Source organism: Lonchura striata, chromosome 1 (genome assembly GCF_046129695.1).
Source record: "Lonchura striata isolate bLonStr1 chromosome 1, bLonStr1.mat, whole genome shotgun sequence".
Taxonomy (NCBI): domain Eukaryota; kingdom Metazoa; phylum Chordata; class Aves; order Passeriformes; family Estrildidae; genus Lonchura; species Lonchura striata.
The window spans coordinates 128,107,128-129,260,560 of record NC_134603.1 but is presented as its reverse complement, the minus strand read 5'-3'; the positions used below and the strand labels follow the sequence as shown (position 1 = coordinate 129,260,560).

At 35.9% G+C, this 1,153,433-nt stretch overlaps 3 protein-coding genes and 2 long non-coding RNA genes across 18 annotated transcripts; 1 reads left to right on the top strand and 4 right to left on the bottom strand.

Moving 5' to 3' along the window:
- Positions 1–197,260: 197,260 nt before the first annotated feature.
- On the top strand, positions 197,261–494,962 carry LOC144247308 (uncharacterized). Its single transcript, XR_013341026.1, has 4 exons — positions 197,261–197,413; positions 259,563–259,696; positions 261,047–261,158; positions 494,878–494,962. It is a non-coding gene; the product is annotated as an uncharacterized LOC144247308 (long non-coding RNA).
- On the bottom strand, positions 366,246–433,527 carry ETV1 (ETS variant transcription factor 1). 8 transcript variants are annotated; one of them, XM_077787705.1, is made up of 13 exons: positions 433,461–433,527; positions 432,253–432,387; positions 431,378–431,465; positions 429,607–429,654; positions 419,753–419,806; positions 399,308–399,437; positions 397,010–397,198; positions 392,993–393,240; positions 380,910–380,976; positions 378,527–378,597; positions 375,318–375,487; positions 371,692–371,793; positions 366,246–369,157 (listed from the first exon to the last, which is right to left on the bottom strand). In XM_077787705.1, exons 2-13 carry the CDS (start codon positions 432,295–432,297, stop codon positions 368,936–368,938), a joined length of 1,434 nt encoding a protein of 477 aa, XP_077643831.1. In that variant the 5' UTR covers positions 432,298–432,387; positions 433,461–433,527; the 3' UTR covers positions 366,246–368,935. The 8 variants fall into 8 exon arrangements, with proteins under 8 accessions (XP_077643831.1, XP_077643845.1, XP_077643826.1 ...); XM_077787719.1 differs by having other exon boundaries at positions 433,367–433,461; XM_077787700.1 differs by lacking the exon at positions 433,461–433,527 and adding an exon at positions 432,908–433,109.
- Positions 483,933–823,772, bottom strand: DGKB (diacylglycerol kinase beta). Of its 7 annotated transcripts, none has more exons than XM_021538316.3 (27): positions 823,640–823,772; positions 792,527–792,787; positions 762,384–762,460; positions 758,109–758,129; positions 743,309–743,462; positions 742,020–742,055; positions 740,518–740,658; positions 736,194–736,243; positions 734,746–734,820; positions 734,145–734,264; positions 723,411–723,528; positions 720,631–720,719; positions 720,434–720,550; positions 716,241–716,339; positions 708,693–708,725; positions 704,912–705,028; positions 700,367–700,440; positions 693,330–693,404; positions 685,790–685,875; positions 683,468–683,557; positions 680,817–680,977; positions 625,718–625,782; positions 570,273–570,363; positions 564,553–564,748; positions 498,134–498,254; positions 496,390–496,450; positions 483,933–486,352 (listed from the first exon to the last, which is right to left on the bottom strand). In XM_021538316.3, exons 2-27 carry the CDS (start codon positions 792,594–792,596, stop codon positions 486,245–486,247), a joined length of 2,445 nt encoding a protein of 814 aa, XP_021393991.1. In that variant the 5' UTR covers positions 792,597–792,787; positions 823,640–823,772; the 3' UTR covers positions 483,933–486,244. The 7 variants fall into 7 exon arrangements, with proteins under 7 accessions (XP_021393991.1, XP_021393990.1, XP_021393993.1 ...); XM_021538315.3 differs by lacking the exon at positions 823,640–823,772 and adding an exon at positions 823,027–823,146; XM_021538318.3 differs by lacking the exons at positions 708,693–708,725; positions 823,640–823,772 and adding an exon at positions 823,027–823,146.
- An 86,843-nt stretch (positions 823,773–910,615) lies between these two features.
- On the bottom strand, positions 910,616–945,246 carry LOC110474679 (uncharacterized). Its single transcript, XR_002466139.2, has 3 exons — positions 945,204–945,246; positions 937,825–937,885; positions 910,616–910,635 (listed from the first exon to the last, which is right to left on the bottom strand). It is a non-coding gene; the product is annotated as an uncharacterized LOC110474679 (long non-coding RNA).
- A 5,377-nt stretch (positions 945,247–950,623) lies between these two features.
- AGMO (alkylglycerol monooxygenase) lies at positions 950,624–1,141,149 on the bottom strand. The gene is made up of 13 exons (XM_021538314.3): positions 1,141,006–1,141,149; positions 1,134,597–1,134,727; positions 1,121,608–1,121,759; positions 1,064,589–1,064,692; positions 1,059,341–1,059,436; positions 1,044,221–1,044,287; positions 1,041,303–1,041,368; positions 1,041,118–1,041,197; positions 1,040,020–1,040,154; positions 1,039,428–1,039,544; positions 1,032,368–1,032,450; positions 1,031,121–1,031,226; positions 950,624–953,752 (listed from the first exon to the last, which is right to left on the bottom strand). The coding sequence occupies exons 1-13, from the start codon at positions 1,141,132–1,141,134 to the stop codon at positions 953,672–953,674; spliced, it is 1,347 nt and encodes a 448-aa protein (XP_021393989.1). The 5' UTR covers positions 1,141,135–1,141,149; the 3' UTR covers positions 950,624–953,671.
- Between the last annotated feature and the right edge of the window lie 12,284 nt (positions 1,141,150–1,153,433).

Here is a 1,153,433-nt window from a genome sequence, read left to right as displayed (position 1 = left end):
CCAGACTTTGATCCTAATTTAACTGAAGCAAATACAAATCTTACAAAGTGTTGTAACATTTAAGCCCATCAGTTTGGGGTAATTAGAAACTGTTAAATTTGGTCTCTCATAAAAAGCTACATTTATTTCCCAAACTTATTGATCTCACAGCATATAAGAAAAGATTACCTTAACCAACGTAATATGAATTATGAGCATTACCCTGAAATTTTTTTTTTGCAGAGTTAGGTTGGGTATAATTTGCTGTTTCAGGAGCAAACTGAGCTGAATCAGAGTTGCATTTCTATTGTGAAGGGGATGTGTTGCTTTACCTCTTCTCTGGCCTTTTCCTTCAGACTGACCCCTATGCCCAACTCCCTCATGGCTCTGGACCTTACTTTGTGTAGCTCTTTAACTCAACAGCTCCATAGGAAACCACCCCGTTGTTTTTGCTGGGTTACATTTCTGCCAGGTTAGCAAATCGATTTAATTCACCCATGAAACATCAGAGCAGATGTGAAGGAAGAAGAGGAAGTGTGCAGGCAGGAGTGGTGAAAGCTTTGGAGGTGGGAAGCTTTCCTCTTAAGGTTGCAAACTGAAATTGCCTGAGCTGGCAAATGAAATCTCTCTGGCACTTGCCAGCTAACACTTTGCCCAGCCATTGCTCCCCGATCAGGGCAAATCCTTTAGAGCTGAAAATTTTGGAGTGGTTTTTACTGAACTATATCTTGGATGATTGACAGGAGGTGGTGACTGAAGGGCAGCTTGTAGCACGCAGACCTTGCTCAGTCCTCACAGGGCAGAGCTCCTTTCTGGGCAGGCTGGCGGCAGAGCGCTGCTGTCTGCAGTCCTGCGAGGCAAAACCTCCCAGCTGCGTTTGCTGCTGGGCAGCAGCTCCTGCCCAAAGAGCTTCCAGTTCTTGATATCAGCTTTCATACCCATGGAAGTTTTAGAGATTTTTTTGTTCGCTTTTCAATATTAACTGAAGGAAAGCCGTGCTCTTTTGAAGCTTTTTGTGTACAGAGAACAAATAAAAAAAAAAAGTGTCAGATTCACTCCAGTGCTGTCAGAAATAGAATCATCCTGTAGTTAAAGAACTCCTGTGGCATACTTGTATCCTAGAACCCAATAATTTTTGCTTTTTATAATTTTGTTTAAGTCCTTGTCTGCATTAAGCAGTAGAACATCTCATTTCCCATTCTTTAATGTAGGAAGTGTAAGTGAGCAGAATATTGTTAGATTCAATGTTAGAAGATGTATGATGATGTGCTTTTTGGCCAAATAATTCTCCAATGAGACTTTAAATCTACCTGGGGCTAGAGATCTAACATAAAGATATATGAACCTCCACAAAAAAAAGATATTTAAGATGTTATTTTTATTCCCAATTTCACCATTTTTGTTCAGAAAATTTCCAATCTTGTGCAGCACTAACTTCTTTATTTTCACATTATGGTGAAATATAGATCTAAGGAGGAACACTCTGAAGCCATGTTTACTTTTTCTTTGCAAAAGAGACAAGATATCTCTGAAAAATGGACACTGTTTTCACATACAACTGAGTAAACAAATTCTTAATATAATATTGAGTACAGAAAATCCCCACACCTTTACTGTGTTGAGTGAAATGCCTTTCTGTTTTCAGGGTAACAAATACCGCTGCATTTTTAGTCAGATAATTTACATATTTGTTTGTTGGGATGTCCAAATTGTTATAACGGGATGACCACATGATTAAGGTAAAGTCGGAAAGTGACTTTTCTGTAGATCTACTCTGTTTTCCTTTTTTATTAGTTAGTCTGTCCATGAAATTGACTTTTTAAAAATTATTATTCTCATGGGGAAATTTTCAACCAGAAAACCCTACCCACTGTCTGATTTTCATTACATTTTTAATGCAAACCTTGAAATTACTGAAAAACTTCTAAACTTAGAGTATTTCAGAAAAAAAACCACAAATATCAGACTTTTTTATAAAAGCCCCTTTCTACACTGTGAAGTTTTATTGAAAAGCAGTTGACGCATCTTTAGTTGCCCCCATTCTTTGTGACATCAATTTCCAACCTGCAAATCAGAGTAATACAATCTCAAAGATTTTCCTGTGTGAGATGCGGCTGCTGGAGTTGTGTGACCTGAGACCACAGACAGGAGATAAGAGTTCTTCTTTTCAGACTGGAGAAATTAGATTACATAAATTAAGTATGGAGCTATCTACAATTTCTTGTGCAGAACCAGTGGCACTAGAGTCTGCAACTGGACACATGGAAGTCCAAAAGATGGTTGAGAAAGACCAGAGGATGGAATGACCATGTATATGGCCTTTAAGATGCAAAATTCTGGCACCTTGAGGAGACATTGTTTTGGCAGTGCAGAACCTCTTGACTGCAGCCTTGAACAAAAATGTAGATGGGTTAATCCAAATCCAAATGTGTGTTCTGGAAGGAACTAAAACATTAGAATATGAGGTGTTTCACCCCAAGAATGTGAAATGCAACCTAACCTTTGGTGAAGAGACAGAGCCCATAGTAATTAGGCTTCATGACTTGAATCTCAGAAAAAAAATTTTGTCTTGAGATATTTCTTTGGTATTGGGGTTTTTGGGTGGTGGGATATTTTATTTTGTGGGTTGGTGTTTTTTTTTTTTTTTTTTTTTTTTTATTGGTGCCTTTTTTTTCATTTTTTAAGTCTGAAATTGCTTTACCTAGCAAAATGATTGTTTAGTTCAGGAGAAAGCTAAGCAATTTCAAAAATCCAGCTACCCATGAGCCATCCCAGTAAGTTGCTTGGAAATTGTCCTCACAGAGCATGTTTTGAGGTGTAACAGACTGTATCAAGTTTTGAAGTGTTTGAAGATCTTGCAGCAGATAAGGAGTAAGAACACTTAAGTATTGTCATTCCTTCATCTTACTGTTTATTTTTACAATCAGAATTAGTGTTGTTAAAAAGCCTTCTTTAGCTTCAAAGCACAGGTATGTCTCCTCCTCACTATAAACATCTTGACTGTGGGAATGAGCAGACTGCAAGAACTTTTCTGCCAGAAGCAAGAAAAGTTGCCTCAACAAGACTCCATAATTATGATTTTCCCCATTTGTGTAGATCTAAGTACATCTATCTATAAGATAAAATGTTTTATAAGTTAACCAGAATAGGTGTCTAAATAATCACTTATAAAAAATTAAAACAGTTTGGAGAAGACCTGGGATTCTCCCTGTTCCTCTTCCCAGGAATTCCTAGTTATCCGTGCAACAGGAACAGGAAGGTGACTGTGCAAAAGTGGCTTGGAGATATTAGAAATATATTTTTTTTTTCTGTCATGTGAGACATCCTTCATTTATTTAGTTTCCTTAATACATGCTCTTTGTGTGCTGACATGTGTGTACTTTTCATATCCATTTAAAGATTAATGGTATCTACTGGAGAGGGAAGTGAATACTCTTCAGGACAGATATTCTCATTAATTATCTGTAATATCATTAATTATCTGTATTTCTGTTTCTGACTCAATAGCCTTATAAAAAAGCTTTGCATTTAATGTTTAATTTGTATTGCTACATATTACCTTTGAAAATAGCAGCATAGAAAATAACACATTTTTTTATAGAAAAGATAATTTTACAGTCATTTCAGAAACACATCTAATGACTGGAAAGACAAACACTTGGCCTTTAAATGCTCTGTGGTATGTCCAGTTTAGAATCTTTTAACTGTAGGAGGGCAGAGAAATTGGAAAAATGCACAGGCAGAGTTGATACATTCAGCTTATGTTTTGACAACACTGTTCAAGGTATATGTGCTCAACCTATGCAACACTGGAAAATGAAATCTTCCCTGTAGCTGACAACCCCATTCACCGACATTTGTGGGGCATAAGGAAATCACATGAGTAATATGTATGAAGTGCAGATATGAAATTCAAATCTCAAACAAATATTTGAATTTAAGGACAAAAATGGACAGTGCTAGTAAGGTAACCTGGCCAGCAAGAGTGAGAGAAATTTCAGTGTTAATAGTATCTCATCAGGGGTTCTGGCCTGAAAATAGTAAATTCCCTAGACTCAGTCTGATGGCATATATTATATATGAGACACCATTACTGATCTGAGTATTAGCCAAGGAAGTGAAAGGTCAAAACATAATCAGATACTAAATAAAAACTCCTTAATATTGTGTTGACAAGAGAAAAAACCAACAAAACCAAACCAAATTAATTTTTTCCCCTCTCTCCTTTAACAGTGTTTTCATTCGCTGGCTAGGATGTATCCTGTAATGGCTGTTGGAGGACTGTGAGTGTGGCAGAACAACATGTATGAAAATGCAACTGTGAAAGAGAATGAAGTGGGAGAACTCTAATAAACTTCTTCACCTCTGAATGATTAATTAAGTAGCTGAAGGGCATAGCATCATTCTTATGAAACAAACTCACAGTCCTCATATCAGTATAACAGCACTGCTGTTTTGCACATATTGTATTTTTTAGGAGTCTGCTTATACAATATGGTGCTTTGCCCGTAACCCAGGAAAACAGGGAGGAGTCAAACACCAGTGGTTATTAGTCCTCATTTCATTTCTGAGCAGAGATCTACAACTATTCCTGCCTTCAGATGTTTCTGTATTTAACTCATTGTGGACAACAGAAGTGATACAGTCATGAGGAAGTAATGACTTCTTTTGCATGTAAAAATCCAGGTGGAAAAACCATTGAATTAAACACTGCTGTCACATGAGCCTGGCATGTTTATGCAGCAGAGCACATTTAGGTCTGGCAGGTGGCCATGTTGTCTTAATGGCTCAGGGATGGCAGAGTTGCCTGGCAGACAAAGGTATTATTCACATTGCCCCATCACTTTATTATAACAATGGCCATCATAGCTCTAGGCTCATGACCAGAATTGCTGTACCACTACTTCCTTCCCTACTTTTGGGTAAGCATTGTGCCTTCCAGGACAAATTTTAGGAAGTCATCTCTCCACTGCAGTCAGAAAGATCTTTGCCAGCCCTTTGCCTCTGGGCATCTCTTGCCCACAGACCTGTTGGAGCAGGAGACCTGTGCATTGACTGGTCAGGAGAGTATCTCACTACTGGGAACCGAAACAAATCTTTGCAGCAGCTCTGAAGATGAAACACAGATATGAGTTTGAGAATACAAATTACATTTTGGATAGTGGTCCCTGGCACTGGCTTGTATTGGCAAGTATGTGTGTGCACCAGGGGCAGAAAGGAAAAAAAAGAAGCAGTATAAAACACAAGGAGCAAAGGAGGACTGATGGTGTGATGTGGTATGGGATGCTCCAGCCTTGCAGGCAGATGTATTTGCAGGGGGATAATTCTGTACTGGGTGTGAATTCTCTGAGGAGTTCAGTAGATCTGTGCTTGCCTGTGAGTCTTTGTCATTCCTTCCACCTTGAATAAAGCAATGAGAAGGGAAGGTTTTAGACCAAAATGAGCCTAAAAGCAAATTTTGGACATCACGGTTCACAAGTCCCTCTTGCCTGATTCTTCCATTTGCCTGTGGAAACAGGATTTCATACATTGACTTTTGAACAGACCTACTTATTTGCAGAGTTTTCCACCAGGTTGGTCCGCAGGCAGGACCACGCTGAAAAGATTATTTGATTGTGTCAAAAGCTAAAATTATACTTCTTGATGAAGTTTGTCTTACAGTCTTTACCCACAGAAAAACACATATAATACAATTGGCTGTGCCAGCTGGGGATAGGCAGTTTTCTTTTTTTTCTTCAAGTGGTCTCTTAGAAAATATCAGCACATGTTTCCAAAATGCTGCATCTCTGAGGGTAATAGATCTTTTATGAGAAGAGCTCTCAGAGTGAATGTCAGTATTACAGGAAAACATTTCAACACTCTTTTTATATGAAAAGTGATTAGATGTTCTTTATTCCTTCAAGTGCATGTGTTTGCCTGCTGTGTTTTACTTCTACACTATATACATGACTCTTCTCTGGATGGTGGTACAGGCTTGTAAAATAGATCTTTCAAGTGCTATGAAAGGCCATTCAAAAAGAATGTTATAGCCTGTGCTGTCTTGCTAGTGGTAGAATCTGAATAGGGTCTATAAATAGCTAAATGCTGTGATGTTTTAGTAATGACTATTTTGTTCACATGGCATCTGGATGTTGGATATTATTCAGCCCTTATGTGATGTAGAATTTAATTCTCATATGGGTAAAGATGTAGCAATAGAAAGGCAGCATTTTGGTTTCTACTCCGAGACTGAAATACTGCATGCAGGATTAAATTGTTAAACTTTGTTGTGGATTTTGTGCATTAATTTCAGTTTAGTGATTTGGAACAATCTGGGTCTTACTGGAGAAAATTCCTTTGAAGCAACTGGCAGCAGTTTTTTAGTCCTCTTGAACTATTTTGGGGAATGGGGCCTATTTACTGAAAAATACAACCAGGTGGATGAGTAGTAATGTATTTTTTAATGGGATAACCTTTTGTTTTTGCTTTGTGTACACTTCTCAGACTTCTTGAGTTGATTGACTGCCTTGTAATTCTTTGTACTAGAGCAAACTTGTACAGACTTGCTGGCATGACTGTGTACTATTGTTGGTGCACGTGTGCTTGTGTTAAAGCATTGAATCCCAGAAACAAGCTATTTTAACTTTGCATAATAGCAATCAGAGTCTGTAGCAGAGAATCTTCTAAGCTTCTAAGCTAATACTGGCATCAGAACAATGCTCAAAATAAGGCAACTGGAATGTGTGCAGTACATTAAAATATTTGTTGTGAGATATTTAGTGCACACTTATGGTATTTTCCACATTTTGGTTAAATTTTGCATACAAGTTATTAGATGATAGCAAATGAAAAGGAAGCAAAGCATCACATTCTTTGTAGCTATGACCCAAAGTTTGAATTATTCCATAGTGTGAAGAAACACCCCTCTTTTCGTCTGTAGAACTGAACATTGCCCAAATTAATTATTTTGCATGAGAAATGCCCACATTGAAAAGACATTTTTTCAGATAGAGGAAGTGCAATATGTGCATATGAGATTCATTCTGAAAAGCGGAAAGCAGATTTTCTGCTCATCTTTTGATCCCTCAGAAATGAGTGACAGAGATGCATTCAGCTGTAGTAAATCTTCAGGGAAAACTAAAGAAATTTAACCACATTTAGTAAGCATCTTATTTCCAAATTGCCCCTGCAGATTTAATCTGCTACTGTGAATTAATAATTAATAGTTCCTATAACAAAATTATATTTATTGTGCTGTATCAGAGTCCTTACAGTATGCTGCAGAGTGTGTGCTGATAAGCAGGTGCTTTTTAAAGATTGTGGAAGTCTGAATAAAGTCTATAATTTCAGATAGTAAAAATCTGTGTGCTCCATGACAGAGTCTGCACTGCTAATTTATGTTGTGTTACTAAACTTTATCCATCAAACATAAGCACGTTTTCTTTCTCCAAAAAAATGTGCATTTTAATATGAAGTAGATTAAGAAATTTATTCCAAGGAAAGTGCTGCTGCATGCATTTATCTGCACTATGAACTCTGTGAAATGAAGGGGTCACAATCCACAGGCTGCTCATGATCACTGAGAGCAGCCTCAGGGTGGCTGGTGTCACCAGTGCTTCCAAATACCTTCGGGTTTTGGGCATTCATCAGAAGAAGGGATGAATGTGCTTGGTGGAACCCTGTGATGTGCTGTGCTTTACTGAATGCCATGGACCCAGCAGGGATATGCCTCATTAACATTCATAACCATGAGTCAAAAGGTGCAGTTGACAAGTTGCATTTGTCTACATGTAGTGTGATGAAGTAAAAAGCATTTAGTAGAAATTTCCTTGATCTGAAGGAAAATGAAACACTTCAGTAAAAGCAATGGCAGTATCTGCACTGCCTTGGAGGGGGTGGGGGGGGGTCACACCTGCATGTGTACTTCTCTGGTTTTGTATAGATAATTAAAAAAACCAAATTTACAATGCCTAATCTAGTTTGAAAATCAATGCTATGCTGAAACTATGGACTGTTAGAAGCTCCCAAATCACCCTGGTAATGATCAGTACCTTTTTACTAAGGCTGCATTTATAAAATGATCATTGTTTTTAATCTAGAACTTAGTGTTGCATTGGATTTAAACTTGCACTGTTGAATTATATTTTGAAAGAATAATGTTTTGATATATCAAGCTTCAAAACTAATTTATTTTCATCCTCTTAGCTCAATCTGAGTTTTGGATTATGTGGTGGTAAAGTGTGTAGCAAATTTATTGCCAGAGGCTGTTTGAGACTATCCATAACTTTGTCACTGGGAAAAGAGACAGCTGGGTTTTCCCTGTATGTTAGCAGGACTGTGCAAGTTTTGACAGTATTGAGCCTCTCTTACTCACTCTTGCTTGTACCTTCAGGCAAGTATATTCTCCTCATGGAGAATATGAATTATTAATATGAAATCAAAGTAATTACGAAATGTATTTATTGTAGAAAGTAATGGATAGGAGAAACGTGCACAGCACCTATAAAACTAATGATGGGATGGATGCTTGTAAGGCCTGTTGATTTATGTGAATCTATAGCTGCCATCCTATCTTCAGTCCACCTCCACTTTTGAAGGCTTGTTCTAGGGTTTAACCACACTTTTTCATAAAAGCACAGTCAGATTAAACAGATTACATTTTTTTTATAATCTCAACTAATTAAGCAGGAGGATAGTTGAGAAAAAACCCAAAACACAGTTCTTCACCATTTTCTTAAAACTCACTTGAACTTTAGGCAAGGGAATATTGCAGAATTAGGTCACATTCCCACAAGAAAGCCAACATTTTGACATAGTCTGATACTTGTCTCTCTTGGGAACAGATGATTAGTAGTGTACTGGAGACTGATACACCCAAATTTTCAGATTGATTGGCTCAGATGCATAGAATGAACTGTTGCAACAGATGGGTAGTGCTGGAGAGCCAAGATTTTTGCCATGTGCTTATGTAGGGCAGGAAGGTTTGGGCAATGATGTTCTGTAATGATTCTTTTATGCTTCTGAGTGCCTGCTTTGGATTTGTTCTTTAAAACTCAAGCAAGTAGCTCTGAGATGCTTAGGAAGAACTGCTCAAGGAACTTCCCTTTCCTGACTCTTTCAAGCCATTTGAATAGCAACAATGAGCAGGATTAGAGCACGCATTAGGTCCTGAAGCTGCTTGAGTCTACAGGAGTGGGATCAGACTGAGTAAATGTCCAAATGATGGGATGCCTCACTTGATCTAATCTACAGAGAACAGCTGAAATACTAGGAGACCATGTCCATCACCTCACTACCTCCATATGAAATGTGTAGCAGACATATTCTCTGGGAGGGTGGAAGTAAATGTACATATGAACGACTACCTGGAGTCTTGAGTGAATCCACTGCTTCATTGTCAACTTGCACAAGGCAGCACAGAGGCTTCCCAAAGTAGAGCAGACATTGAACACACAATGCTGTAAAGCTGAAAGAGGGGCAGACTTCTGAAAGTAGCTCCACTCATATTGTGCCTTTTGCATGTAGAAAAGCCTTCTGCTAATTCTGGCATCTCATTTAGAATACATTGCCCTACTTTTCTGTAACCTGGAGCTTAAAATTCTTTCAAACTGTCAGGCTTTCTGCATGGAATGGGAGGGCAAGCAGTAATAGTAGTCGGGGAGCCTCTGTATTTTGGAAAAAAACTGGACACCTTCAGTAGAATTCAGGGAAGTTTGTATGCCCACAGAAAAGATTGAGAAATGGAAGTGATGTCACTGATTCTGTAGAAAAAGAAAAAAGAGAAAGGGATAATTTATGTGTGATTCCAGAGGGTTTCCTTTGAAAGCATGTGATTCCAAGTCTTCTTCTAAGGACAGACTTTTGATGGATTTCACATTTTTGCACTTATCTCTTTTACTGTGTTTTTTCTCATTTTTCTTTCCAGACCCATACAATCCAGTAGATCCAAGAATTAATATCCAAGATAACCAATGCGTGTTGCCATATGCTACTGTTTGTTTTAAACTTTGAAGAAAATTACACTGTTATGTTTTACAATGTTTTGTCTACACAGGCCAGTGTTCCTGTTTCCAGTTATTTGTCTTCTCCATGCATAGAAGATGGAAGGATATATTGGAAATGCTTTAACAGATACATCACAACATAGTGATTTACTTGATCAACAAGATGCATTAGCAGTGTCCACTGCTAATCATTCCAAAGAAAGAAGCAGCTTTCAGCTTGTCAAGTGGAGACAAATAAAGAAGTTCAAAAACTTAGTTTTAGACAAAAAGCTGAAGTCAAGTAGATGGATATAATGGGAAATCCTGGAGGATCTTGAGGGATTCTAACATGGCCACTGAGAACTCTCAGGAATGAGGTGGTCAGGAAAAGAATGTTGGCATTTTTATCTGGGATGCTGATATTTATGGTGTTAGTTAAAGGATAGGGAAATTGTGAGCACTTTTATCAAACATGAACATTTCTGCTACCACTGTTATTGTTCCATGGGAATCAGTGATATGAGAAGCAGAAGGAATTTGGGCCTTAAGTAACAATGAGCAAAAGCTGTTTGAAAGATTGGGAAGTGATATCATGGAATTGCATTGCTCCTGAAATTGCTTACAGCAACTGCAAGGTACCTTCTTAAAAAATTAAGAAAGTGTGACGGTGACACTAAAATGAATACTGGATTCTATTCAGCTGAAGGACATGATCTAAGTCCAGAGCTCTTTGTGAGGAAACCCCAATGCATCAGCTTGCTGAGCAGCCTGCTGGCCAAAATATACCCGGGTGTTCTGCCTAGATGGTCTTATTTTGATGCAAGGTGAATGTTTTGGCAAACAAGTGAGTAGAGCAAATGAACAAAAAGGACTGGCAGATTATATTATCCAAGTCCATGTCCTAGTCCTGAAATTTCAGGGACATATACAGATCCTCATGATCTTTGTGGGTTTTGAGTAGGTTTCATTGAAAAAAATACCCAACATCCCCCCCAAGAAACACATCCTGGTTTTAGGTGGCCAGGTGTTTCATCTTGCCAGTGGACAGTAAGAGCATTGAAGAGAGTATTGGACTTTATTCTACAGTAGTCTTAAATAGGGATAAATTCACAGATATATTGGCTCCCAATAGAAGGAGATGATATGAGCACAGACTAGATAACAAACTTTTACGCCATAAACACTAGTCAAGAGGAACACAGCCCTTTGATTCATCAGTTCTCTTTTTTAATTTCTTTGATAGTGCTGCTGCCACTGTAGACCAGAAGTAAATTCTGTTAGTAAAAGAATTTACTGTGTTCAGGGAATGTGATATCCCAATCTTTCATAAACTTCATGTTCTTCACAAGATAGCAGTGGTGATACTTCTTAGAAGGATTCCATGGAAAGAATTTTGTTTGGGATAGTTATGTTAATAGACTTTGTTAGACTCTGTTTTTTTTTGTTTTTTTTTTTTTTTTTTTTTTTTTTGCTGTATATTGGTCATGGGAAAGACTAAAATGAAAGTAACAGATTTTGAGTAAAATAAAATCAGAAGGCTTTTGTAATTTTCAAAAGAGAGAAAGGCATTTTTGGCACTGAAAAATGGGAAAACCAAGACATTTGGATTTACTTCACTCAATAGTCAAGCTTCAAAGACTTACAAGGAAGAGAAAAATCTGCATGACTGGCTGTCTGACAGAGAAGTAAGATATTAAAGGTTCATATAATAAAAGTGCTTCACGTAGCACCTTAGTACGACTCCATGGCAGAAAGTCTACAAATAGTTGAGATGTTTACCTAGACTTTTGTATTCATCTGCATATATTGTGCAATATTTATTCTAGCAGGCACTATGTGTTAATTTTTCTCCCTTGAAATTCAGTGTACACATTTGGAAAGACTTAAAAGTACCTCAAATTAAAATAATTCTCCAAGACAACCAGTTTAGTTTGCTTAAAAGTTCATGGTTTTTCTTCTGGAGAAGAAAGGTGAAAAGTACCTCTCTTGACTTCACAATATCCTATAGGGTTTTATCAGCAAAGTTAGGGAAGTTTAGACTCACTTTAATATCCATCCTTGTCTTTCTTCAATTGTCCAAAAGAAGTCTATTATAAAGTCAGCTTCTCTCATGGCCCCTGTGTCAGGGAGCTGTGTTTTACATCATGTATCCCCAAACTCTGAAATGTATAAGGGAAATAAACATACAATTTTTATTCAGTAAAAATCTTGATTTGTTTGGTTTAACTGGGTTGTAAAGAATAACTGAACATTTCAGCATTGATTAAACCTGCTGGTTCTTAAATAATTTTAATACAGATTTCCCTTCTCTTTCTTGAGAATCAGAAAAGGGACATTTACTTGCAGTATCTGAAGTGACTTTTTAAAAGGTGACAAATAAAAAGTACATAAACACCTTGCAAGAGGCTGTAGGTGCTCCATTTATTTTTTTGTCTTTCACAGGCGCTACTAAAACAAATCACCAATGTCCAAGTGGTAATTATGGTTAGACTTCTTTGTTCTCAGTTAAAAGTGATTTGTCATTAAGCAGAATCAAAGGCTTCCATTTAGTTCAAGTACAGACAAAATATACTTGTATAATAAGCTGTACTCCCTCATATTTTAGGTTGTCTTTAATCATGTTGTGAATCTAGATTTATAAAGGCATGCACATAATACAGAACTGACGTTTTAGCAGCCTTTGTTCTTAAATTTCAATTATATTCTATTGTTTCCTTTCAATTCACTAGAAGTAATTAAGTCTACCATGCCCAGCATGGTCAATCCCCAGACACAGCAAGTGCTGACACTCGCTTCAGAAATACATTTTACAACAGACTCTGGAGTAGCTAGAAAGAAACAAAATTTGTCAGTCAATCATTATAGCAGAAAACCTTGGTATAGGAGCAAGCAGAGCTGGATTATGCTTACACGGGCGTGCACCTTGATAATGCTCTTTGCTTTGGTTGAATGAGCCTAGGGTTTCTTTGGTGGAGAATAAAGAAAAGGTTAACTTAATGGGGCAAATTCACCATGATTAAATGTTCTAGATGCATTCCAAAGAAACTGATGAACACTGTTGAGAAATGCAATTTGCCAGCTTGAAGTCAATTCCTATTTCATAATACTTTAGAAACATAATCCATAATTTTTTTGCATAAACATGTGTATGCCCAACTAATATAAGTTAAGTCACATGGCCTTTGTACTATGTTCTTTGAATCCAAAACGATTCACTGCTATTAGAAAATAATTAGATTAGAAAATAATACTTGAAACTTATGGTTTAGATTCTCATATTTCAGAAACTGTTGTGTTATAGCTTCAGAGGAACCAAGGATTTACATGTACATTTATTTAGCTTTTGTACATATTCATGCAACAATTTAATAGGATCATTGCTTTCTATAGTTGTAGACCCTTAAGAAAACTGTGGTCAGAACATATTTTTTCCCTATATATCTCATAAAAGTTGAAACTCCTGTGAATTCTCCCAAGAATCAATATTTGGGAAAAACACAAAATGTAAATTTGTAAGAGTCATCACATGAGTAGTAGTACCGAGATGTACAAAATGTACAGCTCACAGTTGGGAAGGTGTTATTTCTAGGAAACTTATCCAAAGAAGGAACATATCATGTTGTTTGAAATGTAAAGTTCATAAGGAAATAGCCTCAGTACTGTGTTACTGGCAGAAACCCTACCCTGCCTTTCCCCCTTGCCAGCCCCTGCACCTCAGGAGCATATTTTTGAAAAAATTCCTGACCATTCCTGAATTGCACAAAACTTTCAAAGGGGTGGTTAGGCAGAAAATAAATATAAAGCAAACAAACAAATATTCCTCAAAAGTGTCACAGCCAGTAAATGTTCCCAAGGCAACAAAGTCAGCATGCTCCGGCTTACTGGTGGTAATGTGGTAGGTGTTTGCAAAATGTATGAACTTCTCTGTTTTCTCCATCTGATCAGAAACAGTATTAAAATATCTCAAACCAAATCTAACTTGAACTCTTGAGAAAGTGCTATTATAGTGATGTGAAAATTGAGGAAAAAACCCTCTGTTTATGCAGTATAGTCTTTGTTATTTTGACATTTTTTGGAACCGAGCTGCAGTAAAATACTCTTTTGCTGGAGCTTTAAAGTGACACTGTTTTAATGTGCTTTCAATTTGTATGGGATCATATATGAGTCATTCAATTTCTCCTCATATTTAGAATTGAACCTCATAGTGTTTTGTAATATACCCTTCATTAATCTCATGGGGTAAACCTAATTTAAATATGGCATATAATTCTATAATGTCATAGTATTATATTTTGCCATTATTTTTCAACTAAAATTCTGAGGAAATAAGCAAATGGCTAACAAAATTCAGGCAATAGTTTCTTTGCTGAAAGAGATGGTTCTACTGTTTCCTCTTCCTGGTTGCTTATTTTGTCCTTCCTCATGCCAGTACAACAATCTCCAGAGAATCTCAGAGGCTCTGCAGTGGGGAGCTGTACCTGAAATGGTTCCTACTCCACCGTGTTTTCCTAGAAGCGATGGTTCGTGTCCCCAGGACAGCTCATTGTATGCAAGGTGGTGGGCATGGAGGGAGGACAGAACTCACCCCAGACTGAGCTGCTGCCTAGACTGGGGTACCAGAAAAACCCTTGGGATTTGTTTGAGTCTGTTCTAAAGGAGTTTGGAATGAGGTATTGAAGAATGCTTGAAAAGTTTAGTGTGCTGTAGAACCCTGCTGTACCGAAACATCTTAGCACAGCTTGGCTTGCTCCCTTTTTTTGGCAATAAACACCTCTAGTAAATGAGAACTGTGTTATGTGCTTGCAGGATTTTACTCCACATGAGAAAAGAATCTATGTATTTAGTTTTTTCTTCTGCTGTCCCCTTAAGACCTTTCCTCCCCGGGATGTAAAGCCTTGTGTTTCTGTATGGATTTCCCTTTTCTGCTACTGGAAGCAGGAAGCATCTCTTCTTCCTTCTATCTTTGAAAAATATTAATCTTAGACTGACCATCTGGCTGAGGTACAGCCATGATCACTAGGCAGCCATGTGCCCTGACAGCCACGTTTCCCACCTAAGATAATTGTGGCCAGGCCCCCATCTCCATGGGCTTGGGAGATGCACCAATATGTACAAGCTGAAGTGAAGTCTGTCAGGATTTGTGCAAAGGTGCTTGTGTATTGAAAAAAGATTCCTTTCACAATGGTTTAATGTTTAGGATTTTTCTATGAAATTAGTAATCTTTTTACTAGGTTTGCTTTGGAAAGAATATTTTGTGTCGAGAATTTAATTTTATACTGTCATGAAATTCATCGATGACATTAACAGTTACATTTTAGATCCAAATATATTAATTATATAAAGGTCAAAATTATCAAAGAAACCAATCCAGACCCCATCCATAATTTAAATATTCTCTAGAGTTGTATAATCACTTAACTTTAACTAGTCTTTAACTAGGTCCTTTTCTGAGGACATTTCAAGCAGACTTTTCTGGGAAGCTCAGCATACTCCTCTGGAGAAGTAAACTTTTACTACTTCTATCAGTATATCATTATTTATATTAATTGTATATTTACAAGTCTGGTTTTTGATGACTACAGGGTAATGACTGTATTTGCAAATCAAAGCTATGTATAAATTTTAAACATCCACACCTATGCATAGGGACTGAAAAATACTATTCAAGAAAAGACGTAATAAAATATTTGTAAGAATTTTCAGCATCATTAGATACTTTGTAATTTTTTTAGCCAGCAGTTTTTAAAACATACTACATTCCCAACACTGATCCCAATTCAACTTTTGTTTTTCTTGTTAATGAATAGTAATTAGTTCAGGATTTTCAGTGGTTTCCGAAAAGCCTAACAAACATTTTCCCCTGTCAGAGTTGTGAGAATGGGATTTTTTTGCTGCTAGGTTGTTTTCTTCCTGCAGTAAATGATGGTGGTAGTGTTTCTCCAGGGGTTGACCAGGATGCTGTTGTACTGTGCACAGGCTTGTGTTTTCTTACATAACAAATTATAATGTTATTTTAATTTAAGTCAAATAGTTGTAACTGTGAATAGAAACAACATCAAAATTATTCTACATTGATTATTTTATACATTTTGTGGAATAGACTGACTTAATTTAAGTGTGTCTTTAATGAAGGAATTTAATTATGGATAACAGTTTGTTCAACTTGCAATGCAATTCAGTTCTTTGGAATAGGGAAAATGGCAAAATCATCAGTTTCTTTAAATATCTCTACTGTTTCCAGTATGTCACAGGGTATAGGATTCTGCGCCTGCATTGAGCTTAGATTTCCAGTAATCTAAATAGTAAATGGGATGTTAGCATTACTGTTTCTTATTAATTCTATGTACTTTTATAAAAAGCATGAATATCTGTCCTCGATCTGGTAATGAATCCATTCTCTGAGGTAATTGTGGTGTTAAATGTACAAAATTCATGCTTCTGTTGAAGAAATTACAAAATTTCCTAATAACCTAAATGAAATAAAGTGTGTTCTGCTGATCTTACTCTTGCTTAGTCTTTCACACACTCTTACAGCTACAAGGTAGGAAAGTGGTCCAAAGAGAAAGGCTGTGCTCCAGCAGCAAGAGCTGTCCATTGGAAGGGCTGTCATTTGCAGCAGTGTAAGTAAAGCTGGGAGAGTAACACAGGGTTTGGAAGCACAGCTGTGAAATAAGTATGACTGGAATTCAGCAAACTTCTTGCTAAAGGCTACTGCAGCTGCTTGTTGGCTCCCAAAGCTGAACTACAAAAAGAAGCACATTCCTAGGATATAAATATATGAATAGCATAACTTGTTTTGTTATCTGCCTTGTGGAAAAAGCGAAGAGCCCATAAAGATCTTAGCCCATTTGTGCAGGGTGGTATAGTGACAGCTGTACAGCAGCACGTCTAGTCTTTACACAGATTTAATGTGTTCTGAGCACAGAGTACTTGAGTGATTTCTGATGTAAATTGCTTCTCATCTTGCCTGCTGCTGTGAGCACAGGACAGTGCAATGTGAGTAATGAACTGTTTGTAGGGCAGGTTTGCATTGAGTTCTGATCAGTGCACTTCTGTGTGGCCTCAGCAAGAGCGCTTGGGAACTTGCTGTGCTTGTATGGAGCTGAATGCTCCTTGCATGGTGAGTGCTGTGCTGTGAGGACTTGTGTGTTTAAAAGTACTTTGGCTGTGTTTATCTGCATTGGGCAGAGGCTGCAGTTAATAAGTAACAGTCCAAAAGAGGCCATGCTCTCAACAGACCATAGGTGCAAAGAATAATCACATATACAGTTATGTATACACAATTTTTCAAGATTACAGCACATACCAAACCTTGACCCTAACACAGAATTTGATGTTCTTGCTTATACAGTAGCAGTCCTAGGAACATTTTTTTTTTCCTTTTTAAAGGCAATCATATTTCCCTTCAAACTGAGACGCAGTGGACTTTGCAAATTGCATCTGCACTGCACTGTGCTTTGCTTACTAAATTGATTAACTGGACAGGGTAGGAGTTATGCTGTTTGCTACTGCAGAAAATCCAGAAGTAAACCCTACAGAAATAGTGAAGGATCATCTGGAAGTTAGGTTTTAATCTGCATAAAAACAAGGGCTGTAATTGCTTTATGCTGTTACAAAGTGTGCAATTGCTCAGAAGGGACTGGCAGAACCATCTGGATGCAATCTTGTGCCACGTGCTCTAGCAGGAAGGTTGATGACCCACTGTGATTCCTTCCAACCTGACCCATTCTGTGATTCTTGTGCTGATCAGAAGTATCTACTGGTTCAGTGCTGGGGTCCCAGGGGACATACTGCAATACTGTTCTTACAGTCTCTTCATAAGAGACCAAAAAACAGCCTTTCTGCATCTATATGTGTGCATTGTAAGTGTCCAGCTCTATTAATGTTTAAAGAGAGGAGAGAACAAATCACTATGCCTATGGTACAGCCACCTTTGAGTGTATTATTTAATAAGATCATCATAGAATTATGTAGGCTTTTTTAGGCATTAAGTCATCATCTGTCCTTATTAAAACCTTCTAGCTGGCTTCAAAATAAACTTGCTGTTGGTTAGGGCTGCCCTTGCAGAATGTGCTCTCTGGCATATGGGCCTCTGTCCTAACATAAGTCAGTAGCTGACTTTTGTGGGATAGGGCTAGAAACATTAGGGCATCACAGCAAATGCTGGTGTGTTACTATCCAAGAGTTCATAATAGACAGAGACCACTCTCTACACCTGATTCAAGGAACTGATCAGGGGGATTGGTGGTGTAGAATGGCAGGGAGCAGAAACCTGATCGCCTATTTCCAGGCTGCCCTTGTTGAAGGTGGCATCTCTCCTCAGACACCTCTCAGCTGATGTTAGGTTACTCATTTTTTGTCACAGGATCAATTACACATCTTCAAAATGTAGCTTCTGTATATTGAAAATCATGCATTTTGAAAGAAACTGGTTATGAATTACGGACTGCTTTGGAAAAACCTACGTTATAGTAATGCCATGGATGACCACTGTAAACTACAAGTGCAGAAGAGTGAAGGCTTCACTCTATCAGTCATAACAGCTATTAGTTATTGCAGGAATTCTGTCACCTGTGTTCTTCATTTGTTTATATGCCAAAGACCTGCCTTTTAGATAACAGGGTAAGTACTTTTATGGCTACCCTCTAGAACTTGCTTGATTTCACTGTTATGATTTTTTTTTTAATTTCTAGAGAATAGAGAAGCAAGAATGACTTACAAAAGTCAATGTCTTTGTCCAGGACACAGCAGGAACAAGCAAAGTCAGGAAACAGGTGAAATGTCAAGAGTAGAAATGTTCAATTGGTTAGAGAAGGGGAAGAGTTTTAGGTTTGTCTCACACATATTGCTGCTGTCAGAGAGACCCATAATTATTGTACTTTTTTTTTAAGCAATTCCTGTGGGTTTTTTTCCATATAAGGGCTGCAGTTTTTCTCAGCATTCACAAGCAGAATAAAGACACAAAAGGCATGCAAACATTATTTCTAAATAGCCTGTTCATTGGGGTTTTGCCCAGAAACCTTGCATCAATGACAATAATGCCTTCTTACAATAATGTCTTTAGTGCTTTGTATTTGAGGCCTCTAACCAATGCATTTTTCCTGACATTAAATCACCTGAGATCAGTATTATGCCAGACTCTGCACCAGCCATCGATATCATGGCAAACAAAACTATGCCCTGTAAGGCTGTTTGTGTCTCTAGAGATGAAGTAACTGCTACTTCCTGACCAAATGGAATTTATACACAAAATCATTATTTATATGAGTTAAAGTGTGCTAGAGAAAAGCACGTCTCAAAACAGTGAATGCTGCTTAAAAAAAAACCCCACAAAAAATGAATTATCTTCCCATTAAATAAGACTCTGACTTCCTATGGGTTCTATAAAAAGACTTCTTTTGGTTCAGTCTATATCTCTCTTAGATTGGGTAATGTGTAACTATTGTTCTTTAAAGGAGCTCAAATTTTCTACTATATCTTTAGTCAAAATTTTTAGGTAAGGCAATCAATTTAGGTCATCTATTATATTCTTATTCATTTGTTGGGCTTTGAGGGGGTGTGTCTGCTGTGGAAAGGCAGCAGACTTGACAGCTGAAATTCTTCCCCCCGAAACTTTTTAATTCAGGAAATATGGCATTTATACATTCAACAGCTTCAGGGAATGTATGCTCAGTATATTTATTTGCAGAAGGCAGGTAATTTTTCCAGTTTGTCTTTGATTTCCATATGAAGTTGACAAAGTTCTAAGTGGTTTTGTCTCCTTGTACTCCTTGCACTTAATCCTTCCAAATCTCAAACTTCAGGTTCAGTCTGGGCTCAAGTATAAGCAATTTATTATCTGTGTAGATCCTAGACGGTTGAGAATCATTTACTTGGTTTATTTCAAGCTTTGGAGCTTTTTAAGAAAAAAAAAAAAAAGAGCAGAAATTTACCAGTAACTCATTCTAAAAATTTCTTGTTGAAAATAATTTTTTTCTTGCAATTCTTCAGCTACTGAAGATAAAAAATATGTAGTAGAAAATCAGCAAAACAGGCTTGGGGGTTTTTGACCCAGGCTAATCAAGACTGTGGCAATGAACTTCTTGACAAATCCAAAAACATGGTGGGAAGAGATTTGGGGGAATTTTGCCTGTCAGGGCCTTGAGCAGCAGCTGCTGTGGGGCCCTCTCCTATGGTTTGGAGTCTGCTGGCCAGAGGAACATTCTTTCCAGAGCAAAAGGGGGATGTCACTTGACTCCCTGCACTTTGAGAAAGATGGGGTTTTTCCTAAATTAGCTAGCCATTGCCTATGTGTTTTTTATGTTTTGGTTTGCTTGTATGGCTGCAGAATAGTTTGGACGGCAAAGATGACAGGTCTTGCATATTTAGGATATTCCTTCATAGTTAACTGTACCAAAGCTGTCTGCTGCCACAGCGAGCTACAAGGTCAGAAAAAAATGAAGTGAAGGCTTGGATGCCACATGTGTTTTGCAGCCAATGACTGTGTACAGTTCAATAAGGGAATAACTGCTCCTGGTCAGATTTATTTGGGTTAATTGCTTCTTGTCTGTGTTCAGGGTGGACAAAATCAGAAAGTGCAAAAAACTATTATAATGATTTTGTATTGTGGTAACACTGGAAAATTCATTCACATATTTACATCTAGTGAGCTAAACATTGTACTGGCAAAGAGAGGAAAAGAAAGTACCTGCCTGAAATAGATACTCCACAGAGGGTGGAAAATTGAAGATGATAGGAAAGAAGGAAGAGAGCGATCTGATTGCAAAACTGTTCATGGCCAGTGTGAGAAAAATTTGTCTCCAGAAATTGTGTGAAAACATAAAAGGAAAGGTTCCTTTTTAATCCTCTTGCAAAATTTCACCTTATCCTACACATTTTTGAGTATTTTTCTGAAAAAAACTCCAGCCTTACTAAATTTATAAGGTCAAAGAAAGATATGTTAAAAATTCATTCTGTGTGTGGGTGATCTCAAGTGAGTTTTGAGTGTTGTTGATTTCATCTAGTTTGAAAATGAGGTTGTTGAGTTCTCAGATATAATGTAGGTCCTTCAAAGTTTTGGCAAAGCAGGTTTCTAGTAAAATAGACAAATTCTGTAAGTCAGCCACAAGAGACATGTAATTAAAGTTTTGCGCACATGCTTTAAGTGCATGTTCAATATGCCTATGCTTTAAGCTATGCTGTTTGTTTGGATTTATTTTATTTGATTTGATTTTCAGCAATCTTTTTTAATAAAAGGAGTTTAAAGCTATTTATTTTTGCTTCCACAAATGTTTGTTAGGCTTAACCTAAGTAATTTTAAACTTGTAAGTTTGTTTGGGTAATAAGTAGTACTTAACTTGTTGGAAGTACATGGAAAATTCCTATTGAAGTTGAAACTATTTCAGTAATTTTGAAAAATGGAAACATTTTTGTTTTGAATTGCTATCTTAATAGTTGTGTTTTAGTTATTAGTGTGTAACTATGAAAATTATAGTGTAAGTTCCATTATATTTAATTAACAGCTATCATCTTACTTGGCAGTACTGTATTCTGAAAAATATTCTTAGGCCCACACATTCTTTACAGCTCTAGTTTTCCTGATTCAGTCATGCTAAACATAACTTGCAGTGATATATATCCTTTTTTTCAAAGTAGCCCTTGTTGTGACATCAAGATTAAAACAGAGTAAGAGAATAATTAATGGAGATTATTGCCACACATTTATACAATATGTTTCCAATCAGCTCTATATAGCTTACTATGAAAATTTCCCAGCATTTAATGCAGCAGCAATAATACAGTTTTCAATTAAATATTAATGAAGAAGAAATCATCTGGTGTTTATTAATTTGAAGTTTCTTGGCTCTGTGTTGATTATAATATTCTGTAGAGCTTGTACATCCATAAATAGGGGAAGATATATACATTTTTATATTCATACCAAGAGGCTTCCAAATAAATAAATAAATAAATATATATATATATATATATATATATATATTTATATAAGATCAGCTAGTAAAGAACAGTTTATGGGTATTCCGCAGACTCTGTAAGAAATACATGCCCTATTACAGGAGAGTGGCTTATTTTAAACTGGTCAAGTTTTTCCATTTACAAAACAGGAAGCAGAAGATGTTCTGCAGTTTTGGTGGGCAATATGCCATCTTTTGGCCTGTAGTAATATATTTTATGCACAGGTTCTTCTGTTCATACATAGTATAGGATTTACATGATATTTTTGTCCTGAGTACAGAATGACAGAATTGTTTGGAAAATATATTGAAAAGTAACTAGGGACCCACTCAAAATCCTGATGAAATCTTCACTGACAGGAAAAATACAGTATTTTGCTCATTTTAAAGCACACACAGAAAGACTTGAAATGCCTCAATGTGTTTCACATGTTCCTAATATTTCACATGCAAGTATGCTGAGAAAAATAGACATTTCATGGACTTGGTGTCCATACCAGAAATCTTGTCTTTATCAGCACTTGATTAAACTCTTAGTGGTTTACATTATACTTAATATATCTATTGAATTCTACTTTTTAAGGAGATTATTGTATTTGAATTATATGAGATGTATCTATATATAGATGTTCCAATCAAACTGTAATTTATCTTTGTAGCATTTATTTAATTAATTAGAGTGGTTAGGGAATGGTTAGAATCACATTTATAAAATAGGTGTTTTCAATGTCAATACTACAAACAAATCTTCCAAAAAAACCTCAAACAAACACTCCCCTACAGAAAATTCAACAACCCAAGCATCTCTGGATCTGTAGTTCCTACTTCACCATGGAAAGAGAAGGGCTATTTCAATGGAACCTGGAAGTATGGAAGACCTGTATTGTCAGGAGCTGGACAGTTTCAGGTCAGGCTTGGATATAGACACAATAGGTGGGTTTGACTTTGGAAGGCAGTGGAGATTTTGCACCTGGCAAGGAGAACATTTAATATGTAGTCAAAATGCCAATCTGGAAAACAAGCCTCCGAAATTTCTGCACATGGCTTTAAATATTGACTACTCTTGATACTGCCTCTTAGTGTCAAAAGAGTACCCAGTGAGTTCCAGCCATGCCTTCATCTCCTTTGCTGTCTTGTTCTGCTGTGCACTTAAGTTCAGAAATGGAGTCAAAGGTTCAGTTACCAGACTGGACTGAAGTTGCCTGCTTGTCATAACTATGTGATCTGATCTTAAATTATATCTGTGCAGGCATAGTCCCAGGAGAATAACACAGATATGAAAGGTTAGAAGAGTGGATTTGAATGTCAGCAGGCAATTGTCCATGTGACCAAGAGCATTTGTAGCATATGACACCATCTGGCCTGGAGCCTAGACAGTGATACCTTCTAGGCATGGGGGAAAAGTTACTTTTGGTTTAACTCTATGAAAAAGCCCAATAGAGCAGTCAGACAGACTGTGAAATGGATTTTGGATGGCAGCACTGCAACATTTACACATTTGGAAATGTTACAATTGTAAAAATGGCCAAGGTGTTGGAAAATGTTAATCATTATCTTTGTCATAATAGTGTCCCTATAACTTTCTGAAGTGCTTGAAAGCAACTTTATATCAAATAAGCTGGTCTTTCTCTTGTGCTCTTTGACTACCTTCCCTGGAGCACATGGCTAAATCTCTTGACATTGATTACAGCTAACTCCTTGAATATTTGAGGTATTTTGTGAGTATCCACTGGCTGTGCAATTGCATTGTGAGGAATTGCTGCTAGAAATAGTATTTTTTTTTAGTACTGTACTGCCTATTTTTATGAAACTAAATCAATTGTCACAGAGCTGTGTGTTGATTTGATCTGATGTTAGACAGGCCTTGGGAACAATAAAGACCAAGTCCTACCTCTAGGCTGAGGAGGTATCCTGGAAATAGACCTCCCTGGAACTCTTAGCTGCAACTAGTGAGGCTTAACATTGGTGTGTGTGATGAAGGAAACATCAATGGGATGAAGGAAAGCAATCAAATGTTTACCTAGAAGACAAGCTCCAGGCTTAATATTTGAAACCAGAGTGGCTGGTTGGTGTGTACAGGTGTAGCACTTAGTTCTGGTGTGTGTCTGGGGCTGCAGAGTGTTGCTGCAATACACTTAAAAACATCTAAAATATGAGAGCAATGCAGACAGGCTTTACAAATGTTACATCACACCCAGAAACTACTTTCCTTTGTGCACTGCCTGACCCTGTGGGACATTCCAACAGAGAAGTAAATGGATGTGCCTGAGCTGACCTATCTCACATGCTGCCTGCAAGTTAGTTGTTCTGGGAAAAGAGCAATATGTATTGAATATCTGTATTTCAGCCTATATGATGGTGGAGAATATAAACTTTTTATAGTGGAAAAAAAATTAAGAAGTCCTTGAGTGTACAGATAATCAGATAAATTATTCACAGCAGAAATTATATTTAGTCTAATTTGTTTTTAGCATCAAAGCAAAAACATGGCCTATAACCCTTTCTAATAATATCTCCATGTATGTTTTAGAAATAATAGCAGTGTTTCCTACTAACCCTTGCACAATTCTGTGTTGTTGTAGTGTGTAAAATTCCCAGTGAACAAAATAAATATACAGCTTTCTCTAATTGGCAGATCTATAAATATTTTTCTTTTTTTAGTTTACAAGAGGAGGAAGTGATAGGAAACAGATTTGTGATTTGTCACAAAACAGGATAGGAAACAGCTTTGGTTTAGTCTAATCATTAATTATGGTGAAAAATAAAGAGAAAAAAATCTCTAAGATCTTTTCTTGAAATGGCTTCCTTTATAAACTGGCATTGAAACTATTTGTTCCCTGCAGCTTTACCAAAATTAAGGACTTAGTTTCATATGCAGACACTACTTTGACTTATCCCATTCTTTGAGGCATTCCCACAGTCCTACATTGAGCCTGGAGACACTCATGCTCTCTGGTGTGCACACAGCAGGCAGGCTCCCTCCAGCTGAGCATCTGATAGAGCCATTGACATCTATTTACACCATAAATCCTTCTGCAGGCAGAGCTGTGTGCCTGGTAGCTGCTTGCTCAGGAAGGAATAAGCTGCTTTTAGGGCAAGGGCTGTGCAGCACATTGCTTTGCAACTCTAGAGAGGAGACCTGTGTTCTGAATGTGCTTCCAGTGAGTGGGCAGAGGGATTGGTTCTTTAATTTGAAACCTACTTTAATACAAAGTGACATTACTCAAATTATTCTGATCTTCTACAAAGAATTTTCAGGACTTGGTCAGTCAATGACAAAATAAAAAACATCAAATTTTTGTTATTCAACTTGGCACAGTACACTGTGCCAGCAAGCTTCTGGGTATTATTCTGAACCAAAGTTTCATTTAAGGCCATTAAAATGCATATATTTCTTCAGAAATAGCTTTCCAAGAATTCTGTCAAAGCTGAGATAGATGGTAGTAATTCAGGACTGAAAATTATTATAAAAAGTTAAAAGTACCCATTAAGGTCACAGTTGCAGGAAAGGAAACATCAGAGAGCACAAGCATGAGCAGTTTAAATACCAAGCTATTTTTCAAGGGCCTACTGAACCTTACTGGCACAAAGCACAAAACATCAAAGCATCAGCACAATCATTAGTACTCATACTCTAACTCATGAGCCATCAAACCAGACTCAGTCAGGACTACCAAAGCATGAAGCTTCTGGTAAAGATAATCTGCAAGGTTGTCTTCACTGGAGTAGGTGTGGTCTTTGTAAGCCTTCAGCTTGCAGACCATGTACAGTGAAGAAAAGAGCTTCCAGTTTAAGCTCTTACCTCTCCTAGGCTGAGTGTTACTACTGCCTTAAATAATTCTTTCCATGGCCAGGCAGTGTTTCCTTCTAAGGGGTGGGATGGGTAGCACAGGGTTAACTGAATTCTCCTTAAACCTTCCCAGGAAGACAACTAAGGCTTTTGGCAGAAAGGAGTTAAATAATAATATGCTCAGTAAGCAAACTTAAAATTACCTAAACATGAAGAAAAAAAAAAAAAAAAAGACAATTTTTGGCATTGTGGTTTCAGTCTCTGCAATATTGTTTAGATGTATTTAATTTCTCTTTACAAGCTTTGTTTGTAAAGCTGATTTAGCATAACATACATTATGCACTTTGATGATAGGACAATCACCCATAAAAACCTGGATTTTTGTCAAAACAGATTGATATGGCACTGTACCAAATTCTTGTCACTATCATATGACCTCTGGGCTCTAATTCTCTAGAGTTCTTTAGAGTTGTCAGGCTATGTTCCTAGAACTGTGATCCAGGTGCTAGGTGGTTAACCTAACATGATGTAAACACAGATGTTTCCCTTTCTTTTGGGAAGAATAACACCTAATTGCAGCTGGAGAGTCAGAAATATTGTCCATTATCAGCAACCCTCAGAGAGGTAGAGAGATTAAAAGAGATAAAGCTTGTTGCTAAATAATTTTGGCTGAATAGAAAATAAATGAATTAGAAGGGTTGAATCCAGCAATACAGTTAATTTTTCACAGGTATGTTTAAACATATTTTATATTTGATTTTTTTTTCAAACACTGGCCTACTAAAAATTAGAGGTTTTATTTCTAGATTGAAACATTGGTCCAAAAATAAGATCTCACAAACAGTGCCAAATCTACTTTGATATATTGAGCCTGGAAACCTCACTGTACATTATTTTGTTTGTCTTCAGTCAGCCATGGAAGCATGACCTCTCAAACTTCATTTTTCTCCACACTGGGGCAGGTGTGTCCATCGACTGTACTACACTGAATAGTGTTATTCTCCTAAGAACCTCAGTGAATTCTCAATGGAGTTTGCAGTCAAACATAAGATATTCATAATAGACTTTTTTCCTATTGACTTTTTGACCTGGAACCTGAGAGCATAAACTGCATAGAATGAGTTTCTATTTGCATAGTGATTTCAGGGAAAACAGTGCAGATACAGCCAAAGTTGTCGAGGCAGGCCTCTGCTTGCTTTTCTCTGTGGTATAGGACTGTATTTTCTTTCTTTTTTTTTTTTTTTAAATTTAAAATATTTTTCTACAACATAGTTTTCTTTCTAAGACCTTTAATTAAATGCTAAAGAAGCCATATTTTTACTTTGGTTTGCCTAATGCTGTGAGTCATCCCTTGAGGAGGTGCTGTGAGAGATGCTTGCTGAGGTTTGTCCCAGGCAGAGCTGCATACTGCACTTTACCTCAGCATGTCTTTATTTGTTCTGTGTTTTAAAGCTAGGATGGGTGTGGACATTGCTCTCTCAATATAGCTCTTACAGGACTCTTCTCTTGTGACATCAAACTTGAATGAAGTCTAGGCTCTTCCTTATGCTGTGACGTAAAATAAGATGCACAGTGAACATTTATTGAAAGGATTAGAAAGCTACCCCTTTAAACAGTTGTTTAAAAATTTTCAGGTTGGCTAGCTATTCTTAATAGCTGAGCAACCTGGTCTAATCTGCAAGATGAGTCCAATTTTAAATTTGGTTTTTTCTATACTCTGAGCGTGGGCCTGCTGCAGAGCTTCCCTCCAGACGAAACTATTCCAGAAGTTTATGAATATTCAAGCTTATTCAATTTTTTGTAAGTGTAAAAATTTTTTTTAAAGTGTAAGCAAATATAAATATGTGGAAGGTAGTTTCTTCTTTGCTGACCTGTTCTGCATTTTTAATAGTCTGTTTGTCATAGGAATTTCCTTTCCCATAGTTCTTAGTTAATAAAAATGTCTGCTAGCTAACAGTGACACTGCAGATCTGCAGTGCTTTTCATGAGCAAAAGCTGCTGGTAGCCACATACTTTCATTCTACCGGAATTTCTTCCCTGTGAAGTTTTGTGCTCTGTGAACAGACACCTTTTTGTGGAACTGCCCTCCTTCTCAGGACTCCTGTTTTCTCTCTCTCAGATCTCTTTACAGAAGCTCCTCTACAAGCTCACCTTAAGCCACTTGACTTAACAACTTATGTGTAAGCTTAAACTTACACATAAGTTTAAATATGAGGTAGTGGGCAACCTTTGTTGTCTGAAGCCAGAGCCAGCTCCGGGGCCGCGCACAGGCAGCTCTGCAGCAGCTCTGCAGAGCAGTGGCAGCGCACAGCCGGGGTGGCAGCTCCTTTCCCAGGGGTCTCCCACTCCCACGCTGTGTCCTGCTGCAGAGCCTGCAGCCGCAGCTGTCGCAGCTCATTTCCGTGCCTGTCTGCCCTGGAGAAGCAGCAGCAGGATAATGCTCAGATCTCTGCTGCTGCTGTTCACACATGAGCTTAAACTACTCACAGAGGTCAATTTGTGTGAAAACTATGAAACAGAGTGGCTGAACTGTGGGCAGATAATTTTGCCTTTAGCAGTCTCAAGAGGAGAGATGAGACAACCGTGGGTGCAGTAATATCTTCAGCCACTGCAGCTGTATGCTTCAGTGGACACATCCCAGACTCTTGGGATGAAACCAGAGGAAAAAAAAACCTGCACTACTGTAAATTTTTAGGAATTTTGATTTCTGATCTAAATACAAAATATTAATTTGTAGCTTCTTATCTATGAGATAACACTCCTGAAAACAGTTTGTGTTATTTAATAACTATAGCCATTGTTTTCTGCACTATAGACTTGATTAACCCTATCTATAGTAAGAACTAAATCATAGTGTTTGCATCGGTGCATTTCCACAAATAGATGTAAATCTGCAAGGTTTTCTGCAAATAATATATTATGAAATGTGAATGAAACCATATCAAGCTTGAGTTGTCTTTTCCTCAAATGACTCTTTCTTCCAAAAGCATCTGGTACTAGATTCAGAAGAGATGTCATCGCTGGATTTCCTTGATAAGGAAGGAATTTACACCCAAATATTTTGAAATTGTAGCTCTTGAGTCTAGATGTGGACCAGCTTCATGCTGGAACAAGACTGGCATTGCTTTTTTTGTGCCCTGCTTTCCACAAAGACAATTCAGACATGGGCAAAAGACATTTTTGTCATGCCCTAGATGTTCCCTACTCTATAATATGAAATCAGAGACAATGAGTTGCAGAGTATGTCTTTGGATGAACAAGCCTTTTGTATCTTTTTTCTTCCTTTCTTCACACAATTTTGCGGTGCAAAAGTTGGTGTAAGTTTTAGATCAATTATTCTAGTAGTCAGTGCTTCCAGGTAGGAACATGCTAGCATCTGCATGTTGTTATCACTTGATAATAGAAAAGTACAAGCATTTCAGTCTCTGATTTTTCAGCACACCTTGTCTTAACAAGTGAGATTTGATTCTTCAGACTGAACACAGAAATCCTACACAACATGTCCTGCCAGGGGTTAACTTTAAGCTTGAAGTACTCAGCAGATGAGACAGATTCAGACTAGATATTCACTGAAGCACAAAAGCAAAGTCACCCATAGGCATAAACCAAAGGAAATGGTATTTTTCCATGAACAAGACAAATGGAAGGGTAGATCTCCCTAATGCTTCTGCAGAGGCTTTAAATACAAAAGGGCTACAAGACAAAGGCTTGTACTCTTTCTGGGAATTGTTCCATGGCAGGGCAGCAGAGTGAGGCTCAGGAGTCACAGAACAGAGCAAGATACGAGTTCGCAGCACTGCTGAGCAACTGCCCTTGCTGAGCTGAGAAAACAGGTCTTCTTCTATCCCATCTCTTCAAATGGATTTGGCCAGTTTCTTTTGAAATCCTAGCTTTGAGAGGAGCTCTGCAGGTGTTCTTACTTACAACAGATGGAACAAAATCCTCACACTTACACATATATATTTAATTGATCTAGAAGTTGATTTTAGCCCAGAACCAACTTTTCCATCTCAAATTCACCTCCAAATTGACTGCCAGATTCCTATTCAGAAAACCATAAGTCTAGAAGAATTAAGGTCAGACTTCAGCAGTCAGGAAATCATAGATCCTCTGCACACAGAGTGACAACCGTGTTGCTGGGAACCCTGCAGCATTTAAGTGCACTTGCACCCTCTCTAGAAGCTCATGGAGAAAGCAAGAGCTAAAGTGCTAAAATTATATTTTTATCATTAATTTCAGAGTCCAAGAAATTAATAATTAGGAGATAGTAAATTGTTTTAGAAATTGCAAAAGTGGGAACTCTAACAATCCCTGTGTGACAGAAACATTATAAAATAGATTAGTTTTTCTTTCCACCCCACAGCTCACCTTCCTCTCTGGCTTACTAGCTGTGGCTTCAGAAAATGCATGTTCAGAGGAAGTGGTGCTGCAGTAAAAAGGTGCCTCTATTATTATTGCCCTGTGCGTATACAAAAGAACTTTGTTAGATGAATTTTCTGTTGGATTGATTCTGTTGAATTGTTGTATTCTGCAATTTTGAAAGTGAAATTGTGTGTTAATGTCTATGTAGTTTGAACCAGGTTTAAGATGCTCAATGGACAATTCTTGTATGATCACATTTCCCTCTTCAAAACAGGAAACCCAGAGGCACTTTCAATATCTTTGTAGACTGCACACTGTACATTACTGAAAGACAAAAGAAGAGGCATATTGTACCACCACATTGGAACACCCTCTTCCTTTCTTATACTCTTCCTTTTTCAAAGTAACATTATTTAAACTATTTAATTTCAGAGGACAGATAAATCATGAAGCTGAATCAAATATAGATGATGTAAAACTTCTTCAAGGTTATGGACCAGGCCTTCACAGTGCTTCCTTTGTATTTCACTTGAATTGGTGATTGTCTTCCTGTTTCAATACGATTCTCTTTCCTTCTATTCAGGAGTTTTCTATTACCCTCCAGACTATTGTATGACTGCACAAGTAACACAAAGTCCTTTGTATCTTTGTATGGTAGAAATTGGGCACGAAATAAACACACCTTAATCCTACACTATCAAAACCTTCCTTCTTTCTGCACGTAAATACTGCTCCTATCAAAAAAAAAAAAAGTCAGATATCTATGAACCTGATGTTGCAGTGTTATCCAGCTGGCAAACTCTTAAAAATGCTGGGAGATTTCTTCCATGAGGCCCACTGCCTCTGAGACACAGACAGCTCTGCTGCTGCAAACAATTGCCCAGTAAAGTGACTACTCCAGCTTTCTATGCTGACAGTCACAGTACTGACTTCAGCCTCTGTAGGAAAGGAAATGATATACAGACATGTGAAGTGGGGAGTCTGGGCCTCTTAATGACACCAAGCTTTGGAATTTTATTCTTTCCATGTGTTTACTCAGCCCTTTCCTATTCTTGTATCCTGCATAATAAAATCATTTATTCAAGTGCTGTTTTATGTCTTTTGGTTCTGCACAGCTATGTGAGAGGAAAAAGGAGGAAAGTACTTTTTCCTTTATGCAGGCTGCAGTCCTTCCAGCTTCTCCTTCCTGGTGTCAGCAATTCACAAGGAAAGGCAGGGGTCCAAGTGGCCATCAGCAACTGTTGAGAACATGAAGAAGGAGCTGTAGTGTTCACCATTCTGATTTGTATCACTGGGGTTAGTGAGGAACAATATGATCCTACCACAGAGAACTGCTTAAAACAATAGCCTGGCCTCAGACATATAAAGATTGTTTGGTAGTTTCTCTTGTCCTTCTTTTAGAATATTCCTCCAACTCCTCACATGAATTTCCCTCAGATTTATGAACAACTTGTCCATGTCTCCACATACTAATGAGCCAGCAAGGAATTAGAATTTGTTTTTGTATAACTTGTCTCATGTTTTGTGATCACTAAAATTGTTGGAGTATGCAGTGTAATTGCCTTAAGGATTCCTGAGGCTGATTTTCTCACTGCTTACAGGATTTGAGTTCAGGGATTTTTCCACTACAGCTGCCAGAATTGTCTTGTGATCCTGAAATCATTTGGTCAATTGAGCATCTGTTAGGCAGCCTCTGCCTTGCCAAGGGTATTCTGCTCTTTGCTGTGCAGTATTTGGAGCAAAAGACAAAGATGGGAAGCAACCATCATCTATGTAGCACTAGCAGAAAGTTATCAGCAGGTTACTAAACCCTTGTCCTCCTACCAGGAGTCTCTGAAGGGTTTTTATTTCATCACAGTGATCAAATGTTGACTTTGCAAAAGTCTTTTGTCTATCTTGGGTTTATTGTAAACATTATATGATACTCAGATGCTTTGTTGAGAGTTCTAAAGTGCTACGACCCAAGCAACCAGAAACAAATGGTACTTAGTTTATTTGGTTTGCATGTGTTCTCAAAGATTTGCATATGTTCTAAAAATATCAGTGTTGTTTTGTAAAAGAAAAACTTTCTTTGGGTGAAATGCTAGGAATTTTATTTCGAGGAGTTTAGCAGAGGCGCTGCTGTAGATTACAGTGGTGGAAAATTATGAACTTGTGACATGGGTGGCAGGGAATTCAAGAAATATTTATTACTCTAAGAGCAAAGAATAAATAGAAATATCTTATTTTAAAAAGCAACTGAAAAGACTTACCAAAACAGATTTTTAAATGGGTTTGGATGGGTTATAACTTATATATATAAAATCTTGCGGTATAAAGTGTGTCCTATGGAAAGATGTTCTGATACCAGCTGAGTGCCTGGTAAGAGCTATGTTTTGCTTGTGCTTTGATCCTCAATGTGGGAGAAAATGTGTTATTTATTCCTGGTATCCACCCAGTCCAGTCCAGAACATTATAGAATTTATCAGGATTGTAAAATTGCCTCTTAATTAACTTTTGCACCAGCATACACATTCCTTTCTCTTCTTTGAGTGTGAATTAACATAGTTCAGGCTGGGATTTTCAAAGGAGCTTTGGTGAATTAGTTATCCAAATCCCATAAAAACTAATTCTGAACAATATTTAGTAATTGTGCAGTTTGAATGCACTCTTAAGTAAAATGCAGTTTTGCAATTCTGTTTTAAGTACAGCTCATGCTGATGATTTAAATGATTTGGACAATGAGTCTGGGCAGCAAGAGGCTTTAATTATTTTCTATAGTTCCCTTCATATGTTTTTCATTATGATCTCTGTCAGCTCTGGTTAAGTGTATTTTCTTGCTTTATTTCTAAAATTAAGAATAGTATCTTATTTAGAACACTCCACATGAACAACAAACTGAATCAGCAGAGGAAAAATGTCCATTATAATTTTTCATTGATATGATAATCTGACTAAGAAATAAGATTAAGAATGATAACTAATTCATAGGGGAAAGGCTAGCTCTTCTCTTAATGCCTTTTAACAAATGAACTTTCAGGAGGTCTGCTTGTCACTGGCACACAATGCAGAATTTAGGATACTTCAAGGATGTATATGTTAGTTTGGCATTCCTTTGGAATAGAATGATGAGGGAGAGATAGGAGTGATTTGGTGGAGACAACAGAAGGAATGTATAGTTGGAAGACAGGTTGGTGTCTGTCAGATGAGAGCAGGAAATTTTATGAAACAAGTGTATGTCAAGCATAAGAGAGCTGGTCATCAAAATAATTTTTCAGTGCCTAGAGGCTATGTCAAGTTAGGCCTTGTGGGCTTAGAAAAGCAGTAGAAGGTTGTAATGAAAACCATGATTTAAAAGTTTATGAAAAAAAATCTGGATTGAAAGTTCAGCATTATTCTTAAGTTTTGCTTTTTACGGTCTTTTTTTACCCCCCTCTTTATCTAGTCATATTTAGTTTCCAGAGAACACTCTTGTCTCTGAATCAGAGAATAAGGGAAAAAACCCCAAGGTGCTGTTGTTGAGGTTTAGTTTGGTTTGGGGTTTTTCTTGTTGTTTTTTTTATTATTTTATTTCTGTGTACTCTCACAATAGAAGCAACCAAGAAAAAAATATATATTCCCAAGATTCAATGCTTTTTTTTATTAAAAATATGGTAGAAAATATTATTGTAACACTGACATCAGCTCCAGTATTCTTTTAGTGAACTGAGACAGGGAAAACATGGAAATAACTCACATATATCCAGGTACTAAATCCTGAAGTCTGGATTTCACAGTTGGGTTTGAAACAGTCTGGGGAAATGGGTTTGTTTAAAAGGAAGGCTTGGGAGCTTTGTTTGACTCAACACATGTATTCAGACAAAAGTTCCAGACCTTTGAAATTTTGCCAGGTACACTTTAGAGCCAGGAAAATGATGGTTTATTGTGTGTACAATTTATTGTTATTGTTATTTATGATTTGCTTAAATCTGATAGTGTGTTCAGTGCTGTGCAAGATGTAGATATCATGCTATGTAGCCTGAAGAGTTTGTAATATAAACATCTCCAGGGATTTATGAGCTTTCAATTAAGGAATAGAATTAAACTAATGTTCTCCATGGCAAAAAGAATTCATTTGAATTCACACTTGCAAAAAGATAATGTCAACATTCTAACTCTATTTAGTTACAAATATCAGACTGGGGAAGTGAGTGGATGAAGATATGGCTTGTACTAAAATCCTCCATTCTGCACAACCTTATCCTTTCTTTCTTGGTTCCATATAACAGCTTCACCACCCACTTAAAAAAATAAAAAGAAAAACAAATGAGAAAGTTTACTACGTCACATCCCTTGTTAAAACAGCATATCTTCCTGCTCAAAGGAAAAAAATGATGCAGCAGAAACTATGAACTGTTTTCACAAATTATTACAGAAGTTTTAAACAGTGAACAGTGAAAGCTTAAGTCATATTTAATTCACATTCAACAAAACCTTACGTACTCTTAAGACTTCAGATTTCAAACAACATACATCCCTATAATCATATCAGTAACTATATTTAGATAAACTTCATGGCTTTTTCCATCTCTAGCACGGTGGCAGGGAATAGATCCAGGACTAGCAAAAATTACATATCCCAGTGCTTCTGTGAGGGATGTTTTTGTCGTAATGTATTACTGCTGGATTAAAAGGGAGTAGAATTTTTATCCAAAAGATGATACCATCAGATCAGATAAGAATCACAAAAAAAAAAAAATCTTTCATCATCAGGTCTCAAAAGTAGCATGAATTAAAAATACTTTTCCTTTTTTTCTTCCTGGGTTTGCTTGGTATCTTTAATGTGTTCCGCTTGAAAACAAGAGTGCAAAATCTGGGAAAAAAACACCATACACAATGTAAGAAAGTGATGAAAAAAGATGCTGTGAGCCCCAGTATTTATGGTTACAAATATAAAGGATTCTTCCATCATGTGAATAGCAAATAAACTCCAGGCTTTATTCCAAGAAAATATGTTTTACCACAGAAAAGACTAAAGTAGATCACACTACAATGCTTGGGCAGCAAGAGAGGACTTTGCTCCGACTTTTAACTCTTTCTTAAAGCACTGAAGATCAACATAGAATTGTCTTATCTTAAAAAGAAGAACCTACCCTTGAAATTCCCTTCTCATGAAATATTGTTAGATGCAGAACTTCAAGCAGAATATTTTGCCATCAACATGGAATACTGTCAGAGAGATTAGGAAGAGTTTTGCTTGTTTGTTTTCACTGGACTTTTCCATTTTCTTGAGTCATGGAGTTCAGTCTCTTGATGCTTTTTGAAAACAGAGAAATGTTACAGTCTATGATAAGCATTGGCTAGCCTGTGCTAAGGCAGCTGTTGCAATAGGTGATTTGGCCATGGTAAGTAACTGAAGAGCTCTTAAATGGATAGAGGCAAGTATCATGACCACTGTCATTTTCTTTTAGTGATGGGAAAAATAATGAACATAGGGCTGGGAATTACAACTCTTGGTTTGTTTCCAGATCTGTAGTGCATTTAGGTATTTGGAAGTACTCAATGCTAATTCTGATTTGTTGGAACTGGGGGGTAACCAGTTCTGTAAATGCTTGGCCTTGATATTTGGTGAACCTCAGTTTCCTCAGCTGTATAATTTAGGCCCTGATGTGTGTGTGACTCACAGAATGAGTAATTAATGGTTGCAAAACATGCAGAGAGCCCCTGGTTAAAATATACTTTGAATATGTAACCAAACTATTGTTCTTGGTGTGCATTCTTCCTAGATTCCAGCTTTCTAACTAAAAAAGATCTAGGCTTTTGAAATTTTGCCAGCCACACTTGAGAAGGAGAGAAGAGTTATGGCACTTTCCAAAGTACACAAACTCTGAGGAAGAACATAAAAAGCGACGCTGGTGTGCCACATTAGACCCATGTGGCAGCTGACTAGAAAGTTTCACTAATAGAGCATTTTGAGAGTCTCATGTTTTCAGCACTGCAAGCTATTCATTGGAAGCAGCAGCCTTATTGCACTTAAACAAATCTGTATCTTTCCATAGCTGAAGGATGCCAGAAGCTGAAGAGGAAAACAACAGCAAGACAAAGGTACAAACAGAAAAGGGAGAAAAAAAAAAATCACCAAAGCACCCCAAGCTTCATAGCTAATGGAAGGAGTGCTTGAGATGGCAAAGTGCTTAGCTGCAAGCCCAGGGGCACAGTAGCATTGCAGGATAGAGACTTTCCATGCTTGAGTTATAACATGTGGATCTTAGCTAATATATTGATAGCAAAGTGCTCAGGGCTTAATTCACTCTCGGCAGGACAATTTGAGCTGAACAGTGCCCTGAGGACAGAGAGGTGGAAGGGGCAATAGGCCAGCACATTTCTGAAATGTTATGAAAATAAGGGAGTGTTGCTCATGTTGGGAATTGCTCTCAAGAGAAAACTACACAAATACATATAAAAAAAAGACATGCAGAGCTCTCCTGCTCTCCTACAGCAAGTTATTGGAAACTGCAAATCATAGATGGCTCTTTTGGGGGTCTTTGTCCTACAGATTGAAATGCCTTTACAATGCAAGTGTTAAAAGAAATTCAGAAGCCTTTTTCTGCTTTGTGCTTGTATAAGGCCTGATCTTCAGTGAATATATAGATTAAGACTGGATTTAGCAGGTTTTGGATCAAAATCCTGAAGTCAGGAAGAATTGCACAGGAGAAATCTTGTAAGATAGTGTACTTCAGCAGAGAAGTAGGCTGTAGAAAATGTGTGAGCATTAAATGTGAGCATTTAATTTGTTTCTGGTAAATATCCAAGTGCTTTTTCTGTGTCATTCATTCTCACACTGAGTTTCTTTCTCTCTTGGACGTTGTGCAGATTTGTTGGTTAGGTGCTACTTGCTTTAACTCTGTTATATATTCTATTTTAAATCAGAAAAAAAAAAACATTAACCTGAAATATTCAGTAAAATTTAGGGAAACTTTACAATGACTGACATTTAGATTTTGCAGAAAATATAGATTCATTATTTGTTCCTGCTCTCTTATCAGCTTTTGAAACTTAGACAATTTTATTTTGCTATTTAATGATCTGCTAAAGTGCCTGAGAAATTATCTGCCTTTTTCCACTTACCTCCTACTCGTGATGTATGAATGAAGTAGCTTTCTTCCTCATCTGTTGCAAACCCCACAATCTTATAATTTACAAGAACCAAAAGAACAAGAAGAGTAAAAACTCTGAAAAGAGCATGTGAATATAAGTCCAATGTGTCACATTTGTGATCACTTCACAACACGCTGAATAATAACTCACACCACCTGTTTTTTCTGTTTTAGGCAGTGAAACAACACTGAACTAGCCCTTGCACAAGATGGAGTCTGGCCTCATACACAGAGTATTTCCAGTTCTGCCTTTCTTTCCTGTGTGAGATCAGACAGCCCTTTCTCCAAAGTCGAAGGTGTCCTGAAGGAATAGTAGGGGTGGTTCAGGGTCACTCCCCTGGTGAGCCTCACCTGCCTTGAGAGGTGAGAAAAATGAATGTTGTTAACTTTTTCCAAGGGATCTTTTAGTGATGACTTGAGGGGAGTTAGCACAGGATCAAGCTTCTGGAAATAGGTAATTGTCAGCTTTTAGTCTAGCAGTATAAAAATACAGCAGTATAACAAGGTCTGGTTTAGAACTAGTCAGTCAAATACTGAAAGGGGTTCATATTTTCAGAAGTATTGGTAAGAAATCCTTATATCATTGAGAACAATTTTTCACATTTGCACACTTAACATCAGTGCTGGTTGTTTTTCTAAAGGATTATCCTCAAGCTGAACTTGGTACTACAATAAGGCTTTTTGAGTTTGTCTTAGAGAAGAGTTCAGACATGAGAGTTTCTGGCCCTAAAATATTTGAAACAATCAAATAGAACCCTACAACACTGTATGTTTGTTTAAGTTATACTGAAACAACTATTGCTATACTAAAAGATATCATGGCCACCATTGGTTCAATCCAATTTAGAAAGTGGTCTTTTGTGGTACATTACTTTAAAAAATATTTATGTCTGATTTGCTGCTCTAACTCAGTAAAATGTATTTATGTCAAGCTCATTAAGAACTTCTTCAACTGTTATTAGGGAAATGAAATTAAAATCAGAAACAGCACATCCCAGAAATGGAATTTACCCCTTCACTTGCAGTATTCCTCTGGTGTTTTTATATATAGTTTCATTTGTTCTAAATAAAAAACAGACTCACTGGCAGAATTTTGTGACAAAATTCCAAGAAATTCACCTCTTAAAATTGGATAGAAAGGAAAACTTGTTATATACGTATCTGTATACAAGGTATTATTTTGTTTCTCATTTGCCTGTTAATCTGGAACAGAACAGCAGGAGATTATCACAATACATAGTAATATGGAGAGGACATTCGTGCAGATTTCTGGCCAATGATAAGAGCTAATTCTCAGAGGAGATCCCATTAGAACCATCGTGGGAAAGAAAAAATCTTGCAACAATTTTCTTTTTTATTTATATATTAATTTAAATTTTTGATTCTAAAAATGCTCATACAATCTTAGTTTCCCAGGAATCCTATCTATTGAGATATTTTATCACTTCTTGCTATTTTGTCATCATTCATGACAGTGCAAAGTGGGTTAAAATGCTATTAGCATTGTGGTAGCATGAATAAAATCTAAATATGAGTTTTAAACAGGGGCATAGCAATGATAAAATACACTTCCGGGGAAATGTTTTATGTTGATGCTTATACTCACTGGAAACACAATTCAAAGAAAATTAGGAAGAGAATTCTTTAAAGAGGAAAACTCAGAGTAAGTCAGGCGAAGCAGCAATAGGGATCATATAAGCATTATTTTTACCCACCTTTGTGGAAGGCTCTCATTTCCAGCCAGCTCTGTGGCTTTCTGAGTGGCAGCAAAGTACAGAGTGTAGCCTTTGGTTTCTGCTGTGTGCACCCAGCTTCACACAGTCCTTCCTGTGACTCTCCTATCTGGCTAGCCTGGTAGCCTCGAGCAAATAAGAACTGAGGAAGTGCCTGATTCCTAGTCCACAGAAATTCATCTCACCCCGTTGCTCCTTTAGGGAAGAGAGATATAATGAGTGGACAAAAGGTAAAACAAATAAAACCTCAAAATAAGTAAATCCTATTACAGTCATCACTAAAGTTCACAGCCCTGGCTAATTGAATATTTCTTGGGAAAGAAATTGAAAGAGAATTCAGTTGTGATGTCTTTCACTCCTAAAACATAACAATTATTATTGAGTTAATTCCCTCAAATTTGGGAGCACTGTATCCTTCATCTTCTACCAAACTAGAAAAAGTGGTATTCAACATGGTTCCTCATAATTCAGGTAACTTTTATCTTTTCATTGCAAAGTACTGGGCTATCTCATGCAGATTATCACAGTCTTTTATTTTTTACTGTCCTTGTTCTAAGGCAGAAACAGGGAAATTGACTGTGATAGCCTATTTGTGGCAGATGGTAAGAAATTCTGGGCATCAGGCTCTGAAGGTGTAGAAATACAGTTCTAGATGCAGGATAGCTTCAGTTGAAAAGCTGATGCCAGCTTCTACATTATAGGAGTTGGATGGTTTTGACTGCATCAAAAAGCAAAAAAGAAATTAGGTACATCACAAAAATTAAATATCCTCTCTTTGAAGTCTTAAACTTACAGTTTTAGGTTTAGACATGTAAACGTGTAATGCATCTTCTTAGTAGCCAGAGCAGAGGAAACGTTTAAAGTAAGGCTGAATGCAAACTACCAAAGTAAGGAAAAAAATACAGGTTAAGACTGGAGTCATACTTTGAGTGTAATAGAAAGAGGAACAAAAACTGTTGCCCATTTGATATAAACAGAGGAAAGCAAGGACATGTGCTATACTGTGCTGTGAATCCATGTTCTTTGCTTCTTACAGCACAAGGCAGTTTTTCCTGTTATCTGAACAAGAGACTCTCCACTGACACAGTCACAAGTGACATGGGAGTGCAGAATTTATCTGCATCATTATCAGGGCAGGATGCTTTCTGTTAGGAGATCTCTTAACTTCTGTGCAGTGTAGAAAATAAAGCTTTTCCCCTCTTCTGTGTTCTACTGCTCTTCATTCTAATTTTGCCAAATCAAACTTTGCCTTGTTTTTATAATTTCAAAATGCTGACTGAAAGATATTTTTAAGGAGAATTACTAATACCAACAAGTTTGGCTGAAGTCTTAATATAATGCTTTTTCTGAAGTCAGTCAGCAGGTGATTCCCTTTAACAGATATTAAATGTCAGCCTAGGAGATAAGTAGCCCCCACTGAAATCAATATCTGCTAGTATGGCAGTCTTTAGTGGTTATTCATTAAAACAGCAGGATGCTTCTCCCACTGAATTGAAGACAAAATCCTTGCAGGAGTTGATCTCTCTATAATATCTCTATATCTTTCTGTTAAGGTAGGTTTATCAAGAATCAAGCTTTTTTGACAAAAAAAGTTACTTTCACAGGCTAGTTGGTTATAAAAGTTCATAATAGGTGTATGAATGTGTAAAGTGCTGAAAGAGTCAAAATCTGACAAAAGGCTTAGCATTCCCACATATTAATAAGAAATGTTTGGATTGAAAACAAGTGGAAAATGACCATAAAGTTCAACTACATTGACAAAAGTAACGATAACTAACATCCCAGTAATTTTTAAAAAAATTAATCTTTGTATTCTCAAGTTTCTGATTATATATATCAGCCACAACCAGGACACTCATGTATTATTTTAATGGAATAAGTGTTATTCCAGTGTACATTCTGATTGGCAGTTATATATGCAATAATATTGTTATTAACAATATTAAGTGTAAGGTGAAAAGGTAATGGTTCCTGTTTTCCTTAGCTCATATCACCCCAGGATGCTGAAAGGGTGAGAGGTTAAATAGAAAGTATCTGATATTTGTGGTTGATATAACAGGGACACCCTCACCTCATGCTTGCCTATATTTGTCATCAAATGATTCCAGTTCTCCTGATTCAAATGAGAAATAAATTTATTTAAGGATGCTGATGAGTATTTGAGTGGAGGTGGCAGCTCACTCAAAGGAACATATAATTAAACCTTTATGCAGAAAGCAACCAGTAACAGGCAGCAGAAACACTATTAGAAAAAGAGTTTTGCAGTTATGGATCTCTTAATGAGGACCATAAAATCAGAAGGATCTTTTAATTTGTGAGCTGGATTGGACAGGAAGAGTTTAATTTTCCATTCTAGAGAGGACTTTCGTTTAAGTACTTCAAATCATGGAGGCCTCATATGAGACCTGTAGGACATGGTACCACTTTCTGTCTGAGTTTTAATTTCTTTGAAAAGGGAATTAGTGTTTTTCAATCACAAAAAGTGTAAGCCATTGTGAAGCTGTGTGAAGCTTGTCTTAAGGATATAGAAAAGCTGTTTTTTAGAAAGAGGCAGGTTGTAAAATGAAAATAACAGCAGTTATTAGATAGATGATAGATTAGATAGATTAGATAGATTAGATAGATTAGATAGATTAGATAGACAGATAGATATGGCCTAATTTTGGTAAACTCTGATTAACAGAGGGTTAAAGGCTAAAGTGGCCTCCCTTGCACCTGGCTTGAGGGTGAGGTTCTGCAGGAGCGATTACAACTTTGGTTGTCTTTGATACTCTGTCCTTGTAGTCCCTTCATTTGTATAACAATCCCTAACACCTGTAGTATTATTTTAATATTTAATGTTGAAATGTCAAAAGTCCTATATCACTATTTTGTACCAGCCTTGAATAAATCCCATGACATATGGTGTCTGAATAAAAGTTGCATAATCTTTCTGAAAATCTTTCTAATATATGTAGGAGTCATGGATGTTAAACAGTCTCAGAATTTAAGTTAATTTTATGTAAAAGCCTGAATATGGATTTGTAGAATAGTTTGGTTTGAAAAAGATATAAAGATTAGCTAGTTCCAAACCCCCTGCCATGTTCAGGGACACCTTCCACTAGACCAGGTTTCTCAAAGCCCCATTCAACATGGCCTTGAACACTTTTAAGGATGGGACATCCACAGCTTCTCTTTACAATCTGTTCCACTATTTTACCACCTCTCCAGTAAAGAATTTTTTCCTCATATCTTCTCTAAATCTGCTCTCTTTCAATTTAAAGCCACTTTCCTACCAATATATGATTTTACATTGGTCTGAAATTTTTTCCTTAACGGTTAATTTATACCTCTTGCCCTTCAGATATAAGAAATGTTCCTCACTACAAATTAAACAAGTAAAAGGCTTATGAGAAGCACCCATGTATATGAAGACTGAAGTGAAGCTAACAGCAGAATTCTATATCAGATTGCAAATTTGAGACAAAGTCATTTAAGTAATTGTGTTCATGAGAGGAAGCCTTTATTGAAGCCATAACTTGGGTTTCTTGAGTTCAATAAAGCTGTGAGGAGGAACCTTTGGGTTCAGGCTTCTTTGCTGGCTGAAATTAGAAACAAAACTCTTAAACAAAATTATGGAAAGTAGTTTGTCAGTAGTTTCCCTCCTACATATCTTAGGTTAATTTTACAGTGAGAGTGACTATGGTATAACTAATGAGAATTTTATGAAATTATTATGACTGAATGCTTTAAATGACACTTAGAAAAGCAATTAGAAGTCACTGAATAAATGCATGCTATTCAATAGCTGACCTGGCTATGCAATTTGTAGTCTGAGATTAGAAAAAAGTACTAAAGAGTAAGACCTATCTGCTTGTCACGCTGGTCTCATTAGAGAGAGATCAATATCTCTTTTCCCTGATTGTAAGTATGAGAGAGTAGAAGAACATCCACACAATAATTGTTGGAAACAGTTACAGAGATAGTTAAGATGAAATCTACCATTACTAAGTAAATTCAGCAAAAGAATTCACTGAGACCGAGTCTGAATATTCAAATATATGTAAGGATAGACTTATAACTGGTTACCAGAATTACCAAAACCAGGACTCCTTACCCCACCAGAATATCAGAAATCTGGACACAGATAGCCCCTCCCTCTCAAACACCTCATTTCATTAAGAACATTCTGTGTTCTGCTAACAGATAACATGTTTTGTGTCAAAGGCCATTACAGAGATATTAAGAGCTAACAATTTTTTTGACCAGTGGAAATTTTTCCAATACTGTTACAGTAATCTGAGACAATTACATATAGGAACTGTCATTGTACAGTAAGCAAGGCAAAGTAAGACTGATACTTTTATACAGATTGATTTCTAGAGGAGATATTCTCATATTTTTTGTTCCTACAGGAAGAAATCCTCATGATTTGCCCCTATTATTCATAGTCTAACTTCTGTTAAGTCTAGCCGCATTTTCAAGAGCATCATCTAATCATGGCCTACTTTCCTACAATGTCCAAAGTAATTCAATGACAGGATATTGTGTCATGGGAGAAATTTAAGAGGGTATCCAGTTTGGAGAGGATTGTGGTTACTGTTGCGAGCACCAAATCCACCTACTAGCCACATGAAATAGGAGATTCATAACAAGGCAGAAATCAAAAAGTACAAAAGGAATCTTTATTCTTTCAGTATTACCTAAACCCAACTTGATTTTTCTTTGCAGGATAGACGCCACTCAGGAAAAAAGAAGTAAAACCTTTTATTCATTAGTGGGGCCTAATTTATCTAATGCTTGGAAAATCTTCTTCAAACAAAGAATGTCCAATAGCCGTTGGAGTTACAGTGAAGAAGAATACAGTATTCTCATTGCTTAAATATTTTGGTTTTTAGTTGGGGTGTAGAAAAGAAAACTATAAATTAAATCAAAATAATAACAAAAAAACCCTATACTAAATGTTGCCCAGTACATGACAAGAATGAAATAAGAAAAGGAAGGGAAAGCAGTAATGACATATAAGCAGAACTGCACTGGCAAGAATCTGACCCCAGAACTGATGCTGACATGCACACTCGAAAAGCTGGTAGTGGTGCACATCTCTTGCACTCTGCAGTATTTCTCCATGTGTCTGCTGAAGTAAGACATAAAACTCTTCATCTTGTTGGTTAGGGAAAACGCAGGAAATTCTACTTGGTTCATCTTTTAGACAATTCTATGAGCAAAGCCTCAGTAGCCTAAATCTGGTTATATTACAACAGCTGACCCCACAGCTGGAAAATCATTTAACTGCAGGCCAGACAAAGTGTGGGGAGCATCTTAATTCTGCTATTTTTCTCAGTAAAACCTGTGTGCATTGCAAAAAACAATGGCACTGTTGCTCTGCTAACTGCTTAACGTCATTTGTTTCTTCCTTGTCTATATACTGATTGTATATATTATATATTTCAGAGATTAAGGTCTGTAAAACTATAATCTGGCTTTTGAAACAAATGCATTGTATTGTGTGTGTGTGTGTTCATATGTTGATATGAACCTATGTATATAGGTATCTATGTGCACATTTAGAATTTTTAAAAAATGCTTTAGAATTGGCATGTTGGAAACCCAACTCTATGAAACAAGTACTGGGAGATGAATATTCAATTAGATGGACTCCCCCATCCATCCCAATTGACTTTTTCACTGAGAGATTTAGACAGCAAGAATTAGAACCAATTTCAGTCTTGAATAATTCACATCACTTCAAGATTTTGTCCCAAGCGTATAAAAAATAGAAAATTATAATATGATTAGATTGCAGCACTTCCCTGTTTATTAGCCATTATTTCTCATTGTATTGTTTGCTTCATTTGTTTGTTTTGTTTTTGCTTCCTGACAAGGCTATTGAAGACTGCCTACAGAGAAACCACTTACTCAAATTGCTCCTTGTGGAAGGAAGGCAGAGTTTTAGAAATGAAGCTTGGAAAACTAAGCATCAGATTCTGCCTTCTTTTCTGTGTAGAAAACCTTAATTGACTTTGTTGCCAGTTCTTTCAACAGCTGGAGATGAATTCAGTACCCCTGTGCAAATCTGAGGTTGTGAATGAATAGAAAATGATGGCTTTAACTCAGGATTGTGCTATTATTAATATTATTTGGGCACAAAACTGGCTTAAGACTCAATACAAAATCATATGCCTTGTTCTGTTATAAACAGATTTGAGTGAGCAGTGGAAAATGCAGGGAGGCAGCAGAGAAAGCAGCTGTGGTGGTTGAGAGAGGACCAACATGAGCTTCAGGGAATGCCAGTAATCCATCCCCACCTTGCTGCCAAAGTACTTCAACAAATACACTCTTGCAAAATGATAAACAAGCAATCTTACCATGTTGAAAGACCATTATTTTCTCCTATTTATGCTCTTTAACAGCCTGAAACTAGATTCCCAAACTGTCTTCAATGTCTAAACAAGTTCAGAGACCTTTCCTGAGCTGCTCTCCTGAGTATGCAAATGGCATTTTAGGTTACCAAATGCTTGGTTAAGTGCCTGTCTCTGAGCTTTCATCAAATTAGACCAAGATGTTACAGAAAGCTTTGCTTTACAGTCAGCAAGAGGAGCTGGCAACTTAAAGGCAAAAATATTTACCCATTATTGAAAGAGGATTATGACAAACTGCTGTGTTTTTCTAGGGTTCTGTGTGTGGTCCATTAATTTTTCTTGCTATGAAGTTGAGTAGAAACTAGTGGAAACATGCTTTCTTTTTTTTTCAGAACTATCCAATCCATCTTCAGAAACTTGTCATCTCCTCCCTTTATTTCAGAAGTAGCATTGGATTATCTCTGGACCTGAATTTCTGGTATAGGAATAACACATGTGGAAAACCTATATCTGGAGAAACAGGTAGCTGACTTCTGAAAGGTGAGGCATGTTTGGCCCAGAGAAACGTTATGAAAAAGAAATTCTTTTCTCCATATGCTGAAGGACACCTGCTGCTTGTTTAATATCAAACATTTTATCAGAAAGAATTGTTATATGGCTAAGGACAGACATAGTAATGTACTTTTGACCACAATTTATATATAATACATCTGGTTTAATTATAGGATATGGATAATTTTTTCTCCCTGACACTGACAGGCTGAGCAGTATGTGTTAGCAGATTTATAAAAAAAAAAATCTTATTTGTGTCATCAATACCTTATATACAAACAGATTCTTCTAACTGATATCAGAAAGGCTGCTTACCTTTGTGTGTTCCTCTCCTTGTAATCAGGTGTAGTTTGAATGAACACTAAAAGAATTTAGGACATCTAGGTAACCATGTAGTAATAATTGCATAAAGGAAATTATTCTCTTAATAAAGTAATCTAAATTCATCAGTTACCTAAAACTACAGTAAATGTATTTATGGCTCAAGTAAAGATTATATAAATTTCTCTCTTTTCAGCACTTTCTTTAAATGCTTTTTTCTGTCAGTGGTTATGAACTAAATTATTATTTTTCCTGAGGCAACTTTTCAATAGGAAAAGGACAATGAGTTATGTGGTAACTCAAATCTGAGGAGTGACTGCTTTTGTAGTGCAAGAACACATGTACCCAGTGTCACTAATCTACAGTGATTTTAAAAATCAAAGCCACAGAATTTTTTCTATGTCTTCAGGATAGTGTTTGGATGTTTATTCATTGCTCTATGGAATCAGATGAGTTTTCTCTGTAGTTTAGAGTAGTGTCTTGAACACAGAGGAACAGGCAAGTGAACAAGTAATAGAAGAGAATAACAGAAATGGGGATTGTCTTTAAATGCCACTAGAAATTGTTTTGTGCCGTGCAACATGTGAGTTGCTATGCCTGTAACAGATCACCCCCTGATGGAAGTCAGTGGCTCTGTGCCACTTTGTTTCAGATGAGAATCTGCTATTTTGCAGGAGGAATATAATCTTTGTTTTCAGTCCATTTTATCCTTCCTAAGATGTGCTTATTGTTTTAAACCTCCAGCACTTTCTTAGAATCTTATTAAGTGATCCTACATCTATCATGACAACGAATAATAGAGATGAATTATGTACAACATACAGTTATTTTAGTAGCCAGACTCAAATGTAATATGCTTTGATATCTCTGAATCCTTCCAAGTCATTGCCTTCTATCAAAATGTAAACAGAACTTTCTGACCTGCCTTCTGTCTGTATCATGCTACATTTTATGTGCTCCTATCATAGCTCTTCCTAATTGTGAGTATTAATATTGTCTGTGTTTTAAATTAGCTGGCTGAGGTAATCTGTGTGTATTCAACTCTTGATGGAAATTAGAGTACTCCTACTCCAGAAGGTTTTTTTTCATTTTTAGTACATAGAGAACTGTTTTTTTTACTCATTACTACACTCACTACATTCAAATTCTTGTTTATATGCATAGTAGAAATATCTCCACTTATAGACAAGAAGTTATTGTTATCATGAGTGAAAATTTGGCCATCTAATTCAAGAAATTCTATGTGTAATTCTAATAGAAAAAGAAAGTAATACAAATAACACAAGTAAACTTGTTACATGTACAATTCCTAGTTCCTACCCCATTTTGTGTGTTAGCCTCATGTCTCTACTGATGGTGTGGCTGCTGAGCTTGACGGTTTTCTGATGCTAATGGTGGGGCATTACAGTGAGCTGTCAGCATCTTGACATGGTATGAGGAATATGTTTGTGTAGATAGTTTCTTCTTGCTTACTCTAGGATTGATCAGGAGTGACTTTTATACATTTTCTAACATACTTTTATGCCTCTCATTTTTCTTCATTGGTCTGTAGTTCTCCATTACACCTAAATTTACAATATATGCTGATTTTCCTTATATTAGACTCTTGGTTTTTATTACTCCCTAAAATGAGTTCTTCCCAGCTCCAGGCCTACATGTCTTTAACAGACTGTGGGTAAGATTTTTATAGTTAAGGGGGGGCCTCCAGTGCCAGCCTGTGCCTTGTCTTTCAGCATCCTCTGATTGTGGCCCTCTTCACTGCATCTTGTCTTTAACAGACAAGGAATTTTGCTGTAACAGGCCTGTTTTTCTCTGCACCATGTGACCATGTTAGGGTTGTCAATATTGCATTTTCCATAGGATAACTGATTTGTAGGACAATTGATTTGTAAATGAAAGGATATAAAGCTGCACTATGCAAAGATAAACAAAAGAAAATAAGTCAGCCATAGACTTATGGTCAATACAATAAATTGCTTGCACATCTAAACTAGGTAAAACAAAACCAGAGGCAGGTCAAGAAAAGTTCAGGCAGAGCAAGCCTGAAAACCCTGAGTCCTGGAGCCTTGTAATTCTGCATGAAGCATATGGTCTGTTAGCAATGGCCATGCAGTGTTACATGGTTACCTGGTTACATAATCTTTTATTTATTTCCCTTTTCGTACCATCTTGCCTGAAACAGCAAAGGGAGAGCTGAACATTCATATAATGATATTATAAGGAATTGGGTCATTATTCTGGGCAGAGAATACTCAGTAATTCAGTTGCTGAGTAACCACAAAGCTTTCTATTGGAGCTCATCACTGGCACAGTCTGTCTCTGATTGCTCTGCATGTTAGTATTACTTCTTTCAGGTGCACTAATATGGCAGGGCAGCACTTGTTTTTCTAATAACACATCATCTTCCCTCTCTCTGTGAGTCCCAAATGTCCTTACCATAATTAGTAAGAGTGATAAAATTAAACAATAATGGCAGAAATGGGTTCACCATAGTGAGAAATCTGTGTTTTCTCAAGGATTTCTCAGCGTAGCACAGATTGACACCAGACTCCTGCCTGCATTCAGGCAGTAAAGTGCATGGGAACACTGTGACATCCATATGATATGCTTCTTCCTCTGATGAACATGGTGTCCTTGGAGATAAATGGACAAATCTTTCTGTTTGCAGATAATTCAGAAATAAGCTTGGTTGTAAGAGGCATTAACATAATATGATGTCAAATGCATGAAAGTAGATGGAGGATGTAAAACTTCAGTGACTATAATTGAGCCACTTTTGACAGAATCTAAAGGCAGTTAGTTCTAACCTGAGAACATTATGAGAAATGTACTGCCCGGGTAGCTGCATTCATGTCTGAAGCAGGAACTGATTTTTTGCTGTCACTTTCCTCATTTAAGAGTGAGTGCATCTATTGCAAACTTCCTGAAAGGAATTATTTCCAACTCATTGTAGGCAAATCCTGTCTAACCTAATTGTGTTAGGTTCTGTTGAGAATATAGTTACATCTTCACAGAGGTGGCTGCAATGTGTGCCTGAGCTCTTCTTTTGCTAGAATAGTGCCATTGCTGGTGTCTGAGGCAATAAGGAAAGGTTAACCTGTGTGGGCTATGTCTGCAGGAATTGTGCAGTACTGTAGTGGACTGTGGGAAGACATTTCAATCCCATTTGTTGCATTACAAAGATTATTTGCTTCAATTCGGACTCTGTAAGAAAGAGGTGTTTCTAAATGAGTAAGGACAGAGGAAAGAGTGAATTTAGGATGTTATTCTGAACGAAGAAAAAACATATTTGGATTCACAGAAACACAGAAACATTGGAAGGGACTTCTAAAGATACACAGTCCAAACCCCCTGCTATGCACAGGGATATCTCTCAACCATATCATCTTTGTTGAGCTGAATTTTTCAAGCCTCCAAGAACAGATGTTTCACAAGATATATAGACACCATTCCCCAGGGTTTCATTCTTCCAGCGAAAATCTTTGTGTCCAATCTGAATTTCCCATGCTGTGGTTTGCAAACATTCTGTCTTGTTGCACTGTTTGGCACCCCCAAGAACAGTTTGCTTTCAGGCTGTTGGAAGTACCCATCTGCTTCCCACCTACATCACAGTCAGATTGCCCTCAACTGCCTTTCTCCCACCTCTACAAGATCTCAAACAGGTGATTTTGGCAGCTTTTTGATATCTTCAAGTTTTTCTACATCACTTCTGACTTGGAGATTCAAAAGTCTAGAAAGCCCACCACTCACAGAGCTGTGGGTCATGTCATACACTACTATGAAATCCAAATCCATCGCTAACATTGGCTGAAATGAGATGACACCTTGGTGCCTGTGGTACATCAAGCTTCAGCTGCCAACTTTTCCAGTTTCTGCAACCTAGGTAAACATTCTTCTACTCATCAAGACTTGAAATAAAACTGATGTTTGTTTTTTTCCTAATGTGGCTGCATCTCTGCATGAACTAAATTCTTTGAAAAGAAAAGTTAATATACATTTTTTGTCCTAGTGGATGGGTCAGAGCACTTCAGTCACAGTAAATCCATCTCTTATATTTTCTTTATGCTTTGAATTGTTTTCTGGATGACATGTTTGGTTTGATATTTATGGCCTGTAGGACATCTGAAAGCAATATTTATTTCCTGTAGTTCTAGAGCAGAGAAAGTATGTCTTTAAATGTATCCAGAACTGTTATATAGACTTTTTAGTTGCCATACAGGATTCCAAATTACCTGTAATAACTCAGGAAGTAGGCTTGCCTCTTTTGGAGTATAGCTGGATGAGGAGAATGGTTTAATGAGCAGCAGTTGCACAAAATCAAAACAAGATGTTCTGGTAATAAAGTATTGGATGGGGAATAGTAAGGAATACAATGTAGTGCTGCTATACCAATAAATCAACAATCTGATCTTAGCAATGAAATTGGGATTCTTGCTCAGTCTCAGAAAAGATATTGAAGGACTATGGAGAGGTCAGATAGAGGTGATGAGTGGTACAGGGAGAAACATTTTAACCCAAAGGCAGTTTAGAATCTGGCTATGTTTACTTAGCTGCAAATAAATAGTTGAAGAATTTTGTTATTCAGATTGTCTCTTTTATCTTTTCTTAGGACACAGAACAAAAGTAATTGTTGCACTGACAGTGTTGACTCCTTAAATCAATAGATTTAGCAGTTCAAGCAGGAACTGAGCAAGACTCTTGGAATAAGTAGTAGTAACAAAAATATATTACAATGAATGAAAATCTTTGTAAGTGAGGATTTGATCCTGCTCCAGTAACTGGAGACTAGAACAAGGAAAAATTATCCCTATCCCCATTCTTCAGTGTTTGAGATGACCTCAGGCTAGATCCAGGCTCCTTGATCCTTGGTATGGAAGTTGAAGAAATTCTTGTGCACACACTTGTTATATCTCAAAAATCTTCTATTTAGTTAGTACTCTCAATGTCTAGTGCAAAAAAATTATCTGCTTATCCCAACCTTGATATGAAATAGAACAAAACCCTTGAAGAAATTATGCTTGTTTTCTCAGTTTTTTGTAATACAGATTTTAAGAATTATTTCAAAATCTGAATTTTTAAACAAGAATTTTTAAGCTTCATTTTTGAAAACTCAGCTGCATTATCTTTTTCTTTTACGTGATTTTCCTGGAATATGGTAATATATTTTTCCTAAGTGATTGTTTCTAGGATCCAAAAATATGTATGAATAATTTAAATTATTATGCCTCTTGCCTCCTTAAATCTGGTAGTTCTGTACTACAGCTTGTTGCCTCTGCTACTAATTAGAAACTGCAAATCAAAGCCTAATTAGGCACTTCAGCTATGAAAACTGTGCAATACCAAAGAGTAGGTGGATTAATATATTTAATATTTGACACAGCCTGTAGAATGAAAAATAGAACAGTGAAAGTGTGTTCAAGGAGTTGTGAAAATAAGGTTCAGATGGTACAAGCTGGAAATCTTTCTTCTGCTATTTAGGCAATGCTAATCTGGTTTCTTTTTGCTACTTTCTCCACAGCCTCCTTTTTAGATGTTTGGAATTTCACAGTTGGCTATGTAATTTAAGAGACAGATAGTGTATTTTTCTTTGTTTGTTTGTTTGTTTTCTTGCTCCAGCTACCAGCTCTGTTAGTATGTAACACACTGAGGTTTTTGTTTTACATGTGTAGTTTCAGATGGTTAAAATTTGAGTTAATCCATCCATGAGGTTGCACTCAGTGCAATCTTGATGGATGTTGATTTAACCTGAGATGAAAATAACCTAATAAATGCCAGTGAAGTGTGAATTAAATTAGAGAAGGCAAAGATGTCATATTTCTGGTCTTGTGGAGTTGAAATCATACCTTTAATTAAACTGGGACAGGTTTGACTAGGGAAGAAGCCTTTAACTTCAGATGTAGCATGCACCATCATGCAATCTGTCACTGTCAAAGAGCTAATATGTTGAATGCAGTAGCTCCATGAAGAATTTGTAGAAATTTCACTATCAGCTTATGAAAAATCACATATAGGCATTAAGATTTTCTTTGAGGCTTAATTACTAAACTGTTTTTCAGTCAAATGTTTATACAAAGATAATTTCTCAAGTAATAGGGAATAACCTGGAAAAGATGGTGCCTGTACTGAATCATCTTTCTGAATTTGAAGAAATTGCTGAAGTTGTTTCCATCTTAACTAGCCTACTCTAAAACCTGCAATTTGCAGGATTTAGAACTGCTAACAGCAGCTGAATGCTACACAGCCTTTCCACAAATATGCAAAATGTTGAATGGTTTTACTTGGCTCTTGAATATTTTTGCTTGTGAATCCCATGGACTAGTAATTTTAGATACTCTAAAATGTGAAAACCAAATTTAAATTTTTTTATTATTTGTGCATGCCAGCAATATTATTCCAAGTTTCCCAGCTTTGGCACAATTTATCATGTTGTCAGCAAATCCAGCTCAGACTGTTTCAATTACAAATATGACATTCTTCAATTAGCTATTTATGAAATGCCTTCCTATTGATAAGTAACTCTATGAAAAGAAAGATATTATTACCACTTTGTGAATCAAATGGAAGTAAAAACTTAAAAAAAAAAATTATCCTTTATAGTGCATGGAAAATTTTTGACTAAATTTGACCTGTGTTGAGCTGTGCATTTCTCCTTCCCTGTGCATCCAAAATAATGTTGAGCTGAGCATTTGAATACTTTTCTAAATAGGACACATAGACTTAAGCTCTTCAAATTGACTCTTCCAATATCTAATGGACAGTTATAGACAAGATAAAATTAGACTCTTCTCAGAGGTCTGTGATGAATGGACAAGAAACACTGTTACAGGACTGGACATGAAGAAAGAAATGTCTGCTCACTGTGGATTATCAAACAGTATAATAGGCTGCAGTGGAATCTCCAGTCCTGGACATCTTCAAAACTTGCCTGGGCAAATCCCTAAGTGAATATGAAGTTAGATCAAGTTTCTCAGAAATTATATTGGGACTTTTTGAACAGGAGCTTGCACTACTCTACCTCCAGAGGTCTTTGAAATCTAAAATTTTTATGATTCTGGGTTTTTTCTGCATTTAGAATCCTGCATTCTTTTCTCTACAGTAACAAAACATAAGTTCATGAGATCCAAGGTGGCTTCAATTATCCTCTTGTGGGGCTTTGAATCTTTCCCCTGTGTGCTTTGTAGAAGGAGACTTATATATATCCTCTCCCAGCTGTATACAAAGAAAAGCATGAATTTATCTTTAAAAGGATCTTTTGAATAGGTCCTTTTATTTCAGAAAAGGATTTTAAGCTGTGGATCACAGGCAGATAAGGGTGCTCATGTTCCTCTTTCACATTTCCTACATAGTATTTTTTTGGCATCTTGAGTTCTGCTTAGACAAAAAATTTCTCTGGATTTCTACAGTGAGCTAATGGCTCTCCTTGATAGTGGATTCAGACTAAAGTTCAGACATGAGGCTCTGCTTTATGGAGGAAATCATTATTAGCTCTAGATTAAGTGTAACACTGGTAGAAAGAGGGTCAAAAGTGCACAGTAGTACATTCTTCTCTAGTTTATTTTTCATAGTAAGTGTCTTTGTTTTTAATATCTGTTTCTGACATGGTTTAGGGCCAGTTTCATATTTTAGAATTTGTGATCCAGAGTCCTATTCATATTTAAGTCTTCTGCAAATGACTTTTGATGCAATTAAATTCTGTTGTTTGCTGGTGTTGGTTGCTTTAGATCCAAACGAAGACTGATCATATTCATCCTGCAACAGTGACTGGATTAGCTGTTTGATCTACTAATTTAAAGGTAGTGGTTTCTGAAAATACTTTGTTAGGACTGAATTGATACATGTTTTTTTTTTTTACTAAAGTCTGTTCTAATAGACTAGAGTCTATTTAGTTTGTAACTTGATTTTTATTATTACAAGCAAAATATGTCTTTTACCTACCTCAGTCATGACTATAAGTGTGAAATGAACTTTTAATCTTTGGTTTACTGATGTGAGAGGGTAGGATAGGAAATTCTCACAGCTGGCAGACAAAGAATTACTGTAGTTGCAAAATGGTTGGAAACACGAATGTTGATTATTTCAATGAAAGAATTTAATTAGGCCTCCTAAGGAACAGGATATTACTGACATCATTGATTGCCAAAATGAGCAAAGTAATACAGCACTTACCATTGCAATATCACTCTCTTAATGATGCCATTATTAGAATTTGGCTGGCATCCTGAAATGTGTACAATAACTTGGCAATAGTATAATGATTTGGAAATTGCAGATGTAAGGCAACGATGTGAAAGCCAAAGGTTTACTGAAAAGAAGTCCAGATGAAGCATTTTTAATGCCTCTCAATGGCAAGGATCTGTAACAGACTGACTCTTTCTCATTCCTGCAATATATAGGATAATTTAAAAAAGAAAAAAAAACCACTGTGTTTTCTTAGTGTCACTTGCTCACTGGCAAGCTTTCATTTCTTTTTAGTTTTACCTCTTCCCTTATTAGGAAAGTTCTTCTACCCTATAGTATACCTATAGACAAGATTTAGCAGGTTCTCTGACAAATTTCTCTTTTAGTTGCTGCACTGATATTCCATTAAATCAAAACACCAAGGGACTGCGCAGGATCCTGTTGTAGGTCTCCTTGTGGATATGCTGTTTTCAAATGTGGTGCATTCACTGACCTAGATCAGTATCTGTGCTGCTATAAATTGCTGCACTCCTATGATATCCCTAGAAAAACCAGATTAGGGTTTCCTTTCTCACTCTAATACACACCATTCTCCTCCAACACACATGACAGATAGACTAGTACTGTCGAGGCATAGGTGCTATAACCACAAAATCTGGCACTATTTGTACCTCTGGCGGATAATTTTCAGTTTTTCTCTATAGTCCAATTGTATTCCTTCTGTAGCATTTTAAAACTGCAATAAAATCTGGCTCAAATAATGTGAACTAACTAGTGCTAACTTTTAAATTCTGTCTGAATTTGAATGGGCAAATGTAACTCTAAGCACTTTTATTCTCAGCTTGTATAAAAATACTTGTGGGGAGGATACTGAGGATTGAATTATAAAGCAGATATTTAAATGAATGGCATACAATGGAAGAATGAGGAGGGGTGAGCCAATCTATATTTGGAGCTTATAAATTCTCTCCTCATACTTCTTTTCTGTCTCCTCTGCAGCAGAGATGTGGTTTGGTATGCTGGTATTTGAAACAACTGCCTTTAAGAGAACCATTTATAGGGCAGATTGAATTTGGGATATTGTATTAAGAAAAAAATACTTCAAATGGAATTACATTTGATATTCATGTGCAGCTAATATTAGTTCTAGTAACTAGGAAATGAGAAATGTTTTTAAAACTTATTATGGTATAAATATCCCAAAATACTTTGGATTGAATTTTACATTGAAGAGAGCCCAACAATTCTTAAAAAGTAATTTCCATCTACTAATAAATTGCTGTGAATTTGGCCCCAGCCCCTTGTTGCTGAATGTATAATAGCAGCTAACAAAGCTCTGTCGGCTTTATATGCAGCTTTTTTCAACTCCAAATCCCTTCACACATTTTCAAATTCTGAGATTACCCAGAATGCAATTCCATTCTTTGCTCTGTTTGAGCCTGCAGACTCTATTTTAGAAATGGAGCAGAGCTGTTCCCTTCATTCATCTGGATTATGTAGCAATTCCATTTATGGGCAGTCAACAAGGCCTTTGCTCCCCCTCTGCCCCATTCTGAAGCTGAAATGAGTCACCTACCATACAATTTATATTACTCTCGTCACAATATTATTGTGTACCTATAGGAAGTTCCTTTCAAAGCAGTGAAATATTCAAAGCTTACTTTCTATTTATAAATCATTTGTAAACAATTATCCATCTGTTAGCACTGTACACTCAGAGTAAAATTTGCCTAATAATAAGTAATTTCCTAAACTCCATGTAAATAAACTATTTTTGCTGTCAAAACCAGGTACAATGTTCACGCTGAGATGGATGTACATGTATATGACAGAATTTGGGCCATGGTCTCCTTTACCTCTGAACGTGCCTGGAATAATGACTAGAAATCTTCATGACTCTATTTCTTTTTCCATTGGAAGAAGTGGATAGGAATTGTATGTACATTTTCTTAGATCTGAGAGCAGCTGATATGCTGTGTCCCAGGGGAAAAGCAGATGTCTGTAAGTCTGTCAGTAGCCAGATCGTTTGCTGCTCTGCATTGACACTGGCTGTTCTGATGCTTGTATCCCCTCAGATGGGGCTTGTGTCAACTTCTCTTTACCTGATGGAGAGGTCTCAGCAATAGGACTGCTCTCACCTATCTAATAAGTGTAATCCTGGAAACTATTTTGATAAGGAACAGACTGAAAACCTTGAAGTCTTGTTTAGCTATTGGGTGACGCCGTTTTGCTGCAAACAAGTCCGGTCATATTTGGGATAGGATAAACCCTGAGGTTTTTACTAAGATGTTATTGAGTTACTGTTTGAATTACAGTAGCAACATCTGAAAATACAAAAAGGAAGTGAAAATGTGTCTTGAGCCTAATAATGTAAATAAAGTCTCTAGTAATGCCTTGGATCTTTTTTCCCCTTCAGAATAAACATATGGCCTTGAATAATGATTTACCTTTTGTTTTAATTTAGAAACCAGCAAAATACCTTGAGTGATCTGTACAATCAATAGTTAACTGTTTCCTTGTAAAAAAAACCCTTGCCACAACAGGGTTGTTTTTTTGTGACTGCAATTATTGCTGCGAACACCCTGAACTGTAAACATATTTTTGGTGTTGTTATCTAGGAAAGCCATGGTAGTATCCAGCTACCCCTCAAGGATGTAAAAGTGGTGTAGCTGCACTACTAAGAATAATTTTCGGTCCTCTAATCTTTAATGATTATATGAAATACCTGTGTTGCCTCCTCAGGGCAAATTTTTTCTAATTATTTATGGCACTACAGTAGCCACCAGGCCAAAATCTTGGTGCTGCCATTATGAGCATCACTTTCTGCCATTTATAAGTCCTGATTAGATCTTACAGGTAATTCTTTTTGAACTCTTCTTGTCTGGGTTCTGAGGTCCGAATCTGCTTCTAGATGGTTCTCTAGTGAAGAGAAATGTACAGTAATTCTTATGTTATTGGTGTGAATGATTGTAAGGGAAAGTGAGGGTTTTTTCCAAATGAATAAAACTATTTATGTTCTAGCTGCAGCAAGATGGATTTTTGAAGGATGAATGACTTTTCTTCAGATGTGACAAAGCTTAAAAGAAATAAATCTTTATCACATTTTCTTTTCTCAGAGTAATATCTCAATGACTGAACGGGGAAAAGAAAATATGATGTGACTATCATTTGGTGTATCAAAGAGATGCTGGTTTAAAGCAGTTTCTCTGGAGAAATCTTGTTATATGGCAAGTTTATGACTAGATTTTTATTGAATGAAATTCTGAAACTGGCATGAATGAACATTATTACGTTAATTTCAAGGAAGGTACAAGTACATAACACTTGTGGCTCTTCCTTCTGAGGAGATATAACATGGTGATGCCACAGATTCCTGGCCTGGGGGCAGGAAATCTACTAACTGACATTTGATTAGAAGTTATCAAATATAAATAACAGATTAGATTTTTTTTTTTCTGTAAGGAAAATGATATATTTAACTTTTATTATTATGGAATAAATTCTTCTAAACACTGCTGCTGTTTGGGCATTATCTAATAGTGCAAACATGACAAAATAAGTAATCAGATGTACCTCTTATTAGTTTTTTGCTAGTGATAAATTATATTTAGTAATATTAACAATTGATTTTTCTTTTCCCTTAATTTACATGGCAGGTTTAGAATTACCTTTTAAGAATGTTTTTAAAACTTTATATTCTCTAGTAGAAGTGTCTGAAAAAGATTTCAGATATGTAAGTTTGAGCATATGTTAAAATTTGAGTTTTTTAAATATTTATACTTTGTTTGTCTCAATCGAATATACATTTTATAAGTTTGCTTTATAACTCTGTTATTAAGCAAACAGAGGATAATCTGTATACTCCTTGCCATGCAAATTAATTTGTAGAACTAGGAGAAGATTGAAGATATTCTGTCAATAACCTAATAAATATCTTTATTTACATCAGCAGTGTGTAACTTTTCCTTCCTGAGGGCCAATTATGTTATTTCAAAAAGGTCAAGGGGCTAGAAATCAATATTCAAACTGTTTTTCCAGGCTCAATTAGATTAAGTACGTTTTTGATTAATTTTCTCCCCCAGGCTGCCTTAATGTCTGTCTGCGACAAGCAGTGCCCTTGCAGGACCACGATCCCCAGGGAAGTTGTCGAGATCCTGCAGACAGAAAGCAAACTCCCCACTATTGAAGGAATTAGTCAATAGAGCACCCTGAGAAACTGCCCAGGGATAAGGGAGCACACCAGAGCTTGTAGGTCTTTAAGGATGCTTTCCACTGAGTGCAAGAGCTCTTGATCCCCAGGAATAACAAACCAGGAATGGAGGGCAAGACTGACATGTTGGACAAACTAAAGGGCAGGAAAAAACGGCAGTGGAATCAGGGACAGGTGTCCTGTGAGAATGCAGGGACACTGCCTGGCTATGTAGAAAGGTTCAGGAAGGCCAAGGCACAGATGGAGCTGAACTTGGCACGGAATACAAAAAATAATAACGAGTTTTTTCCCATGTATGTCAGCCCAGAAGACCAAATCTCTCCTGGGCTGTATGGAAAGCCATGTGGCCAGCAGGTTGAGGGAGTTGATTTTCCCCCTCTACTCTATTTTGATACAACTTCAGTAGGAGTAGTGTTCCAGCTCTGGGGTCTGCAGCACAGGAAAGATATGGATGTGTTGGAGTGGGTCCAGCAGAGAAGCACAGTAATTATCAGAGGGCTGGAATAGGTTTCCTATGAAGAAAGGCTGAGAGAGTTGGGGTTGATCAGCTTGGGGAACAGAAGGTTCTGGGGTGACCTTATTGAAGCCTTTTAGTACTTAAACAGATCCTATAAGAAAGATTTGAACAAACTTTAGCAAGATCTGCTGTGATAGGGATAATGAGAACAGATTTAGACTGCATAAAAGGAGGACTTCTTTATGTTGAGGGTGATGAGATGCTGGAACAGTTGTCCAAAAGGGTGGTAGATGCTGCATACCTGGAAGCATTTAAGGTCAGATTAGACAGGGCTCTGAGCAACCTGATAAGGTGACCCTTCTCATTGCTGGAGGTAGGGCTAGGTGACCTTAACACTTCCAGCTCCAAGTATTTATTGTAATCTATAATTCTTGAAGTTTTTTCCCAGTACCTGAATTATTAATCAGAAGTTGGTGTAACTGGCAATGAATAAATTAAACAAAAAATCGTCTAGTTAAGACTCTCTTGCCCATGACAGGTGTTCAGAGTAAATGACTATACCAACTGTCCTATAGTCTGAAAAATTTACCTAAATCTGATTCAATAATCAAATGGCATTTGCAGCTTCTTGCTGATGATAATTGTGTACCAGAAGCAAAAATCAGCAGATGGAATATTTTTCAGATGCACAAATAATTTTTTTTGGGGGGGGGAGGGATTTCAATCTGAGTCACAGTAATGCTGTGCTGATTTTATGCTTTTTGTAAGTAAATATGAAGCAAATAAGCAATATAAAGTAATTTAAAAATTAGAAACTGACAGAGCTGTAATTTGTAAGCTATTGTCTTTTCCCTGAAACCATCTGGCCCAAGTTAAGCCAGACAACTACCAAAAATATGATAGGTCAGTAGCAAGCAAAAAAGCAATGATCATGGAGAAATGTGAGTGGCGTGGAGTACAATCACTCTACACAATGGATAAGCCTGTGCTTATTGGAAAGCATGTATTATCTTTTCTCCTATGAGAAAATTTATACCAGATCAAATCAATGGTGATATGTGTGTGTTTACATAAATTCTCACCTGCCATCCTAATTAATATTTTCCAACAAACTAATTTTGGTTTTTCCCAAATTCTAGCTCATGAAATTGGAAGATATTGAATCTTCCTGTAAAATATTGTTTTGTTCTCATATGTAATGATCTGGGACAAAGTTCTTTTGAGAAGAGAAATGATAAAAACTATTTGATTTATTTAAGTCATTCTACCAAAGAGCAGTTAATGAGTTAATGTTACAAATATCTATCTTGACAAACATAATTGTAACTTTTTGTAATGATAATGCTTTCTGGCTCCCCGGAAAATGATGCCATAGAGATAATATTTTTAACTTTTCTTTTTCTTTTTCCTGTTCCTTAGGACTATGATAGCACTTTATGAATATAAAAGACCCAGAGTTTATGCTTTACTGAGCAGAAACCAGCAATCTCTTCCTGTCTATACCTCTGCTTCTACTTTTGATGTATTTTAACATGCTGTGAAAACTCATGCAGAATTCTTATGCCAGTTCAATAGAATTTGATAACCAAGAGTAAGTTTTTCATTTAATATCCATCATAATCCATTAAGAATTGAAACGTTAATGTTATTTGTCTTTATGTACCCATTGGATATGTAGGCATGAAATTCAGAGTACAAACAGTCATGTCTATATGCAAAGTATAAACAAGTGACTTTTCCATGTTTCACTTCAGGGAAACAAGAGTCAAGTTCCAATTTAATTGCACAAAAACTTAAAGATGAATAGTAACCGGTGCTAGATGGGTGTAAGAGACCACTGAGGTTACAGTGGTTATAACACAACCAAGATCCCTGAAAAGAATGAAACACAAAAGAACCTTACTTGTGTGCGATTGCAAATATAACTACATATTAGAAATTAATAGCAGCTGAGGATAGGAAGGAATATGATTCATTAAGTCCTTTATTTTCCATAAAAAATGGAAAAGACTACAAATTTGGCTCTCAGGCATCTCTATTGTCAGTAAGAGGAATTTTTCATCCTGAGGTCTCAGACAATGTACCAAATAAAAAATAGTCTGGAAATCTTTAGTTAGCCTGCATGGGGAAGCATTGTGTTTCTGTTTGTTTCCTAATTGCATGCTGGTGCTTAATTTGTGAGAATAGACGGTGGGGCTTCTTTTTTCCCCCACCATGTTAAGTTGGTACTTTTATCTTACCCAGTACTTCTGAAGGATGAATTTTATACTCCCTTGAAATCAAGTCCTGAAACCTGTGAAACCTGTCAGAAGGAAGATGAGAGCTTGTATAATGCTGGAGTTCTTTGGAGATTCAGAGCCAAGGTCTCTGGGGTGATTGTGTATGACATTTCAGATCTGAGATCTGTCTGCATCAGTAAGATCTCAGTGCATCTTAGATCTGCCAGAATTCTTATTTCAGTTGTTCTGTTGAAATTTAATCTCTAAAATCTCTAATTGATTATTAGGATTATGTGTGATTCCTGATTAAAGTTAGTAACAATAGGGGATCAGATTGTTAAAAACAATCATGAAGTGTTATCACAACTCTTTCTTAATAATAAGAAAGGTTTATTAATCTAAGATAATACAGAATACTTCAAGAGAAAAAGGTCAACATTTTAAAAGAAATTATGATAATTTAAAGAATTATTTTACTGATTCATTCTTGAAGAGTCAGTGACACTTTATGTAAGATTTTATATAGTTTTGTCTACTTGATTTCCTTGGGCATTCACAGTCAGTTTTTGACATATATCACTTAAAAACCTTATGGGAGTTGAAGGATATGCAAACTTAAATGTGAAATACAGTGCTAGTCGATTGAACCTTTTACTTGTTAGAAATGAGAGTTGAAATACACTTTATACAAATGTTTATTCAGAAGTTACCTGTAAAATTCCTCTTTGCTAGGATATGATCCAACAACTACCACAGAGGATGTACTCTGGGAAATAAACTCTACCCTGGAAGATTGTGGGTCTAGGGGAAACTGGAATTGCCTGCACTGGAAGTCCCTGTCCTGTCTCTTCCATTGCAAGTGAGAGCAGTGCTCAGGTACTCCTGTCACAGGATGATTTCATCCATGTTCAACATTGAGAAAAAAGATACTCATACTCTGAATCCAGGGTCCAAATTGCTGCTGTGCAGGTCCAAATTTCCAGACCTTGTAACATGTTGCAACAGAAAGGGTGGTGAGTTGTGGAGCAGGATAACTGCAACAATTTATCTCTGAAAGATTTTAGCACTAGAAATCTACATGATGTGAAGTTCCTATTGTGTGCTTTTCTCTTGGAACAAAATATGCAGAAGGGTTTTGAATGAAAGATGGGGACAGTATTTGTTTCAAGGCAGCTTTCTTTCAGCTACTGAAAGGGGTGACATTTAAAAAACTAGAATTGAGTACATAGGCTGATGTTTCCCAAACAGTGCTTGGTAGTTTCCTGAGGCTGACAGAGCACTGGTCTGCTCGGATGGTTCCTGGATGTCACAACCAGTGCTAACTTCTCTGTTTGCATTCGCTGTCCCTTTTGGGCTTCCATGGCAAAGTATGAAATGAAACTGGGATAAAAACTACAAGAACTCTGTCGTATTAGTTTTATAAGCTAGAAAGATGAAAGCAAAATTGTTCCTATTCAGAATGATGAACTGAACACCTTATTATGTACCCAAAACTTTTTGGGCTTTTAACCTTCTCACTGCTCATACTTCCATTTGTCCTGTTTCTTTAATGTCATCTTAATTTATTTAATACATTAACCTCATGATTTCAGGGACTGAATTTGTCCATGGTTTGGAAAGCTTGCAGAAAATAATGACTATGGAATCTAACTACCAAATGCTGCAATGCAAGAAATGATTGATCAGACTAAGAGTAGATTAGTCTTCCTCTGAATCAAGCAAGCTTTTCATGACCCTTTATTTTAAGCTTCAATGATGTGTAGAATATTTTAGTCAATATATAGGATTTTGTTATTCGAGCCCATTGGAAATTATACACAATGCTGCAAATATTGATCAAAGAGTGCTATTCTACTAATTCCTTTCCTTGTAGCAAAGTTATATATTTACAGATTATCCATTAGTATTGTGAAGAGGTTTTTAGTCCTGAAAAATGATACTCAGCCTTTCTTCTTTATACTGGTTTCACAAATATTTTTCTTTCTTTGAAAGTTCTTTCACAAGTGGTTTTCCTCTTTTTTTTCAAATATGTAGGACAAAGATTATGCTATGTTTGCAGTGACCATTTTTAATGTTTGATTGCATTAGCATGTTGTGAATGTATATATTGATTGGAAGGTAGTAGCTCAGAATTAAAGAGGAAAATTCCTCAAAAATAAAATCCATCCATGCCTCATCTCAAAGTGGCTGACTTATAGCAGAACAAAAAGAGGCTAACATTGTGCTCTTTTGTGAGAAGACAGATTATGAAGAGGACATACTAATTTCAAATTTATTTACTCAAGTATTAATGGCATTATATGAAAAATATCTGCATACTAAAAATTGAGTTATTTTCTCCTTATTTCTTGTTATGTGCTTCCTTATTCTCATCAAGAATTCTCTTACAACCTTTAAGCAGAAGACACAATTAATTCTTTAGGCTTTCCATCTCCTGACTTGTTCACTAACCTCATGTAAATGCAATTGTTTATATATAATTTTAATATTAATGAATTGAACGAAGGCTTGGTATTGTTAGATGTGAAATTAAATAAGCTCTAAGAAACTTTCTCTCCAGTGGTGACGTGACAAACAAAAAAGAAAGTAAAAATGAACTGTGCCATTGAAAACATAGTGTGCTCATGGAACAGTGCATCACTAGCTGCAATGTGCTAAGATTAATTGTAATCTATGCAGGGAGGAATTTTACACAAAAGCAGTATGGGACATGTATTCAATATTAAAAATAGCAACGATGCTTATGTAATCTATCAAGAGCTAGAAGAAAGGTTTAAATGTTTCTCTTTGCCCTCTTACATTTCAGTATGATGCTACATGATGCCTGATTCTACTACATACATTTTCTTTACATTTTCTTTAAACATGATTATGTGTTTAGAGTCAAAGTTTGGAAAAGAAAGTAAAACAATTCACACATTCTTCATTGATAAATCTTTAAAGATTTTCTTGGTGCTTTAGAAAGAAACTGTATTGTTGATAGGTACAAGAAGGTGATGTAAAATAGTAAGTGCCTTAAGTTGAATTTTTATGTAATTTTGCTGTATTTCCTTTGCCATTAGTAGTTTGTAATTCATGGAATGTGGATTTTAATGGTTAGAGTTCCTGTTATTGCTGCTTTGGGAAGATTTAGAGCCATGTTTTATTTAAAGTTCAGGTTTCATCTGAGCACAAACAAAAATATCTAACTATTCAGGGCTTTAAATTGTATAGTTCTAGATATCAGCATGGGCATTAGAAGATACAGAGCAATTAAAAAGTAAAGCCACGTGGAGAGGACAAGGAGAAATGAGTACAAATTGCATTGGAAGGGATTTCATCCTGACATAAGATACTTTCACAAGAAATTTTTCACAGTAAGAACAGTCACATTTTGGAACAACCTCCTCAAGGAGGTAGTAGAGTTCCCTCCCTAGGTATTTTCAAAGTGCATTTGGACAGAATGCTAGAAACTCCATTTCTCAAGAAAGGTTGGGCTAAATTATGTTTTGAGGTTCCTTCTATCATGGGACATAATCTAATCTTCTAGATGGAAGCTCTTTGAAAGTCCTGGGAGACTTCTGTGGCTGATGGTCTCCCAGGATGGTAAATAAAGACTGTATATGTCTCTCTCTTGTTTTATGACTGAGGAACTTGTAAATTTTTAATGACAAATGCAGCAATGCTCTCTTCATTTCTTCTGTTAGTCCTCCTCCATACATTCAGAAATCTTTTTTTTGTTATCAGTATTCAGGGGAATATCTTAGGAATAACAGTTATTTTAACTTCCTTCAGCTCTTGCATAAGGGGAAAATATGCCAGGTTATTCCCAAATATCAAGATATTTTCCTCAGAAATATGAAAAAACCAAAGCATGATGAAGTGAGATAAGGTACTTAGTAGCTTTAGCACTTAGCATCCCACTCACATGAAATATCTGGCCTTCAAAAGACATCTGTAAAATCAATGGGAAACTGAAACACTACATTTTTCCCACCAAATTGCAGAGACAGTTGCAATGTAGCCAGTGTGTGAAACATCCAAAATGTTTGTCTAAAGTCAGACAGAAACAGAACTTTCAGACCTTCAAGTTTCTAAACCTGGGCCTTAATTCTGAGACCAGAACAAATATTTGTCATCTCGTCTCTAATGACTGGCACTCAAAATACAGGTATAAATTCTGGTATGTGAGAACCGAGTTTAGCTTAAGTGATTGGATCCTGTGCTTTCCAGATAATTTCTGTTTAAAATGTATTGCACTGATTTTTCTTGGGGTGTTTTTATTTGTGGCAGATTGCTGTGTATGTTTATATGATTTATTGCCTTCTATGGAATTTTTGAGCTAATTTTTCATCATCTATATGTAAATAAATTGCACTGCCAAAGGTGGGAATTGGCCGCCCAGGGTTTACCTAGAAGTCATGACCAGATCTGGTGAGTTGATTGAATTGTTGAGATTAATGATGCCACACTCCCCAGACATGATAGGAAGTTCACATTTTAGAATGTACAGTGCCTTGTATCCTTCATAAAGTATTGTGGGTGTTCATCAGCCAAGTAGGGCATCAGTGAACAGCAAGAGCTGTCTCTTGTCTGTATATAATGATGCATTTTGCTATGAGAATGATCAACAGAGGATTTGAATGTTGAAATATTTCCTCCATTTTTCTTAATGTGTCATACTATGGTATGAGGAAGTGCCTTTTTTGTACCCTGTAGGCCAATGTGGTCTGACAGAGGTGGTTTTGTGTCAATGGTGAGTGATTGCAATGCTTAATGGGTCATTAATGGTAACATTTTTTTATTAGAGAGATGAGAATGAGCTGGAGACTGGGATGTTTCACTGAGATGTACTAACTTACATGAAGAAAAAAGCATCTACCTAAGTACACAGCTTTGAGGGAAAGTGAATCGCATAAATATATACTCTTTTAAGCAAATTTCTACTCTGTATTATGGCAGTGATTTCAGGTGATGGTCTATTTTAGGTGTTCTTCTGAATTTACTGTGTTTTCTAGCAGTTATGAGCAAAGGAGATGTGACTGAAATACTACAATGGGCTAGATGATAAAGGATGAACCCTATGAGTGGCTTGATTTCTCTGAAATTTCTGTCACAGATTAGGAAAATATATGTGATGCTAGAGAGCACACCACAGAAACTCATGGTGGAGAGAGGATAAGCCTGCATGGGTGGAAGGCAACACTTTGCATTGTAACTGGTTCTCCCCTTCACCATCACCAAGAGACAAAAGACAGGAGGAAGTACTATGGTGCTAAGCCCAAGTGTTTCAACTTGAGTCTCTGCTGCCAAGAGCATTTGAGCCTACATGTACAGCTATACATGAAGCTCTCATTCTGTTCATGGCTTTTACGCCCCTCTATATGCTGGCTCTATCTATACTGGACAAGAATAGCTGCTGCACTTTTCAGGACTGCCTACTGCATGGTCTGACTTTAAATACAGTTAATTCAGCTGTAAAAAACAGTGACAACAAGTAAAACTCCAGACCTGTCTTTGGATTTCAGTGAGCTTTATGCACCTTGGAAAAAATCTTCCATCTAGTTGTATGGGTGAAATTTACTTTCCTTGATTAGATTTTTAATACCCCAAGGTCTTACCCTGAAGATCTTTGTTGCTCACTCCCTGCACCCTAGAAGTACTAGATAACAGTGAGGGTACAGAGACCTGTAGTACAGACAAAGGATGCACAACAATGACTGGTTAGAATATATGCATCAAAATATTTCCCACTAGTGTAACTAGCTTATAGCATGAAGCATGGCACTGAGAAGAATTTATTTTTAATAAGTCTAATTCATTTATCATACCGTTGTCAAGCTTCATTCTTCTATGCTTGTGTGAATAGCAGAATGCTTCCTTCAGGTTTAGGTTTTCTGTTCAACATTTGTTGAGATGAGTAGCATATGGAATTTGATGTGGAGTAGGAAAGAAACATTCTGTATGTGCTTTAATGATTATGAAAAATATATATATTTTTGACGGGTCTATACTCTGAAGGCATCAGGCGCCAGATTGTCTTGCTGTTATGCATGTTCTTGCATTGTCCCAATACTGTTGCATGGATTTTTGTGATCAGCTCGCAACACTCTTATGAGCATGAAGAAATAAGAATAAAGCTGTTTAGTTTGTAAACTGGAGAAATATAAATTATACTCTCACACTATTTCAGCCAAATTGTTTCCCTTATATTCTGCCACAATTAGTATGTTTTGATGTGATTATTTTACACTGGGGAGTCAGCTTTAGGGAAGAAGCCATTTTCTTTCCACATGCCATTTTCTTTCCACTTTCCACACTTCTACATGCACACAAAATTTTATCACAAGACTTTATGACTACAAGATCAGAGGAGCTGTGAAGGAACTGGTTTTTCATTTGGTATTAGTCTCACATTGTTCTTTCATATAGACTTCAGCCCTCATTAGACCCTTTATTTTTTTTTTTCCCAACTGAAGTTGTTTTTATCTCATTTTCCCAACAAATCAATCAATCAGAACTCATCCCTATGAATACAGAAGATCCATGGAAGAAAATATTGATCTCTCTTTGGTTCTCCTTAGCTGTTTCTCATTATCCAGTTCTCTAACAGATATTAAACAGAAACTAATAGGCTTTAAAAGACATTTCTCATATTCTGTTTTTCAGTGCTGAAGAACAAAAACTTGTATAGGTATTGGGAGTCATTATTCATTCTGATCAAAGAGTGCAGCAGCCTTGAAATGATTATTTGCCTTGTAGAAAATGTATTTCCTGCTGTGTTAATTACTGTTACTAGTATGGTCCAGAAGACAAGTAGCAGCTACCACAAAGTCACCTGTTAGCTAGTCAGATTATTATAGGAGTGAAAGGCAGCCAAATAATTTTAATAGGATTTGTAGCTGTTCCAGAAAATAAAATATTTCAGAAACAAAAATAGACCACTTAGACTCCTGCTTGTTTTCCCTGCTAACACTGCTGCCTGTTGTGCACAAATATCTGTACTAGCATGAGATCATGGTCAGGGCTGCTAAAGGTAGCAGCATGATGATGAAGAAACACATGACAAAATAAAATAGACTTGATGTTTAGTTGTTAATATGGAAAGTGGACTACTCCTTTTATGTAAAAAGAAGTCCTAAATCAAACATCAAAAAGGTAAGTCCATTCCCTTGTATTACTCACCACATTTCCTGAGGACCACTCCTTTTCCTCCAGTGATCAGATGGGTGTGTTGAGCATAGTCTAACGTTGCAAGTTATAATGAAATATGTGATAACAGCATACTTGACTTGAGGTTGGAGTTTTTCAGCAATAAACATTATTTACTTTGTGCAACGAACACAAAATCCTTGGTCTGAGTTGTATGTGGTAACCGGGATTTATTCACCAGCTGTGATACTGTAGGTAGTGCCTATTGCCATTATAAACCAGTATTTATAAGCACTATTATTTCCAGTAAATACTGGGTTAGAACACTTACAGCAGGTACAAAACCAGTAAGAAATATCCAGAGGGTTATTACCTTGGCTACCCATGCAAGCATTTTCTGCTTGAAGTAGAAACACAATATTTTAATTGTATGGCTTAAAAGCAAAACACAAGAGGACAGGGAGTTATCAGCCTGGAGTTTCAGGAATCTTGATTTTCAAACTACTTACAGACACAGAAAAGCTTGAAATTTATGGACTCCAGTGAAATATGGATCTAGCCCAGGCTTTTTGTTCTCAGTTCCCAAATGTAAGCTAAAAGTACAAATAAACACCTACAATATATTTCAAACACCTACAATATATTTCTTGGCATTAATATCTTTGCAAATGCAGCAATCTTGCTGCATCATGGCAAGATGTGTCATTTTAGAGCAATTAATATTAAAAGAGCACAAAATATTTATAAGAAATATCTGTTATTTTCAATTAATTTATTTGCAAATGTGCTATTCAAAGGCTGTATGCTTGTCTCATTATACTCTCTCCCGACTTCAGCTTCTGTACTGTCTGTGACATAGATTTTATCTAGCTACTTTTTAAGGCAATATGTAGACATGTATCACCACTTCTAGTAATAATTCAGTAATCATGTACTAAGAATTTTTCTTATTTCTCTGATTCATACTGTAGAGTTGTGACACAATTAGTAGGTGGGTTTGAATAATTCTGAGCATTGGCTCTGTTAGGATATGGGATTTAAGTTCCTAAATGTCTGTGCATAGTTTGTTATTTATGGAGAATTGGGAATGGCAAACATTTCTTTGCTCAAGTGTAAAACTAGAGTAACTACCAAAGTTTCAATAAGTAGAAATACCATTTTTGAAGTGTTACATAGCTTAAGACTTTGTTTTAATGAGAGGAAACCCCATAAAATGTCAGTGTTTCCTTATTTAGGAAATAAAAAATGTAAATATGTAAAAATACTTTTAAGGACAAAAGATAAAAACATTTTAGGGATAACACAGAAAACAAATAAAATAACTGAAAGAAACAGTTTAAGTACAAATGGTGAAAAAAAGTGTTCACAATATGCATCAGTAATTGCGATACTGAACTTCAGCTTCTTAGTCTAATTTTCATTTGTCACACAAAGCAGACTTTGGTGTTAGGTATCTCTAGAAATCATCACACATATCACAGAATACAGAAACATTTGGAAACCTCAAAAAGAAAAGATGTTTAAGATGTTTTCTTCGCTTTAAGACTGGGAAGAAAAATTTAAAGTAGAAATTTTTTTTCAAAAATCCTGTCTTTTGTAAATGAGTAGTGGCAAAAATCCTAGTCTGCATTCTTGATTCCTTGCTCATTCTCAGTCCTCAATTTGCACCCTTCACCAAGGATTGAGAAAAACATTGAATCATAGAAACTTGCCATAGAATGTGTTGAGTTGGAAGGAACCCACCAGGATCATTAAGTCCAACACCTGGCCTGGCACAGGACACCCCAAGAGTAACACCATGACCCTGAGAGTGTTGTCCAAAAGCTTCTTGAAGTCAGACAGGCTTAGTGCTGTGACCACTTCTCTAGGGAGCCTGTGCTGGTGCCCAACAGGCCTCTGGGTGAAAATTTTTTCCTTATAGCCAGCCTAAACCTCTCCTGACTCAGCTTCATGACATTTCTTTGAATGTTGTCACTGGTCATGAGAGTGAAGAGATCAGTGTCTGCCTGTCTGCTTCCCCTCATGAAGAAGTTGCAAAGGCAGTGAAGTCTCCCCTCAGTCTCCTCTTCTCCAGGCTGAACAGACCAAGTGACCTCAGCCATTCCCCATATGGCTTCCCCTCAAGGCCCTTCACCATCCTTATCGTCTTCCTTTGGACACTCTGTAATAGTTTAATGGTTTTCTCATATTGTGGCACCCAAAACTGCCCCCAGCACTCGAGGTGAGGCTGCCCCAGCTCAGAGCAGAGGGACAATCCCCTCCCTTGCCCAGCTGGCCATGCTGTCCCTGATGCCCCTCAGGACAGGCTTGGCCCTCCTGGCTGCCAGGGTACTGCTGACTGGACTTTCTGTCAACCGGGACCCCAGGTCTTTTTCCATGATACTGCTTTCAGTATCTCATTCTCCAGTCTGTACATCCAGGGTTGCCCTGTCCCAGGTGCAGAATCCAAAACTTTCCCTTGCTAAACTTCATACAGTTGGCAATTGCCTGTCTTTCTAATTTGTCAAGATCTCCCTGCAGGACCTTCCTGCCTTCCAGGAAGTCAAGAGCTCCTCCCAATTTAGTGTTGTCAGCAAGCCATGTGGAATCAGGAGCAGTGAAATCTTGTACAAGTTACCTTGTGCACTTTTGAGGTTAAAAATTCAAATAAGAGGACTAACAGATACCAACATATAAATTAGTTCCTCTAATAGTGATTTCAATCAATCAAAGTAAATATACCCAGAACTGTGCTTGGTGAATTTGCATAACTGCATACATGAAAGACCTAAGTGGCAATAACCATTATTAAATTGCTTTGTAATATGATTTTTTAAAATTTCCAACTGGACCTTCTACAATTACTAATTGAAGGAAATTAACTAGGTGTGACTATTAGAAACAAAACCCATTTTTAAACTGATCATAAAAGAGAAATAATGATTTTTCTTGTTAAGCTTTTCTGGCTTGTCTCTTATTAACCTTTCCTTGTCATTCCTAGAGGCTCTTCTTGTATTTCACATTGATCTCCAGAAAAACTGCATACAGTTTGGTAATAAAATCTGATGAGACCTGGAGTTCAGAATATAAAATTGGATTGGAAATGAAAATTGCTTTGTGGTGATTTTCAGCATACTTCCTACTAGCAAATTGAATAAAACCATGGGATCTTCCTATATAAATGGAGCAGAAATTATTTGCAACATGTAATAGTCCTGTTCATTTGAAAATATATATATTTTTTAGTATGTTTCCTTGATTTTGAAATGGGAAAACTCAGAAAAACTAAAGACTGGCCTAGAGACTGGAGCCATGCAAGTGTCACCATGACCAAATTATCTTTCAGGTGCCCGACACAATAAATTGAAGTACCCTTCCTTAGAGTGGATCCTATGTAATTTTCGTGAGCTTGTGTATTGCAATTATGCAAGTGAGGGTGAATACTGAGACTGGTGAGGGGTTGTTCATATCCTGGTTGTGAGAGCCCATTCATATAAATTTGTAAGTGTTCAGATAGGTCAGGAACCATAGCAATTGCATTATATGCAGAGAGGCAATCTTGGTAGACACTTAGAAGGAAGCTATTGCTGAAAGCAAGGGAGGACTCAAAAGAAAAAGAAGAAACTATAAAGAAAAATGTCAGAAAGAAGCCTTAAGGGAAAGCTGGTAAACATGACAGTGTGAGAAGGGATCTAATTTTTATCTGAGATGTGCATGGCAGAGCTTTCACTACTTTCTTCATAATATTTAGGCAGAGAAAAGACTCATGACTCTGTATGGGATCATCTGGGGAACTAGAGATACTTGTACAAAGCACAAAATTAGTATTTTCCTTATTACTGTGTTTAGAGGAAGGCTCGGTGCTGTGTTTGAACGCATACACATGGTTTGGACAGGTGGATTTACGTGAGTTGTTTGTGTTTTAAAGTGAAATACTACATTTACATGTCTTTAAGAAGAGAAAAAAGATAATCAAACAATAAGGAATAGTTTATAAGCTATTTAAACACTTGGCTGAGTAGAGTGCAAGATAAGAGAAAAGGCTGAAAATTTGGCTTTTGCTTTATTAGAATGCAGGTATTTCTTTTTCAGGGAATTAAATTAAGAATGTACTAAATCATACTTTTAGCCTCAGAAAATGAAATTGAGAGAGTAGGTTTCTGCATATATAAACCCTAATCATAACTGTATCCAAGAGAAGGGCCTTCACCTTAGGGGTCTCAAAAAATGTAAAGTTGATGTTTCACAAAATGTATAAGCTTTTTTAAAAGTATCCTGAAAAAAATGAAAGGACAAAATAGTGCTTAAGAGGGTATTGTATGAAAAACTCTGTAGAATCGCTGACAATATATTTTAAAATATTTCAGAGATATGAGATGTTTATGCTATTTCAGAAATAAAAACATTGCTTCAGGAATGGTAATATTATGTTTCCTACCTGCTCAGGGATGAGTCAATGAAGTCAGAGCTGTTTCAGCAACAGCCAGAAGGTTGACTTCTATAAAGAGGAGGAAAATCAGATTTCTCACTGCAGTGTACTGCCAGGATTTTAGCAATAAACTCCTTTGAGCACATCAAAACCAGCAACATTCATACTATTTTCTGGGAATTTCTTTGACCTTATATGTACATAAAACATATGAAATGTAATCTTATTTTTAAATATGTTCGTAAGCAATAGCAATAGAACAAATATATGCTTTGCATTTTCAAGCTGAAAAATAAAGTCCAGTCTGATTGAAGTAAAAACTGGTTAATGAAGACTATCAAGTACTACTAAATCTAAAGGCTGATACAGTATTTTATTATTTAAAAATATATATTTTGCGAAGTACCTATCTGCTAGAAATGCACTTTCAAATAATATATTTCTTCCTCCATTCGTGCTATTTTTTTTCACAGAAATATTTTCCTTTTAGAGTTGCATATCATGCAATAGAGAAAGGAAAAAATAATCACTGCTGTCTCCTGAAACAAGATGAATTTTTACCTTTTTAGAGAGAAAGAAAAAAAAAATCATTCTTATCTTTCAAAAAACAGCTAAACTTATCCAGAACAAATATTTTGGTGGTTCTTGTATATGTGCAACTGCAAAGTCCTGCTGGTTTGAAAAACATAACGCATTAATATTTTATTTCAGTCTATGTTTAGGAGCTTCTCCCCATCCCTCACTCCCCAGCCATGTTTTGTAATTTACCTGTTTTCCAGGATATTCACTTCAGTTTAGAGTCATCAGTTGTAAATAATGGCTGTTTTTTCCTCATGCATACATTTTGCTCAACAGAATGATTCTGAACTCCTGGCAGTAAGATCAAAGAGATCTTTCACAATGCATCTCTCTTGCTTAGCATGAAACAAGCTCACAGCAACTTCTGAAGGTTAACTATTAGGTCTCCCTAATACAAGTACAAGCATGGAGAAAAAGGTCCCTGACAGTGAGATTTTTAAAAAATTATTTTTCTCTCTTAATTTCCATTGTGAAAAGAAGCTTCTTACAAAGTTGACAAAATTTGTTATTTGACCAGAAAGAGGGGATGGCTAAAAACAAAAGTTTACATTGAGATCTTTTTTTCTTCCCCTCTTTGCCTCCTTTTACTTTGCTGGAGCAAAACAAAATCGTTTCTCTTTTGTTAAATCTAGCCCAGAAGTAATTTGAATTCTCATACCTGTTTCTTACCTGATCATATAATGCCTGAAATATTGTTTACACTTTTAAACTATTGAGTTGTTTTTTTTTTTCTGGTTTTGCTCAAGATCTGAAGGTGCAATTTCTGTTGCAGTCTAGAGGTAACTGTGCTATCAGCTATATCAAATCTTATTACTGATCTCATTAAACCAATATCATTAGGAAAGCCTGTGTTATTTGTAGTCTGAGTGTTGATGCTATGGAAAAGGACTCCATTAAAAAAACCTTAGATCTTATAAAGTTGACAGAAGCTCATGTAGTATCCTAGCATGTCGTTTAGCTATTAAAGTCCATGAATTATGACTTTTTATTGTACTGTATATTGGAAAGCCTTTGCACCTGCAGGGAGTGAATGCCAAATGTTGTCATCATAAGGTTGTTTCTAATAGTGCATTTCTTTGTGTTATTTTGAACTGTAGCCTAGCACAGCATAAATCTATGTAACTTTTCAGAGTTTTGTTCTTCTAAGCTCCCAGCATTCACAAAGGATAAAACACAAAACCACCTGTGTTTAGCAACATTTGGTTGTGATAATGATAGTTATTTCCTGACAAGAAAATGTCCATTGTCACTTCCTACTTGAAAATTACAGGGCAAGTCTGAACTGCATATAAGAGCTCATACAGTAGTAAAAATGTTCAAGAAAACCCAGAATTCTCATGATGCACAATTTCTGCCTAGCTGCCAATATGCTGCCCATCAGATCTTTATTTTATCTAAATTTTAATGATTTTTATTGTTTCAATTCTGATCCAAGATATGCAAGAAATCAAAAAAACCAAAACATTTCAAATAGGTTGAAAGTTCCATTGTATGCAAAGCAGCAACTTACATGCTAAATAATGTTCAAGATCTAAAGACTTCAATCTGTATTGATACCTACTCAAAAGCTCTAGGATGAACATCCTTAGTGAATGGGGAAAAAAACCACAAAGGATGAGTTACTGAGCAGGTGGAATTCAAAGGTCTGTTGAAGCCTAACTGAGAGAGTCAGCCCTCTGATATCATCCTGGGAGGAGTCTTTGGGTCTCTGCTTCAGCATGAGTGCTGATTTTCTACTGGATTAACTGGGGACTGCAAGGCTGCCTCAAGAATCCTAACAATAATTTGGGAGCTTTTTGGAGATGCTTGAATTACTCTGCCACTCTGTTACCTATTTATTTATTATGGTTAAGAAATTCTTCTCTATAATTAGCTCTTTTTTTATAGTTAGTCTTGGGCAAAGGATCTAACCTAATTACTGTTTGCACTTGCTGACTCAGAGACTTTGATAAAATAAATTACTATGATGGAATTGGCCTAAAGCTCTTCTTCTTACTAGTATGCCAAATGATCTTACAGAAACAGAAGTTACAGCTACCTAAGCAATTTTTGTGATAGCCCACTTATCCCATTATAGATCTAACTCCTTGCACATGCGATTGCAATTTGAAGCAGGGCTTCAGTGAAAATCAAAGCATGATCACTGACTTCAATTAATCTACATTGACTTAGATCTACTAAATGCCAGGTACAGTATTGAAAACCTTTAGACAATTAGTGCAATAAATTCTATTGTTCTGTTATATATAATATATATATATATGTATATATATTTATACAATTGATGTAAATAATTTTGTAACTTGTTCATAAATGTCCATTATTTCCATCTGTTCTTTCTCCTTCTGAAATACCTAAGGAAATGAAAGGCAGCTGGTAGTGCAGAATCCTCATGGTACTGTCCAGTTATGACCTCTGGACCTCAAAGCTTTCACAGTAAAGCAAACAAAATAGATATGTTACCTTTAAATCCAAAAGAGGCAGGAATGGGGTTTTTTTAAGCATTTAATCTTGGCAAAAGGGATTAGAGAAGGGAAGCAGCTGCAACTGAAACATCTGTACTGATTCATTAGGCATACCCTAATAACAGGGAATGAAGTTTGTAACTCAGCATGCCAATGTTCAAAATCCTGTATTCTAACAGTGGCATCTTTGGGAGGCTTGGTTTTCAAACTCCCTGAGAGGGTGCACTAAACTTACCTCAAAAATATGGGTAATACTGTAATAGAATAGCAAGCAGCTATGTGTTTGAACTTTGTTTTGATAACTCCCCATCTTTTCTTCTGGCATATTTGATGTGATTGTTTTCAGCAACAACCTATAGAGTCATGTTACATCATTACTTTATTCTTCATTTTGCCTGTGGTGGGTGGAATCTGAAGTGTATTGGCATTCCTAGCAAGGAATCTCACTCACAAAAAAGAGGGCAGGGGTGAGGGGAAGAAGGATAACTCCTTTTCAAGCTCTGTCTCCCCTGGCAATGCGGATCCAGCTGTCTTTGTAGACTTAGACTTGAGCATAAGCACAACTGCTAAAGGCAGTACAAATAAGCTGCTGCAAGTCTTTCAGAGTGAGAGTAACAGACAAGTAACATTTGTCTGGAATAATAACGTTTTTTCTCCTTTTTTGATTCTTTTTTAAAACAATACAGATCTGCCTACAAATGATGAAAATTTTTACCTTTTTTTTTTTTTTTTTTTTGTATGACAGTAAATTGCAAGGCTGAAAATTCATAGAAATCATAGCAGAAGGCTTTTGATAGGGAAATTGTCACCAATATAAGAACTGAAGAAAAAGAATCAGCTATTTTATAATAAGCAGAACTGGAGTAAAAACACAGAGGCCCAGAGTCATAGAAGAAAGAACTAGTTAGATACTTCTTTTCTGAGACTGATCCAAATATTTTGTGGTATTAATTAGAGCCAATACATTGAAAGTAAAAAACTTGTGTATCTTGCCCACAAGTGTTAATTGTCATAGGCCAAGACACCATCACTGTTTTAGTACTGGATTTAATTTCAAGATATGAGGTCATAATAAAGGGTAACTATGGGGTTTTTCAGTGTTTCTGAGGGAAAAATAAGAAAGCTATTTAAATTTTAGATAGTTGCAATGCATAGGAATTTTGATCTTCCCTAAGAAACTTTGGTCTCTCCAAAAGCATCTACCAACTACTTAAAACTGTAATGTAATTTCTTTATTTCAATTTGAATTTACTTCAAATGTCTTCCCTTCTTTGATAGAGTAGGTTGACAGAGGGTGTGAATAGAGAGATGTTGGCTGAGTGTGAAATGAGTTCAGATACTGGCCAGCGGGTGTGCTGCTTGTCTCCTGTTTTATGGATAAACAGTCTCACTGGGTGAGTAATTTAGTTGCACTGTGGATCTTTGAGTGATAAGGCTGTTTACCTTCCTCATTCATTTTGATGTCTTTAATCCTGCATCACACAACTCCAAAGATCACAGATTAGTACCTTAAATCACTGCTGTGTAATACACTGCTGTTTCCTGACACCCAAACTAGCTTGATGAACACACTTTGGGACAAATAAGGAGTGTCTGGATATATGATGGAGGTAGGAATGTAGTACTTTTGAAGGGTGGCAAAATAAAGCTCCTTGAAGTACTTCTTTTTGAAATAAGATTAAGATTCCTGACTGCTCAAAATTATTTGTCAGATCCACTATTTTTTCTAAAGATACTTTCATGGGACTGTAAGTAATGACAATTTAATTTGTTGAAGTACCTTTTTTTAAAAAAAACAGTTGATGGTAGACTAAGAGCAGGCATAATTAGAAGTCTGTATGTATCATTATATTTACTTGACCATGAAAAACTAATTTAGGTTTACCAAAATCAATGGCAGGACTTGAACCCAACACTGGAAATTCTTTCAGCATTCCATGACAGTTATTCCAATGCCTTTGCTTTACAGAGGAATTATTAGTAATGACTTAAAGTGAATAATAAAACATAGAAGAGCCATTACTACTATACACATTGAACATTGCAATGAGAAGACATATAAAGCACTGCTCAGTTTCAGACTGATCTCTTGATCAGTTTCAGACTTTTCTTTTGATCCCTTTGTTAGTACGAGATAGGTATGTGTTAGAGAATTAGGTTTGTATTTTTCTATTTCCTTGAAGATGTTTTAGGATTTTTTAATATCTGTTTTGTAAATGTGCTTGAGAAAATTATACAGAGGATATTATAGCAATCCATTTTGTTCTCTTAAGTTGCACTGCCTTTGAAGTTTTCCAGTTTTTTAAATATTTGCATTTTGCTAACTGCAAAGCAAGTTAGACCAGCAGAGGGATTCTGCTGAGAAAATGAAGCATTTTGTTTGTTTTGGTATAATTTTGTTATATGGCTTTTTGAAAGAAAGACAAAGCAAAACTTTATCAGACAGTTCTTCCAGAAGTCCTGGGGTTTTAAATAGTGTCTCACCCACCTAGTCAGGACAATCCACAATAGTCTTTAACACAGGAGTTCAGCACAGAAAATGACTGATTATTTAAGATAATTGTGTGAAAGTTGTTCAAGTTGCAGTAAAGTACATAAAGACCTACAATCATAGGCTCTTGGTAAAAAGAATTCACCAATTGTAAACGGCTACTAAAACCAAAACCTTGGGTTTTTTTCCAAATTCAGGGTTGTTTATGTTTTGATTAATTTCTAATTGGTATTAATCTAAACTTCAAGTCTAGATTTATTCTTCCATGTGTCTCTAGCAGAAAATATCAACATTCAATAATCTGTAATATACAGAGGGACACTGTGTAGCCTGCATTAAGTGCCATCCTTAGAGAATGAGGATGGCATTAACTCTGATCTCCACGGGGTAAATCTGTAAATCTAGATACAGTGGTAAACAACTGGCATTGCCTGTGTTAGGTACAGCTGGTCTTGTTCTATTTTCATAGAAACCTTGTGTCCACAGTGGATACTCTGAGTTGCTTAGATGATATTATATATAAAGTTTAGAAAGAGGAGACAGAACACTGCTAGTTCAAATACATATAGCTGAGTTAGGGATTTATTTCTGTCGGTAGAGTTTTTTGGGGGATGTTTCTGAACCACAAGTATTAATTTAATCTACTCCTTACAGACCCTAATAAAATTAAAGCATATCAGTTTTTACATAACAAAATGTTAGAAATTTAATGAAAATTAGTCACATAGGCTTCCTCTTTTGTTGTAGAAGAAACCTGCATGGGGGGGGCTATCCACCTGAAGATGGTCTACATTGTCATTTTGAGTCAGTGGTAGAAGCATCTAAAGAGAGATCAGTGTTCTGAAGTAGGCTGAGCTCCTTAACTCTTGTTTGTCTAAATAGGTGATTCAGTCAGACTGTGCTGCCTCTTCCTGTTCTCCCCCCTCCTGGGTGTGCTTTCTGTGGAAACAGCACAGTGCAGGTACAGGCCTTATGCTGATAAAGGGCTGGGGCACAGACAGGAGGTGCACCCACTCATCTATGTTAGGTATTGCCAGTCTCCCTTGTCTGCAATACTGTGGTTTAGACTAGATGCCTAATCTTTAACTCTTTGAAGCTTTGCAAAAAGAATATCTTTCCAAATAGCAATCTTTTGACATCTTTTCCTTTGGGCTGTGGCTGGATCCTGGAGTTAGGTTGTTTAGAACATTTTTCTATCTTTGCCTTCCTGTTTGAAGATCTGAGGCTGGCACTTAGGTCTCAATATAAACAAAGCTGATACAGAACTTTATATAGTTGACTCCATCTTTGGGCTCCTGAAACTGGGAAGCTTCATCTCTGATTCAACTATCTGATACATTCCATAATCATTTTATCCACTTGCTTTTGGTCCTTATTTCTTTAGATTGTGCAATATAAATTTTATGATGCTTATCTCTTGTGTACTTAGCTTTTAAATAGTTAGGTGTCTGGTGGTTGATTAAGAATGTTCCAAAAAAACACTCCTCAATTGGGCCTTTAACACCCTCAGAAACAGTGGCTATGAAAGTCCTCCCAGGCCATGGCTTATAAATTGGAATTGTAGAAATAATAGATCACACCTTTTCCTGACCTGATTTTTCTGTTTATTCTATCTGCCAGTCCCTCTCTTTCATGTCCCAGATATAATTACTTCAATTTTAAAATTCCATTCATGAAAGGATATACCTTTTATTTTATCCCTTGTATTCTGAAGAGAAGCCATTCATCCATTTTCTTCTCCAACAAAGGAGATCTCTTTTTAACTTTCTCCTACCACAGTTCTCAACATTTTTGTGTTTTCTGTGTACTGCTTCCTACCTTTCTTTCTAGTTTACAGCATAATTGGCACCTTTTTCATGCTTCATTACATTAGATTTCCTTTCTATTTCCATGCTAATTTCCTGAAATGTTCTGGGTCTTGGTGTCTAGGCTCCCATATACCCTTATATATACCCTTATATATATAAGTAGGCTAAAAGTAAGTTCATGCAGAAAGTAGATACTTCATATGGTTTAACTTGTTAATTTAATGAATTTGTGCCTTGCAACATAAAAGTATGACTTGTACTATATTTTGTTTTTATCCTATGTGGTAAATGGTGAGAAATTTTTCCTCCCTTTGCCTCATAATTTAACTTCAATGGTCAAGTGCATCTGGGCATTAAGTTTCCCTTGCACAATCAGATGAAAGTAGATATAAACCTCAAAAATTAGAGTAACTCTACAAATTGGCTAATATATATATTAAAAAATTCTATGTGTGGAAAACCATATGAATAACTCTTTGCAGGTAGCAGAAAACTTCCCGTGCTTATTGCTGGGGCTGGTCTAAACTTGCCTATTAAGGGCAACTCAGAAAATGTGGCATGGCACCTTGTGGGTTTCAGAATAAATCCTCTAAACTAGCTTTCCCTTCTTACTATGTTGTGCATATTTATGTGAAAGCAAAGGAAGTCGACCCATTTTCAGCAGATGGGAATGGTTACTTTGAAGCAACCATCTTCTAAAATCAGTAGCTGTTTCATTGGTTTTATTTATAAGCCCATAAAAGGAAAGAAGGATAAAGAAGAAGCCTCACACAATTATGGTTGAAATTCATGCCTCTCTCCCAAAAGAAATTAAAAAATCTGTTTCAGAAAGCTCTTAAAGAAGAGTTCTCCTTGTTTCTCTTTTGCTAGACTGTAAGATTAGGCATTTTTTTACATTAAAAGTCCTGCTCAGTAGCATTTGCATTATTCAGCACAGTAGGAGATAGCTACACACAGCACCCAGAGATAGATTAAGACATTTTTATTTACCAGTTATGTAGGAAGTCTTGTGGGCATGAACAAGACCAGATTTATAGCAAGAGAAAAATAATTCTGAACAGGTGAATTATTATTCTGGGTATGCATAAAATCTTATTCAGAATCCCAAACCATCTTATATGCTGAATCCCTGTAGGAAGAATTCAAAGTATGTCTGAGAGTGGTGCAAATGTAAAGGTCTATGTTTAAATATAAGTACCATCTGTCTCTCTATCCCTCTCTTTCCCTCTCTCTCCTGAACCATCCAGCCATCCATTCATCCGCATGAACACTTGCATGTATGTATTTCCAAATATGTTGATGGTCAAGCATTGAACTTCAGTATGCATTTGTGTAAAATCATGTGCATTTATATAGTACAAGGAATTTCTGTGTATGGAAGAGCCAAGGCCTGTTTTCTAAAGGGACATTTCTGTAGTGTTGGACAGTTGTGCATGTATCCTGGGGTCACAAAACACCTACTCTTTTCACTCCAGGGATCTTCTGGAGCTTCTAGGCTGGCAGCTGATGTACATTGCAATGTATCTATTCCATGCTGCCTCCAACAGCTCTCCAGTGTATGCCCTGTGGAGCCTGGGATTAGGTGGAATGGGGAGTCATGCTGAGCTAGCGGTCTACCTGCCTTTTGAGCTGTCTGCTGCTGAATGTAGCTAACATCTTCAATAATAAGATCCTAGGAGCATTAATATTCTCATTCAAAGTGAAAATCAGCAGCAGGTATGAAATAGTTCAACAGGGAGACTTAAATTTTCAAGTGCAGTTGTTTTTAGAGTCCAGTAAATGAAAAAGACTAAACATAAAGGAATTCCAGAATGATGACAACCTTTGTTCTTACTGTTGTTACATTATATATTGGATTGTGTATTATGTAATCATATTGTGAAACATTAGACATTAAAATGTCTGTCAAGAAGATTTCTATCTCAATACAGGGTCCTCATTGTGAAAGTATTTGTAAAAATACAAATATACTAGAATGTTACACCACTGTTTTTTAAGATTCATATATAATAAATACCCAGCTATGTTAATTTTCATACATTTAAGTTTATAGGACCTAGAAATTGCATAATTTCCATAACTTTATGCCCCATACAAATCTCATTTTTTGAAAGTACATATTTTTTTACCATCATAACAGTATTAAATTAAGCTACTTCAAATCCCTCTTATTTTACATGTCTTAAAAGTGAAGTTTATGGCAATTACAGCATATTGTTTCACAGCAAAACAATACTAAGAAAATAACAGAAATGGTCCTTAATCTTGCAATGACATTTAATACCTACAAGTATAAATTGCATGATGTGTATGACTAGCTGGTCTAGCTCTGATTAGCATCTAATTGCAGATCAGATCCTTAATGACATGGACTCCTTTTCACCCTGTATCAGTAGGAACAGTAAGACACTCTTCTCCTGATGGTGTACGTACTTAGGGTTTAATTCTGTGAGGAAGAATACAGAGTGGAGTTCATTTTCTGCATTTTGATTATGATCTTGAGCTATGTTCCAGTGGTTTACTATGCTCAGATCTCTACAAAGGATCAAAGTTCTCCAGTCTGTTACTCTGTTGAGGAAGAAAAAGACAAACTTTTTTGTAAAATTCTCTTTTCTTTCTCCATATAATTCTGGATTCCTATCTATGTAAACATGGGTTTGAAGTTTTTCACGGAGTAGAAACATAACCTCTGAGTCCTAAACCACAGCTTAGTGCATGTCTGGGATTCACCTATAGTGTTGTTGCTTCCTTTGCATTACTCTGCTAAATGTTTGCACACTGGACACACACAGGAGTCATGGGGAATTAATTATAAGGGGCCAGGCACTTTCTGAGTAGATTCTGCTACACACACTTGCCATATGTTAGAGCGTTTTAAAGTTACAAAGGTTTGTGAAGCTCTGAAAGAATCAGAGCACAGTCTGAATCAAACAATACTGCCTTAGTTTTTTACTAGCTATTCCACACAAATCTAGTGAATAACTGTGCTGTTATATTGTTCCTTAGGAGAAGATCAGACCTTGAGTTAGCTGGTCAGCTAGCTGAGCTTTAGTTCTCAATCAATATCTACCTAGGCAATGGTGAACAGATTTTATTTAGATAGAAACTTCCAGAAATTATTAGACTTTTAAAGCTATTAAAGCCCACAGATAAAAGCACCCCTTTTGATTATGTTTAATGTCCCCCTGAAGTTAATTTTTTATAATTTCATCATTCCTGCATGCATGAAATGGATACAACTTATAGAGTGGGGTTAGAGTCAGTATGCTCTATAATTTCTCTCAAATTATAGGTCAGATGCTTGAAATTCAGCACAGAATGATTGTACTGTGTGAGCTTATAAACAGCTGTCACCAGCTAACTGTATTTGTTTTAAAGAATAAAAGTATCCTTCAAATCACCAATTTCATTTAAGGAGAATCAACCTGTAGAAAGGAAAGTATCTGTATTTCCTAAAATTCCTGTGATAGGAAACTATAAAATAAACATACCTTGCTAAAATATTTGAATGAGTGAGCAGGGGTCTCATACACCACCTGACATTCTTGGTGTTAAAATAAACTTTTGCCAGAAGGTAGAATACCAGAATTTTTTGAAAAACAATTATTCAATTTCTTCATTTTACTGCAAAAACATGGAATAACAGAAGTCCCATAGGCATGGAAAATTTGCAGAACTACAAGAGGAGAAAAAACCGAGTAACTCTGTTTTTTAAAAAAAGAAAGAGAAACAAACAAAAGTTTAGGCTGGAATTTAAAAATTGGGAGTTTCAACACGAATAATATCTTTAAGAAAACACACAAATTTGAAGTCTAAATTGTGATAGTAGTGAAATCTTTGTGGAGTTTTTACATCCTTAATAAGCTATTTTAATGTCAAATTAGCACCCTTGCTCAATAACTGCTTTCCATTCAAAGAATACCAAATTCACCTATTTTATCTTTATCCTTATAATTTGTTCTTCCTTATCCATCTAATTTGTTTTATGGGTATTAGGTCTTGAAAGCAGTTAAAAAACAAAAAGTGAAGTCATCTCTGTTGGAGAGAGCAAATACAACTCTGAGTGTATGAAAGAATGCCAGAGAGCCTGGCTCACGCTTGAAATGAAATAGTTTAAATGTTACTGTTAATATATTAACTCGTAGTATAAACATCTGTATGAAATAAAGTGCTCACTGATGAAGTATTCTGATAAAAATCTCAAGTATCATTTACTTCAGAAAGGGACTAGGGTCCTACCAGCATTTCCTTATATTTTCGTATAGCATAGCAAGTGCTAAGGTGTTTTCTGCTTCAAAAATGTTACTTTATATTCCTGTGACTGGAAAAAAGACAAAATTTCTTTCAGCTGACTTACTTCTTGTGACTATAGCTATTTCCGGGATATTTTTAACCTAAATATTATACAAACTGATGCTTTGTTCCTCAATGAAAAGATTGTGGTCTGCATTTATTTCTCATGCCAGGGGGAAACCCACATTTTCTCAGTGGATTATCATAAATGCACTATTAACTAGTCTAATGCTTAATCCAAAGAGTACCTGGATATTTTCCATCATTACAAGCAGCACAGATGCCCATATTTAGAGCAGTGCAGTTCCCACATTTAAAGCATTTTTGGCATTTTCTACTGTAAGAAGCTCTTTTATTCAATTAAAGCATAGACAGCGTTGAGGTTTAGAGTGTGCTTTGCAACTTTTCTATTTCAGAAAAAAAATTAAATGTGATTAACTTTGGTTTGCTAACAGGATTTTGGTCAATTTTGGCCAATAAATAAAACATTTTATTTTAATACAGATCCAATTTTCCTTATTACCCAATTTACTATTGTTTAAATGTCTGATATTTCAAAAGAAATTACTTGTATTAAAACTTAGGGTTATGTCTCATTTAATTTATATGTATATATAAAATAATTAATATTACAGAATTACATTTGCATAATACATAGAATTTTATATTTCGTTATTCCCATGGTAAATGGTGTTGCATGTGTGCTTATATGTCTCAGCACCATCTGAAAATAGCTAATGTTTTGTAGTAGCTAGTTGTTTGTAAGGAAGCTTACACATTTACTTTCAATTTTGTGAGTTTTTTTAAAAAAAGTAGTAGTAGTTATGCTAGAATTTTAGATAATTTAGTATGTCTGAGTGGGGTGTGTAATGTACTTTTAGAAAACATGCTTTCAAAGCTTGCATTTCTGAATTTGGGAATGAGAAGAAGCTCCTGTTATTCTATCTACAATTTCTGTAAGAAATGAGTAGTTGCTAAGCCAGAGCTTCAGCTCACCTAGCTCTGTTGACAGCTGCATTGCTATAGTAATTAGCCCAGCTGAGAATCCAGCCCTTCTGAATGGATGGAAGGAAAGAAACAAAGCTGGATCTATGCTTATTAGCAAAGAAAATACTGACAGTATGTTCAGGGTATAGTGGCATCAGAGAGTAAGTGGTTTTGTTTCACTGCAGAACATTCTATATGGTTTAATCTTATTTATTTATACCAAACCATTTTCTCTAAGCCTTTGCCATTACCATTTAAAAAGAAATTGTACTATTATTATTATTTATAGATTTTCACATAAATTTTACTCTACCTTCTTACTTTTATCCTTTTTTTTTTTCTTGTCTGCTTAGGGCAGCTTGTCTTTTGCTGTGCCTTGAACCTTTAAACAACATCCACATGAAGTGGATTGATCATTTTCTGCGTTGTATTGAAATAATTGAATTGAATGGAGAAGATACGGTTATTTTTATAGTGTATTGCCTCAGCCAGTCAGGAGACTAAGAATGAGCAACTCACAGAGTCATAGAATGGTTTGGGCTGGAAGGGACTTTAAAGGTCAGTTATTTCTAATTCCCCTGCCATTGCAAGAAAACCTTCAACTAGATCAGGTTGCTCAAAGCCCCATCCAGCCTGGCCTTGAGCACTTCCAGGGACAGAACATCATTCACAACTTTTCTGGGCAACCTGTTTCTGTGCCTGACTATGATCTCAGTAAGTAATTTCATACTAATATATCAATCTTTCCCACTGCACCAAAATCCCTCTTCTTTTAATTTTAAACCCCCCTTGTCCTATTGCAATATTCCTATGTAAAAAGTCACTCTTTTTCTCCCTTGTAAGTGCCCTTTAAATAATGAAAGGCCTCCTGGGAGCCTTCTATTTCTGAGGTGGAAGAACTCCAATTCTCCCAGCCTGTCCCAATTGCAGATGTGCTCCATCCCTCTCATCATCTCTGTGGCACTCCTCTAGACTCACTCCAGCAGATCCACACCTTTTTTATATTGGGGACCCCATAGGTGGATGCAGCACCTCAGGTGAGCTCTCACAAGGGCAGAACAGAAGGACAGAATCATCTTTATTAACCTGTTGGCTGTGCTGTTCTTGGTGCAGTCCAAGATGAGGTAGGCATTCTGGGCTGGCTCATGTCCACTGTTTTGTCCATCAGAATCCCTTCTCCCCAGGACTGTTCTCATTCAGCTTTTCTGCCAGTCTGTTCTCATGTCTGAGATTGCCCTGGCCCAGGTGCAGGACTTTGCACTTGGCTTTATTGAACCTCATGAGAGGTTACATTTCCCTTTTTCCTGGAAAGTCGCTGGGAACCTCACCTGATTGCTGTGACTTTTCAAATATGATGGACAGTGACCTGGTAGTAATCAGCCAGTTCCTTTAGGACCCTGGAATGACTGTCATCAGGCCCATAGACTTTATGTCCATTCAGTTTCATCAGGTGGTCTTGAACCTGTTCTTTTCTTAAAGCAAGATGTATTCACTGCACTCTGACCTAGAGTTTTGGGGATGAGAGATACCAGATGTGGAGCTGTGCTTGAATATTTCTGGGACTTTGGAAGACAGCAGAAGTCCAAGAGTAATTGGACCAGCTGGATGTTCAATCTCATAATCTGGGCCCACCAGCATTGTGCTTTCATAAAATTTTTTCACAAAGAAATAGCATTGCACTGGCAGACTTTCAAGAGACTAGCTGGGCTGTTCTTCAAGGTGTGTTAACAAATAGTAAGAGAATGATTGACAGCTGATGTGGGGACCCTGGGGGGCATCTCCTAAGTTAAGGAGACACAAGAAGCTTCCCTCAAAGTTGTTAAAACCGCATTGGCTCCTTCCCTTGTTACTATATGTGTTCCTATGTCCCTGAGCCACTCCCTCCCTATTCCCTCCTCTTGGTACTGTCCCAAGGCCAGGTGACCCCGGGGCCCCTGGGAGTGGTAAGCTGGGCTCTCCATCCGTGTATGCCTGGGAACACTGAACCTCTCACTGCGCAGCTGAATTAAGCATCTGGATTTTATGCAAAGGCCCTTTCTTCTTCTTTACCCTGGACTTGTAGCAATTCAGTTTGCTACAAGTTGAATTGATTGAATTCATTCATCATCTACAGATATACACGTCTGTGATAAAGCACTTCAAGGATACTAAGCCTCATGTAAAACCTGGAGAGAAATTTTTACATTATATGTACCCTTTTTTTCTTCTCTGATATGGATTTGAGGAAACTGTAAGAGAAGTATTTGGTTTAGAACTGGTGTGATTAGAACTGATCTTTGGGCCCTCTTTGTGAGAAATTGAGTGGTAGAAGACTTCTTGCTTGCTTCAGATTACAGCTTACTTGATAAAATTTCTGTGTGTCAAGGCTTTTGCTATTATATATTTTTGAATTAAACTAATCACAAATAAATGTACTTGATTTTGACACCTAAAGGTCTGAAGAGACCTTTTTTGCTCCCAGGATCCCTTAGTTCTGTTGCTGCCATGTTGTTCCTAGAAGTATCACAATAGTCATGTGCTTTTCTTCTTCCAGAAAAAAATCATGTTTGGAGCACTCATTAATCATTCTGATTGAAGGCATCCAGATGCTTTACACTCACTTGATTTGTATGCCTCTTATCCCACTCTAGTAGAGCCTGATGACTGTGGAGACAGGCAGGCCAACCTTTTCCTCGAGCCAAAGACAGATTTTGCAGGAGAGTTAATGTGTTCACTCTAGCCACAACTATATTTAAAGAGACATTTTGTTTTGCAGAACTCACATCCTTTGAATCAGGCACTCAAGTGCAGAGGAGTGAGGAGGCTGAAAATCTAGTCTGTAGAAAAGGCTAAGGTAGGAAAGGTAGTCCCCCATTTCATCCAGCAGCTTAGAAAGCACTTGTTTACTGGCTTGGAATATGATGAAAAACTCAATCTGTGCAATCTGACTTGAGCTCTCCCACTTTTTCCTCTCTGATAATGACAAAGAGCAGCATGGACTAGAGCCGAGTAGTAACAGTACTGACTAAAGAGTAGTGAGAGCTTGACTGTTTTGCTTTAGGTATTCCATTTTGGCTGTGGCTAGAATAAAGCTTTCCATGTACATTACAGGTGATCTTAGTACTAACCACCTAAGTTCTTTGGCCAATAGAAGGATACTTACAAACAGGCATGTTGGGTGAGATGTCTTTGGGTTGTATGCTGAACAGTGCCAGCACGTGCCATAGCATTTGGCAGATAGCGCTTAGCGCTGTCTAGGTCTTGTTGATCGTGTGTACTTGATACAGAAGAAATGGAAGAGTTTTTGGTGCTAAGGGAGGCAAAAAAAAAAAAAAAAAAAAAAAAAACGGTACATGTGGGGAAAAATAGAATGGAGAAATGCAAAACATACAAAATATTTTGGGTTTGTGGAAGTATATTTCGTTCTCTTGAATGAACATATAGTTTTACACAGGTATGTGTGTATATTTGGTTTGCCTCAATTGATTTAAAGACCGAGTTGTACTGTGGACCTGGAATCTGAGTTCAGTAATCTGCCTTGCATTCAGTAGGCTGCCCAGATCTTTCAGGTAGCAATGAAGTTTCACTCAAGGGTTCCATTTGTCTGAAAGTAAAGAACAGAAGAATTCTGATACAAAATCTCACCTGCCGCGTCCCTGCCCCACCGCAACTCCACACTCACCTACATTAATTAGAATTGTGGTCTCTGAATTCCACTCAGAATCTCAGGATCTGATGTTCCTTTGTCTCTTCATTGAACAATTATTTTCATTTTGACTCCTCTTTGATTACTTTTTTTTTAAATAGAAACACAGCCAAATAAGAACGCCTCTGTAACTGATATCACTTCTGATTTAATTTGACTTCTGCTAAATATTCTTCTTCACTGCATAACTTTATCCCTTCACCAGAAAACACTAAAACCAAAAAACTTCAAAATGTTTCCTATCATATGATTAAGGTTCAGTCTGCCTCTTGACATTTTTCTTACAAAACCAAAACTTAAAGTTATTTTTTCTTTAGACTGTTAAGTAACTGTTCTTGAACCTACTCCAGATCTGAAGGGCTATTCTTAGGAATGTGTTCAATATTTACTTGAATAAGATCTTAACCTTGGCTCTTTTTAAAAATACTTTTTTATATCTTCATTCCAAAGAAAATAAGTCACTGTCATATGCACAAAGGGTTGTTATATAAACTGCTTTGGCCAGGTGAACCAAATGATCTTTTGGAGAGAAAAGGGAATCTGAAATATTTTTTTGATGTTTGTTTTCATACTGAAAAGGAAAGTCACAGAGAGCAGGGGCAAGGTCAGTTTCTGTTTTTAGGTATAAATTTTCAAGCTCAGTTTTCAGCATAAGACAGAACTGGAAAAGGAATAAATGACCTGAATTCAGAGGAAAACATATGTGTTCACTGCCCAGGTTCTTCAGGTGACCTTGTGATTGTACTCCTAACTGATGACTTGAGATCATAAACTATTTAAAGATAAACATTTATTATTCAGTCTGAGAAACTGAAAGAAACAGTACTGCTAAGTCTAGTATAAATTAGTAATCTTTTCCTTTCAGTGTTTCTCAGCATTCTCTCTGAGTTTACTAATATATAGGAGTGGAGAAATGGGTCTTCTCTGCAGTATGCTACAAGACAAAAAATTTTTGCATACACGTAATGAAAGACTGTGTTCCAAAGAGAGTTAGACAAAACAAAGGACTTCTATGCAAGGAACTGTGAACTGTGAAGTATAGGAATTCTATGTCACTGTGAAAATAACAGCTAAATGTAAAACGTTTTACTAAGCACTTCACTTTTTCAATTGTAAGGCCATGACAGAAACGGACTTGTCATCCACTTGAATCCCAGTATGTGGAGTTGCGTTATGTATATGTTTTATTATCCCTGTATTATGTATTGGTTTATTCCTTTGTACCCCCGTGTGCAACTTGGTTTATCCCCAGTTTTCCCGCCTTGTCCGCCCTTCCCGCCTTCCCAGTATCTATCCATCACCCTGAAAGAGGCATTTTACCCCCCCCGGGAGCCTTGTCTATCACTCAGTGCCCCTTCCCATCCATCCAGAAGCTTCTACTCAGGGCACCGGGTGATTGGGCGAGGACCTGGGGCTCCCCCCATATCCTTCCCCCATTGGACCCCACCATATCCCCCCATCCCGGAGCCACCCCCTATCCCTATCCCCATTGGTCGTTGGATACCCCTCCCTTACAGTTTATAAGCCAGTGCAAGCACCTTGTGCTTGTTCCTGTTGGCTGGCACCGTTCTAGGATATTTGGCCCCGTTGGGCTACAATAAACTCGGACTTAGCCCCCAGCAGGATCCGCTCTTCATTCACCACCGCGAGGCTTGCTAGCGCTGCCCGGAACCCACAAAGGCACTCTCCAAACCCCAGCTGGGAGCGGCGGAGGGTGCCTCCATCGCCCGCCCTCGCCCCACAAGAGCTAGCCGGGGCTGAGACAAAGGGAACCGGGGCGGGAGCGCAGCAGCTGGCGCCCAATGTGGGGCCCCGTTTTCGCGGCGTTGGACCCTCGTTTGAGGATTTTAGGGTCGCGCAGACCTGAAGAATCGTCCTCCTGGCCGTCAGCTACCCCGGCGAGAGCAGACCCACGTTTTAGTGGGTGGCACTCTTGGGGACAGGATCGGCAGCTCTGGAAAGCACCTCCGGAGTCGATTCTCTCGCGGAGAAGCCCTACGATTGATTTTTCTTTTCCACTCTTCCCTCTCGGACCCCTGTGGTTTGTGAGTATAGGGGCCCCTGGGGCTTTCCCGGTCCTTTTTTTTTGGTTGGTTCCTTTCCCCTAGGTTTTAGGGAAAGGATCCCTTTTTGGTGGGTTTCTTTTTCCCCGGGGTTCGGGGAAAAAATTCCTGTTTTTGGTGCTTCCCTTTCCGGGCGGGAAGCTTAAGGACCGCGACAAAGCCGGAAGTGTGGTCTTTTGTTTTTCGTTCGTGTTTTCCCAATCGTAGGCGCTGCAGCACGATTTAACATCTAACAGCCATGGGTGCAAGGCTGTCCGTGCCGCAGAAGAGCATTTATTCCCAAGTTGTGGGTATCCTTTTAGTGGGGGGAATTAAGGTTAAAAAATCTGAAGTAAAACGGTTCGTTCAGTGGTTGTCGCAAACTTTCCCTGACATTTCGCCAGCTAAATTATACCAAGCCCCTTTTTGGGAACAGGTAGCGGGGAAGATCCTGCGACAGTCAGATCTCTCTCTCTCCATATTCACCCATTTGGCTCTCCAAATTCGCGATATAATTAAATATCGCTACGAAACTCTGCCACAGCCAGCCGCAAACAAACCGATCCCCAGTTCGGCGGGTAGTTCATATAACCCTACTCCGCTTCCCTGTCCCTCAGCCCGGTCGCTGCAGTACGATGCAGCGCTCGCCGCTGCAGCGGGGCGCAGGGCAGCTGCTGTCGCTGCTCCCGAGGCTGCGGCTGCGGCGGGCGCTGCGGGAAAACTGCGGCAAAACTCTCCCTCTCTCCCGAAGTCGGGTATTATCAGACAAGCATCCCGGCATTGCCCGCAAGCAGATTCTGGCCCCTCTGAGAATACCCTAGACACCCCGCAGAGCGGTGCAGGCACTGTCTCTGCTTCTACCCGTTCCCCTTCTTCCCCGCGCTGTACAGCCCCGTCCCATAGAGACTCTGTTCGTTTTCAGTTATCCCAGACCCCCGAAGATCCCTCATCCCCTATCCTCCATCCCCAAACCCCACGAAATGGCTTCCCTTCTCCCCCCTTCCCCAGGGCACAAGATGGAGGTGACCGCGTGGGTTTTCCCGCCACTCGTGCTCCTTCTTCCCATGATCCCTGTCCTCCCCCCTCCCATAATCCCTTCCGGCAGACCAACCCCTTCTGCTCCCCAGATTTCTCCGCCCACCTCCCTCCTCCACCCCCCGTCAACTCCCCCTCCCTTGAATTATTCAACACCCCACCCCTCAGCTCCACCCCCGGGGAGGGGAGTCCCCACCATACCACTCCTCCTGCTCCAGACCACGCCTCGTCCCCTGGTTCCCACGACCCCATTTCCAGTTCCCACGCTTTCGTTTCCGGGGGGGGGGAGCGTGGGAACCCCGATCCATCCCAATCCCTGCCTGCCTTCTCGGCCGCACCTGTCACTTATACCCCGCAGCGGGGGGGTAGGCCCCTTGCACAGTGGTCCCCCATCCCCCAGCAGACCATCAAAGAGCTCTGCAAGGCCAAGAAGGGGTTCGGGATGGAAAGCGAATACTTCCGAGGCTTATTAAAAGCAACCCTCTCCTCCAAAGAATATGTCCCAGCAGACATGCAAACTCTCTTCTCCTGTTTAATTACCCACGGAGAATTCCTCATCTGGGAGTCCGAGTGGAAGCGGGAGATCAGAGAGGTGTTACCTGACCTCTGGGCCAATGCAGATAGCTCTAGGGATGAGGATGGGGCAATAATATCGCTAGACCACTTGTGCGGGGAGGGGGATTGGAAAATGGGGACCAAGCAGGCAGAAAAAATCCCCAGAGAGGCGCTGCAGGTCAGCACTAGGGCAGCAGAAAAGGCGTTTTTTAAGTTAAGACCCAGCGGTACGGTTATTAACTTCTTGTCCCTAAAGCAGGAATCCCTAGAACCTTTTGTCGCGTTCGTGGATCGCTTGCATCACGCGATGGAGGCTCAGGTCCCGGACGAGAGGCTGCGAGAGGGGATGCTTGCCACAGTTGCGAGGCAGAACGCTAACGACGCGTGCCGGCAAGCAATCCTCAGTCTGCCCCTGGACCCTGAGCCTACCCTTCAAAGCATGCTGCAAGTCTGTGCGAGGAAGGTGACAGTTCCTGCTAAAGACATTCCAGAGACTCCTAAACCACCAACAAAGAGAGTAGCCTTCGTTAAAGCCGTGACACCGCCAGCCACCCCTTCTCCAGATCGCCGCCCTACAGGAGCACCGCCGAGGGGACAACAGCACCATCAGGCCTGCAATCTATGTAGGCAGAAGGGACATTGGGCTTCCCAATGCCCGCTGAGGGACGAGTTTTTTAGGTTTAAACAGCAGCGACAAGAAAAGAGTGCCCCCAACTCGGGGGGAAAACAAAAAACTGAGTCATCAGCGCAGTCCCTCCCTGCGCGAGGACATAAATATGGTGGGTTCTATAACATCAGAGGAGGGGAGGGACGACTACCTACAATGCCCACCTGAGGACATTTCACTGGACTTGACACACCAGATTATGGCTGACAAACCAGCCTATATGAGAGAAGATGTAGATTTCATTCCCACTGCTTGGCTGGGTCGAGGCCCGAACCAGCCCAAGCCGATACTTAACATCGTATCTGGTTTCTCCCCATATAGGTTGGCCCTGACTGAGACTCTGCACCTAAGGGACAGCGACTGGCACTCCATCGCTGTCGACACAGAGGACCCAGGAACCTGGAGGAACCTCCACAGTAAGTACATCGTTCTTGGGGACACAAAATTCACGCCTCTTGAAGTCACTATTGCACCATCCCTGACATCCAAGAACACCGAGCGATTAGTGGTGTGGCTGCACTGCCCCCATCCTCCAGTCTTCCTTCCCAAGGGCCAAATCATCGCCCAGGCTATTCCAGCATCTGGGCCTCCGGCACACCCTGAGGATCTATAGAAGAAGTCAGCGAAGAAGAGCTACCAGGTGTGCCAGGCCCAGGTCATAGGGAAGGAAAGACCAAAGCTCTCCTGCTATATGCGGAAGAATGGGGAGTACAAACACCTAAGCGGTCTCCTGGATACAGGAGCAGACGTGACAGTCATTCCCGCACGGGATTGGCCGTCACGCTGGGAATTGCAAAACGTGGCGGGGAAAATTCAAGGTGTAGGGGGTTCTCAATTGGCAAAGCAATCAAAAAACATCGTAAAATTTGAGGGGCCGAACGGACAATCGGCCTATTTACGCCCGTTCGTATTAGATTACACGGAACCCTTATGGGGGAGAGACCTGATGGCCCAGTGGGGGGTCACAATTGACATCCCGACCCCTCAAGTTTTTCGGGCAACAGTCACTGAGGAGCGTCCTACCCGAAAACTTAATTGGCTCACAGATACACCAGTGTGGGTAGAGCAGTGGCCGCTCAATAAACAGAAATTAAAAGCGCTTCGGGAGCTCGTGAAGGAGCAACTCGCCAAAGGGAATATCCAGGAAACAACATCCCCCTGGAATTCCCCTGTCTTTGTCCTGAAAAAACCTGGCAAAGACGAGTGGCGCCTCCTTCATGACCTTCGCGCCATCAACAATGTAATAGAAGACATGGGTCCTCTCCAGCCAGGGATGCCGTCCCCCACGATGTTACCAGAAAATTGGGAATTAGCTGTCATTGACATCAAAAATTGTTTTTTCCAAATTCCCCTACACCCTGATGACGCACCACGGTTCGCCTTCTCGGTTCCTTCCATCAACCGAGAAGCCCCAATGGAGAGATACCACTAGAAAGTTCTTCCCCAAGGCATGAAAGTCAGCCCAAGCATTTGCCAGTGGTACGTCTCTTCATTGCTGTCCCCTGTGCGTGCAGCCACCGAGGGCGTGATCATCCAGCACTATATGGATGATATTCTTATTTGTGCCCCCAACAGCGATCTACTTACACACGCGCTTGAACTGACAACCAGTGCGTTGGTTGCTGTAGGGTTCGAGCTGCGAGAGGATAAGATTCAAAGAATGCCACCTTGGAAGTACCTGGGTTTAGAAATAAACAAGCGGACCATTGTTCCGCAGAAATTGACCATAAAAAATTCAATTCGGACTCTAGCCGACGTGCAGCAGCTCTGTGGGTCTTTAAACTGGGTGAGACCCTGGTTAGGTATTAACAACGAAGACCTAGCCCCCCTTTTCGATTTATTGAAAGGGGGGGAAGAGCCTAGTTCTCCCAGGGAACTCACTCCAGAGGCCAAAGCTGCTTTGCAGAAGGTTCAGGAGGCAATGTCTGCCAGGCAGGCCCACAGGTACGATCCAGGCCTGCCCTTCAGATTCATCATATTGGGCAGACTGCCACACCTCCACGGTGTCATCTTCCAATGGGCAGACACCCTAGGAAAGGGCAAGGATCAGGACAAAAGGGACCCACTCTCCATCATAGAGTGGGTATTCCTGAGTCATTCACGATCCAAAAGGTTGACACGGCCACAAGAGCTGGTGGCAGAGCTAATCCGCAAAGCGAGAACGCGGATTCGGGAGCTAGCGGGGTGTGACTTTGATCACATCCACATTCCTTTGAAATTAGAATCAGGCCAATTCACAAAGGCAACGTTAGAACACCTGCTGCAAGAGAATGAATCATTGCAGTTTGCACTGGACAGCTACACCGGAAAAATTTCTGTTTTGAGACCGGCCCACAAAATTTTCAATTCCGAAATCCAATTCACTCTGTCAACAAAACAAATTCAGAGCAAAAAACCCTTAAAGGCTCTAACAGTTTTTACGGACGCGTCCGGAGGGTCCCACAAGTCAGTAGTGACTTGGAAAGATCCTCAAACTCAGCAGTGGGAGGCAGATGTTGTTGAGGTGGAAGGATCCCCTCAAGTAGCTAAGTTGGCCGCAGTCGTTAGAGCTTTTGAGCGGTTCTCTGAACCTTTTAATTTGGTAACTGATTCGGCCTATGTAGCAGGTGTAGTGTCTAGAGCACAGGATGCAATCCTGCAAGGTGTCTCCAACGATGCCCTTAACAGGTTGCTCTCTAAGCTGATAAGGCTAGTCTCCCACCGAGAGCAACCGTTTTATGTGATGCATATCAGGTCACACACCGACCTGCCGGAGTTCTTGGCCGAGGGCAATCGCCGTGCCGATTCCCTCGCTGCCGCCCCCGCACAGCTGGCGCCGCTCCCGGACAAGTTCCAGCAAGCCAAAATAAGCCACCAGCTTTACCACCAAAATGCGCCTGGTCTGGTCCGGCAGTTCCATCTAACCCAGGACCAGGCCAAGGCCATTGTGGCCACATGCCCGTCCTGTAAGTCGCTCCCACTACCATCGGTGAGCGCAGGGGCTAACCCTAGGGGTCTGAAGTCCTGTGAGGTGTGGCAGATGGACGTTACTCATATCCCCTCCTTCGGGAAGATGAAGTACGTCCATGTCTCCGTGGACACCTTCTCTAGAGCAGTTTTCGCCTCTGCCCACACAGGGGAGAAGGCCAAGGAAGTAGAGAAACACCTGATACAAGCCTTCTCCATGCTAGGCGTCCCAAAACAGATAAAAACAGACAATGCCCCCGGGTACACATCCAAGGAATTCGCAGGCTTCCTGCAGCAATGGGGAATAGAACATAAAACTGGCATCGCCTATTCCCCGACAGGTCAAGCCGTGGTAGAGAGGACTCATCAAAGCATCAAAAGGATGCTTAAACAACAACAGTCGTCAGCTAAAAATGAGTCCCCCCAGGTTCAGTTAGTGCGGGCCCTTTTTACCATCAATTTCTTAAACTGTTCCTTCGAGTGCCTCAACCCCCCCATCGCGAGGCACTTTAATTCCTACGAGCAGAGCAAGGTCAGGGAAAAGCCGCCAGTTCTCATTAAAAACCCTGAGACCTGGCGGCAGGAAGGACCCTATGACTTAGTCACCTGGGGACAGGGGTACGCTTGCGTATCCACGCCCTCAGGCCTGAGATGGGTCCCTTCCAAATTCGTCAGACCATATGTCCCTAAGACCCAGAAGAGAAAACCGGACAGTCCTCAAGTTGGGTACGCCGCCCTCCGACGGCGGAAAAGGTCCCCCTCACCTGGTCCCCCCTCTTCCCTCCCTGGCTCCTGGGATTCTCTGTTCCCCTTTGAGTTAGACCTCCCCTACCTCGACTATTAATTTCAGTTGCTTTCTAAAGAAACAGGACTTTTGCTGCTGCTAGGACTCATTGTGTTTATTACAAGCTTTAACATAGTGATGAACTGAAACCCTTGAACAAAGAAGGGTTTCAAGAAGAAGAATTTCCAGAAAAAGGAAACATCTAGTTTCAAAATGAGCCCAGTGACTGTGAAGCCCCCGTTTAAAGACTTACTTTATCCTCTTCACCTTTCTTTCTTTTTAAACAAAAAAAGGAGGAGATGTGGAGTTGCGTTATGTATATGTTTTATTATCCCTGTATTATGTATTGGTTTATTCCTTTGTACCCCCGTGTGCAACTTGGTTTATCCCCAGTTTTCCCGCCTTGTCCGCCCTTCCCGCCTTCCCAGTATCTATCCATCACCCTGAAAGAGGCATTTTACCCCACCCCGGTGCCTTGTCTATCACTCAGTGCCCCTTCCCATCCATCCAGAAGCTTCTACTCAGGGCACCGGGTGATTGGGTGAGGACCTGGGGCTCCCCCCATATCCTTCCCCCATTGGACCCCACCATATCCCCCCATCCCGGAGCCACCCCCTATCCCTATCCCCATTGGTCGTTGGATACCCCTCCCTTACAGTTTATAAGCCAGTGCAAGCACCTTGTGCTTGTTCCTGTTGGCTGGCACCGTTCTAGGACATTTGGCCCCGTTGGGCTACAATAAACTCGGACTTAGCCCCCAGCAGGATCCGCTCTTCATTTACCACCGCGAGGCTTGCTAGCGCTGCCCGGAACCCACAAAGGCACTCTCCAAACCCCAGCTGGGAGCGGCGGAGGGTGCCTCCATCGCCCACTCTCGCCCCAGAGAAGAGCTAGCCGGGGCTGAGACAAAGGGAACCGGGGCGGGAGCGCAGCAGCAGTACAGTAAAATGACATTTGAACAAAATTTCTTAGGTTATGTAAAAACCCATACAGTGCAAATTATTTTAGTGTCTAGAAACTCTCATTTAATATAATACAGTATGTGCCATATAATCTCTGTTATCCATGAGCTGCTTAAATGAGTTATAGATTGTAAGAGAAGAAAAATCCATGTTGGCTCCAGGCAGAGACAGGTTACATTTGGGCAGCCTTATCCATTTAGTCCTTCATAGAAAGGGCTACGTCTTTCCAGGACCAGAAATCCATTTTATATGGTATTTCACAGAATAAAGCTGAATTTTAGCAAGTCCTATGAGGTTTAAGTTAGCAGCTTAAACATTTCTGAATCATGCTACCAGGGCTAGAAATGCTGTAGAGGGTATGGGAACAGCCCTGTGTCAATCTGTTTGAAGAGTGTTTGGATTTAGCATGGATTTATCTGTGTGCTCTATTTGTCACTGCATTACCTTTTACTATCCTGAGTGTCAGGAAATTAGTTTGGATATGCAAAACTAGGCACAGATATTTGGGGTTTCACCTGAGCTAAGATCTACTTCAGACAAAGAAGTTGAAAGGATGTGCTGATGTTTTTTTATAATAATTTTCTAAAATGTAGACATGACACATGAATGACAAGATTATGAGAAATCTGGATGTGTTTGTTGCTGCTCAGTATACAATAAGAAAAATCCTTATCCCTTATATACAATAGGTATTTACTGACATTGGCTTTAATGGTTTGCATAATCCAGAGGAATATGAAGAATACTAGAACTGATAACAGAAAGAGCAGCCTTTTAATGAAAGCTTTCAGGTGCACAGATAGAACCTGTGCACCTGTGCAGCATTGAATTGTCACATTTTTTTTAAGTTTAACTAATTATTATATCGAGCAGCTACATCCAATAGGAGACTGGTTGCCCTTGGGCCTGCCCCTTGGAGTCTCTCCAAGGGTTCTTTCCCTATATCTTGTTTTGTCTCCCAGCTGCTGGTGCAAAACAGGATTTCCTTGTTAGAAATACTTTTCCTTGCAAATAAGACTAAGCAGAATATATGAGAAAGGGAACTACTGTTCTAAAGTGACAAGGTGCTAGAAAATATACGGTGATATATATCAAAAATCTACAAAGCTAAAAATATGTAAAAAAGCTACAAATCTTTAGGCATTAGTTACCTATAGGATAAAGAACTTAGCAGCAAAAAAGTTAGTAGAGTTAAGCTATTGAAAAAACTACCTGCACATCTGCTTTGAGGTACTTTCAGGCATAAGTGCATTGGTTTTGTCCAGGAGTAAATTGCATTGAATTGCTTTGGAGGGAAGAATAGGGCAATTTAAAATTTGTCAGAGTGTTTCCATCTGTACAAAAATTCTCTATTTTCTCAAGCTATTTTTCAGTTTCTCACAGGGTAAGAGCATCTGTCCTACAAGCATATGTTAAGACATTTTTGGTTCTTTCATCACTAATCCATAAAAATATCCTCACGTTGCATCTGGAAAATAATTCACATTCCTTTTTCTATTTAAAGATGAATTAGAAATCATTATAGGAAGAGAATTTGGGTGGCTGTTGCTGCAAAAAACCCAAAAAACAAATCAATGATAGTGTAATTATTCATAAGTATAGCTCATTATTCAGCCAGCTGCATACACAAGACATCACTGCCATTAAAAGCTGTGAAAAAAATACTTGATTTTCCTCAACACTTGTAGCTCAAACTATTTTTGATAAATCAGTGAGATTTCCATCTCTTGTGTCTTACATTTGTGATCTTAAAAGTAAGCTGCAATTTTATTGGTACTGTAAAGTCATACACATGTGTTGCATTAGAAATGCTTTTATTTGGCTTTATGATACAAAAACAAATGTATTAATTGTTATGGGAAAAAGTACTGTGCATTACAATTGCACCTGTTCTTGCATAATAGGAAATAAGTTTGAACCATGCTTTCCTGGAATTGTTGTCTGACTGGTACAGTTGTTCACTAAATCTGATACCCTTGTGTTCCCTTTCAAAAGATGTTATATTTCTTCTAGTTTATTTATGTATTTATTTATTCATTTATTTATTAAATGCCTGTCATGTTGCTCTTTACATTAGTATCCTGGCTATTTTTCCTGTGTGGCTTCTGAGGCCTTTCAGGCCTGGACACTATCATCCAGTGTCTCCAAATTAGCATTCCTTGATGAAGTTGACATAACAATCAAATGCATGTGATTGTGGGACAAGTTAGAGGTAAAGAATACAGCGTTCTGCAAATTATAGGAGCTGCTTGAGAACCTTTTTTTGCTTGTTTGCCCTCTTTAGCCTGTTTTGTTTACTTTAATCTTAAGGTTTTCAAATAACCCTTATTATTTCTACTATCTGCAAGAATTGTACCTCTGCTGGATTGCCTTTCTTTCCCTCAGCTGGAGGGCTTCAGCTATAAAAACTTTCAGGAAATAGTATAAAACTTCATGATTTATGTTTTACTTATCAAATAAAAGAAATTTGAATTCACTTGTAACCCCTTTCTAAGCTAAGATTCTTTAATGCATTTACCTCCAAATGGGGGAATTTCTCATTTCCAGGCAGACCCCAACAAATGCCATTAAAAAGAGCAACTATGAAAATACACAAAGTGGTTGCTTGTGCATAAGTGGTAGGAAAAAAACCACCACTTTCAAGTATTTAAATAAATCAAATAAACTTTTAATGGCTCTAAAAGATAGCTTAAGTGCATCCCACAAGAAAAAGGCCTGGAAAATGAAATTTCTGACCTATGGAAAATTCTTAATACTTGGATTCCTGTTTTGATTTTCACTCCAAATGAAAACAGAAGTTCATATTTGTAAGATTTCTTGTTGCAAGCATTTTGATCTGTAATTGTTGGTTATTTCAGGCTGAATCAATAGAAAAAATAATTTAGCTGGAAAATTGAGTATTTTTAATTGTGATAAAAATAAAAAGAAAATATTTTTTCTTTACAGATTTTTTCTTGTGGATTTTAAATTTTTCTCCACTCTCCATAGAATCGCCTAGATTCCGTAGAATGCTATGAGCTTATATTGTTAACAAGGAAATACAAACAAATGTAATAAAACAAAAAAAAATGTATGGAAAAGGAGAACTGAGTACAGTGAATGTTTAAAAGGCAAAATATATTTTTAAATGTTATTGTTTCAAAGGACAAAGATTGAAATTTAGTAGTCAGATGAAATAACATTGTAGAAGTCTGAGACTCAGATCTAAGCTTACTAAGCTAATTAAATTATTGTGCAACTGAATCGAATATTTTTGTCATATCTGGCAATATTAGGGGAAGGCTATGAGGAAACAGCTTTGGTTGCTGTTCCAAAAGAAATTATTTTCAAGCACAAAGTCTAAGAATTTTTAAGAACATGTGAAAGCCTTAGGAAGGGAGAGGGAAGCTCAGGAGAAATGTTATCTGTGCTGTAGATTTTATGAAATAGTCTACAAGAGAAAAGTGACTTATTAGCATGGCTTTGCAAAGAAGAGGTATTGATCAGATAAGACATGGGCAAACATTTTTGGAAGCTCAGAACAGAAGCAGACCATACAGTGCCATAGGCATACCCTTGAATACTACAGGGCCTTTGATGAGTAGTGTAAAATCCTGGCTCAAATGTTCATTGTAGTGTCTTGGAGGCCACAGGAATGGGTTTTTATATTTACACAGGGCTTCATTCTGTGGTACTTTATGGAAAGTTTTGGTATCCTTCATTTGCACAACTAATATCATACCTACCCTTCCTTTAAAATACACATTAAGTCAAATTTTAATAAAGAAGACACAGAAGTATTGGTGAACAGATAGATCCATGCCCTGTTGAAGATCCATTTTTAGGCTAAGAAATGTGAATGTGTTTGGCATACGAACTTCAGTTATTTAAGCAAATTTTCCACCTTGTAGAAATTATCTCCTTGTCATATCTTCTCTCTTCTTCGCAGTGGCTTTCACATGCTTTGAAGAGAACCGATTGCTTTCTCATATCTGCAATATATCCTAGAGTCTATTCCTTGCCCTTGAATAGCTGAGAAGATCAGAAACTGGTTAACTCACTATATAGAGTGTTAGTGCAGGATGACCTCACATGGTGATGAATTATTCTTATGAAAAAGCTTTCATTTTTAAAATCTGATATGATAAGACCATTTTTGGTATCTCTCAACATAAATCTGTGCATTTAAGTGCGCTGCATATCTTTCCCAGATCCTCAATGAAAATAAGTTCTGTTTGGGAATTTAAAATTAATGTTCACCATTTTTCAGAGCTTTCATTTTATTTAAGCATTTTCAGATTTAAAAAAAACAATATGCTTTGACATTTCTTATCACTAACATCTATGGATAGGCAAATCCACAGCGGACTGAGAAGTGTTCTGAGGAATAAAATTACTTCATGTGAGTGAAAATGCCTGTCTTCTTGACAGTCTGGTTTGATTAAAAGGGTTTTTTTTAATGGATTAACAAATAGAAATAATTGAAAAAGCTTTAGTATTAAAAAATGCATACAACTTTTACTTCCCAAGTAGTTTACTTGGGAAATTGTGTAATTAATAGCTTTTATGGGGGAAAAAATGGAAAGCCATTTTCAAAAGTTCAGATAAGGTTGAAGCTAGAACATATATTGGCATTAAGTCCTGCTTGAAATACGGTTAAAATATATCATTCTGGGAGAAACTTTTTTATGAGTAAGGTTGCAAAAAGTCATAATTTGCTAACAGAAAACCAAGGAAGCTTTACTAATTATGGAGTCATTGGACTGCATCCCAGTAGAGTTGAACTCTGCTCTTGGCTTTCATGGTGGCCTACTGGGTGAGTCAAGGGAATCTCCCTGACTTTAGTCAATGGGACCATTAGTGATCCCATCTCCTTTGAAACAGATTTTGGGTTCTACTGATGAAAGTGTTGTTGTTACTTATCCTTATTTAATATTATATTAATATTATTCAAGTCAGGTGTTTTCTTCTGTGTGAAAGCTGCTTGCTTTAGGAAGATTCAGTGGTATTCTTCTTCAAGAGGTTTTCTGAATTTCTGTATCTCTCACTGTAACATAATCTAATATTTAGCTTTTTGCACATTCATAGGTATTGGGCAGAAACAGTAAATATTAAATAATTAATTTGTTCTCTGTTAACTGTCTCTAAGAATGTGTATGGAGCAGGTAATGTTAAACACTGGAGCACCTAATTTATCATGTAAAGACACATCTGCTGTGAAACTGAAAGAGGTGCTTGCTTAATGGACTTGAACACAGTGCCACCTTTCTTTCTTGTGTTTCAATGGAAAGCAAGATCCTTTCTGTGTGGTCTTTGTGTCTACTGATGCTCCAATACAGGCAGCATCCAGCTCTGGGAAGAAATGACATTCCAGATGTGATTGTTAATTTTGCTACCATATGCTGGCAAAGACACACTTGTGCAGTTTGGTTGTGGCAAGATGTAATGTTTCCTGTTGGGACTAAGGATTGGTTTTCTTTATCGTATTTTGTGATTTTTGTTGTAGTTTCATCATAAATCTAACTGCTGAGGGGAAAACACTGAAATGATTGTAGTAGTAATAGCAGCAGGGGCAAGGGTATGTGTGCTTTGTACTATCTGTTAAGAGTTTTCTGAGCATAAAATTTAGTGTCACTTCAAGCAGAGTCTGTTATATTATCCTATTTATATATATTATTCAGATGAAGCCAGAGTTTCTTTCTCTGAGGGCCACACATAGACATTTTTCAAAAGCCAGGCTCAGAAAAGATGCATTACTTATCTCAGAAAACAACAGCTCTGATATTAGAGTACCAGGCAGTGATGGCCACAGCTACTCAAGGACAGTGCCATTGTCTGGATATCCCAGAGACATCACAGATGGGCAGTGTGTGCAGCACCTTCTGACCATGGCCCACAAGGTTTGTCTCAGCAAACTGTCTGGCTAATATGCCTCCTTTTATTGCTGGTGTTTGCACTGCTCAATGGAACCCAATCAACCTCTAACACGGCTGCTGGTGCATAAATGTATCAGGGAACAGCACAGGAATGCTCATGCCATAATTTGGAAAGCTAGTATCCAAGACTGATTAACACAACCTGACTAATCTGTATCTGACTCAGGTCAACAGTATCATGGGTATCATCCTGAGAGATTCACATGGGTTTTTTTTCTTGGGAAGAATTTAGAACACTAAGTTGCTGTTTTAGACAAAGACAATAATCCTCTTCCTACCAGGAATAATGTTTTTAACAGTACAACACATTAAATGAAAAAGTAGGTAAAACTACAGAATCATTGAATGGTTTGGGTTGGAAGGCATCTAAAGATCTTGGCAGTGAAGTGTAGATAAACTGTATACAGCCTATATCTTGAGTCTTTAAACTATGCCTAGTTTTGATTGTCCTTGTGCCACTGGGGCTGTATGATCAACAGGGCAGATGTCTGAAAAGATGTGAATGAGGAGTGTTATCTGAGCTTCATGCACAAGGCAAAATTCAAGAATTTTCTAATCTGCTGCTAGGGAAACCATAATCCCATCTAGAGAACATGTCTCCAAATAATATATTTTTAGATAAGGGGTATATCTTAAGAGTATTGCCTTTAAATACCGGGGAATTTTGCAGCATGAACCTTTGACATTCGTCTGTGATCTCTTGAGAACTATCTCCTGCTGGTCTGGTGAGCAGTTGGTCAGAAGTAGCATCCAGGAAAGGCAGGAATGACAGTGGATTCTCAATTCTGCCAGAACAGATTAAGCTGTAACTAATCTCTGCTCTTCAGGCTCAGTCAATGGCTGTCGCTTTGTTGGGGAGCTGACAATTTGTTAGGAAGACACCTGTCCTGGGATTTGGCCCTTTTGTAACCATGAGGATATGTTTAAATCTCTGTAAAATGTTCCAAATCCTCAAATTATACCTGGAAAATTTTTGGCTGTGGAAAGGTTAAACTATTAGAGAAACAGAAATGCAAACAGATTTTGATTCCATCCACCTTCCAGACTGAACCTAGCATCTCTCCTCACAACATAAGAACAAATTAAATCTTGTTAAAATGTAAGTCTACTTTGGATGCAAACCAGAGGGAAGATGATTATTAAAATGGTGGCTCAGCTGAGTAGAAATCTTAATGAATTTGTTTTTTTCTGATATAAGCAAAAGCAGTACCTCAGAAATATTTGTTTGAGTTTGTGAAAACAGCAAAGAATTTGCTACAACCTTAGGCAGGGAATTTCATCTTGTTTTACATAATATGTAGGAGTGCCCAAATGAATACTACCCCAAATAACTAAAATAACTATTGCAGAAATTTCTGTATCTTTGAAATAGCATGACTTAGCTCCATGTTGGATGCAGGCAATTAAACTGGTGAGAAATTGCTGATAGTAGAAATACATCTAACAACTGATTGATTTGATTTCTACAAATTGCATCATATTTTTCTGAACGAGACACAGAAGCCCCACAGGAACTTTTACACCAGTATTTCACATAAAAGTCTTTGAAAACTGAAATGAGTTTATTGCAGACAGAGGGTTTTATTTTGGGTTTTTTTTTTTTTTTTTTTTTTTTTTTGCTTTTGGCCACACTGCATTTCCTTTCCCTAACCAGTCTTTAATATGATACTGTAGCTAGCATGAAATTTCAAATTATCTTATTAGAAATGTACCTTCAAAGATAATATCAAATAATTCTAGGATTGAGAAGAAATTATATCCAAAGAGAAATTAAAATAAGAATACCTCCTTTTACATGTCCTGAATTTGTGTAATACATTTTATATTCCAAAATAGATGGGGCCAGATCTCTGGATAGTGCCCCTATTATACCAGTGCTGTTGGCTTCTCATTAAGAACCATAATTTTAGGCTCAGGGAGATCAGAAGGATTTGAACAACACATAGGAAAAAGCCCCGACAGTACTCATAATGCTGCCATTAAACATTGTGTTCACAATACACTTTCAATTCTTGCATGACCTGCATTTCTGCGTTTCTCTGCCAGTTTAATTTTTGACCTATGAATTTTAAAGTCCCATAAGTAATTTGGAAAAAAAGAGTAAAATTTTTGGATTATCAGTTTTGTCATACTGATTTTATTCTCATAATCAAAAAGAAGAACAAATGTGAAACAGCACTGTAGGTATAAAATGTAATGATGTTTTTTTTTTAACAGCAAAGACTTCAGCTGTGCCAAATAACAGGAATGATATCATCTGTTGCAGAATCTGAAGTTTCACCAACACATCACATGCAAAGAGTGCTTATATTAGCAGTCAAGGCAACATCTAAGTTCTTTGTTGTTTAGTTATTATCAAAGAGTTAATTTTTCTAACATCTAAAAATAATTTCTAATATCCCAGGAAAGGATAATTTAGAGGAGTTTAAGACTTTTCTAATTTGAATTGCAGTGTGTTTTTCTTTGATTTGGGTTTTTGCATGTACAGATTGCATGCAAGACTTGAGATAATTCTGGAAAGAGAAAATAGGCAGTTGAAACTGTCATCAGTGACAGATAAAAGGGAAAAAAGTGGAGTTTTAGATTAATGTTCCTGAAGTAGTTAAAGAGGACTAACTCTTGAAAGAGTGTGTGTGTTTGAAGATCAAGATAAATAAGGGAGGAGAGCCAATAAAGAACTAATTTGCATTAACCTTAATTAGAAGCCTCTGGAGATAAATTTTAAAGCATTCTATGAGAAAAACCTGAAAGATCTAAGATAGAAGAGAAGGATGCTATCATACCATAATATTATTATAATACCTGCATAAGAATTGTAGCACTTATACATTAAAAACAGAATTGCATTCATCTTTACACTTCAATAGATTTGATAAAGAAAACAAATTCCAAAGTAATATCAAGTATCCTAAAAAAAATGAATAACCTCCTTGTTAGTCTTTAGTTGACCTAGAATGGGATTATTGGAGAAAATTCATTATTTCTTAGCAGGCAGGCTCTGAAAAACAATCTTTCTTCTCTATACGCTTAACTAGCTTTTTCATTGCAATGTGGTTTCCTTCTGCAAAGAAAAGCAGAATAGAAAAAAGTGCTATTCTTCTGTAGGGGGTCTCTTGGTGGTAAATAACTCTCCCTAGATGATATATGAATGTCAAGGCTTTATTGCAAGCAAATTCGACTTTCCCATACAACATTACTTGAGTACAATCTCTTTATCAATCACTTGAATTCAAACTTGCTCTCTGGCTTTTCTATATGCAGAGTAAGTGGCACTGTAAAAATTACCAGGAATTTCCAAGATCCTTTTTACTTTGGCTGTGACAACAACTAATATGTACAGATGATTCAGAACTCTCAAGAACTATAGAGATTACTTGCATTGTTGACTAAAAATTATATGAGAGGATTAGTACTTAGGCTTTGGCCAGGTGTTTGCTCTTCTCGTGCAGCTTCATCACTCCTGTGACTCAAAAATAGCAGATAAAAGAAATGTGCTGAGGTAGAAGGTGGAGGGAAATCATATTGTTCAAAAGCTAGACAGAAGAGGAAGATTAGTTAGATCTTGCAAAAGCACCCACATTCCTGATTGGCATGAGCAAAGTCTAGGAGAAGCCTGGTGGTTCAGTGTAGTGTCATAGAGCTGCCTGTCAGAGCTGTGGATAGAGGAAGTGGAGGGGGATGTGAGGTAAGGGAAATCATCTGGGATAGGTATGAGTGTTGCAATGAGCTTTGCTAACAGATGTTGGCTGGGAAATCTGATGTCAAACATGCAAGTTATGCCTGAGAGGATTCAGGGGGAAGTGCACTTCTGATAAAGCCTGAACTGTGTCCTGGTCAATGCGCTAATCAGATGTCTGTAAGAGAAAGCAAGATGAGGACTTTTGATATTTTCATATTTTATAGATGATTACAGTTTATTTCAAAGGTAAAAAAGAACATAGTAATTGAACATGTTGGTGTAGTCTTTGCACAATTGACTGGAGCAGATGGCAGAAGTGCTGTGCCACAGAGATAGCAGGAAAAAAGAAAGAACTGGTAGCTCCTGTGAAACAGTAGACATGGTATGTTCCTTGCATCTGGTCCTATGCCCATCACATTGCGGTATGAATATTTTTTGCCAAAAATCAGTTTCACTTTGAATTTTCATTTAAATGTGGTGGTTTCAGTAATTGTCCAAAAATATGTCTCACATTAAAAATACAATTTCTGTTCTAGTCCAGAGAAAAATTTGCCTGAGAGCAACTCAGCAGCAATGGGGGAAGAGTTGATGTTAGGAACTGTTGAACTCATGGCCTTAATGAAGCGTGTGAAAAAAGACGCTTTGCTTAAGTTAATGCAGTCACTTACTCTAGGCTAGGATTTTCCTAGATTTTGTCAGAAAATTTCAGTAGTCTCAGTTTTGCCTAGTACAGGGTGGAAGGAGTTCTTTAATAATGTCCCACTTTTCAGTAATTTTTATAATCAAGCTACATTTGTGATTAAAATGGATGTGACAAAGGAACATGAGAAGCCTACCTCTATTCAATAGAAGGGAGTCAATCTCCTTCTCTAGCTCCTCTAGAAAGAAGTACCTTGCAGTGACATGCATCCAACTGTTTGTCTTATTTCATCAATTTCCAGATATCTGTGTAGATTTAGGTAATTGTCAGATAAACTTCCATTTATTTATGTTCTTACTCAAGCCTCTCATTGAAATTTATTCATTTTCTTTTGTAACTGTACATTGATATCTATATTAAAAAATAAAAAAAAGTTCTGAAAATTTACTTGCTCTTTTCCCATTGTTCAAAGTGACAGTACAGTTGTGATGTGGCTCAGAAGTTACCTGCTGAAAAATCATTTATGTTCTCATCTGTGCATTACACTGTTGGAAAAAAGTAGGTGATGATCCTAAGTGGATCTGATACCAAATGCTCATGTTGCAGATAAAAATTTTCAGCAGTTAGACTTCTGTTTCTCACTTCCTAATGTCAACAGCTATAACTTTTTTACAATACCCTGGGAGAAATGGCTCCGTTGTGAGAAGTTAAGAGTGTAGAAAAATGTGCCAGAAGAATTAATGTTTATAAAAAGCCTTGGAAGAGTTTGTGAAACTATCAGGAATTGCTGCTATTTGTTATCATGTACAAATGGTAATATTTACATCACTTAACCTATATGCAACCCTTTAATATAAGTAGTATTCATAAGGTATACGTGAGAAAAGAAAGAAATTCTGAATGCAAAAAAATCCAGCCCTTGGCTTTAGATATCTGTATCTCATTTAATGTTTTCTAAAATACACTTAATCTTGAATTTAGATAACTGATTTAGAAATAAGGGTTCTATAGCTTATAAAAAAAGACATCAAACTGCAGTATTAGGTTTCTCACTCTACCACTTCATGTACTATAATGCAATGTAAAACGCCTCCCTCCATTCCCTCCCTAGAATTTAATTATGCAACCTTGAGAGTGAAATGTATCTTGACAAGTTCATGAGGTTTTGTGTCTAATAAATGTTGAAATAAAGCTTTTCCATGTGGTTTCTGAAGGAACACATTTTAAATGTGTAGCAAGTTGATGATGCAGGACTCTTGCTTTGCACTGGTTGCAGTCTGAAGTGTATTGTTCTAATTATGATGATCTTTCCTGAATTTAGGTTGCTTTTGTCTCTGCACAAGTTAAAAAAAAAAAAAAAAAGAAAAGTGAATTACAAGATCTAAAAGTTTTACTTAGCCAGAAAAGGTAAACTCTCAGCACACATTCAGCAGGCACATTCAGTAATCCTGTCCAGCAGAATCATACTTGCAAAGCCAGCATGTCTTTTTCTAACTTATACTGCCAGAAAAAGCAAATAACTTTTTAAATTTGCAAGCAAGTGACAAGCTTTTTCCCTTAAACTCAGAACTACAGGGCTGAAACAAACTTCTGTACTGTAAATTGCCTTCCACACAGAGGAAGATTGATTCATACTTACCAGAGTTTTCCACTGATCTTTCTGGGATTATGAGCTATCATTTATATTCAAGCTTAATTTGATTTGTTGTTTAGTATACAATCTTCTAATAGAAGACTCCATGATACACAGATGTGTGAGAGTCATTTTTTCTTTGGATGACTGCAGATGTAGGTTGAGCTCTACCTGCTTGTTATTTACTTGCAAATTTCGTGTTAAAATATGCAGTTTTCTGCTACTTCTACTGTTACCAAAAAGTACACATTTGGATTAAATTTTCCCATATATGGCATTTGGTATGTGGAGAATTGATCTTTAAGTGCTTCATTTTTTATGGCTCTTCTTTGACATGAAGAATAGCAAAGGGGATGAGGGAACACTTTTGGGTTCTCCCTGTTAAAAATAAGAAAAAAGCACGAAGTTTGGTAATGATTTAATATCATACTCAAGGTTTGCCAGAATCAGGAGCTTTAATTTTTGCTGTCCTTGTCCTGAAAGCTGAAGTATGGCTACTAACAATTTATTTGCAGCCATATTGTCCTGTCCTCTGAATCTGAAGGCTACATCCAGTGTGCAGATCACAGTATATAAAGTATATAAGTATATAAAATAACATGTGTGGGTGAAACTGAGCAAGAATTTCTATTAAAATAGTATTTATGATTGCTGTGAATGGTCTGCTGCAAGGTTGTACATCAAACACCTTTTTCCTGTGCTAGGTATTTCCTACCTCATATCCAGGCACTGAGTAGAAAGCTTCAGTTAACCCTACTACTACTATTCTTTCCACATGCTTGAAAATTCTTAAAAAACTTTTCTTTTTCTCAGTGCTGATGTGAATTGCACATAATTCACTCTAAAAGCCATTGCCAATTTATAAGATTCCCTGAAGGCAAAGGAGTTCCTGGTCATGGTTTGACACTGGCACAATGCCAGCGCCCCATGAAAATGCAACCTATCAATTGAATGCTATCAAGTGAAATGCGATCAAGAACAGAGCAAAGCAGGACCAAGGTTAATAACAAAGGGGTAACTTTATTACACTACTACTACTACTATAAAAGAAAAAAGAAAGGAAAAAAAACCCACACAAAATTCAAAATGAAAACCTTCCAAAACATTCCTCCTCCCACCACCCAACTCCAACCAACCACAGCGAGACCCATTTGGACCCTTCATCAAGTCTTCACCCTTCAATATAATCAATACTGAGTCCATCGGGGGAGAGAGGAGTCCCCCTTGCACCATAGACCCCCAGGAAACACAGCTGCCAGCTCTTGTGTTTCCATGTCACACATGGCATCACCCAGACATGCTGGCCTGTGTGACACTCTGCTCTCCATGTCACAGTGCTCTCACCACCGTGCATGGACAGAGACTGCTTATAGGGCCCCTTTAAGGATGTTTTGCCAAGGACCAACAGGAACAACAGTCCAGTGTCTCATTTTGGGACTACAGTCCCCCACATTTTTCTCTGGGGCTGGGGGTCCAAGAACAGAGATTGTCTCCTCTTCTTCTCTGAAGACGGAGAGCATCCTCACACCCTCCTCCGCTGACCTCTGTTCATTCCTGAACTGGTAGTTGCTGAAGGAGTCTCTTAGCTCACCATTGCATCCCCCTAAAATGCAGTCTCTCTTGGAAGAAGGAGTGGTTCACTCTATGGTTAACAAGAGTCCAGCCAAAAGCCACTCCATCATCTCCCCCCAACCTTCTTTCCCTAACATCTGAGGTCCCAGGCTGTCCCTCTTTCCTTCAAACTGAGGAGGAGTAATATTTCACAAAGCCTTCATTTCCCAGGAAAGGGTTATAATTCCTGGACTCCCTGGATGGCTGAAATCTCGGCCCAGGACTCTGTCTCCCGCCTCCCACGCTGGGCATCTTCCCCACCTCCTCATTCTCCTCTGCTGGCAAACTCCCGGGAGTCTGCAGGCTCTCTATCTCTTTTCCCTCTGGGTTGGGGGGGGAGAAACAAAGACATCTCAGACGTTCTCCACCCTTCTGTCCTCAGGAGCTGGCCCAGCTTGGTTCCTGATCCTTCACCCCCTGGCCTACCTCCCCAGGCCACATGGCTTCCCTCCCCCACCCAGCTCATGGCTGGGCAGGGGTGGTCTGCACCCTCCAATGACTGGAACCAAAGAGAACGAGTTCTCCTGGGAATTCTGCTTTTAACCCCTCTGTGTTCTCAGAGGTGTGTCCACCTTCAATTGGTCACCCCAAGTGTCAGTATCCAAACCTGACCCCTGACTGGATTGACCTCTTCCTTCCAAAAAAAAAATTCTTTTTCCATGTCAAACCATGACACTCCTGATGCTGAGCAGCTATAGAAATCATGATATGTTTGATTGTAACTGTAAGAAAATTTACTAAAATTTTTTAAAATTGTAAGAAAGTTGACTACACAAAAATGTACAAAATTACATACATAAAATCACAGCATATGTGCATGCACAAACACCAAGTTACACTAGCAACTGTAAAATATTTTGAAGCACTGAAGAAATATAAAAAAAAATGCTGACAGAGTGAAAATCAAACCCAGGTAACTCAGCTACAAACATTTTTGAAATATTTTGCCTCTAGGTTTGGTAAGAAAAGCATCAATAACTTTTAAACAGCCATTAACTTTAAATTTCTTTCTCCTTCAGTCAAGGATTTTATCCTTTTTTATTTTTTTCATTATTATTATTTAAAACTGGCAGTGTTTCTGGACAAAAATATAGATTAAAAAATGATTACAAATATCATATCAAATATTATAGTTTTTGCCACTTCAATGTTAGATAATCCTGGCTAGGAAAAAAATGAACCAGTGGTATTTGTAGCAGGTGAGGAGGAAGAGAAACAATGCTGTTTAACTAAGGCCTCTAGTTTGCTTGTCTGACAGATGAATTTAAAATATGTGGAGAATCCAAGATACATTCCAGGGCACTAATGGAAAAGGTTCATAGTATAAGTATTCTCCATAATATTTTTCCCTGCTCTTTGAGTCCATGTAAAGCTTTTGTGCAGTGATTGGTGTTGGATTCTTCATAGCACTCTCTGGTCATTTACAACAAGCTCAGGGTTTGCCAGAATTTCTCAGCCCTATCTTTATCTATCAAATATAGACATTTGATGCATTAGAAGTGTGTTTCAGGAAATAGGTAGATCAATACTGATGTTAATGTGTTCTCAAAGAATTTTGTTGCTTTGTCTCTGACTCCAGGGAATGAGATTACTCTGCTCATTCACACAGAGTAGTGCAATAATACGTAAAGGTCATTTAGGAGCTCTACAGCTGCCTTTCAATGTGTGAGAGAATATATCAGAATATATCCCTGGATTTAGTGCAAATGTATATAGAACAGGACACTCTTAAATACCGTGCGAGAGATTATCTCTTCCTCATTTGTTTGTTTGTTTGGATTTTTTGTTTATTTTTTTTACATTTTATAAGGGATTGTAGATTTGGTGCAACACCAGAGTAGCAATTTTTGTGCTTGGTTTATTGGACTTGGTCGATTTTCCATAGTCATGTGTTTGTATTTCAAATACTATTGAGTGCCTACACTTACATTCTGACCCATTATTTTTAGTAGCACATTGACTCCACAATTTATTTCTTTGCTTCATGCACATATGGAAACAAATTCACAGTGTAATCAGACATTGAAAACTTATTCCAAATGTACCTCAATACTTTGAGTTAGTCATATTCTAAGTGATGCTTTTTGAACACTGTTGTGTATTTCATTTTGATATAGTTTTGCTATGACTTTTCCTTTTTTCTAACACATCAATTTTCTTTCTGTGGTGCATTAGATACCATCATACCAGAGATCTGTAAAAGTTTACTGAGGAATAGTATTATAATGGTATGTTTACATTTGCTATATAGGTGTCCAGGGGTCTACTGAGACATTTTCTTGGAAATCTAAACAGAAGAAGCCTAAAGCCTCACTAATAATTTCTACATCAAGAAAAGACTATTTAAACTACTTCATTACACTTAACTAATGTATTTGCATATTTTTTCTTCATTTTTATTTTTTAATTTTTTGTAAATTATCTCTGCTTTTAAGTCAGAGAGAGGGAAATTAATTTCAAAAAATAGAAGGAAAAATATCTGAGCTTTTTATTTAGTCAACAGAGAGAAATAGGCATTGTAGGGTACAATTTTTATCATAATGTCTAATAAAGGATAAATGAGAAAATGGGTCCAGGAAATTTATATTGGAAAATAAATTTAGACTGGAAAATAAATTTTTAATTGAGTTCATTGTAGTTTTGATTACTTTCTTAAAATTTCTATAAATATTAGTTGAAATGTGTTTCAGGGCAAAATTTTAAATATATTTATCTAGAAACCATTTAGTTAACAATTCAATTAATCCGAGATTTCATTGGTTTTTGGTTAGCCTCTGACTTGAATTTTTTATTTGAATAAGCAGTTTTTGCTCCACTAATATGCATTTGTTGGTTCTGTGAAATTCAATTCAGAAAGTGAAGGCCAGTGCAGAATGGTCATAAGGATCATTGCACTGGGATGCCATATGTTGTCATATGACATCGAGCTGCTGTGCATCTGTACAATCCTTTTCCCTTCAAACCTGACCTGAATCTATTCTGGGGAGTGCATAACAATATTATAGCCTAAAATCTGGCATATTTTTTAGAAACCACAGGCAAATATGCTACCATTCAACTTCTATCTAAGCCAAGAATCACAGCCAGATTTTCACGTCTCATTCAGCATTTGGCCTTAGTAGCATAATTCCTGTTACTGGAAATAGCTACACTGTGTACTTCAGCAAACCATGATAGTTCTGTCTTGTTTTGTGTGAGGGAAATTGTTGGACACAATTATAAGCATTAGATATGGCTGACAGAAACTTCATATTTTTGTAATATCAATTGAGTTTATCTTTCATTGCCACAAATTATCACTTTGTTGACCTTCTATCCTGTCATTGAATTATATAAGGTCATATACCATTTTATATTGAGTACTTTTCTAGGCTGCTTTTTCCTCTTTGCTATTTTTTGCACTAAGTACAGACCACTGTATAAATAGCACTACTAATTAGATAGCATTCCAGTAACAATTGTTGCCCTAGATTAAAACCCTAATGTTCTGAGCAGTAGCATAAATTTCTATTTATAGAAAATAGATAAGAATCTATATGAGTGAAGGGTAAACCATTTTACTCTGTAAAATAAGTGGAAATTTGTACTTGATATGTTAAGTCCTTAATTTTCTTGGCATGTGAGAAATGGCCTCATGATTTGTCAAATACTTATGGGCTGATTTGGAAAAAGGCCATCTACCCTGTGGTATAATACAAATAGAGATGGCTATTTCACTCAACAATACACAGGACTAAAATAATTTGATCCTCCTGAGATTTACTTGGAAATATGATTGTAAGAAAATTGGATTGCTTTGCTGATATTCATCACTGAAGAGAAAATATGGTGAAAGGATGATCAAAAGTGAAACCAAGAAAGATAACTATAGAATGAAAAAATGGAAAATAAAGATGTTTTTGTTTAGCTAGGTTCTCTTACTTTGTGTTACATCTTGTAAAGATGTTCACTGTACTTGTTTTTATGGAGTGATTCAGACCCACTAGGTGTAACCATGACAGGCTATACCTTGAGAGGGTGCTGCTGGCTCTCCCACTGCCACTCTGTTGCACTCAATTATTTATTGAAGCCTGTGATACAATGCCTACTTTCTTCTGTAACTTCTCAGATGTGCTTATGTTATTTGTCTCTCTTCCTTTCTTTCTGTGAAGTGTATCAGAGGGCTGTGGCCTATTCTCCATCCAAAGTGAGCAGAACTGTAACTTTGCTCACATTTGAAGATACTGGCTGCTCTAAAAAGGGCTAAAGAGATGAATGGACTAAAAAGATCTGTCAAGTGTGTGTATTGGGATGTGTCTGAAGTCCACTGTTCTTCCTATACGCCCCATCCCTTCAGAAACCAGTTGAGAGGCAGCTCATATAAAAATAATATTTCCATTTTTCTTGGGGTTCCTTCTGCAGAGGAAGGAAAAACACTTGGATCCTTTGTCCGTATCTTATGCTCAGAATAAGACAGCTTTAACTTTTAAATTTACCCCTGTGTGTGGTAGTGGCTGTGTGGCAGTCTCCAGCCATAAGCTCAATATAGGTAGTGGAGATGATTCAGTCAGGGTCGGACCCTTGTCTCATCTCCCCCCACACCTTTTTCCTGGGTAAGTCATCTTGGTCCTCACTGTCTGCGTGAAGTAATCTTTGTCATGAATGAATGGTTAGGCTGCTTGGAGAATTACCATCAAAAGTACTGGCCAGAAGCAGGTTTTAATATGAATTTGTAAAAGTGCAGCTTTAACAGAGTTTGATGGCTACATTCACTCTACATATTTATTACATTGATGAAGCATATATAGGAAAATCAGAATCAGTTTAGATTAGTTACACAGAAACCAGGGATGCAAAAAAGTAAATATAAAAAGGATATGGATACAAAAGATAGGGGTTCAGAAGGGTTTAGCAGAACTTAATAATTGACTAATTTATTATTCTTGTGATGATTCAATAGTATTTACTAGAATTATGACACTTATAATTTTATAATAACATTTATAGCACCATCATCCATATGCATACATCCATGAAAAAGAAATGTATTTATCTCTATCCATGTACATCAAAATTTCCCTCAGGTTTATGGAAATACATCAGATCTCTTAGGTTTTCTCAACAGGTGTGGGTTACACCTTGAGGACTATATTTTGTGGGTCCTATCAACCTTGGCTTCATCATCAGACACAGTGTGTCGAATATCAAAAACTTGACAGTCCATGGGTTCCAAGGGGCTTCCTACTTAGGTGCTTGTGCAGCCTGCTGTGGTCCAGGAGGTCTTCCTTAGGATCACCCTTTAGAAGGTTGCAAGATGATTGGCTTTAGAAATTTAAAAAATGCAAAATTTTCATCCTGGAAATATCCCATCTTGTTAACTCTTGGAGTTTCCAAAACATTTGGCAAACATTTCAAAAACTCTAGCAATAATTGTACTGTTCCACTTGGCTACAGTGCAGTTGGGAATGTTCCAATGCTGTCAGGGGGGACTGATTGTCCTTTTGCCACCTTGACCAGGAGGCTGATGTTCCTATCACAGTCATTGTTCCCACTGAGTCATACAAGAGTGCCTGGTATGGTCAGGGATGCTTCACTACCCAACTGGTAGACTAAAGGGACTTTTCAGCATTCAGCTGTTTCAGTCAGACCTTGTCAGGAGTTCCTGAGGTCATAGAGCAGGCCCAAGAAGGAGGAAGCAAAAACACATTCCTGAAAAAAAGAGAGATCTCAGAAGTGGGACATTTTAAAATATCACAATGCCACGCCTTCTGCATTAGTGGGGAGCTGGCATGAGAGTGTGCAGGTGTGACCCCTGGTGGCATAATACCCAGGGACTGTGCCAGAGAAATGTGTCTTAGAAATGCCATCTGGGCATTGTTTGGAAAACTGTAGTGGAAAATCATAAGCATGCCAAAAGCTGTTGCAAAAATTTAATCACATGGGCAATGACCTATTAGCATCTTGAGCACATGCCCAGGTTATGTTCAGTTTACTAGCAGAGATCTAGCTTCTGCTTGACAAACACTAGTCTTATCATTTTTTCTGAGGTTAGATTTCTGTAATGTTAGTCAAGGTTTACCTGGGAGAAAACTGCTACTGGTTTCCTGATTTCTTGACATAATGCTTTTAAAAATAGCACAGGAAAGTGTGTGCTATGCACAAGAAGTAACTAGATTGCTCAAGGGGTTTGCTGTAGGAAGTTACACTGGATTCTTTAGTTATGTCCTTAACATAGAGGATAGCAATGGGATGGACAGATACAGAATTATTCCTTTTTTAGTATTTCAGATGCTAAGAAAAAACAAGTATGGATGAGAATAGAAGATTGGAAAAATTTCAGATGCTAAGAAAAAACAAGTATGGATGAAAATAGAAGATTGGAAAAACAATGTGGTCCAATAAGGGCCACAATAAGGTGGTCCTTATCTTCTCTGCAATTTCCTTAGAGTTAAATCTGTCCATCTACAGAACTCTTAGACTGTCAGGCTATAGCAGCAAGACTTCTGCTTAAGAAGGATGCAATTAAGATGCCAATTAAGATGCCTTCATTGCAGACAGATTCATATCCACACAGTCTGTCAGACTGAGAACAAGAAAACTTCCAAGAAACTATCCTATTTAATGATGGTTTTCTGTTCTATTTTGCTTGTAAATATAAAATTATGATGCGATTTCTGCCTCTTCCATTTCTGTTTTTGATTGTCTGGACTGCTACCATCTGTGTTTCTTAATGAAGTTTGTAGAAATAAATAATAAATTAATAATAATCATTACTCCATTTCCAAGACGTTTCTGTTGGTCAGCATCAAGTCTTCAATGGTTGTATATGTTTTACATGTCCATCTGTTAGATCTTTGAGAAAAAACCGATTAAAGCAATTCTAAAACATTTTAAATTTTCATTTTAGAAATTGGGTTCATGATCCTTCAAGATTTGGGCAAATAAGACATGAATGAAAACATACCAAAAGGGAGATCAAAGCATACCAAAGGGTGAGTAAGTGGAGTGCCTAGAGGGCATTATCTCAGAAAAAAAGGTACATTGCTGTGACCACAAACAGCTGAGTCACCTAAAAGTATGCTAAGCTCTGTGAGCTATTTTGTTTTCTATTAAGTGAATTTATGACAGGTCAAAACAAGACAAATTGCTTCCAATTGACAGAAGCACAGCACTGTAGCTATTCTCGTGACAATGTTGCTGTGGCTACAAGCACATCTAACTATTTCAGATAACACGTTTCAATAAGTTTTATTTTAGAAAGTATGAGCTAGGTGTGCATGTTCACTCTGATCATCTTCTGGCTTTAATAGATTCTGATTTCACTCTGCTGAACATTGGGGAGGTCATTCAAAGATGTGAGCTGTGTGGATGTAGCAGTGAATTTTTAATATAACCTTGTTAATATCAAACATGAGAGAGTAGAGTGTTATCAAGTCCAAAATGCTTCCAGCCACAAAATGTGGAAGGGAGAGGCAGGACTTGGGAATATGTAGCTACCACCTGTCTCTATAAACAGGCTGCTGGCAAGGTCACCTTGGTCATGAAATGGACTGTTCAGCCATCCTGATAGAGTTAGGTAATATTATTATGTATGAATATGTTACATTTTTATCAACTAAAGAGTTATTCAGAATTTGCAATGGGTCTGAATTTTGGCTACAAAAATAATCAGACAAATATTGGCAATTGGCTTATTTTGTAGTTAACAAGTGTCAAATTTATGGAAAAGTTGTTAAGTCTTACTTTTTTTATTATGGTGCACTTAAATTTGACAGTCTGTTTCTCTGAAGGGGCTAATTTAATTTTAGTTTGTCTTTAGGCTCTCAGAAATTTGATACTGCCATTCAAAAGTTTATCAGTGGTTTGGTTGAATCTATAAATAATTACAATAAAAGATGGTTAGCACACATATTAGTTCTTTATCCATTCAATTATTGAATTTCTTTCTAGTATACACCAAATGAATTTACAGAATCACAGATCCACTAGGTTGGAAGAGACCTTTAAGATCAAGTCCAACCCATGTCCTAACACCTCAACTAAACCATGGCACACCCAGTCTTTTTCAAACACATCCAAGGATGGTGACTCCACCACCTCTCTGGGCAGACAATTCCAGCACTTTTTCACTATTTATGTTAAAAACTTGCATATTACTGGCTTGATACAAAAGTTCTTGATACATTAAGTTCTTTTGCAGTATTTAGTTCAGACTAGAGACTGTGAACTCAGGGCCTGAGCATCAGCAGGAGGACAAAGGTGTTCAGTGAAGCCTGCTGAAAGCAACAAGCTCAGCCTCAGGCTCCAGAAATAAGAAATAGATTGTGTAGGTGGCAGTGCTGCCTCTCCACAAATGTGTGCGAGCTCTCAGATATTCTTCCAAAATATTTCAAATATTTGGTCTGTGTTGTGCTTAGCATTAGATTTGTTTTACAAGAAAATTTTGAGGTAGTGACTGCATGTTGCTAGGATTTGACCTGCTGAAGGAAATGTCTTTTGACATTACTTATGGAAAAATACAGTGGATACAAAAAGGAGTCACAGAGAGAACACAATTTTGTAGGAATATAAAATATAATGCACTCTCCTAGTGTATGGGAAGCTGAGGTTTAAGCTTGTCATCTCTGTCCTCTATGAATGATCTGGAAATTAAACTGATATTTTACAGTCATGGTCTCACTTCTTTTCTGGCTTTATACAGGATTTTCTTGTTAACCAAAATGACATGAGCCGTCCTGTGATTTCCAAAACACTCACAAAGAGGATGTTCTGTCAGCTTTCTTGTACAGCTGGTGCCCTCATTCACTCACAATATGCCTTTTATCGTTAAAACCATTAGTAAGCTATCAGAATTTGTGTCAAGTATCATACCACCAGAAACCTTTGTCTAGTAGTAGGGTTGATGAACCATAATCCTGTAAATGACAAAATCTGATATCAGGCATTTTCATTACCTCTGACTTCAGCTTTACAGGGAGGGTGCCACGATGTGCAGTCCCTGCTGTGTCATGTGGCTGACTGAAACCCATATGGTGTGGTTTACTTGGGTTCTGGGATGCTTACAGATATAAGCAATATACTTCAGATTTACCCTGTTTTCCTCAACCCTATGAGAGGCCCTGATCTGTTGCATGCCACAGTACATATTCTGAAGCAAAAGTCTGCTGAACCATTTAAAATTCCTTAGCATAAAGAGCATACAGCTGTACGCTGTCCTACAGCTGTTCTAGCCCATCAAAGCAAAGGCATTCCTGTGTACCACATTCACTGTCATGTTTCATGACAGAATTATTTCAAAAATACTTAGAGATAATTTTTTTTTTCCTGCCAGTGATATATGTATGCCAGCAAAAGATCAGAGAGAGGATGAAGATCTATTCTTTATATAGTGGTAAAAGATTTTCCAATAATTCTTATAATTTTTTCAAAAGCCTCTTAGGAATTTCCTTATTCTGACCCTGTGAGTGACCTCACAAAGAACTGTAAAATATGGTCTGGCTGACCTACACATATTATACTGTTATACTTATAAATGGTATCACATTAAAGAGCAAATAATTACTGAACATTAGTATCTGGCACTATTTCTGTGCTTCTAATAAAGAATTTCCTTCACAATGGTGTGTCCTTTTTGATGGAGGGGCTCATTCCATCATGTCAGTAGCATGAAACAATATGCAGACTCTGAAACTCAGAATATGTGCTGAATGCTGTGGGATGTGGCATGCAGGCATATGGGGATTTTTAAGGTATCAAACCCTGTTGGGGTACTGCTGGAGGATTACTGAGAGAAAAGGGCTCACACTTGGTCTTTCCTCTTCTGTACTGACTACTGGGAATTGGCTTTAGCATATGCAGGCTCAGCTGTGCCTGGGCTTTGTCCAGAGGGAAAGCTTGTTGAGACAAGCCAGTGCAATACAGGAAAGCAGCTTGCTAAGAACTCTTGATGTGAGAGGGCCCTGATGATCCAACTTTCTCCCTAACCTTTTGTTTTATGTAGTGTTTCAGATGTATTACAAGCAACCAGTTTTCTTCTATAGTGAAAATGTAGTTATATGTCTACATAAAGCCTCATATTTTAGCTGCATACATTAAATTATATTGGCTCAGCTGGCATGATCCAGCTTCATAACATGCCATGCAGAATTGCTTGAGGTAACCCTTTCTCTGTGTGCCACAGAATGGAGTGGTGCACTGAACGTGTTGCTTATTTGGGTATCCTTGACCAGCACTGCACTGGGCCACAAAGCTCTTCAAAATGCCCAAGGAAAAAGAAAAAGCGTCTTTTTCCCACTTCTGTGCTTTCCTCACATAAGTTGCTCCAACATTTCTTTGCAAGGCCTGTTTTTTTCCACTGTGGATCCCTCCTCAGCTGCTGTGTCCATGCCATCCTGCCAGGGGCTGTTTATACTTAGCAAGTCCCACACTGTCTCTGACTGATAGATTAAACACTGACCTTTTGATGTGTGGTGAGGCCAAAGAGTCTTAACTGCAAAAAGAGCATTGTGACATTTTAAAAAGTAAATGTCAAACATGGAACATACACAGTATAGAAGATAGAAGATTTAAGGCCTTATATTAATTTATCAAGAATAGGGAGTAAGAGGCACTTCAGTGGTACCTATGAAGTATCTAGGCTATTTGAAGTCCTCCAATGTAGAAGAACTGCAAAATGAATCTAGCACTAGCAGACTAGTAATGAATTTAGTATTATCCAATGGTAATACTAAAGCTTTTATATTAGAAGCCAAGTTTAAAGTTCTTATAAATTTTGTATGTCTAAACAGTCTAAATAGTTTCCAACTGTATTAAAACACAATGATTTAGGAGAACAAGAATACAGCAATGCCCAATTGTGCCATAGTTTACAAATAGCCTTTCATAATTTATGCCCGGACACTGTGGTTATCCCTTCAGGAACATATGGCTTATTAAGCAAAACCAATTAAAAAATTCTCAGCTAGATTTACAGAATCTCTTTTTTTTGCTCTTGTCATATAGTCATTAGTATTTCTATTTTCTGGCAATCATTTTAAGGCACTATATATTCTTGATAAAAAATTCAGCAACATGCTGATATTTGTGCAATAGTTTGAGAGGCAAACACTTTGCCACTATAGTTTCATATTTATGCAATAGATGGTGAAAAGTTAGCAATTAGGTATCAGTACCATAAAGAAGCATGATGTGTGGCATTCTCTGGTTTAGTTTTTTTTTCTTAAAGAGCATAATCTTTTGTACTTTTCACATCAGCATGCACATAATTCTGTTCAAAACCATAGAATTTTTCTTTTTCTGTCTACTGCCTCTCAGCCAGTTGGACTCAGCAGTTTAACATATTCTGTGGTTTCTCAACCTTTTAAAATATTTAGATTGAAAATTCTCACAGTGTCCATTTATTCCATCTAAGTGAAATGTGGTGGTGTCTCAACATTCTGAATTATAATATTTAACATTAAACTCCTCTCCTTTTGTTTTCTACAAATTTCTAGTCCAAATCATACAACTAGTAATGAAATGTTCTTTCTTTGAGGCTTATGTCATACAGGAAAATTTCCTAACTATTTTTGTATTTACTCACAAGTTTGGTTGATGACTTTCTATCAAGCCTCAGAATTTTACTGCAGTTTAACAATCAAAACTGCTTTTAACCAAGTATTTAAAAAGCATATTAAATTAAGAAGGAAAATCAACCATATGTAGTAGGTTTCTACTGACCTACTTTTCTGTGGGCCAATCTAAGAATAAATAAAGAATTTAAATAGTAGTATTACTTACTTGCCATTACTAAAGAAAAAAAAATATTTGCTTACGTATTTTGAACATCAAGATGAACATATAACTTTAAGAGGTTAAAAGTGGCATGATTTCTCATAATTTGGAGATTGAGTTTGGAGCTATCAACAAGTCTTTAAAACTCTGTATTTGATTTTTTTCTACTAGTTCAACTTTGTATTGATTAAAATAATGAAAATGGTTTTATATGAGAAAATCACCTATAACAATGAACTTAAGAGAAACAAGTGAAAGCAAGATTTAATTTTCAACCAGTTGATGAGGATCTGGCCTATGTCCTATGGAAGTTGTGGCACAGGGCTCTCAGTTGATAGGTTTGGGATTTTGTCACACTTGGAGATGATAACTATATGTTGATTCAGATAAATAATATTCAGAGAATTAATTAAATAAATTTAAGTCTTGAAAGAGCTTGATCTACAATGATGTCCATTGAAGTGCACGGCAGGAAGTAGAAAAACCCCTCTAGAAAACCTGAAAATATCTCATGAGATCTGCTGCGTAAATGGAAACAAGTTCAGACAAAATTCCTGTAAGAGTTGTAGCAAAGCTTGGATCTGCAACTTTTCTAATCTCCATGCAATTGTTATTTAGACAGTGTTTGGATAAACAGAACCTGAGGTTAGAATTGCAATGTTGCTGTTTTTCCAAAGTGGAAATGTACGGTTTTAAAAGCCTTTTATTCTTTTATTTATTATATATGCTCTTTCAATTTCATACAGGGATAATGTGCTAGTTTAAAACTCTGGAACTAAAATGTACTTAGCTCCTTCTCACCTAAGAAATACCCTTGCTGACTAAATGGAAATTGCTTTGTGTGATTCATGAGAGTCTGTCTCAGTAAAAAAAGAAAATAATTTTTGATAAAGGTATTGTGTTCTTTACAAACAAGTCTTTCCTGTGGTTTGTACAAAGCCTTCTGTACAGCTAAGATGATCAGCAGTAAAGTGGGTGGCTAATAAACATTAACAGGGTAGCTAACAATTTCTTCATCACTTCCATTCTTTTCCCCCCATTCCTCTGCTTTTTTGAGCCCCAGCCAGCATGAAGTGTGCCACTCTGAATCTTGCATAGCTTCTGATGCAGCTATTGAACTCAAAAGCCTTTTAGGCTGTTGCTCTTAGATGGAAACCGGTGCAGGAAAGGCTAAGAGTTTAATTGTAGGTTTATGGGTAAAGAAATGACTTGGACACTCTGCAAACACACTGAGATGTATCAACATAAAATTAATGTTAAGCGAACTTGACTCATGTTCACACATAGATGCCACAGGCAACAAAAAGTTCTTCAATTTAAAAAAGCACAAGCAGTCCTTGTCTGTTCACTTCACATTCAGCATTGAAAGTGATCTTACTCTTTACCCATTATAAAATTCCATTTAAGACCCATTCTAAAAGATGTTTTTTCTTTACAAGTTAGTCTAGGTAGAACATTGACAAATTTTATTACAATAATTTTCTTTTAATAGGACTCTATGTTATGGTGTTTTACAAATTAACATTAAATCTGAAGGAAATCAGGTTCCCTGGGGAGTATCAGAAGTTAGAGGCTTGTTTCTCTGGGCTAATAGTTAAAAACCCTTTTAAAGTTCAGTAGCATTAAAGAAAAATTATTATCAGGCTATATACAACACACATAAAACACTGGAATATTGATTTCTCAGGCTTTAATTCTATGTGGGCCAGCAACACAATTTATTTTTATGTGTTTTTTTCAGAAGAAAATGTTTCATCAATGGAGTTTTGCTATGATTGTAAGAATAAATCTTTCTTGTGAGGAAACTAAAGTAATAGGATTAGAATCTAGCCCACATTATCCTATATGTTTTTTTTTCTTTAAAAGCCAGTTCGTTTTATCTAGTTCTAATTGAATGACTTTAGGGTGCTCAAAAGGCTCCATGAGGCCAATGTGTTAAGTGGGGTGCATTTCCTGAGTAACAAATTTAATGATCTGCTTTGAAAGACAGGCTAAGAGATAATCAATAGTCCCTTAAGGATGTATTCAAGATTAATGGATTTAACAAAGCAGATTATCCTAGTATTTATAGTTGCTTTTCACCAGATGGTTAAAAAAGTATGTTTTTAATGGAAGAAAACAAAGAACTCACCTAATCTTATTTATGAAGTTACTCATTATAGCAGTTTAGTCCTTCTCAAATGAATGTATCTTTTAACATTTTTGTTGTGAGTTTCATAATGTGGTTTTAAATAATTGAGGGAGTAACTTAATTTTTATTGGGAATGGAGCAGTGTGCCCTGGCATGTGGTGAGGCTGGTGTCATCAGGAAAAAAAGCCTTGTCATTTGTTCCTGTTGATAATAATGGTAGGCACTGCTTAATGATTCCATGTATTTTTTTTCCACTGTGCACTTTTTTCAAAAATTAAGTGATATTTTCTAGGGCATTTCATTCATTTTTGCTTTGAAAGGCACTTTGCTGGCAGACATTGAACTCCGAAGAGTGTTTGGGCACATTTGCTTCCACAAAAGTCCTCAGGCACATTCAGCAGTTCTGATATTATATATATCACTGGTTTATTTTTCTTTCCATATATATTTTTTGTCTTGACTTCTGTCCATCCACTGAAGTAAGCAATGTCTTTGAACGTGCTGTCTGAAAATTGGGTTCTATGATCATACCAGTAAAGAATACTATTTATCTGGTATGATACATATTATTGCTGAAAATTAAGTACAGAATATATTGGGTAATAGTCTAGAAAGAAGACAAGGAAGCATCATAATTCAGCCACAGTCATTTGTGACCCAGTGATTGCACTGCAACTCTACCCTGTGACAATCCACAGGTAAAATACCTGTCAAGATATTACTGCAAAGGCATCTTCCAACTCCCACAACCCTCATATAATGCCACATTGTCTTCAGGAACAATGTGCTTTTTCTATAACAAGCTCAGTACTCATTAATTTTCATTCACCAGGTTGCCCCATCAGTGTTAGAATGCCGTATGGGACTGCTGGCTTGTGAGCCATAGAGAAATCCTCTCGGATGGTTTCTCTAGGACAGAGAAATATGTCAACAGACATGACTGGACTTATTATTTTCATCTCCTGTGTTTTCCTCATACTCTCTGCTCCCTTTATATAGTCTTGGGTGTGAGAACCAACATTGCTGCATCTGATGTTGGGAAAGAAAAAGAGAAAAAACCTAACTCATGTTGCTAAAAAAAGCATTTACCATGCACTCACTAGTGCAATAGAACAGGTTTCATTTTCTAGTATTTTCAACTTTGCCATGTTAGAATAAGAGTGCAGAAAGTGTAAGAAGTAAACCTGTGATGTTGTGTAAGCTTGTAAACATCTGGTCTAATTCAACAATTTGGCCAAAACACTCTTAATGAATACTTAGTATTGATCCAAATACGGGTTTTAAGGTTTGCTAGAAATTACACAGATGAGGTTTGATGCCATATGGCTTACCTTCTGTATCAGTCACAAGGGGAAAGTTTATTTTACAGCTGAATGCTATTATCCTTTTCTCCGTTTAAAATGTGTAAAGCTCAGGACACACCCTGACAGCTGTTATGACCTGCCACTGAGGTGGTGTAACTGAGGTTTCTGTCAATAGATCCTCTGGGACAGGTTAGAGTAAAACACCACTGAATGACCAGTGTTTTTATATATATGTGTGTGTGTGTGTGTCTCTCACACCTGTGTAGTTGTGCCAGTTGTACTTTATCAGAAGGGATGAACACTGTCAAGATTGTGTGAGAATGTTTCAATATTTCCCCTGGTGGGGAAAGAGGGGTAGTTTAACACCTGGGCCTTATCGGGAAGAAGGACATGGGTATGTTAAAAAAGCATTCTCCTACCTGAAAGATCTGCTTCTTATCAGCCTTTTCACTTATCTGGCTGACAACCCAGATTGTTGCCAAACAAGGGTCCACTTGTTGTGGTCATCCTCTGAGGGATTCTTACCCCCTCTTACCCCTGGGCTGTTCTTCTGCAGGTCAGACATGTGGACACACCACATGCAATGGCATGAGGAGCTGTATACACTACTCTACATTTCCAGATAACATTCCTGAAATCTAGTCTCTATAGGCCATCTCTAAACTTACAGCATGAATCTTTATATTGAGTGTCCTTGAGCTTCCTTTAGAAGCACTATTTCAGTCACTGCTTGGCAATGGCTGTGGGCCTAGGTTTAAAGTGAAATCACTAAAACTACTGTACTTTTCACAGTAATAGGAAATATGACTAGTTTTGACAGTCCAAGAAGAATGGTATGGGAATCACATAGAGACCACTTTTCAATCTATCCTTGAATAATGTGTATACTCTTGCAAAACATTTCTCTGCAGACAGAGAACTCAGGTTGTCATTGACGGACCAGCACAATATCTTGCTCTCTTGATTCTCAGCTGCGAAAGTTTTGGCACTAAATAGTGGATGCTGTTTTACTGGGGGAAGAAGTAGATGCAGACTTCATATGTCTTCATATGTCTTTAAATCCTGAAAACAGAGATGTTGATTAGCCAATCTGAAGGCTTGATTAGCCAATCAAGATGGCCTGTCTTATTTGAGAATGGGGAGTTAAGGCCTAGTGGGTTGTGCACCAGGCAAATGAGTTAAATACTTTACTAGTTGTGGATTTCATGGCTCTAATTTGTCCTGTTTCTTCTTGCCATATTGTTTCATTCTAAGGATGGTCCTCAGTGAAATGTTTTTCCTTTTAGAAATGTTTTTCTGTTCTGTACAAACCCTGTTAACAATTTTTGGAAACTATTTCAGGAGACTATTTTGGAGCTGACCATTAATTCAAAAATAAAAGTCTCGGCTGGAGTAAACACTTTAGTCCAAACTCTTGCTCAAACCTGGACTATGATGAAACTATGGAAGGTGCCACAGTTGCATAGACATGACAACTTTCACCAGCTGAAATCAGTCTATCTGATACATCAGGACTGGGCTGTAGGTTGTTCTGATTTTTTCTTTAATTTTGGAGTTTAGACACATTGGAGACAAAGTGAACCCAGCACTTGGGAAATGTGATTTTAAAAATGCAACATGATCAAATAGATTTTAGGCTACTTATAATGTTTGAAATTTGTGTTACATTTAATAAATATGATCAATTTTTTTCTGACAATCTTGTATTTTTTTTAATAAATAGTCATTAATAAGTGCATCTTGTTAAAAATTGTGAGTGCATCTTGTTAAAAATGTTGAATCAAGTTATCTTGCAAATGTCATCCTGAATAATTTTATTTGATGGAGATCATAATCTATATTTCTTACCCTCAGAATTACTGTGTGTGTTTTGAAGTAGTCTTCTTATTTTATATTCTAGGAATACTTCATACAGTTTGCATTAGATAAGAATCATTATAGGAAGATTTATGTGAGTGTGACTCCCTCAAAAATTAGATAAGCTTCATACTATCTCTTTTACTTGACAAGCTCTGGATGCCTGGTTTTCAGCAAGACAAAGATCCACCATTTTCCCTGATTTCTGAGGTACAGTGCTGATGAAATCCTAGAATCACAAAGCTGCAAATGACACAGTGAATCAAGTATTCAGGTAATATTAAAGTCTCTGCATGACAGTGTCTCATTCATAGTGTTACCTTTTCAGACTTGTTTTTTGAGGAGGGAACGGATATTGCCAACAAGAAGTGCAATCTAATGGGTGTTTTTAAGTGTAGAGGTCCTGGTTCTGCAATGATTTCTGAACAGGTAGATGACCATGTAGTGTGCCAGTGATATATCTAAGGTTGTCTATGCTGGGAATCTGTCTGTGTGGGCATGTTGCAGGAATGTGGCCACATGATGATGTAAAATCATTTGTAGAACCCCCACCGATGTTCATGTCATATTTAGGGCAATGAGCTGTATGGTCCTCACATGCAAAACTTGGAAGTTAAGTCAAAATAGTTGCAGTTTATTTGTTGTCACTGACTCTTACATTTTCTTCATCAAAAGGAACTTAAGTGCCATCTTACCATGGTACTTGCAACCAATACTATAAAAAATGGCATTTATTCTCCTACTACTACTTTTTCATATAAGTTCCAAATTTTGATTTCTGTTCTCTGCCAAGAGCTTTATCTCTAGGGAAATACTAGTCAAATGTAAATGATCTACCAAAGTTATCATCTTTCTTAACAGAAGCGCAATGTGTACTTATGAATAGTGTATCAGAGAGCTGGGACAATGCCTTTATTTAATTATTAGAGTGATTAAAATCTGACATTCTTGATTGATTTTCTACTCCTCTGCACATATAAAAGCAGAGTGAAAAATAAGGTCTTGATATTCATAATTATCTATGATATTCAGCATTAATACTTGCAAGAATTACTTTGATATCAGCTTAATAGGCTTTCCAGACACACATATAGACCATCATATATTTTATCAAAAGGCAATTTCCAGCATAATGGTAAATGCTTCTTCTTCATTGTCAGAAGCTTTGAAGACTGTGTATCACCTTTAATAGCATATCGGCAATTTTAGAAAAGCCAAATAACTGAATCCATTTATTGGTTCTCATTCCAGAAAGCTTTCTCTGAGCATCTACTCTGAAGTATATATGCAATCTGAAGAGTTGATTATAGCATATGGATCTTCTATGGAGAGCAATTGAATATCACAATTTTGCTTCATGTTTAATTATTCTAAAAAGTGTTTAGTTCATTTTTTACTGTGCATAGTCTTTGTGTTTGAGAAAGAAAGAAATAAACCAGAAAAACACTAGCCTGCATAAACTTTATACAGTTCTGTGGTTGTACTGTCAGACTGCAAAATATATAAATTTGACTATGTTACATAGCAAGATATCAGTACTTTTCTGCTTTCCCATTCAAAAAGAACAATTCCACATACATAGAAAAAGGTGAAAATCTCAGTGGCACAGTTGTCTGGCCATGTGCAGAGACCTGTGTGATTGTTTATTGTAACCCTGGGCTGTGTCCTGCTGATTAGATGATTTACAGAAAAAGTTCATGTTCATGTCAACAAACAAGTCTTTGTTGGTGTCACCCTCCAATGGTCGAGGTCCAGAGCAGCTTAAATGCTGTGCTGAATTAAGTGTTAAAACAACTCAAAAATTTTTACCAGTTCTTCAGTATCATTTCTCTGTGAGTTTGCAAGGACTATCTAATGTTCACAGCTGCTGTCTGCAGCTTGTCAAGTTGCACTGGGAGTGACAGAACAGCAGTGGCAGAAGATATGGAATAGTCTCTGAAGGAGAATGTTGCTAACAGTGTTTGCAGATTTTGAAGTATCTGCCTAAAGTGACAGCATATCAGAGCGTGTGACTGAGGACATACAGGGGAGGGACCAAAGTGCCAGCCTGTAACAAGGAGCTGTGCCCTACCAGCTGAAATATCCCTCAGCTCTAGTGCTGCATCCCATCTTCTCCCTCACTCTCTGGGGCATGGCATGCCAGACAGCTGCCTGACCAGCTGGGGATGGTATGTTGCTGACAGGGAGACCAAAAGGACTGGTTTCTTGATGGGGAAATAGGAGTCAGGATTCTGTGGCACAAACCTCATAATCTGTGAGGTTTGAGAGGGGGTGTACTAACTACCTCAGAGTGCCAAAGTCCCCCAGTCCAGTTGCCCTCATGCCACGTTGGTTTATGATAGTGACTGGTGTATACTACAAGCATATAGGCAGCATCCCTGAATACAAGTACATGGATGACACCTTTTTCATATTTCCTGCACTCTCTGTGCCTATCTTTGAGAAATCTCCACAGCGAAGCCTCTCTCAAACTGGTGTAGATGATATATATAATTTTTTCATCTTTGTAGTGCCCTTCTACAGCCATAATCTTGCTCCTAATTGAGTTTTGTAGGAAAGATCAGTAATCAGTAATCTTTCTTCCATAGAGAAATGCTGAGATCAGTGGCCTTCTAGATTCGGGCTATTTTCAGAAAATAGTAGCTTGAGCCTTAATGACTTTGAACAAGGGCAACCCAGCTGAGAGTGTTTGTCTACCCAGAAGGAAGAGCCACATTGCCAAGATCAGGCCTTAGATAATTGGCCTGAAGGTTTGTGCCTCATTTTGATATTGTTATACCTTTCCTGCTGACTTCCTTGACCTCATTACTCTTTTGGGGTTTCTTTTGTAAAATCACCAAATGTACAGTTTGACTTACTCAGTTTTAAAGCATAAAGGGGAGTAATGATAGAATGGTCAAGTTTTTTGTTCTGTAAAAAAAAAGAACGAGCATCTGGAAAGCAGGTAAATGCTCCTCAGGGTGTATGCAATTATGCAGCTGGGGAGCACTGCTGGCCCTTGTGTCACTCCAAGTGCTGCAGATGTATGATCTACTAATGAAAAAAGCAAATGCTCCCTCCTCCCGTATTGCCTTCTGGAACAAGAAAAGGATATTTGAGATGGTCTTAAAATGACTACTGTACCTTTAAAGCTTTTCTCCTGCCGAAAGCTGATGAGTGTTTGCAATTTCAAAGCACTCTGAGTCCCTAACCAGTGAAATTCTTTTAATTCTACATTTAGAAGGCAAAGCCCGCCCAAGAAATTTAATTCTTTCTACAGCTTTCCTGACACAGTTGCAATCTATGTGACAGGGGGTGGGTATCAGGAAAAAGTGTTGGGAATTTTGATGTTACAGCTCAGCCTGTTTCATAGTCATTGCTTGAAGTTTATTGCAGAGACAATTCTCCAAAGTCTAAGAAGAAAAGATTTTTTTTTTTTTGAGTATTTTTTCACCTTTTGCACAGGAGGAATTCTAAACACATTTTGAGAATGCCGTGGCCTTGTGTATCTTTAAATCTCAAAGGCAGGCGCAGGGCACTGGTGCCACTTGGTGATACTGAGCACATGAGATAAATGTGATGAGCAAATTCTATCTAAATGGGCAATCTTCACATGACTCCTGGAGTAGCCACTATCACTGCTCTGATGGTTTTAGCTAGGATAGAATTAATTTTCTTCACAGTACTTAGTATGGGGCTAGATCTCACATTCCTGGGGATGGCTGAATACTCACATGTCCATGGAAAGTGGTGAATTAATTCATTATTTTGCTTTGTTTGTGCGCATAGTTTTTGTTTCGTGTGTTAAACTCGCTTTACCTCAACAAAATAGCTTTCTCACTTTTACCCTTCTGATTGTCTCCCCCATCCCACTGGGGAGCAGTCAGCAAGCCCACTGGGGCTTAGTAGCTGGCAAGGGTTAAACCACAATAACAGCTTTGTGGTGTGTTTTCAGGACATCAAAGAGAGCCAGCTGCTAAGAAGCATTGCAGCAAAGATTCCAAAACCACAGAATGTAGAAATGGTCAGTAGTGCATCCGTGGGTTGCCTTTGTTGCACTGTGACATAACACTCGGGAAATCTTGACAAGAAAATTATTGTCAAAGACATGGATTCTTCAAGCTAATCTGGGAATTTTCAGCACTAAATCTGGTTAATTTCCACTGTGTCAATCATCTGCAATGTGATTCAGCTGTGCTGTAAGACCTGTCTTTAAACTTGCTTGCTTAAGCTGCAGCTGCTCAGCAAAGTAGCTGCAAGCCACAGAAAGCAAGAGTCAGACACTGCTCGAGAAGCAGAGTCAGTACTTGGAGAGAGAAGGAGCACAAAATGGGGTTATTCCTGCACTGTAGGAATGAGCAAATCATATATAAAGGAAAAATACCTGGGTAGTTCAGTGCTCATCACAGGCAGTGACAAAAAGGTGTTTTCTAGAAATCAGTGTAGGAGAACATAGACAAAGAGGTAAGGGTTTTTTATTTTCCAAGCTGAATACTTCAAATAAGCTTGGTTATTCTTAATTCTAATGCCATTTCATATATTTGATAAGGGTCACTGCCCTCTGTGGATCTTTTTGAGATGGAGAGCAGACCTGCATTTTCTGAGATGCTCTTATAGCACAAATTTTGTACTGTGGCACAATGTCTTGTTTCATTATCTATTAATTTTCTAATAATGTATATTGTTTGGTTTGCTTTTGTGTCTATTTTTGATCACTTGGCTACCTAATCTGAGGTTGAAGAAGCTGTCATATGGTAGTGATTTCAATACACCACTGTTAGCCTTCTGTGGTGCTAATTTTTCTGATTTTGTGCTATTTTTAAAATTTTTATTAATAGAGGAAGCTGAGCAAGGAAACAGGTGGGCTAAGTGCATATCCTGATGGTTTTCTTGGTTTTTAGCCTGACCTATTTCTTTCATCCTTTTTACTATGGTTTAAGCTTAACTAATTGTATGGTAGTGTTGATTCCCAAAACATATAGGAGCTTTCAGGTTCTACATTGCTTGCACTTGGCCCTTCATAGAAGCTGGGGGGAAGGGTGGTGGCTTTTCTATCTTTAAAGATGCAGAGAAGGAATAAAATAATGCAAAGACATATTTCTATGAAAGAAAAATCTATGTGAGGATTTGAGTTGTGAAATTAAAGACAACTCTTAACAACCAACAAAATTCTTTCCTAGCACTACAAAGTGCAAATGAAGTTTAGTAGCATTCTCTGTTTGCTAAATGGAAAGTGTGATACCAGCTTGTTGAAGTAACCTCAATACTGCAAGTCTCCAGTTAGCCTTTAAATAGAACAAACTGAGTCAGACTCAAACAATTATGCTGGGAACAAGGAGATTTAATTACTCAACCAGAGGTCTCTAGCTTTTAACTCAATACAGTAATTTTGAATTTGCACTTGCAGTGATCTTTATTGCTTCATACTTAAAACTCTTGTCAGGAAACAATTATAAAAGGCCAGCTTCAGGCTTGGTGTAATTAAATGAAGTGAGTGAAACTACACCAAGATGCATTTGGCTCAAGATTACACTGCAGTCTAAATGAAAATATTAAGTGTGCAGCTTTTAATTATCTAACAAGAATAAAATTGTGTGTGGACATTTTTAGAAACTATTAAGGACTTATGACTCCATTAGAAACTCAGAAAGCATCCACTGATGTAGGGTAAACATTCCAGTTGGCACAACTTTCCCCTCCACTATTCTCTACACTGTACAAATTTCCAGTCTGGGTGTTATGATAGACAGGGAAGGTGCAAGTTTCTATTTTGCAATTGTACTAAAATTCTCCTCTTTTGCCACCAGTTTCCTTTATGTCCCTAGACATGTCCTTTCAGTACTGCAGCACTGCAGTCTTTGAAATCTGCAACAAGATCAGATTTCAGTGCTAGGTGAGTGCTTCCAAAGCAGAGAGAATGCCATCACTGTCATATCACACATTAGGTACAGAATAATGAGCTTAGAACTTGCCTAGGAAATTGGGAAGAAAAAGAAAACCCTTGAGCTCTATATTTCTGCAATTCATATATGAGATGTTTATCCATTTATTTTTGCCAGGAGAAAGAGAGAAGGCATAGTTTGGTGTGATGTTCATAGTTTACCTACTAGAGTAAACACACTGTGGTTATGATCATTTTTGTAATAATAATATATGAAACCTACTTGAAAATCCACAGGCATGGTTTTTTACTTGTCACAATGTAGAATCTCCTGGTTTTCACTAATCACTCCCTACTAGCATGGATGGGTGTGCCAGGGCTACTTCACAAAAAGATTTAAGAATGCATTCAGCCAGGAAGGTGTCAGCCCATCTGCAGAGCTTGCTGCTGACTCCCTCAGCAGGATGATGAGTTTTCATCCTCTTTTGAGGTGTGTTTTACCTCAGGCTATTCAGGATAGCTGAAAGACAAATGATGTGCTTCCAAGAGCAAAAAAAAAAATAATCATGGGCAGACTTAACCACAGCTCCCAAGTTCCTCTGTGAAGCTGTGCCAAAATGCAAATGCAGGTGTATGAACTAGAGACCAAGGACATGGAAAGTAGGCTATAATGAGCAAAGAAACCAGCAGACTGAGTACGTTACAGGAGCTATCCATGGATGACCAAGAACAAGAAACCATTGAGTTTTATTAGACTTTTTAGGGTTTTTGAACTCTAAGAGAATATTTGATGTGGGTTATGTTTTCATCCTGTGCATGCTTTTATTTTGAAAACTTCCTGTTTCTTGGGGATAATGTAATTGTATCCAGTGAGGAATAAAAATGGAAAGCACACACTGTGTGGGAAAGATTATTTGTATGAAAGCCTAAGAAAAAACATTATAAATGAGAAAGATAGCTTGATAGGTATTTCTTGAATTAAACAGTTAAATTTTCTCTCATAACACTTAATTGTAGAATAGTCACTGTTTTTGGAAATATGATGTCAAGATATTGTAACTTTTCTTCAGAGAATGCTTGGAAATATTTTGATTATACTTTACCAGCTGGCCTTATATACATATATTAAGAGGCCATCAGTTTAAAAATGGAACTAAGTCTTGGCATAAGCATATCTGATTAATTCAATTCCATGTTAAAACACAAAAATAAATGAAAATATTGCCTTGGCCATATGGGTAAATTTCAAGGAAATACAAGTGGCCATATAGTTATAAGTAGACTTGGAAGTTTTGCTAGCCATATCAGAAATCAGTATGAGCTAACATGGCAACAAGGAAATTTTGGAGGATGGCTTGTTAGATGAAGTAAGGAGGAAAGAAATATGGAGACTCACAGTAGTATATACATACAAACTTTGTAGAAAAGTTATGAGAAATACTGTTATTGTCCTGATCTTGATTGTTCATTTATATACTTAAATTGTTTTCTAAGAAATTTTTTTGGGACTGTATTTTTCGTAAAGTCTCTGGTTATTAAAACACAGAAAGCTTGTGCTAAACAATATAGCGAAAAGACAATGCAAGTGCCCACAAGTTGTATTCAGCTTATATGACTATATGCCTGGATATTAGAGTGAAGTCCAAATTCTTTTTATTGATCTTATTATTCTAAGCATCGCTAAATAATAAATATACAAATTTTCCAATAGATACTAGTATCAATGGCTTTGTCTACTTTTCTTCTGATTTGTTATATTCCCATTAAAACCCACTTGATGACAAAAGAAATTGGAAATAACTGATTTTTTTTCTGCAACATATCTGAGAACCATCTATGAAAGAAAATGAAATGCTGGTACTCACATTTATATGTACAGAATTATTAGGATGCTATTCATTCTTGTAATGCCACCTACCTTAAAAAGAAAACCAAAATAAAAAAAAAAGACCAAAAAAAAAAAATAAAAAAATCTGGTACCACCCTGAGATGCCACTTAGCTCCCAAGATGCTGCACATGCTTCCAGACACCTGTGGTTATGCTCATAAGCATATGCAGGTGTTCCTCTGACACAGCTGAGCCTCTCTCATCAGATGCCAAAATCTCATCCCCAAGAGGTTTGAAAGGCTGCATGAATTTGCAGAGAAGCATTTTTTTCAGATTTTGCCACTAATTTCTTTAAAGGACCAGATAAAAATATCAGTGTGAACAGCCTTTTAGCCTAAAAAAAGAACCCCTTGAAATTGTGTGAGCTATGACTGGATGCCTTTGAAGGACTTTTGATTGAGACCTCTACAAGACTTCAGCACTGTTTTCCTGTGCTCCTGGATTTAATAAGGCTTAAGCAAGACTGCTATCAACCTGTTCAGACATTGGCAGTTTGTGCAGCATGTGCAGGAACAGTTGCATCTACCTAGGGAATTTTAGTCTGAGCAAAGAAGTGCACAAGTGTTTTAATTGCTTGGACTCATAAGTTGGAACAATTTACACTGCAAAACTTGGCCAAGTTACCATTTTCTGCCCTGCCATCAGCTGCACAGCTTGCTGAGTTTCTTCTGAACACTCACAATTTGCAGTCAGGCATACTAAGGTAAACCATAACTCATGTTATATATGGCCTGGAAGCACATGCTTTATTTCAAGAACTTGGATCCTACAATTGTGCACCCAAGCAGTCAAATGCACGTTCATCTTGAAGTCAGTGGGACCTGAGAAGAGAATTATAATCAAATGTGTACCTTGCTAAGCAAGATTCAAGGGGCTTCTTTTTGCATAGTCCTTTTCTGTGAGGCCTACACTCTGCTGTATTGCATTTCAGTAACTCTGTTTTGTTGATAAATCTGTGTCATTATTCTCAGCTGTAAATTTTCATAGTTCTAAAATGTGTTGGTTTAGAAAGCAAAAAGCAATACTTAGCATTGGATTCATAGTGAGAAGAATGTAGAAGGGGAAAAATTAAATATATTATAATTGCTTGAATAAGGAGGAAACAACCCTTGCATTTATATTGTCACATCTACTTAATTTGTACATGAAAACCTTCTAGAAATTTTGTATAGCACTTTCATCCTCTTGAACGTAGGACATCTTAGCTTTTTTATTTAATAATGAAATAATTAACTGTATGTTATTTTAACATATACCTGTGGACTTTTTTGTTTTGTCTTTACTTTTACACCCATTGATAGAATAGCAGCCCATGAAAACAGCTTGGAGACAACACTAACACATCTATATAACTAATGTTTTTAAATATCAGATACTGAAATATAAAATACTAAAATATAAAATGATTGTAAAGACTAGAATGACAAAGCATAGGTCTCACAATAATGTTAAAGTAATAATTAAGATAGGTTCTACAGTAATGACTTAACTTGTGGTAGATACTGATTTACTGCAGTGGCCTGTTACAGATACATTGGGCTGTCCTCTTGAAGATGCTATGTTCTGTGCATGACTGATGACATCTAGAGTATCCATACACATACAAACAATTAATTGAATTAATAATGTAGATGATAATTTAGTTTCCTTAATTACATTCAATTCCAGTTCTTAAAAAGGTTTCTTAATTTACAACAATATTTTTCTGATTTGCTAAATAAAATAATTTATATGAAATTCCTTATATCCTTTGTTTGGTGAGATCTGTCAGAAAAAAATTGCGTTTTTTGATCGATTTTTAATATATATACAGATGTATATGCAGGCTTAAGACTTACATACAGTCATTAAAGACAACCTTGTATAAAATTTAAGCCAGGACAAAAAAGATATTTCTCTAAAAGGCACATTGAAAAGAGTGTTCATTTATGATACAGAGCTCCTCCAAGATCTATCAGATGAATTAATCTAAGTATGTTTCTTGGCTGCCCTCTCTGATGATCATTCCACTTCAAGCTGAACTTAATGGAGTTGGAATGAATCTTTGTTTATAGTTCTTACAATTAATGTGCAATTACACATTTTTGCTCTTAAATATTTGGTTGAAAATGGCTTCCTTGCCAATTATGACTTCAAAGTAGATAATTATGACTTCAAAGTAGATGCATCTTTGGCAGCTTAAACTTAAGACATTTAACATCTTGGAGCATTACTTCCACAGGTGTATTCCAAAATGATGACCTGAGGTCCAAAAATGAAATGGTTCCTTCTAAGTGGAAAGGGGAGTTTTGAAGACATGGCTACCATACTCAAGTTAACTTGTGATTCTCAAAGAGAATTATCTTCTGTAAGATAAATGAACACTGTTTTCATCTTGGCAATTAATGAACTGCTGAGAAAACAATACCTTAGAATTATTGGTGATAAAAGAATAGAATCCAGCTATTAGTGTCTGCATAGACTTACTTTGAACCAGCAGCAAGAGAAAATAATTTCACAGTAGTAAGGCTACTAGTACTGTAAAGTTTTAGCTTAATTCAAATATAAAGTATTTTAATGTATATTCTTATGAAATGTTGATCTTTATAGGCTCAGCTTTCATCTAGAGATTTGCACTCTTTGGTGATTTTCAGAGAGGAGCTAGTTGCACTTCTAATTATGGGATTTAACCCATACAAAAAGATGCAACTGTGCCAGAACTTTACACTCTGCTTGCTTAATCACTGCAGATGTTGGCATTTCAGAGATGTAATTGATGATGAGTGAGCTTCTGTATTCTCTTTATGCAATGCAAATTTCAAACCACAGTACCAACTCTGGGACTCCAGGCCACTGAAAGGAAGTCTGAGGGTCTGAAAGGAAGACATGGATCAGGAGTAACTATTACAATTTGAGCAGGTTTGCTGTTTCAGCAGTTAGAGTGTGCTATCCACCAGGTTAGTCTCAATCATCCCATCAACTTTCAAAGAGATGCTAAATATTTTATTTGCCAACTTTTCATCAGAGTATCAGTCTGTACTCTAAAAATCTCCACAACAGATGCTGTCATGCTGTGAGAACTAGAAAGTGAATTTTCCCTGTTTAATATGCCCTCTTACTTTTAAAGCTTGATGAGCTACTTCATTCCTTTAAATTGTGATGCCATCTCTGGTGCAAGATGCAGATTGCTTTTAGCAAATGGCCACCCAGCTCTGAATTCAGGAGAAACCATGTGTGTACCCATTGCTGAGAATTGCATATCTATCAACACTTGTTTAATCCCACATCTATCTCCACATGCTGACTTGACCTTGTTTTCACATCCTCGACTTTATTATCTTTGTGTAAATCTCCATTTATATCCTTGCACATTGAAAATTTGATCCCACTTTTTTACAAAAGGCAGAAGTCACAACCTTTTCTTCTTAAACAGTTGATAGATATTTAACTCTTTTCAGCAAGATAGAATTTTCAAGATATATATATATATAGCTAGAGGCTCTAGTCTACACATTACTTTTCTCCATCTGCCAGCATCTTCAGATAATGCTGCATAGTAAGAGGAATTAAAATCTTGTAAAACAAGTAGTATGGGGTAAATGGTTTCATGAATTCTATGATTTTCTTTTCATTAGCTAAAGGAAAACTGTTTACCAACCATTTCACACAATACAGAAAATAATCTGTGTTCCTGGTAGTTGCTATATTTTATCTGAACTTTTAGGTTTACTACATAAATATAAGATAAGCCTTTATTTTCCCTCTGCATTAGTTATGGTAGTGCTATAGAAAGTGTTATAACAGCACTGCTACTCTGTTTCCCAGGTGACAATTCTTCAGGATGGTTAGGAGAAGACAGTAATTTCTCTGTAGCAAAAATTAGCAAAACTGAAAGTAGTGTGGTAAATGCTATTTTTAAATGTTGCCATTAAAATTGAACATGATTAGTATCCTTGGAAAATGCCATCTTCAGCATTGTAAGTGAGTTATCTGAAATAATGTAAATGAAATATTCCATCCTGTAGTCAACAGGACAAAAGAGAAATATAAACTAAGCAGAACCATCATTAGGAAAAAACCAAATGCGTCAAGAATCTAAAAGCACTCTAGTACTGGAAAAGAGGCAAAATTTTAGTTGATGTTACTAAGGTTTATGCTTGTAAAATTATTTTAAAAACAACAGGGCAAAAACATAATAAATGTGGAAATTATAGTTGCCATGCTCATAAATTCTTGGCCATAAAAACTGGCCAGGATGGTTTTATGCAATTATAAAGTAAATATATTAATCAGTTAGAAAATTAAATAAGACATTAATGATTTACATTACTGCAAATGTTCCAAAGAGCTTACTAATTCAGAGTGCAACAAAGGTATTTATATGCATTGATTAGAAATCTATGAAGGCATCAAGTGCTTTGTAACTATAGTGCCTAAAAAATCTGCTTCACAGATAGATGCCACAGTATTTTTTAAGTTTAAATGCTGAAAGCAGAAAACTATAGAGTAAAATGTGTTGTGTGCTATTGTTATTGATATTTTACGAGAATTCCTTTTTCTGTATTTTTTTCAGAGGGGAAAGGGCATCTTTCAATCTTTTCCTTTTCTTCATAATATTTTTTATGATGTCTCAGTGTTGCAGTTGACTGTAAACAGTGTTTTTAATAAACCATAATCATACCTCATAGCACAAGCAGCCAGAACCAGAGCCTTGCTGATGTCTGAGAGCTTACACAATGCCACCTCACACAGAGATACTGTGTACCAAAAGCAGAACGATGACATTTGCACTGTAGCATGTGCTTCACTAATAAAAGTATTAGCTCTGCCTCTCATCATGCAAAATGAATTTAAGTGTAGGCAGTCCTAGTAAATCAGTACAGATCCTCATTCTGTAAGCAAATCAAATGCAGCTATTTAATTTTCTCCTGTAATATGAGGAGATGGGCAGAACTTAAAGATTGCAAATAATATGTTTAAATGTGCTGAAAGTAGCAGAAAAGATAGGAGGAGAGAGAATGCCTGGGACAAACAAGCAGCCTAAGACCATACATTAGCTTATGGAATTGCACCCATCCTTATGATCATGTGGCAGCTGCCAGCTTTATAATTCTTAGAATGCAATTCTTATGTCCGTTTTGGTTGCACTTGCCCAACTATAAGATTAAATTAATGACATCTACATTAAGCATTCGGTTTAATTTACTAATACTTCAAAAATATATTCATCTTGTCAGATGATGTGGTTTTGATATTGCTTTAAACTTTTCCTAGCTTCAAAGACATTTGAAGAAAAAAGGTAATGCCAACTGCTTTGCACATCTGGGGCTTTTTCCCTAACAGAAGATAGAAGGGACAGTGTTCTTAGAACATAAGTGTGATAGCACTAAAAGGAAAGTCAGGGTTTGGTCTCCAAAATAAAACAATGCATTCAGTAAGAAATGGTGCCCTAAAAGTATTCATGTTCCCTGTGCAAGCCTAGAATGAGTACAAAAACAGAACCAAAAATGTCAGGAATGCAGAAGAGAATTACAGAGAGATGATGCCTTAAGCAATAATGTCATGCTAACTGCTTGGACATCAAATGTTCAGTAGCAGTCATGAAATGTGAAATTTTGAGGTGACTTAAGAAGGATGCCAAGGTTATTCTTTTGAAGATGTTTTGGAACATTTCTTCCATGAAGGAAGGAGAAGTCCTTTGATCTGATAATTTAAAACAAAAACTTGCTGAATGCAACAAGAGATTGGAAAATCCCATATTTCTTTTACTCAGACAAGAGGGAATAAAGAATTTAGTTATTTTATTTGTTCAGATTACTCTCTGGCCATTTCCTTTTCCTCTAAAACTTACTGAAAACATTTCACTACATTTTCTTCTTTCTCATTATACTGTCTAGTGAATAAAAATGAGGGATTTTAAAATCAAAATTGATAAAATGGGCAGGCACATAGGTCAGTGAATAGAATAACACATCACATGCTTTTTCCGTTGAAGTATTTGGAGGAGTTGTTTTTTGGTTTTTGGTTTTTTTTTTTTTTTTTTTTTTTTAATGTCTTCATTGAATGCTAATGGTGGAAATTGGTTTGGTTTGTTGTCTGGCATTTCTGGATTGTGACAGTTTGCCTGACAAAAGAGATGGGTACAATGGACCTCTATCTAAATGGTATTGCCTGATTGACATATAAATGTAGATGCTTTTGTATTTTTGATATATCTGACAAAAGATTGAATAGAACTCATAAATCCCACAGAAAACTACTGGAATGCACGTTTTATATTCTTTGAGATCTTTTTATTTGCTCTTAATAAGGTACAGGGAAATAACCTCAGTATATTCCTCATACGTACTCCACCAAGTATGCACACAATATTGTTTAAACTGTTTGGATTCTGTACAATATGTGAACAAAAAAAGATGAACACCAAAATGAATATGGAATGAGTTCAAATGGCTGAACCAATAAACAAGGCTACTGCAGCATGCAATCAAGTTTATTATGTACATGAACAATAAACCTGGCAAATGGAGTGCTGAGTAAGTAAGTATTAGGAACCATTTGGCATTGCTTTGTATTTTGTGTTTATGTGTGTGAAACATATTTCATTATCTGAAATCCCTTCTAGAGTGACCTGCTGTGCTGTCCAACTGGATAAGTGATTTATGTTAGTATATCAAACAGAGTAATGACATTTAGAGAGGAAGAAGGAACTCTGTGGCAGCACTACTTTACTCCCTCCTGGAGCCTCACAAAATGTCATTTGTGTCACGCTGAGTGCTGTTTATTTTAGAATAAGAGACATTTACAGGTTTGACTCCCAAAGTGCTCTGAGACAACCTAATAAAAAGGCACAAACAAAAAATAAATAGAAGAATGGCATGGTTTTAATGCCGCATTATCTATTCCCAGCAGTGGCAGAACCAGACTGTTTGTATTTCATAAAAGTAAAGGAGGCTGTCTCAGACCACAAGATGCTTTTCTATAGTTTAACATGTGGTTCCACCATAAATTAAAGCAGAACTAATATTGCAACCCATAATTTGAGGGCTGTGTTGGGTGCATGGTATAGCTTCTCTCCATGCATTGGTTCAAGCAATTGTGTATATAGGACTGAACAGTAACTTTTCATCAGGAAAAAAGAGTTTAGTGTTCAGTGAGATCAATGAGTGTATTCAGCCTCTTAGGCAACTGCAGAATCATAGAATGTTTTGGGTTGGAAGGGACCTTAAAAACCATTGTATTCCAAGCCACCCACCAAGATCAGGACATCTTCCACTAGACCTGGTTGCTCAATGCCTCAATACAGCCTGTTCTAGAACACTTCTAGGGATGGGGCACCCACAACTTCTCTGGTCAGTGTCTGTTCCAGTGCCTCACCACCCTCACAGCAAAGAATTTCTTCCTAATGTCTAATCCAAATCTACCCTCTTTCAGTTTAAAGCCATTTCCTTTATCCTGTCACTGCATGCCCTTGTAAAATGTCCCTCTCCAAGTCTATTGCATGCTCCCTTCAAGTACTGGAAGGCTGCTATAAGGTTTCACTAGAGCTTTCTCATCTCCAGTATACTTTTTTCTGCCCAATTGTTTATACCCTTAGTTACAACTTCCTAAACACCATTGTATTTTTCAGAGGAAAGAGGGGTGTTTTCTTTGCTTGCTTTGGCCTGGATTTGTTATTTGTTTTGATATTCTTTTTGTTGATACATTTTCACATTTTCAGTATTTCATATTGCTGCTCCACTGTGATTTCAACTGGGAAAGGATTAAACTGGGAGAGGCAATAGACTTGGTATACATCCAAAAAATAATGCAGTCACAACTTTATTTATACAGTCAATAAGTCCCTGAATCTCATAAGGCTTTTTTTTTCCTCTCCTTTAAAAGTCATTTAGAATGTATCAGAAGATTTCCTCTGTTTTTAACTTCTATATAGAACTGCATAAATAATGAAAGCACTGTGGAAGAGTCCATGGCCTTTCAAAAATATTTCATATAAATAATTAAATAGAGAATGAAATTTATCATCTTGCGTCAGTTCACAACTTATTTTAAGTGTAGAATTTTCTGTTAATATCTTACTGAGATTTACTTTTTTTTACTAATATGAATTCCCCTGAAATCTACCTGATCATCTTATTTCAAAGTGAAATTGGTTTGCTGCACATTCTCTCTTTTCTCTTTGTCTCTGTTAATTACTGGTTCTTGCTTGTGAAGGGCTGCTTAGCATGATGTGGAGGTGAAAGCATTAATTCAAAGCATCATAATAAATATAACAATTTGCAGCAGTACTTGAAGTAAACATGATTTGCACAGTGTTGAACTGAAAAGACCTTGAAGGCAAACATGATGGTTGTAACAGTCTGAATGTGAAGAGGCAAAAAGGATGACTTAAAATGATTGGGTGAAAATCTTACATACCTTTGAAGATCCATGCATGACCCTGACTCGATGTCTCCTGCCTTTCACCCATTCTCATCTCTGTGGTCAGCTTGAAGTGTGGTTTCACTGACCCATGCTGTTAAACAAATATGCTTACATTAAAGAGCCTTAATTTTTCATTGTTTATGCTAAAAGAAGTAACACCTTCACCTCCAGATCTTTTTTCCCTCATTATTCACTGGCTTTTGCCCTTTGACAGCATTACCATTGTGAGCAATGTGGGTGGAGTGACTGAACTGCATTTCCAATTTACAAACCTGAGTTGTAATTCCCTGCAGACCTGTAATGAATTTCCGCATCCATAATGTCTTTTAACTGATGTGTCTTGTGATTTATTAATGAAAGTTTAATCACGTGTAGCCATGTTCTGTTGCGAAGTATGTATGTCAGAGTTTTAATAGGGCTAGAAAATACTTTGCTCTTGGTTTCCAACTGGAAGAATATTGCCAGTGCTAGAGAGATGACTATCACCCAGATTTTTTGCACTGTATTTGGCAGAGATCATAAGAAGATTTCAGGGAGAGGAGCATTCATTATTATTTTAATTTTTTTGAAAATTATGGATTTCTTTGAAAACTAGGTAAAAGATAAGTGGCTACTTCTTTAGACATTATCTATTCCTATTTATCAAGGACTCATGGTTAGTATATGTAAATGGTGTTGTGATAAAAATGGCTATAAGCACATATTTAATTTCTTTAAAAGCATACTTTGCTGTGATTACTTAAAATGGAAATGGTACTGAAGATGGGAAGTAAAAAGATGACTACATCACTTTCTACATGCTGTCACAAGAGTCTTTGAAATAGTTCCAATATTTGAATTACTAAACTTTAGTCATATTATATATGTCTAATTGTGGGCACAAACCAAGCATGCATTTTTTTTTCATGTGGGTTATTACAAGCCCCCTTGCTTTCAAAAAATAGGCTGCTCTGTGGTTTCTCAGGTATAAAATCAAACCACTCTGAAGACAGGTGGGTAATGTAAATGCCAGGACAACAAAATGCTGTGATTTGGAAGATGTGTCAGTGGTTACTGGCAGTTGTGGGAAGGGACTGCAGTGGCCATCATAACATCCAAAACATTGGAAAAAATGAGCATGAAATGCCTCTGATATCTGTATTATATTCAGTGAGCATGAAAATCTGTCCTTGTAAAATCCATCATATGATTTCTGACAAACCTGAACACTAGACTTTCTTCATAGCAAGTGACAGAAGAAAAGCCCCTGCATCAATAAGTATCATGCAAGTAAATTAGGATTTTGTTCTCAGTCATACTGTGGAGTAACCTGCCTCTTTTATTAACCTTGTAGTATCTTAATGCTTACACCCCTCTCTTGGAATTCACAGTGTCCAGAGATGCACATTTGAAATTCTTCCTGTTAGTGTTATTTCTGCTAATCAGGGGATGAATTTTCATCTCCCTCATAATTCTCAATTTCAGAAACATCAATTCAGATAAGTATGTCAATATTTTCTTCATTGCTTCCACAATAAGGGTCAGTGCACATAAATAAATCTGAATGGGGGTTGCATGTGTGAGGTAGCTATTATGCACAATATATGCTGTGCAAATACATGTGTTTATGATATCCCAGCACTGAATTATGCATTCTACCTAATTTAAAAGGCTTAAATCTTCTGCACAACCCACTGAGAAATTTTTCTCTATTTAAAGTACTTCTTGGGAGCAAAGACCATTGAGAAAACAAAAATATTAAGTTTGCCCACAGATTTTTCTCATTTAATTTTTTCACAATTTATATGAACTCTTACAAGACTTTTGTTTTTTTTCTTCAAAATGTAGTATATTAGCAATATATATATGAGACCACATTTATTGTTAATATTTCTAAGATCAGAGAACAAAATATTTCTGCAGCAGATTCTCATCTTTTATTTCTAATGACTGAGAGTGAATATGGATCCAAATGTATTGCTAACATTTTGAGAATCATAAGATGTCCATGATATAGCTGCAGTGCTTAAATGAAAGGATGAACATTGTGCCTCTGATGGTTTTCAATGACAAGCAGTTGCCTAAGATGATTTTTTCTGTGACAGTTCCTAAATAATTTCGGATTCAGCCTCTAACAGGCTGGCATTGATTTTTGCTGGGGTCAGTTTTTGAATGCAAAGCATGAGTCAGAAAGGAAGATGGATATGTACATTTTGTAGAAAGGCAGGAATTCAACAGTCAGCAGAGACAGGAAGGTTTGCAATGTGAAAGCTGGTTGCCTGCATATTAGGGTAATTTGGCCTTCATCCCATGCTTAAGCAGTGGTATTGATTGGTGACCAGTGATCAGTGGTCTGGCCTGGCTTTGCAATTACCCATGGAACAGTTGTGCTCAGAACAGTCATGTGTGTCCTAGCAAAAGGAAGAGCAAATGCACAGATTTAATGATGGAGCCCAAACCAATCTTCTCATGCCCCAAAAGGTTTTGTGTATGAAGCATTTGCTAACTGGTAGTCCATAACCTGATCCCCCCAGTGGCAAGGTTAGTAACACAACTGGAGTGAAATGGTGCAGCTGGTCCAACCAGTAAGGTCCTGCCTGTGCTGGAACAGGTGGTCTGATGTGGGAGCAGTCCATCTTTTACAAAGGACTTCTAGATCCCTCTTCCAAAGAGATACCTAGAGGCAGTGCACTGAAGGATTCTTCTAAATTGACAGATATTTTCTCTTTCCCCTTCTAATTCTGAATTTACAAAAGAGATTTTGTCTACATATAATCAGGATTATCTCTGGGAGAACAGTATCCTGGAGAATAGCTTGCATTTTTAGTGTAGCTCTGTAAACATGGCATAGACTTCTACTATTTAGCTATGTGAAAAACTATACAATCCAGTTGGAAATCATGACTGTGCTTTCACTATTATTCAGTCATACCCATAGGTTGGAATTCTTAAATGGTGGCCTAAAATTCTATTTAAGAATTGGCTTTTTTTGCTTCATTGCTAGTAAATCTTGCCAAAATGAAAAAAAAAAAAAATTCCATGACTGTTCAAACAACTGTTTCTCTCATCTATTTTTCAATTAATAAAATTTCATGTCACTTTTGTCCCTTAATATTCTAAACACTCTCAAATTCCTCAAACTCTGTAATGACTTTTATCAATGTTTGTGTCTCTCTTTTCTAAAATAATTCCTCTTAAACCCACTAATATAATGTACTTTCCTTATAAATAACATGAAGCAATTAGTATAATTGCATGGAGGATACAATCTCATCTTCTGGTGCACTGCAAAAACTGAATACAAATGAGATTGAATTTTACTTTTCCTCAATGAAGATAATAGGACCTTTTCTTGAGCCTTTAAAATATATGCCATGTAAAGATTTGTGATGCCAGTTCTCTTGGGAAATATGATGCCATTATTTGGATCCAACTATCTTACATTCGTGGACCCAACAGCAAAGATTTTGGCTGAAATTTGCTGTTCACTTAGATGAACAAATGCCAAGTCACTGCTTTAAAACTGTTAGAAGAGGACACCAATAGTATAACTGGTGTGGAGCGAAGCACATGAGAAAACATGGATAAGTGAAAAATTAGAAGCTGAGAGATTTATTTAATAAAGAAGTGTGTCTGTCACAGACTGGAATATATTGTGCTGGGGAAAAAAAGTTCTTCAGGAAACTAAGCAGGGTTGTGGGCCTTAATATGGATATAAGCCATATCAATGAGTTTTCAATGTTATATTGCATTAAATTAAAAGCAATTTGACATTTCTTGTGTCACATTTATTAAATCATTGCGCATTTCATCCATAGTATAGCATAGCTACATCAAAAGAAAAGGAAATTTCTTGAAGATATTAGACTAGTCTGGTTTAGTCTAGAAAAAAGTAATTTTCAGTGTGAAATGTATGATGAAACCTGAATAAATTAATGAAATATTTTAGTACGATGAAGATACACTTTTCTTTAAAGCAGTGTTAGTTCCTTTTTTTCTAGTCCATCCTTCTGACTTCACTTGATACACCCAGGACGTTCTGCTAATGCTGCTTCAAAACCACTTTTGTTTTTAGTGCCACAACATACCTTCAGGAAGAGAAAACATTATTAAGACAGTGTATGAAGAAAACATAGAAATGAATCTTGGAATATACAGCTTTGACTTCCCTTGCCTTGCAGCATCTTCCTGCAAAATGAGTGAGTTTAAATATTGCTTTTCCTCAGTGAAGAATATATCTATTTCTAAATACCTTTAAAATATAATACATCATCACAAAGTGCAGCTTCATAACAATTAATTTTTTCTTTCCCACCTATGGTCTTAAATTAGAGACCAATAACACAAGAAATGGTATGAAAATAATTTCAATACCTCTGTTTAGTTAAGTAAAAAAATTTTGTTTCAATTAATTACCCCTGATGACATTAATAACCAGCTTGAGAAGCTGGATCTTGGCCTTATTTGATTTACTATAGTCAACCTATAAATGAAATCACCAGTTAAACCTCTTAAAGGTGTTACCCATGGTTTCTAAAACAATGATATACTCAGATTACAAGGACAGAGTGATTTTATTCAAGTATGTATTTTCATTTTCCATCTGAAAGCCATGAGTTTGTTATGTTCATTCAAATGGTACTTCATTTCAGGATGCAATGGTATGATTTTTTCTGCATGTACTATTAGCTACACATTCACACTACTTTGCATTGTATTAACTATAATTTTTTTCTGAAGAATTGGTAACATACATCCTGTGATTGTAGAATTGAAACATGTAAATAAGTGTCAAAGCCGTAAAACTGCTAAGCTGGAGAAGTTCACCTGATATGGAACAGATGTGCCTCTAAATGATACAAATCACATACAGTAGTGGGTAAAATGGAACTGTCATTTAATTAACAGGTCCTTCAAATCCATGTAAATAAATAAATAAATAAATATTCCATTTTATCAGCTCTGTTACTCCCTTAGGAGATTTCACATCAGATTCTGACCTTCTTGGCAGAAGAGTACATGTGAATGGTGGTTATGTCATATAAGGCTTATTTTCTGTCATTACTAAAGGTGTTGCATTCTTTTGGGTTTAGAATACATGGATGAAGGATTAAAGACATCAGGAGATGATCCTTTATTGCCCTGATGTTTTGTAGGTTTTAAATTTCTTAGAATTAGAAAAAACCATAAGAAGATGTTGATGTATGTAAGAAACAATCTGTGAACATAAGGAAACTTGGAAGAGAGAGAATTAGAAGCAAAAGATAACAAATTTTAAAAATTAATAATTTTTTTCTGTCAGAAGGAAAGAATAATGACAAAGGAAACTTACATTCACCTGATCATATTTTTTTGGATAGACATTTAAGACATTTGTGGCAGAGATAAAAGCAGCATTACTAGGAAAGAGTTTAGGTGGGAGAATATATCTTCTACTGAAACTGAAGGTAAATGGGACTTATCAAGTTCTTTACCTGAGAGGGTAGCATATGCACAAAGAGAGCAAATTTTGTTAGTGAAATCATCCAGATATCAAATTCTGTAGGAAAAATTTCAAAATGCAGACAGGAAGGAAACAGGACTTGTAGATTACAGGTTGGCCATTGAGAGGGCAGATAACATCTTAGGAGGGAGTAAAAAGTGGAAGGAAGCATCAGAAGTGTCTCAGCAGTCACCATGGCAATGGAGAGATCAGGAATCTGATGGAAAATTATGTGCCCTGAAGCACTGAATGAAAGGATTGAGTACAAGGGAGGGGATGCTCAGCAAACCTGAGAGAGGAGCAGGGAGGAGGACAAGTAAGGTTTGCTGAAGATCATGTAAATTAGGGTCCTAGCTGCTTATATCAGCATGTCCAGACCCATGTTTCTTCAGGCTTGTGCTGAGACCACAAGCAGCCCCAGATTTTTCTTTCTGAGACCTCATGACGCAACAATGCCTTTGGTTTTCTAAGCCAGTGAATACAGCTGGCACTGACAAAATAACAACTTCGTGCTTCTGGGAGGCAAATGTCAGCTATGTCTGGTTTTGAGGTAAACTACTCAGAAGCCTTACATAATTCAAGCCTTAAACCAGAGAATAAATTAATTTGTAGGATATGGTAGGGATGTAGGCTAATTACCTGTGGTCTGTCTGCTATAGGCTTAACAAGGTGAAGAAATGATTGTTATGTATTTCTATCAGAATGCTTAGTTTTTGCTCTGCTATTGAGCCTTGTAGTTACCCCTTTTAAAGGGTAACCAAAAAACAGACCTCGTTAGTGAAATTTGGATCTTTTCCACGCCCAGGACATGTTTTTACTATTTATTTTGAGTATTGTAACAGATTGAGCCCTTTAGGAGGAATTTTACATCCTGCTTCTTTTACTGGAAGCAATACTACAAGGAGTTTTTTTATAAGAAATTAATCTTAAAGGTGTAGGTACTGAGTTTTGTAAGACAGGAGTTTTAATAGCAGCAGATAAAATTATGCCCACAGTTATACTACAAACCTCATTTTGGAAGGACTTGTAAATCTCCTACAATAATATGCTCATTTGAGGAAAAAAATAGAAAGGCTAGAGTACCAGAGAGTGCTTGTATTTACTAAATTTTTGTATTTAAGCTACCTGAAAGGCCCTTTTGCTGTAAAGGTGCCTGCTTAATTAGACAATTACACAGTAAACTTAAAACGGTTTCTCTAATTTCATCGAGGATTAATGTGCTGGGAGTTGAAACTATTCTTTGAATACTGGAGGCAATTTCTGCAATCTAGCATGGTGACAAATGGGCAGGCCATAAGGGAGATCTTTGCAGTCCTGCTGCGTGTCCTCTGTCTCTCAAGTGAGTATATTTGTTCCTTTTTTGCTGAAAAGATGTTTCTTATGATAGACTGTCAGCCCAATGCCATTTGTACCAGACTGGCCTTTTTGGGACGCTGCACAGCCAAACACAGAGACCTTTTGGGAGAGGAGCAAGGATACCTCATCCCATTCTCTGGATGCAATTGGCAATTCCTCCTGTATTGTCCTAAGGTGTGTGCTCCCCCTGTGCTGTGGAGCACAGAGCACGTGGAGTTGTGTGCAAGGCTGACCTCCTTTCCCTACTGCTCTCAGGCAACATTGTTTGACGAGACTGGTGAATTATATAGTAGTCACTGATGCACTGAGCATGAATAATTCAAGCTAGATTGAATTTTAAGCTACTGAGAGCACTCTTGGAAGAGAGATGAGCAGAGGTGGGGTGCAAGTCAAACCCTTGGCACCAAAGTACCGAACGCAAGACAAAGGGAATACCAAGCATTTAATTGCTTTTGCAATGCTGAGTGTGATGTATGTCCTTAGCATATGGGCAAGAGCAATCAGGGAAAGCAGATACAGACAGTATGGAAAAAGGCACATATGGTACACAGAGCAATCCATGCCTCAGCCCAGGGAGGCAAAATACCTCCTGTATCAGGGCAGATGTTTTGTGATGCTTCTCCCAACAGATTTCAGAAACTTTCTGGTGTTTCAAGGCTAGAGGGGCAGGCAAACAATCTCTTCGCAGCACTGTTCATTTACCCTTGCCAGATAAAACACTTTCCATGTTTTCCTCCAAATGGGGCCAAAAAAATCATTATTTTCTCTCAAAAAATCAAAAGTTTTGGTAATAGTTATTTCTGACTCTCAATAAAATGGACAATACAATACAATTTTTAAAATTAGAAATATTGTTGCCTTGTAGTATTCCTTTTTACTTAAATAGTATAATTTACTGCAGTTTAATCTTAAAAAGCATGATGAAGTATGTCAATATATCAAAACCAGAAAGCATCACTAATATTGCATTAGTGTTCAATAGTGTATTAGTGTTTGTGAACAGTATACTAGAGACTAGTAACATTTGTTCCCTTCACCATATTCATTAACAACTATCAAAATAAATAAATAAAATAATAAAATCCAGATGTCCCCTAAATAACACAGCAGATTCAAAAGCTGAATCTATGCATATAGTTCTGAAAAACTTGAAGGCTAGGAGACTCATAAGCACTGTGATACTTAATATCTCTCATTTTATTGGAAGTTTTGGAAGTTTACTTGCTTATCTTTTCTCCAGAGAGATACAATGCAAACAAACCCCTCGACATGAACACAGGAGGCTATAGATAATTTTTTTTTTCTTTTTGGTAGCCTGTTAGAATTATAAATTATTTTAATAATTTTAAGCAGCTAAGTTAGCCTGGACATTTTTCCATCTACTAATCTTGAACTTCAGAGTTATCTGCCTTAGAAGCAGTGATTCTATTTGCTGTAATATGTTTATGGCCAGATTTCTAAAGGACCTATTAGCCACACTTATAAGACTACATACATACATATATTAATGTCAAATCAATAACTGCAGTTTTCTGTGTAGCTTTTTCAAATAAAATACTTTTTCATGGTTGCAAAGAGGAGGTGCATATTTTTATGAAATATCTCATATGTTTTTATTTAAATAATAAAAATCTTAAATCAGTTCATATATTCCCACATGTATGTATTTTTAGCACACAATTATAAAATTCCCTATACTATTACATAGAATTTTGGTTATTTTTATATACCAATATAAAGTATTCCAAAGAATTCCAATATAAAGTATTCCAAAGTATTCCAATACTTTGCAATCCTGACCTTTCAAATCCTTAGATTTTAAAGAGGCAGTAGACATAAGGTCTGTTTAAATAATTTTAAACATGTAGCCTTTGAGGCATCCATAGCACAGTGGTGTTACATTCTTTGAGATCAAAAGACCAGCAGTTCTGGAGTAAGCACATCCCTCGTGGATTAATTATAATGAAATTACTCATTTGGAACACCATGCCAGAGTTCTGCACTATCCAAGATGCAGTAAAAATTTCATGTGAATGTTCTTTACACTAGAAGAAATGCTGCAGTGGCAAAAGATGTTTTATTTATAGCAACCCTGTCTATAGAGGAGAGGGAAGAGCTACTGCACATTTTGAGAGCCAATATTTTTACTGTAGCATGTACTTTTCCTTCAGCTACATTACAGCTTTGATGTTTAAAATAGATGAACATCATAGGAAGAATAAAAATGCATTTAGCTATTGTCTTCATAGCCGTCAACTTTGAAATCTGGAAATACCGCTTTTTAAAACTATTAGAGACCTTTTTACTTTGAACAAAATACCTGAAAATAAAAATGTATGGGCTTTCTGAACCATATTTCAGAGAACAATGGCATTCTTGAAGATTCATAAATCATCCCCAGTATATGGTGAAGTTGTTGGGAATTGCATCAGACCCAAGTGTACTTATAAACAGGAGTTGTAGCTCTGTAGGCTCACATGGAGGCTCCTCGTCTTTATGGTTGAGTCTGTGCTCCTAATATCCAATCCAGGAGTAGTCCAGCTTAGCCTGTTTTTTTAAGAAGATGTTTGTGCAACTCAGCAAAAGTTCAAGACAAAAAGCAGAGTTTTTCAAATTAATGAACTACTTTATTAATATAGTCAATGGATGGAACTGCTTCAAATAACTAAGGGGAGCATGGAACTTGAACTGAATAGACCAAAAGTAGAGTGCTGGAAATAAGATTTTAAAAAGTATCACAACAAACTACCCCATTCTCCCATTGGAGCAGCGCCGAGTGAGGGTCGAAGCAACCTTCACATTAGTGCATATTTGTTATTTGTGAGCACAGCTGTGCTGCTGTGTCACTCCAGCAGTGAGATCACTCTGAAGGCCAGAGGACACACACCACACCAGGTCACTGACACCAGAGAATACCTTCATAATGTTTGAATCTTCTTTTCTTCTATTTAGCAAGTTTTATAAATATTTTCTTATTTTCCTGAAAGGAAACAAATTACTTTACGACAAGCATGCTGGTTTATCCCAAACTTTGTGAAATGTTTAAAGTCTTACATGGGACTTCTTCCTTAGAAGAACCATACAAAGCTAAATATTAAGATTAGCTAAAACAAAAAAGAAAGATAAAGTAAGTTTAATAGGAAATTGATTTTAAAAGATCTCTGTAGACAGAACCTCTGTTAATATAAATGCATTTTCTCTCTGTATTCTTTGGGTCTATTTATTCTGTCCAGGCTAAAACACATGAGATAGATCAGATTTCAGGTCCAGGGATCCAGTAAGGATCCCTGATTGACAAGTGAACCATTTTGTTAACATAAACCATTACATTAAAGTGGCAAAATAGTTTTGATACCCAAACAGATGTTAGATTTTATCAATGGACTCCATGTAAGAAAATTGTCTTTTCTGAGGGCTAAGAGCCAGAGATTATTGTAGTGAGACTGTACTAAAGACTTTTATCTACTGAGACTGGTATTTCTACTGATGAACTTAAAGGGTATCATAAAGCATAATGATTTTCACAGTTGGAAGGATTGAGATGATAAACATGAGGTGGTAACACAACATTCTAAAGGTAACCCTGCTGCTTGAATGGTTGTGCCAGAATCTCTGACAATCTCTATTTCTTTTACAAGAATTTAGAAGCTGATGGAGAGAGGTTGTACAAGATAGGTTCCAATTTCTTAGTCTACTCATTTTAAAAATCAGCATGAACCTTGACTATAAAAATGTGGATGTTCCAGCTGAATGATGAGCAGATCATTAGATTGAATAATTTTTTTACGTTGGAAATTAAAAATAAATTTCACTTTGATCAGGTTTGAATCTTTCTTCATATTGCATGATAATGGGGTATCTTTATCTTGCAGAACTCAAAGCATAGGTAAACAGTGAATATGAGACAGAAAATATAATTCATGTTGCAAAAATTTCAGAAGAGCTGAGTTTCTATAATTTCAGTTTAAAAACAAGAGAGGCCTATATTCTTTCCAACCTCAATTATTTCTATCCCACCATTCTTATAGATACTTTTACTGATTTCTATCACTTTAAATCACTTCTCTCACACCTGCCACTTGCCTCTTAACCATAAGCAATACACTGTTTTCTTTCAGTTTCATTATATTTGAGAGCATGAACTTTACTGTATAAGGTATGTTTTATGTAACATCAACTTCAGCAGTTTTGACAGAAATCCCAGCAGATTAACTAAGTTATGTAGGAATAAAAATTCCATATAATTATGTAGGATTACTTGACATGAACAGATTGTTTTGAAGTCCAAATGAACACACTCAAGTGTGACTGTACCTTCATAAAACTTTCATCATCTTCCTCTTGGAAGTGCAAACTATTCTATAGTTTTATTCAAGATTTCTGTGTAGCTTCTAAGACAATATTAATGCTTCAGTGAACCATCTACTATCATTTTATTTCAAAGGAGGGCAAAAAAATTTCCGAATTCTGGATCTTCTGATAGTTTAACAGCCTCCTGCTGCATAAATGTATTGCCAAAACTATTATTAAAGTCTCTTTGGAAAATTGGTCTATCAGAAACAGAATTTTGTTGCAGAAGTTCATCTTAGTATATCATGATCCCTGTGATAAAGCCATAAGTGAGTTTTACCAGCAAAAGTCCTTGTTAAATGGCTTGTTAAATGTCAAAATGTCATCTGTTTTCTTGGTAATAAAACTAAGAAACCAAATCAGAACTGTTCTCCTTACTGTTCTCTATAACATGCTTAGGAATCAATTTTAATCATTTTACAGGTATGATGGTTAAAAACATTGAGGTACAACTAAATATGGAACAAGATTTATTTGTACACAGCACTCCTGAGAGCAAAAGCATTATCCATTTGCTTTATTTTAAGGGATCCTAAGCTTGTTTTAAAGCCAAAAGACATCTTATTATTTTCCCAGTACTATCCACTGTTCCTCTTTATGAAACAGGACACGTCAGCTGAGGTGTTGCTATTCAGGATTAAAACTTTATTTCTATGGAATTTTGATAAGTAGATCCTGAGAGTTATGCAAAGAGGATTTTAAACCATTGTTTCATGGAAAGCAGTGTAGAAACACCTCAGGAAGTACTAGTGTTGGCACTTTCATGATGCAGTATGAGAAAGAGGGACTTGTTAATATCCAGAAGTAGTATACTCATTATAAAAGTTTGACTAACCATTGCCTGCTATGCTCCTATCTTAAAATAAGCTTAAAGTTCTTTACAGTCTGATCCATTGTATGGAATGTCTGAGAATTTAACCCTACTCCAGCTGAAACCAGTACAGGACTTGTAAGAATAATTTCTATCTTAAAATTAATTTATGCCAATGAATCATAAGTACAAGATGTTCCTATTCCAATTGGTTGTCCCAAAACCTATTTAATGTGTCTCAGTATTGTTAGCAAATTTGGTATTGTAATATTTTGGGGGAAGAGGATAAAGGAGAAAACAGGCATTGAAAATCTCGTGGGTGCTCTGGATTGAGAGTGGCTTCAGGGTATCAAGGAAGAGAACTTTTATTCTTTCCCTCAATTATTAGAATAATTTCTTCTCAGGATTCATTAGTCTTCTGTACTTTCCTTAAATCTATCTCCTTTTTCACGTAGCAGTATTTTTTGTCACCCCCTGCAATTAATGTGAAAGAACAACCCACCAATTCTCTTTCATTTGCTTCCTAATTTACTGTAAACTGAGAAATCTTGTCTATTATTTTACTAGAGAGAGGGGACAAGATAAAAAAACAGAAGAGAGAACACTCTGACATATTCCCTTGCTAACAGGTTAAGTAGAAATCTGGTTATGTGGCAGATTATAGGAGAATTAAAGTCAGCTTTTGTACACATAAGTAAAAGCTGCCATACCCTCCTGTCTTTGTACTGCTGGATTGATGTTTGGGCATAAATTTAGTAAGTGACTGATGAGTGAGACTCATAATTTAATGGATGTTGCTTCTGTTTGAGTGAAAGAAAAATGGTACCTCAGGACAACTTGATTCAGCTGCTGCTGCTTTTGACTAACCAGCTCCGGGGTGAAAGGAGAATGAACAGTCATAGTTGGCTTGGGGTGGGTGCAAACATTTGTTTTACTACTATTCTCATTTTTGTACAGTAAGTGAAATAAATGCAGTGGCAAATAACATGTTTCTTCCCGAATAATTCCATGTCTACTATATTGTACAGACAATGTACAATATAGTGATATTGTGGAGACAATGTTATCAAGGTATCCTCTTCATAAGCAGAACTGTGGCAATAGTGCAGTATAGCTAGAATAAGAATTTTTCCAAAGGATCTGCGTGTAAAAGAATAATCTGCTTTATGTAGCTAAGTAGCTCCTCTAGCATACTGACATCCCAGCCTCTAACCAGCGTATTTAGCTGTCATATTCAAACATGGAGTTTTTTATCTCTGTTCAGGGCTTTGCAAAGAGTAGAATTGCAGTAGAGCCATACTGACACCAGGAGGTTATCAGCATTACTGGTCAAAGGTGTATGAACGGAGACGTGTTAAAACATCTCAGAAAAGCTTTTTTAAAATTCAGTCAGTAAAGAAAAATGGACATACACCTCACCCCCTTACCCCCCCACCCCCCACCAATGAAAGTGGAATGTCCACTTTCATTGCAAATATTTTTTTTCTGATGTTCTCTTTTCAGGATAGATACCCTCTTGTTATTGAGGATTTCAGGCTTTACAGCTAACCCTGCATACCACACAATCATGAGAATGAAGACTTTCCTTTGTAGTCACAATAAAGTGCAAAGGTATTAGCAGAAAAATCTTTGCAGGAATAAATTTGAGGAACCAGTCAAACAAAGGAAAGGTGCATGTCTGAAATTCCAAATAATAAAATATTACAGAGAGATGATTCTCCTCACTTCCAGTGTTTTGCTTTGTCCTATTTATTAAGATGGGCTGTAATTGACTAACTTTTAGCACATCTGTTGGGCCATTGTTTTGGTTGCTCCCTCTTGCAAAAGCAGGAGAGATCAGTTTGAAACTATTATGAAATTTGAGTTCTGTATCACTACAAACCAATTTTGGAAAAGAAGATTGCATAGCACATGCCTCTGTGGAGTACACTATCCAAAGTAAGCCCAGTAGAAAATACATGGCATTTGTAGAGGCAACTAGACAACTCTTCAGACACCTTGAAGACTGAAGCAGCAACATTCAGTCAAGAAAACGAGAATAGAAAATGAAGTGTACACATTTGTGAGATAGAGACCTTTGGAACTTAAGGGAAAGTTTATGCTTCCTCTTAAATTTAGGCTTAAACACAACCAAAATTTCAGAAAATCATCCTGGATTCCTTTGTTTAGAATCATAAATGTGAGGCTATGATATTTTCTTTAATATCAAGTCCATCTAACTGTGTCACGATCAATGATAATCTGAGCAGTGATTCTTAGTGCTTAAGCAGCAGGGATGATGAAAATACGAATTTCAGGTCATTAAGTTATATCTCAGCTAACCAGCTTAGCAAGATAAATCAAAAAATATGTATTAGTATTACAGCTGTTGGTGGGTAGAGTTACCAGACTTAGTGATAAGGCCAAATGTTGGTGTGATGCACCAAATCCGACTCTAAGTTGATTAGAGTATTTTCTCCATAATGACTTAGTTGTGTCTTTGAATACTGTTTTGTAAAAATATGATATCTTCTTTGGTGTTGCCCACTGTGAAGCATTGTTAGGCATTATGACCCCATTCTTTTGGACAGGTAAGTTGAAATGGCTCTGTCACCTGGAGTTATATTAGGGAATACAAGTGAATGTCAAGTAGCTTTTTTAGTTTCTGTAGGGAATGAATATGAACTATTAGTACTTGTCAAAGACATGACAGAGAAGGGCCAGACAATATCCAAAATCTGATTTCACTGAAATGTGGTGCATTTTTTGAGGGGTTACCTGTGCTGATGTGCAGACTGTGCAACTATGTGGCCCTACTAAAGCACAGCATTATTTCAGAGCATTTGTGCTTCATAACAATTTCACCCAGGGATTTAATTCGAAGCACTAGGCTGAACCCTTCCACTGCATTGCCACTAGGTGGGGAGGTCGGCTAACAGTTTGGAAAAATCTGTGCCTTTCCCTGCCTGGGGAGTTACAGCATCCCGCGAGCCTGGGACTGGTTCTCCCAAAAATTGAAGCACACTCTGCACAGGAACCCAGTGTGAACCTGCTGCTTGAGTGGGCTTAAGCTGCTGTAACTTAAGTTATTCCAGCTTCAAGTTAGTTCTGCCTTTTTTCCCGATGAGTTGTGAGATTTTAAACTCCATGTGTGAAATTAATCACAATTTAGATTCTACTAAAAAAAAATGAAAAGGCAATTTGAAGTAAGATTACTTTTCTCTTCCAGTGAAATCTCTCTTACATTTAAAATCTCTACTGTACGATTCCTCTCCATATTTTCTCTCATTTAAAAAATTGCCAATTACAAGTAGAAGAGTGGGATAATTCTACACACAAAACTAAATACTAGTTGCCTTGTCTAAAATGTCTGATCTTTGTAATTTTCAGAGATAACCAAACCTTTAATTATTCCCTTCATCTGCATTTCCTTCATCCATCCTTACACTATTATTTATCAAAAAGACATTTAGAAACCACATTTCCATTTCACATTCCCAATAATGATTCCCAATACTTAATGAAATAAATATTTATTTTCATTTTAAATTATAGCTATAATTAGTATCCAAACTACACTTAGAACAAAACTTGGGAAAACACAACACTGCTTAATAGGAAAAATTGTGAAAATTCAGGTTGATTTTTCAAGTGAGCTGGAATGTTGGCCAGTAGCAGAAATATCTATAGACTGGGTAAACAGCAGCATAAAATATAAAATTAAGATATTTTTTTCTGCCTAAAAGATTAAGCTTATAAAACATAAGAACCTTGCAATGAAAAAAACAATAAAGCAAAGAATCTGTATTTTGAGAATACATTGTTTTTAAATATTTCCTTCTAAGTTATAGTTTGCTGAACTTATTTGTCAAACTCACAGGACAAAATCCTAATTGCAAACTTTAATTTCCTCCCGTCTTACTTAATTCATGGCCAAAAAATCATCATCAATAAACAGGGATTTACATATTAAAATACAGTAATTTTCAAATTCATAATATACTCTCTGACTAGATATAAAACTGACTGGAAAGAACTAACAAATATCAGAGAAAGAGGCAAAACCAAATTCAAAACATGTAAACTATTGGGAGAGAAAGGGAAAGCATGAGCTGGGAAAAGCACTATGTGTTATGATCTGGTTGACAAGGTGGTTATTGGTCAAAAGTTGGACTTGACACTGTTGGAGGTCTTTTCCAACCTAAATGATTCTGTGATTCTGTGATCTCTAGTGAGAAGGAAATTAGCTATGTTCAAGCTCATATTACATAAATGCATGGTGTTGATTTTAATTTTTAATTTGTCTTTTTAATTTTTGAAGTTGTTGCCTATCAAAAACACAGAGACAGAAATACATTTCACTGCTGCTGCTGTTAGCTTAAAGAAGAAATGCAGCAGAGTGTTTCTGGCCTACTGCTGTGGGAGACAGCTGTAAGGGCTGCCAAACTTTGCTGTATGGAAAGCTGTCTAGCCCTGACTGAAATTCAACCACAGTGATTTTTATATTTGAGATAAGATTTGGATAAAAAACAGACAAAATACCACAGCCTTTCCATGTGTCAGGCATATTTTCTCAAAGTCAACATTCCAATCTAATGCTGCTTCCCAAATTTATCTGGGCATAACTAAGTGAAATGATCTTAAATCTGAGTGACAGTTGTGTGGTATGATGAAAAGACACTCATATATCTTACAGATGACCACTTGTTTGCATTGGAGTCTGTACATTTTATAAGTGTAAAGAATTTTTTCTAAAGTATTTCCTCAATTTTTCCATTGTACATAACTTTCAGGAAAACTTCATATTGTTTATGGCAGATTGGAAATTGAATCCTTGACTTGCATTTCTGTGCTGAAAGCAAATGAGCAAACAAAATACTCCTCATAGTTCTGAACCCATATTGATAAATTATTCTAAAATGTGGAGAATTTAGAGAATTTAACTAAATTAATTTAACTGTAAATTTTCAGGTTTTGGAAGGGAGGGGTAAAATGTTACATCCACTGTATTTCTTTAGGCTATTTTTTTCTTGTCTTACATGACTAAACACTGTGTTATATAGATTTCTTAGGTCCAAATGAAAATAAAACCCATCCTTTTGCCTGTCTTCCTTTGAATCAACTGAGCTATATATGCAGGATTTAGATCTCCAGCATTTCTGTAGTATCATACTAGAGATCATATCCTTGCTCCCAAGAACATTTGCAGCCACTGGGTGGAGAACTTGTCTAACAAAATATCTCATTATGACAGAGTGAAAATCAATCCAACCTTACTTTGCTGGCTGGGCAAATTTGTCTAATACAGGTCATATATTAGGCTCTTCTTTTTCAGTGGTCAACGAGGTTCAATTTCCAGCTAGGACATAATTTGCACAATAACCTGAAGTTGAAATTAATACTCAGAAACAAGCTGTACCAGGCTGAAGAAAAATCCATTAAGCTGTCTGCATTAGAGGAAGAAGCTGACCAATGGAGTTGAAGCACATTTGTTATACTGTAAGAAGAAAGTTTCAGACAAATATCACAGGAACCAGGATGACACTCCAATAAGGTAACTTTAGGTTTAATCTCAACTGCAAATAAGAATATTATTACAATGATTTATTTGTAGTACTATCTTGTCTAAAGGAATCAGATGAGATCAGAGCCCCACTGTGCTAAACACTCTTCTCTTGTCTCCAGCAGAAGACAGTACCTTCCCAGTGTAGTTTGTGTTTAAGTAGATAAAAGTAAGCATTATTTGGAAGGCCAAAGAACAAAGCAAGTGGATTTAAAGCAGTGTGGTCCAAAATCACAGAGCTGGTAAGGGACAAAGCTGAGGGCAGAATCCAGGATTCTGAGCTTTGGTCTTATCTTCTTTATAGAATCATAGAATGGTTTGGTTTGGAAGTGATCCTAAACACCATCTAGTTTCCCACGCCCCTGCCATGAGCAGGGTCAAGTTTCACAGGTTCTCAAAGCCCCATCCTGCCTGGCCTGGAACAGTTCCAGGGATGGGACATTCACAACTCTGAGCAACCTGTTTCAGTGCCTCACCACCCTCTTAGTGAAGAGTTTATCAAATCTAAGCCACTCTCTCTGAGTTTAAAGCCATTCCCCCTTGTCCCATCTGGCCTTGTATTCTTGTTGCTCCCAGCCTCCATGGCACTATGACTTTGCAGTGTAATTATGTTAAATAAATTTCAAAACACAACATGTAGGTTTTTTAATATCTGATACAATACAGAAGTTCTGTGATACAGGGAGATCTGTGGGCTTCTGGTGGACCCTTTTAAGAACTAGATAACTTGAAAATTATTGCTTTTAAAATAGGTGAAGTGGAGCTCTCTGGATTTTACTTAAAAGCATCTCCTGTATATTTCTATCACAAAAATCTTTGTCACAAAAAAACCCATATCATTGAATAGACTAAATTTTTAATAATATTTGGATATTGCTATTGATATACTTTGATTTAGAAAGATGGAAATTATTCTGGGATAGATTGTGCCAGTTTCACTCCCATTTAACAGTAAATTCTGTTGAAAATCATCTCAATGGTAAACACAAGCAAAATACTATGACAAAATTGTAGTCCTGGTAATAGTAGTGGCAAAAAACTTTTAATGGAGTTTGAAGAGCAGCAAATTTCATTATTCATTATGAATAATGTGAACTGGCTTCATATGGGTGCCTAAGCAATATCTCTTGACAACCTCGTATATGTGTGTGCTCCAAAAACAGCATTACCCAATTAACCCTTTACTTGCTACCCATCTTGCTGGACACAGTTCCTGTTCCTAATGATTATTCAAACAATGAGTTTGTGTAAGTAGAAAATAGACTGAATATTCAAACTATTTTGTGTCTGAATAAACCAACAAAAATCCCTAATTGGCTCAGATCAAATAAAGGCATCTCTGTTTTTGCTCATTCAAACCAGAAACGAAATTATTTCATGTTGTGCTAACCATGGTATTTATATTAGGATAACTGAAGAGAAAAACATAGTTACAGCTATGATGTATTACTGGTGGTAATAATGTTGCCCTTTTACCTAACAGTCCAGGGAGATTAAACTAATTTTCCCAGAAGCTTGAAACCCAAATTTTTCTTTTTTTCTGAGAGAAGTATCCTGTGTTGATGTCCTGTATTCATCCATTTAATATGGCATTCTCTCATATGAATGGTGGAAGTTCCCAAACAGATATTTAAATACTCTTTGTTCCTAGTATAAATTATATATATTTAATATCCAGTGGCCAGAATACTGATCTGAGCCTCAGGAGAGCTGTTGTCCTTTCACTGCCCTAGGAATTAGAATAGCTCAGGAAAACTCCTGATAGGGCACTTAGAGCTCTCTCTTCCACCAAGTGGATTTAAATTTGGAGTTTCCCCAAGAAACTGGGGTCTGCTGAAAACTGTTAGCAGATGAGGGGTGTCTTAGTGAATGAAGATAGAAGTAAGTCTCTTCCCACTGTCATCCCAATATATTCCCTAGGAGTTTAACTTATGCAATTATAGAGAGGTTCTGTCTCCTAAAAATGGAGAAAAAGTGGTCATAAACTTTCATTACAGAATTAAAGAGAATAGGTCTGAATTCAGCTGTAGCTGTGTGGCTGAGACTCATGAGTTTAAGTATTCTACCACATCCTTTTAACCTTACTAACAGAACAAAAGTTGATATACCCATGTTTTCCTTGATGAACTTAAGTTAGCATATCCTGCCTTTCATGCACCTTTATTTTAAGTTTCCTGACTTACACAAGTAAGGAGTAAGTGGAAGAAGGGAGGGAGGATGCAGGGAGAATTTTCCCTTTTGGTCCCCCAAAATAAATTTTGGAGAAATTTACCTTTTTCTGTGGAAAGAAAAGCTTAGTGTTCCAAGCTGGTCAGTAAGAAGGCTGCCCATATTTGCAAGCACTCTAACCTCCCTTAGGTGATGAACCAAAGCTAATGACAGGAGGCCTGTGGCCCCTTTGAAATCTGTATACTGTTACTAGTTCCACTGTGGAATGATTTTTTTTCAGCTTTTATATTGGACTGCACAGAAGAAAGAAATGTAATCACCTCCTGGCTTTCTGTGCATGTTCAAACACGTTCCCCCTTTCCCCCCCGATATATAGTCATCACAGTGTAAACATTCTGCTAAATATTTCCTCCACCTGCTTCAAACAATTAAGGAATCATCTCTTAACAGGAAAAATAAATGTACCAAATGTCACAATGCCTCAGGGGGATCGAAAATGATAAAACAAATGTTATAACATTCTATTTTTGATCCAAAGGTAAACAAAAGAAGTTATGTGTGCACGTGTGTATACACACAGATTCATTCTATTGGTCATGTAATCCATCACTGAGGCTGTTGGTTAAGATATAAATTACAGTTCCAACATATTTTCCAAACATTTAAACATTTCTCATAAAATTATTTTGGGCTGAAAAATATCTCCTGCTCATTCTCAAGCCAGGTCTCGGAAGTGAATTTTCTTGGAAGGGTTCATAAAAAAATATGTTCAGTGGTTTTATTTTCACATAATAACTTTGAAATACGTTAGTTGACATTTTCCAGATGCACTTTTGTGCTCAGGAGCTCAAAAGAAGCCCTTATTCAGGAGACAGAATAAATGACAAAAAAAAGAAATTTTTACCTTTAACCCTTCAAATTGTTATACGAGAAAAGCAATTTTGTTCTAAGAGAAATACTCTAATATTTTTTGAAGCATAAATCTGCTAGTTCTTATTGTCTCTTTTTGTTAGGGCTTAATTCTGCAAGTAAGTGTAGATCAGCTCTTTCTAGTAAAGAATATACTTTCTTCCCCAGGAAATTAGGTCTAGACTAACTAGGCCTTTCACTGGTGCAAAGCATAGGAGGTGGTTCAAAGAGGAAAGGAAAGAAATGCCTCACTGTTTTCCCTTCAGAGCTTTCAGGAAGTGGTCTTTTGAATTAGAGATAAAACAGGAGATTTGCAGAGAGCTCAAGTTCTGGATCGTGTGTGTGGATAGCTAAGAAATTCAGATTGCTATTTAGAGATTTAGAAATCTCCTGGAGGCTAAAAAAAAAAGAGGAATAGCTTTCAGAAATTTTCAGAACCTTATGCACAAAGGATATTTGTTACCATATTTTCTCATAATCAACCTGCTCACTTATTAAACACGTATATTGCTTTGTGGTATTACACCCTTAGCTATTTAGAAGGGAGCCTGTGTATGTTCTCACTGCCTTCCTTGGTGCCTACTTTTGTATCCAGGCTTCACACTATCAGCTAACCCTGGGATAGAAAGAAATAATCCGTAAAAATCCATAATCTCTGTGTGGATATCTCAAGCTAGTCTCAGCATGAAGTAACTGACAAATCATTTAACTTGGAGGCTTCAGTTAATTTCTAGATCCATTGTGATTTTGTCAGGCAGTTTAGGATACAATTGAATTAGCTTCGCAAGAGTTAATGCAAGCACTTGAAACATTTTTGGAGAGTTGACCTGCCCCAACCTCCATAATGCTGTGGCTACACTGCTGCTCATGGTCCTAATGTGATAGAAGGAGCTAGCTCAGGGAATTCTATGCTCCAGTGCAGTCTGCGCCCTAGACATGTACTGCCTGCTTCTAAAATAAGTATAAGAGGAATAGCAGGGATTTTGTGAGGATAAATATATGAATGATTATAAGATCCACAGTTATGCTGAGCCATAAGCCTGCCTAGACAGTATAGGAGTTGCAGTCCTGCAGAGGAAGAGTGTACAATATTGTTGATGCAGTGGCCTTCCTTTTTGGTGCTGCTCCTGGCTAATAGCATTTAGCTGCTGACATTTGAATCAATAACTAGTTATCCCTTTTCAGAAAGGAGATCATTCGATAATGGAAATGACAATGAAAGCAAAGGTGGACTCATCAAATGTAAAATGAAAGCATTGTTTTCAGTGGCCTCAGCAGAGTCTTCAGTTTCTACTTCCAAAGTTTCTGCTCCTATTCTCAAAAGACAGCTCTTTCCTGGGTGTTCTGCTTAAACACTGACAGGACTCTTTAGATGTTAGACTTGATTGTTTTATCTTCTCAGAGGACATTATCAATCTGTCTTCTTTTCATGAAGAAGATAAATTAATTAAAACTTGATAACATGTAGACTTCTCTACCAAAGAGCATGTTGCTGATGCCATATGCTGGACTCTGATATTTAATGATTTTGAATCTGTACATTTAAGAATGAGATCAAAAAAAGGGAAAAATTAGTACAGGATTTAAAAGTGTCCAGTCAAAAGTTCATGCACCCCCAGATTTGTTTAGTGATCTCCCATTGAAATCAACGAAAGTCTCCCTCTGGCTGCATGTAACTTGTTCAAAGTCCATATGAATCACATAGTCATTTCTGCATTTGCTGTTTGAGTTAAACCTAGGGCCATAGTAATTTCCAAAAAGGCAGAAAGGAACTGTTGACAATAGAAAAAAAATTACAAAGATTGGTGAAGGCCTATTTCTATTGAAGCCATTTAGAAAGGAGAGCAGAACAATATAGTGAAATAAATGCAGATTTCATTGTGAACTTTACAACAGTATCAGATTGCAGCAAGAGTTAAAAGTACTTTTTCTGGAGATTGTTGGCACAGCATCAGATTTTGAATACAAAGTGCTAAAGAGGATGGAAAAACTTAAGTGTCTTGATATTTTAGGATGTATTACTACATGCACTTCAGCCTCTTCCTCACAGGTTTGGCTCCTTTTTCTGAAGCTTTAAATAGCTAAAAAATGGCTTTCCTATGTTGCCCTGATATTCTATTGTATTCTGTTCTTTCTTTCTGGCATGTATGATATAGTGTAATGACATAACATCCATTAAATTTGTCTCTCCTGCTTTCCGATACTTGTTTAAGGTTAACTGAGGCACAAGGGTTCTATTTCATGTGTTTGATGCTATTGAAACTGCAGAGCTCTAATTCATAACACCTGTAAAACAATGAAAGAATAACCTGTAAATGGGTCACTGAAGTTGATACAGCGCTTCTGCACTAACAATGCTATATATTTTATATGATCAAAACACTTTTCCTTTCCTGAACGCTTCATATTGCCAGGGGATATAATCCATACTTTGTTTTCTTTTTTATAAGGGCTAATAATTTGATATAGGTATATTAAATTTAATATTAATACCCTCTTAACTACCTGAGAAGTGACACCTCCAGTACTTCTCATCATGAATCTTTTGTTAAGCAGTTGTTGTACTGGGATAAACACTACAGACATGTATATATATTTATACATGCATATATGTACATACATAGAATGATAATCCCAGAAATACTCCAGTATTATAAGACTGATTAAATCAAGTGCTTTTTTTCCTATATCTCTATATATGGAGTTTCAAATTTCAAAAATTTGAAAATTGCAACATTGTCTCTCTAACAAATCCACAGAGAATAAATCAGCTCTTGAATAATATATTTTTAAATATGCCATTATACAGATTAGACCTAATTTGAAAGTGGCAGATGAAGATCATATAATTTATGAGCTTCAGATAGGTAAATGTACTGTGTAAACAGTGAGATTGAGATGGTTCCTTTCCAAACTGTTTTCTTGGAATTTTTCATACTTGCCTCTTAGACATGATACTCCCCCAGACCAAAGCTTTTCTTTTGAATGCAAGGAAAACAGAGGTAATAAACTTTGACATCTGAAGATGCAATGCAGAGTTGTCTTTTTGTATTGTTCCAGTTTGGGGTAGGAGCAGGGCAAGAAAAGGAGGTATTTGTGAACTTTTGATAAATTTTTTCTCCTTTTTTTTTCCCCCCAGATGCTATCAAGAAAGTAGATTTCTTCCAACATTTTACACAATAACACTTTTTTTCAAATGAATTTTCATTATAATTGCATTATCATCTATTTAAATTTATTTTCTTACTGAAAAGTAGACCTAAAATATATTTATTTAATAAATAACCAGCCTTTTTTTCGTCATGCTTTAACCCTGATTTTAATTTTATTCTTTTTTCCCTCCATTTTACTGGTTAAATAAAAATAATAGCCTGCACAGTGGGAATGAAATTGAAATTAAAAATACTATCTATTTTAAAAGCATTTAAAATTCTTCAAAACTATAGAAAAAAACATAATTTAATGAAAAATATACAAGTTATTGTTGTGGGTTTTCATTCCCAGACAACATTTTTCTTCAGAAATGGGCATGAATCATGGTAAGTTTTTTAATAGTAGTAATCAGAAGGCTTTGCAACTGAAACCAGTCAAATTATGGCTTCTAAATGTAGACTTTTTTTTTGTTAAATGTTTAGTATAGCCATTCGGGGAAACATAATGTTGTTTGCTGCTAACTAGCACAGATTGAAAGTATTTTTCAGTCTCGATGTTGAGTTGTCTGAGAAAATCTGTTTATATTGCATTCTATTTATGCAAGAAAATGAACTTCATTCTGAAGCTAGTATCTTTGAAATAGAGGATAATTTGCACTGCATGGATTCTGTCTGCAATATCAGTAAGTTTGCAGAGAAAACTAGTGGCAAAACCAGCAACGTTCAAATAATTTCAACATAACCTTATCTTTATTCTATACCTGTTGAAGTCTATGGATTAGAGGTGTGACAATTTACTTACACATTACACCAGTGTAGGTCCTAATAGCTCTTAGTGTAATTTTATACGTTAAATTTCTACATCAAGTGACCAACATGTTTTTTTCAGAAACATTTGTGACTGCTTGCTGCTGTTTAATTTCTGCTAAGAATTATGACACAAGACTCAAGAAGTTGGTCCTAAAATGATATTGCAAAAATCTTTCTCTGGTAAACCTTCCAGGAGATTGAACTCCTCTCAGCCCTAGTGAATGAGATTTGCTTTGTGATTCTTGAAACAAACCCTAGGTTGAAGACAAGTTTATGAAGGCATTGGCTGATCTAGTGTGACCTTGTATTTGTCTGAACAGTGTTTTTGTTGAGGAGCACAAACTCCACCAGCCTCAGAATGACTATGTCCTATAGAAAAGCAGACTTCCACACTTTGGAGTACAGGTGTCAACATCAGGTTCGCATCTGCACATCTATACTGACAATGTCATATAAATTTGCTGAATTATTTAAAGGTAGAATTTCTGAATGGAAAAGTGGAATATAAAAGAAGTTCTTGTACTTCAGGGGTGCATAGTGACATCACTATTTTCATTTTTTTACATAAAGGATTTACTGTTTACACAGAACATTCTTTCTCATCACACTACAGTATTACACAATGGAGACTGCTCTTTCTTGCATTTTTCACAGATTTGCAATGGATTTAAGTACTGTGGTAGATTAAATAGACATGAGATACAGGCTTAGACAATACCCAGAAAGTTTAACTCTTATTAGCATTCTACTTGGCACAGCTTTCAACTAGTTCATCTAATACTTTCCCAGACCATTGTCAGAGTGGTTAGGGAGATAGTTGGACTGAAGACGGATCTAGTAAACAGTTTGTATAATAGTTGTGGAAGAGAAAATAGTTTAGCTATATTAAGTAATTTGTTGAGCTTACAAATGAAACAGGCTTTAAACCTGAGTCTTCTAAATCTTAGAAAAATATCCTATCTGTGGGCCATTCTTTCTTTTGCTTGTGATTGCTCCATACAGGAGGTCTTCTGTGTTTTTATCATTCTAAATATTCTGTCATTTACTTTTGAAATTAAACAAGTTTCTGAATAATCATATCTTAGTCAATGCATGTGTAGGGTTTTGTCTGAACAGCATTAAACAGGATTCAATGAATAGCCTGTGAAATCCTTGGGACATGTTTTTTTTTTCTTATTTTTATGCTTTCACTTTATTGGGTAGATTTTCTAACAATTTCAGCTCATCCCCAAGAATACAGGTGCTCTCTAAGCCTGAAAATACATTCCCCACTATTCACTCTTGCTCTTGAGTATTTCCGATGCAACCAGATTGAAATGTGCTTCTGATATTCTGAGTGTCCTGGCTTCCTAACATTTTTTAAAGGGTCATTCACTTTACTGAGAGTTTTCTACTGAATGAAAAATTCACTGTAACTGATTTTTGCATTTTCACATGCTAAAAGCAGAGTGAAGTACAAAATTATCTTCTTTGAACTTAAAAATTACCATGACAAGATTGAATTACAGACATGGTGAAGAGATGCATCTCATCCAAATGAAGCATGTTAATACTAATATGCCAACAAGAAGCCAAGAAGATTTCCAGAAATCATCAGCATCTTAATCTTGATGATTTTCAAGACATGGTTATCTCCTGTCTAGTGTTATAATGACATAATATTTTTTAAGAGTTGATATCTCCTCCCTTAATGAGGGCAGGTGGATGGACTCATTTGGAAATCTAGTTCACTACATACTGCAAAGAGAATAGGAGATCAGATGTTTTTAATCAGATGTTTTTAAATACAGGTGTATTTGTTAGAACCCTGGAATAGCACAAACCTCTTTAATTTGTGTGTATTTCAAACCTCTGTTTTGCAGAAAGATTGTGGTGCTCTCAAAAGGCCCAGTATTCCATCCAAAACTACAGGTGAAAAACATTATTCCAATTAGCTATCATCAGTGGTCTCATTTGTCACCAATTATTTAATGTCATAAATCTGTGAAGATTTTACAAGTAAAGCTCATGCAGCTTTGAAGCTGGTTGGTTTTTTTTTTGTTGTTTTTTTTTTTAAATCTGATTATTCACAGCTTGCTAATTTGTAATTGGACTTTTACAACTCAAAAACCTCCAGATTTCAGAAAAACTAATTTATCTTTTCTTGGTTTAATTGTGGTATTCACACTCAAAACTGTGGAGTGAGATTGCTTCTAGTGAGTTGTATGCAGTGTTCTGGAACTAATAAAATATATTATTGATTGCTTAATGAAAAGCACCATGTTCATACAAATTTACTGTGGCTGAGGGTAGATATAACAGCTACTTCTTATTCTGTTTGGAGGATCACCTGCCATTTTACTTGGGTGTATTTCTGCATATCAAGTGTGCTTTTAAATTAAGTTATGGTTGCCTACAGGGCACTATATTGGGTGGCTCCATTAAGGTGCCCTTATACTTTTCCTTCCATGCAGTGCTACCCGTTGCTTTTAATTTAGCTTAAGATCATCAAAATTAATTATGATAGAGTGTATTAAAAGTTGAAATAGCAAATCAAGGAGTTTTATTAAGTGCCCTTTAGATTTCCTTGTGTTTTAGTGGTTTTAGCTTTTTATTTGCTCATCACAGTCTGATTCATCATGATTACTATGAAAAAGATCAGTAAAGCAGAGCAGAAATGTCTGATGATGGTTGGAATAACTACAACTCTCATTTCCTAGCTGGTTTGATATCCCTACTAGCCAAAATAAATGTACAACTGTTCTAGTAGTGCTGGTGACTGCTTGTAGATGCCCTTCCCCTGTTGAGATGTTTGGTCTTTGGACTTGGCAGCAAAGCGGTGGCTGTATTTTAGGCATATGAAAATGCTGCTGGTCCCCCTACATCATCCTAATGGCAAAAATTCCAGTGTCAGTGGCAAATACCAGCAACTATCTCTGCACTGTGGTAAGTCTTGTGGTGGGGAATGGTCTCCCCCACTAGCTGCTGGACATGGTGCAGCATGCCTACTGCACTGAGTGCTCAGGGCAGGATTTATTGTAGTTTTGTGATGCACAGTTGCTGTGGACAGGTGAACACCTATCCAGTGGTCCCCTGGGGTGAGTTTGTTTCTGTACTGTGTTGGAAGCTGGGGCATAGACCTTGTGAGGTTCCTCTAGACACAAGCTCCTCCTAGGATCCTAATCTACTTGGTACCAAAGAGAATAATTTATTCTGTCATTCTAATTAACACCTAATAAACCTTTGTCTTCCTGTAAAAGAAGAGCCACTTTCTTCACACAAATGCTTGATGTTGTTCAGTCCTCTACATCTGCTGCATCTCTATTAGAGTCTTACCACCTGGCTGCTCAAGCTGGAAGGAGTCAGGGTGGGATGCACCTGCAATTGGAGAATAAGGCCTGGCATCCATTAGTGACATTGCATATACAAAGCTCCCCACATAATAGATTGTAATATCCATGGTGAATTCCAGACCTAATGACATAATTAACAATATGATCTCACACAGATAAGCCATCTACAAAACTCAACCTGGAAATAATCCTGCATGTGGTTCAGCAAACTAACATGTATTCATTTTTCTCATGTTGTAAAGTCATAGATTTTTAAGTTAAAAGAGAGTATAGCCATCTATGATCATCTTCAGCCTTAACATATCTATCCCCATTACATTACCACAGGTAATACATTCAAAACATGTATAATACCCATTGATATGTAGGTGGACATACTCTTTTTAACCACAGCCTACTTTCAGAGGTTTGATAGTTTAATGACCAACACAATAACCCAATACCTGTACTTCAACCAACCCACTGAAATAAAGTACATAACAATCTCTACCAAACATGGTGGTACTCAAACACAGGTCTTAAATAGACTTGGGTAAAATTAGCATCTCATTTATAGATGTATTTGTTACCACATTGCCAGTGTGGGTTATCTATACCAGGTTACCTATGAGTGGTACTCCTCAGGGGAAATCACCACTGTATATAGACTCCATCTGCACTAGCTTCAAAACCATTAATTCCCTCTCAATTCATAGCACAACTTGTTCCTTTGTATCTCTGGCTCATATATATGAAGGCCAACATACTACAAATCAAAGAATGTAATCTATTAACTTATTAAATCAACCACAATTCTTTTGAGGTAAAAGAGGGCAACAAAAATGATTTCATGTGAATGATGCAATTCTGGGTAATTGTAATGTCTTTTTTTGCAAAACTTAGTTTTCCTCAGTGTTTCAAATACTCCCCTTTTTCCAGTCAAATTATGTTTGGATTCAATTTTGATCATGTTATAACTTTTCCTGTCAGATGAAACTTCTACTGATTATCAGAAATATTATTTTACTTATCATGAGCATGTTGTCCCCAGGTCATTTGTCAAAGCAACATAATATGCTGTGTTTTTTCTGTCTTTCACACAGTGAGGTATATTTTGAAGATTGCATCATTACATCTTTCCAGAACCCTTTCCAATTCTTTGGAATACTTTTATAATCACAGATATTAATTCTGGACACAAAATTCCAGCAATGGTGACATTAATGATGCCTTACCACTTTTATCATGTTCCCTTACTTGCAAATCAATTAAAGATCATGTTAGCTCACTGAAGGAAATGAGATTCAACTGCTCATCTGCCATTATAGGCATTTGTTATCAATCTGGAGACAGAATCATTGCTCTTTACAATAGCTTTTCTCATCTTACAAATAGTTCTTATTTCTAGATAGAAGTCCTTGCACTTGGCTGCAATAAAACCTGTGTTTAGATCTGAACCGACCTTTGCAAACGGTCCAAGTCACTCTGTACAACTGACCTGTTCTCTCTATTATTTACCATTCCACCAATAGGTCATAGCCAGTTCCCTGATTAATTGAAAGTAAAAGGAAATAGATTTTTTTTTCTGTATAAATTAGTTTAATGCATGAGGCCATGACCCAAAGCCCATTAGACTCACTGAAAGAATTTCTATTGAATTTGGGTAACTTTAGGTTCTGAGTAGTTGTAGTTTTGCTGTTTTAGAAATTGTTCTGATTCCAGGATAGGGTAGAATATATTATAGGTTTTCCTGACAGCTACAGAATTGATTTTTCTTAGTTTGGTCTTTATTAAGTTGGGTTTTTTTATTATTATTATAATTTTAATTTATAATTTTAATGGGACCAAAATCTGGCTTCAGAGCCCACACAGGAGTTAAAAATAATTTGCAGTAACTTAAGGAACTAATAATATATGCATCCAGTTTCTAGAATTATCCATATGCATGGTCTTAATAAGTTCTGTATTTTCTTAAAGCATAAATATGTTTCTTCAATTATTTTTCCTCAATGACACTAGAGTTGTTTGATTTGATGATCCCGAGTCAAAATTCAGGCAAGTTGTCAATGTTCTGGGAAGCTACAAAATTTCATATTTTCATTCAAATATGGGATATGCTTTTTAAAGCACTGTATAACTTTCCTTCACATTTTATAATTTTAAAACACTGAATAATGCAAGTTGTCCTTGTTTCAAGTATCTCTAGAAATAGAATCAATAATCTGTAATAGATGGAAAATCTTTTGATAAAGGAAAAAAATATTTTCATTCTATTTGTTTTCTGAACCTCAGTTTCTGATAGCAAGTGGGAGGCATTTTATTTAAATCTATCTTGCCTATATGAGTTCCAAACTAATACTTTTAATGATTGTTCCTTAGTGTTTTTATAGGTAACATCTAGTGTAGCACGTTCTTGATCTCAGTTTAGATTAAAGCGCCAACATAATAACTAATAATAATTCTTAAATCAAAATTAAGCCATTACAGAAACATGAAGGGGTTACTTTCAGGTGAACATTCTTCAGCATTGGCTTGAAGCCATCTTCAGCAGTCAACTACAGAAAGATTTATTGGTCAGATGACTTTCATATGTACAACACAAATTAAAATCCCAGTCTTGGAAATTTGTTTAACGATAAAATCCCAGTCCATGTAAACATCTAGATTGTTGTGGAGGAAACCATGAATCTATGTGGGCTTAAGAACTATAGCAAGCTGCTTCTGGCCACAAGATAGTTCCCCATTTTTTTCCCTAAATTCATAGGTAAGTTCTTCAAAAAGCCATTATTATGTTCTTTTATTGATATTAAACACAGTACCTAAACTTTTCTCCCTCCCAGAGGCTAGAGACAGAAATTTTTTTGCTAGTTGTTGCCTATGTGCTTTGGCACATAAGGATGTATCTTTCAATATCAAAGTAGTTGAGTAAGATAATTATACTGATCCTAAAAGATTCAATGCCTGTAGGCTTTCTTCAGTGCATTGTGTATTTATATCAGAAGTGGAGCTTGTCTTGTCTGCTTGCTGTGCTGTGCATGGGTTCTTAACCTCCTGCTAAGATCCCAGCTATTGATTTGGGTTGGCTCTCTCTGTAGGTGCCTGGCATGGTGCCTTATTCTCACAAAGCAATAAATACCTACTGAAAATAGGGACTTTTGCCAGTACTTTTAGATGGCCACCAGAAGCACAGCTTTACTGGTTCCTTGGGACTATTGTCTTAATATAAAGATCTAAAATCTGTAAATTGCTGATGATATGCCATAACTTGAGCAAAGGCAGTAGATGTTCTGCCCTTTGCTGAAAACTGGGTGGATAACATCCTGACAAGCAGCTGATAGCTTGCTGCCAGTGGATTTTACTGAAACTTCCTATGCTCTTTTCCTCAAATGATTTTCAACATTTTTCAGGAAGATTTACATATTAAGGGGTAACTAAATTTTGCACAGAGTCTTATGTAATAAATTCAATACATAGGTATCACTATGTGAGCTGTTTTTCTATTGCACTGATAACTCAGTCAGCAGTTAAATTATTTTTACATTCCCCAAGTCTGTAATGAAGAGACAAGTAGAGAGAGGAGGGGAGAGAGAAACACTTTGCTTATTTTTCTGTGCTTTTGATAATGTTCATATGTAAGAAAGGGAAAGCCACAGCTCCATGGGGTGTTGTTCAAGAGCATCCCAGGGCAGTTTCAACAGGTGAAACATCATGGCAGAAATGACCAGTCAGGCAGTAAAACTGAGGAAAGAAAACCAGGCAGATTGTCAGAAATGTGTTCCTGGCTGAGTGACAGAGACCCTTTCCAACAAGCGTACAAACATGTGCATAACTACTTGTGTGAGCAGCATTGCTGAAATTAAGGGAAGGAAAGATTTAAAAAGGAAGGATATTACCACAAGCATTTTTTTTTTAGGCTTTCAGCCTTCAGTCTATGGAATAGTTTGGCTTTTACTGCTCAGCTTTACAAAACACTTCAAAAAGTATTGATGTAGCAGAGGGAGGAATATGAGTAATCGAGCAATATAGACTTACAGCTCACTTTTGTATGACTCATAGTATTCAGGCTATGAAAAGTAGGACAGGATTTAATGCAAGGAATATCACAAACATTTGTGTCAGTTTATTTTTTCCATCAATAACTTTAAATGACAAAAGATTTCCCTGTTCTCTACTACATTTTAAGAAGGAAAAGAAATTCACTGCTCTTCTCAGCAAAGACCAAGGACAAATGGCAGGAAAACCTGGAGTGTTTGGCTGCAGGTCGGGAGTAGCCACTAGGAGGGGCTGACTGCCTTGAAGAGAAGGTAGGGATTGATTTACTAACAGTTCTAATAAAAAACGCTAATAAAATGAGTTCAGTACTAAAAGTAGTGCTAAGCTAAGATAAAGTTGAAGTATTTATATATTATTTACAATGGTTACATAATAACTTGTGGGATAAATGCTTTGTTTGATACTAATGTACTTCCAGGCAGCAAAAATAGTCACAGGCCTGATTTGAAAAGAAAACTCAGAGCACTGTTCTCTCCTAAAAGATAAGATTTGATTCATGTTAATTTTTAGAAAGAAATGTCCTGTATTTTATGTACCATTGTAGGACACAGATAAAATAGCTGATTGAATAATGAAAAAAGAAAAGGTCTCTGTTCTCTATGTTGTTCAAAGTCAGTGTGCGTAAAGCCAGGTGGCCTTGTTCATGAGCATGGCTCTTGGACAAAACAGCATCTGTTTTTCCATAACACCCTTTTTCCTGCATTATAATCTTTTTATATATTTAATACCATAAATAAAACAATGACATAGAAGACAACTATAAATAAAACACTGGCATTGAGGGAATATGACAAAAGGGAGCTCTCAACTTGTTTCTTAATATCAGTGCCATAGTTAAAAGAAAAGACTGTTCAGTGCCATACTAGAAGGGATGAGGAAGCAACTGCTGCATTCCCTCCAGCCCCCAGACTGGCAAACACTAATAGTAGTGCTGGGAAAATTAAAAATGGGATTGTTCAGAGTTATTCCTTTCAATTGAGGCTTTTTTTTTCTCCTCCTTCACATAGAACTTACTGCTCATGAAAGACACCAGATATAATGCTGACTTCTTATTAAGAGTTGTTTTGGAAAAGGTTTCACATTTCAACCAGAGATCAAGCACCATGGCAAATATATGAGGCATTGCTTTTCTACCCTAATTCACAAGACAGTTCATGAAAACTTGTGTTTGGCCTACAATTATAATCACTGATATTTTGTCTGACAAAGGAAAATTTAGGGAAAATATGTTTGCAAAAAGAAAGGAAGGAGAAAATTTGATTTATAAAGTTAAATATTAAATATAAGCTTTTTAAAATTTACTGAGAATTCCTGAAATCAAAAATATCGCAGCTGCAGAACTATAGCCCAATACATTTGGTGAAATAAGGTTTAGTTTTGAGATCTGGAAAAATAACAAAGGAAATAACAGAATCCTTAGTTCTCTAAAGGCAAATTTCAGTGAGGATGGCTATGATGAGTATGCAAAATGGGCTCCATCCTCCTCTTTGAGTGAGGATGGAAAAGATCTGGGTGGAAATGGACAACATGAGCTGACCATCTGTATTCAACAAAAATATATTTTATTTTTGCCATATTCAAAAGTACTCTGCTGTGAGTAGGAATCTTTTTCACACTGATGTAATTAGTATCAGCACAAGAAACCTGTCTCCTCTTTCTCTATCAGCAAGAAAAAAAAAAAAAACCAACAATAATGACAATGTAAGAGAATGGTTTCAAAGCAGCCCTTTGCTCTGTGAGGAGGCAAGTTGAATACTGTTTTTAAACAGGAAAGATCTCTGAGATTCCACTGAGTTCATACAGAAGGTGGTCCTCTGCTTGTCACAGGTTGCCCTGTGACTTCAGTGCTGCCTTCATGGTAGGGTGAGGAAGGCTGGAAACTACTGCCTTTCACAGAGGTAAGTTCTTGATTTACAGGGAAGAAACAACTCTTACTATCAGACAATTCAATATGCCAGTGTAACAAGGGTCTAGGCTTTGTAAAAAGACCAGTATTTGCATTCAGAACTTTGTGGGATCTTATTTGAGGCAGTATGTTACCTTTGAGGAGAGAAATAACACCCCAAATCCATATGAGAACTGACAGCTTCTGCTTCATTGGCAGCTCAGCTCTGGGGCCACCTCCCACAAAAATGTCTTGCTGTGCCCAGACCTTGCCAAACTCAGATAGGGTCAACCTAGGGCAATATTTTTTTGCACTGAAAATTTAGATATACAGTCTCACAGTTTCTATTAAATTAGGATGCCAAAGGAGCTGATGTGTGGGAATATGTGGGACTAGTTGCCACCACTTTGCCGGATCTTCTAAGTGTGAAGGTTATTAATCTTGACCTTCTCATGCCTACTAAGGCTCAGAATCCACATAGTGTAGTTGCCTCTTGCAGATGCATTTCTTTTGCTGCAAGAGATTCCCAATCCTGAGGAGTTAGAAATGCAGCAGGAGGTGGCCGCTATGCAGAAATGCTTGTGGGTGGTAAAGGGTCTTAAAACAATTTAGAATACTGACTCCTAATTAATTTACTCAGATATTCCCAATTCCTTCACCACTGGTGATGTTGAGAAGCTCAAAGAAAAAGAATCATCATTCTGTGATATAGTATACAGTAGTATAGTATACAGTATACTATCCTATATCAGCTATTTTACCTACAAAATCCAGCTATCTGAAAGAGTTCCTTATACAGACCCTCCACTAGAAAATCAAAGGCAGAAGTCAAGTATCCAGAGTAAAGATTTTTGAGACGAGAAAAGAAGGATGTCCAGTCCTACATAGTGGGGTCATATAGTCATGTTAAGTTTATTAAACAAAGAGATGCATTATGTGCAAGAGTGATTGCTGTTTTACTATTAAAATAATTATTTCATTATGAGGTCTGAGAAGATGTGTCATTGGTATAACCTGGTGCCTGAGAATATATCTACCACCAAGCCCACTAGATTCCCGCCTACTATGTCATCTGGCCTGGTGTAGAAATATAAATTTAAGATACTTAAACATAGGTTTACAGTGCCATTTTATTTCTCTCTCATGTTAGAACTTGCCATTATAGTGGGCAAGTATCAAAAGTCCTAGATTGTCTAAAGTGTTATTTAGCCTCCTTTTATTTAGTGAAGGCTAACCCCTATTAGAAATGCAGTAAAGTGCTTTCTGGGATTAACTGATTCATTGTTGGCAAGCAAATATCAAAGATTTCAGCTGTGATGACTGAAATACTTGCCATCTCTGGCTGCCCCCATAGGCAATCTGGTGCATCAGAAAACAGTTGGGACACCTCAATTACTCATGGCCAAAGTCATTTGTGTTAAGAAGCAAGGCTTTCAAGAAGCTGTTGGGAGATGGGTGTGCATTGCTCTTCACTGGAGTGCAACCTTATTAGCTTCCTTCAGGACTTCTGTCTGTACCTGGGTGGTGTCCTGTTGAAAAGATTATTTCTCAACTCATAGTCAAAATTTTCCTTGCGCAGAAAGCATCTGCTTAATATTATTCTGAATGAACTGTAATTTGAACTTGACAGAATATCAGAGTACAAAAAGTCTCCAACAAATAGAGAAAGTTTTTCTTTTGGTCTAAGTTTGCTGGGACTCTTAATATGGATCCACTTGCTCATGACAGCAAAGATCCTTCACAATAGTACAAAAACCTGAATAAAATTAGAGATTAGTAGCTGTAACAGAAACATGACAACTCTTCATTCTTGAGTGAGATTTAGTATTAAAAATGCAGTTGACCTAATTTTGCTTAGAAAATCTCTTATTCTCTTTATCTAGGTTTTCATGCAGAAGTTTTTTTCAAAATAAGTCTTTTCCATCCTGGTGTAGGAACCTTTCTTTCATCTTCCCGTGCCTTTTTGGGAAGGTTCCATATAGCTTGACATGCTCATTCTGCTGAACTCTGTCACTTTTTTTTCATTATGGCTGGGATAAAATCAGGGAATAAACTCTGCTAAAGTCCACTGTCCAGTATGTCTTAAGTAACTTCAGTCAAACACATGGTTTTCACTGTGACAAAAGCTTGATTTTGCATCTGTTCATCTTTGTATAGACCAAAAAATGTTAGTTGTAGATATCCACAATTGAAAACATTTTTGACTTATGAACATCTATTTAAAATTAAACTTCTAAAGTAAATACAACCTTTCTTGTGTGAAATTTTCATATTACAGTTAATGAATCCAAAGTTCTTTGAGGACTTAGATAATTAAAGATCCTACTGATTTCAGTGGAGGCTGAAGTACTGCCTCAGAACTGCTAGCAGTAGGAATCCTAAACACTGTTTAGTTCCTTAACTTTAGGATTTTAAACTCCATTATTTAAAATAAATGCACCAGGCAAGTACATAAAGCCGATGGTTTGATAGACTGGGAAGTTCCAACCTTTTCAGAAAATGATCCCTGGTGTTGAAGCCACTATTAAACATGAGAAGTGATCTTTTAAGAAGCTGGGTAAACTTGATGCATCCAAAATCATTAAACACCTGTTCCATTAATGACATGGAATTTGTCCTGTGTACACTTGCAGCAGATTCCATCTGACAGTTCATCTGAGAAAATTGGGCCTAATAAGGAGGGCAGAGGTCCTCAGCTAATGAGCAAGTGGAGGTTCTGATCTATTAGGTTAGATAGAAACTACCCTGTCTTTGAGACTTAAAATATGACCGGGGCTTCAGCCTTGTTTTGAAACATTTATGAATCAGTGCCTTAATCCTGCAGGACTATCCACCTGAAATCATGGAACTATTCACAGGAGTAAAAGATGTACTATTGGGACACAGCAGTATGTTCCCCATGACATCATTAAGTCCTTCACCACCTCTCAGCTCCACTTCCTCAACATGCTGGCTCATCATCTGGGGAGGATGAGTTAGTCTTGCTTAGCCCTTGCTTAATTTGAGAGAAATGTGCTGAGTGAGGGTTGATTCTTTATAGTGCTAATTCTTGACTAACAGAAAAGTCACCCTTTTTTCCTTACAAAAAGTTCTGTTCTAAGTAAAGTCAGAACTCAACATGCTTCACATCTGAGGTGAATTTTTTTTTTTTTGCCAGAAAAGTCAATATTATTGAGTTTATAAATTCCATTTTCAGAAAATATTAATGAGAATGCCTGTGAAGATTTTTTTTTTTTTTTTTTTGGGAAAGCAGGTACATTCAGAAAAAAAAGACTCCAGAAAGTAAGTATATTTTGCAGACTTCAGTAACCATATAAAAAAATTAAATAGTGAATTAAAACTGCAGAAAATGTTGACTGTGTGAAATAGCTGCAAATATAATTTGGGCCCTGTGCTGCAGTGATGTCATCCTGGAGCTGCACTGTTCATCTATTTTGTTCCCTGTGTTGTGACTCATTTCATAGTATGTATTGACCCTGAGAAAACCTTGCAAAAATCTCACAGGCACTTATCTCCAGTCAATCTCTCAGGAACACAGCCACCAAACCAGTAAGTATTTATGTTTTGTATTTATGTGGGTACCAGAATTTTGTGCTAACAGTTTTTTGAATAAGACTTGGTGATTTATTCTCATCATCTGGTACTGTCTTAGAGAGGTGGTTGATGTTATTTAATTTTAAAGTTATCACTATTTCAGGGGGAGGAATGTAAAGACAATGCAAATGGAGCAGGGCTGTAAGTGGTATCACTGACAGAGGGATAGTATGTCTGTGGTAATGAAAGAGTCCAGAAGTACAAGCTGAACTGAAGACATAGACAATGTGGTTAGAAAGGCCTTTACAGACATCTCTTTCTTGAGTCAGGCCAGGAAGGCTGATGGGAAGGATAGTCTTTGTTAGGTCACATCTAACTGCTTCCCCATCACTAAACATGCTTGGACCTCCACTGGTTGTGCTGTGACACTGAACCCTTCAGTTAGGGAAGAACATGAGATATTACAGGTATTCCATGTAGCAGATGTTCCCATATGAAATGATGGTATTATGTTCTGTAATTATTTTAAAGACCAGATGTAAACAAATGTGGCATTTTTTCCCCCTTGTGGAACTCATGCATTTTTGTGTTGCATATATAGCCCTGCACAAAAGGTAACCATCCAGCTGCATTATCTTCCATTGCCAACATAGTTCTTCAAGGCACATGTTTGGGTGGACATTCTTGGCCTTTAATCTAAGACTTAGTTGGTGCAAGAAAGATCTGGCTGAAAGAACAATGTGGACATAGTTTCCTCATAGGAGTACAATTTCTATCTCCAGATAGTATTTTATCTGTACAGTTCATGTTGCTATAAAAGGTAAACCACAAATAGTATACAAGGTTTTGTCAGTGTAACCATCTAATTAGAGTGTTTGCTACATAAAAAAAAAATGTTACAGATCCAAACTGAAAGGTTTGGCTCCTAGATTAACACATTTACTGCTGGCCTGATTTGTTATCATTAATATATACCATGATTTTGTGTGTTACAGGTAAGCAGCATGGCAATAACTCTTGTGTTCCTTGGATGGCATATAATAAAGACTATCCCATCTTACAAATACATGCTCAGGGCAAATAAAAAATGTGCTGACAAAAGATTTTATTTTCTCTTGCACAGCTTGAATTCTTTCCTGTTCAATATGTGACAAAAGAAATCCTGTTTTGTGGTTTTTAAGTCCAAGAAGTGCAAATTCTGTTTTCAGTTAATTTATTACGCAACTCTGATCTTACAGTGTAAGAGAGTATTATTACAGATCATGCTATTATAGCTGACTATAAAAAGTACCACATATTTTTCATCATGTCATCTTTACCAAAGTGTAAGAATTTTTGTTCAATCCTAGATCATATGGATTCTCTTTTCTGAACCTGCTGACTGACATCAATGGCAGCCTTGCTAAGGCAAAGTAAATGTCATGAAATGTTTTGTTCTACCGCAGACACTGGCAAATAATTGGCATCTGTTTTCTGTTGTCTAGCTGCCATTCTGTTTTCTAAAACAGAAACTTCCCTTTCTCATCTAGTTCCCTGATGAATTCAGGCTCTTAGGGGACTGAAAATATTTCAAGAAAAAACGTGAAATATTTTGTTCAAGGCAACCTAAATAGTTTCATAGTAATTTCCATGTAGTAATTATCCAAACTTTTTGGAATTTCTTAAAATAAACCAAATAAAAACTCCAGAATTCTTATATTGACAAATGGAAAATTCTTCAGCTGTATAGTATTTCCGTGTTTGTCTGGACCTTTTTGATAGATTCTATTGGAATTCAGTCACTTTTTTCATCAGCATTACTGTTTAATCAAAATACAGTATAATTTCTGTGTACACAGTAGGAGATTTTTCAATTGTATCCAGCTATTGGCTAACAAGATATAAAATACTTATCAAAATACATATTCAACTCCTTATTACTAAAGCTTTAAAGCAGATAAAATAGTACTCTGACTTCAGGAATTCTTTTGGCTAAGCATATGACATTAATACTCATTAATATGCTTTCAAATATATTGCCAGAGTGGTAAGAATATTAACACCTTCTAATTTTTATATGGAAACTAAGCCAAAGTGCATTTGATCTTGTCACTACTTAGCAATGTGCATGATACTTAAGATATCAACTTAAATGCTGAATAAAAATATTTTTAGTGAAGACAAGTTTCAGATTATGTTGTGAACTGATATTGTTCAGCTACATAAGAAAAATGTGAGATAAAGGACTAAGAGTCAGCAAGATAAGAGGTCACCTTTTGTTTTTGCACAGCAGTATTTCCATAGTTTATCATAAGATGCCAAATAACACACAGAAAGTTAATTCCAGTTTTTATATTTACTGTTTGCCACTATGGTGAAGTCTCAATAGTCATTGAATTTTATAGGCAATATTTACTTAGAGTAATGCAAAAATCAGATATCTCTTCTGTATTATTTCAGAGCAGACCAGCATACTTATATTAACAGTGAAATCTCTTAACACACTTCTTGTCAGTAAAATTACAATTCCAGAATTTGTAAGCCCCTGTTTTACAAAATAAATTATAAATTTAATCATTGTTGTGAAAATAAGATATGGTTTTAGATGTGACTCTTTGAGTGTTTATAAGCATTATAAATTAAATATAGAAATATTTTGAAGATCAAAATGTGTATATTTGCTTCCAGCATCCTGAATCTGCAAGGTTGTTTATATGGCAAAAGCTCAAATTGTTTTGTGGAATCGCTGTCCTTTCATGTATAGTACATGTGAGACACTTCTCTCTCAATACTATCCCATAGCCTATGTGAATTACTGGGGTTTCTTACTGTCTAGTGCCTAGTAGATTTAGAACCCAAATTGCTGCTGATCTTTATCAGATACTTTACCACAAAACTGAGGTCTAGGGCAATGGCATATTGGAAAAAAGCACTGTTATCCTGTCAGAGAGCTATGCAGCTTGTAGGAAAATGTGGAGAAGGTTTTGGGTTTAGAGTCTTTATTAACTGCACCATTAATAAGATAAAAAGGCAATAATTTCATTTACAGCACTGTAAGTCTGTATCACTGAAATAATGAAGTCTCACTGAATTAATTCTCTGTCTCTCCCAAACCTCATTATTATGATTTTGGTCAAGAATAGTCATTCTTGCTGAAGTCTTCTGGCTGAAGCTTCATTTCAACTTTATAGTTGAAAGCATTCTCAGATTCCACATTCTTCATCAGCCTTAGTCACTACTTAGTTTTGCTGTATGCTTACCTCTCTCATCCTATTTTACTTCTTTGTTAAAAAATCCATTAGAAAATTATTATACACTGTAAATAAATTCTTGGTGAAATACTCTTCATTGTAATTCAGCTCTTCTAATATCAGAACATGGACTACAGATTTTCAAACTGATTTGATATTTTGAGAAATTTTTACGTGTTTCATTATTCTGGTTGAACATAAGTAGATTAGAGAAGGAACTAAAACAAATTTGTTATGAAGGAAGAAGTGCTTCTTGTCATTTTAATATAGACTTTTTATATATTATGACTTTCTGTTTCTGTATGACAACTGAAGAAGAGTTGGTCTATATTATTTTTCAACTTTACAAACTTCAAAAAAGTGTTATGACCCTTTAACATTCATGGCTGCAGCACCACTGCCACTGTGATAGCGATATCCTACTGTGATCTAGAGGAAAGAGTTTTTGAACTCTTATCAAAGCACAACCATATTGGTACCATTCTCTCTGTCATGGAAACAGGTACAACCAAGCATTGTCCAGGTGTGGGGAACAATGTCCCACATAAGAAGGATGTGGATCTGATGAAGTGAGTCCAGAGGAGGGCTGTGAAAATGGTGAGAGGACTGAAGCAACTCTTCCATGAAGACAGGCTGAGAGAGTTGGAGTGTTCGATTTGGTGAAGAGAATGGTCTGGCACCTTCCAGTGCCTAAAGGGGATCTGTGAGAATGCTGGAGAGGTATTTATTTCATGTATTTATAGGACAAGGGGTAATGGCCTTAAATTGAAGAAGGGCAGGTTTAGATTAGACATGAGGAACAAATTCTTCACTATGAGGATGGTGAAGCACTAGAACAGGTTGCCCAGAGAAGTGGTGGATGGCCACCCCTGGAAGTGTTCAAGGCTGGGCTACATGGAATTTTGAGCAGCCTGGTCTATGGAATATGTTGCTGCCCATTGCAGGAAGGTCAGAATTCATGATCTTTAAGGTCCATTCCAACCTGAGCCCTTCTGTGATTCTGTGAACATTAAAAAGTTTAGCCTGTAGTAGAATCTTGCACTGTGTGAATGTTCTGGCCAATTTAAGTTTGCACATTCATATTTTCCTATGAAGTGTAAATCATGAAAGGACACCATTGTTATGATGCCACACAGTAATTGTTAAGCTGCAGTATACATTTAAAGAGGTACAGTGCATAGCATAATTCAGTAAAAAGGCACACGGTTTTCTTGTTTCTTCTGGTTTAATGTAGTAGAACTAGTTCTAATGAATTTTGGTGTGTTGTCATCTAATTTTGTATTTTGTAAAAAATTTTAGGGAAGTTATTTTCATAATACAGAACCTAAAACTTCTTGAACTTATTTTGTTGTAATGCTATTAAGATGTACATTGCAATTCTAGTATTTTTTCCCCACTGAAAATAGTGTAGTCCTATGGCATCTAAGAAATTAATACTCCTAAAAATTCCTTTTTTGAATGAACTCAGAGAAACTGTTATATATCATGGTCTATGCACCATGTATATAGCATGATCTTAGAAGACATCTCTCCTCTGAGGATGGACACATCTAAATCTCTGTAAGGCTTATGGCTATATTTCTTCCTCAGCAGTAGGTTTACATGTGGTTCATATGAGATGCTAAAATCATCAGGATCAAGAACTAAAATTTTAAGTGTGTAGTTATGAGGAAATGTTTCTTTAACACTGAAATAGTTTAAGACAAAGCATTTTTGGTGATTTTGAGAAATCCAGAAACAAAAAAAAATCTGCAATTTCACTTCCAAAAATTGTAATAATCTGTTTTATTTTTGGTGTTTCTCTGGTTCATTTTAGTTGTTTTGACTTATTATTATTTTATTATTTGACACATTACTATTTCCTTATTTCCTTCTACCAACTGAAATGACTGATTTCTGCCCCCAGGTAAATTGCTTCCTTTTCTGATGTCTTTTTTTCTGTAGATCAGAGTTCCAATATGTCCATGCTCTTGAAAGGGAAGCACCTAATACACAGCTCATTTATCAAGGCAAAAGTGTTTAACTATGACCCTAAGCACATGCTGCTGCTTGTTAGTTTAACTGAAGCTACACAAACATGATAAAAGGTAACTGACCTTTATTCTGTGCTCTTGGTATCTGTTTGATGATGGCCTCACTTTGTCCAGAGGTTTAACAAGTGTTTACTTTTTAACTAACTCTCTGATTACATGATCCTCTTTTCCCTGACTCTCTTCCTTCATCATATGATACAGCTTTTTCTTAAGTCTCTGACATTTCAAGTGAGGGTCACTGTATTTATGCAGTGCCAAGAACTAGGAACAGTCTTATGTGCTGAGTGTGCTCTTCCGCATTGTTCTGCAAATTAGTCAACATGAAACCAAATAGTGATAATGTGTTGTTATGATTAAGGTTAATAAGCTACTGATTATCTCCATAGACTACAGTTCCAGACACATTATTTAAATTGAATGTGTTTTTTTTTTTTTAACTAGTCGATAAAAGATCCAAATTTCCCCCTGTTGTGATAAAAGATGTTCTAAGCCTTTAGAGAGATAGGGAAGCATTACACAACAGGAACAGTTCACTCTGTTCAATACATTACAGATTTATCTTACAGTGACAATAGCACACTACAGCTCCAGAAAATATTGTCTGGTAACAAAAGGTTGTTCCTCCATGTCTTTGAGACTAAACCTTTTGAAAAAAACCACTTGAGTAAGAAACCAGTTCTTACTTTTCTAGTAAGTGCAACAAATGTAACAAATTATTGTGTTCAGTAAACCTTGTTTTGTAACCTTAATCAACATACAAGGCCACTAGTTTTGTGTAATCTGGTCTTCATTAGCATGAACAATCCTTCAATAAAACCACTGAAGATGGGACGGTTTAAAAATTAAAAAGAAAAAACAAACTTCCCAAACCCAGCCAACAAACCTAAGCATAATTTTGGCTGAGTCTTTGTCAAACATGCCAGCCTGACAAAACTTTCTAACCTTCAAAATTAACAAAATTTTTTAGTACACAAACTTTAAAAAAAAAACAAACCTATAACTTATATGTTCATAAGATACATAAATCCTGACCAGACAGATTTTTATTTTTCAGTGTTTTTTTTTTTTTTTTTTTTTGCTCATTTGAAGTTTTACAATTAATTTCAGATCATTTGCATATTTGGAAATATTGAACAGAATAACTTTTTATTCTCTAGTTCTTGAGAAAGATACTTTCCTTCAAATAGCTCAGTCAAATCTAAACTTCTCTTAATGACAATGCTTTCTGCTTTTTCGATAGTCCCAGGGGAAAAAAACAATCCAAAAAACACCACAGAAAAACAGCATAAAATTTGAAAATCTTTGTCTGACTTTTTAGCCAAGCGTTCTGACAGCTACCAACTGGGTCATTACTGACAAGCTTGTAGTTTCATGCTTTATCACGCCAGTTGACACTCACATACCCCAAAGAAGAGTAGCTGAACATTGAGCTAAGAAAGGGCACTTGTTCTGCCAAAAAAAGCAAGGTGCATGGTGCAAAAGTGCTTTGACAATCAATTATTAAGAATCCAGAGATGACAAATCATATACATGTATGTAAGTCAATAACCTTTGAGCAGTTAATCCCCAGGGATCACAGCAGACAGTGGCAGAAGGGATCAAGGTCAGTGATAATGAAGTCAAAGTGACGGTGAAGGCCAAATACAATCTAATCTACCCCTAAGAAAGGAAAGCTTGCAGTGACTTTGTTAAACTCAGTGGTGATGCACATGGTAAAGGACAAGTCAAATTTCCAAGTTAATTTCTTGCCTTAGTTTAGAGAAGTCCATCCTGCTCCAGTTCACATTTTTGTTGCAAAGCAGACATGTCAATTACTAAGCTCTCAAGTTTCAACCATTAATTTTCAAAATCCCTTGCTTGTCTTCTTTATCCTTGATCAGCACCCTAATACATACATATGAAGTCATTCAAAAACCCAGGAAAAAACTGAAGTCTGATATTTACCTGTCCAACTGGGGTTTCTGAGCATAGAGGAAAATCCAAGTTGCATACTTGTATCACAGGGTGTTTGTGTGAGAGAGAATTTGTAAGATAATTAGTTTTCCTGTACATTTTTAAAGATGGGTTGAAAATTGTCTTTGCCTTGAGTTATATTGGAAACAAAATATTTTACTCTTAGTAGTGGAATTCAAAGCTAAAATTCAAGAGCTGGTGCTGCAAATATTCAGTTGTTCATGTGCAAAATAGATACTTCCATAAATAATATCACATAATATGTATCTCCTATTATTATCTCACATAATAATGTCTCTCCTATTTAGGCAATTTATTAAACCTATATATAGTTACTTATATAGAATAATTAGCCCAACAGTCCACTCTGATCACTGAAATGATCACTATTACAGTTAACATCAAAAAATATCCTTTCTAAAACATCACCCCAAAATTCATAGATGAAAATTACAGATGCAAAATTCATATACTGACAAGAATTCTGGAAATTCTATACAAGCTGCATTTTCATTTAGAATACTTTAAAAAAATGTAGTCCATTAAAATGTCATGAGGTAGATTAGGTGTAAAATCAGATTTTAAAATCTATCAGATACAAGTAAGCAATCGTTTTCATGAAGATAATTTTCTCTTTCATTTCCTCTAAAAAATAATTTCATATAACAAATCTGAAAACTTGTGTAAAACCTAAAATTAAAGTGTGTTTGTTTGTTTTTTAATTCAGAAAATCCAAAGAAAACTACATAGTTTAAAAGTAGCCAAGAAGTGTGATATTACTGCAAAGAGATTAAAGAAGACACTTGGTGTTGTGTGACCTATGTAGTTGAAGTGCTGAAATATTTAAGCATGTCAGTCAAGTTATGTGTGTTCTGTGCATGTGCAGTACATCACGAGTCATCAAATACAAATGTATGAACTCTGAATCAGAATTTGATATAAACTGCTGTGGGCTGGGAGAAAAATTTGGAGATGTATCATTACATGTTTATTATGTTTTTAGATTTTTTTTCCTGACAGGCTGGTGCTATTAGTCACTGACACAGTTGAGAGTGGACTACATGGCTCCCTTTGAGTTCCTGATTGACTACAGTCTTTTAGGCCTTCTCTTGTCACAGGCCTTAGACAGAACAAATGGGATTTGGAGACACGGAAGCACCACTTTTGTTTGCATTGGCAGATTTTGAGTGTAGCTGTTGTGGGAATAGAAGGGCCTCCTCCCTTGACAGCCCTCTTTCTCTAAGGAGTGGAAAGAGAACAGAAAAAGACAAGTCTACTGCTTGGGCACACCAGGGATATAAACTTCTCCTGAAGTATTTCAGAGTTGCTCCCTGGAACAAAAGGGGAGCAGGGAAAGGATGTCTCTCGAGAGTCATAATTCATGTTCCAGTCTGCTTATTGAATGGGGCAGCTCCTTGAAAGATTCATAGATTTTAAGGTCATTTATGATTGTCTTGCCTGGCTTGTGTGACACAAGCCATAGAATTTTATCCCTTCAGTGTTGCTTTCCAACCCATTAGGATTATATATTACTCCAAGTATATATATACTTAATGATTCTCCAGTAATAAAAGAAATAAAAATTTAATGGCCATAAACACAGCAACTTTTCTAGGGCTACTGAAGACCAGATAGTGTAGTGTCGCTTGTCAAGTTTTAAATCATTTGAAAGGAAAAATATATACCTAAATATACTCTGAATGCTCCTAGTAGGTTTTCTTTGTGTAAATTGAAGGTAGTGAAGGGAAACAAAGCAGCCTGTCCAATTATCTCTCTATTTGGGGAAGAGTATCCATTTCCCCATCTGTGCTGGCAGTGCCCTTTGCTGAGTTACTGCCACAGATGTAAGCAAAGGGGCACAGAGAAGGAGTAGAAGTAGCAGTATTATCATTGTAGAAGATGAATGTAGTGGCACTTCTAATTTATTTAGTATTCAGGATTTCAACTTTAATTAGGATTCTTTTGTCACATCATTCATCAAACACACTTGAAAGAGATGGAAATTAACACAAAAGTTTCTGTTGCCTCAGGCATGCTTTTAGTACTTCTACTCGTTTTGGTTTATTGTTGTTCAGTTCAGTAAAATAGTTTAGTTGTTATAGTTCATTTAGCTCTAACTGGGTTTCAAAAGATATAGAATGAATACATTGCTCTTAAAAAGTGCTGTTTTGTGAAGCCCCTGTAGCTCTTAACACCTCTTTTATTTAAGGAAAAAAAAATTCTCCCAATCTCTCTCACTCTCCCTCTCTTTTTTTTATTGCTGACTTCTGAGTTGTTAATGTAACACTGTACACTATGTTTTACCCTGTCATTTGTGATACGTTTGTTGCTGCTAGGATGCTAGTAAGTCACAGACTTACTCATAAATTGCACATATGTTTAGATGAAATAACTTGCTGAAATCATTTCAGTTGGGATGAAGCTCAGCATAGCTACAAAAATACGGTCTGCATGAGGAAAGGTTTGTATAACTTATTACTCCAGCTACATGCCTGCCATTGTAAAATTTACACTGTTTTGGCATAACAGGAGCTGTATTGATATATATGGATGCTCCTTACACCCAGAGCTTCCAGCTCGTGTAGCAGGGGTCCAGTCAGACACTTGAATGAAAATAATGTGAAACTATATTAAAGTCTGCGACTATGCAATATCAGCAAGGTTATTGCTGTCAGCACAAGAATCCTTAGCCTATGTCCAAAAATCACACTTAGTTGAAAATCAAAAGGTTTATTAAACAAGTATTTCTGGGAGCTTTGTGATTAATGAAGCTTTGTTTATGCTGCTTGTGAAGATGAACTGCATAGTCTAAGTGCAAATTCTGGCTGTAGGTTCTCCTACAGTTTTGGATTTTGAAAATTTCCTTCTGCATTCACCAGTGTCTAGTGATGTGTAATTCTGTGTAGCTTTTCCATAAGTAGCACCTCTCTTGCACTCTCTCCTGGTTGCTGAAGTTAAAAAAGTCAATAGCAAAGTTCAGTGAACTTTGCCCTTTTTTGTGCCATCTTCTCAATATGCACCTGAAAGTTAAATGGATAAAGGAGTGGAAACTTTTTCAGATATCCATTGCAACATAATATTTCATGGGAAATGTTGCTAATACAAAATTGGTAATATTTTGGGGGTACTTAAAACTGGCATTCTTATTAGCAAGCCTTTTAAAGAGGAATATCTTTCCAGGTTTTCATCTACATTACAAGAGCTAGAAATTCTATTTCAATAGGGCAGACATTCTATTAGAAAACATTTGATGTTGCATGTTGGATGTGTATTGAAAGGTTATAACAATCACAAGCCTAAAACACAGTCAGTGTTTTGAAATTAAAGATAGGTTTCTACTCCACAAAATGTTTAGCAAAGTTTTTAAAGGAACCGTAAAATGAAAACTAAGAAATATTGAGAAAACTAGAATTACCTGTAAGGTCATCCACCTCCTGGCTGAATCAGGCAAACATTTCATTTAACATAAGTGGGAGCAAGACCAAACTCCTTATAGGTTTTTGAACACTACCAAAGAAACCAGACACTTTGTACACCATTATTCAAATACAAGACACGAATGAATTTCAGTACCATTTCTTTGCCCTCACTGACTTCTGCAGTATATAAACCCTGAAGTATATAATAGAGTATTTCTAGGAACTCAAAAAACACATTTTAATTATAATGATGCTAAAAATAATAATCTACATGTTTAAGAAAACTCAGGTAGTTACAGATTGTTTCAAATAACTGGTATGCTGAAACAGAAGTATTTTGGTGAAAAAATAATGGTGATTAGTTTAGTCTTAAGGAAAAACCTTGGCAAAATGAATTGGTGACTAAAACATCTCCATTATAATAGGACATCACAAATGCACATTTTGTGGGAGCCTAAAGCCAGTTCTGAGTATAAATAAACTGCAGCTCTGAGAATATTATCTATGCCTTGTACTTCAGAGCTGTCAGTCAGTATTTTTGATCATTAGCCATCTGTGATTATCTTAATTTTTGCCAGCAGGAGAAGGAACTCTTTTCCACCAGGGAGCTCTGTTATTACAATATAATTTATATGTAAAGAGCTCATTTCATTAGAGGGGAAAAAACCACCAACTTTTTACATAGGTTTGATGGGCTTTTTTTAGTTTAAAAGAAACTTTTAGTTTCTTTTTAGTTAATTATTTTCTTTAGTTAATTATTTTGCTTTTTTTAAAATTTTCTTTTTTTAAATTTTATATCCTTGGCATGGTCCATGTAAAAGCAATTAGCAACATATTAGTAGACTAACAATAATTCTGTCTTTATTTTAGTTTTTGTTTAATATCCATTATGGAAGATTATGAAACTGAACCAATCATATAGACCTCAAGCATTTAACTAGAAAAATTACTACTTTTCAGTTTCACTCAAAATTATTGTACTTTCAAACCTAACTTTGTCTTTACCACATGCAAGTTAAAATCCTTAAAGGGTACTTTTAGATGGCCCTTTAGATGGCTAGTTAAAATCCTTAAGGGGTCATTTCCCTCCCATCTATCTGCTCAAAGAATGCTTTTATAGTGACCTTGTTTTGTGAATGACTTGCTGAAAAGAAAATGCCACACCTCCCTGATTTACTAAAATAAAACTCTATTTTTATTGGTGTTGTATATGCTGACATTGTAATCTGAGCAAATTGGTTCATAAGGACACTAATATAAAATAAGTCCTTTTATAAACTTCACTTGGCTAATTCTGACTTTTTTACCAACTATCTCATCTTGTCAATGGACAACCTGTTGTCACTGTTTTCATCATCAGGTCTTTGTTGTCTTAAAATTGGAAAGTATTCAGGTGAACTTCAAAATAAAATCAGAATCAGTATAACTATCTAGACATGATACCTGTGTTTAATATCCACAAAAGACAGTGGAGGTCTGTGTCCAGGAGGACACTATGGTTTCATAAGTGTACACACAAATCTTCTCCTCATGCATCCTAACTGTAGTACAGGTAATGTCTCTAGTTTTAGGTTTTTTTCTCATAAATCTGCAAGAAGCCAGTTCTAATAGCAATGAAAATTGATTAGTGAAATTGAATTGCCCTTTTTTTGGTATAACTAAGCTTTGAGGCTATGACTACCTTACATTCTCAAAATTTCACATTTTGTAATGTGTATGTATTTATGTATTTGAATCAATTCCATGATCTATCATATAAGGTCAGATTTATAGTCTCTATTAGTTATACATGAACTTCAATGTTAGCAGAGCATTTCTGGTCTACCCTATTTGATCATATAGATTTATGACATAGAGAGATGCTGCAGATAACAGCTCTTCCAACAGCTTTAATCAGTAGGATGAGGTGCATTTTAGTAAACAGTGTGAGAATTAGTTATAAAAGCTCTCTAATTAAAAGCCAAATACTCACATTTTGAGTACATAAATTTTTTCTCTACAGTTACATTGAGTCAAACAGCAAGGAGGAAAAAGATATATGTAAAAAGAAAGAAAATATTGATGCAAAATTTAATTACTGGTACTAACAATTACAGCTGGACTCAGTGTTCAAATCTTGTATTCCAAGCAGTCTTGGATTTGTACATTCATATCACCTCACTATTGCCTTTACTGATTCTTCACAAACAGATCTCACAGGAATGTAAAGAGGAACAGCTGGGACATTCACCTCAGAAGTGCAGGGAATATCTAACATAAAACACTCATACAGACCCACACCTTCACTGTAATTGACTACTGAGTATGTTGGTGTAAGGATAGGAATGGTTAATGTACAGTTATATTACAAATATATTATAGCATAAAAAGTGACAGGTAAAAGGTTTAATTAATATAACATTGCATAAGCACCTCTGAACATATGATAAGTTTTGGACAAAATACCTGTTGAAAATTGTAACAGCTTGGGAATTGTGTAGCTAACAGAGTAATAGAAGAATTGAACAGTACAAAGTTTTATACATTTTTTTAAACAAAACTGCCTTCATAAACTGTCCTGGTCCTGTTAAACAACTTGGGGCAAGCTGAAAGTAATTCACTTTTTACACCTTTATTGCCAAACTTCATTTGATTTGATTGAATCTATATTTATCCTCATGTGGCTCCTGGAGCACTCATGAACTTTCATAATTCTAGTCTATCAGGACAAATCTGCAAGTAAAAAACTCACTTTTATCAGCAGGTATTCAATGAATGGCAGGTGGCAAATAAAGCACTTAGAGAATTGTTTTAATTACATCTCTCTCCCATATCCCACAACTTGAGAAAGTTTTAGAAATCTGGAGAGGAGCAGGATGGGTTTGTTTGCTGCTTTGATTTTATTCCAACACTGCTTTCTTTCAGAAAAAAACCTCGCTGATAGAATTTCACTGCCTTTCATGTACGGATGATATTTAAACTGGCACAACAAAGGGCATATTGCAGTGCAGCAGAGATGTACCTCACAACAAATATGAAAGCAAACAGTTGAATTTCCTGCACCGACTCAAGTATATAAAGAAGCTTTTAACCTGAGTCAGTTGACAAGGAGTGAAAAACAAAATTCTTTTCTCCTGGAAGTTAAATAGAAATTCAGGTTAAGATGTTTAGCTGTAGCTATGTTTTCTGCAATTAGTTTATTTCATAGAGTTAAATTAATACAGTGCTACAAGAAAATTATTAACTGGAAAGTTCAGTGTTCAACTAAATATGTTTTTTTTCTTTATACTGTTTCTTATATGTTCCTTTGATTTGTTCTTACATGCTGCTCATTTTGTGTGAAAAAGCACAGAAGAGAACACACACCCTGTATTAACAAGTATTTGAGGTTGTGTTGGAGATTCCAGATCAGAGCAAACTCTCTTCAGTGGATGAAACTGCTGAAGTTTCCTACCATAGTCTTTGTCTATGACTAGCAATTTTGAAAGCCACCTAATTTCATGCTTAATACCTTTATTGTCAAGGATTTTGATTGAAATTTCTAGATTTGACAAATTTAACCTGTGAAATACCAACTGTTTTTATGGGAACATGTGAAGAAATGCTTGGGTGTACACTTATAGCAAGGAGCTTTATTCTGTAACAATTTTGTGCTGATGAAGTATCTCTGTAGAGCCATAAAGAGAAAGTGCAGTCAGGAGATATGAGCAGACTAAGAATCAAGGGTTAGTAGTGCACCTTATTTAATCTTCTTTGCTAAGTGAGGTGATACTTGGTTGCTCTTAAGAATACCATGCAAAACCTTAGGCAGTGAGATTAATTGTGATGCAGGAAAATTTAAGGAAAATATACGGATAAATGAGCAACTAAAAAAAAGTGAAACTAGAACTTGAGTTCTTTTAGTTGTTCATAATTCACATGGAAGCAGTGAGTCTGCAGCCTGTTTCATTTTGTGACTTTTAATTGTCTAGCTCTGAAGAGCATGAATTTTTGCAATGGGCATCTGGTATTAGAGGGCACTTGAAAGAGTATTCACCCTCTACAAGGTGTGCTATCCAATATCAAACAACAAAAAAATTTGATCTGAGAATATTTTTCTAAAATCAGGAGTGAATCATCATTTCAGGCCAACACTTCAAGGCAACTTGAAAATTTTCCATAAGGATAAGATAGGCATTGGTTCTATTCTCTGTTTTCTTCACTCTGCCCCCACCCAGCTTTACAACATGCTCCAAAGTCTCTTACTATATAGAGAATGTAGGCATACTGTGTCTCAAATGCATATTTTATGCATTTGTTGAAGATGTAGCCATTACATTTCCTCACCTTTAGACTTTAAAATTAGATTAAAATCCTTAGAAAAATTCTTTTGCTGCAACTTAACTTGCCCATCCAATGTTCATTTACTTCATATGCCTGAGTTAACTGTGAGGTACTTGGGAAAGACCTGGGATTCTAAATCCCACCAAAAAATCACAAGGGACTATTTCCTTGAGAAAGCTTGACAGTGTCTTTTTCCTCAGGTTCTGAGAGGTGAAAGATGAGTGAAGAGATGAGGATTAGTATGTTTTCCTTTTCATTTTAATTTACAGGTATAATCCCCTGAAGATGGAGGTGGGTTTCTCTTGTGGTTCAAGTGCTAACCCAGGACTCAGAAGAGAAGAGTTCAATGTCCTGCTGTGTTACAGGTTTCTGGAGCAGGCAGTGTGATATTTCATTTCACCATCTCTGACAGAGGCATAATTTCATCTGTATTCTAAGGATTTTGTTCAGGTAAACAAATGCAAATATTTACTGTTCTTAAGATTACATTTAAGCTATATTTATGGAAGAATTTATCAAGATACCTCTATATTTCAGAATTTTAGCTAAAGACTGCAGCCTTTATTCAAGTCTGAGTTTCAGTTTTCACTATATTAGGAGTTTTCCTTGACTATGTATGAAAAAAATATTACCCTGGAACTTAACTAGATATATTTATTCCTATGTTATGGTAAAGGAGGAAGTTCAGTTCCAAGGCCAGTAGCAAGCCAATGTATTATTTAAAAAGGAAAGAAAATACAGCCTGCTGGGCATTCATTTGCTTAGAGGAGTTCTTTGTATTTACAGTTCAAGAAAAAATATTTCCTTGTAAAACATCCAGTAAATACTTAAAAGCATACAACGTTCCTGCTTACTGAAGGGAGGCAACACAGACATTACTCAAAGGAGAACTGAAACCAGAAATAATAACATATAATGAGGAAAATTCCTACCACTGCAGTTCAAGAGAAAATAGTCACCTTCAAAAGATAATTAAGAACTTTGGGGGACTGAAATCACCTTCAAGGGACACTCTGGGACAGTCAGTTTTTAAATCTGGCCATCTGAATTAGGTATGTAAACTTAAGCCATTATGATGCTGCCCATTTCCCTCCCACTTCTGTATTATTCTACCATTGTTTGAAAATTTTATCCAGTGTGCTATAGCGGCATTAGCTGTGACTCTTTTATCTCCAAAATCCTCATGCTCTCCTCCTCCAAATTTGTTGCTAACAGTTCCACTAATGAGTCACTGTGAAATCATTTCACAGATGTACTCTGAAATGCTCAGTGTACTCAAGAGCAGGAGAATTATATGCATTTATGGCACTGTAGGACATTTTTAAAGGATTCAAATTATTTCTTACTTCTGTCTTTTTCTTACCTTAATGAGAAAAAGTAAGAAAAAAACCAAAGAAAACAACCACACTCTTTCCCACATTCTCCCTTTCAATTTCTCCTCAGCAAGACTACAATTCTCCAGAGCTGATTTTCCTAATAGAGAACTCCCTGACTATGTTGGACAAATGTCATGTCCCCTGGCTCTCTCCATCTTGTAATGAAAATAGACCTATTGCCAGCTACACCTTGCTGATTGCTTCCTACCTGCTGCTAAAGATAATTTGTGCAGTGTAAATGAAGACTTCAGTAGTTGCTGTAGGGTAAAAAAGCTACAAAAATGGACTGCTACTCAGCACTCACATAAAATAGCCAATAAAGAAACAGTTCTGATTAGCTGAAAGTGTGTAAAGTATATAAAGTATATGAAAGATGTTCAAGTTTTCACAGTCTTAATTATACCATATATCATAGAGAAGTATTTTGCCTTGGAAAATGAATCACATGTATTTGCATTTTTCATTTGCCTGATCCTATATCAAGAATTTTTGTGTATTTGTTTTCTTCATTTTTCTGTCAAATATTTCCTACTGGACTGCTTTCTACTGTTTGAAAGTAAGCAATAAAAGGAATTCACCAATATTTCCCTTCAGAATATTGTGGCCATCTGGAATGCAGATGTTCATGTTTGCTGTTTTCCCTGAAATATTCTTTCAGATAACCTCTTACCTCCGAAAGAATGAAAGAGACAGAAGCATCACATGTGCATTACAGAAAATGGTGAGTTGGAGTAGGAGACTGAAATAGTGGCAGTTCCAGACAGCAAAGCTGTGTGTCTGCTGTGTGTGACCTCAGACCCACCTGGTTTAGCCCATCTCTGCTGTGGTATAGGTTATGCTGCCTTCTGTTTGTCCCATGCTATGAGAACAATATGATGCCTATGTGGATGCAAGAGCCTTTATCATATATTTTTGCCCATTCAGTGTGTGCAGATAAAGGCAAGCATGCTATTTCTAGCCAGTGAATGGCTACTATTCCATTTTACGTCCATTTACTTAACACTGCCTGGGATTTAATTGAAAATTTCAGGGTGCAGAAGGGGAAACGGTCACTAAGAAACTAACTACCACTAAGGAAATACATTGTCCTCCTACTGAAAACCAGATGACAGTTCCTTGATTAGACATTCAGTGCTTTTCCTAGACCAGGAATTCAGGTGTGTTTGGATAATTACATAACCTTTTACCTGTAAATACTCATACAACTTTGATTTCTGTCTTCTGCAAAGAGAGAAGAAAGGAACTGCACCAATAATCAGTGTATTTTATATTCCCTATCACTCTATCCCTTTCATAGTCTCATAAGTTGGGCTTATCTACACACTTTTTCCTCTTGTCTGTGCAGAGTAATACTTGAAGCATCTGCTAGCAGTAGTTTAAAATACTTTCTGCTTCCTGACAGCTAGTATTTCATCTTGATCCTCCATAATTATCCTTCCAAATTTGTTTCTTTTCCCAGTATTTACCAGCCTCCTCAACAAATTGTTTCGATATTGTAAAATGCTGATCCTCCTTCCAAGTGATACTGCTCTTTAACGTGCCTAGATTCCCTCACCTTCAATTGTTTTACCTCTTTTCATCTACAAAACTGTAATAGTCTAATTCATAATATTTTTTCTGAGGTTCAAAAAAAGACCCCTTTACATATACCACTGACCAAACTGTAAATCTGCTTACAGCAGCAACTCACCAATATGAAAACAAATCCACAAGGTAGTCTGAAGTGCCCCAAAACTTCACATCCATAACTGCAATCTTTCAGGGAGAGAAGTTAAGCAAATATTTCAGGTTTTACTGAGCTCCCAGAGGATTTGTAAGGTCCTGGAGGATTTGAAAGGCCCTAGTCTCTTTCGAGAATTGATCAACTTTCTTGCTTTTCAGGTTTAAGCCTACTAATCCAACAAAGCTGGAAGACCTGTGGGACAGTAAGACTCTCAGGTACATTCTTCATTCATACTCTAGAAGGCCAAACAGTGTTTGTGGGGTTTTCTGGTTAACTCCTGACTTCTCAACACAGCAGAATTCAACAAGGGTTATGGAAAGATTTTGTTTTATCAAAATAAGGAAACTTTTTACATTTGTTGTTCAGTGTTTGATGAGGTCTGAAAAGGGAACAAAGAACAGCTGAATTTGTTTCATGTCTTTTCCAATGAGCAGTGCCTGGGCAGGACATCACTTCTGAAGCAGAGCTATAGGCATCATTGCTCCTGCCTTAAATAGAAGAGTGGTTTGTCTTTCTTTTTGAGGTTCTGAAGTTTCTATAGTCCAGAAGGCTTTGGGTGTAATTTCAGTACACTGGACATCATTTCTATGCAGCCGTAATCACAGTTCTGGAAAGCTCTGGGACCCATTGGGATTTTTCTTCCATTCCCAGACATTTTTCCAAATGAGAAGATTTTTGTTTACCTGCTGGTGGTGAATGAAAGATTCAAAACAGTAGTTGTTTTTGTTTTGGATTTACAATCCATTTCTAAAATATTAAGATAGGAAAAGGTAGTTATAGTAGTGGTAACAATAATAATAACAATAACAATAACAATAATAATAATAATAATAATAATAATAATAATAATAATAACAAATAATGAAACTAAGCCAGTGAGTTTTGCATTAATTGAGAGGAAAAGGACAGCAGCTGTCACTGCTGTTAAGAATAAATTATATATTGTCTATTGTCTGATTTCTCCTTTTGGGGTTATAAGTGTTGACAAGATAACATCAGGGCAAAGGTACATTGGGCTGTCAAGTTTCTATTTTCTGCTTCTTGCTCTTCCACAAAGTGCTACAGAGATTGATTGATAAGATTTTAAAGAGTTCAGTTACATCACAGTGACACAGTCTTCAATATGAATTAAATTAATAAAATTGTTTGTTTAACTTGTTTTTTGTGTTGACAGGATCTTTGCACTTCAGGCAATCACTTTGTTTTCCTTACAGTTTTGTTCTTTAGTCACCCAAATGTGGAATGTCACTCAACCTTGTCATATTTTTTTTCTTGATGTTCCTTATTAGTCTCTGCCATTCTTTTCAGGAATCTAACAAATGTGGATACCCTTTGTCAGTCAGTTGCCCTGGTTTTTGTAGTTTTAAAGTTCTTCTCCCAATACTGTTAACAGAGTTTCTTAGTGGGTGTGAGCTTTACTTCATAAGATACCAGTTAAGCCTTTGAGTGATCACTAGTGTGATCATCTAATTAAATTTCTGTAGATGTCCCAAATGAAAATTACATATTTGAACCCACAGTTTATAGTCACCCACAGTTTAATTTTAACAAAGCTCTAATTTTTTTGAGGGAATTAGGAAGTGATAATACAATTGAGGGTCTTGCTGAGCTTCAGCTCTTTCTGAAAATGAGATCTAAATGTATTCAGAATAAAATTTAGATAATCATCCAAAATTCTGAGCATCTTTGACACACTGAACTGTCCCACTGAACCTTTCCAGTCTCATCTCTTGCACATACATTTTTAATCTCTGTTTTACTACATCTTCTATACTCACTTTAGTATGGCATTCAAATTCATATTGCATCGGCTGTAATTTTAATATATAGAGAGAGCTGAGATGAAATATCAAAAGGAACACAAAAAAGGATATAATCTGGAACTGAAGACATCATAAACCAAATGTTTTCAGGCAAATTATGTATGATACAGGAAGACTCAGTCATGATGTGATGACCTAGATTAAATTTCTGAAAATAGTCAGGAAAAAGTTGTATCGAAGCAAAAATTACAGGGAAACTTAGAAATATTAAGCAAGTATTGCTGTTTTGGTTTGTTTAGTATTTTAGTATCATTTCTCTTGAACTGAAAGGCTGCTCATATGTAAAAGAAACTGGATTATGAAGTAATTAAAATAAAAATATGTAAAAATCTATTGTATGCATATATAGGTCCTTATTCATGTTATTATTTAACTGTAGTTAAATCTCAATGATGTAAGTTAGTTTTAGCAATTATTTAAGGATCAAAGTAGTGTAGACTGGTTAGTAGCAGAAATGCAGTTAATTGTTGCCTTTTCTCACAAACGGGACCTTGAAAGGCTAGGCTTTTTCAAAACTACATAGCTGGAAAGACATTTTCATCCTAGCAAAGCTCTACGGTTTGCAGCTGCATTTTTGCTGATTCTCTGAAGTCAGTGTTAATTGATAGACAATTTGGCCTGTAGACTTTAAATAACATACTGAAAAATCTCTGTTTTGGGGATAGGCGGGTTTAAAGTTAATTATTCCCCCAAATGACTTTTTCCAACTGAGTACTGGTGCTGGCAAAAATATTGCCAATGAGTAAGGCTATATTTCTGTGGATTTCTTTTCTTTCTATTTTTCTTTTTCTTCTTCTTTTTTTTTTTTTTTTTTTTTTTGGTCTGGTATCTAAGGCATTGGAAGTTAAAATCTGGGATGTGATGCATCTCTTGTCTATAATGAAATAAAACCCACTGATTAGCTCATCCTCTTTATTTTGGCTACCTGAGCCTCTTCAGTTAACTTTTCAAAGACAGATTAGAAATCTGTGTTAAGTAGGCACAATTCCTAAATAGGAATAGCTAATTATGGGATTCTGGTTTTGGTTCCAGACTTTTTAGGCTCTTCAGAATTTCTGATCTGTAGTTTTATATTTGAGTGTAAACAGCTTTTTCATTCTTCATGTCTGTGACTTTCTTTTCTCTGCTTTAAATGAGACTCCCTCTGAGCTGGAAGGCAGGTTTCATTGAACACCTGAGACTCTGCACTCTGGCCTTCTAGTTAACTAAGTGATCTTCTAATGTTTTTTTTTCCATAGTGTCAGCATTTATCTCCAATAGCTTGAAGTTTTGCTCATTTATTTTGTTTTTCTGACTTTTAAAATAATAATTCAATAACATTATGAACCTGATTAGAATCTATTTTCTATCTTTGCCTCTTATGGTAAATTATTTCCATATTTCTAAGTAACAGCTGCTTCTAGCTTCAAAGCAAGATTCAATTTCTATGGCAAATACCACAGCTTCAAGGAATGTTTTTTGCTTCCCCCCCCCTTTTTTTCCACTAAGCTTAAATCCACATCAGTTTTTAGATATGCCATGTATATAAACCACTGTAGAATTTTTTTTTCTAGTTCATCTGGGGTTCTGTCTTTTCCCCCTCAACTCTCTTATGAGAAGAATATAAATTCTGCAACATGCTTTCTATGGGTTGCTAAACCCTAGATTCTTTTGATTTTTGCCATTTATGTGCCCTCTGAAGTTGTATTTGTGTTTCATTTGCTTGAAAGAGGAAATTTACAAATAGATATTCATGTGGCTGTCTTAAATGAAAGGTGGTGGTTAGGACCATACATTTTAAGATGCTTTAATAGATGTTAAATATTAATTATCTAGTCTCTAATTTAGTCTGATGAAGGCATAGCCCTAAATTTAAAACATGCACCTATTGAAATATGTATGGGCCTACTTCAATATGCTTAGTGTTGTAGCATAAAATGGGAACAATTAATTAAATAATTCAGATGTCAGATGTTTAGTGATAACAGTCATCCATCATTCTTATCTGTTGTAATTTTGTTCAAATTATGAATGACAAGGCATAAATATTAACTCTTGCAGGAGAGGTATAATATTATTTTCTAATTATTTGTTTTTGTCTTTATATATTTTATAGGTATAAATATAAATATAAATATAAATATATATAAATAAAATAGACACAAACATATATATTGCATATAGTTTTGTGTTTGGTATTGATTGATTGCATTAAATTACAACTTTTGAAAGCAAGGTTTTGTTATAAAATAACTAGCTGATTGCATTTACAGCTACTCAAAGGGGGGAAAAAACCACTCAATAGCATTGTTTCCAAAGAAGTCAACACTATTGTTTTCAGATTCAATAACTTCTATTTTCTTTGTCTAACCACTTCTGAAAATATTCAGAATGTCTGATGCTTGTCTGCAGCAGTTTTGGTTTCAGTACATATTAAAATGTAAGCATTCTAAATTGAGAATATGTTCTGATTTCTATGCTTCATATCTGAACATCCTCAAATTTGCATAATTCTTGACCAATACAGGTAATATAAGGCCTGACTTGTGAATTTAATTTATCAGGAAGCCTCAGTTCTCCAAACTGGGGCAGTGTTTGGTAAAAAAATGAACATTTTGCTTTTCTTGTTTGCATTAATTTGCATTGCACCATATTTGCAATTTGTAATTAATTTTGTAGTCTATTTTTTCCTGGAGTACTTCTCAGTTTATTATTATTATCATTATTTAATATAGCCTGTGGAACACTGAACACTGATTAAGTGTTGTATGCTTTCTGTTATCTCTGAAGCATAACCGATGAAGTATTGTGAATTTGGCACTGTGTAATGTAGCATTTTTCTTGCTGTGCAGCACTAACAAACAACACATCAGTAGTCATGCCTGTCTCTCATTTAAATGCAATCTCAGAGTCACACTGCATGTTTCAAATATCTGGGAGCTGTGTGATTAGTTAACATCTTTTGCATAACCTTAAAACTATCTCAAGTTCTCAGGAGATAATTAGCTTCTAGATACCTTCAGTGAAATGAACTCTGCCTTAGCAATGGTGGGTACTATGTGTTCTGCTACTCCAAGGAAGGGTGGCATGAAAATGCTTTTAAAAATAGGTTAAGTGTCTTCTACATTAAAAAATAAAGTAAAATGAAAGAGAGAGATAAATAACTCCTAATTTATTTATTTCTATCAGGATTGCTTTTGCTCCCTATCTTTTACGTTTTCTTTTTTTGGCAGCTCTTCTGATGTAAATAAAGGCTGTTCAGCAGGCACTAGCCTCCCTTACTGAAATCTGCTCACCTCTGTCCCAGAGTTCATGTCTCATATGCTAGGTGTGAGTAAACAGACAAAATACATCACAATTGAATAATCAGGAGGATGTTATTTGATATTTTTCCTTAGCAAAAGCTTGAGACTTCAATTCTTTGTATAGATTTATGGAAAGCAATGTTTTCCAAACATTCTCCAAATGTTTTTTGTCTCTTGAAATAATTCCCCAGCCATATCCATGTGCAACATTTTAAAGCTTTTGATCCTGCATTGAAAAGGCTATTCTAAGCCTTCAGTGTTTACAATATTCTCTTTTAGCACTGGAAGTATCTGTATAATAACCTCAAAATTAAAATGTTTTGGAAGCTTCTAAATATAAGTCATAACTGCAGCTGTCAGGAAACAGGATTTTGACAAAATTGAACTTGTTAAAGGAAAGTATCAATTTTGATTAAATTTGCTTGAAAGGTGTTTTCTAATTTGAAACAAAACATTTCAATAGGCTAACAGTTTTTTCTACATTTATTGGAATATAACATTGCTATTTGTTTCAAAATTATTTTTCATTTTGAGGTTCACTTGAAACTATGATGTAATTTATACCCAAGAACTGAAGTATTTTTGAAACACTTTGACCTTATTTCCATTGAAATTTAAATGCATTCTCCCCAACCAAAAAGAGTTTTGTAAGAATCTTCACTTTTTTTTTTATTCTATGTTGTGAAATATTTTTCTGAAAGGAAATTTTTAAGTGAAATTCTAGATTTAATAAATTCTCTTAATACTTTTTCTGCAATAGAAACTGTTGGTCTAGCTACACTGATTGTGCAAAGCTGTAAACCTGCACATATCTTTAACCATATTGATCAAATCGAGAAGCTCCCACCAGTTAGGTGGATTTTTATGCAGTTATCTTTTCCAGGAATTGTATTGCCCATCTGATTCAATCTTTAGCTTTATTGGCCACCATTGCTCAAAAGGAGCCTTGTTAGGTTTCTAAAGGTCTGGTGAGGAAAAAATGAAGACATATAGACAGGTCCAAAAAGCATTGAAAATTCAAGATATACCATCATAGGAACTGAAAACATGAACTGTAAGTAAAGGAGGGAAGGGACATGTAATCAATTTCTTACTGGGAGAGACAGGTGAATAGCCTACTTTTCCAAAACAAGTAAACAGAAAGGACTTATTTGTTAATATGCAGATGCTTGACTGAGGATCCTACAGGCATTCCAAAGATCACTCTGTTGTAACAAGGAATACAGCTTTTCGAAATTTTCCCCTCTCTACAAATGACTATAAAGCAAGGGCAAAGCCAATTTTCCTCCCGATGGAAAAATCCCTGGTTGGGCATTCCGGTTCCTTCCACAGGGTACAGCAGGAGTGAGACACCCCAGAAATTGAAATTGGGATTAAGGTGTGTGAGGCTGTCTGCAGCTGAGGAATTAATGAATGGAGAGGAAAAATCACCCAAATCTACAGAGCTTCATGACTTCTGAGGCTCAAAATTCCCTCATATAGATAATATAAAGCCTATTTTAAGGTATCTGATATGTGCTTATTTATGCCTGTAAAAATGCAACAAGAGGGAAGAGCAGCATTGCCCCATGTATATGTACTTCTCAAGTGAATTGTTAATTAAATTGTGAACAGACGATCTGCATGAGACTTACAAGTTCACTGTACCAAGGTCCTAGGTTGGTATTCTTAACCAAGATCTTCTTCAGTGCACTTTCAAATATTACTCAAACATTACTCATTAAAGCTCAAATGTTCTGAAGAAGAAAACTGAAGATTTTCTGAGAATGAAAGAAAGAGAAGATGAGTTTTAACTCTGTAGCTGAACACCAGCTTGTAATGTAGGAGATCTGGTGTCAAGCCTTCTCCCTCAAAACTGTTTCGATGTTTTGTAGGCATGACATAATACCATTAATGAGAACTGCATTCCAAAAGTCTTTCTCTGTCACTGACATTCCCTTTCTGCTGTAGCCTACATAAATTATATATTCATTTGATAAAAAACCAACCAGAATAACCCTACACAAATCCTATTTTTGATATTTAAATATCTACTGGATCTGTACCTGAGGGTATTAGATATGGAAGGTTTCCTGATTCCTTTCAAAGTCACTGGGCTGATCACCTCTGCTTCTCAGAAACGCACATTTACATTTTCTACCTTATGTCCTTATGTGTAAAATAGGAATAAAATAACACCTTTTAATTTTTTTTTGGCTGAAGTTTGTTAACTGTGGTAATTGAAGGTACCTAAAATCATTTTACTCATATTCTTCACTGAGGTCAGTAAGCAAGTGCTAAGTGCAAAAATAATTCTCTACTTTCCAAGCTGGAACTGGCTTGCTAAACTGAAGGACACACGTTCTGGTCCATTACCCATTACCTCCATAGTCCTCCATATTTTACATTTTTGTCAATAAAAAATAATGTACAGTCAGAGTGTGAAATTTTCTTCTGTATGAAAGGCCAACAAAAGGCCCATGCCTCACCAGCTTTCCAGAAGAGAGTGACACCTCAACAGACTAGTCAGTGTTAATGGTTAAAAAATGAGACATTCAGAGCCTATGTGTCAAATATGTAGGGCAAAATTCTTGACCCTGACTGTCAGTCTTGCCTGGCTGAAGAGGGCACACAGGGCAGAAAGCTGCTTTTGGCTGAGGCAGACAGAGATGAATTCTGCTTGAAGAGATGGCAGAGTTGATAAAAAGGTTTTTTACCCAGCCTGGAGGAGTTTCCATTAAGATATTGAGAAGCTGTGATTTTCCTTTTTTTTTTTTTTTTTTTTTTACCTTCAAGGTATCCTCATCTGTGCAGCAAACTTTCACATTCTCTGTAATAGAATTTAAAACATTGATTGCCTTGACTATAAAATAGATTCCAATGTTTCATCAAGTACACACAATGGTTTGGGTTCCCACAGAGTGCTCCAAAATATAGGGTTAGTCAGAAATTATTTTTCTCTAAAAATTGCCTAACTTTTAAGTAAGAGGGTCACAAAATAGAACAGTTCTCCAGTTCTCCTTTTCGTTCCTTAAGGTCAGATTTGTGACCCTTTTTGGTGAGAGTGAAGCAGAAAAAGTCTTCCACTGAAGGTGCAGCACTTGTGTTGGACAGTTCTGTCTGAGACTAGACTAGTAAATCTCACTCATGTAATTTGTTCTGTACCAATTCTTAAGGATCAAATTAAAGAAAGGAAGCAGTAAAAGTAGCTTAGTACAGGTGTTTTACCTTAATACGCATAATGTCCTAAAGAATGCTTAGGCAGCTGTCACATTTTATATTTTAGTTTCCTTCTTGCTTGGACTGGATTTTTGAATGAAAATTGAGTTAACTGGTGGTTAAATTTCATGGCTTTGCCTCTGTGAGATGCAATTTCAGTAGGCTTTCTCTGAGACTTAAAAATATTTAGCCCTTCTTCATCTTAAGTTTATTAAATACTGTAGTACATATTAGGCAAGATCTGTATATGAGTCAGTTATGTTAAGAGGGGTAAAAAAAAGATGAGGATCAGATTCCCAGATTAGCAATACCACCATGATCTTGAGGGAGTTTCTTTGGAACAGTAATGACTGCAACAGGGTGTCCTGTCTTTCAGCAAAAATAGTAGTGTCCCATGTAGGCTAACCTGGTCACCAACTGCTCTTCCTGAATGCCACTTCTGCTGTTGCAATGGAGATGTTGTTTTGGCCACTTGGGGAGAAGATGATTCACTGCAAAATGCCATTTGTGGCTAATGATCACCCGCAGTGTTACAGGGTTTTCACAAAGGTAAAGCAAAGAGAAAAAAGCCATGGCCCAATTAAGATCTCCCCGGTTTTTGATCTTAAATCGGTGGCTATAGTTTTTTAGTTTTGTTAAATGATCTGACTGCACAAAAAAAGTCACAATTAGTTGAACTTCCTGAAGGAGTTTTTTAACAGAATGTCATGAGTTTATAAACTGATCTTTCCCTTGCAAATTTCAGCTATTTGAGAACTGGGCCTTAAGTTGTCTATTCACAATGATCTTTTTTTTTTTTGAAATAATGATCTAAATGATTTATTCTTCAGTTCTTAGACTGCTGTTTTATTTCTGTTGATCTTTGTTTTTCTGCTTAATTTCTATAAATTACTGTACAGTTTCCCATAAGGTATAATTAAGCAGAATTGCTAAAGTTTTAATTATTGTGTATTATAGATGTTGAAAGCAACATTAGCACTTAGCTTTTAAAAATGTGATAGTATATTTATAAGAGAGCATTTATAAACACATTTACATATAGTTAAGATGAAAAAGGTATTTGAATTGTAGTCATTAGCATTTCTTCAAACATATGGCATACCAGCAGAAGCCATGGGCCATGCCTTCATTAGCTGAACACTGTTTCATCAGTATCTCAGCTTCCTGCTGTGCCACCCCGTAGCGTACCCTTCTGTCCCTGAGGTTTCAGTGACAAGGGACAATATGTCCCCAAGGTGAAAATCTGGGAAATAACGCAGATTAGCCCTTAGAGGAGTTCTTATGATTATTTAATCATACTTAGGAAAGAAGTACACTGTACTACAAAAGAAAAGCATTAAAATTCCTACCAGCCTACTATTTTCCATGTTGCAGCATATGATGGTCTCTTCAGTGCACCTTCAGCATAGCTGCAGTGGAACATGACAGCTTTATACTGCTTTATTACGAGGCCAGCCTTTTTCAAATTTGTTCATATAATGGGTAAAGCTTACATTGGTACTAATAGGTGCTGTAGGTCATTTAGCATTTATTGTCCATAATGTTCAGGTGATGGATCAAGATTTAACTTCTCTTAACCATGGTACATACAGCCATTTAATTTTATTTCCTAATAAAAAATGGAAAAGGAATAAAAATTCTCATATAAATGTCATGGTCATATTTTATTTGTGCATTTCTTAAGTATATAAAGATAGGTTAATATGACAAGCAGAGACATTTCTCTTAAGTTATTAAACTCTCTCATATACTACCTCTGATATTATATTCTTTGCTTAAAAAGTATATATTTTGGAAAACTCTTAGCAGAAATTTTAAAAAACATATTTTGTTTGACACTTTTGAAAGTAAGGTTAGATTTTGGGGCTGAGGGTGAGTTGGTTGTTTTGGTTATTAAGATGATTTTTTCATTGCCTTGTAGTCTCTTTTTTTTTTCTCATTGTGACACAGAGTAGTAAAAAGCAGTGAAGTGGAAAATAATTAGCAAAAATATTTTATCAGTTTCTTATGTACATTGATCTGCTTTCTTGCATTTGTATCTCTGTTCTGCAAGAGTTGGAGCTATATGGAAATAGCCCTCTGTCTTTGAAATCCAGTCAGTAAAGTCTGTTTTTGGATTAGGAGGGAACAAACAGCAACTGGAATCAACATATTTAAATCCTAATTTTTAAGGCAGCTACTGAAAGAATCATTATAATATTAAAACATATATTATGCTACAATACTATTCTGCCTTTAGAAAGTGTACTCTTCAACATGCATTTAGGAGAGGAATTTAAAATCATTGTTTAACCTAGTGCAGATAGAGAAAGCACAGATTTAAAAAGCAAGCTTTGATTTATATAATTACAAGCATCTGAAATAATTTATATATTTTTATATAATTTCTTACAGTTTTTTTCAGTCCTAGATGTCATTATGAGAGGTTTAGAAACATTTTGGTAGTTAGTCAAAGAGTTTAAATTGGCATCATTTTTACCTTTATTGTTTTTATATGGGAGGAATCTGAAAATTTCTCACTAAGGTATCCACCACTAATCAATGGTGCAATGGAAAGCTCTCATTAACTTTAACCCTCCGACCCTGACATTATTCTACTCATCACAGCAATCATTAGCAAAATGAAAAACAATCAACCAGCGTATCTACATTCTACTAATATTAATGCTTTCACTCTATTAGACATGAATGTCAAATGTGACAAAAATCACTGAACTTCAAATGTATACATAACAGATTTTGATATATATAAATCACCAGTTTTTGTTATTCTCACTCAACAGCAAAATCAAAGTTACAGTGCCAAGGGGGCCCATACCATTTGCAATCTGTAGCATTTCCAATGTATTTTCAACAATATTGTAAATATTTATGGAGTTTTATAAAGACTCTATGATTCCTTCTGCTTGTGATGCATCAACACGACACAGTAGGATATCATAGGCAGATATTTACTTCTGGGAATTCCCTTTTGGACTCTTTTTGGTTGAAAACGACTTCATGACATACAGTACCGCAAATCCCCAGAAATGTACCATGCTATTATTGCCAGCTGAGCTCTTCCAAGTAAAGATGACATCAGCCATCTGTCATGCTATACTAATGCTAGGAAGAAAAGCCAACTGAAGAGAAAATAAATACCTTTTATATCTATTATCCAAATATTTGTATTAAAAAATGAAACTCTTAAATTCTTACTAGCAAAGTTAATTCTTGTAAGTAAATGATCTTTTCTGTGTAAACAACGTACTTAAAATGTCCTAGTCTTTTATCTACCTAAACTAAGTTATGTCGCAAGCATATGTTTGAAATGCTGGTCTTTTGCTACATATTGGTAGATAAGAAAATATGATTCCAAGTAGTGATTTTCCTCCAGACCTCCTAGATGAACTCTGCCAGGTACCAAGTAGCTGCGTCAATGTTCTATACTGCTCTGTTGAGTAAATGGAAGTTTCCCAGAATTTAACAGTGCAGGAATTACACTCTCCATCACAAGCAATTCTGCCAATCAATAAGGAAAGTATCTAAATTAATGGCAACATCATAATAAAATGTTAAAATAGTCCAAACTATGTCAGGTATCTACTTCCCCTCAGTGCAGGGAACCTATCAGTGAGGAAGTATTTTGGATAAGCTGAAAAACTACTTTACACTGAGGCTAGTCCTGTGCATTTATGTCTTATTTCTTTGTCACTCAACAGCATATACTTGAAGTTTAAACTAAGGTGGTGTTCAAAAGCTCACATCAGAATAAAATTAAGGCTAGAAAAATAAATCTCAGGAAATTTAAAAAAAAATTAATAGCCTACTAGGCCATTCACTGATAAGAATGTAGTATGTTGCTGCTGTAAAAAGTATCCAAAAGCACATGTATGATTATTTAGTGCTACTGTCATTAATGTTTTTCACACTGTAAAAACATTTTTTGATTTTTAAAAGAAGCAAGACAGAACTGAGCATTCACAAATAGCACTACAAACACAAATAAATATCTCCCATCTCTCCACACTCTCACATTGATTTTTTTCTTATCTACCATTTAACATTCCTATTAAGTTAACAATGCATTTTGGGATGTGAATTCATACAAAATGGAAAATGAGAACAATAGAAGTTTCAGAATTAAAGGCGTGATTCTTGGGCTGGAAACCTTTTGACTTCATAGTCTAGAATAATATGATTAAAGAATGAAATATTTGTTAGATAACATATGATACAGAACAAATAATTAATATACAAAGATTTTCTTAAAATCTCTGCTTCCTGAGCTTCTCAGCTGGTTGAGTCTTCTAATGGTTCCAGTTGGATTTTGTAAATACTCTGACTATTTCAAGCCAGTGGATTTCTTGTCTCTTTGCAGGTTAAGAAGTTACTTAACAGTAACAGCATGACTGTGTTTTGATTTTTTTTCTAAATTATTGGAACAGAAAAGCAAGAGAAAGAGGGGAGATGTTTTCTTATGATATTTCGTCAAGATCTTAAGGTCATAAAGGAACAAATGATTTTGGGAAACAAGAGGTGATTAGAAAAAAAGTCAGTAATTGAGTGCATAGATTATATATATCACTTGACACCCAAAAAGGCAGAACATTCTTTTATGTCTTCTGCAGAAAACAAGGGTGAGCTACAGTTCTGCATGGTAATTGTAGCAAATGAAATTACATAACTTTTGGACTGATTAGTTCAACTAATCAATTTTTTGGGGGATGAACTTCAATTTGGGTTACCACAATTCTATTTCCAATGACAACCCCATTGAAAAACAAGATGTGAATTTTAAAATAACATTTTTGTGACTTCAGCTTATTTACTGAGTCAAGAAACCAAAATGTTTTTAGTTATCATGTCTCTCAATAAGAATATATCTGTCTGCTTTACAACCTGGTAAGAGCTGAAATTAAAAAAAGAAAAAAACTTTATTATCTACACTATAAGCCTTAGCAATAAGCCATTTCTGAACCCAGAATAAATAAGATTAGTCATTATTTGATTTCCAAATAAAATTTATGCCATATTTAAAGTAAAACATTTCCAATTAAAAGAAATTTTATTTTCTTTACATTTTTGCTTTAGATATCTCTGTTTACTAAAGAGAAATAGGTAAGAAAAAGGAGATTTCATTATTCCCTTTCTCCTGGGAGTTTAAATAAAAAACAAGGACCAGAAGCTTGGAGTTTAAGGAGGGGTAAAAGAAATATTTGCTTTTTCTGAAATAAAATAATAACAAAATAAAGAAAATATCTATTGTCATTTTTATCAAATAAATTTACAGATCTTTGCATTATTGTTTTAAACCTTGCCAAAAAAGAGACAAGTCATTAGTTTTAGACTGATTGTTCTCTATTTTTGCTGTGATCACTAGATTCTGGTTTCCATTTGAACAGCTGAATATTCATCTATTTCAGTAAAATGAAAAGTCTGAGTTGTGAGGAAGGCAGCAACAGTCTAAGAAGCCTATTGGTATATGAAATTTATACCATCATGAAAATGAATGTTTTTGTTATTAAAGGAAAACGTTATTTTTGGTTTCTTTATTACAGTTGCCTGAAAAGTAAGTAAAATTAAGAATAAGGGGATAAAAAGAATGTATAAGTAAATTTATTTAGAAAGAGAGTGGAACAAATTTGTTGGGGAGATGCAGAATGAGGGAAAAGAATAGAAGGTTAAAATGAGCTGTTAAGTAGAAGGAAAGATATATCACCTTAGTGTGATTTTGGCTATTTATTTATTAGGAGGCACTCATATACTAAACAAACTCACTAGACTGATAAATAGCGATGTGCAAATATATGCTGCAACATAAATTTAGGAGGAAAAAAAGCCTTACTGAAACCTGAATTTCTTTATTGAATAATTTACTTTGTCATCATAAATGTAATTCTATATTGCTTTGCAGCACAACTTCTGGAGAGATGTGTTGGTAAAGCCAAGTCCTAAGAGGGATAGCTGAAGAATGATCAAAAGCTTGGATTAATTTTTTTTTTTTACTTATTGTTGATTTTATAATTTTGTTTTGGTTCCTGGAATTTCTTGTTAATTTTACAAGTCCTCTTATAGACTGCTTTTTAAAACTTCCTCCCTGCTTATTTAATTTAATGGGTGAATAAAACTTTTCCACAGAAATTACAATAGCAGGAAAGACCATATGCAGCAGACAAATACAGTAATGGCAAATACACCATGATGCAAAGGTAACCTTAAAGGATACCCTCAAAGGGTAAGCTTAAAAAAGGTGTAGTGCAAAGTTTTCCCACAACTAGCCTGGTATAAATTGGTTATAATTGAGGCCAGACTAAAGCGCATATTATGAATCAGTTTTGAAATATTTGTTCTCAGATTAGCAGAAATTAAGATGGCTGGCTCACAGAACTGAGATTTAGGATAAAAAGTATATCCTCACCATGATCTGCATGCCAGTTCCTTTGCCATCATGGATGCTTGACTAACTTCACATAACCTTTTTATGACAATGTGAATAAGTTATTTTATAGTCAAATATTGGTGTATGCATACAAAACAACAACAAAAAACTATCTCTGCATTTCAGAAAGGATGACAATTTTTACTTCAGACAGAAATGACAGTCCACTACAATTCACCACTATCCAAGTGCAAAGCATCCTACAAGAAATTGATTGTACAAGTAATGTCTGAGAAACTGTAAAAGCATATAACATTTTTTGGGTGAGTGGAGAGTTGCATCGTGATTACTTTTCCCATAATGCCAGTTAGTGGGGTTTTTATGTTTTGCAGTGATTTCCAGACATCTGATATTTCATCATGTATGAAATTGATCCAATATCTCAAATGTATGGGCTGTTTATATAAAAACCGAGAGCAGGGTTTTCCTAATTGAAGGGACAGAGAAGATTTTATTTCATTCTCAGTTAAAAGGAGTACTTTCCTTGATTGTTAAACAAAGTGTTGTACTAAATATGAGAGGAGCCATTTTTTCAAAATATTTCACCTAAACTTGTATTCATTGGTTTCCCTCAGCTAAAATCATATTAGATGCAATAATATTGCACAGTTAGCTGCAAAGTATGTTTTAATTTTCCCAAAAGAAAGAAAACTTGATGAGGATTGCTTCTGATAAATACAGTATATTTGCATATTGTAGAATAAAATATGCTTCTTTGCATGGACTCATATAAAAGCATATATAAAAAATTGTATTTCTTGGAAACAAAGGAAAAGAATCCCTGAATTTATCTTCATATTCTAATGAATAGACAGGGGTGTTCTATTTTCTTTCAACATCTGAGGAAGCTACATTTATGAAGGTCATACTCCTGTAAGAATTTAAAAGAAAAACAAAAATTTTTTACCTCTTGCATATATGAACAGAAGTATTTAAATGTATATATATGGCAACTTGAAGATAGGGAATTTTATAAGAGAGCTTGCAATTGAGAGTGGTAGAACAGTGCAATAACCATTGCAGATAACATTTCAAAAGTGCTTCTTTTCTTACCTTCTGTTTTCACTCTTAACATTCTGAAGTCTTTAACTTAGAGAAGTTTTTAGATGTCATCTCCCTACATCCTTGCTGTTTGCTTTCTGTTTCATAATTTGTTTTAACTTTGCTACTAAATACATTTAGTGTTGCTAGATTTTATTTGGGACAGTTTGAGGGAAAAAAATCACTGTCTTTAGAGATATAAAGTAATCATGTAACATTGTTTGTCTAAGCATGGAAAACTGATAGTGACAGAAATTGAAATGCCTTGTTATTGCAAAGAGAAGTACCTTGGAGTGGTTTGATGAGAACTGATGTTGATTTGACAGAGTTCTCAGCTATTCAAAGCTACTTTCCCCATCTGAACGGTGTGGTTTTTTACAAGAGTGTTCAGCTTTGTTCATATTTTCTTTGCAATGGAAATTTAATTGCTGCTATTTTAGTTGTAATAATACTGGGTTAGCAGTGAGCATTTTGGAAAGAACTTCACTGATAGAGTAGGTTATAGAGATGCATGCTATGGGTTATCTGGAGTTATCAGTCGGCAGTCCTTTTTGCTGTTAATGATGTGCCTTTCCTGTATGTCTGTGCCAGGATTTGGTGATACAGTGGAACATATATTTGGAGAAGTGGATTTCTGCTCCAAGAACCAGGTGAACCCTTTCAGGGCTGACTTATCATAAGGAAGATTGCTTCAGAGAGAGAGCAAATATTGTGTTTATATTTAATATCTATTCCCAAAGAGCTCTATAGAGTAAGAATTAGCAGGCTAGGGACATTGCTATAGAGGTTGCAATTAAGACCAGCCCTCCAGTATGAGTGTGGACCTTGGTAGGAATATCTACCATACAGAGAAAGTAGAACTTTAATATAGGAATAAGCATTTTAGGAAAAAGATGAGTCAGGTGCTGTTTTATATTGCTCTGGTCTAAGAGTGACAAGCACTAAGTAGCTGGTGAGCCTCCTAATGCCTCTCCCTTTCATGGTGCTGGAACTATCAAACTCTGTTAACAATCTTCAGTGCATCTTCAGTTAAACCTTATAAAACTGGTAAGCACTATTTGAGGATTTGTAGTCCTCTTACAGCTAGTTTGATTTCTAGAGAGTAAGAAGCATTTTTAAATAAAAGATGACAGAACTGAGAACTGCTGTATGAAAACTTAAAAGGCATTTTGCTTGGAACATTAGCTATATCCTGTTTCTGAAGAAAATCAGTTCTATGTATATATTGTGAAAGTTAACAGATCATCAACAGAAAAACATCAGCTCAAAGCAACAAATGGCATCAAGTTATTTTCATAAACAAAAATTCAGGGATTTATTCTGTATAACTTTAAAGCAGTGTCATGAACTATTTGAAATTGTGTTGCAGTTTTAAGACCAAACTGCAATAGTATCACAAATATATCCTTTATTTCTCTATTCCATTTTTATTGTATCTGACCAGATGCTTCAAGTAATTATATGTCTGACACAGACAAGTAATAGTGACAAATGGGTGATCCTATCTTGCTCTGACTCTAAAGGATTGTCAAGACGTTAGTTGATAGATTGAAGCTGAATTTAAAGAAAAAAAAATTAAATACTCAGTCCTGTGTAATTTATAAATCAGGACATTTGGTATTAATCTACCTTCTGCAAAATGAACCAACTTAGGGGAAGATGTCCACATTAACCAGAGAGATACTCTATAGAAGCCACATTTACAGTTACAGCCAACTTGGGTTCAAGTCTAAATGTTAAAACATTCTTTATCCAACTAAAAAGGGGGCTTTTTAATACATGCAGGAACACTTTCCTGCAATAATCTCCACATGTGCTTTTTATAAATGTAAACACTAGCTGTTGCTATGCCCTGATTTTATTTTAACCTGAACTGTATTTACTATACCTAAGGATAATTCACATGTAGCAAAGGCCCTAATATTTGTATTTTAGAATAAATATTATGAATATCTCTCTCAGGGGAAGAAAATGTTTAGATAACCTGCCTTTCACATGGAAAAGCTGCCAGCTGAACCTTCAAGCCAGCAGTTCTTCCCTGTCTTTCTAAGTGAGAGACAGTACTACATATGAAAATTCAGTGCCTCCTGGCTATACTTAAGAAACCCTGTTTCTTTGTGAAAGAGGGAGAACGTATGGGAGCTGTAAATAAATAATGATTGCCAAAGATCAGAGGAATTTTTACACAAGACCAAAGCAATTTAAGCTCATTCTTTGATACAAACCATTAATAATTCAACACAGTGGTAATTTTGGTATTGCTAGAATTCCTAACAATTGAACTGATCTCCAGGTTGTTAGCAGATCAGTAAGAATTACGTTATTAGTAGCTGACTTCTGCTGAAGTAATATGATTCAATGCTTAATTTAAGCATTAGGTATGGCTTTCTAAGAGGCTCTGGAAATCTCAGTGAAAACAACACAATACTCATTTGATAACAACACACAGTTCTTTAACAAGTATTTCATGCTCACTTGTCAAAAGCAATCACTGAACTACTCTTCAAGTAATTCGGGAGTTTGATTTAAAAGATGGTACCTTAATGAAACAGCATGCTAGACATCATAGAGAAAAATCAGCAAATCTTCAACCTCTTATCCCTTCCAATAGGAATATCTAGAATAATTATATGCTCACTGAGGAAGCTTTAATCCTATTATAATAATATAAAATTCAGTTCTATGTTAGTGGGGACTCTTCCCCAGAATCCTACTCCAAAAAAATAAAGGTTATGAAACATGGACACTAACTTCTTTAAAGGAAGATTATTTCACTTGTACATCCTGCCAAGTCTCAGGCATTATGAGCTGGACCTCTAAGAGAATCTTTCTGCTTCTGTCATTCCTACACCTCACATATGTGCCAGGCAGTCCCAGGTCCCATGCCCTAGTAGTGACCACACCAGCAGAGAGAGCAGGACTGACCCCTTCCCATCAAGGGAGCAGATGGAGTTTTACAAAACCAGGTATGCTTCCTAATGAAGTGCAGAGACCAGGCAAGATCCTTCATCTTACCCTCTGCTTCTTGCAATGTTTTAAATCTTTTCCTCTCTGATGTGGCTTGCCTTACCCAACAGATAAAGTAAATCTCAACACCCTTCTTAGGCAGATATCTTGCCACAGGTATGAACTTTTCTGCAGATCAGAGAATGGGTGCCTCACACATCATAAGTCAGGAACACTGACAGGACAAAATATATGAGATGGGTGAAAAATTGGAAGTGGCCAAGCTTTCCCCTAGGAGCAAAACAGTAATACACAGTTCAAAGTGCTATTAGGTAAAATAGTGATCCAGGAAATCTTTCCATTATATAATCATTTCCTGTTAACAGTCCAATCTTGCTTACTGTAGATAATGTTCTTTTACTGGGTTTTTTTCCTCAGCTAATGTAAAATATATAACTGCATTGAAGACAGTGGAGATTTCTCTTAACTGAATAGCTGTCCACACAGAAGAGAGCATTTAAGTTCCAAAACACTTTCCTTTCTTTTTCTTTTATTTACTGTTAAGAATAATCTCCAATTTTTTAACAAATAGTGTGTCGAGGAAAGGAAAGGAAAGGAAAGGAAAGGAAAGGAAAGGAAAGGAAAGGAAAGGAAAGGAAAGGAAAGGAAAGGAAAGGAAAGGAAAGGAAAGGAAAGGAAAGGAAAGGAAAGGAAAGGAAAGGAAAGGAAAGGAAAGGAAAGGAAAGGAAAGGAAAGGAAAGGAAATAGAAAAAATAGAAGAAAAGAAAAATAAATAAATAAATCCAGCATAAAGTAAGTCAGCAAAACAGTGATTTAGTTTATCTTCAGACAGGGTGAGTTAAAATATTTCTGTTCTGGCATGTGCATTCATCTTCTGAACAGGCTGGATATTCAACAGAATGAGCACCTGATCATCCATTACTAATAAGCCAGATATGCCCTGTTATTTAATTTGCTCTTTCATTATTTCATACAGTACATATTGCTTTACACTGTTCCAGTCAATGTAATGGCGAAAGCTCGTCTTCATCCTTTTCACTTTCCTTACTTGTAAATGGATTTAGAAAAAGGAATTTAGTCTATTATTCAGAGATGGTTTTTAAGATGGTTCACAACAGGTTAATGAATGATGTCTAATACTCATATTAGACCAATCATATTAATAACCGAGAAGAGCACATGAGGGTCATAGTGCTAATTGCATAGGAGGTCCAGCCAGAAGGCATTTTTATCTTAGAATTCAAGACACACTAAGTTTGACTAATCACCCACAATGTGTTTGCAATTAAAATAACACTGTATTAACCCTGCCAATGTGAGGTATCAATATTTTATGTGTGGCTTGACAGTTCTAAGCTGAACATTTGTAGTGCTTGATATTGTACTCACACAGAAAGCACACAGCTCTTGTTCTGCTCTAGACCGCAGCCAAGGATGCTACACAGGGGAAAATTCAGAGGTATTTTGTTCCTGAAATTTACTTTTCTTCTATTATTTTTAAGAATGGCTCTAGTATCACCAAAAAGGTGTAGTTTTACCTTGAGTTGCTTTATACACCACAACAAAAAATCTGGGGTGTTTTAGATGTTAAGCACAATATTACAGATATCAGTGGAAAAAAATTCCTGATTAATTTAGCTCCATGAAAGAAATTAATTGAATAATTGAATTTAATAAAATGAAGAAGAATGTTTCATTTTAGCATGACCCAGGCTGATGCACAAAGTTCAAAGTAGGCACAGGGGTTGTAGCACTAACAATAGGTTCATGTATGAAGCAGATCACTTGGTCTATTTTGGCATGGGGTTCAGGGCATGTATATTCTGATAATGATGTGAACTTCTTGTTTATACATGTAAAAAAAAAAAATTAATCAACTTCACTTGCAGGCTGAACTTAATTTTCCAAATCTGATTGTCAAAGAAGAAAACATTGGTTCGTTTTCCTTAGCCCACGACTCCAAGATCTCTTTGACACTCTGTCCAATTTTCCTGTAGATCTGGTTTTCACTGGACATGAATGTCTGAAGCCCACTCAAGCTGAATCACTTACAACTTAAAAAGAATAAAGAAACCCTGTTCCTCTCCCCCAAATTCTGGTGAGTGCTGTGGGTACTCAAATTCCCAGATCACATGCCCAGAATCATTGCATAACTCTTAAATTTTCTTTAAAAGTTTTTTTTCTGAAAGCCAGGTGTTTTTTGAGGTTTTTAAAATTCTACTGAACTTGTTATAAAACAAAGTAAAAACTGTAAACCACTTGAAAATGTCTGTTCACAATGAACAAGCACTATCTTCTTTGTTGTATCTCAGGTGTTTCATGATATACTTTTGTGCCAATGGATTTCTTTTATATATTATTCGTGTTAGTACTCTGAACACTTTCAAATGTTTGTCAATTGATGGTCTCTACATAATAGGTACAATCCATATCTGGGTCAGACCTTCCAGTTCAGCTACAATAGTGTAGCTCCCTGGAGCTAAGATTTTTTTGTGCAATAGATTTGTAAAGAACTGAAATGATGCCAAGTAGACTTAAATGCTTTTTCTCAACTTTTGCAAACAGTTGTGCTTCTGCTTCGATGTTCTGCAGACAAATTTATATGAAGTTATTTCAGATTTTAAAGATCATATTGAGAGGCCTCTGAGATATAAACCTAGTAAAAGATTTTCTTTTTAGGCCCTTATATTCTTGTACTTGTACTTCTTCAGAAAGGTCTTCCTGAAGATTCCTGTATTTATAGTTATGATTAAGGTTTTTAAACTACAGACAACAAAGCATAATGTAAACATTGCAGTGAAACTAAGATAACAAACAAAATTCTTATACATCAGTAGTTACTAGGTCCTGCCGAACAATAAAAAGGATTCCAGTTAAAATCTGTCAGAAACCAGTTATTTAATTTTGCACACATAGTGGTTTGAGAACCACTTGGGTTTTTAGTGCCCTAAATCCAAACCCCTTCAAAATGAAAACTAGACTTTGAATCTTCAGTTTTTAAAGGACTATGGGTATGTATTTTTTGGTTTTTATTTCAGATATCTAGAGCTAACCAGAGCGTTGTGTTCCATTGACTTCAGGGAAATGTTGTGAAGCTATCAATTAAATCTTCATGCCTCTCCAGTAGATTTCAGACACAGTGAAAAGTCAGGCATTGCTCAATAAGTGGAAAAAATAGGTTGGTCTGATTGGATACCAAGACCCCAATGTAGCCCGAGTGAAGTTCTGTAAGGACAGTGAACATCACTGTTCATGTCATCCGTCTTTAGAAACCCAAGTTGGATCATGGCTCAGTAGTGGGATCTGATTCTCTGCAAGGTTGCTCTTTGGTTGCTTTAGCAAACTAAAATCTTGAAATTATTGCAGAGCCAAAAAGATGATAAAATATTTTCACACAGGAAATCATAAATCATTTTTACATGTACATGGTTATGTGTAATTACCTTACATACCCAAACAGGACTGGGAGGTTCAAAAAATCCTGTCCATCTCAGGATAAGCACTTTACAAATCCATTTTCTTGCTGAGGAGGGACAGCAAGCTAGGAGTATTTTTGACCTTGAGCCCTTGTCCATCAGTCCTAAACAGCTAAAGTATGAACATCAGAGGTTGTTCTGCACCCTGAGAGAAGCGTGCATCCTTAAGTTTCTCCCCAGAAAGGCTGTGGTCACACTGTGCTAGAAAATCACAAGAGCAACAAAGGATGTAGTCATCTTCTAAGGAATATGACCATTTCAAGAAAAAGTAAAGAATCAAACACCTAATGCAATTCATACAGGTGAAGTTCATGTTGCATTGTGAGGGCTGGGGATGGTTCTTTTTCTTGCAGGACAGGGATATTATTTTACAGACTTTGGCCTGGTTGTATTAACTTTTTTTTTAATAAGACTTTTTGGTTGTATTAACTTTTTTTTTAATAAGACTTTTTTGAACTACAAAAGCCAAATGTAAATCCAGTTTCCTGCTGCAAAGAGTAGTAGTTCAAAGAGTCATTGGAGAATCTGCAAGACATACAACTAGTATAATTTTAATTTCCATTTCTAGGCAGAGTTTTTTTCTCTGATTCCCAGTCAGATTAGATTGCCCATTTGTTCTTTAACATCTTTTATTTTTCCTATTAACAGTCACTAAAGTTTTCTATTCCTAAGAGGAAAGACACTGCATCAACAAATGAAGAGTTTAAACCTACAAAATTGAATGTGAAGATTCAAGGCCTACTATACTATAATGCTGTGCAAGGTCTAAAGCCAGTAAGTGAAGGAAAACTGCAGGAAAATTTGTTCTCTTTCTGTGTCTGTGTGCACATGTGTACCTGTGTTTGGCAGCACCCTCAGCCTGCTGCTGATGGTGAGAATCTCTTTACAAGCAATCCAGAGGAAGGCATAGCAGACAGCAAACTGGCAGGTACTGGGTAGAAAGAAAAATAGGCTAGTAAGAAGGCATTGGATGTCTGCATATGCAGTCACAATGATACTGGACCTAAAAAGCTTTCAGAAAAGTATGAAAGGGTTCAGGATATCTCTCATTGTCTTAAATGAATTTAAATATATATATATATATATATATATATATATATAAAATATTTTTTCTAAAATAGTCTATTCAGGACATGGAATTACTTCAAATCTCCTTTGTTGTTCTTGTTTGATTTTTTTTTTTTGTTTTGCTTAACTTTGTTAATATTGGAAAAGGAGTCCAGTAAGTAAGTAAGGAGCAGTGTTGGTAACATTTAATTTATCAACATATACTTATCTACTCAGTTTCCTCAACCACAGTGGTGCACCAAAAGAGAGCATACACCAGCCTTGAGCTAAAGCATCCACCATGTGGCTGCTGAGCTGATGGCTCTCAAAAATGCCTGAAATTAGGCATAAGAGCCACATGATAAGGAGGGTTTATTAGCATGAGCTTGCTCTCTCACCATCCAGATCATGCATCCCCAGACTGCAGGGTGACTAAGGGCAGAGGGAGGGAGGCCAGCCAAAACCTTGCTAAGTTGTTAGTGGAGGCACAGAGCAGAGCTGGGTTCCCACTGTGACCTTTGCAGGGTGGTAGACGGTGGAACACTGCAGACTGTTCAAGCCCTTTGTTGTTAGCTCTGCATGGAACCGAGGAGTATAAATATAGAGAGTATCACAGAAGTTGTTTATAATTAGAAGTTCACTTCTTTTCCGTCGGAGTATTTTTTAGAAGTTATTTAAACTTCTGTAGTCTGGAAACAAATCCATATGTAAGTGTGGGTATTTTGTGGTTTCTTCTGATCAAGAAAAACCACAGTACAAGAGTAGACTCTGGGCTGGATTCCCCCTGCAAATATTGGTGTATGCACAGTGGATGCTGCTGAACCTCACCTCATGTAATCTCCAGCAGTGTCCCTTCTGGAAGTGAATCATCAAAACTGTATTCCCAGACATCTTTATTATACTTTTTTTTTTCAAGGAGCATCAGATTGGGTTGATTCTGCTCCACTGCTGTAATCCAATGTCTGCCTTTCTGGAAAGAGAACAGATATCATTTGGGATATGTTACACCACAATAAATTAGAAACAAGCCTTTTTTTACTTTCTTCCCACTTCTTTCTGAAAATATAAGTTGCTTATAAGAGCTACATTGCAATTTTGTTAGCAGTGAATACACTATATTTATACACTGAAATGGTATTAACATTAAAATTTAATTCCTAGTCATTATTAATAAAAATTTCCTAGGCTGTCTAGTAAATTATAAGAAAGTTATCTTTAACTGAGCCTGATGTAAAGTATGTAAAATAGAATTTTAGGATTAAAATTAGGCAGAACAGATGTACTTGAAACAGCAGTCACTTTAAACATGCACACTTTCTTAAGAGAAGGAAGACTTGAGACCATTTATTTTGTTAAGAAAACTCCATAAAATTTGCTTGCCTTTTTAGAATCCTAGAATTGTAGATTCATAGAATGATAAGGCACCTTAAAAATCATCTAGTCTCAGTGGCCCCCACCATGGTGGGCAGGGACACCTCCCACTAGATCAGGCTGTTCATGGCCTTATCCTGCCTGGCTTTGAACACTGCCAGGGTTGGAGCATTCACAACCTCTCTGGGCAAACTTTTCCAGTGCCTCAGGACCCTCTCAGTAAAGAATTTCTTCCTAATAGCTAAATTATTCATGCAAATTTCTGTGAAATATTCTTAAATACCTAAATTTTTCCTCTTTCAGTTTGTACCCATTATTCCTTGTCCTATCACTACAGTTCCTGAGAAGAGTCCTTTTTTGACTTCCATTTCAGATACTTGGAGCTGCTATGAGTTCTCTATGCAACCTTCTGTTCTCCAGGCTGAACAGTCTTAATTTTCTTAGATTGTCACTGAACTGTCTGAACTGTGGTTCACTGTTTGAAATACTGTATTCTATGCAAATATCCTTAGGCTGAAGTTTTGTGGAAAAAGAGGTTGTTCTTTTGGTCTGGTGAACATGCAGTTCTGAATGAGATGTCTAGAGGAGCAAAAATGTTGTTTGGAGTTAAAAAAACTTCTTTTTATAATACTTCTTTGTTTTTTTTTTTCCCTTTGAAATATGCATTTAAAATTATTATGGAAAGAAAAAAAATAGGACACTTTGAACTGGAAATTAATATGCTTGTTTTGAAAATAATGAGGACATACTTTTCAACTTAATTTATATTATTATGAGAGAGATGTCTTATAAGGTAGTACATCTGAGTATTGTCATACCTTGTAAAATAGGGTAAAAAAATCAAAAGAAAAATTTTTGACAGCTTTGGGGTGGGTTTTTTGTTTTTCTCCATTGAATTGGGTCTAAGTGATTTGGAAAACACATTTGCTTTGAATTTTAGCACATGCCATATGTCAGTGTTGAGAACATGGATTTCTAAGGATTAAATTCCAAGTATTTACATAGCTGTGTCTGTATTGTCTTAAAATACCTAGAAAGATTCAAGTATATCTAATAGCTATTATGTTTGCTTAGTATCTAATTTGTATATCTAACATATATTTAATAGTACCTCTGAATAGAAAACTAGGCTGAAGAGGCATACAAATTTTGATCTCTAAATATAAGCTTCTTATTTGCTTCTAAATGCACCTTCTGTTTGGTCTCTTCAGTTTTATGAGTAATCTAATGTTACAATGACCCTACCTTCCTCCACATACTCATTCTTTTCTATCTCAGACAAAGGAAAAAATAATCATACAAAAAAAAGTAAAAACTTTGTGCATTTCTTCATTCCAGTTCAAGAAAGATACAATATATGGTCATGAGGTGGTGGGAATTCAGGAATAGCCTTTTTGTCAGAAGAACAATCTTGAGTTGTCTTACATGGGTTGCAAAACTGCACTTAGCTATCAGTGGTTGAATTCTGCCTATCTCTTTTTAGAGGCTTTGGAAATCTTCCCAAGATTTTAGTGTAATATACTGTCTCAGGTGTTGACTTTGCCTGGAGTTATACATCTGTCTGTCATGCCCTTGAAAATAGTTCCTTTTTATTTTAGCATAAACTTAAAACAAACTCAGTAGAAAACTCCAGGATGCAGGGGTGCTCTTTGTCAAGATGACACAGTTTATATGTACTTTATGAGACTCCTGTTTCCAAGAGCAATTAGGATGTTCTGAGTTATATCAAACTGTGTTTGCATTTGGATATTTTCATTCACTGATTTATTTTAGGATTGTACACTGCATTGCAAAACATAATTTGCCTTACTCCACCTCATTAAAATTCATTTGAATATACAATCTTAGCAACCAACATTTTTTAAAGTTGTCTTTTGGATTTTGACCCCATGGGAAATATTCATGTATTCTAATGTAGTTGTTCTGAATAACATCACTGTTAGAAACCTAAGGTAGGCTAAAATTAGGTGTTTAGCCTAAACAGAGGGACAGAGGCATTTCTAGATTATTCACAGAAGTTAGATGAATTAAAACATTTTGCTTAAAGATTTCCTCACCATTTAGCATAACTATTCACTTTGAATGCTCTTATTTCAAGGTAAATTTGGAAAAAAAAGCAAAAATCTTATTTCAAGGCAAATTTGGAAGAAAACAGCGAAAATCTTATTATGTTCAGGGTAGTAGTGTAAATCCACCTCATGTTTCTCTGCCTGTGGTTTTATCTAAGGAAGAGATTGTATTTAGCATGGTTTCACTCATGTATTGCTGTGCCTCTGGAGTTCAGTCCCCTGGGTGAAATTATGATGGAACTGAAATGCCTTGCCCATGTAATGCTTTGGCACTGCCTATGGCCTAATGCAGGAGTAGTTTTAGGATTCAAATTCTGGCTAAGCCACTGCTCAGGAAGATCATGTGGCTGTTGGTAACACTGGTACTGAAAGAAAAATCCTTCCCAGAAGATTAATATATCTCCCATCCTATGGCAGCAACAGTGGATTTTATGAACACATGGGACAGTTCTATGAGTTTTAAATTATATCTTGGTCTCTCCCCGAGCCATATGCAAAGTATGGGAGTTCTATGGCGGGAGGAGAATAGACTCTATATTGAATTCTGAACTGAAGGCAAAGCAGCATTACTTTTCAGATCCATTTTAATTCAAAGAGTCTATAAGTCATTTTGCTAACCTGTGATTTTTATAAAAGTTTTAGGTACTTCCAAGAAAGGACATTAGGAGCTACTTGAATGATTATTGATGTTTCAATGAAATGCTAAAATCTGTATTCATAATTTTACTCATAAAATGCATAGTGATTTAATTGCCCAGATGAGATTTCTGCACTCCTCTCCAACAGACATACTTGTATTGTGGTAAAGGTGAGTCTATATGGCAGAACAACACCTTAAGCTCACTTTTAAGATAACAATGTCATATTGTTCCTAGTAAGAGGAAGTACAATTTTTTTTTTTTATGGTAAAAATTTTTAGGGTCCAATAGTCCAAATATTTGTCACAGAGTTGAGACAAAGGAAGGAGGATTTTTTCCTTCTCTTTATTTGCATGGAGATAGGACTGTGAACCAAATATTTGGGAAAGTATATTTTTAGACAGTTCTCCCTTAAACTCTTCTGTTGGAATAGTCCTACAAAGTATTAATATTCCTGGATTCAGGCCTTTAATTCAGGTTTACACTTCCAAAGGACTTCTCAGACTGCCAACACAGAGTTACTTTATGTTTTCTTTCTTTTGTTTTGAGCTGAAAAAAATTACCTAGTTCAGTAAAAATGATACTGTTTTTAGTCCAGTCATCAAAATGAAAGTTCAGCTATTCATGTAGTCCCAGCCATCCTGAAAAAAATCTGTCACACCATAATGAAATTAAAACTATAGAATTCATATGCTGTCTCATTAAAAATACATAGAATATAGGAGTCCTAAACTCTTCCAGAAATAAGTGGAAGTGTCACTGCAAATTCTTTTTTATGTGTGAAGATTTTACATTAATTTGTAGCTAAAAAATCAGAAAGAGAATCTGAAACTGATCACAAAAGAGAACTCAAATAGCATATTAAATCTAGGAAAGAATGTTTCTTTTTTATTGTGTCTAATACTAGTCTGAAAGAAAAAGCAGGATACCTTTATTAAACTAAAATAAAGCAGCATTCATCCATAATTCAGAGTTTAATGCCATGATTTCAAAATGCCACAAAGACTATCTTGAGTATTATTTTAAGGTGTCTTTTAAAGCATGGTGTTAGTAGCAACATTTCTGTCTAACTCCACAGTCTTACAAGAGCTGCTGCCCGCTGCAATATCTGATAACTTCCTGCACTCTCAAAACACCCTCAGCAGGCACTTCCCAACACAACTCACAAGGTACTCTCATCACAGCATTCTACCCTAGTATTTTGTTTTTCTGCCCTTATTAAAACATAAAGTAGGGTAATATTCTACCTCAATTGTTCAGTAAAAAAACCCTTTTGTATCTCTCACTACCGAGATGAAACACTAGCCTGGTGAACAGCTGTTGTTGAAGAGATACTGTTGGGAAATTTCTTGGGAATGTTTTTCTCAGAATACACTTGTTCCTTGAAATGGAAACATTTTTTCCAAGATGTACCTGTTTTAATAAGGCAAGGATTTCTGATCAGTAATAGTAGCACTGACTCACTATTCATCTGGCCCATTTAGGGTATTGAAATCCATAAAGTGAGCTGGGGACAGATCAACATTTGATGTGCCTTTATTTCATGAGGTATTGTACAACCATTTCAACTTGTATTCATAATTCAGAGTTAAATGGATGGCTCAGGGAGGCCTTTTGCATATCTACATATAGAGTGCAGCATAGCACTGCCAGCCAAGAAAGCAGCATGGACTAAGCAGAATCTCAAAGCAGTATGGCTGTGTCAGCCTGCTGCTGGACCAACATGGTTCACCTGTGCTGGGGACTGCCCTGTGGTACCAGCAGTGCTGCTCCTTCCTGCCCACACTACTTTGGGCTTGTGTCACTGTGCTGGGCACATCAGCCAGATCAGCTGTAGCTGAGATCTCCCAGCTTTTTCCAACAAATTCCTCCTGCAGACTATACCTTCCTGTTTATTTTCCTCCTTTCCCCTTTCCTTTCCTTTCCTTTCCTTTCCTTTCCTTTCCTTTCCTTTCCTTTCCTTTCCTTTCCTTTCCTTTCCTTTCCTTTCCTTTCCTTTCCTTTCCTTTCCTTTCCTTTCCTTTCCTTTCCTTTCCTTTCCTTTCCTTTCCTTTCCTTTCCTTTCCTTTCCTTTCCTTTCCTTTCCTTTCCTTTCTTTCCTTTCTTCTTTCCCTTTACTTTTCCCTTTCCTTTACTTTTCCCTTTCCTTTCCTTTTCCCTTTCCTTTCCTTTTCCCTTTCCTTTCCTTTCCCTTTCCTTTCCTTTCCCTTTACTTTTTCCTCTCCTCTCCTCTCCTCTCCTCTCCTCTCCTCTCCTCTCCTCTCCTCTCCTCTCCTCCTCTCCTCTCCTCTCCTCTCCTCTCCTCTCCTCTCCTCTCCTCTCCTCTCCTCTCCTCTCCTCTCCTCTCCTCTCCTCTCCTCTCCTCTCCTCTCCTCTCCTCTCCTCTCCTCTCCTCTCCTCTCCTCTCCTCTCCTCTCCTCTCCTCTCCTCTCCTCTCCTCTCCTCTCCTCTCCTCTCCTCTCCTCTCCTCTCCTCTCCTCTCCTCTCCTCTCCTCTCCTCTCCTCTCCTCTCCTCTCCCTTCCCTTCCCTTTTGAATTCTTACTGGGGTTCTTTTGTTTGTTTTGTTGCATTTTGTGTCTTGTTATTTTTCTCCTGGTTTAGAGCAAGAAAACTTAAAGAATCTTGTAAAACTTCCCTTGGAAGAGAAAACAGTCTCCCAAGCACTTCTGAATGTTGCAGTACCTGGAAGAGTAGGGAGCAGGTAGGAAATTGCTAAGGAGTCTGTAGTGTGTATTTATAGCATGGGTCTGTTAATTATAGTTAGAAGTTTGACTCAAAGCATGGTTTAGTTGCTGAGTGAAATCCTTAAAGCAGCATATCCTTCTCTAGGTTGCAAACAGATTGTCTCTGTAAACATTACTGATAGTTCCTCTTCAGTGCATAGTGGTTAGTAAGGACAGAAAATAACAAGTGGTCACAGGTAATAACTGGTGTATTCATCTGTAGTCCACAGAACTGAAAAACCAACAAGGGGTTAAGACAAAAACTTCTAAGCATGAGGGTGGTGCTTTGCTTTTGAGCTTATTCCTCCTTTTACTAGAGTACTGTTCAGCAATATCTTGCTTTGAAGATATACATGATGCTTAAATCCAGTCATAAGGTGAAAATGTATCAAATACAATAAAAGAATTGATACAGAAAATGTGTTTCCAGCACCCCAAGAATTAAATAAACTTTATAAAGTCCAATTCTTTGCAACTTTTCTGGCAGAGGGACAGTCTCTGTTTCTAGCCTTTTAAGTTTTAAGGAGGAGTTAAAACAGATATTTGTTAATTTTGATTAACTTTGATTTGTTGGTTTAAAAAAAAATATTGGGTAAGATTCTCTGTCAGACAAAGCACATACAAGTTAAGTGACTCTCTTAAAGATGTGCAATATATTTGCGATGCAGCCAGGAAAATTGGAGCAACCCGATTTTCAGAACTAATCTGTAAGCAATAAATAAGCTCTTAATATCTAAGTTTTAAGCCAAGGCTTCGTCTTCTTGTCAGAAGTGACACTATATATTGTTAAATTTTCCCTAACTTGACTGCTGGTTGTCCTCTTTCAGCTCCCAGCTTGTTTAAAGCCTAAGAAGAATTGCCAGGATTATTTTTTCCCCACTTGTCATGTCCTTCTACCTAGTAGTAGAATAATATTCTGCTTACAGGGAAGAGCATTTATCTCAGTGTTATGCTGTCAGCAGTACCTGTCTACTCCTTAGCTTGCTAGGAAGCCATGTCCTCATAACACCCCTGACTTGCTGGTGAACTGTTTTTTAATTTTGTAAAGCCAACCCTTCTTAGGCCTAGTGAAACTCCTTCACATAGACATTCATCAGCTTCAGTTTTTCCCTCCTTATGAAAACCATGCTTTTTTTCTGAACATTTAAGTGTGTCTTCCAAAGATTCAATCTCCTCAAAATGAAACAGAGCAGGGGAAGGGGGATGGGTACCCAGCACTGACAAAACATCTAACTTGTTTTCTCTCTGGCTTTTAGCTACAAGGTGAGACCTTATTTTCATTTTTATCTCATGGGATGCTTTGGCATGAAGCATCCAAAATCTAGATTGCTGGACTTATTCATGGCATTTCAGAGAGCATCATTTGGGCCATACATTAGCAAGTAGGCAAGTAATTAATAATAACACACGTGGAAGCAAATGAATGTTTTGCTTGTTGAAAGAGAATGAGAAAGTCAGACAAAGGCCTGGGCTCTATGTCCTTGCCCTCTGCAGCAGCAGAAGAAATAATGTTATGAATAGCATTTAACTTGAATTTGTAGCAAACTGCTGCTTTTATCATAAACAATTGCCAGATGGTATACATTATCTTCCTTTTTTCTCCTTTCACAAAAGCAGCATTAATTGCAGAGCAGCCCAGGGCTCCACTCAGCTCATCAGTGTGATAACACTTCATGACCCTGATTAGCCGTCAGTCTACTCAATTAAAAAGATCATTTAGACATTCACCCAATCATTTGCCTATCGAGCCACCTGGGCCTCAACCAGGGGCTCCATTTTTAACATTCTCCTGCCCTCTCTCATCTCGCCTAGCTTTTTTACATATCTCCAAAAGACGTAATTGAATTAAATAAAGCGTCTCAGGGGCAGCTGCAACATCTGCTGTTTGTGGTATGTCAAGCCTTCAGCATTAAAAACAGTTACATATGCTCCAAATTAGCAGGTCGCAGAGATGAAACAGTCGATGATAGTGTTTTTGTGCCAGCGTGAGAAGCAGCTCACAGCTGTGTGCAATTTACAATTAAAGGCTTTATCAGAGCTCAATTGTACTAGTGAATCAAGTGGTGAGAGGTCAGTTAGTGAATTAGACCAATTAGAGCTTGTACAGTTAAATTATCTGTCTTATTACCTACTGATAAACAGCCTTGTCATATCTTTACTCAGATTATGAAGCCTGGAAGTGTTTTATGAGGTGATACTGTACTTTTGTGTGTGTGTAATGGAACTCAGTAGCTCAGCAAAGTTGGTCTGATGCAACAAGCATGCAGTCTTAAACTGCTGAGGGGAGAAAAATCCCCAAACACCTGCAGTTAGAACCTTAAAGCAAAATTAAGTTAGAACAAGAGTTAAGATTATAGATGTTGGCTGTGTTTCAATATATATTTTTCTGCTTGGCAAAATCTAAATTCATGAAGTTAGCAGTGGGAAATGTTATGCTTTTGATTTCTAGGGTTTGTTTTTTTAAATTACTGTCTTTTTCTTTCTCACTCCCACTCTGAAAGAGGGATGAGAGGCAAAGTAGAGAATCTAATAAAGGCAGGCTCTGATTTTTATACTGTAAAATAATGCAGTAATAATGGATAAAGAGGGAAACTGCTGCTTCTTAATCTCAGGATTTACATGGTTCTGGAAGGATCACCTGTAAGCCTGGACAGAGCTGACTCAAGATGGGTGAACTGAACAAAGGTGAGCCAGTGAAACCTTTTTGGAAGTCTTATGCATACATGTGACACTGATTGTTATTGCCATGTCACCCTACTCAGTGAATGAGACTTCAGCTGCACCAGCAACAGCAATGCCACCTGGCCCTAAGAATAAGGAATTTGCTGTCTGGGGCTCCATGTATTTTTGGGGGAAGAGGGATGCAGTAGAGGTATAGGTGGGGGGGGGGGGGAGGGGGGGTTATTAAGATTAAAGTCATATGGCAATTTGACAGTGTTGTGCGTCAAATTTTGCCTTTCTAAGGCAATGGTAACTAAGGACCAAAAGCATCAGAAACCTTTCCTTGCAAGTGATTGTCTGTGCTTTGCTCTTGAAAATAAAGTAATGAAGTAAAGCTCATACCTTTCTTTTAATCATACGTTGATAACACATTGATGCCATTCTTTTTTTAGAGAAAATACTAGAGGTTAGATTATATGCTCAAATCCTTTCTCTGTAGAAGGTAATCAATGATGTATTAGGCCACAGGAATGGACTAAAAATATATCTGCTTCTATAACCCAGTAAATTAAGGGAATTTGGCTTAAAGAAGCATTGAGCCCATTGCCAAACTTATATTTTAGTCTTTCACATCATCTTGTCATTGGATAAAAGGTACAAAAGTTACCCTCATAAATCAGTGTTTGGTACTACTGTTCCTTTCATTCACAGTAGCACAGCTTTGGAAGGAAGGATGGTGAACACAAGCTGAACAAGCTGGCTCGTAGGCCATCAGAGTGGAATAGCTGGCACACACAGGGTTAAATTTTTGTAAGCAAAGGAGGTTGTTTTACTTCAAGGTCTGTAACCAGACTGTGTTCTAAGTAACTCTTTGAAATTGTGTGGAACTGCACTGTTTAGGAATGTTCTGATCCAAATGTAAACTGAGATTAAAAGCTAGACCTTTATTAAAGAGAGATTTGAAGGGGATGGGGGATGTATTTTCATTCCACCCTAATATTTTCTTGGTGAAAGCATACATCTTTGGAAAGGACTTTTGATTGTGTTTAATGCATGGCTTCTATGTGTTCAGGCATACAGATTTTGCAAAATGAGGAGGGCAAGTTTGAAACAGATGTCTTGAGATGTCTTATTAAATATCATGATTGAAATAAATTAAGAATTGTGATGCTTGCAATGAATGGTCTCCAACTGCTTTCTGCCAGTACGTAATGTTAACTAATTTTTCAGAGGAAAGGTTTTGGACTTGCATTCAAAGAAATTCTAATCAGAATCAAAATAGTCCTCTATGAAACACCAGATTTAACATTTTAGTGTTTTTCTTAAGTGTATTGATCTCTTTCCCAGGCTCCAAAGGTTTAAAAAAGCAGTTGAAAGGAAGAGTAGTTTTTGAATTATTAGAAAAAGAAAGAAAAAGTACACTTTTTGAGTCTAAATTAATACATTTTTCCGCACTCTTACCCTCTAAGGAGTAGAGGGTATTTAGTTCATTCCTCAAGTGGGGGAGAGAAACGTGGTCTAAGTATTCTCAAAACTGCTGAGAATTGAATAAACAGTGAACACTTGGTCAGGACCCTGATCTCTCTTGTAGTGCACATGCTGCTGGCAGTTATTGGAAATTTTCATCCTCTCCTCTGTTGCTTTCTTCCAACTTCTGAGTGACATTTGCCCTTGATAAGGCCAAAATGAAATTCAATCCCCAGATATCAGGATTTTCTATTTTTAAACACTAAATTGAACCTATTCAGTAAATACTAAAATAATGGCTTACAGGTGATTTTTTCAGGGTTTTTTTTCCTTGCTTTCATTGTATTACAGTTGATAAATTTCTTCAGTCCCACTTTTAGAAGACATAGGATTTTCTGTAGCTTTCTAAAAGTGATTTTGAACTTTAAGTGTCTGTAGCTTTCCAACAGAGGTTAAGTCCCTGGATAAATAACTTACTGTTAATCATAAATGTGACATTACTTACATAATTCAGTCAATCAAAAATAGGCAAAATGTAGAGAAGTTGTTTACAAGCTAAAGTATTGCAATAACAAGACCATATTATGTTGACAGACTGATTTCTTGAAAATTCTATTCTAAGTACAAAATCAGTTTATGGAGAATACAAGACCTAAAAAGAGAGACACTCAGTTATCAGTGAATTACAATTACTCTATATCATCTGTTTGCTGAGAAAACAGGAGCAGTTAGGGCATTGCATTTCTTAGTGCACTTATTAACCTTGCAACTTGCAAGCCAAGCTCTTCACAACACAAGGTACTGAAGCTAATCAGGAGCTTAAAAACCCTACTAGATGAGGCACTGTCAGGATAATAATCCTTTGACATTTAGTTTTCTGCTTTATTACTAGTTTCAGCTCAAACACTTAAAAATAAATTAATTTTGGCAATTGTTTTATATTTCTCCCTCCATTTAGTTTTTTTACTTTTGTTACTTACATAATAGATTAACATGGCTCACTTCAGCTGTCTTCCTAACTGTAGAAAGCTCTCCTTTTCCCAGGCCTTTTAGCCAGACATGTGTCTGTTTACCTGAAAGAACCAGTGAGAGTGCCCTTTTCTTCCTGGCTGATCAGTTTAGGCAGCATCTGCTATTGCACCATGACCCCTTTGCCTATTCTCTAACGTAGCCACAGGACTTAGATTAGTTATAAGGAATTTTTTTTTTTTTTTTACAATGGGGGAGGCAAAATACTGGAACTTTTCCCAGATGTTAGATGCCCCATGCCTGGAAACATCCAAGGTCAGGTTGGACAGGACTCTGAGGAACTTGACGTAGGTGAAGATGTGCCTGCTAGTCCCAAACCATTCTAGGATTAAAACTGATCTGAATTGCTCATGAGTTGCAGCTGACGTGTCTTGCTGTCTGGGCATCTCCCACCTGTGCACTGAGCCCTGCTCTTTCTCAAGAGTGCATTAAAGAAACCAGTTTGGGTCAATGGAACATATGAGAACTACCTACAGAGGGATGAATATAAATGTTTAGATCATGACTATAAGTGTTTGAAGAACTGGAGCACATACTGCCTAGTGGCATTTGTCTCATAAGAGCAAATCATCCACCCAAGGAGTTCTGTCTAGATGCTTGCAGTAATCATCCTAGTTTTTACATATACATATATATATCCTTTTAAAATCTCTGTTCACCCCTTTCCCAAACAGCACTTCCACAGAGATAATTTGAAAATCATGTAATGAAAATGTCAGTAAAATAAGACATTGAAGTAATATGGTTCTGATGCATGTATTTCTCTGAAATTATAAACTTTGACTCAACAATTTGTGTTTCAAGTCCATTTTTACCCATTATACTTTGGTAAAAGTATATCTTCATTAAGCCACAATAGTACTTTTTTTCCCCCCCTTCCACTTTCTCCAGATATTCTTTTCTCTGACATAAAACTTTTGGTTTGTATAGTAAATCTGAGTTGCCTGAGGCGGTGTGAGGGCAAAGTCTTTGTCTCCATTCCCTAAAAGCACCATGACTATGAATAGCTTTCTTTTTCAGTAAGTCAGAGTGATTCCTTTCCTTGATTGTCCACTCTACACTGTTTTCCTGCCTTTTCTTAGTTGTTAATATAGAAGCAGATAAATCACCACAATTTACAATTCAGTTCAACTGACATTTTCATTGTTTGATGAATATCAAACAGGCCTCAGTATCTGCTGTTTTGCTGTCAAAAGAGCACTTCAGCTGTCCTTGCACAGGGTGATCAGACAGAAGCAAGAAGCACAGTTGTGCCGAAGTCATTATCCCCAGCAGTGGTTTTCTTGGTAAGCACTTGGAAATAGTTGGCTGGTGGTTGGTGCCAGAGGTCTGACAAAAGTAGTGAGCTTTTTAATTTACCAAAAGCAGTATATTTAACTGCATCATTGACACAGTAAAACAAGTAGATACCTAATACTTCTCTTGAATTTGGAGAAGCATTACTTATTGGTTATCTCTGTTCCTCTACTTATTCCTTTAAAAATTGCAAAGCAAATCAGCCTCCTGCACTACATCAGTCCCACCAAAGCAATCTGCATTAGCTGAAATAGTTTTGCAAAGGTGTGAAAGTAGGGAGTTGCTTAAAAATCTCACAGCTTTATTGTGTGTCTGATTTGCAAACATCTAACTTTCAACTTTTAAATTTCTCTCTTTTTCTCTGCTCATTAAATAAGAGGTACATCAGAAGGTTTATTAGAGTTTATTAGTTTGAGTGAGTTGCAGGCCCCACAGTAAGTATATCAATACATTAAATCCTCTGATTACTGGCTAGATAACTCAGGGATTAATTTACCTATACATTTGTAAAGTTTATCTGGATATACTAAATATAGCATGTTTTGTCCTGCCAGGCTTTTACTCCAGCTTGGCACCCTGTTCAACTATTAAAAATCAAAGAAAAAATGCAAAAGGTAGAATGAATCAAAATAGATCTTAGAGCTTATATCATACTTTTTAGATCTAATACTTCTCTTAGAATGCTTCAATTAATATAATTTTGTAAAAATCAATTCAGCACTCTTTACTGCATTTACTCTCACAGTCACAGTGAAAGGCTTCAAATTGTATAGACTTTTTTTCACCCTAGTTATTTGGTTGAGAAGGAAATCTCTAACTTTCTGTGTTAATTTAGATAAATATCGGGTTTGAGTTTGTTTTTTCTTTTATAGCCACAACACCAGACCTTCATATTGCTCATGAAAGTTTAATTCTTGATCCATTATTATTTTTACTCTGTGTTAATAATGTATTAGATGTGCTTATTGCCTATCTGTGGATGTATAGATGGGTACACTTTGGTTAGACCAGTCAGAAGTGTTGCTGAGATCACCCTCACTCCAAAGGATTCTAATGCTTATTGGTTTCATGTTTTAAGAAAAATGAGTCAGAGCATGAAGGAATTTTATTCAAGATGTACTTATTAGATAAGTTGCCTCAGTGAAGGTTATAGTTTCAGTATTGATCAAACCACTCTCCCCTAGTGTACAGATGATTAATTCTCTATTAACTCCTAAGAGAAGACTAACCTAAAGTGTACATTTTAATGAGTGGTACTGCTTCCTCCAAAGTGCACACAACCCCCCTTATTACAAGTAACTCCTCAAATGCCTTCTGTGTGCATACTACCTGCTTACTTTGATGTATTATTTCCATTCACATAATATTTTTTCCTGATTTTGTCAAATAATTCTGAGTTATTCTTGCTGTAAATTACACCAGACATGGGCTTCTTGCATTTTACATATTTCTTCTTATAGCAGGGTGTTTAGAGCTGGTTTCAAAAGCCAGACAAATTTTTTTAAAAATTGTAATCTGGAAAATTTTGCTGATATTAGAAGTTTCTGTCTTTCTGACAATTATTGATTAACAGCCAATGAGAACATGTACATAAATATAACAAGTTCTTGCAATGACCAAGTCTAACTTGTGAACCTGTGTTTGTGGATTCCTAAAGCAAAGTATCTTGACAGATGGCTATTCTGAGACTCTCAGTTGCACCTGTTATTATGTGTGTGAGGCCTAGAGGATAACCTGTTTTCTGCCCAAGTGATTTCATGTTTTGTGTAACATTTGAAAGACCAGTAGTGGCCTGAGTACCATCACCAGAAAACTTTGCCATGCAGATCTCTATCAGAAGATGGAGAGGCTCTTGATTCTAAGTGGTCTCAGTGATTTTGTCTTGCTGTGAGAGTGGAAAAGCTAGGATTTCAGGCTGTATGCAAATGCTTTATGTCTGTGTGGGAAGGTTCAGAATGGTTGTGGCTTCATCCTTCTGCAGCATAGGAAAAATAAACTCCAAAGTACCATCAACCATGAAGGCTAATACTTTCAGTTTCAGACACCTTTCCCAATTGCTCCCCAGTTTGTCACACATCAGCTGATGCCTGTCAAACTGTTTCTGCAAGATGTGGTTTTAGAAGAAAACTTGATCATGAGTGAAACTCTAACACAACATTCAATTTCATTAGTGCTATGATTAAAATTCTGCCAGTCTCTCTAATATTTCATTTTTAATTACTTGTCTGAAAGGTATCTAGACTTGATGTAATTTCTGTGGTAGTGAGCATGATCCAGTCTTCACAAAATATTGTTTGTGAACCTTACAAGCACACAGTTTTGCATTTTCTTGCAGAACATGAATGAAGCTGTGGGTTAGTGTGAACCTATTACTCATCGCTGTGACATCTCATGAGATACCAACACATCAAACATTAGGCTAATTACTAAGTCAAGACTCTGTGGACATTTCTGTAAGGGTTCTAGCTAGTCTCATAAACTAGGATTATTTGAGGGCATCAAAGGATTTGTGCATCCTGCAGCAAGAATTAAATAAGCTCAAATTGAGATAGATTTACAGTGACATTACAGAAAAGTAGGCAAGAGAAGCCTTTTTCTTTAAATTGTATGTTTTAAATTTTTCAGTATCCCCCTTTTTCTGACAAGCTGCTTACCATATGTTACTCTTTTACAATATTCAGCTGGAGCTGAATAGTATAGGAAGTTTTGTGTAAAATGGAAGTTTAGTTCTTCAGTTGGTAAAGATCCTAACTTGTACAAGGACTATTTTTAGTTGTGCAGTAAAATTAAGAAGGTCCTATCTCTAATGACAAACATTTTGAACAGTGACAGTTTCTTTTATTCAGAATTCTTTTAATATAAGTAAGAAGTTTAAAACTAGTTTCATAATCCATGACAAATAAATTGGAGGACACAGTGATGTTTACTGGTTTTGAACAGCATCTGTGTCCTGGCTATCATGTTCTGCTTTTATCCAAATATTTTCTACAAATAAAAATAATTTGGATTGTTTAAAAACATTTCAGATTAATTTAAGACATTCAGATTTTCTTGATTTGTCAATACTATTTTTGGTGCTCTGAACATAACCTTTAAAAGCAGGCTTCTAGAGAAAATATAAAAACTATGAATTTCAGATAAACTTCCTGAAATAGTCTATGATGGCTTTTTTAAGCATTTTAGATTGGCAGTCATATTTAACATAAACATAAAATATGGAAAATCAATATTAAAGGACAATATAAGTTGACAAAGATGATACAGTAGATTTTTTGCAATATATTTTTATATATATTTCACTATTCATTAATTTATTTGTCATTTTAATGGTAGGGAAAACCCCAAAACATCTTCAAAGTCTGCATGGTTTAAAACACACACACACACACACACACACACACACACATATATATATATATATATATATATATATATATATATATATATATAAAATTTCCATCATTAGAAAAACTATTCATGGCAGTAACCTGTTCACTGCCTTACTTCTAAAACAGCTTAAAGAATCATGTTTTTGAACAGATCTCATCTCTAAGTCCTTCTTGCTCCCTGTCCAGCACTTGCAGTAGAAGGCCTTAAGCCTGGTCACACATCCACAGTTAACAGATGAAGGACACAGAGGCTGCATCCCCAGTTGCCGCGCTCCTGCCCCGGTTCCCTTTTCCTCCGCCCCGGCTAGCTCTCAGTCTGGGGCGAGAGTGGGCGATGGAGGCACCCTCCGCCGCTCCCAGCTGGGGTTTGGAGAGTGCCTTTGTGGGTTCCGGGCAGCGCTAGCAAGCCTCGCGGTGGTAAATGAAGAGCGGATCCTGCTGGGGGCTAAGTCCGAGTTTATTGTAGCCCAACGGGGCCAAATATCCTAGAACGATGCCAGCCAACAGGAACAAGCACAAGGTGCTCGCACTGGCTTATAAACTGTAAGGGAGGGGTATCCAACGACCAATGGGGATAGGGATAGGGGGTGGCTCCGGGATGGGGGGATATGGTGGGGTCCAATGGGGGAAGGATATGGGGGGAGCCCCAGGTCCTCGCCCAATCACCCGGTGCCCTGAGTAGAAGCTTCTGGATGGATGGGAAGGGGCACCGAGTGACAGACAAGGCACCGGGGGGGGGGGGGGGGGGTAAAGGGAAGGACTGCGCCCCTTCCAGGGCGATGGACAGCCACTGGAGAGGCGGGAAGGGAGGACAAGGCGGGAAAACTGGGGACAAACCAAGTTGCACACGGGGGTACAAAGGAATAAACCGATACATAATATAGGGATAATAAAACATACAAATAACGCAACTCCACACCCAGTCATCTCCCTCAGTATCTGCTTTTGGATATGGTTGTCTATTGCTTTGTTTAATCTCTTCTTGATCATGTTGTTTCCTTCAACTCTGGCAGGAAGTTACACAATCAATGCCCTTTGCATAAAAGAACTTTCTTGCTATAATCTAAGTTGAAATAAATTTCAGCAGGTAACCCTGTGCCTAGGTAATTATTCTATCTCTCTTTCAAGACAGCTGCACCATGCCCTTAGTAATTTTATTTGTTCTTCTCTTGCTTTTTCTGACTCTGCTGTGTCCTACAGATATGGAGAGTGCTGCATGCAGTTGATAGTGACAACATTATAGTTTATGTTCATCCTCAGCTATATTCTTGATAATGCCCAGCATTTTATTGTTGCTTCTTTCTTTTTGGCATCTGTTGGACTTTGAGACTATGCTTATAGAGAACTGTCCATAATGGTTCTGAAAGCCCTCTCTTCTGAATGGAACATCTCCAAGAAAATGTTTTCATGTATCCAAAACAGAGCAGAGGGATTAAAGAAGTTAAAATATAGAACTCTTTTATAAGGAAAATCTACTGATTGCAAGGCAGATTTCAACAGTGTATTTGAAAGGGTGTTTAGAAAGAAAGTAAAGCTGCACCCTCTATAAGTAGCAGTTCCATCTATGAAAGGGTACTATTTAGATAGATAATATATCAGAGTATCTATACATATATGGCTTTTTTTCTGACAAATTTGTAAAAATTTGTTTGACATTTTATCCTATCAAATTTTCAGTATACTAATACAGAAGTTTTCTATTTGCCTTTTGTGCAGGATGAATGGCGCTTGCTGTAGCCACATTACATCATAATACAGCATTTGGTCAATGATCAGTGTTTTTAAAATGCAGGATCAGTTCAATGCAAATATCACAGAATAATTGCCTAACCTATCTTCCCCTTGTTCAGAGCTCTTCAGTGTTAAGTATAAAATGAGCCAGGGTTATGATTTCTGCCAAATCAATAAAACCAAAGGATTTGTGACCAAAGCTTTAATTGTCTTAACAAGAGCATGTATGCCTCTCAAACTAATGAATCATCAAGCATTATTGGCTTCTTTACCCTTAAACCTTTTGAATAATGCAGATTTTTAAATAGAAGGGTAAATGTTATGTGTGTTAACAGTTTTACAAATTAGCTGTGATTTTGTACTTTGGACTATGACACTCATTACTGGACTTGTGTCCTGCCATTTCCATTTGTCTGTGACTAATGTGTCAAGATAAACTGATTCTGCACTTTTGTTGAGTTGTTTGGTTGGGTTTTTTTTGTATCTTCAGTGTGTACAGTCCAAGAGGTTAGGTCAGAATTACTAATCACATCCATCAAATAGATCAGATCTTTCTTAGTACTGATTCCAGGCACTTGACCAATGATTAATTTATTCAGATGTAGTGTAAAACCTATGAGCTGGGGTAAACATTTGTGTGTCTGAGATTCTTGTAAGAGAGCCTATGTTTTGAGGAAGTTTATTCTCAAAAAAATCATAGCCTTAATGCTCAGAAAACTGTATTAACATACACAGAAGTTGTGTATCAGGATTGGAAATTATTCTTTTGCTTACTGGTGAGCTGTAAAAGAGGAAAAAGGAGGAAAAAGAGGTAAGATAATTTATAATAAAAAAAGAGTGCAAGTATTCTTTCCAAAAAAGACAATGGGGTTGATGGTGTTTTTCTTCTACATGGCATTTTCATTTGCAACTTTCATTTTTCTGGTTTAATTAAAAAATGCGACCATACCTTTTTTTTCTTTAACAAAGTGCTTAATGTCATTTAGTAGTACTTTCTATAGTAGAGTAAAATAATGGATTTATGTGCTTTGATAAGTTAAAGGCTAGACAAGGAGCCCAATGTGTACCCTTGCCTTCAAGAAACTTGCTCTTCTGAAAATTGCTCAGAAGTGTTGGCTTTATGATTATGAAAGCTCGTTCTTACACAATAGCAAAATGTTCATTAAAGTCTTCAGCAAAGTGTTTAAAAGTATGAGCAGCATCTGTACAGCACATGCTCAGCCCTGATTAGGCTGCACCTTGAGTACTGTGTCCATTTCTGGACCCCTAAATTTAGGAAGGATGTCGAGATGCTCAGAAATGTCCAGAGAAGGGCAGCAAGGCTGTTGAAGGGTCTGAAGGAAATCCAGAGTATTCACAAGAAGCATGGTGTAAAGGATATTGGGACAACAAACCCTGCATGTAAAAAATGCTAGGTGAAGGTCTTGGCACTAGTGTTAGCTGCCTAAGGGCAGTGAAATGTAAGAAATTTTAGGTGATTTTAAGAAAGAGATGATCCACCAGATTTATAAACAATATTAACATTATGTGTGAGGAAATCAGTTTCTAGTACAGCAACACAGAATTTTAAATAAATTTTCTTCCTAACCCACGTCTGTTGTGAAAATGTACGTGTGAGAAGATACTCATTTATTTGTGCAAATAAGTAATTTTCAGCTAGATGGTAGCTTTGGTACATCTGCCTAAACTTTATTGATTCAAGACTTACATCCTTTTTTCTCTGGTATTGGTAGAACTGTTCTGATTAATGAGCTAGAAAGTATGGTCATCTTCTGGTGTTTACTGACATACACAATGTCGTTAATTTCACGGAGGGACTTTGCACAAGGAAGTATCATTCCTCAGTTTATAATGTAAGTTTAAACAGTAGCAATAATCCCAACTGAAATTCCAAATGCAATTAACACTATACATAGTCTGAAACACTAATGAAGTTTTGTTCATATTTTATCAACTGTTGATTTTCGAAGTTCATAAAGGTCTCATCCTGACATAAACTCTTCATGTTAAATCCTTCTCAGTGTCTACCAGACACACTCACTCCCAGGTAGATGACACATAATCAAGCAGATTCCTTACCAGATCATTAGTTCAAAGTAAAATATCATCGAACATCTCACAGTGGCACAATCCAGAGATGGCAAAGGCCATTCATTATTCGTCCAGCACTGCAGGACAGCTGACAATATGAGAGACAATCTAAGCTGGCACTGGAAATATATATAGGAAAGTTTCTCTAAAAGTGCAGGCTAGCTTCCTATTATTTATTGAAGAATATTGCAGAGAGCAAGCCTGCAAAATTGCAAGGTATTTGCAGAACTAAGAAATTTATGGAGAACTTCACTAAAATACCATTGCTAGAGTAAGGAAAGACATAACCTCCTAATCATAAATAAACCATGAAGGTCGTGGTCAACACACAGATGACAGAATGCAACTGAAGGACCACTTCATTCAACTCAGCCTCAGGCACTGGAGAAAAATTGTACTTAAGTGTACTGATATGTCAGAAGGCAATAAAGAACCAGAAATACCATCAACTTCAGGATGACAGTCAGAGAAACCTGAACTCAAAGAGCATTGATCTTATGTGTAAAGGCAAGCAGAAAATTATTGCAGTTGACAGAAACTGTGGATTTGAAAGACAAATCTTAATCCTAAATCGCAAATAATGAAGCTAATAGTGTTTGTGAGAAATGTATGTACATACATATCGCATCATCAAGTACATAACACCAGCATGAAAGTTCAAAAATAAACCAAAAATAACCTGACAGCAGAGTTTGATAAAAAATATGAGTTATATGCTTTCAAAGAGAAACATGAAAAATTTAAAAGATAATAGCTTGAACTGTTGAATGGCAATCATCAGATTGTTCTACCTCTGAAAATGCCATTGCCAGTCCCACTAAAATAATCTTCTAAAAGGGGTTAAAGCACATCTTTTTTTTGGAAACATTTCACTGTTTGTGTATTAATCTCAGAACAACCACTAAAGGAGGGAAAAAACCTATGTTCTACTGTGGCAGTGAGCCTAAATTTTCACCCCCTGATAAGCATTATATTTACAGCAGGACAGTATGCCCTGATATGCCTAAAGCAAACATCTTTGCAATTCCTGCATGCAGTAACCAGAGTACTTATCTCCCAGTCAATTTTTCTTACATTTCCTGCAGTGAGACATATGCAATCTTTGATTTGACAATGCAAATAAAGCGAATATTTAGGAAAAATTTAAAAACCAGTAAACATGGTTCTGATTTTTTTTTAATTAATTCATCTAACTATAACATCATAATTTTTAGACACTGATGATTAATTGGACTTTAGGGTCTACATCTTTCCATTCTACATTTTATTGAATCTAGACAGATAAAAATAATGTTTTAATTCCATGCAGTTCTTCAGTCACAATTTTAACATCAGAATTTTATGATTCAAAAATGTACAGATTCTGTACATCTGCAGAAAAGTGAAAAGTATGAGCTTTAACCGCTGCATATTTTGTCTTAGTTATAGTCACCAAAATATGTTTTGTGGGTTTTGTGCTTCTGATCTCTGCAATATTTAAAGATTTTTCTTTGGTAGCTGAATTCTAATTTTCTATCTATTGATATTTTAAGTACATATAGTAGTAAAAATGTATAAACCAAGCTGGGAATGAGCTGACTTTCACTTCTAGAAATTTGACAGAAGTTCTAAATATACTCTTTCACAATTTAACAAAACAGAGGTCATTGTGGTGGGGATTTTTATCTTATTGCAGTAAATAATTGAGTTAAAGGAAAAACTCTAAATATTGAATGAAAAGGGATAGTGGAAGAAAAAGACAAAGAAACTATTGAATAGATATGCTTGGTATCAAAAATGGTGTCTTCTACAAGACCAGTAGCATAAAAGCTGTGACTTCAACAATACGCTTCAGCAGGTATTTCTTGTAACAAATTAAAATACTGCTTGGTATGAGCAGAGCAGAATGATTGCAGAGCCACTGTCAAGCCTTGTACTGAAATCTAATCAACACAGTTCAGTCAGCAATCACTGGATTGCTGGAAGTCTTGCAATTATGCAATTGTCTTATTTATTGGAAGAACTACTGTCCTACATAGAAATTCAAAACTGATAGTGCATTTGCAGTGGACAGACAGCTAGCTCCTCATTTTACAGATGATGCCTTTGCTTATTTTCATTTTCCCTGGTGTAGGTTTTTACTGCATTCCCAGTGTCTTGGTGTGCAAGTCTAATTTCATGGAGAAAAAAATCTTGAACATATTAATGAATTGTTGCTGAAAAGAGAAGAAAAAGATAATATAAAATCATTTTTGGTCAAGTCAGTGATGCTAAACAAGAAGTCACTGACCTGAGAAGCTTCAGTCAACTTGCCTTAGCTATCAGGACTGAAAAAACGTGAACATTAGAAAATGTATTCCTGTCTTTGTGTTAGCCTTAACAAAATCTTGTCCTTGTCTGGCATTAAAGGAAACACTCGAATTCTGAGCATCTAGAAATTCTGCAAGCTGAGATATACATTATAGATGATATGACAGCTAGAAAGACAACTGAAAATAAAACCTGTTATTTCCCACTGTCATTTTTTTCCAGAATAGACTCACTAAACTGAGTTTTGTTTAACTCTGCTGTTTAAACATGGTCTGTTTGCTGAAAGTCACTAGAGGACTAATAATCACCTTGTATGCTTTAGTGGAGCAGTTGACTACAGAACTAGAATACTCCCTATTGCCCGTACCAAAGTAAATGTTTTGAAACTGTATCAGGATCTAGCAGAGCCAGGAGAAATCTATGTGTTGATAGGTCTCTCTTGAATTTCAGTTCTCATTAATTTTTGCAGGATTTTAATGAAATGAATTTGTTTTCTGAAGTTCTGCCCTAGCCACAGTCTTTTGCACATCAAGACTTCAGTGGCTGCTGTGACAGGAGTACACAAGAGTCCATTGAAAATTGGTGCCAGCAGCCCACTGACCCTTTCTCTTAGCTTAGGCTCATCATGAAGGATCTTTATAAGTGATCATGCTAAACCCTAACCAGAAATGAATGAACAAAACTAAATAGCTCACCTGATTCAATATTTAATGCAAAAATAACCAAGCAAACCCTTCTCCTCCCACATCTCCCCAAAATCTCACCATCTCACCCTCTCCAACCTGATTGCTCTCTTTTGTCATCTTAATTACTTGAGAACTCATTCCAGAATTAAAATATTTTTGGTCTGTTGATTCAGAAGGAATTAGGTTTGGTCTGCTTTGATTTCAGTTAAAACAGCATCTCTCTGTTTTTTTTTTTCTTCTTCACAGCTAGAACATGAAGATCTAAGGTATTCCAAAGCCATATGAGTATATTTTGACTTCTTTCAATTTATTCATGTCAGAACATCTTAACAAACAAACCTCAATATAATTTGACTATATCTTTCAAAACAATAAATTGTTTGAAGGATTTTACAAGGAAATTACATGAATGTGAGACTGAACTGCAAAGAGAGTAAGTGTTCAAGTAATTTAACTGTATGAGAAAAGAAATAATTTATCAGAAAGTGTGCAAAATGTATATAACACTGATTTATTGCAAACATTAAAAAATCCCTCAAAGTGTTCTCCATAAAATGCACCTAGAAAATACTTTCCAGCTTCAACATTATCTCAGTGTTCCCATTACTAAAACTGAAATTGATCTCCTTTCACAGGATGTGTTATTCCTTGCTTTAGTTCTTTCTTGATAGGACAGGACTTGGGTCTGCCAACAGAGGGCAATAGTCAAGTTAGGAAAGACTGCATCCATCATTTTTGCAACTTCTAATGAGTCAGAAGGACACATAGAATCCTCATCTGCTTTTATGGATATTGCTGTGTAATTGCAGTGTAATTATGGCATACGACAGCTTCAGAAAATTATCTTTGAAGAAAACAGCTGGTTCTCTTTAACAAACAGAGATGAAATCCTGTCAATTAAAAAAAATCCAAAGGAAAAATACTAAAAATATATGCCAATAATAAACAGGCAACAACAAAGGCAAAAAAAAGAAATAACATAAAAAACTGAAATGGATAAATCTGAGAAACTGCTATGAAAAATATGACTGAAGTATAAAACATGAGAAAATTACAATCATGTGAATGTTCTTTCATTACATGGTTTTATATTACAAAGCAAACAGGCTCATTGAAAAGATTTCCATTTTCCTTCTTCCACTCATGAGCAGTACGTAAGATCCCAATCCTGACAGCCCTTGTGCACGCTTTCCTCCTGACAGAAGCAATCCCCTTGGTTTCCGTGGAATTTCACAGGCTGGTAAGGCCGGGCACAGCCCGGTGCTGCAGCTCGGAGCCCGGAGCTCGCCGAGCCTTGCTCTGCCCAGGAAACACCGACAGCTTCCTTGCAAAAATCTACTTGTATGAACAAATATCACGGTATTGTACTTATGTGGAATGGGTGCCATACGCAAATCAATCCATTACTAAGCCTTGCGGGGTGGTGATGGGGGCCAGCGCCCTGCACCGGGGCCAGGCTTGGTGCTGGCTTGGCTTGGCTGGGAGATCTGCCCGGAGCTGGGAATTGCCACTGCAGCCCTCAGGAAGGGCACAGCAGCCCGGAGAAGCAGTGAGCTTCTCCTGAGGGGAGCTGCAAGGAGCGAGTTTTAGCAGCCGGTTGGGAATGAGACCAGACCGCCCCCACCGCAGGCCTGGATGTGCACCAGCTGACACTAGCAAAGGAAATGATGTGGATGTCGTGCAATTCTATAGTGTGGAATCGGTAAAATAGAGAAAGGGAATGTTGCAAACCATTTTTAAGTAGGTACACCAAGTGTTTTCCAGGAGTTTTGAAATCTATCCTGATATGTAAACTGTTATTATATAATTAAACTTAACAAAAACAAATTAGTCCAAAATAACAGTTGAACAATACATACAGAAAAATCTGTTTTGTGGCAAAGCTCTGTAAGCCCTAGAGCTACAGAGCTTTCAGTACTCAACTTCCTTATTTCCTGATGTAAAAATGGGTGAATTGAAGGACTGGGATTATCTCCCACAGATTAATTTGCATGTGTGCTGTATAGCTCTTCTGTAGGCAGCAGGCAGACAGAGAAGAAGAAAAATATATATCAGTACTAGTAGTAGTAATTGTGTGCCAGAAAGAAATTCACCATTAGTGAAATAGGTTGCACTACTAGACTCAAAATAGTTACTGAGTCGGGAAAATTAACTCTATTAAACTTGAAGCATGTGGCCAAGGTTACGCAGAAGAACCTTATTTGGCATATAGTATGATCTGGGAAACATTGAAAAATAATTACATTTTATTTATAAAAGTCTTATTTTATCAATTCTTAATTTGCAGATATTTATAAACATTACAAACCCTTGAAATACACAAGAAGTCTATAACCTATGTCAGTATTGCATTATGTAACCATCTTTTGTAAGTTTCCAGTTAAGAATGTACTTTGCATTTACAATAGAGTTGTTAAAGTGTAATTATATATTTCCAGTTAATTTAACAGCCTAACTAATAATGAATTAAAACAGCATATGTTATATGAAAAAAAAATAGCAGTTCAGGAAGAACTGTTTAATTTTCTCAATGGTGTGGGTCTTTCTAGCTTCTTACATTCCATTTCCTTATTTATTTAAATTTGGTAGAAATGGTGATCAGGCTGGGAAAAACCTTCAATCAGAGACAAGAGTTCACTCTTGCATATGTGTAATGTTCCCTGTATCTGATGCAGTGCAAGACTTGCCCAAATATTTGTAGAGGCTGGTCTCTAACAGTTGATCCACTTTGTGGGAAGCCTTATTGCTCCATGGAATGGAAACTTTCATTTAGTTCATGAGTTTTGAGCAACAAAGTGTTCAAAATAGAATGGAGTGTTGGAAGTATAGACAGCTAGAAACATAGAGGAGTGCACTGAGCAGAGGCTGATTCAGAAAAATGCAAACTTCCCAGCAGTCTAATCAATCAACTGAAAAGTACATTCTGCATTATCATCTGTGGCACAAGCTGAGGAACAAATAACTTTAAGCCATACCTCAGAGAAGCAGGTGTTTGATGTTGCTTTTTATCCTGTCTGATAATACAAGGTTAGGAAAAGAGTCATCGTTATGGATATTGCTTGCCAAGCGGACAAAAAAGATAAATGAGAAAGATGGCTTTATGAAAAGGCAGTTGGAATGTGTTATTGTAATTGGAGGAAATATTGGCAAATAGTGTAACTGGACAAAATATTGAACATACATGAACCTGTGTTTTAAAATGCTCAAACCACAGTTCCATTTTATGGAACTAAATAAACTACAGTCCATACCAGTAATCAATTGTGTGTAGACAATCAAGTAAGTTTTTTCTATGAATTCTGCTGATTACTGAAAGGAATAATTAAATATTAAAATTAAATATGGATATTCATTTCCAGAGAAGACAGTGCTGTTTTTGAATCAAAGTCTTTAATTAATAATAGCAGAATTTTACCATGTAGATATTTACATTTTTCTTTAATGTGATTGTGAAAAATTAATTTTTACATGGCAACAACTATTGGCAGATAGTTTTATTATTTTTAAAGAAGAAGACATTGTTCTGGGAGTTAATAATTTAAGGATGAACATGAAGTTAGACACTGGGAGGAGGAAAAGGAATTTATGGCTGCCCCAAGGACTAAGAGTTTGTTTATCCACAGGGATTGCATAGGCTGTGGTTAAGTGAATTATACCATTGTAATATTGTAGTGCTGACATAGAGAATAATTGGTTCACATAAACTTCAGTGCTGTTTGTTCCTTGCTTGGCTTTCTAGAAAAAGCTCAGAATTGAAAACATTCAGAGTGAAAGCAGCTGGGCATGCCAGATTATATTCCATAGAGAGTATCTCTAAATGCAAGGGGACTTTAAAGAAAGAAAGAAAGAATTTTCAGACTAAAAGTTTTTGCTTTGAAGATTTGGTTGTGATACTTCTTTAAAGATGAATATGACTAGAAAGATGTACCTGCCTGGGTAATAGTGATTAGACATATTGGTGACATAGCAGTATCTACATTTACATCCAACCACAGGAACAGGAAATATCCTTAAAAGTGACATGTAAATTCATAGATGCTTAAAATTTCGGAATAGAACTTTAATAAAATAAGGACTAGGTGAGCCCTGTGAATCCCAAATCTCTTAATGAATCCAGAATAGGAACCTCTAATTTTTAGGTATTTTGATGCAGACACCCAGCTAACTGCATGTGTTATAAATGAAGTTCTGTGCTTTAGGGGCATATCTTTTGTCTCTTGGGTGAGTACTTGGGAAAAGGACCATGTGATTCTTGGATGTGAGGGCTTTCACAATGGCCAAAGTCTTTTAATTCCTAGATTTTATCCTCTTTTTTTGCTACAAACAAGTTCTGACTTGGTTTCTTTTTTTATGGGGGCATGCAATTTTACAGCCATTTTTTGTGAAATGCTGTTCATCTCTGTGTTTCCAATTATGACAGTAAGTGTAATAAAAATATACCTTGTGGAAGAACCTAACTTGCATGAGCAGAGTTTTGGAGGGCTTGATACCTCAAGGCCATATCTTAGATTTATCTTTCACCATGTGAGAACATGGAGTTGAATAGATACAATTCAGTTTTCAGTTTCTCAAGTGATGATGACAATGTCAAGATTTTCAGTCTTTTTTTTGGTAGTTTGTTGGTTTTAAAAAGCTTCTTATTTTATTTCTGCTTAGTTGTAGTGAGATGTCAGTTTTTTAAAATGTTTTCTTCATTCTTGTTTATTTTAAGATCAGATAGAAAAGGGGCTGTGCACAACAACTGAGGAAAGGAAGCAAAATGTACACTTCTCAGAAGTTCAGACATATACAAGTAGTTTACATAAAGTTCATAAGGGTCAGACTATCGAGAGTTTCACACCCCCAGAAGTACCTTAATCTATAGCTTCAGAATAGATATATTTAAGGTAAGACATATCTGTAATCACAAAAGTCTTGTATTTCAATAGTTTTGTTTCGGGGGAGGGTATTCAATATATATTAATGACTATATTAATTACTGTTATCCTCTGAAAAAGTACACAGAATTTAATTCCCTGTTTGCTAATCAAGCTTTGTAAGTCAACTTAAGCGTCATTGCAAACTTATATTTAGATGACATAAGAAGAAGATAGCTATCCCATGTTCCTTCCATTTACTTGTTCTGATCAGATTTTTTATTATGAGATATCTTCCAATAATATTTTTCTCGGCACTTCTGAGTCGGAATAGACTAATAGCAGAAACTTTCAGGTTAAAAAAAAATAAATGAATGTTAGAATATGTTATCTCTTTGAACAACTTCTGCTGCTGGAGATTCCTTAGCTGCTGAGAGGGACAGAGTTGTTTTCATTTTCTACTGAACTCTCATCCAGATTTACCTAATTCTCAAATGCTGGTAAAAAGCAGCTCCATAAATATAGCTTATAATCTCACAGAAAGTCACAGACTCAACCAATTGTTCATTTTGATTGTCCTTGCTAATTTTGAAGTAAGACAGGAATGACTTCACTTCCCACCAAAATGTTTTGTGTTCCAAAGGTCCTCAAACCAGAGCTATGGAGTGTCCTGCAAAGAAGCCTACACCTACACACAAGCCACCTAAAAATATCATTGTCCCAACTAAAAAGCTGCAAGATATTTAAAAACATACCAGGTAGTGAATCTGCTATTTAAAAATATATTTTTTAATTGTCCTTTGTTGTGAAATATGTCACTGTTTCCAGTGTGTTTCCTGCCACCAAGACTTCCATCTTCCATCTAGTCATTTGTAAGTCCCTATAGTTGGCCACGAGCCTGTTTCTGAGAGAGTTTCTTCACCAACATATGGCTGTGCTCAGAATGATTGCCCTGGCCTTCAGTCTGCTCATTTAAACCTAATGAGGTCCACAGAGGTGACTGTATGACTCACACAATGAAGTCATTTTTCCAATTAACGTTCTGACAAATGCCTTATAAGTAGAGCTGCTTCAATAGGTTTCCACAGGTGGGGAAGAGATCGGGTATCACAAAATACTCAGTTACTTTCTTCTGATCTGAGAAATTCCATTCACTCTAGAGTATGACTGTTCACACAACAGATGGATATTTCATGTCTGTGGAGTGTGACCCATTCCTAAATCAAACTCTCTATCTGCAAGCCAAAGTGCTCATGCAAGGCACAAAATTAACCTTAGTCTTGAGTAGGCACTCATAATGTTCATACTAAAAAGCCTTCCTTTTATTAGGAAGTCTTTTATTCATTATTGTGGGATATAATGTTTGGAAATGTAAGCAGCTGACACCTAATGGAAGACTTTTAAGTAACCAATTGAAAAGCCATTCTTCCTGTCAGCCTATGCCCCTTCCATTTTAGTATTTCTGAATGCTTACTCAAACAGCTTTTGTTGCATGAATATGAGAGGAAGAAGAGACTCACAAATCATCTAAAGATTTTTTTTTTTTTCTTTTTCTTGCTAAACATTGTTTGTTCTTTCCACATTTAAAAAAATATGAATGTTCTGAGAGCAAAAGCATACTCACATGATTTAGCAAGGAGTTATGTTCTACAAATTGTGAATTGTCAAAGTAAATTGTCAGCAGATCTCCCCATGTACTGAAATTTGATAAATATACTGTTTACATATACAATAAAAACAACAAATAAATTAATAGGGACTCAAAATCTTTACCAGAAAAATTGGAACAGAAAAAAGTAATATAGTGCTATAGATAATGCATGCCGCAGCTATCACTAATTGGAAATTTTACACTTAAAAGAATAATATTTTTACTTTCTTTGATAAAAGATTGATATTTTAAACAGTTTATTTTTCCAAATTCAACTTCTTGGAGATATACAATCAGCACTACTACCAAGTAAAACTACAATAAATTGTGCAGAAGCTACTAAAGAGTGAAAAATACACTACTAGAATTATTCCAAGAAACAAAAAAGAATTAAACCTGTGTCTTCCATCCTTTTCAGATTGTTTGGTGCAACCTTTCAGTAATTTTATGGTGCATTTTTAAGTGGTGGTATTATTATAATAATAATTATTATTAAATCCAGTAGTATATTCATTATCTTTTTATAATCTATAACTTTCATTTGAGACTTTATTACTGTTATCATGGAAGCAGGTAGTGAACCTGTTTAACCCTATGAAAAGAGACAATGTAACCACAGTTCTTCAAAGAAAATCCCTTTTTTGAGATATCTCTTTCATATTTCTATGAATATATAATCTCAAACTATGTGCGAGTATGAGTATTAGAAGTAACATGAAGTGCAAATTTACTTTTACATTGTGTGTACACCTGAGCAGGGAAACTGTCTCAGTAGTAATATTCCTACCACAGTGTACTGATATAGTTGAGTCAAGATTTGCAAAGTGTGGTAGTATCTACTACTGGACCAGCTTCTACAGCTGGGAAAAAAATTGTAGGCTTTTGAATACACATGAACTTCAGCATGTTTAAAATAGGTGAAGGAAACTCCAAAGCTAAAAGCTCTTACTTCATTTGTTGCTTTCAAAATATAAATATGACTCATTAAAAAGCTCTATAGCAATATTCAAATTAATTCAGAGCTAGCCAGAACGAGGCAGTATTGCCTAGACAGAGAACTGTACTAAGGGGCTACAGTGACCAAAGAAAGGATTTCTGTATGCTTTTGCAAACTTACCAAGTCATTTATAGATAGTGTGGATAAGTGATCCTGTAAGCCAGTGTACAGTGAGCCATGGACTCACTCAGATGGATTTTTTGGTTATACTAACTGCCTTAGGAAACACAAATCTTACCCATTGTAGAACACCTTCCTTTGAGTGTTCTACAGAATAAATATCTACAGGTAGGGCTGTTTCAGGTTCCCATCATGGGACTGAGATAGAAGAAGCAGGAGCATGTGAACCACCTTTGACAACAAATTACTCTGACAGCAGATGGCTTGCCTACTAAAACAAGAGACAAGGAAAGTCCTCTCTGTTTAATATAGTGATCTCTAGATTTATAGGTAATGTGTTGCCCTCAATATGTTTTTCTTGTTTGATTTTGCTTTTGTGGAACAGGAAACATTTTTCCTTTTACTTACCATTTGCAGTCAAATTATTTCCTATTGGTCTCAGTTAACATAGCCTGTTGTGAGCACTGCTCCATAAAATATGATACTGTAATCTTCAGAATTCCATTAGTGAATTCTTCAGAGTGACTTAATCTGTTAGCATAATATCTCAGTATTCCTTCTGGTAAGAAGCAAAAAAAAACTTCTCCCCCAAAAAATCCCATGCATTTAAGTGGTCAAGTAGTCAGATGGAAAAATCAGGTTGGAAAGGGGGGGATGGAAGAAGGAGAGCAAGATACCAGCCTTCTATGATTCCTGAGGAGACAATATATTTGATGATCTCATCATGAAGGTTACTAAATAAATGAAAGTAAATGGCTGGTTGATTCTCTTTAATTCAACATGTGGTGTAGACACTTCCTTCCTATTCCCTCACTACAGTACATTGGATCACATTAGGCTTGACAATAAGGATTGACTTAGTGGTTTTCAGTTCTGTATAGTGATTTTGATTATTTTTCAAAATGATTTACTGATTGCTCTAATGTGCTTTCTAATTCCTCATTTTGTTAGTAGTGCTTTTGTTAACTTTTTTTAAGCCATTACTAGAGCTTTATTGACATACATTAGATGTTAATTTCCAAATTTACCAATTTGTTGTTCCTATGTTGGTTTTGTTATCAGTTCACTGGCCTTTTGGATCTTAATTTTCCTTTTCATTTTTTCCCCATTTTTTGCTATTTTAGTGTCTCTCTTGGGTGGAGTAGGGTATGAGCATAGTTATCAAAGACAATAACTGGATACCAAAGTTACTGCTGCATTAAGGCAGGTAAGAACTTTCAGGTGTATTTGATGTGAAACAGGAATGTAGTACAAATATTCCCCAGTGTAAAATAAAGCAAATGAAAGGAAATGAACATAAAGTACTGACTCAATGGCTCATGATCAATGCTAGTAAGGATGTTGGAATGGATGGTTTAGTATTTCTGAAGATGGTTACACAATATTAATCCACTATCTTGAGTTATTTAATATGTCCTTGATAGATGCTAAGGCATTGGTAAGGCTTTGCATACATCCTGGAATTAGTGTCATTTAAAGAATTACCAGTTTTTATTGCCTCTCTTACCAGTCAGTACAAGTTAACTTATTAGACTGTAAGAGACAGAGAGTGATGGAGATTGCAAATTCTTTTTTTTTCCAAATTTCTCATAGTCATCCTTTCATGTGACTTTCATCCTCATTGCTTAACAGCTCTGATCTTTCTGCAGTTTATTAATGGCAGAACTTTTGCTTTTAAAAATTGGTTGACCTAAGTAAGTCTTACAAATGTCTTCAGATATTTTCATGTATCCAGTTTAATTAATATGTTACTTACAGACTTTAACAGAAATAATTAGATATGGGCTCTTTCACCATTACATATTTTAATGGCAAAATCAATCAATTTCTGGTTTATATTATTAATATTGATTTACTTTCATTTTCCAAAAATACCCATCTGATAGCATAGTGCAGTGCTGCTGGTACTTTATCAGGTTTAAAGTCATATTTTCAAAGCAATTTTGATCTTAGTCAGGACTGTTTTCAACCAAAGTGGACTGATAATCAATAGAGAGAGAAAATATTGCTGTGCTTTTGGGACAAAAGAATTGGAATTTCAATTTATTTTTTAAGTTGCTAAAGGAAGAAACTTCTTCCTAACTTGTTTTTTTGCATGTGTTGTAAAATGGGAGAGTAGCCAGATCCCTTAGGTTACTTGATTTAATTTAAGTAGACTGTCTCTTTTTACACTGCATGCTCACTTCTAGAGCACCCACTTTTTTAAGACATCTCTGCTGCTCCTGCTTATATATAGTATTGCCTTCCTGCTTCTGGAGCCGAAGAAACTCTTTTCGAAGACAGATGTTGTTTTGTGTGAAGGCTTCAAGAAATGAGACTTCAAAATCATAGAGGGCGTCAAACCTGTCCCTGAACATTCAGTGATGTGTAACAAACTCATTCTGTTGACGCTGGCAATTGCTGACTTTAATAACATGATAGCTAGAGATGTGTGAAGTGTTCACAATGAAGCCAAACACCTCTGAAGTTTCATACTTTTAGAAAAGTCCTATGTATTAAAACTGAGATAAGCCTACTCTTGAATTCAAAAGGATATTGACATTGAATAAGACTCAGAACTTCATTCTAATTCAAAACTAATTCAGGCATTTGTTATTCTATTTATAGTCTTTTGTAAAAAATGAGTGAGTACTTTCCTCAAGGAAAACTAGTACCAATCAAAAGCAATGTGAATATTCCTGAAAGTTTTCAATGATCCATCACAAAAATTTTCATGGATCTCATAACGTAAGATTATCTATTAACTGTATTATTATGCTAAAATAATAAGCACGTTTATTTAGATTCTTCCATTTATTTTAACTTCAAAACATTCTGGTGCAGTCATCCAGCCAATGGCCCACACAACATTTCTGGCCTCGAGGCTGACTCAATCCAGGCAGATTTATCTTTTGAAAAGCTGGTACCACTATTCTGAGACAGGGAAAAAAAGCTTCTGACTGAGAGTAAGGGTTGCCAGACATGACTCAGTCCCCAGAATCCTGTGCTATGCAAAGTTTAAAATGTCATTTCACATGAATAAATTATTTGAAAAATAAAATAAAAAAAGAAAAAGGAAAAAAAAAAAAGAGGTAGAGAAGGAAAATGGCACCATGCCTACATGCCTCCTGAGCCAATTTTGCACTTGCCCAATTGCAAGTATAACTGGAACCTGCATTTGGATGCATTTTTGTGAGTGACTGTGTTACAAAGCCAGTGAAGCTCAAGAAACAATAAAGTAATGGCTGTTTTACAGTCATATATGGTTATGGTGCATCTGCTGAGGTATGGCCAGCAAACCAAGTGTGATATGGAATGTGTGAATGTGATTTGCTTTGACCTTGGTATGTGAGGATATCAACCAAGCCTATATTTCCACTCAGACATGTAACTTACCATTGGACCAGAGCGAGCATGCACTAGGATGTGTGATTTGTGTATTTGTAACAGAGGGAGGGGCCCTGAACTAGGCATGGGAACTTTGATGTAGTAAATATCCTCAATTATGGAGTCTGGAGGGAAAGAAGAAGGTGAGAAGGTCAGATTGTGACTAAGGAGGCAAAAGGAACAAAGACTGTCTCTTCCTTTGTACTCACCTAACAGTAACCTGTGAACCATTTCCATCTTAGCACCATTTTGACCTGTTTAAAGGTCATGCATAAGAGAGCAAAAAGGAGAAAGCTTTCTTTGTCAGCTCTTGTAAAGATGCACAAGGGATAGGGACTATCTTGCCTGATCTAATCAAAATTCTGAATTTCCAAGCACATTTCAGAAGGGTAGTTAGAGCTGATAATGTTAAATAAAAGTTTGTGCCTCTTCTTGTGTCAATAAGTCTTCTGGATTTGACTGACTGAATATTTGAAAAAAAAAAAAGATTTAACTGTAACTTAACCTTTAAATAAAAAGAATTAATTTTTGTTTTCTTTCCTTTTCATCTATTGATAGTCATATCTCTTGCAACTTATCAAAAATTTTCAAAATACGACTAGTTATGAAAAACCAAATCATTAAGATTTTTACTTCAGCAAACTGTAAAGATCTTATAAAAAAATTGGCAAAATGTATCACCTGCTCAGACATGAAAGTGTGTGATTTCAAGTATATGAACTGCAAAGCCCAATGTAGAAAAGCCCATGACTCAGCTGTAAGACATTTCATTGCACGAGAGCCTCCATGTGCCTTTTAAAATGAAGAAGTGTCATCATAAACCTCCCACTCTCCTAAGAATAGAGCTATCACTGGACCCTGTTATCTCAGAACCCCAAGCTACAGTATGATAATGATATTGCTTAACATCAGCGCACAGAGAGAGAAAACACTGGAGATGCCGCAAGCATTTCAACTATAAAGAAAATCAAATTAAAATATTAATTTACTGATTAATATAACATTAGATGACCCATTTCTCCAGCTTGTTAAACAACAAAGACTTGCAAAACTAAATAAGGGCCTAAGAGATAAGTGTTTTAAGAATTCCCATAGAGATGTTTAGCTCCTTTTTAAACATCATTAAAGATGTACTTTGCATATAACAGGCAGTATTATTTTTTTGCTGCACTGACAACTCCTGCTACACACTTTCAAAAACAGGTTACAAAGTGAGAGGTTTGGTCACAAAGTTTGAACAATCAGCTCATACTGTAGAATAAAAAAGCATGAGAACAAGGGAGACTTGAGAGGAAAGAGAATAAAATCATGCAGGTAAACCATGGGACAGGGGGTTTAAAGTCTGATATGTAAACATGCAAAAAAAAAAAAAAAAAAATAGCCATTTTTACCCTCTGTGCCCAGAAAAGGCAAAGAAGAAAAGTTTCTTTGCTGACCTTTTCCATATAAAATGCCTGCTGTTTGGGAAAATGTAAATTGAAGCACATGATTTTAAGACAGGAAATTACAACCTAATTTAAAGTAATTTACTTCAAAACTAAAAATACTGTAGTCAAATTCTATAGCAATTTTATCCCTGTTGGAGCATGGTAATGTCCTGTGACATGAGAATATTACTTGAATTTTTGTGCTATATTTTACTGAAAAATATCAGTAAAAACATTTAGCGAGGTTTTTAAAAATTATCTTTCTGTGTAAGCCAAATCCTCACAGTATTGTCGTGGTACTCTTGTGAGAAAATGTATTACTTGGTTGGGGAAGAAACTGTGAATCTTCTGTTTCCATGGATAAATGTCTTTGTCTTTTCCTTAGTGGTGCAGAAGATATAAGATTGTGAGCATCAATATTCACCTTGTATGTCAATACCACAAGTATTTTAAAATGAGCTCAAAGGGAAGAGAGAACTACCAGACTGGTCAGAAAAAACCAGACTACTTCTCTAACAGGTACTTGATATTCTCCTTGCAAAATTTTGCCTTTTTGGCCTTGGCCTCATAACGCATGTGATTATGTGGGTTGGAAATAAGGCAGCTTGGGCTTCCTGAAATACAGAGGGATGTGTGTGTGAGTCTGTTCCCTGTATGTGCAGTGTTCCAAGTTCTTATCCCTCTCCTTTTTGCTCTTGTCCCCAGTCACTGCCTCCAGGGTACCAGTTTTCCTTATCCTCGCTCCCATGGCAACAAGTCTCTGTTCCAGCAGTAGTGGCTCTGTCTCTTCATCTCCTTCCTCTGTATCTATGTTCTGCAACTTAGAAGTAGCTTTATTTTCTGTCACTACTTTTCTTTCCTGTATTTTTCAGGCCATGTGTGCTTGTTCCAAAAGTTCTACTCTGAATATACTGATTCTGTATGTGACACTGCTTTAACCAAAGTGAATCCAGGCCTGTTTTCTTTGTTATACCAACCTACTCTGAACTATTCTCTTCTATGCTTGGCTGTCTGAAAGAGGAAAGAATTACTATTATTTTAAACATTCTTCTCCCACTTATCCATGGCAGGAGCAGAATAAATTGAATTGAAACAGAAAACATTTTAAAATTTAGATTAGATTAAGAAAGGTTGGAGTTGTATGTGTTTTAAAAACAATCCAACTGCCACCACCCTTTTTGTAGGCAGTTTGTGCCCAGAAAAGAAGACATGTATTTTTGAAACAACCTGCTTGCATCAAATGAGAAAAAGATTTTAGAATAACCATTCCTGTTGATTTTTATTTGGCTCCTTAATATGCTTTATAACGCAAAATATTAATATTGGACCATGATTCTGTCATGCAAACAACTCAGTAGCAGCTAACAGTTCCAAAATAAATATGCAGCCTTTTGATATGCTGAAAGTAAATGGGCCTAAAATATTTCTTTTTTTTTTTTTTTTTAATTAAAATCAAAGAACAAAAAGAGGGAGAGAGGATAATAGTTTAACATTAGGAAAGGGGTAAAGATCCAGTGTAGGAGTAAGAAATCTCAGGGACATTGTAACAGAATCAATTGATAGATAAGAGTAAATTTGTCATTTGCTGACCTGTGATTATTTGGAATGAAACAATGATGCTGCTAAACCATATATCAGTGTGCATTACAATGAGTAGCAAGTTCTCCACTTTTATTTTACAAAGTGCTTTTTGTTTACTATAAATCACTTGATTTCTTTTTAACAGCTAAAGGTTTGGGACCTGAAATCCTCCTTAAATCTTAGTGGGAAACAGGATATTTAGCAATTGTTGTCACACTGCATTCCTATGTTGTGGTGGTATTGAGAGCTTCTTTCTCCTAAAATACAAATTATTGTATGTTTTTTTAGGGGGAAATGCATCTGTGTGAGTTGGAGTCCAGCTGTCTGGAAACAGCTCTGCAGAGGACACCAGGATTCTGGTGCACAGCAAGCTGAAGGAGCCACATTTGCAAAGCCAAAGGTAAAGTCCATACTGGGCTGCAAGAGCGTGGTCAGCAGGTCACGGGAAGTGTTTATTCCCACTTTTATCTGTAGTGCCACAATGTCAGGCTCCCCTCTGTAAGAGATGTACTGACAAATTGGAGCAAAGCCAGAGAAAGCTGCTGGAATAGACAGGAGCTGGAGCACACAACACCCTGAAGGAATGTACTTATTTAAACCTCCAAAAAGAAGGCTAAAAGGTGATAATTTTCTGTCTTTAAGCACATAATGGGTGGTTATTGAACAAACATAGGTAATCTCTTCTCCAAGATTCAAGATGAAAAGTTGTATCATGAGACCTTGTAAGGGTACTTAAGGGAAAGTCTTCACAATGAGAATGGTGAACAGGCTGTCAAGAAAGGCTGTGGACTTTCACCAAAGCTTTAAAAATTTGACTGGACTATGCCGTATTTAATCTGGTCTAGCTTCTGATTAAGTCTTGATTTGGACAGATGATTGAAAAAGATGACCCGCAGATCTTCCATCCAACAAAGGTTATCTTATGATTCATGAGTCTGTGAATACCAGTTCCCTAGGAAGATCTGCACTGTACTTTCTGCTCTGCACTGTACTTTCAAGATTCCCAGAATAGGAAATACTAAATAAAAATAGAGTAAAGTTTGCACATTAAGACAGACTAGGACAAAAATGTTTGATTCCAGCTCTTTGAGTAAGCCACTTAAATGATTGTAGGCTTGGGATACAGTAGAGCATCTGTGAGCTTCACTTCTCCTCCAGTGAAATAGAATGCATAATATTTCTTCATATTTTTTTCACCCTTATGCATCAAAGTTTTTTAGCAGACTGAGCCAAATCAGTTACTTATCAGAGATTCTATGGTACCACAGCCATTAAGCGTCTGGTCAATGTTCATATTAGTTCACAAGCATAATCATCAAATATATGGGGGAAGAAAATAGCAAATTAATTATTCCAGAATCCTTCTTCCTGGATATAGAAACCTGCTTCAGATATGTCTGTCATCCAAACAAGTATTTTAATTATTATCTCACACACACTCTGATAAGGGTTATTAGCATAGGGGAACATCCTTTTCTCTCTCAATCTTTTGAGAATTCCTGAATTGATGCCCCAGCATCTGTTCTACTCTAACATAAAATGCTGTCTCCAGGTTCTTGCTTCCTTGTCCTGCCTGCTCTACTTCTTGGCTTTGTACTGAGATATTGTAGGTGGTATGTCAGTACTATGTAAATGTTTTGTGGTTAAAAACCAAAGAAGTGATTTGTGTTTATAAGCTTTAAATTGCCTTCCTAACAAAATATGCACAAGCTGAAAGCTTCTGCTCATGTAAAATTGTGATGGATTGCATTTTATTGGAACTTATGAATAGCTCTTTGATTTGAAACAATGAACCCTTTAAATGCCTTTAGAAATTATAGTGAGATAAAGGTATTGTTCTCCCTCCATCACCACCATCCAAGAGTGACAAAAAAGGCCTGTTTTTCAAGACATACCCACACACAATGCACACTCACTCCCATATAGCCATAATCACACATTCAATTTTATAGAAGATGACAAATATAGTGTTGAATTTTCTAAGTTGGTATTGGATAGAAGCCTGATTTTCAAATATAAACTCTTATGTAAGTACACAGAATACATGTCTATATCAGAATATAGACTATATATATATGTATGTATATACAAAATATGGGTATTAAACTTAAAACATTATATGTCCAAAGATACACATCTATGAAAAATATTTAGTTTTTTTTTCACCTATAGCTGATTTATCCTAGATAGTTAGCATCCTAGAATAAAAAAACCCCAGAGATTTATACATTTCCTCAGAACTTTGGTGTGTGAGAATATATAGATTTATTTATACAGATGCACCTTCAGTTTTCTCTTTGTGTTTATTTATACCCAAGAAATGTCGTTTTCATATTTCAAACATTTCTTTCAGGTGGAGGTTACTTGTTTTAGCGCTCCAAAGTTAAAGGGAATATAAAGTCAAGGGAATATATAGTTAAGAGTATGTCACTTCTTTTCTTCAGATTCTGTCAAAATAGAAAACTTTGTGTTTCATATGTATACATATTTAACAGGAAAACAGGGGAAAATAAGAGAGTTAAAACTATTTGTGAAAGCTTGGGTTTTTTCTGACTAGGAAGCTTTTAGTGGCAGTAGTTAAATGTCGAATATGATTACTCAAAACTGCTGCTTAAAACTGAAAATAAAGTTGGGTGTACTTGTGAAGACTGTTTCAGAAATTTAAAAAGTAGTAGTGCATAATTTATCAGTGTTAATAGCCTTAGGTGCATTTCAGTGCATTTCTGAGGTAATTCACCTAAACAGTCAACAATTTATCACATCACAATACATAAAATGTACTTTTAATTAATAAATAGCATTCTATTGCCTTTACAGCTACAAAAAATCAATCCTTCCTTACCTTCTACCTATAGTTTGGGTTCCTTTAATGGGTTTTAATGGGTTTTATTCTATGCTCCCTTAGCAAATCTTATTCATTTGCTTCCTGGAAGACTTTCTGTATTTTGTGGCATAATCTCAGTGTCTATAGGGTATCTGCCTGATATCTTAAAGCATCATTCATTACTCGTGAAATGGCACTCTAGCCTACCTTGGAAGTAATGAAGTTTCTGTAATGTATTGTAGTTCTTGTTGACAGGCTGTCTGTGAAGTCCTTAAGTTTAAACTGTTTATTGGGAAAATAAGATGTTTCCAGTATTTCTGAATGGTTGATGAAGTATTTCACTTGCATAGTCTCAAGACAGTTGGCAAAAGAGATCTTTACAAAGAAGTAAGTCAGAATTTCAAACAGAATTTAAAAAATTGTTTGTCATCCCACCTTATTCTTATCATTTTACAATTATTAAACTTCAGGAAAAGAGAAGTAAAAAGCACAAAAGGATTCCAACAATGTCACAACATGGGAAAAAAAGAGGAATCAGGCCCAAACCCAGTAACTAAATATTTATAAAATGTTTATGACTAAGTGTTTACTAAATGTTTATGACTAAGTGTTTACTAAATGTTTATAACTGTTTATAAAACCACTGAAATTTGTAATTTGTTCACCTGTAATGTTTTGTCGAGTTTATGTAAGCTAAAAAGCAAAATAATAATTAAATTATATGTATTTATTGAAATATTTCCCAAACAACTCTCTCATGAACCATGATATCTGATTTGCTCCTTGGGATAGTTATTCATAGGCAGCACTGCTTAGAAGCATTTCAAGACAGTCTTACAGTGTTTTCCAGGAAAGGAAAATGACTCTTTTATATTTATATAAAGGAAAATGACTCCTGATCCCTTATACTGCTCTAATAATGTTAAGTACATAATAGTTGTAGCTAAGTATCTGTCATGAAGGTTTTCCCCTTGTTATAGGATGGACTTCTGCCTCTACAGGAATGAATTAGATTTCACTTTATCAGAGAATACAAAATACCTGAATAATCTGTCCTCAAGGTTGTATGCATGCATACAGTTATTTAGACATAGGTGAATCCTCATTGGAAAAGAACCAAAGATTCGGAAACTAAGTTTAAAACCAATTATTATAGAGTTTTAAATCAATATAATTGTTTCAAAATGTGGGAGTCAACATAACTCCTCATGGAAACATGAAGCAGATATGTTTTTTTTTTCCAAAAAACTATCATATGATCATTAGACAACATAACATAAGACAAATTACAGACGCCTGGTACAATACTGCTATTAACAGACAAGGGATGAATGCACAGAAATAAGTAGAGGCAGAATGTCATCAAACAAAATGTAACCTGAAATAATAACACACAGAAAAATCTAGCTTCAAAATTATTTTTTCTTTTCTGCCTCATTTCTTATTAATTTCCATACCTAAAAGTGCAGAAACATATCTCAGGTATTAAGATTCTAATTCTCTTTCTTACTTCTCACAGCTGTTCTTTTACTCTGTATTAAAGCAAGTTGTCTGGTTCTTTACTATTTCTGTACACTCAAATCTCTTCTTTTATGAAGCTCACCCATAGAACCAAAACCACAAAACAAATTGACATTGAAATCAGCTGTGATCCATATTCAAAAATTTATTCCAGGAACATACAAATTTTAGAATTTAACCCACCCTTCCAAACCTAAACTGTTGCTATGGCAAGTCGTTTGTGTTATCTTACAAAGGCAGCCACGCCTCAGATAAAGAGCCTCGTTTGTCACAGGTAGCATGTCTGAATAGAAGCCTGACTCAGAAATGGAAATCTTCATTTCCACTTTTCTCTCTTTATCAATTATTCTTAGTTTTTTGATGCACAATTTTCAAAAGTAACGGGATTTTTGACAAAGTTATTACAAAGTAGTAGATTAAATACCCTGATTTTATCTCCAAATAGCAGTATCTCAAGAATAAGAAAGACGGAAGCAAGTCTTTTGCTAAATATAATCATCAAAGAAGTGTTTTATGGTTGGGCTATTCTCTTTTGCTTCCTGCAACTTCCAAGTAATACTAATGAATAAACTATGTAAAAAGTTGTGAGCCCTGTAGAGTAAAAGGGTACACAAGAAAATGGTCAAATATCACTCTTTTTATAATTTGAAAAATGGAGTAGTTCGATTGTCAACTGCTATGAACTTTCATCTTAAAAGTTTATTTAATTTTTGAGCATGACTAATTTTGAGGTAAAATTAGCTGTTGCTAATGTTCTGTTTGCAAAGAATGCTGAATCTAAATTTTCCTTATGGTAAAATCTACATATCCCAGGCAGGACTTTTTGCGATAATCAAATTATTTCATTACTTTATTATCCATCTACGTAAATATATACCTAAACCCTAAGGATCTGTGATGAAATAAAAAAGTGTTTGGTGAGATAACTTCCCCCTCCTTTAACTTGATTTTTGTTATAGACAAAACAAGTAGCTGCATAGGTCGCTACCACTGGTAGCTATAGCTAATATTGTGCATTTTGAAAAATGTCTTTTGCATTTGTATCATCAGAGATAGCTCACAGGATACCATGAAGGTGTTGATGCAAAACCTATTGTGTGACTTTTTCTTATATGTTTTTCTTAATGAGCCGTATCCACTTTGAAGACTAAATTAGGTTATCATCGGGCTAACATGATCTACAAAACATTGTAAAAAGGTTAAACTCTCTTAGATGGGGTTCCTTGATATTTATATGGAATTACAAATGCTCCTGTTAGAAGATTATCCTTGTACCCATAGATTAAGGCCACTGCATGAACACTCTTTTACAAATCAATATTAATTAAAAATTATTATGATCAGAGAACTAAACAAAGGGCCTATGCTACCAAAGAAAGGGTATGCCCCAGTGACAGATCACTGTTAAAACCTCTCATGCCATTGGGTGATATTTGCCATATGTCCAATGATTGATAGTAAGATTTAATGAGTTCTTACAAGCAATTAAATAATCAAGGGTTCCTGCTGTTACATGGCATAGCTTGATAGAACAGTGACAAATGAGAGAATATCTGCAACCTAATCAAAGGGACATATTTCCTTGGGAACAAAATAATATTATCCACCAGTGCAATCAAAGGACAAAAGAACACAGAGAGGACGCAACAGAATGAGATAAATTTTGTGCTCTTTTCATTATTCTGGCCATACAGTTTCCATTTATTGGATCCTATTAAATCAGAAAGACAATTAGGATACTTAAATATGTTTCATTTGTCATAAACTGTTAGCTAGTGGGTACATATCCATATCCAGTCACCTTAGGTCTCCTTTCCCCATGACACACTGTCTTAGGTTACGGTTTCTGTATTTTTATTTGTTATTTATTTCTATTGTGATTACCAAAGTCCTGCTTTAGTTTGGATTTTATTTTTCACTTTAAATAAAAGGGATACAGTAAAAAACTACACTACACCAAATCTGTGGAACATTTTTGATTAATGAATTGTTCTAAACATTATGTATTATCTATATGAACATTAGCTCCACTTTGGATGTGGAATGACATGATTTTAGTATTTATTTTAATTTCTTTTATATTGTTTATATATTTTTAAATTTCTTTTCACTAGAAACTCCAAGCTTTCTTTTTATTTCTATCAAAAATAAATAAAAATATTCCAAGACTAGACACTATTTTATAGCCAAAATTTTCATTAGAAAATGTAAGCATCAGACTATAGTTATTCTGTATTATATTTCAGCTAGCTAGCTGGTGAGTGGGATAAAAGTTATTGAAATATACCAGACAACCAAGAGAACAATGTGCCCCTACTAATAATTATGTTCCAATATTTAACATGTGATCCATCTTTAGACTGTATAATACATGACCTTTCTAAATATATACTGAGCTCTTTCCTGTTTTTTTCTGTGTTGGTGGCACATGGAAGGGAGATGAGCTCCTCTGGAGCAGACTGACCATGAGCCAGGTTGTTCCAATTCTGTCACGGCTTCCCAGAGCCCATTTCTCAGCTAGAACGTAAGAAGCAGCAAACCGTTGGGGAAGATGCATGCACACTGCACAGCAAAACCTCCAATGGCTTTGGTAGCTATTATACAGAATATTCATGGAATCTCAGTCATGGAATCATTCACAGACAAAGAATCGTTTGGGTTGAAAGGGACTTTTAAAGGTCATCTAGTCCAAGCCCCCCTAATGATCAGGGACATCATCCTTGTCTCCCACTTCTAATGGAATGTGCAAAACTGTCCTACCCACAAGGTGTTTTTTCTCTCTTTTTCCCAGCTTTTTCCTTATGTGGGATAAGCACAAGTTGTAGAACCTTGACATTTCCGAAAAGCCGAAATACCTGTTTTTTTCCTGTCAGCTGTATTTTACACTGAAGTATCACTGATTCTACTTTTTCCACAATCCAGTAGATTTGTTTTGTTTTTCCATACAGAGTGAAACTTTTCCAGAGTATGTATCATGTTTCAGACATTTGTTATATTGCTTAATGTACTAATGGAACATACTCAGATACTACACCAAAAAGTTGGCACAAAGAATATACCAAATAACTATAGAACTAAGTTAAATAAATCAGCAAGCAAAAAAGCTTCTTAATTTTTCAATTATTTGAGAATATTTAGCTATAGATTCTCGTTTGTATGTCTTCTTAGCTAATAACAATTTTTTTAAAAATCTATGATAAAGCCACAGTTGATAAAAATATAATTATTTGTTGGATTTCTGCTGTGGATGATTCTGCTGAAATCAGAATGCGGTGATACATCATGAAAGTGACATAAAGATGCTTAAACTAAGGCATGTTTTTAGATTAAGAAGATCCATTTGGTTTCTGTAAGTCTTAAAAATTACATTGTCCACCTCAAATTTTTGCCTTGAATTTTTGGTCAACTCCAAATACGTCAGGTCAAGAATTGCTTAGATTAGTGGCTGAGGTGGTTTGGGAACTTAAGGAATCCTGCTGCTGCAGAACCACACATGCACAATGACTTTAATGAACCTGTCAAGTGATGCATCAGTGTGGTTTAACATGGAGATCTGTCAGATCAGTAATCCCCATGTTAATCAGTAATTGGATCACATCAAGTCTGAAGTTAAGTCTGAGCTTAATGTGATCTAGTGAAGATAAACTAAATGAATTCTACATGTAGTGAGTGGCAAGAGTCAACAACTACTAAAATAACAACTTGGTTGTTCCAGAAAGCAAACCACTCAAGAATCATAGAGCAATACCAACTTTTTGGCAGCATTAGATTCCTACGGACCACTCTCAATCAATATATTCACAAAATGTACACACCTCATTATATTCTGTACAGATTGCAAAGCTAGCTATAATGTAAAAACAGGCAGACAGTCTGTCTCAATATTATTACAGGAAGGCTTGGTTAAATTAATAGCTTCTCATTGATTAAAAAATCTTGCATTTTACATGTTCTTAAGTTGGTTCCCACCATTACCTTTCAATAACAGAATACAAGTCTTTGGAGAAATGTGGTTATATTGAACTACTGTATTGAAATATGAAGGTAGGCAAAATAAGCTGTTTACCTTAACCTATTGTTGTTTCCTGTCATAAAGTTCTCTCCACCTGAAAGATAGAGACAACCCCATCAATGTGCCCTTAATTTTTGTTCTTTGTTAATTTTTATAATATTCCTAGACTATTACAAATGTATTTAGTTTGGAACAGTCATTGACCATAACTTCACCAAATCATTCCAGTAACTACTGAAAGTGAGAAATATTTATCTCCATGTAGCATTTGCTATTGTGTACAACTCTCAGCTTTTGATTCTTTGTGATTACTATACTAAATCCAGCTAAAAATAATAAAACTAGTTCTGATCCACTAAAATGCTTTTGAAATCATCCTAAGAACTCATGTTATGATTCTTGATAGCATGGAACTCATGATTCTTGATTCTTTGCTAGGCTGAGTCTTTCATGCCAATCGTATTATGTACACACCGTAGAAAACTCTTTTTAGAGCTTCTGCATATACCCATTCAAATGTATTTTACCAACATGCAATATTGGAAGACTTTTCTCAGTGCCACAAGATCATCTAAGCTGAATTGAAGTACCACAAACCCACATTTTTTTCTTAATATAAATAACTATTGTGATCTGTTGCCCTTGTTGTTTTGTACTTCTGCAAATTTGATCTGTGCACCTACCAATCTTATGGGTCAGATGTTCTTCTGCCAGTCAAACAAGAAAGGACAAATCAGATGTCTGACTATGCTCTGACATATTTAGACCTGAGTTTCAACACACTAAGATCTGAATTTCAAGAATAATGTTGCTTATTTTAGTGCAATGCATATGTGTTCCTCTTTGTCAACAGAAACACTAAACAGGCAGGATGTTCTTGGATGCACAGCAAACAAATGGGAGCTCCCACATGTGCAGTGTGACTAAGAAATTGGGGTGTGAAAGTGAACAGAGAAGGAGATTGACTTTATGGGGGCAGGACAGCTGTGTGATTTTCCTGTCTCTCAGGCTTTGGGGTGTCACTTACTGTAGTGCTTTCAAGCAAACACTCATTTTGTACACTTTGTGGTTTACACCACTTTAGGGACTGATGATTGAACTAATTGAAGTGGCTGCCTAGAGGTTTGGGATTATGTCTGGAACAGAAAACAAGGTAGTAAACTAATGCAGAAGCATTGCTAGCTGCTCTTTGGATCCCTTCTCTTTACAGTTCATGTGACTAGTCTTTGAAAGTATTAACTTCGGCATCATCTAGAGATGGTCTGTGCTTTTGCCAGCTGGGTTTTCACTATAAAATATCTAGCAGATTACTTTCTCTCTAGAAAGATATGAGTCCATATGCTGAGGTAACTGTGTTACCTTCCAACTCAGTTTTTCATAGAATCATGTCATTTTGTAAAATCTCTATGGAAGCATTTTTTTCTCATATTGGGCCACTGTCCTGATTTTCTGTGTTGACCACAGTGGTGTGTGCAATGTGGCAGGGTGGCTTTTCCTTCCCGTGTGGCTGAGTCCCTTCCCAGTTACAGGCATCAAGCTGTAAGTTTACTTCCAGATATTCATCTCCTTAGCTCTGTGTATGTGCTGACTCTTTTTTTTTTCTCTGTTTTCAAATCATCAGTCCTGCAATGCAATGAAAAAATGTTGCTTAGTTCTCAATGAATTCTGTGGAAGTACCAAAGGGAAAGGGTAAGCATCTATATTTGGAATAAACACAAACTATTATTAGACAGAGATTTTGGAAGTAGTTGTAATTTATCTGCTATCAGGAGTAATAGAAAACCATATGGATGATAAGAAACATAACCAGGGCAAGGTCCTTCCTGTGTCTGTTGACAGCTAATATGCACCAGGAGGGCAATGCCATATGTTTGCATGTACATTACCACGGGGGGCACTGACATATGTTCACACGTATGTCACCCCTCTGGCCTGCTGTCATAAGGCTGTTTCCAAAGGGGAGTTCTCCCTTGAAAAACAGAAATAAAACCCATAACTGGGAGTCTCCTGCATTCTCTTTGTCAGCAGCTTTTCTAGGACTATCACTGCTGTTTGATGAGAAATCAGAACAGGTGCATCAAAGAAACAAAAGCTTTTCTGACCCTCTCCTAAATCTCTTCAAGGTATTTGAATGGCAAAGGAAAAAAATACAGACACCCCACTAGAACAGTCACACTGCTGGGAAAGTCATACCTGCTGAAATACTAGACCTGCTATAAGCCCTGAGGATGGTGAGAATGTGCTTCTTCCAAAATATTTCATGGACTGTTCTTTTCATTTCCTTTCAGGGTGGACATATCCTCATATCATGTCAAAAGCAGTTTTTGGGAGGATAAAATAAAGAGTTTGAGAGTAGAGGAGTGACAAAGTAAGAGAATGAAAAGGTGTTGTTCATGATACTAACTCCTGCAGTTTTGGGAGGTTGGAGATAAACATTACAATTAGATTATCCTGACCATTCCCCTGGCAGTGCAATATTATTCCTTGCAATGTAATTTTTAGTGTTTTGTTCATTCCATTTAGTAGTAATCCAAGCAGATAGCCTTTCTGTTCTATCTCTTGGGAGACCATTTATCCCTCAATCCACTTATTCCACTATTAGGTAGATTTTCAGAAATTTGCAGCGTATTTTTCTCTTTTTTAATTTCCTTCCTCTCTTTAATTATCTCTTTTGGTGCAAATATGCCTCATCTTTATATATTTGCATTCCCTCAGAGGTCATCAAGTCTGGCACACAGAACAGGAATGCAAACCTCAGTATGAAATCTGCTTTTAGGAAAGGGTAACCTGCAGGATATATTGTTTGGTCTCAAATGACATATGACTAAGAGTATTTTGGACCTTGTGGATATGCATCTGTTAGCTAACTGTGTCTTACTTGGTCTAGGTGTATTGCAATATGCTAGTAACTTGACTTGAATACTAGTAACTATACCAAGGGCTCTCTGTGAAAGTTTTAATTGGAGCATACAAAGCTTCTTCCTTGTTTTGTGAGAGCAATACCTTACAGGAGAAAAATGGTAAGTATCTTGCTCTGGACTGTGTCCTGTTTAAAACCAAGTCTAACATTTCAGTACCTGATTGACTTTATTTTCCTGCCTATAATTCAAAATCAATGAAACTGTGCTTGCCTTGCACTTTTGCAAAGGTCTGGTGTTCACTAGTCTTTCCTGTGAAAGGTCTATGATTTTGGCTTACCTTTTTCCTTTTCTAGACATTTATCCCCTTTTTCCCTATCTTAGTGTTCGAAAGAATAATTACAGCAATTTCACCTCCTTCAGTGCCTGGAAGCTTCTCTGTACTTTAGGTAGCTAAGTTAGCTCCAGAAAACGTCTCAGAAAAATTTAGCAGGAAGCTAGGAAAGAAGCAGATAGCTGAGGCAAATCCAGGCAAGCTGAGTTAAAGTCATGGGGAGGAAAAAAAAAGAGAATTTGCTAGGTGAAGACAGTCTTCCTGTTCTGGGGAGGAACTGGCTCTGCTCAGGATAGAAATTTCTGGATTAGAGGATGTGACAGGTAGGACAGAGTTACAGCACAGAAACAGTTCAAGAAGAGGGTGGGAAACCACTGAGAGGATCAATGATAAAACAGCTCTGGCTTCAGAAATGGCACAAACAATAAGTTCCTGAGAATCAGAGTGCAGTTTGTGGCAAATTCAAAAGGCCACCAAGTTGATGGAAACAAAGCTACAAAGGACTTTTCATTCAGGGACAAACTAATCAAGAAGAGACTTTGACAGAGATTTCTTAATAAAGCTTTTGCTATTTCCACCTTTCCTAGAAATCCCAAGAATTCAACTACTTAAAAAAGAAAAAAGAAGAGAAAGAAAGGAAAAAAAAAAACAAAACAAAACAAAACCACCAAAGAGTACTCAGGTATTTGAAGTTGATATTTAATGTTTTCTGTTCTTCTCTAGCTATCTCACCATAAAAGAAAAGTCCTGCGCTCCAACTCAGAGTTCTATCTCCAGAACCAATATAATTTCTTAATGAGGCCACACAAGATAATTTGAATTCAGTAAAGATTTTGATTTTTTTTTAATTTGTAGGTATTTTTTCTCTTTTTGTTCAGTGTTATAGAAGATTTGAAATAGGTGCTCAACTTTATTTAATTACCATATTGTCATGATCACATTACATGTCCTAAGAACCTAATATGGATTCTTCATTCTTTCTGGAGAGAACAAACAATACAAACTTGGTCTCCAAAATTTGGTCTTCTCATTAGCTTAAATGAAACAGCATTTTACTTTACTTTTGGTTCACTCTCCTACATTTGGCTTTAGGCCATCAACACCAGACTTAATTCAAAACATCAGCAAGGTTCCTGACGGGGCCATAGGATGAAAATTTCTCACACAAAATTAGTAAATACTTCCAAATCCAAATAAATTAGACAAAGCTCTAATTGTGTTCATAAGAATAATCTACAAGAGGAAGGCTGAACTTGAATACATTATTTATTCAAAGTAATCTACTTTATCAAATAAAATAGGTTGGAAGTAGAGATCAGTAATCGGTAAAAGTAGATGCTGGCTAAGAATACGAATGCAGAGGAAAGAAGAGAAACATACCCTTGTTCATGGGAATAATTGTGAAGGAGTGCAGATTGGACAGGGGTAAATGGAGCAATTAATGCTTTCAGTACTGTAGCCAAAGACAGCAATTTAAAGAAACACAAAAAAAATGTTTACATTTATTGACTTTATTTCAAGGTATCTTTAAAAATCATAAGAAAAAAAAAAAAAAGAGAAGAAGCGTAAGAAATCACTGAAGAAGATTGTAGTCATATTAGGAGTCAGCCAAGATAATCATAATAGCAGTGTATATCTGCCCACTAGTACTTTGAGATATAAACTATGATATATATAACTTGAGATTTATCCTTAAGATAACTTTGTTAGTTTACCTAAGACCTTTTTACTAATGGAATATTGTTATTTCTTTTATGCTGAATAGAGAACTTCTTATGACTGTGATAATCAAGCTATTCTAAAAGTACTTTCTTATCTATATTACAGACTTAGATTTTTCTTTGAGTGCATATGCATGCATTTCTAACAAATGGTAAAAGCATTCATTTTGTGAATATATGCTATCAGCAGAGTATTGTAAAATTTTATTTTAATAATCCAGTCAGATATTATTTCTACTTCTGCAGTACTTGTGCTTCCTACTTTTGTTTTAGTGGATTTGAACCCCCATGGACAGAAGACTATGTCACCTCACTCATGTTTTTGTTATTTGCATTGAATTCTGATCTATTCTTTCATTTTTACAATTTGTTTCATCTCTTTCCTGTTTTTGAAAATTGGGTGAAAAGTAGGCATTTTCCCTCCTGTATATGCCTATATAGACTGAAAGTGCTCATTTTTATTACCATGTCTCAAAAATTTTGGTTCATCTTGGCTTGGCCAGAACTCTACAAACATCTGTCTTTTGAAAACAGGTTCTAGAGCACTTGGACAGGCTCAAATTTCCACAGCATTTTACTACCTGTGCTCTGTCTAAATGTTTTATTCTTGCTTCTAGTATCAAAGCAATAATCCTGTGAGCCTTGTGCTTGTTCCTGACAAATGAGCTGTCTGTTATTCACTTGACAAAAGAAATGAGCTGTGTTTTGCTGTACTTCATTTCAGACACACAAATGTCTCATGTGAGTCTATCTCCATGGAGATTGTGATTCAACATAGCATCTGGAAATGCATTTTGAAACCTTATTCCTCCTTTTCTCCAGCACAATGGGCTATCCAGAATCTTGTGTTTTCTTAGCACCATTCAGCTGATCTCAAACTCCTTGCAACAAAGCTGGTGTCTTGGAAAAAAATCTCTATATGACAAATTTGGGCTATCTTATTCGTCCCATAATTTTCATCATAATTTAAATAAGCAGGCATACTCCCAGCCTTGGGATATACCAATGTTATCTGCTCTTTTTCATAATTTTGTATTTGCTCAGTTTTTGCAAGAGTTCTCTTGTAAGAAGTGGTAACTGTCTGCCTGTCTTATGGAGGGTAAGATTTCTTTGTTATGTTATTCTTTGGTTTGGTTGCATCAAGGGAGAATGAATCAGTTCTAATGATAGAAGTGGCAATTAGTGCTGCTGAGCTATAGTTTCAGGTTTTTGACAGAGTTCTTAACTTAATAAATTATGGATCAGTAGATGGGGAAAGAAGGTCTCAAAACCTACCTGAGCAGCACATGAACTGGTAGCACAATACATTGCATCTCCATTCAATAAATGTCCATTTCAGTCTGGTTTTGCGGTCAAGTGTGAAGAAGAAACATCATCTGTAATTAATAACAGTTTAAAAAAATCCATATGAATATATGCCAGCACAAGGAATGAAACAAGGAGAAAAAAAGGGTTGGAAAGGAGAATAACAAGTGCTTCAGTATAATGGTGAAAACTCAGACAACCACTCTGTGGGGTGAACAGAAGCCTCCAACACTAAGCTTTGTTGAACACTTCTGAGATAAAGTCCTTTTTAGAACCATGCTGGATTCCATAGACATAAAAATATATCATCACACAGGTTATTCCAGTGTGTCAGGTAAGGTGCAAGTTGCTTCCTCCATGTATTTGTGCATTTTCCATGTCAAGACTCTGAGTATTTGGGCATTTGTAGTTGAAAAAAAAACTAGAACCCTATTCTCCAGTGTGTTCATAGAGGCAATATTTATATTTCACCTCTACCCAAAGTATAACAAGCAGTGTCTAATTACTTATTTATTAATAATGAATACTACTTTCTTAATAATAAAGCCAGATAAATTTACATGGCCACTTTTTTTAGACATGGATTTCTCTGTAAGAAGATCAGTAAAATATGGTTTCATAGAGGCTCAACAGAAACTTGAGAAAAATAATATATGAGTCAAAATTATAGATCTCTAACTAGGTTTATGGATCTGTGTCCTTTTCCCTGTGTCTTTTTTGCCTGCTTCTCTTTTCTAAGTTTACTGTACTAACAAATTACACAAAGGCAGGGTATAAGCTCAACTTGGGCTCTGCATTTATTGTTTGAATTAATAATTAGCATGCTCACTGGTACAATATTGGCATGGTATGGCTTGCAGAGTGAGTTCCCATCTGAAGAGTCTGCCCTCAGCAGACAGGTTGAGCACAGCCTTCCTGCTCCAGGGAGCAAGGAGCAAAGCTGGCCTCACTTATGGCTTTCTCCCAGTGTTCATACTTCTACAGAGGTAACCTTTATAGCCTCCATTCCTGAGATACCTCATGGATTAAAACTCTTAACCTTCTCTGAAGTCCTCTGGGGGAGGGGGAAAATGTGTTATCCCCACTCCAGCAGCGAGGAGGGAAGAACAGAACTCCTGAGTGGTAGCAAAATAAATCTTTTCACAGTGATGAAGCTTCAAAACCTGGTAACTTTACAATGATTTTCTGACTCTGTCATTGATGTTGGCTAGTAAATCAGAATTTGACATCACAAAGAAAAGTTTGATTTGGAAGCCTAGTAAGAAATTAAAATCAAGCTGAGCGCTTTCATATACTCAAGATTTACATTCATACTTCTGAATCTAGTGTAGACAATGATCTTTATACTGACATAGAATATTGAAAACCCAGATTCAAATAATTTAGAATAATTTTGAAAAACAAAAATTTAATTGCTGCTCTCCCAAGTGCCAAGTAGACCTTTGATTGCCACAATATTGGTGGAAAGGGAGAAGTTGCTAATCAGTCAGTCCCCATTATCCAAGCTTTAATTCAGTCATACAATTTGTATTAAAAATTGTCAGTTTCTGATAAAAAAAATTAATTACTTTAAGTATCTTGGTCATTGTCTTTGCTGCATTACAACAGCAACACTGATTTCAGTTTTATGATTTTCTATTTAATTCAATGGTGCTCTAGATAAACTCACCCTTTATGAGAATCCAAGTGAGCCAGCAAAGTAGTACCTGATGGGGCTTGAAAAGTGGGTTTTTTTTCAGACTCAGTGTTTCTAAAAGAAGTGAGCTGCTTTGCATGTAAATTTTGATAAACTGCTGTCCAAAAGTCATCCCAAGAAGTTGCAGTTATTTTGCTTTTATTTGCTTGTTCAGTATTTTATGATACACACATATTAGACTGCCACAGTATGAATATTGCTCTCTTCACAATGAGGACATGGTCTCAGTATACTGGGTCAAAGAATTTTTTGCATGACTTCTCTAGTAACACATTATTTCAGGTCACATTTTATCAGCTAGCTCAACAAGAATGCCAGTGAATTTCACCTTGTTCCAGCTCCCTGTAAACATAGTAATTGCCAAAATTATATTGTCTTTTATTTACTTAACAAGCAGTACTTTTCAAAATAAATAGTCTGCCATGAGCAAACACAAATGCTAGCAGTAGTCATAAGTCTTCCAGGCTTTCAAACACAGCTTCTAGGTTTTTAAAAGCAGACTGAAAAAAAATGGTGTGAGGAAGAGATGTCTCATCCCATTGTCTTGCTTGAACTTTCCCCACAAATTTCCTGTTGCCATTATTCTGGGCATAGCTCCCCCCACGGGTGGAGCAATACTTATTTGCAAAGCACTAATACTGTTATCAACCTGCCTAATCTTGTCAAAGTGTATCAGACAGTTTGGTTTGCAGTGGCACATTTTTCTTGCCATTACTCTGATCCTTTTCTACCAGGGATGACTAGCCACAAGAGTTTTCTAGGAGTAGGTGGAAAATATCTAAGAAGCCAATACATGGGTTTACTGTCAAGTGGACATTTGTATTTTTGACATTGTCTCTCTGGAAACATGTGCCATCACCTTTCTCTTGTATTCTGCTTAGGTCTTGGTCTTGTACACACATTAGCATTTCATGCTGCCCAACATCTGACTAAATGCTTTCAGCTCATGCCTTCTCTGTAAGTTAGTGGGTACTTTCTGGATGATTTTAAAAGGTGTATGCTTGGTGACTATCTAACCTAAATAGTGTTCTATTAGTATCTAACCTAATAGTATCTAATCTAAGAGCTTTGTGGTAGGATTTTCATCACTACTTTGCAGAAGTTCCCTATACAATTATGACACAATGGAATTTCTCTTATTTTAAAGCAATCTTTTTTTTTGTTTTAATTAGGAAGTATGTCATCTTGCTTTAATACAAAATTAAGTATAGTTATTATTTTTAAATACCATCCTAATTTTAGGAGTTGATAATTTAGTATGTTAGACTGTCATAATCTGGGGAAAAGGCAGACTCCTCTCTGACAGAATTCTAAACAATTATACCTTCAAACCCGTAAAAGTTATGGTATGCAGTTTTCCCATTTCCCTCTATCCCATTGAGCATATATTAGCCATCCTTAGTATAAACTATTGAAATTATTCAGCCGGTTCACAGTGTTGTTTTTAAAATGAAAAATGCTATGATCTTTTAATGTCTTCAGTGTTATAATATGTACTAAATTAGCAGAACCCTGATGCTCTGATAATTTACACCACAATGTGCTATTTAAAACTGGAAACCCAGCAGGAGATTTTATTTTTATTAATTTAGTATAATTTTAAACATTACAAAAATAGCTGTCTCACAGCTTCCCTGCTGAGCCCTAGATTGTTGCCACAGCCTGTGCAATACTTTATCAGGAGAGTAACATCACTATAAATACTGCATAGTTGATTCTGGTTTCAACACAGAATACAAAAGGATGAGGAAGACTAAAGACGAGACAAAGAAAATCAGGGTTTGTTCTGTTTTACACTTTGTCTGCCTTTGTTTTGCCTGCTTGCTTTTATAATTTCTTTTCTTACAGGTTTTTCTCTAAGGGTAGTTGTGAATTTGTAGTCCAAGCCAAAAGGCTGAAGATCCTATTGTAGTTAACTTTAGATGTCACACAATGCTGCTGTAGGAAAATGAGTTTTGCTCTACCTCCCTTGTCTATTGCCCTGCCATTTTTGTGGACTAAACATTAGTGGAATATAACTGTTCAAGTCTAACGTGTTATTAAGAGCAACCTCCTATGAATTGCAATTTTTCTGGTTTTGTACACAACTGGCTCATATCTGCTCGCCTTTGTGTGTATTTAGTGGCATTACATCTGCCTGATAAAAAAAAGGCAACAGTCAGTTACCATATCCAACCTCTTAGCAGCACTAGGGATGTCAAATCCAGTCAGGATAACATCTTTTGGCCCTTTTATGATGCTTGTCACTTCTTTGAATGAGCTGAGTTGACCAGAAACTCTTGTCAGGAGTGCCATATTCCAAGGAATCTCTGCCCCTTTAACAATGGAGGAGTCTTGGCAATTTGCTGTGCAAAAGATGTGGTTTCAGGCACCAACATGCACTGTTCATAATGGAAAGCTGGGATGGACTGCTGGAGGGGAGAACAGACTGTGATTGAAAGTTATTTTAAAAATATGTGAACTTCTAAATCCAAATTCTTTGTGAAACTCTTCAGTGCCTATATTATTACATTTATTTACTGATCAATATTACATTTTATATTACAGAAATGTATATATTAATTTAATTTATTATTTTTTTAATGACTGGCTTCCAGGTAACATTCTTAAAGTAAAATGTGAAAGCTGAACAAAACTCAATTCCAAATATTTAGGCTTTATCATGCAACTTTAGTACGGAAAAGCATTTTTCACTGGCAAGCAACTGATTTCCTTGTAAAACTCCCAAATTTTTTTTTTTGTTTTCACAAAATTTTTGTAACTTGACAGATCCACAGTAGAAATGTGATTAGTGCATATGTCCCCCATTTGAACAAGAGGATCTTATATTAAAAACATTTGGTTCTTAGATGTTAAATGCCGTATTTGGTTGAGTGACATGTAGGCAATTCAGCTCTGTCTTAGCCAGGATCTGCATGTTCACCTTTCTGGGGCATAGAAGGCAGTCAACCTTCTTCCTTGATGAGCCACCAATTAACCCAAATTAAATCAATAGTATTTTTCTTTGAATAATATTATTACTGACTAAAACACCCCCTCAGCTAATTAGCAGGCATTTGGCCACCCCACCTGTATGGACTGAGGGCTGCTAAGGTAAACATTTTCATCACTGAAATATTTGTTGTTAAAAATTCTTTTTCTGTCCCTTGTGCTGTGATGCTTTCACCTGTGTATGCACATACAGGAAATAACAATTCATTTGCAACTCTTTTCTTTTTCCACAACTGCCAGGAGAATGTGAGTGAGGTAAGTCATTCCAAGGATATTGGAAGAAATGAGGCATGAAATAAAAGCCTTCCTGCACTATCTGCTGATCCTCAGGAATGTAAGGCAACCTGCTGTATTAAAGAGAAGCATCCAGGTTATTAAGTAAGGCACTAGGACAGTGAGGAGTGAGTCCTGTGTGAGACACTCTCCTGAGCTGATGACATCAACGTCCTCAGAACTATTACTCCAAGTTCATGATTATGAGACCTGCAAGATGTCTCATGTGTTATTCTTGTTCTTGGCAATGTCAGGGGACTTAAAACCAAGATTTTACATTATTAACTTTTTTTTTTTAGACATTTTATGAACTGGGTGTACCCACTGACAGTGTTACAAATAATGTAGGATTGAGCAGCTTTCTGCTATTAATATTATTAGTCATACTAATTAAGTTAATCAAGTGAATAAATCCAAGCAGTGTTGCAGCTGTTTCATGAACACAATCTGAAGGACTCTGAATGGCTTGTACTGAGCAGTGTCCTGTAGAAAAAAGTGGGATTTTGCTACTTAAGAGTGGAATTTTCTTTTCACCTGGTGAAAAATTCTTGTCTGAATTAGTTATGCTGTTCACTCCATAGGCTTGCATGACAAGGTGACTGAGAAAAATAATGCCAAGAATTGGTAGTGGAGGAGATTTGGGATTAGAAGGATTTGGAGGTCTTGCTCTGAGGACATTGCAACAGCTCTACAGAATGATAACTATCCTGAAAGGAATATTGATATATAGGTATCATTGTCTTTCATTAAACTGCAATAGGAAAGATGACTGCAATAGTGATTGAACCAGCATGATTAAATTCAGGTTTAATATTGTCCTCATGTCGAGCCAGAAATCTTCTTCCTATTAGTCCAAGTAGCACAAGTTCTATATATTTCAGCAATAAGATCTAACACTGCACAGTTGTTCCAAAGTACATGGAAAATAGTATTTTTGCAATCTCTTTCTTTTCATACCTTGTTCATAATACTGTCACAGAGGCCAAAATATGAGAAAATTTCTGATTTGGCTCTCCAAGAACAAACCTACTGAAAAATAGATGGTTTTGGTGTGGAGAGCCATGTACATCAATATGAAAAAAAAAGCACATATATGTAAACTTAACGTTTTTCTTGTGTTGTAAAATGAGGATTTTCACAGCAGAATATGGACAGCAGGTTATGACTTCTGCTAAGAATACTACACATGTATATACAGTTTCTGAAGCCTACATTTTTTTAAAACTTGAAATTAAATGTGTTGTCTGTGACAAACATTAGGTTGCAACTCTACAAGACCAGTTAAAAATTCACTATATTTTCAGGAAGAGTGTACATATAAAATAGCTTTAGAGAATCATGCTGTTGTTTGCCATAAATTATATTTTTAGTAATCTATACATAAATTACATAGTAGATTAAAGGCACATATGTTTTGATCTATTCATATTTGCTTGAGCCACAATTTGCCTAAGACCATAGGCATTGCAAAAAAATATTCTAGATATACTAAAAACTGCTTGAACCTTTTTCATTGTTTCTTAGTAAGGCACATAGCTTTTTATTAAATTATTTCCTAAATGTTATTTTGTAAAGAAATTTAATAAAATTTACTACTCTGCAATCCATTGAGCACTTCCTAATTTAATTTTCATATTCTGCATTTCCTGGGATTTACAATTAAAATTGTGATGAGCCAGACATTCAAACTCTTACATGTGTGAGATTTTATTATTTTTTTAAGTTGAAAAATATCAACAGGATTTTGGTTTTGTGAAATATTTTCAAATAAAAAGGTGTAAGTAAGTGAGGCCTTTTATACATAGATTGTGAAGTTTTTATTAAGTTTGACAAACTTTTTTTCTCTTCTTCTTACTTCTTTACCCACTCAACCCATTGGCAAAGTAGACTGCTTATGCCAATGCCAGATACAGTTAATAGAAAATAATAGCTCTGATGTTTTATATTCTCCGACATTGATCAAATAAAATTAAAAAATCCTATTCTCCAGAACAGACACTGTCATTAAAATTCTTGCAGATTTATTTACATAAAACTCAGCATGTTTGTAACCAAGAATGAGCCATTGTGTTCAAGAGTTATCTCATTTTACTACCATTTTATTATGCAAAGTTCTTGGAGACCCCTACAGATCAATACCTTTATTTATTTTACAGTAATAATGCCTTATTTTTATCTTGCATTTAGGACACATTTTGAAACCTTACAGAATATTGCGAAGTTTGTATTCATTTCTTCACCCATTTTCTAAAAGACTATGTGGTGCACCACCAGCCCAGAAAAAGAAGCACTCCAAACAAACCTTAGGGGTTCTGGGTCACCTGGACCTTATGATCCTGATAGGTGGAATAATTTATCCTATCCTGAGCTCAGTGAGGATATTTTAACCAGTCTCTGAACAGAGTCCTTATGTACCAAAAGCAGCAAATGCAGCAATGTTTGCATTTACTCAGTCCATTCATTCATTTACTCAGTCATTTTTCAATCAGGGCTTCAAGCGGCAACTTGCAATTTATGTTCAAGCTTTCACCATTTTCATATACATAGAACTCTTCTCAAAGTTTCGTAGTACTTTAAATTGAGGTTATTTTGTTTGGTTTTAAAGTAGCTTCTCTTTAGGCTTATATTGGAACAATAATATACCTAGTTTATAAGAGAACACATTTAAGGATTTAGAGCCTTCTATAACTTCCACCTTACAGAAAAAAAAAACCTGCAAACCCAAATTTTGTAGGTGTCACTAGGGAGAGCATGACAAACAATTGGCTCCCAAAACCAAACAAGCACACAGGGCAGTGCAGTGCCAGAAGAGTTGTAAACAGAGAGCTTTTTAGTTTGGCTGTAGTTCTGAAATAATATTTGTTACAAAAAAAGAAAACAAAACAGGTCTATTAATTTTCAGTGCTGTAGGTCTGCCTAGGCTCCTCTCAGTATTGGAAATCAGTACCCTGTCACTGGATTTCTGTCAGCAGCGAGTTGTTTCTCAGGTATTTAACTGGGAAGGAGCAAAATATGAGTCCCACCCATCTGATGACTGGGACAAAGGATGTCTTGGTATAGCAGGATACAGCTGGTCCTCTTGGATGCAGAGCCCTGCTCATGGTAGACTGCATAGGAATGCATAATGAGAAATGGTGTCACAATGAATAACACATATGTGCATGTAATGTTGTCTCCACTGTGGTGTTTCTAGACTTTCCAACACCATTTCAAGGTCTGTTACAAGACATAAATTTGCTGAATTAAAAAAATGTAATTCAGTTCTCAAGCAATGATGGTGTATATGAGTTAGGGCCTAAGAAAAGTTATAATTTCAGGTGCACTGATTATTAGTATTACTGAGAGCAGACTCTTCTGCTTTTATTGTTTTTTATTTCTGTTTTTAATAATTATCTCTGAATGGCTCCTAAACTTTGCCTAGAACTTAAAGTGCTGATTTCAACAGAAAGGGTTTGCAAGGAAGAAAAGAAATTATACCATATTTTTGCTAGATTTCATTACTGAGTAGCCTTTTGATCTTTTCCCACAGACATATTTATAGCACCTACTGACAAAATGCCAATCAATTATGGAGAACAAATAAGCCAGGGAAGCAAGTGTTTTGTATTACAAGCAAAAGAACACTTTTGACCATCTCTGATCTCTGTCTCAGCCACAGTAGTTTAAAAGGAGTATAGAGGACAGATGCTTCTAACACTCTCCAAGTTTTTGAGGACTTTGCATAGAACTGAAAAAAACCCCATGAATAACAGCACTATCTCTTAGAGAAGTTATGATTTTTATTGTCTCTCTCAGTTTTCCATAAACCTGCTTATACACATTCTCAAGTAGTTATACTCATGTGCAATTACAATGAAATACTAATTAGTATTTAAAAAAAAACCACTGTGCTTGCAGAATATAACTCAGTTCTAATGAATTTCACAATACATTTACTCAGTGGAAAAAGGTTTTTTTTAGGCAGAAAAATCAATTTTCTGATCTCCAAATGGACATTTTATCCTCTTCTCTTCTGATTTTCTGGTGTCATCATGAATTTCACGGACAGCTTTGTTAATCATCAGAGTGCTTTAGAAGAGAGTTTCTTCAGCTAAATGTAGTTACTATTTATCTTCAAACATCCATGGTTTAAGTTTCTGAATTATAACTTTGAACCTAACATTCCTAGAGTATCATTGTACTTACAGTATACAAGAGGCTAAGGTAGGGTTAATTATTTCAGAGAATACCATGAGTGGTTCAGACTACAATTTATGTGCATCATACTGGGATATTTTTATAAAAGCTATATATATGTTATTCATTTTGTACCTCAGTATTTATGTGCCTTTGCTGTTACTTTTGCCAAGTTTTTTTTCTGAAATTTCAAATTGTGTTATGGCAGATTGAGACCTCTAAATTATATTCCAGGTGTCAATGGTCTTCAAAATAGGAAGTATTCTGAAATATGGGTTTCCACTTGTTGCCAACTTTAACATTTTTGGGTTTGTTTTAATTTTGTTTGTTTGCTTGTCTTACTGTTGATTTACTGTTTTTACTTATTTTACTCTGATTTACTGTTGAATATGCTGGTATTTATTATGGTCTGCTTGATATAAGCATTTACACTAAACTATTCTAAGAGAAATTGCTCAATTGAAAAGAAAGAAGAAATATTCCTGTTTGAGAGCATCATGATAAAATTATTACACATGCTCACATAAAATGAAGGTTTATGTTATTCTGTCTCTGATAAGTTTAGTACTTCTGTAACTGTCACAGAGGGTAAGACAAAAATCTTGCTAATTGTCTAGAGAACAAAAGTAATCTCATATATTCTGGAAACCTTCAGTGATATCTGTGTCACAAAGCAGAATAATCTTATGTGACATGGATTAAGGTGTACAGTGACTCTTTAGCTAATCTAGAAACATGTTCTGAGTTAAAGTCTTAACAACTGATGATGAAAGCATGCCAACATTTCAGAAGATTGTTCCATCTTCAACTACTTTGTATTTCCTTAGTTTTCCCTAATACTTTGTGAAATACTTTGTATTTCCTTAGTTTTCCCTATTGTGAATGAAAATTAAGGAATTTTTATCTGAAGAAAATTATAATTATTTTCAAACACTTTATATCCAGCTTTATCTGTTTATATATTAAACAATGTTCTTGTTATGTTGTCAATATTAGTGAGCTTATTTCTACGAACGCATCTCAACTATGTACTAAAAAGCATAAACTGTATATTGAAATTATGCATTATGTAGATACCAGCAGTGTTTATTTTATAGTGGTTTTGGTGTTCTTTTTTTCTTCTGTGGGACTGGAATAAAGAATAAACACTTTGGTTTACAATCTAATTTGGGGGAAATGAGAAGTGATGAAATGTCATGAAAAGAAAACAAACCTCTGAAATAAAGCAGAGCTGTTACACAACACAAATAAAATACTCCTTCTCTGAAACTTGTAAACAACACTAATGTCCATTCCTATTATTCACTTATTTGTAAATAACTGACATTGTGGCTGTGCTTAAAGTCAAGCATGTCACTATTGCAGCAGTGTGGACACTTGTTGCTCCTTACCCTGTAATTCCTCCACTATGCTGCCTTGAAAGAGTGATCCTGACTCTTTTGTCCACCTCAAATCAGCAAAATTGCCACAAGATGGGAGAGGAGTTTCCTGAGCAGAAACCTCGAGAACAACCCAATTCACACTGAAAGTAAGAGTGTAAGTGTCAAAAGAGAAAGAGCTAGAGCTGGCTTCTGTCCCCTGCCCTGTGATCTTTTCCTGAGGCACAAATAGCATTTTCCAGGCAGTGGGAAGGAAAGGGCAGCCAGGCTATAAGTGTGCTCCAAGGAAAATGCAAATATTGCCAGTGTGAGGAAGACCTGGTTGAAGCTGACACTTCTCCAGGCAGATTGCTCAGCCCAGTCAAGAGTCAGCTGAAGAATAAGAAACAAAACTCCCTGACAAAATCTCTCTTTATCCTATCAAGACACAAATCCCTAATACTTACAAATTGCAGTGACACCCTTATAAAACAATGGCATCAAACAGCAACATCCAAGGCTTCATGAACACAGTTTACAATGTCTATAGCACACTATGCAATTGCAGATGACCCATATAGCAAAAAGTGAAAATAAGTTTCTTTTTATACATTTAGGTTGTAGGTAACTATTGGTTAAATCTGTTCTATTTACAGGGATTTCCAAGGTATCAGCCTCAGAAATCATAAATCTCAATATTACATATGTGATGGAAACACTTACTGTGCCTTTGAAGTGTTTTTTGCATTTGAAACTCCCATAAATACATTTCCAATATCTCTGTCAATTTTCTTTGATATCTGAAAGTGTACACATGATTTAATTAATAGAAAAATATTTCAAAGTTCTGTCCTTTTCAAATCAGTATTAATGCTTTTATTTACTTCAATAAAGTAATTATTTTACCCTCAAAAATGTCATCATTCTACATTTCCCCAAATCAGCTTGTAGAAATAATTTCTAAAATTGCTTCTTTTCCCCCTTTAATTATTTTAGGAATGGTTTCATAATAACTATATTTTCATAGCTGCAAGAAAACACATAAATTTCACAATCATTAAAGACCATGCATTAGTCTTTAATAAATAACTCATTTTCTGCCCACTGGAAATTGTGGCTCTGTATATCTCTATAAGATGTACAAAACTTAGACTTGTGTTTTGGGGTGAGATTTTTTGCATGTGTGCTTTGCTTTTTAAAAACCATGAAAAATAGAAATCTATGTATCTGACGAGTTATAAGTGCTTGTGTCTCTTGGAAGTTTGTAATTATTTTTTATTTATTGAGTAAATGAATTAAAATTTTTCTGTTAAAAATTTTATTGGTGGAAACCAGAAAATATGGACATTTTCTGTGTGTCATGACTAGACTTCGCAATTGCCTTTTGTGAAGTATATGTAATACAATACTTACCTTCACTTTGTGATATTTATTTGTGAAGTATTATTTTATAGAATATTTTCTTATAAAACAAATTCCTGTCAACAAGGCTTTTGCTTAAAAATAGTAATAATAAACCCTTGTGTCTCAGTCAAATTGATTTTTCTGATGAGAACCTTGGAAAAAGTTATTATTTTTTAGTCCATCACACAGATACTATATGAGAATAAATCAATGCTGCAATTTTAGTTTATTGTATATATCTTTTTCATGGCCCTTCATTTTGTTCATTCCTCACCAAAGAACAACCAGTTGATCAAAATTTATTAGCTAGTGTTGATCTATTTGGATCTAGTCAGAAATTGTGGTCTCCTACCTTGGCCATTTAGTGAAATTTTCTATGTAGCTGACCAGAAATACTATTATGTTTGAGAATTTGCATCTACTTTAGTGTTCCCCTAAATTTAAGGTTTAAGAATAAGTTTTAGACTTCCTGTATTGCTATTAAAGGAGAATGAAGGTCCTGTTTAATTTATTAAACATTATGGACTTGCATTATTATTAGAGTAGTAATATTTTATATAAAAGCCAAAGGGGGATGTTCATTTATAAGGCAACTTTTCCCAGAATTTAAATTGGTGGTAATAGATAATGGACAGTTAAAATGTGGTATTAGTCACCACTTAATATCATGAGCTATGGCTGAAGTAGGTGAACACCTCTGAGTGCTAAATGATCCTGATCCTGGAGTAGGTGATTGAAGAAACACATACTCAGATTGGACTCTCCAGATACAAAGACATGGCAATGTTCTACATTCAGTTTAAAATAATAAGACAGTCCTACAAGTGGATATTATATTATTTGATTCTTACAAACCAAAAGCAGGAAACACTGAAAAATATCTTGCCTATCCATTAAACAATTGAATAATCCCTGTATATTTCTTTACTGATACTGAGTGACTAAGGATGATAATCTCTCCACTCCTCTGATGGGAAGAGATGTCATATCTTATTTTCTCAATACAAATGTTTCTGAAATAGGATAGTATTTACTGAAATTGCCCTTATTTTATAAATAAATTTCCTAATCTGATGTATTATTTATTAAATACCTTCTTAGATGACTCTGTGTATATCTTAGTGCATGCTCTTATAAAACCTGCTTTTTATGTGCTCACAGTGCTGCTTTTCCTTTCTTGAAAAAAAAAAAAAGGCAGAAAAGAAGTTATTATGTAAGTGAAGTCCTGAAAAATATTTCTGGAAATAATCACAACTTTGGATGTTATTAACACACAAACAGGAGAATTCATAATTCATAATGAACTTTAATTCATATGATAGATACCCAAGTCAAGACTGAGTTTTATCCCCAAAAAATATATTAAACATTATGAACTGAATTCAAGAAAGAATAGGAAAAAATACAAGTAAAATAATTTTTATTCTAAACTATCCCTGCAAAAAACAAGGAACATATTGATTACTTCTTTAAAAAATTGCTTTGGGCAAAATAACTTGCAGTTTTGCCTGCCTTACGTCTCTACAAAATTCCAGTTGAATGTCTCTGTTCTCAGTATTGCTTCTTTCCTTTAATATTATGGATTTCAATTAGTGTTCATCAATATTTGTAATAAAGGAACCTGGGAGAATCTCCTGTTGAAGCCTCACACCTCAAACTTCTACTCTTTCCCTTTTTTCCCAGTAACCACATGTAGAGCTCCTGCTTGAAATGTAACAGCTGCTAAATCTGACACCATTGTTGTCAGTACGTACAAAAAAATTTCTGAAAAAATTTTGTTGCACAACAGATCTAAATAAAGTTCATCTATGTGCAAGTGAATCAAATCATGACATGAACCCTGATTTTGTTAATGCTATTCCAAAGAAAAACACCTTTCCCTTCAGGTAGATAAATGCATAGTGTAAATGTATAATGCTGCATAGTGCAATAGGAAGCATAAAAGAAAGGCACACACGTGCAATATTGGAGGAGGATTGGCCTCTCAGGAAGGAGCAAGGGGGCTCAAACAATGCCTCCCCTGCTCCTGTCTGAGGCTCCCACAGGGAGTTCAGCTCACAGCAGGGCTCAGGTCCGTGCTTTGCACCAGCACAGCAATGCCCACTCCATCACTCTGCAATCTGGCAGCTCCTGTGGGCTGTGCAATGCGTAGGGAGAGCGTCTGTATCATCTTAATATCCAGAAAACATCACAATGCATAAGCTTGGACCGTCGATCAGAATGTGAACCGAATCCCAAAATGTTTTGCTTTTTGTTAGGTTTATGTTATTAAGTTGTTGTCCTTAGTTATTTTTCTTATACTCTCTTTAGTATGAGGCTTCACAGGAAGTTTGACAACATATTTGTTTACTTGAGGCTTCAGCCCTTTGTCTTTGCCCACAGACACAAAGCAAAGTCAGAAATTTAACAATTTTACCCTTACCCTTGGTTGCTATCTTAACCAAATGAACCTTTTGAACTTGTCTGAGACAAGAAAACTTAAAGAGAGGAGGAAATATAATCAAAAGTAAGGAGGATGCCTAAAAATTGTGTTTCTTATTTCTTAAAGCCAGCAGGATTGATCTTTTACACACAATAAAGCCTCAGTTCCCAATACAGAGATACTTTATAAAGACAAGTTTCAGTGTTGATGGTTGAAACACACCATATTCAGCTCACTCTTGACCCTCCTGCAGTGGTGAATAAAGTTACAAGAGAGGAACTGGAGCCTATTTTTCAGGTGAATATCCTAAAACACTTGTAAAGCTGTTGATTCTTTGGTGTTTTTTCAGACTATTATAAGTCTTTTTGCTAACAGTGTGACTCTCACTCTTTCTGTAGGCCTCAAAACTTCTGGCCTCAGACACGTCATGTGGCAGCAGGGTCCAAGGTAGCTGCACTAAGAATATAACAACCTTTCCTAATTATTTCTAAAAGTGTTGCAACTGAATCCTATCCACTCTTTGCAGTATGAAAGACAGTTAAAAGTAGGCTCAGAATTGCAATCCAAATACAATGTATTATTTTATATAATTCTCCTGTGACTGTCCAGGGGAGTGTGTGTATATATATGTATGTATAAATATCTCTTTAAGTAAATTGCGTCAGTAATTCCCTAAATGATTACTTTTTACAAAAATCCTGGAGTTTGTATGTATGTACAAATGTACATGACTTTTTGAAGAAAAGAACGTAGATAGTATGGTGGCCTAACTCCAAAATCCATCAGCACTAAATTTATGATTTTATACCTGTGAAAAGACATGAAATAGAGTGAAAGAATTGCTCTGCTATCTCCTAGTTGCTAGCTAATTTTAATAGTTATTTCAGGTTCATTAACAAAATGAAAACAACTTTGGAAAAGAAAGAAAAATGTCTTTGTGTGATTTGTTTTATGTGTATGGTGGAATTGCTGAAACTTTTTAAAAATATCTTTAAATAATCAGAGGAGAATGTATCAGAGTTCTGGCAGTGGCTCAGAGATGTGAAACTATTGTCATCTTGACATTCACGACTGATAAACATGCTATGCACACTGAATCAAAATGGGTATAAAAGTGTGCCATGTGACAGGATAGCCTTTGCCAAATGGGCTGACCTGTAATGAAAAAGTCAATCCTCTTCCTCTTTTTTTTTAACTGAAAAAAAATATAGCAGCAATAATATGGGTAAAAGCCTCAATAAAATCTGTCAGAATTGATTTTTAGTGACACATAATGTCTGGCAATTTAAAGCTTTATTTTGCCAACTGTTTAATCTGTACTACAAGTTAAAGTATTCCATATGCATAACTTCCCATTTCAGTGATGATCCTGTTTAAAGATTTGTTCCAGCAGCATTTATTTAATGACCTTTATAAAGACTTGTCTCACTCTTCTGTGAGTTATATTTAAACTAGGGAATAATAAAATTAAAGAGCACAATGGGGAAAAAAAATCTCCATTACCCACTACTTTTTTGTTAAAAAATGTAATTACTTCTTAGACAACATTAATGAGGAAGCCTGGGAATATAGGCATTCCAGTCTTAGAAAAAATAATAAACCAATGGTCATTATTTGCATGCTTTTTATGCCCTATCATATATTTTTTGTCACGTAATACCTGTGAAGAAAACTCACATGCACTGCAATATCCATTGCTATGGCTCCCTTATTCTATTGATTTAAATATCTTTTTACTTCTCCCTACTCAACAGGAAGTATGAGGTCATTGCTATATAGCTGAAGCACATCTTGATAGAACACTATTCAAACCAGATATACACCATACTTTATATAATATTTTGAATTATTTATCTGTCATGGGAAATAACAGGAGAGGAAGGAGTTAGCTGGGTGTTTGAAAGGAATGTGGCAAAAGAATTAATGTGCAGGTCCAGATGCACAAAATCAGATGTCGAGTCCTGGTACAAAGGGTCAGAGTCAGTGATGGTGGTAAAGCTCTTGGTAACACCAGGAGAGCAAAGAGGGTCATAAATCCAGAGAAAGGCTCTCACATCCTGTAAACCAGCTACAGGTGAAACAGAGTACTAATTTCCAATGGACCGTGGAATACGGCTGCCTGAAACATATGTTAAAAACTGGCACACACACAACCCTGCCATTCAGAAACTTTCATATATTTGTATAAAGTACTGAGGAAGAGGTTAATCAAGAGTATGTATGGCTTAAGGAAATGCATAGAGTAGCTGGCTGATTTGATTCATGTGTCCATGACAAAATTCTTTCCTGGAGATCCATAATGTCTGGGTTCTTAATTATCTGGTCTTCTGTGCATGTATGTGTGTATTTAAAAAACGGCCAATAAAATTTCAGCCAAGAAACACACTGTTCATTCCTTTCAGGTTTATTTTAAACCTATTGCACTTAGGTTTCAGCTAAATCAATTCTTCATGAATATCTACCCTAGCAGATTACACCTCAAACCAGTTCAGATCTCCAGAGAATTGAAAAATAAAAAAAATTAAAAAAATAAAAAAAAAGAAAATAGAAAGGAAAAAAGATTTCTCAACAAGTAATACCCCAGGAAAAAGAAACAGGGTTTTTAATTGCTTTGTGTGCTCCATAATTGAAGGCAGGCACCTTCTTGAGGCACTCACTGCCAGGAGGAGTGTGACTCCACTTGGCCCTGCCTAATTAATCCTGTGATACAAACCTTCTGGCTTCAATTTTCACATTTCTGTCTCTTTTTAGAGGTGATAATAAAACTAAAAATTTATGTTGGTTACTGTATGACTATAACGGTGCCAGCAGAACACAAATAAACCCATATGGATGAAAGAGACCTTGTCTTCCCATCCCTGGCTTCTCTGCTTTGTGCTGTGCACAGGGACACACTTTGTGCTAACAAGAAAAGGTAGAGAACGATTCAGTAGCAGGAAGGAAGTACAGGTCAACTGATTCTTGTGATAGTCTGCTCTGCTCAGATGACTCACTGAAGCATATGTCTTATTTGTTTATTGACAAGATCTCAAAATAGAAGTACACACTCTGGAAGCTCAGTTGAGCTGGCTACAAATCACAAAACTGCACAACAGCTCTTAATGAAAGACAAATTGTGCAGCTTAGCCTTTAAAAAGCAGGCAAGGCTGTTTGTGCAGATGCCTTCAATCTTAATAGCTTGAATGCTGTGACCTGTGCACACTCCCTTACCAGTGCCTAATGAAAGTAATAGACCATCTTTATTTTCCATAGAATGTAAGGACGTGACTATTACTATTATTATTATTATTATTATTACTAGCATTATGAGGCAAGGATTTAATTCCTGGACACTGAAAAATTGTATTTACAAACACACAGACACATATGTAGCAGTTATGAAATACAGTAAGACAAATTCTCCTTTTACTAAATTGTGTCGATTTTCATTGCATTATGTAGAAGGTGGACTCAGACCTTACTGTATTAAAGTGGAAGGGTTTACCTTGCCAAGTGAACTAGAGAAATATTCTTCCAATAGAGCTGCTGCTTTCATCTAGAAGTTTCGAACACTGCAGGTTTCATTCTCTTCATCCTACTCCCAGAACCTAAAAATGTATTCTGTATATTCAAATGCCTTTATGCATTTGAACACAGTAGAATTGTACCATGGATTTGATTGTTTTCATTAAGAGCAATGCTGAAAGAAGAAGGGTGAAAAAAAGAATTATCTTAATTTTGCTGCTGTTGTTGTTCTCATTTCCTCGTCTTGTAATATGTCACATGTCTCTAGAGATATTGTTTTAAAATAACTAATATATTTTAGGGTAACAAAATGCCTCAGATTTGTGGTGGTGTGCAAGCTGTCTGCCACACAGAAGTTGGGAGGATTGGTGTGACTGGAAAATTAGGATAATTTTGCTGCCAAACTCTAGCAAATTGCTACTGAGCATCTATGAGCTTTTTTTTTGCTGACTTCACACTTCAATGTGTTGGGACAAAAATTCTCTATGGATAGCAAAAAACTGAGCCCTTTGCAACTCCACAGAAATTTTAAGTGCCTTTTCCAAGATGAGTCAACTTAAATTTTTATCTGAAGGTTAAAGTTTTATATGAATGTTCTGAACAATTCACCCTTGTTTCTGTAAACCTTGGTCTTGGAATAGGCATTACTATTACAGCTGAACTTTTTACCCACAAAGAGAATAACAAGAACAGAAAGCTCACTTGAAACACTTGCAACAAATGCTAAAAGAAACACTACAGCACAAAGCACATGCAGCATGGCTCAGGGTTGAATATAAGGCTATACAAGACAGCCTAAGTGGGAGAGGTTTCAGAAATTAAAAAAGAGACACCCCACAATCAGTGCTCTCACTGGGAAGGTCTTCCTAGGGAACAACTGCTGCTTCACCAATATGTTTTGGACAAGGAATACAGTTTGTTTCAACAAATGCTTAAGGAGCAGAAATGCATAGATAGATAGATAGATTATAGCTAGAAAACTAGCTAGAGTTTTTGTGGGGCAGGATGGTAGAGAGAATCCTATATCAGTAAAAATATATACAAAAAGAGATTTAAAAATTCTTATCACATAAATACAGGATGTTCCAGAGAAAAGAACCTGTATTTATTTATTATTTAATGTATCTTCTACTTTAAGAGACTCTGGATTATTTAATCTTTTTTTAAATAATGCATCTGAAGCAAATATCAAGCGTTCTGTCAAATTCTCAAGAAATGTTTTTACATAATCAGTTATCAAGCTGCATTGTAGCAGACAGAGACAGACCAGGTCACCTGTCTTGAGCTTCCTTTTGTAGTAGAAGTGTTTCCTTTTAATTGCCAGTAATGCTATGCATGAGCTATCTGGTTGTCTTGAACTCAAACTATTTAAGGCAAAATTCATTTCTAGAGTGTAGCAGCAAGTGCAGGATTGTAGAGGAGAAGTTTGCCCTTTGTTCAGTTCTGGAGATGGCAGGATTAGGCCACTTTTTACAAATGTGTGCTTAGTCTCCAAGAATGCTTTTCACAGCCTTCTCAAGAATAATGTACATATTTTGTAGCATTTTGTAGTTTACCACAAATAATTGCACAGGTAATTGGGTTAAACCTGGTTCACTGTAGTCTTTAGTCTCCAACAATTTGTCTAAACTGTTATTTTTCTGGAAAACTTGGGGATTTCTTTTTAAACCAAAATTAAATCTCCATCTCCCATGAGGAGTTGTACCATTTCTAAACAAATTATATTTGTTTCATTTTAAAATATTTTTCAACCAATTCCATTTCCATACTGTCTAGTTATGCAGGCATGTGGGATTTATCTGACCCTGATCAATCGCAAATTTGTTACCATGAGTCTGTGGGATAAATTTTCAGTCTTCACAAAGTATATCAGGTGAGTCCTCTCCTAGCTCTCAGTAAGTTCTGCTTGGGTAGACCCCAAATCATCACACCAGGGGTTAAAGATAAGCAACCAGTGGCTTTGCAGACATTACAGGGAAGCCCAGCAGCTCAGAAGCAGCAGTAAAATGGGTCAATTAATCTAGTAAGGGAATCAAATCCTCCTGAAAAAAAAAGCCCTATTGGTTCAAGCGCTGTCCGCTAAAGACTAACAATGTCTTCAGTTATGTTGGTATGAATGCGTGAGAGGAAGAGGCAAAAGAATGATAAAGTGCATTTAGCATAGTCTTTTTGTCCAGGATTTTGAAACCATCCTCTCTGACTTGGATTATGTGATATATTTGAAATATTTCTACTACCACTCTTTAAATGACTCGACTCTGTGTAAAATTGTATTTCAGGGCTTATGTCCCATTCCAATTACACTTCTGTTTAGAAGTCTCACAAAATCTTTCCTTTTATGTTATTTAGTAATATGCCTAACCAGAGCCAGAGGGGGAAGAAATAAATCATTGTAAAAAAAAAAATAAGAAATGTAAAATAGTGCCTAGCCTACCATAAACATCTTCCATGTAGGTGTTTAATTTTTTAACATACTTTTTATTAACCTAATTTAAATAACTGTTTTAGATACTATTATATACATACAATTAAATGTCTTACAAAACTGCCATTGTAAACAGTCAAGAAACTATATTATTTCATATTAATAAAATCAAATCAGGGAAACTTTTGAAGGAAAACTACACTCAAACTTAAAACTCATAGCAAAATGTATTACAAAATAATGTAAATAACATAGGGTGAAATATAATTAATCCGGGAAATCAGAGCAGAGGTTAAACTTTAATGCAATCTCATTACACTAAAATATGAAATCATACTGATTATCTCAGCCCTGTTGATGTTGCTATGCAGTGACACAAATGTAGTAAATATGATTATAATGAAACCATTTATGGTTTTTGTTCTCTTACAGGATTGAAAAAATCAAAAGGACTGTCTACTCACTTTGCTCCCTCCCTACTCCCAAAAATGCTGGCAAAGTTGATACAGTTCTGGGCAGGTTGAAAATATGTAGATTATAAAATGTTACGGGGATCCACAGATGTGTTACAAATTTTGGTCCAAATTTTGACCCAGTTTGCATGGTTATGCAGGATAGGAGGGAGAATAAAGAAATAAAACTCTCCTTTATTGCTAATATCCAGGGGAGCTGTAAAAGGCGAATAAAAAGAATAACCACAATAGGGAATCTTGCACTGTATGACCTAGTTGCACCAGCATGTAAGAATTCAGGCACTGAAAGGGAAACCCAGGAGACTCATTGTCTCTTTGAGCCACAATTTGCCTCTTTGTTTACTTAAAGGCAATGCAAAAATATGCTTGGCTTTGTTCAGGGCTAAAGAGTAAAGACCCAGCAGTAATTATTTCTGTGAAAAATGGTTGATTTCAATGTGTAGTATTGGTGTTTCTTTGAACAACTAAGTTAATAGGATTGTGCTATCCTTCATAATTAATTATGATTCTTTTGGTTGTGGCATGCCTTCAACAATTAAGCCAAATACATATAGCTCATTCCCTTTCATGCAGCAGTCAGAGATTGGATCCATTTCCTGCCATGTCTTTTATTGCAAACGGTTCGAGCTTCGGCAGTCTTAGCTTTGCAGATGAACAAATTACTTCCATCACCGTGAAATGTGATGAAGATACCTCAAGCTAAAATGCAGACTTGTGAGCACACTATCTATCAGATTATGTATAGAACAAATTATAGAAGCAATTAACAACAACAAAAAAATACTAGTTTTAATCGACTTCATAAAGGAGGAAGATCATTTTTGAGATATATAATACAGTCCTTTCTTTAAAGCAGAGCACTTAGCTAAAATTTGGTGCCTATGAGTTTATAAAACTATTTAACTCAGTCTTTAATTATAACAGTAATCTGACCCAGGTCATTTAGATCATTAAATGCTTAATCTTATTACTCTACTTTTTCTCATGTCCAGGTTCCCTGTGTTCTTCTGACAATAGTTTTATTCTCTCAGGGAGGGAGATAGCAGTCTCTGTATGTATGCAGAGCTTTAATCGTGTGATACCAAATGAAAAATAACTGTCTCTACTATTGCAGTTCTGAAGTGATATTAGGAGTACTTTCTTTTTTGGACTCTGGAAGGTTTCTTTGCTGGAATCTACCTTTGTTTCAGCTATGTTTAAGGAGCATAGCTGTCTCTTACAAGTGTATGGAAGTTACTAGTGGTGGACCCACCAATTTTCATTTATGTTTAATGCACCACCCAGCAATATACAGAATGTTTTAAAAATCATTAATTAAGTTAATTAAATTCCAAATCCATTGGTTGTTAGTACTTTTGCATCGTCCTCTAGCCACTGTTTTATTTTTTCATATAATCAATAATGTCATCATGTGTTAGCACTAATGCCTTCCATCTGAACTCCCACTAATGACAGCTTTTAAATCTCCTCTGGATTCAGTGGGATTTGACATGCTTCAGTGTTGGTGGAAACAGTACCCCACAATGTATGCAGACTGATGCTCTAGAAGCTTTCTGTTATGATATTCTTGTGTTATGATTATTGCAAAGGTTGCACAAATCCTGTTGGGACTTCTAAATGAACTGTAAGGCACACTATAAAAAAAATGTAGTAACTTTCATAAAATCATAATATTCCTTAGGCAAAGTCACTCAAAGCATAAAAATATCTGATCTGCATCTAAACTTTAGCTGTGTTTCTGAGTTTCTGGTTAGAAAGCATATTAATGCCCAGAAACTTGCACTGTGCTCACTTTAAAATTTATATTAAGTAGATTGTTACATTATGGTAATGTACTAAATTACCTAAAGCAAAGTAATACAATGATTAACTGACCATAAACATTGGTTTATGGTCAGTTTATAAAGTATTACAAAGATTAACATTATGCATTTTCATATCAGAAGAAAATTGCAGGATGAAATATCTCTAGATGGACTTGATGCTATTAAGAATAATAAAACAGTGGTATAACTCACAACAGTCTCAAGTTACAGCTTGCAACTAAACTTTGGTTTAAATCATCTTTGAAAACAGCAGAGATAGCCATCATTTAAAAAAATGCCCAAAGCTTTCCAAGCATAGAATAATGGTTTCCAGTATATGTTTTCTAATATATAATGTATTACCTTTTTTCTGCCTCTTTGTTATTCAGCATATCATGTCAGATTCTGACCTGCCACAGCTGCTCTGATATCAGAAGTGTTTCATCACCTTAGCCAAGACAAATAGGGATCTCTTTTTATCAGATCATAATATTTGTCCTAAAAAGCTAGAAACAAAGTTCACTGCTTTTTGAGTGAAATCAATTCAGTCATGCCTAAGTAAAAGCGCTGTTCACCTGTTGTTCCAGGGTCTCATCTGCTCTGTGAGTTTAACCCCAGCAGCCCTGGGCTGTGGCAGACAGCGCCCTGGGAGCCAGCCCAGCTCCTGCAGTGAGGAAGGCTCCGTGCAGGCAGCTGCAGGAACCAGAGCAGCTCCAGGGGATGATTATCCCCCCTGATCAGTCCTAGTGCAGGTTTGTCCATAGCCCAGCTTTGGGCTGACTGGTGCAAAAGAGATACTTAGAAGCTGCAGAGTCCAGAGGAGGGAAAGGATGATTTGGAGGGGGCTGGAGTGCTTGACATGCACATAAAAGCTCAGGAAACTGGTCTGAAGGGTGACAGGGTATCAGTTTGCCTCGAGGGGAGTCACAGAAGATGCAAACAGATGCTTCACATGGGTGCACAGTGAAAGGAAAGAAGTCACAGTCACAATTTGTAGAAAGAAAATTACAATAGGAATTAAGGACAAAATGCACAAAGGGAACTGAAAAGCCCTGGAACAGGTTGTTCAAGAACTGTGGGAAACTGTCCTTGGAGATTTTTCAAAACTTGGTTGGACAGGCCCCTGGGTGACATGATCCAGTTTGAGATTAACCCTGATCCAAGCAGAAGGCTGGACCAGATGGCCTCCAAAATCTCCCTATAACCTAAATTTTCAGATGATCCTATGATTCTCCTTCTGTGTTCCTTCAGCCTTAAAAAATGCCCTTGACTACTACTGCATTAAGATTTCGATATTCTAAAAGTTAAAACCAAAAGTAATATTCATTTTATTTCATTATAATAAAATTTAACTTGTAAAGAACCTTTTGAAATTCAGAAAACTTAAAGTCTGCTTTCTTCCGTTTCAGAAACTTCAGGAATCTGATAAGCTCAGATTAACTGAGAACACTTTTTCAGGTTTTTATGTGCAATTTGGGTCTAGAAGTATGCTTAATTTTTAAATAAAATATAAGAACTACTAGATCAGGAACGCTCAGAAAATAATCCATTACCACAATACATGATTTGCTAGAATTAGTGAAGGAAATGTCTTTTATTCTTATATCTATGTGGATCAGATCCCTGATGTAATCCACAGTTACATGCAGCAACATGATTGAGGGGATGTTAAAAAACTGAAAACAAGGCAGGACTGTTTGTCATAACGATACATTTAGGTGGTTTCAATTTTTTCTGAAATAAATTTTTAGCCTAAAATAATTTTGGGAAATTTGCTTCTGAAAATCTTACTTATTTTCCTCCATTACTATATATACAAATACAGTTAAGGTTATACTGACGCCTAAGGGCTGCAGTGTTAAAATTGGTTATAAAAAGCAAAGAACACTTAAAATACTGGAAAATTTCTCATAGACTGAAATCTTGAGAGAAAACCAATGTTTTTGTTTACTCCACACAAATTATTAACATGGTAGCTGAAAGACATATTGAAAATGCTGCACTTATTATTACAGTTGATTCCTAAACATAAAAATATTATACCATATTTATATACACATTTGAAAATTCCATATGTGTTATTTATTAATTATGGAATAACATATGAACAGCATTACCTGGTAACAGCTGTAAAAAAAATTTAAAAATACAATATCCAGCCTTCACTAGTTTTGTCTGGCAGTATTCCTCTCTCTTTCCACTCATACTGGCACTTTCAAAAGGAATGCACAATATGGTCAGCCACTGGAGCACTTCATTATTCTTACCCAAATTTTTCTGTCCAAAAATGGTTTGCCCCAGAGGCACTTCAAAATGCTCATTCACCAATGCAAGCAATAGCATTCTCCAGCTCTTCTCAAGAAGCCACTACTTTCCAGATCATTTCCATCAAACTCTCTTTCTTGATATGCAGTCATTAAAATAACTATAACAGGAATGTTTATGATCTAATTTGGCTCATTTCATATTTCATACTGGATGACTAAATCATCTGGTAAAGTTGTGCCTAAAATACTTAAGACAAGGCTGCAGACAGTGCAGGTACTGAAACAGGACAGCAGTAAATAAAGACCAGCATTCACAGAGAATATAAGAACAATGGTTTTAAGGTGTAAGAACAATCAAATTGATGACAGAAAGCTGTCATCAGCACAGCAGACATCTGTGGGCACAAGCACCAAATGTGGCAAAGAAGTGCCATAAAAAATGGGGATTTATAAATTTGTATCCTAATTTAAATTTGGCACAAGAGAAACTAGGAAGGACTGTGACAAAAAAGGCTCTGTTTGAGAGAGAAGAAAAAAGGCATCAAGAAGAGATTTCCATCCATCAATGCTTCTGTCCTAATACATGAGAGTAGATCATGCCAATGGTGAGTGCAAAATATGAGTAGATGCAGGAGGAGTTATTGGCTTTCAGGTGAGGTTATAAAATCTTGTTACTATGCTGACTATTTCCCATCAGTTCAGACTATATTTCTTTGTTCTCATCTAAGAAAAATTTACCCCACTTCCAACTGCCTCATCTATAGGCATGAGTGGGTGTCTGAAGGGCTGAACTCATCACATTTCCTTTCAGCTGAGTGGGACAGATTCTCACAGCACTCAAAAAAAGTTAGGCACAGATATCACTCTAGCACCACAGAAATAAATCCAGGAATCACAAAATTTTCTACTCTGGAAGGGATTCAAACTGAAATTATTCTAACAGTTGATATGATGTATATTTGAGGCCCCTGAGTACAGCAGAGTTACTGTGAAGTTTTAAATTTGAGCCTCCTGGATATGTCCTATGCATTACCTAAAAGACTTAAATATATCCAGAAAATTATTTTATTGCAAAAATTAATGTCATCACAAGCTTTTGAGAACTTTTGACTTTTAAATTGCTCTTTAAAGGGATAAAGATAAACCAAAATTTTTACCCAAAGAAAATAACGGTTTATGAATGTCTTACCTACAAAGCATTGTAATGTATCTCATCTTGTTATGCTGCCATGAACATGGACTTGTGATTTCTCTCTGCAGTTTTAACACAGCTCATCGTTTATTAGTTTAATTTAGTTTAGAAAATAGATTCTTGTGGTTACAGTCTGCACCATTAAGTATCAGAGAGCCCTGATAAAACTGAAAAAATAAGTGTTCTAAACTTTCTTTCTGGCTCAGACTTCAGCGGTGTCATGTCACTGGCTCTGAAAATTGTCTGGCAACAGAAGGGTGATGCATGCACAGAGGTTCATTCTCTAGGGTACACTAGAGAAGTTTATGAGCTAGCCCCCACAAGACTTAATATTTTTAATACTAAAAGTATATGCTTTGGTGACAGGTCATTACTTCTGCCAGCGCTGCTGTACTGAAATCTAATTTGTTGCTGTAAGGAATATTGTCACAACAAAAGTGGCATCATAAGAGGTAAATACTTTATGCTTTGTTCAGTGGCATTTCATGCTGACTTGTACGGTCTGAGTTTCATGTGTTTTCTCACTGATTAAGGAAAAAACTCCTCTCTAGCTAATGCTTACTTTTCAGAAGCAATTTAAAAACAGATATTTTGCAGCCACTTTTTTGGTGGTATAGAGGATGGATACAAAGATGACAGAGCCAAACTCTTCTGTCAGAGTGAGCAAGGAGAAATGACCACTGGTGCCATCTCAGAGATTTGACTGTTGCTGTGGCATTTAAACTATTGGCACAAGAGTACTGGCTTTCATAACCTGTTGTTCAAAGGAGCAGATTATGACCTATATGTAGAAAAATATTGCCTTATTCACTTTGAATGAGCTAAACTCTTCTTAAATTGAAAAGGGATATGAGTAATGATATTTTAATAACCAAAATTAAGAAAGGACAATATTGAGTGCCTAAACTTACAATTTTTACAGGTATTGTCTGTGTTTTAGATAAATACATGCTGTTTTATATTTTATGTGCTTTATTAGGCAAATTTTCAATAGTAGAATATGGAAAAATAATTCATTATATAAGCAGATACAACTAGACTTATGACACTTGAGAGCCTGCATGAGTTTTGCCTGGAAAGTTTTCATAACATAACATTTACATTTGCAGAGAAATTTTCTGTGGAAATGCAGTTTCCTGGAGGCTTCATAGTACCTCCAGGTACTATGAAATAATATAAAGAAATTTTAAATTTCTTTATATTATTTTTTTTCCAGGATTAGTTCAGCTGTTGTTTTGCCTAGCCACATCTTACAGTATAAGATTTGTATACTCCTCTCCTTTCCTGGAAAAAGGACTTTGACCAGGGTTGAGATCTATACTACTGTACTAAAATTCAATTAATTTGAAGACACAGGGAGACCACAGGCACATACATAGAGTCAAGGCGACTGAATATCTCATCTTTCCTTAGCACCATATCCTTGGAAATTGATTTGACCCCATATCACCATGGTTAAAAAAGAAACTTATTTCTTGATCTCCAAAAGCAATTTCTTTACTGAATGTTCCAGATATCTAAATACGTAGACTCTCTTTTATTTATCTCAGATAAGGAGAGGTGGGGAATATAATAATAATAAGTGTTTCTGAAAGTCAGCTGAGTCTAATGAAGCTGGTTTATATGGCTGTCATTAAAAAAAAAAAGGTGTTAACATTGTTCTTTCTCCACACAATCAATGCAAAAGAGAAATAGTGACACACAGGGGTACCCATGACTCCTATTACCTTCCCTCATAACCTCTTCTCTACACATATATATCTTCTTGGTAATTTTGCTCTTTCTCTGCACCCTAAATCCCTCACTGAATGCTTTACTGTGTTATTGAGATCTGGAATTGTCTCATGTTGGTCAGGGTAGTTTGGGATTCCATGATTTTCATACCTTTCTAATAAATGTCCATGACTTGCAACATTCTGGAGTCCTACATGAGAGCCAGTGGACAGGGTGCATGGAGTGAGCCTAATTGCACAAAATGGAACAAACATAATTAAGATCTGTAAAGTTGAGCTAGGCATTGTTTGGGAGGTTAGTAGAAAGGAGGAGCTCAGCTTGACAAAAGAGTCTACTGGCCTGGCTGACTCGAGCTGAAGGACTGCACATGATTGCACACAGTGGAACAAATTTCATTACAAGTATGCACTAAAAGCATAGTAGAATGGGTCAAGTTCACAAGAATAATTTGGTTACTACAAAAACATATCCATGACAATTGATGCTTTTTATGCAATCATAGTAATCCTGTCCTTTAAAGTCCAAGCCCTGCTATGAGTAATTGTCCAGGTTCACTCAAGTGCTTACTGTGTTTGACCAAAGCATCTAATTAGATAGACTAATGACTGACACTATTCCTACAGTTTCAACATTCAAAAACGATTTTCCGTGGGCCACAAGAAATAGTAGAGGAAAAAAAGTCTTTATTTTTAATGAACTGAAGGAATTTGTGGTGGATCTAAAAGGCAAGCTTGCAATCAAGTATTCCCCATTGGCTTTGAGATTAAAATAGTGGAAGATGAAACTCAAATGTGATATAAATGTGTATGTGTGCATGTATGTATGTATACATATGTATGTGGATATCTCTCTCCATAAATCCATGCTTTTTGCTAATTATTGTCTTTTGCTAATTATTTCTATTGCAATATGAAAAGTTAGGCCAAGTGATATTAAACTCTTTTGATTCAGATTCCAACATTTCCTTTTCTTCTCTTAATAAATATTCTTTTGACATGTAAGTGCAATTGCCCTGTGAGTTTCCTCTTTCAGTGATTGCCTAATCATGAACATACCCTGGTTTATGGAACATGAAGGATCTCAGAATAGCTTATCTTGCAAATCACAGTGTGTTTCACACTGCTGGTAGTTCTTTTAAAAAATAATAATAGATAAAAGAGATACAAGGTAAACTCTCAAATACTATAGTAATGCAGGCTATTTCTTTTGCATTTAAAAGCCTTTTTCCAAGCAGTTCCAAAGAGTGAGATTTTTAAATGTACCTAAAGTACCTAGTGTGTAGTACACTAATACTTCTGGGAGGCATGGAAATTTAATTACCCCCCTCTACAGAATAAGAGCTGAGGTACTAACCTTAGGTTGGCAAGTGGTTACTACCATGACTAATCGCATTAAAATCAATGACAGTAGTTGTGCATGTGCTGCTCACCAAGCTGAATAAAAGATTTCACATTCTGACTCTAAGAGACAAAGTGGTTTGCCCAATGTCTATAGTCTGGGACTCAAAAACCACTTAAACTTGTCCTTAATTTGTAGCATATGTTTGTGTTTTTTCTGCAGCAGAAACAAATAGGAAATTATCGATAGAATTTAAATCTAGGTCTATCAAGTACTAGGTCATTTCCTTAATCATAAGACCACCTTTACTATATGTGATACATGTTAATGGGAATTGAGTATGTCCTAAGTCTCCATATTTGATGATTTTTGTTTTGTTTTAGAAATCTGACTGCAAGGGTATAAATACTAAATGCATCTTATTTTTTATGGGAAGATATCTTGGCTGAAGTATGAAAAGATAGCAGACACTAGGTAGGACACACAAATCCCTAAAAATGAGAAGATGAAAAGATTGCTCTTACCCCAGCAGCATAATTCATACAGCATAATTCATAATCAGGCCTATCTTTGCTAATACTGTGTCATGGTGGGTTCCTACAGGAAGCTGGCAATACAGCAGGTATCATCAACTTCTTGAAATGCTTTTGCTGTGCACATCTGAAATTCAGTATATTTTTTGTAGTTCCAGCAGAAACATTTTTTAGAGTTGCTCTCCTACAGGCAAAACAGTCTTTGAGAATGGAAGATGTAGAGAAAAAAGTCAGGAAGTTTTGTACAGCTTATTTGTACATGTGAACCAAGAATGGGATATCTCTTCTTCCACAAACACCTGGCTCAATATTGATTAACCTACATTTTCACTCGGTATATAGCAATCTGTAAACATAGCCTAAAACTCATTTCCACCAAAGTATAATTGGTATGGGATAAGGCACTTGGAGAAAGGTGAAGAAGGAGATTTACTGTACCACTAAAAATATCTGTAAGATAGCTCACTGATGTGAACACCAAATCTCCTCATCTTGCGGTCAGCTTCTATTTTAAGGATTCTTAGGGGTGCATATAGTTTTGATCTATTCGCATTTTAATATTTGTTTTCTTATAATGTTGTGTTTTCTGAAAGTCATGCTAAAAGACTTACAGATTTATAAAGACAAATTTACTTGCTATTCAAGGTAAACTGCACTTTGATCAAGATATCCAGGAGAACATGAAACACAGTAGAAGTTGTTCCCAGGGAATTGCTTGCTACTCTTTGAAGATGTGTTGAAAAAAAAAAAAAAACAAGACTAAAAAGCAGATACTGTAATATAAATATTATGTTGCAAGCATCTGGCTTGGGAAATCTACTATACTTTACAGGCCAGAGTTCTTCCTTCTGAAATGAGATGCCAGCAAAGCAACGCTTGAACCCCTGGCATAACTGGCACGTTTCACACAGCAAAGAAAAATTGATCTGTGATATACAATAAAACTAGAAATAATAAAAATACTTCATGTACTTTATTTTCCAAGTAATTTAACTCCCTCTCATTGCTTTATATGTGTACCAGAGACTGTGAACTTAAGCCTGAAATTTTCTGGTAGGAATTATGGGTGGGACACTGGGGGGCTTTGGTGGTTAAGAACTCCCAGGAGCTGCATATAGATTATAATGGGTCTTTTGCACACACCTTAAGCAAGAGGTACCCAACAAATGCTACTGCTGCCACTTTGTATTCACAAAACTGTGGAAGGAATGTTTGCATGAAGAGGAAAGAAAGAAGGGAAAAACTCATATTGGAGTGGCTCAGCTGTACATTGTCTGCCACTGGTATATAGGAATTCATCTTTGTAGAACAGAGAGTAGCTGATCAGTGGCCAACCATTCAGGATTGTTCTGTAAACAGAAGTGTTTCAGAAAACTATAGTTCACTCCTGCACCACTGTTTATTGCTGCATCTGCTACAACAGATGCAGGGAGGAACCAGACTCATGGTAACTTCTTTCTTGAAAAAAGACAGGGATGGCTCCCACAGAGAGTGAAATTGTTTGCTGTTACCTGTCCTTTTCTATTTTACTCATGTAAGGCACTGCTTCAATAATAGACTCCAGCCATCTATGTCTTTCTAGCAGAATTTGTGAATTACATCATCACTCAGTCTGTACACTGGATGTAAAATCTTCCTTATGGTGTAGTCTACTATAAACAAAAAATTATTATAACACTTCTAAAAAACCTAGAGATTCATGCCCAGAAAACATTCTTTCATCCATCCTTTGGGGACAGAGACACTTGGATAATATATATGCCTTGCATATATTTCTCTCCCTAAATGCAGCAGCTGGAATGAAACTGTCTTTGTAGATAAAGTTGATGTTTTAATTCTTTTACCCTGAAGGACAGCATATAATGTAGCTTTTCAATTTTCATTAACTATGGCTCAGGTTGCTATAGGCTAAGCTTTCAGCTATGAATTAAAGTAAAGCAAAAAAACTCTACAGAAGAGCATTTCAGCTAAATGCCAACCTCGGTGTTTTGTGGCAATGCTAAGCTTGGATGGGATGGTTGTAATTATGTTTCTGTCCTGCTCTTCTAACAGCAAATTCACTGGGAAGATTTACTGCCTTCCCCCCGTTCTCAAACCCATGCCCCTAGGCTGGGGTATCTTAACTGAAAATGTAAAAGATCACAATTAGTAGATTTAAGAGAAATAAGATGACACTCAGAAAGAAAAGCTAATGCAGAATATACAGAATGGGAGAAGAATAATTCCAGAAACAACAGAATTAGAATAGCCTCTAGAACAATTGTTGTTACTTTGGTGACTTAACAAGGTCCAATACTAGAAAACATACTGACTGTATTAAGGCAAGAGACAGCCTCCATAACCAACAGAGTCTTTCCTACTCTGAATCTGAATACTGATATCTCTGTTGAATTGACTTCTGTGCATTCTTCTCAGTGGTATACTAGTCATAGGCTTGGTTGCACCACTTCTCAAAATTAAGTAATTAACACTGTCTTCTGAGAAAGTTTTATTAGATGCTAACATAAACTTTCAAATTACTGGAAAGATGATATTAAACACTGCCAAATCATAAAGTTTTAATACATATGTTTAGGATGTCATCTGATAACTGTTGTGTTTGCTCTTTAGGTCAATTGATTTTACAATAAAGAGCTTTATTAATAAGCATACAACACTTAGAAAAATGAAGACTATGGTTTCCATCTAGTCTCCTAAAAACTAATTTTAGGTATGTTGGACACATTTCATAGGCTGAAATGTGTCAGTCTTTAGGCAAGTCTTCAATAGTCCTCACACAGCTTGCTGAAGTAGAACTGAATAGTTTTATTTGCAGCCTGGTTGCAAAATTGTCAAAAATGTAACTAGATATTATGGCAGTCCTTGTATAAAGTGGAAACACATAGAGACAAGTTCATTTTCCCTATTCCTGGTTCTTCCTCAAAGCTGGGAGAAGAGGAAATCTCCCATCTTGAAACACAGAAGAATTTGCAGAACAGACTGGCAATATGAAGTAATTAGCTCTTAAAAACAGAGAACTGATCTTTAGGTAATATCATGTTATATAATCTCTCTTTATTGATTATGTTAAAAAATCAGATGTATGTTACAGCAAGTATAATTCTGTTTTTTCTTTGTCAAGCTATTACATTATGTTGTACATGGCAAGTGAAAAAGGAAGATGCAGCTCATACTCCCCCAGTCTGGCCCAAATAAAGATAGCATATTCAATATCAGATTTATGCAGAGAACGCATCTTTCCTATGATGTAAAAAAAATTATTATTTTTCTTTAGTCCTTTGGATTTGAAGCATTTATTTCCCTAATGCTTCAATACATCTCTGTGCTGACAGGGAAACTGAACTTTAAGATACCATCAGTGATCAAAATAGTGTCATAAACTGAACATATATTTAAAACACAAACAATTGACATATTTAATGTAAAAATAATTCTAAAAGCAAACTTACTGTCATGTACGTAAAGCCATCTCTAAGCTTCAAAGATTTCAAATACAGTGTTTAATGGGATCTGCCTTGATCAAGATACAAGGTACCATTTGTTACTCCTTCATCCCAGTGACAATCTAAACTGTATATCCTTGAAGACTGGCTATGGCAAGGATTCTTTTGGAGTGCGTGGAACTCCCAGCTATCATTCATACTGTCACAATTTGGTCAAAGGGCTCAGTGTCACATATCAGCTTGTCCATGAGGATGCCCAGCGCTAGTCCTGTCAGTCCATAGCAAAGGGAAGGTGAGATAACTAAAATTAAATCTATTCTTCTGCTCCTGCCCTACAGAGGTGTTCTGTTGAAACCCTTCAATTCAGTGCAAAGTCCTTTGCTTCCTCTATAAGTATTTGCTGCAAGGGCTGGAATTGCCACACATGGCTGCTGAAGGGTACCCAGCTAGCTTTGATTTATTACAACGCTTTCAAAAAGCATGTTAAAATTCGCTTGCTGGATGTTCAGCTTCTTTTCTTGTTGAAAAGCAGAAGCTGTAATCATAAATAATAGTACCTTAATCTATTAGTGGTCTTACTAACAGTTTCATAGAACACTTAATAATAAAATAACATTTTAAGCTATAAATACTAAATCAAGATGGAAGCAGATTGTCTTTTACTTCAATATAAATTGCAGGTACAATACGACCTAAAATCCAAGCTGAGATTTAAGATGATTCCCAGATACTTAAATTCCAAGGCATAATTTAATATGGGTTTAGTTAAAATACTAATGTTTAATTGCTCCTTACATGAGCTCTTTCAACAGAAGACTTGATTATGCCTAAACCAGGCCAGAATGATATTAAAATCATGCTGCAGAGCAATATAAATTTAACCTATCACTGAGGCAGTTCAATAAAGAATGGCACCATCTTCATGGAGAACCATTTGTTCATATTTTATTTTGATTTTGTACAAACTTGATAGCTTCAAGGAAATAAGCTCTCAGAGCAGCTGATATACTGTAAGCCTGAGAATTTTTTTAATCAATGCTTTTCTTTGTAATAAGATAACATGAAAATGAGCAAACTTGAATATCTGTTATACAGATAGTATTTTTAACAAAATTTTGCAACATTCAGTTATATTTTGGTATGTTTAAGCTGAGTCAAGACAGCAATCACAACTCAGCAATAAGCAGGGTCTGAGTGGATCTCAGGAGATCATAGCCTGCATCCCACTCCCTTGGACAGAAAGCACTCATATCTCCAACATTCACAAAGAGTGGCAATCAACCCACTACCACCACATCCCCAGGAAACATGTGTGGATTTATTGTCCTTACTGGACACTTGGAAAACCTGTTTAAACTAAGTATTTCTTGCTGAAGTTTAAGCCTACCTGTTGTCCAATCCTCCCTAAGGATAAATTATTTCTTCCCTAAGGATGAACTTTCTTCCCTGAATCATTGTGAACATTTTTGACATGGTCTCCTTCTCCCCAGACTTTCCTAGACCAAAGAACCCAGTTTTTTTATCCATTTATTTTTAACCTTCTCACCAGCTTGTCTGTACTTGTTTGAACCCCCTATCAACTTGAATCCTACTGCACGTGGGTAAAGCTGAAATTCCGCCAGTTCCAGTTCCAGTTGGTGGAAGATTCATTTCACATAGTCTGCATACCAGGGACAACTCAACATACAGCCCGGTGTATTCTTTTCCTTCCTCAAAAGGATATTGTTGACCAGAGTTGAGTGTGCTGTTCCCAGATATTTTTCAGAAGTGTTGCTGAACAAGTTCCTCATTCTCTGTTTTCACAGTTGATTATTTTTGCCCAAGGGCAATATTTTGCAGTTGGTTTTAATTAATTTCTTATATTTTGGTTTTCCAAGCTGCTTCTCCATTTGTCAATGTTGCTTTGGTTTGTAACACTGTACCCCAGTATATTCACTACTACACATCCTGATGCCATGAGCAAAGGTCAGCTATAGGATCTGGCCCTTTTTTCCAGACTAATAAGGAAAACACTGAACACATTCCTAACTAACAGACATTTGAGGAGCCAAATCTTTACATACCTTCACAAAATATGACAAATATTTTCTCAGTGTATTTATCACTCTGTTTTACAACTGTTTTCTAGTAATGAAATAAATTATGATGTCTTGTCTAAATAATACACAAGACAGTGTCAAAAAACCTTACAAAAGTTATCTATTGCTCTGCTCTATTTGTGTAGCTAGTTACCAAAAAGAGGAATTATGGAATTATAAAACCAGCAATTAAAAATTAAATATCTTATGAAATATTAAAATTCACTTATTTATTGTAACTCTTTTTTCTCCTCCTTCCCATTCCTGGCTACTTTACAAGGCAATTTCACCTTTTTAATTTTTTTTCAATATATTTCTACTCTGTTAAAGCAATACAATTTTTTTCTACAGGACAACAGGACAGGAAGAGGCCTAAGGTGGAGTACTTTTATTAGGTGTATGGAGCAACTTTCACAGAATGTCTGAACTCAGTGACTAGGGAAATACATGAGTGGCCCAAGCATGAGATTCCACGTGTACCTAAGCCTGTTCTGTAATGTTATGCTATGTACAGCCATTTTGGATGCTATAGGATTAGAGGACCTTGCTGATATACAGGAGAACACCAAGGATCCAAAAGAAAACTAATTTATTTAGATATCAACATGATATCCAGAACTGGCTCCTGATGGCCTTCTGGTCATAAACCACAGGAGTCTTGGGCTTTCTGGTCACCCTGAACCCCACTTTGTCTTGAAAGTGGGTAACTGGGACAGGTTATGTAACAAGAGGCTATCCCACATTTATGCACACAGTCTGCTCCACGTGTTCCAGAGGATGGATGGAGGCAAACACCACCCAGACAAGTGACAGGATGGAGACTGAATGTTCAGCTTGCAGAGACTTACAGATATAAAACATCTTCATTCCCTTCCTCCTGCCCATGGAAAAGAGACTATTCTGGGTATGGAATAAACCAAAGAAGACAGGATAAGAGAAGCCCTATGAGAATCCACATGCCCCAGAAAGGGACAAAACTAAAGCAAGGTAATAGCATGCCCATAGGAAGTTCCACCTTTAGACAGTGGCTAGACTCACCTCAGCTGGAGCTAAAGTCATCCTTTTAAACTGTCTTACCAATTCTTAACCCAAACATCAGGGTGCGTCCCCAGATGTAGGAGCAACAGGGGGTAGGAGGGTCAGGACTGATGCAACAAAAATCTACTTGTATTAAGAAATATCATGGTATTGTGCTTATGTGGAATGGGTGCCATACGCAAATCAATCCATTACTAAACCTTTGAAACCAAGGTAAGAACCTGAAATCTCACTAAGCAAAGGATACAAAAGAAAAAAGTCATCAGTTCAGAGTAGAATTCTGCCTAAGAAGGAGTTTTGGGCTCCAGAAAAAAGAGGCCTCTCAAGTAAGGAAGACTGAAAAAACTAGAGACCTCTCAGGTATGGAAGACTGAAAAAACCAAACCACCAAACCACAAACAAACAAAGAAATAAAAGCCCCAAACAAGCCATTAAAAAAACCAAACCACCACCACCAGCAACATAACCCACCAAAACAAACAAAAAGGAGATTTTGAAATTACTATTTAGCTCCATGAGGTGCAATGCTACTGCATAACAGAAAAAGCTTGGGATGGACTGTATTTCTCAACCTGGGGGGTTGTTTCATAATTTTCCAATTTCTTAAAAATATTAAGAGAATATAAAATCAAAAGGATTTTTTCCTCCTAGACATGTATCATTTGGAGGAATATTCTGCAGCAGACTGCAACTTCTAACCTGAACCCAGCAGAAAATCAGCAAGTCCATAAAGATGAACTTGGACATATCCAGTCTGAAAACAAGATCAAAGTCAGGGCTGGAGGTTTAGTTTCTTAATTAAGGCAATTTGAGTAAAAATAACGAAGGTGGAAGTCACATTTCTGCAAAAGCAATTTGGCAGAAGGGCTAGCCCTCTTCTTTATAGTACTTCAGATGAAAAAGGAAGACGCTATTAGTTGCTTTCTTTGTTAAGTGTTTGAATTGAAACCTTGGTGCCACTCGTTTACTATTTGCCAGTTGCGCTGAGTGAGTAATTCTCTGCCTGTAATTTCTTCTACTAAATTAGCCTCTTTTTCTTCCCATGCAATATCCATCAGCAGATCATGATTTTCTCATTTAAACATACTCAATAAATATGTCTGAATTTTACCCTGCAAACAGATTGCAAATATTTGAAATTCAAGCTGCATCATTTATTTAGGATTGGTAAATCAGGTCACACTGTTTGTTCTCTCTGGCTGAAATGGTGTGAGGAACACTACTTCCTGTGCACACAGTTGTGTGCTCCTCCTCAAAATCAGACATCCACAAATGCTCATGGGAAACAAAATTTGCATTATTGCTTTTTATATGCCTTTCTGCTTAAAGTAAGTCTCAATTGATTGTTCTTTCATCAAGAAGCAAATTTGAATAGATCTAAGTGACTATGTGTGAAGAGAATTTATTCAAGAACTTTAATGATTTCTTGTGGACATTTTTTGGTATTACTCATGCTATTTTTGTTTATTTACAAAAAATGAATCAGATAAAAAAGGCCTTCAGTCCTTAAAACATCCTTACAAAAGACAGAAAAATACCAAAAATAACAAAAAAGACAAAAATAAATATTTCTAGTATTCAAAAAGGGGACTGCTGAATCATTCAGCAAATTTGGCAAAAGCAGAAAAACAGGAAAAATCCCATCACTCCATTTTACACCATTAATCAAAAAACACAATTTAACAAGCCAGGAATAAGCTCCAACCTACAGTTTTTGTTTTCTTTTCACAGAGCAACAGGATTCTGGTTAAGGAGGTTCCTTGTGGACCATAATTGCTATGCTGTTTGCAAATGTTGGTATAATTTGGATGTGTAAATTTATTGTCATGGGATGGTTCCATGGATTCAGCTAGTCCACTGTTGAATGGAGAACAAGCAAAAAGAATAAAAAAAATTCCAATATGTGGTCATTTATTTTTGCAGGGGTTTAATTCTCATAAATATAAGCATGCATTTTCTAAGTATTTTGATCATTTAGAGAAACAGATTTTCTGTGAGAGAACTGGGGAGGAAAGGAGTGATTATACAGATAGTGAATGGCATCATGAAAAAGCTCATAAATAAGTAAAATAAGCACAAACACACACAGGGCAGTTGTCCTATTTCCCAGATTCTCAGATATCTCTTTCCTACAGGCCTTCTGTCCCCCTTTACTTTTCCTGACCACAGTCAGCTACTTGCTTTACCGCTAAAGCAGCCTAACCAAGATTTTAAATAAACAAAGGAAATTTGACCACTCTCCCTTATAGCCATCAGGGCAGACTCTCCAGTAACTGTGCCAGGCACATAAAACTCATACATACTTTCCAAAATTGCAGTCATCAAGAACATTCAATTTGCTCTACCAAAATTCTGACCTGATGTAGACTCCCACAATATAATAAGGGAATGCATTTCAGCATCCTTCACACTGAATTCTATGGTCCAAAAAATACTCAAGTAGAAAATTGTAGTTCTTAATTAGTTCTTAGGCACAAAATCTGTCCCATCCCTCAGACAGGAGCAATCTTTGACTTGTCATTTAGGCTCTGTGCAGCTTAAGCCACTCATCCAGGCACAGACCAATTCATGGCCTTTGCCTTACAGTATTTTTATTTAAAAGTTGCTATTTAACTGTTGACACATATTATATTTCAATATTGTCCCATTCTGAAGAACCAAAACTGTCCCAACTCCAAAAGCAACAACACAAATATTAACAAACCTCACCCCTATTCAACACCAAAGCAATGGTCTAAATGTAAGTAGTTTAATGAGCAGTATCCCAAGCAGGGGCTCAGAAGAACATATAGGTTAATAACAGTAATAATAATAATAATAATAATAATAATAATAATAATAATAATAATAGTAACATAATATTTTTGCAAGTTATCTGATTAGCACAGCTTTGTTTCTAAAATAAATTGATAAATAGATAAATCCATGAAATGAAATATCAGGTTTCTATCTGCTTATAATATTAAAAAATTATCCACAGAACTGAAATACACATAAAGTCAGAAAGGAAATATATATAAATATATCCATATCTTTAGCTATCTATCTATCTATTGATATATATATATATATATATATCTTAGCATTTCTGGCTTTCACATGTTTTTGCATAATGATAGGACTAATATAACGTAACAAATCCTAAACTGTTTTCACAAGGAGTGGGAAAAAGATGTGTAAAAGTATGCTCTGTCTTGCTTCCTTCTGTTCACAATGTATCTAAATACAACAAATGGTGTTCTTGCTCTTTCTGTCTGTTTCTCAATCTGTTTGGAAAGTAGCCATCATTCTGCAGCCAACCATAATATTTGACACTTCCTGACATCATGAAAGCCACCATCTGTCTATCATTGAAGCCCTGTACTTTTTAAAGACTGCTTGGCTTGATCTTTAATGAAGATTCACTGTGAATTCACAGATCAGTTTAGATAGAAAACTGGGGAAGTCTGACAAAAAGACTGTGCAAAATCATGTTTTAGTTAGAGTCAGACACAAAACAAAAGTAATAACAAGACCTTACAAATACCAAAGAAAAAGTTCAGTTCACTTTCAGTAAGTCCAAGGTCCAAATTCATCATGGAAAATTTGTAACATAAAACTGAATTCAGATAAAAATTAAAAATTATCGAAAATTAGTTTTCCTACTTATGCCTAACTGGTTTTCAAAGATAAATATAGACACACTTCCAGTGTTTGTAAGAGGCATAAAATATAGAATATGCTATTCATTCTATGCTATTCATTCATGCTAATCCTCATGCAATTTCATATTTAGATATTATTAGTATTTTCAAACATCCAAAAAGCAGGTTTTCTATGGTTTTGGCTTAATACATAAGTTTTAAAGACTCTTAAATACCAAAAATATAGACATCTCTGGTTTGTAAATATGTGCAAGAAGGAAAGCATAGGCTTTTTTTTTTTTTTTTTTCCCAGAACATATCTTAACAGGGAAATTTATTCCCTGTGATATTTTAAGGCATGTTTTTCTACCATAATTTTTGCACAAAACAGTGACTCAAGGTGTAACTCCTCTATTTGCTATACTTAGAACAGATTTGGTTGCAAACCTTTAGAAATTTGACCTGGAAAACCATGATACCCCATGCTCTGTTTCCTTCATCTAAAAATTAATTCAAGTGTCTCCACATGGCTATAGAGGCAGAATGCTCCATACAGACTTCAAATCTTCTATATCCTTACTGATCTACAGCCCCAACACAAACCAATTCATGGATGGAGGGCCAAGACCCTTGTTCCTTTTGGCTACTGACTCTCCTCTCCTCCTCCTCCACCAGTCTGCCCTGCCCTTTATTGATGCTGAGAATGGAGATGAGGAATTTCCTGTGCTTTTCTCAGCACAGGACCAGTAAATGTGCCTGGTCCTTCAGCAAACAATTCAGGTCAGGAGAGAGCACTGTGTACAAGCAGTGCACAGTGCAACCACCACCAGCCTCACAGGGTGATTGTGAAAAAGCAGCATTCAACAGGCCAGAAAGCTACTTGAGATCCCAGAAAGAGCTTCTAGAAAAGAGCTGCAGTGCACTTCTCACCACTACTAACTCTGCAAAACATCGCTGCTAAGGTTGAAATTAATGAGCATGAGGGCATGAAAGGAAAATGCCTTTTTTCTTCACAATAGATGGCAATTATAATAATTATTATTTTCACTTTGTTAATTATCTCAGAGCTAGCTATAAAAATTCCCAAAGCAAAAATTGAAATGAGGTCCTGAATTTTTCAGTAAGAACAAATAAGGAGCAACATGGTCTCAGTATGTGTCCAAATCCCATTTTCAGCCCCATGCCAATTCATCTGTGCACCCTCCCATTCAATGCCACAGTGCCTGGAGATTGTCCCTGCATATCCTGTCAATATTAAATATTATTCTTCCTGTATTTCCTGCCCTCCTTTCATACCATCCCAAGCCACAGCTGGAGGAGTGGGTCTGCACATGCAATAGATTAGCATGGCAATGTTTTGGCAGCGGGGAGGATACAGGGAGAGGCCTCTGTGACAAGCTGGTAGAAGCTTCCCTCATGTCCAACTAAACCAGCTAGTTCTAAGACAGACCAGCTACTGGCAAAGGCTGGGCCCATCACCAATTGTGGTCATGCCTCTGGGATAATGTATTCAAGAACAAGTGGAAAAGAGCTTTTCTGTTGCTTGTTTGGAATATATGGCTACCAGGATTCTCTCTTTCACCCCTTCTCCCTCCTTCTCATCTTTCTCTATCACCATGACACCTGAACATCTCAGAGTCTTTCATTTACCCAAACTTCATTAACTCAATTTACCCAAGCAATGCTCCTGTGAGGCTGGAAAGTGCTGTTGCCCTGTCCCATGCTACTATACTGATGGCACAAAGGCAATGAATGTACCCAGCACTGTGTCCACTCTCAGCAGCAGCGCAGGAATCTGAGCACAACTTTCCCAAATCCTAGGCCAATTTCCTCATCACTGGTTCCCATTGTGTCTCTCTGTTCACATTTCTCTTTATTGTTTTATCAACAGCTTCAGGTTTACTGCTTTAAAAACTATGATTTTAATAATCAGGTTTTTTTCCCATAGATATTTTTGTCCTTTCACAGCTTTTTCTGCATATTTTTTGGTTTATAAAAAATGGCATCTTCTAAAAATATTCTCTTGCTTTCCACACAAATATAGAGCATTGGAAGATGATTTGGTTGATTGGAAGATTTCACTAAAAGCAACGTGGAGTTGGTTTAGAGCACAATAGTCAAACAGTGATCATTTGTTGGAAACTGAGTATCTTACAAGATACAGGTACAACCTCACAGTGTGGAGAAAGGATGGCTTTATATTACCCAGAATGATAGTGATGTAATCATAGTACCACAATATTCAGTGTTATGGAATTTGTTTCTTCCAGGCCAAAAAAGGCATTCAAGGAATGCCTCATGCATTTTTTTAAAATGAGAACAGGGCCTTATATACTAACTTCATGCAAACCCCATTCACAGAGAACTTTCTCCTTATGTGTTGTAGGCTGTAGAGCAGACACAAAACTCAATCTGGATTTTTACCTCTCCTTTGTGAAACACATGGAGCTGCTCAATAGATGAGGTGTAACAGTGTTTATCTATCACTGAAATGCAAGAAAGAAAAGTAGCAGACATTTGAATGGTGTCTTCACAGTAGAAAAAGGGGAGTGAAGAATAACCATCTCTACCTGACATGGCAAAGTGGTAACAAAACAGACTGTCCTTGGCACTTTTTTCTGTGTCTTTGAAATATTACTGGATTCCAAATCAGCAGCACTGATCTAGGGCTCTGTTTTGGATACTCTTGCCAATGTCACCAACATCAAAATGATCCATATCTTGTCTCTTCACTGGGAAAGAGAGAAGGCTGACAACTATTCCAAATACCAGTGTCAGATACTTTCAAAGTTATCTTCATGCTCCAGGCTAGCTGTATTCAAGTGCAGGGAATACAGGGAAGGACTGCAATACAACAAAAAGAGAAAGGTGAAAAGGACCTAGAAACAACAAAGGTAAATGTGACTAAGTACGAAAGCAAATAGGTGATCCAGCCATATTCATAGTAAGTACTTTCAGCCTTTGTACATGCCTCTTTTCTATTACTCATCATAACAACATGTAGTGGTTTCTAAGTTTTCATGTACAAACCAAAAGTGAGATGTGCTTGTATATATTACTTCCATGTACTATGGATTTAAGATAAATGCATTTAAATATGGGTATTAAAGGTTTTTAAAGAGCAAGCTGCCTGGAAAATATTGCATATTGGTTAAATAAAGAATAAATTATTTGGAGCAGCTGTTCTCGTTAGAACAATATTTTTTCATATTTATTACAAACCTCTTAGTTTGTTTTGTGTGCCCAAAACAAAGGCAGTCTAATCAGTATAAATTCAGGACTATTTTGTGCCAAAATTTGTGAGGACTAACAAAGTTGTTCAAGGCCAAGAACATCTAGGAAGACAACAATACATATTTTTGTTATGGCCTTGATCACCAATTTTTTTCAAGTTATTCTCCTGTGGACTCTTACCACAGGGGGGAAAAATCCCCAAACCAACAAAATAAAAGGCAAGCCAAACAACCCTTGCTGCAAATAAGGATTTAAATTTCAATGTATTCAGCCTTTTAATCTTGAAGCAATGAAAAAATTATTGTAAATTAGTAATGGGTGTCATTCTTTCACCTTAAAGCAATTTTAAAGAAAATTCAGAATACATCTCTGCTGAAATCATCTTGCATGCCAGTAATGATAGTGAATCTTCTTGTATAAAGTTCTATATCCTGTCTACTACCAGATGCAGCACAGGACTTTTCTGCTGGCATATTTTTTCAGATTAAATTAATAATTAGAGAGGGATTGGATGGAAATTCAGGAGATCTAGTTTAAATCCTACAGCTGCCATATATTTCTGCATGACCATGCACTGAATGCTGAAAATCTCCTTCTATTCTCTCAGACAGGGATGCTGATATTTCTTTTTCTCTTTCTTTGAATATCACGTTTCCTTAGAGTATATAACCCTCACAGCAAACACTTCTCCTGTATCAAATAAATTATTGTATCCTTGGTAGAATATGTTATATACAGTTGTAAGATAAATAATCATGTTCTAATTCCTAACTCAATAATCATAAACTGGGAAATTGTAGTTAACTCCTGAGAAGATTAATTTGAATGGATTATGAGAAAGCTTAAAATGACAACACATTGACGTAGGCTAGTCCTTTTAGGTGGAAATGTGTTGTCTTTAATGTCTTCACTACATCTCTTGTTAGATGCTGAAAAGGTCTATACAATGAAAATATACATCTGACACCATCTTCATTTATACTTAAAGTTTCAGCTTTCGAACTCTCATGAACTACGTGGGTAAGGAGAGTAAAGCAAGAAAGGAAAGGAGGAAGACTTATTGAAAGTTAAATTATTTCATGGTAATGTCTGAGTACTTTCTGGAGGTCATCCAGTCCTGAACAACTGTTCTTCAGTGCAGTCCTGCCATTTTACTTCACTGTGGTCAGACAATGAATCAATTCTTATGCTCTTTCTGTCCATTGTCTGTTTTTCTTCCTTTCTCTGTGTAATTAAACATGTGAAAGACTCTTTTATTAGGTCCCTAGAAAGGACTTAAAAGATAATTGACCTGCTCCACAAAATGGTAAGGAAATTTTATGTATAACAGCTATCTTCACTTTGCCTGAACATTCAGCAGAGTCTGGAGATGCTGCCAGCTTGGTGCTTCAAAGGATCAGGCACATAAAATGCTCAGTAGTTTGTATTTATACAACAGAAACTATATACTGAGCAAGCTGATCTACTGTATTCCCCACAGAGGCATCCAGGCATCAGCTACCTTTGCTATCTCCATTCCTGTTTAAAGGTGTCAGCCTAAATTCAAGCAGCTGTCAGCTACCTAGTGGGCTTGGCTCTTTTCTAGCAGTTAATTGTGCAGACACCATTGATTGAGAGGGTAGGCCAGTTGCACGGGTTCTGATTTGCAGGAAAACAAAGAGGAAGAAAGAGAGGAAAATAAACCCTTTTATTATATGTAAGCCAGACATAACAAATATAACCTCAAAGGTATTTGTAAAATTAGCTAAGCATGCATGCTTAATGTGCAGATATTCCATATCTTGATCATGCTATGGCCAAGATATGCTGCAGAAATTGGTCTGAGATGCACGCAGTTTCTTTTCAATCTTGTTTATTATTTCAGTTATTTTATTTTATAAAATTCTGAGGAGACAAAAATCTTTGCAAGCAAACCAAATTAATGAAGTTTGCTGGCCAGAAAGGAATATTAGTATTACCTTTGTAAAACACAAGCCACTTCATTCTGTTAACTCCATATCAATAGTGTGTTAATGTCTGATCATGGCAACTATTCCATAAACATCTAATAATTTTCAAAGTCAGAAAATAGAAAGAAGACAGAGTGATAATAAATCTAGACTTGTTTTGGAAACTTTCTAAAGAGATTTAAGTTCCCATAAAGATACAAAATATTTTCATATTTTTCCCTGCTAGTGTAGATATGTGAGACATGTTCTCCTTTTCTATGCCATGAGTAAAGACTTTTATATGGGAATGAGGGATCCCTCAGCATCTTTACTGATGTTGGAACCAGTATAGCTTAACACACGAGCCATGTGGGGCTCTGCTTTTATGTCCTGGCATAGGTTTGATGAAGGCTTAAGGTACTGAAGTTTTAAGAATTTTGTTCTGTTAATATGCAAATTTTCAGCATTTATTCTAAAAGCTGTACCATAGAGACAAGGTCTTTTTTTTTTTTTTCTTGCATTACCTCCTGGAAAATAAATAAATACAGACATGTGAGTGTCTATGTGCAAACTAAATCCTAACTTGAAATGCTCAGCCATGAAGAATTACAACATTTCTTGCTTTCATAATGAAAAGTATAACATACACATTTGACAAAACTTCATTGCAAATCAGTGCATACCCCTTCAAAATCACTGGTTCTCTGTGGGATGTAACTCTTCTCTCAGCAGTGACTGACTGAGTAGTCAAATACACCTGACATGCTTTGGGGACTTAAATCCAATAACACTGAAATGGATAAGGCAATGATCTGGATGGTGCAGTGAAGAATGGTGGATTTGTTAAATAGATCAAGCTTAGCAACAAGATTCATCTAACTCTTCCTCCCCTCACTTTTACAAGTGCTGACTTCCCTAACTTTTCTTTTCCAGTGACTCTTAACATGTTCATTTGTGAGGCCTCCAGCAGGGCCTTAACCTGTATAATTTTCCACTACCATCACCCACATATTTTCCACCAAAGGGTATTTCTGATGCAGATTTATCAATACCCAGACAACAGTATCAGAGCATGGTGTTTTTTTCTAGAAAGATTCAGAAGAATTTCAGTTTCCAAAAATTTTACTAAACTGAAATTTTCTATCCTTAAAAGCTTACTAAGCCAAAAGAAAAAGGTGAAACAAGCTTAAAGGATCTGAATATCCTATTCCTCCCCCATCCCTGTTCTTTTTCATTTCCCCTGGAAATATGATATTTGTTTTGGTACACACAGAATCTTTTTGAAAATCTGACTGATTGCATATTGAGCTTTGTGTGCAACCACTTTGATTTGAAAGAAGCTGCATTTTCCAAAATAAAGCAAGGAGCACTGAGAAGGGAGAGACACAGCTGTATGAAGCTCCATGTCCCAGCAGTGGGTGTGTCAGGTCCCCCCCACTCCTCCAGATGCTTGTTGCTTAGCTTCTGTGTTTTCAGCACAACTTTGTGGGAGTTTCTATCTTATGGTTTCTGACTCTGCCTAGCAACATTTTAAAGATTTTTTTCTGTCTGGAATTTTGTCTGTGAATCACTTCAAATACCATATTTCTGGTGATACATGCTATCAGGCAGAATTAACAAAATTTTGCCTGACGCAGGCAAACAATATTTGAGCTAGTTTGCGGCATCAGGAAGAACACCCACAGAGAAAGTGCCACTTTTTGTATTGTCTAAACTCTCCTTTTCAACCTATAGGCAATTGGCACCTAGGCCTCTTGAGAATGGCATCCCACCTTTGTGGTGGGCACAGTGCCACCCTAGCAGATGGTCATGAGTTTTGGCATGCTGAGAATCGGTATGCGCATTACGTTTGAGTACAATAGGTCAGCCCCCCATCCAAGTATGTGGGAATGACAGTGTCTGTGCTGAGCTCCTGTGCCAATGGTTAAAGGAATATACCATCATTAACCTAGCTGAAGGAGAAGATTAATTTTCGTTTAATTAAGTCACGTTCTCTATAGCCATTTGAGATCAGCATTTCTGCTGCAGTTCTCTGATTGCTGGATAACTGAGAGAAGGCAGAATGCATGTGTGCATGCATGCACACAGATATCCCAGCCAGGGAGACACCTTCTTGTTTCAACAAAGATGCATTTTTGCCCTAAATGGCACCCCAGCTGAATGGCTCATCTAGGTACAAAAGCCAGATCCATAGAAGCTAGCATATAATTTGAGCTCAATAGATCCCTAAGAGCACTAGAGTATTTGGCATGAAATTTGCAATGGAGCCCTTGAAGGGCCTTTCCCATCCTGGATCCAATGGAGTCTAATTTTGATTCAGTAACGAAAAAAAGCACCTTGCTGACATAACAGAATGGAGTTGTTCAAACTCCTTTTTTCAATCACATTTAGAAAGTTATTGATAACAGTAGGCATGCTTTCTTGACTCTCTTCTACCAAAATTGTAAAAATTCTTCACAAGTAGTATGGAGGCTCAAGGCATTTAGACTGAATTGTCTTATAACAACCTCTTTTTAGTGTAAAATGTGGTAGGAAATAAGACTGTCATTGTCTGTCAATGGCTTCTCTAGTGCAGGGCATAAACTAAGAGCAGGCCAGGAGCATCTGCTTCTCTAGAGAAATGATGACCGCTCAGATTATTGATGTTCTTTTGGCCTTATCCTTATTTGGAACTACATCACAAGATGCACTGCAATTCATCAAATTTCTTCCTTATGTCACTGAATATTCTGTTTGTGCTTCCAAATTTCACTCTTATTGGAAATGCAGACTGTTTAGTTCACATTGAATAGATATGTCTATTGTCATCAATTTTAAGTAGGCATATTGAAGAGATTTATTTTTTTTGGAGAGTGAACCTACCTATATATTTTTATCAAATGTATAATCATCATATGTAATTTTAAAATTAGCTTTATTATGCCATCATGAAGAATAATTATGAAACTTTTTCACTACCCTACTAGTTCTTGAGAAAAATAGAGACTGATTATAATGAATAAGTGAGCAATTGATGTGGAAGATACAGAGTTAAATTTCAGACTTTACCTCACTTGAAATTATTGGAGTTATTAAAAATAATCATTAACATAATCAGCTGAAATCAAATAAGGGACTCAAGTCCACTTCCAATATCTGAACTCCTTGGATCTGTTCCCTGGAGGAAGCTCTGTTAATGAAAATTATCAAAATATTTCAGATTCAGAAGAAGTATATTCTTGATTAAAGCCAACAATAATCAGGTTTTATAACAGTACACAAATTACATCTTACATAGGTAAATCAGTCCTTGTCCTTGTATCATCAGAAAACTACCAAAATTTCATGGCACCATTCTCAAAGCTACTCATGAGGATTCAGAAGATTATCTAATGTTGTTCTAACATGTTAATGTTGTTCTCATCTTAATTTTGAAAGCTTCTCCTATATCCACAAGTTACTAATAACAGCTAAATAGGGCTCAGAATCACAGAATCATCAAGGTTTGGAAAAGATCTTAAAGGTCATCTAGTCTAACCTTCAACCCAGTACTGTTATAATCACCCAAAACAATATCTTCTAAGTGCCCCATCCAGACACTTTGTGATGTCTTCGAGACATAGTGACTCCAGCGTGGAGACCTGTGAATCTGCTGGGGAGAAGGCAACACCAATTCCCTGGAGAGACACACCTTAAACTCTGGGCATTCCTCACAGCTCAGGGTGAGGAAAGAAGATTGCCCCATGGCGCTCTGCAGCACTATGCTAATTTGTCCCAGTTCTGTCCTCCTCATTGGCTCCTTCCCTACGCCTTTTACCCTTACATGTTCAAGTTCTAGAAAATTCTCAGCTCCATGTAATCCCATTGGTTTGTGTAACCCCGCCCATCCACTCTGGCATTCCCTATTATTCCCTTCCCTGTGTACTGCCCCTGAGCCCTCAGACCATTGGATCCCTGATGCTCTCCCCTGCCCCCTCTTTCCCTGTATTTATACCCTAGAATCTTCTTTGTTTTCGCTTTTGGCCTCTGAACCCTTTAACCATTGCCTGAAATAAAGCACGTTGGAACTCCATGCCCGAACCCTCCTGTGTCTTCACTGCCGAGCTGCTGCATGTGTGTGTGTGTGTGTGTGTGTGTGTGTGTGTGTGTGTGTGTGTGTGTGTGTCTGTCTGCCTGTGTCTGTATCTGTGTGTCTGTGTGTGTGTCTGTGTGTGTCTGTGTGTGTCTGTGTGTCTGTCTGTGTCTGTCGGTGTCTGTGTGTGTGTGACACAAGATGCTCTTGGGGAAGGTTGTGTCTGCCACCACCACGGACCACAGCACTCCAGCACCACCCTGGACAAGTTATTCCAATATCTAACCACGCTTTCAGAGAATATTTTATTTTTTCTAAAATCTAATCTTTACTTCCCCTGGTGCAACATTTCCTCTCATCCTTTCACTTGAGACATGGTAGAAGAGACCAACCCCCACTTGGCTACAAACCTCCTTTCACAGAGTTTTAGAGAACAATAAGGTCACCCCATGCGGTGGTGTGTTTTTCTTTCATTTGATATTTGTTTAATATCTGTTTCCCCCCCCCCAACCTCCCTTTCCCTGCCCCTTTCCCTAGAACCTTCCCTGTCATTCATTCTAGCCCCCTCCTCAGCTTCCAGATGTTAGTTCTGCCCTAAACTCCTCCCCTGCTATTCCCTCATTGGTTGCTGTTCCTACACCCGTCCTCCTGAGTTCTGTATAAAACCTTTGCCCCCCCGCCCGCCGGGGTCTTGGGGCTCATGGAATAAAACCATCTCGTTCCCCCCCAAGTCCCGTGTCGCCTTCGTCTGTCCCTGCGCGCCACGAACTGAAACTGCAGAGCTTGCGGGGGAAAGCGGCCGCCCGTTCTCTTCCCTCACCGCCCAGCACGGCTCGGAGTGCCGCGGCGAGGAGTGCATGCCGCGCCACAACAACCCCATAGCCTTATTTTCTCCTGACTAAATAACCCTGGCTCCCTCAGCCCTTCCTCACACAAGAGGTTTTCTAGATCCTCTACCAGCTCCATTGCCTTTCTCTGGACACACTGCAGCACCTCACAGTCCTTTCTGAAGTGAGATACCCAAAACTGATCACAGAACTTGAGATGCAGCCTCACCAGTGCTGAGTACAAAGGCACAATCACTTCCCTAGTCCTGCTGGCCACACTATTCTTGATATAGGCCAAAATGCCATTGGCCTTCTTGGCCACCTGGACACACTGCCGACTTGTATCCAGCTGGCTACCTACATCTGCTGCTCATCCTACTGTGTCTGCTTAGAGCACTAGGAACACAGTACCTTTGTGGCCTCCCATATTTCTCAGGAAAAGAAGAAAGCATAGAAACTAATCGCCATTAGCACCTACATTCTTCTCTATGGTTTAACAACTTGATTATTAAAAGCTGCATAGGGATCCACAGGGAAGGAGAAGAAGTTTCTGAGTACATTCTGCCTGCATTCAATGACAGGGAGCTAATTATATTTTAAAAACCAAGAAACAATTACATAAAGAAATAATTAACATTCTGACTACAACTATTGTTTATAAGAATATCACATATATAAATGTACATATAATTTATAACCATATATAGTGATATAATTTGATACAGTAAGATAGTAATATGTTGTTTACCACCACATAATAATTAGAATGCTAACCCATGCTAGATGGTCTTCTAAAACTAACAAAATCACTAATTAAAAAGCTAACTAATGATTCAAACCATACAACAACACTGAAATATCAAGTTATTCTTTGAGAAGCTGAAAAGAGAATTCTTTTTGTGTATTAATTATGAAATTAACACAAAACATGCAATGGGCAGCTTAACAAAATGAAAATTAAAAAGCTTTTACTATATCATTTACTTAAGTCTTTGTATTTCAGACTATACACAAGTGAAGAGCTCAGTCTGGAACTTTGATTAATAGTGCTAACCATGCAATAATTTTTTCACCATATAAAAATAGAAAGTAAAAGTAGAGTTAGAGGTACCAATACATTGTATCATATCAATGATTTGTTTGCAGTCTTTCAAAAAATGACTGAATATTAATTCATTTTTAAATAAATAATAATTTCAATTATGCTTTTTAAAGTAGCTGCACTGGTTCAATACACAGCTTGAGTTGTTTTCTTCTCTTTCCTTTAATATCTTCCCATGCCCTTGCAAATAATTGTTTTGTTACTTATAATAAGCCAGCAGAAGAAGATGACTAGTTCTAAAGTGTCTTCTTGGGACAGTAAGTGACACACATCTCTGTGCCCTCCTATGTCTTGGGAAAGAGAAGGAGAGGAAGATAAATTCATGTGGCTGGACCTTCCTGTTACAAGTTAGTGCAGAGCCTAGAAAAATGGGAGAAGTTATGACAGTTTTTCTTTAGTGCCCTCAGCAAGATTGTGGAGGAAAACATCCTGCTGAAGTGAAAAGAGTAATGGTAATATATTAAATACCCTTTTGTAAAACACTTTGAAAATTACTAGAAAGGCAGACCTCACACATAGAAGGACATTCGAAATGGAATTTATTTTACAGAATAACAAGGAACCTGAAGCTTCTGAGTTAGGAAGGACAATTTTCAAATATGACCATGGCATGTTCTCCATAAATAGACAGATTCATCCTTGCTTCAGTTTTCTGTTCATGGTTTTATTTTACTGTTTTGTGAAGCACGTCTGGATTGAATGAATCAGGCCTTTTCTGCTGTCATTGGTGACTAAAAGAAGGCTAATAACACCATTTTTAAGCTGAGAGTGTAAAACTTGAAATGTTAGCAATGATAAAGGAGTTTTCTTTATTTCACAGACAAAACTGTTATTACTACTTCATGTATTAAACTAAGTTATACCATACCTCTTTTACATGTGCTTAAGAAACATGTAAATCAACTTCCTATGTTAAGCAGCATAACAGTCAACATGCTCCGTTTCCTGTGAGAAATATCTACCCTCCATCCTCCCCCAGAACTGGACATTTTTCTGCTAGACAGTCCTCCAAAGATTTAAAACAGCTAGGAGAGTGACAGAATAGTAGAATGCATTGTCAGAAAACATAGCCAATTTCATTAATAAATGATTAAGTTAATTAGTATATTTGTGTCCCAGGCTAATTTCCTTTTTTTTTCTCATTAAAGGTAATATCATACAACCTTCAGTTAAGCACATGACATTGTCATACTAGGTTCTGTAGTATGTGACCCCCAGGGCTATCACATTATGCATGAACAGGCACCCATGAATGGTAGTGTCTCAGAGAAAGAAAAAAAGAGATTTAGATGCATTCCTACCAACCGCTGCCAGCGGCATGATAACTGACATGATGCTTGTGCTGTTTTTTGGCTACAGTAGAGTTAATTTTCTACATTACAAGATTTATAATCATGTATATCAAAGAATCATTATTTTTTTGTCTGTCATGCTTTTGTTACATTTTTCTGCTTCTCAAAGTTCTAATTGTCTTTCAAGTTGTTTTTTGTAAAAGTGGCATCACAAAAGAGTGTGAAATTTGAATTTTTTAATCAGAAATATTTTTACAAAAAATATTCATGATACATCTTATCTGCCTTGTATGACAATTAAATCTGTGGAGGACTCCACAATTAAGCACATTGTGCCACAAACACATCTGACTGATACAGAGATATCTTTATGTAGCTTAAGGCAATCTGGCTCAAACTGCAAGTAAAATGGAGACGGTAAATTCACCTAAACCTGTTTTAGGCTACACCTCCCCCAGCAGTATGACAAAATGTTATTCCAGAGCTTATCTTTCTAGACTGCACCTGGAATGTGGAGGTACTCTCAGGCTGAACAAGAAATACTCAAAACCACAATGATAAATAAAACATAGGCATCTCACTGGCTAAGAGGATGTACCACTCACCTAAGGTGAGTAAGCCAGAGCACACGGGCATGCTCTACTCTGAAAGCAGGTAGATTTAGATTGGATATGTGGAAGAAATTCTTTCCTGTGAGGGTATTGAGGCACTAGAATGAGTTGTCTGGAGAAGTTGTTGACACCCCTTCCTTGGAAATGTTCAAGGCCAAGCTAGATGGGCTCTAAACCATCTGGTCCAGTGGAAAGTGCCCCTACCCATGGCAGTGGAGTTGGAACTAGATGATCTTTAAGGCTCTATCCAACCCAAACCGTTCTAAAATTCTATGATGCCCAGCTCCCTGTGTCATTTCTGAAGAAATGCAGACTTGTTTACAAGGTGTCTGGTTTACAAGGCAGGGCGTTATTCAAACTCAGTAGGAAACCATGACCTAGGTGCAAGGCTATGGCTCAAAATTTAATTTCTGAAGCTTTCAAAAACAAGAGACCATGGCCAGCTGAGTTACAGCAGCCCTCAGAATTGCCCATCTGGCTAATACAAAATTACTGAAATGTCTGTTTGTCATAGCACAACATATCTTTTTGTAAACAGTCATGCCTATAAATCAGTGAAATTGTGTTTCAAATCCCTTGGCAGCCTTTGAGAGGTTCAGGTGTAAAACTTCATCTCTAGAAGGAAGACTCCATGCAGCACAGAAGACACCTCAGCAGGTGCTACCTTGCTGGGGGCAGGCAGCCTTTCAGAAGCTGCAGTTTGGCTCTGCAAGGGAGTAGTGGTCCTTGGTGGTCTCTAATGGTGCCTATCTGAGCAGAAGTCAAGAGCCTTTTCTCACAGTCTGGTCTCATTTTTTTCTTTGTTTGTTTTTCACCTAGACCATTGAATGTAATGAGGCATAAATAGTCCAGGGAACACAGATCAAAACCCAGATCTCACATACACCGTGCCAGCATTCTTAATCAATGTGATAAAGATTCGCTGTCCCACTTATCTGTTTTCATTCTGTCCATCAGAGATAGGCAGTGATGGAAAGTAGACTCTCTGACTCCCTCTCTTGAATTTAAGTATCTATGTTTTATCAGACAAAGTAGCCTTGTCTGTACAAAAGTCATTAACTGTCCCCAGGATTTCTGTATGTGCCAGTGATGCATACTAGCATCCCTGAAAACTGTCTGGCTTCTGGGGGCTTCTAGAAAACCTGCCTGGTTCCCAGTGCAGGCAAAGCAAATCTAACTTCCAAAGGCACAACCATTTATATGGAAAGAGTGAGGAATAAAATCAACTTGGAATCTGTAGTCAATCCTCCTACTTATGTGAAAGTATTGTGGAATTTATTCAAGTGACCAAATCTGTTTTACTTTAAATATATATACTTTATCTAAAGGAAAACATTCATTATTCACCACTTTTACAGTATTTTTTTAGTCTTCCTCATAAATACATTAACATTATTGTAAAGACTGGAATACAAAGAGGTGAGGGTAGTACACTGAACAATCTGCAGTATTGTGGGCCTGGTTTAGATCTCATCTGATAAGTAGGTATTAGGAGTAACACTTCAGAAGTCCAAGAAGTCAAACTGGTGAAGTAAAACTGGTGCAAGGCCTTTGGTTGGAAATTTCTTACATATGAAATTACAAGTGTGGTCCTCTGCCTCGTTTAAAAAAGTGCTGTGCATTAAGGAGAGATCCAAAATTTATGAAGTCAGTCGCTTCCATGTCAAGGGTTCAGTCATCAGGGTGAGAGCAGCCTGACATAATCTGATAACAAAGTTAAAATTTCCCTGTATCTTAATGTCCTCTCCCTGAGCCCTTTGAAAAGAGTCATAATTTATCAGATCTAAGGTAATTAATAAATCAAAGTGAAGATGGAGAGTATGACCCAGGGCATGAGCATTCCCACTATTGTCCATGCCAGGCACCTCTGACCCCTCAGCTGGAGTCCCAAGAGCTGAACTGATACCCAACCTCTCAGAGTCATTTACATCAAAAATTAGGCACCACCAAAACATATCCTTAACAAAATCATACAGCAAAGGGAAGCTTCCTAAAGCACTGGGAATCTCCTATGTCTAGCTAATAGGAAATGTCAATCATGCCTGCAATCCTTTCTCTCTTCTCTGGAATTCTGATTTTCTGATCTGAACTGTGAGCAGACAGATATTCCTTTTCCACTTGGGACCTTCAGTCCCAAATGCTCTCCTGAAGGAAGCTTTACCAATTGCTCTCTGTGCAGAACTCATTGTTTTATTTCAAAAATAAATCCAAAGGAGGAGCCATATGTAATAGCTTGGTGGTTAGAAGCACTCCCTGAGGAGAGTGAAGGGGGACCCTGCTCTCTTCAGCCTGAGGGGGCATCAAATTAGCAGCTCCAGGAGCTGCTCCAGCCACCGAGCCCGAGGGGTGTCTCCTTCCTCTGGCTCCCCTGAGCAGCATGTGGCTGGTGGAAAAGCCATCACAGCTTCTGGGGCCAGCACTGAACAGACAGGTCTGACTGGTGACTGGCCATGATTTGTACTGCCAATTTGTTTTGCCTTCCTCACAAGAATTTATACTACTACACCATTGTCCTGCTGTCCTACTTTCCAGCAAGAACCCCTGCAAATATATTTCCTATAGAAAAAGTCAAACCTGAATCATCCAGTAGTATTGTGGAGAAAAATGCAAAAAAGGTAGCAATCTCTCAAGATTCCTCATATATTTTTTTTTATGTAGTATATATTACCTTCTGCAAAGGCTGGTCTAACTACATTTCATCATATTCTCTAAATTCATTCGTTATGCATTATGTCACATCAAAGGTCACAGTAACTTTTTTCCTACTCAAGAACAGTAGATTCTAATATGAAATATTTTTTTCAAAGAAAAAGCAGATAATTAGTGGATAGGATAAGCATAAGTTTTATCTCTAGAGAATTCACTCCTCACAGATCTCTAATTAAAGCAGAAGAAATTGCATGATGTGCATATGCTGTTAAGCATTAGCACAAGCAAACCTTGAAGGGGGCTGGTACAAAGTGATATAGGATATTTTACTTGCTTGTTTCTTAACACTTCATGCAGACAAGACCTCTACTTTTGCTTCAGCTGCTAATCAGCTTGTCTGGTTACAGGATTTTTTTGTTGTTGGCATTACTGGTAATTATTTGCATTGCCCTGGTACTTAGGAGACTTATTTACAAGCTGAAATTATGCTACTCCTGCCAAAAAAGCAGGCTCTGCTTCAGCAAGACTGCAATTTAAGAGTACATCTCTACTGTACAGGAGACTGCTCATGATATAGTCATTTCATTTAAAGATATTTCAGATATTTTCTTTCTATTATGCAGCTAGCTCCATAAATATTATGGAGATGGTATGATATGAGGCAACAGATACAGACATATGGGGAAATACAAGGGAAAAATGAGGCAATTGGTCACTAAGATTGATAGGGGTCAAAGCACATTCACATCATAATTGTTGTCAGCTGTTCTCTAAAATTTATGGTCCCAAAGAAGAAGGCTTTAAGGAGGGAATGAAAAGAGCATGATAAACTAGCTGTGTATATAGTAAAAGGAAGCTTTTTCCCAGGATGAAGAGCACAGGGAGAGGAAGTTCAGAGGTGACTGAAGATAAACCAGTGAATAGTGCAGACTCAGGTGTGAATAGGAGGGATATGGATGGTGGAGACAGGGCCTGGAGAAACCTAATAGTGAATGCAAGCAGTTTAGACCTTTCATAAAAAATGTGGAAAAGATACAGAAAAGGAAAAAATTTGATCCTTTAAAGGATTGAAGAAAGAAAGTAAAGAAATTATTGTATCAGCATTTTACATGAGACCAGGTTTAGTCCAAGTTGTAAAACTTGGACTAAGACATCCTACAGTACTACATTGTTTGTAGTTATTCAATATCCACAAGATTTAAATTCACAGTGACCTTAAAGTTATATTAAGCCAGTAGTTGAAGTTACATCTACAGACAAGAGTGAGATTGGCAGCTCAAGAAGATAATTCATCTTTTGCTCTAAGACAGCTACTCTAAGAGAGCTCATGTGAATCTCCTTCTGGCTAATAGACACAATCAAAATCTTTCTAAACACATTTTTCAAATTACTTTGTTGAGTTACTTTTTTTTTATTCCATTTTTTTATGCATTGTCTCAGTTACATCCAGGCTTCCTGTCTCTTCCTGTTCTCTAAAGGTTATGAAGTTAATTTATCAAAGTGGTTTTAAACATGAAGTGGTAATGAATATTTACACACTCTATGTCTGTCTTTGATGAGATAAAATGCGAGGATTTATTAAACAATTTTCCAATTAAAGATAGTCTACAAAGAACAAAAGATACATCATTGGGCAGAATAAAGCAGCACAAGTGGAGCTGTTAAAAGCTTATGAATTTAGGGAATATTGACCTGTAATAATACACTACTTAAAACTCCAGCACTGTTTTCTCAGATGCTATTAACTTTTGGTATGTATTGCCCTTTCTAGGATTCTTGGTGAGTTTGTACCCCATGATGCAAATTCCTTAGGAGGCTTCTATCCTAACATCTGTTGTAACCTGTGGATAGTTTTTCACATAAAAATGTACTTTCTTGCAGATCTGTAAGGTATAGCATGCCACAGGAGGACAAGTAGAAAAATGGTATTATTTTACCTGTGTTTGGGAAGAAGGGTGTTTTCTTTTAGTGGTGGTCATCATCATGTACAAAGATGTCAAAACCTGAAAACCAGTGGGCAAATTCACAGATCCACTGTCAAGTTGAAGAGCTTTTTCAATATTTTTCCTTTTGTTCTTCCATGGGTCCTAAATGTAAAGGGCCTGTCATTTCTCTAGATAACTATATTAGATTCCGTTCAGCTGCTGGTAGGAATAGAAAAAAAGAGAGTCTCTCTTTGAAGTCCAAATTACACTCATGTTCAAGAAAATGTTTATGTTATACAATTATCAGATTTACCTTAATCTAAAACATTTTGGTAGCATTTATCAAATTATGAAAAAATAAATGTGCCCTTGTCTTCTTTCAAATCCAGAAGTATTCTTATTACTAAGAGGGCTGCAAATGCTAGTCAAATTCCTAAACTTTTGAAATAAATCCAACAAGTACAGTGAAAATTATTTATTTCTCAAACATCACTATACAAGGGTCGCCAGACATCTGTATATTTTAATGTAAGGAGGGGGGAAAAACCCCACATTTATCCAAATAAAATAAGCACTAAACATAATCAGTCTAGATTCAGCTTCAGGTTCAGCTTACCTATAGGCACTTAAAATATCAAGACATGTTACCTCACAGAAGAGACTTCTTGCTGGTGGATAATTTATCACCCACATGTGAAGGCATAAGAATAGACCTGGCTGAAGGGTTTCTAGGCATTGACAGCATATTGCACATTGCTGCTCTAACTCAACCCCAGTAAAGCAGTATTATGATTTTTATACTACAGTAACAATCTCAAGACATGCTCTGTCTTCTCAGAAGATTACATGGTATGTCAAAAAGGAAGATCAACTGCATTAAAATGGAGCAAGAATTTTTTCAGCAAAATGAACACCATCCAGTTAGAATTTTTCCAAAATCAGCTGCTGGGATTTTTTCCTCTTTCCTTTCACCTGCCTCATTTCAGTCAAAAAAGGCAAAATCTCAGTGTCAGCTTTGCACATACTGTCTGCAGCTGATGCAAATGAAACTAGTTATTAGCTTTGGATAAAGGAAATATATCTTGACAAAAAAGGTTTTTTGTCAACTGTGTATAAAACCTTTGATATATATTCCAAACTGAACTTGAATCTATAGATTCAAGAATAGATACAGTATGCTACTTAAGCATATGTCGTAGGGCCCAAAATGAGGTTAAACTTTTTTAAGAGGTAATTTATAGTAGAATGAACAATTGATGCAATTTTACCTTCCAAAATATGATGGTGATATCGAACTTTGACTTCATGTGGCCAAAAGGAGCAAAATTGTTTCTACTCTTCTTGTCAGTGAGAAGCCAGTTGTTAGCCTATATTTGAATTAAAGTAGTTATTAATTCATTGGTCATAAAATGAATTGCTGCATTCAGAAATCTCTTATTGAGCAGGATTGATCCTAGTCCTAGTTTGAATGATGATTCAGTAACATTTTGACATTTCAGACACAACATGTCTAGTCTGGTGAAATCTCAGCTGGAGCTTAGAGCCTGGTCCATGATGGTAGAGATTGCAGGCAGACCTCTGAAGTCTGCTGCAGGATAGCTTGTCATCTGTGGGATAATTTCAGTTGCATCTATCATTGCAAAGTTTTTAAAATAAATCTGAGAGGCAGTTGGGCCTCAAAATATTTCACTTCCACTTTCTTTAATAAATTGTCTTTAATTCATTAATATACTTAAGAATTAATAAATGCAAACATTATTTAGATTATTAATGATAATTCATTAATTAAGTCATAAACAGTTAAAATAGTAAAAATGTGATTAATGCAGAACATAGTTACTAGAAAGTACTTTGTAGTTCTTCATAAATATTAAACAAATGGGAATCATAACACATTTTAGAAAAAAAATTGGCAGGTAAATTCAAGAGGGGATTGTCTGCAACTTTATTCACTTCTGGCATTTTGGAAATTGTCTCTACTAATTATGTCACAATCTTTCAGGTTCTCCATGGAGATCTTATTTGGCACGGAAAGATAAATATGTACCAGATAATATTATTCTAAATTAAAACTGCTGTCATTGTAATTGACGGAAATGTGAACACAGGCAAATTCAGCTCCCTGAAATTCAGAGCCATCACCTATTCAAGTCAATGGGTCAGCATAAATTTTAATTTAAGCTTCTATTGCAGAACATAATGAAATTTTGAAAATCAACATAGAAAAAGATTATGTGGTTAAAGTTTTAAATCCAAAGAGATATATGTATCAGTTCAATCTCACACCATCTCTGCTACCTCTCCCTACTCTGTCCATTCTCTTCCCAGAGAATGTATTCACTTCTGCCTTCAGTGCCATTACCCTACAAGTGGATGCTGTTTACACACAGTCCCACCCCAGACACTTCTGCACCAGAGTTCAGATCAGTCCATAGCAATTGCTGACATGATCAACCCCAGAAGTTCCTGAATAGAAGCTGACATCCCACAGCATCTTGAGGGAACTTAAGAATAAACTCTTTTCTACCTTTTGCACTTACAGATTCACACACACCTTCTACCCTCACTTTGGGAGACAAATGTAATAATCAGGTCAGTTAACCTGAAATTGATTGTTTGTGAGACTAGCTGTTGGAAAACATTACCTCTTCCAGTCATCACTGCATTGTTCAAGAAATCCAGCTCATATCTAAAAAGTGCACAGATGCTCAGTCCAGACATTGGTCCCAGCTGAATGGGATGAAATTTGGTTGGTGAACAAATGCATGACTGGGGAGCTTGAGGGGTGGTATTGATGTTCATTTCTTAACACACAACAAGGATTCTTTGCCATAAGAAGAACAGGAATAAGGCTCAGATCGTCTTGATACAGCATTATTTGTCTCTGATTTCTAGTTCTGACACAGACCTCCAGTGGGAGCATGGACAAATTCATGGACCAGACTCTGCCTCAGTAGTCTGTTTTTATCCCAGAGGCTGTTTTTCCTTGCTTCTGAAATATTTCCAAGTTATGCTATAGCTGTAGGAGAGCCAAAGAAGATAGACATCCTACATTTGCTTTTCAGAGCAAAATAAATTAGCCAAGATGAAACTTGCAGATAGAATAACAGGATCATTTAGATTGGAAAAGCCCTCTGAGGTCATGGAATCTACTAACCCAGCACTGCCACATTCACCAAGCCACGTCCTCAAGTGCCACATCTATACATATAAATACCTCCAAGGCTGGTGACTCAGCCACTTCCCTGGGCAGCCTGTTCCAATGCTGGAAAAACATTTCAGTGTTGCAGCTGGAGTGACCCTAATTCCTTCTTTAGGGGTAACTCAGTATTGTCTGCACAGTGCTTTATATTCACAAACTTTGCCACACAGGCTGCAGAACCAGCAAACCCATCCTGCTAACAGCTTGTCTCTGGCTGGCTGTTTGCTTGTTTCCAGCATATACAACACCCATGTTTTCATCACTTCAGAGATGTTCAACCCCCAGGCAGCAACAATGCACCCAAATCCATTGAGTTCAATGGAAATATTGCTATTTAGGTCAGCAAACACAGGGTCAGACTCTCTTACATTCAAATGATCAGTTAACAAGCAAAGAATAAACTGACACATGCTACTGAAGGCTTCAAGAAGAATGAGGAAGCATCCTTACAGCTCAATTATTAAAGGTTAAAAGCTTAGGACATCTGATTATAGGACTTCTAAGCCTCATTGATCTAGGACATACTTGCACATTAAGCAATGAGAAATATTTTAATTGATCATCCTGATTAGCCATGAAGTGTAAGGCTGAGCCAGCTGGGCACTGAGCACTGTCCAGGCTGAAAATCAGAAGTTATCACTAATTTAACAGGACTTGGGATCTTTTTTAGTACTGCATTTTACTTGCACATGCTGTGTTTATTCCTATCTGCCAAAAGTCTTAGTTCCTCTGCAGACTAGCAGCTTGATCTCAACATTAACCATTCCAAACTCAGACAATGCAAAATCAATTTTGCAACCAACATTTGCCAAGACACAAAATATGTTTGTGTCAGCTTTTTGAGTTACTGTTTTTTCCCCCCATTGCCCTGTTTGCCACAGTGAGTGGCTCAGCATTTTTTTAAAGTAGGAGGGTTTTTCACTTTGGGTTGGTACAATATCTTTGATGTAGGTATCTTCAAATGTTTTACAGCCATGCAGTAAGCTTACTGAATATCATGGGGGGTTGTATATTTGTCTATCTGTATAGCTACATTTATACACATTATATATCTAATCCATATAGCACATACACGCCTCTTTACCCTTAAGCATATATGTAAAATAATACAAGTATTAGAACACATTTTGCATTATATGATTATACAACACTATATGTGGTTGCCAGCTAGACATATGTAATTCCTCAATGAAATTATGGAGTAAGATAAGTAAGGTGGTTGTAAAATATGTGAACATTTCTGAGTCAAAAATCCTGCATATACAAAATCATTGTATATACAATCATCATTGTCTCTACTCATGCCTGGATGAACTATAGCACATAGCAAATGCTCAAGATCATTCAACAAATCATAAGCACAATTGGGAATAGGCAACCCTACCCATGAGATACAATTTATTTTCAGTGCTGTGTATTGAGATAGAGGACACTAGAGAGAGTAGTGATGTACCAGTGCTAAGCAAAACAGTGTTTCTTTCTTCCCTGACTTCCTCATTTTTTGGCAGAAGCAATTTTATTTTTGAACACTTATATTCTTCTTGTAATATAGTGCTTCAAAACAAAAGTGTCAGAAAGTTAAAGTGCAGGAAGATCAATGAAGCTTTTTAAATGGTTTCTAAAAATGTGATAAATCTTTCTTCTAGTTTCTTCTATTAAAAGCACAATGTTTAGCAAAGTAGTTAAAGCAATTTTGGACTTCTGTAAATCTGACTTAAGCTGTTCTAGCATTAATATGGAGAGGATCCTTGAAGAATTAGAGGCATATTTGTTAGCAACTTTGGCTGAACTGATTTAGTCTCAACCAATAAGCATATTCTAAGGAACTCAAGGTATTTCTCTTTTGTTAAGAAAACATATAATTAAAATAGTTCTAGCCTATGATTCATAATCAATATTTAGTAGGGTAGCACAGAGATTTCTAAGGCTAAGTCAGGGATACAAAATGCTTTCTCATCAGAATGTTAGTGCACACTAAAAGAAAGAAGTATTATCATATGTTGGTGGCTAGGGAATTACCAATCCTCTTCATTACTTGCTCCTCACAATGTTAGTACCATAGTTTTCCACCAGTCTTTTGGTCGCTGCATGCACAGATGTTCTTAACTACAGTTAAATTCACACTACTTGCAGTCCATGTCACATGGCCTCCATAACATCAAATCACTTAAGCAGTATGAATTGGTTAACATATTTTATGACTGAGCCATATTAATGAGTATTAAGCATATTTTAACAAAATGAAAGAAAACCACCCCAACATGTTAGATTTAATAGGTAACTTAGAAAACTAAATGCTTTTTTCTGCTTGAAAATAAGAGTCATCTGTTTTTTTGTTACTGTGTGAATATGAATATTCTGATGAAACTGGTGTAGCTGTTGCTTTCTGTTGCTCTCTGTTACTCAGTGTTTTCAGAGCTTGGGAACAGATGGTGCACCACCTGACTCTGCACACTCTAATGTAAGATTCATTGTGCTTCACGGGAAACCGAAGATCAAGCAACATTACAGAAGGTGAAGCAGCACCTCAGCAAACAGCAACACAGTATGATATAGTCAAGTGGTGGAGCAAGAAAGCAGAAAGAGAGAAGGAGAGAGGTAAAGAGAGATAGAATAAAGAATCCTTTTATTTACTGCCTTATTTTTTTCTTTATTTTCTTCTTTTTCTCAATCTCTGACCTATTCTTTGGAAAAGGATCATGTGATTTCAAATGAGCAACTTTAATCTTAGGTTGTCAAAAGTTCAGACCTACCAAGCAAGATATGAATGCTTAGAAGCAAGAGAGCTGTTTGATGATTGTTTTTGCTTCCATTTCACTGCAACAAATGCCTGATTGCAACATTAACACCTGTAGAAATATTTAAATGTTCATTCCAAATTTCAGAGGGTCTTATGGCTGTAAAGAATTATAGCTATTAGTTAGCAGCCTCTCTTCACTTGTTATCCATTCTTCCCTCCCTTTGCCTTGACTTTCTGTGCCTGGACTTAAGCCTGGGACACTCCTTTAAGGAAATCCAGAGTTCACAGACAAATTGTTACATGCCTATGCTATGTGATACCAACAATTATATTCAGAAACTAAAAACACTGCCTAGACCAGATGGCATTTTCAGGTACCCAGGACAGCACCATGTAGAACATACAGTGCCTTACACTTCACTCATAAGAGGCAGGAAACTATCGGAAAGGATCATCCCCTACTTTCTTATTTCTCAAATACAGGAATTTGCATAACTCTGTATCCTTAAATATATATCCCATCCCAGCATCTAGACCTGACGTAAATCTAAGTGAAGTCAATAGGAAAACTGCTTTATGATCAATTTGAAGCTCACCAGAGGAAGCCTTGTACTGAAGTACTATAGGGCTGTCTGTATGAAATATGCAAATAGTGAAGAAAAATACACAGCTGAAACCTTTACCACAGTGATAAAAGTAAGGAAAGTCAAGGATCACCTAAAAAAGAAGGCCAGGGGAGAGTACACAGAAAAGAAAACATTCACTCAGTCCTCAAACTTATTTGTGTGTCCAGCTTGCATCTGGGTTCAATGCATCTAATTTCAGTGAATTAAAAGTGAGGTGGCCCTTGAGGATCTGATCAAGAAGGTCAGCAAAATTATCAAAGCCATTGATAAATACAAAAATTATGTTATTATTACAGAGCTCTGATGCTATAAAGATCAGATCTAGGCATAAATATCCAGCAGCAGACTGGAGCATGACTGCACTGCCTCTTTGGCTTACGATGAGTCTCAAGAAAGACAGGCTGGTACCTGTCACTTAGAAAGTTTAGAGCCCATCTTGTTAGTTTTCACTTTTAACCCTTCCAAGAAGAGTACTGAATCTTGTAAAGTCTCTGCTCCTCATCCTTGGTACAACCAAGGAAGGAGGTAAATATTAATTTTGCTTATGGAGGCTTAAGATAGATCTACCTAAGACTTACAGTGTCTGGATACTGGTAAGAAGTGCAAAACAGGAATAAAAAAGGCTGATTGTCCCACAGGGAGAAAATGAAAGTCAGTAATTGCAGTACCAGATGAACAGAAGTTACACCAGTCTTAAAGACAGTGAAACCTCACAGAGCACAAGGAGATGCAAACAGTACACCATTCACTGCATCAGTGCTTCACTGTGCTGCATAGACAGATGATAAGACCAAATCTTACACTCCTCCTATGCATTCACTTTTGAAACCACCTGATTGCCTCTACAGTGCATATGCTTTCCAGTGACATGTGCCAGCTTTACTGCAAACTCTTCTTTTACATTTCTAACAGACCCTATATTTATAGGAATGATGCATAAAGTGATGTTTTTGCTCCAGCTAGAGCAGTGCAACAGGGAACCGAGCACAGCTGATGTGCTACCAGTCTCAGTTCACTGCAGTGAGGCTGTATCTGAGAGGATTACAGTGGTGTAGCTAGAGAGATTAGTTTAGTTATCCTACCTATTTTCTTTATATGAACATGGTGGTACCTAGTCCCCTTGGTCAGGCACACAGTGAACAACAGCTTTGATGTTTAAGCCTCAGGATTTATAAATTATCTAGTACAGGGAGGGTGCAAACATACTTGTGCTATCAGTATGCTAATCATAATAATAAATTTCATTGGTTTCATAGGTTTAAAATGGCCTCTTTACCCTTAAGTATAATAACAATAGAAGTTACAGATTTTAGTTATCGAGTTTTTTTGCTGAAATTTTGATATACAAAACAGCTTAAAGTAAATCCTTATTTGCAGATGGATTATTCTTCTTTGACATATAGAAACTGAAACAATATTTTTGTGCAAACACAGCAGGCTTGAAACTCTGCATGTAGAATCAATTTGATGAGTGTATATGTTACCTTACTGTAAGCTTTATTTTCTCTTTTTTTTTTTCTTCAGACAATTATAGTGTAAGCTTTGCAAGTAATCCTTCACAAATCACTGCCCATGTAGGTCTCTACACTGAAAACTGATATGTTGGAATAATGATATTTCTATAAAGAAATAACAGGAAGGAAAAAATTTGGTATATACATGGCATTAGGGAAGAATTATCTAAATTTCTCTTGGGAAAATCCAAAGCAGCTGAAATACAAAATTTAACAATTTCTTCAATCTAACCAATTTTATATTCTTACAATATTTGCTCACATTAGTAACATAATTTGTTAGTTCAGAAGTCACTGCGGTCACTTGGTTTGACTCTTGTAGCTGAGCATGACAGGGAATGAGAAAAGATACCTTAGCTTCAATTTGTCCATGACATTTGTAGAAAAATGCTTAAACTCTTACAACAAAAACCTAAGGATATCAACCAAAGAAGATAGTAAGTTTGAATAGAAAAGAACTAGATATCAATATGATTATTACTGTTATTTACACTGTTCTACCCTACTCTGCAATTACAATTGACTATTTTAAAAATTCAGTAAAGATATCTTAATATTTTGCTTACTTAGAGGCACTTTGTGGACTGAGAGACCAATCAGCTCTTCACCAATGAGGGGAATAAACTGTACTTCATATTTTTCAATAGTCTTTTTCAATTCTCCAACTTATGTAATTTGTGGCTGCTAAGTCATACTTGAACGCAATCTACAACAATCCTGTCTACTCCTCATCTCTCCCCTGGCCATACAGTTTCAATCCCTCCTTGTCACCCATGCTGGCGTTTCTGTGATTTGGCACTCAGCTAGTTCATGGAGCTGAGTCAGTAGAAGATCATTTTGTTTTTAAAGGCTGGGGCAGAGCTGTGACTTTGGCTAGCTGTGCACCACTGTAAAATAATGCTCTGAGGGATGGGGCAAATACATGCTCACACCAAAGCACTTGAGCCCACGTGTGAGTTTTTCATGACACATTGTGCAGGTTGGTGTACAGCCTGCTCCTTCAGTAGTAACAGATACAAAGGGGAATGGGTGGAGCACTTCTAGAAACTCAAAAGTGTTCATTCTTGGAGATATTCAAAAAGTGTCTGGACACAGTCCTGGGCAGCTGGCTCCAGGGGCTCCCACTTGAATGGGGGGTTTGAACCAAATCACCTCCATAGGTCCGGTCCAACCTCAGACATGCTGATTATGTGAAAATTATCCAGACTGACACCGATCTGGTTTTTTTCAAATGTGGTGCTCATAGCATCTTGCTTCATTCCAGCTATATAGCTGAGCTCTATAGGCATTCTAATGGGATGCCTTATGAATCAGTACACATTCTTTAACTAGCATAATTGAAAAACTAGGTAGACAGTACCTTAAAGAGTGAGTCTTGAGGTATTGAATGAACTTTCTTAAAAACTAGAATTTAGATAATTACTGTGTAAACCTGAACTGTTCATAACCAAGCTCATCTTTCAGAGGAAATTAATTTACTTTTTCCCCTTTTACCAGGAGTGTATTTATTACCGCTGCAAAGATATTTGCACATATCAGCTTTGAGATGAATACAGAAGGGACGAGGCCTTTCAGGAAGAAGCTGGGAAATTGTCACAAGCGAGGCTAAGCCCAGACTGATCCTTCTGCATCACCTTTCCTAGTACACATGGTAACTCTGAAAGGTAAAAAACACCAATATCACTAAAGTGGCTCTTGCTACAGATATGTAGCAAATATTTAATCTAACCTTGGTGCTAGAGAACTGACTTTCCTTGGTGACACAGTTCTTTCTTAAGGTACTTCTGTACAGATACAAATGATTGTACCCTGTACAATTAAAATAATGAAGAATTTACAATAAGAGGGTTCCAGAAGTTGTATTAAGATATAGCATCATAAAAAAACTACTTCCTCATTTGAACAACACAGCTAACAGTAAGCATGAGTGGATCAAAATACAGATCTGTATTTCCCAGAGTTTTCACAAAATTATATTTTTTAGAATAGAAAAATAAATATTCTTTTCAAAATGGCTTCTCTGGGAACAAAAAAACTCACCCAAAGACCAAACAAGCTAACAAACTAAAAGTAAAAAGCATTATTGGAGTCATGTCTCTCTGCTTATTGGATAATTTGCAGGACAATACTTTGATCAACCACAACAGTGTCTTCTTTCTCAGTCAATTATTACCTTTTTATTCCCAGTGTCATCAAAAATACTGGAAACTCCTGAATTTTCATATTCCTTTACCTATAAGAACTTCTACTTGCACTCCTCCCTTCTACTATTTTATCCTCTCCATCCTGTCAGCTATTGACTGCTTTTTTGTTCACTTTCCTTGGCCTACCCACCTGTCCTGCATGACTTCCAGAGATTTCCTATCTCCTTTCATACGTAACTCATCATCCACACCCTATTTGTCTTTCTCAGTCAAATATTATCTCACTTCAAATATTTGTCTTTCACTCTATCAAGACCAAATAGACTTTCTGTTGTCCTGGCCAAACCCAAACAACAGTAACCACACACCACTACTCTCATTCAAAGGCTGTAGGTCCCCACCCCTGCTAATTGTCACCATCCAGGTTGCCTCTCTTGTCCATACTATATCTGCCCCTGTCAGGTTCCATCACCTCATTGTAGCCATCACTGCTTCCTTCCCAAAACATCAACCAAACAGTGGACACACAGCTTCAGGACTGGTTTTATCAGCCCCCCAAAGAACTGGGTGAGCAGCACTCTCTACCTCCTTGGAGAAAGTTGGGATCCTGAGCACTCCTGGTAATGCTGGAATGTTGATCTTCATACTAGAATGCAAATGAGTGGAACCACATTGCTAGATACTGGCATATCCATCATTAAAGTATCACTCTTGATCACACAATAATCTCTATTGCATGAACTACAGCTAAGACCAGCAGAAATTTAGAAGACTCTTCTTTGCATCCTATTTATTTATAACATTGCAAACGTTACTATTTCTTCTCTACATGTTCCCTCCCAGGAATATTTCTTCCTGGTAATTGAATACAAAGGCTGACAGCCAGCAACAAGCAGACCAATGTTTCAGGAGGCTCTGGAATATACCTATGTATATAATATACAAATGTACACAGGTGGGCCTCAAAACCAGAAGATGGGAAGCACAAAGGAGTTGCTAGTTTGCCTGACTCACTATTTCTCTGCAGACAGCTTGAAAGTACTGTCTTTGTGAAGATGAGGAGTGTGAGGCTCTGAATTATATCCAAATAGAATTAACAGCAACCCCAATACAAAAAAAAGGTAAAAAAATTTATACCGCACCTCTTTGAGAAATGGGAATTTCTTCAGGGTACATCCAGATGTTAGATTCTGGTTCCAGCTTCTTATCTTTCTGCCACATTAACAGCTTTTGCAATTTTATATTACTCAAGAACAAAATTGTTCCACAAGGAACTTCTGCTTCATGATCTCCAAGACATGGCAGTACCACAAGCCTGACTTGCATTCAGATTTAGACAGACTGTTGAACTATAGAGGATGGATATTATAACACAAGCTTATAGGTCATGGCAACTTCTTGCTGATGTTGCTGTTATTTTAAAAGTTATTTTCATGCTGTCCTTGAAAGTTAAAAGCAGATCATACTAACAAAGAAGTTATTTTCCTGGAATCTTTAGGGCTGTGAAAATTGTGATTTGGGCCTTGACTTTTCTTATCTTGTCACTTTGTTCTCAGAGCAGAGACCTTGCCAACTTTGCTTCTTGGAGAATACTGAAGTAAAACAGCTGAAAATCAGAAACAGCCCATGATGAGCTTGTCATTTGAGTTCAACAGCAGGGGCCCCACACTTGGTAACCATTACCACTGCCTAATCTACTGCATGTTTTCTTAGTCAGTAGAGATTAGAGCAATGGTACTTCAGACATCTATTGGGAATAGAGCTAAAATGGAATCATGAAAATTATGTGTAAAAACAAGAATATATCATATAAACAATGTTACTTTGCTGAATGTTGGCCTAGTAAAAATGCTGCTTGTTGCTATGCTGGAGTCCTACCTTTGGGAATTGACTGCAGACTCTAACAACAAAACAAAGGGACTATGGGCTTTTGAGGCTTCTATAAATTTAGAAACTCATTGAGAACACTTGTCCACACAGGGGGAAGTTTTCTAAGTTACGTGCTTGGGATTAGGCTGTGTGATTGCCAACAATGTTAATGGGAGTTATTCTTGCCTCTGAAAATATCAGCCTAACTCTGTAATAAAGTAATTTCCTCCACTATTGGTTTAAGAGTTTTGTGCCAAATCTCTGACCTCAGTTACTTATTTGAAATCCAAGGTTGTATTTTGGATTGCGTTGTAATGAATCAGTGCCTGCAGGCAAGAGAAGCAATTACTCAATAAAATTCAGAGACTAAAAGTACATCTAGGACTAATATTGTCTGCTTCTAATACATATTTTTGTACCACTATACTCCACAAATAAACCACCAGTAGGGGACATTAAATGCATTATAAATAGAAAGCCTGTGAAATAACTTCATAGATTAAGAAAAGGAGTATCAGCTGAGAGAGCTGCCTGAAGAATGAATCCAATGACTTACCAAGGTTAGTTTCTGGCCCTTCTCCTTGGGGCAGGCAGAGCTGTTCGGTGCAATGTAAAAATGCCGAAATGTTCAGCGCAATGTACAGGAGACTAAAATTACAAACGTTAGCTTTGCATTCCAGAGTCCAGTATCTCTTGAGACATTGTGGCTTACCACTGCATTGCAGTGAACTAAGCACTGGCCCACCACAGCAATCCAAATGGGCTGTGGGAGGCTGATTCGCTGGTTTAGAAAATGTTCATTGAGATGCAATAGCTCTGACAGACCAGGAATAAAAGTTTTTGAGACCTAGGTAGGAGTGGGGATGTGCTTTATAGACAATAGCCTATAAAGCTAAATAGCATATAATGATAAATATTTATCATTATTTCAAATTGGGGTGACAACTTAAAACTGAACTACTCACACAGTATAGTGTAAAAAAAAAACATAGTACTAAAGATGAAGCAATATCCTTATACCAATTAGAAGTGAAGCTGGAAGACATTTTTCCTTCTTTGAAATAGTGAATCTGGTTTGAATATGTCTTACAAATTCATGTGAGCCGTGTGACAATGTTCTACTCTTTCTGGATTCCCAAAGATGCTGTGATAAGTGGAATTCTCCTTTCCAATGTAGAAAAGACAATACTCTAAACAACCCAGGCCATGTAAAATTGTGTTGCTTGAACAATTTTTCACAAAAAGCTAAGTCAGAAACTACTGTTTAATATTAAATTTATCTAAAAAGAAATTAATTTTACATAAGTTAACAAAATAAATCATTATCATGAGATTATAAGTTATTATAACATATTGATAGAAGTAGGTTTGTTTCTTTTTCTGCCTTTTTTATGTGTGACATTGGCATTTTTCAACAGAATAAACATGTCAATTGAAAATAATATGACTAGATTTAGTTTAGATGCTATAAGCCCTTTGGGTTTACAGAGTGCTGGGCATTTTGGCTTTGGTGTAGTAAAGCAAAGTATATGTAACTTTAAACACAAGAACAATCCAGCATTTACACTACACCGACATAATTTGCAATTAACTGGGGTTTCTAGTTGACTCCCATCAGTGGAAACTCACTCAGTGGGCCACCACACACATTAGTTTGGTTTTTTATACCTAAAGAGTCTGCTGAATCAGAGCTGCTTTGTTATTCCCTATATATTAGTATTTTTTTACAAAGAAGAAAGGGACTATGCCTGCGTCCCATCCCAACATGTAGTCAGAAGTACGATGACTAATGCAAATACTTGAGGAGTAGAGTGGTTTACACCTTGTCAAGCATTCACACCACACCATAACACATCTAGAATGTAAAGAAATTTCACAACCTTCTTCAGGTTGGCTTTGGGGTGAACTATACTAGCATAGGTGTCCTTTTTTATCAGAAGCAATAAAGCAGTTTGTTACTGCTGAAGTTTGGCAGATGCTGACAAAGGTCACTCAGGTGTTCATGCAAAGGTCAGGAAAAAAAAAAAAAAAAGCTTGAAAAGCACACTGTCTTAGTCACCACAACCAAAAAGTCCCAGTAAGAGCAACACAGCTATGGAAGGGAAGAGATGGACTTTTAGTCAATGCAGCACTTACACTACTGACACTACGTCCGTTGCCGTAGTGGATTATCACTATTTTTAAAGTGCTGCTTCACTTACATTAATTTTATGCAGCAGAGACATATTAAAAAAAAAAGTTCATTTTTCCCAGAAAAGTGATTTTCAGTCTTTCAGTTTGTGCTTTACATCTCTCTACTCTAACCTGGAAGATCAGATGAAGAAAAGCACTGTAACTCACACAAGGAGGCATTGATCCTACGCCAAATACAAGAAGTGGTTAAAGGTGTTGTGTGGGTTATAGGCCGAATAGGAGAAATCACTCTGGTGTTTACACTCACTGGGAATGGCAACAAGATCCTGTATTTATTATCCTGTTCAGCAAAATGTCAATTTGAGAAAATTAGGGAATTGACAAGAATTAGAATTTAGTAGCAAGTTAACAATACTAAATTTGTCTGCTGGGAAATTTGTCTTCTGTCAGTTTCCCAGCTAAAAACTGTGAAAATGCAAGATGACTAGATTGAGTGAAGAACCATCATCATTTCCAAAAGAGAATTTTGCCTTATATCTGCTGATGAAAGCCTAGATCTTTGGTCTTCAGTCTTTTTACAGTATGTTATTTATGGTGTTCTCTCATGTCAGTCCTTTTATCTCATCAGGTTTCACATGAATAATTCACTGAAACTCTGGCTATATGATTTGATTGCTCTTCTAGAATGTATGTTAAATTTAGTTATGCTGCACTTTTCTTAGTGAAGCCTTATTACTGAAACTCACAGTTTAGCAGGATACAATCCCCTCCTCCCACCTTCCAACTGTGGGTTTTGTTGTGGGTTATTTTTTTTTTAACAGAATGTCAACAGCACAGTGCTAGACAGATCCTACATTTATACTCTGAGGCTGTATTTTCATCTAGGTTTTCACTTCTCAGAAAGGTCTTGAGTGTCTTGAACTATGTTCTATTCAAGTGTATTTCTTGTAGGATGCCAGCTGCTTTCCTGGCACTAGCCATGAACGTCACTGCTAAATTATGCTCTCTAACACTGTCTCTGACATCTTGAATGCAATGTTTCTAACCCTGACCTCCCTTCTGAGTTGAAAGACATGTTGAGGTTTATTTCTGTTCTGGCCCATTCTTTCTCACTTGTATTGTGTTAGATAACTGAACTAATTGCTGTGACTTAAAAATGTCACAACTTTGCATGTAAGGGCTTGCTATCTTCCTCCCAGACAACTGACAACATGAATAATATTGTATCAGCAAGGTTTCAAAATAAGGATGATTTTGAAATATTCTTTCCAACTGTGCAACAAGAAGATTATTTGGAAGAGATGTTTTCTATTGTCTTCCTAATTAAAATTTTGTATTGACACATAAACCCTATATATCTCTTACCACAGAAATTACCAAGACTAAAAAATCTGAAAGTCATGGTCTGAAATGAGAGTGATCAACAAATCCTTTTTTACGTAGATACTGATTTAGTCAGGTGTCCTCACCTCTGCTTGACTGTTCTGCATACCCAAGTTCTCTATAGGCATAGCCCTGAACTTCCCTTTCTGATCTGAGTAATACTGGGACCAAGGCTTTTTACAACACTTTCAATGGGAGTGATGGGGAACAGCACAAAATCTGACACAGTAAGGAAGTGGACAGTTCATATTAATTGCATACATGTTTCAATATTTTATGAAGCTTCAGCATGAAGGTCTAGACTACAAAGAAACACATATCAAGAATACCACCTGCATCTAACATTCTTTGAAATTATTTAGTACCACTTTTGTTTATAATTCCAGTTTGAAATCAAGAACATCTACAACCCCAAGCATCAATGCCCTTCAATATCTAATTTCACAGTTTTCTTAACACATATCTCATGTTATTTATTATAGTCAGTGTCATCCCAACACCTTTGTCTGTTCTTGCAACATTTTAAATGGTTTAGCTGGCAAGCCATCAATCATAAATCATGAAACATATTTTAACTTCAACTAAGATCACTTTAGAAAGAAAACAAGTCTTCAATGGCCTAAATGTGTACATTACTCACATCTATAGGTGATAAATGCCTATTCTGGAGAAGAAAACTTGTTTTTTTTAGAGTTTTGGTATATATCTATAGAAAGAAACAAATTTTTTTATTTCTTTATGGCCTGGAGCAACAATATTATTAATATAACCAAGGCTTTTAATGTGAGGAAGCCTCAGCAGACATAAGTTTCAATGTTCAGAAATACATCCATTTAACACAAACTTTCTTTCTCCAGTTATATTTCAGTCACTAGGTAAATGGAGGAATGATATAATCTTAGGAATAACTGCACTTCCTCCTCTGGAGACATAAAGAATCTGGAATCATGGTTTTCATTTACACAGTCTATTTTAATGTTTCCCTTCCTGTAAGATATCTTATACAGACTAGTTCTTCAGTTGTTCTCTGACTAACTTCTGACACAATGCAAAAACAAAGATATTTTTAAAACATGAACGCGTATGTGAATTGGCCATGTGTTTTTGTGTTTTTCTCTACTTGGTGTTAAGAACAATACGACAACAATAACAAACTCACAATAGAAAATATTAAAAAACCCAAAAACATTCAGTTTTATAGTAAAACAAACAAGTATTTGGAAACTATAGCAGTCATTTCTACAATGCTATTTTAATTCAAAAGAAAATAGATAATTTTGTATATTCCATCAGGTCTATTGTACTAGCCACATTAAGCAGGTGATGCTCATTTCATTTTACAGGTAATTTATTACAACTGCAACACTAACTCCAAGGCAGTTCACAAAAAATAATTTACCTTAAGTAAACACCATTTGCCACTAATGATGGGGCAAAACAAACTTACAGAGCATTTATGAACAGTAACATCTCTCTCTTTCAGTACACATTTGGAAACCAATCTCTGTTGTTTGCAGATGAATTAAGCATGGCTTGAAAAATCATTAAAGCCATCTGCTTTGATGAGAAAAAAAACCTGCTGTGATCATTTTATTGCACTGACAGAGGCTAGGGGCCATTTTACAATATTTTTTTAGCATCATTTACCCTAAACTTGACATCCTGTCTAAAAAATGATCAGTATTATCATGCCATGCTTATTTAGAACTACATGTACAGAGAAAGCAGCTTATACAGGTAACTCAAGGTATTTGTTTTGCTGGTCTCCAACAGATGGATAAGCCTGTTTTTGAACCATTAAAATCTGTAGTTACAACAAATTAAATGTTTATGGGTTCTGTAGAAAGCTTAATCTCCCTCTTAAATGATACAAGCTAATAAGCATAAAAAAATCATCAGTGTTTCAGTTACAAATTAGTTCCCATGGTCCATTTAAACCTTATCCTTTTTTGGGTTTTTTGTGGGGTTTTTTTGAGTTGTTTTGGTTTGGTTTGGGGTTGGTTTTTTTGTTTGTTTGTTTGTTTTGGTTTTTTTTTCTTTTTCCCAAAAGTGCTCTGCAGTTATTCAAAGTACAATAAACCAGTAGATTAATATTGCTGACTTTTTTGCTCTCCAAATACATAACTTTTGAGACCAAATGCATCTCATTTAGCTAGAAATAACTTGTAATAACTTTCAGAATCTCAACAGTTCCCTTTTTAAAATACTATTTGAACTCCTATAATTTTATCAGATCTTCCTCTCAAGTAGCTTTCAGCAGTATTTTAGTAAATGGATTCCACTATGACTGACTCCCCTGAAATACTGTACAAGATGTACAGTTGCAGCAATCCTCTACCAATAACAACATTTTCCTACTCCCTATTTAGCTTTTGTACAAATAAATGTATGCACATATGGAAGTTGTTAGCAAAATTTGTGGCAGTAAAGCCTCCTAACATTAAATGAGTCATATTATGGCACTTTTTTCAATTCTACAGAAGGGTGGTGAATGGACCACCTAGAAATGTCACTTATTGCATCAACATCCTAAACAGGATGGGCCACATGTGACCTGAGCTAGGAACCAAGGAGACATGTGAGGAAGTAGTTGCTGCCTAGAACCACAGAACGTATTCATAGGTACTAACAGTATTCCCTTTTCCTGTAACTACTGTGCTCATACAAATCTTTTGGCACATAACAGACTCTCTAGTCCTGGGACCAGTCTAGAAGGAACAGGCCCTGGGTAATCCTGTCTGTGCACTCATCACAACTACAAGTCCTTAGGGAAGTAGATAATCAACACAGCACAAAGCAGCAATGGGACTGATGGGTTTCAGTGTCTGATGGTCATAACTTCCTCGATCCAGTCTAGAACCTTATCTGCTTTTTCATGACCAGATCACATCCTCCTGCAGTAGGTGAGTACTTCTGTGTACAATCTGACTCAAGGCCAGATTGTTCAGGAGGAACTTAATATGGAGTCCTCATTCAAATACATCTGCCTCTTTTCATTTATGACTCTCCAGTTCTCTTCTCTCCATTCTAAGTCTTTTCTAGATATTCCCCCTAAACTCTATCCTTCTCCAACAACGCTAATTCTTCATGTGGCTCAAGTCACACAATGATCCTTTCCTTGTTTTCTTTACTTTCCCTCCACTTCATGTCCTTTTCACTTTGCTTCTGACTTTGTAATGCCTAGAGAAGTACACACATTTTTCTATTCACCCCTTCATTGCCAATCCTCCACCTTTCCCTTGTGGTTATATATGTACCTGTGGATGTCAGCAACCACACTCCAAAAATCAGTCAACAGTTTAATAAAACCTATTGAGTTTTCAGTACTTCCTGAATGAACTTAGGTGTTCTTCTCTCAACCTCCCTGTTGCCATTTCTGAAAAAGATTAATCTTTGCAGCAGGTTGCATGAACAATTCTTTATTCTTAACAATAATATTTGGGGATGTTAAATCAATGTAATTACTCCCATTTTGAGGACAGAGATCTTGAACACAAAAAAAAAAAAAATGAAGATGGTGGCCATCCTTGTAAAGTAGATCAGGTAAAGATCTGAATCAACAGACAGATCTCTAGACACATAGCGCTGAGGTTTGGTCATTGTCTCTAGTGCAGGTGACAAATATTTGACAACAAATTTTAAGCATACTTTCCTATGATAAACATTAAAGAAAAGTCACCCACCTGAAATCTCCCATACCAAGGTGAAAACATATAATCTAGAAATTAATTCCACTATTAGGTATGAAAACATACTTCATCTTTGAGAACATTGTGCAACAGAGTTAAATTGACAAGGAACACTGAAAACTCATCATACATGCCCATGTTTCTAGGTTAAGATTGGAGCCCGTGGGCTCATTCATTTCTCATCTTTTCACAGGTGGTTAACCTGTAATTATCATCACTCTACCTCCCTTGTCTGAGAAATATATCTGCTGATACAGACAGGGATCTTTGCAAGGTCCTAAAAGCAGAATGCAGATGTATCTCTCATGGTACAGAGGGACTAGAAAGAAATATCCAGGAATTTCTTTGACTATGTAGAGGATCACATGAAATCTTTGATGACTGCATAAGAAAATATTTGACATCTATCTCATACACGCAACAGCAGCTGTTAAAGTCTATGCAGTATCAACTATACAATCACAAGTCATTACCTTTCATTATCTATTCCATGCTAATTCTAAGAATAAAGCATCATATTAGCATAAGAATATTATGTCAGTTAGTCAACATTGTTTAAAAGGCAGACTTAGAAGTTAAACAGTGATATTTTTAAAACAGTACAATGAATATTGTATGAAATAGTCACACAGCAGAGAGCTGAGTGAGATAATGCATTTACAGTATTTTTCTGTCTCTAATAAATGATATTTACAAGCATCTGTGACCAGGTTTCTATGCTTTTTGAATGACAGAATTGTGCAGATGAACATCTTAATATGCCTTTTAAGATCCATTATTTTAATTAGGTAAAGTGCCTTGGATCTCATTGTTTTTATCCCGAAATGTTCTCACATAGTACTTTTCTTTTTAAAACTTCTTAGGTTGTGTCACAGACACAAACATACACAAAAAATAAACAAACAAAAAACCAAACAAAAAACCAAAAACAGTCTCTCAAAATTAATTCTAAGGAAGAATGTTCTTCTGCAGGGTTTGCATGGGAAAAACCCTATCATGTCAAGACTCTTCTACTGTTCATCTAGTCTCTTTCTAATTAATTGATCCTTCCATTCCCCCAAAAAAGCTGCTGAAGAAAAGATGAAAGCTACACTATAATTGAAGACCTACTACCATATTATATTAAAAATTAAGATTCATGGTTTTGAAGGAGATAGCAGCTGTTCCCTGTGTACAAGATGTAAAATATATAATATACAACATACAGCATAGAAATAATTTTACATGTAAATTAGTAAATCTTATCATTTCCTTCATCTTCAAACAATTAGTTAATGTATTGTCTTTTTTTATTCTGTTATACTGAAGAATATAAATACTCTCTTACAGTCAGAGCCAACTTTTCCCAGCTGGTTAAGAGTTCAAGGAGCACTGCCAATACTTGCTGATTCACAAAGTCATGTTACTCATTCTCTCTTTGTCTGTCTTCCACATTTTCTCTACTCTTTTCCCTATTTTTTCTGATCAGTATTGTACAAAGTATGCAATGTTTTCTTTGCATATTTGTTCCACAAAAAAAAGTGTTGATGGTTCTGATAATAACCAGAGTATGATTTATCTTGAAATATTTCATATTTGTGTTTCATTAAAATGAAACACATTTTTTTCTGTCCACTCTCACATCTATGTTCTAGACAAATGAGCTGCTAAAAGAAGGTTTTCTTCACTTATTTTGAATACAAGCTATCTTTATTTCCTAAGAACCATCCAACATTTTCCATCATCTCATTTATTTGCTCTTTACTTTTCCTAACACTTGAGTGTTTGTGCTTTCTTTGTCCAAATATGCAGGTAGTGTTGTGACAAATTGCAGCTACAAACTAAAAAAGGTCAGAAGCTACAACTCTAGGTTCCACAGTGAAGCTCAGTATTTGTAAAGTACATTACATCACTGCTATTTTTAGTGCAGCAGCAGTAAAAAACAGATTTCAGACCCCACTTTACAAAATACTGCATGAATATACAGTAAAGTATTTATTCAGAAATCTATTAATTCTGATCAACCTACTATAGGTGTTGGTGGAAATAGTACTATTAATTTTACTTACCTCCATGTTGATTTGGTCTTTATCTGTAATTTGCATTCTAATTGTTGCAACTCACATACAATCTCCTGAAAATTCAGAAGACTTTGGTAAACACTAAAACAAAACAAAACCAAAGCAGCACAGAATATTTTCACTGATTTTAGGAACTATTTTAAGCATGTGCATTGTCAGTGCTGCTTCTAAAAGCCAAACCAGAAAGCGAAGAAAGCACTACCTGTTGGCTTTCTGGCAAAACCTCAGTTTCTCTTCAATATCCATAGTAACAGACATGAAGAAAGAAGATGAGAATTACGCACGTGGGAGGAATGAAAGAAGCGAATGTGACGTCTGGAGTAGAATCTCAGATACAGAGCTCAGTACTTCATGGCATGCCCCATGAGGACATTCAGAGAATTCACATAAGTGTTTTGGTTGAAGAAGACCTCTAACATTGTGAAGTTTAACTGCTAACCCCACACTGCCAAGTCCCCCACTAACATGTCCCCAAGTGCCATATTCACTTGTGTTTCTAAGCACCTGCAGCAGTCAAGCAATTCCAGAAGTCACTATTGGCTCAGCAAGGGTCATCACCTACTGTGGTCAGGAGAAACCACAAATTAACCACTTGCTGTTTGGAGCATCTTCAACCACCAGTGCCTCAGCTCTGCTAGAACAGATGTTACACTGCATCGCAGCAGAGATGGCATCACACTGGACATGGATTTATAGAGGATTTCCTCATCTTATGGAAAAGCTCAATAGATGAGAATAAACTTTTCTGACACACCTGTTGAAAGTTACTACAATTATCACATTATTGAAAAGATGATTTTTTAAATCTACACATGTGTAGATGTACACATATACCCATGTGCGGTCCATTTCTGGTTTCAGTTCTGTTAGATTCTCCATGAGTTTTCCAAATGGAGAAGTACAATTGTACTGATAGCAGCATCAAGGATCTATGATAAAGCTTTAGTAATATTATAGTCATTTGACCTAGCCTGTGACACAAAAAAAACTAGGCACAATAATCATACACTCTTTTCTGTGCTTTTTCTGTCCAAATTTTAAAAAGTTATCTAGCTGGTAATTTCTTTGCTGTGAATTTTTACCTCAGGAAATTATAGAGGCATTACATTTCTTAGTGAAGTAACAAAAGAAAAAACTCTAGGAACAATTTTCTATTCAATGACTCAAATGATTGCAATTAACAGCTTTCACATTTTCATGAGTTTAAGAAAGAATTTGACCTTCTTAACAAAGAATCAGAAACTGAGTACTCTTTCTCTTAATCGCTCTCTGAAGCTGAGCTAATTTAATTCCTGGATGATGCTGATTTCTTTGCTATAGCAGAAATTTGACCTTATAGCTTATAAAAATTGGTTTTCGGTATAAGTGCATTGGAGATGTTTTTATACTGTATTAATTGATGCTTATTGCAAGCTGGATGGCTGATCATTTAAAGCTGTGGTGTCAGGCATGCCTTGCTTGTGGGTCTTTGCGATGACAGCAAGTACAAAGACTATTAAAATCTCTTTGTGAAAACACACAAAAATCAATCCTCTTCCAGAAGGAGGTGCCCTCCAGCACAATCAATACAAACTGGTACAACAATATCTTATGGTGCTTGTCAGCTGCTTTAAACCTTTTTGCTCAGCAGAGCTCACAAAGTGCTGCTGCGTTTCATCTCTGCTGGATTGTGCCAAATGAAGATGTATTTCTAAATGAGTTGCAGGGCCAAATGCTGCTATCAGTTACCCCTGTGCAGATGGCTTTAAATTCAGCAAGGTTGTACAAGACTGATCTCAACTTAGATTTCATCTACTAGAGTTAAAGAAGATTAATTTGTTTACTGCCTTGAGACTTTTCTTTCCTCTACTTTAGTTATATCACTGGTTCTTGATAGAAATTTTTGCTCTACATTTTGATTCTTGCATGCTTGAGAGGCCAGAACACAAAAGGAATCTCAGTCATGACAATCTACAGGTTCTTTCACCTTTCTTCTATTATTAATCAGTTGTATTAGCTCTAATTACAAGGCAACTGGTGGAAATTAACATCTTCAAGATCTGTATGCCTTGATCAGGTCCACATCAACAAATTGCTTTAACTTTGCTTTGTCTCATTGGGGTTGTTGTGCATTTGTCACACCCCTAACACATGGCTGTGAAAATCCTAGGATTTCTGCAATGACTTTCTGGCAGTCAAATACTTTCCCCAGATCACTACAAACCCAGGGCCTGGTAAGTGGAACTATCTGGTTCCTACTGCCTATCACCTAGTTCAATCAGTTTTATCTTCTGATACATATCCCTTGAAAATAAGCACCACAAAAACCAGAGTGATAAAGAGCTCTAGCTTAACATAATGTTGCTAAATGTTAGACACAGTAAAATACTCCACCAGCCCAGGACAACATATTTGCACACACATTCAATACAAAAAAGCTTGTGCAGTGAAAAATTCAACAGTATTTTCTGTTCTTGTGCTGTATTTCTTTATGTAATGAGACATCAAACACCACGACTAAAACCAAATCTCATAAAATCTTGTCCAAACAAGCCCAGGGAAATCAAAATCCCTTTTATGGAAATTAACATTATGTGAGAAGAACAGAAAACTCAACCAAATAGGCAGCTGCAAGACACTGTGAATTAGTACATTAGTCTTTCAGCCTTGGGAGAACAGAGTTTAAGTTCTGGCATTAGGCACAAAAGCAAACAATTTTTGAGACCTCATATGAGTCATGCTCATGAAGTACTTTTGATAGCTCATGTTCAAAGAAAGGTCACTGTGATTTGGATGGATGGCAGAATAGATCTTTAGCCCTGTTATTATTAGCTACTTAGTTAATTTATTAAACGTAACAGTGAAAAACAAAGAACCATCCTCCCTGATGAATAAAGAATATGGAGATGAGACAGATCCTGGTTTGTGAGTCAGGGAATGGTGGTAAAAATGTTAGTTTTTCACTATTGCTCCATCATTCCTTTGAAAATACAAAACAACTTGGGCATAGATGGAATTGGAAGAGGATAGAAAAACCTCCTAGTAAGTCCAGAGTGTAGTTGATATACAAGCATTTTGATTGGTCTTTTCTCATATTGAGATTACAAGACCTCCAAAATCTCCAACTTTTTTCCATACTTTTCAGTTGAGTGGAACTGCCATCATGGGTCCTGGTTAGCAGGAGATGTGTGTGCAGACAGCACCCCTGCAGAAATCAGGGATTGGCCCTTGTTTTTTGAAGCTGCTGGGGTCCATCCGTGCTGGCCACATTATAAAAATCACCTCCTAAGGGCACCAGAGCAGGCAATTCCCAAATGTCAGAAGCCAAGCAGACAAGTCAAAAGGCTGGCTTGGCTGAACAGGGATCTTCGTTTGGAAACAGGGCAAAAAAGGAATGTGTATGTGCAGTGGAGACAAGGTCAAGTGACATAGTAATAATAGAGAGATGCTGCTTTCTACTCTAGGGAGAAAATTCATGTGGCCAAAGCTCAGCTGGAGTTCAAGCTAGCCAGAGGACAAGAAAAATTATTTTCAAATATATTGATGGCAATAGGCAATGCAAAAATAACATCATCCCATTACAGGATGATGGTCACCTCAAAAATAGGAACAGGACAAGGCAGACATGTGTAATGCTTTCTCTGTGTTTGAAATTTTTCTTTCCATGTTTCAGCAAATAAGTTTCATTTAATCTGCATAATATCCTTCTACAGATGTACAGTGGTCTTATTTTAGTGAGCAATGCTAGAATAGTTAATACTCTAAGACAAAATATTGCAGATACTTCCCCTTTGTAATGTTTTTCTGCCACAGTAGTCCTGGTAAGATATGTCAATGTGTCTGAATATGTTGTTATGTCTGCCTTAGTTTCCTGAAAATGGGAATTCCACAATGAAGGAGTATGAAACACAGAAGAACCTAAGCAAATGGAAATACATACAACAAAAAGAAAAAAGTATTTTTCTCATCTGAAGAGGTGAAAAAGCAGATTGCAGTGTTCTGGTGCTGACAGAGATACAGAACAAAAATAAGTAGTAGTCTGTTATTGCTAAAAAACAGAATAAGAAAAACTCTTCAATTTGCATGAAGAAGATAGAAAACAACTGGATGCTACAGCCCAGTTCTTTACGTTTTCATCTTCATTTGCATTTGTGCTGATTGGTTTGACCTTGCTCAACTCACACTCTCCATACAAGAATAAATGTATAAAGAAGGGGCAGAGGCAGAATGAATCAGTCTTCTCATAGCAGGCATATACAAAAAAATCCAGTAAGGCATATAAGATTACCTTCATCCATATGAAAATAAGGTGGAGTAGGGTTCAGCCCTATTGAATTCAATAGACTTCTGAGTTCTTGTTTTAACTAAACTGTACAAAAAAATTCATAGAATACTGGAAATGCTGGGAGAACTTACCAAACCATTGACTGGAGCTCTACTGCCAGAAAATGTTGACAAAAACTGGTGCTTCTGATCGTGTTTGGCCTTTCAACTCTGTTCCTTCACAGTTCAGAGTTTTACCTGTGCAGAGAATGTTCATGCATTCAGGAAAGCATACATCACTTACAGGTGGGGGCAGAGGGACCTAAATTCTGTAGACCTCAAGGCAGACTCAGAGAAAACATATGAACTGTGTACTTAAAACATTGTGACTAAATATTCTTTTTAACTTATTTTGACAGAGCTGATTAAATTTCAATCCTAAACTCTCTGATACCAGCTGTAATTATTATACTTAACCTTCAACTCACTGATTATTATTCATTTTCTTGAAGCCTTGTAAAGACATTCTGTTTTACAGGTCTCAGTGGAAGGTGAACATTTTTTCTATTGTTATGTAGAAACTTGCAAAAAATAAATGGATTGTCTTATGCCAGTAATGGGAATCAGTCAAATGTTATTCCTTTCAGAACTGCTCAGTCTCTTTCTAATTTCCACAGTTATTTTGAAACTGGACACAGAAAAACCAAAAAGTTTTCTATTTTTAAACTTTGAATATATATCAGTAAAGTCCTTCCTATAGCATTTTCTTACAGATCTGACTATATTTCAAGGCCTGAGTATATTTTAAATCCTCCTTGATCCACTTCCTTATCTTTTCTTCCCATTTCACCAAAAATAGGCCTGTGTGCTTCATTTCCAGGGCAATTAGACTGGCTACTGTCATAGACTTTTATTAGAAGATTTTATGTACTGGTAAGAATTTAGTGCAGCTTTTTTGTCTTAATTCTAACAGACCAGAATACCTTATGGGGATCACACTAAGTTTTATCTTACAGCTTCAGGATGGCAGAATCATTAATGACATTCCTTAATAGAAGCACTTATATATTAATAATGTATACATTAATTACATGGCTATTATATAAAGTGCCTATAGAGTCTATGTACATGAATAGTATCCATGTAGTAAATCACAAAGCTATATGTCAACTGTAATTATCCATTCATTTTTAACTTCCTTTTTCGTGCTCCATTGGGCAAACTCATATTCCAGCAATCTAGAAAAGCTAGCCCTCCTTTCTTTTATTTTCTGATAAAGTTTTCCTTCTTTTCTCACAAAATCTGAAGTTTAGGCAAAATAGGAAACACCAATTACTAGCTTATAGACATCTGAAATAATCAACAACTTTTGTTGAAAGAAGCAGTTTGAATATGTGTGCGAGCACATAAATATTAACTAACGCATCTCTGCTACTTCTCTAAGATGCTCTATTTTGACCTCACTTTCAAAATTCTTTGTCAGGACTTAAGACTTTCCATTGCAGTTATTAACTTTATAAGCAGAAAAATTAAGAAACCTGCACCATTATTTAAGATTTTCTAAACAGTTGAAGAATAGCTTTCTCTTTCTCCTTCCTTTTTGTTCTCTTCTTTTTTTTAGCATATGAGGTTCAGAGTAAAAAATTGCTTGGGATTGTTGCTATAAAAGCTTTCTTTATTTGGGCAGGGGGAAAGCTGTAAAATGTACTTCTGTCTCCAGAAACAAACAGCATGGAAGTAACAAGCAGCTTGGGCACAGTAATACAACTCCTTCATATCCATGTCAATAAAACTCCTATACCCCATTGTTCTATGATTATTCTATAATTATGACATAGCAACAGCTGTATTCAGTAGAGTAGGTTAGAGGCTTTGACGTTAAATCTGAATTTTACCTTTCAACAACAATAAAGGAAAAGAGTAGAAATCTTGATAGCTACTGAATTTTAAAGTGGAAGCTTATTTTTCCTTCAAAAGCAGGGTCATGAGAAAAGGAAGTACCCTATATCTATCTAAATATTTAAAACCTGAGGTACTGGAGAGGCTTGGTTTTCTTGGTGTCCTTTTTTGTTATGCATATAGGCTCTTCCAAGGGCATTTTCTTTAACAGTAATGTTACCGTCCATTAATTGATTAATTTTTTTTTTTATCTTACAAATATAGAGGCTCATTTTCTTACAGGGTGATGTTTTCTTTAGCACATCCTGTTGAAATCTCCAGATTTTTTATAAGCAAATTTGAGACATTTCATGTAGTGCAAAAATTCATTGGCTTGAGTTACTTACATGTCCTAGGTGTGCAGACCAACAGAAGCTGAACTCATCTGCTATCCCAGAATCAAAGGTCTCTTAACAAGCCATTCTAAGCTAATTTTTGTTTCTCATGAATTACAATTAACAGCTTGTAGTTGTCAATTTGCACCAAGACTGAAAGTTTTAATCTTTTTTCCTTATGATTAAAAAGGAGTTTTATGATTCTTTCCTTGCTCTTCTCTACTGCATACAGCTACAACAGCCTGCCCTCCTAATGTATGGAGCTACTGTCTGTCCCATTTAGGCCTTGTATGAGAATTCAGCTCACACTAGCAATGATATTTTAGACTGATACCATTTTGGGACAATGAGTCAGCAGGTCACACTTCTCTGGCTAAATACTCTTATATAAATTTTCAGAAATACTGACTTCCCTTTATAGTTTATGCACATGGTCACCCCCAAGTAACACAAATCAGCCAAATAAAACTGCCTTTAGTCTTCCAAAAATATTACTAACTGAAGACATCACATACACAGTATTTCCAGAGTGTTTTGCATTATTTTACATGAGAGATTTTGGTCTCTTGTTTTCTGTGTTTGTCATAAGGATCCCATCAAAATCGAAACCTTCTTGTCTGCTTTCAGAGAGTCAGATGCACTGCTCTGTTGATAAAATTTATATGAATGCATGAAGTCACCTAAGGTTTTAAGGAAGAGACCAAGTCTGATGAAATTACAATACGTACTGCTTAATGTTGTCTGTTGAGGCTGGAACTTAGAGCATTATGGAATATGGAATTGATAAATTTAGAGGCAATATGAGACTTCAAAGACATTTATAAGTGTGTTTCTCCTTACTTTTGGGGGTTATAAATTCTTAGCCCTGCTTCAACCCTTCATGAAAAGTGAAGTGAAAAGTTAGGTGTTAGTGGTAGGGATATAAAATGAGTATTACTCACTAATTGGTCAAATTTTATTCTTGATTTTTTTTTTCATTTCTTCTTTGTTGGAAGACATACAGTTCCCAGCTAAACATAAATGCAGCAATATTTCTCTCTTCCCTTTAAAAATAACTCCAACCCCAATGTCAGCAGCATTGTAATCATGCATAGGCCTTTGCAATTTAGTGTAAAAAATCCAAACTATTTTAAGTTAGTTGTGTTACCTCCTTTTCAGTTCAGTTAGAGGACAAAAACAAAATGCCATACACAGAACTGCCTTGTAGCAATAGAAATTTGTGCCTTCATTTCAAATACTCATGTCCAGGTATGTCCAAGTCATCTGTAGCCAAAGGTATATTCCTTTGCTGGTCTAGCCTTTCTGGCTAAATCTGCAATAAACCTGATTTTTGCTAATATAGAGAATGGCTGGAAGCTTGGTGCAGACCTTAAGATTTGTAAATGGTCACACTGGTCTTTGTGACATGCTGGGCAGGCAGCCTGACCCTACAGAGCCCAGGTACCTTTGTAGAGACTAATGCTGAGCCACTGGGAGCAGAGACTCCAGCACACAGAGTCTGCCAGCATTGGTCAGAAAAGTTACAAGGATTAGAGGTGTGTATAGAGCTCATTCAGAGAGCTTTATACAAAAATGGAATAACTTGTCTACATCAGTAGAATTCAGAAGGCATGTACTTTTGTTTAATTTCATGTTTTATTGTTGGCCTCATGGTATGCCCCAGGTCTTGATCATTTGTGTATCTTTCTGAATAATGCAACAAGTAATAAAGTCCTGTGTGTATACTATGCTAGACAGGCATACACATTACCAAACACAGGCTATAGTCTCTGTTAACATACAGCTACATAGCTGACTTCAAGGAAACCAAGCTCAGTTATACCAACCCTCAATCTGCCCCATTATTCTGAAAGGTATTCTTTCTTCTTTTGTGTTTGTGGATTTTTTTGGTTTTGTTTTTTTTTTTTAGTATAGTGGGATGAAAAATACATTACATTTGCAGCCCCAAACACTCTGCATATTCCAGTATCTTTAACAACTACCAACTGTACAGATTATTTTACTAAATAATCAACGATCACTCCAAAGTCAGAACTGATATTCCTGTCCTTGAGGATATGCTACCAGGGCCAGACACATCCCCAGTGCAGCTCTGAGCCTAACACATTTGGCCCACTGACCACAAAGTGCACTGCCTCCAATTACCTTTTCTCTCTTGCTCTTATCTCAGTGTACTGACTCTGCACTTATCTTAGTCCCTTCCTTTTATCTAAAACACTGCAATCTTCCAAGTCCCTTAATGCAGCTTATGGTTTGACTCCTGTTGTTCTCATCTAATATTATCATCCCTTTCTGTGTTTTACTTTCTCTCTTCCTTTTCCTGAAGCACTCCCACAAGCACCAGGGTCTTAAAAAATCACTGCTGTTTACAGAGTTTATTACTTTCCATAATTTCTTATGATTCTCCTGCAGCATGTCATTCAAATAATTATCTTTGTGATTTACTGTATCGGTCATATAACCTCCTTCTTCCTGTACTAATCAACTCTGGAATAGCCACTTGGTAGAGCCAGATTGCCCCTGACAGACTTTTTCCCATCTCTGTGCTTCCTCACTCAAGCGTGCTGGGATCATGCTCCCTCTGGTCTTCTACATACACATGGAGTTCCTCGCCAGGTCTTCCAGGGCAGACTCACCTTGGCTGGCCAGGAATCAGCCTAAACTGAATATTTCAGCAATGTCTCAAGCTCTGAGGAGCTGGTGCCTCTGCAAAAAATCTCTCTGTCTCTATTGAGGTGCTATAGCCATATGCCACTGCCCATGCAAGATTTTGCCTGAAAGCCACCATAGAAAGAAAGCCCTTTGCAGTACATCTAAAATACTCAACATTCTGTACCTGAGGTTCTACCAAGTGCCACTGTACTGATGAGATTGTTCACTAAAATACCATGGGTGAGTGAAGAATTGGCTTAAACTATCCTCAGATAGATCAGCTGGGTCCTCACTGAAGGAAGGGAAAAAGAAAATGGTGAAATCTCCTCAAGCCTTTCCTTTTTTGGGCAGCAGCAAGGAAATACCATAGCCTCTATTGTAAATTACACAGCAAAAAAAGCTATTTTGGACACCAATTCTCTACCTGGTTACTTGGAAAGTAACTGTGGAAAGTAATACACATAGACATTCCTTCTGACACAAAGCCAGTCGCAGATACTCAAAAACTACCAAACCACCTCACCCCCCAAATCCAGCCAGTGGCTGTAATTTTCCTCTCTACCACACAACTAAAAAGCATTTATATGGGCATATGTGCCCACAGAGCTTTGTAAGAGCAAAGACAAAGACAGAGTTATAGCTTACCAGATCCAAAAGCTTGATTGTAACCCTGCCTCAGGGTTACCTTCCTGTAACTCATTTAAAAGCTCATTTAAAACGAACAAAATTTCAAGGTACACTGGGTATTTTTTGAGGTCAGCCCAATGAAACTAAGTAATAAGGACAATACAGCAGTATTGAAGACATGAAATATTGCTAGAGTAAATACTACTATAGCTTTGGAGAGCCTGATGTATGGTTTATTTCTTGTTATTTACCCTTTCTTTTGATGATGTGCATTGTGGCATTTTCACAAAAAAAAAAAAGTTATTTGGGAAAATGTCAAGATACTTCATAGACATTTTCAGACTATTACATAAGAAGATGGCACAGATATTTCCTTCCCACAGAAATTAAACTGGTTCGGGGAGGAAACCAGTATTTCAACCTCCTGAAGACTTAAGTTAACTTTACCTACCTACACAATCATGAAAGCTGGGGTAACAGATCTGGGTAACCCCAGAGTTTTAAAATGCTACTGCCCCTAGCTATCCATCCTGCTGCTCTCCAAGATATTACTGCTCTTGTAGCATTAAAAACAAAAGACAGTGCCCTCTTGTCCCCTCTCCTGTAAGAGCACAGGGAGGGGAGGGCTCAGTGCTATATTGCAGATACTCTAGTTCTCAGCCTGGTATCTTAGCAAAATGCAGTGGACTTTGAACTGGGGTTTCCATGCAGAGGCACCTGCTCTCACCTGCTACCTCCTTTCCAAGCAGAGTAGCCTTCGATATGAAACCAAACCAAAGTATCAGAAAAAAAAAACCAAAAACCAAACCAAACCAAACCAAACAAAAAAAACCACAAAACACCCCAAAAACTCAAACACACAACTGAAAAGCCCTCAGATAAGCAGAGAGCTGAGAAATTAATTTCTGAGGCTCATATTACTAGATCCCAGGCTCTTATGTTAGTGGAATATTCTAAAATGATGATTCTGAGAGCATAACATACCATATTAAGACTCCCAAAAATTTTTTTGAAAAATACTATTTTGTCCTTAAGTCCTTAGTACTATTAATGTGACCACTGAATAGGGCTGTTTATGGGTGCTATTACCTGTAATACATGAACTGAAGCTAATGCTCTTCAGAGGAGAAAGTCAGTAGAGCCATTAACAACTCAAAGATTTTCTCATAATACCTATTGTACACATTGATCTGTTTCCTGCTATTAAAAACCAACCAAACAAAAAAACCACAAAGAAGGCAAAAATATTTCATAGATGATATTGTCCTGTGAAAATGGACTTGAAGCCCAACCCAGTCAGATGTCAAGGGCAATAAAAGTCTAAGCTTTAATCCCTGGGGAATAGTCCCATGTAGCAGACAATTCCAAAGATGCAAAGATTCTGAGCAAAGGGTTCTTTGCAGGGAATTTCTAGAGAAAAGCTTTTATGTATCCCAGTTTCCCCTGGTAACCTCATCAGGCCATGGTCAGGACAACAAGCAGATTTGGTCTGAGAAGAAGATGAAATTTCCTTTTTCAGTGAATGTAATGTTAAGGTTGTTAATGTAAGAAAAACTGGAGTAACCTTGGAGAGAAAAGGGCAGACTCTTTGCCATGCAAGTTGTATCCCTAAAGAAAAAGAAATTATCCTAAACTTGTTAACTCTCTCAAATGGATTCTGAGGGAATCTGCCAAGTCCTACACTAACTTCACCTGTGTTCAGCTATTGGTGCAGGTGGATCTGTGATGGCACATGAAAGCTGAGCCTCTTCAGGTGTTCCATGGTGCTGGGTCTTTCCAGCGATGCCTCCCAACTTTGCTTCACAGCAGCTCTACCCTGTCTGCCCCAATGCTCTGCCCTGCTCAGAGACAGACAAGCACATTCTATCACAGCTCCTTCTAGAAACAGGTGAAAGCTGCATATTCCCTCCACTTGTGGTACAGCTTGAAAACAAAACCAAAATACCCCCAAAGCAACCAAATGAAAACCCAGCCCCCCTACCCCAGCCCAAATATCCCACATTCAAATCCAGGAGGGTACTAAAATGCCCTCTGAAGATGTGTAAGTGTTCTTAGTAGGAATCAATCACAAAATATACATAGACCATCCTCCTCCCTTTTGTCAGCCAAATACATTGCTTTGGTAATCTAACTCTTGGTTAGAACTCATATATATATACACATTAATTGTACATACTCCACCTTTTTTTTCACTGTTTTTTTTTTTCATTTTTCTTTTTCTTTTTTTTTCTTTTCTGTTTTTTTTACACTTTGAAGCAAGCCATTCTAGACACTGGGGACAGATCATCCTCTCCTCTTCCAAAAGAATAACCTTTCTGCAGAGGCCTCTCCAATTCAAGTGGTTAGGAATCCAATACACAACAATCTTGCAGAAATCAGCTGCCAGATTTATTATTCTACCTGAAAACCCCCAAACAAAACGAAACAAAAAAACCCTCCAACCCCAAACAAAAAAGTGGAATAAAAATAGACTTTAAATAACTCTTAGGTACATTTTAGAAAGGGTTAATAAGTTCAGTGAAAGACCTTTTTGTCTTCTGCTGAGAGATCATGTAATGTTGGTCTGACTGCTTGTTTTGTTCAGTGAGTCACTACCGTATACAGATATATATATATTTTTCTTCTTAAATATTACACATTCAATGCAGTTTTTAAATCTTTTTTTTTCCTTTTTTTTGTCCAACCCCTTTCCCAAATACCCACATCCTGCCACAGTCAAGAGGCGCTCTGTGCTGAATTAAAGAACCAAAACCAATCCAAGACTTTTCATCAAAGCATGTTTCATTTGAACCTTATTTCAGTGGAAACCACATTTGTTTTTAAACAATATTACTCAACATTTTCCCTTTCCTTTTTGCTAGTCTTGCAATTTTAGACTTCTTTTTCTCAGTTGATCACCAAGTTTTTAAGTGCCATTGAGACCTATGGATGACAGAATTAGGTGGCATACTAAGGCATGTATCATAAAACATGTTGTCTCATGGATATCTGTGTATAAATACTTGCCCAAATGCTTTTTATGCACCTGTGGTTTCTAGTGACCACTACTTCTTTACTTTTGATTAAATGTGTATTAAAATATTCATAACTTAAGTAGTGTCTTAACTGACAAAGGATGGAAGATTAACCCATCACCTAGGACTATCTCTGAAATCCATCCATTACGATGGAAGTTATTCTTGTCTTTTTATGGTTATGTATTTATTTTTCTCCCACTTCTTGACAATCTAGGAAAATGAAAAACTTCATATAACAACTATTTAAATTTCACAGGAAAATGTAGACCTTCATATAACAACTATTTAAATTTCACTGGGCAAAAAATGAAATCCAATTTTTAGCTCCTTCTCCACCCCTTCAACTTATGAATTATTGTATTTCGAAAAAGGTGCTCATAAATATTTTAAAACTTTTGGGGGTTTGCTGCCTTTTGTTTTTGTTTTACATACAGAATAGTACGTGTGGTTTGTGTTCAAGGTAACCCCTCTCAAAAATAAAACCATTTGAAAAAATAACAAAACGACCAAAAAAACCCCTCAAAATTTAAATTGTCTTCCGAGCATATCCGATCACATTTACATTTAGTGTCCAAAACAAGTTGATTGGTAACACCAGTGCCAGCACTACAATGTCATACAGCAACTTCATGGTATTCTTTGACAGTTCATCTCTGTTCCACCAAAAATTACAAAAGGTTCTGCAGAGCTTTCCTTAGCAAGCTGAAGCTTACTAGTCATTTGTGGATGCGCATAAAAGCTGCTTATAGCACAGCTATGGCGTAAGCTATTTTCTAAGCAATAAATGGTTCAAGTCATCTATTTTGTCCTGAAATGCTACCTGTAGTTACAGCATTGCTTATAAATGGTCATAGTAAATTCAGCATCAAAGAGAATATTACAGAAAAAGACAGCAGCAGAAGCATTAGCATTATCTAGTATTTATATATGTTATCAACATAACACAGCAGTAAAAGGTTTAAATGCATATTAATGGGTACCGTGTCTAAAAATTACTAAAGTACCTATTTAGTGTATTGGATATTTTTCTCAAGGAGTGCTTGCTGTGTCTAAACAGCATAATTAGATATGTGACTTAGTACAGTTAATTCCTATTGATTAAATAACTTATTTATGTACCAAAGGAAATGGAAGGATACAAAATGTTTTCTCCCTCCTGATCATGCTCCTGTATTTAATGCTGACATGATCATCAGAAAGCCTACTCCATGTAATTACTACCATCAAATGGATCTTGAAAAATCAACACCATAGCATGGGCCATATATGTATAGCAATGTGGCACCAGATACAGCATGCAGCTTGCAGTCTGAAGTCAGGGATTTCTCTGCTTGGTCACTGTACTTATGGCCAGTCTGTCATTAAATAGGATTTTTTTTTTTTTTTTTAAGTCATACACAAAAAAAAAAAAAAGAAAAAAGAAAAAAAAAGAAAAAAAGAAAAAAAGAAACATAAAAAGAAATTAAAAAAAAAAAAGGAAAAAAAAATTAGGAAAACTACCTAGTTGTTCACAGAGGCAAGGTACAAGGTCTGCCACTGGAAACTTCTAAATTAAATGCTGTGGTGTATGCTTTGCTTCTCTTTTATTACTGCAGAAAGACAATTAGGAATGGCAAGAAATAAATGCCCTAGGCATGCTGTGCTGATATCATCATCAAAAGTGGTTATTTTGCACAATGAGAATTAACTGTACTATGGATACCCAGAGAAAATGTACAATATCTTATGCTGATATGAAACAAAACAGACATGATATAGCTTTTTTTTGTACTTAAAACCTGTATGTTCCCTTCCCAAACTTAAGTAAAAAGCAAACCCACCCTTTTCCTCCTTTTACACAGAATAACGTTTAGGTTCCAACCCTCCCCTTTCAAATAAAGTGCGCTGTCCATGGCAGACCATAGGAGTAATGCAACAGGAAAAGCCCCTTTTAGTGTACTATTTAAAAAACAAACTGAAGTCGATTCAGCTTTCCTCTGGGTCTTGGGGAAGAGGAGAAGCTTAAGGGAGGGGGAAACACCCCTTCAGTGTCACTGTTGTTAATAGACATAGCCTTCGTTATAGGGGTGGGTGTTGCAGCAGCCTCCGTCCTGCATGTAGACCATGCTCTCATCAAAGTGGGACAGAGGCACAGTGTCCTCCTCATTGATGTGGCGCTCCATGTCAGTCTTCAGTAAGGGGCGCTGGTTGTCGGGAAAAGCCATGGAGAAAAGCGCTTCAGGGTCACAAACAAACTTGTAGACGTATCTTTCTCCAGCCACCTTAGGATAACAGAGGGGGGAAAAAAGTACAACGTAAGGCCTCATGTTTTGCATCTCCAAGTTCAACAGTCTTGTAAGAACTCGCCTTTCTAACACAATTAATAACATGACAGCAGAACTGGTAAGATAACAACCTAGCAAAGACAAGTGGGACCTGCCAAAGCAGACCATGCAGAATGCTCTTGGTTTTGCCACTCATGACATCCTGTTGGAAGATTAGCTAAGTATTCTGCATCTAAACATTTGTTTGCGATCGTTTCCTATACTTAACCACAAATGGAACTGCTCTTATTGGAAAATGTAAACAAATTGTCACTACAGTGGCAAAATAAAATTACACACTCCATGTGCAAAGTGGAAAAAAGAATCACATTGCAGAGCAGAGATCTGGATTTCACTTTACACAGATTGATTCATGCTTACGTATAAAAGCACTTTAGTTATAGTGCCTGCTGACTGTACAGGGACAGCGTAAGCAAATACGTAGGCTAATATGTACTTAGCAATTGCTCATGCAAAGCTGGGACATTTGGATTTGCTTATGGAGGGGCAATTTGTCCAAAGATACTAAGGTTTCCCCTTAATCAGAAACAGCCTTAAATGTCTATGCTTCAATTTCCTAAAAGCTAGAGAATGATAAAAACAACACAAAATTGCTGTATTATTATAAGCAACAAACAGAAGTCAGTATAGTGTCTTCTCAAGTACCTTATTTAAAAAATTGTGCTTAAAAATATGCATTAGATTGTATGCTCACAATGTATTAAATGATTTTAAAATAAAATCATATTGTCTGCTTCTTGCAACTCTAGCTACCATAGCAATGAAGCAAGTTAGTGAAGAAGGAAAAAGTGCTGCAAACTTAACAACTCTCTTCTAATGGGTGCAAAATAGTTTCAAGCACTTCCTTAAACTTTCAGCTTATTTATTCTACAAATAGAATTTGGTAGAGACTGTATCTGCAGCAGAATTTTAAAAATCAAATTAATGTCACCAGCCTTGATATACTAGAGGTTGCTAGCAGATTATGCAAAAGCCTGCAAAATCAGGCTTTTGCACAACCTGCTATCATTGTTGATTTAAAAAAAGGAGGGAAAATATGCACGCATCTACAACCTGCATTAGTTTTTAGCATAGATGGACTGGCCAGATAGAGTGATCCCAGGACAAACCTGAAACATTGCTGTCAGAAAAATAAGCATACAAGCTAGCTTTCAAAACATGTGTTAAACACATTCTTGTAGATAATAAAGTAGTAGTTTAGGATGTAGTAAGCTAGTTGTCCGAAGTACTTGTAAGGTTTCCACATTAAATGGATGTGTGGGTTGGGGCAGCATTATCAGCCTTCTGGTATTTCTATCCCGACCTTTTCAACTTGCTTCACTCTGCTACATTTTTTTTGCCTCTGCTGCCTTTGGAGTGTGCTGGCAGCACAGATGCCTGTGCTGCTGAGCTGTAACCTGCAACAAAGAACTCCTCTGCCTGAAGCAACAGTCAGCAAAACCAAGCAATTCTGCTTCTCCCTGATCAGACCCAGTCTCCAATCCACTTTACAAAGACTCTACGCACACAAAAATGGATGAGGTGCTGAGCTACTGAAGAACTGTAAGCCAATACTAGCCCAGATTGTTGTCCCAGTTGACTACTAGTAGTGAAAAAGGAGTGCACTACAACAATCCCATAACCTAAGAAAGAGAACTTTTCAGACTTCACAAAACCTACCAGAAATGTTGCCCAGTAACTTGAGCTGAAAGCGCTGTTTCCATTCATGGAATTGTCATATAACAAGTTTAAACATGTTCATCATCACTGGTCACAAGACCAATGTGAAAAGACAAGGAATAGGTTTTGCAGTCCAAGGTGTTTATTATGATCTTTGATCACACCTGGCAGTTTTGTAGATACAGCAGACTGGCCCCTCCTATTGATTCCTCAGTCAATCTACATGGTACTACACAGCAAGATTTAAAAATCAGCAAGCCACAGTAGGAGAATGGATTGAATACTGTCAGCAAGACTAGCCCATAATATATAAATTATTGTTAAATAGTACTCCTAATTCAGTCTATTATAAATATTAAATTCCATTCAAAACCAGTATTAGTACAACACTATTGGCAAAAATATTAATGTACTTGGTATGTTAATAGGCATAATTATTCTCCCCTATCTTGCACTTACTAAAGTACCCAAGCACTGGGCAGCTAATTTAGATCTGCAAAACATTAATCATACTGTACTCTACCGTTTGCCTTTTCCAGCTGCCAGGAAGCTCTTTTGGATATTTTTGAATGCTACTTCTTTCCTTATAATTATGAAATGCTTTGTGTGAACTAAAACCACAGACATTTTTTACATCGGAAAAAAAAATATCTTAATGCATATGCCAGACCTAGTAGGTCCAAAAGCTTTGTGTTTGCCTAAACAGATGAAAAAACCACCTAAGCCATGCAATTACAAGAACTCCTTGTAAACTGACCTATGGATTAATATGCAAGATTCTGGTAAAATGTAATACAAAATTAGCTACTCACCTTTTGCATGATTCCCTTTTCATAATAATAGCGAAGTGATCGGCTAAGTTTATCATAGTTCATAGCTGGCCTGTTTTTCTGAATCCCCCAGCGACGTGCCACCTGCCACAAAAATGGATTAGCAATGATTTGTTAAATGCATTTAACAAGCAGATCTTATCAAGAAATACTTTATTTGGAGATGCAGGAGGGAAAACCCTGCAGGTGCAACAAACAGGAAAAGGTTGCCATGACCTGAATTTCCCATGTATTACTATGAATTTTAATTTGATGTACATCATTCATTAAACTTGTAACAGACATGTTGGACAAGGTGGTGGAGGGTTAGGGTTTTTCTTTGTTTTTCAATAAAGAAAATCAATGAAAAAATAAAGCCAAGCAAAGAGATGATGAACAAAAAACATTAGCAAGTTCCACTGGTAAACTTTTACAAAACCTTGCTTCTATTTGATACTACTCATAATTGCACTGTGTCTGTCTTTTCCTTGCTGTCAGAAAAACACACATGCATACACACTTAGTTCATGAACTAATACACACTGTATTTGGAATGACGGCAGTGTTGCAATTATTAGGAGATAAAAGTCAAAAGACAACTCCCAGTCTTGAACATTACTTCAGCAAAAAAAAAAAAAAAAAAATTATCTAAGGAGGGAGAATAATCACTTGGAAGAACTATATGGTGGTATGAAGAATGGAACAGAAATTTCATCATTTCAGCTATATAATTTCTCTTAAAAATAACACTAAAAAGTGAATTGCAAGTAACTCATGAAACTATTCCATAGAGAATGATATGCCTTCTGCTCTGACTTATGTTTTCTGCTTGACTTTATGCTTCCTGTTTTATTGCTAAAGATAGTTTTGGACAAAGCGACCCTTTGTTTAAAGAGCTTAACTTCTTATTCCTTGCCTGAAATTTAATTGGCTATTGGTGACATTTCAATTACTGTCTGTAAAAATGACTATAATATCACCTCAGGGAAAAAAAGGCAGAACAGATGAACTCTTTAAAGCACATTTTATAAAAATGATTGAGAGGTGCATATGCATACAGCTCTGGAAAAAGGACAGAGTAGCCAAGCAGTTTCTCTGCAGACTGCTCTGTGAAACTTCCCATAGGTGTCTGGATTTTTTTGATGCAAGCCATGACAACATGCAGCACTGAGCAAAATCTATTATTTTGGTGTCCACCTGGACAATAATTTCTAAAATTTCTTTTGAAAGCATTATTTCCCTTCAGTGGTGCAGCTTTTCAGGCTTATGTAAATTATCACAGCTCTGCCAACTTCAGATACATTTTAGCTGTATTGAAACACACCTCCAATCACGTAAATTTATTCCATCTGCAGATTTGGCCTAGATGTCTAACTTTGATTCACCTACTCATTTTTGTAACACATTACCACATCACTCCTTTTTTATTCATTCCAAGTTTTTTTTTTTTCTGCATTAATCAGAGTCCTAAAAGTCCCCAATATAACAGGCTTGCAAAATAAATAAATACACAGCAAATATAAACAACAAGTAATGGTGAAGAACATTACATTGTGTGGTATTTTGAGATTCCTAAACAAGCAATCAGGTCCAGTTCCCATCTCCAAACTGCACTGCATTTACCTAGTCCTGCTCTATGGAAGGGATTCCACCCTTCTACCCTACCTTCCTGATGAAGGCTGCTGTCTCTGTGACAAGCCTGAATACATGGACCTATGTCCAATTCTCAGGCTCCACAGTTCACAGTTACTTCCTGAATGAACTGTGGCACTCCAGGAAGCCAATACACATTCCTTTTTGTTGTCACTCTTTCTATGAGGGCATAAACCTCCAGTAAGGAATGGATGGAGAGGTCATGTCACTGACATCCTAGTTTGCCACAGCAGAACCAACAAGGTCTTTGATTTCCCTTCAATTTATACTTGGCAACCAACAGAATTGTGTGACTTCCCATAGGCTATTCTTATTTTAATTGACTGTTTCTGTCAGATTCATGACATTCATATGAAAACAACTTAGTCTCCTTTGTACTCCTAGGAACACACAGAGTGAGGCAAGCTTCAAGCCTCCTCCAGATCTTGGATGCAATGCTGCTCAAAAACACAAAGCAACTTTAACATAGCCAGACATGCAGATGATCTGTTTAACTTAAATTAGAATATCCAGATCTTCAGGGAATTACACAATAAGGAAACCTTAGTAGTTTGTTACTTTCCTTTCCTTAGTTAATAAAATCTATAAAGTTTCTGCACCATCTGCTGGAAACCGTTTCTCAATAAAACCCTTCAATCTTGAAGGAAATTTGACTTACCTCAAAGACAAGACAAAACTAAAAGAGTAAAAAATATGAGACTAAGGTAGGGGGAAAAAATCATATGCATCATTCACCAAAAGAAAACAAAAGACTTTCCGAAGATTTTTGCTCTGTTCCAGGACAGGACACAACTAAGGAATCTATCTAGCCTGCTAAGGCTACAGGCTTGCAGCAAAGTTTCAGTATCATATCAACTAAGAATGTTCTGAGTTCAAATCCTCAGATACACAATGTCAGGATCTGCAGTAGTAACTATCACTAGAGCAAGGGATGCTCAGACAAACGAGAGCCAGCACCAGGTCCTCGCAGCAACCTGCTCCTCAGCCAGACCACATTGGGAAGGAAAGGGACATCAGTCCTGACACCAGCCCCAACTGCTCCAGCATCTCCACAGAGCAGATAGCAGACAATGTAAGCAAGTAACATGCAAGAAAGCTTTCAGACTGCTAATTCCAGAAGATAGATGGCAAAAAGCATAAATAGCTGGTGGAATGCAGAAGCAGCCATACACCCCCGAGCCTTCCCACTCAGCTCTAACTTGGAAGGGATGCTGTCAGAAAATTTGCTGTGGTCTTCTCTGTTAGAAAACTCTATTCAAGGGGTAAAAAAAGTAAAGCAGAATGAAGTAAAGCAGAATGATACTGCCTTTTGACAACCCTAATTAAATCCTCCACTTAAACTTTACTACGAAATTTACATACACCTGATCTTCCAACAGTTTCTATGATAGTTCAGAATGCAGGTTAGGTTACAGAACATTACCTAGTCCAGTTTATTCCTGTTTATAAATTCAATTTATTCCTGTTTATCACACAAGTGAACTAAGACACGCTTCAGCAAATGTTCATGAATATAAGTAGTTTTATCTACTCCACGGTTTAGAAGAGCCATGCACGTACATGAGCATCTGCAGGCCTAGGATCTAAGCCTGTACTAAGCAATCTAATGATTCAATCTAATGAATCTAATATTTGGTGTTGAAAGACTAGTTAGGGACAATTTTTCAAAGGATTTTGGGATACAATTATGTCCACAAAGTGATTCTGAAAAATGTAGACCCCACAATTAATGCAAACTATTTACTAACTCTAGTACTTGCAACATTTTTATTATTTTGTAGGACTAGGAGTCAAATCTATTCTTAACCACACCCCTGTTCTAACTGAAGCACTTCCCTGGCCACTCCTTTCTGTCACCATTCTAAAGCACTACTGAGGCAAAATACTGAAGGAAAACAAGGCCTAAGTCCAAAGGAGCACAGTTCAGTTCGCAGGACAGGGCAGTGGATGTGGGCCATGCTGTCTGTCTAACTCACCTCCTCTGGCTCAATCAGCTTGAACTCCATGCCTCGGCCAGTCCATGCAATGAAGTGAGAGTTTGATGGGTCGTCCAGGAGAGCTACCAAGAACTGCCAGAGCTGAAGCGAGCCTCGCCGTTGATACGTGGGTCCTTCGCGATACATGCCTGGCTCCTGTTTGACATCACCTGCACACAACAGCAACAATGCTGGAGAAGCAATGCCTGGGAACACCATCACTCAGTTTGTCAGATACGTTGGCAAAGCAATCATTAGGGGTAAAAAGACAGAGGGAAGAATCAGCCACCCTCAAATGCAACATTCCCGTTTGCTGGGGACTTATAATAACATATTAATATACTAAAGAGCACTTAAATTAATTCATGATTTATGGAAGTCTCACTAAGTCTCTCCTCATATAGGTTTGATAAAGGCAAATGTTTTGCAAACCATTTTGTAATATGCTCTCTTTGAAAGCACATAAACTATCTTTGAAGCAACTGTGATATGTGAAGAACGTGTTTGTGTACTATACTTTGCACAGGCCCCAGTTTTGGTAAAGTAACATAGGCTTCATAAGGTACAAAACCCTATTGAGTGAAACTTTTCTTGCATGCAAATGCTTCTGAAGAAATTTTGACAAAGTATTTGACTTGGACTTAAACAGCATGTGCTTTATGTATAGGCATGTAAATCCTGCACATACGTGAGCTCCTCTGTGGAATATTGGACTTGCATATCAGCAAAAATTACTTTTACTCATACCTACATACTAAATGAGTATTCCCTCTGAAAAGCAGTAAGTTAATTTTTCTAAAATTTTAAGTCTAGAAAAACATTTTAAAAAATATCAGTAACATTCTACTAGCTGTTCCACAAATTGCCAATGAGAAAACAACCCTGTTACATCCATACTGTCTTTGTTGTTTTTAAATCATATTTATAATGAACAACTCATGCAAACAACAACAGCTGAAAGGTCTGATGCTGAAGCAGACAGTATTTTTTTTCTCCACACAAGGACTGCAATCCTAGATATACTGGTAAATTCCTCATTTCAACTATCAGAACAGCAAAAGCCTCCAATAAACAGTGTGACCTGTTTAATAAGGAAAGTCAGAAATTTAAATTCAACCACAAAGGATGCTCTGACAGCCATTACAGAATGGCTCTGTGCAGTGAAAGGCAGAATAATAATATTAAAAACTGAGCACTTCCTTTTGTAATCAGGAAAGAAAATTGACTCAATAGCTGTGGAAAACAAATAAATCAACACAAGGCTTTTTGGTTTATGTGAGGTTCAAGTTCCAGTTCTGAAAGTCCTTCTTTTTCAAGGACAGGTTTTTTCTTTGTAACGATAGCTGTGCAATGTGCAAATAGCAAGCGCATATTACACAGGATCAAATTCTTTCCTTATGCTGATCTTTGATTTCAAATGAAGCAGCTGAGAATCTACTTCTGAAACATCAAGACTAGTCCTGGGCTTATCCACCTTTTGCTTTATTGCCCAGAATATGATGACACATCTGCTATTTTTCCCTCAAAACATCATGCTGCAAGCATAAACACACCTATCTGCATCACAAGATCTATCTTCTAGAGTACAAGGTGTTTCCTCAAGGGGCAGTCATAGAAACTAGCAGCAGACTGCTTGCTTTGCAGGCATAAAAATACTTCTTAACATTTAATTATTTTACTGTATCTATATTTCTTTTTCATTTTCATTCCCTTTCCTGTATAATACCCAAATTACCCAAAGGTTTTTCAAAGATGACATAGACAAATACTACTGTTAACAAATTTTAACTTCTTGTTGTACAGGGTCTGATCCCATTCCCATAAATGTACACATAAATCTGACACATGGATCTGGTGCTCAGATCAGATCCACAATCATTTCTGGGGAACAAAAAAAATATCTGACATGATGTGCTTTGAAAAAAATGTTAAAAAATCCAAACAAGCTCACATTACAAAGCCAGGGTATAAAGTAGACTTTCAATAAAACACTTTCTTTGACTGTGTCAATGCAGTAACAATTTAATACTGGATTGAGCAGTCTTCAGTTAGGTCTAATATTGTCTAAAACTCTTTTATCTATTTCTTACCAACATAAAAATACATGTGATACTCTGAAGAATGTACAATTCTCTGGGTTACTTTCATTTCAGAGTCTCCAGATTCTCAGCAAATACAAAAAATGCTGCTAAACATGCAATAGTTTTGTAATCCCCAAGCGAGTTTCAGGACAAAACAGACAAAACAAAGTAGGAGAAAACCACCAATTCTACAGCCCTACTTTTAGCTGTGGTCAAAGATTTGTTCACAAAGATTTGTTATCTGGAAATACCTAATCTTTCCTGCTGAAATAAATAAAGCCAGATATACAGACACTAACACAAAAGCTACACCAACAACACTATGCTCATATGCATCCACTAACATAATGCCATTCTAGCAAATTTGATTAATTGGTCTCTAAATTACTTCCCAAAGTTGGAGACTGACAGAGTCACTGGCAAGAAATACCGTGTCCATCTACTTTGCTTCTAATGAAATAAATCTGAAATCAACTGAGTTACACCAGGAAACTGATTTTACGTCAGAGTAACTGAGGATAATTTGGACCATTCATTTTAATTGACCTCAGAATTCCTCTTAAAAAAATCTGCTGTAATTGGTAGTGTTGTGAACAGAGCATTGATTTGTTATCAATCCCACTGAAAAATAAACCACTAGAGCATTCAACCTAGTGCAAACACATTGGCATAAACACAAAAAATGCCCTTTATTCTCACTTCCCACTATTCATCACTTCGAAGACAGCAAGACAAGAGGCCTAGTCCTCAGTAAAACCAAAGCTGCTGTTTTCTCCACTGTTTTGTTAATTATAAGTACAGCTTTCATTACATCTGAAACAACAAGTAGTATGTGAACATCAGTGCAATGGAAATCCTCTTATTACTTCTCAACAGTACAGAACTGAGCTCCTCTGCCACAAGTCTGGATACAGCATCTTTTGCTGGCAAAAGTCAAACGACATCCTGTTGAAGAGACTTTGGTTTCAAGAGACAAAGGTCAGCTTTGGTTGGGTGCACCACAAATGGTGTGTTAAGGAATCTTAAATTGGAGCATTACCAGGATTTTTTGATCAGCAAGAGAGAAAAGTCCCTCATCTCTTTCTTTTTCTTCTCCCTACACAGGAAAAAGAGATGTGTCATACGTACCATCAAACTTCTCTGGAACAACGCAAGTGTCATCATAAAACTGCCTAGGTCCTTTTTCATACATACAGCCTGTAAGTTAAAAAGAGAGAGGTATTTATATAAAAGATGCATGGAGAAAAAAGAGATCACAGGCTTAATGCCAGAGGGAACACTGAGTTACACAGGAATCAGATTAATATCCCACATCCTTTAGACACCGCCCAATCCCAATATTTTGGCCTAAGTACAAGGGTGTTTAATTAACATATGCATTCCCAAAAGACTGTTTATCACCACCTGCTAAAATGAAAAAGCACCCATTTCTCTCTATGATTTATTACAAAATGTTTGCTCATTTCCTGTTTGAACTAGCATGGCTTTGACATTTAACCATTAGTTCCTGCAGGTCTTCTCTCTGCAAGACTCAGTATTTCCTCCTCACACCCACACAGGTCACCCTCACACACTGCTCTTGATGTTCCTTCCAATTAAGATCATTTTGTAATATTTTATTTTGTCATTAAAAGACATTGTCTACAGCCCAGCAGCCTTTCTAGCACAACTTTCTGTACACGTTCCTACTATTTCCTATTATGCTCATGTTTTGCTTAACCAGAACTGTATTGCATATTGATTATCAGTTTCACCAGTGCTACTGAGTGAGACAAAACATTTCCTCCTCTCCTGTTGCCCTCTGACCCTCCTTTTGACTACCTAAGTATTACAGAAGGCTTTTTGCTTTAAGGTTACCGTGCTCAGTTGGGCTGGTTTCCCACTGTGAAGCTGAGGAGGAGGCCCACCTCAAAATCCTTTTTCCCAATATATTGTTTCCCTGTTCCACAGGCCTAGTCTATATTCATGTATTAAAAAAAAACATTTTGTTAAATGTGCCCAGATAATCAAACAATTCAAACTGCTTTGTGTGACTGGCCTGACATGCCCATTATTTACTGCTCTATCTTTGTGCCATAAAGTTATCTATTAACTTTGTTCCATATCTTTACTGAAAGTATTGAATAGCGACACTCCTGATATCAATTCCTACAGAACTATAATCCATTCAAAGATGATTGCCTAGTGACAGCCTCTTTTAGATCTGTCAGTTGGCCAGGTCTTAATGTATTTAATGTGCACTTTATTGATATTGCTTTGTGCTAACTTCTTAATCAGAATGTAATGCAGAGGCAAACTGAATGCCATAAAAAGTCAAACTATACAATACAAGCATCTTTATCAATCAAACCTTTATTTTCAGTAAAGAACAGAATCAGATTTGACATGACCTTTATTCTGTAAAATTACGTTGATTGATTTCCAAATACAGAAAACAAATATTTAGCTAACATCACTGCTTTTTTACGTCATTCATGAAGATTCAGCCACCTCCAACTCCTAACAAGACCGTAACACGGATAACATGGGTTTTTCCCTATCTGTGCTATGAATAAAACTCAAAATCTTTTGCCCTTATCCCTGCAGTTCATAATTCATATAATTTTATATAACAAGACTTAGAAATTTCCATCTCCTGTTTTACCTTCCTTGTTAACACTATCTTTTTTCTTTTTCTGTCTTTATTTCAACCCAGAAGCAGATGGGATTTTAGCCAGATGTGTTATCTTTTTGATTTTATCTTTACACTAGCAAATGAAGTCTTCCTGGAAGACTTTGATTCTCATGTCTGTCTGGATTCTCATCAATCTCAAAACTAGATTCCTTGTTTCTGAAATTTGCCCACTGGAAGAAAAATAAACCCTAAACATACAAGAAGAAAATAATATATTGCTAAGACTAAGATAAACTAAAACAGGAGAGTGGAGGCTATAGCCTCTCTTTCACAGTCATCTTAGTTCTGTTGGACTTCACTAGTACATATAAAGTGCTGTCACTCAGAATTATTCATTTTGGCAGTTATGTAAGCTCTGTCCTACTGAAATCATTGGCAATTTTGGTATGTCTTAATTTGGGCATAAAGTGCATCAAACAGTTGCAAAAACAATAACAAAAGGAAAAACCCAAAACCTTCACTAAATTTAACATATAAAATGGATTACTTAACACAGTTAAGTGAGCCTGTCATGCTAACAGCCTGGAAAGTATCACTTAAGCAGAATGGGTAAAACAAATTTTTAAGCATGTCTTCCTTTCAACTGCTAGAGGCCTTGAAAAGCAGAATGAGTTAAGTTCATAATATAATTGCTTCTAACCTGATCAACTCATGACACTAAAAGAAACTACAAAAAATTCAGTGCCATCAGAAACTGAACACTGAAAACAGAAAGAAGGATGATGCAAGTCTTACCAGCCCCAGAATTAAACCAGTGATCCCCAGATACGCCCAGGCTTTTAATTTTTTTTTTACATTTCTCTCATACAAAAGTGATACATAATAGAAAACTTAACTTCTGTTCTGTTTGGGTGAGCCAGGAAGCCTTCTTGCCTCATGTAAATGGAATGGCAGCTAGGCACTTCTGGAAGGAGAAGATGAAAATTCAAGTCAAGACTGGAATTAAAAATGTGCAGGTTATCAATGGAACAAGCTACAAGCAGAACAGCAACATGAAAGGATGCAAGCTATAGTGAGAGGGGCCTGTCAACACACAGCATTTCATAGCAGCACACATATTCACCACACACGGCCAGGGAGAAAGTTGTGATGTGAGGCTCAGAGATCCTATCTACAATAGGCACTTGAACTCCAAACCTCTTGTAATCAACTTTCCTAAAAGCTGACTCCCATGTCAATTACACTTTGGACCATTCACCAAAAAATCCTTCACCAGTGACCATGAATATTTTAACCCTATGTTTGTATATCTAACTTTGTAGATAATTCAAACCAAATTTTTTAATCAATTGCACTGAAAAGACCGCCAGTCACACTGGTGACTTACAAACACTACATTTACACAAGGAATGTCAAAGTGAATTTAGGGTAGATAATGCTTTTTAGACTCTGGTTAAGGACTTGAAGAGTTAATGAAATTTTCTGCAGTTGCTAATAATTTTATCCAGAAATTTAGGTCTATCTGTATCACTCTCCACTTTAAAACAAAACCCATTTTAAAACATGTGGATTTAAAACAAAACTCTCCATTTTAAAACAAAAATGACATCTTCCCCCCAAAAAAATACTGTGCATATTCTAAGCAATATTGATATTTATTTGCTATTCTCCACCTCTACTCAAATCTGCAGGAAGAATGAGAAAAGCCAAATAGAACTAACGAAAAATGTATTTTTAAATGTCTTTTTTTTACTTCCCTGTGTCTTGCACTGTCCCCAAGTAGTCAAATCCTGTGCACAGGGACTTGCAAACAGAAACACACCGTAAATGTTTGCCCTTCTAGACCATGTTTAACCTACTTCTTGGGTATCACACGTCTTGCTTAACACAGTCTATTTGATCTTGCGATGAACTCCTACCCTAAGCTATGCAATCTGTTACCAGTAACTTGTAACTCTTAAAGAGATGCAAACAGAGGTCAAAAGAGCAGACATTATTTTTCCAACACCGCCTACAGACTCTTTCAGACTGTGATTCCAAATTTCACTGTTCACTGACTAGTGATGAGTATCAAAGATTTGGCAGGATAAGAAAATGAGGTTTTACACTGACTTCACAAACAAGCGAAACACAGGGCAGTAATAATAATAGGTTTCCTCCAACAGGCCAAGATCTCTCTTGCACATCTGTGCCAAATTCTTCACTACCTCCTCTCTTGATAAAATGCTCGCTGCCTGCCTCCTCAGGCCTAGAGAATCTCTAATGTTTCAGGCAGCTATTCTGAGCAACCACAGGAATCAGTGACTCAATGATCACCCCAGTCAAGTATAGCTCTGCAGACTAGAAGTCAAGGCTACAAGCAGTGCTTCACCTGAAAGGAATCATTCATGTTAGCAAGTAGATTGGATTCTAAGAAGAATGGAAAAATCTACGTAAAAAAGAGGAAGCTGTAGAACTGAAACAGATGCTATTTTCTATTTTAGGTAAAACTTCTCTAGTATTGGCAGCAAAGCCCTTTTTGACTCATGAACTCCACTTCTGCAAAGTGATAGACCAGAGTATACTGAATAAAGAATTATGCATGCTTCCACAAAGTTGTATTCTTAGCCAAGTTGGGGTTTCATCTCCCATGCTCCTAAGTCAATTTTAATTAACATCTGGAGTCTCTTTAAGGCAAGTATTGTTTATACCAACATTACTTAATCTTATGGTTAGCTTGCGCTTAAACCAAAAAAATACAACAACGAAGAGTTTATTTCTCGTAAAGTAACTAGAGTCTTGTTATCCTAAAGTGCTATCAGTTAATTTATGACTATCAGAGTGGGTCAGACTCTAATCAAATTGTAGAAACATTTCCAAAGTGATTATTCAATCAAATGACTAACATGGTTAATTAGGAGCCATAAACATTGCTCTGAAGTTCATCAAAGTAATGACTTGCCCAGAAAAATTACTGCTAATTAAATTGCCTGCTGATTTCATTTCTACCTTATCTAATAAAAAGTCCAACCAATGAAATTTAGTATTGCAGTTTTAAATTGTACTAAATGCTTGACTAAGACCCAGAAGTATTTTTACATGCTAAGTGGAGCTACTTCAAAAGAAAACATTTTAGTGTAGAAATTACAGAGCAATTATATGTTTTCTTCCCTTTAAACCATTGTTTCAAGACAACAAATAAGACAGAAGCAGGCATGAAATACTTCCAGAGCAAGATCCAAATATTTGAGATGACTGATTTATCATCTTTTTGCAAGTTTTGGTCTTTGAAGAAAAATGTGCCTGGATTTAGACATGCAACAAGCTTATTTCAGACTGTTAATGAAGTAATTCAAATTGTAAGGTTACATCAGCTCAAGAATAGCAGAACACTTTTTTACCAAAACAAAAAACTAGCTAAAAATATGGAAATGTAAGAAAAAATATAATTTTTAATTATTCTTTTGGAAAACTTAGCGGTCATTCTTAATTGCTCTTCTTATTAGCAGAAATATATTAGCTATGTTAAAAAATGAATATGGTCTTATATCATAGACCATGAAAGCATTCCTTCCCCAACAGGTGCTGTTTTAAAAAATACATGTAATCTAGACACTGCTAAAATGCCTTCTCATCCAGGACCATCACAGAAAAAAACAAGGAAACAAGCTGTGCTATGCCTCCATCAAAATATATCTAAGCAGAAACACTGCAAACAGACTTTCTCAGGACAAGAAAAATCTGCTATTGAACTTAGCAGGCACAGATTCTAAGTTTCATTATCAAGTAAGACACTTGAGTGGTCCCTTGGTAAGGTAATTCATATTAATTATCATGTCAGAATTTAAGGAGTTAGGTTGTCTCAGCCCTATATAACTCAGAGCAGGTAAAGAATCCTTAAATCCTCTTTTCTGATTGTTTTTCAGAGATAAGGATGAGATTTCATTCCTACAATCTCACCCTGCAGAGAAAAAAACAGAATTTCAGCTGGTGTCCCTAGCCAGAATAGACACAGGAAAAATGGAGTTTCTCTAGGCAAAGGGATGAAATGACAAGACTGTATTCTATGGGATGAAGTGACTGACTGTCTTATTCTGAATGAAGAAAGCAGGAACTGGAAACCTGAACCAGGATTTATTCTTCAGCCGTTGTTGTTTCTGACTTTACACAACCTCCCTAACTGAAGGGCAGGTTGTTACGTTACATTCTAACTCTGAATTACTTTTCAGTTCACTTTATCAACATCAGCTGGAGATCTGGAGGCCCAAGGCACACCCCATGGGCTGGTGACAAGGCACAGTGTGATACAGAGGCACTGCACTGTACATGTGCACATGCAGAGGGAGGAAAGTGGAGATGGAGCCTTAAAAGGCACAGGCCATCTGAAATAGAGTGGGAGGAAGAGGGAACTACCTGCCTGGCCTCACCTTCCATGTGGCAGCTCAGGTGGAAACTGTGCTGCACTGGCAGGCAGGTGGCTTAGTCAGGGAGCCTGTTAACAAGTCAATCAAATTCACCAAACACTCAACTCACAGTGAAACATGCCTTCTTCCCTAAAGGTTAAAACAAAGTGATGATAATAAGATTGGAACCTTCTTACTGTTTTCTTGCCCACTTTTCCACTTACACTTTATTACCAAGTAAGCCATATTAGAAGCAGATTCCATAAGGAACTGTTTCAAAAGGAGCTGTTCCCCAAAACTTTGAAAGGACCTCACTGGAAATCCTGCAATTTTGCTTATACCATGACCTTCTAAATTGTCGTTTTGGACTGAAAAGTAATTATGTGAATTTTGGCCCCTATTTCATTAATTCAGAGTTTGTGTGTCTATACAGATGGACTTAAATGTGCCATTTTGTCTCCCCACAGACAAGAAATGCAGCACATGCAGATTCTCTCCTATTGCGCTACTGGGTACAGCAGGGCACATGCAAGTCCCTCAGGTAGCTGGGACAAACCTGGTGTCACTCCCATGTGCCAGGCTGAGCCTGTGAACACACCAGCCATCTCTCTGGTGCCTTTCAGAGCTTCCCTTGCACAGTACAAGCACTTCTCTGCTACATGAGCAAGTGGTTGCTGTACTGGAAGAGATTTCTACCAAGTGCAGGCACAAAAGTAGCCTTTTAAAAACAAAATGTTCAAACTAGAACCCATCATACTTTTGGCATTACACTTAAAACATCACACTATCACTGCAAATGACTTTTCTGTTCACAGATTTCCAAGAGCACTGACAAACAGTTTACAAAGGAACACTTCATCCACCACTGAAACACATTCAGCCTCTTGGTGGAAAGCAGCTGTTTGCAACATCATTGAGAAGTTCTGACCAGCTCAAGGGTGAAGATAGTAGTGAAATCACCAGAAAACAGGACCTTTTTAGGGAAGAACAGCAGTTCTTCAAACAAGGTCGCAACAAATTGCTCAGGTAGCACCAGGAGCCATTAAGAAAAATGCATGATTTGTGTTTTCCAGGGAGAAGTAAAACATTATTCTCTTGGATTTTTAAACCCGCAGAACACATTTAGATTCAAACTTGTATCTTTCCAAAAAGCAGATATTCAGGTGAAAATACTGGAACTAATTACAAACACCTTATACAGGAATTGCTTGAACAATTGATCCACTACTCAAATGCTGGTGGATCAAGTTTTAGTTCAACCACCTTTAAAAGCTTTATCCTCTCACAAGCTATGTAATGAACAGAGTTCTACAAACTGGTGAAGTCCTGGCAATACAAAAGTCAGTATTTTTTTCAGTAGCAGATGCAGCATGAAAAAATGTAAGTGCACTGAAAGCACACAGGTGAAAACAGATAAAAATTCTCTAAAAATAAATTAAAAATTAAGAAATATTTCCAGAAATCATTATGCAATTTAGATACATTCAGAATGGAAGGTTTTATTCATTTTCCCTGTCACCAGCCATTGTGCCAAAAATCTAGGGGAAAAAAAACAAACTTAAAAGAAGGTGCACTCATAGATATACATACACTTCCTTCTAAAAATAGCTAATTAAAATTTTTAAAGTTTAATTTCTTACACCTCATTTCACATTAGGTTTGGCCCCACCAGCTCATGTCTAAGTGGAAATATTACACACATACAGAAAAAACCTTAAGCAAACATCTTCCTTTCCACAACTTTGGTTTTTAGATCTATGACAACATCTAATGCATTTTGTGAGACCAGATGTCAACAGCCTGACTAGGCGATGTGTAACTTTTTGTACAGCAGAACAGGAAAACAAAGGCTCATACATTCAGCTCTGAATTGAAATTCCACATGGAGCTGATCTTTTGAGCATACTTTAAAATCATGTATTTGCTTTTATTAACCTCAGTAACTGTAAAATGTATCTTAAACTTTGCTCTCCTTTGAATTCAACAAAAGACAGCAGTATTTTCTCTCTCCCTCACTCCTTTTGTTGGTAATCTTACTGCAAAAATGTCTGTGTTGCTTTTTCTTCCCCCCCCCTATTCCCTGCCTGTAAAATCGAAGTTGGACAAACACTGCACGGCTGAAGTGACATATTTGAATGGAATTCAGACCAACCAGTTCCTGTTTATGTTTCTGATTTGAGAATGTAGCCTTCTCATTCACTATACATTAGAAACACACCAAGGCCATAAATGGTGTCAGGTTGCAGGCAGGCAGGGCCAAGCAGCATTAATCATTACTTTAAGGCAACTGGCAAAAGCAGCAGCTGAGGGAACACTACACCCTTCAGCTCCGCATAAATGGACATTCCAGGGTTTGGCGTGTGTGGGTTGGCTTTTTTTTTTTTTTTTTCCCTTCAGCATCCATTTTATGAATGAAACTTCAGGCTGCAGAGTCCATTCATATAAAAGCTATGCTCACAGGGCTCAGTCTCTCGGGATCAATTGGTCTTGGGCAAGGCTGATGTGATTGGTTTAAGGCAGGCTTCAGCCTTCCATTACTGATTTAAAATGCAGCCTGTGTCCATTTGACCTGCCTTAATGCACAAAGAGTAAATCCAGACTGTGCTCTCAATCCTCAAATCAAATCATTAGCCAGTGCCACTTACTGTAACTGTAGATTTAGAGGATATTTATCCATTTCTTTGAAAAACAGGGACTGCAGGACAATTTTTCAGATCGTATTGTCTGCCTTGAAAACAAAAACACATATATGATCTCCTGCCTATATACTCACATTAACTTGGTATTCAGGCTTTCCTTTGTTCACACAGATAACATTGCAAAGTGAAATAATTTCTAACTACAGATTTATTTCAGGCAGAAATAGTGAACAGAGGAAATCAGCTAGATTGACAGCAAGTGAAAAGTTAAATTTCTGCCTTTCACAGTAATCTTCTGAATTCCAGGTTTCCCAAGTTTCCCTGTCAGTTGTTGTATTTTCTGCCGCCATACAGTCCGACAGCAGATTTGTGTTTTAAAAGCAAATACAAGGTCCAGTGCAGCTTAACTATTGAACAAAATTTGTATCATTCCACTGAAGCAACACAGCAGAGACAAGTTCCCAAACACAAGGATGAAATATTTTAAATCACAGGAAAACTGCAAAACCAAAATTGAGGTGGGGAGAGTTCTTAAAGTTCCTAACTCAAGAGCAAAATCCTATCCCTTCTCCCCTTCTCTCTTTATGCCATCTGGATTTTCATTGAGAACAATTGTACTTCTGTGTATAAGAATTTCTTTAAGGACATAAGGAGATGCAGTTTGGAGATGTGTGTACTGAAGCACCATGTACAGGAAAAGGATGGAGTCAGTTCTGTTTCACAAAGCATTTTATAAAAATGTGTTCAAAAATACTGCAAGTATTTGTAGCCTGATTAAAAAAAAGAAAAAAAAAAGAAAAAAGGAAACTTGGAGAGAATTTGAGGAAAAGAGTAAGCAGCTGAAAACTTCTGAAGCAAGATACAAAATCTCACACTGACAGATCCACACACATAATCCATCCACAATGATTTAGAGGTGGTACATTAATACCAGTAAATTGTTTTCAATGAGATGTAGCTATGAGCAAAGGAATGCAACCGAACAAAGAAAATTTAGGCTTATAATCAAGAAATAGTTCTTAACTGTGAAGTCTATTTGTCTGTGAAACAATCTCCCAGGGGAAAAACAGAAGTAAGCATACTTAGCAATCACACAGAACTTTCTATTTTTAGAGCACAGTACAAGAATTAGCCAATATAACCACAAACAGTAGTGGAAGCACCTTGACTTGTGCCACTTTAAATGCTGCACTGATCAATGCATTTAATACAGCATTGGAGAACATCCTGGAAAAAGCAAACCAGTACTGCCTCCAACTGACTTTTTCTCTTCACACCAGCATCTCCAAATATCTAAATTTTGCCTTCAGAAGTACAGTAGAATAACAAACTGTTTAAAAAATAAACGGGTGGCGAGGAGGAGGAATCAACCTGAAAACGTAATTTTTTCCCCTTTGAAATTTCAATTTCTCTTACGCTATTCTGCAAACTCCCAAATTTAAGAATACACTGGTTAATGCCTAGGGAAGAATGTGCTACTAGGGGTCTTTTTCCACATTAATACCCACTGACTTGCTTTTCAAAAAACACACAATCAGTTATTTGAGAGGACTCTTGCATTTGATGCTGTTTCCCATCATTAGGTAAATAAATTTATAACATGGATGTCAGATTGCTACCAATTCTACACCTGTAAGAGCAAACTTAGGAGTCATAAATGTCATAATTAACAACTCCCTGCACAAACTTTATACAAATCCTTTGCTGCAAATATTATACAGTCTTTTGCTCTGTCACTCTTGTCTTGAGAGCACAGGTCAAAACTCTTTGTGGGAAGGAGAGCCATGCTGCAAACAGCTTAGCAGGTGGAGCCCCTGCTTCATTTGTTTCAGGGGCTGAAATTTGTCTATGTTCACTGAGAAAGAAGTTTTCAAGAAAAGAAAAGAAAAGACAATACAGCTGAACGGCCAACTTTAGGTCTCAGTAAAGCCCATTCCAGCTCTAGCAAGGTTTTTAGAAGTAGCCACATTGCTTCTGCCAGATTTTTGGTATTATGTATTTTTATACTGCTTATAGTGAGACCCTTATGTTATGTTCCCATAATTCTTCATCTAGAAACACAAAGAAAGTCCCTAGGAGCTCGGATTTGAATATATGTAGTACATAATGTTCATTTAAAAATCACCCAGTTCTGAGTATCCAAAACAAGCAGGTTTATGTATCTGATTGGGCTCTCAGTCTCTGCTCATTTCTCCCAACAGAGGGGCAATTCCCTGCCCATTCTCATTTGCCAACACAAGATCTTTGCTTGTGAGGCTTCAGGAATTAAAGGGATGAGCAACTCAGAAAGAAAGACATGGGAGCTAATAATTCTGTCAGGAGAGTTCATTCTTTAAGTGATGTGACTAGAGTCTTAGAAGCAACAGGGAGAGAATCCAAATTTTCTAAGGTCCATTCAATCACATTAATTGTAAGGCTACCCTGAAATGAAACGGTGAGAACAGCCCTGCTAATGCCTGTAACACATTCAGGAAGTACTGAATCTATCTAAATTTCAACAGAAAAATTCCTGGCAATCAGTAAGCAGTATATGCAAACAACAGCTCTATTAATCTCCATTACCACTGTGTGACAAATTTCAGTTTCCAAAGACATGGTTATAAAAAATTCTCAACCAAAATAACTATTTCAATTTTGCAAAACAACTATTTTCAATTGGACAAAACCAAATATTGGATAATTGGGCAAAAGCTAATATAATTAATAATTAAAGATATTGCTTTAAAACTTGATTTTTCATATTAATTGATACACAGCTAGAGTCATACCTTACTATATTTACAAATACACTACACCATGTAGGAAGGGCTAAGCCCGTGAAGATCCTGCTCAAAAATAAAGCTCAGAAGAGGCAAGCTAGATTAAGTCTGGCCTTTCTGTTTAAGTACCTGAATACATTACTGAATTCTGAAGTGCTAGCTGCACAGGAATACCCACTATTAGGCCCTGTAAACAAAGGTCTTAGGAAGTGTTTTGGAGGGTATTCATTAATTATGCAAAATCTCAAAGCTCTGTATGCCCCTGGCAGTACTTTTGTGACTAAAATTGCTAGATGTACCATTAAGTACTAAATACATCTGACTGTCAGACGTGGGGAAAAAAAATCCACAGCAGAAAATGTCTGATTGAACCTATATGATGCACTGTGACTTATAGAAGTGCAGATGGATAAAGAAGAGCCTCTACTCTGTTGACATTTTTCTTTTTCCATTATCTCAAACATCTCCATTATCTCTATTCTGCAGTAGAAATTGCATACCTGCAATTACAATTACAACTAATTGATCTGCCATTTCCCATGTCATAATTAATGTCATGTTTTAATAGAGTTGTAATCATTCTATAATAATGCTTTTCATTCATCAGCTTCCCACAAAGTATAAAAGAACAGTGCACAAAAGCGATGAACTTTTACGAGCCCCTTTCAAAAACATCCCAAAAGGAACATCTCAGTCCATTACAATGAACTTTTTAAATATATTTCTATATTCTTAACTGAGCTGCAATAAAATACAATAAAAAAAAAAAAAGACTTTTTACTCTGGCATTCCTCCTTCCCTGAACATCCATAGGTGAAAAATGAAATCAATGATTCAGTGACAAATACATTATGTTTCCTAAGGGGTTATTTAATGTACTCTTAGCAAAGATGGAAAATGATGGTTTCTAGAGAACAGATGGTAACAAGACAAAATATCAACAGACCACAGTTGTTGACTGCAATTTATGGAGTGTACAGATGTGTCAACTTAAATGCAGTGATTCTGAGGCCAATAAAAGTACTTCCTGATACCAACAGATTAATTTTTCATGATCACTGGTTACACAGCTATTACATTTTTAAAAACTAATCATTCATCTACAAAAGAAGCAACAGTTTTACTTGAAGATAATTATTATAAAGTGGAATGCTGTTCTTCCTGGCACAAAATAAATAGACATGACAGGACTGGATACAAGTTTGTACATCTTCATTTCAGAATAAAATTTCCTGTTTTCTTTCATACAGAATATTTCAAAGAAAAATGAATGTTAGCAGCCAATCCAGATTTAAAGTAACAGTATAATAAGGATATCCCACTTCTGAGCCAAATAAGAAGCATATTTACAAAAGGGCCTTTTTTTGACCTTTAATTTAGCAAAATGAATAACAGTGCTTGTGAAGCTTGCAAGGGACTGGCAGTGCCTGAAGCTGCAGTCCCCCATTAATTACCCACTGCCACAAGAACTACACAGTCTGTCCCATATGCTCTAGGACCAGAGATACATAAATCCATGAAGTCACAGATGTCAGAACCTTCATCAATGAATGGGTTGAGTTCTGGATCTGATCCTTGTCATTCCATTTCACTTTCATCTTGTCTTATATTTCAGCTTGGAGAAGCATTTCACCCCTGGTTCCCTCCCTGTTAAGGGCTAACTCAAATTTTCCTAGGGATTGTTTTTTTTCTTGTTAAGAATAAGAAATGAAAAAGCAGCACTACTTTCCAAATTCCTCCATTCTAACACTGAGATCAACTCTTCAACAAGCACTTTACATTAGTAAAACCACAAAATACCCCACCAAATAGACAGCATTAAGTTAGCTACAGAAAGAAAATTTTAAAAACTGTTCTACACTATATCAAATTGCAAGATAGCCTTTCATGAGCTAAAATTTCAAAGGACAGTTCAACTCAGCTGTCATATAGCCTTTAGAAAATAAACTGTAAAAGCACCTAGCCAGAGACTGAACCAGAAGGAAAGCCCTGGGAGTACAGCAGCATCAGGAAGAAGGGGGAGTAAGACTGAAGTCAGACAGAGCCATCCTTTCCCCCTGCCCAAGTCAGCATGGATGTGTATGAAAGCAATGTACCCTGCTCCAGAAACACAGCTGGAACATGCTGAAATCCCTCCCTTGAAAATGTGGCATGCACAAAGCAGGACCAAGGCAGACACTGAAGAGGAGCTGCAGAAATCATTTACGATAAAACTGAAAAACATTTTGATTGCATTATCTTGGCTCCATACCAACCAATTGTTTAACCCCACCTAGAGCATTCCTCATGTTTTAATCTCAGCTTCTTTTCATACCACTTTTCCAGCTTCCTTCTTTGTAGCTTCCTTCACCTTGTTATTTGGTACTCATTACTAAACTTCATTTTTGACTTCTTAATTTTCTCATTCTTTTCCCAAGTATAATATAAACATTATGCTGAAATTTTGTCAAACATTTATAGTGTTATGCCCTTAATTTATTTTTCTATCTTTCCTATTGCTTATCTTTTCTATTTTGATCAGAAGCTATTGAGAACAGATTCTGCCACCACCTCCTCAGTTTTGTACTGTCTGTAGAGCAGTAAGGTTCCATTCCAGTTGCCCCATAAGCACAATAATAATAAACATTATTAATAGCAACAGTGTATTCTCTACATCAGCAATCTGGCATCTCAGATTATGTACCTCCACAAAACACAGCAGTATGCACAAACTGAGGAGCTGACACCAATTTGCCCGATTCTTCTCCCTCATCGGTTTTATAGCTGTATAAACCCCACTCCAGTGGAGTTACTCCTGATTTAAAGTAATGCAAGCAAAAGGAGAAAGAGTTCTCTATTTCTGGCACACAAATGGAAGAACTCATAAAATGGAGCACACAAATTCAGAGGTCAAAGATTAGATAGTACCCAACAAATTCCCTCTTAACAAAGCAAATTTGCACCCATTACTTTCTTCCTCGACTTCTTAATGTTTCTGGACAGAGATTTGTAGAAAATGAAGCCCTTTAAAGAGCAAGAAATGGTGGCACAAGTCACACTGTATTATGTAGCAATCTTAATACTTTGTAAGCTGTCTCAGACATAATTTGTGAGATGTGTCAAAAGAGCAACTTTCAATTCATACGAACAAAACATCAATAGCACTGGCTTGGAGCCACATATTGTTTTGTTATGCAGAACTAAAGGAGAATGTCACTTACCTGAATCATATGCAAAATCCCTAGGTTCCTGTTTAATCATCAGAGGAGGGGGGAAATTTTGACTGGCTGCACTGCCAACCATAGCATTGTGTTCATAAACTGGATCGTGGTACTCCTGCTTAAAACCTTGAGGCAGGAAAGGGATGTTTGGTTCAGACATCTGGCGCTGATATATTGGACGCCCTTCCCTTGGCATTGCCGGCAAAGGTGGGAAAGAATTGCAAGGTTCAGAGAGCTGGCGGCGAAATCTAGAACACAAATTAGAGAGGTCATGTAAAGGACTCCAGCTACATTCCATTTCCCAACGATCTTCAGAAGTCATTATTACTGGCTGTATCACTTTCTCAATAACGAACATTTTGCTTATAATCATGTCAAGTGCTCCCATCAGGATCACTGTCATTGAACAGCGGCAAGCAAAGAAACAAAAATCCCACCTACTAATACCAGCTCTAAGACCTGACTCCACCACATCTTCTTTGCTTTCAGTATTTTCCCTCAACAGAAGAGGCAAACAAGAAATGCACCAACTTCAAAATAGTAGAAAGACTGACATTCTACCACAGTGACATGAAGGAGGTGTAGTTAAGAGTTCTCTGTTCTTTCACAAATGCTAGCTCGCACTCTAATATACTCTTACCCATCTTACTGTTACACAGAAACCATTCCGACCACAATAAACATGTTTTTAATAGAGTATTGTCTGCTTTAACATTTGGAAACATTCCATGGTAAAAGTCCACTGTTCTGTCCTCTCAGGGGTAGTGTCATGAGAGATCAACTCACAAGGATGGCACTGCATTCCAGCTGTAACAGGAAGGGAATGTCAGCACCCCAGTAAAAAGAGAGGGTACAAATTTTTGCTATGACAATTCATTACTCTCCTGCCTAAACTTTTCCCCTTAGTCATTTCTACATGAAAGTTGTAATCTGTACAAGCCACACTCCATTTTCTATAGTCAAATGATCTGCAGCAGGCAAAAAATAAGAGAATTTTGTTTCAAATTATCTGGATTTACATGCAATGTTACTCTCAAGAATCTGTTTTTTCTTCCATAAAACCTATCTACCTAAACTAAAAGGCCTGAATGTAATTACTTGGACAACTGCAGGTTCAGAATCATATAGAAGAATACCAGGATGCTTTTTTCCCACTACACCTTGATGAACTGTATGATGTCTTCCTGTTATCTCCTGAAGATTACCACAGCAGTAATATTGTGTCCACACTAGCAAATGCAATGTTCTTGCAACAAGCTGCTTACTAGTCCTGCTATCACTTATTATAAACAAGACACTTAAAAAAAAAAAATCACTTGTGCTTTTCTTTGGAAGCTTCTTATTGTCACACACACAAAAAAAATGGAGACCTAATCATTCTGAGATTCCTGTACTTCGGGTCTGAACCAGCTTTGGTTCACACATGCAAAAGACTTTCTTTTAGAGAAAACTGTGCAAGTGAAGCACAACACAGGAGTTTGATTGCACAAGGAATAAAATTCTTGACTATCAACTAACAGGTAGTACATGTTTCTACAACAATTTAAACTCTACTACCATCTGTCATAATACTGCTGTAACTTGTTCTGACAAATATTTACTATCATAGCTTAATTATAAATACTGTGGAAACTACAGAGATAGAAATTATTACAATGCAGTAGTGGAGACAAAATGAATTTTTCCAATGCTGCTGTAAATACTGTAATTTTTGCAGTACAAAGAGTACTGCGCTGTAACACTGGGGTTTGCAATTCCACCTACACCTGCAGAAAATAAACTTAGAAACTCAAATGTATTATGAAACAGTTAGGCTGACTGGCGCTGCATTCATTTCCTTTTTTTCCTTTTTTTCATTAGCCAAAAAAAGAAGCAGAAATTATCATTAAGAACTGTCAAGGAGTGAATCAGAAAATTGCAACTTGAAGATAAAATAAGAAACAGGCTCACTCACAAAGCCTCAAAGGAAGTTAATAATACTTGTTGTACTGGAAGCTTTGTATGGAATCAAGCCATTTGTTTATACAAGTGGATTTGTTTCCTGTTGGTACTTGTTAGGACCACTTATCGTTCATATATTCATGGCCTGTATGAAGATGCATGGACTGTATGTACTAGATACTAATGCTATCCTATGCCACCAATGCATGTTCCAAAAAACCTGTGCCTTGAGTTATAGATGCATATATGAACTCATTTGGTCATTTGTTTAAATGACATTTTCTGAATACACTCATTGCAGTAGCATCTCACCTTGTAAATCACAAAAATTTCGATTTCACAAAAATATGAAGTACACATGTGCTTCATACAGAAGATTCAAAATAAGTAAGAAAATGGGGAAAAATGTCTTCCACTACAATTCCACCTTTCTTTAAAAATGGAGGAAAATGACATGATTTTGTTTTTTCTTTGTTCCTTGAGTCAGCTATTTTGGACTTAACTAGAACTCATGATATTCTATAATAGAAGGGAAGCACTAGTGCAAAACGCCCTAAAGAGCATGGATATCAAAGACAGGATAGGGAGGGAGCAGAATCATCTAAAGAGCCTACAAAGCTTGCACAGAGCATGGGTTGCAGGTACAGAAACTATACTAGGATGTATGCAAATAACAGTAAGTAGTCAAGTTAAGGCTGGCATACAGGTTCAGTGCTCTCTTTACAAGCTGCTTTATAACAAGATTTCTTTCATCTGAAAATCTTACTACTGTTCTCTGCACATCAGCCATTTAGCTTCTGCCGACTTCAGTCTTTTGGCAGCTTGACTGGTCTATGTACAGGAACATATTTATCCACTATCCTGTAATTGAAACCACTTCTTGGCTTCACTGGGGGCCTTTGTGGTTAGACCACAGTCCACGGCTGGGGAGGAGATGGGGACTACGACAGGTGAAGGGGCCAATTCAGTGTTTCTTGATGGCCAGAAGGGCTTGCAGAGAACCTTGGTGGTATTTAAAGCTATCTCAGCAGAGTACAAAACAGCAATAGTAAATTAGCAACCTCCCTCAAACGTGATCTGCACAAATCCCTGGAGATAACAGCCCTTATTAGAGCAGAAGCATGCAAATCACACTCCCAACAAATGTTTTTCTTTTCAGGTCTTTCTTAATTTGGTAGTGGTTAAGAGGTAAAACAAGTTTCTGAACATGTATCTCTTTACACACCACTGGAATTTTAAATGTTCAAGAGCAATCAAAACTCAGCATACAAAGCCAGGTTCATGCAATAAAGGCTAGGGTAAATAGAATTCCACAAACAAGTGTTTGGACTGAAAAAACAGGGGAATCCACTGAGCGTATCTGTTGCAAAACTGAGCTAAAAAAGACAGTTGTCTGGGGATTCCTAACATCAAAACAAAACAGGGTAACTTAAGGACAGTTTAAGCTTTAATTCTAGTCTCTAACTCTTGTGGCTTTTACTCAGAATAATGTTATTTAAGTACAGTTTATGTTGGCATACTTTTTTGAAACACTACATTAGAAAAGGGCTTGGAAAAATGATCCAGCCTTCTAAAGAAAGAATATTCTGAAGCAGGAACACTGTAACATGGCCACTTATCCCTTAGATAGGTGAACTGCTTAGCAAGAGGCCAGATATTTATAGTTAGGAACATGCTTGCTAGTGACTTCATCACCTTGAAGGGCATTCTAGCCTCAAGTGAATCACAGAACTATAGAAGAGCCCAGGTTGGAAGGGACCTTGAAAGACCATTGGGTCCAATCTTTTGTGGGAAAGAGAGCCTACATGAGATTATCCAGCATACTGTAATCATCCTCAAAAGACAGAACCAACATGTAATTTAAATTCTGTCACTGCCAATATGAACTCATACACTAGTGCATCAAGTTGGGTGACAGCCTTTCATAAACGCACAGATCTCTGACACTATGAACCTTGGTGGTTTCCACCTCAATCCCCAACCTAAAAGGGAAGAGTTGTGGGCAGGAAGCCAGTACTACCCTATATAAGAGCCACAACTGAAACACCTTCTGCATGGGTCCTTCACGTGTTTTACCTGTGATCCATAGGGAAGCTGCTGTCTTGAATGGACTGGGATGGAGGGAGGTGGGTAGGGAAAACTCGGTCAGGTTTAGGAGTCTGAGCGGAGTTTGGGGAAGCATGGTGCAGCGGTGACACGGGAGTGCTGGATGGCGTTGGTGGGTTGGAGGGCCTCATTCCCACTTGTGGTTTCTGATCATAGGCACTATTAGTAAGGCAGGAGAAAAGCAAGGTAAGTTATTTTTTCCAAAGAAAGAAGAAAACACAAAACCATAGCATCTACGTCCAGAAAAAAAACCACAAGTGCCCCATTCAGAAGCTTTTGATTATAGTTCACTTATGAATCAGTTTGGTGCAGAATTCTTCTCAACTTTATGATAAGAACAGCAATGCACAAGTCATTTTAGAGGCAAGTGATTCAGCACCGCATTTCCTTATCTGAGGCACAGAAATGTATTTTTAAAGGACTCAGTCTTACAGTCACATTATAACAGGAGGTGTACAAAATACATAAAAGTTGAAGCACCTGGACTAGAGCACAAAGAGCTGACAGTGCCTGTCAAGACTTTTTTCTTTTGCACAAGCCACAAAGTGAGACAGTAAAACAACACAGTCAGAGGGAAGGGATCTGACCCAGAAAAACAATGGTATGCTGGCTTAGCTAACTGAAGACACCCTGGACCTTTGTCCCACGAGGACAACTCCTGTTGACCACTCAGACTGGTCAACAGGAGCCCCAGATAGTGTAATTAGGCGATCCACCAAAAGGACAGGAGGACAACTAGGCAGCTGCAGTTCACGTGGGTTTATTTGAGGGAAGGCAGAAGCAGGAAAGTTGGGAAAAAAACTCACTCAAGGAGAGCCAGCTCTAGGAGCTCCTTCCAAGGACAGGGTCAAAGTATATAACAGGGGAAGGATAGGAGGAGTCAGGGTACATGGAGACCAGTAGGAAAAAGGCACAGGGGAGGAGCAGGGATTGGGTGACATGAACAGACCCAATGAGAATAAGGGGAAGGAGTGGTTAGCTGAGGGGAACCAATGGGGAAAACAGAAAACAGGGAACTTTCCAGAACTAAGGGATGGCATGAACAATGATAGACATGAATTGGAGAAGGCACAACAGGTGATGGACACCTTCATTATCATCAGGAAGGTGGACTCTTATACATTGGTGGTTTCTCAGGGCATTCCCAGATAGTTTTCCCCAGGACCACCTCCCACATCTACCCATACTAGCATGTCAGCAGCCTTTCCAGACAGGTTTTTTTACTCTTCTCTTTCAAAAATAAACTGCTGGTCCTACAAATACATAGATGTTATTTTCAAGAGTGTCTCACATCAGGAAAGGACTTGAGAACACTTTGATCATCTCTGTTTCTAACCAAGAGAAATGCAGACATTAGGAATATAGTAAGCACAAGCTTGCATACTTTTCTAAGTCAGGTCCCTTAGCACACATCAAATCCATCAATGGATTAATTTGATTTTTGAAACCAAAACCACTCCTTAGAACCAACAAAAGTGCCAATCTTTTCTTTTTTTTTTACCTCCATTCATATCCAAAAAGTTAAACGTTATAATGCTTTAAGTGCTAACAGTTTTTATACTACATTAATGAGAATCAAAGCTAGATAAAAGATTCTAAAATAGACTGAAATGTCAATAAGAAGTCCTTCACTGCTGACACTAAAGGAAGGAGTGGCACATAAATGCAACCAAAAGAAAGTCAATAAGGAATGAAGAGGTATCAAGCCCCTCCACCACCCACAAATAAATAAGCTTTTATTATCTATGCCTATAAAAGAAGACAACTTGCTTTTGAATGCAACTAATGAAACACTGTTTTAAAAGGTAATCACCCAGGAATATACACATACAACATCTGCACAATTTGTCAAATACCTAATGTGTTGCTCAGACCTGCCAATCCTTTGCCTGTTACACAGATCTCTCCTTTGTAATGTGCATAATGCATTTTGAAAGTACTTTCAACAGAGCTCACAGAAAACAAGATACTCCTTTCTTCTATTTCACGCTTGTAGCCTGGGTTTTTAAACTCTGGCTAGCTCCCATGCAGGAGGAATGAAGGATGTGCATTTTGATGAAAAACACTGCTTTAAAATTATTATGTAAGTGTTTGACACAACTGTAAACAAATCCATCAGTGTTCATCAACTAAATGCATTATCTCATCAGTCTGTTATCTGCTGAAGAGGTAACTTTTCTAAGATCTCTGTTATAGTTTTATTACTCTTTCGTCAGTCCTCACTGAAGCCAGCAGTTCTCACTGCAAACATGCTCCTAATTACTTTACCTGACATTGTACAGGCACTTTTCCCCATAACTGAACTTGAATGGTTGCTCTTGACTGCAAGCGGAGCCAAGTTCTGAACATGGGCTATGGGGTTCCTTCTTGATTTTCACAGGGAGACCATGAAAAGCCACTGGAAAGAGAAGGAGAATGCAATTAAAACCCAAGTACAATATCAACAATTAGCCTTCCCAAGTAAGCTCAACACTGCTAATTAAACACATGATTAATTAAACAATTGTAATAATAAAAACAATATAGGAAATAAATATTTCAAGTATTTCTTTGCGTGTCAACTGAAAAATAGACACTAGAGATCCTTCACATTGGCTATTATCACTTCTATTGTTTAATAGAATGATGGCCAGCATCCCATCTCATTAGCAGGAAAATAACAGCCCACTTATATTTGGCTTAACTACTGTAAATGTTGTCAGAGGCAAAATACTTCCCAGGCACCAAATGTTTCTAAGTAACATCAGGTTGCTTTTAGCTAGAAATGCAATAGTAGTCCTCTTCAAAGACTGTCACACAAAGGACTCCAAAATAAATTTGAGTTATCTCAACCTCCAGTATATGACCAGTAATGTTTTTGTCCCACAGAATGCTTGAAAATTTGCAGCAAAACCCTTGAAATTGGATAATTATATGCACTTTTAATTATAAATAACATCTTAAAAAAATTCAGAAAAAATGGCTTAAGTAATTTTTCTTAAAAATAAACAAGATAAAATCCTGGCCTGACCAAATTCAGTAGCAGATGTGATATGGACACAAACCAAAAAAAAAGTCATGCTTTTTAAAAGCTAAAAAAACCCCCAGAGGGGGTGTGACAGAAATGCAGCATTAATTAGAAGCACAAGTTGGTCTGTACTAAAGAGAAAGGCCAAAGGTAAAGGCAAGGTTAACCAGCAAATTCGTTTAAGCCAGACAACTTTCCTTATTTCGTATCTGATCTAAACCAAAATTAAAGCCGACGAAAATTCAAAGTTCACCTGATGCTGACAAACCTAAGTAAGTGTCTAGGAGGACAAAGGACTAAAAGACAGATATGCAACGGCTTGAAAACACACCTGTCAAGTTTTAAATAAAATGTGTTTTTGAACTCCAAGATGCAAGATGCCTAGAATTCAGAAATAATTTTATCATTTTGATGTTGTCACCAGAACACCAAAGTATGAACATCACATTCTGGCCTGACATAGACACTGGTATCTCCATAAAAATCCACGTACATGCAGCAGTTTCTGTTAAAGAATCTCAGCAGAAAGTCAGGCTATCATTATATACCATCAAGTAGCATCTTACCCCTTCTCTTGCACCTGAACTTGGGAAATAAGATTTGTTACAGACTACATATTTTCTGATACCAATGAAACTGCATACACACGCCAGGGTTCAGTGGGGAGATAAATGAAATGCTGTCTAAGAAGTGAGCATCAGAACCACTAAATTCTGGCATCTGTGAATTAGATCTGGATTCCAGACTTTTGCCATGGGTTTTCTCATGGTTAGGCAATGTTCACACAACTCTTTCACAAATAGATCCTCTCGCACCCTATTACATGACAGCTTCTACTATTGCCTTCCGGTTGAGTCATCTCGAACATAACACTATTCTATTTTGACACGTATTTTCACAAAACTCACAAGAGCTAGCAGAAGACTCCTATTCAGCTATTATGTTTTGTGGGTAATTAGCAGTTATGTGGAAAGATTACAAAGGAGAAGCAGACAATAAAACATATAGAAATGCATATGCACAGCACAACAACTTAAGAAACAGAGATGGAAAATGCGAATATCAGAAGAAGAAAATAATTCTTCCTGAATAAAAGTGTCTGAACTTGCAGTAAAAAGAAGCCCACATGGACTTCTTGAAAAGTGATTCTCAGATTTAATAATATGGCAAAATGAAGCTCAGTCAGCTTTCCAAAGCAACTGCAAAGCAGGCTGATGTCCAGTAGTTTGTTTCAGGATGTTTCTAGTGAACTTTTACTGCTGACTCTCCTTTGCACGTCTTGGTCAAATAAAGCATGTCACACATTTAATGTATATTATGGGTCCCACAACTCTGGGACGCTGGCTCTGATGCTAAGGCAGGCAATGTCTTTAACTTGAATAAAAAAAAAAATTAAAACACAACTGCGACAAGACTTTTTTAAAGCCAGTATCACATACTTGCACAAAGGCCACATGCTGCTCTATTTTTTTTTTTATTTTTACTTTGCTACTTCCTTGGAGTTAATCTGTTATGAAAAATTACTTCCCTTATTTATTTTTAAATAACGGGAGTACAGAGACTCCCACACTACAGCCCTGTGCGAAGAACTGGCTGGGTATTTCATCACAGCGCTGAGAGCCTGAACGTCTGCTAACAGGCAGTTTTCCAGCTCACTGGCACAGGCACAAGTGAAAGCAGCACATTCATTTTGTGCAATTTGCTTTACCTTCCCACATGGAGTTGGTGCATGTAAAAGGCTGTTAAGTACTAAATTATTCCTTATCAAATCACCATCATCTGGAGTCATGATCAACACTAATTAAATTACTTTCACTGAACACGGCTCCAGCCTGCTGCCTCAACTGCGAGGTACATTTTATTTTGCTTACTGTACAGTCCTAGCAAGGTACAGGGCACAGTGCTAGAAGGCATTTGTGCTGTAGTTTTAATTAAAGTTTACCTCACCTTCCTCCCAGCTTTATAAGCTAGGGTAAAGTGTATCAAATCAAGTAGGTTAACACCTTCACTTCATTTAGAGAAAGCATTACAGACCAAAGTGATTTTATATTAGATCTTTATCTTAACTACAGCCAGAAAGATAATGTAGCTGTAAAATTTAAAGCCTTCCTCGGGCAGTCCCCTGACAGAGTCACCATGCTAAGCTTTATCTGTAACTCCCTAAGTGCACACTTTAGAATCAGAAAGGAAAAAAGATAAACTGAAAAAAAACTTTCTGCTTTTTTGGGGGGCTTTCTTGAAGGCTACTTGCCCTTTCAGGACATGTCTTAAGTGTGGCTGAAGATGACAGACTTATTTTAACAATAAAATTTCAAACATTAAAAGTTTTCATATCATCACTGAAACCCTCCGCCCGTCACTTCTGATTTTACTGACATTCATTCTATAGTGCACCTACTAAAAAGGAATTTAAACATACACTCTTGCCAAACTGGATTTTATATTATGTTCTCAATCCTCTTTCTTTTGAGGAGAGCAGGGTTGCTTATTTATACAATCTAATTTTAGTGCAGCATACCAGCTACCAACACATTCATATTAACAAAATGATATTTTAAACAACCAGCTCCTTACCACTTCTTTCTTCCTGATGGTAAATTCATTTTACTTGACCCAGAACAAGAGTCTCAACCCTATTAAAGTAAGGGGCTCTCTGCCTTAATAATGATCTTATTAAACAGTGACCAAGGGCCAAGATTTCATCCCAAGTGATTACTTACAGATAACTACCTCTGAACTTGAAATGCAAACAATCTTACAACATATATTTAGCTAGATGGCTTCAACACCTCTTCTCAACTACCACACCAAGTCAGGCTTATCAGTATCAGAAACAGACCCTTGCCCCACAGACCCTGTCTGGATCATCTCCGAAGCCAACACACAGACATAAGGCAAGCAGGACTGACACCATTTGTAGCAAAATGATTAAGGTATAATACATTACTGTATGCATATTCTCTGTGCATAAATATATATATTTATATCTGCAGAGTAAAAGGGCTTGCATATTATACATAATGTGCTGTTGTACAGACCTAGATTTTATACAAAGCAATAATAATTTCACCACAAAATAAACTTACATATAACATGCAAAACATGGGGTGGAACCTGCCATCCATCCTTCAGAAGCGCTGTTCTACTTTGCAATCTGTCAACAGCCTAATCCCTGAACATTTTGTTCATATTAATACCCAAAGAATGAAGAACCACACCACTCAAATGAAGAACAACTTTATTAAGAACTCTGAAGTCAAAGGAGGAATTGGTTTTTCTCAGAGGAGTCTGATATGTACGCTTTCTAGCCTGAGAAACAGGAAGTGTACCACCTCTATACAGACAGAACTGAATCGACTTCTTTTGAGAAAGCCCTGAAATGCACTGCATTAAGCAATGGCTTAAAATATTTTTCAAATCAAGAGATGATTATTCAAGATGAAGAAGAAATTAGGAATATGTTATATGAAATGGCAAGTCATTTCTCCCTTGAACAAGAAGAAATGTTTTAACTTTCAAACTTCAGATTCTTTCCCAGAAAACATGATAAAATCTTTTTTCTGAGGAAGAATGGTTTTAAACATACTTTTAAACCCAAGAAATATAACTGGTAATTCAGTGATGTTGGCTGATGGCAAGCAATGTTTACTCCACCGACTAAAGAGACGAAGATGTCCTGTCCACACTTGTGGGTCAAGAACATTTACTGTATGGTATAAAAACAATTGACAGCAGTTGATTTTGTACCATACTTGCTCCTGATAGTGAACTCTGATGTCTCCTAAGTAATACTATATTCACATGTATTACTTTTGAGGACTTCGAGCATCTGAAGAGAAAAGAAAGTAACAGTAAGTCATGGCATAAACATGTTGTTTCTGAGCTGTTTTTAAAATTTATGCTCTCAAATCATTCTCTAAACAAAATTCTGTAAATAAATCCACTAATTTTTATCATCAATTAAGGCAAAATTGTTAATATGCAACGTAAGTTGAGAGATTTCTTGAACACACTTGAATATAGGGGACTTGACTCAATAGCAAGATGAAAATACTGAAAATGTAAAAATACTTAAGCTGATACCACTGCAACTCTAGGTACTAGACTGACTGAGGTGAACCAAGATAATACTTGGTAAAATTTCAGTTGCAAGAAGAAAAGTTCCATGTACTGATAAAGGCAACACTGTCACACTTTAAATCTATCTCTCGATACATACAGCAATGCAGTAGGCACTTCAGATACATCAGAGTCTCTCCAAGATTCTTTTCCAGTACATTTACTTCTGCCAAGCCCTCCCCTTCCCCCAACACACAAAAATCCATTACTAAAGGGTCTAATCTCAGCTATCAGCACAGAGTGCCTTTTATGGAGCCATTAAACCATTTCTCTTGTTTACAGTGCCTGAAGAAAGATGTGAATTATGTCTGTGACAAAACAGGCGATAACATTTCTAAACTGCTATCAAAATGCAAACTGAAATACACTTAAGGACAGGGACCCTAATTCATGTTTTTGCCATTTTCCTCGCTCACTGTAACTTAACAGCACTCACCTGATGATTCAAACAAATTATTTATGCTATAAGTACAACAGGTAGGCATTAGTGAAAAAAAAAAATCTGCTTTTAAACAGTTTATCGAACAGTTCATCAAAGAGTGTAAAATGCTAGTTATGTCTTAGGTTACAGTAGTGACCTAGCTGCTCTTATCAGAAAACATTTTTAAAAAACCCAAGCAGAACATTGTGGGTTCATGAGTGCTGAAATGCCTTGTTTTTGCAACCGTCACCTTAACATTTGAATCATACATTCCATATAGGTATTTGCATATCTTAAGCAATGACCTATGAAACTGAAGACTTTCTCTATAGCTTTCTAGATGGGAATGCCAGGCTTTACATATATTTTCCAAAGAGGTTTCAAAAATGTGCATTTAAGTCATGAAACAATAGTCTTCTGCATTCTGGAAGGCATTTATTGATTATTTATTTCTAGATCATTTTTATTGGAGCTTTAGACCTTTGTAGACAGCTGCACTCTGAATTTCAACAATCATTTAATAAGCATCAGATTAAAGACATCAGGATGCCAAAGCAGTGTGCTTTTTCTATTTCATTGTACTATATGTTTTGATGAGAAGTTTTACTGGTAACTGAGATGCTCAGGAGTCATTCGAAGCAGGCACTCAACACAGCTGACCATTCATTCATACTCCAGAGGTTATTGTGCTGCACCTGGATGCGGTACACCACCTTCTATACTCTAACAGAACCTGAATTAAAAATATAATGTAGGAGAGATGACAGATGAAGAGAGCTGGGACAGTAAAGGCTGGCAATCAAGTATTTCCATCTAAACTGTTCCCAATAATTTTGAATAAAAAGCCTATAAATACCTAAGACTGCTACAGCTGAAGACAGAAGTGCCTGCAAGCATGGACAACTGAGGCAAGATCTGCAGTTGTTTTCACCCTACGTGAACTCTTGCAAAAAACTATTTTGTTTCTGACCACTGCAACAGCTGCAGAAATGAGCAAGTCTTGAAGGCTGTGGACTGATTTAAAAGTGGCTGAATAGATTACATCTACAGAGACTCCACCAGGTTCTTCAACCATTTATCTATCAAAGTCACCTCTATCAGATCTTAGCTGAGCTCCAGTCAACTGGATTTCATTTAGGTCCTGCTCTCTGCCAGATATTGGAAGAAGCTGGTGATAAATTGGATATCTGACACACAGATATGCATCATCACTGTGGTTTCAGAGACTATCCCGGCAGTTTATAGAAAAGCTGAACATAGACAAGAGTCCTGAATTTTCACTACCTTACAAATGAAAGCTGCTGGAAAGGGAAGGGAGGGTGGGGATGGGAGGAATCTATGCATTCCTGTCAAGTATCTTTTCTGAAGAAATACATGATCTTGATATTATTCTCCATTTTACAGTTGCATCTAGAAAACTAAAACTCCTTCAAGATCCAGAATTTAGACCTAAAGACAGCTGGGCTCCACCTAGACATACTAAATAGTGACTGTTCACCTGAAACAGTCTGCATGTGTATTTGGGTATTTGTGTGTGCACACGAAGTCAAATGAAAGTAAGCATACTGAATATGCAAGCATGCCTCTGCAATGATACATTACATATGGCCAAATTATGTGTAATACTGTAATAACGAGCAGAAAGCTTTTTCCTCTTCAAATGGATATGTATAACTGGGGAGAAAATGGGTAAGCAGTATGCAGAAGAAAATAACAACTTGTAAATGTGTGAAAAAGTGTTCAATAAAAAGCTAGCTCTTTCTTATGCGGCAGCCTGACTCTGAGTCCAGAAAAGAAAATCTCCAGACAGCCCTTAACCCTTAACACAGAGAATGCTCTGCCACCCCTTGCCTCAGTGCTCTTTCCCAGAAAGTGGGACTTCATGACTGGGCAGCACTCGGCAAAGCCGTTATATATGATTCCATCAATTCAGCCTTCGCCTTGGCTTCAGATCAGATCCTTCCAGCCCCTACTAGCTCAAAAGATAGAAACAGCATGGGACCTAATTTTTTGGAAGCTTGTTCTGAACGATGAGCCCAAGCACCAGCTTTCAAAGCCAACTGGCAAGAATAGAATACGTGGGCAAGATGGATCTATTTGAGAATCTTGTTTAACAAAAAGAAAATACCAGCTTTGAAGTAATCTGTCACCTTTACTGGAAAATATGCAACTACAAATGCACTTTAATAACAGTTAGAACTCACACTGCAAAATGAAGCAAATTGCTCTTCCAAACTAAAGCTGACAATATTGTGCATGTCAATTAATGGCCTACTTGAATCGCATGAACGCTACGCAATAGTATAGCCTTTACAATCCTTAGGGGGTGGGAAAGGATGGGGGGAAGGTAAAGAATAAAAGACAGCCCAAAATTGTGGGATTTTTTTCCTCAAAGCCTACGCAGACTGTTCACAGATAACACAGTATGAGAATAGAAAAAAAAATAGTGATTTTGAATTTGACTTAGGAAAAAGTAGCAAGCAGGTGAAAACAAACTGCAGCAAAAGCTGGGATTTATTTTTGTTTACTACCAAAGAGCTGCAAAATGGAAAATAACAGCTAATTCTCCTACACTTTATATTAGAAAATTCTAGACATTAAGATCTAAAGTAATGCATCCATCTTAGACAGCATTGTTTGCTAAAATAACTTGCTCTTGCTTTGGAGTGAGGATTTTTTAATTCCTAATTTTTTAAGCAAAAAGCATTACAGACTAATGACTAGGACACAAAAAAAAATGCATTGATGAAACTCAATTTTAAATTAATTGAATTACCTGTTCATCTCCAGATTATGTTAATTCTTTATATTCACCGTAATTTTCCCTATCCTGGATGATAATGATCGGGCATTAACATGAAGTCTTTGAGAAGTGTTGGAATAGAAAACAGAAAAAAGTTCACTACACCTATAGAACACCAAGTCTGCATCAGGTTTATAAGAGGGCATTTACACACAGGGAAGAGGCGACTAACAAAAACATCACTAAAATGCAGGCACATGCCATTTCCCTGCAGGACAGCTTATTTGACAGTTAAACATGATGGTCCTGCAAACAGTTAAACATGATGGTTCAGCAAAGAAATACTTCTAAAAGCTTCTTTACAAAAGAAAGTAAGTGTCATTCTTTAACTTGAATTTTCTAAAGATAATGTGCTAAGACATGAAGAAATTGCGCCAGTATTGCTATTTCTGGGCAGCTAACCCAAGATCCCTTTGCCAAGACAGATGTAGCCTCCCCTGAGAGGTGGAGGGGTTCCCAGTTAGTGTGGGAGAGGAAGCACAATATTAGAGGTTGTACCCATTCAGCTTGATACTTGGTTCACCGGTATAAATCCTCACTTTTAGTGCAAGATACCCCAGATTTGCTTGTCTCTGCAGTTGCAATTTCTGAAACGCTTATTAGTTACTGAGGGTACACCTGCAGCCTTCTGACAGCAGAAGTCCTGAAGGCACCACTGAGATAATTCAGATATTTGTAGCCACTTGGCTTCTCATTTAAAAGGACCAAGTCAATAGAAAATTTCAGAGTATATTCACTGAGTATATCCAGTATAACATAAAGTAAAAAGCCTACCCAAAAAGGTAAGCCACCTGACTGCGGGGTTAGGGGGGAGTAACTTCCACTAAGTATCAATAAAAGATATCCTACTCACTAAAACGCTAGGGCAGAGCAATTCCAAGGTAAACTATTCTAGAGGCTTCTAGTAAATAACCATGTAAGGCACTATAGGTCCTTTGTCATAAACTAACAGTGTATTTGGGCAGCTGCTACCCGGCTGAACTGCCACACGGTATTAGAAAACTGTCTTTACTCTTCTACCCCCAAACATGGAACATTTTGGCACAATTTTGGTTTGTTGATCCCTCTTTGCCTCTATCCCCAAAAGATTTCCACTTTTTCGTTAAGAACTGTCTAGAAGGTATTTCCAGGCAGCAGGAGCTGCAGTTACCAACACAGTTTCTTAGCCTCCAAAAGAAGCAATCCCACAGAAATGCTGTCACAGGCACTGTTTTATTCCGATTTATGTCCCCTTCCTGCAGTGCTCTCCTTTCCAGACAATTTACCTGTCCAGCTGTAGGAGACTCACAGCTGCAGGCAGTCGAGTGGAAAGTGCTGTCAGAGGGTCTCTGCCTCCTAGCAAGCACCTCCAGGGTAAAAGTGAACCTGCTGACAAATAACCACGGGCCCTGGACAACTGAGAAGAATACAAGGAAATTTGCAGAACATCGGTGTGAGCGAGAAGGGAAGGATTAAGCTAGGAGGAGTGAACTGGCTCACTTTGATGTCTGAGGAGAGCAGGTGAGGCTGGACGAGGAGCTCTCCCTGCCCCCAAGATAAACAGAGGCTTAGGGCTCTCTGGAGGAGGAAGCAGTAACCTAATAAAATTAAAACAGCTGGGTTCTGCAACAACTGAACTAAAACACGTGGATAGCTGAAGATGATTATAGGGAGGGAAAAAAAATTCCAAAGAATTTTTAATCCCTCTATAGTCGATCTGCAACCTCCATGTCTGCACAGAGAAACAGGGATGCTCTTCACCTGCATTTGCTTTGTTAAAATCCTGGGAGGAGATCGGGGCATTTGTTCCTACACTTACTGATAATATAACTGGCTCCAAAGGCTCCCAGGCACAGTGCAAAAAGAGGCAATCCACCTTTAGAGCTTCTGCTAAAGAGGAAGTTCTTAATGTAAAATCAAGCCTGGGAGAAAACTTAAATTGTATTCCTACCTGGGAATTATCAATAAAGTTAAATGCAAAGAGAAGAGCTGGCCACTATATCAGGGTCTGTGTGCTTTTCTGAGGACAGGATTTCCATTTGCAGCAATTTTCAAAATTTAATTTAAATTCTGAGAGGTAATGGCTAAGCATTGCGTAGTTTCCATTACTAAAGTATCCAATAATATCCCAGCATTTTACACATACACACTTTCCTCTTCAGGTAACTCTGCAGTTTGACATTTCAGGTCTGAATTTAAATAGGTTTTGTAGAAACAAAATTAGGAACAAAACTTTGGAAACTATAACAAGCACTTTTCCCAAACATAACAAAAAACTCTAAAATAAACAATTTTGTATTTTCTATTTATTGTTTTAAAGGTATCATCACATTGATATTTAGAAAAAATGCCCACAGCAGAAAATAAACAGGAACTAATTCTGCCTCATTTCCCCTCTTATGGAAAAGTTTCAAGTTACATCAGTATAATTATTATCTCTGTTGTTCTTTTCTGATGTATTCATGCAAAGAGCTAACAGCCATCTATACATGAGAGGGCTACCGATCTTGTTCTTGCAGCTGGACAAAATGTGAAAGAAACTGGATTTAATTGCTGGTTCTGCCATAATCCAAATAACCAGTGTCAGAAGGTTGATTCTAGTCTGAAGTAGCTCAGCCTCAGGAGCCTACCCTTAGAGACCCATAACCAATGTGTCAGTTTGTGTCCCTATAAAAACAGGAATATCCTCATAACAAAGAGCATCCTAATAAAAGTTTATCCTTAAGGATAATCATGCCTGTCAGATAGCTACTCAAGTACATGCAAAAGCGAGAAAAAACAATAAATAATGAAATAGACTCCACAATGAGTGCTCTCTAGCATGAATTAAAGAACTAATTTAAAATATTATTTACAATATGTTTTTATTTTAGCAGCTCTCAATGCTAGACAGTAAAATAGAACAAAACTGCATTTTGAGATTATTTTCAATTCAATTTTGACTTTAACAATAAGTATACATTAATAAAACAAGTATACACTAACTCAGGGTAGCTAATGGGATGTTTGTTTACTTCATGTGGAGAAAGGGACTGTCACCACTCTAAATACATGTGTCCTCCATGCTTCAATGTCCAATTTTCGTAAACATTCATCAGTAATAACTCTAACAGCTTGCTTTTACAGATCATTCAAGCAAGGCTGAAATCTTATTCTTTAGTTCACTACCAAAACTACTGCAAAACCTGCTGTCTCCAGTGGAAAAGGTGCGGGCCATTGAAATAAGTCAACAGTAAAATTCAGCCCACAATTTTTATCACTGATTCAACAGGGAAACAAAGAAGGTATTGTCAGAAGTGGTTATGTCTGGGAACATGAAGTCAAGACTATATTTAAGTAGGCTGATTTTCAAAGACTCTTAGCAAAGTGCTCTTTCTGGAGCCAGTGGAAGCTTGACCACCTGCAACCAGGTGCTTGTTCTCAGAACAGACATTAAAGGCTTCTGCTGCTACTTAAAGCATTCCTAATGTATATGAGACTCGCTGAACATACATTACCAATACACTTGCTGATGTTTTCTGAAGCCAAACATTGCTAAAGTTTTATGATTATTTTATATGTGCATGCAATCAATAGGACTGACAATTACATATTGTATTCCATGTATCTGTATATGCATATATATATAAACACATACAATGACTATAAAAACTTGAATTTATCCAGCTCCCAAATTCTAATGCCAAATGCTTGAAAATTTTTGTCTTTACAGAATACTGCCACTTTAAAACGTTCTTCTTGTCTCCATTTCTCTTATTGCTTTGGTCATGTGCAATTTTTTAACAGACTGTTGTAAGGAAACATTGCATTCAGTTACAGCATGAAGACAGAGTATTAAAAAAAGAATTAAACTGTTTATCTTTTCTAGGTATACATTCTAAGCAGAAAGGAAACAACCTTTGAGCAAAGAGGATCAAATTAGCAAGACTGGGAATTGTTTTTGCACATGTAATTTTTCAAATGTCCTTGATGATGACTCATAATATATAAATTCAAAGACAAAAACCTGGCCAGTCAGTAACCTTCCTATTCAGTGACTGCAGGACTCGGCAGTAAATGTCACTGGTAGAAAATATTTCACTACATTAACTTACTGGCAACCACATTTGCTGAATAAGTTCATAAACAGCCACAGGAAAAAAGACAACCAGAAATAAAGCTGATAATGATTCACTCTTTTCTAACATGCATAATCCTCAGTTTACAGAAGAAATAGATATGTAAGAATAAAGATATCCTTTACCAAGACAGTTCACTTCTCCATTCACCTCAGCAAGGTCATACTAGAATCCAGGAACTGGTAAGAGTAATGTCTTGAAGACAGAGAGAATGAAGAATAAGTAAAAGGAAAATAAAAGACTCCTTCTCGGGGAAAAAACAAGCACATGCCTTGATAAAATAATCAGTTTTTCATTTGCAAGTTTAAACTAGATTTAGACCATTCCTAAAAAAACACTGATGTCTTCTAAATTTCAAAAGAATTAATAAATATAATAATTTATGCATATTTATCAGCTTATAAATGGCTTCACTGTAAGTACTTCCTAGTACTGAAATGCACAGGATCAAAACAAAAGGACTTAGAACCTGAAACAAGGGCTATTTTTCCTGTAAGCTTAGAGAGGGCTACCTCTGTCCTACATGACACAAATGTGTCTTAATCCTGTCAGTGCTTAACTGTCATTTTGAGGAGTTTTACTCTCTCCTCCTTTTTTTAACTGCTATATCCCTTGAAAACTTCACAGCACTCTGTAGGAGAGCCTCATTTCTATCTCCAGTTGCTGAGGCAGCAAGCAGAAATACAAAGATAAAAAAAATATACAGACCGCAAATATATTTTACATAAAGCAACATATGTGATATACAGAAGTGGATGAACTCAGCTTGTAGACTGCCTCCTTATTTTAGACCATTCCAGAGCTTATAGATTTTCAAATCAGTATTTACTCTGCTCTTGAAATACAAAACTCATTTTGTCAAAACTCTGCATGGAAAGGAGCTTCAGGAAAATAAGGGTTTTGTATCAAAATAGAATCACAAAGACCCTTCAGTCTGCCTTGCTTGGTTTCAGTGTGAAAATACAGCTAAAAGAAGTTTTATACACATTCTAATACAACTGAAACAGAAAAAAAATGTTCTAATACATATACATCCTCCTGATGAAATTAACTACTATCTGGTTTAAAACAGAAATAATGGTAGTGTTAAGAAAATACTGCCGTGACCACAAGTTACAATGTGAGGATCACTTATATCTCCACAAAGGATATCTCCACAGAAGGAAGGAGGGGAGGCTTCCTCAGAGAGGAAATAGAAGGTTTTTTCAAAACTGAGAATTTAATATTTTAATAAAATATGTTTAATGTTTCTGTTTTCATGTAAACAGACGTTAGGAAGTGACCTGACAGCCTTAAGAAATTACCATTTGAAAGAAAAAAAGGTCTACATGCTTCATCTTTGATCTACGAGACAGATTTATTACAGGACAGGATGACTGAAGTTTATTCATTAGCTGATAACCTTGACATGCAACCCAAGCCTTTAATCTGCAATAAAGCAGCTAACAATGATGGGGCTCTAAGGAAAGGAAACTAACTCAGCTTGGCTGAGCAGGCACATGGTGGTGGAAGTGGGCAGACAGGGGCACAAAGCCCCCAAGAAGAGCCATGTCCAGCTGCCTGGGCTCCCCCATGCCCCACACTGCTGGAGACCATCAGGTTCAGATTGGTCCTGTGCAGTTAAACCAGACTGCATGAGATGTTTGTTGTCTCTGTGGATGCCCAGAGGTATCTCCATTAGCAATAAAATTCACATCACAGCCTGCTGGGTACTCTGAAAGAAAGCTTCTGCTTTAGAAGTTTTAAAAATCAAAAGCAATGTTCTTGATGGGGGTCTTCTAATTTGTTTCACAGGGCTACTGCCACCACCAGTATTTACATAATCTGTGAGATGCTACCACTACTGCAGTCCAGGAGAATCTTAAATCTTTGCTCCTTCAAAGCTGGAAATTTAGTATAAAAATACAAGCAGATAAGCAAATGAACAGAAACTACTTATTATAAATCAAAGCAAGCCCACAAGTTCTCTACTATTAAGATCACAAGTTAAAGGCATTACAGTCGACACTCTCCCTGATGGTAAAACTTTTTCAAGAATCAAATTTTGCAATTATGGTCACAACTATATGGCAGATTTAAATATTTCCAAAAATCTAAGAGGAAAAAGAAGAAAAACAAAACCCTTATTAGCACAGGCTAATGCCCATCAATGAGTCACAAAATGAGTTTTCTTAAAGACACCAAATCCTAATTTCTTTTGAATGTGAATTAAGAAAAAAAAAAAGGAAAAGAAAAAAAGAAAGTTAACAGGTGGTAAGAGTTTCAGTCCGGCTTTAAACAAAGGAAACAAGTACTCAGGGATACAATGAAAGAAGCAAGGCTATCTAAGGCAACTATGAAGGGAGATAAGATGGTCAGCATCGACTCCTCAGTCTGACCTCTTCAGCTCTTACAACAGCAATTGCACTGGACCGTCTTTGTAAAATGCTTTTGAGATCTCCAGATAAGTGATCATTAAGAAAGCTGTGTATCTCACAGCAGAGTGATACATGCATTTCTGTACCTACTTCAAACCAGAAACAAAGATGTTAAGCAACATGCCCAAGGTCATGCAAAGCTAAAGGCAGGAACAAACCACAGAGCCCAGACTTGCACAGCGCTTAAGAAAGAATCCATCACAGTCGGGCATGCACTAAAAGAAGTAAGCATGTGTCTCTGTATTTGACAACATCTGACCTATGGAAGGAAGTAGTTTCAAGACAAGTGGCAAGAAACAAAACACAGCTGCAGCAGAAAGCCCTACCAGGGAATAGCTCAGCACCAGGAATAAGTAGCACCACCTCGCAGGATATTTGTCAGACTGCCTGCTGTAGCACCACACTTGCAGAGCTGCATTCAAAGAAATGGTTATGCCAGACACACAGGCTCTAAATAAAGGCAGAATAAAAAATATAAATCTCAAAAAAAAACAACCTGAAAAGATGCTGGTGTGTGCAACTTGCCACACGCAGACAACCAAAATGCTACCAACTGTAATTTCTAGAACATTGTGCACTACCAAGACATGACTACCAGCTGCCTATGAAGTGAATCATCACATTAAAAAAATGACTTTTTTTAGTCCACTAAAATCTTTTCTAGAAGCTGCAAAATTAAACTATTCTGCATCAAAACCAAAACCAATTCCAGTAAATACACCTCATTTTGACTTCAGTAGACCTGTCAGAACTCCTAGTATTCTGATGTTTTCTACTTTTATTGTGTGGGGTTTCTTCTCAAAAATATGTCAAAATAAGGCACAATTAACCTCTATCAATTTCTCACCAGCTCTTGTCATACTAAAGCAAGCAGAAAATGCTCTTCTAATTCTGAAATTCACTTTTGAAATTTAAATCACAGAAAGAGAAAGAAAATAAACCAAAAAAGTCATTCTTTTGTATGCTGCAAATATATAAATAAATATTAAAGCTTTTCCTCATTTAAACTGCATTTGGAATATCCTACACCATTAGTTAAAATGACAGAAGAATACAGCTACCTGAAGCCTATATAAAGAATCTCTCTTTAACAGGCTTTTAAAGATTGAAGCTAGAGCATCTAAAAAGCACATCCCTGAATAATTTAAGATTCCTGGCATCTACATTGAAAGCACCCCTTTACTAAACCTGGAGGAACAAAAAAAAGAGGTAAGAGAAAGAATAAAGGTCATGAAAGATCAGTGACAAAATCACTACTAAAAAAATGATTTTTTCTATCTTAAGGTTTAATCAGACATGGAAAAGCATGGATTTTTACAGTCAGCCCTTCAATTTGCTGTCAACAGATGTGGTCTAACACTAACATTTACCCCTTGGCAGTGGTAGGTAAGGTGAGGCTGCTATGATCTCGGAAACAACACAGGAACAAAATAAACAAGAAGGAAGGAAACTGATCAAGAAGGTGAAGCACAAGACAATTCCTCTTTAACAGAAACTCTGCAGCAAATAAAAGCCAAAATCTAGAATTTACCATTAATTTAAAATATGTAACTAACACTTCAAGGCAAAAGAAAAAAAAAAGAAAAAGAAAACTCTGAAAAAGTAAACCCATGCAAATATATATTATTAAAACAAAATAACCCATGATTATACTATTAAGACACCAGGCAATCTAGTTTGGTGCAGAGTAACCCCCATTTATAACCAACTGTACCAAGGTCGCATTACAATTCAGTGTTTTGTTGACAATACCAAGTTTTCTTTGCCAACTACATCTTTTAAACATCAGCAAATCCTACCTACTTCCTCTTGTGTCTGTCACAGAAACCATCCAAACAATGGGAGCAAGTAATCTTCACCTCAACAGCTATTGACTTCGAGCAAACTGAACACTTTATTCATTTTTGCTCCTGGAGTGAAAAGTCCTTGCTGTTCTACAGTATCTGAAAGCCTTGCCACTGATTACAACCAGTTCAGGATCTGGCTCCTCCTCGGTATATGAAAATGGGCTTGAAACAATAGGAAACCTTATCTGAGGAAGTTAACACAGGTCACGCTTCTCCAAATGTGAATACTAACTTCACACTGAGGGAAAAACAGCTTAATTATGTTTTATGAATTGGGTAAGAATTAGGAAAAAGTGTCGCATACAGAATGTTGATTAAAAAGAACCACCCCAAAACATTCACCTTTTTAGAGGTAACAGATTTTTTACATCTTTGCTTTACACAACTTTTCATGTTACTGTCAAAGAATAGTCATTAGGAAGTTACTTGAATGTTCAGCAAACAAGTGAACTGCATTATAGAAGCAGATTCAAAAAGAGACAAAACCAACCTGCCTGAAACGAAGTTTTGCGTAAAAGCCTGCAGAAGTGATTCCTCACTTCTTCTGTGGAATTTTTATTTCTTGCAAGAAGGCAAATGAAAAACTAAGAAAATTACACTATTTAATATGCAATTCAATATTTTGCCAGTATAATTTCAAACAAAAAAAATTTTTTTTTATACACATTGTTGTCTCTTAGAACTCCAGAATTTCAGTGCTCAAAGAAAGTAGAAAGGTACAAGAAACCAAACTGTCTTTTGTTTTTCAAATTTCAGCCAAACAAGCTATCTGTAATCTAGTCTAAATTCCACTTACTCTAAACAAAATTGCACAAAGGTTTCTTGGGATAGGTATGCCAAATTAAAAAATATTTAATAAAAAGGTAAGAGAAGATGGAGCTTTGATGACAAAAAAGTAAGGTTTGAAAGTGCAGACATTACCAAGATTCTTATAGTAAGAAAGGCCTCTTTCCAGAAGATAAAAGAAGAAAAATTTGTTTTGTTACTCCTTTACTTTCGTAAAGGAGTAACAAAACAAATTTTACTTTTAAACAGCTTAAAACTTGAAGTGCTGGATCCTGAGCTAATAGAAATATGCGCAATTCCAGTAACGTCAATAATACCACAAAGTTATGCTAGCTGTTGATCTCATTCATAATATCTAAAGCCCACACCTAACTATAAATACACATATTATGTTTGCTTTTCAAAAACTGATTGAAGTTTAATAGCAAGTCATAATTGAAATATTCATGGTCCCAAGCTAGCTTTGAAGTTAAATCCGTGAGTGGACAAAGTGGACTGTATATCTAATCTAAACTAAATGTTTCCCCTAGTTACTAATACCAGTGTAGTTTCACTAGTTAAAATCATTATTACAGAAAATAAATGCAAAAGCCACAGCACTTTAAGGGGCATTTAATCCTGCTCAGAGATAGGACACAGCACATAATATTGGCAGTATCAGCTCCTCCACTACCTTCCACATCTTGCTTCAAAAGCTGATTTCTTCAAATCACCAAGCTGGTGGTTTCTAGGCAAGAAAATTTTAACCCCACTGCTCCAGAACTGCTAATGTTACTGAAGCTTCTTAAGTCTCCTTTCAAGGTTTAAATTTAACATCACAACTTTCAATTTAACAGTACAGAGCTGTCTCGGCTTTAAAGCCCCTTTCTCAAGAAATTAAGCTATAAATAAAATGTCATTATTTTTTTTCTACCTGGACAGCAGATTTTAACTGTTTCACTGGAACACTTCAGTTTTCTTTACACACTTTGCACATCACATACACACCCTTATCTATATCCAACTCCATAAATGAAATTTCTGTAGCGAAGCACAGTTTAGTTTAGATGCCTTTAAACTGAAGTGGCTGTGACCCCCTTCATCGGTTTACACTTCTGTCCTTTTTCATTTTTGTCTCAGTTAAATGTATTAAACACTAAATCTGTGACACCTTGTCTATTCTCTCCCATGTAGAAATAACAATAAAAATTAAAATAAATAAAATAAAGTAGATATTAAAAAACAGAAATCAAGTGCTTTTGCCACACTGCTGCCAGTAATGGGCTCAATACTGCACAGTTATAGACTATATAGAACAAGTCATTATAATGGAGTTTGAAGGCAAGCTTGGATCTAGAGAAAACAGTCACAATTGTGCTACTTCTGCAGCAGTAATTTCCCCATGGCTTTGGTTATGTTGATCTCCGTTCCTGTTCTGCAGAGCCCACAGCTACATACATTATATCCAAGTATATGTCTGAAACTCCATAACCTTTGCCAGAGTAACTCTCCAGGAAGCTCTCCTGACCTTTACTTAAGATAAAGAAACCAACTGAAATGAAGAAATAAATGTTCCTTTGATAATACTGTGTAAGCTGTGGCTAAGGAACTTTGAAACACAACAGCATTAATAAAATAGCCATATTAGGAGAATTTCTTTATCACCAAAAGCAGTGGCCAGCTTCAATGGGGCTTTTCATAGTCCACAAATTATTTTCCAAGAATCATTGACTTGTTGTGTAACGATAATTGTGGGTTAATAGAAGCCCCAGTTGAACTTTGTACTCTTACACAAAGGCATATGCATGAATGACTGTATTTGGACGCCGATCTATATGTCAAGCAACATATCTGATTTTCCATTTATAGATTGTTTTGTCTTTTGTATTGTAATTTTAAAAAAGTCTTTGAAGACAGAGGTAAAAACAAACAAACAAACCTCTGTTATAAAAGGCAATTTTCAAATTTAAAAGTGACCATGATTGTTGGTTAGCATATGTACAGGAACTTTGAGAGAAAAACTAATTTAAATTGTTGCTGTGCAGGAATACTATCCTGCACAACAACAATTCCGCGGGATTAAAAAAAAGCATGGGCTTTTTTTTGCCTCACAAAATGCTGTTATGAATAGTCTTAATGAATTCTTCTTAAAACAGCTTCTTAGTAACTGGAAAAAATAATCTAAAGGATTTATAGGAAAATTCAGTAAGTGTGACTTTTTTTTTGGTTTAAAGACAATTTAAATGCAATTCTTCCTAATCTCTCTAAAATAATCTTAATATTTCAGTATATGAATGCCTTGTTTAACAGCTATCTGGTTTAGTGAACTGCCGTAATTCACTCCAGTAGGATAAGCTATTTATGTTATTTAGCAAAATGAAAAAGCTACCATGTACTCTGCTACAACCAGCAGACACTGTTTAGAAGAGACCTCTGATGACAGGGAGAAGCTTTGCCATGAAGAATAAAACTACAAAAAGAAGCTCCAAGAAGCCTGTGACTGTCAGATGTTTCTCATGCTATGCCCTTGCAATCATCCAATACCGCAGAACATCAGGTACAGCAAAATGGAGCCAGCATTTAACAGAATAGAAGCATTTTAATGGGTAAAGGCAAGACTTGAGGAGTATAGGCTGATAAAAATAAGTTTAGACTCTAGTTAAGTAAGTAGAAAGCAATGCAAAGCACCCAGCTTAACATAACTCCTGTTTACACCGATTAATGCAAAGGAAAATATTATTTGAGCAAGAAAATGCCACATGCTAAGACAACTTTAAAATGCTTCAGCTGTGGCTGTATTTGATTGATTACATGTAGAATCTTATTTATTTATTCATACATAAAATGTGTTGAGCACCCTCTGCTCAGCAGAGATGCATCCTACGTCCCATAATATCTGATCTGTACTGGCTAAAAAGCTCCTCTGCACACTCTACAGACAAAGAAACTCCTTCCACCTCCACAACGTAAGTTTTTCCAGTCTTCCCTGGAGCTGTGGGTGGAAATGACAGGGAAGGGCCCCCATGCTAAAGGTTATACCTTCAACACAAAGAATTTCTTTTGGCTGCATGTCAAAATGCCACTTGCTTTATCTACTCATCACGCTGATGTCACCGATCAGCAAAAGGAGCTATCACATGACCACAATATGACAAAATAAATAACAAATACAAAGATGTAGATATAAATATACAAATATGTATATTTCAAGAAAGTGATGATTTGTAGTATACTTACAACTTTCAGCCTGATAGTCTGGCACAAACTGCTCATCATTGTCAGGTACCTGAGCTGAAGAAAGGAAAATAAAAACAAAACAAACAAAAACAAAGAATTAAAATAAGCCATTAAAGCATAAATAAAGACTCTTGTGCTTAATTTAAAGCACAGTCAAATTTAAAATTATGATTTTTGTTTCTTCATTGTTTAGTATGAAAATCAGGCAAGCGCATCATTTTAATATCAAGATAAACCCTGGGGTGAAGCTGTGTGATGCACAGTGAGTCCAGAGAAGTTCTGGCACAGAACAATGGGAATGGGAGGATGCAGGGACTCACTGGCCCTGCCTCACTCCCTTGTACCAGGACCTGGACCTACCAAGCCACTGGTAAAAATCATTAGTGCTTATTTTCAAAGTATCTGCACATAAAGTCCACATAAAACCAAATCCCACTGATTACCATTAATGCTTCTTTAACCTGAAACTACCACACCTTCGGGATACTTAAAAGTGATTCCAATTGTTCGTGGCAGTCAGCCAACACAGAAGGGATTTTCTGTTGTTGTTCTAAATATCCAAAAAAACCTATTTTACCAGACCATAGAATTCCTGGTTCAATGACAGCATTTCAGACATCAAAAAAGGTTTACTTAAAACAAAAATCACGATTAACATCCATTTGTCTTTTGTAAGATCATCTTCGCTTTTAGGAAACTACCATCACAAACCTGAGCTATTAAATACAATCATTTCACGGTCTGCTGATAGATAATTTTGCTCCTCTGGTACCACATTTCCTTTTCATTGTATATCTAAGACATTATCCATCTCTCAAGCTGTGTGGTAAACTCATTTAAACCATTTAAGCTGAAATAGCACTAAACGTTTATTATAGATGAACACATTCAAATAACTGCAGAACATTCCACAGAAGCAGTGTCCTCGGAGCATGACTGCTTCTGGTACATCAAGACAGATCCAGCCTATCTTCTCTTTACTTTGTCATCTTTTCCTCAACATCCACACTAACTGGAATCGCCACAGCAAAGCTGCGTGAAATTCTCATTTAAAAATACTTTTCCACAGTTCTTGTCCAAAGACAAGCAAATAATTCATATGATCTTAATTAAAAGTTAACATCTGCCATGATCTGGTTACCCAACAAGATTTGAAAGGTAAATGCTGTTTATATAATCATTTATCAAAACTGTGACTATCAAATGTTCTCAAATACATTAACGGATAAAATGTAACTTCTGTGCCCTTCAGAACACTTTCTAGTATAGAAAATGCAAATTCCCCATTATATATGTGCAATTTCTACTAGTTTGTACATAATTTCTTTGAATTAAAAATATATATTTAATTTAAATTAGTCATAATTATTTTGAATGTGCATTACAGTGCTCTTCATGGACCCGATTTCCACTCCTTTACTCAGGAAATAATTCTAATGACTTAACTAGAAGTTTTTTTCCTGGGTAAAGAGTTCAGAATCAGGCTCATAATACTGAAAAATTATTTGCTCTGGGTTTTAAAATAAAATTAAGATCCTACTATCTTAATTGCAGCAAATACCCCTTAAAAACAAATGACCTTGGAAATGTGCAAATACAGATTTTAAAAGAAGTGTGAGATAAATACACTAAGTGTAATTAGCCTTACTTTGAAAAAAAAAATAAAAAAGCATAGCTACTGTTGCTTTGTTGTTCAGGTTTCTAATTTAAAATAAAAGAACAAACTCAAGCCTGACAGTAACCCATCATTTTAGAATAAATCAGTACCTCTGAGGACATATTGGCTCCTTAAAGTTTGAAGTTGTATAAAAAACTGTCAATCCAAATATTCCCAGTATTTTGAGGCATTCAAATTCTCTTTCTTCCAGAGAAACCACAGAAGTTTTACTAAGAATGAACTCAGGGACAGGATGAGCCCCAATACTAATACTCTGCAATTTCTGACATTTCATGCAATTGACTACATGTGACTGTTTGGCATTTTCCTTACTAAAATGCCAATTATTTGACTGTCACAGAAAAATCTGATTATGAAATAAAAGTATTCTGCTTAAAAATCAGTCCCTAAGATTTCTAATATTTCCACTTGTTTTTGAAGCATCTTTGAGTACATTCAGAGTTAAAGCAATTTAATCACCCATCATTTTCAAATGCAGCAAGGAGGCTAGCAGAATTAATTTTTTTAAGATGCACCTGCATTTTATATATACATGTCTATGTAGAGATATATATAAATTTGTGAATCTGGGATATCTTTAAAAGCTTCAAAGAAAACAAAACCCCATTCTGTTTAAATAAAGAGGCTACATTTAGTGGTTGCAGAACAGGGATAGAAATCTCAAATAACTTTCCAGAGTCCTCTGTGCACTGGACAGCTTCACCAGTGCTTCCTTCTGGTTTTATCAGTTTAATTTGAATTAGTCCAGAGAAAAATCTGTTGTAGAGATTTATCTATTTATCAGTAAGTGAGGTTCTTTTTTTTCCCCAAGCCAGAGTACTCTATGAAAAAAATAAAATACATCTGGTTGAACTGTCATAAAAACCACTACATTACTTCCATTACCCCTGATTTGCTCTTGTTTATGGAGCAAACAAGAATAATGTATTTTATTCATGGATCCTCAAAATTTATGAAGGCGCATTTAATAGAGACAAAGCGCATCATTTTATCGGTACGCTAGAAACAGGTTGAGACTATGCTGTCAAAATTTACCTTCAATGCAATATTAACATAGTCTTAAAAGCCTCTGAAGAGAAAGGAACAACTCAAGTAAATGAGTGTTTAAAACCCTACCAAATATAAACAAAACAAATAACAGCATGCAAAACATTCAAACTAGGAAAATGCATTTCCACCTGGCATGCAAATTTAGTAGCATCAGTACCTTAGAAATGAGCCCACCAGCTTATATGGAGAAATTAAAAGGACCTTCTAACTGGTGGAAATGAGTACTTATTTCTTTCACTTAATCTGATACTATCCCTAAACAAGCAAAACTGAGACTTGCACATGATCATACTGCTGAAATGCAAGCACTCATTGTCATACAGAGACTCCTTCCAGCAGCATCTTGCTGTGAGATGCTGTATCATGAGATCCATCATCCCACCGCTCAAGCAGAGGAGGGCTTTTGGATAATTACAAGTAGATTTTGCAGCAAATTAAATAGGCAGGTAAAAACACTTCAACATGAATGTCTGAAAGGAAAATGTAACTTGCAGTGTCACAACTATGTACATATCTATATACATAGGCCATTCATTTCCTCTTTTATTCATCAATACTGCAACTTAGCAAGGCCACCATAAAAGCTTCTATTAACGTACAAAAGACACAACGCAGAAATCAGCAAAACTTTTTTTTTTACTTTGCCATTCAGAGGGAAATTGAAAAAAGATATCTGAAATGATCACCCATCTGAATGAGAACATTTCCTTGAGCTACTTAATTATGGGGGTCTGAGAAGGCAAGTATATTCCAAAAGATAAAAGGTTTTGACGGATATTAACCACGTGGCTTTTACTGCTTATAGCAGAAGCAGCTACATGAGTTCATTCCACATGCAGAGCCATCAAGTCTCAGACTCCTGAAGCAGACAACATCTGCAGCATAAGCTATCCAACTCAGCCTAGAATATTACCAAAAGTTTTTTTTTTCCTTCTGACTATAGCTATAATGTCTCAAGAGGATTTGGAAAGAATGCAGAAATTTAAATGACAATCTTGAAAATGTTATCAGTTTAGGTTTTATAGTTTCACTACCTACTGAGATATGCAAACATTCACAGCACAAAAATACTTAATACTTGTTTGTAGTTTTTAAAGCTTTAAACACTCTTTGAAAGGCTGAACTGACAGCTCATTTTGCAAAGGCAAATCCATTTGGAGGGAAAAAAAGTTTAGAATTCGGGCCTGTTAGCTTGCTTTCATTTCAAGTAAACAAAAAGTCCCCATTAACAAGCATCCAGGACAAAAGGAGTTAATATTTAATTAAAACCAGCGCTATCCACTGTAACAATGACCTGGAGCCAAACAAGGCAGAAGATGTATGAGTCATTCTTTCTGCCAGTGAATGAGACAGCTGATCTCCGAAGCAATTCCTCAAGACAAGCAGTCAGAACTGGAGTTCTGCCTCCATTCACAAAAACACAGTCCAGCATGAACCATGTGGCCCCAACCACAAGCTTTTCATGTCACACCCTTCCAGAAAGCTACAGCAAAGTAAACTTGAACTTTAGGCATAAACACAGTGATTTCACTGCTTTGTCTCAAGATGCAGCACAGACATGCTGAGGAACATTATTTAATAAATGAAAAGTTAAGCAAACTATAAAGGGCTTAAACTTAACCCTTCCTTCTCCTACTCACAAACTGCTTCCAAAAGCTCAGCTGCACTCCAGAGAAAGGTGTTCCGGCTTAAAAAAAAAAAAAACAACACTGGAAACTGTCCAGAAAAACAAGAAGCTGAAAATGCTTCTCTTAAAACTTTATTTTGGGTAGCAGAACACTTCCTGCAGTACTGTGTGCTCTGACCTCATGCTTCACTTTTAGAGCTAAGAGCAATTAGTTTTAAAATATCCATCATTTATTCAAAGTGGCAAAAGAAGTTGAAATTGACAGGAAATTCTATATGAGCAGTAGTATTTTGGCCTCAGCTAAAATAAGACTTTGGGTCTCAACAGTAATGGATCTATTGAGTTTTCTTTGATTCATTGTCAGTTCTGAGTATCTGAAAAATTGTAAGTATTCCTACAAGAGCTGGGGTGGGGGGGGTGTTGGTTGGTGGCTGTACTTTTTCCACAGGAACAAATGTTTCTAACAAAGAAGCGTTGGGAAGGTAAAACAGTGATAAATTTCAAGATGGGAAAAAATACTGTTTCCCATAAGCACTGGATTTGCTGTCAAAACAACCCCAAACCCTTTTTACATAACATGAGATGCTCTGACTAATAAACTTAAATGCACTTCGAAACTAGCTCCAGATCTCAAAATTCTTCCTTATGTGAATAATCCCTAGAAGTATGAAGATGGGTTTGTAGAATCTGCTCTTCATTTGCTGCTATACTAAAAATGAGAAAAAATATTAGCTTCAAAAATGTACTCACATTTAATATTTTGCTACATGCCTCATGGTTAGCAAACCCCTCTCCGCTTTTGAAAATTATGATTTTGAGTAATATAATTTACTTTACTAGCAAACAAGAAAAACATTTATTACTACTTTCAGACTTGTAGATTTTCGGTGGGTTTATTTCTTTTGGATTTTTATTTTAATAACATCCCATTCCCTCCTTTTTGCCTAATCTCACTGTTCTTTTTTTTTTGTGCAGATATTTATGATCATGAGCTATGAGTATTAGAAAATCAAATCTATCCGATCACTAGAGTCCACAAAAAAAAAAATTTAAAAAAAGAGAAATAAGATATTCTCTGTACTAAAAACTGAAAGTATTTTCACTTCTTTTAAGAGTGTTTGTTCCTGTCAGGCAGATTTCAGTCATGAAGGTATTAAATTACAATTTCTTGACTCTTACTGCTCCTATAAAAACGTGGATAGTTCTTGAATGTGGCTACATACCATCTGCCTTACACTGGCTGAATTTTACAACTTTTTGGCAGAAAAAAGCTAGTTAGCCAGATTAAATAAAGCCACTCTAACTAGACTAATATTTGAAGATCCCGTACTCTCTTTTATTAAAAGCAATCCTTCAAGACCTAGAAACTATTTCCTTTCACACCTCATTCAAGAAAAAAACTACAAGTCAACACTTGCTTAGACATCACTGCAACACTGGTGGGACCGTCAAATTAGGAGAACAGAAGGAAAAAACTTATTTCCTCAAGTTCATTCCAAAGTTGGCCAATAATTATTTGAGAGAAATTACTTATTTTCAGATACTAAGAAGTGGCTTATGAATACCAGTAGCCTGAAAAAGCCATCCACTCAATTTAGCAGAGTTACGAACCCGTTACCTGTAGCTGTTATTTCAAACCCTTCCTGTTCACTTAATCTTTTTGCATGCTTTTCAAATCACACAAAGAATGTTATATTTTAGTTTTTAGTATATTGCCATCTGAGAATCTTATAAACTATTGCTGCAAGAAGCAGATCTAGTGTATAAACGTATTATTTGTCTTCGCTTGGGATGACTTTTATGTATCTTAAACAAGCTGTAGGAGAAATTAGTATCTAAATGATATTTTTTAAAAATCTGAGATCTTCGTTCAGCTAGTATTTCCCAAAACCAAATGCTTTCACCATAGAAAGGAGACACTCACTTGCTACCAATTTGTTCTCTCTTCATTTTGTTCCACAACAAGTAGGTAGAGCTACCATGACAAGATAACATTAGATTAATATTTTAACCACTTTTTTCAAGTCACCGAACAACTGTTACCTGACAGAACAGATCTGATTCCAAATATAAGGAATCAATAAAGCCATTTTATAGTATTATCATGTCAAAATGTTGCCACTGAGTTATTTAAATATAAAAGATAAAATCCAAATAATATTTGTCTTGATTAGCAATAGGCAACTTTACTATTTCAAGGTTGAACATTGAAAAAATTATTAAAGGCTTCCCATTTTGAATTTCTAGCATGAGAAAGGTGTTACACTCTATTTTCTGTCTTGCATAACAATTGACATAGGGCAATCTTAGAGTTGTTTTACATCGAAATAATTTAGAGTCTTCCTTACATATATAACACTACAAAGAGTAAGTAAAACTCATTTCCATAAAAATCTACTATGCAGCTACTGGAATACATTTGTGAGCTCTCTGTAAGTAGTATTCAGCTTGTTAATTATGTAGTAATAAAATATTAAACAGGTTACACAAACTGTTTACATTTGGATTAATTTTTTAATACAAGTGAGCTTCCCACCATTTTCAAGAGGAAGAGAATACATTTCTTTTCTGTTTACTTGTTTACCACCAACTTGTCACAGGTGACACTAACTGTAAAAATCTTTAAGCTAAAATATATGATGCAGTAAGGACAGCTTCAGGAAAAGCAAAACAAAGAACAATTCATAAGCATTATTTTTGTGTGTCATAAAATGCAACTCACTTTCTTCTCCTAATAATAAGTAGATTTTTGACCTGGTTACTCCCCAGTAAGGATCTGAACTTGTGGGAGAAACCTGGTCAGCTGCCACTGCTTTTCTTAAAAAGGGTCAAGATGTTTTAAAATTTCATGGTCATTTCCCTGGCTCCAGAGCCTTATGAAAAGAAATATGTAAACAGTACTGATGCTGCCAAATTGGCAGACTTCTAGCCTAGGAAGGTCCAGAAGAACATAAATGGACACATCTAGCAATGGGTAAACAAGTCTGATTTCAAAATCTGTTTCCTGGCTAAGCTCATCCATATAGACATTTGAGCAGAGCTACAATGTCCTCAAACACTAGCAATATTATAAAGACTAACAGAAGTTGTTATGGGTGTTTTGGTTTTTTTTTTCCATAAAACTTTGGGATCAAGCTAATAGCTCAATATTTGATGTTGTCATCTTAACTTTTTATTTCAATTTTAGTTTAGCCTTATGAAAAGCTGTGCAAAGTTTGTTTCATGAAACAGCTCAAATGATGACATGACCCAAAACAGAGATTTCTTGAAGTATTTCTAGAACACTGTAAAACCTGTAATATTTAGTTGCAATATACTCTGGACAAGTAGTGTTATTTAAGTTATTTCTTTCTGCTAGATTAAAAAAAAAAAAAAAATCATTTTTAAAAATTTTTAAATATTTCCCAGACTATTTTATCTGCCTTTATATAAAGGTTATTCAGCCTAGCTGACATGGGACTAGACAACTTCTCTCTCAAAACCTATCTAAATTTATTCAGTGAAATACTCTCTGATAAAGAGGTTAAAAGGCTCTCAGACAAATGATTCTAGTCTAAAATAAGCAGTGCCTTCAGATTAAAAATTGCCATTACATTAATTTATGTACCTATGGAAATTATCAAATTTTCATTTTAAATTCTGCATTATTTTTCAAACTTCCATTATTATCTGCATATGCATTATGAATCTGCCTGTATTTTTTCTAACTTAAGATCAAAGAAATTTAACCATTTTTCAGAAACAAAAACATCCCTGCCAGTGAATCAAGCTGAAAGTTAGCCTCTAAATTAAAATATAATATCTTTCGAGTAGCATTTTAACATGTTTCTGATTTGCTAACATGAATGAGATGATACAATATAAAGAGCTCCCAAGGAAAATCACCACAGAGAGACAGCTACAGCTGACCACTATACTACAGAAATGATCTTAGATCAGGACAGCCTGTTTTCAATTATTAGGGAAGAATTGTATTAGTTCAGAAAAATATATCCTATGTTCCATTAATTTCAGGAAGGGTTTTTGATTATACACAGAATAACCCCATACTAAAACTAATACTAGCAGGAAAAATGTCTTCAAAATAAACAATACCTCACAACTTACTAATAGGTAAAGAGACCACACAAAAAGCTGTTAAAACAGAATCAGGACATAAACAAGTAGTCAGCAATATTTCCCCTTCTATAAACACAAACAGCAAGCATTTCACCCCAACACCCCTCCTTTAAAACAAAATCAAAACAAACAAATAAAAAAACCTCAAAAAAAAAAAAATCCCAACAACAACAAAAAAACCAAACAAAAAAAACCCCCCAAAAAACCAAACACAGAACATCTCTTCTATAAACAGCTGTGCGTAGTCCTGTACAGGAAAAAACTTAAACATACATGAATTTAAATCAGAATCACATTCATTTAAAACAGGATGAATCTGGAGAGATTATTTTAACTTGCATCAAATTTATGTCTATTTCAGATGAAGTTTACATAAAAAACTGACCAGAAATATTAAGAAGAAATAATGCACAAAAAATCATTATGCTTCAAATAAATAAACTGTACTGCAAATATCAAAGAAAAAAAAATCAGAAAATGTTGCTGAAAATAAATGAAGTTGAACAAGCAAAAAGGTACCTTGAAACTTGTTAAAGTTCTAATGCAGCAGCTCATTTTTGTTACTGTTAAATGAATATCTCAACAACTACTCGAAATTCAGATTTGTACATTATTATTCTTAAACCTTGTCTCTTCATTAGAATGTGCTCTGCACTGTTTGAAATACTGAAAAGAGCATGCATGTGTAAAACAGACTGATGGTAGTTTTCTAATCACCCGGTACAGAATCTCATGACTACAAATACAAAGACAAAAATAACATGCAAAATATTTAAAGGTTTCTGAAAAAAAAAAAAAAAAAAAAGAAAATAATAAAAGAAAAGAAAGAAAAAAAGTACTGGTTAAGTATTTCATACACACCTAATGTTCTGTGTTGTGAACAAGGTGGAAAGAAGACACTTGCACTTAAATCTTGAAGCATCCCGTCCCGATGAACCCAGAGAAACTAATTTCTGCCATCAGAAAAGTACTCCACCAGAACACCAAATAATTATATGTGCTGCTGAAAAGGAAACAGCAAGCCCAGTTCTGGCTGTATGTAGTCTCTCGAGGTACAATAATATAAACCTGATCAATTGCAATTAAAATCTGAACAGAGGCTTAGAACTTGAAGTCTTGGTGCATTAGTTCTTGCCAAAAGCAGATGTGATTGTGAGCTGGAAGCAATTTCTCCTGGTAATTTGTGATGACACTGGGTAGAGCAGCCCCAGAGTCCCCAAAGACAAACTCATCAGAGGCTCTAATGTATGCATGACACATGAGGTGGCTCTTTTAGAGCTCAATTAATTGGGCTGAACATTAAGACAGCAAGTTCAGGACTTTTTTTCTTTCCCCTCCAGAGCTGTTTTTCCTCTTTTTACAAGCAGTTTTTTCCCTTACCTTCTGCAAGCCATGTCTCCTGTAATTGGCTCAGATCTTGAAAGAGTTCTGCAAAAAGATAAAGACATGGATAAAACTTAATCTCTTCAAAAGATTAAAACAGGTTCAAAAACATATTTTTCCTTAAGAGCAATATACATTAATTCTGTTTTGGCAGTCAAGTGTACAGAAAAAGCAGGCATTATGAGGCATCAGTTACTGATTTTTCTACACCTATTAATAAAAACCCAAGCACTTACTGTATTTTCAGCTCTTGAAATAATAACCAGAATCTTAACAGAGCTCTGTAGTAATAAAAGGCTCATTCAGCAACACATAGAAGAGTTAAAAATCATAATGTTTCTTACAGGTGAACAATTTCTTCTTATACAATTCAGGCCTCCTCCTGTAATATCTGCCCCAGATAAAGCTTGCTTGACTTCCACAGTTCTGCCTAAGCAACAACTGAGTATTTTTAATAGTAGGGTCACAACTATCATACAAAAATTCTGAAGCCATGACCTGAGATGCTGCATAGCAAAGGGAAATGTGAAATCTTTTGTACTTCCCCTAATGTTTTACTTTGTTTTGACATGAGAATCACCACTATTTCCTCTATGCTGTACTCACTGTAGCTTCTTTAAAACTAAAACCACCTTCTTCATGGACTGAATTTTGCAGCAGCTTATCTTTTGCAATGCACTGAAATCAGTTACCTATAATGGTGCAAACCAGAGCAGCATTCGGCTTACTTGCAAGCCCCAGAAACTCAGTTACGAAAATTCTGTTTGTTAAGACTAAGTAGGATATTTGAACTAACAAATGGTTTATTTTTAATTTACTGTATTTTGAGAGAGACTTCCTCTTTTATGAATACTGACAGATAACTATTTACATATACTTAAATGACAGAGGCTATTCATTTATCCGGTGGACTGATACCCCACATGCACATTGGGAAATTATTTAACTGAAAATCAGAAGTTGCTTTTTTTTTAATCCAATTTTACAGGCAAATATGGATTTTAAAAAGTGTGTCAGTGTGTTCTTACTCTGGTAAGATTTACACAGGGGTAAGTTATAGGCCTCTACATATCTTCTTGTATGTCTTACGTACATTCAGGGCTCTAGGCGTAGCATAATACAGACCTTGTAACCCAAAGAAGTGTTAACAGCTATTACCAGCCTACAGTTCTCAAGCTACAGTCCTGAGCAGCTACTGATGGAACTAAATTACAAACCTTTGGGCCTCCAAAACTTTCTCCACTCTAGGCACCCTTAATTGAAATTCCCTGGATTTTTAACCCTGTTAATGTTATACAACAAGAAAAACAGGCCAGCAAGCACCAGAACCCTGACTATACAGTAAAGCTGTTGAAAATCAGATCTCCACACCCACATTCTCCTGCTACCACTAGTGAAGACATACCAGGGAATAGGACGTTAAAAGATGGGAGGGATGAAGAATGCCCTTAATATGAAGAGGCCTGATGGTGAAAAACCAGGTGTCATGACTTGTGTCAGATGCCGTAAAAGCTTGGCCTCAGTGCATGACATCCGTGTGCCAAATGTGCACAAAATGCAACAGGGTAAGTCAAGGAAAGACTTTCAAATTTATAAATTTATTGCCTTTGCCAGTTGGTTTTGCATTAGTAAATGTAGTTTTCTTGTCTTATTTATTCAGATTGATCTAGATGTATTTATCTCCAAAATAAATAAATAAATAGCTCTCAAAAAGCTTCTCTGCATTAGTAAGAAAAGGAGAAGGGGGGGTGGAACAACAAGCCCTCACCTTCTGAATCATGAGCCAGGTCTCTGTTAATGAATTTTCTTTTCCTGACATTTGTCGGTCTCTCATTACAGTTTCTCCCACGCGGATTCTATAAACAGGAAAGATCAGTTACTTTAGAAATCTGAGGTTTGAGATTCAGTTGGGTTTGTTTTGGGCTTGTTTTTATTTATTCAGTAATATGCAAAGTTGGCATAAATTCTTTACATTTTCAAACAGGGACTTCTTGCAAGCCTTCAATTTTTAACAAAAGATATTGCTGAGCACCTAATATCCCCCAAAAGATTCCTATGTCTAAATGCAACACATTTCTATCTATGTAGACATCTATTTGTACAATACATATATAATGTGCTCATGCAGCAACACAATACCAATCGTATTTTTAGCATCTAAAGTATACAAACCTACACAATAGCCCATAAATCCCCATAGCACAAGCTATGCAGGAGAACCCAGACATGAAATTATAAAACTGCTTTGTTTCCCTGTGTTACTTATAAAATTGTTTGCAAAGTCCTGAAAGAAAAAAAAAAAAAGAGGGGGGGAAAAAAAAAAGGTTAATGTTTGCCTCAACTTCATTCTTTTGAACGTTGCAGGCAAACGCAGCCAGAAACTTTGAATGCAGCTGCTGCTGCTCTCGGCTCCCTCATCCGCTAATCATGTGCATGATTTTTTAATCATCCCAAAACTGTCTTTAAAAGAACACGATGCTGTATTGCAATAACTAAGAAGACAGGCTCATCTTGCAAGCAAAGCTCCCAGATGAAGAGTCGCCCCTGCAGCCGTAACAAAGCAGAGACTGTGTCTGTAAAACTCCCCCACAGAAATAAGTCGGAGTCAAGTTTATAAACACCAACTTTGAACTGATCACTCACATTGGTGACCATGTAAGGCACTTGCTGGTCATAAAATCCATCCATTCTGCAGCTCTTCCACGAGTCTTAGCTCAGTGGTTTTATTTACTGGGCATTTGATCTGGAGATTTCCTCGGGATCTGGATTCCAATCAGCCTAGAAGGGAATACAAGATGGCTTTTAGATTTAAAAAAAAAAAAAAAAAAAAAAAAAAAAGGCAGCATGAATGAACCGCTTGCATTTGCATACCTAATTAACCTCAAAGAGTCCCATTCATAAAAAACAACCCTCCCTTCTCTGCCTTCACCTGGGTTACACGCTCCTGCCAGCAAACCGCGGAGCAAAAGCACTCCGCGGCGGCGGCAGCCGGCGGGGCGAGAGGCAGGGCTTTATTTACACTGCGCGCCGCACCCGCGGGCGCTCCGCGCCGGCGGCAGCCCCGGCTCTCGCAAGCGTGCGCTCAACTCGTAATGGCGAACGCGGGGCTGGCCGCGCACCTCGCGGCGGCGGCGGCGCCCGGCGGCCGCGCGCTCGCCGCCCTCACACACACGCACACACGGACACGGCCCCCCCGCCCCGCGCACCAGCCACCTTCTCCCACGGGATCGCGCCCGCAGCCCCACCGCCGCCGCGCAATCCTGCGGGGCGGCGGGCAAAGTTGCGGGGCAAGACCCACCTGAAGGCCACGCGCGGCGATCGGCTGCAAAAAATTCCCTCCAAATTTAATAAAAACATTAATTATTCCCCGGCACTTCCCCCTTGGAAGCCGCGAGCGCCACTGACAGAGCTCAATCCCGTGGTTTTTCCTCTCCTCCTCCTCCAGGGGCCCCCGAGCCGCGCCGGCGGATCCCCGCCGCCCATTGGCTCCCCGCGCCCCCCGCCGGATCGCCGGATCGCCGCGCGCCCGCCCGGCCCCGGCCCCGGCCCCGCCCGGCCCCGCGGGGGGCGACCCCGCCGCTGCCCCGACCCGCGCCGCAGCTCGGGGGCCCGGCGGCGTCCCGGGCGGTATCCTGCCGCGGGCACGCCGTGTCCCCTGCGCCCCCCGGGTGGCGAGGCAACCCCTTCCATTCACAAAAAAAAAAAAATTATTTGAAGAAAAAGTTTGGCCTCTCTGACTCCGTAATGCAAAACGCACCTCCCACGCACACGCGCGCCCTTTCGGGTGGCAGAGCTGCCCCGCAAAGCGCCGCGGGCGCCCGGAGCTGAGCGCGGCGAGACACACTTCGTACCGTTTTGTCCGGAGCTGGTGGCATCCCAGGGCTCATGGTTGCTCTCGGTTTGTTTGTTTTTTTTTTTTTGTTGTTGTTGGGCGTTTTTGGTTAGTGGTTTTGGGGTGGGTTTTTGGTTTGGGGTTTTTTGGGGGGGTTTTTTTGTTGTCTTTTTTTTTAATTGAATCATAGAAAGCAATTTTTATTTCTATGAGGATGACATAATTTCTAGTTTTTTTGGACAGAATTTGCAGCATCTATACACAGGATCTAGGGAAATTTTTGGCGTAGTGTTGCCAGGACCTACCAAGGTCAGGACTTCTGAGGATTTCTCAAAGACAGCAAGCTTTCTGTTCTTTGGACAGAGTGGCTGTTGAAAGGCTGTATCCAAAAACTCTTGCATTTCTGAACTGCCAAGATGCACCAAGGCAGATTGTGTGATTTCATAACAGCTATATTTGTCCTCTCTTTGAGCAGTAAATTCCAGGTACCACAGCAATCAGGTGGTAAATTTAGGTATTCATGACGCTGTCTTGCTGTGGGATACAAAGCTTAAGGTTTCTGTGATCTGATGTAGTTCAGCATCTAACAAGTAGTCCCAAAGCCAGCAAGTCCAGCTTCTCAGCCGTTTCTGAGGGCTCACTTTATAGCTGACAGTGTAAAGCCAGCTAAAGAAACCTGCTTTTGCATAATTTCCCTCTGGTGTTTTTAGCAATATTCAGGTCACTTCTTCTGTACTACTTTGTTTCAAAAACTGTAATTGTTTCATTACACTCTATTCTGGAGCACATTGCTCTCTGCCACAGCACTTTGTCCTCCTTTCCAATCACACTATCCATACTCACTTGTCCAGTCCAGCTGGGGAAGAGAGAAGCACTGTGTTCCCACCATTCCTGTCCTTCCCCTATGGCCTTCTCAGGGAAAACATCCACCAGCAGCAGCTTGTTTTTTGTGTTCTTATTCCTTCTGTTTTCACACACCCATCCCAGCATACCTGCAATTACAAGAGAGTAACGTTATTCTAAATGTAAAAACCTATAATAATTTTATTCTGTTCTTGACCAAGTCTCTCAGCTGCTGTTCCTATAAGCCACTTTTGTGATAAAATAATTGGTAATTCTACCCCCTGCCATGGGCAGCTCTCACTATACCAGATTGCTCAAAGCCGCATCCAGCTCAGCCTTGAAGACTGCCAGGGATGGGGCATTCACAGCTTCTCTAACGAGACCATCATTTTCTTATTTATACCCATACTCAGACTGGAGCAGCTGCTGAGCTTACGGGAAGGCTGTAGCTACACATATGACCCTGGGAAGCAAGAGGCCAATTTAACCCCTGGACCAGCAGAGCCGATGAAGCTACTGTCTCCAGCTGACCACCCCACCCCACTGGATGGATATGCTGAGCCACTCATCAACCAGCTCCCAAAGCACTAGACTTTACCACAAATTCTTCTAAAGCAAAATCAGTAATGGATTTTCTTGTCTTTAAACACTGCACTAAAAATTGTTGGTGTGTCAGTCAGCCAAGGCAATTAAACCAACATCAAGTGAAGTTTCCAAAGTTACCTCAGAGCCATCACATATTAGGAATCGCCTATGAAGTTGACACCTTGCACGTTCCTACATCACAATTTGCACCTTACAAAGTCTGGCACAGCCCCATGGCCACTTTCCAGCACATACCACCAGCCTCCTCCATGTGCACAGGTTTGGCATCCTGCTTTACTGAGCTGTAGGAGGTCGACTCTGCAAACAGCCGAGCTCTCTGTGGTCCCGGCTGGGCTGTAACTCCAAGAGAAGCTGTGCAATAAATGCATCCTGGCAGGAGAAGCACTGTACTGCTTGCTGTTCTTCATGCCACACATCTCTTTCTTCCCTCCTCCCTCTCTCTGGCCCTGTTACGCATGCTAGGGAGGAAAGAAAGAGTAAGGCTGTTTTGAAGCCCTCTTGTTCTTCATCTTTGTTCATCCACTGTGCTGAGTGGTACTCAGAAAAACTTCATTAACTATTAAGAGGAGGATGCTGTAGATGTAGTTCTGTGTGCTGAATTGCAATTTTGTACGATCATCAGTCATAACTGTCTCATGTGTTAACTGGTAAAGGCATAGTAATTACTTTGTAATATTACATGTTTGTTGAAAATTCTTGCAGCTTTTGGGGTTTTTATAAAGTTTTTATGTTTTAACTACTAATTTTGGAAAAAGTAGTTAAAACATAATGACTATTAGTAGTACTGTATTATTAAATATCTTTTCAAATAATCCTTTTAGAAACTGAAAAATTAACTTCAAAATCACTTCCATTTTTAGTTGAAAAGGCGAAACAGTTTTTTACCAAATTGAAAATACCCCAAAAAATGTGCTTAATTTATATTACTATAAGAAATTATTTTTAAATCAACTTTTCTAATAATACTGCCTTATAAATAAGATACTAGTTCTCCTTTACAAAGAGACATGTTCAAGTACTCTATGAAGCTTCACTATATATTGAAAATTATATACTACTTCCATTTCTTAATGGCCATATACTTCACACACTTATTTGAAAGTGGACAAAGTAATACATATTTTCTGTTCAATTTGACAAACTATGGAGTTACAATAAAAAATAAAAGTAAATCCAGACAGAGCAAAGAGGAGATTCAATAAATATTGGTTTCTTCTGGAAAATGTAGGAAGAATTTAAGCACATTTTCAAATCAGGAAATAAATCATCATAATCCAATGTGATAAAACCTAAGTTCAACAATAATAAAAAAGAATTAAAAAATAAAGATCATTAATTTATTTGAAAAGAAGGCATAGAGATACACTTAAAAGTACTTTGTGATGACAAAAATAAACCTTTTGGACACCTTCATAAAATTAGGCTTATACTGAAGAAAATCCTTCAGAAAAGGGATAGTCACAATTGGAGCACAACATGCAGCTACATTTCAAAGCTAAGTTAAAAATCCATACTAGTGTTTAGAAATTGTTTTGCTTTATCCATTCCTTCCAGGCATTTCCCCAGTAAACTTTGATGTCACTGATGGGCCTGACAGACAACAAAACTATGCCCTCCGTCCAAACAGCTGTTGAGCAGCAATTTTTAAAACATAGTCTATAGAAGACTCATTAAAATAACAACTACATATGTGACTGACTACAGCAAATCCATGAAAACCTAATGAGATTTCTGTCTGGTAAATTAACCCTTGACCACATTTTAACCTCTTGAAGCTGACTCTTTAAGAAGATTAACAGTGCTTATTTTATCATGATGTGAAATAGTGTCATATAACAAAATAGTATATAACATCAAAATTAAAAAGAAAAAAAACAGATAAATTAATAGGGCAGATACTTGCCCAACATTATGGCTTTCTGCAAAGCCTTTGTTTCAAATGCAGCATCAAGGACTAAACCTTAAATCAGGAAAAAGGAATATACCAGTAGGAAGAAAAAAAATTGTGATTATATTCATATGCAAAACTATGAGATGTGGAATTAAAAGTACATGCAAACAAGTATCTTCAATGAAAAAAGGAAAGAAAATAACAGTATTGTTTGGTTTTGACTGTATGAATTAGCAGCACATTGCATAAATCATTGTCATTTAGACCTAGTATTACAAACCTAGAGGCCTCCACAATCAACTGCATTTCAATGTCTGTTTTCCTGATAATGCAATGCAGGGCAGTTTTCAGAAAACATTTATGTACTAGAAAATTATGTTACACAGGAAAACAAAAATTAAAATATTTCACAATGAGTGCAAAAAATTAAAATTCCAGATGAATCTTTTATTGCAATTTGTGCCAACCATATCCTGGGCTCCAGGAAGAAGAAGTGTGACCAGGAGATCAAAGGAGATTCTTCCCTTCTACACTCTTCTTGGCCAACCTCACCTGGAATGCTGCATCCAGCTCCAAGACTCCCAAAATAAAAAAGATGTAGACTTGTTGGAAAGGGCCACTAAGTTGATCATAAGATTTGAGAACCTGTCATATGAAGATAGACTGAGACTTAGTGGTGTTCCACTGGAGAAGAGAAGGCTCTAGGGAGAGAGACCTTATAGCACCTTCCAGAATATAAAGAGGCCTACGAGAGAGATGGAGAGGGAGTTTTTACAGGGACATACAGTGACAGCACAAGGTGGGAACAGTTTTAAATTGAAAGAGGGCTGCTTTTGATTAGATTTGAGGAAGAAATTGTTTACTATGAGAGTGATGAGGCACTAGAGCAAGTTTTGCAAAGAGTGATGGATATCCTATCCCTAGAAGTGTCCAAGACCAGGCTGGATGGAATGATGAGCAATCTGGCCTAGTGGAAGGTATCCCTGTCTGTGGCAGAGAGATTGGAACTAGATGCCTTTTAAGGCCTGGTCCAAGCCAAACCATTCTATGATTCTCTGAAAGATGAAAAGTAAGTTAAGCTTAATAATATTTTCAGCCTTCATCATATCCAAGACTTCAAAGTATAAAAGCTTTAGAAAGGAGAAGGCTTGGCAACTCAGAGCGCTCGTCCAGTTGTGGGAGCAGAGTAACCTCAGTGTTGTTCTGGATCTCCTAGTGGTCTTCTGGGTAATTCCAACACAAGCAACCTCTGTCATCTCACTGGGGTTTTTGTGCCTATAAAGTGAGATATTGAGCATTGAGTTCATAACTTGAGAACTACTGTTGACAATAATTGTCTATTAGTATTGATTGTGGAGATTGTGGCTGCATCTAACTCCTTGGATTGTCCTAATCTAGTTCCTTCTGAAGCTTTGAGGAGCAAAAATGCTACTCATATATATTAATTTCAATTACAATTACTACACAACAGGAGTGAATAATCTAGAACTGAATCCATGATCAGGATGAATTCTCAGCTCTCTGTGCCAACACAGCCAATGCATCAGGCAGTCTTCTAGTGCAAAATACTAGAGAAAACTCAAAAGACTGCTTGACTGAGTTATATAAATCATCTTAATCCCATCACAGTAATACTAATTTCCTTACCAACCGAGAAAATCAAAATAAAATAAAAACTATACTACTCCAGGACCTAATATAGCAATGTATGAGTCACTGGAAGAACAAACCAAGTTAAAACATTAAATGTAAATTGCAATAGGTTTTTGTAGGATCAGTGGAGTTTCCAGGTTTCTCTCCATGCAATTAAATTAATGAAACGGCCAGACATGATAAAGTGATAATGAAGTAGTTTAGAAGTCACTTGAATATCAGGCCAGTAAAACAATTTTTGCATAATCTCACAGATGGCTTTAATTTGCATGTCCTCCTGTATGGATACCAAGAGAGAATCATACAAACACTTCAGAATCCTTCACATACTTTATGGGATTTCTGCCCTACTGTGGTTCATAGAGTTTGTAGAAAACCTAAAATCTCTTGATGCAGATACAATCTAAGGCAAACATAAAGCAAGGAACAGGAAGAGAAATGCTTAAAGATTGTGTTTGCTAAGTTTGCTGGAAAATGTCTCATTTAGAAGTTGTTCAGTGCACATTAAATAGTTTTGGTCATCCTTTAAGCCCTCCTAAAACCCAGAAGACACAAAGATGCCCTTTCAGAATTACAGACTCTCACCCAAGATCACTATTGGACATGCTTAGAGCTTGAGCACAGATATTAACATAGCAGCAAGGGGTCGGAAAGCATTGCATCTAGGAAAAAGCAATGCCATTTATTAAATGACTGGCTATAATGACAAAAAAATGCAAACAAGCTTGCAGAGTCAAAGAAGGGCCTTAAGCCCATTTCCTTTTTTTTAGCAACTGCATCAACTGGGTTAGTAAAAAAAATGACTTCTCTCTACAATTGTTCATTTATGAATTGTGATAATTACAGCAATAATCAAAACTATTACTATTAGCAGGCAATGGCTATATTGATATTGTATATATGTACATTTGAAATAGTAAACATGCATAACCATTGGGACCTAGCCATCCACTTGCAACTGTGCACCACCCCTAAGTCTAGATGTCTGCATACAACACCAATTGCAAGACAAGCAACAGAAGACTCAAAGAAAAGGGACAAAAATCTAAACACAGCTCTATGCACAGAAAATGACAAGATACCAAAAAACAGATGTTGATTACTAAGAGAAAAGAAAATTAAAAGACAGATAACAGTATTTTTTAGGGTTTTTTTAAAATAGCAAAGACTTTGTAAAATGATAAAAAGACCTAAATAAACCAAGATATTATTTGAAAAGCACACTGTAAATGTTGTTTCAGAGGCAAACGCTGCCCCAGTCTCCAGTTAATTAGGAAGTGGCTTGGCTATTAAGAGGCTGAGGCATGCATGTTCTGCCATTGGTGTTCAGGCAAGGAATTAAATTTTTTTACCCATTTGCAGTAGGGTGTTTATTTTGTTATAGAGTAGATAATGTAGAACAATAGACTATGTTAACTTCTGTGACAATAATGAGATCATATGCATTATTATATGTTCTTTACTTTTGGCTGCTGAGAATGCCAGCCTTCATAGCTGGGCTTTGTTTTTCCTGTGAAGGTGCTGAACAAAGATGGTGTTTGTTCATCAAAACAGAAATGAAAATGTGTTCTACCTCACATCCAAACCCAATATCCTTGAGAGGCAGAGGTAACAAAATAGAGAGTAGCTATGTATCATTTCTATTTTTTGACTAGCAGATGCATTTTAAATTAGAAGTTTTAAAGCAGCATTTGAAAGAACACAATATATGAGGTTCTTGAGCTTTCCATGAGAACTTTTCCCATCCAAAGCAAAAAGTAAGAAGAAAATGTGGGGCACTGCAGGCTGTTGTTACTGTTTTTATGGCTAATACAGCCATTAGAGAGCTACCTAGATCAACCAATCTCACACTCAGGATAAGCTGTATTGCAAAGAGCCAAAGATGGGGTGCATCTATGAAAGGTGGTTGAGGAAAGCATGGAAATTGGGAAAGGACAGCAATAAAGACAAAGAGCTAGTCCTTGGTAGCACTACATGGCACATACAGGCAGAGATGACAAAAGAGAAAATGAAGTTCACATACAAGAAAGCTGCAGGTAGACAGTGACTAAGAAAAGCCAATTTTTGCAAGGTTTAAATTGAAGTCTAAACAGCTATTTTGAATCATGTGGTAAGGAAATTCTTCCCTGGGTGGAAATGTGAGGTAGGAAGAAAAAAGGGGGACTAAAACTATATGTACAGATGTAATAGGATGTACAGGAACTATAGATCAGAGTCCCACCAGACAAACTGTACAAGTCTTCACCGAAATAATAAGTGCCACAAAGGAGATATCATTTGAACCCTTAGAATTATAAAACACAGAACATTTAGAAGCAGGAAGTCATCTTTCCATTTGGTGAATTTAATGTGCTTAAAAACTTGTATTTGCACGTCCCAAAATCTGCTCACAAGATAAGAGACAATAATTATACCTGTTTTTCAAAAAAGGAAAATTAGGCTCTTGTGAGTATACCAAGGATCAATAATAGGGACAAATGTTGCATGCTGGGAGGATTTCAGTAATATTCCAGGACTTTATTTCTTCTTTGACCTACCTATATTGGGTCACCAAACTCAGCTCTGATGTTAGAGACTTCTTCCACATAGAGTGCGCAAGGTTACCATTATTCACAATTTTGCAATTCATTAGTTTTCAGTATTTGAAAAAAAGGGGAGAAGGGAAGAAAATACAATCTTTGAATGTTAGGATTTTCACTTTTGAAAGTACTATGTTTTAATAAGGCATGAAATTACTGGTTCTTATTAGATTTTATTTTGTCATAAAGATTTTTTTTCCTATTTTGAAGAGTAATATTTTAAAATGTCCCACATTCAATCAATTAATCAATCAAATAAAAAAGCTACTGAAAGCAGGAGGTGGAATTCAAGCCCTGATATCTGTGACAAGGGCCAAATATGCTCTAATTTCATCTGCAACTGCTGCTGCTACTGCTACAGGTTCACCATAGTGAAGCAAGCAAGGTAAAATGACTGCAGGTTAAAGGAAGCTGCCAAGCTCTTGCTCTCTGAAATATATTGCTATGAATTCACACAATTTTAGTCTTTTCAGGATTGTAGAACCATATAAGTATTCTCAAGTCACTTTCCATTAATGTATATTAAAACAAATTGTTTCTATAACTAAAATAAGACATCTTCTGAGAACTGTCTGCTGCCTTAATAAGCAAACAGCAGGTGTACTGTCCCAAAGAGCAAAAAGGATTCCTGCAGCCTAGTAAGTTTCTATGGTCTAGTTTTCCTTTCTAACACATTGCAGGCTGAAAAAAATTACTGCAAATCTGAAAAACAATTTTTACATAAGAAAACCTCATAAGCCATTCTGCTCCATCTATTTCCACGTCCACATTAATCTGCCTATTAATTCTGATCATGAAAAGTGTAATGTAGAGCAGAGATTTTGAAGACAAAGTCTGTACAATATACTATATTGTTTTAAAGGAGAAGAAGGTGGTAGAGACATTGAAAAATCTTCCACTGATCTTATTTACTCTTCGCTGTACCTTTTTATTTGGTCTCTGTATTCCTTAGGTTGGCACGGTATTAAATTGGGTGGTACCTACTCCACATACAAGTTTGGAAACATTACAGACCAAGGCTTAAAAGGAACTTAAGGGCTTTTTGTGAGGGTCAGAGTGTCTTCAGGAAAAAAAAGTACTATTGTGAAAAAGATCCACAGAAGCAGCTGCTTTTAAAATGTCATGCATAGGCACAGCAGGAGGTGCACAAAGTCCATGACTTTTGCAAAAGAGTGTTAAAATAACATAAAATAATAATACCAACAACAACCGCAAGTTCAACAAATGCCACTCAGTCTGAATGGAAGTTTTCAATTGGGCAGAATTTCAGCAATGGAACGGCAGAACAGAGGCCATTCATTTGCTTATGTTTCAAAATCATATCTAGCTTGAGACAAAGAGGGAAGGACAAGAAATAAACATCTCTAAGAAAAACAGCAATATAAAACCTACAGTTTATGTTTGCTAGGACAAAGAGTATTTAAGTACATTATACCATTAACCCAAGATATAAAATACAGAAATCATATTTGGCTTTTGAACATAACAGGCTTGACTGACATCCCTTTTTTCAATTTTGGTTTGGATTTATCTTTATTTTTTGTAATTTTTATTTATTTTATTTACTGAAATTCTATGTTTAGGTCTATGTCAGTGTTGAGTGCTATGCTTATTTTTGTTTTTAAATTAGAGGCCTGTACTACAGTTTGAACTGCAGATTAAGTCAATTCCTGATAAATCAAGCTCTAACAGGAAATGTTGGAATCCCATTGTGAACAGAGCCAAACTACATTAAAAAAAAAAAAAAAATTATTCTCATTCACTTAGAATCCAGTGCAGATAAGAACAGAAGCTCAGAATGTCATAAAATTCCTCAGATCATAGATTGCCTCAGAAAACCCCAAAAATATGAGGCTTCTTATTATCTAAGATTGCAATCCCTGCAATCTGGTACTTTACTCAGGATGTTCCTGTTGCAAATACTGTTGAATCTTTATATTATCATCTCTATGCTTTTGACGATAGCCTAAGGAAGAAAGATGTTTTCCTTCACATTTTACAAAGGAAAGCGAAAATTTACTAAGCACAGTCCCCTGAGTCACGTGACTTTCTTTCCCTTCGAGCAAGGAAGATACAAGTGAAAACATACTTGAGTTGTGGAACTTTCTTGCTTGCTTTCTTCTTACATTGATTTGTTTTACCAACTCTGATTACTAAATTTAATTGTGTAAATTCAATTCATTGCACAAAAAAATTACCAAGTTTTTTGGGGGCGGCACTTTACTACAAGTCAAAGAAAAACCTTCCAAGGAGGACTTCTAAATTGATATAGTAGGTTTTTTTGCATTATTGCCTGGCCTGGATGCCATTTTTTACCCTCAAGGTCTCTTAACAAAGTGTCAAAACCTTTTAAATTAATCTATTAATTTTAAAAACTAAAAGGTACAGAATGAAAATTACCTTTGCCTTCCTGACAAGTTCATGTCATGACCATAACATGCCATGTTTGGTACACGTTCCTTGAATGACATAGATGAAAAGGAGAAGTAATACACACAAAGAAGCACCTATGCACTCAGCCAGACCTAAGGTCACTCAGAAGCTAAATATTCCACTCCTAGCTTTGCCTTAGGATAGTAAAAGGGGTGTTCATTACATATATTGGTTAGTTTGCCAGAATATTCTTGGGCAATGTTCAAAAACAAGCAATAAGGAAAATTGTTCCAGCCATGCATAATTCAATTCATACACAAGGATTCTACATTTATATACAGATGAATTACTTAAAAATACCATAAACAAATTACAATGGTAAAAAAGAGAAAATATTCAAGTATTTTGGCTGAATCACACAGTAAATATGTGGATGTCTGTAGAATACATATTTATATTTTAGAGTTTAATACTTTATCCACAGCATCAAATGAAAAAAAGGGAGCAAACTAAACCTCAATGCTGAGAGGTTGAAAAATTTTAAAAAATGTAATTAGCCATGATTTTTCTAAAAAAGAAGGTGTTACCTCTTAGGGATTACCAATGTCAGGGATGCTGGCCTAAGTTCTAGTAGTAAATAGTAAAGTAACAAAGGATGATTGAACTAGTGCTTCTCTGATTGCTTTAGCTGCCATCCTTACTAGAAAAGAGCTACTGTAGGCTGCACAGATTTCTTTTTTAGAGCTCAGGTCACAAAAAAAAAAAAAAAAAATGAGCTGGTGTCTGTAAAATTCCTTCAATAGCTTTAGCAAAGGGATGTGATTTCACCATATACCAACTAATGGCTGCTTCCTAGTGGCTTGTGATTCTCCAGAGGGCTCCTGATGATACAGAAATAGTTTCTGCATAAACTAGCTTAGATTCTTCAATAATCTTTCTATGCCACTTCGCTGCAACAGTGTAGTAAGTAAAGACTATTAGAGATAATTTACTAAAACTTCTAAGGGTTTCTAATTTATCCTGTGGCTCTTTCTAGCAATAGTTATTTTATTGCATGTGATGCTGTCAGCTAAATGTGATTTAGTGGATTGGGCAGCCTATCAAATTTTGCAAGCTCATTTAGAAAGCCCTTATGGAGCTTAAATTCAGAGTTTTCTCTTGAAAGCACAAGCATGTCCCTAAAGAGAGCTAAGAGAGACCAAATACTGCTGGCATTTTCTTTAAAAAACCCCAAACAAATGAAAACACAATCTTGTAGGGAACTGAGTGCTTCAGGAAAATGCTGGAATGGCAACTCAAAGAAGTACCTACACTGTGCCTTTAAAAAGTAGCAGTTTATATTAGGTTTAATATAGCAGAGAAATCTGTGCTGCCAGTACTGGCTGACAAGCATCCCTCAGCTTTTCCAAGAGGAACATGTCTATGGGAAGAGTGCAGTTGACTCTTGATGAGCATTTAGGCTTAGACTTCTGAGCAAAGACTGTCAACATGAAAAGTATTTTTGCCAACCATAGTGGTGCTTTTGCAATACCACTAAACACAGTTTCTTTTTTCTGTCTGAATATAGCATTTCTTATATTTTTTCTTGCTTTCCATATGGGTATCATCTGCTGTTCTGAATGCTTAATAGTGTAATATAACAGGAGCATGTTCACAAGACATCTCTTATCTATACCAACATCTCCAGAAGCAGCTCTTGTGAAAATACTACAGATCACATTAGAGTGAAACACCAAACATCATGATTAGAAAATCACATTCATCGTATTTATCACTGTTAGGATAAATTACTAAATAACAAGAAGGACAAAAAGCTTTCTTGCTTACTTAGACTAATGATGATAGTGTCACACTCTACTCCTTAATAGCAGGATTTTTTAATAGTGAAATAGTAACCATTATTGTAAAAGAGAAAGCTACTGTAAGTGTTAAATATCAAATAAGCCACATCTAGCACCCCTGAAGACGAGATCTGGAAAACTGCAAGAGCTGATCAATTCACTCAATAGTCATCAGCTGAGTGATTTTCAACATGACAACGAAGGATGGTCTCAGTTCTCTTTTTTATATTCTATTTTTACATAAGAAATAAAGTTTAAGAAACTTAAGAAATGAAAAATTTAAGAGAATAAAAAGGCTAGGTCAAATTTTGTGGTTCGCTATTAGAGCAGACCACATTTCACTAATTCTAAATCAAAATGTACCTTGTCAATAAGAATTTGACACAAAACTTCCCATTTTTATTTTATTTATTGATAGTAGTCTAATTATTCTAACTCATACAATTTTTCTTATTCTGACTAAAATTTCCATAGGGATGGCAATTATGTAGAACGAGCTCAGGAAGATTGTCTGGTATGATAACTAAAGTGTTGCTCTGGGTAATGTTTGGTGTAAGTAATACTAGAGGGGTCTAGAAGTCTTTTTATGGGACTAGGAAAGTACATACTGTTATTTAGTTTTGTACCAAAGAACAGAAGGCAAATCTTTACATTATGTGTAACCTTTATATTCACTGAAAGTGGGAAGAAAAAGAACAGGGGGAAGGGGAGATGTTGAATATCACCTGGCAGGTCTTACCTACAGGAGTTACAGAGAGGTGGGCAAAACAAAAAAACATGTGCAGTAAAAAATAAAATCATCACTAGATAAACAGAAGAAATAGGCATAGGCAAAATAACAGATAATTTATATTTTTACCGTCTGAAATTTTGTATAAGACTTCAGAATATCAGTGAAAATTTTACTGGTTGAGATGTTAGGAAATGTAAAATGTTGATGGAGATGTCAAGAAAAACTTTATCTTATCTTTCAAGTCAAAGTGAATTTTGTTAGGTCTCAATTCACACAGCACACACTACTGATGGGATGGTAGCAATGACTGTTTAGAGCTGGGCTCGATTTGGCTTGGTAAGCTGTGTTAATTGTGAGTTCCAGTTCACCTATTTGACATAGTATTTTGAGAAAACAAAGCCCTTAAATTGAAAAGTGAATGCTATTCAAATATCTGTGAGAGTTTTATGCAATATGGTGTAATTTGCTTTACTGCAGCTGAACAGAACATGTGTGAAAAAATAGAGACAGAAAGCAGCAGAGTGCATTGTATTCTTCTTGACCATATCAAACCATGATGCCTAGAGAGGCTACCTGGAACAGAGGCTAGACATTGTTAAAGGAATAAAGTAGTTATTTGTTAAAAGGCCTTCAAAGGATACACCTTGGGCAGTACAAGAGCCTGGCCTTGGCTACACCCAAGATGGACCCAAATGGAGGACCAGTCACGAGTTTTCACACTTTTATAAGCTTTGATCCATTTGCATATTGGGGGTTAATTGTCCAATTACATCTTCAGGTCAAGTCCCATCCTCCCAGATTGCTCTCCTTAATTCGCTGTTGTTTACAGTTTTTGGGCCTGAAGATGCAATGATGTCCTTGGTTCTCAGGCTGGAAAAGGATTGTTTTGTCTTACTAAACTGCGAAAACTTGTGAACACTTTATAGGAAGTTTAGAGTTATACTAAAGCAGTACAGAATCTGGAAAATATGAAAGCTAAAACTTAGGGCATCAACCAGACTCCCAGAACTTTTCCATGCTTCCCAGAAACGTCACCCACACAAGGAACATAACCCAGCACACTAAGGGAGAGAAGCTGCAACCTCATCCCTGCAAGTAAGAGTCTTCATGGATTCACAGTTTAATGTTTCTGAGAACATAGTTTAGCTCTTTGGTGTACCACAAGTATGCAGCCGTTTTGTTAAAAAGTCCCAGCTGTATAGTAATCAGTGCACATTTTTAATCCATCCATTCTCTGTTATGAAATGCCAATAGAGCATAATAGAGAATTTTAACAAGCATCCACTCCCTGCAGTTATAATCTTCACTTCAGCCAGCTCCTCATTTCTGTAGGTGGTGAACCAGTACACCACACAGATTCAGCAAGACCGTAAGTTAGAGAGTGATTTACTGGGACAAATGACGTAGAAGTAGGAGGATTAGAAGAATGTCACCCTTGCCTAGTAATACTATTCAGATTGTCCTTGCTGCATAGCACAATAACAATTAGGGTGCTATGTAGCATACCTCCCTCTGGGATGCCCTTCAACATCCCGGCCAGGTTCAGCTGTGAGAACAGAGATCAGCCCTTGGTAGCACCACACAGACATTCGGTGTGGAGGGGTTGTTGAGTTGAGTGGTGTTAACTTTGTTTTGTTTTGTTGGTTTATTTCAATAGAAAAGCCTGGGAAAAGGCTTCAGTATGTTCCATTTTTTAAAAAAGCACTTTAAAGCACTTTTAAAAAAGTAATATTCTTAAGCAGTAGAATAATTTTTTAACAGCACAGGCAGCTGTAAAATGGAATCTGACAAAATGGTCTGTTATTTATCTGCACAATGTCATTCCAATTTTGCCAATATCTTAAGGCTAACTTCCTGCAACTTTTCATTGAAGTGAGTGCTTTTCATTTCTCCTCTTTGAAAATGAAAATCTTTACATTTTTAAACATGGGGATGTCTGTAATCAGCAATATTATTTAAATGAGAACCTCAGCAACTCTCTGCTGAACCCCAGAAGTCCTTGCCAGCCTCATTACTATAATTATGCCTGATGACTTGCTTATGGGAAAGGACAAATCTCTCCTCTCATCTGGAAGGTTTCCCTGCTCAGTATCCAGCAGTGTCCCTTTTCCAAACTACATGGCTGTTAATAGGCTGTAACATAGAGGCTACAGAGAAACAAGACAGATAAGAGCCTGTGAGGGAAATTTCTCAGTCATGAAATCACACATATGGCTGGTTGTTCCTCTGAAATCTCTGAAGAAACATCCAGTTTTTTAGACATATGGACATGAAATGGATCATTCTGCCTGTACATGTAACATCACATTGTCTGTAGTGGTTTTGGGTTCACCAATTTAAAATTTCCCCAATTTTGAGCTATCTTCATTATTCACCTAGATATAACGTGCAACCTATTCTCTGCCAAAAAGATGCAATGTGAAAATAATTATGTATGAAGATATTTACAAAACATTAGAATAATTCATTGATGAAAACTGACCATTGTAACTTCAAAAATTTTGTAAGAGAAGTAACATATTTAATAATTATAACAGTAATTACAATAGCAATTAGTCCATTAATGGTGTTCTTAGTCATCTGCAGAACAATTGCCATAATTTTATAATTCTCATTATTCATAAAAGAAAAATTCCTGAGTAAATGATTCCACTTCAGTCCTGTCTGTGCAATTCTAACCAAACCAGATTTAGTTTCTGTGATTGAAAATTACAGCTCACTCTATTTAAAAATATTTTAGGGACCAGATTATCAACAAAGAAATAGAAAATTATTAAAATATTTCTGAAAGCTAGCACAAAGAGAAATTGAAAATTGTAAGTACAATCAGTACTTACACCTCGGTAAGTACACCTCATATATTGGTATATAAATTATGGGTGTCTGAAATTTCAACACAAAATACATAAATTAATATAAGTGTGTCTGCCTACAGTCTCTGAATTTTAGTCTAAAAATGAAGCTCAGAAGTATCTGTAAATTGGAGAAATTTATTTAGATATGTACTTGTGAAAAATGTTTTGCTTATAGCATGCATTCTTACAAATTAAAAAATTTGATTTAACCCTTATGCTTTTGAAAGGAAAAACCCTATTCTGAGTTAAAACTATGATTTTGACAAATATAAAAATGCCAAAAGATGGACATCTAACTCCCAACCCATATTGAAATCAATAGTGGCTACGCATTACCAATATTCAGAAATCGAAAGACAAATATAAATCTCATAACAAATGTCTACATTTTGAAAGAAAACTATTATCCATTTAGTGAATGAGATTGTGTTCCCTGTTTGGCAAATTTAATCCACATCTGTTCAAGCATGTAAAAATGCCACTACTTCATAGACACTTCCTCATAAAAACCTCATTATACAGTAGCAGTACTGTATGCTAAATTCCCTAATGCAAAAAAAAAAAAATCCCCCAAAAACCCCCTGCCCCTATTAAATAATAACAACAACAAAAGTAATTCACAGTATGCCACAGACTAAACATCATTTTCTGTTTTAACATTTGTCTGCATGGATAAATTAAAGGAATTTTCCACAAAAATTTCTATGGATTTTGAGAAATATTTTGAGAAATAAATTACATGGAAGGAAAAGTACCATTTTTACTTCATGTTGTTATGTCTATCGAGTTTTAAATACTGATGTTTTTAGGTACTGTTAATTATTGCTAAAGCTTTTCACTTTTTTTCTATTCTTTTGATTTGACTGCACTTCAACTAGAAGAGTACTTCCTTGGGAGTTCATGTGTGACATACAACCATAAATATCTGGAATCTTTTTCAAAGCATAAGTTGTGATGCATCTTCTAAACTATACAAGCATATAAGCTTCATCTCAAGAATCTTAAAAGTGCTTAAAAATCAATAATTGAGTGTTTTGTAAGAGCATCATCAACTCTCTAGTGATGACTTAAGAGGACTTTGAAAAAAGGTCATTGTGTAATACTTGAGAAAGTGTAACTCTTATCACCTTCAGCATTAAAACACCTCTTCATCTTGAAAATAATTGCAAAATAATGCACATGAAACAAAATAGTTTACTTCCACATATAGATATTGCATACCAAAATAGTGTCCATTGTTGGATAATTGAAATCTCATTGTAGCCACTAAATACACAGACAAAAGGAAATTTTTGATATATTGTTTGTGGAAAAAATGTAATCCCCATCTATATCAAGTCTAATTTTCTAAAAGACTACAGTGCTCAAAAATTCAGTGCATGTAGACAACTGGGGCCTTCAAATACATGAAAGATTTTGCACTTAAGACTACTTCCATTTGTTTTAGCCTTAAGAAGGTTTACTGAACTGGTTGCATGTCACTGCTTTGGCAGAAAAACATAGCTGATGGACACAAATTAATCTTTGCTGCAGTCACTGTGCAGATTCTCTATTCATTCAATTCAAAATATTCACCTATATCTGTATTAACTTGGTGGAAACCTTTCTGTTACTTTCAGAAGAATTTAATCATATTAAATCCTACTTTTTTACACCCTTCCACTACATCTTCTCTAAGGAATATTTATCCTAATGTCACATATAAAATGGTGTGAAATTAGAGTAAAACTTGCCTCCATAACTGAATATTAAATTTGTAGTATTGTGTAGGTAAAGGTGCTACTTGTTTTAAACTTAATTGGAATGGAAGCTATATTTCCCTAGAAATATTTAACATTTTTAGTATATTAGCAATTTGGCATAAAGGGTTACCTACTTAAGTCTCACATGAAGCTTAATTGTGTTTTGTTCCCTTAACCATAAAATCTAGAAAAGAAATGTGTCAAAGAAGAGAGCATAAGCATTGGTTTTGAATATTCAACTGTCTTGGCTTGTGTCATATCATGAACATATTTCCAGCAATTCTTAACAATTCATATAAACCAGTCACAATAAGAAGCTTCTTACTGTTTCACTGGAAGGATGCACACTGCGACAGAGGCATTTTTAAGAATCCAATTTACTACTGTTTCCCTGAAAAACAGGGCTAAAATGAAGGGATGTCAGGCAACTTTGAGATATTTTTCAGATAATCTCAGGGTCTGAGGCACCAGAAGGGTTTGATCATCTCAAGATGCACTCCCTCAAACTGGCTTCAAAGCCTTATGACCCTCTGTTTCACTGGACAAGTTAATAGTAAATTGTTGAGGATATGCAGAGGAAAGTGAATTGAACTCCATTGCAACAATACTGTGGTATCATGAAAAAAGTATAGCTGTTGTAGACCTATATATTCTTATCCCAGGGGTGCCTCCATGATGCAAACTAATATCACTACACCTTATACCATGTCAATACTCTTCATTGCAAATTTCAATGTCGCTGTTCTCAGTGTTCCATTTTCCTGCTTTACACCAGTTATCCTGGAGTGAATTCAGAAAACATGCAATATTGTGGCACACAAGTAAATGGAATGTAGTTGATTTCTGTATAGATAACAGTAATTAATGATAAGAAATGTGCCACAGTAATTTTTAAAGCAAATCTTTATTATTTAACATTTGAAAGTTCTGTAATTCAATTCAGAAGAACAAGTTTTCCTGGAAGGTTATGTTGTATTAGAACAATCAAACACCTGTAAAATGCCTGTTTAAGGAAATAGGACTTCTCAATTGTAAATGATAAATCCACAAGAATTTCTTTAGTTCTTTTAAGGATCTGCAACAGGATGTACTCAGTTTTCAGTTACATTACTGTCTGATGGCAATAAGGGCTTCTAAAGTTCCCCCACCTTGCAAAAAAAAAAAAAAAAAAATCTTAACTACTGAAATTTTATTGCTAATGCAAATATTAACTGTTACTATACACATATGATGTAAGAAATACCTAGTTCAGGCAAAAAACTTAATATATATCTGATTTTCTAATTGGAGAAATGCTTAACTATATATTTCAGGATTGAAAATGTCAGTCTTAATGAATGGCTACTCAAACCGTAAAAGACGAGAATAAAAAATGCCAAAATAAAACAATATCATAAAATACTCATAAGTTTTTGTTTATTGTCTTTTAAATGAATATTTCCTTTTTCAGAACAGAAATTGATTTGAGCATTTTTCATATAAAATGCTTATCACATAAGCATTTTGTACACATAAGCATTTATGTACAAAAAATTGATAGTATCAAAGATTCTTAAGAAATGTTTTTCATATGAATAGTTTATAAAATCTAAAGCCAATTTCAGTTGAGATTTTTCTTCTATTTTCAAGGTTCTTATAGCTAGCTGAGAAAAAACTTTTCTTGTCTTTTTACCCCTTTCAAGTTTTCATAGGATCACTCTACAATACAATACTACTGGGTTCAAGGCATTCATATTAATGCTAGAGAGAACAACAAATGTCGGTGTGACATATGTCCATGTGAGACGGACTAAAACTTGTGACATTGTAAGGGCCTCAAGTGCAGCCTAAAGAAAACATTTCCTCTCAGGGGTGGTGGAGGTTATGTAAATCCTGTCAAGGGCATCTAATGCCAGCTGCATGGCACAAGGCTGCTGTAGGGTGAGACTTGAGGGATTACTCAGGACAGCAAAGCAGCACTGACTAGACTACTGAAAATGCTGGACAGATTTATCAACATATAAACATGATAAGAATTGCAGGGCCCATGCTACAGGTGTTGGTTAACTTTTCTTGTTTTCTCTGAACAGAAGATAACTGCTTCCTTTTCTTACCCGGTCAGATTTAAGTAACAAAGGAATCAATATATAAACACTTAGGAGAAACCAGATGGTGAATGATAAATGGCAAGGATCAATTTAATAAAACCTAACAGGCCACAATAAACCAAGACATCTCTGAAAAAAATTAAGAGATGGTTTGTTGGGTAAAGTGATTGTAATTGTTTTAATAGATTTTTAGTAATGATTTTCATGTAGTCTGTCCTGAAACCTTTATAGAGGAAACAAAAAAATAGGGCTGGAACACACCTCAGGAGTCTGTCTAGTGCATCCTATGTTCCAAGTAACAAGTGGCACAAACCCCACACCTAACATATTTGCCTAACCAGTTTCTAAAAACCTCTAGCAACAGAGAATCCAGCCCTAGCAAACTACTCCACTGCTTAACTGCCCCTTAGAACAAGATTATTGTTCTTGATGGTCAAACTAATCACAGTACTTCTTGCCCTATCCAGAGACCTCTCTCTTTGGACATTAAGTTTTTGTGTATAGAAGCCCTAACATTTCTTCACAACTTTCTGTTTTCCATAATAAACTACTTCAAATCTTCCATCTTTGCACACAACTCATCCTCTGGCCCACAGATTAAAGGCAACTGGATAGAACATGAGGGGAGATACTGCAGATAGAAATATAAAATAGTAACAATTCCAATGGTAAGATGTATGTTCTACAGTCAAGTTTTGAGAATAATAATGAAAGCACGCCATAATTATATAAGCATACGTTCTTCCATGAAGGGAAATGCCAACTTCCCTAACAATTTTACAACTTCCACCACATTTTCTTATTGTTTGTGCAGGTATCATCTTCTTACTGCAGAAATGGAAGTTCAAAATCAAGTGTAATGACAGTAACTTTTTTTCCACATATAAGTATTTATACCTCCCTACATTCAAATGAAGATCAGCATTAGCTGTATATGGGATTTAAAGCATTACATAGATATAAGGTATGTTCTAAACTCTTTTCTTAGAAGACAATATTTGAGATGTTATAATGGAAAGGAATCAGAGGTTATTGCATTTTTGATCTATTTAAAAAAATACAGATTGAATTCATATTGTGAATATTCCTGTCTAATACACCTCCTTTGACTTCTCAACCATTATTATGTCAATAGAAAAAGCTTATGTGTCATTTGGCTACTATAAAAGAAAGGAAAAAGACAACATTTTAGACCCATTCCATGTTTAAAATATAAATGTATGGCATATTTATATAGGCTGGTAACAGTCTATAGAAACAACAGGAATGGAGAAATTCATATGGAAATGGTATTCTGTCAGTTATGAACATATAGCTGGTGCTGACTTTGTTCCAAAAAGAGGCGATGTTTTGCTTCTGTAGTAGAAACTGCGTGATAGATTGTATATGTACTACACACACAAAAAAAATTACATTGAAGGCAGAAGCTAAGAAAAACATCCCTCTGCACTCCAAAGCAGTTTCCTACATCTTTGTTAGGATTTTTCAAGAATAAAGGAAGAGCAAGAACTTTATAACTTATCTCACCCATCCAATTAGAGAGTGAAACACTGAGTCTGTTTGCTCCCAGGGTATTGCACATAATTAATCTCAGCCAACATGGAGTTGTTGTACAAAATTTCTGCAAATTACGTAAATTTACTTTGTCCAAAAGAGAAGAAATTCTGCTTAAGACACAGCATTCAAGAATTTTACTATGTCAATGACCAATTTGGCCATTTATATAGGAATTTCACATTGCCTTTGAAATAATGAAATACCATATGGCAAATTAAGCCTGAAATTCTTCACCTTCCTTACCTTAAGTGAGACCTTTAATTCAATTTTACTTCAGGGTGTTTTGCTAGTTAATTAAATGCAATGTTGTGATGCAGAGCTCAATGGAAATCTTTTCTTCAGATAGAGAATCTGTCTCTCAGATGCTAATGGCTTCTTCAATACACAGAATTTGGGAGTGGTGTGACAGCATACATGGAGACAGAGGTATGACTGTAACCTGAACTTTGGTATAGATCTGTCTGCTTCCTACCTTATCGTTAGTTTTCATGTCTCTTCACTGCTGCTTCTATCTCACTTGACTCTTACTTTCTTTAGATTGATGGAGACTTGAAAGCCAAAAACCACTATGAGGGCAGGAAATGCAGAGTATGGTCACTTTCTGCATCCTATTATGAAATAAAATTGCTCAGTATCCTTTGTGCAACATGAGGATTCATTTATTGATTCAGAGTACCATCATTATACCAGAAAATTGTGTAATATATTGCTGCCTTTCAACAACACAAAGCAGGGGGAAGGGAGAAAAAGGAGAGAAAGATAAATGATAAACCAAAGAACTTATTTTGTCAAGCAAACATCATCATCCTGAAATGATACATCTAGCAAGTTAATTATTTTTATAATGCAATCACTGAGTGGTCTGATTTGGAAGGGATCTTAAAGATAATCTTGTTCCAAGGGACACCTTCCTCTGGACCAGGTTGCTCGAATCTCTATCCAACCTGGCCTCGAATGCTTCCACAGCTTTTCTGATCAACCTGTTCTGGTGCCTCCTCACTCTCCTAGTAAGAATTTCCTCTAAGTATCTAATCTAAACCTCCCCTAAATACTTTAAACCCATTACTCCTTGCCCCATGCTCTTTCAAAAAAAAAAGAAACCCTTAGCAGCTACCTTCTAGGTCTTCTTCAGGCACTGAAAGTCTGTAATGTCTCTCTTGGAACGTTCTCTTGTCCAGTCTGAACAGTCCAAGTCTCTCCACTTTGGGGATATTCGCCATCCCTCTAATCAGCTTTGTGGCAGTCTTCTGGGCCTGCTCCAACGGATCCATGTCCTTCCTGTGCTGAGGACCCCAGAGCTGGACACAGCTCTCCAGCTGGGTTGTCATGAAAGTGAAGTAGAGGGGCAGAATGCCTTCCCTCACTCACCCTGTGGGCCATGCTTCTTTTTGTGCTGTCCAGGACATGTTTGGCTCTCTGGGCAGTGTGAGCACACACTGCCAGCTCATGGCCAGCCTCTCATCCACCAGCACCTTCAAGACCTTCTTGGCAGGAGTGCTCTTCATCCATTCAACCCCTCAGACTGTGCTGATACTGAGGATTGCCCCTTGCTCTTGGCTTTGTTGAATTTCATGTGGTTACCTTGGACTCCCCTACCAAATTTGTCAAGGTACCTCTTCATTTTTCCCCAGTCCCCGTCTTGCAGTCCATCCATTGGAGAGGTATGAAAAGAGTCTGCCATAAAAGACTGAGACAAAACCACTGCTGAGCATCTCAGCCTTCTCCGCATTTGTTACCAATCTGCCAGCGTTGCTCATCAGAGAGGTGCTGCTTTCTTTAACCTTTATTTTCTGGCTGACATACCTGTAGAAGCACTTCCTGTTATTCATTGCATCCCTTTCTAATTTCAGCTCCAACTCCACCTTGGCTCTGACTTTTATGAGCTAGAATATAGCCATTTCCGTGTTTCCTAAACTATTATTTTGGCTAGATAACTCTACTTCTATCTATGAAAAATCATCCCTCATATTCAAGAAAATGAACATGAATATCTTTCATTGAACAGCCTCTAGGCCCAAGTAAAAAAGATATACAGAAAAACCTTATTGATAATCATTAATAATGATCTGCAAAACAAATAAAAGCCAATGCATCATATCCTTCAATGGCCCTATCCAAATTCTGGAAATATTTTCCTTTTAACACAACAGTTTTCTTCTGTCAAAATTACCTTTCTCTCTAGGCTTCCCTGCTGCCAAGTCCCTTAAGTGCCCTCAGTATTATGTAAGCAGAAAATGGTAATGAATAGGACTTCATTTCTACATATCTATGAAGACATCAATAGTGAATGACTAAATGATACTTGGGTATTCTGATTATGTAGGCTCAAGGAATGCTTAGATTTAACACATTCCTATGAAAAAAAAGGTGAGTTTAGGTGCTTTTTTTATCTTGGGGATCCCATGCCTATGAGTCAAATCTCATTATAATTTTTAATAAACTAAATAATTATAAAGACACCTACAACATCAGTTTGAGTTATACATTTTACAGGACCTAAATTAAAGTTTTATCTTAGTGCTGGTGTACAAGCAGCCTCCGGGACTTTTCTACACTTGAAAACACTCTTACAAAAGTCATTTACACCTTCCTGATGGACCTGTAAAGAGCATCAGTCAAGGAGGCTGCTCAGGCACAAAACAACACTAATTCACGTTCTGCACTCCTGAACTGGCTGTGAAGGAAGCCAAAACAGGTGAGCAATGAGAAGCTTCTGAAAACATTTCAGAGATGCACTGAAAGACTGTTCTGCAGTATATTTGTTATGCTTCTAACTTTCCAGGAAAAACATAAATGAGCTCTAGCAATGCTACATTTGTACCTATTGCAGATAGAGGATAAATAAAGAATCTCCAATAGTTTTGGCAGACAAATTAAATGGCTGTGAACCCACAAGGAGAGGGAAAAAAATCCAGTATGATAATAAAGCTCTCAAGCGTGACCTTATAATGCAGGGGGACAAATGAGGAATTTCCTTTTTTGCCTCGATTTTCAAAAAGGTGAAGTTCAGATTTTTTTTTCTTTAGCTGTCTAACTCGCACTCGGGTCTACAAAGAAATCAAAGAAATGGATAATATGCCTGTTAAGCCTCACCAAAAAAAATAGAAAAAAGCATGTCAAACACTGCAAATGAAGAAAAAAAATTAAATTCAATTAACAGAAATAGAAAAAAGGAGATTTATGTGATCTCAAACCACCTCAGAGGATGACTTCTGCTGTTACCCTGCTTTTGTATTTACCAAGTTCATAATCTGTTAAAGCAGGGCTTGGCACATCTATCTAGCTCTATGGTATAATGTGTAACACTTGGAAATTTTAAAGAAACTTCCTCTGGTGCAAGGTATAATTAATTATAAATGTCTAGCAAACAAACATCTATTTTGCTTTTTTATGGGACTGAATAAAATTATATATGGAACTAAGCAAGAATCTTTAGGACAAGATAATGCTGCTGACAAAACTGTTCTTTAGCATTTCTAATAATAAAATCCCACATAACTCTTAGGTTTCCCAAAGGGTAAGAAGATACCTGCTATCCAGTGAACAACTTGGCTCTAATCCCTACAGAATGCTTAAATATTCTTTTTAGCGCTCAGAGTTTTCTGTTGTCTTTTCCTTCAACCTATAAATTTATCCAGGCATCCATTGTAGCCTTACCTAATACTCAACCATTATTGACCGTCTGCCTGAGGTTTTATCGATGAGCAATATTTATTCACTGAAAAGTATAGTGATGAAGCAATAGTTACAAACCTCTACAAGTTCTGTTCCCGCACGTAGAAGAGGGAAAATGTACTGTAAAAAACCTCAATCTTTTGTGCTTCTGGAAGAAAATCTCAATCTTTATTCATTCCCATAGCAGTAATAAGGAAAAAAATACCTTTGAAAGCAATTGTTCTTGTTTTTAAAGTTAAGGATGTTGTCATCATTTACATTGCTTAAAGAGCAACTTCAAGATTATGAGTCCTGATCTTGTAAATTGGAATTGCACACCTGATATGCACAGCTTCCTTTCCCCAATGAACAGAGAATGAGAGAAGTACTGCTTTATGCAGATCTGTCCATCCTTAAGTTTAAATTGTTTATAGATAAAATAAAAATTCCAACTGTATTAATCTATTGAATCAACTGTGTTCATATAATACATCTATTGAATGGAGAAGTGCTGTGAAAAATGTAAAGCCCCAGCAGAAACAAGACAACATGTTTAGCAATGTAAGAAAGACAATAAAATAACTGAGCAGCAAACAGAAGAAGTTATTTCCACTTGGTAAGGCCTGTTAGGTCAGTTGTCTTTTTCTAAGCAGAGGGCATTTGACCCTTCCAGTGAACAGAATTCACTAAATTGCTTCCTGTTTCAGAATATGTGAAACCACAGGGTGAACATCCTCAGGAAACCCAGGTAGGCTGACTATGGCCAAAGTGGCTGCTTCAGGAGCTGCTTGTGCTAGCAGAAACTTGATTTGCAACAGGGTAAAGGTTGAAAGCTCAAAGATCATGACATACACATGAAATAACAGTACAGGCAATGACTCTTCTGCTTTTGCAAAACTCATATGAACAAAAAGCTACCTGCATTCCTCTTCTGTACCACAGTGAAGAAAGAAAGTTCAAGGAGAAAATATTTATCTTTGAACAGAAAAAAACATTAAATAAAAAAAGCAATCATGTCTGCTTGTTGCTAAATTTCTAACTCAAAAAATAAATCTTATACAAGTAGTGATGAGGTTTACAAGATAAAGCAGAAAAACCCACAGGCCTTTATGAAACAGAAGTTTCATAGAGCAGATATTTCTGAGGTTTGAGCAATTTCTATCTGTATTTTGAGGTATCAAATGCTGACTATTAGGTAATAATAATCAAAACATATGTGGAATTAAAAAATAATGGTGTTCAAGTATGTCTCAGTCTGATGGCAAGTAAGTTAAAAGTTTGGGTTTAAATGATGTCTTCTGATTGCTACTAGGTAAGCACTCTGTTGGCCACATCCTCCAGTCCTGTACAGGCATCGCGCTGCTGAATAGTGCCCAAGCTCACAAAAATATTGCCAACATAAAAAAGTGTTGTAGACACACACATGTAGTCCCTGTATTCTTTAAGGTAAGTGTTCTTTTTAAAGTGTAGAGTTCACATAGAACTTATTTAAATGTTTAGATGCACAGACATCTGAAATACTAGGTGATACTAATACTAAAATGGAATATACACATAGAGGTATTTAGTTTTGTTTTAGGTCAGCAATTTCATCAACAGTTATACATATCATATGAAATAAGTACCCAATTTTTCTTTTCTCATTTACTTTCAAATTAATTTTTTTAGCTTATTATTCAGAGGCTATATCTGAGACAGTTCCAGTACTGAGGACAAGTACTTAAGAAATATCAAGGAGCAAATAAAAGATACTTTAAAATTCTATTCTTCATCTAGTAAGATAGCACAATTTTATTTTATCCATGGATTTGGTGGATTTTTTTTTTGCCTACTTTAAAAGTTTAATTTTTATTACATTTTTATGTCTTCATGTAACATGGCACTTGACAATAGTAGGCAACTATTAGTGGTAAATTTGTAGCTAAGACTAACAACTTGAACCATAGTACCAATAACTATTGTGCCTGCTCTGGGAATAAATTTGCCAAATGTTGTCAAAAACTTTAAAGCAGAATCTGTTATACACATGAAGTTTCTGGGTCCGTTTTCTTGTGCTGTGGAATAGGAGTGACATCTATGTGGCACTTTTATAATCAGAACAACTTATTTTTAATAAATAACTTTGTTATGTAAATAACTTTGTTGACAATATCATAAGAAATCTTGTGCCTGGAATTTTCATTGACATCCATCTGTAGTTAAATGTACTGCAAGACAAACCTCAGGAAAACATATTTTCTTTTTCAAAAAGAAATTTCTCTTTCCTTGCATTGCTAGCAACACGAGCTGTTCTCCACAGACAAAGCAAGAGATATTCTGCTTTAAGGAACAGTTTCCTTGGCTGCTCTATGTATTATATTTAACCAACACTTGCAGCAGATGCACTGATGTAGGAAGTGGAACTGAACTGTGTGAAGAGTGCTTACTATGCTGAGACACACACAAACTTGTCTATGTCCAGGGAATTTGCACCCTCAACCACACCACTGCTGTCATATTTTCCTTAACATGAGGTGGCTCACAACAGCAGGTATTAAAGTCCCGTGCTGTCCAAGAGCAGGTTCTCACCCTATCTAAGGAGATCTGTAAAAGATACAACCACATCATCAACTTCTGCTCTCAGAAACATTAGTTGGGCTGGTAGAATTCCTGAACTAAAGCATACCTCTTGTGTGACATATGCACGAGGAGTATGCGAGTTGCATCTGTGCAGTCCACCAATTTAACTGAAGAGGCAATCTGGGTGCACAGAAGAAAATATTAAGTCTGCACACTGTGAAATGCCCTAACTTTTGCACACAAATGTAGTTGACTCAAACTAAAATAGATGCCACACAGTCAGACAGGAACCCAAAGTCTTCCTTGGTTATCATTTTCACTAAGAAAGGGAAGTAAAAATTAAACTTGACTCATTATTCCATTGATGTAGAAAGGAGGAAGGAAGCCAGTTGATGCCACTGCAAAGTGACAAGAACAGTAAAGTAGTCTGTCTCAACCAATTAAATGAATAGGTACATTTGGGGTAAATAAACATGTGTGATACACCTGCTGAGTTGTAATAGAGCATTCATACATTGTACAAAGCTGCTTTAGAAGTTTAAGTACCCAGTATGTTCTTATAAGAGCTCTAAAAATCAGATATATTTTCATATAGCAGAATCTAATAAAAAACTCTGAATGAGGTATCAGAAATTATCATTAAAATGTGTAACTTTTCTGAATGGTTTAATTCAAAGTTGACATATCACTCCATAAGTTTCATAAGCTTATTTTAACCAGCAATATATGCCCTCAGACTGAAAGCTAAATCGTGATCATATGGCTCTTTTATCCTATTTGTAGGCAAATCATTTAGCTGAATACCACAATGTAGCGCAGCATTAAGAAATGTGAAAGGTTTAGTTGGATTGCAAAGCAAATTAACAATGATAAGGGTTCTAAAACAAGCTTAATTGGTATTTCATTCTAATTTCACTTAAAGGTAAAATACTTAAATTCTCTTATAGTGTTGTCATCAACTTACTATCCATCATTAACTCCAGGTTAAAGCTGCTGGATGCCTTCTGTTACAATTTCTGAATGTTTTCTTGTCTGAGACAGTAGGCTGCACTATTAGATACCTTGGTGCATATATTAGAGTGCAATAAACTCAAATAGATATTTCTCTCTCTTTCTCTAGTAAAACCAAAAAAAATTTTAAAAAGTTAAAGTAACCTAAAAAACCCAACCCCCTGAAGCACCTAGTGTGTCAGCAATACAGTATTTGGATTAGAAACCAGTTTCTTGAATGCAAAAAAAGGTCAAGGTGGAAACTGTCTATGAGAATTAGCACTCTAGGGAATTTTTAAAGAATCAATAATCAATGATCTTTTCCTGAACTGCTGAATGAATTTAAAATAGATGAATTTAGATCAGTTGGCTGTTAGGAAAAAAGCCCTGAAAATCTAAATTCCTTTTCACAGGTAAGACTTTGTTATAAATACTAGTTAATTACAGTAGTTTGCCTCAGTAACAGCAGCCATTATTTCTATGTAATGTCCTCAAGCAGGATATCAAGGAAAAACCTTAAAAATATCCCAAAGATTAAGTCTTAAGGGATATGCAAAAGACTTAGAATTTCTGTTACTGTTTATGAGCTCCTCCTTTATGGATTATCAGATACCTTTGTTTTCACTGGTTGGTTTAGTTTGTCTCTTTTCACAAGCCCTAAATGCATATACTATTTGACAAGCATCTAAACACTGTTATAAATTATAAAGTCAAGAAAACAAAAAATGCCAGTTACAGGCAGATTAAAAAAAACAACGCCCCCAAACAACAAAGCAAAAACTCCCAAACCAACCAGTCAAAACAAAAATACAAAAAACAACAAAAGCCCCCAAAACAATAACAATAAAAAACAACAAAAATTAAATAAACAAACAACCAAAGAAAAAAACAAAAACAACCAGAAAAAAAAGAGCACAAAATGTTATCTTCTTTTTTTTTTTTTAACGTTCTCATTTTTCTATGTCTAGGAAAGAAACAAATAAAGATCAAAAGTTCACTGTGTTCTAAATTAAGACAGACATGAGTGAAAATGTGTTTTTATTGTGTGTTAAATGTGTTGAAGGAAAAGCTTGAGAAAGAATGAAGGTCAGATTAGGAAAGTGAAAATTCAATAATAGATGTTAGATGAGATAGAGTAACAAAATAAGTGAAGCACGGATGTATTAAAAACCCAACCAAGCAACAGAGAAATCTAATGCAAATTTATTTGCTGCTCATAACATAATGTAACTCGAACAGATAAGCCCATTCTGCTGGAATGCCAGAAAATAGGTTAGTAAACACTACCTAGCTGAGCATATCTGTGTCTTATCACAGCCACACTGCTGCTCCCACCAGCATTGGAGCCTATCCTCTCCCTGAGCCCAGGGTGTGACCAGTCAAACTACGAATAATTCACGGAGGGAAAAGCTGCCTTTATGACTGTTCCCTCTGCAAAAACCCTCTCACACATGCCACACACATCTCCCTCCCAAATTAAAGAGCAGGATTATACATGTACCTCAAGGAACAAACAGTAAACAGAATAATGCTTCTCGTGCTTGCTGCTGAAGCACTCCTATTTTTGCTCCTGAGCTGACAGAAGCTCAGGGCAAACCCCAAGTTGTTTCCACAGATGCTTTTCCTGTCCTTCCCGGATTCTCATTGGCTGATAACAAATGAAAGGAAGGACAAGACCACCGACTATTTATTCCAGAGAGGGAAATCATTGATGTCTTTTTTAGGTTTTCCAGGGAACTAGTGCTCCCCTCCCTTAGGGGCATACGATTTGTAACTCCTGTGACAAAAAGCTGGGAAAGGAACACCTGAAGTAAAGAAAAGAAGTAACTCTCACTTCACATCTTGAGTAGTGGGCCAAGTACATCAGAGAGAAATCTGCTTGTACAAAGGGGTGATGTAATGTTTTCCATCTACATTGACTGAGGAAGTAGGGAGTAAAATTATGGGTTGCAGCTTGTCTCATTTGTTATGACTTTAGATGCTTGTCAAAATGCAACTTCTATCAAGAAAAGAAATCTGAGGAAAAAACCACCAACTAAAACCCACTTATACTGAAGATAACCAAATTCGATGATTTATTCTTTGCCAGAGTTCAGTTCTTTGCCTTCAGTTCTCTTGGAGCCCTGTTCCTTTTTAGCATGTGTGTTTGTGTAGCATGCAGTGTACAGTAGACAGCAGCTTGAGTGAAAAACAAGGCTCAGCTCTCACCCAGTGACCAAAGAAAACTGTCAAAATTCAAGGCAAAAACAATACTGAGTAATATAATGAACAAACAAATCAATATATTTCTTGAATATTTGCTTGAGAAGGGAAGTAATTTGCAGCTGATCCTGGAATGGATGGAATAAGTAGCAGATAATTCTAAGGATTAATGTTTTTATTCAGTAGCGTAATGTTCCATTTAAAAAATAGAGAACATAGATACCCCTAACTGCTTCCAAAATTATAATACTTTTATTGTATAGGATTGTTATATTTTAAGAGATACATCTATTGTATCCTACCCAGAAATCTCCAGGAAGATTTTGGAAGATGTAAGGCTCCACACGTTAATCAGCAAAATTACATAATATTTCAAAGAAACACAAAACAGAACCTATTTCTTTGGTCCTGTAATCAACTAATAGAGCTTTGTATGAAGGAGAGAGGCATCTTTGATGAAAAAAAAAAAAATAATCAAATGCTACCACCAATCAGTTGGGGGTGAGAAATTAAATGAACATTTTTATATACAAACAAAATAACTGAGGTGCACTTATTCCAGAAAGATATTCTTAGCCTAAGGAGTGAAGATTCCAGCACCTGGAACTCATTTGCAGTGATTAAATATCTGTATTGTTATACAAAAGTGAAATCAAATTCCATGAACTTATGAAAAATATTCAAAAAGCCTTATATTTATTTTTCGAAAGACAAGGAAGCAGAGTGCTCAAAGACTTAGAGACTGAAAGTGATGAAAACACGAAAGGTAATCTCTAAGTTTTATTGCCAGATGTTTCTGAATTAAAGGGTTCCAGACAGTATACCAGACAAGCAACTATAGAAACGAGACCAAGAATAGTTGAGTAGCTTGTTGCTATCCTTACAAAATCTAAGCCTCAGTTTTCCCTCTGATTTTTGCCTTATTGCTCTGGTAAATCACTTGTTTAATTTTTTTATGATTTGAACTTTCAAACAAGTCAGAAATTTCCCCTGATATCTCTTGTGCATCTTCTGTGGAGCTTCCCTTCTAGTTTTCACACCATGTTTTTTCTTCAAGTTCCAGAAAACTAAGCCAACCCCTTTGTTATATACTCCAAAATTTTCCTGAATTTCTGATTGAATCAACATGCATTCCAATTCAAAATCAGAAACAGGCTGGAATAACTCACCACTGTCATAAAAGAGGTAGTAAATAAAAGACCTAGGTCAAAGACAGCATTGAGGTAAAAATATTAGTGTAATTATAAACTTATATACTGACTTCTGCAGTTGTTCATCAACACAGAAACATCCAGGGTCCCAGCTTCATTTGACTGATGTTAGATGAACAGAATCCACCTTTCTATCTGTGTCTATGAACCCCATTTGATCTTCTTTAATGAAAAATAGTTCCTTTGCTCAGCTGGATAATGTATGCTCCTATTCATCCTGAGTAACTATCCCATGCAGATGAAGGTGAGAAGGATAAAAAAAATAGTTTTTTAAAATATTGGTTGAAATGCAAGGAAATTTCTTTCCAAACTGTAGGGATCCTTTCCAACACCAAACAAAGCCCTCAGGTGTCTTTTATATCTGTAAAACTAGAAATAAAATAGAGCAACAACTCGCCAATCCTAGACATTGAAAACTGTTTCAAGGCATTTTTAAAAAGACACCATTTGATGATGATGGAATTCATGAGACTTGCTGTCTTAAGTGGACCTTACTTCTGCATGGATGGTAACTACTCTCTCATACATAGGAGCAAGAAAATAAAAATAGCTAATTGAGCTATTTCCTACACAGAAGGGGAAGAAAGAATTACTGCAATTTTGTCTGTAGGACCTTCTGTACTTCTTTTGTACTCACAAAAATTTGGGTCATGAAACTTTTCTAAAAAAAAATAACCCTGTTGCAGAAAAAACCTTAAAGACATATTCTACTCTCACAATGGGGATAAATTCATTGTCTTTAAGAAATCATTCACATACATGTCATCTGTTTAAATATCTACCAAGCTACTGTCTCCTTTGCTAGAAGCCAGATTTCACTAATTTTAGCAAGCTGAGGATATATTTAGCATTTTATTTGAAGTATTTAAGAGAGAAGACAATTCCTAAAGAGCTGAGTTGGCTCAAAAAGAACCAGAATTTTCCACTTCAGTGCAGGCAAATGACAAGGATACTGTCATATAAGGACTTTTATGAGTCCAAGAATATTGAGTTCCAATATATGGAAAAACCATATACACCACATATATGAGTTCTGTATATTTAGAGGCTCACAAGTGAATCTTGTAGTCATTAAGATTTGCAGTCAGCTTTTGCTCTTAGACACTGCTGGTCTATGCCATGTAATTGAGTAACTTTTTGCTTTTTTGCTACACCAGATCACTCAGGTATTCTTTAAGATATTTAGCAACTTCTAGGGGAAATTTTTGAGCAACAGAATAGGTAAGAGGGAAACAAACACAAAATTATTAAACCACCATTTGCTGGTTTCTTCAAAGTTCAGTTATTCTGATGTACAGAGGCTAAGACTATCAAAGTCTTTTTATTCCTTCAAAACAGAACAAACATTTTCTCTCATTTTGTGAAACATAACCTAAAGCAATTCTTTTTCTTTCATTGTGGAGATAAAAAATAAATTTCAGTAAATCAAAACAATGTCTTAACAGTTTATGTTTTCAGGATGTAAGAGTGCGTATTAGTTTTCAAGACACAGTACAGCCATACTTATATGGCTACACATACATACATAAAATGCAAAAGATTTACCTGCATAGTACAGTCTGTTAATGAGAACCGCAGACAGTACAGGCTTGATGCCTTGAGAAGTCTGACCAAGAACAGAGGCTAGACAGAGCCAAGAGAATAAAGTATGATATTTCTTTGTTCTATGGTAAAGAGAATAAGTAGGTATTTCTTCAAAGGCCTCAATGAATACACCTTGGGCAGTACAAGAGCCTGGCCAGGGCTATACCCAAGGTGAACCCAAAATGGTCACAAAAAGAGACAACCAGCCACAAGGTCTCACACTTTTATGTTTTGTTTCATTTGCATATTGGAGTCAATTGTCCAATTATAGCTCTAGGTTATGAAGTTCCATCCTCCTTGTTTTTCTCTCTTCAATTCATCATTGTTTATACTTTATGGACCTGGAGCTTGTAACAGTTGTCCTTGGACAAGCTGGAAAAGGACTGTTTTGTCTACCTACCCTGAGAGCTTGCTAACACTTAATATGAAGCTCAGAGTTACACACTGAAGCAGCACAGAATCTGAAAAATATAAAAGCTAAAACTTAAGACATCAGGCTAAGTTGGAACAAGAACCCAACTGCAATGCTATATCTTGGTTTCTATATTGTCATTGTCCCTGAGCTTGCTGGGGCACCTAGTGCATCCTCCAAGATAAGACACTATTGTATTATTTCCTGGTCTCACATTACTTATGTGTAGGTCCTTTTGGCAAAGAACTAAAGATTCACTGGAGGGTTATCAACACCCAGAATATTTAGACAGCATTATACTACAAACTCAGGGCATGCAGACCGCAGAAAAACTGTGCTTTAACCTGTATTTCAGACAGCAAAGTGTTAAACATGGGAATGCACAGATGGTTTAAACAAGCCTCCAATCTGAGTAAGCTGTTTTTCTGAGAAGGTGACAAATGTAAACAAACAGCACAAGAATTTGTGCTCTACATTGCAATGACCAAAAAAAGTTATGGACGTGGTCATAATTTCTGACTACATTCACAAGCCCACTTTGACATGATAGAAGGTGATACCATGACTGGAGGGCTGCAATGGATGGATGACACACTATTTGATATGAAATGGACAAAGTCTTCCTGAAAAACCTGGAAGAAGGCTTGTAGCTGCAGACCCTGTTTGTCAAGGAAAACTTGAATCATACTGAAATCTGCTGGAGTAGGGAAGTCTCAGAACACAAACACAAAAAATTTATGGAGTACATCAGGGAAAACTATTTGTGCAAGCAATGAAGACGCAGGGAGAATAACGCCTTCTTGGTATAGCTGCTCAGAAATAAGAACTGGTTGGAAATGCAATAGTTAAGGATATCCTTGGCAGAACTGAGAAGGAGACAGAGTTTAAAATCCTGAGAGACATGAAGAAGTCAAATAGTCAAGTAAAACTTCTAGGCAGAATCACATGAGCAACTGATTTGAAGGAGGCCAGGTGAGCTGGTTGACCTTCAACAACAGAAGAAGAAAAAGAATTGTCCATTCCAATGTGCCGAAAGGTCAAGCACAGGAAGCCAGCTTGCCTGAACAGGAAACTTCAGTGTGAGCTCAAATGCTAAAAGGAATTGTACAGAAATTGGAAGCAATGTTGAGCTACCCAAAAATATTTCATGGGCATTCAGTTATAAAATTAGTAAAACCAAAGCTCAGCTGTCAGGAGGTACAAAAGGAGCAGTTAAGAACTTATTGTTATCTCAGAACACTAAGTGTAGAACTATTGCTGAATGGGCCAGGGAACTTAATGACAGAAGACAAGAAAAGGATGAGGAACATGATGTCTACTTTGCTTTGCTGTAACTTGTGAAGGTTTCTTTCAAGTCAGCCCCTAGTACTGGGGAACAACACTGGGACATGTATCGTGTTAATATGAAATGTGGAAGACCCAAAGCATATTTAACATGCAGATCCATGGAACCAGACTGATCTTCAGAGGCAGCTGAAGGAGCCAGCAAATCTTGCTGAGATACACTTCTTCAGTCACTGAATAGGCTAGCATGTGCAGGAGCTCTCTGAGGAATGGAGACGGGCAGATGCCACACCTGTTTTCAGGAAGAGCAGATCTGGGTCACTGCAGATTGATCAATTTAAACAGGGGAGAAGAGAACAGGCAACAGACTGCAGGAAGAGACCTTCCAGTTAGACACTAGGAAGAGATCTTCCCCAGGAAGGTGGTTAGACACTGCAGTAGAGATAAACTAGAATCTCTACCCTTGGACATAAACAAAACTCAACCAAACAAGGCCTTTGTCTAACTTCAGAGGCATTAGGCCTGCAAGACCGGTTTAAGCAAGAGGCTAAGACCTGATGATCTTGAGAGGTATAAATCTAAATTATATTGTGATTCTGATTTGTGGTTTTGTACAACAATATTTCAAAAGATTTCACAAGGACTAATTATTAACTAGTAATAAAATTAAATGAAATACAATAAAAATTAGAATGGAAGTTTCCATGAAAGTTTAGCAAAAAGAAATTTCTTTTTGAGAAGATCAGAAATCCTAAAAATGTTAAGCGGAAAACCTCTTTTATGAAATTGATAGGATTTAAGACAGGACAAGATCAAAATACAGTGCTATTACCTTTTAAAAAAATTGTCTTCCCTATGCTGCAGTAGAATTCCCATGGCATTCTACATGTTGGTGAACTAGAAAACTTAATAAGAATAACCGTAGCCTTTCAGAAAGTAAGGACTTCTCTCCTTAACAAGACAGTAACTGGTGGCTTTCAACAATTTGTGTATCTACGAAAAATAAATGTGGAGCTCTCATGCAATCGTACAAGGGAATATGAGATCTGGATGCTAATTAATTTGGATGCCTTTGAAAATGTCGCCAATTTTTCAAGCTTTTTTTTTGTTGTGGTGTTTGGTTTGTTGGAGTTTTTTTTTGCCACTACCAAAGGGCATTTCACAATGGCAAAAAAAGTATCCCTAATCCTGTAGCCAAACTGTTGCAAGTGACTGCTTCATCTGTCATTTGCTCTATCAGTTGGCATTCCTGCAGATAAAAGAAGTCTTGGTGCCATGAGATGAGTAAGAAATTGGGTCCAATATAGTATGTTACCAGACTGATTTTTCTCTTTTACACGCCTTCATATTGAGTGGGATGTGACTGCCAAATGAAATCCAGAAGAAATAGTGGATTTGAATGTTAGCAGAGATGGGGAGGCTGAAGGGATGGGGGAAGGGAGATAATTGACATTATCATTAAAGCTGCCTGCAGTTGTAACTACATTTCAGTTTCAATATACAGTTCAAGGACTTCTGGCATTTTACACTATCCCTCTCTCTTTTGCTTTGCACCCTTAGTTATTAAGGCAATATCAATGCAATAATGATTAATTTAAATGGAGGAAAATTTGGATTTAAAAATCAAACCCATAGTTCTATTCATTGAAACTGCACCTCTTAATTAGCTGTTACATTTAATTTATAACTAGTACATTGATAGCAGTCTCTGGTTCATAAATATGCTTATCTATAGCTATATCTTTATATTTCATAAAAGATTATTCTTTTGCTAAATGGTGTCAGCTGGAACAAGATTCAATAATCACCAAGTCTCATGAAATGCTGCCAAACAACTCATTAGAAAAGCTGAAGTAACTGTTTCACATGCAATACTTGCCCACTTTACAACACAGCAGTTTCTAAGGTAAACGAAGGTATCATGAAGGACAATGGCACCAAATACATGTTAGTAAACTATGTATCAATAGCTGCATGAAATTTACTGCTTAAGAATCTCATCCTTTGCACCAGAGTACTTTAACTGAGGCTGAGTGCTTGCAACCTAAGTGTCCAATGCATCACAGCTAGCTTGCTCCTCTCCTGCATATTGCTGCACTCTTCCTTGACAGTTCTGACGGAAATGGAGGGTCCTGAGAGTTAAAGTTGGAGGCTTGGTACAAAGAACCTTCTTAGCCTGCCACAAAATCCCTCATTTCTTCCACTGTCAAATTCAAATTCAGTGAAACCCACCAATTCAGAGAGAAATCCAAGTCATTGTCCTGAGGCAGTTATTCCCCATGAAACAGTCTATCAACTCATTCCTTCCCCAAAAATACACTCTGGGCTTGCTCCAAAGTATGTTCAAAGTATACCAGGTACCACAATAGAGAGAGCTCTTAAAAACTGGAGAGTGAGGGCACAAGTCCCTTAATGCAGACATACTTTTAGGCTGGTACTTGCAGTGGAAGTGCCCTTAGCTCCATCTCACTTGTTAGAAGGGTAGCACAGACACTCTGTCCCTATGGTTTCATTTACCAAAAATCTTGGCCTCTTTTTCTTTTTTCTTTCCCCCTCCCTTCATCTGGTTGAATTCTTCCTCCAAATTTGCAAATCGTTTCAGGCTTCAGAAAATGAACCTCTTGCCAAATCACATAGATGTACAAAACCTCTACTTAGGACCATTCAAAAGGCCCACCCCATTGGTATTCACTGAGAATAGCACATGTCCTTTCACAGGGCTGGGACATTGTTGGGCTAGCACTGGTCTTTCAGCTGGTAATAAATCAACTCCACTGACTCCGAGACAACTACTCCTATTTACCTCAACTATGAACCTGTCCCCAGTGCCGAAATGTCAATCTGATGAGTTAGTATCTATTTCCCTAAAATTCCTTCTGGGCATTGGTTGTTTTTCTCTTTACTCGTTACACTACTGTGTAAAGTCTTTAGGTAATGTTAAACATTAAAGACTAATTTTTACTGTGAGTGTAACAACTCTTTATAGCAGCTTTGGTAGGCAAAGGAAACATTGATTATTCAGAAGGAAAAGCTGGTGCATAAATAATGACAGACAATAAATATTTCTGATTTTTAATAAGTGCTAGTAGTACTAAGACTATTTTGTTGTAATAAACTGAATAGAGTCAGATGCTTAACATCTTCCCCTTCTTTACAAGAATTCTGCAAATACTTGAATTTTTTGGTGAATATTTGATACTATAATAACAAAATTATATAAGATTTCAAACAGTTTTCAGATACAGCTCATTTCTAATTTCAACTTAAGAGCGATGTCCCATAGAGCAAATTGTTTGTCCTGCAAATGTGAGACAGAACCTATATTTATCTTTTTCTAGAAAAGGAGGGATAGGATCTGATCTACTTCAGCAAATCTTTTAATGAGGTCAGTTATCTTGCAATGTGATAATCATTATACAGATATAAAGCTCAATTTTTAAAAGAGTAAGCTTTTCTTGTTCTGTTTAAGTTTTCGCTTTTTTGCCCTATCATAAATAGCTGCTTTTTTCTTTTCCTTTTTTTTTTTCCCTTGTCTTATCAGTAGCATTTGGGATGTTTAGCTTCAAAAAGAACTAGGCATTATGAAATAAAGACATATGTTTTGGATAAAGTACTGGAAGTGTTCAACTAGTCAATGCTTCTACACATTCCTTTAACTTGGCTTAGCAACAATAATAGAAAAAAAAATGTTTAAAACTGATGTGCACAACTGCATATCATTGAAAAACATTTTGATTTCTGTGGAATTTTTTTCTTCTAGTATTTGTGATTATGATTTAATTGTGTAAGTCATGTGCACTACTTCTACCTATTACAGACAAGTTGCAATATGCCCAAATAAAATTAAATAATTCTCTAGGATTAGCTTTCAGAATCATTCCCACTATTAAATTCATTAAAGCAATAAAAAAACAGCACTTGTGAGATAAATTTTCCATGTTAAAAGCTTGACCCTGGTGTCTTTTGTCAGGTAAAATTCTCTGCATTTGGAGTTAGAATTTTACCATAGTAGGTACTACAAGACTGAAGAATTGATACCTTTCCTTAACCTACTGTTATGAGAGTCCTTTGGAGCTTCTGTGCTAATCTAACAGCTCTTAAACTATAGAGCAGTGAGAGGGGCTTTATGCTTTGTGTTATATTGTGAAAACATTAGCAAATGAAATAAATGTGAATTTGCCTTTTTAGCACTTAGAATTATTCACTTTGAACTGTAAATTATTTATGGTACTCAAAGAGATACTTTGTAAATAACAGGAAAGCCTCAGAAATCAAATGCAGATTGTGGTATTTAGTCTTGTCTTGCCATCATTAACCATTTAAGTTACACAACGTTTCAGTAAATCAAGCACATCTTTTAGACACCTCTCCTAAAGGAATTAGAAAGCAGCAGAAATAAATGAAGCTGTCTACAAGTGACAGCTACAAAGGGAAACCCAGAGAAAGAGTGGAAAAAAAGGTACTCCTGTGAGCAGATGACAAAGCAGATGCTGTAAAACAACAGGGGGATTGCACCATTTCTTCTCCAGAACTGATGATCATTTGATAAACAGCTAGTCATGCTCCTGGAAAACCCTGTCCATCAGTGCATATCGGTACAAATTAATGATGACATGTCCTGATTAAACTTGCTGTGCTGTGAAATGCAATGCATTATCTGCATGGCAGTAAGTGAACAAATGCTCTCAGGGAGTAAAAGAACAAGCAAAGTCACACATCTCAGGTTAGGTCCCAAGTCATAGCTGCCTGTCATGAAGTAGGTGTTTAATTGACAAAACCAGTCTTGACTTGAGAGTTTTGCAGGTATAGTTTTTGTTCTGTTCATAGAAAAGGGTTGTCTTGATAATGCCGTTTCTGCAAACTATAAGTCAGTTTTCAAAACCTTCAGTCAAGGTCCTCAAACAAACCTTAAATAAGCTTGCACCGTGTGTACATTAACAAGAAGTCCCCCTTTGGAATAAATTAAAAACTTCAGATATAGTAGTGGTGAGACCACAACATCACCCAACATGAACTGAGTAAGAGCTAAGCTAGTTCTCAATGAGAATTTGGGAGCTCTCTCAAAAGTTCATTTTTTAGAGTAAAAAGCAAATAATTGTATATTTCTAATGCAAATAAAAAAAATTTAAAAGTTTCATTTGGATTTTTCTTGTCTAACATACAGAATGAAAACCTTTTTGTAAGAGCTAGTTGTTTATTTTAAAAATGGAAGTCACATATTTAACAGCACTTCACTCTTTACTTTACTAAAGCACTTCTGACATAAATGATAAATCATTCTCTCTGGTGTTGAGAGTTTTGCCTCTTAAAGACAGGTTTGCTGAATTAAAGGCCTCTTCCAAAACAGGTAGGTTCTCTTGGGGATAGGAGCCAGACTTTGCAATTCATGCTGCTGCTGAAAGGAAGGACGACTCAAGGCAGTAGGAACACCCTTGTACTGACAGCTAGCAGAATCTGGAATTTCTTCTCACATCTGTAAAACACATTGATGGCTGTAGAGTCAAATCAGATGAGGCAGCCTTAAATACTTTCAGAACAATTCCTTATCCTGATCTTACTTTTACCAACTTTCCAGGCTGGGCTCTAATCTCACATAAAATCTAGAACAATTTAGATGATTATTGTGAAATTGGATTACAATGAATGAGTTTCCAGTCCAAATGTTGGTATTTCTGCAAAGGAAATGCACAAGGCAACAATAGAGATATTTCCTCTATACTTTCATTCAGGGAACAGACTGCAACAAATAAAAGAAATCTATCTTGGGAATCTTGGGAGAAGTAAAATATTTAATCCTTTTAGTACTTAGCCTTCTCTGTGCATACTACCTGGTCAGCAAGTGGGTGGAATGAGAAACATATCCATTCCCATGACAAAAAAATATATTGTAAAGAAATACTTTACAGTAAGTTCTTTCAAATTTTAGTTCCTATGTTAAGAAGGTCTGAACATTTAGGAGAAGAATTAGCTGTACAGCAAAACAGAAGCAAGGCATGCAGCTACAGACAGTGATGAAAACACACTGAAAAGATTAGTCCAAGAAGGCACAAAATATCAGGAGTAACCTCTTAACTACTCTTAAATACTTTTCCTAAGTTTTAATAAAAGGTGTCAGGCCAGTGGGCCGTATTAGAGAGGGGATGGGGGCACCAGTGTTATGTAGATTTAAGAGTGCTTGCTTCATAAAGGAGACTGGGGGGGCTGCAGAAACCCAGGCTGTTGAAAAAGCAGCTGATCCAGGGGGCTGTAGCCAGTGTGCTCCCCTCACCTGCCTGCAGAGCCTGTGACAAAGCCTGGCACAGGGAGTGCCCTCAGCTTATAGGCAGCCTCTAAAACAGATAAATGAAAGACAATGCAACTTTTATTCCCCCCTCCTTTCTTTCACCTGGACTTCAACCTACTTATTTCTGAAACAGAGGTTTTAATTAAAGCTACCTTCTATACAATGCACTGAACTTCACCTCTGTTGCAAATAACACATTAATTTCCCCTGACTCTGAGTAATCTTACTTTCTCTTTTTTATCTCTGAAAACATCTTGCCTGGGTGAACACCGAAGGGAAATAACAGGTAGGGGTAACAAAACTGAAGTAGCTCACTGGAAGTTATGACAAACTCTGCATTTTGTAATTTCTCTTCATTTTTAATACATATACTTCTTTATTCTTGCAACTTCCCCCACTGAAGTTATGGAATGAGCTTTAGCAATGCAATTTCTCACTGGAGGAATGGAAATTAAACAAGTCACAGAAGGTAACATATGAAATAAATAAAGCATATTGAGAGAGGAATACGTGGTCCATTCTCTCACTACAGTGTCACCTGCCTAGGCAGGCACTTTAGGTCAGGAGTCTCTCTTTGTCACCTCAGGTAGTCAGATCTAGCCTTCAAGCTCTAACCTTCCATGCCCATATCACAGTTAGGGTATTTTACCTGAAAATTCAAGTCAAAATCCAGACTAAGGTTTTTTGCATCTTTCTTTCTGATCCTGGATCAGGTCACTGGCAAATCAATTAAATGTTAAGAAATTTCACAAGGCCACCTTCCCTGGGATATGCAGGAGAGAAAAGAAGCATGCAAACTTGGTCTATTCAGCATCTTTCTAAAAAGTCTCCAGTGTTACTGGATCTGAGATTTCATGTGTCTATCATGCCTTTTTTTTCTTTTTTTAGGCAGGGGGACATTTGGGATTCTAAAGAAGCACACCAACAGGGCATTACGAGACAAAGATTTTATAATTTCTTCTATTTGTGAGGAGAATGCAGTGGAAAGAAGTGAAATCTCCATGTAACCCAGTTATATGGTGATTGTTGGGTTTGACCAACAGAAGAGAGAAGGAATGACAAGTTTCAGAACAGTAAGCTAAAACTGTGACAGAGTAAATCTTCTAGCTGGGTTCATGTTTCCTGCAGATCATGTACAGATGGGAAATGCAATGTAATCATCAGTGGGCTATAAATCCATCTGCCAACATAAAATTACATAGATATATCTCTGTTGGCCTAGCATTTAGATGATGTAGTAGTGGAGCAGAACTCCTATTGTGCGAGATGCTCCAACACCACAGAACATGGAGTTCCCTTCCCCCATCCCGAAAAGCAAGCTTGTAATTTAAGAGCTGTTAAGTACAGATACGGAAGAATATGAAAGACAACAGGTTCTGATTTCTGTGGCAATGATTGCAACGGGGTCTTTCTGCACATAGTTGAAGGAAGGATTTGAATGAAGGTAATGGAGTAGGTTTGTAGACATTTCCATAGGAATTTCGATTGTGTATTAAATATGCTAAAATTTTCAAAATATTTACTTTAAAACCTAAGACTACTGGCTAAAGAATATTGCCGTGGCTTGACAGGATGTAGATTATATGGATAAGTATTTACCTTTCTATCAAAGAGATTTTATGAAATGAGACATCTCAGCATTAAATGTATTTAGGCACAGATATAAAAATACTTTTTCTCAAGGTAGACTTAAGTCACCAAAGGCCTCATAAATAAAGACAAATAAATAACCTGCACCTAATGTAACCAGAAAGGAAGGGAAGTGGGGGCAGGGTGTCAGGGAAGAAAACATTCTGAGAATGGTTCCTAAGAGAAGATAAGATTGTGAACTGACAGACCAGGAATCCTTTAGAGGTGAACTCTGAATGGATCTGAATAGCAAAGAAAATTTACAAGGGCTGTGACTCAGATCAAAATAACAAGTACTTCTAATTAGAAGTGTATGAACAAAGCAAAGGAAGCAAACTAGCTGATGGAAAGCAAAGTGATGGGAAAACAAACAAAAACTTCAAAGATTGAGGAGAATAAAGACAATCAGTTATTATTTTATGACTGAAGATTAAGATAGAACAGTGATGAGCCAGAAGGCAAAGAACTGATAAGTGGCAGTCCAGCTTAATGGCTTGCATGGCAATATCTGAATGAAAGTGAGGAAAAAATGGAAATCTAATAAATAAGGACAAGAACCTTGTATCTTCCCTATGTTCAATATTGTCACATGATAATTAAATTATTGCTTCAAATAAGTATTCTCAGTCTTTCTTTACCACTAGATTGGAGCAACGAGTTAACTAAAAATATTTTTATAGTTCTACATGCAACAGTTTTTAGAGGAATAGTACTAGCAGCTTTTAGAAAATTCATTTTTTTTTCGTTATGAATTAAAAGTGCCACAAAATGTTTCTATTTGATGTCTTAATACACTACTTTATACTGACTGTTGATTAACATTTAAATAATACTGAAAAAATGAGCTATGAGATTGGCTTTATACATAAGACAGAGAAAGCCTGGAAGTGTGCAGTGGGTGCCAAAAAATTGCAAAACAGAAGTCAGAGTACACAGACAGCTGATACTGCAAACAAAAAGCAGTATGTAAATGTAGGAGGTTGAAGATGTACTCTTTATACATTTGCATACCTTAGACCTATAACATCCTAATCAAGGTTTACACACATACCAGCTTTTAGAAAAAAAAAAATTAAATATTTTTATATAGCACCTAGCCCTGGCTATTTAAGCACTGGCAAAGGCCTGACTCACTACTGCGTCACTGCTGTTTTAAGCATGAAAGACAAGAAATCCAACAGCAGCAGCTACTTTAGGCAGAAATAATTAGGAGTGGGTTGTGTTATGCTGCACATAGACCTGTTTTTTGCAGCACTGTGCAGGGCCTCTTAAGGCAACAGCACAGAATTTGTTACCAAGTCAATATTGTGTTGAAGTCCCAAAAGCCGAGTTCAAAGCAACTGTTTATTCATTCATACTCAAGTTTGGTATTTCATTACCCCAGCAGGGTGATTCAGACATTAAGGGTAGATTTTTAAGGTTCTGAATAGTGAGAATAGGCACAGTTACACATAGAATCCATAAAATTTACATGTGAATTGGCAGATGCAAAATAAAACAGTGATGTGTGAACTCCACCTAGTTGGAGCTTGAAAATTCTCGTGCCTTTGAGATTCAGAGGGTAGAGTTTAAGACAGGTCCTTAACTGAGCAGGACTCTCTTATAACACTGCTTATAGCACTTACTTACAGTGTTTGCTAGAAAATCAGAGTCTGATTTGTCCTTAACGTGGGAAATTAAAAATTTCCATTTCTCAGCCTAGTGCCTAAACACCAACCTACAGAGCTGTGTAGATGAAACATATTCTAATACAGCATGTTGAAACTAATGCTTTTGGAGACAGAAATCAGGATTGCAAATGACACAGAAGTGAGAAAGGAAACCATGAGCAACCTGCTGAAAGGAAGAGACCTGGTGACCTCATTTCAAGGCTAATGGTGTGGGGAAACTTCGCAGGTGAAACCATTCAGTAGGTTTTTACAGATGTGTGAATGCACATAACTTCTCAATCTCTTACTTGAACTTTGCAAACATTTAAACTGGGGCAGGAAAGACGTTCCTAGCCCTACCACAGGACAGCAGGAATAAAACCCAGGCTTCTCTGTTTGTAATGGCAAACGAAGGATTTCAGTGGAGTTGGGACTTCATATCTGAATCCTTAACTTCAGTTTAAATTGTCTCAGGCAAAGCTATATTTCAATCATAATCTCCAAAACTATGACTTAATATCTCATTCTACATTAGGACTTTAAATGCTCTCAAGGCATCCCCATTGGTGTAGCAGAAATAGCATGGCACAAGTGGGGGGAACCAGATGTGCCAAAATATTCTCAATCCCTTTTACACAATTATGGCTGCATATTCTGTTAAGGATCATACCATAGGAACTCTCCAAATTCAATTGTGAACAAGTTAGAATAAACAATAAATGACATTGTCATTTGGCTAGAAGACCTCTGTGTTGCAAACTTCTGAGAATAAGTGGAATTAGCCTTATGTGATTTTTTGCTTCCTTCAAATCCCTTTACTGTCCTGTGATGTTGGACCAGAAGGTATGTTTGGCTCCTTAAAACAGTTTTTTATTGCACTTATTAAAATCTGCTTTTATGCTGTGCTATTACACAGTGCTTTGTGGAGGAAGCACATAGTGGAAGTAGTTAAAAATTACCATTTGTGCTGTATCTGAGGTAAGAAAACAGCAGAAATATTGCGCAGACATGAGTGTTGCAGTGGCAAGTTACAAACGTATTTAATACCTACTTGTACTCTTGCATTTTTAGACAGAAGTCACCCTAGAAACAAATAAAGGGAGGTTAACCCTTTTCTGAACGTTTCAAATTCTGCCTGTGTGAGTCTGACTCCAGGAACTGAGCTGTGCTCTCTGTTGTCAGTACAGCTTTTCTGGTTATATCTGAATGCTTTCACTAGCTCTCATGGTAACACATATTTCTACACGCATACCAAAAGGAAATGATTGGCATCTGCCATAAGATTATTTTTTTTACCTAAGATTCAGCAGGAAAGCCAAGGAAAAACTATAAATCATTTCACAGAGACTAATATCTTAACTCTTTGACAGAGAAAGTTGTTATATCTTAAAAAGTGACAGGACTCCCATCAGAAGGGAATCTTATCTTGTGCCAAAGAAATGTAACATTTTCTTAAAGCCCCATTTACCTCATGCAAGGCCGCTAACACTATTTTTATGATCTTGGAACACACTAAACTGGTGTTCCAAGAACATAAAAACAAGACTGATGATTGTCACAGCAAGAATTTTAACACAGTATCAATTGGGCTAGACATCAGGTAGACAGTATTTAGTGATCAAGGTACAGTGACCAAAAAGAAGATAGCAAAATGTCAGACAGTTTACATGTTTTGCGTAACTGATATAAAAAGAGTTCAGGTTATCCAGCACACAGTTGTAGCTGATAATTCACCTGAAATATTAAGATGTTAAAGACCGCAGGATTTTGAGAATATCAATGTGATTGTTACAGTGTCTTCTGTACCTTAGAATAAAAATAAGCATTCTGCCTTGCCAATACCTTGTTTTACAATGCCTACTCTAAAATATTCTTCTGTGACTTGCTTATTTTATAATAATTAGGATAACTTAATAATGTAATATCCCTTCTTTGTTCAGTGTCCAGGTAGATTTGTTCTGACAAATTAATCTGAAAAAAAAGAGAAACTATGAAAAAACAACTCCTTGAATGTAACACTTAAGAAATGTGTACCTATTGGAATACCAAAAATGCAGGTATTTTAAATAAACACTAGAATTTGATGTGCAGCCTTTTACTCTGCTGTCAACTGTAGAGGCACAAAGGTTGAAAGTTTCATTGCAGGATCTCAAACAAATACAAGAACTAAAAATTTTTCTAAAGGAAATAAGAATTAACTTTGTAGTGAATTAAAAATAGCATAATTTTATTCACATAAAGTGAAAAGTCAGTTATACAACAATGCTAATCACTACATTAATGAACCAGAAATAATAAATCAAACAAAACTTAACATTTCCTTTTAACATTCAAGGACAAAATATTTTGACATTTAAAAAGTAAGTCTTATTCTGCTCTGAAATGGGAATCCAGTGAAAAAGTGGATTGATTAGGGAAGGTAGGTTCCTCCACACAATTTAATGAATTTTGATGAAACAGATGTTAAGGAAATTTTAACCAGCACTATTGACAAAGTATGAAGGCCTGAATTTGCATCTCAGTCCAAGCTTAGACTTTGCAAATCAGGCAGCTAGACCAAATCTTTCAAAGCTCCTTGTAATCTATTTGTATTGAAACATTAAAAGAAAGATTTAGCTAGTTTTCCAGAAAAAAACCCCAAAAACACAACAAAAGAAACAACAAGAAAACCCCATCAATATTCATATTACAGTCAAACAGTGATTGATATCCATGAGATATCTTCTGCTTTTCATACCATAGCTAAATTAACAAGTTCTTTTTTCCCTGAATAATAGGGCTGAATTGAAACATATGGAGGTAAAGTTCATTTTAGATGGAATAGATTTTCCTGCATTTGCTTGCTTACATATGTGTGTATGATAAATATATTTTATATCTGTCTGAATCAAAGTTTGAGTTCTTATCATTCTGGGATAAAAGGAGAGATTTAGAATGCGTTCATATTTACTCAAAAACCCAACAAAAGAAGAAACCATCACCTTAACAAATGCTACACCACATCCTTTGCAAAAGTTAATCTCATGGCTGGGCAGAAGTTACATTGACAAGGTTTATGTTGCAATGTCCACCTCGCCAAGGGATGGAGCTATCATCAGTCTCTCTCTGCAGGTACAAACAATTTATAGAGTAGTTGTTATCATGTTGTTTGGTTGCCTGAGCTTTTTTTTTGTATACTTAATGTAAATAGAATGACAGCCCTGAAGACTGACCATTTCTTATTAGCCAGCACAACCTGGCTCATAAAAATGGTTTTCACCAAAAGATTGACAAGTGCTCACTTCCCTATCCAAAAAAGCAGTTTATTAGTGCAAATTTCTGTGTTCCTTCATAGCATGTAAATTTTACCCTAGGTAAAAAAACAATGAACCAAAGGTTTACTTCAAAGAGGTCCATCAGCAGCTAAGTATTTTCATATCAACACTAGTATAAAAATTTACCTGAAAACTTCAAAATCTTTCCTTCTCACTCAGACACAGTAGAATATTTTCCATGTTTATTAGAGTGGGTACCTCACATGAATCTGCTTCTTTACCATCAACCCCTTTACTATAAATAACAAAGCCTGATGATTATCACTTACTCCTTTTATTGGTCACATTTAAAGAGAGCCCTGAGGTGCTTCTCAATGAGTCTCTTTGAATCATGAATCAGAAAGGAAAGAAAGCAGCCTCCGAATATCACCATACCCAGGCTCTAGATGCCTAGAAGTATGGTTTCCTATTAATAGTTCCAAGCTGTTAGGCAGTTTCACACGATGGAAGTCAATGGTCATAGAGAAATTTCTCTTCTTCAGACGTATTTGTGAAATTAAGCAAACCTTATAATGGAAAAGCTCCATTCACATACAAGCAAATCAGAAAAGGTGAAACGCCCTTATTTCAAAACCAATGGAAAAATATATAGCCTGAACAAAAACAAGGAATAAGAGCCATCAGGCTCCCCACAGCACAAGCCCAGGTTGGGCAGACATCAGCAAACCCTGGTAGTCATGAGGATAGTTTCCACCTCAGTTGTTGCTGCACAGCAACCCTCAGAGCCTCACACACCACGGATTTCAAGCTATTACTTTATTTCTCATTAACAGCTTCCAGGTCTCGCCCATGTTTTATTCATTTTCCAGCCAGGGCTACAGTAAGGCTTTTACTCACCTCAGCAGGACCACAAGAAGTTTCCTTCCTCATGGACAGAGAAAAAACAGAATGCTTTCAGACCTGATGGAGCTGGAGACAAGCAGCAATTAGCTGACAACAGGCTGACACGTTCTCCACCGCTCTTGCATAAAACATTGAGCTGTGCTCCTCTGGCCCACCTCAGCTTTCTAAATTTATTTATTTATTTTCAGGCTAACCACTTAGTAGCCTGGCAAACTGCTGTTTTGCAAAAGCAAATTTTCTTCATTTTTTTTTTTCAGGGTATGAAAGAAAGAGATAAAGTTCTGGAAAGTCCTTTACCTTCTTTTGACAATCCTTCAGCTTCCCTTTGCTTGCAAGTCCTTCTCAATTCCCCTGGAGAGCTCAATAGTATCATCTACCTCAGCCCAAATTTCTCTGGGTCTTTCTGCCTTCAAAGCAAGGAAATACTATTTACCTCCTTCAGCCTTAAATGGAAGGGCTCTCTAGATAAACATAATTAACCCATTTATCTAGCTCATTGCTGCTCATTAGCTCTGAGTGCCTTCATCTGGTCTCCCAGGTCCCACACAACCAGCTCTGTGGATGCCACTGCATCATGCTTCACTTTGAGCATCTGTTTTCATGTTCCATAGCAGAGTTATCTGATCTTCTCCTACTTCCTTCTCCAGAGAGAATTCTTCCTGTTGTTTTGTTTTTTTTTCTTTCCATTTTGTAGCCATTGTCCCTAGTCACTCCCACAGAGAGGTGAGGGACAACACCACTGAGAAGTGTCTGCTTCCAAGAAAATCTTGGTCTTCCTATGGTCTGCCTCAAAGTTACAAGCCCTAGAAGCCAGCTGGGGTTAAAGGTAGTAACTTGTAGAATAAAACTAGTACCCTAAATCACTAATAATCACTAAAATGCTGTTATCTTGGCAAAAAAATAGTAACCTAAATATTTATAAAAATAAAAAATGTATTTTTCTGCCTTTCATGCCATAACTGACTATGTTCTTTCTTACATTGATATTACAAAACATGCTGAAATCTGTAACTTTATTTGCCTTAAGTAATGTTGGATATTAGCTCATCATTGTTGTGATGTACATGCAATCATAGAGAAGATTAAGATAAGAGTGAGCAAATGTAATAGAAAGTTTACTCCTGTTTCAGAAACTAAGTATTTCCTGTCTTATCAGGGTCTTGAGCATACCAGCAGGTTAGCTGGTCTGGCATGAACACACACATATGCACACCAACAAGCCTAAATCATGAGGTGTCACCCCTAGCTTTAAACAATTGTGATGATTCACATACAAATACCATACCAGTACTGGAAACAGCAATTCTCTATTTGTCTCTATAGGAAATTCTTCTTTTACTTCTTTTTAATAGGAACGCATGTGAAATAAGAGAGACTGACCAATATCAGAAGTTAAAGTTATTTCCTGAGATGACATGTTCTTTTGTCAGCACATTGCCCTGTTGACACACGCTGATCAAATATTCGCAAATCTAATATCACATTTAATACCTATATATTCTAATTGTAATTTACATTGCAAAAGTCATTAATGAAGCCATAAGGAATGCTTAATTGGAAGGAGTAGGTTTACAGATACTCTCTTCAGTCAACCTAAGAACAATGCTTCTATTTCAGCTGTAAGTAGATATATGCACATATTCTGTTTCACTTCTTACACCAATGAATAATTTCATATTAGTTCTGTGTATACTGAAGTGAAGAAAAGAATCGTAACTTTTTAAGTTATCTTTCATTAAATCAACCATTTTCTTTTCATACTACATTTCATGTACTCCAAGTTTTTCTCTTCACCACCAATACTTTCAACCTGAGAATGGTTTTAAATTATTAGAGACCATGCTAAAAAAGCCCCAAACAACCAAAATTAATAGAAAGACAGTCTCTGCTATGAAAAGTGTTAGTTCAGTATAATGGCTGCTCTGTTCTATTTTGTTACAGTGAGAATTTAATACACACCAACCAGCAGATCTGATTTACTTTTTATATGTCTATTCAGAGTTGTATGTAATTCTGATGGCATGGACTCCTCTACCCCTCTTCATATAAAAAAGTGTGTTGTGACCAACTTGCTATCACAGACTGACACATTTAAAATTGCATACATTATTTAGTAATAGCTTTATATAATTTTATTTGTTTTCAGAGTTACAATGTTCATGAGCTAATCATAGAGAACACATTATATATTGTTGTTAAACACATTTTTGCCACAAAAAGTTGAGAGCATTGGTAGAAAATCCTATGTCAAGTTATGTGAAAATATTTATCACCTGTAACCATAATTTCATAAAACCAATATACACTTTACGTATCATTGTATCACTAAATTCCTTCTTTTTGCAAATAGCCTTTGCTCTATATGTATGCATGTTTGTAGTTCAGTGCATCAAATGCTTCTGTGTGTGTGTGTGTGTGTTTGCAACGCACAGGAAAAATATTAGTTTACTCCTATGGTAACTGTAAATGTCAACAACACTGGACCCAAGAATGGTAAATTACAAGACCTTAATTTTAGCAAATAATCACCTTCATATTTTTCTACCTAATGCTGAACAAAACATTAATTGGCATTTACCTCCTAATGTTTACAGAACATAGACTGTATATTTCAAAGACATAATCCTTACCAACTATATACTGATTTTTATTTTAATGTCTATTATATAAATTAGGACTCAGTTGAATTCTTATACTGAGGAACAAATGATAGTAACTTTATTTAAATACATGCACAGTACCGTGCACTACAGCATGATGAAATATTATTTTTAAAATGGATGAATGAATCAATAGAAAAATAGATTTAATAAATAATGAACATTTGTCTGGATAAAAATGGGAAATCATGCATTTCAAGCAAAATTTTATTTTTTCCTGTTTTTTTTATGAAATCTCTGAGAACTTAAGACATGCAGAGATGAGAAGCAGCTCACTCTGAGCAAAGAACAATGTTAAGACTGCACAAAAAGTTTTGTTTGAGATTGTTTATATGCAAGACTGAAAAAATTTGCCATTCTTCGACTTCCCTTCAACATTAGACAGTGCTGTGCAAACCTCAGACAAATCCCTGTATTATGATTTCTAAGCTGTTAGGAAGTCTCTCAGAGAGCTAAGAAAGTTAAAACCTGAGCAACTGCCTCACCAAAATTTTTGACAAGAAATGTCTGTATTTCAGATAGCAGACTAGAAAAGGGTAATAGACAACAGGTCATAATTTTCTTGAAAGATTAACTTGGGGGATGAGTAATTATGGACAGCATAAATTTATAAATTATTATGATACAAAAAATATGTTTAATTTTCTAATATTTAGAGTTCGTATATATGTCTCAATATTTAGCATATGTTACTATGTCAGTCTGCTTACGAAACAAATAAAAAGTGAGTATTTACTTGAAATTAATTTAATGTTTTTCCCTACCCAAACATTTGTCTGGACATTGACAATGCAATCAAAAGAACTGTAAATTTTCAGAAGTGAGTCTACTCCAGTGAGTTTGATTAATTATGCATTAACCCATTTCTCTGAAGCATCCTTCACTAAATCTTTGGTGGGAAATGCACTTTAATTAGGCATGAGCTTTGGTTATTTGTGTGCATATGCACTATGCTATTGGTCAATGTGGAGAATGATTTAAAGTTTGCCATGTTACAGAGATGTATTGCTCGTGAAAATAATTCTAGGGTTTCAACAAACACTGATGGCTTGTTTTGCATGTCTTATTATCTTCACTCAGCATAATCTTCTTAGTCCCAAAGTTTTTGCTTGAACTTTCATCAACTTGTAATCTTAACAAAAACTTACACAAGAACAATCAGGATCCTTTGAATACTGTGCATATTGTTAGATGTTTTCAGCAGGTACAGTTACTCATGTACACAGGAGTTATCAGAATAACTTCCAGATTTTAATGCTTAGTTGAATAAAAGTATTCTCAGGGTAGAAAGAAATGATAAACTAAAAATACAGGTTAATGAGACCTGCAATGATTCTACTCTGAAACAGGTCAGATTGACTATTCATGTAAAGATGTTTGATTGAAGAGATACTATTGAACTTATGGCATATGGTTAAGGTAGTAGAAAAAGCTTAAAAAGAAAAGAGAGAAAATCAAATTATCCATGACATTCTCTTCCTGTATTCCATGGCAGAATTAGCCCACAGATTAGTAAATGGTAACGCATGCAACAAAAAATATGCTGTATCACTGTATGTAAACATCTGCTTTCATCATGCAAAATGCCTACAAAACTGTGACAATATTTTTTTCTAGTAGCATAGTTTTACATCAGCTCAGCTACAGAACAGTTAAACCAAAATCCAAGATTTTGCAAATAGAAGATATTCTAAATTCTTGAAATATTTCCAGCATAAATACTCCAAAGCCCAAGAAAGCTAATTTTTTTTTAACTAAACTACATAGGCTTATTCCTTGCTGTGGTTCCTTGTTCTTTTGATGATAGAAGAGAAAAGACCATGTTTTGGAGGTGGTCCCATCAACATGGGTGCTTGGTTCTTGTGAGTAATTTTTATCTGGGGAAGAAAGAAGAAAAACAGAGTTACCCCTTGAGCTAGTTCAGTTCCAACTATCTGAGATGCCCGATTTATCTTTATATATAACTTCCAGACCCACAACATTTAATCTAAGCTGAAAGGAAAATACCTGGGGTTTTTTTATGAATGATTTTCCATATGCAGTAGACCAATCTATGTGTAATAGTTTTCCCACAAATAATTTAAATTATATGAAAAAAAAAAAATAAACACATGCAATAAAATGCATGCCAATGTACAATCTTACTTTCGGAGTGTGGGATTTATTGGTTGTTGTTGAGGAAGAATTTAAAAGTTGGAAAGAACATACATGCTGACAGACCAAGCTGTTGCCTATTATTAGGATATAAGCTATGTCGTTACATGCTTTATTTATACATCTTTTCAAACTCTACTGTTTTACCACAGGACAGTGCTTAATTTCAAAACAGCCATGGGGAACAAAAGTGCAAAGTTAATACACAAGAAAAAGTCCAAAAATATGAACTAGCATTCCAATTTGTTAATTAATTGTTAATAGAATAGACTCAAATATTGAAAAGACTATTTAAAACACTTTGTAATACTACTCTAAAGCCACCCGTTTTGATTTCTTTGATACAGAACTACGAATCACCTTAAATGAGACAACCTTAAAGTAGATTATGTCTGCAATTTTCTCTAATTCAAGTCTAAATTAGAGAAGACATTTTATGAATGTATGCTATGCTCAAAGCTAATTGAAAGCAATTATCAAAGTGGCATTTTGTCTGTGACTTTAAGATACATTGTAAGATAATAAATGGTTCTCATTATGTAATAAAAAGGTCACATCTTGCCTTTGGGCTAGTGACGTTAGGAGTTTTTCAAAAGCAATCCGAGACATTTTCTTTAGTGAACTACGACTAATACAAGAACCATCACTTATTAAATATCAGTTGTCACCTGCATAGTACCCACATCAGAGATGGGTATCTCTTTCAAGAAGAAACACCACCTCATTAAAAACTGGAAAAATATATCTCTTAAAGTGCATACCTGACATTTTCAAGTTAAAATGAATATCCTTCACTTGTCATTCACTAATAGTAAATGAAACAAAAAATGTATGTCACGTGGAGAGGCTCATTAAAATATAGATCAGGACATTTCTTGGGGTGGAAATTTACTTTACAATGTAAGAAGACAGAAACATAAAAATCTCAACAGAGTGTGTGTCTTGGTTTAACTCTATTAGAGCCTTTACTCTCCAAATGCTCATTTTTACGCCACCTTAGTTCATTAACTTCAAATTTCATGTGGGACCTCTTTTTGTCAACACTATTCATTAGTATTGAATATAGCATATCGGGGGTTCTTGGCATTGTAGATTACTTTCACATGGATTATAAATCTGACTTTCAAAGACTGGCACCAATATATTTTCTCACAATAAATTCTGCTTCAGGCATCACTTTGGAAGCCAAATCTAGTAGTTGGGGTAAGATGGCATTATTCCACAGATGTCAGTACCAGCTGATGATCTGCTCCTGGAAAACTTACTATTTTTGTAACTTCCACATGCTTCATAAGATATATTTTGGGGATCAGGAGCAGTGATGATATCAACTTGATCCTGAGGATCATGACACGAAGTAACCTACAGCTGGTGTGAGTGAATTTTTCAAGTCATAAAGGGTTTAGCTTATTCCTAGATTTGGCCATCATGTAGCAGAAGAAATGCCTTTAAGTTTCCTTTCTTAGGTAAAACATACTAATTCCATCCTAAAGTGAATAAAAGAGCAAAGCTCAAAAGACGGCTTTAGTATGAAGGGGTGAGGTAATCCTGAGACCCTGTACAGATTGCGTGTTGGGTTGGGCTGTTCAGTGCTCCTCAGGATAAATGCAATTACATACTGAGTAAATGTTTATCATTTGTAATGTTCTTTCTTGGCTTGAGCCATCTGTTTCAGAGACCACAACCTCTTCAGTATGTTGCTTCCTATCAGCTGAGATCAGCTAACATGCCTGAACACCATTAACCGCTACCATGCGTGGGGATGAGTCCTGTATGCCCCTAAGACATATTTTTCAACCATTATAAATAGGCACAATTTCAATGGTGTAAAATATTTGACATTCTGAAAATGCTACAATAAAGTGTAAATTTAAAGTATATTTTTTACTTAGTCATGGTAGTGTCTATTAACATTGCATGGGTTAACAATGATAACCATCAATTCCTCAATTTCTTACTCTAAAAAAATTAAATAAATTGAAACATCTTATTTTTGGCTGATGAAAAGAGATCAGTATGTTTCTGAACCATTGCAGTATTTTGCCTGAAGAAGGCTAATTTTGTCTTCCTCAATACTCTCAAGCACTGCATTTTTGCCTTGGTCTCTCACTTCTGCTTCTGTTCTCATACTGGCAGCACTGCCAGAGTTGGAGCTGTGAGTTTGGGTGACAAGGGACAGTCACTTCAAGATGGGAATAAGCACTGAGGATCTCAGACAGAGAAATAGTGTTGCAGGTCAAAGTAGGGCCTAACATTGAAAGTGCTCTATAGGAGGACAAAAAGAGAGTGAGAGAGAGAAAGAGAGAGGTGTCTTTACTTAGAAGCAACAGAGACTTTGTTAAGTTAAAAATTCCTACTTACAGCCCTGTAGAGATTCTGTGTGTGTGCACAAGGAATGTCTAAAGACTAATAATTACCATTCAGTTTCTCTTCCATTCAGCAAGCATCGTCATGTATTTTTTAGTAGAAATACAATTATAAAAGTTTTAAAAAAGACCCTTCTTTAAAATTTGTAATGTTTCCTAGATTTACCTGTTAATAACATACACACATGCACATGAGAAAAAAAGATTGCACAGACAAAAATCCAGACAGCTAAAATCCTAACCTAATGTATTTTTAGGAATTGATAATATATACTCATAGAAATTACTATGGAATTCTGGAAAACAATTTCTGAGATCACTTACTCAATTTATTGAAAATATATAATAACTTGAGGGTAATATAGAGAACACTTTAAACATAAATTGAGTGCCTGAATTGCTGCTGGAAGAAAAACAAAACAAACAAACACACAATCACCCCAAAAAATCCTAGCCAACAAAAAAAAAAAAAAAAAAAAAAGAACAACCCCCCTCCCCTAAACAAACATCAACAGAAAAACCAACCAAAAAACCCAAACCAAATCCAAACAAACAAATCCCACAAACAAACAAGAACCCCCCAAACAAACAAGAAATTATTTTACATTCTTGGCATAAATTTATATTTTGAAATAGACAAAATGAGAAAATAACAGAATTCCATTTTGGGGGTAAGTATGTAGCCACCTAAATTGCTAAGATACCATGGATTTTTGTTGTAAGCCTGCTCCACAGCATTCTAGGCTAAACTTGAAGTGTTGAAGCCAATAACAAACCTCTTATTCACTAATTGAAGCCAAGATTTTATCCCACAAGGGTTGGTATATATAGTAAATATTTATTTAGCATAAAAATATTGCATTTGCAGAAATCATCTTTTCAGTATTAGAAAGTATCTCCAGTGACTGTATTTGTGGCAAGGAATACTAGGTCAAATTGAAAGTGTATAATTCTCAAAAGAAGGGATGATAATATCTCTATATGTCAATATAAAATTTTGTGATAAATAAGAAGCCTGAGTTTTTCATACGAAAAATACAAATGCATTAACTTTATTTATTTTAGGAGCAGGTCAGAATTTCAAAATGCCTTGAAGCCACATTAATATCCACTAAACGAAATGCAGTGAGCATAAACAATTTTAGCATGCTAACAGAATCTTTTAGGTCAGTCAGTTTTACTTTCATGTTCTTTTTTCTGCAGTATATACTGGTTACCTTTATGCTTCAAAGAATGCCTAAACATTTACTCTTTAAGAAGACATGGTACTATAAATGCAGGTTCTGAAGTATTGCATTAGCTGACAATAGAAACCTGGAAACAGAGTTATCAGCTCTGCTTAGAATATTTCAATTAAGGTTAAAGAACATATTACGGTATTTTAAAGACAGAGGGAAAAAACTGCCAGAAAAAAAACCCCAGCCTTATCCACCTGGATCTATTATTTTATGCTTATTTTTTTACATGTTCTTAGCAGGGTTTAGATGCTGGTTGTTTTGAAGGTAGGAGGGTTTTCTCACAGTCTAGACACCCCAAACACTGCTCCTCTTACAGGAAATGGAGGGATGCATCTCCTCCATATCACAGGAGTGCCAAATACTTTTATCTTCCTTAGGTGATCAAAAGTGTATGGGGAATCATGTTATGAATCAGAGAGATAGAATGCAGGCACTGCTGAGCAAAATTAACCTGTGACTTGAATCATGTGGCATTTTGGGCAAAATCTCTCTGATCTAAAGTAGTTGTTTTAAAAGCGTTATGCAACACATCTTAAATAAATTTCTAAACAATATTATTGTGCAAAGTGCAATCAAATCCAATCAGTTTGACATTAATTAAGCTCTAATAATATACTCTAGTCTCTCTCCTAAGTAGTATGATCCGTTTCCCCTTCACACAGGTAGATTGGAAAACGTTACAGTGTCATCATAATTTTTAAACATACTGAGAAAATGACAGAGCTGCAAAATTAAAATAAATGATTAATGGCATTTTTTTCATGTTTTGTACTAATAGGTATCACTGAGGTTTTAAATTAATAGAGCTGTCAGCTCAGGGTTGTTACAGATCCAGTGCAGAACTAAAATGGAAATTATGTATTCCACAGATACCTAAAGATGACACTTTGGAATATTTTAAATTTTAATTAGTAGGTGCAATTGTTTTTCCCCCTCCTCCCTTAAACCACTGCAAATTAATTGGCAATTAGTCACAACTAATTCTTTTCTTAACAATCTGAACTGGAAAGAAAGGTGCACTACATGCTAGAGTATTTGTCTGGGGTGCAGAAAGCACACATGCAGTAAATTGCTTTGTCAATTACAAAAACTACTGTTTTGAAATTAAGAAAAAAATATGCATACATAAACAAAAATAATTAAAGTGCAGTGTACCTGTGACCACAAAAAATAATGCCCAGCTGCAAAATAAAATTTTTAAAACTCAATAAATCAATGTGGCCTTGGAACAGAATGTGCACTGCTGCTCAAAACGGAAAAAAAGTGCAGCATTTTCATATAATATCAAAAATCTTCCCTAGTGAGTAATTTCCATTTCTGGGTAAAGTATGTAGCAATTGGCTAACATTCTATTGAAATCAGTCATCATATCTCGGACCCAGATCCTGTTTGCTCTAAAGTGGCAGATGTAGTAGGTTAAATTCTCTTATTATAAAGAACTGATAAGAAAATATTGGTGCAACCAGAGGCATAGAAAGAAGATACCTTATAGACAGAGTCTAGAATACAGCTGCACCTGCCTCATGTGATGTGCTGGAGATACGGAGACATGTCTCCATGATATTGGAGACAAGGGATCTATATAAAAGTAAATCTGTAACTCTTTTAGTTTTCTCATCTAGCTCTGGCACACAGTGATAATAAAAGCTTGGTTTGGTTTGGTTTAAGTTCTTGTGTCTGTGTTTAACTCCAGGACAGAAGGATCTCTGTGCCCTGGTTCATAGATCCAGGGATTCATAGACCCTGGCTCACATCTCTAGGGACTAAGGGAAACCTGGAGAGAAACCACTCATTCAAAACTTATTTTTACGGTGCATTTAAATTACAGTATTTTGAAATACTAATTTTGTGTAACATTATTCCATGACTTACTCCAAGTAACAGTTAACAATCAGGAAACAATTCTAAAAATACTGTGTCTCAGATACCTGTGAAACTGAGTTTCTGGCAATCCATTAGGTGAGCTCTGACTATGGGTTTTTATTTTTGTTTCTTTATTTAAGCAATATACTTGCATCTTCTATAGACATTTCTGTCTTCTACTTTTAATCTAGTGTTTCTAGAAGCTTGACACTCTTTCAGATATCATGCCAAGCAAGTCAGGAATAGATGAAAGAACAGAAATTGCAGTTATTTCTAATTAGGATGGAACATTGTTATAGATTTTTTCAAAACATTGCTAATAATTTATGTAGCTAAATTGAAAGATTACTTTTCCTAAAAAAAAACCAAACTGATGGCTAAAGCTAGACGTTTATTGAATTAACTTGAGAGTCTTTGAAGTTTCATTACTATTAATGACCTGTTTGGAGATCAGGTGAAACCATAGATATCTTTCATGTTGCTATATTTGTCTGGGAGAGCTCTGATAGAATTTCCTCTTCAGCTAATCAGACGAGATGTTTAACATAATATTAACATTATCATCTTTCCTTCTCCCAAAGAGTCTTCTATAAAAACACAGTGAAAACAATACAATTTGATGCTCAGATGCTTTATCTTATTATACCAGAGCAGAGTGACTTCGTTAGATGTTGCATTCTGCATGTGTTCAACACACTGAGTAATTCTGGATGATAGATTTTTACACCAAGCCACTCACACTTTTAGGAATGCACAGAACCTACAGGAATGCATACCTGCTGTCCTGTATTGATGATAGGTGCGTAAGCAATGTATTATCAAAGATTTAAAAAAAACCACACAACTATTTGTTTACTCCTAAAATTGATCACAGGAAGGAAAAATCAGAGATCACAGCTTCTATATTATCTGCATTTTCTCAGAGCTCACAGTATCATTTTGGAGGACCATGGCCTCCATATGCATGAGAAAGGACAGTGTCAGCAACTCATGCTATTTGTGGGAAACTTCTTTTCCAGTCAGAAAGGAGAAGCCACAAAGATAAACATGTTGATTCCTTCAATGGGAAGTAAACTTCCAAGCCTGTATGTGCAGGCAGTATCCTATACATAATAGGGATTTGAGGCCAAACTTGTTTTCCTGAATAGGCAGAAAAACAGGAGAATTTTGATCAGGCTGAACTTATTTGAAAAATCATTTGGAAAATACTCTCATTTATATCAAAACCTGAAGCATAGCAGAAAGGATTTTTGAGCTTAAGTACTTGCAATCTGAACATCTTTCTGACTTAGTCTCTCTAATATTTATAGGTCAGTCCTTAAATACTGAACTTAGATGACACTGAAGAGCCTAAGATACCAAAAATAAAGTGTGTTATTTCAACTTCATAAGATACAGTTGAAGGGGGAAAGATAGCAGGTTTTGTTTTTTGCTGCTTTTTTTGGGTTTTTTTTTGTTTGTTTGGGTTTTTTTTTTTTTTTTTTTTTTTTAAGAATGGCTTTCTGGCTGGAACCTGGAACACAAAAGAATCAAAACCTGAGGCTCAGCTGCTGCGCCTCACTGATGTGTGCAACCTAACAAGGTGCAGACCTCTCTCTCCTAAAACTAGTGAGATGGTATATCCAAACACACTGCAGCTTTTTTCCTTCAAACAACATAGCTAGTAAACTAATAAGTGCCTTGCCTCAGCATCCTAATGAGAAAAGAGGTAGCTCAGGAATGTCTCTGCACAATGCAGGAACAGCAGCATCTTTATACATACAGGCCTCAATTTCTTATAAGGACTAGAGAAGGAAACTTCCTAAGAGGCAAAAGGAAAGAAAAGCCAAATTATCACATGTGTCCCAGGGAACCAAGCTTAGAGAGTTCTTCATCTGGTCATGATGATTTTTTGTGTTGTTATTAATGTGTTGTTATTATTTGTTGTTATTAATTTGCTTTCATTTTGGGAGAAAATGGCAGTTTTTTTCTCTAAAAAGGACAAGACTCATGATTTTTATATTGGCCTCCTTATTAGCTTTCTGTTATTTGAGCGCTTGCTGGCTCAAATGACTGATTACATAGCTGACTAAGCCTAAAGAATTATTTTGATTTTCTGGGGGTTTTGTATAGACTCTGATTTGGATACACATCACAAATATCACCCTGGTATTTACATGATCTAGTACACTTTGGCTTCCAAAGAAAGATCACCATGAAGCACAAACTCAGATTTCAAATCTGGATCTTTGGTTGAGAGAAACCTAATATCCACCTATGTCTAAGGACATTCTTCCTATTATCAAAGAAGAATTCCTAGCTACTTTGCAGAGAACTTAAAGAAAAATACTCTACTGTAGTTAGAATTAGTGGGGAGGAAAGAGGTTGGACCATACATGTTTTTTACTTTGTAAGATTTAGGAAACAGAACGTGGTACATATACAACAATGCAAGGAGCTATTGCAATAAATACTTAAGCTCTTCAACAGAAAAAATAATCCTCAAAAATGACTAAAATAACGAAAAATATTTCTATATCTAAATTCATAGAAGTGCATTGGTATAGCAAATAGTTAATGTATTTTTTCTTCAGAGGAAACAAGTACATTCAACAGCATAATTTTCTTATGCAGCACCAAGTATATTCTCATAAAAATGGTATAGCAAAAAGAATAGGTTCCTCAGAAGAGTATTTTCCATTTCCATCCCCCTTAAAACTGGACAGCAATAATTATCAATAGTAATTTACTGTTTTCCTCAGAACAGTAATTGAAATGTATGAACTGTCTTTTTTTTTCCAGGTTTGCTCTCAAGTGCACAGGCAGCTTCTGCTAGCATTTTCAATCAGATAGCAGAGATTCTGCACAGAGCAAGCATCACGACAAAAAAAAAAAAAAAAAAAGCACATGTTATTGCCAGCAACCTTCCAAATAAGTTCTCTTCTGTAATCTGGCAATGGAAAAATTCCATGTCTTTTTCCTGAACAAGTAACTGCTGGGCTCAGAACTGTTGCTCTGCACTAAGCCATCACTGCAGAAAAGGTAAATATGATATCGCTTAACTCCAACATGTTTTCTCCAACAAATCTTATAAAATCCCCACTGTTCTGCCTTTACATAGTATGTGTTCATATGGTTCTCCTCACATTGCAGAATCTGAGCACTTTCCTAGAGAATGGGAATTCAGCATCCTTCACACCATTCAGCTGTACACTATGGTCTAGCTGGTAAAAATTAAGTACCACTACCCTCTTCTGCAATCCTAACCCATATATAATCAGTTGCACACCTGATATTGTTATCCTGAACATTGCCCCTTTTATTTTTGTGAAACTCTTAATTCGACCAAAGACATAAAGCTCATAAAAGGAATCCAGTACCCTTTTTTTGAAAATTGCTCCCATTGGTAGTGGGATTTCTTCATGTCACAATACTATTTTGTCATATTTACAAGTTGCATGGCTACAGCAATTAATCTACTTAAAAGCACAGGTATTCTTTAGGGAGCCAAAATTAATAGAATTGTATATTAAAACATGTTACTAAGGACACAAGACAATAAAGAACTTGGATTTCTTCAGCCTCCTCTCTGAATGTCTGGTTAGCCTCTATAATTTATTGAAGAGAGATGAAAATGGAGAGTTCTTACAGATACAGCTTTTCTTTCATTGTCTCTAAAGAGTCATTCAAATTTCTCTGAGAAAGCTCCTATCATATCCTAGGTTATCCTAACCTATATAGATTGATGTTTGTATGCCCTCATGTTGTATGTGTGGGTACTGAAACAAGAAACTAATAATTTATTTTATTTACCCCTTAAGCTGTAAGGACTTAAAAAAAAAATACTAGTCCTATTGCATAATTCAAGCAGAACAGTTAAGTCTTCAGCTTTAATTAAAATTTTTTATAGGAACTCTCAAAACACAATATAAAAGCTTTCTAAATTTTTAAGACTAATATTAGCTACTTTCTACATTTTAGCATCAAAACAAATATTGCATTTTACTCAGCAATAGAGACCCTAAATCTGATACACCATCATAAATAAAGGGTCATATTAGGTAAAGGGATACTGAGACTGCGCTCTTCAAGTATTTTCCAAACTTCTGAAATAGATGTCTTTTTATTCCACTCTAACCTGTGTTTGAATTCAGAATGATAAATTGAAAATGCAGGGGTACTGAAGTTCAGTTTGTGAAGATGTTTTTTAAGTAAATTGAGTTAATACTGATGAAAATGATTGTCTTCTAAACAAAAGAGAAATATTTCTACCATTGAAAAAGAAGAGAAAGAAAAACAATCAGTTGCAGTTACCGTGCAAGGAGTTTGCATCCAAGGTTCTCCATCTATCTGCATAGGCAGAGACTTGCTGGTTCTAAAGGTAAAAATTTCATAATATGAGAAAAAGAAACTAGAAAAAATTGTTAAATGAATTATTAAAGAGGTACATATGTGATGGCATACAGATATAACCCTGATTCACCCCTAAACTCCTATGAAATTTCCAATATGACTCAATATGCTTACAAATGTAACACAGTCAACTTAAAAAGCTTAGTCTGATTTTCAACACACAAAGCAAAAACATAGAAAATATTAATGAATCTTGTTAGTAATACACTGCCCTTTCACAGAAGAAGAGTCTGTAATTTGTGAAATAATGAGTGAATGACACAATAACTTCAGGAACAAACCTTACTAACAGAAAAGACAAATTTGAGCTGTTTTTTATAATTTAGTTTGTACTAGTATATAGTATATATGATACTATTGCAAAGGAAATAAGAAATAAATTTTAGGTCTATCATCATCACTAGAATCACTATGTCTGAGTTAGACAGAACACTCAAAGAGCATGAAGTTTGCACTATATTCAGAGTGTTTAACATGCCATGATATAAATTTAAATTGTTAGCAAAGGGATGCTGATTTCAACAGAAAGATACAGACAGTATTCCCTCTCTAGTTCTGGTGTCACATTAAGAAAAGTGTAGCAAAATGAGAACAGAAAAAGAAAGTATTACACGTTTTGGTCTTTTTTTGCATTATAATAGGTTGCACACAAGACTATTATAAATAGTGTGGAGTGGATAAATCTAATAATAGAAAAATTAGTTACTCATGTTGGTCAATGGAAATTCTGGTTTGGATGTTTTTTGAAAACAAACTAACATTTCATGGAATTATCCACAATCACCTACGGCCATAAATGGAAGAAGGGAAGACTGTTATGAGCTCTCACTTTATAGTTCAGAAGAGTTCCTACTTATTTTTATTGTTGCTCTTCTGTTTTAGGCTTATAATTGTAGATCTTATGGGTTTAATCAATTTTGGAAAATTCTTCCTGAGGAATTCTTAACTGAAAAAGAGATGGACAATTCTTTTTCAGTCCTTATTTAATCTAAAAGATAGAATAATTACTTTTTCCTTGTGTTCTAATTCAAGTTTCCTCTATTGTGAATGTTCTTATCTTAGAAATGATAAAACACAATGAAATTAGAGTACTCCACCATCATCGGCTCAGACATACCAACAGATTTAATAATAGTGGCTTGTCAGAATTCAGTAAATAACAAATAAATTAAAAACAGAGCACTTTGACTTCCACAGATCAAAAAGTGCTTTACAATTACTAATTACATGCTACTATTCCCTGGTGTGGTATGCATTATAAATGGGTTAAAATATGACAAAGTAATGCTAAATTACTTTGGGCTTGAAATTGCATGGAGCGTATGTCAACAATAAACACCAAGATGTTCATGCCTTAATCCTTCTGCTCCAAATGCTTGACAATACTTCATTGGACAAAATGGCACTTGAATACAACATGTGAGGATAGAATGTAAACACCCTCTTTTTAGTTTTTTTACACATTTAAAGAAAGGAAGATGTATGGGCAGAGAATGTGGATGGAATAGATTAATTTCATATACAAAAATGATACTTTCACAAGAAATAATAACTGTAATTATGACTTAAACTACAAAAGAAAGTCAATACATAAAACTCTTTAGTTCCACTACAACACTGCAGTGTAAATTAAAGGTGCTGATACCTGATGACAACAGATGAGCACTGGGCAAGCCGTCTTCCAGCACTTTTCAGACCTGTGTATATCTGTCCCATCTCCATGGCTCCTTCCAGACCCACCACTTCCATAAGCTGGTCACTTAGATCTGCAAAAGTTGAAAAAAAATCCACATTTTTTCTTGACAGCATTTTGAAAGCAGTCATATTGACCAATGAGAACTGTCAGAAGACAAGCTGATAACAAAAGATGCGGAGAATAGAACCGGCTAAAATGATTATTCCTAAGGAGAATTACAGATTTAAGTTGGACACAACTGGGCCCTGCTGTCACATTATTCTACAATATCCTAACGAAATTTATTCTGAAATAGAATAATTATATCCATGGTTTATTTTAATACATAAAGACTAAAAAGATAATTTCATTATATGAGAAAATAGAAGACATTGCTTCATTTTCATTATCTGACACACAAAGAATGAGATGTTTACGGCGCAGAAATTTATGTGTTTTAATTTTCCAACAGATATTTAAAATCTCCAAAGGAAAAGTCAGTGCTCCACACTCTATTGGGTCCTCTTCTATACAGTACTTTCCAGACAATGTGTACAACTCTAATTCAGCCTTTATGTGCATGCATTGTCATTATGAGATGTTATTATTTTTTGCATTGGATCAGTGTCTTAATTAGTACACAGATGCAATGCAAAAAGGCAGAAAAACACCTTAGCTATCCACATAGCCTTCCAACTTTCTCATGCTTGTTTTCACTCAGTTATATGATTTTTGTTTCACAATGAAATAGTTCTTCAGCATCAAACTTCAAAAGGCATTGAAATAAATATTAGTTTACTTGACTACAAGGAGAAAGGAAAAATTCTGTGTAGGACTTCAAGTACAAACAGATACCAAAACAGTAATAAGTAGTCTGCTTTGAGAAGCAACCAAGCAAGGTAACAAAATATTATCCAGAATCAGCTCGGGTGTTTTGCATGAAATGTATTATATTCTCCTGCATAAATACATGGTGCCAAGACCAAAAGGACAAGAAAAAGAAACATTTCTTTTCTAGCTGTATAATATGTGTATTTTACAAATTGGCTGTTAACAGCAATGTTTCCAAAAGGTACATTGTTCAGTGAAGCAGACCATTAAGATAAAGTGTTAGAGTCTACCATCACACTGAAAAAACCGGAGACCACATTACTGTGTCTATTTTAAACCCCTCAACCCTTAATGGAGGTAAAATTTAATGCTAAAAACTGTATCTATGAGGCTATTCCAAAGTTTCAATGGGAGTCTTTTCTGACCGCCTCTTTGTGCTTTCAATGAAGATAATTAACTGAAAGAAGTACTGTGATGAGGGAAAAAAATATTAAAGCAAACAGGATTTATGACCTGGATTATTCTGATTCCAGCAGAAAATCTGATACTATCCAAATGCTTAATTTTTCTTCTTATACTTTCTTAATATTATTCATTTTCTCATCACAGTGAAATCAGTTCCATAAAATAGTAATGAAGAAAAAAAGCCCAACAATATTCTTGCCCATTAAGGGAAAAAATAAGATGGTCAAAAGTTTAAAATGTACAGTATGATTAATTCTAACTATATATTTTTATAGCTTGCATCCATGTAACATATGTAAGCCAAATTTTGTATGTCTGGCTTTTCATTGCATTTTTTTTTCTTAAAATGTTTCCCATAAGTAACTAGCATTTAAACTTAAGTGAGATTTAAATAAATGCTGCTTTTCTTGGTAGCCACAGAGACTTAACTGGAAAAGAACTACTCATTTTAAAAAGTTTATATATTATAAAAGCACATAGAACATTTTACATGTACTAGATCATTAAAATGTTTAGCCAAAGAAAACATCAAATTCCTATTCACTGGGACATTAGAAAATTATTATTTTTTAAATGGAAGAATAATTAAGAACAGATTTTTATTTCTGACAGCTCAGGCAATATGTTCAGTATTCTGAATAGTGACATTTTCAGGGATATATATTTGATGCATCATTTTTCAGGAGCCATGAGATTAGTGTCAGTAGCAGCAAGGTAACTAAGGGTCAAATCCTGCCCTTTGATCTATACTGCACTTCTCATTAAATGTGGTATATTAAACATTGGAAAATGGAACTGAACAATACTCTCGTGTACCAAAAAAGCAAAAACTTCACATTTGCAGTGGCATATTTCCAAAGTGGAGTTATTTTAGGCCAAATATGAATATTTTTAGAATCAAGCTTAAATTAGACATAACTTTCCTTCAGAAGCAGTAAAAACTAAAACAAATGTAACATGCAATTATTGACTGCATTAGTTCGCACTCCTGCCCTTGTGATATATTTGACCTGATGCTTTTGCATAGTCATATCCATTTCAACAAATCCTTGAGATATATTGACTTTGATAAGAACTCAAGTGAAAAGTGAAAAAGAGAGTGTGTCTATTTTAGTCCCACTTTTCAACCATGTCACATGGCTATAGGTACAGTGGTTGAATATAAAGTGTCAAGACATAAACAACGGGATGATATTTCTTCTTAAAAGGTCTCCACCAAAGACTTTGAAACAGACTAAGCAAGCTCTGTTAAAGGAGATCTGATCTTCTATTAAATTAACAGATAGGAAAGGGGAAGTAATTCGTCATTCTGGTGGAAGTTTATCACTGATTTTTCAGAAAGCTCAGGGCCTCTGTGCAGCTCAACATACATCCCAAAATAATTTGGAAATAGAAGAAGACGGTGAGTAATGAAGATTCAACAAAGGAAAAACAAAACCCAATCATAAAAAAAAGTTTAGGAATTTTACAGTATTGAGAAACGGGGCTTTGCAAAGGCAGAAAGTTCAATATATGTAACTTAATGTCCATGAGGAGAAAGAGCACTGACTACAGATATGTAGATTGTTATATACATACATATATAACATTTGGAAATATGGTGTCTGTGTCTCCTTGTGTATATGCTTATTTTGCTGGACTATAATTGATACTGTCATGCTGGAATGAACATTGATTGTGGAGTTACTGTGGCAAGTTCTTATAATATCAGTTCAATGCTCAATTTATGATCATCAAATACTGCAATTGGTACATCCATAAGTTATGGAATTTGTAGTTACTGTTCACTCAGCAATGCAGAGGAAGAAAAATAACTGGAAATGACAGATGAACATATCTGGTAACAAATATGGAGTAATTTCTGTATGAAAATAAATTATACTAGTAGCCTTCAGGAAGTAAGGAGATGAATGGAGGAAAGATGACAAAATACTAAGTGCAATGGACTAGGTGAAGACAGTAATGTAATTCAGTATTTCTCAAATGCAAGAACCGAGTTTTATAGTACTTCTAGACAAGCAGGAAATTCTTTTTACATAATATCTTGTTATGCCATGAGGCCACACTAAACTGAAATTACTTAAATCAAAAATATTTGGTAGGATATCTTAACAGAAAAGAATCACTATAAGTTTGCTCTTTTATGACTTATTTCTAATACAAGTTGGTGTTAGAGGTCAGATACTGAGCTACACAAACTTGGTTGATCTAGTATCATTATTCTTGCTGACTTCTTATGCATCTTACAAACTTTAGTGGAGAATAATGAATGCTGCTGTTCACTAAACATCATTTGTCACTTAAAACAGTTTATAATGTGGACTTTTCTGTGACATGTATCCCTATTATGTTTGAGAAAATGAAAGTCATTATTTTTGATACTCAAATTATATTCTTGAATCTTAATTATAAATTATATTCTTATAGCCTTAAGTATCTGTGTCTCTACCAACTATAAAGCAAAACTTTTTCTTTTTAGGGACACATTTCTTTCTTGTGCTTCTTCTGCATCCTACAAATTTTATTCTAAAGAGAAATAATTGGTGATTGTAATGATAAAATTCTCTAATGCATGTTTCACTAGTTTTAGAAAGTTTAGGTTTAGGAAACTAAAGGTTAGATTTCCAAGAAGAATGTCACAGCTAACAGTGAACAAAAGCAATTATCAGCTACTGAGCAGTTTTTCTTTCTAAGCAGTTCATTTAGTTGCCTAAAGGAGGGCTGAGGTCTCCTAGGTAAGCTATCACAGAGATCATCTCGGTATTAGTCCATTAGGAAAGTGTTTTCTGACTGGTGCCTTGGGGTTCCCCAGTCCGTTTGTTCTACTTTGAGCTCTTTGAAAGAGCTGAAGGCTTTCGCTTGTTTTCTATGTGAATGAGCCATTAGAGCGTGTGGGAATGTTTTCACAGCACCAAGTCTCCCCTGCCTCTTCCACAAACCAAAGTACTTCACGTGTCTCCTCACATTAGCCCCGCCAGTGAGCAAAGGCAGCTCTCGCAGGGGAGCTCTGCTGTCAGCTTGCAGAGGGGCAGCTGACCCTCGCACTCATTCCCGATGGGGACAGACAGACAGTCTGACTGCCACTTCTTCCATAAGGCAGCAGCAGAAGAGAACTTCAAGCAGAAACTTGCACTAGTGGCAGACGAAACACTGTATGTGACTGTAAGCCCTTTACAGCCCTTCCCAAGGCATGAAGAAACACACTTGGAGACTTTAACGTAATGAGTTTACGTTATCCATTATCTTGGTATTAGCTGAATGCTTCAATATTCAGAGTGAACACACGAGAAAAACACATTTGGAATTAATCTATGAAGATAAAGCAAGGAAAGCAAAATGGAGTAGGGGGTGGGTGGGAAGAAACATGGTGTGATTAGAAAAACTGATTTACATAGAGAAGTTTCCCTCTGTAATGGAACTGGTTTTGATATCCAATCTATCTTTGCATATATAAATATTGCTGTCCTGGCAAGAGATTGAATGACTCTATTATAACTTGGGGTTACTGCACTCACTCAGGCACATTTGCATAAAAACACTGTTGGTCAGTGGTAAATCTGTCTGTGGCAGCAGTTTGTCTTTGAAGAGAAGGGGCTCCATAGCTTACTAAATGTAATCAAACCCTAGTAATCATCACTCTGGAAATTTTTTGGTTCCAGTTAAAATACTGGATAAGAATTCAGAAAGCTGGTATGATGCCAGAGGATCCTTGAAAAACTCCCAAGCTCTGCTCTGCACCACATGAATGCTTCAGTATCTTCCTAGAACACAGCATGTATTAAATCTCCAGTTACCCGTTATGCAGGAATGTGAGGTCGCTTCCATATGCAGTGATAGGGACTGTTGTAAAAAAATGCTAGAAATGTGTTTACTGTCATAATATTTTTCTCATTTCAAATGAACACCTTTTTCTAAATTCCTGGTTACAAAAAATTACTAAATCCTGTACAATCTGTACATCCTGGGTTCTGCTGTGCCTTCCTTTAGTGAAGCTACCTGAAGTAACACTTGCCTCAACATTTGTAATTGTTTATATCAGAGTTGTATCTCAAGGCCCACGTGTCAATGCTCTATTGTGTTACTGATTCCCAGACATATACAAAAGACAGCTCTCCTATCTAAGAATTTATAGACAAATAAAACAGACAAAGCATTGGGGGAAAATAATATTATTATGTCCATTTTACAAAGTGAAAATTGTACACAGACATGTTCAAGTCCTGGAAAATATTTGTTCACATATTCAGCTGAATATATTGTGTGTAGACCCAGAAGAGTAATAATATTATTTCTACCACATAAAGTTAAGCACAAGAGTTTTGAGAACTGACCTGGCCAAGATCACATGTGAAGTTTGAGGCAGACACAGGAAATATATCAGCAAATCCTGAATTTTAACATTCTGTTATCAAAAGTCTGTTCTCCCACTTCATATAGACTTCAAGGATATATATGAAGTCCTATATCTATGGTATGTGACTCTGTGTTGAGTATTTTGTGTTGCTAAGTTTGCTTGCAAACATTAAAATCTCAGGTGGATCCATACATCTATTTCATGCCAGTATTAGTTCTCTAGCTTTTATTTTTGTCTTCATATTTTGTTTTCCTAATATTAAAACAAAACAAAACAAGAGAAACCTTCTTCTTAGTGTGAAGGAAGATTTATCACTGATGTAATTCTCACCCTGGAGAGATACTCAGATATGGTGATAATAAATTAGACAGATATTTTATGTACATAAAAACACACAAAAATGCAAACACATTTTATACCTCTATGGACATACACAAATGATATATATTACCTATATTTAAGTGTTTGTGAGAAATTCAGTGGAATTTTGCTCCACCATCAGAATTGATGGTGCACTTAATAGCCCTAATGGGATAATGGGGTAAGATGCAAAAGTGCTAGTTTTGTCACTTAAAATGAATGCAATCAATAAAATCCTCTCTGTGTTGAATTTAGTGGCATAATTCTTACTGATTTCAGTGGAACTCAAATTTCACCCAGTATCTTATCTCGCACCAGTCTAGCACACAGGCTTTATCCTCAGATGGAATCATTTAACAGACACAGCTCAGCCTCCTACTGTGTAATGGATTTTTTTTTGTGTACACAATCATCTCCCAGTTCTCATTAATCACAGAATGACGAGTTTCTCCCCCAAAAAATAGGACAAACAAGGAAGAATCAGTCTTTACAATTAAATATTTTATGAAACTTTTTAACATGCACAGAAGACCTTTGTAAAATTTTCCTAAAGTGAACTTTTTTTTCCCTCAGCTTAGTAGGGGGAAGGAGATAAGAGTTCTTCATAGAAACTTTTCTGATTAATGGTAAAAGAAGGCAACAACCAAAACCCAAAAACAACCCACCCCAGAGCACTCAAATAAAATTACTTCCACTCAGAAATTATTCCCAAATATCAATGTTCAGATGTTCAAAATTTGAAACAAGGGATCTCATCTTCCAGTTTGGGAGATCATTATGTATAAGTATTTTATGGTAAAGGTTGGCAGATAAAATGTATTCTTTTTAATGGATTTATGTTTTTAATAGTTTCAAGTACAATTGCACTGAACATGCTGCTGCACCAAAAAGCTCCCCATTATTTTAATCTGTATTCTTTTAAGAGTTATTTGTTCAAAAGGATTTCACTGTGTTACTCTTATACCCCCTTCAGCCAAGAGAACAAAAGCCATTCTATGAAAGAAGTCTAAACTTGGACAAACCGTAAAAAAAAAAAAAAAAAAAAGCAAAGTTCCTCTCTGTTTTTATCAAAATTGATTGCTGCAGCTGTTCCCAGTTTCTGTATTTTAAAAATAGCCTTATTCAGTGCCTTGTTGGCTAAAGGCCAGAGTACCATTAGAACATGCTGTACGGAAAACCTCTATTCAGTTACAGATACAGAAATATATTTAAGATCAGTGGGGGTCATCTGCAGCAAACACTTGTATGGGGGAAAATGGAATTTTAATGTGCTTGGACTGCTCACCACTTTTAACAGATATTTAAGAACTTCAAACCGGATATCTTCCTATTTGTATTGGTACTATCGTATTACTGAGCATCAGGTACGATACAATATGAGCAAGATCATTTCAACTAACAAAAATAGATCTAATTCTCAAATTACTCCTTAGTAGTTCTGGCATTCACTTTAAATGGCTCCTAGTAATACTGGATATTTGATTAGCCTATAAAAATGTCAAAAACTAAAAAAGAAAAATACAGTAATATTTATGGAAATGTAGAAATCTGATCAATGAAAACTAGCTTTGATTTGTACATTTCTAGGAGAACTAGTACTAACAGGATAAATGTTTCCCTTTTGCAGGGTTACAAACTGTATTAACAGCCTTATCCCTACCAAAGTGTTTAGTCATCTGCCAGAAAGAAATGTTCACTCAATTTACATGAGCATTAAAACTACTTTTGATTAGGGTGGTAGAGTCTTTGATCCAGGAGTTCAGAAAGCCCTAAAGATGATCTTCATTTTTCTTGTTCTTCATGAGGACCAATTCTATTTTCTTCCCCCACCATGTTTGTATTTCATGGTGTTTGGAGATCACACTACACAGAGTGGATATCACTTTTAGCCACAGCATTATTTACTTATTAACCAAGAACCTAACTCAGGATAAGTATTCTGAACATCAATAAGATGGCTCATAGATTACTTCTCATAATTTATGATGGGGTAAAATGTCTGCCTTAAAACATTTAAAGTTATATATTTATATTGTACCTGGGGAAGAGCCTTCAACTTGGTAAAGATATCCAAGGTACTTGTTTGGATAGATACTAAGAGGAAAGAAATCATAGCAGTGAAGGCATCAATATAGTCTATCAAGCTTGCTGAGACTCCAACTTCTGTTGGTGGGTTTGCCTCCTAAGTTTCTTTGCCTTCACTCTCAGTACCTGGGTTATTTTAATTAAATAAATACTATAATCATACTTTGGATTGCAATTTCTATCACATTGTTCAGACCCTCTCTTTGTACAGAAGGAGCATCGGACAATTGAAGTCAAATCCTGTGAATACTGGGGCAGGCATTTGTAACACTTTTGTCCATTGGACAATCTTCCTAAACTTCCTGCAGCCCGCAAAGTTAAAGGAGCTTTGATTTAGTTTCCCACCAAACTAAAAGTATTTGGTGCTGTCTGAGGTGGCCTAGGATCTCCAGGACATTCTCAAGGGCTGACAAGTCTGACAAAGGAGCAACAGAAGAAGATGTGAGGATGGTATCTTGAGAGGAACTCTAAGGATGTGAAGAAGTTATATATGGAGAATTGAAGAAAGGTTCAAAATTACCATGTGTTGGCTTCTTTGTAGAGGTCAAAGCCCAAAGAAGTGATGCACTCTCTACTTACTCATTGTTTGATCGGCAACAAGTTTGCTTGATAGCTCCAGGACTAAAGTCCAAGTATGTGAGCAGATTTTCCCAGGGCTTTTCCTTGCATTTGTTCTGTTCTCATTAGTTGTCATTGTAGGATCTGGTCTCTGCTATCTTACCTAGCTACATACAGAGGATTGCTATTATTTTTCTTTCTATCTGAACTACACATATTGTTAAACATTCAGTATTTTTTTTTCTGTTACTGGTTTACAAGAAGACATATCTGGGATACACTGAAACCTTTGCTATTGCAGAACGCAAATGGGAAATTTAATAGTGATGCAAGAAAATGTCTTTGATATGCTTTACTTGGAATGACAACTCAAAGGACCACAAAGAAAGCAAAAATAAATTTCTTATTATACCTTTCAATATTTTAAATTTAATGACTGCATATAGCTATTTTACAATATCTTTTCTCAACAGTTTACAACACACACAGGAAGAAAAGGTGTTTCCATAACCATGATCAAGTACAGAACAATTCCAAATTTCTTCTCAAGGACAAAAAAAACAAAGTCAGCCACAAGTACCACAGTAACAAGACCCAAGTTATTTTTAATGATCCCGTCCTGAACAGTATCTCTCAAAAAAAAAAAAAAAACCAAAAAAAAAACCACCAAAAAACAAAAAAAACCAACCAAAAAACACCAAAAAACAAACAAACAAACAACCCCCCCCCCCCCCCCCCCCCCAAACAAACCAAACTTTATTTCATTCTGAAAAAGAGAAGACTACTTACAAGCAAAATTTCTGGTTATACTGTAAAAAAAAATTACTCTGCCACAAACAGGAAGCCACAATGTTTCACTAACAAATGATCTGAGCACACACTATTCAGTTGTAGTACCACTCAGGTGCTACAGGTGTTTCAGGTATCTGAGAAATACAGAAGCAAATCCTTGCCCAGACCTAACTCCTCCCTCAATCCTGTGCTGAAAAGCTCTACTGAAATGTAGAGCCTTACTGAATTGGTCTTTAGAGGGATTAGAAATAGTAAGAAAAATCTATTTTCAAGGACTGTAATGAAAAATAGAAGACCTATAAAACTAACAAAATTATCCTCATCTTATTTTGGTTGTCTTTTTTCACTCTTACTTTTTATCCTTCATCAAGGATAAGAAAAGTACACGAGAAACTGATAAGAAGAAGATCAGAGTTGTCTCTGAGATACATTTTTAAAGGACCTTAATGTTGATGTCTGCCCAACAAATAAATTGAGCATGAATACCCAGTAATATCCAAAGGAGCACACGCATGTTTCAAGCATGACTGTTAGGTGCTGTTTATACAGACCTATTGCTATGGTAACTACTTTATGGTACATGCTTTCAGAATACTAATTATAAAGCAGTATAAATAAGGTTGTGTACAACAAGCAAGTTCACATTTACATATTTCCAGCATCTGAAAATTCAGCCTTACATGTATAATATGATGAAAAATATTTTTCAAAAGCAATCACACATTATTATAATTCATGCATTGTGATGTTAGCTTCAGTTTCTTTCCCATAACACTACTTTGCACTAGGATCAGCAGCACAAGGGGAATGCAATGTACTGAGGGAATTAAAGAAAGAAGAAGGTGCAGGTGCACTAATAAATGGGTGGCCTTTGGAGCACAGTATTTATGTGTGCTATGCTGAGCTAAACAGAAACCTAAATGTTACACAGAAGAAGTGGTACAACAAGAACATCTGTGTTTGGGAACTGAACTGGCATGGCTAACACCTCCAGTGCCAGGTGCAAAGGACATTTCAGTACAGCTTGAGTGATTTTGACTGTTTGCATCTGTATATATGAGATGATCTCTTCCCCCCCCCCCCCCCCCTCCATATTCCACTGGAGTATTTGTATTATACATCTGGCTTTAGATTCCAGCATAGCAAAAGACAGGTTTCAGCCCTTCAATTTCTGGATCTTAGCCACAGATCTTTTTTTTTTTTTAGGTTTTGCTTTTCATAGAAGTATAACACCAGACTCACTAGCAATTTCAAAATGTATGGTTGAGGAAGGAAAGAAAGAAAGAAAAAACCATTAAAGTAAGAACTGTATCTTTGATCTATTCAAAGTTGATAAAAAAAATGCCAGTAGAAAAAGTTTTTTCTTTCTAAAATACTAAAGCTGGACTCAAATTTCACTTTTTAATGTCCATTCTTCTGAGAAATTCTAGATTTTAATGAAAAGTGACATTTTAAAACCAATCCTCACAACAGTATGAAAATTTTTATTTCAAGTCATATACCCGATTCATAGAAATATTGATAATACTTGGTAGAAGACTTAAAATGAATATATGAAACAGCTGATTGAAATGATTGGTAGGAAATGCAAAACTAGTTACTTGTGATGTATTCACTGAAGTCCAAAACTAATAATCATTGAAATATTTGAGATTCCAACAGAGTCCATTGAGACCATGACCTACTGTATTAAGTGGCTCAGGCTCAATTTTATTTCTCCATTAGGCAAAGATTTCAAGAATCATTTGTTGTTTAAACCTGAAAAACTACAAAAACTACCAGTGGTAATGTTAGTTCAGGTAGAAGTCAATGGCCCATTCACCATTACTATGACACCAACAAAATTTAAAACTTGCCAAGAATGGATTATTAAGGGGGTGGGTGGTGGGGAGGAAAGGGGCAAAAAAAAAAAAAAAAAAAAAATTAGAACAGTGCTTGTATTCTGAAGAATCTACTCATGTTGGAGCACTGTTAATGAGTCTGAACCACAGCTCTCCATGTTTTATTTGTCCAGCATAACAATCCCTACATACCTATTCAAGACAGGAACAAAACATCATCATCAATAGTAAAAGAGGACATAATGAATGTTGAAGGAATTTCTTCAAAAAACTGTTTCTTTCTCTTGGCAATTTCAAATCACCTCCTTCCGTCACCAGCCACTGTTAAAACCCCTTAAACATGTCTACTAAATAATCTAAAAAGGGAAAGGACAAATTATTTAAGTCTACACTTCCCTGGGAATTGGGAGTTTGTTTCACCACATTGTAAATTATCTTTCTAACTTCTAATAAGGTGTGACAAAAATGCAATAAATACAAATAAATCCACAGGGAAGAGAAGCAAAACAAAAAAAAATTACAAAAGCTTGATGGGAAAAAACTCCCAAAACCAAAAAGCTGTAACAACTTTGCAATCCCTAGTCACTCATCTTTTCTTGTTACTTCAGTTCTAATGCCAAATTCCTTCATTATTTTTTGACCTGATATGAAACACCATCTGGCAAAAGCATGTTGCAATTCTAAATAAATGAAATAATTGGATGGTTGCTTTAAAATATCTTTCATAAATAAGTACCGTTATACATTAGCAAAACTCACTTTATTGCCTTTCTGAGGTCTGATGCTGTGCTGTGACTTTCTGTCTGCCTAGAGGACCTGCAGTTCCCGAGCAGTCTCGCATTTAGTGTTAGACTGTCATGAGCCTGATGAGCTCCCACAGTCACAAAGTATCAGATGCATATGTCCATATGTTTGATTTGTATTTCTTGTATACGTTATTATCATTATTAGTGCTACAAGGGTAACACCACAGACTCATCAGAATCATTGCCCTGAGGATGAGATCACAGCCTGAGGGTCCTGATGGATCTGCAGCAGCAGATTACAAACCATATGGCTGACGTGGTTATCTTATAATAAACCAAATGGCTGTGGGTATTCAGGAGCCATTTCAAACGTGGATCAGATGTCACTGTCATAAGATATCTCAATCACACTTCAAAATGTCTTCAGAATAATTTTGGCCAGCGAATTACTTTCAATCTACTACCACAAATGTTTTAAGGTCTGAAGAGATCATCCTATTGAGTCCTACAGAAGTATTTCTGCATCCACACAGACCCTTTGGCCAGTCTGGGGGATGTTTTGCAGAGTGCACCCCTTCCTGGGCATCCATCATGGGAGGAATCAGGTCAGAAGAGACAGAGAAGTCATTGAATAATTGGATATATGTTACTACATTGCTCCTCAACAAGTTATGACAAGTGTGGAGTGACAGCGAAAAATAAAATATTTGTTAGTGATGAAAAGCAGTGTACAAAACAGCAGTTGGTCAGGAGCAAACATTTTGCAGCTATAAAGACCCAGATGCTTTGGCTGACTAAAATAAAAAGGAACAATGCTTTAGGGGTTGTGAAAGAAGATCTCACAACTGATGGATTATATAGGAAAAAAGACTTCTGTTTAAAGCACTAGTACTCGTAGTCCTTTTTTCTTAACAAATCTAATTTCTTTGAGTCAAGAATCCTAGGTAAGTATGGCATGAACTAAATGAAAACATGTTCACAGCTGTTGAAACCAGTTTATTCTGTATGCCTGCTTTGTCTTTCATTAAATATTCATTTATTGATATTAGACTTATGAAAAATTTAGCATAATTTTAATCCTCCTCTATATGAATAGGAGAAATTAAAGGAAAAGTGAGTTAATCCAGGTTTATAGGTACGTGTGACACAAACTGTGACATTTCCAGAAAATGACAACAAAATCAGGAATCCAGGAGGAAAAAAAAAATGTCATATGCATCACCTAAATATTTAACTACAATATCAGCTTATGTTAATCATATTTCAAGAGTTGGGTTAAACATGCTGTAATTGTGCCATCAATCCACATTAATCAAACCTTTATTTAATAACTGTAAAAGCTGCCATTTGCTACTTTTAAGGTATCTAATTTCTGACGGCCTTTACTCGATAATGGTCACTAGAGTTACAAAATGCTAAAAATAACTATGTGTTTGAGCTCTTACTGCAGAAGCTGGAACATCTGTAACAGTATGGCAGTTATCAGCTTCTTGTAAATTCTGGCAATGATCATTTAAAAAGGCTTTAAAAGTACAAGTAAAAACATTAGTGTTTTGACTACTTGCAGGAAACTGGTACATATACAATTAATATAAAGAGAACTGCCAAGTCAATCTGAGCTTAAAAATCAGAGACTTGTGTTATTTTTATTTGATTTATTTTTGAATTTGTAAAAATCCCCAAGCTGTTGCAAAACCTAATACCAATTGAACATTCCAGGTACTCTATTTTAATTAATAGAAACATATTGTTAAATTCAATAGATATACAAAATAATAAACAAGCAAAAGCAGAAACATCCTTATATATGAAAAAGCCCCAAGATTCTGATTTATGCAAGGAAAAAATCAAACAAAACCAAACTCTAAAAACAAGTGTTCTCTCAATAGCAATCATAGAGAAAGTTCAACAAAAGTTTGACTCAACCCATATTCAGATATAATGAGAACTGGACCAGGTCCCAAATCTGTTGAATAAAGGGAGAAGTATCCTCTCAGAATGAAATGAAATTAATCAATGCTCTTTTGGCTATAGCATGAAAAACAAACAAAAACAAAGAGGAAGATAAAAGGAAAGGAGTGAGGGACAACAGAGTTAATGGCTAAGTTTTGAGATATTTTTTCTCCATCATATGTTTTCTTCCAAAATATCCTACAACATGACATTGCCAATGCTAATTCCCAGTACTTAAACAGTTCTTTGCATCACCAAAGCTCAGCCTACACACTGAAGTACATGATACTTATCATGGAAAATAAAATGTACAACACTACATGAAGTCCAGAAAAGTATGGCCTGAAGACAAGAGGACTGAATTAAGGTTAGGCTGTCTGAATATTGGCCTTTTCTATATTTTGAATTCTAACTCTGTAGCTTTTATTGTTCTTTTAACTTTTTATGTTCAGTGTACATAAAACTAGAGTAAATTTAGAGATTTTTCCACATGCATGTACAATGAAATTTTATTAGAAGTTTTATGTTATCTAATCCTGCTACCTTAATTTATTTTCAATTAAATTTTTAATCTTTCAATTGGAAAGAGCTGTTGTTTAAAATCTTAAGTAAAGCTTTATCAAACTGAGAATACATTTTGCTGAACCCCCATTACACTGATCTTCCTGTTGCACTACTTCAGCTGTAAAGACTAAGACAAACTGCCTATTGCTTTTTGTATGTCACAAACTAGGACGAACCCATTTTGACATTGTATCACAGGAGTCATGACTACTGCTAATAATATGAAGTATAGATCTTCATTTAGGATCTGCTCCAAAGCCTGCCAGTTCTGCAGGAATAAAATAACACCATGTGTTTGGTATCTTAACTTCCTAAATGGATGCAATATCAGATGAGTTGGGTAAAAAATAACTGCTTTCATTTTATTTTTATCTATATATTAACCATAGAGTGACAAAGACACAGAGAGAAAAGTCAGGAATTTTGAATTCCATTCAGCTCACCTATGTAACTGCTGCATATGAAAGCCACCACATCTCATTTACAGCCCTGGTCCAATTGTGCCTATTGAATTAAAAGAACTATTTAGAGTTACTATATCTCTGGATTCTTCTGGATGGTGGGAATGAGAAAACATTAATTTATATACTCTCACTTTATATTCTCACAAAATCTTTCATAAACTGGTTTCACATGTGAAATCAACGATCAGTCATGATCACCAACAAAACACTGAGCATACTGCGAGCTCTCCAGGGCACGGGGTGGTTTTTTTTTTGTGTTTGTTCCCTGTAACTCCACTATCTGATTAGGCTCCTTAGGAGGTACTGGAATATACATAAATAATAAGCAGGAGGAGACAATTAAAAAAAAAAAAGAAATAATTGCTACTATTAATCTATGAGATTAAGATGTAAACTACCCACTTTGCATTGCACTGCTGAGTCCCAGGGGAGGTCTGGCAAAGAGAGGCCCCACCTCTGAGCAATGCTGCTCCCCAGTGCAGCAGAAATTCCACCCCAGCGCAGACTGATGATTCACTTGGTGCTTTCCTTGGCTAACTTGAGAAGTGTTCCTCTCTTCAGGTCACTCAGCCCTCTTGCAAATGTCAGCTTACTGCTCACTATTTTTCCATTCACGGGGGTTTTAATAGGCATGAATGAGGACAGTTATGAAGGAAACTCCCGTTATGAAACGGGAAGCCCTGAAACACAGTTATTAATTGGGCATCCAGGCTTGACATCTTTTTCAAGCCGACCAGCTCTTGCTCATTTGAACAATGCCAATGATCTCTTTCTAGGCTGACCATCATAAAGCCACTTGTACACAGTAGCATGGCTTTTCTCTGAGCTTGTGAGTGTGCCTGCAGCTCAATAGAACTATTCACATGAACAGATGTTACTCGATGTGAACACTGGTTGCAGAATTAAGCCTGTCCTTGCTCTTCCTCTTGCTACAAACATCAGCTGCTCAGACATGCAGGCTGGCTTTTTTTTTTTTCCTTTAATGGCTTTTTGCCATACAAAAAACATGCAAAATGGCAACTTTTGTAATAAAAAATCAGAAATAAAGAAACCCCCTATATTCCAACAGCACTCATATAAACTAATGTTTACATACTTCTCCATATACTTTCTTGTATGGATGATGATAAGAAAAAGTCCATTTAGTTGTTCATCATAATATTTTTTGGCTTTCACAGATAAACAAAAACCTCTGTCTTTCACTTAAAAGATATACATGAATAGAGATGAAAGGATGTCAGACCAATATTGAATTTTTATTTTCATACCATGCAACAAAAGCTGATGGGTCTACAGATTTTGTTTGGCTTGATACAATTTTTTTTCATCCCAAAATAATTTTCTCTGTACCAAATTATATATTTCAGAAGTATATAGAACAATCTCAGCCACGGGGAATAAACCTCTAAGATTTATTAGAGAGACATTTAACCGTAATTGTTTACAAAATTTTAACATTAGATACCTGATAATATTTCTTCATCTAACTATGCTTCTCAGTTTAAACCAAATTGTGACTATTACAACCTAAATCTACTTTTGGTGTAAGAAAGATACTCCAACCTAAAACCTGAAATTATGGGCGTTAACATTTGCTTGTGGAAATAAATTACAAATTTGAAAATTGAAAATAGTAATAATAATGTTTTCCATACTTTTCATTTAAAATTGAAGGTGTTTAAATTTTTTACTTTTGGGCGATGGCCAAAAGTGATCCTTTATATTAGTATCCTTTCAAACATTTATATTTTTAAATCTCTCCAAATTGATTCTGTGCTGAAAGCACAGCTGAGGCTCACAAATAAGTTCAAAAAGGTATAAAAAGATCCTTTGAAAAAGAGAAAGAAAAATACCTGAAAAGCGCAAGATTCACAAATAGCAACTATACAACCAGGTTGAAAGACCAAATGAGGCTTGTGGGGCTTGTTTTTGTTTGTGTGGTCTTTCCTTTTCTGTGTTAAATAAAAACCTTCAGTTATTTTTCTTTGTTGCACACTGTGAACCCAGTAGCCTAGGAATAAAGATCTGGGAGGAAAACTTTATGGGAAGTACATTTCACATACAGCTGGACCAGGTGGTCCAATCTGCCAGTTTACAACTAATTGCTAATAACCATTTGCTCTTCTTCAGACCCCTGGTACATCACCTCTTCTAATGCCTTGTCAGAATCATGGCAAGTGGATCCACAATCTATTCTGACAGTTATTTAAGAACCCTTCACTGAACATCATCTGTCCCTGCTGATTTATATATATATATATTTAGGGGTCTTTAGGTATTCTCTTATTTCGATATTGCTCATGTTAAATTATTTTCATTAAGTGTTAACTCACTTTCTTCTATGTTTACATATTGAAAAAGAAAACAAACCTGAAGACAGAGTGAGGAAGGAGAAGAAAAAAATCCCTGCAAACCCCTCAAAACAAATAATGATGAATACTTCCAAAAAACTGCAGGTTCCTTGCTTCTTCTTATTGAGTACCAAAGCATGCTAAACAGATGCAGATACCTGGTTATCCCACCTAACAGAGAAAAGTGATATTCCTGTTAAGCAGGTACAGCCACATTTATCAACAAATGAAGGAACTTGGAGCACTTGCTCTAACATTTCCTTCTCCTTTCCTGCTCACAAATTACTCTCAAGGGAAATAAACCAAAGAATACCAATACCTTAAGTACCAGCCATGCCACTGTAGCCATATTTTACACTGCAAAAAACAGGCTAAAACGATTCAGAATGAAAAACCAACTTCTCCCAATCCAGAACTTAATACCAATGACCTTCTCCTATGATAAAAATGCATCACCTTTGTTTTTTGTCTGCTAGGTAGTTCATATTTCTTATATCATTACCTTTCACTTCTGGAAAGTGTATTTTCTGGCCAAGTATCTTCCATTAGCAAAATCCATAACATATATTTACTAGTCTTTTCCTTTTTTCTTATTAATTCCTTCTTTCTCTCAGTTTGTGGAGAACCATGCTGGTACTCCTAGTACCAGAACTACCATCTGTTATGTCTTTATTATTGTATCACTCATTCTATGCTATCTTCTGTGTCCTGCCACCTCTTACTAACACTGCTTACTAGATACTGGCATGACAATTCTCTTAATGTCACAGTATCTCCTTTCAAAATGCAGTATATTTCAATTTTTACTGGTTTATTCACTATGGTCAAAGGTTGCAATCCACTGAATCTAAGTGCCAGCACCTCTATTCAGAGGACACTGAAAAGGAAGGAGCAGAGCGTATCCAACCCTTCTACAGACACACAAGTTCCCTGTCTCATCAAGAGAGAGACTTACTCCCTTAAGTCTCTTTTCATCGGCTGCACAGGGAAGAAGCAAGTGTCAAACACCTACTTCCACTTGGAACCCAATCCTTTAACCATATTACAAGGTGGTGGATCAAGGTTGTCTTTTATTAGGAAAGAGAATTAATGCCACAGAGCAGTATTGAGTGCTTAGCTCCTGGTAGCAGGATACCCTTAGGGTTTAAGCCATACAGAAGAGTGCCCAGCAGTTTTCACAGCATGTTGGAAGCCCATCAATGCGCAAGAAGAATAAAAGTTTTCACAGGACAATGAGAAAAGCAAGAAAAAGTACTCCTGAAAACAGGAAACATGGACTCAGCATGTGAGAGTAGAGTACCCAGACATCTTTCCTGGATGAGGCCCCTAGCTAGCAGTCCATAGTGAAAAGGTAAAGGACCAGGAAGTTATCTGTGCTCCTGACTAGTATGACACTTGGGTATGTCCCTGTCTGAACTGAGTCACAACAAAGCCTGAGCTAGGAAATACACTTCCATCTCCCCAGACCAATGCTAGAAGTCCCAGCTGTTATCAGCACCCAACCAAGCAGTTAGCTAGTGTCGGGCAACTGAGCAGTGCCCAATGCATTTCATTCCCTGCAAGGTACACACAGCACTAGAAATTAAAAGTACTGGACCTTTCTCTGTGGTTTAGATGGGTTTCAGGCACTTCAATCACAGGTTAAGATGTATTTAGATTCATGGGATCCCATCTATTCATTAATACTAATATTTTGATATTAAAATTGATTCCACAGAACTGGTTGGACTACTTTCTCCTGCTGATCTTACCAACTGCCATGATGCATAGTGAAGTGTTATGCTTAACTTCTTGAAAATCAGAATTTATCTTGACAATTAAATCATTATTAAATTAAATGCAATTAAATTATCAAAGTTTACATTTTTTACTCATTGAACAGTAAGATGTACTTAAAATACGTTGTTTGTCCTTGAAACTCTGGAATTTCATATTTTGGCCTAGGGAACTTCTGTAGCTAGATCATGAACTTGTGGTAGAGTGATGAAAACACTGAATTGTTCTGCAACAGTATAATAGTCTACTGATCTGAAGGAACACTGCATCTCAAGCTGGAAACAAGCCCACACCTTCAGCAAATACTGAATGAAAACAATAAATTATATTGATCCAAGTGACACAAAACATCCTTCTGGAAAACAGCATCTAATGGTAGCAGGAAGCAAACCATTTTTTATGCAGCTGCTCCTGTGTATAATATGTATTGTTTTCTAATACTGTTCTTTGGGCCTAATAAGAACTAAAGTTCCATCTCAGTACATGCTATGACAGCATCAAATTCTTCTCTCCCCAAATTGATCTGCATCGTGCGTTAAGACAAAAAAAAAAACATGCATAAATCCATACCTAAAATCCCTATAATAAATAAATAAAATCAATAAGACTCACAGCAATATATCCCAAGTTACAGTGTAAAGACCTCTTCTTTTGGGGAACAGACATTATAGGGATGGCAACCTGGCTGAAGGAAGCTTTTGCAGTATATAGTTTCACAGGGGAAAGAACTGAAGAAATTTTCCCCCCAAAGAAAAGTGATGTAAAAGAGGGGCAGAGATAAGTAAAAACATAAATACTTATACTTTGCTTGCCTAAAGAAAACCATTTGAGAAAAAGAAATAAACAAGCTCTGATCTCTTGACTGATCTGGGGAAACAATTCAATTAAAATAATCAACATGCCAGATCTCCCTTCCTGATTTGCTTAAGTAAGCTTGCATTTGCAATTGTAGAATTAGATTGTGCATATATATGTGAGTGCTTCCCTCCTCCCCTTCTCCCCCAGGGAAAAATCAAACTTACAAGGGGTTGTTTAACAAATGTTATGGTGGATTAAAAGACCTTAAGTTCCCAGAATTTCAGCTACCCTAGGTGTAGGATTTGTAGATATTAAAATAGGGATCTGGCTCAGATTTAACTCAGCTATTGCTTTATAAGCTCAACTAACCAAACTTCATTGGGGTCATGCATCGTTTTGGTCTGGGACTGTGCTTTTGCTCCACAACAGTAATAACATTTATTAGTTTCTATTCTACACAAAATAAAAAGATGAAACACCCATTTTTATGGTATCACTCTTTGAAATGTCTGCAAAAATCAGATATATTTAACTTAACAAACAAACAAAAAATGCCCTCCAAAGAACAAGAATGACATATGGCATTGTTGTTATCTTTATCACTTTAAAATCTTCAGCATTAGTCAAACTCCAAAAGAGCAATAAGTATTACAAATAAAGATCTATAAGATAGAAGATTATACTCGAGGTAAAAGACACATTCCCAGTTTGGAAACAGGAAAAGAACCTGTTTCTTAGTGCTGCAACAGAACAAGTAGCAAGAAAATCATTGATGGATACAGAAAAGCACTTCAACAATGATGAGAGCACCTCTGTTGCTCTCCACACAACACAGCACTTTGCTGAAAAGACCTACAGCCCATGGACTCAGCAGGAATAAGGTACCTGTAATATTTTTATACTATGCTATGTTAAATTCCACCTACAATAAACTCATAACTTCGTGTAATGATGTTTCTCAAGGAATAATATACAGAAGGCTAAAAGAGCTTAGATACTGATAATCACACAAGTGACAGTAACCCTCAAATTTCTGGATTATGTAGTTTTTTTATTTCACAGGATTCACACTGCTTGTATTTACACATTTGCTACGCAAACATATTTTTGGTAGTTCCTATTTCCTGAAAATGTTATGTAAACTTTTCCTCTTGACATTTATTGAAACTTAATACTTGAAATAATTTCCCTTAATTCTCTATCTCTCATACCATATTATTATCATTTCTATAAAGTTATCAAGGGATTATTTTGTAATCATTAATTTATAATGATTTTTTTCATTCCTCCTATGCCCTCAAAGAAAGAGATCTTTTCTTGAAAAATTTTTTACATTAAGGGAACACAAATAAATATAAAAAAAAAAATAACAGTAGCTACTTAGATATATTTTTCCTAAGTAATTTTTCACACAACACTAACCTTCAGAATTATTTGGGCTTTATATTGAGGATTTCCAAGTTCAGTATTTGAATAAAGATTAACTGAATCATTGGTGAATAAAATCACAAACCTTCACATAGTATCAGATTTTAGATTGCTTCTAACATATGAAACCATGCTGCAGTAAGAATAAGCAAAGATTTCAGCAAAGAATAAATCACTAAACCTCAGGATGAACAATATCAGTCAAAAATAATCTCACAATTTAAAAATTGCAAGTGCCCTTGGCAATAACAGTTGTGAATACTGTTAGATCTACATGGGAAAAATATTCACTGTATTTTTACTTCCAGGTGTCTGAAAATAAATTTTAGGAAGAGCTGAATATTGCTATTTCATATCCTATCTTTGTATTTAGGAATAAAAAACTATCTTCTCAATAAAAATCCAGAAAACACCAGAGTTCGTGTGGTTTAACTTTGGACAGGCACTGGTGGGATTCATGGCTTCCCACCTGATTCAGATCTGAGTATTGTTACAGAGCACTGCCAGGAGATAAGAGTGCATTCAGAGGGGCTACTTTAACAGAGATTTCACTCCTCTCTCTGTCAGAGAAGCATGTAATAAGTGACCATAAAAGCTGTTCTGTGAGATCTGGTAGAGACACAATAAGGCATGCTATTTGCATTTCTTGGATTTGGGAATGCTGTTGATGTATTCTTTAAAATACTACCTTAATTATGGATCAATCTTTTAACTTTAGAAGGTAAAATTAAGACTGAATTGATTCTAGAAACAAATGTAATGAAAGAAAATTTATATTGAGCACACAGGGGATGAACACATTCCCTCTCATGAAACTATTTTAATGAAGACATATAAACATCAATTTACTTCTCCTTCAGTTTGCCAAACTTAACCACATCTTAACAGCTAGGGAATCCTGGCTTACTCTTTGCCTCTATCATAGGTTCTGGGAACCTCTATTAAAAACTGATCCTGTATTACCTTTTAGTATTATAACTAGGAAGCAGTCTAATGAAAATGCTTATAAGTCTAGTGCTTCAACTTCCAGGTGAGCAGAACAAGACTAGAAGGGAAAAAAAAAACCCAAAAAATCAGTTGAATGTATAAAAGAAAGCAAGTGTTCCCAGGTTAGCATATTTACTAGCAAGGGTATGGAACTTAGCACCTAGAACTATTTGTGTCTGACCAGAACAGGTGGATATCTGTATGCATTTATGGTTAAACTTACAGTGACTTCATTCTAGAACAGTCCAGCATAAAAATCCTGTCATGCAACTCTGCTTTAGAGGTTTTCATTTGTAAGCCCAATATCCAAATGTTTTCCCTTTAAATATCAGCTAATACTGCAGATATCTTTTTGAAGTTTTAAAAAATTGAACAAACAATAAACTATAAAAGAGAACAAAAATCCATCTAAATAAGCTTTCAAATATTATGTATATTAGTCTGATAGAGTAAAAGCATGTAGATATGGGTATGTGTATTTCTATACGTGTATGTGCACGAAAGGAGAAAGAAGGCAGAGAGGTAAAAGGACTTACCTAGCTGTCATTGCCGAATTTCTGGTTTTAAAAGCTTAGAGGCTGTATTATGTCATAAGTCTCTGGGCTTTACTAATTCCATGACTGCAGGCTTCTTTGTGATTTTGATTTTGCAATTGAAACTGGCTGGCAGACAAAGGGACAGAAACAGCTGCAGCTGGTATTATTGATTATTTCCTCAATTTAAAGGAAGCAAATGAGGAGACTAACAATATTGAAGGACAAAGGCAAAGTTGTTGCTCTAGAGCTCTGGCAAAGCCAGTCACTGTCCCCTGGCCACATGAGCTGAATTAATTCACAAAATGCAACTATTATTATTTTGGTACCGCAGATTGTTGTAGAAGTGATAAGAACTGGCCTGTTATGATAGTGAATTTTTAATCTCATTATTTTTTTAGTAACAACTGAAATCTCTAATATGAAAAGACACTAAATCTAATATAAACATTCTGGAAACTACTTTTGGGCTATGATCAGTAACACAAATGACTTTCTAGAAATACACTGAGATTATAACAGTTAATGCCTATTCTGAGATGTCCTGTCCTCTGAATGAGAATTGTGACTTCCTAAAGAAAACAGAAAATAACTCTTGAAAAACAGAAGATATATCAGTGACCCACAGCAGAAAAAAAAAAAAAAAAATCAAATTAGAGCAGGAAATGTGTAAATGTAGAAAACAAATGACACCAATTTTGTTTTGCTCCTCTTCTCTACCCTTGTCAATGCATTGTCTTGATATTAGCCACTTTTCTTATGCAGGGCTTAAACTTGAGGGAGGTAAAGCAGAACTGAAGAAAAACTATTAAAGAAATCACAGAATAATTGAGTTAACAAGGACCCACAAAGGTCTTCGAGTCCAACTGCCAGCCCTGAGGAGTACAGGATATCCCCACAAGTCACACAATGTGTCCAAGAGTATTGTCCAAACACTTCCTGGATTCTGTCAGGTTTGGTGCAGTGATCACTTCCCTGGAAAGCCTGTTCCAGTGCCCAAACATCATTTGGATGAAGAACCTTTTTCCAATACCCAACCCAAACATCCCTTGACACAACTCCAGGCCATTCCTTCGGGTTCTGTCACTGGTCACCACAGAGAGGAGATCAGTGCTTGCCCTTCCTCTTCCCCTCACGAGGAAGCTGTAACTGCGTTCTGTTATCTGTGTACACACAAAACAGATGATCTCCTGCTTTAAGGAGCTGGAAACCATCCTCTTGTTCTAAAGCTTTCCAAACTAAGCCAGGATCTTTTAAAGAAATGCCCTCTAGGATGTGAGACCATGCTTAAGTGATCATAAGGACTAGATCTGTGCATTACTGGATCACCTGAGAATAAACACAATCTGCACATGTAGATCTCAACCCTTCTGTTGAGAACACACAGTATGATGCCTCCTGCTACACCCACGGATCAACTGCGTTCTCTGCACTTTGTCTTACCCTCCTCTTGCCCTCCAGTCATAGTATTCTGTCTGTAATGCTCAACTAAACAAGGTCAGGTTTTGTGGCCCTGGGGCTAACTGGCACAGAATGGCTTCCTCCCATACAGTTAAATCTCTTTTGTCAGATAACAGTATAGCTTTGTCAGTACTGCCTATTGGGAACAGTCCCTGGCCTGCACCCAGACATTACCATGGAAAGTTAGTTTCCATCAGGCAGTAGTCTTGGTAATAAGCATGTGCCAGGACTTGGTGTTTTTAATTTACAGCCATGGGATGTTGACTCTATCACATTAGAGGAGAAGTTTATGGCCACTAACACTTTGGGATATGGTGTTCACTTCCTGAGATGAACTAGCGTCTTAGAAAAAGCCTCCAGAAAAAGTCCTTATGCCACTTCCAGGCTGATAGTTTTACTTTGTAAATACTGTAACACCATGCTATTTATATCTCCCCACTTCCTAGGTATCATTTTTAGGCTAGCCTAAAATCTCTATATGGGTCTATAGCTATGCAAAATCCCCTTGTTAGACACACCATGAGAGAATGTGAACCCTTTGTTCAAATACTGAGAAGTCTTCACAAACCATAGTGGAGGAGCTGTGAAATTACATCATGAAACCTGTGCTTGGGAAGGAACAACCCCAGGCACCAGGACATGTGGGGCCCACCCAGCTGGAAGCAGCTTGTCAGAACAGCACCTGGGAGTCCTGATGGACTCCAAATTAAGCATGAGCCAGGAACGTGGCCGTGCTGCAAAGATGGCCAGTGGTATCCTGGACTCCATGAAGCATAACAACACCAGCAGATGCAGACAGATGATCCCTCCTCCATACACAGCACTGGTGAGGCTGTGCCTGGAGTGCTGAGTCCAGTTCTGGGCTCCTCGGTGCAAGAGAGACATGAACACACTGGAGAGGATCCAGTGCAGGTGATCAAGCTACTGGAACATCACTCCTATGAGGAAAGGCTGAGAGACCCTCTGGACTGGGGAAGAGATGGCACCAGGAGCTCTGGTTAATGCATACAAATACTTGAAAGGAAGGTGCAGAGAAGACTGAACACATATCCAGACACTGGATATGTGCCTTTGTGCAAATTTCTTTTTCCAATGTACAAGACCAATCATACCAAATGGTGTGTCCAGGAAAGACTAATTACTTAGCTACTATGAACAGACCCATTTGCCATTCATTTTTTTCTCACACTGGGGGAATAGTTTAAGAAATGTATTAAAAACTTCAGAATGCAAACCTTTTTTTCTTTCAAGTAGAAAAATTCTCTAAGTCAGATTACAAAGCCAAATTCTGAATACAGTATCCCTTGCCCGTCTCTGCGCAGTTCATATTGTGACAGTACTTTGCTTTTCTGTTTCATTCCACAATGTTTCAGAATATTTATGCCACTGTAAAAGAGCTGTATAATTTCCATAATAAGAAAAGTTGTTATAATTACCAGAACATATTAAGAAAGCATAAGACACCTGGGGAATTTCTGATTCAGATTTTGTACTTTCTTTATAATCATAAGAAATACTTTTTGTGCTTAAGAAAAATGATCAAAGGAAATCCACTGACTGAAAGAGAACACATACCTGCTGATCAGTAATCAGGAAAGGAAATAAAGCACAAAATTCACCCCTAAAAACCAGTAAAAAAACAGTGGGTGTTGGGTAGCTGAAGTTCCACTGCTCCCTTTAATGCCTCTGAATTGGCAGCATGCTCTAACTGGAATGGAAACAGGATGTGTGCTCAAGAACTTCTACACTGTCCTACTGAGAGAGCTGAAGAAAATCACTGAAATTGGCAACCCAATTGTATTAATGGACAGACCACAGATAATAAAAATCAGCATACCTGAAAACAGATTTAGTATTAGCCTGCTTAATTTATCTAAGTTCTGTGAATCTCCAGGGTATAAATGTCAAACCTGCAGACAGCACAAGGCTGAGATTACCTATGCTCTGTTAATCTGTACACAGGAATCATGCACCTAAGTCACCTACCAAGCCAAGTTCTACTATTTTTTGTTGTGGAGAAAACAGTGATCCCAAAGACAATGTGATCCAAAATCCTTGAGAAAATTTGTGAAGATTCATGAGGGTTGTACCATTCAAGTAGCAAGGGATATGCTATGATAGCATAGAATGACCAGGCAAATGGAAGGAAAAGGCAGAGAGATTGTTGCAAAGATGCAGATGGAGAACTTCTAAGAGGCGCCAAAAGATGCCCACCAACAATTGACAGCCTGCTTATTGCAGAACCCACTCCTCAAGTGGGCAAGTTTCACATTCAAAAAGTAGAAAGACATTTATACATTCTAATGTTGAATTAAGCAGCCACAGTAACAATTTTGTCCTTGCATTTCTGTTTACATAAGTACATACTGTGTTCATGTAAATTTGCAAAGACCGTACCAGCCCTCTGAAACACAGGAAACAAACCAGGTTTATGAAAATGACTTTTGGTCATCTGCCAAGTAGAAATGGTCTTAGATAATGGTTTTTGAAAATGACACAAAGCTCTGTATATCTCACTCTATCCTGTGTAGGAATCTGTTACTATGAACAGTAAATTGAAAGGCACACAAGTAATACTTATGCCGTAAGTTCTCAAAAGTGTGTATAACCTCTCAGAAAGCACATGTAATGGTGAAATAGGACAGAGCACAGAGGATTTTTTTCCCAGCTCATACAGAGACTAAAAAGGCCAGAAGACCTAGAGGTTAACTGTGACCAGCTGACTACATGTGTTCTGCTGCTCTCTCTGTGCCATGTGGAAGCACTGGGAGAGTCCAGTCCAGCACTGACCCATATCCTCAGCCTTCACAGACACCTTGCCTTTTTGTATTCTTCTTAAAAGTAAGAAGGTCCATAACAAGATAAAACTGAATGACTGAAGTATTTATTTGGATTGTAGTTCTGGTTTACCTACTTCATGCACCAGCAAAATCTCCAGTAGTTAAATTGGAACAGAATGGGATAGGTGCATGTGTGAGTGTAGATTCCTTTGTGTAATGCTGCTTTCACCTCTCCTGAAAAGACCTAATCTATTCTTGCATACTTAAAGAGGTATTTATTAATTTTTAGCTTCCTGTAGATAATTGACTTCCCTACGCAGCCATAAAATTTTATGACAGTAAACATGAGAGATGTGCCTAAATTGCACAGAAATGTTTCTAAACTGCCTGTTTTATTTTTCTTTTATAGTGTCAGTCCCATTAAATTTACACTGGTGCTAATTTTATAAAAACTTGGTGTCAAAATTATTAAGGTGTCAAATATGCTGAGTCAATTAATTTTAGTGATTGTCCCAAATGACTGTGCACTGCACTTTTCAGTCTGAAATATACATCTGTGGAAAAACTACAGCAAATGCTGCTATGCTTTTCCAATTCTAATGATGACAGTAAAGGATCATTAAAATGTGATTTTAATTGTTCAAGTCTCAATGTGCCCATCAAAACACAATTCCTTAAAAAAAAGGGTTTATTTCTTAATATGGTGAAAAATCTACTCTGAGTAAAAAAAAAAATACACATTTATTAAATATTATGCTTTTTTAAAAGTATAGCTGAGTATTATATTGCTGAAGGTATATTTATCAATCAGCTTCTAGACCCTCCCAGTGCAAAAGCAGAATACTCTACTCATGAGATTTACAGAAAGAGCTACAAACTATTCCATAACTAGCATGGCACAAGTTTCTGTAGACTGGAGAGAAGGAAGATTATGAAAAACAGATACACAACACAATAGTGTATCTTTTATTGAGGGAATATTTCTGCAGTAATGCTTTGTGCCTAGTTAGATGAACTTTCCCTGGCTGGGAGCCTTTAGCTGAAAGAAACAACATAAGGCTTACAAGTTTGAGCAATTCAATCCACATTTTCCTTACACTGAAATGACTTAAAGCACGATATTTCTTCTTGCTCTTTGTGTTAAGGGTTAGTATGACTTCCAATCCCCTCTGCCTGAGACAGTCACGGAATGGTATGCAGGTCAGCAGCTTAAACTCTCCTGAACCCCGTGGAACTCAAAACACTGCAAGTGAGCCCTATCAGTTTGTTTAAATTCAGCATTATGAAACTAGCATGGTAGAAATAACACACACCTCAGTTTTTCAATACCAGAGTGTTATTTTTCTGCATCTTTTCTGTGTAAGTATTTTTTCTTTGCCTGCCTTGTCTTCCTTTTGTTTTCCTTCATGTTTTGGTGATGGTACTAAATTTGAATTAAGCAATGTTTTAATTATTAAAAAATAAGATAATGGTTTTTACTTTGACTACAGACATGATTCTTGTAAGATATTTTTCTTTGTCTGAAGAGAATATTTTTATTTGTCAGAGTTCACAAAGCAGAACCTTGTTTGGTCTAGTAATAACCTAGGACTACGTATCTGATGAATGGCTAATTTTGAACCCTCACCAAAAAAGTTCAGTAATTGAATACGTAGATTCATATGTAGATTTTATCTATCTTTTTCTTTTTTCAAATATATGACCAAAGGATGAAGTTCCTTCTGAAATTCCGATTGTACCACAGTGAAGAGAAATGTACCATGTCACTGGCACAGTATTTTCTCAGAAAAATGATTAAATATGCCCAAATCTTATTTTCCTATCTTTTATTCTGTTTGCTTGTCCTTATTAATTTTGCATTCATCACTGGCTTGCATCTGTTTACACAGTAGTCTATTATTCATCTACAGTGTAAGTGGTGCAGCAGCCACTGCATACATTTCATATAGCATTTGTAGCTTCTGTTTCCAACTTGCTGAGTTTTTTTAAACTTATGTAAGTAATCAAGCCCAGAAAGAATATGAGAAGACAAAATAAAGTGAGGCTCTGGAGTTTGAAGCCCAAGCTTTTTCAATTTAGGCAAGGTTCTTGCTAATGGCAGAGAAAAGTAATGTTCAAAGTTGTTAGCCAGGAAGTTTTAGGCTCAAAAGCATGATAAATGAGAAATGCCTGGGATCCAAGACATAGAAATCATAACAGATTTCTGATGTCAAAGAATATAAAATACCTTACAGGCTATCTGACTTTTCTCTCTGAAGACAACAAATCAGAGATTCTCCAAACAGGTCAACAAATTTTTTGAGCATCATCTTACAGATGTCCTTTTTTACCTTTTTACCTGCAGTGTTTTGTGTAAAAAGATGATTTTAGGGAAGTTTATGCAAATATCACTAAGTTCAAAAGAGATGCTTCAGCCTCTCCATTGTAAATCTTTTTCATATGAACATCAGCATAATTTTGTCCTACTTTGACTATCATTATCAGCTCTCATCTTAGCTTTTCCCCCAAATACAGGTGTTCCTAACTAGGCTGATACACTGTTTTATAATGCAAGAAAATGGAAACATTCAATGATAACTAAAAGAAGATAAAATAATTTTAAAAAGCATCGGCTTCCTTATGAAATAAATTTATGAAATAAGCTTTTGAACCTACAGCAGAAAATACCACCAGAGGAGTAAGTAAAGGAGGATTCTGAAACAAACTCAAATAAGTAAGATAAACAAAAATATTAAAATTGAGCTATGATTACAGTTTCAGAGCTATTAGAAACTTTGTAGCTCAAGGCATATAAGGCAACCATAATTTGCCTGATGTAAGGAAGTAAACCCCTTTCAGGTACTGACACTTGTGGGAATTCTTGCTATCTCTGTTAGGCAGCCAGCATAGGTGTTCAGAGAAGGAAGAACTGGATCAAGGAGTAAGTAACATAGTTTGATTACATTGCAGTTATTCTTCTGCTTTTCATTAAAAAAAACCCACTATTGTGCTAAAATGCTCTTAGGAAAAAAAAAAGAAGAGCTGTGTGCATATATTTAAATATTAAATTGGACACTATTGCATAGGCTGCTTCTCTAAGTCTCAGAAAATGTTAAAGGAAAAATAAACTTGCTAATTGTCTGAGAAAACGACCACATGGCAGCACATACACAAAACTCACAATGGATGAGAAATCATAAGCATATATTTGAGAAAGAGTATCAAATGCTCTTCAAGAGCAATATAAAAATAAAGAAAGGAAATAAAAACAAAATACTGTGTGCCACAATATTGTACTAACAACAGCTGTAAAATAACTAGACAGAAAAATATAACAAACTGCAGGGGATTATTGAACATTTGGAATTTGTACATTTCCACACACATTTCCATAGAAATCCAAGTGTGAGGTAAATCTACATTCTTCAATTCAGAATAGGCAAGAAACTAAATAGATTTTGTTTAATTCAGTCAATGACCTGCCTGCAGGCTGACATAATTTTTCTTCACTATTACTAGTCTCTGGTGGATACAAATTTTTACTTCATCTTCTACAAAATGATATTTCTGCAAATTAGCAAGCAATCTAGATTTGGATATTAGGCTAAAGAAATCCTCTAAGCCAAAACAATTGTAAGAAATTGTTCTTATGCTGCAGGGGTCTCTAGACTGTGTTAGAGAAGAGAGAATTCAGGCTATGTACTTATCCTTCTACAACACAGATTATTGGCTGCAATGTCTGACTGCATTTGAGGAGTTGGATTCTGTCCTCATAGGACCAAGGTTCAAATCTGCAGCATCCAAGATTTCTGACTAGGCATGGGTTATTTTTTCAAAATACGCAGAAACCTATCAAGCTTTCATTGCATGCAATATAAGCCAGGCTTTCACCTTAACTCCAAACTCACTGATGTCTTAAAATGTTGAAATTAGAAGTTTATACTTCTAAGAAATAAAGTATAACTATTCATAACTTACATCACTAACAGAATGGAGGAAAACTACTCTCCATAAAATGTAATTGGTGACCTCAGAAGAGTGCTAATATCTAAAATATGACTACTCCTATTATGACTTCCCAAATCAATAATAATAATATTTGAATATGAAGTTAGACCATCTAAATTCAATAGAAATGTCAGTGACAGTAAATTTTAAGGAGACCTCCTACCCAAAGACATGAAAGCTCTTCAATAAACAGAAGAAAAAGAAAAAAACTCTTCTGGCTCCATCCCAAGAACACCTAATCTATCTCCAGTGCAGAACACACATCCTCAGTTGTTCAAGAAATCATCTGTCTGCCCCCTCAGAATGAGACTTTCTTAAAAACACAAACATACAGCTTGGAAGAAGAGTCCTTTTATTCAGGTTTAGGTTCTGACGAGAGAAGTATTTCCAAGCATTTCTTTCTGCTCAGAAAGGTTACAAATATTCTTTCACATATCAGGGCTTTTTTTTTTGTTTCCCCCCCCCACCTTTTTTTTTTTTAAATAAAATGAAAGATATTCTTACTCTGTCACATGATTCCATGATTTGGGGACTGAAGAAAAACACCAAATGTCTTGAGAGCTGGCAGCTCTGAGAGTGTTACAAAACAAGCCGCTGAGCCAAGCAGACTGAGAGATGTTGGCCTCGCGCAGTTGCTATAGTGTAACGATAAATGTTTAAGTTAAATGCCTATAGCACTGGGAAGCTGCCTCTGCCTTTATGTTTATGTGGAAACTCGATTAGGGTAATAGCAGATGCCACTGTGTGCAGAGCTCTCACGGGGAAACACTCCTGGCTCCCCAGGAGTGTCCCCTGGCCCCGGCGCTCTGCAGCACCAGCAGCATCTCTGGGCGCGCAGAGAGGCGAAGGCAGCAGGGATGTGTTATCCTGGCCAACATGCACCAACGCCAGCAGAGCACAGAGCCTGGGCTGCCCCACGAGAGCAGGCTCATATTCCATGGGGTGGAGCCGCTCTCTTCCCTCTAAATGATGAATTGTACCCAGACCGTGCAACCGTGCGGCGCGTTTCACTCCGTTTCATTCCGTGGTTGCTATATATATATGTGATATGGAATGATTCCTTAATAGTTAATTTGCAAATCCCTTTCTCCACCAACTTGGTTTCTCCTCCAGAGGAAGGGGCAGGAGAATGAAATAACAAATAAAATGGATTAAATAAAAGCTATTTACTTCCTGAGCTTGCTGGCTTGGCTTTGTTACTTACTGAACAATTGTGCTGAAATAAGTAAAATTACTCACACCAATTAACAGAAGAGAATTTGGGTAATTCATTTATTTGATCTAAAAGATTGCTCTGCTGTGCAAATATGGTCTCAAAGCATGTTAGCAAATACAAAAACCACATAAATGTCAGCTAAAAGAAATGCAAATTTTACCTGTGTTGGGTCCAAATCCAAAACCTAGTAGTCAACTCACAATCCCAATATGTAAGCAGGAAAGTTTCCAGTGTTTTTGGAATAAAAATAAAAACATTGAAATGTTCTTAAAATTCTTACAAAATATGTTCTAAACAAATGGATACATTTTGCTTTAGTAACATTGAAACATTTTATTTTTATTTTGGCAAATCTATTTTATCATATAAATAATAAATACAATAAATTATATGTTTTGGGGTTTTTTAATTGCATTTCAAATACCATAAATAGATTTCAACAATATTAAAACACTGCAAGAGAATAAAAAAAAATTAAATTGATTTTTAAAATTGAAAATCTTATTAATTTTCATAATACATATTTAAATGAATTTTCATATTTCATGGCAATAATGGATCTCTAACTACAAAGCTTATTCAACATTTAAATTACATTAACTAATAGGCGAGGTCTTACACCTGAGAAACTGATGCAAGTAGTTATGAGAATGTTCAATACCTGTGCAAATCCAGTGAACATAAATTGAAAATATTACAACAGGGGAATGTTCTTAAAGCTATGGATACACACAACTAACTCAATCAAGATCTACACAGGATTGAATCTGGTTTGAAATGGAAACAATACCACACTGTATTTTTTTTTTTTAATGTATGTAGTTGGAAAAAATTATTTTGAAAGTACTTTAAGAACTTAGAAAATAGCAGCTCATAGTAATTATTTAGAAAAAAATATATACCAAATTTCAGGGAACAAAACCTGTTGAAGTTGTGGGGGGGGAGGTGGGTGGAGAGGAGGCAGGTGGGCAAGAGCGAGATCTTAATTTCAGTTTCTTTTAGGCAGCTAACACCTGAATGACAGGTAACAGTTACTCCAGGTCCTCTCTCCAACAAATGGAGAGAAATGGGTAGTCCCAGATAGTGATTCTGTATGAATCTTGAAGTGCTTAAATACTTAAGAGTTCTCACTTCCCAAGTTTCCCCTAAGTGAACCTGAAATCACAACACATACATAGGAAACTCATCACACCCAATGAGAAAATATGCAATCAGTAAAAAGTATTGCTCATCACACCTTAAATCAACTTTTACATGAAATACAAAACAGATGAGAAATGAAAAGACAACTCCTGGCATTAAAGAGGATTTATGAAGAAACCACAGCTGAAGGGCACATAGATTTCGAAACTTGGCTATGAAGTAGCACACATTTCCACTCCAAAATTAATTTTTACTTATCTGTGTTTTAAGCAAAATCTCTCATCCCTTTGTAAGCTGCAATTGACAGCAGTGACAGAAACATCTATGGGATAGTAAATGTTTAACATTAATCTAGTAAAATAATAGAAAAATATGAGCACTAGAGAGACTGACTTTAGTAAAAACAGGAAATGGTTGGAGACTGAGTGTGACAGGCCACTGAATGCAGGTACAAAGCTCTAATGGAAATAACATGTGCCATAAGGATGGTTTTTAAAGCAGTTAAAGGACTGCCCGTTAGCACTCATCGTGCTGTGACTAAAGTGGCTAATGTTCCATGATGTGGTCATCCGTACTGCCAAACAAGTCTCTACAGGTTGCACTGCAATAAACGTCAATTCCTAGCAAACAGGGTTTTTTTGGAGAAGAAAAGAAAGACAAGGCTAATCTACTATTTGTTCACAGCATCAAGGAACAGTGGGATATCAAATAGAGAAAATGTTTGTTGATTCATGATTCAAAGGCAAAATTGAAACTATGCAGATGGAGGTCACTGGGAATTGTTCTAATTAGCAAAGTGCAACATGATAGATCATCTGTTTCTGCTTCCTCTCCCGAGTGTCCAAATATATCTCATCAAGAACAGCTGCCAGAAAATAAATAAATAAACCATGTGAGATGGAAGTGTCATAAAACTAGCAAGTGCAAGCCAAAGCTTCTTTAGGATCTGGAGCTGCACTTTATGCTGAAATTCTACCAAAGAAAGAGTCATCAACATACCTCTGTTTCAATACAATTTTACTCCAGCTCTTGTTAAATTAATCATCAATTCTACACAGATACATGCTCTTGTTTAGCTTGTAGAGGTTTATGAAAGCAACATACCTCTCCAAGGAATTGTGATACACCTACAATAGCTCCACCACTGCCTTACTCTTTACCTGACACTGATGCTACTTGAAACCAAAAATACCTGTTAAAAGCACTTTAATGTGCTACAAACTATTCTCTACTACCTTTATGATGCAATCCTAATTCAAAACATTTCACATTGTATATGTCACCATTATGAATGCGTTGATTTTGAAACTTGTCAGAACACAGAAACATGGTTTATTATGGAAGAGAGAGAAAAAAAAAGAAAACTTAGAGTTTACTTAGGGAAAAAATCCTAAATAAATAATTCATGCTTGGATGAACTGAATTCTAGTCTTTTAAAAGGTGCCAACAGATGGTTTACATTTATAGAAAGTGCATTTGCTGACTTTTAAAACAGAAATTAAAATTCATAAACTATATCATTAGTTCTCTTTTGAAGCACCATTATGTTTATGGTAAAGATTTGAATTTTCCCAGGTGAAGAGTCTTTAATCATAATTTTGCTACAGAAAAAGTGCAACATGTTACTTTTTAGCTACTGTTTTATGTTTGTAGGTTCAAAGTTAAACTAATCTGATGATCAGTCAAAGGGCAAACAAAAACATGGAATCTGAACTAGACTGATGTTGTTAGCTACAATAAATTTCAAAGCAGGTTTAGAATTTTCCTATTCCTTAAATGAAGGGCACTGTATTGTCAGCCCTCATGTTGGTAGGGGCTCATGAAATCTGACCTCAGTTTATAATACCCTGCTTACACTTAACACCATATCCACCACAAAAAGCACTGAGTTTGCAGCTCATGTAAATGGGGGCATTGAGTTCTCGGTTAATTTTAGTAATTCCATAGTGTAAACACAACCAATATAATAGTCTGGTATTATTGAAACACTTAATTTTTGTTAGACAAAAAGCTAGCACCTAGCAGTGTTATGATTAAGGCTTACTTTATACCTATAAAGCATACAGCGATTAGCTTTCATTAAGTATTTTCATGCATCTTTTTCCTTCTTCCAGAGCTGATTTACTGTTTAATATGTATTTTTTCTTTTTTTTTTTTTTTTTTTAATGAAGGAAAATAACACTAACAGGTATGGAAGAATCCCACTGGATGGGAGAGGGTTTCTTCCTTACTGTCACAGGGTCAGGCCTAGGACAAAGAAACATTCTTTTTCAGTAGGAAGCTGTTGAATTTTAAAATAATTGAATAAATAAGTTGTTTCAAAAAAAAAATATTACAAAGGAAGAGGTATTAAGAAAATATTGTCTGCATATCTAGTCCGTAACTCAAAGGCCTTTATACTTCTGGTAGCATCATATATCAAACCATGGTGATGCACCAGAACAGCCAACAAGGAGCTGTGGGCAGATAAGAAAAGGCATCCAAAGTTACACAGCTAAACACAGTATCTAAACAAGGAGATGAATGTCCCTACAACCACCTTTTCCAAAAAGTAATTACCAGGAGAAGGCAATAAGCAGCACACAACAGACTAACTCCAGTACTTAGGCAGAGGAAATGCCCCTTGTTCCTAGAAACCATCTCCAAAGATATCTGCAATCTAATGTTTTACATAACACTTAAGTCACCTCTTAATTCTACCCTCAGGTGAACAGAGTTCAATATTCTTTATACCAAAGTTTTGAAGGAAGTTTAACTGTGGTTATTTCTCACCAGAATCACCATGGCCACAAAACACTATTCAAAGCCTGGGCTGGTGGTGTGCTGGGCACTATAAAAACAGGAAAAAATGCTTGGTCTGGTCACTTCCTCATGTGGTCCGATTGTGTTTTTCTGTTTCATGCATGTGTGCCTTGTTGATAGAGAAAACTCCAATGGGCAGTTGGTGTTTTTCATAGCCCTTCTCCCTGGTGATCCTGGACTAGCCAGCCTAATAAGAGCATTTCTCAGACAATGTATAAATTGAAAATTCTTGAAATTATTAACTAAAACAGACTCATGTTTTAAGTAATTTTCACATAACAAAGCACACCATCTCACTTATAAAACTGGGTAGATTACCATTCAAATGCTCACAGGTATAGATCAATCCCCAAAAATTTCTCATTTTCTGCACAAGCCAAAGGTGCAGATAGGGACAACAAGAATAAACAACAGCAAAACCCAAGCAAAATCCCCCCAGAACAAAATAAAAAAACCCCAAACCAAACACTAAGAACCTAAATTTGTTATTTTGAAGAGTTTCACTTTCTCTACGGGGTACCAGATCCATCAAAAACTCACATCCCTATAGATATTTATAGGTTTTTTTCTACACTGTATCATTGTCAAGCTGGGGTAGCCAATATATTGACCAAAATTGAAACATAGCAAAAATTGAAACATTTTATCTATTCACTTCACTGCACATTTGACACTGAAATAAGGACAGTAGAAAAGCCAAACTGATTGCTAATATGGCAAATTTCTTCCTGATACCTAACACAAACACATTACATTCCTAAAAAATTCTTTACCAAAATGGAAGACTACTGGAATGCAAGAATTAGGAAATAATATCTCTAAATGGTTGGTGAATAGATGGTTCTCTGAGGCAGAAGGGGGCTTGTCTTCCAAATTTCAAGAAATATATCTTCTACACATGTTGCCCTGTTCTTTTAAAAGTTTTAAGGTTCTTTTAAATTTTTCTATGCCTTCTGATGTTTACATATTTCTACTGGAGTTTGTCAAGCACTGTCATGTAAATAATGATTGTTTTACATTCTTCTTTGTGAGAGGAGAAAATTGATGGACTGTTGGTTTGACCAGTGTGGTTGGAGAGGTGGCAATTCCATCCTCCAATCCACTGTCACTTTTGGAATTCTGTATACTGCGAGGTCAGAAATAAATTCTCCTCCTCTTGCTTCCTTTTGCTCTTTCTTTCGACCTTAGTGTGCGTGTATGAGTTATTTTGTGCTGTAGTGCAACATACACATTCTTCAGTGTTCCCTCCCCACCTCTTCCCAAGTCCCCATTGTCTACAAGATATCCCATCATACTAAATCAGATTGAAAATGTAGTCTGGAGATGAAAAGCAAGGGAGATTCCTGAGCAGTACTCCAGCATAAACAAGGAAATGTCACCAGTTCTAGACCATTGAATGTCAGGTACGTAAGAGAAATCAAACAAGATTCAGGGCTACAATTTGGTGACTTATTTAGATTTTTTGGATATACAGGGAATCATTCTGGTTACTGCAGAACTCGAGGCAGTTAAATCAGACTGATATGGAGGTACAGTATGCAATACAGACTAAAAAGGTAAAGAGATCAGCAGTATCTTATGAATTAATTTGAATGGGAAAGTTGACCAGTGTTTTGTGACAGATTTTTGTGTCAGAGTATGGAACATGACTAATTCTGTCAAAATGTGACCTGAATTTTGCTAGTTCTTATAATCATGCTATATTTACCTTTAGTAAAAAGCCCTAGGAGTGCATGGGGCTATGTAAAACCCATGTACAGCACTTGGGTTTAGATAGAGTCCTTCACTCTCCATCTTTCCACACATTATTCAAACACATTTTCCCCAGCTTTCATTTTATTCTGGAGAGGGAATACAGTTTTTATATCCTGAGAATTAGGGGTCTATAATTAAATCAACAATAACAGACAAAAATTATCATTGCTTTTACTTTAAATCGCTAAGATGTAAAGAAAGCTACTTTGTATGATCAGCTTAGAGACTAGTGAATGTATAGCCTGTAGAAAAGACTTAAGACTTGTTTTGGTACTTAAAGCCAAAGGCAATGTATTCAATTACTGGAAATAGTTATTTCCAGTGTATTTCATAGCTACTACTATTGTGTATGTTTTATACACTGGAGTCTTTGTAAACTAATAAAAATGAGATGCTATCATTAAAATGAGAATAAACTGTGGTCCTTGATAGAAAATAATGGAGAGGCTCACAGTTCAAATACTTGGATACAAAAGTTCATTCACAAGGCCTTCAGAAAACCAGAATTTTTAGTTTTAGCCTATAAATATATCCCAGAATTAATAACATACGTGAAACTAACAGTATATAATGTACTATTATACAATTATATAATGTACTATTTCAGTATTCTGTTCATTTTAGGTGGTTCTCAAGTATATGTTTTGCAAAGAAGGAGTACTTTGAGCTTGTCCTTCCTCTCAAGACACACTGGTCTGAAAACACCTGGAAAGTTCAGTCAGATGTGGAAAGAATTTACATTGGGGTACACCTGAAATGTTAGGCTACCATATGCAGGCTGTGCTGTACACAGGTGACTTAGCTGGATTGCTTTCATGGTGACATAAGCTGTTTTTCTTCTATTCAGGTCAGAATGTGAATGCTTCCAAGGCTCGGGAGTATTTCACTGGGTTAGATTCAGGTCCATTATTAATATCTAATTTCCTGACTGATATTAGGAGCCTTATTAATAGTCTGAAATTTGACCATTAATATCACATGTTAGTTGTTAAAGAACTGGAAATTTCTAAACCTTAAAATATTATTATTCCTTAAAATACAAGATGTATAGTTATATATCTGGCATCTAAGTTTCCAAGGACTCAGAAAAAAAAAATAGGTAAACCAAAGAGAACAGCCTATTCATTGTTTGCTCCAACAGAGGCTTATTCAAAAGAAGAGATAATACTTTGATTACGTTTATTGAAAAACACCTGTAAATCACTGTGTTGGAAATCTGCCTGTTGCTAAAAACATTATGAATAGCATAAATAATTTCACGTAGGATCTGCCTTATGTAGCTGCTTATTATGTTTTATACTTTTTCACTTAATAAGAGGACAAAACAATGAATGCTGTAGAATGATTCAATTTGTTAGCACTCAAATGCAACCTCTTAGTTTCCTCTACTCCAAACAATTGAGGGCTTATGGCCTCTTGAATATAAGTGAGTCTAGATTTCCAGATGCAGATAAATAACCTATTTTTTTTCCTATTTTATTAACCTATTTTATTTTCCTGCTATTAATCATATTGAAAAACATATCTCTACTGAAAAAATAAATAGTCACTTATTTAATGTTATTTCTACTTGAACTCATTTGGAATATAGAATGCTTCACAAGTATATTGCATCTTATGTTTTTAAATATTTCACATGCTGCTTTGCACAAATTATATATTGACACAGATGTAGACAAGAGAGGAAGAAACTCATGTTCACTTCCACCTTACCATAATGCTTTTCTCGTTATCACAATTGGGCCTAAAACACGTTTCTTTTCCCAAATCATATTAGCATTACTACATCTATATATCCACACCTGTAGGAACAAAAATCCCAGTGACTTTGACTAGATGTAGCTTGGAGATACTTGCCTTTTTCTGTTACAAAAAGAATTTTTTTTTTTTTTTTCTGAACAAAGGATCACAGAGATTCTCTGCTTTTGGAAACAGAAGAGAATCTCTTGATCTTTCTGCAGGAGAAACATATCTTTAAAAACAGAGCCATCAAAACCTCTTGGCCATTACCAAGGGGCTCTGCAGCATATTGATCCCCAGAAGAGGAAAGGCGTGAGCTCGTGTTCTACCTCGGTCTGCCTACGCCAGCTGCTGCTGCTTCGGTCCCCACCTGCTCCTTGTGGCCTGCCTTCAGTGTAGGGCTGGCTACAAACAGCTGTGAGGGCAGAAATTTCTGGGACAGCTGCTGGAAAACTCTGCATCTGTCATGGCCTGATTCAACCAAGTCTCTCACCTGGCTTGCATCATATTGACTCCTACACACAGAAATAACTCAGAACGATTTTAGCATCTGAAGGCTTTATTGGCATTCCTGTCAGAGCATGGTCACACAAATGTAAATGAAATATCGACACATGAAGGAAACCATTAGACAGTAGGAAGAAGGATTACCACAGAAAAGCCCTTCATGTTTACCTTATGCCCCTTTTAGACTGTCCTGTCGCAGCTGCATTGGTGAGCAGGCTATTGGGACATCTTTTTTTCATCAACTACACCTTAGCAAATATTTCTGAAGGCAATATTCCTGTGAATAATTAGCTTCAGTTATTCATGACCATGACTGAGTCTGAATAACAGACATGACTTCAATCTGATTCATCTGATCTACTTCAAATACCTACCTCAGAGCACAAAAGGAAGCATGCCCTGGTTAGGCATTCAGCTGTGGTGCAGCTACTGCTGAAAGGTAAATGTGATGAACATCAGAACTAATTTCTAGGTCAAGATTTGCAAGACCTAGAAAACTGTGCAATTAAAAAAGTCTGTTTGCCTTCTTTAGTTTCTACTGTTACTTTTTTTTTTTTTTTGGGTTGGGGGGTCTTTATCTACCTAGATCTTACTGAGAATATGAAGAGTAATTAGGAAGATACCTCTGCTTGAAGGCAGGTGGTAGGAAAGAACTGTAAATCACAATAACAGAGAAGTCTAGGTATTTTCTACTTGCTTTCTAAAAGAACTGCATGGCATTCCCTATAAAAATGAATGAAAATAAATGGGATTTGGAATTATTTCTAATAATAAGGCATGCAGTAATAAGGCATATCATCAGTAAAATTAGGAGCTATTCCTTTTATGGAGGATCTTTAGAAGCAGAGATAAATCTATTTACTTTTTATTTCCTCAGTCATTTATTTAATATTTTGATTCATACACATTTAAGTATACGCATGCAGCAAATGCTCCATCCTACAACATTAGGATCTATTTCTGTGTAAAGAGGAGATAACTTCTGAGAAACTCACAGTTAAGAAATTGAAAAATTTTTGTAAGAGTTAAGCATTAGCTTGAAATTGTATCCTAATTTTGGGTCAAATTCTCAAATGTACCTTGACCTTGATTCAAAGTTCATCAACAAACTACTTTTAAGTTCAGTAATCAGTAATCCAAGAAATTAAGAAGACTACAAAAGGCTGAACAATTCTTTAGACTTATTATGGCTAAATTAAATTTAGAAAATAAGATAATTTGAAAAAGTATTAAAAAATCTCAAAGAAGTTTATCCTTGTTCTCTGAAGAAGATATAATACATATACCAGAATTTTGCCCATATAAACAGCTGTACTGTTGTTCTACATACTGTTGGAAAGAAAAGTCTGTTTTAAGACTGCTTCTAAAACATCTTAAAAACTTTGGGTAGATCTTTCTAACAAAAAAAAAAAAAAAAGGGGGTTTGGGGTTTTTTTAAGTATTTTCTGTAACTAGTTTGCAGATATTTTATGCTGAGTTTTCTGAGGAAGCTGTGTGTGTGTTTTCAGACAGTTGCTCAGAGACCTCTTTGCAGTTACCAGCAGGATTGGCTCTTACCACTGTCATTCCCTTAACAATGTCTACTGACATTCTACTTTTGTCTTCAAACCAGATGTCATCCATTATGGAGAACATTCTCTCCACAGGTGCATTAGTGTCTCTGCATGCCAAAACAAATTCAGCAAGGAGCAGGAGATTCTAGAATGTATAGTATTTTTTCTAAATTATTTACAATTTTCACCCATCTTTCAGTGAGCTTTCAGTGAGCACCCAAAACCCCGTGACTGAGGGAAGAAGAGAAACCTCCATTTGAAGCCAGACTTTCATTTCAGAATCCATAAAGGCTCCATTATTTAAAAATAAAATAAAAATGAATTTATCCTCCCTGTGGTTTTGGGAGCATGTTCTGCATGCAATTAAGAAGATGGAGGAATTTGGTTTAAGAAGAAACTCAGATTTGAATACCAGTGACCTAGTAAACAAATGTTGCAGAGATGTGTTTAGCACTGAAGGGGAAAAATACTCGTTTGAAGAATAGGCTTGCCTAAATCTGTGTAACTAAGTCCAAGTAACATGTGATAATCAATTTGAAATATTCCAAAACCTAGAGGATTTAAGCCTCCATTACATTAACTGAGGCTGCACTGCTAGTCAGAAGTGAGTCCACTGAAATACTCTTTTATCAGTGCCTTAACACTGGACTGTCTTCTTAACAAGCATAGCTACAGTCATAACTGCATGAAAGGCCATGGGACTGGCACCAAAAGTTTCATGTCAAATGAGATTTGCTCCTGCATTATACTATTATTAATGCTTATCACCTAACATTTTCCACTTACTCCAGGCTTGTCTTCTTGGGAAGGTTAGTGCAGAGTAAGCTGGGACCTATACTTAAACAGCAAATCTTTTTTAGACATTTGTAGTTTATACTAAAAATGCTATTGTGTGGGATAATGTAGGAGCACTTCCAGTGCTGTTAAATCATACATTCAGCAATTCTTCCTGAGTAGAGGCCTATATATTCGGTGCTAATTACTGCTGACACTGCATGGATGCAGTTGCTGATGGCTGTGATATTAGTGTAAACAGAGTCTGTAATTAAAAGACCATGACTCTTCCTATACAAACATTTCTTCCTGAGTATCTCAAGCAGTGACGCATATTTCAAAACCTACTCAGTATGTCAGGGAAAAATTGAAGGAACACCTCAGGTGAAAGCACACGGTTTTTAGATGTTCCTAACTTTCAAATGACAATGGCATTTCTAACTTGAGTTTATGAAATTTTAGAAGTAAATAATGTATTGTCTCTTTTACATATCCCTAAACTCTGCTTTAGCTATTTTTCCTTGTAATGGGTGGCAAAAATTGATAGGGCCAATAGTCTCAGGCAGTTAAAACATATGTGTTCCCATAAGATTTTTTTTTATCAGAAATATAATTTTTTTCTTTATTTTTTGTCTTCAAATTTACATAATGTAATTTTCTGTGACTGAAAGAGCCAAAAAGTAGACCCTCCTTATCGAAACCCAAGCTTTTCAAAAGACCTTTAAAACTTGATTTAGACTATATGTGGGGCAAAATAAATTAGCCTTTCTGTGAAGTGGGACAAGTACTTTATCTACTAAATTCCAGATACTACTGAACCATCGCATCACTCTTCCTTATGGTGTGAAAGAATTCTCATTTTTTTAATTCTTTCTTGCAAGAGACTGAGGTGGCTTGCAAGGTTTTGTTATTGCAGGGAAAAGTTATACTATTTTTATAATAAAGAAACAAATTAATCTCCTCTCATAAGGGGATTTATTATATGCCATTCAGATACATAATTTCTATCTCCAGACTAGGAAAAATCATGTAAGAAGTTGCAGGAATGTACAAGGTTCTCAGTGAGGGGAAAAGGTGACAGTGCTCTGGGAGCCTTTCCTGCTCACAGCCTGTTAGGTTGGAGGGTTATTATTATTATTCTTAGAGCCAGGGGATGTGGACATCTGTCAGCTTTTTTCCTTCACATGTGCTGCAACTGTGTGTGGTCCTCTAAATGAAACTATTAGCTATGCAGTTCTCTATTCATGTACCAATTCTGAGTGTGTTGAATTTGTGCCAATTAGAAAGTATTGTCTTATGGGTGGGTGAAATGGGGATACGCAAATATCATAATAAAGTAAACAATTGCTTAAAAATAACTTATTTTTCTTAAATTTCTTTCCAAATTTTACATCTATTCATTTAAAATGAGAGTATATACTAAATTAACAGGTTTGTTTTTAAAAAGCAAGATTGTTTTACAGCAGCATGCTGAACTGGATGATAATCACTGTAAGAACAGCTGCAGTGGGAGGTCAGGGAAGTCAAACAAGAGAAAAAGTAGCCACTGCCATAAGAAGTTGGGTGATCTCTAGATGCAGTTGGTTTAGTTCACAAAGTCTACATTGCCAAGAAGACTGCATTAATAAAGACTGCTGGGAGCCAAGGTTTACATTCAAAAGTTGTTAGACACATAAGGATAGGCTACTGTACTCATTAGTAAGTATCCTGTGATTGCACAGGTGTTTACCAAATACTAGGGAAATGTTCAGCTGATGCACAACAAACACCCATATGCTTCATAACACTGAATTAAGAGATTTACTTTGTTTACTGCGTTAATTAACTTTTCAGATTAGGGTAGCCTTACATTGAAAACAGATCCACTGTAAACACACATTACAGCATAAATCCTACAGCAGCAGTATCATCATGGAAAGCCATCACAAAAACAATGTCTAGGCTGTATGTAATGCCTTTTTGGGGTCTCAACATACAGTATGAACCATTTTCTATTAAGGGGAAGAAAGAGACACCGATCTGACTTCCCTGCCAAAATAACCCAGGTATGCCACTTCACATCCTCTGCCATTTTTTGTTGCTAGATATGTAATAGTGTCATCTAGCATGCTGCACAAGTAAAATATGTTAGTTAAATGGATTTTTCTTTTTCAATTATCTAGCAACATTTTGTCAATTATCTAGCTGCTCACATTGGCAAGACTTGTCATAAACTTCATAGATCTGTCAGATTCCTATAATGATGGAACATATGTTAAGAAGAGCCCCAAATCCCTTAAAAAAAAAAAAAAAAAATCAAACATGTGGCCTAGACCAAAAGATATTTAATGCATGTACAATGAAAGGAATCTAGTGATTTTTGAATTCACTGGTCACAATGTCACTCTCTCTTTCAAGTTCTTGCAAGTAGTTCCTCTACTTTTAAAGCTAAAAGGCCATCTTCTCTCCTATTAGCTTTTGTTTTAACACAGTCCTTTCATTTCCCCAGCAGAACAAATCTTTTTCCATGATCCAACTGCCAAGAGAAATTTTCTTTAACTACCTGTCTCTCAAAGCCACCCAAAGCCTTGATATTACCCTCAAGAAATGTCTGACAATATGGGGACTTTTTTCAGATTTTGATAAGACATACCATTTTACACATTTTTCAAGATATTCAAAATAGATTCTATAAAATATTCTAGTTAGCCTAGTAAAGAAATAACTTCTAGTAAAGAAATAACTTCTGAATGCTAAAGCACTAAACAGACATTACCAATTTGGTAGGGGTAGTCTTCGTTTTGGAGAAAGTTTTAAAGAGATATATGCCATTAAGCATACTAGTTTCCTCATTAGTTTTATAAAATAGCTCTTCTTCTACTTGTTCAATAATAAAAAAGAGTCATATTCAGAAATGTGATCTACAAAAAGACCATAAATATAGTAATAATTTTATATTGGTGATATCCTTTGACTCTGGCTGAATCAAAGTAATGTGAAAGTGAACTTTTATATTACCTTTAATCATTCAAACAACCAATTGCCATCTCACCCACAAAACCTCTACCATATAAAATGAAATGAAACCTTACCTAGATAAATATGGTCAAAGCCTTTGTCATCTGTGTCTTTTCTGGTACTGACAACAATTACCATGAATTTTCTGGCATATGACTACTTCATAATTCAACATAGAATACAAGACATTGTTAAAATAATTTAGCAAAGCAGACAATACTTTATGATCTCATGAGTAAGAAGTGATTAAAAAAACCAAATGGTACCAATGCAGTGTCCTGGGTTGTAAGATAAGCTTGTATTCCATTTGCCATCTGTCGAAGGCGAACCGGTTGGACAGGTTTTTTGTTATCTCTCTCAGAGACAATGGTTTGTGTATACACCTTTGACTGATTCAATGAAAGGCTGAAAAAATGTAACGCCGTGAGGGGTCCCACCCAGAGGGGGGAAGCAGCTCTCGCTCTTCTTCGCGGGACTCCGAGAGAAGCAGCGCTCTCGCTCTTCTTCGCGGGACTCCGAGAGAAGCAGCTCTCTCGCTCTCTCTTCGCGGGATTCCGAGAGAAGCAACTCTCCCTCTTCTTTGCGGGACTCCGAGAGAAGCAGCTCTCTCTCTCTCTTCGCGGGATTCCCGGGGAAAGCAGCTCTCTCTCTCGCTCTCTCTTCGGCGGCACCCGCAGCGAAGCAGCCGGCGCGCGCAGAGGCGACGGCAGCGGAGCTCAGAGGCAACCCCGGCGCAGAGGAAGACCGGCCCCCGCTGCCACCAAATCTTCAGAGGAAAATTATACCCTTCTAAAGATCACCACTTCAGCTGCAACTCATCAACTATTGCAAGGGAAAGCAATTGTCCCAGCAAAACCTGATACTGGCATTCCTCAGGTTCTAGACTTTTTTCTTTCACTAGTTTTGTTTGTACCGATTGCATTTTCCTTTTTAAATTGTTGTCTAGTTTTCTCCTAATAAAGAATTGTTACTCCCACTCCCATATCTTTGCCTGAGAGCCTTTTAATTTAAAGATCCTCGTAATTCAGAGGGAGGGGGGTTTGCCGTTCTCCATTGCACAGGAGGCTTTGCCCTCTTTCACAGACTCCTGTCTTGTCTAACTAAGACAGAATTTGGCGCCCAACGTGGGGCCCGAGGGCATTGAGAGGGAAAAAGGATTAACAGTTCTTAAGTAATTTGGTTTTGTTGTGTGTAAAAACATCTTCAGCATCACCATGTGGTCTAGTTTACCTTGGTTTGGGTGGCATGTGATCGTAGCTATACTTTTCCCATTTGCAGACCCTTATCTAAAAATGGGTCCTATGACTAAGGCTACGGTGTCTGTTATCAAGTTTGGCTTCTGGGTTAATTGGGTGAGGAATTCATGGATCTTTAATTTCCTCTGGAAGGCAGGTACATGGATTCATAGCTATCACACGTTAACTGTATGTTTTTGGGGTTACTTTAATAACGGTACCTACTGCGAAGAAATAGCACCTGGGCAAACTTTCTCTCAACCTTTTAACCATCTTTTTGGGTCTGTTCCACCAGTTCTCAAAAGGTTAAGATCCTTTATAAGTGCTAATAATACCATACAATGGGTGGTGTTGCTGATAGTCCTGTTATATTTAGCATTCAGAGATAAGGGAAGATTAACCTGGATAACTACCCTCACACCTACACCACAGACTCGAGATGCTGCTGCTCCAGAGCCTGACCCTGCCCCACAGCCCACCTCAGAAATGAACCGCCCAGATTGGGTGAGGGTTCTGGTTAAGGAGATACGAGAGATGCTGAAGAAGTGCATTTCCCCAGCTGGTGAGAAACCGGCCCTTTGCCTTGAAGAGGGACAGTCTAATAGTACAGCTGTGGAACCCACTAATGTTACAACTGTCCAGGTTCCAGCTGAACCACAAGGGCAGTCACGGTCAGCAGCAGTGGCCCCGGTAGAAACAAGAAAGTCTAAGGTGAAAGCAGAGCACCCTGCAGATAGGGACAGGAATGGAGGAACCTCACAACCCACAGGGGAGCCAGAGATTGCTATCATCACCGAGTCCCTGACGTACGAAAGTCTTCGCAATCTGCATAAAGACATTGTGCGACGAGGGCGTGAGACTTATGCTACCTGGCTACTCCGGGTTTGGGATCTTATGGGTACAGGCGTGCAGCTGGACGGTGGTGAGGCAAGGAACTTGGGACCCTTGACCCAGGACTCGGGTATAAATCAGATTTTTGTAAGGGAACCAGGGTCCCTTTCTCTCTGGGAGCGGCTCTTAATGAGTGTCAGGGAGAGGTTTATCCACAGAGAGAGAATGCAAGAGCACCATCATAGAATGCGCTGGAAGACCCTCGAGGAAGGGATCCAACAGCTGAGAGAAGTGGCAGTATTAGAGGTACTCTTTGGGAGGGATGGACGACACAATAATGACCCTGACAAGGTCAGGTGTACGGGACAAATGCTGTGGAGTCTGGCAAATCTTGGGCCATCTCAATACGCCACCTTCATTGCAACGATCAATGCTGACACCCACCGGGAGACAATAGGTTCTGTTACCAACAAACTTAGGAATTATGAGAGTATGATTAATGGCCCAATGCAGGCTCATATCTCAGCTGTGATTAAGGAGTTTAAAGAGGAGATGAGGGAGGAGATAAAGAAGGTTAATACAGCACCCGTGAGAGTCACAGGCCCCAGAATCAGCACCCAACAATCCCCAGCTAGAGAGAGAGGGTACACCCCAAGGGCTAATCTGTGGTTCTTCCTGCGTGACCATGGGGAAGACATGGGGAGGTGGGATGGGAAACCCACCTCTGTCCTGGCAGCACGGGTCCGTCAACTCAAGGAGGGAAACTCTAACCGGGGGAGTTCCACCAAAGTGAAGGTAGCCTCAACCTCCCGTGACCAAGCTTGTGGGTACGATCTGTCAGACCCCCTTGAAGGGACCTCTAGTATGTATGCCCAGGGAAGGAATGATAACCAGTGTTAGAGGGGCCCTGTCTCTAGCCAGGGAGAGGCACGGGAAAACCGGATCTTCTGGACAGTGTGGATCCGATGGCCTGGCACATCAGAGCCACAAAAATATGATGCTTTAGTTGATACTGGTGCACAGTGTACTCTGATACCATCGGGACATGTGGGGGCAGAGCCTGTTTCCATTGCTGGTGTGACAGGGGGATCACAACAATTGACTCTGGTGGAAGCTGAGGTGAGCCTGACTGGGAAGGAGTGGAAGAAACACCCTATAGTGACTGGCCCAGATGCTCCGTGTATCCTAGGTATAGACTTCCTCCGGAACGGATATTACAAAGACCCAAAGAGACTCAGGTGGGCTTTTGGAATAGCCGCTGTAGAGGCAGAAGACATTAAGCAATTGAACACCTTGCCTGGACTGTCAGAAAACCCCTCTGCAGTAGGACTCCTAAGGGTGGAAGAACAACGCGTGCCAATTGCGACCTCGACAGTGCACCGCCGGCAGTATCGGATGGATCGAGATGCCGTGATCCCCATCCACAAAATGATTCGGGAGCTGGAGAGCCAAGGGGTGGTCAGCAAAACCCACTCACCCTTCAACAGCCCCATTTGGCCTGTGCGCAAATCTGACAAAGAATGGAGATTGACTGTAGACTATCGTGGCTTAAATGAAGTGACTCCACCGCTGAGCGCTGCTGTGCCGGACATGCTGGAACTCCAGTACGAGCTGGAGTCCAAGGCAGCAAAGTGGTATGCCACCATTGATATTGCTAATGCGTTTTTCTCCATTCCTCTGGCAGCAGAATGCAAGCCTCAGTTTGCTTTCACCTGGAGGGGCGTGCAGTACACCTGGAACCAACTGCCCCAGGGGTGGAAACACAGCCCCACCATCTGCCATGGACTGATCCAGGCTGCACTAGAAAAGGGTGAGGCTCCAGAACACCTGCAATACATTGATGACATCATTGTGTGGGGGAGCACAGCGGCAGAAGTGTTTGAGAAAGGTGAGAGGATCATCCAGATACTACTAGAAGCTGGCTTTGCCGTCAAGAAGAGCAAAGTCAAGGGACCTGCCCGAAAGATCCAGTTCCTGGGAGTGAAATGGCAAGATGGACGGCGCCAGATTCCCACTGAGGTCATCAACAAGATCACAGCTATGTCCCCACCAACCAGCAAAAAGGAAACACAAGCTTTCCTGGGTGCCATAGGTTTCTGGAGAATGCACATTCCTGAGTATAGCCAGATTGTGAGCCCTCTTTATCTGGTTACCCGAAAGAAGAATGATTTCCACTGGGGCCCTGAGCAGCAACAAGCCTTCACCCAGATCAAACAGGAGATCGCTCATGCTGTAGCCCTTGGCCCAGTCAGAACGGGACCAGAGGTCAAGAATGTGCTCTACTCTGCAGCCGGGAACCATGGGTTGTCTTGGAGCCTTTGGCAGAAAGTGCCTGGGGAGACTCGAGGCCGACCACTGGGATTCTGGAGCCGAAGTTACAGAGGGTCTGAAGCCAACTACACTCCCACAGAAAAGGAAATCTTGGCTGCCTTTGAAGGAGTTCAAGCAGCCTCGGAAGTAATTGGCACAGAAACACAACTCCTCCTGGCACCCCGACTACCGGTGCTGGGGTGGATGTTTAAAGGAAAGGTTCCTACTACCCACCATGCCACTGACGCCACATGGAGCAAATGGATTGCCCTCATCACTCAACGCGCCCGTATTGGAAACCTGAATCGCCCTGAGATTTTGGAGATAATTACGAACTGGCCAGAAGGTGAAAACTTTGGTCTCACTGATGATGAGGAGCAGGTACAAGTGGCAAGAGCTGAAGAAGCTCCACCATACAACCAACTACCAGCAGAGGAGACCTGCTACGCTCTTTTCACTGACGGTTCCTGTCGCATCGTAGGGATGAACCGGAAGTGGAAAACAGCCGTATGGAGCCCCACACGCCAAGTTGCACAAGCTACCGAAGGAGAAGGTGGATCGAGCCAACTCGCTGAACTCAAGGCCGTTCAGCTGGCTCTGAACATTGCTGAAAGGGAAAAGTGGCCAAAGCTCTACCTTTATACTGATTCATGGATGGTAGCCAATGCTCTGTGGGGCTGGCTGGGAAGGTGGAGAAAGGCCAACTGGCAACGTAGAGGAAAGCCAATCTGGGCTGCTGATATATGGAAAGACATTGCCTCTCAGGTGGAAAAGCTGACGGTGAAAGTCCGTCATGTAGATGCCCATGTCCCCAAAAGTCGGGCTAATGAGGAGCACCGGAACAACGAGCAGGTAGATCAGGCAGCAAAAATAGAGGTGTCAAAGATAGACTTAGATTGGCACCATAAGGGGGAGTTGTTCCTGGCTCGATGGGCTCATGATGCCTCAGGTCATCAGGGCAGAGATGCCACCTACAAGTGAGCACGAGACCGAGGGGTGGATCTAACCATGGACAGTGTTTCCCAGGTTATCCATGACTGTGAGACGTGTGCTGCCATCAAACAGGCCAAGAGGGTGAAGCCCCTATGGTATGGTGGGCGGTAGTCCAAGTACAAGTATGGGGAGGCCTGGCAGATTGACTACATCACACTGCCCCAGACACGCCAAGGCAAGCGCTACGTGCTGACCATGGTAAAAGCCACCACTGGATGGCTGGAGACTTTCCCTGTACCTCATGCCACTGCCCGGAACACCATCTTAGGCTTGGAAAAACAAGTCCTGTGAAAACACGGCACCCCTGAGAGAATTGAGTCTGACAACGGCACCCATTTCAAGAACAGCCTTATCAACACCTGGGCCAGAGAACATGGTATCGAATAGATATATCATATTCCCTATCATGCTCCAGCTGCCGGCAAAGTTGAACGGTGCAACGGACTCCTTAAGACTACCCTGAAGGCACTCGGTGGGGGAACATTTAGAAACTGGGAAATTAACCTGGCAAAAGCAACCTGGATGGTCAACACCCGGGGGTCTGTCAATCGAGCTGGCCCTGCTCAGTCAGAACCCTTACACGCAGTAGATGGAGATAAAGTCCCTGTAGTACATATGAAAAGTATTTTAGGGAAAACTGTTTGGATTAATCCCACCTCAGGCAAAGACCAACCCATTCGTGGGATTGTCTTTGCTCAAGGACCTGGTTACACTTGGTGGGTAATGCAGGAAGATGGGGAGACCCGCTGTGTACCACAGGGAAACTTAGTCTTAAGAGAGAACTGGGTGTAAGATTTCATGGTGTGCAGATGGAAATAGAATAAGGGGTGGATAATGTCCTGGGTTGTAAGATAAGCTTGTATTCCATTTGCCATCTGTCGAAGGCGAACCGGTTGGACAGGTTTTTTGTTATCTCTCTCAGAGACAATGGTTTGTGTATACACCTTTGACTGATTCAATGAAAGGCTGAAAAAATGTAACGCCGTGAGGGGTCCCACCCAGAGGGGGGAAGCAGCTCTCGCTCTTCTTCACGGGACTCCGAGAGAAGCAGCGCTCTCGCTCTTCTTCGCGGGACTCCGAGAGAAGCAGCTCTCTCGCTCTCTCTTCGCGGGATTCCGAGAGAAGCAACTCTCCCTCTTCTTTGCGGGACTCCGAGAGAAGCAGCTCTCTCTCTCTCTTCGCGGGATTCCCGGGGAAAGCAGCTCTCTCTCTCGCTCTCTCTTCGGCGGCACCCGCAGCGAAGCAGCCGGCGCGCGCAGAGGCGACGGCAGCGGAGCTCAGAGGCAACCCCGGCGCAGAGGAAGACCGGCCCCCGCTGCCACCAAATCTTCAGAGGAAAATTATACCCTTCTAAAGATCACCACTTCAGCTGCAACTCATCAACTATTGCAAGGGAAAGCAATTGTCCCAGCAAAACCTGATACTGGCATTCCTCAGGTTCTAGACTTTTTTCTTTCACTAGTTTTGTTTGTACCGATTGCATTTTCCTTTTTAAATTGTTGTCTAGTTTTCTCCTAATAAAGAATTGTTACTCCCACTCCCATATCTTTGCCTGAGAGCCTTTTAATTTAAAGATCCTCGTAATTCAGAGGGAGGGGGGTTTGCCGTTCTCCATTGCACAGGAGGCTTTGCCCTCTTTCACAGACTCCTGTCTTGTCTAACTAAGACATGCAGTTAGGTAGATGATGTCAAATGTTCATACTCAGACAGAATGTCTGAGGTAGCAAGAACATGTCTGAAAAGAGACATTCTGTTCATCACAGAGATCTTGGCAAACAGCCTCAGCAGCTCAGAACAGGGTCAGTGGAAGCTGCTTTAGACTCCTTTCCCAGGGAGATACAGCGTGGCCAAAGAGAGATGCCTAGGTGAGAAAGCCTTGACAGTCATCCATCTGCATTCTCTCTTTTACATAGGGATAATTTTAAGTATGAGGCAAATAAAATGAAAAAAACACAATTTATCTAGCTGGGATAAAAAAATTGGCATTTTCATATGCTGTGCTGCAATCTTTTTTGCTTGTTCATTTTTATTAAATTAACTTTTTTATATATATAGAAATCATAACTGAGAATCCTATAGCAACAGAATGAAATGCTTTAGTAGGGGTCACCACTCAACACAAAAATTAGCAGATGATCTTAATTTTGAATACTCTAAATACAAATAATTTAAAAATTTTTATCACAACAAGCAATGTTAGGATTTATGTTCAGTGTTCTTTCTTTCAAGGAAAAATTATTTCATAGAGGTCCAATCCAGGTGACCTCTTCATTCTTTATATTCAAACAGCTCTTTTGGTACAATATAAGCAGGAAATTAATACATTGGAAAATTGAAAAACATATCTATTGCAGCCACATATCATGATTTCTTCCCTCCAATAGATGTCTGTGATGCAGAAATTTTTCTTTGCTTTTTATGTTAATACTGGCCTTTATTGCAAAGTAATTGAAGAGTATCATCTCTTACTTTGTTAGCATTTACATGCAGTTAGAGCCTGGTGCTCATCAGACAAAGTTTTACAAACCTGGACACATCTATAAATAAACAGAGTGACATCATCACAGTGATATTTGAAGTCTTTGTGTCTCACTATAAAAAAGGCTCCATAGGCTGAAAATATTAAAAAGTAAACAGGTATCTCCTCATGAATGGATATCTAAATAACTATTCCTATATATTTTGGCAATTTTATAGCTGAAAAGCATTGTCAGTATACATGAGACTAACCATAAAGATTTTTACCTGTAGAAAATGATATTTTAATAAATTGTTTCAGACAGAGCTAGATTAATCAACTCCATCACCCCAATTAATTATACAGCAATTATTTTCTGATGTTTTAAATGTCTTCTGATTACGTCTTGCTCAGTAATTCTCAAGGTGTCTACATCTTAATATTATTTCCGATGTTATAACAAAAATTGCTGATTGTTTCTTACTAGCATAACTTTTTCAAGCTCTAAAGACTTAATCATCCATTTTATCTGTTCTTAGGTAATGGTTCTAATATCCCCAAGCTGGCAAAGAATATTTTTAACAGAATAAATAAAAAAACTCGAGTCATAAATAATTTTTTCCCACACAGCCTAGAGAAAATGGCCACCTATGAGAAATGTTTTACTACCTATAGAAGGTCATATAAATATGAGGCCACTTGCACTCTATAAAGATTTTGCCATTATTTCTATAGGTCTGTGAGCCATTTGGGATCCAGGGGTCCTAAATTTTCAACTACTTTTTCATAAGGAAATAGAATTGAAATCAAATGAAACATGAAGTAGGAGGTCAGTAAGGAGAAACTAAATACTTTAGAAGGAAAATTACATCCCCAACTATACCTAAAGTCCAGGTAAATGGTGGGGTGGGGGGAATTTCTAGAAGATACTAGTAACTCTCCTAAGTACTACTGGCTCCATTTGATTTTCAACATGAACTTACAATTCAACATGTACCTCCTTGTTGACCATCAAGGGGTTAAGCAGGTCTGGGAGGAAGAGATGAACATACTGGGACTCCACCTGAAGCAGCCAAAAAGGATCATTTGCAAACTTTAGATGAAAAGGCAGGGAATGTTGATCAGAAAAAGTAATGAGAGGATCAATTCCAGTGCACTCTTTTCCAGCAGGGATGGGAGTTCCTTTGTGTTTTCACTTTACAGTGCTGATTTTTCCCATGGGTGGCTATTCTGAAGCCTTTTCCCAAAAAGGAAGTCCCCAGAAGAGAACTCTTATTTCCAAGACTGAACTAGGAGCCTGCAGTATAGGACTACAGGCTCAGCTAAGCCTATGACTGAGTGAATGAGACAGATGAAAATAAAACTAATTACATACTGACTGCCACATACATGCAGTATAAAACTGTACTTCTTAACCTTGCATTCAGCAACCAAGCCCTTAGATTTTAGCAAATGAACTTCAGATCATAAATTCTTAGATTTTTTTAGAGTGCAAGGTCTAGACAAGCCCTTGAGCAGCCTGATCCAATTAGACCTGCTTTGAGCAGAGAGGGTTGTTCTAGATGACCTTTGGAGGTCTCTTCCAACCTAAATTATCTTTGGGCCTCTGATTCTTCAAGCAGGAAATATCCATTTGATCTGTGTTTATAAAGCATCTAGTGTCCAAGACCTTTGGGTGTTTCCACAGAAAAAATAAATAATAATCACTAACTGCCAATTTGTTCATACAGTTGATATAAAGTAATACAAGGAATGGTTTTGTCAGCATCAGATTATTTACTGGATTCTGAAATTACCAGGGCTTTTGTAGGAATATCACTTTTTTTCCTGACTAAAACAGACACACAAGAAAGAAAACCAAAAAAGATACACAAATATCATCTGTAATCTATTGCAAATCCAGAGCTGCTCTAGTCCATATTTTGAAAAAAAGGTTTCTTATTGGTTGGCAGCTGAATCCCCTGACAATCATAAGGCAGGCTTTCTGGTAAGATGAAGTTATTTAACTAGTATCCAGAGTTTTCACAATATAGACATAGAAAGTATTTACAAGTTCCACTGAAGATGTGCAAACCAGAATAAGAAAATTCAGCTCAGACACATAATTTTACCATTTCTACAGAGCTAACAACTATTGAAAGTTATTGTAATAAAAGTGCTAAGAGATGTCTGAATGCTGACACGTAAGGAGGATGATGGGACAATGTCTGAGCCCCGCACAGTGGACCTTTAAAATTGTTCAATCAGTCTCATGCAGATTTCTACAGCATGGAATGCAATGCAAAGGGGAAAAACAAAGCCAACATGGGGACTTTAAGCTGTGCCTTCTCAATATCAGGGAAAGAAGCACAGCCAGAAAATGTATTACCTGCAGGCACCACCCACTGGGGCTATAGATAGATAGCACAATTTAGTGCTATCAGGAATCCCAATATATACAATAAGTGGTGAAATTTGTACCTACTTGGATTTTGCAATTAAGTATATACCTCTGCTTCACTGCTATTTTTCTGATGTCAGATTTCAAGGACTTTTGATGGTAATAAAAACCCTCCCACTGACACATATGAAAGATAAGCAGTGTGTTTGTAACCCTGTCGCCTGGAAATAGTAGGTCCAGAAATAGTTGGCGCTAAACTTTAAATAAAATTATAGAACTCTTTCAACCTTTCTACTCTCACTGTGTAAATGTGAAAGTAGTGTAAATCTTGTTGACAGTTATTGCCATATCTATTGGCACACACTCAGCAGCAGTTTGAGAAGGGTTGTGCAGCATGGCTAGTGCCCATTACCTGTCTCCCCATATTTTCTTACAATTTATTTTCACCCCAGCAGGCAGAACCTCACAATACCATTAATTTGTTGGGCAGCTCATTCTTTCCAACACAAACTATTTTACAATGTGCTCTTATAAACAACCTGGTGGTTCACTGGCAATGCTCAACAGTGTCAGGAGGGAGGTTATGATTTAAAGGCAGCAGGTAAAAAATTGAGCTGGTCACAGAGATGACATAGTTTGACCAAACCTCCTCTCCTCTAATTTTACTATCGTCAGCACAAATGCACAGAATCACCAGATTCACACTTGGCCAATGTGACTGAAACATTGTCACTGTCAAACAGCTCTTTTTATTGGTGCTTTCCCTATACAGCATTCTGCTAATAGCATATCTGCTACCTGACTATGGTTGCAAGAAAACAAATGGAAAAATAAGGAGAAAGAAGAAATCTTGAAGTTGATTTTAACAGCAAGTATGGAAAACCCCACCCAAAGCCCTATCTCCTTTCAGAGTAATTAGGCACTAGTAAAATACTTGCATGACTCCAGTATATATTTATAGCTACTTGTATTTAACTGCTTTGGTTAATACAAGCTTTTGCAGAGTGAAGGAGAAAACCCCACCACTAAGGGAAAAAAATTCAGCCTTTTTAATATAACAAACCGAATCTCACATTTCTGTCTTATTACACTCTAAACACTAACTTCCTCTTGTAAATTCTACTTCTACCTCTAGTAAGTAATGTGAATGTATATACACACAACCTGAGGTCTTACCAGGTTCTTAATATCATAAATATTTTTAGAATATTTTATGTATTTTTTTATCAGTAATACTAATGTGTGCATTAACTGAAGCTGCCTCTCCTTTTGTTACTCAAAATTAAATTGCTGTCAATCTGACACCTTTTGCAGACACTCAAGGAACTTGAAATTTTCTATTAACAAGTAATAGAAAACTAGAATGGATCAGAGGATATGATTACATGTTACAGCAGCCAAAAATGATCTGCTAGGTTCTATTTTTATTTCTGTATCTTTAATATAAAGATTCCGGCACCTGGGGCAGGGTTAAATGAGCAAACAATCTGAGTAATATGCTATCAGTATTCCTAGGGAATGCTTGTCTGCCATTACACAAATTGAATACTGCAAAATGGTTATTGAAGCTTTTCATACAAAGGTCACAATATAAAAACATATCTTCGGCATAAAAAATTTCTTACAGTAAATCTAACGCATAAATGCAACTATGCAAGTATCAATCACATTTAAAGAGAGCCTGAAGAGGTTAAGCCTGTGTCAGTCTTAAATTCATGGAACCTTTCTATTTAATTTTAAACATTTTCCATGTGCTTGCAATGTTTTCTAGTAACAGGCCAATTCCTTAACTCATACAGGAATCTAAATTACAATAATCATATGCATTCCTTTCCCCAAGAAAGGAAACACCTGTTGTAGTTGGTTAATTGCTGACTTTTTGTAAGCTTTCAGAAGAAAACTAACATTTACAAATAATTTATAACTGAAAAACTTCAGAAGCAGAGAAACACATGAATTTTAAAACTGATATGAAACTCATATGTTGAGATAGTAACAGATGTTTTCACTTTGTTAAAGAAAAACTGTGTCATACTATCATAATAGGATAAAGTTAGTTTATAACTAATATGGGGCTACTCTCTGTTCCATTTTACTTCTGCAATAATTGTTATAAATATAAATCCAGTCATCTCAGTGGAATTACACTCAAAAGGAGCAAAAGGAGTTATGTCTTGTGCTAATGCTTTTATACAAATATCTGTATTTGAGGCATGACATGGCACTTTTAAATAACAACTACTCATCTGCTATATCTGCTGTTAAGCCACTAAGCTGGACAGGTTAGTTGGAACATGGTAGCAAAAGTATAGTCAGATCAAGATCAACATAGAGGAAAGACTCTAAGAAACGGTTCAGGAAAAGCAAACTTGTACTTCTCCTGTCATGTACAAATGAGGTAGTTACAGAGCTTCACATTCTACAAGGTGTATTTTCAAATGACAGCCAGGTGTTTCCAGTGATAAATAGCAGGATAACCATTGCCTTCAGTATTACAAATGGAAAAAAACAACTATAAAAAGGAAAAAAAGCCTGGATAAGCCGATCAGGTTTTGCTACAAGAAAAAATGGTACAGCAGATAAGTGAAAAAGAAACTCCAATAAAATATCTCGATATTGCATTTCTATCCTTTATTATTTATATTTTAACTAATGGCTTTCATACAGGTAAGTGTTCATTTACTTGGGTTAATGAGGTGCAAGGCTTAGGAAGGGCTCCCAGCAAAGCCAAGTTAAGCACTGGGAATACTGTGGAACAGGTGCACGTTAGGGCACACCCCTTGGTCCAGATCAGCCAGACCCAGGCTAAATTCACCTTGAATGCTGCAGAGGAGCCTGAACTGCTCTAAGTAGGTGGCCCAATATGAGAATGCACATCAGCAAGGTAATGTTTCCACTCTAGCAGCTGAAGTGAGTCCCAGAAGAGTAAAGAAATGCTGATAGCAGAGAACTTGGTGTGATTATTTGGATGCCACATTATAGGCATATCCTGAAACAATAAGTAACTTCCTACTTCTTGTTACTACTTAACATGCCATCTCTCCCAACCTCACCTTTTTCTCTGTAGGAACCAATTTACTGTGATTTTTTTTTTATACAATAGCTAATTTCACCTACTGCATTTAATGTCATAGGAGTTATACATGTAAAGCCCTGTACTTAGAGATAAGATAGTCCTTTATGCCATTTTAATCAATCTTTGTCATGGGTATGTTACTTAATAGCTCTGTCTTCCTATAGAAAATGAGCAACTTAAGGGAAATGAAACTTTTCAAAGATACATTTTCCTTCTGGCAGACTGTGAAATACACCATAATTATCCTCTTTCGATGAATAACGTTTGAAAGAAAATGAACATTCTGTGCACCAAAAAGTATAATACAATGACATTCTCAACTGCCTTGTAAATAAAAGGAAATTGTTTTTCTTCTATGATCTATATTGCACAGAAGCATATACACATGCTTGATAAATATAAAACCAAATCAGACTATCAAGCCATTTTTTAATATCCTATTAATTTCTAATAACAATAAACTCAGTTTCACAGTCAAAAGGAATGTATACTTCTGAAAGATTAAAACTGTGTTATGAATTATGGGCTCCATCCTGCACACTGATGGAACTACTTGTATGAGTAAAGCTTGGACTGAACACAGCCTGTTTTAAAGAAAAGACAGAGAAAGATAAGCACCCCCCAAACTTTACTGCTGGGGATGGGGGCATAGGGAGTAGTGAGGGTGAAAGAGAAGACAGGAAAAAGCCTTTTCAATAGCATAATAAAATCATGACATTCCAGCCCACATTTTTGTATTAGGAAACCTGTACTATCTTTAACAGCTTGGTAAATGTTTGAACACAGATCTTACAAACTAATGGTGCTATGCACAGTTTAACGAAACAGGTAGGACAAGATGCCATTTAGCCCTTTTTGATATCAGAATAGGTCATTCCAGTAAATACAAGAATGAAGTAAAAATAAGAAGTCAAGGTCACACAGTCTTCATTAGCTAATATGAGACAAAAACATTTGAATACCAACATTTCTCTGTCAGCCAAAATCCAAGCTTTGAGTTAGGAAAATTACAGCTCTACCACAAAGATATTTGTTACTATGGGAAAACTGTGATGTTTGTGTCTTACATTATTTGTTGTTTTTTTGTTTTGTTTTTTTTTTTTTTTTCCTTCTCCCTTTCCCTCCCTTCCAAAGCACCTCCAGAGGTAAGGTACTACTGCTTAGTGGTAACACATCACAGTATGGAGCACCCTGTTCCACAGTTTCTAGAAGAACCAACAAGTACTAATATGAAACTAGTATATATTGGTAGAAGGAATTTCTCAGTTAAATCCTGCTTTACACAAGTCCCACATTTGCAAGAACAGATGCTTCCACTGGAAGAAATCAGTCGGGCTTCCTTGCCCAGGGTGAACTTGCAGCAAAGCCAGAGATCAACACCTGAGCCAGGGATGAAGTACACCTTGCAGCTGGCCCAGGGCAGCTCCCACTGCCCCCCGAGCTGCTGCTCAGACAGGGGCTGCTCACTGCTGCTCAGCAGGTGCACCATTGGTGCTGCAACACAAATGCACCCAGAGGAAAAGTGACACTCAGCATGCCATTCGGATGTTTAAAAGGTGACAAAATAATGCAGTGCACACTGAAGTTGAGGCAGTATGTAACACCACTGAACACTACCCTATTTCCCAACACTGCTTGTACAATAATATCCAAAACAGATGTTCCCCTGCCCTTGTCCCCAGCACTTGGAAACTGCACTCCAAGCAGGGGTTGCACAAACTGGAAAGACAGATCCTCTACCATAGTGATTTCTGCTCAGCAGATTGGTGACCACAGAGCTTCACCAGCACCAGATCTATTGAAGTTCAACATGTCTTCAACATGGCTCAGTTCAACAAGTCTTATCTGGCAGTGGTGTCCAACTCCCATTCCTGCTACAAGGACTGTTCAAGTATTTGATGAACTGTCACCACAAGCAGAACATTCAGAAATTCATCTCACCATCTAGCTGGCAGGAAGGAAGATATCTAACCCAACCTATTCCTTAGGTTTCTACTTAACTGGAAAGACAGTCACCTCCAGTGAGTATTTTACTCTTCCTACCTTAGATACTTACTTGAAAGCAGGATAAACACTCTTTTCCTTAGGTGTCTCTATCTATTGGCTATGGGGTTGATTTTTTAGACACTGAAGTTAATGCCACACTAACTTTAACAGCCCTCACATTTATTTAATTACTGTAAACAACACACACTCCCAAAATAGTAACAAAAATTTGACACAGAAATATGTTCCCTTTAGTTTACAGTTTCAGAACAGATGTGGAACATGCATGGACAAGAAAGAAAAATCACTGTTTGAATAAATTTATAATTTTTTTCTAATGCTTAGACTGATGTTAAAAGTTGAATATCTTAACCTAGACTAGCTATAAAATAGCTCTAATTAGTTTATTTTTCTCTGTGGTAGGGGGTTAATGTCTATGTTGTAAAAAGCTGTCTAAACAAGATATAAAGTAAGGGCTATTCCCCTGTGTAGCCATGACATTGTCAATAACATTTAATAAAAATATTATTATAGAGAGTTCATTATATATGCCTTACCATATTAAAAATAACCCAAAGTCTATCAATAATGAATATACACTGCGTATATTTAGTGTGTATTACACAGAATATGTATAGAGTACACAGTTTCAACTTTTTCAACAAGGAAAGGTCATGTAGCCAGAGTACAGGTTATGAAAGACCTCCATAAATTAAATTAGACTGCTAGCTCACAAAGCTGCTTAGGGAACATGTCAGGAATCCCCTGTCTATATGAAAGCTTCTCTCTCCCTGTAGAGTGGAATTTGACACCTAATAAGAAAGGTATTTTATATTCTTTTAATATTTATGGATATTTTGAAGTGTTTTAAGGCCTTCACAGACTCTGCATGTCTTGAACTGCTTTTAACTGCACTGTAGTGCCTGCATACACATTATTCTAATTCCAAAGCTTTTGCATTTCCATTCAGAAAGTTATAATGTAGTTATTAAAAGAGATTTTTACACAGAGTTATTGAATCATATTGGTAAGCTTGGTTCATGCCTAGGTGCTGTGATATGAATGCACATTGTCTTGAATTCATCTATTAGTCTGTGGAGTGACAGCTCCTGTAGCTCTTAACAAGCTGCACAGATCAATGTGGTAAGGACTTGGTTAAGTATCAGTGTCCCTGGTGATGTACAAAATAAATATGGAAGAAGTATTTCACTGAAATATTTATAGTCTAAAATTTTCATCAGAGATATTGTCTTTGTGATGTGATTGTGAGGGGAACCACTAATGCAAAAACAAGTTACACATATTTCTGAAGAGACTTTAAAAGAGATTCCGTTTCAGAATAGGGCTCTAACTGAACTTCAACAATAAAGTCAAAGCATAACAACTTCCACCCCAAGGGAAACTTCATTTAGCAAAAAAGTTACTGGAGATATTAAAAAAAAATAAACTCCTTTTTGCCACAAAAGTTTTGAAAATTTTATTTAGAATTTCTGTGAGGAAGAAAACTGCTTAAGACTTGACATAAGGGGTATATATTTTTCATGTAAGACATGTTGTCATGAGTTAACTTGTTTTAGATGCAATTTGCAACCAAATAGTGCACTTACTTGCATTTATGTTTCTCAACTCATAGTTTTGTTTCTATCCAGTATGTTAATATTTTCAAACCTTTGAAAATATTTCAAAAGTTCTGACTGACTTTTGAAAACTTTTGACTTTTGGCACTTATCAGTATCTGTGAATATCCAAAAAGAAGTCCTATCTAAATAATGGGCAGTTCACAGTAACATCTAAAATCTGTAAATGGCCTGTAGATAGATGTATCATAGATATGTACATACTAGATGATTTTAAATAAAACAACAAATGGAAACATTGCAAGTGTGAGATTCATAATGTCAAAACACTAAGTCATCTACTTTCATAAATTGTCACATACATCTGTAGTTATATTTTTTCCAAATGCACTGACATTTTACAATAGAAATTGTGCTGATAAATTAGAAATTAAAATGAAATTAAATCATAAAAAACACATAATTTTTACCCTAATAAAATGTGATGAAAGACCCTCTCTACTTCTGCACAGGAGCTGAAATGAAACCTACAGTATTTTTTCCAGTAACAAGGATTATGATAATACTTAGTACACTACAGCTAAATATGTTTGGGTTTTTTTTCCAGTTATAAACTAACCAGACAAATATATTTTCATACATGTTTTATATTAAAATATTACTAATTAGACATAAGTGCAATACACAGGCACACATACCTATATGCTATGACTGCCAAATGTTTCTCTTTAGCATACATGCACAAATCCCTAATAAGATAAGTAGGGAATGTATTTAAATAGTGCACACTTTAAACCACTCAATTTCAATACATTGTTTTTCAGACAACCTGCACATAATCAGATTGTTTTGTAAGCAGACATCCATTTGATTACTTAAAGTACAAATTGTGGTCTGGCTATTGTGCAGAGATGATAATGGGAAGGGCAAAGAAAAGACAAACCTTTTTACATTAACAGGTGGCAACGCTAAATAGGAAAGAAAAAAAAAGAAGGGAGTGAGATCAGAGAAATATCCCTTCCCTTCATTGTGCAGATACCTAAGGAAAGAAAAAAGATTTGGCAGAAATTTGACCCTTTTTTATGCAGTGATGATCATGTTGCACATACATGGTTTATACAAAAAAACACAGGAAGACAGCAGCAGGACCTCACAGAGGTTTGCTGGGCAATTTGAGAAGTCCTCCTTGGGACTGCTCAACATGCTCCAGGGCAACAAACTACCCAGAGCAAGGAGACAGCTTCCAATAGTCCATGCACCCCACCTAAGGGCTCAGAGACCTAACCTTCAATTCATGTATGGCCAAGTTATAAAACCAGAGACAAGAATACAGATTCATACACAGCTGAAAAAACCCACAATTGTACTGCAATTAAAAAAGTCTAAAAGTAAATGTGCATGCTATTAAGAAGTCCCATTAAAAAATTATATTTATAAAAACCGAATAAAATTCAACACCAAAATGTGATATATAAATATATATATATGTGTATCCATAGGAAAACATGAGGATTGCTCTCTCCTAGGAAGTACAGTGCTTAGTTGTCAAGTGATTAGATGCTTTATTTGAACATAAAAATAACTACATAGATCTTTTTTCAGAAGAAGTTAATAAACAGAAGTTAACAAGCAGGTATGTATTTATCATGGTTCTCAACACAGCAATACCTATCTCTGTACCAAGTATTAATAGCTTGCAAAATGTTTTCTTCAAGCTAAAAAGTATAATGTGCCAAAAATACATAGTGCCTAAGAAAATAATCGGCTAGGGAAAAAATGGTAACGTTTTCAAGTGAGAGTCGGTTATTTCCCCAGTGAGTAGATTCAGATTTACCAAAACTATTTGAGAAACGTAGACATAAAATTGATTGAATTCCATTATTCAGCAATAATCTTGAATTCTGAGTTGAAGAAGCACACTCAGCCTAAGAATCTATCTTAGCTAGTAGAATTAGTGACTGTTCTTTGCAGTACAAGATAGTAGTGGGCCCATTAAGCTAAGCAGTTGGTTCTGAAATGTTCACCTTCATTTTTGACTTTTCACTACCTTCATTTTTGAGTTTTACTTTGAGTTGTTTTAACCTGGTTTCATGGACTAAACACACACTTGCAGTAGAGCATGTAGCTCCCATCCCCACATACCCCACACCTTCAAAAGGAACACACTTTGCATGCTCAAGACTGCTCAGTGTTTCAAACTGGAACAACATAAATATGGACCACTCTGAAATCCAAAAAGGCTACTCCTACTCAGCACTGGAATGCTAGTGAAGATGCAAACAATAATATTATTTATGTAATCAGTGACATGAGAGGTGATCTAGTTTTGGAAATTAAGAAGTCAACTCTGCTTTAAAATTGCCTTTTGGATGAAGATACTTCCATCCACAGTGCATACAACGCGATTAGAAACTAAGTAATGAGAACATTTTTTCTAAAGTAAGGTGCTTAATGTCTGCGTTATGAACACTTCGACAGATAACATGGGAAATTCTGTTCAGTCAGTTAATATTCTTATTGTAATTTTATTTTATCCTGTCCAGGAAAATGGAAATTGAGTGTAGCAATGCCCTTTTAATACATCAATTGTAGTCAGTAGATTGAAATCACTGTTAAATATGTATCAGAGATGCACATAATTTCAATAACTAAAGAAGTGATAATGTCTATTTCCCTGTTATCAGGTGGATAAATATCCTGTCTCCCTGTGTTCAGAAGCAAAACAAAAGGAAAAAATTTGGTGAGCCCTCTACCTAGCAGCCTCCAGCTCTTGAACATTAGGGCATAATACAGAATTGTAGCACATGCAGCAACTTAGTGCTTGGTGAGACTGGCTGACAGAGAGGATTGGTAAGTCACACTGAGATACTGAAAACATAAGTAAAATTGCTAGAGCCCACAGAAATTGAATGCTTGTACCTACTGCAGTCTCTAAGCCATAAAAACTACTTTATTCCTAAACTTTTGTGATCCAGATAATTTAGCTGAATTAAAACTGAAATGCATAATAATTAACTATAACTAGTGACTTAAAAATTACTGCTGATGAAATGCAAAAATAGGATATTCAAAACTAGTAAAAGGATCCCAACAGCGTAAAACAGTTGAAGCACTGATCTTTATAAAGTCTGAATAATGAAGAGAAGCAAGAAGATACTCTGAAGCAAAAGATAACCCTTTTTGTCAGATAAATAGAGAAAAACAAACAAAGAAAACCCAAACGGTTCATTCCTTTGGTGTGAAGAGAATGATGGCTTATAATCACTCGGACTTGTGACATGCAGTCAAGTGTTACAATGCAGAGTATTCGGATTCTCAGAGAGGAAAAGCAATTGCTATTTATTCCTGGTTTTGTCGAGAGTTATGTTTAATAATAAAATTTATTGAGTAAGTGTATCTAATCACCAGGAAAGTACATGAGCCTGAAAGAAATGTTAATGGCTGTGCAAGCCAACTACAGCATTTATATTCAGGGATTCATACAGCATTACAACATAGTAACATAAAATGTATAGATAGCTTGCTCTTTTTACTCTGAAGTGATTTCCCTTGCCTCTGGCCAAAACTTGTTAGAATCAGGGTACAACTATCCCCAAGTTTTATGCACACTGACATTAAGAAACATTATAAATGCTCGGGAAGCACTTTCCAACTCCAAAATCTCTAACTGCTTCTAGACTGAATGGCCCAGTTGCCAACAGTGCCACATGGTGTGATTAGTCTGCTTAACAGGTAATACCTGAGGCAGGTTTACAAGTAGAGAGACTGCAACTGGCAGTACATCTTTGTTTGTGCCCTTGTGGCAGGGTTTCCCACCAGAAAAGCTAAATGCACAAGAAAGGAAATATCTAGGAACTGTCTGTCCTTTTCCTTGACAAGGTCAATTATAGAACTGAGTTGACATTATGGAGCCAGCTAGCCTGTATCAATCTGTAAGCTTACCTTGGCACACAAACTTCAATTCCTTGGCATCTATAACAGTGGTTCTTTTATCTGACCTCTTCTTTTCTGTCCGACGGTGGCTACGTCTTTTTTTTGTCTCTCCCCAAAGATTCGATCCACCATGCATGCTTGGGATGTTTAGTATGGCAATTCCTTCCAGAGAGATATTGATTAAGTCCAGCTGAATTCCATCACACTGATTAGAAAGGAAGAAAAAAAAAAAAAAAGGACAAAAGAGAGAAGGCAGTAAGAGACAAAGAAAAATCTGAATGTTCTTTTTCTCACATATTTTTCTTCAGTAATTTATCATTCTTAACACTGCTAATAGTTTATTCAATGTTTACACCTAAGAGATACACTTGTATCTGAAAAAGGAGGTATGAGATAAGAACAGATCATCAATCAAAAGGTAAAATATGATTGCTATTCAGCTTTGGTGTGGGACCATTTGCTACTGTCTTGTCATCTGATACCTATTCACTGATCCAAGTGAAATATATTTCTAGCTTCACTACAGGTATTAGCAGAAAAAAATTTATACTACCAAAATTTCTTTATCAATAACCAGAGTTTTTGTTGCCTGTTCCACCTAAATTTTCTGCCTTATACTTTCAACTCTTGCAACTGAGTTCCTTCCCCAACAGATGGAATACAAAGTCCCTGCAGGCAGAGAATACACAGATTTATGGAAAAGAGTCTAAGCAAGCCACAGGAGCACAGAACATCACACAGGTATCTGTTTCAATCCAAAGGCTCAACAAGCATATCAGTACAGGGCTATGGCTGACTAGTGGCTTCTAGTAATAAGTAAAATCAGTAGAAATGGGTACAACAATTCCTTATGCAACTGCAGCAATTCTTACCACAGAACCTTCACCAACCAGTTCTCTGAAATATGCATCACTGCTAAGGGAAAACACAGGATGTGGAGCTAAAGAACAGGGATCAGTGATCTAAAACCTTTCCAAGACTTATTAGAAACACAAAAGTAATCTTAGTCTATGGGCCAGTCCCTTCAGTGATGGAATTATACCCATCTTGTGTCAATAGTGTGTATTTCTCATGCTTCCTATAGCAAGCCTGGACATGAAGACATTTTATACAAGTACATTTCTATGCTAAATCTGGCTTCCAATAATATCTTATAAAGGGACCATATTTTTGACTTCTGGAGAATAGCTCAGGGATCTTAACATACCAGCCTGCCCAGCAATAAACTGCAGCATTTTCTCAGGTGGTTGAACCCCAACAATTGCAAATACAGTTCACCTGAGATACATTGGATGGGATGAACCTAGCTTCATAGTATACACCTAGCCTTCACTGGCTATAATTTACTGAAGCTAAGTCCTCCTCTCTACCAACATTAGGAAGTTCTTAACTCATATAAAATGTAGCAAAATACTGAAGAACCTCCACAGGAGGAAATAAACCACAACTTCATATTACTACAGTGGAACCTGCAGGTGGAAAGCAAAGCACCCAGTTCTACTCATTAGTTCACTGAACCAGCCAGAATTGCCCAGGATTCCTGTGCTGGCACCTTGGCTACAGGTGGATTAGCTTCATTCTGCACAACAGACAGAGCATATCCATATCCTGACAAGTCATACGGACCACAGCGTAGAGCAGCGTACTTTTGAAACATTTGATCCTACTCCTGCAATGTTCTGCAAACTTGTAGAGGATCCAGTCATCCACTTCAATTTGATTAAGGGTATTATTTTGCAATTCCAACACACAATAATCAGGGAGAAAACTGGAAAAATAATTAAGCATGCCTCACTAGTAGTCCAGTGACATCTTGCAGCTTGCTGCTCTGCGGGTCACTGGCACTTCTTCCTCTCTGTCTAAAACTTTATTGCAGCTTTGAAGAAGCAAAGCCAAGTACAACGCAAGAATAACTGTGAATAATTGTTTATTCTGAAACTTTTTGGGATCCTAAAAAAGAACTGTATTATAATGCACACACATCTTAATTCTTGTAAGGAGAGCACAGATGTGGAGGGAGAACAACTTCAACACTAAGATTTCCATTTCATTTTTGCTCTTCAAGAATCAAATTTTTAACCTGTGGATTATTTCCATAGAGGGAAAACTTTAAAGTCAAAAGGCATATCTGAAAGTGAATTGGCCATTGTGGCAACTACTATAATTGAAAGTGTAACTTTTTAATAACACTGTTTTTTACAAGAATAAAGGCCTAGGTTTTCACTGTCATTTTTGGAAGCAAATTTGTGGTTTTCCCCAGTATTTTATATGCATTAAATACTAAGATGATTTATTTTGCTAAAAATTCTGCTCATGTGTATGCTCACTTACTGCTATACATTCTAGATAAACAGATATTAATTTCATAATTAAAAGTAATCTTGTGTAAATACCCTGCAGGCCTCAATGAATCAAACACATACTGTGTGTCAGGCCTCCCACTGTCTTCAAGTGGAATGTACTGGCTGGATAATTAGATAGTACATATTTTTTAACCTTATTTGCATGCATATTATATCTTTTGCACACTGACAAGCAGCAGTAACAACAAAAGTCAGATTACCACAGGGAATTCCCACAAAGAAGTCTTCATTTCTTATAATTTGCAGCCTAAATTAAAATAATTTGATCTTTGACAAGGATGAAATGTCAAGCAGAAGGGGGTCCTCTACAAGCCACGGCCTGTGGCTTCTGAAATCTGCCTAATTTATGTCAGTCACTTCTTAATACATATTTAAGTATTACACGAGAAAGATGATAAATATGCAATCTGACACCTTTGGTATTTCCCTGCTGTTAATTTATAAAGGTCTGGCGTCCCCCAAACTGACTGGAATTATTTAAATAAAAGAAGAATTGTGAAATAGGATGGTGAGGGGTCTAGCTTCCATTTTCACTCAATATTGAGCACAGCAGGTAGTACACTAAGACAATTATGTGAGGAGGCCTCAGAGTCCCCCAGTGATGAGCAACTTTCTGAATTAGGAAAGGAGCATTTCTTTTGTTCATACAGACAAAAAGTTTGCCCTACAGGTAGCTCTGCATAGTTCTAACACATTCATACACTACAAAAACAAAACACACGTTCTGCTCCTTTTCTTTTTATTTCAAATAATGCAATCATGCTGTTAAAAACAAAAGCATACGTTTAAAATGTGGAGTATGTCTGCCTAGAAAAAAAAGAAACACTAGCTTTTCCAACTCTTTTTTGCCTTGTCTCCTGGCCTCATTCACTTCTTGGGTATTATTGTTTGTACCCTTTTTATCACATCAATTATTTTCAGATCATCTCTCTTTTGAGAAAATACATATCTATTCCTGAAAAGAGCTGATATTAAGGCTTTGCTGTGAAACCAGAGAAGCAATATCAGGCAAGTGTACAGGAATGTTTTAAATTCCTTTCCCTTACCTGTTAACACCAGGTGGTATAGAAGGCTTATACTGCTCCCACTATGGTTTTACAGCATTGCAGGTATGGTCCATGCCACCCCTACTTACACCACATCTATACCTACTCTCATTAAATATCTTTCACATACCTTTCTTTTTTTCTTTTTAAGTGGAAATAAATTGCAAGTTCCCTAAATTGTAAAATCTTCAGCCTTGTTTACTGACACATTAATATTATTGAAAAGAAACACTTAATTTTGTCCTAGTTTTTGTTTGATTGATTTTGGTTCTTTCTCTTTAGAACCTCTCCTCAACTTCTTACATCCAATTCTGAAAACAAAAATACATCTTTATCCTGGATAACATAAGAATGGTGTCCAACTTTGTTCTGCATCTCACACTCACACAGAAGAAAATATACAGAACATGAGTCAAGAATGTATGTCAGACAAACCAAGCTTAATTAGGTTGGAAATCAAATACAAGGCTAAACAAATATTTGCCCAGAGAACATTTGATCATCTAACAGCTCAGAGATACAGATCCTTAATCTTCTCAGGCTTTGTTCATTCAAAATTTGGCTGTAGAGGAAGCACATTCTTTGTGCATTTTATCTGGAGTAAAATGTGGTCTCATGCATCAACCTCCCATTTACAGTGACATCCCCAAGGGGCATCAGGTAAAAAAATCAGACTAAAATGCTGATAAAACAAGAAACATTAGATACAAGCATACTGGCAAGCATGGTAATTTACTCATTGTAAATAAACACACAAATAAGCACCTCCTAATAGTTCTTGTAAACTCTGGAAACTATGCTTTTTGTTCCTAATTGTATGTCTAATGTTAATAACCAGGATGGCTAAAGTGAGTATTAACAAACATGCCTCATGTACTGGCAATGTAACACATTTTTGTTAATAATAGTTATTGACATGAATACATAATAATTACACAACTGATAGTAACAGCACCACAAACTTGTAAACCTACTTGTTTGCTTTGTGATGTTAACATTTAATCATTCTTTGAACAGTTAAAATTATAAAGTTCACATCTTCGTATGTATTAGTATTATATGTATGACTTTGTCTAGATATTGGTATTTTATTGGGAAAGCCTGCTCTTCAATTTGTATTTAATCAAAAAGTAGATTTAATTGCAGTTTATTCAAATCAAATCAAACCAGGTAAGTTTTTTTTCTAATAACTAATAAAATATCTCTTATGCTACATTTCCTTAAACTCATGTGTGTGAAGCACTCTCTTGGGAAGCAAGGGTGATTTTTTTGCTTTTTTTTCCTAAGGCTTTTGGTGGAGTTCTGTTTTATTTTTATTATATTTTAATCTAACACAAGGAGCAGATTTTCACTTCAAAAACAAACATAACAGCATAACAGGCAAGTGTGACACTGCTGGTCTTACAATTTCAGTATTCTCTGCTACTGTCCTGCTACCAGGTACATGGTCATTTCAGACTTCACCCTTTAGGAGGCTTTGACTGGACTCTCATAGCTCCCACCAGACCTCTCTGACTCCTCATGGTACTATACAAATCCTCCATTGACACGTGCAGTTTCTCATTACTACTGAAAAGGAAAAGCACCATAATCCTCTTGAGAAAAGATTTCATTATTTAACCTAAATTCTCAGGTTTGTATCTTCACTCATTTCTCATTTTTCCTGTACTTATTCATAAACATCAGGTGCCCAAACAGTTTATGTAATTCAGCCACTTATTCTAGCAGCCATCAAAGTGGCAGCGGCACATTATTTTAAATTCCCATTTTGTCTGTAAGTATCCTGTGTCTTTTTAGTTAATGTTCAATGTATAATGGAAAGATGACCCCTTGTGCAGAGAGAAAAGCTATTTAATGAAGGGGAATAATTCAAATATATATATATATATATTCTTTAACCTTTATTCAGGAAAGTACATACAATTTTAGGGAATTGAGTTTTAAAGGTTATAAAACCTTGGGACCTAGAAATAATAAGATTATTTTTTTTATTTTAATCCTGCAGCAGCTCTCACTCCCTCCAACAGTCTTTCATTTTTCCACCTGACCTAGCCACACTCCCTATTGATTTCTAATGTTATATTTCACCTCTTGACCTTGTCTACTGTATTAAGACTTCACTAATCATCAAACTGAACTTTGTTCCAGTGTGCAGAGCTACACTACAAATAGACATGATAAAAATAATATTTTGGAATATAGGGTCGAAAGGATGTGCACTGCTTTGCCTTGTTGGATTCAGGCACTCTGCGCCCTTGCTCCCTGCATTTCAGCCAAACTAGTGACATTTCAAGGATAAAGGCAACAATTAGTTTCTTACTTCTATTTCTACAGATTCATGCAGCTTCTTACAGGTGGCTGAGAAAGTTTCCGAAGTGCCAAATTCAAAATACCAAAATTTGTTCTTCATTCTGAAACAAGAAAAAAAAAGAAAAGAAAAAAAAGAAATATCTTATTCACTATCAATATGTGACAAAAGTGATCATCCTGTCTTCCACTATAAGTAATGGCAAAGGCTTGGGAACATGTGACATCCCATTTGAAATAGATGAGCTCATAATTTTCAAAGCTTAAATGTTGGTGTCAAGTTGTATGATATCCCCTAAAGGGATAACAGGAATATGTTGAACTGACAGGTTCAAATGTACCTTTGACTTTTCTTTTTCAGTGACTATCAGAATATTTTTTGTCACTTAACCAGTGACATGCCTCAGAAAAATGTATCGATTTTATTTCATGTCTTACACCTACTATATGATTTTTGATTCACAGTTAACATCTTTATCCTGCAGAGTACTGGAATGTGCAAGCAGGGCAATCCCATCATGAAGAAGAGCCACGAAAAAATGTAGCTTGCCTTAAGCTACATTTAGTTAAATGTAAACGCAAATGCCTATTGTACACGATGACAGATGAGATAGTAGAAGAAAATAAAAATTCCAGATCTAACAATCTTTAGATATTTTGCAGGAGAACTGTATTACCAGGTAATTACTCATAGACACATTTTAAATGGGCAATGAGACCTGCATCTTGAAGTTCATTAACAGGTTCCACAGGAAAATAAAACTGGATTAAATGCCAGTAAATTGCTTAGTTTATCATGACAGCAGGCAGAATTTACACTTTTTCCTTTTTAAATACATAAAGACAACTTCTGTTTTACCAGATTTATTGCATACTGTTAAATACAATCAGGACGCCAACAGCACCATTTCAAATAAGTATGTGTACTTTTTTGACTCCCATGAGTAATTATTATTCTATAATTAAAAAAAAAAAAAAAAAGAAGCTAAAGAACCACAACAAAAGACACTGAATTAGAATTCATTATTCCCACTTAGGAATCAGGTATGAATACAGTTTCTCCATTTGTATAAACTGTTCTCTGACAACAGAGTCTGTGTGAGCTAGAAGTGGGGAAGAATGAAACAAAAATGTAGATGACTGTAAAACATGTCAAAAGTACAAATCCTACTTTTAATTACTTCAAATTACATATAATGTAATTTGAACCATTCAATTGTTGTTAAAATCTACTTAATTACTCTTAAAATCACAATGTAAGAAGAGGTATTGCAGTGCTGGCCATTTCCAGAAATCTGTTTGTATAAGGGCCAGCAATTCCTGGTGCAGCATCAGAGGGCTGTAAAGATGTCCAACCTGGCAGCCTACACAGAGTTGGGAAGAGAAGAGTAATAAGGAAATTACATAGTTTGATTGAAAAATTTATAGGAATTTCCAAAGGCTTTTACACAGAAAATCTGGAAATATTTGGAAACTATTGTTGAGAACCTTCTCTTAGATAAATGACATCTTCTCAAAGGAGTTCTAACAACCAGAAGGGCTCTGGCTTGATTTAAGTCCAGATTTCTCGAGTCTATGAATGGAAGTGATCCAACATATGTTCCTTCTAAACCTGCAGTTTAGCTAGCACACTGCCATCCTGACCTGGGATCGAGGGCTCTAGCTATACCAACATATATAAAGACATTTAGAAACCTTTTGTTTACAAAGAAATGTGAACTAAGTCTTGAATTTCCATTGGGTGCTTTTGGAAAATATGGTTGATCTATTTTCCCACAACTTTCCACATATGGATGATCAACAATAAAAACAAACAAAAACCCCACAATCAACCGAAAAAAAACAATGCCCCCCAAACTAAAACCGCAAACCAAACAAATCCCCAAAAAAACCCCAAACAAAAAACCTCGACAAAACATGATGACCAACAAAACCTTGATGTAAATATTCATTAAAATACTTTGCAATGTCTTTTGATCTTATTATTCAGATAAAAAAAGCCTATTTTGATAGTCTTTCCTTTTGCTATTCAGTTACTTTTACTCCAAATGATGAATCTCTTCTTCTTCTTCATTTAAAAGACTGTTTTAAAATGACTCACTTATTAGCACTCTATATAAATATCTATATCTATACTTTGATTTCTTGTAATTTACATATAACCTATAAGAGTCTATCAGGCCAAAAAATGTATTGTGAGCCTTTTCTCTATTCTTTAGTAGACTGTCTGTTTTTAAACATAGAAAGACAACTTACTTGACAGCTTTTCAAATGTAAAGATAGATGTAGAATACAAATAATTTTATGCTTCATTTTTGAATGATTTACCAATTTCCATGAAAAAAAAAAGCCATGAAATAGATTAAATTTTGTGGTTTTATTCAAATGCACTATATCTTTTACTGAACAGAGGATTATATTACTTATCATAGAGATACAAAATGGAGTTAAACAAAGCACCCCAGAAAAATTATACTGAGATTTTCATAAGCAAGACAAGTTTTATTATTCTAGTAAATATTACAATTTTTCTAATAATTAAAAAAACTCAACCTCTAGTTCCTATCTTCCACTTGCATTCCTGTTTCAAAGAGGTAAAGCTCATGTGCTTATCAATACAGCAGCAAACAGAAGATCAATGAATTATTCTCATGGCCACTCTAATTCCTTCCACAATTCAGGTAAATTTTAGATTGCTAAACAAATACATATTTAATGACAATTCTGCCACATTAAAACCATATGAAACTAAATCACAGGCTGCTGTCATGTATATTTTCTCTCTTCCAGAGGAAATGATTTAGACTTTTCTCAGCTTTTAATAAGAGATGACCAAAAATAAGTTTGAAGTCTGCTCCTTCTTTCCAACACTGGTTTTACTGGAATAGGAAAGGGAATACGTTATTCTACAGGAGTGGTTGTTTTATTTTTTTTCACGTTTTGAACTAAACTCTGAAAAACTTTACAATATAAATAAAACATCAATCATGATTAAAGGCTGACCTATCTTGCTATTGTATCACAGTAAGTCAAAATATACAGATTATGGGTATAGGAATGACAAAGCAAAACTGTACTTCAAGAACCTAAACACCTTTTATGCAGGCAATGTTCCACATTTTCATGTATTGGTCAATCTTCTGATAAGTGGAATGATCTTTAACAGTGATGAAATAAATTCACACAACAGTTGTGGGAGACTGAAATGTTAATGGTTAATGACTCATGCAATTGGCCATTTGCAAAAGCTTTGCTGAGACCAGGTTTGCATCCTCCAACCAAAGGGGAGGAGGAGAGGTTTTGGGTGTGTGGTGGTGAAACCTAACAGCCCAGGTGCAAAGGGGGTAAGCACTAGAGGAGGACCACAACAAACCAGTCTGTTCAGCAACAAGCTGGGGTTTGAGCCAAGTAAGGGAAGAGGCTGGTAAGAAGATGATCTTGCTATATGGGAAAATGATTTTTATTATGCGAGTATCCTCAGTTACATAACTTGCTCAGGCATAAAATTCTGGTTGTAGGGAAGTATCAGGACAGGCCTGAAGGTATTCATCCCTTCTGATGGGGAATAACTGGCCAAACCAAGCAGATGTGAGGAGTTTTAATGTCTTAGAAGATGTCATAAACCATCAAAGATCTCCAAAGTGCCCCCAGACTCATTTCTGTGGCCTTCCACCAGAGGACTGAACATGATCCACACTGTTTCCATAGACAGCATTGAACTCCCAGCCCAGGGCATGTACCTTGGGTTCCTACCTGAAACTGAACGTACATCAACCCACTGAACTATATTTTTCCGGGGCTTCCTCACCCCTGACAGATCAAGACTATGACCATCACTTCAATAAAACAACAATCAAATCTCATTACTGGATCCACAGGTGGTGGTATCTATGTACACATAAACACTGGTCATTCCGTGTCATTTCACTCTAATCTACCCAAGGGATCTGTTTACAGGAACCTCAGTTACTCTCACCTTCAGGGGCAGGTTGTAACAACATAAAAGGGGTAAAACTGCCATTTCTTATACCATTTCTACACTGTGGTTAAATATCAGACTAAGAAACTTAGATATGTTTCTTGGAAAAGTTCAGACTAATATTTGGTAATCAAGGCAAAATAATCAAAATAGTCTGTGATATGGGTTTGCTCCATTATCAGTTAATCAGAAACCCCCCTACTGCTAAAACTATTTTATATAACCTTTCTGATTAAGCAATTACAAGTCATGTCATTGAAAAATTGTCCTGTATCTAAATATGGAAATAGTAAATACTTTATTCAACACCTGAAGAGCATCTATACTTCACTGCAGTATGAACACTGTCAGAACATGTGGAACAATAGACCAGTTACAGGCTGCTGATAAAAAGGTCACAATAAAAGGAGTACCTTTAACTTAAGTAACAAATTCTTATTCTGGCATTTATGGACTTCACTTGGGGTAAGAGCTTATTGCTACCTTTGCAAGTCTGTCACACTTTCTACCACATCCTATTTACACTTCTTATATTTGCTATTTATATTTATTATATTTATTTACACTTTATGCAGTGTCAAGCTTCAATGACTTCAGCTAAAATTTCTGCATCAGAAAATTTGTTATTTTTGAAAAATTTCAGCTGAAATACTTAAGACAATTTCTGAAAACAATTGGATTAAAAACATGTATATTTGCTTATATTAAGAGTGTTTGATAACATACACTTTGAACTGTTTTAATGCAGCTACACTTTCTGAGCAGAGATTTAAAATTTAGCATGAGAATGGCCTTGCATCAAAAATATTTCTCTAGCCATCTGCATGAAAATAAATACAGAATTTTACCATATTATGACCACTTGGAAATAGACTCTGGGATGGCTTTATTTGCCACATTCTTTGGCCGAGAAACAACTAATTTTTGTCTCCAGTTCTGTCAACTTTTATCCTTTAATCTATACTAGAGGTTTTTTACCAGGGAAAGTACTAGAATTCTCCAGTCTTCCAAGGTAAATTTCTTGAAAAGTCCACTGCCAGGAAGCAACCTCTAATACAAATTGGTGTAAGAATGTCTGCTTGTGGACAAGCAGAAGTTTAATTCCTCCAGAAAGTATATTGTTCCCCAAAATATAATCTCTTAGCACTGCTTTTTGAAAATACTTTTTTAAAGACTATTCTGGCTTTGTTGCAAAAGTACTGTTTCTTTGTCAGTGAGTGTCAAGAGTTGATCTCAATCTGTATCATAAACTCATAGAATGTTCAGCATAAAGTTCCCATTCAAAGAGCAGCATTCACAAACAACAATGTGCAAAATGTAATGAATTTGAAAAAGAAAGTTCTATGGCAGGAAAAAAAAAAGTAGCAAAGAAACCATAAAGAGTAGATGCTTATCATCTCATCCACCAGAAGTCTCGAAGGTGCTCAGAGACACAGATTCATGCTATGTATTTAAAAGGAACAGGTCGCTTTACCTTCCTTTTCTCCCCTGTTCACTCTTTTGTTCCAAGCAAATGTGGAATAATGTGTAGAACCACCTCTGCAGGGAACCAAAATACCAGAAAAGTGCACTGAAATGGAGGTATATTTCCACAGAGCAGAAACTATAAGCAGTACAAAGGAAAAAAAGGAGAATGAGGAAAAGATAGGAACTTAATTTTGAAATGCATTGAAGTTCTGCAGCACTGAAAAAGGTATGATGATAAAGTGCAGAAGAGAAGAAAAAAAATAAAATAATCCTAAAGGAGGCCTATATAAAAACACATTTCTTAAGGTTGACAATACAGATAATAAGATCTAAAAATGAAACTAGGAGTATAAGAAACGTCATGATGGGCAGAAAAGCTGAACATCTCTTCCAATATTCTGTCACTGGTTACTATTACCAGATATGACAGAGGATAGTATAAAATTCCATGTAGTATACAGCTGGGAATAATCTAGCTCTCTGGAAGATTTATTATTATTTATAATTCTATCAAATTGAAAAATACTACATTCAGATTAGACATAAAGAAGAATTCTTTTACAATGAGGGTGGTGAGACACTAGAACAAGTTTCACAGAGAAGCTGTGGATCCCCCACTCCTGGAAGTATTCAAGGCCAGGTTGGATGGAGCTTTCAGCAACTTGTGTAGTGGAAGTTATCCCTGCCCAAGGCAGAGGGGTCAGAACTAGATGATCTTTAAAAGCCCTTTCTAACCCCAAACATTGTATGATTTTAATTCAATTTGCGGACACTTATATAATAAAGCAAAATGAAAGTGATTCCTAATGCACAGGGGGGAAAAAAGTCTTTTTGGGAAAAACAAGCTTATTGAGGTGAGTATGAAGTTGCTGCTTTTGGTTTAATGAGTCGCAGCCTGTCACACATACATTAATGAGCAAGTGACAGATGCACTCCTCTCTGCGCTGGCTGAATGGCAGGGCCCAGAGACCGATGGCAAATGATGCCACATCCAGCCCACATCCCATCATTAGCGACGTTCCCCAGGGATCAGTGTTGGGCTCAGTCCCCCCTACTATCTTTATTGATTTGGATAAGGGGCTTGCGAGTGCCATTAGCAAATCTGCAGACGACACCAAATTACCAAATTGGGCTGGTGTTCTGATCTGCTGGAGTGCAGGAAGGCTCTGCAGAGGGACCTGGACAGACGGGATTGATGGGCCAAGACCAACAGTGTGAGGTTCAACAAGAACAAGAGCCAAGTCCTGCCCTTTGGCCACAACAACCCCATGCAGTGCTACAGCCCGGGGGCAGAACAGCCGGAAAAGGGCCAAGCACAAAAGGACCTGGGGTGCTGGATGACAGCTGCTGAACAAGTGTGGCTGAATGCAGTGTGCCCAGATGGCCAAGAAGGCCAAAGGCATCTTGCCTTTATCAGGAACAGGGTGGCCAACAGGACCAGAGATTAAATTCTTCCCCTGTACTCAAGTCCTGTGAGGCCACACCTCAAATGCTGTGTCCAGCTCTGGGCCTCTCAATTCAGGAAGGACATTGAGGAGCAAGTCCAGGGAAAGGCAACAAAGTCGTAAAGTGTTTGGAACACAAGTTCTGAGAGGAGAAGCTGAGGGAGCTGGGGGTGGTTAGCCTGGAGGAAAGGAGTCTCAGGGGAAACCTTATCCCTCTCTACACTGCCTGAAAGGAGGCTGTAGCCAGGGGTTGTGGAGGTGAAGGCTTGTCAGTGTCTTTTCCCAGACAACAAGTACCAGGACAAGAGGACCTGTGTCAAGCTGTTGGACATTAGGGAGAATTTCTTCACAGAATGGGTGATTAGATATTGGAATGGGCTGCCCAAGGAAGTGGTGCTCACCATCATTGGAGGTGTTTAAGGAATGACTGGACATGGCATTTAGTACCATGTCCTAGTTTGGTCATAGGTTGGACTTGATAATCTGATGATCTCAGAGGTATTTTACAAACGAAATCATTCTGTGAAGTACAAATTTACAGAATATGTCATAGAGATTGTACTTTGTATTTCTGGTGATAGAAATATCTGCATACATTGGATAGTATCTAATTAAATACTCAATAAAATTTCAATTGCTAAAAAATATTCAGTGTTTTCTACAATTCAATATAAAGAATATTTTTACCAGGTCTCTCACAGTAGTTTTCAACAGACAACATATTTTCCATCATTTCTTACAGTTCATAAATCTATTATCTAGGTAATTTTATACTTAGGTAAAAATGATTTCATTGCAGCACATAATATATATTAATAAGAATGTATGACTTTTTCTAATGTTCTTTTCCTTCTACTTCAGTCTTAACAATCATATAATTCCTGTTCTTCTTTATAATGAATCATACGCAAAGGTAAGGAAATAGCCAGTGGAGATGCACATCCATAAGAGATTTATGTGTGACTGGCATGATTTTAATAGAGACATCTTTGTCAATTTTTTCCTTTTTCCATTACCAACTGTACTTCTGGCAAATCTAAGTGTTAATCTACTATGGCACAGAGCATAAGCAGAGGCCATATAGATAACTGCAGAAAAGCTAAAATCCTCATAGACCAGTTCCAGTGTTACACACTAAATAACATTTTCACATATCATAAAATGATACCACTCATGGTTGAAAAGCTACGCCATAAGTACTTTTACCACTAAGTAATACTGTGAGATCATTTTCCCTGACATTTATCAAGTTCTACTGCTGCAAAGCTGAATTTGACTCCATTTTCTGTCATGCTTTATAATAGTTTTGCAGTTGCCCATGCAGTTGGGCTGCAACCTCCACTGCTCACCTGTCTGTCCCACTTTTTCCAGTTCTTTGCCTAATTTTCTCAAAACTGTCTCCAGCTCGTTACAGATGTAATTTTCATCCTTCACCCTTGTCTATTCAGTTCAAGTCCTGCCTGTAGCTCTGGTCTCACATCTGGCCAAGAAATCACTCTGGACACCTTGCCCCGAACATTTTCAGTAGTAAACATAAGCCATGAATAGTTGCAAAAGGGCCTTACAGTACTTAGTGATTGGGGTATAATAATGTAGATAACATTTAATGTGGATAAATTTAAAGTAATTTAAAGAGAAAAATAACAAAATAATTCTGATTTTACAAACAGGAATTAATTCTCAGTGACCAAGTCTAGGTTTACAAATAGCTAAATTACATTTCATCTCAACAGGGGGATTAATGGAAGGGGAGAAAGGAAATCACTTCTTATCTCAGGCTCCAACTATCCATTTGGATTGAAATATTTGTACAGGCAGTTCATTTCTGAATACCAGTCAATTCACACACTTCAGACAGGTACTGATGTTCCCAAATAGCATCTGTTTTCTGTATATTTGCAGACAAGTGCAATGAATTCATTGGAAGCCTGTGCACTGTTTCCTGATTTTGTTGAGCTACAGATCAGAATGTAATTTTTTCAGGTATCTGAGAGAAACAATGGACAGACCAGAAGTGATCACTCTGCTAGGGCTACCACAAAAAAAACAACACAAGAGCAACACCAGGTTGATAATCGTACCCACAAGCCACAATCTTATGTGCTATGAAACCTGTTCTTTTTTTATGATGATGCCTTTCCTGCATACTCTCCTTACACTTTAGACTCCAGCAGAGAACCTACTACTAACATCTATATGGAGGAAAAATTTATCATAAAATACAAGTAAAAATTCCCATATGGAAGTATAAACAAGATCTTTGGAGCATGTGTTAGGTGCTATAATACAGGAGAAACTTCTGAGTTGTGCCTCAAGATGCTTTGTGGCAATATGCAACAAGATGTTCATGAGGAATATAAAAAGTATTTTCTCCAGATTTATAGAAAAGTGGCTTACTCAACTGAGACTAATTATGGGAGGTTAACCTACAGCAACTGTTATGAAACTAAGCTATTATAAATTGTGATACCTGACTAACAACATCTACAAGATATTTCTTCATGAAAAAGAGTACTATTTCTGGGCTGTGACAGTAATATCTGTTTTAAATAGGGATTTCTGATGCTTGCTTTTGAATATACTGTTTTAACAAATTTATTGGTAAGGCCAAAATATAGTTAAGTTTCTCAAAATATTCACTTCAAAAGTGTCTTCATTATAGCTGTGATGTAATCTGTCATTTTGCTCCCCTAAATAAACATTTCTATTACACTTCTTAAATCCTTCAAGTCCATTCACCATCATGAAGATTTCTGCTCTTAACATTTTACTTATTTTTATGCTTATTTTCTCTTCATTTTCTTTCCCAAATTCCCCAGTCTTGGGAGCAGATGCTGAGGCACCAATGACTCATTAATCTTAAGAGGTTTTTTATCATGAACAAAAATAAAAGTCTATGAACAGTTCCACATTTACCAGACTTGCTTGTACTAGAGAACCAACAAATCTCGTTAACAAAAAAAAAAAAAAAAAAAAAAAGTCAAAAAAGCTCTCTCTGTATATATTAGAACAGACCTACTATCTCAGAGCAGGGACACAGACCTCCACATTTTATCTTATTACATCAGAGGGGGAAAAAAAATTCCGTTTTCTTACCCACTATTATGGATATGTAAAAACAGACATGGCACTAGGTACACTAAGTAGTACATGTAAGATATTTCAGATGTTCAGGGACAGGTTTGAAGGAAGAAATCTTCATTGGCTGTTTCACATGCAAAACTGTAACTTTGTTTTAGAAAACTAACAATCATACAAACCAGTTTTGTTCCCCTGTAAAACAGGGGATAGTATGTAATTAAATAATCTTTTTCTCTAGCCTATACTTTAAGTCACTGAAAAGCTGAAGTATCTCAATACGTTCTATTTGAGTCCTGTCAAAAAAAATCCTTCCATTACCATGAAGTATTCGAAACACCATGCTTTAACCATTCCCAAGTAGGACACAAAGAGAAGACCAGGTGAAAAGAAAAAGAAGTAAACCATCAAATGCTGTAAGGCAAACAATGAGCATCTCTTCTGTGACCGCTCACAGGGGAAAATCAGACTGCGTAGAAGATCTTTGACTAAATCTTTCTCCTTATTATTCCTCCAGAAATATTTAAACCTTACAGGTTTAAAGCTTTTTAGGTCAGACTCTGCCTCTTTGACTGGGATTCAGAGGAGTTCAAAATTTATTTTTCTGTTGAAGAGCTGGTTTACTGAAGAGTTCAGGAAGCCTCACCTGTTTCAAGTGTCATCTCCCGATTCCACCTCTATAAGAACTCCACCCCTAAGAAGGAGGTGGCTTGCCCAGAATTTCATTTAACACTACACTTCAGCATGTCAATGCATTTGCCTGCCTGTGAAGTAGGAAGACACTGTATTTCCCTACAAGACAAAAGACATCTAATCAATGAAACTGAAGATGTGATTTACCAGGCCTAAGTAAACAGAATTTCTCTCCAGGCTTCATTGATAGAAACAACTGGTTCATCACTGACTGTAGTGAGAGCACTGACACCTAGTTCATATGTGGGTAGACATTTTTGAGTCCTAGATTAAGCTCTCTAATCTGAAACTAAAAACCTACCTGCTAGGAGCCATCCCTGTACGGGCCACCAATTGTTGGCAACAGCGTTTGGCACCAGTCAGTGGTGGACGCGAACTGTCCCCATCAGTTTATCATCCTACTGCAAGACTTTCATACCTCCTTCTGTGAGCTCTCACAGACAGCCCCTTGCAGCAGTAACTCCTCTTCTCTTCCTTCTGCACAACCCCCTGACCCTTCCTGTCCCTGGCAGCCCACACACCAACCACCTAATCAACTCTTTTATAACACCCATCCTTACTGGACACAGCTGTGACCTATTAAAGGCAAGGCTGTTCCTTGTCTTTGGTAATTAGTACAGCTGCAACTCCTCAGGGGCAAGATTGCCTTCAGCACTATCTCTATTCTCCTACAATCCACCCTCCCACACCTATCTTGTTTCAAAACACTTAATTTAAATAGAGGACTGTCCTCCCAAACCATTCAACATAAAAGAAGTCCCATTAGTTCTCACTTTACTTGCTAAAGGGGAATTTTCAAAACATATCCTTGCAAGTATTTTGATAGAACAATGTATCTGAGCACTCTTATAGCCATGGATTTTTATAACTTACCACAGAAGAATCCAAGATCTGAACCCAACCCACCTGTGTTCCCTGTAGCACATTTAATTCAAAAGGTAACATAAACTGTCCCTTCTTTCTAGTCTCACCTTCAAGGGATTTTAAAATAGGCATAGAATCTGTCTTTCTCTTGGGAAAATGCACTGACACCCTGCTACCTGCTTTCCTACCGAAGGGTTAAAGCACAGCTGCTGGATCTCAGGTGCAGATCATTCAGGAGACAACAGGGGGGACACCTGGGACAAGCTTCATTCTCTTTGTGGGAAAAAAAGTTCATAGTTGTTAAACAACTGTACATTACTTTCTATTTTGTAGAGTGGGGTAAGATGAGTTTTGCTTTTAAAAGGCCACTGATTTTTTAAAAACCTGAAAATATTATGATTAATGCTATATTTGTGAGTCTATATTTTTAGGCAACTTTTTTCCCCTGAAGATTGAACGCAGTCATCAGCTGTGGTTAAAAATGCTGTTCTGTAAATGTGCAGAGACTTCAGAATGCATTTTTAGAGTGACAGAAGGTCTTTACTTAGTAGAAATCAGGACTTAGCATTGAAAATGCACATGGTAGCTGTATAAATAATAAATTCTACTACTATAATTACTCACCATCTTATCCTTCACAATAAAAATTTAGAAACTTTCTACATTGAACAGCACCTTAAAGGACAAGGCAGGTTGCCAGGCAGAGAGTAAAGCTGAAGGAGTATAGTGGTTTTGGTCCTCTCTACAAAGCTGTGTGACCAAGGATCGTTCATCCAAAAACTCTGCTGGATTATCAGCAAATAACATTTATATATCTAGCATGTAATCGTTTCACTTGTTAGATGGCTATAGTGAGACCACTTATTCTTTAATCCTGTGCTCCCTTAAAATTCAAAATACATGCAAACAAGCAGAAATCAATCAATTTTTCTAAAGCATATGTAAAATAAATCTGTAAAATGTTTCCTTATGTGCCTTTCATGGAATGTCCTTCTGATTTCACTTTGAAGAAGTCTATACAGACCCTTTTGACAGGAATATACAAAAAGATCACTTTAAAAAATCTGTCTTTCTACTTTTTAATTGTCATATGCTACAGGAATGATAAATTTAGCACCAATGTCTACTAGGATTATTTTCTACACTCAGAGAATTGGTGAGGAATCAACCTTTATGGGTGGTAATTCTAAGCTCTCAAGCCCAGTAATTAGACCTGTGCTTCTGCCTAAATTATATTTGTCTAGTTCAGTGCCTTTGATTTTACTTTTTACACTACAGCTCCATATTGCATTTCCAATCATTACTTCACCCCAGCTTTTTTAAATCTCTCACAGCTCCATGCTACCAGCTGTTGTTTTCTTTCCTAATGCACTTCACTTGCAAAGAAGAAAAAAAGAAAAACATCTAAACCCAACAAAAACCTCCCAGATTTAGATTTCTTTGAACCTCATCCTTACTCACTGCTTTTCAGCTCATGAAATAAATGACAGTAATCATTCTATACTTTAAATTCAGTAATCCTTTAGGACTTAAACTTGTTAAGGAAAATGAACATGGTGAAAGACAATACTGTCATTTGGGGGCATTGATCTGATTTCTTCAAATTTGCATAATTTCAACTCTATTTCAGTATAAAATTTCATTATTTTAGGTGAGATAATACCTTTCTAGATAACTAGCTAAGCTAGATCAATCGACTCTTAAATGAAAGTTAAAATTTATCTAATCTACAATTTATTCCAGTTCAATCATTCTATAGATTTAATTTTAAAAGTAACAATAAAAACCAACTCCCAATGACAAAATAAACAGAAAAGCTTATATTAAATGGGCATTTTTTTAATCACTTCATGTTATTTGACACACAGAAAACATCAGCTGCACAGCTTCTGCGATATACATGCACAGCTTTTTTGAACTGCAAATACTCAATAACAAATTTCAAATTATCAGCACATAAAATGCTGTATCACAGTTTGCTGTAGTTACAGGAGAACTGTAACTAGCACTTCCATTGACACTTGTATAAAGTCACAGAAGTTAGCTTGCAAGCTTGTCTTGCTTTCAAAAAACTGAATTTTAAGAGTGCATTAAAGCCTAAAAGCCTAGCATCTAAAATAGGTCTGAAAAATGTATTCTGCCATAAACTTTTTAAGGCTGAAGAAAAGTAACGGGCAAGTGAACTTTTTCAAATCTTTACAAACAATAAAGCTTAAAGAAACCATATAGGAGCAGTCTGTAAAACCATATATGGAGCAGTCTGTAAAATTTTCTGCTTGGGACTTCGCAAAACATGTGCTAATTTTTTATGTTAAAGCTTAGTGCACTGACTACAAAACACATACTTAAAATAAAAAATAAGTTCTATCAAACTTTTTTTTCAGTTTTTCAACTGGGAACACACATTAATCCATCATTTTTTATTTCTATGTATATTGCAGAACTAGGATGAAGTATACACTGAAATTCTTAGCTTTTCCATAGTTCCTGGGCATCAGTTCACAAGCACAGAGAGGCAGTAAAAATTATCTTTGTGCAAAGTCCTAATGACCTCTACCTCACAGTAATGCTATTTTTCTGTTGTTGAGGGGTTTTCCCAGAGAATGGGAAGATACTTGAATATTTTTTCTTCCCATCAGTTTTCATCTGTGTAGCATGGTGTGAAGGCTGAATCAGATGTCTCAGCATAGATTTAAGGATTTAGCTGGTAGGAGAGGTGGCATAAAACACATGTAGGATCTGAAATGTAACTTACAGATTTAAAAGATACATATTTCCACATTTTTGTGAGATCCCCAGAGCTGACTGTAAGTCTAGTTTTCAAGTAACAGGTACATGTTTCTTTGTTATGATGTAAGCATCTTATTAACCAAGTCTAACTCTCTGCAGAGAAGGGAGTGGGGAGGAGTAAAAAAGCCCAGCCTGTTTAGTTATAACAGTACTGTTTCCAATAAACACACACTATTCTGTTAAAGCAGAACTGAGCAATGCTTTCTAAGGAAAGGTGCTATCTTTGCAAGTGAACTTCAAAAAATGTTTCTGCACAATTTTCTTAAGTAGTAGCTATAGACCAAGTGTTGGGAATTAGTATAAAATCATGGCTTTATCTCTAAATCGGAGTATTATCAACATACCAGCTCTGCCCTTCTAAGTTTCATGACAACATTTCAAAGAATGTTTTTGGCAATTACAGCCTTGAAACACCTGACAGACATTTGTATAAACATATGACTTTATCCAGACAGGTAAATAGGAAATAAAAATCATATTATTATTTTCTTTACATTTGTCTCTGTATGTGGCAGTATGCTCAGGAGCATTTCTTTAAACTTGCCTAATTTTGAAAATACCTAATTCCAGCACCCTAGCTTGCTTTTTCTCTGAATTGTTTCTTAGAGCTAGAGCTCATTTGCTGTAAGTATGAAGTATCATGGGCAATTGTCACATGATAAATTACTGTTTTCATCCATCAAATATTAAAGCTGTTCACTACTGACCTTGAGCACCACTTACATTGCCAGAGCTATGGCCCTTTTCTAAGTCAGCAGGGTACAGCTGGCACAAATTCAGCCAAGCAATCAGATTCATGCCCCTTCACAAAAGTTAAGTCTTTTAAAAATGCTGTGTCTCACATAGCACAACCAGAGGCTTGACCATGCTTGAGAAAGGTGTCCAACACCTGACTGCTCCTATCAAGCAGTATTACCTGCTCACATTGATTTGCAGCAAAGTATTTCTCAGTAAGCATTTCCACTTAACATTTACTCTCATGGAACCTGTGTAGTGGGAGATATTTACGAGTTGCTTTCAGCTTAAAAATAAATCACCTCTAATTCCTCTAAGCGAAATCAATCAAAAGTCTTTAAAAAATGGACTGGTTGTTTGGTCGATTCTGGCAGAAAAGTAAACAGCACTTCAGCTTTTCTCCACCATTAAGGTCTAAATGGCCTCGAAAGTAAATCAATATCTCCAGTCAGCCCTCTGGCTATTGTTTAGCCAGTAGATATGGATTTTCTCTAGCTTACTGCACTCCTTTGGGACTAACCTGTAATCCTCAGAGAGTAATAATAAGTTCATTATCTAGTTCAGCTCTCTGTTGTACATTTAAATGGACCACATCCATCAGCAGCACTTGTTAAAGGACAATGACATCCCATTCACCCTATTTCACAATGAAGTACTTGCAATATCTGATGAAGAAAATTATTATAAAAACCTTATTTGTCGTCAGGTAATTAAAAATGAAATATCACAAATGAGTTAAACAGTAAATAAGGATTTTTCCTTATGTAACATTGTTTCTTTGTTAATGAGTTAAATTGTGGTAAAGTTTATTTGTGTCATACATCATTCAATCTTTCATTATTCATATCAATCTGTTTCAAGTATTTCTGGTTAAATACCACTACAAAGCAGGCAGCTGTCAGAACCAATCAGTACTTTTTTATCAGTCTTGAGCTACCAGATGTTTGCTGGACTAAAAGGATTTTCCCTCCCTCTACCTAGAAATGCACAAAAAATCTATCTCATTTTTAAACACTGAAGTTTTAAAAGGCTCCAATCTCAGATCACACAACCCATGCTCTGCTCTCAGCTAGAAAAACTTACAGCCTCTGATGTGAGCACTCTGTTTTACTGTGTATGAACATTTTATCAGATAAACATATACATTCCATCACAACATGACAAATAAAACATTAATTTTACAGCTTTTACATGGAACATTAAAAAAACCAACAAGCAACTATTATGTAGATGATCTGATTATTAAAAAACCACTTACTACTTACTAGTTTCTATGACTAGTTCTATACTATAAATTATGCACATGAAGAGTGTTGTCTGCTAAGGGACAAATAAAATAAAATGGATAAAAATGTGCTGCATTTTATCTGCATATTCAGGAATATTCATAAAAATCACAGCCACAACAGTCACAAGTTCTTTTCTCTAATTCAAGAATTATTAGGTGGAATGACACACAGAAAGGATGGAGACTACAGCTCTATTCAGGCAAGGGGTTTGAGGAGCAATAGCTTCTATAGTACTTAATCATGCTGTTTTTCTTTCAGAATTGCCTATCTAGATTTCAACCACATTTAGGTGAGTGACAGTCCTCAAATCAAAAGGAGAGCTGACAAAGTCCTAAATAAAGATTAAGGAATTGATCTTTAAAATGGATCTTCTAAATTCAGAGGTTAAATCCAAACAGCAATGCTATACAGAAAGACAAATGTAACTTTATGACATTGGAAATTCCCAAGATGCAGCTTTATTTTTCAGTGAACTGCTGTTAGTACTGGGATCACCACTAGGTGACAGCTGGGGAGGACCCAGTTCCCCAGCTCTGGGGACAACTCTGCTCTGTTTTAAAGCAATTCACTTGGTTTGGTAAAGTTTTTAGACCACTCCACACAGCACTATAGTAAAAATCAATAGAACTTAAGTTCGTAAATACACATTACTTTGAAAATATCTGTTAATATTGTGTGAAATAATGCTTATACACTCTAAAAATGGAGCTTTGGTTTTCTGAATGTCACGAATCTTTGGCAGAGAAAAAGGTCTGGTGGAAAGACAAGTCAAAGAGATCAAAGTCATAGAATGGAGTGCCTGAAAAAGTATCCCATAAGATGTCCTTCCAAAATTCTTCACAAATGTTTGTTCTATTACTCTTTAGTAAGTATTTTACTTTAGTATGCAAGTCATAAATCAAAAATAAATATCTCCTCTACTTTTGCATAGGACTTGGGGGTCCCCATTATCCCCAAGTGATGCTACTGATATTCTAGGAGAGTTTATTTGTTTGATTTTGGCCCTGTTAGTGTGGGATTCTGTTCCACTTGCTATGGCTGTTCTGATGGAACTGTAATGGCATTGACTTGTGAGACAATGATTTCACCAGCTCATTATGTTGATTGATAAGCATTTGTATTCATCATTCCTAGATCAAATCTACCTACTTGCAACTTCTGTGCCTTTGAATACCTTCCTCTACTAAAACAAACAAATCTTTACAGTTTTTACAAATGACTAAGATCTCTTGCTATGGTCATCTCATAATTTAATCTTCTCCTTTTTATGATGAATGACTAATATTCAAGTGTTTTGTGTCTTTTCCTTTAATAATTTATTTCTCTAAAAATTTTTGCAGCTTTTTCAGAAACCTTTGCAATTTTCAATCTTCTTTTTAAAGACTGGGCATTAGGATTGCATAAAACCGCACATGAATTTTAAAGAATCACCTAACTACGTCTCACTCCCCTGTTCATAAAGCCAAAGCCCTTATCTCATCTTCAAATTACAAAATCACTCTCAAAAGCTCCTGTTCAGCTCATTATCAGGCATGACTGTCTCGTACTTTGCTAAGTCGTTGTTCTCTAAAAAAAAAAGTTCATCATTCTCCATATGACCTCTGTGTTTTCTAGATATTTGACTGTCCATTTAGCTATTTTTGAAACAATTTACCCACACAACTGTTGACATTTTTCCAGTATTACTTAATATTCTTCTAAGTTTTATAAGACAAAAGCTTTGTTTTCAATGTTTGCTTACAGCTCTCTGACAGAGACATAATGTTCCACTGTAAGAAATAAATAATCTTTATAAACTGGGCATACAAATATATAATAGCAACTATTTCTACAAATTAGCTTGTGTAGACTTGTATTGAATAACACACCTATAAGAAAGAACTAGAAACAAAAAAAAAAAAATTTTGTCTTTCATGTAGCATATTACAGACTCCTTGCAGTCAATATACTTTTAATCTCCTATTATGTTAAAAAGTGCTGAAACCTAAATCCTGTTAAAGAAATCAAAACCTTTGAGATATCTCTTTGATAGTGTTATCTTCTGTGTTCAGTTCTATATCCTTATCTCACACCTATTTAATGCTAGCTTTGTGCAGCAACTATATCCTCTACAAAATCTGCGTAATTTAATAATTATTTTAGGCATTTTTAATACTTTTATATCCTAATAGCTAGTATGGAAACTTACACACTAACATCTTTTATCTAGAATGAAATCTGACCTTGCTAATTCAAAAATCAAATTCCTGCCAGTTTCAATGAGATCAGGCCCTCAGTCTTGATCTTTCATGGCATTAGCATAATGCACTCTTGATTCTGATTTTAGCATTGTTCTTTCCTTTACATAATGCACATTTGTAAAAACCTTTTTTTCCTTTGGTTTTATCCAGGGAGCAAATTAAAAAATAAATCAATTTGGTTATTTTTAAATGTTAAGAAAATGAACTCTGTATAAACATTCTTCCTTCTTCACTTATTTGTTCCTGCATTCATTCAGGTCTACAGCAGAATATTTTACCCAAATTTAAGACTCTGGAACACAACATCTTTTCAAAACTTGGCTGATGAGGTGTCACAATATACCCAAAGTTACCCATAGCTAAAAGTTCAAACAAAGGATTGACTGTTCAGAGCTGATCAGCATTTTCAGTTGATCAATATATGAGTGGAAATCTTGTGTTACAGATAAAAGACTCACCAATGAACAGAAAGCACCATGGCATCAATAGAACAGGAGCATTACGAGAGCTGAATGTTATCAGAAGCAGCAACAACAAATCATCCTGATGGAAATTGTTTAAAAGTAGACACTTTGCCTAGTGCAAAGACTCACAGGTAACCCAACTTCAAGATGCACCTGTTTTTCTTTGCTGCATGTAGAGAATTTGAGAGAGTGGTATTGACTCTGTGAGACCAGCAATGGCAGTGCGCTCCTAGGGGGCTGCCTAAAGCTGCACAGCCAATCCTGACAGCACCTAAACTGCAACTCTCTTGTGATTCAGCACTTGGAAGTATGCTGTTGAACTTGACAGACCTCCTAATTTGCTAACACTGCTCTTCTGAAAGAATTTCTCAATTACATGACATGGCCTTGGAATAAGGTGCTTGTGCAGGTCATGTGGCAGGCTTTTGCTTTCCAAGTGACTAAAGCAGTTTTCATTGCTGGGAATATGATTTTCCTTTGGCATTAAGGGCTCTGCTGAATGTAATGCAGTGTCCTGGACTCATACTCCCCCTGGGACACTATGCGTCAAAGTTTGATGGCCATGGGCTCCTGGCACAGAGTTCTCTTTCATGTTACCTGAATGAAGGCTAATCAAATAAACATAAAGAACTGGTAAGGAGCAATGAGAGGAGAGGATCCAAGTAACCTCATCAGTGAAGAACAAAGTACAGGCAGTCCTACCATCAAAGGAGAAGTTCAGGGTGTCCAGCAGAGGCCACCAAGGTGGCTGGGGCTGGTGCATTTGTTCTTTGTGAACAGATGTAGAGGGTGCTGGGCTTGGCTCAGCCTGAAAAAGAGGCAGGGAAAGAAGTAACAGCCTGCTGGTGCCCATAGGACTGATCCAGACTCTTCACAACGGCGTATGACACAAAGAGGGCATAAGTTGAAATAAGATCTAATAGGACACACACTTTTTTTTTTCAATGGACAGCCAAAGGCATAAGAACATTGAATGTTTGCCTACAAAGGTTGTACAGTCTCCATCCTCTCAGATTTTCAAGGCCAGACTGCAAAAATCCTGAGAAAACTCGTTGCCTTGTAGCTGACCCTAGGATCTGGGCACGGACATGGGAGAGACCTGAAGTCCAGGATATTTAACAGCTCTGTCACTACAGCTCTGAGCAGAATTGGGAATCAAGACAGCAAGGCCCTGTGAAAATCTAAAAATCTACACACATGCCTAAGAGAATCGATCAGTATTAGACAAGAGAAGAATCAGCTACTCGGGGAAAACAGAATTACTAGGTGGTATCAGTGACCTTCAACCTCTACAGGTCATAAAACAGGAAAAATTAACAACACGATAACCATCCAGTATTACAGAAAACAATCTGCTAATCAACGTGTTATTGATCCTTTGTTTTTGTCAAGGTCATTTAACGTTCTAAAAAATGATCTCACACTAAATCTTTATAGAAAAAGTGGACTAATTTGATTTACAAAGTAAAGTGCTATTAATTATGGAAGACAGTCAATAAAAAAGCTGATTCCTCTAAACACAAGGCAGATCTTATGGCCTATGATTTATGATGATGATTATAATGGCAAAATATTTGCAGTTCTCACTATCATCTAACTTGGATTAGCTGCAACAAAAGATTCAGATAAGATATAAACAAGCATCAATACAAAGAGCAGAAGGAGGCAAAAAACCTTTAGAGCAGGAAAAGTAAACATCTGGATTAAGAGCAATATAAATAAAACTATAACGTGACCTATTGTTCCCTTTCCAACATAGGCACACAAATCTCTGCATTTTTAATATCAGAGCCAGACTTCTGTCTTGCTGCTGCTGTTTCCTTTGAATTACAGTCCCTAAATGTCTATGTTATGTAACCAGACATCACAGGGATGCACAGCATTAATCTAAAAGGACATACTGCAAATTTTCCCATTCTGGATTATTAGTATGTCAATAAAACCTGGCAGCTTCTCTGACAACTAAGGCAGGCCTTGGATTTTACTAAAAATGCCTAATATTATGTAAAAATATTCCAAGGCATGATTCCTTTTTAACAAAGGCATATCATTTAAACCTTAACTTAAAGATTAGAAACAGAGCTTTTCATTCATAACATTTAACTTTAAATATGTCATAAAGCAGAAATAAAAATATAAAAGAGAAGCCTGGAAAGAAGAATGAGAACAAAAATGATTTACAGAAGAAAATCAATTTTAGATTAAAGAGTAGAAAACTGGGGAACTCAGAAAATGCATATGCATCACAATGTATGCAGTTTTCCTTTCTCGTGGTTTTTAGCTTGCAAAGTGAAAATGGGATAATTCACACTTCAAATAATTGTTTCAAGCTGCTAACAGACAAACAGAGAAAGAGTATTGCTTATGCCAGGCCATGTTTTCCAAATTTTTCTCATAGCCACAAGATTTAAAGTATATTTCAGTTACTGACATAATCAAAGGGCTTCAAAAGCCAACATCCATATTTTGCTCTTTTAATATATTTGTCTTAATTCAGCCTGGATTTTACAGCCATTTCTTTAACATAGCTATTTATCCTGAAGGGTTCAGTGAAAAGAAAAGCAAATTTTGAAAGAACTTGTTGAACTTCAGCCTACAAAAATAATCTTCTACCTTTATGCACAAACAGCGGTTTGAAGAAAGCATCATTAAAGTATAGTTGCAAGATGCTGGAAAAATAGTCTGAACTAAACCAATGCCTATCGCTAAAAGCTTTCTTCATGTTTGCTTTGTTTTCATGTGAAGAACATGGCACTTAATTTTGACAATCTGTCATTTTTTTAGCACGTTCAGAAAGTGATTGGACAGAGCAGTACTTTTATGTTTTCCATCAAAAACCTTACGATGCAGAACTGCTTGTCTTCTCTTAGAATCCTTGTCAAGCTCAGAGAGCTGTCTAGGCTGAGGGAGGACTATGTCATATTGTTTCAAGCTCACATGTCAGCAAAGAGAGATATAGATCTAGTGGTTTCTATCAGCATTAATGCTTGCTTGTGCATTCATATACAGCAGATATCTTTGTTTGCAAGTTGCAGTTGGATAGTGCTGGAGTGCCAGTACAAACTATCTATAAAAGTCTCCATTTTCAAGGTAAGGAGGGGCTATCTGGCATGTTCTTTGCCAGCCTGCTCTCCTGGAGCAGCTGCTTGTGCCTGTAAAAGCACAGGGACAAACACGGGGTAAAATACTGAAAAGTCCAAACACCCTAAGTTGATAAAGAGTCGTGAAATCACTTGTGGACTGTTATTCATCAGCTCTTATTTTTAAGTAAAAAAAAAAAAGTTGTATTTTTCCATAGATTCAATTTTATTTTGGTTCTTCAGTAATTATGAACGTCAGATAATTTCTGAGAACTTTCCCAATAAATGTATCTGCAGTTTGTTTGCAACTTTATAAAGTTGTAAATTTGCAAAGTGTCTCCTTAGGGAAATTACTTTCTAAATCTCTCTCAAGGTCTTAAAATTACTTAAAAAACCCCAAATAAACAGACAAACAAAATACACTTTACTGTTTCATTAAAAATAAAAAAGCTTAAAAAATCACTCACTGTAGACTGAGCACAGGAGGGACCTAGGACACCCAAAAATATTCCTCTATTATTAGCAAGAAACATGAAAGTGTGTAATGATTTTGCATTATATATCTAAATAACTACAAAAAGTTATTTTCTGGCAAGTATGTAACCTCTTTTGGCTTTCTACCAGAAATAACATTGATTTGAAATGCATGCGTCATTTTTTCTGGTGTTAAACCTCTGCATAATGATAGTTTAAGCAAACTTAAAAACAGAAAGATGACATCACTTCTCAATTTAAATATTTGTGACCTAGAACTCTGAAGTTACCTACCATTCTTTGATGCCTTCTTGAAGTGGAAAACAATCAGTTTAAATTAATTATACAGAATTACGGAAAATATAATATTAAAGATTAATTGATGTAACTTACATCAATCAAGCTGCCATATGTTCCTAAGATCCAAGTGACTTCTAACTGCGCAATAGTCTGTGCTTACAGCAATAGCATCTCTTGCATGTGAGCTCAATCCCAAACTCAAGCCCAGACCTGCCTTGTTTCCAAACTGGTGCAAAAAGTCTTCTGTGGTGGGCTCAAGGGAAAGCTGTGGCCATTTCCTGTTTCTGGACTCACAAATAGCTCACCCAGATGCCTTCTCAGAAGGGTTGAGATTTGACTAAACTTACAGGAGCACAGGGTAATAGAAGCATGTGTACAGGACAGAGCACAGCCTAGCCCATGGCAAGATTTGTGCTCTAGTGAGTGTAACATGTACACAGCATAGTCTAAGGTGGCAAACTAGCACTGCTAGTGCTCATCAGTTCCCCAGGGCTGCATGGCAAAGCTGTGCACACATCAGGGTTGCCTGATAAATGATTTAGTCTGTCTGGTATCCTCAAAGCATACCAGAAGTTTGAAGTCCCTTGCAAACTGGAGCACTAGTTAGCCATGCTCTGCATCCCACAGGCTGGAAAAAATTTCATAATTACCTAGATATACATCTTTCAAACAAATGCAGTGATTTTGAAGAGAGCTGTCTTACAGAGATCAGGTACTCCAGGTATTACAAGCCTTCAACTAAGCTTATTTAAAGTCATTTATGAGCATAATTTTAAGAATGCATTTTCCAAAGTCCAAGTGCAACTGACTAAATAGGCACATCAGCAAAAAAATTCTAATTCTTACAGAAACATTTTTGTTGTCATTATTATTATTTCTACAGCAATGTAAAACCTCTGTCGTGGAACAAAAAACCATTATGCCAGAAACACAAAACAAAAAGATGGTCTATGAATAAGAAATGCCTTATATTTAATGGAAATGTAGGGTTTGGGTTTTTTCCACATTATTGATCAGATAAGAGGTTTCTATTCTCTGGAAGGATAAAATATTTTTGAGAGAATACCAATATTATTATTTCTTATTTAATAGTGCATACCAATTTGAAACAGCAGTACTGCCAACTTTAGTATTTTAAAAATCATGCACTGAGGCTCAAAAAGCATGAGATTGGAAAAAAAATGCATTTGGGAGTTTTGTATTTGTCCTTCGCTACTTTGCCTAAGGGAGCATGCAAACCATAACATTAAAAATTCTCTACCACCAAAAGACAAAACCTTCACATTTGAAACTGAAAGTAAGCTTTTCTGATAAGGAATTTAGGATTGAGACCAGAAATATTCAAACAAACGAACATTTTAAATGAAACAATTAATTCTATTTGCCAATACCATAATCAAAAAGCCTGTGTTCAATGAGTCATTTTTAACTCAAGCAAAGTCTTGCAAAGTTCTTGAGTAAGACTTCCTTTTTGCAAAGAATAGGTCAAGATTCACACTAAAAAAAAAAAAGGAAGAACACCAAGGACTAAAGATGAAAACAATATTTTTTGTGGTACTTGAGAGGATAGCACTCTCCTCCAATCTGCATTTACTTCAAATTTATTTCTCCATTTATTTTTAAATGGTTGTACATGATTGTCTAATGGAACATGCTGTTTAGAACAGAGATTCAACAGGAAGCTAAGGTGAAGGAGGCAGAGGAAGATTAGAAAAGAAGACATGGCATCTGGACAGATTCAAACCACACCTGCAAGGATAAAATGCCAGTCAGGTACTACTTTGATAAAAACAAAGAAAAGAGGAGGTATTTCTTTTTATGATCAAAGATTAGGTAGAGACACAGTCAGCCAAGACAAAAGCCAGTATTAGTTTCCTGTGTCTCATGTCTAGGAACACAGTGAATGTGTTTCATTATTTGCCTAAATTATCCATGAAAAACAACCTACAGTTTTTTAACATCAATGCCAAACATCCCAGAGAGGGAACATACCTTGGATATCAGCCAAAGAACCTAGAATTTTAGCCAAAAATTATCTGTAGCCATGACCATCCATGTCTGAAGCTCCATTCACTGCAGCAGAGGGAGGGAGGAAGGGAAAGAGGGAGAGAAGAAAGGCAGGAAAGAAGGGAGGCAGTGAAGAAGGAAAGATGTTCTGAGGCCTTTTGCTATACCTAACCTCAAGATTATTTTTCTTTAATTTAACATGAATTTTACCAGTAAAATTATTATTTTGTAGATAAGGTTAATATTCACTAGCAATGATAGATTGTTAAAAATGCACAATAAAGGAGAAAATTTTGACTAGTTGAAACAACTTCAAAAACAAGTCAGCTTTTGAAATTTCCTGAAATTCTGCCCCATTAGATATTTTTAAAAGTTTATGCTTTGATATACAGTTCCTGTATGTCAAAAAAAGGGGAAAAAACATCATCAGATTACAGCAAGGACTTACACCAAGGATCTATAGATGAAAATAAGGAGAGACCCAACAGCTTCACAGCAAATAAAAACAGAAGCATGCTATGATGTTATGCTGCATGCACTGCCTGGCATTCATTCAGCTCACTGTAGCTGAAAAATAGCTGTGAGCATCTATGTTCCATTAACACTATGTTAATTATTATCATTGTCTCATCAATAGTTTGTTTACGACAGCTCTGGGTGACAAGGATACTGAGATGCTCTGTTAAAGCCATCACCTGATGAGATTTTTATTGGCGTAAGATCTTTCTTTCCCTTAGTCAGCTACATTACAAAAATCACTGTTTCATTAAATGCAAATACTATTGCCTGCCTTCGGCTTTTTATAATAACCCTGATCTGGCACTGCATTAACTGGTTTCTTCACTAAGTGCAGATAAGCTAATCTGTATCTTTTCTGAAGAAATTCATGTTATAATAGTAAACCATCAAATGGACATGTTGAAGCTTGCTTAATAGATCTTTTATTTCTGATTCTCCCATATATGAAAGATATAAAATGAAACACTATGGTCCAAGTAAAAGCAAATTGCATAGGAAGGTTAGCACTTAAAGAGAAAGAGAGCAAATGCTTAATTATTCTTTAGTTGCATTACTGAATGCTTAGGCATTCAGTTTATAAGTTTTAAGTCTTTGCTTATGAAAATAATCAGGAGCTTTTCCTACTCTACTTTCTTAATTGTCCACTCTAACATCCCATCCAAAACAGAGTATTTTATAGCAAGGTAAATCATTCAGAACCAAATGTATAAAGGGAACTAATTCTTTTGTTTTGCTGGATGTTTCAGTAAGCGCCATGGATTTTACTGAGACCTTGTATACTTAACTAAAATCTATCTAAACAGACCTTAGATATCTTAAGCTTAGAAGGGTGAAGACCACCTCACATGAGTTACTGGGCACTATATACTTCAACACTGAGACAAATATTGTAGAGTAGATAGCACGAATCTATTATATCTTTAGCTTCAATTTTCCTCTTTGGCAGACACAATACATGATGGATTTAAAATAATTGGTTCTTCTTCTACCACTATTTTTTGAAGTTGAAAACTTGATACCTTTAGAAAAAAATTAATTCAATTAGTATTTGAGGTTTTGAATAACAACATTAACAAATGCTGCTTTATTAGATTGTATTGTACTAACTACTGGGCTATTTCCATACTTCATCTTATTATCTTTCCTATTTATCTAACAGTTTTTCTTCTGGCAATTTTAATTATCTTTGTTATTAAAGAGTTACATTATGTTATGCCAAACTGGCAACTGGCATTACTACGGGAAAAACATCATGTAACTCGGCTTAAGAAACAATTCTTTTATGAAATATTCCTCCAATCTGATTTTTTTTTTCCTCATTTTGCAATGTCTGTCTTCATAGAACCATTTAGGTTGAGAAAGAACTTTAAATTTGTTGAGTCCAGTTGTTATTACAGCCCTGCCAAGCCCACCACGTTCCATGTTCCCCCAGTTCCATGAGTAGCCTGTTCCAGTATTTGACATCCCTTTCCATGAAGAATTTTTTCCTAATCCAATCAAAACCTTCCCTGGCACATCTTGAAGCACATCTTTGCCTTGCAAATTGAGAGAAGAAACTGACCCCAACTATGTTACAATCTCCTTACATGTAGTTTTAGAGAGCAATGAAGCTCCTTCTGAGCCTCCTTTTCTCCAGACTGAAGAATTCCATATCCCAGCCATTCCTCATAAGTGCTGTGTTCCAGACCTTTCACCAACTTTGATGCCCTTCTCCAGCACCTCAGTGTCTTTCATGGAGTGGCCCAAAACAGTAGAGACAGCACTCAAGGTGTGGCCTCACCAGTGCTGAGTACAGGGGGACAATCACTGCCCCAGTCCTGCTGGCCACACTATCACTGATACAGGTCAGATGTCATCGGCCTTTCTTGGCCACCTGGGCATACCGACAGCTCATGTTCAGTGGCAGCCATCCAAAACTCCCAGGCCTTTTTCCACTGGGCAGCTTTTCAGCCACTTCTCCCTATTCCCGTAGCATTCATTCCATGGGGTTGTTGCGACCAAGGTGCAGGTCCTGCCACTTGGCCTTGGTGAACCTCATACAGTCAACCCCAGCCTATGACTCCAGCCTGTCCAGACCCCTCTGCAGAGGCTTCCTACCCTCCAGCAGATCAACGCTCCCACCTTACTCAGTGTTGTCTGCAAAGGGTCTGAGGGTGCACTTGATCCCCTACTCCAGATCATTATCATTCTGCTACATTGCTAACTTGAGATGTAGTTATAGAAAGGAAAAACCACATTGTGACTCTGGTATGAACCGCATCTTATTAGTATTTAGCTTTTAAGTGAAATCATCCCATGTCACCATTCAGCCAAACATGTATTTCCCTTCATATCTCTTGGGCCAGCATTTCAAATGTCCATAATGTCAATCCAGTCTATCTGTAGCTGATACATATAATCATTCAGAAATACTTAATACTTAAAAATACAAAAATACTTATCATCATTCAAAAGTTGACGTCAACAGGCCTTTCCATAGTGGAACTGCTTGACAAGCTATGTATGAGATTAAACAACAATATTTTTGAACCACACAGTTGTTTACCTTTCCAGTGTTTATGTTTCTAATGATCACACCTGATTCACATTAGAAGAAATTCTCATATTAATTACTAAAGGAACCTTATTTTTTGAAAATATACTGTGAATATCAGATCAGTCCTTACCACATAGTCATAAGGAGATCAGCCAGCATAAAAAAAAGATCATAAAAAGAAGTCTGAAAGTTCCAGTCTGTTTCATGCAAAAGATTTTAATATGCCTTAATTGCAGAATATCCTTTAAATTGTTGTGGACCATTAGCAATACACATGGAAGTTAGTAAGAAACAATGAGTAAATAAACTTATAAAAATTCAGAGTAATAATGTTCAAAATGTTATCCCTTAAATTGGTGAATAAAGATAAAAAGTAATTACATCCAAAGGAAAAAAAAAAAAAAAGAAAAAAAGAGACATCACAATGGTGTTGAATATAGAATAGAATGACTTGCCTTCTCCACATGCATGTTTCCTGACACTGGACTTTGAGAGTAACAGTACTCAGGTCAGCTATTTTCAAAGCAGGAGACAGATAAGCACCTAATTCCACATATTACTGGTTTTGCTCACCTTAGTGATGCATCAAAATTTGTCTTTTTTTTAGTTCTAAGTGATTTGTCTCCATTTATGATCTGTTTGTCAGCTAATCTAAAAAAAATATTTTACACCATGGCCTTGAGGAATTTTGTCACAATTTGCTTGGCTTATTGATGGCTAAAATTAATTTAATTATTTAGGAGTTACTTCATGGAATGCAAGATCATACCCAAGGAAAACAGTTCATGTAAAACAGCCAGTGATTTCCTAAAAGAAATCAAAAGTGCTTGAAATGACTTTTCACCTCTGCATCCAGAACAAAAACAAGCAAAGAGAAATAATTTTTTTATACTGATAGTCTAGGGGATGTGCCTATGCCACCATTTGGTATATAACAAAGCTCATCAACATAAATTTTTTCAACTAGGATACAAGGCTTTGCTATAAAGAATATATATTTTTATTTAGTTTACCTTTGCAAATAAAAATGTAGATACTAACACTCTGTATTTTAATGGAATGCATGACTTCTAATGAGCCAGAACTAGGAAGGAGGCAAGGAAATGAAAGAAGCAAGAAAGGTCTGAAGATGCATCGGATCAACAATTAGGCCTCGAATTAATTAAGTTCTGGGACAGGTTTTAGGACCTCCAGGCTCCCTCTGCTGATGGAGCCAGAACTTCATGGTTCACTCCCCAGGAATTTTCTCTCTTTGGATGGAACTGGAAAGTATCTACTGAATGCAAATGTACACTTCTAAAAGGGGAAGTTCTGCTTAGCTTTGAACTATGATTAAAGGGTACAAGTCAAATGGACAATAGAGTGAGATTTTGCGTGTGTTTTGGTATGCTTGTACTGAAAACACACCTTTCTATCATCCTTTAATCTATTTATTACTTACCCAGAGGACTTTCCTAGCCTTTTATGATGTCAACTTTCAGTAAGGAATGACTTTTTATGACCCTATTATAAACCCATAAAAATGAAGTTTTACAGTGGAAAAACTAACAGATATTTATTTCTAGCTTTAAAAGAAGAAGTTTTGGACTCCAGAGTGAACATTGTTTTTATTTAAAAATAGTCAGTCTTCCCAGCTATTTGGCATTTTGTCCTGGAACTCTATATTCTGTTTCCTACAGTTTCTGCAGCTAGATCTATCACTCTTACACTAATATTATTTGTCCAGGTACACTGCAGTCTGCCTTTCCTTTATCAATAAATTCTTTCGCTTAATTCTTCAAAATATGTTTTACATTTAAACTTGTCATTAAAACTTGGGTTAGGAATGAAATTGGTTACAAATTTAATAATGAAAAATAATTTAAGAATACATGTATATATATTTAAGTTTTAAATCCAAATGCGGGAATTAATGACTTAAAGCTTAAAAATTGATTTTTAAATGGTTTTTGAGAGGCAAAGAATTTTTAAACGGTATTAATTGATTTGCTATTTTGTGAAAAAAAAATTAAACAGGACAAATCCATTGTTAAAAGTAGGTCAGTGTTTTCAATGACAATTGCATAAAATCATCTGTAGGAATACTAAGCCCTCATTGCATTACTGTGTTAGTGCCTATAGAAAAAAAGAGTGAGAGATCATCAAATTTTGAAATTTAGCAATATCATTAATATCTAACAATCAAAAATCAAGAAATGATTTCTACATATTATATAATTATTAATTCTTAACTAAATCCTTAATTTGGTTGAATTTGCAGGACTTTGCAGGACTTATTTTCACCACAGGAAACTACAAGCTTGGGCTCTAAACACTTATGAAGCCAGCCTACACAGCCCTATAAAGCTGGTACTTTGCCTGTTAAATCAAGTTCAAAACACATGCCTTGAATTCTGGCTATACAATGCTGAGAGGTTTGGTAATAGAGGAGCACCTGTAAGACTTAAAAAGACTTAAAACACACACAAATGCAACAGTGTAGCGTATCTGGTGCATACAGTACAAAGAAAATTGATGGTGTACTACAACACAAGCCCAACATTACTCATTTGCAGATGTATTTTAAACAGTCATTTCCTATAATCTCTCTGTATTTCCTCCCTTGCTTTGCTGACTTTCTCTGTAATGACTAGATTAAAAGGAATACACTTTGTCAACAGCAAAGAAAATGGGCCTAATTCATTCTCTACAAATGCAAAAACTTCTTACAATTTTGGAAGAGCCTTTTTCTATAGATTTTTTTTTTTGGTTCTATAGATTTTTTTTTGTTTTTGTTTTGGTTTTTTTTGTGGATACACTGTAAAACGCCACTAAACCAGGAGTCTGAAATTATTATGACTGCTTAAAACAGATTGATTAGGTCTAATCACAGCTGTGAAACTTCACACAGAAAACAATTATAGTTTTACTATTGTACAACCTTGATGTACAGTGTCTGATGTGTTTAGTCTGTTAAATTACTACTATTAATAAGGTTTTTCAGAATGGAATCTACCCAATTTTGGTGATGCTCTCAAAAATTTGAAAGGTGATTTGAAACATACCGTGTTGCAGGAAAGGTGGGGAACAGGTGCAAAATTACACAGAATTCTTAGTTTGATAAACAGATCCTATCCATACTGACGTACTCAATTATATTAAAAGAAATCATTATATATAGGAATACATAGAAGTACATGAGAACAAAATATTACAGAATAGATTACATGAAGTATAACCCAAACAAACTTTCTTGATAATCACTATCATTTTCATCAGAACTTTCTTGAAAGACATAAATATTTGAATCTTCAGAGCATGAAACAGAATTTTTAGTTCTCTCACTGCATTGGTGCATGTATTTTAATCTTACATATCTGTGTGTGTGTGTGTATATATGTATAACTGATATTTCTATAGATCCCTTAAATATCATAAAAATAGTATCACTGAAACAGAAATTTTTCAGAGCAGCCACACAATTTATTCAGTTTGGTTCTATCAAAGTAGTTGATGATCTGGGGCATGAAAAGATATCCTTTGATCAAAGGATAAAAGAATACAAATTCTTTATGATGACAAATGTCAAAGGAAACAAGGAATAACTTAGGAAATCACTGAAATCTTTCAGTTAGGACATTAAACATATTTAGGAGGAAAAGAGTTATGTTGTAAGATAGTGTCTTATAAAATGGTTAGTAAATTAAATTAGAACTAAACCAAATCAAATTGAGAAAATTGTATTTTATATCATAGGATGTTAGAATTATTTTTCCTTCTCTTTCAGGCAATGTTACTTCCTTTATAATGTACCCATGGATCTACTTATTTTATAAAAGTTTTAAGTACCCCCATATTCAGAAAAGTACTTCAGGTTAAATGCACACTATAGACAGGCTCGTGTGACTGTGTGAGAGGTTCCATAGGTATGCTTGGAACCAAAGAAACACCTCAAGGAACATTCAGTTCACACATTGATGTACACCTATCTAGACATGAAGGATTATAGGCACAGGCAAAAATGAGGATTTAACAAGATAATGAACAATATTTTAAAAAAGAGGAAATGTTGCTTGACCATGTTTTTTTATTAATCAATTATGACCCACACTAGGTGAATGATTCATTGATAATCTTTGTTCCTTCAAATGACTTATTAAAATCTAACAAAATTTATAGATTAATATAAATGGCATAACACCAAAAATTTCTTGTAGGGGCTTTGGAGATAACCTGCATGTGCTCTTTCCATACCAAGGTTATCCTGAGGGCATTTTTAGATGACAGTTTCTGGAAAGGAACACAAACAGCTGCATCCTTGGTTGTGCTGAGAGGAAAGGAGAACCAGTAGAACTTTAGTAAGTGAGATAATGGGGAGCATGGGCAATAAAATTAAGAAATAGTGAAAATGGTCACTCCTGTGTGGGCATGCACTATGATGTAGTTTAGTAAGAGGGATAAGTCAGAGACAAGACAACATTAGAATAGACGTCATGCACATTAAGAGAAAGAGATCTGAAGCATTAACATCCTGATTTTTTTTCTATACAATTATCAGTTGCAATTACACATCAAAAGAAACAAATCTACCCCCAGTTGCGATGGATGAACATCTGCACTTTCCAGACGCTCTTTTCCACAGCATTTCTTTGCAATAGCATAGAACAACCAATCAGTCATTTAATGACAGCATTATAACCCATTATGTTCAAGAGTCAATTACTGTAAGACCTTACAGTTTTATCACATACAATATGTCTAAATTGGATGCAATACTGTGGATCAATTAAACTCAAAATTTTACTTGAATCTGACTGTAAAAGGCTACAAATGATTTATACTGGGGAGTGGGGACAAGGAAGAACAGTCAAAATTACACAAACACCAAATAGTTGATGAGCCCTTAAAGAATTAACTACTTTCATTGATACATGACCTGTACACAAACAAGATAATTGCAGTTTAAAGAAAGTGTCTGGCATTTTTTCCATTTGTAACAAAGCCCAGAAATCAGCAAATACTGATTGGCTAATCACAAACACAGAGCACAGAGCAGCATGTGGAACTAAGACCATATGTGAAAATGGGATTGTCACAGCAAGGGCACTAAGGGTCACAAGACATACATCTGTAGGAAATCAGTCTTCATTAGTCTGGCTGCTCATGGAACAGTTTGTTAGTATTTTGTTAATGTATGGATGTGCAATTATTAATAATATAGAAAACTATAAGTTACTTTTCAGAAATGGAATACGTCTAATGTGCCCAAGGGATGAAGAAATGCACATCAGATGTATTATTTACAAATGTTATATTTTGCAGCATCTTGACATTTGCCTGTTTGTAAAGAGTATAGCTGATATATCTTGGCGGAAAAAAAAAAAAAAATTCCCAGGCTACTGGGAAAGAGGCTATGCTCCATCTGACGGTCAAAAGAGTTACAAATTCATTACTGGAAAATAAGATCTTCACTTAAGAGAGCATTACTCCATCAAAATCAATAGTGTTGATTGACTGTAACAGGGGAAGTGTCAGAAACATATATCAATATATCTTCATAATTTTCTTTTTTTTTTTTAATTTTTGTTTAATAAGAATCCATATATCAAATCAGTTTCACAAATAGCTCTGTGTGTCTTTAATGGAAAAACTTGGATTTCAGTCAAATTACATGTAAGGAGGCATTACATAAAACACGGGCCAAAAGATGGGCCAAAGCACAAACACTTAGGTTTTCAGCTGCAGTAGGCAGGTGCTGTAAGCAGCACCAGAGGATGGGAAATGATACTTGGATAGTGAAACAGCATGAAAAAGCTGGGTTTATGAACACGTCATCAAATATGAAAAGCCATCTCTTTCAGGTAAGTTAATAGTACAATATAAAATACATGGCAAAATATTCTACAAATTCAGAAACCACAGGTGATGTTCTATCATTAGGCTAGTTTGGATTCTAGAAAATTGAAACTGACAATATTTTAAGAAATTCAATTAAATTCAGTTATGGTTCTGTTTAATAGCATTTAATAAAATCAGGCTGCCTTTCTCTTATCATGAAAAGTCTTCCACTGCCTTCAGTTTTAAGTGTACCATCACTTAAAAAATAAACAGGTTCAATAAAATACTCTAATGTCTTCAAGAAAACTCAACTTCTATGATATGAGAGAAACATTTGCATAATTAAAAGTAACAGCATAGATGGAACCATGAATTGACTACTTTAAAAATTAAAAAGTTTTTTTAAAATACAGTAAACATATAAGCACATTATTTTTATGGTATGCTTATAAAAAACAAAGATGTTTCTTCTTTTATGAAAATTGTTTTGTCTCCTTGATACACTTGTAATCCTCAGATGAAGAGTTGCTTCTTCTCTCTCTTTTGAAATATGCATTGGCCATAAATAAATAAATAAATAAATAAATAAATAAATAAATAAATATTTAGCTTAGATATTTCCCAGCACTCCAGATATCACTAAATTACCTGAAGCACCACTTTTGTTCACGTAATCAAGCCATGGGAATTTTCCACATATCTCAAATGTGGGAAATTTTACTCTACACCAGCTGGGATTTTCTTACTAACTTGGTAAGAAAAGGGGTCTGCCTTCTGGGTTCACTTGGAATTGTTTAGAATTTTTTATCCTCAGTTTTCTGTTGTGTTTTTTTAAATTCCTCATATTGCAGGTATGTACGGCTGCTGGTGCCTGTGATCATATTGCTTTCTTTCCCATACATGATATGATTTTGAGTTTATCATTATTTATCATTAATTTCTGGTAGCAGGTAGCCAATTGTACAAGGGTTTGGGGATCTGAGGATCCATGGACATTTTGGAGTAATTTTATTGCGCCATCATCTCTGACAGCAAAAAATTCAATTTGGTGTCCCATATGCTTACTTCAGTTCTTATCTCCACAAAGAAGAAAAATACAGGACAGCACTTCCCTTCTAGATTTTTACCTCTACTTTCTGTACTAGAAGGTGCAACCAGACTATAATGCTTAATGGCTCTTCATCAGCATCTTCCATCCCTTTGCTGAAATGCTACGTCATTCCGTGGATTGGCAAGTCTAAGTCTCCCTCAGGTTATTCTTTCTGTCTATTTTATTAAAAATATGTTTTTGTTACTAGAGTAAAAAGAAATTGAAAGCTAATAGATTTGACTCTTCTATCCACAATAAACCTCTGGATGGATACTTAATAAGAATGCATGTATCTGGGATAATCAAACAAAGCAGATCCCTAACCAACATAGGTGAGACAGGAAATCCTACATTTCTTACTCAGATACAATTTCCATAAAAACAGAAGTTTATGTTATACTATAATGCATCCAACTCACATACTGTGTCAAAGGTTACAAGATGCACATTCCTTCTGACTCTGTATGATAAACTCCTGTCACTTTCAGTATCAAAGCTCACATTGCAGCTTCAGTGCTTTCATTAGGATTCCTATTCTGTGTTTGCAAGGAACTAACTTTCTCTAGACAAATAAGTATTAAATTCTGTTAATAATGTTATTAGGGAAGATGGGCAATCCAGATGACAGATTTGTCTGACACCAAAATACTGCATATTCTAAGTTGCCATTTAAAGTAAATGGGATAAGATGGTCAATAGGAGTATTTTAAAAAGCCACACTCAAAACTCAAGTCATAAAGTACCATACCTAAAAAAAAAAAGAAAAAATAAAAGAAGAACTTAATGAAAAAATTAATTCATTGTATTTTCATTGTATTTTCAATTCCTTTATGACTCTCTGCAAGGCATAAAGGATCAGACTGACATCCATATATAAAGCAGTGTCATAGCATCACTACTGCACAGTGTGCAAATCTAAAGGGATGTTCTTGTCCCTGTGACTGCCTGGGAGCCACTAAGAAGAGCCTTTGCTTGCTTTAGTATCATCTGAAGATGAACTGCTGTGGGATTAATTACAATAAACATGTACTTTCTCCCACTCTAAGAAACATTTACTCTGCATTTCAGACTGGGGATTGTGAATGATGAAGTTGAGCCCGTGCATCTGCTGTTTGCTGTGTGCTCATTCAAACCCCCCCATCCCCATCCTGCTGTCCCTCACAATTATTCTGTGGTGTGTGAGTGAGGACAAAGACCTGGTATTATGCATCGCGGTCTTTCTTCTCCAGTATGTAGTTTACACCATTTCTGGAATTCTCTGTTTATCTCCTACTTTGCTGTGAAAACCAAAGAAACACTCACTTTTACAATGGCATAAAACTGAACTGATGTACAACTTGAGTTAAAAATTGCACTAAACAAAACTTGTCAAATTTCTTATTAGGAAATATTTTTTTATTTACCAAATATGATTGCACATAGAAGCTTTATTTAACTAGTTTATTATTTTGATTGCAGATCTCCAAAATATGTTTTCAACTAACGTAATTGTGTTAATTTGCATCTTGAAAGGGCACCTTTGCAAAACTGAGCATTTTATCAAGCTTATTCCTGCTGAATCAAATGAAATCCACACACAGAGTTGTAATATTTATCTTCAATATTTAGCATTGACTAGGGAAAGAGAAAACCCAAAGTGTTCAAATCTTCTTACAATAATACAATTTTTAAAATTGGATATAAAATGGATTTTCATTGAAATAAACATAAAAATAAAAATTTCTGGTTGTCAGAAAATTCTTTAAAACAAGACCTGAAAACCAGGAGTGTGATAGAGACAGAACCCTTTCCCTTATTGTAGAGATGGCAACAGATAAAGTGTCTGGTTAACAGCTGATCAAGCAGTGTTTGCTCAATAGAAAGTTTAACAATGCATTGTAGAGCCCTTGCCTTGTTTTTACTCACAGGTGATTTTGTACCCTTTTAGTTAAGTAAGTGGCCAAGCCTATATTTGTTGCATTTTTTTCTAGGAGGGCTTTTTTTGCAAGTGAGGCTTACATAAAGGCTTACTTTGTTTCAATAGAAATGCACTTAATGACTATTTTTTCTTTTTCAAATTAGGACATACAAGGCAAATTGGTCTTTCATCAGTAAAATTCAGATTTTAGACCATATAACTTTCAATTAATAGAAAACAGAATGAACAGTTAAATTCAAGTGGTTTTTGAACCTACACAACTGTCCTAGGTTGACAGCAACTCTGAAAGACTTCTGATTAGTGACTGCAGCCAGCTAACCCACTATCCACAGTCTTGCTCCCCTGAGCTTCAGGCCCTCATGAAAAGAGCAAACATCACATCATGTGTATGCTCTTCTTATGTCTTGTTCATACATATGCCTCTGTGTAAGAGAACCACATCACTTACTCTCCTCTTTGGGTCTCTAGACTCTACAGAACTCTACTCTCCTGAGGCAGGAGAAGAATGTGGTATAGGGGGTAATACTGGTATATTACCTCATTTGTTGGCCTCTACAAGAGAGAGGAGGCATGCTTAAACTAGAAATAATATTGTAGGCACTTATCCAACAATATGCAGGTTAAATAATCTCTTATATACAAAAATGGAATGAAATACCGAGATTAACAGCACTGAAAGATCCCTTTGGATATATTCACAGGTGACTCATTTAATTATGCGGAATCTCATAAATTAATAACATTATTCCAAACCTGATGAGTTGTGTCACAGTAATGCTGATATAGCCAAGATTAAAAAAAATGAGGATGTAACAGTCTGCCTTGTTATCACCGTGTGTGTTGTCACAGTTTTGCAGTGAACTGTGACTGAGATGTATTAGCAGGTCAAAAGGGCAAAGCTTTTCAATTTTTAAAAATTCTAGAAAATGGATGACATTCAAAGAAAAGCTTACTCTTAGTGGGGAACCAAACAAAGTGGTGTTTTTTAATATATATTTTAAAGAGGGGTAAAAGGAAACAAAAAAAAAATGCAGACGCTGTTATTAAAAGGCTCTACTTCATGCCAGGCTTCTTCTGTATGTTTATTGTGTACAATTTACTGGTTAAATCCCCTATAAAGCTCACACAATGACTTGGATAAAACCAGAAAGAAAACTGCTATGTCTCTTTCTTCCTGGAGTGGCAGAGGTTGGGCCACAGGTGAGATTTCAATGAATTACATTCATAAGTGCCTATCAATTATTGATAACAGTATAGTTAGATGCATTATTTTATCTCAAATTAGAGCCTTGCAATTGGGTATTCACAGGAGCCCTCTCCAGCAGCTTTATGCAAGTGGTGGCAGGTGAATGAGGTTGGACCTGACTACACCTTCTTTAAAGAAACAGATAATTAAGTATCTCCCAATCATCTGTCCTCTCCTTTTTCCTCCCCTCTCCTTTTCAAAAGGTTAACACTTGAATGCCTTAAAAATATGAGTAATAAGAAAAAGAGTGTGATGATCTGCTAAACTCTCTAACCTTTATTACTCTCAAAGACATTTTTAGCATTTAATGTCCCACAATAATTTTGCTAATGTTCAATATTTTTCCATTTAGGAAAGCCTGGTCTGCTTGCCCCCCGTGGCAATATGATGACTTGGGTTAGTAATGTAATCAATAAACTCTGCAATAATTAGTGAGATTAGCAAGTTTCTTGCAAAGGGGGAAAGTTCATGTTCACTACATATTTCTGCTTCAAATCTTTCCTCAAATTATATCATAGTTTTGCTAATGCATATGTTTCTAGCACACATAAAAAGGATGACTTATCCTTTGACAGGCAATGCCTTGGGCTGAATTCCAGGGATATCAGTTTGTTCCAAGGCTCCCTGGAAAACCTTTTTATATCTTTACACACCTGTTTCACTATCCTTGAAGGCTTCATCTGAGCTTTTATATGCTCATAGACTCTGAGAGAGCAATTATAAACACAAATAGAGCTAATGATGTAGATACAATGGAAATATGAAATATAAATTCTCTTCCTTAATTTTACAATTATTTCTAGGATGTTAATGCACAAATTATTATTTTAAAAGCCAGGCCTGTTAAGACAACATTAAAACTAGACATCAGGCAGGACATCATGGATCTGTAAGCACATGGATCTGTAAGCACTTACTCTTTCAATGTGGAGTTGAAGCTGGGTACTCTATAATACACTATTTATACAATATTTCCACTTACTTTCCACTTACCTGTAGGTCCTTCTTTGAAACTGTGAAAAATTTGACATCTATAGAGAGGCTTTCAGCCTGCAAACTGATGAGAGACCATCATGCTTCTTCATTAACATTTCAGTTATGGCATTATGGAGAGAATTTGACATGAGAATCCTGCCTTCTTTAGGCTGTTTGCTTACCTATAAAAGGCAAAAGTGCTAAGAGAAAAGTTTGCCATTCACCTCACCAAGCTATGGATTCTGGAAACCAAGGACATCCTCACAACACCTCACCTACATCACCTTTTCCTTTACCACAACATAAAATAAAGGAATTATACCTAGTAACTGCTACCTTGAAAACTTACACAGTTCTATGATATTTTTAAAAATCCCATTTTATTTCTGGATGCCTTATGAGCATGCCTTGTTCAACCAAAAATATCTAGAATTGTTATGTAAAATGTCATTCAAAGTAGCTATTTACCATGATGATTGTTGGGCATCATCTATTTAGAAAGGGAGAAATAGGATCAATTGTAAATTGTTGGTCTGTAGGCTTATTGAGCTGATGTTGATCCATTTCTGAGTAAGAGTTCTAGTTAATCTTTTATGATTTACTTTACATGGTAAGACAATTTTGTTAATATCCAACAATGATTAAAAAACTTAATAATATTAAGAAAATATTTTATAAAACCCTTCATGACTGAGTCTACAATATTAATCTACTTCTATTAAATCAGTCAGTATTGCATCCCTTTTTGTAAATGACTGAATATTTTTCCTTTTTGTATGTATATTTAGCACACTACAAAAAATATTCTTTAACTTCTTTCATAATGCAATAAAAAGAATCTGATTACTTTGTACTTGTCCATAAAACATGTTCCCACAACAACCTGAAGTTGATTAGGCCAGTAGATCAAATATGCATATGGAACTGTGCACACAAAGTCAGGCTTACTGGAATATATGTACAAATTAGATGATTGCAATATTTAATAATGTAACAGTTTTTTCTATATTCAGTTGTTTGAAATGGAAGTGATTTCAAGCCAGAACATGCTGGGTTCTAAGTGTGTAAATCAGCCCTCCTTTATCAACACACTGATCGTAACTGCTGTAATGAAACATCTTGAACCTTGAAAGTTTGAACACACTGAAATATTGAGAAATGAAATGAAGTACTGAGAAAACAGTTTTTACTCTTTAGCACAGGATTAATTTCAAGGTTGTTGTGAACAAAAACAAAATACCAAAACATACACTTTCCATTCTTCCCTAGAATAAGACTTCTTTAACTATAGGAAAAAAAATCTTAATCTTATTAAAAGTGAAGGAATTGGAACACTTAAAAACACTTTAAATGATCTTAGACCATGCACTTTCCACCTTGGGCTTAGGCCAGGAAGTTAGTTTTAAGAAGTACTGAATACTACACAAATCCTGAGCAAAGGAAATTGGTTTCAATGTTTTAAAACATAAGGTCAGTGAATATTACACTGATTCAATGTGATAGACACAAGACCTGATTGTTTAGATGTGAACCACTCATTTCACATTCATTGCTATTTCTCCACTGCCTTTATAGGAGTCTAGAATCACCAAAAAAATCACTCTGTGTGCAATCTACCTCAATAGCAACTGCATTTAGTTTTGCTTAAAATAGAGAATTAATCACTGCCAGTGTATTTTTTTTCTCTGACAGTGCTTAAAGTTTGCAGTGAAATTAGAAAATGATTGTTAATTTGCACATACAAGATAATTTTATGTGACTTAAGAAAGATTAAATGGAACAATCAGGAGTGACAGTGGAAGAAATTAAATCAGGATATGAATGAGCGCTGTTTTATACTGTAGGTGTTCCTGCAAAACCTAATGCTAATACTTAAACTCACCAGTTAATCACTTCCCATACTCTTTTTCAAATACTAACCTTTTAAAAAGTTGAATTAGCTTAAGAATAACTTGATATATTATTAGGACTCATTTAAAAAGTCCATACCGAAAAAGAATGGTTCTCTTTTTAAACAGTTTTTAATTATTATGAAGCTTATATGAAGAGGAAAATATATTTTAACAAGCATCCACACAAGTGGTCTGATTATGTTATTCTAATCTGCAAACCTAATTATCACCTTCTTATGGAGTACAAGGAACAGCTTTAGAAGAAAATTAATGTATCCTATCAGTGGGACAGTTTGTCACTTTATTAAATAATCATCTTCTTCACAAATAAAATTGTTAGAAGCTTCATTGTATTAAAGAAAAAATAAAACCCCTCACACCATTACATATTAAAATTAACTTCCCACCGTTTCTTTAATGGTCTATTAAGACTTCACTGTGGTGGATTATAAAGTACAAATGAAGGTAGCAACTGTTTCTAAAATGGTAAGAAACAAATATATTCTATGTGCATTTTTATTAAGGTGAACTATTATATCTTAGCAAACATCTAAACTATTTTCAACAGTTTCCAATGCAGAAAGTGTACATTAAATCCAAAGTAGATAATGCAATTTATTTTTCCTCTTTTTATCTTCATCACAAGCCATGGGACAAAACTAACATCTCTCTATGCCTAGCCCTTTTTTTTGTAAAACTGAAAATTAATATTCTATATTGCAACCTAGAAGACAAAACCAAGCCAAACATAATCTGAACTGCTACCAAAGATGCTCCTGGAATAAATCTTTAGACTGACCTATGACAAAAAATATAGAAATCTTCACAGAAATACTTAATACTTTATTATTTTAAATATCATTCTACCTAAGACTGAAATTTAACCTCCACATCTTCTGTAAAGTAGTTTTTCTGTAAAGTAGTTGCAGAATGTCACAGCTTGTAAATACAAGCTCTATACAGGAATCCATCTTGTAAACCAACACAGGGTCATATTATCTGCCCAGTATGAAGAAGTCCTACTGAGTTCAACTGTAAAAAAAGGCTTTATTTCATTGGCCATTGCAGTAAAAAAATATAGTGCAGGTTGTTACTTTTAGGTTTTTTTCCCTCTCAGGATACATATTATGACTTCCATGCAGAGCTAAACTGGATTATTTTTAGCTATCTTTGATTAGGCTGTATTATGCAGTGAAGCCAAAAAAAAAAAAAACCAACCCTACACATAATGAAGCCAATTTTAATGGAATTTTCATCTATAAAGAGTTGTTAGCTAACAGATGGAATATCAGCTTAAAGCTACATAGAAAAGCATACTTAGCTACTCTTTATTAATTGTTTCTGGTGAGTCAATGTACATCACCTGGGACTTAGGAGACACAGTTTGTGTATACTGTATTTGCATTAACGGCATAAATTAGTAACCAACATCACAGGCAGCTGCTCTTACCTTTGCAATTCTAGCCACATTTTTCATTGTTACCTACTGGAGTTGTCACCCTGGCAGCAGGACACTACAATCATCCTCCAAGTCCCTCTGATGAGCCTATACTGTTCAGGTACTCAGCTTCCTTTGAATAAACACTCACCATTTAACAAACAGAGAAGAGAAATCTCAAGCTGCCTGGCACAAGGCAACTTGTACTTACGCAGCACAGGGGAGAAGGAGAGTCTTAACTAGGGGGCTACAGCTGGGATTGTTTTATTTCAAGAAAGCACTGCAGCTCTCAGCATAGCAGCAACTGCAAGAGAGGCAAAGTTCCCTTTCTGTCACAAAGGAAGGTTCTGATTTTTTTTCACATCAGGGAAAGTACTTCCAGCTCAGCACTATCTCCCAGGAATTTTTACTAGCTATATTTTCCTCCTTCCAGAAAGCAGGACACTTTGTTCTCATGGGCAATCAGAATTTCCTAAGTTTAAGAACTATAAAGATACCGATTTTCCTTAAGTATTATATGATACAGTTAAAAGTTCACCTGTGGCTGGTGGGTAAGATATATCCAGCAATAAACATTGTTCAATATTCTGTGATATTATGCATGGGACATTTACAGTAGTCTGTAAAACAAGACAATAAGTCTAAAATGTTGAAGGTTACTTAATTTTAATGTACAAGACAGTATCTCAGTTAATGAAACAAGATCTGAGGTTATTGTTTTTATAGTAAACACTGTCTCTCTGCATTTTTTAGCTTACAGCTGTGAAGATCAAAGGCATGTCTTGTGACAAAAGGTCAAAAATATAAAAACTCAGATCGATCAAGGTTTCAGTGATACAGTCTGACATTGCCAGGCAACAGGTCTTATTTCCAAACCTAAATTCTTGGACAACAGAACAAGATAATATTCAGAGTTAGGTATGTCAGCAGAGTGCTTTCAAAAAAAAACCAAAAAAACCCACCACAAACCAAAAAAACAAACAAAACCAACAAACTCATAAAAGTAATTAATTCTAGAAAAATTGGATAGCAATTATTCTGCAGTAGCATTGATGCTTTGATTCATGCTTCTGAACAAGCTTCCATAATGAAAATCACTTCTGAATATGCTTTCAAAAGGGACTGCACCTTCAGGAGCTCTGACAGACTTCTCACTGTGCATCAAAATCTTGGCACAGAAACTGAATATATCCTTTTCCCAGCTACAGGTTTTAGTGTGCTACTAGTTCAGAGCATTAAATAGCCCTACTTATGGTTTTATTACTTAAATTTACATTGTCAAAGAGTTTTCTGGTAGAAATGTACACACATGCAACTTTACACCTTATTTCACAGAGAACAAAATTGTTATGAAATAGATAGACAATATACTATACAGGTCTCAGAAAAAAAACCACTAAATACAAAAACAAAGCAGCATTTAAGACTTCAAGTAAGAGACATGGCTGAAAAGCACTTTTCTCTTGCTCTATCAGCTTCTCCCTTTCCCTTTTTATTAAAATACTAAACCATGAGTATTAAGTAGCTCTTAATTTAGCTTTATAATAAAAATGGAAATCCTTCTTAACCAAGACTAAAGTTTTGTAGAAATCTGTACCCTTGATTATTTTATAAGGTGAACGAACAAAGTTAAGTCAAGAAAGGCAAGGAAAAAAGGAGTCAAAGCAGAAAGAGAAACAAGAAAAGTCCTAAGACTCCAGAGGAAGGAAAAGATGAGTATGCCTTACAGCAAGAACAAATTTCTAAGTTAAAATTTAATCTCAAAGACTTCCTTCACTAGAGACAGCTAAAACATATTTTGTAAGGACTAAGAAGCTGGTATAATAGGGAACTAGGGAACACTAGCTTATGATCCAGTGTTCTCAACCAGTGCATACATTTTATCCAATACTTCTGCCACATCTCCATTTTGTAATGAAGCATGCTTCCAGAATGGCAGAGCTAGTGCTAACTCAGATGGCTCTGGAAGTACAAGCAAAACAGCCATGGTGATATTGCCTTGTCCTTCAGTAGTTTAAATCTACCCTAAACATCAGGAGAACATGTGGTCTTGTGCTTCATGCAGACCTTGTAGAGCCCTCCAGCTTAGAAGTAGTTCATTACACAGGTCAGCTGTGACTGCCCATGAATCATTTTGAGAAACTCTCAGAAATAGTGAAGGTTCAGAGTAGCCCTGCACAGCATCTTCTTTCTGTACCTCTAAGCAGCTCTGTCTTTGCCACTGTTTGCAGTATCTAATATGTCTCTCTGACAGGGACTGTTCTGCTCCATGCCTGTATTCCCTCATTCTACAATTTTAATGCCATTGGGCATTGTACGCAAACTACCCAGTCTGACCATTCACAAGACTCTCTGGAAGTCACATTCCCAACACCAGATACTGTCACTGCTGGGACCAAAGCTCCTTCAGAGAGGGCAGATCCAGTAAGCTGACACCCCATACACATGTAGTCAGACCGAGTTTCTTCACCATTTCAGCTCTAGGTTTCCCACAGCAGGGACTTGTGTGTCTCATTCTATAATGCAATTTATTCACAGTGAAGTAACAGAGAGACAACTCAGGCTGGCTCCGCTGAGGAGGGACCCCCAACAAAGGACCCCTGGGCTTTTATACCCTCACAGTCCAAGCATGTGCAAATCTCTTCCTCCTGAATCTTTGTCTACTACTGTCTACTGCTTTGTTTGGCTCCCTGTGTCCAGTCACCTAGCTAGCACCACAGTTCTTCATGGCAGTTCATGGCTTATTGCCTCCTGCTGCTGCTCTCCTATTACAGATTTAACAAAAGCAGTTGGGAATCTCTAATTCTGCCATGCAGATACTAGTGTACAACACATAAACCATCACCTTTGCAGCAGAGGTGTCCAGGTGCCACAATACTTATTTTGCTTATATGACTAAAGTAGTGGATAAATATTTTTAATAATTTGAGCAATATGGTAAAAACTCAGAAATTCACCAGACTTTAAATAATACAAAAATGCATCTTTACCTGGCAACCTCGTGACAGAGTCAAATTCCCACCTGCTTACTTGCTATCTATGTTTCTGCTGTAGTTGCGAACTATGGACTTTGAATTTGCCTTGTAGTCCTGCTCCTATTTTGTTTTTTAGTCACTAAAACACTTTCTGAGTGAGAGTGTATCTTATTATTCTTGGTCAGAAGGGGGACTTGAACCCTAACTCCCTCTGCCTGGCTGACTGCCAGTGGAAAAACAGCCCCATGGCTGCAGTGTCCTGGTTGCTGCACAGCTCTTCTGCTGCAAGGTTTTTTTGGATAAGCCATACTTAGGTCAATCCACTCAGGTTTCATTTCAAAAGCCCAGAACAACTTATCAATTAAATTTAAGCTCCCACATCACTTTCAGTGAAGATTTACACTACAATTCTCTAAGAAATCAAAGCAGCCAAACATATTGAAGATTTCATTCAGTGTGAATAGTCAGCTGCCTTGTATCATCAAGAAGAACATATTTCTTTGATTAACACTTTTTTCTTTCTTTGAACATCAACAAAATCTTGATAAAAACCCTAGATTGACAACTTAACACAGCCTTCGAGGCTCTACTATCAAAATCCAAAACACTTCTGCTTCTTCTGCTTCTGCTTCTTCTGCTGTTACTATAGTTATTAATGTATCAGCATAACTAAAAGAAAAAAATCCAAGAAGAATTTTAGCTCATAAAAAAAAATCAATTCTGCCCTTGTTTTTTATATATTGTGAGCACAGATATGCTAACCACAGAGAAAGTTCTCCAGCTGGCCATTATACTCCCAAATCACAAAGTTACTGTTCCAAAGAGCATTCGATGCCTTTAGACATCTTCATAATTGGCTCAGAAATAGCATGCTGCAAGAAAGGTTAACAGACCTTGCTGTCCCTCATATGGACAAATCTTTATTAAAAACACTGTAACTCAAAAGTTCTCAAGAATCAGGAAACCATATTACTTGCAGCTGTTCCCTAAGTCTAATTTGAACACAAAAAAAAAAAAAAAAAAAAAAAAAAAAAAAAGATAAAAAAAAAAGGTGAAACTAACAAGTTCTTCCTCTTACTATTAAATTAAAATCCTAGGTAGGTTTTACCACATCTGCCTATGTCGTGTGGATTCAAATGATACTCTGGTCCCGAATTTTAGCTCATCAGAAAAAAAATAACATACGTTCAATATTATTTAAAAATTATTATTATTATTAATTTATTAACCTAAGGAACAGTATTAATTTTTTTCCATAACTGAGTTGACTTACAATGATTGAAAATGGATTTAACTGAAAACTTTCAGATCTTAATAAATTCCATGTAGCTACCAGATAACAGTTTTTATGTCCAATGATTTTCTCCTTTTCCTATTGTGGTCCATTTTATGCCATGGCATGTGAACATAGGAGAAACATCAAGCGTATTCTCACAATCCCTGATCAGTAATGAATTCAGAATTCTGTAACTCCTGATCTTTAAAAATGTGAGAAACAATACCAAAATGCCACTGCTCCCCACGTTTCTTTGCCCATCTTGTATCCTGTCTTGGCAGTTTCCACACAAAGTCATCCTTTAAAAGCACTCCATAAAGAACTGGAAGGAGGCAGGGGTATAGTGATCCCTTAGCCAACAATCTGCCACATGCCTTGTTGATCTGAACCCTTTTACCCAAACCAGAGCTGAACATCAGAGAGCACTCAAGACAGATAATATATATACAATGTGTATTTCCTGAAGGGCAAATAGAGGGCTAATTGAACATAAACTATATCTGTTTTAGCAATCTGGCAATTTTTTTTTTTTTTAATTCCTACAATTTCTCTGTGTGACAAAGGGAAGAGTTGAGAGCAGGATCCTAGTGTCAATGGTGAGAGAGGAAAATGACCATTAATTAATATTCTGCTTCAGAAGCAGATGTACATCAATAGTTGCCAATCATTCAGCAATAGAATTATAAGAGAAGCCAGAGAGGAATTCCTTCAGTGCCCTGACAGCACACAGAAATATCCTAAAATGAGAAAGCCAGTCTTAGGAATGGCAAGAACAGAAGAAATTATATGATCTAGTTTCAAAGGCATAAATGACCAAAATAGTATTGCCAAAACACATCAGAACTTCTGTTAGGCACTCTATGAAGTATCATGAGAGAAAGACTGACAATAGAACTTTAAACCACTTCTATCTCTTTGATATACTTGAGTTCTATAGCAAAAATCAGAAAAAGCAACAGCCATTCCCTTTAAATCACCAAATCAGTCAATACATTTCTCTGGTGATGTTTTTTGTTTTGTGCTTTTTTTCTAAAAATTTATTTAAAAAATTTGTTTCACAAAAACACACATACATAGACAAAGATAGTGAAAAAATATTTTGGCTATCATTACATAACAAAAAATATATAAAAAGAAAATAAAAATATGAAAGAACAGAAAATATAACTTTGGTTATATCAATGCTAAAGACATCTTCAATAGTAAGACAAATACCTCTCAACTTTGATTATATACTTGTGTCATTATCGTGTGAAATAAAAAAAAGCAGCAGTCAGTATGACAGCAAAAATACAGCTACAACAAAGGCACTATTATACAGCTGCATCTATCATTAAATTTTCATAGAAATGCATTACATGAATTGCTTTATGATATTTAAAACAGATATTTTCAAAATATTTTCTTTGGAAAAATATTTTATATATTAATAAAATGAAGATATGAATCAGAAGAGAATAGGAACTTTCTTTGAGAGAGATCTGCTTGGCTTGATCTTATTTTCCAAGATACACAAATTATATTTTACTTCATATTATAAATTCGGAAATACCTCTAGCTGTGAACATTTCTTCGAAATAGCTATGCATCCCATTGCAATACAAATAAGGCACTTGGAATCAGATCAAAAACAGTCAGATCACTTAAATAAAACATATAGGCTTGAGCCAGACAAACTACATTCAAATGGGATAAAGAGGGAATGAAAAATGCTATCTGAAATGATGGAGATGTTGACAGAGGTTCTTTATTTGATACATTAAGTACTTAAAATAGCTTCAGTTATACAATTAGCAAAGATAAGAACTTTGGTCACTTAATCAGGAACAGATATTGGTTGAAAGCATTACTTTTAAGGTAATTATTAAAAAATGGATTTTGAACAGTAGTACTGAGATAGGGTTAGAAGGACTGGCTAAATTATTCAAAATTTTCTTTCCAATTACCTAAGTTTGTCTAATATGATCTAAACCAACTTACAATTGCAGAGTGTAGAGTTGAAACCTGAAGAATATTAATCACAAGAGTCAGGAGCTGAAGCAAATCTTGGACCTGATTTCTTGTGAGTTAAATAACAAGAGAAGTAAAAGCACATGCTTTATATTGTGTCAATCTGTGGTGTGCTAAAAGAGTATTTGGGTTCTCCTCATTATCTATGGGAACTGTAGTAGGGGCTTAATTATAAGAATTAAAGGATTTTTAAAAAGCACCATAAAGCACTCACAGTTGAAATAAAGGTTTTCATTTTTCTGATTAAATTTTAATTTATTTGTACTAAAGTGTAATGTGTTTATGTTTAATAAATAGGAAGTGTAAAAATGATCCCTTAACAATTCATTTCATTGCTTTTAATGGATTGGATATTGTCAATCATACTACGTGTAAGTGCGTTGTGGCCACTTAGCAATCTTGACTGGATTTTGAAAGAAGGTTTTGTTGGGTTTGTGACATATATTAGAAAGAGCTGCTGCTTAACTGTTTATAAAACCCAGCATCTGTTGTAAACATGAATTATAGCCACATCAAACTTATGTAAAGATTAGCCATTTACTTCAGAGATTTGAAAATTAATTCATTCAAAATGAAGCTTGAAGCTGCAAATCCATGTTAGTGATCATTAGCTCTGATTGTAAGCCATCTCAAAAAAAAAAGCAGTATTTGATAAAACCCAATTTTATTACAAAGTACTTTATTTAGCGTGTTCATGAAAAAAACAAGGAAAATAACCTTATTGATTGGTATAGAATTACTTGACCATACTTCATCAACATGGAACAAACAGCAAGCAGTAGTTTAGCAGTTTGTTACAGTTTTTTCATATCTACCATAGCCTCCTCTCACATCTGAATTTACAACAATTTAAAGAAGTTAGAAATATTTTTCTATCATTGTGTTTTCCACTGTTATTTCAAATGCTGTGACTATACTGTGGAAGCGACCAAGAATTAATTCCTGGAGAGTTACATTTGCCTTTAAGACATTGTAATAAAAGGCAATAGCTTTAATTAATTAAGGAATGTGTAAAACATCTACTAGGCACTTCAATACATAGAAAAGGTTCAGTGACCTGCTCTGAGTAAGGAAACATCATCTGCAATAAATTTCTTAACCAGTCTGACGCAAGTTGAAGAAAATTAGATTTTATTGACCTTGGGCTGTAGTGTATGGATAGATGTTTTGTGAATCAACAGTTTGTTACTTCCAAGATGCATGCTGGGCCAATCCCTCTGTATGAACAGTCCTGTCTCCTAAAAGTGCAATGATTTTAACTCTTTAACATTAACCCAAATACACTTAACGATTTCTAAAGAAACTGTTTTTTAAAAAGCTGGGTATCACTATATATCTCATAAACATATAACTTTCTTTAAAAGAATAAAGACAACATTCCAATATCTTGTTAATAGTAAGAGTATATATGTTAGACAGTTGTTTTTTTAAAAGTGCAGAATGGCAATCCCCTCAAATAGAAGTGCCCGACAAAGCCTGAACCCATTTTGGTCCTGCAGTAGTGAATTTGACAGCTGCCAACCCCGAGAATACACATATAAATTCACTGCTCTGCTTATGGTCTGACACAGCATACTGCTTTCAGGGATGTACTTTGAAATTCCAAGGCATGCCTAGGACATAGGTATTCCTGCTTAACATATATTTTATATATCACACTGCCTCTAGTCTTCATGAGTCTGAACCTAAGGTTGCCTAACCACACCAGCCTCCCAGACAGCTGCTATAGAAAAGTGTCTGAGTAAGAAGTCTCTTAAGCAGAAAGCCTTAGCCCATTAGCACTTTCTAGAGAAATCAAAAAACCACTAAATCTTGTAACAGAGAGAGGTGCAAACACTGCAAACCCAAACTGCTGTGATTTTGTTCTGTATATAGCAGACGGATAGGCCAAACTAGCTTTATGCTCAACTATCTTCCTTTGTCCCAACACAAGCAGACATTACATGTTTCAGGTATTATTTCTAAAGGTGGGCTACTACATGTTTGAAGTCTGACAAAAGAACGTGCCAGTTGTTTTTTTAAATTTCTTCCTCTCTTATAAGCATTATAACCAATAGCTAGGCAGAGTATGTTGTCTAACTACGAGCCATCTCTTGCCTGTGGGAAAATGTTTTGTGCTCTATTGCAAATATTTCCACCTCACTTTGCTTGTCCTGATGACTATAGTTGCAGCAATACTGCCTGAGTTCAGAGGTACTGTTGCCTGGAGCCTTATCCTTTTTTGAATAGGAACCCATGGGTTCAATGGGACAGGTAACAGATGTCTGCAATCTGGTCTCTCTGTGGGGCCAGTGACTTCTTTTGAAACACTTTCATATCAGTCACAACCAGGAAGGGAGGAGAGGTTTAAGGAGAGGCTGAAATGTCTGCAATTCAAAGTTAGGAATTTTGTGTTGATGTGTAGTAAATTCACTTAAAAGATACTGTAGTTATTCAATCCAAGAGACTCCATCACACAAACTGAAAAACTGGAAGAATAATGAAAATACCAAAACAGTTTTTTTCTATCCAAAATGAAACACTTGACTGCTCGATTCTAAGCTAAAATAAGTCAACCTAAAACAAAGCTGAGAGTAGACTATTTAATTTACCCCATCATAACTGATTTTGCTCTTAAACTGACTTTTTTCACTTTCAGTCACAAAACTTGAACTTGCCTCCAATTTTACTACTCAGGGAAAATAATTCTGTTCTGTTTTTTTTTTTGCTTCCAGGCAGGACTAGACATCCCTTACAATAAAGCCTTTGAATACAGTAACAGTGGAGGCATGATGGGATTTTTTTTTTTTTTAAGATATGATCCTATAACTACATTGTATAGTGCAGTATCCAAGTCAGGACACCCAGAATAATGTTAAAGATTCTCTGATCTGCCATTTCTCCTACCTCTTCTTACTGCCTTTCCTTATTCTCCTGCACAACACCTGTACAAGGTAAATCAGTACTTTCTATTACTTAAAAACTTTCTTAGAGATTAAATTTATAGGTATCAGCACAAAAGAAAAGTATGATTAAATGAGTTGAAAGGGAATCCCAAAAGTATATTGTCAGGAATATGATATAAATGAAGTTATTAGGAACTTTTTCTGCTTTAGGTTTTCTTCATAAAAGATGGAAATAGATTGATATTTGGAAACTTCAAAGACAATGTACTTAAGACCATAAATATAATTTATAAATCCTACTTTATTTTACTGAGACTAAGAAATATCTTTTATGCTACAGGATGCCAAAGTGTCAAATTACTATGCCTAACTGAATTAAGTATAATTTTAGAAAAGCTAATATTAATTTCAATTATTTTTTTTCTTGAAAGTACTCTTTGTTTGCTTGTGTATATTCCAGTCACATAACTCATACATCTGTTATTCCCAGCATCGAGCCTATGATGTTTACACAGGTCTCCCTGTAGGGCATTTTGGCCTAACTGAATCATCATTTCAACAGAATGTCCTAGTTTAATGATACTTTTACTTGAAATACTGCCTTTTGCAAGTTTTATCCCCACTGGCACTAACTCAGCCCTTCCACACTTACATCAGAAAATCTGACCCTACTCTTAAGCAGAAGATGCTGGGAAGGAAACTTGATTTCTCCAGCACAAGGTTGTGAACACTTCAGACCTGCGGAGTGGGTAATGTGACAGCTGATATTCTGAACACACATAAATCTTAATTTAATGCCAGTCCTGGTTTCTGATAAGGTGTGCTAATGATCAAAAGATATAATTAAAATGGCATATTAAGATTAATTATTTTGACAGAGCACAGGATGCTACTACTGTGTTCTCATTTCCATTCTTTACTATTTGACCATCACCAGAATTCTTCTCTTCCAGACCTGGGTTTGGGAACAAGTAAGGTGTATTTTAAAATCACCGGTAGACATTTGTGCTGAGCCTTATTTGGAAAACAGTATGGAGCCATTCCATATCACAGCTTACAAGTATAATTTTTCCATGACATTAAGGCATGTATAAAGTATTTTTTCATTGAAAATTAAGCTTCTGAAAAAAGAAGACCCTTTTCACAAAGGAACATAATTTCAATTTCTTAAGAAATTCAAATAAGCAGGTGCTTAATTACAAAGGAAACAATTGATAATGCGGATTTTTAGTGCAGGAATATTTATACACACTTAGATTTTCCAAAGACTTATGTCTAACTATCTCTAAAAATTTAGAAATTTAAACCTAAATTTATTTATTTTTATTTTTAGTAAATCAGTAATAATAAATAAGTGCTGGTGTCCAAAATCTGTGAATACTGCAAAATTTCAAAAATATGACATTGTTCCCAACAATTACTGACCTAGTTCCAAAGAATACCACAACATTGGCTAGTAGTAATTAAAAAAGTATGGAAATATTCTAAGTATGGAAATATTCTCTTATCTTCATTTTGAGAAAATAGACAGGTACTTTAAGATTTTGCTTCTACACAAATAGAATGTGTCAGGAGTTTTCCTATTAGTTCACTCTATTTACAGAGGAACCTTGGGATCAGAGTGCAAGGAATATCCTCAGGAATTTGAGGATCACTGCCAAGATTTAATATGAAAGATTCTCGCACTTCAAATTTTACCAAACTTACTTCCATAAAGCAAATACAACACCTGGGTATTTCAAAAATCCTCTGCATACAATATAAACTTAAAGTTGCTCTTCAGTAAGGAAAATTTTTGCATGTTCATTTTTCAGAGTAGAACCTCAGTGGAAGGGCCTACTCTGAATGACAGCAGTGAAAAGTTAAAATGTTGGAAAGTCAGGCAAGAGGAAACTAACATAAAAGCAAAAAAGAATTATTTTTTTGAAATCACAAGAGATATGCCCATATGACAGTATAGGATTTTCAAATGAGTAACGTAGGGTTTTCAAAGGAGCAGGTGCTGTTAACTATGAGCCCACTATGAATCAGACTTGAGTTGGACTTGCTGAGCCTAAATAATTGAGATTGCATAGAAAATTCTATATTCTGGTGAATTAAGATTTGAGGTTTAGAAGACAACTAAAAAAAGGGGGTTCTTTTCATACCCTCCAGCAAAATGCTGCTGCAACATGTTATAGACTTATTTTGACACACAAATAAGTAGTAATGAAAAAAGTATTTGCGAATGAACATCATCTCAAAAATTGTATTGAACAAAAATAGAAAACCCCATTTTTTTCCTCATTACACAGAAGAAAACACATTTTAAAATATCAGGTTCTATTCTATTTTGCTCAAGCATTTATACTGTTTTTAAGAAAGGCATAATCTTTCCAAATAATTTTTATATATCTATAGAATCTTAGTTTTTTCAAGTTCTCTCAATATCGCAGTACCAAAGTATGAAGGACTGGGACTATATATTTTTGTAACTAATTTCCTTAAGATAATGTTAGAAATATCAGGTTCCTTAAAATATAGATGAATTTCAAGGTGAGTCTGCTAGCAGATGTTATTAATGGCATATGATTTATTGGGACATGAAATCTGATCTGAAACTCATGTTATTAGCTGAGCTTTTTATAAATTATAATTGCCAACTGCTGAAAATACGCAGAAAGACCACTGATAAACTAGCTTCATCTTCAGGGCCTAGAAAATGGTGGTTTCCTAACAGTCCAATATCCCTAGTCCTGCTGGAAGTGTACAGTACATTGGGATGCACAGATTAGGCTTGAGTTCAGATCTTATCATAGTGCAATTCTTTCGGAATGAGAAGCACCAGAGCTAGGAAAAGGAGGTCACAGAAAACAAATATGTACTATGCGACTTAAAGAGAAACTGACACTTGGGTTCACAGTATGTCATTGTATAGATGCTAAGCAAATTGTGTATTTGAGAAAAAGAGGCACCCATTCTGACTATTAGCTATAAAATATATACAAAAAACCAATAAGCAAGATAATTTTCACACTATTTAAACATCGTTCTGTACAGCTCTTAGGTGAGAACACAAACAGCATATTTTATCATTCTAAGGTCTATAAAGATTTGCATCTACAGAAGGCTTTCTAGGTAACCCTCATGGAAAGCTAAACACTCTATGGCTAGGTTCACAGTGAAAAAATATTTTTGTTAATAATTACTTCTAGACATTCTCTGTTTATTCCAAATAATGTTGTATCTTACTTTTGTCTCCCCATGTGTCTTTAAATGTTAATTACAGTTTCTGAAATGTTGCTTTTACCTACCACAACTTACTTGCTAAATTACCTAAATAAGAAGAAACAAACATAAACATTGTGTTATGAATGTTATCTACTCATCAAACCAGATATTGAATTTACAGTAAACGTAATGCATTTTTAATCTCCAGAAAAGCTCTGCAATAGCACTAAAGATTCAGAGAACAACAGAAGAAACAGATGCAAAGTCTCATTCCTGACTTTTTTTATAGAAGCAAAGTTGTTTAATGATAAAAGCAGTTCTGTGTAAAATGGCATTCACTTGCCCTTACTAAGAGCATATATGGAAGAGTCCCCTGTCAATGTAGCAGTGTGAGTGTGGGAACGAAACATAAGGATCACCATCTGCAGCTGTCTAAGAAGTGTTCTTCAGTGCCTACTGACAAAGTGTCAGTTCAGGGATCCTCACAAACACAATCCTTCATCTCGTCCATGCTAGCCTTACAAGGCAAACATTTCACCTGTGAGAAGAGTTTATTTATAATGCTATTCATTTCAGTTGAAATACCAGATATCAAAAAGTTACACTACAAGCAGTCTGGAAGCATATGCTTAATATAAAATGAACCAATTTCCTCTCTTTTATAAGAATCAATACTTTAAAAGATGTGCAAAACTTAACCCCTCACAGAACATATCTTAATAACATGGAAAAATATTTTTATATGTATGTATTTTTAGATTCTTACCTACTGTTGAACTTCTCTGGGTGTTTTTCTCTCATGATATGGAATCTGTGGGCAATTGAAGCATCCTAACAAAACAAAAAAAAAAGCACCATAAATTTTTTGTGACAGAAAAATTGCAAAACAGAAGACTCTACCTGTGCACAATGCACATAATTTGTAAGGTGTTTTATGAAATGTCATTTTCAACAATAGCAATACTCTTATCCCTTAGAAAGCTTACAGGTACATTATTCCCAGAATGGGATATATCTGAACTTGATAATTTATTATTCTTGTTGCAGTCTCCATTACTTCTTTTTACAAATCAGACATGATAGTTTTGTGTAGTGAAAGTGTCTTCAAATTTTATACAGTGAATAAAATCCAGAGATGGTGAAGGTTAACTGAAAGATACATTTCTATACCACTGATATTTTTCTGTCTTCTAAAAATACCAAATAAACTATTTGAAATAAATTTATTTAGTAAAAGTGAGTGACAGATTCAGCAAAGTGACTTTATATGCATACAAGTTGATATTTTCATATGGTATTCAACAGCTTTCTCTAAAACTGGATAGGAAACAGGAATAATTGCTGGAAGACTCCCCATTTGCTGTATGTCAGGATGTGAAATCATGTGGGGAAATACTGCTTAATATAAAAAAGATATTTTTAATTAAATAAATTTTATTAATATTTTAAATTAAGTACATTATGTTAATACTATAATCAAATAACATGTATGTGAAATGAAATAGCCATATGAAAAATTTGTAAGTATATAACATTTAGAAGAGAATAAACCCATTGTGCTGATGGGAATTAGTGAAAAGAGAAGATTTGGAACTGATGTGCTAGAATCAGTTTTCAAAGCATTTTTGTATCTTCTTTGGAGGTATTATGAGAATTTTTTTCTCAATTCATATAATGCAATTTTTATTTCTCATACTAATTGTTAAAACTTTACAAACTGGGAATTAATCTTTAATTTTTCAATGTATGTATTAAATGAATGGTGAGAGTATGAAATCTACCAACTCTTGAGCAGCAGATAGTAAACACAGAGAAATCAATTTGGATCATGTCTTTGTAGTTATGTCTTAAAATTCTAGATACATATGAATATAAATATAAGAACAGTTACTCCAGTTAGTAAGAAATTTCAATGAATTCCAGTTTCCATGCAAAAACATTTGAGAAAAAGTACAAATAAAACTGTCATTATAAGCAACTATCATATATATATGAACTTCCCCACCTATTATTTACCAATTTAAAAGATTATGGAACTATAAAGCCTAAAAATGTGAGAGAAATATTAAATTCAGTATAAGCCTATATCTAGCAATATTTTATATTATTTTCAAACAATTGGAATTACAATTTGGAGGGAAAGCCCCTAAATTCAATACTTAAATAATTTATTAATGATTCCAGACATTACTAAAACTTTCATTCAAAATAACTTTCATTTGCACAAATCTATGCTAATCTAAATCTCAAATAAGCAAGCATTTAATGCAGGTATGAAGGATAGCCACTAATATAAACCATGGCTTCTACATTCTGTGATTAAAAAAGTTTTGTATTTACTAGAATCTTAAGCAGGGCATGCACCAGAGAACTGGCTGGTCCAACCTTCAAAGTTTGGTTTACTAACTTATGGATGCTTTGGAAAGATAAATGTTGAACCTTAATACCATTGAATTCAAAGGTAAAATTGTTCAGATAGATTGACAACATATATAAATAAAATTTTACAATTAAGAATAAAAAGCAATGTGTAATTCATAAAATTTTACACATACTACCTACTTAAGGATGTAACACAGTATAGAATTTTTAGGTAAAACTTGTGATCACTGAACAAATTAAATCAGTTAGTAGTATCATTAAATGTATTGACTCCATTGAGGTACTCAATTTTATTTTTATGAACTTATGTAGTTTCTAAAGATGTACATAGTTTGCTGCTTTATGCACATTGCATAATTATTCATGTATTTTTTAATTATATTTAAGAATGGAATTGTCATACAACATTTCACTGTTCTGCAAAGAAATGACAGCAAAATTCCCAAGTGAATAGTGTTAGTCAACAAATGCCTTATTGTTCTGTCCTGTCACCCAAACTTTCATCTGAAACGTTCAATGCTGCATTCTCAAACTGCACTCATTTTTGATTTAAATGTATTTTTATGTGCAATTTTATAAGGCAAACATCCACAAGTATCCAGGTGATCCCACAGTTCTTGGAGACGGATGAAATAAAGCTGACAGTAAACCCTGAGACAGCACACTTCTAAACAATGGCTGCTAGCGGAACTAAAATAATAACTCTGTTAACTTTAGAAAGACCCATCATTCATACTTTATCCCACATTAGATGCGCCGGCATTAGAAAAGTATATTTGTTAGCCAGTTTCATATGAAAAAGAAATGGAAGGACTATTGTAGTTAACTGTTCATTTTCTACATGCTGAAGCATAAGACAGGCCCAAGACAAAATGAATAAAGGAGTAGAAGCATTTTTGACAGAAACTAGGAAACGCTAATCAAGGACTGTCTAATGAATGAAATGAAAGGGCTAATGTGCTTACTCACGCAGAACAAACGCAAGGCACAAACAAGCTAGGGATCAATGCCCACTGCAGATGGCAAACAGGCAGTTGTTTCCATGCAAGGTTGATTTGATCAAAATTTTCCCCCCTCCCTGAACACTGTCTGACTCCAAAATGAATCAACTGACTAAATGAACAGAGAGGTTAAATAAGTAATACAGCCAGCTAATTTAGACATAGCACAAGACAGGCACACGTTAGGTCAATTTCACTAAAAAAAATTGCTGAAGAGTTACTTTTATTGATGGAAACTGTAAACCAGGAAAGTAACTACACACAGATAAGCTCAAAAGTAGTGGAGTTTCTATGGCTTCCTTCAGCTTATGCTGTCCAATTATTCTTTTGAATCCAAAGTAAAGTTTTTAGATTCCCCAGCACCAGAGATCTCTTCTCAACCATAACTCCCCACTATAAGAAAATCTGAAATCAGCCCAGGCTGGCTGTGCATTAGGACAACAATCCTCTGCTTTAGGGGAAAAAAAGATAAGAGAGAAAAAAAAAAACCAAACCAAACCAAACAAAAGCCACCAGAAACAAAAACCACAAGAAACTACACCAAGTTTTCGGTTTTTCAAGTGTCTGTATTCTTGTACCTGTTAACACAGTAGCATATTGACTGGTATAAGTAAATTAAAAGCAATGGGAAGAATTAAAAGTAATAGGAATTGACAGTGAGTAGGAATGTAAGCACTGTCTCCTAAGAGCTGCTGGAATTACCAGATGCCATCCCTGAATCCTGAGGAACAACCATTAGAAGTTACCTGGCTGAGGAGAGCAAAGAGTCCTTCATTGTGAGATTTTTGGCTACATTTGTAACGAGATTGATTTTAGTAGACTTCATTCAGCGACTTCAAGTAGGGGCATCTATCCCAACTTGTTTAGACAAGCAACTGTTGTTGGACCAATAGAGAAATTACTAATTTTTTGTGTCAAAAACTAAACTAAAATAATCTAATTAACTATACAGAAACAGAGTAATGGTATGGCAAGCCCAATATAGTTTGCAAAATATGCTGAGCTTTCCTGGTACCTGATATTGTGAATAGCCAGGAAAATATGAGAAATTGTTTTTGTATTTTACTATAAAAATTATGCGAAAGAGAAAACCCAGGATTCAGTAAAGCAAATTCACATGCTTCATTATATTACCTAGCTAAGAGAACAGCATTTTTAAAGAATAATCTGACAGTCAGATACTGGTCTATAATTAATATAATCTCTGAGATTTACATATTAATTTTTATTAGTAAACGGATTTGCATTCTGGCCTGAAATACAAATTTTCAGCATTACTATATCTGAATCGAAATATTTTGCAGTTTTACAAGTAGCACACCATAAGTACATGCAAACACACCTAAAAATGGCAACATTTATTATTAATAATCATAATCTAAGGAGAAACAATGTTGTCAAGCCTTTTGCAAGATGAAGGTCTGTCTTATGGCATCATTTCAATATGAAACTATCACCTTTTCTTTCATCCACATTTCAGTCACACAGCTCATTTTATACCTCTAATTGTAATATTTTTCACCAAATCATCCAACAATTAAGATTTTTTTTCCAGGAGCAGTTTTGCATCAGAATCAATATTGGTCACAAAGTAATGCTGAATACAGAGCATCTACAGCAGAACAAAGCAGGCAATTAGGCAATTTTGTGTTTCTGAGACTACTATAGGAATACTTGAGTTGCATGGTACTATTCTAAAATTCTGCATTTTTTTTAATATATACAATATTTTTAGTCTTTCAGATGTCATATGAGAATAGCCTACATGATAATTTTTCTTAACTAAATTCATAGCACCAATCAAATCTGAAAGAAACTGCCACACTGTGTGCACTTTCGTATGCCTTTCATGTTTCGATAGTTTCCACTCACTACTGTAGCATTTAGAAACAAGAGATAAAAGAATGGGTATTTGAAGAACAGAAAATGCAGTTTATCTCAGTTTAAATTCTACAAAAGTGTACAAACTCTTAAAAAATGTACCTTTACATCACACAAGTATTCAACCAGGACATTTATGTGATGAACATGCAGACATATACACATATATGCATTCTTATATTTGAACCTGTTCAGGCTCTTAAGCAGCTAGGCTATCCTTTTACCTCACTCAGGTTTGTTTTAAATCCTGACAGTGAAGATAAGATAGAGAACAGACAGAGCATATCTGAATCTGCTCCTAGGAAATGGAAAAAATATTTTAATTGAACTAGGACATTTCTCAAAGTGACCTGCCAAGAAGAAAAGAAGCTTAAGTTGCTACACCTCTTTAATACCTTATGATTGACTTACACACATATATATTCATCTTTTTAATGGGTATTAGCATTACCGGAAAGCAATCTGAAGCAGTCTTTTCAGAGGAGTAACCTTATACATTGTGAATAACCTTATAGAAAGATTAATGCATTTAATATATGTCTGTCTATAAGTTTGCTGTGATTAAAATTTCCATTAAATAATAATTTTTATGCTGCTGAACAAACAAATGACCAGTGTGCATCTTCTTTGGATACAAATGGTCTGATTAGTTTTTTTTCCTAAGATGCTTCTTTAATTAAGGCTTAATGGATCCACAAGTCTAGGAAGCTTAAAGCATAATTCAGCAACCTGTAATCTTTGGATCAGAATGCAAATCTAACCTGAACAACCAGTTAGCTCACATCAGTTATTAATATGGTATAGTACAGATGTACAAAAAATATCATTGAAGATGGATGAAGAAACTGCTGTGGTGGTTTAAAATTAATTTCTAGATAAACAAACATCCTTACAATTCTGCATTCTACTTTTTGTACATATATATAAAATACAAAAAAACAAATGTATACCCTTCATTTTAGTATTTCCTAGCCCGTGACAACAATCTCAGATAAACAAATCATATTGACCCATTGAATGACCAAGTCTAAAAAAAAGGCAGTCAGGATGTTTAAGGTTCTGCCTTATTTGAATCAAGCGGTCAGTTCACATTTGACTCTCAGGTTTTATATTAAATTGCACTAATCAACCTGAGAAGAAAAGGGATTTAAAAAAATATTCATTAATATATTAGTTTTTGGTGAAACATTAGTTACTATAATTGTATTTCTACTGATATTTTGGGCCTGTATAAATGAGAAAGATGGTAGTTTGAAAACATCGGAGCAAGAAGAGATTACAAGCACTTAAACAGCTTTACTAAAAGATACTAATAATTCACTTTTTTAAGAAAAAAAAAAACTGAGAAGAAAATTCTAAGAAATTTGTGTACCTGGCTTTTCAAAAAGAACACAGAAACTGTGAAGATAATGCTATTTATTTGTTTGCGATACTCTGATAGTCAAGTTTAAATACCTTTCAGCGGTACATGTATTGCTAAGTCAAGACACAGTTCATACTTTAAATACTCATTTAAACAGCCAGTATCTCAAAACCCAGGACAGAACATCAGAACTAGAATATTTATAAATGATGGACAAAAGACCAAAGGACTGTATATCTGGAAATGGTAACAAAAAAATTGAAACAGATAAGATCTACAAAGATAAGCATATTTCATAGTTTTATTTGAAGTCAGAATTCTGTTGAGTTTCTGACAATTCTACATAGAAACAAAATGGAATCCATTTTGCCAAAAAAACCCATGTTTGTGCAAAAAACCTCAGCCACCCCTATGTTCTGCTTGTACATAACTCTACAAATTGTGGGCTCGTACAGCCATTGACTCCTTGGTATTTACTATCGATCAGTTTATATGGGGTGACCACATGTTCCAGTTGTGCAGGAACCAGCTCTATAAGATAAGCCTTTGTACCAGTATCTCAAGGACTTTCTTTGAGGAGCTATTTTGGGTTTTAGAAACTGACAATACGTTCCTATTACCTATATTTTTAAGTCATTAATCAAGTACAAGACTGGGAGGTAAGTATTATCTGACCAGATGTGTCATGTGCCCCACACCTCAATGCAATGCAGAGGACAGGTACCCTGTAAGATGATATCTGCTGAGGATACACTGTGCTACATCTTCCCTTCTTTATATTTGGTCACCCTAAATTTACTGTAACTAGAGAAGGGTTCTTCTAGGTCCATCCTAAGTGTTTATGTGGTCACTAAAAAGAGAAGGAGAAAAGTGATCACATGGCAATTAGCCAACATAGCCATATAGACAATGTATTAAATATCTTGCATATTACAAAGATCTCTGTGGTAAACCTTTAGTAGCATTTCTGATAACTGCTGATTGAGAACTATGTTGAAATAGCCCCAAATTATCCTGCAAAATGAGTTTGACCAGAACACAATCAAGGACACAGCTAAGGCTGAAAGTTAATACAGGTAACACTATGCAATGCAATTGGCTGTTGCTTCAGATGTTCTTCAGAGAAACACCAAAATGGCTCACAGGTGTCTCCAATAAAAAGCACAGAAACAAATTTTACATTAAAAGCCCATCTAGCTTGAAACTAACAGACATTCATGCCCAGCACTTCTGCAGTTCTTAGGAGAGAAAAGTGAGTAATGTGCTCAATTACTAAGCATTTTCTGTGATGAAATACTAATTAGCGTCATCATATTAAAACTTAGAGAAAAAAAGCAAATTTGGAATAAAGAGTAACTGCTTGTGTACACTCTCAGAACAAAAACACTCTCATAATAAAAAAAAATCCAAAACACCCTCCAAAATCTCCCCAAAACCCCCAAACAAACATAAATCCCTTTGAGTATTTTCATTCTGAACACTGATTAAGTTTGCTTTAGAGTAGTATTCACAGGGGCTGACTGTAGGCCCCTAATTTATTTGCCTAAACTGTCAGGTTGATTTCCCTATTCTCCCAGTATGCTTAAGAGTTAGAAGAAACCCCTTTGGAAAGCCTCTCCCAGAAGGCATGTGGACATGTTTCTGCTCTGAATTGTTATTCCAAGATCTTTTGTTATAATTCATACAAGAAACTGAGCACACCTAGCTTCTCACGTTTATGAAGGTATGCCTGAAATACAACAGTTTGAGCAGTCCTCTGAAATCCTCGATGGGGTTCAAGCCAAATTTTGTATCACCACCCATTTTATGCACTCATTTTCTTGATAGGGATCAAGTAATAAATGTTCACCTGACTTCTCCCTAGCAACTTCCCATAACTTCTTAGTCAAAGCCTTGGCAACAGAGTCTTATAATCTTAATACATATTTATTCCATTCATTTGTTTCCATAGCAGGTATTTATTTTTATAAGAAGTATGCAAACCATTAAAACATCTCTCATTGATTTACACTCTGAAAGAATATTTTTCTCTTAATTGAAAAAGGTCACTGTTTTCCTCATTCATTATATTTTCTATTTGAAATTTAAATTTTTGCATTACAATATTATTTATTATCTTTCCTATTGGACAAACAAATATTAATTTATAAAAAACCCCTCTAACATACTCATAAATTAGGACTAGATGTTGGATTATTTATCTACTGACATTCGCTCTCTCTCTCTGCTGATTTACGACGAGCTTTTTAAGATTCTCTCCCTTACATCTTTCATATAGCCTGTTTGTTCTGTCTAAAAGGTCCAGAAACAACTTTCTTAACTTTTGTTAAATATTTGCATTTGTTCTTCTGTTCCATTAATCAAATTCTGAATCCTTCTCCTTTCTTAATTTTCTTATAAGGTGTATAAGATTTCTAATTCCTGCCTTTGTGGAGATTCCTTCAAGCTTACTCCATCTTTTCTCCTCTACCAACACAGACCCCTTCCTTGTACCAGTGAGCACCTGAAATCCAGTTCAGACCCTAAGGATCTGTAAGCATGATGTAGCTGTGGGAAGGCAACAAGTCCAAAATGGCAGAAGAGTTATATATCAAACTGAGACAAACCTATTTATTAATAAGTCTGAAAATAACTGGCCAACTAAGAAGCCTCCAAGAAAAAGCTAGATTCACATGAGCTACGCATGCCAAGTTTACTCCCACCGCAGTGGTTTCTTTGAAAAGGTACTGTAGAAGTAAAATTAAATAGTTTGTAACAACATTAGATGGAAGAGATTGCACTCTAAGAGATCATCTTGATCACATACTGGTTTTACTGCTACTGCTAATCAAATTTTTAACTTAAAAGGTGAATGTGTACTTGTTTCTATACATAGTGTCAGTGGTCAGATTCTTTTTTGAAGTGCAAAACCTAATGACATGCTACATGTCAAAGACCAATATTTTAAGGAAAAAACAAGGGGTTAATGATGTCTGAAATATGTCAACTCAATGATTTAATGTAAGTAGTTCATATGAACAGTGTCTGGTATCAGTTGCTCCCAAGTTAAACAAAGCCCAGGCTTTGCAGAAATAGCTATCTAAAACATGAAATAGACTAAAAAATTGAACTATCTGCCATTTTACTGAGTATTTAAGGACCCAAAAAATATTCTCTATGAATAAAAGGATCCTGCATTTAAAAACAACCTAAATATGCTACAGCCTTTCCTGAACTTAATATTTGGATATATGGAAAAGTGTTAAAATATGTCAAAATACAAACATGTGTTTGTGTAAGATGAATTCAAATTCTACAAAATTAATTCACATGTATTTTCCTTCCAAAACAAATCAAGCTTTTTTTCTACAGCTGCTTTGAATAAGTAATTTAGATATGCAAAATATTTTATCTACCCAGAGACAACATACAAAGGTTATGCAGCAACTATTTTTGTAGACTCTAGACATTAAAGGGCTTTGAGGTTAAATATTATTTATTTACTCCATAGAGAGGTTCTATTATGTGCACTAAAGGGAATACATTATAGATTATTATCAGACTGTTGATACTTAGGGACAACATAAAACTCATTCTTTATTGTACTAAAGACACTAATAATTGAGAACTGTAAACTTTTTTGTAACAAAATCAACATGGAGTTATTGAAAATCGTAGACCAAAAATGATTTCCACTGAAAAGGGAAAAACACCCAGCAACTTTAGAAACTCGAGATTACATATTTCACTCTTGGTTTATGTAAAACTGTTTACTATTAAGCAATCCTACAGCAAAATAAAAAATTGCGGTCAGAAACCCAGGAAACTGCACTAAAGCCCTTTGTTATGATTTACCATGCAGAGAATCTTGAACCCAAGAAATGAAAATGTCCAAATTGCTTTCAAAGTGCTGAATTAATCCTTCAAAGAGGGTCAAAGAAATGCTTTTGCTACCTTTTTGCATCCCAAGGATCCAAATGTGCAAAAGACTAGTGAAAAAGTCTAGAGAAGTGTAGTGAAACTGAGAAATTCCTTAAATTTTCTAGCAAAAAAATTCCTCCAAGAGTGCACTTGCATAATGCCTTTTGCCTAACCATCTGGACAGACTCAGTGCGTCATGGTTGTTTAGCAACTTAGGGCTTTCATGGTAGCTTTGAATATATTATACCAGTATCCTATTCTCAGCCTCAAATTGTTTGGGAGGATTCTATATCTGCATAAAATCTCTTTGCATAAGACCCATTTACTCAGGATTTCCAACACATATGAGGTTTTCTAGAAGGCTAAGTTGTTTACACTAAACACTAGGGTATAATTCCCCAAATTAATGATCTACTGTACAATGTTACTCCCCAAGTGATCAGACTAAGGGTGCAGACACCTGTAGTGCAGAGGCAGGATGAACAAGAGTAAGTTCAGGAGACAACTAAAGCATAGGGTCAAAGTAAGATCCACAAATATTCACTGCAAACAACATGAATGGGCAGTTTCTCTGAACTTCAGGCCAGACAGTTATGCTATAAATATATTTTACATATGAAGAACATAATAGTTTTTTGACAATAAATCAATTTGCTTCATGAGAAAGAAGGTGTAAAAAAAAAAAAATCTTTGGTCTCAATGAAAGCATAGTCAAATCACCTTTCAATTTTTTACCTTAAAAAAACAATGCAGTAGGCTGAAAGCTGCTCCTAGATTTTTACAAATTTGCAAATCAAAGAGCACCTGTTTGTAAAGTGCTGCTTTGCTCAACTACTTAAATAATGTAATCAATACTAAATGACAAGCTAGAATTCCCAAATTTGCAGCACAGTAAGCAGACACTTGTCTTGCTGATGTCTGTAATAAGTAATCCTTATAATGTTAGCCAAGACAAATGTTGTTAATATTAACTTTTACTCAAGCATAAATATCACATCCATATGACATCAGATATTATCTCAGAGTAAGATAATGTTTGCAACTATTTTGTATAATAATAGCATTAATAAGGGCAATGTAAATCAGTTAAATCCTACTTTTACTACTGGGCATTTTTTTGCTAATGAACAATCAAAACCTATAAAAAACATATGCAATTTAAACATCAGTGCAAACAAAATGTTTTCAAACATTTGCAAAAACCCTGGAACGAGAATTAATCTTTCTTTTAGTTTCAGTTATGTACATTGTATTCAAAGGCACTTCCTAGCCAGAAGAAATATACTATTGAGACACTGTTTTAAGGACAATGGATGTAACACACATTTCAGAATCACAATCACAGACCATTCTGAATTGGAAGGGACCCACAAGGATCATCAAGTCCAGCTCTTAAGTGAATGACATACAGGAATAGAACCAACAACCTTGGCATTATTAGTACCATACTCTAAGCAACTGAGCTAATCCCAATTTCCCTCTGATAAAACAAAAATAGCCATTCAAACTGCCATAACTCTCCAAATAGATTAATCTATGTCAATGCTCCTAAAAGATGCATTTCATAATGGTCTTTATGTATACATTATCTGTGACAACAATTCTGTTTCTGGAATAAAAAGCATTTTTGTCCCTAAATTTCTTTTAGTAAAAATACTTCCACTGTTCAAAATTATTAAAGTATCATCTACATAAATTTCAGTGTTTTTGCACAAATTGTAAACTATGCTTTCAGAATTACTGATGGAATTTTAAAATGCTTCAAATTTTATAGTCTTTTGAAAGGACAAAGAAATTTATAAAAAACCTAAGATTACAGTTTCATCATTTAAAATCTACACAAAATAATTCAAACAAATGTTATGACATTTAAGATAATGAAACCCTTCATTTATGCCAATGTGTCCTACTTCACATGTAAGGAGTCAGAACAGATGTCCAAATATTGTAATGCCAGAAAAAAGTTAGGGCATATCTTGATTAATACTCTCAGAGCAGTCCATAGTGTCTCTTTAAAACTGGCATGAGTTACTTGAAAATATCTATTCAAAATCCTTTCTAGGAAACACAGCTAGACAAAGTGTTCCCAAGACAAAAGGAAAACAATAAAGCTCTGTATAAGCCTTTTAGCAATGTAAGCTGCATATTATCGACAGACCATTCATTGCAATCAACAAATGATTAATTGCAAATTTGTTGCTAAATTGACCACGAAAAAGACAAGCTTCAGGGTACTATTAAAGAGGAAAAACTTATGTTAAAAATGATTGGAAACTTTTTGTAGTGAATTAATTCTAATCAATACTCTTGTTGACTGCACAGTGGAATAATGACTTCCTTAAATAGCATATGTACCCATTATTGTAGACATTCAAATTAATATTTAACCTAATGCCTTCCTTTTTTTTCCTCCTTTTGAAACAGCATTTTCTAATTTCACCTTTAAGAACAAGAGTCTATGATAGACAAATTTTTGTAAAGTCTAATATCAACTTGGGAGGCATAATATGCATGCAAAAAAATTCAGACTACAAAAGTAATTATGTTTATTTAGAGTACTTATATGAAAGCCTTTTTAATTAAAACTGCCATGGATGAAACAATAGATGCCTTTAAGCATAGCTAGTTTACAAACTTCTGAACAGCTATGCAATAATTTTGGTGCAAAAGTATGATTTCAAAGTTTCCTGGATGTCCCTTTTTCCTCCTTTTGTGGATGCAGTCATATACCTAAACCTTAAACCTTTAACAATAAAGATAACTGCATTCCTGTGATGGTCAATGTACTATCACAAAATAGGTATGAGTTACTGGAAGGGGTACTTTCCTTATACCAATAGTATTTTGAAAATTGCTTTTCTTCTTGCATTTGACCGAAAGTCCGGTTCTGAAATTTTTCTTCAAGACAGCAAATTTCCATGAATTTATAAACACTGTAATTGAGAAAGTAATACTTTAATTATTTAAATATATTCACAGCTAATTCCCAAATTGCAGTTTTGACAATGAATGGATTGAATCATATGTTTAAATGTATCTCATTAATAAAAACCTTTTGGAAATCAAGTTTCTTATAAATGTGGTTTAAGTTGAACTGCACAGCTGAACTTATCTATTCTTTTATATTTCTGGGGTTTGGGTGGAGGATTTTTTTTGTTTGTTTGCAGTTTTGTTTGGTTGGTCATGTTGTTTTTGTATGACAGGAGAAGACATTTATTTCAGGCACTAGAAATCCTTCTTCTACTCCTCACCTACTCCTGTAGTGTATATAAAAAAATCGAAACAAACAACAAAACATGTATATCTACATATTTATATCTATCTATATCAAGGAAGGAAATTTGAAAACATTGAAATTTCTAAGACTCCAAAGGAAAGATTATCTAAGATAATCTAAGATTATCTAAGATTATCTAAAAAGCACAAATGGACTATCCAAGGATACAGTTCAGAGCTGAAAGTGAAGCTGTTGACAAACTGACATCACTTTTTAAATGTCTGTGCAGGCCTCATTAAGTTTTCTGCTTTAAAGATCTCTGAACTATTGTTGAGGCACTTAAATGACATAAAGAATCCACAATACCTAGCTTTCAGAGTCTCAGAGTAGAACCCAAACCCCAAATCTATACGCAAACCCATCTATACCCATGTTTTATGATTCAACTCTATCTGGCCATACCACTATGTCCTGTTCACTGGAGCATTCAGGAAAGTTTCTCCACTGGTTTGGCAACCAGAGACCTGCAAGGAGGTACTTGCATCTATTCTTTAAGAAACATTAGCAGAGCTTATACACTAATTCCACCTAGTCCAGTTGGGATGAAAAGTGGATTCTTAATGCAAAATTCAGAAAGGTAAGCATGAAGTGGTGCTTACCTAGTATACTCTCTCAGGCCCCCTAAATTTCTGTCTACTAAAAAACTGGGCTGATAGAAAACTCCTGAATTTCAACAAAAGCAAATGCAAAGACTTGCATCTGAGTGGAATAAGGCTACCATAGAAGCTGGTGCTGAGTGTCAAGCAGGTCTGCAGAAAAGGACACAGCAGTCCTTATGGACTATAATGGGAAGGTGAGTCACCAGCGTGCCCTTAGTGCAAAGAAAGCAAACAGCATCCTGTGCTCCATCAGAAAGACTGTATCCACCATCCATGCCACAGCAGTGACCCCTCCTCTCTGTTCACCACTTGGGGAACCACATTTGGAGCGCTCTTTGGCCTTGGGCTTCCCAATGCTGGAAAGACATGGACAGACCATATCTGTGAGTATCTGAAGGGAAGGTGTCAAGGCTTTTTGTCATGGTGCCAAGCAATAGGACAAGAGGCAACGGGTAGAACTGATGCACAGAAAGTTCCACCTGAATATCAGGAAGAACTTCTTTACTGTGAAAGTAAACTTCTTCACTGTGACCTCACACTGGAACAGATAAACCAGGGAAGATGTGGAGTCTCCCTCACTGGAGATACTCAAAACCATCTGGACACAATCTTGTGCCACGTGCTCTGGGTTGGACCAGGTGACCAACTGTTGTTCCTTCCAATCTGACCAATCCTAGGATTCTGTGATACCACAATATATCAAACAAAGGGACAGTAGGCTGCTCAGGGGCTGAAGCACACACCACTTGAGCAGAATCTGAAGCAACTTGTACAGCCTCCTAGGATGCTGGTGACAGGAGACTTTACTGCTGCCTACAGCTACCTGCTGCAGAAAAGATAGATGGATTCTTGTAAAAGGTGTAGAGGATAGGATGAACAAGAAACAAGAAACAAGTCAAACACTGCCCGCCAGGTTGTGGAACCTCCATTCTTGGAGGTCCTCAAGCCTCAAGTAGAGAAGTCTCTAAGGTAAGTGATCTGATCAGACTTGCTAGAAGTAAGATGTTTGTCTAATGATCTCCAGAGGATCCTTCTAAACTGAAATATTCTCTGAGAGCCAGAGGTCTCTGCTGAATAGGTCTTACTAAATGTCCCTTTCATTAATTTCATGGTGTCTTGATCCAACGAACTCCAAGTATCTTTAGAATTTTGCAGTTCAATTACATGCTGTATAGAGAAATATTTTCCTTTGTTTGCCTTGAAACTGAAATTGAATAGCTTCATTTGGTGTCTGTCAGTTTTTATATTGGAAAAAACAGTGAACATAAATTGACCACTAGCCCTCTCCTTCTAACTCATGGTTACATAAGTAACCTGTTTTCCATACCCATGGTATTTAGCCTACATAACTGCTCTGATGGCAGCATGCAAGGAACAGAGCAGACTGATATGGTGATTAACAATGAAGGAATCAATTCAGAAAGTCCTTCTGGTCCATTTTGCATGGATTACTTCCACAGTACATTGAAAAGAACTTAAATATAAAGTAGGAATAACATTTTTTGACTAACAAGATGAGTCTTTACCCACTCTGGTTCCACAGGGATATTTCCCTAAGTTTCAAGCATATAATTATTTCCTCTTCATTTGCTTAAATCTAATAGATACATTAATAAAAGTCTGCTTTAGACACTTAGCTTAGGAAAATAGTTCCTGGGACTATTTAGAATAGAATAGAACTAAACAGCTGCAAGGCACCTAAAAAGGTCTCCTAGACCAACTGCCTGAACCCCTCAGGTCTGACCAAAAGTTAAAGCATGGGCATTGTCCAAATGCCTCTTAAACACTGACAAGAATAAGGATTCAACCATCTCTCTCTCCAGGAGGCCTGTTCCTGGGTTTGACTGCCCTTCCCTTAAAGGAAAGTATTTCCTCATGTTCAGTTTAACACTCCTGTGACTCAGCCTTTCATCTCTTCCATGCACCCTACCATGGGATACCAGGGAGAAGAGATGAGCAGCTCCCTCTCCACTTCCCCTCCATTAAGAAGCAATAGAAAGGAATAAGGTCACTCCTCGGTCTCCTTTTCGCAAACTTAGACAAGGGCAGTGTCCTTAGGTGATCTTCACAGGACCTGCCTTCCAGCCTTTGCACCAGCTTTGCTTGCCCTTCTCTGGATGCATTTAAGAAACACTAACAATCTTCTTAAATCATGGGGCCCAAAATTGCACACAGTACTCCAGTGAGTCTGAACCTATCTAAAAGCAGTTCTGTAGTTTCATAGGTCTTCCTTCACTCCCTTCTTGTAAATTACCATTTGCTTCCCTTGTATTTTTGGCACTTTCTTCTTTTTTTTAGCAGAAGATAATTGTGTGTTGTATGTACAAGCCAGTGTTAAGGCTTTTGTACCATTCTATGCTTTAAAAAAAATATCCACAGTCAGCAGTAAAATGGTTTCACAGCGATATTATCTCTATTAGCTAAATATTATTAATTATAACAGGTTTTGGTTGTTTTTCTCAAACCTGTATTGTCCCAGAGCAGCAGACTTTATTCCTGCTAACAATAAAGTGAAACTAATAATGTGTTCTCAAAACATTAATACAAAAGACAACAAAATGTTTTTTTCTTAACTAAGAAATGAGGGATTATAGGATAGATTTGTGTTGATAGCCAAAAGTGCAAATGTTCTGTCTAGTTTTCATTAAAGAGATATAAACAGCTACAATATGGCATGGAAAAAACCCAACATCTGTATGACAAAATAGCCCCCACTTGGTATAATAATGCTTTTAAACTTTGACTTACACTGTATCTTCATAAAGAATCTTTTTTGTAGTGTTTTTTGTTTGTTTGTTTATTTGTTTTGTTTGTTTTTGTTTTTTGTTAAGTTGGTTTTTTTGGTCATTTGTAATTCTGATACGTTAACCAAAAAAACTGACATGCTATCTGAATTGAGTAGCCTCTTTGGATTCCAGCTGGCTTGGCTGTATGCCTTTCTAATGGTAATGAAGTCACACAGCTGCTAGGACAATCAGCTGGAGTTCAGATCAGTAGTTAAATAGATATCCAGACTGGCTTCTTATCAGGACTCATTAAAGTTCAGTGTTAACAAACTGCAGGGTTACGTAGGTTTACATGGTTACAGCAAAGTGCCTTTTAAAAATGAACTTGCTGGAGCTGAAAAAAAATCTCTCCTTTTTCCACTTATAAATGTTACTTTGTGCTGCTCAACTCAAGAAATGTTCAACCAGTGAGGTGAAAGGAAAAATCCCATTCATTTGCATGGAAGTAAAACAAAACAGTTCTCAATGTTTCAGGGATTTTTGAAGAATACTGTTATTCAAATTACTTCAGAATGTCTCAGCTAAAGGGGTCACTCAGTATTCAGCTATGTCCAATTTTCAACTTAGAATGCAATGCACACTAGACCTGTGAGAAATTATCAGCTTTTACTTTGCCCATCAAATGTACCACAAAGCTTCACTGTGAACACAATAGATTTCAGTATTAACCATCTTTCCTACAGATAAATGGGAAGGTATCAAACGTGTCAACTCTTACAAAATCATTACTGGCATCTTTTTCACCTCCAGTTTTTGTCATCTGTTTTTACTGAACAAAATTTGAATTATAAACCCTTTTTAGAACATGGAACACACAATGCTTGCTTGATATACTAAAAATGGGATAAAAGGTTGTATCCATGTAGTGTGAATGTGCAGTAACAGACCTTCTAAAGCATTCTCTACATTCTTCAAAACTGATACATGAATGAAAATTTCAGTGAGAAATAACAGCAGTCAAACAACAGCTTTTAAATTAATGAGAAAAGAAAACTTTTACAGATATTCAGGTGGTAAGGATTCTGGTCATCAGCTTTATGCATCACCTCACAACACATGAGCTCCATAATATTAAATTTGTAATGAACTTGAAAGTACCTTGTAAGTTCTTCTAAATAAGGACTTTATCTTATCTTTATAGTGGTTTGTGCAAACAAGAAAATACCCATCCAAATTAGAAGCAAACTACATCCTGCACTCCAAACAATTCTGACTTTTGATCTCTTTGCTTTCCTTTTTGAGGTTTACCCAGCTCTTTCCCATTGGGTTTTCTCCAGGAATCAAAACCTAGTCAGAATTACTTATATGAAACTAAGATGAAGGGCTTTGGCAACATTTCCAGATTATAATCAGCAAAATATCATATCTCCCACTAACCAATATATGGAAACTCACCCACATAAATGATATCATCCTGATTCAACTAAGCATGCTCAAACTGAACAGTGACATTCATGCAGAGGGAGAAGTCCACAGAAGGAAAAAAAAACAATACTCCTACAGTTAATTATACTCCAAGACAAAAAGACAAATAATTGCTTTATACTTGCACATACTCTGAATCTACATTGTATGTCTTGTTAGAAACAAAAATATTATTCTAGTTTTGATTTTTAAATTATTTTACTGGCTATGAAAACTGGCAGGTTGACAGCACTTTTTACATAAAGTCCTATATTTATCCACGGAGCTTAGGTTTTCTTGCCAATATCCTTTGGCTTTTACCTACAGGAGCTGCTTCTGCTGGCAAGCAGTAAGTTCACTTCCATGGTTCACAGTTGAGGCTGTCAACAAATGTGCCAATTGTATAACATGGATATCTATTCAATATGAGAGGACTCAGCAGAATTATTCTATAGGTTGTATAAATGTCACTTGGTGATAACTTTTAGTTACTGTGTATCTCAGCTGAATTTAATCCTGTAATTTGTTAGTCGTCTCAGAAACTTATTCCACAAGTAGCCACTGTCAGATGACTTGCCTTGGCCCACTAGCAAGCAAACTTAAATATAATTGACAACTCTATACTTATATCAGTGCAAATATTCCTGTTAACTTCTGTGAGCTTTTGATTAACTCTTGCCAACTTTTAATGAATGAATATTTTTCAGATGGAAAAACAAGAAGAAACATTAAACTAAATGGACATGTACTTTGTTTTCCCTACTAAGGGTTTAGAAAAGCTAGCTTCAGCAGTAAAAATAGTTAGGAGGAGCACATAATCTTTTTCTGTTTCTAGTCACTGCAGTATACAGGTATGTCCACAGGATATAACAAAGTGCTAAAGTGGTGCCCAAAAGAGAGAGACTTAATACAAAACAGGAACTACTTGCAGTGTTTTGCAGTGTAACCATCTAGAGCAATTGCTCTTGGCACAGGTCTAACCAATTTGTGAGCAGGCAAAATGCCATCTGAACAGATGGCATGAGGTACACAGCCAAATAGCCATGTATGTGCATCGGCTGTGGGTAGTAATGGCATGATTCCCAGCCATGAAGGGCTAAACAGTTGTCCATCCTGATCTTAAAAGCTCATGTTTATAGAGAATTGTCATCAATAATCCAGCTTTGTACTAAATTATCCTTGAAATAAAAAATGTTCCTGGAGATGAAAATGACAGATAGTTGAGTTTCATGAGAACTCCTCTGTTCATTTCTTTATTGCTTCATTTACCAACTTTTAAAAAGGAAAAAAAAAAAAAAAAAAAGCACAATGATGAAAACAGGCTACAGTTTCCCAGACCCTTTTTACTTGTTGCTTTCTGCTGTGGTAATAGTTTGCAATAAAGATCTTGATCTGAGGAGTAGAGAATTAGCTTTGGGTAAGAGAATCTAGGTATGTGAATACCTGTGCTGAAAAACTGCACATAGATTGTATCAGCATTGTCCTGCTTTTTCTTATATAATTATATAACAGATTATATAACTGCCCCAAAAAATAAAAGAACAAAATGTTTTTCTGTTGTGGAGGTTTTAAAGGACTTACCCAAAGCATCATGAACACCCCCATGTCTAAGAACAATCAACTGTACCTAGATCTTAAAAAAACCTCATCTTTCCATAATTATGGAACTACAAAACAGCTCTAATTCAACTTTGCCTGGAATTTTTACAGTGTTCCTTAGCTATGTCTGAAGATCCAAAGCAATGATTTTGTCTAAGCAAATTTCACTTCAATTCTTCAGTCCTTTAGCACAGCTAATAATTATTAACCAGCTATTTTTATCCAACAGAATTATTTAATTTTCTGCTTACAAACTGCCCAAGAAAGATTAAGTTATCTTTGTAATCATTAGTTAATTGAAATTATTTTATATGTCATTTCAGTGCTTAGTTCTCATCCTTAAATCTTTGCAGATTTTCATTACACATGTTTATATAGAGCTCACTTTGTTAATTTTACACAAAGGTTACAATGTTTCTGTCCTATGTCAGGATGAACTGAAATTCTACAATCAAGATTTTATACATACACCTGAAATTTCAAGTTCAAAATGAAAACTCTGGCAAATAAATTCTGCTTTTCTTAAAAATGTTCCTTGATAGTAATTGTACCTCCATGCAATAGGAACATCACCTTGGTATTTTATTAATAATTTTTAACTTTCTAAATGCTGGGGGAAAAGAAACCCACAAGAGACAGACTCGGTTCTGTAAGCAGAACTGACCATCTGAAAAAGAAATACAATATGCTCACTTTTTTTTTTAAATATGACACATACTAAACTTTAATTCTATGATATATACTGAATGTTATATTAAAACAACAATATTTGATTCTATATTAGCATCAATTCAATTGTCCAAGACTTTTTTGCTCACTTACCATGCAGTAGTACCAATTTTTAGAGAAAATGTTGCTAGATGCAATTTAATTAGTTTTACTAAATGATCCATCCTTACAAATTCACTAGTACATAAAAGTGGATTCTCTGTGGATGACTTGGGCTGATTCAATAGTGTACCTACCAGTGCTCAATAGAATGCACAAGAGACTATCAACTATAGTCTTTTAAGACATGTCTTGATGGATGCCTTTTGCACATGCCAAATAATCTGGCAGGTAAGACGACAAACTTGGTGCCTTTGAAACACAACAAAGAACAACAACAAAAGGCCTACTACAGATTTCAAAAGGTTCAGGAAATGGACTATAAACATATTACAGATTCCAGATTATCAAGATTTATATATAAGGAATCACAGAGAATTTTGAGAATATTTGAGGTAGAAAAGCTGTGCTACCTTTAGCAGTTTCTTATCGTTAGTCTTGCACAAGGAACTGACCAAAAGAGAGCAGTTTGCTTGAAATGGAAAACAAAATTCATGGGGAAAAAAGGAGCATGTAGTCTGAAACAAAGCTGTGATTGTCAAGGACCTGCTAAAATAGCTCTTTGCTTTTGCAGTATGTCTTGAACATATTGAATGTTTCAACCTTACAGAGAGAACGTGTCAAATCTTAGAAGGATTCTAGCAGTACAACTCTTATGTAAAATAGGCTAGCAGAGATGAAGTTTACATGAGTAAAACATATTTTTGCCTCAAGAGCTTAAAGTTTCAAGTACTTTTCAGTAAATGATAAATATATGGTTTGTTAAACCTCTTCTCCACACTAGATCTTGAAAAAAAAAGTTTGGCTCAGCAGGTGGCATCAAAACCACAAATATTGCTTGCATTGTTAAACTGATCAGGTGCACAAAGGAGAATAAATTCCATATACATGCCAATGAAAGGGATGTTGCATGCTAAGCAGAGTGATAAATATTTGGTGATGGCATCCATCTGCTCTCTACAATACTTACCATAACTGGGCAAGTAAAGGCCTTTCACGTTTCCTGTTTGCCTAGGGCAGCTGTAACAACAGCAGATAGCATAAATGGTTCAGGAATCCATAAGAAGGCCCATTTCTCCTAAACTTGTCCTATTTAGACATGGAAGCCATGACAGATTTGACATTATTAGATGGCAATGGAATGCTTGTTCTATGTAGGAGGATACTGAAAATCAGATTCATTAATGTCATCCATCTTTTCAGGCTAACCAAGCTGCAAACAACAGAACTGATTAAAATGGGAAAGAAAAAAAATTCAGAATGAGGACCCACAAGAAATCTCCAAATGACAGCTACTTAAAAATGTTGGTTAAAATGCTAGGATTATTCAAAAAGACAGAGACATTTTGGAGATCAACTGGTGAAGAATAGAAACTATGAAGATGTCAAGAAAGAACTTAAACAGCCATTCCTCAAGATGGCAAGAGCTGGAATGTTGAACACACTAAAATAAAAATCAAAAGCACTCGTTATCAGAGATTATTATGCCAGTGAGGTACTCAACAAAACAGATTAAAAATGGCGTGGATAACCAAATATTAAGAAAGTGTTTTTCAAGCAGCAGAACTCACGAAGACTTTTTTTACTGATATGTCTGTCTGTTACGTTTACATACCAGCCTCTTATATTTACATATCTCTAACTCACAAGACAACTCTGATGGACAAGAAACTGTGTCATCCTGTAGCTTTCAAAACTAAATGCATGATAGTTAATGCACTATTGCTATGACTTAGACTGACAGTTCAATTCTGTCTACTTTTCCTTCAAAAGCAGCCCCTCTCCTACACCAGCTACTGATTTTCATAAATTATGAGGAACTTCACATGTCTTTCACTTCTCTTAGAAATCAGTCTGATGCTGACATAGATCCACAATATGTTCGTGGTACATTTTATTTCAGTGGGATCATGTCTACAATTAATGAAGCTTCAAAGATGTCTGAGGACAAAAAAGAAAGAAGTTCAGGAATTGTTTCTCAGAGTATTCCTTGAGTTTACCCACAGGTAGAGAATGATATATGGCACTATTCTTTTCCAGTGGTGAATCTAAATGTGGATAAAAATATAAGGAACTGGAAATGAAAACCCAAGAAAAAAAATCCAGTCTTCCTGTAATAATAAGGAACCTTTCTAACTTCCACATTTCAGTATGGCACTGGGCAAAACCACATTCATACCAAGATTTAAAACTAAACCGCTAGCTTCTACAAAAGACTTAAAACTAAACCAGTAGCTTCTACAAGAAGTGGATAATAAATTTCAGTGCTGAAATCCAGACCCAGTGAAGGGGAGGGTTTTTTATGGTCATTTAGCACATTCTGTGAGTGAGAAAGTACGAGTGTGTGACCTTGCTCAAGTCACTTACAGGGAAAGCGGCAACTAAAAAAAGTAATTCATACACTTCTGCCTCAAAATGACTTAGCTCCTGTTATTACAATTTGTCTGGTATTAGTATGCATAAATCTACTACCATTAGGACATAAAGCAAAATAATGTTCTCAATTTTCCATTTTGTTAATATAGTGAACTTCAGAAGACTTTTCCTGCATCTTAGTATTTACATGTGTAATTTCTGTTCTTAAGCATGAGTGTGCTAAGACAGCAGTGGAGGATAGTAAAATGAATAAATACATAAAAAAATGAAAACCATTTATCTTCCACAATCCTTAAAAATTACAGTAGGGCAGGAGATTTAAGCAGAGGCATAATGATTGAGACCACATTAACATCAGTATTTCAAATTGCCCAGATTTGGATTTAACTGCACACTCTTTCTGTTCTGAATCTAACTGAATCTAACAAGGGAATAATTACATACCTCAAAGAGATATAATAGGACAATGTTAAATGATTTAATATCACAGAGGGAAAGGTAAGAAAAAATACTATTCTGTTTGAATCCCTATATACAGACAATAAGGTTTATGTAGTCTGAAGGGCACGACATCCCCTCATCTTTATTACAAAGTGACTTACTTTATTTATGCTAACTGGAAAATTTTACAACGTTTACTGTTGGGTTCACACCAAGAAAGCAGTGTATCAACTCCAGTTCACTGATGGAAAATGTGACAGTATATTGCAACCTCAATTTCAAGTGACTAAAAAAATAATAACAATTGTAAAAAATGATATCTTGCAGGACTGTAAATCACTTTTTAGGGACTTTCTAGGGACTTCGGCAAATACTAGGAAAAAAGTGTGCTTGTGAGATGGATCCAAATTGGAATCTAGTATTTAAGTCAGCCGAAAATATAAAAGGAGATGTTGTCCACACCACAGCCAAGCAAAATATGTTTTTTATAATATTCTTCACTGCTGCTGCTCAGACTCACTTTGCAAACACATGTGCAAAGCATGGCAATAAAAGGGTTATTCAAGTACCTTAAGCATCTGCTTTTGTGATTAGTATTTGAAAGGAGATGAGTGCTTCACTTGCAAGGCACAAAATGACATGGATTATAACAGGTACTGTTAATGACAGTATATGAATGTTTAATAATGCAGAGTGATTAAGACTGGGTCTGTACTTTATTATTCTATCTTCTACATATGTCAGAATGGCTTGAATACCTTTTGGCATGATATTTAATTAAAAGTAAAAGTTAATTTTTCTCATTCACTTCAGGTATAAGAGTTATTACTTATTATGCTCGGTTTCCTACTATGACTTTCTTTCTTTAATTGATTGGTTACAGTGGGAAGTAATACAACCTTGAGTTCATTGTTTTGTCTATAAAAATTGTAAAATACCATATTAATTGACTGAACATTGTTTAATATATCTATTTTAAAGGAGGAGCTCCCCCCCACCCCAGACCTGCTATACAAAGAACTAGATTTTCAAAAGTTGATACATATATTTTTTAATGGATGTGGCCCTCATAAAATGGGGCCCTCAAAGACCTTTCATCTTGTAAATCTTGCTTTCAGCTTCTTTGAAAAATCACAGAAGATGTCTTTCATCTCTTTATTAAAAAAAACCAAAACAAAAAACAAACAAAAAAAATCCAAAACCAAAACACAAGCCACTAAAAAAAAATATTCTGGATATAATATTTTGTCCATGTCATGCCTAATGAAACAGACAGTACAAAGCTGCAAAAGGGACTATCTTAATACACTGTTGATCAATTCTCCTTCTAATCTCATCTTGTTATGTTCATAAAACAATAGTCTTGCTAAAAACCCAAATCTAAGCAGAGAGGAAAAAACCAATTTGATTTGAAGTCACTATTTGAACTGAAGAAGACTGACACAGACTGGTACAGATTGGCCTTCTGTATTTCTAGAAGTCCCTAGTAGTAGAGCACTTTCTAGAGACAGTACAATTAGATACATAACCTTAAATAGAAAGTACTTCTGCAGGAAGCCAACATAACAACTCATAAAAAGAAAGTGTTTGCAGACCGTCACCTAATGTAACCTGTGTTTCTTCAAACAAATTCACTATAGAATATGATTTCCTGGAGATTTAGGTACTTTCAAATACTTGTTCTCAGCCCCTGGGTTCTGTAAAATGGGAATATAATTTTCTGATATTAAAACTCACTGTGAAATTGTATTAATTTACAAACATTTCTACTGCAAAGAGAGTGATATAAAAATTTATAAATAAACAACAGCATAAATCCCATTTATTCAGTGAATACTTGCCCACACTAGATTGCAACTCTGCTTCAAAAAATATGTTTGGAGGCTTCAGGAATAAAAACCCATATGTTTATCTCCTGTATAAGAATGTGAAGAGAGGGATAAATTAGTTTACGAAATTCAAAGTGGTCCAAAGACTGATTTAAATTATGTATAGTCCCCTGATCTATGTAGCTGAAGGTGATGCAGCATGGCTAGATTCAGATAAGGAAGAAACAAATCCTTGCCAGGTATGTGCATCATTTTAATCTGAAATGTATCTGTAACTTATCACCTGCTATTTTTGAGGCTTAAGCAAGATGTCTTTCCTGGGTATTGTGACATCCCATATCTGCACTTTTGTTTTTACATATTTTTTTTAAAGAAACCTTCTTTGGCTTCTCTGATACTCTCTGCTCCCAACTAGTCACTTGCTCTTGCTGTCTCAAGCTCTCCCCCTGCATCCAGGTTTCTCAGACAGATAAGATAGGCAAGATAGGCAAGGCAGTCAATTCAGCCTCTAGGAACACTGTGCAGAAATACTGGAGTGAAAAATTACAAAGAAATACCAACAAAGCAAGAAAACTGAGTGAAGGTTCATTTGCTTTCCACTATTCATGACATTTTTGATTTTGTAGGTCTGTTTCTAGTACTGAGTCAAATTTCACATGGCTGAACAGAGATTATAACCTTTGCTGAAAGTCACCTTGCCTAGCTGAGTAGTGCTACTGAATTTAAAAGAAATTGCTACTGACTTATATTAATCTGCTCTTCAAATAAACACAGCGTCTTCAGGAAGATGCTCATTCTTAGCACTTTTATTTTTCTGTAAAAATAAATTTACCATGATACCAATAATTTTGCACATAGTTTCAGCAAGGCTATATTTTATACTTTGCAAGCAAAAGGAAAAGAAGATGAGTTGAAGTTCTTACAATCCTTGGAACATTTAGATGTGCGAGTTATTATTTTACAGATCATTCAATCTTCAGTTGAAATTTTAATGCAGCACAACATATGACTATAAAGAAATTGAACCCTCCTACATTCCTTTTTTCATAAAGAAATCAGTTGCTAAAGTTATACAGTTTAATGTTGTTTTTTCATTTGCCAACAAGAGACCAACTAGATTCTGATACCTGACCTCATGCACACCAATACAAGTAAAACATATCCTGTCAACACTTCTACATTTTAAGTAATTATTTGCATGTCTATCTGTAATGATATTTCTATAAAATTCAAACTAATGAAGACAGAAATATGAACTTCAAAGAGGAGAAGAAAGACATGTAGCTAAATTTCTTAAAGCTTCATAATACAAGAAAAGCATTGTTTTTACCATAATGTTTCCTTTCTACTTTAAAATCTGAAGCAGATGGAAACATCCAGATCAAAAAGGCAAGAATAATAATACTTAATAGAAAGCAGTACCCAGACATCCCTCAAGGACATATATCACTTTTCTTTCAATACTGTGTCTCTAGACATGGCTAAACTCTTCTAGTAGACCTATAAAAAATCAAATATTGATAGAGACCTTCTATCTGGGCTGGATCAACACTCTTTCTTCCCATAATCTACCCAGACCCACAAAGAAAAAAAAAAAAAAAACCAAAAAAAAACCCCATCAAATACTGCTCACCACCAATTTGAGGAGTCTATAGAAGCAAATTTAAGTTGAATTTTAATAATATATCTCTTAATTTAGATATTATTTTGTTTGCTCATTGCAGGATATGAAGGCATGACTGAAATAAAGAAGTGGACACAGCTGCATATTTGTTGTCTTGTATTTTTAATCTGCTAACTTTTTAAGCAGCTGATTTACAAAAGTAAAGGTTTAATTCCTACATCATCTGCTGAAAAGAAGCATGAATTATAAAGAAGTTCTTAAAAAAAACCAAAAAATCCAATACACTCCCCACACTTTTCATAAGTGCTAAACACTTCAAAAATATTTAGAACAGATGAATAAACTGACATTAACCATAAATTTCAACTGGAAAATCAGGTCTAATGATAATTAGTATAATTGCCCCAAAAAACCAAAGAACTGCAGGCATATGGGCACTACAGCACTATGAAGTTGATGCTTCTGTAGGCATCCTTCAGACTATAACTACAGCAAATGAAAGTACTTACTTTGTTTGCTTTGCTCCTACTGTCTATAGCTCACATCCACCCTGGTTCTCAAGGCATCCTTGTCTTGTGGAACCTGATTTATGCAGCTCTAAGCAGATAGTTATGCATTCAACTATTTTAACCAACCGGAACAGTCTAATTTCCAAAAGCATTTTATAACCAGATTAAACCATGTTGACATTTATTTACAAATTATAGTGTTTCCATGTATCATAACCCTTATAATCATGAACAGCTTTAGAAGAATTCTCTGTGGAAGACAGCTTTGATAGAAAATCGTTTCTGTACTCCCAGTTAATTACTGATTTTTTTCCACCAATTACAAATTTGAACTCAATCCCACAGATTTATAATTTACAATCAGTAGCCAATGCATACAAATTATTCTTGCTTCTCTTTTAAACATGACTAAAAGTTCAATTTATTAAATGTTAAATCATATGAATTATCCACAGTAAAATGCTATGTAGTTAAACCTTCTCTGGCTACTGGACACCACAGAATAGTTATTTATTTTAACTAATCAATCTTAAAAGCTACTAAAGGCTTTTCTACACTCAGCATATGTGATTGCACTCTAACCTACTAGATTAGTATTGCCAATTTATCCTCTTAATCAATTTAAATATATATATGTTTAAAAGCACAAGAATAAATAATACAAGTAAAACAAAATTTGTAGGTTGAAAAAGGATGATTAAGCTGCTAAAAAATCCCCTCAGCCAGCAAGGCAGAAAGAAACATCAATTTAGACTTCCTGCTCTAGTAATTCAGTCACTGACTCAGTAGACTGAGGTTTCAAAATTTACCTCAGTTACAAGGAAACTGCACTTCTCTACAATTTATTTCACTCTTTTACTCCCTTTCCCACCTGACTCATCAGCTGTATGGGAGAGGGCTCAATACTGAATTATTTGAAAATAAGTAAATAGGGACAAAGCATCATTTCTTGCAACTATGCTCAAAGAGACAGAGCACACACAGAAGAATGTTCCCCTAGTTCAACAGTGCTAATGAGTCCAGAATTCATGTATTTTCCTGAAAGCCTCTTCAGCAGAGGTTATGAAAGCTTACATCAGCAGATGTTAGAAATATTATCAATGGAGTCTCTTTTCTGATGAATACATCAGTGAATAAAGCTATAACAAAAATAAATAATGACCAGACAAAACTGAATTCATAACATCCAGCTTAGGACAAGCTTACATATACAGCATTTGGGTAGTTTTCTTTTTTGCCAACTAATGCACTAGAGGATACAATGAATGAAAAAATCTTGAAGCCTTTTGATTAGGTTTAGTAGAGTGCTTTCAGGCAATTGCAAAGACAAGAAACATGAGACAACATATAGTGAAAGCATCTTTACATCACCGAAAAAGTACTGCAAGAGATGACAAGAATAAAATTCACTTCAGCTCTGCATATTAAAGATTTGCCCTCTAAGCTATCAACAAATAGATGGATACCTTATCTAGAAGATAAAAACAAGCATCCAGTTCTGTAACTTCAACCTGTGTGACAGATTAAAATAGGCTACTGATTAAAGGAGAAGTTGTTATAAACATAAATTCCTGTTTATCTGCTTTCTTTTTATAATGTAAAAATATCTGAGAAACAAATTCAGAGTGACAATCCTTTCAATAATTATCTTACTGCAATACTTTCCTCAGCCTTTCTGGAGAAAAGCTGTTCACTCTTCTACTTCAGGCTATCATCAGTAGTATGGTAGAAGGTGCTGATGAGAAGCTGCTGTTACTCAAAATCATATCCAAATGATAACCTGATGAATTTTTCTGATCCTTACAAAGAAATTTCCCCTACTTAGTTTTCTATTTTCTATTATACTAGATTGTGATTGCAACAAAAGATACAGTTTGCAGTTGAGTTTATCATAAAAATAAGGAGACAATTCTTTGACTTCTGAAGTAAAACTATAGATTGTAAAAGCTTTCACAGAGATAAAACTACTCTGAACAAAAGAATCCATACATTTTAGTAAATATAAAGCAATTGAGAAGCTACCGTAGTGAAAAAAAAAAAAAAATCTTTATGCATATTAGGTATGTGTCTGATATGTATTTCCAGAAGAACTCTTTTACTCCAAAATATATGCATGCAATCCTTATCAAAAAAAAAACTCAAACCAAACAAAAAAAAAAAAACCCAAAAAAACCCAAAAAACCAAAAACAAACAACTCTAACCAAACTAAAACATTAATGTTGTAACATTTAAAAAACCTCTCAAAAGCATTTTCTAATGATTTTGTATCTTTTTGACTGCACAAATGTTTCAAGTGTACAAAGTTTAAAGCTACCCTGCTCTCTATATTTGGCATACAAAATTTAATATTGCTGGAATTAATGACAAAAATCCCCCTATGCATTAAATGAATAGTACTTTTATCCCTACAATCATAACAAAAATAAATCTTCATTTTAATAAAATTTGTGTTTTGACATGAATTAGGTATACAATACATCTCTTATACATTCACACATTTTTTTCTTAAACATGCTTGAAATAAATTTCTCAACTCATCATTACAAAACAGATGTTTAATCCTGAGATTTCATAGAATAAACAAACACATTTTGGTCTAGATAGCAATAAATTAAGATGCTTAATGGTAAGAATTCAGGAAAGTGATTTTGTACATGCAAACAAATAATCAATACTGTAAAATATGCATTATTGCTAAAAAGACATACAGAATCTTCTGAAAGACTGATAAAATTTGTTACTGCTGTGTCCTTTAAATCTTTATACTATTTGGCTTCCCCTCCTGCCTCCTCTATCAGGATTTCACTGTCACAGGAAACCACCAGAAATATAAATGAGTCTGTAAGTAGTCAAAATGCTACCTCAGATGTTTGTACTAAATGGTGTTTGTTGTTTCCCTTTGATTTTTTTATTTTTATTTTTAATAAAACCATAATAATGGTAATGGGAGCACTAATGGATTCCTTGACCAATCCTTTTACCTAAAATCTCAAAGGCTCAGTTTGGACTCTTATTAAAAATCTACAGGAACACTCTCTTTGACTTTAATAGGGCTAAAGTGCATTATAGCATTTAGTAAGTATTAGACTTCTTGTCTCACAGTGGGACTTGGTACACTGAACAGTGTCTTAAATTCTCCTAGTTTTTTTTTATTCATCACTCTGCTACATTTTGCTCAGCCTCATCTCTACTCACCCAATCTGACTTTTAATATTTTAGCCACCTACTATCATTAAATCTCCAAAATACTGGAATAAAACTCTTTCACACTCATGTTTGTGAATTTCAGGAGGCAAATTAGGGGCTGTCTTGAATTTGAAGCCTCCTCCATAACCATGATACAAAACTGGCTTCACCTGGTTCAGTCCCAGTCTGCTAAAAATATCCCCAGTAACTGGACAGATGCCCCTGAAGTTTTATTTTCTTACACCTATGATTATTCTCAAGCTATCTGATGCCATCTCACTGAAAAAAATGGAATTTGCAAGGTACATATGTGTCAAACAGAGGAAGTTACATCCTTAGCGCACTTGATGATCTGTACAGATGAAGCTGAAGGGATCCACACCTGAAGCAGACAGTGAGGAACACCAGGCAGGGCAGCAGGCTCCTGCTCACACTGGCATCACTGCCAACAGGAATGTACCTCCTGAGAGCCAAAGCATGGCTAACAAGAGTACCTCAGACTCAACTCACAGCCAAGTGCAGACCTGGTGCAGTGTGTTTCTTGTTAATGGTATGTTCTGTTATGTCCAAGTTAATGGTTTGGTCCAAATTATACCCTCCCACTCCTACTGTCAATCTACTCTGAGTTTCCTGTCAATCCTACCTTGTGGCAATCCCTTGCTTGGAAATCCCCTTTGGAAATCCCCTAAGGTTCCAGGTCCCATTAGTCCAGGTGACTCAATCCTCTCCCCCCCTCCACTTCCCTCATTGGAAGATGTTTCTATGCACCCTGCCTTTTACTCCTCCACAGGATATCTCCAATTAGTTGATCTTTTTTATCCTCCCTTTGAATCTCCCCCATATTTAAGTTGCACCCTTACCTTTCTGTCTTTTTACTCCAGATAGCCCAGAGTAATAAATCCTCTTTAGCCTATACAAAAGACCTCCTCCTTATCCTTGCCTCCTCAGAGCTCAGACTGACAGCCAAAAAGGCTATAGAGCAATTGCTCTAGCCACACCTTGAGTCATCCTGCTCCTGGGGTGTGACCCACTCACGGCACCAGCTGGAGTGGTAGAGCCAGTACAGCTCCGGCAGATGTGTCACAGACCCTACAGGACAGCATTTCCTTTTTGTTCTCTGGTGGATGAAGAACAGAGTTTCATAAATCAAACCAACAAGACATAATACCTTAACTGGATAAACTTAAAAAAAAAACAAAAACAAAAACAAAAAACAAGACCAAATAAAGTCCCAAACTAACTTTCGCATGCTGGCAGGTAACACATCTTTCTTCAGTGAAACAGAACTTCTACTACTTCTACTTTTTCAGCTGTGGAAAAATGGAACTGGACAGAGAGCACAGTAAAACCAAGAACAGGCAGAAGAGGTGTTTCTCATTAATTGACAGTGTATAAGAAACTTGGAGGGAAAGATAAATTTAAAATCTGTTTTGTGTTGTTACTCAGTTACTTTCTCCTTTGCTTTGTAGAAGAAGTCAGCACTAAAAAATTAGTTGCTGATACTTGTAGGTCAGGTTTAGACTAAAACAACAAATTCTTTCTCCTATCACCACACTGATTTTTAAATTTGATCTTCTGAAACACTGCTGTAAACTTCTTATCATTTCATCTTGAAACTAGCCAGAGCTCAGTTACCAACACACAATTGCACAAGTCAAATTCAGTAGTTCAGCATCCCTGATTACAGGTCTCAACTATTTCTAATATCAAGATTTCAACATTAAACAGTTATCTTTAAAACAACTATCTTCAGTTTACTAACCATTATTAGTGTCAGCCTTATACACAGACATTTTCTCATTGACATCATCATATCTTGCTGCCATGGTTTCCAAACAGCAGTGATTTAGCTGCTAAATGACAGAACCATAAATTTTGCAGGTATATGTTGTTCCAAATGCAAAACCCTGAGGAAAGCAGATTGACATGGACACTCTAGAGTCCCTAGACTCCTGAACCTAACTGCATAGAGATTAATTCTAAAAGATTAGTTCTATTTGGTTAGAAATATTGGTGTGAACAGAAAAAGCAGTATTACTTGCCCTACAAAAATTCTGCCTTCAGCAGCCAAAAATACAGTGATTGCCTCCCAAAAGTTCTTCGTCATGCCCTGTGCCAGGCCACAGTTATTTATTATTTGTATTAACACAGCATTTAAGAATTGTTGTCATGAACCCAAGGACAAAGAAGAGCTATACAAATACAGAATAAAAGGTCAGTTCTTGTCATGAGTGTCCTGAAATGGAGGCATGAAAAGCTTTATCTAAAACATGACTTCCTTTGGATTTATCAGCTCTGATTAAATCTGGCATTTGATATTTATTTACATCATAGTTCACACTAAATCCATGTAAGCTTAAATATGAAAGAGTATTCTAGCAAAAAAAGAACAAGTTCTTGATTTAAAAATTCAGAAGTCATTCAAGTGTGAAATAAAATAATTAACAATAAAGCATATTTCAATATATTTTTAGTAATAAAGATCTTTCCAACTGCTATACCATCTTGTCTGACTAAAGAAAGTATTCCACCCCTAATCCCCATGAATGAGTAAGCCTTGAGGGGTTTACTGGTTACATTTACCTTCCTTATTCCTTTGTTAGAGTCACATACCATTTTCTTCTCAGTCTGGCTTATATTACTATTCAATGTAGATTTGTCAAGAAAGGTATATTTCACTTACATCCTTTGACTATTTCTTCTGGCTTAAATAACACTCCAGCTCACCACAATATTTTCAAAAGCATTACAAGTCACAGAGCACAGGTCTACCACAGATGTATAAATCATGGACTCCAAAAAGTTATCATTCCTAATATATCTTCTCAAATTCACAATATTTAGTTTATCTTCATAAAGACCAGAGACAGCTTATTAATTAGAGTTCCAAACTTGGCATTTAGAGTGCTCTCACCCTTCTCGCATAGCACTTGTCAGTTTTGGGCTCTTGCCATCACCACTATAGTATAGAAAATCAGTAAATCAGAATTCATTACATGATTCAATCAGATTTCCAAGTACCTAATTTACCCAAGAAGAATTTCATGGCCTCTAAAATTATTTTCCTAATCCTTTTGAGCCTATGTTTCCCTTTCTACTTCTTGTGTAATAAAACACAACTTTTTGAGATGTAAAAAAAAATGTAAACCTAAGGATGTAGCTCAGGTACATAAAGTGTTACTCAATGATGCCAGAGACATACCAAACTTCTAATTTTACACATTAAACCTTTAGGAAAACATATGGGCAGTGTATTACATGAGATCAGCTGAGATTATCTGTCCTCTCTTTCAGCATGAATTTCTCAAAAAATTCCTGAAAATACACTTTCAATTTCATAAGATGGATGAGTATGTCTTTATATTTCATAACCTTAATTTTTATATTCTTCCTTTTATATCAACCAATACACTCCATGATCACAGTTAATCATATACAGATTCACTAAGCTGATATTCAGTGCCCTTAATAAATAAACAAATGCTTATTTAACAAAACAAGGGTTGTGTTTCATTTGGTGGCTGTCTTTTTTACTTTTCTTCCTAAGACTAGAAAATATCCACCAGTTCTACACTGATGTGAACCAGTGAGGCACCAGCACTGCACTTTGATAATTATCCTTTTCAACTTCTCAACTGCTATGCATGTCCTTACTACTGAAGTTCAAGTTGGTGTCAAATCCCCGTACATGACACAGCCAAATCAGTAAAATTGGGAGATTTTTTGATCATATGGCATCTGAGTTATTGTATTCCAGCATCACTAGCTACAGAAATCCATTAAGGCTAGCCTTAAATGTTAAATATACACACACACAAATATATATATATATATATATAAAGTCTAGTCATATGAGCTTTCATGCATGTGGCTGAACCTGTTTTCCCCCATTATTTGAATCTCCTGAGGTTATGGGAACTAACCTAACAATGTCTAAAAGCAGCTCATGTCAGTCAATCAGTTTATCTCGAGAGACAGCTGTGAAACTTGATTTGGGTTCAACAAATATTGCATGCCATGTGGATAGATGCCTAAAAATCAGCTAGAATAGGCTACTTAATTAAAGCCATATGTTCCCATCAGTTACGCACCACACACGGAAGCAGCTGGTCACAAGTTATACAACTTACATGCAAAGTGCTAGTAAAGCCTTTATGTAGGAAATTAATGTCTAGATGGCATTCTGACAGTGCTGGCTAGTACCCTTCCATACTTGGATGTACTTCATTCAGGTTCAGTGTTGTACTGTACTTAGGTGCTTGCCAAAATATTATTTAAAAGTTTATCCAGTTCAAGAATAAAACAGTCTCAGAATTTTGGTGGGTTTATTTTGTAATGCAATATGGAAAACCCAGAAATTAATGTTAAAATAGCACCAACAGCTAGAATTACCTGCAGGGATTTATTCAGTAGAGACTGATGACCAGAACAACTGGAATTTAAGCATGTAATTCTTTAAGAATTCTATGGGACAATGTGTTTTTATCAGATTTATGAAATCAGTAAGACCTTGATCATGGTTCTCAAAATTTCACAACCAAATCCCTATATTGAGAGAAAAAGCACTGATTGAGGACTATGATAGTGATTTATGACTTGGTGGTGACTGCTAATTAGTTAATGCCATAATTCTTATTGGCAGGCACTTGCCAATGGTAATGGTAATGAAAAAAATGTATAGTTTTACTTGCAGTGAGACTCTTTAATCCAGTCAGTATATAGGATGTCTTATGTCACTGGAAATATAAAAGCACCGTTAAAAAGAAGTTTGGCCAGGTAAAGGGACAAGCCTCTAGTTCATTAGAAAGCCTGCATGGAAAAAGAGTTCCATTGGCTTTTCTAGGAAATATTGACTTCATTTGGCTGGGTTTGCAAGAGCTAAATATAGGTACACCATAGAAAGCATAACTGTGCTAATATGGGTTTTGAGTTTGTTTTCCTTTTTAATAAAATATGTACAATCTGGCTCAAAGAAAGTATTGTGAAAAACCCCTACAAACCAAAGGAAGCTCTGTATGATTCCTCAAAGGAATGTGTTTGCAAGCAGTAGATTATAAAGAGTTAAATAGTGCAAATCCACAGGCAAATTTCATCACGTAATTATTTTATCCCTTGTGGCATCAAAATGTCACTTTTCAGAGGGGCTGGAGTTTGACCCATACTTAAGAGAACAAACGTTGGTTATTGTTTCTATCATAGTTTTGGGCCACTCACTTTCAGGAATTGTAATGACCGCACAAAGCAAAACATAAGGTTTCAACCAAGGGGCTAGAAAAGCAGTCCAGAGAGGAACGTACTGACTCTCTTTAATGGGACCATAAGCTGAAGACATTTCCAGTCCCTTAGCCTATGTATGGTATAAATAATACTGCAAAATGATGCTATTCCTGGCACATGTGATAATGATGCTAGGTATTTATCTAAGAGAAGATAAACTTTCACTCCTGTTCTAAACCACAACAAACTAAGGTACAACTACATCACCAGTTTTTACACATATGAGGACTGTGCCTTCATAGCCAAATGTTTGCGATATTAAATTTCCTGAATCCCAGAAAGGTTAAGATATGTATTGCTTTGGGCATAGCACTGGGAATAAAAGGGCTATTAACCATTAACCCCATTAACCATTTCACTAAATATGCACTGACATGAGACATCTTTATATAGTGACTGAATTACAAAGAGCCTCATTGCAAGTAAACTTTAGTCTGCTTTTATTTTTTTTCATTGCAATTACCATGCATTCTGCATCCATTTGAGACACTAGCTGCCAGTTTGACCTTGGAGTCTTGTAGCTGTTAAGTATTTCAACTAATAATACCAATTTTTGCTTCTGCTACTGAATGCTAAATCAAGAATGGAAAGATAAGACTTCTATATCAACTTGGTGTTTGTAACTGGTTAGTTGTTCAACATATATGTTTTATATATCCAAGTTAGCAGAAAAAATAGATTTTTGTAGCCATTAGAGGGGTTTTATATTCCACCCACCAGAAATCTATATATTTTCAAGAAGAACATAAGGCCCAGTATACAATCTTCTAGCTTGACCTGACCACCACAGCTATGTAATACATTCTGGAGCTAGAGATTCCTCAGCAGCGCTTTTACAGCTGTTTGCAGTCTACATATGAAATTTTATGCAAATTAATGGCAGGCAGGGGCTTCTAGAAAGTCACATCTTGGGGAATTAAGTATTAATTTCCCAGTTTTCTTCTATCACCCAAATACAAGAATTTAGTGTTATTTTACATGTTTTAGATTTAGAAACCTTATTTTGTTAGCCTAACTTGAAAAAACATATTTAACTGCAAGGCTTAGTTGCTCTTGGCAGCTGACCATAAATTACCAGAACAAGGAACCAATAAATATACATGTTAAAACTGAATGACTGTAGCCATAAAAACACTCATTGGAATATTTATACTCTGTGAAACAAGGGAATTAGAGAAGCTGTCACTCTTTTTGACAGAAAAAAGACACCATACATGCTGTTTAACTTCAAATATAGTTAAAAAGGAACGGTACACAAAACGATACAGAGCCACACAGTTTAAGCAATGAGCCAAGGGTGAGGAAGACCTTATAATTATTCTGTGCTGCTTTTCAACTGTATTTCACATATGTACACACTCTTTTTCATTTTCAATTTTTTTTTTCTGTGAACTACAAAATTATTCTTGCTATTAACCCCACGTCTAAATTGTCATATGAATCAATTTTAAATTCAGTAGCCTTTAAATAGCTTCAGTGAAGCCTCACATGGCACATATCAACTGCAATCACTTTTTGAGATTTTAAACAGAAAAGGGAGTAAAGGCTGAGGAGATTGACTGAGATGATGTGATGAAGGAAGACATTTAAAGAACAGAATGTTTTTTAGGTGAAGTATTTGCATTGACAATACTTTGGGAACATTATGAACCATTCTATGAAGAAATATGTAATATAATTCAAATCAAGAAGGCCAGCTTGTTAAACATCAAACTGCTATATATTTTAGTTTTGCAAGAAATGGGAAATTTGCCCACTACTTTTCCACACATTAAACTTTACATAAAATATTCTTCCTCATGATAACAGGCAGATAAGAAGTCCACAGTACTACATATCAAATAAAAGCTTACTCAATAAGCACTGTGGTCATTGAGACACTATACTGTGATAGCCTTAAATCTTATTATGCTCTTTGCATTACTTTGCTATTCTGTTGATTTCAAAAAATCATGCCTATTTTCATTCATATATTTACTCAGTCATTTGAATTTTTTTTGCTATACATGTGCAGCATTATAGCATTATGTACATTAGAGCAGCAAATTACTGTAGACAGGGAAAGGAAATGAGAAGTCATGAGGAGCTTTGGCAAGCTGGAATAGGAAGGACTAACTCCAGCAACCCCAGCAACAGCCTCCCTGTGTGCTGCTACTTCCCCTCCTTCTTTCCTTTGGAATTTGAGTTCCTGGTATAATTACACTTATGTGGGAAAGGTCCCACTGACCAAGGATTCCCTGCACTTATGTTTATTATGATTCCTGTCTAAATAGGAAATAACATTGAACATTGCCATTCCTAAATAAATACTATGTCTTCCTGAGCTATAATTTTTTTCCCTGAAATGGTACCATCCTGAACTGAAAATTCAAGTGATGAAAGCAAGCAGATAATTATGTCCTTGACTAATTTTCTTAGGTTCTAAGTTTCAGTGCCTCATGTCCAACCATAGTTTTCCTATTTCCATCTTATATCTTGAGGAACTTCACTATCTTAACACATTGCTGACTACCATGTATTTTCTTCCCATTAAGGTACATTTAGATCAAGTTGTCTCTTCACTGTCTTTTGCAATAAAGTTTTTAAACCTTCTGAACCACTCTTGTCACACTTTTCAGAACTTGCTTGAATCTTTCAACAGCCTTTTTGAAATATGGATGTCACAGCTGCACATTATTTACCAAGACTGCATCCAAGGCATGTTGTGTTTACTCAGTCTTCCCTTCAGAAGAAATTCAAGGATCATATTAGTCTTTCTAGCAAGAACTTATACTTAAGTGATTACTAAACATGGAAAATTAGTGCTTCCGTGTTGCTGCTCTGTGGTATGCAATCTTCTACCTGTAACTCCTGCACTTCATTCCTAGCTATCTGAAAGGGTAAAAAAAAAGAATCACCCTAGGATTGGTTAATAGGTTAATAAGTTTAACTATTGGTTAATAGTTAATAAGATTAGTTATTATCACCTAGAAATGAGAAGAGAGGAAAGACTGAGGTTGATTCAGACAACATGCTTGTTACATAACTTATTCCTGAAATTTGTCTTTGCTATTTCCAATATTTGGTATCTGAGAAGCCCTGATAACTTTCTGACAGGCTGAAATGTACACTAATCAATGATAGTGAATTTGATCTCCAAGAATATATTCTCTACCCTGGTAGTAAGTTAATCATAGTGTTGTGCAATGAAATAGAGTTTATCTGAAACCATTATTTCTGTTCTAAAATCTTGTATTTAGCAATCTGATAACCAGAAACAATTTTCAGAGGTATTCCAGAATCAGCCTGGTCTGGGAATTAGAGTATTGGATCAAAAAAGAAAATGTGTGGGACTCTGTGATCTGGTGAGAAAGAATTTGAAAAGAGATACTAAGGGATTACAGATGTGAAATCTGCTGATTTGTCTAAATTAATTTAGATAAAATTGATGCATTCATTTGCGTGGTTGCTCCTAAAGTGGTTAAAGAGTGGTCAAAATTGATTTAGTTTAATTGGGTTAAGCTAAAACTGTTTTAGGCACTTTTAAACTGCTTCAATGTCCACACAAAGCAGTTGAACCTACTTAGCTAAATGGAATTAGAAACTGATTTTGTTAAGCAGGAACAATTCCTATCACACAGATAAGTAACAGAGTTAAAAAGAGAGTGGTGAAGATGAGCTTGTAATAAATGGGCATTACAGGATAAATGAATCAACCTTAAAGATGGAAAAAGAGTGAAGGGGTGAATACAAATGCGGATATGAGTAAAGAGATAGATGGAGGAAGTAGAAAAGAAGCCCAAACACATGCTGGGGAAAGAAGAGCAGTTTGACTTTAAACTTACTAGAGAAGAAACAAGAACAGAAATAATTTAGAAAAAATAAAGATCTTATAAACCATAGTTCTAAGAACACCCACCTATGTCCTGGTTTGGCAAAGCTGCTATTGAGTTTTGCCTGAGTAGAGACTCAGTTTCTTATTTGGCCCTAAGAGTGGAAATTTGTTAATTCTTGCCATGTACCCTCTCAATGAACTATTGTAAGAAAACATGGTTATTATGATCTTTTGCTAAGATGCCAGGTGGTAGCACTTAAAACCTCTTGCTATGGGAGTAGAAAGGGGATTTATTTTCATTATTCATGAGAGCCATTTTTAAGGGATAACTAGTAACACAAATGTAGTTGCAAATCAAGTGATAACAAGTGTACTTACTTCTGGGGTTGCAAAATGAAATGAGGTGAGTTAGTTACTTAATTTTTTGACAATTTGTTATGAAATGCAGGCATAATGTGGGAAAAAAGGTGCAAGAACCCAATTTCATTAGCCCCACGACTTTCTAACATTTTGTTTGCATAAACACATGTTGGTGCCATATAGGCAAATCTGATACCTAATATTGTGCACACAAAGATTAAGTGCTGCTTTAAATTGTAAGCTTCATTTTATATCAGATCTGAAAATTCAGAAATATTGATCCTCATGATTATTTGCTGTCCATGTAATTTTCTGGCATAAATTTTCCCCTGAAATTCTGGGGAAAAAAAATCCAAACCAAATAAACAAAAAAAAGACTAAAGAAAAAAAAGAAAAAAAAAATACAAACCACAAAAAACCCTAATCAAAAAAGCCCACAAACAAAAACATGAACACAAATCCTAAGAAAACAAAAAACAATAATGCAAAACAACATGAAAATAATTTGGCAGCAGAATAATGAAATTAGAAATTTTCAGAGTTAAATATTAAAATTAGATAGATAAATCTGACTAGACAGAAGTGACTCAGAGCTTTTCAGAATTCCTGAAAATAAAAATTTCCTCTTGAGATGCTGGTAGCCTCTCTTAATCAAATAGATAAATCTAGACTAAGTAACAAAATGGCTGAAAACAGAATTTTAAAAATACAACCACAACTCATTTACTATCTCTTCATTTCACCTCCAAAATCTTTATAACCTAGAAATTAGAATTAGAAATCCCAAATATAATATTCCTTCTTTATTCATCAAGAAATAATTTAAATAATTTATTTTCTTCAGGTTGTGATGACATTGTGAGAGTAGAAGGATTATATGGGTGTACATTATATAACAAAATAACTTAAGTTTTAGGTCAAAATTTGTAATTATAAGGCACTTTCAAATATCTGGACTTGGCATAACTTAAGAACCATATTAAGCATCATGTCAGTTAAGCTATGAACACACACAAAAAAAAGTATAAATGGTTCAACAAAGGAAAAAAGTCTGCTGCTGTGAGTGAGCATCCCAAGCTATCTCTGACTCAATCTGGTATGGGCATGCAGAGCAGTATTACATGAGGAAGGCTGCTCTGATTCTGGGCTCACACTCAGGCAGCATGATGTATATCTTTATTCATGTAATGGATAATCCACAGAACAAATTACTTGCAGATTAACAAGAGTACACGAATAGCATTAGCATTTTATCTGTGCTTAACAGTGTAAATTTCAAACACACAAAGAAAGTTATGGGATGCCCCATTAACACCCTATCCCTGGAAGTGTTCAAGGTCAAGCTGGATGGACCTTGGGAAACTTGATTTTTTTCATAGACTTTTGCCCTCTTAAGCTACAACAAAATGTAATAGACTAGGATTTTGGCTAGAAAAACAATCTAAAAAACAAAAGTATGAAATAGGAATTTTAAGGATCTGTCTACTTGTCTGCATATTTCTTTGGTAGCTAACATACAGTTTACCTAAATGTTACCTTTTTTGCATGAGAATAGAAATCACCATAAACTCAAACCTTAAGGAGATCATATGTTGAGCAGGGGAGAAAAATTCAGTCCTCTCCCATGCATTTTCTCTGGGTGATGAATTAAGTTATATTGCAAGATTAAGCTTCAAACATTAACTCACACAATTAGCCAGAAATAATTAGACAATCAGGTGAGAGTATTAGTCGTCATTCACTGAGCTTTTTCATCTTATGACCTGTACAGATTTTCATAAGGTGAAGGCCAAAATGGGCTACAGCATTTTTATTTGAGTAGCATTTATGAATTCATGTATCATTATATAAATATTACCTTTGATTGAGATCTCATTAAAGGTCTCTCTGTCTCATATCAAAATGTCAATAACACTCCTAAGAAGGGAAATGTCATTTAACTAAGGCTGTGCTTATTAATAAGTTAAAAATGATCATAGAAAATTACTTTTTTCTTATTAGACTCCCATTTTAATTTCTTAAATTCATTTTTTTCTTAAGGGTTATTTTGCTAAGAAAGCAGAAAACAGCCAGTATTTGAACTGATATTTATCTTCCTGAAGAACTATCACAGAACCTTCCTGCCACAGTGACTCTTTTTGACTTAACACAGCACTTTTTCTAGACACTGGCATAGCCTTTATTCCTCTCAGTTTCATAACATACTCGGTGCAGAACAAAATAAATATCACCACCATACTGAAACTATCACTGAAATCAAGAGAGGCACGTAGAAATGAGTGCATTTTCATTATTACCCAACTTCTACCCCAGCATCAATGCTTATGACAGGATATATTAATCTCCTTGAAGATTCTTCAGGCATTGCTATTGCAACAGTAAGCACGCTTCCTTCCTTGTAATCCTAGCAAAAGGGACTGTGGTTGGATATTTCAGGTAAGTGATAAATAATTTTCATATGTCAGGTAACAGACAATATTTTCAAACATATCAGTGAACAGCTGATATCACCCTTGGAGTTTCCCAATGGGGAAGAATGGCAACAGAAATTCTATTACTCACCAACTATGGGATTTTACAAACGCAAGGTAGCAGATTTTTCCCTGTCACTCTCTATGGGAATCAAAATGCTGCAAAATTTGGACAAGCCCTATATGCATCATAATTGGATTCCCAGGCTATGTGCTTTACATAAATTGGGATTTTTTTTATCCATTTGGTCAAGATCGGCAGGGCTGGATCCATATAATCTGTGCATCTTGTTATTCCTAAGTACTATGTACTACTGCATAAAAGTCCAGAAAATCTCAATTTACATCTGCTTCTCCAGATAATACCAAGACTTGGCTAATTTATTTTCTTTAATATTCTGGACTACCTGATCTGTTTGAATGCAAGGATACTTTTAAGAAAGAAGTAATGCAATATCACATTATACAGATTTTTATTTTTTTTTTTAATATGGGATAAACATGGCAAAGAATTTTTAAGGAAACAGCTCTAGACAAACTGTGAATGGCTAATACCATGAGCACTCTGAAGTAACTGGTGCTAATTTTGATGCTTCTTTCATACCATAGAATCATCTAAGGTGGAAAAGACCTCTAAGATCATCAAGTCCAGTCCACTGCCATATTCACTCCTAAATCATGCCCCTAGAAGTGTCACAACAACACATTTTTTGCCACTTCCAGGCATGGTGATTCCACCACTTCCCTGAGCAGCCTGTTCCAATGCCTGACTACAGTTCCCTTTACACAGTGAAGAAATTTTTTTCTAATATCCAATCTAAACCCACCTGGTACAACATGAATAATAAAATATAACATCACGAGTTACAGAGCACAGTGAAAAGGGAAACATGAAAAGCCAGGGCAGAAAAGTGATGAGAGCATATGTGAACACCCAAGACAATTCAGCAGCTGAGGAGCCCTTCCTTTGTCAGGGTAGGGACTGCAATGGCTGCCTGAACAGTCTGTCCATTGCAGCAGTACTAAATGTAATGCCAAGGGCAGCCCTCCAGACAGAAACCTCATTACCAGGATGGTAACCACAAGCTGCCCTGGAAAGGTGCTCTGCCTACTCAACCCCGTTATAGGAGAGTGTGCATGTGGTGTGGTGGTGCTAAAGTAAGGTGCAGCTGCAAGTGGGTGCATGCTGTACCACAGCACACTGTGGTGTCCATGTGCCCCCAGGGACCTGGGTGGGAATCACTGCCCATGGTGAGACTGCTTGGCAGGATGCTCTGGAAAGCTTACTCCTGAGTGCCACATCAGTCCCTTCAGCCTTGGTGACATCACTAGTAATGTAAAATGACAGCATAAGAGCAACAGTTTTGACCCATTCTTTGACATTTTAGAAGCTTAAGTAGTCTTGGGGTTGTTACAGAAATAAAGAATATGCTATTTTATACCCTCAGAGTTCCAGTTTAAGTGAAGAAACTGTAAAATCACAAATAGTGAATAGTGAGTTCCTTGTGTGCTGTGTCTGTAGAGTCTCTTTAGTACAAATTGTTCCAGTAAGGACATGGAATAACTTATGTTCAGCAATTTGCTTCTAGTTCCACCTGGTTCAGATGGTAACACAAGACTAAGTGTTTCTTAGCTAAATCCTCCCACTTTCAGTTTAGTTAAATCATGTTTCTTTTGGGACTTTGCCATCAAGATGTAGAAAACATGCAGATCTGGAGATATAAAGAGTATTTTTGTACCACAAGAATATCAATTAAGTTACCAACTCTCTAGATATGTAAATAATGCTAAATTACAGACAACTCTAGGTCTCTGAGGTTTTTATATATTTCCCCCCTGGATAATCTATACCATAAATTCAATAGTGCATATAATTGAAATTTATTATACACTAGTGCTATTTTAACATGTTTTAGAGCATGAGAACTTCTCCTATATATATGCATATATGCAAGTCTCCCCAAACCATAAACTGCTTCCTAAACAGCATTTGTCAAATATCTTAAAAAAGAATCTCTATCTGGTCTTAAGACTGACTGCAGTTATATATATCATACACATGATTGTATGGTGGATGACAAAGTAACAATTCCCTGTGCCTATTTAACATCCAATTCACACATCAAATTCCTCCTTTAAATCTATAGAGGTGCCCACAGTAAATCAAAGATTTCTACAGCTGATTATTTGTTCTCTTCATCCCTCTGTCTGTGTCCAAAGTGTCTTTCTTACTCTTTTTTGACTGATCTTTCTACCTCATAGCACTAAGACCACAGCAGTTATGACTACATAAAACACATCAAATAGCATCATATCCTATTCATTATGCACCCAAAGGATTAGTATCTCTGATGGATTTCCTAGTGCTAACAGCAATTTTGCATGTAATCAACAGGTGGACTGTTCTTTTAAACAAAGACAACCAGAATTATAAGACAGAGGGAAAAATTTTCCAATGGCCAATCACACTCCTAATTTCCTAATCAATAAGTAATTTGAAGCAATTAATTAAGAATTTATTACTTAAATGTATATAATTAAATACCTATAAATTCAACTTGATCTAAAATGCCCATAAATTGTATCTCCCTCTAGGTTACCTGTAATAGATTGGGTTTTATACTGTGTTCTCAGAAATAACAGTACTTCATGTGCTCAATGGGCACTTGAGTCAGCATGATTATGATTTCTTTGGTCCCTCTCAGCTACAAACACGCAGTCCGAAAAGACTCAGTAGGGATCTGGCAGACCTGTTAAAGTAGAGTTCTGAGACAGGATCTTTAATGGCATGGCAAAAAGGTAAATGATGTCAGGGAGAAGTTGGTAAAGCAACTAATTTACATAAACTTGTTTACATATATCAGGATTAACTCTCACATGAAAACAGAATGATTACAATTTAAATCTAAGCTATTTTTCACATAGTTCTACATGTGTACACAGAGACATATGTCTTGCATCTTAGGCAGGTGAAGGTATCAGTGTACACACAGCCCACCTAATGTTCTGTACAACTTGAATATCTCATAAACCTTTCCCAGATTCAACTTAGTTCCATCAGCAGCCATCACATGTCGTAAAAATCTTTGCCTTTTTAATTCAAGCAATTTCCTCAGTTCTTCCTATTTTAAGCTCTGAATTAGCCTTATGACCAACTTTAAAGCTTATTCACCTTATTCCTGACTTCTTGGCTTGTAGGCTTCTACCTTTCCTTGATACACTCCTGTCATCCCTAACAAGCAGAATTACAAAATCTAGACAAGGACTAAAATTTCAATGTCATTAGAATATAGATGCTTCTTAGTGTGTGTGAAAAAAATCCCACATCATATTTTCCTGACATTTTCCTTGACATTTCTTTTAAGAACAAGTAGGAATAACAGCATTAATAAGATGAACATACATCACAATTATATTATGATAATATGAACAAAATACTATAATGAACTCTTAATCATTACTTAGTATATTACAAATTGCATATGGAGAAAATAATAGCTTACATATATAATGAATAATATTGTAGTAGCACTAATACAGTTGTAAGTTAATTACACACAGTGTAGCTGATTTAGATGCATTTAGCTAAGGAGATGTTCCAAGCTCACTGCAGATTAATTATGTCTTTAGGTATATACTCTCATTTATAACTGTCACTTGTAACCATGGATGTTGACAGGCTGCTCTGTAGACCCTTCCTTCATGAAAGCAAATGTACCACACACCCAAAATAGTACAAGCAACAAGAAAACCCCAGCAAAATCCCTGAATTAGACTCAAAATCTCTGCTAGCTAGGGTATGCAATGACAAAACACCAGAGAACTGCAACTTCAATTTTACTGCATTTCTTCCTAAAAATACCTCTTGTAGTATCTCCTTAGTAAGGGTATGCCTCATTGCATTTTATTTTATAACTACCTTTCTCAAATTTTACACAAATGAAATTTAACATCTTCTCAATTCTAGAAATTGTTCTATTTTACAAATCCCTTATAAATTAAAGAGAAGGTTATAGGCAACTGCCAAAGACTCTCCCTATGATTTTTCTCAAAGTTTTTACTGACTAAGGGAAACAAGTCACTTTCTAGCCTTTGATTCCATGCCAGAAGAATATTTTTATGACAGGAATTGGTAGTAAGTACTAGCAAGTACACGAGATACTCATAAATCTAAAACAAAGGAGCTTTTCTTTGTTCAAAGTTTTCAGCCTAGTTCTCACCACATCATGAAAAATTAAATGAGTCTCAAATACCCAAAATGACAGAAATAAAAAATCTACACAGGAAACTAGAAGGAGAGGATAGAAAGTCAAAGTTAGACACACTGTACACCTATTTGACTTTTCCAACTACACTGGGAAACTGTAGAAAAGCAATTACATTTATTAGCAAATCATTCCTACTTCCTGTGATTCTCTCTGAAGCAAAGTCTAGTACATGTCAGTCAGGTATCTCTGGAAGAGAACATATTTAGTGTGGCCAGCGTGCTCCTTCCATATTATGAGGACACACAGGTTAAACCAGTGACCAATCATTCAGGTCACTTTAGGACAAACATGTTTAGGACAGTTCACAGCGGGGGAACAGACTATCGCCAGTTTGAATTAAGACTCCCAAACTACATGTTTTTCAGACAGAAGGGACTCAGCATCAATTGCTGCACTCCTACTGAGAAAAATTACTTGTTACTTTAAATACAGCCCACAGAACTGTATTTTCACTGAGCCTGACAAAACCCACATTGAATTCAGCACAAACCTAGGTATTCTTACTAAGGGAAATAACACACAAGTCTTAATAAACTTACTTGATATATGTAAATATTTTCAGAAAGTTACAGCATATGCTGGCATAAGTTTACACTTTAGTATTAAAATAAAAATAAATAAATGACCAACCAAATAGGAAAAACAATCTAAATTTTTTAAAATTTCTTTACACTTGTAAGAAATAAAAGAAATGGTACCTCAGGAAATCATCCTTCTTTTGTAGTAGTAAGACTCATTACACAGTAGAGTAAGCTACAAAACTTTAAGTTCTCTGCGCAGAAGTACCTCCTATATCCCATGCAGTACAGTACAACTCTCATGCTACAGTGTCCCAATGTACATTATGAATAGTAGAATAACACAATGGCAGGGATTTAAAAGGTAAACTAAATCCACACTGGCAGAAAGAAACTACCTAACAGGGAACACCACCAGCAGTGTTGCAGTAAGTCTTAAGACTAAGATATACTTAAGACTAAGTATGTCTTAGTTTTATGGAATTGGTATTCTCCATGTCCATGGAAATACTGCAGCACATTAGTGAGAGGAACCTGCAAAGAGCCTCCTATAGCTTCTTATTTATGAATTATTCTACAGATCCAGACTTCCATTACATGAAGTATAGGCTTTCTGACATATGAAAAAAAAAAAAAACAACCTGCAACAAAAAACCTTGCATCATCACATTTGCCAGATATTATATCCAAAAATTTCTGCAGAAGAATTTCAATATTTCAGCAATAAAGCTGAAAAGAGTAAAGAAGATTCAAACATGAAAGTAGCAAAATTTGTAAGATTAAATAATTAGCAAAAATTTGCAATGTGAGGAAATTAAACAAGATGATATACTGAACTATCAATGATTTTTCAATATAACAGTATTTCAAATCTGGGATCAAAGTGTTCTGAACATGCTCCTTCTGAAAGACAGCAGAATTCTCCCCACAGGTATAGCAACCATTTCTCCAGATTTGGCTATGTGACTGAGACTATGAGAAGACAGTATCAATATGGATCTTTTAATATTGCATTTGAATTCACACATGGATTAAGGGTTCATTTTCTTAACCCTTTTTGCAGGAAAAAAAAAAGTAGTTTGGATTACAAAGCAGTAATACTGTTTACTATGAAGTGTTCTTTCCCTCCTTGGCACAGAAATAATGCAATATATCACAGCCTTCCATTAGCACATTCAAAGTGATGATTAGGATTCACAAAATCACTTAGGCAAGTGTTTATGTTCATATTAGTTCAGCAAACCACTAAACATAATTTTTAGTTCTGTATACCTAAAATCCCACTTAAATAATTAAGCATTTTATACTAAATGTTCAGAATTCAACATGTGCATTTGTCCAGTCATATTAGTGAAAATGCAAAAAATACTTAAAAAATTACCCAAGTATTTAACTGCTTCATTAGATTGTAAAAGTTTAAACACATACTTAAATGTCACATTGCATCAGTGTTAAGATGAGCATGTACTTAAATTCTGCACTGAATCAGCAAATGCCTTAGGATATTTTCCTATGCAGAAAAAAACCTCCTATTTACCACCATAAACAGCAAAATGCTATGAGACTTTGAAATTTCAAAATATGGGGCCAGCATAAAACTTAAATTCATTCACAGAAGTAAATACTAAATACAATACAGTAAATAAAATTCATTCACAGAAGTAAATACTAAATACAATACAGTAAATATTACATACACTGTTTTTTAGTAATAAATATGCTCTAAATTAACACAGATAATAAAACAACATAAAAAATAAAAGATTATGTGATCCTATAGTCAGTTAGAGGCACCTAAGACTCTAGTATTTGAGACTGAAAATTCTGGTAGTCAAAGTTTCTGTTGATGCTAATGAATGTTCTTCCTCAAGAAAATAAAAAATACTGCTTCTATATAAGATATTTCTTAATTTTTTTTTCCAGTCTTGCAAAAAAAAAAAAAAAATCTAATGGAAGTGTAGGTTGATGACTTGAGACTATAGTGATGGGGAAGCAGACTCATAACAAGCTCAAATTTATGATTATGAGAATTAAGAAGTCATATTTTTCCCTACTGGCAGAATTAGAGGCTCTTAGTGACTGGTTAAGGTTGAAAAATATTAAATCATGAGCCCCCAAATATCTATTTGATAGTGCATTTGGATAGTAACATATTAGGTGTCATAGAAGTACACTTGTCTTTGTCATAGACCTTTACTACTTTATGATAATAATTCTTCAGAGAACACATTCTCATTGTAGTATTACTTACTAGTATTAATGAAATTTCCCCTCTATGTGGCAACTGCTATTCTTTCATTAATCCAGCATATCATACTGACTTGCTTCTTAAAAAGTTTATAGAACATTTCCAGGCACATTCAACTATCTTTACTAACTTAACTTAAAACACTTGCAAAAAATATTTTTGTTGTAGATCATCCAAGTGAGAATATCACCATATTGCAATGAAATCAATTACCACATGTTGTAAAGGCTGAATGAAAGACTGAGGTGTTCTACTTTTGTAAGTTCTGTTTTAGCATTAAAATGTTTTACCTATTGATTTTAGAAAAGAAGTCACTCAAGAGTAATGTAAGTTCCTGAATTTCCATGTACAAGCTAACCAAATGGACAAAAACAACAGATGGAACAGGAATCTGGATCTCCCAGTTCTCTTCCAGGTTACTGTCTTAATTGCTGTCCTAGAGCATTTTTTCCCTCCAATATGTTGTTGTGTATGCGTTTGCACATATATTCAGAATTTCAGCTGAAGGGAAGCTGGAAGATTCTTATTTAAACTCTGTATCACTAAGTAGACAGATAAGATGCTTTCCATATCCTAAATATCTCACACAAATGAAATAATTTGAATAAGATCCTCTGTAGCTTTAAGCTTCCTAAGGAATTTGAGTCTGCTAACAATGACCCTTTAGGGTATGTAGATAAAAGAGCACCAATAACAAAGATCCCAAGTAGGCTTACCCTAAAGCAAGTATTCAGGTGATCAGTGTAGACAAGGGAGAAGAAATTCTGGAACTACAAAGAAGGTAAGTCTCTAAGAGACTGCTGGCTTCCCAAAGGACAGCAACCCTTGCAGTCCACCTAGCCACAACACTAGGCAACCATCTAAGTGTGAACAGAGAGAATATGTATGTTCTTTACATATGCAACATACATGTAACTTGGTAAAAAAAAAAAAAAAAGTTCAACATTTTAATGGAATCTGGCCCAAGAGGAAGAAAATAGAGATGAAAATCAAGAGTGCTACCTAATCGTTCATACAGAACATTTCAAGCTGAACAGAAAGATATATGATTGCTAATATAATCTTTAGAATGGCCTTCTGTATATACTAATAAGTACTAGATAATTTGGTTTATTCTTACACCTTGAATACTACTTAAACACCAGTGAGAACTGCTTTCATTTTAGCATGGTAAACACTGTTTTAACATAGGGAAGGTTGCACTGTGCCACACTTTATCTAATATAATTTTCCTAAAAAACCAGCTCAGTAATACTTCTTTTTATACCAACTTGTACTGAAAGACAATGTAGATGTTTGCAAGTTCAGTTTATGATGCTCCAACAGTCTACCTATAGAACTGCAAAGGGCTTAGCAGCATATGCTCTGCAATAACCTATGCAGTTAACAAAAATTCAAGTGATAGTTAAAAAGCATTGGTAACATTTCATCTCCTATTAACATCAGACAAATTTATGATTTATTTAAAAGGTAAAAAAAAGAAAGAAAACAGGAAGAAAATGTTTACGGTTAAAGATCTTCAGTACTGATTCATGTTGACCTAATTTTGGCTCCATAAAGTCTAAACTATAAGCTAATTCAGTGGCAGAACAGTAAATTCACAATTATGCTTGCTTCTGGAAAACCTACTTTAGGAGTCACATGCTAACATCTATTCATAATTTCTTTCAGCATTATTACCCACAAAATGGAAAACAATAAAAAGACCTAAAGAGAGTCAATGGCAAATAGATGAGTTGTTTGGTTTAAAAATTGTTACCTTTTTTTGAGATAAGCCATTATCTGAATCTAATAATTGGGGTTTTTTTAATATTTTCAAGTAGTTTACATAAAAATGTAAAAAATCAGGGTCCAGCAATGATGGTTCTCCAGTGATTATGACTATGCCTTTGGTTTAGCCTACAGCTATTTGCTCCAATCAAGGAGGAGCCTCTGAAAAACTCATCTATCTTTAAGAATGAGAATTATTAATTATGAGATATCAAATAGTAATGAGATGTTTTTTAAAATAATTCCATTACAGATTTTTGTATGGTTTCATTTCTCTTGAATACCCACTTGGAAGAGAATGCACAGAAAGGAGAGATATTGTGCTCTCTCACACATTCCTACCCCTAAGTATATAAGATGTCTTCTTCCCTCTTCCACATGCTCTTTTCAACAAAGCATTTACTGGAAGCCAAGGTTTCTAATGTTTAATCAACATGGAACATTTAATGAGGCATTTCTTCCATTATCAAAACACCCATTTTGTCTCACTTTGATACATTCATTTGAGAAGCACTAAAAACAAACCATATAGCTTCCCTACATATTTGATATTCTTTATAAACTTCCCAATAAAAGATAAACATCCTTGACAGTCACTCCCTTTTCAGTGACTAGTATCAACAATATAATATTGCTTGCTACTTAGCAACTAAGCTACTTATCCCTAAGTTTAAAAGAACTCTTTCTTCACACCTTAGCACTATGTAAAGTTTCTGGTCATGCTATTATGGAGTTTTCTAACAGTGCACATGGAAGTCCTCCTCAAGGTAATAATGTCCTCAAGTTGTTCTCCAGTTTTGGTTTTATGTTGAGAGTTTGCCTCATTGTCTGTTTGTCAGTCATCTTCCCTGGCTGCTGCTCAGGTTTCAGTCAGCACATGATTATTTCAGCATTGTCCATGTTTATCTAGTTTTGTGTGTACCTGAATTGAGTATATTTATTGTGAATAGAATATAGGCCCATCCATTTCATAATTAATAATGTGTATTTATGCTTTACTTTGAGTGCATCACTGAAGAAAATGGCTCAATCCAGGCACAATCTGAGAGTAGACTTCAGAACAACTGTTTGCCAAGATAGGGTTTATTTTTTAGGGTGTCATTATACACTTTCTTCCTCTTTTTCTTTGAGTAATGCATAGAGTCATGAGTATATGGTGATTCAGTCTGAAGATTATTTTGTTTACTTGGGTGTTGTTTTGAGGCTTTTTTGGTGGGGGTAATTTCAAGCATTGAACTGAAGAATTATTACTGATTTTGTGAAAATACTTCCCTATGGACTTGAAATGGCTGTTCTTGCAGCCTTATTCTGAGTGGCTTCTGAAAGAGATGTTTCAAAGAAGACTGCAGCATTTCTATCATCCTGCATCACATTAGGGAAGTGCTGATTTTTTGTTTTGTTTTGGGTTTTGTTTTTTGTTTGTTTGTTTGTTTTTTTAAGGGCTTGAGATACAGATACAAAAAAATAGCTAGGATAAAATAAACCAGCAGTGTTACAAACACAGGCTTATCTGAAGCACCTGTCCACATACACATGTTGAGCCACCATTAATGGTATGCCAGCTGCATGCTTAAAGAAAGCAGCAAAAGTTAAACTGTTTTATCCATAGGGAAAGGTTAACCATGACAAATAGTATGTCCAATAAAATACTCTGTCTACACACGCATTCCCCGATTATAACAACAGCAAGTTGGCTAAATGAAGTGACAAGACTGAAATTCCAGTACTGGAGCTACTGAAGAAATGCATTGCAAGCCCAAGAATAGTGCCAAGTCTGTGACAACAAAACAATACTGACATTACTGAACTCTGTCTTTGATGATCACTGTGATAATATCAACCTAAGTGCATGAATGTATGACTGTTAAAGCTGGTTGGGTAGATTATGGGGAAAATAACTTTTATTTTCTCTAAAGATCATCAGTAATTGAACTTGTCACTGTCAGACCATTGGCCTGATGTTTCCTATCTCTGTCATGACTCTTCATTTGTCCTCTAATACTACCAGCTATGTTTGTCCAGCTCCCCAAATCTGTGACTTTACCATTTTCAGATGACACTATTATATTCTTGAAGAGGTTTTTTTGGTTTGGTTTTCCTTGGGGTGGTGGTATCTTTGTTTTTTAAAGCAAATATAATTTGACTACTTTAATGCACGTTTTTCTTGGATATTTAGCTTGTATCAGTGACTCCAGTATTATTAGGAAGCAGATGGAACTTCTCTTCTGGTATCTTGCCATCCTGACAGAATGATGGATGTGAGCAATTGAAAAATCTTTATCTTATTCTACATTGCTCTTAGATGTTTTCTAGTCCTGCTTTGAAATTGACACATGGCTTGGCATCTGCTTTTTATGGTCCTTCCGTGCTTTGTGTTGCCATCAGGTTGAACATTACCTACATTCATTCACAGTTGGTTACACATACATCTCTGTTTCTCACCTTTTTCTCTGTACTTAGACATAGTACATACGTATCAGAGCTTTGAGATTGCCATAGAAAAAAAAAGCTTGTTTGGCTTGAACATACTAATCAAACCTTTCACACAGACGTGCTACTGTCTCCAGCACTCCATTCAACTTAGTGTATAATTTTCTTTCCAAGAGGTAAATTACTTTCTGATTGGTACCTATGATAAAACAACTAGATTTGTAGATGAGGAGAGAGCAAGGGCATGCTCAACGTCAGCAAATTTTTGAACACTGACTACCCCAGCATTCTTGTATCTAGCTTGGGATATTATGATCTTGATTGCTGGAGAGATTTAAAAAAAAAAAGACTGACTAGATAAGATGCTTAATAGGTAAGAGATAGCTCTAGAGAGGTCTAATAGCAGACTGCCACTACCTATGAGGAGGTATCAAGAGGATAAAGCAAGACTCTTCACAGCAGCACATATGAGAGGAGGATGGGAGACAGATAATTTATGTTGAAATGAGAGATTCAGACAGGACATAGGAAAAAAAACTCAAAAAATCATTTTCATCATAAGGACAGTCAAGCATCACATGCATTGGGTTTCCCAAAGAGGCTGTGCCATCCTTATAGGCTTTTAAAATCTAAATGCATTTAGATCACAGCAATGTGACCTAGTCTCACAGCTGACCCTGTTTAGAATGAATGCCTTCCTGCAATCCCTTCCAATCTGAATTATGGTCCTAAAACATCAAGAGCCCCATGTCAAGCACAATTTTATTCAGTTTTACTTTCCCATCCTTTCTAAACATACATTTAGATTGTTTGTTATTAAACACAATTTCTGCCATACCATTACAAAGTTCACACAGCAAGTTGCATTCATGTTGGATTAGAGACTGTGTTTATTATTTGGCAAGAATCTATGAGGCAATGTGCAATATGTTGTAGGTCACTATTAGTTTTCATAGTGCCTTGGAAAAAAGTAAAAATTGAAACAGAGTATAATTCAATCAAGTGTAGATTTCTGCATGTAGGCAGGAAAAATCACCCAGAAAAAACCCAAATTAGGTACGAAGCAATGACTCTTCAAAATAGTATCAGAAATTAACAACAAATCACAAATCAAATATTAATAAAGAAATACTGCTAATATTAAGAAGCACAAACCAGAGATGCAGTTCCTCAGACACAAAGAGATGCTTAAAACCCTTTTCCTTCTAATTCATTCAAACTGTGAATTTGAAGTGAACTTCACTTCCCTACAAGGCAGAACCAAGAAGATACATGCAGGGCTTTCTTTTTTGTATTATTGTTTTATTATTTAAAACTGCCCTGAAGAAATAAAGAATGCAACAGTTCCTTTAAACAGTTCTGACTATGTGAATACTAATGGAAAACATTAAGAGTTCTTATTAAGTAATTTTTTTTCCCTTTATATTTTTATAGGACCTTCAAAATGACAATATAAATTTAGTATTATAGCTGGCTCATAAACCATTAAGAACAACAGAAATATCTTCTTTATAAATGGAAAGGTAGAAGGTCCTGAAAAATAATTCAGGTCTGAATGTGAGGAAATAAATCTATGCAAATTGCTGTCAGTCATCTATGTATTCATTTCACTAGCCAAACAACATTATAAATGATCTCTAGCCAGCAGTTCTTCATCTGAAGGCATGTGATGCAAATATTTATTCAAAACAGAAAATCACTTAAGGATAAGCATAAGTCTTACCACGCCAATAGAAAAGTAGTTATTGATGATGTTGTAAGGCACTGGGTCTCCTTTCTCATCTTTATCATTGGGTATTACTTCGAATTTCCACCTGTCCAGCAAAATCTCTGAGCTATTCTCAATGTCTTTTAAGATCTTCATCAAATTCTCACCTTCATACCCTAGCAAAACATAAAACCAGTTATTTAATCAAGCATAATAAAGTTTGTTTACATTTTTTTCTCTTTCTAGATGGTTGAACAGGACTATGAGCAACCTGATCAAATTGAAGATGTCCCTGCCCATTGCAGGGAGGGTTGGACTAATTAATTAACCTCTAAAGATCCCTTCCAACCCAAAATATTCTATGATTCTATGACTGCAAAAACAAAAGCAATGCATGTAAGACCTTAAAAGCAGGATTGTGCTTGAAATATTGACAATTTTCCAGCACCTGTCATTAAAAGAAGCAAAGCTAATTAATACAAAGCTAATTAAGCATGTAAATTTAGAATAATTCTATAGATTTCAGTGGACATCAAATATATGATGAAGAAAATAATTAGATCTTCAAAATTTGCAAATTTCCAAATGATCCATAAGACTAAGGCTGTACTTTGCAGAATGTTCTTGATGAGAAATTAATCTTAATACTCAAATTCCTTTGATTTCAAAATTTATGGAAAAGAGACATATTGCTGTTATGCCTGACAAGACACTTAAAAGTTAAAAGCTATCTACTAATTTTCATTGATTGTTTCAATCTGGTTTAGCATAACAAATCCAAAATTTCAAATCCATATTTGATAGCTTTATCAGCAAAAGTAACATTTTTTATTATCTCAACAACTTGTTCATGAGCCTCATCCTGCTTTGTAGAGAGAATTTACTCTTAGTTGCAAATAAGCACTCACATGTAATTCCCTAAACTGAGTAGAAAACTTGTTTATACATTCATGAGTATATACAACACATATATGGGTGCATGAAGAAAAACTGTGGGGATTTTACTAAATGATATTGTCAAGTCTGAATATTATTCAGAACTAACAGCTTTGTAATAGATGGATAAGATCTGGGGATTCAGTCCTTCTTCAAAGCAGAAAAAACAAGATTTCCTATTCAAGCAGAATCTACTGCTGATGTTATTGACAGCTTTAGCAGGGCAAGCCACTCAAAGCCTCTTTGCTCAAAACTCATTGCTGATGTATTTGTTTATGGTTGCCTAGCACACTTTTGCTAGTTACTACTAACCACCAAGTGACAGCAGCATGCACAGTTCCATTTCTCTGCATCCTTGAGATCACTCACCAGCAATTTGGATTCTGTAATCCCTGTCTCCTCTCCCATCTATGGAAGTTCCAGAAAATCTGTATTATGGTATTGTTTATCACAAAGCAACTTGGCAAAGAATGATGAAACCCAGATTATTTCCCTATTGTGTTTTCTACTTTAGTCCAAATGGAATCACTTAAGTTACAGAACCAAAATAAAAGTGAAGGTAGGGACAGGTCCCAGCTAATCTAATTAAGTGTTTTCACGGTTGATCCTGCTTAGCAGATTGGACAAGTGACTTCCCATGACCTTTCAGCTATTCTATGGCTCTATGAACAATGCAGAAAGTTAAGCAAGGCTGATTTGAATAGGTTTTGTCTCATTTGTTTTCCTTCCCCCCCCCCTTAAGAGTACAAGAATGTAAACAATCAACAGTTGTGACAGAGAAAATTAAGGAGGTTTTCAAATGATTTGACAGAACATTATGGTTAACAAAGTGAAAAACTACTGAGAATTTGCTAAAGACTATCTGGCAACAAGGCAGACATTTGGAAAGGAAACTGATGAGACAGAAGAAGTAAGATATCTGCAAAGGCTGAGAAGTTCCAAATAAAACAACCAAGTTCCAAACACAAAACATCTCAACTGAAACAACCAAGACCTGAAATAATCCTGGCTATGAGCCCATAAAGTGAGGTGCTTTCAACACAGGCTGAATCTTGCCTAAGATTTTCTTCCTTGTGTCTCCTTCAAGTTATCCTGTAATACAGATTTTTTGGAAGAGCTGAAGAATAAGTCCCCATGCATCCAGGAAAGAATGCAAAGGGTATTAAAGATTAGATTTTCTAAATACTATGCTTTCAGCATTCTTTGCCTTCTCATTTTATGATAAATAGTACCACAGCACATTGTCTGGAATCCTCTGCAGGAAACAGAAAGGGAGTGGATCAAAGGAACTAGTCCGAGGCTAAGACATGCCTTGCATTTAATATTTTTAAAGATTAAAAAATATTAAACTACTCCTAACCCATTATTAGGTGTTTTCAGTAACCCTTTCAGAACAGTTCCAATTAAAACCTATTTAAGACTGCTCCTTTTACAAGGTATTGTTCAAAGCAATTAACTGCAATACAGATAGTAAAAAGCCAAACAGCGATACACTATTCTTGTTACACCTTGGAATGTCTTTGGTGTCAGCAGAAGCTACAAACAAGATATGAAGTGTGATTGCAACCTTTAATATCTTACATATGTATACAACAATTACAAAACAGATCACTCCAAAAATACAGAAGGTGATAACGACTCTTTACGAAAACAAATCCAAATGTAGATGCTGATGTAATTTTTTTTTTAATTTTAATTCAATAATAAATTGCATTTTGATTTGTGTTTACCTCCTCCCCATCTCAGACACCTTGCTAAATCATTGCCAGTCCCAAGAGGCAGAATAGCAACAGGAGGATGCTTAATCAAGTTCGCTTTCTCTGTGAATAAAGGAGAAAAACACAACTAAGGAACAAAAAAGATCTAATTGCATGGTATTAGATAACTGTGTTACGTTTTGTTCCAGTGAAAGACTTGCTTTGTATATGAAATTATGCTGCCTGCTCCTGAAGTCAGTCGATTTTGTAGTCCCTTCTCCACTGGATAGTCAATCCTTAATCCTAATTTACTCATTTATTACCATGAGGATTTTGTAATCCTAATTGACTCTGTTGTTATCATTAGGACTTTGTAAATCATAGATATGACAAACATTCATAAACAATGATACTCATGATCTTTCCAAGAATGAATATGGCTTTCTTGCTCTAGTTCTCAGCTCTGCCATTCCCAGCTGTGAATACAGAAAAGTAATAGTCAAGGGCAAGAATAAGGAGGTGAACCTTCTACTTTTTCACTTGGATGACCAAATTTGTTTTAAACTGTGTATTCACCTAGATTTGTGTCTACAACTGAGCACCACTACCAACAAGTCATTGGAACTAACACAAGACCTTTGCTCATTCAGGAATTAAACCTCCAAAGGGAGTACTGACCTGTCAGATCAAGTCTTTAAGTAGCAATTTTGTATTTGTCAAACAATATTTTGAAATTAATGAATTTATAGAATCTTTTCCATTTTTACTGGTATTGTTCTAGCATTGTAAGCCCAAGATCTTTCAAAAATCTAATGAGAAAACCCTTGTCAAGAAACACAGCCTTTCTGAAAGCTGGAACATATATTTCAAACATGTAATTTGTCAAATTTCCCATTTAACATGAATAGCATGTCTAGTTTAAAAGTTACACTTAATAAGTTATTTTGTTTATAGAATTATGCATATTATCAGCAATAATCAGCAGGAGTTTATCTATACAATGGATGTAGCAGTGAAATCAATATTTATCAATATTTTAGGAAGATTTAACCTTCACATAATCAGTTAAATGAAAATCTTTCAGAGAATGTAATATTGAATAGAGTAGTTTAAAAAAGTTTTAAACTTTCAAACTGTTGATAATTATTTTGTCCTTTTTTTAAATTTTTTCTTTATATTCTTTTTTATTAATTTTCTTTTTTTTTGCTGTGCTCACAGCTAAGGCTCTTTTTATATCAGAAGATCAGGGAAGACCAAATAAGAAAGTTTAGAAAAAGGTGTACCCTTACACTTTATGTGTGCAAGTGCTTTTGCCCCCTAAAAGAAAGCATTAAAAATATTTTTTCTGCACCTATGAAAAAAGTTGGTTCCTGGATTGCCGTAATTTCTTAGTTCTATACCACAAAAAATGCACAACTCAGTATGTTACTGAAAGAGAAAATAACTGCATGACATTTTAAGAGCTCATGAAAAAGGTGATGACACAATTAACAGCTGAAAAACTTTGTTTCTTCCAAGTTAGGCAATGCACTTGATGTTTATATACATTAATTTATGACTCTGAAAGCTATTTGAGAGTTACTTGCAGTACCTGGCATTTGCAAGACTTTTTTCCAACCAAGATTAGAACTATTCATTTGCTATCATTCCTCCATGACATCAAGTTTACTTTTCAGTGAACTTTTAAAGGTTTTCTGGTTCCCTTCCAAATTTTAAGCACTTTAGTTAAAACTTAAGTCTTTTGACCTCTCTTGATCCACTTCCTAATTTCCACTGTAACTCATGCCCACTATTTTTCTCTGTAGCCTAACACCAAATAAATGATCATGTGACATGGGAGACACTCTCCTTAATAATCTTTGAGAAGATTAAGTATTTCAAGTCTGTCATAACTTGACTTGTGGGCCTTCCTTATGATTTTTACAGAGGACTTTGCAGTCAGCTGACTGAAAGAACTCCAAAACTGAATTACCTCTTAACACATGATCTTCATTTTAGGATAATATAGTATAAACAAAAATTTGGTAACTAAAGAAAGCAAGTGAGCTAAATTAATTTTTTTTTAAACTAGCAGGTTAGATTTGACTCAGTTGGGGAATAGACTTTAAAGTGAAATTAGAATAGATTAATTCAGATTTCTTGCTTTCAGGAAATCCAGAACTTGTCTAGAGATTTTAAATAACTTTTGCATTTTGAGTACCCTTAAAAATAATTCTGTCCCAAAAGAACACAATTCAAAAATTTAAATAAACAAGGTGTTGCTTGAAATAGATGTATCCATGCATTGGTATACAAGGAAGACCATCTAAATGAAAACCATGCGGCAAGCAAAACTGTGTAAAGGCTATAGATTACCTATGCAATCCAAAATCCAGCCTACTGTTCCATCTCCACCACATGCTAGAACTCTGAACTCAGCAACATCTCGGAAAAAATTTAACCTAAAAAGAGTAAATGAAGATATCTAATTATGATCAATATAATTGTGCACTATGTAAACATGTTATGGCTTAAGACATTTTATTTAACAGAAAATGCCAAATGATCACTTAAAATAAAAATCACTTCTGCTCATGTATTCATTCTTTGACAGATAAAATCCAAAACTATTATTAATTATTATCGGTATTATCTGAAAAATTTCAAACAAAATTAATAATTCAAGGATTAATATGGTACAGAAACACTAGAAAAAGTTTGGACCTGATGGTTGGTCCAATCTTTGTCTGACTTCAAATCTTGTTTGAAACTATTGTCAGAAAACATTGTATGTTCACTTAGTTGCAAATAGGTAGTCTCACAAGGTAGAAAAGTCTAAGTTGTCTAAATGTCTTAGCCATAACATTTATTTGTGAAGTTCTTTCTATAAAGCTATATGAAAACTCCATACTTCTGGTAGAACACTGGTACATATTAAGCTAAACATTGAGTGATTGGTAAAAACAACTTTGCCTCATGGTTTAACACAAAATGAGAAAGCATCAGATTGAAGGCCCTCATTACATCATCCTAAAAACCATATTTTAAAAGTAAAATAGATTTGGCAATATTTGCCTGGCTACTTCTGTTTCCATATCCATCAAGCGAGTACCATCACCTCCTCATCCACTTCCTTCTATAACATTGTTGCATAATGCTGGAAAGTGAGGATATATTAAAACAATGCTAGAGTTCAATATTTTCATTTGAAAGCATCAATTCAGGATAGCTTTTGACACATGCTGAAATCAGTCCTAATACATAAACTGTCACTAGACAAAAAAGTTCCAGTAAATTTGTAGTATTACTATGTACCTATATGTATGTTCATTCACATATATTGTATTCATTAGTGTTACAGATATCTTAATGGATATTCTATATTCTAGTCACCAGAACTGATAGACAGTTTGCAATCTCCTAATAAATTCACAACTAATATATTTTAAACAAATTCCTTAATTCAAATAAATATAGACAATAGCTTACAGGTGTTTAATTCCAACTGTTTCCCATATGAAAACATAATGCTGCAGGGAGAATGCAGTTTCTGTCCTTATGAAGTTTTACAATTCTTTTTTACTCTTGAGAAAATCATGAACACATGAAAAATTTGAAAAACACAATGACCAAAAAAGTTATGTAATATGTAGAATAATAGACAGGACAACTTCTTATTAGTTTTTGACCAGAATTTCAATTTTAGCCGAGTTGCATAGAATTAAGCCCATCACATGTCCACCCCCTGTAATTTTCTTTGCTCAGAAGAGCTCTTAAGCAATTTCAAGTGCAAATATAATGCCTAAAGGATGTTTACTTGCCCTGCATTAAAGGCTGCCCTGCCCTTCTCACCCCTTTTATGGTCTACTTCACACATGTGTAGAAGTGCTGTAGGATCTCCTGCAACCCAAAATGTTGTGTGCCAAATCTGACTGGGTCCATGTGGGAAACACATTTAAAAAGATCCTCTGCTGGAAGTCCCCTCCCAGCACTGCAAGGGCAGGCACCGAGATGTGCCCTGGCCAGAGGTGTGCATCCCTTCTCATGGCCTGGCAGAGGGACAAACACCTCCTGCCAGCAGTACCCCCACAGCAAGCCAATGTGTTGGGTTGGCAGAGAATCACTAGGTGTAATTACATTGCTTCCTATATTGAGAGTATTTCAGCTTAATTTGAAGTCAAATTATAGCGCAGAGGTGACAGCAGGGTACTGACTTCTAAGTATTTAAGCATTTCTACCTCATAGAAAAGAAATTCTGAAAGAATCAACCAACCAAAGCAACACCAAAAGCACAGGGTTGATTTCATCATTACTCTAGACCGGGACAATATAGACTTAAACCTCTGTCTCTCTTTATAAACAAGCTTCTTCGCCCTATGGATATCAAAGATCCTTTTTGTTTTGACTGTATAGCTAATCTTCATCAAAAAACTATAACTTCAAAAAAAGTGGGGGATTGAAAAATCTGGTGAAAGTGTATTGTCAAAAACATTTTCAATAAGTTGCATTTGTATTTCCCTGGGGGCTTTTTATATTCACAGGCAGTGAATTTTCCAAGCAAAGTATAGCACTAAATTCACATAACCTCTTCTTTTTATAAATTTAAATATAAAAATTATAGGTACATTTTATAAAAATCTAACACACAAAATACATAAAAATAATGCATGTTAGAGTGTATATTTGCATATATAAATGCAGTGTATATAAATATACTATAGCAGACATAAATATTTATAAAATCAAATTAATTTATAAAATTAAATATAGTTATATAATTATATATGTAAATAAATCTTATTCATTGAATTAGAATGTGCAGCCTACATTACGAGTTGGGAAGGGAACACAGTTTTCTGTTTTATAAGGTTTCATTCATACTCAGTAAGTGTTACAACTGTAAAGAAAGAATTTGACACATTTCTTTAGAGACCTTTAGGGAGAAAGACAGTATTGCTTACCAGTAACTCAATTAGTGGTTCAATATCACCTGTTACTTTTTATCTATCATTTTTCACATGGCTTGAAAAGAATTTTAAAAAAGCTGCTGGAGAAGAACTTAGTAATAAGTGGTTTAAAGTGAAACTAAAACAAAAATTAAAGTAATTGTAAAGATTTTGTGCAATGTCAGCCTAAGTTAAAAAAACAGAATAGAAAATTTTATCCTATTTTCTTTGAAAATTTTGAAACACTCAAAAGTGATCAACACCAGGCTAATTTTATTGTCAGAAACAAGGATTCAAAGGTACTTACTGAGTTTCTCCTGATAAATCAGTAATTTCCACCTGAAAGAGGGCTACTGTTTCAGCCACCTATGTTATTCTAATTCAGTTTTTCATAATCACCTCATCAAATCCATAGGAATGCAGGGGATCTATTTATGAATGAAATAATTCTAGAGGACACAACTATTTGATTTTGCATTATGCAGTTAATTGGTTTATGGAAAGGTGGCAAACACAAACACATTCTTATAGAACTGTTTAGAGAACTATCTAAAGTATTTATCTTAATCTGACCTAATTTATTAGAGCAAAACTGAAGTTTTACTCATAGTAATGAAAACATAAATTGCAATATTTTCCATTTAGTTACATACACATGACTTTTGCTCTTAAACCCAAAAGCAGTGCACTATGCAGAACTTCAGGTACTCAGCCACACAAGGTGGCATAACAGCAATGTTTGAAATCATTCAGCACTCTTCACTCACAGGGGAAGCAAAATTTAACACTGCCTATGGCCCAAAAGAATAATCCACTAGTGGATCTCAGCATAGGTTTCAGGTGCCAACACCACAGATGTCATAGAAGCAAAAATAATTTTAAACAGCTGCTTAAAATATATCTCTAAATTCAGGATTTAAGTCTCATATGTGAAGACTTGGTGAATTCTAAGTATTACTGGTTTGTGGTGTACAAAAATAATTTTTATCACTAGAGTACAACCAACCCACCATTGCTGGCTTTGCCATTCTTTGGCAAAAATGTAATTGTTCCAAGAAAACATGGACCAGATCCAATATTTTATTCAGAAGAAAATAACTACACAGTTATTATCTTCTAAAAATATTCTTGGTATATACACCTTCCTAGAATACTCTGGGTATTTCAAATGTCCAACAGAAAGAAATGCTCTAGCAATCAAAATAATTAAGGAAAATAGTGTAATTTTCAAAACAGACCTATTGCTTTGTGAAGGTAAAAAAACCCAGATGCTATAGATTCCAAATTGAGTTACAATGTAAGTTGCAGGGGTTCAGTTTTGCTGTCTTGGGCATCTATCTTTTAAGTGAGTAGAATTTAAGATTTAGAAAGGCCTGTTGAAGCAACCTTGCAGCTAGAATTCAAAAAATAGATGCTCTCCAAATTAAATGCTCATGGAAGATACAAAGAAATACAACTTTTGTAGATATAATTTCTATAATAGAGTATAAAAATACCACAAATTAGACATTTTAAATAATAGAACTTTAGGGAACAGAGGCCTTTTCAGAGGGACAAAGACTTTGTGAAACGCTGACCTCTCTACAGAGTCCTGCGGCTCTGTGTCTCGACTGCTATTCATCCTGCTATTATTTACCTCTCTGTGAGGTGAACAATAACTGAATTTCAGATTCTTCAAGATCATTAAATCCACAATAACAGTTGTTGTCAGAAGAAGACGACTCCTATAGAGATATAACAACCAAACAGGGAAACTCCTTTCATTGCAAAAAACACAGGTGCCAGGCACAAATTACACAATGCATCAGCCCAGCAATTTTCTCGTCACTGTGTTAACTGTGGCAGCCTGTAACTGTGGAGTACCTTTTATGCCTGTGTTCAGCTGCAGAGCTTACAAGGTTTTTCCAGCTCACTTGTATCCCTCTACTGCCAATTAAAGAATGTCTAAACCATTAATTATTATACCCATGTTTAAAGAGTACTGTTGCCCTTTGGCTTAGAGATTCTTGATTTTCAGGCCTCGCAGCAGGTCTCCATTGCTGGAAAGGAATCAGCGCAGGAGTCACTGCCATGAGGTTTATTTGCATCATGTACCTCTTTTTATAGACTATGACCATCACATGTCTCAACATAAACTGCTCCAAAAACCCTAGCTCAGGCAGGCAAAGAAGCTGCAAGAAATGTCATTGCTGCTGTTCCTGCACTTCCCCATGTACCATCCCATCTATTATAAAAAGTAGGCAATACATACACTTCAGTAACTGAGTACATTGAGGTTGTGATGCTAAAATTCATTGTCATCTTGCTCAAAATAATTTTCTCTTGTTCTGCTAGATGATGTAGCATCACATAGTTACAGAAAAACACAGAATAAATGGTACTAAAAAGGTGAGCCTTTTTTGTGGTTTTAGGGGGGTGTGTTTTGGTTTGGGTTTTTTTTTTTGTTGTTATTTTCAAGTCCTTTTTTCCAACATATTTACATTTCTCTGCAAGAACACAGTTATCCCACTAAAGAGGCAGAACAATACACATAGCAAATGAACTGCTGACCATTAAAAAAAAACCCAAACCAGCAGTTTCAGCCCCACTAAGATTTACAATTTTCTTAATCTCGTAGTTCTCTTTTCCCTCTCTCTGCCCACTGAAGACGGGATACATAGTTTTTTTTACAAAAATTAACTAGAGATATCAATTCATGTCAGCCACAGATGTTTGGAACACAAGTTACAAAATTTGTGAATGTTATCTTCTTGCTTGATGACAGCAGCCCAAGAGGAAAATACCATGAAAAATTAAAAACATTAATTGGGTTAAAGCAGACAGGTTGGCTCTAACAAAAAAATACAAATTCTTAGCTAATACTACAGATATTCTCTAGGTCGAGTAAACATGGCTAAGAATAGTAATTGAAAGAAAAAAAACACACATCTCAAAAGAGGCTCAGCTAAAATATACCACAGTAATGATAAATGCTTAAAAATAAATATACATTATGTTTATCCCTTTCTACTAAATAACTTACTGGGATGAAGAAGTGCACTTCTGCTTTTCTCTGCACTGTACTGTACCCAAATCTGTTCCATTTTGCCCTAAATTTCACATGTGATATGAGAACATTAAATAAATATAAAATTTGTATTAACAATCGAGTATAACTGGCATTATAGGATGGATGAATGAGTGGACAGATGGATGAATGAGCAGGTTTTATTAGGCAACTCAGCCCTCACAGAAAACAAGTACTGGTAACTGAAGCACCAGAGTTTATTCAACTTCTCACTTAAGGACCAAATTATATGCAGCCCATAAAGTATTGCCAGGGGCAAGAAGTGATGGCAGGAGACAAACTGGAAATTTAGGATTATTCATTACAGTGAAATGAATAAAAAATATACCAAAACAAGCAATGCCTGTTTGAAAATTAATTAGAATTTTCTTCAAAGTGACTCTGAACTAAAACTATTTCGATTTCTAATAGAAAACGAAATTGAAAACATTTTCTGAAAAGCACTGTCCTGGTTCAAAAGACAAATGTTTGAATTGCTTCAGTGCAGGGTTTCAGCTTGAACTTAACACTGCCCTCTTGTGACTCTGCCTTAAAATGCATTTTCCTTCACACAGTAAGACTCATGAAAACTAAGTCACTTATGGATAGAAATGCAGCCAATTTTTTTTTTAATTTTGAAGAAATAAGATGACTATGTACAAAAATATTTCAGTTTTTAAAAAAATCATCCTCTCAATTTCTAGCATGGCATTTATATTACACAGTATGTAAAACAATATTAGTTACTAGTGTCTTAGTTAATTCTTCTAGTCCACTTATTCTTTGAACTAAGAGTACTTACTTTTTATGTATGTGTCAAGAATAACATAAAAATCACCAAACTTCATTTGAGTAATAAAAACAGTACATTCAGATAGAAGATGATTACACATGCATGAAAGAAATCATGCATGCCATTATCTCCATTTTTTGGGCTAATTTTGCACCATTCAGCAGGTTAACATTAGCTATACTGCAGTGCATGATATCTTAACTTCTAAAAGGATTGAGCCCGACATGCTTTTCACTTTCATCAATGTTATACACATGTAAAGGTCTAAACAAAGATTTAAAATAAAAGTATTCAAACAACAGTGTAAACTTAATGTCAGTGAACATATGCCTACTAATATCCTTCTGCAACTCTTTTCACTGATGTAAAATTTCATTTCATCAATAACAAAAGTATATAGCAACTAGTACATACAAAGTAACACATAGAGCAGATATTTAGTGCTGTTCTATTTTTCTTCTACCAAAGCACCCACTACTTAAAAAGGAGACAATATCAGGTGGCAAAGGTTGGTGTTTGATACACTGTTCTCCCGTGTTCTCACGAATGCAAGTAAAGAAGAATCACGGAGGAAGCACACTAAGCAAGGGACTGCAATGCCAGCTGGTTCAGAGAGCACTTCGGTCCGCATTACAAGTCACTGCCAGCACAATCTAGCCTGGCCAGTTGTTTTCCAGCCACTACATTTCCAAGATCATGGAACTGATAAGAACTGTGTGGCCACCAATACATTACAGACACCCATGCATGTGCATTTATGTGTTTGTTTATGTAAAATAAATGGATGTCTTGTTGGTCAGTCTTGGAGCCCACTGACATCTGCAACACAAGTAAGCCCCAAGAACTCAGGTTGCTGAAATGCTGAAATTTGAAGCTTTACTCAGGTAAAGCTGCAAACAGAATTAAGTTTATCCCACAGTTTTTATAGAATAATAGATGGTTTTCTGCAAAACATATGAGATATAGCTTTACTTGTACAGTTAAACAAATAATACCTATACATCTCTGCAGCCATTCAGAAGTGCAGTGTTGATACATTCCAAACATGCTATATGTACTTCAGTCTGTTCATTTGATTATACAGTATTTTATTAAATGAGTTCCTGGTAATAATATTAACTGTAGACTTACCCTGGCATTGGTCCATTTCCAGAAAGACTATAAACTTGACGAGGATTTAAAAGATACTGAAATTTTCTATAAATTCTGAAGAGGTAAAAGAGACAAAGAGAAAATATTTACTTACATGTTTGGAATTTTTAAGAAAGCTTTCATATGAAAAAATTAAAGAAGTTAGAACATAGTACAATTATTTGAACTGCAGGATGTCATTTATACAAAAAATCAAATGCTTGAACACAGCAATTATAATTCATACACAGAGTGTATTGTGGGGTAGAAAGTTGAGACAGAAGTACTACAAGCTATTTACATTTCAAATGCTGTGTATAGACAGAAACAAAATACGATAAAAAGCTATAATTACACAACAAAAGGTGAATCAAAAAAGCATTTCAGAAAGCATATTGATTTGTATTAAAGTAACTAACTCCATGGCAAAGGAGAGATTTCTTCCTGAAATTTAATGCAAACACAGAACTACAAATATAATTAATTGCAAAAGCTAATTGGCTTTGCCACCCACCAAAAATGTCCACATAGACTGGAAAACATTCTGATAAAGAAAATCTGTGGTTGACTACATTTCCTCAGAATTACATTTGAATGGGAAGAAAAGAAAGAGTTGAAGCATTGTTTTACTAAATTACACTTATTTTTAAACTATCTAAACAATAGGAAGCAATTCATTGATACAGCATGACAAGCATTGCCCGATCCCACATGGGACCCCATTTGCTGTCCTACCCTCAGCAATTTTTTCTTCTAAAGCGTAAATTTAGAAATACTTGCTCTAAAAGTATGACAGAGATTTTGTTTCTTAATTACAAATATTAGAAATGTAATTTCCTAAATTGATTGGAATATAGTAGTTCTCACACAGAACCAAGAAAGCACACAAAAGACTTGGAGCTCAGAATAAATAAATATACACCTGGGATATATGGTAATAGTTTGAATTATAAGCCCCTGTTTCTTGGTTTTAATTTTAATGCTTCTGTCCTTAAGCTAAGTAATATTTTAATGTTTTTAAGAAGACATTTATTTTTCCACTGAAATATTGCTTCAATTTCTTAAATAAAATAGAAGCATAATAAGACCTGAATTCTAGGTTAGAATGTCCACGTTTTCAAATACAGCACAATAAACTTATAGACACAATATATGTGCATATTCAGGATTTTTTTTCTTTTTTTTTTTTTTTAATATAAATGCACAATCTATCAAGATAGCTGGAGAGGAAGTGTGTAAAAATCCTGAATACAAACAAATTCATAATTATCTGTAAAATTGCCCAATTGGAATATTTTCTTAACTTCTCAATTATTTAGTGATATCAGCCTCATCAGGCATTTTATTCAAGCAAACTCACACAATATATTCCTGATGCTCTTCCTGAGAGAAAAAGTCAGTATGAAATTACTAGTTTCATTTCACAAGTATGCACACATAATTGTTGATGGCTGTGATGATTAAATTAGACATCAGACAATGGATTTACAACACAATATACATATTCCAATTTCACAAATGTAAAAGGAGTTTTCTAGTTACTATGTGTGATTTGCTTCTTGGAGATGTGTAGAATTTAATCTGGTCAAAGGTGATGCTAATTTCATTTGTGTAGCTGACTAGAAGAAGTTCATGAGCAGTATTTTTATGAAGTCCCGAAGGTCTAAAAGTTATTTTCCTAAAGTTTGGCACTACAAAACATACTAGCCATTACCTACACTCACAGTGCTGTTCTCAGGTAACAGGAAATGCTATAAATGCCTTCTTAATAAAGAGGAGGCCTGGTTTTTCTAATCAGAACCCATAAGTCCAACTGCAGTAATGAAGAGATTACACTGAATTGTACTTATTGCATACCATTCATGGCTACCAGATGAACATCAGTACCTGCTAAATCACTCCCTAATGACTCGCTGCAAATGACACATCAAGTTATTAAACACATTTATGTATTCTAGTCTGTGTAAAATTCATAAATTGATGGCTCATTTCTATTCATACATTCTCAAAAAACCAAAAAGTTAGAAACTGTTTACAAATGTTTCCCTCACACTAAGCTGTACTCAGACATAACAGGGTGGCATGGGGAAGCCAAAGAAAAGGGACAGAAACTCAACCTTCCAGTTTTACATCTACAGTACCAAACAGTGACACTGACTTGGCTCTGAAGGCCTTGCTTCCACATGTGGGGAAGGAATTGGATGTGGTTTCATTGTGACTGGAGATCTGTGCTGACAAGGCCATGAGGTGGTGTGGTGGGAAATGCCCCAAAAGATATTTTTGTGATGAAAGGCAATTTCATGAACAAAGCCAGTTTATGAAATTACCACTTGTCAACAAAAAGCTGTGCTAGTGTAACTACTTTTGGGGTTATTCTGTGATGTGGAAACTAAAAAGATTCAATTTAAAACAGAGAAGTTTCTTCATTTTCATTTTTCTTCTAATTTAAATCATGTCCATGATCTCATATAAACCTCAAAACATTCTGATATAATAATAACTGAGGAGGCAGAAAATTATCTCAGGAATGGCCAAAGGAGCTGGAATCATCTTTAAACAGCTCAGCTGCTGAAGAAAATATTTCTGAGTGCACCTTGAGCTGAGTTAGATTAAGCTGTCTTCCGGAGGAGAGAGAAAATAAATGGCCAGAAACTAGCTGGCAATTCAAAACTGGCAATAAAGTTGACTACACTGTGGAAAAAGCTGGCCATGGCAATGCCTTCTTTCACAACTGGGGATGCATCTTCAGTCCTCTAGGGGCTATTAAAGATGTGGCTAATACAGGCTTCATTTAACCCTGATGTCAGACAAGGAAGACAAGCCAAGGACTCCTCTCCAAAATAAAAAAAATGCTAGTTATTTTCTCTTGAAGACATACAATATTTGAAAAAGAACATTTGAAACTGTCTTTACATTTTGTCTCAAAGCTAAATGAAATCTCGGAAAGGCAGATTAGTTGGAGGGGAGGAGGGAACAGCTGCTATGAACCCAAGTTATTTGAAAACAGCAAAGGTTAAAAATATCATCAACCTGTATTGCACAGACACTGAACGTGGAGTCAGCAGGAAACATGAGTGTACGGAAGCTGATCTCCAGTGCATCCAACAGCACATTTGTCAAGGAAACAATTGTGTAAACTCATCCTCTGGTCAGGCAAATAAACTGGAAAATGGGGAAGTGGAAATCAAAGTAATGAGTATGGCAAAACAACAGAATGATTTAGAAGAACTCTTTATGTGAGAAACATTACCCTTAACAACAGCCTTTAGAAGCACTACATGCTTGTTGTATATTCTTTCTGTTTAAAGAAACTATTTTTGAATGGTGTACTATATATATACATTTTATACACAGATTATTGAAAACTGTTGCCTTGATTAGTTAGATCATAAACGCAGACATCCCAAACCGATAGTCCCAGAATGAAATGGATGTTCTGCATTTTTTTGGGATGAAATTAACTGCACCTGCCCATTTCATGCACAGCCACTGAAAATATGTTAAGGTGTGATATAGCCTGAGGAATTAACTTGCCTGGGTTTGGTGAACTCCTATTCAGTCTCATGTTCAGTTAAAATGAATTTCTACTATGTGAAAGCCTTAAATTAATCAACTTCAATTGTATTTTTCTACTTTCTCCTTAATAAATATTGACTTATATTTTTATTCTATTATAAACATCTGTATTGTCTAGTAATAAAATAATTCAAGTCCAAATAACTGCAAATACACTAGAGTGTCACATAATGGGCCATAATGTAGCTCCTAATTGAGAAAAAAATATAATGGGGCTATTGTCATAATTCTTTATTTTGCAATTGTATCTGAAAGTGATAGCATTGGTCCTTACAACAGAAACCTATATAGGAAGAATACATTTATCACTACATATTCTGAAAAATGGAATTTCTAACATAATGAAAGTTTCAAAATGTATTGATAAGATATGGTTGTAGATATTTTTGTTCTGAATGCTCTTTTTCTACATATCCATTTGCTTCTCCCCACACCTCTGAACATTTAAAAATTAAAACTAAAGAACCAAACTTCTTTCACCTTTAAGTGATCCTTAGTTCCCTTCTTTTGCATTTGAGAGATTTGAAAAAAATTACAAAATACAACAGGAAATGACCATGTATTACTAGGGGTGTGCATTTATTCAACTGGTTTTCAGTTGGATGCATAAACTCTCTCCAAGAATAAAGGCAATGAAATGGTCTGGGTTATTATATGGTAAGGCATCAAATCTTGTATGGGGAACTGTGGGAACACGGGAGTCTTAATAATCTGCAGTAACCTTCCTATGTTCAATGAAAGTCAATTAGAAATCTTATATTCATTTATTGTGACCTCTCAAATACAGAGAATCCTAAGTAGAAGATTTTCTTAATTGGAATTAATCAAGAAAACGAAATTTTGTTCTACAAAAATTAGAAGGCTGTGGGTTGGTTTTGCTTTTTTTTTCCCCTTACAGCAGGGGAAATCTTACTTTTGTTACACTGTATCCTCTAGTCCCGCCCTCTCAGCACCTGACCAGACTACAGAATTGCAATAAGCAAGAAACCTGACTTGAATGCCATTTACTTGAAGTTGGACTCGATGATCCTTGTGGGTCCCTTCCAACTGTGAAGAAATCTGTGAATCACCATAACTGTGCATTTTGCAAAGTAATTTATGTCTTGAAATGTCCTGTGATTTTACTTTCCACAACATATAACTGCCACAAAATTTAAGGGTAGGGAAAATATGGGAATTTCTTTCTGGTTACTGACTGTAAAGCAGACAATAAAACCCAGAAAAAAAAAAGAAGTTGAATAACAGTTCTCCTGAGAATGTTTTCATCACTTATATTAATATTCAAACTAAGATGCACTCTTAGCATCCTTATTTTATATTTTTACTACTGGCATAGATATGAAACATTAACACCTCAAAAATGGAGTGCAAACCCCTTCTCAACACATAGTCCATATGTGGACTTTCTTCAACCTTTTTGAATCTGGCTTTAGCTCTAACTGTGAGAGATTATCTACTAATGGTGAATGACCTGAGATATGTTTACATGACTAGGCAGTTGACCTTTTGATGTGCTTCTCTTAAAACAGAAATACTGAGTGCAACCTCGACACATTAGTATGTAATTTAACATATTGTGTACATGTGGTATCAAAGCAAATTTAAGAGGTTCTTACAATTCACTATACTCAGCTGCTGGTGCTTGCCCTCATGCTATACACTTAATTGTGTAATGACACTTGTGGATAACGGTGCTAGTGAATGAAGTGTATATAGGACATCCATTTTACAAATTCAAATAATTCCTGTGATCTGTTTGGCCTCAGTAACAGTTTCATTGACATAAACTGAGAAATGTAAGACTCTAAGACATGAAGGGAAACAGGAGCTTTAGATGGGGATCAGATTTTAAATTTGCTTTTACCCTGGAGAATATCTAACATTAAATGACATCCCTACTGCATTATGCCCATTCAAATAGTAACACTTGAGACCAATTATGAGCTAGGAACTGAAAGCTGTGAAACAGCATTTCATTAAATTGTTTCTAGGCTATAACTAACTGTGTAAGTGCAGCTCTCTAACCTGCCTTTCACTTGCATAATTGCAGACTGGATCTCTGATCTAGTCACTTCATATTGGTACTATAAAAAGTCAAGCTGAGTGCTAGTGCAGATTACCTTCCACAAGACCCCTGACTGCACAGTAGTCCTGTCTACCAGGGCTGCCTCACACTGCTACTGTGGCTGAAGCACAAAAACTCAGGATGGCTCACACGGTTTTGTTCTAATTGCAAAGGTGGGTTCTTGAAACTCCTTAGAATTAATATTCTAGATCATTAACTGCTTTTGACACACCTAGCTGATATCAAGGTATACCAGTCCAGGGATTACATAAACAGCTCTCAAGCGATAGCCAGTTCTCTTAGAATTCTTCAAACACAGTTTTGGTTAATGCTCCTTAGCTTTAAGAATTACCCTAACAACTATTCTGCAGGATTTTGTCCTCTTTGACAGTTTACTTTTAGGAGCACAGGAAAATGTGATCTAAGGGAGGCATTGTGGAGGAGATAGGGAAAACTGAGCCACTGTAGTTTACTTGCTTGGTTCCAGGCTTTAGAACCACACTGCATCCCCTTTCTTTGCTTCTCATTACCCATGTCACCAGTACCCACAGGTGTCACCTTCAGCTGGATCCTGGCCAAAAGGCCATAATCTTTTTCAAGACTTGAAGTTACTGCACAGACATGGTGAACTAGGCTATAAAAATGTAGAGGCTTATGGGATGATCAGAAATGACCACATCGTTAGCATTTGAATGAAACATGCTCTGGAAAGTTTGTTTAGTAGGCAACTAATTCAGTATTCCTGCCTGACTAGCAGGACAATGCTCCTTACTACATTATCAGGTTTCTGGTATGTTAACACTTAGACTAATAAACTCAGACATTTTCATTTAAATTAATGTAATTACTGACATATGTAAAATTAGTATGTTTTTAATTTCATGTGATTGGACTCTAATAATTCAACTGGATTTTTAGAATGCTTCCTATCTACAGAAATCAAAAGTTTTCTTTGAAGGAAATCTTATGAAGAGTCTTGAGAGCCTCTACTACTAAGTCTTTAAAAAGCAAATCATACATTAGAAAATGGAATACTGCTTCTAATTTAAACTACTGGCCTGCCTGTATAATAATTACATAGATTAAAAGAAAACTGTTAGCACTTTAAAGTTTTGACACAAGATATGGCCACTCACATCTTCATGCAAATCACACAAACCCATGCACTGAACATAGCTATTTTGATTTGAAACAAAAATATTCTATAGAATTAACTCTTGTTTTTAACTGGAGAATTTATAGGTACAGAAATATAGGATGTTCAACTGTGAGGAATAACAATATAAAATTTTGGATTTTTTCCACATATACAAACTTTTAAATTCATTTTTAAACATTTCACAGACCAGAACAAGAAAGAGAGGGGGCAAAAAGAGAAAAAGAAAAAAACACTTACCTTTCTCCTTGTTTCCCACCACTTTTAGGATTGACAAAAACTAAAAGTGGATGAGTGCCTGGAACTGGAGTGATCTAAAAGAAGGGAATAACACAGCCACTCATTAATGCTGTGTGTTGCATTCATTTTTTCCTATAGTAGACAGAAAACAAAAAGCTTAATGCAAACTCTATGTTATGCTATGTAATCCAGCTGGAAGCAATACCATATTTTGCAATAATCCTCACTTCATTAATTTGCCAGAAATTGTAAGTGACTTCTCTTTTAATGCAGTCTTGTTTTACAGCTGTGTTGCCATTTTATCCAATAATGCCACTGAAAAACTAAGATATATACACACATAACCTATCTCTATACAGATATATATTTGTGTGCATATATATATTATATATACATACATATATCCATGAGTAGAGAAGAAAACTTTAAATGGTTATTTAAGTAATTTCCTTAAAACAAAGGAAAAGAAAAAAGCTTAAAAGAAACTGTATTTTGGAGTGAGAAATCACACTATAATATATACTATGAAGGTCAACTGTAGCTATAACAAACATTGAACTTAGCAGATTTTTTTTCAATTATGTCAATGAATATCTGCAACATTTGATATAATAAGAAATCACACACTTTTTAAAACATTAAGGAATTCCTTTAAACACCTGAGAAAGCTGAAAAACTTAAGGTAGAGGAGAAACCATAAGGAAGAAGGGTAAGTCTGAGGAAAATAATGTTCAGGACAAGGAAGGAAACAATGACTTCTACCATTATTTTTTTTACATTCTTTTGTGTATGGAAAGTTTTCCATATACACATTAATATTTAGCTTTACAAAGTAACACCTTCATTCTAAGTGCTAGGGTTAGTCTCTATTTTCAGATACTCTGAGATGTGTGTGTTCATTGCCTTTACTCCAACGACTTGAACATAAAAATAATACTAATCTCTAATACAAGTCTTTAAATCATGAAACTGTACTATTCATATTTAGAAGTATCACTTTAAGACTTATATCAATTCCAAAATTGTTGAAAGTATATTAAGAGCTCAAAGTCATCATCTCCAAAGTCATACACTAACAACTTTAGAGATTGATCTTAGACCATCTGTGTTTCAAAATGATGCATTGAAAGCCTTGCTTGAAATCCTTATTCATAATTCCTGAAATAACAAAACTTGAAGATTTCATAAAATGTAATTTAAGGAAGAACCTGAGAAACATCATAGCTAAGGAGTTAAGTCTAAACATACTAGAGATATATGTATATAATCCTACAGGCATCTAAAAGCACTTTTCTTTTACTAGTAAATGTTAAGCACTAGTGTGTCAACTCTATTCATGATTTTACAGAAAACCAGAATCAAATCTTGATACATACAATACAATTCATACAAAAGATAATGGAAAAGTCCACATTCAGCAGTATTAAGTTTAGCACGAAACCAGCTCAGTATCACCTAGCACAGTAAAGTGCTGTTTGTTGAAACATACATCAAATTGCAGAATACAGTGCAGTTTGTCATATATTTAATTTTTACCTACTGTTTTAATCAATTTTAGTTATTTAGCCAATTCCCATGGTGTTTATTCCGGTAAACTAAGTGTAAACCATTGGTGCTCATTGTGACAGAGATGGAATACCTACTGAAATCCCTTAAGACACAGGTTAATTAATGAGACTCATCCTAAGGTTATACATGATCTATTACTTCCTCTAATTAGAAATAATAATCCTGATCATTATGCTGGTTAGCTAGAAAGAAGCAAGATGAATGTGCTTAACTATGATTAATTGTCTTAAAGTCATGCAGACCTCCACTGCCACTAAGTTATCTGCTCACTCTGTCTGATGGAAGGAAGGTTTGGGCTTGACCTTTTTCTCAACAAAAGCTAAGTGATGGAATTTTATATTTCAAATCTTTTCTTTCAAGATTCAATGAGATTATTTCAAGTAGAAGGGTTTGGCTCATCAAAAAAAAAAAAAATTAAATAGTCTGTATCCCACTCAGTTCCAAAATAAATTTTAATTAAATTTTTACAGCTTTTCCAAATTACTTTTCCAGATAACATACGGTATTTTTATATAATGAAATGCAACTAAAGATTCAGACTAAATTAGTGAACATTTTCAAGCCCTAATCTAGCACAATTTAAAGGCAATCTTCACAATGTTATAGGACAAGTGGCTTAAAGTAAAAAGAAAAAAACAAAAAGAAAAAAGTGGTGAAGCACTTATATATAGTTTCTCCCATATTGAAAACAGAGGTCTAACAGCAGTAATTTCAAGATCTTTGCTTTTTTACCTTGTATCTTAAATCATAAACAAATGCAATTAATAATTAATACTGATTAAGTGTTCTGAAATAAAACCCTTGCTCACTGAAGATTTTATTAAAATGAGACTATGCCAGCAGAATCAGAGTATAAGAAACAGAGAAGCATGCCAAATATGGTAAAATTAGAGTAGTATACTTTGATCAGATACAGAATGTTTTCTCAAGACCATCTTTGGGCAAAATACTAATATTAATTGCCAGTTATATTTATAGCATCTTACATAGTTGTGAGAAGACCTGAAAAATTACACAATCTGTGAGGAAAAGAAGTCCTAACATTCTCATTGATCCCACCCTTTTAGCAGGATAGCCTTCAAGGTCCACTCAGCCTTCACAATAATTACATTAACAACAGGTTACCATTTTTAATGCAAATCAAAAATTAAATATTTGATGCTAAGATGGATTTCTGCCACTTAAAACCAATTAAATCCATCCGTGAAAAACAAAGATCACAGTATAATCAGAAAATTAGGGCCATGACTGCAGTATTATTTCAAATGTTATCACTATGGTACCATGTCATGCACTACATTACAAATGTGTCATTACAGAACACCAACCACTTCAACAAACACCTCAAATCTATTAAATAATAATTTTATCATCTTTGTCCCCACTCTCCTTTTCTCCATCTCTAGCAGTAATAAAGAAAAGCAAGGATGAAACATAGGCTTTTGATTCATCTTGGTAAGACACAATAGAACACAAGTTTTGGATCACACTAAAAAACTTAGGGGAAATATTATGACCTGAAAGCAGAACATATAATAATTTAAAGTTTTGTGTTGAAGAGTCAATGGTGCTAAAAGCTGCTGTTTTGAGTAGACCAAGTATTATATCCTAGGCACAATATCACATGAGTGGGAAATAGAGACTAAAAATAGCTAAAAATAAACTATGAGCATAAGTAATCTAATGCTTGGAGTAAATACAAAATTCATAATGATACATGGTGCTGTAACCAAAAGGAGATGCCAAGGATGCTCCTCTATCTAGACTACTTTGTCTCACTGGAATTGCATAGATATCCCCCAAAAGTTAGAAAATACTGTGTATTTCATTAAGCACAAACTTATTAATCACACTGTGACTGCTTAGACAGAACTTGAGCTTTCTTTCAATTACGACACTATCATTTTTTGCTTCATGTTTTGTCATAGATGATCTGGATAGCAATGAAGCCTGTAAAAAATCTAAGTACAGGAAGAGATTCTTTAAAGCAATGGATAATTATTGCTTTAATAACCAACTATAGCATCAATGGAGCATCCAAATAACTGGATAGATTTTAGGGTTTGTTTTTCAGGTTTTGCTTGGATTTTTTTCACCTTCTTTGGGTTGTCATAACAAGAATATTTGACTAACCTAAAACATAGAACAAATACAATAAACCTTCTTATCCTGACACAAGATGAAATAATTATGAGGCACAAAGTCATTGATAAATGGTAATGGAATCTTTTTACTGAAGCCCAACTACAGCATATCAAAAGATAGAGAGAACGGACAACTATGCATATTATATGATTATTACATTGTTATCATGATGATAATTTAACTCCTGAGGACATAAAGCAGAAGCATCCTGCATATGGACATTGATTTCACTCAAAACTACTCACATCTCAAGGGAAAAAAGTCATCAGTTCAGGCATGCCTCAAAGTCACCACTCTTAAATAACACTAGCACTTCACACACATGAGGTTTTTTTTCTAGCAGAAAAACTCCCATATTTATTATAGGTATTTCTAGTAATGAAAACACGATGCTTCTCACCATTGTTAATGCTGATATGCCAAATACCCTACTTAGAAAAACCTGGACAAAAGACACCCTTGAGGTTTACTCCATCCATTAATTAACAGGTCCAAATGAGAACAGTTAACAGTTATCGGGACAGACTTAGATTAATAATGTAAATTTACACAACATTGCATGACAGATACCAAAATAAACTATACACCCTATGACAGAAGTGTTTTAGAGCTAGTCTTCCCTCCCCCTAATTGTCTTAGGAAATCCTAACAATCACATGAGAAGCAGATGTATATCACAGGATTCCTGAACCAATGGAACAATTTACCTATTGACTTTTTAATAATGTAAAAGTGAAATATTAGAAGAGTGAACGTATATTTCACTTTAGACATATTTCACTCTTCATACCTAAAATTATCTGCTTAATATTAAAATAACAATAATCACACCTGAAGGCCTTGTCCATCTACAGTGACAGAATTTGCTCTTTGCATTTTGTTCCGTTCTCCCAGTTTGTTCATTTGCTGGGGGCAGCTCTTTTCTTTTTTCACTGTTGCTTGTCTTTCCTTGAAAAGAGAAAAGGAAACATTTTAACACATTATATAATGCTATACATCTATAACTGAGACTGTAGCTCCACAAAGTTGTTTTTTTTGACTAGCAAGTAATGTCAGACTCTGCTTTAATGAAAATGAGATCTCAGTCAAGTTAATACACAATGTCTGGCCACTTCACATAACATCTATCTATTTGCCTGACATTCCATAATGACTAGGCAATAGATGGATGAAAAGTGTGCAGTCACAACACAAATTAATGCAATGATGTGAAAAGATAATCTGACATTACCAGGGTGCCATTCTGAAACTTGAAAGCCAATAACACAATATACTTGACTGTTTAATAAGCATATTGATAAGAGATTAGTAATTTTCCAAAATTTCATCCTGACTGCTAGCAGAGGTTGGATGCTTCAAAGTGCTTTACCACTTTGGCAAAATATACCCAGTCTAAATGAACCATAATAAATTAGCTGAGTAGCTTTTTATAAAACATGTACTTCGTATCAGAAGGAAACCAGAATCTACACCAGATTCTAAGCTGCTGGCAACTTTTGATGCTGATACACAGCACAGTGAGATGGTTATTTGAAAGAGAAAAACTCAGTATTGTATTGTTGCAATCATATTTTCAACTGTTATCAGGCCATTTCAGATAACTCTGCATGGAAAAAAGTATTCTCATTTTTAGTATCTCATTTATTCTATTTATAAACTGCACCCAGCATGTCCTTATAGGTTGTCAAAATTCCACCATAAATTAAGACAGCAGATATTTATCAAACAGAATCAGTGTCTCCAATCCCAACTGCACCCCAGCTGCTTTCCTCACTTCACAAGTACAAGGAGGTTTTAAACTAGTCAAGGGAATGGGCTGGCACAAAGCTGCTGCACTAGAAAAGGGGCACGAAGGACATTGTTGCATCCCCTGCAACTCCATCCAGTAATAAGTTCATTAACTGTTACCATTTACTTTCCATACCAGACCAAACCCATCTCTGTGCTACCTCCCATAAAGCTTTGGGGATCATAGTAGCAATTAATCCATTAAACTCTTTCAGGAGCAGTTTTTACTTGTAAGAAGCACTGACACAGATTCTGTCAGGAAGGGAGTAACTCCCAGCTTAATACAGCTCCTTCTAACACAAATGTGGACCCTGACTGTTTTCATATCATCTTCAGTTCCTTTAAGTGAGACTGATAGAGTCTCAGTCTAGATCTGATGCAAAGAGTGGTCCAGATCATCCTAAGCTATTTCGGGGTAGCCAAGTACTTGGGGGAACTTCGACAGTCTGACCACATTTTGTTTAAAAGAATGGAAAAACATATGCCACTGAGAAAAAAAAAAACAATCAGACAATACAAAACAAAACAGGGAAATCTACAAAACTATCTGTATGCAGTGAGATTCCTAAGAGGTTAGTTAACAGAGCTCTTGGATGCTTTGAGTAATTTGGTTGGTGCAAGATGAGATCCAAGACTCTAGACTGGTATCACTGCTTTAAAGGGAAAAAAGCAGAAACAATTAGAGCTATTCACCTTGTCCTTAACCTTAGAAACAAAAACACTGTATGTATCATTGCATGAGAAATCACCAGCACTGCACTTACTTATTTGATGATTTTTTCAGAAAATAAAACCAGGATGAGACACTCAATGTGAATAAAATTTCTGAATTAACAGAAAACATTTTGCACAGTGGATTGGTTAGTCCTAAGGACAGCAAGTAAGATACTTACATATGAAGGAAGCTTAAAACTTTGTTACAAATTTCAGAAGACGCTTTGAGGTTTTAAACAACTTTGTGAACAATTATCCTTAAAACTCACTACCTTTTATAAAAAGAAAGTATACCCTGTTAAATAGGATTTTACATTCTAGCCAAATCTGGCTCATGAATACTGCAACATCTTCAAAAATCAAATCAGATTTTTGAAGTAAAGAAAAAGCCAGTAAAAATTGTGATTTCTAACAAAAATCAGAGATGGAGAGCAAATTTGAAAAAGTCTAAGAAAATCTCGAGATAAAGGAAACATTTGTTACAATTCAAATAAAAATTTAGCCAAAAGTAATAGACTCAGCACAATGAATTTGTGCATTTAGAGGTTAAAAAAATGTTCAAAAGAGGCCTACTTTATAAAGTGTGGCACTAAAAATCTTCTTGCATTTATCATGCTACAATTTGGCAGAAAAGTATTTATACACTGCTGAGACCTATGCCCAAACCCACTGTCATAAATGACTCAAGCAAAATGCATTAAAAATTACCCAGAGCAAAGTTTTGGATATTGGGGTGATACAAATAGCAGCATGATATACAAACAGCAGTACAGTTGGCCTTAGTCCTATGACTATGGCATTACCATTCCTTCACCAGTTTGTATTTCCTATCCCATAAGCAAAACAATTGCTTGATTCACAAAGACAATACGATATTAGGTCATGTATCTCAGGTAACATAAAGGAAAAAAGAATATTCATTATACAGAAATGTCTAGAGTGTTAATAATATGATCAAAGATGGATACCCGACCTCATTAACACTGAAACTCTGCTTTCTTCACTGATGATTTTTGAAGTACAAATAAAGTATTTCATATCATCCATCTTATATGATACGACAATACGACACCATGTTTATCAACAGTGCTCTCTAAAACCTTTCTGAAGAAGCTGAAAAAAGATACTAGATTTCCTAGAGTTATATATCCTATAATTTTTAGATATGTGTCACACTAGTGAGGATTTGACTTAATTTGTATGACATAATGTGATGAATTGTACAGTAATTGTAATTAATAAATCTGTTAATGGGACAAAAAAATATTTACCAATTCATTGATTTTTTTTTTTTAATATTCTTGTGCAGACCCTTTCTTTTAGATATGAAATATCAGTTGTGCCTGACATAGAGTATCTTTGTTTTGGAAACTAAAACATTATTAAGATATCAGAGTGTCAAGAAGTAAACAATTTAATTTCTAAAGTAGAGAAAAACAGAAGAAGGTAAGAATGGATAACAGTTTAAAAAATTTGAAAGTTAAGAAAAATTTAACACACATTGAAAAAATGGTTTTATAAAATGCAAAAAATTATCTTTCAATTTAAGAACTATTTCTGTAATTGTTGTGCTATTTTTAATATCTTGCTAAATAAAGCACACAAAATGATCCAATGTATCTGTGAACCATTTTGTTTAGTGAACATGCATGGGGTTGACAAAGATACTGAGCACAGCAATTTAAACACTTTTGTACATTTTGATGGCTCAAAGGATGAAGCTTTTTGTTCTTTTGGTATGTGCCAGTGTACATACCTTCCAAAATAGTATTTACCACAATAAAATTTTTTTCCACCCCTTTTTGCTCTTCTCATGTCTTATTTTCCCCCTTGAAGTCCCACTTTGAAGTCAATATTCATTAGCTGGAGCATCTACCATCCAGGACTGCTCCAGAGAGACCACTGCCAAGTGAGATCTACTCAACTGCATCTATTCCATATTCCATATCAGAAAATAATTGACTAATAAGACAGGACTTTCCAAATAATAACCCAGAATATCATCTCTAGATTTTTGCTTCAGCCCCAAAATGCACTTTATAGCAGAAAAATGTACAATAATCATTAACTGTTAGTACTCGAGCATTCGTGGATGCTTCTCACTACGCACCTCAGGGAGCAAACCTCCTAAAGTGGGAAGCGTCTGTTGGAAAAAGAGAATGTTAGGCTGCAGCACCAAACAGCTGGGATGGCAAAGGGCATGGACTGGGTGTTCACAAGGAATGGTACCTTGCAGCAGTCGCACTTAACAACATACACAGTATTTTGTTACACTATTGCACCAAGTGGACTTTACTGATGTTTTGGCTGTTGTATTACATAATGTACACTCTCGAAAGTATGTGTGGGATCATTTTAACACCACCTAACAAGCATAGCAAACCTGAGGACTTCATTCTTTTGAATAGCAAAAAGAGATACTTGATACTTGATAAGCTATTTTGATTTTATCTTCCAAGTCTTTGAATTCTCATCCAAATCAAAGAATCTTGTTTAAAAAGCCTTCTTCTAATTGTATAGCTACAATTAACAAGCTATACAAAGCTATATTACTCAAAGCTGCTTATATTCTTTCTTTATATAGAGGTAGAATCTTTTCCTTTACGCAAAACACATTTAGAAATACCATTCTCCATCATAGCTGTTATGGTGAAAACAGATGAATAGTTACTAAAGGCTCACTAAAGAACTGCCTCTTTATAATTTAACTGCTGACACAGAAACCAGGACAAATACAGCAACAACTGTTTTTTATCACCTTGCCTTTTAGTTAATAACTGCAAATTTATTTTTTCTGGATTATTTCCTACACAAGATTATTTAATTCAATGTATTTCATAACATGAATCAACAATTTACTTATACATTATATAGGATTGCAAATTCATTAATAAAAAGTTAATACCATTATACAGTTTGACAGGTGACAGCTTAAAACCTGAGATTACTTCTGTATGGTAATTTCTTCTTTTATTATATATATTTTTAAATGAAACATATAACCTATTTGGGTATGGAGTTGCATAATGAGAGAAGTATAGTTTTAGGTTATTGTGCATAAACTAAAATAGCTTTAAAAAGTTTAAAAAAATCTTATTGTAGACCTCCAAAACTTCACAGAGGATTAGACGGAATGCACACAATACCACATACAGATATTCTCAAATGTTTGCAAGATGAAATTTAAATATGCGACTTGAATACCAAACTGGTACTTTGGGATACTTTTTAAGGAACTTGAAGGAAGGTTGTTCTATGATTCCTTAGAACTATTTTGCTTAATGACATGGGAATCTTTAAGGATATAATAATTATATTAATAGATTATTAATAATATTAGGTACTCCTAGACTATAATTTTGTAAACCTACATGGCATTCAAGACCCTGCTTACGAAGCTCCCATTCCAAGAAATTTCTTTCCATAATGATACAATAACAAAAGAAAGTTGAAATTCAGAAATCCTGAAAACTAAAAGAAAAACCACATCACCACTATGCCAAAGCTATGGCATGCAATCTATCTGTAGTATCTATTAGAGATCACATCCAAGTAACAGTGATTCAGATGACCTAAAATATTTTGAAAATTCATTTTATAAATTCTCCACATTTCCAGCTCTGAGTGCATGCTAATCAAAAGAGCCTATATTAGAACACCACATCATGCTGTCTTGAAAGCTCATAGAGTTGTAGCACAATACCCAGCTCTAAATCCCTAGACAGTCACTAGAAGTCATCCTGTCGACAAGATTATTAACCAATTCTCAGCAAAAATACCATCCAGTGAGCTGCACATGCCCATACTATAAAGGAAAGTTAAGGCTTCTAATTAATTTGAGAGCTGTTTTAAGAAAAGCAGTTGCAGCTCAAGGGGGAAAAAAAAAGGCAAAAAATCACATTACACCATTGAGAAAGAAGCATTTTGTCACTCATAATACTGGTAGCGAAAATACATGCAACAAGACAAGGCTGAAATGGAGAACATATGTTTAAGAATAACTTCTAAAATTGCTGATTGTTCCTTCTTTTGAACAAGGAATCACTATATGGTAACTTTATAAATATACTTGTGCTCCTTTTTTAGTTTGTCTAAATAACAAGGTAAAGAATTACAAACCAAAACACAATCAAGGCCCTCATTTAGCATGTTGGCCTTAGTTCATTCAGTTTTCTGTAGATAACTTGCCTTACATCTTGTACCCATTCAATACATACATCAGTATATGGTCCAAGACTTTCCACTGGATTTGCAACTCCTGCTTGGGTTATAGAAGCTGATTATATATACTGTCCAAGAAAGACTAAAGTGTTGGAAAAGAATTTTGAAAATAAAATCATATTAAACTCCAGTGGGAGAGGATATAAGGAATAAACTTAGAAACAGACAGTAGTGATGAGCTGTGGGCAGGCAACTAGATATAACTTAAAATGATTTAATGGCTGCCATTTCAGTTTATCAGCATCTTATTATTTTAACATTGAACTGTGTTTGTCGAACAGCTAATTAGCTAGGAAGATACATTTTCCTCCAGGGCAATTATTAATTTCCTTCTGACTTCAAAGAAATGAAAAAGCTCTTAGCGTAGATAAGGACACCATTATACTTAGTCTTATTTAGATTCTCAGAGAACTGAAGCTGCAATATGAAACACAATAGGGAAGCAAAAGAGTGTTTTGTTTTGTTTTTTGAATCTCTTTCAGCTGCTATGTCATTACTTAATATTCAACAACCAGATCTAAATTCAACTCCCCCTCTCCAAGCATATATATTAAAATAACTTTTTTATAGTATCTTTGTTCAGAAACTCATGATAAGGCTAGTACTCAACTTCAAAGGATTGAGTTGCTCATAAATGCTTACATACTGCACTGATTTTCCGTGCTCTATGTTAAGCATGGATTCAACTGAGCTAAAACTGATCTCTATAAAAACAGAAGAATCATTTTAGGATTAATAACTGGAAAGGGGATTAAGAAAGCTCATTCTTCAACCAGGCACTGCTAATTCCCTTTCTCTCTCTCTCTCTACAACTCTGCTTTTCTATATGAATAACGCCTACATACCTCACAGGAAAACAGTATTAGCAAAACATATCATCAGACATAGAAAAAATATCTATTGAACCATGTTGCAATTATAATATAGCCAATAGCTATTCTATCTGGTCTAAATATTAATAGTGAAAGAAAATTCTTAAACAGTATTTTCAACTTTAATTTTGTATTATTTTTTGTCAGAATGTCAATACACCTGCCATATTTACACAAAAGTTTGAAGCTATAGGTCATAATGCATATTGAATAAGTTGAATAAGGCACATTTCCTATCTCAGACGTGTAATCTCCTGTGTATATTGTTATACATGCCTAAATATAACTAGTCATAAACAGATTTGTAAGATTTTGGAATATTTGTCGTTTTGTACAACAAAATACCACAGGAATCAGATCTATCTGTTTCCTCCTCCCAACTGTATAGCCATCTATATTTTAAAACGAGAGGTCAAGTGAATTTGACTTATGAAAGTATTTTATATTAGTGTCTATAAAGAGATGCATATTATGTTGTATAAAAATTCTACGTATTTTATATATACCAGTTTAGATCTGTATATATAGTCCACATTTATATAAATTTTATCTTTGCTTAGATGACTTTGTCCTAATATACTGTAACAGCTTCACTGCCCAAAACAAAAGTCAAATTCATTAACAAGAGAAAAGAAACAAAATGGAAACTGTTTCAAGCTTTTTATCATGATGACCCATTTTTCACAAAATGCAAAACAATGAAGTTGGATATCAAAACACAAAGAAATATACCCAGTTTTAAGTTTTATTATTTTCACTCTTTACAATCAATATCATACCAGAGCCTCCACCTTTGAAATAAGCTGGTTACTATGTGGACAGTGATACTTGTCATATAATGCTCACATTGTAAGCAGGGTGCCTTATGTTTTACAATTTATTCCTCAATTCTATTTTTATTCCAGAATTAAAAGTTTTAATTATAATTTCAAAAATTAATGCTAGAAATTAAGTGAAAAAATTCAGTGAAAAACTCATACATACAACAGGAGAATCAAAATCATCATGCATTATGAAATAAATACACATTATTATTTATTAAATAGTAATCTTTTATTGGTTGGTTTGTCACTATCCAGGGCTGCATATACTTTCGTGGGTAATTGAAAATCTAATTACTTTTCTACAGACATAAATAAAAATTAGAACATCCTATACTTCATCATTAAATGGGGCAAAGTAAAGGAAGGCATGAAATGAAGACAAAATGTATGCTAGCATTTTCCCTTTCTGCCTTATAAAGGAAAAGGGTGAGGGAAACTCTCTTATAAGCAGAGACCAATCTTGCTTTCTTCACTACTCACTCATCTCATTCCAGTACCCAGTTTTAAACCTGGTTATGATCTAATTCCATACTCCTGGTAGGCTGGGATTCAATTGAGTTAAAGATTTTTAAACTCACTGCCAGTCAACCTTATCATGAACTTTCATTATGTGCATGTAATTAATTGGGTCCAATGAACAATATCAGTACTGAGTTATAGACTTTTTCCCCCCCACCATATAATTAGAATATAATTACCCACAGGATATCAGAATGATGCAAAACCTTTCCTCTAAATGTGCCCTCATTAGGAAACAAGTCTCAATGTACATTTATTCAATCAGTATGAATTAATTAAAATGTTACTGAAATAAAAGAGAGTAACATTAAAGTGTATCTGACATCTATTAAAAGACTATCACTTGAGATCTGCACACCGTTTATAACAAAACTCATTTAACTTGAATAAAAAACTTCACCATACAACAAGCCTTATACACAGTAAACAGAAAAGTAAAAAGGACTAAAGTTGACAGACTACATTTCATTAAAATATTTTAAATTGATGCAGTGAGATATGAAAAATCTTTACAAGACACTGAATCTAGACAGGTGTGATGTTTTCATGATGTACACAGTATCAACTACATGAGTTTCCCCATCTTTTTTTCTTCAGCTGACAATGTAGCTTATCATATTTAAGAATAAAATTTGAAAAGCTCTATTTTTGTGCAGTTTTTTAACATGGGAGGACCCTTATTTAACTTATACCAGCCATCTAACTTTTACATGACAAGGCATTTTGGTTCTCTCTTGCCACTAGGAGTCACTCAGCTGAGACCATTTTGTAGCAGTCGTATAATACATGGTGCTGTCAAATGCAATGTGTGAAAAACTCCTTTAAATATGTAGAAATTGTTGAGGCTGGACTTCACAAGAACTGAAGAAATGAGACATGAGAAATGCTGGATGAAAAAGGAAAAAATATGAATGTCCCTAGCTCTGCAAAAAGAAAAGATGAGAACGGATTTAGTCCATACCGTTGAAGGAAAACTTAAGAGAAGGCATCTTGTTCTGAGATTAATTCTGCAGTTTTCTGAAAGAAATCTTCCAAAGTTACAGGTGGAAAGGAGGACCAACATTTTTAGGAGATCAAAGATACAATATTTTTCATCTTGCTATTTTCCTTATATTCTGTGAGAGAAGAAAATACATTCTTCTCTGACACCTCAAAATGCTCAAGGATATGCCTGGTACACCAAGCATTATGGTAATCTGCTTTTATATACCTTCCACAAATAGACAGCATTGCAATAATATTAATGCTCAGCTGATCATTGAAAAGTTAAATGTGTGACCTGGGTGAAGGACCACTCCACTGTCATAGTTGTATGTCTGAACACATATTTTTTATTAACAGACACACTTCCTATTGCATGGTTAGATGGTTTCCACAAGAATATATTCACTGGTTTTGCTGTCCCTAATGAGAATGCTGCTCTCATGTGCACTGAAGTATTATGTTTCTCAAAAGGAATCCCCATAACAGGAAATGGGAGACACTAATTAAAAAATTACTAACACAAATCATACGTACACTATAACCAATCACTTTCAGAAGAAATTTCTATTAGTTAGGTCAGTGAGACAGTATTTGTAACATAACTAAACCCAAGACTTCAGTGAATTTTTGAAAGAAACTACTAGATGAAAAAATATACTACAAAATTATAAAGTCCCCATTCAATCACAGTAAAATATATTTTCTATTCTGAATAATATAAATTGTGCTGAAATACATGTCTTGTGCTGCATTGTTAGTAACATGATTCCAAAACAGGAAAACATATTTACTTCTGCTTATGCCTTGAAAATTTGGAGATAAAGCTATTCAAAGGTGATTTGACTCTAGAGTGGTTCTACATATCCTCTAAACAGCTCAATTCCAATTGTGGAATAAAAATCTTAATTCCTCTATCCCTCTTCCTCTCCTGAAAAGAAAATGTAGTTATGCCAATATAACCGAAGATAAATTTTCATGCTGAAGGTTCATTCTGTTAATACCAAGGGCAAATGACAAATAACATTAATTTGAAAACAACAGCCCAATAACAGAATCATAATTTCCAGATGCAAACTTCCAAAGTATGATCTCAAATCCTGAAAATCAAATAAGGTAATACGGAATATAATCATTCAACAAACTTAAAATAGTATTTTAAAACTATCAATCAGAACATGTCCAGATACTACCAAAATACCATAGAGACACATTTTTCTGACTTAAAAAATATTTAAAATACTTCATAAATATTAAAGGCAGGTTTCCATTGGATTGTTTCATTGAGAGCAATGGAATAATACCACTTTACACAGGTAGAGGGCCAAAGTCTAACATCTGTACCTTAACAGATTTATAAACAAACAGCCAAAAGGATTCATTAGAAAACAAGTAATTTACAATAGACACAATTATTACTCCTAATGATCAGCAACTGGTTTAAGATAAGGATGTATATTTTCTTTTTTGCCTCCTCTCACTAAATTACACTTTCTTAAGTTCAAGCATTTTTTACACTTATTATGAAATATATTTAAAGAGGACCACTCATCTGTTCTCTTATGAATATGATGATGCTATGACTTTCATCAGCATAAAATATCCAATTTAATATGTGAAAACATAAGTTAATTCTCAAGCTCTTTTTTAATGATAAAATGGTCAGCTCTTTTCTATACAACCTACACATAGCATGCATTTTTATTTTCATTGAATTGAGTTATTGTTTTTGTGGACAGAGAAATTTACTGTCCACGACTGCAGAATAAAATATACTATAATGTTGATGCATAGCTTACTGCAAGACCAGTGTCATCATTCCAGGTAACCTCCGGCTTAGATCAGAGACCTCAGCATTGCAGATATACAATATGCATCCCAAGCAAAAACTGCCCATAAGAATAACTTCATTATTCTGGGAAGCTGGATCTATAAAAGATGTAAAATGTAGAAGTGTTCTGCCTATACAGTTTCTGGTAAGTACAATCTGAATAAGTGATAAAACCTGAGTCAGCTTCAGTTATAATATGCCCTACACAAGGTTCATTCTCACATGAAGGAAAATGCAATATAAAGAGGGTAAAACACATGCCTATAAACTCATGAGCCAGGATTTCACATTGTGTTTAAGGTTCACATAGTCCCGTGTATTTAACAAATATCTGGAAGCCAGCCCCAGTAGCATTTTAATGTTGCATTTGAGAGAGGATTACGTCTGAAATTAACATACAAACAACTCACCAACACTACTGGGCAGATTGATGTGGGTGGTAAAATATGGTCCTTCAAAGGTCCACAGTCACATTCAGGTTTCAGATGTGAAGCACACTTGTTATGCAACTATATAAAGTCAGAAAATGAAGATTCAACTTAGACACTTTTCTATTATAGCATAAGAAAATGACCATCCTAGAATGGGGTGAGTTTCATTAACCTTATTATTACTGAAGTGCTGGAAGGAAAACAAACCCACTGCAGTAGAAAGCTCCCTAGGATGGACAAAACTACTATACTTGTATTAAGTGAAGAATAATGGATTAAAGTATTTTTCAGTTTGGAAATTGCATTTGTGGAACAGCACATAAAATACGATCATTGCACAGCAATACATAAACATTGGGATACTGCTACTGGTGACCAAAAGCTTCATTTCAGGAGAGAGCTTGCATTGAGCCAGAACTTCTACTATTAGTGAGTAATTCAAGGCAGCTTTGGGCACTATTGGTGTAACTCTGCTTCCTTCCTGAAACTGATAGCCACTACAGATTCAAATATAGAAGAAGAACACTGGAATATCCTATGTTAAGCTTTATTGGGTAAATTTTGGCCTTGACAGAATCAGCTTTCAGGCTTCCACTGACTGCTGAGGAACGGGAACTACTCTCCTTTTTCAAATTTATGCTTAGAATTCATCCAGTTTTTTGGAAAGCAATGACAATAATTCTACTCCAAAAACATGAAAAGAATATCCTCAGGAAGAGCATTGGCTGACCTCTATTTTGTTACAGAGTTTGAATGGACAAATGTGCATATAACAGGAACATAAAACAGTAACAAGTAATGATAAATGATGAAATATTTTGCATTAGCCATCAAAAGTTCCTGTTCATAATTTAGAATTTTACTCAATTCAAATGACTCTAAATATTCAGCCACACATTACAAAGGCACAGTTGTGTGCTTGGATCACACAAAGCATTCACATTTAACTAGTATACTTCACAATATCACTAGAGATAGAATAAAAAAATCCATATTGTAAAATTTTGTGGAAGTTTACTTTTTCTGGACTTAATGATCATAAAGGTCTTCTCCAAATTAAATTATTCTGCATTTTTGTCTCTATATGGATTCAATAAAATGCATTAAGGTGTTCAGATAGCATCCATTTCCCTTAGAGATGGACATTTTTGAAAAGATGTGTATATTCACAGAAAAGAAAAATAATCAGGCTAATAAATATCAGGAGTTTTGAGGTAAAAAATCTTATTAACAAGTGATTTATCTAGCATAACAGGTAGCATGTAGTATTAGTTCAACAGGTTCAAAAGCTGTTACAAAACCTGTAGTTCAGTGTCTGCATCTGTAAATCACATTTTTCCAGTGACTGACTCATTTTTCCCTTAAATGGTTTAAGTAATATGAACTCTATCAAAATTACAATAAAATTGTACCAATTGCTGATGTATATAGACTTTATTGGTAATATGGTCTTCATAAAATTTCTGGTACAGTTAATTTTGACATGACATTTCTGAATTTTGAACTGAATGGAACCTAATATTAGCCTTGTCCATATTCATTTATACTGCAAAGTTACCTTTTTAGGCAGTTTCTTAGCAACAGAAAATAAAAGACTAAAGAGTTTTGATTTACTCTAAGTATCAAAGCCTTATTGTGAGGGTATTTTGGTAGTCCTGTAATCTAAATCATTTGTCATGTTAATTCTCTGCCTCAGTGGTAAGGCTACTTGTACCATAATTAATGCACACCAGGCCATGTTACATCAAATAAAAGTATCTTCACACATTCAGTGGTAATTAGCAGCTTTGCTACTCAGTGGCATGCAAACTTATCTATTAAAAAATAGCTTAATCTTCTTATTAGTCTCTGCTGATCTCTGACAACAGAATTGGCACATGGCAAATAACAAAAGGTAGAAGAAATGTAGCTTTAATGAAAATAACACTTTGACTCACAGAAATAAACTAATATGCTTGCCTCTCAAAGAAAAACTGTATTTTGGTAGGTTTTTATTACATTTCCCCAAAATTCCCTTATCCTGAACCTATCTCTTATAGAATATTACCTCCTTCACAAACCTGCAAAGAAGGAAAAAGTGTATTTGCTGGAGAGAAGATGAGGCAAAAAAAACTGACATCACCATGGTGGAGAACTACAAATTATATGGAAAAAAGATCATGGATTTGGCTGAGAATACAGGATAACAAGCCTCCTTAATGAAAAATACCTCTAAATTTTGGGACTTGAGTCAATTATTTGACATCAGAAGTGACTTTATTAAGTTGTAAGGAAATATATATATATATTTAAAAAGCATGGAAGAGGCTCAGAATTAGTTCCATAATAAAGAGCATCCCCTTCGATTGTAAGCTGTAAATGTGCAGTACGACTTGAAAAACACATGAAGGATGTGATCATTATATAACCTTAGAATATCCATTCAAAAATCATGCATGTGTTAGAAATTCTAAATACTTTTTCTGTAATAAAGGTGTTACTATTAGAAAATGAAGTTATTACAATAGAATATATCAAATGAAGAGAATTGCAAGTGAATAGGAGTTTGAAATATAATTTGTAGTATTTAAATATACTAATTGTTTACTTGTGTCTAATTCACATCTGAATCTATAAAAACAAATAAAAATATTATTAAATTTATTTGAAAATACAAACTACTTTTAAAAAAGCCTTTAAATTAGTGATGGAAATAAATTGAAAAATTGTAAACCTTAGTGCCAATATTTTCAATTTTAGCCGTCAAAAAATACACATCCATTTTTAATTGGAACCTTGACAGTTATTTAGGCATTTAAATAAGCACACAAGGACCTGAGATATTTTCAAAAGAATTTAGCATTTTTCTTTAGAGTGATTTCAATCATAAATAATTCCTAAGTACGCCTTCAGTGAATAACAGTTCTTATGAAAATCCTCTGAATCTTTATGTACAACTTCAAGGAGTAAAAGACCTTTACAAATCTGATCCAGATCCACATGAAATAATGGGAAAAAAAATTCTACTGAAGAAAGATGAAACTTGCAACTTCCTTTGACTTTAGAAGTCAACATATGTTACATAATATATATTTCTTGAATGATATACACATATTAAACAGATATAAATACTTCTATATCTACAGCAGAACACCCTTATTTTTCTTGCTAAACATGTATAGCCATTCCCTAAGTTTAATTATCTACATGTGAAACATTTTGGATTGGGTGTTTTACTCTTTACATAAATTATCCAAATTCTGACAGCAATCTGGACTACATATTTGCTTTCTTCTAAAATATTGTTTTTTAAGTAATCATAACAGCTTATCACTGAAAGCATCCTGGATCTATTTGCTTTGATGATGTTTCATATTTTGTATTCTTGTGTTAAGAAAATATGTCATAAAACATCCAAACTTGTACGTTTAAAACAAACATTCACTAATGCCCCAGTCTCATATTATTATTTAAAGCACTGAACAAACAACTGCTGTTCCGTAACAATAATAATAATGATATCAGCAAAACCATCAAATACACACCAAGAAGGCTGAAATCTCTCCCCATTTAGATTTAAATCCTGCCCTGGCTAGAAACAGAAATACTGGCATTGCTCCTTCTAGCATGAAGATCTCACTTATAAGGGCAGTGTCCCCTGAATGTCATTAGTTCCAGCTACTGGTTCCTGCTGAATAAGGAGCACACAAAAGTTGTATATATTTGACTTGGTGCACAGATTACTTGTCTCTGCTATTATTCCCAGACTCTTGGAATCACTGTATCCTACCAGATGTCCTCAAATTCATTTGCCTGTCAGTATATCACCAATTAGACCTAATGTCACAGTGACCTTGATTTTTCCTGGTACTGAAAACTTTCTTAATCTTTCTGTACTGTAGATTGGGAATTCTGCTCTTAAGTGGCACATGGTATTTTCATATGGATATTGTCATGAAGCAAATTTGCTTCATGACATATTGAAATAAGCATTTCATGACATGGAATAAGCATATTTGCTTGCCACAATTAAGAAGTCCTAAGAATACTTTGCATATACTGTTCTTTAAACACACACTAGTCATGGCTGATGACTAAACTGAATGAGACATTCCAGATTATAAGGCTAGAGAAAGACATTCAATGATTTTTATCTCTCAAACTTGAGAAAGGTTTTACTGTAGTATACTCACTGTAATCTGACACCAAACACAGTGAAGTCCAGTCAAGCCTTGGTAACACTTTATAGTTTTGTGACACTTATCACATTTTGTTGGACAGTTTCCTTCTACCCAAAAATGGTGCATTACCTGCAAAAGAAAAATGTGGATATACACAGAGTTACTAAATTAACAGGTACATGGCAAAGCTAATGCTACCCCAAACTTACATCAGTATTCTTTTTAGACTTCACATATGTTTTGATGCAAGATGCAGGAGCTCTGGAGACACAGCGTTCATGGACTGTATACTTGCAAACTGAAAAAAGAAAGACATTATTAGATGTTGCAGCAATGGTGTTTCTCACTACATTTCTGTGAAACAGATAACATTACCAGCATGTCATTTCTAAGTAATCAATCCAATCAGTCAATGAAAACTCAAACAAGACTGCTTTTTCCATGGAATACAAAAGGCCAATTAGAACAGGAAATATTATGCAAGTGAGAAATCCAAGAATGCACTATCATTGCATAACAGGAAATGCTTAATTAAATCAGCCCTTACTAAATTTTTTCACAATAATTCCCAAATGACAAAAATATTAAAGACAAATTGGTGATTGCCAAGTGGTTTGTGTTGCTTGCTAGTAGGAAGAAACACGTATTTTACGAACTATAGGCATGAGAGCAGCTGGCAACCACAAAAATAAAAGCTAATGAATTCACGTTGTTCCTACCATTGATTTATAAATCAGAAATGGCAGATTAGTCCATTTTTTAACAGCAATTGTTTTCATGCATTCCATGTAAGCACCCTAACTTTGACTCCTGTTTTACAAAATACCAACTCCTGAGAAGATTTTTTTTTCCCCTAAGCCCTCCAACACCAGTTTTAGGTAACTGCTATTTCTGACCAGGACTGTAAAGATCATGCTAGCTGCATTTGGAAAACATACAATGCAGGGTACAATGCAAAGCTCTCCTGACTTCAGTGACACAACTGTGCCAAGATGAGGAAATAATGCTACAGCTTATGCCTGCATTCAATAGAGTCAACTATTAAAAACTGAGAATGAATTTCTCCCTGCATGGTATATGTCTCAGGCTTTTGACCTCGAGAGCAATTAAGCACAAAGTACTTCTAAACACCTTGCTTGCACCTATTACACAAACCCAGTGGGAGGCGCAGCCATTAATCAGACAAACTGCAGGGAGTAACATTGTTGATTGGACCATGGAGGGATGGTGAGGACCCCTGTGGTTCCCCCTTTTTTTTTTTCCTCCCACACAATCTAAAATGCAAATAATGAAATCTATAGCAGCAATGCTTTGAAAATAAACTGGAGAAAAAGCTTAGCAAAATAAGGAAATAGTGGAATAGTTTTGCAAGTAGACTCATGCCTCTTGCTGCATGAAGTAATTGAAAGGAGCATGTTCTTCAGATACTCTGAGACCATTGTTCTTACAAAATAAATGCCTAGCACAATAATAAATACATTCTCAAAAGACACACTGCAGCATAAAAAAATTACAGGTCTTGCAAGGCTGGTCTTTTGGGACAGTTTATATAACTGGTCTACCCATTTATGGTAACTACTGAAGGTGATCTACATTATTTTCTCAATAGAACTGTCTTTCCAACATATATGGGTCTTAGTTTTTCACAATATCAGTCTGACAAAAAAGAACATTAAAGTATTTTATGTATATATTCCAGCTACTGTCATCAGCATTTAATAATCTCAAGTTGCGCAATTTCTATTTGTTTGAATTTTAATAAATGTATCTTTCCCATTTCATATTATGGTGAATGAAACTACATGATGTGAAAATGTATACAAGGATTTACATGTGAACTATATTTCAGAGAAGTCTGTGGCCCCCAGAGGAGAGAAATGGTCAATTCAAACCCCTCACTCATTCACGACTAATCTCAAATCAAATCAATAGAGCAGTAAAGGCAGAAAGGTTCTCATCAGCTGTAAGGGGCTATCTTTCATACCAAAACTGGTGAAAATCAGTTGCAGTAAGAAACCGATTATTTTACCAAAAAGAAAAATGAAAGGTGACTTGGTAACCTCATGAGAAGAATACAGTTAGGTATTGAAGTTCTCATTAATCTAATGGAGCAGGGCATAGCATGAACCAATTATTGGAATCATCCGTAAGACATACTCAATTCAGAAAATAGGTCTTACCAAAAGATTAATCATTGGAACACATCACAAAAAAAAGATATGGATCTTCCATTTCTGGAAACTTTCAGATGGAGATAAGGTATCTTTCAGCAAGCCTTGGTTTCTCAAGAGAAATATTATGAGGTGGTCAAATACAGATTACTAGGAAATGCATAGCTATAGCTCAAGGAATTAAAGGGTAGTAATTGCATCTAATAGCTTAATAAAGGTCAAATTAGATACAGTAGCTTTTCTGTGCTCCTCTTCTTAAAATATATAATCAGATAATACATGGATTGAGATTTATGACTAAAAAATAAGTAACTATACAAAGCTTTAGAACTGTTGCAGAAGTTTGATTTCTGGGAAACTGGGATTTTCACCTTCATAATTAACAAAAACAATTCTGTAAAAAATTTGAATCAAAAAACATGGGACTTTGTCAAGTTGATACCTTTTGTACAAAAACTAGTAAAAACAAAATGGGAGCAACAAAAGTATAAATTTAAAACCTAGGTTTGATACTCTCTAATAAAAAATAAAAAAGCAATAGCAGTAAAGAAAAAAAGAGCAATAGACTCCAAAGGGAACTAACAGTGATAACCCTTTGAAAGTAGAAAACTCCCTCAAACAACACATTTTAAAGCCAAATCTCCTGAAAAATTAAAAAAAAGAACCATGGGCACTCAAGCAGAGAAGAGGAGGAGGACACACTACTGTGGTGGCAATGGTTTTGTAAGGGGAAGCTATTAGTTCTTTGTTATGCACCAAGAACAACATTTCTAGTAACAGACATGTAAGCAAATGGACCCTGAAATGCTCATACTCACAAGAACAGCAGAGACCTTGCTTGCCTACTCCGATCAGCATGTTCAAACAAAGATTACAGTAGGCAGGCTTGTTGAAATGTTTCAATCTCCATACATGCTGCCCATCATCTTTCACATTCTGCAGAGCACATAAGAGAAACAGATTTCACTTAATAAAATAAACAGTGAAATATATAAGTGCCAATAAAAATTGGTGATTGACTCAAGAACGTAAAAGACAAGCTGTTACTTCATTTAAGACTCGGCACCAGATCACAGCACAATCATTCTAAATACACAGGCAATGATACAATAAAAAAATTCTTCAGAAGCTCATGGACATCCACATGTTTCAAAAACAACTCAGAAAAAGCCAAAAGGCTGCTGTCACCACTGCAACACAATGATATCAATGTAACAAGTCTGACATTAAATTACAACTGGTATTATTTTTTTTCTCGAGAATTATCCTAAAAATAATAGTGCTGCAGGTCAGAAGATAAAACTCCCCAAAACAAACAATAGCAAGGGTTTTCTAAAACCACACAAATATCCTTAATGACTGTCAGAACTAGTTACATATATCACATAGGTTAAACAGGAAAACCAACCACACCACAACAACTATTCCCAGCTTTAAATTAAGTTAATCTATACTGCCAATTATCTATCAAAACCCATGTATTTAAGGATGAGATTTATATCTTAGACCTCTTCTCCAAAAATGGAATTCTTATGCTTAAGGCAAATTTTTTCAGTTAGCTGTTGCACTATACTCAAATTGTTCATGAATAAATTGATCAACTCACTGGCACTTACTACTTAGGGGCCCACTGTAATTTACGTGAATCTCTAAAATTTTATCAAGTCACTAATTTTTACAAAACTAAGCTTTCTGTTGGATGATTCTCCTCTTCCTTCTTAATGGAATCCTTCTGAGGCCTCTCTGTTTTTTGAAGGCTAAAAAAAATGATGTGCAATTGGTACAGATGCTAAATTCTCTAAATTCCTGGCTTCTTGGCAATACCAGCCATGAGGCTTTTTCCTTTCTAAAATCATCAGAGGTTTTTATTTTAAAAAAACTAGATGAACCTTCTTTAAAAAAACCTAATTTCTCTTTTACGAAATATAACGTCCAATGGAACACAGACAGTTAATGTCCATCAGCTGCTGCCTTGTGATTGCTGAAACTCTGTTGTCTTCTTGGTCACGTTACTGCCAAAAAGAAATTGCCATATAGCTAAAGCAAGTCACACCAATCTCTGTTTCTCAGAAACCACATCAACAGCTGGTTCTTATCCAGTTTCTGATTTCTCACATCAAACTACTATTACTTATCATCATGTATACACAATATTCCTGAATATATTTTCAATAATATGATGGTTTTCACTGATAAGAACAGTCAATGTACATTGGTGAACATAAATTTTAATAAAAATTTAGTTTTGTCCTATATTAGCATATACTGTATAAGTTATGTCCTTAAGAATCTATTGCTCTGTTCTAGAATTAGAAGTCGATACAAGTCAAATACCATGAAGACTTCATCATCCTTGTGAGCAAAAAAGAAAAATCCTAAAGCAAAATCATCACTGTAAGAAATTAAGAATGTTTGGCTCAAAGCTAGGTCTAAGCCAGAACACAACTTTGAAAATTTCCTACAAGTCATCTATAAGCTGAAGTCCGCTAAAATATATTTTTTTTCTCTAGTATATCAGGATCAGAGCATAAGTAGTACCAGCAGGAGTTCAAATGCCATCTCTGACAGCTGGGCAATGTCAGGGTCCCCTTTCTGCAGCAAAAGCACAGCAGATGCCTAATGTGGGATTCTCAGACTGGCAAAGAGTGTGGAAGTTTTCCAATTTCCCCTGAAGAAGCAGAAATAGATTCTGCAGCTGTGAAGCACTAGAAGCCTGTCAAGCTCCTTCATGACTGGCAGCTGAAGAGGATGTATTCCATTAAAGAGAGCATTCTAACTTCTATTTTTCTTCCATATTCCACACGTTTTTGAAGTATTGTTAAACAACAATATAATATGTGAATTTCAAGCCTTCTGAAAGTAGGCAATTATTCATTAGATAACCAAAGACCATGTAAATCCTTTTGAGAAAAATACAGCAAACAATGTCCTCTTCAATTTTAACATCACTCAGATCATCAATACATAGTTATAAACCACAAGCACTTCAAATGTGAACTGACCAGCCTTCCTTAGCAAAATACTTGCTGTTAGGAAAATTAACAGAAATTCAAATTTATGCATAAACTTGCCCCTCTTCCACATTAATTTTGTACTACTTTTTAATTTTAATTTCATTTTGAAAGAATGACCATTATATGTGAGTATGTCGCTTCTTATTTGAATGGAACATATGGTCTAACTTAGCTGGCATTTTCCTTATCAGAAAAACAAACAAGTCTTGATGTGGGTGTTCTGCCAATTAAAACACTTAGCTGTGTTACAGACTGCAACTGATGCAAATCTATTACATAAACACAATGCACTTTTGGAAAAGAGCAAATTAAATTTTTGCTCTTGTGCATTGCCAAAAATAAGCAATAAAGTGCTGCATATGATTATGCATGCACATAACTTTTTAAAACACTGCCAAGAGAAAAAAAAAAGACATAATATGAAACAAAGCTACTTCAATGCAAGTCTTTAAGTATGAATAAAATCCACAATTCTTACACATCAGTGCATTTACTGACATTAACTCATTTTGCTTTCATATCCTGAGAAATAGTTTAAAAACAAATAGGCATTAAGAAGATCTCAAAGCAGGGCAGGTACAGTAAAATGCTCTCCCTCACTTCATTATACACATCACTGAAAATCAAGCCTCCATATGTCATACCCAGACTTTTAAACATAATGACAATAGTAACATTTATTTTGTTAACAATGATTCTCTTAACTCATGGTCCTGACCCTGCTACCATGGATTTGATTGCCAAAACCACCTGACCTTAAAAAGCAAGTCAACCATAAAAGAGCCAACCTTAGAACGAGTGGAAAATTTTATGCTCTCAGACATTAGCTACATGTCCCTAACCTGGTTTAGTATTAACTTATGTCAGCTTTTCAGATATTTGTGTATAAGGTAGACAAAGAGATCTTCAAGATTCTGAGACTTAAAAAAAGGAATGAAATTACTAATAAATTTTGATCCCAGCAAACACACCCTCTTAAAATAGCTACAGAATGTCTAAAATACCAGAATATTCAGGTTTTTTTCTATGAGAAGAGTTAGTAACAAGCATCCAAGTTAGAAGAATGTTATGGAGTAGCTGTTATTCTTTCACTGATTATTTTATTTCCATTTATTTTAAAAATATTTACTTGACTTGTTCAAGATAATTTTATTATGATTTTTAGGTATTGTTCCATCAGTGGGAAGGTGAGAAGAGTTTCTATTAAACTATGCAGCAAACATAGTTTAAAGCAAATACAACTGTATTTGTATTTAAATGTATTTCTATACATTCTATACTCCTTTGGTTGGCTCTCAGCAAAGAATTCATATCATGTTTTGTTTTGTTCAATTTATTTTGGGAAAAAAGGGTTTTAAGTCTGTTTTTGGTCAAGTGGAGAGGGAGTAACCTGACTCAAGGGACACACAGTGTTTGGAAGGCTCACTTCTGAGATACTGGGCGTGTGTGTGTGTTTGAGAAATCTAAACAAAAGTCTTCTACAGCCTTCATCCACATACTCATCCAGAAATAGAAAAGGGAGCAGAGGAGGGAAAACCAAATGGCTTTTAAAAGCTTCATAAATAGCCACAGTATAGTTTCCCTGTCCAAAATCTGTCATCTGCAGAGACCTTGATGCCGCATTAATTAAATTGTAAATAACGGTAAAATTGTATACCTGCATGAAACACCGTTTATTTTACACCTTATACACAGAAGAGGTTAGTTACTCCTGCGTGTTCCCGGGCTTTTTTCAACCCGGAGACAAAAGGGAAAGCGGGGCTGTAGTAAGGAAAGGCATTTGCGAAGTTGCCACAGGGCAGCGGGGCCAGGGCCGGGCCGGGCAGCGCCTCGGCTCCGCCAGCGCGGCAACCTCAGCCGGGACACCGCAACCTCAGCCGGGACACGGCAACCTCGGGGGACACCGCAACCTCGGGGGACACGGCAACCTCAGCCGGGACACCGCAACCTCAGCCGGGACACCGCAACCTCGGGGGACACCGCAACCTCGGGGGACACGGCAACCTCAGCCGGGACACGGCAACCTCAGCCGGGACACCGCAACCTCGGGGGACACGGCAACCTCAGCCGGGACACCGCAACTTCAGGGGGACACCGCAACCTCAGCCGGGACACCGCAACCTCAGCCGGGACACCGCAACTTCAGGGGGACACCGCAACCTCAGCCGGGACACCGCAACCTCGGGGGACTCGGCAACCTCAGCCGGGACACCGCAACCTCGGGGGACACGGACACCGCAACCTCAGCCGGGACACCGCAACCTCAGCCGGGACACCGCAACCTCGGGGGACACCGCAACCTCAGGGGACACCGCAACCTCGGGGGACACCGCAACCTCAGGGGGACACCGCAACCTCGGGGGACTCGGCAACCTCGGGGGACACGGACACCGCAACCTCAGCCGGGACACCGCAACCTCGGGGGACACCGCAACCTCAGGGGGACACGGCAACCTCGGCGGGGACACCGCAACCTCGGCGGGCCCTGCCGCCACAGCAGAGCTCCTTCATCCCTGACGGAGAGTCTGCCTCCCGCTGGGAACGAACTGGCACAACGGGAGCGAGCTACAGCTCAAGGGGCTCGAGTTTGCCCTCTGCCTGTATGGAAATAGCGTATGGAACTTCGGCCTTCCAGAAAACTCAGAAAGGACTTACAAAAATGTCACTCGGGACAATAAAAGGCCTGCCCTTCTTCCTCTCTGAACGAAATAAACAGAAGACTATGAAACTGGCCAGGTTTTGAGCAGTCATTTCAAAATCAGGCCTGAAGGGATTACTCACGGTATAATAGATCACCTGGACTCACAAATGAAATTTTGCAAGCTTCTAGTTGGATTCCATTTTAACATACAGCTCAAAAAGTATGGCAACATATGTAATATACACAGTAAGAACCAGTAAGTCCACCAAGTGTGGACTCCCACTGAAACATTCTATCCCACATTCAATTAAAAGAGTTTAAATGTTGTTTTTTAAAATATTTAAGTACAATCACATAATATTTGCTGCTTGAGGATCCGAAGTAGAATTTGAAGAGTAGATCCTTAAGATTTAATTGAAACATAGTCTCAATTCAACAAAAATATTTGTTCCACCAAAATTTACCTTGATTTAAAAGGTGAACTGGGTTGGAAGTTACAATTAATTATTTAAAAGAAAGGTATATTTGCCTTATTTCAAAATATTGCTGACTTTATGCAGCATTTGCTGGTTTTAAACTTCTCTCTCACCTTAGGGCAACTATTCAGTACCAGGCACAGTGCAACCATGACATCTAGTGGCCAGTGGAGAGGGAATAAAATACTTCCCCAAAGTACAGCATTTCTTTAAACACTACCACTTCTGAACTTACAGTTTATACTTCCTTTTTATGCAATCACTGACAGAGATGATAGTAATCATTTGTTACAGGAAAAGTGAGACCAAGCACCTGGCATGCAATTACTTTAAAAGCAAAATCAAGGGCTTCTATCAAATCATGGTGGAATAATACTGTACAACACCTACCAAAGAGCAGAGTACAACACTTATGGCTGAGAAAACCTATCATTAAGAAGCCTTTTGTGCATAGATTACAAAAGAAATCTTAAGTGATGCTAGGCAGAATCAATGAGTTAACTGCCCACCTTCTCTTACAATGTCAATGTATTTAAATTAATTCAGAAACAAATAAAAAGGTCAGAAATTTCAAAGGTTTCTACCGTGGAGAAGTAGAATAAATAGCCTAGTGGTCACTAATGTGCAAAAGACCACTTCCCAAAGAATCAGGAGTACTGCAGAGATATCTCTGTCCAATTGGTGTTTGGGTGAAAGACTAACATAGAAGTAAAAATATATTTGGAAAGTTGATGAGGACTGTGAAAACTCCAGACTGAAATGTGACACTCAGCAAAAAACTACCTCATACATTTATTACTAAAAATTAAACCACATAAATAACAAGTTCTTACATAGTTAACATTTTGTTTTTCTTGAAAAAAAATTCTTGAATTTGAAACAACTAAACATCAGAGTAAGAATTACTCTGTCTTAACAACAAAGGTTCCAGTAGATGCCATATAGAACACATTTAGACAGTGCTAATGAGAAAAAGGGTAATCACCCAATTACAAATGGATTATACATGTATGCAATTCCAAGAGCTTTTCTTCTAAAACATATTGCCAAATAGTATATGTATCTAGCTCAGCATCCCTACAGAAAAAGAACCAATTAAGTTCTTATTTAAATTCCCCATCTTGTACCCAAATTATTCATTTAGAACATCAACTACTTTCAAAAGCACCAAAAAATCAAATGTGTCATTTCTATTCTGGTACATTCTCAGAGACAGAACTCTGTATTTGTGAAGTCTACCTTCATAATAACTCCAAAATCAAATCTTAGGAGGAAACAGAACATAAAGGCCAGCAAACTAAAACAAACCAGATATTAAGGTTGATTTCCTAGGGAAATTAGACTTTTTTATGCTCTTTGTCCTATTATCTTCATCACTCTAAACCGCACCAGCAACTTTTCAATTAGTCAATCTCAAATAAATTTGAAGGGCACTAGAAATTTCAAGAAAGTCCATGACAAAAGCTGGGAGGGGAGCAGAGAGAGAGTGGGAGAAAGAGGGAGGGAGGGGGAGAGAGGGAGAGAGAGGGGGAGAGAGGGAGAGAGAAGGAAAGAGGGAGAGAGAGGGGGAGAGAGGGAGAGAGAGGGAGAGAGGGAGAGAGAAGGAGAGAGGGAGAGAGAAGGAGAGAGGGAGAGAGAAGGAGAGAGGGAGAGAGAGGGAAATCAAGCAGATTTCTGTGTTACTTCTCTGACGTGGTAACAGGTGGCTGGTAAATGCTTGTAGCTACAGCTTAACATTCTTGTCTCTCTCTGAAGGGATTACTGATGAGGTCAGAGGGCAAAGGCCACAAACGTGTGAGAGGTCAGCCTAATCTCAACCCCGCTACTCATAAACACTGACTTGTTTGTTCTTTTATTTTTAAATCATATAGTTCCATAGTTCACTTAAATTCTCCTTATTTTTAAATTATTCTGACTAAATCATCTAATACAGTATGTAATAAAAACTGATTGAAAGGCTTTAAATGTAATATAGAACTTTTACATTATATCTGACCTTTCTGTATAGCTATTACAGGAAACTAAGGATTAAGTACAAACAATGTAACTGAATTCTGAAAGTACCATGACAAATCTGCAACTGAAATAAATTATCATAGCTTCACTGACATTAGCATATCAAATTCGACCAGCTGAAAATCTTCTATCCTTCATACAAGCTCTATACAACAGTTAAGTACATTACAGTGTTAATGGACCCCAACCCAAAATAAATTAAATATTCCACTCATATCATAATTTATTTAAATAAACAATAGCCACAATTCTTTGCCACTGTCATACTAGACAAGCTTTGAACCCAATCTCTTGAATTTTGTCATTGTGAATTCAGTACAGAACTAACACTCACAAGAAGGTGACAGAGTAATTTGGTTCGTGGGTTCTTTGTTTGTGGGTTTTGTTTGGGGTTTTTTGTGGTTTTGCTTTGGGGTTTGGAGCAAGGGGAGGGGGGTGGTTTTGTTGTTGCTTTTTTCCCTCTGATTTACAACATATGAATATTACTTGGACATATCTAAGCAGCATAATGCAGTAGGTTATGCCCCTTATTTTCACATATGTCCCAGATTGATAGGCAAGATGTATTCCATTTGCCATCTGTATGGCAGTTGCCTTCTGTTAAGTGGGCAGTTTTCCTTACCTCTTCCACAACCAGCTCTCCCTCCAGGGAGACATCTGCCGAAAATGGGCTATTGAATGTCACTACGTGACTGGTAAGAATTGTAACATCCCATTGTGAGATTCTCTGCCCAGAGGGAGGAGCCAAGCATTTCTACCTGGATATAATCTGGCTTTTGGGGACATCAGACTCAGCTTTTCCACTGGTTCCCAAGAGGAACAGCTGGGGATTTCCACTGGACCTTCAGAGGAAGACTACACCCTTCTACAGGATCACTGCTCTGACAGAGCCACATCTGCCACTCCAGGAGGAATGCAGCCATTCCAATTTGGACTGCTACCAACATGCTGGTCAAAAGGGTGTTAGATTGTATTCTGACTCTGTCAGTGGTTTTTCTTTCATATTATTGCATGTATTTTGTTTCTTTTCCCTTTTCCTAATAAATTTTATTTCTGACTTGGAGTCTCTCATTGGTTTTGCTTTCAAATCAGAACAACATACTAATCAACTTGAGGAAAATCTTAAAATACTAGCACTTTTTTATTTTATTAGTGAGTCCAAAAGATTCTTATCTTATTTTTCATTACCATAACTAAAATGAGAGAGATTAGACACCCAGAAAGCAGAGTCTTGGGAAGCTAGGTTTGCAAAATCTAACAATGGCATGCAAAAATAAATAAGAGCGTCTGACTAATGGCACTGATGCAATGGAATGAAGAGCTTGCATAATACATTAGATGCTGCAAAATCAAAGTCATGCTATCAGTTTACACTAAATAACAGACAGGCATTAGTATTGATTTCACTTTTCAATGTCCTAAAATACAATTTTATTTGAACTATGAACAAATGAGAGTAGTGTATTTTTGCTGGTTTAATGAAAAATTTTAAAAGATTGCTTTTCTCTACATATAATGTGATGGTTTAAAAAATTAAGCAGTTTTAAACACAGAAAGAAAAATAGGAGCCCTTTTAAAGGGTAGCATATTGTCCTAGAGAATCACTAGAAAATTACTAGCAAATCAGCTCATATGTAGGTAATGGAGTTTACATAAACTATGTTTACTGATAACAAGACATTTTGCATGGTATTGTAATACTTTTCCCATGACTGTACATTTGTCTCTTAAATTCATCAAAAACTAGGAATACTCATGATGACAGAAACACTGACCTATGCTAATAACAGGCTGTAGAATTTTGATTGCTATTTATGTATTTTTAGTATTTCCCTAGTGAAGCTATGCACAACATGATAAATATTGAAAAATTAGTAAAAATACTCAAAAGGATAACAGAGCTTCTTTCTAACAGCTTTTGCTTTAATATGAAAATAAACTCTACAGAATGATCTGCATTAATTTATGCCATACTTTAGGAGCTTCAAAATTAGAAAAAATGAAATGTAGATATTGAAAAATATTTCCAGAACATCTATACTACTTGTCATAAAATAAAAATCTGTACTGAAAATCACTATCAGTTATCTGCTATACTGCTTGCTTGAGAGCATTTGCTGGCCTTGGTTAAGAGTAATTCTATGGAAACAGTGGAATTCAGCCTGACAAAAATCTGTTGTTTGATGACAGTAATTTAATATTTTTCTTACTCCGTCTCACATATAGAATTAGGGAATTAGTACCGCATGATTCAGACACATTGAAAGTTGTCTTCAATTCAAATTACTTGTAATTTAATTAATTAGATTTTTCAAGACTTATCTTCTATTCAATAAACTTGTTACATATTCCCCTGCACAAAATATCAATCTGAGCATTGTTCATGCAAATAAAATAGTATAGAGCAACTACAGCAGTCTAGATTGCACTAAGTGGGGAAAATAAATATTGTTTATTATTTTCAATATGTGAAAATTACTTAACAAAAGAGATTAAAAATATATTAGAAGGCTTTCTTTCAAATAGCAGAAAAGCATTTGAAACCCATGCTTCAATAGATGAGTTAAAAATTAGTTCAAATATAGGACAGCAGGTGGCACTGAAAACATGCCAGCCTTAAAAGAACTGTGTTGAACTGGTAGAAAATGGATCATATTACATCTCTATTACCTTTAATGTGAGGTTGTAAATGTAGAGAATATAAGCTCATTTTTCACAATACTCTATCCATTAGTGTAAGTGTCCCCCTTGATACTGCTTCTTTCTATACTTTACTAATGTAGTTACAGAGAAAGAAGATCTTCACAGGGATGTAGCATGACAGGACAAGAGCCAGCAATAATTGCTGCAGAAGAAATTCCATCTGCACATATGAACAAAACTCCCTTAAGAACAATTAACACAGGGAACGTTTGCCCACAGTACTGGTAGAATCCACCTCACTCAATTATCCAGGCTTGACAGGGCCCTGGATAACTCAGTCTGTGGCGCAACAGGAACAAAGATCACCAGAAATTCTTTCCAACCTAGATTGTTCTGTGACTCAGTGCAGTTAGGCCACACAACCCAGTACCATGCTGAGAAGATTAGACACTACTCCATGCCAGCTGTAACATACACATGGGCAGTAAAACACACTTACCAGATAATATTGCAGCTTGGAATTAACAGGTTGTTAGCAGGGAAAATTATTCAGCTTTTTACAACTTCCAGCACCAGAGCCAGCTTATTAGTTGGTGCTTTAAACTGATGCCAGTGATTCCGTGGTTCATTTTTTGCATGTCATTTGGCCAATAATAAAGAGGAGTAAAGCAAAGTCATTCTTTATACAGGCCACAGAGAAACTAACCTAAAGGCCACAGTCAACATGCAAGCAGAAACTTGATGCTACTATTTAATACCTACATTTTCTAACCCAAGTAGGACCAAGAGTGGGATTGTTGTCATTCCTCCTTGGATCCACTCTTCTAGGGAAACAGTGCCATCATGATCATAATCAATTTCTTCCATCATTTCATGAAGAATCTACAGTTTAATGAAAAATCTTGTAAGTTCTAATTTATTATTTCTATATTCTAATACAGCAACTTGTTAGGATATATGCCTATCTCCAATTGTCTCATACAAAAAACCAAAAATATTACTTGCATGGTAGCTGTAGTCAAATGAGTTCAGAAAATAAAGTGTCATACTCGTGTTTACATTTTATTAATACCTTAAGATCCCAAAACAACTTGTGTCCTCTGTGCACTCATTCTTAAGAAGTTTTCAGAGACAAACCACTTATGTTATAGAGGTTAATTATTACATTTATTCAACACTTCATAGATCAAATTTAAACAGCAAAATACCAGTACAAGTGCTAATTCACAGTGCCATAGTGGAACACAGGCTATGCTTATTTTTACCTTACTCACCTACAGAACGCCACGTGGATATGAAGTAACACAAAATTATGATAGCTGTCTCTAGCAACATTAAAAAATTGTGATAACTGGATACTTACTGGACTTAGTTCAGTAATATCCCACTCAAGGTACTCTGCAACATGCATCATCTGAGCAATGATATTTTCCAGCTCCTAGAGATGAATAAAAAAGTATGATATTCAATGCAAGGTTATAAAGAAAAATTATACTGCAAGAAATTAATAATTCAACCATACTGCATGCTGTGACACTATTTCATCAATATTCCTGATGAAATGTACTTTACACTGGAAGCTGTATTCTGAAGTAAATCTGCTTACTAGCAAAACATCCTGCACAGGCTACAAAGCATTCAGGGAGGTGAAATACAGCCCTACAATCAAAGTAATTGAAAGTAGTCACAGATTCTTCCTTCCTAGTTATCTTTCAAGCAACCATGTTTCCACGATCTGATTTCCATCCTGTGATAAGATCATTTAATGATCTTTAAATTCCATCATTCTAATTTGAGCAATCGAAAAACTACTCAAAAAACTATTAAAATTATTATTTTTTACATTAATCGTACAAATCACAAGTTTCTAATAGAAATAGGTATAAAGTGGATTCTGTAAACTATTATAAATTTATTTTCTTACTACTACAGTAGTATTTCAATTTCCCTTGATCACATATCACTAGGGCTTTTCTATACTTATATATACACGTTTGCTTGGTAACCATGCTCAAATGCTTATCTAGGACCATTCTAAATTTTCCTTTGTATCCAGGCATCCAACTCAACTTGATATTGCCTAAAATTATGGTGCCATATTTACTTTACACCCGTATATAATTCTGCTTCCTTACTTCTCTGCAACTTAAGGGAATCACCTCCTCTTCCTTATCAATCCATTCTATGCTGTCTTGCTTCCAGTAGATTAAAAAAGGGGGAAAAATCCAAAGAAAAGAAAAAAAAAAACCTAACACTGCTAATAGAACACTTGTTTCTGTTAGCTATCAGAAAAAATAGTTACATCTTTAAAAATTATTTCCATACCTCCAACTTCTCTTCTAACATTTGGCTGGGCTACTCCTCAAAACTTTGCCCTTAATATTGTTGCTTCATTCTTAATAATAAGTTATGACAACTCTCCACATAAATGCACTGTGTGACTCTCACACTTATACTTTTTAATGAAATCTGTACAAATGGTGCTTTCATACACATCTCCCAGCAGCATACCAGAATTATTGGAATCATATTAATGTGTTTCCTACAGTAGTATCATTAAAAATCAGAAGACTATAGAACAGCATTCCATGACAGCAGTGTCAGCAACTGAAAATTTATACAATTGTAGGAGCAGTACTTCTCATTGGAAAACTCAAACATTACTTTTCAAATGAATAAATTTTTATTGACTATATATTATACTGCTTCTAATAATTCAGGATAAATATAAACTTGAATAGAATGAATGTAGTTTTGTATAGTTTTGCCATGTTGATATACTCTTACAACGCAATACATAAAAAACATTACCGAACTATCCAGGTATCCATTCCCATCTGTATCATACAAGCGAAACATAACTGAAAAGAAGGAAAACTCAGTTAGAAAACACAACATATACATCTCTTTAAAAAAAAAAAACAAACAGCTCCAAACCAAAACACAAAACTACTAAGATTGAGTTTCAAAGAAAGGGTAAGTAATAAGATTTTTGTTTAATGATCAGACTAGATGTAGACCCTCCAAACAAGTTGCATTATGTGAAAGGTTTCACTCAGCAACTACCCTGCCGCAGTGCCTCCAATGAGACTTATTAGCCGGAGAGTACAATCGCACCGTTTCCACACCAGCACCCTAACAGCTAATTTGGTGTGTGAACTTGATTTTGCTTCCCTCTAGAGAGGATCTGTCTTCATGACTACTACCAAAAGGTCCTTCTCTGTGATCTAACCAAACACAGGGTAACACACAATTAGATACAAACATTGATAAGCCTGCTTAAGTCACAATGCTACTCCCTTGGCTGCAGCTATCACTATTCAACAGTGATACTGCTTTAGAAACTATTTTCTGAACAATTAAATAAAACACAGAATTAATATTTTAAATACTTAAGCATCCAAATCCAACAATAAACATTCATCACAAACTGCCAGTATGACTTCTTCCAGGACCATACTTGCTTCATCAATTTCAAAATGTACTCCCAACATTCTGGGGAGCCACGCAGACAAAAAGGTATATTTTGACAATATCCAGAAATACACTTTCAAGATTGTATCATGACTTGATCCTAGGCAAAAGAAAGGATACATGGACCATTGTCAAGATATTTGGAACCAGCAAAGCATAAAGCTTTCATAGGAATACTGTTAGAAGACTAAAAAGGAAATCCAGAAGTTTACAAATACCCCACTCTTTGTCCCTACATTCAGGGACAGTTTGTCAGAGCTCTGAAATCCAAATACCCACCATGCTCTTCAGCAGCATAATTTTTTTTACCCCTACACCTATTGTTTAGGGATGAAGAAGTTAGCCCATGTAGTGGTAGTTCCAGGACAATGTAATGCTTTCACCAATAGCAAAACACAAGCAATCTTATTGTTTAATCAGATGTCTCTGGAAATGTTACATATGACCTATTTAACACTGAGGAATCCTACTACACTGGATCCATAGCGGATGCTGTTACAGTCCAAAAAAAATTCACAAACAAAGCTTACCATAATTTTCAGGAAACTATATAATGAGAAGTGAGAAGAAATTACTAGCAATTAGAGAGTAAGTTCAGAAATAATTTGATCATTTTTGGACTTTCAGCAAAACATAGTAACTGTATGTATTGGTTTGTTTCACTTATACACTCCACCTTAGGAATGAGTTGATCATCTGACTGTGTGGAAAAAAGGCAATACCTATACCTCTATACCGCTTCAGCAATTTTTGCCACTACCTTGCATTGCTCTTAAGAGCTGTAATATAAGATTGATTATATTTACAGCAGTACACTATTTCATGGCACAGAGGCCCATGATTCATTAGTTACAGGTTAGGAAAACCTATAAAAATATCCTTCTTTCCCTAGAGTTACCACAGCAAAATTGTCTCAGCGTAAAACATGTTAATGCCAAAAGCCACCAGAGATTGGTACTGCCCCTGCTAGTACACCTTCCACCAAAGCTTCTCAGAGCTTGACAGCTAATATTGTCTGCCAAAGGTACCATTAGGCATTCACAGTTTCCATAGGGATGAATAACTGAATCACTCCACAATAAAGTTAAAATCATTTGGCTCTCCTTCCTCCTCCTCTATGATTTTAGACACAGGTTGAGATCATATTTTACAGCAAGTTTTAGCATCTCTGTGACCTTTACCCACTCCAGAGCAGTACTGCTTACAACTTTTTTTTTCCTTTAATATGAATCAGTAGTTATAATCAGTCATTTCAAACCCAACATTAGCATAATTATAACTGTTTCACCTTTGTAGAAACTAAGTCTTTCCAATTACATAGGTATAGGGTAGCAAAAAGGCTCAATCTGTGCTCTTGGCTAGATTCTGGAAACTATGCTAGTGGTGTGGCATGCAATCTCTTTTCTATTCATACACTCTAAATATTCATGCTCTTGATTTACACACTCTAGGAGGAAAAAAAAAAAAAAAAAACAAAACCAAAGCAACAACAAAATGATGAAAACAACCAAACAAAAGTTCTGATGCAAGCTACAGAGACCAAGTCAAATTTTTGTATTTCTTTTTCTTTCAAATTTTGTATTTCTTTTCCTATTCCCTTACCTGACTATATGGCTATATATTTTCTTTCAGTGTATCTCTGTGAGGAATGTTTGGGATTTTCTGTATATTCAGATCATACATAGATTATGAATAATAGATGTGCTGAGCATGCCAAATAGGTGAAGTTCACACTATGCAAGACCTCTCTAAACTCTTAATAGGTTAGAAAATCCATTTATCTTCTGGAATATTTATAAATCTCTAAAAATCTGTAGATCATGTAGATCCAAAGATGAAACATTATTTTCTCTTAGTGTAGTTTATCCTTCAGCCTACATCAAATTTTAATTGAAAGCACCACTTTCATGTTCTGCATATCCTGAATTAAATTTCCAAATACTGAGCTATGACTATTTTTTCCCAATTTTTGACATTTGAAAAAAAAATTAAAACCACTACTTGAAATTTGTATTGATATTAATGTTGGCAAATCCAGAATAAGCCATTTTTCTTTTTTCCCTTCATTGCTACAAACTTATAATTTACATTACAGCCATCAGACCTACTACTTTCAAATTCAGAAAAAGAGTTAAATTATACCATTAATTTACAATGAGAATTCAACTTAAATCAACATAAAAGTCTGCATACAATGGTGCAGCATAAGCTGAAATTTAAATACTATAAAGCTAAAATACATGGTATATTTCAATTCTGTATAACAAAGAGGAAAATAAACCCATTAAACCACATGCCCAGAATTATATGTAGCAAATACAAGTGACTTTGAATACACAAAATATTTAACTACCATACACATAGTAGGTCATACTCTCTCGCTCTTAAATAACATATAACAGTCTTTTGCCCATGCAGCTCCTACTGCAGGCTATTGCAGGAAGTTGATGGAAAATCCTGTACTGCAATTATCATCTGCTCCTCTGTTTCTCCAACTCCTGACACCAGAGGAGGCAAGTGATCTCTCTTTCATGCCGTGGTTTGTGCATCGAGCTCCTCAGAGCTCTGGTAAGGCTTGCATAACTCACTACCGTGCAGCAGTTATTACACTGTAAATTAAATTCAGTCCTTGGATCTCAGTTTTTCTGTGTCTGTGTTCTGAATGTGCATTCACACACTTATACTCTCATATTTTACTCATATGATACCAAAATAATATCACCAAATTTGGGGGATTTGGGGGATTTGCTGTGACCTTGCAATACAAAGTTGCCACTGTAAGCTAACTACAGGTTAACAAAACATCAGGATACTTCAGCAACATATAACCTTGTAATGAATTTCTTATTTTGACAGAAGCAGCCTACTGTTTGCACATCCTAACATATTGAACACTTACTTTGCATAAGAGAGCCTGATCCCACGGATCTTTTATAAACAGACCATTTATGTATATTGAAGTATATTTCTCCTCAATAAGGACCATATGATTGGTCTGACTATTTAGCCACATGAGAAACTAATTTCTAAAATTCCACAATAAGGAAACAAGTTTTCTTCTTTTTTCCTCCCATTTATAGATCAAACTCACAGGGTTGTTTTTTGACTTTTTTAATAGGTAGTGTGTTGCATTTTAATGACCAAGGCGCTAATCAAAAAATAAAAACCAAACAAAACAACCAAGCAAGAATTTTTAATTCCCTGTGTCAAACACTCCTTCCCAACAGTGGTGCAGACTTGGACCATTCTTGGCTTTTCAGTATTCAATAATATTATAGGACCCAAAGCCTATATTAGCAACTATTCTTTGTTTGTATTAGGATGTGTAGTACAGGTTATTCACCCCATCTATAGATCTCTAAGTATACTCAGTATAGTTTGTCTGCTTTTCTCAGATCTGATACTAAACAAGACAAGACAGTGTAGAGAGCATTATTGTAACTAGAGAATGTACAATCCTTACTCCCCATTTTAGCAAATGCTAGATAGAACAAATTTAATTTAAAATCTCACCATTAGGAAGAAAAAAATAATTTCTGCAATTAGGGTCACCTAGAATCAGATTTTTATAACCCATCTGCTCAAAACTGGTTCTTAAATTCAGAAATAAAATATTTGATGACTTATGGAAATAAATATTTAAAATTAAAAAAGAACATACATTCTAGCTTGTCTTCAGGTCTTCCTCTTTCTAGCAGTGACAAATAGCAAACAATATCTTTCAGCTGGATCATGTCTGGTAAATGTGAGTTGGCAGGAGTAGGAGGTCTGGATGTAGAGGTACCCTTGTTAAGTCTCAGACCTGGAAACAATCCATAGCCTTTGTTAGTCTGAATATATGACACAAGCAGAAAATGAAAATGCAACTTCTGCATGCATTCATCTTTGTTTTATCTGAATCTCCAATTACTTCTTAATTTAAATATAAAGCTTTAAACAATTCATGTTCATAGTTTATCCAGCAAAGGTAGAATTAAAATAAACTATCCAACCTCCCCCGCCCCTCACCCAATTATGGGAATGACATAAACTTTTTTTTAATTTGTGCTGATCTGATTTCATTCGACTACAAAATGATTTGGTGAATATTTTTGTTCTACCATAGTAGATGCTAAATATTAAAAACAATCCCAAGTCTGCATCCACTTTCTTGTGCTTGTAGAAGCTTCATCTAATTTATAGATTGACAACAACTACACTAATTGAAGATGTTTTAGTGTCAACAAAAACTCTACTAATACCCAAGTGTACTGTTATCCCAAAAACACAGCCAGATGTGTGTCAGTGCAGCACATATTTAAAACACAGAAGTCTCAGTGACAGACTACTGAGAAAATAAATTTAGAATTTAAATAATAGTCATAATAATTGCTCAGACATTGTGATTAATAGCAGTTCCAGTGTACCACTTGGAATTAAAGTTTCACAATTGCCAAACGTTTTGTTTCAGTACAACATTAGTATGACCAGTCTTGATGATGTTACTGGAATCTACAGGACCAAAATAGGGAAAAATGGAAAGGACAGCAGAACACAGCGAAAGGAGTAAAAACTTTCTATACAAGTTTGTTACATTTTTCACTGACTGAGGGTTGTCCCCTCTCTCCCTAAATTTAGCTTGAAAAACTTCACTGCCATCTGGATGCATCTTAAAAGACTACATTTTAAAAGTTATGCCTACATGTTATGACATACACATGTTAAAACAATAAAATAAGGTTAAAAAGAGCAAATTGGCATGCAACATTTTCATGATTTCAGCAAACAATAAACACAAAAAATAAATATTAAATGAACAAAAATATTTAATAAGTCAATATTCTTTTTAATGAGCTTGCATGTCAGTCAAGTGTCATTAAAATTAAGACATTATAATATTTTATTCAGTTATATGCTAGCTTTAATCACACAACTTACACAAATAGCTCATATTCCACTCTTATATAAATCATATTCACAGAATAAAAAGAATTATTAAACCTGGGACAATTATTCTCAAAAATAAACAGTGCTGAAATCCAAATGAAAATAAATACAAATTTTAAGGTACCTTTTAACCTATCAGCTGCAAGATACAGGTTAAATTATTACTTCTTAATTAGACATGGGAAGAGTTGGTTGCAATGTACTGACTTACTGATGACTTCCAGTCCTGCTGCTTACCTGGCATCTGTTTCCATCTCTCTTCAGACACCTTCACTGAAAATACAGTTTATAAACAGACATGAGTGGACCAAAAGAGACTAAGTGCACATACCTGACAGACTGATGAACCCTGCTACTTTCCTTGTCATTTCTCTAGCTCTCACTTACCCCTCCATTTTCCAGAAGGATGTCTAATATTTCTGACAGTTATTTTCCAGTACAGTCAAGCTCCTTTTTTTCACTATTGGTAACATTTAAAAATTACTAGATACCCAAAAACAAGTGTTTCCATAGTTTCCATTTGCACATCAAAATGTATCAATGCACAGTTTTTTCCCCTTAAAAGTTACAAATTATCAGGATGGAACATTTAAACCGTGAAATTGAATTACAAAATAAACCCAGTATATTTTCAAGCCGAAACAATTCTCACACAAAGTGAACTGAACAATTTATCTACCAGTCCTTCTCTCATTATGCTAAAAACATATGGAAGCTTCCTAAACTGGTATTACATTATATTATTTCTAAAGTACTTAATAACAGAAAAAAACCCAAAAACTCTTGACAAACTTGGAAAAATTAGGAGAAAAATATTTTAGGAGGCAAAATCAGAGTAAGAAACTTAACTTACAATTGAAACAACAGTAATAACAGCACTATCCTTAATAATGATGTTATAATAATTATCATTATTATAATTTTACCACAAATAGGAATAAATTATGTCACAGAACTACATGTCACAGAACTTGTCACAAAAGATGAAGAAAGCTAAGTACAGCTTCTACAGGGCGGAATTTAGCTGTGTCTTCTGAAATCAAAATCCCTTTTAGTAATATACTAACACTTGATCAACATTCAAAATATCAGTAGCTGTAAAGTACGTAGGATTAATAATAACAGAATCACACCTAGACAGTTAAGAGAAACAGCAGCAATGCCACATAAATGGTTGAGCACCAGCAGGAGCTTCCTGCATGAAGCTTGAAGGTTTTTAAGTGTTTGTACCTGAGAGCAGGCAACAAGAACATGTAACCATAGCAATCTGATTAGCATTAACATGACAAAGAATGTCCACTTGGTGTCTCAGCTGCATCATTATTGTGAGTTAAAAAGAAATCATTTAATTTCAATTCCTTTTCACAGTATTCCCTATTTTCTGAGTTCGTTTCTCTAATTTCACAAATACCAGAACAAAAATCCCTCAACATGTAGTTAAGAATTCCATGTATTTACAGCTATTAGAAGTAACACAGTGGGGTGAGGGAACCTTTAGCTCTTTAAGTACTGATTTTATTACTTACCTCCAGAAAGGTGCTGTGGTTTGTTTTTAATTAATGGGCTGCAGTGAGAGATTTTGTTCCTAAATGATGTAAAAAGGTGTTCAATGAAATCATCTGGTAACTCTGCCTCCAGAAAAGTCTTCATGAACAGCTTGAACCCCTCTAAATCAATTGTCTGCAGTGATGGGGAAGAAAAAAAGAAAAAGAATTGAATGTTTTGTAAAAAAGAAAAAAAAAATCACTAATCCATCAAATAATATTCTGTTGACTAAAGTTTTGGACTGTATTTGAATATACTGATTTCTGAAGATACAGACTGGCATACCTGTTCTTGCAAGTGACAATTGAATTAAGTTTGAAAATTACTTTGAAAATTCACAGTATTGCTATAATACCTCAGAGCACTGTGTAAAACAGCCCAGAGTAAATTCAGAGCACTTATATCAGGATCCTGAAATCAAGTTCCATGCTCTCAAATTTCTTGATTGGCATCCAAAGGAGCCTCCAGAGCTCCTAGGGATGTACTTAGCATGTCTTTAGCTTTTCCTATAATTAGGCAGACAAAAAACAGGAGACTTTTGGATGCCTAATTCAGGGAATTGAAGGCCTCCTGTCTTTTCCTACATGACAACATGCTTTGCTGGTGTTTGTCAAAGAGTTACTAATCACCTTGTCTCAAACAGGTTTGAAGAGTCAAATGAGAGTACTTAGATATGCAGCATTACTTAGAGGGGAAAAAACAAAGGTTGTTGATCCAAAACATTTGTCATATAGCTTAATTTCATTTTGCTATTGCCAGCAAGGTAAAAGCTAATTAATAAAACTTGAATGATGTTTTTTTCTTAAAAACAGCATTGTCTGTTTTAAGTAAAAAAATGAGTCATAGATTATCTCAAGTTGGAAGGAATACACAAGGACCATTGAGTTTAACTCCCTGCTCCTCACAGGACTACATGAAACTAAACCATATAACTAAGAGCACCATCCAGATGCTTCTTGACCTCTGATGGGCTTGGTGCCATGACTAAAACATGCTCTGGAAAGTCCCTTCCACTGACCAACCAGTCTCCCAGTGAAGAGCCTTTTCCTGATGCCTGATCTAAACTTCCTCTGATGCATCTTCCTTCTATTTCTTCTTGTCCTGTTGCTGGTCACCAGGGAGATATCAGCACCTCCCCCTCAAGGAAGGTGTAGGCTGCAATGGGATCACAGCAATGCAGAGCATTATGATCCAATTTTATCTTGCTAATAGAGAATGAAGATAAAGGTATCCTGAAACATACTGACACAACTGCATATTTATCATTACATTTATAATTGTAAAACAGCTTATTATTACTCTGATAAAACATAGTGTTACTTTCTTTATAGATCAAACAGAACAGCAACTTGCAATTGTTAAATAATTAAGGGATAAATCCACATGATACCACAAAACTGACTTTGAGAAATTTCTCTGTTCAGGAAATACTCCATATCTCCATCAAAAAGTCTAGTGCAACTCCTTTAGTTGCACTCCATTTAGTTTACTCCATCACAGTGACCATGGAAGGAGGGAAAATACTATCAAGAATCAGCTTTAAACCATACCAGAAAAAAAGAAAATAGAAACTTTCAAAGGCCTCAGTGAATTTGGAATCTGAGTCACAGTATAAATAATTTTTGCTATTATTTTAACATAATTTTAAGACGAAGGAGCAGAAACTTCTCTTCCCCTGACTTCTTTGACTTTTACTTTTTTAATGTATTTATGAGATATTGAAATTTTATGTGCATGCTAAAAAAGATGTTTCCCATTAAGATCAAGACCTAACTACTGAAAGGTAATGTTTTAAATGTGCATCATCATCCTTATGAGGGACCAACAACACAAATTGCAAAATTTAACTATTCTTGTGCAAGTCCTAATTATTAGGAATGCAAGAATGGTGAGACATTATCTCTGCTGAGCTTCTCATACAGAACACCTTATTTGAGAAAGAAGCACAGTGGAACCAATAAAACTCTCATCTATTGAAGACAAAAATATGAGAGACTGAAAAAAATGTTCACAATGCTCAAGATGAGTGTAAAACTGAAATAATCACCTTGAACATGGAAATTATCTCATCAGACAGTTTCAGCCACACTCTTTTACCTTGGATCATACACTGTTGCATTCATGCTACAAACTTTACACTTTTTCTCTCTAATAAAGCCACTGACATTTAATTCACTGTTTATAAACTATGAATCACAATAACAAAAGTATTTGTATCAGCATTCAAGTAAATCAGTAATTAGTTACACTAATATGCATTATATAAACATATTTTTATCTGCAAGCATAAAAAATACATAAATCACTAAATCAACTGACTTTAGCAATCTAAAATTGCTTTGTTAAATTGTGCATTAATGAAAGGCATCTTAGCTATCTAAATGAATCATATACACAAAAAACAGCTAAGTGAAAATGGAAACTAAACCAAAATTATAATCCCATTTAAATTAAGGTTTATGGATGGCCATATAAATATCTTTACATTACATTAATCTTTTCTTTATCTTGTCTGTGGATTTTATGTATATATTGCAAAAAATGTTCCCTGAGTTTAGAGCCACCTTAGATTTTTGAACTGCTGCCTGAGTGACACTGGTTCTCCAAGCTGCCAGCAATAACTAAATCCTTATGCTAAGGTTTTTTGTTGTTTTGGTTTTTTTTTGTTTTTTTTTTTTTTTAACTTAATGGGTTCAGAATTATACCTGTGTAGAGAACTAGAAAAATAAGCAAGTTTGAAATTATGTACTTCTTTCTTCCTGAAAACCCTTTCTCAAAGATGTTCAAACTTTTCAATATTTTGTAAAGATGGTCTGACTATCATTTAAGGCAATATCTTCCAACACATGTTCCAAACTGCTAGAAAAGACAAGAGATGCTAATTTACACATGACCTGGCTGCCATGTCCATTTATTACATCTGACATCCTGAATTCCAGCAATCAGGGTGGCTCAGCAAAAGATGAAACAAAGTGGGTGGCTGTTCTAAATGCTGTTCTACAGCCAGGTTTCTTCAGCTGACAGTGCTTTATCCTCTGTTCTAACATGCTCTGCAACCTGTATTCCCCCAGGATAGCAGCAATATTCTTATGACCAGAGTTCAGGTATTGCACATCCAAAAGCTTTGAAATTATAATGGAAGTTAGACAGGAGCTGGGAAATTACTTGAATACACATCAAAAATGTTTAGAATAGCCAAAAATGCAGGTGCGAAATCACATGCTATATGTAAAGAATGTATAAAACTAATCCTGCCTAAGGGAGATCTCTGTGTAGGGCCCTGTGATTGTATTCTTGCTTAAAACCTCAAAATCTGGCATTCTAATACTGCATAGCTGAAAAACATTTTAGAGGATCTAATATAATTGTAGATTATCCTATTAGAACTGAGCTCTAAAATGGTATAGTCATTTCTAGAGATTTGTTTTTGCAAATGTGCATACAGTAAATAAGATAACTAAGCTAGTCTACAGCAGACCTAGGAGTAGTCTGGATCATCCACAAGCTTCCCAGTGAAAAAGAGTGATCTTCCAAAAGATCACAGGTTCACTTTTAAATTGCTTTCAGTGCCTTTTCTACCATCTCTCTCTCATTGTAATACACATAACTTATTACACAACTGCAGAAAAATGGAAGAATTTCTTAAAAGAATTCCTGAGAGCAGAACTGTAGAAGCCAGAGGAGTTAGAGGTGCTAGAAAACCAAGTAGGGGTTTAAGTATGGTTTATTTAGAACAGAGCATGAAAATATGTAAAACTTTTGCTCAGCTTAATTTAAAACTACTTTCACAATAGAGAAAACAACACACAATATTATAGCCATTTCTCTATCTGAAATTGTAGACTATTTTTATATTTCCTCATGGAATTTTACCCTTCTGAAACTGGGAAATGCTGCAGCAAGTAAGTACACTTCCTTTGATTACCAGCATTTTCCCCCAACCCCAGCCACTTTTCAAATGTATTGCACAATGTTTTGGTGAGCAAAAAGACAAAAAATAGAAGGAAAGGAGAGAACAATAATCTTTCACCTTAACATGCATTATGCTTCATCTTCCTTTTAAATTTCACTGTCATTATCAGAATTTCTCAGATGCAAAGTTCAGAGAATTTTGGTATGGTCTGAAAATAATTTATTTATGCTAATGAATTCCCAAAAATTAATTAAACAGTTCAGATCAATAACATCAGAATAATATAAAAACCAAAATGGTGGATGCGGTTTTCTTAAGCTTGCAGGCTAATTGCTTAATTTTCAACAGTTGCTTGCATTCCAGAAGCTCCAGCTGAATTTAAATGAATCTGAGAAAGAAGGATTTAGCATTTCAGAAAGCATTTTCCATGATGTTTCAAAGTGAGGGGATGAGAGCATGAGAGGATGTACCAAACTGACAACAATTAGCCTGGCACATTAATTAATTCATTCATTCATTCATTCCATTGCACAAGAGACGATCAGGGCATAGGAAGATTATGACCACAAGTTTAGGGATTTCAGGAAAATTTTCAACATAACAGAGATAAAATAGGACATATTGAATCAGAAAAACATTCAAGAACTTGCAAATAATTTGGCCTAAATCTTCTGAGGGAGTCTAAACAAAGAAAAAAATATGTGCAGTTTTAGCTTTGACTCTAATAAAATCCTTGCCTTTAGGTCACAGAAAAATAAAGGGTTTTATAGTAATCATATAAAACTGGATTTCTATGTTTATACATCAAACTGATTCACCAAGTTTATTGGAGGTCCTTATGTTTTACAAAAAGAAACTTCACAAAATAAGACTTCTGTATTACTGGGTAATAAAATTTCATTTGGTAATGAAAAAGTTTGGTATAACTCCAGAGAAGTGCACAAAACCACCACAGAGTTTCAGCTAATTTAAACCATAAAATAAATATAAAATTTATTATATTTTTTAGAAGTAGTTAGTTCCTACTTATAGATTTTATCAATGTTTCCAAACACCTGAATATAAGAAAAAAACCCTAAAAATTATATATTCACCTTGGAAAAAAGAAAAGGAGAAGGAATGTAAGACATGGGCAACACTGCAAAAATTTAACTTCAATAATTATTTTTAGCAAATAAAATGTGCAAACCATTGAACAATTTTCATCTTTTCTGAATACAAACATGGAACTGGACTCACTATGACTCAATGCATAGTGAAATTAAAAAATGTGCATCTTTTCCTACACCATAAATTGTGGGGAAAATCCGTAACATTTCATTAACCATCCTAGCCCTAAACTTCCAACAACTTCCATTTAACCCATAAGTATTTGTTGGTTTTTTTTTTTCCTCTAAGCTCCTTCCAAACAGATAAAGAAGAAACAGACCAAAGTTTATAATGAGGTCTAGGTCACTGGCTGGCCACAGAATAGAAGGTTCTCACTAGATATGTTCATTTATTAGAAAAATAAAATCATCCACAGAAAAATCAAAATATGTGCTATGCACCAAGTACAACTGAGACCATCACTTCCTTCTGAAAGCAAAGAAAAAGTGACAGATTTTTTCCTCTTGTTGAGGAAAAAAAAAAATCTCCTGGTAAAGACAACTCACTAGTGGGAATCACCCTGGCTGATTTCCCACTCGCCTGAGGAAATTCAAACCTGTGTCTCTAAGGAGCATCCAAATATCAGGAAAGAGTTGAAGAATCACTGAAGGTAAAAATAAGATTTCTGTACTTCTAAAAATTATTAAACATTCATTTGTAAAAGTGTGACTGAACAAATTACTGATAAAGTCCTATGAATGAGGTGATCTGAACATGTACTCACAGAGATGTATCAAAAAAGAGGCCAAAATGTTTCAGCTGTTAAGGCAGCACTTCTGGACACATGGAAAAATTTAAGATGCTGAGATAAATTTCATGGAAAATAGATGAGACAAGATTTTATTTCATTTCTTTTTAAATTGCCATACCAGAGTTGGATGCTATCTTTACTCACAAAGGAAATAGTCCATTCAAGATCTACTCCTATGCTAGAAGAAACGGAACAAATACATGTATTGCATATACATAAATAAATATTCATCCATACACACCATCATATACTAATTCTAAATGAAGCAGCAAACAGCAATTATAGATTGCTCAGTGAGGTACCTCAGTTCCTCTGGGACTATAACATGTCATCTCATATCCTGCATGTATTTTACAATTAAATTTTTGGATGCATGCATTAGTCCAAAAGATCTAACAGCTGTGGGGGTTTTAATGTAAATTCCATTAAAAGATTACCCACAAAAAACTCCATCAGTGCAAAAAACTCACTGTTACTTTCTTCTTATTAAAAACAGAAGAAGCAGTTTTCATTACAGCAGTCTAATCTGTTTTTATTTCCACATACTGTGAGAACATTCCAGCCATGATGTCTGACTAAGCAAATATAGATCTGTAGTTTCAATTAATTTTTTCTTGGTAAAGAACCCATACTCAACCAATGTGTTGAAGTGGAAATTTTTCTTAAGATTATGTCTTACAGCATCCTTCAATTTAGAAGGAAGTTACAAACATTTAGGATTTGCTCTGCCAACTCCCATTACTTTGGAGAAAATTCCTTCACTCAAATAGCCCTTTAAGAACTAGGATGAAATAGAAATTATTAGGTGAAGAATTATCTTCATAGTACTATTCTTAGAATAATACATTACACTAGAAGTTTATTACAGTACTCTGATATGCCTTATACATATTTTAAAATATAAATATATAAAATTAAAGTAATAATAACTATATGGATAAAAAGTAGCAATTGCAAAAGATAATACCAAATAACACCTATGTTTCTTAAAATAGAAGTCTGGAAAGAGAGAGAAAGAGAGAGAGAGACAGAGAGAGAGAGACAGAGAGAGAGAGACAGAGAGAGAGAGACAGAGAGAGAGAGAGACAGTGCCATTTGTGTACAGACTGAATATGTGAGGAGGTGACATCTGGGCCAAGCAAGCAGAGGTGGAAATTACCAGTCTTTCTTCCAAACTTGTTTACAACCCTTTCTCCACTGCACCTTGGCTATCAAGGAGGCATCATTAGGTAACTGTGTATGAGGTGGGGAAAAGGGAAAAAACTGAGCTGCAGACCCCAGATTTGGAATCACAGATTTCAAGCACATCTCTAGGCAACCTACTTGGAGCAGCTGCCTGACACTCTTAAGGAAAATAGTGATGGAGCAGACAAAAGGAGGTTTTTTTGAGTTATAAAGAATAATCTGCACTCAGAGGAAAAACTGAGACAAGATCTAAAATTCATTCTCAGAACACTGTAGTTCCATCTATCCCAGTAGCTAAAAGCTCCTGGCAAAAAAAGCTTACCAAGCATTCTGAAACATTTACCTATTTTTCTATAAAAATACATTTAAAAAGCCAATTACGTAGAAAATTCTTTACCCTAGGCTTTTGTTGTCCTTCTGTATCTCAGAAAAGCTCTCCTATGAGGACAGGCTGAGAGAGTTGGGATTATTCAGGAGAACAGAAGGCTTTGGGAAGACCTTATAGGCCCCTTTCAGTCCCTAAAGGAGGCTGGCAAGAAAGCTGGTGAGGGACTTTTTACAAAGGCAGGTACAGATAGGACAAGGTGTAGTAACTTTAAACTGAAGAAGAGTAAGTTTACGATAGATATTAGGAAGTTCTTTATAGTGAGGACGGTGAGGCACTGGAACAGGTTGCCCACAGAAGTTGTGGATGCCCCATCCCTGGTAGCTTTCAAGGGGTCTGAGCAATCTGATCTAGGAGAAGGTGTCTGTGCCCATGGCAGGGGTCTTGAAAGTAGATGATCTTCCTACCTAAACTATTAGCTGATACTATTTTTCCCTAAACCTGAACACTAGTTCATCCTTCTTAAGATACCACACAAAATCACATGAAAGAACATCAAGCACACATAAAAAGACACATTTGAAAAAATGGCCATCATTGAACTAGAAAAAAAGATTACTAAAGAACCTTAATTTTAAAGAAGTGGAAGTCACAAAGAAACTGAAGACCTGGCAACTGATTAAATACAGTTTTCAGGATAAACTACATATTTCAAGAGAGTTTTCAGGATGACACTGATTACTTTGACTAAAGAATTCACAACTATGAAGAAACAAAGCCATTAAAAATGGTTTGGGGGTTTTTAGGCACACTAAAAATCTCATTTCATTCATAGTTTAAAAAGTTGTTTGGAATTTTATGCTTCTATTACTGCACAAAATACTACAAACCTGACAATAAAGCAACCACTATTTTCCATAGTATCATGACCATATGTGGATTTCTTTGCAATGTATCCAGTGTATCTCATAGATATGTGATCAGATGCTTTTTACCTTACTAACATCATTAAAGAATGCATGTATCTTCTCTTTCTACTCCACACCAATGGCATAAAGCAAAGCTCTTGCTTCCCACACTTCAATTTCTTTTAAATCCCAGATAAGCAGAATAGAAGAGACTCCAAGGAAAAAGAAATGTACATCAGTCTATGCTTAATATGCTTTAAAACATCTCCAATTACTATGATAAGAGTGCTGTTTCTTCTCAAGCACTCACTGATAAGTACATTACACTAATTTAGTGCTACTATACAGAGGGTGAGTCTCAGTCGCAGGAAGAACAGGAATTGAAGGCCTGGTTTCCAAGTAGCAGTTATGATTTTGCATGGCAAAATGACAGAAAATTTCAGGTTTCTTCTAGCTTTGTATCACACATATAGGCCAACACTCAGCTAAAGCCACAGGTCTTTATCTCCCAATTATGGCTACAATAGGCTATGGAGATGCCTTAAAATGCCTGATTCTGTCCCAAGCAGCAGAATGGCTCCTAACACCTTGAGCAACAAAGAGGAAGAGGTTGAACTCCATCTACAAACACCATTTGTATTTGACTTTGTCCTTTCTCCTAAAGCAGTTAAGCTGTTCAATTTTGTAACTTGCTTTTCTGCTTTAATGATAGTAAACACAGATATGTAAGAGTAAGAAAAATCCAAGTATTTATATTGAAGATTTAGGCTTTTATATGTATGTTCTGTGCCAACACAGAACTTTACACAGTATAGACATCAAAATTCAGTATATCACAATATGGAGAATACAGAAAACATGATTCCTCAGTGAAAAACCAAATATATACAAAGAAAATTTTGCATCTTTTTATATAAAAGTTTTTAAACTTTGCTACAAAGTATTTTAACTCCTACCACACTAACACATTTGAAGAGAACCAATAATCTATTAAGAAATTACTCAGGATCTATCCTAAAAACTGCAGTAGAAGTCTGTCTCCTATATTTTCCCAGCCTGTGTAAATATAACAACCAGTTTCTCTCGATGATATGTTGAAAGAAGGAAGAGAAGCTGTATCACTCTACTTTGTTTCTCATCACAAGACACCAAAAAATTAATAGTCTCTTGACAAAAGAGTTGCCATTGTGGATGAAGCAGGGCAGGGAGGGGTAGAATAATACTCATTTTATTCCTCCCCTCCACACTGACCACATAAATGAGAACAAGACATGATCTAGTGTTTGAAATTAATCTCCACCCATAAATTCTTTTAAAATACCACATTCTTTTTGGTCTTTTCTCCTTTTAGATTTGTACAAAATATTTCAGCATAAGCCACTATTTTCAGCATCTTGAAAAACAGAATGTAAGAGAGAAAAGAAAAAAACACAAAGAATTCATTTCAAGATACTTCCATGACATATGGTTTTAATTTATTAAAAATAACATTTCACACATAATGGAAAGAGAATTATGTTGAAATGTAATTTTCAATTGATTACTTTTAAAATTCTGTTGTCTGATCTCTGAATGGTGCCAAAAATATAATCAGCTTTTATCTACTGACAGTAATTGCTCTGGGTTATTTTTTGGGATTGGGTAAGTTCCTTTAACTGATTATTTCTTTTTAAACTATTTATATTGACCCAATATGTGAAAAATGAACTGTTGAATAAGAGTAGATATTACTGGGCCTTGATTCATACATTGTGCTATGACAACACTGGCAAATACTAATGTGAGTGCATTAGTGACAATTATGTGATTAGCTGTGAATACCAGTGCTAAAGCATTCCCACAAAAGTCAGTCTTGAAGATTCATTGATTATCACATATCAAAACCTGACAATGCCAAAAGATATGGTAAAAAGTGGAGAGACTATATACAGAGAATTAACAAGCTAAAACCCATGAATCACATGAGAATGTGTAAGTTCTTGGCGTTGAAAATTTATTTTAAATGTTCATTTGAATCAAATTTTAAATTCCTCATGAAGACTGGCTTTGGGCATCAGTAAAATTCAGTTTAAATTCAAAGCCGTTACCATTTTCTAATATAAGCATTCCATGTAACACGGTATTTACATAATTAATTTTGAAAATCCTGGTAATCAAACAAAACTATTTCTTAGCTATATCAGCATTCAAATTCGTATCTACTGACATGAATATTGTAAAAAAACCATTTAAAACCAACATGCTCACAGGCTGCTCCTACCAAATACTCTGTATGGACAAATAATATTTGGATATTACCAATACGCAGATGTAAATTACTGCCAAAATTTCCCCCCAGCTCTTCAAAGAAGTAAGCTCAACAAAATGGAAATGGGAAAACTCCATTTTTATGCGATAATTAGATTTTTAAGCATAACATTTTCATGTTATAAAAAATAATTTATACTAATTACCAAAATAAATCTGAAATGTATTCACCAGCTACTGCAGTCTCATCTCAAACTTACATGCAGGTAAAAAAACCCAAATGCTTTTTTATCAGCAGGTTTTCCTTAATATATTGTAGAGTTGTGTTTGCACTGTATATCCCCTCATACTGGTTTGTCCCTCCACATCCCCTCTTTGTACTTGTTTGTCCATGCCAGCTTTCCCATCAGTACCTGTATGTCCATCAAACCCCAACCCATCCCCCTGTCTCCTCCCAGGTGATGTGTCCATCACCTGGTGACCCTTCCCCTTTGTCCAGATCCTTCTCCCAGGGTCACCAGGTAACTGGACCCTGGCTGGGGCTCCTCCCCACCCCTCCTCAGGGGTCACTCTGAGGCCTTGCCCCCGAGAGCCGCTCCCATGTCCTTCCCCATTGCCTGCTCGGGTTTCCTGCCCCCTGTATGGGCTGATCTGGGCGGGGCCCTCTCTCTCTTGCTCTGGATGTCCTTCAAGGTCAGATGTGGCCTGGGGTCTCTCCAGGCCCTCATTAAACTTTGGAACTAATCCTGAGGGAGAGCACCTCTTTCCTTTGCTTGTGGGACCAGCTCGTCTTTGGACTCACGAGGGAGCTTCTCCAAGCCCCGGGATCCAAGGAGAAGTTCCTTCCCTCTGCCCGCCTCGCCCCGCTGCCCAGCTGGCTGGGCTCCACAGGGGATTCGAGGGGGAGATGCAGCAGGCTTGGCAGTACTACACATGTAAGAACTTGTATTTTACTTAGTGAATATGCTACATTTACTATACAAAGGTGAGATTTCTTTTTTAAGAAGAGTGATGAATCACACACTTTTAGAAGGCTCTTGTAGGAGATCATAATTCAAAATCTACTTGAAATTATTACATATCAAACAAAGTGATAAACAGAAAGTTTGCATTCTGTCCTAGAAGAATTGGTCAGGAAAAATGGGGTAGGTAGCATAGTTCAGACAAAAGCCAAATAAAATAGCAAAATTAATGAATCCCCAAAAATTGTCAGTTATGACAAAAAGTTCTGGTTGAAACAAAAAATGTATCTGCATGTGCAGATTCTGTAAAAATCTACTCATGGGCAAACATGTCTGAACTGGTATTTTCATAACATGCTTAGAATTAAGAAAAATCATTTTCCTATGCATGTTCTATGGAAGTGGTATTCTCATATATATTACCTGTAATTACCTGTGCATTGCAAATTTTTGTGGAGGATATTTCTGCTACATTTTTTAAAAATACTTGCCACAACTTTTTAGTAAGAAAAGTAATACATGACAATGTCATGTTACCTGTTACTGTTCACGCCTCCCTCTTTAAGTTTTAAAGAATACAAATTAACAAACTTTCACTTCATGAATGAACAGTTTGCTGAGATTTAACACAATCTGACCCTAACTGGAATCTTCACCTGGAATAATAACATACATCAACAAAATAAGGTTAAAAGTGTCCCTGTCAAATTTAATCTGTCAACAAGTTATATCCACTTCATACTAAGTAAATGTACAGATTTTAGTAAAAGAGGTGCTGCAATAATTGACCTAAGTTTGAATTTCTCCTCACTAGTATTTAAAATTATAGTAGAGTAAAAGTATAGTATAAAAGCTTAGAAATAATTAAAAATATATGAACAGTGGCATCTGCTCAATTATACATGTATACAATCGTATATATCAGTATCTACTGCACAAGAAGACTTCAAGACATTTTGATTTGCTGATTAATTCTTGCAGTAAATCATGACTGTAAGTATTTTTGCTATATTTTGTTTTCCTATGCAGTTTCATAAACCTTATCTAGATGCCACCATGCAGGTGAATCAAGCATAGCTGTAGTCATCACAATAAAAAATACAAAACATAATATATTGTTCTTCACAATGAAAACAAAAAAATAACACCCCCCCATCATAAATAGTCTGTCTAAAGCTCTTTCTCTTTTTTAACATGTGACATGTAAATTAAAGTGGTAATAAGTTCACAAAGTTTAAACATAGACTACTGTGCAATACAATAATGTAAAGGGAAAAAAGGATAAAAGTAAGTTCTTAGGTCACAGAAGTGTATCAAAAGGAAAGGAGGATATCAAAGAAGATTAGCACTGGTAGCACAGACTGACTAAAGGAGATAGAGAGAGACCAGTAAAGATAATAAAAAATGTTCAAAATGGAATGGTTTTGCAGCAGAAATTGACTATCTGAAATATTTTACACCTCAGTGCCTCAACACGCTCCACAGAACGCCGGCGCCCAGCCAGACTGCCAACATCTCTGCCTGGCAGGCTTCCCTACTCTCTAGGCATCCAGAAAGCTTTCCCTAGAAATTTTGCCCATGGAGCCAGAAAAAGAGTACCCAGTGTCTGAAACCTAGAGGTTTCTGCTGATGATACACACAATATGCTACATTCTTTTCTTCTGTAGCTATCAAGATACAACTTAAGCTTCTTGCATGTGAGGGACAGGCTTCTCCTACATTATATATGCTAATTCTGCACATCCTACTAACCTTCTGTAAATTAGTTCCAATTTGAGTTCACTTCATCCCATCACTTGGACAAAAGTAGAAAGATGTGACTTCTGCAGTACCTTTTTTATAGAAAATTAAATCTTCCTATTTGTAGTGGAAATACTTCACATAATATATTATAATACAGCAAGATCTTTACAGCAATTTAATATTTTCTGTCACATCAAAGAGCATTGCCGAGGCAAAGAACACAAAATATCCTTTCAAACCATATTCCTGTGTGCTTGAAATTTTAACTACTTTTCCACTAATGTCATTGGGCCCAAGACACTACCTCTTTTTACAAGTTTTGTCTATATTGCAGACTGCCGTGGCCACAGGAACACTGTTGCAACATGCCAGTAACATCCTTCTCCTCTTCATGACTAAACCACAATGACACTTTGCATTCATCTTGGGATCAACATGCCAATTTATCTGACAATGCCAGCTGGACCAGGGTACACAACACTCTACTCTGTAAACGTGCATTCATTACATCAAGCTTTTCCAGCGTGATATTAATTCCCAGATTTCACTTAGTTTGTTGATTCTATTATTATTCACCTACTCATTTGACAAAGTAATTAGCTGAATAATGATGAGATTACACTCAAGATTGCTCAGAGACACACTGCTTTAATATTGAAACTTTCTCCTTCAGGACTTTCTGAAGTCACTCTGTTATCCTATTAAAGAAATAAATAGTGTTGGTCATCTGAAGAAAGTCCTGTTGCCAGTGTGGAGTTCTGCTCTTACTAGCACATCTCCAAAAGCTCAACTGGCCTCTGACCCTTGAAAGTTAGTGGTTCCTACAAAACTCTCCCTTTCTCTCTCTTGACTTTCTCATTGTTCTCATGTTCTGGCTGCCTCTTCCCAGAACATCAAAGCTGGAGGTTTTTAACACCTTTGTGTTACCAAGAAAGAATAACTAGATCACTTAAAAAATAGTTAATTTGATTTGTTTGATTAGTCCTTCTTCTTTTCCTTCTTTTTTTTTTCTCCCATTTTACTTTTATACCTTGTTTGAGGCTACTGAATATTCTCAGGTGCAGCTTCTTGGGTTGATAATCAGCATTTTAACCATTTCTCTTTTAATTGCTGTAAAGTCATAATCGCTTAAAGCACAGCATAAGCTTTATTCAAATTATTAAATCTGCAATTTTAAGCCTGCTACATATAAATGGTATTATATGGTTATAGAAATCAGTATTTAATATTTTTTCCTGAGATGTGTTCTTGTCATTTCAGAATAATACAGACCATTATGAGATCTCACAGTAAAGAGAAGTTTCCATTACAAGTATGGAACAAGTCAATTACTTGCTCTTAACTTATTTCTCATATTCAACTCAATTAATGTTAGTAAAAGTATGTACTATGAATGACAAAAATGAAATTCCCTCAGTGAAAAATTCTGCCAGTAGAAAAGGAATGCATTCTTGTTTCAGATTTAAATATTACTTTATTATTAGAAAAAATAGCCACATGCAGTATTTATTAATAAGTAAATTTCAGTGGAAGCCTACAAAATAAAATATACTGCACTTATGCATAAAGAAAGAAAAAATCAAATTAGCATTACTTACTTGATTAAGTATATCTTGTTTCTGTAACACATGCAAGGAAAGAAAGAACATACATACATTAGTGCAGTGTCATAACACTCAAGCTCTGTCTTTGTAATGAAGTATTTTTAATGAAAGGTTAGTGATTTAGATGAGCAGGTTTAAGATATTAGATGGACTACCCCATTTTCTTGCATTAGCTCATAAATCAAGAAAATGCTTAAGTCAGCTCAGCTCTCTAGTCTTTATTAGACAGTGCAAGCAATTTATTTCTAAACATGCAATGACAGACAACCAAGATAAATAAATACAATGTTAGTATTTCTTCCACGTGTACTTGAAAAAAATCATAAAAAATTGTTAAAAAGAAGAGCTGTAAATGAAAATGAATTCAGTTATCAGAACTGAATATTCTAAAATACAAGTGGAAAGATCATGGAGACAATTTTCAGTGCCACCACATGACATATATAGGAGCACCAGGGGATCAAGCCAGGCCTGCAGGACTTTCATAAAGGCAGATCCTGCTTGACTCCTGGGTCCTTAACACCTAAATCCCTTCTGTGACAAGGTGACCTGCTTAGTATATGAAGATATTGTCTATCTGACCTTCTGTAGAATCGTTGTCATCAAGGTTGGAAAAGACCTTGAAGGTTTTTAGTACAGCCTTGAACACTGGATTCTCCTGGAGAAACTGTCTGCTCATGGCTTAGACAGGTGCACCTTTGCTAGGTAATAAACTGGCCCAGTGGCTGGGCCTAGGGAGTGGTGGTCAGTGGAGTTATATCCAGTTGGCAGCTAGTAGGAAGTTGTGTTTCCCACGACCCACCAAGTCCTGTCGAATTATCTTTATCAATGATCTGGACAAAGGTATGTCTTGCACCTTAGTCAGTCTGAGAATGATGCCCTGTTGGGAAAGACCTTTGATTTCTTGCTTGAGGGTAGGAAGGCTCTGCATAGGTATGTGGACAGGCTGGATCAGTGGGCTAAGGCCGGTGACATGAGGTTCAGCAAGGCTGAATGTCAGTCCTGCACTTGCACAGTGAGCCCAGGCAGCTCCACAGGCTGGGGGAATATTGTCTGGAAAGCTGCCCAGCAGAAAAGCAGCTGGGGATGCTGCTTGACAGTCTGTTGAACATGGGCCAGTGTGTGCTCAGGTGGCCAAGAAAACCAATGGACTCCTCTGTAAACAGAAAATTAGGATGCACTCAAAAAGGATGCCAACACTAGGTCTACAAGCACACAATGCTGTGTACTTACTGCCCATTTAGATAGTGTCTTTACCTCTATCTCTTTTCCTAGTTCTTGTCATCCTATTCAATGCTCCCCTCAAAGTGAAATGGATGAATTACTATAAATAGATCTCAAATTATGAAAAGAATATTTATCAATCACAGCTTTCCAAGAGGCTGGTCTTAAACTATGTGTCTTATACCATGTATAAAATCTATTCTTAATTACGTCTTTGATATTGACTTAGAGAAGAACATGAAAGGGCAGGTGTTCAGTAGTATTTGTAGAAGTTTCAGACATCTCCCTTACATTGAAGTCACAGAGTAAAAGTTCCATAAATAAACTCCCTATAGTAGATAACCTTCTGATAATTATATACAACACTTCCCCTAATCCTAAAATCCTAAACTCCACAAGATATAAAATAATATAAAGCAAACCAGATTATTTCAGGTAACAAGTTTTGAATACCAATGGCTTTTCTTTTGCTATTTGCATTCCATTAGATCAGCCTGTGATTAAAAACTGCATTGTAGAACCAATGGTGTGGAATAAATTCCTGAACCCTTTAAATAGTTAAGTAAATATTTAAGTAAATATATCACTTTGCTGAATCTGCCATAGGTCTGTGACCCATGTTTACTGGTAAGAAAATGGCATAATCTTTTGGTAGAACAAGACTTAAACCACTTGGAGTCTTTATAACCATCTAGGAAAGAGAAAGGTAAAATGACAATATGATGGTATCCTCTACAAAACAAAACAAAGCAGAAGTGTTGTACATAATATATGGAAACAAATAGCTATATTAAGACTTATGCCAGCTGGATCAGTTAATTTTTGTCATCTCACTTACAGATAATAGTTAATCACTTGTACCAAATCCACAGAGTCCTCATCCAACCACATAAAATCAACTTGCAGATCGTTCTGTAAAGAGTTTATCCACACAGCATGCTGAATGCATGCCAAAAATATGGACACACCTGTGCAAAGGCAGTTTGCTTGTCAGAATTGAATATTCACTCAGTGCCAGAGAAAATTTCAGCCACTTTGCTTCTAGTTCAGCTATGGCATGAACCTTGAGCTAACAAATCTTACTAGATCCAAAGTAGCTTTGCTGCTAGCTATGTTTTCATTATGTTACACCCACTGAAGTCTAAGTGCTAAGTTAGCAGAGTACAAAAGTTGTCAGGGTTAGCCTAGGGCCAATATTGACCCAGGAGTAGTGATTAGCTTGATTCCTGCTGAAGACATTGAAGTCATCACAGGATGCCTGTCTTGGATTCCTTCTTCCCCTACCCTTCTCCTGTCCTGTTCCCTGCCCTGGGTACTCTGCTGCTCTGGATGTTTCAGTACACTGGTAGAATTCTGCAAATGAAGACCTGTGAAATGAAGAACAGGGAGACACCATGCAGAGCCACAGACTCATCTCAACACCAACTGTGCTCATTAATTCCAGCTTTGCACAGATTTTGCCAATTCACCTGCCTTCAATCAGAGCAGTTTTCTTGGGTACTCATCTTGTCATGACTCAACTTCCATGTAGCCCCAAATGGGAAGAATCACTTTGTTAAAAGAGACTAATCACATCACTTTAGATAATCATGTTTATATACAATTGACAATTCAAAAATATTTTATCTATATGGCAACATATTATTTAAATACACATAAAATGCAGTTATTTTTTACTTTAATAGGGTACACTTCACAAAACTGAACATGTATGATGACTGAAAATACGTGAAGAATTAGATGAAAATCATATAATAGATTAATACCATTTTATCAGTACACATTTTTCCTAAAAAAAAGGAACAAAACAAAGAGTATGTCTACATTCTAACAAAAAGCAGGTAAGGGAGGTCCTACAGCCTGTGGATGTTCATAACATTCCCATCCATTTATATTCTATGAATGTATTTAACTAGAATCCTATAATGTATTTAACTAAATCTAAGATGATCATTTACAGGATGAACTCACACTATTTTACTGAATTACTAATCTTTTTTTCCTCAGAAACTGACTAAAATGACTAGCATTATGCCTGGCCAAGTTCAAAGCATCAAATGATTTTTCAATACTTAAAAAGCTATAATTCATTAGTTAATATAATTGCATTATTGCTGATATATTTTCAATAATTTTTTGCATTTTACATCCTGAAATGTAAGACCTAGTAATTTTCATAATGGTTAGCACATGTTTCTATTCTGAATTTCACATAACGTGAGCACAGTCAGAAATATTACTTTTAGAAACATTACTGAAACAGGTTTTTATTTAGTTACATTCTGAATCACACTATTAGGATGTGCTAAGCAAATGTAAATTTCAATTGAGAATAAGAAAAGAAAACAATCTGTCTTTTTCTTCCAGCCAAATCAGAATACTTTGTCTAGTGGTGAATCTGTAGTGACAATATGCATGTATAGCTTTTTTTCAGTTGAATTCTTTGTTTCATAACATCAGAAAATCCCACCAGAAACAACACAAGGGAAACAGAATTTCAAAAGAAATCTTAATGGACTTCACTTTTACAACTTTTGAAACCATGCTTAACATTTCCAATCTTCAGACACTTGAAAACCCTATTAATAAGGGTTGTGGAGGTGTTTTGGGTGTTTGGTTTTTATTTTGGCGGGGTGGGGGAGAGAAGGGGAAGGGGATCTGTCTGCTGATTTTGGCTGGGATAAGAGTGAATTTGCTTCACAGCAGCTTGCATGGAGCTGTTTGGATTTGTGCTGAGAACAGTGCTGATAGCAGAGGGATGTTTTAGTTACTTACAAAGAGTCAAGGCCTTTTCTCACCAGCCCACCAGTGAAGCAGCTGAAGATATGTAAGAATTTGGGAAGGGGCACAGCTGGGATAACTGACCCCAACTGACTACAGGGATATTCCAGATCATATGACATCCTGGGATTTTGCTTTCAAAAAACTTTCAAATACCCCAAATACCTGATTTATAAATAATCTTCTATTTAAAATGCTAAGAATGCTATATAATCTACTAATTGCGCCCATCATTTCTGATCATTAAGAAACAAGAAAAATTACCCCTTCAGGATTATATTTTGCTAACACACCACTGCCATGGAATTCTTCTAAGACATCCTTAATTTTCTTGGTGGAATCTGGATAAAAAAAATAAAGAGAGAGAAATTAAAAATACAGAAGACTGATTTGCATAATATGAACTGTAATTAAAAAAACAACTATCAAAACTGCTAATAGCTTTTCGCAATGCACATTAGTAATTTTCTGTAGCTGTATGAGAGCTGTGGGCACAAAGAAAATGAGAACATATTTTACCTTTTTAAGTACTGTAAAAACCAGCAAGTAAACACAAAATGCTCAGGAAAAAAATAATCTTTGATCTAATCCTTAACTGTAAAATAGAGTATTTCTGTAGGTGTTTTTTTCAGGACTACTTCAAGTCATTTTACTTGTCCTTGAGTCAACCACAAAACATGGTCATTTCCACCAGCAGTACAAAATCTCCTTTGGCAGAGCTGCTAGTGAGTAGAGGAGCTGGACAATATCAAGATAAATGGTAACCTTCCAGAAAAAAAACTCTTTCAGTGGTCACATCACAGAAAACAAATGTTGCTCTCAAAGCCTCAATTTTTGCAGACCTCTCAGGTATTTGAAAAACTATCACCTTCAGTAACTTTTGTCTAACAGAACTGTGCAAATAAATCCCTGCAGTTCAGAATCAGGTAGATATAATTTTCCCTTTCTTTTAAACTTTGTGCAATTATTTCCATAAGCTGAAATTACATTAAACCCTTGAATTAAGATTCATTTAGAACTCATCAGGCACATAGCCATCTTTTCCATATTAAATACCTCAGCAATACAAGAAAAACAAATGTTAACTCATTTGTTTCTTTAAAATGTACAATGGTCAAATGTGCCACAACACCATGAACTAGTAATGAGTACCAAAGCAGTGAATAAGAGAATAGGTGAACTTTGCATCTGCAATCTTATTTCTACAACAAAACGTGGAAGTAAAGGAGAGATGCAAAGAGTGAAACAAGATCAGGGCTCTCTAGAGCAATTATTTAGGTACTTGATATTACAAACATTAGGACCTAATATGCAGTTTCTTAATTAAATCAACAAAATAAGGCATTATAATAGTTCGTAGATTTTAAGGAAATACAGCATCTTAAAAGTGACTCTAAAACATAAATTTAGCAAATTATATGACCTGAAAGCAGAAAATGTAGCAGCCAAGGATTTGAACAATAGTTATGTAAGAATTCTGTAACGGTTCATAGCAGCTATAAACAGGATACTTCACTAAAATTCAGTTTTAAGTGGTGTTGGGAGGAGGTGTTTCCCTCCCACTCGCATACACAGTTTACACAGTAATAAAAATTACTTTTCCCAACATTTTTCGTTTACCAAATTTTATTAAATAAAAACATCTGAGTCTATGTGGCCCCAATAAAATAGTTTCTTTTCATTAATTGGATGTATTTCAATGTTACTGTCAAATATAAGCAATGGAGTTTAGCAGGTCTCACAAGCAATCAATGCAAATATTTACGTGGTAAAATAATCTGTAATCTTATTACTGTGTCATTTGAATTGCAAGAAAAAAAATCACAACTTTATGTAAAAAAGAATAAATAAATAAATATGTTAAGCGACACATTTTATTATCAGCTGTAATTTACAAGCTGGTGGGTTAGACACTTATTGACCAGGACAAGAACACAAACTGACGACTGACCAAAATTTATTTTTATTTGGTCTCTATTATTTTAATATATTTTTCAGTATTCACATACATGGTTGTATATAAAAATCATTGTATCTTATGGTAATGATGGCAATAACTACAAAAGTAGCAGTGTGAGATGAGCAGATGTTTGACAGAGGTGATTGAGCCTCATCTTAAAAAAGGATTTTTCTGAACTTTGGAAGAAAGTTTAAACACAAACATCAAATAGAAAAACAGCAAGGTCTCTCTACACATCTTTTATTATCTAAATTAAAAAAATACATAAATAAAATAGAAATTGAGTGCTTTCTAGTGGTTTTAAAACAATGTCTTGAGGTTTTCTTTCAGCAATGACTATGCTTTCATTTAATATTTTGTCAGCTAGTCTATTAATCTTTAAATCAGTATTATGCTTACGCAATTACAATTAAAAGTGAAACCTATGTTCCATTACTTATTGAAATTAAATTAAATTCTTGCTTTCCAATTTTTTTTATATTTTCCTAATCAAATATCAAGAAAGAAAATATGCTCTATTGTAACAACAACATTTCACCTTTTTCATGCACGAGTTTAAAACAGTTGCATCCAAAAAGCATCGCCTTCATGTTTGAAATTACTGTCAAGAAAATAATGTAAATTCTGCTCTAGTTGTCCAGCAAAACTTTTGAAAAGATTTACACGTTCAGGTCAGGGGCTGCAATTATTTCGAATACTATTGCCAAGGCACAATCATTTTTTACAATCTTTTGTTCATAGTCATCCAATCATTTTTTTCAGTTCATGTGACAGTATCCAAGCTAGAACAGAGATCTTTCAAAATGTTCAAAATGACATATCGATATTTTAAGAAGAATGCCAACACACCATCTTCTGCCTGCATGCTCCTTAACAGTGCTGACAACCCTCAGAAAAAATTAATTCTTCTTCCTCAGCCTCAAGTAGGCAAACTAATATTGGGAACATGTTCCAGCTTTAATAAGTTGTCCTAAACTGATATGAAGAATAGGATCATTTTCTACTCTTTTTCAGGAATCACATTAAAAAAGAAACAACCAAAAAGCCAACAAAAAACTGTCCTCGAAGCTGTATGGAATAGAAACTCCAATAAAATGTTATCAATTCCACTTAAAAAACAGTTAAGTATATGCTTTTCATCAAAAAATAAGAAAAAAAGATTGAGAAAATATATACAAAGTATCTAGAATTTTTTCCCAAGATTGTTTTTTCTAAAAATAGGAAATAAATAGGAGGTTAAAACAATGGTATGGATTTCTTTACAGTTTTTCTGATCCAAATTATTTAAATAATCGCTGTAAAATGTTGGTGGAAACACAAACATCAGAACAGAACCTGTATTCTGTTTCCTAAAAGTACAGATGCTCTGCACACCTTAGCATCTTAGCACTTCAGAGCAATTTCAGTAAAGTCATAGGCACTGCTCATGTTAAAACACAAATATGGTTTTAAACACTTAGCTCTTTTTAAAATCAAGGACAATTTCTTTCTTTGTTAAGTCTCTGCATTTCAAGCTCTCCTCAAGAGTGACGGTTTCCAAATATGTGTATATATAGTATATAGCCTATCATGGCAGTGCAAAAATCCCATGTTACCTGCAAAGTTATAGCTGGCACAATACAAATTTAATGTAGTTTGAAATATGATGTTTGCTTCATGAATAATCTCTCTTTTCTTTGCTTTTACAATTTTGTTATTTTTTATTACCCACTAGGGCAGTGCTTTAGGTATTCAGTCAAAATACAAAAGACCTTCAGTTCTGTCCCCTGCCTGAATTGATTTCAGCTCTTGCTGCTCAACCCATCTTCTGTTACAATTTGCATTTAGTCAAGAGGGTGAAAGGAGAAAAAGGGAAACTCTGACCCAGGATTCAGAGTTTGCCTTGGATGAGGTGAGATGCCATTTCCTACCTCACACCCCAGTGAGTTTGGGGCAGAATAAATGGGAAAGGCATGGTGTGAAAGACTGCTAATTGAAAAGATATTACAACTAAATGGGAGAAAAGTAGCTGGATTCTACACCATGCTGCAGAAATTTTGTTTTAAATTAAGGCTCCAAAACGATAAAGATGTGACTTAGGATGAAGAATAAAGGCAAAACAATTAAAATAATGACATGGGAAATATGAAACCTGCATCTATGAAAGCAAAAGTATCAAAATGACTTGTTTTTTTCTCAACTATCTCTCAGCCCTGACAAAGGTCCTTTTTATAACTGAAGACAAATTTACATACTAAGTTCAAAACAGTTTGAGATTTAGCCCACATTAACAATTATTATTCACTTTCTAAAGTGACTCAACTTCAGATGTAGAAAATTGAGCACTCAGTTGAGACTGGAATTATGTTTACCATTTCTCCTGTAATCAGAAAACATAAAACACATGGAAAACTTGCACAGATCACACACTTTTCCTACATTTTCTTCTCATCCCTCATCCTCTTTTTTCAAAATATTTTTTTCCTTAAAAAAGACTCATAAGACAACTTACATAGAACTCACATGCTAGGTACACAGAAATACTTTTCATTTTAAAAGGAAATAAACATTAGAAAAAAATGATTTTGATTATAATTCTCAACAGAAAGTCATAACAACCTGCATATTTATTATTTATTGGACCATAACTAATTTTAACACCTACAATAACATGTAAAGTAATAACCAGTTTCTATGTCCATATGCCTTTTGTAAACTTAACACAATATGAAACACATCGTAGGTATAAAAAATATAAAAGCTTCATGGAGTTTTTCTATACATATTATTATGACTTAGAAAAGCAAAAGGTCCAACCATATGTATACAATTTTCTGCATGCCAACAAAGCCTAACTCAAACTCAAAAGCTCTTCTTGACAGATAAACCAAAGAGAAGCACGGAGAGAAATCCAGCAATCAGTTGGCATTACTATTTTTAGACAGGTTCTTATTCTATGGACTTTCTTTTGTGGATACAACAATACGGTAATGTGTGTGTATCTAAATTTACATGCACAACCTTTTTTTTCTTTTTACCTAGTTCATTTCATTCAGAGAACAGGACAATGCTTTTACTCAAGCTACTGCTGTGCTTAATCCAAAGCTTTACTGGTCTAGAAATTCCAGTATATTATAAAGACCAGGCCTGCCAACAAACCTATATGCAGCACCACTGAGTAAAAACTGTTCACCTCTTCACAAAGAGGTTGTTTCAGTAAGAGCGGCTCATGAAGCATTACTCAGGGCTGTAGCACATCTGTGCTGGTAAGAGATGCCTGATGGTTGTTACTGAACTGGCAGAAAGGAGAGACTTAGATGTCCTCTGTTGCCCATATCTAGGGCTGCAGGCTCACTGCCAAAGCTTCCATTGCAGGTCACACCTTGGTTTTGGTTCATGACTTTTAACTGGTCTTTTGATGCAAATTATAAAACAAAACAAACATTAAAAACCTTTAAACACTTGATTTTGGCTTCCTTGTAATGAGAATTTAAAACTTATTGTGGCCTTGCAAAGAGTGGCCAAGACGAGAAGGCAATCACTGTCCACTGTTCTAAAGAAGACCTCCCCAAACCTGCTGCTACCAGTGGTTTGGGTAACAGTAATCGGAAGAATTGAACTTCACCCTCCAAATTACATTCTCATTGAATTCTATGACACTTCGGAAAAATGCTTCTTAGAAACTCAGTCAGAATTGGATGATGCTTCCTAAATAAATACAGTGGCAAGTGACTTCTGCAACAGGGAATGGAGGAGGCAGAACAAGAGAGAGCAGCAGCTCCTGCTGCAGAGGAAATCCTCCTCTTGACACCCAAAACACTATCTGCCTCTTCCATCCATCCTCCCTGCTGGGACTCGGCAAGACAGATTCATTTTACCCATTGCTATGAACTAAATGACACTTAGACAAGGACTTCTTTGCGAAAAAAAAACCAATATTGACTGCATGTGCCAACACATCTTTAGTCCACATTAATAAAAAATGTCCACCAAATCCCTCTTCCCTAAGCAGACGTTCAAGTGAAAAGTATATGGCAAACAACAGGGAGCTGGGAAGGCTTAATTTTAGTCTGCTAGTGGGATGAGCTTTCAAAGGAAGAAATAAATAAAGGATGAAAACAGACTCCAGAACTTGTGCAGAACTGGAGCTAAGTCCTGAGTGTACTCAAAAACTGTTAAAGAAGAAAAAGAATGTATCACATTTTTGCATTTTAAAATTACTCCAGCTAACTTTCTCAGTGTCATTTGGACTCTCTTATTTTCTGACATTCTGAAAATTACACTTTCAACAGTCTGAAAGCCCCTCAGAGTACATCTCTGAGAGGAAGACTGAGAATATCAGGCTGCTGTGAATATTTGGGCTCTGTGGGACCAGGATCCCATGGATCCTCTGGGTCAGCAGGACAGGCCCTGACCACCAGGGTCTGTCCCATTCACCACAGCTGGCAGTGAGCAACCCCCAAGCCAGGAATTGGTCATCTCCCTGGGGTCAGGGCAAGCAAGAGTTTGTCAGCCTGTCTAAGAACACCTCACACTGAGACCAGGAAGGAGGAGAATGCTTGGAAGCTTCTCCAATCCTCAGATCCCATCATCACAATTGAGTTTGACAGCTCATACAAACCTTTTCTCATTTCCTTTTTATTTTTTGGTCATATAATCCGAAATAGGCTCCCAGCTCAAAAGTTTTTCATTTAGAATGATGATGAAACAACTGCCTATTAAATTAAGGAAAGAATACTGTTGACAACGTATTTCATTCCAAACACTAAACCTAAGCACTAACTAGTAGTGAAGAGTCAAATTAGTTTGGTTAGAAATTTAGCAGGTATTATTTCTGATTTTAAGTGGGAATAGGGAAATAGCATTATAAGTTTATTATTAAGGATATTTCTAAAGGTCTTGAAATACACATTTTAAAAAATATACTAATTGACTTGTTACTGTTTTCCCCAAAATGCCACACCTCAAATCCTGTGTTCACAACAAGAACGACATTGAGGTGCTAGAGTGTGTCCAGAGAAGGGCAACGGAGCTGGAGAAGGGTCTGTCTTAAGCCCTACAAGGAGCATCTGAGGGTACAAGGATTGTTCAGCCTGCAGGAAAGAAGGCTCAGGGGAGACCTTATCACTCTTTACAACTCCTAGAAATGAGGCTGTAGCCATGTGAGGGATGGTCTCTTCTCCCAGGCAACCAGCAACAGAACAAGAGGAAACAGCCTCAAGTTGCACCAGGGGAGGTTGAGGCTGCCTAGAAGGAAAAAAATTCTTCACTGAAATTGTGGTTAAGCATTGAAACAGGCTCCTCAGGGAAGTGGAGGACTGGTCCTCCCTACAAGTGTCCAAAAAAGTGGCATGGTACTTCCATGGGTACTACCCATATGTTTTAATGGGCACGGTGGCATTCAGTAGAAGGTTGGATTTGATGATCTTGGAGGTCTTTCCAACCCTATTGATTCTGTGATATTTGTATTTGTATACGTTGAACTCATAATCTATTTAACCTAAAGCTGAAGTTTATTTAACCCAAACTTCAATTATGGCTTCAAAAATTATCGAATAGTATATATTGCAAGACAAAATTTCAAAGCTACATCTGCTCCTTCCATTCTTCCTTACAGCACAGACAGTTCTTGAAATTATTTTTTTCCTCTTATTGAGCACAATTTTTTTCCCCATTTTGCTTTATCATGTTTTTTGTTTCCAAAGTATCAAGTTCATTTTACCCTTCCTCTTACAAAGTTTTAAATGTTTATACAGTGATGATTCTTGACATCACAAAAATCTGTGTTTCTTGTAATCATGACTCTCTATTACAGTTTCTCATGAGAGCAAAGCCTTTAAAGTCAAATACATACCTAGGTCATAAAACTGAGAATTAGCAACACAGGTACACATGAATCGGATATCTTGAACTACAAATGATGAAGGCTCTTGCACTTGCTGTGAATATGTACCAGTATAAACTGAATTGCCCTTTTTCTGTCCTAAATACTATTCCTAAGCTTTTGTTAGTGATCTCATGCTTGGTGCAGGGAGGAAAAGCAGCTAAAAAAGAGATCACTAGATCCTGTTCCCCTCAGGACTCAGAGAAAAAAGCCTTGACAATGCCATCAAAAGCTTTTCAACATTTAGTGGCAATCAAAACCATCAGAAAATCTATTAAGCAGAGTAGTACTGCCATTGGTATTTTGGCATGTACAAAATTCTCTATTGCCTGACTACATTTGTATGTAGAGACTTCACATGATGCAGACATATACACCCTGTACATACACATACAATGTTGCTGAGCCCTTGCATTTTAGTTTATATATAAATAAACACATAGACATGATATGCACAATTTGGTGAATTCAGATGAATTTTTGCAATCAGCAAGACATTACCTGATCTAATCTATTAAATATCTATAAAAATTAGTGCAAGGTGGCCATATACAATCTCGGGAAAGGAAACAGACAACCTCTCCTTTACGTTCCACACCTCTTTGGATAGCATAAGCAGATTTGACCTCTTGGGGCAAGTATTTCATATTTTTAAAAACTGTGCTCCAGTTTAGATAATAAGAAATTTCCTGAAAGTTCATGACTCAATACTCCTGGCTAAAAATATATATTTTTTTAAATCATTATTGCTTTTACAAAGTTGCTCCAATTTCTATTTCCTTTGTAGGACATTTTTAATTTTGTGTATGTTGAAAGTGTTGACACTTCAACAACAGTTCTCATTTATCACTATTTTGGCTGAAAATCTTGGCATATAAATTTTTGAACCAAGCTTTGAGTACTTACAACATTACACGTCTTGAGCCTGTGGAAACATTAGTATTACAGAAAGTTTAAAGTTAGTCACTGAAAAAGTAACAGCTTTGTTGTCCATAGGAATGGGCTGCTAGCAAACATCTGCCTACAAGCCACAGCCTCCCAACCATTGCTTAATTACAAAGGCATGGTATGATGCAGAGATTGTTTCCACTGTGGTATTTACACATGCAGCTACCTTATAAGGCTACTGAGAAAGTTTACTGCTAAATTGATGGAATTAAAATATAAAAGTCAAAGAAAAAATGCTACAGACTGATCAGTTAAAAAAAAAAAAAAGTCAGTTCTAGTTCAAGACCTAACTTCTGGGGTAATACTGTTCTCCTAATTGCTGTAACTTGAAATTTAATTAAATAAACAACTGGTAAGAGATTACAACTATGTGTTAACTGTATGCCAGGAAGTTTTTGAGTTTTCTTATTTTCATTACTACAACAAAGCAGCTCAGTATTTTATTATACTTTCACACCTTAAATATTAATATATGCTCATTTATCTTAACATTTGTCATTTTAAATCTATCCTGGGAAATCTGTTTTATGCTCATTGCTCTGAGAAACAAATGGTTCAGGTGCTACTTTAGTAAATCTTCTAGATATGGACTTTCAAATTCTGTTTCCATCTAAGCCAGATGTTTCCAAGTATGGTATAGTTAAACAGCATTTTTAGTAATTTGCCACATTTTTTTTTTTTCATCATTAAATACTTTCTTCAGATAATTAACTGCTTTATCTCACTAATTTCTTATGTGCCTTTATGGACAGTATGAACCATACCAGATAATACTTGAGATATAGAATGTACAGAAGAGAGGTATCATGCAAGAACATAGAGGAAAAGAAAGCCCTTAAGATCAGTTCACACTCCTGGAGATCTGTTTTCTACTGATATTTGCATGATGTAACTCAAATCTTTTCCCTTTCTCTACAAAAACATTAGACCTGAATTTTGTATCGGCTTTAGTACAAAGAGATTTCATCTTCTGCCTTTCCAATTTAATATCAAAGCTGGAACTGGGTAATTCTTTGTCATTCCAGGATTCTAAGAAGACAGCAAGCAAGAACAAACCTTATAATATAACACATTAACAAAGGCAGCATTAAACTCTACTACGAGGGTTATCTGTGACTTTATCAAATGACATTTTGTGTCAAGACTATCAGGGAGAGACACTCTAAGGAAGATTGCATTTTCACAGAAACTTACTTGGCAAGGTAATAACATTATTCAGATAAATAGCTCTCACAAGCAAATTTACAGAGATCTCTAATCATCCTAAACAATATCTGCTTGACTATTTAATTTAAGCAGTTTAATACACTTGGGTTACTTGTTCTCTACAGGCTTAGAAGCCAGAGCTCACTGCTCTCTTAAGCTTTATTTCTTACTCTTATCACTTCCTACAATTCCCTATTCACCTATTAAAATAAGTGAACAAGAACACATAAATTCTCAACCATCTCTGTTCAATTATTCAGAAATAGCTTCAATCCTAAAATTATCCTATAATCTGTTTTCTATGGTTTTATCCCATCAATCTGCTCTTCATTTATATTTTCTCACACTTACTTAATTTTTCTCTGAGCTTCTTCCCCAGGATAGATGGTTGCTCTTTTGTGTGCTACCACAAATTACCAGTTTTTGTGTGACGCACACAGTAATATAAAGCTTTGTATGTTTTAAAACTAGTCTGTCCTGTTCTATAGGCTACCCCCTGGCCTTTCTAAGAATCACTGTGCTTGACTTCAGGGAAATACAAAATGGATTTTCTTCAGCAAATCTGAGTCATAGGGAGTCTGAAGACACGGAAAGAAATGAGAAGTACTACACATCTAGACTGATTTTTGCCTTAAAACAATAATGATGAACCGTTGGATAAATATCCTTGGATGAATATCTGGGTAACTCTGCCTAGGCAGGGGGACTGGACTAGATAATATTCAGAGGTTCCTTCCAACCTTAACTATTCCATGATTGTGTGAATGAGCTAAGACATAATTATGAAGGCACTGTGTGAAAAGGATGGAAGCCAAGTGACTCCTACTTACTATGAAAGTTTAGTCACAGAGTGTACGTGACAGATATACATGATGATATCATAAAATAAATATACCACCCAACAGACCAATGACCCCATCAAATAAACTGTGAAAAATGCAGTTATAGGATAAAAGTATATCATTTAAGAGAAAGATGGGTAAAACAGAGGTCTATGAAATGGTAACAGTGCTTCTTGCCTGCAAGAATACCAAAAACTATGACAAGTAAGATAAAGGACTGCTTAAACAACAAAAAATCATTCACAATTCAGTTGCATTAACTTGGGGTTTATTCCTAATATTTCCAAGACAGTATGTAATTTTAAATGCATTTCTAACATTCACAAGGTTTTTTTAAATCCATCCAATAGTGATCTACAGAATTTATTTGGATATTTAACTAAAGTTTGGAACAGGAGAGGAACCAGCACCTGTGTCAAAAATTGTATGAGGTATAAAATGTACTTAAATTAAGCCAGTTTTTTTAAAGTTGTGTAAGACACATTCACTTTTTGACTGCAATATCAGCATACCCTGAGTTAGTTTTACACCTGCTTACTTGTATCATCCAACTTAGTATCTTCCTCATCTATAGAAACTTGTAGCCCTATGAAAGGTCTATTATAAAATGACATGATAGATATAGAAACAGTTCAAAGAACATAGATTGTACCAATTAATTCAATTTATTCCATGGCCTCCTTAGAGGCCAGCACCCACTATGGACAGCTGCTGTAAGTATCATACTGATGAAATCTCTACATTTCATAGAGTAATTTTGCCATTTACCTGTTATTACAGTCACAACACATTTTAGCAATTTCTGGCAAGTTTACAACTAATTTCCTCAATAAACTCTGTTTCCAAATAAAAAATGTGTTCTCCATCTTTGAGTGGGTCCTTCCTTAAATTGTTCCTGCCACAAATCCTGACAACAGTCAACAACATTCACAGCAAACATTTACCTTGTCAATCCATAATTTTATCTCACATTTTAGAGGGAAAAAATAGAAATAACATAAACAAATCCATTTAGTAAAGTATCTTTTCTGTCACCTATGCCTCAAACTACAAAGATATGCCCCTAAACTAAACTCAGTATATATTTAAAAGAAGAAGAAGAAGATAAATAAAATACAACATTAAATACTCTAACCTAGTAGCAAAACACCAGTAACATGACACTGGTATTCATCAACTTAATGTTGCCACAGATAAAAGACAACATCATAGTAATGAGCTATCAACATTCCCAAGCTCCAGAATTCAAATTCATTTCCTAATCCATCCAGTTCTACCTCAGCATGATCACACTGGACATGTTGTTTTGTTTTTTTAATTTTATATTGTTCAGTTAGGCAGATTAACAATGATACTCTCCAGAGCATGTAAGACACAGACAATTAGAGCAAAAGTAAGCAGAAAAGATATGAGAAGAAGGATGAGTTAATAATGAAAAAGGATTAAAGGAACAAGAGAAAACAATAAAAAATAGGGAGAAAACAGGAAGAGGCAGATAAACCTTCAAAAATAGCAAGACAGAAGAAGAAAGAAAAGTTCAATCTTCTCATCTTCTTCCCTTATTTCATATCTTTCTTCTTCTGCTCCTTCACACATTTTTTAAATTAATTGTAATCACTGTATCTTAAACAGAAAAAATCTAAAAGTATGATATCATCATTTTCTGAGTTTCCAGAGACCTTAAATTTCCCATGATCTAAAGAACGATTTCCATTTTAGAATAAGTATATTCCATCTAATACTCTTTACATGAGGGAAAAAAACCCTAAAACACCAGAAGTTAATATTAAAACATTCAGTAATAGGAAATTACAGATATAAACAGAACTTAACTTTTCCCAAACTTTTGTATTCATCATCAACTCGCAGTTGAACATTCTGAATGTTCCATATGCCATAATTACAAGTATTTAAATGTAGAAATACATTAATAAAATAGGAGTTTTTTGAGGAAAAGAAGAAGAGGCAAGGATATGATTGGAAATAAATTCATCTAAATACCTGGGGAACAGAGTAGCTGTGAGAGAGCTTCATTCCAACTCCAACAGAGTTACATTTCAAGTAAATGGAAGAGTAAACCATCAGTGAACTTTCTGACTCACCTGCTTGTGGAGATCAGGCTTAACAGACATTGTTTTAGTTGAGGAAAAAATGAGAAAAAGGAAAGTTGGTTGATACAGTGAAAGACTCTGAAATTGCAAAGGAAAACAAAACTTCACTTCAGAACTTTGTCAAAGGATGGTACAGGAAACAATTTAGACTTCTTCTTTGCTTTTGAAGATGGGTTTTCCCTTTGCTCTTTTATTCATGTTCCAGAATTAGACAAAGGAAATAATTGAATAACTATGTTGTAAAAATACTGTTCTAAAACACTGTAACCCAAGGAATCTGTTCTTGTTAAGAAGACATTGGATGTTCAGGAGCTTGCCAGGCATGTAGCAAGTGAAATAAACAGTAGACAAGAAATTATGAACATTTTTAAGACATTTCATTTAAGGAAAGATAAACTCTAATGTCCATAGGGAATATGGCTTTTCTTAAGCAATGGTACAACACTTTATTGGAGCCTATTATGTGTTTTAAATACCACTGTATAGACAAACATAGAACAACTATAAAACCAGAATTACCACTGTATAGACAAACATAGAACAACTATAAAACCAGAATTCAATGAATGCTCTTTAGCAGCTAACAGGCTTCCCTAACAAACACAATTAGCAATTAATATAGGAGATGCAATTTTTACTTGGTGTTAGGGATGATCTAAGCTGGCCTCTCCCACTCCTTCTGCAGCCCCATATATTCTTTATTCTCTTACAAAGTAAATTTTCTTACAAGGCAATTTTTTAATCTTGGATGTGGTACGTAATTAGACATGTAAGAAAGCTGTCACGACATTTATGCTCAAGCTTTTCACAGAGAAAAGACCTGGTTTTGTTCTAATGCTTTCCAAACAGTGTGTACCATCAGTAAAATAAAGCTTATCTCAGAATGTGCACTAAAAAAAACCTCAGAAAATAAATGGCTTACTAAATTTCAATACGTATGAGATCATGGCTTCAAGATAAGTTATAAAATAAAGACCCAGTCTCCTGCAAGTAGTGACACACAATCCTCTGCCCTGTTAAGAAATATGCTAGACCCTTGTGAGAATATCTCAATCTTAGTGTCACCCACAAAGAGTAAAGAAGAGGTTATACTCAGGGAAGTCATCTAAAATAATCTGCTATTTATCCCCCCTTTCTAAATCTGAAAAAAACCCAACACTCAAGATACAGATATGAATACAAATAAAATGGCTATCATAGGAATAACTTGTTTTAGACAACAGAGTAAATATTGTTGAGATTGTCTTCAGAGATGCGATTGCACAAACCAAAATTTCAAGGCAGTACAGAAATTTTAGTAAATTTTACATTTAATATAAAGCTTTTTTCCCCAACAAAATAATACATTTTTGCTGAAATTTCCTCTGTTGAAAAGAAGAAGAAATGCTTCAGAAGATAACATATTCAAAAAAACCTGATATTAATAGTCACAGAATCTGAGAGTCTGAGAGTCACAGAATCTGAGAATCACCTGTTTTGGAAGGGACTTTAAAGATCCTCTAGTTATCCCCCCTGCTGTGGGTAAGGGATACTTTTAACCGGACCAGGTTGCTCAGAGCTCCATTCAACCTGTTCTTGAACATTTTCTTGGATGAGGCCTCCACAACTTCTCTGGGCAACTTGTTCCAGTGTCGCACCACCCCCACAGTAAAGCATTTCATTCTAATATCTAATCCAAACCTTCTCTCTTTCAGTTTGATGTCATTCCCCTTGTCCTGTCACTACATACACTTGCAAAAAGTCTCTATCTTTCCTGTAGAGTCCTTTCAGGTACTGGAATGCTGTGATTAGATCAAACCAAAACCTTTTCCAGTTCCTTTCCCAGGAACAAACCAAATTCCCTCAGCCTTTCCTCAGAGGAGAGGTGCTCCATCCCTCTAAACAACTTGGTGGCTGTCCTTTAGACTTTTTCCAGCAGGTCCCTGTCCTTCCTGTGCTGGGGACCCCAGAGCTGGATGCAGCACTGCAGATGGGGTCCCTTGACAAGAAAGCACAGGAGCAGAATCATCTCCCTTGATCTGCTGGCCACACTTTTGATGGAGCTCAGGACAATATTCTTCAACAACTACATTTAACTTTCCTTTTTTTTTTTTTTTTTTTTTCTGCCAAATAAAATATTGAACTATTAAATTCTGTAAGCACCTAAATGTTTCAAAAGGAACACCACAGTGTTTTGTTTCAAAAAAAATGTGTTGTTCTGTGTGCCTACAAATGGCACTATTATGTAAAGAGACTCTGCTTGAATCAGGCAGCGGAGGAATTCTAGAGCTCCTGAAATAAACTGAAAATAGACTCCAGCTGTGCTGCTTTACCACTTTACTTCTCATTTCTAGCTTAGGAATCTTTACACTACACTGCAAAATACAGCACAAAGCACGCTGCCTCTCTGGGGAATTCCCAAACATAACAGGCTTTTATTCTTGTCACAAAGTCCAAGTCAGTGTCCCCAACACAGGTACACACACAGAGCCCCTTCCAGTCCCACACAGGCTCTCAATTCACCCGTGAGCCGTCATTCCCTTGCCAAACAGCATCACAAGGATGGCCTTGAGCAGAAGCTGAGAGCTGCTAGTGTGGCACTGGACATGGCACTGCTTCAAGAGGATGAAGAAGGAAGGACATGAACTCGGTGAGAGTACAGGGTGGGAATGGGGACACTCACCCAAAAAGGGCAGGAGGCCAGCTGCTGACTGCTGCTGGGAGGCTGAGGAAGGAGGAGGACAGCCTGCAGGCCACCAGAGCTTCCCAAAAGCTCAGTGCTGCCCATGCTGCACTCACACTGCACACAGAAAATGCACCATGTTCCTGCTATCAGAATTGAAGTCATTCCTTGGAAACTTCACTCACTAAGACAACAATGGGTATCATATGGAGTTAATTGTAGCCATATAAAAGCTGCAAAATCAGAATGAAGGCTTCTCATTCAGCCTGCTGTGTGTCCTGTGAAGGAATTGAGCACTTTACAAAGATTGGGAACTGACTTCTGTCCAATTTTAAAGGGAACAGCTAGAATTCAAGATTTTTAAAAGACTGCATATAATTCAGTAGATAAACTGAATACAGGAAAACAAAAAGAAAATTTATACTTATTTTTAGCATCCTAACCTTGCCAAAACACAATGGAGTTCTTCCACTGGAGAATTGTTGTATATTTGTTTATTCTCACCTTGCTTTCTTCATGGTTCTGTAGCCTCTGTCTTTATTTCAAGCCTCATATAAAGCCTCATATAAATCCTTGATTATTTCATGCATTTTATCCTGCTTGCCATTAAGACTTCTTTCCTCTTTATTTTTATTTGATTTTATCCAAAATATCTCTGATGTTAATTGCCACATTTTTCACCAGTCTGTCCTACTTATAATTTATTTCTGATGATTATATACTCACAAAAAAAAAAAAGCATAACATTTATTATTTAATCAAAATAACTTCAAAAAAGACCTTATCTTCCTCCTCGTTCATTCTCTCAATTTTTATACTTGATCTGCATCATCCTTTAAGGCAAAGGATTAATGTAATTTTAAAAATCTACTCTGTTCTCATTATGGTTAAAAATAGACAACCTGATGAAATGAAATGCAAATGTCTTTTCATAAGAAATGCTGATAATGGATTAATTTAACAGAAAACAGTGATGCATAAATGGTACAAAAAACCAAAATGTAATTTTTGTGGCCAGAAAGATTTAAAATTTTCTTAGTTTTTTCAAAACTCAAAAAGCAGATTTCTAAGAATTGCTTACAAGTTTTAAGATGCCATTTGTATTTCCAGACCTGCAACAGAAAACATAGCAGAACATTCTACATTCCCCTAAAATGACTATTAATAGTTACTGGTTCAAGAACATTAATGTAAAAAATTTCAAAATGCAACTGAATGCCAAGCAAAAAAGCAGTTTGAAAAATCTCAGTTCCGATAGCAAGTTCATAAGCTATCTACTCATGGTCATTTGGCAAGGGCTTGCCAAATTCTGGTGACTTTTACAAAGTCCATCAGTCACTGAAGCTGGGCAACGTAAGCTACTAGACTTTTATCTAAGACTAAATACGTAAAATGGGGCAGAAAACAAAACACAGCTCTAGAATATGTATGCAAAGAAAATATTTTTTTCTGAATTATACAAGACTAAATACGTAATCTAAGACTAAATACATAAAATGGGGAAGAAAACAAAACACAGATCTAGAATATGTATGCAAAGAAAATATTTTTTTCTGAATTATACAGAAGACTACTATTTACATTAGACTGAAAGTCTATCAATAAAAGTGGGAAACTCTCCTGTCAAGTTTTCACGAAAGATTAGGACAAAACTGATATCCTGTGTAATTCTTAACACTAAGAAATTATTATAAACATAAACCCATGGTAGAAACAAACATCTGCTATGATAATGGACTTTATTCTCCTTTGTGAAACTGTTTCTATTTCTTCCACCTGTTTAGTCAATATAAACCAATAATTATTGTGAAAAAATGAAACAGATGGAAGAAATGGGAAACAGTTTCATTCCCTTTCAGAAAAGGATAAAGAAAATGAGGTGGAATCCACTTCATAAAAAAAGGAAAGGGCATTGAGAGAATGCTTCTGAGAAAGACAGTTTAACATAGACATTTAGTAAAACAATGCAGAAATCAAATCCCCAGAGATGCTTCAGTCTTTAAAACAAAGCAGATGATCAATTCTTTCAAACTAAACATATTTGACAACTGGGTTTCTTTTTACTATTATCATTCTTTGTTTTTGAAAGACAGTTGTATGAGTAGGAGGTCTGTAAGAGGCTTGGTATAAAAACATTAGAATGCTATTACAGACAGGTTCATAGTTACGTATTAGTGGTCTGAATAAGAGAAGAGCTTACAATACTTACCTGCTGCTATGTATAGGATTAATCACAATTAAAAACTCTTAACAGTCTGCCCCAAGCACCACCTCTACTCTTTGGCACTACTATATGGGTAGCATACAGCAGCAAGAGAACACAACTTTTCTATCACTGGAAGCATGAAGAGCAAGCCCATATGAAAAGAGCTCTTTCCTGGGTATTGTAACTCCTGGGGGGAAAAACAGGACATGATAAACTCTTTCTGCATGGGACAGAACAACTTGCTGAACATACAGGTGAGCATTCGCATCCAAGAAAATTATGTCCTTTCTTACCTTAAATAACAATTTCCAGGATAAAACCTGAAGTAGAACCAGCAAATTTTACATAATAAAAATGCAGTGACATGATATATTCCTTATTCATTAACCCAAGTTATTTAGAGCAGTTTACACCGATTTATCATTCCCTACATACAACACAACACTTAATGAGGTCTACCTCAGTTTCAAGCCAAAGACTTTCTGTAGTGCGTAAACCATATTTACTGTTAGTTTCCACTAAAATAATTTAGTGGAGATGTGATTATGACCCACTTCGCATAATTAGACAAGATTTAGATTTACTTTTTACGTTCAGATAGACCCTGAATAAAGATTGACACATTTGTGCCTGGAATGCTTACAAAATTTTAGAAATGCATGTCTCCCAGGGATACAATGCTAAACTGTAGCAATGACTGGATTTGCTTGTGTATTTTTCCTTTGTTTTGTTTAGGGGTTTGAGAAGGTATTGCTAGCCAAACATGCCGCACAGGCTGTGTGGATATATAAAGTAGGGATGAAAAAAAAAAAAAAGGGGGAACAAAAAAAGAAAGAAAAGTAAGTTCTTCTGAAATGTGTTACTGGTAGAAAAACCCTGAGATTGAATGTAAACTTACTCAGATTATTTTTAAAAATATAAGACTGGAAAACATTAAGCTGCAACATCTACACAGAGCTGCAAAGTATTTATCTTAAGAGTACAGTCTGCCTTGAAGAGTTTGTACTCTGAAAAGCAGTTTAGTAGTCCCCATTCATAGTCAGCCATTACATCTCAAGATTGCTATTAGAAGGAACAGCTACTCTGACACTTGCTTCTTGAAACGAATCCAGAAAACTGCAGTCCATGCTGTGATTTAAGCACATACATTGGAAAGCCCTTCAGAATGTGCTTTCATACCATTTGAGACAATTTAATTGATATTCTTTCTGTGAATCCCTTAAACTCCCAGAGCTCAAAGTACAGACCATTTAAATTTATATCATAATGTCATATATCTTTAAGAGTGTGGTCTTCTTTGAAGATATCAGATCTTAGACCATAGATAAAACAGCAAGCCTGGACTTGACAAGCAATGTGACAATGCTCATTGTTTCTGAAACAAAACACAAAAATATGGTTCTATACTTAAAGGCATATGAAATGGGTCATTACTTCACTAAGTATTAGCTAGTTCCTAATTAACTAACTTCTTATCTACTGAAACAAATCTGAATGAACAGCCATTTCTGATTTATTCCAAAAGAAAAGCACCTCCAAAGGGACTGTAAGTGGCTTTTTTCAAATTCTAGATTGAGTACTTGCTTGGATTCACTCTCACCCAAAATTAGCTAAATAAGTACTCAAACTTTCAAATCAAAAATAATAATTCCTGTATACATTTTCAAAGATTTTAATAGTGAAGAATTTATATTCAAAAACTTCTAGAGGGCCCTCCACAGAACAAAAAATAATTAACGTAAGGTAATTTAAATCATTTTTACAATATAAACTTTGGCTAACCAACAAGGATTGATGTGAATTATTTTCCTTCTGCTGCAGCTATTTTTTCCCAATTTCATGATAATATTTTTTCAGTAGTATTACTATTTTTCATAATCAAACAGCAAATGTAAATCAAAAATTTCCAAACATTTGTTCTAATATGCTATTTCTAACATCTGTTTTCCTCTGTTTTCTTACATCACTCATGGCACTACCTATGGGTTGTAAAAATGGTACAGATACACCAATTTTGAGCTAACAAAACTTGGTAGAATCCAAATTTATTTGAAGCAATTTGTTTTGCTTTGTTTCCCCACACCTTCTTTTTTACATTTTTTTAGTAATTTTTCCCTTTCATATTTTTTCCCCTTTAATATTTTCATCCCAGGAACTCTTGTCACTCACTCATTTTCTTCACATCTCTTCAATGTGCTTTTGCCATCTCTAGTATAATTTCAGCAATTTATCAAACTCTTAAAGCCTATCCAGTACTAAAGTGTCACTATTCAACAAAGAATGCAGACATATACTTAGTACATAAGCCATTTTCCCATCCTCCTCTCATAAACATCTATAAAATTTTCACTGTTTCCTTCCATTCATTTCAACTAGTACTAATCTATAGGCTATTAGCCAATATACAGCCTATGCTTTCTTTCAAAGCAGTTACAAGGATTTCCAATATGTTTATGTTTATACAGGCAAGGATACTGGAGTCTGCTCAATTTCTGTAGTGAACTTCAAACATAAAGAATATACTAAAAGTAGAAACAGCATTCTACTTAAACAAAACTCAAAAACTAAAAACCAGCAAAAAGAAAAGAAAACCACAAATAACAAACAAAACCAGAACCAACAACAAAGAAATAACAGTTAACAAAGCATTTTAAAGCTCTTCAGTATGCCTTCATGAATGAAAACGTCTATTACTAGGCAACTTAATTCTAGGAAATACATTCTTCAAAACAAGCTCTTTATCTCTATTATTACTGCTAGAATTACTTTGAGTGCCTCAATATCAGAATCACAGAATTGTTAGTGTTGGAAGGCAGCTCTCTAGACTATCTAGTACAACCCTTCCTCCAAGGCAGGATCATCTGCAATTACAACAACTATTTGTAACTTTTATGTTTAAAATAAAATCAGGCTTTTTTGTTTTCAGAATTAATATAAAATCATATTATATTGGAATTTAATCACAAATTATTTTGTCCATATTCTGTACTGTTTTTAATAAAATTATGACCCACACAAAATCTGGGCAGTTCTAAAGACAAATTTGGCAATATATAATATCCTCAAAAAGCTATTCAATTCTGCAATGCAGTCAACAAAACCATGCAGTGACACTGCATAGCATCCACTAAATATCTTCCAGAGCCACACAAAAAGCAATATATTTTTAGTGTCTAAAAACACAACAAAAACATATGTAATTATGTGCACATTTTAATTTTTTGCTTCTTTTAACTGGTAGAAAACAACAGCGATGAAAGCAATCCAGGGCCCTTCACCCCAATTAATGGCAGATGGAGGAAAGTCTCCTGACAATATCAGACAGCCCTAATTCTCCTCTTCTTCAGACACCTCTGACTCTCGAATTGAACCACCAAGACCAACATTTCTGTTCTCTAGAGGAACAGTTTTGGCTCTCTTTTCTTCAGAAACCCAGGAGAGGCAGAACAGCAGAAGTGGTAAAGCTAACAGCAAAGTGTATTTTTTCAGTGGATAAGTTGGACAAGCAGTTTTCCACTTCTTTCTTCAAGCATATGAAGCTTTGCTGGGCTTAAGGGACCTGCCATGTGTTACAGGTTTATTGAGTGTGAAGCTGATGAAGGTGAAGTGGGATCATCTTTTCTCTCAAGAGCTATGTTTTTTTCAGTTTGTCTGATGAGTCATGGATTGTCATCATTTGAATTACACTTTCCAGCTCCTCTATAGAAACGCAGTGACTAAAAATACATGCTTTTAATAAGAGCTGAGATTCTGCTACAGTCACATGGCTCTTCAATTAGCCCATTCTCCCTTCATTTTGTTTCTTACAGGCTTGGTGAACTGTAACTCTCTGTTTGTGACATCAGGCTCATTTCTACAGCAACCAATTGAATTATCCCCCAAATCTTTATAATAGGAATAAACAACAGGAACAGATGAACTCCTAAGAAACAAAAGCTTCTTACTGTTTACATGCAAATGTCCATAGAAACAACCAAACAATAAAGGAAAAGGAATATGGAAGATACACAGAAACACAGGAAATATAACAAAGGCATAATCAATGTTTACATATTTTACAGTACATAAATAGACGTTCAGTAATTTCATGACCATATGTCACATCTGTAATAGGCACAATATATGTTCAATGCCAGTAACAGCTGATACTGCAACACCAGGTGTTACTGTCTGGCACCATGTACCCATGCAGCTTCAATTCTAGAAAATGTCATTATTTTTAAGCAAGGAAATAAAAGAGCAAGGTGAGATGACATAATTTGTCTTTCAGAACTCAAAGACCTTTCAGACTCAAAGCTACTAGATACCACACATCATGAAACCCTCAGCCAAAGAAACTTGAAAACGTCTCTTGCAAGAAAAGATTAAGGAAGCTGGTCCTGTTAGCCTCATTTACCCATTCTGTGATTCTGTTAACAAGTATTTCTGTTTTGGACTTCATACGAATTCTCTACACTTCTTGCAACAATATCCTTGAAAACGAAAATGCAAAGTCATTAACTTTTACCCTAAAGACTTTTGTCGTAATTCCCTTCTATTAAAACTATATATTATTTAAGAACCATTAAATAATAATCTGTATGTCTAAGAGTTAATACAGGCCCTGATCCTATTGGCAGTGCTAGAGCTCTAACTTAATCTTTCCCAGGTACTGAAACAGCTACTGCGCCCTCAGCAGAAACACTGGAAACTCAGTAGCATAATCTAGAAAATAATATGATTTTCCTGAAAATAAGGGCCTAACCGTGTCCAGTTTCAGCATAACAAATTCAACATCTCTAATGAACTAGTATTCATTGAGCTACTGTGTTTCACTGCTCAGCAAAACAAAACAAACCTTGCAGTCTTCTCCAGTATTGTGATTATTGTCTCCTCTCCACTCTCCCAGACTAAGCCAATGTCCAAGAAGGTTGCAGGTAAATTATCATCTTGTAGTGAAACCACCAAATGCTTTTGATGATGGGACAGTGTCCTGTTCATCACACAGAAAGCATTTCCAGTGCTCCCCCATGCACAAATGTTTGCAATAATGATAACCTTTTCTAACAGAATTTTCTCTCTGGATTCTGGGATCAATACAGCTTGGTACTATCAAACAGCCTGAATCAATTTTTTTCCTTCTTCAATTATTTTAACATTTCTTCCATATGAGACCTAAACAGGTACACAACTTTGACACTTCCACTAGCTTTCTTAAAATAGAAAAATCAAATGTACTAGCACTAGCACTACTGAGACAATTTGCTTTCTAATACTTTTGTTACCGCTAAATTAAAGTTACAATTTTTGGAGCCATCATACTTTTGACCCTACCAATCAATTATTCAGGAACCAGAAGCAGCTCTTTAGGAAGGAAATTGATGCTAAAAACAGCTGGTACTTCAATGAACTGATCAAACTCTGGACTAATTTGCCATCATTTTTAAAAATCTTTGAAATACAGTTTACTCTAACAGCCTACTGCCTTCTCTGCTTTTACTAAATTAATTAAGTCTTTTCATGTTAAGATATATGATCTCCTGTTAATAGTCTCCAGTCAACAGCACACAGAAAAAATACTAGCTTTGGATTTTGCTGACTATTATCCCTTTAATTGGAACTCTTAAACAAACCTGATACTCCAAGAGCATCTTCTGTTCTGCAGAGGAAGTCTTTTCTAGCCTTTACAATTCTGTGATTCTGGCAGATTAATAAAGAGAAGATTTTTCCCAATTTTACCAGCTGATAGTAAAAATTATAAATTCACTATTTTCTGCTCTTATAACATGTCTCCCTGCTGCTGACATACAAAGTTTCTTGCAGTTAAAAGACAGGAGAGGATCCCTGTAATTAACTAAGACATGAACATAATACTGTAATAAGGTACTCCAAGTCACTCATTTTAACTACTTTGTGCTGTTCCTATGTACCATTTAAAGTTCTATGAAAGCCAGTATTTCCTAAAAGAATATTTTAAACTAGAACATATAGCAGCCTGAGAGGGACAAAAATGTACTTAAGTGCATCTGCCTTTGTCACAAAATAAAGAAACTCCTGAATAATTTCACAGTCCCTTTAACCAAAGCAAAGAGTTCAGAACCCCTCTACATTGTTCCTTTCCCTCAATAGTTTTTCCTTTCTCTAAATAGTTTATAGCTACAACAAGTTGGATGCCCTTCTTCAGTGGAAGCAGTGGAACACAGGAAACGAGCTCTGCATACACGAGTGTCCCACCTGACAGACATAAAAAGGTTCCTCCTTACTCAGAACTGTGAACAGAGTCAACATTATACTGTTTACCATTGACAGGCTAACTGGAGAATTGATCAGCTTCTGTTTGTTAAAAACACAACTGCTAGTCACCACTAGTCATTGATCATGGCAGAAACACTAAGCATTTTATCTCATTAGAACGCCCACCTCAAAGATACACACCACATTGTAATACTGCATGTTTATCAGCTTTTTTTTTTCCTTCAGAAATGCTCAACTCATCATTCTGGTCTTACATTCTCTTCAAGACCTAACACAGAAAGCCTCATTAGCGAAAGGAAAGGAATCCACTGATATTTCTGCAAATTATATTGGTGTCCATTTTTCAATCTCCCACAACTTTATCTATGGTATGAACTTTAGAGGTCAAATCTCAGCTATGACCAGTCAAATGAAAAGTAAAGTCACAATTTTGTATTTTCTCTATTCTGGATTTCAGTCTAACAGAAGTCAAAGTTGGATCTAACAACCTCATTAATGAAGACTGTATGTAACAGCCTTCCCTTTGGACAGAGTTCAGGGCTTTCTAAGAGCAAATCTGACTAGAGCCTAAATAAATAATATGTAGCATTCATAACCCATTTTCTCTAAATTGGTGCAATACAGCAATGTGCACAAAAGATTTAAATTCACCGATCTGAAAAAAAAAATTATAGTGCTATATCAATATGCATAGTTCACCTCTCAGGAGAACTAAAGTGCCCCACCAAACCATTGAGTAGTTTTATCCACTCCATTTGCTCCTACTTAGATTTTTAGCTCCCAATCACAGATTTAGGGTAAGGATCCAGACTCACTGGTCCCTTTTTCTGGCCATTCTACTCCCAACAGGCCTTGCATGCAAAGACTGGATCTCTCACTAGACCCATTATCCTTCTCCATGAAGTCTTCCCAAGTGCATGGGATATTGTACAGGCAGAGCTGGCAGACTGCACCCTTCATCCAGTCTTAAGAGATTCTGTCAAAACTTTCTGAGAACCTAATGGCCTCCATCTTTACTAATAGCAGCAGAAACACTATAATCCTAAAAATCCAATACTTAGGGTAAAACTATTTTCAGTAATCACCCTCTCCACTTGCCACAGAGTCAAAAATAACTGGTTTTGTCAAATTGAGATTCATTCCCTCATTAGAATTAGCACAATTCCATGTGGCACTAGAAGCCTGGGATCCTCTGAGGGATTGTGTAACGGCCCATAGCTGCTGGTAACCAGCTGCCACATATATGACGTTCCCTAAACATTATCATTTATATCCATTGTAAAAGATAGTATTTCCCTCTGTGAGGACCACAGAGACAAGCCCACTCTAGAGTCTCTGACAACTTAACTTTGAACCAAAACTTTTGCTGATCTTCCCAATTTTCTTCAGTGATCTTTTTCACAAATTCCTCCTTCCTGTTCCCCTATAAAATTGTTTCATTGTCTAGTTCTTACAGCAGCAATTGATGCTACATCAAAAGATGCTGCAGCTGCTGATACTGTTTCTGTTCTCACAGTCATTTCAGTAGCACTCCAACATCTATTTCTATCTTCAGTCTGTGACAGTCTGCTCAAGCTTTCCTCCACCAGCCTGGGAAAAAAATCACTGCCAAAAGTTTTGCAAAAAAGGGTCTTTTTCAGGCTTTTCCTCAGGGCACATTTTGTTGACAAACTCAAAAGGACAAAACCAAGCTATTTCCCCAGAGTGCACATGCTGCCAGAGCTCAGAGGTCTTTTTCTCCGCCTGCTTAAGGAGGAGCTTCCTTTTTTTCTTTTTTTTTTTTTTCTTGTCCTTTTTTTTCCCTTAGCTGACTCATGAAATAGTCTTATTTTAACTGTTTCAAATCCCTTCAATATTTCCACACTTGCTTTTGGAGCAGGATCCTCTAAGCTCCTTTTAACATACAATTTGGACAGCAACAGCCATAAAACTTCGTTTAATAAAATGAAGACATAAAATTCATTTAATAAAAAGGTTTAAAAAAAAAATCCTGTCCAAACTAATCCAATTTACCATACAGATAACAATCACAATTAAGCTATTTATATTCCTTCTCTCTAATGCCCTCACAATTCAGGCTCCTATTTGGAGTAGTACAGAATGGCACATATCAGTGAATCACAGAATCATTTAGGTTGAAAAAGATGTCAAGATCATCAAGTCCATCTTTGACTCATCACCATCTTGTCAACCAGACCATTGCACTAAGTGCCACATCCATTCATTCCTTGAACACTTCCAGGTGTGGTGATTCCACTACTGCCCTGGGCAGTCTGTTCCAGTTTTTAACAACCTTCCCCGGAGGAAAACCTGATGTCCAACCTGAACCTCCCCTGGTGCAGCTTAAGACTTTTAAGCTTTTGTCCTGTTGACTGACAGCTTTTGTTCTGTTGCTGGTTGCCTGGGAGAAAAGGACAACCCTCACCTGACCACAGCCTCCTTTCCAGAAGCTCAAGGGAGTGATAAGGTCACCTCTGGGCCTCCTTTCGTCCAGGCTAAAGCACCCCAGCTCCCTCAGCTGCTCTCCATACAATTTACAAATACATATCTGGTACCATATGTTTAGAACAAATTGTTTCACCTGAAACATCTTGTATGTACCTCACTCTATGCAAAGACAGTTTTATGCAGGAAAAATCCCTGTATCTTTTCACCTTGCCCTCCCACAACCAGCAACGATTATGAAATCTAAAGGAGAAAAAAAATTCTTCTCTCAAGTGTATTTTATTTCCTCAGGATTTAGTGTGGGCTACATTATTATTGTTGTCATTATTATCACTGTTATATAATAACCACACCAGTTATCTCAGTTTTTTTTTTTTTTCCTTTTTACCTATTCTTCTGAGGCAATTTGAAACAAGACAAAGATGTAATGAAAAGTATGTTCTACTGTTCTATCTTTGGAACAAGAGGAGAGTTGAGATTTTTAATTTGACTGGGTAGAAGGACATAGAGGAGCTGTCTTTGGAAATAATTATTCTTCCAAAACCACACATATGCATATTAACTGCAAAGTGCCAAGTATTAGGTAATATACTCTTTACACTTCAGAAATATTTTTTTTAAGTAATATTTAAACTGTTCCAAAAATTCATTGAAGCCCCAGGCAGACAAAGAAGGGTCCTACATTGAAAGCATAAAATTCCCTTGACTTGAACTCAAATATAATTCAGTAAGAAAAACTTACAGATACACCTTGGATTAATTTACAGGAAGATATTCACTTACTATGAAGTTCTGAGTGTTGCTTAGATGGAAATATTTTTGATTAGGAACAAGTGATGGAGAACTCATTCTCCTTTGCTGTTCAGTTATATGTATGGAAACTGAGAAAAGCTATTACATATTCAAGAAAGAAATTTTGCATTCAGGGTTTGGGTTCACCAAACAATACAGTTGGATAAAGCACTGAATCACACTATAACTTTGTGAAGAAGAAAACAGGCAGACAAGATGTGGTAGGAACTTCTCAAAGTGATTACAAGGACAGTAACTGCACACAGAGCTAAGAGCAGACCTTGCTTAATAGTACTTGCCAGAGTAGACAATCATCAAGCTCACAGAAGATTAATAAAAAGAACTACACTGAACTAGAAAGTGAAAAGCACGTGTCCTTCTCAGAGCACTAGAATCCACAGGAGTAATTTAAAGGTCTTTATACAGTGAAAGATCTACACACCTACTTTGGTGACTAAAAAGGGAATTTATGCTTTAAGTCCAAGACAGTTGTATCTATAATGTCCACACTTATATGAGTTATATATGAATATATGACTCAACTCCGGATGTGCTTATTATCTGTGCAGTCTGTATCTAAATATAGTTTGAGATTTTCTCTGCATGACTGAAGTCCATTGATGCCAAGAGAAGCAGCTCATTTAGGTGCCACCTGAGCTCTATTTCTTCTTAAAGATAAGAAGAGGTGCTTAATGTCTCTTACAATCTGTATGGACCCATTCCTCCATATTTCTTGGAAATTTTAACACTTGCAGGTGTGGCTGATTTCAGTAAAGTTTGGCAGCAAGTTTTCTTCATACAACAGGCAGAGATGAAACAGTCTTGCTTTCCAAATAGGGGAAAGATCAAGGACATGGATTCAGACTGACTTTCAACCTCAAAAGACTCAAACCCAAATCTCTCACTCTACCAAGTGTCCCCTGCTGTGCAGCAGAACTGTGTCACCCCTTCCTAAGGGGATCCAAACTCAGGCTTTCAGACTAGCAAGGTGGTGTGTGCTTGTGCCCTGAGCAGAGGCTGTCACCTAAGTTAAACATTGTCTCACTCTGTAGCCAGCTTAGACTGAGGAGATTCAGCTCAAAAAGGGAACTGTGCAAGGAGTTTCCTCCTGATCAAAAAGTCAATATGCAAAACATCAGCAAATGCATTTTAAAGAGAATACTCTCTGCATGAATAGACATACGACTGGATGAGCAAACTTTCTTAAGCAAGTTTACTTAGGCTCCAAAGAAAAACAGAAATTGAAATCCCTCTGTACTTAAGATCTTCCTACTGGTTCTAGCTCAAGGCAGCTCAGCACGTCCCTTCTTCCCATTCACCAGCCAGCTAACAGTATCTGTTCTATAGCAACAAAGAACTACGTCCAGGGGAAAGGCCCACACTGGAGAAGTTTGTGGAGTAATGTCTCCCATGGAATGTAGCCCACCTCAGAACGTGGGAAGAGAGCGAGGAGTGATAGAACAGTTTGGTGAGCAACTGGCATCCTGCCACAATTTACCTACCACAGCTGTATAAAAATAATATTGACTAGGCAGAAGTGACTGTCAGCCACTAGGAGTATGATCCAAGGCAGGCAGGTTTTTGATAGCCTACACTCTTTGTTCTAGTACTCCAGTACTACAGCTTTATGCAAAATAAAATAGAATTTACAAATACTGTATTCTTTTAAATTCAAGAAAGTTAAAACTTCCATAGTTAAAACAATGTCGTAATTTAGGTGAGTAGAAGTAAAATCTCTACACCAAACTGAAAGGCAGAGCAAATGACAAGCCTTAATATCAGAGGCTAAAAGCAAAACAAATCACCCCTCTATGAATTCCCTACTCATTTCAAAGTCCTGCAGTGAAACCCACTCCTTAGCACAAGGCACAGCTGGGTGCTCATCACCATCACTTGTTGGCAGACACCTGCCCCAAAGTCAACCCTCCCCACAGTGTCACCTTCTGACACCCTGATCAGCCAGGCGAGGACATTTAACAGAGGACTTTTGTTGTTTCAGGGTTTTTTTATTAATATTATTTTTTAAGTGAATCAATCTCTACCATGTCGCCAAATGAAATTTGGTGATTTTCAGTTCATTGCCTTTCCAAGTTCAACAAATACAATGAAACAGCAAAGCAATTATATATTCAAGCTTTACAAAATTCTGTATAATTATTATTTAGTAATAAGTAAAGATATCTGTTGTCACAACATTTTGTATCTTGCCATGTTACATAAAAATATATATAAAAGTCAAAAATATTAGTTTCAATTTAGTTTTAAATTGTATTTTAAAATTTTAGATCACACAATTAAAGATATTGTTTATCAGTCCTTTAGTTAAATTGGACAGCACAGAAATTCAAATTTAAGTCCATATCTGGGTTTTATTCCTTTAGCATTATACACAAAAAGTTATATATTTTTAACATATTTTTCCTAATTGCCTCAAAAATTGAACTATTGACAGAAAAATGTGTCATATTTCACATTTCCAAAAAACTAGCAACTTTCATTACAGAGGAGCAGAGGAAGCTTGAAAGAAAATATATTTTTCATTAACATACACACACAAACCTGAACACAAACATATTCAAGTAATTTCACTGGCATCAACAGTTCTACTAAAACAATGGCTCTGAACTACTGTGTGTGGAAGAAGTACTGGAGAAGCAAAGGAAAGCCAAAGTAAAGAAATATCTTAAATGCCTTTTTTTCCCCATAAGGAAGGAAAATGTTTTGGCAAACACTGCACCGAGGCTTAAGTTATAAGAATGCATGGAAAAAAAAAAACAACCCACGTAACTTTTTATCTCTATTACAAATCTTCCAATTCGGATATTAAAGAAAAAAAAAAGAAAAATAACTTGAAAATATTTTCCCAAGAAGCAGTACCTATTTCCAAAAGTGATTTTTTTTAAACTGCTCTATTATGTTTACTATTTATTTGTTGATGTAATTTCAAACAAAGAAGATTATTCATATAAAAAATGTGAAACAGAGTTTTCTTCCCAATGGTCTCGGAAAGCAATGAACCTGGGTGTGTTCTTTCTAAGCTGTGAATAGTATCAATAATACAAAAAATTTATATTCTACATTCAAAATACTCCTAGCTTTTCTTTAGCCATAAATTTAATTATTTTTTAAATTACTTACATTCTGCATATTTCTGAAGCTGAGAGAACTCTCCAGGGCTAAGGTTAACCCATTTCTCCTGGCTCGTCATACTGGCAGTAAGGGTCCTCCCTGTATATCAGAAGACTATTCCTTTTGACCCAGGTGTTCTAAACTCCATAAAGATTTTTAACTTCAGTTCACAGTGTCTGGAGAGTGCTGAGATGGCATCAGTTGATGTGGATGAAGTTTTTGATGCTATGAACTGTTCCAAATGCGTTGGTTCAGTGGCGAGTTACAGCACTGTTAAAAGAGCAAATATTAAATACAGAATAAATACCAGATATACCAGAATGAAATACAAAATATTAAATACCAGGATATACCAGTTTTCCTATAGTGGTACTTGTAACTAATAACTATTTTCTCATATACCATTTTGCTCAAAATATTCGCACACTGTATTTGTCTGTAAATGGTTTTATATGTATTTCCAAATTCTTTTTTTTTAATTCCAAATGCTTATGTTCAGAATTCATTAAAAATTATCAACTGTTTATGATCAAATGTATCTGGACACACTTTATGAAGACGTTCCCAATTTAGTAACAACCACTGAAATAGTAGATACCTTATCAGTAAACTTAGTTCCTTATGATTTTAAAATTGAATTGCTGCAACTGGATTTGTAACTAGTTATGTTGTTATACAGCCTTGTCAGAAGTGCTACAAAGCTTCTAACTCTCCATGCCAAAATGAAATGGATTCTGCAGTTTGCTGAGAGGTTCACATAAGAACTATACAAATATTAACTTTTCTAAAAAAATAGTAAGGTTTTGATTTCTAGAACATCACAGCATTTCTGGTCACTAGTGAAAATCAATATAACTCTTGGTACCATCACAAATAAATTCAGGGGAAAAAGAAATTAAAAAAAAATCAAACTGTGCATGCCTTCTCATCCCAATTTTATGCAGTTTCTACCTCTGTAGGGCAGACCCTCTGACAGCAATGCATTATCAACACCACTCCTGGAACATCAGGTAAACTACTTTTCATCTAATTTTAGCCATCTGAGAGCCAGGTACCTAATTTCAGATTGTCATCTCAGGCGCTCCCTTTAATCATCACAAAGAGACAGGTGGCCCAGGCAGCAATTAATCCTTCCAGTTCAACATAAGCTTAAAGTGTGATGAATTGCCCTCTGTGGTATTTATCTTTTTATTGATTACAGAGGTTGCCTAGAAGACCACTTTAGACTAGAAAGCTAATTTTAGACTGTAAGTGGAATCTCTTCCTATGTCTAGCAATGTATCACTTATAAGGGTTAAATTACAAAAATAGAAAACAAAAAATTCAGACAAAAAGAGCAATATGGAATACAGCATACATACAGCAATGGAATGAGTGCTAAGGAGGGAGATGTTTTTAGCTAAGATAGAAAAAGGAGTCATGAGAGGAAAGAAAGGAAAAACAAAAAAAAATTACTAAGAACAGAAGCATGGGTTAAAAAAAAAAAACACATTAACCTAATCATACAACACCTTTTCCTTTTTCCTGTTTAACATATATGAGTGTCATCACTGGACGAAGAAATTCACGGAGACACTAAGGAAAACATCTCAGTCCCAGAGCTTTCATTGCTCTCAGACTCTTCCTTGTGAATTATTTGAATGCATGGACTATACCATGAGCAAGGGTCTAAGTACAATAACAGCTTTCTTGCCTTTTAAAAATTTGTACTAGAAATTTTCTCCTCTGTTAGAAAAAAACTAGGATGAGTTGGAAGATCTAAAATCTGACTGAATATATAATAAAATTGAAAAAATAACAGAAAACTAACAGGAGCATTGGAGATTGGGATGAAAAATGTAACATTAATATGAATAAAACTGGTCAAGTACACAGCACATCAGCCCTCAAATCTATGAATCAATGACAGTGCCTGAAAAAGGTCAGAAACTACAAATGCTGAACGTGCTATTTAGAAAGAAAAATTATCATTCCATCTTGTGAACGTCAATACTTTTATTGATCTCAAGAAAAAAACAACTATGGTCAATTGGGTCATTTTAATCAAATTAGAGATGTTTCATTTCTGGAGTTGATTAGATTGTATTGAAGACAGTTTTATATCTTTAAGTAGGTTTATATTTTTTATAATCTTAGCAACCAATTTGATTTTATTGATTTTTTAAATTGTATTTGCATAACTGATTTTACATAACAAAAATTTTCTACCATTACTTCATCCAGTTTTACTATTGTATCATCCTTAACTACATTAGCCTCAGTACCTACAAAAACTAACATTGCTGAATACTGTAAAGTTATAGATTATCATTATTATTTAATATGCATATTTGTGATAAACAGTTTACCATTATAATTACTACAGCTAGAAAGGTAATGATGCTGTGCACTCTGGTCTGATCAATCTATTCATATGTAATACCTTTAGTTGACCACTGTCTACAAAGTTTGTTGCATACACAGTTCATCAAAAGGGAAAACACCAACTTTAACACCAAAATTAACAACTCTGATATCCTTTCTCCACAACAGAGACTCAGGCTCTACAGCCTAGAATCACGAGTTGTAACAAAACATACATGTCCTGAATAAGATGGCAGCAATGGAAAAAATGTAGTATGGACATGGCAGACCACAGAAAAAAGATGTAGTTTGTGCCTAAGATAGCAGAAATCATGGAACATACAACAGAACTTAAGGTTACATTTTTATTCTGGACAACACTCAAATGCAAGTTCTGTCCTTTGAAAGGGAAGTCTGTGGGGGACATAGTAGATCTAATTAATCCCAGTGTAATCTGGGAACAGGAAAGGGGAGGTAGGCAGTCCTCTGAGGGTGGCTCACTGGTCTCTGGACTGCTGCCACGTCCTGACTCCACCTCAGTATATGTGATGCAGAAATACATAGACATATAATGGGGAATATTTCACCAAAGGAAAAAGGACCTTCTAGGTACTTCCTTTCTTTAATTTCCTATTAGGTTCTGCTGCAACAGAGTCCTAAACAAGGAAAGATCCCTGCATCACTTAGTTTTTCACAGTTAAACCTTTTACAGTGGCATTTTCCCATTTTATGTAGATAATACTGTGGTTGTAAGAAAAACAGCATACAGATGCTGATGACAAAAGTTATCGATGTATATCTTTATTATTTGTTAAGGTACACACTGGAAGATCACCTATATACTATTCAAATATTCACATTTCTGTAAAATAAAATATTAGCTCATTTGTATTATCTTTTTCAGAAGTGCTTAATATAAATTCACTTCTTTACACTTTATTTTAGTGCTCATTAAGTACTTCAGGAAGGCTAGGCAATGAGAAACCTATAGAATAAGTATACAAAGAGGAAAGTAGTATTAAAAATAAGACTATCACATAGGAAAAATGAATATTGAACTACAACAATAATCAAATGTGCTTGCTGGTAGGCAAAATAAAGATCAGCAGCTCTAAACAGATCACACACAGTATCTGACCTGTTCATGCAGAGATAAATTTCTTTTTTTTATACAAAACAGTATACAGTTAAAATACATACAATGTCAGGTAGGAACTTTCCAGCAATCCTCTAGGAGTTTGACCTATTCTGGGCAACTCAGATTTGTGCATACATTTTGTTAATATATACACTTAGGCAAGATTCACAGCCCTCTCAGCCAGACACAAAGCAGGCCTTACAAATAAGAGAAACTAGAAACATGACATTAACAAACCATTCATTTAATCACAAAAAGAATTGGAAAAAAAATCCTCCTCCTCTAGCCACTGACTATAATAAGTCTTAGAACTCCACTCTCCTTTTTATAACATGTTTTCCTTTCTGGATTTGAAAGTTTATTAAGTGTTCTGTCAGGATTCCTACCAAGCCACATATCCAAACTAGGAAGCAAAGCTTTGTTAAAAACTATACAAATCAAATTACTTAGCCTTCAGCCAACATTGCTAACCAACTTAGATTTCCAGGAATTCCCCATGCCACCAAAATCCTCAGCTGCTCTACAGAAGCCTGGCTGAGAAAAGAAAAATGAATATATGAGGGAGGGGGAAAAAACACAGAGGCAAATTCCCCAGCCAACCTCACAATCTCATTCCCCCTCATCCAGTCCTCCCCGCAAGGAAGGATGAGCTTTTGGAGAGTATTCAGGGCAAAATAAATTGCATCAGTCCCACAAAACTGATCAACACCACCAATTTCAGCTTCAAACTTTGGCCCATGGAGACCCGTCCAGGTTCTCAACCAATCCAACACAACTCCCTGAAAGGCAGGAGCTTCTTTTGAGGTCCAACCTCACTGCTGTGTCTGAAAGCACAACACTCATGTTAATGCATGCCTTAGGGAACTTATTTCTGTTTACCATAAGAGGAACACTTAGAACAGCCTAGAAACTGGCTCTTGGACTTGCTCAGCCCTCTTTTGCTTTCCACCAGCCCTTCCATGATGTCCATCTCACATACAAGTTCAACAACTGCCAGTTACTCCATCAACCAGGCACAGGGTAAAGCTATAGCAAGTTTCCTTCCACAGAAACTCCAGTTTTCCATAGGACTGATTAATGATTTTTGCCTGAACAATAGGAATAAATAACACAGAATATTTTATACCTTAATTGCTATGGAGGCTGCAGCAATTATGCCTATCAAAAACTCTTCTGTACAGAATGCACTTGGTGTTTCCTTCAGTGAGGTCCTACACTTTCACCATGGTTAGCTAGATCCTGTGATTTTCAGCGTGGGTGACATCAAGGATTTTTCCAAAGAAGAATTTTTACATGTCAGATAACACATGCTTACATGTCTGCCTGAAACTTTTCTCTGTTCTTCAAAATTAAACCCAAAACATGTTTACAATCATTGATTTCTTGCCTGGAAATGCAGGCATTATGTACAGGGATACAAGACGTGTAGGTGTTCCTGCAATTAATGTTACACTTTGTAGAGAACAATGCCTCTAATGTCAGAAATACTCCAAACCTGCATGGTTTAAGGTTTAGTATGAAGAGTTTGATGGCCAAGAAAAAGAAATCCAACCAAAATATCTCCTAATCACCATTCTGGTTTCTTTACTTTCAAATACAGAAGTAATGTAATTATAATTGCTGCCGGATTAATAGCATGAATGAAAAAAATGAAGCCATGTAACAAAACACAACAATACAACAATTTTTTCCTACATTAATTGCATATCTAACATAAAAACATCCCTTGTTTTGCACTGAATTTGGTATAGAATCTTTTTAGTGGTACATTTGTTTTTCCTTCAGTTTAGTAAAGGATGTTTACTGATGTAAATGAATACAATTCTGAAATACAAACTATAAACAATGACACACTGAAATCAGTGATAGTTTCTGTATTAAGCTGAAAATCTCTCCCTTTAAAGAAGTGACCAGCACAACTCAAAACCACACTTGTTCTACTGACTACTTTATTCCCAGGTGTACTAGTCTGGGACATGTGAAAACATCCATTTAAATTTTAATACAAAAGATATGGACTGTATTCCTCAGAGAAGCAATTACTCAAATTCACTTTCTTGAATTATTTATACAGAATATATCAGTAAACACTAAGAAGCCATACAGCACAAACCCTACTGTGGCATGCTAAGCAGAATACTTGACTCTGTGAAAACATTTCATCAATACTACAGTTTGTGACAGGGAAAAATAGTAACAACAAAAACGGAGCACTGCTAAAAACCAATCAGAATGCAAGACAGCAACATTACAGTTGGGATTCATTTAAAAGCAGTTTAATAATTGAAGCAAAGTTGTTAAGGATAATAATGTTAGAAAAAGGGAAGATACCAAAAGGAGAGAGTGGAACAAAACCCAAGAGGAACAAGTGGTGCACAATACAATTGCTCACCTGAGAAGTAATCACCCTCTCCTGAGCAGCAGTCAGCCAATTCCTCCCAGTTTATACCCTCACCATGACATTCCATGATATGGAATATACCTTTGGCCAGCTGCCCTGGCTATGCTCCCTCCCTCCTTCTTGTGCAGCTCCTCACTGGCAGAGCATGGGAAACTGAAAAGTCCTTGACTTAGGGTAAGCACTACTTAGCAACAACTAAACACTCTGTTATCAGCATAATTCTCATAGTAAATCCAAGACACAGCTCTGTATCAGCTACTAAGTTTAAAACTAACTCTATCCTAGCCAAAACCAGGACACTCTCCATGTACCTTAACTTCATCATATGAATTTGTTAAAAGCAACTTCTGATTGATCTTAAATTTTACAACTGCTAGGCTTGCTATTTCCAGGTTGTTACATTAATTACCTGCCAAGTCAAAAGAACTATATTCAAATTTCTCAGTGTTTTCTTCACTAAAAGAAATGTTGAAATAGATGAAACCTGAGGAGAATCTGGGACAAGGAAATACCACAACATTTCTGCTGATTCATTAAAAGTGTATAAAGGCTTTTTTTTTTCTTTCTTTCTTTAAATAATACAGCTGAACAAACTATAAAATAAAAAAAAAAAACCACCACCACTGGAATTTATTTTATGCTTATGAGAGAAGTACAACATAATTCAAAAATCTCCTCCAAATAAGAGTCATGGAACTGTTTCCAATGTTAAAAATGTCTCCGTAACAATTTTACAAAAACAGATTTAAAAAGGAAAAACTGGAAAAGAAAAGTTGAGGAGTTATATATCCTTCTTACTATTTTATATCAATGACTATACAAAATTTTTGCATAAGGCTACTAAAATTTGAAACCCTTTTTTATGACTAAATTTTCACATGGAATAACATTTTGATTTTATAAGTGACTAATTAAAAACATATCAAAACTAGGATGGGTAAATCAAAAAAAAGAGAAAAAAATTTACCCCCACAAAAGTAGAAAATAAACTGTTCAGACAAAAAGATTTCTAGACAGCTGGTAGTATTTTGAAATTGGTGAATTTAAAAAAAATACATGCTATTTGAATATTAAAAGTGCTAAAAGAAGGCTGAATCACTAAAGCTTAGACTGATATTCTTTGATAAATAGAGAAAAGCAATCTGGAACAGAAAGCATTGGATTTTATTAGTATATGTATTTAATCTATAATAAATTCTCCGAAATACTGCACATTAGACTTTCCACTAGATAAATCTAAATGCTGAGAGGATGAATCAATTTCTCAAACAATTCTTTCCCTATCACCCACCACTATTTCTATATATCCACTGAAACGCCTCCAAAATCTAGAGCATCATGGATTAAACACACTGAGGACAGTTTCCGCCTACCAAACTATGCATCTGCCATCTTTCCCAGGAAAGCCAGCTCCAGAAGCACCTCCTTTGATATGAGCTCTACACAGACCTCCCCACAACCAGCATCACAAGTATTTGAGCACTTATCAACAGAGATTAAGCTCTTTGACTGTCATCTGCCACATGTTCTTCCTCTTTTCTTTCATTTCCTTCTCATGGGGCAATCTCTAAATTCTGCCTAACAATTAAATTTTGTTGACAGTAAATTACAGGGGTTTTTTTTTTTGCTTAATTGTTGGATTTAATTAATATCTCCATACTTAAATTCTCTAGGGTTGATTACATTACAGGAGAGCAAAGCTGAAAAGTGTAATTTACAATTGGGAAAGAATTCTGATGATCCATGATTTCTTGGGGCAGAAATTCCTTCTTCATGCTCGGAAATAAGCCTTTGAAGAGATGTTCTTTAGTCTTGTGACAAAAATGTTCCACAGCACTAAAGGAAAAGATTTGTTAACTGCTGTCCTCCTTCAAATGCTTTGCATAATTTTCAAATCAACTGGGAACAGGGCAATGGAATTCCTCATAAAAAACTTGTGAAAAGATTAACCTGATTTAATGAACAGCAAATCTGTATAGAGAATAAAGGTATGTTAGCAGCCAGGTTAAAGAATTTCATAGACGTTTATGCTAGGTTGTTTTCTATTTTGTGGAATGTTTATTTTTTTCCCCTAGGGAGAGGGCTGCATGGAGAAGTTGATTAAATTGTTGCAGTCCTGGGATATCAATAGCTGGCATTGTCACTCTCAACTGGGATAGTGTGAAACCTTCTAGATAACTACAAATGGGTTTGAATGTCTTCATTAGCTTTACTATAAAAAAGTTCAGTGATTGTGAAATACCAAATGGGTTATCAAAGTAAGGTGGCCCCTTGCCTACAAGGATGTGTCTCTGCGTCTGAAGTAAACTATGTGGTGGCAGCAGCATCTCAAAGTACAATTCCCTGTTCACCCAGAAAACTCCTGACACATTCAAGTCCAGCTCTAAGAAAACAATAATATCTAGGTTTGTGAAGGATCAGTGAGCATTGCCATTTGCATGTTCCTAGAATTTGTTCTGATGACATGTCCATACTCACACTAGAGGTGTGGATAGACATAAGTAGAGCCTGAGTGAGGCAGTTTTGCTGAAACAAATTCAGAAGGGAAAATCCAAGTTCACTCAGCACCACAAGCACCAGAACAAGCTTTGAACCTCTGCCTCACCTCTTCTGCACATGTCCAAGGGATGCAGAAGTCAAGGATGTCACAGGTCCACAGTTCTCAACAGCAGAAACCATTAATGAAAGGCAGCTTGGCCTCACATCCTTCTACATAAAGCATAAACACACCTTGAGTCTCTTCTCTTTTTATATCCTCAATGCTTTCCCTGCAGTTCATATACTGAGTCAACTGAGGCAGAGAACTGGCATTTGCAGAATTACACTCTAGAGATCTGGTCAGAGATGGAAGCGCATTTTCTGACTGAGGGTCCTTCATTTTTTTGTCTGTCTGTCCATCCCACCCAGACAGACTTAAAAACGTAAAGATGTGAACATACTACCCCAGCTTTCAGACAGGAAAACCCTACATCTTCATGGGTAACTGCTGATTTTTTTCAGAGGGCTACGAGAAGGCAACAGTGACATTTATGTCCTCCACCTACTGACTTCAGTATATTACTTACCTCAGAATCCTTTGTAGCTAAGAAGTGACAATATTCCCATGGAATTTTTAACAAATAAAAACTGGTATCTGATTTCACCTTCAATTGACCAAGGAGCATAATTACAGTTTTATACAATTTAAGTTTGTGTTCTTTTTCCATGATGTTCAGTTTTCAATATGAAAGCTTAACTTTTGTTAATTTGAGTTTCTCAGTGCTTTTCCCATCTTTTAAAGGGAAGAAGGAAAAAAGTTGATCCTGTCTCCTTTTTCCCTTGGGAATCCTTTGTCTGAGCTAGCTTATATTATGCTTGTATTTTAAATATATTTTTTCTCTTGATAGAGCCTCTGCATTTCTGTTATCGTTTTCTAGCATGTTTTTCTCTGGAATTCTACCTCATTATTTTCTCTAAGTGTTGCAATTAATTCTTCTTAGATTTAGCTAATGTTTTTACACATTAGTTCTTGACACTGGTACTGCATGTATGATTCTCTATGGATAGGAGAAGAGTCAGACTGGCAGAAAGAAGTATTTTCTAATACATGAAGCTTTTAGAAAAAAACCTTTGCTCAGGTTTCAGAACAGATGCAGAAATATTCAAGCTAAGTGAAGGTTAAGATAAATTTTAACTTATGGCACATTATTATCTGGTTTGAGAGGAAAGGGTAGCTGGTATCCTATTGCAGGTCTGAACGCACACACATAGTCAGTCCTTCAGGATCTGGTTCGAGCTTTGCTTGCTTTGTCTGTAGGCTGCTAAATATATGCTGGGAGGACATTGGCAGGACTTCACCCCTCCTGACATCTTGAGGGCAACAGCATAGCCTGTCTTCACCAGCCTGTGAAGACTAGTGCCCAGTTTTGCCACATTCCACTTCCTTTTTGCTACAGGACTGATAAACTTGGGAACAACTTGCTTTGATACAGTAATAAACCACAGCTAAATAGACCTGAAAAGAGACACAGGATAAACACGTGGGAAGTATTATTTCATTCCAGTGAGCTACTCGCCTTAAAAGTGCAGTTGTTGGATAAAATAATCTGAACCTGCTTAGTAAGACTTTAGCTTGAAATTTGAAGCAATTTCCCCTGACTTTGCTGAATAGTGTTGCTTGTGTTTCCTCATCATGCAAAATTCCCCTGGGGACCCACACAATTCTACCCAAGGGAGTTTTAATCCTATCACAAATTGTAGTCAAGAGCCAAATGATTACTAAATAATCTTCATACTGGAACACTTTTACAGTGCAGATCTGCCTTTTTTGCTATTACTATATTTGTCATAAACTAAAATTCATCTATATGTTTACTTCTGAATCATAAACATCATCACTTAAAGCATTAATCTTTTTTGTGCAATTCATTTTTACCAGTTTTTAAAAGCAAAACATAAACAATGTTTTATACATTTCCTTTACTTTTCTTTCAAAATGAATAAATAAATACATCTACTGAGGAATGAAACATTTAGTCTATTTTGAATATATTTTTAAGCCTTACATCAAAGCAGCTTATATATTAGAATATTATAACTAATGAAAAGACAGAAATCAAAAAGGGTAATAAAGTGAGGAAAGCAGAATAAATACACAAACACAAAAAGAAACTCAATGATTCATTGCTGTTTCTGTGATTAAATTGTTGAAGAATCCCTTTTCAGTGACAAAAAAGCATAATAAAATCGATGGCAACTGGATAACATTGTATTTGTGCTTCTATATGAGGAATAATTACAAGATTAAATCTCTTGGACTCCACTCCCACACAGAACAGAGGTATCTGGTAAGAGCACTACCATTCCTGGTAATACTAACTAGAGATGTACTACTTCCATTAATTTATATTCTTAACTTGAATAGAAGCAGCACTAACCATAAACAATTGCAAACCTGTATCTATTGCACTATTCCACATCTACAGAAGCCTTTCTGCCATCAGCCTGCAGTCCCTTCTGCCGGTTTTGTTGGTTTCTCAGCCCAAACACTGGGTTGAACACACTGCACTTGACGCATTGCAGGTCAGATGTTGAAGTCCTTCTTAGTTGTTTCCCTTGCTTCCAAATCTGTGATCCTAAAACTTAACTTTTAGAACACACCTGTATAACTACCTTAAGCCAGCTGAAGGTTTACTCACTGAAACAAAGGTATCTCAAATAGAAATGTTTACAATTTGTTTTACACTGACAACTAAAAGAGTTTAAAAATTGGTTCTGCAGAACTTGAATGTAATCCTGAGTATGGCAAAATTACCTACAATATTTGTGCTCAGCTTTCTATTACTAAAGAGAAATTATAAAGAAAAAACTTGTATAGGCACAAGCTTGTTAAGTGACATTTCATCTTGCATTGGTTTTCAACATTTTCACTCTATATTTGCTTTATATAGTTTGTACTTAGCATCTATTGTAATAGTTCTTTCACCTACTTGTACAAAGTCATCACTAAAGGTCTAAATGCTTTATGAGAAGACTGCATATGAAATATTTATATTACAGAGCTGGAATTCCATTGAAATCTTACAAGACAGGAATATAAAACCAATTTTTTTAAAAGCAGTTTTTTTAGGGATTAAGAATAATTCTCTTTTCTACCTTTCTGATTCCATCAATGGAAGTTTTCAAAGAAAGAGATTTTCCAAGTTCCTTGTGTTGTCTACTCTTACCAACAGGCAATGTTCATAGAAATCACAGAGTCATAGAATGGTGTGGGTTGGAAGGGCCTTAAAGATTGTCTAGTTCCTGCCAAGGGCAGGGATGCCTTTCACTAGACCAGGTTTCATAGACCCCATCCAACCAGCCCTTGAACAGCTCCACAGATGGGGTATCCACAACTTTTCTGGGCAGCCCCCAGAGCCTCACCACCCTCACAGTAAAGAATATTTGTTTAACTTTATTAAGTGATTTGTTATTTGAGTCATGCCTTTCACGTGCTCTGTATTAAAATAAGCACAATTGAATCCTTGGAAATATGAAATAAGCCTAAAGAGTTTGTTCTACTTATACCCTCTTTATATCACAAGAATATCACAGCTATGTAATCTGTAAGTCACTCAGTTTACTAATGTTATCCAATTTTGGTATAGCTCAAGTCATTAAAAAAAAAAAGAGAAAAATATTCCATTTAAATTTGTTATTTAAAACAAATTCATAAGAAGTTCTTTTTACAAAGGCTTTATTTTAAATGATAAAATTATACTTCCTCGTGAAACAGAAGTTTTATCTTCTGAGAACCTTCACCAAATATCATCTAAAGCCTCATAAAACCCTCCATCCTCAAAAATATAAGATTAACTTAAAATAAACTTGCTTATGTGTTCCAATGGATGTTCACAGAACTGATTTTGCCGTACCCAAGTAACTTTCATAATTAAGAGGTTTTGCTTATATTTGCAGTAGATCAAGACAGCTCCTCTGTTTTCTCACTTGAGGCCTATCATGTAACATGGGGTGTTTTACCCAATAAAAAATTACTATTAGCTGCAAGAAGAAAAAGCAAACAAATAAAAATCACCACAGACAAAGGTGATCCACACTCAGGTGATAAGCATCCATATAAATCTGTGATTCAGAATTTGAGGTACTATTGTTTACACATAGCTGCTTAGACTGCACAGGCAGAAATCCCAGAGTTGAACTGGGCAAGTGAAATTAAGCAGCCTGGGGAACCTATTACTTTTTTGACCCAAACTACAGTGTTTGCACTCTGACATCCAGTGCCTAAGCACACTTCATTTTTCTGCTCATTCTTTACAACCTGGCTAGACCAATGGAACAAATTAAAAGTGTCAAGTAATAACAAAAACATAATTGGAAGTTACGTGCTTGTATTATAAAAACAGAAACTGAGACAAGATTTACTCACTGGAGGGGAGGAATGGCATCCAGGATGACTTTGAAAGGCTTATGAAATGAGTCAGGGTAGTTCCAAGCACAAATACAGGCTGGGTAGAGAATGGATTGAGAGCAGGCATGGGGAGAAAGACTTGGGATATTCAAGGACAAGCAGCCCAACCTGACCCAAAAATGTGCACCTGCAACCCAGAATGCCAACTGTATCCTGGGCTGCATCCAAAGCAGCATGGCCAGCAGGGCAAGGAAGGCGAGACCCCACCTGCAGTGCTGCATCCTGCTCTGAAGTCCCTAACATGGACATGGACCTACCAAAGTGAGTCCAGAGAAGGAACACAAAGATGATCAGAGGGCTGGATCCCTTTCCTATGAAGACAGAGGAAGTTGGGGTTGTTGGGTGAAGAAGGCTCCAGGGAAACCATGCAGCAGCATTTCAGTAACTAAAGGGGTCCTACAAGAAAGATGACTTATTACAAGTGCAGGTAGCAATAGGACAAGGGGAATTTTAAACTGACAGAGGGTGGGTTTAGGTTAGATATTAGAAAGAAATTTCTTACAATGTGAATGGTGAAGCACTGGAACATTTTTCACAGAGAGGTGATGGATGCCTCATTCCCAGAAACATGCAGGGTCAGGTTGGATGGGGATTTGAGCAACTTGGTCTGGTGGATGGTGTCCTTAGCAATGGTTGGGGGGCTAGGAGTTTGAAACTACATGGCTTATAAGGTCCTTTCCAATCCAAACCATTATATGATTCTGTAACTGTATCACAGACAGGACCATGGTACAGACCATCTTTCTTTTAAGTACAAGGACTAAAAAAATACAAAAAAGGAGAAATATTCCAATTTACAGAAAGGAAGTCAAGAATTGAAATTCCTAAAAATTAATACAGATCTAGTGGTGAATTTTAACGAGTAGATCTCAGCTGGCATTACTTACTGAAGTTCAAAGTCATTAGATACATTGAAGCATTTGTTCTTAAATAATTTGCTTGCTATCACACAGGAAGCATGTATGGAAAAGTCAGGAACTGAACTGAGATTTGTAACTGAATATATTTAAACACATACACCATGCTAGTTTATGCAAATCTGAACAGTTGTACTTCTTAACAGCTTTATTTTGTCTATCATATGAAGTTGGAACTGGTAAATTTAAGTCTAAATGCCTAAAAAATGTATTTAATAACTTAAAGTAGAGCTGTAGATTATAGAAGTTATCATGGACATTTCATTAAACAAGCCTCAGAATTTTAATTAAAATTCCCTGTCCCTCATGTACAGCTAGCTTTAGTTGATACTCCATTAATTAACACATTAAGTAGTTCAAAGGAAGTAGATACTTTTGACAAAACCTTGTCATTTACAGATTTAACTACATATACACAACAATATAGCAACACTCCAGAAATCTGGAGCTCTTTTTAGATTACTTGAGGTTTATTCTGTGGTTTGCTTCGGGGTCCTGGTTTTGTAGTCACCCATGCTGGGGACCTGGTTAGAAAACATCACGACTTCCATCCAGGTCCAGCAGCTCCATCCCTTAGAGCACAAGCCAAGCTCTATCCAAAATGGTGCTGGGGGAAGGTGCCCAGGGCTGAGCCTAACCCTGGGACCAGAAACTCTCCTATGTATCCACTTGTTATCCCAGTAAATGTGCCCTAAAAAAAAAAAAAAAAAAAAAAAAAAAAAAAAAAAAAAGAAGATGGAGATTCTGAACAAATATGATACAGATCGCTTTGTTTTAAATCTCAACTGCTGTGTTGTCTTCCCCATGAATGAAGAATAAGTATGTACCTGAAGATGACTAAACAGAAATTATGAAAAAGCTGATGATGCTTGGAATACAAAACTGCAAAATGCCAAACCCTCAGCTTTTGGAAGCAAAGGAACATTCAGTGCATTTATCCTTTTTCAGATTTTGGCCTTCTTAGATACACAACACAAAAGATTATTCAAGAGATTATTACAGATGTCTAATGTTTGCTAGCAGTTTCCAGGTCCCAAAGTTCCCAGGCACAAACTGCTTCACTAGATTTAGCTTACATTTCTTAAATTGGCACAACTAAAATAAGAAAGTTATTTCTTTTGGCATCTTAGAAGAATTAGAAACATTGATTTAGTATACCTAAAAAATGCAGTGTAAAATACACTGTTGTAAATATATGTACACCGTATGTTTGTTTCCTATTTTCACTTTTATTCAAGCTATGTTTATTGAACATAACTGTTATCCTGTCATTGTTAGTATTTTAGAAACCTACCTATGATACAGGTAAAATTATGAACAAAATATTTTTATGAAATTATGAACAGAATATTCTGATGAAAATAAGTATAATTTAATGTACTTTTGCATATTTCATCCCTACTTTAATTATTCACAAAATTTATCCAGCCTTTTTAATAACATTAAAAATAAAAGCAGATCTCCTTTGTAGGAGTTGCTTAATTAATTACTAAGTCCAAGACAGCACAGATAACAGATGAGATAAATACTTCCACAGATTATTTGTGAACCAGAAAGATCACTCCGTAGTACTGCTATTTTGTTATCTAGGCTTATCTATGCTATTTTGTTATCTTTGCTTTATGGCCTTAAAATCTATGCATATGGAATAAAATATTCCAGTAAATAGTATTAACAAAAAATGTATATTCTTATTCTGTCAAAACTTCTAGAGGACAAAGATCAAACATGTCTTCTTGACAGTCATAATTTCAGATAATACTGTATTTATTGATGTTCAAAATTTTGGTTGTACTAAATATTCCTCAATAGTCAGAGCAGTTATCGTACTAACATTTTCAAAATACTCCAAAAGCCCCAAAATATTTTACTGAAAATAGCAGGCTTGCTTGGTTGGCAGAGTTGGCAGAGTTATGCATACTTTTCAGATCTATCAAATGTTGCAAAAACACATGTCTTCTCTTTTATGGGACACCACGATTGCTCCATTTGTGGTAAATTTGCCCTGAGACACAGAATTTTCCAAAGAAAATTGCATTACAATGGCCCACATCATGCCATCTGTTTTAAAAACTCTCCAGTGATTTCTATGGAGGATAGTCTTAAAAAATAAATGGAACAACATGTCCCCAAGTGCTTTTTCTACCTAGCTGAAATACTTTTCATGAAAAATATTCTGAAAAATTTAGAAAGCTGTAACATTACCACTAAGTTATGCCCTTAATATTATCTATTCCCAAATGGGTGAGAAGGGTTCATGGACTGACTGTAATACATGGGAAAGAGCTCCACGGCTGCAGAGCAGGTAATGATCCCCATGGTGCAGGGGTTGATGGGGAGCCCCAGCTTTCCCAGGAGATGAGTTCTGCTGGCTCCCTTCCCTTCCACTCACAGCCCCATCAGTAACACTCTGTGCTGCTGTGGCAGCAGCAGAGCAGCCAACAGCATCATTCATGTCACAAAAAGCAAGCAGCCATGAAGCCACAGTCCTGGAGAGGCCTGAAGGCCACAAGGAAAAAGTTTGGGATCTGACAGTCTAACATTACCCTTGCATTTCACCAGTGCCATCTTAGCTCCTACAGAAGATACTCAGCAAACACTGCTGTGGCTGTGTCATCCATAAAAAGGCCCATGGAGTGGGACAATTCTTTTAGCCTGTGTCAATACTGTGAACAAATTTCACCATGCCAAACACCTTAAATGCACTTCACCTGCTCTAGAGAACATCAAGAAAGGAAAAAATATTGTCACGTCCTGTTATTGTCTGCTCTCTTATAAGACTATTTCTCTGACACAAAGTGTAACTATAAATTTTAATGCTGCAAGAAGACCATGACCTTCCTTCTTTGGTTACTTTTGAAAATGAGATCTCTGTAGAACACCTAAGTATGCATAAAATTCAGATTTCTGATTATATAAACAAATACTTTACCTAAATAAGCATACCACCCTTATTTACACTGCACAAGATCTGTTACTTTGTAACAGGTACAGAGAGGAACATGTCCAGAAATTCCCTGATTCAGTCATCTGAAACTCCTTTCAAAAGAACAATAACCTTCTGCATCAGTACAGCTTCATATTATGTCACATCTGATTTACAAATAGAACAAAAGTTCCTATGAACTTCATTAAACGGCTGTTATCTAATAATTCCAATCTTTTCATTGCACAGTCAAGGTTCTTAGATTATTAGTATCTTAGTCAAATTTTGTAGCTATAAATAGTCATTCTAAAATACCCAATGTATATTGAATCTAACTCCCACCCTCTGCACACACAGAATGTCACTGGCTTTGCAACACCACTTCACATGGGTGATGTGGGTTTGGGACTGCTCTGGTTTGCGTTTGTTTGAATATGAATGATGTAAGGCAGCATTTCTTTTTCATATTTAGAATGGCTTTAGTCATGCAGATGATATGCCTGTCAAAACAGGTCCAAACTGGAATACTAGCAGTAAAAAAAATTACATGTAAAACATAATAAAAAAATTCTAACAACTTGATATGAAATCACAGTAATTTCAACATCAACATGAAGACACTTCCTTCCCTTGCCAAAGAACCTTTATGCCCGTGACACCTTCCAGACATGAAAGCCTCTAATTTATCCTTGATCCCACTTTTATCCTTGATCCTGGTGCTTCTTTCTTCTGAGCACCACTCCACATCTCTGCAACTCACCCCAAGAGTTTCTTTGGTCCTCTCAGGTTCTGGACTAGGGTCTTAGTTTATGCCCTGAAAGATTCCTTGGTCTACCCGTTCCAAAGCCACAGCCCATTGCCTCAAGCACAGACTGCTCCTTTCACCCTTCAGGAGGAGTGTGACCCTCTTGAATACTCCACCTCCCAGTCTCACGTTCTTGTGACTCAAGAGGACCCATCAGGAGATGTAGTGTTCCTTCTCTGCCTGAGCAAGGCATGATCACTACGTTTTCACTGAGGTCAACAGGTTTCTGAAAAACCCAATAGCATTTCCAGAGTATCTCTCAAACACACAACCATTTATCACTGTGTTTTAACCTATCAAGAAAGTGGTTCCAAACATCTCTCTCACACACACGCAAAAGTGGGGGGGAAAAAATCACAGATTATATTTGATTGTGCCTGTTTGTTTGTACAAACTTTTACTTTTGCTTTGCGCTGGCAGCCAATCTGTTATCTTCTATCATAACCACCCTGAGCAGTAGCACTTCAGAGCAGCAATTGTCAGAATGCAATGTATACAAATAATACAGTCCATTCCTTCATTTGAAAAGCAAAGACTCACTCAACTCTAAGCATCTTTGCCTAGGAGCACTTTTACACACTGTTAAATTTTAGCCACAACACTCAGTAAACAGAGTAAACACTCTTCATGTACTACTAACTGTTGTAATCATCCCTAGTAGAAAAGTAAATATTTTGTTACATAAATACAGCCAATCCACACTGCAAGAAAATGTAAATCAAGTGTTTTGAGACAATGAGACAGTGTGGGCAGTGACTGCCCACTGGCAAAAGGATACCAGCAAACCCACTATCCCCTATATAAAGTCTGTACTAACCAAAGCAGATATAGAATTTTAAAAATGACACAATTAAGTCAAACACATGAAAGCATTCTCAAAGTTTTACTGGAATTCCATTTCAGAAGAGTAGGGTGGGGGGTGGGAAGCTCTCACCTACTCTGCAAGGTAATAATTATTCAAGAAAAAAATATTTAATGCTTTCTCTTTTTCCCTTTAATTTCATAAATATGCCAGCTTCCCCCAACCTTGGGACACACACACAGAGCCAAATAAACCAACCTCATCAAAACCAAAAAAACAATGACAGAAACAAAAACAAAAAAACACACACACATTAAAAAAAAACACAACACTCAATATGAAACCCTGCAAAACAGCTGACTTCTAAAGTGGAAATTCAGTTTCTATCTGCTGTAGTTGCCTCCACCACAGTCACCATGTGCAGTGCCTTATTACAATTTGAAGGCAGCCCAAGCAGGTCCCACTTTCACAGTTCCTAATTCCCTGAGTGCATTATCAACATCCAGTGGAAAAGAAAAGCAGGAACAGCTCAAGGACATGGAAATGGAGGAGGCAGCAGCAGAGATGTAAAAATCAGGGCTGCACGGGCAGTCAGAGGAGGATGTAAGATGGAGTATAAGACATAGTTACAACTTTATTCAGCTGCTCTTCTAGTGATCTGTTTGAGGAAATTTAACAAGTATTTCTTACAAAATATTATAGAAAAGAATGGACAATAGAGGAAGTTGAATAAGCTCAACTCTGAGCTGAGCTCATATGATGCACATGTCACTGACTCTATGATTCTATGGTGCAGGAAAAAACTTACACACAGAGATTAACATTCTTATTTTAAAGACCTAGTTCTATGTATGACCATGTATTTTAATGTAGTGTGAGAACTATATAATTGTTACTAAAGAATTCTCTAGATTATATTGGTATGTTTTCATATTTGTAAGACTGTTACAACTGTTAACAGGAAAAAAACTTTAATAAAATGCACAGCTAATCAATGAAGAGCAGTATACAGAAACAGCAGCAGTCTAGGACAGAGGGCTGTATCTGAGACTGATGACTGAAATTTTAGTTCTCTAAGAAGTAATGTATATATTTTACAAATTTCTAGAAAACAGAATTGTAAAAAGTTTCAGTATAGCAAGGTCAAGACAAATAGGAGAATAATTAAAAAGTTCTAGCTCTAGAGGCAGGAATTCATCATGGTCTAATCTAATTCCTTCAAAGTATGAGCAGGTTAGAAGCTATCTGCATATGCTTTCCATGTATCTGCTACAAGGGAAAATACATAAATACACCTTGGAAGAAACACACAGGAAATAAATTCACAATACCAGAGGTCACACCTCAATAGCAAGAATTATGATGCACTGATTTTAAACTATACATCATTTTTTCATCAAAACTTCGAAGTTTAAGAAACATTGCTCATATCTCAGTATATTTAGAATAAGCAAACTTTAAAAGGAGTAGGAACAGGAGTCTGACAGCATCAGCCTTCCTCATTTACCATTGCCTTGCTTTATCATATTCACCCTCTTACATTCAGATCCACCGATGAATACAGTCATTTGACAGAATTCAGTATTCATTAATTTTACTAGTCTAGAAACTTTTCAATAGTTTTTACTACAGACATATCTTCCTGAGCTAAAATTGCTTCAATTCCTTTGTAATGTAAATTATTTTACTGTACACCTAACAAGGGGCACAGGTCTATCTCATTAGTTCAGACTATGAAATACCAGACAATATTTCTCTTTGATTCATATAACATGTCACAGAACTGCAGCTTTTACTAAAAATATTTTTTAAATTATGTAATTCCAAGCTACATACTTTATAAGCATTATTATATACAAGATTATAAATACTGATGAGTAGTTCATACAGAATAATTTATGGGAAATATATTTTTTTTATTAAGTGTGATCATCAAATTCACAGAAGTACAATCCTTGGAAACAGCCTCTCAGTGTGAATAGTCACACTTAAAAAATAAGATGTAATGTTGTTTACACCTTCTTCAATATTTAAAATATGAGACCTTAAAAAATTATGACAGTAACAGCTTTGCTTAAATATCTTCACAGAAGAGCACAGAAGGCAGACAGACTCAGTATTAGATGTTATTCTAAACGAAAATTATCTGAGTGTTTAGTCCTCTATTCTTGTAACATTGTTTTAATGACTTTGTCTTGTATTATAAGGTTATTTTAGACACCATAGGGGCATTCTGTGGCTTCTGGTAAGGGTGTGCAAAACTGATGCTCAGTGAACCCCAATCTGCATGAGGCATCTGATGACGTTTCCTCAGGCTATAAATGACCAAGCACAATGGTCCTTGTGATCAACTCCAAAAGAGAACGACCACGATTATGTTGATTTTTTTTTAAATAACAACAGAAATACTGCAATATAATGCCAAGTATTTAGTAGTAATGCATACACATAGCCTCAGTTACAAAGCTGGTTTCTGTCAGGCATATGATGGAAATAAAAACATTTGTCATGTACTGGACTTCATTCAGATCTAAAGTGACCCCAGCCAGGGTTAGTCACTTGGGTCAGAACTGTTTTTCTAACTACCACTTCAAAGTACAATTCCTGTAAGTAAGTAAACTATCAGATGGATTCTGACAGCTATAAATTTAATCATGTTCACAACTGCAATGCATATTAGCTGCCATATTCAGCATGCAGTCAATAGAAATTTACATAGAAGGTATGCATACTAATATAAACACACCCATGTTCTAAATTAACAAAGTCCAAGTATTTATGGACTAGGCAGCAGAATATTTTGTATTAGGTTAAGATTAGAAAATTGGAAAACAAAGAAAAGCAAAAAACCAAAAAAAGTAAACTTCCAGAAATATTTTTTTATATATTTCTGGGTTCAATAATTCTTTAAATAAGTAAATTTATGCAAGAAGGTGACACATTGTATTGTTGCCTAGGGTATCTTTTAAAAAAAATTAAGTTCATCATGTATTATTCACAAAGAAGAACAACCCTTTTCCAATGGATTAATAAGTCATTATTCTACTTGTTATTATATCAATACCAATGAAATATTTAACACAGGCACGAAAATGTTTTTAAGGATAGGTACAGGAAAAAATGTAGGGAGCTGACACTGAATTTAGGTATGACATAGGTACTAAATCCTCTAACAGTCTGATTGTTCTTTCTCTTGCTTGCTAATGCTGTCCTCCACTTCCCACTGGAATAGATTTATATACCTCAGCACTGATAAATCTAAAGTAATGTACATTAAAAAACAAATCACAGCAATACACTTAAAGTGATGACCAGTGAGCTCATCGCTGATGACTTACCACTGAGAAACATAAGAAAAAATTGGAATTATAATCAGAAAAGATCAGCTCAGTGTTTGACAGCATTCAAAAATAAAAATATTCAGAATAAAACAATTTATTTCATTGTATAGATCCCTGGTATACTTGCATTCTGAATAACATGCAGAGCTTTTTTGGATTTGCAAATTGATTACAGCAGAACTGAAAAAAAGAGGACAAAAAAGATGGAATATAAAAAATAAGAGTACACTAGAATTCTTCTATCTTCAAAATGAAGCATATCTCGGATATCTGTAAAATAATAAATGTGTTCAGAGTGTTGGAACCTGAAGGAACATATTGGACATCCTCTGCCTATTCCTCTGTTCTTTTCTTGATAATCACTCTTTGGAGACATCATACTAGTCCAGACAGACTTTCATCTAGTAAAGCTATTCTTATGCTTTTAAGAAGGATGAAGAACGATCCCATTCACCTGCCCTACTAATAGTACCTTGATAAGGATATATATAAGCCACAGTGAATTTTCAGTATGATATGCAGAATTTGACTCTCCCAGAAAAAAAAGCAACAAAAATCCCAAATAAGTATCTCCTCCATCCCAAACAAAAATAAACAAACTAGCAAAAACAGACAAACTGATGAATAGTAACTATTTTTCTCTGGAAAAAATAACTAAATGCTACAATGTTTACCACACTATGTAGTGTGGGTGTTCACTTGCCACATATATAACACATACTTCCCATAGAAACAGAGAAGGGGCATACAAATAAAGTATTTTACTGGCAATATATAGTTTTCAAAAAAAATGTAGATAATAACCAATGTAAACATCCCTTTTAGTTGTAATTGTGCTTGCAGTCATTTACAGAATCCAACTTCAACTATATTGAGGAATGTAATCTACATTATCAACTCTTCAAAAGAATCCATCTACAATACACATGATTCTTCTCCATTATAAACTTAATAACCACATGTAAGGTCTTCATCATGCTATTTACAACCATTTTAAGGCATTTAATAGTATTATGAGGCTTTTAAAGTATTAAGTTAGAAGGGTTACGCTGTCATGAACTTTCTTTCCTCCCCTCTTCTTCCATTCTATTAGGCTACTTAAAACAATAAATATTCAGTGGGGTATGTGTTAAATCTGAAGAATCAATGACAACATTGTTAAAGACAAGGTAAGACTCAGTATTATCTTTTCTCCAACACCCACAAGTTGAAAATCATTACCACAGCTGTTCTGCCTTCAGGTACTTGATTTTTTAACAGTTTAAAATCTCTCTGAACTTTGTGCCTTGCACAAGGAACTTTCCTTTAAACAGCCAAACCATTTCTTGCATATCCGTAAAATATTTAAATGGCTGCAGAAGACACTGGTTTAAACTAAAAAACTAAACATACAAGTTAAATGGACCTCTGTACACTGTCCACACATCCTTGAAACACAGATGAAAACAAATTTTGATATTAACATGCAATACTGATCTACACATGTGATTTATATTAATTTGTTATTATGAAGAATAGTTATCAACATGCATGTTGATATGAAAGCACAAGGCTCAGAAACAAGGTCTCATTTTGGAATATGGGCATCAAGTTCCCTGGAGAAGAACAGCATTTCATTCCTTCATGGGTTAATAATTTGCTCTCAGCTTAAAAGAGATGGCACCTGCTCTGTCAAATACATATTTGCATTTCCAAAGAATGAGAGCAGCAAACAAGACCAGGGGAGGAGTAATGAAACTTTTCCTGAATAAATTAAAGAACTCTATATAGGGAAGGGATGAAGCATTTGAATCTGAATGAAAACTGCAGAACGTGACAAGAAATATGTACCAGGACTGGAAAACCTTTCCTGCTTGTGATGCTCTCCAGTGAAAACCAGCCAAGAATGTAAATAATGCAAGACAAACTGGAGCTTGACCAAATAGCAAATCCAAGGAGTTGTAACTTGTCAGGATACATAGATTTTGATCTGATTTTAGTACACATAAACAAAGCACGAAAGTCTCAGTTCTACAACTGCTGTCATTAAGTCCATGTTCCACAGTAGTTAATTTTGGATTTTGAAAATAATGCTTTTATTTTACTTTAAGATGGTAGATGAATTATGGATGAATTACAGAAGTTTTCAAGGTTTCCAGATGATGAAAGCATTCTTCTACTCCCATAGGAGTCATTATCCTTTTAGTTAGGGTGCTGGACTGATCATGCAGAACTCACTGTCTCCATATATCATCACATTAGGGTACTGAAAGGGTCATCTCTTCCTTTAGATGGACAGCATTTTGAGTCACAAATCCATAGTGAAAAATGAAAAAGCTCCAAAATGAAAAAGCTTCATGGAGTGACCACAGTCATCAGGCATGTGCACTGAATTGAGATAAGGTCAGAGGGTTTGTGGTCTAAACCCTGTAGGAGTGCTCTTAAAAGAATACATTTTTTTCTATAGCCCATATATTCTTATTACTTTCCTTTACAGCTACCTGCCTGTTAAACTCCACGGATACATGACTGAATATGCTCCTGTTAGCCAGAGAACTGTAAGATTCTACAAATTCTTTTGACAGATGACCTACCCTGACTTCATTAGCTCATCAGACCTTAATAAGAACACACAAAAATTCTTAGAAGAGACTTGAACAACTTCTTGGTCACTAAATAAGCAACTAGACATAAATACTGGAACTTCATCAAGACACTTTGTCTCAACACCAGTAGAGACATGTAAAAATCACCACCCTGGTGTACTGTGCAATACAGGGTAGGAAAATATATTGAACACTCATATAAGCTGGTTTTGTACTTTCTGGGTGAATATTTATAGGAAAAAGTCTGAGACAGAACATAAAGCTTTTATACAAGTAACTATTTTGAATTTACAAAAGCAAAACATTTCATAACTGAACACAATATTTTACAATGTGAGGAAAAGAAAATAACCACTTGGCATTTTAAGTTTAAAGAGGATGTAAAAGAACATTCTTATCAGAGTACTATACTGTTTTTAACAACATCTAATATTCAAAGCTGGGAGTTTTCCCAGGATTCCTCCAGACATTCTACTTCTATGAAATGTTGTGTCAACAGCACTAAGCCTAACAAAGGTCAGTGCAAATTTTTGTTATCTCTGCTATATGAGATCATATTGTTTAGAAGGTTTGAATTCTTTGACATAGAAGCTGTCAGGCTGTTTAAACACAAACATCTTCATTGGTGCTTTTAAATAAAAACAGACAAAATGACCCACTGTACTTCCTGAGCAGAAGTAGCTGCAGTACTACACAATTTTGAATTTACAACAGCATATGAAGACAAACCTTATCACAAATCCAGTAGTTTTTCAATGTGTATGACATGTAGAACAAAGTAAACCTAAATGCAAAAGGCTTCAGAGTTTCAAAGTAAATCCAGAATTTTTAGAAAGGCCTGTAATTTTATTTTTCAATGAAATGCATTGCTGGAATATTTTATATCAATAACGAATTAAGACAGACTTTTTGGTAAAAACATACCATTGCCATGTTTTTGGGACATGAAGAAAAATATAAATGCTCCAGGCTATTTGTTTATTTAGATATGTTTAAAAATAGGTCCTTTGATATTTAACTTCTGGTACATGGCCCATTCTAATGAACTACTGTTTTAAGGCTATTTTAGTTTGTGTTTATATTCAATAATGCATGGAGAAGACTTGACACTTTCTTAGGAGTTCAATTCTTCCTTACTTTCCTAGCTGAGAAAATATCCAAGGGTATAATTTATCTCACACAAAAACGGATGTCTCAAAATTAGATTTTAAACTGTGAGTGAACAAGTCACACTAGCCAGGCACCCTTTATAATGAATTGAGAGACCTGGATACATTCAGAATGTGCTTCAACTGACCTATAAAGGATGCTCATCTTAAAATTAAAATTTACCCCAGCAGGCGCTTTTGACTTTCCCTTAGTAATAATAGGAGAGACAGAAGGTAGCCATATGGTATTTAGATATTGAACAGAAGACCGAATAGACACATTAATGTATATTTTTAACATTTGAAAAACTTTATTTCTAAATTATGACCAAGTCATCAAAATCTAAAGAAATAGGCAAAGATATTGAGTAAAATATTCTAGGGGTGTACAAAAGCAGCATTCTGGTTATAGAAAGGAGATTAAATCAAGTTTTACATATCTAAACCTAAACCTTTTTAAAGAATTGTTTTAAATTTTAGAAAAAGGTTTTCATTGAAGACTAAATAGAAAAAAATAATTTTATAATTTTGTAAATGGTAAGCATTATATTTCCTTTTGCTTGCTTAATTCATTCCTGCTTGTAATCACATATCTTTCAGTTTTCATCTACTTCAGAATCAATTTTTCTTGCTATGTTATCTCTTTCTTTTCCTTTATTCTCATTTTTCTTTCTTCCCTTCTTGAAATCTATTTCTGGCATAATATTATCTCCTATTCACTTGATTAATTCATAAATTCATGCAGGACACAGTAGAAAAATCCACATTGAAAAAGGAAAAAACAGCAGCAGATCGTTCAGTCTCGGGATGCAGTGGTTCATATTCTTATGTCTAGGCCATAGTCTCTAGATTTAGAAAAAATACTATCTTTCCTTTTAAAAGATAAGACAGCAAAATTTGCTGATTTGACACCACTTGAGATTTTCTCCTAGACTGATACAGCTGCTTTACTGTTTGCCATTTCTCTAATTCACTTACATTTAGCTTCTCAGTTCTCTAAGACTACAAACATACAAATATGTCACTGCATGGAAAAGCCACATACACCTCAAGAGCATCCAGGATTGATTTCAGGTAACTTCCAAACTCAAATCACTGTATAAATCAGAAGTGTCTACCTGGGGGAAAATTTAGACCAAAGAGAATAAATTTGACTCATTGCTTTTACTTTACACAATATGCTTTAAAGGACAAAAGAGAAAAGAAAGACATTTCTATGAACTGTGTGAGTTTTCCCCATTTCCTGACTAAACCAACAACACATTGGAATACTTCATAATAACTATAAGGCAACTTTATATGCAAGCAAAGCACCATATCACAGCAGAAGGCTCATAGATTTGGATGCACCAACATTAACTTTCATGAAAATTTTCATCACATCTCTTGAGACTGTAACTACTGCAAGGACTAGAGAGTGAGCTTCTTATTACAACTACTGAGCATTAGACATCTCATTGAATGTCTAATGAAAAAAACCATAACAATTTCAAACCAAGAAATCAAATTGTGGCTGAAAATCAACCTAAAGATAATTAAGTAATTTATGGCATTTGTATTAACTAAATATATCTGCCACCATAAGAAAAGTAATTCCTAAAATCCTTAACAAAGAAGTATCTAGAGGTCATTTTAGTTATTATTTACTATTGTAAACAACAAACATCTAAAAATAAAAAGCTAATCAGTCCCCAGAATTGGAAGTCTAATTAGTAACACTGAACTGCCAAACATGTCTACAACTCTGCTTGCCTTTATTTACTTTTTAAGAAATTGTTCAGGGCAAAACAATAGTGTCAGAGTTGTACACTTACATTCCAAACTTGTATTAAAGGGTAGGACAAGAAATAAACAGCCCCCAAATACTTACATTTGTTAAGCTTTTAAACTTGTGGCAAACTAACTATATCCCTTCAGGGCTAAATTGCTGCAAACATTATTCAGAGAAGTATTTTATTTTCTTCAGAAACAATTAAAAATGTGTTCTACATTGCATAAAGCTGTTTTACTGTTTGGGGACAGTTACTCATCTCAACTCCAACTAAATAAATAAATATTTACTCCTCAACTTCCTGAATTAGCCTAAATACTTTACCTGCATCAGATTATTTCTATCCATAGCAAGAGCATTATTAGTGTACTGAAAACTAGGTCAGGTTGACAAAATCAAGATATCAGTTTCAAAGCCCAAATCTTTAACTTTTTTTCACTCTTTTAGGTAAGGTATTAAAAATAACTACAAACATCAAACTCTTCTCAGTGGGACCCACCATGTCACTTCTTGAGCTTTCCAGTACTGGCAATTTGCTGGTTTAGCTATAAAAAAGTCTCCAAAGAAAAAATTATTAATAAAGTACTGTTATGAAAAACTAAATTATGGACAAGTAATTGTCTTAAGTCTTCTATTACTGTTAGTAATTATCTTGTAAGTGCCACAGGAAACAAAAAACTGACCGAAGAAACTCACAAGTGAAGGTCAAGAGATTCTTTACATGGAATTCTTGTCATAAAATGATTGTTTCTAACCTTTTATGCCAACTTCTATTGATTAACCTGGCTGTGACATGCTATAATTCCTTCAGAGTAACCGCTGGAACATAATCTACACAAAGGTAAAAAAAAAAAAATAAAAATTGGGAATTAAATCCAGAGCAAGGTGTAGTCCATATTCTTGGTATCTTTTTCACTTTAGACAGTAAGGCAAAGTTCAGGTGGGAATTCCTGAAGCAGGTTGCAAACTTTACTTGATAGCAGCAAGCTGTAGGAAGCTTTCAGGAGGCCAGCATCCTTTTCTTCTACAGCACTGCATGGTATTAATGTCCCCCAGATTTGACTGGGAGAACTTTATCATAACTTTAAAATAAGCATAAACATCTTTCACAAGTAGCTTCTCCATTCCATGGGTAGAATTCTGGCTGAACTCCTCTTGATCCTGCACACTAAACCACAGAACAAGACTAATTGTTTCTGTAACCCACTCTTTCTGATTGCCATCACTCTTCCATAATTCCAGATACAGATGAAAATGTTTCATCATCCACTTCTCACTGAGGCCTTAAAAAGACTTGTTAAAATTGTCTGCAGAAGGCTTATGATCTAATAATGGTCATAACAATTCAAAGAGAATGAAATAGCATGTATTATCTATACTCAAGAAGCATCTGGACGATGCTCTTAGTCACACAGTTTAGTTTTAGTTAGTCCTATGAGGAGCAGAGAATTGGAATCAATGATCTTTATGGATCACTTAAAACTTGAGATATTCCATGATTCTATGCTATATGCTGTTGGTTTTTATTCCATTAAATATAAAGCATGACTTCAAGCTATTATCGTTCATTCTATATGTGCCATTCACAAGAACTCAGTGCTGCTGACATACACAAATGTTTTATAATAAGGCCAGTCCAATTACTCAGCCAGGTGACTGAAGCTTTCCAGTATTAACCTAATTAGTACTCTCAGATGAGCTATTTACACTCTGTTTTATCAAAATGCTGCTCTAACAGGCTTCCTACAACTCTCTTATCATTCTCTTCATTCCTGTTCCAGTGATCTCATTCCATAGGCAATAGGTACCTAGACCCATCCTATAGAGACACCTGAATGACAATTCCAGAGCAGAAACAGTGCAGAATCTCCTTATAAGTAAAACCTAATATCTAGTGCTCTTTGAAACAATTAACTTATTTTTATATTGCATGAACTCTTAAAAAATATCTGTTCATTTATGCATTGCTACTGAATACTGTTCAAGACACCAATAGGTGTTTCGAAAAGATGATTTCAGCTGGTACATAACAATTCATATATACTTCTTCCTTAAAAAAATTAAGAAAGGAGGTTTTTCCTAAACCAGGCTAAGAACAGCAACATATGATGTTTGCAGGCCCCTAAATTAGATTAAAAATTGTACCCAAATATTTCAAATTCACAGTACAAAACAGTCTCAGTTCCAGGTCTTCCCTGCCACGATAAACAACAAAGTCCTTCTACCTTGACAAATGAACAAGAGACAAGAGAAGCCCCTGGAGCAAGGTGCTGCTTTGTGATGCCCCATGTTTCTTGATGCTTGTTTTCCTTCTGTACTAGATAGACATTTCAGGCTCTGAGTAATACTGGATTACCACTTTGGGGAGAAACAAGGGACTTATTTCCTGTAATGTTATCCATAAAGCATAGCATAAGTCCAGTCATTTGGGAATGCATATTAGGTTCTTGCTATGGATTTTTTTCCTGGATGCATAATGACTTTCTAAATATGTGCATCATACCATTGAAGTGCAAAGAAAAACTATTACCTTGCTACATTAGGTCATTTAACCTAAATGGGAGTAGGAAATGCCGAGTAGCTTTTATAGAAACTTAAAAGACTACATCTCCTGCTACAATTACTGGTTTTCCCCATCCTGTTGCATTGTCTTTTTTATTTTATGATAGGGTTTTATAAGTTTTCAATTTTTTTTTCTAACCTTACATCAACCAGACAAAACTGCTTTTGAAAATTAATAAAGTTCTACCCAAATTTGTAGAAAAACAGTCAATCAATGAAGAACCAAAGACCCTACAATCTGCTTGTTTAGCTATGGAAAATAATACCTACAGTATAGTAATCTGATCAGAAAACCTTTAATCCATCTCCAAAACATGACGCTCACAATGAAAAATGTAATTGCATTCACTTTTGACAAATAAAACTGTTCTAAAAACAGAATCAGAACAACACTGGGCCACAAAACAAACAAACAAAATCCCTAAAACAAAACAAACCTGAAACAAAACAAACCCAAAACGCAAGAATGAGCTCGTGACAGCAACACGTAAAGTTTAAGAAGACCAGCCTTTAAAGCCTAAGTTTGCAGCTGCATCTTTTGTTTCCTGCCCGCGCTGTGTTCGCATCCACACTGGATGCCTCAGCACTTCACCGTCGTGAACCCGGCTACCAGGGGCAGCATCAGGACACTGACTGAGGTTGAGCAAAGTGATACGGGTCGACGAGGCAAATTGGCAGTAACTAGAAATGAAAGCGAAGCGTCGTGACAAATTCACCACGCCACGGTTAGCTACAACTTTCAGCTTAGCCCCTCCACTACGCCCAGACACAACCGTGAACCACGGCCCCCACCGCTCCGGCCGCCCAGCGACTCGCGAACTTACTGCAGTGCGATGCGGGCGGAGGGACCGCTCGGCCCCGGGATGCGGGAGAGCGCGGCGCCCCGGGCAGCCGCGGACCGGCCATCCAGCCGTGCCCCCGCCAGCGACGGCGGCGACACCGCCGCCAGCCCCCGCCCCGCCCCGCCGCCGGCTGCCGCAGCCCAGCGCGCCCGGCCCGGCCCCGCGGGGTCACCGCCGCCCTCGGCCCCTCTCTCGCCGCCCTCCGCGGCACAGCGCGGACCCGGCAGCCGCCCTCCTCTCGGGAACGGGCAGGCGCCTCCGGGCGGCGCGGTTTTAAGCGGCGGTGCGCCAGCGCATCTCCCACCCCCTTCCCGGCCGGGCGGCAGGGGGAGGGGAGAAGCGACACACACACTCACACACGCACACATACACACGCACACACGGAGACACCCCCTCTGCAGCCCCTCCCGCCCCGTGCAGCTGCGGTACCTGTTGTCCAGCGTCCGCATCCCCCGGGCGCCGCCCGCCGGTTCCGCGCCCGCTCCGCGCTGGAGCAGCGGTGCGGCAAGACCCGCGCACCGCTCCGCAAAGCTCCGCTACCCTTCCTCCGCCCGCTGCCCCGCGCCGAGCGGCGCTAAGCCCGTGCAACACTTACCCAAAGTTTACAGGCTCTCCCCGCCGGTGGCGACCGCCCAGGGCTGCCGGTCGCCCTCCGTGCTGCGCGCTGCGAGGCGGCGGGGCTGTGGCAGGGGCGCAGCCGCGGGGACACGGAGGGGCCGAGCGCGGCCCGCCCCGCGCCTACCTGCCCGGCCGGGCGCCGCCGCGGGCGCCGGGGAAGGCGGCGGCCGCGGAGCGGCTCCCACGCAGGTGCGCGGGCGCTGCGCCGCCGGAGCCCGCGGCTCAAGGCGCTGGCGGAGCCTGCGCCCTCCCCGCCGCGGCACCGTCCGGCGCTCGGCAGCCGCGGGGCCCCGGCGAGGCCGGCCCGGTCCCGGCTCGGCGCCCGGCGCCGCTTCGGCAGCAGCCCGCCGTGCCCGGCCCGCCGGCCTCCATCCGGCCGAGGCACCTTGGCCAGCTGCCCCGCCGAGCGCTGCCCTGGGCCCCGCTTCCCTCCAGCACCTGTTTGGAACCTCTCTGAGGGTAGCAACAACCCAGCAGATTTGCAGATTTACTCAGAAAGAAGAAATGAGGGACCAAGAGTAGCAGAGGCATGGAAATGAATGTCTTTGTGCCGGTGCCTACCGTTTAGCAAGATACAGAACTAGGGAGCTGATCAAACTTTCACTGACAGGTTCCCAAGGTGTTTAATGAGAGATTCCTAGGGACTGCCAACTTCCATCTTCAAGTCTTGAGGGGTCAGATAAGCTTCAGACCTTCAGCTTGAAACCTGATTAATTATAATATGTAATTATAATTAACATAATTAAACATTAATATAATTAATGTTTAATTATAATGTCGTTAATTTATATTCACTATGTTGATATATGGCACTAAAAGACTAGCGCTGAAAGGTGTTTTAGACAATGTAGATGAGATTTAGTATATTGCTAATAATTTTATATAATAAATCCATTGAAGTTTGAAAATAAACATTTCCCTGCATTTTGTTTCTTTTGTATGTGTATCCATTCTTCCTTTCCAAAATATGCTTTTAGAGGGTTTAATTTTAATGAGACACAAGTGCTAGAAATTCTTGGAATCTTCTGTTGTAGGAACCATGCAAAACCATGCCAACCTGATTTGGTTTATAGAGAGGTTTCTTAAAAAATTCCTTAATTCACCTAGAGCACTGAATGTGGTTTCCTCAGCATAAATGGTACTGGCTCTCTATAAATTAGCTTCTCCACAACACCATTAAAGATACTTAAGTGTTTCCAATTAGCACGTTTCCAAAATTCATTGACACTTCAAATTTTTGTTTAACAAAATGTTTTAAAATTTAGAAGAGCTTCCTGTAAGTAAAGTATATAAGTAAAATGCAACTTTATATTATATAATGCAATTATACCATATACTCAGGGATACAAAAATATTCATAACTAAAATTTCATTTTTATATAGTTTTGATTGTCTTAAATGAACTCAGATTTTGTTCTAAATAAGCTATTCAGTTATCTTCATATTCTCACAAAACCAAAAGAAACAACTTTTTTATAACTTTGGAAAAATATGTTCTCAGCTGTATGGCATCATACCTATTATTGACATCCAGTAGTCAATCTTATAAATATCTTTCCAAATGCCAGCTTCAGAGTAGCACATGCCAAGTACTTGCCCTTAGTTCCCCATGTCTAATCTGTTGCTTTCCCTTTAAAACTGATTTCAAGAGATTCTTGTTCTGGGAAGGAATTCATACTGAGAAGAAATTCAGTCCCAGTATACTTGAGCCTCAAGTTACTATTAGTTACTTGTGATAAATTATTCCAGTGCAACACAAATTTTTTATAGGTCTTGCAATAAAATGTTACATCTCGTGGTACGGGCAGAGAGGTGGTTTTGAATCACCATATTGCCTTAAAAATTGCTTTGAAGCGCTCTCAGACATGGTAATAAAAAAATAAAAATTGCTACAAAAATATGATAAAAATTAAAAATACATTTTCTTATGTTGTGCAGAATTTCCATATATTCACTTAACTTAGGCCTTTACTGTTCTCTGCTGCTTTGGATAAGAAAAGGGTCTAACTTCAGTTCCTATTGAAATGGAAAAGGTCCCACAAGTTCATTTGCAGTTTGGAATGACAAGTCCATTGACCCTTGTAGCTTTAAAATGCCAAAGAAAAATTTGGAGGTCTTACAACACAGGAAGAAAAATTAACTCCTTCATTAAAGATTTCATTTTGCCCTAGGAAGGCAACAACCCTCACACAGGTGAAAGCCAGCTCAGTACAGATGAGCTGAAAAAGGTCAATGTAACAGATGTCAAACTGAAGGACTCTAAGAATCTTTTTTCTACTGGAAAATATTTAGGAGATTGCTATCCACATGCCTAATTTTAGAAACATTGCTGTATTATGTGCAGCAGGAGAACAGGTAGGGGATGGGGATAGATGGGTTATGGCTTATGGCTAAGAGCTTCCTCAGCACAGAGTTCAGTGGCAGCCTTTGTGCATAGCACATTTGCATAAGCATCTTTGTTCTGGTTTCAATACAAAGCTCCATCCTCCTATTCCAGAAGCAGGATGCTGCCCAAACTGTATATGCTCCTGTCCTCCCCTCCTTAAATCAAGCTCCTACCATAAGCAGATTAAAATAAGCGAAGAGTTTGTCTGTTAACAGCTCACTCCCTCACAGCAAAGAAAATAACAGATGTCTAGAAGCCACAGCCAGAATTTTAAATATTAAATTTATTATACTATATACTTAGATCTGTGTTTGGATATTTAAATTAATTTTGTTACTAAGCATGACTTTAAGTTGCTCATTTAATAAAACTATGATGAACTTGAGGCCATACATTTTTATGTGATTCATGAAGTAAAGAATCCTAACAGAAAAATGATTCTCAGTTTCCAATATGTTTTATTTGCTTTTCATATATTGCAACAGTCATCTGCAGTTATAGTATATTAGAAGTTTTGAAAGAAAAAGGATTCAGGCTTACAGATCTGACTTCAGTGATGGCATTACTGTACATCACAGGTACAAACTATTGAAAAGTAGTCTGACTCCATGTGAAATCAGCTAAGGTAACAGCAAGCTATATATAAAGAAAATATTTTTCAGAATATATGGTTTTAAGAAACAGTTCACCAAATTTGTTAAAGAAATTATTAATCTTATAAACATTGATTCATCTACCTTAGAACATTTTTACACTATATGAAAGAGTTTTGTGGAGAAAATGTAATTAAGTGAAAAAAAAATCTTCAAAGTTACATTACACTTCATATGTTTTCATCAAAAAACTTCAGTATGGAGTAGACTACACTGCTCCCTCCCAGAAACAGCACATTCACAAGCAATCAGTAATAGGGATCCAAAGGAATCAAACCATTTTGTCAGAAACAAGACCTTCACAGATTATGCTGATATCACTTTACATTAATTATTGTCATGATAACGATATACCATAGAATAGTATGTATAGTCCACCTGACCCATATACATATTTACACAGTAATATACCTATTGACACAGTTTGGATTGGGAAAAATTCTTGTGAAATACCCAAATACTCAGAGACATTTGTAGGTCAGCACCACTGATATTCTATATGTCTATATCACATCACTGATATTCTATATGTCTATATATATTCACACATTTGTGTGTGTGTTTGTGTGTATAAAATCTAGGGTAGCTAAAAGAAAATAAACCACAGAGCAGACATTTGTACTTGAGAAAATCAAGGACTGTTGAGAAACTAGAGGAAATTACATTAATCTGCTGAACTATTTTTTCGGGCTTGTTATCCAGTTTACCAGATACTCTAACAGAACCTTTAGCAATTCTTTCATTAATGCAATTAAGATTTAAGACTGAAAGCATCTAAATTCAGACCTGTTGAATTAACAACAGCACACAAGATTATTTGCTTGATCCAAGTCTACAGATCAGTCAGTCTTACTTCTGCCCTGGGAGAATCCTGGGCTGACTGCTCTTGGAATACATTCTGAGTCATATGAAGGACAGCAGGATGCGTGGGAACAATATACATGAATTTACTAAGGGTAAATCTAGCCTGATCAATTTGACTGTCCTCTGTGATGAACTGACTGAATATATGGATGAGAGAAAAATGGAAACACCAGTGGATGGTACTTATCTTGGCTTTTGCAACGTTTTCTATGCTTATTCCCACAACAGTCTCCTGTCCAAGCTGGGACATAACAGACTGGATTGGTGAAAACTAGATATGTGTGCAACTGGTTGGATGGCTGGGCTAAGAGGGTATTGGCTAACGGGCTGTACTCTAGTTAAATGCCAATAGGAAATGTCATTACCTAGGAATATATCTTTACATCTTTAAGGATAAAGCATATGTCCTTACATCTTTATTAATGACCTGAAGGACACACAGTAGTACTTTTTCTTAAAGTCTGCAGGCGAGAGGACTAATTAACCCCTGCCAAGGGTAGAACTGCCACCCAGAGGGACCTAGACATGCTGGAGGAAAGGTCTAACAAGGAACCTTGTGAAATACGAAGCCCTGCACTAAGGAAATAAAAACCCTCAGTGATGGGGCCTGGATGGAGATCAACTCTGTTGAAAAAGCCTTGAGAGTTTTGTCAGACAGCAAGCTGAGCACGAGCATTGAGTCCTGGCAGAGAAAAAAAGCCAGTGCCATCCTGGGGAGTAACTAAGGGTGTTATTAGACTTCTCCAACCAGTATTTTATAGATTGCACTGTATTTTATAGATTACAATGTATCATGGGATAATTCTGGTTTAAAGACTCTCAGGACATCTCTAGTTAGGATTAAATCAGATCAGACTAAGGGCCTGTATTCAATAGATGGAGACAGCATAATTTCTATGGGCAACCTGATTAATGCTGGAGCATCCTCATGGTGATGTTGTTCTTCCATATATCAAGCCTGAACCTCTAATTTCCACTTATGCCCATAAACCCATTTCTTCCCACCATGCCTAACTATGCAGAGCACTTTTCTGCCTTCTTGTTAGATGCATTTAATTCCATGGGCTACTCTTAGGTGTCCCCAGATCCTTCCTTTACAGGCTGGACAATCCTAGATCAGCCAGTGGTTTTACCAATTGTCATATATGTGTAACAATGCTCAAGTTACTTATGGATTTGTCTGTACTTTGGTTTCATATTACCTCTAGTGCGTTAAAGGAAGAAATGACAAGTACAAAAGAAGTAAGGACAAAGGCAGTGTAGCAGAGTACTTTCAGTAAATGAAAGTAGTTTTCTTTCCTCACAACCTACTCTCATCTTTACCTTCCATGTACAGTTTTTTTCCTCTCTGTTGTTCCTACTTCAAAGAGGGACCTTGGCCAAACCTTAGGTCAGTGGGAATATTTTCAGAGATATAACGGAGCAATGGGTCGGCAAGCTTCTAAAATCTACATGAAAGATACTATTCATTTCCACTGGATGCAGGAGTGACCCCCTAGCCATATTAAATGTGAGATGTTTGCTCAGTCTGAAAAGATATTATTTAGTCAAAGATTACTTAAGAAGTAGACATCTAATACCTCACTCATTCTGAAACACTAAAATATAAAGACTACTAAGCTTTATACAAATATTATAGTACCTAACTGGGGCAGGAGGTAAGGGGCAAAATGTGCTTAATGTCTATTTCTGGATGTAGTATTATAAGAGTAATATGCAATTTTTTTCATTACATTTTATTCTATATATATGCAGGAAATAAAAAAGAAGCATATGGCTAGCAGACATCAAAAAAAGATATATTTATTTATGTATCTCAAATATGCATTTAATTCTAAACTATGGTTTTAAGATTAATTACCATATGCATGTTTACTGAACTGTCTTAACTGTGTGAAAAGATAGAACATGTCCTTAAACATTTTTTGAATTTTAACCCAGATAGTGGAATCACTATTTAACATTCAATGACCAATGTAATTTTTGGGGAAGACCTTTTGTTATATTTTAAACTTAGTTCAAGAACAATTGAAGCATAATATATTCCCTGTAATTGTTAAAAGAACTGATGGACAGAATTATTAAACTTAGATGCTTTTAGTTGATTCACAATAATCATCTAGTGCAGAGATCATTCCTGTCAGTAAAGTACAAAATGAAAGATATTGAGGGACTCCTGAGTGTAGTCTTTCTTACTCTGTTTTATAAATTTCCTCTAGATTTTGCTTTGCTCATGTTCGTTGTGTTAAATATCATGCCTATGCATGTGCTTCACGCAGGTAGATTAATGAAAGGCCAACAGTGGGATGTCATGTCTTAAAAAATAAATATGAAGGAGAAGTTTATAATAATCATCTCCCTGCATTATTTCTGATGAGAAAGAGAGAAGTTAGTGTATCTACTCTTTACCTAGATTCATGAGTTGACAGAGGTAACACAGAATGTATGTCTGCCACAGAGGCAGTATAGAACTTTTGTAGATTATAATTAGATAAGCATCAGTAGAGACATAGCTGAGTAAAGAACTAATGAATCAATAATGAAGAGAAAAATGGGTTTAATTCAATCTAGACATTTCCATGAAAATGGAAAGCATTTAGTGTAAACCAGAAAAGAAAATGGCAACATTTTCCTGGTTGATGCAGCATAAGGAAAGAGCAGAAAGGAAAAGGAACATATAGAAAAATAATGGTATTACAATTTTCCTCAGCTTGAAAAAGCACCCTACAAAAATTCAGCATCAGAAAAAGAACAAGAATTATAAGAAAATATTTTATTAGGGTTGAAATTAAAAAGTACACATATGCCTGTCATTCACAATATTTGAGTATAACTTGTCATAAAACCATCAAGTGAACTAAAGGAATTCAAAACTTGCATTTCTAACTAGTTAGACATAATTAATTAGCCCTATTTCATTTGGATTTTCATTAAATGTGTTTAGAAGAAAAATCTTTTGAAAAAAAAAACAGATAGGAGATAGCCCATGTTAGCAAGCTGGAGTTATATATCGAACTATATTAGCATGAGCATACCTGACTGGTGAGAATAATTGACAACACAATCAGCATCATGACTTAGGGTTTGGGTAATATTATTCTACATGTTCAAGAGGTATTACGGTTGAAAATGAACAGAACTTAAAAGCTGAACTAAATTAGAAATAGTTAAGAATTGTCTCTAAAAGGAAATTGAAAAAAAAAAATAGTAAGAAGATAGAACTAATTACATTTAATTACTTTAAAAGAAAGGTTTTCCAGAGGGCTGATGGAATTAATTTGAAAAAGCATCTCCAAAAATGGCTTGTATCAGTGAAATTTAAGTAAGGAAAGCAGAAAATGTGGGCAAACAATGGAAAAAAATTAAGAGTACTTTCTCTTCAAGTTATTAACAAAGAAGCCACCAGTAGTCTTCAAAACTAAACTTTTGTTGGATTCAAGGCAATCAGAAAAAGAAGAGAAAATTATAGTGGCAAGTAGGGCTAGCTAGCATCAACTCTACATATAGGCCTTAAATTTCAGATTCTAACATAGTTTGTGGTAGAATTCAGGATTTTCCTTTTTCTTAATCTGAGCTTTGTTTTGCTGAAATGTCAGAGATCTATTTAGATCTGTTGAACAACATATTTTACAACAAAATAATAAAGGATATTTTGTTACATCTAAAGTAAAGTAGATCCCTAAAGAATTTTACTTTTATGTATTTGATGCTGCTGTCTTTGCTCACAGATATATTTTAAAGTATTTAAATGTAATATACAAATCAGTGTTACAGATACTTCAAGTAACTTGGTTTTATATACCATGTTTTGTTAACAGTTAATAAAATTTATATTCTTAATATTATTTTCTACCTCTAAAATGCTTGTGTCTTTTAGTACTTTGAACATATATGTAACAAAAAACTCATTCCACTAACTTTTCTGAGAACAGATTCACATATGGCTTCCAGGGAAAATTTTAGAAATTTATCAACATGTTTTTGTCTATGTATGCTGTTTTACAAGATGTTAAAAGCTAAGTTCTCTTCTAGTTGTACTGTCATAGATATCAACATAGATTATTCTAGATTTATGCCATGTAAATAGGATGAAAAGAAGGGAACTGGTTTTTGAGAGCAGCAGGATCCTGTGAATAAAGCACTCAGTGGTGAGCTTAGATAATTTTGCTGTCTACTTTTGTTCCGCTATTGGTCCATTATTTGTTGTCGACATCCAAGATCTACGCATGTAAAATCAGCACTGTGATTCAAGACTGCATTTTTCAAAATCTTCCTTTATCGTAACAAACCTCATCTATTCAGTCAGAAAGAAAAAAAATCCCCATATAACTAAATTTCTACTTTCAAAGATGTCCACAAATTTCTTATTTTTGTTGATACTTAATAGATCAATGTCTAAGTCACCAGTGAGCCATTTTCTTTCATATCCCCTTCAGGAGACTAAATATAATACACATTCCAATCATTCCCACTGTAAATACTTTATCAAGGTCTGTACAAACCACAGGGAAATTGATTTTTTCACTCCGAAATAATGCCAGAAGTCAAAGAGGTAATGTTTCAAAAACTTAGCAGAATCTCAGAATGGTTGAGGTTGGAAGGGAGCTCTGGAGGTCATCCGGTTGTACCCTCCTGCCTCAATCAGCATCACCAAGAGCAAATTGCCCAGGGTTGCCAAGTGGTTTAGTACATGATCTCAGCAGCCTAGTTCAGATTTCTCTTCCTGAAGACTCACAGATCTGGAAATCTTTCTCCACAGGAAGATAATTCATCATCCTCACTACCCTGTGAATGCCAACCTTACAGAAAAGATGGCTTGGACAAAACACAGGAATGGTATTGTACTAATACTCCTACTGAGGGCTAATAACTTGGATCCACCTTCTGCTTCTTCTGGATTCCAGGATGCTTTTCCACCTAGGGGGTCTATAAAGCCATGTGATGAACTGAATTTTGATACAATAAAATTTTTTTAAATCAAAAGAAGTGACAGATTTCACCAAGAACAGATTGAATGTTAAAATTCTGGCAGAGTGGAGGAGAGGACTTTGAACCCTTTCAGAAAATGTTTGAAACAACTTCTGGTTTTGATATTGTCACTTGCTTATTCTCCTGAAAAATTTTAAAAAAGAAATGGTGACACTTTTAAGATGATGTGAATACCTGTTGGAGATGCCCTGAAATGTCTATTAGATAAATGACTATGCTTTGAATTTGATTTTGACTGTAGTTCAACTTTTCCATAAATCATCATGATGTCTCAACCAGGAAGACTAGAGCCATTTTGATATGTGAATATGTGCAACACCAGTTTCTAAGTTTTAAAGAATAAGAGACATAGTGAATTTAGCATTAAACAGCAAGATCAAGAACTACATATGTGGAACTTGATTTTAAGTGTTTGCCTAGATAATCTAATTAGTCATTTATACTATTTTACTGCAAGCCTTTTAACTACTTATACATAATTTACTTCTTTAGACTGAAATTATCTGGAACAAGGAGTTTCTCTGATGTGAATATTTATACAGTGCCAGCACAATGGAATAGCAAATTTGGTTGGCTTTCTAACATAAAATGAGTCAATGAAACTGTGTATATTCACCTGGCTTATATGAACAACAATATTACAGCTGTGTGGCATAGGAAATATTTGCTTCTAAAAGCTAAATGAAACCAAAATACAAATAAATACAATGTATCCTTTTGCTACTTCCTTAGTCAAACTTCTTAGGCTAAATTTTTTGCACTCAGATTTTGAGTATACCAACTTATTTAATGCTTCTTCTGTTTTCTTTAATTGCTTTAGCAGTTTTTATAATATTTTTGTTTTGATAGCTTTGCAATGCTGAGTCTGTTTCAATGTATAACAAACACTTTGATTAGCCTTTATTTTCAAAACTGTCTTGAATGGAATTACTTCTGTCTGTCTGCTAATATGAATAAACATGTACAGCCCCTTTCAGAGCAAACACCAATCCTGATGCTGAAAATTGTGCTAATTTCTATCACTTATATATTCAGGCTTATTATTTGGAAACTATCTCCTTGATATTGTGCATTTGCATATTCATGAATAGTCATCCACCTGCATACAGTTATTCTTGGTGCAGTGTTTTAGTACTTGAGATTGGAATTTCAGACATTATGCACCATTTATTGATTGATCCCTGATTCTTCTGTAGGAGGCTCACCTGACATACTGAGGGAAGTAGGACTGGTGGAGGGGAAAGGGAGATATTTTATTCAACAATTCTAAATAGTGCTGCAACCATCAGAATTGCTATGATGTATGGGGTTCTTGTTAGTTTTGGTTTGGTTAATAATTCTGTGATGTCATCTTAAACTACAACTCAATTTATTTGTAGAGATGACTGTGAATTCAGGTCTTACCCAAATGGTACTCTGCTTTTAGAAACAACTTTCAGCTTTTAACAGAGGTGATAGAATATTTAATGCAAAGCTGATTTTACTGCTAGAAAACTAGACATATTTCAGGCTGAGAAAGTTAGGATTGTTCAGCCTGGAGAAAGGAAGATTGCACAGACACCTGATATCAACTTTCCAGAATCTTAATTGGGCCTACAAGGAAGAAACAGTGGAATTCCAGTTAGGAATTGCAGTGATGGGACAAGGAGTAAGGGGCAAAAATTGAAAAGGGGAAATTTAGGTTAGATATTAGGAAGAAATTTGTAATGTGAGGGTGATGAGGCACAGGAATGGGCCGCCCAGAGAGGTTGTGGCTGTCCCAGCCCTGGCTGTGTTCAAGGCCAGGCTGGATGGTGCTTTGAGCAACCTGGCCTAGTGAGAAGTGTCCCTGCATAAAGCAGAGGGGCTTGGAACTAGAAAATCTTTAAGGTCTCTTCTAACCCCTTACCTTTCTATAATTCTATGATATAACAGCATTTTAACTAATCCCCATTTGATTTTAGTAGAAAATTTTAAAGTAGCTGGTGCTGTTAATCCATACTCCTTCATAATACTTTCCTAGGATGGGGAGAAATCTCCGGGATGATAAATTCTTGTAAACTTTATGAAAGCCAGTGGCCAAGCAGATAAGAGACACTTAGTTTAGCAACTTGGCTGGGAAAAAGGTTTCAGCAGAAGTGAAGCAGTTACCTATTCTGCTAGGTCTGTCAGCTGACTCACATGCAGGCAGTGGGAAGCAGGGACAATTTGGGTCACTTCCACAAAAGAATGATTGAAATTTACAAAGAGCCAGCGCAAGGTCTCTTTGAGACTGAAAGCCCTGGGAGAGGTAATACTTGGCATGAAGCACTTGAAAAGAGACAGAAGAATTTGTGAGACTTATGCTGTACACTATGTCCCTGTAAGGATCCAGTATGGTATTGTACAGTTACAGTACAGCCCCTTCCAGAGACTCAGATCTTCGCAGGCTTTTCAAGGTACCACTAAGGACTTGTGGCAAAGCTGGCCACGCAATGACACATTTCCATTTTAAATAGAAATGTTTTCAGCAAAACAATTTTAGTATGCAGATACAGCCGCTAATTGCTCAAAGCTACTTCTTAAATAACTGAGCTACTTCCTCAGCATGAGGAATCAGTCTATTCCCTGAATGGCAAAATTTGCAAATTTTATCAGAAGAAAAAGTACACAAGAGTTGCTTCTATCCTTTCTAAGGAAAACGTGTCCTGCATTTAGGACAAAATTCTGAGCTCCTAGACTGAAAACCACAGCAAATGAAAATACCTCAATTACAGTTTTAAAATCCTTCACATCACAATATTTTAAATATTTAATTAAATATCACAACTGTAGTCAATTAGAAGTTATTAAATTACACCATTCAGGATACACTGAGAGGAATTAGTCCATATTAGTGAATATTCATGAAAAGGTGGTGGGATTTTCTTTTTCCAATATTAGAGGCTACAGATGGGATCCTAGATATATAAAAACTAAGAGATGTTTGTTAGTCGCTATTATATAAATGTACTTTATTCTTGCTTTAAGAAAAAAAAATTAAACCAATTAACTATATGCAAAGAGTAGAAAGACAACCTTAAATAAAAGAGGTCAGAGAGAAATTGATGGATGCATACAGGTGAAATAATAGATCACAGAATGACTTACATTGGAAGGGACCTTAAAGATCAACTGTTTCCAACCCCCCACCATGGGCAGGGACATCTTCCACAAGACCAGGTTGCTCAAAGCCCCATCCAGCCTGACCTTGGACACTTCCAAATATTAACTCATACTAACTTGCAATATTTTAAAGAAATTAAATAATAACAAAGAGAAATGAGAAAAATGTTCTGGAAACAGAACAGAAATAGAAAGTTTGCTAAACAAAGTATGAATTAAGTAGGATATATAATGTGGAAGATAAGAACAAAGAGAAATTCCCCACATTATAATGCCCTAAGTCTGTAATAATTTTTCCTACTAATCACATCTCAGCTAGGAAAAAAATATTAAAATAGCTTAGATATTTGCTTTAAATGTCTGTAAGACCCATAGAAAAGTTATGCTATTTTTGTAATATTTGTCACTAAATGCAGCAAAATAACTAATAAAAGTGATGATACACAGTTTTCAGGGAGCAGACAGCAAGTTTTTAGTGATCCTGAGATAAACAGTACAGAAAAGTAAACTATAGTAATTTGTCAAAATTATAGATGCTACATCTGCATAAAAATAATGCACCTGAATAAGTGTTTAATATTAATTCCTAAGAAAATGTATTTGAAAAACACCTTACTAAAAGGCATTCAGAATGATTGTCAAGCCTAGTAAACAGTAAGTGATGCTACAGTTAGAAACCTTCCAATTTTCCCAGCTGAACTGATTGAATAAATTCAAGAAAGTTGCATAATTCAGAAAAAAAAAAGGACAAAATCATTAGCACTCACTGTAAAATCTCTTGCAAAGAAGCAACACTTTGGTTTGCTGATGCCATAGTACCACATTACTTTTTAATGGCACAGTGAGCTGTCAGTTGACATTAAGTTCCTTGAAAAGGTCTTTTCATTGAATTAAGCTTCTTAATAAAAGTAATTGCTTTTCTAATTCCCCACTGGGCTACTGGACCATAATCCAGTATCTACTATATAAAAAGTAGAGTCTCAATCACTTCAATTGATATTTGGAGTGGAACCATAGCATTAAAACCAAAGCTATGGCCTTGGCAAAATAATATATAAGAAAGAATGGGACAGAACATGTTGCAGAAAATAAGAAGATGCACTTAAAAATTTTAATGCAGGAAAATAAAATATTTCAATGCTTAGTTATATTTAGGCTGCCTTTAATTGATGTATTTTCAAAAGTAAAGAAAGCATAGGAATAGAAAGAGCAGCAGCTTTCCCTTGCAATAGATAGATCAGATAGCTAAGGGAAATTGTATTCTACCAACCCAGCTAAGAGAAAAGCATATGAAAGGAAGTTTAATGAATAGTCTTACTGAAATGTTGAGATTTTTATTCATATAATAGCCATCCCTTTCTGAAATTTACACTTTATATAAGAGATTATGTGTTGGCAAAGACTACCCCAAATTTATAGCAGATTTTATAGATCTATCTCCACTTGCAAATTTGGTGCTGTGTAATTAAAAAGGGGGTTTTGTTGTTTTGTTTTGGTTTTTTTGTTTGTTTGTTTGTTTTATGGAACTAGTTGTTCTGCACAGCAGAGAACCAAATGATTTCTGTTGAGAAAACATATCCTTGGAAAAGCACAATGGACAGTGATTCATGCTGCATATCTATGGAATATTTGTTTCTTTTACCAAATAGTCCAAGCTGATCAAAGGAATGTAGATACTCAGATCCTGTGCAACAATTAGCTGCTGCATTAAAATTAAAAATAGATATGTTGCAAAAGAAGATACTTCTTTAACTAAACTAGTTATTAGTTTTTATTAAGAATCACAAAGGTTTTGTTACCTAAAACCCACAATATTACAGTGAGAATCAAGAGACTCTTTCTCTTCCAGATCCTGGTGCTGACTAGCAGGATAACTCCAAGATTCCTCTTTCTTTTAGCTTAACCCATGTCTAAATGTGAATCAAGAACTGCTTCATTTTGTATAGCACCTGGTTATAGGTGCAGTACAATTCCCTATAGGCTGTCCCTATGACATTTTAGTGAGACAATGGAGAGATATTTTGGAAATAGCAGTTAAAAAACTAAAATTCTGTCTTTTGGATGCGTATACCTCCACAGAAGCCAGAAAGATCAGTCTCAAAGTTTTTTTGGTTTTTTTTTTGGCTTTCTCTTTACAAATGCAGAAACATTGAAAATGCTGAGTAGGAAATTAAATACTTAATTAGATCTCCATCTATACCTATTAACTAAGTCTCCATTAGATCATGTGAAAATTCCTTCCACAGAATATTACAAAGAATTAATTGAACAAACTGGTCAAAAAACAGTAAGATTTTTGTCTATTTACAGTTTGTTTGGGTTTTTAAATTTTGGGTTTAAGCAGTATGCCTTAAATATTTCTATTTTGCCCACATTTTTATAATCAGAAACCGTATCTGTTTTGGTATAGCACATAAGTAATGAGTAGATTTTCTGCATTAAGCTGATCATCTCTCAGAATCGAGGACAGAGAAAAAATGAAGCATACTTAAATAGAGTAACAGACTCTTTCTTCCTTGTATTGTGTAAAGAATCCTCTCTTTAGTTGTCCTAGCTGTTGCTAAGTTTTGCTGTAAACAACACAGAAGAATATTAAGCACAATGCAGAGGTTTAACTTGCTTTGGGGAAGAGAACCTAATGTAACCTGTATTGTATATTAGATGATTACATCACAGGACATTCCATAACTAGCTTCACTGATACCTTGCTATCACATGATAGCTGTATCAAAATAATTTTTATCTTGCAAAATCAATCCTCAGCCTTGGAAAACCAAATGAAAATCCAGCTTTATTATTCATTAATTGAAAAGAAAAAATAGTTTGTAGCTATGGGAAACAACATCCACATAAATTAAAAAGTAATATCAGACATTGATTTTAAATGTGCTTGTTCATATAAATTGTCTGTTGTGGCAAATGGTTCATACATTAGAAGTGCTACATGTGGTATGAGTAGAAACAGGCAAGCACCTGTGAGATATAAAGTTCTCCTACTTAACTATATGTACAATCTGATATTAAAGCAGCTTCCCATATTGCTAGCAGTTAACATTCTTTTGAATACCAGTGATTATAGCTTTTTATTATTTTTAACATCTTTCTAAACTGGGAGATTTATTATTTTTAACATGTTTCTAAACAGGATGCTAAAGGTATCCTTATTGAAGGATACTTTTAGCAATATTTATAGATTTCATTCAATTTCTTTATATTTTCACTGGAGCTTGACTGACAATAAATATTTTGCATTTTACATATATATGAAGATATCCAGTTAGATTGCTGTAGTCTGTGAAATTACATTACTTAGAGGCATTAGGATAATTGTGCACTATTCAACAACTATCTCCTGTTCAAAACATACCCATATACTCCTAAAACTCTAAGCAGATGCTTTTCCCTTTTTAAAATGTACTGTTCATCCCCTAAAAATTAAATACAGAACATCACCATCACACACTAAAATAAGAGAAAGCTCATGAACACACAAGAGCATTAAAGTTATTCTGTCAAAATACTTTATAGGCATACAGAATTATTGCAAAAAGACCCCCTTTTTAAAATAAAATGAGTAACAAAAGCAGAACTAAAAATATAATGAATTTGATAAGAAATGTTTCTCCAAATAGATATGGTCTTTAAAGATAATTTTAAAGTTAAAATATATCATCAGCACACTGGACCAAAAATTAGTGAAAAAACTCCTTCTTTCTAATATTAATTTATCTCAAATTCTTGGATATATATAGTAATTTCTGGATCCAGCACTGAAGCTGAAAAACAGGGCTGCTCACGCCCCACAATATCAGAGAAATTTGGTTTAGAAACCTACAACAAGCTTACAATATAAATCCTAAGGGTTCTTTAAGCAAGTGTTAGCTCGCAGTTTAAGATGATTGGCTGTCCATTACTAGCAGTGAGAATACAATCAATGCAGTCTATAGAACCTAGAGATGCTCAGCAGCCCCAGTGCAAGTGTCCATGTGGAACTGAGCTGTCAGGGCTGTTATCTGTCTGGGCTGCACCAATCAAATCCTTACCAGCTACACAGGGTGTGTCATTCTTCCACTAAGACACCCATACATGGGCATTTCAATTCCAGTGTCACAGTGTTCTAGCTGAATTTTGCTGCTGTCACTGAGAACTTCTTTAAAATAGTGCTTAAGATAGTGGAAAATAAGATATTTTTTTTCTTATTTTAAAGCACTATTTGACTTGAATTTTTAAAATAGTATTCAGAGTCACTTAACTAAAATGGAGTACACAGTCTTGACCTCCCTGTAACTAACTCTTCTTTTTTTTCAAATCAGTAGCTGTTCCTTTTAAATCAATGGGTGTTGTTCTGTCTCCATGGAAACACTGCTAAACATCCAGTTTAAAAACCTGTACCAGGACAATGGTACTTTTGCCAGACCAGCTCTGACAAACAAGATGCATTTTTTAGATGCCATGGCTACACAGTTCTCTGCAATTCTCTGACCTGGGAGATCTTGGTTGGGTTCTGATGCTTTGGTGTCTCAGGGAGCTGGTATTTCATATTCACATTTTCCTTACATTCAAGCAGTACAGTCTGACTTTGGAAGAGCTACTGAGGCCAATACCTTTGAGACAGACAACAGGGCCCTTGTAGGATTATTTCTGATCTCCTCTGCTCTTAGGTGAACCTCAAGAGCAGCAGGCATGACGTGTCACAGTCACATGGGACAAGCTTGAAGCGCCTATGGCACGGGCTGAGCCATGAGACTCTCATAAGGCCATAAGAAATACTCACTGCATTGTTTCACAGATGCTATGAAGAATTTTCCAGAAGATAAATATTTTGAGTTGGCAGAAAATGTACCCTTTATAGCCTTGTCTGGAGTTGGCTCCTACACAGCACTATAGAGACAACAGCTTGCCTCCTCCTGAAGCACCATCAGTTATGGAAAAAGTTGGTATAAATTTATTATATTAAAAAGAAAATATAAAAAGCAAGTATATTCCCATAAAAATTTAAACTAAAAATATAAAGTCTTATGAAGAGAATTATCAATTCCATTGTTTTATGAAGTACTTGATTTACCATGTGTTCTGATTTAACATAGCTGTTTGCAAAAGAGCACTGAGCAGCAAGGATATTACCAGGGACTACTGTTTATTCAAAAACACCACCTGTGGCTCTGCATACTTGCTGTTCATTTACAAATGTGGATCAGGAGAAGAACAGAACAATTTGATTACCGGACAGGTTTGTGCTGGGCAGCAAAAAGTTCCAAAACTTGTCCTTGTTTTTGGGTTCAACTTCCATTAACTGGAAATTTTAAACATTTGAAATGCACTTACACATGAAGCATAACACTGAATAACAGTAAAGCAACTGTAACCTTGTCAAAAAGTCCCACTTTTAGTAATATTTGATTCCATTGAAATCAAGGTGTCTGCATCACTGAATGACTGTGTTTTCATCAACCAAGTCATTTTGCTTTTCATATCTGCATAACCAAGATTGATGGAGTTAGTACTCTAGGTTGACTATAAAAAAGACATAAATGATTCAAGTATAGCAAACTGAACTTCTGTTAAGTTGCACTAACCTAAATGAGCTGGTATACCATGGAAGAGTGTAGAAGTGAAAATATGCAGTAGAAAAGTCAGAGATGACAGTTTCTTTAAAGGCTGTCCCACATATTGCTTGATATTCCTGCTAAATTCCATCTTTGCAAATCACTCATACTTGCAAATAAATTTGGCAGAAACATTATTCATGTATGCTTGGTTTCTGAACAGATATTGTACCGCAAGGAATGGCATACAATTTATGTTATTCTACCAATAACACTTCTGTAGTGTACACAGCTGAAAATGGCTTTGTCTGCATCTTCAATAATGTGTACTACCTCAGATCAGCAGTTTTCCATCAGACCTTTAATCAAAACAACACTGAACTTTCACATGGGGCAGTAGATAATCCTTTTGCTAGAAGCTGGCTCAAATCTCCCCATTCATTCAAATGCTTCTGGAAAGTTCATTTTAACTAAATATACACATTTTTGCTGCCCAGTGAGAAAGTTTGTTCTCTGAAGGGACACTTGCTGCAAGAGTGCAAAGCTTTGTTTAAATAGCTAATTGAAGCAGAAAAAAGCATGGCAATATCAGAAAGAAGTTATATTTCTGTTGTGGTAAGTCTGTGTTACTGATGTTACTAAAATTTATTTCCTAATGATTCACATACAATTTATCTTCTTCCACTTTACACTTCTTTGGTCAAGAGACTTTTCAAATGCACCTAGCTGAACTAAAGACCAGTTTTTATTAACATAGAAACTTATAAAGGTTACTCTTATAAGGACAATCTGTAGACCTTCATTATTTTATATGATACTAATGAGTATTTAACAGGTTTTTTTTTTTACAAAATGTTTCAGGATGTCAGTGGAATGAAAAACTATTTGACTTCTATGCACAACATGAATAACATTGACAAAGAAAAAAAACATACTCTTGGTATCAGCATTACCGCTATAAAACTACCATGTAGAGCAGTTTTAGGGTTGTATTATTGACAATATGTAAGAACTATAGCTTGATTATTAAAAAAAAAAAAGGGAAAGAGCAAAATGTCTTACATTTTTACTAAAAATAGTCATATTCTTTGCAATTGAGAAAATTCAGGCTTCTGCATGGAAAATCCTCTTATTAGCAAACTCTTTTATAATTTTCACAGCCAAAAAAAAAAAAAAAAAAAAGGCAAATTATACCCTGTCTGCCAGGCTAAAACTGTGGCTCCACAGTAACAATTTTGACAATGGCTATTGAAATGGTAAATAATAAATACTATTTTTTTTCAGGAAAATGATCTAACCATATTAAATAAAAGGAGTGCAAACTGATGTTCTGTGTGGCATGGAATAGCATTATTTCTCTTTGTCTTGTTCTCCTAGTACTTTGAATAAAGATGAATATTAGCTTACAGGACAGAAGAGAAGGTTTTCAACCATTAGAAATTTAAGACATAAATTACAGCTATCAGCTATTATATTGTTCTTTTTTTTTTTTTTCTTTTTTTTTTTTTAACAGGTTGAGGGATCTTTATTTAGTTAAAAAACCCCAAACTGGTATAATTTTAAAATAGTGAAATAATATCCTTTTCTACCATTACAATTATGTTTATCCCCAGCTGTAAATTTGCAAGATCAGTGAGATGAAAGAGAACAGCATCTCAAAAAATGGTATTAAATATTTTCTTCCTGGCTACTTAAAATAGAAGAGTTAACATATATTTCAACAAAAAAGAAAATCAAACCTTGTGTTGCAGAAAGGGCAGTCTGAATCTCAGAACAATAATTACATTAGGACATTGTATTGAAGAATATATAAAGTGTCTAAAGCCCTACTACAGCAAATAAATTCCAATGGCAAGCATTGCTCAACTTATCTGTGCTATGCGTGTGCGGGTTCTGCATCTTCACTGATTTAGGCACGTGTTCAGCACTGTCACAACTGCTTACAGATACATCTACTGTGACTTAGCACTCTTAAAGCTCCATATGGTGAAGTAGGTGGCAGGATAAATTTCTTGAGCAGAAGTCTGTATGATGAGAAAGTTATTCTTACATGAATCTTTGCATAATGGAGTAAAACACTTTCTGCTATGTTGTTGTTTCAGAAGATTTTTGTTTTTTACAGACAGGTACAGAGAAGCTATTTCTTAATTTATTCTTAAAATGAAACTAATATACTTAATAAATTGATGATAGATTAGAAATTGAAATAGCAAAAGCGCTGAAAAGAATATGGGGATGTGGAGACACACAATAATTTAGGATTCTACTTTTGTTCCCTAAAAACAGCTCCTGTGCAAATTCACTTCCAACAAGATTCATATGATCTGATCTTTGGAGAATAAATAAGCCTCAGGGTAATGAAAGTAGCATCAGTTCAAGGTTTACCTTCCACCTTTTAATTTATTCCTTTTCTTCCTCCCACATTCCCTCTCAACCTTGCCTCAACTCCACAGAATTTCAATTGGAAGAACAATGCTAGCAAAGTTGAGCTGAGGCTGCACAGAATCTGTTTAAATGTCTATACACATATAATGGAAAAACCTGCAAATGCATGATTGCCAACCACCTAATTTCTGGATGAAGTGTAAATAATGTATTCAAAATCCAATTACTAATATTTCACACGCTAAAAGAAGCTGCTCTATGTTTAGCTCCTCCGTCTTCTAAATCTTGATTCATAGATGTTGTAGAAATCTCTCTTTAGTGTAACCCACTTAAGCTCAGCATAACTCATTTAAGGACAGACCTAGATGCTAAAAGCCTTCTGGGACTTTAGTTTGCAGCTTAAAAAGGAATACAAAATTGACAGTAAAAAATAAGGAAAGAAGACTTAGAATATACGCTTGTCTGTAAATAGATTTTTTGATGGTGCTATTTGATTTCTATTTGGAGGACAAACACCACAATACTGGCTACAATACCAGTTCTCCATGCATAAATATTGGCTTCAGAAGCTAGGTTTCATTTTCTTTATGGCCCAGAACTAAATACAACAGCTGCTATTTAGCAAACATAAAACCATCACATGTCTGATAAAAATAACATACTTATTAATGTTACATTGCAATAGACTTGTTGATATTGTTGTTTATTTCAAATGACTGTGAAGTCCTGGAAAACGGAAAAACGATAAAAAGCTGGAATAAAGTTTTCCCCAAAAGGAAAACCAAGGAGTTTTAAGTTTCTGAGTGCAGACAAGCAAAGCCTCATGCTCCAAGGCTGCAAACACCAAATTATAAAATCAGAGCTCTTGGGAATCAGAGCAAGCAGTTCCAGAGGTATTAGAAAGTGGCCTCTGCATGGCTCATTTTTGGGGTGCAAACAGCAGTGTCAAGGGCTGAGGGAGAGATTTGGTGCATTCCCGAGTGAAGGGATACAAACACTAGTCCAGTCCATCTTGTGAATAGTTGGGATGTACAAATTATCATAAATAAATTCAGAGATGTGCTGAGAATCTTAATTTTAATTTTATACAAACATGTAATCTGTGTTCTTGCATATTTTCCATTAATATAATCAAATAGTAGCCTGGAAACTACCTCTAAATTGAGAATTGGAAACTAGTTTGCATGAACTTGTTAAGCTAGGTTACACTAACACTAACTGTAATAAAGTTTTAAATTAGAGTCTTGCTACTAAAGGTTTGCTTTCTCTTGCTTTTCCAACTGATGCTACCATAGCAAAAAAAACCCTTGTAATATAAACATGGAATACATAGCCACAGAAATTTATAAACAGCCCCTTAAGATCAATCTTCCACTCCAAAGAAAGATAAAGTAATGTAAAACAAATCCCTGAAGGTTTGTGAAGAATTTTGCTACAAGAGTAAGGGTGAGACTGACATATTTGCATTTCCTTAATGGTAGTCTACATGACATTGTTCTGCACAGCACTTTCTTGGACATATTTTTAGACTTATTTTTAAAACTTGAATATGTGGAAATTAATAAGAAAATGTGATCTTCAGTGAAGGCAGCTTCATCAACAGAACTACAATTTTTTGTAACCTTATTTGTTGAAAAACAATTAGATGGTATGCATTACTACTCAGAGTGTATGTTCAGCTTAAAAGAATTTTGATAGATATCATTTCACACCATTTCCATAGCTAAAGTTGAACTTGAGAGCACTGGAACAGATTTTGGTATTACTATAACGCATTTGTAAATGAGGAGTCTGCCAAAGTAATTGGAGTTTTATTTTCATGGATGACTCATTACTTAGCTGAAAGCAGCTTGGGTAGAAAACATGTTTTCCAAAATTTCTTCTGAGAATATCAGAGGTGATTTTTTCATGCATCTTTGAAATTATTTTTTCTGACAATTACTTTTGTGATTGATTTTAACTTGTTAAATCAGATATTAAGTCTACTCATTTTAACAATTTCTGAACAACTTTAGACTTCCTAAAAGGTTTAGGATGACATTTTTTGTGTCATGCCAAACATCATAAAAAATATGTGTCAGAACTAGAAAATTTAAGAGACTTCTAATGTTTTTTTTATAACTGTTTTAGATGCACTTCTGAATACTTATGTAAATTAAAAAGCTAAGATGAAAATAGAGGGGTTTATCTATAATCATTTTATTTCATAGTTATCTTGTTCCTCTGAGTTACAGAGTTCTAATATTTGAATCAAAAGAAAAATAAAGTGAAAGAAAGTAGCAGCTGACCATCTGTGAAGAAACCATTGCCTCCAGCAACACCCAAGTATAATAATTTACTCCTCCTGAGGCTAAAGTTAAAACAGCTTCTAACTGAAGAGCAATTTAACGCTTCTAATTTTGCAAGTACAAAACCCCATCTTTTTATTTAACCAAAAGTGGGGGTTTTTGTAGATTTTGCCCCAAAAATTGAGGTTATATTTATCTCAACTTTCAAAATTAAAAGATGCCTTTGGATAACTAAGACATCATATACAATTTCAGGTCCTTCCCTCTTCTGATTAAACTACTACTAAACTGGTAAACTACTGTAAAACTGAAATATTTCTAAGTCTTCCAATAACTAATTACATCATATACTCTTTCAACATGAACTTTTTGTTCCATCAGAAATTACTGTATCATATGCCAGTGAAATAAAACTTTTTTGAGAATGCTTATCAAGAAAATCTCTCTTGAGATTTTCTTGGACTATTTTGCTCTTAAGCCGGAAGAACAGTGTCTAATGTTTAAGAAAATGCCACTCCAGTGTACTTTCACAAGCTCTAAACTTAGCCTCGAGGAGGTGTTTTTGTTGTTTTTTTCCCACCCCTTGATATATTTTGTAGAAACAGTAAGGTTTTCAAAATTATTGCAAATTGTTTTAATCAAGATCTGTCATTTAGTGGCTGAAGATAAGAGCTCTCAAATTGTATTTCCTGTGCTCTGGATGAAGAAAACAAAATATAATTTGTAAATGCATTTGTTAAAACATACGTTGGCACTCAAAAATTATTTAATTTTGTTCCCACTAAACTTCATGCAGGTTTTGCCACCTTCTAGACTAGAAACAAATTTAGATAAATTCTTACTGTATATTCTTCCCTTGTGTTCTACAGGGTGCTATGAAGCCATGCTCCATGGCCCTACTGAGGTGTGCCAGGAATGCCTCAAATACTTCACAGCCAGATAACTCTGAACCTGAAGTCTTATTTGTAAAACAATTACTGGTCCACTCAGAACTCATGGGCACATCAATGGAATAGAATACTATTTTTATTTTAATAAAAGATGACAGAAGTCTTAGAAGCCTCTTAAAAATATCATGGAATCATAGAATGTTTTTTGTTGGAAGGGACCTTAAAGATCCTTTCGTCCCAAATCCTATGCCATGGGGACACCTTTCACTAGACCCACCCAACCCGGCCTTGAACACTGCCAGGGATGAGGCATCCACAATTCTGGGCAAAACTCCTCCTGTTCCAAAGCCTCACCACCCTCACAGTAAAGAATTTCTTTCTAATATCTAATCAATATCTAATCTAAACCTACTTTCCTTTATCTCAAGGCCATTCCCCCTGGAAATCCCTCTCCATCAGGAGTGTACACTTCCAGGTACTGTGAGGCTGTTCCACAGTCTTCCTGGAACCTTCTCTTCTCCAGGCTGAAGAACCCAAACTCTCTCAGGCTGTAATCATAGGAGAGGTGCTCCAGCCCTCTGGTCATTAAAGATGGAAGAACAACGTGAACAATATGAACAATTTAAAAACACCCTCAAATAAGGGGAATGGTGGGGGTGGGTAAATAAAACATGGTCAAAAACTCAAGGAGTTTTACAGAGAAATAGAACTAATTAATACAAGTAAAACTGAGAACTGAGGAATATCCCAAATCTATGGAGACACTATTTAAGGGACACTATTCTAAAAAGTCATGGAGAGGTTGCCAGCAGAAGTCCACAGAGATACTGTTGAGTATTCTCATAAAAGGCTCAGTAGTAAGATGATAATGTGGTTGGTGACAATAAATTAGTCATTGTAAAGTGAAAAACTTATTACAAGGAGTGCAAGAGTGCCTGAAAAATAATGAATTAGCAAAACAAACAAGCAAAAAAAAAAAATACACAAAAAAAAGGAGAGATTTTACAGTTAAAAAATTAGGATGCATACAGAGAACTTCTTTGTAGAAAGTATACAGTATAATAAGAATTTTCAAAACCTGATTAGGAAAAAAGGGAAGCTACCAACTTATTGTTGGAAATTTCTGTTTCATTTTTCATTCACAAGGGACAGCTCAGCTGAATAATTACCAAGTTACAGGCCACTGGAACCGATTCATGAATGAACTAAGCCTACAGACAATCTAGAACAGATATCCCCTTGGCAAGAGAAAACATCTACCATCTACTTCCTCACAGTGACCAGGCCTTACTGATAGGTGGAAGGAGTAGATATGTTAATTGCCTTAAAGCATTTGCCAGTTTTATGTCCCATATTCATAAATAAATTTAGAATTAAATAATCTGGATTATACTATTGTAACTGCGGTGCACCATGAATGTGAAGCTATAATTAGAGAAGTTACTGCCTGTCAGGCTGGAAGGAAATACTGAGTGTGATTTCACAGGGCCTGTCCTGGATCCAGTATTATTCAATATTTTCATTAAGGATTTGGATGATGGAATAGAGAGTACATTTATTAAATTTGCAGACAATACTAAGCTGAAAGCATCTGCAAGCACTTTACTGAATAGGATTTGAATTGAAAGTAACCTTGACAAATTGAAAAAGTAATCTAAAATTAAAAAAAAAAAAAAAACAGAGGAAAAAGGATTAAATTCAATAAAGTACAAAGTATCACACATAAGAATAATCTCCACTTGGGAAAAATGCAAGAGGAGGAACAACTGACTATGCATCAGATTTAAATGTACTATAGAGACACTAAGAGTCAAGAACATTGTACTATCTATGCACAGCCATTTGATATAGGAAATGTGGACTAATCTTATTTGACACAAGTGCATCTCAGTCTCAACAATTGCCACGGTGAAAGCAGCCTGTTTAGCTAAAGTGCTGTATGAATTTTACCTACATCAGAAATTTTAATGGGAAAAAATAAAGGACATCATCTTGCCTTTTGGACTGCTGGAAAAATTAGAACAAGTATTTGCCTCACAGGGTGTGGAATTTGAAAGCATGGTGCCTTGCAATGTTCTGTGCCAATAGATTTAAAAATTACAGCACTACTATATCTTCAGGTAGGAGAAGTATACAACTAAATTGAAGGTGTTGAACAATACCTACAAATCTGTTGACCAAAAAGATTACAGTTTTTGATTAGGTATGAAGCACCCTGGGGAACTCTGTACCAAGTAAAGCTATAAACAAAAGACATATTTGAATAATGGAAGTTACCTTCCAATTTTGTTAGAAAGGTGGGGGTTTTTCTGTATTTTCCCAAAAGAGAATCTGCATCCATAATATGCATTTTTAATGCTATGTGTATTATACACCTATTTCACACAAACCACATATATTGTTAATATTTAGGGATTCACAGACACAATAGCTTTCCTTTTCTATTATCCTCTGTACAATATAGCTTCAGCAGATGTACTTCATCTACAGGATGGGGAATAAATAGAAGCATTCAAAGATTCAGAGAGGGTAAAGAAATTTGAAGATGAATGCTCTGCTGTGGAATGAGAGGAAGCCTATAGTTCAGTCCATCAATTATGTGTATTCTCACATGTAGCGAGCAATGGAAGGCATGTTCCAGTACGTGGTGATCCATTGACACTGGATCAAGCTGCTGTTTTACTCCAGTTGATTTGGGAGCCATTATAGTCATAATCTGAAATTAGTAACCCCATCCATATTTGTATGACTATGAAGTCTCTTTCCTTATTTCTTTTCCTTACTTCTTCATACTTATGGAGTTATGGACTCAGTCAGAAGGCAATAAAAAAGTGTGAAGCAAATACTCTGTTCTCAAAGCTAGCAAACAGCAAAGCATGCATAGTACTGGATAAATAATGTCAGCTACCTTTAGACAAATGTAGTGGTTTTAATGGAATGAGTCTAGTAGTAAAGCCCAACTCATTATGGAAATATCTGAATTCAATATTAATGATAATCATATTAATTGGAAAGGAAGTTGAGGAAGTTACTTATATTCTAAAAAGTTCCTGTTGATTTTAATGGTGATAGTAAATCAGAAATTTCATGACTTTCTGATGCTACCCAACAAAGGAAAAAGAAAATAATTCAGAAACAAGAGTTTCTTGTCTAGTAGAAAATGCAGTGAGAGATAGAAATCTTTCCATACACTTAACTGTTGTCATTTCTTAATTAGGGAAAATAATTTCATTATTTAAATTATTTTATTTAACCATGCTGGTTAAAATATTATATATTTAGTATATTTGCATTTTTATAGAAGTAAACACATGTCACCTGCTACAGTGAGACATTGCAGCAAATTCTATTATTCATGCTCATTTAATGAAATAAATTAAAGGAAATTAGTGGAACATTCTATGAAGTACTGCTTTAAACTTCTAAACTTGTTGCCAGGATGAGGCATGGGGATGCTAAAATTAATAATTATATATTCTAAGAATGACAGTAAAGTCACCAGGCTGTGTTTATGGCAAAGAAAGTTTTGTTTTGCTCTTTTCTTGAGATCCAGACTGAAATGAAAAGAGAAGATACGAGACAATCAGATCTTTTTGACAATTATTCATACGGGTATGAGAAATTTGTCTTCAGCCTTCATACCAGACTGACATTTTCTTGGGGTTCTATCTGAAAACCCACTCTTTTTGAATAATCTAACTTTGGCCTTGTTGTTCTTCCATTGCCTTTTGCCCTCAGGCCATTCCAGGATAGAGGATTACCTGGAATATGAGATATTTCTAATGCGAGGGATTACTATACTCTAATAGCTTACCTTTACCTATCATTCATTACATTGTTCTTAATTATCACAGTGCCTACAATGAAAATTATTTTTCTGTATGTATATGAACTGAAAAAACAGCACCTCTTGACTTTCTGCCCAGATGTTAACATGGTAAAATCTTTCATTTATTCATGGCAACAGTTATTCTTAGAAAAGGCAAATACAATTGCAATGATTCCAAGTCACGATCAAATTCTCATATTTCTTTTTTTTAACTTTTTAAAAGTTACAAATGATACAACCCACTCACTGCCATTTACCATCATTAATGATTCCAGCAACAGTGAATAACTAAAAATTATCTCCAAGCCAAAAGCAGCTGCCAAAGTTCAAAAGCACTAAAAATTATTTCACTGAAACTTTTATGCCTAAACATGGATTTAGAAGTTTGCCAAGTGTGAGCATCTTGCTGTCTGTGAAACTGTCTGTATCGGTCAAAAGGGATTGTTGTTTGATATGCTAGAACACATGGGAACTAGAAACACACTTCAGAGAATTTATCATCATCTTTACTGCCTAGGCCTTGCCATAAGTATGGGCTGCACAATGGAACATGCTATTTTCCACATTGTAGAGTATGGTGTAATCATATTTAATGTTTTCTCCCAACCCCACAACAATATAACTTCTGGAAACTGCCTCTTGGAAATGATGACATAAAAAAATTTACAAGACTTAACAGGAAAAGAAGAATGAAGCAGAAATAAGTCTGTGTACCATTTCCTTCCAGCAAAATTGTGCTTCTCTAAAGCCATTGAAGGCTGGTGTCATCAAAAGAAAATGTCACAGACTTTCTAAAGCAAAGGACAGACAATTCTACAGATTATTGGATCATGTCCTATTTATAGAAATCTAACCTTTTCAGCCCCAAAGAAAAGCAAACAGAAAAGTGGAGTCGTGTCATAGATCCAAGTTCCAAATTACAGTAATTTTGTACTGTTATTGTATTTTGCTAATCACAGAGACTCAGCAAAACGCTAAGTGAGTCACCATCAGTATGAGCAGCCTTTCATAGTTGGTAAATACAACCACCGTACTTAAATATTCCTAAGAAATATAAAATGTGAAAAAAAATTGAAATGTTTTTTTGCATTTGTTTGTACTTTCTTAGGTTTTTACATCAACAATATAATTTTTCAAATTAATTGTTTAAATAACAAGCTAGACTTTGGACAATAACTGGGGGGGGAGGGGACAAGGAAAATAGGTAAATTATGCAATTTCATAAGCAACCAATTATAATAGCAAATTCATGCCCTAATTTCCAACAAATCTAGAAAAAAAATTAAGACATAAAGTGCAAGTTAAATAGCTGTAGGTCCAGGTACACAGTCAATCTGAATTCCATATGAATGAAAATAGAGCCTGGTTATGCAGTAGAATAAAGAAAATCAGGAGATGTAAACTTTTGCATAGCCTAAGTGCAGCAAAAACTCTGAAAACCTTTCGATACTTGGACCTAGCATCAGCTGAAACAGAAGTAAGCTGATTTTGGCTCTGGATTCTTTCCAAGGCTTGAAAAGATAAATTATATTACAGGGTCTGTTTTTAATTGCCCAGCCAAAGTATGGAATGAGGTATTCTCTACCTCAAAACAACAATCTCTATAAAATGAAAAAATAACATTTAATATTTCTTCTCTATTATATTCCTAATCTTTAGAACTAATTTTAGTTCTTTAAATTAGCATTACATCTGTCTTAAAATAAAGAAGTGGGAAGATTTGATATCTCCCTCCCATCCCAAAACAGATTGCCACATGTGTGCAATTGCAAATAAATCGCCACTCTATCAAACACTGAGAACTGTTTTCAAAATTCAGTCACTCCTACATTCAACCATATCATTGAAATTATCACCATATTCAATGGGCTCACAGCTATAGCCCTTTTATAGCAAAAATAGGTCTCTCTAAATGAGTGCCCAAGACTCACCCCCTATATTTAATTAAATCACTCTAAGGATAGTGCCAACCATCCCTAAATTTTAGGTGGAAAAGGGTTAGCTGTAAGAAATGACCAAATCATGGCATAAGCTTCTTTGCAATAATCTTACTAAGCTATAATTGTGATGTGACAAAGAAAACGTGCTTCTGTTCTCAGTTCAGAAGTAAATGTATGTATATATATTACTTTCTATTTAAGCAATTTAGTCGTCATCTCTTATAATTCAGTGGTGTCATCTCCGAATAAAGAATACATTTATTGGTTTGCTGAACCAAGATTTTTCTACCTGATAGCAGGACAGCATTATGATTTCCAACACTGCATGCTTGGCAGGAAAGATAGCATATGTGAGATATAACATCAGGTGCTGCAAGTGTTACAACACTGGGATTCTAGCCCTGGTCTCTTAAGAAAAGCAACAATAAAACAAAAGTAAAATAGTTTTTCAAGAAACTTGTAATCTCCAAATATTAAGAGTGGAACAGCTAGGATATCAAATACTGTCCTCTCACGGTCTGATTTCAAAACTATTTTGGAATTTCTTGTGTTGGGTTACTTACATAAGTCAACACTCTAAGCAAAAAGAAAAACATGCATTTTGATCTCCACACTATCTACACTAAGACTATATCAGAAGCTAATTACAGTCTAGAGAAATTTATATTAGCATCATCAAATTACCAAAAATTGACACATACACTTCACTAAATCAATCTGGTTTCTCACTCAAAGACTGGAAAACAACATTTTTCACATGGTGGAACATGTTTGTGTGAGGAATTCCTGTGACATGAGTGAAAGACTTCATGTGAGAAAGTTCTCACCTGTGTAAAGAGGTTTTGCACAAAGTATCCTGTGGCAAATTCATAACCCTTGAATTTGTTATTACAAAACAATGAAAAAGGCTTTGAAAAAAGGCATGAGAAAACCTCACAACAACAGGGTTGTCACATTTTAAGTATTGTTAGCAAATTTATATTAAAAAATGCTATACCAATCTATTAGAAATTTTTTTAATCACTTATCTACATGATCTGAAGCTCATTCACTTGTAATTTTCCTTACAATCCAAACTGCTTATTTAACCTAATTGTTCAGTCATTTAGATTCATATGCACCAGAATAGCATTTAATGCATTTGAAATAAACTACATTACCATGTGTAAGTTTATATTGTTGATAAGAATCTTCAAAATCTGCCTGCAAACCTTCTTCCACAGTTAGAGGTAAGACATGAACAGCAGCAGAGGCTCAGACATCTGCCTTTTCCAGGATGGTATGAGCTGTCCTCATGGGGTGCATTTGTGTCTTGGTTGAGTACAGGGGAGGCTTTGGTACCATGTTATAAACACCAAAATTTTTAACATGTGATATGAATCATGGGAATTTGGCTACAGTGTCTGAAGGAAGGGAGGGAGGAAGGGAGGAAGGAAGGGAGGAAGGAAGGAAAGCAGTCATTAAAACTCCTGCTGCAACTATTCATTACAAGAATTCATCAAGACATATGACCTTAACTTATAACAACACTGTATTCTGCAAATGCTTACAGGAGTCAGGAACTTAAGAGTTTAAGCCTGATGCCGAATTTAACATTATAAGAAAAGTATTAACAACTATGTATGAAAATAGTTTCAGTTAAAAAAATCAAAGTTAAAGGAAATTATTCTGCTCTGGTTTTAAGCGATAAATAAACATTGTATTAAATTTTTAAGCAGTTTAGGTTTGGAAATAACGCATCATAAATCATAGAATTTTATGTAGCATTTAGGTCTTTTCCTGCCCTGAAATCTTCAGCTGTTATTAATAGGACATGTGAAACAAGCATATCAGGTTTTTTCCTGAATTCCAGCCGACTACCTTTAATAAAAAAATTTCCTTACAGTAGTGGAAAGTACCTATATGGCAAGATTAATTTGATGATGATATGATGAGTCATATACTATGCAATTATTTATAGACAATTTTTTCTGTAATTATAAGGGATATGGTAGTAAATATGCTGAAATAACTGTCTATAACCCATTATAATTAATTAAATATATAAATAAATTAGAATATGAATATGTCCTTTAGTTTAATTTAAAAATATACTCAGTATGAGTAAATGCTTATATATAAGTATATATTCCAGCAACTATTAAACTCATAGCATTTTTTTTTTGCAATCACTGCTGTAATGGTGGTTAAGAATAATTGTCAAAATAAGAATCAGAGAACCAATTAAACCAAAGTTTCTAATGAGAGACAACTCACTGGAGTCTTCTCCACTGCTCTTTCTTGAAATCTCATTTACATAGTAGATCTATATCATGGAATGATGCAGCTCATCCATATTTCACACAATACTCTCAGTCAAACTCCTGTTAAAAGCTTCTATCATTTTGACAGAAAGGAAGAAGCCATGTAGAAAGAATGCTTCTATAATTGCACTCAACAACCAATCTGACTCTACTGTTTGTCAGACAGGACGAAACTGGCATTCATTTTTCACCTTGTAGTCTTTCTAGTCTTCACTGGTACTTAACAAATAATATGCTTAGCTGTATAAACATTTTTCATAAAATGGATGTAGAGAAGTTTCCAAAATAATTGGAGCCAAAGTCAGTGTAGTATTGACGCATAATTTATTTTCCTTCCTCTAATTTTGTGTTTCTCTATGCACAGTGCAGTTACAGTGCTGATGGAAAGTAGTCTACATAATGTTATAAAAAAATGCTGGGAAGAATAGCATGTGTAATAACTACAAAAAAATAAATCTTTCTCAAAATTGAGAATAAATAAAAGAATACATTAATAATGTATAATTCTCAAACTCTCAGCTTTTGAAAGGTTAAGCAATTCAATATCACAACTGAATACCTCAAATAAGGTTCTTCAGGAGTGAAATAATCTTGTTCCTTATGTCTAACAATCCTTGGTGAAGTTTATAAACAGTTAGCCAACATTCAACCCATTTTTTCTACAAGAGCATCAAAACAATTTTTAACTAGGAGATGCTACCAAATGAGTTCTCATTAGCCCTTTGGAATAACATTTTGACACAAAAGCAGAAGCAGCTTTGGAAGTGCTCCAAAGCATCTGTGAAGAAGTTTTTTATGCTATCAATCACAATCAATCTATTAAAAAAAAAATCTAACATCCTTCAGTTAGATAAGAAGAAATAAATATTTAGTTGGTGATATGAATGCTACTGGATACTGAATAGCAAACTGCCACACAATTTCACAACTATTAAGGAAACATGAACTTCATTTAGGCAAAGAAAACATTAGCATCCCATTGATAGTGTTTTCCTCCATTTCAGTGGTTTTGTCTGACAAGGTTGCAGACAGAATACAACATATTGTATTCCATTGTACAGGTATCTCAGACCTGTCAACCCTGAAATGCAACTCCAGGATGACAGGAATCATCAAAAATTGATTTGCTTTTATATGAGGGTCTTATTTTCTCACTTTGACTGAAGTGGTTTTATACCTGTAAAATTTTAAACAGAATTAATTATAGAACTTTCTGTTTGTGCTATTCAGAACATACAATTCAGCCTTTTCTTTTACAAGGTATACCTCTTGAATAAAAGTACATATTTTTTACTGGGAGAGCATAGTCTAAGACAGAGAACCTGACAACACTAAAACCAAGGTGCTGTGATGCTCTTTTTTTGGCCTTTGAACTGTTTCTCCAGTGCTTTGTTCCTCTTTTTGCCGTCTCTTCAGTTTTCTAATCGCTTTTGGCCCACACATTTTTACCATTAGTATTTCTCACATTGAAGTTAACATTGAGGATGAAATACACAGTATTAGCAGGAAGATTAAAGTTCTTAAAGTATAAAACAAGAGATAACTGTTTTTGTATTTCTGAGACCCAGAGGCAAGAGCCAGCTGAAGAAAATAGACTGAAGAAAACATAATGTTACAATTGTTTTGAACATTTCTTTTTCTCCAGAAAACCAGTAAAATTTACAACTTTTCCCTCTGTTTCTCCCTACAGTAGTGTCCAGGAGTCTAATTTTCCAGTACCAGAAGCATCAACACTGCAGAGCGTGTGCTCAGTGTGTCCATCACCCCAACTGGTGCCAAGATCTGGGAAAAGCAAGTTTATCCTCTTGCCTGCTGTCTAAACTACCAAGTACTGCTATTATAATTCTCTTTCTGAAATGACCCTTGGTATGCAGAGGTCATCTTTTGTGGAGAGACATGATAAACTTACCTGAAAAGCAGCCCTGTTTGGTGAGCAGCATTCTTCTATCCTACATCTGAAGCATTTATGTAGTACAAAAAATGGGATGAACAGTACATCTTCATTTTTTTCTTTTTTGACACAAAACTTTTTAGGAAGTCTCTTTGCTGGACTTTGCTTATATGTACAAGGAGATGTAGCTGTTATAAACAGCCAAATTATTTTGAGCACTCATATAGTTTCTAGAATAAAAAATCTAATGTAAAGATTTCTTCTACTGTAAGAGAGATCTAGAATTTTTTTCCCCCTTTTAGGGTATACTTCTTCAGAATGTTTAACATTTTTTTTCAGGGAGTTCTTCCTTTGATTCAGAGAATTACACACTATACCAAAATTCACAACTAGAAAAATATCTGGTTTTACCACAATACAGTCAGTAACATCTTAAATTCCACATACTTAGAATCTAAGTCTTCATTTTTCCTATTAAATAACATATTGTAATCTAAGAGAAACATTTTTTACTTTACAATATCTATTTAGTGCTGACTACATCAAGGTTCCTCTGCATGTGAGCAACACTGATGTCAGTTTATTTGTAGAATGCATGCATACACATGCATTCTAAAATTCTTCAAAAAGTCATGGACATGTTCAGGGCAAACTTTTAATTGCTGCCTGAGAATAGCATAAAAACATGCTTGTAGAGAGCAGAAAATCCTGTTCATTTACTATAACATTTTATCCCTCAGATGTATATGGAGCACAGGACTACAGAGCTGCATATTACTGTGGCAAACACACAGTATTTAGAGTTGGAGCCCTTTAATTTTCTCTCATCAATATTTGGAGAAAAGTGGATTGCAGTTCTATGCAATGACAAACAACGAATCTAATTTCAGTTTGTTTTTCACATCTCATTGTGTTTAATGAAATAATTCACTTGTTAAAGCTACTGATGCACGAACACTATTGAAAATCTCTTATTTGCTCTGTTTGTAAAAAAAAAACCCAACAACCTAAGGGAACATTCAAGAATCTTGTATGTTTACCCGGCCTAGGTATAAATGCGCTATAAAAATATTGAACTTGTTCCAATTCTTCAACAATATCCATTCTGCAAATGAACACACTCCTAAAATAATGTTACTGCATCCTGTAGATTTTTAGGATAAATTTTCAGTATGTTTCTAGACTTTTAAAAAAAATTTAAATCCTGTACAAATCTTCTATAGATAAGGTTTTTGGTTAAATATTACAAGGTACCATTACTTCTGTGCCTTGAAAAATAATAAAACATTTAAAGTTATCTCTAAATATTACAGAGGTTCTATGTCTTTCTTCTTCTACCCTTTATTCCTCTTTCCTAATTTGCACTTCTCTCTGAAGAAACATCTTGATTTAAATGTCTCAAGTACGTGATTGATTCACCTTTAATGCCACCTTTCATTGCACTGTGTGAGATCTGATATTCTTTTCTGAAAGTATTTCTTAGTCTTTCATCTATACATGGTTAAGTTTTGTCTTCTCTAGGAGCATAATGCAACACAAAACCCACAAGAGCAGGCTGGCTGTGACAGTGAGGCACCCCTGGAGATCATCTAACCCAACATCCTGCTCAAAGAGGATTGCTAAAGTTATGATAGGTTGCTGAAGGCTGTATCCACTGAGATTTTGGCTATCTCTGAAGATGGAGATACCCCAAACTCCCTAGTCAAGCCTTTCTGCTATTTCAGTTGTATCCTCTGCACCTTGATGTAGGAGGATTATGTCCCTAAGCATTTCAAGTCATAAAAGTGCCTTTTTGAGCTCTTTATCTCCACTAGAATCAGCCTAAAGCTGTTTAGTATCTAAACACTATATAGTTAAGCCCCTTAGAGATGTACCCCACATGGCCTGGCCGTGGTGAAGTTACTTTACAACACTCAGCTTAGAAAATATAAAAGGAGGATTAACTTCAATTTTTGACAGAAGCTTAGCATTAAGAGAACTAACTTTCCTAAGAGAAAACTCTAAAAACCACCTAGGCTCAAGGCAGTCTTCCCAAAACACCACCCTATTCTGTGCAAAAGTCCACTTTTTCCTTGCTTGGAACTGGATCACAGTGCCACCAAAAATAAGTATTTTCAATTCCTTTGCAACCATCAGATACACTGAGGATCACCACATATATTCACACTTATCCTTGCTTAAAACCTGTGGGGGAGTTGTGTGTTTATTTTTTTACATTTTACTGCTGGGCACTTACCATTATATCAAGGCTGCATACTGGTTGAGCTTCTAGCTATCAGGCCTAGAGCATCAGCAAGGTTTACAAACTGAACACAATGCAAATTCCAGGCTGTTGACATCAATCCACATATTTTGTCATAATGAAATGAATACCAATGCAAAACATATGAGGGAAAACAACTGACTGGATCTGACAACAGTGCCTATGGTAAACAATTTTCTCAAGTTCACTCAAGTTTTGCTTACTTTAATTTTTCTGTGCTTCATGGTTTAAGCTGTCAAGATGTTAACTATTCATGTTGGCAGACAGCAACACCTGAAGATGTTCCAAAACCAACTGTGAAGGAGGATGTTGTTTTTATTTCTCTGTGAAGTGAAGGGGCTTTTTTAGATTTATTTTTACTACTATTTTTCATCTCAATGGCTATTTTATCAATATAAACTCCTAAATCAAAATAAAATAAAGCAAACATACTCTTCCTTTTATATATTTTATGAACCAAAGAACACTCTAAACTTTAGGTGTTAAAATATAATCTAATGAGCATCAATCAGAATTATTTGACTTTTCTTTGTAGATGGCTGACATTTTGACAATGTTGTGGTTTTATCATTAAGAGCCTATGTTTATTTAAGAATCCATATATTACGTCAAGCTATTGTAATTTTGTGCACATTTTACAATCAGAATTCATCAAATTAAAGTCTCTGTGTATTCCACAGATTTTATAGTCTATATTTAAATTATACGCTTCTAAGTACTTAAATTTCAAAGATTCTTCTAACATTCCGTCATCACCATCATTTCTGTAGAAAAATAAATATTTCTTTAAGTATAATAAAACCACACAATTCTTTTTTCTTTTATATCAGGGGCAATGCAATCTCATCCTTCTCAAATACGAGTGCATTTTTCAGTGATATTTTTAGCTTCTTTTATTTATGCTCTTCCACCTGATAATATTTTTTCCCTTTTATTTTTCTCTTACCAATACATTTTGAAGTTTATCAAATTATTGTGAGCAAAAAATTGCCAAAAGAAACAGCACAACTAAAAAATTGTATACAATTGTCTCAATTTTATTTAGCCTTCATTTCTGAGCCATCAAATAGAAATGCCATGAAGTGCTTGCATCTCAGAACATCAGGCAAGCCTTAGGACTTACTTTTATGAAGAAAATATGAAAATGACACTAAAGTGCTCATGTGTGCCATATCTTATTCTGTATCTTATCTTTGTGAGTTCCTACAATCTGAAGTGACAAAGTTGGTTACTCTCTGTGTAAGTTTCTGTGTAAATTTTCCACTTGTATTTTTACTTCGTTGCTGGGACTTTTGTCTAATATTGCAGAACTCTCATAACAATTTTAGAGAAGATATATTGACCATGTCATGGTAGTGCCAACCTTTATGAGATTTAATTTTCCATTTTCTAACTGAAAGGATTTTTAGTCATGCATGTACAAGAATAATTTCTACTTTAAAACTCCTATCAAGATTTTATTGACCACATCATATTTTTGAGATACTTTAAAGCCTGTCAATTTGAAGTCAAGATTATTTATCTGATACTTTTGCAGTGTATTTTTCTTTTTCAAAGGTGAAAACTACTTTATTTACTGACTAAAGGCTTTTTTTTCTAATTAGTTTACTTAATCCAGCCACATCCCTTCACCCAAATTTTAGTATTTTCTTTAATTTCTAAATATTGTCATTCTTCTGTTACAAAGAATGTATTACATGCCACATTAATACACATTCAACCCACTATTATTCTCTCTGCATTTGTAGCAGAAGAGGGAAGCTCAGAACCCTCTGAAAGACACCTGTCAATTCAGATAAGTCATACTCTAACCAAAACTCCCATCTCAAAGCAGCTTTTCCTACAAATTTATTTCTGGATTTCACTGAAATTTCATGAAATAATGTTGTCAAAAGACAGCAAGATGGAGAGAGCACTTAATCCCATAGTCTTGTAATTTCCAAGATCCTTACAAAGGTCTGCTTGGAAGAAACTCTGTGTACCCCTTAAAAAAAAAAACACTCCAATGCACACTGGAGCTGCTACAGCCCTTTCTTCAGCCAGGCAGCAGATGAGGGCAACACAGCTCACATCTGCAAGGACTGGAGGCTTCCTTTACAAAGTACATCTTTCCAAGGAGATTACTCTGGGTGATACCAGCTCAAAGGATCGGGAAACCTTCCAGCAGTAATCCCCATGGGAAACAGGAGGGATGCAGAGGCAGATCAGAAATTACCACTACTTACTGTTTCACATAAAGACTCTAATGTGCTTCACTACATTTCATAACTTCTTTGCCCACAGATTATATACAGGATAAAATTACACCATTCTGTCATAGGAGTTGCTGCGATTAGTGACTTTGTTGCAATTAGGAGACTGGCCCATGACATAATGGAAGTCTTAGGGGAAAATGGCAAATCTTGACTCTTCTCAGTAATTTCATTCACCAGCTGTAACTATACACGGGAAAAACTGGAGACATTGAGCATGTAATTCCTAGACACCTGCATTAAGAATTAAGTTATGACACTTAAGATATCCTAACATTAAATGAATGTACCTTAATATGTAAGATAACTGAATGTATGGTAACCTTGTTTTCACATGTATTTATAAACATGTATTTATAAGCATAAGTTACAGTTACATAAGTATATAAGTTATATAGTTACATAACTCTATACATAACTATGTATGTAGTTAAATAATTAAGGGACTTAGAACAGATCCCACCATATAACTGTGGTATGGGTGGGAAAGACTGCAGTCATGTCCTCCTATGAGGAAAGGATGGAGCACAGGCAGGGCATGTTGCAACCTGAGGGATCACAAACTGGGGCATCCATCGTTCACTACAGTTTGGACACCATTAATTCCCAATATAGTTTTTTCAATACAGAAAGCAAAGAAAATGTCTGCACAATGAATCTGCTGTAAGCAATAAGATAATTTAATAACTTGTACACTGTTCAGTAATTTCCAGATTCTTGGTTTTAGACAACCAAGCTGAAATATAGTGCAGTATAAATGTATTCTAAGTAGTAAAATTTTAGAGAACAAACAAACAACCCAAATGAAAAAAAAAAATTCAATTCAAAGAGGCTTTCCTTTGGAAAAAAAAAATATGGCTTATTTCTGCAACAACTCTGAATGTAGTTTCACAGATGAAAAGATTGCATGTAACTAAAGCTATTAAAAAGCCTTCTTAACAATTCACAGAAATCGATAAAGCTGACTGAACATGGAAAAAGATCTAGCAGCCTACCTGGCTAGCAAGCTTACATTTAAACAGAAATCCCTAAATGTTTATTCATTAAATCAATTAGAAATTTAACTCCCATTTACAGTAATTAGACCATCCAAAGGCCTTTGTATCTACTTGGAAAGAAATCCTGAAAGATAGTACACCAAACATAGTCATTCTTATTATTTATTTATTATCAAATGATGTAATTGATTAACCTAATGAAATGACACTATTTCAATAATCAGGAAAAAAATACTCAAAACCCCCAAACCACTCAAATAAACAACCCACACAGTTCTCAACACAGAATACATTGTAAGTGCTCCCTTACAACTTATCATTTCTAGTAGGAATGCTAAATATTTTATACCATTTCAACTTTAGTTCCTTTATAGCAAGACTATAGTCAAAATAGTAATCTTAGAAACAGTGCATCCTTTATGGCTGGTGATAGCTTTGGGAACACATTTCCTAAAATCTTATCTGGAAAGTTTCACCACATTGTTAATTTTTGCTCTCCTACTTTCCCATATCATTAGTGTATTGTTTAGCTATGAGCTAGAAGTGAAAAAAAAATTAGTACTTACACAGTGCTTTAAGCATGTAAGGCACCATATAAATTTTAAGTTATCAGAGCTTTTCAATACATAATCTACTTCAAAATACACTTTTCATTGCTATTATTTAAAATCAATATTAATCTCAACATTTTAAAAGTGGGATATATACTGGATTTAAATAATGTTAATAAATACATTAACATAAATAATGTTAATAAATACATCTCAAAAGGCAATAATATCAGGAGGCCAGTGTTGGGAGGACTGAGTTATGGGAGAGCTCTTTATGACCTCTGTCACATGTAAGTACATCTGGCAGATTTTGCACTGATTCATCAATAGCAATATAGCTTACATCAATAATTAGTTTTCAGATTTGGAGGAGATGTAAATATTTGGGAAAAACTTCTGCTTTGAGACAAGAAGAATCAGGAAATTATTTAAAAAAGGACTTGTTTTATTTATGGATGCCTTTCTATCTACTGTCAGTATTACTGATGTTACCTGGATATTTCCTCTGGGGAAAAGGAGAGTGTGTGATGTGCTTTATACCACAAAATAACTGTGCAGCAGCAATAATTATTCAAGTCTGACTGAGAAACCTTTTCACACTCTTCACAAGCAGTCTGGCAAGGCAAAACATCAAGGGACCCACATTCTGGATGAGGGCTCTATACAGGCACATGCTACCACACCAAAGGACTGAGGATCACATGTGCAGTAAAAGTGTTCAACATTATCTCAAACCTCAACTACTTGCAATGACATTTCAAGACAACACAAGCTTCTCAGGCTTTGAGACAGAAGTAGTAAAAGAAGGGACTGTACAAAGCAGAGAAGTAGTGGTTCACCAATATAGCTATGCCCCATTTGCTCTGACCTTCCCATAATTACTAACCCATCAATACCTAGAATAACTATTCTTCCCTTCTAGGGAAAAATTGCCTAACAATACAATGTATGTACATTCTGATTAAGTGCAAAGTTCGCTGGGATCTTTCATCTGATCTCACCTGTGTGTGATTTCCAGCATGCAGCAACAGTCTCAGTATTCCTCCAGCACACAAAGCATATGACATTTGTATCACAAAGGCATTGTTGGCAACCAGAACAACACATAATTTATCCCTTATTTCTGATTTTTCAGATTTTCCATTACACATTGCACATGTTTCATAAATGCTCAGTTTTGCTTGCCTCCATCTCATAATGGAGGAGATGTCATATCAAAAAAGAATATCGTAACTCAAGAAAAAATACTTTCTCTTTCAGCCACTCAGTTATTTCAGAAGATAAGAACACTAGAATCAAATATGCCATCTGTAGAAGAAATGTAGAGACATGCCTTTCTCAACTACTTCTCTGAAAAAGTGCAGATTTGTGTGAAATATCCACCATGTTAAAAGAATCTACTCCAGGGCTGTGTGGGAAATTGAAATTGAGGATCATCTTCCCATTTGTTTTTGAAGAGGCAATCATGGAAGAGTATTAAAAGCAATCTGAAAGGGAACTTGCAATTTCCCCTTTGTGGATGATCGTTATGTGAGGATTCATCTGAGCTAATGCCAAGATGCGATTAATTTAAAATTGAAGTTGCCACTGTAAAAAAATTAAATTCCAAATAAAGCTGTTATTCTAAAAAAAACCCTCAGCAGCAAAAAGTATAAAAATAACAATACATAAATACATAATTTATAAACAGCAAGACATATGACATACAAGTTTAAATCTTCTAAATTTCTTGACAAAAAAACAACAAAAAAGAAACAAAAACTACCAGCATCTAAAAAGAAAAAAAAAAAACCACCAAAAAAGCACAAGGCAAAAAACCCCACCACTTATTAACTATTCATAGAAAAAGAAGGCTCACAGAATAAGCTCCCATTCATGTAAATAATGTGACTGGTTGTATAGAAGATCAATTCTAAATGCAGAAAAATTTTTGTTCTTATTCCTTCTTTATAACTATAAAACTAAGATTTTTATTTGTGTAATTCATGCATTTTGTTTCTTTCTCTTTGATTGGTGTTTTTATTTGCTTGTTTGTTTTTTTAGGGTATTTTTAATTTTTTTATTATTATGCCCAATATTTACCTATAGGTAACTGAGGCTCAGACCAATTTCTTCATAAAGTGTGTATCACAGCTTGTAGCAGTATCTACAGAATCTATATGATGCCCTTCCTTAAAACTTTTCTATTTAGTGGTTCACTAGTTCCCCTGAAGAGTATTAAAGAAATAACAGAATAAACTTAATTCCCTCATGTATATTCACTTACATGATTAAATGCAGTAAATCATCTTTTCTGAGAGGAACACAAACTACCATTTAGAGTATACTCAGCAGGTGAAAATGTTTATTAAAAAGGCACCAGTCTTACAGTTGTGCTGTTCAGAATTATGCTGTTTTAAAGATTTATACCTCTTAATATTATCTTGAAAATATGCAATCAAGGGAATGGAGTATAACTTTATTCAAAACAATGCAAAATCAGCTTATTTTAAAACACTAATGAAGGAATTAGCTTCACATTTTTGTTATATTCTAAAAGCACACAGTTAATGTTAATTAATATGAATATTAATCCTTTCTTAATTTTTTACAAAATACTTTTCATTAATAGAATATCCAATATAACCATAAAATCATAAAAACAGAGTCAGTGCTGACTACAACTTGTTCTTTATATCTTCCTAAACAAATGACTGCTTACACTGCTATAAACTGATAGGTGTAGTTACTTAAATCTGTGTCTGAAAATGCTAGGGTTTTCTATATTTTTTTGCAAATATTTATTCTTTTCTAACGTACTGAAAGTTCCAATATCAAATTAATGGAAATATTATAAGCTGTAACAGAATTCAAAACATTAAGAGACTGAGATTGCACAGGTGTATAATGCGGTCATTCCACTAATGCAACTATTTTTCAAAAATCAAAATTTATATACTTGCACATGAAATATATTTTCTCATTTATACTGATCATGACAAAGCTAATAAATTATCTTTTTAGTGGTCAGAAACAAAGCAAGATTTAAAAAGTATTTAAATTTTAATAAGGCTTCAATGCCATTGCCTGTCAGTAACAACCAGATACGATTTGTCAAACTTTATATCACAAAATATCATCAGAGTTAAAATAACGTATCTCAGAATTAAATAATGGAGTGATACAACCAGTTTTGGGTTTTTCAACCACTTGGTGAAAACAAAATTTTCTTTTCCAAAGGATACAAGGCTTAAACACAGGTGAAGTGGAACATGCTTCACCAGGGATGGAAGCCAAGGAAATTGGACTTGAAAACTTCTGAAGCCAGCAATAGAAGATGGCAACTTGTCCTATTAGAGGGAACAGTCTCTCTGCTCTTCCCAATGTACCACCAGCCTCCGCTGGCTGCAGAATGGTTTTTTACAGAAACATAGAATCATGTATGTTTGAAAAAATCTCTAAGATCATTGAGTCCAACCTGTGACCAATTGCCATTTTGTCAGCTAGGCCGTGGCATGGTGCCACATCCAGTCATCTCTTAAGCACTTCCAGGGATGGTGACTCCCTGGGAAGCCCATTCTAATGTTTAACAATCCTTGGCACAAAGAAATTCTTTCTGATATTCAACCTGAACCTCCTCTTTACAGCTTGAGGCTGTGTCCTCATATCCTGTCCATGGTTGCCAGGGAGAAGAAAGCAACCTCCATGTTGCTACAGACTCCTTTCAGGCAGTTGTAGAGAGTGACTGGGTCTCCACTGAGTCTCCTTTTCTCCAGGTTAAACATCCCCAGCTCCCTCAGCAGTTCCTCACAGGGCTTGTGCTCCAGACCCTTCACCAGCTCCACTGCCCTTCTCTGGACATGCTCCACCACCTCAACAAGAAGGGCCCAGAACTGGATACAGGATTTGCAGTGTGGCATCACCAATGCTCATTACAGTGTGTCCTGGTCCTGCTGGCCACACAATCTGTGATTCGAGCCAGGCTGCCATTGGCTTTCTTGACCATCTGGGAACAGGGAGAGCTCATGTTCAGCTGACTGTCCACCAGTAAACCCACATCACTTTCTACTAGTGTCTGCAAAGCTTTCCAGACACTCTTCTCCGAGCCTGTAGGACTGACCAGGGTTCTTGTGACACAGCTGCAGGACCCAGCACTTAGCCTTCTTGAACCTCATACAATCCGTACAGCCCATCAATCCAGACTGTCCAGACCCTTCTGCAGAGCCTTCCTGTGCTCCAGCAGATCAACATTCCCACCCAACACAGTATCATTTACAATCCTACTGAGAGTGCACTCAATCCCCTCATCCAGATCATCAATAAAGATATTAAACAGGACTGGGCCTGGCTGGCTGGATATGGCACCATTCACCACCATGCTCTGGGCTCAGCCATCCAGCCTGCTTTTAACTCAGGCTCTTAATAGGAAAATCCAGCTGCAGTCTAATGCCCTGGTGCCTTCCTAACCTCACTTGTGCCTAGAATTCATCCAAGAGCAAATACCCATCTTCTGCTCTTACGCTACTAGGATAAGATTCTTCAGCTAAAGCCGAGCCTTAAGTGCATTAACAAGAGAAGTTTTCTTATAATTCACTTCTAGATAGACAAAGGGCATTTTAGAGTGATCTGACATGGTACAGAGTGAAAGAGACCACACCATCTCCCTTGCTGGTTGCTAGTTGATCCCTTTATGCAAAGGGTGTATGTTCATATGACTTAATTGCACTGCACTGTTAAATGAAATTATGGTGTGAAAATTTACAGCTCTTCAACATGCATTTTTCAAAAGAAGTTTCACCCAATCTTAAAATGCTTTTAAGGTAAGTAACTAAAACATTGCAATCAAGAAAACCTAAATGAACAACTTAATTGACTTGAAAGAGAGCAGCTAACTTGCTCAAGATCTCAGAACGATTTTTTTAAAAGCAGATAAACTATTCCCTTTTTTGATGGATGTAGAGGAGGGAAGACTTTGGTTGGTTGGTTGGTTTTGTTTGTTTTTTTTTTCAGAAGATAATATGCATTGGGCTCTACAGCATTAGAAACTTTTCAAGACTGTATTTAGAGGAGATAGAATTCTGATTTTTTGATCTCAGCATAATAAGCACTGAGGGTGCAATGACTACTGCTGTTAGCCTGATAGCTTTTTCCTTCATATGGGATTGCTTTTTAACACCTGAATACATATGCCTATCCTCAAACTTTATATACATAATCTTGTCTCAACATGGTATTTTTTAGTTTTGTCCCAGGAATATATATATTAGCTAAATTATAACTTTTTGCTTTACCCCGTTTTCCAATTAAATTAGTCTAACTTGGCAAAGAGTTGAAGAACAGAATAATTATTAATGCAAAAAGGAAACTTAAAAAGTCATCATTGTTCTTATTAATGCTGTATTTGATAAATGACTGAAATTTTATTTTGAAGTAATAACCATTTTAAGATAAGTATGTTAATCTTAAAAGGCATCTTAACAATGTTGCTTAGAAATCAGCAACAGCTAATTTTTTTAACTGAAATCAAGATCAAGAGAGCCAGTCCTTAATAAATCTTCTCACATAGGATTGTATAGTTAAATGATAACAAAGCAAACATGAGAACTTCCAATACACATTTATGATCTGCTTAGGAATTATAAGGAATTCAAATACCTCTGGGAAAAATATATCTAGGTGTTTTTTCATGTTGATACCCTGTTGGTAATGTCTGTTTTAAAAAGCACTATAGCTGATGAACATATTTGCAAAACAAAGTAACATATAGATTAACACAGAAATATTGTTAATATTGTAGTATTTCCAGAGAGTGCAATTTTCTCAAACTTATGCTGACAGCAAGTAGTACCTCTGATGTGGGAAAACACAAACATTCAAATCAATGAGAAAGTAGATATTACACAGATTCACAATGAGAAAATAAACTATATCTGTGGGAGATAAAATAGTTTAAAAAAAGGAAAGAAAAAGTGCAGTATATCACAGGTCCTGTGGTTATATTAAAATATCACAGAACCAGAATTACATATAGTTGGAGAGATTGTTTTAAATTAAAAGAGCAGAAAGAATTACATACAGAAAAAGAAAACCATCCACTTTATAAGTTACATTACACACACACACTACTTCCAAATATGTCTCACATCCTTGGATAGAAAATTGTGCCATACTTCTGAAAAATATATCAAAACAGCAGTTTTCTGCATACAAGTGTTTCTATTTCAGAGAATATTTTTTTTTTCTTCTTTTTACTAGTTGAAAAGTAAAAGTCTTTTCTATTTGAGTATGTTGTTCTTACCTGTCTTGAAAAGCTAGTTCGTCACTTGCTCAGGAATACCTTGATCTGATGCCTGTAAAAATTCATCTAACCTTAAATAAAACCCTGTTCTGGGGCAGAGGTTCTCATTTCTATTACTTTTTATACAAAAAAAAAAAAAAAAAAAAATAGATGACAGATCCTTTTTACAAGGTAGCCTAGAGTGTCTAGTCCTTGTCACAATGTTGTCATAGTGACAGTGACATCAATATACTTCATGACAATCAGTACAGCAATTTTTCTGGAGACAACACCAGCGTTGATTCCTGAGTGTATTTTGTATTTACTTCCCTTTCAAGTCTCATCAGATATTTTTTTTTTGCACTATTCTTTAATTCAAATATGACTGCACTAATTATTTTGGTTGTAAGCAGCCTGGTTAAAGAAAGCAAACAAACTAAAATATTACCAAACTGAAGGAATACAAAACAAAGAAGGTTGACCAAGAATTTTTTCTTCAAACTCTCAGTTTTTTTAGTATAACAGAGATCTCCTAAATCTGATTCTGTGACTCTACACTTTTTTTTTTTTTTTTCTTTTTCAAATAAGGGTTATTTACAGTACAAAGTACAATACATACAAGAAGAAAATGGTTGCCTAGAAAAAGGTGACATATTAGTCAGGTTATATATTAGATTATATAAGTCTCAAGTATATTTTTCTGGGAAAATACTGTATGTCCACCAAAATCCTGATGTTTCATTCTTCACACCATTATAGCATCCATTTTCAACCCACAACTTGTCATCTTCCTGAAACTTTTGACATTTTCTGTCAGTAATTGCTACATGACATACAATCATAAGTTCCCAAGACATGAAGGGTATATGCCACTGTTTTTTCCACTAAAAGTAAAAAAAAAACTATTCACCTCTTACCAATCTAATCTGCCAAGGCAACAAATTAGTGCTAATTTTTGTGCTCTCTGTTGATAATATAAATAATTTTCAGAAAACAAATTATAAACTTTGCTGTTGATTTCAAATTCTTCCTTTAAGTGGCATGACTGTAAAAAAATTTTTTTTCTGATGTTAACACTCACAAATAGCTTGAATCCTGAACCACACCACCTGTTTTTTCCTTTTTATTCAACACATTAAGTGGGAATTAATCCAATACACCTCCCCAGTTTCCAAACAAAAAGGAAATAACATTCTACTACTAAATAAATCTAGTATGTTCCAATATCTTGAACATTTGATGTATTTGTAATTGCAAACATTTGGAATAAAAGCCACAATCGAAAAAAGAGAAAGACAGAAAACTGGGATAGTAGAATTTTAGATTAGGATTTTAGAAAGAAGCTACATTTTCTATAACTTAATATTAGCCACACTAGGTCTTGTAGTTCAGATAAGTCACCTTCACACGGCCTGAAATGACATTTCATTCTGCCATATGAACATCTTTGTTAACTGGGATCACTCATCCTTCACAGGTGCCTCTCTCTATGAACACTGGTCATTTCTACCATAACCTACCATAAACCATAAACCTATAGTTATCTCAAACAAATAATATATCCTGGGTCTCTTTAAAAGCTCATCCTGTCATAAATAAATTTGGATTCATATATACTACACCCAAACATTCAGGTAGTAGATTTAGACAAGAAAAGTTACTACTATCTATAATGAGACAAATACGTGTAATCAAAGACTTCATAAGCAATAAATGCTTTTAAAACTCAGACAAAGGAACAGTAGCTACTCTCAGTACTTTCTTTAATAGCTATTCTCAGCCTTTTTCTCAGGATGTTCTTAAATAAAGATATGCAGAACAATTCCAGTTTCAGAGCTTATGTTGACACATTAAGTTTTAAGGGTATACTCAGCAGAAAGGCTACCTTTTATTCTGAAATGCAATTACTGCACTACCTGATAAACAAGACTTAGGCACTTTGCTATCAGCGGCAGTTAATGGGAGGCCTGACTGCTTCAGGCTTTTTATGACTATCCCTAAATTATTATATTATAGGCTTTGAAAAATGAGTAATAGATCAGTGTCTTGTCCTGTGAGTTGTTACTTGGCACAAAGTCAGGTGTATTTATAGTGTTCATATATTTCAGTAGAAAACCAGCTGCACTGATTTAAACATGCAAATTGTGAATAAGTAGTCTAAATAGTACATTAAGGATTCAAAACAAAAAATGTTTTATTTCCTTATAAAGTAAACTTACAGGAGGAAAAAGCATTATTTAAAATGTTTTGATTTACTAAATTGCAAGAAATTGTTGATAGCATTATAAATATTGGAATATTTTAGTAGTTATTTTTAAAGGTGTTCTTCAAAGCTGATACCTACCTTTGCCTATTACTCATCCAGAAGGCCAACAGAGAGACAACACCTACCAGCTGCTTCTCTTGATCATCTGACACTGCATTCTTTATTGTTACTATTATATAACATGTCATTCCTTTACAGAACAATACAACAGAGGCTCAGTACTGACCTGAAATTATTTTCTGATTGACTGCTTTAAAAGTCAAATTATCTCATTTAAACACAATCATGATATTACAAACAATTTTTCATCAAAGTAATAAGAACTCTGAAAACAATAGGAAACCTAAATATACAGGACAACTGAAGCCGTAAGTTCCCTAAGTCTTCCTTGCTGAAACCACTTTCTATGTAACAAGCACATCTGAATGGACTTGCTCAGAATAATTCACATTAGTGAAAACACGAGAAATTTTATTTTAAAAGTACATAGAAGTATCAGACAGCAAGCCCCCTAGCTGAATGTAGGAAAAAACCCCAACAGTTTAAAAATAATTGTTACAATTTTGCCTAGCATTCATGTTAGTTAAGTAAGGTGCTAAAGCAACAAAATCACCAGCTCAGAAATAGTTGTGGCATCTTTTATTATATTAAAACCAGAAGTTTTATATTAAAGAAGTATTATATTAAAACCAGAAGTGACAAAGTTTTCTTTCATCTCTTTCTGTCCATATGGTTAGTTTGGCTATCATTACTGTAAATGAAGATCATTATCAAGTTTTAATACAAAACTAAGCATAATGGAACAGACTTTCTGTTATCAATTTAATCATAGAGCAGTCCTTCTACAAGTCCCGTTTTGGGATACTCCTAATTATCTTTTGGGAAAGAGAAAAGGTATTTATCACAGGTTCAAGAACTCTAATTATAAACCATTAGCAATATCTGAAAAAAAAAAAACCACAGCGAAACCATTGAGGATCATTGATGTACTACAATTTTGCAAGAAACTAATGTGGGATGATCATATACATCTTTTTATAACTCAAAAGAAATTTGAATGTACTTTTTAATGTGAAGATCTATTTTATTTTTCCTTTTTTAACTCAAGAAAGCTTTATATCCACAGTTTTGCAAGTAGAAGTTTGTGAATGAGTATGTATTTTGGTTATACAAAAAGTGCCTATTTTCAAAAAAAGTTAAAATATTTCTTAAGTAACATAAGCGCTTTTAAAAATAGCTTAATAAGAAAATAAGAATTTAGGTTATAGTTTTTATAATACATAATAATGAATCAGAGCAGAGAAAGTACCTGCTCTCCTAGAAATTCATAATCTCTATAATTAAGGAACTGACGGAGAACATGAAGCTTTTTCCTCATGGCTTTTTATTGAGTCATAACCCCATCATGACCTTGTAACTTTTATGAAATAATAATAATAAAACATCATATAAGAAACTCTTATAAAAAAGCTGATATTATTAAAGACTAAGTCTAAAATTAATCAAAACAAGTCCAGTTAAATCTCATTGAGCAGAAATTAATGGTATAGGAAAACAAATTAATAAATTACAGTAAAAGTCAGTTGTGTTTCAAGGAAAATTCCCCATCAATCTCATATCATTGTATATCACTAATCCTTAAGAAAGCCACTAGATTTATAGTCATCCAATATTGGAAACTGATACTGCACATCAATGTGAATTCATAGACCTTAAATACTTTTTTATTTTTATTATCTTACACAATAGTTCTAAACCCACTGCGCTACACTGTGGTCAGGGTACTGAAGTAGAGAATCTATCTGCTTGGGGTTTATAATAGCTATCAGAGACCAGATTTTTAGTTTTCAAAAGTTGAAATTGCACTTGTCATCTTGCTCACTGCAAAACATCTCAATAAAGAAATGAAATTCTTACCGTACCATAGTTTATTTCAGCAATCAGGGTATATTCAGGATGGCCAGAATTAATTTAGAGAAATTCCTTACTAGTCCATGGCAAAACAGTTCACATATGACAGTGTACACAACTATTGTTGATAAGTGTGCTGAACAGCATCTCCCTAAAATTGTTCAAGGTACCACACCACAGCAAATACTTACGGGACCCACGTAGCTTCTTTAAAATTCACAGCTAATGCACTACTATTTTTGTATGTTAGGTATATAACCTGACTGAGACTGTTCCTTGCAGAAAATTTCTATTTACAACACTGTATCATAGATATAGGTATGACTTGCATTTAGTTTTTAAAACACATTATTTCTTCCTCAAGCTTCCTCAGCAAAGATACACGGGCGTCTTCTAATCCCTGCCTTATGTTCCAGAGGCCTCTGCCACCAGCCAGCTAACTCATACTTGAATGCAACCTCTCTCCTATACATTTGAGTTTGTACATGGTAAGAGGGAATTCTCTAGTCAGATGTTGGACTAGTGATAACTAGAGAGAAAATAGATACTAGAGGAAAAACTTGTAGGGCAAAGATGAATCTATGGGAACATTACATTAAGGTAGATCCAGCTGCTTCTGGTAATTATAGGTTTAAAGCAGGCTATTCCAGGTCTCTTAAAATTACTAAATAATCTTGTGTATCCAGCAGTGTTTCCATTACTGATGCTGCTGCTTAGTAACAGTATTACTAGACTTTTTCCACTCTTTATGTTTAATTTAGTACCCATATCTGAAGAGAGGAATTAATTCCTAAACTAACGTATTTTCAGTTGTACTTAAATGATAATCCAGATGTAACGGGATGAAGCTTGTCAGATTTTTCTTGCTGGCATGAAAGAAAACACTGACAAACACTGGTTCCTTCTAATCCTGGTATATTTAGGCTGGTTTTATTTTTTTTAGTGAGCACTACGTTTGGTGCTCACTATCTTTACCATTTCTAGACCAAATATAAAACCTGAGTAACTAAGTACATGAAGACAAACCGCTTTTGAGTCTGGGACCAGCTCTTTAAGTGTGACGATGATTCCTTCCCCTCAAGAGTCAATGCATACACTGCCAAGAACACATGCAAGGCAACACAAGAGTTCAGGACAGGTATCTCAGACTATAAAGATCCCCCTGACAGCAGCTCTCACTCACAAAACACGCTGTGTGGGGGAAGCCTGAGAAATGGGAAAGAGAACTGACAAGCAGCATATGACAAGATAGTAACCTAAGGAAACATCTTCTAAATGGAGGACTGAAAGCAAGATCCTTTTGTTCAGTCTTCTCTGCTAGCATTCAGAATGACAATCAAGCATATATTTCTATTACAAATTTGTATGCAGCATACTTGAGAACACCTATGGTGTTTCCCTACTGTTTTATTAAAGCTTGAAGTATGAACACATGCACACAGACAGCTGACTGCTTTTCCTGCTGTAACCACTGATTCTAAGCCACCACTCAATCCTTTCAGTTATACTCCACTGCATCACACATGACAGCTTCACTTCCAACTCCAGCTTTAACCATACGCATTGTGATACACATAATAATAAAAAGCTTAAACTGAATTTCAAGTCTGGTCCTTTATTGTTTTCTGATGACCTTCTATGATTTTGGGTATCTCAGGAGATGTTTTCTTTGCTACATTATGTAGAAGTTTATTTATTTTAGTAAATTCAAACCTAACATGTGGATTTAAATTGGTTTTGTCCTTTTAAAGCTTCCATTCCCACTGCTTGTTTTAGTCATGTTCATATAAAACGACGTTTAGGTTATGATATCTCTCTTCCTTCCAATGCATTTTACAAGACAGCTTTTATCTATCCTCTTATAGCCTACTAGTGGCAGGGACAAAAGTGATATTTATGACAATATGGAAGTTGGGAAAGTGGAATACAAATGCACTGGTGAAAGTGGTTCATCCCAAAAGTAATCCTACCCACTGCTGTAATCAGAGACAGAAGTTTTGGCTGTGTAAAATAACAGTGAGTCATCATGTATTAATATTCAGTATTAATATAATTAGAAGAGCTAAGGTGTCCTATTTGTCTCAAGGACACAGGGATTTTTTTTCTCTTCTAATTAATTAGAAGTTTCAGAATGCAGAAACAGATGAGCATTAGGAAATTCATCTAATCACTATATAGTTACACTATAATCCAACAGAAAAACAAGTAGCCAATTAAAAAACCCAAATAAAATCATGGAGCTGTAAAGATCCTTAGCCTAACCAGGTAATTAATCAGACAGAATGATAGTAAATAGGTCTTGGGGCAGTATGTTGATAGACTCAGATGAGTTGTCAGTGCCCAACCAGCCTCTGGGTGAGGAGCCTTTTCCTAATATCCAGCCTAAAACTCTCCTGACACAATGTCAGGCTATTCCCTCAGTGCCTGTCCCTCTTCCCCCCACAAGAAGTTGTACCTGCCCCGAGGTTTCCCCTCAGTCTCCTTCAGGCTGAACAGACCAAGTGACTTCAGCTGCTCCTCACACAGCTTCCCCTCAAGGCCCTTCACCATCTTAATTGCCATTCTTTGGTCACTCTAACAGTTTAATGTCTTGTATTGTGGCTCCCAAAACTGCCCCCAGCACTCGAGGTGAGGCTGCCCCAGCTCAGAGCAGAGGGACAATGCCCTCCCTTGCCCAGCTGGCCATGCTGTCCCTGATGCCCCCCAGGACAGGGTTGGTCCTCCTGGCTGCCAGGGCACTGCTGGCTCATGTGCAACCTGACAGTGACCAGGTCCCTTTGCTGGCACTGCTCTCCTGCCTCTCATTCCCCAGTCTGTCTGTACGTCCAGGGTTGCCCCATGCTAGATGCAGGATCTGGCATTTTCCCCTGTTGAACTTAATAAGGTTGGTGATTGCCCAGTTCTCTTTGAAGTCAAGCATGCAGGACCAGGGCTAAGTATCTTAAACAACTCTACAACTGTGAGTGATGTAGCTATTTAGACTCAAAACTCAGTAATCTACTGCAAAAACGTCAACAAAATAGATATTTAGATGCAAAATGAAGAATAGTAAATAAAGCTGAGATTAATATGATGTTAGTAAGTGGTATAATATTCAGTCTACCTGTTAAACACATTTATATGGCTAACTTCCAAAAAATATGTTCCATCTAGACTAAAATTATTTAATAAAAGTAGGAAAATATTTCACATCAGGAGAGTGCTAAGTATGTATGGACTTTACTGAAGGAAGACAAGGCAAAACAAAATAGAAAATACATAAAAATGTACAAAGATTGAAAGCTGTATTTTACTGTTGTATAAAACAGAGATATGTGCTTAAAAGAACAAAAAGGAGAAATGCTCATTCCCCTTCACCTAAATTTGGAAGTGGAATGCATTGCTTCAATATATAACTTCAGGGAAGAACTTATGACAGAAAAAAAAAAGAAACTAGGCTGATATATACAATAAGAAAAAGACAATTTAAAAATTTAGAAGGAAACTAAAGTGTCATGTTTCAATTATTAGTTGCTTGAAGCAATTTTCTATTTTGGAGTATCTTGTGGCTCCTTTTTAAGTAGGCTGTATGGCAAATAATGAAATGCATTTGTCTTTGGGCTTCTCAAGTATGACAAGGCTTCAGCCGCTTTAGCTGCTCAGTTAACAAGCAGAGTTATAAATTGTATTATGTTGCACTAACTCAACAAGAGCACAATCTAGACAGAGGTATTTAACTAAGGACTCTCAGAATGCAGCTTTTAAACTTCATGTTATCAGTTTGCTTTCAAGAGCTTATATGTCTGTTTGAAGACTGCCTCATTTTGTATTCCTCCCTATGCTGATGAAACCACCACAGTAGACATATTAGAGGATAAAGAGCTATAATTAGCTATTTTTCTTTTCCAAACAATGAATATGCAAAGAGACTACTCCTGCTGAGAAACTTATTCAATTCTGTTTGAGGGAGGATATTTGAGGTTGGTTGAGGAAGCATTTTAAAACTCTGTACAGAGAGATCAAGACATTTCTACAGCTGGAGAATCTAATTTAACTCAATGGCCACTTTAGCCAAGTTAAAGAAAGATGACTTAGATGGGAAAGTAAGCAAGCCATATACTGGAATGCACACTACTCCTGAAAACCTTCAAATGGTGAGTGGATTACTACTACTCCTAGAAACTTCAGAAGGAAGCATTCATAAGGATACACAGCCACCTAGTGAGTGCTGAAGGATGCTGGCGGAATGGAGCAGATGGCCAGAACAGTCTAATTCTGTTCTGCTGGAGGGAGATACCCCAAGATCCTGTAAAGTTTATTAGAAGTCAACAACTGTAAGCACCTTTGTGTGCTTTCTTATGTATGGAACAACTTAATAATTTGGGACATTTTTAGATGCAAAACTACTATATGGAAGGACAAGCATTTTAAGGAGAAAAAAATGTAATCAAGTCTAAACCCTGAAGACTCTTCTTGATATCAAAGTAACATTTCTGATGACAGCACACATGCTTATGCAGAGACTGTGACACTAACACTTAAGAAGAAAAAGTAGAGTATTTACTATATGCCTGTAAGTCAGACATGTGGTTTGTGAGCAGCTGCAACACCAACACAAACATTTCTATCATGCAAGCACCCTTTAAAATGAGTAAACTTGCAAATGTTTTTCAACCATGATTGTTAAGTAGAAGAGCAAAATTAAATAGAGCTGAACATAACAGTATTCAAAAAAATTTGTAGTAGAACTGAAGGTTCAGAAACATAATTTCTGACTGCCTATTATGTGCTATGTTGCCTTTATCAAACTGAAAATAAAACTACTCATTTACAGCAGGAGATGACAGGCTCATAGCCTATACACATAACAAATTACTACAGCTCAATTAGCAGTCTATTTAATAAGCTGTGCTTAATCACTGAGGTTCCTGGGAACTTTCCTCTCCATTGCTCACTGTGTATTTAAATTGGTTATAATCTCTGTTTTGAAGATGTACCTATGTGTTTAGGAATATATCATGTAGGCTGGATGAATTTAATTTATAATAACTAGTTGGGAAAATAATCTTGGTTGTTATCAGATTAGTTTTTAATCTGAAAAGCTTTGTTGAATCAAATTTCTTACAGATACGTCCTGACTTTCATTTTGCTCAGTATTTTTACAGACAATATTCAATAGTGACAAGAATTTTGGCATCACTTAATGCTTTGGTCAAGAGAGTAGAAAAGTCCCTTTTCTCTGCAGACACCACCACACTAGGAGAAGCCTAGACTTGCTGTAGAATGATTTTAAAATAGAAAAAGAGTCACAAAGAAAGCTGAACAAGCTGTCTAAAAGGACATAATCAGCTTAAGACTCCATATTCATATATTTCTGCCCAGGCAGAAGAAACAATTGATAAGGTAATTCTGTGTATTTTCAACATCTGTGGTAGTGACAAGGTAAAACAGGGACATTGAACTAAAAAAAAAAGTAATTTTAGTAATTTTACAGAACATCAATGTGAAATACTCTAGGCACTAGACCTAAAAGCAATAGCTTCAGGTGAGTATGCTTACCTTTGTTTGCATTTAATTTTGACTTATATGAAGTTTATCTTCTTTCAGCCACACTCAGGAACATTTACTACAATGAATTTACTCACTTTTTCTTTTTAAAATTACTTTATACCTAGACAATGGAAGAAATGTTGAAACTATCCCTAGCAGTACAAAAACTGTCTCATCAAAGCCTTTGGCTCCTCTGAAAAGCAGATGCTTAACTGGAATGTTCCTGTGAAGGCATACTTGCCTTAACTAAGCAGCCATCCCTTCAGAAAACGTTGATCTAGAGAACAGCTAATTTCATTCAGCAAAAGCCACTGTGACATTTAATTGCATATTAACACCTCTGATTTGAGCTGATGACCATTTCCTGGATATGCTTTGGAGACACAGTGCTAGCAGTGAGTAATTCCTGACCTTTAGCCATTGAATTAGCACCTCTAATTGTCAACGAGAGAGCCTTTAAACCAAAACTCTTTCTAATCAAGTAGCTTATAAGACTATTATTTGTCTGGTCTGCTACAGAGTATCAAAACCCTCAGACATTGTGAAGACAATTTTTTTACCCTGATACTCTCCTAATTTATATCCCACAGCAGTTGCTTTTACTGTTTGTGCTTTACAAAGCTGTAGTGGGGAAGGCTGTGTCTATGGTATTTCTCACCTGCTGAAAGAATGGCTATATGTCAGTGCTACTTGAATTTTTTGCTACTTATCACATTTCTTTGTGTATCTCTGGATGCAACATCTCAACCTGTAAACAAACCACACTGTGCTGTAGTCTTATCCAGTCTCATAGAGGAAACAAGTCCAGGCTGGAAAATTTGCATATGGCAGAGATGGGAAACATTAGTACTACACAGATATAATTTTTTACTCTCTTGCAAGATTTCTGATTTTCACTCATGTAGATCTATAAGTTTAATCTTGAAGCTATGCAGGAAAGATGCAAACCACAATCTCTATGACCTAAGACTACTGCTGACTTATTCAAAGTAAAAGGCATGTCTATGGGCATTGCCCATGGAAGACTTGTGTCTCTATGGTATCATGATATTGCAGTAGAATTGCCCAGGAATGCACAGTTAATGGAACTGGAAATATCAAAATCTTTAGTCCTTAGAAAAAGGTGTTGCAACAATTTTCATTTTCAATTTAACAGAAATTTCTATCATCCTTTCCTAGAAATGCCAAATATTCTTTTGATAGTGTTCCTCTTCCTATCTGCCATAGGTCTCTACAGGATGTTCAGTACAGGCTAAATCCTATTAGTCTCCTCTTCCAGAAACTCTTTCTAGGTTTGCTGAACTACTGTTAGGTTTTGCCCCGCTTCCTTCTGATAAAACCTTGAGGCAAATCCATTTTCCCTGCAGGAATGCTACCAGATTCATTAAAAGTAGTCCATGTCTTACAAGCTTAAGTTACAGTAACAAACTCATAAATAATACTAATATAATGTATTTAAAGGAAACTGCAAATTCATAAATGTTAGGGGATTTCATATAATAAACCTAGAATGCACTTTTTGAGTTTGAGTAATAGATGTGTTCTGTTGCGGCCTCTGAGAGGATCTGAACAGAAAAAATATTTTCTTATACTATATTAACATATTTATATATTAATTAATATAATTCTATATTAATTATATTAATTAATTAATATAAAAATATGTTAATTAATTAATATTAATCTATATTAATTATATTAATATATAAATATGTTAATATTTAATAAAACTGAAGTTATCAAATTTTTTTTTTTGAAAAAGAAATATATGTAAACTTGTAAACTTCCAAAAGGAAGTATTTGTCCCTGCCTTACCCTTGCAGTCCTTAGCTCCAGCCTATCCATGCCTCCAGACTACTGAACCAGTAGGCTGAGCTTACTAGCATGGGAAAGGAAATAGCTGCTATCTAATCTGCCTAACATAACTGTGGGCTTGCTACCTTAAGGCAACTACAACACCTTGTTGTCTCTTTTTTTTTTATTATTCTTATTTCCCAGGCTGTAAGGATAGGGTGAGGTTTTCAGACCTATTTATTTTAAAATTATCATTTTAGATAATCAGTTTTGCTAACTATTTTTAGCCCAGATATGCTAATGAAATGAGGCACTTAGTCCAGCTGAACTTCTACTATATTATTTTATACTGGAATCTCCAAGTAAGAAAACAAATGAGCAATGCCAAATGAATCTCTTCATTAGTGGAACTGAATCACCTAGAGGCTGAAACAAGGTATTAGTTAGTTATTTTTGGTCATATACTGGAATATAAAGATGAATTTAATAGTTACTAGGAATTTGCACAATTCTGACATTCTTCAAAAATATACAACAGGTTTTTTTCAAAAACAATACCTTCTGTATGTTTTGTTGAATAAATATTCTATTCAAAGCAGTTTAATTGTATTAACAATAGAAGACATTATTAAAATTGTAGAAAGCTGAAATATAGAGGAGATGAATGGAAAACAAAGGCTCACAAGGCTTGATGTAAGTCATAATATTTTATGCATCACTCAAAAATCACAGCAAGGAACAGTGTATAAAACCTAGACATACTAAAGTTTTTCTCAGCTAAGAATTGAAATACTAAGGTCTACTGCGTACCAAGGTAGCTAAAACTGTATATTATAGAATCGGAATAATCTCAAAGAAAGTCACATGAAGACCAAAAATTACCCACATGAATAAGGCTTCAAAGTCAGAGAGTATGAACTTTAATGGCTTCTATTTTGAGTACAAAAAAAAATCTGCAGCTGTTAAGGACTAGTGATTTTTGTTTGCTTCATTTGTGATGTATATATAGAAATGCATGTGTGGTAGAAATTGCAATTGAAACACCCGATTCAATGGTATCTCAGCCTAGATAAAGAACCTCGGAGTTAAACTAGTTGTTATAGGTGTAGGCTTTGAGGACTTGTTAATGACTTACTCACAGAGAAGAAGTCTCTGCTTCTCAAAGACTAGACTGGGTGCTACCACTAGATCTCCCTGCTTTTTCATTAGCAAGTGAAACACAGAGGTATTCAAACTCACGCTATGGAAATCATTATTTCACATCAAAATATACTGATAATCTACATGGATAAAAGAGGTAACAGCATTATTCAAGACAGTTATAGCATAATTTAGTTCTGAAAATGATCATATAACAAACCTCATTTTCAGCCCTTTTATCCAAGAGCTAGGATCTTAGAGCTTATAAAAATGACACAGAATAAAACAGGCCTGGTTTATGCTGCCTTCCCATCCTATTTTCATCAATGTCAGCACAGCTTACAAATGTTTTCTGTCAGCTTTTTCTATTCATGCCTGTTTTCCACTGTCATCATGCACTTTGTTTTCATCAGTCTCTGTGCCCTTCTCTGACTGTGGTAACTAGATTTCTCCAGCTCCAACATTCTATTAACTACGTGTCCAAAATACTTATGATGTTTGTTTGCCTGCACTCCTATGAAGCACTGGCAGTGCACTTGTTTAAATCCTAGATCACCTGCTGAAGATTTTCCAGACACTTTCTCAGCTTCCTAGCTAAAAACTTCAATACCCTGTTTCTGGCTATAAAAAAGGAAAGTAAATAATATATTTTTTGAAAAGGATGAGAAGCCATTTCTTAACTGCAGTTACTCAGACTCCAAAGCCTTAAGAAAAATTAGGGCAAAGAGTTTATTTTATCTTTCTGCCTTCAATAAGCTTAGTCCAGGAGCTGCTTGTATGTATATACTCAGCAAGGCTCCATGGTGTTAATCTGGTTAAAGTGTTAAAACCTTATGAGCAGCTACAGAAACAGAGCTGGGGCGACTGAAACCTTTCTTTGTGCTCTGTCAGTGGAACCTTGCCTGCATGCTGAATCCTTTTCTTTCCCTCCTCAACCCCCCCCAGTGATGTCAATAGCAGTGGAATATCTTTGCTTTCAGTAAGTTAAATCCAAAAAAGCACTGATAAAATAGGGGGATATTACAGAACTGGAAATAACCCTCAGCTGGACTCCTCACCAGGTCCAAGTAAGACAGTGACCTCAAAGCAGAGCCAGTTTATATCTGAAAAATGTCAGACAATTTGTCAATAGGGGAAGAATGGTTATAGCTCCCTGCAGGCAGAAGAATGTAGCTGAGGATCTTTTATTAAAGCTGTGGCCTCTATTCACTTCATTCATTTTGTCTACAGCTCAGTTCACAGCTTGCTGTTGGCAGCATGTTGTTGCCTGACCTCTCTAGTGCACAAATTTTAGCATCAAAATACCCTGATGAAAATACTTTTTGGCCAGATTCCTAAGAAATGGAGGTTTGTACAGTAAGACATAAATATACATAGGTTTTTCTTTAACTTGCAGCTGAATATATGGGTTGATTTACACCAAACAATTACAAACTCTAATAATATTGTATGCATAAAAGGTTTGTGAAATTCATAGTTAATTAAAAGAAACACTCCCTTAATGTCTCCCACTGAGCTCAACTCCCAATAGAAAACAGAAAGAATATTAAAACTCCAACCATGGGGAGGAACAGAGACAGTCACCCTCTAATTATATTTTTCTCTATGTAAGTGTAAGATAATTCAACCAAGAGACAGGTTTTTATGAAACCACACTTAATTCATTTTGCTGCCAACAGAACTCCTGTTGATGTCTGTGCTGTGTCACCCAGCACTGAAAAATGCTTCTGTCACACTGAAGGGCACTTTAGCATATCTCAGGCTTTCTGACAAACACTGTTCTCATAAAGAAAATAACTCATCCTTTCTTATGCAACTCTTTGAAATCAGATTTCATGACAAGAATCACTCAAGAGGAAAGAGTAAGTTGAATGCAAGAACTTTGGTGAATGGAAATAGGAAGATAAAAAGTTAAGCAAAGAAAACTTATCCAATTGTAATTCAAAATTATTTGCTTCACTTTAGAAAACTTAATGTGAAGAAAACATTTTGAGGCTATTAAAATGAAAACAATCAATAAAACCTTATTTGTTTTATTAAATTAGTTATAAAAGCCTTGGTGTTACTATTTCTTGCTAAAATATTCTTGCATACTTGTTGGATCTGACCTTATAGTCTAACCAAAAATATGTAAAACAAATGCTCTTCCAGGAAAGTTCAGAAATTCAGTTAAGTGGAGGGGATTTAATAAATCAAGCAGCATTCTACTTTTGTAACCATTAGCACTTGAAGATTTGCATGTGTTCCATTTCTGAAAAGAATAGGGATTAAATTTTAATCTCATTAAATTCACCATGTAAGTGATTCCAATGCATACTGTAAGCTTCACCCTGAAATTCTATTTCTGTGCACGTCTTGTTTTTCTCATGTTTTTGTGGTTGGCTTCTTATTTATCTGACTATGTGTGAGTCACTTTAATATATATATATATATTTTTTTTTTTAGTACTTTGGAGTTTATGAAGCATTTGCCTGTGCAGATGTCTGAACATATTGCTGTACAAGTGCAAATATCAATATGGTACAGAGTTCTTCAGAATTTTTAAATTAATAGGTTTCTGTTTAGGATATTATGTAACTGATAGAAATTATTTATACTCAGTTCTGAAATACAAAAGAAATCTCTGAATATACTATGACTCCAAGAGTATGTAGTTACTATCACTTACACTGAATAGATCTGTAAATTCATACTGGGTAAGGTAATAGGAGAAAAAGCAATATAAAAAAGGAAGCAAAATGAGAATGTTAAATAAGCTATAGCAATGAAGGAAAAGGAAAAATTGGAAAAGGGGACAGAAAAGGAAAAAACACATTAGAACATTTAATATATATGTCTATACAAACATGCAAAAATTTATTACCTACCCTTTTGCAACTGCTGTTCTCTACTAGATGGCTATGCATGCTTCCTGTCCTGGAGACCCAAAGTAATTTTCCAGCAGTTGTTTTGTTGTTTTGGTTATTCTTTTTTTGTTTGCCTTTTTGGTTGTTTGGTTTATTTATTTTGTTTCTTTCTTTTTTCTTTTTTGGGGGGCAGGGGGAAGTGGGAACTTTTTTTGTTGTTGCTTTTTAGGTAACAGAAGCATGGCAACCTATTTCTGACATCTGAACACCTCTCTCCATTACTTCACAATGAATCTATTTTCTTAATTTCAATTTACAGTCTACAAAGCTATCCAATCCACGTAATCCTTGCTCAGCTGTAAGAATTACTGCTGTTAAATATACATTTCCTTTGCCCAAATGATCAGAGAAGTTCATTAGGCAAATTGGACACACCTCACTTTGGCCGAAAGGCACTACCAGTTTCTAAATTATATTTATTTGATTCGTTTCTCTTTCTTTTGAAGTTTGTTCCCTGAACAGTCTTTGTTTTAAGTCAGATTGGTAAACATAGATGTGTGAATGGCATTTTTGGATTTCTGAAATTAATGGATACAGATCACAGAATGGGTAAGGTTGGAAGGAACCACAACTGCTCAATAAAGGTCATCCCAGAGCACATGGCACTGAATTGCATCTAGACAGTTCTTGAATGTCTCCAGTGAGGGAGATTTCACAATCTCTCTGGAAAATTTGTTTATTTACATATTTTAGTTTTCAAATTATTCCATATACTACTTTCTTCCACAATCTTGAGAGAGCTTCAAGTAAGGGAGGCAGATGAACAAAAAAAGTCCTGAGTCTTCTAGGTTCTATATCCCCAATCAACAGCCCAATCTGGGCTCAAAATTATTCTCCTTAACTGAATTCTGACTGAAGTAAGGCAATTGACTACACTGAGGTGGTTTGATATGCACATTTGCTCACTTAGGTTAAAAATAAAACGGAGGTTTTTGTCAGTCATGGCTATTTTAATACACTAATTGCATCAGTAGTCACTCAAGATTAAAAATTTAATAGCTAAAACAATTATTGCAGATAAAATAAAAAAAAAAAATCCCACAGAATTTGCCAAAGAATAGTTGTCTCTTTTTTCATGCATTTTAATTTGAGGCTTCAGTGCCAAAACATATTAGAAGCACTGAGCCACCTGCTTTATTTTCTCCTTTTCATTAGGCTTACTCTGAATATTCATAGTTCTCAACAGACAGATTAATCCTACTGTTACCTTGCATCATTGATCTCTCTCTGAAATAAAGAAAAAGAGAATATCTAGCACTTCCCAGATTATGGTCTTCTGGCCTGTAAATATAATATTAAACCTAAAGTTAATTTTTAATACTGTATATTAACCAAATATTTTTTTCTTTCAAAAATGACATTTCTGTGGTTGCTATGGAATAAATCCTGAATAATTGTAAAGTTTGTTTTAAACAGTAAAACAGCTTTAGTTAGGCCAGGTTGTTTTTGGGATAGGATCAGCCCAAATCAAAACTATAGAACTGCAGTTCAGAGATCCAAACAAAAGATTCAAAACAAAAATTGATAGTATTTATATTTGTAAGTGCTCTGAAAATGGACCCACATGGGACTTTAACACAATTAGCCACCCATTAATAAAAAGAATAATTCATAAAGCAACAACACAAAAAGTCAGATTCAAAGATTTACACTGTCCTATATTGAACAAAGTAATATTACTTATATATATTTTAAAAAGTAGTCAACATGCAGTTGTCTGAATGGTTTCTTAATATTCAGTATTTGCAGAGGAAATTCTGCACACCTTTTTTCAACCATCTAAACAGTTTTGGAAAGTTGAGAACCTGCTGGTCTGCTTGACTAATATCTTTCTCTGTTCTGAATTCTCCAGAAATGTCTAGTACTGCAGTTCATAAGTGTCCCAGTAGCTGAAGGAAACCAGGATCACAGAAAGCCACATAAGCAGCCTGAGAGATCGCTGAAGATTACCATAAAAATTGTAAATGTACAGACTTTTATTTCTGATATAAATTGACATTTTCTGACCTGTTACCACCTTCCTAAGACCCTAGGTAAAGTCTTGCCACACACCCTTTATGGTGGTAATCATGGAGGGAAAAGCTACTTTTCTCATGGGAATAGATGTGAGAAGTAATAAATGTATAAAGAACATATTACAGAACCTTAGCATTTAGGAGTTTCTATTTTTTTTTTTTTTTTTTTTTTTTTTTTTTTTTTTTTTTGTTAACTTGTTGCTAAATAGGAACCCTAAACGTCCAGCTTGGGCACCTAGCTTGTAAATAAGTGATTCCAAATGGTATTTAAAGATAATCAGTAGGAAATACTGAGGAAAAGTGCACACAAAACTCTATACCTCTTTGGATCATATATGCTCTATTAACTGCAAAGGCATATTGTCTTTAGGAATAACATAAATGGAAAGCAGAACCTTACGTTTGGAAACTGCAAAGAAATTATTTTTTTGTCAGGATTATTCAGCATCCATGCTGACAAATAGGTAGATAGATATTGAAATTGGTAGATAATTTCAATGAAGAATAAAATATATAGCCAAAACCAATAAAAAAATGTTTAAACAAACAGTTAATTACTTGCTGACACATTAATCAATTCACATTAGAGAACAGATAAGCCAAACCTGTTGATCAACTGGAAAGATAAATCAAAATGTGTCAGTGTTTTATAATACATGGATTCCTACTCTTCACTTTGAAAAAAAATAAATACTAACTAATTAGAATTCAAGTTTTCAGGACAGAGAAAGTTCCCTTTCTCCAAAAAGAGCATTACCTGTATACTAACAACACTAATAAATGGTCCCCTGCAGCATTAGAGTGAGTCTCCTATTTTGGAAACAGAATTAGAGAAATATTTAGACAGTACTACCACAGAAACATTTTTAATCAAATGACAGAGAAGGTGGACTGGCTGCAGCAGGAGCAAAAATTTGTTTTGGTCAGTGGTTTACAGCCTATTGAGGCAATTTGGAAACTGAATTAAGAGATAAAACCTTTGGAAGAGCAGTTTTGTAACCACTCTGAAAGAAAAGTCAGCTTTATTGCCAAAGAAGCAAGTCATTTTAAATGAAAAAGAATTTCATTCTCCCATGACTAAAGATGAAAAATATAATCCTTGTCTCCTTTCTTGTAAAGAAAAAAAACCCATTTATCCATTGTTTTAACAACTTTAATATATTAAACTGGTTGCATCAGAAACAAAAGGCACCAAAGACAAAAAAAGTGAAGGATTTTTTCTGGCTGCACTTTGGCTTGGGCTTGATACATAGATTTCCAGTCAAGTGAAATAATTTTCATTCTTATGATGGAGAATTTTTATTAAGGAGTTACTCTGAGTCTTTGACAGATCATGAAACAGTAGGGAAAAAAAAATCTTACAGTCTGCTCTCATTTTTATGGGAGCAAAGACTCTCATACAGATATATCATTGGGAAACATCCTTGTCATTTTATTCTTAATTGCTTTAGTGCATGAGTAACCATTATTTCTAAATTATAGGGAATTCTAAAGAACATGTGACTATGCACATATGAATAAATGAGGCCTTTGAAGATTATACTTCACAAGAAGTCGGGGCCTAATATAACATTTAAGATAGTTAATAGTATCCATCATTGTTGACTAAGACAAATATCATGGCAGTCAAAAAGCAGAGTTCCTACAACACTCAGTGGAAACTGCTTATCAACGTATGTATCCCATATGGACCAAATAATGGTATTTCCACACTGCATAAGTGGAAATTTTAGTAAAGACAAAGCAATAAATTGCTACATTTAAGTAGTATTTATTTTCCCCAATAAATACTACTCCTTCTTCATAAAAAAAGGATGTCAATTGCTTTAATTTTTTTTAACAATAGTTACACCAATGATGAAAGACATTTAGCCTGTGTTAGTATTGGGGAAAAAAAAATACCCCAAACACCTTACTTTTTATGTTCTTTTTCCTACTTCAGATCAGAACTTTCTATGCTTCATAATAATCTGGATAGCATCACAAGGAGAATTAGTTTTAATGGTCATTTCATTCCATCAAAGCACATGGAAACAATCAAACCTGAATTAAACAAAAGAACAGGCAGCTGAAGAGAGCAAGAAGTGTCAGCAAAGTTTCTCTTCATTGGGATTCCACAGCAAGTACAATTAGCTTATACAACAAATTACTGTGAATTTTAAAGCTGTGTATTTCTAAATCAAAGCCCCAAATTTCAACTCACAGGAAGTGTGCAAGGGATCCATCAGTAGCAATGCAAGATGAAAAATGGTCATGGTCACGCTGCTGGGAAGGCATCTGAAATGGCACACACCCCTGAACTTCAAGCATGTTTCCTATGGATTGTGCTTTCACACACCTGGCAAGCAGGGTCAGTGAACCACCCAACAACCTCAGACAAACCAAGTAAGAACCTATGAAGCTTTGTCATGCCAATTCCATTGTTGGGGTTTTTTTCCACCCTCAGATTCTGCCATATAAATTCTCATTGAAGGTAAGAGCTTTTTTCATAAAGGCTTCTCCCCGTATTTTGACATTACAAAGCAGCTTTGATTAGCCACGGAGCATACACACGTGGGAAAGTCACAGGCCTTTCTTTTGGTTTGAGCAAAGGCCAAAGTAACTGCTGCCACATACTGCAGTCCAGAATTCTTCATGCCTTTATTGCCCATTATAAGAAGACACAAAAGTGCCGATTTCCCCATCACAACCAGAATTGTTATTCTGGTCTTCTGTGATCCCATAGGGTTTTCAAAATAACATTAAAAATGACACACTAACTTGTCTGTAAAAAGGTCCTTCTAATTAATTCTCTAGGCCCACCATCAAGGAATGGAGCTCTTTTCTGGTGAGCGTAATGGCAATATTTTATGAAAATAATCAAGGAAGTAATTAGACTAAAGTTAATTTATCTTCACCTGATGCCACAAAGTTTTACAGTAAAGGAAAATTTTATATATTATTTTTATATTTGCATATGTTGAATTTAACACAGCTACAGTTCATCTGATTGATTTGAACACTGTAACAACTGTACAGTGAACTACCTGGAACCAATGAGCTATTGCATAATAAAAGAGAAATTAGTGTTTTCACTTGGTGAATCATAATTCTCTCATATCTTCTAGTCTTTCTAGGATGAAGTAGACTGTTTTCAGCATTAATTACTTCAACATTCTCCTTCAGCACAGGAAGATATTTGTCCTGCATTATAATAGCTTATATGAGCATATTGCTTATATAGCAAAGCTTCCTAAATAACTCTGTCAGTCTGCAGTTACTTGGCATTCAGAAACACCCTGAGGAAAAGATGTTCATAATAAGCAACATTTTCTTATTAAAGAATGAAATCAAAACTTCTATTTTATGGATTTTTTGTTGTTGTTTTCTAAAGTACTTTTCTAAAGATTTTCCAAAATCCATAGCAGTCAAGAGACAACTTGTACCATGTAGTCCATGGGACAAGGCCTTAAGGGAAGTTCAGGTGTAACTCCTGCTGATACTTCAGGTAGAGGGAGAAACAAAATAAAGCACATTTGGATAGCCTACTCTTCTCCTTTTAGGTAATTTAGTGCATAATTAGACATATAGAGTCTCTTTAAAATCACTGGAATACAAAAACAATTCCTGCTTCATCTCTTATTAACTGTGATATGACCTATTTAACAGCATAAAAAAATTTCCATTTTAAACTGATAAAGTAGTTACACTTTTGCCTACAGTCTATTTTAAGATTACTCTTCACAGACCTCCTGGCACTCAAAGTGCTTTGAATGTTTCACACAGTTTTGCAAGCCAAGTATTTAAGTAAATCAAATTTAACATAAGTAGTATTTATTTTTCATTCTTCTTTGCACCACGTAATGTCTGCTACATAGAATTCTCCCTTCCCACTACATTTCCTCTCAGAAGAGTCATTGGTCATGTATATTGAAGAATAGAAAATTCTCACTTTTCCTATTTTGTGCAATCAGCTGAGCTCACCCAGCAAAAAACAAGCCTCAAGCTAAAATTGTACTATTGGACCAGTAAAAACAAAGTGTTATTTGAACTGCAGATGCTGGAAAATACCAGTGCCATATCTTCAGAGATATTTGTAATCTAATGAATTAAAATAATTTCATTTTTCTGCAGCCACACATGCAATTTACATGCTCCAGAATGATAGCCTCTAATAGCAACTCCCATAAAGACAAACTAATAAAAAACTACTTTATGCTTTCCAGAAAGCTGATACTACATTGACATCAAAACAGCAAGTTTAAAACTAGAGGGCAAAGGGTTTATTGTGTAATCTTCCATCAAGCTAAACACTGTCTGGGCACACCATATGATTTTTCTTCATCAAGACTGTTGTCATTTTGTGGTGCTTTCCACTATTTTCCTCTTTAAAGTGCTTAATTTCATTACACTCCAGAAGTAAGGGTTAGGGAGTAGGAGTTTGAGGAGGTGGCATGCAGATAATTTTAAAACAAACAAAAAACTTTTCTAGTGAGAGATTTTGGCAGCAAAAATTAAGAAACTAGATTCACTCAAGTCAAGTTGACCCCATTTTCCAACTCAAATAAAACTTTAACCTCAAAATAGTCATAAGGAAATAAAACATAATTACTTTCCCATAGCAAAAACTAGAAACATCAAAACCCTTGCAAATTTACTCCTTTTAGAAATAATAATTACTAAGTAACAGCTAGGAAAGAGCACAAAAATTCTTACAATTTCTGCTACAAGTATTTTGCTGTACTTGGGTGATAACAGAGGTTTGCATTTTAGGAAATTATTTTTATAGCAGTTTCACCAAAGGATCATAAATTCTTATTGGCAGCCTATTTGCACTCACTTGCATCTTTATATAGGGAAAAAAAAAATATCTGGAAAGGAAGGTTTCTAGGGTCAAGATCATGTACCTGAACATTAATCTCCTTAGTAAATATTCCTGAGGTGTTACTCCTATTTAAAAATACTAAAAAAAAACATTCAGGTTTCTTTCAAGGCTTTGTTGCCACATCTATCACTCTTTCCCACCGAGAATGGGAAAGAGTCCAACACTGACTCTGTTTTTGTTGTTATCAGCTGTTTCCTAATAGAGGAGAACCCAGGGAAAAATCCAAAAGCACATTACAGAATCCAAAGGACCAAAACTCCACATAAAACTCTAACATCCTATTTTGTTTAAATATTCATTGAAATGAACCTAAAAATTCTTTTTTTATTGTGCAAGTATGACCCATGCAACTTCTTTTATAGCTTCAGTGAAGTCTCTCTGGTATGATATCTTCATGTCTATTAATTATGTCTGTAAACTGTGCATTAACAATTTCTGCTCCCTGCTAAATTTTATATACTTTTTGTTTGCATTTCTCTATCATATATACCCATCAAAAGAAGAGAATCTTGTCTATTACCAGCATTTCTACTAATGTATTTTTAAAAATTCAGTGCTTCTAGTATTCGGTGCATAAAAAAACCCCAAACACTTAATAATTTACAGTCCTTAAAAAGAGAAAAATTACTCAGTGCTTTGCCTTATAGCTCATCATCTCTTCCTTTATCGTCATACTCTGCTTATTTTCCTTTTAGCCAATTTACTTAAGAGAAAAGGAGCTGCAAATAGTGGAAAAACAGCCATCAACTCCTACCAAACAAGAGCCAAATCTTTCTCTAGGCCTTTAGAGAAGGCCTTAGGAAGTGAGGTTTCAGTTAACATCAAGGTGATCCTGTAAAACAAGTAAAATAGATTCAATCTTTAATCTCCTTTGAGAAATCCCTGGAGAAAATGTTGCCTCTATGTTCAAGACTTTACTTTTAAAGCATTTTATATAATTCCAGTAGAATTTAAATTTACACACTTAGAATTCTAGTGTATTGTTAAGAATCTTGGTGACCCCCTACCAGAGTCTCAAACTGTTAGATTATAAAATTAACCAACCTCTAGTGTGTTTCAATAGCATTCATTTGATTTCATTATTCTTGGATCAAAATCTGCCTTCCACCCTAATAGTCACAACTTGGGCTGCTAAGCACGACAAAAGACACTTCCTCAGAGGAAGAGACTTAAAAAAAGTCAACAATCAACATTATATATTTCTAACTACACATATGCACAATGCTGAAGATGACTGGTAGCTTAGATACATTCTGTAGGTGTCACCTTGAGGAACTACCCATAAATTTCACAAGAAGTATTGCTAAGTTTAAGTTATACAGATATATAAAGAAGCCACACAATACAAAATACTAGCTGTCCTAACGGTACCGAATGTTACATTACCTCTGCTGTCTAATATTTTGCAGTGCCAAAATCTTGAAATTTCAAATAATTTAAATTTAACATCTTCACCCTGCCCAGCAAGCCACTGAGTTTTATGAACATTTTCAGCATGTATTCTCAGCATGAAATTCCTTTTAAAAAGCAGGCAGACATATGTACCAGTTTAAACTAACAGAAGGATACACTTCCCTGTTTCACAAGAAAGTTCAGCTGCTGACAAACAAGGTGACAGGGATAAGTCTTAATTTGGGTAAGATAGTCTTTCCCATATCCTTCCCCTCAGGCTGGAAATGCGAGTAACCTGTAACAATCAGCAGCCCCTTCACAGTAAGTCTGCCTTGAGTTCCAACCGCACTCTGCAGTTACAGAAAGAAATAATATGAGACAGGTTATTAATTTATCTAAAGGAGATAAAGACAAGTCTGAGCCTCAGACAGATAATATTCAGTAATATTCCCTCTCTGCTGGACACCGTGTTATTGATTCTTGGGGGCAGGAGAGCAGTGGTGTCAAGTCGGGAGAAAATTACTAGAATGCTATTTTTGTACTAGAAACACAGACTTGTGCCTTTTGACAGCCCTAATAGTTTAAATAGGCAAAATACCCAGAGAGAATATTGTTCTTTTTGTGATAACTATATTTAAGACACACAAGCCATACTCCTCACATATGATCCCTGTACATATATGCCTTCATTTTTCACACTTACCTCATTAAAAACACTTTTACTGAAGCCATATTGGGAAGTTTCTTCAATCCAGAATTATATCATACTATTTTCTTGTTTTTTCTTTTTCTTAATTTTTTTTTCCTGTTTGCCATCTAGAGATTGCAGACACCTGGGCTAAAATACTTATTATACATACTGAGCCAAATGTACATTTGTGTCCTCAACAGGCTGTTGTAACTACCTCAGTAAAGACATTGCCTAGCACATGACAGTACATGTTCCCTCTGTAGCCAGTGGAGGAGCTATGGCCTATAACTACAAACCAAAAATAACATGGAAACCTTGAGCAGTAAGTGACTGTGGAGGGATACTTGCAGCACTTCAGTGTTACTGCAATTGCTATCCTGAATATTTATTTGAACCTTGTGCCAAGGGCTTGAGTGCATCAACAAGGATTCAAATGCCCCATTTCACCTGAGACCTCCACCCACTTCTTATCAGTTCACAGCAATTCCCTGACTAGAAAAAGACAAAGAAACCAAAAACTAAAACAAAACCAACCAAACAAAAAAAGCTAACAAAGAAACCTCAAACCACAGTGACAGGTGACTGATCAGTTACACATGCACCATTTACCAGGAGGTACTAATTAAGCAAAAAACTAATTCCTCTGTGACAAATGTACTCAAGAATAACTACATTGAAAATGATCTGCTAGAAAGTTGAGTTTTAGGAAGAAAACAAAACAACTTTTCACAGCTTTTATCTAAAATATGTTTGAGCTGACCTCTAGACATATTAAATTTGCAGCATACAACTATAAAGAGACCATTCCGTGGCACACAGTTTGCAGCCTCAGGAAAAGAGAAACAAACATATTTGACAAAGAAAAGGTATAAGGAAGGTGCCAAGGATAGAAAAGAAGCAGGTACAAACAGGGCAATAAGCAATTTTCACAGCACATGCCTATTTTTCTGCTAGTACATAACGTAATTACTTCAAAAGTACTGTTATAGTGGAAAACAAAAGCTCCTTTGAAGCTCTGCCTAAGCCTTCTTTTAGTCCTCCTGTAGCCATCAAAGGGGTTTTCCTCAGGGGTTTGGCTAAACAGTGCAAATACTTTGGTGCAGTTTATTCTACCTGATGGAGTTTTTACAGATAATTACAAATAAGAGTCTAGCAGGATTCTGAAGCATTGCCAAGCCTCTAACGACAACCTCAAGTGTTCAAGTCCTTTAAATTCTGGCCCAGGAACAGAGACTCAAACTTGAACTGGACTAAATTGCCTAAAGTGATATTTGACATATCAAATGACTGGATGGTCCTTCACCCACAGAGTCTACTGTCCTTCTTTTCTAAGCTCAAAATTAATCTCAATTTTTCTGTACATCTATGAATTTTAGCTATAAAACGAGAACTAATCTTACCTATAAGAAACCTAACCCTAAAGCAAAGTTCTATGGATTATACAAAATAAATATATAAATCTTTAAACTTCAACTGTCTTCAAGACATCAGTAAAAGACGAGTTAATAAATGTTCAAGATATACTAAGTATATTGAAGTATTTATTAAAGCAATATAGCCAGGAATTTAGTTTCAACTATTGCAATTTATAATTTAGTGCAATATTATAGATTTTTACATACTGAAGTTTAAGTTAAATGGGTTATATTTTTTTATTTTTCTCTATGTTTTAAAAGAAGAAAGAACAACTTGAATACTTCCCCTCCCCCGCCCCCCCCCCAAAAAAAAAAAAAAGAAAAAAAAAAAAAAAAGAAAAAAAAAAGCCAGTGTAGACAGTAGTAAGTGGTGAAAAATCTCTCCCAACTCTGGTATGCAGGCAGAAAGGACAGACAGTACCCACAGCACTTCTGCACTGCTCAGTTCATGTCAGTGGATCTTTTTTATCATGGTTAGACTACAGCAACAGTACCTGATTTTTGCAAAAGATGCACATATATCTTCTTGAGATCTGCAGCTGCTGGTCAAATCCAAAAGCATCAGAAATTATAAGTCTATAATTCCATAAGGAACAGACTCTTTACCCTGGTTTAAGAATATCTGGGAATATCAGGAACCAAAGAAGACACAGAGGGCCCTAGGCCATACAGCTTTGAATAATTCTTCTGTCCTAGAGAGGCAGGAAATTACAGGTAATTCTAGGTTATACAGAAATCTAGGATGCCTTAAATCCTGGCATCCTTGCCACTGCTTGCCTTCAGAAGTAATCTGAATCAGCCCAAACACCTCCTCTCCCTGAAAAAAGACCAAAACCTGAATTAGACAGTTAGCAACCACTCCTTCCTTTTCCCTATAACCTTCCTAAGTTATCTGCCTGTCCTGCAAAAATACCTTCCCTGAGTCCTCCACAAATGCTCCTCAGCTGGCACTAGAACATCTTCTACAGCAGCTGCTTCCTGGACTCTTCATCACAGCAGGAGATCATTAAGCTCTTCATTAATCCTGCTACTCTATCCTTCTCAAAGAAAGAGTCCAATGGCTTAGGAATACAATATACAGCTTTTTTCAGATCAAACCTAATTTCTCATGGATTCATAATAAAGTTAATTTACACTTTCATGAGAGTGATTTATGTTTCATCTCCTAAATAAATGCTTTGTGAGACTGCAAAATAATTCTTTCAATTATTCAAGGATTAGACTTTGTTTCCATATTCTTAGAGGATGTGCAGCCAGATAACCTATGAAATGTAAATAGATTTTCTGACCTTAACTGCTGTTAAAGGGATTTACATTTTTCTATGTAATTAAAGAAAACATTTATGCAATGGAAAAAATTGCAGAATTTTTAAACAATATGTTTAGAATTATTTACAAGTACATGACATGAAAAGATGTGAATTGTTTAGTATAACTTCAAACAAATAGTATTTCCCTGACATGAATGACAGTGAGTTAAGCAACAAAATGACACATAGATATACCTTACATCAAATGTAGTTTTTCTTCTAGAAATTCAGTTTCACATCCTTGAAACCTTTACCTTTAGTTTTACAGTTGCTGCCATACATACAATAAAGATGATAGATTATCCAATTAAAATTTGTAATGGTACAAATACATTAACAATCAGAGCATTAAGCTGGGGTTTTCTGTAGCTGTAAATTGCTTTACCATAGCCTATTTTTTATATTTCTTTTCACAAAATCACCTCAGAGAAATGAACTGATCGTCTGCTAACCTTTTGTCACTTCTGATATAACATTCTGGAAGTAATCACAAATCTTTGTGATCCATCTTTCTTCAGCATTCCTCTTCACATGTTCATGTCATTTTTCTTCCTCTGAAGTACTCTAAACAGGCATGAAATCATGAAACATACAAAAGCAATTGTTATTCATAAACATTAATTAGCTAATTAATTCCAGATAGTTCATGATTATTCATCAACAAATCATGAACTGAAGTGAAATGAATTATCCGGAATTGGTTTATGTCTTCAGCATCTTGCATCAATTATTGCAATGTTGATTCCTTTAGAGTCACTCTGGTTAGTCTCTGTCATGGTTAACAAGGATGGCATGCACTGTTACACAAATCACAGAGTTCCAGAGAGAGAGATGCCAAAAGAATAACCTTTAGTTGCTCATTTTATCCTTAATCACTTAAATATCATTATTCATAAGCTGAAAATTCACCTGTATGAGAATGGTAGGAACTATTTCCCATTCTAAAATTAAAACAAGTAAAAACCATACAAATATGGTAGGAAATTACAGTTTTTAGTTCTGCCTCTCTTTATTAAAGAAGAATTTAAATTATGTTTAAGGGTTTTCTTTACAAGCATTTAAATAAAAAATACACATGCCTAAATATAGATGTATTTTTCTTTCTGAAAACTACAGTTCACCAGTTGATGTCTTGTCTTTACATGGAATATAAAGGAGAAAATTGAATAAAATATAAATGGAATAAAGTATAATTTTTTTCTACTTACATTAAAACTCAGCTAGTCTACTGTTTGGTTTGGGAATTTTGTTTTTGTTTGTTTGTTTGTTTGTTTTTCTCTACAAAATATGTCCATTATAATTTACTTTTTATGTACTTACAGAAAAGCAGGTGGATTATACAAGGAAATAGAATCCCATATGCACTATAAAGACACACCTTTACTAGTGTGACCAGAGTTAAAAGGAAAGAAAAATACCTCAGGTTATTAGGTCACTTTTTTGTTTTAAATATATAATAAATATATTTTCTGATAAGAGTTGGGTACAGTGGTGAAATTTATGTATCAAAAATTGTGAATCTATTTTCTCAGTTTTATATTACTAACAAGGTTCTCTTCAATACCATGATCAGTCCCTTCCACACATAGAGCAAAAATAGCCTTTTCTTGTATCCCTATTTTCACTTATTTACCTTATTCACATATACCAAACTAGCAGTAGCTAAAAGCCTCTTTTATGACTCTAAATATCCTCAGATTAAAATTTCCTAGAAATTATTCTTTTTTTCCTGACAAAGTTTCATTTTTTTCCTTACTATACTATGTTATTGTTCCTTGTAATTTTAAAGAATTCTAACAAAATATTTTCTTTTCTCCTTTAGGAGCTGCAATTGTCTTTTCTGGGCACTACTTGAAAATATTTTATTTTGCATGTTTAAAGCAAAGTCTGCTTAGAGTCCTTTCTTGGTTAGAGTAGTTTTTTAATTTTATATAACTTAAAGCACTTAAAGGCTTCCAAGATAGAACATCTCACCATGTAGTAAGTGTCAAGGAATCCCTGTGAGTTGAATCCCTGCTGTCTGAATTGTTGCCTTTTCTAGATGGCTTATTGAAGCAAAGGTGGGTGTGAAGCACTGCTGGGTACATGCTGCTTTTCGCTGGGAGGAAAACCAGAGTGGAATGGAAAATACACCCGGGCATGTTCTGTATTTGCAATCCCAGGGGATCAGGACTCTAATGTACATCATGGAAGGCATCACTCCGCTTGAGAAAGCACTTAAGAGAAACCTCTCCTGTGCTTCTTGTAGACACAACTAGTACATTTAAGATTAGAAATATATATTGGATTTTTCCAGGGATTCAGCAAAGCACATTCTGACATGGAGTTTTCATAGAATTGCTATGCAAGAAGAGATAACTGTTATTCTCAGATAAATGACAAAGTTATAAAAATACTCGCAATTGCTACAACCATTACCAGAGAATTATAGTCAGTAAATGTCAATAGCATTAGAGAGCAGGGGCTTGGGCATGCAACATATTTTGATTATGTAAAAAGACATGGAAAGGGTTCCTATAGACATGCCCAAGTTAAAGCAAAAGCGAGGTAATTTGGCTTGTTATAAATACCTTGCACCAAAGGGCAAACTAAACAAAATTACTTTGCTGTGGACTAAGGTTTCTTGTTTATTGCTCCACAATCTGGTTTTCTATCAGCCTTTAAAGATATCTACAAGTTTGCCTCTGTTATAAATTCACAACTCCAATTGTTCTTCCTTCTGTTATGAACCCCTAAACTTTTCCTCTGGCACCTTTTATAGTACTGAAATTTTAAGGAAAATGTGTGTGAAACTCATGTAAGGGGAACTGTGATTTTCTAACCAGACAAGTGAAGAGTGTTGCTATAGTACTTAAAAATAAGAATACATACAGGGGCAGGTGGCACAGATGATGCAAATCCTAAAATCAAGAATTCTGTGTCACCTAGATAAATTTTTTTACCTTATGAAATTACATGCTCACAAAAAATAAACAAAGGATGAGCTAGAAGACAGCATAGTTTAATCCTAAATACCCAGTTTACACTTATTACATCAATAATTTAATTATAAAAAATAGATATATGTCTAAAAAATAGCCTTGCATTCTGTTGTCTTAATTTACATAGTTATAACTTGGTATTTTTATAATTTTTAACAATTCTATTCCACAGGTTTTTTATTTATAATATCTGCACTGCTTTAAGAATTTCACATCACTATTTCTTTAAATAAGAATATTCTAGGGGAAAATAGGAGATTGTTGCTTGGACTGTTCTAACATTTTTGTGTCACAGTGAAACCTCAATTTCAAATTCGGAGAGAGAAACTCTTCCAGACTGAAGGCAGAATCCTGACCTGCTGAGACAGTGAGTAGAATCTACATGTCTTCATGAAAAAATCCAAAGCGAGATGCGCGTCATTGGAAATATGCCCTACCCAGAATGCTGCAAACAGACAAGGCCAGGAGACAAGGCAGAAATCCCAAGGCAGTATTCCATGCTTTCTGTGCATTCCATGTTTTCTGAAGCAATGCTTGATGATAATAATCCTACACTTCTGTGACAATCTTGACTCTGATAGATGTACAGATAGAAAAATTATGTGCTGAATTGTGCAATTCTGACATAAGGAAAAATACATAGGTTATAAAGACAGGTTAAACCAGATCAGAAGCCATCCATATGCTAAAGAGGATCCCTTGATTTGCTTTAAATCTGACATTTTCAGGCTTTCAAGTGTTTATAGTTTACTGATAGCTTAGTTTCTTACATATGCAAGTTCAGTTATGAAATATTAATTATATAATTTTGCTTACAATTCCTAGTAGTAAAGCAGGATCCCCTTAGATAGTGTACATAGATATGAAAAACTCCTGCCCCAAAGATCCTACAGACCAACCATATGAGAAAACAGATGGACAGAGACAGATGGGAGAAAAAAGTAATGAGACTTCTATGATGGATATAAGAAATATAATTAGGTTGATCATTTACCCATGCAATGTAAAGAGTACCATGAGTATGACACCACAGATTTTTCAGAGAAGTTCTGCATTACAGACCTTTTCTGTCTCCTGCTGTAACAAGGACACTTGTGCCACTCACAGCAGCACAGTTCAGGAGAAGTTAGTTGCTCAGTAATTGCTTACTCATGTACAGTTTGCTTAAGTGTCTCTTAGAAATTAGCCAGCTTCTGAGCCCTTTCACAGTAGGAAGATAAGAAAAAATAGTGTTTAAAGCTTTTCTTACAATTCCGTTCTGTTAATGAAGCATCATCAGTTTGATAACATTCTGATAACTGTGCTTCCTAACAAGGGAAAGAGAGATAATAAAAGCATATTATTTACATATAAATATATTATTATTATTATTATTTCATAAGTACTTGTGTCCTCCCCACATTGCTACTTTGGTAGCAGAACTTGTGTCCTCCCCACATTGCTACTTTGGTAGCAGAAGACTGAAATTAGCTCCTGACTAAAAAAATATTTACAGGTCTTTAGTTGTTCACTTATATCTAGCTATGTTTGCAAAATTTTGCTTTACTAGAAACTGAAGATCTAATGATTTTGTGGTGTATTGAAGAAAATGCATGAAGGATGGTTAAGTCCCCTTTGGTTTTGAGCATGACTCAAACTCAATCTCCACATAATAAATAATGATTAAGTTAAACAAGACAAAATACATTTGTCTTGTTTGTTTCATACTATATGCACAGGACATCTGTTCATCTAGAAAAAGGACTGTATTTTTTTTAAGGTTAACAAAAATGCCACAAAGTACCCACATTAATCTATTGTGTTTTATTGCAATCAGGAATACATTTTTCTTGTCAACCACAGACAGCTGGGCCTGTAGTATGAATATGGTAAATCGAATAAATGGTTACATGTATTTTCTCTCTAGAACTCAGATGTCTCTTGCACCTTAAACATATATGAAATGCTCACTGCTTCCCAGAAATGCTAATCAACACACACATGCAAATATAAATCAATAAATAATAAATGTCATTGATCATTCAATTAAAGAGGCATTTTGCAGTAAGCATCTTCATAATCTTGTACTAACACTTGATATTTGAGGAACAATAAAAATTTCTGATCCTTTAATTCTGAACATGGAGCAATTCACATTTAAATCAGAACTCTCTTAATTATGTTAAATTATGACTGAAATGCAAGGTAGGACTGACAGAAATTGTGTATCTGCCCATGTGCTGTTTTGGGAGGCAACGTTAAAGCACTGCAGAGCACAAATTCACTCTGGAAAGAAGAAAAAGAGTCTTCAGATATACAATCAGATCATGTACAGTCACAACAGTTTCTGATGATCAGCAACTACCAATTCCCATGGAAAGGAATATTAGGAATAGGATAGTGACGCTGAAATTTTACATTTAACTACTTTTATGTTCAATCTCCTAGTATTCACAAAAGTACCTGAAATTCTTCATGTAAATTACATGAACCAGTGAAATTTTCTTTTCATGCACAAAACCCTAGTTTTACTTCTCTTTGCACCAACTAAGAAAAAAAGGATCAATTCACATCTGGCTGCACTGAATTAAATGTAAAGCTACTGGTGCCTTCAGTGTGAAGAGGTTTCACCTGAAAATGTAGTTTCTTCTTTCTTTGTTTTTTCCTCACAGAAGAGCTGCCAAGTGTCTGAGAATAAAATTAATCCATGTATTTGTGTGAAGGAGATAGAGCTAAGGTGGGGCAAATGGGGTAGCACCTTAACTGCAATAGCAACTGGAGAAAACATTCCTCTTGAAACATGCACAGCAGCCACATTCAGTTTTTCTTCAGCTTCAGTTACAATTTCAGACTTGAACTACATAGGTACACAAAAGGCTTCTGGCTGTTGTTATTAAAACTAATGTTCCTTTAGAATAGACATAAATTACAGCCCAGACAGATTTCCAGTTTATTTTTATCTTGTTCAGCAATTTCCCCTCTCCATTTTCTTCCCATGTTTTCTTCTTTTCTTATCTTATCTGATGGTACCCAGATGTGGGCTGATCAAATTCACTTTTGCTGTGATATCCCTCTCTACACCAAAATGCCTGGCTAGTCTGCAAACACCTTTACATGTGTTGGCAAGGACAGCTTCATCAGGCAAGATAACTAGGAATCTGATGATTTCAATCTCATTGCAGGCTACTTTGTCCAGATTCAAACAGCATTGTTGATTATCCTTTTATCATTTTTTATGTTCTTCACAGTTTTGCTTGTCACCTCTTAACCCATCTTTCTCATTGTCAGAGACAGAATCAAAACATAACACCGCAGTTAGGTCCTCTGGATACACTTGGCAAGTGAGTGACAGATAACCTCTGTGTGGGTTAAATTCTGGATAGTGAAAAAAAAGTAGTTATTTCCATTAAAACAACAAATAATCTTGGAAAAGAAATAGGTGTGAGAATATGGTCCTTAATAATATAGCCATTTTGCTGAGTTGCAGCTAACTTTATGTCTTTGTAGATAAGTAAATGTTCTGACAAGAAAGTGGTAAGGCAAAATCCAGCATTTCTTTAGGATTTCTATAAAATGCTTGTGAAGAATGGAGGTAGAGTCCACAATGTTTCTGCGTTCTCAGACACATTTTTTTCATGACATTTTCTACTTTCCCTGATGCTGTCAAATGTGTTGTGTGTCTGTTTTTAGAATGTCTCACAAGACTGTAAAATGATTAACACACAGCTTTTTGTGCTTCAAGCCTTGACTTTGATACTTAGGAAAATAGCCATAACTCAGAACTGGCTACCATCTGGGCTACCTAACCTCAAAAAACTCTGTGTTTGGCAGCTTTTTTGTTTTAATTAAGAGTTTTGGAAGGCTAAATGGCAGGCAAAACAGAGCTTTTGTTTCTATAATGAGGACCTCTGAGACAGAACACTGCAATACAAAATGGACAATACACTAACAAATTTTATTACTGCCACACGTCATGGCTTGATTCATGTCACAATTACACAGTGTACAATGCAATATAGTCCAATGGAGCACAAAGTGTCCACAAATTCTGAAATATTCTGCTCTCACAAAATATAAACTATACATTTCCTTGCATTTTACAAGTATTTAAATCAGTAATATGCAGAAACATTCAAAAAGAACCCTAAATTTATTACTGGTGTGATTTTTAAGGATGACTTTAACTCTGGTTTCCAGTAAGGAATGGTGGAAATATATTTTTCAATAATACATGGCTTTCAAACATGCTATTGTTCTACATGTCCTTGTAGGCCTTTGAAAGGTAACAAGATTTTAATAATTAAATTTACAGAGATCAATTTTATATCAGAATGTATTTTGAAATATTTGGAAGCAGTTCCATTTATCATCTGATTTTACAGGAACTATCCAGCTGTGTTATGTAGGGCTCAAAAGGCTTCAAGTGACCAATAAAAACTGAACCATTTCAAAGGATAAGTAGATCTTACAAATGTGTCATGTACCTAACCTTAAGCCTCTAAATGTTTCACATTCTGGATTGTTTGCTTCTAAAAACCTAAAAGAGAACATAAGGCCATCAAGATTTGCATCTAAAAGACATAAACCATAAAATTAGGCTAGAAGGAGCAAAAAATAAGCTGTTGTTGATTGTGCTCATTGAAATAAGACAGTAAAGATCACAAAGGGTATAAAACTGGCTTTCAGCCATAAAATATATTTCAAGAATTCAAATAATGACTGATTATAGAAAGAAAAATGTACACATGGGTAATCTCCAACAGTCATGAACAACTGAACTTGTTTGTAGGCTGGAAAAACCAGCACAAGTTTGTACTGTACTCTCATTACCTGACTGAATTTGGGAAGATCCCTGGGCTAAAAGATTTAGTCTCTTTCTCAGAGTTTTAGAAGGAATTCAGAAGTAACTTACTGTAATTGCCATGAGGAAACAAAAAAGATGAGCAGCAAGAAATCATTCTCAAGAGCGCTATATACCAGGTTATTTGGACAACATATCCATTTCACTCTGGGGTTTTATAAACATGTTCTCTCATCTGTTTCATCAGTGTGAGCATGGTGGCTGGTGTATATAACCAACATGCCAAAACTCAGTGAAAATCTAATGTTTGCCACAGACCAAGAAGTTCTGATGAAGAGTTAACCTGTCTTAGGAAACAGACAGTAGAAAGGACTAGGAAGAAAATTTAAAAGGACAGAAGTATCAAGCAAAGCATGCCACAGAGAGGTAGTGCTGACAGGTGATAGGAGTGAAGAGATATTGAGATTGCTGCTACTAAAAAAATGAAATAGAAAAAAGTAGAACTAGCAGAACCTGGTACTTAGGCAGAGGAGTGTACTTTTCTTGTTCTCTTTGTTTTCCTAGAATTTCATTACTTTGTTGCCATCTCTTGGTTTTAGCTTCTGTCTTTTTTTCCTCTCATCTTTTTGCTTTCTCCTGTGCATACCTCCTCTTTTCAGTCTCCATTTATTTAACTCCCTTCCAAACACCCATGGTTCCACCTCTTCTCACCTTTTCCTTGTTCAGGAGAGATAAAATATGTTTTCTAAAGCAAATTACAGACATTAAATGTCAATAAAGACATTTAATTAGATTCACTGATTTGTGTTTAATAGTTACCCTTAAAAGCATTTGAGTTGAAAACTTAGACACTTTCATAAAGAATCAGTGTTTTGAATACAGAGAAATCAAAGCACTGTCTGGCAGTATGTTTGACACAAAAAGATTTAAAAGGAAGGGAATGACATATTGTGATGGGAATATATTATTTATTTGAAGACTGTCGTCATAATATATTCATGAAAATAAGAATGACTGTTCTTAACCGTAATGATTACCATCCTCCCGGTTAACAACGTGCTCAGGCGCTGTCCAACAGCACCATGGACAGTGACAAAGAAGCTCCTCTGCCAAAGTTCAGCTGTGGCCACAGTTCATCGCTTCAAGCCCTTGACAGGAGACTGGATGACTCAAGATATACTGAGCCTTTCACTTCTGTCATGGTCTATCCTCCAGCATTTAATATATGAAACTTTTGATTTGCACCAGAAGACTATTTTAAATTTATTCTTGAATCAGGTTTACCTTCTGCTTGTAAAAATGCAGTATTTTTCTTCCTTCTCACACTAACTCTTGAAATCCTCTCGTAAATCTGTCTAGTTATCTTCAGCTCACATTAATATCCTGTCTCCTGGTGAACCTCAGATTGCACTAGGAAAATGTTCCTCAATAAGAATTACTTTGTTTTACAGAAACCTGAGCTTTCCTAACAGTTTTCAATCATGTAAAAGAGGTTTCTTAAAACAGCATCCTTTCACACCTTGAACAGAGATTCAGTTGTGAAACAAGACTTCAGAATATATTTTAACAGAAATCTTAGGAGATGGAAGAAATTTGTTTAAAGTTAAATTTGTTTCAAAACCACAGAAGGATCTTGTGTGGAATGCTCAAAATGACATCAAAATGACATTTCAATCACATATCCAAACTGACATTTTATCTATGCTATTTTTTTTTTTTTTGCACAAATGCAAAAGACCCTCTCCAATGGACTGGCTATGATACTCAGACCATTAGACAGTTCTAAAGCTGCCAGTTCAGAATCTCACATCATAAAATGAAGCTGAGTTTCATTCTATCAGTTCCATCCACATCATAAAAATAATGTTCAAGGTTCTTCTAGAACCCTTGAAGAATTTTCAGCAAAGACTTATCTTACAGTTTATAAATTGAGTTAATATTATGACAAAAACTTATTACAGTGAAAATAATATTCTTATATTTAGCTCTTTGGGAATAAAAGCAACACTGACATATACAATATTGCTATGTTATCCAAAAGACTTGTGATTTTAAAATCACTGTGTCATCCCACAACACGGCTAATGTTTTCTGTAATTCTTTTTTAATCGCACATTTCAGAATACAGGATAAGTCACTGAAGTGCTTTCCCCACATTATTTTGCAAGTATACTGCTGTTCATTGAAAGATTAAGTACAAGTGGAACATCAAGAGGAGCAATCAAGAGTTGATTTTGTATGCTTGCAGCAAGCTTGAAAACAAAAAGCCTTTAAACAATCATCAGTGATTTTGCTGTAGTTTCACTTACATAGCCTGCAAATGCAAATCAATATAGTGTATCTTCAATGCTGCATATTTTACTCTAAAATTTGAGGCTTGTTATATTTGATTGTCTATAGATTTGTAGACTATTACTGCACATCTACAGAATTTATAATTGTTATATCTGTGCTTTGAATTCTTAGTGTTTACTTGTCAAATTAAACATTTATATTTACCTGCAGTTCTATTTGTTAAGGATATGACCATAATCTTGGATATAATCACCTAAATCATGATTAAAAAACCAGAAGCCAATACACTTGTGCTGGTTAGAAACAGAGTGAATTCAGCATGAATTTATCTTCTCCCAGGGGAAAAGGGCATTCTTAATGCCTGTGAGTTTTCAGTAACATTAAGCCATCATTTTATGCATTTCCATAAGTGGAAATCACTTTTCCATTTCAATTTGAAAATACTTAGTTTTAAAGTTTAGTTTTAGAGCTTAGTTTTCTAACATAGATTGAAGACAAGTGGGGAAAAAAACCGAACCAGAACAGATAATCAGATAGTCTTCTGATTTAATTGACCCAAACAAATTCCTGCCCTATTATTCATGTTTTAAGTTGTTTTCTGTGGGGTCCTTGTTTGTTTGTTTGACAAAAGGATGAATGTCCTTATGTAAAGAAGCACTTCTGTATCAGATCTGGTTTTTGCTTTTTTTATTGCACGACATCAGACCCTTAGAAATTCTTACTCACAGAATGAAAACACACTGACACATATTATTTCTGAAAAGAGACTTCTGAGGATCTACTCTAAATCCACAGATGCTTAAGTGTTCCTGTACTATGTCTGAAAGCCTAAAACCTGCACTTACATTGTTCCTATTAGCAACTAGATACATGAAATACTATTTTGATTTATTTAATGGAAACAAAAGCTCATATCCATAACCCATCTACTTTATCCATGGCTTCCCTCTCTGGGACACTGTATCCCTATTTGAAATGTACTGCTGACTTTTTCTCAGGGAAATTCTGCAGAAAAAGAAGAGTTTGCACTTTTGAGACTAGAGTGCGTGGGAGACAAACTGGTCATGTACAACAGCTGCAGCCAAGTTATTTGTGCTCTAAAATAGGCCAGACGGACTTAGAAAAGAAATGTGCAAAGAAAAAAAATTGTTTGCTGAGGTGTTACTGCAGCAGTAAAACCACTATATATAGCTTGCACAGCCTGTGAATGAACACTCTTACAAAAAACTAAAAAAAAAAAAAAAATTCACAGAAAATATCTGAGGATTTATTTTATCTTTTCTCAGGGGAACTGTGTTTCCCTATTTGCTATTATCGATCTTTTTATGAAACCTTGCATTTTTGGTTTACTGTAATTGAGAAAGTGAGTGAATCATGCTCTGAAACCATAAAGGTTCATATACTGTGAGTGGAAAATAATTAACTAATTAAAAATGGTTCATATAGTACCTCATGAGTCACATCTTGTGCGTAATATGATGCCAAGTCATCACATGCAGTGCTTAGCTCTTGAACTCTATTTGTCTCCATTTGTAAAAAAAGTGAGCCTTATGCCAGATTCCCAAATCATGCAGAAATTTGAGAGCCCAATCTTGTTTTTTCCCCAAATCCACTGTGTAACATTGCCCATTATTGGTGTTATCCTCCCCAGTTTGATAAATTATGTTAAATAGCATTCCTAAATGTGGCTAAAACAGCACTGGAAGTTCTTGAAAAAATGTTTTACTAGCCCAGAGGATAGCAAGTTTCTTAACTATGGTAAGTTAAGAAACTCAGTAACTCCAAAAGGCTGCAATTCCAAAGTGGAAAGAAGTGTGACAAATGCCATACTTATTGGCAGATCCAATTTTAGTATATGTCTTTCAAAGCTACCATAATGTAATACAAAAATGTCTCCCCTAATTTTTTTTTCATCATGTGATGCTTCATTTCCAAATGAAGATCTGTTGTGTCTTTTCTGAAAGCCAGATATGTACAATATACAAGTTTAGTCATAGAGTGAGCTGAACAGGTTACATTTTTGTAAGCTTCATGTTAAAACATTAACAAGCTATCATTATATATATTATCTGAGGTGCAATTATCTTTTATGACCTTTTCAGTGCATTCCTGTTATATCTTTTAATACAGAACAATTACTGTCAATTAATGGTTGCTGATGAGACAGGCAAGCCATGTTAGATTGCAAGTATCAATGCAAGGACCCTTGTTACTTTAAGCACAGATCCAGATGATTCATTAAAAAGTTCTAATGAATAAAAAGGCAATAAGCATGAATTTTGATATAGAATGGTATAGTACTCAGGAAGCTACACTACTAATAATCCATGCTATCCTTAAATTCTCTGACTGCATGAATCATTTTACTCAGAAACAGCGGGGGAAGAAATTGCACTTCACTTTTGTGAAATGGCTCTATGGCAACTGAGCAGAGAAGTATTTGTGTTAATTCTTCTACTGAATTTACTATTGAGTAGCACAAGAGTTATTTCATCATCCTTTCAATGTTCTTAATCTCATTAGAATTGCCTAAGAAGCTGCATCATGGAACAATCTTAAAGTGAATTTGTTCTCCCTACACAGAACATACACTCTTTTAATTTATAAAAGAAAACCAGTAATTTGGAGGTTAAACCAGCAGTATTCTCTCTGCTTAAGCATCTCAAAACAACAGCAATACAATTCTTACTGTGAATTCTGTATACACTCTGCTATTTTCAGATTCGAAGAGTTGCAGTACATTATTTTTTGTGACAGCTTAGTTCACAGCATTATATTTTGCCACAGAAATTTAGGACCTGAGCCAAAATGGAGGCAGTGGAAACATTCCCATTGACGTCAGCGAGCCTTGGATAAGGCCCCAGACAGCTAAGGCCTAGGATTGTCAACTTACAATTAATGTAATTAATGCATCTACACTGGCCCTAGAGCAGTCCAGGCATAAAATTCCTCTTTTGCTGTTAGAATTTAACATCTTTTATGAGGAACTTTGAGAAAACACACATTAAAAAGGGAAGAAAAAAAAAGGCGGGGGGGCGGGAGTGGAGAGGGGGGGCAGGAGAAGAGAAAGGAGGAAAATATCTACAGGTTTTTGAGGATAAACCAGAAGCTTATACTCAAGCCTCTATACTCACTCAACTGTTAATTGTTGATCTCTAATATAACAGAATAATAATATTCAGCAATGCAATGCCAGTTGATACAAAGGTAGTTTCCATTCACAGTTCATGGCTGCTCCATGGGTCTGAAGCCTTTCTCAATTAAACTAAGGTGTCTAAAAAGAAAGGAGGAGTCTGAATCTAGAGACTGAATTACAGTGATAACAGTAAAATAAGCATTTCAGTTTGTAAGGGAGTTGTTTCTGATATTTTAATGTTTATTACAAGTATTTTTGAGGGGTTGAAAAAGGTAACTAATGCAGTGTGTCTTATAGAGGATAACTAGCTAATATTGCAGGCAACAGCTTCAGTAAAACTACCAAAGTGAACAGTCAAAACTTATACTGTTTCCTTATTGCTTTTATATTCTAAGCCTTTTTCTTTTTACATAATAACATGCTTGGGCTCTCTACTTCATAATTTGAGCTTCCATTTATTTCTTTTTGCAATGTTTTATGTCACTTATGTTTAATTCTGTAAAAAAATGCACTTATTTTTCAGTTAATTAAGTATTATATCTTTGTGGGAAAGACACATTGTTTCAATGGATTGCAACTCATAAGTACCTAGTACTCATACCGAGATCAGTCACAGTTACATGTCACAATAATGTTATGTATGATTAATACTGAATGATTAGTTCATAGGTTTGTTTCAATGAAATATTCCCAATATTAACATATTCTAGTACTTCCTCAGACACTTATGAAATTTAAAACCCCCAACTCATTAGTACATATCAAAGCCATAGTAGGAAGATTGATGTGATGAAAGCATTTAATCAGATGTTCACATAAACAAGCTAATGAACATCTGAGCCATTTTTATGATTGTAACAGAATATTTAGTTTGAACGAATAAATGTCTTTTGTACATTAATTACTCATTTCATATAGAAGGCAATTTTATTTTACTGTGTTGCACAGAAAATCATACTGGTAGTAATATCCATTTCAAAGAAATAGTTGGTTTTGTAAAGTCTTTACTTACCCTGTGGAGAGTAGCAAGTTTCAGGAAATGTTTTAGGCTCCTGAAGAATCTGAGAAACATCTGCTTCAATGAAAATATTTTCCTTCTGAAATACTGAACATTTAGCACTTACTCATAGGCATTTCATAGCTGTAAGAGAGAGGGGATGATAAAAATCAGTCTTAACTTGGGAAAAATAGTTCGACTTATTGTTCTTGACTACAGAAAATTACAGTGCAAACGTAGGGGAAAAAGTGCATGTTGCAAAATGGGATAATGTTAGAATTAGGGTATTTAGGAGTACATCACTGTATACCCATCTCAGTAGTATAGGATATTATGTATGTCACTAAATCAATGCACAATATCTTTGACAATATAATGAAGGAAATAGAGTCGCTTTCGTCATTTTGTCTGTGGATGAATCAGCCAGCTAGCTTCCAACACGACAAGCAAAACCAGTTGGAATTAATAACTTTTCTAAGAAAAGTGATTTCCTGAATTTGGGTATAGTTCCAGCAAATTCAAAGTTAAGAAAAAAAAGAGGGAGTGAAAGGAAAAAAAATAAGCCAAGTAGGTAGGTGAGTTTAAAATTGTATTTTTTTCATTTGACATTTTCAGAAGAAAATATTTCAACTTAAGTATGTTTTTATTTCTAAACTGTTTAACTTCTGAAGTATATTAGAAATTATCCAAATAAATGCAAATATTTCCACTCTATCTGAAAAAGATGCTCAGTTACAACTGTAATTTTTTCCTTCTTCATCATGCAACATTTCTGTACCAGCCACTGAACCAAAACAGCTATTTGAAAAGATCTTCCCTTCAGTTTCTCTAGTGACTATTAGCTGATAGTGGAATGATCCTGCCCCCACTGTCTGAACTAGGCTGAAATACCGAGGTAGGGACTGGTGGGATACAGACACATATAAAACAAGGAATCCTCTGTGTGGTAAGGAAAATATCTGGATGCTTCTCTAAGTGTTTATAATAGCACAAATGAAGACAGAAAGTGAACACACTTGTTGTCTTCATCCTTCTCACTGTCTCTCAGTTTGTCTCCCTGCAGAACTGAAATCTGATTTTGCAATGTGAAAGGCACAATACCTTTCAAATATGATGGAAGAATAATAATAAAAAAAAAACACACCGAAACAACAAAAAAACCCCAAACCCATAGAATTTCTAGAAGAATGGTTATCAAGAACCAAGTGTACTCTATTACTGTCTGATCCAGCTGAAAAACCAAAAGCTGCTGAAAAACCTCTATATGTGAGTTTATAAAAGCTTGAATATTTTATATACATTTAGGAAAAAAGCTGGAAGCTTTTCAAAAAGCTGGAATCCATGTAGAAAAGAGCAAAGCAGCTTTAAATATCTAAGGGACACAAACAATAAATTTTCCATGATGAGGACTGCATTGACACCTTAGAGCAATTTAGAAAATTATTACCTATTTAATTATTTTGAAAGAAGTTTTTTTCTTTTTTTTTTTGTTTTTGCAATGTTGAATTCATCCTATGAAACATTATTTATGTATATAACAAATGACTAAATGACTCACTAAAGAAAATGAGTGTTTCGCCACTTTCAGGGGGAAATACAATAAAGTGAAGATTGTGTTGAAGAAAATGCATTAATACACAAACAATGTGATCTTAAGCTCCTTAAAAAAGGGCAGAAGAGAGAGAAAACTTCTGCATCTGGAAAATGGGAATACCAACAACTCTCTTCCAACTAATATTACTGATTAGCCAGGAAAGATAAGGGATCTCCTCTCACATAAAAGAATTAGGAAACCTGAAAAATATATCCCCAAGCAGACACTGCACAGTATTTCTTAGCAATAATATGTATTCAATAATCTGGGACAGGATTTGTAATGGTCCTGTTTCCCACCTGAAAAATGAATCTGGTGAAGAGAAACATGTTCAATCAAACATCTTGTTTTGGTTTACTAGCCATTGTCTCAGCCCCTGTTCACATGAATGTAACATCTCTGAGATATTAGATACCTCAGAAATAGTCTATGTTCCATAGCCAGAGTGCAAATTCAGTAAAAGAAGAGTAATTAGCAAGTTTTTACAAACATGGGTCATGTCAATTTATTTAGAATCTTTGTCTTGCTTGCATTACCTTTTTTTAAATAGAATTTTAATTTCCACCATTAAATATAAATAAAAATTAAAAAAAAATTAAAAAATGGGTTCTCCTAAACTTCTCAAGACCAAAATATCAGGTTATTTATAGGTATTTTAACATATAGAATAGGTATTTTTCTGATTATTTTAGATGTCTTGAGTATATTTTTTGCTGGAGACATGACTGACTTCAGCATTTATTGTCTGGTTTTACTGGTTTTCAGAGTGCAACTGATGTTTAGCAGCTCTAAATTCCCTTAAAAAAGGGATACAGAAAAGATTTCCATAAAGCTACTTTAATTCAATTCACTCTCATTTCTAGACATTTCCCATAAATCTATCTGACAGTGTCCTTGCATTCTGTTACCATTCTTAACAGGTGAAATCATTATAAATCCTGGATGTTCAAACTGATCTGAACCCTGTAGTTAAGGTCAGCTGACAATAGAGGAAATCAATAAAAAACAAATGAAGAAGACATGGATTTTGTCTAATTGGCTCATGTTTCCACAGTATGTGACAGAATGATCTTGAAAATGCAAAACTCAAACACTGTTATAAGTCTACTGTTGCAAATGGCTTATTTTTTCTGCTGTTAAAAAAAATATATATTTTTTAAAATAACCGGCTCCATAGTAATTATAAAAAAAACCAGGATAGATCCTAAGGAGATTAAGCAGCATAAAACATATATATTTTCTTGAAAAAGAAGATATTACATTGTATTTGATATTTTCATGCTCAGTGAGTGATTGTGGTCACTTCTTCAGAATTAAATTAACCGAGCTCTGTGAACTGACTGCTACAGATGAGAGAATCTGACAATTACAAATATATGAAATGGGAGTAGTCATTAAGAGACATGAGGATGTGAGTCCAGTACTCCAGGAATTTCTCTACTCCAGGAGAAGAAACAATAGGAGTACATCATACCGCAGTCAATGACTTAACCTCTTTTGTGATATTGTGCTTTAGTTTCTTTAGCAAAGGGCATTAAAGGCCTTAGAGGCAATCAATTCTTATACACTTAGCAATTATGTGGGATTATGAAGATTTTTTAAATTATTGTTATTATTTTTCATACATAAATTGGGGAAACCCACATATATTGTCAAACCTTTGACACCTTTAGAGACTCCACTTGGTTCCCTACTAAACCTTTAACGCTTGAACTGGTTTTGTTGCCTTTTCTCCTTTGCTCTCCTGCATGACATTATGAAATCACTGACCAAACATTTGGATCCATCTGCAAAAGGACATTTAATAAAATTAAAATGAACTAAGTGAAAGTGTAAACTGAGCTGCATCATCCAATTCTTACATTGCTGTTTATTTCGCACAAAGGTTTACTTGACTAAAATAACTCAAAACCATGCTTCTGGAAAGGAATGTCCATTCAGATGTAATAGACTGCAATCTAACTTCACACCTTTGGCTAATTCTTCCTAATTTCCCCAGTGTCTCTGTTTGGAAAAATATCCTGGAGGCACACTAATCCTTGAATCAGCTACACAATCTTTGTAATACAAAATTGGCTACATGCCTGGAACTTCTGGTCTCTGATTTTCTCTTTCATGCAGCATTTTTTCTTCTAATATTCCAGACAAGTAAAGTCCAGATGTTTTCTGCTGTTTAAGAAAGCAAACACAGGACACCCTTAGGCATTTAGTCTTGTACTTACCAAAGTTCCATTAAATTCAGTCTATTTCATTTGACAATCATAGGTACTGTTTGTCTTTGGATTGCTTTTCAAATATTGGTTAGTACTTCAGGGCTTGCCTATCTTTAAATGGAATAGGGCACTGAATTACCATATTCTCCATCACTGATTTGTATATCTAGAGGATGCAGGGCTCGAAACAGTTAAACTGGTTACCCAACTAGTCAAACTGACTAATTGTTCAACCAATACAGGTACAGATTTTTATTACAACAAATACTGGTCCAAGAAACTATTTTTTCCTAAAAGTTACTACTTCCTATAGTAATTTATCAACTGCATATTTCAAAACAAGAAACTTTTAGAAAAAAAATTTGGTAAAAACTGACTTTAATACTTGTACAGCATTAAATTCACTTAACTTTCCTTCTCAGCCAGAGAATCTAAATGTCTTGAATAAATAATTTTAACTATCACTCCTAGTTATTTATAACCCAGCTCTATATTTCTCAGTAAAAAACAGTAGCTTTTTTGATCCTACAGGGCATATTTATTAAACAGGATGAAAGAAATTTCACTACCAAGTATGCCAATGCCACCATTTCATGCATCCTTTCTCTCTACAGTTTTTCTCCCTGTCCATCTATGTATTAGCAAACACTTAGGGAAACTAGCATTTTTTTATTTTGTTTCACACAATTACATTTGAACTACATCTTAATAATTTTTATGCATGATATTGCAATGCAGTAAGGGAATAATTTGGTGGCTTTCTGGATTAGGACAATAATCAGGAAGATGTATGCACTGGTAATATCACCTGTGGTCCAGAGACCTGGGCAAGACATGGTTCCCAAGACAGTGGGGAGCAATAGGTCCTCTTCTTCCTTCCTCCCCTTCCTTCCTTCCTGACTGCCTTCTCATCGAAAACTCCGGATGGGTTCCCACTGTAAAGTATGCAATTACAGAGGGTGGAAATGCCACACTCTGTCCCCAACTCCACTCTGTCCTGCTGCCACAGAGCCCTGAGCAGCAGCCCTACCCCGCCCCAAGCCTGCTGCCCTTGCAGGGCTCCCTCCTGGCTCCCTTCTGCACAGCTCTGGCACAGCACAGTCGTCATAACTTTGTGCTTCCTGGTACCATTTTAGACAACTCTGGGATTTCTGTCTCTACCAGAAAGCTGAAACTTGAACTTCTCAACAGTTTCAACAAGAAGATAATTAAAATTTTTAAATTATAGATTGAGCTTTTGAACAACTTATGAGGTGAGAATAATAGACTCTTTAAATTATTTCTGTATTTTCTTTCTTACCAACTTTTAACAATAATTGTAATAAGTGCATTTCTAATCACAACCAAATGTTACAGTTTAAACCACAAGATATGCAATTTCCTCTTTTGTATTAACAAAAGAACAAAATAGAAATTCCTATCAAGCATACTGAATCCCCTTGTTCTTTCATTCTATTCTGGTGTACCTAATAAAGTACTGTTTCCTTTCCTGTAGCATTACCATAGCAAATTATCTCTTGCAATTCCTTTGGTAATGCATGTGAAAATAAAATGTTCAGGACAGATGATGCTTTGCTGACCTTACAGCTGAAAGGAAGAAGATTCAGCTAAAGCCACATGGACCTGATTTCCTTAAAAAGAGATAAGGTTGGTATCAGGTCACTTTATGGAGAAGAAATAACTGGGAGGAATCTTTCACCTTCCAGGATTGTCTGTGTTATCCTGAGAGCAAATCAACCATTCAAAGAAATCTGAAGCTAGACAGGTTTTAAAGGAAATAAAAGTAAATATCTCTTTCCCCTTTTAACATTTTCCCACCCTTGTATCTCGCCTTCATAAATTCTACTTGATGCTTTAAGACTGAAAACACATCCCATTCTCTAAGAGCTCAGGTATGTCTTCTTTGGATGCAATTATTTCTGTTTGAGTAAAATTTTCTGAGTCACTGATCTTACCACACAGGTTTCCCCCTTAAGCATAACAACTGGAACTGCAAGCTTATATCTGTAACTCCCTAGGAAATAAAGAGTAGCATGAAATAAATGCTAATAAAACCCCCAATATAAAAAAGACGTGTAAGATTTCTAATTTGATACATTCAAGCATGAGCAAGTCAGTGTCAGGCGATTTTATCTATTCCTGCAGCAAAGGAACTGAAAGAGCATAAAAAAACCTCAGTAAGACCCTGCATGGAAACAAAATTGGACACCACTACACAATTCCTCAAGAGTTTATTTTTTCCCCCACTTCTTACCACTCCATTTTTAAAGCCACCATCTGGGGTAGACACTTGTGTGAAATGTCTGTAGAAGATGCACACTGGGAATGTGTTGATGGAAAGCCATTGGGGAGTTCTACTGTCAATAAACAAACTGGAAAAGGGCGCTTTCTTTCTTTGGCCCTCCAGAGAAACCAAATGATCATTTGTACAAATTGGTTTAAAGCTGGTGTGCTTTCCCCTTTTTCCTCACTGAGAATTGCTGAAGTGATGTATGGCTTCCTCCTGAACATTCACAAACCTCAGCTGGGGATTTACAAGGATGGATACTGCCCATGTGTGTGCAGGCTTGCCTACATCCATTTGGGCTTCAGAGCATAATTGCTCATTTTTACAAATGTTTTAAAGTCCAGTCAAAATAATAATGGAAAATAATTTTTGATTCTGTAATAATTGTAAGGTTAGTGTTGTTTTTGCAGCTGAATTTGTTTTATTCATATATCTCTTTAAAGGAAAAAACCTTCTGCCTCTTTTAAGAAAACATCATTAGCTCACTGACACACCCATATATCACCAGCTAGGGAAGAAAGGATGAAATATGGCATTGCATGAGCAAGCCATGGGTTAGGAAACAGATTTTACTTCTGGTTGGTAATCATGTACAGGCTATTTTTTCATTGCCTTAGTATGATATATTTTTTAGGACAAAGACATTAATTTTTTTTTCACTGAATTTTCTGTGATTTTTCACTGACATATTTGATTTAATTCTATGGTTATTTTCTCTTCTGCTAGTTGGTTTCCAATTTTAAGCACTTTTTTCTTAACTTCATCCTTAAAGAATTGTGCAGCAATGTGGACCAAGCCTTACATTACACCTATATAGTACAATGACACTCCAAAAGCATTTTGCAAGTGGAGAAAGTTAGCTAACCTACTTTTAGCATGCAAAAACTATTCTGTACTGACTTCCAATATTGCTACTGTAAATTCCCCATCCTTCAATTTTTTGTAGGGAAACCATGTCACTTTACTCCATTTCTTAAAAATTAAACTGCACATCTACCATATATTCATATTATTTTAGGATTTACGTGTTTGAGCTGAAAAAGACTGGAACCAAACTGTTAAAAATTGTTACAATATATATAAGACTTTGGCAAATGGTTCTATATGTTGGATTTAGTTGCAATTATAATGTTCTTAGAATATCAAACTGCAAAAAATCATTTTGTGTCTTTGTCAAAGGCAAAAAATTAGAATTAACCTTTAAACACTGAGCAAACAAATGTTAATTGCACTACAACAGTTGTGTATATACATTTTTTCTTCCATGACACTGAAAATTATCAATTATATCACATTTCATAATTATCTTCTGATTAAGAAGATTTTCCTCAAACTACACTTGCTGTTTAAAAGGAAAAAAAGTTACCTTCTCCTAACTTTATATTTTTTCTCTTCTTCTTATGCTAAAGGGTCACATTAATTTTTGAAAAAAAGTAGGAAGAAAATGAAAAAAAAAACAGTGAAAAGCACCTTAAAAGTTTATCCAGTCCAACCTCCTCTTCCATGACAGAATCCATTATTTGAAAATCCTACAGTATGTTTGACCAATTGATTTAAACTATCAGTTAAATTTTTGCGTTCTTCCCATTCTTCACTGTCTTTACAGTTATATTTTATATTTATCTAAACTGCTTGAATCCACTTTACTTTAGCCTTCTGCTGCCTATTGTTTATTCCGCCTCAGAGCCAGAATTGAGCAAAAATGTTGTGGTCCTTTTCTATTTGTAGATAACAGTATGATGTTGGAAGACTTCTGTTACTCCACAGTTTTTTATCTCCAAACAGATTAAACATTTCTTTCAATTTTTCATCTAAGGTCATGTTTTCAAAGTTTCCAACATTTCCTTCTTCTTGTCCATAAGATTTCCAATGGCATTTCTTCATTGTGATACCCAAAAGGGGATAAAATACTCCAGGTGCTACTAAAGCTGTAGTACTAGGTAGACTAGTCATGTCACACTGAATGTGCTACTTTATCCAGTTCCTATAATGCTTGGTTTATGAGCAGTATCAAATTTTGGTTCACATTCAGTTAGAATTCACAGTAGGCAGGATCCTTTTCTCAAGAACAAGTACTATTCAGGAGTAATTCCCCAACCTGTGTTTCTGTATTTGATAAATTCTGCCAAGGACAGAACTCTGCATATATTTAAAAGACAAAAAACCCCATGAATTTCAACAATAGTAATAATAATACTGGGACTACTACTAATATACCAACTATTATTATTTCTCCAATTTACTAAGACACTTTGAATTTACAAATGTATCTTCAGAAAAAGTTGTAACTACAATTCACTTGCAACTGCTGAACAGTTCAGTGAACAAATAATTTATTCTAATTGTCCTTGTTGAAATGCAGAACAGTACCAAATCAAAGATCAATAAAAACCTCCAATGAACACATCCTTCCACATCCTAGCAATTGATTCCCACTCTTGATGCAGCTACCCATCAACTTTGCACCCATCTTAAATCATGTTTCCCTAACTTACTTGGAAGCTCCTTAAACAAAAAGAGGTATAAAAGAAGAAACTTTCTGAAATAATGTATTTGTTGAAGTCATCTTGTTTAGATTCACTCTAAGTGCCAACTTCCTCACTGGAACATAAAATTAAGTTTAATTTGAAACAGCATAGTGCATCTGACTAGTTGGCAAATAAGTTGAAAAGCCATAAAACTTTTTCGAAATTGATACTTATTTGAAAGGGATAGAAGCATATGCTACGTAGCACCCAGATATTATCATCATCATTATAGAAGAGTCCAGAATAGCATAAAGAAAATATGCTAGTGAGAGAACATGGTGCAGAAAAGTATTCCAAATTAGAGCTATGTCACCAGGTTGTATAATAGAATTTTCCTGTACTATGACTTAGAATATAACTTGAAAGAAATAGTAAAGACTAGCAGATATATTTCTAAAAAGTGTAAAGATCAAGTCTAGTTTTCAATGGCTATTTCTTCATACAGAAATAGCACAGCTGACACTAAGGTTTTAAGTAAAGATAGAAGCAGTCAGCTGAAATAAAGGTCAAGAAATAGCTCTGGAAAAAGCACAGATTATTTTTATCCTCTGTTTTGATATTGAAGACAAGTTCACTGCCTTCCCTAGTGCACCACTATTGGATAATTGAGATTACTCAGACTGAAGCAAAGATTCATGACACAGTATAGACAGAGACACCCTGTGGGTTCTCTGAAAGCACAGTAGCAATATCAAAACAATCTTCCTCAGACCATTTGCCTTTAAAACCTCACAAGAAGCATTGTGATCCTGTTATATATTCAAATAACTTTAATGTTGCCAGAGGGTCTCTTTTGCTAATTTATAAATGTAATTATCTTTTAAGAGGTTCACCTCCTATAATTAAGAATTTGCTGGAAGAATAATTATGTACAGAATAGTATTTACAACATCTCAAAATATGCAGAGACATACTTACAAGGAAGCAGAATTTCATCTTGGCAATTAGTTTTGACTGAGTTTGAAATGCATTGCTTGCGTCTTTAGACACCATCTTGTGTGTAACAGAGTTGGCACACTCTATTTGTGTTATGATATTAAGCTGTTTCAGGACAGTTGAAAAATGTAATAAATTAGATTTTTAAACATAAAGTAAATTGTAAATCAAGAGATTTCTTTCTTCAAATCCTGCATTGCAGGAAATACATTACAAATAACTCTGCTTTTTAAGAACCCTTTGCTAAGGAAACCAAAGCAGCATGGCTGAGGATTTTGGAATAGCTAGAAGTACTTTTTTTTCTCTGCTGGAAAGCTGAAAATGTAATCATGTCCTTGGCACATACAGGCACTGGAGAAGAACTCCCCACAAAGGTTTGAAAAGTCCCTTCTCTCTTCTTCTGCAAGCCAGCCTGCAAAACTTAACCTCTGATGTGAAAAAACCGGAACATGTGCACAGAGAGACCCCTGACTGTCATGTCTAACATCGCTTCTCTTTTCATTTCATTCCATTCCATCAGTCTCTACCCATCTCATGTCTCTCTTCTTACTACTCTGTGCATCAGTGCAGTCAGGCAGAGACCCTTTTTATTCTGTAATTGTATGCTCTGTAGCATCAAGGAATCTCAGGCTTGATTATGACTCCAAGGTGAGCTGTAGCAGAAATAATTATGTAGTAGAAAAGGAGAATGGGATGATCTTTGAGTTTTATCTCTGCCTAGGGCCATGGACCCAAATTGGAAAAAGCAATTCATTATGTCTGCTGAGTTATCAATTGCCAAGTCTTCTGCAGAAGGCTGGTAATCACAACAATTCTCTTTTACGTAGGGAGACAAAAGGACAGAGAATAAAACCAAAAAGGTATGTTGTGCTTTGCTTAGTTTTTGTGGGTGTGCATTATTATTGGTTTGCAATTGGTTATAATTGGGGCATGTAGTTATAATTAACAGCACATTAATAAAACAGAATACAATAATTTCTTTGTATTTTTGAATACAGCAGTCTAAAAATTTCATTGCTATCTTAAGTTCTATTCTTAACACATAGAAAAGATGGCAAACAAGCCTCATTAGTTCTTTACTGAAATCTTAGTGAAGTGCTTTGAGGAACTTTCCTGGCAAGGTTTTGTTGCTAGCTAAATTAAAAGCCTTTCTGATAAATTAAGTAAATCCTACTGTTATGTATTTCCTACAGTAAACTCCATTCATTATGAGTGAGATTACAGCTGGCATGTTGTAAGCTCATATGCAGAATCAAAAAATGCAAATGGGACTTCCACAGAAATCTCTTGCAAAGCTGTGTCCTGAACTACCTCAGATGAGGTTTTTGGAATGAGCAACATCACTTCTCTGAAATAATTTCAATCCTCATAGAGCTTTAAAACCTTATGCACTTTGTAAGAATCTCCCAGATATAGCAAAAAAGAAAAATCTCTATAAAACTTGTAGGCAAAATGTTACCTGTAAAGAGCTTCTTAATAATATTTGCTAGCTTATTAGCATTCAAAGAAAATGCTCAAAAAATTGGAGTGAATCTTCAAGCTTAAAAAAGTTAGTGTAGTTTTCAAATAAGCTATAGATGACTCTACAGAAATATCTTGCAATTCACATTAACTACACTATACTTTTTACACAACCATTAATACAGAGCAAAATTCCTATTCAGTACTTCAAATTATTTACATGCAGTAGATGCAAAAACAATTAATCCACTTCATGACATAAAACCTGAGTTGGGAACCTAATGAAAACACAAAGTTAAGGAAGATTAATTATAAAAATTCACACATCGGCAAATGAGACTTCCAGAAAATGAGAGAAGCCAGAGGAAAGGACAGTTGCATTTCAAGAGCTGTCTCCAGGGAATTAACAACAAAATTTAGAAAGTATACCTACAACTTTATAGGAGATCTTGGACAAGTAATATTTTCCAGTTGCCCAAGTCTGACAATGTGTAACTCAAACAAAAGTGAACAAGGTTTCCCACACACACACTTTCACTGAATAGAAGAGAAATAGATAAATCAATGAACCTAGAAGAGGTATTCAAGTTAACATTATAAGGAAAACTTGAAATTTTGGATTTAACAAATACAAATAAAAAAGATGTTTCAGAGTAACATGGCATACATAAACTTGTGTAATTAATATTCTACTACTTTTGCTGCCCATTGCTAACAGAGTGGTGAAATGGTTGAAGAACATAAGATAGACCAGAATTCTTGTATAAATCTCACACTGAATGACTCCAGTTCTTCTGTAAGACTTTCTTATATTATCTTCTTTATGTAACTATTATTAGGTAATGTTTAATATAATAAAATGTTATCCAAAGGTTTATGTAAGGACTGGAATATAGATGCTTATGTTTCTAATTTGTTGACTCAGAGTTGTAATTTCTGCAATACTGAACTTATGAAATTCATTTGTTTATTTATTTGTTAATAAAAAGCCGAGAGCCTGATCCATACTAAAACTGAAATGACCAATTCCCATATTCGGCACAAAATCTGGAATTTCAGCCAAATGTAAGGAAGAGCTTTTCTGAAATGGAGCTTGATTTCAATCATATGTGAGTGAATGATGTGTTAAGGTGCTTGTTTCAAGGCTGTCCCCAGGTCATAAGAAAAGCATTTGGAGTTTTATGGAGACATCTCATCATTATCTCTTTCAAAGCCTCATCAACTCTGCAGGACAAATCTGTCTTAGCCAAACTGGCACTAAAACGAAGATGTTCATCTAGTCTAACGTTATCTTTTTTTCTTCTCAACATAGGGCAGAAGGGCTTTTGTTTCCATAGTTACTAGAGTATTTTCTTTGAACTTCTTCCAGAAAACTTTTATCTTTTCCACATGCACTGACAGACAATCCTATGAAGTATGTATGTATTTGTGAAACATTCTGTGCTTCATTACCAATTCTTTGCTGGATAAAACACAGGAAATTGAGCCCATTGTTAAAGCCAAATTTCTGACTTGCTGATTTAGGTGTTTTAATATTCAGTAATATATAAATAGACTTCAGAATATTACAAGTGAAAGATAAAATCGAGAACACTAATTCTGAGAGTTTTTCAAACTGATTGTGCAAAGCTGATTTGTTGTTATTAGGTATTCTGAGTCAATATAGTTGCATGCTTTCTAAATTGAAGAGAGAATTTTTTTTTTTAAATTAAAATATGCACTTCTTTAAAAAAGTTGTATCAATATCTGTTTATGAGCAGTAAGAATCTCACAAAAAGAGGTCATTGGTTAAGGATTTCTGCGGTTGCTTTTTGATGACTTTTTGTTTGTTCTGTTTTAAAGACAATCTGAAATTTAATTGAATGTATCTAGTTTTGACCCTTGAAAACATTTATATCACTTTAAAAAATGTTTCCATTGTGGTCTTCAGCCTGGAAGCATTTTAGCATTTCCTCCAAAATTCTACCCTTGCTATTCAAAGACCAAGTCTTCAGCAAAAGAGAAATCTCTATTCTCTACACCTAGATACTCAATCCATGCTAAACGGATATCAAATGCCCACGAAAAAAAGGCAAACCCAACTTCAAATTTTCTTTTCTTAAAAGATTATTTTAAAAAGCTTTTACATAGAAATACATACAAACAGTTCCATAGAAAGACATAAAACCAGTTTCCTGGACTGTATCATTGGTTCTCAAAGTAGAATTCTCTGAGCTAATAGATTTCTAAAGCAATAAGAAGTGAGCTGCCTTTGTAGTACAAACCACCACTCAAACCTTGCCTTCTTACTCTGAGGGAGGGCTTGTGCTCCACATGCAGCTTGCAGTGCAACTCCTTTCATTTCTTCCTGGGTAGCTCACTAAAAAGCCTGGAAACATTGGCTGTATTGGGGCTCTCCAACACTAGACATCAGCAATGGGATGAAAGATATGCCAAAGTGGTTCTATTTGGGTTGCCATCTTCTGTCAAAGGGAAGGAGACAATGAGTAGGCTGCTTGTTAAGCAGTCACATTGACACCCAGATTAAAAAAGGACATCATGCTGGATTGTGCCTCCTTCCTTGCATGAATGTGGTAGATAAAAAGATAGAAATTTCTTGTATTGATCCAATTACACTATTGTACAAATAACTTTCTATGTGGAATTGAAAACTTAACAAAATTAAACAAAAAAAAAAAAAAAAAAAAAACAAACCAAAACAAAAAAAACTAGGTTCTCACTAAGACAAAAGTTATTTCAAATGTTGTCTGCTTATTTTTTGGGAAAAACACATAAAAGCTAGTTTATTCTGACAAATGATTAAGGCTACACAGTGTCCACAAAATGCCACAGAAGACTGGAGATAAGCACAGACTACATTAGGATCTCCCCTAACTTCAAGACACAAAACTCTAACCACCTTAACCATAAATAGCAGCCTCATTTACATTCTTTTATATTTATAGTCAGAAAACCCATCATTCAAAAAATGTTGAACTCAAGACTCCCTATCACATGGTCTGCTACCATTGAAGATTGTTAGGAATCAATAAACTACTAGGAATGGCAGGTATTTTTTTAATGAAGCATTTAATAAAAATAAGTAGGTCGAAGCTTTCTATCAGCAACTGTCTAAAGACAGTCAACTAAATATTGGCTTAATATCATAGTAGGTTGATCTTCTGCTCAGGGAATGTGAATCTTGTAAACAAGAGTTTCATTGACAGTTTAAGAAATAAATACACATTACTAGGGATCTTTCTGATAGGAAAAATAATTTAAGGGAAGCGTTTTACTTCTCTTAGAAAGTAAAGTGGTTTCAATAAAGACTTGTCTACAATTATACTTGAATCAATTATGTGTCTTGTATCTCTAAATATCTGATAGCTGTTGCTAAATATTGTGGGAATGGATATTACAGAGACCATTAGAGGTCTAGATGATTAGGTTATTCTTGAGTCTACTGGTTCAAGAATAGTAGTGACCAGTGAGCCTGGTCCTGATTCATCTGTTACAGCACCTATATGAAGTTGAATGAAGTCCACATAATTCATCTTGACACGAGTAAGATTTTTTTTTACAGTGAGAACAATCCATAACTAGAAGAAGCTACTCAGGGATGTGATTGAATCCCTGTCACTGTAAGTTTTCAAGGTGCAATTAGACAGGGTGCTACATCATCTCATGTAGAGTCTTTTTCCTATGACAGGTTGGACCAAGTGACCTTTCAAGGTCCCTTCCAATCTGGGCTTTTCAACTATGCTACATCTGTGTTAGCAAGGGATCTGGTACAAAATTTGAAAGAAGTTTCTTTGCTGCATGTTATTTAACTTAACTATCTATATTCATGAGATATGTGGAGAAGGCATAAAACATGTACAGTGACAGTGGTGTCCTCCCCAGGTACTTCATTGCTCTGAAGTGCCATTTCACTCACATGTGCTATGTGTCTGCATTGGTCCCAGCAGACTTCAAAACTGGATCAAAAATACTCTTTGCAGCCAAATTATAAGTCCATTAGACCATTCAAATAGATCCTAGTATACCTCATTTATTAAAAGGGCAGCAATGTATGTGAAAAATAGCTCCTTATTCCCAGATGGAATAAGAGCTGCTCTCTGCAGTCACAGAGACATTTGGTAGTTACAACATGATGTTGACACAGCTGCAGGCCCTGGTTGCTGCACCAGTTTCACATGGCTCTGCTCTTCCCTTCCTCCCTCCTCCCTCTTAAAATCTACAGAAAAGTGTTGGACAGTTTCTCACCTAGTTGGTTTTGTGCTTGAGGTGTTACAAGACTCTATCACTGTCCCTCTTGATGTAGGCACATTTGGATTTGTATTTTCAGTAAGGCTATGAAGTCAGATTGATGGCTGTCTTTGAATACAAAACTAGTTGTTGGTACATGACTGGGTCAAGAGTTAAATGGTGACAGAGCAACAAAGACAAAACAGCTGAATTAACACACATGAGTGGGAGTGAACCACAAAAAATAAATTCATATTGTGTGTTTAGTTAGGTGTCTTAGTGGATCCTTTGATTTTCCTAAATGTCAACAACTTTTGTGTCTAACTTATCATACAACCAAAAAAAAAAAAAAAAAACCAAAAAACTCTGAGAATAGAAGGCAAAAAGGAAGAAGCCATTAATATTTCAACATTATGACCCACTGGGATTGTGAAATGTTTCTGCTTTAAAACACTGAATAATGATCCACTGCTACAATTTTTGGAAAATACTAGATGAAATGTAGACAACACAGCACAGATTTCTAAGACACAAGTGTCTACCTTCCTTACCCTTTTTTTTGATTGATGAGTAACTGTTTTTTATGACAAGCTCATGCTGTTAAGTTACATAAAGAGACTTATACAGTCAGATTTGTACCTAATGCAAAGTTTAGTATTCACACACTCTTCTTTTCTAAACTCCTCCAAACATTCAATATTGTTTGGCAATTACTTCTCTTGGAAGAGTTTCTAGAAGCTCCTTCAGAAAACATTTTCTTTCTCATTATATGAGGACAAGGGCAGAGAAAAGGGAATTTTATTCTTGCACCTTTTCAAGTTTTAAGCTGGTCTGAAATGGGAGCTACTGTGAGAGATACATTATAAGTAAAATTAAGAAAATCTTTCTCTTTATTCTGAGAACTGGCTGATCAAGTATCCATCTGTGAACTACTAGGGGGAAAAAAATCCATGCTTTCTATGATTTATTTTAGTGTATGTTTTTTGCGTAGAGAGCCAGGTGTTAGGAATAAATAAAATAGGTTTTAGATCTACTCTCTGTGTGTAGCTATTAGTTACTTTTTGCATCAAAAATATATTGATTGCCATTTTAAAATAAGGTTTCCATCACACTAGATTAAACTATTTTTTGCATCCTGTATTGATACTAAATTATATGCTTCATATTCTTTGACAAATCTTTGGTCAATTCCATTCAATTTAGCATGAGTGACTAGAGATCCTAAAGTTTAACTGGTGACCTGTCAGGTATTTTTTATACTCCAGTTATATAATAATAATTTTATATATTTTAGAGATTATTACATAAGCTTCTTATTGTACAGTACTCCTTTATAAAGCAACTTTAGCCACAGGGGAAAAAAAAAAAACACAACAGTTTTCCATTGGCTTTTAAACTATTATACACTAAACTTTTCCACATATACTGCATTACCAAAAGCAAATGGATTACACTTTCTCAGTACTCAGCAACACTGGAAATCCTGGAAGTTGAATATTAAGGGAGGAGAAATGCAAAAGTGCCTCCTGGGATCAAGATAACCAGCCTGTCTGGTACACCTAATGTTTTATATGCAGTCACTGAGAGTTAAATGTCATTGAAAACCTTTGAAGCTAAAGTCCCGTATGAGTAAATTAGGTGTGTCCTTCCTCCCCTGATGGGCACAGAATTGAACCTTGCCAGGCAGTCTGCTGTAAATCACTCTGTGGCTCACTGAATGTAACATTACTACTCCCTCAGGCTCCTCCAATAGGCAGCAACATCGTGGCTGCTCTAAGACGACGGTAGAGCAGAAGGAATTGCTCGCTTCAAACACTGACATTAGTCAGATGAAAGACAAGTATTTCCAGTTTCCAACAGTACCCCCTAATCTATTTTTTTCAATTCTGTCAGAATAAAAGAAATTAGATTAGCAGGAGGAAGATCACCGTTTTCTTTCCAATGACCAACTGAAACCCTAAAATGTTGACATTTTCTAAGAAATTTAAATGTAATAACATTATCTTTCTGTTCAACTTTGGATCAGAACAGGCTGTACACATCTCTCTCTATCTAAACAGGCATTAAAAAAACCACCCCAAAATGCAAACAAAAATAAGTCCCACAACAGCTGAAGTTGAATACCTGGGGAATTTGCATACTCTATAGTGCTTAATGACTTTATAAACAAAAGAATCTGTCTTTTTGCCTAGTATTTATGTTCCATACTTGCAATTATTCATAGTGCCCAACTGGGATTTGAGTAGGCAGGATCACAAAATACTTGGCTCTTGATTTAAGTGATAAATCACCATTCTGAAGTTAATGGGAAGTCATTGTACGTCACAGACCTCAAAAACAAAACAAAATTTAAATAACCATTTAGAGAGAATTTGCATTCCATGACAATTTTTGAGCTTTTGGAAGGCAGAGAGCATACCTGACTTTAATTTAATACCCAGGCCCAAGAAGTTCTAAACAATAATAATAATAATATAAAAAAGTTGCTTCTTGTAACTAGGTTTATTTCTGGAATAATTGCTGTGTTTTGTCCCATGAGAATTGTAGCTCTGATGCTTCCTGAATAGATCTTGACCTTCTCAAATGCTCTTTTCTAAAGAAGTTACAATACAGATTACACACCCTAAAAATAGTAATTCAAAGGATACTTATGAATTTTAATCCCTTTCTGATTCCTTCTCGAGGCTGTTAGCAGGCAAGAGGCCTCTCCTCGGAGTGATATGAAACTACCCTTAACAAAGCTTGTTGCTGGATAGAATGATAATCCTACAATTATTCACTGTGTCTAATTACCTGGATATAGCTTTTTTCATGCTTTAAGGCAGAACAGAGGCTTCAGTTAAGACTTGTGTAAACCCTCAATTCCATCCATCAAAATATGCTGCCACTTCTTTGGTAGCAGCCTGAATGCTTGGCATAAGACACAAACTAACTTCAGAGACATCATTAATGAGCTGTAATATGAATCAAATATGGTCCCTAAAATTGCAAAAAATTCTGAAATTAGAAATTTCATCCATCATTTTCCAGGTTTATTTTTCAATCAAAGAATGAAGCACTCAGAACAGTAGTTATTACTAAGGTAGATAAAAGGACAGACTCCTTCATTTAAAAGTCTGAGGAATAAACAATACTCAAATAGACCTAAACTATTTCATTCTATTTTGTCCATATATGCTTTTTCCACAATACAGAATCTATTCCTCTCTCTGCATCTTCAGACAGGAGCTCAGATGATTAGATCTTTTGGGTTGGCTTTGTTTTGTTTGATTTTGAGGGTTTGTGGTTTGTTTTTATCTTAAACCCATATTTTCTGGATTTCTAATATATACAGCAATTTTCTATCTGCCCTTTGGTAGTTGTAAGCCTAAGATGACAGATCCAAGACATTTTAAGACAATTACATGTTGAGGAGCTGTTGTTTTTAGGGATATACCCCTCACCACAGTAAGACAGATAAATCTGTGGATCAGAAACACCTGAGCCTGAAAAGGTGTTAATTCATGGAGATCATCTGAAATTTTGTCTGGTGGCTTCCAAATGCTTCCTGAGGCAGGGTTTGATACCTAAATATGGAGCAATTAATTTGTCAAAGCTGGTGATGAAGCCACAGTGTCCTGGAACTTGCAGTTCTTGGAAAGGATGCTCCATTTTGGTTACTTCTTGCCTCTTGGGTCCACTTTTTCCAATGTCTGCAGCAAACATGTCAACAATTCAACCACTACCAATCCAGGACAGTGATTGAATTAGAGGAAAAACTGTTCCTGGACCAACCACAGACCATATTTTTTCAGCTGTCCTTAGGGTTCTGCCTTTAGCCAGTGGGTTCCTTCTTCAGACATGACAAAGAATGAGAATAGCCCTATGCACTGGGTCCAAACACCACATGGAACTACCTCTGCTGCAGCTTGAATAAGAAGTATCAAAGCCACGGCTCTATTTCATAACACAGGGAATCATGCTGACTGTTTTTTTACTGGATGTAATCAGGCAACTATTAAGACTTTAGAATTGACTTTGCTTTACCTATGTGCTAAATACAGTGTCATTCTAGTCTTTTATCAGAACCACATGGTCTGTTTATGACATATCTTCAAATGTTATTTTTGGATCTTTTCCAGTCTAACTGTCTTGATTTTACAATTGCAGTGTTGCTTTATATAGATATCATTTAGTCCTTGATGGAGTACAGACATCCTGTTTCTGGCCTATTATCCAACCTCTTATCAGCTCCACTCTAAACCATTATTTTAGAGAGTATCTGTTGTAGCTGTGCAACTTTCTCAAACTACAGTGTTTTAATCTACCCTTTCTAAAAAACTTGTTCCAAATACTTGAAAAACTTTTTCTAACTAAAGAAAATAAAGCACATTTTAAGACAACCACATAAGAAAAGGCAAATAGATTAAGACATAACAATATTATTACTTTTATCTTATGAAACAGAAATATTTCTTACATAAGTCCAGTGCCTGCACAGATTATCACACTTCAAGCAAAAACCTCCAACAAATTAAGTTTTCCTTTTGAACATTTCTGAGGCACTGGAATTTATTTTCAACTTGTCATCAGGGTTTCAAGAGAGATCTGACCAACAACCTTAGATTATAAAAAACAACTCCTTGAAAATGTGCTCCTTCAAGCAAAAGACAGGTTAGAATTTTAATTTCTTCTCCTGAAATGTTTTTCAGGTTGAAGCCAATGGTCTGTTTGCAGGCATTGTGCTCTCTATGCTGCACGACAGGAGAAAGCAGATATAGCATATATAGCTCTGGAATTACTTTAAATGTTAAAGGGATAAACTAAGCTAAGTATGGTGTTTTCTTGGGGTTTTTTTTGAAACATCCTGCTGTTCCAAAATGCCAAGGTCTAGCACCAGCTGTCTGGGGAGATGATCGTAAGAATCATCATTACTACATTACATTACATTACGTGTAAACTTAGGCCAGACACAATTGGTTAATGTCAACTGCTCACTGAGAAGTACTTGGGAAAGGAACATTTGCAAATATGCTGCTCCCACCAACTAAAACAAAGTTACCCTGTCATCCTCATCAGAACACTTTGCATCACCTTAATGACATGTATTTTGCTGACAGAATTACACCAAGGGGTGCAGTTCCCATTAAATAAAGAGGATGTGAGGAATGAGGGTTAAAGTTAGCCCCATTTAATGACCACTCATTATAGAACAATAGCTACTTCCAAACCAGTTCATAGCAGAATATATTTTCCTGACAAAATTCTTATTGTGAAAGGTATGGAGAAAATTCAGAGTCCAAGATGGTTGGCACTTTCAGCTTCTAGGTACAATTAGATAAAAAGATTCCCTTTTTGAATATTTATTGAAAGTACCTAAAAAATTTGCATAATAATAATAATAAAAATAGGAATAGGAGTACCACTAGTACCTCAATCACTGCATTTCTAAAAGCAGTCAGCAAAAAGATTGCTTTGCAATTTTACCAGAGAAAGTAGAGTAGAATTTGGAGAATTATTCTTTGATGGTGAAAAGTGGTTTTAATGAAAATCTTCAAGAATGTAATCTTGAATGATGACCTATTTCTCACAGAATCATCACAAGAGAACTAACCCTCCATTTATGTTAACACCCCAAAAATATAAACAAGGCATTTCATAGCCATGATTGCTTATTTCACAAATCTGTACCAGTTTTCCAAGGAGTGAATCAAATAAGAAAAATAGTCTCCAAATTTCTGTAACTTCTTTCACACCAAAAATCCTGAATTGGGATTTCAGTAGCAGAGAGCTAGAATCAGCTTCTGCCTCAGAGTTCCCAAGACTAAGTAGCCCAAAATAATCTGTTTTCTGACTAAACACTTTGTTTTCTAGCTGCTTGAAGAGGTTTAGAAGCATCTCCCAGTGTTTGTCACTTTCCTGAATGTCTCAAAGCCTTTGACTCATGGCTGTTCTTACAATGCTGCAGCTGAGGAGTGTAGTGCCTCACGGGTCTACAAACAATGCAATGAATCTCTGGATCTCCTTCATGAAAAACAAACAGTAGCTAGTTTACAATTTTTCTCCACTTCATTAAGAAGCTCTTTCTAAAAATTTCTGTATTTATATCCTTTTTCCAGTACAAAAGTAATTGTACATTAACTAACATATGTGAAATGAGATAAATGAGTAGTATTGCATCACCGTTTTTCAAAGTAAAACTTGAAGCTGTCGGCTTCCACAGCATCACATATGGACTGACCTTTGAGTGCTACAGTAGATGGTTCACTGGTCTATGCTACTGTTATAATTCTCAAATATCAGCTCCTACTTTCTACTATTATGAATCAGATATTGATTGTACCAATGCAGTTTTAAAATACCACATTTGGATGTGCTATGCTGTTTCTGCTCTTTTCATTAGCTATAGTCTACCAGTCTATTAAGTAAGTCTAGGTTAAATTAAGTGCAAGAAATGTCCAGAACTCATGATTTTTATCAGTAGTCCATCCCAAGACTGGGAAAGTGCATTTTGAAAAAAATATAGAGCATTTTCTAACCAGGAGCTGTTAACATCACATGGGAATGTACAAGAAATGAAATCTTAGAACTTATTTTTCTCCTTTTCTTTAGGACTTACACTTTTTTTTCCTTCATAGTGACTTAAAAATGTTGTGTTGATAAAATGTAAGATTAATCATCTGTGTATCAGATAACTTAATAGAATTATTTCTCTACCTAATAATTGGGGAAGAGTGAAAGAATTGAACTTTTCCACCTCATTCTTTGATATGAGACCGAACCTAAAAGAGATACATTTTCACACCCTTGGGGGAAAGAAATAGAAAATTAATCTTCAAGTGCTGTTCTGCCTCTGTTAGCAGCAGGGTATGAGGTCACACTGTTGCCTCAATAAAGACTGCTCAACCTCCTACGCCAAGTGATGTGGTTCCTGCAGAGTATGAACAGCTTGTCTGTGAAAGAATCTCTGGATGCAGTGGCTCTATAAATACCTAGCCTTTGCTGTTAATAAGGTATATCAGCTGGTGAAACGCCTTGCAGATGACTAAAGGCTATTGAGCAGTAGTTTGCCAGCCTTGTAAAATTGCTCTCCCACACCTTCTCCTTATAGTTCACCCACGCATAGACATAAATCCGGACAGAACTGTAAGTTCCCAAGGTGTAAGGTATAAAACCAGGGATGTAGCGCCCACTTTCTCCCCATGCCATTATCCTCCAAGATCGAGGATACAAAAGAAGGGGTGGGTCGTGTGGTGGTGGTTCCTGAAAAGCAAATACTGCAGCTACTGACTCCTTAAAAAGGCTGGGAAATGCCTGGATCACACTGTTAGCATCACCCTCAACATTACCTGTGTTTTTCCTTTCTGTGTCTACGCTATTGAGCTGCATTTGTCAAAGAATCATAGAATATCCTGAGCTGGAAGGGACTCAGAAGGATCATAAAGTCCTACTCCTGGCCCGGCACAGAGCAATTCCAAGAATTACATTATGTGTCCAAGAGCGTTGTCCAAATGCTTTTTGAACTCTTTGAGGCTAGGTGCTGTGACCACCTCCCTGGGGAGCCTGTTCCAGTGCCCAACCACCCTCTGGGTGAAGAACATTTTCCTAATATACATCCTAAACCTCCCCCTGATGCAACATCAGGCCATTCCCTCGGATCCCACCACTTGTCACCAGAGAGATCAGTGCCTGCCCCTCTTCCCCTCGCGAGGAAGTTGTAACTGCAGTGAGGTCTCCCCTCAGTCTCCTCCAGGCTGAACAGACCAAGTGACCTCAGCCCCTCCTCATACAGATTCCTCCCCAGACCCTTTGCCATCTGCACTGCCCTCCTTTGGATGCTCTCCAGTACCTTTATAGCTTTCTAATATTGTGGTGCCTAGAACTGCACACCAATACTTGAGGTGAAGGACTATTACAGGGAAAGACTAGGCCTTTACTTGGGAAACCTAGGATATCAGCTGCGACTATCTGAAATATATGCATTTCTAGTTCCTTCTCCTTTTAAAGGGTTTCTACTTACCAACCCCACTACAGAAGAATTTAGAAGATTATAACTAATGAACCTGATCTAGTATTAGCAATTTCCAACACCAGCACTATAAAATATTCACTTGCATGGCCTTAATGCACATCTTACAGGTCATGTCAAAGAAGAAAGTGGAACAGATCAATATATGAAGTCACCAGATCTCTGTTCTCCCCACAGCCAAGAAAACCGGTATGCTGTGGCTTTTTGCAGCTGAACACAAAACAAAAGCAACTACTATGGCTAAGGGGGGAAAAAAAGGTCAATGATAAAGGAGGAAATATAAGAACAGGGAACTTAGCTTTCCACCAGCCTTCAATCTCTTAATTTTAAGTCCCTCCTATGACACACTTTCTTTCTTTTAGACACGTACAAGCTCATGGAGGAGACATTCATTGTTAGTGCTAGTGTGAGTTTTTAGAACATAGCATATTCCTTGACTAGAGGTTCTACAGTTCAACTACATATGTGAAGGACCATCCCTATTGTTTTGTTTTAAATCTGGCTCTGACAACATAGTGACTACTTGCTAATTTTTCCTCCTCCTCTCCCCACAATGAAGTAATATGGCAGCAATTTTCTGCTCACAGCCTGTGTGCTACAAAGGCATCATTGATAAGTCTCCTCTCCAAGTTGTCTTCTTTCCTCAATTGCTTGATTGAACACTTCAGCTCTCTAGATTTTTATTATTTGTAACAGAAAATGACTCAGACACTTGTAATTCAAAGGTAGAACTATAGTACTAAAAAATCCCAAAATAGACAATAAAGCATCCGCAAAAGCCCCACCTCATCCAGACCAGAATGCATGACATTTTTAGAAATTATTTATGCTTTTGCACTACTCTTCTAGCTATTAGGAACAATATGATTTATTACACCACCTGTCAGATTCACAATCAAACCTGCAGTGCTCATATTTTACAGTATTTCATTATTGACTCCAGAAATGAAGGCAAGCTTTAAGCCCTGACTTTACGGCTTATACATTTCAGGGGAAAATGAAAAACCCCACACCTTTATACTAATTTACTCATATTCAACCTTTCAGCTTCCCCCTTTCTTGATGTGATAATATAGTTTACATAAGCATCCAGGCTTCCCTAACTCTTGCTCACCAAACTGGTGCCAGTACAGTCCCCCCACCTCCAGCTCCAAGGCCTGTTTTCTTTTATTTGCCTATGATTACACATCTGTAATCTTCACATAAAAATACTTCACACAGTTCTTTCTCACAGTTTGTTTGCTCTTTCTCACAGTTTGTTTGTACAATCACAAACCAAGCTCCTCTCAGCTCTTCTGCTCTTGAATCTATAAGTGTTGTACTCCCTACTACTCCAATAATAATGGAAGTTCCTTCCAGTACCAAGTTTCAAACCTTTTTTCCAGAGCTCTCAGTCTCTTGCCTAATCCTGCTGTGAACACCTTTAGCATTTTATCTCCAGAGATAAATCAAGGAAGTTTTATTCCTCAGAGTCTGATCTTTAAGAAAGAGATGTTACATTTATTGATAATTTTAGAGGATATAATTATATAAGCACAATTTAAAAATTATGAGTCATTGTGGATATGGAAAGAGTAAATCATGTTAAAGAAATCTGGTTACTTTTAAAAATGAAAAATGTTATTAGCCTATATAAACCAAGAGTCATGACTTAGCTGGGGTCTTAAAAAGATTCGGAGTAAAGTCAAAATGATGGATCATTGTTATCATTCAGGATGCTTTGTTGTGGATGGAGTAAATCTTTATTAAAACTTTTATCCCAATATCAAGCACTTGTGACTCAGCATTCACATCTGAAAGTCTGTAGCCTGAAGTCTAACTCTCCCATCCTTGATGGGTTTGGGTTTTTAGGGCATCTGCTTTTCCTGTAACACTGTGATAAATTCAGTTGACTCCAGAGCTGATGCTGTTGCCTGCCTTGATGTTTGTGCAGTACCAAGGTATCATTTACTACCCAGAAAAACAGGGGATTGGATGGAAAATGGAAAGGTAGCTGCTGAGAAGTGAAGTCTCACAGGATTGTATATTAATACTAGCAGATTTTCATATTTTATTCAATGGCCTACATAAATCTGTAATAAGTCAGACCATTAAATTTGCAGATGATACTAAAATAAGCAGAGTATTCAAGACTCAGAGGGATGCAAGAATAATCCTGCCATTAACAAAATGGGCTCAGAGGTGAGATAGGAAATTAAATAAGTATTCATTAAATGTAATGAAAATTGACACACTTCAGTAAAAATAATGTTCAGGACACATACTGAGACACTTACAACTTAAATTATGCTAAGGTAATTAATATGTAAAGAGAGAGAAAGTTATGAGCTATTCTTGCATTGCCATTCATAGTTTTAAATTCTAAGAAGACATGATCTCTGTCCTAAAGAGATAACAGATTGGCACAGACAAAATAACACACTGTCATTTAATACAGTAAGAAAGAGTGTCTGCCAGCACAGTCTAGAAAAGAGGAAGACAGCCCTCTGGACCTGCTAGTCACTAAGATGAGTGACTGTGATGGCCATCATCACATTTGATTTTTGCTATTTTCTTCTCTACAAATTTTTGTCTGAGTAGAGGGTACTTCAAATCTACACAAAATATTTTAAGAAAAGAGCCTTCATTTATTAAAATAGAAATGTTGTATTATCTGAATAATAGTCAAGAAAATTAAATGCCTATTTCTAAGAGGAGGCAAAATCACCCCAGCTGGAAAACAACAACAAAAAAAAAAAAAAAAAAAAAAAAAAAAAAAAAAAAAAAAAAAAAACACCAAAATCCCAGCCACTAAAAGTAGACCTTTAACTCTTTCTTAAGGTTATTGAAGGAAAAAGGTCTGAGAATAAATCAAACAGAAAGTGAGCAAGATGCAAATGAAAGAGCAAAAAATGGAAAAAACAAAGTCAAGAACATAATAAAACAAATATGCTCGTAAGCTAAAGACAAAGATCTTTTGCTATAGTTCATACCAGAATAAAAGCAACACCAAAAACATCACAAGAAGCACCAAAATACTTTTAAAGTATATAGTAAAAAGATTGTAAAAACCAATTTTTTTCATTATTTATACCACTTTAACAGCTTGTCATAACACATACCTCCATAATGGAATATCCCTTTTCATTACATTAGTGAAAAGCCTGAGGAAGAGGGAAAAAACTCCTCCTCACAATTTCCCTATTGAATCACCTGTATTACGGGCAACAAGGTCCCCTGCTGTACTTCGTTTAGCCTAATTTCCATGCTTGGTCTATTAACAGCCTAAGTTAACTACAAGTATCTAGAAACATATAGAGATTTGGTTAGGCCTATTATTTGTTACAATTTGAAGAGCAAAATTTGAAGAAAAAATAACAGCAGTGTTAACAGAGGGAAAGTGCCAAGGTCATTTATGCAGGAGCTTAGCAACAAAGGAGAGCTGTGAAATACTGTAATAGCAATAAGTCAATGGATTAACACAGCATCAAGCAACATCTTGGAGATAAAAGTAGTAAACAACATGAAATGCAGTGATAAGAATGAAATAAGGGTGTTCAGTTTTTAGCAGTATGAAAGACTGAATGAAAAGGGCCCTCATCTTACAGCAATATAAATAAGAGGAGGGGAAAAGATGCTAACTTTACTTCAGTTAAAAAGATCTGAAATAAATTTCTATTCCTTCTTTAATGAAATATTTTGTTGGTGTCTTTCTTAAATACAGGACAAGAACTCTGATTTTTATAAATAATGTTATCCTAAAATATTTAAACAAAAAGTAGAACAGTTACAGGACATAATAAAGTACTATTTAAGATTCCCAGAAAACAAAATAATTAAAAAAAAGTGACACATAAGCAAGCACTCTGTTTCTCTGATTTAAGTTTAGAAAACATAGTTTGATAAATTTGTGAAAGAATTGCAGTAAGTGTATCAATATCAATCAAGTCAGAGAATATATAAAAAATACACTGAATCAGGAAACATTGCTCCACACAAATAAAGGGCACACTCTGTGATATAAGTGGAATAAAACCTGTTACCATGTTACCACAAATTCTTATTAGTAAAGATAAAACCTCATTTAAATATAAACTTACCAGATATCAAACCCGTTGTGAATGAAGAGCATGCTAGGTGTCAGGATGATGGAACCACATTCTGTAAATATGAGTGCATCATCTGTCAGTCACATCTCCTTGCTGCAAGCACCAAATTACATCTGCAAAATATTTTATCTTGATCACATCTGCTGTTAAATATCAAGGTCTAAGCTTGTATATGAATTTACAAGTGATGACATTAATAAGTCTAATTTAGTCATAATATTCCTATGCAAATCTCAGTAATGCCTCAAATACAGTAACAAATACATGGAAATATCACATGACAAAATTGTGGGTTCAATCCCCATATGGGCTATTCATATTCAAAAGCTGGACTCCATGTTCCTTGTGGGCCATTTCTAACTCAGAATATTCTGTGATTCATCTGTGATTCAGTTACTATAGAAGGTGGAAGACATTGAAAAGCTGAAATCTTTATTCCCCACTACTTTTGGGTTGTTTTGTCTCTTCTAGCAGTCTCTCTTACCCTATCAAGGCACCCACCCACATGGTTGGGCCTTTAAGGTGTCTGCACTTAATGACACCCAATCTTGGTGAGTTTTTACTTAGATGAGTAATTCTGCTTTTCTGTCTGCAAGAGATGGCAAGAAAAGAAGCATTCACTTCTTTCTCTCACTTTATACCATAAGAATGCATATATTACTCTGTTTAGGACAGGAAGGGCAAGAAACTCTGATACTACAGGCTACTACTGATACTCCTACCAGCTCTGTTAGGAAGAAATTCCAAAACATCTACTTTCAAATTTTTATTCTAAATTTATTGATGAATGCTTTTTCCATTGTATCTTAAGGCTTCCATGCCAATTAGTTTACTGGCTTCTGCTTTTTAATATTTAATCCCTGAGGACTCAAATGTTATATGCAAATTGACCTTTTTTTCACCTTGGGTTCTGGTGTGCACCACAGTTGTGTTTTGACTACCTGCTGGCACACACCAAGAACTTTCCATCTTTCCCTCACTATGGCAGATGATTATGCCATCTGAAAAGAGTATTGTGTCCTCAATCTGAACAAGAGGAATTCCCTGTTAATTCCAGCTACCATGCAATCTACAGACAGCCTGGAGAAAGCAATATTAATACCTCTAAGTTTTTATTTCTTATAAAGATGACTCCTTTTACAGTCTTCAAATAGCCTTTTTCACCTGTTTCTGCACATAGGTAACTGGAACTGTATCTAATATTGTGGTAATATGGAGATGATTTCATCAGCATCTTGCAAAAACAGCATTAAGCCTTTCCCCCTAACAAGGAATTTCTCATTGCACAACACCTCCTTTCTCAATCTTTAGAGGCCCCTGGAACTGACTAGCAAACCCAGCTACTCCTTCTCAATTACACTTAGTCACCCGTCCTTTGAGTTAGCAGCAGGTTTTTGTCATTAGCCTTTCAGTGAATGACATTGCTGTTCACATTACTGGAGTTCATTAAATTTCTGTTATCCTATTTATTTAAGTTATACTATATCCAGATATGTCTGTCCCAATGTCTTTCAGCTTTATCAGCTAATTTTCATTTCTTCACTCAAACATTCTGTGCCAAAGTAATTGGAGAAAAGTTAAATAATAATAACCCCAAGACTGAGCCTCTAAGAGTCTAATATTAACTCCCATGGTATTTTTTATCAGCTTCATCCAAGAAAATTAGAACAGGTGAATTGCAAGAGACCAGAATTTCCCTTTCACATAATTGCTTAGGGAAAGTATATGATTTTTGTGTTGAACAGCTAATGAAAGATTTTTTTAATTATTCCATAAATTAAACTATTTTTGAACTCCAAAAGCATTTTTTGCATTAATAATATTCTACAGCTGTAAAGTTCACAGTTTAATTATGTGGTAAGTGAACTTCATTTTCTTTTGAACCTAATGCCCTATAACTTCATTTGACGTTACCAATTTTTTTCAATATAAAGGAAGAAGCATCCCTTTCTACTTTTGATTTTATAAAACACAATCATATTCCTTTTCTTGAGGGTGAAAAGATCTATTTATTTAGTAATCAATTTTTTCTGCTTCCTTGCATATTTTATTATTACTGCATTTATCACAGTCTCTTTCAAATGCTGCAATAATTGTTAAAGTAATGATAAATAATATACTCTTCTTGTCTAAAAAAATCACTTACCTCATGGAGAAATGGCAGCAATTTAATCTGAAATGACCTTGCTTTTGTTAACCATTTTACTGTTTTTCTTATTTACCTGAGCACTTTAAAATTTTCTTCACTTCTTAAACACTTTCGAAGTCTACAAAGGTCAGAATAATGAGCATCAAATTGCTTTAATTATTTTCTCTTTTTATCTAATAGAAGTGCAATTTCTGTTGTTCCCCAGGGATGAAAGCATCCTTATTATTTCATTATTTTGGAACACTAAATAATGGATGCCCAAAGCTGAACTCATTAAGCTTACCTAGTTTTGTTTCCAAGAGTTATTTCCTTTTTATATATTCAAACTCATTAATAGTCCTCATTTTGCTTTCATGTTCTATGTTTTCCTTTTAATTTAAAAGTGAAACAGGGCATTTATTTGGATATGTAGATATACTTTTAGAATTTATTTTTCCATTCCTTTTACAGCTTCTGAGCTCAATGTTTTCGAGCTCTCAATTGATCTTTAGTAGCGTAAAGCTTCCTAGGCATAGTTTTCTTTGCTGATGAGTTCTTTTTACAATTCTTTCAGATTCACTCCTAGTATATTTTTAACACAACTATTCATTTAGTTAGCTTTAGACCTTGCCCTGCATATTTATGTTCTTTATTCTGTTTATCTTAATAATATTTTGCTTTATCTTTGGGAAAGCTCTTTAGCTGCCATTGGGAGGGATCATTTCTTCAAAGCAGTGCCTTTCTACTAGCTTGTATCACCATGGACTTAGTGATGCACCTGAACTAGCACGCTACCCCTATAGGATGAACAGTGGGCAAAGCCATGGAGCAGGCATCCAGGTGGCTCTGCACACAGCTGTGCTCTGTCACAGCTGAGATGAAGGTGGATTTTAATAAGACAGGACAGGCTCAGCCAGGATGTCTCTGTTCTGTGCTCTCAGTGCACAATGTTCCAAGGAGCTTATCAGCACAGCGCCGTGCAAATCGTGCTGGAGCCTTTCTGAGCTTAATGGACCCAATTGCATGATAGAACAGCAGAGGTCTAAGTACCTTTTCAGTCTGGTTGAGAATAGGCAGGTATATTAGAAGCTCCTGGCCATGCTGGAAAACAGATCTAGATACATATATAAAATTCCCTTGTGATATCCCTATCCCTCTGTTTCTGGTGATCTCACCTGCTAAGTACCCACAAGAGACATTAGTGAGTTTTACTAGTTTAAATTAAATAAATTCCTTCCTGAATATTTATCTTCAAGCTTAGAAAATTAAACTTTTTGCTTCTAGTATTCACTCCTTATATTGATTTGTGCAACCAGTCATCTTGAAAGCAGAGAGAAGTGACTCTGCAGTTATTGCTCACATGAACTATGTAATGAAAATTGTCCACAAAAGTGAAATGGACACAGTACCAAACCACGATTATTTTTAGGCAGCGATATTTGCACAGAAAAGTCACAATATGCTAACTAAACTACTTAATTGCTTCCTATTTTATTCTTTTACAATCTGAAATTACCAAAGAGTATGACAGAATTCCTATTGAATAAATGAAAGGGGTGATTAATTTGGATATATTTTCACTATAAAAAGTGTCTTTACAACATCATTAACATTTAATTTCTCCTGCAGGCTCTGTAAAGGGTGAATAAAAATGGAGAACATACCACTGACTCTAAAAATTGAACATTTCTCACTCAGCAGCAGGAGAAATGGATATGTGATTTATATGAAAACAATAACTGCATCATAAATTATTTTATGTGGTATATTCTGGGATTTAGACATAGAAATCTGCAAAACAAGCCATTCAGAAAACAGTAAAGTAATTTGAGGCTTTGTGAAGTACTTTTGCACTAAGATTGTTTGAGTCAATTACGTTTGCTATTCTAAGATCATACTTCACCTTCTCATTTCATAGTAAGTTCCCTGTCTGACTAGTTCCCTGACTGATGTGTGGGCTTATTATCATAATGGAGTGAATAGGATATAGCCATGTTGCTACTGGGGAAGACATACCAGAATAAATAAAAGCAAAACCAAATTTTAAGATACATGAAACAATATCAGGAAGTACAATCCCAGACAAACCTTTGGTTTCTTGAGAAAATACATTTTCTTTAAAAATCAGAATTAACTGAAATCAAACCATATGCAAAAAAACCCAAACCAAGATAAAACCCTAGCAAAAATCTATAATCTGAGGCAAGGAGGAAACCTCCTGGTGCTTTTACAGGGAATTCTTTATCATATTTTTGTAGAAAAGAAGAAGCCAGGAAAAAGTCCCAAAATTACAACTTCTAGCAAATTAAAATTAAACTTTCATATGATGATATTCATCATTACCCAGATGGGGATGAAGAGAGGTGGCTTGAGGAAAATTTGCATTTCTCCAGTGTGCATTGAGGAACTCTGAAAGTTCTCAGAATAAAGAACAAACAGAAAGGAAAGGTCCTGAAGAAGTCCTGAGTACTTGCTATAGCACACTGTCCTTGCACATTTCCTATCTCCAAACTTCTCCTAGTGATTTTGCAAGGTAGCCTTACTCAATACTGCCTACTCTTGACACCAGGGACTGACTGCTAGAGCTGTTTCACAGTGCATACATATTTGAAAAAATGTATATACATTAGGTAATTTAGTGCAATATAAATCCACTGGCCACACTTACTAATTGTTTATCAGTCTTACACTTCTGAAAAAGTCTAGGATCTAGGATCTTCATTGTAAACTCCAAACAGACAGAAGCCATATTCTCAGTATAACCCATGAAGATGGCTTGCTTATTCAAAGCAGAGCTAATTTCATTCCGAATACTCTGGATGGCTGTGTCCCTTTTTCAGCAGAGACATCAGACATCATTGTTCATGAGGAAGGCTTGTCAGGTCGCTGCTGACTGGCTGACTGCTACTGCACCCACTCTTTTAGATTGGGTTCTGTTAATACTTGTCAAAGTCTTGCGAGTATCGATAGAGAATTCAATCAAATATTATATTTGTTTCACTTTGCGGTTACAGCTTTGGTGGATGGGTTTGTTCTAAATAAATTTCAGACAGCTGGGGAAGTTTCTTAGTTCACCCATCATCAAAAAAGAGAAAGGCACATTTTTCTTCCTGAATCTGATTTGAACTGCTGCTACATGTTTTTTTTTTCACCAGTATTTTCATTCTTGTGTATGTTTTTTTGACAGATATATCTGCTTTTTGTTTGAACTTAAAATTTTATTGTCCAACAATTTTGCTTTAACTAATATACATTAGGATTTTTTCCCAAATATTATTCTTCAAAGCTCCAATAGATGTCACTATCAAAATATAAAAGCGAGCTGGTTGCGTAATGCAGTCAAAGAGAAACAGCAGGGAAACCTCACTCACTGGACTGCTTCAAATCCCAGCATGAGAGCACAACTCATTAAGCTAGACATTGAAGTGAGCAGCTGCCAGCCATAGAGTGCATGTCTTTTTATTCTTTAAACCATCACTGTTAGATCAAAAATATCTAATAGTTTCAATGAACATGAAAGTAATACTGAACCTACTGGGTGTTTGGACTAATAAGCAGTTTCCTGTTAGGTTTTTTCCTCTCTGCCCATTCAGCTTCAAAAAAATGACCTATCTTTTCTTTAGCCCACTTTGCACATTACTGTGCTGTGTTTTACAAATGCTCATTTTTCCTGTTAGTTTGAATCACATCTGGAGTAAGTCTGCTGTGAAGCTTTACTACTGCTTTTGAAATGACATGTCAAAACATGACAGCACTGCTTGAAATGGATAAGTAAAGCTTATAAGTAAAATTATTTCAGAGCTATTTGTCCATACTACAGAAATCTAAGCTTTTTTACTGACCAAGAAGTACTTTGTTCTTTTATCTAACCCATAAGTCTTTGGGAAAAAAAACCCACATGCTTTCTTTATGAATATTGGATTCTTACATTGTTCTGAACAATCTCTTTTTTATACTGCTTGAAAGAGGAGGTAAACTCTATATCTCTACTATATGATGTTGAAATGGGTCTACTAACTCTCCTGCCTTGGAAAACCAGTTACTTTAAAATGAAAAAAAACATTATTTCTTTATTTTTAATTAAATAAAACCCATGTAGCCCCTAATTCTTGGGAACAGACCTGGGAATGGGAGGCTTTCCATATTCAAAAAACCTTGTGGCTTTTTCTATAAATCTCTGCAAGCTTGTATAGTGAATGTAATTTTGAACAAGTAGTATTTTCACTAATGCAGGTTTGTCAAGGTTTGTCCTTGCATCATGACCCATCCCCAAACTAAATTGTACCACAAGATGTCAGTGCAAACAATTCCCCTATTGGTGGCTCCACATGACTTGCTTGTGAACCTTGTTCCAGTTTGAAGTTATTCTGAGCAACAAATATGCCCAAAATGTTTCCAGTCTATTTACAAGCAAAGAGCTTAAGGATGAAAGAGAAGAATTGAATAATTTGTTGCAGGATGGCCTGTCCAGCCTAGATCCCCACTGTTAATGTAGGAAGTTTTCTTCCTTTGTCTAGAACCCCAGACCTATGCATTAATTCAAAGACACAGACACCTGAACAGTTCTGCTAAAGAGAAGTCTGTGGTGACAGTCTAGCAAACTTTTGTGTTAGATTGCAAATACCTTTGTAAAAAAAAATTCCTGAAGCTCCAAAACTTACAGTATGCTACTGCAGTTACCTTTTAAACCATGTTTTAAAACAATTTGGCTGAGCCACAGTTTAATGAGCTTAGGATGTGAGGGAATTCAATGAGACAAAAAGAAAATACAACCAAACACAAAGGTCAGCACAGCTACTCGATTTATGTCAGCCAAAGATCAGGCTCTTTTTAGTTAAACACTGTAGGAATGAGACCAAGCAACTGCTTCTCTCTCATCTACCCATTATCATATTTTTTTATTTCAAGACCAACTTTGATTTGGGATATGGGAACCTCCATAAGATATAAACATTGGGACATGCTGGAGACCACCACATATGAGCACACACTACAGGTTGCAAGGTTTCTTCCCACCAGAAAGGGTACAACCTGAGTACGTGTAATTTAAAATTAGCTCTTAGGGAACACAGCAAGTGTCTTTTCCATTTGCTTTTTACCTGCTGTTTCTTGTGAGGAGGAGTTATTCTTTCATCTCTTATTAATCTTCTCTGGTGTGCTACTGACAGCAGGAAATTTATCTGTGATACTCTCATCACGTTAGACTCAGTTCATTAGAGAAAAGTAGACTCCAGGTACTCACCCATGGTGTCTAAGCAGTTTACTTGAGTGACCACCTCCAGAGATTCTGTAAAATGGGAAGACAGAAACCAGACTTAAACTCTTGACTCTTTAAAACAATCTTCCATAAGTATTGCATCCATAGGAGATGGTTATATGTTCCTCAGCCTATTTGGCTTTCCCCATTGTGCCTTCCCTGTAGGAGGTGTAAGAAAGGCAGTGAGACCTTTCAAAGAATCCAGGTGAAGCAAAGTCAAAATCAGCATTCTCCAATAGCAATTGCCATCACGCAGAAAATCACTAACAGGATTTTAATAATCAGATTTTCCCAAACACCTGGAATACAGGATTTTACCTAGCCTGTAATGGGTGAAGGGCCTTGAGGGGAACCTGGTTGAGGAGGGGCTGGGGTCACTTGTTCTGTTCAGCCTGGAGGAGAGGAGATGAGGACAGACCTCGCTGCAGTTACAGCTTCCTCCTGAGAGGAACACAAAGGGCAGGCACTGAGAGCTCTTCTCTGTGGTGACCAGTGACAGAATCCAAGGAAATGGCCTGAAACTTTGTCAGGGAAGGTTAAGTTTGAATATAAGAAAAAGTTTTTTTCACCCAAAGAGTGGCTGGGCACTGGAGCAGGCTCCCCAGGGAAGCAGTCCCAACACCAGCCTGACAGAATTCCAAAAGCTTTTGGACAATACCCTTGGGCAAATGGTGTGATTTTTCAGGGCCAGGAGCTGGCTCTGATGATCCCTGTGGATCTCTTCCAGTTGAGCATATTCTGTGAGTCTGTGATTCCATACTTGCTATAGAGATAAAGAAAATAATGTCAAGTTCACAATGATCATAGCCATGAAAGGCTGAAAATTTTAGCAGGCCTTTTAATGCATAGTTAAAAAAATTAACATATCTTCTCTGGACAAAAAAATAAGAAACAGAAACCATCAAAGGAAAATATTTTTCAAGGCGATTTTAGCTCACTTCTCCTAAGAAGCTGTTTCCTAGGCGAACCAAATGTAAAAACAAAGCCATGTTGCACCTTTTTAACCTTACTGTCTGCTGAATATGTAGTCAGTAAAAACATGGAAGTTATGACTGCAGGTACCCAGAAAATACTACAGTTACTAGAGATCAGTTACTTTCTGGAAACATGAATCTTCATCTACATATCCCATTCTGTCAGAATTCAGACATCTCTACATCTTAGAAACCAAACGCATATCTGCTAACCAGACAAGCTCAAGGACTCAGGCACTATTAATTCTGTTTCCCTGAGATCTCCTCAACAGGAAAATGGACCTTATAGTTGAATATTTTCCACAGAGTATATTTAGACTACATAACTACATTTTCCATAAGTTCCAGAAAATCTTCCAGAAAAAACAAAAACATCCCAGTGCACATTTTTGGCAAATTTGACTGAGCTCAGATTGTGCAACTGAACTAAAAAACTGAATTGCTTTTACATATATTAATCATATATTGATTAATATTTCATAACCATTTTTAACACTAATCACTCATCACTACTCTTTCCCTCTAAAATCTTACTAGAAGACATCTCTGATAATTTCTTCAACATATTTACAAAGATTAACTTCATAGCTACTACTCTGTGTTACACTGCCTATAACTTTATTGTTTGCAAAATACTGTCTAGAGGAAATATTATCTGAACTTTTATTCTGAAAATTCAAAATAAGGAAATTTTTTAAAATAATGGACTTCAGCATCCACTAAGCAAAAGTAGTTTCTGATGATGATTCACAATCATGTATACAACCCTGTATAGTCATCATTCTAGAAGAGAAAATTACAGTAAATGTGCTAAATTACCTTCTTTAGTGGATGTATTTATCACAAGTACAGGGTCTAGTGGTCTATCTTGTTTAATTTCATTATCTTGCATGCAAGTGCAATAGAATCTGATAGGACAATAAAGACTTGTATTGTGAATATATGTCAAGTCTTCAAATGCACCAGCACATACCATTTAATCCTCTTTATTCAAATATTGTTGGAAAAACCCCTGATATGTAGAAGACTCATTTGCTTTGCACTTATCCAAGGCACAGTGTAACAGAGAAATTCCTAAATAGGAAAAGACCAAAGAAAGCATCATAAACAACCATTACCAAAAACAGGCCACAGGAACACTTTGTGGACCATCTTCTCTGTCATATCTGTTCTTATTAAATTTCTGTCTTGAATGACAGTGACTTTGAGCTGTTCACTTCTGTGCCTGATGGGCCTGTAATTGTGATAGGCTTGTAACTGTCCCTGTGCCAGGGCACACCCCCCTAGCCATCCCAGCAGAGACTGCAAGAACCTGTGCTCCTTTCTTGCTCTGCAAGTTCTGCTGCTCAAGTCCATCAATGCTTCCCTGCCTGGAAATGCTGAGGAAAGGAGGCTGGTCACCTCACCTTGATTAGGCTGCTTGACACGGTACAATGCCTATCTCTGCCAATGCTCAGATATCTCTCAGCCATACTCAGAGATGAATTATTTTGCATGTAGCATCATAAGAGCTGTTTAATTCCTCAGGAAAAATACCACAGGTTTCCATAAAGAGGTGCAAGGAGGAATATAGCAAGTTTTTATGATCCCATAATACCCAGAACAATGTTAGCTAAATTCCAACTCTACCACAGGGCTTTCTTGCAAGGAAAAAACCTGGGGAAAATAATACTGAAGAATAATTCTTCTCCCATAGCACAAATAATTGATAATTGTTCTTCATTAATAAGGCCATTTATACACATACTACAGTCTAATTATCAGGCGTAATTAACCATAATAAACTATAAGCATGAGACACTCATAGATTTTGTCATGAATAATAGGAATATTGTTAGCAAAGAAAAAAGGCATTCAAGTATATATCTTATTATTGGCCATGAAATCCCAAGACATTACTTTTCTGTTACAGCTATATTTCAGATAAAATAATATATGAAGTAAAACCCAAGGTGATCTGACCTTCAATGACAGACTTTGCTCACAGAATCTCAGAAACTTGCCTTTAATTACCTTTAATTTCTTCCACCAATCCCTGATCATCAGGCTTTCCTTTTTTAGACATCACTGTGAAATCTAGTTTATGGTCATGGACAGAAAACTGGGAATACTTCAGGTTTTACAAAAAGAAGTACAATGTTACATACCTACACTGCTGCAGTATATAACACTTTACCTTCCCTCAAAGTATTTTTTTTCACTGTGATTAAAAGAAGAGCAAAAATAAAATCTTTGCTTTCAGAATGATTAAAGGTAGTGAGTCAGCCATGAGTCATGAGCAGAGAGAGGGTAAAGCGCTGTTAGATCTGAAATCATAAATGCTGCTACGTGAGGCAAAAGAGTAATGCCATTATCTTCAAATAACAGGCTCATGACCTCAATGCAGACAGACAGCAGCAAAAGACATGATCACACTCAGTAAGTTAATAAGCTATTCTTTGATCTAAAAAACTGTAGTTCAATTGTCTTACCATATTTTTCTTTCCTGGCAAACATCTATAATTGTAATTTATGTGCTGATAAGTACTTACATTCAAGGTTTGTGGAAAAAATGTAAGTAGCAGAAAACACCACAAATTCCATTGTATTTAAAATATTCCATTATTTTCTTTATTAATGTAATCTCTTTTTAATCAAACATTGCTATTACTGCGCTGTCTGTCTCTGCCACATTAAAATCAGCAGGTTAGAAAATGATCCATAAAAACTGTAGTGGTACATCTTGGAGCAAAGAGAGTGACAGCTAAAGCATGGTGCTGAAGGGACAAAAAGTAACTACAGGGAATTAGTAACAAGGAAGCAGAAGAGCGAGTAGAAACTGGGAAAGGGACAGAGCCATGTTACTGGAATGTAAATAGAAAATGAATCATTACAGGAAACTAGGCAAATACAAGTGAAATAAATATAACAGTAATAATATATAAGTAGTGTATTGGGGTTTTTTTAATATTAGAATATATCAGCCTGTTGACCGACAGGAGCAGTAAAGAAAGTAGGCGCCTTTAGGTAAGTATTGGCCTCATCAAATAGAAAATAATAATAAAAATTAAAATAAAATAAAAACAATAAAGTAAAATATCTGGGGATATGGAACACACCACTATGTACCTGAACACATAACAAACCTAAGGCAAGAAAATAAAGGATATTTTACAAAGATGAATAAACATTACAGTGAGAAAGAGAAAAATGGTGAGAAAGAATAAAGGAAGAAGCAGTAAAAATATATCAAGGGGTGGGGTGGAGAGAATTCATTTTGTATCACTTTTCTGTGCCAAACCATAAACACAAGGACACTCAGCAGTTCATTCTTACTCAATGTTTCCACATTTTTCTGCTGTTTTCCATAGGTGGGGCAAAAAAGACAAAGAACAGAGCCAAGATTTCCATTGGCCTTGATATTAATATGGAAGTGGCTCTCCAGTGTAAGTGCTTCTCTTATGTTTCAAATGTGGCTAATTTTAACATTTGTTTTCTCTATAGAAAGAGAAAATCCTGGAAGTGCACAGTAGATCTGTTGTTTGCTTTGCCCCATCTGCTGGGGCTGGAAGGCAGCAGGGCATACAGTGGTGAGGTCTGCGTGTGCCGGGAGTTACTGAGGGTCAGGGCCCCTCCGAGAGCCGGCTTGTGCTGTGCTTTGTTTGAATTCCAAACTGAATTGCTGCTCACACACCAGCAGGGAACCAGGAAACCCAGCAGAACTCTGCCTCATAGGCACTGTATACGCCTGTGCCGGAAACAGAGGTTTTATGGAAAAAGGGTAGACCAAGAACAGTTTTTTCCCATTCAGCATTAGCAATCCCATGCTTAAAAACCATGAGTCAAGCCTCATGTAATCACTGGGGTGTTTTAAAAGGGAAATGTTTTAAAATACTACTGATTAAAATCTTGTTTGCCTTTTAGATTTTGAACTTTCTACAGGTCTTGTTTTCAGAAGGCAAAAATATTTCTTTATTCACACAATTTCAGGAGCCAGAGTTTTAAGAAAACTTCAAGTAAGGGTAACATAGTTTACATAATAGACAATGCTTTGTGTATTTTATCAAAGTTACTATTGTTCTTGATGAACTATATTGCTAAGACTTAGCTTTTCTTGTCACAAATTAAAGAGCAAATAAGAAAAATCCAAGCAACATTAACCTTTAGTGCCATGCAGTTTAGTAGTTTCTTATCATGCTGCATAAATTCCTGAAAGCTCACAGAACTTTTGGCTGCAAAAATCTTTAAAATATCTGATCAACTACCCCCTTTAGGTAATAGTTTGAGTAATGATGTCCTTAATCCTGCAAATCTGAGAGAAAACTGAAGACAACAAAGACAAGAGAAAATGCCCTGAGTCTTTTATATCTGGTAAGTACAGGTTACAGCTTTAACTGTCAGCATTTATCCAACAAAGTGCTTTATTACACAAGAAAAAGATATTAGCCACTCTCAGGAATAAGCAATTGTGCAACTCTGTTACTTTTAATCAATGCACCTCAACAAAGCTTGAATTACAGTAAATATTACATCATTCTTGTTTTCATACAGGGAATGCTCTGCCCTGATCCTGAGGTCAGCAGCAAGTTTTTCGGTGACTTGAATGGTGCAGGGTCAGGTCCCAAGTGACACAGGATTCAGCTGCTTACTTCTGGGTTTTCAGTAACTTGATATTGCTGTGTACATAGTCCAGGAAGGGCCATGTGTAGGGATGTGACTTTACAACAGCTGGTAGGAGCAGGGTATCGCTTTTTAACAGTCTTGATGAAAAAAAGTTCTGTTTATCCACATTCTTCTCCTAAGGTGTATCACCGGGGAGTTTAATAACAAACAAGACCAAAAGGAAGTCTTATGCAATAGTGCAAATTAAAAACATTATTTATGAAGTTTCATTCTTGGACATGTGAGGCAAAGCTGTTAGTCTAGAATATTTTTCTTTCTAGAGACCTGAAAGAGTGGTTTACCACAAGAAAGATAGTTACTTACACAATATCTATTAGTTCTACAACAACATTTTGCTCTCACGCTACTGTCTTCACATAATTCACCTTATTTCACTTGGTCCCATACGATTGTTCAAACCACACAACATGGTCAAATTATGAAGAAATAAGTTATGGAATATTAAAAAACTGAAGGGAAAATGCTGGCTTATCAAAATATCATGGTAGCAATGAGCATTGATTGCAGTTTGCATGAAATTAATTGAATTAACTGCATGATATATATTAACTGCACATAATTCAATTCAGTGCTCAACTGGTCTCCAAACTGGTCTCCTGCTTCCTGACTCCCACCCGTTGGGATAATTATTTCACTCATTGCAGTGGATATAAAGACAGCATTAACTAGATCCAGTAGTGGTGTTAGATGCCTAAAATATTATATAATTTATATTTTAAAAAATCTGTGACAAACAAGTTGACAGGGATATAGTTACCTACCACATAGCCACTGAAAGAATGGTGCAAAGGAGTTCTTAAGAGCTTGTCCCTGAAACTCTCTTCTCCAAAAATGGCAAATCCTAGCTTCCAGTCTGTAGCCAAAGGATTGCTTATATATACCTGGGTGATGTTATCGTAAAGCACAGGAGTCCTGGACACTCACCATGAGGCTTGAACAGCCTCATGTTGAAGGAGCTGTTCTCAGACCCTTCTGATCAGAATGCAATGGAAGAATGTTGCTCTTCACCTGAGCCTTGCTTTCAAACAACCTATACACAATGTAAGTCCCCGGAAGCAGGAAACTGGGATCTAAAAACCCTTGGAAAAGTGGAAATTTGTTTGGCCTCTGCTTTAATGACTAGGTTTTCCTCATCAGACACATTTTATACTTGTCCTTGAAATCACATTCCTTTTCTCTTGTAAATACATGATATTCATCGGGACAGCTTTAAAATTAATTTAATTTTACTTAATTCTTCATTGTTGCCCCTCCAAAACTGCTAGTTTTCAAATGCATAAAATGTTAAATTTTTGTCCCATTTCTGTCTCTTTGAAGAATTTATTTTGATACGGAAATTGACTTTCAACACAATTCTTTGTTATATTAAACTGACCATGTCACCATTACAAATTTGGAAAATACAGGTGCACTAACTCACAAGGCCACATAAGAAATTGGTAATTTTCTTGTACTTCTGGAATCAGATTTTGGTTTTTTTTTTTATTTATTTTGTTATATATTAAATAACCCATCATTAAGGTTCCTTGCAATCCAAGTATTTTAATGATTCTATTTTACAATTAAGATGATACTATCATTAGAAAGTGCAACAATTTTATATAAATAACATGACTGTGTTTCTGAAAATTTGTTGGAAACATAGCATTCCATGGACAGTGGCATCTGTTACATCTAGAGACTGAAAATACGGGTTAATTCAAAGTAGGCTGCCTAAATCTCAGATGTCTGTTAGACTGCCATTAACATCTTAAAGGAAAATGAAATGGGTAAAAAACCAGAACACATACTTAACATCTAAGACAGACTCCATTTTTTAGCTACTTGACTTTAAGCACTTCTGAAAGGCTTGAAGCCAAAAAAAAAGTTGGATGAGTGTGAGGAAAGAAAAACAACCTAGATCCAGTATTTTTGCCAGTCCTGCTGTTTGGAGACTCCCTCTACCATTTGTATTTAATTTTCCTATCTTAGTACACACCATCTTTCCAACAGCTTCTGAAAGACAAGACATGCATCTCCCCTGACATCACCCAGCAGGAAATTACCAGAAATTAAGGGCCCAGCCTTGCAAATATATTGTCATGTGAGAGTCAGTGGGATACCCATGTGTAAATCCTGAGTTGATCACTGTCTAAAGTTGGCAATGCAGGTGTATTCCGTAAATAACTCAGCCTAAGCCGCATGTCTGCATTATACAATGCATGCATCAGCCAATTTTATTGAAGATGTTTCAGCTCATACTAGGTTGTTATTTTATCATGCTGTTTTTAATCATTTTCTTGCCTCAACTACTCATCCTCATGTAGCTGTCTGTTATGAACACTGAATTGGGTATGACATGGAGATTCTAGTGTAATTCAATCATTACAGAACAAATGACATTCACATATGTTTATGTTTAGCGTCAATAAAAAGACAGTCAATCACTTTATACCAGGTTACATCAGATATGATTTTAATTATTCCTCTTGTGAAAAATACTTTTCACATTTTATTACTAACAAAATCACTGCAAAAATTAAATTAGTTTTACATGGTCTCAAAGAATTTGTAAACCTATGAATGCAAAAATCTATGCTGTGAATGAATATTTGATTTAAATTGGGAAGAAATTAAATATTTATTTAAAAAATCAAGTAAAAATGATTATATGCCCCTAGGAATCTTTCAAACCTTCATACAAAAAACACAAATCTCTTGTATCATAAGTGAACTGATTGCAATTCAGCATGATTCATGGTTGATTAATTCCACTGAACTTAGAAGGTTATTCTGAAGTGCTGTTTCCATATTTAAGGTGATGGCAGCTCTGTTCTTTCAGTGGTGTTTATCCTTGAATGAAGTGATCCGCTTCATCATTTGAATTGCCCAGAATGCAGCACAGAGGGAAAACAAGACCTACAACACAGAATTTACAATGAAAATGAGAAACATTATATGAGGTTGGTTTTTTTTGGTGGTTTTTTTTTTTGTTGTTGTTTTGTTTTGTTTTTGTTTTTTTTTTTGGGGGGTTTTTTTTTTAAATTCTATTGATCTGAAAATGAATGGGTGAAAACAGAGAACTTGAGGGGAAAAAAACCCAAGAATTCCAGGCATACTGATAAATTCACTTTAGAAAAAGATTCTTTCTTTTTTTTACTACTCGTTATTGTGGACATTCCTGTTGAATTTTGACAAATGATCTGAAGAATGCTGACACTGTAAGTTGCAAGATAGGGTACGAATAACCTTAAACAGGATCTATAGTAAAAGAAGTGTTCTAATTGCAATACAATACATAATGCAATACATTACATAAGTACTTATTCCCCAACCTGCTACTTAGATATAAAGTAGATTAAAAGCAACTTAAAAGTGTCCACTTTATCTTGTTCTTAGCTCTTTGCAACTTTATTTTTTTTATTTGGTGAATTTATTGAGAGGTCCAATACATTTTTTTCAAAATTTATTTGGTGAAAACAGCATTAGGATGAGTAGGAAAGATTTCAAAGTCTAAATTAGGTAATAGTTCTGTCTAGAGCCCACAATGCAGCAAGATAAAACGCATGTGAAAATGTGCGCATGTGATATTTTGTATTCAAAATTTTCTAAAAGAAACCTTTGTCTTTCACATAGGAAAAATTTCTCTAAATTGGAAAAAATGCAAAATTAAGAACGTTGTTATTGGTTACTGAAGGAAGTAAATTTTTTTTCTGTGACTAAAACAAAGCAATTTGTTTATATTGAAAGGTATTTTAACAATGTAATGTTTTGGTTGTTAAAAGAAACAGAAAATTTTGACAAGCAATTTTTGAGTCAGGTTGTAATAATTATTTTTCAGGTCAATCTACAATCTAAAGGTGCTGACTAGGAGAGCTCTAATTTTAACATTAACATAATTTAACATTTGACATTTAATAATGCATGGCCCAAAGGTCTACTTCTGTCATTATCTACAAAGTCACTCACTGAAGTACATGGGATCAGAATGTCCAACATAAATAATAAATTACCATAATACCCAGCAGGTACTAATTTTTCACTCAGTGAAGGCCGTGTCTGCTCTGATCCCTCTCAGAATCTTTTTGGGACAGGTACAGGCTTCATGCAATATGTTCTTTAGGTGTATACTATGCATATACTTAGTAGCTCAAAATGAAAAGAGCACAATGTTGGAGTAAGTAAAATTCAAATAAAATAAAATCAAAACCCTTCAATTTTCTTTCAATTTATCTGAATTGCAATTATTTTCTTTGAAGGCTTTAATTGTACTTGAGCAGAGGTAGGCTGCCTACTATGTCTAAAACCTCTGTTGATGCTGTTGGCACTGCTCTTGTGGTCCTATTTGTAGGAAAGACTGATAAAGCACTCATCAAAAGATTCTTTTGAGAGAGTTTCAGATTTGAGCTATGAAATATTTAACTTCTTTTTATTTTCTTGCATTATCACAAACACCTGTAAAATACACAAAATGCTGTATAGCTCTATTTTTACAGCTATGGAAAGGAACGTATTTTTAAGCAGTACTGCAGTTACATGCTGCATGTTTGGTGAGATTTTTCTGTGCTGAGATACTCTGCAGAGGAAATCTAACTACAAATAACTATCTGTATTTCTGATCTGGCTGTTATGCAACTGAGATGAGTGTAAATCATGCACATAAAACAGTGACTTACATATAACATGCTCTTACTGTGGAAAAATTCTCTGTCATGCTATCACCAGAAACAGAACTTATCCACTTGTCATAATTAGTACTTCTTTGACACATTAATAAACTTCTTTCATTCCTCACCTCAGAAAGATCACTCCTATTCCTGGAAGATGCATTAAATATAGAACTATTTCAATTTCAGAAGAAGCACATTTAAGCACATTTAATGACTGAGGTGCAGGGCATTTGTAGGGGATTAATGACTGTTGGGAGATGATGATCACCTGAAGAAGCACAGCCATGGGCCATTAAGCCCCAGGAAATGTCCTCAGCTAAAGATGGTTATTGCTATTATAGCCTGAAAATGAACAAAATATCTCGGGTGAATTTCTCTTTTTTAAATGAAGTGATGCAGTTTCTTCATTCTTAATTAAATTCTTCACTGTGAATTTCCTAAAGCTTGCAATCAATGCTTGTGGGGGAGTATTTCAAGTTGCAGTTATTATATCCAGAATGGAAAATCACATGCTGCACACTGTAGATCTGCAAAACTAGTTTGGCTTCAATTCTATAAAATATATAAATTATATAAAAGTATTGACTCACTGCCTATCAATGTCAGGACTGCCAGTACTTGATGGAAGTAACGCATTCGGGAAGCAACAACACTGCAAGGTTCTGGGAGGTGGGAGAGCTAAGAAAAACCCAAACATCAGGATAAAAAATTAAGGGGCCACATCCTTGCTTGCATGCAGTTCTGGCTGTCTGTACTGCTGTAATGCTGACCTGCCCTGAACAGAGCCAGCTGTATGGGGCTACCAAGCAGAAACCTGCTGTGTAGGTTGGAGTTCAGTTTCTTTTGATTGCTGCTACATATTTTGGAGTTACAAGGCTTGACCCACTTGAATGAATCGTGCAATCAGGTGATGTCAGGAATGGAAAGCTGAGATGATACATGCCAGACCTCTGAGCAGACAATAGTGTGGGCAGCAGGAAGCAGCAAAAGAGCATTCCACCAGGCAAGCTGAACTATAGTTGACCAGTATTTTTCTAATGCCCTTGGGAAAACATATTTCCTGAATCTTATGTGCAGATATTTTGTACTTTCTACTCAACATTCTCACATGCGAATGGGTTAGGGTTTTTTTTTTTTTTTGGTTGTTTGGTTTTGGGTTATTTAACTTTCTAAATTATTTTCACAGAAATACTCATTCCTTCTTATATTGTCCAAACCCACTAATATTTGTCCTTTGATAAAAATATTCACATACTGCTTTCATAGTTCATCTGGTTTTGAAATAACAAGAAAAAAGTTAGTATTATACCTTCTTTTTTACACTGACCAAAGCTCCCTCACCAACAATATGACATAAGAACAATAGTTTCACTTCTGTCTTAAAATGAAAAATTACTGTGGACAGTGTTCATACACGGAAGAAGTCTAAAAGCAGGATTTCTCACAACACTATATTTAGCCAAGTTAAATGCAAACTTTTTGCCGCTTTTATATAAACACTTGTTACATTTACCTGTTCAAGTAACTACAGATTAATTATAGATTGCCCTTTAGACTGCTGGAAGAGCACAAATATTTACATTACCTCCTTTCATATAGTCAATTTCCATACAGCCCATATTCTCTCCCTGAACTGCAGAAATGCAAATAACATTATTCACAAGAACAAAGATAGCTTAACTAATGGATTGACTGCAGGACTGAGTCTGCTCTTCACAGGAAATTCCCACTGGAGCAATCGAAGTTTATTAGGCTGTAAAGTACTTTAAAATCGTTAACTAAATTTAGGCACCCACTTCTGTATGATTAGCTTTGTTGCTGAACACTAATGTTGTTTTCTGCCATTTTCTCCTTTGTAATGTCTTTGTATATCTGAGATGCCTAGACATGATGTCTTTCTTTTCTCCTGCAGATCTCATCTGAATAGAATTAGAAGGCTTTAGACATCTGTCTAAAAATGTAGACAAATATCCAATGATACTTCTGCTCTAAGGAGGGGAAAGAGTCTTGAACCTCACCACCTCATATCATTTCCAACCTAAATCATTCAGTGGTTCTCTGACATTTCTCACATTCTGCTCAGACATATTTGCTCCAAATTTTGTTGCAGAGACAATCTGCAACCGTTATTCACAAACTTCTGGGGTACAACATCATATTAATGGTCATGCTTATTAAATTGAATTTTCTGAATACCTCTGTCCTGGATAATGTATTCTTAGCTCTGGAGAGGGCTCAGGAAGATCAGCACACCCATATGTTTCATTAGGTTTGCTGTTCACATCATAAAGTGGACCTGATACTGGTAAATGTGATAAACAATTAGTCCTATGTGATGCTGAGCATTGTCAGTGTAATGTTAGAGTAGTTTAACTGATACTAAACATGATTTAGGCTCTTTTTATGATCTTTATATACAAACTTGGACATAGCTTCTTCACAGGTACAAGACAACTTCATACCATCAACAGTAATGATAATGTAATTTTTAGACTTTGTCTGAGACTCTGTCTGGACTGTGTCTGGGTAATGTCACTGTCCTTTCAAACTAAAGATGGAGATCATAAAATGATACAAAGGCTGAAAAATTGCTAATATTAATTACAAAATGATTGAACAAACTACTCTTGATTTCACAAGTACCCAAATGACGCATTTTTCACCAAAACCACATTTTTTCCCCATTTCTCTACAGATGACTGTTACAGGTGCTGAAATACAGAGAAGAGATAGAAAATTTATGTCTTATAAGTGGGGGAAGGTGTTTACTATTTCTGGAAGTCAGGACTTGGATAACAAATGCATGTATCTTCATTCTCAGTACAATGTTTGGAGACAAGCAGTCTGAGGCTAGTAGAGAAATACCGTCACATTAGCAGCAAATCCAGAGATCACTAATCTTGTACAGTGCACAGACCAAGACTGCACTTTAAAAAAAGTTGCAATAATAATAGATGGAAAGAAAAGCTACGAAACAGGAAGGTTCCTCCTCTGTGTGATAACTCCCTTAAACTTCAAAATAATATGCAGAAGAAAGTGGGAAGCCAGTTTTTCTTTCTTGGTTTTTTTTTTCTTTTTTTCTTTTTTTTTTTTTTTTTTTTGTGAAGGAACTGTGGCTATAAGGGAACTAATAGTGGCTTCACAGCTTTTTTTCAAGATTTTAGTAAAAGCATCAGATGTGTGGAAGTTCTCCATAAGGGTTGATGACACACCACTGGTGCAGCAGGTCTCACAGATCCAGCACGCCCCTGACCTAGAACAAGGTGCATATCTGATGTCCCTGCTCACTGCAGGGAAGGTGGAACCAGACTATCTCTAGAGGTTCCTTCCAAGCCTAACTATTCTATAACTCCATGATTAACACTCTATTGGCACACACCGGGTTTGGCCAAGTATCTTCAACACCCTTAAAACATATTGACAGTTCAGTCAGAGTGGTTTCTTCTTTTATGACATATCTCATTGGTTTTATACTTCACTATTAACAAATAATGAGAAAACAATAGGGAAGAGATATATGCACCCCGTTTTTATTCTGTTGAATGTTTTAAACATTCCTTCTTTTATTAAAATATAATGCAAAAAAACATAGGGTGCAAAAGCCCAAATACCTTAAAAGGCTTATATTACCTACCCAGAAAAAACAAAGAAAGATCTGGAGAAAGAGTATCTATTTCTCAGTTGCTTTCACAGCTGGACACATCCCCAGTATGAAATCAAATGCACTGCAGAGATGCCTGAGCTAGCAAGCACATAAGCTGCTAAATCTCAGCACAGCACAAGCTTGACTCTGTCTTTCCTGGCATTGCACACAAGCTAGTAAGTCACATTCCTCAGTTAAATACGTGGGGATTTTTGCACAGGCCGTGCTATTGCAGTTATATTTAGACCTAAAATGGCTTATGTGCAAGCAGCATGTTATCTGGCATCATGTCTTTCACTCAGGAGAAGCCAGTACACTGCCTCTCAAATCACTTGTGTAGATAAATGTATCCTGTTGAACTGTTACCTACGATTTACTTTCTCTCTTGAGTCACAGAATAATTCACAACTTAAGCACCAGGATTAGGAAGATTTTACCTCATTCCCCAAAAGACAAAAATAGTTACTGAAGTGGGAAGCCTTCCTGTCAGTCATATGAATAGGATTTCCAAAATATGTTAATAATTATTTAATCTTCACCTTGTGATGAGCTAATGCAACCTAGAGACAGCATCAATACTAATTGACATGAATATAAACTCTGTATCACTTCAGTATCAAATTTGTCTTATAGTATTTTATTGAAACATCTGAGAATACTTTACACAGTGTTACCTAATTCCATCTATAAATTTCTTGATCATCCTAAAATGATGGTCTATTTCAAGTTGACCTCAAAGTAAAACCATTCTAAAGAGAAAAATCCTTTTTATAATTTAAAAACATTTAAAAATAACTTCTGAACCGAGCCTGTTTGATAGTTTTGCAATTAATTTCTAAAAATGTAATTTAGTCTTTAGAACATATCTGTCATCACCTGAGCTTAAAAATTTCATAAAACCTGTGAACAAAATTTACAATTTACAATTTGCAATTCTAGAGTACAACAATATTTTAGAGTTTTTTTCATATTGCTTTAGTTTTATTTCTGACAAAACAGCTCTGAGAAACAATTTCAAAGATCAACAGTTTCAGAAGACTTTAATTCTGAATGTCACCTTTACTATTTTAAATGTTATGAAATTTTTCAGCCTCAATTTAATCCCAAATTTGAGAAACAAGAGCCATGGAAATTATCTAAATTATTTTATGAGATCAACAATTAAATTAACAATAAATCAACAATTAAAAATAAAGCTTTCAGAGATGTTAACAAAACTGATGGTAAAACACAATGAAAAACTCAGCCAATCAATAAACATGTCTGTTTAATCTGTTGCAGGCTAACAGGCCAAATGAGATTGAGAGAGTTATTGAGTCATTCATTGCAGAAATGAAAATATGTGAGACAGTCATGTCTTAGTTTGGCTAAAGTTGTTGAATTTATTATCTTTGACATTTAGACAGGAGTTGTATGCATTGAGATGAAACATCTAATTTACTTTCACACCTGACAGCAGCTGTAGCATAATTGCATACACCCCACTCCACAACTTCTGGCTCAAACACAACTTGTAGGGTTAGACAGACATCTGCAAAGAAGTATTTCACTTCACAATACATAATTTAATTTATATGTAAAGAACAGTTTGATCTTCTTTATTAAAAAAAATAAAGCTCATTTTACTTTAACTGATAGATTATTTCACAGATCTTATATTTATCAAATTTGTAATGTTCTCTTAGGCTTAAATAATTGAATGTTTTTAAATTCAGTATTCTAAGTGAGAAAGGCTTACATATATAAAGGAGTAAGGGTACATTTTTCCTATGGTCATGGCTGTAAGCAATGTTTAGATACCCTACTGCTTAATCCTGCTTTGAAGAAAGTTTTATTTAAAAGAAAGGACAAATTCATCTAAAGGAGCAATGCAGAAGGGCGCTCTCCTTTATGCTTTCATCTTAGTTTGAAAATACTGGAAAATCACAGCTACAGGGGAAAAAAGGTAGTTTGAACATGGAAGAAAAATTGCTAAAGATAACATTTCATAATTTGGACAAGATAGTACCTAGCTGTGTAATATTTTCCAAAGAGGCATCTACTTATTCCAATCTCTTCAATCCTTTAATTTTTATTTCAGTTTAATACAATACTATACTGAAGCAATGCAGTGCCCAGTCTCTCCATCATTAGCAGGCATAAAATATTCTTTGTTTCTATATGGATGCCTTCATTTCAGAATGCAGCTCTAGTGCATAACCACCCTGGCAGGTAGTGAAGAGAACCAAAAGCATCTGAACAAAGGTGCTGCAAAGTGATCTCCACTGACTGGTATACTAAATATCCTCTTGAGAGAAGGTGGACTAGCTATGAGCTCCAAAATGGAAATTTTTCCATTGTATGTGGGGAAAAATATTAAAAAAGTAATCCCAGCCTTTAAGTATAACCCACAGACATTAGATCACTGATGGGAAAAACTTTGCTGCAGATGTTGAAAAGATGTGATGGGGAAAAGCTGGCTACTGTGACTAATGGCAAATGTGAAAGAAAGGATTAAGAATGTGCAGAGAGGGATAAAACAATTGAGTGACAAGCAGAAGGGATTTCCAGTACAGTGAACAAACATCAGAAAAGTATTCAAGACAGACAGGGGAAGATCAAGGCTAAAAGTCACTCTAAATGAAGATTGCTCTTAAAGCCAACATGTCATAAGGAGATATGATTCCTTTAATTGAAAAGTGAAGGACACAGAAGGTTGTCCTCAGCATTAAAAAAATCAAACCAAATCAACCAGTTTCTGAATGAAGGAAATGGGTCAAAATTCATTGATACCATAAAGGAAAAAGCTTGCCATGGAAGACATGTGCCCACGTTAAAGGTGGAACACAGTGATCCTGCTGGCCAGCCTTTTGAGGCCAAAGGCAGTAAACTGGGACTGTTTTAAATTTTTAAGTTCACAGAGAAGAAAAATATGCTGAGGTTGATCTAGCCCTCTGTCCATTCCTTTACATGGAAAAGTAGATTCCTGGCTGTTAGTGTCTCTCTTCCCTGCTCTCAAGGCTCTTCCTGTGGTGTCATTTGTTTCTTCTATTCTTGCCTGGGGAGACTCCCCAGGCAAGAATAGAAGAAACTCCCAAAAACTCATAATAGAAGAAACTCCCAAAAACTCATAATCTTTCAATTATATAAAATAAGTTGTTATTGACATTAACCACAGATGCATTCAGATGAGCTAAATCATTCATATTCCCACTTACTATGTCAAGCCAATATAGCTGTATTGTTTAATTAGGTTAGAGAAAAAAAGCCTCATGGAAGTAATCTGTGTGGCTTTTTAACAGGAAAACTAGGGGACTGTGGTCCAAATGAAACTTCTGTATGGAAGGTGCAGAACTAAGTTGGAGAAGAAACACCCAGAAAGGAAGAATTAAAGATTGCATCACAGAATGGAAAAAGCAGACATGTATATTGTAACATTTCTAAAACATAAAACCAAAACAAAACAATTTTCCTGGAAAATGTGAGATTCACAATAGCTTTTTAAAAATCTGGAGATGCTGAAGAAAACATGTAACAAGAAAACAAGATGGGAGATACTCTACAGGAGATACTCTGGTTTCTCTAGAAAGAAACCAAATACACAAATATTCTGTGAGGAATAATCATTAAGGAGGAGTATATAAGAAAAAAATTGGAATTAGAGTAGTACACAAACAAAACATGTCTCAAACTAAAATGCTGATACAAAAGGATGTCAGATATCAACGGAAGCATTCATATGTAACTATTATATAACATATTATATATGTTACTATGTTATATTATATTTTATATATTAATTATATTAAAAAAGCATTTAATGTATTGATTTAGCCGACTGAAAGGTGGGGAAGTCTTTAGGGAGACACAAAAAAGTTGGATATAGCCATGAAGTAGACTACATGAACTATAGAAAGGTTTAGAAAAATGGACCTGTAGGAAAGCTTGAAGCAATTCTGCTGTGTATTCTTGAGAAAACAAACAAACAAAAATACTCAGGAGGGGAGTAAGATCAATCTTTTGACACATAAAAGAATAATTTAAAAAGAAATGATGATAAATTAGTGGTTAAGGTAATGGAAACAAAAACCAAGTCTTTTCTAACTAAAATTTTCATTTGATATAGGGTGGTTTAAGGATGGTATAGCATTGGAATAAGCTATGTATGGAAGTTTGTCTGTAAATTGTTAGACAGGCATGTGTCTATGTGTAGCTGTACTTGATCTTTCTCCAGTGCAGGATCTCTGCCAGTTTGGTGTTTCTGTTTATTCACAATGAATACAAAAGCACTCTCCACCTCTAAATAACTTTTTCTCAGATCTACTTTGCCAACAGTGGTTAATGAAGTTATGTCTGCTTAGCACAGGAAGCAATCATAACTTAGCAACTACTTTTTTGCAATAACCAACCTTGTGCAAGACTTCAATTTCAGTCTCAGGTGTGGCTGTCACCTTAGGAGAAGTATGAAAAGCAGAATCTGATGTTTTTTTCCACCACTGCCCTCCCCACTCAGTTTCTGGCATTGAATGTGCCTGAACCTGCTTCCCATCAGAGAAGTCACAGGACTATTACATTCAGAGATCAGCTTGCATTGTCTCTTCAGACAATAGCTGCAAAGACTGATGGCAGAAGCATGAGCTAATTCACTCCTGTTTTACACTCAGCATACTCCACACTAAAGCCACAGGACTGCATAGTCAAAATCATTTGCCTTTAAGACTGAAAGAGTAATCAAGCAGTTATGGTAAAAGCCTGGAATGCTGGGCTATTCAATCTGCATACTTTGCCATAGATTATGCAGCATAAAGCAAAACAATTAGTCTTTGTAGTTCCTCAGCTGCAAACAAAAGGGTGACTGTTTCCCCAAAAAAAGTTACTTTCCAATCTCTGTTTTACTAAAATCCAAGATAGTTTCATTTACTACAGAAATTTCTGAGAAGAAAAAGACATTTAAAAAAGACATGGATTTGGCCTTCTGTGTTTTTATTACAACCATTCTGTCAATAATTATGAATCCTTTTTTTATTATTATTTTTTAATCTCAACAACAATGTACTTGGATAAATACAACAGACATCTTTAAAAATCAGATAATTGCATGCATTTCTTAGTTGCTCCATCTATTTAGCAATCTTAGTTCAATAAATTATGGCACTCATCATGTGAAGAGCTAAAAATGGTGTGAGAATTTGTTTCAGTCTCATGATTATATTGGTTTTAAAAGGTCACAAATCACACTAATATGAACAATGGCAGAATGTTGGAAAAAATACCAATCCAGGCTTCAGTTTTATAGCAACATATCTTTTTCTAGTTTTAAGTTTTTGGGATTTTGTTTTGGGGTTTCTCCCCCCTACATTGAACCTGAATAAGCTCATCTTGGAAAGGTTATTTGGTATTGTTGTCTTTGTATGTCAAAGGGAGGACTGAAGTCTCAACAATTGTTAACCTCTCCCATGGTGAGCTAATAAAAGGTCAGAGACCCACATGTGTCTTGCAGCCTTGGGAATTTCTCTCAGTGTTCTGCCAGGGATGGGACTGCCTGAATGATTTCTCTCATAAGTTTTAAGCCATAAACTGCATCCTACTTGGCTTGCTGTGCCAAAACTGGACCCAAGGGTATCCAGAGTCTTTGCTGATGGGAAAAAATGAGTGCTTCCTATGGAAGCCACAGATGTTTTCCTGAGAGAGACAGAGAGAGCACAGATGCTCAAATATTTTTCTACTTTTCCATTTCTGACTACCTGTGCTGGCTGTAGTTCCAAGAAAGGGGAAAGACAGAGGCAGGCATCCAGCTGCATTCAATAAACCTTGGCAGCACAGGTATGGAATGCCTAAACACTAGAAGTGTTCAAAACCAATATTTTTTCTATATTTCAAACTATGAAAAATGTGAAAGCATGTACTAGTGCTTCTCATCTCCCCATTTTGAGCAGAAATTTAGTGATCAGGATAATTACCCTAGATATGAAAGCAGAGACTTTTTAACTGTTGAAAAGATATCCCTCATAGAATGGGATGGCTGTATGAATATAAATATATCTATGACAGACATTTAAAAATATATATAAAATATGTATATCCTAAGCATTCTCTAAAAAGATTTGTTTCTTCTATCAGACAGTAAGCTGATTGTCCCAATATGGATTTGATTTTGCATTGTGGGGCCACAGTTATCCCCAATATAACTCTGAAGTCAAAGAAAACACTCATGCAAAGTTATAATATAAATTGATTTGACCCAGAATTGTATTTACATCAGCTACCTCACAAATTTAATTTAAATTACATTAGGATGAGGATTACAATACTGTTTAGTAATTATTCATACCTGCCATTTTTTTGCCTATACATACTGATGTCCAAGATCCTTTCATGGATACACTTGATCAAAAGCCCATGTTTCTGTTCTGGACAGGTTACATAGCTGGTTTAGAAATCTTTATACTGCCACTGTTTAACATTTTCCTTCAGTTCTACCTTTTGAAATATTACATAAGTATTTCTTCAATGGGATTAATTAGTCTAGTTAAAACACAGTAAATAAGTGGAACTAGTAAGTGGAAACTGAATAGCAAATAGCTATAGCTGATAAGTAAACATCAGAACAGCACATATATAAAACTGCAAATCCCTGGTTTTAATGGTTATTCATTGCTCAATTAATCAGCAGAAGCACTCTGAGTTAAGATTACAGCTCACTAGTTTATTTGCTTATCCTAAGGACAGCTCTATCCATCTCATTCATACTTGCATCTGTTTGCTACCTGCAATCAGTGCCTGCCCCTCCTGTTACAGCCTTTTTTCCTATGAAATGGAAAAAAATCTATCAACAAGGGAAGTAAGCAGATGAATACTGATGTCTGCAAAATCTTTGGCAAAGTGCTTTGGGAAAGAGTAGCTCTATAAAAGTGCTAATTTTCCCAAAAGACAATCAAAAGGACATTCTCTCCACAAGAATGAACTCTCTCCATCTGAATGATGTTCACACATCAGGCGGCTTGAACAGCCACTGACCATTTTTCCTCAGAGCAATCCCTCTCCACCAATTACATATCAAGACCTTCAAGACCTTTCACTTACATTCAATCCCCCAAATTTTTTGGGTTTTATGTCTTGATTGCTACCTAGACACCAGACACCTTTTTCTACATCAGCTCAGGGATCAAAATACATTGCAATGTTCTTGCTCTAAAAGACAAGCTGCTCTCCTAGCCAGTACAGAGCAACAGCTTTAGCTTGACAGTTTCCACAAAGGTTTTGTTGTTGGGTGTCTGAGTCCTCTTTCAAACCAGAGAACCTTTAAAGCTGGTGAAGCCAAGTCCATCATGGAAGATAAAATATTTCTAAAGGATAAGGATAAGAAGTTAGATCTTCTCTAGGTGGTGAACTCATAGCTTAGCCAAATAACTTCTGTTCCCCTCCTAAGAGATAGAAACCACAGGCAAGATGGACCATGTACAAATCCTTCTAAGAAAGAATGAGAGGTAGAAAGTGGTTTCACTTGGCCAAGCCATGAGCAGTCACAAATCAGCTGTTAAGAAATTCACCAATTCAGAAAAAAAACTACTGTATCTAAGCTGCACGTTCCCTAAAACTCTTCAAACAGGGAAAGGTGTTATGGGAATTATGCGTCCTGTATTATACACTAACTAGAGTGTGATTCTACCATGTCTCAGCCCTTTGTAACTCATGTATTGCACTTCCAAAAGCATCAATGCCTGACCTTCCTGCTTTCTTGTTCCATTATTTTTAAAATAGAAACTAATAGAAACAAATGCTCTGGCAGCTAAAAAGTGATCAATTTTTTCTCCAAAATAATTGTCAGAGGTCTTTAAAAAGTCGGGTGTCAAGATAAAGCATCCCTTTGCAAAATAAAAATCAATCCCTAACTACCTATTTAAATGTAAGAATGAAACCATTTTAAAATAATACACCTTAAAAAAATGATGTCCAAATGAGTAAAATAGCTCAGGAATAAGATAATCTTATAGAATAATCATAGGTGCATCTGTAGTGACTACAGATAATAGAATCTAAGAAGAGACTAGTACAGACAACTTGGAATATGGATTTGAGTCTTATGAAAGACTCAAGAAAAGAAAATACTGTCAGATTCCACAAAATTAGTATATTTAAGGATTTTACTACTGATATCATAATGACACCATCAGAGAACAGCTTTATTTTTGAATAAAGGAGAAGCTAACTGGTTAAAAAAGTTACTTAAAATCACCTCCACCTGCCAACATCCAGAGAAAAAGAAATGAGTAAGCTACTTATATATTCAAAAAAGCTTATTGCACCCTACAGTTTTATGTAAATGAATTTAGGAACAGAGACAAAAGTGAAGAAGAATCAAACAGGTCTGAACACAGACACAATGTTTCTGAATCGACAACCATGAATTTTTAATAATAAACTCACACAATTATCTAATTAGATGCATAGGTTTGTTCTATCTGTAACTAGCAGCTTTCTGTGGGACTCTCTCACAGGGCTGGTTCTAATTCACAGATGAGGAACTGGATCAATTTGCTTTACTGTGCTCATTGGGCTATGAGCCATGCTAAAATACCTAGGAACTAGAGTATGAGGAGTGACTCCTAGACATTTTCTTCATGCACACAGGGTGAGCTGGACCTAGTATCTTCCAAAAGGCTGCAACAATGGTAAAGGCCACTTTCTGATGATATTTGGTTTCCAAAACAGGCCTTGAATGGGCTTCTTGTTGTTATCCCACACACATTCATAACAAGAACATGCAATAACTGAAAAGTGAAAAATTTATTCTTTGTAGTTTTTGTAATTTTGCCCAGTGGTTTGTCAGTTTTATGAATTCCAAGACTGTTGATTCCTATGTGAATTTATACTCAGTACTGAAATACAATTATCTGGAAAATGTGATATAGAAAGAAGTAGCAATTATTTATATATCTTTAATACAGCTGACCAATTTTAGAGTAAAAAGACATATGCAAAATCAATTAGACCTATATTAATGATTTTATCTCCATAACTCTGTATTATCTTTATGAAGTACTATGCTGGAACATAATTTAAAAACCAAATCAAATAAGAGTTCCATTCTGATGGTGTAAAATCTTAACCAGGGAATTGTAAAGAATGTGTGGTTCATTAAAAATGAAATAAAATTTGTAGCATGACACATATAATCTGGAATTAGGAAATAATGGTAAAGATGTATATCTATCATTATTCTGTCAAATTGCATGGAGACTCATGTGGGATTGCTACAACTGAAACCTATTACTGAGATGAGGAGAGGAAGAACTCAGCAATCTAGAAGACCTAACTCTGGGTATGCTTTCTTGAGTATGCTTTCTTGGGTGTTTTTGCATTAAAAAAAAAAAAAAAAAGCAGTTGAAAATGATTGATCTCCATAAAAAGCTTTGCTATGTTTATGTAAGGTATGTTTAGATTTACAAAAATAATTCCATTCAATGCATTTCATCCCTTCTGCTACACAAGAAACTTATGCAATAGATTTATTAATCAAAATTAATTGGCTATTTCTGTATGGTATTTGTATGTATTGCTTTTCCTGCAGATCATGTCTTTTTACAAATCCTTGATGTGCCAGCATCATATTATTAACTCTATTTTATCTTTGTTAAACACACATCTAACCTTATATGAAGGCATCCTATTGTATTGCAGACATCTACCCTCTAAAAATCTGATGACAACTTTTGGGAAGGCAGTACCTGAGAACCCTCCAAGAACAGCCTCTCCTCTCTTGAGTCCAGCTGAGCTCATCTGGTCTACCAAGTCTAATACAATCCTTTTTATATACTGGCAACTAGGCAAAATCACATGCAGGTTTAACAGTACCCAACAATGCTAATTCTGCAGCTGATATAATCAGATGTATATTTACAGACTTTTTGACATGTTCTTTGACATAAATTGAATATTGAATTCTCTTGGAAAAGCTGGCTGCTCATGGCTTTGATAGACACACTCTTTCCTTGGTAAAAACACCTGTCTGAATGGTCACAAAAAAAAAATGGTGGAATTACACCCAGCTGGTAGACAGTCATGAGTGGTGTTCCTCAGGTCTCAGTCTTAGGGTCAATTTCGTTACATATTTTTATCTATATCTGGGTGAGGAGACCAAGTGTACCCGCTGTCTCTTTGCAGATGACACCAAGATCACAGGCAGTGTTTGATCTGTTTGAAGGCAGGAAAAGTCTGCAGAAGGATCTGGACATGCTTGATTGATGGGATGAGACCAGCTGTATGAGGTGAATCTTCAAAAAAGCAAACTGCCAGAGACTACACCTGAGTCACAACAACTCCAGGGAGAGCTACAGCTGAGGGCAGAATGCCTGTAAAGCTGCCCAGTGGAAAAGGTCCTGGGAGTGCTGCTCAACAGATGGCTGGATACGAACTGTCAGCACGTCCAGGTAGCCAAGACGGCCAATGGCATCCTGGTATTTATCAGCAACAGTGTGGCCATTAGGACCAGGGCAGTGATTGTCCTTCTGTACACAGCACTGGTGAGGCCATACCTTGAATTCTGTGTCCAGTTTTGGGCTCCTCTCTACATGAAAGACATTGAGGTGCAGGAGTAAGTTCAGAGAAGGCCAAGCGAGCTGGTGAAGGGTCTGGAGCCCAAGTCCTAAGAGAAGCAGCTGAGGGTCAGCGTTTTGGTCTGGAGGAAGAAGAGGCTCAGGGGGAACCTTATCGCTCTTTACAGCTGAAAGAAGGATGTAGTAAGGCATGGGATCAGTCTCTTCTCCCAGGAAACAAGCAGTAAGACAAGAGGAAATAGCCTCAAGTTGTGGCAGAGTAGGTTAGATTGGATATTAGGAAAAATGTTTTCCCCAAAAGGGTTGTCAAGCACTGGAACAGCCTGCCCTGGAAAGCAGTGGAGTCACCACCCATGAAGTATTTAAAAGATATGTGTCTGTGATGCTTACAGATGGGATTTAGTGTTGGATTTAGCAGTGCTGCATTAACACTTGGCCTACATGACCCTGAACATTTTTTCTAACCCAATTCTGTGATCTTATGGACTGAGACTAAATTCCTATTTCTCAAGAAATAGCAAGCAGGCAAACCATTCTACCAGTGCTCACTCAAATAAAGTTCTGAATTCAAGGAATCTTGGTTGCCATACAGAGGAAAGAGAAGACTGCAATGTGCCATTGCCAGGGCCAACATATGGTGGAAGACTCACCATTCAGAAAGAATCAACTCTTGCCTCACAGATGACGAGCAGCACAAGGAAGCTTATTTACTTGTATTGAGCCAGCAACATCTTAATGTTAAAGAGATAACAAAAAGCTAACAGGTCAGCAACATCTGCATGTTGGTATAAAACCTCTGTTAAGCTTAGAGAAGTTAAAAAGATAAGGGACACATGACAAATAAACATATAAAGTGCACTTGTCTCTTGGGACACATGACAAACATATAAAGTCCACTCACCTCTTCCCCAGAACAGCAGCTGAACTCTCATAACTTCATTTTTGCTGCTCTCCTAAGGAAAATGCTCCTCAAACACTGATGGTTATGACTCCCATCATAGTTTTCTCTTTTTATTTTTTTCTTTCCATTGTTACACTTGACATCTTGCTCTTGAACCAAAAATTTCACCAGCAACAGTCTTAAAATAAACAATAACCCCCTGCTTGTTTTAGTTCTTCCCTCTTCAATCACTTCATCTTGTCACTCAGCCTAGCCTGGCAGTCCACCTGTTGTAGGAACTACATGCACGTATGTATCCTGTATGACACTCTTACCCCTCAAATACCCAGTTCCCATCTTGGACAGCTCACATTGGACCAAGTCTATGAAAATGTGGATAGTGATAACACACCCAAATGAATTATGGGGCAAGAAGGTCAGAAAGAATTTTAGCCAATGCAGACACTATTAAGGATTTATATGCTTACATAATTAAGCTGCTTTATATGTGATATGTTATCTTTACATAACGAAAAAATTATACCTTTACTTTATATTGGTATGCATACTTTATATTGGTATGCCATTTTCAGCCTAGCAGAAAACTGTGACTAAAAACTCAGGTTGTGTTGAAAGACCAAAAGCCAAACCAAAATAAAATCCTGGACAGATAGAGAATTAATTGCAAAATAGGAGCTTACAAGTAGGATGTAATTTTCTTTACCTAGGGCATTAAAGGACAAATATAAGTATTACAAGTCCCTTGTATGCTAAGGGAACATGATGGATGAGTTTGGAATTTGGACTGTTTTCAATCTCAGCTATGGTAGTGATGAGAACATTATATACACACACACTCTAAAAATCCATTATCTATATCAATTCCACAATAAGAAACACAAATGTACAGAAGTTTAATGAGATAAGGCTATCAGAAAAATGACAGGTAGAACTTTTGGAAACAAGTTTGGTTCCTACAGTGATAAGAAAACACACAAATATTTTGAAAGTCCTACAGAACACAACAGAAGCGAAAATATTTCCTCAAATACTGTGCTAAACTTTAGTCTGTAATAAAATTACAAAATCTACACTTATATACAACAGAAAGATCAGGGAAGCCATGGTGACACTCAAAGAAGTGCATATACAATGGGATTACAGTTCCTAAAATCCATGGGTATATAAACCATCTTTTCTCTTTATGTTCTTGCTATAATCTAATAACGTACTGCTAAATAGAACTATATTTTCTGTATCAGAATTTCTGAAGTGACTAATGCAGCCTAGAGTGTGCCTTGGAATTTTCTGGAAGGAATATATTCTAAATTACACAGCATTATAGTTGAATTTTGTCTTTTTTTATCTGCATAAATTAATTACCCCTTGGAGCATTTGTGTGGTTTCTGTAAATAATTGTGTGGCCTGGTAATCTGTCTCAAAAGATTTCTTGTGTATGTTTACGGAATGTTTAGCTAAAGTAGCACTCATTTTAATGAATGCAGAAAAAAAGAGAAAACAAAACATATATGTCAATAACATTTCCTTTAAAGGTTTTCTACATAGATAGAATAACAGCGTGGCACAAAACTACAAATGAAAGTGAAATACAAATGAATTGACATAAACAAGTCAAATATGCCAAGAGAAATTAAATGCATGTAATAAACTTCAGCTATAAATCCTAAATTTTGTAATTTGGCAGGAAAACAAAACAAAACAAAAACAATGCATCTCCAAATCAGAAAAGTGGAGGTTTATCAATATTAACCATCTGAGGGGCCAATTCAAACTGGCCACTCAGGTATTTGTTCCTTTCATGCAACAACTCAGTAGTGCAGTTCAAATAGATAGCGAATCAGGTTGAAAAAATATTCTTTAAGAAATCATAACATTCATAAAACTCCTGAAGATGCTTTCTTTCTGACAAAAGTTTACATTAGCTTCAAATTGGTGCGCCTGGCAATTAAAGTCTCATTGACATGATCAAGCCGTTTAAAGTTCTTTTCTCTGACCAACCAATCTACCAGGTTGGTATGCAAAGGAATAGAAATGAAGACATTATGCACATAAACACAAAAAATAACAGTAATTTAAGTAATCCATCCCTGTAGGTTGGCACCAGGAGAGTGTTTTCATTTTTGTTTGCTGTTGCAACATCTCTTGTAACAAGTATAGAGAAAAATCTTATTCAAAGCTTTCATGTAACTTAGGGTTGAGTTTTTGTTTCCTTACTAAGACTTTGGATTTGGCTTTCCCACAAGTTAAAGATCATGAACATGAAACATCGCCAGCTAGACAAGAAACACCACAAGTTAGATCTTTTTGACAAATAATTTGCAATATATATACACACTGAATTTTGTTGTCTGAAAATCTCAAGTTTTAAACAAATTAGGTGTCTTTTATTTCTTGATAGATAATATTTTTAAATCACCTAGAAGTTCTATCTTCATCTGTTATAACTAAAAACATATTTTTAACTTTGTAAAATTGGTATAAATAACATTAAATCATAAAAAGTAATATTTTGTATGAGTTCCACAAGGAATACATGGCTACCAATATTCATGACTCTAGAGAATGAAGAACCAATAGTAAAAATCAAAGTGACTAATTTTAGTGTCTTTAAAATGTTGTGTGTTAATTTTTTTTAACATTTATATCTGAATCTTCTAATCTTAGTAACTAACAATGTTAATGGAATTATACAGACCAAATGTATCCCTTTTGTTTTGTGCCCAGTTGTTATTTAAGTGACCTTATCAGTCCTGTCCAAACGATGGATAATTTACATTAAACACAAATAAAATGACCACTTTGGTAACGTAAACTTTAGATCCTCTCAGTTCAGCATTTCCAAGCTGTCCCTGTGACCTGTTCGCTTGTCTGCATTGCCACCTGGAGGGCGCTCGGCAAAGTCAGGTTCAATTCCTCGGCTGAGATTCGGTGATGAGACTCCAGCACTGAAAGCAGCCTCTAGTGCTGCAGGGGGAGACCCACCGTGGTTCCGCTGCCCCCCACAAGCCCTGGAAAGTGCCAAAACAGCCTGGAAAATGTCTAGAAGCCTAACCAGGTGTTTGGTAATGAATGCAAATAGGAGACAGACTTCCCTAACTTCGCCTTCCCTCCACACTGCCTTGTACATTAGTACTAATGATTTAATCAGTTGTCTTGATCATGAAGGTCTGACACTGACTCAGTTAGAAACTGCATATGAGAAGCTGAGGAAATTAGACTACAGATCCCTGAAAGTCAAAAGCAAAATTAAGAGTTTAAATTCTCCAGTTTATCTTCACTACCTAAAATTGTGGCAAATAATTAGGAATAAAGTCAGTCAAGAACTTGGACAATTAAAAAAAAAAAGACAAACCAAAAAAATCCTACTGATTAAATATAGTAAATGGTACCCACAAGACATCATATTTGGGAAGCAAAATAAGATTATGCTATGTTGAATGACTATAAAGACAAGTCCTTTAAAACAACCAGAGATAGAAAACTGGTTTTAAAATAATGGAAACACAGTAACTCTGTAGAAAGTGAGAGTATGTGATAGCAAGAAAAAGAACTGTTTTCTCCGAAATGACATATTTGCAAGAAGCAAAACTTTTCTGAAAAAAAATGTAAACCTTTTCCATATGTTCCCTGAAGAAACATAATTTTCCAGGATAATTTTGGTTGCAAGTCTAGCTGGTCAAGCAGATACATGTTAGTCAGAGCAGATCAGAGTTTTCCCAAAAAATCTAAGTCATGGTGTATTCATGAAAGGAGCAGATGCTACCTGATGCACAGAGATGACACCTCTGCACCAGGAAAGAAAGGCTGCTTCTGCAGAAGTGGGATCAGCATGAGTCCAGAAGATAACTACAGCTAATGGTTGGATTATTACTTCCAATGCAAGGAATTGTAATGAAATAGCAATATTCAAACCTTACCCTGCACACAATGGATAAGTGCAAACCAGATAAAACAAGGAGGAAAATCATGAAAAGTCAGAACAGTAGGTTTTGGCAGAAAACACCATCTGTTATGGGTATGAAAATAATACCCTAGGTACAGCTGTGTGTCTCACAAGAATAGCCTAAGGAGATAGAAATGGTAGTGGAAACAGAAAAAGAGAGAGGGGGGAAAAAAAGTAATTTCAATAAAAATAAAGCTAAACTTTCAGGAACTAGAGAAATCACATGGAGACTTACTGACAGAGTGTTATTATAGAAGTTCCTTCTGCAAGAGGGCAGTGTTTTGGCTGCCCTTCACAGCACCTGGGCATGAAGAACCTTGCTGTGACCAGGTACAACATCTTCTTCTGCTTTTATTCAGAGTGGAAGACCTCAGTTCCTGATCTTTTCTAGAGCTAATTAGGGATGGGTGCTATTACTGAGTTGCATCTTAGCACCTGGAATGGAGATCTCTTGCAGTAGCTGAGTGAAAGCACAGGTTGGAAGCAATTGCTGCTAAGCTCCTTGTGTTTCCACTGTGTTTAAGAAAGAAAGAATTAATCTGGATGTAAATATTTGTATCAAATAGAAATGCTAATGTAAGCATACCATTTCATTATTCTAAAACCGCACATTGATGGATGCGAATAAAATCCTTATAGAATATTCTGTAGACTTAAAGGCCTATGATTAGAATATAAAACATGAAGGATGAAAAATAAGAAAACCTCCATGCTCTGACAGAAAAAGAGAGGACTCCGATATGGAGGTGGGCAGGGTTGACACAGAACACAATAATGCATATAGTCTCCAAAACAGTAAGACCTTACTTTAGCATGCCAAAGCTACTAATCTGGCTTAGTATTATGCTGGATACTGCTTTTATTTATTTCTTCTACAGATTTCTACACAGGAAATTAAAGTCTGTACTTATGGTATGGCTGTTACTTAGCTGTAACTGTTAGACTTCAGTTAAGGTCTCTTTCTTTAGCAAAAGTGTGCTAAAAAATAACAAATCAATAAGCTGCTTGAAACATGTCATGAAGGACTGATCTGGAAGCCAAAGATTGTTTCCTACTGATGGGAATAGCCTTTCTGTAAATTAAGTGTTTCTTTTAAACAAATGCCAAATCTATGGAAAAAGGAAATTCTTTTAAAAAAAACACAGTAAGGAATGTGCAGTGTACATCATGGGACAGAGAAGCAGTTAAGGGACAGTCCCTCAGAGCAACTTATGTACTAGTGACAAAAAGAAAACAATAGGAGGTAAGCAGAAAAGAAAAAGAGTAGAGCCAGGAAAAGGAAAAGCAGAGAGTTAAGAGAGGCTACAGGAGATGGAATTTGATGAACACCTATATAAACAAAAATGAAAAAAGGAGGGAAATTAAGGGAAGAAAAAAATCAATAGAAAAGAAAAATCAAAAAAAGGAAGAGAACAAGTATGAAAAAAAAAAATCAATTACTCATTCTAAAGATGTGCAACAATAGGGAAAAAAAATCTCCAGGTACTCCCTTTATAGAGTGCCTATGCCTTTCCTTTGCAATCCTTGCAGGCAAAAAGGCTTGCTGGTATTTCATGAAGTCCAGGTGTACGAAGTGGCGACACTGTCACCCAGTGGCAGACTCTGCCATCATTAGTGCTGTTCTGCTGGAGAGGACAAGGGTCATCACAACACCCTCTAACCTGGGTATTTCTCCAACAGCACCAAAATGTTTGGCTGCCATTTCATAAAGCAAAATTCATTTGACATAAAAAGGGTTAAATTTAATGCAGCTGGACAGCTGAGCAGCTGCTTTCATGATTTAAATAAAAATAAGCTGAAATCCTTGCTGTCAGCTCAATGATATATGACTTGTAATGGGATGTTTCCAACCTTTTCTTCCATATGGTCGCCTCCGTTAGGTAATACACACAGCCTGCAGTGCAACCAGCTCTCAGAAAACATCTGGGTCCCATTCCTGCTCTGTTAGCTTCAGTGTTGCCTCCCACAAACACAGATGATTCATAGGACAACATCCCTTTGGTTAAGGATCAAATTAGGACATTTCATTGATAATTTTATCATGCATCCCAACTGGAGTTATGGGAAAATGGAACTAATTCAAACAGGAATTTCTCCACACATATTTCCCTCCTATCTGCAGTTGATAAAGTTAAGATTTCAGAAACAGATTTTAATGACTGCTTAGGAAAAAAAAGAACAGAAAAAAAAAAAACAGCCTATCTCCTGGGAGGAATGCATTTCCGCTTGATTTCATCTTCTCTCTCGCCTAGTTTTAGAGTATTTCCCCCTTTAAAAATGTGTTTGCTGACAGGAAAATCATAACATTATACTTATTCTGAAGCTGAAATCAAAGCCAATTATTTCTTCTATTGATAAGAGATTAGGATCTGCTTCAAGTAAATTTTTTCATGTTTAAAAAATATAATGGAATAAAGAAATGGACAATATGCCCTGGAACTCATGTGGTGAGTGACACAGGCTAGCTGCTTGAGGTCCTGCTAAGGAAAGATGAAGTTAGCAAATATTGGCCAGTCATTTCTTTACTCCAGGTCCCTCAAATATTAATTCAGTAGGCTTTTGCTGTTCCATTACTTCAGTTTTTGTGGTCATGCTTTCGAACAAGGAGGACTGACAATGACAGAATTTATGTAGCAATTCACTGATTTGCACAGTTGGTTGCCCATAGCAATTGGTGGAAGGGAATACAAATCAGCTGATTACTTCTAATTTTCACCTGGGAAATTGAGTCAAGCTAGAGGGAAATTTGAAGTCTATGATGGTTGCATGCTGCTCCAAACTGTTGGCAAGGGTTGGGGTTTAGGTGTTCTGTCAATGCTGTTTGACTTGATAGCACTGTAATTCAGTGACTAGGGACAATCTTGTTGATTCTGAATAACTGTGATGCAGAACAAGCATGTACAGATGCTCTACAGACTAATACAGGAGAGTAGGCTTGAACGCACTAAAATGCAGAAATTCTCTGTACAGAAGAAATGAAAGGGGTTTCTGAGGGGAGTTAGAGTGTCTAGTGGAAGGTATCCCTGCCTGTGGCAGGGGTGCTGGAATTAGAGGATCTCTAGATCCCTTTCCAACCTAAACATTTCTACAATTCCCTGATACATATTAGACCATTTAACTCACACAGGAATGATAGAAATTAAGTTGAAGTGCAATAGTATTTTCCACATTATATAGACTGCTGTAAATAGCAGAATTCATGGAAATCCTTAATTTTTTAGTTTCATAGGAAAGTATTTCATGTTTTCTCTAACAGGTCATTCACTACTGGAGACAAAAAGTAATTTGAATCACTTTTCCTCCATGTGATATTAATTTTTACTAATTTTGGATATATTTTTCTTCTTAATAAAATGTAGTAGAAAAATTTAAAAAATAATACAAAGCTCAATTTGAGTGTTCATTATCAAATTTTAGCACTGGTATAGCATCAAAATATGCATCATCCACACCAGAAGTGATTTATGTGGAGTGCTACAATGCACAGAGGAATTCTCTTCAGTGAATGTTTCCTTCTGTGCACTAAGTGACTAAACTTCTGTGCACTTTATCTTGAGATTGAAAGTCGTGGAAATAGAGAGCAGAGTGATCATATCACCAGTGGTGGAAACACCAAAAAAGAAAGCAATCAGCTACCAGTGCATGTGAGAATATCCTTGGATATGGCACACATGCTCACTCCTTTGCTGCTGATGCTTAGAACTGCAAATACTATAAAATTCCATAGAAAGAAGGTGGCTGAACTGAGCAAAGAGATTTTTGTTGAGAAGAAAACAAGATCTCAGAAATAGTACATCTTCCTTGTTTTGTTTGATTTCTTTTTTTTTTTTTTTTTCTTACTTATAATTAGATTTGAGAGACTTTGAAAATGTGTAGAGGACAAAGACAATACACAAAGACAATGTATGTGCAATACCAGATACTGGCTGAATACTGAAGAAGCTATACTAAACCACAAGAATATTTGTTGCCAAGTTCTCAGCTTCCTTAAACCTGAAGGGCTTAATGGTTATACTCTTTCAATTTCATCTCACTTGTACTTTATGAATCTGAGTAAAATAATACAAACCTAATGTTTCAGTAAGTTCTAAATTCAGAGATTGATACCTACAGATATTGGTATGGCATTTTTGCTGCCAAAGCTAAAACCATAAAAGGATTAGAGACTGCATTCAACTCTAAATAGGAAAAAATAATGCTATTATCAAGTTTCACCTAAGTCTCTATAACATGTTAAAATGGGGTTAACCCTAAGCAGGTGACATACTTAGGTTTTAGTTTTTTCTAATGACTGCTTCATTCCCTCATTTAATTTTGTCCTCCCCCATGCATCTTTTTGATGGTGCTGTTCTTAAGAATCAACCACATCAGAAGTTCTGAAAACAAAAAAGAAAGCAGAATGATACAAACATAAAAAATGAAATCAGAATTATGAATTTATCTGAGAATGCTTTCCACTAGAAAGTCAAGCCCATAGAATTGTGTGTAGACCACAGCAGCATGCATTTAGGGAACTGAATGTGAATGAAACAAGAAGGATATCAAGGTAATCTATTTTCTTTCACATAGAGGGGTATCCAACACACCACATATATAGAACTTTTCTTAAAATTTCTAGGATTATTTAACTAATAATTATCAATACTATAACCATGACCTAGCTTGATGAAGAAATACTCTCATGTAGCAGAAAGTCTTTCCATGAAAAAAAAATGTATTTGAAGGATATTTGAAAGACCATTTAACTCAAAGAGGAATGATAGGCATGCCTTTCTCGAAAATGCACATACATCTGCAGTTCTTTAAGATTCAGCTAGATGCACATAAGCACTCACAAAACTGTAAGCAGATGACAGATTTAGTGTAGGAGAGTAACCAGAAGGACCAGAAAACTAGAGAAAATTCCATTTCTCTCTTGTGAAAAATAGTATGTTCCAATGGGTGAAATCCCGAGCTCAGTGGTATCTGTACTTCTGCCCTCTCCTTAATGAGACAGCTCAATGAGGTAACACAGGAAGCTGCAGCTTCTGAACAATATTCTCAATATCTTGTTATTGGGTACTGAGGTAACCAATTAAAGTTAAAAAATATAAAGTAATTCTTCTAGTAAAATGAGTTCCAGCAATTTTTCTTCATCTGCCTAACAGACATTCTGGTGCAAGAGATTTCAGCAGGAAGAGTTACCTAATCTAAAACATTCAACTCCTGCCTAAACTGATTATCAGGATATTCCCAGGGCATATCCCCTCATTTCTACTTCTTGAGATGAAAATCAATTTTTGTGAATATTTTTATTTTTACGACAAAGAACTACTTAGGGTGATTTTTTTCTTGTCCCTAACAAAGTGCTCAGACTGAATATAGGTGTTTTTCACCACTTAAGAATTTCAGAAAGAACCATAACTTACTATTAACCCTTGGACTTCCCACCCAGCCCTGAAAAGCAATTCCTGAAATGTCCAGGGCCACAGCAATGTCATTCTGCTATGCACAGCTCTCAGTTACATATGCAGTCAGTTAAAAAACACCATAGTTCAAGACATGCTGGTCATATTCCCTTCTCTAAGGGAAGATCTTCATGAACAGTGTGGAGGTTTAGAAAATAGCCTTGAGTAGTTTATCATTAGCCTATGGTTCAAAGAAATGTTCACTTATGTTTGCTTTTTTGGTGACACACAAAACATTTGTAAGTCCTCTGAAAAAATCAGGCTAAAGTTCAGTAATCTGTTCCATCAATTCCATAATGAAAGCCTAATTATAAAATAGGTAACTTAATTTCATCGTCTTCCTTTTCTCTCTACATGGATATTTTCTTCCAGGACTCATTCAGCACATATTATCGTAAGCAAAACCCAGAATAGATGAATTATTTTTTTTCCTTACCAGGCTTAATAATTATCACAATTCTTACTCTGAAGAAAATAATGACAACAAAAATTATCATAGAATAACATTGAATTATAAGAGTAAACTATGAACCCAGAATTCAAGTTAATGATACATGGAAAGAAAATGTGTCCTGAAGCCTAGGAGTTCATAACATTGCTGGGTGGGGGACTAGGGTAGTTACAGGAGGGAACTAAGCCTGGAATGTGGGAGATAATGAACATCAAGGGACTTGTAAGCTTTCTTGAGGGTGGATAAAGGCTTCAACAGGAAGGTCAGAAATAAAGAGTTGGCAGATAGGTGTGGAATAGCATTCTTGAAGAAGACTTATGTCAGAGATCTAGGTTTGAACTAAGGCTAGCTTGCGGAATTTTGTTAATCAAGTTAGAAGTTGGAAGCATATGCCAAGAATATGATGCTTCAGTGATAAAAACTGAACTTTAAAAATACATAAAGTCATGGGACTAAACACTTCTCTGATGGCTGAAAGAACTTAAAAAATTATAAGGTCTGGGCATAAACCAACAAGGAAAAAGCTTGTAAAGATTATTTTGACTTTTCAGGTAGTCAAGGTCTAACCTTTGCAGGCAAACACCTGAAGACAAAGACACCTTCAGATACTCTGCCTGAGATGCTCCATAAAGAACACACAGTTTAAAATTACCAAAAATCCCAGTTCGTAAATACAGGAAAATGAGGAGTGATCCACCTAAGATACTTAATAGGAGGTTTAGGCCTGTCTCTCAAAGATGTAGGAGTGAAGGAAATTCTCTCCTACCCTTCAATATTTTCACCTCTTATTTGGATCTGAGTGCCTGAAAATGTTATTCATTTTAAAGCAAAAACTGGAGGAGTCTTGCACCTTCTGTATGGTCAGTATGACCACTGAATCAGAGAGACAAGGAGTACAGTTTTGAGGCTTGGTCACTCAGTTTAGCCCTCACAAACGAGTTCAATTTCTTCATAGAATGTTGAAAATGTTGGTACAAAATTGCGAGCGTCAACCGAAAGTTCTAGAATGCAAGCATCCCCAGAAGGTTCCTTGGCCCTCTCCTTACCAGTGGAGGCCCTAATTTTAAAAGCTTGGGCAAAATCAAACACCAGAAAAGCATGGTGAACTTGAATCATCCTTTCAAGTCCCAGACAGATTTGAGAAGAGCATGGCAGCTGCTACCCTTTTGCTAAGTTTCATGGGTTAAACCAGTGACACCAGTAGTAGCTAGGCTCACTTCACTGATACACCTAAGAAATGGGAAGAGTTTATGCTGACCAGATTAGAAGACCTGTAAATCAATTCACTTAGGATGATCCGTGATGCAGTACTTAGGTAACTGTGTTCTGAACTTTGCCAAATTAGTGTATCCCAGCAGATTAAATGAAGAAATAACACATCTGAGATTCTGTGTGCAGCCTGACCAGCAGAGCTGTATCTGGTCTGTACTTTGGTGCTGAAATGCTTGTGGCTTAGGCCATCTCCCCAGCTGGCTACCTCAGAGCTTTAGGGACAAATTTTTCTGCAGTATCAAGTGTAGTCAATGGCAGAGGGAAAAAGGAAGAATTTTGGTATGATGAAGAAATTGGATGTAGTTGCAGAAAGGTAGTCAAGCAGGTATCTTATTCCTATTCAACTCTGAAATCATAACTAGTTATAGTTTGCACATGAATGATTTTGAATACCCTTAGGCATATGATAAAAGCATCTTCTGGAAAGATAGTACCTTAAGTGATCTTCTAAGTGAAAACAGGTATTTAGAAAGTAGTACTGCTTATAAAGATTACTCCACCATCCAAAACCTACCATATATGCATGCTACAATGGATACAAGCTACACTGATTTGTTTCAAACACACTTAAGTGAAAATTGTCCAGGAAACAAATTCAGAAAAATTAAGCATAAGAACATACTGAAAATAAATGTCAAGAAAATAATGAACAAACATGTAATGGAAAGAAAATATTTAAATCAACTTTGATTGTTGCATATGAATTAAAAGCTGTATGTTTTAACAAGTCTGACCAGATGAAGAGTAACTGTTAAATTTTAAATGCTATTAATTGCCCTTGAGTAATTATGAGGTAGGTAGCACATCTTATTTTTAAATGCAAAATGCATTGTAGAATGGTATAGTTTGCATTCAAAATACGAATATTAAAAATAATATAAACTGTATGACTGCAGCATGGTGGAATTTGGCTCAGAATTTAAAAGAGAAACTCTTTCCATAAGACACAGTAAAGAATATCATATTTAAATAAGTTTAAGATGTTTTCAGTCTATTCTGTTTTACTCAAGACGACGTTTTCTTCTTGAAAACAGTATAAAATGAATTATATTTAAATAAGTTTAAGATGTTATCCAGTCCATTCTTTTTTTCCTTAAAAAAATATAATTCATCTGTCAATGAAGACAATTAAATTGTTTCTCAAAGTTCCCTTCCACAAGTATAATGAAAATACCATTCCTATATAACCTATGAAAAGAAAGGAAAAACCTCCACATTCTAACATGACAGACAGACAAAATTACCTTTAAAAAGAAAATTAAAAGGAGGAAGCAATATGATAGCTTCACAGATTTTGCTGACCATCAATAAATGTAAAATCAAATACAGTTTTTAAATCAGCCATTTTGAGATATATAGCAGAATGACTCAGTAGAGTAACACCTTTACTATTTAAAAAAATACAAAGAACACCTGCACCCTCCTCCACTCTCTTGCCCACACAATATTTTTCTATAGCTTCTTTTACAATATATAATCATAATTTTAGATAGCAGTGTATTTTGTTACCCTGCCTAGAGTGAAAATGTGATTATCATTCCCTGTTTTATATATCCTTGCAAAATTAAAAAAAACCACAAAAAACTCCCCAAAAAACCAAACCAAACCAACAAACAAAAAAAAAAATCCAAACAAACACAAAATTAATTAGGCTAAATAAGACCAAGATGAAAATTTCTGACATACAGGATGTTCTGTTTTATTAGTCATCTTAAGTGCGAGCTCTACAGTTCACATACTTTAAAGTAATATCATGATACATTTAGACTACAGCAACAAAGTAGTCTTTTAGAGCACATGGGTGCTTCTAATGAGAGAGAAAAAAAATACAGAAAAGGAGAAGATTTCTAAAGTTCCCTGGTTATGCTTGGTTCCACTGAAAGCAGAATCTTTGAACCTGCAGAGAATCCAGCTATCCATCATAGCTGCTAGCCCCAGCCACATGGACTCAACAGGACACCGAAATGATCTCCACCTCATTCAGCATCATCAATTTTTTAAACACTTTGTATATCCACAAATCGTCCCTAATCATCTAATGTGCACATTGATTTTGTCCTTTAATCTCCATCTGCTTGCAAAGTACACTTGCTATGCAGCAGTTTCACCTTCTGATGCACAACATAATCTGAGATGACCCAAATCTGCAAAAGTTCCTAAGATTTTTTCACATTCAGCATAAAAAGAATTTGTAATGTTTCTTTCTCCTCAAACCTCTCAAGGAAAGGTGTTTCCATAGGTAAAGATACTTCAGCACATCTTCTCTTAAAGCTCAGAAAAAGAAAGAAAATTCTCAAAAAGTAAAAAAAAAAAATCTTGAAAGAAATGCTAGGAAATCTAGGAAATCTTGAAAGAAATGCTCTTTTTAGTAAATTAAATCTAAATCCTACAAAACTGTTTGACAATATGCATGCCTTGTGTGTACATGCCGTTTACTTACCAACTTGGGGGAGTGGGTGAGGAGGGAATACAAATCAGATGATTACTTCTATTTTTCACCTGGGAAATTGAGTCAAGCTAGAGTGAAATTTGAAGTCTATGATGGTTGCATGCTACTCCAAACTGTTGGCAAGGGCTGGGGTTTTTTTAATGCCATGCTAATAAAGTGATTTAGTTGTTCTGTCAATGCTGTTTGACTTGACAGCACCGTAATTCAGTGACTAGGGACAATCTTGTTGATTCTGAATAACTGTGATGCAGAACAAGCATGTACAGATGCTCTACAGACTAATACAGGAGAGTAGGCTTGAACGCACTAAAATGCAGAAATTCTCTGTACAGAAGAAATGAAGGGGGTTTCTGAGGGGAGCTAGAGTGTTGTCGCCTGTAAATTGAGAAAGTATGCTTGCCCCACCTTTAGATTAAGGGACAATTTATAGGCATCTTTGTAAACCTGAAGGAAGAAGGAAATTCAGAGGATTATATTAAAAAACTCACTGTCCCGCAGAGGTATGGAACCTTCTGCTGCACTGCTAGAACTCGGGTCATTTGGAAGTAGTTTGATAGACTGAATGATATATTAGAAAGAAACATGGATTTATTTCATGCTCCTGCAGTGCTGAAACAGCGAATGGTTTTGTTAAGTAGGTGATTTTTCTACTTTAAAAGCCCAGTTTCATACCAAAAAAGGACCCATTTATGAACTCAGTTATACAGTCACAGACTCATTTCCTGTCTTTATATTTCCAGTTTGCTTTCAAAGTTATTCCCTTCTTCAATTTGCCTTTTAAAGGAATAAACTGCTATTGAAATTGTGGGGGCAGAAAAAAAAAATCACATTTCCTCCAATGCACTTGTGAATTTCATTATATGTAAAAAGCAGTTTTTAGTTGCAGAAGCCAATATTGCTCAGAGGAAGTTGAATGGAGGGGCAGCTGGAGGTGAATGGCTGGTCTATACTTTCTGTGACCTGTCAAGCTGAAGCACACGCATGTGTAGGCCACTGACAACAGAATGAACCTAAAAAAGTGGAAAATTCTTCTGGTGTCAAGGGAAAAGCCTTGGAGGATTAGTTGAAAACATTTGAAACAAATTGCTGAAGTAATTTGAGTTCAATTTATGTCTTGTTGTGTTGCAAAGTGTGACAAAAGTTTCCTACACCCACATCTTTAATTTCCTTTTTCTTCCCCTGAAAATGAGCATTGATAGTGATGTGAGGGAAGAGAAACAAAGTGAAAAGGACGGTGTTTTTTTCCAAAGTTACAAAAGTATATTTAGACACTAAGGGAAAAATATCCCCCACCCCAAACAAAAACTAGTAACAGAATGCTAAAGCACAAAAATATTAAATTTTCCAAACATTTAACTTGTAAAAAACTTTCTTCTAAAGCATCTGATATTTAATTAACTTATATCAGAAAGCAAAATGATAGCATTCTACTTTTCCAATAATTCTGTCATGTTTTTTTGACTTAATGTGATACTTTACAGTTAACAACACTGCATTTTTGCCATTTAATTTGAAAGAGGAGAATTAGAGTACCACGCATTTCTGATTTTTTAATTCAGTGTGTTTTTAAATGAATTTATATTTTTTTCTGGGTATTTTTTCAATTACTACCACAAGACCATTTGCCAACTTTTCCATTCTTTTCCCGTATTTTACTTTTGTAATGTGTTACAAAAGGACCCCTAAAACACCTTGATAACCTCCAAATTGCAAAGGTTACATATTATCTTGCAGATGAAATTTCACCATGTAACAAGTTTTATGGCACTCAATTGTAAACAAAAACTAAACCCCACATAGCTAAAAGATTAAAAATCAATCTATTCAATCAATATCTATTTCCTCCTCTGTATCATTATATCTCTGTGGATAGCTCTACCTGAAATAATGCAGATTTTTCTGTGGTTAAACTATCTGCATTAATAGACTGCCTTTCTATGTCTTCCAAAGCCATTTCTGAAATGCTTCATAACATTTAACATGAAGAAGATATACTCAAAAATATATGTAAGTAAGAGCTCTGCAAATTTTGGATTTGAAATGTGCATCTTCATAAATTAATTTAAATACTGCTTGCAGAGCAAGTATAGAAACAAGCAGATAAGAGGATTCTCTTAATGATATATCTATTTTCACAGTGCATTTATCTTTTCAGCAGTTAGTTACACTGTGACAAACTTAATCTACACATACTGATTCAGAAAAAATATCTGAGGAATAACTGGACCATTCCTTCCTTGACTGATTATAACTGGGTTATTAAGGCTCAACCGTACATCTGCATATTTTATGAAACTTTTTTTCCATTCAGAATAAATGCTCAGGTGCTGACAAGACTACTAAAAAGGGCTACTTCTGGTAAGCATCAGCCTTTTGGATTGTTTTATTAATTAGGATGAAATAGAGTAGTAGAGCTAGCCTTAGGGTACTGCTTCATAATGCCTTTAGTGATGCACAAAAGATGCTAAGTAAAAATAGAATCTGATTCCAGCCTCAGAGAAAAAGAAAATATGAGCCCTATACACACAAGAAAATAAAAGGAGTGTATACAAATCTGGAAAATAGGGCCAGTAATGGAGCAGCAACGTGCTTTTGCAGATCTCTTGACTACCAGAGTTTTGGCTTAGCTCCCAGCTTCAGAAGTTGGATCAAGCTAATCTTCATTTTGCCAAAGTTGATGGAAGCTCTAAAAATGTAAATCTGAGCTACAGCATAAAAAGTGAAAGAATAATTCTTGCCTTATACAATTTTTCAAAGCACATAAATTTTAAAATTAAGTACTGGAACTCTGCAAGGATTGGACTACATAACAGCCAAAATAAGTCACCAAAATTCATGGAAATAAGTCAGTAAGCTTTTTCAGTACTATAATGTGATGCAAGTGTTGGGCAGAGTGATGACAAGTCTTCTGCTCCTATAGATATGTGTATTTTATAATTTGTGCTCAATGGTTGAGTAAGTTAATCTATTTAAAGAAATCAACAAATTCTTAGATTTTCACTATGTATGTATGATTTGTCAGTCTACCCAGCATTAATCATTTAACAAATCTCCACAATAAATTTTGACGTATATAAAAAAGTATTAAAAATATTATGAACCATTTATGAATAAAATAAAATATTATTAACTAGTTTCTTCAAAACTAGAGAAAAATGATATGCATATACACCCTAAACCTTGTGATTAAAAAAATATTAGAAGATTTGAAGTTGAAATATAAATTGATGACTTACACTTAAAATGTGGCATTCAGGTGCAACATGGCATTATTGGGCAAGTTTGACCCCATTGTAAATTTCTGGTGAAGTTAGAGAAAAGCAAAGCAATAGAGGAAGTCATACACAGGTATTTGTTCAGGAAGCATATATGTGAAGTAATTATGGTATATAGTAGTGGTATGAACATCATAGTTAATTCATACAGGGTATATCTGCAATTTCCTGTGAAGTGACTGGTTATATAAGAACAGCTGATACTTTGCTTAAAAGATAATATCCATTAACTATGTCTAAGCTGATAATCCCAATTCCACCAAGACAGCTGCTCTACTATGGAGCACTCCTGAAACACATGAAATTACCTGGTTTGAACAAAAAGAGTAACTTCAGAAGGTATCCATGCAAATACTGCATGCCTGGTACTATTCATTTCAACTACCCTAACCTGTTCCAATACCTAGCCAATGTGTTGTAACATAACTACTTTATAGTTTCTAAAATGAATTGGGTATTTTTTAAATTTTTTTTTTTTTGGTAGACCTTTCTGTCTTACCTACTCATGAAGTTCTGTGCTAACCTTGCACTGTGGAAAACAGACTCCTTCTAGCATGATGGAGTGGTGAAACTTAATAGAAACCTAGGTATTACTGCAAGACAATAATAACATAAGGTGGTGCTGTTAAGTCAGTGAACTGGCTTTACTAATTATTGTTATTATATGAGTCAGGAATTTTTAGATGTGGGCTCAGCTGTACCATCATTCTGGGTATTTTCCATATGGAACGTCAGCCTCACATGATCCTTATCTTTCTCCTTTTTCACCTGTTCTCTCTGGGAATACACAGTTAAAGCATAAAATACTGGCTCACTCAAAATGTAAACCAAACCCCTCAACTCATCTGATACCTTTAAAAGAGCATAAGAAACTGAGCTCCTCATTGCCTGAGTACAAGAAGGGACAAACCAACCTGGAGACAGAACATACGAGAATATGAGGTGGATGTTGACAAGGGAGAAATAAATGAACTCTGTTCTCAGTATATGTTCCAAATTTTGACTGGGAAGATTCTAAGGTGCAAGGATGTTTACCACAGTGTTTTATTTGAGATCATAATTCAAAACTAAAACTCTGATTTAGTCATCCCTGCTTCCTGAGCTTTGGTTCACAATGCAGCTCTGAAGTGTTAGAATTGGATTCCTTTGGAGTGAAACACAACTGGAAGAGGCCTTCTGGCAGCTCTCCTGATGCTCTCCAGCTGCTGCTGGGCATTCAGTCTGCAGAGGAGGCCCAAGTAAAACATGCTCAGTGTAGACTGAGGTCCTTGGCACCGACCACTTCTCTCTAGAGAGCAGCTTCTGTTGCGCTGTGCAACTTTTTGGTGGAGCCAGAGCAGTATCACACAGGCACTCAAGAGAGAACCAGAAAGGCCCAGTAGCGGTACTGATGTCTCAAAACAAGTAAATACTGCCTTCTGAAACAAGAGCTAGGAACACCTATTGTTTTTGAAATGCAACAAAAACACAGGCTTTTTAAAAAGTGGAGGAAAGCATCTGAAATGATGAAACTTCTCAGAAAAGATTTGTTGTGGATTTTGTTGGTAGCTTGGGTTTTTTTAGTTTTTTATTAAATCTTTTTTTTTAGAAAAAAGAAACCTGCAAGTGTGGAGTAAAAAAGAATAAAGACTGACATATTTTCTAGGAAATGCTTATGATGTAAAACTACCTAGAAGTGGGATATTGCTGACACATACTGTCAAAAAATTCAGTCATGAATGGCAAGATTACCAAGAGAATTATTCTGTGTTACCTCATTCTTCCACGAAAGATAAATACTTGGTGGTGAAAGCATAATTAATACCCTATTTTCTTTTAGGCTCAATAAAACACAATAATAAGAAGAAATACTGATAACACTGCATTTCTACAGCTGAAAATGGGGAAAATAGCTTTGTTTACCTAGAGAAAAGTTATAAAAAAAAGCTGCAAACATTTTTAATCAGAATAATTTAATTTAAATGTTATGATGTTGCTCAAGACTTGAAAAACAAAGAAAAAGAGATTTTATAATATTAAATCAAGTCATATTAAGAAATATAAAAACATACGCAACAAAAAATGCTCATGTCTCTATGAAAATCCAGATATAACCACTTTCAGCATTTTATAAATATTTCCTGAAAGTACTGGAGGTATCTCAAAATGCAACTTAAAAAATATGGAATTAACTTTTTCATACATCACAAGTGTATTTAAATAGAGTGTGCAGTTTCTTTGCTGTTTGAATAATGAATATAACAAGTAGGATAAGTTATGGGTGATTCATGTCTTCTTGTTTTGGAAGTTTACATGAAAAATGATGACAAACCATGCAGCAGAAATCCTGAACAAGGAGTGGTGAACATCTGTGGTGTTTCCTCTCTGAGAAAAAGAAAAGTTCACATCCCACCCAGGGAGAAGAAATGATCCTGATAAAGAATGTAAGTGATCTTGTTTGACCTGTGACACAACACTAGTGCTGACCTCTGTGCCTAACCACAGCGCATGTTTTTTGTTATAAGAGTGAGCAAGTGTGCATTGCTAAAAAGGAGTGCAAGGAGTATGAATGATGCTGAAAGTCAGAATGAGTTATTGATTGTGGAAGTGAAAGTGTGTTTGTTCAGGTAGGTATGAAAGGCTAAATGGAGGAGGAAGCGGAAGAAATGCAAGAAGAAAATTAAATAAACTTACTCATAACCATGCCGTTTCTATTCTAGAAACAAAGCAAAGAATATGCCATTTCCTTGACTCTCCACAGACCATTATTGTGTTTAACAACATATTAGAACCTCTTATTACAAAATTTAAAGCAAGAAATAACTCTAGTATTGTCCCACATGATTAAAAAAGTACCAAAATGTTAATCCAACTCTATTTGGGAATGTTATTCATCAGCATTCTATATAATTTATATAAATCTTCAAATTAGAAATTTAGGACTCTTAACTCATCACATGGAGAGCATGATTAATTTTTCTCATCCAGGAACCACTCACCCCATCATCTTTTTCTTTAAAAAAAGCAAACACTCTTATTTTCCAATAGCTGGATGTGTAAATATTTCTAGTATTGGTATAAATATAACACACTGTTCCTGAAAAATGAGCACGAGAGATTTTAACTGTCAGACTTCCCATGTGGCAACACTAAAGTAAAATAAAATATAATTGGCTGTTTGCTGACAGTGGCTGCTATCTACAGTTCAGAAAACAGCCCACTTAACATCCAGTCCTTGTAAACATATTGTCTCTGTAGGTCTTTTGTTACATATGATCAATGCAACAGATGAAAAGCTGAAGTCAAAGTTAATCCATGCAATCTCAAAGCACAAATCAATGCATTTCTTTTTGCATTCAAGAAAATGGAAAATTTATTAAGGGAACTCTGGAAGGAAAGGAATTTATTAAAGGAATTCACTCCAGCTGAAAATTTGGCCTTCAATTATAAAAGTGAATAATAGAAAAATTAGAAAATGCAACAATAAATCTAATTCTATTGCAACTATTTCTTCTGGAACATTTTAATTTAATCCTGACGTATAAGCACAAAAGAATACTACTGCCAAGTCTGATGTACAAATCTTGGTAATATGTTAAACAATTGGACAAAGACAGCCTAACCTGCCAGCAGTCAATGTGCTGTACATTTCTAGCAACAGTAAGAATATGTTTGATGGAGATAGATGAGTCAAAAGACAGGAAATAGAACATGGAATTTTGCATCCCTAGGTCTCAAGCTCAAGGGCAGGACCCACAGTACAATGCCTAAACTTTAGGCACCTGCTACAGAATCGTAATCCAGATTCCACTCTACACAGATGCTTAGATGTCTTAAAAATGTACATGGAAAATAAGCATTTTAAAAATTATGTCCAAAAGGATTAGGACACCAAACAGAGAACCCCAATCAACACTCACAGAAAAATACCTTTACTCCACAGAGAATAAGCACTCCAATTTAGAGTGCAACTGAAGAGTCCTGGATCTAACTGATCATTTATAGTACAAGTCTGTCTTCAGAGTCAGGTTTTCAAGCCTAAATTGAGACACCAAAAATAATGGGTGCCTCAAAGAGACAATAAGATTCCCTTTTCTAAAAATGTATGCAGAGGCAGATGCTGATATTTGCACCAGCCTTTTACAACATTGCACCCCCTTCCAAAATTTATTTATTATAAAGTAATTTGATAAGGTGTTTAGGATGATTACATCAATTTTCTCCTTAGCCCAAGGGAGTTTACACCCACATCCATTGTTTTGCATGCTTCAACTGCTATACTAAAAATCTATACTGAAAAAGGGAAAACACTGTTCCACTGCTGTTGAAATTATATAACAGCAATATAATTGTATATATAATATACAATATTATATATTGTATTGATTGTCAATACAATCAATAAGAATACAATTAAAGACTTAAAAACTGAGATAAATGTCAAAAAAAAAAAAAAAGGGGCAACCATGATTCTACAGACCACTGACTTGAGAACTCTAAATTCTACTTCACTGCTTTTTATGCAGCTTCAGTTTGAAACTTTGCATAGAAAGGACAACCAGCAGATAAAATAATAGTCTGGAAGGGTTTGGTTTGGAAGGAACCTTAGAGATCATCTATTTCCAACCCAACTGCTAGCGGACAGGGATGTCTTCCACTAGATTAGATTGCTCAAAGTGCCATCCAACCTGACCTTGAACACTTCCAAGGGATGGGGAACTCTGCTGATTTAGGTACTGCTCAGCAATGTATAAAATGTCATGGCACTTGCAGGTTCAAGCTCCTTTCAAGATGCAACAGCTGCTTAGTTATATCTATGAGGACAAAGCAGTTCACTTCTGAGTACTTTTATTGTAAGGAAGAATTTTTAATGACAATCTTTAAGTGCTTCAAATAGTCTCTCCTGAGGTTGTAAATCCTTCAGCTACCAGATTAGTCTAGCTATAAATCAGTGTGTCTGGAGTTGCTGCCAGTTGAAGAAACATTGGCAATGCATGACATGAAAATACTAGTATTTGCAAAAAATCTTCATCAGCTGGCATCTCTTCTTTCAAAACAGGGTCTAAGCAGTGAACAGTGGACTAAAAGAATACTTTCATCTGGCCAAAAATGAGGCACACTGGCCAATTTAACAGTGTTTATTAAACCTCATTTATTTCAGTATCATCATCCAGAAGGTAGTCCCACCATAAATATACACACGCTAAAGGGAAGGTATGTAAATACTTCTACTGTATTTGCTGAATTTCCTTACAGCTTTGCTGATTAAATGAATTCTTTAACTACTATGGGTTTATGCTGTATTTAAACACAGACTTATAGTATATTAATGCCACCTGTTCAACATCAGAAATTCTAGTCGGTAGACTGGTTTCAGAAAAAAAAATCAATTTAAAGAATATACTTAAAGTCTTTAGATTTTGTAGGTACCCATAATTGAGGGATTAATATTTCACCAGCAATTACAAATGAGTGTTATTAAATTTAAATGGATGGCTGATTCATGAGTACATTTGAACTCTCAGATGTCCAAGTGACATCAGTTCTTCCCTCACAACAGTTTCTTTTAAATCCCACTTTCTTTCACATATCCCACTTTCTTTTTCTTTCCACAAATCACTAAGCAAGCACAAAAGTACAGGAGTAAATTTTCAGAAGTTAGCATGTGGCAATATTTTCTCCTTTTTGAAGTCACAGACATCAGGGGTAGACTAGAGACTGCATTGCTTTTCATAATCCCAAAGCAGGTCCTAATAAAGCACTGTATTATTTTAATTTAATCTAAGATAGAGAAAAGGCTTCCTAAGACCTTTTCTAACATTTATTCCCTATCTCATTCTTATAGTAATAGCAGTGGCCCACTTGTTACAATTAATCAGTGTTCTTACTCTGCTAAAGAGTGTATTACTAATAGCAGTGCCAGAGACTTGAAGGTTTTCTCCTGATTTTATGAATTTCATCATCATTCAAACTTCAGTATAAAGCAACATGTCTTTGTACATCATATTTTATAGAACATTAATTTTTCTGCCCTGGGGACTTACACAGACACCTCAGCCTCATCTCCAACAATTGCAATCAAAACTCTTGACATGTCCTGAGGTTGAATCCATTAAAGTGTAAAGGCTCTGACATTTTTGAGCATTCTCTTTATGTTACATTGACAAATGGAGGGGTTTTGTGTTTCATTGGTTAAGAAGGAGTCAGGTTTTAGTTATTTGAACCTAGGGTAGCTTCATTCATGGATCAAAAAAGACCTCTTGGGGCTTCCAAAGTCTTAATTATTTTAGAGCTACAAGGCATGATTTGGTAGAGATTTGGGTAATGGGAAACATATTCTTCTGGGATCACTTCACTTTGGGGAGCTTTCCAGCTGTGAAACAGGCTCTCGAACTTAAAAGCTCTCCAAAGCTCTACCTGGCCCCAGGCCCAAATTTCCCTGTAACAAAAGTTGCCTCATGGAACTAGTGTAATATATGCAACCAAAAAACTGCAACATTAAAGAACTCGTAGGATTTATGATAACACTAAAAGTTGTTAAAGTGTTTTTAAAAGGTCAGCTTTTCACATTTAGAAGCAGAAGAATATTCATTTTTTATATAATCACCACATATCTAATTCCACAACCAAAAGTGACAGCTATTTATTATCCAAGTATCTAAGGAGGTTTGCACATGACAGTACTAACTTATTAAAATAAAGTGAATGTTTCATTTGTTATCATTCAGAATGATAAATATAATGTCTCTTTTTTACTTTAGAACTAGTTTTCTGGAAAACTACTTATATGATGATGTTGTCTCATTTATTAGTAAATGTAGGCATAAATAAATAATAAATCCATTGCAATGTCTGTGTGTCTGACATTACCCTGCACCATTTAAACAAAACACATCACTTTCAAGGCACATTTATAAACAGAATACATGTAAGGCAGCCTACTAATAAGTCCATTAATAGTAATTTTATGTTGTATGTACAAGCAATGGTAGATAAGAGCTGTCCTATACAGTTTAGGATCTGAATAAAGAGTGATTTTCATTCACAATTATATATATCACAACATTTTTTACTGCCATCAGTATGAAAAACAGTAACAGAAAACCTCAGGTTCCAGAACAGACCTTCAGCATAAAGTTAAATTTATACTCCAGTATGATTGTTTCTTACATAGGTCAGACTGAAAACATCTTCTTAACATGAGGACACTTATAAAAAAGTGAAGGAATTATGAATGCTGTTAAAGAAAGCCATTAAGTTTGAGGAAATGACACATGCACAGAAATCACACACATCAGCCACTACAGTTCCCTACAATATCAAAACATCAGAAAAGCATGCCATCAGAAAAATCCTTCCTCCACTGAAGCAGGGAAAGACTCTTTCATGTTTATGGGCTCCATTTGAAGTCTGGAACCACAAATCTCCTGTATTTGAGAAGAAAAGACTGCAGATCAAGTGTCTTTCAGTGTCTCTATGGTTTCTCCTCTAGGCCTGATCCAGAAAAACTTTGTACATCCTGTGTTCTACTTTGCAATAATAATACTTTTTAAAAAAAGTTCTGAAGGGCAATTATTATCACAGCTTCAATTCAAAGTCAAGTGACTTTGAATAATATGCCTAAGCACATATTATCACTTCATTCTGTCCTGACCCCTCTGTTCATGTATTTATGTCTCTTCCTTACATTATAAACTCTTCACATCTCTGAGAGAGCACTCCAATTGTCTAACTGAAGAGTAGCACAAACACTGTCACCTATCTGGTATAGTTCATCATGCTGGCCATCTGGAGTACCATCTGGAACAGAGAAATGCAGAGGAGCAGAAAACAGAGGCAAGCTCAGTCCAGGTGAAACCTGGTATGTCCTTAGTCAGAAAAAAAAAAAATAAATAAAAATTAGCTTTGTTTGATCAGCTCTCTCCAGAGACTTGACACAGGTACTTTGTGACTGTGATTTACCAAAAATAGCATTTAGAGAAGAGACAGGTTTGTCAACATAGGCATAAATTGAGATGTGTGCCATCTCTTTGTGAAACAATTGTTCCTGCAATTAGTAGCACTGTGGAATCTTACAGGCAGCCATGGGACCCCCAGCTCCACTGACTGGGGACATGGGCAGGGAAATCTCAGATGGTTATGTGTGTGATCCACTGTGCAATCCATGTCTCACTGGGTTCACTAGTTTATGCTCTTTTCTGAGCAAAATCTGATAGCCTGCTCTTGGACAAAAACTCTGTAGAAAAATTAAAATCATGTTTCTCAAATGGCAACACTGGGGTAATAATACAGGTTTCAGTCATCAAGCTCAGCATCTCTGTATTTATCTACGATGTGCATCTACAGATTAGATAAGTTGCCATGGATAACTCAAAGCAGTGAAATAATTAATTTACAATAAAACAAAAATCTCAAAACAGTAATGTGTGGTTGTCTAATAAAGTTCTAAATTGATTACTCTATTTATTAATTTTTATTTTATTCAAGCGTACCTTTAGACATAAGGAATGAAGGAATTTGGAATTTCTTTTCAGAAGGGAGAAAAATTCAGTATAAATATGAGAGTCTGAGAAGTATAATTTAAGCTTGGAAAAAAGAAGAAAAAGCACTTCAAAGAGATTTTCTTTAGAGGATTACCCTTATGTAGTAGCACTGCCTGATGCATTTGTGTAGACTGAAGGGAAGACCACACTAAACACACAATATAGTATGCAAAATGATATAAAATATTTGCATCTTTGGAATGAATTTACCTGAAAAAAAACCAAAAAACAGACAGGTTTGGTTTTTTTTGTTGTTGTTTGTTTGGTTGGTTTTTTGTTATGTTCATTTCTTGATATTATTATGAAGGAAATACTTAGTAAAATCAAAAAGTCTGTTTATATCAGTATCCACTTCACAACAGTGGCCAAAAGCAAATACCTAAGAAAAAATGCTAGTACAGGGCAAGCATGCAGTGATATCTTTCCAGAAGACTCTCCCAGTCTCCAGTGATTTCCAATTCACAATATTAAGGGAAAGATTTATTTGAAAGATTATGCACAATGCCTATTGGTAAAGGCAACAGCTCTTACTCAATACATCAGCTAAATTATATTCATTCAGTAAAAACTAGTATGTTAATAAAACTCCTATTTCAGTGCTTGCACTGCTTGGACCCTAAAATGTGCAAGGTGCATACCCCAACCCACAGGGCTGCAGGTGAAGGTGTTTTCTACCTTCACTTCCAGCCTCCTGAAAGGCTCACTGCCTGCAGGGTGGGTGTGTCTGACAAGGAGCCTCAGAGCTGCCCACAGCACAGATGCAGCTCCTGCCAGGCTCACAGTGACAATCAAGAGTGACTCTGAAGCTGCTTTTCACACAGGATGGACTTGCCTCCAACATGGACAAGGGGTCTGTTAAAATGCACTCAAGCCTCACCAAAACAGCCCAAAACAGCCATATCTAAGTACTAGGAGTGAGACTGTGCACACACAGAGGTTTTCTGCAGCCTGCCACCAAGCCAGCAGCAGGACTGAAAAGTCTAGCAGAGCATCTGCCCCTCTTGCTTTTCACAGCCACAGATATTTCTGAGCCCTTATTCCCACCAATCTGTGGAGTTATCATAAACATTATTAAACTGTTGGTAATGAGATTAAGAAGCTCCTCAGACTCTATTTCCCAATGCCTTGAAAAGATGTGTTTTAAGTGTTTTCAAGGAATTAAATTATAAATACAATTCCACAAACTCAGTTTTTGCCCTGAATGAGACATGGCAGAGCTGCTGCAAAGGCACTGTTCACATTGATGTGTCACAGCTGGTGCAAGGGAAGAGCACAGCCTGTGCTGCTGGGCACTGCTTCTGACCCTCCAGCAATTAGCAGAGGATCAGCAGAAGATCTCCAGGAAAGAGAAAATGGACAAACTGCCTTTTTTTTGTTGTTGTTGTTTATTTAAATATATTTATAAATATATGTATAAATATATTTATTTAGGCAATGTTGTTGTGGTTAGGCAATGAGTATATTGACTCAATTATTCCTTTCTACTAAAGGAGTGCCTGTGACTCAGCACTCAAATGTTCACAAGTTGAGGAGAGTTGGGCAGATTGTGTCAGTGTGCCCAAGAATTTCTTCATTAACAAGTCACTACAGTATAATACAATTGAGAGAATGGAAATAAAACCCAAAAACCAATACACCAACCAACCCACTCTTACAAAAAAAAAAAAAAGTCAGAGAGAGCAAGAGACCACTGTCTCATCCATGAATAAGCTGTATTTGCAAAAGCTACACTGCTTTGATATCATGCTGTAAAGATACATATTTCAAACTGTATAAAAATCATATCATGATTTGAACCAGGCTTAGATCAGTGGCTGCAACTTTCTCATGCAGAAAAATCTCAATCTAATACTCAGAGTTACCACAAGGACCCAAATGAGGTTTAACCTTCAGCCATGCACATCAGCATCTAACCAGGGCAGGACTACTGCCCTTATGTTTGCAATCTGGCAGATGTTATCAGACACCAGTACTCCCTCACCTTGAAAGATAGTTGCTTTAAAATTTCTCTTGAGTTTTGTTTCAGTAGTTATAGGTAGGAGACACAAGATCAGGGTTCCACTCTCAGAAGGACTTCCTCCCATCACAGGCATCCCCAGTGGGAATCTTACAGACTCCTTGCTTCCTGATGCTCTGTTGTGCTCTATGACTGCCCCTACTTGAAAGAGTAGCAATTATTTTACCTTATTCACAACACCCATTGGAATGTAAGTCTGGGTAAGAAGTGTCCATAATTTAGGTATTTGAAATGAGTTTTTTACCAAGAACATGTGGCCAGTAAATTACACTATTTTTCTATGCTATTCATCATTTGGTATAGCTCAAGCCCTCAAAAGAACACATATATAAACTCATACACCCACCTCCTCCCAGACCTAAAAAAAAAATTCATTTAAATCTTGTTTACTGGTGGTTATCTTAGGCATATGAACACTTCCAGTGCACCCTTTGTATAGTCAAAACTGCAAATCATCTTCTACACTTAAATAAGTCATCACTCATCAGTTACACATCATAGTAAAATTCTATCTCTGTTCTTTCTCAGGATAATTATTTCAAAAGTATCTGCAACAGGGAGCAGCTATGTATCTGAGCAATCTGGCTCATGTTTGGTGGATCAGATTTGGTTTTCATTTAAAGAATTTCTTTTTTAGTCCTTAATGTTACATAAATAAACATTAAAAGCTTTAAAAAAGCCAGAACAGTTGCAGTAAGTGATCAAAGCTGTGGTTATTTAGGTTCCCCTTTCTTTACAGGTTCCCTTTTCAACCACATTAGCAATGGTTTTCATTCTTTTGTTTTCCCCCATTACAGTTGGATAGCCCTGTCCAGGTCATTAGGGTGTGACTGACCTCTGCCCCAGCAGTCATGGCAGAACAGGTTAGTCTGTGCCCATTTATCATCTCAACACCTTTTGGCCATCACCATCGACTTACGAGGTGATGCTGCATACAGACTTCCCACCTTCTTTTTTCTCTTTCTGCTCCCCCATGATCTCCCATTTGTCACCTAGACCTAGGAATTGCAATTACCTTATTTTGATGACTTTATGAGACAACTTCAGGTCTGCTAACTGAAAGAATGATTAAATTTTGGGTTAGGAACTATGCGGGATTTTCAGCCTAATGGTTAAAGCATACCAGTGACAAGCAAGTCTAAATCATGGACTCAAATGTGTTAAGTGTGCTGAGATGAATCTGTCAAATGAAGGAAAACATTGTGGCACTATGAAAACAAATTACTACAAGAACATTATAATAAACAAACAGCAATTTGGTAGCTACAGATCTTTGAAATTGATTGTGCTTTCATTCCTTCTGATAAGCAGGCTGAGACTGTCAGTCATAAACATGTTCAAATAACAGGGACTTGAGTGAGACTTACAGAGTCAAATCCTCAAGGAATTACTCACTTACATAATGTTAATAACATATGTAAACTTTTGCAGCATCAGAACCTCAGTTTGTACATTATGCACACCACATCATAAATTGTGTTACGCAAGCACCATTTCCAGTATTTTCACATCTTATTTTCTGTTAGCCTGTTAACATACATTTCTGTTGGTATCTAATACAGACACTATTAAAAGAAAAAAGACAGACATCCACTTGCAATGAAGTGTAGGCAAAGGCTCCTAGGACTCTGCTGGGCTGCAATTTCCTTGGTTCAGTATGGAAAATCTGGCTGGGTTAAAAAAATTTCATTTGGACTTCAGCCTGAGAAGGTTTGGAAAAAATCCTGGTTTATAGCATTTCTGCTGCCCCCTGCTTCAGAATCTTAAAGATTTTTGCTTTAGTAATTATTTTTACAGACTTTTTGATAATGCAAATTAATTGATTCTCATGTGAAATAGTTCTTACTGCTTATAGTATGTCATTTATAATTAAGTTCAAAATCACATGCTAATAGAGCTGCTTTGAATAATATTTGACTTAGTCTACTCTGTATATTTAACTTATAGATAATGTTAAAAATAATAAAAACAAAATAAAAACCTGCCAATGTTTGGAACATATGAAAATCTACTGCCTCTTCTCAAGGAGACTAGAAAAATATTCAATGTGATACCAAATCTTCATAAAAGTCTGCATTTCCATTTTGAGTCAATCTTACTTGACAAGATGTGACAAGTCCAAGCCAATATTATTTAAGATCATATCCAATATCTCAGCTGCTTAATCATTTATTTTATTGAGTAAGAGGCTTTCTGTGAGCAACTGGCAAAATCCATACTATGAATTGTGGTAATAATGCAAAATGTAACTATGATGACATTTTGTTCAGGAAAAAAAAAATCCACTACGTAGCTTGTCTTTTAAACTTTTTAATTACAATATGATTTCTTGAGACAAAAAGTATAAAAACAGTAAAAAGGAATGACCCCCTGTATTTGGTTCTTACTTTCAGAAGTAACACAATGAGAATATCAAAACATAATTTGACAACTGAGGTCCAGTGATCATTAAATAATATCTTTAGACATTGGAAGGGTTGGGGTAGGAAGAAGGACTAAGAAAGAAATTAAACCAATGAATTTCACTTCAGCAATTAAATTTTTATTGAACTTACATAACTGGTTGCATGTTTTTAGGAAAATTTATCTAAAGTGAAAAGGAATTAAGGAGTCATAATACCTTAAAAAAACCCAGTATCAAAGAAGTAAATCCTAAAAGAACCCCATCACACCAATACAGCAAAACAACAAAACCATCATTAGGAAGAAAGAGTAGTATCTTGCAGCAAATTTTGAATTTTCCCTGATTCCAAAGACAATATAGAATGCACAGTAAATACCTGAAACATGCTGTAACAAAAGGTCAAATAAACTATTTATAAACAGAGATATATGTAAATATATATATAAATGTAAAGCATAAAAATTAATGTAATTGTATGAAAAACAAACTGAATAAAAATATATCCACATTAGACAGGAAAAGAGATAGCAAGCATAATTCAGGCTTAGTAATTATTTTTAATTGCAAGAACAATTAAATACTGAAATATATTGCTTATTGCCTGGGTAATGACCACTGTTCAAAGTGTCTGTAATAGATTAGACATCCATCTGCCAGTTAGGAAGTGTTATTGACCCTGACTGGAGAAGGGAGAAGGATTAGATGCTTTTTATACGTGATTCTTTCAGCCATATAGTGCAGTGTCCATGGTCACTAACTCTATCAGTTTTGTGTGATATTCTGTGCCCTTCAGAGCACAACCCATCATCTCACTTATCCTGTTTCTATGAACCTGTGGCTCTCCATCATATTTGTCTCAGTATTATTTATCTCAAGGGTGAAACTGGACCATCTCCTCAGTATCTGATAGCACTGTTGGTATGTTGGGGAAAGAACTGGGCAGAGGACAAGCGAATGAAATGTTTTACTACAGTCAGGTTCTGGAGAGAATTTCAAGTGGGAGGGAAAATAAGGAAGGAGTTGATTTTGTGTTTTCTATAAGGGTAAGGAAGACACAAATGCTTGGGAAACACATTCACTGATGCAATATCACTGCTCACAAGAGGACTGTGCACCTTGTTCAGTGACCTCCTTTTCAAATATCTGATGAAAGACTTCATTAAAGGTTGGATTTTTTGCTGGAATAACTATGAAATATGTGAAGGGTTTTAAAATAACTAATTTCCTGAAATAAATATTTCTTGCAGTTTTTAAAATGTTGTCACTAAATAGAGACTTGCCCACAAGGGTAAGGGCCATGTACAGCCTGAGAAAACTTAAGCATATTAGCTTAAGGCACCAAAGTGACATAGCACTGACTATGCCACACCATCATAACATTCCACCAAGATAATAAGCCCTGCAACTTGTTGTGCTTCATGTACCTGAAGGTTTTTCTTAGTTTTTAATACTTACCAGGAAAAAAAAAAAAAAAAAGGAAAAAAGAAAATAAAAAAAGTTGATTGCAAAAGAATTTTAAACAGTAGCAATATTTAACTGATGGTTTTTGGTCTGTGAGGGCTCTTACTAAAAGGCATATAAGTAATGAAGAGAAAATATCCCACTTATTTTTATAATGTCTCTTATTTTGCTTACTGTTTGCAATGAAGTTCAGATGTCCTTGAATCCTTAAGAGTTCAGCTGGCTAAAATAGCAACCCACTTCTTGATTAATGCAGATAGCAGTGCAAGGCTAGAGGGTAATCCCAAAGTTCCCTGCATTTCCCTCATCTTACCTTTCACCTGCTGTGAACACTGGTGGCCCTAGTGCAGTTCAGCCAAGGAAGAGAGCCAAGTGATAAAAGTACTAAACAGCCTAAACTGTCTAGTCCTGGAGCAGCAGGGCCCTGGAAACCAGCAGAATATCTTGTCTTGCCTCACCTTTCCTTACCCTGAGCTCTCTGAGGGTTATGGAAAATATCTCAAAACAATCAGCCACACAAAGATTTTGGAACACAGTCATGGAATAATTTCTGTCATTATTTCCTAAACCATTTGCAGCTTGATAACACTCTTACAGTATCTATAACTACACTTAAATATGTGCAAACTCATAAAAGTTTCTTTTGCATGGCTGTCATTGTTGACTTCAGGAAAAGACCTTAATAATCTAAAAGACCTTTTCAATAATAACGTCACAGCTTCTTACTCCACAATGAAAGCTTCTTATATGTTATATATGCAGTTGAAAGCTGAAGTATTTTATATATCTATATTCACCTCTGTACCTAACATAAAAATTACTGTAAACATGCTAGTATGTGAAAATTCACATTTCTGTCTGAAAAGTAGACTGTTTAGATACAAAAGGAAAAGACAATAGTAAGTTTTTATGTTTCTCAGTTACTCACTATTTCTCACTGTTCTTTGAAAAGTCATTCATGTATAAATCTTATACAGTCCTTACCCAAAATCAGTGATGCGTTTTATGCTAACGTACAATAGCTGAATTTGTCCATATTTGCAAGTTGGGCTCTATTATTATGACAATTAGACAATAATTTCCTAAAGAAATCACACTTCTTCGGTTTTTTTTCTGAATCAATGAATAATTTCATTTCTTTTAAAATGTGATCTCTGACCATTGACTGAAAATCATAACTTTTCATAGAATATAAATTAGTGTACTACCAGCAGACAGTACTAGGAATTACCCATGCCATTCTTGACCACAAACCTATAAAATCAAAACAGCCAAGTTTCAAGGAAAGCTGATACTTTGCATTCAAATAAGAACATTGCAGTCCTCTAATTCCAGGTTGACAGAGCTTTCTTAGTTCTGTGCTGGTATAAAAATAATTATCAGGGATTACACAGAGGAATTCAAAGGAAATTTCACATCACATCTTAAACTCTCAAAGTCATGATTTCTATAGAAAAATCTGCTTGAACATTTGTGAACTTTTCCTTTTTACAACATGATTCTCATGAGAAGTTCAAGGCCAAAACCAAATGTTGTCATCAACTACATTTTTTATTGTTTTGTATGTGATATTAGCTTCAGTTGATGGTAAACAGTCAAACACTTTTTCCTTTGTGTCCCATGAAAACAGTGCACTACAAATCGCATAAATGAAGCAGAGGTCCATTGTGAAACCTGGTAATGAAAACATGCACAAACTGCATAACTAAATATTTCTCATTGCTACATTGAGCTAACACATGTTCCTCAGCTGTGGATTCCTTCTAACTTAATATGTTTATAAAGGGACTTTATAAAATGAACAGTTTGTAGATTTGACTGGGGAGTAGGGGTAAGTAAAAAATTATTTTTAAAATACTATCAATTACAATGCGCCAAGTATAATTTCAGGGCTTCCTCTTTTTTTTCTTTCTTTCTTTTTTTTTTTTTTTTTTTAATTGGAATACTATTCAGATTTTGCATCTGTAAAGTACCTGTGAAGTCGTGAAGTCTAAAGGGCATTCCCCAGTAGAAAAGCATGCTATTTGTGTTACCATTCCTGGCTGAACCATTCTCAGTTCTGTTAGTTTTTATGTACCATCACTAAACCCAAGCACATGGTTCAGTCTGAACTTCTATGCACCTGTCACCAGATTGGTTAGATGACTAAGAGTGTATTCAGACTCTCAGTATTTCAATACTCTTACTAAGGTGCTTTTAAGAAGCTAGGCTAATATATAAAGGTTCCTAAATTCCTAGTCTAAATGTATTAATTATCCAATGTTTGCTGAACATACTGCAGTTGATGGCTACAGCACACAGCAGTGCTGCAGGACTAACAGGTGAATGTAGAATCTAGAAGTATGAATCAAAAAGGCCAAATCAAAATTGCAATGTAATTTTGCTGTTTAAGAATATTCTCTCTTGAACAGCTCAATACAAGAACAACAACATATCCATAACAATAATGGTGTTGGATGGTGGAGTAAGCACTTGATGGGTATTCATCAAGAAAGGAGTGATGTCTAGTAAATTATAGATTAGACGGGAGCAGTAACAAAAAAACCCTGAACATGAGACAAAATAGAACAGCCAAATTTGCACATAAATTAATCAATATTAGTTTATCTGGAGGACAAAAACAGGACAAAAGAGCTGGTGATTTCAGACTGACTTTGAGCAAATTTTTTTCTCTTTTTTTTTTTTCATTTTTTAACAAAAGGGAACAGGATAATTCTTTTGAAAAACTGTGAACAAATATTTAAAGCTAAGTGACTGTGTTTCAAGGATTTTGTTTTCTCAATTATAATATTGGTGGAAAAACCCCCACTTTTGTGCCAAACAATATATCAAAAAAATCAATGCATCTCTAAGTAGTAGCAAGTTGTGACCCCATTTCTGTTACTGTATTTTTGATAAGTAAAATCAAACTCAAAATATTTCAGAACGTCTAGAGGCAAGAAATAGGATGAATGAAAGGCTTATCTTTATGAAGACAAATATTAATTCATTTTTAAATGCATTTCCTACTATATATTGTATATTACATTGCATACTATATTAATATATAAAATGCTTATGCATGTGTATTACTTTATGTGTTCAAAAAAATTTATGTGTCTTTTATTTTTGTTTATATATACATGAATACATAGGTATTAATCCCATTTCTAAGTTAATGTCTGAGTCCTCTTGTTTTCGCCATTTATCTCTTTTAAAAAATAGACCAAACTGGAATTTCATGACAAATAACATTCTTTCATAATCATTTCAGTGGGGAGTAAATAGCCATGAATGACCTCTTGTCTTTCCCTTTGATTTTTTAAATTTTTCTTGGCACTTTAACAAATTGTTCACCACACTTCAAGTGAAAGGGAAGAAGATATCAGTAACTTGATGGATGCTTTTTACTATAATTGTGAGTAGAAATATTACATTTAGCACCATGTAGTCTCCTTTTTTTTTTTTTTTTTTAATACTGTTCCTGAATATTCAATAGCTAGAATATATTGCTAAGAATACAGATTTTAAAAAGAAATAGTTAACAGTAAGGTTAAAAAGGTTCTGAAAAGACATATAACGTTTTCCCTGGAAAGTTTATAATGAAGAAAATCTGACAAGATTTTGTTCCTAAATCTGTATTGGAATTTTCTCTTAGGCTTGGATACAAAAATACATCAGAGTTTCCTGATAATGTTAGGAATATATAATGTTATGTTGTAACATTCAAATAACTTCACTGTGGTGATAACATGAAACAGTTATTGACAGAAAGGGCTATGTATAAAGAAGTGCCATTAAGCTTGTATACACTAAATCATATTTTAAAAACTAAGTTTATAATAATGACATAAGCTAATAGTTAAAAGACCTATTTTGGGAGTGGGAAAGAGGGGTTTTTTTTTTTTGTTTTGTTTTTTTTTTTTTTTTTTGTGGAATAATCCTTTGGTAGTTGGAAGCATTTCCTTTATTTTAGATATTTAATCCACTGTTTTTTCCCCACATCCTTTTGTAACTAGCACATGCTAATGGGAAATGACAGACAGACTTATATAAGTCACTTGGGGACAACTCCAAAATAAACTTTGATGCCTTAAATGAGATGCCACAACAACAAACCATACGCAACAACCCCTCAGAGATGTCTATGTATTTTTTTTTCCTTTTTGACCTGAAACCACATCCACCATTATGTCTTTTGGCATTGATGCATTTGAAATTTCTCATGTTTCTATATGGCAGCTAATTAATTTCCACAAACAAAATAAATACTGGACTTCTCTGAAAGTGATATTTTACTAGAAAAAAAGATTAAGCCTCCCAGTGTTGTCAAACCAGTATTAGTCTGCAAAGAACACAAAGAGGCCTGAGCAAATTCACAAGTGAAAAGTTGACTAATGTTTCTTTGCTACAGAAGAAGTGATGCATTTTCTGTTCCCTTCCCTGCTTTTCTTACAAACATCTTCACACAAGTTCATTCTGCCATTTTGTCCCTTGTTTAGTCGGTTCTATCTGTGCCAGCCCAGCACAGGCAGATGAGAGTGCTCAAGTGACCATGAGTGACACGCAGCTGACAAAGGGAGTATGAGCTACTGTCACGTGTAACTTCTGTGAAAGGAACTCCCGAGATGTTCTTTCACTTTGCATTCTGCTCTCACTTCGCAGAACCTAATACAAGGCTGCAATACATTCTAAATGCACTATTAAGCCATTTTAGTATAATCACTGGCATTTTCAAAGAAGGCCCCATTTCTAGAGGTCAAATACCCCAAGTTTCCCTTTTTTCCTGCTATATTGCCAAAGTAAGAAAGACACAGCTACACACATCACAGGCTTACATTCAGAAACACACCTCCTTTACCGCCCCTTGCATTCTGCTGCCTGTGGAAAGTGAAAAGATTACCTTAGCTTGCCCTGCAGTGCTGTCCACTTTCTCCTTTCAACTCTACTCACAAGCACTGCGACTTTATTGCTAATTTCCTGTTGAACTATAAATATTGTATTTTGGAACGTTTTGACACTTTTTTCTTTCCTTGTTTCCTTTGCTGGCCTGTTCCACAGCTCCCCACCCTTTCATATTTGTCTCCTAATTGTGCTAGCCTTAAAAATATTTTTGAAAGTAGCTCCTTTTACCCAAGATGTGGCCCTGAATAAACACTCTCCACCAACCTTCCCTTCTTTTCTGTCCTTACAGCTAGGTTTAAAAAAGTTTGTCCAACCTTTCTGTTGCATTCAGTGGATGAATTCTCTTCAAATAAGCGCACAGCAGGAGTACTATCATGGCAATTCTCAAATGAGAACAAGCAAATTCTTTCATTCTATTATTCTACTTTTTTCAGATTGACAATCTGTTTTGATTTTTCCAACGTGGACACAAAAAGGGTGCTTTCAGATTACAGAAATATTTTGCAAATACTCCCACATTAACACAGAGATTTTTATTTTCAAAATGCAGGATGTCCTAACCATAACGTAAAAACATTTATAATTATTTTTTATTTAATAAATTAATTAAACAACCCAAAGTTTTGAATTTCCAATCTATAAAACAAATGGTGGCATAAGGATTGAGAGATAAAATAAGTGGGGAAAAAGATCTTTTCCACTTTGATCAGAAGAGAAAAAGACACCAGACCTTTGTCTCCATAGCCTCACTGTAACTTTAGTTCAATGGGATTCCAAGGAATATGGAAAGACTTATTAATCCCCCAAGGTCTGTAAACTGGCTATTTTTCCCTTTTTCAGCCTCTTTTGTAGGCAGGGTTCTTAATTTTCTACAATTCTCTCAGGAGCTGAGGCAGTGGAATTTTAGGCTTCAGTCTTGATAAAAGAATTCTTCTCCCTTGGGTATAGAGCAGTGGGAAGAGGTATAAGAAAGTTCAAATTCAAAATGAATAGAATCATTTCACATATTTTTTGATTGTTATCTAGTTAAGGTGACTGGAGAACACTGACAGCTCAATAACAATAACATGACATCAATACAAGAATAAGTGCATTTCTGATATTGAGGTGTATACCATCTTGCTAATGAGATTTTAATTTAAAATGACAATTTACTTCCATACTGCCAAAGTGTATTGAAAAGATTTATTTATACACCTAATGAACCATAACACAGAGAAATATAAAGTAGTATATTACTCTGTGGAGCTCCTATGAATTCCACATTCCTGTCTAATTTTTACTCCACTGAATGGCAATTAATTCTGGTCATTTACTTTGACAGCTTTCTGTCAAACTGCCAAGTGTAATGTGTAAAATACACAAAAAAGGTACAACATTGATATTCATACTTTACATGTAAAACATTAAAGTAAATAACTGAAAATCTATTTGATTTATGACTGAAAATGCAAAAATAGGGGGTGTTTTTTTCCCCATGGACTTTTGCCTAGATTAAACTGATTTGGACACATAAACGGCAGTGATTTTATTAGGCAGATCCAAGAAAATGCAATGATTCAAGAGGCTCAAGTTCAGTGGCTACCATTCTGTGCTAGAAGTTAGCTATACACATAAAATTGCAAGCACCAGCACAAGTTTCTTTACCAAAAAGTAGCAAAAATCTTATTTGGCTAACTGGTTAATGCTTAGTCATTGGCTATCAATTACACAGTTTTCAATATTTAAGTTACATTCCTCAGTGTGTCAGTAGCTATAAATCATACCTCAAAAAACTTGCAGAGTATCTATATACTTCATCATGACATTTCACTTAAAAAAACCAACTCAGTATGTCTATACAGGTGCATTATTTCCTCTGCAGAAAATCTGGTCTAATTTATATGATCATAATCCAACTCCCTGTTTAAATCTTCCATCAGATGGTTCCATCAGTAAGCTTGAATTTGTCTCAGTGGTGATGTAAAACTTTTAGTCTGGAAACACTGATTTAACACCTCTTCTTGAGGCCATGATTCTGAGCATGAAAGGTCTGTACCCCTGGGTTGTTATCTACTGTCCTCCCAACATAAATTCAGCTATATGCTTCTCTCTGAGCTGCTAGTTTCCATTTCTAGTCTTGTACAGAGATTCAAAGGTTTCATTATAACAATGCTCTCTAATACTATTTGAAGGGTTCCCCGATGATTTCCAGGACAAACTAGGCTCTGTAATTGCTTCCAGGGTTTCTCCCTGTCAGCCACCACAACACATGTGCTGCATGGCCCAGGACAGAGCCCTCAGAGAGGTCACATTAATAATGCATCTTTGGCTGAATATTGCCTACTAACAGCACCAACAATGCCTTCTAACCTGCAATTCAGCAATTCATTTAGGGTAATTTTACTATTTCTATGACTAATAAAGTTGTAATTTTATTATTTCAACAAAGTCAACTTCTGCAGCTGAAATCAGGATCACAGTTTAAGTAAGTGAAGGGATACAAGCAAGTCTTAATCTGCCTTTTTTCTGATGAGCTTATAACCCATAATGACAACCAAGAACTGACAGACAAGAGAGACAATTGTGAGGGATGCTTGTACCACTGCCACCTTGAGCCAGCAGCCATCTAAAGGGTTTTTTTGGCCAACACTAACACACTGGTTCCTGTCTTTCAGAAGCCCTCAAACAAACAGACCCTGAGAGAGGATTTGAGGGAGACATTGGTAAATAAGAAGATAAGAAATCAGCTCAAAAATGAGAGCAGCAACAAGGTAGACATTTAAACCATCAGGCATAGGTCAAGACTGACTTTCCCAATGAAACGGGAGGCAATGGGAGACAACTCCATGCAGTCAGGTGCATGAAGGAGATCTGAAGATTAAGACAAGAAGGTTGAACTCACTAGGACTAGTGTTGGTGAAAGTTCAATAAAATTGTGGGATGATCATAAGGTATCTTTCAGGCATTATCATGTAGCATTTTCTTACCTTTGAGAAAAATTTAAAAATTTTGGAATATTTTTTGATTTGGATTGGGAACTTGGGTTTGTAGGACCACAAGTATGAAGGGCTCATCAAGATAATTTTTCCTTCTCACATTTCCCCCTCCATTTTCTGAAAAATAAGTCTATCAACACAGCAAAAAATTAATACTAAATTGTATAGATTTTCTAGCTGAAAATATCTGCTTAATATGTGTGATAACAACCATCTTTGTCTTAATACATTATTTTTGTAGGGGCTATTTGAATTTGACATTTCTCAGTCCAGATCCACTAAAGCTGATTATACACAGTATACATAAACATGGCACTGATAAATATGCTTCATGAGGCAGGGAGGTTTCCAGATAGTAAAGAATAAAGGAGAAATGACCATACACATTAATGAAATTCCTAATAGTAAAAACTTATTTCCCTGGATATTACACTTCATTCATCTGAAACAACTGGGAGTTATCCAGAACTAGTCAGAGTCAGAACCTAGGTTTTACTGTGTTTAAGCACTGTGCAGCATTTAAGTTCATTTAAATTCAGGTTCTGTCTCAGCTTGGAAATAATGGAGGCTAGGGGAAATTCACTGTCAGAGTTCTTTTCTGACTTGGCCCACTTAATCCCTTAATTGGATATTGAATTATCTAAGTATAAAACCAGAAACTGCACATGCTTCTCAAAGAAACACATGGAAAAAAACTTGTGTGTGTGTGTGTGTGTGTGTAGCATTGATAAAAATCAGGGGATTTAACTCTAGAAAATAATTTAACTCTAGAAAATAAGTACAGAAAAGCAATCATAAAGGATTTTGCTCATTTTTTTAGTAGAAAAGAAAATCCAGAAATACTTAGTTATATTATTTTATGCTAACACAGATGGCACAGCTGACAACATTTAATGAGCTTTTCAATATTTATTTCAAAGTAGTGCTTTACAGCTTGAAATGAATACCAGTGCTGGCAGGTGTCAAGACTCAATAGCGATTTACTTTTAGAGTAGCAATGCAAATTGCACATTTGAATTTTACAAAGAAAAGAACAGCAGCAAAATATGTAGTGACAGTAGTATGAAGTTTGTAGGAAATGTAACAGCTCAGCTTCCTGATATATGTGGTTTACCCAGCAAAACAAAACTTTTGTGACTATCACTGACTGTAGAGTGTATTTAAATTTAGCTTCAGGATTCAACATTATATTTGCTTAAAAGCTCACTGTGTTCCAGAGCCTAAGTATTTTGCTCTGTTTCAGCATTTCTCTACATTCTTTTTACTAAATTGAACACTTATTAGGAAATCTTGCAATCACAGCATATATTTGCTCATTCCCAAAATGATAAAACAGAAATCATTAAAACAGATAATTCCCTTAGTTATTTTTATCAGTGTTGAGAGAAAGTTAAAGCTTCATTTAAGAGTAAAAACTAGTAGAACAGTTAGAAGCCTTTATAATTATTAATAGTATTTTCAATAAAAAATAATAACTGTTTGGGGATTTTATTTTAAATGAAATTATATATATGCTTGCCATGAAAAAGTAGCAAGTCTATACAAGTTATTTGAAATTTGTAAAAATGCACTACTAACCCTAAAAAAAAAAAACAGAAACCACAGACATAGCAAGATTAAAATCCTATGGCAACTAGGGACGATCTAAAACCGAATTCAGACATATAAAATCTTCTTCATAGTCAGAGAGAATTTCTGGCATTTCAGACCAGTAAGGTAACTGCCCTGCGTAAAGGCTCAGGTTAGTGGAAAGAGAAATACAGACTACAATCCAGCAAAGATTTAAAACACATGCTTAACTTCATGCACCTAAATAGACCCATTAACGTGAAGTTAAGCATGTGTGCATGTTTTTGTAGGGTCATTCTCAAGTGATATCCCTTTGATGAATGTTTCTTCCTGTGTTAGCAGGGAATGGTGTTTGATCAGACCAGCATGGGGTTAAGCGCCCTTTGTCTATCTGTTCTCCACTTAGAGGACCCTTCTATGTTGGTGAGTGTGAGGATGAGAGGCAACATCCAGCCCTGAAGGTACACAAATTCTGGTTATTTTAAGAGGAACATCTAACACAGCTGAAACTGGAGGTCTGATTTTAGGTTTTTTATCCTGTGAGTTCCCAAGCTATTCCAGGTTGCAGAAAAATTCCCGACAAAATGTTCTAGATTTTTTTTCATAAATTACATTTAATTATTAATATGGAAGTAGCTCTGCTGATCTCCTGATTAATCTTGTTGTGCTAAGAATACACCAATCATTTTCATTTCTTAGACACTCTTACTTCAATAGGTCCATTTGTTTATATACTCATACAATTTTTTTTTTCAGTTTGGATTTTGACGTCAACAGTGATTTCAAAATTGCTACATAATATATCACACTGAACAACTGTGAGCCTAAGCTGAGGTCTAATTATAGGTCTGACTTGAAGTCTCTTTAGGCATGCTCACCACACCTAAAGACCAGTACTGCATGACAAGAGGAGTGTCACAATAGGCAACTGAGTTTTTTAGCAGAAGAAAACAAACCAAGGACACAAGGAAACTTTTTCCTTTGACAGGGTAACTTCCAGTTGCTTAAGGGTCTTTGATAGGGTAATTCTAGAGCCTCTTTGCTACCAGAGTAATCATACCTAATAAATTAGAATGTGGGCATCCTTGGACTCATTTTCCACTCTGTTAAACCAACACAAAGAAAGATTCTGTCTTTTGCCCAAGCAGTCACTAATTTAGCAAAAGGCAGGAATGTATCCTCCAAATTCTAATTCTCACTTTAGGAGCAGTTAAGGAGGTTGCATTTTTCCCCATCAATTGAAAATATACTTTGTTACACTTCTTCCAAGCAGAAGTTTATAACTGCATATAACTAGTGCATTATGGACTGCCCTAGAAAGACACATAGCTTGACTGTATATGCCACAAAGAGGTAGCCACTAATGCTTCCTAAAATGAAGGAGAATTCAAAATATATGAAGTAGATAGAAAGTAAAAGAAAGCATAACAAAATGACAAAAGGAATTCACCCTACATCTTTTGCTCAAGTAAACAAACGGAGGATTATTAATGGCTGTAAACAGTCAAGGGCTGAGTAAAAATCTTGTCAAAAGCTAAATTGTTCCACAACATAATGCTGAGAATTTGTCTGAAAAAAAAATCTTTTCCATAAATGTTAATTTAATATTCCATATATTATTTCAACAAAAAGTAGATTTAGATATATTTAAGGAAGGAATTGCATTGAAACTAACAACTGAATCATAATGCATCACTTAAGATGTAGCATCGCTGAATTATGGCTTGGGATTGCTTTGCATATTCCTAATTTTAGAGCTAACAACCCTTCCAGTTTTTATTATTGCCTTGCTATTTCCATTTTTCCTTCACAATGTTATGGTGACTAAAAAATATGTGACTAGAAAATCGTAGCCTTTCATATTTCAATCCCCTGACTTTCCCTGGGGAAGCGGATTACTGCATCATAATACTGGTATCTTTTAGTTAATGGTGTTGGCTTCATTCAACTTCAAAGCAAAGATATTAAAGGCTCGTTTTCCACTACAAGGCAGGTGTATTTTTATTAGCTCTTTCTCAAAATTGCTATGACTTCACTTGTGGATACCCCGCCAACAGCCATTATTGAAAGCTGGGCTATAATTGCTACGGAACATGCAACGTCTGAAGCACTAAACCAGTGTTACTGCAATCCTCCAACGATTGACTGAAACCAAGTGTTACATCATTAAAGCTGAATTACAACACACCCATGGCGTGTTTTCCATGTGTGCTATTTTAAACAATAGTAGAGAAAAACCTGGCTATAAATTCACAGATCCCCAATTTGTTCAAATCCATGAACAATGAAGACTGTCTGACAGGATCTGTTGGCTCTATTTTAGTCAGAAATGTCACGCACCATAATTAAATGTCTGTTTGGTTTTTATTGGAGATGGAAATGCTAGCTTTAGTTATAAATTTAAACAACCTGTCACAAGGGGAGACTCCACATTTATATAGTTTAGGAAAGTTTAGCAATTGTAATTGCTCCAGGAAAGACAAATAAACTAATGGAAACTATTCTATTTTTTAATTGGCTTTGCATCAGAAAAGAAAAAAAAAAGCTAATGGGATTATGGTATAGCTTTCATCTGGTTTGAGCATTGCTTTTGCTTTGGTAGACTGTCTGTGCACTAGTACTTTCCAATGCTTAATTTTCATGCAGAAATTAATTGAAGAGTACAGTGATCACAGATTCTAGGTTAGGAGAAGATGCCACTGAGAAGTGGCAACAAAATACAATCAATATTCCAGAAAAATGTTTAGCTCAATTCTGCACTGTTCACCCTGATGTTGTCCAAGTGGAAATATTTTGCCGTCACCTTGGTATGCAGAGACTATTATAGCTGAAGCAAATCCTTCAATTTTTCTACTTAGCTTCAGAAATTTTACTGTGCCCAGATTCCAGTGGAAAATATTTGATCACTCATACGCTTGGATAGAAATTTGTCACCTGGAATAGAAATCAGGATAAAACTGCCAGCATCCTTATGCAGACAGGCTCTGCAAATATATACTAGGCAAGATCTCTGCCAAATAACTTGTGTCTGGCCAATATCGCCCTTCAAATAGTCTGTGAATGCCAGTTGCCAATAAAGATTCATTATACCATGTATAGTTAAATATTATTTTAGCTTTTGCATCTACAGTTTTAAACTTACACAGTAGCAATTCATTTGCTCTCCACATACTACCTGTCTGAAAGTTTCTGTGCAGTAGCCAATCACAATATTCACACTTCTCACTAGCACCTAAACAATATATGTCTTTTACTTAAAATAGTTCCGTCAGATGTAAACATTTCCAAGTTATGTTTTTCATTCACACACAAAGTATGTACTACAGCTCTTTTAAATAGCAGTATCAAATGCAAAACTTCACAGTAGATGTTATAATTATCAAAGACTTTCCCCACTGCACTGCTTTTCAAGAAGCTAAAAATTTCTTCTGGGTTCTATAATCTATTTAAATGTATGTCAATCTGTAATGTAATCTATTCCTGAAAATGCATGCATATATTAAAATAAAAAAAAAAAAAAGAAAAAAAACCCAGTAGCATTCATAATGAAAAAAATCTTAGTAAAACTTTAAAGCTATTCCCTCAGGTGCAGTAGATCATTCAGAAGAGTCCCAAATCATGCAGAGTGTTAAAGTTGTTAAAAAATTTAAATATTTTCAAAGGGAGCATGTACCACTTTTACTATAAATACTTCACTATACAACTTCATTCTCTCTCTTTTAGAAAAAGCTCAACAACTCAGCTTATCTCATTCAGGCTGCTATTGGCTTTTTCAAAATGGCACCAAACTTGCTGTTATGAGACTTCTCAAGCATTTGTGCTGATGTGTTTTTAACTCATTTTACCCATTTTCACCTATTAGAACTATATGAGAACATTTCAGTGAATAAATAGTAACTTTTGATTCTCAGAAACAAGTGCTAGCAACACCATTTATTGTAATAATAATTGTTTTATTTCCATAACATTTTTATTTACCTGATAAACCATGTTAACCATGTTGCTCTTTTCTTTCCTTTCATTGTATTATATCCTTTTACACAACTTCATCACTCTATTTTTTTTCATCTCCTCCCATCCTAGATTATTCCAGTGTTCTTATGTCTCACTAGCACTTCAGTTATTTGAAGTTCTCTCCTGAAATCTTTATTGTTGTTCATATATTACTTCAGATTTTCTATAGAATTAATTACTTCCTTTTTTCTGGATGTTTTTAAATAAATAAGGTTTATTTCAGAGGGCCCTTTTCCATATGAAGACAGCTAATAAAGTTTTGCACAGATTAAAGAGAAGAATTTACGCTTTGTCATGCAACAGACAGGACAGTTAATGACAAATATTTAAATCTGATTTAGCACCCTCCTCTTTAATTCTACTGGCTATTGATACGTCACAAACATTATTTACTGATTTCTCAACACTACAATCCATTTCTGCTCTTGCAGAAGGCATTGGTGTCTGAGCAATCATTATGTCAAGATGAATCCTCTCTGACACTAATAAAGTCTGTGGTGCTAGAGCACTCTACTGCTACATACTAGGGAACACGCGTGGTTCCAGTTTCCAGAAAATTTAACTTTCATGTATTCAATAAAACAAAAAAAATAGTTTCACCACTATGAATAAAAGGATAAATCTATTCTTCTTTTGTGTTTTCTTTAACTAAATATATTTCTATCATTTTTGCATTTATTAAAAAAATATATTTCTAGATCTTTTATAAGGTTTATTTTAAGACAATATGAAGGGCTCATTAACTTGAAGATTTTATGCGATCTTATATAGCTCACATACACCATTCTTTTGCAAGCCTTTTCCTTTTTCTGTGCTTTTCTATATATTATTAATCCCAGCACAAAATCAATCATCTCTATGCAGATTCCACTCTTTTCTTGAAGTCTCATGCCCCTCAACCCACCATAGAAATTCCATCTGTCCCAATATTGTGTTTGAATGGTAGCTTAGGTTAAATATACTTTGAATTCATCTCCTCTATTTTCAAATAAATCTTCTCTCCTTTTCCCCTAATTCTAGATAGCATCACTGTTTATATGTCATCTTAAATCCCACCTCTCCTCCCCATATCCACAGCCACAGATTCTTTTCTAACACATCAGAGACAATTAGTCTTATTCATTCATGGATCTACAATTCTCCTCTGGGCCCTTGTTTTCTCATCTCTCCAATGCAGCAATCCTCTCTGCCAAAACCTTCACACCTCACCGATGTCCACCCACAGCGCTACTGAAACAAACGGGCCTTAGACTGTCCCTTCAGAAAAGTGATTACTTTCTATGTTTCCATCAGCTCAATTTTCAAAAGTAAGGTAATTTTCAACACCTGAAGGATCTTTTCAGCACATCTCTCTCTTCCCTGTGCTACTTCTGGTATCTTTCATTAAGAACATGCTCAATTTTTATAGACAATGCTTTCTGATTGGTCATAATATTTGTCTATTGGTCTAAAATGTATATATTTTCATCTGCTGTCTTATATCTCATGTTTACATTGTACATACCTGGAAACAAGACTATTGCTTTGTTGTGGGACTTGACAGTAACTTGTTAGAATGCCTGGATATCAACTAGTTTAACTTCAGAGTTAATAAAGGAAATATTTTTATTCTTAAGTATCACAATGCAAGCAGAGAATGTAGTGATGAAATGTTTTGTTACTTACAGACCAGCATCTCATTAGTACATTAAAATCCTGATTTACTGCTGTAGAGCCAATGGACAGCATGATGCTTCAGGACCTCCTTAATACAGGAAAGATCATAACCACACAAATGTTTTAAATGAGATTCCTAAAGCACTAAATAAACAATTGAAAAGTATTTTCCTCTCTAAATATCATTAATCAGAAGTAATAAAAAATTTCATATTTGGAAAGCATTTTTTACACCACATTGGTCAGAAGAACATCTTGGAGGTATTTCTCTTTGCATGTAATAACACACGTAAGGTAAATATAATTGTTTTCCCTGCTGGAAAGATTTGTTTACACTGACAACTCCACAATTTTTTTCAATTATCTTATCAGATAGTAAATTAAACCATGAAAGCAAGTCACTAAACTACCAAAATTCATCTATTAACAAGACAATCCATTCTTCTGGTTAGCAACATACTTCAAAGTGCATATTAAACCAGAATTTTTCAATTTTTAGCTCCCATTAAAATAAAACCATGAGGTGTTTAATGTGTTTCATGTAATGCTAAGTGTTATTTTTAAATTAAGCAGTAAGAAAATGCTGGAGCTCCAGAAAGCTGGCATTACTTAAAAATGACTGTACATGAATAGTTACACATGCATAATTATATAATTGCACTTGATGGCAGCAATAGCACATAGAGAAGACTATTAATAGTATGTAAAATCTGCAGCAATCTCGTGAGTACAAATATCCTCCAGAAGTACAAAAAGGTGGCTCTTGGTACAGAATATATTTTAGTTTTACCTTTCAGTATGACAATTACCATGAAAGAAAGGATCAAAGGCAAATGGCACAGCTGGCAGCTTGAGAATAATTTAAGAGGTGTACTGGCAATAGCTTTTTGGTTTCAGTGAGATGGACTGCATTAGCTGTAATAGGGAAATGATGCTGGAAAACAGTCATACAGCATTCTTACCTGGCATTAATACAACATTAGCTGAACCTGCAGTTTTGACAACTTCATAAAATTTCAAGGAAAAGAACTTATGCTAATGAATATTAACAATAGCAATGTCTCCTCTGTAATTCAGGACAGAAAATCCAACACCACATTTAGGCTTAAGTCACTTATTCAGCAACTCACTACCACTGAGGAAATAAGGTTATCATGTGCCTGTTAGTATCTGACCATGATTTCATGAGCTTGTCACCAAATTCCAAAGAGATAATCTGCCTGCAAGGACCTGTCTAAAGATTTTAGGAATTAGGGCATCTGGGCTGGAAAGATGTAAAATAAGATAATTAATAATTGCAGATAATGCTGTGTAAATCTGAGGTTCTTCTCTCATTTCCCACTCTCCTTGCAAAATATGAATTCTATAGTGTTGTAGGGATGGGTTCACATAAGCAACTTCTAATCATTCAGGTCCTTAACAAATGAAGTTAAGTACAGAGTTTGGGAGAATGTACAGATCCTCCCTGCTTTCCATCTTTACCCTCTCTCCCAGACCATTACTGGTATCCTTTGGACCAGGTGTGCCCTGCATGGTCTGGGGAGGGTCTGTGTCTTCCCATCCCTCATGCCATTTCCTTTTCATGGCACCTTCAATCTATCCATTGGACAATATACTTGATAGGCATGAATTTTCACGTCCTTTTCCCAAAGGACCACACTTTGGACTAAAGTCACAACTCCTGTTTTTCTGGGTTGTCCTTCAAACAGGTAGTCATTCAGCAGAATTTTGAAGGGTATCTTCCAGAACTCCTGGCCTGGTTCAGGGGTTCCATATGGTAGTGAAGTCTCTCCTTCAACCCACTCTTCCAAAGAAAACTCAGCAGTCTTTTGTTGTTCGGTCTCAAGGCAGTTTATTGTAAGCTATCTAAAAGATTGTCTTCTTGGGCTGCAGCTGTTTGCTCAGCAGCTCAGGCAGAGGCACACACACCCCTGACATCCTCTCTGTCTGCTGTCTTCTTCTTCTCTCCCCCCGCCCAGGGCTGCTGCTATCTTTTATATGATATATTACGTGTTACATGTTTACAGTTTTTCCCCAATACCTACTACCTATATTAAAAGATGCTTTTCTACTCTAAACCAATCCATAAGTGCCAACATCATCAAGAATATGAAGGTAAGGAAGAAGAAAGCAGAGGAACAGGACCGGCCCACATTCCTCCATCTTAAAACTTCTGACCCCATGTACAGAGTAAAAACCCCTCTGTACAGGTGCTAAAAACCCGCTGTACAATACTAAAAAAATTTCCCCTCTACTTTGTAACTACCTCTTCTACAATATCTAACCTTTTGTGACTGCTTGTTCCACCTTCAAAGTTGGTAACTCATTCCATGGCTCAAACTCAAAATCACAGCTGTTTGCAGCTGCCGGCCAGGGTCTAAAATGCTTCTGACCAGGGCCTGGGACCTCTAAAAATGTCTGAGAGACATTTTGAGTTCCAACAGGTATCAACCCTAGCTTGTTTCTTAGCAATTAAGCTAAAACATGGTTCGCTTTCAACAAGTTTTCCAAAGAAGATTTACTTTCCAAAGACTCTGTCTAAGCCAAGAGGCAAACATATGTCCACACATGTACAGTTCTGAAAAGCAAAATGTCTCCTGCCAAATCAATTATGAATTCTCTGAAATTACTGGCATATATGCCCATATATACTTCTGTGTAGAGTTTGGATTATCGCACAAAGTAAAATAAAATCATGAAGATCATGCAATTTAGTCTCCAAAAAGATCAAAATAAAACAGTAGAGGATTCAAAGTAGTTAGTCAGACAGATTTTATTTGGACTGTCTATGAAAAGTGGACCAGTTTTGCCTGCACACTGCTTTTGCAGCTATTATTTTTGTTACTTTTGCAATCTGATGCTTTTGATTTTTATTTGATGCTAATAAGTTGTGAAAGCCAGAGAGCTTGCAAAGCCAAAAAAATAAACCTGGATCTACTAAAGAACCTGTTTCCTCCTTCTTAACTCTCCACTAGTCAGGAGTTCACTGGAATGAACAAATTTGATTCACTTAGTGGACTAAGACTTTTTATAAGAACTTGGCAGAAATTAGCTATTCTTTAGAAGGTCATAAACAGTCCAATAAGAGTCCTGAAAACATTGAATTATGATCAAACCAATTTATTTTAAAATTATGGCTATATAACAATATCAATTCTATCACTATTTTTAATCAGAGTACTCTAGAATTCTTTATCTGTTTCAAGTGAGCTATCCTTGAGTAATTTAACAAAAAAATCAGTATGAAAAAGCTGACCTGAATCCAAGGTGCTAATGTTCTACCAATACCTAGCACTGTGCTAAAACTAGACAGTGTTTCGTTTTTCAAATATCCAGTTTCCCTCTGTCAATGAAAAACTTCTTACTTTCAACAGCAAGATCCTCAGATAGTCCCTTAGATGAAACACTCACTTATCTCTCTCTGCTCTTAGAAGTAGAGAGATGGAACAATTGAAATAAAGATTTTTTTTTCTTGAAATGTGTTATTTCAAGATTAATGAACTCACAGCAAGTTGAAGAACTTTGTCTTTATTTTAAACCAACTAGTTTGAGCTAGATGCTTTTGTTTCAAGCAATAATTTGCTCTGCTGTTTGACTGTTGTTATTTTATAGCAGTGGGGTAAAACAAACCAAAAAACAAAGTGAAATAAAAATGTATGAACCCAGGTAGGATGAAACATTCTAAATACCCACCTCGAACTTCCCACTTGTTTGTGTTTGTCTTAACATTTTGTAAAAAAAGTGACTTCCAATTTTTGTGTACCTCAAAATATTTTATAGGTTTTATTTTAATTTTATTTGGTTAGAGAACTAAAAAAAGTTTCCCTAATCCTCTCCATTTTCCTTTACTATCTTTTCATTTCTCACACATAGGAAAAAAAACAAACAAAAGTAATAAAAGGGAAAAGAAGGACTAAGGAGCTCTCTATCCTTTTATTGAGAAAAGTCTCAACTTTTTTTCAGCACATGTTAAAACATATCAAAGCATATGCCATGTTTTTTTATTGAACTGTACATTTTAGACTGCTATCCAGAAGGCAAGGCAAATTCTAGCAAGTTGCTTCTAGCAAGAAGCTCTTATCAGTTGTTGGTATCTTGGTAACACATTTTTAGGTCCAATTCACAAGTCTGACAAATGAATTCCTACTTTTTGCATGTTTTATGGTCTGAGAATGCAGTTTAATAAGACTCAGATACCCCAGGAGCTAATTACCATCTATGCACACAGTACGAAAATATACATTTGGAATAGATTCACTTTAGGGCAACACTTTCATTAGAAGCAAAGACAGCCCAAAAATATGTTAGAATTATACTCCTGAACACTTCTCATCCTATGCTAGAATGTTCTCACCTGAAAATGACAAGGAACTTTAAAATATATGTATACATAAAACCCCCCAGCTTTTCTAAATAAGGCTAATAGTTTCACTAATACGTTTCACTTCTAAGCTAGGAAAAAAAATTGACCAGGAATTCAGCTATGATAATGGCAACTCTACTCACTGCTTACATAGCAAGCAGAAGCAGGATGTATGTACAATGACAGGTACCTTTTATGTACGTATAATGACAGGTACCTTCTTTAAAGTGTTACAAACGAACTAGGTTGGTCTCAAAAGGAAGTGGAAAGAGCTATGAAGTAGGTATAAAACAATGCAGTTAATAGCCAGACTGCCTCTCAGCATCCTGCTTCACTACCACTTTTAGGTATTTCCTAGTATCTGACCACTCTTTATAGGCAAACTACATGAAGCCAAAAGAGGACAAATTAATAAATCTATAGTTATAGTCATATGCAGAAATATATGCATATGCAATGAATTCAGGTAACAGCTAAGGACAAAATATAGCATCCCTTTCTCCATAAAACAGAATCTAGAATATTCAAACTCAAACCAGGCATCTTCAACTGTATTAGCTTCCAATCAGCAAAATAAACAACCTATTCAAACATTTCATGGTTTCCACATGAAGATAAACCAAACAAATTCTGTCAGGACAGATGTGATCACTCCCAGACTCAATAGAGGGTTGCTGTATTATTTTGCCTTGGTTTCAAATGATAACTAGAGCTTTATATTTACTTTTTTCTTATAACACCTATTTCCAACTTTTAAACATACAAAGTGTTTTGTGTGTTCTGCATTTGGTAATCAGTTGTTAAACAGAGCATTTGCTAGCCTTCTTTCATCAGGCAATTTTTATTTGGCATTGGCAAGAGAAGGAAATTTTAAAACATTCTCTTTGTGCTGTGCAATACCCAAATATAAAATCAGCATTCTTGCTCTCTCTATATTCTTATTCCATGACTCTAAACATCATAGAAAACAGAACTTGTAAAGGAGAATGATATAAAAAGGCAGTAATTAAAGGAAATAAATCACAGCACGCATAATGGCTTGATTTTATCATACTGATCTATTGCCCACTTTAGACAAAAGGCACTGGCTGGTTAGAATTTAGCATGCAATTGCCCAGATGTCATGAACTAGTTTTCAGCCTCTGTAGTTGTTTCAGGTACTACTAATAGGAAAACAGAGGGTCAACTTTTACTGTGCTTTTCTCATTTTGTTGTTCATAAGAAGCTTCTGAAACAAATAGACTGAGCAGAAGATTGCATTTATGATTTCTAAAAAGTAATGAAACGTCTTATAAAACATTTTGAATTAATTTTTGCTTTCCTACACAAATATATTGATTAAGATTTCCAGTGGGTTAAATTAAAGTACAAATCTGTGAATCCTACAAAGCCATTCTGTTGCAGAAATGTTTTCATAGCTGCTCACTGTTACAGAAGTGGGAAGAGACATTTATAGGAAGAAGAGTCTGCAACCATTTCTATTGCAAGATGTAAATATTGAGCAAACCTGGACTGCATATTTTTAATATTTGGGGTTTTGCTATTTAAACTGTATGAGATAGAAAGACCCAAAATATTTTAAATACTAGGTTGGTTCTTTGTGCCAAACCCAGATCTTTTCCACATCAGAAACAGCTTGTTTCACTACAGCTTTTATCTCTTAAAAGTTAATTCAATCCCTCTGTCTATCATGTTTGAAGATAAAATTCAAACTAAGTCATTTGTATTTGTGGTCTTGGGAACACAGATACCACTCTTCTCTCTAGGAAAATTCCTGTAACCTGCCTGTTACAATAGCTTTGGAGGTAAGTTATCTAGTTTTGGAAAATAGTCTACTAATTTTGAGTATCAGGCTGTGCCAACAAGTACATACATGTGGGTGAGCTTGATGGGCTAAAGGCACCCAGGGAAAACACACATACTGGCCAAGGGCTGGGAGAACCCTTCTGCATTCCTCAGACTGCATCTTCTGCTTCTCCTCACATGACTTGCTTGAAAGGGAAATCTCCATAAGTAAGCCAATGTCTTTCATCCAGGACACCCGAATTGCCCATCTTACCCTGCCTTTAACTTTTAGACACTGCAATGTACTTTACATGACATCTTTAAATCAACTTTGAACGTCAAATTTATGAGAGTGTAAAGTGATCAATAAGCAATAGCTCTGCCAAGAATAGGAAACATGAGTCTTCCACATCTGTGGAAATACAGGGTATGAAACAAATTCATGCATACATGAATTAACAAAAAACAAAAAAACCCAAAAAAAACCCCAAACAAAATACCCCAGTACTGTAACTACAGTTACACAGACAACCATCTACCCATGCGGAATATGTCAGCTGTCACTAGGGACTGATAGCAGTGAAGCAATTCGCTAGTATGGAGATCTCTATCATTACCCATGTGTTATTATGATGTAGAAAAGAATGCAGTTTGACAGGGTTTGTAGCAATACTGTCTTATAGAAAAATTTTGCTTTGACTTACAAACCAAATCACATCAGTAACAAGATGTGTGAAATACTAGAGCTTCATTTTTGCAGACATCGTCAGATATATAACTGAACATTAATAATCTCATGGCATAGCTGTTACCTTTAAAATGCAAACACTGCATACAGCTACATGCCCATCACTGACTGCTCTGGGATAAGAGGGGTTAGAAAGTAAACTTTATATCTATGATTGCAAATGTTGACAAAAGAAAGAACAAAATTTCAGTCAGTATATGTGAACATGTATTTCCTATGTTCAGAGTACTACCTTTGCTTTATCTTTGACTGCATGCTTCTGATTTCTATTAAGTATGACTACCTCCTCATCTTGTCAAACAATTAAAGTGACAAAAGTAATAGCAGATGCTTCTTTCATAGGTAAAACTGCAGCAAGCAGACTACAGCTTGCATTTTTTTATGGCTGCTCTATACAGCCTAGTAATTGCAAGGTAATTGAAAAGATCCTGATAATAAACTGCCAGTTTACTTTTTTTCAGATAAAATAAATATATAACCCAATTCAGGCTTCATTTTAACAACACATTAGATGGTTTCCAACTTGTCTTGATTTTTGTTTTATTTTATGATTGTAAATAAACCCTGGAAAATTCCTTCCCAGATTTTACCACCTGAAACTGCAGCTGTTGGCTGACACTATCAAAGCCTCGCAATTCTGAACTCACGTGCAAATCTCATCAAGCGCAGACACTTCTAATTGATTCCAGAAGTTTTCTTCTGCTAAGATCAGCGGGCAGAAGAAGAATAATGAGCAGCTTTTAAGCAGAGGGGGAAGGGTGTTGAGCTCAGGGAGTGGAGATTTTAAAAGCTCCAGCTCAAGTGCTCTGCCAGAAATGCAGAGCAATTTTACGGTCAATTGGCCAGAGCATCTGGAACTATACATCATAGTCCTTAGTTGATGGTGGTGAAGCCGACTCTCAAACTGGCTAAGTCTAAAATCAGTAATGACTCTGCTGTCACACCTAAGTGGAAACTAACTTAATCTACTGCCAGATTTTACTGTGACTTTTTCTAAGGGACATTATTCCCCTTAGGGCAGTTGTCAAGAATATTAAAAGTCCAGTCCCTCGGATACACTGCATGGCATAGCAAACTTTTCTGAATGAAGCTAACATAGAAAAAAACTATTACAACGCATGTTTGTTTAATTCCATGTGTGTTGACAAGGCTTTTTATCATAGGCAGCAGAGTTTCCTTCCATCCCCAGTTTCATTTCTAAAATATATTTGAAATACACCAGCCAATCTAGTTATACCACAGAGACTGCAAAATGCTGAGGTCATAAATCATAGCACAGGGCATGGGGCTTTCACCTTAATGGAAACCAAATATGGGGTACGCGGCTCTTTGAAATGTGGCACAGATGATCTTAATGAGGGACCAAGAAAAAATGCTACAGAGCAGAAAACTATCGTTGATGTGGAAATAACTTCTTATGAGTAAATGTTTGTTTTATGTCTGTACTCATAAGTCAGTCTTCCAACACTGGTAAATTATACTAAGAAACAAGTGAGGTAACAGCTACTCTTTGTATGATGAAAGGAAAAATAAGTAGTATGATAATATATCACATTAAGAGGGACTTCTGTAGAACACACGATACAGTGTAAATCAGTTCTTTAATAAAGAGATATTTTATATTTTATCCAGACCAATTAGATTCTAAGCCATAAGAAACACCAGAATTGCATCAAAGATCATAGAAGCAGTCCAGAATACTGTCTCCCGAAGTTTTTGGAACAGCTGCATCTACCCAATACTCTGGAAGAATAAATAAGCTATTTGACCACAATAAAGCTAATTTCTACCTTCATTAGTTAAGGGCTGAAATACACCCTGCAGCACAAGATTCCATATATCTTCCAAAGCTGGTTATATTTCTAATGTACTACATGCCCACATAGAAAACAAGTTATTAATTTAAAACACCACATATATATAAAACCTTCCTTTTTGTCTCTTTTCCACCATGAAAATTGCCCTAGAATTTTTTGTCCTTCATACCTGTAAATTTATACATGCCAGCCAATGTGGCATAGCCAGGCAGCTCATTAAGTTGCAGAAGTCAGGATGAAAAGATTAACTCTTAGATACAATGTGTTAGCTGCACCAAAGGTGCACATCAAGACAAACATCTATTTCCTCTTTCCTCTCCCTCACTCCTAGCCTCTTAGTTTAAGAGTCTTAGTTGCAGCTAATATGAGAGTTGGTGAAAATATTTAAAACAAGAGTTCCAACAACATGTCAATGGCTCTCATTTCTACTTGCTCCTCATTAGTACTACTGTCAAATAACAGCCAGTGTTTGACCAAATTCAGCTCATGGAATATGCTGGCTGATGCCAAACCAGAGCAGTTGGATGGAAACACTTTAAAGAGGTGGACCATCATCACAGATTTATTTTTACATCTCGTGCCTGCTGAACCGTCACATAACTGAACACACAAGCAATGTTTTCTGCTACCTCCAGGTGGTTAGAAGGCTCCAGGCCCAGTCTGACAGAAAATGATTTGGCTTTACTAATACACACAATCATCACATTACGCAGGCATGAAGTAATCAGCCTAAAGAAAGCTAATTAGTATAGGATGTGGCAGTACAGATTCTCAAAAGAAACACACTAGCTTTCTAAATGAGTCAAACTCTCTTTCACTGAGATTTTTATTGACCTCCACCCAAGAAATAATTTTCTTAAGATATAAAAATTTCCTCATATATCACCACTTTTTTCTTCAATAAACAAAGAACACATAAAACCTCAAACAAAGAAACAACCACCAAAAAAATTCACTCCCTCCCCCCTCCACATTCACCTAATCATACATATGAAATATATACAGGAAAAGGAACAGAAAATGTATGCTGAGGAATGTACACTGTTCCACCTTCTATAGTCACTTTTGTAGTGATGATAGCTTCAGAATATTTTCTTGGAGAAGAAAAGGACACTGGGAGAGATCCCCATGAGTATAACATAGAATGAATTAAAATACAATAGCAGAGAGGAAAATGTATTCAAATGATCAGAAAAATAACATAATTTTCATAAGTAACCAAATCTGGTAACACACAACTTCAAAGTATCAGTGGAGCCAATGCTGTTTTTACTTGACTGCAGACACAGAAAACAACACATTAAGACTGCAGCTTCAGCAAAAGCAGAAGCCTTTATTTTCTTCTCACACACCTATAATATCATTTTGCTTTCTCATTCCCTGAGCCGTAGCATTAAGAAACTTTCCTGCTCCACAACAAGTTGCAACACTTACCTGAAAAAAATCTTTGTTGGGCTAAACCCAGATGGCAAAGCCAGTTAGCAGGGCAGCAAGGAGGGTAAGAGAATGGATCCAGGGAGCAGGACTGCTCCTTCTACTCAGATTGCCATCTTCAGCTGCTTTTTTCATGCCCACCTGAGCTAATCTAATGGCAAAGTGGGAAAGGCTTGCTCCTTGTTTCCTCTGTTCTGCTCCCTTCTCTAACTGAACCCCTAGTTTTCTCTCACTTCTTTATTTCCCATTTAGTTTCCCTCCAGATGTTCTTCCAATGGAGTAATTCTGATAATTGTCAAGTCTTCTTATGAGCCAAACACAATCATTTTCAGCTTAAAGCACCTATTTTTTGGCAGTTAGAATACTCTTCAAATTGTATTGCAATGATATGTTCCTTAGAAATGTTTACTGGTTCTAAAGTAGTCTTGAGAAATAGGAACATATGAAACATAGTAGCAGAAAATCCCCCACACATATGGAAAACTGTAACATACTTTTTCACTAATTATTGACATGCTACTGGTAAAATCAGTCTTGCACTTATCTGCTGCAATGTGCACCATTAACTTAAGAATTCTGAGAAAGAATTGTTTGTTAGATTCTTGGAACACTTCTTTATCCTTAAGTAATTATGCCCTTGAAGGCTTAATTTATAGAAAAAGTCAACACAGACTCTTTTACATGATGTTGTGCTTTCATTTTTGAACGCTGGATTACTAAAGAATTGTTAATTTTGTAACACGTAAGGATGAAGATATAAAAAGAATGTTTCTGAGCTTATTACAGGTTATGATTACTAGAAATATTTGATTAAAAAGATCAAAGTCAGCTAAATCTATGTGCATGTTAAAGACAGGATATTTAGATGAGAAAAGCAAAATGATTAAATAAATGTTTTAATATACACCTCTTAAAATTTTTAAGAGAATGTGAAAGTGAAACAGAGCAAAGGAAGTTGAAAATCAAGCAGATTACCTATGTTATTATATTCTGAAGGATAAACAACTTGGAATGATGAACAGAAACATTTTTTAGGACAAATTTTAGACTTAACTTCTGGGGAAACCATCTGTTTATATATTTCTTATACTTTCTGTACTGCTGTTTCAAAATAATCATGTCAACAATGAGGCAAAACAAGGCATTGAGGCAAGAATTTTCAACATGAACTGACAAATCTCCATCAATCTCTCTGATTTTTTTTTTACACATAAATTCCATTAGACCCATAAGAAGATGTCTACCATGCATATAATATACTGGGAGCAAAAGTGGATCACTTATTTTAAAAGTGGGTCATTACTTTTAAAATGGGGAACATTTTGAAGCTCATTGCAAATGTTCAGACTACAAAAAGTAAAACATTTTTTATTGTGAAGATGGTGAAGCACAGGAACAAATTGTCCAGTGAATTGAGAGATGCCTCATCCCTGGAAATTTTCAAAATCAGGTTGATTGGGACTCAGATCATTCTGCTGTAGTTGAAGATGCTAATTGCAAGGGATTGGACTACAGGATCTTTATAATTCATACACAAACTATTCTATTATTCTATGATCATAAAAGCTATTAATATCATGAAATTCTTGATTTGTGATAAAATGTCATGGGTGGAAATACCGGCATCACTCAGAAGCATCACCTATTCTGGTCTGCCCAAGAGCAAATTATTTAAATGACACTTATTTTTTCAGTATTTTCAAAGAAAAATTGTGTGCAAGTAGTCCAGTCTCTTGTAAAAAATGAACTACATAGTCAATGTCAAACAAAGGACCAAGAAAAGAACAACATAGAACTGTATTATGAAGGTGTCCCAGATTGAAAGGCAAGATGTATTCCATTTGCTATCTGTATGACAGTTGTCATCTATTAAGTGGGCAGTTTTCCTTATCTTTTCCACAACCAATCCCCTCTCAGGGGAGACATCTGCTGATAATGGGCTATTGAATGTCACTGTGTGGCTGATAAGAACTATAACATCCCATTGTGAGATGCTCCGCCCAGAGGGAGGAGCCAAGCATTTCTACCTGGATATAATCTTGAGTTTCTGGAACACCAGCACAGCTTTTCCTGCACTGGATTTCCCAGAGGAACAGCTGCCTCTTCTACTGCAGGAAGACTACACCCTTTTTTTACAGGATCACTGTTGCAACAGAACCACACGTGCCACTCCAGGAAGACTGCAGCCACAATTCCAATGGGACTGCTGTCAGGACCCTGACCAACACTGTGTCAGGTTGTATTCTGACTCTGTCAGTGTTGTTATTGTTCACTGCATTGTTTATTTCATATTTTTATTTTCTTCCCTAATAAAGAACTGTTATTCCTGCTCCCATATTTTTGCCCGAGTGCCCCACTTAATTTCAAATTTATAACAATTCGGAGGGAGGGGATTTACATTTTTCCATTGCAGGGGAGGCTCCTGACTTCCTTAGCAGACACCTGTCTTTCCAAACCAGAGGATAAAAGAATAAACAAAAGGAACAAAGTATAGGAAAGTACAGTAGAGAATAATTTTTTAAATAATTTTCTTCTTCATGAAAGAAAAGGAAGCTATGGAATTCCCTATGAACAATAATATTAATAATAATAATCTAATCTTCTACTCATTTCTTAGTAAGAGACACTTTTATCTATGAATAAAGAACTCAGCAGGGTGGGTATTGAGGGTGTATATAGTGACATAATTCTCGCAGAGCTCAGTTAGAATACCCAAATAATTGAAGTCTGAAAGCTGTGTCTCAAGGGCAAGGTAAACTCTTCCAAAATTTTAGAATTTGTTACTTAAAGCCTTTCTACTGTATTAGGCTACGCAGGAAATTTTACAGACATTTTCCAAAAAGAAAACTTCTTAAAATACCTGCTGAATTCTTGCAGACTCTTATCAAAGGAATTCAACAACCATTTGATTTATACACCAAAGCTTTGACAATGTAACAGGGGGGCAGGGGAAAAATTAAACAATTAAACAAAAATTAAACAATTAGTGGCATTCATCTTGCTTTAAATATTGTCCAATAGATATTGTTTTCCAGCCCAGGCAGGAAAAAAAAAAAAAAAAAACCACAAAAAACCAAAAAAAAACCCCACAAAAACCAGAAAAACCTCCCAGACCCAGAGCAGCAGTAGATTTTTTTTTCTAATTCCTTTTCCTTGAGAAAATCAGAAATGAGGCCACTTCCAACTGGGAATGATGCTATAAATTTTGCATATGTTTGAAGTCAAAGGAACCATTCTGAACTTGTTTGAGTCTCAGTTCCTACTGTTTTATTTGATTTTTTTTTTTTTCTGATTTTAAGCCAAAAGAGTAACTTTCTGATGAGGTTCTACTAATCTAGCCACCCATTTATAACCTTGTAGGTTATGAATAACGATTATTTTCAGGTAACCAACAGTAAGTAGCTTGGTAATGTTGTTCAGATAGGAATACTAACAGTGACCATTGTGATTTCATTGTGATGATATTAAAAGAGATATGAAATACCAACTGTACTGGAAAGAAAAATAATAAAAAAGCAAAAGGCACAAACAGGATAGAAGTAAATATTAAGAACACAAAAGTAACCACACGCATCAGACCATAGGTCTATTTAGTCTTGTATCCATTCCTTGTCAATGGCTAAAAGTCTGTTTCTGACGCACAGGATTAATACAGAGCAAAATACTTTATATTTAAGTCTCCGGCCTCCAAGAATTTTCATATTTCTCCTATAAAAGGGGAATTAAACAATCTGAATTCATCAATGCATTACTATTATTCATTTCAACGCACATGGACACAAGTAAATTATTTTTGCAAGAAGCGGTAAATGCAGTCCTTCATGACCTTTTTTCCAAGGATAACTGGCATCTAAGTAGTGAACTGGAATAATTTTCTTACAAAATAATCATAAAAAGTGAAAAATAATGAGATAAAAAAAATAATACTCTATTCAAAGAGCATAATAAAAAATAAGAAAGCAAAATGTAAATGTTTAGTGTTTCTTTTTTATAAAAAGATAAAAAAATCTAGAATAATCATCAGAGATGTTTTAAAATAAATATCTTACCTCATATGCATAGCCCAAGAAGGAAAAATGACTCCTAAAGTAGCCAAGTTTGTAAACACCTATGAAGACTAAACAACGGATAATTTCCAAAATTCCTGCTTTGGACCTAGAAAAGAGAATCAATTCAGATTAACATCCAATCTTTTCTTCTTTGCTAAGTTCAGTGAAAAAGAGAAAATAGAATTAGTTTGTGGTGTCCTTCATTTACATACAGTCATTTTTCTTAAAGTTAAGTTTTTATGGTATATACCTTACATAGACTTACAACCATGAATTTCCTAGTGGTGAGTATGCCCGTACTTGCAAAAGATATTTGAACAAATATGAATGGTTCTGTATATTTAGTTACTGTCCTTTGATCGCAAGAATTAACACAATAAAATTCTGAGAACTGCTACATAAGTAGCTCAGAATCTTTTCAGTGGTCTACTTCTGTAAATTTTTACTAATACCTCTTTATTAACTCCCTAGGTTATTCACATGTCTGGCATGTTGCCAGATTTTTACCTATTCTGAATTAAATTGTTCAATTCTTAAAAATGAAAGTTATTCCTCTCTGAAAACATAATGAACAGCAGGTGCAAAACAGTACTGGCACCTCAGTCTCAAAGGAAACTTCTACTCCACATTTCTTCTCTGTTAGGGCAAATAATTTCTATGCAAGAAAATGTGGATGCTGCTGACTCTTCTTTAGGGCCACAGTGTCCATATGGACTACTTCATAATGTATCTCACTGGCCTGGTGTATTCAAGATCCAATTTCATTTGAAGCCATACTGATTAGGTTTAGTCTCAAGTCTATACCATCTTTCACGTGATTTTGAGCCTGCTCTGAGCTACACTGTGTGCTCTTCATATACCACCACCATATCTGACACCTATGGTGTGCTACACAGGGCTCGTACAATCTGACCTGGAACAGCCTCAGACAGCTGGCAGGTCCCACCCGGCTGCCACTGTCCCAAAGCCAGAGGAGTGGACCCAGTAACTGCAAGCACAGAGGAAGACATGAAGAATCCTTCCCAAAACTTTTCTGCAAGGAATAATACAGGTGCAGTCACCACTTCCTATGGGAACAATCCTGGATTTAGGTGCTAGATAGTCATGTTATTTTCTAGTCAGCAGACAGCCATGTGTGGGGGTCTGGGTGAATATATCTCTTTATCGATATAATTTCTGAGATGTACATATAGTTATAAATAATCCATAATGAAAGAATAAAAAACCCCACATATTTTGTATCTTACTTGTTCTCCATAAGTAGTCCAAAAGATGCCAGGGACAGAATAATAAAGCCAATTCTCATGAGAACTGTTCCTTGTGACAACATCTGTTAAAAGGCAGACAAAAAAATTAATTTAGAGTTATTTTCTGGAGATAAATGGAATTTTTATGGAACAGTAGCTTGAACTTACTCACTGAGTGAAGCTAGTGTCCCCTTTTAAAGTAATTTGCTACTTTAAATTTTAGGAAAAAAAAATCTGCTATGGATAGCACTCATACCTGGAGTAACCACCTTCACAGTTGTTTCCTAAAGTTATCCCCTTCTGTCCTATGTGTTTTTTTCCCAAAGTTATTTGATTTCCTTTTGACTCTACTCAAGAGGGAAGAAACTCACTTCTAGATAAAAATCCCAGCAGCCCTCTTCTTTAAATTTCATATTATGTTACCAGTTCCTTACAATAGCTATCTTTGAATCCCAATAGATACAAAAGTCAATGTACTGGTGAAAATAACAACTCACAAGACATGATCATATTTAAGACAAAACAAAATTAATGTTTAACCTTCATGAGAACTTGACACTTGGTTCCCAAGTCAGCAAAACTTTTAGCTCATATCATTAACTTCAATCAGACTTAAAACAATTTTAAACATTAACATGTGCATGAGTATTTAGATGAATCGCAGCATGAGCACTTCTGTCCTTAAAATTTACATCAAAATTACATAAAGAAAATTTACATCAAAATGACATAAAGAAAAACAGAAATTATTTTGATTGCAAAGTTTGAATTTTTAAAATTTATTAAATATTTATTTTGTATTCTATACAGCTGCCTTTGAAAATCAATTATTTAATCAGTTTCCATTTTTCCCTCCCTGATTTTGTTTCAAATATTAGTTTTGAAAAGCTTTTTGTTTTGTGGGGTTTTTTTTGTTTGTTTTTTTTTTTATTAAAACAAAACAAAACAGAAGTAATGGATCTGACTGAGTTACAGAAATCCTTTCTTGCTTCAGCAGCAAAAGAGTTCACGAACAGCATCTTGCGCTTCATTTGCAGGCATTGGTAAAATAAAACTCCACAAATGTCTGCCCTGATTTCCATAAATCCCATTCAGTGACATACCCAACTTCCTTCGCTCGTGGCCCCAAACCCTCAAAGAGATCTAAGGTAAGTATCTGTGTGCATGGGAGGCCACAGGAGGATACTCTCAAGTTTTACAGCTGTGTGAACTTTGAGTACCCATGTTTGCAAAACACATCAAACCACACACTCAGTCTGGGCAGGTTTCTGTTGTTTTACTGAAGCATCACAAACACCTACTTAGATATCCTCAATAGTTATTGAACAAAGAAAACTCAGTCCCAGCAACGAGCAAACTAAACAGCAGCCTCACCAGTTTACAAGCCAGAACACAGTTCTCACAAATGACACCTGTCAAGCCATTCTGTTGGACAGATTTGTACCAGGTGAGAATCAAAATTATTACTGCATTTCCACATTACCAATCTGTTCCATTTCTCTTTATGATAAACTTTTCATTGTTAGCAATAGGAGAAATTTGTTTTGAAGTGACTGAATATTTGGACAGAGCTTTTTTGTAAAAATCAGGCACGGACTCTATTTGAATTTAATTAAATGAGGAGTGCTTTAACTGTTTATCTAGCCATAATACTGAGTTCAACTTCCACTTCAGCTTCCTGTACAATCTGGGTCATACAAAAATTCAAGAAGTGAGCAAGGAAAAATATGATTTGGCACAGGCATAAGGGAGCTCACCCATAAATTTCTTAGAAATGCTTTGATAGGCTTTTCAATGATTGTTACTTGCCTTATAAAGGAGTTTTCCAGGGAACAAAGACTGAAATTTAAGATTTTTCTCCTTAAAGACTGTCCTCACTTTTAAGTTGAAAAATTACACTTTCTTTAAAATCTACTTATTCTTGCCAGGTGGGTCTGATTTTCTTTGTTTCCACTGTGATGCACCAGGTCCTACAGACTGTCTGAAAAATGCTCCCACAGTGGTAGAGCACTATTCTGAGAAGCAAGGTTTTGTATCTTCCTAGGCAGGAAAGAGAACTAAACATCAAATCTAGATATCTATCAAGTTATGGAGTTGCTACATTACAATATATGGCTAAAATTACACTTTGTGGGAAAGGAATGAAACTGCAATGGCTTTCATACAAGTGCCAATACTGGTCTTGAGGAAGAATTTAAGAGTACATGCTATGAATGAGCAAGGATGTCCCTAGTTTCCAGTTTTAAACGGCTGCATGATTTCAAACTTTTCTGCCTTTTCATGGATCCCAAGCTGGCTAGCTTGTCCCAGGCATCTGTGTTTCCTTGTGACTCCAGCTGCAGAAAACTGATACCTGCAGATAAGTTAACCTAAACTTTCGCTGAAACTTGTGGAGAGAGCACACTAGGAATGTGGGAATAAGCTGACCACTTTGGGAATTCCATTTCTTGCCATCAGTAGACTACAGGCCTAAAGACTACATTTGGTACTGCATTAAGAGGTGGATTTCAGTGGATGATGAAAACGCTTCCCAAAAGCAGACAATTTTGGGTCATATTTTAGTGGTGGTTTTACCTATAACTTCGATCAAGGGCTTTTTTCTTAGCTTAAAGATATATTTTAATTTACATTACTAGAACAGGAAAAATAATTAAAATTATCCCCCACAAATATCTAACACAGAAGAATAAAGCACAGACTAAGAACTTGACAGGAAATTAATACATTTCAGATCAGTTTTAAACATGGAGTTCCAGCAAAAAAAAATAGGAATAGAAACACATTTTAATGTCTGTAAATCAGAAGAACTGAAGCAACCTTATAACTTTTTAGAAAATCAAACTCAAATGTAAACAGGCCTTTATCTTTAAATGGTTAAAATGCTATATGAGATTCTTTGGCATAATAGCTACCTGAGCCATGTGTGAATATATTTTACAGACTTGTTTTATCAGGCCAATTTCCATTTCTTTTCAGACACAGTCCTACTTGAACAATACTATTTTAAACACTAGTTATTTGTAAAACTCCTTATGATCAATATGCCCTCTGACCCAGAATGTGAAGGACTGGAGGACTCTAAAGCACAACCTGGAGATCCCAGGTGATTTCAGATTGGCACTATCATCAGATTCATGCAAAAGCATGGCACTGTAATGCCTGAGCATGGTGTGGCAGCTTTCCACTTCCCAAAACATCAGCTTTCAGAGTGGTGAAGGATGAGGCAGAAAGCCTTACTGGGAATCATGAAGGTAGAAGGTGCAAGTTACCCTTCACTGTAGGTAGAAGCACCACATTTACATACAACAAAAAAAATCCCTCATTTGTACTGCTAGTCAAGGATTACCAAGAAATTTTCAGTGAAATACACCATGATGCCATTGGGAATAATATCTTTTAGAAAACCAGCCATATAGTGTAATTTTTACCACTGTTCGTTTGCTTCCCTAAGTTTCTCTTACAGTTCTAGTGATATAGAAATATGCTGCCTTGATTCTTTTATTTGCTTTCAAACACACATCACCCTATGAAGTGGATGCTGGCAGCTGAGGCATCCATTTTCTAGGCATTACTCTACCAAAATCAACAAAATAGTCAGTGGATTATATCACTAAACTAACATCATATATTAAATCTATGCACTGCAACCAGCAGTGCAAAAAGAATGTGCCTTTTACACCGTCATTAGTGTTAGCATCTTTGTTCCACTTAAACATAGTATGCATGGATGTATATAAAAAATAAATGAGTATTTATATACTGGAGTATTTGTATAAACAGAGAAGCATGTGGGACCACAGCAGGTTCCCCAATTACAAGTCAGCCACAACTTTGCAATGTGGTTATTGGCTACAATCAAGCAGAAAAAAATATTTCTGTTGGATTTTCATTTAATTTAAAGCTTTAAAAATATCTTTGAGCCTTAAAAAATGGGAGGGAAGGGATTATAGAGTTTAGTCAGATGTTTACACTGCTTTGTAACCAACAGAATGCCATAGCATTATTATTTTATGGTTTTCTAGGAATGAAAAAAATAATTCATTTAAACAAAGAAAATGTTATTCCAAATCTATATTTACATGAGCATTGAAATATTCAAAATTGACTTTTTATATTGCAAAGAATCAGTCTTTTTATTCCTTTGGAAGAATAACATGGATGCATTTTCTCATTCTGATTTCTCCAGTGGTTCAAAAGAATTTCCAGGAATGATGTCAGCACATTTCATAAATTAACAGTTGCCCGCTCTCATACATCAGATAATCAGATACATTCAAATTAGGAATGCAAATATGATGCTATGAATTTTCTATTGTTAGGTGTCATTATCTGTATGAGTTTATTTTAACTTAGAATTCCTAGAAAAAAAATCTAATTCTTTGCAATATTACATACACTGTACTTGCTGATGCCCTACTGAATAAATACATTAATTGTGTTCTTAACTTTCAAGAGTTCTATCTTACTAATTTCCATCTAATTGAAACTGCTTACATAGTCATATAATTATAAGCCCAGTAAATGTTATAGTATCTATTAACAATAAAAGAAACACTACAAAACGTGTTTAAGGTGCACTTCACTTTGATTTATATGATACCTGAAGTTCTGGAGCTATGAGACTTTTGCTTTGAATGTACTGCAATTTTACACTCCTAGCACTCTCTCTGGGACTGGTCCAAATCCCATTTCTTCAAGGAGCTTTGGATCAGATCTAGATGTGCAGAGCTCAGAAAGCAATTTTTATTCACTGGATGTAGTGCAGATCACTATACAGAAAACAAACACTGTATGCTCTCTCCTGTGGAAAATATATATTTGTTCTTTCCTGTTTTGCTCTTTTCGTAAGTTAAATGTAGGTCATTCAGACAGAAGGTATATGGTTGCTCTTTATGGATAGAGAAATTTAACACTTCTACAGGGCGTGAGACCAAACACTGAGCAACTGTAATCACTTGAGAAATGTAATAGCTGTGTGCTGTGTCTTATGGCTGTTATGAAATGGAACTTATACCTAAAGATGAGGAAAACAGTTAGTTTTCTCCATTTATGGAGCTATGCCACAGTTATGACATAATTCATAGCCAGACAGAACGTTCCAGTTGTATCCATAGACATTTCATAACTCAGTGTAGTGGAAAACTGATATTGAAGAAAGGTTTTTGCCAAGTAAAGTTATTCATACACAAGCTTCCTTCTCATGACAGCTTCCCCACTGTACTGCAGAGCGATGCTGGAACTCTGCCTTGGGACCAGCACTTTCTACACCCACGCTGAAGGTTTATGTCCTGAGATGAGGTGCTTCCAGTCCCCTGTGCTCTCCTTCTTATCCTTACTACCTTATTACCCTGCAGTTTTGTGCAGACAATTTTCTAGTTGCTTTTCCACAATAAGTTCATAAATGGAGGATCTTCAGGATGCTTCCTCCATGACTGAAAGAATTTAGTGATTATCTGGGGGTTGGGTGCATTTTTCAACTTTCTTTATTATTTATTCTTAAACAGCTGCAGTTACCAGCAGATAAAATAATGTGGACCATCCATTTTTCATTCCAGGACCAGAAAAAGGCCAAAAGAAGAAAATAATAAAATAGAAAAAAAATATATATCCTTAATTCTGGCTGTTAAAAGCAACAGCATAGAGTAAAAAAAAAATCCAACCCAACAGCAAAATGAAACAAATTGAAAAACCTCAAACATGGAGTTTGATTCCTATGCAAATGTAGAATCTAGAAGTATTCTGGAAAATCTTGCAGAGGTTTTTCTAAATATAGGAACACTGGCAATCATGTATACTGTTTGACTTGTGTATTTTGGAGGTATTTATTCATACCTTTGGCTTAATTTCCTGTCCTTATAATAGACTAAGCCTCAGATGATTTAGTGATCTCCTAATTCCCTGCAATTGCAGTGTGACCCTTTGCAGAGATAAACATGGTATGTAGAATAACTCCATACTAATCCAATGAATATGCCTGAGTTAACTTTAATATTATACCAGGAATGCTAGGTACTGCAGTGTCCAGTGAGGTAGGGGACTGTGACCACTGTTGGCCAAGGGTTGGAGATTGCCAGGTGAGCATGACAGGACAAGGCTGAAGAACCCAAGGGGCCCTTTGCGTGTTTACAGCCTGCCTGTGGCAACATGGGTGACACAAACACAGCAAGAACACTGCTCTTGAAGTAGGGGGGACTTAGAAAGGGTTTAGGAAGAAGACCAAAGGGCATTTTATCAAACTAATAGAATTTTGTGGTATTTTTGTACATCTTGAGAGGTCTTTGACTTATTTGTGGGAATATTATATCCATTAAATCCTTCTTCATAACTATGAAATTTTAGCTTTAGTACATGAGGGAGAGTTATAAAGACCGGAAGAAAGAAAAGGAGCTTGGGAGGATGTGAAACCTTGGAAGCAGTTAATGTCTCATTTCTTTTAGGTGGACATGGCCTTGTAGTTCACCTTCACAGGCTGTGAGGTATCCATAGAGGAAAGAGTCCCCATGGAGATCCCATCAGGCAAACCTCTGGTGATAAATACATGCCTTTCCTTGCTGTGCTTCTATCAATGCTGCTGTATGTTAGAGATTGGAAGAAAAATTTGCCCCGACTCTGTGCTCCTACAGCTCTGAACTCATGCTGACACCAACCTACCTATCTGCAAGCACTGCAAGACCATTGTAATCTTCCTTCTAAAGCCTGAGCACCTAATGGTATGATCAATCTTAACATCTTAAAACTCTGCAGTTTCAAGCCTCATGAGGTACTAAAAACTAAAACAGACACATAAGTCTTCTAGGCAAATGATTTATATTATGTAAATAACTGATATGGTTATTAAAAACCGTTTACTAAACAATATCAAATGTATATTTTATAGCATGGAATCATATATTTAGCCATTTAGGCTAATTCTTTTACAGAATCTAGTTAATATTTTAGTAGCTCAAGTAAGATATGAGTTGGCTATAGAGCCACTTGGCTGATCCCTTAATATTTAAACATGTTGTGGGCAATTGCTGTTAGCAGGAGATACTATTTCATAAAGGAAAGAATTACTTACAGTCATAGAAGCAAGAAGTTCGATGTACAAGTCCACTATTACAGCAAAATGTACAAGTGCATAGTAATTAAGATAAGCTGGTACACGTGGATTGAAGGGAACTTCTTTTCCAGTGACCTGTATAAAGTAAAACAGTTACTTGCCTTCAAGAGTGACCTGCTCCTTAATATTCTTTACACTTACAAACACAAAAGGGGTGACAGCTAATTGAAGAAAGATAACCTACTGTCAAACTTATATACTACCTAGTTTCAGACAGTTAAACTTTGTGTGTTTGTGCACGTCCACAGCTGAAAAAAAAAGAGAAATTACTCTACTCCACAGAAAAATTTTGAAAATCTTTTCAGGAAATGAATAATGAAAAAATAACTTAAAAAACATGCTTTTTCCTTCAAATAAAAAGAAAAAAAACCCCAGAGTTAAAACATTCATTTCCTTCAGTTTCTTTTCCTAATTCATCTTCCCCCATGCTTTATGACTGCTAATTTGCTAATTTAAAATAGCATGTGTAGAGTTTTTAACATTGATCCAGTAGCATTAAGAGGCCCAAGTAAATTACACACAACTGAAAGCCTGTGCATGTTCTATTTACCACTGGGATTTCCTCAGGAAGGCCAAGTCTAGGTTTGCCTGGTCCCCAGCCTGGCCCTTTGAATATGACAGAAAGCTTATTGCAGAATCCAGGTGTGGCCCAAAACGTGTTCCAAATATGAGCCAAGGGACGTAACTGAAAAAAAAAGTTATTTTTCATTGTTCACAAAATAAAGATTATTAAAACATTGCACTTTAGTTTTCAATTAAATTTCAATTTTTAGTTTTCAAATAAATTATTCAAATAAATTATTTCCAACTCTGTAAAGAGAATAAATTAGAAATAGATGAAGACAGTTCAGAAAACCTGGCTGAAATAGGCAAAAGCAATATGATGCCCTTGGTTAATTTGGTGAGGATTTCTGCTCAGAGGAAAATCTGTTTCTCCATCTGTGTCTCCTGTAATCACTCCTGAGTATTAGTGGTATATTTTATAGCTGTAGTTATACAATTGTGGTATATTGTATAGCTATAGCTCCTGAGTATTAGTGGTATATTGTATAGCTATATTTATGCAGTATGATTTGGTTACTGGGACCTTGAAATGACACACTCTCAGTAATGAAATTAGTATCTGACTGAAATTGATATAATTGTACATCTTCCCACTTTCCAGCCCTGACAGTAAAATTTCTCTTTCTTTGAGATTCCTCCTTGGATGAACAGACATGAAAAGCAAATATGGACTCCACTGCTTCTCATGTTTTTGCAGAGAATTTTTACCTAGCTTAAGTGAAACCTGAACCAATAAATCTGAGAAGCACCACACTAACTAGTTTTCTTTTTGTTTATTATATGCTTTTGTCTGTGCTTCACTATGTATTTTTGCACTGCAAAACATCTCATTCAGTCCAACACTGTTCTAAATTAGTTGTTAGTTTTACTGTTATATATTTTCATGATTACTACAAACTCTGCATAAACTCAATGCAGTGAGTAGAAATGCCTGTTTCATAATGAAATACTGAAGAAATTGTAGATAATGTGATTGACTAGTTAGCAATGCAAGGATGGCCTCAACTATGCTTAAGAGAAGGGTTTCTTTTGAATTTTGACTGAATGTTGAAGATATCAGAATCAGTGATAAAAACTATAGCACCTGGAGCATGATGGGATCAAATGAATTTACTGGATGTGTTAAGCCATATACAACTTTTGCATCTTCAGCCTCAAATGTTCCTGATGGAAGAAGAAAACAAAAGAATGACAAACAATCAAATTCAAAAGTATTCATATTTTTGCCACACTGATTAAACATAACAGAGAACATCTTCTTTTACTTACCAAACATCCTGTCCCAGATAATGAGTGTGCCACCATAATTTTTGTCAATGCAGTAAGGATTTCTACCTGTAATAAAAATCACTTATGAGAAAAGTAATAGGATAAAGAAGAATACTAGGAACTGAATTATGAAGGAAAATCATCATTTGCATCACTTTATAATCTAAAAAAATACCGTAAAAGATAGCTATCTCACCACTCCTCATAGGTCTATATATATTTCTTTTTTCCTTAATAGCCTTATTGCTCTCTTTATATTCAGATTCAGACATACACATCCAATGTGTCATGCCAATATTTCTGTGAAATTCAGAGAGTAAAAGCAGTCAAAATATATTTATAAATTGCAAACTAAAAAGCAAACAAAAATTATTCCACCAGTTCCAACAAAATATATGCTAAATACATATATGGGTAGTTACTCAAGTGTCTCTGTCCTCTATGTCACATGTCTGATCCTGAACTATTAATATCAGTGTGAGGAGAACTGATCCTTCTAAGTTTTCTAGGGAATGTGTTGGTATATAAGCAGTCCTCTCAAAGTTATGAGTAAAGAAGCATTGGTTACACATCCCTAAGTTTGTGGAGATAGTCTGGAGCAACTGTACAGCCCCTGATCAGTTCCATAAAGATTCAGCTTAAATCCAGTCAGGATGAGAGCATTAGCTCATATTTACAGCTGAGCAAGTAAGAGCAGACTGACTCCCTGAGGATTACCAGTAGTTGCCCAAATTTTAAGGACTAGACACTTAGAGCACCCAACTGTGGGTACAGTGATTGTGAGGATACAATAAACATTAGTAACATCCTCTGCACATGTAACTCAATTTGAGTCTATTTCAAATTGTTCTTCCATTCCCCTACTTTTTTTTTTTTAACTTACTATCTCTGCACACTGAATGAGCTAAGGACATCTGTGAAATCCACTTCTGTGTCTCAGACATGTTCATGACATTTTTCAGTATTGTCATGGTTTGACACTGGCACAATGCCAGTGCCACCATGGAAATGCAATCTCTCAATTGAATGCTGTGAAATGCAATCGAGAACAGAGCAAAGCAGGCCCAAGCTTAATAACAGAAAAAAAAAAAAACTTTATTAAGCTACTACTATAAAAGAAAGAAAGGAAGGAAAAAAAAAATCCACACATAAAGATCAAAATTAAAACCTTGCAAAGCATTCCTCCTCCCACCACCCAACTCCAACAAACCACAGTGAGACATAATCTGGACCCCAATCAGATTTCCACCCTCCAGACAATCGATACTCAGCCCATCGAGGGGGACAGAGTCTCTCCTGTGCCACAGACCCCCAGGAAACACAGCTGCAACATCCTGTGTTTCCATGTCACACATGGCACCGCCTGGAGAAAAAGTTTGCCATAGTGACCCTCTCCTTTCCATGCACAGTGCTCTCACCACCAATGCATAGATGGACAAATTGCTTTTAGGATTTTTTTCCTTTCAAGGATGCCCTGCCAAGAGGGGAGAAAATAACAGTTCAGTTTTTAATTTTTTGGGACCACAGTCCCCCCCATTTTCCCCTGGGGCCGAGGGTCCAAGAACAGAGATCTTCTTCTCTTCTCCTTCTTTGAGGATAGAGGGCACCACCACAAATCCCTAATTTTCTCTGTTCGCTCCACTTCTGTCTTTTCCCAGCTGAAGCAGGTCTCTTTGGCTCACTGGCATCCTCCTAAAATACAGTCTCTCTTGGAGGAAAATATTAATTCCGTCTGTGGCTACCAAGGAGAAAGTCCAGCCAAAAAGCCACTCCTTCACCCCCCCCCCCCCCCCCCCATCTAGAATTTCTCCTTCTAACATCCCAGGGTCCAAGGTGTCCTTCTTACTCTCTTTCAAACTGAGGAGGGGAAAAAATTTCACAAAGCTTTCATTTCTCAGGAAGGGTTAAAAGTCCTGACTCCCAGGATGGCTCGATGCCCAGACTCCAGCAACTCCCACGCGACTGGGCACCTTGCGGCTCCCCGCTCTTCTCCTCCCCCGCGGTGAACTGCTGACAAAACTGCTGCTGTCTCTTTCTCTCACTCTCAAGGGAGATAAACTCTGGGGGAGGAATGGAGACATCCCAGATTTCTCCACCCTTCCATCTGCAGGGGGTTCCAGTCCCTCCACCCTTGGGCCCACCTCAGTCAGGCCATGGACCTTCCCCTCCCCACCCAGCCACAGCCGGGCAGGGGAGGCTGCACTGCGGCTGACCGGAACCAAATGGAGTGAGTTCCCCTGGGAATTCTGCTTTTAACCCCTCTATTCTCAGAGATGTGTCCACCTTCAATTGGTCAATATCCAAATTGAACTCTTCGTTCCGGAAAAATTCTTTTTCCGTGTCAAACCACGACAAGTATGCAGTGGAGTTATTAGTACAAGGTACATATGCAGTACAGTCTTGAAGCCCTCTGAATACTCATAAAAAATCAATCATCATGCACTTCTGTGAAGTGGGATTTACCCATTATTCAAACAGTGAAATCAAATTCCACAAAAATACTTAGAAGTTCTTCTAAAACCTAACCATGTTTTTCACAGATACAGTGCTTGAATTTGAGTGCAAAAGTTTATTTATGATTCAGTAAGGATGAGATATTTTTCTATCCCTCTGCATACTTAAAAACATTGAATGTTTCTTCTCAAAGTCCTCAAATTATTTCATGTTATCCATACTTAATTTCTCCTAAATAATTAATCTTAAATACAAAAATGTTTACATTAAACCTAAGTTCTGATTATATTTTTTAAAAAACTGTGAAATTTCTAACTGAACAGGGACTGTTTTTGAAGTAGAGGTCAAAATTAAAATCTTTCTGTAAAACTGATTTTACAGTACAATTTTACTATATTACTCTTACTATACAAATAGTGACCCTGAGAAAAAAAAAGGAATAAGAGGTTCCACTTTTATCTTACCATGATGAACTCTGTGATGACTGGGAGTATTAAGTATCCATTCCAGAGGCCCAAGTTTGTTGATAACCTTAAAAAACATAGTATTTCAATGAACTTGAAAATACTGTACAAGACCAAGAAGAAGTAGGGAAATGAAATTTAGGAAAAGCTAAAGAGAGGATGTTTATCTCCTGGAGAACTACCTAAAAATACAGAACTGCAATATTTTTTTTTGAACCATATCACTGTTTTACAGCTAAAAAAAAATGTCATTAAAATATTAAAATACAAGTTATAAATTAAATTTCTTTTTCATCCAGAAGCTAATTTCTTTTGCTCTAAAATTGAATTGTTTTTATCATTATTCCATGAGAATATTTGAGAGAACTGCCAATCATGAACTGATAATTTATAAGATGGAATCACAGGGAAGTGATGCACTGGTGAGGCTGCACCTTGAGTACTGGGTTTGGTTTTGGGCCTCTCACTTCCAGAAAGGACACTGACATGCTGGAGCATGTCCAGAGAAGGGCAATGGAACTGCTGGAGGATCTAGAAAACACATCATCTTAGGAGTGACTGAGGGAACTGGGATTATTTAGCCTGGAGAAAAGGAGGCTTGAAAGGACTTCACTGCTCTCTATCTCCCTCAAAGGAGGTGGAAGTGAGGTATGGGTCGGTTTCTCCTGCCATGTCCCAAATGAAAGGACAAGAGCAAAAACCTTTAAGTTGTGCCAAAGGAGGTTCACATTGGATATTAGAAAAAAAAATTAACCGAAAGAGTGTTTAGGCATTGGAATAAGTTGCCCAGGGAGGTGGTGGAGTCACCATCTCTAGAAAAGTTCCAGAGACATCTGGATGTGGCACTTGGAGTGATTTTGGTGATGCTGGGTTGACGGTTGGACTTGCTGGTCTTGAAGATCACTTACAACCTTGATAATTCTGTGATTCCATACAAATTGTTTCACTCATTTTTCTTATTCATATCCAGTGACAATGCTTGGGATTCAGTGCAACTCTATGATCCCACTTTTGCAAACACTATGTCTGCAAATAGCTGCCATTGACCCAGAAACAAATACTCCTTCCCTCTTCAGTACATTTGACTGCTTGTTTCTTCTATCAGTAGCCTTCTTTTATCCTGACACAAATGCATCAACTCAAGAAACCTGACTAGGAAACTGATAAAAATCAAAGCTGTTTTTGTTTTGTTTTTCTTTGTCAGTTTAACTGGATCAGATCCTGATTTTGGTCCCATATATGGTCACAAATACAATGCCATGAGTTGGAGGCATGAAGAGACAGTAGATCAGCATAAATTCATCATGGAAATACAATCTAAGGCAATGACTCGACAGTAGAGAAAGATGGCCTTGATTATTTTAGTACCAGCCCAAAAATGATAGACAGTATCCATTACCAAAAGCCAAACCTAGGGCTTCAAGCTTCAAGCTTTGTCAGAAAATGCTGACAAATTAAGTTTCTGCCAGCAGACTTTGTGCTGAATTAGGTACTCTCAGCTACTATGGAATTAAAGGAAAGCCACCACTGACTTCAAATTTGGTGCTTTGGTTAGCTCAACCAAAGTGTGTGGACAAATAAATAAATAAATAAATAAATAAATACAAATTCTGACTAATAATAGTGGAAGTATTTTCTTTGAACACAGCAATCATTCCTTAAGCCCAAACACAAATCCATCTGTCACAAATTGATGCAATCACTGGATGACCAAAAAAGATATCTATTCACAATATGTTCTGAAACAGTATCTATTCACCAGATGTGATTATGGCCAGAATGTCTTCCAATTAAAAGGGAGCAGGGAGCATTAAAGAAGCTACATAAAGATGCTTAGACCTTGAGAAACAAATCCAAGAATGTAGAATTCTTTTCCTTTCAGAGAATTTAATTAGTAAATTTAACACTCATACTGCCAAAAGGGGTTATCTGTAATATAATAATAGAAATAATAATGGCAAAAAAAAAATTAGAGGGACAATCATTACTCGTGAGACCAGGTCCATTAATCTAAAAAGGATTTTCATTCCTTTAAGGTTTACAGAACAAAGGCCTGAAATATGGCACTTCCATGTCTCTTTAATTTACAGTTCTGCAAGTGCAAGTAGATTTAGATTCAAAAAGCATACTTAGCATATTCTTCAGATGCATTTAAATTGTTATGAATCAGGTAAAGATAATAAAAGGAAAAATAACATTTTTCATTTTTTTCTCTTCAATAACTGCAAAAAGAACATCTACTTAATTGTAAATAGAGAATTTCTGTAATTAAAGGAGTATAGAAATACAAAAATTCTTCACATACATAGAACTGTAATATTTGGACCATCTTTCTCAAAATCCTGCTCACACTGGAAAAAACAGAATCCTGAGACAAGTTTGTTTTGTTTCATTTAACTCAGAAGCCAAGGACAACAGAAGCAGGATCAGCTCTCCCTCAAAATAAGTTCACGCCTGGAAAGACCACCTAAAGGTAAGAAACAATCCATCATTTGTGCTAGTTCCATTTTCTGCCTTTCTCAAGCAGAACATCCCACTGTTTTAAGATATGTGAGATGTGACCATTAAATTAATTTAATCTGAGAAAAATGTTTTGAATTGAACTGCAGCCCAGCACCTGAGCGAGCACTGATTTATCTAACAGACCACAACTAACTTTGATCCAGTTGGTTTTAATATATTTTAGCTCAATATTTTAACAGTTTTTGTAAAAATAAACCAAGTGTGCACTAGGAGGGCCGGGAATCAATAAGGATTAGCAGTCTTCAACTTTATCCTACAGGTGGATTGTAACAGAATGTCCTCAGAATAAATCCCTTTAGGTCTCAATATCCAGTCGGTTGAATTAAAATTTTAAAACTAAAATTCATCTTTTTGACAATCTACATAGTATATCCTTAAGCAGAACTTTTTGTCTTGGGACTCTCTAAGGACCTCCAGGTAAAACTTTATATAAATTTATATGCAGAACTTTAAATAAATTTTTCTGATTAATAATAGTGGAAGTATTTTCTTTGGATAACCAAACTGTTCTCATCCTTTAAAACAGTCTTTCTTTGAGTGATGAAATTTAAACATCTATTGAAATATCTTCTTTATGTCATAATTAGTGATTGATACCCAAGCCTGCTTTAATTAATTATTCATTCAAGGTCACCTTCATTGCAAAGACATTTTAGCCCCACTATGACAAAAATATCATCTGAGACAACAATCATAATCACATGACTTTAAAGTTCAGAGGGGGTGCAGAACTCTATGTTGACATTAGCAAACCATAAATCAATGCTTTGTCTAAAACACATCAAAAATATTTTTTCACCAGATAGTCAAAATAGTACAGGGTGCTATTTCTAAAAACTTCCTTTGCCATCAGTAAGTTTACTTGTAGATGTTTATCGCATTTCTAAAAATAAACAGAAAAAACTGTTGTCGGAGGAAAAATTTTGGTGCCAGAATATTTATAAATGCATAAATCCTATAAATATAACCCTAATCCTTCCAAGAAACAGAAATATATCACCACTGAAAAGCTGAATTTTGAAGGCTCTTGCAGCACTTACATGTCAAACAACATAGCTCTTTTGTTTAAAGTTGTTGAATTTTTCTATTTTCTGCCATCTTATCTGGGACAAAACTCCTACAAGCAGATTTTTCATCTAAGTAAAATGGATAGGATAGCAAGACAATTTTTGCCAGACAAGATTCTGACGCGGCCATGTAAAGCTGACAGGAACTTACTGCAGTCATATTGAAAGGCATTAATTTAGTAAGAACTGACTCATAACAAAATTTAATGCAGTGTAGCAACAGTCCTGGTTCAAAAGAATAATACAGAGAGAAGAAAGGCAGTGGCAGGTATCCTGCTTACCCATCTACCTTTCTTCTGTCATCTTCTGTCCTCATTTCTGTGTCTTTATTATGTCCAGACATTTTCCTCGGAGAATGGCAATTTCAAAGGAGCTCACAAGCATTCTTTGTAGCAGTAACCTGGCTCACACTGCAATTACAATCAGTCACCAAAGCACATAGACCACTAAGTTTCAGCCATTCAGACAGAAAAACATTTTCAGCTTACAATATGATTGTATTCAAACTGTTTTCTTAGAGTAAGAGCTTTCATGATGTTCATCAGAAAAAAAAGATTAGACTTTTTAAAGAACACCAAACAAATGTGATAAGAAGATCAGCTTAGTTTTTGATGCTTGTAATTGGGATTTTAATTTTTAAAAAATCTTCTACTCTAATTTCTGTATCTGACCTTTTTATTGGAAAGTATCCTAAAAAGTAAAAAAACAATAGTTGAAATGTCATTGTTCAGTAACTCAATAACTCCACCATCAGTACTTCAAAACTTATTAATATTACTCAAAAGAAAAAAGTCTGCTTGTGAATATAAAATATTTTTATTTTATGTAACATCAACTTAAAGTGATTAGGAAAATAGCTACCGATCCCCTAAAAGTTGAAATACCTAAAGTGTTGTCCAGTGATAACCTTATCTGTATTTTGACCATTAAGACTGGGGGCTTACATTTGTGCTTGTTTCCCTGATACAGACACCTCTGTTCTAAATCAACTCCTGTCTGCAATTTTTTCTTTCTCAATTAACACATCGTGTGCACCTAAACTCCCATCCCAGTGACCCATAGATGAACTGCAACATTCCAACAAAACTGTTTTCCTGTTTCCTTTATTTTTTAACATCCCATTGCCACAAAAATAATTTTTCACCTGTCAAAATCCTTACAAATGGACTCAATAAACTACCTGCAAATCAAATATGTAGGCATCTCATATATATATATATATATATATATATATATATATATATATATATATATATATATGTTATAAAAGTTTTGTCCACAAAACATGTATTCTTCTTTCTTTCTTTTCTTTAAAAAGCAATGTATTTCCTCTGTTATACTTGGGTATCACAATAAAGCAGAATTACTGACAATAATTGAAGCAACTCCAAAGCAGTCCAATAAATAAAGTATACTTAGAAATACTTTTCATACATTACTGAGTAAAATATCCTGGAATTGAAATCTTCAAATAAAGATGATAGAAACAAAATGGGGTTTTGTCTACAATAGTTGTTCTTATATAAAGATGTTTCCTTTGTGACAGCAATCCCTCTCCTAAAGAGAAAGAACATTATGCAATATCTCTTGTGGCATGTAAGCACCTCCATCTGCGGTCTTGGAGTTTGTCAGCACCAAGGGAAATCTTTATTGCCTGGTACCTGCACCACTTCAATGTAGTTCTTGTTCAAGTAATGAGAAAAAATCGTGACATGAAATCCAAGGGAAACTTTACATCTTGTGTAACAACTGCTCCTGTCACCACTACCACATGAATCTTTACTTAGCTCTGTTTCAACGTCAGTGTCAGGAAGGAATGTCAACTGAGTAAAGCAGGCAACCTTACAGTAAAACCATTTGTATATAAAAAGTTCAGGGTTGATTTTTTTTCCTTTGAGCATAAGGAAAGCCGTTTGTAGCACAGCATTACTTTCAATATCATGGTGTTTCTGATCCGCAGGACAGAAGAGGGTAAATTCATCCCTGGAGCATCACTACGGACCACTCTGAACTTAACTTTGGGTTTTCTGTTAGACTTGTTGGTAGTAGAACACATATTACAAGTCATTTCCTCATCAAAATCAAGGTAAGAGTTTTATTCCTGGTACATAAATCTGTATTTCAGGCAGTCTGGTGGGGAAATTTTAAAATATGACCTTAATTACGTTCCCCAGTAGAGCTGCTGTGTTAATTCAGGACAACACACCCATGTATTTATACAGATGGCTCTGGTGACCAGATTTGCCATGTAAAATCTCTACAGGGAAGCTGAGGAAAGGCAGAACTCCTAGGATATGTGCTCATCTGCCAGTTTCACACTTTGAAATCCTTGGCAAAGTCTGATTTTTACACCGCCAACTGTTTTCCTATCTGATTAGGCAGTTTTATACTCCAGTAAGCATGTAAAATGGATGTAGCTGAATTTCCACACTGAGGAGTGAAAAAACAATATTTATAGTTTAGAAATAAAACAAGTGAAAGAAATCAGGCTTGTTGGGATCTACAGAGCTTTATAGAGGGTGAATTTCTGATAAATCTGGATTGTAGGAATAGGAGTTGAAAACCTAGTTTTAACGGACAGTCTGGTTTAGGACATATTTATATAATAAACACGCAGACTTAAAAAATGTGTCTATAATAAATTATCTTGATGGCAGGCTGTTGTCACTTTCCATTGTTTTACACTTCAACCAGGAGGTAAGGTTTGAATCAAACTGGCATCTTACATGAATATTTAAGTTAACTGTTTCAACAAGTGGACGCAAACTTTTTGTTTTCTTTATAGGTCAAATAAAGCCCTGTGGGAAAGGTGAGCACATATAGGAAATTTCAATTTTTCCACTAAAAATGAAAAACTTACAGTAACTGACTGGTTTAATTGCAGCATTACAAATAGCAGAGCATGAAGCAAGTCACACTTTCAATCATATATCAAGTTAAGCATTTTAAACAAACTCCAGGAGAAAAATCACTATACAATTTCAGTATTTTTCAGCTTGACAAGTACATTCTGGCAATTGCAGGAAAAAACTCCAAAAGTCATAAATCAGTATGCCAGCCCTGAAATAAACTAAAATATAGTCAAGTGAGGCTCTTCATCTTCTTTTCTAAACAGATCAAAAAATAGTCAGCAGCCTATACTTTGTGATTTTAACAAAGAAGGGTCTTTCAAATTTTCTGTTGGCTATAACTAATTTATAGATCCTCAATGAGTACAAGCCATGAGAAAAACTCAAGAGCATTATGTGAAATATGGTAAGATGGAGAAAGAGTTTTTTTTTTAACAAAGAATAGTATCTCAAACATTATTAATGTGGTATCCTTTCATTATTACATTAAATTTATTTGGTAAATGAGTTATTTAGATTCTTTTTCTCGGATTCGGAATGTACTGAATTGTGTTACATCTTTAAGTGGCTCACTTCACTTTTATCTTGATAATTCTCCAGGGACATAATAGAAAGAAGTGACCTAAATAAAATTCTTTAAGTACAATCTTTAGTTTTAGGGTTTCTGCAGGCAGATTGGCAATAGTCAGGCCCACTGCTGCTGAAGTAAACATTTCACAGCTGTCACTTGCAAGAAGTCTTTGGTGTAAGGAACAGAAGCCAACACTCAAAACTCTAGGACTTAACATTGCAGTTACTGATTATGTTCTTGTCCCATAAACTTTTTATTTCTGGCCTCCCTAGTGACCCAGCTTCAACAGGGATAGGAGGGGATTCTTCTGTTTGCTGTCCATCAAATGCAAACCACCAACATAACCCTATTATTGTGGAGCAGCCACTTCTGAAAGCAAAAGATTATGGCTCCCGTGCTGCATGTCGAATTCAGAGCTATTGGGAGGCTCATCCTCCTGACACTACTAAAGTAGAGCACTGGCATTCTGAATCATCACTGAACTTCTAGGTGTCAAGGAAGGAACTCCCAACTTCATCCTGCTATGTTTTTTCCTGATAATACTCTGCTCAAGCACAGCCTACACTTAGCAGGACAGGAACAGTGTGCTCTCTTATGAATGTTTTATTTTCTCTCTCTTTTGTTATTCTTTTTATTTAAAACAAAAAGCAGGGTTGTATGCCTTACATCTCTAGAAAGACAATACTTTTCTCCCCTCATGGGGCAAGTGAAACATGGAAAACTGGAACATATTTTACAGTTATTGCAAGTATTTTGTGTTTAATGATAGTGTTGTCAAGCTTTGCCTTTTTCTGTGTTCTGGCAAGTGCAATGATGACTTTGATCCTACAGGTTGGTCAGAAAATCTAATAAGCCATTTTGGCAGGCAGGCTGGGTTGAAGCAGTGAGATCTCTTTGTTTCTTGGAATTATGCTTAAGTTTTTAATGTCTGTATTGCATAAATAGCCTATCTGGACCTACAAAGTCACTGTCTGCATTAAAGAAAGTATGTTTATCTTCCTGGTGTTTTTTGAATTTGTTCTATTTCTCTCCAGAGTAAGCATGTGATTTGAGAGTTTACAGCAGACAAACAATGAATTTATCAGTGATAAATGCATCAGCTATCAGGAGTGGGGCAAGAACTTTCTTTTGTAGATCAGAGTTTGGTTCTTCATGCAAATGAACAAATAACTATTTTCCTGTTGTTTTTAAAATAATTTAATCGATCTTTGTTACAGTAAGAAAGTATGCAATAAGCTGTGGATGATGTCACCTGTTTCTAGGAATTCCAGTTAAATCATCATGTCACTGAATGTTCACTAACACAATCTTGAACATCAGACTAGGAGAATGGCTGTATTCACCTCCAATTACCTTTATCCCTTTGATCACTTTGAGCAAAAGTCTTCTGAATGGTAGGTTTCTGATTCCTTGTAATCTGACAGGGACAGATGTGTGTGTTTCTAATTTAAATGAAAGGGAACATCAGACAGAGCTGTGTCAATTTTGGCTAACATGGCCAAATTAAGGGAAAGAAATTCATTATTTCATTAAATGAAGAAATGTACTAGAATGAAAAAAATAAAATATTTTCTTGGCATATGGTATTTGAATTCAAAGTGACCTTCTAGAATCAAATTCAAGAGATAATGCAGTTTCACTATTCTACTCATTATTATGGATTATTACTGATTTTACCTTTTACAGATGATACTTTTTAGGTTAAGAAAAAAATCAACAAAAAAACCCCCAACAAACACAAACCAAAACACAACAAAACAAAACAAAAGCAAAATGACATTTCTTATCCTGGCCAGAAAATCAGATCAGTCCACCATACTCTATTTCCAATGTGATTCATTGAATACCACCTGTCTGCCACAATTTTGCAAGTGTGCGTTAAATTTGACTCCTATCTTACTGACCTTATAGAAAATATTCACAGTCCAATAAACTAATAATGAATAAATATATACCCTTTGTAAATACATTACTATATAAATAATAAATACATTAATTATAAATATACGACTTTGTAAACCAGGCCCAGCGATAGCTTCCCTCCCAAAAAAGCATCTCCTTTTTTATCTGCAAAATATTCAATAATTTCACTCTTTACCAAAATCTTCCTTTAACTCCACAAATCAACCACAAGATTAAAACTATCTTCTTTCCAATACAAAGACTAAAACATGTCACAGTCAAATAAGTTTTGTAATAATCAAATAAGTTTTGATAAAATGCTTTTTAAATTCAAAGTCTTACTTCTTGACAAAATTTACTTTTCTGTTTTGACAAATGGATTAAAAAACTACTGCAAGTACTTGAAATAGATGAAATAGACTTTGTATTATTTTACTTTTAAATCCTGAAATCCCTTCTTGCTTTTTTAAATGAGACTACAGCACATAATGCAGAGAAAATAGATTCAAGAAAATTGAAAAATAAAATTTGCAAAGAAATAAACCAATCTCAATTGTTGGACCTGGAAATGAATAACTGAGTATTTTGTCTATTGTTTCATACTGTCACTTTTTATCACAGTGTCCTAATTACAATTTTCATCCAGTTCTTTCACCACTCAATAGAATTTTGTCTCAAACAGCTTCTGCTTGAAAAGGCAAATACTTCCTCTAGAGTTTCAAGAATAGCTTTTGCTATTGATATGATGGTAATCACAGGTGCACTGCTACTTAGAAGGACTTATGTATACCTTTTATCTATTTGCCTTAATTTTACCTGGTTCCTCAATCTGCTTGTTTAATTTCCTTATTGGAAAATGAAGTCAAACAAAACAGGTTTTTTTTCTGAATCTGGCCATCTTCCTAGGTATGATCTGATTGATGCAAGCATTTAAGGACTGGGCCACAACAGCTCACCAGAATTCAGGGAACCCAGACGGGTTGTGCAGGACATGAAAGCAGGAAGAATTCCCAATTTCTCTCTTCCAAAGCTTTTCATTAAAGAAAACTGAGCAGAAGCCAAATGTAAAAGAAGACTTGGACAAAAACTTAGACCAGTACACAATGTGCGTGCATAAGTGAGAAATATCCTTTTGACAAATACCTACACTTCCTCAGCAAGTTTCAGTTTTACTAATGGGTGTTTTCTGACCAATTGTATTTTTTCTATATCTGTAGAAATTTTATGCTTCTCTTTCCAGTCTGCATGAGGTCTTGCTAAAATTATTCCCATTCCTCACCTGTTTTCACCCATGTTAAATGGTTAATAGCTGTGGCTCACCTTTTTCTGCTCCCAGAGCAGGATGAGGTAGAAAGATTTAAACCAGGTGAAAAGAGATGCCTTAAAAATCTGACTTCTGTGAGTATGCTAAAGGGTAGATCATATTCTTTCCTTAAATTAGAAAATTAAACAGAAACCAATACATGTCAAAGATCAAATAGGCAAGGAATAATCCGCTGCTGCAATTACTACCACCAGGGACTGGATCAGTTGATACTTTCTAAATACAGTTTGACATCTCATAAAAATTACAGCTAAACCAACAGAAATTAATTTCTGTTTTTCACAGGTGTCTCTATCAGGTTATAAACACACCTAACTTATTGGTTGTAATAAATGCATAATGGAAGGATATAGTTTAATATAAGCCATAGACCTTCTGAATCACCTGAGAAAATAAATTGAAATGGAGTATTTCTGTCTGTCAGTAAGTCTTGAAACATTCTGTGGCTTTTGAAAAATTAGTTTTTTAGTGCCCTTTGACTAAAGTTTTTTTACTTCCCTTATGATCTAGATGAGAATGATCTGTCATGTCACAGAAGCATTTCTCCCAGACTATTTAAGAGGAGATCTGAACCATTCAATTGACCTGAACGGTACCGGATAGAACAAAAAATATTTTTTTCTTGATTTATTGAGATCACAGAACCATTGAATCATTTAGATTGGAAAAGAACTTTAAGATCATCAAGTCCAATAGTTAACCCATCACTGTCAAATGTCTTCCTCAGGGGTCTTCTTGAGTTATCTCTTTTTTCTTAATTTTTCATTTAAATAAATTACTAGGCATTTATTTCAATGCTTTGGTGCTACTTAGAGATTTATTTTAAATCCTTAGACAAAATCCTGATATAATTTCAGATTGTCATGTACATGGTGCAATATTCATAGAATCATTAAGGTTGGAAAAGACCTATAAGACCATAAACTCCTACCTTTGACTGAACACCACCACATCATTTTACAATAGCACTAAGTGTCATGTCCAGTCATTTCTTGAACACTTCCAGGGATGGTGACTCCACCACTTCCTTGGAAGCCCGTTCCAATACTTAACCAAACCAAATTAATAAATTTTTCATTATGTTCAACCTGAATATCCTCTAGCACAGCTTGAGGCCATTTCCCCTGGTTCTGCCACTGGTTGCCCTAGAGAAGAAAACTCCTCCCACATTGCAGCTTCCTTTCAGGCACTTGTAGAGAGGGATAAGGCCCCCCCGAGCCTCCTCTTCTCCAGGTTAAACACCCCCAGCTCCCTCAGTTGCTCTCGTAAGGCTTGTGCACCAGACCCTTCCCCAGCTCCATTGTCCTTCTCTGGACGTGCTCCAGCACCTCAATGTCTTGTGGTGAGGGACCCAGACCTTGACACAGGATTCAAGGTGTGGCCTCACCAAAGCCCTGGTCCTGCTGCCACACTATTGCTGATCAAGGCCAGGATGCCATTAGCCTTTTTGGCCACCTGGGCACACAAACTGGCTCATGTTCAGCTGCTGTCAAGCAGCACCCCCATATTTTTCTCTGCTTGGCTGATTTCCAGCCACTCTTCCTCCTGCCTGTAGCCCTCCATGGGGTGGCTGTAATCAAAATGCAAGACCTGGCACTCGGTTTTGAATCTCATATCTCTGGTCTTGGTCCATTGATCCAGGATGCAGAGAAAAAAAAGCAGTTGAACACAAATGCATGACATAAGTCTCAAGGTTGTATTTTCACTCTAGCATACACAACTTTATTAATTTCAGGCATGCCTTTCCTGTATCAATAGACCGTTTTAATACTAAACAATTGTAAAAGAATCCAGAACCACAATAATAGTATAATTTTTGTATAAGATTTATAGAGCTCTACTATTCCATATAAAATGACAAAAACTAATGCATATCAAGCATGTAGAAAATACAGAAGTCTAAATGAGGTAGAACAAATGTGTACTTTTGATCTTTATGATACTGTAGTCACAAGAATATATGAGTCACTTGAGTTAAAATAAAATAGACCATGTCTGATCTGCTGGTAATAAAGCTGGACAAAAACTGACATAACAAATAATGAGACAGGTCAAAGCTATGGCACAGGAAACATCTCTTAATATTGTTTAAAACAACACTGGACACATGTAAAATTTAAGTGTAGGAAAATACCAGGGATTGTATTTGGCTATAAGCTTTTGCTCTAGGTTGAAAAACAGCATAGAAAGTTTCAGCACAGCATGATCATTCTTTTGTAATTACTGAATTCAATTTAAATTATTCTCAAAGCAAAACATCTTCCCTCAGAAACTTTTACATGTACTTAAATTCTTTCCTATTACTTACATACACCTTTTTTTTCTTTTACAAACCAAAAAATTCTGCATGTACTTTCCTTTTAAGTCCTGTGTAAAAAAAAAAAAAAGCAAACCACCATCTATCAAGGGAAAGAGATTTTTTTCCTCCTCTGACTAGTATATTCTCTTTATTTTTTCCTAAAGAGAAAGACATGCAATCAAAAGTTGTGAAATAACAATTTCCAAACATCTTTGACTAGTCAATGTGGGACCAAACTGTATCAAGAAATTGACACTGAAGAAAAGCAATAGAAATCTGTGGGGGAAAAAAAAAAAACAGTTATAAATGGGTCCTTTATTTTAGAAGCAAACTATTACATTACTATAACATTGCATTGGCAGAATGGAACTAATGAAGTGGATCTCCCCTAGACCCCTAAGGACATGTAACAGCACCCTTAGAATGGGTTCCCAGGAGACACCAGAGCTGCTAGGGGATGATAAGTTTCTGCTCTCAGAGCAAGGACTAGCAGCACTTACTGAGACAGGACACTGCTATAGAACCCCAGGCTACAGCCCTGAACAAATTCTGTATGCTAGTAAACTGACAGAAACAGAGACTTGAAGAAAGGATTTTCATACCATTATAATCTTTATAAGATAATTAGGATCATTAAAATTCAGAAAAGAACCATCAGGGGGAAAAAAGAGCAGCAATAGCTTTAAACGGTTAAATTGTGATAGCTGTTGCAAATAAAACCCCATATAATGGTGAATAATCATAAAATATGTCTATTAATTTCACAAAAAATATAAGGTAACATAAGCCTGAATGGCTGATACCATTTCCCTTCCTTTCCTTACTTTTTTTCTGTCAATGCCTTGCCCTTGAGAGCAGGAAATCTGCTAATACATGGTGTAACCCTATTTCTATTTTGACATAATTTTTGACCTCAGAGCATGACTCCAACATATTTCAACTGATTTCAGCTGTGCTATAAAATCAACAATATCAACATTAAGAATAACTTCCCTTGTAAGCGAAGTTCTATGAGTGGATCAACTGGATTAATACAAAAGATCCATTGTTTTTCTACCAGCACAATAATTTAATAGTAAGGAGTGCTTATCTTTTCATTGAGACTGAAATTCATTCTTGTTTAGACTCGTGTCTAAACTTGGCACATATGCTATGGAAATTCCTTTTAAGCCCTACGAAGGAATAAGCACTTTAGAGGGATGTAGGCAATTCATAAGCCTCTGAAACTCACTTTAGAAACTTTAGCTGTGCACTGTGGCACCAGTGCTGAGTTACTGCTACACAGCAGAACATTAGAAACCTCTCAGCCAAGGAAGAGATGGCTTCAAACACCAGAGAAGACATAGATAAGGCATATCATAACTTTTTTCATGGCAAAGCATACTAAACCAATTTGTAGAGCCTTAAAGCATGGTCAAAGAAAATTTGCTACCATATGAGGCCTAGTGTTCATTTGGTATAGTTTCAAAGAGTGCTTGAATTTTTTCAAAATATTTTTAAAAGCTTAAATGTGTATTGCTTCAGTTCATGCTACTTCTGGTGATATGTGTGACATTTTATCTATGCCTTTCCTATTCATGTGGTGTTTTAGATCATCAGACATATGGTAATGATTTTAGAAAACGTGTCCAACAGAAACAAAACATCAACAATCAAAGTTTGCTATTGGTCCACCATAACTATCTGATTTTTAATTTTTTAATTCTTTTTTTTAATGAAACACACAGAAAAAATAAAAGAAAAAACTGAAATTTAAACAACCTAATCACATAAAAGATCAAGAAAACAAAAGTCGTTTCCAAAAGAACTGTCCTATATGTTGCATCATGAAATTAGAGAGGAAAATGCATCTGTCTAGGCAGTTTAAACAAAGGAGTAAGTGTCACAGAAATAACTAGTCCACAACCCACCTGGGGCTACTGACAAATATGCTACTGACTTATAACATAAAGTATCTTTAAATATCTCTATTGCAGTGCAAGGAAGAAGGTAAAGGCCACTGAACTACCTGAGAAGTGTGGGAAACATCCTGCTAATTACAGTGTGTTATTAACTATGTATGTATGTAAACTAGATATGGTCTATACACTCACAAAACAGAAATGAAGTGGTGTAGTCATAAACAAATAGCCATCAGATAATCATGGAGCATTCTTCATGTGAGAATTACTTGTATTAAGAAAGAAACAATATCTAACTTCAGTTGCAACTCTAAATGATCTTTAAGAAGCACCAACTTTTGGGTATTTTTTCCTAAAATATTTATCCTAGAAATGAAATTAGTTTCAGTATCTGCTAAAAATGTTTAATAAGCTGCAAGATAGGAAAATACAGTATTAAAATAGCAAAAAGTTTTGATTCCTTACAGTTACTTTTTTTTTTCTAAATCTAATTGGGACCAACTGGCCTCATTGCTTCTTATAAACTTAGCAATATATATTCAGAAAAGGAATAAAAATGAACAGATGTTTCTCCTTAAAGAAGTCAGACAAAGATTTTTCTTACACAATAAATCAGCTGCTAGTGGATTTCCAAGACACTGCTCCAGGCTAACTGTTTAGGTATGGCTTAAAAACCTGGTTTACCTCTGTGTGTATCCAAAACTGGTAAAGCAGATTAAACTGTAAATGAACAGCAAACACTGAGGGGGGAATGAGAAGAGCCATGGGCAAGTTGAACATCTGAAAAATGAGAAAGAAAACATACATTAGATATATAATTCTAAATTCATGGTGATATAATGAAGTAATATGAGGAGCTCAAAGCACTGCACAATATACTTGCTTCTTCTAATACATCTGTAATGCAGACATTACATAGCAAATATAGATAGTGATTATTATGCTCCTACTTGATGTGCTATAGCAAATGAGACATAAATTGATACAAAAGTGATTTCCACAAGACAAACTGAGCAAGTAGAAAATCCAACATAAGAATTCATAAATTCTGGTATTAGACATTTATGCTGTGTATCATATGCAGCAGACAGCAACACAGCCTTGACATTAAGGGTTGCCATATAGGGAAAAATTATCACAGATTAAGCAAGGTGCAAATTCATAACTATAGGTTTTCCATCCAAACTCCCTACATAAGCACTATGAGGGTAAGACAGCTTACCTGGCTTTCAATGTTAAATGTAATTCTCACCTTTACTTTCTCATGGCATCTCCTATAAAGTCCCAATATATTGCTAAGTCCTAAACACATGCTAGGATGAAAAAAAAATCAGAAATCTGCTTACTTGGGAAATCCTGGTATTTTAGATACAGATGAAGTCTTAGGAATTTCACAATTAATTGCTTAACTGGCTGATCAACAGAATAAAACTTCTAAGACCTTCATATGTTAAAAGTCAGTCTGCTTTCTTCAGAAAAAGGAAAATCTTGAAATATCTTATATTTCTGTTTTCCCTTTTACCTGACATTTTGTTATATCACCTGCACTGAAAATTTTTCTCTAAAAATACAGAGATTTTTCCTAAGCTAAACAGCAGCAGAGGTATCTTCAAAATTTTAAATCTCTTTAGCACTCAGGGACTATCTGTTTGGCCAACAAGAGCTCCCTGTGAAGCACAGGAAAATTAGAAAAATGTATTTCCAAATTGCTATTGTGCTTTTCAAAAAAATAAAATATTTTAACATCCAAGAATGCAGTCCAATAGCCATGACAAGCCTCCTGGACCAGGAATTCCTTTAGTGTAGGTCTGAACATAGCATGTAAAACCAGTATTCTCTGTCTTAGCCAACAGGGCTGCCCAATGGATTAGAACACTGCGGCTGTGAAACAACTGCACTTCCACCCCAGTGATGTGACTGATGCTCTCAAGAAAGTCACCACAGACACATCTCATGTGACAAACCAATGGAGGACTAGGACCTTGCAATATCACCTTAGTCTGCTGGCTTCAACACCAGACAATGTCTGAAACACTAGGACAAAACCCTGAAGCCATTGCAGTATCATCTGGCAGGGCTGCGACAGCTGGGATGTCAAAATCTACATTTAAAGGCTTCATGGATCACAGATGCCCCACAAATTACCTGTGGAGCGTTTCTCTTTCTGTCTTGGAAGCTGCTTTCTAAGAAGTAAAGGAATTAAAAGGTAGTAGAGGGGGACTAAGTTTCTGTCTAATGGCATGATAACAGCAGGATTTTTTTAAAAAAAGGAATGGAGAGGAAATTGATTAAAAAAAAAAAAAAAACCAAAAAATCAAACCAGATGGTTTTCAAATTATTCATGGAAGTGGTTACAGGATTGAAAGCAGGGTTAAAAAATTATATGCTTTTACCCTAAAAGTATCAGAAGCAATTTGGTGGTATTTGCAGATGACTCAAAGAGGAAAGAAGGATCATCTTCGTATTTATTTCCTAACTTACTTTTCACAAGAGTACTAGGATTTCCCTGCTAAGTGGTGGGATGAAGGAAATTTTATATAAATCTACAGGTAAATTTGAAACTGTCAAAGGAGAATGCATTACTAACTGCATTTTCTTCAGTGTAAGCTTTATTTTGCACAGAAAGGATTTTAAAGATCATTTACAGAACTCATAGGGAGAAAGGAAAACTTCATCCATACCAAGATTTTACTTTTCCTATTTGTGGTTCCACTGAAACAAGAAGAGCAATCTCAAGAAAAGAAAAAACATCATTAAACAGTTCTTTACTGGAAATGCCAATTCACCAAATCAAAAGATTTCATGGCAATGTACCAGCTTTAACAAATTTGCAGAGGAAAAGCTTTCCTGGCTCCAGAATGGAATTTCTGGTCAAAACTACGAGAAAACTTTTATCACACTGACAGATCTTTTTTCACTTGTGAATTCAGCAGCAGAGATTGGGAAAGTGCTACAGTAGCTGATGGGAAAAACACCCAGAGTGGGGCTACAGAGACATTTGCATCTGAGGCTGCTGCACTGCAGCTGTTACCTCCATGCCAAAGGCACTGCCCCTTGGAAGGTCCATTGCACACTCTTCCACGTGGGCATCTCTTCCTCTCTCCCTCCCATTTGTAAGTAAGAGGCTATAACCACTTCTACTACAGAAAGGGAGTGCATTGAAACTCCTGAGGTTCAGCAGGGGCGCTGAGTTTCCATGCCAGGTCTCTGGGGCCACCTGCTGATGCAGCTGCAGAGGATCTGCAGGGCACGGGGGGGCTGCAGGACAGCTGCTGACAGCAAGTTCATGTGGGCAGAAACTCCTGTGGGGACTCTGCAGCAGTTAAAGGCAAGGATAAAATAAAATAAAAAAAAATCAAAAAAGCCAACCCATTTTCTACAGATCCCAGACCTGGCAGACTCCTCAGTAGACAAGAAGTGACTGACTGCACTGAAAACTGTGCTCCCTATTCCATTTCCAGACTTGTATGTAGATGTTTCCACTGCTTTTATACCAAGGCATAGTTCAACACTTTATCTAAATGTACCGTCTAAAGAGATCCAATTATTATGGATTTAATATTTGCAATTAAATCTTACCCTTAGAGGAAAGTTGAGAATGGTACTCAAAGCATTAAATCATAGCTTTTCAAAGTGCATGTGCAAATCTCTCACAACTGCACTTTGACTGTTTCGTCATTTATATATTCATTTATATAGTATTATCTTGCTTTAGCTTGCTGTCTTCTTAAAAATTAATATTTTTTTGACATCCTTTTCCCACTAAATGGGCCTTGACAATATCTCTCAGTCTACACAGTAGATTTGCTTCTCCATGGCTCCTCAAGTGGAGAAACAGAAACAGTGTGTATGCAAATAACATTAAGCACTATACATTCGGTTCCAAAATCAGGAGTACATCTCACACCACTGATTGTCAAGCATGTTTTTCTATTCTCTTTCATTTCATATCTTTTCAGTCATAGATTAACATGCTGATTTATTTATCTTACAATGTTTAACTTAAATACAACAGAGCTGGCAGCAGAACAGTCACATAATCCCATGCCATCCACCATAAGCTTCTCAAAAATTGGATGTTAAACTTATTGAACAATATGGTACACATTCAACAAGATCAGATCACTCTGAGATTAACTAAGGATTTCACAGAGCTTCGGCTTCAAGGCAGATCCATCCATGGTTCTGGACAAAACTATCAGTCCAAAAAATAGCAGTTCTGTAAGAATTAGCAGGAATTGTAATCATGCAGAATTAGGCGTTGCAAAAAGAAAACTGGTGTATGTCTGAAGAGTTCAGGGAGAAGGCAAAACAGTATTTACATTAACCATATGTTTTGGTTAATATCAAATACTTGGTGAAAAAAGCCTGGCACACAAAAGTACCACATATTCCTAGTTTCATTTCCCTTTGCACAAAGCATATGAATTTTAAATGCACATATATTGTTTGCCAAGTGATACCAGTGTGGTCCTTGGAATCCAAGGTGGCCAGACATCTTGGTCTTCCAAGTATTTTATACTCTCTGAGGTATCATCCTCAAAATCATGCCATCAGACAAAGTTCTCATATGCACACCCATATGTGTTCACACAGGCTTTTTCTCTTTTTTGAATTATTGTTTTTGTTAAGCATTTGCACATATGGTCCCAATGGGTAAATGGGCAAAGGTTAAATCTTTAACACAGCAGTATTTACAGAGGAAGCAGGGTTGTCACAGACATCCCTTCCGCTATTGTTCATTATAGTAATTTAAATTCTAGGTAATCTTGCTAACATCAGATGATCATTTTATTAATAAATAAACAACAAGAATTTATATGGATGACATTAAGAGAAAGATCTAAGAAATAGTACTGCTTCATGATTTTCAGATAAAAATCTCCCTGGAACATAGCACTTTAACTAATTTAATGTCATGCACTTAAAACAGTTACGAACTAGAGATTAAGTCCATGTTCAGTTACATAAGCATAAATCCACTTTACTGAAGTTAATGGAGTTATACTGGATTTGCATGGGTGAGCATACTCTTCTTGACTTTGAGTCATTCACTCACAGGCAGGATAGAGGGATTGCCAAAGGACTGTGGGTTTCCTTCACCACCCGTATTATACCTCATAGGAGAATATATAGAATAATACAATTATATTTATGTGAATACATTTAATATCCCTTTTGTACTCTAATTCTGAAAATTAAATTTTGAAGTTATTCATTTTAATAAGACACAACCAGACAAACTACAATCAAATTGAAAAAAAAAAAGTCAAAAGACATCACAAGGGCTCAACTTAGGAAATCAGCAGTTAGCCTGGGTGCAGAACTAAACCCTAAATATTATGTTACATTTATGAATGCATTTGGAAATATACTTTTTAAAATCTGTATATGAATACTGAATACACATATGTACACATCTCACCATTTCAAAATAATTTTATCTGAAATAACACTATGTAACATACTGCTCTTACCTATAAGACTACTGATATAACATGAATGAGCAGAGACAAATAAATCCATTTGTGAGTCCAAAGCAAATTTTAATGATTTCTCTCCCTGCTCCTTTTAGCTAAACAGACATATTCTGAAATAGTAGAATTATACTCTGCTTTTTTTCTGTATTCATGTATGAATAACTGAATGAAAATTCCCCATTCTACTCAAAAAGTTATGAAAATATAAATCCAGGGTTATATAGTTAGCCTTCTTTAACTTTTTTAGCTATTTTCACATTTGCTGTACAACATTAGTGATTATATTTTAAAACTTATGATTATCAGATTCTTCAGTTTCACCTTCTGCGCCTTCAGTGTCAAACATATTAAAAAAAAAAAATGCTTTTCTTTGAAGGAAAATAAACACTATGTTTTAACTTTTATGGAACCTTGTTGATATTAGCTTGTTTGTCAAATCTTGTGCAACTTACCCAGGAGGTGTATTTCTGCAGTACAGATTGTCTCAAGGCTGTGAATAAGTTGTAATCTTCTGAACTATGGTGTACTTGGTGTGCAGCCCACAGTATATTAACCTCTGCAAAAGACAAAATTTCTGAGGTTTGTGCTAGAGAAGCAACATTTGTTTCCCTAGGCCTTTTTTATTAAGCTAAAAGCAACTACTTCTCCAATTTACACTTTGATATTTTACATGAACATAAAATAATAAAGCCTAATGCTCAAAGCTGAGTTTGTGTAGGCAAGGTTACATGTCTGTCAGTGCACACAGTCAGTAAATTTCATGCTGAAGTAAGGTGAATCTGTAGCAGGAACTAAAATCATTGCTGGAAGAGCAGAAGAAGGATGTGTGAGATGAGAACTGAACAGCCAGAAAACCTCATATGCGTTCTGGTAACATGAGTCAGTAGGAGCTCTGTATGGGATTCAGAGGGACAAAGACTGGGGATGCTTGCATGTTTGCACTTGATATTCTTAAAGACTAGAAGGGGACACAAAATGTTGCAAAAATTGTGTGCATCAAATTTAAACAGCTTAATTGGTGTCAGCTTTTGTGCTTACAGTTTTCTGGAATGTGTGACTCTTCAACCCACTCGTGCCACAGACCACAAAACACAGCCACTGCCTGCCCACTAGTGACAAATGGAAAAACAAACCAATGTTTGTTGGGAAGCCTTGACCCAACCAAAGGAAAGAAGTGGCTCTATTGTTACAGTTAAAAAAAAAATAAATTGCTGGAATAAGGGCAAAACCAGTGTCAGCCACATTCTCCAAAGTCATGTCACTTCTAATGCACTGAAATGAAGAATAGTTATAAATCCTGATTATATTTCAAGACATTTTCTCACTCAAACACAGATCTGGGTAGCCTGTCTGCACTGTATCTGGCCAGTGCAAAGTGGGATGTTAAAAATATTCACATCTGTCAGTTATAAGGATTACCTTAATTATGGAAAAAAGGAAAAAAAACACATGGTCAATATAGCCCAAATAATGCCTATTTATCATAATCCTTTATTTAAGGTCTCATGTATTTCAAGGGATGAAGCCTCAGCTGATTACAGAAATTAAAAGTTGACTGGCTGTCTGCCAGCTGCACACTCCCATTGCACTGACCTTGTTTCACCAGAGCCATTAGAGAAGTGCCTCTGGCAGATATTAGAATCACATTCAGAAAACTATTTTATAATGGCTGACTAAAGTCCTGTAATTATTTGCACCCATGTTTACATCAAACAGTTTAGGTCTTGTGATTAACATGTACTTCCAATGTAAAGTAAGGCAAAAAAAATCCTCTTAATGAATCTGAAGGCACCTTTACTGTTTAGGGGATTACACAGTCTTGCAACAGGAGGTAACAACTGGGACCTTTAAATCTAATAATTTTTGAAAATTTGGTAACTAACATCACAAAATAATTTTTAAAATTATCTCTAGGACCTTAAAAATATTTAAATTTGTTGAAATAAATCCATAATTTCAACTATCAAAAACACTTACAAGATTTTTTTCTTCTTTAAATGCATTTGTTCCTGAAGGAACAAGTGTTCACTAATCAATAATTAGGGATGTCTCTCAAAAAAAACCCCAAAAAAGCCCAACCAACCAAACTCATCTCAATGCATCTCTGCCTAATAAACACACTAGGAAATGAATTATTCAGGTGAGCTTCAGTATTCAATAATTTCTGTTTGAAATGTTTCTCAAGACCTCGACAGAAGCTAAATGAGTGAAAAAAGCATCTGAAAAGGTGGAGGTTAAAGACCTGTCTCCTTAGTTGTTTTAAAAGCATTACTTCCTATCACAAACTGTGTGTAACACAAGCCTCCACTCAATGAAGTACAGCTGTGCAAACATAGTACAGTAACTGGATCTTTCTTCTTTCCCTCAGTCATTTTTCAGCATTATGAAAAGTTCAAGGAAGGGAATCTATGATGATTTTTACAGTCTACTTTCATTGTAGTTAAGGTCAAATGGTTTTCAAAACGAATTACTAAAATGGCATTTTATTAGGATTCATTTTTCAGTTAAACTGCCTCTTACATTAACAAGGATGTGGAATAAGGTAACCAAATATTGGTAAAATGTTAGTTATTCAGATGTGCGAGCCAGCCTAAATCATGTATCATTTAAAAACACATTACAGGAGTATTGGGGAGATAAACAAACAGTTCTTCCACAAGTTATTTAACTGCTACAGTTATTTCTGACTTCTGTTATAGGTAAGTAAATGAAATCCTGCTCCTTAATCCTACTGTTGATGAGACCAATGGCACAGACTATGTTAAATTCCTTTGAGAAATAGGCAGACTCAATTGGAAAAAAAAATTTATTAAAATTCATCTGAAGAAAATGATAATCAAGAACTTCTTATCAAAAGCAGAAGAATAACATGAATGGGTGAAATAGATCATCCCAAAACTGAGTCTGTAAGCATTAGTATATTAAAAATATTACAACTATAATGCAAAAAATTCATCTCTCAAATCTAAGAAACAGACCAAGCATTCTTCATGGAATAAAGCTGACTGTTCACCAACTGCCCGCAAGAGAAATGAAATTGTATGTGTCCACAGAAGACTTGTGGTTTCACTTTTTTATTTCTAACGATGATAACTTGAAAGAAAATGAAAAAAATATCTGAATGAGGATAAAATTAGAAAAGACCCTTCCACACAGACTTTCTCATATGTATTGGTCTCATAATGACAAATAAAGAAAGCAAGTTTGAGCCAATTCCAACATAGATTAAAAAAAAAAGAAAAGCAGAAAACAGCAAGTATTACTGCATTTTATAAAATTATCAAATCCTTCTGTGAAGCCACAGGAAAAAAGTAGGCAATGAAATTGGAGAAGCCACTGAGACGGTGTTCTAATGGAATGTTTGATGTTTCATAATTCAAATGTGGTTGTTAAATACAATTTAAGAAATAGATAACTTCAATACACTATACACAAACCTCCTATTTTTGATTGAGGATAATGAACCTCATGGAATCATAGGGTAATTCAGGTGGGAGAGAATCACCAAAGGTCTCCAGTCCAACCTCCTGCTCACAGTAAGACCAGCTTTAAGTTCCTGAGACTCACTTTGGTCTCGGTAAACCTCTGCATCTGCTGCTATTATGAAGAACTACCAGTCAGTGAAGATAAAGGTAGCATTTTCTTTTCAAGTAGTTGTGAAGAAAGTTATACAAGTTATAACCCAGGACAGCAAGGGTCTCCTTTCCTGTTGTGGCTTTCTCCAATTTCCTGTTAATGGATGGAGACATGATGAGCTATTCTCATCTGGTGAACAACAGGGCAACTGTATCTTGGTACTGGAGTACAAAGAATTGGTACTTGAATTAATTGGTACTTAAATTTTTGAATTTATTCCTATTATTATTACTTTCATTACCATCTACTGAATCAATTAATATTTCCATCCATCACCCAATTTGAAGAATCAACATGTAATCCCAGCATACAAAAAATTAGGCCATGTAGCTAGGTGATGAAGGAAAATTGGTGCTACCCAGAAACTGCTGAATGAAGGACAGGTTATGATTCGGCCTTCAGTTTTCATTCCAGCTCTTTAAGTCTCTTTGATGTCATCTCAGAATCAGACCTGCACTTGCTAAAATCAGTAAGCGACAAGCAACTGAGAGGTTTGTATCCTACAACTTCAAAAGAAAAGGAAGATTTGTCATTTAAGCATTAGTTCAATGTATAAATTCTGTTATTAGAAGAAAGAAAATGAGAAACTGAGGTAACCAGCCTGGCTTTGAGGGAACTTACAAGTAGCCTTGTAACAGCAATTAAGCACTGGCTAACAAGAAGCTGGAGTCAGGCTTTTTTTCAGCAGTCCCATTTATCTTCTTTTTTGGATTTTCCAAAATGAAGAAAGATTATTGATGTTATCCTTCTTTTGTACTTCTTCATTCCTTCCTCCTCCTAATTAGTTCATAAAATGTAATGTTTCACACACTTTCAAAATCATATTGGTAAGGCGACCAATGATTTTACTAAGGCTAATTTTTTCTTAAATTTAAAAGTAATTTTTCATTACTAATCAAGTTCCTTTCTATGAATCTCTAAGATCCAATGCCTGAGCCAAATTTCATTGCTCCCAAAGTATTTCTTTTTTAGTAGTAAGAAAGGTTCATTGTGCACCCAAGATTTCTCTTGCAGAATACAAAATACAGAGGTGTCAAAATGAGATATTTTTGTTGTTCATTTCAGTAATTTGAAGGGATTTCCATAGCCCAACACACTTTGGTTAACAACAGGAGAAAACATGTATACCAATAAAAACCTATAGTCATTTTAAGGAGTGATTTCAATGAAAACAGACATTTTATGAAATCTTCAGAATCAGTGAAATGGTACAGATTTGATGACTCTTGAGTAAATAAAAATATTAGAAATGAACTTATAATTAAAATATGCATACAAGCTTTATTAAACCTGGATCTTAAGTAATATGGAAAAAAAATATAGATTAGTCATGTAAAGTTTCCATTCTCTCACAATATACACTGACTGTAGCCAGGAGAACAAGTGAAAGTTTCCCTTCAACAGCTACTTAAACAGACCCTTCAGTTTTGCTATGCTAGCCCTCTTTTAGAAGATGGCATGGTCCCAGCTGACCCCAGTATGGAATCTGTTGTTCCTAAAGCAGGTGTAACCCACAGGGCTTCAGAGGCAGGTACTCTGTGCTCCCTTCACATACAAGCAATCAAAAAGGGATAATCTCCTGGGTCTACTTCTCTCTAGTCAGAATTAGCAGAAACCCCAGGATGATTGAGGAAGGAAAAACAGCCTGGAAGGTAGAAATGTCTGTCATCCATTTTCTATGCATTTCAATCCTACCTAAAAAGATAAAAGAGAGGAAAATAAATAGCATTTAAATAATTAACATGTTAAACTATTACCTTTTCTGATTCACAAAAAAAACCCAACTGATTACTCACTATGTTACTGCCTTCTTCTAACTGATCTGTTCATAGAATCATAGAATATGCTGAGTTGGAAGGGACCCACAAGGATTATCAAGTCCAACTCCTGGCCCAGCACAGGACAGCACCAAGGATCACTCCATATGTCTGAAAGCACTACTGAAACACTTCTTGAACTTGGTCAGGTGCTGTGACCACTTTCCTGGGGAGCCTGTTCCACCACCTGGCCACCCTCTGGGTGAAGAAACTTTTCCTGATATCCAACGTAAACCTTCCCTGATGGAGCTTCATGACTGGTCACCAAAAAGTGATCAGTATCTGCTTCTCCACTCTGACTCACAAGGAAGTTGTAGCTGCAATGGAGTCTCTCCTCAGTCTCCTCTTCCCCAGGCTGAACAGACCAAGTGACCTCAGCTGCTCCTAATACGGCTTCCCCTCCTCTTCATTGCCCTTCTTTGGATACTCCCTAGCAGTTTAATGTCTTTTTTATGTTGTGGTTCCCAAAACTGCCCCCAGCACTCGAGGTGAGGCTGCCCCAGCTCAGAGCAGAGGGACAATGCCCTCCCTTGCCCAGCTGGCCATGCTGTCCCTGATGCCCCCCAGGACAGGGTTGGCCCTCCTGGCTGCCAGGGCACTGCTGGCTCATGTGCAACCTGACAGTGACCAGGACCCCCAGGTCCCTTTCCTTGGCACTGCTCTCCAGCATCTCATTCCCCAGTCTGTCTGTACATCCAGGGTTGTTCTGGTGCAAGTACAGAATCCAGACCTTGTTAAACTTCCTGTAGCTGGTGATCACCCAGACCTTCAATTTGACAAGGTCTCTCTGCAGGGCGTCTGCCTTCAAGGGAGTCAACAGCTCTTGCCAATTTAGTGTGCTATTGATGCTTTTTAAGAATTTGAATAAATCCCTTCTCATGCAGAGCTCTTTCACAGAGCTCCTTCCCTCTTTGATTCTACACTTACAGTACCACTTATATTTTGTTACTGGAAAGGACAATTACCAGATTTGTTTTAATAACACTTGGCTAAAACACTGTATTTTGGGACCTGTTTGAGATCCATCTCACATAAAACCAGAATCTAATAGATTACCTATCATCTCCACAACAAAAGTAGATTTGAACTGTTTGGAACTCTCCTGTTCAGTCTGTTATGGTGTAGCCCCTATTTTGTGACTCTTCTGAGCCAATTTTGCTTTATGTTTTTTGTTTTAGTGTTTTTCAGGCAGAGTTGCAGGATAGCTGATTTGCCAAAAAGCTCTGCTTCCTGCTTATTAGAAATATAATTCTTAGAGGAAAAATTCTTTCCTTGGTTACGTTAGTGTTAGCACAGAGCTGTGCGGGTTTAATGAGAACAGAACTACATCCAAGGAATTTATCTGGAAGGCTCTGTTATATACCACACACTAGGAAGCATGTATATAGGGAAATGCACACTTTTTTTGTTTGTTTTGTTTTATTTTTTTTTTTTTTTAATAAGACACATTTTTCTAAAATTGTGGCCTTGGCTACACTGAGTTTCAGCAGTTTGTATTCTCAAGATAATCACATTTGTAAATCAAAAGACTGGCTGTAAGGAGGCCTGAGTTCAAGTGGTAAACTAGGCTTGATTTACTATAGATCATCAAAGGATTTTCTTAACCTTTCTCTTCTTCTCATTTTTCTTGAGAAGCACCTATCTGTGCACGTTCCCAACTCAGATTAGTTTTCAGCCTTTAGAAAGTAGGAGCTCCACCACTGTTTAAAATATTAGCCATTGCTCATCAAGTTGGTGTGTCAGGACAATGGGAACAACTCAAAAACATATTTTCAGCCTCAGTATTACCTAGTTCTCCTCTTATCATTTTGCAATGCAATACACATTGTGGTACCCTGGTAATGCCAAGATAGACAATCATACAGCCTGTCACAAAGCCAGTATCAAAAGAAAACGATGCTACCAAGAGACACCCTGTGGTCTATAAAATCACAATCCAGCAGTTTAATTAGTAAATTTCACTTGGTGTTCAGCATCTGATCCTTCTGGGATGTGAGATGTGCTCTTTCTGAGCTTTAGTCAGGATTATCTCTGTTTTTCAGCCTTATTCTTATGTTACTCTATGTGGTCAGCAAACTATTTAGTGAGTGGGCTAGCTTGTAATCAAGTAATACATGGTATACACTCCCATGGTTTGTAAGCCAAAAATTCGAGCAACCTTCTACAAAACCTGCCTCCAGAATACGTGCACAAGCCAAAACCTCCTGCTTGATCTGCTGCCATACCATTTGAAAACACAAATCTGCTCCCACACAAAAAAATTCCACAATACGATCTGCAAAACTTAAGATGCAGAATGGTCTGGGGAAACGTGGGAAGAATCAAAATAAGCCAAAGTATTACACATGCTACCCAGAATAAACAACAGCCCAGATTCTATCCCCTTCTAGAAAGAGTCCAGGGGACTGGGAATTATACTCAGATACACTTCTGAATCTGTAAAATATTTAATAGACCATGTGGTTAGGAAAGCAGAAGCTGGCCAGGTCAAAAATAATGGTCCTCTCAACCCATAGGTGCCTTATGTTATTTCCTGGCATCTTCATAAGCATGGGACATCAATGGAAAGGCTAGAAAAAGCCACAGCATACCCAAAGATTCAGCCTCTTGGAACTAGTAGGAGCAGTTCTCTTGGAAACTAAGCTGCATGAGTCAAACTTCATGCAGCATTGTTATATCCATGTAAATCAGAGTAAGAATCCCAGTTATTACATTAGGACACTGTTAACCCATAGCCTGTGAGCTTTTCATACAGTTTCCAGGAACTGAACGGTCTGTTTCTACATACACCATGGAAATCCACAAAGGAATAAAGGTTATCAGGTTAGATTCAGAAATAAATAACAGTGACTCAATCTCCGACTTGACTCATAGTTGTAACAGAAAAGGAACGTGCATTCCTTTGTGCGAAAAGATACTGAGAAGATAAATGATCCAAAGAAATTTTAGTATGCAATTGTTGGATTTGGACACTTCCACAAAGACAAATTGGAAAAATCTAAAAAATTAAGAAAAATACAATAGGGATGAAGTTTTAGTACTGTGTATATAAGTCAACTCTCGAAATAGTGGAACATTTGCCAAGTCTTTCAGTCCACAGTAGATCTCTCACAAACCTATTTCTCACACCTTCCTGAAGCTAATTTTCAAATGCTCTAGCTGTCTGGAGCAGCTCTGCAGCTGGTCAAAGCTTTTGTTTCCCCGAGTTCTGGACAATCTCTGTAGCAAAGGTAGGAGCTCTAGACCATCAGGAACCATAATGGCAGCAGCTGCTGCACTCTCACTTGTCTCTCACATGTGTATACGGCTTGATTCTGTTTTCCAGTTGTTAAGGATTTCATGACATATTCTTTATGTGTAAAAGTGTTAAAACAGCTCTGATTTGTTTAAAAAAAGAATAAAATGGTGTCATGGCAGTTTCTAGGATAACCAGACTATAGCATAAAATCCTCTTTGAGAACCCAGTCCCAAGCCCTATCAAGCAATTCCCACAAATATTGGCCTCAAGTTTTTTCAAATACCCTTTATTCAATGAGGGTTCCTCCTGGTTATAGCAAGAATTATCCACCTTACACCTCACAGCCTCCTGACTGAGTGACACACCATATTTTAACTTCTGAAATTCATTGATGTAGAAACTTTTTGCAGCACTTTGCTCTTTCTGCACCTTTTTTACTACAAAGAGGAGAATACGGCTCATTAATTTCACAACTTAAATCATTGTGCTGTTGAAGTTACATTTATGTATTAAAATAAAACCTATAAAAACTTTCTGTGTAAAGAAGATGCCCAGCAGCTGTTTCAAAATGACTCCTATAGGTCTGTTCCACTTTATACAAGCTGCAGACTTCACTCAAGCTTCTCCCAGTATGACCAATTACAGCACTGGCAGTCTTTAGTTCTGAGCACTTGCCAACCTGTACGACTTAGTGTTACTGACTACTGAGGTCAAACTGTGGTATGAACGTGTGAAACACATTAATTGTGACAAAATTAGCACTGTGTTCATTAGCCTGATGATAAAAATAGAACTGAGACTAAATTAAATAAAATCTTAAAAGGGGAAAAAAAGTACTTTAAAAAGCCTAAAAAACAAGTTTTAATTCAATTCTATTTATTCTTTTTTTCTTTCCCCAAAAGAGTCTCAGCCACTGAAATGTCAGCTTATGTAATTTGAGAACATATTCATCTTGGAGGATCTTAGAAGGAAATTGCTGAAATGAAAAAAAAGAGATAATTCTCCTTTTGTTTTTTTTTTTTTTTTATGTGGGGGAGTGGGGTTTAGAGTTCTCCTCCTGTATTCTGGACTGTCTTTATAAAAGATTGATGTCTGGTGTCACTGTTAGGAAGTGCAAACTGTTCAGCTTCATTGCAATCTATGTCCTCATCCTCTTGCTCTGCAGGATACCACATACTTTGGCAAGCAATATTCAGAAGGGAAGCACTTTATGGCAAAAATGGATACCAGTGAAACCTTTTCCCACAATGTTCAAAACTCTGAATGTACATACGTTAAAGCAACATAAAGCTGGAGGATATTAGGAAGAAAACAATAACTGATAGTAATTCAGACACATTAGTCTTACTTTTTTTTCCCCCCTCAAAACAATATATTCAAAAAATACTAGGGAAGTACACACACAAAGGTGAAAAAAGAAGAAAAAATAAGTATGAACTGGAATGATTTCAAGTCTTCCAACCTAAAAGCATAAACATACTTTTTCAAAGGAAATATCCATGGCCCCTTCATGTATCTTTTACCTTTCAGGTTGAATTCCTGCATTCATTTATTTGGTTGGTCATTTTTTTCAAACTAAATACAGTAAGAATTAACACTGATAAGTCAATTTATTCTGGTATAAAAGAGGAATTGGCTCTCCACTTTTCCAAAGTGTTTTAAATTACTTCTTTAGCTAAGTTCCCAAATGATAGATGTGTGAAAATGCAGACTAGATTTGCAAAAAAATCTACAGAAATTTACAGAGATACTGGGAAAGCGTTATGCTTATTAAACAGTGGTAGTTCCATTGTATTTGGTAGCCATCCAGTTCATTTATAGCATACGTGATGTGTGCTAAAAGAGACCTGCCCTTCCACAAACTACATTTGGACCATTGTTGTCAGCACTTATCTTATGCTCCCTTTCCTAAGAGCATATGGTTAACCACAGATCCTCTGTGCCTATCAAGTAATTACCTATGGCTGCATCTGTTATGGATGCTTTGGACACTATTAAGCATGCTAAAACTTTAATAGCCTTTTTAGTTCATTATTCTAACAAGAAGGACATGGAATCCATTTAGAGAGATTATTACATAAAGAGAGCAGACCACAGTTGATTGTCAAAGCAGGCAGCCTCCATCAAAATGTAGAAAAGAAAGGCACAAATTTGCCTCCATACTCCACCGAGCTGGGATCTACTTGGCAGAGAGCACCCCTAAATGTGTCAGCTGGGGTTACCAAGAGGATGCCTCTAGCACCAGAATGTTATCTTTAAGGTTTTGTCTCCCAACGTTGCCTGTCCTGTCTCTTCATCAGGAAAGACATGAGCCTAAATTACAACTACACAAATAGGTAGTCATAATTGGAGCCACCCATAGGGATACACATACTAGCAGCATGCTCACATTTAGCCAAAAGGCATAAAACAGTCTATAAGAAAGCCTTTTACTGGGTGTCCTTTGCTTCTAGTGTTAACTCTTGAACTCCAAATATCAGGAGTATCAGTACCCAAATATCAGTGAGAGAAGTAACTTACATTTTCTCTGTCCCTAAAATATTGATAAATGATTACTAGCTGAAGACAGCTGAAGCCACATGCAGCAGAGTTTAAGGTATGGAGTTCTTTCAACATGTGCCTAAGTTCTGGTCATAGGTTTGGAGAGCTGAAGGTGCTCCTGCACTAGCAGCAAGCACTGAAACAGATTGAAGGTCTGGGAGTGCAAAACAATGGCTGGCAACACCAAGCACTAACAGATGAAGCCGGAGGTGCGGAGGAGCAGGAATACCAACAGACTCCTATGATGCTAATTCAGACTGATTTGTCAAAGAGCAGCTCTAGCACTTGACCTGTAAAGGCACTCCTCCTACATGCTCACTGGGTTTGGCAGCCACATGTCTCCTGAATGATGTTGCATTTTCTGACTTTAAAGGCCAATAGCTAGTGGCTGGATAATTAGTACCAGAGTTAACAGAAAGGAAAGGATTTCAGAGACAGAAAATAGCAAGTATGGAAAAAAGATTTTTAGCTGATTAATTATGACATTTGTAGACATCCCACTGTTAATTAATTCGTTTTTTATCCTTTATCTGTTTGCTCTAAGCTACAGAACAAGCTAAGACTGAAAGCTCAAAGCAGGATGCAACTGTTATACCTTGTATTTTCTAATCACACAAAAGTCAGCATTAAAGCTATGAAGTGCAGGACACTAGACTGCAGGCATACCTCAACCACTGAAGTTGTATATAGGAAACAGATCTGCCGAAGAAAAACAGGCTCCTCTACTCCATATAGTGTGATTATTATCTGGCAAGGGTAGTGTATTTAATTTTCAATATAAAAATAGAAGGGGTTTTTGCTGCTTTGAGATCTCTGGCTAAAATCCATTGTTAGACAAAAGAACTGACCCAAAACGAGTGTGCTGTTGGCTTTTTTAGGCAGATTGAACCAAACTCAATTCTAGTCTACCAGAAAAGTCCTATTACTCCACGGCCAATCTCCACCTACTATGAGCAGGGGAGGAGAGGGAAACAGAGAATCTTTATCTGAAAAGTGTTGATTGTTTTATGGAAAACACACTTGTAAGTACTAAGTTTTACAGTGTGTTAAGACATACTGAACAGTACACATTTATGTATAATTTCACAGAATATTTTATGTGCACTCCAGTACGCATTATCTCTACACCCAGCATGGGAGCTTTCAAACCTTTTAAATTAAAGAACTACCCTGTATTCATCTCACCACTAAATTAGTCTTTGAGACAAGATCCCAGCAACACTCAGTAGCAGCAAAACAGTGCCCAGGGGAAGGAGAGCACAGCTGTGCCAGTCCAGCTAAGAATATTCTTTAGCCAAAACTCCAAAGGTATTGCTAGGAACTTACACTAGGAAATCAGGACATAGATAATCAAATCAGTGTAACTGGCAGGTTCCAATATCTAAGATAATGGATATAGCACAGAAACCTTCTTAATTTCACCTCAAGGCAGAGAAAAGTGGGGAAAAAGAAGAATTTAAGAAAAAAGGCAGCAGGGGAGCATTGTAGAAACACAAGCAAACCTAATGTAGAGACAGCTGCTGAAATACATCAGAACAGTAAATTCACATATGTTTATAAAAAACTTGAAGGATATAAAGATAGACATGATCTTTCAAAAACAGATCAAAACTTTAAGTCGTTGTTTAAATAATATTAATCCCACTTCAATAATGTTCCAAATTATTTAACCACAACCAGCCATAGAGAAGAAGCATGTCTGATAAAGCAAGTGGGAATTGAAAGACATGGTCAGAATAGAAAATTTTACTTCACAGGGCTATTGTTTACTTCCTCTGCTACTAAACAAAAAGAACTGTAGTTTAAGAGTATTAAATACTCTTCATATTCCCCCACTAACGTTGCAAGAAAGACAATATTGTCTACATAAAATTTGGCTATAATAATATAAATGTTTTGGCATAACATCAATACAGATTTTAAATACTACAGGTGTCTATTTCCAAATGTAAAAGCAAAATAAACATCTGCATTTTGCAACTGGCTAGGCAAATCATATCACCACATAGATGTTAATCTAATTCTATTACAATAGGCTTCTAACCATCTACATATTTCCTCTGAAACGAGATTCAAACCCTTAGATCAGAAGCACTTCTTTCTGTGCATTTATTGAACATACAGAACCTACCAGGTCTGATCTCTACTGAGACTTCGTGGATCTTCTGTGCTGTATGATCACATAAGGTCTGAATATTCAAAGTTACAAGGAAAGATTTATAAAGGTGTACAAGAGACAGATACATTTGTTTCTGGAATTAGATAGGGCTGGTGCAGTAGAGCTCAGTGGAAAAGCAGGTGGTTGAGATTATGATCAACCAGTCAAACAAACTCCGGCAAGCTGGACCAGATGGCCTTTTTTCTGTTAGTAATATTACTTATGTTCCTATTCAGCTGTAAGAAATTACAATTAGTTTACCTGTTCAGATTTTACTGACTCAAATTACATAAGATCAATGCTCTCACTTCATTGTCACATTAAAACTTATCATGACACTGTCTGTAATTCTATTTAATAATTTACAATGCTGCCAACCCAGAAGAGAAACTGGTAGGTGTAATAGAAGAAGTTTTGCCTTTAACAACACCAATTACATAGCAAACCATATAAAAAAGGAAAGGAAAAAACCCAAGAAAATACCTAAAAACTTAATCTAGAGGATTAAGTGCTACTAGATACAAACAAAATCTGAAGTCAAACCATATTTCCTGCATTAAAAGATGAAATTTGGATGGAAAATTAATGAGTGTGACAAACCTGTAGTCACAGAGATTGCATGACCCATTAATTTACAACTGCACCAACCATGTCTAAATCTCTCCTTCATCTAACATGTAACACAGTTCAGAGGCAATAAATTTAAAATCACAGTGGTATTTCACAGGTGCACAGGAAAATGTAACATCTCTAAGATTCCAATTTGCATTAATTTATTTCAAAACTATACAAGCTGTTTTTACATGTGGGCTACAACTTATTTTGAACTTTGGACTAATATGAGTGTGGCTTTACTGTGACAGCAGATATGGATTACTGTTAGCAAAGAAAGTAGGGTATACTCTGATGCTGTAAAGATCCTAATAATCTAGTGAAAATTTACCTGAGTGAAAAGACTTACAGTATTATGACCAGACTTCAGAGCAATCCACTCAACACCAATCTATACCTATTTTCTACAAAAGCACTCTCCACTGTAATTTGGTATCACACATAATAATACTGAGACAGAGCAAACTGCCTATCATACACTTTATAAAACTTTAGGAATCATTCTGCATTTATGTCTATTTACATTTTAAATGTCATCTTGGTCAATTAAAGTCTAAGCTCTTCAAGCACTACACGTGCAGGCACATTGAGGCCACATGAAGAACTGCTAAGTTCCAGTTTACATCAATCAGGAGTCTTAGAAGAAACCATAAAAATGTATAAACTATCTATACATATTCTTCATACGTTTTTACTGAAGCATGCATAGAATGTGTTACATCCCACAGCCACTGATATTCATAGTTATTGATTGCTGCTTCATTTCTTTGTAATTATTTCAGAGAAATGCTGGAGGAAGAATTTGAAACTCAAAATATGCTGTGGCTCCCAGTATAGATCATATTTCAGAGATAGCTTTAAGAACTTCACAAATTTTCTTGATCCTGGCTCTGCAGACATGCAAATATTTTCATTTACACATGGTATGGGGCTTTGGCCATTTATAGTAACAGCACGTTTCTTCTAGATATACTAGGCCAGTCTGTCAGTGGAATGACAGGTGAAGTGAGCACAGCTAAAATTAGTGGAAATGAGGAGACTTTCCCCATAGCACAGGAAGAAACCCCTTGAATGGTATTAATAGAATCTCAGAGTTCCATCTCTCCCTGGAATATCTCAACAGGCAGGCTATATATCATATATTATATATATATATATAAAATTCAAAGTTTTTAAGTATCTGAATTCAAAGAATTTTCTTGTTCTAGTTTATAAATGTATCCACTGTTGTGGTAAGGCAGAACTTCAGAGACTGGAAGCCTTCACCATATTCCAGCATTCTCTCATTTCAAGGGAAGTCAGATGAGTTTTTGTATCTTAAGGGTATAACTACCTTGGGACTTTCTCACATAGAAATGTGATTATTTGTGTGTTCAAGAGTTTTTTCAATCAGAATCACAGAAATTTAAAACTCCTGTCTTTGTTTTGCACCATATACAGTATTGATAGCCTTTGTATAAGTATCTGAACAACTGAAACTACTCAGTATTTATGCTATATATTCCAGTACTTTATGCCAGCCTCATTCATTCAGAACAATAAAATAAGCATTAATGCAAAAAAATTGAGCTGAAAGAACTTACTGTGCAGCAAAATAGAGAGATAGATAGCTGAGGGTTTCTCCTGAAGGCCACAGCCATAATCCTGTGTGATCATGCAGCTAAATACTGTGTTAGTGTACTGTATAGAAAGATGTTTGGTTAAACAGATTCTATTCTCCTTTTGCATAATTTAATTAAAATGTTTATTGTAGACTACTTATTCTCCCCTAGTTCAATGCAGCAGAGAAGACTGGAATGTTTGTACATCATCAGTCTGAATATCAGCAGAACACTTAAAAATTTAATCATAAAAGCAAAGATAAAACCATCTAACTCTATGCCAGCCACCAGTCTATTCTATGACTCTTCAATCATATTTTCAAGTGTATTAATATCCTAATTGACTCTGAGATCAAGAGATGAACATGAACAAAATTGGAAGCATAGAAAGCACATTTCCTCAAGAATTCTCAAAACCACTAAATAAATAGTACAGCTACAACTTCCTGTTCACATTTAATTCAATTCTCTTCACTTTCAGTAGAGAAATCAAGTGAAAAGATGAAATCAGACCTCACATTTTCAGAAGCCTAACCAGGGACAAAGATATGTTTAAAAAAAAATCTGTGATTTTGCTGTGAGAATTGGCATTTTTAAAAATTTAAATATTTTTGAGCAATCTCTTTTCGTTAAAATTACTTAGAAACTTTCATTTTAATCTAGCTTAATAATAAAAAGCAATTATTGTTTCTGTAATTATTTTTTTATTAAAACCACAAAATCAGAAAGTGATCTGATTTGCTATTGTATTTAATATTTCTGTATTTTGCTTTATCTTACTTCAGTAATTTGGAGACAGTTTAAGTACTCGTACCATAATTTGTTCTATCAAACTAGAGCAGACAAATCAGCTTTTCAGAGAGGCCTTAATCCTGCAAGGTGCTGAGGCCTCAGCAGTGTGCACACACTGTATACAGGCTGTCCTCTCTTGAGCTGCAGTCCTAGACTTGAGCAACAAGAGATAATCAAACCTGAGAAACAAAGAAAACTTGCTTGGACTATAACTCAAGAAAAATTTCACACCATTGGTGCCCTATGGATATTAGGAGCTTATGTAAAAATTGCCAACCTCATGACCCAAGGAGTTTGCAGTTTATCCACAGGTTCACAGGTTTTCTTGCATCTTGAGAGTGAACCACAAACGACAAGTATTTGCACTCTCTTCTCAGATAAATTAATATTATCACCAACTATAAATACCCAGAAGATTGTTTCTTGTCACTTTCAGAAACATGCTACATTAATTTTTTATTTCTGGACAGAAAAAAATTTGCTGATGGCAGAGTACTAAAAAAGAACTTTTTGTAATAAGTCTAAATGTTGGAGGAAGTCTTGATAAGAAGAATTAACATACTGACTAATCTTTGTTGGTACTTTAAAATATTAGTAAGAGTATCATTAATAAATATAATTAATTGAAGACAAATACATCTACTCTGTCCTGAAATTTCTGGCTTTTATTTCCTCTGAAACCTTCATCCAAAATCTTTATAAGTTAATCCTTTCAGTCTGATGTCTAGTGTTTTGATCTCTCGGTGTCAACCATGTTTTTGGACTGACCAAATTACAGCTCCAGGGCCTGTGGGAGCAACTCACCACCTCCAGCTTATACATTGCTGCTGATTTTCCTAGACATGGCTTTTTCCTACCTCAACAATATCCTCATGGGAAACTGGTTTAGAATTGACCCTAAGTGATACTTATGGAAGTCAAAGCATGGTCAAAAAGCACCACCTGGTATTCATGACCATCTTTTACTGACTAATAAAGCCCTTGACAAAGAACAAGAATCCTCCTCTGTGCCATAAGTATTCAATCTATCACCTTGCACATCAAGATGGATTTGATTCTTCTTCAGCCCAGGAGATCAGTACACAAAAATACAGAAAAGACAGCTGGCTATGTACAACACACAAGGAGATTGCAATTTCAAGCTCTTAACACAATGGCTTATTTGAAGGTAAAATTATACAAATGTTAAAATCAAGACGTCTGAGCAACATGCACTTAGGATTTTGCATTCATAATCATCCCATGCTCTGTGTACTTCTGTATAAATATGTAGCTATATATGACCTAATGACATCCCCCTGCAGTACAGTCACATGCTGCTCACAGGCAGAGGTGTGAAGACAGATCTACTCATAGCCAATTTTACTAGGCTAGTTTTCATCACAACTGAACTCTAAAACTTGAAGGGTGCATGTAGGGATTTGCCTGTGGCCACTACTCTGGATCAATGAACAAGCCTCAGAATACACTGCACGTATGATGAGATCTCCAGCTGCAACCCAGAATAACAATTTATCATAGACAAGATCTGCTGGGTTCTATTAGGAAATGGGTTTAGAAGTGAGGGAGTGAAGATGTCATAGGTCACAGCCAAGGGACAGCTGAGGAAGCCTGTTGTGATTAAGGCAGCCTTACATTACTGCCATGAAAAATTTTCAGCTCAAAATGCAACATCTGTGCAACCAAATCTACCACAGCAATTGTGAAGACAATAGCCAAAACCCAAGGAAAATGATACTAAATACTCTCATAAAAAGTACTTCCCACAAAGAGAATTTTATAGGATTTGACTGAGTGAAATGTTGAGGTCATAAGCGAGAAGTTTCAAGAGGCAAGCAGAATGGATAGGGCAAATTCTTTATACATAAGCATCAGCTAGGTATTTTCTATATCTGTCCTCAGTTGTGCTGAAGGAGCCATGAAGGAAAGACATTAGGGTGTGTAACTTAAGAACAAAGAAATTACTAATAGCAGAGAGCACACATATATTTGTATATTAACAAGCTATACTGGTGACAAGCTGAGCAACCATGTTTGCCCATGGACAGCAGGCTTAAGTAAAAAAAGTATATATTATCTTGCTAACATGAATCACTTTAATAAACAGTATTCTGCAGGATTATCCAGACTTATGTAAATACTAAAGCATACATAAGGGCCCCAAATTTTAACATTATACATACAAATGGATGGATTAAATGATCATTCATCACTTTCAGAAAGTATTAATGCTTCTTCAATAAAAATGAAATTTCATCATAGACATGTTGTGACTTTGCTCTAGTTAGTAATTTTTAATTGAAATCTTGTTTTCTGTTAATTACATATGAAAGACAACAATGTTTATCAAAATTAAAGTTAAAAAATCTTTTATTTATTTCCTACAAAATTCTTGAAGGTTAGCTAGATGAGATGATTCAGAAATGTTCATAAAGGTAGCTGTAACATTACTTGTAGATCAAGATATCTCTGGATCTTACCCTTAGGAAAAATTAAAAATATCTCTTTCCTTGACAGGATAGTGGGTAGTAAATTGGATCAGCTCAAGGAAAGGACTGATGCACACCTGAGAAACAAAGCAGGAAGGGTGAGATAGCAGCTGGACTTAAAAGGAAAGTAAATACCAGGGGGGAGGATGTGGATGGAAGAGAACAATGGTGTGGCAGAGAGCTGTAAGTGGGGCTTGAAGTGGTTAGAAAAGTGAAACAAGAGACAGTCCCTCTGTTCCAGAAACTGAATGTAATCACCTGACTTCACACCAGGTCAATATTATGGCAGAGAATCATAAAACATTCAGGCTGTAAAAGACCTTTAAGACTGAAAGCTAAGGCAGCACCAGAGTTTGCACAAGCAAGAGAAGGATCATAGTGGGTTCAGGAGGATCTTTTAATTAGGCTAATGACAAAGACCACAGCACACAGAGCATTCTAATGGAAATCTGATTCACTTTGCAGGTGTTCCTCAGAGCAAGAATTTCAATATTTACCCTTAAATAATTGAATCTCCTCTAACCTGAATAAATTTTTCTGTTAAGTAACATTCTGCTCTGTTCTTCAATCAGCCTTAACACGATTAGAGACATCACTTTGCTACACTTACACACAAGATTCAACAGCTGTTTTTATTGCTGTTTTGAAAGTGCCACTTCATGGCATTCTACTGAACCCAGTTTAGACTTTAGAGATCAAACTGATGTCCAGATTCTACTGACATATTTGAAGATGGATAGAAAAAAGAAATGTGACTTTGTTTTCTGCCTTCCTCTTAGATTTCTTTCTCAGAGACCATGACAACAAAATAATTTTACACAGGTGCAATCTTTCTACTAGAGACTGACAGACAGCTTTCACAGTTTCCAAAAAACTGTCTGATTCAAATTTTCACAATGAATTCTGATATTTAAATTTGGAAAAAAACCCATCCAACCTTCACTTAAAACATCGGGGGTTTTGTGTAAAAATTCTTTAGATGGAATACATATGTGGAAAAACTTCTAAGGTTTAAAGATCTTAAATTAGTCACTATTAAATTCTTCTGTTGCTAGGACTAGAATTTATTTTTTTATTATAAGAAAAATTGGAAGGAAACATTTTCCTCTAAAATCACCATCAAAATATTCTTAAAGTTAAAATTCTGAATACAATTTTCTAAAAGGCACAGGCACTGACTAAATTCACAGACAAAAGAAATAATAAGTATATATCTCCCCATTTCAAATTTTGCCTACATCCAAGAAATCTGAGTCTTTGTTAATGAGAGAAATAATTGTTATGAGTCAATAACAGATTTGCATATTAAAAAAGCACAATCTTACTTTTGCTTTTCATACTATTCTCATACATCAGAAAATAAAGCATAGGTATATTTATTTTTAATAACTTTTTAATAATCAAAAAATAAAAACAACTCATGGCATCAAAGTTCTACTGGCTTAAGTTCAGTATTTACTAGAGCTATGTAAAAGCAAAATTTGCTGTAAAAAACATATTTAAACATTTCCAGCATCTTCATCACCACAGAATTTACCCCCAAAAGACTGAATGCCATTGTGCATCCTGAACTCAAAATCAAGATAAACCAAAAGTAAGGAAACATGGTTGTTGCTACAATAATATTTTTTTAATAATAGCAAAGGATGGGGAACATATGGCTATATTTCCAAATAAAATCCAGTAGCAGGTGTTGGGCTGTGGTTTATGGGTGCTTTTGTAATTTTAAAATACAGCAAAGCTGTTGCTAATCCAGAAAAGATAAGCAATTTTTTTCTATGCAGAGGGCTTTTTCCAAAAACGTCTTCAAAGGGATTATTCCTAGGTGAGGCAAAATTTTCCTTCCAAAATTTTGCACATCTTTAAATCATGAAAATTACTTGGCATTACCTTATTGGTAGAAACATGCAAACTAGCACCATAGCAGATAATAAAAGACTAAAAATCCCACCAAAATTAAATTTAAAAAACATAATTAAAATAAAGTAGATCCAATTTTTCAAGCTTTGATTTTTTAATCCAGCATCACATAGTAGTTCTTTAGGCATTTTAATCCATCTTTGGAGACCAGTCCCTCATTTCCCAGCTGATTTCTACCAGTCAGAAAAGGGCTGTCAAATATATAGACAGTACCAAATATTTTAGGATTTACATTCCTTTGGGTTTTTTACTTCCTGTTTATTGGGGCATACTGCAGAAGCATAATGAAGTGGTGAAGCTGATGTTTCAGCCCCCACACCACATGCTCATACTGACCTGAAAAAGCCAAGCCTCTGTAGAATTCAGAAGTTTGACCCCTTTTCTGCAGTACAGTGGGAAGGTAAGCATAGCCTATAATATTAATGACTTTCAAACTCTTTGTCAGCACAAACCAGTTTCAGATTTCCAAAAGATAACAACATGACTGAAAGTAGTGAAGAGGAAAGCTGTTGAAAAGGGAAATGCCTTTATTTTACAATCTTGATCACAGCTACTACAGATAAATTTAGTGTCAGACTCAGTACCTGGAACTCAAATTACTTAAAATTTAATCATTCACACATTCCTGTTCACATCCAATCAGACACACACAGGTACAATGGCATCTCTTTTGGCCAAGTTTATTGTATAGCCAATACTGTCCTTGTTAAATTGTTTAGCTGCCTCTGTGCAGTTTAACTGGGAAAAAAACTCCATCACCAAAACCACGTCAAGTGATTGAATCAATCAGTGAATTTGTACAAAACGAAACAAATCTGGAAACTGAGCTATTGAAAGGAAGTTGCAGACAGGTAATGTAACACATTTCATTTCTTTAGGAGGCTGCTAGGCAATTCAACTTATTTTGAAAAAAGATACTGTGTCTTCCCCAAATGGAGTAATTTGATCTGAACATCTTTATACTGAACTACTGATGGTTTGAACTTTAGATGATGAGTAAATTTCAGTGTCTATTTGATGTATTAATCATATGTGCACCTATATTTTAGTGTTCTCTTACAGATTGGCAATGCAAGCACATAGACAGAATGGTCCAATCAGTCTTCATATTTATCTGATCACTTAGGGAGAGGGAGGATTTAAGCTCTCAGGATAGCATACTCCTGCTTGAGGGCTATTCCAGGCATGATGCTTTCATTGCGCACATCTGAAAGACTTGTGCTGAACACATATTAGACATCAAGCTGCAATTTTTCCATCGTTTAACAAAATAACTAATTTAAATTCATCAGTAGCTAATAGATTATTTTGTAGGTATGGAGACCTCATCTGTAAAAATTTACTTATCTGTAAAAAATCATTCATCTTCAGAATTAGTAAAGTCATAAAGTTTAGCCTCTATGTCTCTGAGTGTTCAAGATGGCTTGATATTAATCCACGTCTTCTTTTGCTTGATTATATTTCTTTCTTAAAATCAACATTGTTATATTTATGTAAGCAAACCTTTCAATCAATGCCTTCTCAGCTCCTATTATTTCAAAATGCAGTAGGTCTTTGTGGGTTTATTGACTCACCACTTCCTGAGAAATTTTTCTTAGGGGTTCACAGTGAAAATTTCGTACTGTTCTACAGTTCTTCAGCAAGCATTTTACTTGATCTGTCAGCCTACAGTTCTTCCATTTCTTTGCTCCTGCAGGATGGAGTTTACCTTTGGCAAGAATCAAATATATACTTGGCAGTATCAGCCTTGAAAAAAGGAAACTTGGTGGTTATTAACTCACGGAATTTTTGTGTAATTTTTCCATCCATAACTTTGACCATGGTAAATGGAACTTGGATCAATTTGCTCTTTTTAATTTTTTTTTCAAAGATTGTAATATTGTAGAATCTCAGGTCTTCCTCTATTAGATACTTATAAACTCAGACAGTTATCTATTAAAATAAGTTAGAGAATACAAAAAGTGAATGTTCAACTCTAGATTCACCTTTTGACATACCTTTGCAAAGCTGATGCCAACATGTACTCACATTTAGACACTTGTAATGAACTGTGTTTTTTCAATTCACATGAATTCTATGAATGGGATTTCAGACATACCAGGTTTGCAAATGTTTCTGTAATTATAATAACTCTCCACTGTCCAACTAGAAATTATGAAAGGAAAAAATCATCTATGAAATACATTTACTGAATTTAGTTACATCAATGATAGATTAAACCTATTACTTTTTATGCTGCTGATTTTAGTATACTTTGAAACACTTATTAATTTTAGGTGAGTGTTATTGTTTTGATTTTGGTCTTATTTTACTCCTTCCAAGTATTAGGACAGAAATTCATAATGAAGTTTAATGGATGATAAAACCAAAATCTCCAGTCTAATACCCCATCACTACAGTGTTCACTACATATGAGCTATGAACTATAAACTGTAAAAATAATCATATCCCAGCTGCAACATACAGATTGTTTTTTTAAAGGAAGAAAACTGGATACATGTGCAAGACAATGTGCAATACAGTCAGTCCTGATTACAAGCCAGCTGTGTGAGCTTGAGCTCTCCTTAACAGGGTTAACTTCCTGGGTTAGGCTAAAACTTAGCATGTCTTCTCTTCTTCCTCTCCTTTAAAAAAAAAGATGTAGCTTCATGTAAAGAAAAAAACCCATCCTTATCAGGGTCAACTTAATGCCTCTCTTCATCAAATACTAACTTTTTAACTTGCTCAACCATAATTCTTTTTATGGGTGAGTTTGCTAGTTACACATTCCAGATGTGAGGCAATAGGAAAATTGCAGTGCGGGGGTTGGCTTTGGGATTTGTGTGTCTGAAGCATTCTTTTCCCACTAGGAACTTTTCCCACATTTATAATAATGATATTGTGAATAATGAAAAGAAAGTTTTAAAAAAAGAAGTTCCTAAACACACGGGCCAACATTTTCAAATTATAAACAAGAATAAAGTGTGTCTTCTTATGATTCATCCATTAATTTTGGAAACTGGCAACTGCAGGTCACACCATCTATTTCAAAATTCAGAGGGAAATACTGGCTGATGACTTCTTTTATTAGAAATAATTTGAATCTTTGGAAATGCAGCCAGTAGGAATTTAGGATGCAATGGAGTTCAAAGTTTGTGTGGGTGTATGTTGTTGGGAAGAAAAGAATAGCAATCCAGGCTACTTTAACTTGCCAGATACAATTTCCTTTCTCAGCATTCTATGGGTTTGCCTAAAAAACTGGAAAAATTTACTTTTTACTTGCAAAATTTGCTATAGCTAGAATTAATCGAGCAGTATTATCAAAATTTTAAGTTTTGTGTAGGAGAAAAATAGTGATATTGTGCTGCTGTTGTCTTTCTTATCCTGAGTCAGATGCTCACAGGTCATAAGAACTGTACATGTTATATGTACACGGGTAACATGAATGTGTGTGTATAAATACATACAGAGATAGTGTGGGCACATACACAAATTACATCTATGTAACCCAAGGTTAAGAACAAGATTTTCCAATGTGATCAGTCTCTAAATCCACTCATTGGCAAATAAATACATCCTGTTCCTGCAAAATACTGTGCTCCTGGGGCTTCTCTAGAAAGTACTTGGTGTGGCTGGAAACACCCTGGAAACAAGGGCTGGGCAGGCACTGTCCTCCCCAAAGCCACAGATAATCCTCTCCACATGGAACAAAACCTGAAACTTTTTTTCATCTCCTGCTGCAGCCTTTCCCCTAATCAGGAAACTGATAAACAGTTCATACCCCAGTTTAGTGGGAAGACACTTTGGAAGAAGGGCTTTTCCAAATGATTACCTCAGGCAGTGGGAAAAGTACACTTGAGACCAATGCTGCCATTTCCAGGAGACCTTTGCTGTCCTCACAGACTGTTCTTCCATAATCTTTCTACAGTGGTGGGATTTTTGGCCAAGTTCTCCAGCCCTGCTGTGAGGACACATGCTATCCCAGAGCCCCCCAGGAAAATGAAAGCTGTACTTTTTTGCTTCCTTGCTCAGCAGATTGTGCAGTACAAACTTCCTCTGCCAAAACACTAAAGGTGTTTAGATGACTAGCAAAAATATCCTGGATCTCAGCTGCAGAAGATTAAAACCAGTCTGGATTAACAATTAAACACTTGGTCATTTTGCTGGAAGTACAAACAAGACAAACTGAAACTTCATGTTGCTTTGAAGAGAGGACTCTGCATCATCTCATGGGCACCTGCAGCATCTGAGATAGCCCAGGCCAGTTCTGCTGGGAGACTGATCTAAGGAAACAGTGCCAGCTTTCTTCTCAAATCCGAATGTTTCAAAGAGCTTTTTGCTAGATTTTCTCTAGGCTGACCCTCATGTCTTCTAGGGCATACAACATTCTGTCTCCAAAATCCACCACTCAGCACCAAACAACCTTCATTATTTTTAGACTTTATCAGAGGAGATATAAAAGCAAGCAGAGGCTTGAAACAGAAGACCTTTCCATTCTTACAAATGGCTATACCAGAAAGCCTATCTTTTTTATGTCTCTGCCTTTGGACTACTCGGAAATAACAAATACCTAGTTTTAAAGGAAAGGTTTTTATTATGTTTCATGTAAATAATATTTTATGATGTATTGTGGTTTGGAAGAGTTATTGAGTACAAAATTGAAAGATAAGTGCAAAAGAATCCTGTGTCTTTCTAGGAAATCTGAATTTATTATGGACAGAAAAAGCTTCACTTTCCTTTTCAACTTTAAATTAGAAACAAAGAGATAAAATATTTATTTCCTTTCTGAGTGTCTTTATATTATGAAATTTTTCAAACAGCTAGTAGATACACTGCTAACAAAAAACAGATATATTTTTTTCTACCCTGCTGGGCCACTAGAAGTACATTTTAGAAGTTTATATGTAGGCTTTTCTCATATGTTGCAAAAATGAAATAGTAACAGTATATTCTAGAAATCTAAAGCTAAATGCTTATTGTGCTTAAATGATTGAGTTTTTTCAACTCCAATAATTATTTGAGAGTTCTTTAATACTTCACTTATACATTTTAAATGTGAGATAATTATGGCTACTTACAAATCTTCTAAGCCTTATTTTCTGAGCCTTCTGAGTTTATTTTCTGCAGTCCACTACGTTTAACCTTGCATCAAGCATTTTAAATAAAAACATCCAGAAAACAAATTAAGTACTTCTGCTCCATTGAAAGGTAAAGAAGCAAACAGTTTTAGAAAATGAACAGTAACAGTGTGTTAGGGTACCAGCATCTGCTATGTTTTCTGGAGCAGGCCAGAGGCCATTTATTGGTGCTGTCATCTCTGACTCAGGAAGAATGATGCTCTGACTCCAATGATTTCAGAAGGCTAATTAATTACTTTATCATACTATATTATACTATAACATTATTACACTATATTACACTAATAAGAATTATCACTATTTAACTAACTAGAAAACCTGTGACTCTCTCCTGAGAGTCCCGACACACACACGGATACAACTGGTCAATGAATCCAAAACATCATCACCAGAATCCAATCAAGCAATCACCATAGCTAAACAATCTCCATACCACATTCCACATGGGCACAAACACAGTCACAGAAAATGAGATAATAATTGTTTTGATTCTCTTTTCTCTGCTTCTCTCACAGCTTCTCTCAGGATAAATTCTGAGACAGCAAAGTCTCTCTCTGTTCAGAGGACATGTGAACACCACAGCCGTTCCTTACAGTCTTAAAAATTTCAGAACAAGAAGTCAACATTCTGTCTCTTACAGAATTAAAGTTATTTGTTTGTGGATTGTGTTGACCCTGGCTGAATCCCAGGTGCCCCCCAAAGCCACTGTAACTCCCTTTGCTGGATATGGAAAATAAAACAAAAGGCTTGTGGGTTGAGACAAGGACAGGAAGAGATCACTCACTGGTTAGTGTCATGGGCAAACCAGACTCAGCTTGGACAAATTGGTTTAATTTTATTACTAATCAAAATGAGAGTAGGATAATGTGAATTAAAAACTAACTCTTGAAACAATTTCTCCCACACCTATTTTCCCCCCTTCTTAAATCTGTTATCCCAGAGGCAATACCACTGTCACTGACTGGCTTAGCCTTGGCCAGCAGTGGGTTCATCTTGGAGCCAGCTGGCATTGGTTCTATCCGACATGGGAGAAGCTTCTGGCAGCTTCCCACAGACAACTCCCCTGTAGCCACACCCCACATCCCTCCTCTGTTATCTAGCTCAAGCTGTCTTCCCATGCTGCTATTTGTTTCAGATTCACATAGACTCCTAAAAAGCATTTAACCAGTCTAATACAGAGTGGTTTTAAGCTAAAAGTGACTTTAGGCCAGCACAGAAAACCAAGTTTAACTCACTCTATGTAGCTGATTTATTCAAAATCAGCTTGTCCAAAAGTTTTAATGAATGTAAAAAGTCAAACATCACTAAAACTGCTGATGCTGAAGCAGCATACCAAGTATAAGAGAAAATGGAAACATACTGTCAGAGCTGTCGCTTATCATTGGATCTTTTATTCTAAATTCCTCTCGCTTTCCCTCCAGTAGAATACCACAGAATTAAAGTGCCAGTGGCACATTTTTAATGGAGTAACAGAACAATCATTGAAACTTTTTTTTGACAGAAAACAAACAACAGGGGATAAACCGCCCAACTCACCCTTAATTTCTCATGCAAAAAGGCCAAATAAGATTAAAAAAATCCAGATGAAATTCTGGAAAATGCTTAGCAACCACTGAAATTGTATCTCAGAAGAAACAGGAAACAGTAGAAAAACAGAAAGACATTTGGGTATCTGGAAAACTCCCACCTCTCCCACAGCTCCTGCCAGTCCCTATTTTCATTCCCTCTTCCTACCAGCCCTATTGGGAGCTGCTTCTCTTTAATCAGCAGTTTGTACAGATACAAACTTGTCCCTCTCAAAAGCCTGAGACAGATTTCCTCCCCAGTTTGTTTCCTCCAAAGCCCTGCAAGAAGGTGGTGATGCTTTATCTCTGCCAGTGGAACCTGGGGTTAGTACTTGCATGTTGCAGCATTGGATAACTAGAAGCTCTCTCTGCATACCTGGTGATTCCCTTGGCAGTGCTCAATAATGTGCATCCATAAAAAGTAATGGAAATATGAGGATCTACAGAGGGACAATGCAAATCTACCAATTCCAGCTCCACAGGGATTCCCCTTATGCCACCCCTGCTGCACTGGATTCCCCCCAAGTGGGAAGTCTTGCTTCAGTTTTCATCTGGAGGGACAGAAAGGAAATTTTTCCATGGGATGGGGAGCAGAGCTCCAGGGAAAAGACAGGCCACACAGCAAAGCCCATCTGGTCATTTGCTCTATCCAGAGTGATGATCCCAAGTCCCTCTTTGGCTGCTCTTCCCTTCTGTCCTCCTGTACACCCACACATACACGCTTGCTCACTCTGGCACTCGTGACAACTCTCAGCAGGGTAATTCAGCTCACTGGGTTAGTTTCTGGCTGGGAATGTAAAACAAGAGAAGTGGACTGTCATCCTTGGCTCTATGATCTGTTTAGCTTTCCTTTTAACCCCTGCTTTTCCCAGCATGGATAGCATTTGGACTCAGTTATAAAAATACAGCCCTAAAAGCAGTGAGCACAGAAACACCTAAAAGTCAGGCATGAAGTTCAGAGAGTGTTTTTATCACTCTGCACATGCATAGGGAAAGGTGTTGGTGCCCAGACGGCAGGCACTGTTCTGAACTTAAGACAACTGAAAGTAAACATTGAACAAGCAGTTTTGAAACCCTATTTTATGCTTTATCGTTTCCCTGCAGTCCCAAGATCTCTACCTTATATGGGAAAGCATCCTCACATGAAAGGCTGCTACTTAAAGGACTTAAGCCATGCTGCTGGTTATAGATGACTGACCTGCTCTTCCCTGGTGTGATGGCCAAGAGGTGCTGGTCAAAGCATAAACAGTAACATTTGAGTAGGTGCAGAGATCTCTGGATTGTAGATCTTATCCAGTCCTAGATAAGACTGTGAATCCAGACTGTGTCCAAAATGCAACTTAAGATTTTGTCATTGTAGAAGAGCTAATAATTTGAACCATTTTGCACAATTAAAGACCAACCAAAAAATAATATAACCATCTCTTGAAATTCATCACAGAACTGCAAAGATCTTGTACTAAGGAAGACAAATTGTTTGAAAATCACAAAAAACAGTTTCAAGGATAGGTATATATATTCCAATAAAGGTATCCTGCTCTCTGGCATGCTTTGATTTTTTTTAAATTTCTTGAACAGGCATCTGTTTATGGTCATCTTTGAGTGACCATTCTCAACTCATTTATCAGACTGTCAAAAATCAACCCAGTCTGTCAAAGTTTCAGACTGTCAAAAATCAACCCAGACAACTACACTTCTTCCTATAGATATTGGCATGGGCTTACTCATAGCTAAGTGCTCCTTACAAAGAAATCAAATATGAGTAATAGTAAGACAGGTATTTCTACAAAAAATGCATATGTTGAGTCAGTGCAAGAGGGGATAAAAAACTCATATAATCATAAAATGGTTTGCCTTGGAAGGGATCTTAAATACCACCTAAGTTCCAACCCCCCCTGGAGTCCCTTCCACTAGACCAGGGCAGGGACATCTTCCACTAGACAAGGTTACTCACAGCCCCCTCCAACCTGACCTTGGACACTTCCAGGGATGGGGCATCCATAGCTTCTCTGGACAACCTGTTTCAGTCCCCCACAACCCTCACAGTAAAGAATTTCCTACTAATATCTAATCCAAACTCTCAGTTTGAAGTCATTCCCCACATTCTCCTATCTCTACACATCCTTGGAAGCAGTTCCTCTCCAGATTTCTTGTAGGCTCCTTTGAGGTACTGAAAGGCTGCAACAAGTCAACCCAGAGCCTTCTCCTCTCCAGGCTGGATAACTCCAATTTCAGCTTTTCCTTGTAGGAGAGGTACAACAGCCTTCTGATGAACTTCATGTCACTCCTCTGGACTCACTCCAACGGGTCCGTGCCTTTCTTGTACTGAGGGCCCCAGAGCTGGATGCACTACTCCAGGTGGGGTCTCACCAGAAAGAAGAGAAACACCTCCCTCAACCTGCTGGCCAATGGATGGCTTTACATGGATGATTTTTGTTTTGAGGGAAGAGATAAGCAGGAGTAGCAGAATAACTCCCAGCACACATTTGCTGCTTCCCAGCATGGATAGTGAAGACGTTAAGAGAAAAGGCATCCTCCTTTCACTACCGATACACACATGCCACCAAAACATGCAACATAAAAACAGTTCCTGGGCCTTTCACAGTAAAAAAACCCACCTGACATTCTTTGTCATGGCAGAGCTAAAATCCTCATTTTAACTGCCTACTGAAAAAGCTACTTTGATCTAACCAATATATATGTGTCCTTGCTTGACAGTAGCGTTTTAGACATAAATTAACATAAGAATCAACATAGCAGCAAAAATGTCATCCATTAAATGATATTTCAAAATGTGTCTCCAATTCCTAGGAGCACATTATTTTCTAATGTGCAAATAATGTGCTCCTAGGACAGGATATATAATGAAATTGGTTTTGTCTGTTAGAAGTGTGTTGTCTTTCAACAAATAGTGAAATGAAAGATGTATTTAAGCATACATAATTTTATTTTTACACTGATGTTTGCAAAAGGTACTGTGAAATGTCCCCTTGGGAGGAAATATTTCATATAATTTGTGAAGTAATAAGATATTCTAGTTGTTAGTGCCATACAAAAACATTACATATGAATCACTGTACAGGTCAAAATGGAATTTTGGTCACTAATGGCTGAAAAATTCAACTCCAGTTCTCTGTCTCTTTTTCATAAAGACAGAAGATCCAGTGCAGGCATAGAAGATCTAGTACCCACAACTGGAAATTATTTTAAACAAACACAGGTATTTGGGCAATTTTTTCAAGAAACAAAGAGTATGCCAACTTTTGCAAGAAGAAAAAGGAAATCTCTCATTTTACAGTATAATATGAACAACTCACTAAGATGCTTTAGGGAGGAGATTTCACAATGGAATTGCAATTTTAAAAAAATACCCAAGATGACCTATTTAAAACTCATTAAAATCAATGCAGGTCAATACAGAGTCATATGCTTCTACTTTTAAACACAGTTAAAACCATACAAAGCAGCACAAAATCACCTTTTATAGCTGTCTAAACTTGTTCTGGATCAGCAAATGCAATGGTTACCACAAAAAATAATGAAAGCAGCTAATAAACCTAAAAACAGTAGAGTCAAGCACATGCAAGCAACAGGCTGAATAGCTGTCGATTTTCTGTCTGCTGAGTGACTTCAGATCTTGTCACCAGCACAGGGAATGGGGTACAAAATCTTTTGGAATTTGCTGTGTGACACTGGCCAAGCAAAACAACCACTGGATCCTAGAACGCTGGACATGTCACGTGCTGTCATCATAGATCATGCTGCTGTTCTCACTCCCATGCCAGCAGAAAAGCCTGCTTTTTATATTAAATGCAGACTCTCACAAATCAGTTTTAATAAAAAATTACTTGTGTGCAACAGTATTTAAATCTCTAGCAATTACATTGATTAACTCAAGATGGTCTCTTTCTTCCCACAACTTTTAAGACTGGCTACCTAAAAGTTGGATAGAAAGCATATCAAAAGCCAATTTATCCTGCATTTTGCTTTAGTTCTTCATTCTAATCTCACCACTGTTATAAACAATGAAAACTCAATGAAACTTGTTGCCAAAGAAAGACTTGACATACCTGGTGTTTTCTGAATACTTACTAAATGAACATATACTTGAAAGCTGCTAATGGGCCATGCCCACTTTTCACAGGATTTAGAGTCAATGTATTTTGCAGAATCACAGACAGTAAATGCACTCATATGTAGTATCTACAGCCTGCAACATAAACTCGGAGCAACTGTATATAAAAATGGTGTCCTCCTAAATGAGTCTATATATTTCAGACCCCAATGTCAAAACATCTACATTGTTACTGTCAAAAGCACCTTTGACTTTTTTAAGGGATGGTGACAATTATTTGAGTGGTTTAGTCCTGAAGATTTCTTATAAAGACTAATTTATTTTGCACAATTTGCAATTCCATAGTAGGGTCACAGACACTGAGGAAGTAAGAACACTTGGTAAATGGATTTTTCTGTTCAATGCCTTGCTTTGTTCCCTTTGGTAGAAGGAAGTGATTTTTTTTTTTTTTTTTTTGTCATTGCAATTACTGTGAATTGGAACACAACTACCTCTAACCTGGCTTTGGGAACTGAACAGGTACAATTCAGTATAATAGAACATGAGGACCTTCTACCCTTGTTGGAAACAGAAATACAGAAATATGATGTGATACATGGAACAATTGTTACTAGCACACAATTTATCGATTACTCTCCCCATAAAAGAAGAGGTCTGTAGCTGAATAAAACATAGATCTCCCAGTATGGCAGCAACATACATGCCAATGTGTAGGACACTGATTTTCTTCTAATTACTATAAGCTATTGTCCGCACAGAGTTCATTAAGATCATAACATTTGGCATATTTCAAATTTAATCACAATTTTAAAACACCTGCCAAAAATACAAAATAGCTTCAAATACAGTAAAGCTTAGTGAAAGTACTTGGGTTATTTCCCATCTAATTTTTCCATAATTAAGTTCAAACACTAGAAAATTGATATTTTTCATTTGATACAGACTTGAAAGCACAGAGGTGTCAAGGAATCTGCACTGATACTTATAGGGCTATATTATTTGCAGATCTCTGTGAATTTTGCTATAACATAAGCGGCTCAGGCCCCAATAATAAAATAACGATGAGCAGCATAAAAAATTCCATCTTTTCTTGTGAAACAATGAAGTTATTTTCCTGAAATACTCTCTTTCACCTTAAAAATCACATTTCTCCTGTGAGCTAGGCTGTAAAAGAAGCATAAAAGAATCTGACTGTCTTCTCTTCAATGCAGAGAATCTTCCTGCCAAATTTTTCCTATTTTTCCACTTTTTCCTTCCAATATGAACTTACTAGACTACTTTTCAATTTGTTGTCTGGTACATAATCACTGTGCACAGCAATGTAGAACTTCCATTCCTGACAATGACAACTGAGTCCTAAGGAGAAAAAATATAGCCTGATTTTGGCTAGGTCTAATATGCTGCTAGAAAATTTTCAGCATGTACAGTAAGAATTTTCTGAACTAATAAGCAAAAAAGCATAGGTTGCAACATAAGGAGATAAAGTCTGGGCAGCTGTGTGCTGTTCCAGTGGAGGAACATTGAGTCCACCTGCCATTAACTGCTAGAGTTGTTCTCATTCATTCCCAGCTCACCTGCCAGGGTGGTACATCTTTCTGTCAAGCAGATCAGGTTGGGTCTTCCACTGGCTAGCATTGCCTTAAGCTCATAAATCTACAACAGCTTTTCTATTTTCTGTGAGTACATTATGGGCATGTATTAATTACACTTCAACTGCCCAATTATGCTCTATTTCCAACTCCTTTCTCCCACTCTTGTTATAAACACAGCAAATTAGCTCTTGCTGACAATTCTGGTTTCTGTAAAGGAATCCTGAGCAGCCTCTTTACAGGATATTAATTTATTTTTGATTAAGCCTGTGTGAATTTAGACTCTTAATCAAAGCTCTTGCCAGCATTTTAAGTAAATTGCAAAGCAAATCAAGACTTCCTCATTTGCTTTCATCATGTTTCACCTCATGTAAAGTTTCCACTTGGGGAATGCTGAAATGTTAAAATAACAAATAAAGAAGGAGAACTTGCCCTAGAAATTCTACTGCACATAAACTCTACCAACATACATTTTGCTCTTCTCCCAGCTCAAAGTACAAAAATGTAAGTCTCCCTCTTCAATTCAAATGGCTTTCAGGCTGGCCCTGCAAACTTGTCTAATTATTATACCTTCACTCCTGTATCCTCCCTTTCTTATTGCACAAGAAATATGAATTTCAGGGTAACACAAGTAATTTCTGTTTATGTACAATGGCACAGAGAGATAGAAGAAAAGCTTCAGGTACAGCCTAGAATTAAGGATTATGTAATCTGTAATATCTGCTGCAATGCAAACCCACCTAAATGGTACTGTAAGTTCAGTTAGCTCAAATGGCTGAAGTCTTGTGATTTTTGGACCTAGAAGTGTCTATTCCATTTTCAGGGTCACCAGTACACAGCTGGCAAACACCAAGGTCTAGGGCTTCAGTACTGATTGAATAAAAGAGGATATGTATATTCCATAGACACATATATTGTTTGAACAGGTGCAAGTATAAACCACAAAGAAACTTTCTCAATTTCGTTCAAGACTGTGAGATTGGCATGTCATCAGTATGCTCCAAGGACACTTTTTCAGCCAGCTTTGAGAATGTCCTGTACTGCGAAGCACCTAACTCAAATGATTAACAGATGATAACAAGATTAAAAAGGTCTCCTGTATGTTGACAGGTAATACATTATATAAAGATCTTTTCATCACAGCACAGCAAATGTGTGGAAAGTCAAAGTGAATCAAATATATTTATATTGTAGCCATTCTATATTTTGCATTTTCTATTCTAACTACTATATTTAATTATTACTAGAGTACTAAAAGAGAAAGGAGAGAAATTTCTAAGCTGATATTTCAATGATATTTCATTCTTTTTCTTCTTGATAAAAAATCATTACAGTTTTAAGACTTTACGCAGAAGACCATGAGGAATCTAAAATTAAAACTGTTATTAAAAGCAGTTGAAAGCAGGCAGTGAACTGAAGCTGTGCCTTGCAATCTTGGCTATTGTTGTATTATTGCAGAGTCCCATAGGCAGTGCTCACATGTACAGTACAGAGACTTCACATCCTGGCTCTTTTGATTCTTTTGTCTGCCCTCCAACCTGCGCAGCCAGGAACTTTCACTTGAGAAAGATTTATGAAGCCTCCGCTAACAGGGTCAGCCCTGTTATATCACCAGAGGGCTTCTTCTTAAAAATAATAACATCTATCCACAGCTCGGCAGGGCGGTCTCTCTTGGCGCTCCTTTTCCCTGTTTGTCTTAACAACCGGCGCACACAAAGCCCTCGGCTCTAGCGAGGATGGCCAGCGATTCCCTTAGGCACGGTAGCCCCGTTCCCTGCTGCCTGCCGGGCCTGTGTCAGCTGAGATAACCCACACCTCCTAAGCCCACTTCAGCTATATGGAGTCTTGACTCCTGTAGCTGGTGGGGTTATACCTTTACATATTAGGAAAAGTTTGCAAATCTGCAAAATCCGTAGGAAGTTTGCAGGGTGGACTAATAAAATTATTTTAGAGCTTCTGATTCTACTCAATTACAGTCCAAGACCATTTATTCTTATGTGCCAGTCACTACTATAGTATGTAGTAATATGTACTATGTAGAGTAATAATACTCTACCCTGACTGAAAAACTCCTGTCAATTCTAATAATTGATAGTTTTTTGCTACCATGTTAAAAGCTACTTCCAAGGCTTTTATGCACTTTACAGTTTGGCTATTCATTGCATATATCATTTGAAAGAGGGTATTTTTTTTTCCACTGCAGCTATCAAATATAAAAATAGGTAGGGAAAAATATTTTTACAGTCATTTTCTCCAAAGACGTTCATGCTTAGAAGCTTGGACAAATCCTCAGATAATCTGTCCTTCTCTATATATTTCTTAATAAAATAAAAAGTTGAACTTTTTCCCAATCTTCCTCTCCTGCTTAAGAAAATGCTCTTAAATTTATTTCATTTTTTAAGATTACATAAAGTGTTTCTTTCACAGTAAGCATTCCTAACAAGTTTAGTCCCCTGTGCTGGGAGGAGAAAGACTCTTTTCATGAACACTCAGCCAAGGGTTCCTGAGAGTTAATACTCCCACTCTTCTTCTTTGAGTGTCAAGGGATTTTTAACATCCGCAAAACAGACAGGAACTTGGGTTTCTGCCTTAGAAAAAGAATGGATTTTTTTTCACCACATAATAATCTGCTGTGCAATTACCAATAAGAAAGGAATATTCTCTACTATAAACTGAACAATGTGCAAGAAGTATTTATTGGTCGTTTACTGCAAAAGGCATAAGGAATTTAAATTAAGTTTTGAAGTGAATATAGAAAGCAAACAATATAAAGAAACCCTGAGCACTGTACAGTGCAAATTATTTAAATTATAAATAAAAGTCTGTAATATGACAGAGTATTGAGACATCACAGACTAAACTGTTCACTTTTATAAAATACTGATGACTAGTAGATTCACTGTATCAAGTGCCATAAGATCTAAGCATAACATGTTCACATAAAAGAAGCATTAGTTTCAAATCAGCTCTGTGTGGGAGCATTTCCTTTCACAAATCCAGCTGGAGGACAGGGCCTTTATTAAACTAAAGACTACTGCTTCCAAAGTTTAATAAGACAGAAGGAATGAAGGTTCTGTCCCTGCCATGTCCATTTACTATGTACAGAAATGGAAGTTAACCTGTCTTAAATTAGAACGTGCTGCTTTATTTTTTGGCTTGTGAGAGAGTAGATTAGTGAAGCAAATCCTTCACATGATGGACAATTTTAACAGTAAGGAAAGAAGTCAAATTAACATTGACCCCACACAAAAGCTGTTATTTTGCTCAGAGGACATTAATGGTTCTTTAATATTTCATAATAAATACATCCTGAGCAGTTGGAAAAGTCATTCAGAAATATATGCACACGTTGCTATCAAGCAAGAAGCTGGCAGTTGTAAAAGAACCTGCATGTTGTAAAAAATCATATTTTTCCCTCTTTCAATCAATTTTGCACATACAAAAATGCTTTTTAAAACCACAAATTTCTGAATCAGCTTACCTTTGCAAAGAGAATATTAGCAATTATGTTCTGCCTTCATTAATTAAAACCATTCTCAAAAACCTATTCATGATTCTGTGCAACATAAATTTTGGAAGTTGCTTTAAGGTATGTTCTCCTAATCCATAGTCAAACTTTTCCATAGGCAGTGAAACAGCAGCCAGCCTAGGATGCTTTCAGAGGGGGCATACATTCCTGCTTAAAGCAATGCAAGTCACAAAGTGTGAAGACTTTCCTAGGTGACCAGAGGTTGTGTAGAATTACCCAAGCAAATCTGCAGTTAGCTCTTTTGCATATTGCAAACCAAGACAGCAAAATTTAACACAAACTAATCCTGTTTTGTCAGAGGCTTAGAGCTTGCAATAAGGTGGTTTTCCATGGTTATCAGAAATAAACTAGCTAGGGAAAGGTTGTCTCCATGAGCAGCAGTTAGTTCCACCAGAGCAATTACAACAGAACACAGTTATTCTGTAAGAGACAACATTCTTCAGAACCTCATAGAAAGAAGTACTCTTTAGGTTTTTCCCTGAGGACATGAGAAAGTACTACTGTTCTCCCTTAAATGCAAACTGTTTTAAAAAACAGCAGCTCAAATACAGCTCAAATCAAATATGGATCTATAATTGTTCTTTTAATCCTCACACTGATTCAGGATCACAGCTTGGGGCCAATCCAGTGAATTAGAAAATTTAATCATATTCTGGCTTATCTCATTGTACTGATTTATCTCACCTTACAAGTTATGCCACCAAAAAACAGAGCCAAGTGATTCACAAGTTTGGGACTTCTAAGATAGGTCCTGAATATGTGACTGACAATTCACTTTGGGTTGGCAAATGGAAAGTTCTGGTTCTGGTTTAAGAGATCTTCATAGTGCGGATATCACCAACATAATTAAAAAAATAAAATACTTGTTTCAAAATTAAACACAATTAAAAATATATTGAAAGTGGCATGAAAAAACTATAGCATGAATATTACCTACAAAAATCTTTAGACATTTTCTATGGCTATATTTTCATGTGTGCAACTCAACAGTTGTAAAATTTAGTAGCAGTTGAATATACACACACAGAAAATCAAAAGTTTCAGGATATTGACTATCAGAAGTTGTTTGCCATTCAACAGTTGTATGACTCAACTTTAAAGACATATTTTTGAGAAACAATGCATTTTGTTACCCTAGTTGCCTCACCCTTCATACTGTCTAAAGTTTCATTTTTCTCAAGTAAACATTTTTTAATAGAAATTATTCCATATATTTACAATGTCACAAGCATATAAAAATAGCCATCTATTAAATGTGCACAGGTTCAAAAACATTTTTTCCTGCAAAGATGACTTTTCCATACTTCCTCCACTATGGCTGGATGTAAAGTACATTACAAGTCACAGGGCAGTAAGGGAAAGGCCCTCCCAAGCCAGCAGGGAAGTGCTAGAGTCTCAGCACATCCCCAACAACATTTCCGTTGACCTTTTCCACATGTAAACGAGGCTCCAACTCAAAGGACACCCTAATCTCCGAAGCAACAGCCACAATCCTTCTCAGTCCTTACTTTGCAACAGTTCACAATCCCTTGCCTAAAGATATTCGGCAAACTAGAAACACCTTCCTAAGAAATTAAGCCTTTCTTTGTCATCCTTTTATTTTCTCCACCACCAGTTCAGCTACATTTGTACTAATTCCTCAGGTCACCTAATTTCCAAATTTCCAAAGTGCTTGGAACTCTCAACAATGGAAGGGTTTTTCACATCACCCATAGAACTAGGACAGTTACTCTACTCTGGCACTAATGTCACCAGCTCTTAGACATTAATTGCAATCCTTGCCAACACACTCACACACACAGTTATGCAGCTAAAACAGATATGGTTAAATATCAGCTTTGTGTAGCACCTCCTCTCAAAATGGTGCTATTTCCACAGACATACATACCTTGATAATTAATTTTGATATCTTAAATTTTAAAATATAGGATTTGGTACTTGAATTATAGAAAGATTACTTACTATTTTAAAATTAATATTATGACTGAACATTTAATACATTCTCTTCAACCAATTTTGAATTCTACATATGTTCTTTTAAAATGCCAGTGCCATCATTACATACAAAATACTGAAAAACAACCATTCACTGCAGCAATTACTCCCTGTGCTGTTGTAAGGAATTATACTTCCAGCAACTAAATGACAAGTTACTTCTGAGATAATATTTTTACTTAGGATTCTTATGTTATCTATATTCAATAAGGAAGTGTAAAGTGAATTGCCTTGTCCTTCATTTCTTCAGTTTCTTAAAGACAAAAAGTAATCTTATTTTGTGCACCCTGTATGGAACTTACAGCATTGGAAATCATGCAAAAAACTGTTGCTTCAGTAAACTAGAAAATTAAAGATTCACTTTTTAAATTAAAAACCTCTCATCTAAAACCCCTATACTCCTAAAAACAATTAATCTTATTTCATACAAACCCATGTTTTCTATTGCCAGGACTGTGTCATCTAATTGGAAATCTGAAATTCTAAGAAAACCTTGGTTCTTTAATCCATCCCATTTCCATAATGTAAATGAGGAACAAACTTCCTATAGAAGTCAGCTTTGCATTTTTAAGATACTCTAGAAAAAAAATCAAATCACTACAGTAAAAGAAGTATGGAATATCTTTTCTCAGAATTTTAAAGCAAATATATTAACATGTAATAAAACAATACCATCAAATTTTGTTGCAGGTTTGTATTCAAAACTTCTCAGCAACATAAAACCTTTTTATATTATCTAAAAGCATAAACTAATATTTAGTTCTCTTAAATATCTAGAAAAAATATAAGCATTTAAACACAGACACCTTTTCTGAAAACAACAATTTCACTTTTTAAGATTTAAGAATCTTAAGGGGAAGAAAATAGAAAATAAGAACATGGAGGGTTTTTTTAATCCAAAACATTTCCCCATTTCCCTGCTAACTTAAATTCTAATCATAGTAGCAGTCTTGCAACTTACAGTAGAAGTGAAGTTGTAACTCTTCTCCTACACATTACACCTGGAGACTTCCTGTAGCAATTTGGGTTTTAAATTAATGATATATGATAATATTCCTATTTTGAAAAGGGTTTTTCTCATTGATTTCTCACCCTAAATTTTTAAATATTCTTTCTTCTTATAGGGCATTCCAGAAATGTTTTGCTTTATTTTGATGGTCATGCATTTGGGTTACAGCACTGCGGGCAGGGGTACCAATCAGAGGAAAGACAGATTTTGAAAGAAACATGAGACTTCACTTATTTTTTATACAATCCTACAGGCATGACATATTTTTTTCTTTTAACTTCTTAATCCAGATATAATTTCATAAATCTTCTCTTAATATACAGTAAATTACCGTGTTCAAACCTCAGTGATTTAGTAATATTATACCTCACATACACACAAAATCAAGCATGGCTAGGTGGGCTGTAGTACTATCAACACAATCTGCTTTGAAAACATAGCCATCACATTACTATTGTTATGAAATTTTACTATCCATGTCACAGCACTAGATTTATTTGGCACTTGCAGTCATGACTTGTTCTTCCGGAGGAATTCCTCTATAATTGAGCATTAGTTATTGTACCATTAAAATGCAGCGTTTCCGTAAATTTTAAACAGATAACAGCACTTTCTAGCAAGTGTTTTTTTAGATACAAGTTTATTACCTAGTTACAGGGAGAAAAAAAAACTTGGCTAAAAAAGTTTTTCCTTTTCTAGTTAAAATAAAATAAATGAGGTTAACAGAAAACATCCTGCCATTACTCCCAAAGGAATATTCCCCAACTACAAAATGAGCGAGCACCATTTCTGTAAATATAAATATTTTAAAACTTAATGTAATAATAAACAGTTATATAACATACATTTTCTCGTGTGATCTTTTGTATATTTATACTATAAGCATTGATACTTTATAAGTATTATTATCTATTTCTTTCATTTGTGGGTTTGGGTTCAACCTTATTAACAATGGCAATGGTCCAATAACCTGGTAGAAATATGCAGTGGGCACAGATTGCTTCAGCTCCAGGGCTTACTCTTATTTCAGATGTATTTCAGATATATTACTTTTATTTCAGGGTATTTCAGATGAGGAGTGGGCCCGTGCAGTTGAACTATTATTTTTCCACAAAAATGCCAAGAGACCGGGATGAATAGGCTCCTTTCATTATGCTCTGAAGGCAGAGGAAGACTAAAAGGTTCATGGCGAATTGTGTCCTTGCATAAACGTCAGAACAAAGTAAGGCTCCCTGTAAAAACATTTTCTTTACAGTCTTGGCAAGTATTTCCCTAAGAAATTCTGAAGAATTAAGCTCATGATGTCAGACATACTTTAGTGAGTGTGAAGGATTACATTTTGTATCTCTCTGCTGATCTACTCAGCACTATGGGCACCCAAGGCAGAAGTAACCTTTTGGTTACTTTGACCTTTCCTTAAAGCAAAGTACAGAATCATAATTACTCAGACTCTGAGTTCAGGATGTTGATTGATCAGAAAGACTGGCCCTTAGGCATGTAATGTAAATAACACTGCTTGCTGAAATCTTATTTCCATCCAAATATACATGCCAAAAGCAGAAAAAATATCTCTCAAGATCATCAAGAAGGCAGAGGATTTACTGGGATTTTACCCTGTAGACTAACTTAGTCAATATTGTAAAATTGGGTGTAGAATTAATAATATTAATTTGCATTGCAAATAATATTCTTGTTTCTATGAATATATATATGTCTATATCAAGTATTAGACTGCAGTATTACAATACTATTGCAGTCAAGTATTTTATATTAGACTGCAATCAGCATTACATCATTCCCTCTTTAACAAAACAACATTTAATGGGCAACATGTTATAAATGTAGTACATCACCCTTGTGGATTATAAAGAATTCATGGAGTTACTCTCAGTTATGGATAGAACAGTAATTTAGAAGAAAAAATATTAATTTTTACTTTAAAATAAATACCAGTCTCAAAATAGCTTACAACTGTAAACTCTTAAAAAGTTTCACACAATAGTCTATAATTTAAATTTCAAATCCTTAGAAGTATTGTAAACAAAATTGTATAAATAATAAGTAAATAAAATAATCAAAGGTGAATTGCCTTGAGAATAGCATCAGGCCTACAATTAAAGCTGCTATGGTTCAAGTATGGGAATGAACAGCTACCCTCTGGACTACACTCTTGCCCATCTGACTGTGCTGGTATTTAGCATTCAAAGGCACTGCCAATACAGCATTTACCTGAGGCAAACAGGGCCTGCAACACTTTGGCTTCAATTAGCATTCCAAAGCTCTCTTTGGAACAAATCACACATACAGTGAATTTCTTCCTGAACTCGGTATCATTCCCTTCATTTGTATTTTAGTTGCCATTGCTCAGTAGCTAATCCTGTTTTCTATTTCTCCTGGCCCAGTTTATTTCGACTTTACTTCTGTTGCACTACTTCTGAACCACATGGCAAACAGTTTCAGCAATGATACCGGTTATATAAACATTTTCTACCAAAGTTAACAGGGGTCTGCAACCCTTTGAAAGTTTAAGATAACTGTGCATTTCACTATTAAACCAGTACCTGCCAACTGAACTTTCCTATGTCAGTGTCTGACATAACATAGACACAACAAGCACTTTTGGGTTTTTTTCTAAAATAAAACAGTTTTACTCAGTCATTTTCAATTTGACTTTACTTTAGATATACTGCAATCAAATTAATTCTGACAAAGTAATAGAGTTTGGGCTGATGTTTGGATGTGACACCATTAAGGAAATCTGTGCTGCAAGAAGGAAATTTGCCAGCTGCTTCTGGAGGAAGCATCTTTATCACTGAGTCAGAAAGGAACCAACTGCTTAGCATAATTTTAAAGGCAGCTCTGCTGTCACAGCCATCATCACTCAGTTGATGTGTAAAAACCATTTATAAATATTAGCAATCATCTGGCATTTTTCAGAAGAACAGGAAAGTTAATCCTGTTTCCTGACTGAGTTCTGTATTGCATAATTACATTCTGACTACCTAAGTTCCCCTGCAATTTCAGTTAATTACAGTATTATTCTTACTTCCTGTCCTAAAATTATTTGTGTAGTAACCATATCCTCCTAGAGTCGAAGATGAAGTAAGCTCTGTGAATTATTTTGATTAATATGTAAAATGTTGTGCTATCATCTCACACAAAGCCCCACTACATACTGAATATTATTCCCAACTAAAAAATAAGTGTGAAACTTTCCAGCAATTACATTAATGTTCAGTAGCCCACATCTCAAGGGATGCTTTTGTTACTTGACTAACGGATATAAATCTGTATGTAACCAAAAAATATTTGTTCAGCCTTTTATTGAACATAATAAAACGAAAAAATCTTAAACCTCTCCAAAGAGGTAAAAGTACACAAGAAAAATATACATAGTACATAAAAGTATAGTCTTTTATTACTTGCCATTGCCTTTTCCTTTATGACAGTGTAGAGTTAACAGCGTAGAGAGCGATTTTACCAAACTCATCTGTTAAAAACTACTATTGCTACTTCTGAACATTGGAAAATCATTATATTTTCTTGGCAATCACAAAATTTAGAAGCATAACTATTTGAGAAGCACCGAGAGTATTTTCAGCAGACCAAACAGGGCTGCCCAACTTTATGGCAAAAGTGTATTTCAGGCATTACAGGATTTCTTAAAAAGAAAACTTTAATACATTTTTGGTGCAAACTCTAATTTTGTAATTAACATCAAACATTCTAACAGTGTCTACAGCACAGTAGTTTATCCCTGAACTATGCCATGAAGTAGCCATAAATCAGTCCATCATAGATTTCCTCACTCCTCCTAAACTCATCCTGACTCTGCATCTATTCCTCTGTACTGCCTCAATGCCTACTGTTTTCTTTCACATCCTTCTGTTCCACCCAGCAATGCTTTCATATTCCACTTGCACATAAAGTATTTTCCTATCTGAAAATACCCCACTTTGCCTGTCTCAGCCTTCTCCTTCTAATTGTTGATACCCAAAATTTCTTAGCGCTTTCGCTGTTGTTGCAACTTAAAAAAACAACATTTTTGTAAGGTTTGTGAGTTGACCCAATGAGTTGTTAAAAAACCCCCTTATAACTACTACAAAAATTATTTCATTCCAAGAAGGAAAAAAAAAAACCCAAAGTGCATCCTATATGCACAAAAATCATAGCCAAGGTAAAATATTCTTAGAATTATTTCAAAGCCAACACCACAAAAAATGTTTTTTGAGAGAGAGGATGATATTGAAAGACCTGGCAACTCACAAAGATAAACCACCATGACACATTTGAGAAACTACTAGTTTGAGTAGAAAATCTGAACGACATCGTCAGTCTGTTCTAGTATTCTCCCACCTGCAAAAGGAAACCACAGCTGCAAGTGGTGGCAGAGTCCAGAGCCCCTTTCCAGAGCCCCTGGGAGTTGTGTTGCCATAGTTGCAGTGATGGGCTGGGGTAGCCTCCAAGTGCCACCTGGTTACTCAACCCTTAGCTGAAGAGTTTTTTCCCAGAGGCAAGTAATTTGGTCTCTTCATGGGAACAGTAGCTATCCTAGGAGCAAGAACAGAATTAAGCCACTTCTATAGTCAGTTTTTCTTCATGGTCACTCTCCCTCTCTCTTTCTTGTTCTCTCCTCTGAACAGCTCCCCTTCCCTCTTTGTATGCAGACTGCAAGAATTGCATCTGGTGATACTTCTACAGTCTGCACTTTCTAACATCTTTCCTCGTCCTGAGCACGTAACATTCTGAGCGTGTTCTGAGCATTACACAGAAATTGGGAGAAGTTATTTCTACATCCTCACAACTGCCAATCTTTAGGTCATGCCCCAGACCCTATTTGTTCTCAGAAATTACTGAGAAGAAATTAGTAAGTAATTGAAGAAATTAGGTGCTGTAAATCCTATGCCTTTGAAACAAGTATTTGGAAAAGCTCTTTATGTTTTCTAAGGAGGAAAAGGCTGGACTCCTGTAATTATACAGCTGTTATATTTTCTAATGTTTATAAAATGGCAGAATGGGAACACAAAAATAAGTCTACATAAAGCACATGAGTAAAAACCGTTTCAGGTGCTTGCATTTAAAATTGTAGGCAATACCAGTTAAGGGAATTTGCAGTGCTAGAACATGCTGCAACACTGCCTGCCCAGGAGAATAACCTTGTTTAAAAGTTGTTGGGGGTTTTCTTTTAAGTTTTTTGTTTGCTGTTTGTTTTGGTGAGAGTTTTTGGGTGTTTCTTGTTTGGGTTTTTTGTTTTGAGGGTTTTGGGGTTTTTTGTTGTTGTTCTTGGTTTTGTTTTTTAAAGTTTCACTCTTGACATGCTTGTTTTGGAGCTCCTAAGGAGTGGGGAGTTCACATAAATGGGTTAAACACCTCCCATGCACTGAAGCAAGCTCCAGCCCTCAGATCTTTAGCCCAAGGAAGTGGAGAAATATCTGGCCAGCAAATTTTACATGCTGGAAGGACCTCCTCTGCCTCAGTATTAGTATGGTGGCAAGACCCTCTTATCCCTCATCAGCAGAGGAAAATCCCTTCCACATTAAGTACAATTATAGGTGAAAATTGGCTGCCAATTTTTGAAAATGTGTCACTTTAAGTTTTAAGGGAGGTGGTTTCCGTTTCAATTTTAAATATATCTCACCCATATGGGAATAATACACAATCAAATCCAATATTTTTCCTACTGCCTAGCAGCTAAGTTATTTACTTGACTTTAACAAGATGTTTCTTTCCTCTCCCCAAGTTTGAGAGCAAGCACAGGCTGAGATGAGCTGTGCTGCTGTATTAGGAGGCAGCCGCCTCCAACTATTTATTTGAAAAGGAGATTTGTATGTTAGGTGGGAAGGGAGAAACTTAGTGTAGGCTGGGGAAAGAGGGGAAAAAGTCAAGCTTTGCATTTTTCATTGTCATAAATAATAATTTTGAAACATAGGAATAGAAAATAGGAAACTTTCAGTGACTTGACACACCTCTATCCTACTGCTGGAAAATTAAGACAGTTCCATAAGCTGCATCTCCCCTGAACTAAAAACAATGTACAAAGGGTGCTAAGTTAGCCATGCAGACATAATGGCTATTAAAAAATGCATGCTGTGCAAATCTGTATGTTCAACCTACATCCATTCTTAAGACACTATATTGAAGACAAAACAAAATTTTACTTTGGACTGTTATTCCCTCCAAACTGTAGAAATAAAAATATAGCATGTTTACAATTTACATCTTCCTTCTCAGGAGACACAGGTAGAGAATTCATGCTTTCCAAAATGTAACCTTACACATCTGGCCAGCAAACATCTGGATATTTATCTTCACTCATCATTTCCTTCAGTGAGTCCAAAAACTGTCAGTTGTTTCAGCTGAGATTTAGCCCAAGGGAGTACAAAAAAAAGTTACATCCTTCTTTTGTCCAGGTTTTATAAACTGCTTTTTACCTTTTTCCCTAGGATATCAGTAAGTATAAAAATAAGCAGTCTGGATTCCTGTGACTGTAGTTTTTACTCTGTAACTATGAACTTCTGTAGTCACAGGGTGCATACATATACAAATTAAGTAATAATACAGTCATATCTGCAATGCATGCAAAATATCCTACACCTTCAAACAGGCTTATATATATATATATATATATATATATATATATATATATATATATATACACATATATATATTACATACTTCCAGTATAAATTTAAATCACAAGAAGAATACAGAATGATTTGTGAATAGGTTATATATCAAAATTTATGCCAATTAAACTTCAGATAGAAAAAAACAGGAAATGTATGATTAAGTAAAAGAAAAAACAAACAAACTTATCTTGCAGAATTATTGTAATGGAAGTACTGCCTTTGGTCTGAAGGTAGCAGCCTGAAAAAGTCATCCCTGAGTTAGTCCCTTGCTCTGCTACTGTGCTAGGAGTCTTATCATCTGCTTGTGCCACTCTTCCTCTCTTTTAAAGAAGTGAACAATAAAAATCATCTCCCTTGCAGAACATTTGCAGTTTGACTATGAAAAAAAAGCACCCTAAGGGACTATGTTATTATCAAAGATAGATACTGAGCAAAGGAAAATGTGAATAATTTCTGAATCGAAATTTGTTCATTCTTACTGTTCAGTAATTTAAAGACACTGCTGTAAAGTTTCCATATCTATGTCCCGATATCCAATCTGAAACTGCTTCACAAAAAATTTCAGAAAAGAAATGAAAAATTCAAACAATGTAAAGAGTTTTTTGAAGTTTTTTGTTTAGCTGAGGTTGCATGCAGTTCTTCCCAATAATTTATCTGAACCAGCTTCATGCTTTCCAACTTAACTCTGCTTGGTAAAGTTGAAGTGCTTTTACAAGAGAGGCAAATATAATAATCATACCCATATTTAAAAACAAAAAAGCAAACAATAATATTAGGGAGGGTAAATTCTATCATTTAGTGTAAATTTATTTTATATGTGTACTGAGAGCACTTTGCATATTGTCGTTTGCTCAATAGGAATGCTGCAGAGTGTTCATGACTCAGATTCCTTTTAACGATATGGTCCAAGGGAATCTGCTAATGATATAACAAGCTTACATACTAAATTCTGAATTTTTCCATAATATTTTTAGATATATTTTTCAACTTTAAATCAACTAAAAAATACCCCACATGTTTAAGTAGCAAAACAAAATTTATAATAAAAAAAGCCATGTTGAGTGGGTAAGAGACATCAGAAGAATAGCAAATCTGGAAATAGTAGGAAAGAATTGAGTGTTGGCTTTGACACGTTTGCCCATTCCTGCTTCACATCCATTCTAGCCAATGAACAACTCAGGAAGAGTTCCTTTTTTATATTGTCTGGGGATTTTTTTTGTATCTTAATCTCCAGTCATAAGTACATTAAGTTAAAAGATAGCTTGGGGTGAAAAACTCCTTTTATTTTTATTTCTGTAACACAGTATAGGTTACCAATTTTGAAAAATATAAGATTTTATTTTTATAACTACAGAATTTTAGGATCTCAGTATCTGTATGTGTTAATAGTGACTAAAATTTAAAATAAAATAAAATAAAGCATAAAAGCATGTAAAATATATGATGCACATATAAAGCATATATTTTCCTTACCACTGCTGTAAAATCAATAAAATACTACCTTTTTGACTCAATTTAACAGGCCAGTTACCAGGTGATAGAAGGCATGAACATGACACCATTGATGTCTGAAATGATTCCTTGTGAAAACATGTCACATGCCATAGTGTTACTACAGGCTGAGAGTTTGCACTTCCTTTTCCATACCTAGCAATAGCTTGACCCTCCTGAGCTTACAAAAACAAAATGGCAAGGTATGCTTATAATGACAGTGATATTTACGATATTTGCTCATTAAATCAAAAGGAATTCTTCTAATTTTATAGCAGTTAAAAGTAGCACAGGCAAATCTCCTGTGTTTTAAAGGTCACATGTCCAGGTAGTTGCACTACACAGTCTGTAGCAATAGCCACGCCATTTTACTGTCAGCATGTGTAATGTCCTCATCAGAAAGACGGAGAATGTCCACAGTTTTCTCAGAATGAAAATTTTTAAGGGTTTCTGGAAAAATTAGTAACTAGATAGAATCAAGAATTCTCCTCCTGGACCCCACAAAATCTTGCACTTCCTCATGCATACATACCAATTTGATTTGATCAGTCATGATTTTTGTTTCCCAGAAGCAAAAAGAAATTTTCTTTCCCATGTAGCCCTCAAAATAAGTAGCCCAAAGGCCATCATCTAGTCCTTAAATGCAAGTACTTTACAAAATCCAGCTAATAAAGACCATAAAACAGTGACTCCTAATTAGGATACCCGTCTTTCATACAACTTTTTACATGTGAACATGGTAGGTATCTTCTTGCAACAGGATGTTGACATTCTTTTGCACCTCTTCATTTATAATAAAAAAGTAATTTTACTTTTAAAATAGTTAGCATTGATGAATTTATTCACCTTTGACATTTACTGATCCTTGAGGAAAATTAATTGAGAAATAGTGTTGGTTATTAAAAGAAAAGTTGTACCAGAAAAGGATTTACTGATAATTTTAGCTACTAAAAAAGAAAGGAAAAGGGGTAAAAATCTGATTGATAGTTTTTTTTAAGTTGCATCTTCCACCAGCATGCTATCAATTTAGATAGAGTGTGATACAGAAAAGATTGCCTTTCCTACACTCAAAAAGCAGTTTTGGCAGTTTAAATACTTTATCAAGGCAATAAAGATACATTGACGAAAACATACAATGCAAAGAGCATTGCCCAGATACAGTAATGGTTTTTCTGCTCCAGACACACTTTAAATGCTAATTGCCAATCTTGAAATGTAAAGTAAAGTATTTTAAATAGTAATGGCCTCACTAGATTTTTAGCAAGAAAGGAAAACTATTACAGACATCGAGTTTCTGGAAACCTGAGTAACATCCTGAAAGAAACAGCTTGCCTTCTGGGGCTTGGGATGGAGTGCACTTTTATTCTGGGTTAAAAATGTATTCTAAATTTCTTATTGTTCTTGGTCCTAATACTGTAGAAATGGAACATATTAGCCACATCCTGCCAGGGAACTGAAATGTGATTCCAAACTCTTTAGAGGAGCACACCTGCCCAGGAGGAGTACTGGGTCTGTGTCACCAATTCACATGTCCCAGCCGAACAATCACATATGTGCCACAGGAACCACCTTACCTTTCCCTGCAGGTACACTGGCAAGAGGCTCCAAGCTAAATTCTGCACAGCTTGAAAAGAAATTTCAAAGAGCTGTTTGAAGTTGCATCTTCACAGTGCATATTAGCTGAAGTGCTGCTTCAGAGTGCAAGTGCAGAGATACCGTTCTGTTCATTTCTCTCTCCATGCTAAAACTATACAGACTGATAGAGCAGTAACGACCAGGCAATTTTTTACTAGCACAGAAGGAGAAAAAGACTTCTTTTTATAACAGAGAAAGCACAAGCGTCTCAGTGGGCTGTTTTAACAATGCCTTTCATTCCCCTAGGCCTCTGCTTCTACTTTAAAACTGTGACAAAAAATAGTTACCACTTCTGGCTGTTTGATGAATTACATGGAGCATGCTTTTACTCAAAATCTAATCCTTAAAGTCACAGTTTCACATCACAGATTAAAAAGAGTTGTTGTATTTAGTACCTTTTACTGCTGATCTGCTGATTTCAACAAATTGGTATGACATGGAGGTGACACAGTCCTCCAGCAAGAGGTGCAGAGCTGCTCTATCATAAACTGAGGTGGCATTTCCAAAATCACCGCAGTTGGTTTTGGTTTGAAATGAGCAGAGATTAAGTGATATTTTTGCAACTTCGTCAGGAAATAGATATTAACCTTTAGCTGAATTAAGTGACTTGACTTCAAATTAAGTCAAGGTAAACAGAAATGTATATTCTCAGGTAGGCTTCCACTTATATGTGAAATCCAGGTTTCTAGCATAAGATACATATTCAAAGTTTAAGACAAAAAAAAAAAAAAAAAAAAAAAAGGAAGAGAAGATAGACGTAGCTGGACTTCGCTCCTTCAATACGTAGCTGAACTACCAACCAAACATACAGTTCTCTCTCTTCAGCTGATGAAGTCACCTGATTGAAGTGGTTCTATAACATTTACGAAGCCAAACAGTGTACAAGAGAATTATTTCAAACCTTTTTTTCAGGCAAAACTTCAGTAAGATCTTCAAACTATTCAGAAGAACTAGCTTCTTCTCTTCCACACTAACTACAAAAAAAGATTCACTTTAAAACTTGGATAATTCACATTTTACTTTATGTTCTGTAACACCTTAAAAAATACAAGTGTTATGCACAATTTCATTAGTTTTCAGCAGCACACTTGAAACAGTTTGTCATATGAACTGTTTCCCTGCACAGTGAATTGGATGCTTTCATACTCACATTTCCACTCAGACGAAATGGGTTTTTTCTGTGTTTAAAATTTGAACACAGCCTAGAGGGCAGCAATAGCCAAGGATACGGATGTGTGAAGACAGCTGATTTTTTGAATTGCAAAGCCATGCTAATTTATAACAAACTTTCTTCTCCCACTTCACCACATTTTCTAATGTTTTACTTAAAAAGCATTTTGCAAACTTGCTTTTGTACAAGCCAATCCAGAACTTTTTCCTTAATCTGTGCACTCAGGAAAAACCCAGGCACTGCACACAGGAAAAAAGATGAAATTCTACAGTCTGGACACCCATACATCTAAATCCTATCTACATAGAGAGCCTCTAGAATGCCAATGTACTATGTAAATCCTTAAAGTAGGAAAATACATAATACTTTAAAAGATTATTAACCTTGTGCTGGCCACTTTCCCAACCATAAAATGACAAACAAGGAAAACAGAGGAATAGTTTCTTTTTCATTTTGTACTGGGGAGCTTGCCAGGTCTTTTCATGGCGGGAGGTTGAAAGAAGACAAATAGTGCTGAGAGGAAATGGAATTAGCACCTGAATTTTGGCATAAAAATTGTGTCATAATATTGTCTGCTCACACTTTCATTACCGTGTATTTCATGATATTTAAAAGATACTGTCTCTGGAATCAGAAAAAAAAAAAAAAATAGATTGTTTCTGTATTTTATCAAGGTCTAATTCAGAACAGTCAGGGCTTTCTCTCCCAGTATCCTGTGGGGGAAAAAAACCAATTACAAGATATTTACAGAAGTCCTATAAGAATCATGGCAAGCATAGTGTTGAATCCAGACCATGGAGTTGAACTCCTCACCTATAACAAAAAGCCATGCCCTACCCTTCACTACACTGTATTCCCACTCCAGACCACATCCTACAGCAGCTAGAAAGAGGAAAAAATCCGCAGCCAATCACTTTGTCTGACATCCAACCTATTGGCAGATTTGTTACTACCATTATTCTTAATTATCTCTGACATTTAAAATACCTAGAAAATCCATTCACACATAAATGTCTTTAGGATATTCAAAAATTAAAATTATGCAAAAACTCTCTAGTGAAATCCATGTTATTTCCATCTTCTGAGCTCTTCAGGTTACAGAGAATTTTCAGAAAGTCAATTATTATGTCACCACATGTGAAGTAAAATAGGAAGAGGCTTTAGCTATCTGCATATGCCACAATAAAATTAACAGACTAAATGAGCCAATCTCACCTCATATCAGGACATTATTCTTGCCAGTATACAAGAAGTAAGTATTTCAAACAACAGGAACTTGTTATGAACAATAACAATACAAGCAGGGTACTATAATTTTATTGGACTCTAGACATTCCATATCAGGAAGCCTCATTGCAGATGATGTAGTTTTCCAGTGAACTTTCTCAAGAAAATGTATGTTTTAATATGAAAACGAATGGCAATATCTTGATTTGCTAAGATTGAATTTGGTCTTCTACAAATTCAGTGTTGACTCAAAAAAAATAAGACACATAATAAAGGAGCACCTCTTCATGTAAAAACATAAGAGAATGGTAAAAGACAAGTTACAAAACCAAATATATAGAAATTAAATAATTATGTACTTTATTTACAGTCAACTTGAATAGAAATTAATGAGTCATAATCACCTGAACCATGTACTTATCTTAATTCATATTGTATTGTCTGCAGGTATTAGACTAGAATCAATCAGAAGACAGAATAGAAAATATGACAATCAGCTACTGCTTTTGCTAATTTTGTGAGGCTAGTAAGGACAGAATTTTAATATCCTGCTCTCATAAGCCTGTTTAAAAAATAAGAAAAAAACAACAGCAAAAAAATGTTTTCTGTACCATTCATAAAAAGGGAATATTTTTCTCTTAATGACTGTGTATCAATTCCCTTTGCAATCAACACAAGCTGTGACAAGAAAAAGAACAGAGCCTCATCCAGTCACTTGACAGCTCCCAACATTTTCTATCTTTCACTGGGGTGAAATCAAACTTGTTTCATTTTGGATAATCAATATGGTACTGAATTTCTAGTCAGGTAAACAACAGTATTTTCCTACAGGTAAAAATAAGCCTAAAAATACCACCACCACTCAACCCTGTCTCCCCTTGGCATGTAAAAGAGCATCACAATTTGCTGTATTTCTAGGGGAATACAGATTTCCTGAAAAGCAAATCTTGTAAGAAAAGTCAGATGTCATGTTATTATAATGAACTTCCCATAAATCCAAAACCCTGTAAATAAAAAATTACTTCAATATAGTATCAATTGTTAATACAATATCTACATAAGTCCATGTTAATATACTTAGTTCAGACAAGTACATTATAAAATGCAGATGAAAGGGGCACTTCAAAGGCAGGAATGGGTCAGATAAATAAAGACAGTACAATCATATGATTTCAGTACACCCTCCAAAAATGATCAGCAAATATAGATGGTGAAGAGACTTTGAGCCTCTGAGCTGTGGTTTCTTCTAACGAGGTTAAATTCACCTCCTCATGTAACAACACACAGTATTGCATTGGTATCCAGTAACACATTAGGATTAATATTACTACACAGTACATATGTAATTATCAGAAAGAACAGGAATGGACTTTACTGTTGTACATTCCAGTGATTTTAACTGCATCAATCTTGAGACACTATCTGTGCCAATTTATCCACTCTGGCTCCTTATAAAACAATGAGTTACCTGCCTGTGCACTACTGACTCAGAAAATTGTCTGCTCTCTCTCAAGTCTCCATTTAATCCCATAGATTCTCAGCTAGCACATCTGGCTTATATCCTGCTCCAAGGCTAAGCTGACCCTATGACTACTGAGTTGAATTGTTAAGAAAGAAATGCAACACAACCTTGTTTTTTAACATGGTTTATTTCAGTGATCTTATGCACACAGTCTCCATACGTGATATTTTTTTCAGAACTGAGTGGGTTGTGAACTGCAGCATGGCATAGGAAAGAGCAGCCAAAAACTTCTGAAGTCAGTTCTGCTGCTGAAGGAACTGTAACAAAAGATGCTCACAGGGAGAAGAGGCAGAAGCAATTTAAGTCATGGCTAAGAGAAACACCCTTCTAAAAGAAGTTCTTTAAAACAGGAGTTGAAAAGTTCACAAAACTTCCAATTATTTGAAGCCTTAGAAAAGTTTCTCAACACCCTCAGCTGAGACATTTTGTCACAGTCTGAGGCATGGTCTTTTGAAGGACAATGCCAACATTAGTTTTCACGGTTTCTTTCTTTGTCCTCTGACCCTTCAGAAGCTGGCCTTGGCCAAAAGGTCAGTCTCACGGGGTGGGGGAATCTGAGAAGCTTGGACTCTATTGCTTTACAATACACCTGGTGTAGAAGGCTCATTTCTCATCCACTATAAATAAATTCAGAATTATTAAGAGACACACCATTAACTTGAAATTTTATGTAGCAGCTGGGGAATCTGCTGAGGATATACTCACCAGTTGAGGTCTATTTTATGACCTCAGATGTAACTCAAACCATCAGCTCATATTGGCTCGGCCCTTCGCTGACAGGGACCGTGTCACGTATCCCGCAGGGCGGCTGGAAGCCACCAGCGGACAATGGGGCGAGCGGCTGACACCGGCCAGCGGGGCCCAGGCAGAACAATGCAGCTGCTGCGGAGGTTGGCCCTGCCGAAGGAAACTCGTTTCTCCCAGGTTGTCTGAGGGGAGGGACGCTGAAGCAATGGAAATTCCCCAGCAGTAAAGGAGAACAAAAGAAGAGGTGTTAGAAGCTGCTGTTGAGAAGAGACGGCTTCTTCCAGGGCCTGACAGAGGAGAGATTCCCTCAGCTGACAGAAACACACTCTGTTCTGCAGGATGCGATCCTCCAGGAAGTGTAGATCAAAAACTACTCCGTTACAGAGCAACAGAGCCTTGCAACCCCCACTAGAGCAGAGGGTTGAACACACAGCTGTTGCCAAGGGACCTGCTCAGGCCAGGGGTGGCCCTGGATCCAGTAGAGCCCTCCACACCAGAGCTGGGCATCAGACACCTGCAGCCAGGACCTGGGCTCTGCACCAGCACCAGTGTTTTTGCACGGATCTGGAATTTTCTAGATTTCCCCTGTGATTAAAAGGTGTGGCTGCTGAAGAAATCAGTTTCCAGAGTTTCCAAATTCCTTACTGCTGTTGTTATTTGTCTGCAACAGGAGTATCCGTGAGGCCAGGGCACGGGGAGGGTGTGCTGTGGCTCAGCGCTGCTCTGGGACCACCAAATCCCCGTGACTAGCAGGACTAACTCCACAAGGTCTCTGCACCTGGAGAGGAAACTTGAGGAGTAATCCATATATGCTAGATTTAAATACCTGGTAAAAAGCCTTCAAACCCACACATATCCTTCCCTAAAAAAATGTTTTCAAGGAAAACCTGTGATTTTATAGCATACTTTTTTTAGTAGTACAGCCATAATGGGTGTTTTTACTGAAACAATGGGAAAAGTAACATAGATTTATAAATTCATTAAAATGCCATAAGAAAGAGCAGTGTCTAAGTAGAACCGTTGACTGCCATGGCTTTTGGATGAGACCCAGAAGAATGCTGGAGTAAGTGGTGAAGCATTTTATTTTCTAACCTTTCAGTGGCTACTGCAAACAATGGAAAATACAAGTACATACTTAGAATAACTCTATCCTTTGCAAAATGAGATCACACCTAAAAATACTTCCTTTTGTTGCTGTATAACTTCAGTTTAGGATAATAGCTATTACATGCATATAGTGAAGAGGAAAAAATATCTCCTCAAATGCTGGGTAAAAATTTTATATTGCAAAGTAGAGTTTCTACTACAGAAGAAACTTTAAAACCTGTAGTGATTCAAGACAATTTATGAAATACTAGAATGAAAAATCTAGTTATCCATGGACAACATGAAATAAGGTAATAAAAATGTCAAGGGGTTGAGCTACTAAATTATTGCTAGAAGCCGGGAAAAGCTATATGATGATGATAATTCCTAGTATCAAAATTGTATCAAGTTCTAAGAAACAACTCAAAAATGTATCTGAATTTTAGTTTTTCAGTTTGAAACAATTAGGGCTAGCCCACACAGCTTGAACTTCCTGGGATATACATGTGCTATTAATTTTTAACTTTGCTGTAGGATCCAAGCCTGAATCACCAGGCCCTGTCACTTTCTAGTGCAAAGGTGTTTTTTGTCTGCTTGTACCAGCAACTTTTCCAGTGCCCTTTCTTCTGAATTTGAAAAGATATTTTTCCTGACTTTTTAAAACTATCTCCCTGAATTTCCTCAGCAACTTCCAATGCAGCTGACTTTCACAGCTGTGTTGCCATGCTACAGATTTCATCGTGTGACCAGAGAAGAGTGTTGGTTAAACAAAAATCTCCACTTAAGACTGATTTTCTACAATGCTTCATCAGTTCCCTGCTATGTAGCATGAATCTAACAGCAAACAATAGTTCAGTAACCTGAAGAAGAGTAAATTAACATTTATAGAATAGCTCAGCACTGACCTTCCTAAGAGAAGAGAAGCATTTTCTTAAAAGTTTCTTCAACTCCATTACATATAGAATTGGCTTGATTTTATTTCCAAAACACCTATTGACATTGATTCCAAAGTATTCAATCAAAACAAGAACAGAGAAGAGTAAATGCAAAGTTGCTTCAGGAACAGAAATATATCCATTGCTTTAGAGAGTGCAGAGATGGCCCTGTTCCCTTCTCTGCCAGTGGGAATTTTACCACTGACTCCAGAGAAAGCTCAGCCAAGCTAGTGATTTTCTAACACTTGAAGACAATTATTTTTATTTTAAAGCACAGGAATAGCCTCCTGCTCTTGTGCAGTTCTTAGCCTGAGGCTGCAGCCCTGCCAGCACTGTTAATGTCATTGTTTGTGAAGTGTATTCCCAGTCTCCATACACCCACGCAGGGCTCCCAGCTCCCGGCTGTGATGTCCCCCTCGACACATTGTTCCAGCTCCCCCTGCTTCCTCACCTCCCGCCCCGTCCCCCCACCATTGTTATCCCTTTACACCCACCCTGCATTGTTCTCACACCCGTCTGCCATCCCCACCTGGGAGGGACCCTTCCTCTCTCCCACTCCTTGCAGCAGCTCAGGCTCCTTTCTTACCTACTTCCATATATTCCACTGACTACTGGCAGCAGAGCATTTTCCCTTTCTGAAAGCAAATTACATAAAATATCATTACTACAGCCCACAGCTTCTGCAAGCTTTGGGCACTTGGCTTTGAGAAACCCAGTCCAAAGCCTCTTAAAGAATGAAAATATTTTTATTTCATTGCTACAGACTCTAGGTCAGGCCCAGAACTAGGAATTATAGAAAGTGTTATTGCATTTTCAGATATATTTTCAGGATATAAAAGGCTAGAGCTGATACTTGTTTTCACTATGGAACCAAAATATGTAATGAGACACACATATATGTACAGAAATGGCTAATATTATTTACACAGGCTCCATTATTTTGGCCACCTTGCTTTTTACTGCTCTCTAGTTTGTACATCCATCAGATCCCTTTGAAATAGTATCTGCACTTCGCTAGATTTTTCATACAGATATATAGGGAAATTGAACCCAAATTTTTATGTACTTACTATTTTTTCCCTTACTTTTTTTCACAATGCTTCACTTTCTCTGTTACACTGCTTTCCAAATGCTACTCCTTCCTTCCACAAAAGCATGTTTACTGTATAGACTATGATGCATTACCTGTTTTCCATGCTAAAGGTTTCTTTGCTAACCCTTGAAAAGAAAAGCAGCTATATATGCTTAGAGTAGATCAACTATAGAAACAAAAATGAATACCTCACTTTATTAATAAACTAAAGTATTTTGCATATTCAAACACAAAAAACTTGTAAAGTCTTACCATGGCTCATGCGATGAAAGCAGTAGTATGCAAAGTCCACTCCCAGAAGTGTCAAATACCATGTCCATGGTGAGTCCCAGGGCAGTTCAAAGAGTCTGTAGTTATTCCATACGTATATGTAACTAATTAACTCAATACTTCTGAATAAAATACTGAAATAGAGATCCAAAAATTTTTATCAGTTATTCTGTCAGTTTTCATTTCAGAACATTTTATATATTTACAATTTACCAGCTGGAAATCTTTTTACAACACATAAAACCAGTCTCCAAGCTCTTCAACCTCTGTCAAGTAACATTACTATTGACTTCAGCAGAACCTTTGCTTAGTCTGCAAGGTTTCAAAAACCAATTCTAACCTACTCATCACCTATGTTATGGCATTAGGTACACTCAAAGGCTGAAGCACTCCTGTGCTCTGCAGGTGTTATGATGTTCCTGTTTTCCCAAAACTGGAAGAAACCCATATAGGGACAGGATAGCTGTTCCTGGCCTAACACACACTCAGCACTGAGACCAGGAGAAGAGGAGAGAATGCAGTGCTGGAATGGGCAGGCCAAACCTAGTAGTAACTCTCCACAGCTGCTCAGATTACTACAAATTTGGCTTGCCATGGTCACGCCCTCCTCTCAGAACCCTACTACCTGATTTCACCAATTGGAGCCCTGAGCTACCTCCAAAAAAATTACTTTGATTTTGCTGGGTGAGATTTTGGGTGAATCAGGAAGCATTAAACCCAGGTTTGAATGGTGAGAGGCTGTAGGCACTGGGATGGCCCAGGTGACAATTGGTTTTGGTAGCTATGAAATGGTGACTCAGATGCTGATGGATATATATTTAAACTGGCAATTTTCTAGAAGAAACCAGTCCATAGCAGGATTTGTAGCAGATTCCTCACATCATCTCCTACTACTCTCCTTTGTTGTGTTGCTGAAAATGTAGTGAAACAGTGGTGAACTGAATTAAATTGGCCTCTGAAAATCAGCAAACAGAAAAAAAGAGAAGTGGGGGAAAGATAGAAAAGTCACAAATATCCCTTTTTTATATATCAATGGGTGACATTCACCTCAGTTTAGGGCCTAAGAGTAAGAAATGAGATAATCACACACACAAAATGTGTTTCTCAGATGTTATGCTGCTGCTGTTCTGTGGTGGGGAGGTAGAAGAATTATCAGCCACACTTTTGTACAACATTGTGCAAGATTTTAAAAGTGTATAAAACATATTCATAGTTGAAGAACGACTCTGGGATACAAATCCAGGGAGCTTCCAAAGAACACTGCAGATAGCACACCTCTAGACACTACTTAAATAGAAGTGGCAACAAACTGCACGTAAGTGTTTCAGCCATGCAAAATCTCATCCAAAAGACAGACCAACTTCTCTATTTCACTTTAGTCTCATCTAGAACTTCACCTTACATTGAAATCAGCTGAGAGATTCCCTGTGCATCTCTGTCACATCTGCTCATTCTTGCCTCAGTACCATTTCTGAGGTATTTCTTTCAATACCCTCCCTTTTTTGCCTAGTTTTTTTTTCAGCTAGATTATTATTTATATAGTTTGATATAGTTTGATATTTTTGACAGCGTGGCCAGAAAAATACTAGAATCTGCAAAACTAAAAAAAGGATATATATTCCTTCCCCTTTAAAGACTTTTTTCACACATCTGGAAAACATCCCTGAAAACAGTCTGGCCATGCCCTGTCCTTTTGGGCAGCTGCACTGAAACAGAAGGGAAGCTCAGTAAACATGGTTGGTTGAGCTTACAAGCCATCCCCTGTGCTATAGCTGAACTCCATCTTTTTGCTTTAATCTCTTTACTCAGAGATTTTATACTCCTGGCATTTGCACCTCTTCCCATAAGTATTTTGAATAAAGCTAGAAGAAAACACCATGAGTTTCTGTGGTGCTAGTTTCACTAGTAATGAAGAAAAAAGTCATCTGAAAATCCCAACCTCCCAATAAGAGCCTGCAAGCATAGTAGTATCACATCCACCATTTTATCCTAAGAGCTGAAGCACTGCAAGTAGTTGTTGCTCAGAAGAAAAGAACTAATATTTTTTCCACAGGTGCACATCCTACCTACACCTCATACCCAGCTTTACTACAATCATACAAATTTTTCTCTTGAATGAAACCAAGACACAACAAACCCCATGAAATTTCATTTCATTTTAGCAGCTTGACCATGAAGAATTTCTCTTGACTAGCAAGAACAGGTGTATCTACCACTTCAAAAACAACTTGGCTATGTCCAGAAGGTTGACCATACACACCTGGAACATGTTTAATTTTCATAAGAGCTGTGTTCTATAAATATTTTTAAAGAAGATTATATGTGTCCAAGCAGATTTTTGCTATTCACCTCATGAGGAATTTGTAAAGTTCAGTATAAATTCTCAATCCATTTCACAACAGGTCAGAAGGGAGCTGATATTATTCAAACACAAAGAAATGGGCATTTCTTAACATCTTTTCAATGACCAGGAAATTTAAAACACCTCTTGCAACATACAGTATCAGTTATTATTAGGTACTGTTTTCTTACTTTATTCTTCTGCTTTTATTAACATATAATGCTTTTGCAGTACATCCAAAGATATGTGACCTGGAACATTTCCTTCATTTTTGATCAGTTTTCAGTATTTCACCCTTGAGTTCTTTTTTTTTTTTTTTCCATAGGCTGAGGCGAAGGTGTAAACCTTGAGCTAACCCTGCAACACATTTTTCATATATGCAATTTGCTCTACATTCTTTTCTTCATGCTTGAATCACAACTCTACAGCACATAACGTTACCTGATTACTGTAATTAATTTAGAGTAATCCATCATATTACTAGGCAGTGCTGGAGAAAGAAGAGTTGCTTAAATAAGTATTTTTTTTTAAATTTACAGTGTGATAGGAAAGACCAGAGCTTGCATTCAATTACAATTCCTAAAGTTCACTTGGAGTTTTAAAGGTTTATATTCCCCCTTTTTTCCCCCCTCAAGTTCCTTTTTCACTTCTTGAATATACAAGGAGAACTTAAGAAAACTTTATTTCCTCATTTAAATGTTGTAATCATAAATGTGATAGAAGTGGATAGGTAAGGCTTTTGTCATCTAGTCCAATCCTCTGCATAAAGAACAATAAATCCTAAAACAGACAGACTGTATAGAAAACTTTATTATATACATTACATAGATTTATCTTTTTGGATTTTGAACATCGCTGCTGAAAAATTTCTTACGATGTGCAAAGCACACTTAGGCAACTGTTATGACCTTGAGAGTTCTTGTCTCCTTGTTTCTAAAGATCATACGTACTTTAATTAATGGTAATAATATTTGTTTTTAATAAACCATTTCCCCCTTCCACTGGGTCAGATTATCACTTCCTCTAATTAAAAAAGTCCAAGAAGGAAATTCTGGGAGATGAACTCTCCATGTGGAAATGAAGATCTACTTATTCTAGATCCCTATGGGATAATGAAGGGGGGAAAAGTGGAAGAAATTCAATCGCAAGAAAAGGCAACTGCCCATTTCAAATAATACAAGGTCCTGTTTTGCTTCCTCCAGCCATAGAGCCTGAAACCACATCTTTAGGAAACTCCTTCCATGGTGCCCAGGACAGTCACCAAAAATGAAAAGGTCAGAGACAGGAACTGTTGTCTCTTTTCCGAGCATGGAGGAAGATCTGTGTACCAAAAGTGAATAGTCCAAGGAAACTGCCTCAGCTCTCACCACTATTGCAGTCACCACCTCACATCACACTGGGAACTGACCTGGTGCCCCTGAGCTAAAAACACAACCCTACAGCTGGACCTACAAAAGCTGTGCTCTCAAGGGCTGTAACAGACTTGCATCCTTGGAGGTCAGGCACAGAGGGAAGCATGTTAAGACGCCCTGGTCACAAGGTTATATTATCATTAAAAATAGTGAGACCTTACTACTACAGTTTCCCTGGGTTAAATAAATTCTGTTTTCCTAGCCTGATTCAAACTATATAAATGTAAAGTTTCAAAATGCTGAACAAAGGCAGTTTCTAATAATTCGAAGTTATTCAAACCATTTATGTAACAGCAGGACACATGAATAATTAAATTCTCTGTAAGATTTTATTTCAGAATGGAAATCATAAGGATTTCCATTTCCAAGGAGACTCATAGAGGTTTCTTTTCCAGATAAAACACTGGCTCCAGCCACAATTGAAATAAACATTTTGATAACGTGATTTCAGTAAAGAGAAGAAGGGGGAAGGAGGTAGACGAGCCTTGAGAAAAGATTCATTTGTAAAGCAAAGCAAATCTGCTGCAACTGAAATCCCCTTTTATTTCCTGTACAGGTGCCAGGTCTTGAACAGACACCCAATTTATTACCTTGTCAGCTGACTTATTAGGGTTGACACAAATCGAGCTGAAATATGCCTGACACACTGCAGTCAAGGCTTTTTTCACACTTTAGCACAAAGCCAAACTTTCCACAAGGTGGAAGGAAAGGGAGAGGGAGTTGTGGGAGTTCTATTCCCTGTTTTCTATCATCAAGATGAATATGATCTCCTCTCCCATTCTTAATATGCAAAACCCAAGGCTAAAGAATAATTCACCAAAATGATACAGCTGGGAAATTATTATCAGGCTCTGGAAAATCCTTGATTACAGGAAATAGCACCTACATTTTGAGAAAATGCTCCCACCAGACACAAAGGCTGAATCAAAGACTCTCCTCTTCCTCAGTATGGCTTTCTTCTCCAGCATTTTAGCCTAAACAATACAAACCTCCAGTTTTCCTCAAGGGCAAAGGAAAATATAAAATTCAAATTGAAGTAAAAGGGAGGTGACCCAGGTATTTGTACTAGTTGCATTTTACACATTATTGCACAATATTTTGCCTGACAGAGTTGCCCTTTTATTCACCAAACCTATTCATGTTGCACTTCATTTTTTATTCCCTAATTTATGACATTAATATTAATTTACAGTAGTGGGTGGCATGAAATGTGAAGCAAGAGGTGTCTGAAGAAAAATAGCAACAGTGCTACACTTTTTTATGAAGTTCTAGTCTTGCTACATAATTCAAGTCACTTGTTTATCTTTGCTCACAAATAACTAATTTTACAGTTGTATCAGTTAAAAATACAACAGAGATATTTTCATGAGATGTTCCATTGCCTTCAGTGATATAATCCACAGTAGTAAATCATTATGCCCTAAGTTTATGAAAGGTCTTCAGACACATTTAATTACATGTTATCTTTAAAAGACTAAAAAGTCTACTTTAAAACCTTCAGTACAACTGAGCTTCTGGCACTGTAGCTTATTCCTCTTCTTTTATGAAAATGGAAGTTGTTTTTTTTATACCTATTTATACCTGCCCAGCACTGGGGGCAGTAAAGTAAATTATATTCCAGTATCTTCAGGATACACTGGACTGGAATATTCTACAATATTCCTACAAGGCAATTTTTGCTCCTGATTTTTCAATATTTGTACAAGTATCACATGACTTTAATACAAATGCTTGAATAGGACCTTTTTCCAGTTGAGGGTCAGATTTTGATCAGTCCTACCTGGTGGTTCCACTGAAATGAGCAAATTTGCATTATAGTTTGAGCTGGGAACAAGCCTATAATAGTCTCAAAGGTCACATATAAACAAGCAATGAGAAAAGGGTACTCTATTCAATTCAGATTGTTCTAGGTATATTCAGAAAAACCAAAGGAACTAGTAAGAGTTCCTATGGTCTATAAAAATACAGTGAAATAGCTCCAGTGAAACATCATAGCACATCAAATGATGAAATAAGGAAAAATATTTACATGAGATTTTATGCTGAACTCCTTTGGTCATATTTCTTAATGTTTTAAAAAGATAATTTGTTTTTGTCCATGATACACAGTGGTGAAAGTCTATTCTTTTCAGATCTGTAACACTGCTTTACAAAATCATTAAGAGACACTTTCCCCAATTTTCCTAATTTATAAGTGTTGACCCAAGTAACTAGATTGGCCAGCTCTGTGCTCCATCTAGTGGAGTCCTGATTTAAGATTAGTTCATTGTTTAGCAGAGATGTCCTTCAGTCAGAAGGATATTCTATGTAGAAGCAATTTCTTCAAGTTTTTTTCAAAATGTGTGAAAAGGACACTATTTAGCTTAACAAAAATACAAAAAAAAAGGGAATAAAAAATCTGAACAACATTTAATAGATTTGAGAAACCAGTATATTTTGTGAGCTACAGAGACTACTGAGCTTAATACCACATTTTCAATAAGTCTAAATTCAGTTTACAGTACCTTCACAGAAGAGCACAAGTATATTTGAAAATGTACCCTGACAGCTTCTCTTTGCTTCTAAAAATATGGCAAGTGTAAAGCTGGGCTCTGACATTAGGAATGGGCAATCACCAAGCCACTTACTGGCCCCACTGTACAGAAAAAGACCATGACACAATATTAAGGATGTAGAACATATGCATTATGTTTAAGAGGTTACAACCTAAAAGAGTAATTGGATCCCTAATATGTTTGTGTTAAATACAGCAATCTGCAGAATATTACAGAACATAGAGACTACCAGTTGTTTCAGTCAATTACTTTGAGAACATCCAAGCTCTCCCAAAGCCTTCCTTGTAATGCAAGGTAGCCTATAAGTAATTTCATTAGAAACTCCAGAGATTCAAATTCTGGCTCAGGTCTTTCCCTAGTCATTACTAAAAAGTAGCACTGTCTCACTGATATTCCTGTGCTCTGCTGCAGCAATGCCCACTCATGCTCTCCAGCCCTGCTTCAAACAAATGGAACCAGAGTACCAAAATTCTACAGTTTAAACCTCTGAAGATAAGGCTGCTGATATGCCTGGGAAGGGTGCAGATGGTAAAAGGGGATTAGGGAGGTAGTGATGAGCATGAGTGAGCAGGTAGGAAGCACTAGCATCTTTACTGGGCACAGGTGGATTTGGACTTACTGGAAGACATGGCATGATATACGCCAAAATTATAAACTGTGTTAAAGTGATACAGTAAGAACACAAGATAATAAATCTATACAGAAGTAACTGATTTACTAACTTAGTCCCAATTGGCTCATCAATGCAGACCAGATTAAAAAAAACCAAAAAACAACAACAACAAAAAAATCTAGTTAGATTAAACAAAAACCATTCAGGTAAGACAGTCACTGCTATGAGTTTAATTTAACTGATTTTAAAAATCCCCTTCCAGAGTCAGGCTTATGTCCTAAAAATCCTACCAGATCCTCCTGCACAACACTACTCCCTTACTGAAATTGTTTATCTTACTCTGACTACTTTACCTACAGAAGATTAGTGAGTTAATTCAAAACCTGTTCCTTTAACAGAGCTGTGAGGGCTGTGACCTTTGGCAAAATGTGGGAACAATCAACAGTGTATATGGGAGAGTGAAGCCAGGAGGGTGCTCTTGTGAAAAATGTAACTACCTAGTGTTACTTGGAGAGTGGGAGGAATAGGTAGGTGAGTAGATTCTGTCTTTTCAGGCATGTTACTTATTAAAAATTATATTTTTAGGACACATCTATTGATAGTGCCTTAAACTGCCATAACTATCTGCTGCAGGCATGATTGCGACTGCAGGTTCTGTGGAGACTGAACCTAAAGCCTGACAGCTCTTGGCTGCCCCTTTTTCATTACCAGACAAGTTCCTTGTCTCTCTGCCTAAAGCAAATACCATTTTGCTCAGAGAGTGAACTAAAATAACTCTACTTGGGATCAGATGAGCACCTGTACCAACACAAGAGAGAGAGAGGACTACATAAGTGAGTACAAGAAAGGCAGAAGTGCAGTAGCCAGCAGTTCAGTTGGTTTAAGGGCATGGCATGGCACAGCAGCTTCACTTCCCATTTAACCAGGTTAAGTGACTACCTTTCCAATTTGGCCCCATCTGCTCATCACTGCCCTAAGTGTGGTGGTTACCAGTCCTCAGACCTGCCACCATAATTGCATGCATAGCTGCTCCCTGACCTGGCTCTGTCAAAATGAATGCAGCTGAGCTTAAACACCTCTTTTATAGTTCTTGGGAGGCTTTTGTTTCTGCTTTTAGTGAGATCGCTTTGTCAGGACCAGGTTAGGGAGCAATTAAATGTGCAGTTAAGTTGGCAGATCTAAGGGGGCAGCTGGACCAGAAGCAACACATCTGACCATGCTCTAAACAAACATCTGTCCAAAATCTTAGTCAAACAGATGTGAAGTAAAAATGTACCTAATATGTCTTGAGTAAAAATATAATTTATGAGAAACTGCATGTATCAAATTTTCTTCTAAGAAACATAATCAGTAATTTATGAGATTATAATTATCTATAGTCACATATGATGTATCTAATAGATACTTCAGGAAACCAGCACATACTTCAAGTGGTTAAATCCATGCAGGCAACTTTTTTCTCTTCTGTCAAGACACTCCTAACTCCAAAAGGTTGTGAATAACTTGCACCAACCAAGCGAGTGTATTCTAATCAGCTCTGCATTTTGTTACTCTTAAAGACTGAAAACCTTTGGTTTCAGATTGCAATTTTATATATGTTATATAGCAGATAACTCAGTAATGCTACAAAAGCATTGAGTGTTTCTTGTCCTATAACCCTGGCTTGCTCTTTTCCAATCCCTTTTCTTGTTCTAGCACAAGATTGTGCAGACATAGTAAGAATTGATGTGGGTTAATGTGATGGGGAGGTACTGAACCTGCTTCCCAAACCACTTCACCACAGGGCAACACAAATGCTGATGCTGGCCAAAGAGCGTTGAAGGCACAGAGGGAGGAATGAGCAACGAAAAGTATCAGTCAATCAAAGATGCTTCATTTGGGAGTATTGCTGGTCTAAAATGTACACAAAACTGCCTCTTCAATGCAGCTTCTGAAAAGAAGATTATTTAAAATCCAGATGATGCACAAACCCGAATACACTGGTCTACAACAGAAACAGGATTTGTACTCCTTTGATTTAATTATTGCTAATGTGTAGATATCTTAAGATACTTACTAGCATGACCTAATGAAAAAGCATTTACTCATTCCATTCTCATGTTCAACAACTCAGAGAACTCCAACTTCTTCTTGATTCAAAAATCAAGGTAAATAATTTATACAGACTGTAATATTCTCTTTAGAAATTGGGAAGTTCATTGAAGACTGACCAAACTGTATCAGACATTATACACATAGGCACTCATACACTCTACAACTGTGTTGCAGAGCAGAACACTAAAAATTGGCAATTGAGCATGACCATAAAGAACAAATGCTTTCCCAACTAGTTTGAAAACATACCTACCTCAGTTATCCCCCAAAAACTTTTTGATTTATGTTCTGCTGCTTTAAAAGAAGAAATGGGTCAATATGAAATAATGCACATACTTGTAAAATGGATATTCATACCCAAAATAAACTTTCTCTTGGGAGAATATTTTTAAAGCAGCATTTAAAGTCTCTTGGCAATGGTTAGCTAGAAACATTATTTATTTATTTATTTAGAATAAAAGTTCTCAGAATTTTTTTACTAACATTTAGGATCCTGGGAGTAAACATAGTAATACAAGTTTCTCCCAAATTAATTTTAATTCCATACAACATTTAGTATTTATACTAAATGCAGAGGAATTTATACTGTATGCAGAGGAATGCATAGTATGTATTAATGCAGAGAAAATTATATTTAAGAAATATATGGGCTACTTTACAAGAGATGATATGTATGCACAAACCATTCAACTTACTGCATGCTGTTGAGTCTAATAAGCCTGAAAACAATTGCCTTGTCTGAGTAGACTTTTTCTCTTGCACCTACATTTTTAACATTTGGCATACAAGTATCAACAATATATGACTTGCACTTTCTCAACAGAAAGTTTAAGTATGAAACACTAAATAAATACTGTTTGCCCCCAAGACATGCAATAGTTCTGTTATACAGACTGTGAAATGGAAAAAAATACTTAATGGCTGACTATGGTTGGTGACTCCTAATTTTTCCATTAAATGTAAAGACCTCTTTGCAATGACACATTGGAAGCTTCATTTTAACTAATAGACTGAAGCCACCATTTTAGACCCAACCACAGATTTTTTTAAGGAAGTGGCAAACCATTGCTGCTAGTTGAGAAAATGAAAATTAGTCCCTGGGAGAGGATACAATCAATGGTGTGTTAATCTAACCTTCAGCTGTTAATGATTTGCACTACTATTTCCCCTGATGCTGTGGGCTCTGCTGAAATATTGTTTTAGCAGTTTCTGTCAACTTTCCCTACCTTTTTTCTTCCTGAAAGGGACAGACTGAAGTGAAAATCTTAGCAACAGATTTTTGCCTGTGCTATTTTTCCCCCTTTTTTGGTCTGACCCAGATCTTTCACACCATGGAAGCAAAAGACAGAAGGATAAAGTGTTCTTTTTTTCTTTTTTTGTAGCCAGTCTGTTATTCACAACTCCTCTTACTTATGAAAGAGGTGTTACACTAAGCAGTCACCATTAGAACTGCGATATTAACATGAGATTAAATAATTTAGGAAGTTTGTATTTTCCCTGCTTCTTTCACATTCAGCCAAAAAGCTAAAAGTATTATAGGACTTTTCTTTGGAAAGAACTGCTGAGGAAGGTCTGGTATTTCCAGTCATGAGAGCTGCACAAGCAAACTGGAAGAGACTTCTTGTGCTGGTGTAACAATAAATAGGTGTGCTGATCTTGGAGATTTGCCTGACCCTTCAGACTTTTGAGTCCTTAAGGATCATTTGGTTCACTCAATTGAAACAATCTTGCAAAAGAAAACTGCATAGCCCGCAAGCCAAATTCTGCAGCAAAGGACTGAGTGCCAAAATAATAAAAGTACTCAGCACCTTGCAAAACTGCATTCCACACACACAACACTAGTTTTCTTAGCAAGCATTTTTTCCAGGAATGAGTGTATCTCAATTGTTTCAGTATTAAAATAGAGCCAAAAGGACTTGCAAAACCATTCAAACTTATTTTACATGTATCTCAGGCCCTTTGTTTAACTTAATCAGTTCTGAATATTTCAGATGAATAAAGGTAAATATTCAGCATGGTATGCCTGTCAAGTTTAAAATATTTGGGTTAAGTTGAAGAAGTGGCATTGGATCTATTTCAGTATTGGCTTCATGCAGACTACAGTAACCCTTTATGAGGGTTGTGTGTTGCTGCACACAAATCTCATTTTTTGATATTTAATTCATTTATAAAACATATTGAAAGGTTTAATTTTGTTCCTTCAAGATCATGCTCACAATTCATTAAAAATTATTTGAATATAGATACACTAGATGTAAAAATAACTTCATTAAATTCTCAACTTAGACATAACTGTGTTTGAAGACATATGATTGAGTATTTCTCATATTGAAAGCTCACGCCTCTCATTTTCAGATATTTGAAGAGTTTTGGAGGGTGTCTTTAAAAGGTTTCATCAGGTGTATTTACTACCGATAATTAACACAATCAATCAGAAACTGTCTGTAACTAATGGACCTTGCCAAAGATTGTATTGATTAGAAAGCTTAAAAAAAATCACCCAAATGGCAAATGATCAATGGATTACAAAGAGGATGATTTAGACATTTCACAAAATGAGTTCTACTAACCAGAAAGGATAATTTTTTGTTGTTGTTGCTATGCACTGTTAATGTATTTGATCAAGAATCTGGATTGAAAGAAAAGATTTCTGGTAAAATTTGCAGTGACATAAACCAGAGACATCTAGGTAACGAAGACAATTTTTCATGGATTCAGGCTACTTCAGGAGGACCAAATGTACAATCCATCTATTTCTATGTGGCCAAATATAAGAACATATTGCCTATGAATGGGGAATGTAAGCCACAGAATCCAAGAAAGCATTCAGGGATGAAAGATGGCTCAAAGGATCTGGGATATATAAAGGGAGGAACAACAAGTAGAAATAGAGAACAAATGACTTCATTATTTGGCACTGATGTAGTCATTTCTGAAATATGGAGTGCACTTGAGACATCAACACTAAGAAGGCTGAAAAACTGCAGAGGATTCTGAAAAAAAGCTGGAGGAATAACTGAAAGGCTTGCAAATACACCATATAGTAAATCTCAAATAATAAAAACCTTTCTTCCTTTAAAGAAGAAATTATATACAATTTGATGTTCACCTGCAAATTCATACATAGGGAATAGAAATGTAACCCCATTTGAAAAGAAAATATGCAATAAAGTCTATCATCTGGAAGCTCATATCATGCAAAGGCATATCTAAACCATGATATTACTTACAAGTAACCAAAATTTCTGGAAAACACTTAGAGAAATTTATAAAAAGAATTTGCTGGATTTTTTCACTCGGATTCACCATTAATCCACAGTGGCTATTTCCTTAAAATACAACTCTGCTCACCAAACTAATTCAGGTAAATCTTACGGCCTCTACATTAGAGAGTGAATGATATGATCATGTTTGCAACAATTATCTCAGGAATTAAAATCCCCTGAAGTCAAGGGTAAGATTATGACTGTGTTCAAAGCACTTTGGATCACATGCATATTCACAGTTCTATTGATGTGATTATATGCACCGTTTTATTTTTAAAGGCGAACAAAAACAAGAAACTTGGTTTGTTGGTTTTATTTTATCTTTTTGTATTTTAATGAAAAAAAAAACCAAACAGATTCTAAAATCTAGTCTAACATAAGATATAGTAAACTCAGGTGAAGTCCCAGAAACAGCAAAAGGTGTTTTGCTGCACAACAGCAATACAGATTAATATAATTGATGATTAATTGGTAATGTGGAGCTGGACAACACCCTGTAAGAATCATATTTAGCCTTTCAGGTTAGAAAGATTTTATACATGTCACTAAAATTTAATTGCATAAAGAAAGGTCCAGATGCCTTGTTTAATAATTTTGGATTAGCAATAACAACTTCAATACATAATTATATATTCTTCCTTCATAGTGATTAAAACCCAAACAATCTCAAGATTGTATTCATATACTCACTCTGGTAGTCGGGACAGGATACCTAAGGAAAGAGAACTTATGCCATCATTGATCCGACCCGGCAGCTTACGCTTCTGAATCCAGCTGACAGCAAACTCCAGCCCAATAAAAGTAATGAAGAATGGGATACTCTAAAAATAGTTTGAAAAAAAAAATCACAACAAAACAAAATTAGATACACTTTTCCTAATAGCACTTAATGCTGTGAGATGCTTCTCAGATTGGCAGTCACTTTAGTAGCTACTTCTGTAATAAAGCTCATAACATGGTCCTTAAAAATCAGAACAACCAAGGCTACCATTTAATCCACAACACCAACATAAATCTATTGCAATAACCTCCTCCCACAGTGTTTTCTTTTGTATATTCTGCACATAAATTCAAACATTATCAGAACAAAATGTAAAAGTCTTTCCAAACTAATATTTCTCACATTTAAGTAAATCAGTGAGAGCACCAATATTTGTGGCGACTCCTCCAACCACAAACTAGAACAGAATCTGGTTTGGATTTGATATTGTATGAAGTTTTTTGACTGTTTTCAGCCACTGAATTTGGCATCCAACATTATTATCTGAAAGATATAGTAAAGTGAGTTTCTTTCTACTTGGCATTTCTATTGCCATGCTTTTCACGGCAGACAACAGTTCTGTATGTGCTTTCATCGGTGAACCCAGTATCTATGCAGCCCTTGCCAATTTGGGCAATACTCTCTTCTCTTCCCAGACCAAGTGACAATGATACAATGTTCCCCTCTTTCTTTGGGATTATACTGACTGCAAAATAGTTCTCTGCCTTTCTGCAGAAAAGTATAATGATGAGGAAGACTGAAAAATTTCTCACTCACAACATTGCTTTAGTCTGGGATTCAATTCTCACTGTCCATCTTCTATCCCTGATCAACTAGCAAGCTGAAAATGCAGAGCAACAGCACTCATTAGTGAAAGGTGTAACTGGTGAGGACTGACAGACCTGTTCTCAAATTTTTATCATCTCAGGCAACAAGAAAAAGGCTTGAGTAACAGCAAGTCGTAGAGCATTTTTTTTTTTTATTAACACTGTACTAACAGTCCTTGCACTTCACATGTAGAAAGAATGAGGCAGCAGCAGTGTTTTAGCCATCACCACCAAAATATAGGTCTGTGGCAAGGAAAATGGGAAGGAGTTATCAGATCTCTGTGCAAGCAAATGTTCCTTCAACAGCCTCCCTTGCTCTGAAGAAAACTTTCAGGTAACCTTTGAGACATTTAGACAACTGCTTTTTAGTTTTATGAAGGCATAAAATTCCCACCATGTTTTGCAGGGCAAAAGAAACTTTGGGATGCACCACACATACTTGCCCTGTAAGTTTTCTGCTGCTTCTCCTCTCTTCAAATGGCCTGCAAACACCTACAGCTTCCCTGCCTGGAACCCTCCAAACTGCACTGCTGTAGAACAGAGGCTGCCCCTGCCCATACAACACTTTAATAGAAGCATGTTGTCTCTGCAAATACCATTGCATTTTGGAGGGCGTTCATTTTTGTTGCCAAGTGAGATATGATCTGGGAATTCCTACTAGGCTGGAACAATAAAGAGACTAAGATGGATACAGACCAGATTGCTCAGTCCAGGAAGAATTGGATGATTCAAACCATGCAAACAGCAAGAGATTTATAACGTCTAGAAAATGTGGAAGTTCATAAACTTCAGCAGCATAGGGTTAGGTTACAATAACAGATGGACAGAGCTTAATACCAACATGACACTTTTTAATTTAGGTGCCTAGCTTACTCTGTAACAGCATTTTAGGCATCTAAAAGCTTGTTTCTGATAGGCACCAACTGATGATATAAAAAACTAGAAAGAAAGGGAAGACCTATAAAGGAAACCCTAAAACCTTCCATTTGGAACCAATTAAACATACTAGGAAAAAATAAATACTCCTTGTTTTGCTCTCTATATCTATTTAATTTCTACGTAGATAAGACTTTTAATGTACTTTTCCTAACTGATATAATCAAATAATAGATTCCTAATTTAGCAAACAAAGGTTGATGACCATAGAGGTACACTGCAGCAGAGAAAAGAGAGATTTAATACAAAAAACTACAAAACACTTTATGACAATATTAGAAGGCAGTTCTAGCACAGACTATAAGGAATTTTAAGGTATGGAACAGCAGAAGCTGCAGAACAAATTGAATGGGCTCAGAACAGAGAAAGTGAAGTGCTTTATTCATGAAATAAAAACAGTTAATAGGAAATGTACAATGTCTGTATTCCATGTGATGATTCATTTTACCTAGCAACCTCTGAAACAGTTGAAATACTTGACTTTATATTAATGTACACTATTATAATTTCTGTCTTATTGATTTCATTAAACATTTTCCTCCCACCGTGAAGCGATGAAACAGCCAAGCAGTTGGCGCAACTTTTTGACTCACAAAAGAGGAGTGTCATAGCTAGGAGGCTAAAGAAACATTCACACATCCTTAACCTCCTGCTCATCAAGGAGATTATAAAAGGAAAGATTTATGGCATACCCCTTACTATCTAAGAAATTATTACATCTCTCTCACATACCTTCATTAAGCTTGGTCCAAAAGTAGATCAATGGGATCAACTGCATCTAGGCTAGGATGTATTATTTATGATATAACTATGATATAACTATGACAGCTATTTTTATGGAGAATGAAAAGGCATTCCCTGACCCAAACTGCCCACAGTGTAAGGATGAGATGTAACTCAACAGAAGAAGAATGCAAATAATTCAGAAAAAAAGGAGACAGAGATAAAATCTCATTAGTCTAACCACTAATTTTCTTTTTTCCTGTTTTTTTTTTCTTTTTTTTAAGTTAAAACGACAATGAAGACATCTAAGGAGGATGGCTATCTCTACAACTGTTTCAAGGGTTGTCTCTAAAAATAAAATGCCACAAAGTTAAGAAATAGCCACTGCTGACATCACAGGTCAGTGACATAAGATAGATCCTTTTGATATCTTCTGGCCCACAAATGTTTTACTCTCTCTCTGTTTCCAGGTTTTTTCTCTTCACCCAACAGCAGAAATACTCAATGGAGATTTGCACGAGCTTGTGGTTTTAGCTGAATAACTGATCCATAACATGAAAGCCTTACTCTGAGTACTGTGTAAGAGGGTTCCATTTTAAGTAATCAACTCTACAGAATGCAAAGGACCATTTAAAATCAGTTTCCACATTATACTGTTGCAAAGAATAATATTCTACATTGAAATGCATATACTCACAGTTTTACTGCAATTTTTGAAACAGTTTTTGTTTCCTTAAAGTCCCAGACCTTTATAATATAAGAATCTCAACTTTCAAGTAAAACTAAATATGAAGGTTCTATGCCTCATTATTTAGAAGCAAATTCTAAAATGTGAATTGAATTTAAATGTGAACTTATTCTTTAGGCTCTCAAGAGAGTAAATCAAAAAGGAAAACAGTGATTATTAAAGCTTTCATTTTTGAGTTCTCAGCAGAAGGACTGTCTCTTCAGAAGTCTGACTCATGGAAGTCTTTACAGAGCAGAAGTGATAATTTCAGACCATAGCAAGGTACAAAGCAAATTTATGGTTCATGAAAACTACATTTGGAAAAACAGAAGAATCATTCCACCTGCCCATCTGTAGATTGTGAGAGAATTAAAAAAAAAAACCAAAAAAATCCCAACCAAAAACCAACCAACAGAGCATGCAGAGCCTAATCTTACACCCATAGAAGAGAGGATGCTCTTAAAATGAATGGGCAAGCATCAGTACATCCTGTCTGGGAGAAAGAAAATTGACATACTTCCCAGAAATACAGAAAAATTAAAAATTAAGGGATTTGAATTTTGCATGACAAAAAGTCTTATAAAAATAAATTCTATGATGATTACCCAAGATTCACACCCCTTTTCCCAGAGTTCTGAAGATTTGTTGAAAGGGTGACATCTCCCTGGGCACTGCTGCAGAGCTTTGCTGCTGTCACTGGTAGCAGCTGATCAGCTTATGTTTCAAACAGGACTTGAGGCCTCTACATACAGCTCTGCCAATATGCAGAGCAATAGTGAAAGGACCATTACTTCTGAAAATGGAAGCAGTGTAACCAGGGACAGAAAATACACTGCACAAGTTAAGCTGACTATTCTGTTCTCAGAACCAGAGCTGCTTCACCCCCTGCTGTCATTTCCTACCCAGATGTAACAGCACAGGTGACTCTAACTCAAAGGGACCACTCCTGTGAATTGCCCGTGTTTTGCAAACCAACTAGCTCAATTTTGCAGATTGCTAAACCCATGAATATTTGGGTGAATTTGGAGGTTCTGCTACCTGTCATGTTAGAAGCTGCCTATCCCCACAGCTATAGCCATCTCATCGAATGTCCTAGAAATATTTTCATCCATCTGATACCCAAGTGATCATAGATCTGAGATGCAAATTCCACTACAGTGTCCCAGAAAAAAAAAAAAATAAAGAAAAAATCCCACACCATTTAGAGACACTAATGTAATCAGTAGTTTATTTCACACACACATCAACATTGTTGTCTTTTAGAGTGAATTATTTGAGCTGAGGCCTTCATTTGTTACCAGCTCTACACTAGAATTTTTTTTTTGTTATGTGTTGAATTGAGTTCAGATATCCACTTCTTTAGCATTCCCAAAACCTCCTTGAAAGGCTCATCAGGTCACTGTTAAATCTGTTGCTGATGAATCCAATATATATACTGCTCATGTAATTGCTCCCTCAACAGTCAAGAACAGCAGCTGGAGAGGGACTGTAGACAGCTGCCATCTGCCCAGAAACAAGGCCAGAAGAGGCCTAAGCTCAGGCCAAAGCCAAAGAATTATAACAGTTATGGCGCAAAAATACTTTTATATGCCCACTGAGACAAGTATCAAAAGACCTGTTCTAGCAACAAATGCACTGTCAGGAGGGAAATCTAGCACAGATAACCTAAGATAGGAATTTAAGAAAAGTATAACAGTAATGTGAAACCTTTTTTTAATACTGCTTTTTTTCTTGTGAGAAATAATCCTTTTTGAGCTTATCACAACACTGCTCTACAACAGCAGAAGCCTGCAGGCGCTTTCGTAACTCAAAGTATTAAGAATCCTTTCACAGACTTATGACTGTGTGTCTAGTAAAAGAAATTCCAGGTTTGGCTAATGTCTGACCTGAATATTGCACAAGGGAGAAGAAAACTCAAGGATGTTAAGGTTTGTTGCAGACAAGAAAGTGAACAATACTCCATTGGAAATGTGGGAATAGTAAAAGGGATGAGACAGTAGAGAGAGCTGGAAGGAGAGATCAGCTGACTAGGCAAAACCATCGATCCTCCTTAATCATGGTGCTACAGCTTAGTTGCAAAACACCTCTGAGGACAGCAGTCAATTGACCAGACACTGCACACACAGGCTGGGCTTGCAGCAGCTTTCTGCTTACCTTACACAAGCGGGTTTACCTTTGCTGATAACATCCCTCAGTGAAGGACTGCTGTATACTACAACTCCCAGAAAGCTGCTGACGGCGCTGCACTGCTCTGCACAGTCCATGACACCACCACTGCAGTCTGCCAGCAGCTGCTGCACAGCAGTCCAAGGTATACCTGGCAGAGGAGCTAGTCAGAACTACCAAAACCCATGTAAAAAGTGCACCTCTTTATTGAAGCTGGGCTGAATTTACTTCGACAAGGGCAAAATAGTGTTTATGTGCTGTCTCTGTGAACAGCTGACATTGATCTGGGTTCAGAAGGAGCTGACAATCAAGATATGAGCAGCAGGTAGGCCAGAAGGGAGCAAAGGTATCTTCTTGGAAGTGAATAACGTGGCAGGGAGGGACGGGAGGGAAGGATATGCTGCTGCCTGCTGACAAGGGAGTTCTCATCCACGACCTCTGTACCCTTGCCTTGGATATTTAGGACACAGCACCATCCCAGCACAAATATTTGTTCTAAATTCTCTTAAACAATCTTTATTTTTTATTTTAATTAGAAACCTTTTATTTTTCTGTCTTTGGCTGAGCGTGACTTAAGGGCAAGAGAGACCTGACTTTTTGCTTGCTTTAAGAACCATAAAAGCCAAACACAGTACCATACTTGTTTCCTCAGTTCAGTCTGCTGTCACTGTTCATCTTATCCGTGCTGCTGGATATAATGTTAGCATCAAGCCTCACATATCTGGGTGCTTCCCTGCTCTTGGTACCAGGAGAAATCATCATTTAAATACATGAACACAGAGGGTTACACTGGCAGCTTACAGGCGAAAAGCCCATGAGAGAAAGGCTGTTTTATCGTAACTGAGGTGCCCTTTCGCGGACGTGGTTTCTGCGAGCCGCCCGTGGCTTTCGGAAACAGGCGCAGGTGGGCGAGGGAAGGGCGAGAGATGCAGCCAGGGTGGGAAAGGAGGGGACTCTCACCTTCTCTACGTAGTCGGGCACCTCCTCCACCGTGCGGAAGGAGCTCTCTGCGGGCGGCAGCGCGTAGAAGAGGGCGCGGAGCTGCTGGCCGGGCGCGGGGTCCCGCGGGCCGCCCGCCTCAGCGCCCATGGCCGGGCCGCGCTGCGCCCGCTGCGCTCCCGGCCCGCGCCTCCGCCCGCCCCCAGCGCCGCCCCGCCGCGGCGCCCGTGGGCCCGAGGGAGCGGCCTCTGCCTTGGAGAAAGCTTCCCAATTTTGCTTGGGTTTGGGGCCTCTTTTTTTTTTTTTTTTTTTTTTTTTTTTTTTTTTTTTTTTTTTTTGCATGTGTCATCACTGTCTGGCCCACCTCTGGAAGCTGGGAGAAAGCTCTCGTGCACCCCAGCTCCCTTCTCACCCTCAACAACCTCAGAACCTCAAAAATCTGCGGAGCTCATGTCACCCTTTCTCACGTTTAGACATATTTCCACATAAAAATAGAAATTATTGCTCAGGTTTGGAGTTCCATAAAAATAAAATGTTGAGGGTTTTGAGAAACAAGCGAAGGTGTGCTCGTTGACTCCTGTATGGGTTCAGCTGTATGGGTTAGTCCAGCATTCTTCCCATTAAAAACTTTAATTTTTTTTAATAGTGCTTATCACTGGTCCAATTTTGTATAGCTTCAGTTAACATCACTGCATTGAAGGTAACCTCTGGAAGCCATCTATTATGCTTTCAATTATGAAGGAATGAAAACTAAGGAAGTAGAAATGGTGAAAAGAGATATATGCCAGATCTTTGTAGAAAATTACCTTTAGAAATGCAAGTAAGGGCAGGCTTTGTGTAGTCAAGACCTTCGGTCTGAAGCTCAGGAGCATGTCAAATGTTTGATATTTGGTGTTAGTACAAATAAGACTTCTGATGAAATAGATTAGCCAAAAATAAAATAACACAATGTCTCAACAATATCTTCATCTCAAATATGCAGTTCCACTGACAGTCTTTACAGAAGAAATGAACTGCAAATCCTGCTGCAAAAGATTTTACCACCATTTAAATTCTGACAGTCATTTAAAAAAAATTACTTTGCATCAGCCTTTAGTTTTGGAAGGAAATGATGCTGGGTAATTTCAGCTGAAGTTTCTGTTTAGGAAAAGTTCTATGCAAAGAAATTGACATTTAGAAAACAGAAGTATTACACATATGTGATGTTTGTATTAAATTAATTGCATTTAAACAACAGCATGGAAGGTCAACTTAAACAATATTTTGCAGTTTTAATAATATTACTGTAACAAATGGCTGTCAGGAAATTACTGGAAATACCAATGAAACATTCTACCTTTAGCTGAACAAAGAAGTATTGTAAAAGGGCATTGATGATAAAATAAGAGTTGGGCACTCTATTAATATGTATCATTTATACTAATATTATAAGTTTAAAAAATTGTTAAATTTATTTAAATGCTTTAAAATTGAATCCTAGTGTTCTCAACTTCATTGGTGATTTATGGTAATCTGAAATTATTATAAAAATGTAGTTGTTAACTTCTAAAATCTGAGTTGATTTAAATAAAAATTCCAAATTTATTCAAAATCACACAAATCAACATCATTCTGGCTAGATCTTCATGGCAGGCAATGACAGAAAACATTTGCTTATTGATTTAGATTAGCCTCAGTAATTCTGTGACATTACTCTCACGTTCAAGCTCCTTTAACTCAGCCTCACCATCTCACCCAGAGCCCTTCCTTGGTCTTGTGCTGGTGCTCATCTTGCTCCATCATCAGCTTTCAGAGTAAAATAACCTACACTTAATCCCACAAAAATTGTTATCAGTGAACTGGGGACCATTCTGGGGTGAGAATGATTAGCCAGGCAAGGGAGCCCATGGCCACTCAAGATGAGATATGTTTTAAGTATCATAGAACCACTACATCACATCACACCATTCTGGGAAAGAAGACACTCCATCAAGTTTTTAGAACTTTCTACTTTCTTAAAGATTATTTTGGATCTCCATGTTATTGTAAATTGTCGCCCCAGTATGACTGTACTAAAGCTCTTGTTTTCAAACAGGAAGGGTGGAAATTGGGCTTGATCATGCTTCACAGAGGAAAATTATGGGTTGTGTTTACCAGCTTCTGTGTCCAAGAAGAAATAGGAGATAGTGCTACAATACCTGCATTTCTGGTGAGGGAAACTGTTTGAAATCTTATCTGGAGCACTTATGACAAGCTTCAGTGGTCTGGCTCTGCCAATGTAGCTGCTGTTGTCGACTTGTGGCTTGAAATTAGCATGCAGTTTTCAGTACTCCTTCTTCCTGTTGTTAAGAAAGTAATGGAAAATCAAGGAATGTTGCTTCACTGGAGGTACTAAGCCTCTCCCACACAATGCTCCCTCCATTCAGTCACCTTGCAGAATTTTTTGTGAGAGCTGACTTTTTTTATTACTTTATTTTCTGCAAAGACTAAAGTAATCTACTTTTTTCCTGTTTACAATAAAATCAACAAAGGGAAAAGTTAATATTTCCCATCCTATACTGCCATCAAAAGTGCAGGAGGACGTTTTGTGTGGAGATTGGGATCCTGCTGTTGACTAGAACATAGTTCCAGGAACTAAGGCAACAAAGACCTCAGTTCTACTTAGAGGAAATTGGGGAGCTGGCCTAACATGATCTGTAGGTGGATCATATTTTGTTTTCTCTAAAGAACTTCATCCCACCCACTTCTTGAGCAGAGAACGCCCAGAGTCTTCCTGTTTAAGTCTCTGTAAGCAGTAAAACACCCTAAATAATAAAGTCATAAAGGGAATTAGGGCAGGTTGAAATTGGGATGGGCCATATAGTCTGCCTTGGCAGTCATTCACAGTAAACTAAATCATATCCAGAACCTAGCTGGGCTTAGTATGCTATGTTTATGTAGTAGTATCTGTGAATAGAAGAACTTTAAAGGAGTACATTTAAATGAGTACACAAGTAGATGTCATAATTTTTTGTATCACCACTCCAAATATACAGCACTTACATTCATGCTTTGCAGTGGATGTCAGCACAGGAGCACTAAATGTATCCGTGTTATTATAAAACTGGTATTATAAAATATTTTCAGTGTTGTCTTTTTGTCTTTGCCATTGATAAACCCTACATCACATTAAAAAAAAAAAAACTACCATTAAAAAAAAAGCCAAATGTTTATTTGTTTCTATTATAAGCCATACATATATATCTCAATACACAAGTCTTAATAAGAACTTACGACTCCAGAGACTTGAAGATAGGGATGTTCTTGAATATTAATCAGTGTTACACCACACCATGCACTTGGTAACTTACTGCTAACTTTCCATTTCTTCTACACAGAAGTAGTAGCCATAGAGCAGGGAGCAGTCATGAGGGTACTCAAGCAGGCTGAAGAATAAGGCAAACAATATTTTGGGGTATTTTTGTAATATTTTCCATCATTTTATGCACTTGAAATAATTTAACCTTTTGTACTAACTGAAGAAAAATGTGTTTTGGGTTTTTTTTTATGTGAGAGGGAATGGGACAGGAGTTACTGGAAAAATAAATTCCATTTTCAAGGCAGACTTATCAAGTAAGTAACATTAGAAGAACAGCCTGCCCACCTATTGTGAATGTTTCCAAATTTTATCTGGCATGCTCTGCTGTGCAATTTCTTGTGCTTTTATTTCTGAAAACCTTATTTTAGTTTAATTTTTTTTAGGTACACGATGGTTCAGGCTGCTGTGTGCTGCAAACTACATGTTAAGTCAGCATTATGTAGCTTACAGGATAGATATCTTAGACATCAAGATCATTTTATTAGCCATGTTATAACATATTTAATAGCTCTTTGTGTCTTGTGGCCAGTGATTGTTACTATTTGTTATCACCAGAACAGTTTCATGTTTTTGAGTTAGGAACAGATGAATATCAACGTTAGGTAGATCCAAAATTATAAAACATCTCATGACGTGAGAGGCACACATGAGATTATAGCCCATGCTACCACTTTATTCCCTGTGCTCAAGTAGGAATCATTTGAATAATTTCTAAGAGGAAGCATAGAAAGTACAACTTTTCAAGCAAGGCTAACCAAAATGCTGGTTTGATTTGTTTGGTTTTTATAAAGAACAGTCATGGAGAATTATAATGAGTATGCCCATATACATGAACTTCACAAAAAGACTGTTGTCTATTAACACTGGACATTTTTTAAAGATCTACTCTAGTATCAACAGCAGATGTACTTTAAAAAAGTCTTTGTTAATATTTTAAAGCTTGAGATCTTCAAGTATCATCTGGCTTTAAATCAGCAGTTTTTCTTTATTATAAGGAACAGAGAATATTTTTTCTTTCATAGGAAAACCACATAGACTCTGCTTCTTTCTAGCCTGCAAATCCCTAGTCCTTGAGATTGTTTTCTGTTGATGACTCCTTTAAATAAATTACAGTGATTTATAAATGCTGAGTGCAATTAATGTGTACTAATAAAATAAAAAGACTACAAAACTTAGCTACCAAAGGCAGTAGAACACTTATGGAAAGGTGGAAATCTCCTTTACTTCCAAGGAATAATTTACCAGGGCCTCTGGCAGTCAGCAAGCCTCCTGTGCCAATAGGTCTGTATGGAGATGGACACTGCCAGCTCCCCACCCCCTCAGAGAGTCCACAGCCACTGTCCCCTACCACTCCATGGCAAACACTCACTTCTGGTCCAGCTGCCTCTGTGCCCCTCCTCGCCTCTAAGTCAATGCATCAATACCACAAATTCAGGTCTGAGCGCAAAGAAAATGCCATTCTCCTTCTGCCCAGAGACATAAGCTGACAGCCTTCTCCACTCAGAAGGTCGCCACCCACCACTTATCCACAAGTAGCCTCTTTCTCCCCTTTATTTTTTTCATAAGGGGCACTGTGAAAGCTTTGCCCATCACCTGCCTGCCATCCTTGAAGCCACATGGTCACACACATCCTCCTACTACTCCTTTGACCCAGTGTCAAAGCCCAGCTCCCACTGTGAGACCACCCCACGAAGAAGTACCAGGTGCTCCCTGCAGCCTAATCCTGAATAAGGACATGCTTCACTGCTCTAGCTCTTTTGATACTCCAGGTAATTTATATGTCACATATTGAGAACTAAACCTTGCAATGTTGTACAATTGCTTCCTACCTGAAGACATTTGCATCACACTCTCCACAGTTTAGCTGGCTCTTTAATTGCCCAAATAGCTGCTAACTAAATATCTGTTCTCTGCTAACCTAAATGCATTTTGACCGTAAAGTCCTGCTGACCTAAATACATTCTTTCTTAATCAGCCATTAGATAAAGACAGAAGCTGGAGGTCTTTTTTAATTAACAGGATTCCTTTAAGAAAGTAACTGGCTGAAGCTGTGGATCCAGAAGGTCCTGGAAGCTTACAGAAGAACTAAATGCTGAAATGTGAACTGAAGAAGAAATAAAACAAGAGCATTAATAAATACACCAAAATCTGCAAATAACTGTTGGTGGAAAAACTTAAAGGAAAGCATACAAGTGAAAATTCATTAACACCCCAAAGTTTTTTGGCTATTTGAAATCTAGACCAGTAATCTAATTAGAGGTCCCAGTACTTCATTCTAGGTTCCCATATATTCATGAATGTTTCTAATCTCTTTTTATGTTTGGAGAATGAAATAGTCTTCAAATTCATATGTCATAAGTATGGAATGTCTTCCCTGATATTTGGTTGTGGGGAATCCTTCCTGTGTTGCAGAGTAACTTATACAGCAGCTGTGATCAAGATGTTGTATGGTTTTCCTTGCTGTGTTATTTACCTGTTCTGAAACACTTACTGTTTTAACATCTGAGCCAAAACCCAATCAGAATGGTAAGATTTGTATGCATAGCATTTTGGGGAATGCTTAGGGGCTTATAGATGGTTTTTTTTGTGGCAGTTTGTCATGATACTGGAAGACAAAGTAGTGGAAAAATAGAAAAATATCTCCAGGAGTCCAGATGCAATTCTCAAGGTCAGTTCTGTCTACTTAGAGTAGGTTTGCAATGAATCAATTCCAGAATTTTGACATGAATCAGTTCTCTAGATTTTAAGGGATTCATGAGGTACCTGGGGGATGTGTTCATAGTTAAAAGACAACAAAATCTACCATAATCTGAATAGTTGAATCAATTAATAAGATGTTTTAAGTAAATTATATTTAAAATATATTTTTCAATTTAAAAAATAGTACATTTCAGTTTTTAAAAATGTACATTGACTTCTCAGCCTGTGAATGTGTGAAGATTTTAGGCCATGGTTCTCAGTCATTAAAACTGCTGTTGACATTTTAGCTACTTTTGTAACCTCCTTAGTCCTTTCCTTTGAGCCATGGATAGGTATGTCTTTGAATTTGGCATGCAGTGAGAGGAAGAAATGGGAAGCATGAAACTGAAAATAAACACAGGGTTACCTCTATCAACTCTACAGAATTCAGAGGAGAAAATTAATATTAGCATCAGATGCATTTTGAAAGTTCCACTAAATATGGGTGTGCCTTTTGAGTCCAGGTGTTGTCACAAAGCTAAAGGAATTTAAAACATGTAAACCTACATTTCAAATTTAATTCATGACACTTTTTTAGTTTTATAATTTTTCAGCTTTTTTTAACTGAACAAACCCCAAATTTTGCTCCAAAGTAGGGAGAAAATTAAACTGCCAGTGTAAAGGCTTCTTTAAGGAATCTTTCCATTTTTCCATTTTTTTTTTCCATAGGCATCTCATTTTACTGACACTGTCATATTAATAATGTCTTTGACTTTATGCCAACTGGCATTTCAGAAGCTGAGAGTTTTCATTTTATTTTTTTCAAAATACAAGGGCAGTAATCTGTACAATATTTTTCTTGGCTATTTTGGGCAGCTGAAATTCTCTGAATTGCTCTGTTTCTTATGTAAGTACTTAATCTGAGTTTGTTTTTCTGAATCATACCTATGCAAGATGCCTAAGCCACTGCAATAGCGTGGAGACAGAGCAAAATCTTATTAACTTCTTAATTGGAATAAAAATATGCAGGTAGCATTCTAACAAAGTGCAGTTGCAGGTAAGTATATCATCATTCATGTTCATTTCTTCTATTGCCATTCTCTGAATTGTTCCACAGCTGTTAAGTTTCTCCTCAGAAAGGTCTGCACAGTAGTGATAAGCAAAAGCACAGATAAGAGGTCCCTATGATTTGCTTAAAGCTGCATATACCTTTCAATATGATTCCCTACATGCCAATTTAAATATCACTATGATTATATAATATTTTACTGGCAAAATTTCTAATAAAATTATATCTGCCTTTGTCCTCAGAGTTTTATCAGACTCATCAAAGTTGACTCTTTAAAGAGTTTCAGTGAAGAAGCCTTTTTTTAGACCATTGTGATTTTATGTTATTGTGAGGTAGTGGAAGATGTTTGAACATATTTGCAAATATGTTAGTTTTCAATCTTCTAGATTGAAAAGAAATCTTTGTAGAGAAATGTCAAATGCTCTATTCTCAAAATCATTTAAAATGCTGTTGTAGGATAGGTTTGATCACAAACTTATGGCTTCATCCTCATTTTATCTATACCTGTGAACAGGTATGGGATGGGATTTAGCCATTAATACTCTACAGCCCAGAAACAATTTCAGTGCAAATTTCAGCTTTGTTTTCCCTTTCTTCTAATTGGAATGTGTTTATCCAAGTCTCTGGTCTGCAATGAAGAATGCTAATGAAGAATCCACTCTACAAAGTAATACTAGGATTTTGATAGGTATTCAACCTGGGCCAAAAAAGGGGTTTAGGACTTTGTGGTTTTGTTGTGTAATGAAATTGCAATGGCATATTTCATAAATGCATTCATACAAAGTCTGCTTTTAATTTCATGAGAGCCTAACTCCAGCTTCATCAGGCTTATCTTCGTGCCATTGCTGGATCTTTAATTCTTCTTTTGTTAGTCTCTTAAGAGTCTGTATAACTTTTAACAGGAATCTGGCTGAGCCAAAAAGGAAATCATCTCAATAATGCTGCATGCCAGTGCTTTGTGTACATCTCATTATCACAATATGCTAAGGCAGTTAGAGGATAAGCTTGATATTGAAAACACCAGAGGAAGTCCTTATGGAAGTAAAACTGTTCTTCATAGTAGAAGACCAGTAGTTCAAAATCATCCAGATGTCTCAGGATTGATCAAAAATGTAGCAGCACTACATTCTCAGTTACTTACAGGACTGCTCTTTATCTCAGCATCGTATCAGTCTATTGTAAATATTTTGGCAAGGGTCTGCTTAAGGCAGGAGAGAAAGTGGATTACTTTCATCACTGATAAAGCAAACAATGCAAGTATTACTGTCAAAAGGAGTAAATGTGCTTGTGCTTTCCTCATCCTCATTTTTCAAACCACCAACGTCAGTCATTCTGAACACCAAGATTACAAATAGTAAAAGGACTGTTTATTCAAAAAATCCTCTGAAAACAGCATAGAAAGTAGGAAGTCTTGCATTTATACTAGTAATTCCTCACCTCCTAACAACACTCATGTGTGAGGGAGAGAGAAGTGTTGTAACATCTGGCTCAGTGTGGTGAGTTTTCATCTTCAATTGGGAGGGCTGATGTCATGTAAGGAGCAGAGCAGCACACTCACTGCTGCAAATGAGAGGCAGCAGCAGTGCTTATCCTGGGAGCTGGGGCTCATGGATCAGCTGAATGGCTGCCTGCAGCCCTCATGTGTTGATTCTGGCCCATTAACCATCCTATTAATCTTCAAAAAGCTTTAAGGCATGAGTGGTTTGGAGAGTGAATGTAGGTGAGAATTTGCAGGTGTCATTCACACAAAACAGCCATCTTCCACACTCTTTTCATCAAACAGCTTTCCCAGTCTTCCAAAGCACAGAAGGAAATTATTTCCTCTACCTTTTACCCTGTCTGAAATTTCTGAGAACATCAGGATTTTTCACGTTTTGCAGAATGGCAATGCAAGCATAAAGGACCAGTAGGAATCAGAAGGACATTTGTTTTGGAAAATTTATACACTTCATTCAACCCACATCCTTTACCTTTCAGTTTTTGAGTGTCACCACAATATATACTGCTGCATGAGTCATCTCAATGCTGTATCAACCAACATTTCAATTCTCTCTTATATTCCATTCTATTCTTTTGGGAAAGAACAGTACAGAAGAACAGAGCAATTTTAGTCAATTTAAAGTTTATGCTATGCTTGACACCTGACTTCACTTTGGTAACACCTGCCTGAAGAATAATTAGCAGGCCACTTTTAAAGAAAGAACTTCCATACACCACAGATGGCATTTTTCATACCAGACAGGCAACGATGTATGTTGGAAGTGAGCCAAACTGTCTGCAAAAACTGTGAGAAATTCAAGACAGACATCTGAATGGAAGGAAAGTTTTACCTTCCTCACCACCCCTACCCCCCACACCATTTGGGAACATCTGTTCAAACCCACCTTTCTATATAATGAACTTTATTTTTCTTATCTACTAATACCACAAATTGCAGAATGAAAGCAGCATAGCAAGATTCATATTGCTTATGAAACCTACAATTTAATAACTTAATGTGATGATTTGCCAGCTATACAAATCCTGCATTATGACCCCTGTTAGAACCAAAACCAGAATTTTCATAACCCCATAATATGGGGTTCTCAACTCACATTTCAATAAAGTGGTCCTAATTTCACTGTGTACTCAAAACTTTGTTGAAATCAGGATACTGTGTGTCATAATGGAAGCACAAAGTCAGCAGTCACTCTGGAAATTATTGGCTAATGTCTTAATCCTGGACTGTTCACTGATTTGTATGAACTTTTGTGTGTACTTTGGGCTAAGTCCAAATCCTTGTGAAATCAATCGTAATCTTTTCATTGCCATCTATAGGCTTTAGATGAGGTCCTTTACTGCCTTAGAAGAACCTTTACTTCTTTCTTGCAAAAATATTCCATATAAAACGAATCCTGAGATCTCATCATAATATTGTCATCAGAATCAAATGTCTTATACAAATATGCTAAAATTAGAAAAGTGACAGGTCTATGTTGTACTTAGTATCACTTATGGAAGGAAAGTTGTGTATTTTATTTCCACAGTTCTAGTGAATAGGTATCTACACAAGAATTATAGAAATATGTATACAAAATTATTTACAATGTGCTCTAATTCCAAATTTGGGGGCTTTTTTCTCCTCTGGTAGGTTTTACTCCCTTCAATGAATTTCTGTGGTGATTTCATAAAATTTTTCTAAGCACACTTTTCAAGATATATTCTTAATTTGGGCAAATGTCCATTTCAGTATTTTCTCAGCTGTGCATGTGACTTTTTTGGCAAATAATGTGGTAAGCATTCAGAATAGACATATTTCTAAAAACTCTGAAGTCCGTATGAAACCATAAGTTACATATACAGTGTGTATATGTTCATGGTGACACTAGGGATGAGAATCTGTTCCTAAATACTAAATTATTCCTACAGGTATCTGCCACAGTAATTGCTTCATATTGTTTTGGAGCATGCTTTTATAATACAGCTATCATTATATTATTGTGTGGTTATGAGACAATAAAGTTTCTACAGAGATGAATTATTGTGATCTTTGCTTAAAGGTTGAGTGAATCTCATTAATTTGTTGGTCACCAATGTAAATAACATTTCACAACATTTCTCTTAATGGATAATAAATTTTCAAAATTTGCCAAAAAATAATCCAATCATTAGCAGAAAAGTATTTGTGTCCAAATTTTTTCTTTCTTGAGACATGCCAATCTGTGAGCTAGTAATCTTATTCTGTTAGACAACAGAATTAAATATTTGAGTTAGAGTATATAACCTTATGACTATAATACACAAAGATTTTAAAAGTTTTTAGTTCACAAATTCCAAACAAGAATTTTAAAAAAATTATTTATGGAAAGAACAGGAATGTGGCAACACACTTTATTTGTGTTAATTAGTCCTCTGGACAGAATTAGCAAGATTTTAATAATTATTTAGTATTCTGAATCACATTCTTACACCTTATCTTAACTATGTTCTTCAATTCTTCTTTGAAGAGCCACATATTTCTTCTTTCCAGTTAAGGAATGAGTGTTGCAAGAGTTGGGGTAGGTTGTCATAGAAGACATTCAAGGGACAAATAATACTTAAAAAGAAAGAACCATCACAGGACATTTACTAGAGCCCTGAGCCCTGAATCTAATCCCACAAGGTTTACTTGGCCTGTCATACAAGGTGGCCAAAGGAAAAAAAAAAAGGAGCTATGGTTTATTTCTTACTACAACTAGTATTTAACAAACTCTTCATTTACAATGCTTTGTGGGGTCTTCTCTGTTTATTGATCTCAACCAGCTCTACTGTTCAAGTGATATTCTTGCATGCCTGACTAGGACAGAGGTAATAAAGGACTGAGAAACTGTTAAAACATTTGCAGTTTTTACAGATGAATGTGATAACCTCTTATTATGCCATATGGAGGCCCTGACTAACAGCCAGGGGCCTTAAATTACATTGAAACTGATTCCTACACCACAGTGCTCAGCTGTAAATGATGCCAAAAGATCATGGGCTTAAAATTAAAATGGAAAAAAATATATAAAAGCAAATGAGCTCCAGTAAGTAATTATTAATCTGAGATTTAGTGTCCATTACTACTGAAGCCCTATGCCTGTTACTGTTGGTTATCTGTTACACTGCCTTTTTAAAATGAATATAGACATCAGGTTGTATACTGAATTCTCCTTTTCAATCTACACACATTACATAATGATATTCAATTACTGTTCATAATTAGTTAAATGTTATTCTCTAGAATTTCCTGACTCTTGTAGCTGATCTTAAATTCTGCATGTACTTGCTTAAATACAAGCTCACCCAAGAGACACCAAATGACTGAAGCCAGGAAATTCTAAATGAAGGCTCAAGCTGACATTTTGTCCCTAACTTATATGGCTCCTCATAGCTACTAAGACTGCAGGTCCTAATAGTTCTTCTTTATCTATTTGTATAAATAATATTATTGCAGCAGTCAGAACCTCCATTTAAGAAAGCAAGGAACATAAATTACCTTTAAACTTGGCTTATGGTAGAAAGAGATAGGTATAGAGTCTCTTCTTGTGCTCTCTTTTTTTTTTGGATCCAATGAAAAGTCAAGAAAAGGTATACTTTCAGCATGTGGTTAAATAAATTCAGCCACCTTGCAATGATACTAATTTAACAATATCTCAATATCTAAAATAATGAAGATAAAATAAACAAAATAATTAAATAAAAAAACCAACAGTCATAAAGGAAGAGAAAGAATCCCTGCAAGTAATATATAGCTTTGTACCTGAGAAAAAAGAATACTTATCATCCATCATGTTGAAAATGAAAATGTTAAGCATCATTGTCTTTTTATAGTCAATTGTGTTTTCTGTGTATGTTTCCTGAGTG

Excerpts from the sequence above, each read along its gene's own strand:
- AGMO (XM_021538314.3), bottom strand. The coding sequence starts at position 1,141,134 with ATGGGCGCTGAGGCGGGCGGCCCGCGGGACCCCGCGCCCGGCCAGCAG. Across the intron at positions 1,134,728-1,141,005 it reads TGCCCGACTACGTAGAGAAG|AGTATCCCATTCTTCATTAC; the intron begins GTGAGAGTCCCC and ends AACTATTTTTAG. Across the intron at positions 1,121,760-1,134,596 it reads ATCCTGTCCCGACTACCAGA|TATTTTATTCAGAAGTATTG; the intron begins GTGAGTATATGA and ends TCTCTATTTCAG.
- DGKB (XM_021538316.3), bottom strand. The coding sequence starts at position 792,596 with ATGACGAGCCAGGAGAAATGGGTTAACCTTAGCCCTGGAGAGTTCTCT. Across the intron at positions 734,821-736,193 it reads ATGGATACCTGGATAGTTCG|GAGCTGGAAAATATCATTGC; the intron begins GTAATGTTTTTT and ends ATTCATCTCTAG. Across the intron at positions 486,353-496,389 it reads GGATGCAAACTCCTTGCACG|ATAAAAATTACTCACAAGAA; the intron begins GTAACTGCAACT and ends TTTCTTCCCCAG.
- ETV1 (XM_077787705.1), bottom strand. The coding sequence starts at position 432,297 with ATGGATGGATTTTATGACCAGCAAGTGCCTTACATGGTCACCAAT. Across the intron at positions 429,655-431,377 it reads CCTGGCTCATGATTCAGAAG|AACTCTTTCAAGATCTGAGC; the intron begins GTGAGGGCTTGT and ends ATCTTTTTGCAG. Across the intron at positions 371,794-375,317 it reads AGCTGATTGAGCCAGAGGAG|GTGGCACGTCGCTGGGGGAT; the intron begins GTGAGTTAGACA and ends TTTTTGTGGCAG.